At 42.3% G+C, this 1,147,022-nt stretch overlaps 42 protein-coding genes, 1 long non-coding RNA gene and 1 other non-coding gene across 67 annotated transcripts; 16 read left to right on the top strand and 28 right to left on the bottom strand.

The window, feature by feature from the left end:
* Positions 1 to 906: 906 nt before the first annotated feature.
* ska3 (spindle and kinetochore associated complex subunit 3) lies at positions 907 to 19,292 on the bottom strand. The gene is made up of 11 exons (XM_088352674.1): positions 19,023 to 19,292; positions 16,349 to 16,410; positions 15,000 to 15,153; positions 13,083 to 13,512; positions 10,939 to 11,000; positions 9,903 to 10,099; positions 8,704 to 8,835; positions 6,123 to 6,254; positions 4,062 to 4,108; positions 3,780 to 3,901; positions 907 to 2,455 (listed from the first exon to the last, which is right to left on the bottom strand). The coding sequence occupies exons 1-11, from the start codon at positions 19,288 to 19,290 to the stop codon at positions 2,271 to 2,273; spliced, it is 1,791 nt and encodes a 596-aa protein (XP_088208800.1). The 5' UTR covers positions 19,291 to 19,292; the 3' UTR covers positions 907 to 2,270.
* A 2,436-nt stretch (positions 19,293 to 21,728) lies between these two features.
* LOC148352409 (potassium/sodium hyperpolarization-activated cyclic nucleotide-gated channel 2-like) lies at positions 21,729 to 39,647 on the bottom strand. The gene is made up of 10 exons (XM_088353262.1): positions 38,924 to 39,647; positions 36,846 to 37,032; positions 34,137 to 34,241; positions 33,939 to 34,076; positions 33,642 to 33,803; positions 33,030 to 33,123; positions 31,188 to 31,315; positions 29,268 to 29,414; positions 28,948 to 29,185; positions 21,729 to 24,661 (listed from the first exon to the last, which is right to left on the bottom strand). Exons 1-10 carry the CDS (start codon positions 39,133 to 39,135, stop codon positions 24,507 to 24,509), a joined length of 1,566 nt encoding a protein of 521 aa, XP_088209388.1. The 5' UTR covers positions 39,136 to 39,647; the 3' UTR covers positions 21,729 to 24,506.
* A 9,661-nt stretch (positions 39,648 to 49,308) lies between these two features.
* Positions 49,309 to 53,280, top strand: cox17 (cytochrome c oxidase copper chaperone COX17). The gene is made up of 3 exons (XM_088352757.1): positions 49,309 to 49,456; positions 51,402 to 51,517; positions 52,977 to 53,280. The coding sequence occupies exons 2-3, from the start codon at positions 51,402 to 51,404 to the stop codon at positions 53,059 to 53,061; spliced, it is 201 nt and encodes a 66-aa protein (XP_088208883.1). The 5' UTR covers positions 49,309 to 49,456; the 3' UTR covers positions 53,062 to 53,280.
* Positions 53,281 to 56,729: 3,449 nt separating this feature from the next.
* On the top strand, positions 56,730 to 66,271 carry popdc2 (popeye domain cAMP effector 2). Its single transcript, XM_088353412.1, has 4 exons — positions 56,730 to 57,366; positions 62,710 to 62,818; positions 64,943 to 65,411; positions 66,127 to 66,271. The coding sequence occupies exons 1-3, from the start codon at positions 56,873 to 56,875 to the stop codon at positions 65,354 to 65,356; spliced, it is 1,017 nt and encodes a 338-aa protein (XP_088209538.1). The 5' UTR covers positions 56,730 to 56,872; the 3' UTR covers positions 65,357 to 65,411; positions 66,127 to 66,271.
* On the bottom strand, positions 65,870 to 92,834 carry pla1a (phospholipase A1 member A). 2 transcript variants are annotated; one of them, XM_088353409.1, is made up of 11 exons: positions 92,605 to 92,834; positions 81,834 to 82,041; positions 78,185 to 78,362; positions 76,960 to 77,068; positions 76,796 to 76,897; positions 75,574 to 75,666; positions 72,992 to 73,159; positions 72,844 to 72,933; positions 72,506 to 72,611; positions 70,410 to 70,565; positions 65,870 to 67,657 (listed from the first exon to the last, which is right to left on the bottom strand). In XM_088353409.1, the coding sequence occupies exons 1-11, from the start codon at positions 92,666 to 92,668 to the stop codon at positions 67,567 to 67,569; spliced, it is 1,365 nt and encodes a 454-aa protein (XP_088209535.1). In that variant the 5' UTR covers positions 92,669 to 92,834; the 3' UTR covers positions 65,870 to 67,566. The 2 variants fall into 2 exon arrangements, with proteins under 2 accessions (XP_088209535.1, XP_088209536.1); XM_088353410.1 differs by lacking the exons at positions 81,834 to 82,041; positions 92,605 to 92,834 and adding an exon at positions 80,484 to 80,670.
* A 1,843-nt stretch (positions 92,835 to 94,677) lies between these two features.
* Positions 94,678 to 102,377, bottom strand: hsd3b1 (hydroxy-delta-5-steroid dehydrogenase, 3 beta- and steroid delta-isomerase 1). The gene is made up of 3 exons (XM_088353413.1): positions 102,187 to 102,377; positions 98,261 to 98,425; positions 94,678 to 97,167 (listed from the first exon to the last, which is right to left on the bottom strand). The coding sequence occupies exons 1-3, from the start codon at positions 102,341 to 102,343 to the stop codon at positions 96,362 to 96,364; spliced, it is 1,128 nt and encodes a 375-aa protein (XP_088209539.1). The 5' UTR covers positions 102,344 to 102,377; the 3' UTR covers positions 94,678 to 96,361.
* A 5,829-nt stretch (positions 102,378 to 108,206) lies between these two features.
* Positions 108,207 to 124,664, bottom strand: LOC148352404 (kelch-like protein 9). The gene is made up of 11 exons (XM_088353279.1): positions 124,560 to 124,664; positions 123,409 to 123,447; positions 121,295 to 121,410; positions 121,001 to 121,200; positions 119,651 to 119,783; positions 116,377 to 116,573; positions 116,240 to 116,315; positions 115,528 to 116,094; positions 112,924 to 113,103; positions 111,919 to 112,032; positions 108,207 to 109,421 (listed from the first exon to the last, which is right to left on the bottom strand). The coding sequence occupies exons 2-11, from the start codon at positions 123,411 to 123,413 to the stop codon at positions 108,925 to 108,927; spliced, it is 2,085 nt and encodes a 694-aa protein (XP_088209405.1). The 5' UTR covers positions 123,414 to 123,447; positions 124,560 to 124,664; the 3' UTR covers positions 108,207 to 108,924.
* A 1,906-nt stretch (positions 124,665 to 126,570) lies between these two features.
* On the bottom strand, positions 126,571 to 174,733 carry hao2 (hydroxyacid oxidase 2 (long chain)). 4 transcript variants are annotated; one of them, XM_088353281.1, is made up of 10 exons: positions 174,441 to 174,733; positions 173,344 to 173,424; positions 142,821 to 142,866; positions 138,862 to 139,014; positions 137,020 to 137,171; positions 135,484 to 135,767; positions 132,000 to 132,218; positions 130,606 to 130,764; positions 128,741 to 128,810; positions 126,571 to 126,765 (listed from the first exon to the last, which is right to left on the bottom strand). In XM_088353281.1, the coding sequence occupies exons 3-10, from the start codon at positions 142,835 to 142,837 to the stop codon at positions 126,710 to 126,712; spliced, it is 1,110 nt and encodes a 369-aa protein (XP_088209407.1). In that variant the 5' UTR covers positions 142,838 to 142,866; positions 173,344 to 173,424; positions 174,441 to 174,733; the 3' UTR covers positions 126,571 to 126,709. The 4 variants fall into 4 exon arrangements, with proteins under 4 accessions (XP_088209407.1, XP_088209406.1, XP_088209408.1 ...); XM_088353280.1 differs by lacking the exons at positions 173,344 to 173,424; positions 174,441 to 174,733 and adding an exon at positions 145,475 to 145,552; XM_088353282.1 differs by lacking the exons at positions 173,344 to 173,424; positions 174,441 to 174,733 and adding an exon at positions 145,475 to 145,552 and having other exon boundaries at positions 135,511 to 135,767.
* Positions 174,504 to 258,374, top strand: LOC148352402 (fibronectin-like). Its single transcript, XM_088353278.1, has 49 exons — positions 174,504 to 174,753; positions 178,424 to 178,549; positions 178,673 to 178,810; positions 182,604 to 182,735; positions 186,232 to 186,369; positions 188,193 to 188,351; positions 190,693 to 190,884; positions 191,920 to 192,102; positions 193,452 to 193,628; positions 199,784 to 199,939; positions 201,911 to 202,039; positions 203,552 to 203,695; positions 210,787 to 210,908; positions 210,993 to 211,161; positions 212,474 to 212,659; positions 219,310 to 219,438; positions 219,519 to 219,608; positions 221,305 to 221,499; positions 224,546 to 224,824; positions 226,074 to 226,337; positions 226,403 to 226,497; positions 227,818 to 227,986; positions 229,737 to 229,823; positions 229,891 to 230,082; positions 231,007 to 231,279; positions 231,359 to 231,473; positions 232,763 to 232,839; positions 232,918 to 233,007; positions 234,139 to 234,405; positions 234,485 to 234,601; positions 236,764 to 236,928; positions 238,747 to 238,902; positions 238,972 to 239,085; positions 240,245 to 240,514; positions 240,756 to 240,967; positions 242,679 to 242,766; positions 243,879 to 244,061; positions 244,133 to 244,222; positions 245,725 to 245,916; positions 245,983 to 246,072; positions 247,832 to 247,940; positions 248,792 to 249,011; positions 250,533 to 250,703; positions 250,880 to 251,018; positions 252,433 to 252,600; positions 253,965 to 254,090; positions 255,035 to 255,141; positions 255,212 to 255,331; positions 256,647 to 258,374. Exons 1-49 carry the CDS (start codon positions 174,618 to 174,620, stop codon positions 256,713 to 256,715), a joined length of 7,515 nt encoding a protein of 2,504 aa, XP_088209404.1. The 5' UTR covers positions 174,504 to 174,617; the 3' UTR covers positions 256,716 to 258,374.
* A 777-nt stretch (positions 258,375 to 259,151) lies between these two features.
* Positions 259,152 to 266,525, bottom strand: LOC148352401 (interleukin-1 receptor type 2). 2 transcript variants are annotated; one of them, XM_088353448.1, is made up of 8 exons: positions 265,928 to 266,525; positions 264,492 to 264,750; positions 263,494 to 263,662; positions 261,888 to 262,080; positions 261,743 to 261,820; positions 260,349 to 260,484; positions 260,140 to 260,285; positions 259,152 to 260,029 (listed from the first exon to the last, which is right to left on the bottom strand). In XM_088353448.1, the coding sequence occupies exons 1-8, from the start codon at positions 266,019 to 266,021 to the stop codon at positions 259,863 to 259,865; spliced, it is 1,242 nt and encodes a 413-aa protein (XP_088209574.1). In that variant the 5' UTR covers positions 266,022 to 266,525; the 3' UTR covers positions 259,152 to 259,862. The 2 variants fall into 2 exon arrangements, with proteins under 2 accessions (XP_088209574.1, XP_088209575.1); XM_088353449.1 differs by having other exon boundaries at positions 261,888 to 262,077.
* Positions 266,526 to 267,185: 660 nt separating this feature from the next.
* LOC148352400 (mitogen-activated protein kinase kinase kinase kinase 4-like) lies at positions 267,186 to 350,418 on the bottom strand. Of its 5 annotated transcripts, none has more exons than XM_088353443.1 (31): positions 350,148 to 350,418; positions 349,868 to 349,933; positions 321,387 to 321,443; positions 314,144 to 314,269; positions 312,004 to 312,114; positions 311,838 to 311,928; positions 310,273 to 310,403; positions 310,141 to 310,195; positions 307,988 to 308,066; positions 307,738 to 307,913; positions 304,303 to 304,375; positions 303,096 to 303,306; positions 299,934 to 300,095; positions 299,777 to 299,863; positions 291,150 to 291,293; positions 290,661 to 290,825; positions 287,803 to 287,909; positions 285,004 to 285,173; positions 284,826 to 284,914; positions 283,477 to 283,658; positions 281,391 to 281,508; positions 279,987 to 280,358; positions 278,701 to 278,815; positions 278,370 to 278,537; positions 275,599 to 275,742; positions 272,690 to 272,824; positions 272,512 to 272,612; positions 272,283 to 272,432; positions 272,058 to 272,217; positions 269,242 to 269,381; positions 267,186 to 267,772 (listed from the first exon to the last, which is right to left on the bottom strand). In XM_088353443.1, the coding sequence occupies exons 1-31, from the start codon at positions 350,202 to 350,204 to the stop codon at positions 267,689 to 267,691; spliced, it is 4,026 nt and encodes a 1,341-aa protein (XP_088209569.1). In that variant the 5' UTR covers positions 350,205 to 350,418; the 3' UTR covers positions 267,186 to 267,688. The 5 variants fall into 5 exon arrangements, with proteins under 5 accessions (XP_088209569.1, XP_088209570.1, XP_088209573.1 ...); XM_088353444.1 differs by having other exon boundaries at positions 279,987 to 280,262; XM_088353447.1 differs by lacking the exon at positions 290,661 to 290,825 and having other exon boundaries at positions 283,477 to 283,655.
* A 5,385-nt stretch (positions 350,419 to 355,803) lies between these two features.
* Positions 355,804 to 372,173, bottom strand: lonrf2 (LON peptidase N-terminal domain and ring finger 2). Its single transcript, XM_088352265.1, has 12 exons — positions 370,919 to 372,173; positions 367,081 to 367,199; positions 366,226 to 366,348; positions 365,991 to 366,146; positions 364,563 to 364,773; positions 363,744 to 363,843; positions 363,557 to 363,671; positions 362,506 to 362,627; positions 362,250 to 362,436; positions 361,710 to 361,844; positions 360,611 to 360,760; positions 355,804 to 358,749 (listed from the first exon to the last, which is right to left on the bottom strand). Exons 1-12 carry the CDS (start codon positions 371,613 to 371,615, stop codon positions 358,591 to 358,593), a joined length of 2,274 nt encoding a protein of 757 aa, XP_088208391.1. The 5' UTR covers positions 371,616 to 372,173; the 3' UTR covers positions 355,804 to 358,590.
* Positions 372,174 to 387,775: 15,602 nt separating this feature from the next.
* On the top strand, positions 387,776 to 390,622 carry nms (neuromedin S; the record flags this gene model as incomplete). Its single annotated transcript, XM_088353488.1, has 5 exons — positions 387,776 to 387,820; positions 387,894 to 387,923; positions 388,880 to 388,933; positions 390,331 to 390,405; positions 390,475 to 390,622. Coding segments are annotated over 5 exons (213 nt in total), but the record flags the coding sequence as incomplete, so codon positions are not given.
* Positions 390,623 to 391,139: 517 nt separating this feature from the next.
* Positions 391,140 to 398,387, bottom strand: pdcl3 (phosducin-like 3). Its single transcript, XM_088352267.1, has 6 exons — positions 398,220 to 398,387; positions 397,885 to 398,005; positions 395,340 to 395,430; positions 392,745 to 392,888; positions 392,410 to 392,618; positions 391,140 to 392,153 (listed from the first exon to the last, which is right to left on the bottom strand). Exons 1-6 carry the CDS (start codon positions 398,223 to 398,225, stop codon positions 392,008 to 392,010), a joined length of 717 nt encoding a protein of 238 aa, XP_088208393.1. The 5' UTR covers positions 398,226 to 398,387; the 3' UTR covers positions 391,140 to 392,007.
* Positions 398,388 to 401,214: 2,827 nt separating this feature from the next.
* On the top strand, positions 401,215 to 440,529 carry tbc1d8 (TBC1 domain family member 8). 2 transcript variants are annotated; one of them, XM_088352959.1, is made up of 19 exons: positions 401,215 to 401,713; positions 409,090 to 409,200; positions 410,199 to 410,317; positions 412,711 to 412,939; positions 413,545 to 413,785; positions 417,165 to 417,372; positions 420,970 to 421,167; positions 423,860 to 424,160; positions 426,769 to 426,983; positions 429,129 to 429,246; positions 430,516 to 430,801; positions 430,914 to 431,052; positions 432,897 to 432,995; positions 433,786 to 433,854; positions 434,955 to 435,219; positions 437,218 to 437,283; positions 437,348 to 437,437; positions 439,215 to 439,339; positions 439,786 to 440,529. In XM_088352959.1, the coding sequence occupies exons 1-19, from the start codon at positions 401,587 to 401,589 to the stop codon at positions 440,119 to 440,121; spliced, it is 3,342 nt and encodes a 1,113-aa protein (XP_088209085.1). In that variant the 5' UTR covers positions 401,215 to 401,586; the 3' UTR covers positions 440,122 to 440,529. The 2 variants fall into 2 exon arrangements, with proteins under 2 accessions (XP_088209085.1, XP_088209086.1); XM_088352960.1 differs by having other exon boundaries at positions 401,713 to 401,858.
* A 360-nt stretch (positions 440,530 to 440,889) lies between these two features.
* On the bottom strand, positions 440,890 to 555,435 carry neb (nebulin). The gene is made up of 140 exons (XM_088352382.1): positions 555,370 to 555,435; positions 555,122 to 555,307; positions 551,831 to 551,896; positions 551,642 to 551,749; positions 550,760 to 550,867; positions 549,684 to 549,788; positions 549,505 to 549,609; positions 548,196 to 548,300; positions 547,032 to 547,136; positions 546,851 to 546,955; positions 544,583 to 544,690; positions 542,279 to 542,395; positions 542,100 to 542,201; positions 541,004 to 541,111; positions 539,736 to 539,840; positions 539,560 to 539,658; positions 537,753 to 537,857; positions 537,525 to 537,632; positions 537,337 to 537,450; positions 537,057 to 537,254; positions 535,599 to 535,706; positions 535,436 to 535,534; positions 534,138 to 534,242; positions 533,932 to 534,039; positions 531,196 to 531,507; positions 530,912 to 531,118; positions 530,729 to 530,833; positions 528,981 to 529,088; positions 528,594 to 528,905; positions 527,067 to 527,273; positions 526,880 to 526,984; positions 526,710 to 526,817; positions 524,928 to 525,239; positions 524,645 to 524,851; positions 522,976 to 523,080; positions 521,561 to 521,668; positions 521,175 to 521,486; positions 520,892 to 521,098; positions 518,335 to 518,439; positions 518,156 to 518,263; positions 516,070 to 516,381; positions 515,797 to 516,003; positions 514,348 to 514,452; positions 514,155 to 514,262; positions 513,706 to 514,017; positions 513,390 to 513,593; positions 513,209 to 513,313; positions 512,984 to 513,091; positions 512,599 to 512,910; positions 512,330 to 512,533; positions 510,633 to 510,737; positions 510,452 to 510,559; positions 509,071 to 509,382; positions 508,803 to 509,006; positions 508,514 to 508,618; positions 508,338 to 508,445; positions 507,357 to 507,668; positions 507,075 to 507,278; positions 506,900 to 507,004; positions 506,718 to 506,825; positions 505,034 to 505,345; positions 503,311 to 503,514; positions 502,019 to 502,123; positions 501,816 to 501,923; positions 499,732 to 500,043; positions 498,181 to 498,384; positions 498,008 to 498,112; positions 497,828 to 497,935; positions 497,400 to 497,711; positions 496,755 to 496,958; positions 496,582 to 496,686; positions 496,394 to 496,501; positions 496,019 to 496,330; positions 495,565 to 495,669; positions 495,385 to 495,483; positions 495,216 to 495,317; positions 494,984 to 495,091; positions 494,290 to 494,601; positions 494,100 to 494,204; positions 493,914 to 494,018; positions 492,648 to 492,752; positions 492,449 to 492,556; positions 492,263 to 492,373; positions 491,990 to 492,187; positions 489,634 to 489,738; positions 489,456 to 489,560; positions 489,284 to 489,388; positions 489,106 to 489,213; positions 488,098 to 488,211; positions 487,822 to 488,019; positions 487,649 to 487,753; positions 487,470 to 487,574; positions 487,291 to 487,398; positions 487,111 to 487,218; positions 486,090 to 486,197; positions 485,915 to 486,019; positions 485,730 to 485,834; positions 484,406 to 484,504; positions 484,225 to 484,329; positions 483,007 to 483,111; positions 482,251 to 482,355; positions 480,968 to 481,072; positions 480,060 to 480,164; positions 479,875 to 479,979; positions 478,295 to 478,399; positions 477,250 to 477,354; positions 474,766 to 474,870; positions 472,822 to 472,923; positions 472,636 to 472,743; positions 472,461 to 472,565; positions 472,262 to 472,366; positions 472,077 to 472,181; positions 471,831 to 471,935; positions 471,656 to 471,766; positions 471,484 to 471,594; positions 470,024 to 470,128; positions 469,836 to 469,940; positions 466,393 to 466,506; positions 466,214 to 466,318; positions 464,043 to 464,147; positions 462,768 to 462,872; positions 461,501 to 461,611; positions 460,245 to 460,355; positions 460,060 to 460,173; positions 458,596 to 458,700; positions 458,009 to 458,113; positions 457,671 to 457,775; positions 456,945 to 457,037; positions 456,312 to 456,404; positions 455,413 to 455,505; positions 452,493 to 452,585; positions 450,866 to 450,958; positions 448,895 to 448,987; positions 447,231 to 447,323; positions 445,865 to 445,972; positions 445,606 to 445,792; positions 444,792 to 444,884; positions 444,398 to 444,559; positions 444,217 to 444,320; positions 440,890 to 442,131 (listed from the first exon to the last, which is right to left on the bottom strand). The coding sequence occupies exons 2-140, from the start codon at positions 555,284 to 555,286 to the stop codon at positions 441,958 to 441,960; spliced, it is 19,233 nt and encodes a 6,410-aa protein (XP_088208508.1). The 5' UTR covers positions 555,287 to 555,307; positions 555,370 to 555,435; the 3' UTR covers positions 440,890 to 441,957.
* A 6,164-nt stretch (positions 555,436 to 561,599) lies between these two features.
* Positions 561,600 to 570,618, bottom strand: arl5a (ARF like GTPase 5A). Its single transcript, XM_088353066.1, has 6 exons — positions 570,258 to 570,618; positions 567,478 to 567,538; positions 567,248 to 567,395; positions 566,217 to 566,300; positions 564,059 to 564,210; positions 561,600 to 562,022 (listed from the first exon to the last, which is right to left on the bottom strand). Exons 1-6 carry the CDS (start codon positions 570,301 to 570,303, stop codon positions 561,974 to 561,976), a joined length of 540 nt encoding a protein of 179 aa, XP_088209192.1. The 5' UTR covers positions 570,304 to 570,618; the 3' UTR covers positions 561,600 to 561,973.
* Positions 570,619 to 570,792: 174 nt separating this feature from the next.
* Positions 570,793 to 591,947, bottom strand: cacnb4a (calcium voltage-gated channel auxiliary subunit beta 4a). 2 transcript variants are annotated; one of them, XM_088352323.1, is made up of 14 exons: positions 591,615 to 591,947; positions 590,602 to 590,685; positions 583,775 to 583,894; positions 583,593 to 583,715; positions 581,470 to 581,597; positions 581,331 to 581,401; positions 581,220 to 581,239; positions 579,582 to 579,662; positions 579,329 to 579,387; positions 579,126 to 579,235; positions 576,689 to 576,840; positions 576,515 to 576,610; positions 575,006 to 575,173; positions 570,793 to 572,998 (listed from the first exon to the last, which is right to left on the bottom strand). In XM_088352323.1, the coding sequence occupies exons 1-14, from the start codon at positions 591,666 to 591,668 to the stop codon at positions 572,786 to 572,788; spliced, it is 1,479 nt and encodes a 492-aa protein (XP_088208449.1). In that variant the 5' UTR covers positions 591,669 to 591,947; the 3' UTR covers positions 570,793 to 572,785. The 2 variants fall into 2 exon arrangements, with proteins under 2 accessions (XP_088208449.1, XP_088208448.1); XM_088352322.1 differs by having other exon boundaries at positions 576,515 to 576,840.
* A 3,314-nt stretch (positions 591,948 to 595,261) lies between these two features.
* stam2 (signal transducing adaptor molecule (SH3 domain and ITAM motif) 2) lies at positions 595,262 to 606,232 on the bottom strand. Of its 4 annotated transcripts, none has more exons than XM_088353107.1 (14): positions 606,083 to 606,232; positions 605,643 to 605,727; positions 605,457 to 605,532; positions 604,112 to 604,207; positions 603,869 to 604,009; positions 603,236 to 603,296; positions 602,171 to 602,360; positions 601,969 to 602,069; positions 601,789 to 601,895; positions 601,561 to 601,648; positions 601,425 to 601,479; positions 601,213 to 601,357; positions 598,106 to 598,236; positions 595,262 to 597,070 (listed from the first exon to the last, which is right to left on the bottom strand). In XM_088353107.1, exons 1-14 carry the CDS (start codon positions 606,120 to 606,122, stop codon positions 596,902 to 596,904), a joined length of 1,485 nt encoding a protein of 494 aa, XP_088209233.1. In that variant the 5' UTR covers positions 606,123 to 606,232; the 3' UTR covers positions 595,262 to 596,901. The 4 variants fall into 4 exon arrangements, with proteins under 4 accessions (XP_088209233.1, XP_088209235.1, XP_088209234.1 ...); XM_088353109.1 differs by having other exon boundaries at positions 601,789 to 601,868; XM_088353108.1 differs by having other exon boundaries at positions 603,869 to 604,006.
* Positions 606,233 to 609,099: 2,867 nt separating this feature from the next.
* Positions 609,100 to 618,172, top strand: hacd2 (3-hydroxyacyl-CoA dehydratase 2). Its single transcript, XM_088353138.1, has 7 exons — positions 609,100 to 609,325; positions 609,802 to 609,919; positions 609,995 to 610,013; positions 611,495 to 611,583; positions 613,584 to 613,705; positions 614,223 to 614,401; positions 617,710 to 618,172. Exons 1-7 carry the CDS (start codon positions 609,201 to 609,203, stop codon positions 617,790 to 617,792), a joined length of 735 nt encoding a protein of 244 aa, XP_088209264.1. The 5' UTR covers positions 609,100 to 609,200; the 3' UTR covers positions 617,793 to 618,172.
* A 3,500-nt stretch (positions 618,173 to 621,672) lies between these two features.
* Positions 621,673 to 662,007, top strand: adcy5 (adenylate cyclase 5). The gene is made up of 22 exons (XM_088353556.1): positions 621,673 to 622,226; positions 623,770 to 624,601; positions 642,371 to 642,520; positions 644,213 to 644,334; positions 648,023 to 648,134; positions 649,355 to 649,482; positions 649,550 to 649,708; positions 650,795 to 650,936; positions 653,041 to 653,181; positions 653,287 to 653,309; positions 654,512 to 654,656; positions 654,724 to 654,821; positions 655,884 to 655,971; positions 656,028 to 656,144; positions 656,216 to 656,374; positions 657,585 to 657,760; positions 657,858 to 657,878; positions 657,947 to 658,079; positions 659,345 to 659,608; positions 660,278 to 660,482; positions 660,596 to 660,720; positions 661,240 to 662,007. Exons 1-22 carry the CDS (start codon positions 622,210 to 622,212, stop codon positions 661,369 to 661,371), a joined length of 3,489 nt encoding a protein of 1,162 aa, XP_088209682.1. The 5' UTR covers positions 621,673 to 622,209; the 3' UTR covers positions 661,372 to 662,007.
* Positions 662,008 to 663,160: 1,153 nt separating this feature from the next.
* Positions 663,161 to 668,312, bottom strand: sec22a (SEC22 homolog A, vesicle trafficking protein). 2 transcript variants are annotated; one of them, XM_088353557.1, is made up of 7 exons: positions 668,171 to 668,312; positions 667,175 to 667,385; positions 666,305 to 666,468; positions 665,142 to 665,340; positions 664,954 to 665,072; positions 663,889 to 663,954; positions 663,161 to 663,825 (listed from the first exon to the last, which is right to left on the bottom strand). In XM_088353557.1, exons 2-7 carry the CDS (start codon positions 667,354 to 667,356, stop codon positions 663,614 to 663,616), a joined length of 942 nt encoding a protein of 313 aa, XP_088209683.1. In that variant the 5' UTR covers positions 667,357 to 667,385; positions 668,171 to 668,312; the 3' UTR covers positions 663,161 to 663,613. The 2 variants fall into 2 exon arrangements, with proteins under 2 accessions (XP_088209683.1, XP_088209684.1); XM_088353558.1 differs by having other exon boundaries at positions 665,142 to 665,321.
* A 3,468-nt stretch (positions 668,313 to 671,780) lies between these two features.
* pdia5 (protein disulfide isomerase family A, member 5) lies at positions 671,781 to 716,851 on the bottom strand. The gene is made up of 17 exons (XM_088353083.1): positions 716,720 to 716,851; positions 702,051 to 702,177; positions 701,438 to 701,525; positions 694,875 to 694,958; positions 694,747 to 694,792; positions 694,030 to 694,122; positions 693,692 to 693,752; positions 692,569 to 692,636; positions 691,370 to 691,461; positions 688,851 to 688,922; positions 687,907 to 688,043; positions 686,367 to 686,437; positions 686,077 to 686,240; positions 684,929 to 685,059; positions 684,178 to 684,248; positions 676,055 to 676,189; positions 671,781 to 672,679 (listed from the first exon to the last, which is right to left on the bottom strand). Exons 1-17 carry the CDS (start codon positions 716,816 to 716,818, stop codon positions 672,599 to 672,601), a joined length of 1,620 nt encoding a protein of 539 aa, XP_088209209.1. The 5' UTR covers positions 716,819 to 716,851; the 3' UTR covers positions 671,781 to 672,598.
* Positions 716,852 to 720,049: 3,198 nt separating this feature from the next.
* On the top strand, positions 720,050 to 831,526 carry sema5ba (sema domain, seven thrombospondin repeats (type 1 and type 1-like), transmembrane domain (TM) and short cytoplasmic domain, (semaphorin) 5Ba). 2 transcript variants are annotated; one of them, XM_088352592.1, is made up of 22 exons: positions 720,050 to 720,198; positions 757,864 to 758,061; positions 763,115 to 763,214; positions 763,296 to 763,341; positions 779,096 to 779,158; positions 780,558 to 780,656; positions 781,967 to 782,180; positions 790,696 to 790,981; positions 799,303 to 799,438; positions 799,501 to 799,708; positions 799,777 to 799,984; positions 807,860 to 807,977; positions 808,646 to 808,830; positions 810,978 to 811,121; positions 813,203 to 813,350; positions 814,357 to 814,582; positions 816,198 to 816,413; positions 819,697 to 819,867; positions 821,910 to 822,038; positions 823,955 to 823,999; positions 825,711 to 825,916; positions 829,189 to 831,526. In XM_088352592.1, exons 2-22 carry the CDS (start codon positions 757,902 to 757,904, stop codon positions 829,363 to 829,365), a joined length of 3,285 nt encoding a protein of 1,094 aa, XP_088208718.1. In that variant the 5' UTR covers positions 720,050 to 720,198; positions 757,864 to 757,901; the 3' UTR covers positions 829,366 to 831,526. The 2 variants fall into 2 exon arrangements, with proteins under 2 accessions (XP_088208718.1, XP_088208719.1); XM_088352593.1 differs by lacking the exon at positions 823,955 to 823,999.
* A 4,349-nt stretch (positions 831,527 to 835,875) lies between these two features.
* Positions 835,876 to 869,379, bottom strand: slc49a4 (solute carrier family 49 member 4). Its single transcript, XM_088352212.1, has 9 exons — positions 868,853 to 869,379; positions 860,065 to 860,158; positions 856,878 to 857,158; positions 855,160 to 855,289; positions 847,469 to 847,577; positions 841,533 to 841,600; positions 839,890 to 840,017; positions 839,639 to 839,821; positions 835,876 to 836,017 (listed from the first exon to the last, which is right to left on the bottom strand). The coding sequence occupies exons 1-9, from the start codon at positions 869,151 to 869,153 to the stop codon at positions 835,902 to 835,904; spliced, it is 1,410 nt and encodes a 469-aa protein (XP_088208338.1). The 5' UTR covers positions 869,154 to 869,379; the 3' UTR covers positions 835,876 to 835,901.
* hspbap1 (hspb associated protein 1) lies at positions 869,329 to 878,313 on the top strand. Of its 3 annotated transcripts, none has more exons than XM_088352214.1 (8): positions 869,329 to 869,588; positions 871,924 to 872,119; positions 872,233 to 872,372; positions 873,385 to 873,521; positions 874,316 to 874,487; positions 876,146 to 876,229; positions 876,307 to 876,417; positions 877,595 to 878,313. In XM_088352214.1, the coding sequence occupies exons 2-8, from the start codon at positions 871,927 to 871,929 to the stop codon at positions 877,946 to 877,948; spliced, it is 1,191 nt and encodes a 396-aa protein (XP_088208340.1). In that variant the 5' UTR covers positions 869,329 to 869,588; positions 871,924 to 871,926; the 3' UTR covers positions 877,949 to 878,313. The 3 variants fall into 3 exon arrangements, with proteins under 3 accessions (XP_088208340.1, XP_088208339.1, XP_088208341.1); XM_088352213.1 differs by having other exon boundaries at positions 869,341 to 869,588; positions 872,197 to 872,372; positions 877,595 to 878,310; XM_088352215.1 differs by lacking the exon at positions 869,329 to 869,588 and having other exon boundaries at positions 871,979 to 872,119; positions 872,205 to 872,372; positions 877,595 to 878,312.
* Positions 878,314 to 880,522: 2,209 nt separating this feature from the next.
* slc15a2 (solute carrier family 15 member 2) lies at positions 880,523 to 900,543 on the bottom strand. Of its 2 annotated transcripts, none has more exons than XM_088352208.1 (22): positions 900,421 to 900,543; positions 898,486 to 898,573; positions 897,328 to 897,469; positions 897,165 to 897,257; positions 896,989 to 897,088; positions 895,071 to 895,161; positions 893,248 to 893,325; positions 891,210 to 891,292; positions 891,059 to 891,142; positions 890,265 to 890,354; positions 890,146 to 890,190; positions 890,005 to 890,037; positions 887,841 to 887,929; positions 887,697 to 887,778; positions 887,497 to 887,622; positions 886,489 to 886,653; positions 886,378 to 886,424; positions 885,895 to 886,002; positions 885,689 to 885,821; positions 884,024 to 884,167; positions 883,856 to 883,960; positions 880,523 to 881,202 (listed from the first exon to the last, which is right to left on the bottom strand). In XM_088352208.1, the coding sequence occupies exons 1-22, from the start codon at positions 900,427 to 900,429 to the stop codon at positions 880,987 to 880,989; spliced, it is 2,151 nt and encodes a 716-aa protein (XP_088208334.1). In that variant the 5' UTR covers positions 900,430 to 900,543; the 3' UTR covers positions 880,523 to 880,986. The 2 variants fall into 2 exon arrangements, with proteins under 2 accessions (XP_088208334.1, XP_088208335.1); XM_088352209.1 differs by having other exon boundaries at positions 880,524 to 881,202; positions 885,722 to 885,821.
* Positions 900,544 to 902,000: 1,457 nt separating this feature from the next.
* Positions 902,001 to 919,947, bottom strand: cyp27a3 (cytochrome P450 family 27 subfamily A member 3). The gene is made up of 10 exons (XM_088352210.1): positions 919,790 to 919,947; positions 918,476 to 918,829; positions 916,119 to 916,309; positions 914,782 to 914,993; positions 913,076 to 913,273; positions 909,541 to 909,704; positions 908,463 to 908,632; positions 908,302 to 908,383; positions 906,289 to 906,495; positions 902,001 to 902,738 (listed from the first exon to the last, which is right to left on the bottom strand). Exons 1-10 carry the CDS (start codon positions 919,871 to 919,873, stop codon positions 902,616 to 902,618), a joined length of 1,785 nt encoding a protein of 594 aa, XP_088208336.1. The 5' UTR covers positions 919,874 to 919,947; the 3' UTR covers positions 902,001 to 902,615.
* Positions 919,948 to 921,077: 1,130 nt separating this feature from the next.
* eaf2 (ELL associated factor 2) lies at positions 921,078 to 928,890 on the bottom strand. The gene is made up of 6 exons (XM_088352211.1): positions 928,714 to 928,890; positions 926,930 to 927,024; positions 926,728 to 926,864; positions 925,223 to 925,389; positions 924,150 to 924,365; positions 921,078 to 922,719 (listed from the first exon to the last, which is right to left on the bottom strand). The coding sequence occupies exons 1-6, from the start codon at positions 928,814 to 928,816 to the stop codon at positions 922,676 to 922,678; spliced, it is 762 nt and encodes a 253-aa protein (XP_088208337.1). The 5' UTR covers positions 928,817 to 928,890; the 3' UTR covers positions 921,078 to 922,675.
* A 2,552-nt stretch (positions 928,891 to 931,442) lies between these two features.
* On the top strand, positions 931,443 to 953,382 carry arhgef49 (Rho guanine nucleotide exchange factor 49). Its single transcript, XM_088353403.1, has 8 exons — positions 931,443 to 931,704; positions 941,677 to 941,774; positions 941,841 to 943,044; positions 943,482 to 943,647; positions 945,931 to 946,126; positions 947,039 to 947,607; positions 949,092 to 949,237; positions 951,087 to 953,382. The coding sequence occupies exons 3-8, from the start codon at positions 941,927 to 941,929 to the stop codon at positions 951,862 to 951,864; spliced, it is 2,973 nt and encodes a 990-aa protein (XP_088209529.1). The 5' UTR covers positions 931,443 to 931,704; positions 941,677 to 941,774; positions 941,841 to 941,926; the 3' UTR covers positions 951,865 to 953,382.
* Positions 953,383 to 954,314: 932 nt separating this feature from the next.
* Positions 954,315 to 960,194, bottom strand: tsn (translin). Its single transcript, XM_088353408.1, has 6 exons — positions 959,995 to 960,194; positions 959,789 to 959,882; positions 958,073 to 958,169; positions 955,873 to 955,988; positions 955,720 to 955,799; positions 954,315 to 954,721 (listed from the first exon to the last, which is right to left on the bottom strand). Exons 1-6 carry the CDS (start codon positions 960,058 to 960,060, stop codon positions 954,500 to 954,502), a joined length of 675 nt encoding a protein of 224 aa, XP_088209534.1. The 5' UTR covers positions 960,061 to 960,194; the 3' UTR covers positions 954,315 to 954,499.
* A 2,045-nt stretch (positions 960,195 to 962,239) lies between these two features.
* Positions 962,240 to 970,649, top strand: fam124a (family with sequence similarity 124 member A). 2 transcript variants are annotated; one of them, XM_088353407.1, is made up of 5 exons: positions 962,245 to 962,407; positions 962,511 to 962,533; positions 965,498 to 965,529; positions 966,648 to 967,378; positions 969,964 to 970,649. In XM_088353407.1, exons 4-5 carry the CDS (start codon positions 966,659 to 966,661, stop codon positions 970,477 to 970,479), a joined length of 1,236 nt encoding a protein of 411 aa, XP_088209533.1. In that variant the 5' UTR covers positions 962,245 to 962,407; positions 962,511 to 962,533; positions 965,498 to 965,529; positions 966,648 to 966,658; the 3' UTR covers positions 970,480 to 970,649. The 2 variants fall into 2 exon arrangements, with proteins under 2 accessions (XP_088209532.1, XP_088209533.1); XM_088353406.1 differs by lacking the exon at positions 962,511 to 962,533 and having other exon boundaries at positions 962,240 to 962,407.
* Positions 970,650 to 976,706: 6,057 nt separating this feature from the next.
* On the top strand, positions 976,707 to 984,250 carry serpine3 (serpin peptidase inhibitor, clade E (nexin, plasminogen activator inhibitor type 1), member 3). 2 transcript variants are annotated; one of them, XM_088353405.1, is made up of 9 exons: positions 976,707 to 976,938; positions 978,136 to 978,429; positions 981,446 to 981,658; positions 982,094 to 982,381; positions 982,577 to 982,775; positions 982,899 to 982,999; positions 983,122 to 983,208; positions 983,303 to 983,386; positions 984,112 to 984,250. In XM_088353405.1, exons 2-9 carry the CDS (start codon positions 978,147 to 978,149, stop codon positions 984,162 to 984,164), a joined length of 1,308 nt encoding a protein of 435 aa, XP_088209531.1. In that variant the 5' UTR covers positions 976,707 to 976,938; positions 978,136 to 978,146; the 3' UTR covers positions 984,165 to 984,250. The 2 variants fall into 2 exon arrangements, with proteins under 2 accessions (XP_088209531.1, XP_088209530.1); XM_088353404.1 differs by having other exon boundaries at positions 978,042 to 978,429.
* A 929-nt stretch (positions 984,251 to 985,179) lies between these two features.
* ints6 (integrator complex subunit 6) lies at positions 985,180 to 1,005,011 on the bottom strand. Of its 2 annotated transcripts, XR_015852668.1 has the most exons (19): positions 1,004,488 to 1,005,011; positions 1,004,342 to 1,004,419; positions 1,002,193 to 1,002,342; positions 998,038 to 998,127; positions 997,773 to 997,956; positions 996,477 to 996,602; positions 996,247 to 996,398; positions 996,016 to 996,168; positions 994,521 to 994,653; positions 993,605 to 993,699; positions 993,427 to 993,537; positions 993,144 to 993,359; positions 992,840 to 992,966; positions 992,615 to 992,757; positions 992,357 to 992,537; positions 991,019 to 991,351; positions 990,857 to 990,950; positions 988,167 to 988,325; positions 985,180 to 985,514 (listed from the first exon to the last, which is right to left on the bottom strand). XR_015852668.1 is itself a non-coding variant. In XM_088352662.1 (18 exons), the coding sequence occupies exons 1-18, from the start codon at positions 1,004,596 to 1,004,598 to the stop codon at positions 988,232 to 988,234; spliced, it is 2,571 nt and encodes an 856-aa protein (XP_088208788.1). In that variant the 5' UTR covers positions 1,004,599 to 1,005,011; the 3' UTR covers positions 985,180 to 988,231. The 2 variants fall into 2 exon arrangements, 1 of the variants encoding a protein (XP_088208788.1); XM_088352662.1 differs by having other exon boundaries at positions 985,180 to 988,325.
* Positions 1,005,012 to 1,007,810: 2,799 nt separating this feature from the next.
* wdfy2 (WD repeat and FYVE domain containing 2) lies at positions 1,007,811 to 1,021,334 on the top strand. The gene is made up of 12 exons (XM_088352260.1): positions 1,007,811 to 1,008,119; positions 1,009,299 to 1,009,366; positions 1,011,259 to 1,011,332; positions 1,011,402 to 1,011,456; positions 1,011,540 to 1,011,690; positions 1,012,509 to 1,012,621; positions 1,014,430 to 1,014,556; positions 1,015,353 to 1,015,458; positions 1,016,347 to 1,016,448; positions 1,018,327 to 1,018,457; positions 1,018,519 to 1,018,627; positions 1,019,609 to 1,021,334. The coding sequence occupies exons 1-12, from the start codon at positions 1,007,983 to 1,007,985 to the stop codon at positions 1,019,636 to 1,019,638; spliced, it is 1,203 nt and encodes a 400-aa protein (XP_088208386.1). The 5' UTR covers positions 1,007,811 to 1,007,982; the 3' UTR covers positions 1,019,639 to 1,021,334.
* Positions 1,021,335 to 1,022,134: 800 nt separating this feature from the next.
* On the bottom strand, positions 1,022,135 to 1,029,455 carry dhrs12 (dehydrogenase/reductase (SDR family) member 12). The gene is made up of 9 exons (XM_088352259.1): positions 1,029,284 to 1,029,455; positions 1,027,168 to 1,027,301; positions 1,026,813 to 1,026,895; positions 1,025,954 to 1,026,046; positions 1,024,940 to 1,025,083; positions 1,024,567 to 1,024,671; positions 1,024,402 to 1,024,492; positions 1,023,332 to 1,023,469; positions 1,022,135 to 1,022,418 (listed from the first exon to the last, which is right to left on the bottom strand). Exons 1-9 carry the CDS (start codon positions 1,029,337 to 1,029,339, stop codon positions 1,022,306 to 1,022,308), a joined length of 957 nt encoding a protein of 318 aa, XP_088208385.1. The 5' UTR covers positions 1,029,340 to 1,029,455; the 3' UTR covers positions 1,022,135 to 1,022,305.
* Positions 1,029,456 to 1,029,515: 60 nt separating this feature from the next.
* Positions 1,029,516 to 1,046,349, top strand: nek5 (NIMA related kinase 5). The gene is made up of 25 exons (XM_088353037.1): positions 1,029,516 to 1,029,634; positions 1,031,408 to 1,031,531; positions 1,034,634 to 1,034,767; positions 1,035,734 to 1,035,830; positions 1,035,894 to 1,035,991; positions 1,036,102 to 1,036,185; positions 1,037,380 to 1,037,450; positions 1,037,518 to 1,037,604; positions 1,038,760 to 1,038,814; positions 1,040,371 to 1,040,484; positions 1,040,561 to 1,040,629; positions 1,041,553 to 1,041,607; positions 1,041,693 to 1,041,751; positions 1,041,921 to 1,041,985; positions 1,042,408 to 1,042,551; positions 1,042,743 to 1,042,821; positions 1,042,879 to 1,042,995; positions 1,043,055 to 1,043,135; positions 1,043,196 to 1,043,285; positions 1,043,711 to 1,043,788; positions 1,043,871 to 1,044,123; positions 1,044,724 to 1,044,762; positions 1,044,855 to 1,044,968; positions 1,045,035 to 1,045,122; positions 1,045,187 to 1,046,349. The coding sequence occupies exons 3-25, from the start codon at positions 1,034,639 to 1,034,641 to the stop codon at positions 1,045,332 to 1,045,334; spliced, it is 2,214 nt and encodes a 737-aa protein (XP_088209163.1). The 5' UTR covers positions 1,029,516 to 1,029,634; positions 1,031,408 to 1,031,531; positions 1,034,634 to 1,034,638; the 3' UTR covers positions 1,045,335 to 1,046,349.
* LOC148352373 (uncharacterized) lies at positions 1,045,350 to 1,047,070 on the bottom strand. The gene is made up of 2 exons (XR_015852714.1): positions 1,046,980 to 1,047,070; positions 1,045,350 to 1,046,826 (listed from the first exon to the last, which is right to left on the bottom strand). It is a non-coding gene; the product is annotated as an uncharacterized LOC148352373 (long non-coding RNA).
* Positions 1,046,660 to 1,060,271, top strand: lcp1 (lymphocyte cytosolic protein 1 (L-plastin)). Of its 2 annotated transcripts, none has more exons than XM_088353038.1 (16): positions 1,046,660 to 1,046,800; positions 1,048,205 to 1,048,284; positions 1,050,307 to 1,050,382; positions 1,051,448 to 1,051,596; positions 1,051,659 to 1,051,782; positions 1,052,268 to 1,052,400; positions 1,052,576 to 1,052,823; positions 1,052,910 to 1,053,052; positions 1,053,703 to 1,053,798; positions 1,054,525 to 1,054,720; positions 1,054,784 to 1,054,862; positions 1,055,799 to 1,055,913; positions 1,056,356 to 1,056,489; positions 1,057,292 to 1,057,415; positions 1,058,686 to 1,058,822; positions 1,059,649 to 1,060,271. In XM_088353038.1, the coding sequence occupies exons 1-16, from the start codon at positions 1,046,782 to 1,046,784 to the stop codon at positions 1,059,818 to 1,059,820; spliced, it is 2,025 nt and encodes a 674-aa protein (XP_088209164.1). In that variant the 5' UTR covers positions 1,046,660 to 1,046,781; the 3' UTR covers positions 1,059,821 to 1,060,271. The 2 variants fall into 2 exon arrangements, with proteins under 2 accessions (XP_088209164.1, XP_088209165.1); XM_088353039.1 differs by lacking the exon at positions 1,046,660 to 1,046,800 and adding an exon at positions 1,047,231 to 1,047,253.
* A 47-nt stretch (positions 1,060,272 to 1,060,318) lies between these two features.
* On the bottom strand, positions 1,060,319 to 1,068,717 carry cnot11 (CCR4-NOT transcription complex, subunit 11). Its single transcript, XM_088353040.1, has 7 exons — positions 1,068,099 to 1,068,717; positions 1,066,323 to 1,066,487; positions 1,065,617 to 1,065,769; positions 1,064,157 to 1,064,359; positions 1,062,098 to 1,062,300; positions 1,060,973 to 1,061,069; positions 1,060,319 to 1,060,897 (listed from the first exon to the last, which is right to left on the bottom strand). The coding sequence occupies exons 1-7, from the start codon at positions 1,068,400 to 1,068,402 to the stop codon at positions 1,060,697 to 1,060,699; spliced, it is 1,326 nt and encodes a 441-aa protein (XP_088209166.1). The 5' UTR covers positions 1,068,403 to 1,068,717; the 3' UTR covers positions 1,060,319 to 1,060,696.
* Positions 1,068,718 to 1,068,870: 153 nt separating this feature from the next.
* LOC148352370 (transmembrane protein 237A-like) lies at positions 1,068,871 to 1,077,716 on the bottom strand. The gene is made up of 12 exons (XM_088353478.1): positions 1,077,495 to 1,077,716; positions 1,075,900 to 1,076,008; positions 1,075,242 to 1,075,373; positions 1,074,982 to 1,075,001; positions 1,074,445 to 1,074,620; positions 1,073,598 to 1,073,752; positions 1,073,409 to 1,073,526; positions 1,071,900 to 1,072,076; positions 1,071,756 to 1,071,829; positions 1,070,965 to 1,071,052; positions 1,070,647 to 1,070,768; positions 1,068,871 to 1,070,194 (listed from the first exon to the last, which is right to left on the bottom strand). The coding sequence occupies exons 2-12, from the start codon at positions 1,075,961 to 1,075,963 to the stop codon at positions 1,070,127 to 1,070,129; spliced, it is 1,194 nt and encodes a 397-aa protein (XP_088209604.1). The 5' UTR covers positions 1,075,964 to 1,076,008; positions 1,077,495 to 1,077,716; the 3' UTR covers positions 1,068,871 to 1,070,126.
* Positions 1,077,717 to 1,078,856: 1,140 nt separating this feature from the next.
* Positions 1,078,857 to 1,088,948, bottom strand: LOC148352369 (MAGUK p55 subfamily member 4-like). Its single transcript, XM_088352567.1, has 21 exons — positions 1,088,811 to 1,088,948; positions 1,088,443 to 1,088,491; positions 1,086,292 to 1,086,425; positions 1,086,147 to 1,086,224; positions 1,085,889 to 1,085,972; positions 1,085,688 to 1,085,819; positions 1,085,527 to 1,085,608; positions 1,085,321 to 1,085,406; positions 1,085,165 to 1,085,236; positions 1,084,891 to 1,085,087; positions 1,083,919 to 1,084,004; positions 1,083,822 to 1,083,848; positions 1,083,732 to 1,083,761; positions 1,083,629 to 1,083,649; positions 1,082,315 to 1,082,353; positions 1,082,077 to 1,082,238; positions 1,081,335 to 1,081,415; positions 1,081,147 to 1,081,240; positions 1,080,966 to 1,081,074; positions 1,080,191 to 1,080,325; positions 1,078,857 to 1,079,822 (listed from the first exon to the last, which is right to left on the bottom strand). Exons 2-21 carry the CDS (start codon positions 1,088,462 to 1,088,464, stop codon positions 1,079,625 to 1,079,627), a joined length of 1,869 nt encoding a protein of 622 aa, XP_088208693.1. The 5' UTR covers positions 1,088,465 to 1,088,491; positions 1,088,811 to 1,088,948; the 3' UTR covers positions 1,078,857 to 1,079,624.
* An 8,680-nt stretch (positions 1,088,949 to 1,097,628) lies between these two features.
* LOC148352367 (Krueppel-like factor 7) lies at positions 1,097,629 to 1,126,130 on the top strand. Its single transcript, XM_088352958.1, has 4 exons — positions 1,097,629 to 1,098,010; positions 1,117,185 to 1,117,752; positions 1,122,747 to 1,122,870; positions 1,124,279 to 1,126,130. The coding sequence occupies exons 1-4, from the start codon at positions 1,097,909 to 1,097,911 to the stop codon at positions 1,124,328 to 1,124,330; spliced, it is 846 nt and encodes a 281-aa protein (XP_088209084.1). The 5' UTR covers positions 1,097,629 to 1,097,908; the 3' UTR covers positions 1,124,331 to 1,126,130.
* trnas-gcu (transfer RNA serine (anticodon GCU)) lies at positions 1,111,518 to 1,111,599 on the bottom strand. The gene has a single exon. It is a non-coding gene; the product is annotated as a tRNA-Ser (tRNA).
* Positions 1,126,131 to 1,147,022: the final 20,892 nt, after the last annotated feature.

Here is a 1,147,022-nt window from a genome sequence, read left to right as displayed (position 1 = left end):
TCTTTTATGTACATCTGTTAGGATAAAGTGCTTAATAAATGGTAAATGGTCTGCACTTCTATAGCGCTTTTCAAGTCAATGAAGACCTCTCAAAGCGCGTTACAATGTGCTTCACACTTACCCATTTACACACACACACACCAATAGGGAGTCAGTCTCTAAACGTTTTGAGGATAATCAAGATGCTGAATGGTAAATGTTCTGCATTGATATAGCGCTTTTCAAGTCAATGAAGACCTCCTAAAGCGCTTTACAATGTGCTTCACACTCATCCATTGACACACACGCTCACACACCAATAGGGAGTCAGCCTCCAAACGTTTTGAGGATGATCAAGATGCTGAATGGTAAATGTTCTGCATTGATATAGCGCTTTTCAAGTCAATGAAGACCTCCCGAAGCGCTTTACAATGGTCTTCACACTTACCCATTCACACACACGCTCACACACCAATAGGGAGTCAGCCATGCAAGGCGCCTACCTGCTTATCGGGGGCATTAGGGATTTATATTTTTTAACCCTTTATTCTCATTTTAATTTGGTTTCTTAGCAAGAAAAGTAAAGTTTCACAATCAATTTGACAAAAAATGCAATAAATTATGATCTTTTCACTCTTACCGTTGATTTGTTTTAAAACTGCATTAATAAATGTTTTTTTTAGGTTTGATTTTGGTTTTTTATTACTGCTATTCTAGGGCGGATTTACACGTCTATTAATCTCTTAAACCAGTGTTTTTCAAACCTTTTTGAACCAAGGTAGTGAGGTATAAAAAAGTTCAGAAGCACACTGTCCGTCGAAAATACTTGAAAATGAATTGATGTCAAATATTTCATTGTACTACCTCATAAGTAGGTAATTAGTATATAAATAGAAGAAAATAATACTTAAATAAAGAAGAATGATGTGCTTTACTTATGTTTTTATTTTTTACAGTGCAATCTTAAACCGCTTCGTTAAACAAATTAAGTTATTAAATGTACTGTGCTACCTCAAGAGCAGATAATTAGTACATAAAAAGTATATAAAAAAATCTACTGCCACCTACTGGTATGGATGACTTATAGTTCCTCGTCTGAAGATAGCAAAAGTACTGAATAATGGCCTAAATTTTGGGAAAAATAAAATCGGGCAAATTCCAGCGGCATACTAGTCAGGGTCTCACGGCACACAGGTTGAAAAACACTGCCTTACACCACCATATAAACCAGAGGTCTCAAACTCACAGCCCGGGGGCCAATTGCAACCCTTCAGGATGATCGTTTGAGTCCCACGCCTTAATATAAAAGTTAAAGGGAGAGTGCATTCATTGACAACTAGGTGTCGCTAAAAATCGTCCTGTTATAATTCATGCTGATGGAATGTTTACGCCCCATGACCAAGCCTCTGGTTGATTGGTCCGCGCCGTGTTGATGCAATTATCCCAAACGTCCTTCGAAGCATTGGGAAAAGGGTGATAGGTCATCGCCCTTGCCCCCAGGCGAGGTGATAAGTCATTCTTAGCTACACAAACAGAAACCAAAGATACATTCCAAAGCACAGGCGTTTTTACGACAGCCTTCTCTCAGAGTTTGCCCTCAAACACTGAAGTCAGATTTTAGAACAAGAACAAGAAATATTTGACTTTATGTAAGATAAAACAGTGTATAAAATAGTATATAACTCCAGTAACATTACTTTCTTAAGCGTCTGCAGATGCAGAGTGAGGCACACAAATATTTTGCCTCTTGGCAGAGGCCAAGAATGATGTCATTTTGCTCTTGGCGGGGCTCATGCCATAGAAAATAAATCGTCCACTTGTATGACACACTGTCCTTTCAAGTGCAGCCCTTAGCCAATTATGGATTGATTTACTACTAACTGATTCTTATCATATTAATACAATTTTTCTTTTACTTTTAAGATTTATTTTATTGTAGGGATTTAAAAATAACTTTGCGTACAGTGGAATGTTTTTATCAGAACCATTGTGCCAAAAACCCCATCTAGCCCTGCCTTACCCAGACCCTAGCTTCCTTGCCCCCAAGTAAATTGAGTTTGAGACCCCTGATCTAGACAGTCATTAAAATCAATTTTAGCATGCAAATTCTATGGTCCGATTTTAAAATCTAGATCAGGGGTCACCGTCCAACTGGGTCTGAAATAGCAATCTGGTGGAAAAAAATACATCTCCGTTGACAAAAAGAAACCAACAACCTTAAACTTAGAAAAACTGTTCTATATACGGAATATACTCCATGTATAAACTCTTAAGCATGGCTATCGTTTGAGTCATGTCTCATGGTCATAAGTTCCACTGGGCTGCAAGTTAAGCTTGTACTTGCTGAGGTTCTGTGCTCCTTCCACATGCAAGACCCTCCTCAGTTCAATCAAGCACAGCATGTAGGCGGGCGTCTTGATGCCCATGTTTATCATCCTCTTCAGCTCCTCCATGGAAAACTCCTGCGCGTCATCGCCTGCAAGACACATTTCCATTCAAAGCGCTTTATTCAAGAAGTCAATGTATTTAGTCCCGAAGGCCACGTTAACCCTGGACAACTTCCTGCAGCTAAAGGCATGTCAAATACAAGACTTTACTCTTTTTTTTTATGTCTTTTGAAATTAAATTCAAGACCAAGTCGAGAAAAAAAACAAAATTGAAACAAAACGAAAACGAATGCATCGTGCCTCGTACACATCACCTGGCAAAATTTTTAGCCATGGCGAAAAACGTTGGTTGGGCAGCCACATGTCACGAAATGTCCGCTTACTGGGCATGGTCCAAGGTAAAGATCTCTGAAGTTACTATGTGTATTGTGGGTAGACCTAAGACTGCTCAGTCTGAAAGCGCATCGCCGTTTTGATACCACATTCCGGTCACGCCATCTTGACATGAAAATAATTGGTGAATTATTATAAAAAGACAATTGGTGTAATAATAGTCTGTAGTTTGCAATCATCTGTGGTCTGTGCAAACAAATAAACATGACTTGAATAAATGTTACGAAATCTTTTTTCTTCAAATATAATCTAAACCTTTGCTTGGAAAATGCTGGTCTATTAGTGATCCCGAGAGCCAAGAGGAAATCGGCAGGTTCGAGAGCATCCTCGATTTAGGCCCCGGTGCACTCTAAAACCCGTTCTTCAAGCCCAGTGGAACTGTTTCAATCTAGGCTTAAAACAAACGTTTATTCTATAGCTTATGAATGAGCTATATTTCATGTTGAATAAGTCTGTGTATTGTTTCTTGATGCCCTTGCAACATACATTTTGGCCTGGTCATCCTGAAAGGTGGATGACCTTCTCGAGGTTTCCCAGCGCTGCGGTTATTGAGCTTTCCCTTGCCCTCGTGTAGATTTGAGATCAGGGGATGCTGTTATAAAAGTCTGTCGTCTGTAGAGCCCTTTGAGACTTGTGACTAAGATCAGCACAAATAAACATGACATGATTTGATTTAATATTTCTAAAGAGTGCATTCATTTTCTCTCACCATATTGCAAACACTGACCCATAATGACAACAAATAGCATTTATGAAATTTTGCATTGAAAAAACATCAGAAAATAGTTACACTATACAGCAGCTACTACAGTATACTTGAAGGTGGGGTGCAAAGTTTGAAGTGTCCAACTGAGTTCAAAGACCTCTTACAGTATGCTTTATTTTTTATTTCACCTATCTTCTTTTATCTTTCTTTCATTAGGCCTATTTGGGGTGGAACAAATCTCCAAAAAGATAAAAAAAAGAGCCTTAAGTTAACAAATGCCACACCCCATCTTTAAAAGTTACTTGGAAACTCACCTTGAAACTGAGCCAAGTGCATGTTGATGTTTTGGATGGCTTTGTTGAGGTCGTTTAATGTAACTCGCTTCAAATACGCGGGCAAGCCGCAAAACTCCAACTTCGATATGGCATTCAAACATCTGGAAATGCAAACGGATCGCAGAATGAAAGCGAGAAGCAAAGACTTGAAAAGAAAGGCAGAATAAAAGTGACAATCATCACAAAATTTCAAAAAAAGAGCATTTAGGAAACTTGTCATTGTAAGCAGCACAAAAACGTAAAGCATAAAAACAAGTTTACCTGCGTCGGTGTTCTCTTTTTAAGGGATTCTGCGACTGCATCAAGAGCTGCAAAAATGATGGATTTAAACTGTAAATATGTTATTCTACCGTTGCATACTATTCTTGCTTAGTGTGCCATTCTCCCCTAGTTCAATAGTAGTAATATTGTTGATACGATAACATGTTGTTGTGAGTTCAAACAGGTGTTGATACGATAACATGTTGTTGTGAATACAGGTCTCAACTGTTTTTTTGTCACTCCCCTTCCCTTTAAGCAGAAGAAACCTTATGTAAACTAGGGCGTTCCTAATACAATAAAAAGGCAAGGACGAAAGAGACTTTTTCAGAGTGTCTCGTAGACTGTAACTGGCAGTCTCTGGTCATTTCTCCTTGCAAGTAAATTATACTCACTTCTCTGTGTCTTCTTTGAGTGCAGGTTTTATGTTTAAGTGTTGGGGTTAACCTAACAAAAAACAAAACCCATACTTGGACAAGGACGTACACCGGGGTCAGGAGCTTTTTTGATGCAAAAGGCCATAAAAGCACAAATATTTGTTTAATTTTAAGAAGGCCACACCACTTATTTGTAAGACAAAATTCAACAAAGCCACCAAAACCCACTCTCCACCAATTCTTTAGCACATTTTATTTCACTGTGTAACGTCTGACGATTTTGTAAAGTCTATGGAATAATAATAATAATGCCAGAGTCTTTCAAAAAACAAGGTGCTTTTATAAAAATGTCACCAAATACCGCAAACGAGGGTAACAACGAATTTACCTTCAGCGCACTGTGTGTATAGCTTTGCCCATTCCCACTGCTCACCCAATCAAATTGCTCTGGGTACTTTGCTCGAGCTTTTCGGTGTTTACTGTTTGTTCTGTGTCTTTTCATTATAAAGTGCCTCAAAATTGTAGATAGATTATTTAATGAGCTTCCATATAGAGCAGGGGTCAGGAACCTATGGCTCACGAGCCATACATGGCTCTTTTCATGAGTACGTATGGCTCGATGATAAAATGCTACCTGTGCAACTTCTTGGGTAATGTTACATTTCTAGTATACTCAATCTTAAGTCCAGACATACTCTAATAGAGCAATTCATTCGGTCCAGTATATAAAGGGCAGTTTTCCCTACAATTTACAATCAAAGTGTCACACCAACAGACCCCATTTTGGCTAGGCATCGCTGAAGGATCCTTTATATGGAAGCTCATTAAATGATGTACTTTCGTTGTTAAGACAACTTATGATAAAAACCCACACAAAACTTGCTATTACCCACAAACACAGGCCAAGTACACAGAACAATTCAATTGGGTGAGCGTTAGGGTTGGGCAGAACTATACAACAAAGCACGCTTGACCTTTTTACACACGCTCACTGTGCTGAAGGGAAATACATGCACACATTTTTTTGTCTGCAGTTTTTTGTGACCTATTTACAAAAGAACTCTGTTTGCACCTTGTTTTGAAACCATTATTAACAGACAAAAATGAAGGTCAAAATAAGCCTCAATGATCTTAAATAACTGGGAGGTAGCCAAGTTTGGTATACTTGTTGATATGGGACACAGGCTCTGGAATTGTTATCATTTCATAGGTTTTATCAAATCGGCAGACGTCACACTGAAATCGAATGTGCTTTTGTCTGGAGAACGGCGCTTTTGTTGAATTTTGTCTTAAAATATATGGTCATATATCATATATATATATATATATATATATATGGCTCTCTCTCCAAAATCAAATCAAAATATAATGCTCTTCTTGCGCTTTGGTAAACAAGGTTCCCGATTATATAGCAATTTACAGACAAAACAGAATCTATTGGTGTGACACCATGACTGTGGTCAAGACTGTTCCCTATTCATATATACTGGACTGAACCATCGATTGTGTCATCACTGCTTCCCACGATCAGCTCACATATATCAATGCAGTAAAAACATTGCGAATGTTCCATTTTATTTCTTAGCCAGACGTACTCATGAATAGAGGCATATTTGGCTCGTGAGCCTTAGGTTACTGACCCCCGCCATACACACTCTGTAAAGGTAAATTAACAATGACGGCATACTTTGCAGATGTCCTGCGTGATGGAGCTGAGATCGGGCATCTCTGGGGTGCTGATCTCAAAGATCTGCCTGGTGGCCCGGGGAGGGCTTAAGTGGAAGTCCTGCGTGGCTCCGTCAAAGTCAACCATGTTCTCCTGCAGAGAAGCAGAGAAACAAAACTGTTTCAGGTGTACCATTTATCTAATTATGACTAAAAGATGCTTTCATGAGATACAAAGTGCCTACAGTACCATTAGAAAAAAAAGATTTGAACAGGATGGAGAAACTTTATCCGTTTTCTTGCAAAACAACATTTTCATGGAAAATTATATATTTAGAGCGATGTCACTAGGCAAATAAACAAACTTTTGACATGAATCAAAATCCTTTACTGACCAAGTATCATTTTTTGGGCCAGGAGTCAGAAATCAGGTTATGAGTGATTACTTTAGCACTTTTTTTTCCAGAACAACCCAAACTTTCAATATCTGGCAATGTAATAACATTCTAAAAAGAAAAACAAAAAAACAACGGACTTGAACTGAACATTAAAACTATTGTAAGACAAGATAAACAGGAAATATGACCTGTAAAACAGACGCTGCCCGACCTACGAACGAGTTAGGTTCCGGACGATCGTTCGTAAGTTGAATTTGTTTCTTAGTTGCTTCAGTGCTATATTTTTTATGGAATGTATGTTTAAGGCTTGCATAAGTAACCCGCATTATTTTGAAACTGAAAAATAAACGTTTAATAAAATTATATGCTCTAAAACGTTGCAAAGCAGGCTGAATGATAAAGCATAGTACTGGAACACAAAGCTACACATTCGGCGTTGACATTCTGTGGTCTGTGAAGCCCTTTGACACTCCTTGTGATTAAGGGATTGGGTTAAAAAAATATATGGTTAAGCGACTTCCTCCTCCGTAATAAAAAGTGGCCGAAAAAGAAGCGATCCAACCATTTTCTCAACCGCATCAAGCTTTCTTTTTACACTTTCAGTTTGAAAGAAACGGCTCGCCTCTTCCTTACACTTTACACCAACCATATTGAATGGATGCACGAGATATTAAACAATAAAAACATCAACGTTCTTAGCGCGCTAGCGATACAGTACAGTGTGTTTACATTACACAAGAACCATGAAGTAGAAGCCGGATTTCTTCTTCGGGGTGGATGCTGGGTGACCTCTCACAGCGCCACACGCCGGTAGCGGTGGAAAGAAGTACTACAGTATTGTCCTATACTCGGAAAAAGGCGCACACGATACAAAATCTCACTTCCAGCAATGTCCGGATATCTTTCCACATCCCCCGAAAAATCTGCTGGAATCCGATAAGTCGAATGTACGCAAGTTGGGAGGCGTCGGTATATACAAAAAACGTTTTTGAGTCTTTCTCTCTCAGTCTTCCATATACAATATTGTTAAATATGTTCCTCTATGACCAGGCGTTTTGTGGGCCTGTGTGGTAGAATGTGAAGCAGTTCCTGGAAACAGAGACCCACAACATACATCACCCATCAATAGCGCAATTTGTTGCACTTTTGACAATCAAAACTAATAAAGTAATGTTCAAAGGATTCGATTTTTTTTATTGGTTACAGATAACAAAAATGCATTTTTATTTCGCCCAGCCTTTGTCATTTTATCACTTATGGTTGGTCCGTGGCCATACGTGTATGCCTGTGAAATACCGTTGTGGGAAGTTGCTGCCACCTTGTGGGTGATTTGGAGAACCACTTTGATTGAATTATAAATAGCGCTTGTCCAACGTGGTAATAAGAGATTAAAGGATGATTTCTTCGTGTCACTCACCAAGACCAACAAAGTAAGGGTTCGTATACCTTTTTCATGGACAAGTTCTAGCACTTCCCAAGGACTTTCAAAGCCAATTTTTCCATTTCTCCGGTACCATTCAAAGAAGTAATCCGATGTGAATCGTGTATTCCGCAATTGACATATTTTTTTATAAACTTGATATTTAGAGCTCGACTAAATCACAAACATATGGATCTGAGCAATATGAGAGTTCATATTTTTGAGAAGTAAATCTCTACCAATATAGGTGTTGGGTAATATCCATCCATCCATCCATTATCTGCACCGCTTCTCCTCAGTAGGGTCGCGGGGGTGCTGGAGCCCATCCCAGCTATCTTCGGGCAGTGGGCAGGGGACACCCTCAACTGCTTGCCAGCCAGTCACAAGGCACACTTACATACCTAGGGACAATTTGGACCGGCCAATTAACCTGACACGCATGTTTTTGGAACGCGGGAGGAAACCAGAGTGCCCACGCAAGTACGGGGAGAACATGCAAACTCCACACGGGAGGTTCGATCTCATGACCACAGAACTGTGCCGCTCATGCTCTAACCACTGCTCCGCCGTGCTGCCTGTTGGGTAATAATCACAGTAATATGCAGCTTCTATTTTCATTTGCGAGAAGTTTTTCCCATTACAATTTACCATTGGGAAATACGACCTTATTTTTTGGATGGGCAATAATGAATGTGCATAGCTTGCAACGATACATATTTTAGGTGTAGCATATGATGCATATTGAGAACGAACGACGATAGAACTCTCAATACTAGCGCCGGTACCTGCGTCCCCGGGATGGGCAACTCCATCACTTCGTATTCCCATGCATTTCGTCTGCAGGCAGAATCAGTGACGGGCGTCTCCAGGGTTCCTATGGAGTGGCTGTGTGTGCGTTCCGTGGCCGTTGGCTCTCGCTGAAAAGCAAGTCAACCTGAGGTTAACCCGGCGCTTCAATTATTATCTGTGACCGGATGACCGAACAGCGACATGATCCGTTAACGTAGCAAGATTAATCTTTGGGAGGTCTCCAGTGACTTGAGAAGCGCTCTATAAACGCAGAATAGTTAAACGATTGCTTGATATTGGAGGTAACACGTCATTTGGTCCACATTTTATCTTATCAGTATGATTGGGTTGTAAAGTCTCAAAGTGACACCCTAATTTGTTTGGCTTCATGCTGTCCGCTGCCAACATTTTTAACACAGCAATCACACCGGTCTTTGCTCGTCTCCCTTCGTAGTCGCAGAGAAGTGCTACATATGCTTCGTCAAACTTCCTTGTCACAGCTTTCGGGAGGAGACTTTTGTTAGCCTCTTTGCCTGTACGCCGCTAAGGAATCCCTTATATGAAAACTCATTTACAATTTAGGTTCACTGTTGAGACACTTTATGATGAAAACATGAATATATTTGTTTTTGTAAAGGGGTGAGAGCTAATAAGCTATGCTTCTGCTCACTCCTTTCTGAATATGTATTTTATTTCCTCTTCTTTGGTTTTCTGGTTTATGTAGCTTCCTCCTGTATTCAGAATGAATGACAGCAACAACAAAAAACTGAGAGAAAGACTGTAAACGGCCAGAAACACCAGCCAACCGCACTAAGCAAATTGATTGGGTGAGAGGTAAGCATTTAGATTTTTTTTCTAGAGAGCGGGTTTGGCAGTTTTGCTGAAATTTGTCTTAAAATATATGGCATGGCTCTCCCTCACTCGCTCTCAAAATAAAGAAAAAAATGTAACATAAATATAACATAAAAGGTTCCTGAGGCCTCTTATACTCAGTGCTCTATGATCTGTGTGGAGACTAAACGTAAACAAGTCATTCTGACGATGCCACTGTGCCCTAGTGTAATGGAAGTGCAATTAAACTTTATTCAGGGAAATTTAAAAAAAAAAAGAAAAAAAAAAGGTTCCCCGTAGCAGAGCTTCACACACCCCAGACAGCAGTATCACATCTTTGGTACTAAAATCGATTTTCTTGTACCTTTTTGCAGCTGAGTAGAGGTTTTAAGAAGGGCGTTTGGAGATTTGGCAACTCTGGGCTCTCAGGTTGAGGGTTGGCGATGCCCGGAGACCGGATGTCAACCTCTTCTACCTGCAGCTTCGGTGGGGAACACTTCCTTTGATGAATCTTGAACCCCGGTGTACAGAACACAGGCGGCTCGGGAGACTTCAAAGCTTCTAGCAATGGCAGACACAAAGGAATTATTGACAGGGTTCGTACATGGCCGAATTCTAGCACTTTTCAAGCACTTCATGGCCCATTTTTCGAAAATATCCAAGCCGATCAAAGGTACCTTTTGTTGTTGGCTTCCCTGACCAAATTAAAGTCGCTATCTTGCGGCTGGCACATACTTTGTGCTATTCAAGTAGTGCTAATATTTTAAGCAATTAATAAAGGGGATATAAGGAGAATCCATCCATGTATTAAACAAATGTGTTGATTCATACCTTTATTGATTTATTTTACAGGATATACAACAAACTCAATTCAAATTTGTGGGTTTTATGAAGCAAACGAGAAAAAACGTGCCGTTTTTAAGCTAGCCATTTGGCTACCTTTTTAGCTTTGTAACGATCTCCCTACCTTTTTAGCTATTTAACAAGCTTTCTAGCTAGCCTCGTCATATGTTCGCATCCTATTTAGATAACATTTTACTTTTTTTGCCCGTTAAAAAAATACTGTTTGGCCTCCTTTCTAGCTAGCGAGCTTTTTTTTTAGCTTTCTATCTAGATTTTTACTTGTTTAGCTAGCTATCTAACTCCCTTTTAGTTTTTTACCCCTTTACCTTTGGCTAAACACCACACTATCTTTTTAGCTACTAAGCAAGGTATCCAGCCATGAGAATATTTTAGATATTCATCGATAGCTGGGTGCCCTTTAAGCTAATTGGTAACAAAAAGCAGCTCTAATATTTTGCTTTAATTGCGATTATTTCAAGACCAATTGCAATAAACCCATCTATTTGAAAGCAAAATAAAGAAATATACCATGTAGAAATCGGCGTATTTTCTCCTACCTTCTTTTTCCAGACTTTCACTCACAATCGGTACCGTTGGTGTTACGAGGTCCGGTGCAGGCCTGCATTTAAAAGAAAATATATTGTATTAACATTTTTAAAGGCCCAGTGTGCCATATTTGACCACGAAATAACAGTGTAGTCTAATGCAAATGAAAATAGTGCCAAATGAGCACAGCATAGCAGCAAGATGACAGAAAAAAACATGGCGGCAAACTCTACATAGGAATTCCACTATGTAAAAGGAATCTCTCCGCCTATGATTTTTTTGGGGAAAAAAATATCATTATTCAAATCAATGATTTTTTTTGTACCACCCAGAGGCACTAAATATTACACAATGACTTTTTTAGACAGGGGTCAGGAACCTTTTGGACCCCAAAAGCCACAAAAACAAAATATTCAAATTTTTTGCTTGAGAGCCATATCATGTACTTTTAGACAAATGTAAAAAAAAAAAAGACCTGCTCTCCAGGCATTTGCTAACTCTTCAAGACATTTGATTCCACTCTGTGATGTTTTATGATTTGATCAAATCTATGAAATAATAATGGCAGATCCTGTCTCCCATATCAGTATAAATATACCACTTAAAATTGGTCTCCCTCCCAAAGTAACTGAAGAGTGACCATCATTGCTGTCCTCAATAATGTTTTCAAAAGTTCCTTTGTGAAAATATCACAAAATACCAGCGTGTTCCCCTTTGGTGTAGACAGCGCTGGGTGTGGGCAGAACACTGTTTGCACACTGTGTATATCGCTCCGCCCATTCCCACTGCTCATCCAATCAACTTGCCCTGGGTGCTTTGCGAGGGTTTCTGGGTGTTTAGTTTGTTCTGTGGGTTTTTATCATATCGAGTCTTAACAGTAACCATTGATTGTTTAATGACCTTCCATATATAAGAACATTGTTTTGCGATATACGGCCAAAACCCAGTCTGTTTTGGTGACACGTTGACAGTCAAATTTCAGTTGAGACAGTGCCCTATATGTAACGGGTGTAATAATAACTTTTGTTTTGTTGAAATTCCTGCTGAAATATGTTTGTATAGTTTGTGTATAAGTGTCCTGCAATGACAAGTCCCACAGCGCCACCTGCTGATATGGTGTAAGGTTTAGTTTAGCCTCTGATTTTATGACCGGAAGGCAGATATTGTTAGCAGTCTACAGCGCGCTGCTAACGGTAAGTTTTGATCTTTTGGTGCTCCGCAAAAAGTTTATTAACAACATTAAAACCACAACTGACAAATCTTGCAACATCCACAGTAATGTAATCGATCTTGTCAAGCTGTTTGGATTTATTTTCGTTTTGTTTCTGTCGCCATTAATGTTAGTTGCCGTACGTTGTACTCGACTGAAAGGCTAATTTCCTTCATAGATGTTGAAAACCAGCGGAGGTGCTAACCACATGGTGTGTGTGTATGTTGTGTCGCTCATTGCAGGTGTTCCCGTTTTCACACTCGTTATTGTAATTATTTCTATTTTGACAAATATATAAAAAAGATGATGTTGGTTAAAATTCAGATTAAAAAATATGTCGAGTTGAATTCATTGTAAAAGTTAAAACCACTATACGATCACTTGTTAAAAGTATCTTGTTAAAATGTATGTAAAAATTATTGTAATTGTTGATTTTCTCAACTGTATTGTATTTTATTGTAACTGAAAAGAAAACTATTTGTTTGATATGCTTTGAGCAGTCTCCAGCGCGCTGCTAACGATGTTGAGAACCACTGGAGGTGCTAACCACATGGTGTGTGTGTATGTTGTCTCACTCATTGCAGTAACAAGGGATCAGAATGGAGATTTTCATTTTCAGCTGAAATAGCCAGCGTCCAGGAATAAACCAATTCTGATCCCTGAGTAACTGTAATAAAAGCCTCATCATCCAGTTCAGCCTGAATGTGGATACTTGGTGGGACTGGTACACCGCAGTGACATTTATAAACTGGAATGAACCGTTTTTTAAAAATTGATTTAATAACTCCACGTGCTAAGATCGCCTCGCATGTAACGACGCAGTGAATAATTGTACATGTTTAATTTGATCTCTGAGCCAGATGTACTCATGGCTCGCGAGTCATAGGTTCCAAACACCCGCTTAAAGACAACAAGCGGAGATGCCATGCCATCTCCTCCTCGTACCTGACATCAGCAGTTTTCTCCTTTAGCAGCTCCATGGCCAATTTGTTATTGAGGAACATGGTTTTCTCCGAGAGGCCGAAGTCCTCCAGTTGCGGCGTGTGAAGCTCGCTGGCGTCAAAGAGCCGGGGGCATTTGGGAGTGGCCGGGAGCGGGGCGGGCACCTCCGGGCGAGGGCGGCTCAGTTCGGGCATGGCGGGCTGCCCGTCAAACTTTGAAATGTTCTGGCGGAGACGCAGCTCGCAAAGACCGAACTCGGACAACTTGGGCGTGTCCATGGAAAATGCTGCTGGTGCTGGATGCGGCGGCGTTATTGGCTGCCTGCATTCCTCTGCCACCTCTACCTCATCGGCAGCATCCACAACGTCATCTTCGACTTCTTTCTCAGACTCGGTCACAACCAAGTCTGTGTCCTCCGACGTGGGTGTTTTGGCTACAAGTGGCGAAAAAAAAAAGGTGAATAGTAATTTGACTGCATTTATATAGCGCCAGAAATCACTCACTGAGGAACCCCAAAGCACTTTAACGAAAATTGTCCTTTTGTGTGTCCATACAACAAAAACACTATAACCGAAAAATAACACAAATACAACAAAGTGACTGCAAAACTAAACAAATTGGGTACTTAAAAGCAGGGACCTCCTATATAATTTTGTTTTCATTCCGAAAACAAAGAAATACTAACGAAATACTACCACAGTAATACTAGAACACCAAATTACTACGACAAAAAAAATGAAAACAGAAATTCTACAAAAAAAACTACAGAAATATTACAAAAAGACTAAAGCTACACTGCAAAATACAACTATGGAAATACTACAAAATTACAACAAAATCAAATATAACAATGTAGAGCTTAAATACATCAATTTGGTTTCATTCTGAAAAGAAAAAAAACATGGAAATACTACTACAGTAATACTATAATTCAAAAATAAACTACTATAGAATTATTACAACAGAAATACTAAGAAAAATACAACTACCGGTACAGTAATTTTACAAAGATACAGAAATACTACAAAACCAGTACTATGGAAACACTTCAAACACTTCTAAAGAATGACTACAAAAATACCACTTCATCAATACTGTAATACAATAACACTACTATTTCCAATTATTTGCAGATAGTTAATTATTTACAGTGCAAATACAGATTACATGCAGTTCATTTGAGTGCAAATTTGAATTCAGTACTTTAGTAGTATTGTTTAAGTATTTCAGTAGTATTTTTGTAGTCATTCCATAGAAGTATTTTTGTCGTATTCATTTAGTATTTGTGTATTATTACTGTAGTTGTATTATCGTAGGTGTTTCAGTAGAAGTATTCCTGTGGTAGTATTTTTATATTATAGTATTGAAGTGGTAGTATTTTTGTATTTTTTTATTGTATTTAAAAATTTTAGATTGAAAGTAAAATAATATATCAGGTCTCTGTTTTTTGCTCGTTCTTTAAGAAAGGAGACTAAATTGCAATTATCAACTATATCAAATCGCAATCCTTGTAGGATCGCAGTTATAGAGAACGGTGATATCAATGGAATCTGCACCTTAGTATCGTGATACAATTGAATTGTGACCAAAGCATATCGTCCCCCACTATTGTTTACATCAATTTAAAATCATTTTTTGGCACAACGGGGCAAGGTTGAAATTATGAACACAGGTCTAGCGCCCCCTTTTGCAGTTTAGTTTGGAAAATAGCATGTGAAATGATAGACCCGGTCATAATTGTGTCAATAATTCCATAGATAAATCTCACCGTAGTAACAGTCGCGCTGCCCACAAAATGATGAACTTATAGCATGAAAAATACGATAATCATATTAATAGTCAGTGACTAGTGGACTATTCAAATAATCGTTAGTTGCTGCCCTAAAGTTAACGCACCAGATTTATTAGTACACAACTTACCGGTCGGTCCTTTGTATCCGTATTTCTTAAAATGTTCCACCAGTTTGCGGATGTCCTGGCTCACAGTAGCATGCGCGGCTTGGCAGGTCAGGATAAAGGTGTCCGTCTCGGTCTTGTGTGCTTTCTGCTTAATCAGTTGGTCCTGCAGTTCACTCTACAATGGACAAATGCTTTAGTTGGAGGGTACTGCCCCGCGAGCAAGGCATTCCCCCGAACCTTTTCTCACCCATCGTCTCTGCCAACACTACCAAACACCCACAGTTCTTTCACAGGAAGTGAGCAGACTCTCCGGCTGTACAATAATCATTTGAAACCCCAAAGTGTTCATCAGTAATCAAAAAATGAATTATTTTTTTTTGCCCATCCTTTCGCCAGATTTTTAGTTTTTGTGTACAATTAGCAGCAAGATGGCGGACAATTATACCAGCTCCCTACTCGTAAGGCTCATGTTATATAATTCTATCTATCTATCTACCCTGGTCATATCCCTCCAGAGGGGTGACGGACAGCAAGACAAACAAATACAAAATAAAGAAAATTTAAAAGAAAAAGGGAAAAAGTAGCAAAAAACACACACAATTTTTTGGGGACCATGGCCAACCCAAATGCCCAAACCCCCAAACAAGTGAAGCACCTCGGCACCTAAGTCGGTCATGCTTTCGTCCCTCCAGATGAAACGGGACACAAGAAAGCGGCCATGTCACTCAGGTCAGGGTGAGACAACACAATCTTTTGTTCAACAGCAGGGCCCGACAGCTTTTGCTGGTTTACCCCTGCCGCATCATATGGGTGCCCTGCCCATCCCTTAGAACGTGTCTAAACATCCCACTATCCTTTTACAACACCTCTCCACTCATTCCTATCACCAGCAATATAAATATGATTTATATAATATGAATGCCAATATCTCAACAGTATTTTAAAAAATGCACATCTTAAGGATTGTGGTTTTTTTGCAAATAATTAAAATCGAAATTCTTCTTTCAACGAGCGATATTTTTACCTGTAGGGGCACTGAATAATACACTCTGTCCCTTTAAGTGCAGCCCTAGCGTAATATGGGTTCATTCATGACTGATTGATGGATGTTCATATGATTTTTTTTTTAATCTTTAAATCTTATTTTGGGAAAGGAAATAGAAAAAAAATGATATTCGAAAACAATGTAATGTTTCTACATGAACTTTTTTTGAAAATCTTCATTTGGCCCAACCTCACCCAGACCCTAGCTCCGGCAGGTAAATCCAGTTTGAGACCCCTGGTCTAAAAAGGTCCCAGTAGCGAGCTATTTTCAGAACCAACCTCTTCTGGTTTTCTTGGGGCCTACTTGAAAAAGAAATGGCACTTACTTTGAGGCCCAACACTTCTCGGTTGACGTCATGATAGGCTCGCGTGGCTTTCGCTGCCGCTTCTGAATGGAAAAGTACAAATCATATTGGAAATGTAATAACATTTTGAAAGTGAATTTGATTGTAGCCCGATAAGACAGTGTTTTTCAACCTGTGTGTCGTGAGACTTTCTTTAGTGTGCTGCAGAATATTGTCGAATTTGATCTTTTGAAAAATGATGGCATTGTGCAATAAAGTTGCTTTCTTCTTTCGATCTGCTGTGTAACTGTCACACTCGGTAGGTGTCAGATTATTTTACTTTCTTTTAAGATACTTATTTTCTGCTTATGAGCTTGTTTAGGGAAATAGATCATATAAAAACATTTTAATTGTTTTGATGAGACTGATTGTATTGCAAAAGAAACACTAAAACAAGTCAAATAGAGTAAAACGTTTTTTAAAGTATTTTGCTGATTGTAATCAAGTCATGTTTATTTGTAGCGCAAATGTTTATTAATCACAAGGAGTCTCAAAGGGCTGAACACACCACTGACTATTATGACTGCATCCCCTGATCTAAAACCTACATGAGGGCAAGGAAAAACTCAAAAACCTCCACATGAGGAAAATGAAGAAACCTTGAGAAGGGACCGCACATTAGGTGATCCTCTTTCCAGGATGACCAGGCAGCAATGGATGTTGCAATGACAAATAATACACGGATATTGTAAACATAAAATATAGGTTATTCATATGCTATAGAATAATAGTGTGTTTTAAGCCTAGATTCAAACATTTCCACTGAGGTTGAAGATCCAATCTCAGAGGGACAGAGCATTCCACAACATCATGGGCCTGAATGGAGAACCTGCAAATTTCTTCTTGGCTCTTGGGAGACCGGAGAATAATCCTTTCCTTATTTTACTAAAAAAAAGTTAGAAGATAATGAAAAAATATTTGTTCCCAAGGGTAAATTAATTTTGTTCATTTGGTTGTTTTCCTAGAAAAACAGATAACACCGATAACACACATTTGACCTGATAAGTGAAGCTCTTTGAGACTCCTTGTGATTAAGGGCAATACAAATAAACTTGACTTCTAGTTACACGTTAAGAATATTACTGGAATATCTTTTTTCCATCTTCGTAATACTGCTAAAAATTGCCCAATGCTGTCCCAGTCCAATGCTGGGATTATAATGAATGTGTTTTTTACCTCCTGTTTCCATTCCTGTAATATAGAACTCTAGGGTCTCCCGAAGTATAGAAATTCAATCTCCGACCTAAATTGAACTGTTGGAATCTAGGATTAAAACACACGTATATTCGATATCTTAAGAATATTTCATGTTTATGATGTCTGTGTTGCAGCCTGGTCCTCCAGGAAGGGGGATGACCTCATGTGCGGTCCCTTCTCAAGGTTTCTTCATTTTCCGCATGTTGACATTTTTGAGTTTTTCCTTGCCCTCATGTAGGTGTAACCGCGTTGTACGTGTCCCACCAAAGATCCACATTCACGCTGGACTGGATGATGAGGTTTTTATTATTACAGTTCTGCAAATGGATGAGTCACAACATTAGCTTTTTCTGCTGGGTTTGATCTCTTTGTAGTACTCTGGTTAAACTGACAAAACCCCGCCTCCTGGTCACATGTTAGAAGCCAAAACCAAACCCCACCCCATACCAGCAGATGGCACTGTTGGACTCAGCATTGCAGGACATTTACCAAAAACTATACACATATTTTAGCAGGAATTTCAATAAAATAAAAGTTATTATTACACCCGTTACATAGGTAGCAGATCAGGGGATGCTGTCATAATAGTCTGTGGTTTGCAATGGTCTGTGAAGCCCTTTGAGACTCCTCGTGATTAACGCCTATTCAAATAAACATGACTTGACTTGAGGTTTTTGAGTTTTCCCTTGCCCTCATGTAGGTTTTAGATCAGGGGATCCTGTCATAATAGTCATTACAGCCCTTTGAGACTTCTTGGGATTAAGGGCCAAACAAAAAAACATGACTTGTTTTACAGTAGGGGCAGCCCAGCGGCGCAGTGGTTAGCACTTGTGCTGCACGGTTCTGAGGTCATGAGATCGAACCTCCTGTGTGGAGTTTGCATGTTCTCCCCGTGCTTGCGTGGGTTTCCTCCACTCCGGTTTCCTCCCACATTCCAAAAACATGCATGTCAGGTTAATTGGCTGGTCCAAATTGTCCCTAGGTGTGGATGAGCAAGTGAGTTGTTTGTCTCTGTGTGCCCTCTGATTGGCTGGCAAGCAGTTGAGTGTGTCCCCTGCCCACTGCCCGAAGATAACTGGGATGGGCTCCAGCACCCCCGCGACCCTACTGAGAATAAGCGGTGCAGATAATGGATGGATGGATACTGTCATAATAGTCTTTAGAGCCCTTTGAGACTTCTTGGGATTAAGGGCCAAACAAATAAACATGACTTGTTTTACAGTAAAACTTGAAAAAAATGTGTGAGAAAATAGTAAAACCCAAAATTTGAGGAAAACATGAACCAAAGTAAATAACCTGTATTGCCTACTGGACCACAGTAACGCCAATAATAAGAAAAACATTATACTGTCAATTTAAGCAATATGATAATTTATGCTTTAAAAAAAAAACACAAAACTGGCGACAGGAATTCATTTTGGAAAAAAAAGCTTGAAAAAAACGCAATAAACAAACAGACCGTCATCTTCAGTGTCCCCATCTTCCAAAGCTTTGTGAAACCGGGCCGACTCGCTTTCCAGCGTCCTACACAATCCCGTCAACTTGTCGAAAAACTCCTCCGTGGGGTCCATTTTAGTGAAACAAATGTCAAAGTAATGGTAAGAAAATGGCAAATGAGGCGTTGTGGAATTGACGTTTTGAGATTGGCGCCACTGCTTCGTCCCGGAAGAGTTTCTTCTTCGTTGCTTGGTCTTCTTCTTCTTCGAGTTTAACGGTGGTTGTGGCATCCATCACTTTGGTACTCTAGCGCCCCTCATTATTTTCCATGATTTTCGACTACAGTACACCAGGGTTGGGTAGCGTTACTTTAACTTCATTACTTTCACTTACTTTTGGATTACACCAATACCAAATATGCTCATAAAAGGCAAAAGAAACTAAATAGGAATCAAATGATGACTCACAACACGTGGTAAGCTTTCTCTCCTGGCTTTGATCTCTTTGATCTCCGGCAAAACGAACATCAAATGCCACGGAAACAAAATAAAAATAAATCCAAACAGCTTGCCGACATCATTTTTGCCTTTCCGTGTATTCCGTTACTCCCTGCACAAAATGGAGTCATTTGATTCATATTTAGTTTCTTTTGTCTTTTATTAGCGTATTTGGTATTGGAGTCATCCAAAAGTAACTGAAAGTAATCCAGTTAAAGTAACCCTACCCAACCCTGCAGTACACTATACTCGGAGGTTGTGTTAACCCACCAAGGATTCTTAACTTTGTTTGGAACGTCTCTTTAAAAAATAATAATACTGACCGCGGTGTACTTGTCCCACCAAAGATCCACATTCACGCTGGACTGGATGATGAGGTTTTTATTATTACAGTTTCAGTAGCAGTTCTCTCTGAAAACTGCAAATGAATGATTCACAACATTAGCTTTTCTGCTGGCTTTGATCTCTTTGATCTCAGTAGAAGCTCTCTCTGGAAACTTGCCCAACAAAGCATATCAAAGAGCTTTCTTTTCAATTTACATAAAATACATTTTAGAGTATCACAATACGTTTTTACATCCATTTCAAGAAGATACTTTTAACAAGAGATCGTATAGTGGATTTTTAACGTTTACAATGAATTCAACATATTTTTCTTTAGTCTGAATTTTAACCAACATCATCCTTTTTAATATATATGAGAAAATAGAAATAAGAACAAGAATGAGTATAACAACGGATACAATTTACCTGCAGATGAAATGAGTCACAACATTAGCTTTTCTGCTGGCTTTGATCTCTTTGATCTCTACAAGGGGAATTAACATTTTAGTAAAACAGAAACAAAACGAAAATAAATCTCAACAGCTTGACAATATCAATCACATGACTGTGCATGTTGAGAGATTTGTCAGCTGGGGTTATAATGTTTAAAATGAACTTCTTTTGTGGAGCACCAAAAGATGTGTCTTACCAGTAGCAGCTCTCTCTGGAAACTGCCAACAAACCCCCGCCTACCGGTCACATGTCAAAATCCAAAACCAAACCCCATCCCATACCAGCAGATGGCACTGTTGGACTCATCATTGCAGGATATTTACCAAAAACTGTACACATATTTCAGCAGGAATTTCAATGAAACAAAAGTTATTATTACACCCGTTACACTGAAACAAAAAAAATTCAACGCATTTTCGTAATCTTTCTGTCGTCGTATTTTGTATAATAGTATTACTGTAGTAGTGTTATTGTCATATTTTTCTTTTGAGAATAATAGCAAAATATGAGATGAGGTCCCTGTTTTTAAGCATTATAGTTGCTATTTAGTTTTGTAGTTACGTTGTAGTATTTTTTGGTGTATTTCTTTGGAAAAGTGTACTGCTCTTGGCCGCCCCCTAGTGGCCCTAAGCAGTTCTTTAGCCGTCTTATGCTTTAGGACCGTTCTGTGTTTAACTATGGCTAGTTTTCAGACTTTGTTTTCTTTTAAATGAACCCAAAATATTTTGTGCCGTGTGTGCAGATTTTTGCAGACTCAAAAACGAGGAAACTGAATTCATTTCATGTTCTTTATTGATGCTGTGAACAGGGATGCTTAAAGGGACAGTGTGTAATATTTAGTGTCTCCCAGTTGTACACAAAAACCTCCATTGAATAAAAAAATGAATATGGACTCGAATAATGGCCAAAAATGGAAAACTATCAGATCAATGTTGATTTTTATTAAAAAATCTTAGGTCGAGAAATTTGTATTTGTTTAACTTAGTGGAATCCCTACCGAGAGGTCGCCGCTATATTTATCTGGCATCTTGCTCTACGCTGTGCTGTGTGGCACTGGTTTTCGCTCTCATTAGACAACAGTGCCATCTAGTGGTCAAGTATTACACACTGGGGCTTTAAAGTAGACCCCAGCTTACTTAAAAAATGAGTTGCTTAAAGATCCTTCAGGTTACTTAAAGATAGAGTTATTTCGAGTTACTCCGAGTTACTCAAAAATACAACTACTTGAAAATACCTACTTCAAAATAGAGTTACTTGAAATAGAGTTAATTAAAGGGACAGCGTCCCTCCGAGTTGCACAGAAAAACTGTCATTGAGTAAAAAAACATTGATTTGAATACTAGGCGTAACGACCTCCCACAATGTCTTTCTCTTTATTCAGTTCGGAATTGAGTGTGCATTGTAGAGACTTTGCGACATGAACTATCATCCCAATGTTAATATTTATTATTTAAAAAAAATCATAGGTTGAGAAATTTGTATTCCTTTGATATAGTGGAATCTCTACCTTAGTTCGCAGTCAGGTTTAGTTGGCATCTTGCTGCTACGCTGTGCTCCATGGCACTGGTTTTTGTTCGACTTGGACAACAGTGCCATCTAGTGGTCAAATGTTACACACTGGGGCTTTAAAGTAGACCCCGGCTTACTTAAAAAATGAGTTGCTTAAAGATACTTCAGGTTACTTAAAGGTAGAGTTACTTCGATATACAGTACTCCGAGTTACTCAAAAATACAACTACTTGAAGATACCTAGAGTTACTTCAAAATAGAGTTACTTCAAATAGAGTTAATCAAAGGGACAGCGTGTAATATTTAATGCCTCCGAGTTGCACAGAAAAACTGTCATTGCGTAAAAAATCATTGATTTGAATACTAGGCATAACTACTTCCCACAATGTCTCTCCCTTTATTCAGTTCGGAATCGAGTGTGCATCGTAGAGACCTTGCGACATGAACTATCATCCCAATGTTAATATTTATCATTTTAAAAAATCATAGGTTGAGAAATTTGTATTCCTTTGATATAGTGGAATCCCTACCTTAGTTCGCAGTCAGGTTTAGTTGGCATCTTGCTGCTACGCTGTGCTCTGTGACACTGGATTTTGGTCGACTTAGACAACACAGTGCCGTCTAGTGGTCAAATATTACACACTGGGGCTTTAAGGTTGACCAAAGGTTACGTAAAAAAAGTTTCTTGAAGATACTTTGAGTTACTTGGAGATACTTTACTTCGAGATACCTTGAGTTACTTCAAAATAAAGGTACTTCAAAATAAAGTTACTTAAAATAGAGTTACTTAAAATAGAGATAACTAGAGGGACTACAACCCCAAATTAGTACTTAAAGGGTCAGTTTGTAATATGGGGTGCTCTGTGGCACTGGTTTTCATTCTTGTTAGATAACAGTGCCATCTAGTGGTCAAATATTACACATTGGAGCTTTAAAGTACTGTATGATGCATTTTATGATAATTGGGACGTTCGATAATTAAGGTCCCGTTGTACTTTATGTCCTAACTATCATTTTTTTTCTCATTCTGGATTTATTTTATTCAACAATCAGCACATGAGTTGGCCTGGAGAGGGATGGGTGCTGCCAGGCTGTGCTTGCCCAAGACACACCATAGAAAATGATGCCCCAACGACCCTAGTGGTTAAGGGTTTCACCCACCCATCCACCGACCCGCCATATTGTTAAATAAAGTAAAATAAATGACTATTCTTATGTATACATACTAAATACTTAGGACTGTCTCAGAAAATAGGATTCCTGTTTTTCATTTCTGAAATTGAATTAAAAAATGAAAATGTCATACATTATGGATTCTTTTCAAATCAACTGAAATATGGTAAGGTTTATATTTCTTGCCCTCCTAGTTTAAAAGGGATTGTCAGCCATTGGTTGGCACATTTGTGAATCAAACAGGTCTTACTTCGAAATTCTTGCTTACGCCATCTTCTGGCTAAAATCATCATTGCGGCCTTCTTCAAGCTGCTTGTACATACATGTCTCTCTTAGATGTGCTTGAACAAACTTTTCTTTTGTGATATTTTTAGAGGTGTCACGGTTGCCATGGCGCTCAATTGGCCCCGCCCATGTGGCGCCATCTGCGGCTCGTTGACAGATTGGCTTTCCTTTTATTTAAGATCAATGCTTTCACTCTTCCTTTGTCAGTCTGTCAACAAATCTCTGCCCCCCAAGACGCGGGTTCTGACTCGGTCCTGTTTTCTGGTCGGTATTTCCTGTCCGGTATTGTTCCTGTTTATTTTGTCTTGTTTAATTTCGGGTTCCAGTTTTGTTTCCGTCTGTTTTTGTCCTGTTTGTGATGTTTCTCCAGTTTTTGTTCCCATCTAGTTTCTCCTGTTTATTTTTGTTATCCTGATTTGTTATCGATCTCGTTGGTCTCTGGCTTCCTGTCAACGCGATTGGGTCCTGATCCTGTTTTGGTTCCTGACAGAAGCCCATTGTAAAGTGCTTCGGGAGGTCTTCAGTGACATGAAAAGCGCTATAGAAATGTAAACCAATTACCATCAATCATTATCAACATCCTGTTTCAGTTGAATTTTAACAAATGTAGAATGTATGACATCTTGGTTTTTTCTTAATTGCGTTTCGGAAAATAACCATCTCGATCACATCCTTTGAATTTTCTGACCCGGCCCTGCACATACAATACATTTCAATATATTCAGATAACGTACCATAGTGTATGCTAACGTTAGCATAGCGCTAAATCTCCTGCTATCAATAAACCGCAGCTCGCACACCCCAACGGAGTTTTTATCGTCGCCGGCGACTTTAATCGGGCATGCTTAAGGACTGTACTTCCCAAATTCATTCAATACGTGGACTGAGCAAGCAGGGGGGAAAAACACAGTAACATCAAACATGCGTACAGAGCTTCCCCCTCCCCCCACCTCGCTGGATCCGACCATCTCTGTCTGTCCCTCACCCTCTCATACACCCCCCTCTGGAGAGAAAACAAAGCTTGCAACAAGGACAATACAAACATCTTCTTTGTTCTCTTCTATCCTCACTGTAAAATGTGAAACTGGAGTGCCACGTCCAATTTCCTTGTCACAATATGTTCAACCCATTTTGTAACGATGACAATAAAGGTAGATTCTATTCTATTCTATATAATGATGACTTGCTATTTCCAGTATTATTCGGAAGCCCGACTATGAAGTGTAAAGAAACGAAATGACTGCCGTCGTCGTCGTCCGTTCCGGTCATTCCCTCACGCCGGTGCGGAATCCGGGGGAGGCGTTTTCCGGGTAGGCCCGCAGAACCCCCTGAAGGTCGGCCCAGGACAGACTGAAGCACTGGCAGTCGGTCAGCGCCTTCACCGTGGCCAGATGTTTGCCTCTGCTCAGCACGCAAGCTTCTGCTCAAAAACACACGCGGAATGGCAGCTGATGCGCGAGCACAACTCACAATGGCGGGGAATTGCGTCGAAAACTAGATGGATGGATAGATAGAGAGAAATAGAGTAAGAGAGAGAGAGAGATAGAGAGATAGATACAGAAATAGAGAGATGGAGAGAGGGATGGAGATAGAGAGAGAGAGAAAGTGAAGGACAGAGAGAGGGAGAGAGAGAGAGAGAGATAAAGAAATAGAAAGACAGAGATGGAAATATAGATAGAGAGAGAGAGAGAGAGAGATAGAGAGAGATAGAGATAGAGATAGATAGAGAGAGAGATAGAGAGAGAGAGATGGAGAGAGAGATAGAGAGAGATAGAGAGAGATAGAGATGGATAGAGAGAGAGAGATAGATCAAGAAATAGAGAGATAGAAAGAGAGAGATGGAGATAGAGAGAGGAAGAGAGGGAGAGAGAGAGATAGAGAAAGAGAGAGAGAGAAAGACAGATAGAGAGAGACAGAGAAAGAGAGAGAGAGAAAGAGAGAGAGAGAAAGAGAGATAGAGAGAGAGAGAGAGAGAAAGAGTGAGATAGATAGATAGAGAGAGGGATAAAGAGAGAGAGAGAGAGAGAGACAGAGAGAGAGAGATGGAGAGAGAGAAAGAGATGGAGAGAGAGAGATGGAGAGAGAGAGAGAGAGATGGATAGAGAGAGAGAGAGAGAGAGAGAGAGAGATGGATAGAGAGAGAGAGAGAGAGAGAGAGATATGTCTAGCTAGAGATAAAGAGATGTCTAGATATAGATAGATGGTTGTCTGGATAGATAGATATTTAGTTAGATCTAGATCTAGATCTAGATAGATAGATTGATAGACCTTTAGTTAGATCTAGATAGATAGATAGATAGATAGATAGATAGATAGATATAGATATATAGATAGATAGATAGATAGATAGATTCCCCTAACTGATGTGGAACGGAAATCTCCTTTTATAGCAATCCTTTCTGCTTTACAGTCATTAAAGAGAAGCTATAATTAAAAAAAAAAAAAACAATAATAGACAATGACACCAATAAAATACAACAGTATCAAATAAGATAAGATCTAATGTGTCGTCATATTATACTGAGTATTCAAAACTATGCTGGAGAAATGCCTTTTTAGCCTAATTGGAAAGCAATAAATGATGTTGAAATATTTTTAAATATAAAATAATACATTCTGTTAAAAACAACAATCATAGACTCGAACATGTTTAGTATTTGTTTAGTTTGGTGATGCGTTCAGGCGTCACGACCAATGTGGGAACTTTGGTCACTTATGCCTGGAATGTCACTGTCATGATTACTGATGTGAATCACCTGTGCCCGTTCCTCTGATTGGCTCCCTGTCCCTATTTATACCCACTCCTGTCTGTCCCCTTTTGTCAGTCCGTCTGCGAACCTCAGTTAACGCTAGGCAAGCCTCTTTCGACCCTGACTCCCACCTGTGTTTGCTCCCGTCTCTTCCTGACTGCAGAAATACTCAAATACTTCTGAGGTTTGGTTTTTGCTTTCCAGTTTGGACAGTTTAGTTTGTCATTGAGCATTTGTTTCTTGTTGATTACTTTAAATACCACCTTGCCTTACTTCGTGCCACCTGCGTTTGGGTCCGCTGCCAAATCACAACAGGATTACGGCTGGGTTATGGCTAGTAACAAGATTTTTTTGGTATTATTGTTTCTTTAATGTACTTTTATTTTTGTTTTTATTTTTATTTTATTCATTTTTTTTTTTCATTCTATTTCCTTTTTATTTAAATTTCATTATCATTATTATGGTTTATTTTTATTTTAAGGTTTATTTATTTTATTTATTTATTCATTTTTATTGTTTTTTTTTTATCATTGAATTTTTTTTAATAGTATTATTAAATACCATAAGTGTTTATCGTCAACAAGGTTTATTTTCAAACAGAACGTTCGTCTTTCCCTAATTTAATCCTGCTTAACCTGCTCTTCCCTTCCTTAAATCACAGTTTGCGGATTATTTTTTCTTATTAAGGAAGGACGGACGAAAAGGAAGAGATTTGGAAACGTCTCGCACGACATGACCTGACAATTTGCCTCAAATGAAGATTAAAAAAAAAAAATCTGGCAATCCGGATTATTTTGTCGGATAAAACAAGAAAGACGTTTCCCTCTCTGTCTTTTTCTTTGTGTACAAACATTTCCCACGCAGTAATCCTTTATTTTTCACGTATTTATTGATATACCCATGTAGCAATTTGAGATTAAACCCTAAAATATTTGAACAAATAATCGAGCCTTTTCAAACGCCTTTTCTTTTTTGTTTTTGGGAAAAACGGACGAAACCCTTTTCTTTCGAGTTAATCTGAATTGTGGGCTACACACCATTTTAATAAATTGTTTTGATTGTTTTGGATAGTTTAACATAATTTATTCAATGCACACATTTGAACAGAACAGGAAAAACAAAACGGGATAGGAAAACAAAAGAAAGAAATATAGAATTGGGGATATCTGGCCCTTGGGGGTAGTTGTCAAGGCAACCTTTGTGTCACAAACACGAAACCTATCAGCTACCTCAGTCACTATGAATAATTGAATTAAAGCAGAGTATCAGTGTCACATGTTCTGACATGGTTTCATCAGTTTTTGGGACATGGACAAACAAAATCCTGACCCAATGTTCAATGTCCTACACCGATAACTACTCTTTTTAGAACCGCACTCATATTAGTTGTCACAAATCGGGGGGCAGCAGCAGAACGGCGCACACCTTCATACGATCCTCTGACACCTGACCCTGATTTCGATAGACCACAGAAGTCAAACAGGCGGCCCGCGGGCCAGATCAGGCCCACCAATGGTTTAAATCCGACCCGCAAGACAACAGTGAGAGAAGCACAAGAGGAAAATGAGCTGTAGTTTTAAATCTTTCCACCACATGTCACCAAAACCAGTGCAATAGTATTTCTCCATTTCTCTTTGACTCACTTCTTTTTGATTTATTTCTCCCTCTTTTTTTTCTCCTGTTCACTGTCTTTTTCTCTCTCTTTTTCTCTTTTCTCTATTTCTCTCTCCATCTCTCACTCTTTCTTTTTCTCTGTCTTGCTCTCTTTCTATTTCTCTCTCTAATTTACACTTTCATTCTCTTTCTATTTTTTTCTTTCTTTCTCACCCTCTTTCTTTCCCTCTCTCTCTTTCTTTCTCTCTCTCTCTCTTTCTTTCTCACCCTTTTTCTTTCTCTCTCTTTTTCTCTTTTCTCTATTTCTCTCTCAATCTCTCACTCTTTCCTTTTCTCTGTCTTGCTCTCTTTCTATATTCTCTCTCTAATTTACACTTTCATTCTCTTTCTATTTTTTTGTTTCTTTCTCACCCTCTTTCTTTCCCTCTCTCTCTTTCTTTCTCACACTCTTTCTTTCTCTCTCTCTCTCTCTCTCTCTTTCTTTCTCACCCTCTTTCTTTCTCTCTCTCTCTCTCTCTCTCTCTCTTTCTTTCTCACCCTCTTTCTCACCCTCTTTCTTTCCCTCTCTCACCCTCTTTCTTTCTCACCCTCTTTCTCACCCTCTTTCTTTCCCTCTCTCACCCTCTTTCTTTCCCTCTCTCTCACCCTCTCTCTTTCCCTCTCTCACCCTCTTTCTTTCCCCCTCTTTCTTTCCCTCTCTCTCTCTCTCTCTCTCACCTCCCTTTGTCTCTTTTTGTCTCGTTCCACTTCTCTTAATCTTTTTATCTTTCTCTTTTTTCACTTTCTTTTTCTCTCTCTATTCATTTCCCCCTTCTTCTCCATTCATATCTCTATTCTGCTCTCACTTTTTCACTCACTGTTACTCTGTCTCCCTTGTTCTCCCTATCTGTTTATCGCTCTCTCTTTCCCTCCCACTCTTTTTCTCCCTCTCTCTTTCTCTTAAACTTACTAGTCTGGCCCCTGTGAGATTTTTTATAGCATTTGTGGCCCCCAGCTAAAACCAGTTTGACACCCCTGCTATTGACTGTCTGGTCGTTGCCATTGCTATGATCACAGCAGGTCAGTTTCTGGTTTCCTACTTCTTGTTTGGACATTTTGTTGTTTTGTTACTTTGTACCTGAGTTTTGCTATTTGTTTCCTACTTCCTTGCATTATGATCCACCTCCACATCGGAACACCTGTAAAGTCCGCTTCTGTGCCTGTATCTATATCTAGAACCGGATCTATTGTGTGTTCCTGTACCCGTCTCAATTTTCTGGTCCAGTTCAGCTACTATTCTGTTTTCATACCTGTTCATGTACCACCTTTCATAACCCCCTGGTTTTCAAACAAGGAACCGTACCTCCAAAGAAGTCTCCGTCACAGAGCTCCCGGTGGAAGTCCTGGTTCTCCTCCAGAACCTGCCCGTGGTCGATAAAAAACATGCGGTCTCCCGGGGCGTTCTCCCGGACGATGACGTCACCTTCCTGGTAGACTTCGTAGTCGAGCCTCTGCACGAGGCTGGCGATCACGTTTTCGTCTTTGTTCTGGAACAACGGCATTTTCCTCAGCAGGTGGCTGCACATGACTGTCAGGATTTGCTGGGAACCCCGAAAATGGCGACAGTTCAGGAGAGTTTCAGGATGAGTGTATGGAGAAGGTAAAGACGGGTCATTTTATTACCTCCTTCAAGGCAGACGAGACAGTGTGCATGACCTCCTTCTCGTCGAACCATTTTCCTCCGTAGCGTGCCTGATAGTAGTTGGAGATGCGCAACTGCAGTTCCGGTGGGAGTTTCATGAAAGTCATGTAGTGCTCCAAGCGGCTCATCTGCAAAGACAGATCCATTACCCCTTAATGCACATTTCTCAAGTACCGATTCCGTTTCCATATCCCTGTTTGTCATAATGTCATGATTACTGATTTGGGGCACCTGCGCTAACAACCCTGGTCGCTGATTGGCTCCTTGCTACTTTTTAAAGACCGTTTGCAAACCTTTGCTCCCAGCTAGGCAAGCTCATTCCGTCCGACATTCTCCTGCCCTGTTTTCTCCTGCCTGGTACCTGTTGCTGACCTCTTTTCTGGACTCGTTACTGCCCCTGCTCCTCCGTCCGGGCCATCGACCCGTTTTCCCGCTGCCTACGACGACCCTCGCTCGACACAAGGCCACTTCCACGTTCCTGCCATCAGCTACCCTGTGTCCGTCGATCATCGGATGGTGGAAGCAAGCACTGCTCTGCCTCTTATCGATAAAACTGAGTAAACGAACGCTACTGGGTCCTGTCTCCGTTTCTGGCTTGTGACAAATAATGCTATTTCCGTACCTGTGCCTATATCTGTTTTTGCACCACTCATTGTTTCTAGACCTTACACTTGAGTCAAGTAGCCTTATCACTCTTGGGGGAGGTGCTCCACTCAAGCTAGCCAACCTTTGCCTGAGTACACCAGCTGTTATTACAGAGTCTCGGCTTCCCCGACGCCGCAGTCCAAGTAGCAGGACGCAGAGCTACACCGGCACGACTGAGACGGAGACTCCGGTAAAAACAGGGGTGGGGGACTATGCGCTGCAATAACAGCAGAATCATTGACACACACTGCTCACCCGATATAGAGTTTCTAGCAGTATCGTGTAGACCCTTCTATCTACCGAGAGAGCTAACTGTGGTCATTGTGATTGCCGTTTACGTTCCACCGGATGCTAATGTTAGCATAGCGCTAAATCTCCTGCTTGCTGCTATCAATAAACAGCAGCTTTTATCGTTGCCGGCGACTTTAATCAGGCATGCTTGAGGACTGTACTTCCCAAATTCATTCAATACGTGGATTGTACAACCAGGGGGAGAAACATAGTAACATCAAACATGCGTACAGAGCTTCCGCCCCTCCCCCCACCTCGCTGGATCCGACCATCTCTGCCTGTCCCTCGCCCCCTCATCGATCTTTCTCTCCTCGTGAGCTGTAATTGTTGTCCTAGGTTTCTCGTTGTGTGTTTTATTCCAGAAAACTAAAATACATAGCACCTGAAGGATTTTATACATTTGACTATAAAGGGTTTTATACGATTGACTACAAATTATTCAGTTTAATGCAATACTGTGCTTTAGTCCAATGAGCAGTGAAAGTTCAGGGCAGGCATGAGTGGTGGAAGATGTTCACAGGACAGGACGTACTGCCGATACCACAATTAGCACATCCAGACGTTGTTGACGCAGAAAGGCCTGGCGTTGTTTTGAGGAAGCTAAACATCAAGGCGTTCGTCTATGACATTGTGAAGGGGGCTTCCTTGGCACGCCCATGGGTGGAGCCGACACACCATTATGCGGGGAGAAGACGGCCAATAAGAAAAAAAGCTAAAGGACTTCAGAAGACGGCTTCACACAGACGCCAACGTCACTTCGGCCGTCTTCGATGGAGTTCACTTAGTTCTTCTGTTAGGGAAAATAAATCCGCCCTCGTGTGGAAATTTCGGCTTCCTGGTCATTTTTCCCTCAAGAAACGAGCGTCCATGATTGTTGGGTGAATCTAGGTTGTGTTTGGTTAATGGAGTCGGATAACTCATTCGAACAATTTGGTAAACGCTACATGTTGATAATTAATATATACCTTGCTTTTGTACTCCTTGGCGGCAGGGTCAACGTTGGCGATCATAGCGGTGGCGTTGGCCACCAGGACCGTGTACATCAGGCACCCTGACACCATGCTGACCATCACGATCCACATCTCCACGTAATCTACGAAATTCAATGTGGACAGAGCTGATGACTCGATTCAGTTCTTGGTCAGTCTTAAAGGATTTTATACATTTGTCTATAAAGGATTTTATACAATTGACTGCAAATGACATGTATTAAGTTGAATGGGCTTTAGTTCAATGCCAGGTCAGGCTGTTCAAAACGCATCATATTTTGTCCAAGAAATTTTAATAACAGGACTCGTGGATTTGCTGACGCAGAATGACAGGCGCTGTTGTGGAAGAGCCGGACCTCAAGGCACGCGTGGGAGGAGCCGAGACGCCATCTTGCGGGGAGACGTGAGCCAATAAGAGAAAGCCAAAGAAGTTGAGAAGAAGGCTTCCCGCGGACTCCGACGTCACTCGATAGTTTAAATTCCAACGGTGTCAAAGGTTTTATATAGTCAACAAACATTTACCGTTCAAAACGTATATTTTAGTCGTATGTTTTTTTGCCTACGTATCCGTTTCGACGCACCGGTCAGATGAGGTGGGGAGTTCCTGGCCCGCCTACGGGGGAGGGGCCGATGCCCCCACGTGTCAAAAAGACCGAAGGAGAGAGACGAGAGGCTCGACAAAGACTAATTAGACTAATTCGACAATAATTCGGCTAAATTCGAGGGAATTCACTTAGCTCGGGGGTGTCAATCTAATTTCAACTCAGGGGCCACACGATAGAACAAACATTCTCCCGGGGGCCGGACTAGTAGATTCAAGAGAAAGAAAAAAGAGAAAGAGGGAGGGAAAAGGAGAGACAAAGAAAAGAAAGAAAGAGTGAGAGAGCGTGAGAAACAAAAGAGATAAAAAGTCGTGAGAGAGGGGGAAAAGAAAGGGAGAGGAAGAAAGAAATCCAAAGAGAAATAGAAAGACAGAGGGAGAGAAAAGAGAAAAGAAAGCGCAAAGGGTATGTAGAGAGAAAGAGAAAAGAGAGAAAAGGAAAAAAGGAATAGAGCAAAAGAGGTTAAAAGACACAGAGAGAGAAGGAGATAAAGAGCAACAAAGGAAGAGAAAAAGAGAGACAGAGAGTGAAAGAGACAGAGACAGAGTGGGAGAAAAGGGGTGGAAAAGAAAGAGGGAAAGAGAGAGAGAGAGAGAGAAAGAGAGAGAAATAAATACAAGTACAGTGTCTTTGTGAGAGGCACCTGGCTTTGGCAACATCAAGTTGACATATTTTAACCTGCAGCTTGTTTTTCTCTTGCGCTTCTCTGAGTGTTGTCTTGCAGGCCGGATTCAATCCCTTAGCGGGCCTGATTTGGCCCGCGGGCCGCCTCTTTGACACCTGTGCCTTAGCTAAATACTTTAAGAAAATAAATCTGCCCCCGTGTGAAAATGCCTGTCTCTTGTCAATATTTCTCCCTAAAATTAAGAAAGGAGCATGCATTGTTAGGAGAAGAAAGTTTGTGTTTGGTTAATGGAGTCAGATAACTCATTGGAACAATTTGGTAAACGCTACATTTGTAATAGAATTTAATTCCTAACAATGGAAAGCAGCCATTGTTGTCCAAGAGTATTGTGAAAAAGAGTGTTGAAATTTCAGTGCATCAGTGCTAAAACAAAGAAAAGAAAACAGGACGGCAGCCAAAACACGAAGTTTCTAGAACGACCAGAAGCGAAAACCTCTAATTATAGTTTTTTTTTGAAGGACTACTGTGTGTTTGATGAAAATCTCACTGTGTATCGATTACTATGCAGTTCTAGGAAAATTGTATACATACTGGTAGGAGCATCCATGGAGCCATAGGACAGCGCGATCATCTGCGAGAGAGCCCGAAAGACCCCCCAGGAGTACTTCACGATGACCGTGGCATTCTAAAAAAGAACCATTCCAAATCATCTCATATGAGAAACTCGTCGGACTGGATGAGTGTTGGAATAACGTACGTGAGTTATTTAACTTTACTATCATTTAAGTGTGTTATATGTTTGCTTGAAATACTGCACCCTGGCAAGAACTATAAGGGTATGAATCAGTTACAGATTTGATCGCAGGCCAAGGTTCTTTCTTGAAGATAGCGTGAAGAGAGTTCATCAGTCACATTGCAAATAACAAGTTGTTGTGCAAGAACCGGTTTCAACATTTAACCTTCAACCGCACCCCTTCCCCTTAGCAGTTGAAACCACCTTGTAACTAGGGCGTTCCTTTTCTAAATAAAAAGCAAGCAGAGGGAAGACTGCTTCAGAGTGAGTTGGAGGATCGTAACTGAAGCAGTTTTCCGTTCACTTTCCTTGCAAGTATAACCATACCCAATTCTCTGTGTCTTTTTGTATGCAGGTTTTTGTGACAAGTGTTGGGTTGACCCTGACAATGAGCCAAACGTGGGACTTACCATTAAGTTTTCTTTGCGGACCCAACAGTCTGTCGGGAATTCCTCCAACATGGGCACAAAGTACTGGATGCAACCGTTCCAATGGCAGAGCAAGAAGATCATCATGAACAAGGACAAGACCCGGAAGAACAGGCGCACCACTTCTAAGTTGGCATTTGATACCTAGGGATACCGACATAGGAACTTGAGACCAGAGTAGAAACGTTTGAAGGACCATGGTAAGTTTGGATTAGAGGTGTCTATCTAAAAAGAGCCCATTGTTGGGGTTGTACATTCCAGGAACATTTTCCCACTTACTTTCTCCACCTCGTTGAAGAAACGGACCAACCTAGACACCCGCGCCAGTCGGATGAGGCTGAGGATGCGCACAAACATAAGGATCCTCATCATCCTGGTGGTCTTGGAGGGGTTGTCCTCACTTTGGTAATGGAGATCCTAGAAACCAGCACGGTTATAATCTGGTGTGTTCATCATGGGAATGGTTTCTATTCTTACCGCAAAGAGAAGGATGTAGCCAATGGGAAAGGCAGCGATGACGTCAGGGATGAACCATGTCCTCAGGTAACACACACGGATCCGCTTGATGTCTAGGATTGCTTCCTGGACCGGACAGAGAAACAGTCTAAAAGGTTGGATTCAGTTTTTGTTCATCAATGGACTTTCTTTCAAATCACTGTTGGTCTTTCTGTCACAAGCCAAACAGGTCCCAATAGCGTTCATTTTAATCAGTTTTATTGATAACGAGAGAGCAGTGGTTGCTTCCACGATCCGATGATCGTTGGACACGGGTAACTGATGGCAGGAACGTGGAAGTGGCACTAATGTTCGTGGTTAACTCTGTTGATTTCAATGTCATTGTTGTTTCGGTTTCTGAACATAAACACTGATTTTGCTAAGCCTCCCAGTTCTTATTCCTTTTTGAACCTTTTTCAGATAAGTTGATGGTGATGGCGTCTTGGACTATCTCCCTGTTACATCTATCTTTCACCTTGTTGGAATAATGTACATCAGTGATTCAACTTTACTATAATCTATGTGTGTTATATGTTTGCTTGAAATATAGTGGTTACAAAATAGGATGTTCTCACAGCAGAAGTTTCCAAACTGCACCCTGGCAAGAGAGAACTAACTGTATGAATCTGTTACAGATGTGACCGCAAGCCAAGGTTGTTTCCTGAAGATAGCTTGAAAAGAGTTAATCAGTCATTTTCTCCCACTCTGTCTCTGTCTCTTTCACTCTCTGTCTCTCTTTTTCTCTTCCTTTGTTGCAAATTGTTGTGCAAGAACTGGTTTCAACTGGAACATTTAACCTTCAACCGCACCCCTTCCCCTTAGCAGTTGAAACCACCTTGTAACTAGGGAATTTCCTTTTTTAAATAAAAGGCAAGCAGAGAGAAGACTGCTTCAGAGTGAGTTGGAGGATTGTAACTGAGCAGTCTTCCTGTCACTCTCCTTGCAAGTAAAACCATACCCAATTCTCTGTGTCTTTTTGTATGCAGGTTTTGTTACAAGTGTTGGGTTGAACCTGACACACCTCTTCTGGTTTCCTGACTACATGAGTCTGCCGGGAGTCAAAAATACGCAGGATATTTCTATGATGCTAAATACCGAAGGGCAAAAGTTCACATACACACAGTCACGCAGGCTAAAAATAAATAAATATAGGGCCGAGGCTGTAGCGCATCTGTAATCCTGCTTTTTGTCCCGGCTTTCTGGTCTGTCACCTGACTCCATAACACAGATTAACAAGCCTGGTTGCAGAGCTCACGCAGCAGATCCGGCACGCTGACGTGATACCCGTTAATCCGGGTTTTCGTCCGGTCACCTTTTGTGACATGCAGCCGGCCAATCATCGGAGACCCATCTGTACTCGCTAGTAAGCGTACAAAAACACAGGTTTTGACCCTTTTCTCACGATTCTTCGTCTTGATTTTTGCCCTAATCATACTTCCAAAAATCAAGGAAGTCATGCTGGACTTCAAGGCATGGACCCAGCTCCACACGGCCCTTTCTGCCCATTGTGGACGACCTTGCAAAAACCCTATAGAGAGTCATCAACACAGCCCAGAAAATCACCGGCAGCTCTCTACCCAGTCTTGAGGATGTTGAAGAACCTTACAGAGTGTCATCAACACAGCCCAGAGAATCGTCTGCTGTTCTCTCACCGTTCTGGAGGATATTGCAGAACTTTTCAAAGAATCATGGAAACAGACCAGAAAATCATCCGTTACTTTCTGCCCATTGTAGACGACCTTGCAAAAACCTGATAGAGAGTCAGCAAGACAGCCCAGAAAAGCACTGGCAGCTCTCTACCCAGTCTTGAGGATGTTGAAGAACCTGACTGAGTGTCATCAGCACAGCCCAGAGAATCTTCTTCTGTTCTCTCACCCATCTGGAGGATATTGCAGAACTTTCCAGAGAATTATTGAACAGACCAGAAAGTCATCTGTTGCTTCCTGCCCATTGTGGACAACCTTACAAAAATCTTATAAAGAGTCATCAACACAGCCCAGAAAACCATCAGCAGCTCTCTACCCAGTCTTGAGGATTTGGAAGAACCTTACAGAGCGTCATCAACACAGCCCAAAAAGTATTTAGCTGTTCTCCGTCCAGTCTGGTGGACTGTGCATGACCTTACAGAGCATCATCAGCACGGCCTAGAGAATCACCGGCAGCTCTCTACCCAGTCTTGAGGATGTTGAAGACGCTTACAGAGCGTCATCAACATAGCCCAGAGAATCGTCTGCTGTTCTCTCACCGTTCTGGAGGATATTGCAGAACTTTCCAGAGAATTATCGAAACAGACAAGAAAATCATCTGTTGTTTTCTGTCCATTGTGGACGACCTTTCAGGAACCTTATAGAGAGTCATCAGCATAGCCCAGAGAATCACCGGCAGCTCTCTACCCAGTCTCGAGGATGTTAAAGGACATTACAGAGTGTCATCAACACAGCCCAGAAGGTCCTTAGCTGTTCTCCGTCCAGTCTGGTGGACTGTGCGTGACCTTACATAGAGTCATCAACACAGCCCAGAGAATCATCTGCTGTTCTCTCAGAAGATATTGCAGAACTTTCCAGAGGATTATCGATACAGCCCAGAAAATGGAAGACATTGCAAAACCTTAAAGAAAGTCATGAACAGAGTCCAGGAAATCCGGTCTGGAGGGGAATGCCGCCATTACCGGAGCAGAACAAGCAACCTCACCTCTCCGTTCTCGCTGATGATGCCCATGCGGAAGTTGAGGGCCACATCGATGAGGAACAAAGTGTCGGAGAAAACGTTAAAGCCTTCCCAGGCCAGCCCGCTGGTGCCATCCAGGAAGGCGATCTCCATGGGGATTCCGATCAAGTTGAGGAAGGTGATGGCCATCATGCCCATGATGTAGTAGCTCCTGTGGGACGAGAACCTCCATAAACTTGAGAGTGATACGTACGCGCGCCGTTTTTCGCATACGTTTTCATTCCGAGGCTCAGATAACGACGAGAAACCGTCCGGACTTTTCTTCCTGGAATTGGCGTCCCACCGCCTTCCTGAAGGCCCCCCTCGGACGCGGCTATTATTAACACCTGGGCTTATTAATAGCCCACAACGTCTGCTTGCTCAGCATATATTGCTGGCGAAGGGATGCGGTCTGCATTTTCTTGCTTTCGCTCGGAAAAAAGGAGCGGTTGACCTCCTTTTCCACCGGCCGACGGAGAATGTTGATACTTTGTTTAAACGGCTGTTAGCTGTCAAAATGGGAGGATTATAAGGAATGCTTTGTATTTAAAGCGAGTCTGAAGGCCAGTTTTCACAGTTGAAGGGATGGAGGGATGATTCATCAAGAAAAAGTTGCGTATGTGGAGGAAGGGGCAGATGGATGGATGGCTGGATGGAAGGACAGACAGACAGACGGATGGATGGATGGATGGAGTAAATGATTGGAGTAAATGTTTGGACGATTGGTTGGTCAGTCGCTTGGTCGTTATATGGATGGATGGATGGATGGATGGATGGATGGACGGACGAATAGATACATGGATGGATACATGGATGGATGGGTGGATGGACAGATGGATGGAGTAAATGATTGGAGTGAATGTTTGATCAATTGGTTGGTCAATCGCTTGGTTAATAAATGTATGGACGGACGGACGGATAACTAAAAACACAACTAGCTAGTTGAATAGCTTGATGGATGGATGGATGGATGAATGGGTGTATTGACAGGTTTAGACGTCATTTTGCTAAGCTAGCAATGAGTTCATTGAGCCGCCAGTGAATGAGTTCAATACCACGATAAACTAGTTAGATTACACATAACTTGCCCAATGAGCGAGTTGGTCTGTAACTAACTTCCTTATCTAATTAACTAGATACAACAAAGACAGACATCAAAGATCCATTTGCAAATGATTTAAAAAGTAATAGGAGAGCCATCAAAGATACCCCAATATTGTGTTTTTCCTGCTTTTTTACATTTTTTTTTTCATTTTGGTTTTCATTTTTCTAGCTTCTACTTTTTTCATGGGTTTTTCTCTTTTCTTTGTTCTCTAGTTTATTTTTTTTTTCTTTTATGTGTTGCTTCTTTTACTCTTTTTCTTAACTCTTTTTGTTTTCCTCGGTTTTTTTCTTCTTTTTGCATTTTTTTCCTTCTCTTTTTTAATCTTTTTCTTTCTTTCATTTATTTATTTTGTTTCTTTTTCATCGTTGTCTAGTTCTCTTTTATTTTGCTTTATTTTCCCGTTTTGAAGTCATTTTGTGCATTATGTTCCATAATAACCAGTATTATACGGATGAAAGCGACAATCTGAAGAGCCGTTTAAGTGCCGAGAGAGTGAGCCGAGCCGAAAGAGCCGCTTCCCTAGACAAAGTCACAAACTTATGCGGCAACATTGAGTAAATAGCAAATCTCTCTCTATTGTTAAAAGCCCTCATAATACAAATTAACTATTTAATAACTCAGCTGCACACTAGCTTTCATTGACTCAATCTCGTGTTGACATTGACTTCAAAATACCGCGTTACAATCACAGTGCAGAGGGAACCTGCGTGGTTTTTACCCGAAAGGACCGTTATTGTGGCTGAATTTGCTTGCCGATTCATTTCACAATTTGGAGCCCTAAATTCTTGATGCCCAGGAGAGGGGACATTGCTGGTGAGATCTTTCCCAGGGGCACCTCCTCAGGAGGCCCCACCTCAGGGGGCACCACCTTCTGAAAAACCAACTTCTACAGTTCCTATCCATTTCTCCATCTCCAAACATTCCATCGAGGCCAAAATGGAGAGTTTTTCCGACGTACCTCATGAGACTGAAGGGATGTATGACGAAAACTCGGCTCCGCAGCTGCCGCAGGCATTCCTTCTCCACGGCCACTTCGCTGCCGTACATGTAGAGCGATTGTCGGTTCTGCTGTGGCAAAAGCAGAGCTCGCCAACCGCGGGCGGCGCGCTGGCATCCCGCCGACCCGGAATTCCTCCCACTCCGCACCGAGGTGTAACTGGTTCGCCTCATGACCACATCCTCAAAGTTTTGCCTCTTGGACCACTTTCTGGATCCTGCTTCTGCTTGTTCCTCCAGTTGGTGGATCCTGAGTCTTCTAGTCTGGATCCCAGAGGGTGATTGCTCTCGTTTACTGGAGTTTTTCCCTTGCTCTCCTTTTTTAGTTGTTATCCCATTTCATCTCAGCAGTCTAGTGTATCCTGCGTGTCTATTCTCTTAGTGAAGTCCCTCCGATGCTCCTCTTGAAGTCATGTTCAAGTCATTCTTCACCGTCCGGTTCCTCTTCCCGTCTTTCCCTCGAAGTTCTCCTCTTCTTATCCCTCCGTTCCTCAAACTTTGAAATTCCTCCGCCGGCTTCAGTTCCACGTATCCGTTATCCCTCTTGTTTTCCTTCTTCACCGTTTGTTCTCCGAGTGGTACAAGCTCATAAGCTCAACCTTGCGAAGCGGAGTGGAGGCGAGCGAGGACGATGCCCGCCCTCGTCCCTCCCCTCGTTCTCATCCCTCCCTCCTGGACCGCTCTCATTCCTGCCTCTTTTTTCATCTCTCCCTCGCTCTCTCTCTCTCTCTCTATTTCTGCACATCCTCTCTTCTTCTTCTCTCCCCACTCATCATTTATTCACGACGTGACTGTCGTCCTCCATGAATCACCCCGGGAGGCCAAAGTCCACTTTGAGTTGGCCCCGGAGTGACTTTATTGTCCCGTGTCCTCGAAGCTAAGGGTCAATTTCTTGCTAAGATGCTAAAAGGAGAAGCAAAAGCATAACCATTGAAACAAAGCTCGAGATGATGAAGAAATACGAAGAAGGCAAAGGCAAATGTACCCATAACCAATCAATAATCCGTACAATACATAAGAGTAAGGAAGTGATTATAGCAACAATGTTAGGGTCTGACAGACCTCTCACCACCAGCAAGCCCCAACTGGGGTTTGAACTGGGCAGACAATTATCACACCCCCTGCCCAATTATCCTGGACCCTTTAAAACAGGGGTCTTAAATTCACGATGCCCACGATATCCGTTAGAGGTGCCTGCTTTAAAAAGAGAGTTCAAGGGACAGTGTGTCTTATTTTCCCACTAGATGTCGCTGTGTTCGGTCTTGCCACTGAAAAAGAAGTAAAAGCACAACGACAAAAGACAAAATACAGAGACTCAAGGTGACCAAAATGCACCTTGGTACTTTTGGAAAGAAGAGATAATCAGGAAAGAAAAAAGAAAAGAGAAAAAATGAAAGAAGAAAGAAATAAGACAAAAAGTAACACTCAAGAGAAATGAAAAAAAAAAGAAAAAAGGGAAAAATGTATTTTCACTTTTGTTTTTTTTCCTCTTTAATCCCTTTCTTTTTTCTCTTTTATGTTTCCTTTCTTTTTCTCCATTTTCCTTTCTTTGCCTCTTTTTCTTATTTCTTCTTCCCTATTTTTTCTTTAAAAAATTGTTTCCCCTTCTTTTTGAAAAAGGCTGCTTTTTGCTCCCTTTCAGTCTTTGTCGTTTGTATTCTGCCTTGGACTCATTTGGGTTGACAGCGACATCTAGAGGACAAATATCAAACACTGCCCCTTTAGAAGAGCGTCATGTTTTTGTGGAAAATCCCAATTGGCCCAACCTCACCTGGACCCTAGCTTTAGTAGCCCCAACTCAATTGAGTTTGAGACATGTGCTCTCTTTCTCTCTTTCTTTCTTTCTTTCTTTCTTTCTTTCACTCGTTCCTTCGTTCGTTCTTCCTCTCATTCGTTCGTTCATTCTTTCTCTTGTTGGTTCGATCGTTTGTTCTTTCTCTCGTTTGTTCGTTCTTTTTCTCGTCCGTTAGTTCATTTGTTCGTTCGTTCTTTCTTTCTCTCGTTTGTTCGTTCTTTCTTTCTCTTGTTCGTTCGTTTGTTCGTTCATTTGTTTGTTCTTTCTCTCCTTTGTTCGTTCTTTCTTTCTCTCATTCGTTTGTTTGTTCTTTCTTTCTCTTGTCCGTTAGTTCGTTCTTTCGTTCGTTCTTTTGTTCGTTCTTTCTCTTGTTCGTTCGTTCGTTCTTTCTTTATCTCGTTTGTTTGTTTTTTCTTTCGATCGTTCGTTCTTTCTCTTGATTGTTCATTCTTTCTCTCTTTCTCTCTCTTTTTCTCTCGTGCTCTCATTCTCTCTTTTTCTCTCTCGTTCTCTTTTGTTCTCTCTCCTTCTCTCTCTTTCTCTCTCCTTCTCTTTCTCTCTCTCTCTCTCTCTCTCTCTCTTTTTTTTCTTTCTTTCTCTCTCTCTCTTTCTCTCTCTTTCTCTAATTATTTCTCTCTCTTTCTCTCTCTTTCTCCCTCTCTCGTGCGTGGACACTTCACCACGACTTCACCTCGGAGGTAAGAAGACCCCTTCTTGGTCACCCGAGAAGTCCGCCGCCCGGATTCCGGATTGACGCCTCGGGGACACCAGCTCCGAAGACGCGTTCACGTGCACTCGTTATTTCAAGAAGGAGGATGAAACGTGAGAATGCGAAGGAGCTGGAAAGTGTCGCACAAGCAAATCCCCTCGATGCTGACACAAACATTAAGATCTGAGGAATTGTAGGACATGTCCAAACACTAAATATAACTGAAAACAACATGGAAGGAGGACAAAGCAGAAAAACTCGTTCTACATGAACAAAACCTGGAAGGAGAGGACACATGGAAATGACTCACCGGTGAGTGTAACAACTACATAATGTCCTAACATCAACCAGTTCCAACAGTACAAGACATGAAAATCGAACAGAAGAAGGAACAGAAGAAGAAACCTTCCCACAAGGAGCGTGCCATGACAACCAGACAATGAAATAGAACGCAGACACGCTAACTAGCTGTAACAGCACAAAACATGAAAGAGAGACAACCCGGGATATCTTGCGACGCCAACTATTTGTAACTGGACAAAACACGAAATCAAGAGGACACAGGGAACACGCTCGCTGTTCCAAGATGAACTGGCCGTAACGGAACAAAACATGAAAGCGAGACCCCGCAAAAAACATCCCGCAGGTAGACGGAACAAAGAGAGTGTCATGTCAGTAAACACGATGAAATAATATGAAGGCGTACACAGGATATGTTGCAAATCTAACTGAACAAAAAATGAAAGTAGGAAAATGCAAATGTATTAATGCGTAGGCACAACAATAAAGGGAGTGCCGTAACGAAAAGACCGTGATACACAGTTTTGGAACACTGACTTACTCCAACTGAACAAAACATGAAAGGAGAGGACGAAGGAGACTGCGAGTTATTGTATATGCTCCCAAGGATTAGTTCAATCGAAAACACAACAATATACTACAACTTTTATTTAAATAATAAAAAAACAATCAATGTAACAGTACATACAACTACAAAGAAACTACAAGAATGCCAGTACAGTAATACTATGATACAAAATTCGTACTACAGGAACACTACCAAAAATCACTTACAGTAAGAATACAAAAATATGAAATAAATACTACAAAAATAATACTATGGAAATAGTTCAACAGAAGTACTACAAAAACACCACTACAGTAATACTACAGAAACACTACAGAAATACTACAAAAACTCCACTATGTAAACACTACAAAAATACTATGTGGAAATAGTACAAAAATACTGCAGTGGAAGTACTACAAAAAAAACTGCAGTAAAACTACAATACAGTAATATTACTACAGAAATACTGCAACAGAAATATTACAAAAAAACATCGATAGTAATACTACAGAAACACTACAGATATACTACAAGAATTCTACTATGGAAATACTACAAAAGTATGACAGAAATGCAACAAAAATACTCCTAAGGAAATAGTATTACAAACAAACGACAGTAATTCTACAAAATGACTACAAAAGTCAGGGTGCAGAAATACTAACATTTAAAAAATACTACTGTAGTAATACTACACTACAATAATATTACTACAAAACTACTCCAGAAATACTACAAAAAATACTACTATGGAAATAGTATTACAAAAAACGACAGTAATACTACCACATCACTACAAAAGTCAGGGTGCAAAAATACTCAAACTAAAAAAATTCCCCTGAAGAAATACTAGAATAGAATAATATTACTACAAAAATACTCCAGAAATACTACAAAAAAATACTACTATGGAAATAGTATTACAAAAAAACGAAAGTAATACTTCAAAATGACTACAAAGCTCCGGGTGCAGAAATACTAAGACTAAAAAAATACCCCTGCAGAAATACTAGAATACAATAATATTACTACAAAACTACTCCAGAAATACTACAAAAATACTACTATGGAAATAGTATTACAAAAAACGACAGTAATACTACAACATTACTACAAAAGTCAGGGTGCAAAAATACTCAAACTAAAACAATTCCCCTGAAGAAATACTAGAATACAATAATATTACTACAAAACTACTCCAGAAATACTACAAAAAATACTACTATGGAAATAGTATTACAAAAAAACGACAGTAATACTACAAAATGAGTACAAAGGTCAGGGTGCAGAAATGCTCAAATTGATAAAATACCCCTGCAGAAATACTAGAATACAATACTACTACTACAAAAAATGCTACTATGGAAATAATATTACAAAAAACGACAATAATACTACAAAATGACTACAAAAGTCAGGGTGCAGAAATACTAAAACTAAAAAAAATACCCCTGCAGATATACTAGAATACAATAATATTACTTTAGATATACTACAACAGAAATATGACAACACTCCAAAATACAATTACCGTAAGACGACACAAATTAAAAAAAATACAAGTGTAACAATACTACCAATACTCCGACAATACTACTACAAAACGAAATGTGAAATGTAGAGGGCCTTTCTATAAACCACCTCGCTTTAATTGTGAAAGGACTCGATCCATAACGGCTGGGGAAAAACCCTAAAGATCCCGAGTACCGCATCTTCCTCCTGTCTTTTGTCTCGGTGGGTGACCTTGGCCTCCACGTACCTTCAAATACTTTTGGGCCACTCTACCAAAAAATATAGGACGGAATCGGAGAAACGCAGCGTAAGCAAACAGAAACCCTGAGTCCCTTTTCCCCGCCGGCTGTGCCCCCTTTCCACAAAACCGCTTCTTTCTGCTCGAAGATGGATTTTTCGCCGACGCGGCAAAATGCCGTCCTCGCCCGTTTGTTTTTCTTCGAAGCTTTCTGTCACCATTATTCATGACACTCTCCCGCGCTTGCTCGTTTGACGCCTGCTGCTGCCGGATAGCTGATTGGCCCTATGTAAGCTCAGTCCTTTCACTCGCCTGTTGTCAGTCCGTCAGGGAACCTCTGTTTCCACAAGGCAAGATTTTTGACTCTGACTCCCGTCAGTCCCGTTTTGTCAACTTTTTCCACTCGTCTGTTCCTGATTTCCTTGTTCGTCTCCTGGTACGACCTTTTTTTGACCCTGACCACGTTTTGATCTCCCGTCCCGGCTAATGACTCGTTTTTTGACCCCGACCACGCCACGTGATTTTCCCGTTTGTCTCCTGCTACGACCTGTTTTTTGACCCCGAGCACGTTCTGATCTCCCTTCCCAGCTGGCAACGTGTTTTTTGACCATGACCACATTCTGATCTCCCGTCCCAGCTAACGACCCGTTTTTCGACCCTGACCACGTTTTGATCTTCCGCCCCAGCTGGTGACCCGTTTTTTGACCCCAAGCACGTTCTGATCTCCCGTCCCAGCTGGCAACGTGTTTTTTGACCATGACCACATTCTGATCTCCCGTCCCAGCTAACGACACGTTTTTCGACCCTGACCACGTTTTGATCTCCCGTCCCGGCTAATGACTCGTTTTTTGACCCCGACCACATGATTTCCCCGTTTGTCTCCTGCTACAACCTGTTTTTTGACCCTGAGCACGTTCTGATCTCCCGTCCCAGCTAACGACCCATTTTTCGACCCTGACCACGTTTTGATCTTCCGTCCCAGCTGGTGACCCGTTTTTTGACCCCGACCACGTGATTTCCCTGTTTGTCTCCTGGTACGACCTGTTTTTTTACCTCGACCACATTTTGATCTCCTGTCCTGGCTAACAACACATTTTTCAACCCCGACCACGTTCCGATCTCCCGTCCTGGCCGTCCTTTTTTAATTCCCCTGTTGTCTCCTGATATGACACATTTTTTGGCCCTGACCACGTTCTAATCTCCCTTCCCAGCTAACGACCCGTATTTCGACCCTGACCACGTTAAGATCTCCCGTCTTGGCCGTCCGTTTCTGATTCCCTGGTTGTCTTCTGCCACGACACGTTTTTCGACCCCCACCACGTTCTGATCTCCCGTCCCGGCTGTCTGTTTCTGATTCCCTCATGGTCTCCTGCTACGACCCGTATTTCGACCCCGACCACATTCTGATCTCCCGTCCTGGCCGTCCTTTTTTGATTCCCCTGTTGACTCCTGATATGACACATTTTTTGGCCCCGACCACGTTCTAATTTCCCGTCCCGGCTAACGACCTGTATTTTGACTTTGACCACGTTCTGATCTCCCGTCTTGGCCGTCCGTTTCTGATTCCCCCGTTGTCTCCTGCCACGACCCGTATTTCGACCCTGACCACATTTTGATCTCCTGTCCTGGCTAACGAACCGTATTTCAACCCTGACCACGTTCTGATCTCCCGTCTTGGCCGTCTGTTTCTGATTCCCTCGTTGTCTCCTGCCACGACACGTTTTTCGACCCCCACCACGTTCTGATCTCCCGTCCCGGCTGTCTGTTTCTGATTCCCTCATGGTCTCCTGCTACGACCCGTATTTCGACCCCGACCACATTCTGATCTCCCGTCCTGGCCGTCCTTTTTTGATTCCTCTGTTGACTCCTGATATGACACATTTTTTGGCCCCGACCACGTTCTAATTTCCCGTCTCGGCTAACGACCTGTATTTTGACCCTGACCAAGTTCGGATCTCCCGTCTTGGCCGTCCGTTTCTGGTTCCCCCGTTGTCTCCTGCTATGACCCGTATTTCGACCCCGACCACATTTTGATCTCCTGTCCTGCTAACGACCCGTTTTTTGACCCCGACCACGTTCTGATCTCTCGTCCCGGCTAACGACCTGTTTTTTCCATCTAAATACACTACAATCTCCCGCTCTGGAAGATCAACTTCCGTATTCGGAACACGCACCGATCCCGTGAGCGGCTTGCTTCCCGCGTCCAGCGAGCACCGGATCGCTGGCGCTGACTTTCCTCTATATCTCAATAAACTTGTGAGTATTGTTACGCATCTGGGTCCTCCTTCTGTTCTGGTTGTGACACTTTCCGCGCAAGCTTTCAAAACGAGATCAGATTTTTGTTGAAGTTCTGTCGTTTTTTTTGTAGGATTTCTGTACTTTTTTGGTTTTAATTAAAAAGTAGTTTTTTTGTTATATATCTGTCGTATTTTTGTAGCATGAATGTAGTATTTTTTGTTGTTGTATTTTTGCAGTAGTTTTATTGTATTTGGGAGTATTTCCATAGTCAATTTTTTTTGTAGAAAATCTATATTATTTCTGTAGTATTTTGGTTGTATTTCAATAGTAGATTTTTGTTATATATCAGTAGTATTTTTGCAGCATGACTGTCATGATTACCGATATGCAAATCACCTGCCTCGGTCTCTTATTGGCTCCCTGTCCCCTTTTGTCGGTCCGTCTGAGAATCTCTGTTTTTACACGACGAGCCCTTTTTCGACCCCGACTCACGCCTGTCCCGTTTTTGCTCCCGTCTGTCTTCGGCTACGACCTGTTTTGAACTTGACCACGTCTGCTCTCCCGTCCCGGCTTTCGACCTCTTTTTGTCCTCGACCACGTCTACTCTCCTTTCCTGGCTTACGACTCGCTTCCGACCCTGACTACGTTTTTGCTCTCCTGTCCTGGCTACTGTCCCGTTTTCTGTTCCCGACACCGCCATCGCTCGCCACGGAAGATCCACTTCGGAGCGACCTGCTTCCCGCGTCCAGCGATCCCCGGATCGTGGGCGCAACCCTTTCCTTACTTCCAATAAAACTGAGAGAAACGTAACGCAAGTGGGTCCTGTCTCCGTTCTGGTCCTGACAGTAGTAGTCTTGTTTATCCTAGTTTTATTGGCATCGTATTTTGTATAATAAGCGCTATATTTGATGTTTAGTTTGTCGTAGTATTTTTATTTTAGACCCCCAAAGTGACAAGAGGGACATTGTTAGTTGTCTTCTGCTTCGGGGGGCTTTGGCTTTTGGACAAAATGGACATCTGCTGTCCCATTTTGCCCGTTTTCTGCCAAAAAATGGCCTCCCGTGACAATTCAATTAAATTTAGACTCGCTGTCAGAAAAGCTTGGCGAGTGTGTCCAGAGATTAAAGTCAGACACACGTGATGAGGGTTTTCTTTCATGTTATGTTCAGTAAAACCAACGCTGTCCAAGCTCGATTTGGTTGTCATGAACCAGAACAGGATAAGGACCCAAACGCGTGACGTTACTCACATAAGCCCTTTGTGTCGTGATTACTGATTCGGTGCACCTGCGACTGCCCTGTTGGCGCCAACAGCCGCGGGACCCGATTGGCTGTTGGACTCTTTTTAAGCTCCCGTCTTCCGAAAGAAACCCGTCAGACCGTCTGCGAACCTATGCTTTCACCTAGGCAAGCTTTTGTGCTCTCTGACATTATCCTGCCCTGTTTTCCTGCCTGATACCTGTTGCCGACCTTTTTCTGGACCCGTTTCTGTTTTGCTCCCCCGTCCCGGCCATCAATCTGTTTTACCCTGTTTCCTGCCTGATATCTGTTGCTGACCTTTTTCTGGACCTGTTTCTGTTTTGCTCCTCCGTCCTGGCCATCAACCTGTTTTTGCCCTGTTTCCTGCCTGATACCTGTTGCCGACCTTTTTCTGGACCTGTTTCTGTTTTGCTCCTCCGTCCTGGCCATCAACCTGTTTGTGCCCCATTTCCTGCATCATACCTGTCACTAACCTCTTTTCTAGACCCGTTTCTGTTTTGCTCCTCCATCCCGGCCATTGACCTGTTTTGCCCTGCTTCCTGCCTGATACCCGTTGCCGATCTTTTTCTGGACTCGTTTCTGTTTTGCTCACCTGTCTTGGCCATCAATCTGTTTTACCCTGTTTCCTACCTGATACCTGTTGCCGACCTTTTTCTGGACCGGTTTCTGTTTTGCTCCCCTGTCCCGGCCATCAATCTGTTTTACCCTGTTTCCTGCCTGATATCTGTTGCTGACCTTTTTCTGGACCTGTTTCTGTTTTGCTCCCCCGTCCCGGCCATCGACCTGTTTTCTCGCTGTCAACGACGTCCCTCCCTCGACATGGAAGTGCTACTTCCGCGGATGCAAGGACTGCTCTGTGCGGTCCCTTCTCAAGGTTTCTTCGTTTTCCTCATGTTGAGGTTTTTGAGTTTTTCCTTGCCCTCGTGTAGGTTGCAGATCAGGGGATGCTGTCATAATAGTCTGTGGTGTGCAATAGTCTTTGACTTGTGCAGCCCCTTGAGACTCTTTGTGATTAAGGGCCAAACAAATAAACATGACTTGCTCTCTTTCTTAATAAGAACTGAGTAAAACGAACGCTATTGGGTCCTGTCTCCGTTCCTGACTTGTGACATTTCATTTTACGGGAAATGGGCAGCGGTCTGGCGTGGAAAGGCAGGAAGCCAGAGGCTGACGAGATCGATACCAATTGCCAGAATTGATATTCGACAGATGGGGTCGATACCGGACAGGACAGGACAGGATTGATAACGAAACCGGATATCAAAAATAAACAGGACAAACTGGACAGGAACGAAAACTGGAGAAAATGATAAACAGGACGAAATGAGACAGAAACAACACTGGAAACCGAAATGAAACAGGACAAAATAAACGGGAACAATATTGGACAGGAAATACCAACAGGAACAGGACCGAGTCGGAACCCACGTCTTGCGGGGCAGAGGTTTGTTGATGGACTGAAAAGGGAAACATGACAGCACTGAGCTTAAATAGACAGAAAGCCAATCAGTCAATGAGCTGCAGCTGGTGCCACATGGGCGGGGCCAATTGAAGTGATCACATATGATTGGCAGGGGGACAAAACAACAATTGCTCAATATTAGTGGTTACATTCCAAATCTATGTGTTAAATTAGGGGCCTCAAATTCAAAACATAAAACTATGATTATTATTATAGTATTATATTTCCAATAATTATAATAACTGTAGGGAGTCATGGGAAAACAGACATATCGCACAGAACGTCCACAGACTACATATCCCAGGAGCCTTTGTCTCCTGGCCGGTGCAGTCACGTGACGCAACACTGCTTCCTTCTCACCGCTTCGTGAAGGTGACAGCGCGAAGCTTCCATATTCTACACCGCCGATTATAGGAGAGAGAGATCCTAAAAGTAAGTGATAACTCTGAATTGTTTTTTATTACGTTTCCTGACAAAATTGCTTTCATGTCGTCAATTATGAAGATCGATGAAAAACCGGAGCGCTTTTTGGGCATTCGAAGCGCGTGACGTCACCACAGTGCTAAGCTAAGGCTAGCGCCTTTCATGCGTTATGCAACGAAGGTTAAATGATATCTATTTTTTAAGTTTATGAGGTTCTATTGCGAACAACTTCCCCTTTTTTGCACTAAATAGTCGCTTGGACAATAGTTTGCTCTTATAAAAACTACTGTTTTAGTTGCATTCCCAAATTTTGCTTTCTCTTTCACTTTCAAGCTTGAATATCATTTCCTTTTTGTTATAATGTGAACTAAAAGAAAAATCAAAGAAACTGATTCTCATTCCGTGATTTTATAAAAAAGAATACATTTGCCCCCGAGAAATTCTAAAAACAATTGAGATGCCACGGGCATTTCTGACCACGGACCATTATCATTAAAATGTATTTGTAAAGTACTTTCCAGGTAATAAATTGACACTGTATAAAATCATTTCAAGTTCTAAAATGATAAAAAAGCCTCAATTTTTTTCCCAACCCAACAATCCAGGACCCTAAATACAGGAACACACACAATGGCTGAAATTAAATAAAATTAGAAAAAAGGATAATAAAATGACAAACAATCTTGATAGCTTGCAATGAAACACTCACCCAAGACACTCCATATCCATTTTGTCCCTGGGCTTCCAACCCCTCGAAGATCTCCATTTCTGGGAACAATCCATGTTTTGATCTCTTATTTGCACGTTTGGCCTTAGGTGCAATTTTCCTTTGCCTGATATTGTTTTCATCAAGCTTTCTTGCTGCTTCCATGTTGTTTCTTCAGCGACCTTGATCACTTTTAACATGAAGTCGTCAGTTCAGGACTTTTTCTTCCAGGCATGATGTATCGCACATTTCTAATCTCAGAAGAAAAGCAAGGGTATTCACGTGTCAAAAAACGTCACGGTTTGTTGAGTGCACTCACTCAGTGTACGACCGAGTGGAGAGCAAAAGTGGATCAGACATGAGTAAACGATATCCCTTAGTATTTATGACTAGGGATCGACAGATAGGGTTTTTTTTAGGGCCGATACCGACTATTAGTATTAAAAGGAGGCCTGGGTGGGCTCTCCTGTATTAGAGCCAGATGGATGAACTAATGTTATGGTAACAGCTAATCACTCGACTTTCATCTTTAAGTCAAGTCCTGTTTATTTGTATAGGCCTTAATCACAAAGAGTCTCAAAGGGCTGCACAGACCACAGACTTATGAAACCATCCCCTGATCTAAAACCTACATGAGAGCAAGGAAAAACTCAAAAAGCTCAACATGGGGAAAATGAAGAAACAAGATAAAAATAAAGTTTTTCATATACTTATTCATAAGGTAGTATGGTATATTTAATAACTCGTTTTGTTAGAAGAAGCTGTTAAAGATGGCTCTCCTGAAAAATAAACAAAATACGTTTTAGTGTGCTTTTTATGCTCCTTATTAATCACAAACACACATTTGATTGACCAACTCATGTTATGATAAGAGCTAATGTATCAGTCTCCACCTGAACGTATGTCTTTTAAACAAAATAAGCACGCATTTTATGCTATCTCTTGATCGGGAACAAGCTTTTCTATCAGGGGCAAAGGCATTTCGGGACCAGTTAGCTGAGCTGCCAATCTAATGTTCTTGTTCCTGCTTCAGTGGGTCTTATCTAATCAGAATGCGCGGGTGGGTAGCAAGGAGGGAGTCTCAGCTGCAACTGACCGAATAGTCGGCCCATCGAACGGATAAAAATGCAGATCTGATATCCCTCAGTGTTGATGCTAACCGTCCCGCCCAGTCGTCGGTCAAGCTCTATTTGTTTTGATTTCGTCAAATATTCAGACCGAAGTAATGGATTCCCTTTTCATTTCAAGATGTCGACAGTGTCTGCCGCCGCCGTAGAGCCCGCCGATGCAAACGTGGGTGAGACGAAAAAAGTGCTCAAAGCCTGCTGCGCTTGTCCCGAAACCAAGAAAGTCCGAGACGCATGGTGACTATTTCAAGCAGTTCAAGAATTATATGTTTCGTGTTCAGTGTTTCCCATCGAATTTGGTGGGACCCTGGTGGGTGGACAGTCTAGAGAAGGTTTGGGGGCATGTCCATGGCGTGCAGATTCCAGTTGCTTCACCTTTTCACAGCGTTCCTTTTTAGTTGGCTTTTGGTAGTTTGCATGTTTCGTATGGCGATACCTCTTGATATTCTCTTGTCTAATAACAGCCACAGGCTTTTGGTAAATTAGGCAGACGCAGTTTTGGTTGTCAGTTAAAAAAATATTAAATTTACACTCGTCCTTGAAGCGGCGGCCCTCGCAGTCAACTTTCCTTTTTTATTTACACTCGCCATGTCAAATATTGGGTGGGTTAAAATTCTCTTTTTTGTTTTAGCAATTCAGCTCTTTCAGCTCAATTTCGAAACGGCTTTTTTTTGGTGCTTTAACTGGTATACTACCAATAGTCATGTATTATGCATGAAATGAATAAACTCTACAGTGAACTTTTAAACTCATTTTACCTTTTTTGACTAACTTTAATATCAAGCAAGGCAGAATCCCTGAAAAACAAATTAAAAATGTGAAATATTAACTCTTCAGTACCAAAAAACTTTAATATACGTTTAACTATTTATAATTCAACTTCTAACCCATGTGGACTGATAAAACACAGAGCCTCTGAAAAACATGTAAAAATATTCATTAAAGTGTCCATCTATCCATTATCTGCACCGCTTCTCCTCAGTAGGGTCGCGGGGGTGCTGGAGTCAATCCCAGCTCTCTTCGGGCAGGGGACACCCTCAACTGCCTGCCAGCCAATCACAGGGCACACAGAGTCAGACATTTCAGTCGCTCATTCCCACCTAGGGACAATTTGGACCAGCCAATTCGTCTGACATGCATGTTTTTTGGAATGTGGGAGGAAACCAGAGTGGCCGGAGTAAGCACGGGGAGAACATGCAAACTCCACACAGGGGGTTCGATCTCATGACCTCAGAACTGTGCCCCACACGCGCTAAACACTCACCAGCCGTGCTGTTCCTCCTTTAAACCAATAAACCAAAAACTATGAGAGGACCAAAAAAGGCATGTTTGAGACCCTGGCGGGGACCAATTAACCCCACCCAAGAATTTAAATAGTATGGTAAACACGGGGGCAGCACGGCGGCGCAGTGATTAGCGCGTGTGCGGCACAGTTCTGAGGTCACGAGATCGAACCTCCTGTGTGGAGTTTGCATGTTCTTTCCGTGCATGTCAGGTGAATCGACCGGTCCAAATTGTCCCTAGAGTGAGTTGTCTGTCCCTGTGTGCCCTGCGACCGGTTGAGGGTGTCCCTTGCCCACTGCCCCAAGATGGCTGGGATGGGCTCCAGCAGCCCCGCGACCCTACTGTGGATAAGTGGTGCAGATAATGGATGGATGGTTGAATATTGACGTCTGTAAATGTGTCTCTTCCTCAGCATCATCGAAAAAGGCGAAGAGAACTGCACGCAACTCATCGAGGCTCACAAAGACTGCATGAGGCAGCTCGGATTCAAAATTTGATTTTCTTTCGTCGTTATCGGTTTGTTTTTGTGCGTGTTGAGACAATTGGAGCTGTCTAAATAGGTAAATATCTCTTTAAATCGGCCCAATCGATGTATAACAATGAAACTTCAAATTTAAAGTGAGCGCTGGATGATTCAGACCAGAGTAAACGATGCGAAATGTGATTGTGAACAAAACCCAATGATATTTTACTTTGGAGTGATTCAGACCAGAGCAATCGAAGCAAGGGTTAATTTTACAAAGCAATGAGTTTAAGAAATCCGAGTGATCCAGACCAGAATAAATGATGCCAGGCCGGATGTTAAGAAAACCTATTTGTATTATATTTGAGTGATTCAGACCTAAGCAATCGATCACAGTCTGAGCAATCTAGAACTATGTCTATGCTCACTTGTTCAATTGGGTTTGATGAAACCATTATATTTCACAAATGACTGAAATTAAAGGGATACATCCAGACCAGAGTAAACGATACAATGTGTGACGTATATCAAATCAAATTGCTCTATCGTTTGTTCTGGTCTGTGTCCCTCCGATCAAGCCAACGGTTGACCCAACCAGTTCATTTCACAAAGCTCCGAGTTAAAGAAAAATCGAAATCATCCAGACCAGAGCAAACGATGCTAGGTGTGACGCAAACCATACTTGAGTTATTCAGACCTGGGCAATCGATCTGAGGTTGGATTGAAGTGCAGTTTGTCTGACAAAGCAATGAGCAAGATGTCTCAGTGATCCAGACTGAATATTATACTGCCATTCAGACCCGCTCAATCGACCTGGCGTGTGATTAACGCTAATTTGAATGACTTAACTAACATCCGACCTGGCATCATTTACTCAGGTCTGGATCACAGCGATAGGCTGTTCACGTGAATATATACCGTAGAAGCATGTGTAACGGAGCCAGTGATATGTCGAGAGTGTCCGCGTGAAATGCTAAATTTAGCCGGTTGAATTTCAGCGTACAGACCTCACTGCTATCTGACCACAGGCACTCACCATTATCCCCCCTTCAAACCTTTTATCTATTTTTCTTATGTGTGAGGATCACTGCAGTTGGAATTTGAATAAAAGTTCTATGCAATCACCCCCATGCTCTCAAAAGTTGTTTTTTAAGAATGGAAGCCGTGAATTATTGATTCGGTGGCGGCTTGCTTACCCAAGTGCCCGTTTCTGCAGCCCCCCGCCCGTCCCCGAACTGTCCCCGGTATGCACTCAGATTTAAAAATAACTCCGGGTCGATACTTGACATATCTGCATTCTTGTCTGGAGTGGACCTCGCACTGTTCTTGCCCAAGGATCCTACATGGTTTGAACCAGTGCTTGAAATCCTTGTAAATGCTTAAAATGGTTGCCATGGATCTTCGTTTAGGTGTTCAAATAAGGGGTTTCAACATGTTTTATGGTTTCATCCTAAACTGAATATAGGGTTTCAAAATTTGTTCAGAGCTAGGGTTACGGTGTGAAACAGGGTTAGGGTTACAGCTTGGGTTTGGGCTGTAATTTAGGGTTTTAAATCAGTTTTATGGTTCTGAACTAAGGTTGGGGCTAAAGTTAGCTGTAGGTTTAGGAACTAGGGTTTGAGCTCCATAGTAGGGTTCTAAACTGAATTTAGGGTTCCAAAGTGGGGTTAGAGCTAGGGTTACAGTTTGAAACAAGGTTAGGGTTAGGTGCAGATTTAGGAACTTGGGTTTGAGCTCCAAATTAGTGTTCTAAACTGAATGTAGGGTTCTGAAATATGTTTAGAGCTAGGGGTACGGTTTGAAACAAGGTTAGGGCTAGGGTTCGGTTTGGGGATAGAAACTAGAGTTTGAGCTCCATATTAGGATTCTAAACTCAATCTAGGGTTCCAAAGTGGGGTTAGAGCTAGGGTTACAGTTTGAAACAAGGTTAGGGTTAGGTGTAGCTTCAGGAATAAGGGTTTGAGCTCCTCATTAGGGTTCTAAACTGAATGTAGGCTTCCAAATTATGTTTAGGGCCAGGGCTACAGTTTGAAACAAGGTTAGGGTTTGGTTTGGGGATAGGAACTAGATTTTGAGCTCTATATTAGAGTTCTAAACTGAATATAGGATTCCAAAATAGGCTTTGAGCTAGGGTTAGGCGTAGGGCTAGGTTTTGGACTATAAGACATTTAAACCAGTTTTGGGTTTCCAAAAGAAGGCTGGGGACAGAGTTAGGGTTTCAAACTAAGGTTTAGTCTTTTGTTCTTTTTGATTGCCACTGGGTTTCTTCTTTAAATGATACTGGGATTTTTTTAAATTGGCTTTGAAAGTCCTTAAAAGTGCTTGAATTTGACCAAAAGAAAGGTGTACAAACCCTGAACTTATAAAAATGTCGGGGGAAATGAATGACCATATTGAATGGAATGTACAGCTTCATTTTATGTTATTTTTTTATAAAAGGTAAAAGGTTTTCATAGGCAATTAAGATTTTAAAAAAATGCAAAAGAAAGAACCATCCATCCATGATCTGCACAGCTTATCCTCAGTAGGGTCGCGGGGGTGCGGGAGCCCATCCCAGCCATCTCCGGGCAGTGGGCAGGGGACGCCCTGAACTGGTTGCCAGCCAATCGCAGGGCACACGGGGACAGACAACTCACTCGCTCGTTCACACGTAGGGACAATTTGGACCGGCCAATTCACCTGAAATGCATGTTTTTTTTGGAATGTGGGAGGAAACCAGAATGCCCTGATGAAACCCACTCAAGCACGGGGAGAACATGCAAACTCCACACAGGAAGATTGGTAGCTGGATTTGAACCCATGACTTCAGAACTGTGCCGCACACACGCTAACCACCGTGCCGCCCTAAGAAAGAACCAATGTGTGTCAAATCTATTACTGTAAGTTGTTTTATTTTGAAAATTCTTCTGTGGGTTTGGCCATTTTGACACTTGCAGTCGACTAAAAATGACATCACAACTACTGCCAATTCAACAGCCCAGCTTCAAATCACTCATTTTGGAAAAATCTTCTCGTTTTTGCCATTTACGGACAAATGACAATGTTATCACTGCTTCTGACCTTCGTAAGAACAATCTCAGTCCTGCTCAAATGAATCACTCGAGGTTGTTGTCTTGAGAAAATCCTTGTTTTTGCCATTGGAAGGGGCGGCCATTTTGACACTTGTGGTCAACTGAAAATGACATCACAGCTACCGCACATTTTCAGCCAATTACAGCTTCAAATCTATCACTTCAGAATGTTCTTTTGGAAAAGGAGTCCATTTATTTTCATCCATGATATGAATGGACGTCTCCACGATTTCACCATCCTCGCTTTTGTGGAGTGGGACGGACCATTAAGCGTGCCAAGCAGCACCATGGAATATTTTTAGCTGAAATCCCAACCGGCGAAACCTCGTCTATCTTGTTTTGACGGGTCCCAAACTCCTCGGTTGGTAACGCGTCTACACAAAACGGACACTCGTTTTTCAGGTTCACGAGAACCTCTGGAGACCTTCCCACTTCCTGCCTGCCCCCTAGCTGGCTGTTATGTTAAGTAGCAGGCCTGTTTTCTGTCGGCGACCGGTGTCCTCCTTGGGTTTCAATTCCAAACATGGTGATCCTTGCGGGGACTCCATATCAACAACACCCCCGTTACTCCCCCTCCTCTCGGTTTTTTCCGCCCTCCTCCAGCTGTTCTCTCAGCAGTGTTGGCCGGCGGTTGAACTGAGAAAGTCACAAGTTGGAAAAGGATCCGCAGAATGTGAATAGGATCACGTTCTAGAACCGTAACCCTGGAGACCCTGAACCCTGAAGAACTTCCCAAGGGGACAAAGTTGGAGCTGTGACTTTCCAGGCCCTGACATGATCGCGGAGAACGTCAGTCTTACAGAGAGCCTGTTTGCCGACCCGGTCTGCAATGGCTGGACCAACAACACAGAAGGTGCGCTCTACCATCTGGGCAACACGATCCTCTTCCTGGGCTACATGGGTGGCAGCGGAGCCTATGGGTGCCTCTTCATTTTTGGTCTCCTGGCACCGTCCTTCCTCTGCCTGACTTTGTGGGGCTTGTTAACAGTTTGTGGCCCCGACGTGGTCACCTGGAATGCGGTGCTGGTTGTGGTATGTCTGATGCAGATCTGCCACCTGCTGTACCGCCTGCACCAGGAGGGAATACCCAACGAGGAGCTGACTGCCCTCTACCACGAAGTCTACCTCCCGTTGGGTGTGTCGGTCCAGGTGTTCAAGGAGATTGCCGGTGCTTTTGAGAACAGGGTGCTGGAAATGAAAGCCGGCGAGACCTACGCAGTGGAGGGCAAGACTGCTATCGAGAGGCTTTCCTTTCTGCTGTCTGGCAGGTGGGTTTCTAAGTGTTTTCGCTGTACCGTGTAGTCTAGAGTAGAGACTTTTGGATATGTCAATAGTAGTACAGTATGCCAACTTTCAGGGACTTAGCGTAGGTCTAGTTCTTGGGCACGGTCTTGACACCTATTGGTTAGCCCCACATCTGGAAAAATGGAAGGGTTGCATTTTAGTCTTGCAGGTTCCACTTTGAGGTTAGGTTTTTGGGCTTCCCCTAGACACTCAGAAACTGGAGCTCCTAGGCCCAAGATAAATTTGAGGTTGTGTCAGAAGACACATTCAACTATGCAAAAATGGGAAGTGATCAGTGTTTTCGGCAGGGTCCAGTTCATAAGGAGGGCCCTTGGCACCCACTGAAACCTCTAGAGATTCTTAGTCCTCATCTCTATCGGTCAGGGTCCTGACACCTGTTCCTGGACAATTGGTACATGTTCCCCTTATAAGTGCAGGTCTGATTCACAAGTCAGGTCCTTAGCACTCGGTGGAGCCTTAAGAGATCCTCAGTAGTCATATTTCTCGAGGATGGTCCTAACGCCTAGTGGTTAGCTCCGCATCTTGAGAAATGGGATGCTTCAATTGTTGCAGGTTGAGTTCAGAAGTCAGACTCTTACCTCCCACTGGAGCTTCTGGAGATATGTTTCCTGGGCTGCCTGGTGACACCCAGACACTAGAACCCCCATTCCCAGGATAGATTTGAGGTTGTGTCCGAAGGCACGCTCAACTATGTGAAAATGTGAAGTGATAAGTGTTGCCGGAAGGGCCCAGTTCACATACCAGACCCATAGCGCCCACCGGAGCTTCTGGAGATCCAGAGTCCCGATTTAACCCGATGCGGCCCCTAACTCCAAACAGTTGCCCACCCCTGCTTTACATCATGTCGGACAGGGGTCTCCACTGTGGGTACCAGCGTGCCCCCTAAGACCGATGAGGTGCCAGTGGACCTGTTCTGAAAAGAGCTCATCATTGCTGGGTCATTGGGATTTTCTCGTTTAATTATTTTTATAGGTAGACTGAGTCCATTTAACCCTTTTTGTTACATAATTACAGTAAACTGGTAATAACTCAGTAACAACATGATAAATTGTTATTGAACAAATTCAAAAAAATCAATTCCAGTTGATGGGCTTCATTGACAAAACCATCTATTCACGTATTGATCGTCATTATTTTTAACCAATGAATTAAGAAAATAGAATTAGAATATTTATGCATCTTTTAATCTACAAGAAATACATCAAACTATATTCTTCTTTTTTTTTTTAAGTTAGCTATCTGTCCAACCTTTTAGCTTTGTAGCCAACTGTCATCCCAAATTGTAACTGTCAAGCAAGCTAGCTTTTTTACATTTCCTACATCTATCCAGCTAACATTTTATCTTTTTTGCTAGTTATCAAGCTACAGTGTGGGCTCCTTTCTAGCTATCTATTTAGCTTTTTTCCAGCTTTCTATCTGGCTATTTTGTTAGCTTTTCACTCATTTAGCTAGCTATCTAGCTCATTCAGTTTTTCATCCGTTTAATTTTCTAGCTATCAAGCTACTTTTTTTTAGCAATTTAGCCAGCTATCTAGCAAGCTTTCTACATGCTTTGAACGCTATCTAGCCAAGATTTTTTTCTTTATTGCTAATTATCAAGCTAAATGTCGACCTCCTTTCTAGCCATCTATCAAGTTCTTTTTGTTTGGATTTCTATCTGGCGATTTATTTGTTTTTTTACTCATCTAGCTAGCTCCAATTCAGTTTTTCATCGGTTTAATTTTCTAGCTAGCAAGCTACTTTTTTTTAGCAATTTAGCCAGCTTTCTAGCAAGCTTTCTACATGCTTTGAACGCTATCTAGCTAAGATCTTTTCTTTTTTTGCTAATTATCAAGCTCAATGTCGACCTCCTTTGTAGCCATCTATCAAGTTCTTTTTTGTTTGGATTTCTATCTGGCGATTTATTTGTTTTTTTTTAACTCATTTAGCTAGCTATCTAGCTCCAATTCAGTTTTTCATCTGCTCCCTTTTAGTGTTTTTACCTGTTCTTGTCTCTTGCGAACTGTCAAGCTTCCATTTTGGTCATTTAGCAAATTGTCTCGCTAAGTAGCTAATTCAGACATTTATATCGAACCGGTTGCCTTTTACGCTCATTCGTAACAAAAACGAACCCGCCGCCTGAAAAATGTTGGAGAGCCTCGCTGTCGAAGCCCACCAGGCGCACGTGTGTCCTCGATTCCCCTTTTGTACGTTTTCGAACGCGCGAACTCGAAAAAACGAAATCTGCCGCGTCGACACGTACTCGGAACGTTCGCCAAACAGATGTTCCGAGCAACGTTCGTGACCACCGCCCGGGGGGAAATGTCCTTTCCGCTCGAGAATCCAGGTTTCGCGTGATGGAGTGCAACCTTCCCTCTAATCTTCTACGCGTCCGAGCAATTCCACTAAGTCTGTGAGAAATGATGCTGAGAAACATTAAACCCGGCTGTAGCAACCAAATCCCGAGCAAACATCTCCAAAACCTTCAAATCGAGTTACATTCTGCTGGTTTTCCCGGCAACACTGGTTCATTTTTCCAATTTGAATAAATCGACTCAGGTCATATTGAAAAAGTTGACCACGATGGGCGCCACTTATTCTGCCCGAAAAATACGCAGAGAGGAGATATGGCAAAAAGGGAACCCGCTTTATTGCATTCCGGACACGTTCAAAGTTCCAGACGTTCAACATTGGATTTTATAGTGTTCTCAAATAAAGTTAAGCTATCTCGTGAAGGTCGTCCGCCCCGGCAACAACGTCATTCCACGACCTTCACCAGATGTCTACATAATTATCATTAGTTATTATCCACATTCCACAACACCCACACACGTCACTATTCTTTTGAAATAAGTATCTTTTGTTACATAGTACTAACGGTCGGTGGATATTTTCGAGTCGGTTGCACAATTCCCTGGGCAAGTGTGAGAGTTGGGGCTGGGCTCTGGCAGTTGTTAGCATGTAGCCGTAAGCGTAAAGCCATTAGCAATGAAGACGCCTTCAGTGTGTCTTAAAACACAGCTATAATAATAAAATAGTAATGACGCTGTCATTACACAGTAACAACATTTTGAATGGACCCATTTAATTCAATGGGCCCATTCAACTTAAATAGGGGCAGTTCCATCAGGCGAGTAGTTGTTAGCATCTACACGTTAGCATAAATCAGCTAGCATAACTCGCTAGCATATAGCCACGAGCATGACTCGTAAGCAGATAGCCATTAGTATGACTTGGTGGCATGTAGCCATTCATTCTCGCGACATTGTTTCCCTTTAAAAATAAAAAGACTTGTAAAATTATTCCCAATATTGCCGTTAGCCTCTGACCTTTTGATTGACACCATTCTCGGTCAACAGATTTTTTTTCACGGTTCACAGCCTGCATCAGCTTGTACGGGCCCGTTTGATAAAACGGAGATTGCCTCGATTCTAATGATTGATACAACGGTTAACCGATGAAATTCCCAACATAACTTTATGCCATTTTCCAGGAGTGTATTCAAATCAGAACTGAAAATGAGCACGCGTAAATGCAACTCGGGATCCATTTTTACGCGCGATCATCACATGCTAGTGCGCACAATCAGTGATTGACTTTTGGAAAGGGAAGCGAAACATTCACAACTCTTTCACAATGTCTTAAAATTGGCCAAAGTAAAATACACAAATGTAAAGATTTAAGGGCTGTAAACTGGTCGTCTTTAACTTGCCTAGACTTCTGTACGAAAAATGTGTAAAATACAATGTTTAGTTTTTTCAGATTGTGATCCAATTTGACAAGGTATCAGGTAAGGCTTCGGGTTACTGTCTCCCCTATTTTCCACATGTTCACACTGCCATTTTCTGCAAGCATTTGATTGCAAAAAGAAGAAAAAGTTTATTTTTGTGTGTGTTCAATGACAATAAAGTAGATCTGAATCTGAATCTTCAATGTTTGTAGTACTTGCAGTGGAGAGTGTACATTACCGGAACACGAAGGGGTTAAGTTCGTCTCAGCATTTGTAAACGACATTCAATCGGGCAGGAGAAAAAGGACATTTTCAAGGCGACCTACTTTAAGCGGGCGGATTATTCTAAAGCCCCCCCAACCTCTTCCTGACCGAGCGGCGTCCTGATGACTTTATCCGGGCAAAGGAAGAAACGGAGCTCGACGCAGCAAATATTCCGCTTCCTTTTTGATCCCCCCCCCGCTGACTCCGTTATACCCACGTATGGAAAAGTCCAAAAATCCCCACACTCAAGGTCACCTGCCGGCAGGTTGTTTTCACCCGGGGCCTTTTTGTTTTTTTCTCTTCTTTTCAAAAGTAATGAGATGCATTTTCGCTCATTTTGAGTCTTTGTATTGTGTCTTCTCCTGTTAGCACTCGTTTTTGGTGGCAGACATCCATCCATCCATTATCTTCTGCTTATCCGGGGTGGGGTGGCGGGGCAGCAGCCTTAAAAGGGAAGCCCAGACGTCCCCAACCCCAGCCACTTCATCAAGCGGGATCCCGAGGCGTTCCCAGGCCAGCCTAGAGACATTGTCTCTCAAGCTTGTCCTGGGTCCTCCTGCCAGTGGGACATGCCCGAGGGAGGCGTCCAGGAGGCATCCCTATCAGATGCCTGAGCCACCTCAACTGGCTCCTCTCCATGCGGAGGAGCAGTGGCTCTACACAGAGTCCCTCCCAGATGACTGAGCTTCTCACCTTATCTCTAAAGGAAAACTCAGCCGTCAGTTTTAGTGACGTGCGCTGGCCCTTTAAGAAAATAGAGAGCAGGCTGCCACAGAGCATTTCCTGTGAGTATGAACGTCACAATATGACGTTGAGGTCGTAAACGATACATTTAATGTTTCTTGCTAGCACGAGTGATAGCGTCATTTCAGATAATCGTCGCTCTAGTGACTTTCTGTTGCGCTAGCAAGAAATGCTATCGTTAATATCGAGGTGTGTTTTGCCTAAGATGCTTTCGTATTGTCGTGCCTTCTAAAAACTGGTCAGAATTATCCAGGCGACTTTTGAGTGAGGGTGTTTAACGGCCAAAGAGTGGAAAAGGTTTCCATGAGGCCAAAACACTGTCCCTTTAACTTTCCTATGACGATAGGGGCCTAGGGCCTGCAATTGGTCGCCAAAACCGCGAATTTGAGACCCCAGATCTATAGGATCGTTTATTCCTCTATTGCGCAAATTGACGTCGTTATGGAAATACTCGTCGGTGACGGGCATCGTGGGTAATGTAGTTTTGAGCGGAAGCGGTCTTTTTGGACCTTGTCAAACGACGGGGAAGGCCGCATTTGGCCCGCCGACCACAGGTTTGACAGGATGTTTTTGTTTCTCTGGACGTCAGGATGAAAGTATCGCTAGAAGGTCAGTTCCTGCACTACATCCACCGACACCAGTTCCTGGACTCGCCAGAGTGGGAGTCCCTCAGGCCGCAAGACCAAGGGAACTTCCAGGTAACCCGCAAAATGGCTTGTGTTGAAATTCTATTAGATTAAATATATTTGAATTTATAATAAATATTCCTTTTTCTATTTGCATGATTACAAATTTATTTAGCCAATTTCGAAGCGTTCACGCTGAATAAATAAATGAAAAGGTAATAAAAAAAAAAACAATTTCAAATAAGTGACATTGACACATAAATAAATAATTCAATATAATTAAAAAAGTAAAACTTGAACTGTGTTTTGGCTTGATTATTTCCCCAAAAAATAAAATAAAGTTCTTAAGAAACAAAGAAGGATTTTTCCCTAAAGCCCCAGTGTGTATTTTATAGCGACGCCTATTGGTGTAAACATACTTCTTTAAACATGATTTCAAGCTTAGAAATAAATAATATATTTTTTAAAAAATATATTAATTTTGTGCAGAGTATTAACTTATTACTAGTAGTGTACAGAACAAAAAGATCTCTTTTTATTTCTTGTTTTTTCCCCTCCCCTAGTTTTTTACTTTCTTTTTCCTTATTATTTTTTTTGTTTATTCTTTTTTTCCTGGCTTTTTATCTTTTTTTAATTTTTTCTTGTTTTCTCCTTTTTTTCTCTTCTTACTTTTTCTTTTTTTCCAGATAGTGTCAACATAAAATATAGGTTATTCATATGCTATAGCAGGGGTGTCAAACTCATTTGAACTCGGGGGCCACACGATACAACAAACATTCTGTCGGGGGCCGGACTAGTAGATTAAAGAGAAAAAGAGAGATAAAGAAATAAGAGAAAGAGGGAGGGAAAAGGAGAGAGAGGGTAGGACAAAGAAAGAGGGAGAGAGCGTGAGAAACAAAAGAGGTAAAAAGAGAAGTTGTGAAAGAGGGGGAAAGAAAGGGAGAGGAAGAAAGAAATCCAAAGAGAAAAAGAAAGACAAAAGGAGAGAAAAGAAGGCATGAAGGGTATGAAGAGAGAAAGAGAAAAAAGAGAAAAGGAAAAAATGAAGTTAGAGCAAAAGAAATTAAAAAGACAGAGAGAGAAAGAGACAAAGAGCAACAAAGGAAGAGAAAAAGAGAGACACAGAGAGCGAAAGAGACAGAGAGGTAGAAAAGGGGTGGAAGAGAGAGAGAGAGAGAGAGAGAGAGAGAAATAAATACAAGTACAGTGTCTTTGTTCGAGGCACCTGGCTTTGGCAACATCAAGTTGACATATTTCAACCAGCAGCTCGTTTTTCTCTTGCGCTTCTGTGAGTGTTGTCTCGCGGGCCGGATTCAATCCCTTAGCGGACGTGATCTGGCCCGCGGGTTGCCTGTTTGACATCTGTGTGCTATAGAATAGAAGTGTGTTTTAAGCTTAGATTTAAATATTAAACCTGAGTATTTCTTCTTGGCTCTTGGGATCACTAGTAGAACAGTGTTTTCAGAGCAAAGGCTACGGACCAGAACATAGGGGGAAATTCAATCAGAAAGTATCAGGACCAGAATGGAAAGAGGACCCAATTGCGTTATGTTTCTCTTAAGTTTTATTGGAGGAAAGAGGAAAGGCTTCGCCCACGATCCGGTGTTTGCTAGGCGCGGGAGGCAAGTCGCTCTCGTACTCTGATTGTGATCCGAACGCGGAAGTGGATCTTCCGTAGCGAGGAACGGCGGTGTCAAGGACAGAAAAACTGGTCGATTGCCAGGACAGGAGAGCAAAAACGTGATCGGGGACAGAAACGGGTCGTAAGCCAGGACGGGAGAGCACACGTGGTTGGGATCAAAAACGGATCGTAAATGGGGACGGGAGAGCAGATGCGGTCAGGATCACAACGGGTCGTAGCCGGAGACAGACGGGAGCAAAAACGGGACAGGTGGGAGTCGGGGTTGAAAAATGCTTCTTGTGTATACACTGAGGTTCGCAGACGGACTGACAAAAAGGGACAGACAGGAATGAGTTCAAATACTGATAGGGAGCTAATCAGAACCCGCGGCAGTTGGCGCCAATTGGTAATCATGACAGAAAGAAATGAGGGGGCAAGTCCATGCATCATTTGGCAGAATACCAATAAAACCACATCGTGGCTCCCTGTAATGCAGGTTAGCTAAAACAGGGGTCTGTAGCAGCCACAGTCCGAACCATTCTTTCCTCTCAAAGCCTTTTCCCCGCTTTCGTCAGGTGACACTGACGGCCGAAGAGGACTGCCGCTACGTGTCTTGGAGACGGCGACGCCTCTACTCGCTGATGTCCAAGGAGCGCTACGTCAGCCGCCTCTTCGCCGTCATGCTAGGCTACGACATCTCGGAGAAGCTGTACAACCTCAACAACAAGCTTTACATCAAGAGCGGGGTCCTGCTGGACATCCGCCTGCCCAGCCTCTACCACGTCCTGGCCCCTTCCTCGCGGAGCAGCGAGGGGGAGACCCCCGCCCGCCCGGGGCCGGACCCCGAGCGGGTCCCCTCGGGCCCCGCCTGGGCCTCCGACCCGGAACTTCCCTCCGGTGAGGACTCGACCAGTCTGGTCCTGGAGGACTTTGCCGACGTGGTGGGATCCTTGAGTGACTATGGCAGTGAGAGGGATTATTTGAGGTAGTGGGGGACGAAGGGGGTCCCGGGCTAACACACTGGCTCACCCGCTTAAGATACATGTGAGTACTGCACGTGCACGGGTGACACTTTCGCGCTAATCGAGGGGTTCTCAAAGAGTGGGGCGGGGTCGCCCTGGGGACACGAAGCTCCGAGGAACTTTGTTTTTTTTTAACTTTCCCAGAATAGAGTGCAATCGCACCTCCAGTGCACCAGGGGGCAGTGGCGTTCTTATTGGCAGTGTGTTTTGTTTCCATTTAGCCTCCACAAAGTGCAGAGTATGAGCATTGAGTATGAGTGTAGCAGGATCTCAAGTCACCCACGAAAAGTATTTATGAGTATATATATATATATATATATATATATACATATATATATTACAGAAAATAAGTATTTGAACACTCTGCTATATTGCTAATACTCTCACTTAGAAATCATGGAGGGGTCTAAAATGTCCACCGTCCGTGCATGTCCACCGTGAGAGAGATAAACTAAAAAGAAAAATCCAGAAATCCCAATGCATGATTTCTTTTAACGATTTATTTGTGTGATATAGCTGCTAATAAGTATTTGAACACCTGAGACGATGAATGTTAATATTTGGTAGAGTAGCTTTTGTTCGCTATTATAGAAATCAAACGTTTCCTGTACTTTTTCACCACAGGAGTGATCTTGGCCCTTGCTTTTAAGACCCGATTGACTTTGTGACTCCTGCTGTAGATGGAAAGTTGATTTGTATGTTATCCGAGTGTGTGTCATTCCCACTTGTGTCCACAGGGGGCGACGACGGTGGAGGAGCGGCCCGTTTCCTGAGGACCCGAGCGCCGCTAGCTCCCACCGAAACGCCAAAACTCTGACGGGATTTTTGGACTTTTGGGAAACGTCACTTCCCGGACCACGTTTTTTTTTTCTTGTTTTTGTCCGTTCACGCTCCACATTGTTCTCGTTTATTTTGTTTGAAAACACAAAAACAATTCCTCTGTAAATTAAACATCGGTGTTAGCTTAGTTAGCTATTAGCATTTTTGGGAACAATGGGGCTCGCTAATAATAAACTAGAATGTATTTATGACCACCAGGGGCCAAGACTTTCGCTTCGGGATCGTCCTGGAATGTGTACGACGGGGGTCTCCAGCAAATACAACAAACTCAATGAAGCTAATATGCCATTTTTAGCTAGCTATTTGGCTACCTTTTTAGCTTTGTAGCTAAGCTATCTTCCTACCTTCTTAGCTATTTAGCAAGCTTTCCAGCTAGCTTTTTCATTTTTGCGCACGCTTTCTAGTGGACATTTTGCTAGTTATAAAAGTAAATATTGCGCGCCTTTTTTAGCTAGCTATTTACTTTTGTTTTTAGCCTTCGATTTGGCTTTTTACTTTTTGAGCTATCAAGCTCCCTTTTAGTTTTTTACCTGTGTACTTTTCTAGCTAGCTAACTTCCTACGCGTTTAGCTATGGTGTGAGCTGTCTGGCTAGCTTTTTAGATGTTTTACATGTTATCTAGCCTACATTTTATCTTTTGGCTAACATTTTCCCCCTTTCTGCTAGTTTTCAAGCTAAATGTTATCCTCTTTTCTAGCTAGCTATCTAGCTATGTTTTTAGCTTTCTATCCGGCTATTTAGATGGCTTTTGACTCTTTTAGTTAGCTTTCTAGCTCCCTTTTACTTATTAACTCACAATCAAACTACATGTTTTAGCTATTTAGTGAGCTATTTAGCTAGCCTTTTTTATGTAATAGCTAACATTTTCCCCTTTCTGCTAGTCATCAAGCTAAATGTTATCCTCCTTTCTAGCTAGCTAGCTAGCTTTGTTTTTAGCTTACTGTCCGGCTATTTAGATGGCTTTTGACTCTTTTAGTTAGCGAACTAGCTCCTTTTTAGTTTTTTAACACCTATCAATCTACCTTTTTAGCTAGTAAGCAAGCCATCTAGCTAATTTGCTATTTTAGAAATGCACATGAAAGTGGGTGCCCTTTGCGCTAATTTGTAACAAAAATGAGCTCTGGGCTTGAGAAATGTTGGAGACCCCTGATGTACAAGCTAACCTTAGCATTTTTTCAAGCCTTTTTGTTTTAAAAGTGTGCAAAATGACAATAATAAACACGCGTACTAAGTGTGCTTGGCTTACTCTCACATGATTGATGTGTTAGCATTCATTGGAGAATTCTAAAGAATCAAATATACAGTAGATGCTAATGTTTCAATGCTAATTGGGGACCCTATAGATGGTTGCACACCTGCACAAAGTCATGTGACCACGGAGATCTTCGCCGGATGTTGATGTTGTTCACGCAAAGAGGCGCCTCTCGCCTGAAAACACACAAAAAACTCATTTAAATTCTGCCTAGCAACAAGCCTGCCCTCTTATTTAAATCACAAGACGATAAAATCCTTTCAATTCTGCCTAGCAACAAGCCTGCCCCCTCAATTAAATTATAAATCATGGATACAATGGTTGTCGATTCTGCAACAAATTTAACTAAGGTACATGTTGGCTTGGAGAGGGATGGGCGCTACCAGGCTGTACTTGCCCAAGACACACCCAAAGAAATGCGCCCCCTACCAAAAGACCAACCAACAGTATTCATTAGTTTAGGCAAACACAAAGATCCAAAAGAATGCTTTAGTCTACTCTCATTTAGATGATTATAATTCCCTACTCTCTGGATTCCCCAAGAGAGAATATTGCAAAAAGAAATACTACAAATAGACAATAAAAATTCTTGGTTTTGAAACGCTCACAATAAAAGCAAAGTCATACGTAGTAAGGCCTTGTTTTAAGCACTTCATGTCACATTTAGTTTTGTAGTATTGTATTATTTAGTATTTTTGTATTATTTCTGGAGTTGGCTTTTTGTTGGTAGTATTACTGTAGTATTTCAGTCACAATATATCTCTGGTTATATTTTTTGTAGTATTTCTGTTGTAATATTTCTGCAGGAGTATTTTTTTAATTATAGTATTACTGTAGTGGTATTTTCGTAATATTTCTGTATTATGTTTTGTAGTATTAATGTAGTATTTCAGTCACAATATATCTCTGGTTATATTTTTGTAGTATTTCGGTTGTAATATTTTTGTAGTAGTATTTCTTTCAATTATAATATTATTGTAGTGGTATTTTTGTAATGTTTCTGAATTAGTTTTGTTGTATTACTGTAGTATTTTAGTTGACAATACGTCTGTGGTTATATTTTTGTAGTATTTCGGTTGGAATATTTCTGTAGTAGTATTTTTTAATTATAGTCTAACTGTAGTGTTTTTTTTGTAATATTTCTGTCTTAGTTTTGTAGTATTACTGTAGTTTTTCCGTCACAATATGTATGTGGTTATATTTTTGTAGCATTTCGGTTGTAATATTTCTGTAGTATTTTTTTTAAATTATAGTGTTACTGTAGAGGTATTTTTGTAACATTTCTGTCTTAGTTTTGTAGTATTACTGTAGTATTTCAATCACAATAGGTCTGTGGTGATATTTTTGTGGCATTTCAGTTGTAATATTTCGGTAGTAGTATTTTTAACTGTGGTATTTCCGTCATATTTGGAACAGATTTGCGCATTGACATTGAAAAGGCGACTCTAATTACAAATGTTTCAAGTTACAAAGCTACTCCAAGTACCACTTCAATTTGTAAGTAGAGGTACCACTGTATTATGATGGATTTTAAATGGGGCGGCATTGGCTCAGGAGGTAAAGCGCTCGTCTTGGGATCAAGAGGTCTCAGGTTTGATTCCCGAGTCCTCCGTGTTATATATCAAAGTGTCCTTGGGCAAGACACTGAATCCCTATATTAATATAAAGGTAATGTATATAACTGCGGGCCATTTACATTTACAACAGAGAAAATATAATTATTTCACTGAACGGAATCTTAAATTGAGCTAAATTTGTTAACATCAAATTTAATCAATAGTACTTTTTAGGCAATAATCTTCCATTCAAAATACAGTGGAACCTCGGTTCTCGACCATAATCCCTTCCAGAACACTGTTCGAAAACCGATTTGTACGATCACCGAAATCGTTTTTTCCCATTAAAAGTAATGTAAAATCGTTTTAATCCGTTCCAACACCCTGAATGTTTACCATGAACGTAAACATGAAGCTAACCCGGGCTAATCGTACGTTCGCGTTAGCGTAATCTTCCGTACAAAAGATGACGCTAACGGGAACGTGTAAAAATAAAAAAATCAGGTCGTTTACACGTCATTTAGCACCCGGGTCCCCACAAAAAGTGACTAGCGCTTCATCGGAAAGGGAGCTCCATTCAAACACCCTGTATGTTTTACGTAAACAAAGCTAACTGAGGCTAATCGTACGTTCGCGTTATCGTAATCTTCCGTACGAAAGACTAACATGAACGTGTAAAAATTAAAAAAAAGGATTATGAATAGGATTTCTTACCTTTGTGGTGGACGATGGGGAGAGAAAAATCCTCAAAAGTTTTTCAACCTCTTCCAAAACTTGGCAGTTGCTCGCTTATAGCGCTAACTTCCTTAGCCGCATCACTCGAATTCACAGCCTCCTTATTCTTTACTATCGTACTGATAGTAGATTTAGCTATGCTGTATTCACTAGCAAGATCGGAAATTCGTACACCTCTTTCATATTTAGCTTTTATGTCTTTCTTAAAGGCAATAGTTGTGCGAACAACTTGTCTTTTTTCACCTGTCCCGCTTGCACCGACCTTCTTCGGGGGCATAATTAGGGGCTAAAACACCCGTACGCCGCTCAGCATCGCACCCTAGCGTACCGGCGTTCGAACTCCCATTTTTTGAACGAACAGCGAAGCAAGAATTTCTCGAAATTCTTGGTCGAACACCGATTTGTCCGAACTGAGAGGCGTTCGAAAACCGAGGTTCCACTGTATTGTATAAATAACAAGACAATAATCAAACGGCCTCCTTTATCCCCACCGACCAACCCGAAACAGTGACAACACAGACGTGCACACTGGTTGAAATCCAATCAAAACACAAGAAACAGAAATCAAAGAAGATAAAGGTCAAAAGAAAAAAATGTCAGGTACCCCCAAAACCGAGCCGCTTCAATCTTTACGTACTTGCGCGAGGGGATTTGGGACAGACAGACGGACTTGAGGTGAACGTCGCCCTGCCGGTAGAAGAGACTTCCTGTGTTTTTCAGGCCGATGGAGTCGATCTCGCACAGCGCCACCGGGTGAGCCAACACGGTAGTGTACGTCGTCGTGTCCGTTTGACTGAAACGCAAAGACAAATCGGTCATCGGCATCGCCGCTTTCAAGCATGTTCGAGGGGAATTCCGCTCTCGATTCGGGTCGGCCATCTTTGTATCACATGTACAGTGATACCTCTAATTACGAACTGTTTTGTTCTGGGAGTAGTTTTGTAACCCCGAACATTAGAGTGTTTTGTATCAAAAACGCTTGGACGATGTAATTTTGATCAGAGGAATCCGGACCGATTGGTAGGGGTGAGCCTTGTCCCTTATCCTTAACCCAAAACAAATTTGGAGAAGTGTTTGAAGTGGATAAAAGCATGCTGTCGCCCTCACGTTCCCCAACGTGAAGATGAAAGGCTATCTAGATGGCTTTTGACTCTTTTAGCTAGCTTTCTAGCTCTCATTTAATTTTTAACTGTTTATTTTTGTAGCTCACAATTTACATGTTTTAGCTATTTAGTGAGCCATTTAGCTAGCTTTTTTATATAATAGCTAAAATTTTCCCTTTTCTGCTAGTTATCAAGCAAAATGTTATCCTCCTTTCTAGCTAGCTAAGCTATCTAATTTTGTTTTTAGCTTTCCATCCGGCTATGTACATGGTTTTTGACTCTTTTAGCTAGCCTTCTAGCTCCCATTTACTTTTTAGCTGTTTATTCTTGTAGCTCACAATCAAGCAACATATTTTAGCTATTTAGTGAGCTATTTAGCTAGCTTTTTATAATATAATAGCGAACATTTTCCCCTTTCTGCTAGTTATCAAGCTAAATGTTATCCTCTTTTCTAGCTAGCCATCTAGTTTGGTTTTTAGCTTTCCATCCGGCTATTTAGATGGCTTTTGACTCTTTTAGCAAGCTTTCTAGCTCCCTTTTACTTTTTAACTGTTTATTTTTGTAGCTCACAATCAAGCTACATGATTTAGCTATTTAGTGAGCTACTTAGCTAGCTTTTTTCATATGATAGCTAACATTTTCCTCTTTCTGCTAGTCATCAAGCTAAATGTTATCCTCCTTTCTAGCTAGCTATCTAGTTTTGGTTTTAGCTTTCCATCCGGCTATTTAGATGGCTTGACTCTTTCAGTTAGCTTTCTAGCTCCCTTTTACTTATTAGCTCACAATCAAACTACATGTTTTAGCTATTTAGTGAGCTCCTTAGCTAGCTTTTTTCATATGATAGCTAACATTTTCCTCTTTCTGCTAGTTTTCAAGCTAAATATTATCTTCTTTTCTAGCTAGCCATCTAGTTTGGTTTTTAGCTTTCCATCCGGCTATTTAGATGGCTTTTGACTCTTTTAGCTAGCTTTCTAGCTCCCTTTTACTTTTTAACTGTTTATTTTTGTAGCTCACAATCAAGCTACATGTTTTAGCTATTTAGTGAGCTACTTAGCTAGCTTTTTTCATATGATAGCTAACATTTTCCTCTTTCTGGTAGTTTTCAAGCTAAATGTGATCCTCCTTTCTAGCTAGCCATCTAGTTTGGTTTTTAGCTTTCCATCCGGCTATTTAGATGGCTTTTGACTCTTTTAGCAAGCTTTCTAGCTCCCTTTTACTTTTTAACTGTTTATTTTTGTAGCTCACAATCAAGCTACATGTTTTAGCTATTTAGTGAGCTACTTAGCTAGCTTTTTTCATATGATAGCTAACATTTTCCTCTTTCTGCTAGTTTTCAAGCTAAATGTTATCCTCCTTTCTAGCTAGCCATCTAGTTTGGTTTTTAGCTTTCTATCCGGCTATTTAAAGATGCCCGTGCTACACTCAATTCAGATGAGAATAAAAACCTTGTATTTTTGTGTGTTTTAACCCGGATGACTCAATGGAAGTTGCACTTTCGTTTGGGGACAAAACGTTGTGAGGGTTCTCTTTCGAAAGAGAGCAAAAGCCTCCGTATTTCCCAAGAAGAGCATTCAATAGGCCAATTTGGACAGGATTTCGGATGGTTTAGCAAAGGAACGTGGCAACCTACAGCCGAAGTCGCCGTAGCGTCTCCTGGTCCCCGGTGGTCAGCTTCACTTCCAATTCGGCGCTTTTGGCGAGCTCCGACACTTCCATCACCAGCAGGACGTGATGTGCTACAAAACAAACACACCCGCTTCACCAAAAAGTTGTTTTATTCCCTTTTTTCCCACACTTCACTTTGTTTGACTTTGAAATGTTTTGCCGCATGGATCGGAGTGTACGGGGTCACCGGGACGCAGCAAAGGAGCTCATTAGCTAGCTCGTGCTGACTAATGACGTTCCCTCGGCGGCTTTTGAGTCTTTGATGTCGGCGTTGCAATCGGGGCGAGCGGAAGGATTTCTTACCGCTGAAAGGTGGCGCCGACGAGGTGAGGAGGAATAATTTCTGCTCGGTGGGGAGGCGGGACGAAGGGAGGCCGCAATTTTCCGTCAAACCTGAACGCCGCAAAGAGGATATTATCAATTTTACAAACACTCGCTTTGAAAGACTTACCGATAACCGGACAGGTTCCCCCGAACGCGTCGCAGTGAAGGCATCGTCCCTGCAGGAAGTTCTGGTAAGTGTCACACGGGATGCCGACCAGCCTGCAGGACGATGTGTTCAGGGAGCTCATGAACACGTAGAGCGCCCTCATGTGGTCGCAAATCACGTAGCCGTAAACTGTAAAGCAAAACGGACAAATCCTTCAAACGACAGTGATTAATAATTCACGGCGGAGGTCGTTGCAGCTCGCAATGAAGCTCAAGGCTGTGCGTTTGAAGAAAAAGACGACGGAAGCCTGAAAAATACCGCGTTGCAAAATTTGAAGCCTACGTCATGATTTCAGGTGAGCGAGAATACATTTCAGTCAGTAACAGTACATGAAAGCTGATTTTAATTCCACAAACAAGCTGGATACAACCGGAGCGGCTGAATAGAGCCGATAGCTGGAGTTGTGTGTAGGGTATTGCCTTTCTGGCAATTCATTTCCCCTAACCTTTTCCAACCACCGTCTCAGCCAACGCCACCTAACACCCACAATTCACTCACAGGAAGTGAGCAGACTCTCCAGTAGTAGAACAAATGTTTGAAATCCCAAGTGTTTTTTTGTAATTAAAAAAATGATTTTCATATGTGCCTATTATCACTTAATCCACCAATTGAAAAACATCAATAGGAACTCTAACCAGCGACAGGAAATGACTGACATCAACAGTCAATAAAAGGGAGGCTCTTTACGCCTCTCTCACACTCTTTTTCTTCACGCGCGCTCGAAGGGGAGGCCTTCCCGGCCTTTGTCCCCTTGAGACAAGGGGGACAAAGGAGGCGGGAATCCACGGCCTTGTCTCCTTGACCATGAGGCCTGGCGCAACCCAGGCATGTTGCCGGGTCGCCTATCTAGCTCTTTTTCTGCCATGTCCCTTTTATCCCCACGTGAAGTTCTGGCTGACTAAAGTATGCAAGAAAAGATAACGCAACAAACTGTCTTTGGTGCTGGGTATAAATATCATTCTGACACGCTATGAAATAACTCCTGGTCATCTAAATGAAGCAGGTTTATCAGTCAGTACTTTCATTCCTGCTACAAAATTTCTTCCCCCTCCCCCTCGTTTCAACGACGTTCTTTACTCTTTCGTTTGAATCAATTTTCCTGGCCATGGAATAAATTGTAGGGAGTTAGAATCTAACCATGTGCATTGTTCATTTGTGTGTGTATAATTTAAAGCCAAAATGCAATATGTTTAGAGTATTGCTTCCTTCGTTAAAAATACGACAGAGACAAAGAGGCTATTTTGGGAACTAGTTTGTAATGAGCACCACATGCTGGCTGAATTGGTAATTACATTCTGAACCAAATAAAATCATGAAACGCAATTTTCTGTACATGTGGGCTAACTTTAATGGCTTGTAAGAAAAGCTACTAAAAAGACTGGTAAAAGATTGTACGAGTGAGCTTTATTCATATATATTGTTTCCTTTATTCTTCTTTTTTTACATAATACGTCTCTCGTTTTATGTTCATGTGCAGTAATAAAAAAGTAGCATGTATTTGTTTAATGTTTCTGATGCTTTTATGATTTATCAAAAAAATATCAAACTGTACTTTTGCGGGGCTTGGAACGGATTAGCCCATTTCCATCTAAAATGCGTCTCTACTAACAATTTTTTCAGGTTATTTTCACAACAAAAATGAATTTGCCTTACCCTAAAGTTAACATATACTCATATATTAATTTAATAGCTGTGGTCTGTAGTCAAGTGGTTAACAAGAGTGGTTAGAGAAGAAAACAGTGGGAAAAAGATGGAAGATGCTGTCATCAGGGAACTGAGCTAGGGAAGTCGAGTGAAACTGACGAATAAAGCGAAAGCAGCTAAAAATAACGATAGCAGCAAATTATAGACTGCAGCTACATAGCTAACATGAGTGGCTAGTGAAGGAAACAGAAGAAAGAAGTGGAAGATGCCTGAATCATGGTACTCGACTGTGTGCGGTAATTGGCCGATGAATCTTAAAAGTATCACTGGGACGAGCAAACTTTGCAAAATTCGGGCTTCTGTCAATCGATTACAAATTTCTAAACCTAGAAAACATGTTAATGAGATAGAACTTGTTTTATGCTTGATATTTGAATCAAAGGAGTTTTATTTAGATGAATATTTTCACACCGCTTGGGGTTACTAATGTAGAGATACTCCCTGATTGGCTACAGAATTATATCTACTAAAATTCTGCCCGAAAATAGAGAATCCTATGTTTCTCTAAGAAATTATAACCCCTTACCCCACATGGTTCCTTTTTCTTTTGTTCATTGGAAATGTGTGTTTCTTTTGCCAACTGTGCCCTTTGTTTTTTATTTTGATTTGATTTTCCTTGCCATGTCAATAAATCGTAGTTTGTTAGAATCAAACCCCATTGCATTATCCATTTGATCATTTAAAGCTAAAAATACAATATGTTGTTAGGAGTTTTTTAAAGGCTATTTTTAGACATGTTTTTATGGCAGATTGAATTCTAAATAAATAAATCAAGAATTCTCTGTACTTAATATATTCCACACTAAGGCTTGAATAAGAGCTTGAATGTTAGCACCCACCGGAGGAAAATCGAGATCTGGAACATCCCGTTTGGTCGTTTCCGCCATTCAGGAAAAAGTCCACGTGTCCGACCGGAATGGAGATGCCAAAATCTGATGACTCACATGAAAAACAACGTTACGATTTTGAAAAGGTCAGAGACCGTTTCCGGTTGTCTAAGAAAATGTTTAGGATAATAGATTATTTATCGTAGCTTATAGCTAAGATAACGCGACTTGACAGGAACGAGTGATATACCCTGGAGATCGAAATTAGTTTTCGTGTGTGCGCTTACATAGGTTTTTGTGCGGGTTCACGTAATTTTTCTTGCATGTTTACGTCGTTTTTAAGTACATTTTGTGCGCGTTTACATAGGTTTTTGTGTGTTTTTACGTACGTTTTCGTGTGTGCGCTTACATTCATTTTTGTGCGTGTTTACGTAATTTTTCTCGAGTGTATAGTACGTTTTTATGTTCATTTTTGTGCGCGTTTACGTAATCTTTCTTGCGTGTTTACGTACGTTTTTATGTGCGTTTTTGCGCGTTTACGTAGGTTTTTGTGCACATTTACGTAATCTTTCTTGCATGTTTAAGTACGTTTTTATGTACGTCTTTGCGCGCGTTTACTTCGGTTTTTGTGTGTGCGCGCCTACATACGTTTTTGTGCGCGTTTACGTAATCTTTCTTGCGTGTTTACGTACGTTTTTATGTACGTTTTTGCGCGTTTACGTAGGTTTTTGTGCACATTTACGTAATCTTTCTTGCATGTTTACGTACGTTTTTATGTACGTCTTTGCGCGCATTTACTTCGGTTTTTGTGTGTGCGCTTACATACTTTTTTGTGTGCGTTTACGTGCCTGTTTACATACGTTTTTATGTACGTTTTTGTGCGCGTTTACGTAATTTTTCTTGCGTGTTTACGTAGTTTTTATGTACCTTTTTGTGCGCGTTTACGTAGCTTTTTGTGTTTGTTTATGTACATGCTTTTTTTTTCTTGCACATGTAGGATAAACGTGTTGCTAGCAGGTTGCAATAAATAAGACAAGGTTCTTGAACACGACTGTTCTCAACAGACTCAAATACTGCTCAGAAATTTCAAGTTCTTTGACCTACGACAATTTCTTTTTAAAGTAACGGGAAGATTTACTTTCCCTGGTAACGAGTTACTGTGACTATATCGAGTTACTATGTGGGTTAGTTGTTGGAAAAAGTAGCGAGTCAGGAGAACTCCTTAAGTCCTTACAGTCGGAGTCGGTGTGGATGGCGTCCACGAACATGGCGTCGGACGGGTCCAGGCGGTCGAACGTGTCGGCCCCCTTAAAAAGCGGACCGGCCGGATCCAGAGCTGAAAGAAAGTGAAAATGAAGCAAAGAAGGGAAGGCCCCCCGAGAACCGACGGAGGTTTACCCGTGATCCGTCCGATCTTTCCCTCGAAGAGCGTCCCCACGAAGCCGGCCACGTGCGCCCCCAAACTGATGCCGATGAAGTGGAAAGACTCCAGCTGGGATCCTTCTTTCTGCACAATCCATATATAAAGTGTTTCCCTCTAAAATAGAAACCCTACCCGAACCAACTGTGTGGAATTGCGCTTCAAACTGTAACAGTCAACGTGACAACTGAAAAATCCTCCATTGCACAGGAATGGAAATGAAGTGTAAAAAGATGAAACCAGGGGTCTCAAAAATCATTGCATTGGGGGCCTTGCAAGTGAGGTCAAGCCAAATGGGATTTTCCACAAAAAAACAGCGCTGATAAAATAATAATAGACGCAACATATACAGTAGCCTGTCATGGTTTGGTGCCTGCAGTACCTCTTTTCTCCAAAAGATTGCAGCATTACCTCATTTTCAAGTCCCTCCCCAAGTCAATTGGAGCCTGCTAAGGCTAAGGTCCGGGAGAGAGTAGACCAAATGGGCTTTTCTACAAAAACATTCCACTCTTCTTAAAGGTTTTTATATTATTCCACAAGATTTCACTGTCATGTGTTATGCCACCAAAAATGCGTCCAAGAAAGACTAGAAACTACGGAGTCTGAAGGGGAGCAAAAAGCAGCCTTTTTCTGCACATTTTTTACCCGGAATTTCTAAAAGAAAGACAAAAGAAGGGAAATAATATACATATATATATTTTAAGGAATAAAAATAAGGGAAGAATGAAAAGGAAAGAGACAAAAGGAAAACAGGAATAAAGATAAAGAAAAAGAAAAGATAAAATAGAGAAGAAAGGCAAAAACAAGAAAAAAAGCAATTTTCCATCTTCCTCATTTTGAATTTTTTTCTTTTCTTAAGTTTTACTTTTTGTCTTAAATCTTTTGTCCTCCATTTTTATCTTTTCTTTTTTTCCCTTTTTTTCTCCATTTTTTTTTCTTATTTCTCTTCTTTTCAAAAGTAACCGAGTCCCCGGATTTCGTCGTCTTCCGTTTTTTGGTGGCACGACATAATAAAGCGACATATTGGTGTCAAAAAAAGACACGCTATGCCTTTATCCAGGCTATTGGCCCCTGGCTGCGAGTTTGAGACCCCTGGTCCAAATTGCGGAACAAGACCAATGTAAAAAAAAAAACTGAAAAAACAACTTTACTCGTTACACAAAATGTGTCTAAATGTAAAGGAGCAGCGTGTCATTCTTTTACCTGCAGCTGGCTGATAAGAATGGAGATCTCCAGCGCCACCTCCTTGTAGTTGTCCACCACAAGATTGTAGGCAAAGGAGGCCACTTGCACCCAGTCCACCATCAGAACGTTGACGTCCTCCGCTCTCAGCAGCGCCTCTGCAAGATCTAAGACCCAGGAAGGTTTGCTGCCCAAGGCCCTGCCCGAACCCGAGCGCCATTGGCCACGTCATTCATCTCTTAATGGATACCGTGTTTCAAAAAGTATTTCCTCCCCCTACCCGATTTCTGTGTTTTTTGGCATATTTATCAATGAGGTCATTAAACTAGTTTTCATATCACAGAGACAGTCACCATATTGGTTTACATGTTAACTAGTTAAAAAGGTTTTGAGTGTTTAAGTTTTGCTAGTTATTGTGGAGAACGCCAAGGGCAAAAGGGGGCCAACTGGCAAAAACAGCACACGGGGAGCTAACAGGAGCTAAACCAGCCAGGACACAGCAGGCTAACCGACGGAAAGACTGGAGGCCGGCCGACTCAAAACATGCAGTGAGCGGCCAGGAGAACCGGGAGCCAAGAACCAAAAACGACCACGGCAACAAATGACAAAAAACAATGGGCACACAGCAAGCTAGGCAGCTAGCGGACTGCTAACGGAACTCACCTAGACCAGACAAAACTGTAAGCCTTAGCCCAGACGCTAACAGGGAACTAGTGGGACAATTTCATATCAATTGCAGAACACACGGCGAAAAACACAAAGGAAAAGTCACAATCAAATCCCTAAATAAAGGCGAAGGTAAAAAAGGAAATACGCTGTACAAGGCAGCGAGTAAACCCACCGCACGAAGCTTGATATGATCAAAGCACGCAACTCGGACAAACCAGTTAGAAGTCCCCCGGCAACACGGTGAGCAAATTTATCCGATAAGAGCGCTACGCGATCGCTGATTACTACAATCGCTGTCTGTTTTTAACGGGACCCGCCATTGTTTTTCTTGTGATCTGGTGATCTCACAGCTCTAGGGGATATGGGTACAAAGGGCTAGTTAGGATTTGATTTTTTTTTTTCCTTTGCCTTCATAAACCGAACGGACATTTGAATTTTCCATTTCCTTGGCTTGTCTCTGAGTGATATTTAAATTGCTTTGCGAGTGATCAATATGCCAAAAACAAAAACATCGAACTTCTGCCCCGCAAGACGAGGGTTTCGACTCGGTCCTGTTCCTGTTGGTATTTCCTGTCCGGTATGTTCCCGTTTATTTTGCCCTGTTTAATTCCAGTTTCCAGTTTTCTTTCCATCTATTTTTGTCCTGTTTATTATTTTCTCCAGTTTTAGTTCCCATCTAGTTTGTCCCGTTTATTTTTGATATCCTGTTTCATTATTTATCCCGTCTGTCCCGTCCTGTCCGCTATCGCCCCCATCTTTCCGATATCTACTCAGGCAATTGGTATCGATCGCGTCGGCCTCTGGCTTCCTATCATTTCACGCCAGCTGCCTAACGTGCCTGACTCCCCATTTCCCGTAAATAAAAGGCTTGTGTGAGTAACGTCACGCGTTTGGGTCCTGATACGGTTTTGGTTCATGACAAAGTGAGGTAGTCCTTACCTCAAGATGTTTTCAGGTAACGGCGCAAGATACGTTTGATTTTGGGCCCCTGGTTACAGCGTTTTCCCCACCATACGGCATAGATGACACATTCTTTCGCATGCCCATAAACTACAGGGGGGGCAATTACGATAACCCCCAAAATTCTCGTTACACAGTGTAACAGGACCCAGGTGGATGGGCTAGCTCCAGCTGGTGTTACACATTTGTTTTATATATTTTTGTTGTTGTTTTACTTCATCTTCAAAATAGATGATAAACGTCAGTCTCACACGACGCCATTTAATTGTTGTCATTAAGGATCGCAAGTCTCGCTAAATCACGTGAGATCCCGTGAGACACCCTTCTCTGACCTGTAAGACTATGCCATCTAGCGGTGATATACTGGTACTTCTCTTACCCATTCTTTAACATTTAAATACAAAATCACATTGCCATCAATAGGTACTTTTCAAAAATCATCACCATAACCTTTAAAACAACTCACTTTGTGTTATTTGGTATCAAAATATACAAATGAACATCACAGTACACTTTTAAGCCAGTCTAACATAGCATAGCATACCCCACCCAAGGCGCCATTTGTTGCTAATGCTAACGGGTGACTCACTCTTACTATTTTACTTTTTGTAAACTTTTGGACATCACAAACAACCTTTACACACATATTTTCATCCTTACAGTAAGTGTGTTACTAGTATATACATCTCACCTGTAAAATAGATGATAAATATCAGTCTCACACGACGCCATTTAATTGTTGTCATTAAGAATCGCAAGTCTCGCTAAATCACGTGAGATCCCGTGAGACTTGGTCCAAGCACCTGCTCTGACCTGTAAGACTATGCCATCTAGCGGTGATGTACTGGTACTTCTCTTAACCTTTCTGCTATACAAGACTCAATACCCTGAAAAATAATAATACAGTAATCCCTCGGTAATCGCGGTTAATGGGGACTAAAACCACCCGCGAAAAGTGAAAATCCGCGAGGTAGCGAGCCCCCTTCAAAAATGCTTAAAAAAAGTTTTTTTGTTTTTTTTTTAAATTATTTTATTTTATTACTATTATTTTTTGGACCTGCGAAGCTCTGAACCTGCAAACGTGGAACCGCGAGGTAGCGAGGTCCCACTGTACACTTCCCCTAACAGTCAAATACGGATTAGACGACATAAATCCCAAAATATAACATTTTAACGAGTCAGCAACTCTTTTTGCGCCACAACAGCACGGTTTCCAGTGTTTTACAGGGATGTCTTTCACAATTATATTTCTTCAAATGTATTACTTTCTTCTTGGATTTCGTAGTTTTTTGCTCTATAGTTTGAAAACATATGTGTCATGCGGGGATTCCAGCTTTCGAGTTGCGTCCTATAAAACAGTTGAAAGAAGTTCAAAGTTCACAGCAGAGTGAATTAATTTTCATGTTTTTATAATTGTGTAAAAATGTATTCATTTATTTTAAGCAGAATTTTTTAGTAATATTAGTAAGATACTGAAGAAAATGACACCCGACTTTTTGCCCTTTTTACAATTATTTTTTTCTTCTTCTTTTGTTTCTTTTTTTTCCTCTTGACCTTTTTATTATGTTTTCCTGCTTTCTTTCTCGTTCTATTTTTTCTCTCTTTTTTTCCTTTTTCATTTTTTCATTCTTTGTTTGTTTTATTCTTTTTTTCTTAGTTTTTCTTATTATTTTTTTATTCTTGTTTATTAGTGTTTTTCCAGACTGGGCCCACCACTACCTTCAGTTTTCTTTGGGTGGGTAGATTGTGTTCGTGAGTAGCAGTATTTCTGTAGTATTTCTTTCAGAATTTTTGTCCTATTTTTATAGTAATTGTCTTTCCAGTTCTACATTTGAAATTTCGTTTTGTGGGAGTATTTTTTGTTGTAGAAACGAAAAAAGGGACAAACTTTTTAGGAGTAGCACTTCATTTACAACCGTCGTTATAGTTTGATCGTTTTTGTTCGGGGGGGCCGGACGAGGAAGCCCGCGGGGCCGAACGTGGCCCGCGGGCCCTAGTTTGCTATTCCCCTGGGGGGTCTAGGGTACGACGGAGGCGGGACCTGTATCCGTGCAGGATGACTTTGGTGGGTCGCGTGACGTTGAAAGGGCTCCCCGCCACCTGCCGGAAGTTCCGAGCGCAGCCCGGAAGTTCCCGGCTCATGAGCAGGAAACGAAGCGGCGGCCGCGCTCTCTGCTGCCTCTGCTGGCGGTACTGCAGAAAGGTGGTGTTGCTGACGTCGCCGCACTCGCCCCTCTTGGCCTCCGAGTCTTCGCCGGATCGGAGGGAAAGAAAAACAAGATCGGTGAAGGATTTGGGATTTCCCGTTCCGTGGGTTAAAACATCACAGGGGCAAGACATGAAGGAGAGAGAGGGAGAGGGAGAGAGAGAGAGCAAAAGAGACAGAGTGAGAAAGAAAGAGAGAAAGAAAGAGAGAGATGGATAGAGAGAGAGAGAGAAAGAGAGAGAGAAGAGAGAAAGGGGGCAGAAAACGTAAGAAGATAGAGGAAAGATAGAGAAAAAAGAGAAGATATTAGGAAAAAGAATGAAGAGAAAAGAAAGCGAGAGGAGAAAGAGAGAGAGATAGAGAGAGAGAGATGGATAGAGAGAGCGAGAGAACAAAAGAGACAGAGTGAGAGAGAAAGAGAGAGAAAAGAGAGAAAAGAGGGGGCAGAAAAAGTAAGAAAATAGAGGAAAGATAGAGAAAAAAGAGAAGAAATTAGGAAAAAGAATCAAGAGGAGAGGGAGAGAGAGAGAGAGAGAGAGAGAGAGGGAGAGAGAGAGAAGTATTAGAAGAAAGACAATAGGAAGAGAATGAGAAGAAAAGAAAGAGAAAGAAAGAGACAGAGAGAGAGAAAGAGAGAAAAAAAAGAGAGAGGGGGAGAGAAGAAAGAAGAAAAAGATAGAAACAGAAGAGAGGATGAAGAAAAAAATTGGGAAAAATAATGAGGAAAGAAAAAGAGAGAAGAAAGAAAGAGAGAGAGAGGGAGAGAGAGAGAGAGAGAAGCGGCCAGAAATAGTAAGAAGAAAGAGATAATAATGAGAGGAGAGGGAGAGAGAAGAGAGATATAGAGAGAGAAGGGGCCAGCAAGAGTAAGAAGAAAGAGATAAGAATGAGAGGAGAGAGAAAGAGCGAGAGAGAAAGAGCAAGAGAGAGAGAAGAGAGATATAGAGAGAGAAGGGGTCAGAAAGAGTAAGAAGAAATAGAGAAGAATGAGAGAAGAAAGAGAAAGAAACAGAAGAAATAGAGAGAAGAAAAAAAATAGGACAAATAATGAGAAAAGAGAGAGAGGAAGCGATAAAGGAATGAAACGAAAATTAGAGAAATCAGGCAAAAGAAACAGGAAAAAAGAAAGGGAAGGAAGAGTAGGACAGAATAGAGAGAGAAAAATAAGGAGAAAGAAAGAAAGGAGAAAAAGAGAAAGGAGAGAGAGAAAGAGAAAATGTTATTATTGTAGTATTTTGGGTCTCGCCCTGGCAATCCCGCATTCTCCATTCGACTTCAACTTCCGAGTCTAAAGTCCGAATCCCAGAAAAACAAACTGTCGAGTGCTAATATTGACTTCTCGTGCCGGACCGAATAGGAGAATAAACTATTCGATTTTTCTATCTACAGACCCGGGGTCTCACAAAAAAAGAAAAGAAAGAAGAAAAATTCAAAAAGTAAGAAAGAGAAATAAAGGATCCGTGATAAACCCCAAAAAGAAACAAATTCAAATATTTCATTTCTAAAAAAACAATTTAAGCTTTTGAAACACCGAAAGATCCACGGTAAAAAAAGAAATCCCTGGAAATACTGCAAAATATAACTCTGATTGGCTCCCTGTCCCTATTTAAACCAAGTTCTGTCACCCCACTGTTGTCAGTCCGTCAACGAACCTCTGCCCAGCAAGACATGGGTTTTGACTCGTTCCTGTTTCCTGTTGGTATTTCCTGTCCGGTATCGTTCCCGTTTATTTTTGTCCTGGTTAATATCGGTCTCCCTTTTTCTGTCACGATTACTGTTGGCGCCAAACAGCCCCGGTCGCCGATTGGCTCCCTACCCCTTTTTAAACCCCCCGGCTCCCTGTTACCAGTGTCAGACTGTCTGTGAACCCTATGTTCCCAGCTAGGCAAGCTTTTGTACTCTCCGACATAATCCTGCACCCGTTTTCCCGCCTGATACTTGTTGCCGACCTTTTTCTGGACCCGTTTCTGCTTTTGCTCCTCTGTCCCGGCTGGCCATCGACCTGTTTTTGCCCCGTTTCCTGCCCGATACCCGTTGCCGACCTCTTTTCTGGACTTGTTTCTGTTTTTGCTCCCCCGTCCCGGCCATCGACCTGTTTTCCCGCTGCCTACGATTATCCTCGCTCGACACGGAAGGGCCACTTCCGCGTTCCTGCTATCTGCTACCCGTGATCGACGATCATCGAGGGGTGGATGCAAGCGCTGCTCTCTTTCTCAATAAAACTGAGTAAAAACGAACGCTATTGGGTCCTGTCCCCGTTTCTGGCTTGTGACAGTTTCGTTCCTGTCTAGTTTGTCTGGTTTCATTTTGATATCCTGTTTTGATCTCAATCCTGTCTGTCCTGACCCCATCTGTCCGGTATCAACTCGGGCAATCGGTATCGATCTCGTGAGCCTCTGGCTTCCTGTCTTTCTACGCCAGACCGCCGCCTAACGTGCATGACTCCCCATTTCCCGTAAAATAAAATGTCACAAGCCAGGAACGGAGACAGGACCCAATAGCGTTCGTTTTACTCAGTTTTTATTAAGAAAGAGAGCAGTGCTTGCATCCGCGGAAATGGCACTTCCATGTCGAGCGAGGTTAGTCGTTGACGGCGAGAAAACAGGTCGATGGCGGGGACGGGGGAGCAAAATAGAAACGGGTCCAGAAACAGGTCGGCAATGGGTATCAGGCAGGAAACAGGGCAAAACGGGTCGACGGCCGGGACAGAGGAGCAAAACAGAAACGGGTCCAGAAAAGAGGTCAGCAACAGGTATTATGCAGGAAACGGGGCACAAACAGGTCGATGGCCGAGACAGAGCAGCAAAACAGAAACGGGTCCAGAAACAGGTCGGCAACAGGTATCAGGCAGGAAACTGGGCAAAACAGGTCGATGGCCGGGACAGAGGAGCAAAACAGAAACGGGTCCTGAAAAGAGGTCAGCAACAGGTATTATGCAGGAAACGGGGCACAAACAGGTCGATGGCCGGGACAGAGCAGCAAAACAGAAACGGGTCCAGAAAAAGGTCGGCAACAGGTATCAGGCAGGAAACAGGGCTTGTGTGAGAAACGTCACGCGTTTGGGTCCCTTTCCTGTTCCGGTTACTGACACCAATTTAGACACAGAAGCTGCATATAACCTGTAGTAGCAAGATGACTGACAATTCTCTAATGTTAAGGAAAATAAATGGAAATTTCTTGAGCAACAGGTATCTTTTTTGAAAGCACGTTTGTGTATATTCCACTCTTTTTAAATACTTTTTCCTACCTTACTAGAGTATTATGGCCCCCGGGCCTCAGCTTTGACACGACAGCCTGAAACTCACAAAATTCTCCACCCACTAGGGGGCTCACTTGGACGAAGTACACAAAAAAACAAAACAAGCGCTTTTCATATCAAAATTGTGATATTAGTCTGAAAAATTAGGTTTTTATCCAAAAATCGCGCAACCCTAATCTAGTATATCTGTAGTATTTTTTGTACTATTACTCTAGCTGTATTTCTGTAGTATTTTGATAGTATTTGTAATAAAGAGAAAGAAAGAAGAGAGATGAAAAAGTGAAAGAAGAGATATAAACAAAGAAGAGAGAAACAACGAGAGAAAGACAAACAAAAGAGAGAAAAACAGAAAAGAGAGAAAGAAGAGAGAACAAAGAGAGAAAAACAGAAAAGGGAGAAAAAAAAGACAATTGGCTTTCGTTGTGAACGAAATACTTGAAGTGCAGTAGGCTAGGTCTGCTTGACCGGTTGTAGGAGTTGGATGGAATGTCTTCAACTCAATATATTATTTACTGATAATTGGCGTGTGAGTGTGTGTGTGAATGATAAGTGTGAAGCATATTGTAAAGCACTTTGGGAGCTCTTCATGGACTTGAAAAGCGCTAGAGAAATGCAGACCATTTAATATTCTTACTGTAGTATTTCAACCTTATTTTTACATATTTTTTGTAGTGTTACTACAGCTGTATTTTGGTAGTATCTTTAAAGAATCACTGTACTTTTATTACATAATATTTCTACAGTAGTATTTACATCTTATTTTTGGATGGAATATTTTGTAGTATTACTACAGCTGGATTTTTGTGGTATTTTTGTAGTATTTTTAAAGTATCACTGTACTTTTATTTTGTAATTTTTTATACTGTAGTATTTAAATCTTATTATTTCTATGGAATATTTTTGTAGTATTACTGTATTTTTGTGGTATTTTTGTAGTATTTTTAAAGAATCACTGTACTTTTATTACATAATATTTCTACAGTAGTAACTATATCTTATTTTTTTGCGTGGAGTGTTTTTGTAGTAATACTCCAGTTGTATTTTTGTGGTATTTTCGTAGTATCTTTAAAGAATCACTTTACTTGTATTACATTATATTTCCTCAGTAGTATTTATATCTTATTTTTGGATGGAATATTTTGTAGTATTACTACAGCTGGATTTTTGTGGTATTTTTGTAGTATTTTTAAAGTATCACTGTACTTTTATTTTGTATTTTTTTTACTGTACGTAGTATTTAAATCTTATTATTTCTATGGAATATTTTTGTAGTATTACTGTATTTTTGTGGTATTTTTGTAGTATTTTTAAAGAATCACTGTACTTTTATTTTGTAATTTTTTATACTGTAGTATTTAAATCTTATTATTTCTATGGAATATTTTTGTAGTATTACTGTATTTTTGTGGTATTTTTGTAGTATTTTTAAAGAATCACTGTACTTTTATTACATAATATTTCTACAGTAGTAACTATATCTTATTTTTTTGCGTGGAGTGTTTTTGTAGTAATACTCCAGTTGTATTTTTGTGGTATTTTCGTAGTATCTTTAAAGAATCACTTTACTTGTATTACATTATATTTCCTCAGTAGTATTTATATCTTATTTTTGGATGGAATATTTTGTAGTATTACTACAGCTGGATTTTTGTGGTATTTTTGTAGTATTTTTAAAGTATCACTGTACTTTTATTTTGTATTTTTTTTACTGTACGTAGTATTTAAATCTTATTATTTCTATGGAATATTTTTGTAGTATTACTGTATTTTTGTGGTATTTTTGTAGTATTTTTAAAGAATCACTGTACTTTTATTTTGTAATTTTTTATACTGTAGTATTTAAATCTTATTATTTCTATGGAATATTTTTGTAGTATTACTGTATTTTTGTGGTATTTTTGTAGTATTTTTAAAGAATCACTGTACTTTTATTACATAATATTTCTACAGTAGTAACTATATCTTATTTTTTTGCGTGGAGTGTTTTTGTAGTAATACTCCAGTTGTATTTTTGTGGTATTTTCGTAGTATCTTTAAAGAATCACTTTACTTGTATTACATTATATTTCCTCAGTAGTATTTATATCTTATTTTTGGATGGAATATTTTGTAGTATTACTACAGCTGGATTTTTGTGGTATTTTTGTAGTATTTTTAAAGTATCACTGTACTTTTATTTTGTATTTTTTTTACTGTACGTAGTATTTAAATCTTATTATTTCTATGGAATATTTTTGTAGTATTACTGTATTTTTGTGGTATTTTTGTAGTATTTTTAAAGAATCACTGTACTTTTATTACATCATATTTCTACAGTAGTAATTATATCTTAATTTTTTGCGTGGAGTGTATTTGTAGTAATACTCTAGTTGTATTTTTGTGGAATTTTGGTAGTATCTTTAAAGAATCACTTTACTTGTATTACATTATATTTCCTCAGTAGTATTTATATCTTATTTTTGGATGGAATATTTTGTAGTATTACTACAGCTGGATTTTTGTGGTATTTTTGTAGTATTTTTAAAGTATCACTGTACTTTTATTTTGTAATTTTTTATACTGTAGTATTTAAATCTTATTATTTCTATGGAATATTTTTGTAGTATTACTGTATTTTTGTGGTATTTTTGTAGTATTTTTAAAGAATCACTGTACTTTTATTACATAATATTTCTACAGTAGTAACTATATCTTATTTTTTTGCGTGGAGTGTTTTTGTAGTAATACTCCAGTTGTATTTTTGTGGTATTTTCGTAGTATCTTTAAAGAATCACTTTACTTGTATTACATTATATTTCCTCAGTAGTATTTATATCTTATTTTTGGATGGAATATTTTGTAGTATTACTACAGCTGGATTTTTGTGGTATTTTTGTAGTATTTTTAAAGTATCACTGTACTTTTATTTTGTATTTTTTTTACTGTACGTAGTATTTAAATCTTATTATTTCTATGGAATATTTTTGTAGTATTACTGTATTTTTGTGGTATTTTTGTAGTATTTTTAAAGAATCACTGTACTTTTATTTTGTAATTTTTTATACTGTAGTATTTAAATCTTATTATTTCTATGGAATATTTTTGTAGTATTACTGTATTTTTGTGGTATTTTTGTAGTATTTTTAAAGAATCACTGTACTTTTATTACATAATATTTCTACAGTAGTAACTATATCTTATTTTTTTGCGTGGAGTGTTTTTGTAGTAATACTCCAGTTGTATTTTTGTGGTATTTTCGTAGTATCTTTAAAGAATCACTTTACTTGTATTACATTATATTTCCTCAGTAGTATTTATATCTTATTTTTGGATGGAATATTTTGTAGTATTACTACAGCTGGATTTTTGTGGTATTTTTGTAGTATTTTTAAAGTATCACTGTACTTTTATTTTGTATTTTTTTTACTGTACGTAGTATTTAAATCTTATTATTTCTATGGAATATTTTTGTAGTATTACTGTATTTTTGTGGTATTTTTGTAGTATTTTTAAAGAATCACTGTACTTTTATTTTGTAATTTTTTATACTGTAGTATTTAAATCTTATTATTTCTATGGAATATTTTTGTAGTATTACTGTATTTTTGTGGTATTTTTGTAGTATTTTTAAAGAATCACTGTACTTTTATTACATAATATTTCTACAGTAGTAACTATATCTTATTTTTTTGCGTGGAGTGTTTTTGTAGTAATACTCCAGTTGTATTTTTGTGGTATTTTCGTAGTATCTTTAAAGAATCACTTTACTTGTATTACATTATATTTCCTCAGTAGTATTTATATCTTATTTTTGGATGGAATATTTTGTAGTATTACTACAGCTGGATTTTTGTGGTATTTTTGTAGTATTTTTAAAGTATCACTGTACTTTTATTTTGTATTTTTTTTACTGTACGTAGTATTTAAATCTTATTATTTCTATGGAATATTTTTGTAGTATTACTGTATTTTTGTGGTATTTTTGTAGTATTTTTAAAGAATCACTGTACTTTTATTTTGTAATTTTTTATACTGTAGTATTTAAATCTTATTATTTCTATGGAATATTTTTGTAGTATTACTGTATTTTTGTGGTATTTTTGTAGTATTTTTAAAGAATCACTGTACTTTTATTACATAATATTTCTACAGTAGTAACTATATCTTATTTTTTTGCGTGGAGTGTTTTTGTAGTAATACTCCAGTTGTATTTTTGTGGTATTTTCGTAGTATCTTTAAAGAATCACTTTACTTGTATTACATTATATTTCCTCAGTAGTATTTATATCTTATTTTTGGATGGAATATTTTGTAGTATTACTACAGCTGGATTTTTGTGGTATTTTTGTAGTATTTTTAAAGTATCACTGTACTTTTATTTTGTATTTTTTTTACTGTACGTAGTATTTAAATCTTATTATTTCTATGGAATATTTTTGTAGTATTACTGTATTTTTGTGGTATTTTTGTAGTATTTTTAAAGAATCACTGTACTTTTATTTTGTAATTTTTTATACTGTAGTATTTAAATCTTATTATTTCTATGGAATATTTTTGTAGTATTACTGTATTTTTGTGGTATTTTTGTAGTATTTTTAAAGAATCACTGTACTTTTATTACATAATATTTCTACAGTAGTAACTATATCTTATTTTTTTGCGTGGAGTGTTTTTGTAGTAATACTCCAGTTGTATTTTTGTGGTATTTTCGTAGTATCTTTAAAGAATCACTTTACTTGTATTACATTATATTTCCTCAGTAGTATTTATATCTTATTTTTGGATGGAATATTTTGTAGTATTACTACAGCTGGATTTTTGTGGTATTTTTGTAGTATTTTTAAAGTATCACTGTACTTTTATTTTGTATTTTTTTTACTGTACGTAGTATTTAAATCTTATTATTTCTATGGAATATTTTTGTAGTATTACTGTATTTTTGTGGTATTTTTGTAGTATTTTTAAAGAATCACTGTACTTTTATTTTGTAATTTTTTATACTGTAGTATTTAAATCTTATTATTTCTATGGAATATTTTTGTAGTATTACTGTATTTTTGTGGTATTTTTGTAGTATTTTTAAAGAATCACTGTACTTTTATTACATAATATTTCTACAGTAGTAACTATATCTTATTTTTTTGCGTGGAGTGTTTTTGTAGTAATACTCCAGTTGTATTTTTGTGGTATTTTCGTAGTATCTTTAAAGAATCACTTTACTTGTATTACATTATATTTCCTCAGTAGTATTTATATCTTATTTTTGGATGGAATATTTTGTAGTATTACTACAGCTGGATTTTTGTGGTATTTTTGTAGTATTTTTAAAGTATCACTGTACTTTTATTTTGTATTTTTTTTACTGTACGTAGTATTTAAATCTTATTATTTCTATGGAATATTTTTGTAGTATTACTGTATTTTTGTGGTATTTTTGTAGTATTTTTAAAGAATCACTGTACTTTTATTTTGTAATTTTTTATACTGTAGTATTTAAATCTTATTATTTCTATGGAATATTTTTGTAGTATTACTGTATTTTTGTGGTATTTTTGTAGTATTTTTAAAGAATCACTGTACTTTTATTACATAATATTTCTACAGTAGTAACTATATCTTATTTTTTTGCGTGGAGTGTTTTTGTAGTAATACTCCAGTTGTATTTTTGTGGTATTTTCGTAGTATCTTTAAAGAATCACTTTACTTGTATTACATTATATTTCCTCAGTAGTATTTATATCTTATTTTTGGATGGAATATTTTGTAGTATTACTACAGCTGGATTTTTGTGGTATTTTTGTAGTATTTTTAAAGTATCACTGTACTTTTATTTTGTATTTTTTTTACTGTACGTAGTATTTAAATCTTATTATTTCTATGGAATATTTTTGTAGTATTACTGTATTTTTGTGGTATTTTTGTAGTATTTTTAAAGAATCACTGTACTTTTATTTTGTAATTTTTTATACTGTAGTATTTAAATCTTATTATTTCTATGGAATATTTTTGTAGTATTACTGTATTTTTGTGGTATTTTTGTAGTATTTTTAAAGAATCACTGTACTTTTATTACATAATATTTCTACAGTAGTAACTATATCTTATTTTTTTGCGTGGAGTGTTTTTGTAGTAATACTCCAGTTGTATTTTTGTGGTATTTTCGTAGTATCTTTAAAGAATCACTTTACTTGTATTACATTATATTTCCTCAGTAGTATTTATATCTTATTTTTGGATGGAATATTTTGTAGTATTACTACAGCTGGATTTTTGTGGTATTTTTGTAGTATTTTTAAAGTATCACTGTACTTTTATTTTGTATTTTTTTTACTGTACGTAGTATTTAAATCTTATTATTTCTATGGAATATTTTTGTAGTATTACTGTATTTTTGTGGTATTTTTGTAGTATTTTTAAAGAATCACTGTACTTTTATTACATCATATTTCTACAGTAGTAATTATATCTTAATTTTTTGCGTGGAGTGTATTTGTAGTAATACTCTAGTTGTATTTTTGTGGAATTTTGGTAGTATCTTTAAAGAATCACTTTACTTGTATTACATTATATTTCCTCAGTAGTATTTATATCTTATTTTTGGATGGAATATTTTGTAGTATTACTACAGCTGGATTTTTGTGGTATTTTTGTAGTATTTTTAAAGTATCACTGTACTTTTATTTTGTAATTTTTTTACTGTAGTATTTAAATCGTATTATTTCTATGGAATATTTTTGTAGTATTACTGTATTTTTGTGGTATTTTTGTCGTATTTTTAAAGAATCACTGTACTTTATTACATAATATTTCTACAGTAATATTTCCATCCTATTTTTTTCATATAATATTTGATGTAGTATTACTCTAAATGTATTTTGGTCATTTCTGTTATAATACTTGTTTTTGTTTTTGCAGTATTATTGTATTACTGTAGTTATTTTTGTAGTATTTCTGTTGTCATATTTCTTCGATCCGATTTTTGTATCATACTATTACTGTAGTAGCGATACAATCGTATTTTTTATGATCAAAATGAAGACAAATTCATGTATCAGGTCCCTGTTTTCAAGTACTACATTTGATATTTTGTTTTGGAGTCATTTTGTAGTACTTCTGTTGTAGTATTTTTCTTGCAGACACACAAAGGAATGATTAGAGATACTAGGTTTATTATGATATATATATTTTCTTTATATTTTGAGCATTTTGCTTTGGCGGGCCGTAGTTTGCCCACCCATGTTCTGGGGGCTCAGCGTCCCCAAAGCTCTCGACCTGACACCGCCCCTGCCGCATAATCCTGGAGTCGGTTTGGTGAAATTGGTATCGAAAACCAAAATTGTTATTAAATAGTAGGCACGGGCGACTTACCTTGGCCATTTTGGAGCAAAAGAAGCCCGAATAAAAGCGTTTGTATTTGAGCCGCAGGCCCCATTTTCCCCTCCGGGGGTTTAACGGGAGCTTAGCGGGGCTCAGCCGCTCACCGAAGCCGGCCCGAGTGATCGGCTTTCCCGCGTAGGTGTCGCGCGACGACCGCCCACGAAGCACGAGATCCGGTCGGTCCTCCGGCAACACCTTCAGTTATGCTTTTTCCGACGATTTGGGGGGTTTCTTAAGGCATCGCGACGCGCGTCCGTGCGCATGCGCGCGGAATGGCGGATGATAGGTCGCTTCATGCGTAAACAAACAATATGGCGCCCACGTGTGAGATTTGAGATTTGTTTAAATGACTGGATAAAAAAACAAATAAGTGCTATGTCACTTTATACATTTTTCTTTAAATAACAGAGTAGTGAGTCAGCATTTATCTATGGACCTGGGGTCTCACAAAAAAAGAAAAGAAAGAAGAAAAATTAAAAAAGAAATAAGACCGGAAGTAAAACTCAAAAACAAAGTGAAACGAAAAAATACAAACCTAAAAAATAAAAGAAAACAAGGTTTGAAAAAGAAAAGAGAAATATACAAATAAAAAATAAGACAAAGTGTAACCCCCCCCAAAAAAAAGACAAAAAGAGACGAGAAAAAGAAAGAAGAGAAAAAGTGAAACTCAAGGAAAAAAGGAAAACAAAAGTAAGAAAAAAGAGACATAAAAGAAAACTTTGACAAAAAAAGATAAGTAAACAACAAAGAAAAGGTCAAATGAAAAGAATAAGACACACAGTAAAAAAGAAAAGAAAATATAAATAAAAACAAAAGAAAAAATGCAAAAAAGAAAGAAGAAAAAAGAAACATTGAAACTCAAGAAAAGGGAAAAGAAAAATTAAAAAAGAAATAAGACCAAAATTAAAACTCAAAAACAAGTTAAACGAAAAAAATAGAAACCTAAAAAATGAAAGAAAACAAGGGTTGAAAAAGAAAAAAAAAGAAGATAAATATCAAAAATCAAAAATAAGACAAAGGGTAAAATTCCCCCCAAAAAGAAATAAAAATGAAATAAAAAGACCAATAAAAAAAGAAAAGACAAAAAAAGACAAGAAAAAAAATTAGAGGAAAACGTAAAACTCAAGGAAAAAGTAAAAAAAAGAAAATAGAGACATAAATAAGTAAAGAGAACTACGACAGAAAAGAAAAGTGAACAGAAAAGAAAAGGGAAAATGAAAAGAATAAGACAAACAGTAAAAAAGATAAGAACTTAGAAATAAAAATAAAAGCATAAAAAAAGAAAAAAAAGAAATATTGAAACTCAAGAAAAGGGAAATGAAAAAATAAAAATAAAAAAAGACCAAAAGTAAAACTTAAAAACAAAAGTTAAACGAAAAAAATAGCAACCAAAAAAACCCCAAAAGAAAACAAGGGTTGAAAAAGAAAAAAAGAAAAGAGAAAAATCAAAAATAAGATAAAGGGTAAAATTCCCCCCCAAAATATATAAAAATGAAATAAAAAGACCAATAATAACGAAAAGAGAAAAAAAAGAGGAACAAGAAAAGAGAGAAAAATTGAAACTCAAGGAAAAAAGGAAAACAAAAACAAAAATAAACATAAAAAAGTAAAGAAAACTATGACAAAAAAGAAAATGGAAAATAAAAAGAATAAGACAAACAGTAAAAAAGAAAATAAAAGAATATTAAAAATAAAAGAAAAACGAAACATGACAAACAAAACAACATTAAAACTCAAGAAAAAGGAAAAGAAAAAGAGGGAGAAAAAGAAAAAAAATCTAAAGAAAAAAAGAAAAAACTGCTTTTTTGTCGGCTGAATTCCACCAAGACATATTTCTCACAAAAAAACAACATTATATACGCGAATAATTACATGTATGTAATATATGACTTGGATTGTGTAGGGCGCAATGTTTGTTTGCAATGCGTGCCTGTTCTTACTCTTGCCCCTGCAATCTTTACAAGGCTAGCGTTGGCATTCAGGCTACACGCTAACAGTTAGCTGAAGCTAAGGAAAAAGAACCAAAAAATGTGTTAATATAATAGGTAATAAGGACCCGATAGCAACAATCATAAACATTTAATTTCTCTTACTTGTGCGTTGCAAACCACAGCATTTTTGATGAGTGCCTCGGTCCAATCTTTTCACTCTAAAGCATTTAACCACAACTCTCTTTTTCTTTGACCAGGAGGGAGGCCTCAGGCTTCAAGCGTGATACAAAGATGGCCGCTTTGCTGCTCTTCTTCTCATTGCATAAAACAGAAGGTTTTTTAAGCAATTTTATTACAACGTTAATTAGAACAGCAGTGAAGAAGCAGTGAAGAAACATCACAGAGAAGTCTGGCAGCAAAGGCTTAGTGGAAACATATCCTGTGGTCTGACGAGACAAAGACGAATCGATGTGGCTCAGATGGTTTTAAGCATGTGTGGCGGCATCCATGTGAGAAGTACGAGCATGTCATGGTTTGGGGCTAGCGCCCTAAATACACCTCTGAGATGACCAACGCTCTTTTAAAGGGGCTAAGAGTAAAGGGGATGGACTGGCCAAGCATGTCTCCAGGTCTAAACCCAATAGAACATCTTTGTGGCATCTTCAAACGGAAGGTGGAGAAGCACAAGATCTCCAATATCCCCCAGCTCAGTCGTGTCATCATGGAGGAGCAGAATAGCATTTCAGTGGCAGGAGGAATCATGCAGAATCATGGTGGCCACACCGAATATTGAATTTCATGAACTTTCACTTAAGGGTGTAGTTACTTTTGTTAGCAGGGTTTAGCTACTAATGGCTATATTTTGAGGGTTTTTTTGGGGGGGGGAAGAAATGGACGCTGCTGTACGACCTATCATTGTCACGGTTGCCATGGTGCCCAGTTGGTCCCAGCCAGGTGGCACTGGGTTCTGTCGCGGTTGCCACAGCGCCCAATTGGCCGGACCATGGACACCGGCTGAGACGTGTTGACTGATTGCTCCTTGGGAGTACTTAAACGCGGTCCTTTGAGCCGTTAGTTGTCTGAGCGTCTGTGAAACTTCTGCAAGACTCCTGTTAAACTCTGTGAAATGCCTAGTCTGTTAATTTGCCTGCGTTTGATCCTGTTTTATTTTTGGCCTGATTGCTTGATGTTTACCACTATTTTGTTTGGATTTCAATCCACTTCTGCGACCGTTGATTTCCTAGCTGTGACTTTTTTCTTTTGGTTCTCTATTTCCTTTTTTCTTTTGTTTCTTTCTTTTTTTCTGTTTTTTTTTCTGAATTTTCCCTTCTTTTTTCTCTTCCTTTTGTTTCTTTTTTTCTCAGCTTTTCACTACTTTTTCATTTCGGTATTTTTTTCCTTTTTTTCCTCTATTTTCCCCCTTCTTCTAAGTCATTTTGTGCACAACTTTACATCATATTTGGTCGTGTAGGGATGAAAGAAGGAAAAACAACCTGAAGAGCCGTTCGTGAGCCGAGCCGAAGAAGCCGGTTCTCGAAAAACTCTACTGACTTTACTCAACCTCGTTTTACTTCGACTCGACTTCAAAATACCGCATTTAGGACACAACGTCGGGGGAACCCGTGTATTTTGACCTTCATGCACTGTCACTTTGACTTCATTGGCTTCTTGATTAGCAATTTTGAGCCCTGATTTTTGTGAGTCGGCTAGATTTTCTTGTGCGCGGAAAAGCTCTGGGCACACGCAGCTTAGAGGGAAGATTGCTGCAGGCACCAAACCATGACATGTTTATCGTTGGTCCCAGGTGCGCCTCAGCCTCAGCCCCTCAATTTCTCCCGTTGTTTGGGCAGCTGCCGGGCCAGCCAGCGCGTCGTGTTGCTACGCGCCTGCTGCCAAGTGTACCGGGGCGCGTATCCCAGCTGTCGCTTGGCCTTGTCGTAGGAGAAGGTGAAGGGCGTGTTGAGCAAGGTGAGGAGATGTCGGTTGACGGGCGGCACCACCCGACCGAAAGGCCTCAGCATCCGACAGGCCGTCTCCAGGAAGAAACACACCAGGTAGAAGAGCGGCAGGGGAACCCTCATCCGATCCTGGATGGAGAAGCCCAACGGGGACATCAGGACGTAGTTGAAATCCGAGTAGCTGAGGTGAGGCGTGTCGTCCGACACGAAGTAGAAGTTGCCGGACGCCCCCGCCCGACGCTCGGGGTCTCCGAGGCAGCGAGCGGCCTGGAGGTGGGCGACCGCCACGTTCCCCACGTAGACCGGGTTGACTTTGGCCTCGGGCCGGGACATCCGGTAGAGGACGTCCCCGTTCTGCACGGCGTCCGCCATGTGGCCCAGGAGGAAGCGGCAGTCCTCGCCGTAAATGTACATGGGGCGGAGGGCGCAGGTGGCCAAGCGCCCCCCGGTGGTCAGTTCCCGGCCGTCGTAGGCCAGGACCAGGTCTTCGGCCTCCTTCTTGGTTTTGCTGTAGGAGGACGCCAGGGAGGAGCGGTAGGCCAGGTCTTCGGTCCCGTCCACGACCGGCTCGCCTTCCGGGTTGGGGCCCGTCACCTCCACCGTGCTGGTGTAGACCAAGGAGACCACGTTCTCCTGGACGCAGGCCTCCAGGAGGTTCTCCGTCCCTGGAACGGCAGCAGACTTTAACCCGCCATCTGCGCAAAGCTCAGGTCTCGAACAGGCGGCCCGCGGGCCGGATCAGGCTCGCTAAGGGATTGAATCCGGCCCGCGAGACAACACTCAGAGAAGCGCAAGAGAAAAACAAGCTGCAGGTTGAAATATGTCCACTTGATTTTGCCAAAGCCAGGTGCAAAGACACTGTACTTGTATTTATTTCTCTCTCTCTCTCTCTCTCTTTCTTTTTCCACCCCTTTTCTCCCACTCTGTCTCTTTCACTCTCTGTGTCTCTCTTTTTCTCTTCCTTTGTTGCTCTTTCTCTCTTTCTCTCTCTGTGTCTTTTACCCTCTTTCGCTCTAACTTCCTTTTTACCTTTTCTCCTTCTGTCTTTCTATTTCTCTTTGGATTTCTTTCTTCTGCTCCCCTTCTTTTCCTCCCTCTCTCACAACTTTTTATCTTTTTTGTTTTTCACGCTCTCTCACTCCCTCTCTCTCTCTTTCTTTCTTATCCACCCCTTTTCTCCAACTCTCTGTCTCTTTCACTCTCTGTGTCTCTCTTTTTCTCTTCCTTTGTTGCTCTTTCTCTCTTTCTCTCTCTGTGTCTTTTAACCTCTTTTGCTCTAACTTCCTTTTTTCCTTTTCTCTTTCTCTCTTCCTACCCTTTGCGCTTTCTTTCCTTTTTTCTCTCCTTCTGTCTTCGTATTTCTCTTTGGATTTCTTTCTTCCTCTCCCTTTCTTTCCCCCTCATGACTTTTTATCTTTTGTTTCTCACGCGCTCCCCTTCTCTCTCTTTCTTTGCCCTGCCTTCTCTCCTTTTCCCTCCCTCTTTCTCTTATTTCTTTATCCCTGTTTTTCTTTCCCTTTAATCTACTAGTCCGTTGTATGTTTATTTATTATTAATGAAACTGTAAAGAAATATATAATATTGCACGAAACTGTGAAAAAATGATTATAAATTAAAATAAATCTTAATAAATCGATTTCTGTGTCTAATCTCTTTACGATGCATCAATGAGAATAAAGATAATTCTGAATATCAAAGGGGGCGGGGCATCTCGGGGGGGCAATCATTTCCAGCGAATAGGAACGAAGCGATCTTTACCTTTGACGTTGACGCCATGGATCTCCTCGGGCTCCACGGCATCGACCACGTCAATGATGGAGGCCATGTGGAAGAGCAACGTGGCCCCCCTACAAGCTTTCCTCACAAAGTCCCCGTCCCGGATGTCGCCCTCTAGCGCCATCAGCTTCACCTCGCCTCCGATTTCTGGAATTCCCGAGAGGAGAAATCGTTGCAGACCAGTGTCAGTGTGGAGAAATCCATAAGAGGAACATCTCTGGGATCGTGTCTTCAACTCAAAAATGTACTCGTGACAGAAACATCACCATTAGTCTGAAATAAGATACCTGTAAAGTAGGCTTAAAATATTTCCTCAAAGGTGTGTATTTCTAACCAGATGGTATCACATTTCTCTGTTTCAAATATTGGTACCGCCGAAGGGGCGTTTCTTTTTCTTTCTTTGTCTCTGTCCTACTTAAATAAAATAGTTTGAGGGGGGAAGGGCCCCCAGACTTGTAATAAGTCGAATGCCTGGTGTATCTTTCTTAGCGTTAGCCAACTTGTAAATGGCTCTCCAACATGTAAGAGGTCTATTTAGACCCCACAATATTGTAAAACTAGAAAGATCACATTGCAATTCCCCCCAAAACACACGATAATGCTGACAGATTTTAAAAAAAAAATCCGCCTCAAAGCATTCCTGCCTTGTTTGAAGATCTTTGTCGTAATATGTCTGTTTGACTTCATAACTTCCCTTCAAAAATACACAAACTTGTCAGATGATTTCCAATATGGCCATGAACCTCGAACATTTTGATCGGCAGCCCTCTTGTCCAATTGCAAGCTTTTTTTTCATGAAACAAGATACCTCAAAACTAGAAAGATCGCATAGCTTCCCCTCATGATAGGATTCCCCCCAAAACACACGATAATGCCGACAGATTATTTTTTTTAAAAAAATCCGCCTAAAAGCATTCCTGCTTTGTTTGAAGATCTTATTTGTAATTTGCCTGTTTGACTTCATAACTTCCCTTCAAAAATATACAAACTTGTCAAGATGATTTTTAATATGTGTCATGATTACTGATGCGAGGTGCCAATAGCCCTGGTCACTGATTGGCTCCCTGCCACTTTTTAAACCCCCCGGCTCCCTGTTACCAGTGTCAGACCGTCTGCAAACCTATGCTCTGAGCTAGGCAAGCTTTTGTACCCTCCGACATTATCCTGCCATATTTTCCTGCCTGATACCTGTTGCCGACCTATTTCTGGGCACGTTTCTGCCTTGTTTTGCCGTCCCGCCCATCGACCTGTTTTGCCCTGTTTCCTGCCTGATACCTGTTGCCGACCTCGTTTCTAGACTCGTTACTGCCCTTGCTCCTCCGACCTGGCCATCGACCTGTTTTCTCGCTGTCAACGACGACCCTCGCTCGACACGGAAGTGCCACTTCTGCGTTCCTGCAATCTATTACCCGTGACGACGATCATCGGATCATAAAAACTGAGCAAAACGAACGCTATTGGGTCCTGTCTCCGTTCCTGGCTTGTGACATTATGGCCATTAACCACTCACATTTTGATTGGCAGCCATCTTGGCCAATTGCAAGCTTTTTTTTATGGTCCTTGAGAACCTGTATTAAAAAAAACCCACCATGACCAGCTTCAGCTTCAAAATTTTTTAGTGACCGATTCAAATATTGATTGTATTATTAGACAGCCAATGAAATTTCCATCATTAATATGTACACTGTTTTAGTCTGTATTTAAATCAGAGCACTCGGGATCCATTTTTATGCATCGATATTACGCGCAAGTGTTCACAAATCATGGATTGACTCCTGGTAAGAGAAGTCAGACATTTACAACTCTTTCACAATGTCTAAAACAGTTGCCAAAGTAAAATAAAAATTCTACAGAGAACTGTAATTTTATTTTGTAGCATTTTGTAGTATCTCTACAGTAGTATACCTATAGTATTTTGTAGTAATACTGTAGTTGTATTTTTAAGTATTTCTGTCGTATTCTGTAGAAGTATTTTGAAGTATGACCATTCTAGTACCTTTGTAGTATTTCTTAAGTCATTTTGAATATTAAATAGATATTTGATTCATCCCCGTAGGGAAATTCCCACTTCCAGCAGTATCCTTCTGTTGAAAAATAAAGTAATAAAATAAAAGATATAGAATACAAAAGTACCCAATATAACGTTTTGCTATAGAGTATTTAAATAGTATACACACTGTAATAGAAATAGGGTAATATGCAAATGTGGGGGTTGGTTTAATATGGGCTTTTACTCCCCCGGGTGGAGTTAAAGAGCCTCATGGCATGAGGAAGAAATGATCTCCTCAGCATGTCCGTGGAACAAGACTGACTATTACTGTAGCACTGCAGTATTTCTGTTGTAATATTATTGTAACAGTATTTTTGTATCATCATAATACTGTAACATTATTTTGTATTATTTTTCTAGTTTCTGTCTTAGCAGAATTAAGATAAAACAATATGTTAGACCCTGTTTAACCTTGGGGTGGCAGTATCTCAAGAGGTAGAGGATTCGCCTCAGGACTGAGGGGTTGCAGGGTCGATTCCCGGCTCTTTGGAGTATAATGTGAGAATGTCCTTTGATGCTTCCAATAAGAATGTAGGCGTGTGAGAGTGTGTGTGAATGGGTAAGCGTGAAGTACAATCACTTGAAAAGTACTATGTAAAGCAGATTATTTACCATTCATTTTCAAGCGCTTCTTTTGAATTTGCTAGTACTTTTGTTGCAGACACACAAAGGGGACAATGTATTTCTAGTACTATGTGCTGCCCGATGATACACTCATTTGTAATATTTCTGTAGTATTTCTATCGTATTACTGTAGTTTTATTTTGTAGCATTTTGTAGTATTTTTTAGTATATCTATAGTATTTTGTAGTAATACTGTAGTTGTATTTTTTAGTAGTTCTGTCGTAGCAATTCTGTCGAAGTATTTTGTAAGTCTGTCCATTCTAGAATCTTTGTAGTATTTTGAACATTACTGTAGTACTGTAGTATTTATGTTGAGATATTTCTGTAACAGTATTTTTTGTACCATAGTAATAGTGTAGTATTATTTTTGTAGTTTTTTAGAAGAATTAAGACAAAACGATATTTTTGACCAAACAGGCGGCCCGCGGGCCGGATCAGGCCCGCTAAGGGATTGAATCCGGCCCGCGAGACAACACTCAGAGAAGCGCAAGAGAAAAACAAGCTGCAGGTTGAAACATGTCCACTTGATGCTGCCAAAGAAAGGTGCCTCGAACAAAGACACTGTACTTGTATTTTTCTCTCTCTCTCTCTTTTCCACTCCTTTTCTCCCACTCTGTCTTTTTCACTCTCTATGTCTCTCTTTTTCTCTTTCTTTGTTACTCTTTGTCTCTTTTCTGTGTCTTTTTAACTTCTTTTGCTCTAACTTCCTTTTTTCCTTTTCTTTTTCTCTTTCTCTCTTCATACCCTTTGCTCTTTTATTCTCTTTTTTCTCCTTCTGTCTTTCTATCTCTCTTTGGATTTCTTTCTTCCTCTCCCTTTCTTTTCCCCATCTCTCATGACTTTCTATCTTTTGTTTCTCACGCTCTCTCCCTCTCTTTCTCTGTCCCACCCTTTCTCCTTTTCCCTCCCATTTTCTCTTATTTCTTGATCTCTCTTTTTCTTTCTCTTGAATCTACTAGTCCGGCCCCCGACAGAATGTTTGTTCTATGGTGTGGCCCCCCGAGTTCAAATGAGTTTGACACCCCTGTTTTAGACCCTGTTTAACCCTGGGGTGGCAGTATCTCAAGAGGTAGAGCACCCCCCAAAATCCTGAATCTAAAATCTCCTTGCTCGAACATTAGAGTGGTCGGATCCCTTGAGTGCACGGGTGGTAGTTTCCTGTGGTGTGTCTTGGGCAGGTACAGCCCGGCGGCGCCCAATATCTCCGGGCCAACAAAACCAAAAAGTTTCTCACCTTCTAGACTTTCCATCAGCTCCGGTGGAACATTGACGTCCAGGAGTCGTATCTCGTGGATGTGTTTCTCCTGCTCCAAGAGCATCCTGATCAGGGTCTTCCCCAGAAAACCGCAGGCCCCCGTCACCAAGCACACCTCACCGTCCAGGGACGACATCCGGGATCCTTTTTTAGGAGAGCACGGAGGAACGAAGAAGGAGCGGAGATCCGGGAGGAGGAGGAGAAGAAGCGGCAACAGGGGGGGGGAGACTCCCACTGCTTTTATAAGACCACAGGAGGAGGGGAGGGGCTGTGCCCTGCGCGGCCCCCATGCCAAGGATCCGGAAAGAAAATAGACTCGGAGGCCGTTTGAGGTTCAGGGTTTGGAGCGGGATCAGGGGTGGGCAAACTACGGCCCGCGGGCCACGTGTCGTCCTTCTTCATCTGGCCCGCCTGACAGGAATAAATTCCCCCTCAAAGAATTTTATCAATCTATGACAGATCGGGCACGCTAAAGGTTTTAATCTGGCCCACAAGATGATGCCTAGAGAAGCACAAGAGAAAAATGAGCTGCACTTTCAAATGTGTCTGTTTGATGTCACCAAAGCCAGGCGTCACTTGCAAAGCAACCGGAACTAGATTGCTTTCTCTCTGTCTTTTCTCTCACTCTCTCTTTCTTTTTTCCCACTTCCTCTCTTTATCACTCTCTCTCTCTGTTTTTATTTTTTCTTTCGCTCTTTTTCCTTTTTGTTTCCTAATTACTCTCTTCCTCTCACTTTTCTCTCGCTCTCTCATTCTTTTTTCTCACCTTCTTTCTTTATCGCGCTCTCTTTCTTCTATCTTTTTCTTTGCTTTCCATCTTTTTTCTTTTTGTTTCCCCAACTACCCTCTGTCTCCCCCCTTTTTCTATCTCACTCTCTCTTTTTCATTTTTTCCCACTTTCTTTCTCACTTTCTCAAACTCACTCTTTTTCCCCGTCTTTGTCCCTTTTTCTCTCATTTCTTCTCTCATTCTTTTTCTCTTTCTCTTGTCACACAGTCTTTTTCAATTTCTTTTTGTCTTTATTTCTTTCTGCCTATCTTTCCCTCTCTTTTTTTCCTCACATCTTTTCTTGTGTTCTCTTCTCTGTTGTGCTCTCTCTGTCTCCCCCTTTTTCCATCTCTCTCTCTCTCTCTCTCTTTTTCTATTTCTTTTTCACACTCTTTCCTTCTCACTTTCTCACACTCACTCCTTCTTTGTCTTTTTTCTCTCATTTCTTCTCTTATTCTTTTTCTCTCATTTTTTCAATTTATTTTTGTCTTTATTTCTTCCCGCCTCTCTTTTTTTCTCAAATCTTCTCTCGTGTTCTCCCCTCTGTTGTTCCTTCTTTCTCCGTGTTTTTCTCTCTCTCTTGTTCCCCCTCTCTTTTTTATGTCCCTCTTTCTTTCATTCCTTTTCTGCCCTCACTCTCTCCTTTCTCTCTTTCTCTTTAATCTACGAGTCTGCCCCCCTGTTAGATTTTTTTTCCTAGGGTGTGACCCCCACCCAAAATTATTCAGTCAAAAATGGAGCCATGTCTGGTCTGCGAGCCCCTAGGTTTCCACCCCCCCTGTTGTAGACAATGTAGAATGTACACTATGTTGTTATCAAGGACAATTCTAATTCTAATTCTATTCTAATTCTATTTTATTCTGATTCTTTTGTCATTCTTTTCTTACTTATTCTATTCTATTCTAGTCTATCCCATCCTATTCCATCATCAGCCATTAAAAGAAGTCAAGACAAGTCATGTTTATTTGTGACGCCTTTAATCACAAAGAGTCTCAAAGGGCTGCAGGATGGAAGGAAGAAAGAGAGAAAAAGAGCGAGAGAGGACTAAGAAAGAAAGAAGAAAGACAGGGCTGAAGGAAGAGAGAAAAAAGAACGGACGAAAGGATGAGAGAAAGAAATAAAAGATTGAAGCAAAAGAGAATGAAAGAGAGAACAAAAGGAAGAGAGAAAGGAGGGAGGAAGGAAGAAAGGAAGGAATGGAGAAAGAATGGACAAAAGGAAGAGAGAAAGAAATAAAAGATGGAAGGAAAAGTGAATGAAAGAGAGGACAAAAGGAAGAAGGAAGGAAGAAGGAAGGACGAAGGAAGAAGGAAGGAAGGAAGAAGGAAGGAAGGAAAAAGGAAGAGAGAAAGAAATAAAAGATGGAAGGAAAAGAGAATGAAAGAGAGGACAAAAGAAAGACATACAGATGGACAGACAAACAGAAAGAAAGAAAGAAAGAAAGAAAGAAAGAAAGAAAGAAAGAAAGAAAGAAAGAAAAGGAAGGAAGGAAGAGAGAAAGACAGGGAGAAGGAAAGGAAGGAAGGAAGGGAGGAAGACAGGACGAAAGGAAGAAAGAAAAAAAGAAAGGACGATCAATAAAAGAAAGTAAGAAATAAATAAAGAACAGTTAAATAAAGACATAAATAACAATTAAAGAAAGAAAGAAAGAACAATGTGTTCGACTGCCGACTAACGAGACTGGTATTTTCAGGAGAATTTTTTTGGGGGGGCCAAAATGTTTTTTGTTTTTTTCCTCCTCAATAAAAACAAAATGGCCAAGGACGCTTAGAGTCCTTGGCCATGTCCACGCTCTTATCTCAAGGCGAAGGACGAAGCGCTGCGTTCCGATTGCGCGCCTCAAGCTAAGAGCGCTTCACTTTTCAATCATTTGTGACGACCTCCTGAGATACTGCCACCCCAGGGTTAAACGGCGTCTAACATGTTGTTTTATCTTCATCTTAATTTGTGACCTTTTGAAATGGCTCATTTTGGGGGTTTCAGGAATTTGGAAAACAAAAACAAAGAGAACACTACGATGTGGAACAATGGCGCTCAAGTTCAATTAGAGCAGGGGTGGCAAACTCATTTGAACTCGGGGGGCACACAATAGAACAAACATTCTCTTAGGGGATGAGAGATAAAGAAATAAGAGAAAGAGGAAGAGAGAGAGGGAGAGAGGGTGAGAAACAAATTAGATAAAAAGTCGTGAGAGGGAAAAAAGGGAGAGAAAGAAAGAAATCCAAAGAGAAATAGAAAGACACAAGGAGAGAATAGAGAAAAGAAAGCGCAAAGGGTAGGAAGAGAGAAAGAGAGAAGCGAGAAAAGGAAAAAAGGAAGCTAGAACAAAAGAGTTTAAAAGACACAGAGAGAGAAAGAGACAAAGAGCAACAAAGAAAGAGAAAAAGAGAGACACAGAGAGTGAAAGAGACAGAGACAGAGTGGGACAAAAGGGGTGGAAAAGAGAGAGAGAGAGAGAGAAATGAATACTTGTACAGTGTCTTTTTGAGAGGCACCTGGCTTTGGCAACATAAAGTGGACATATTTCAACCTGCAGCTCGTTTTTCTCTTGCGCTTCTCTGAGTGTCGTCTCGCGGGCCGGATTCAATCCCTTAGCGGGCCTGATCCGGCCCGCGGGCCGCCTGTTTGACACCTGTGAATGAGAGCTTGTTTTCTGAATCATTTCCGGCCGGACATTTCCGAACGACATATTTACCAAAATAGAAGCTTCTTTTTAAAGAAATGTTTTGTTCATAAGCACAGATATCTAAACTTTATGGTATTATAATATTAATCATATTGAATACAATTAGTATTATTATTATTACTCCCCCCTCTTGTTAGGTCCTCACTCCGACTTGTTATTTTTTTAGCTGTAGCTCTTTCTGCTAGCTATCTTTTAACTTTAACACTAAATCTATTGTATTTCTTTTTAAAACTCTACTCAGTAACATTTGTAATCATTGACCATAACACGGTAGAACTTTAAGAGCGCCTCATACAATTCAAATAAAAAGTAAGGGGAGTAAAATTGGAAGCTTACGTCTTTTTCCACTGTTGAACTTCCGCCAATATAGAATGACGTCACGTCCTGTAAATGGCGTATTTGGAATTGTAGTCTTTCGGGGAGGAACTGAGCACATTCTAAAAAAGTGGATCATTACTAACGGGACGTGTAGGATTTGAACACAAAAGCCAGACAAAATAAAACTATAAATACCTAATTACTTTATAAAAGTAATGTTCCCAACACCAATTACACTTGTTAACCTAAAATTGTTGAAATTTTAATGCTAACGTTTAGCTAGCTAGCATCAGGAAACCAAGGCTTTTGACACAAACACCATTCTTTTGTATCAAAACTCATGACCAAACCTCACATTTTGCCCGTAACGTGTTTAAAATGCGGCACGAATGAGCCTTTTCCCCAAAAAGGGAGAATGATTATGCCACTTGTGTTTCCTCGGGCTACTTGTTGATGCCAACGGAACATTTTTTCATTTCTTTGGCGCATGACCGCATTCAAATTTATCCGGAGTAGAATTCATTTGTTGTAAATTTGTTTCTGGGAGTCCGATCCACGGAATAATCAGTCTTTTAGTGCCTGTAGCTAAATTAGACTCCAAGTAAGCAATAGTTGAAAAGAAACAGGAAGTCGGCCATTTTAGACTCCATATATCGACAGTGGTACTTCGTAACCTGAGAACTTTGTAATTACATTTTACTGTAAAGGATTTGATACGATTAAATACTAGTTACATTTATTGAGTGCAATGAAGATTTTCACTGAGTGGGCTTCAGGTCATGCTGTTCCAAATGCGGAATGTTTTGGCTGGGGAATTTTGATAACAGGACTCTGACGAAGGACGGCAGGCATTGTTTTGATAAACGCCCTGCTGTTTCGAGTTTTTCCAGACATCGAGGCGAGGGGGTGGACCCCACGTGGGAGCTTTCCTGGCACGCCCATGGGAGGAGCCGGCACACCAGCTTGCGAAAAAAACGTGGGCCGAGAGAGAGAAAGCGAAAGATCGAGAGAGGAGGCTTGACAGAGACTCGAGCGACCCTAATTCGGACATATTCGATGGAGTTCACTTAGTTAAATTGTTTAAGAAATTAAATCTGCCTCCGTGTGGAAATGCTGGTCACTTGTCCATCTTTTCCATCAAGAAACGAGCGCACATTGTTAGGTGAATGTAGGTTGTGTTTGGTTAATGGAGTCAGATAACTAATTCGAACTATTTGGTAAACAGTACCTTTTAATATTCAAATTCCTAACAGTAGAAAAGCCTTTTGAATGGAAATGCGTTAATCCGTTCCAAGCCATGCAAAAGTCCAATATTTTTAAAATATACATCATAAAAGAGCTTTGGAACTTGAAACAAATACATGTTAAAAATAGATTATCACACAATAAACATAAAAGAGGAGGCGCTTCATATAAGAATTAAAGGAAATATTACAAAGATCCATTTACCTTTTTGCCCGACATTTCTTGAAAAACTGATCCAATGATGTCCGCTTTTCCCGGCTTTTGACAATTCATGGGAAACACGCCAGCCAGACGTCATCATAATAAGCGATAGCCCGACTTGCCAAGACTTTTTCCGGGGGATTCCTTTCCACCAATTCTGAGACTTCCTGGAATTTTGCTAAAATATATTTGATTTGGCCGTTTTGCCGGAAACCATCCTCCTTATTATCTGTGAACTCTGAACTGTAACGGTGACACGAAGAGCAATGTCGGGAGCGCGCAAGCGCACCAGTTGCCATGCAGATATGCAGCGAACGCAAGTTTGTTGGGGACAACTGGGAGCAGCTGATAGCAGCATGTACTCTACTGTATTTTTGACTTTGTATCCTGAAACGCCTTTGTAACTAGAAGCAGTAATTTCCTCGTTCAGGTACTTTATTACCTAAATCTTTCGGATATAGAGACATTCGTAAGTAGAGGAACCACTGTATATTCATTTGAAAACATAAGGATACTTGTGTTATGTTATGTCCTCCTATGGAAACCATATCATTTTCCATTATCAACTATTTTTGAAAATGTGGATAATGGATAATTTTGATGTCAATTCTTTTGACTGTTTTTGAGAGTTCAAAATACTTGAAGACACACACACACACTCCTGGATTCATGAAGTTTTTTACTAATTCGCAGAAAAAACACCACACAAACAAAGAGAATAAAATAAAACAGAAGAATAGGATTTGGGATGTTGTCTGGTACCATTAATAGACAAGGAAATTACTCCAAAACATATATCTTTATGGAATTTGCAGTCCATGAAAATGATCTACTAACATTGAGTCATTTAAGTTGGAACACACAGAAATAGTTGGTTTTTATTCTCTCCTGATTTTTTTTTTTTGCAATCAAATGTCTGCAAGAGTGTAGCACAGGCATCTTAACTGAAAAACAGCTGGTCCTGGGTCAAATTTCATCAAATCCCCAAAACTAAACATTGTCTTTTTCATATTTTTCATTTTTTTCTAAAGGTACAGCCCCAAACCTTTTGCAACTGTGTATTTTATTTTGGCCAATTTTTTGACATTGTGAAAGAGTTGTAAATGTTTGACAGAAGTCCATCCATGATTGTGCACAGTTGCGTGTAATAATCACGCATAAAAATGAACCAATGTGGCCACCGACATTTGAATCGGTCACTACTGGCTAAAGATTTTTGAAGTTGAAATAGGTCATGTCAGGTTTTTTCAATACAGGCCTTAATAGGCTATCGCAGGTTAGGGACAGGGAAAAAAGGTTGTAATTGGCTGAGAGTGTTGTCAATCAAAAGGTCAGAGGCTAACGGCCATATCGGAATTATGGAGCGGAACGAACTGATTTAACAAGGATCGTCAAACGATGCAGGAATACTTTTAGGCAGATTTTTTTTGTATCTTTCGGCATTCTGACGTGTCGGATTTACCGGACCGTGACCGAGACCGCGTTTTCGAAAAATCGTATCACGAGTTGACTCCCGGCAAGGGCCCCTCCTGGATTTGCCCCTCATCCACCGACCCCTCGGGCAAATGAACGGTCATGGTGCAGGCCCGGATCCCACCCAGAGGCTCCAGGATATCAAAGACGTGGTCCCAGGAGTCCTTCTCTGGATCGTAGCGCTGCACCGTGTCCACCATGCGGCGGCTGTTCCAGGAGTATCCCCCGACCACGTAGATGCGTCCCTGCAGGACGGCCACGCCCACGTCGCTTTGTCCCCGCGGCATGGGCGCAAAGACCGTCCACTGGTCGTGAGCCGGGCTGTAGTATTCGCAGCTCAGCACGTCGTCGTAGTCGCCGCCCCCCCGAAAGTGGTTGCCCCCCACCGCGAAGAGCCGGTCCCCGACCGTGCACATGCAGTGCAGGCCCCGCAGTTCCGTCATGTCGGCCCGCCGGGTCCAGGCGTCCCCCGACGGCTCGTAACTCCAAAGTTCCTTCTGGAAAGTGTCGTGGGTGATGCCGCCTGGGTGCAGAAATCAGTCGACGGCACTGAAACTCAAATACTCTGACTTTTGGACAATAAGGTGCACCTAAAAACCCTAAATCGGCCACGTAGGGGACTGCCCTGCTAGCAAGGCATTTCTGTTTCCCACCACCGACTCTGCCGACACAACAAAGACCCACAATTTGTCCACGGGAAGTAGCTATATAATATCAAGATTTGAAACCCCAAAGTGTTTTTTTCTAATGAAAAAAAAATCGTGATTTGCATATAGATATATAGATAGATCTTCAGTTAGATCTAGATAGATAGATAGATAGATAGATCTTCAATTAGATCTAGATAGATAGATAGATCTTCAATTAGATCTAGATAAATAGATAGATAGATAGATAGATAGATAGATAGATAGAAAGATAGATACATCTTCAGTTAGATCTAGATAGATAGAAAGATAGATAGATCTTCATTAGATCTAGATAGATAGATAGATAGATCTTCATTAGATCTAGATAGATAGATAGATAGATCTTCATTAGATCTAGATAGATAGATAGATATATCTTCAGTTAGATCTAGATAGATAGATAGAGAGATCTTCAGTTAGATCTAGATAGATAGAGAGATCTTCAGTTGGATCTAGATAGATAGATAGATTTTGAGTTAGATCTAGATAGATGGATAGAGAGATCTTCAGTTAGATCTAGATAGATGGATAGATTTTCAGTTAGATCTAGATAGATGGATAGATTTTCAGTTAGATCTAGATGGATAGATAGATAGATAGATAGATAGATAGATAGATAAACCCCTGTCTTATGCTTATATAGCTCCAGGACTAAATTGTCTGTAGGCCTTCAATAATGGCAACATTTGGCATTAAATGAGTTCACTAAGTTTGCGTGTGTTTTTCTGCTGTTTTTTAATTTTTTTTTGGTGTTCTTTGGTGCAGCTGCGCAAGCTCCCGTTCTCAGCCTCGAACGTCCCTCTTATGTTTATTTGGAGTCAAGAAGGCCGTCTGTGACGGGAGGAGAGTCAAGGCCGCTAGCCTGTCTGTGAGCGTCAGTTAGCGTCACTTCACTGGAGGTTTGTTTCCAATATATTATGTCTGTAAAGTGAACCTCTAAACCAGGGATCTCCAAAGCCAAAAGTAACTTCATGCTAGTAATTAGCCCAAGGGGCGACCAGTTTGAAAGAAATTTGCTAAAATAGCAAATTAAAGAAGGAGCGCTATAGCTAGCTAAAAGAATAAAAAGCCAACCAACTAGCCAGATAGATGAGTCAAAGAAGGCTAGATAGCTAAGCTAGAAAGGAGGCCAAAATTTAGCTTGATAACAAGCAAAGAAGGTCAAATGTTAGCCTGATAGCATGTACGTCAATGCACGCACAAAAATCTACAAAGCAGACGTAAACACATGCAAAAATGTACGTTAACACAAACGAAAACATACATAAGGATGCACAAAATTGTATGTAAACACCCACGAAAACGTACATGGACTATCATAAAAATATACATCAATTCACGCAAAGACCTACGTAAATATACTTAAACCGAAACAAAAACGTATGTCAACACATAAAAAAAATGTAAATACACACAAAAACCTAAAAAAACACACATGAAAATGTACGTAGACACGTACAAAACGTATGTGAACACTCACGAAAACGTACATGAACGGTCATAAAAATGTACGTCAACTCACACAAAAACCTACGTAAATATACTTAAACCAAAATAAAAACGTACGTCAACACATAAAACATAGGTAAATACACACAAAAACATAAAAAACACATGAAAATATTACGTGAACAGTCACAAAAAATGTACATAAACACATGAAATTTACATAAATATATACAAAAACATTTCAAAACACACACACTTTAAAAACGTGTCCAAAAAGGTACATAAACACAAAGACCTACGTAAATATACTTAAACCAAAACAAAAACGTCAACACAAAAAACATATGTAAATACACACAAAAACCTAAAAAAAACACACATGAAAATGTACGTGAACAGGCTCAAAAACGTACGTCAACACACAAAAAAACATACTAAACACACAAAAACGTATAAAACGGTCATAATTACTAATACGACCCACCTGCGACTTCCCCGTCGGCGCCAACAGCCACAGACCCTGATTGGCTGCGGGACTCTTTTTAAACTCCCGCCCTCCTGAAAACAGGCGTCGGTTCGTCTGCAAACCTATGGTACCCGCTAGGCAAGCTTTTGTGACTCTCTGACTCTATCCTTCTCTGTTGTCTGTATGATTCCCATTGCCGCCCTCTTTTCTGGACCCGTTCATGTTCTTGCTCCGCCGCCCCACCATCGACCTGTTCGTCTCGCTTTCAACAACGACCTTCGCTCGACACAGAAGTACCACTTCTGGCCAACAAAAATAAGGGGTTACAGTAGACGACCCAGTTACTGAAAAGACCCCCACTTCTTGCTCATTTGATCCCTTTCCCTTCCAGGTGTTTTCCCCTCCCCCTTTAGTACCTGAGATGTACATCACGTGGCCGTGAACCGTCCCGGCGTGCCCGTAATGGGACTCAGCCATGCTGCTCACGAAGCTCCATTCGTTGGTCTTCAAGTCGTAACACTCCACCGAGTCTGGAAGCGGAGTAGAAACCAGTGTCAGGACCAGAACAAACACAGGACTCACTTGCGTACGTTTCCCTCAGTTTTATTTGGGAAGAAGGGAAAGGATTGCACACACGATCCGGTGATCGCTGGTCGCAGGGAGCAGGTCGCTCCGAACCGAGCGATGGCGATGTCAGGAGCGGAAAAAACAGGTCAGTAACCGGTACAGGAGAGCAAAAAACGTGGTTGAGATCAGAAAACGGGAAACAGACGGGAGCCAAAACAGGAGTGAGTCAGGGTCGAAAAGCTTGCCTAGCGTACACTGATGTTCGCAGACAGACTGACAACAGGTGACAGATAGTGTTGTGGATTAATGAAGTTGGAACTTATCGACATAATGAGGACACATTTGTTTAGACAGGAAATTCCAGGCTTGTTTCTCCCAACATTTATTTTCATCAAAGTGCATGCTTCCAGGAATTGACAATGTTTTTCTCAGAATGTTTTGGGCCTCTATCGATTCTCCAAAATTACGCAATTTCCAAGAAAATCGTTGGAGTCGGCCTGACCTAGCCAAATTCGTGTCAGATTGCAGGCTGTTCCGGACCAAGGCAAGTTTTATTAATAATAACAATAATAACAATTAATAATAACAGTCGCTGACATTTAAACTCGGGAGAAACAAGCCTGGAATTTCCTGTCCAAACAAATGTGTCCTCATTATGTCGATAAGCTCCGACTTCATTAATTCACGACAATAAACGAGGGTTTAAATAGTGACCCGGAGCCAATCGAAGTCCGAGGCAGTTGGTGCCAAAGGGTCGGGCACAGGTAGGGCGGATCAGTAATCGTGACAACCGGCACATTCGAAAAAGCTTTCTCAGGGGGAACAGAAGGATCGGACTGGAAGGGAAATCTCACCGATCTCCCCGGTGGCGTTCCGTCCGCCGACGGCATAGAGTTTCCCCTTCAGGGCGCCGAGATGGAAGAAGGTTCTCTTCTCTTTGAGCGAGGCCACCCGAAGCCAGACGTCGAAGCGCGGGTCGTAGCGGTAGGCGCTGTCGATGGCCGTCTTACCCTTGGTGTCGTAAGTGCTCTGACCTGAGGAAACAGCATGACTTCGGATCACCGAACCTTAGTTTTACCGTGAGAAGTCGCGAGTCGGGGTTGCCGCTTATACTCTGCGGAGACTTATTTTCAAGACGCACGTTAAAGTCTACCATTTCCTTTAAGTTGGGAGGTTCACCCTATCATGCCGTGAGGATTGACTCTTGGCATACACCATGACGGACGGCGGTAAACCTTAGTAAAAGGTGGACCAGGCCGGTAAACAGTACTACTATGCAACAACACTAGCAATGACTAATCAAACTAATATTGTCAGAGAGCACAGAGAGCGCTATTTAGAGAGACTAAGGATAGCATTAGCAATGCTAGCTACCGACCCATACAAGTCTTCCTCCTGACATGTTCACACATCCGAACAAATCGTCCAGTCAGTCAGATTTAAGTCCACACCATCTCTACCACTATATTGTAAATGGAGTATTCCCATACACCGGTGCTAATCTAAAAGCTTATTAAAGTCTGGATGCTCCACCAGTTCTTCGTAGATGCTTTGTAGAGGACCCATGACATGTGATGAGCCTATTGTTTGCAGAAGTACTCATGGATGCTAACGCCGTAGCATATCCAGCAATTTGAAAGCGATTGTGCTACCGGAACAGAGTTGTCTCCCCCAAATATGAATTCAATCCAAAAGCTCACTTTCCCTTCATGCTCCCCATGTTATCGTCCGCCATAGTGTGTTCATTTCTATGCTATGCGGAAGAACACAGAAACCGAGGAATCGCGAGAGAATTGGATTTTCGTGAATAGATGGTTCGAAAGTGGAGGAAGCTGAAAAACGAGCAGTGGATCATTAAGCGCAACAGTAAGAGAAAATCTTTCACACCCCGTTTAATATGAATATAAAGGCCGAACCCCATATTGGTCAAATTCCCAAATATTTCGTCCCCATAATCGGCCCGTCCGATAATCGGTTGCCCTCTATTACGTTTTTTCCTTCTTAACAATGCATTTTTAGACTAGTGCGACTTCAAACCCGGAGCGATTTATAACCCGAATAAAGGACTTTATGCATTTGACTATAAGGGATTTTATACGATTGACTACAAGTTGCATGTATTCGGTTTAATGCAGTGGAGATATTCACTGACTGGGCTTTAGTTCAATGTCAGGGCAGGCTGTTGGAAATGCGTCATATTTTGTCTAGGAAATTTTGATAACAGGACTCGAGGATTTGCTGACGCAGAACGACAGGCGCTGTTGTGGGAGAGCCAGACCTCAAGGCGCAAAACAACTGCTTGGCACGCCCATGGGAGGAGCCAATACGCCATCTTGCGGGGGAGACGTGAGCTAATAAGAGAAAGCTAAAGGACTTCAGAAGGAGGCTTCGATGGAGTTCACTTAGTTCTTCTGTCAGGAAAAATAAACATCAGCCCCCGTGTGAAATGTCGGCTTTATGATAGTTAATTCCAACACGAGAAATACGGTAATCGGTTTTTCGGTATTGACTTTGGATTGAAGGATTTTATATTTTATTGATTTGACTAGGGCAGCACGGCGGCGCAGTAGAAAGTTCGAGTGCGGCACAGTTCTAAGGTCTTGGGAACCTCCTGTGTTGGTTCAAATCCAGCTACCGGACTTACTGTGCGGAGTTTGTATGTTCTCCCCGTGCTTGCGTGGGTTTCCTCCAGGCACTCCGGTTTCCTCCCACATTCCAAAGACATGCATTTCAGGTGGATTGGCCGGTCCAAATTGTCCCTAGGTGTGAATGAGTGAGCGAGTTGTCTGGCCCTGTGTGCCCTGCGATTGGCTGGCAACCAGTTCAGGGTGTACCCTGCCCACTGCCCGCTGATTGCTGGGATGGGCTCCAGCACCCCCGCGATCCTACTGAGGATAAGCTATCCGTACCCGAACATGTCATATACATGTGTTGTGGTTTTGGGGCGGCAGTAGCTCATGAGGTAGAGCGCTCGTCTTGGGATCAAGGGATCCCAGTTCGAATCCCGGCTTGTCAGTGTTACATGTCGAAGTGTCCTTGGGTAAGACACTGAACCCCTAATACCCCCTTCGTGACGCACCGGTTGGACAAGGTGGCGACGTGGGGAGTTCCTGGCCCGCCCATGGGGGAGGAGCCAATGCCCCAGCGTGTGAAAAAGATGGAAGACGGAAGAAGAGAGATGGGAGAATGAGAGGGAAGCTCGATAAAGACTAATTAGACTAATTCGGCAATACTTCAGCCAAATTCAATGGAGTTCACTTAGTTAAATACTTTAAGAAAATAAATCTGCCTCGGTGTGAAAATACCGGCTATCTTTGTTCATTTTCCCATTAAAAATGAGCATGCATTGTTAGGAGAATGAAGTTTGGGTTTGGTTAATGGAGTCAGATAACTCATTCAAACAATTTAGTAAACGATACATTAGTAATATAGTTTTTCCCCTAACAGGATGTCCTCACCTCCGACGACAAACAGGAAGCCACCTAGAAGTGCCACGCCGTGCTGGTAAGAGGGCACCTCCATGGCCTTGAGGGCTCTCCAGTGCCCGGTCTTATGGTCATACGTTCTGACTTCCCGGCTCACCACCAGCTGCTGGCGCATGACGCCCCCTAGCGCCACCATGTGGGTGGCGTCCGAGCGGATCCGAGTGCGCTCGCTCTGGAGGGCCGGCTGCATGAAGGGCATCATCTGATAGTTGCTGGCCTCCAGCAGGAGGTTGACGCAGGAGGTCTCAGAGCGCATCAGAGAGTCGCCTTCCGGGTCCCGGTCGTCTTCTCGGTGGGAGATCCGGATCAGCTCGGAGGGGCTCATCAGGGGGAATCGAACGTGACGCATCAAAGCGAAGACGGAACCCAGGCGCTTCGGCGAGTCGTGAGACAGCCAGCCTTTGGCGATGTGGTAGAGCTCCGTTTCCGAGAAACCCTTCAGGGAATTGCTGCTCAGGGTTTCTGTCATGGTTTTCTCCGAGAGGTCCAGGTAGCCATCGCTCTGAACCAGGGCGTGCAGGTTCTGGATTACAAACTCCACTACAGGAAAAGAAAACAGATTGAGAAATTTAATTTTGGGTTGTTCCTGGTCTCAGGAACCTTTTTGACCCAAAGACCCAAAGCCATTTCATATATTTGAAGACAAAATCTCCAGACCAGGAGAGTCATTCATCCAACAACTCACCAATGTTCTTCTGCAGGTCCTCCAAGTGTAAGTTAGCCGCGATGCTCTCCACCTCCACGCAATTATCAACTGTGATCTGGTTAAGGAGGAGACTCGTTTAGAGGTTGGAATTGACCTCCACATAAATTTGAAGTCACCTCTCTGCTCAAAAGCTGGTTGCAGAAGCTGAGCACCGGCAGGACCCGCAAGAAGTTGGCGGCCTCCAGGGTTTCCTGGAGGTTGCCCATGTCTAAGGTGACTTTGGAGGTGTAGATGAAGTCTAGAATGTTCTTCAGGCCCAACTTGGTGACGCCGTGTAACTTGATCTCGCTCATGTCAGTCTCGCGCATACCCCCTAAACCAGAGGTGGGCAAATCAAGGCCCGGGGGCTTCTTCAAACGAAAATGGTCAAAATATAAGTAGAATATATCCATTATCCATTCATTATCTGCACCGCTTATCCTCAGTAGGGTCGCGGGGGTGCTGGAGCCCATCCCAGCTATCTTTGGGCAGTGGGCAGGGGACACAGGGACAGACAATTCACACGCTCATTCACACCTAGGGACAATTTTGGACTGGCCAATGAACCTGACATGCATGTTTTTGGAATGTGGGAGGATACCGGAGTGCCTGGAGGAAACCCACGCAAGCACGGGAGAACATGCAAACTCCCCACAGGAGGTTTGATCTCATGACCTCAGAACTGTGCCGCACACACGCTAACCACTGCGCCCGCCGCCGTGCTGCCCAAGTACAATATAGATAACAGTAAATGAACTACTACTAATAAAAATGTGTATTTTTTGTTGCCATAGTTCATATGTGTGTCTACAACAAAATACAACGACGGAAATATTAAAAAATGACTTACTACAAAACTAAATATCTATTTTAGTTTTTAAAAAACTGACCTATTAGATGAATTAGCTTTCATTCTGAATAGAAAATAATACTACTCAATTAATACTATTATTCATAAATACTACAACATAAATATTAGAACTGAAATACTACAAAATAACTGCTATGGAAATACTTCAAAATACTTCTACCGATATACTGTATAAATACCAGTACAGTAATACTATAATACAAATATACGGCTACATTAATATTACGACAGAAATACTACCAAAATACAACCACAGTAATTTTGCTATGGAAATACTACATAAATACTACAGAATACTACAAAATGCTACGATTGGAATACTGCAAAAATACTGATGTAGAAATTTCACCAGAAACAAAACCTACAGTAATACTTCAAAATACTACAGGAGTCCAGAAATACTAAAACTAAAAAAAATACCACGACAGTAATACTACAATACAATAAAACTCCTACAGAAATACTACAAAAATACATCCATTGTAAGAATACACAAATACTGCAAAATACCACAAAAATCTGACTGCAGAAAACTACAAAAAAAACAACAGTATTACTACAAACCTAAATATCATATTGAGTGCTTAAAACAGGGACGTAATATATTATTTTGCTTTTCAAAACCAATTTAATGAAACTATTCTAAATAAAACAAATATAAAGAAATAGAAGGTTTAGATGTATGCATGTATGTTTATTCCTAAATGAAATAAATCTTTCTCATGCCATGAGTCTCTTTAACTCCACCCGGGGGAGTGGAAGCCCACATGACACCCCACCCCCACATTTGCATCTTACCCTATTTAATTTCCGTAGCACTATCTAAATACTCTATAGCAAAACGTTATATTGGATATTTTTGTATTCTATATCTCTCATTTTATTATTTTATTTTTCAACACAAGAATACTGCTGGAAGTGTGAATTTCCCTACAGGGATGAAGAAAGTCTATCTATCTATCCACGGTATCGATCTATCTATCCATCTATCTAGATCTAACTAAAGGTCTATCTATCTAGATCTAACTAAATATCTATCTATCTATCTATTTATCTATCTATTTAGAGATCTCTCTATCTATCCATCTAGACATCTATCTATCTATCTACCTATCTATCTATCTAGATCTAACTAAAGGTCTACCTATCTAACCAGGTATAACTAAAGGTCTATATATCTATCTCTATATCTATCTAGACATCTATCTATCTATCCATCTATTCATCTATCTAGAGATCTGTCTATCTAGACATCTATCTATCTGTCTGTCTATCTATCTAGATCTAACTAAAGGTCTACCTATCTATCTCTATATCTATCTATCCATCTATCTATCTATCTATCCTGTCTGTCTGTCTATCTATCTATCTAGACATCTATCTATCTATCTATCTATCTATCCATCTAGAGATCTATCCATCTCTCTCTCTAGACATCTATGTATCTATCTATCTCTCTAGACATCTAGACATCTCTCTATCTACACATCTATGTATCTATCTATCCTGTCTGTCTATCTATCTATCTATCTATCTATATCTAACTAAAGGTCTACCTATCTATCTCTATATATATTTAGACATATATCTATCTATCTATCCTGTCTCTCTGTCCGTCTATCTATCTAGACATCTATCTATCTATCTATCTATCTATCTATCTATCTATCTATCCATCTCTCTATCTAGACATCTATGTATCTATCTAGATATATATGTATCTATCCAGACATCTATGTATCTATCTATCGATCTATCTATCGCACATTTTGAACTCGTGCGGCCCGCGTCTCCAAACAATTGCCCACCCCTGTCCTAAACAGCTCAAGACTTTGTTATCATATCTAAGCCCATTTTTCAGGTGTCTGAGGTTTGTTTTTTTTGACCTTTTGTCTACATGAGAACCAGAGCTTGTGTGAGAGTGTGGAGTGAAGTGTGGGCGAGTGGTTTCCGGTAAGAGTGGCTTTGAGGTAAGGGTTTGTCATGTCACTTTGGCTGTTTTATTTGTACAGTGCTGTTCCAAATAATAGCAGTTGGGTGTGACGAAGCAGAATATCCCTGGTTTTTGCTATATTTTTTAGTTACTAGTACGTAGAGTAGATTCTCAGAAAACTAACAAGATCCAGCATTCATAATAGGCATGCACCGAAGGCTGTGCAAATTCACAAATAGTTCAAAGGGGTGTGTTCGAAGTAATAGCAGTGTCTACTGTTGTCTGTACAAACTCAAAACTATTTTGTATTTCCCCCAAAAGGGCAGGATTTAGCAATCCCAATATTTATGACCACCGTTTTTGATAACTGTTTCGGATCTGTGTGGCATAGTGTGAAGTAAGCTTAAACGTATTTGCTCAAGGTGTGTATTTCTAATGAGTTTGATGTTCCTTTTGGCGTCCCTTAGTCTTTCTGTCTTTGTTTAAAGGTGTTGGTACCTTTCCAGGTGGGTGTTCTTTTGTCTTTGTCTCAACATACCAGTACCTAGATAGATAGATAGATGTCTAGATAGATAGATATTTAGGTACTAAAAAGTAGACGACTTACCCGTAAACATGGCTTCGAAGTATTTACTGGACGACGCCATGATAACTCTGTGTACCCGAAAAGTTTCGTCACTGTCTCCAGGGACCAGCACGACATCGCATAGGACGTCTCTTTCCCGGAACGCATTCAAACCCTGAAAATCAAAACAAAAGAAAATCAAAACAAAAGATAGACTGTAGCGTTGAGCAGTGTTTTTCAACCTGTATGCCGTGACCCAAAAGTATGCCAGGAGACCTCGTCTAGTCTGCTGCAGGAAAATGGCTCAATTTCATCTTTGCAAAAGAATAGCATGCCATTGTTTAGTTACATTTGAGGTGCTGGCTAAATGTAGTGTCAAAAAAACTGAAGGAATTAGCAGGCATAGTTTCTAAGCTCTCTGATCTTCTTTCAGGAGTAGTTGCGTCATTTCCTTTATATAAAGGCTCTATTGACTCACTCAGGAATGAGTTTAATGCTACCCTGGGTGGTGTCCTGGATTCCGTAGCACCCCTACGGCTTAAATCACGACCTAAAGGACGCACGCCTCGATTTACTGATGAAACTTGATCGCTTAAACAAGACTGCAGGAAATCTGAAAGAAAATGGCACGCTACTAAGCTCGAGGTTTTCCGTCAAACCTGGTGTGACAGCTTGTTATGGTATAAAGCAGCGCTTGCCTCTGCAAAATAAGCCTATTTTCGAAGGTGATTGCGGCACAAAAGAATAACCCCAAAATCCTTTTCGACACTGTAGCATCGCTAACGAGGCAACAGATTATTCCAGATAGTTCTACCCATTCAGCCCATGACTTTATGGTCTTCTTTAATAAGAAGATTCAACGCATACAGGTAGAAATTTCTAAAGACAGTGTTAATACATCACATATTAAAGGGCTGAAACTATAGATGCGCGACATGGTTGCTGTCAAGTGAATTTTTCCCGATTTAGTGATTTGTCACTCGATAATCTTAAACAGGTGGTGAATACGGCCAAACCCACGACTTGCCTGTTTGACCCGCTTCCCGGTTCGCTGATCAAAGGTCTTTTTGGGGTCCTTGGGCCTTCAGTTCTAAGAGACTCTCTGTGACTATCTTTGCTTTCCCCCACAGATCATTTGATTAACATCAATCCATAGCAGTAGGTGGCAGCAGAGGACTATTTTTGGTTTCTTTTTACATATTGTGGGGTTCTGCCCTGCTACCAAGACATTTCACTTTCAACTTTTGCCAACCACAGACTCTGCCAACACAACGAAAGACCCATTCACGAAAAGCGACCAGACTGTTTCAGTGCCCCAAGCTAAACCAGACCCTAGCCTTCAAGGACCCCAACTCAATTGAGTTTGAGACCCCAACTGTAAATGTTTTTTACCTTTAACACAAAGCAGCCATGCTCTGTGCTGCTGAACACTTTGGAAAGAGGCCGTGGAGGCAGTTTGGGTTTGGTGGCTTTGTCTGGAAGTTTGGGAGAAATTTTCTGCGGTGGAGGAAGAGGAACTGGGGCTGGGACAGGAACTGGTGGCGGTCCTGGTGGCAGAGGGGCAACAGGGTCCGGCAGAGCCACCCTGGCATCTAAAGCAACCAGGTAGAGAACAATCAGATGGAAAACCTTGAGCTCCTTGGGCTACAAAGCAGAAGCCTAGATCTGTTCCAGGTCTGGACTCACCTGGCTGAACTGGTGCAGGAGATCTGTCGCTCTGGCCAGCCGTCCTGGACTGCCGCCTACCGCTCAAACGGGAAAAATGGCGGCTCAACCTCCCCGGTACGTAGTCGTCACCCAATCTATTATGGCAAATTCATCGGTTGTGATTGTTTTGCTAAAGATTTTGCGTATTTGTTTATAAGTAGATTTTCAATGGACACAGACTACTCCAAAAATGTTGCATTTAATTCCCCCCCAAAAGCTCAGTAAAGTAACAAACAAACGCCCCAAAAAACAATAAAACAAACCTTAGAAAGCAGTATAGACTAGGAACTGTCAAGAACCAGAACAGGAGGAGGACCCAGATGCGTAACGTTTCTCACACAAGCTTTATTTTGTGGGTAATGGGGCAGTCATGCACGTTAACACATATGCCAGAGATTCGGCGATCGCTGGGCGGGAGAAGGAAGGCAGAAGTCTGGCGCGGAACAACAGGAAGCCAGAGACCAACGAGATAGATAGCAGTTACACGAGCCGATACTGATACCTGTCGATACCAGACAGAACGGGACTGACGGGATTGATATCAGATATAGGAGACTGGAGACAGAGATCGGACAGAACAAGATAGACAGGAACGATACCAGACACTGGAGATTGGAGACCGATATCAAAACAAGACGAAATAGACGGGAACGATACCAGACACTGGAGACCGCAGACCGATTTTAAAACAAGACGAAATAGACAGGAACGATACCAGACACTGGAGACCGGAGACCGATATCAAAACAAGATGAAATAGACGGGAACGATTCCAGACACTTGAAACCGGAGACCGATATCAAAACAAGACGAAATAGACAGAATTGATACCGGACAGGATACACAAACAGAATACCGGACAGAGTCAAAACCCACATCTTGCGCGTCCAGAGGTTCGTTGATGGACTGACAAAGAGTGAGTGAGAGCCCTCAACTTAAAAAGGAGGGATGCCAATCAGTCAACCCGCGGCAACTGGCGCAAAACGGGCGGGGCCAATTGGGCACCATGGGAAACCTAAAAGGAACGTGTGATGGTGAAAAATAAAAGTGGAAATGAAAATCACCCGATCCCGAATGCTGTCCCAAAATGTCCTCATGAAGGGTGATGCTAATGACAGGTGGAGGGTGATCAGACACACTTGTCCCAATTACAAACTAATAAGGCGCCCTCTGGTGGACGAAGACACGCCAGACCCTGAGACAGCCTCCCCCTCAATCGTCTGGATTACAGACAACCTCAAAGAAAAATAAAACATAATTATGGTGGCTTCTGTTAATCCTTTTAATAAATGACTACATTATTACATAATTTCTGAGGAATCTGTCACAGTTGCCATGGCGCCCAATTGGCCCCGCCCGTGTGGCGCCAGCTGCGGCTCGTTGACAGATTGGCTTTCCGTTCGTCAGTGCTCTCACTCTTCCTTTGTCAGTCCGTCAACGAATCTCTGCCCTGCAAGACGTGGGTTCTGACTCGGTTCTGTGTTCCTGTTGGTACTTCCTGTCCGGTATTGTTCCTGTTTAATTTCGATTTTCCATTTTTTTTCTCTCATTTTTTGTCTCATTTTGTCCTGTTTATTATTTTCTCCAGTTTTCCTCCCCGTCCAGTTTGTCCTGTTTATTTTCAATATCCTGTTTCATTTTCTATCCTGTCCGTTATCGACCCCATCTGTCCGATATCAACTCGGGCAATTGGTATCGACCTTGCCGGCTTCTGGCTTTCCATCAATCCATGTCAGACTGCTGTCTAACGTGCGTGACTCCCCATTTCCCGTAAAATGAAAGGCTTGTGAGTAACGTCTGTTGCATCTGCTGCAGGGACGCCCAATTTTTGGCCTAGCGTGTGACGTCATCTACGCCGCTGTTGCTAAACTACAACACAGCACCCTGAGGCCATCCTGTTAATAATCAACACAAGGATCCTGCTGGAAGTGTGAATTTCCCTACGGGGATGAATCAACTATCTATCTATCTATCAATTATGACTTGGTTCAATGGTTCAATATTTCAAACACATACGCGGCATAAAAGACTCCATTAATGGATTCCAAGCAAAAGTATTGAAAAAAAAAAAAAAAAAAGACAAAAACCTTTACCCCATGATGTCGAGGCTGTTACGGCACTGGTGAGATTTCCTAAACAGAGATAGTGAAGAAAAACATTCAGTTTGTTAACGTGGGAAATGAATTTTAAATATGGCTTTCAAACAAAAAGGTTTTGTTTTTTTTAAGTATTACGTGTCATGATTACCGATATGCTTCACCTGTGCCCGCTTCTTTGGCCTCGGACTTTGATTGGCTCCCTGTCACTATTTAAACCCACGTCTATCTGTCACCTGTGGTCAGTCCGTCTGCGAACCTCGGTTTACTCCAGGCAAGCTCTTTTCGACCCTGACTCCCACCTGTTTTCCTCCTGTCTGTCCCCCAGCTTCGACCCGTTTTTGATCCTGACCACGTCTACTCTCCCGTCCCGGCTTTCGACCTCTTAATGTCCCTGACCACGTCTACCCTCCTCTCCTGGCTTTCGACTCGTTTTCCGATCCCCACCCACTTCCGCGCTCAGAGCGTCCTGCTTCCTGCGTCCAGCGATCACCGGCTCGTGGGTGCAAACCTTTCCTTTCTTTTAATAAAACTGAGAGAAACATAATGCCAGTGAGTCCTGACTCTGTTCTGGTCTTGACACGGACCCTGATTGGCTGTCGGATTCTTTTTAAACCCCCGCCTTCCTGAAAACACTCGTCAGATCGTCTGCCAACCTATGCTCACAGCTAGGCAAGCTTCTGTGACTCTCCGACTCTTTCCTGCCCTATTCCACTGATGACCTCTTTTCTGGACCCGTTTCTGTTTTTGCTCCTCCGCCCCGGCCATCGACCTGTTTTCTCGCCGTCAACGACGACCTTCGCTCGACACGGAAGTGCCACTTCCGCGTTCCTGCTTTCTGCTACCCGTGACTGATGATCATTGGATCGTGGATGCAAGTCCTTTTCTCCTTCTCAATAAAACTGCAATTGGGTCCCGTCTCTGTTCCTGGTCTGTGACAGTGTGTGCTTGAGGGCAAGTGTGAAGCGCATTGTAGAGCACTTTGGGAGGTCTTCATTGACTTGAAAGCGCTATAGAAATGCAGAAAAGTCACCCGTATCTGCAGTTTCACTATTACTCCAGTTACCATACTTGCAATATTACAACAGGGAAGTAACCATTTTTTTGCCAAGTACGCATTTAAATGATAAAAACCAAAACGACCGTACCTCCTATTTCCAAACGCCGGAATCGAAAAAAAGTATTGAACTTAAGTACTTCGACGATCGGTCGGACTCACTTACTAAAATCCTTCCGAACGACCCGGACCAGAGGCCTCCTCCTTGCAGACTGGTACTGTGAAAAAAACCTGGGCTTGACTGCGGTAGTCTCAAGTCACTTCCTGTCTTACTTCTTCTTTGACTTTCGCCGGAAACTTTCTTTTTGTCAGTTTCCCGTGCGTGAGCTGCATCGGCGGTCGGGCCGCACCAATTATTGAGAAGATGCGATTCGACAAAGTCACCCAAACTCATTTTTCAGCACATTTTATTGGATCATTTGATCAAATCTATAAAAAAATAATAATGCCAGAGCCTGTGTCCCATTTCATTAGAAATATACCACTTCAAATTGTTCTCCCTCCTGCAGTGTTCAGGCTCATTTTGACATTTTTTCTTAAATAATGGTTTCCAAACAAGGTGCAAGCAAAGTTATTCGGTAAAAATGTCACCAAATACTGCAAACACCGATACCAACGCATTTACCTTCAGTGCAGACGGCGCCGGAAAAAGGAGAAAGAGTGTGCGCACCCTGTGTATAGCTCCGCCCATTCCTACTGCTCAACCAATCGACCTGCGCTAGGGGCTTAGCTGGAGCCTCTGAGTAAAATGTTTGTTTTGGGTTAAGTCAAGACCCATTTATTTGTGACACTCTTAATCACAAAATGACTACATAGGTTACAGTGACACCATCCCCTGATCTCAAACTAACATGCGGGTAAGGAAAAACTCAAAAACCTCAGCACGAGGAAAAAAAGACAGCGCCATCTTCCTCAATCCCTGCTACACCAGTTTTCTTGTCGCTACTTACTTTCCTATCCATTAAAATCTAAAATGGCCAAAAATTATGACGTTAAAAAGGGTTAGGGTTAAATTGTGCGGGGTATCTGGGGTACCGGGAGGGTGGGGGGGTAGGGGGGGTTGAGGACGGGGGTTGGGGGGCTTGGATTGCATTAGGTATTCAATATCATAGGCAGGGTTCGTATGCTTTTTTCATGGCCAAATTCAAGCATTTTTTCAAGCACTTACAAGGCCAATTATTATTATTATTTTTAAATCCAGCGCTGATCACAAGAAGAGTTTTTTGTCGTTGACTTTCATGATTTGTATTTTTGGCGTGTTCTCAAGCACTTTAAAAGCCAATTTTTCGATTGGCTCAAAATTGGTGAAAATAGAATTGTAAATGTTTTGTTTTTTGCATTTTATCATTCATTTATAGCACTGAAGAGTTCATTTTTGTAGATTTTCCTTTTATTGTTTTGTATTTTTCAGGGATTTTGTGTTGTTTTTCAACTTTAAATCTGTTCAATGTGTAAAAAGCTAAATTTATTTTCTATTTTGTAGTTTTTTTGTAGATCTGTATATTTGAATTTTTATTTTATGTGTTTTTCAGGGATCCCCTGCAAAATATATGAAATTACTAAATCATTTGGTGCATCGTGTTCTATTATTTTTGATGATGCATTATAAAAATAAAAATCTAAGGAGCAGTTTTGGAGCAAAAAAAGCATTATTTCTAAATAGAGCTGTCCTCTCGGGTGTGACCAGTAGGAGGCAGTGACGCTTCACATGCATCATTTTCACGCACTTTTTAAAAAAAATTCAATTTATTGCGTGGTCTGTAGTCAGACTGCCAAGAAACATGGCAACCATTTCAAGCATTTTCAAGCACTTCACCCAAAATTACAGCATTTTCAAGTGTTGTAAGCACCTGTACAAACCCTGTTTACTCAAAGCACAATGAACATTGCTTGTGTTATTTGCCTCTTAGATCTCTCAACAGTTTTACTTCTTCCTTTATCACTTTGCTGTCTGACTGGATTATTAGAAAAATCACTTGAATGTATTTTTTGTTGATTTTCTACAATTTCATAGATAAAACACTGAAAATGAGCGTAGAGTAATATGCCTGGCAGGTACTTGATATTTTATACTCTATCCTTTTTAGCAAATCAGTGCCGATACATTGATTTGTTTTTGTTTTTTGAATAAGATTTTCCAATATTACAAAAACGATTTCCAGTCCGAATTTCAGTTTGGGCCCCAAAATATTCTTTCCGGTGCATCCCTGATAAAAATCTCCCGTCCCCTCGCTGGGAAGGTCACAGTCTGGAAAACTGGATGAGGTTCCTGTTGATTTCCGCCACATTCCGGCAACCTGCAACGATAAAACGCAAGAGTTCCACGCAATGTTCCCTTTAAGATTCTAAGATGGCGGAATTTGATTTTTTTCTTTTAAATATTATCATTTTTTAGCAATTAAAATATAATAGAGAGAAAAGTGTGGTTTCTTTTAATTACAGCCTGCACGGTGGGACAACCTCGCTAAGTGACTTTTCTTAGTGTCTTTTTCAGAGAAGCGGCGTTTTCAGCTCGGCACACTAAAAAGAGTCGGCTCTTTCGGTACCCAAACGGCTCTTTAGATTGTTTTTGTCGCTTTCGTCCGTATATTATTGTCAGGACCAGAATGGAAACAGGACCCAGTTGCGTTACGTTTCTCACAAGTTTTATTAAAGTAGAGAGGAAGGGCTGCGCCCACGATCTGGTGTTCGCTCGACACGAAAGACAAGTGGCTCTAGCACTCGGATTGTGATCCGAACACGGAAGTGGATCTTCCGTAGCGAGCGATGGCGGTGTCGGGGATGGAAAAACGGGTCGGTAGCCGGGAATGGGAGAGCAAGGTGTGGTCGGAGTCAGAAATGAGTTGTAAGCCAGAATGGGAGAGTAGACGTATTTGGGGACAAAAAGAGGTCGTAAGCCGGGACAGGAGAGCAGACGTGGTCAGGATCAAAACGGGTCGACGCCGGAGACAGACGGGAGCAAAACAGGACAGGTGGGAGTCAGGGTTGAAAAAGGCTTGCCTAGTATTCACTGAGGTTCGCAGACGGACTGACAACAGGGGGCTGACGGGACTGGGTTCAAAAGTGACAGGGAGCTAATCAGAATGAGCGGGCGCAGGTGATTCCAATCGGCAATCATGGCCATTATAAATGATTGTTCCACAATCAATTCCTTGGGCTTGGTTATCTAAAGCAGGGTTTTTCTAGCGTGTTGAACTGAATTGCACAATTAAATCTTTGGAGAAAAAAATCCTTCTATTGTTCTTCCAGTGATTAGCCAAGTAACTATAAGACCCAAAAATCAGGTCAGGTACTTCTGAAAAAAATAAATAAAACTTTTATAAAGAGAAATCTCATGTAATCATTGTCGCAACAACAAGTATCTTTTGTTACATACTACTAAAATTTTGTTGATTTATTGAGTTACACAATACGGAACTGTATTTAATCCCACTTTTCAGTGGAAGTATGAATGTAACACAAGAGTGACTAAATAGACCCCCCAAAAAGTGTCGTTTTTCCTGATTTTTCTTCTATATTTTTTAACACTTTTTACTGAATTTTGTTTCCTCTTTTGTTTCATTTTTTTTCTAGCTTTTCTCTTCTTTTTTCTTGCATTTATTCATCTTTTGTGTTCTAGTTTTCTTTTATTTGTCACATTCCTACCTACCTTTTCTCCTTTCTTCCTGTTTTTTTTCTTTTTTTCTCACTTTTTTGTATGTTTCTATTTTTTATTTGGTCTACCTTATTTGTCCCCCTTTTAAAGTAATTCTGTGCATAATGTTACATAATTATTCACAATGGAATGGATGAAAGCATCAAAAACCATCTAAAGAGCCGTTTGGGTACTTAAGGAGACGACTCTTTTTAGCGAGCCGAGCCGAAAGAGCCGTTTCTCTAAAAAAAGACGGAACGTTGCGTGGCAACATTGACGTAGTCGGTAAGAAAGGTTACATCGCTAATTAATAAAAATAAACCCCACTTTCTTCTATATTTAAATGTCCTAGTGTTAAAAAATAATAGAAAACATAATAGTTAACCCCCATCCCACCCCGTCTGCCGCCTCTCTCCCGCAATAACTCACTGCCATTTTTGCTTTCACTTACTCGATCTCGTGCTGACATTGACTTCAAACAGAGGGAACCTGCTTAGTTTTTGCCGGTGAATTAACTAAGCAATATCGATCCCCGATTTTTATGCGCAGGATAGCTTTCCTCGTGTGCTTGTTGCAGCTTAGAGGAGCATTGTTTGCACGGGCGAACTAGTGCCGGCGCTCGTCCTCCAAACACTTACCCGATAAAGCCATGGAGAGGCGGAATTCATCGTTGAGAATCTGCAGAACTTCCCTTACTCCTTCCTCCCCCTAAAAGACAAGAAATTGATCATTGAATCCTGAATATTTGTCAATTGTACACTGTGTCTTTAAATCGTATATAGATTTTAACTTAGCCTTTATAGATCATGTAGTTCATTTAGTTTGTTTGCAGTATTTGGTGACACTTTTACCAAATAACTTTGCTTGCACCTTGTTAAGAAACCATTATCTGAGAAAAAATGGCAAAATGAGCCTGAACACATTTTTACTTATTTATTGGTATTTTTATGTATTTTAATTTTTTTAAATAATTTAATAAATCGTCCACGACAAATGATATCTTAAATAGGAGTGTCCATATCAGATACTGACATGAGCCAAAATCAAAATCAAATTGTTTTATTGTATTTGATCCCAAATCTCTGATATTGACTCTTGAATCAGTGTCTACCTGTCAGAACCCAAACAGACGGAGGACCCACACGCGTAACGCTTTCACACGAGCTTTATTTTACGGGAATGGGGCAGTCAGGCGCGGGAAAACAAGAAGCCAGAGTCAGACGAGATTGAAACTGGACAGGACAGACGGGATTGATACCAGATGCAGGATACACGAGCAGATACTGGACAGGACGGGACAGACAAGATCGATACCGGATACTGGAGCAAGATACCGGACAGGGCGGGACAGACGGAATCGATACCGGATACACGAGAAAGATACCGGACAGGACGGGACAGACAGGATCGATACCATATATACAAGCAAGATACCGGACAGGACAGAACAGACGGGATCGATACCGGATACTGGAGCAAGATTCCGTACAAGGCAGGACAGACAGAATCGATACCGGATACCGAATACACAAGCAAGATACCAGACAGGACGGGACAGATGAGATCAATATTGGATACTGGAGCAAGATTCTGTACAAGGTGGGACAGAAAGAATCGATGCCGGATACCAGATATACAAGCAAGATACTGGATGGGACGGGACAGACAGGATTAATACCAGATACTGGAGACTGGAGCAAGATACTGGAACAGACCAGACAGGCGGGATGGATATCGGATACTGGAGACTAGAGCAAGATATTGGACAGGACGAGACAGACTGGGTCAATACTGGAAACTGGAAAAAAGAGCGAGATACCAGACAGGACGAGACAGGCGGGATCGATACCGGATACAGGAAACAGGAGCAAGCTACCGGACAGGACAGGACAGACTGGATCGATACCGGAAACTGGAGCAAGATTTTGGACAGGACGAGACAGACGGGGTCAATACCGGATACTGGAGACTGGAGCAAGATACCAAACAGGACATGACAGGCGGAATCGATACTGGATACTGGATACACGAGCAGGATAGTTTTTTTTAATCCACATAATAATATCAAAAATGTAAACCCACTTTCAAAGTGTTGTCAACAAATTTGTTTTTGGGGGGAATAATCTTTGAATATGATATAGATTTCCCAATATGAAGATGATGTATCATATGCCCCTTGTGTAGAGTTAAACATAGCATTAGTATTATTATTTATTTTTAAAATCTATTTTGATTCATTGTTTTTTGGTTTTATTTTCTCAGTCCTTCTGCAGCACTTTCTGTTCCCTTGAAAATTGTTAACTTTGTTTCGTGATGATATATTCAAACACCGTCATGGCTCCCTCTGCTGGACCATAGTGATACTACAACTCTCAGTTTTCATGGATTTCACATACTTCATGGCTCATAATCCACGTGACACAACTGATCTAATGAGCTGAAAACTCTTTTCATCGATGAGTTGTTGCAGCTCTATACCTATGCAGATTTTGATTGACCGTACCTTATATGCCAGGCCCCACACCGCAGGCCGGCCAATGAAAACACACTTGGCCCCCAAGGCCAAGGCCTTCAGCACGTCGCTGCCCGTCCGGATGCCCCCGTCCAGGTAGACCTCGATGCGGCCCTGCACCGTGTCCACGATCTCCGGCAGGGCGTCGATCTGCCCAGATATAGAACCCGAAAAATAAAGGTCAGGAATAGGATTCGTAGTCCAGATTTTGTGGAACAGAAGACCCCCGGGGTACGCAGTCATCGCATTACGACATTTTCACACTTCTGTGTAGAACAGGGGTCTCAAACCTGATTTGATTAGGTCCATCACATTACATCTACGAATAAAACACACAATAAGAGACAATAGACAATAATTTCAGCACATGAGGAGACGTAATCAGTTCTAGGCCTGATTCTCATCTGACCAGACTTTAGCAGCTCCTCTATTTTTTTTTTTTACAAATAATTGAGTGGGTTGAATGGTTCAAAATGTGATAAAACTCTTTGAAGTAAGGAAATACTACTCAACTGTAAGGGTCTCTGTAATGTTCAATATTTGTAGTTAATGTAGTACATTAACCACCATCCTGTCAGATTTATTCTCATATTTATCCTTTTTTTAGATCTCATTTTGAATAACACATTTACTTGGTTACTTATTTGTTTATGTCATGATTACTGACGTCAATGCCCATTTGGCCCAACATCACCCAGACCCTAGCTTTCAAGACCCTCAACTCAATTGAGTTTGAGACCCCTGATGTACAATCCTGGAATACAAAGTACATTGACAGATTGGCTTTCTGTCTATTTAAGCTCAGTACTCTCATTTTTCCTTTGTCAGCCCGTCAACGAACTTCTGCCCCGCAAGACGTGGGTTTTGACTCGGTCCTGTTTCCTGTTGGTATTTCCAGTCTGGTATTGTTCCCGTTTATTTTGTCCTGTTTAATTTCGGTTTCTAGTTTTATACCCGTCTATTTTTGTCCTTTTTATTATTCTCTCCAGTTTCGTTCACGTCTAGTTTGTCCTGTTTATTTTCGATAACCTGTTTCATTATCAATCCTGTCTCTCCCGTCCTGTCCGGTATCGACCCCATCTGTCCGATATCTACTCGGGCAATTGGTATCGATCTCGTCGGTCTCTGGCTTCCTGTCTTTCCACGCCAGAACCCTGCCTAACGTGCATGACTCCGATTTTTGTAAAATAAAGGGCTGGTGTGAGAAACGTCACGCGTTTGGGTCCTGATCCTGTTCCGGTTCTTGACACCCTTGCAACATTCATTATGGCCTGGTCATCCTGTTAAGGGGATAACGGCATCCTCGTCCTCATGTAGGTTTTAGATCAACTCAAATAAACTTGACTTAACGTAATAAGAGAAAAATAATCGGGAACGGGTCTTACAGAGGCAGGTCCTCCATCCAGTTGCCGTCCGCCATGATTGGAGACAATGATTCCCTGAACTCCGTGTTCCACCGCCAGCTCGGCGTCCTCCTTGGTCAGGATCCCTTTGATTATGATGGGAAGTCGCGTGATGGACTGCAGCCAGTAGACGTCCTTCCAGCTAATAGACGGGTCCAGAGTGTTGGCCGGTATCCCGTACTCTTCCGGGCCTGCCATCTCCTGGTGGGCGTAGATATTGCCGTCATCCCTAAGCTTTGTTTCGATACAAATACAACACGAGAATTTCGACAAGAATCTATACACATATCTAATATAGGGTACTGCCCTACTGGCAAGGCATTTCCTTTGGCCCTTTCCGACCATCAACAGCCAACAGAACAAAAGACCTACTGGCGCAAACTGCCTCAGACTCCTATTGGCTCCCTGGCTCTATTTAAACCCACTCCTTTCTGTCACCTGACCCATGTTGAGATTGACCACGTTTTTGCTCTCCAGTCCCGGCTATCGACCTGTTTTTCTGTCCTTGACACCGCCATCGCTCGCCTCAGACTCTGATTGGCGCCCTGTCACTATTTAAACCCACTCCTTTCTGTCACCTGTTGTCAGTCCGTCTGCGAACCTCAGTGAATACTAGGCAAGCCTTTTTGACCCCGACACCTGTCCTGTTTTGCTCCCGGCTGTCTACGGCTACGACTCATGTTGATCTTGACCACGTTTTTGCTCTCCAGTCCCGGCTATCGACCTGTTTTTCTGTCCCTGACACCGCCATCGCCCGCCTCAGACTCTGATTGGCTCCCTGTCACTATTTAAACCCCCATCTTTCTGTCACCGGTTGCCAGTCCGTCTGCAAACCTCAGTTTACGCTAGGCAAACTTTTCGACCCTGACTCACTCCTGTTTTGGCTCCCGTTTCTCGACTTCAAACCATTTTCGGATCTCGACCACGTTTTTTGCTCTCCAGTCCCAGCTATCGACCTGTTTTTCTGTCCCCGACACCGCCATCGCATGCCACGAAAGTCCCACTTCCGCGTTCGAAGCGACCTGCTTCCCGCGTCCAACGATCACAAGATCGTGGGTGCAAGCCTTTCCTTTCTTCCAATAAAACTGTGAGAAACGTAACGCAATCGGGTCCTGTTTCCGTTCTGGTCCTGACACCTACAATTCATTCACAAAATGTGCCCAGATTCTACAGCTGTGTAAGAAAGATTTCAAAATCCAAAGTGAACATTAGTAATCAAAGGATTACTGATTTGCATACGTGTCATGTTTCGTGCCATAGGATTTATTTCATCGCGTGTCCAAATGAAATATTGCCCATGATCACTTCATGCACAATTTGAGAACTTTACTTTGAAAAGCATCAACAGGAAGTCCCACCCGTTACCGGACACGCTTTGTAAAGTAGGCTTAAACGTATATACTCAAGGTGTGTATTTCTAATCAGTTTGATTATTTTGGCGTATCTTTAGTCTTCCTGTCTTTGTTTAAAGGTGTTGGTACTTTTCCAGGAGGGTGGTCATTTGTCCTTTGTCTCAACATACCAGTGCTTTTCCATGTCATGTGATTTCAATAAAACACAGCGGCAGATGAGCGGGAGACTCAGAGGGAGTTTGACCAGCGAGCCGAGAGCGAGTAAATTGTCCGCTCCTCCCCCTCCCCTCCAGCTGCAGTTGTAAAAAAACTAAATAAGTCTTTGCCTGAATTTCCTTCTACCGTTAGCCAATTTATAGCTCTCCCACACGTGAGTGGTCTACCTTTTAGACCCCACACGCCTCCAAGGAGCGCCCTCAACGTTCTTTAAAAAAGAGGCACGATCCCCTTTCTCCCTCTCTCTTTTTTCTTCACACACGCTTAAAAGGGAAGCCCTGTCGGCCTTTCCCCCTTGAGAAAACGGGGACAAAGAAGGGAACCACGGCCTTGTCTGCCTGGCCATGTCTGCCTGTCTCTTTTTCCTTGTCCTTCTGCTGAAAAAAAGCAGGATGGAACAAAGTAAGGGAAAAAAGAGCAGTTTCTGCGTAATGCTAGGGTACGCAAGAAAAGATAATGCAACAAACTTTGGTGCTGGGTATAAATATCATTCTGATATACTATGAAATAATTTCTGATAATTTAAATGAGTTGATGATCTTAAAACCGGCTTTATTGATCAGTATTTTTATTCTTGCTACAGTTATTAAATAATTTGGTGCACAATGTTTTAATATCAGTGAGAATATATCATTATAAAAACATAAAAATCTGAGTTGAGTGAGCTGAGCCAAAAGAGTCGGCGTTCTAAATAAAGCTGTCCTCCTAGGTGTGACCAGTAGGGGGCGGTCGACGCTTCACACGACAACGCTATAATGACAAGCCACCGGAGCAGGCCTGTCTGGGTCATTTTCACGCACTTATTAAAAAAATATTTTGTATTATTGCGTAGTCTACAAAGTCAGACTGCCAAGAAACTGTCACGGTTGCCCATTGACCCCAATTGGCCCCACCTGTTTTGCGCCAGCTGCGACTGGTTGACTGATTGGCTTCCCTCCTATTTAAGCTCAGTGCTTTCACTCACCCTTTGTCAGTTCGTCAACGAACCTCTGCTCTGTTTTGACTCTGTCCGGTATCCTGCTTGTGTATCCAGTCCGGTATCGATCCCCTCTATCTCTCCCTGTTTGATATCTGACTCCAGTCTCCGGTGTTTGGTATCAATCCCGTCTGAATCGTACTGTCTGATACCTTGCTACAATCTCCAGTATCGGGTATCATTCATGTCTATCACGTACTGTTTGATATCAGTCTCCAGTCTCCAGTGTCTGGTATCGTTCCCGTCTATCTTGTCCTGTTTGCTTTCGGACTCCAGTCTCCAGTGTCTGGTATCGATCCCGTCAGTTTCGTCCTGTCTGATACCTTACTACATTTTCCAGTATCAGGTATCGTTCCTGTCTATCTCGTCCTGTTTGATATCTGACTCCAGTCTCCTGTATCTGATATCAATCCCGTCTGTCTCGTCCTGTCTGATACCTTGCTACAATTTCCAGTATCGGGTATCGTTCCCGTCCATCTCGTCCTATCAGACTCTAGTCTCCAGTGTCTGGTATCAATCCCGTCTGTCTCGTCCTGTCTGATATCTGTCTCCAGTCTCCTGTATCTGATATAAATCCTGTCTGTCCTGTACTGTCTGGTATCTGCTCGTGTAACTGGTATCGATCTTGTCAGCCTCTGGCTTCCTGTTGTTCCAAACCAGACTTCTGCCTTACTTCTTCCGCCCAGCAATCGCCGAATCACTGGCGTTTGTGTTAAATGAAGCTTGTGTGAGAAATGTTACGCATCTGGGTCCTCCTCCTGTTCTGGTTCTGACAGAAACATGGCAATGGCAACAACTTCAATTATTTCAAGTATTTCACCCAAAATTCAAGCGTTTTCCTGACCTCGAAAACACAACCCTGGAATTGAAGTATTTCCAGGGATCTCAAGCACCGGTACAAACCCCGCCAACCTGCCTTTACCTGAAAGACTCCGTCAAAGTTCTTGACCTTGAGATGCGGCGGTAGCTTGAACTGGTTCCGGATGTCGTTGCGGCGCTTCCCGGTGTACGGCACGTCCACGGTGAGCACCAGGGCCCTGAATCCCAACGACTCCACGCGATGCACGATCTGCTCCGACAGTTTGCGGTCGCGGTACACGTAGAGCTGGAACCAGCGGTAGCCGTTGGGGGCGGCCGCCACGATCTCCTCCACCGAGCAGGTGGAGTAGGTGCTGGTGATGTAGCATGTGTTTAAGGCTTCGGTGGCTGGAAGGAACAGATGCCCGGTTACTATTCATTCAAGGCCAAAAATGCTATGTAGAGAATTCAAAAAATATCCAAAAAATGATGAAATGAGGTAAACTGAATACTATGCTTTAATTGAACTATTCATAGTGACTGAGTAATCTGATAACACTTGGGCGGGAGATTTCTTATCGTGAAAAAAAGAAACAGGCAGGTGAGAAGGGTGGGAGGCTCCTGTCTCCCAGAAGGCCTGAAACCGCACATTTCTGTTTGAAAGAAGCCAGCGAGCGGACAAGAGGTCTGGCTTACAAGAGGCCAAAAGAGTCTCTGAAACCAGCGAACCATACAAGTGACACAGGACCAAATCCTGGCCCGTAAACAACCCAAAAGGTTTCTGACCAAGTCCTAGCTTAACAAGCAACCAGAGAACCTTGCAGAGCCAGCGTCCATGTCGGTGGGATCCAGCCAGCGACCTCAAAGAAAGCCTTCGGCCACCAGACGCCAACCACGGCTTCAACACACTGCATCCCCTGGTCATCTTGCCGACCGGAGATCTAGCCATCTATCTATCTATCTATCTATCTACCTATATCTAACTAAAGATCTAGATACCTAGATCTAACTAAAGATCTAACTAAAGATATTTCCATCTTGCTATCTATCTATATCTATCTGTATACTTATATATTTATCTAGATCTAACTAAAAATTTAACTAAAGATCTATATAGATCTAACAAAATATCTATCTATCCATCTAACTAAAGATCTACCTATCTAGATCTAACTAAAATATTTCCATCTTTCTATCAATCTATCTATCTAGATCTAACTAAAAATCAAACTAAAGATCTATCTACCTAGATCTAACTAAAGATCTATCCATCTTTCTATCTATCTATCTATCTATCTATCTATCTATCTATACACCTTTCTATCTAGATCTAAATAAAAATCTAACTAAAGATCTATATCTAGATCTAACTAAAGATATTTCTATCTACCTATCCATCTATCTAGCGAAGCCATTTCTCTTTAATGGAAGGTGACTAGAGTCAAGATCACCCTCAAATTCACCAAACATTAATTTGCCTTCACTATTCCCAACCTGACACCGAACATTAAGCCCACAGCAAAACAAGGGCCGAGTTGCTGTGCATTGCAACCCTTCATTAGCATTCACTGGTTTACCTCCTCTGCATCATATGCGTCGATCCCAACTCGACCCCCCCCCCCCTGCTGGCACATGACAGTGGTGATCACGTGTAACCCACCTCTGGCCGTGGCCATTTCTCCTTCATGCCAAGCCAAACAGTGGAAGGCGGTGGGTGCAATTCCCACCGGGAAACTGATCTCCGCGCCCTGCACCGTAGTCTGGGTGTCGCTCACCGAAACGTCGCGTAAGATGCGAGGTCTCAGGCGTATCCTGGGAAGCAAGAAAACATGAAGTACTATAAGAATCTAAAATGGGTTGGGAACCTTTATAACCCAAAGAACCATAAACGCAAAAATATTTGGACTTTTTTCTGAGAGAGAACCACACCATATACAAAACAGCCAAACCGGCTTTTCAAACTAAAGCTAATTCTTCAGAAAATTTGATTTCACTGTCTGATGTTTGAGGATTTGATAACATCTAGGATATAATAATAATGCCGTATCATCATACCGCTTAAAAATCCTCATTCAAGAGTATTGGGGCTCATTTTGACCATCATTTTTGACCTAGATAATCGTTTCAATACCAGGTGCGAGCAAAGTTCTGTTGTAAAAACATCACAAAATACTGCAAACGAGGATACCGACTTCCCTTTGGTGCAGTCAGCGCTGGGAAGATAGAAGTGCATTCCTTAACCATTCCGCTCTCTCACCCAATTCACTTGTTCTAGGTGCTTTGAGAGACCCTTGGGTATTTAACGTTCAAAGTTTGTTTTGTGGCTTTTCATCATAAAGTGTCTCAACAATTAACTTTGTGTTAAGTATTGGTTATGGATGATGGGCCCATGGGGGGAGGCAGGAACTGAAGGCAGGGGTGCGTAGAAATCAAGGACGGCATTTGTTGTAGATTAATGGAGTCGGAGCTTGACATAATGAGGACACATTTGTTTAAGACAGGAAATTCCAGGATTTTTTCTCCCGATTTTAAATGTCAGCGAGTGTTATTAATAATAACATTCGCCTTGCGAGCTGATAGGAATTTGGCTGTGTCGGGCCGACTTCAACGATTTCCTTGGAAATTTTGCAACTTTGGAGAATCGAAAGAGGACGAAAACATTCTAAGGAAAAACATTGTCAATTCCTGGTAGCATCTATTTTGAGAAAAACAAGTGCGTCAACGCGAGGGGACGCACTAAGGAACATGTGATATTTCTGATGTTTTCGCTCTGGTGGGTATAAGAACACTGATTGTCTCTTAGACGAATGAGAACGTTGTTTGGACACTGATGAACATCAATAAACAGCTTCTCCCTCTCTTGTCAAGATTCCTCTGCTCTTTGTTTATATTTCTGGGGCATATGTCACAGGCTGCTCTGAAATATTTAATTCCGAAAATTAGGACCAATGTACCAAACAAACAAGTGGGCACAAAGCAACTTACTCAAATGCCCAAACAAGAAATCAGAAACCAAAATAAACCTGACAAATTCCAAACTAAAAACACTGAAACACGAGACGTAAAATGTGAGGATCGGAGTAACAAAGAAACTAGAAACTAAACAAACATGACGTCATTTTCAAGACTCAAAATTACTAGACAAAGCTTGCTAAACAGGTGTGTTGTTGGACACACCTCTGCCCAGTTCAAAACCCCAGTTAGGGCCCTCTGGTGGTGGGAGGTATGCCAGACCGTAACAGATTGTTTGATGAGCTTCAAATGAAACGATTATTTAGTGAGTCTGTTGGTGCGACACCTTGACTGTAACCTGTAGTTCAAATGATGTCCTTTATATATACTGGATCGAAACCTTTGGGCAGTTAGTATCGTATATTTAACAAGACCTCAAAAAATTGCGCAGGTTCGATTTTTTTCTCCGGGGCATACAAACTCATGAGAAGAGACGCGCACGGCTCGCGAGCCTCGGGTTCCCGACCCCTGATCTAGAAAAAAGCGGTACCGCTTGTAGGCCAGCAAGTTGTCGTCTCGTGTGCAGCACTCGTCTGCTCCGGCGGCATAGTAGTCCCACGTGGCTTTGGAAAGATGCTCCCTGGCATACTCTTCAAAGTCCGTCAGGCATACCATGGTCATCTCGGCACACTGACCACCTTCTCTGCGGGACGGAACATAACGGGATGACAACCGTGAGCCCAGAATATTCATCTTATTGTGGAAATATGTAGTTGCTAATATCATTGTACTAGGGTCTCAATTCACTGTTATTTTCATGATCGAGGAATCCATGAAAACCATTCTTAACTGCATTCAAGTTTTGGACAGGTAGAAAATAAATGTACAGAATATTCTGTAACATAAAACAATAAAAAAGTATTTTTTCAATGGACTTGACAAGAAACAATATACATACAAATATATGCTATTTACCTGACAATATGTAAGATACTCTTTAATGTTCCATAAAAAAAGTAAGAGAACCTTTTTATAAAAATTGTCTTGGCGCCCTCTACCAGACCAAAGTGGTACTACAAATCTCAGCTTTTTTTTTTTTTTTTTTTTTTTTTTTTTTTAATTGACTTCGTGGCTCATAATTCACATGATGCAACGAATCGATGATCTAATTAGTTGTTGACGCTTACCAACCTGTTTATCGCTTTTAATCCATTTTATCGATACGTTGTTGCAGCCCTACATTACACAATTTTTAATTGTACAATTTGAAGTCTTTTATTTCACGTGTGTCCTGGAGTGCCACATCTAATCTCCTTAAAAACAATGCTTACTAAACTACACGACTACCGAAGTCAATAAATGTCCATCGACTCAAACAGACACGCTCAAAGTCTGGCCCGGGGGTCCGTTACGGGCCGTCATCAAAATTCTAGTGGCGTCAGAATAAAATCAATTTGTACCGAAGATGAAAAAAAACACCATTTCACCAGATGATGACCACCTTGCCCTTGGCTTTCTATGAGAAATTTAGCTCACCCAACATGGTGACTGTAAATAAAAAAGGACAGTTGACTGTGAGGGCCCACTGTGAGGGTCTTTCTCATCTACACCAGCTAGAGGGCGCCGTAGTCTTTGAATGGCTAATTGAGTACGCAGGGTGTTCATTAACTCTAGTAGTTTAAAGCAGCCATCTTCTGCTTTGAACTATGAAGATTGCCGCACCTCGCCCACCAGTCAAGCCTGAATTTTGGAAGACTTTGCCTTTTTACCCGCCGCTTGTTTTTGAACCGTTTTTGTTTTTGTTCCCCAATTAAAAACTCTCAAATTCCGGCTTGTGTCCGCGCTAGTTTTCAGCCTTGTAACACCGCAGCTTCCAGGACAAGCGTAAATTGGAGTATTTTTTTCACCAAATTCTGAAATAACAGGGTCTGCCTCACAGTGGCGGTTCTCAAAGAATATACTATCAAAAGAAACTGCCAGACCAAACATGCTGACTACAAGAAGCGAACTGGAAACGGACGCCGTGAAAAGGTGAAGCAACTGGAAGCTGTTTAAACAGCACAGAGGTGCTTTATCATGAGACCTTGAGAGTCCAACGAATATGCTACAAAGGCGAGCTACGAGGCCACAATGCTGATCGCCAAGCACTGTAAACCTTTTAAGGTAGGGTGAATTTATGAAAGAGTGTTGAAAGAATCCCAGGCTGAATGGTTGGCCCTCACACATTTTCAGCCTACCGAATCTGGCCCCCCGCTTTCTCAAATGTTTGGAAACCCCTGGACTAAAGGAAACATATCCATTGATAATTAGAATTTTGTCGTGATTACGGATGTGACTCAGCTGTGCCCGCTCATTTGGCGCCACCCCCTGTGGGTTCTGATTGGCTCCCTGTCACTATTTGAACTCAGTCCCGTCAATCCCCCGTTGTCAGTCGGTCTGCAAACCTCTGTTGATACAAGGCAAGCCTTTTATAACCCTGACTCACGCCTGTCCTGTTTTTGGCTCCTCTTTGTCTCCCGCTACGACCTGTTTTGATCTCGACCACATCTGCTCTCCCTTCCCGAATTATGATCCGTTTTTGATCCCGACCGCGTCTGCTCTACCGTCCCAGCTTACGACTCGTTCCCGAGCCTGACCGTGTCTTGCTCTCCCAGTCCCGGCTACCGACCAGTTTTCCGCCCCTGACACCGCAACGGAAGTAGTGGCAAGCGCCCTCTTCTATGCGGCAGCGTGTTGGGGAGGCAGCGTCAAGAAGAAGGATGCCTCTCGTCTCAATAAACTGGCTAGGAAAGCGAGCTCTGTTGTGGGCAAAGAGCTGGACAGCCTAACAACAGTAGCTGAGAGACAGGCACTGAAAAAGCTGAGGTCAATCATGGACAATCCATCGCATCCGCTTCACAGCATTATCTCCGGACAGAAGAGCAGTTTCAGTGACAGACTGCTGTCACTGTCTTGTACTACGGACAGACTGAAGAGATCTTTTCTTCCTCATGCCATGAGGCTCTTTAACTCCACCCGGCAGAGTAAAGGCCCACATTAAACCACACCACCTACATTGGATATTACCGAATCTTACTGCATTATGTGTTCTGTGTAGCACTATTTAGTTACTCTATATAACATGCTAAAGTGGGCATTTGCACGTCACACTGGGTATTTGTATATTGTATTCTTTTGGCTTTATTATTGTACTGTTCTCAGCTCAGGGATGCTGCTGGAAATGTGAATTTCCCAAAGCGGATGAAGAAAGTATCTATCTATCTATCTATCTATCTAGTGACAGAGAGCCAATCAGAGTCCGAGGCAGTTGGCTCCAGAAGCAGGATTTTATTGGTTATCATATCGGTAAGAAAAAACAGAGATTACGCATCCCTAGTAAAGACTACCGTAAATTCCAGACTACAAGCCGCTATTTTTTTCCCAAATTTTCAACCCTGCGGCTTATTCAGAGATGCGGCCAATTGATGCCATTTTTTCAATGGCCGCCAGCGGCGCTCGAGTATGAGAGGTAAGATTTAGAGCGGTGGAATATATGCGCCGAGGAAGATCACAATTTATGAGCGTGAGCATAACCTCATCGTGCAAATTGCACAAAATAAGGCTCATGACGCAGCTTCCATGTTAAAAGCAAACGGGTATATCGTGGAACGACGCCATCATGATAACATTTCTTTCCGATATTGAGAAAGACAACTTAGTAAATTACCCAGGAGGAACAAGCGGCTGGTCTGCCGTGATTTGAACGATGACGTCATTTCTTTTCTTAACAGACTCGTTTGCAGGTATGCGAGCGTCTTGTTAGTAGCGTGAGGCTACCTCCCAAAGGCACGGTTTAGGATGAAAGTTATATTATTATTAAAGCTTTGAAAACTCTCTCGATGTACAGTCTTTCTTTGTAAATAGGTGTAATATGTATTTGCAACTGTATATTTTTGTAACGTATTTATTTGTATTTATTTGAGACACTTATTCTGCACGAGCAAATTAAAAAAGAGGAGTGGAGCGAACGCGGGCTGATGGGAAAGTGGGGACCGGTAAAGGTGAGTTTTTGTGGACACGGCGGACGATAACGGATATATATTTTTCCCACCCTTACCTTTGAAAATATACACTTTTTTTCCTCGGATTACGATCAACGGGCACCCAGAATCGGCAGGTCTGCAACAAATTTTAAGTACCTGTATCATTTAACGTTCATTTTGGCGGCTGTCATTTTTGGACTGTGTGCTTCAATGAAGGACATTTAAAGACTATCATCACCAAGGGTGTGTTCCGGCTTATGTTTTTGGACTGTGTACTTCATATTCAGCCCGGTTTTGAAACTAGAAAATAGAACAATACCCCTTAAAAAATCCCCCCCATTTAGTTTCAATCGCGGGACATGAAGATTGGCTTGGATTAATTTCGTGTTTATTTGATGTGGGTGCATGCGGCTTATATACGGGTGCGCTCTATAGTCCGGAATTTACGGTATTTTAAAACTATTAGTGAAAAGATAGTTTCACTCACCGATTGCAAATACTCATTCCCTCAGCACCTGGGTGACAGTCATAACCTGGCATCCAAAGAAAAAGAATACATTAATAAATAAGAAATGTCTCACTCTTAGTCTGAAAGCAACGATTCTGGGAAGAACACTTCCAGATATGAACACTAGAGGGGAGTGCAGCACAAAGTCATAAACTCTAGAAGTCATATATGTAAATCATTTAGTGCCGTTGTGCAAGGCAGACATTTTAACCCCACTTCTAATCATAACATACTTGTATTAACATCATAATAACATAGTAACAACACTGTAAGAACATGATAACGGCTAGCTGTTGGTGCCATCATCCATCCATCCATTATTTGCACCGCTTCTCCTCAGTAGGGTCGCGGGAGTGCTGGAGCCCATCTCAGCAAACTTCGGGCAGCGGACGCCCTCAGCCAATCAGCAAAAAAGAAAGTAGCTCTGAATTATTTAAAAAAATGTTGGTGACTCCTACAGAACAACAAAGTAACAAACACAATTATTATTAAACATTTTGAATAGTTGGTTACTTACTTATTTAAGTTAGAGGTGAGCTATGGTTCTGTAAACTCATTTCCAGCCAACTCGACGATGGATCATTTTTCAAATCAAAATAGGCGTGTCCAAAGTCCGGCCCAGGGGCCAGTTACGCCCCGTGATCACATTTATACTGGCCCGTTGTGTCACGATTACTGATGTGATCCACCTTTGCCTGTTCGTTTGGCGCCAACCGCCACGGGTTCTGATTGGCTCTCTGTCAATATTTGAACCCAGTCCTGTCTGTCCCCTGTGGTCAGTCTGTCTGCAAACCTCTGTGAACACTAGGCAAGCCTTTTTTGACCCTGACTCCCACTTGTCCCGTTTTTTGCTCCCGTCTGTCTCCAGCTACGACCAATTTTGATCCTGACCCCGTCCGTTCTCCCGTCCCAGCTTACGACCTCTTTTTGTCCTCTAGGCAAGCCTTTTTTAACCCTGACTCCCACTTGTCCCGTTTTTTGCTCCCGTCTGTCTCCAGCTACGACTGTTTTGATCCTGACCACATCTGCTCTCCCGTCCCGAATTATGATCCGTTTTCGATCCCGACCACGTCTGCTCTACCGTCCCAGCTTACGACTCGTTCCCGACCCTGACCATGTCTGTTCTCCCGTTCTTACGACCTCTTTTTGTCCTCAACTACATCCACTCTCCCGTTCTGGCTTACGACTTGCTTCCGACCCCGACCACGTCTCGCTCTCCCAGTCCCGGCTCCTGACCAGTTTTTTCGTCCCTGACACAGCCATCGCTTGCTACGGAAGACCCACTTCCGTGTTCGGATCACAATCCGAGTACGAGAGCGACTTGCTTCCCACGCCCAGCGAACATCGGAACATCAGCCCTTCCTTTCTCTTTCAATAAAAGTTGTGGCAAACATCACGCAAGTGGGTCCTGTCTCTGTTCTGGTCTTGACACGCCGCCTCTCTCAGAAATAAATAATACGTGGTCCGCCACTAATGTTTGTACCAAAAAAACACCACTTCCTCAGATGATAGCAGTAGCCTTTGGCCACAGTGTTCTTAATATCTGTGAGTATTTTAGCCCACCCCATTTCCGACAGACTGTAAATTGTCCTGAACCAGAACAGGATCAGGACCCAAACGCGTGACCTTCTCACACAAGCCTTTTATTTTACGGGAAAATGGGGAGTCATGCACGTTTAGAAGCCGGTCTGGCGTGGAAGGACAGAAAGCCAGAGACCGACAAGATCGATTCCAATTGCCCGAGTGATATCGGACAGATGGGGTTGATACCGGACAGGACTAGACAGACAGGATTGATAATGAATCGGGATAACGAAAATAAGCAGGAGAAACAAGACGGGAACGAAAACTGGAGAGAATAATAAGCAGGACAAAAATAGACGGGAACTAAACTGAAAACCGATACTAAACAGGACAATATAAATGGGAACAATACAGTACAGGAAAATACCAACAGGACCGAGTCGAAACCCACGTCTTGCGGGGCAGAGGTTCGTTGACAGGCTGACAAAGGAAGTAAGAGAGCGCTGAGCTTAATATAGACAGAAAGCCAATCTCTCAACGAGCCGCAAAAAGGAAAGTTGACTGCGAGGGCCGCTGCTTCCAGGACAAATGGAAATTGGAGTATTTTTTTCATTGAAATCCTAAACAACTGTGTCTAATTTAAAAGATTGCGTCTGTTTTCAAAGAATCTCATCTCAAAAGGCACTGCCAGACCAAACACGCTGACGACAAAAAGCGAGTAAAGGTGAAGCAACCGGAAGCCGATTTAACGTCAAATGAAACCGCTGCAAAGGCGAGCTACGAGGTCTGATGGCCAACCTTTGACGGAGGCAGAATTTATCCAAGAGTGTTTAAAGAATGCAGACATTTTCAGCTTACGGAATTTGAAGTTGAAGGACTGTCATTTCAAGCGAGTTCAAACACCGAGCTCATCAATTTGTGTGTCTGTCATTGGTGAGCGGTTGCTAGGCAACGGCACATTGTCCAGGTACATTTCTAGAAATCTGCTCTCATTCATCCTGTTCCAAACAATCCATCTTTACTTCCACTTTATCGTCCACTATTTTCTTTCTTCACATGTCCCATTTTCTTATCGATGGCAATGTAATCCCGAAAGGATGGAATTTTACCTTAAGCTGCTGCGCTGTCAGGGGGGCTTCGGCGTTTCCGCTTTAATGTGCGGAGGTGGTGTCATAGGCCAGACCCCCTCTGGGGCCCCCCACTTTATCACAGTGGGGAGCTCCTCCCTCCCCTATAAGCCCCCACACCAGCTGAACACCAACCCCCCTAGGTTACTAGAAAGAACCCAAAAACTGTTGGAGCATTGCCGCTGCAATGCACTGTGGGTTCCGATTTACTACTTTTATGATTTTTATTTTTGACTCAACCCAGGGTTGGGTAGGGTTACTTTAACTGGATTACTTTCAATGACTTCTGGATGACTCCAACACCAAATATGCTAAGAAAAGACAAAAGAAAATATCGTAAATTCCGGACTATAAGCCGCTCCTTTTTCCCCCTAACTTTCAAGCCTGCGGCTTATTCAGTGACGCGGCCAATTGATGTCATTTTTCTAACGGCCGCTAGTGGCGCTCGAGTGTTGCCACCATTAAGATAGATAGAAGCTATATTATTATTATTAAAGCTTTGAAAACTCTCTCGGTGTACCGTCTTTCTTTGTAATATGTGTAACCCATGTATAATATGTATTTGCAACTGTATATTTTTGTCATGTATTTATTTGTATTTATTTTAGACACTTATTCTGATATGTTTTGCACAAGTGAACGAAAAATAAGGGGCGGAACAAACGCGGGGTGCCGAGTTTAAGTGGGGACTGCTAAAGGTGAGGGACAGACAAGGAAAGACGAGGGGGTAAAAAGTTGGTTAAAGAAAAATGAGTTGCGTGAGTAAATGTGTTCGTCTGATATATTTTTTCCCACCCTTACCTTTGGAAATATGCACTTTTTTCCTTGGATTACTTTCAACGGGACCCGGACTCTGCAGGTCTGCATCAAACCTTAAGTACCGGTATCATTTTCTGTTCATTTTGCCGGCTGTGATCTTTAGACTGCGGACTTTAACAGGCGACATTTAGTTTCAATCGCGGGACTTGAAGTCGGGTTTGGGTTAATTTTGTGTTTGTGTTACATGTTTAAATGTGGGCGCATGCGGCTTATATACAGGTGCGGCTTATGTATGTACAAAATCGGTTTTCCTCTTAAAATGTGGTGGGTGCGGCTTATATTCAGGTGCGCTCTATAGTCCGGAATTTACGGTAAATATGAATCAAATGATGACTCACAACACGTGGTAAGCTTTCTCTCCTGGCTTTGATCTCTTTGATCTCCGGCAAAACTAAGATCAAATGCCACAGAAACAAAATGAAAATCAATCCAAACATCATTTTTGCTGTTCCATGTATTCCGTTACCTGCCTCCCTCCTGCTACGACCTCGCTTATGAACTCGACACTGCCTTTGATCTCCAGTCCCGGCCAACGACTCGCTATTCCCGCCTGTCTCCGATCCTCCTCGCCAGACACCGCTCGCTCCTTTTGTCCGTCAGCCATCGGATCGTGGAAGCAAGCCTTACTCTCCCTCTTTTTCAATAAAAACTGAGAAAACGAGCGCTATTGGGTCCTGTCTCTGTTTCTGGTCTGTGACACTCCGCTTTATTTAGAAGGAGGCAACGACTCACGGGTAGCAGACCGCTGGGAACGCGGAAGTGGCACTTCCGTTTCGAGCGAAGACAGTGTCGAGAGCGAGAAAAAACAGGTCGATGGCAGGGACGCAGGAGCATAACATAAACGGGTCCCGAAAAGAGGTCGGCAACGGGAATCAGACGGGGAAACAGGGCAGGATAGAGTCAGGAGTCACAAAAGCTTGTCTAGCGTGTAGCGAAGGTTCGCGGACGATCCGACAAATGTTGACAGGAAGGCGGGGGTTTAAAAAAGAGGAAGCGGCCAATCAGCGACTCAGGTGCCCCGCATCAGTAATCATGACAGAAAGACTCCAAGGCATATTCTTTATCTAACGACTTCAAGGACTACGGAGTCAAGTGAAAATTCCCCAAAAAAGGCAATAAAAAAGGGATATTCCATTTCCCACACACATTGTCCACCAATGACTACCCTCGTATCATCTGGCGTGAGACACTAATGTCATGTTTTCTGTTCGTGTGCCTTGGGTTTGTTTTGGCCTTAGGGATAATAAAGGGGGGCGCGGCGGGGGGAATAAATAGGTGCCTGACTTTGCAGACTCTGTGTGAGTCACCATCAAGAATTGGACTGTGGTGGGTTGAAGGCAGGCAGACGTGACAAATAGCGGCTTTTCCGCGCTTATGAAGTCATTGTGAAACAGCTGCTTTTCCCTAGCAAGGTCAAATGAGGAGTTGGGAGGCTGAGGGGGGGATTTGTTTGACCGACTTCCTGCATGTCTTTTTACCTGACGTCATTTTCACTGCTTTTACCAGACTAGTAGTCAGGGTACGGAGCTCCCCGAAAAAGCCAAATACATTGTATTTTACACATTTTCTAAGGGTAGGTCTGGGTGTTTCCAAAAGTGGCCATTTGGAGACAACCAGTTTACAACCCCAAAAACTTAAACCGTACATTTGACATTGGCCAATATTTAGACCTTGTTAAAGAGTTGTAAATGTTTGTCTTCTCTTTCCAGAAGTCAATGCATGATTGTGCACACTTGCTCGTAATAATGATGCGTGAAAATGATTCACCATGATTGCCATTACTGTCACAGATGCCATGGCGCCCAATTGGTCCTCGCCGTTTGGCGCCAGGTTCTGTCACGGTTGCCACGGCGCACAATTGTCCCCGGCCATGAACACCGGCTGAAACGCGTTGACATATTGCTCCCTGACTACTTAAACACTGTCTTGTGAGTCGCCTGTTGTCGGAGCGTCTGCCAAACTCCTGCTAAACTCTGTTGTGATACGTCAAGTCCTGTGAATCCCCGTTTTTGCCTGTGTTTTTTGTTCTTGTTTTGCCAAGCCCTGTGAATCTCCGTTTTTGCCCGTGTTTGGCTCCTGTTTTGTTCTCGCCCCAACATGTTTAATTTTGACCACTTCCCCGTTCCGATCAATCTACTCCCTGCGACAAACGATCCCCGGATCGAGTGTGTGCTTATTCCTCTTCACCCCAATAAACTGTGAGTAACGTTAAGCGATTGGGTTCTGCTTCCTGTTTCCTGCCCTGGTCCTGACATCCCCTGCAAATTCAGCCATGGGTAACTGACGACAAAGCAGTGTAAAAGTATAGCTGACAGTGAAAATTTGAGCCAAAAATATAAACTAAATAAATACACTAACTCATAACTTCTCTAACTCACTTACATGCCATGATTAATTAGTTAGCAATCATCGTTTGCGATGAGTAATTGAAATAAAACTTTAAAATGACTACACACATTTTTACAATGACGAATGCTGTCACGGTTGCCATGGCGCCCAATTGGCCCCGCCCGTGTGGCGCCGGCTGCAGCTCATTGACGGATTGGCTTTCTGTCTATTTAAGCTCAGTGCTCTCACTCTTCGTTTGTCAGTTCGTCAACGAACCTCTGCCCCGCAAGACGTGGGTTTTGACTCGGTCCCGTTTTCCTGTTGGCATTACCTGTCCGATGTTGTTCCCGTTTATTCTTGTCCTGTTTAATATCGGTTTATAGTTTCGTTCTCGTCTATTTTTGTCCTGTTTATCATTCTCTCCAGTTTTCATTCCCGTCTAGTTTGTCCTGTTGTATTTTGATATCCTGTTTCATAATCAACACTGTCTGTCCCGCCCTGTCCGGTATCGACCCCGTCTGTCTGATATCTACTCGGGCAATTGGTATCGATCTCGTCGGTCTCTGGCTTCCCGTCTTTCCACGCCAGACCGCTGCCTTACGTGCATGACTCCCCATTTCCCGTAAAATAAAAGGCTTGTGTGAGAAACGTCACGCGTTTGGGTCCTGATCCTGTTCTGGTTCATGACAAATGCCTCTAATGATTTTGATGAACTGGGGGTGGACCCATAAGCAGGGCTGCAGGAAACAAAACCGGCATGCTCAAAAACAGAGTTTTAGTGCCAACACCCTGCTCAACAGACACCGCACAAAAACTGAAAACTCGTGCCAACACTACCTCATACGAAATAATGTTACTCAAGTCTTGTTCTTGCACATGTCGACTGCACTACGTTTAATGCTCAAATTGCACAATGTCTGACCATTTCCTTTTTTTTGCACTATGATGTCTATGCTTGCACCAATGTATATGCGGACTATTTTTGCACCATGATGACTTTGCACCAAATGCAATATTGCACAACCGTTACGATACAACGTTATCACGACAACCCTGTATGTAACATCCCACATGCTGACATTGTTGTGTAAATACCATGTCAATTATAACTATAGCCTTATTCCCCTTGTTTTATAACATTATCTTCTCTGTTCCTTTATCTTCTTGCTCATACCCTCACTATGTGTAAAACTGGAGTGTCATGCCCAATTTCGTTGTCACAATATGTTAGCCCATTTGTAACAATGACAATAAAGGTATATTCTATTCTATCTATTCTATTCTAAAGTAACAAACCAGCAAAACGTCCAGATAAGAAACGAACAACAAAAAACAACCCCGCTGTGACTGTTACAATGGCAGTGATTGAATGATGACTGGTACAAACGACATAAAGGCTACAAAAGACGAGAGTCAGGTGGGCGCAGTTCCACCACTCCCCCCTATGTGGCGCCTTCTAGGTAGAAAAGCCTGCCAGATTCTGACACAATTGTTCTTTCATGTCATGCTCACCTCAAAAATTCCCATTTTGGCGCCAACAGCCACAGGACCTGCTCTTTTTAAACTCCTCCCTTCCTGAAAAAACCCGTCAGATCGTCTGCGAAGCTATGCTCTCAGCTAGGCAAGCTTTTGTACTCTCCGACATTATCCTGCCCTATTTCCTGACTGATACCTGTTGCCGACCTTTTTCTGGACCCGTTTCTGCTTTTGCTCCTCCGTCCTGGCCATCGTCCTGTTTTCTTGCTGCTCTCTTTCTGAGTAAAACGAACGCTATTGGGTCCTGTCTCCGTTCCTGGCTTATGACAAAACTATTTGGTGGGAAAGACACTTTGGGCACATGTCAGCCTTGGAAAAACTGCAAAACACGTGCTGACTCAAAGATCACTCAAAGCTAATGACAGGCTGAGATCAGTTCTCCCCGTTTCCCTGCTTTGAATCCTGATTCCCCCCACAGCTGAAAGTCAGGAACATCCTTCCGATTGAGTATTTTTAGTGCTTCCTTTTCAAACTTTCCTAATCACAGACCGTTTTGCAATCGAATTCCCGAGGAAGACATTTTTCATGTTTAAGACCTGCTTAAGTCCATCGGTTTCCGTCTGTATTTCTTCAGGGGGTTTTGGAGAACCCCCGCATCGTCCCTGTGATGACCCACTTTGGGATTGGAGTCTTTATGGCAGGCGTGTTCAAAGTCTGGCCCAGGGGCCAGTTACAGCCCGTTATCAACATTTTTCACCTGTCCCGTTTTTTTGCTCCCGTTTGTCTCCCGCTACGATCTGTTTTTGATCTCGACCACGTTTTTAATGTTGATCGCAGTGTAAAACGGATACGTACATTTAAAAAAAACACCATCCGACCAGAGGATGGCAGTAGCCCTTGGCCACACTGCCCTTGGCCTCCTGTGAGAATTTTAGCCCACCCTTTTGCCGACATGGCGACTTTCAATAAAAAAAGGAAAGCTGACTGTGAGGGACGCTGCTTCCAGGACGAGTAGAAATTGCAGTATATTTTTCATCGAAATTCGAAACAGCTGAGTAATTGTGCCTGTTTTCAAACAATATAATGTCAAGAGTCACTGCCAGACCCAACATGCTGACTACAAAACGCTAACTTGAAACGAACGTGTCAGGACCAGAACAGAAACAGGACCCACTCGTGTAACGTTTCTCACAGTTTTATTGAGAAGAAGGGAAAGGAGCGCACACACGATCCGGAGATCGCTGGTTGCGCGGAGTAGGTTGCTCGGGCGCGGAAGTGGGACTTCCATGGCGAGCGATGTCAATGCCAGGAACGGAAAAAAACAGGTAAGCAGCAGTAGATGTAGTCAAGATAAAAAAACGGATCATTATTCGGGACGGGAGAACAGAAGTGGTCGCGATCGAAACAGGTCATAATTCGGGAGACAAAAAGGAGCAAAAACACGGGATAGGCGAAAAAGGGCTTGCCGTGTAAAACAGAGATTCGCAGACGGACCGTCAAAAGGGGACTGACAGGACAGAGTTTAAATACTGACAGGTAGCCAATCCGTCAACTAGCTGCAGCTGACGCCACACGGGTGGGGCCAATTGGGCGACATGGCAATCATGACACACGGGCGGGGCCAAAGAGAAATAGAAAGACAGAAGAGAGAAATGAGAAAAGAAAGCGCGAAGGGTAGGAAGAGAGAAAGAGAAATGGAAAGAAGTAAGGTAGTTAAAAAGATACAGCGAGACAAAAAGACAAAGAGCAACAAAGGAAGAGAAAAAGAAAGACACAGAGAGTGGAAGGGAGAGAGAGAGAGAGAGAGAGAGAGAGTGAAAGAGACAGACAGAGAGTGGAAGAGAGAGAGAGAGAGACAGACAGAGAGTGGGAGAGAGAGAGAGAGAGAGAGAAAGACAGAGACAGACAGAGAGTGGAAGAGAGAGTGGAAGAGAGAGAGAGAGAGAGAGACAGAGAGACACAGAGAGACAAAGACAGAAAGAGAGAGAGAGAGAGAAATAAATACAAGTACAGTGTCTTTGTTCGAGGCAGCTGGCTTTGGCAACATCAAGTGGACATATTTCAACCTGCAGCTTGTTTTTCTCTTGTGCTTCTCTGAGTGTTGTCACGCGGGCCGGATTCAATCCCTTAGCGGGCCCGATCTGGCCCGCGGGCCGCCTGTTTGGCACCTGTGCTTAAAAGTAAGGAAATATTACTGTAAGGGTCTCTGTAATGCTTGGTATTTGTAGTTTATGCATTCTAAATTCACAATGATCCAGTGAGTCAAAGAAAATTCTAGAAGGGCAAGCAAAGAGGTTTCACCTAGCAGTGCAAACCTATGACGGAGAATTTATGAAAGAATGTTGAAAGAACGCCAGGCTGAAGAGTCGGCCCTCACCCATTTTCAGCGTACCCGAATCTGGCCCTCCTGAAAAGTTTGGAGACCCCTAGTTTAAGAAAAGTCCGTCTTGTTATTCCTGGACAGTGTTTTCATGTCACAAATTGAGCGCGACTGCTTCAAAATATCTCACACATTCTGACTTGGAGGTACCTTAAGCAGGGTGGGTTTAATCGGACACAAGGAATGAAAGGTTTCATGAATACACGTTTAATGTATTCAAAAGCCTATTTACAACAAAGACAGTTAAAACATGTTCTTTGTTCCTTTATCTCTTTGTTTCATTATCCTCACTGTAAAATGTGGACCTGGAGTGCCACATACAATTTTGTTGTCACAATATATCCCATGGGCAGCACGGCGGCGCAGTGGTTAGCGCTTGTGCGGCACAGTTCATGTCATGGGAACCTGTCGTGGGTTCAAATCCAGCTCCAGACTTCCTGTGCGGAGTTTGTATGTTCTCCCCGTGCTTGCGTGGGTTTCCTCCGGGCACTCCGGTTTCCTCCCACGTTCCAAAAACATGCATTTCAGGTGAATTGGCCGGTCCAAATTGTCCCTAGGTGTGAATGAGCGAATGAGTTGTCTGTCCCTGTGTGCCCTGCCATTGGCTGGCAACCAGTTCAGGGTGTCCCCTGCCCACTGCCCGGAGATGGCTGGGATGGGCTCCAGCCCCCCCGCGACCCTAATGAGGATAAGCGGTACGGCTAATGAGATGAGATGAGATATATCCCATGTTGGGATGGGAGTAGCTCAGGAGGTAGAGCGCTCGTCTTGTGATCAAGGGATCCCAATTCGAATCCCGGCTCGTCCGTGTTACATGTCAAAATGTCCTTGGGTAAAACACTGAACCCCTAATACCCCCAATAAGCAGGTTAGCGCCTTACAGGGCTGCAAGGCCGCTATTAGAGCACATTGTAAAGCGCTTTGGGAAGTCATTGACTTGAAAAGCGCTATAGAAATGCAGATCATTTCATTTCATTTCACATAAAATGTGGAACTAGAGTGCCACGTCCAATTTCGTTGTCACAATATATCCCATGTTGTAACAATGACAATAAAGGCATATTCTATTCTATTCTAAAACGATTATGAATGAGAAAATACACAAAGGAGGTGAAATGACAGGGTGAAATAGGAAGTGGCAGAGGAAAGGGTAAGATGGATAAGGCAAACTTCCTGTTCTTCTTTAAAACTGCTGAGTGGACAGAGCTGGATTTAGAAACCACAAACGTCAATAATTCAGGATATTTTCTTCTTTTGTTTGAGAACGGCATTGTGATTCCCCACTAAAATCTCACAAAAAGAAATGTTTGATGAAGTTGTCAAATATTTCAGTATTAAACCTAAACCGTGCACTGACGAAAAGAATGAATCCTTTTTAGATGAGAGAAAGTGGAGGCCGAGGAAAGATCTCGTTTCCTTTATTTACAGGACAGTAAACGAGGGAGAGGGCCGAGGGGAATCCTGTTAAAGTTAAAACTTATATAAACTCTATGTTGGCAGAATTACTCAAATAAAATCAAGCAATTAAGGTAAATACATTTCCCAGTTAACTTTATTCACACAGGAAACAGAAAAATACACCGGAAATGCGACTTCAAAATAAAAGAGTACAAGACTGATAAACGTACAAGAGATGCAATTAGACTGATTATTGAAACGTTACTTCATGTGTGTGTGTGTGTGAGAAAGATTGTTTTTATATTTAGGAATATACAGGGATCAGAATGGAGATTTTCATTTTCAGCTGAAATAGCCAACGTCCAGGAATAAACCAGGGCGGAGCCGCCCCCAAGCATCGCCCCCCCCCCCCCCCCCCCCATTCTGAGAAATGTTACAACCAAAACGACCAACCTATCAAATCCAGAGATTGGAAAAATAAAAGAGGGGATAAAAAAAAAAAGAAAAAAAAAAAAACGAATGCTACTGTTGGTTGTAGTGGATTTTTATTGAAACCTCTCCTGACAAAACCAAGTTTATTGAACACATAACTGTTCATCTCCATTACTGGACGGCGGAACGATGTAAAACAACACTTGTCACGTCGACCCGGGTCAAGGGAAGATAAAAGAAGGGGAAAATGGCCGGTGATTGGGGAAAAGGCAAAAAAAAAAAAAAACATGATGGCACTGAAAGAACTAAAGAAAGTTGATGATGTATTTGTCATGAGCCAAAACGGGATCAGGACCCAAACGCGTGACGTTTCTCACACAAGCCTTTTATTTTACAGGAAATGGAGAGTCATGCACGTTAGGCAGCGGTCTGGCGTGGAATGACAGGAAGCCAGAGATCGATTCCAATTGCCCGAGTTTATATCAGACGGATGGGGTCGATACCAGACAGGACGGGACAAACAGGATTGATAATGAAACAGGATATCGAAATAAAACAGGACAAACTAGACGGGAACGAAACTGGAAACCGACATTAAACAGGACAAAAATAAACGGGAACAATACCGGACAGGAAATACCAAAAGGAAACGGGACCGAGTCAAAACCCACGTCTTGCGGGGCAGAGGTTCGTTGACGGACTGACAAAGAAAAAAGGAGAGGACTGCGCTTAAATAGACTGAAACCAATCTGTCAATCAGCCGCAGCTGGCGCCACATAGGCGGGGCCAATTGTGACAAATACTATATTACAAAAATGGTACTACAGAAATTTTATGACAGAAATACTACAAAAAATACTGAAGAAATATGACAGAAATACTAAAAAATCCAACTATTTGAATACTACAAAAACACTACTATGTATGTGAACACTGCAGCAGAAATACTACAAAATACTAAAAAAGGTGAAACTACCGTAATACTATAAAAATAGTATTTCATCAGATGATGAAAGTGGCCCTTTCACCCCGCTTCCCGCGTCCAGCAATCCCTGGATTGTGGGCGCAACCCTTTCCCTTTCTTCTCATAAAACTTGTGAGAAACGTTACGCGAGTGGGTTCTGTTCCCGTTCTGGTCCTGACAGTCTCTACATGCAAAATTTTCAGGTTACACAGCTACTCGCAGAACGAATTCCATTGGTAAGCAGCCATTGTACGTCTGATTCCACATCAGGACGAGACAAAAGGATTGATAATAAAACAGGATATCGAAATTAAACAGGACAAACTAGACAGGAACGAAAACTGGAGAGAAAAATAAACAGGACTTAACGAAACTGGAAACTGATATTAAACAGGACAAAAATAAACGGGAACAATACCGGACAGGGAATACCAAAAGGTAATAGGACCAAGTCAAAACCCATGTCTTGCAAGGCAGAGGTTCGTAGACGGACTGACAAAGAAAGAATGAGAGCACTGAGCTTAAATAGACAGAAAGCCGATCTGTCAATGAGCCGGAGCTGGTGCCACACGAGCGGGGTATTTCTTGAGTAAAGTTAGAACATGAGCAGGGTCTCAAACTCAATGGACTCAGGGTCCCTCGGAGATAGCGTCTGAGTGAGATGGGGCCAAATATCTCAGATATCGTGTAAAAGAATTCTATCCAAAATAGGATCCAAACATAAAAAGCTTTCCAAATGAATATGTTTGCCATGGCGCCCAATTGGCCCCGCCTGTGTGGCACCATCTGCGGCTCATTGACAGATTGGCTTTCCGTCTATTTAAGTTCAGTGCTCTCACTCTTTGTTTGTCATTACGTCAACGAACCTCTGCCCCGCAAGACGTGGGTTCTGACTCGGTCCTGTTTTCCTGTTGGTATTTCCAGTCCGGTATTGTTCAAGTTTATTTTTGTCCTGTTTTATAACGATTTCCAGTTTCGTTCCCGTCTATTTTTGTCCTTTTTATTATTCTCTCCAGTTTTCGTTCCCGTCTTGTTTGTCCTGTTTATTTTTGATATCCTGTTTCATTATCAATCCTGTCTGTCTGTCAAGTTTGGTATCAAGCCATCCGTCCGATATCTACTTGGGCTATTGGTATCGATCTCGTCGTTTCAAGTTGTGAAAAATGGGGCAGGCAACTTTATGGCTGGGCAGGCAATTTTTTACAGTTGTCTGCCCCCTAGTGTCCGCTAACTTTTTTCAGACACTGTTGATAGTAGCACTTTTTTCTGAGTATTGTCATTCAATTTCAAGCATTTTTAGTTGGCGGGCCTGATGAAAAAGCCTGAGTAAAAATGTGGCCCGCGGGCCGCGGTTTGGCCACCCTATGAAACCCTGAACCCTCTCGGACTCTGAGGCCTCATAACTAGCCAAGTGCTTATATGAGAACTGAAAAGCAAAATCCAATAAGAGCAATGAAGAGTTTATTGGCGCAAGGCTCATTTTCCATGGGATGGGTGTTGTTTCACAAAACAAATCGGATCTTATTGGGGGGGGGAGACCCCCACCCTCAGCACCCCCATCTGGTCCCGACCGCCGCAAAGGAATATATCCATCTATGGAGGCAAAAGTGGAGCAGTCTAACGGAACGTGTCGCAAACCAGTGAATCATTGTTTTATTTCATTGCCTCGCGGATCATTTGACGCATCAGCCTTTGATTTGACTCGTGTCACGGTTCTTGTGGGTTTCCAGCTACTAAAAGGGACACAGTGTACACTGTGAGGAATGGATCTTGTTAATAAGCACAAACAAGCCACTATGAATCGCTATAAACTCGATCTTGAGTTCAGATGTGGTACAGGGAGTCAATTCTGGATATGAATAAGTACAACTACAGTAGACCCCCAGGATACAGAATCCCAGCTTTACAATATTTTCACTTTAGATGTGGAATCAGACGTACAATGGCTGCTTACCAATTGAATTCGATCTACGAGTTGCTTTGTAACCTGAAAACTTTGTCAGTAGAGACTGTCAGGACCAGAACGGAAACAGAACCCACTCGCGTAACGTTTTATGAGAAGGAAGGGAAAGGGTTGCGCCCACAATCCAGGGATTGCTGGACGCGGGAAGCAGGGTGAAAGGGCCACTTTCATCATCTGATGAAATACTATTTTTATAGTATTACGGTAGTTTCACCTTTTTTAGTATTTTGTAGTATTTCTGCTGCAGTATTTTCTGTAGTCTTTACATAGTAGTGTTTTTGTAGTATTCATGGAGTTGTATTTTTTAGTGTTCGTCATAGTTTCTTTGCAGTATTTCTGTCATAAAATTGCTGTAGTATCATTTTTGTAATATAGTATTTGTCACGATTGCCATGGCGCCCAATTGGTCCCGCCCATGTGGCGGCAGCTGCGGCTCATTGACAGATTGACTTTCCGTCTATTTAAGCTCAGTCCTCTCATTTTTCCTTTGTCAGTCTGTCAACGAACCTCCGCCCCACAAGACGTAGGTTTTGACTCGGTCCTGTTTCCTTTTGGTATTTCCTGTCCGGTAGTGTTCCCGTTTATTTTTGTCCTGTTTAATGTCGGTTTCCAGTTTCGTTCCTGTCCATTTATGTCCTTTTTATTATTCTCTCCAGTTTTCGTTCCCGTCTAGTTTGTCCAGTTTTATTTCGATATCCTCTTTCATTATCAATCCTATTTGTCCCGTCCTATCCGGTATCGACCCCATCGGTCCGATATCTACTCGGGCAATTGGTATCTATCTCGTCAGCCTCTGGCTTCCTATCATTCCACGCCAGACGGCTGCTGAACGTGCATGACGCCGCATTTCCAGTAAAACAAAAGGCCTGTGTGAGAACATCATGCGTTTGGGTCCTGATCCTGTTCTGGTTCATGACAGTATAACTCTAGGGGTGTTTATGTAGTATTTCTATAGAAGTATTTTTGAAGTATTTCCAAAATAATCGTTTTGTGGTATTTTTTAGCCATCATACGGTAAAATGTTTTTTTTTATATCACTGATTTGATGACAGAAGCGGCAGGCCAGTAAAAGTTTGACCACGGGCCGTTATCGGCCCCAGGGCCGGACTTTGGACACACCTGACGAGTCATAAATACAAAGAACGCCACATTTTTGGGGTACTATAATTGTGCCTAGTAATCCCTGTCAGCACCAGTTAACCATTCGGTACTAGATTAGAAATTAGAACTAAGAGCCTTTGTTCCTGTTAGCTAGTTAGCCTAGCATGTGCCGAATGAGCCGCTTTCGAGTGCCTCATCGTCTACCGGGTGTGTGCGCAGAAAAGTGATTTGAGGGCGGCTGGCTGCACTGCATCAAAAGAAGCTAACTCATTTATCTGTGTTGGGTCATTGGCCAGGTAGCTTGTAATCTCGTACACTCTCCCCTCCCCCTGGTCGGACCCCCCTGCATATATGAAAGTCAGTCAAGGCACGCGGACCCTTTTTTGACCTTTTCGGTCAACGCACACACAAGCGTCATTATGGTCACGGGGCAGGGGGAGCCTAACCCCCCCACAAAGACTTAAGGGCTTCGGAATCTAAACTTCTGGGCCACGTTCAAGGACGGCCCACGATGATTGGTTTCCATCTCGTCTCCTCATCATTTCCATTCTTTCATCCGTGTAGAGAAAAATGATATTGTTTCTGAATCTAATTCTATGGTTAGTGATTCAACCAGCAGGTGGTGCACATTAGTTCCTAAAATAGTCACATTTATTATGAAGGAAGCGATACTCTGAATATATTCATTGAAATGATTGATTTTGCAGTTGATTGATGCTGAGAACAATCAGTTCAAAAGAAAAATATGTAGAGATACTACTAAATCATGCACATAGTTTGATTCTAACAAACTACAATTTATTTACATGTCAAGTCAAGTCTTGTTTATTTGTTTGCTTCTTAATCGCAAAGGCCAGCATGCCTCCCCCTAACCCCTAACCCAACCATGGAGAGCAGGCATGAAGAAAAGATGAGAGGCGTTCTTTTAAATACCGTTCATGTCATCCGTCACCGGAAGCGTGTCCTGTGACGGGTTAGAGTTCCTGTTAATGCTTTTTAAAATAAAGTTCTCCATTTGGTTGATTATATGTAAAGTAGGCTTAAACTATTTCCTCAAAAGTGTGTATTTCAAACCAGATGGTATCACGTTTCCCTGTTTCAAATATTGGTAGCGCCCAAAGAGGCGTTTCTTTTTCTTTCTTTGTCTCTGTCCAACTTAAATAAAATACAGTTTGAGGGGGGAAGGGCCACCAGAGTTAAGGAGCGCGACCAGGAGACGGGCGCAGGTGGAGTTCCCCCTTTCCTGGCCCCTCCCCTTCTCCAACTGCCAGTTGTAAAAAAGTCGAATGCCTGGTGTATCTTTTGTAGCGTTAGCCAACTTTTAAAATCGCTCTCCCACAACATTTAATTTACCGGTAGTTACTTTTGTCTTTTATTAGCACATTTGGTATTGGAGTAATCCAAAAGTAATTGAAAGTAATCAAGTTAAAGTAACACTACCCAACCCTGCATATAGAATAGAAATGTGTGCGGGGGGGTGGAGCCCATCCCAGCCGTCTTCAGGCAGTGGGCAGGGGACACCCTCAACTGGTTGCACACAGGGAGAGACAATTCGCCCGCTCATTCACACCTAGGAAGATTTCGGTTAGGCCAATCAACCCGACATGCATGTTTTCGGAACGTGGGAGGAAACCGGAGTGCCCGGAGGAAACCCACGCAAGCACGGGGAGAACATGCAAACTCCACAAAGGACGGTTCGATCTCATGACCTCAAAACAGTGCCGGACACGCCGCCCGCATTCTAATATGCTTCCTGAATTTCAGTTCTGCTTAAAACGTATTTTGTGTTGATCCATGGGAAAAAAAAAAAAAAAAATCGGAAAACAACTGGAACCCTATGAGGCCTTTTGCAGACAAAACAAACTAAAACACCGGAATATGTGAAGCTTCGAAGAATAATACACAACTGTAATCCGCGCTTCATTGAAAGCTCTTAAGTAGCCGAAGCATCGGCCATCTCTAAGCAAACAACTTTTTGGGTTTCTCGGGAAGAAAAAAGGGAAAACCTGGATTCAGTTTAGATACTTAAGAGTGGATTGCACTTTACTCCACTTTACCCGTTTACTCCCAATTTCACTTCCTCACCCTGACGCTACATCAACAAACGGACTTTAATTTATATCAGAGGTCTCCGAGCTTTTTTGAGGCGAAAGCTACTTTAGTGACTAATATAAGTTAAGTATACTTGTTTTTTTTGGGGAGTTTCTCAAATAGCCACTTAGCTAGATAGCTTGCTAAAAAGGTAAGCTTGATAGTTGGCTAAAAACGGGTAAAAAACTAAAAGGGACCTCGTTAGCGAGCTAATAGAGTAAAACACAAATCTACATAGACGGATAGAAAGCTACAAACAAAGCTAGATAGCTAGCTAGAAAGAAGGCCAAACCTTAGGTTAATAACTAAAAAATACCGTAAATTCCGGACTATAAGCCACTACTTTTTTCCCTAACTTTCAACCCTGCGGCTTATTCAGTGATGCGGCCAATTGATGTCATTTTTCTAACGCCGCCAGCAGCGCTCGAGTGTTGCTACCATTAACTGCCCTGTCACAGGCACGGTTTGGGATAAAAGTTATATTATTATTATTAAAGCTTTGAAAACTCTCTGGGTGTACCGTCTTTCTTTGTAAATATGTGTAACCCATGTATAATACGTATTTGCAACTGTATATTTTTGTCATGTATTTATTTGTGTTTATTTTAGACACTTATTCTGATATGTTTTGCACGGGTGAATGAAAAATGAGGGGCGGAACAAACGCGGGGTGCCGGGTTTAAGTGGGGACCGCTAAAGGTGAGGGACAGACAAGGAAAGAAGAGGGGGTAAAAAGTTGGTTAAAGAAAAAGGAATGCGTGAGTAAATGTGTTCATCTGATATATTTTTCCCACCCTTACCTTTGGAAATATACACTTTTTTCTCTAAATTACTTTCAACGGGACCCGGACTCTGCAGATCTGCATCAAACCTTAAGTACCGGCATCATTTTCCATTCATTTTGGCGGCTGTGATTTTTGGACTGTGGACTTTAATGAAGGACATTTAGTTTCAATCGCGGGACTTGAAGTCGCGTTTGGATTAATTTTGTGTTTGTGTTACATGTTTAAATGTGGCCGCATGCGGCTTATATACCGGTGCGGCTTGTGTATGTACAAAATCGGTTTTCCTCTTAAAATGTGGTGGGTGCGGCTCTATAGTCCGGAATTTACGGTATTTTGAAAGAGCCACTCATGCCAAAACCCGTGATTGATTGATGTATGAAATCTCATCTCATCTCATTAGCTGCACCGCTTATCCTCAGTAGGGTCGCGGGGGTGCTGGAGACCATCCCGGCAATCGTCGGGCAGTGGGCAGGGGACACCCTGAACGGGTTGCCAGCCAATCGCAGGGCACACAGGAACAGACAACTCGCTCGCTCATTCACACCTAGGGACATTTTGGACCGGCCAATCCACCTGAAATGCATGTCTTTGGAATGTGGGAGGAAACCGGAGTGCCCGGGGGAAACCCACGCAAGCACGGGGAGAACATACAAACTCCGCACAGTAAGTCCGGATGCAATGAAATCTTTGTTTTTTTTAATTTCTAGATCTTATTTTGTGTAGGAAAAAACACGATATTTGATTTTTTTCATCCGAACCTTTTTGTGAAAAACTTAATTTGGCCCAACCTCACCCAGACCCTAGCTCCGACGGCCCCCGGATATATCGAGTTTAAGACCCCTGTGATAAAGGAAGACGGGGTTTCGGATATCCGTTTTTTGGCAGGTTGAGAAATGTGTCTCGACCGCTCAATGGACGATCCTTGTCTTTAGTCAACAATAAAATGGACAAAGAGGACAAAGACGAGGTGGCGCTGTCCTCCGTCTGACTTGGATACTCATTTGCACTTGTATACGTGCCGAAGGGGCGGGTACATCAAAAACATTAGACTTCATTTCTTCCTGGCCTGTAAAAAAAACTATGGAAATACTTCAAAAAAATCTATAATCCAGGGGTGGACGATTATTCGGAGTCGGGGGCCGCATTGGGTTCAAAATTTTGGGCCAAAGATCCAATTTTTTCGTCTGTGAATATATATCCTTGTTTCATAACCTTATCTTCTCTGTTCCTTTATCTTCTTGTTTTTTTTTTACCCCACTGTGAATGTGTGAAACTGGAGTGTCATGCCCAATTTCGTTGTCACAATATGTTAACCCATCTTGTAACAATGACGATAAAGGTCTATTCTATTCTATTCATGCAGATATTTACATGGTATCGTTTTTTTGAACTAGATTAGGTTCATCAAATTGGTTTTGAAATGATCCCAATTAAAGGTCACTCTTTTAAGTTTTCAAGAATTACAGTAGTTGTACTTTTTTTTAAGTATTTCTTATCGTATTTTTGTATTCTGATTTTTGTTGAAGTTCAGTAATTTTGTAGTATTACTGTAGTTTTATTTTTGTACTATTTCTGCAGTAGTTTTTTGGGTAGTTTTTCCATTGTAGTAAATTTGTAGTATTGGTATTTTTGTTGTACTATGATAGTAGATTTTTGCAGTATTACAGTACTTTTATGATTTGGGTGTTATTGTAGTAATATTTTTGTACTATTTCTGTTGTATTTTGTAGTATATCTCTAGTAGAAAATGTTATGTATGCCTGTAGTATTTCTGGAGAGTAAAATAATACAAACATCAAACTAGAGAAATATTACGACAGAAATTCTTAAAAAAATACTGCTACATGAATGCAGTACTACAAGATGCACCACACGGGCGGTGCCAATTGGGCGCCATGGCAACCGTGACAAATACTATATTACGAAAATGGTACTACAGAAATACTACAAAAAAATAATGCAGAAATATGGTAGAAATACTAAAAAATACTACTACAGGAATACTACAAAAATACTACTATGGAAATACTGCAGAAAATACCGCAGCAGAAATACTACAAAACCCTAAAAATAAATGAAACTACAGTAATACTTCAAAAACAGTATTTCACCAGATGATGGCAGTAGCCCTTTGGCCACCTTGGCTTTCTGTGATTTTTAGCCCAGCCTATTTCCAACATGGCGACTGTAAATAAAAAAGGAAAGTGGACTGTGAGGGCTGCTGCATTCCGAACAAACGGAAATTGGAGTATTTTTAATCACCGAATTCCAAAACAACTGCCTAATTTGCTAAGAGACTGTACTTGTTTTCAGAGAAAATCATATCAAGAGGCACTGCCAGACCGAACATGCCGACGACAAAACGCTGTGAAAAGGTGAAGCGACTGGAAGCCGTTATAATGGCACAAAAGCGCTTTTTCACGAGACCCCGCGGGTCAAATGAAAATGGAACAAAGGCGAGCGATAAGGTCTAACGCTAAGGACTGCAGACCTTTGAGGCTGAATCTCTGGCCCCTGCCCACTGCCAGAATATAGCTAGGATGGGCTCCAGCACCCCCGCGACCCTACTGAGGATAAGCGGTACAGATAATGGATGGATGAAAGTCAAGCAAAATCATAGGATTTATGACCTCTTGATAGCCAATCCAATAGAATATATGACTAATTTATATCTGCAAAAAAGAAGAACTTGTGCTTGTTTAGAGGCTTGTTTTCATTCAGGGCGAGGTTTCCATGGTTACCCTATGACACATCCCAGGAAGCGTGGAGTCATGATTCAAAATGACAGAGAAAAGTCCCGGGGGGGGGTTAGTGAAAAGGCAGACCGTTTCCCACATGATGCAGCAGAAAAAATCGTTTTAGTGGTTAAATGAGAAAGGACCCCGTGAAGAAAATTGTCAGGACCAGGACAGGAAACAGGAAGCAGAACCCACTCGCGAAACGTTACTCACCGTTTATTGGGGAGAAGAGGAAGGAGCGCACACTCGATCCGGGGATCGTTGGTCGCGGAAGTAGATCGATCGGAACGAGGAAGTGGTCAAAATCAAACAGATCGGGGCGAGAACAAAACAGGAGCAAAACACAGGCAAAAACGGGATTCACAGGGCTTGACGTATCACGACAGAGTCTAGCAGGAGTTTTGCAGACAGACCGACAAAAGGAGACTGACAGGACAGCGTTTAAGTAGTCAGGGAGCAATCTGTCAATGTGTTTCAACTGGTGTCCATGGGCGGGGACAATTGGGCGCCGTGGCAACTGTGACTAAACCTGGCGCCACACGGCGTGGACCAATCGGGCGCCGTGGCAACAGAAATTTTTCTGTGGTACCGGCATCCTTATGAAGCCGTCACATTGACCAATAGCAGACAAGCATTTGAGAGAGGTCCATTTTTAAAATATTTTTTCAAAACAATTAGTTGTCGTATAGTCGAGAAATTCCATAAAGAGGGGCTGGGAAAAAAACAAACATCCTAAAGCAGGGATGCCGGGTTCCAGAGGGTTCATGGAGACCAGAACCACCCGTGAAAAGTGAAAAACCACAAAGTAGCATCGCATCTTAGCTCGAAATTAGGTCATTTCTGACTTAGAGTTCATGACTGTCACCAAATAACAATAATAGACTGACAAACAACAACACATAATTGTTTTTATTGTCATTATAGAAAAGTCAAACCAAATTGGAGGGATTCTCAGATCTGTGTAAGAAAGCAATTTAGAAAGCGACTGGCGCGCTATCATCAGGTGTCTTCGAATGGAGACAGATCGCGGTTAACAGTAGGCGGACCTGCAGCCAGGCTATTGCTTTCCCTTTTGACGCCGCCTCAGTCGATTCCTGGACGTGATAACAATCCACATAGCACCGGCTGGTATGTCTTTGCGCTCCTTTGACTTTCCTTGGAGTAAAATTTAATCTATGAATTTCTTTTCAACGTAACGAGCCGCTAAAGCTAGCGGTCGCTAGGCTTCCCAGGTGGTTTACAGACAGGGTTGGGTAGGGTTACTTTAACTGGATTACTTTCAATTACTTTTGGATGACTCCAATACCAAATATGCTCATAAAAGACAAAAGAAACTAAATATGAATAAAATACTAAAGTTTGTGCAGGCTTGGGGAGTAACGGAACGGCAAAAATGATGTTTGCAAGCTGTTTGGATTTATTTTTATTTTGTTTCTGTCGCATTTTACGTTCGTTTTGCCATAGATCAATAGATCAAAGCCAGGAGAGAAAGCTTACCACGTGTTGTGAGTCATCATTTTATTCATATTGAGTTTTTTTTCTCTGTTATTAGCATATTTGCTATTGGAGTCATCCAAAAGTCATTGAAAGTAATCCAGAGCCCGCCCACTGTTTGATTGACTGCATACACCAGCCTATCCTATCACAATCACAGACTCTGACAGTCCCGCCCACCTAAGCAGCACCCTCCCTAATCCCTGCTGTCTGCAGAACACAATACGTTGATGTCAATGACAATAAAGACAAAATAAATTCTATTCAAAATCTGTGAAGGAGTGACCCAACACAACAAAGTATTTTCCTTATTTTCCTCGTGCTGAGGTGAGTTTTTCCTTGCCCTCATGAGATCAGGGCCTGGTGTAATACTGGTCTTTGAGCCCTTTGAGACTTCTTGTGATTTAGGGACAAACAAACAAACGTGACTTGACTGTGGCTATCTAAGGCTTTTGTGGGCTAGTCTTATTTTTCCTTTGGTTGTCAAAACAAATGTGCTAAATGCTGACTCATTTTCAAAGTCAAGAAAAAACAGTCGTTCTCTGGCCTCTGCTAATAAAAAGAAAAGAAAAATTACATGCTCGAGCTAGAACTCAATTTAGCTAGGGTTTTCTAGCCTAAATACCGTATTTTCACGAGCAGTGTTAAAAGGCGCAGTGTCATGATTACCGATGTGAATCACCATTTGGCGCCGACTGCCTCGGACTCTGATTGGCTCCCTGTCCCTATTTAAACCCACTCCTATCTGTCCCCTGTTGTCAGTCCGTCTGCGAACCTCAGTTAACACCAGGCAAGCCTTTTTTCAACCCTGACTCCCACCTGTCCCGTTTTTGCTCTTGTCTGTCTCTGGCTACGACCTGTGTTGATCCCCGACCCAGTCTAATCTCCCGTTCCGGCTTTCGACCTCTTTTTGTCCCCGACCACGTTTACTCTCCTTCCTTGGCTTACGACTCGCTTCCGACCACGTTTTTGCTCTCCTGACCCGTTTTTCCGTTCCAGAGTGACCTGCTTCCCGTGTCCACCAATTACCGGATCGTGAGCGCAACCCTTTCTCTTTCTTCCAATACAACTTGCGAGAGACGCAACGAAAGCGGGTCCTGTCTTCGTTCCGGTCCTGACACGCAGTCTTCGTAGCTGGTTCCAATTCTGTATTTAACACTACTCAGTGTTAAGGGCCACATGGTAGAAAAGAAGTTTCCCTGGGGCAGGACTAGTAGACTAAGCAGAGAAAGAGAGAGAGAGAGAAAACAAGTGTGTGAGCAGAGACCGAGAGAAAATAACTGAAAAAGAGAGAGAGAGAAAAAGACAGAATGAAAGATACAGAGAGAGAAAGGAGAGAGAGTGAAAGAAAAAAAAGAAGAGAAAATGAGAGACGAATAGAGAGGAATAGAAAAGAGAAATCGTGAAAAAGACAGGGAAAAAGAGAGACAAAGATATATTGAAAGAGAGAAAGAAAGAGACAGTGAGAAAGAGAGTGACAAAGAAAGAATGACAAAGTAATATTGCTTTGAAGGTGGCACCTGGCTTTGTCAGCCTCAAGCGGACAGTTCAAATTACAGCTGATTTTTCTCTTGTGCTTCTCTGGCTGTCGTCTCAAGGGCCAAATGAAAACCCATGGCAGGCTCGATCTGGCCCGCGGGCCGCACGTTCGACCCCCTGCGTTTCGGTTACTAGATAGAATAGATACGGTAATCGCCAGTTTTGACTCAAAGACGCAAAAAAATGCAAGCAAAGGAAAAATTTGGAGGAGATAACGCGTAACCCTTATCGCTTTTGTTTCCTTTGGCTTGTTATCTCGTCCCCTGGCAGGGAGCGGCGAGGGGGGCTTAGGACAGGAAGGATGTTGACGCAGATCAGAAAGAGAGTAAGAGAGAGAGAGAGAGGGAGAGGGAGAGACAGAGAGAGAGACAGAGAGAGAGAAAGGAGGGGGCAGAAAGAGTAAGAAGGAAGACAGATGAATAAGGGGAGAAAGAGAGAGGAGAAATTAGGAAAAAGAATGAGGAGAAAAGAAAGAATGAGAAAGAGAGAGAGAGTCAGAGAGAGAGAAAGGAAGGGGCAGAAAGAGTAAGAAGAAAGACAGATGAATGAGAGAAGAAAGAGAGAGGAGAAATTAGGATAAAGAATGAGAGAGAGAAAGAAACAGAGACAGAGGAAGAGGCAGAGAGAGAGAACAAAAGATAAAGATTTAGATAGTAAGCCAGAGAAAACAAGAGAGCGGGAAAGAAAAAGAGGGAAAGAGAAGGAAAAAAATGGACAGCAATAGCTAAAGAGATATAGGGAGAGAGAGAAAGAGAGTAAGAGATATATTAAGAAAGGGGAGGGTAAAGAAGAGGGAGACAGAGAGAATGAAAGAAAGATTGAGAAAGAGAGAGAGAGTAAAAAGAGACAAAAAGAAAGAAAACAAGAGAAAAGAGAGAAAGAGAGAGAGAGCGAAAACAAGTGTGTGAACAGAGACAGAGAGGAAATAACTGAAAAAGAGACAGAGAAAAGAAGATAAAAAGACAGAATGAAGGATACAGAGAGAAAGGGTAAGAAGGGGAGAGAGAGAGAGAAAGTAAAAAATAGAAGAGAAAAGAAAAATGGAAAAATAGAAAAGAAAATGGAGGATTTCTGTGTGGATTCCTGGGTTTTGACACCATGACATCTAGATGTAAAATCGGGTGGATTTTCTGCTAACTTCTAAAAACGTATGACGTCGTCTGTAAATCAGCCGCATTTGCAGTTCTCGGTCCGAGTATAAGACTCCCCTCCCCCTTTTTTTGTCTCAGGAATTTCAAAAGTCACACCGCGAAAGCAAAAGAAATGAACCACCTGGGAAGCCGACATAAATGTAGGCGATGAAATCACGGAAGGAGCGAGTACTTCATGATGTTGAGGAGGAGATGGACGAGAAGACTCGTGCACGTGGAGAGATTTTGCAGCTGTGACCCTTTCCGTTCCCCCGTCTCGGCTTTCTCGGGATGACTTGTTTCCCCCCCGGATGCGGCTTGTGTCATACAGGGTTCGTACGCGTTTTTCATGGACAAATTCAAGCATTTTCAAGGCCAATTTTCCCCATTACCTACAAAGGAAGATCGAAAGAAGTCAAGTCATGTTTATTTGTGACTCCCTTAATCACAAAGAGTCTCAAAAAGCTGCACAGACCACAGATTATTGCAAACCACAGACTATTATGACACCATCCCCTGATCTAAAACCTACATGAGGGCAAGGGAAAAGCTCAAAAACCTCAAGTCAAGTCCTGTTTATTTGTTTGGCCCTTAATCACAAAGAGCCTCAAAGAGCTGCACAGATTATTGCAAACCACAGACTATTATGACACCATCCCCTGATCTAAAACCTACACGAGGCCAAAGAAAAACTCAAAAACATGTCAAATCAAATCAAGTCCTGATTATTTGTGAGGCATTTAATCACAAAGAGTCTCAAGTGGCTGCACAGACCACAGATTTTTGCAAACCACAGACTTATGACACCATCCCATCATCTAAAACATACATGAGGGCAAGGAAAAACTCAAAAACCTGAGGATGAGTCAAGTCATGTTTATTTGTGACCCCCTTAATCACAAAGAGTCTCAAAGGGCTGCACAGACCACGGATTATTCCAAACTACAGACTAATGTGACACCATCCCCTGATCTAAAACCTACATGAGGGCAAGGAAAAACTCCAAAACCTCAACATGAGGAAAAAAGAATGTTTTTTTTTTTGTTGTTGACTATCTTGCTTCTAGCAAAAACTTTGTGCTGTTCCCAATTATGATCTCATATATATTTGTGTCAATGGGCTGCTATAAACTGACATGAATTCTGCTGTTCTGCTTCAACAATGCACGCGCAGCTTGGCTATATCACATTTGTTGACAAAGGCGGAAATGTTTAAGGTAATAATGGATTTTGATACCAATATAAAAAAACAAAAGAAAGTACTTTATGTATAAAAACCTGAAAAATGAGCCAAATTTGGACTCATTTTAATGGTTTTGAGGGCATTCACTATTTCAGTCTTGATCTTTTGCTTTCTGTTATTCTATTTGATATTTTTATCCTGTTTTTCAGAGAATCTTTATCTAAATTGGTTAAAATAGAATTGGAAATATTATTTTTTTTGTATTTTATCATTTATTCATAGCACTGTAGTGTTCATATTTTTAATTCGTATTTTATTGTTTTGCATTTTCAGGGATTTTGAGTTGCTGTTCGACTTTAAATCTGTTCTTTTTTTGTGGATCCGGGATTCCCAGTAAAACATATACAATAACTAATTACTAAATAATTTGATGTAAAATGTTTTATTGTTATTATTGGTAATATATCATTAAAAAAAATCTAAGGAGCCATTTGTGAGCCAAAAGAGTCGGCTCTTTTCAGTGAGCCGGGCCAAAAGAGACGGTTTTTAAATAGAGCTGTCCTCTCTGGTGAGACCAGTAGGGGACAGTGGTGCTTCGAATAACAATGCCGTAATGACTGAGAGCAAGCGTGTCAGCGTCATTTTTACGGACATTTAAAAAAAAAAATTTCATTTATTGCGTGGTTTTTACGGCCCTGGGACCATGGGGACAAAGAAGGCCAGGAATCACGGCTTTGGCAAAGATTACAATCAATGTTCCCTCCAAGCTGCGTGTGTGCGTAATTGCGCACTACCCAGAGCTTTTCCGCGCACAAGAAAATCGAGCCAGTTCACAAAAATCAGGGCTCAAAATTGCTAATTAAGAAGCAAATTAAGTCAAAGTGACAGTGCATGAAAGTAAAAATCCACGGGTTCCCCTGACGTTGTGTTTTAAATGCGGTATTTTGAAGTCAAGGTCGAAGCAGAACGAAGTTGAGTAAAGTCAGTAGAGTTTTTCAAGAACCGGCTTCTTAGGCTCGGCTCACTAAAAAGAACCGGCTCTTTCGGGTCCCAAACGGCTATTTGGGTTGTTTTTGCTTCTTTAATCCCTACACGACCAAATATGATGTAAAATTGTGCACAAAATGACTTAAAAGAAGGGGAAGAATAGAACAAAAAAGAAGAAAATACCAAAATGAAAAAGTAGTGAAAAGCTGAGAAAAAAAGGAAGAGAAAAAAGAAGGAAAATTCAGAAAAGAGCCAGAAAAAAAGAAAAGAAAGAAACAAAGGAAAAAAAGTAAATAGAGAACAAAAAGAAAAAAGTGACAGCTAGGAAAAAATAAACACAATGTGATTTTTTTTAAAAAGGATTTTTTTAAAAAAGGAGAAAAAAACAGGGAAAAAGAGGAAAAAGTTTGTGTTGCATTCAATTAATGATATCAAGTGAATCTTGTTGCCAACATTGTACTTCCACTCAAAATTGTGATTAAGTACAGTTCTGTATCGTACAACCGACTTAATCAGCCCCCAAAAATGTGAGTATGATGTGACAAAATATATCAGGAAATAAAAAGAAATGGATATCTTGTGAAAGAATTGTAAAAACAAATGACGTTTGTACGCCATTGTAAATGAGTCAATTCATTCAAAAGAGAAAAATCATTTTGCATTGCCGAAAACTCAGTAAAATGTAAGGCGATGTCAAGTTTTGGACATGTTTGATCATGACTTAGTTGCCACACTTGGGATTGCCGTTGCTCACTGTTGTTTCAAGCGTTGCTCACCCACTTTGTGTGAACGCTCAGACTCCTGAAAAAATGACAGGGAACATTGCTCACAATCCACTTTTTCCTTCTATGTCGGCTGAAAAACGTCACAATGGATTTAACAAAAGGGATAGAGAATTTTTTGGCAGCGATTGTTCTTGTAAACACGCTGCTGCGGGAGTCCATTTTGATTTCGAGGGACAAACAATGATCGGGTTTGGCGACAGACGGGACGCTTTCAAAAGAAAATGAAGGGATTTCCATAAAACGGCCCGAATTGGGAAATGACGCTCGCTCGTCACTCCGAATTGCAAAACAACTTTAAGGACGGTGACCGCGCATGAGTCTGTAGGACAATTACGAGCAACTGATGACCAAGCTCATTTTTTTGGGTGTTTGTTTATTTAACCACAATGTAGCAACGCTAAAGTCTAAGGGTTTTATTACAAAATATCAATAACAGTACAATTGCACAGGTGTCAAACAGGCGGCCCGCGGGCCAGATCGGGCCCGCTAAGGGATTGAATCCGGCCCGCGAGACAACACTCAGAGAAGCGCAAGAGAAAAACAAGCTGCAGGTTGAAACATGTCAACTTGATGTTGCCAAAGCCAGGTGCCTCCAACAAAGACACTGTACTTTATTTCTCTTTCTCTCTCTCTCTTTCTCTTCCACCCCTTTTCTCCCACTCTGTCTCTTTCACTCACTGTGTCTTTTTAACTTCTTTTGCTCTAACTTTTCTCTCTCTTTCTTCCTACCCTTTGCGCTTTCTTTTTTCTTTTCTCTCCTTCTGTCTTTCTATTTCTCTTTGAATTTTTCTTCCTCTCCCTTTCTCCCCCCCCTCTCATGACTTTTTATCTCTTTAGTTTCTCACGCTCTCTCCCTCTCTCTCTTTTTCTTTCTTTGTCCCGCCCTCTCTCCTTTTCCCTCCCTCTTTCTCTTTTATTTATCTCTCTTTTTCTTTCTCTTTAACTAGTCCGGCCCCCGACAGAATGTTTGCTCTATCGTGTGGCCCCCTAATTCAAATGAGTTTGACACCCCTGCCTTAAAGGGACAGTGCGCAATATTTAATGCCGCCAAGGTGGTACAAAAAACGTTTGCCATCGTGTGTAAAGTGCGTCGTAGAGCGCTCGTCTTAGGACCAAGAGATCGAAGGTATGATTCCTCACTCCTCTGAGATAATTGTAGAAGTGTCCTTGGGCAAGGCACTGACCCCCCGATAAGCAGGTAGGTGCCTCGCAGGCTGACGCCGCTATCGGTGTGTGAGTGTGTGTGTGAATGGGTCAAGTGCTATAGGAGATCTTCAGCGCTATATAAATGCAGACCAGCAAAATAACAACAGCAATAGTAACAGTTGGCTGTTTTGATCATAATAATTATAACAATATGAATAATAATTGTTTTTTTTAAATCAGGGTACCCGCAATATTTTCCCTTTCAACCTGGACGCGATAAAAATGGAATTCTCAGCAGCAGTTAACTGTCCGGTATAATCCCAGATGGCTTCCTCAAACGCTTTCCAGATATTCAAACTAATAATACAGTACTGGAATTTTTCAAGACACTGATGTCATGTGACCCCATTCTGACCGATGACGGAATTAAAAACGGAACGGAAACAATCTGCAGAGCATCAGTATAATTCAGTGTGGAGAAAATTGCTTGAAATGAGATTTATTTGGTGGTTACCCATTCGGCCAACAGGTGGTGCTCACGAATAGCTTGTTTTGTGTCTAGCATTTATCATCATGCGGTTCATTGATAATGATAATAATTGATCAGTTTAAAAGGAAAATATATAAACAAACGTATGAATAATGCACGTGGTTTGATTCTAACAAACTACGTTTTATTTACACGGCAGGGACAATTTAATCGAACGAAAGAATAGAGAAATCGTCAACACAAGTGTTAGATAGAGATAGAGATAGAGATATAGAGATAGATAGATGGATACTTTATTCATCCCCGAAGGGAAATTGACACTTCTAGCATTATCCTTGTGATGAAAATAAAACAATAATAAAGTAAAAGGAATATAATACATAAATACGCAATGTAACGTGTTGATATAGAGTATTTAAATAGTGCTACATTAAATACACACTGTAATAAAAATAAGGAGATGGAAGAAATGAAGATAATTAAGATAATCAACTCATAAGGAAAAAGCAGCTCATTTAAATAGCAACAGTTCGACACTAATGTAACTACTGTAGTTGGCACTAGCTCACCTTATTATATTGAGGGTCTTTGATGGGACGAGTACCTACTGACATTAAACATACCTCTTCGCTGCAAATCTTGAATTACTTGAGGGCTGCCTGTGTTGTATCTCCAGACTGCAGATAAACATCACCGTCGTCTGTCTTTATCAAAAGGGATATATTTCTGAATCGGGTTTAGAAGATTGCCCGCCGCACAGGAATTAATCGCCTTGGTAAAAAGTGGAGGTTATATTCCGTCGTGGTTGATGGGATTTGTTTCAACTCAACTACCAATTTAACTGCCATGCACACAGGTGTCTTTTACCGTCCGTCATGGCTCTCATTCTACCAGAGAGGGCAACGTGACGTCACTTATAAAGGGTAAACAAATTAGCTAGCTAGCTAAGCCAGATGTAGCAAAACTTTTACTTCTTTTACAACACTTTTAATGTATGAAAAATAACAATTATTTCTTTTAAACTAGTGCCGCTCATAAATAATTAACCTGTTGTCTCTGCTTTCTAAACCCGGCTAATTTAAAATCGCGTCAACAAAACGGCCATTTTCATCGCGTCACGTGACCTCCCCTTGAGTCTATAAATTAGCTACCTAGCGAAGCGTCCATGTAACAACAATTTCACTACTTTTAAAACGTGTTTCTAATACCTACAGTAAACCATTTATTTTTTGTATAAACGAGCGTTACTCTTATAAGTTCACAACTTTATCAAATGACACTCAACACGCCTGAATTAGCTAATTAATTTGCTAGCCAACAAAGCGAAAAGGGTCAGTCTAACAAAACTTTAATGACTTAAACTAAAATTTTCAGGTATGTAGTAACAATTATTTGCTTTTATTTTAAACAAAAACGTCACTCCTAACTTATTTAAGAGCGAACAAGTTTACTCAGCTTCCTAAAAACGAGTATTGCGCAAAATTGCGTAACCACAATGGAAATGTCCCCCTTCAAAATGACGACAATTTTCAGTTATGGATTAACAACCATTTGCTTTAGTTTCAACAAGAATGTCGAGCTAACAAGTTGACTTTGTTTGCTAAAAATGACGCAAAATTGCGTAAATCTGACCACAATGGAAATGCCCCCCCTCATATAAACAAACCCCCCCCCCCCAAAATAGTGCATATCCCTTGCGTGGGTTGTTGCGTGGATTTACCTCCTCCCTTTTCCCTCCTTCCACCATTCCCAGTCTGATAAATCACTCCCACTCCGCGAAACCTGCACACTGGGACCGTGCACCGAAAAGGGGCAGACCGTCATCGCTGGCTTCTGCTGCACAGGGAGCCAGTCCGCAGTTTTCTCCGTCTTGTGAGTGCAAGATTTCTCCTAAAAAATGTCCTCTAAAAGAAGCATCGCCGTCAGGGTGTTGCTTGCTTTGTGCATCGGGACCGCGGTGCACTGCATGCCCAAGGGGAAGCACAAGAACCGAAGACAGGCTCAGCAGCATCACGTCCCCTCGGTGTCCCAGGGTAAGTTTGGGGTTCTTGTGGCAGTTTGCTCATCAAAATCCTTCAAATGGAATATTAGATATGTCTGTTGGTTTCAGGGTTGGGTAGGGTTACTTTAACTTGATTACTATCAATGACTTTTGGATGACTCCAATACCAAATATGCTCATAAAAGACAAAAGAAACTAAATATGAATAAATTGACTCACGTTTGTGCTGGCTCGGGGAGTAACGGAATACATGGAACGGCAAAAATGATGTTGGCAAGCTGTTTGGATTGATGTTCATTTTGTTTCTGTTGCATTTTATGTTACTTTTGCCGGAGATCTAAGCCAGGAGAGAAATCTTACCACGTGTTGTGAGTCATCATTTTATTCATATTTAGTTTCTTTTGTCTTTTCTTAGCATATTTGGTATTGGAGTAATCCAAAAGTCATTGAAAGTAATCCAGTTAAAGTAACCCTACCCAACCCTGGTTGGTTTTCTCTATAGTTTTACAAAGTTGCAAATTGTATGGGCTTGTAAAGGGGATTTGAAAGTGTGATATTCTGAAGAAAGACTACTTTTGGGTGGCTTAGAGAGTGAAAGTGGAAAAAAGTCTTAGCTGTCTCTGTTGCAAAAGATTTACTCCAGTATCATAGGGGGCTTTGATGTAGGTAAACACGTATAAAGTAAATGTATTTAGAATTGTACTGTGCAGGAGTCTGGGGCAATCATTACAAAAGTTGACTCCAGCCCCTTTTTATCCTCCAAAAACGTGCAATTAGAACCATACTCAGGGTATGATATCGAGATCATACTCATATTTTATTCCTGCAGTCCAAATGATTAAAATTAGACGATTTTGTCAAAATTTTCACTGCACAGCTGCTATTTAAGGTCAACAAAGGCATAGTGCCAGAAAACATCCATAAATTATTCATTCGGAAAGAGGGAAATTATGACTTAAGGGGCTGTCGTAAATTCATAATACCAGAGGTGAGAACCACCAGGAAAAGTAGGTGTGTGTCTGTGTGTGGAGTCAAACAAGATGAGATCAAACAATGTCCAACTATTCGCATGTTCAAATTCAAATTTAAAAAAATAACATTACTGGCGGAATACAGAGATGAATAAATGGGGTATGAGTGATACGATAGATTGGGAATAGTGCGTCTAGAACTATGGTTAATTTTGTGTTATTGTTGCTATTGTTATATCATTACTGTTATTATTAATATTATTGCAATTGTTGTTATATCATTGGTGTATTTAATAGGAAAGATGAAGGGGTAGGGAATAGAAGCATTTGCTTCTGACTAGCCCTTTTCCAACATATTATGTAACATTTATTTTGTTGTTGAGTTTTTGTTTTTGTTCTGTTTTTATTTTACTGTTCGAATAAAGCTTTCATTCATTCATTCAAAAAAGAACAGTCTTTATTGTCATTGATAAAACAATGTAGATTATTTACAACAAAATGTCCAGGATAAACATGTCCAAGTCTCAAAAATATTTTTGGGATGGATAGGCAATACTCAAAAATTGTGTTTGTAGACCGGCCATCAGAAAATAATGGCAACAAAATAATGCAACAGCAACAGATCTGGTTCTTCACAGAACTTCACATCAAGGTTGCGGTAGTAATTATTATGATTATTGTTTTGATCGTGACTGTTGACTGCTGAACTTTGAGGAACTAGGAATACTCATGATTTAGAAATCTTTAAAACAGATTTAAGTAGATTCTTAAACCAAACCATTGTGCATAAATGTCAATAGGTTATCAACCGACATTAAAGAAGACAGCAGGTCATTAAACTGAAATGGAAATAAAACAGGTTTAGTAAACCAAGACTAAGTGGTTTTAGTATCCTTCAATTTTACTGCATGTAACTTTAAAAGGATATCTGTGTTCAATACATAAAATTGTGTTTTTGAACCTGTTGGCCCTTCTTTTTAGATCAGGTTTTAGATCGGGTAATCTGTAGTTTGAAATAATCTGTGGTCTGTGCAGCCTTTTCAGACTCCTTCCGATTAACGCCTATACTAATAAACTTGACTTGACATGACAAATCAAATATGATTATATATTTTCTCTAGAGATATAAGGTTTTAATTTTTTCCATTTCAAGTCATGTTTCTTTGTATAGCCTTTAATCACAAAGACGTTTCAAAAGGCTTTACAGACTAAGATGACACCATTCCTTGATCTAAAACCTACACGAGGGCAAGGAAAAACTCCAAAACCTCAACGTGAAGAAATCAATGCCCCTTCAATGGATGTTGCAAGGGGATCAATAAACGATACAACCACATGAAATATAGGTCGTTCATAAGCTATAGAATATAATTGTGTTGTAAGCCTAGATTTAAACAGTGCATCATAACACTATCATAATATGATGACATTATGAGAAATTTATTAATAAGAATGTGGTCAAAAAAGGTTTAGTCAACCGCAAAAACATATTCCTAAAATATTGTACACAGACGGATAAACAATTCTAAAAAATGTATTTAGATATATTAACAAGAATGGATAGTGTATGCAAAGAATTTGATTTATCATGGCAGTTAAAAAACTGATTGGAGCAAAATGAAATAGTTTCCCAGTCTTGTGTCCCTGTGATCGCTTGGGGAAAAAACTGCCTCCGAGTCTTTGTCTTAAAGGACCTGTAGTATCTGCCCCGGGGGAGCAAATCAAATAGGTGGTGAGGTGAGAAAAGTCATTCATAATCTTGTTGGCTCTGCTGCCGGCAATCTTCTCCTGGCTGGGCAGAAAGCAGCCGATGATGTTCTGGGCTGTGTTGATGACATTCTACAAGGTTTTCCTATCGGCTACCGTGATGCCAGTAAAAGGACATAGACAATTGTATTGAATCTCCTTCAAAATCGTCATACCTACCGATCATTTTGCACTCATCGCGTCACATCACTGGTAAGGAGCTTTCTAAAGATCTCTCCATGGCATTGGCTCAGGAGGTAGAGCGCTCGTCTTGGGATGTAGAGATCGCAGGTTCGATTCCCGGCTCCTCCGTGTTATATGTCGAAGTGTCCTTGGGTTAATAGTGGTGACATACTTTAACCCGCCTGCGAGCTGTCAGACCTTTGAAAAGCAATTAGCTTTATGTACTGGGGCGGCATTAGCTCAGGAGGTAATCAAATGGTTAGAGGTTCGATTCCCGGCTCCTCCGTGTTATATGTCGAAGTGCCCTTGGGCAAGACACTGAATCCCTAATGGCCCCACTAAGCAGGTCGGTGCCTTGCATGGCTGCATGGTGTGAGTGTGTGTGTGAATGGGTAAGTGTGAAGCACATTGTAAAGCGCTTTGGGAGGTCTTCATTGACTTGAAAAGCGCTTCAGAAATGCAGACCATTTACCATTTAGCGTCTTGATTATCCTCAAAACGTTTGGAGGCTGACTCCTCATTTGTGTGTGTGTGAGTGTGTGTGTGTGTGAATGAGTAAGTGTGAAGCACATTGTAAAGCGCATTGGGAGCGCTTCATTGACTTGAAAAGTGCTATAGAAATGCAGACCATTTACCATTTATGAGAGAAGTTGGTTTCCTCGTCATCAGGTAGAGTTTGTCATGTACCGGTTAAGTGTTCTCCCTCTGAAATCGAAGCCAGATGGATTTTTTAAATATCTCCTTATTACTTCCAGCTCGTAGCAATCACCCGGCATCGTTTTACCCTGCTTTTTTCTCCAGATGGTTGCACGGAAAACGGTCACTTCTACGCCGTTAACGACCAATGGGAACGACAGTACTTGGGCAGCACTCTGGTGTGTACTTGCAACGGAGTCGCCGGCATTAAGTGCATCAGCAAACCCGAAGGTGACTCGGCGTGTGTGTGCCTGCTGTGTTATTTTATCAGCAACCCCGTCTTTATTTATCTGGCTCCGTGAGACAAAACAAACACACCTTCTCCTCTTGTGCCCCTCACCCCTTCCCCTTTAGCTGAAGAAAGATGCTATGATAAGATCAACCAACAGTACTACACTGTGGGAGAAACTTATGAGAGACCCAAGGATGGCATGATTTGGGACTGTACCTGTATCGGATCCGGCAGGGGAAAGATCAGCTGTACCATCGCCAGTAAGTCCAGACTGCTGTCCAATATTTCCTCTGAAATTGCGAGGGTTCACAAAAAATACAAAGAAAGTGGGCAACATGGATCCCAAGTGTGGCAACCAAATCCTTAGCAAACATCTCCAAAACCAGACACACAATCAAGTTACCTGCTTCTGGCTTTTTGGCAATGCTTCAAAGGTTGTACAGCCCCAGGGTTGACGAAGATTCTTGAAAAGTCTTAATAGGCATTGAATTCAAGTCAAGTCCTGTTTATTTGTTTGGCCCTTAAGCACAAAGAGTCTCAAAGGGCTGCACCGATCAAAGACTATTGCAAACTACAGACTATTATGACAGCATCCCCTGATCTAAAACCTACATGAGGGCAAATAAAACATATTATCAACATAAAATCTAGGTTATTCATACGCTATGGAATAGAAGTGTGGTCTAAGCCTATATTTAAACAGTTCCAGTGAGGTTGCAGATCCAATCTCAGGGGGAAGAGCATTCGACAGCGCCAGGGCCCAAATGGAGAACGCTCTGGAACCAGCTGATTTCTTCTTGGATCTTGGGATCACTAGTAGACCAGCGTTTTCAGAGAAAGAAGGCTCCGGACTGGAACATAGGGGGAAATGAAATCTGAAAGATATGAGGGAGCAAGTCCATGCACGATTTGGTATACGACCAACAGAACCTTCAAATCACATCTTAAGCTTAATGCAGGTTAGCTCAAATCGGATTCATGTGATCAAACTTTTCTTGTCCTAGTTGATTTTGGATTTCGGGAGACCGGAGAGTAGTGCGTTACAGTCGAGACGGGATGTAACAAACGCTTGAATTATAATTCATTATTCTAAAAATAAGGCATTCAAATGTCTTGAGTCCAAATTTGAAAGACCTGTTAATATGTGTTTGAACTTAAAAGATTTAGTAACATTTATCAAATTCTTTTTTTAAATTTACTGATTTACTTTTGTGGCAACATCAACAATAACAAAGCTATCAACACGGTAATATGGTTTCAGTCGGGCCTTTCTGAGCAGGTCTACCCACATCTAGTGATTATTGTGTGCTAGAAATATTTGTGTTTTTTGTTTTAATTGTCTTAAATTTGATTTCAAAAAGCATTAAAAAAGTCTTTAAAAGTCTTAAGCTGTAGAAGCCCTGAGCCCGTAATTTCCAAAAAGTATCTTTTGTTACATAATACTAACACTTTGGGGGATTTATTGAGTCTGTTGCACAATACAGAACTGTATTTCATCACACTTATTAGTGGAAGTACAATGTTGGCAACAAGATCGACTCGGTATGTTTGGAAAATATTTGAATGCAACACAAGATTGATCAAAGAGACCCCAAAAAACATTTTTTTGTCTTTTTTTTGGGACTTTTTCTTCTTTCTCCATGCTTTTTTTCAACTTTCAATTTTTTCCCCATTTATTTATTTCTTCTTATTTTGTTTAATTTGTTCTCATTTTTCCCTTAGCCTTTTACTCATTTTTTATTGCTTTTTCCTTCTTTTGTTCCCTATTTTCTTCTATTTTTATTTGTTTCATCCTTTTTTCAATTTTTCCCTATTTTTTTTAGTTCTTTTCTGTCTTTTCACTTTTTGTTTTTGTTTCTTTTTTTTAGCTTTTTACATATTTTTGATTTTATTATTTTTTCGTCTTCATTAAATTCACAATTTAGAGCCCGCTGGTCCAGGGGCCAGATACGGCCCGTGATTTAATTTTTACTGGCCCACGGCCTCTGTCATACAATTAATAATATGTGGTCCGCCAGTAATGTTGACCGCAGTAAAATTTTTGTACCCAACAAAATAATTCACCATTTAACCAGATGATGGTATTAGCCCTTTGGCCACCTTACCCATGGCTTTCTTTGAGAATTTTAGCCCACCCCATTTCCGACATGCCGAATGTTGATAAAAAAAGAAAAGTTGACTTGGGGTAATTGGAGAATTTTTTGAAACAATTGCATCTGCCCAATTTGCCAAGAGACTGTGCCTGTTTTCAAAGTATATACTACCAAGAGGCACTGCCAGACCAAACGGATGCCGTGAAAAGGTGAAGCAACTGGAAGCTGTTTTAACGACACAGCAGCGCTTTTTCACGAGACCCTGCGGTCCAAATGAAAATGCTACAAAGGCAAGATACACGGTCGCAATGCCGACCGCGGATCACTGCAAACGTTTCACGGAGTGTGAATTTGTGAAAGACTTTTCAAAGAATGCCGAATGAAAGAAGTGGACCCTCACACATTTTCAGCTTACCAAATCTGGACCACTTCCCGAAAAATTCGGACACCCACGACTTAGTGGTTTGAGTGATTGCGAAATCGTCCGAAGCATGGGAACACAGAATTACAATGCCTTTTACTACTTCTCTTACATGGTGTGTTGTACTCAAGGTAAATAACAAACAGATGAAATGTGATGATTGCTGGACTTGGCCTTTTTCAAAACGGAGAGAAATCCCCCTGAACTAGAACTTGTGATTGACAGCAGATAGCGGCTTTACGGCTAATTGCAGCTCAGGCATCTCGTCTTGGAACTGGAATGTTTTTTGGGACTTGATCTTGTCTCAAACGGACCGGACCAGCCCAAAAATCCAGCGTCCAGAATATGTCTCAATTTTCAAAATGACAAATGAATCAAGTCAAGTCATGTTTATTTGTTCGGCCCTTCATCACAAAGAGTCTCAAAGGGCCGCACGGACCACAGAATTATTGCAATCTATTATTACAGACTATTATGACAGCGTCCCCTGATCTAAAACTTACATGAGGGCAATATGAATTTGAATAAAGTATCTATCTATCTATCCATCAAATAATACGCAGATATTATCAACATCAAATATAGATTATTCATATGGTACAGAGTAAAAGTGTGTTTTAAGCATAGATTTAAACACTCCACTGAGGTTGCAGATCGAATCTCAGGGGGAAGAGCATTCCACAGCACCGGGTCCCGGATGGAGAACGCTCTCCAACCTGCGGATTTCTTCTTGGCTCTTGAGATCCCCAGTAGACCAGCGTTTTCAGAACGAAGGCTCCTGACTGGAACATAGTGGGAAATTCAATCTGAAAGATATGAGGGAGCAAGTCCATGCATGATTTTGTATACGACCAACAGAACCTTCAAATCACATCTTAAGCTAACAGAGAGTCAATGCAGGTTAGCTCAAATCGGGGTCATGTGATCACATTTTCTTGTCTTGGTTAAAAGCCTCACTGCAGCATTTTGTACCAGCTGAAGGCTCTTGATTTTGGACTTCAGGAGACCGGAGAGTAGTGCCTTACAGTCATCGAGAGGGGATGAATTATAATCTCCGCATCCGACGGAGACATCTCATATGCCAATTTATCACGAATTTTAGCAATGCTGCGAAGATGGAAGAAAGCGGTTCTAGTCATTTTCTTCACGTGTGTTTGAAAGGACAGATCAGGGTCAAATATGACACCTCAATTTTTGACTGAGTCACTCTGGGTGATATGATGTTTTTCAATGTTTTTGAGAACAAGTCACGGCATTTCGATGGACCAATAACTGACGTTTCGGTCTTTTCAGAGTTAAGGCGCAAGAAGTTGAGGTACATCCACTCTTTTATCAATTTAGTGCGGCAGATCAAAATCAAATTCATCGGGTATATTTACCAGCTTTCTTCAGTGAGCATTCAATCTCCATTTTCTTCTCGCAACAAATGGATTTGTTGTGCAGCTGCTTGCACTTTGCCGTGTGGTTAAATCATAGCAGAAATGTCTCGCCTTTCCTTCTTTGGTGCGGAAGTGACAAACACACGCCCTGTCCATTTAGATCGTTGTCACGAAGACGGGGCGTCGTATAAAATCGGAGACACCTGGAGGAGACCTCACGAGACGGGAGGCTACATGCTGGAGTGCGTCTGTCTGGGGAACGGCAAAGGAGAATGGACCTGCAAGCCCGTCGGTGAGTCCTCTACGTCATCTTCTGTGCGCGTCGGCTGTGACTAATGTCGTGCTAACGTGGAGTAGGATGAGTTATCTTTGTACAAGTCCAGTCATGTTTATTTGTATAGCCCAGGGGCCGGGAAGCTTTTTGACCCAAATAGCCGTAAATATTAAGACAAATTTCAACAAATCCTCTCTTCAGACCAAAGCTAACTCTTCACCACTGTGTGAGTTTCATGATTCGATCAAATCTAAGGAAAAATAATAATTCCAGAGCCTCTGTCCCAGATCAATATTCATACCTGTCGCGCTGCAGGGCTCCATGCCCGTACAAACTGTCGTGTTTTCCCTTACAAAATACAAAATAATCTTACACCATATATATTTTTTCAAACAGGTTTATTGATGTAGTTGAACATGTTATATTGTACATGTGTTTCGTTACATCATATGTATTGTTCATGAACATTTTGTTGTGAGATCCTGAGTTGCTCGACACGAATGAGGTTTATGATCAAAAAAGTTCAAAAATGAAGTCGCTTGGACGTTCACTATAGAAGGAAAAAAAACATGCAAATAAAATTTAGTAGAATAATACGTTTTTTTTATTTTCTGCAATAAATTATTGTTGGTAATATGCTGATTTAAGGGATAACCACAAACCTGTCCTTTTTCAATTTCTCCTTTTTAATTTAACTTCTTTATACAACAGCATCATTCCTAATAGAATGCATCAAAGCAAGTGAGCCGTTGGAGAGCCGGCTCTCTATTATGAGTTGAGCCGAAAAAGCCGGTTCCCTAAAAAGAGACTGACTTCCTTTCACTACATCACTACCACATGAATCAGATGTTTTTTGAGACTTTGTTGACGTGTGATTGGAATGATGCATGATGGGAAATCCCCAGGCGGCAGACGCATGCGCACAGTAGCATCAAACCGCTTGCTTCGTTTGCAACGAAAAAAAACGATACCGAGATCGAGGCTACCGCGGCGAACTCGTTTGACTTGATTGATTTGCCGTTTCGGGATAGTCAGTGTATACCGGATGGTACCCATCATTGACAAATTTGCCTTTTTCCGTACAGATTTTCTTGTACATCATAAACGTACTTTGTATGGCAAAAACGTACGGCTTGACAGGTATGAATATTATACCACTTAAAATGTCCCTCGGTTATTCAAGAGTGTTGAGGCTCATTTTGATTTGTCATTTTTGTCCTAATAAGTGTAAGCAAACTCCTTTAGTAACAACGTCACAAGGATACGTCAGGGATAATGTCGTATTCACCTTCAGCGCAGACTGCACAGAGCGAGAGAGAAGGGTGTGCCCTTGCGCTGTGTGCAGAGATCCGCCCACCCAATCAAATTTCTCTGAGGGGTTAGCCGGCATTTTTAGGTATTTGCAGTTTGTTCTGTGGGCTTTCATCATCAGGTAGCTCAACAATAAACATACATAGTGGATTGAGCTTCCATTTAAAAGCTTTCTCAGCGACCTTCTGCCAAAATGTGGTATGTCGGTGTGACACCCTGATTTTAAACTGTAGTCGAGAATGTGCTCTATAAACTGTATACTGTATTTATGTCGTTTCAGCTTTGCACGTACCAAAATCGGGACGTAATAGCCCAGTTTTGGAACGCCACCGAGAAATGTACAACGGTTAAATTTGATCTCCGAGCCATATGCACTCATGAAAGTAGTCACGTATGGCTTGTGGGGAATGGGTTCCCGACCCCCGGTATAGCCCTTTATCACAAAAAGTCTCGAAGGGTTGCACGGAATACCATTAAACGACCCCCTGATCTGAAACTTACACCAGGGTGACGAAAAATAACCCAAACCCTGTTTGACACTGTGGCAGCTCTCAAGAGACTGGGAAATAAGAACAAACAATACTAAGTCCAATCATTATTTTCTTGTGTTACGGTAGTTTTATTTTTCCAGTGAAAATCTTAATTACATATTACTTTTTTTGTGAACTTGTTTGTCTAGTAAAATAGGAAAATAACTTTTTAAATTAAGTATTTTTTATTTAATACTTGTTTTGCAAGTCAAATACTTTTATTTTGAAATCAGAAAATAATATTAAATTCAAGCACTTTTTTTCTTAATTCGCAATATTTAAAACAATTCTAAACAAAATCTTTTATGTTCTTATTTTTCTATATTTTAATTTGGAAGATACTATAATAATGTTTTCAAAGCGGCGCTGCCACGAGCGGCTGCCTTTTCCAGCAGCTGCCTTATTGTTTTATTGTCTGCTCCTATCTTCGGTGTTTTTTCTTCCCGTTTTGACAACTACACTATGGATTACTTCTATCCTATGGACATGGGTTTTAACGCACAAGAAATGCGTGTATTCAAGGAATTTCAACTCCTTGTCCTGAAAAATTCTCGTGCCGGCGTGATGAAGGGGCCTATCGTGGAGGAAAAGCCGGAGCTAGCGAAGCGGCTAGCGGCGTTATAAGTCTTCGGTACCATCCGTAATCATGGTAAATGCGAACTCACGACCAAATAAGATCATCGAGTGCTGGTGGAAAACATCGAAGCGCACAGGGAGCGCAGTTGCTGTGTTTTGCGGAAACGTGGCTCACGTTTAGCATTCCGGACGCTAACGTGTAGCCACCCGGAGCTACCCGGAGCAATCCGGCTTCAACGCCGCTAAACAGAGCCACGAAAGCCGGGGGGAATCGGAGAGGAGGCGGACTTGCTAACACGAGGTGGTGTATCCCTGGATTTTCACAAAGAAAAGTTTTCCATCTGCCGCAGGGATGTCGAATTTTTGGACTGTCGTGACGTCATCCACTTCGCTACAAGCACCCCTAGGGCATCATGTTCATCTGTTATTAAACAACGGAAGTGTGAATTTCCCTACGGGGATGAATAAAGTATCTATCTATCTATCTATCTAATAAAGTGATAATTGTTGTACATTAGACCCGCGAGATACGAAATGAGTCCTATCTGCGATGGGGAGACTGATGTGTTCAAAGCCTCGAATAATAAAAAGGCATGAAAGATATAGAAATAGTGTAAAATAGGAAATGAGTGGAGAGGTGTTGTAAAAAGATGGTGGGATATTTGAACGCGTTCTAAGGGATGGGCAGGGCACCTGTATGATGCGGCAGGGGTAAACCAGTGAAAGCTGTCGGGCCCTGACGTTGAACAGGAGAGTGTGTTGTGTCACCCTGTCCAGAGTGACATGGCCGCTTTCTGGTGTCCCATTTCATCTGGAGGGACGAAAGCGTGACCAACTTAAGTGCTGAGGTGCTTAAACTTGGGCATTTGGGTTGGCCATGGTCCAAAAAAAATTGTGTGCGTTTTTTGCTACTTTTTCCTTTTTTCTTTTCTTTATTTTTGTATGTGTTTGTCTTGCTGTCGGTCACCCCTCTCGAGGGATATGACCAGAGTAGATAGATAGATAGATAGTTCTTAACCTGTAGCATATAGTAGAATCTCCTTCTATGTATTACTCTGTTTGCCAACCCCCACCAAGTGTGTGTTTGTATCCCACAGCCGAACGTTGCTATGACAACACGGCCGGGACGTCTTACGTGGTGGGAGAAACCTGGGAGAAGCCTTACCAAGGTTGGATGATGGTGGACTGCACTTGTCTGGGAGAAGGAAGCGGCCGCATCACCTGCACTTCCAGAAGTAAGGGATCCCCGACTTCCGGAAGATGACGTCAGTTTTAAGCAGCTGGTTTTAGTTGACACTGACTTCAGATTCAGATTCAGATCTACTTTATTGTCATTCTAGTACACGTGTATACAGAACGAAATGTCGATGCATCTGACCCCCACAGTTTCCTTGAATGTACAGATATAAATAATGTTGTATTGTATTTTGGCTACGTATAGTATTTTACCATAGTGCCGATAGTGCAAGAAGAGTAGCTAACCAGATGCGCAAAATGGGCAGTCAGGTTAACAAGTCAGGTACACTTTGAGACTTGTCTGTGAAATGAGCCTTTGGTTCTTAACTTTTCAGGAGAAATTGACAAATCCCAGAGTCTGCATAGCACACACAAAAAAGTACTGCTCATTTTGGGGCTGCTAACGTTTCGCTATAGAGTATTTAAATAGTGCTACGGAAAATACACACTGTAATAAAAATAGGGTAATATGCAAATAAGGGAGTGGGGTTTAAGGTGGGCTTTAACTCCACCGGGTGGAGTTGAAGAGGCTCATGCCATGAGGGAGAAATTATCTCTTCAGTCTCTCCGTGGAACAAGACTGTGACAGCAGTCTGTCGCTGAAGCTCCTCTTCCGTTTGGAGATGATGCTGTGTAGTGGATGTGATGAATTGTCCATCACTGGAAGGAATATTTTGAAGAAAACTTAGCATATCGCCACTGCACTTAAGTCAAAAATAACGCAAGTTCACGGGTTAAATTTTGTTCACCCTAATCTTTGGGTGGATATGAACGTCCTTTGTGGTTTTGCAGAAACAACAACCACAATAATTGTGTCATGTTTCCTGCGTTTTCTGTAAAAACAGGTTTTCGTTTTGTTTAAATCTCAAAATCTGAAAATCGGTTTAGTTTACAATTAAGAATCCTAGTCTTCTTGTTTCAAACAACCCAATGAACTGGGTCATTTTGTGTCAAACAACTTAGAAAATGGCTAAAATTGATGCAAATTTTGGGTGGGTCCCATTTTTGATCCATTTTAAGTGTGTTGGTTGAATTTTATATTTGTTCAATATCTAAACTGTCCGTCAATTATTTTTTTTTAAAGAGTTATTGTTCTATATATATATATATATATATATATTTGTCATGATTACTGGTGTGACTCAGCTGTGCCCGCTCATTTGGCGCCAACTGCCGCGAGTTCTGATTGGATCCCGATCAGTGCTTATTCCCACTCCCGTCTGTCCCCTTTGGTCAGTCCGTCTGTGAACCTCAGTGTATACTAGGCAAGCCTTTTTTCAACCTTGACTCCCACTTGTCCCGTTTTTGCTCTCGTCTGTCTCCGGCTGTGACCCTTTTTGATCCTGACCACTTCTGCTCTCCCGTCCCGGCTTAGGACCTCTTTTGTCCTCACTAAGTCTACTCTCCCATTATGGCTTACGACTCGTTTCCGACCCCTACAACGCTTTGCTCTCCCAGTCCCGGCTACTGACCTGTTTTTCCGTCCCTGACACCGACATCGCTCATTACGGAAGATCCACTTCCGTGTTCGGATCACAATCCGAGTACGAGAGCGACTTGCTTCCCGCAGCCCTTCCAGTTTCCTTTAATAAAACTTGTGGTAGTCGTCACGCAATTTGGTCCTGTTTCTGTTCTGGTCCTGACATATATAAATTTCTCCAAAATTCAGTTTTGGGGTAAGAGTAGTGATTCTATAATTTCTTTTTCCCCAATAGTGTTAAATTTCACACAATTTGTTAAATCGGCAAACGACGACTCGTATGTTCCAGTTGCAAAAAAAATTCCGTTTCTATGACAATCAAAACCTGTTCTCTTTTGCTAGATCGTTGCAACGACCAGGACACGCTGAGCTCCTACCGTATCGGGGACACGTGGACGAAAAGCGACGCCAGGGGCAACCTGCTCCAATGTCTGTGCACCGGAAACGGCCGAGGGGAGTGGAAGTGCGAGAGACATGCCTCGCTCCACACGACAGGACTAGGTGAGAACTGACGATATCCTTTTTTCTTTTTCTTTTAACCCCTAGGACCTGTTGTTGACAAAATAGGTGTCTGGACGGTGTCACTCGTCACAACCTCTCGGGATTGAGGATACGCTGACCGTTTCAAAATGTTCTTATCAGAAACATCACCGTTAGCCTGAAACAAATTACCGGTATAACTCACCCAAAAGTGCTGTAAAATTCCACTCATGACGCGATTCCCCGCAAACATAATCTGGTTACATTCACGAAGGTCCACTGAATCCGACCGTGGAAAATATTATTATATTATTCTTATTAATATAATATTATTATTATTATATTATTATTATTAATATAAAAAAAAAATCCGCCTAAAAGCATTTCTGCATCGTTTGACGATCCTATCCGTGATCAGTTCGTTCCTCTCTAGAAATCCCCTTTTAAAATAAACTGACTCGTCTGATGTCCTTCTCCTGCGACAACCTATGAAGGCTTGTATTGACAAAAATATCATGACCTACTTTGACTTCAGAAATCTTTAGCCAATAGCGTCCGGTTCAAACGTGGATTGACACATTGATTCGCCAACAAAAATCCCAACACAAATGTATACAATTTTAGTATGTGTATTCAAATCGGAGCAGAAATTAACATGAGTAAATGCAACCAGGGATCCATTTTTACGTGCTAATGTCACTTACCAGCAGTGATTGGTTTCTCGGAAGAGAAGTCCAACATTTACAACTCTTTCACAACGTCTAAAAAATGGCCAAATTAAAGTACACGGTTGCAAAGTTTTTGGGGTTGTGAACTGGTTCTCTCCAGATGGCTACTTATGGAAACGCTTTAAAATACTTTGAAAATAAGTGTAAAATACAATGTTTGGTTGATCAAATTTGACCTAGGAACAGATATATAGCTGGCTACGTTTTTGTTTACATGCTATTGTTAATGATCAGATATTTATTTCATCTACCAATATATTAAATGAAAGAATAAAACACTTTTGAGCAAGCCGAATTGCATTTTGAGTTTTTCAATGCATATCATCAGATTTGGTGCTTAAATAAGGGGCATCTATGAATTTAAAACATATATATAGGGCGGCATTAGCATTACCTCAGGAGGTAGCGCGCTCGTCTTGGGATCAAGAGTTCGGAGGTTCGATTCCCGGCTCCTCTGTGTTATATGTTGAAGTGTCCTCGGGCAAGACACTAAATCCCTAATGCCCCCAATAAGCAGGTGGGCGTGACTCCCTATTGGTGTGTGAGTGTGTGCGTGAATGGGTAAGTGTGAAGCACATTGTAAAGCGCTTGGGGAGGTCTTCATTGACTTGAAAAGCGCTAGAGAAATGCAGACCATTTACCATACATACATATATATAGATAAGGCTTCATGCTACTGTTTCAGCTTTTTTCCACGATCCCTATGCCCTCTTTTGCGGCGATTATTTCAATTGGGGACAAAACTTGAGACAAAAAACTCGAGACAAAAGAGACCAAAAACGTCCATATTCTCCAAACAGTTCTGGAAAAGCATTTACATTAATTTTGGGTACCGGGCCTATTTTACAGGAACGTTAAGGGGTTAATGCACTCCCCTCTGGCTTCCCGAGCCCGGAGTAGAATGTTTAACAGAGACAGATGTGTCCAAAGAGAAGAAGGGGGGGAAGTGTCAAGCGTTGACGTAAGAAAGACATTCAACTTCTGATGCTGTGACCTCATGAGACCGAGAGGATGTAGAAAAAGACCAGCCGTGAAAAAATTTGCCTCCAGATGTTGAAAGGGACTAAGAATCCTTCAACTTCATAGAGAACTCTTTTAAACCAGAGGTTGGTAACCTATGGTTCGCGAGCCATATATAGCTCTTTTTATGAGTACATATGGCTCAGGGATAAAATACAACTTTAATGTTTCTTAATGTATTGCTTGAGGCAGACCGGAATTATGCCAAGCCAAGACTGGTTCGCTACACTTTTAATAATTATATTGATATGGGACATTGTTATTTTATTTTTCAACACAAGGATACTGCTGGAAGTGTGAATTTCCCTACGGGAAGGAATAAAGTATTTATCTATCTATCTAGACATCTATCTAGACATCTATTGCTCTATCTATCTAGACATCTATCTCTCTACCAATCTACATAGATATGATCTAACGTCACTCAGTGAAATAAAATGCGCTGAAGAATAAGCTTTTGTCCGGAGAGCGGGTTTGGCGGTTTTGTATATGGTGTGGCTCTCTCCCCCCAAAAAAAATCAATATTTATGTCTCTTTGGGTCAAAAAGGTTCTAGATCCTGGGGTGAAACGATATTTCTCGCCAGCTGACCTCCTTCCCCACGTTCTATTCCAGGCACCGGCTCTCGCGTGATCACAAACATCCAGCCCGCCGTTTACCAGCCGGCCCCGGAACTTCCGCAGGAAGGACCGTGCGCTACCGACTCGGGACTCTCTTATTTCGTCGGGCAGCGCTGGCTGAAGAATCAAGGAAGCAAGCAGATGCTGTGTACCTGCTTGGGAAATGGCATCAGCTGCCAACCCTGGGGTACGTTTCATTTATTCATCGACGAGTCCCTGTCACGTCGAAACGGGTGCGGTATTTCCTCGTCATTTTCGCGTACTAGGTATTTTGACGTTGGAAAAATGTACTCCGTTGCTGTGCCTGCGTATGTACGAGTGGTTCTCGTCTGTGGATTGCCAGAAGCAATGACTTACACCAGGGCTCTCCAACATTTTTCAAGCTTATGAGTGCAGAGGGCACCCCACTTTCTGAAAATAAGAACTTATTTTGTGCGACCTACTATGTTGTTACTATGTTATTACCAAATTAATTATTGCAAGTGGAAAGAAGAGAGGAACTTAGACGGAAAGAAAGGGAGTGAACATAAAAGGAGAGAATGAGGGAAGGTGAGAGAGACAGACAGTCGGAGAGATGGACAGTGGGAGGGACGGACAGTGGGAGACATCTACAGTGAGAGAGAGAGAGACAGTGGGAGGGACGGACAGTGGGAGAGATCTACAGTGAGAGAGAGAGACAGTGGGAGAGACAGACAGTGAAAGAGAGACAGAGAGAGAGAGAGACAGGGAGAGAGACACAGTGAAGGAGGGAGAGAGAGAGTCACAGACAGAGAGAGAGAGAGTGGGGAGGGGTTTTATTTATTTATTTATATATATATATATATATATATATATATATATATATATAGGCAGCACGGCAGCGCAGTGGTTAGCGCATGTGCGGCACAGTTCATATCATGGGAACCTCCTGCGTGGGTTCAAATCCAGCTCCAGACTTCCTGTGCGGAGTTTGTATGTTGTCCCCGTGCTTGCGTGGGTTTCCTCCGGGCACTCCGGTTTCCTCCAAAAACATGCATTTCAGGTGAATTGGTCGGTCCAAATTGTCCCTAGGTGTAATTGAGCGAGTGAGTTGTCTGTCCCTGTGTGCCCTGCGATTGGCTGCCATATATATATATATATATATATATATATATATATATATGGGGTTCCGACTTGGCTGAAATGCACGTATAACGAGGGAATACCGCATATTAAAAATGTATTGTCCCATGTTTTGATCCAGATGGGCCAGCACCAGTCTACGGGGGCAACTCTGGAGGTCAGCCTTGCGTCTTCCCCTTTGTCTACAAAGGCAAGACCTATCACGCTTGCACATCCGACGGGCGTGCCGACGGACAGCTCTGGTGTTCCGTCTCATCCGACTTTGAGACCGACCAAAAGTATTCCTTCTGCACGGAAAAAAACGGTGAGACAGAAATCTCTGCATTTTCAAGGGATACTCAAATTCTAAAGCGTAAAATGTGGGGGAAATTGGTGTATATCTATGTATATGTCATCTTTATATTCCAATTATTTTCTGAGAGAATGCATTTTGAAGACATTTTGTCTCGTGTTTGACTTCCTGAGCTGTGGCGTCATGTGAAGCCCTCCAGCAAGCCACTCACCGTATCGGTTTACATGTTAGTCGAAAAGGATTTGAGTGTTTAAGCCAAGTTTTGTTTGTTTTTGTGGCGAATGCCTAGGCGTTGTGTCGCAGGTGGGTGCAGCAATGTTACAACAAATGGCGAGCCGCCAAAATGGGGCCAACTGGCAAGAAATAACACACAGGGGCTAAACCAGCTGGGACACGGCAGGCTAACTGGGACTAATTGGGGGAAAAACGGGAGGCTGGACGACCAAAAGCATGCCGTAAGAAACCAGGATAAAGAGGAGCTGACAACAAAAAACAATTACTGCAACAAATACAAACTCAGCCAGGGAAAACAGGCCGTCCAGCTAGCCGACTGCTATAGGGGCTAACCTGGAAGCCTTTGCGAGACTGCACGCTAACGCGTGAGAAAAATATTTGTAAGACACGCAGTGCATAGCACAAAAGAAAAAGTCACAATCACATCCCTAAAAAGAGGCGAAGGCATCAAAGGAATGCACACTATACACGACGGCAGGTAAACTTACCACGTAGCTTTTGATGATCGAAGCACGCAACTCAGACAAAACTGTCAGAAGTCCCAAGAAGTTCCAATTACTCCAGCCAGAAATGAGCGTTTTGCAATCGCTGATTACTACAATCGCCGTCTGTTTTTCAACGGGACGCGCCATTGTTTTTCTTGTTTTTCTTTCAACGCTCTAGGGGATATGAGGTCAATCTGACAATTTTGAGGTTGAATTTCTTGAGATCCATGGCTCGTGGAATATTTTGCAACATATCTGGAAAAAATAGGTCTTTTTTATAATCCCTTTAAGCAAGCGGTGAGTCATTTTCTTATTTGTTCCCAGTCATTGTAAGACACGCGGTGCCAAACACAAAAGGAAAAGTCACAATCACATACCTAAAAAGAGGAGAAGGCAAAAAAGGAACGCACGCTGTACACAGCGGCAGGTAAACTTACCACGCAGCTTTTGATGATCAAATCACACAACTTGTCATCTGGTGATATCACAGCTCTAGGGGTTATGAGGTCAATCTGACAACTTTGAGATTGAATTTCTCTAGATCCATGGCGTGTAAAATATTTTGCAACATATCTGAAAAAAAATAGGTCTTTTTAAACCCCTTTAAGCAAGCCACTCACTCATTTCCTTATTTGTTCCCAGTCATGGTGGCAACCCGAGGCGGCAATTCCAACGGCGCCCTGTGCCAATTCCCTTATTTGTACAACGGCCGAAACTACACGGACTGCACGGCGGACGGACGCCGGGACGGCATGAAGTGGTGCGGAACGACGACCGACTACGACGGCGAGCAGCGCTTCGGATTCTGCCCCATGGCCGGTGAGTAGGGGGTGTCGACCGCAGGGGAAGCAAATCCAGCTGTTCGGGCCGGACACGCTTCATCGCTGTGAAGGGAAGACAATGAAAGACCTCTTTGAATGTCTCTCGCAGACAAAAGAGGATCGTAAATCGACGTTTCCTGTTGATTTTTCACAATGTCTGCAAGCCAGATTCGCTGCTCAAGTACATCGTCGTGATTTTTTTTTAGTCCACAAACATTTTATAGCCCAAAAAACGAAACATGACCAAGTGTAGCGTTTTTGATAGATAACTTCCACGACTCTTCAATTTGAATCAAGAAATTGAGGACTTGTGGGTAAAAATGTTAAAATATTGTATATATTCAAAAAGTCCTGTTGTTCGGGCCCCGGGTGTGTGGAATGCTCTTCCCTCTGAGATTCGATCTGCAACCTCAGTGGAACTGTTTGAATCTAGGCTTAAGACACACTTCTATTATCTATCTTATGAATGACAATATCTGTGTATTATTTGCCCTCATGTGGGTTTTAGATCAGGGGATGGTGTCATAATATTCTATGTAGCCCTTTGAGACTCCTTGTGATTAACGACCAAACAAATGAACATGACTTGACTTGAGGTTTTTGAGTTTTTCCTTGCCCTCATGTGGGTTTTAGATCAGGGGATGGTGTCTACATAGTCTGTAGTTTGCATAGTCTATGGTCTGTGCAGCTCTTTGAGACTCTTTGTGATTAAATGCCTCACAAATAAACAGGACTTGATTTGATTTGACATGTTTTTGAGTTTCTCCTGGCCCTCATGGAGGTTTTAGATCAGGGGATGGTCTCATAATAGTCTGTAGTTTGCAATAATCTGTGGTCTGTGCAGCCCTGTGAGACTCTGTGATTAAGGGCCAAACAAATAAACAGGACTTGACTTGACTATTCTGATGACGTCACGTAGAAGGTGAGGCCAGCCATGTGAAGCTAGCTACCGATCACGACATGACTCCTTATATTTCATTTTGAGAAGTAAAGAGATGGAGAACTCAGTCCAAACAGGAACGCTGACAAGCCTTCACAAACAAGATATTTTCTTAAAGGACTTTGGCGAATGTTTACATGCCTACCCTACAGCTAACTACCCACAGTTCAGCGGTTTCCATTTGTGTACCATTCGAACCATCGGTCTCCAAAATCAATATGGTATTTATTGTGTTAAATATTATCATTCTTTAACTATGGTGATTATCCAAGAATTTCAAGAAGTTGAAAGCTTTAGGTACTTGGGTTGTGATGTGACTGCAGTTGGTGGAATGGAGTGCACAGAGTCAATCAAGGAAGCAAGGTTTGGGGTGCTCTGACGAGAGTGATGAGCAACAAGAGTACGAGTATGGATTTAAGAGGGGACTGTATCAGAGTGTGATTGTGCCGACTGTGTCGTATGGCGCAGAGACTTGGAACCTGAACGCAGATTTAAGAAGGAAATTGAATGTTTTTGAGATGAAGTGTTTGAGGAGTACGTTAGGAGTGACAAGATTGGATAGATCGAGAAATGAAATTGTGAGAGACAGAACTGGAGTCGTCGTGGAACTGAGCAAGCGTGTTAATAAGAGAGTACTGGGTTGGTTTGGACACATGGAAAGGATGGATGAGGAGCCAATGTTGAAGAGGATCTACAGAGCAGAAGTCAATGGAAGGAGAACAAGAGGAAGGCCGCGATGGACGTGGATGGATGGTGTTATGAGTGCACTGCAGGAAAGAGGTCTAAATATAGTGGAAGCTAGAGCTCTTGTTGGTGATAGGAATGAGTGGAGAGGTGTTGTCAAAGGATAGTGGGATGTTTAGACGTGTTCTAGGATGCGGCAGGGGTAAACCAGCGAAAGATGTCGGGCCCTGCTGTTGAACAGAAGAGTGTGTGGTGTCACCCTGACCCGAGTGACATGGTCGCTTTCTTGTGTCCCGTTTCATCTGGAGGGACGAAAGCATGACTAACTTGGGTGCCGAGGTGCTTCACTTGTTTGGGTGTTTGTGCATTTGGGTTGGCCATGGTCCCAAAATATATATGATATAGATGGATGTCTTGATATAGATGGATGTCTTGATATAGATGGATGTCTTGATATAGATGGATGTCTAGATATAGATGGATGTCTAGCTAGATGGATGTCTCGATAGATAGATTATCCGAGTGAGACTACCTGATTCGCATTTGGCTACGCTGGCTATGGCACCATCAGAGGAAAATACATGTTTTAAATCCTTGTTGAGTTTTGCTCTCTTTACGTTAGCTAAGCTTTACACGTTTTGGGGATTTTGTTTTCGCCCCAAAATCATTTGAATGGTTTCATGCGGTTGCATCTTTAATGGTTAAGTCCCAGACGGTGAAAGGTTCCTCCTCCCCGTCTGCAAAAGGTGAGGGCTAACTCAATTAGCGTGTCAAGCTAGGAACAGCATGGAGTTAAAAGGAATTGGTTTTCTGCGCCTCGGGCAAATTCAAGCCGTCGGTGTTTGCCGGGGAAGTGTTGTTTGGTCAAATTGGTGTCAGTTCGAACCCCGCAGGCAACAAAGAGGCCGAAGGTAATCAAACACCGGGAGGTTATTGACTCGAGCACCAATCAAAGGGCACCCATGGAGGTTCCCCACCCAGGCTTTCGTGACAAAATCGACTCGGAAGTAGCGTCTGGATCGGGGGTCCCCCACCCCCGGGCCCTCAGGAGGATAGTTTGAGCCCCCTGCCCTAATATGAACGCTGAAGGGACAGCATGTGTTATTGACCAGCTTGATGTTGCCGTCTTCTGTCGAGTGCTCAAAGCGCAAGGGAAGGAGACTCAAAGTGACCAAAATGCACCTTAATACTTTGGAAAAGAAATAAGAAAAAACGAAAAGAAAAATGAAAACAAAAAGCCAGAAAAAGGAAATGAGAAAAATGAAAACAATAAATAAGACAAACAAGTAAAACTCAAGAGAAAAAGGAAAAAAATATGAAAAAATCTAAGAAGAAAAGAAAAAAATAAAGGACAAAAAGAAAAGAAAATAGAGAAAAATGAAAAGAGAAAAATGAAAACAATGAATAAGACAAAAAGTAAGACTCAAAAAAAAGGAAAAAAATAAAAAAGCTAAAAAGAAGAAAAAAAGTACAAAAAATAAAATAGAGATTTTTTTAAAAAATGATGACAAAAAGTCTCAAGAAAAAAAATTTAAAAATATATATTTTTCATTCCTTTAAAAAAACATATTCCCCCCCCCCTTTTTTTGTCTTTCTTTGGGTAATAATGTGAAGAAAAAGGCTGCTTTTTGCTCTTTGTAGTTTGCAGTCTTCCTTGGACTCATTTTGGGTTCCACTACACATTAGTGGCCAAATATGCAACACTGTCCCTTTAAGCGCCCCGATCTGGATGAAACGTAATCCTCCGATGGCATGGAGAGTGAATCTCAAACAAATCTTTTGAGCGCTATCTTCCTTCTAATCTTTGGAAAACTCGCCGACTTCAAACGATCCTTGGACTTCAAAGTTGGCGGACGGAAGATAAAAAAAAGATTAAAAAAAATCTGTCAAGGGACTGCCAAATGCAAAAGCCAAACACTCGAAACATCTGTAACCGTCAGCTAATATGGCGTACTTTGGATTATACTTTATTTTTTTCCAAAATAATCACATTTTGGAATGACCCAGCCAATGGATGAGAAGATAATTCGGTCTAGTGTTTGTGTCTTTGTGAACAGAGATGTTACCGGAGGGGGGCCAGTGTGGGCAGTGCCCACCCACAGAAAAGTACATTTAGGAAAAATGACACTTATGAAGAAAAAAGAAGAAGGGGGAAATGAACAAAAGGAAAGGGAAACAAATGGAAAATGAAACTAAGAAAAAGGAAAAAGGGAATATGAAGAACAAAAAAAACTGAAGAAAATAAAATGGAAACATGAAGGAAACAAGCGAAAAATATAGATAAAATGCCAGGAAATAAGAAACAGAGAAGAGAAAAGAAATAAAGAAAATAAAAGTAGGAAAAAATGAAACAAAGAATAAAATGGTAACGTGAAGAATAAAAGATGAAAAAAAGAAAAGAAAAATAGGTAAAAAAAAAAAGAAGTAGGAAAAGGGAAGGCATAAAGAAAAAAGACCTATTTTGGGGGGGTCCCTTGATCCCCTGCCAATGATAATGTAATATTAGCAAAAATTGAATTCATTATCTTTTCTTTCAAAAAATCTATTATTCTACTCAATTATACTAGTATTTATTTTTGTTTATTTAATTATTTTATCACGTGAAACAAGAAAATTCCTATTTATATTACGTATTCACTTTTCAGTGCAGCAACAAAAATTCAATATCGTTTTTAAAAAATGCAACACTGCAACACATCCCTGAAAAACACCAGAAACATAAATAATATTTGAAAATCTCAAATAAAAAGCTTAAAATGCAAAACAATTTTAACCTTTTCATGAAAAAATTGCATATTGACCAATTACAAAGGGGAAAAGGCGCCTAAAAGGGAGCTTGCCATTTATTTGATATCCCCACCCCCAGGACCGACGCCACCGTTTGTGAATCTTGGGAATAAATCCAGAGGCCCGGGTTTGTCCGACACCCAGTTGTTAAGAAAACAACCTGTCGGGTTTTTAAGAGGTGGGAGTCGGTTGCCTTTGCACACCGGGGGGTCTTTGATTTCAACTTTAATGGCCTAACAAAGACGGTCAAAGTAAACACTGTAATTGAAATGTTAATAGGGGATGCTAAAAAGAGCCTCCACACTCCCACCCTTTTTCTTTTTCCTTTCTTGAAAAGGGTGAACGTCGTGTAGGCCATGTGGTCTTTTGGGTTAGGGGGGTATTGGACTCAAATACTCCCTTATTTCAGGATAGGACTTAAGATATTTTCTATGGATTCGATTTAGGATCACTGTGAAGAGTGTCCCATTTGTGAACATCACATGACACTTTGTGGTGAGCAGAAAGACGATTACTATTCAATGTCCGATTTAGACTCGTTGATTTCCAATAGGCAGCACGGTGGAGCAGTGGTTAGCGCGTGTGCGGCACAGTTCTGAGGTCATGAGATCAAACCTCCTGTGGGGAGTTTGCATGTTCTCACCGTGATTGTCTGTCCCCGTGTGCCCTGCCCACTGCCCGAAGATGGCTGGGATGGGCTCCAGCACCCCCGTGACCCTACTGAGGATAAGTGGTGGAGAACAATAGATATAAAAGTCAAAGGGACACCGTCAGTGTCCGATTTCTCTAGCTCTGGGTCACGTGGTATTCTTTAGTATTCTTTTGGGGGGCAGGTGGTCCGGACCCGGGGCAGGTCTATCTCATGTCTGCATTCCATGATCTCATGCGCTGACACCATACTATCGCGCCGCTTGTTTAGACTAGGATTTTCCGATTGCGCGCCGGCTTCCCGTTGCGAGCCGTATGGCGGAACATGACCCGACGAGTTCACGACGTTGAAGTTTTCGCGGCGGTCTGTAATATTGGGCAGAACGTTGCACAACATACAATTAAATTAGAAAAAGAAACAAATAAACACCCTTCACATGACTCTCTTCAGTCAGCCTTCCTCGGTTCAGTTATTATAGACTTTCTTGAATTTTGTGTGAAATGCTTGACATTGTTGCCAGGTTTTTCAACAATTCTGCTTAAAAATGACGCAGACACTTTGGATCGTGGGCACAGCCCTTCCTTCCATCCATTATCCATCGATTATCTGCACAGCTTATCCTCAGTAGGGTCGCGGGGGCGCTGGAGCCTATCCCAGCCATCTTCGGGCAGTGGGCAGGGGACACCCTGAACTGCTTGCCAGCCAATCGCAGGGCACACAGGGACAGACAATTCACTCGCTCATTTACAACTAGGGACAATTTAGACCGGCCAATTAAATGCATGTTATTGGAATGTGGGAGGAAACCGGAGTGCCTAGAGGTAACCCACGCAAGCACGGGGAGAACATGCAAACTCCACACAGGAAGTTTGATCTCATGACCTCAGATTTGTGCCGCACCTGCGCTAACCACTGCGCCGCCGTGCTGCCCTTTCTCTTTCAATAAAACTTGTGGTAAATGTCACGCAAGTGGGTTCTCTTTCTGTTCTGGTCCTGACAGTATATTGTCCGTTTTTTTTTCCATCTTGTTTTTTTCTATCCGCCCATAACATCAATCATTGAATAAAGCCGATTTCCGATTGGATCTCCCCAGCCCACGAAGAAGTATGCACCACCACGGAAGGCGTGATGTACCGCGTGGGGGACCAGTGGGATAAGCGTCACGAGGTTTTGGGTCACATGATGCGCTGTACCTGCGTGGGCAACGGCCGAGGAGAATGGAGCTGCGTGGCCTACTCTCAACTCAAAGGTATGTGGTGCCCGGGTGTCGATCCCGCCCCTCTGTTTGTCCTAATATCCGTGTCACGCGAGGGAGCGCTTGAAAGGGTCCTGTGTGACGGGTAATGAGGCGCGTGTCAGAGGTTAAAGCCGAGTACTCGCACCTGCGCTTTACGGGTTTCGGGTTGCACCTGCGCGACAGGCTCGCGGGCCAGATGTTCACTGGAAGCTTCCACGGGTTGTTTGTGAGCCTCCCTCGGAACAACGGTGAGCACTGTTCCCTCTCGTTGCGCACCGGCCAGACTGTCCTGCGCACAGAAATCAGATCTCGAAATGATGAAATGTATTAGCCGGAATGACGGCGCATGCAGGCGAAAACAACGCAGGTTCCCTCTCTGATATTTTGAGCGCGGTCTTTTGAAGTCGACGTACGCACGAGATCGAGTAAATGAAAGCAAGCGCGCAAGTGAGTAGTTCGGGTCGTTGCGAGAGAGAGGCAGGGGAGGGACGGAGAGGCTCCTCAGACATTATTATTGTTGTTGTTTTTTTAATATTATCACTGACAAGTGCGATGTACTATAATTATCGCCTGCATGGTAAAAATATGCAGCCACGTGACCATTTTTACCCTCGTGACTTGGTCAATGTAGTCGTGCGAGTTTACGTCTTTTTTTAGAGAAGCGGCTATTTCGGCTCGGCTCACTAAAAAGAGCAGGCTCTTTCGGCACCCAGGCGGCTCTTCAGGTTGTTTTTGTCGCTTTCATCCATACATTACCAATATTATGTTATGTTATGCAAAAATGACTTAAAAAGGGGGAGGTGAAGAGGAAAAGAAAATGAGACAAAAATGAAATAAAGAAAAGAAAAAAAATAGGGAGGAGAAAAGAAAAAAACAGGAAAAAGAGCAGGATAAAAGAAAAAAAGGAAAAGCAAGAAAGACTAGGAAAAAAAGATAAAAGGAAGAAACAAATAAAAGAAAAAAAGCTGACTAGAGAACAAAAGAAGAAATAAAGCAAGAAAAAAGAAATAGAATGCCAGGAAAAAAGAAAAAAAAAGCTAGGGAAAAAAGAACAAAATTATAGAAAAAGGGTTTAAATATAAAGTACAAGAAAAAAACAATGAAAATGAATTGAGAGTAAGATTCCATCATTGCCAGCATTGTACTTCAAACTCTTTTGATAAAAACTTGACACTGTTCTAAAATATATAAAAAAAGATATGAAAAAATATATAAAATATATGTATTTTTTTAATTTGCTACTTGGAAAATTTAAAAAAAAAGGAAGAATTAGATGGAAATAAACACCCCACACTGGCCTGATCAGCCTCCGAGTTGTTAATTTTAAATGCTTGGTTTAGAACAATCCAAAGAATTGGGTCAAACAACCGAACAACAGAAAATTGGGTCACATTTGACCCAAGTACTGGGTTGGTCTCCTTTGAATAAAAGATTGTTCTATTTCGCTAGTAGGTCCCATTTTTAACTTTCATATTAAGGCGGGGCCGTAAATCATCATCTCGTAGGCCGCAGTTGGCCCCTGAGACACCTGGTTTAGAACAACACAGAAAATTGGGTTAAATTGACCCAAGTACTAGGTTGGTCCCTATTAGATGAATTCATTTTTTACCACTAGGAGGCAACTAATTATACACACTGTCCCTTTAAACTCTAAAGCGGGGACCTCAAACTATCCTCTGCAATCGGCCCCTTGATCCCAGGTTTTAGACCCCTATTTTAAAGGGTTCAGGGTCATCGGGCACAGGTGTGTGATCATTGGACACACCCGTGCTCCGTTCGAACCCCGGCGGGGGCCCTCCTGCGGTAGGACCCTAACATTTTGGAGTCCTTGTTTGGTGTTTTTAAAAGTGTGTGTGATCATTGGACAGACACACCCATGCTCAGTTTGAACCCCTGTTGGGGCCCTCCTGTGGTAGGAGATATGTCGGACAATTTGGAGTCCTTGCTTGGTGTTTCTGACAGCAGACCTTTGTTTGATTTCAGACCAGTGCATCGTGGATACTCTGACCTATGAAGTGAACCAGACCTTCACCAAGCAACACGAAGAGGGATACGCCATGAACTGCACCTGTTTTGGACAAGGCCGTGGACGCTGGAAGTGCGACGCTATAGGTAGCCAAATTCTGAATCCTTTGAGATAAGCAAAAGGATATTCAGGGTTCGTAGGGGTGCTTGAAATCCAGGAAAATGCTGTGTTTTCAAGGTTAGAAAAAAGGTTGAAATTCATGCCCTGTTTCTCAACAGTCTGACTCGACAGACCACTTATTCATTGAATATGACAAAACAATAACGTCGGCTTAAAAATGACACCAACACGGCAGCTGCGTTGTCATGAAAAGCATCATCGCCCCTAGGTATTTTCACAAGCATAGGGCACACCGTGTTAAAAGGTGCATTCTCCGTAGCCGCTTCGATTTCTGTATTTAACACAACATTGGGCGCACGGCACTATCGGGTAAGGTTGTGCTCCCTATGGTGTGAACCATGCTACTCAGCGCTGCAGTGTTGCTGACATTTGCACATTGTGACTTCGGACAGAGAATTTTACTTTGGACTATCCCCTGAAAGTGGACATTTCATGTTTTTGGCAATGGCTAATCGTTGTGCCAGGCAAGATACAATAGACATTTGTGTTTTTTTTTTGTTTCAATAGTTTTCTTTTGGTTGACTTGGTCTTAAATTTGATTTTGAAAAGTGTTAGGGTTGGCGTTAGGGTTCCCATTCAGCGTCCGGATTACTGTTTGGCTTAGAATTTATGATTATTTCTGGTTATAGTTCCTCCATGCAGCACTCAGTCACCTCAAACAATAGAGCTACGGATTGGTTCACACCAAATTTCCTCTTATAATGGTGTCATAATTGCTGATTCAGGGCACCTGTGACTGCCCAATTGGCGCCAACAGCCCTGAGCGCTGATTGGTTCAAAGACTCTTTTTAAACCCCCGGCTTCCAAGAGGAAGCTGTCAGACCGTTTGCGAACCTATGCTCCCAGCTAGGCAAGCTCCATACCTTCCGACATTTTCCTGCCCTGTTTTCTCCTGCTTGATGCCTGTAGCCAACCTGTTTCTGCTCCCGTTTCTGCCCTGCTCTTCCATCCCGACCATCGACATGTTTTGCTCTGTTTCCTGCCTGATACCTGTTGCCGACCTATTTCTGGACCTGTTCCTGCCCTGCTCTTCCATCCCGACAATCGACCTGTTTTGCCCCGTTTCCTGCCTGATACCTGTTGCCGACCTCTTTTCTGGACTCGAGACCGCCCTTGCTCTCCCGTCCTGGCCATAGACTAGTGTCCCTGCTGCCTACGATTATCCTCGCTCGACACGGAAGTGCCACTTCCGCGTTCCTGCCTCCTGCTACCTGTGTCCGTCGATCATCGGATCGTGGAAGCAAGCCCTGCTCTCTTCCTTAACAAAAACTGAGTAAAACGAACGCTATTGGGTCCCGTCTCCTTTCCTGGTTTGTGACAAATGGTACTGGAGGAAATGAAAAATTGGCCTTGAAAGTGCTTAGAAAGGGCTTGAATTTAGCCACGAAATTTGTGTACGAACCCTGGATATTCGAATATTAAATAAAAAAAAAACCTGAATGATTTTGATGGCCCTGTTCCTCTCTACCTGAATCCAGATCAATGCCAGGAACCAGAGACAAGAGCTTTCTACCAGATCGGCCAATCTTGGGACAAAATCATCCAAGGGATCCTGTACAAGTGCTATTGCTACGGCAACGGCGTCGGAGAGCTCAGTTGCGAACCGCAGCAGTCCTATCCTGGTAAGTCATTAGTTACTTCTTATTAACCAAATTACTCTATAAATAAAGTAACTAGCAAACACGAAAAAATTATAAGGTCATTCCAAAGTGCAACATATTGGCATTCACTAACACTAAAAGAAATGAAGAAAACGCATTGCGACAGTCAGTAAATATTACTTTTATAGAGCAAGGGCAGGGAAATAAATATGGAATCACTCCATTCTGAGGAAAAACCATGGAATCGGTGCATTTGAAGGAGAAAATAAGGAAACACCCAGTCAATTTCCTTTTCTTAATTGGGCACCTGGCTTAGATTAAGAGTAAGTGGGTTGGCAAGAATCATGGATCCAACAAGAAAGAATGACAAAACTTCTTGAAGAAGGTAACTCTAATGGTATGGTTGCCAAAGATGTGGGCTGTTCACAGTCAGCTGTATGGAAGATTTGGACCAGGTACAATCAGCATGGGAAGGTTGTGAAAGTTGAGCGTACTAGTAGGCCGAGGAAGGCATCCGTAGGGGTTGAATTTCTCTTACTTTTAAAAGAAGTTTTTGCCATCGACTTTGAAATCTTTCGAGCAAATACGAAACACCGCGGTGATTTATTTGGCCTGAGTTTTCTTGAAGAGATGAAAAATACGACTATTTCTAGAGAAACCAAAGAGAACCGACTCTTCCGGGTCCCAAACTGCTCTTCAGGTTGTTTTTGTTGCTTTCATCTCTACATTATCAATTTGTACATAACATTATGCACGGAATGACTTAAAAAGGGGTGGGATAAAGAAAAAAAAGAAAAAAATGCAAAAAGAGAAAACAAAAAAGGCAAGTACAAACAAAAGGAAAAAGAAAGATAAAAGAAGAACAAAGATAAACCTGACGTTTTTATGTCTGTCTGTCTCTTTTCACTTACACTCTCTCTCCCTGTCTCACTCTTTTGCCCTTCCTCTCTCTCTTTCAATATCTTTCTGTTTTTCTTTTACCTCTCTCTCACTTTCTGTCTTCTTTTTAACATTCTTTCTTTCGCTTTTTTCCTTTCCTTCTTTCTGTCTTTCCATCTCTGTCACTTTCTGTTTATCTTTCTTTATCTTTTTTTTGCTCTTTCTTCCCTTCTTTTGTTTTTTCAGTTCTCTTCCTTTCTACCTATATTTCTCTCTTGCTCTTTTTCTTCCTCTCCCTCTCTCATCATTTCTTTATTTCTCTCTCCTGCAAAATGAACCTCCCCCAATACCTCTCTGCACACACACATTTTTACCCTCACACTTTCTTTGTTTCTTTCTTCCGCTTTCTTTTTTCCTTTTCCATCTTTCCATCTTTTTTTATCTTTCTTTTTTTCAGGCATTCTTCCTTTCTCTCCTTTTTTCAGTTCTCTCTTCTTTTCCACCAATATTTCTTGTGCTTTTTCTCTCTCTCTTTCTTTCATCTTCTCTTTATTTCTCTCCTGCAAAACGAAACTCCCCCAATACCTCTCTGCACACACAAATTTTTACCCTCACACTTTCTTTGTTTCTTTCTTTTGCTTTCTTTTTACCTTTTCCGTCTTTCCATCTTTTTTTCAGGCTTTCTTCTTTTCTCTCCTTTTTTTCAGTTCTCTCTTCTTTTCTACCACTATTTCTCTCTTGCTCTTTTTCTTCCTCTCTCTTTCTTTCTTTCATCCTCTCTTTATCTCTCTCTCCTGCAAAAAAACTCCCCCAATACCTCTCTGCGCACATACATTTTTACCCTTTATCCCTGCAGGCATGCTTTTGCTACATAGAAACTCGCTTTTACATTCAGGTGGGACAATTATCACATTCGAGATTTTCTCCATTACTTGGGATTTCACAACACCTCAAACAGTTAACGTTGGCCCGGTGCAGCAAGTGAGTTCTACTTTATAGAGGATTTACTCTCGGTTGAGCAGGTTGACCAGGGATTAGAAACAAATGTAGGGCACCTTTCAGCTCTAACTGCCGGTAATGACAACCATCTGTGGTGTGTGTATACATACGAGTAGGCGCGTGTTGGTGTGTGATATAAGACCTTTTAAAAGTGAGAGTGAAGTCCGTGTTCCCAGTCGGGGTACTTCCATAAAAGGGAAAATGGGTACGCTCACTGAACTCGTGATAAGACCCTTTGAAAGGTTCCTTTTTGGAGCACCACGTACCTTTTTAGAACGTTTTATCAGGAGAAACGGATCAAAACCTTGGTGAGTTAATCTGAAGGGTGTCTAAACACAATTGGAAGTGAATTCTTTTGAACATTTTTGATAATTCAATAAACTTCAAGACACACAGAACTCTCAGATTTACGGAGTTTTTCTTTACTAATCATGAATGAATGAATGAAAACTTTATTCGAACATGAAATTAAAACGGAACAAAAACAACAACTCAACAACAAAATTATGTGACATAATATGTTCGAAAAGGGGTAGTAAGTAGCAAATGCTTCTATTCCCTACCCCTTCATCTTCCCTATTAAATACGCCAATGATATAACAACAATTTTAATGATACTAATAATAACAGTTATGATATAACAATAGCAACAATAACAGCAAAGTTAACCATAGACACACTATTCCCAATCTCTCGTATCCCTCATACCTCATTTTCTTCGTCTCTGTACTTCGCCAGGAATGTTTTTTTGTATTTAAATTTGAACACGTGAATCGTTGGACATTGTTCGATCACGTCTTGTAAATTGTTCCAAAGTTTGACTCCGCGCACAGACACACACATACTTTTCCTGGTGGTTCTCACCTTTGGGATGATGAATATACTGCAGCCCCTTAAATTATAATTCATTTTTGGATGTTTTCTGGCACTATGTTTTTGTTGACCTTACATAGCAGTTGTGCAGTGAATTTTTTTTACTAAATCATCTCATTTTAATCATTTGGACTGCAGGAATAAAATATTAGTATGATCAAGATATGGTTCTAATTGCACGTTTTTGGAGGATAAAAAGGGGCTGTAGTCAACTTTTGTAAGGATTGCCCCAGACTTCTGCTCAATGTGTTAAGTATGGCTGAACTAGATAAAAATAGAATCAATACAATGCATTACAGTTTAAAATGAATTTGGCTTTATTCATGATTGAAATGCTTTTAGATACTTTAGTTTGTATGTGTCTGACGTGCATTTTCCAGCTTCAATTATTGTCAATTATGACCTCTAAAAACTGAATTTCTGATACAGCGTCTATTGCAGCACCATCCATTTTGACTTCTAAATCTTAATTTGCCTTGCGATGACCAAAGAATATGACTTTGGTTTTATTTAGATTTAAAGATCATCTATTGATATCCATCCATACTTTTAGGTGAATTAATTCATGATTAATACAGGTTACCAAATCAATACAGTTATCATTTGAATATATTGATCATCATTAACAGGAGTAACTTGAATACAAAGAAAGGTAGAAGTTTAGATCTTAACTGGCACCATTTATGTTGGCCCTTAACATCACACCGATACCAATACCTAACTTGATGAGATGGTGTTTGGACTTGACTCCAGAAAGGTGACGGCCCATTTTCGATGTCCTCGCCGGTAGAGCGGTGAGGAATCCCAAAGGCTTGAGACCCGGACGGGAAGGGGACAACGGGATGCCGTGTGTTAAAGCCGTGGTTGGCTGCCGGTGGCTTGAAGCTCCTTTAAGGTTGCTAGTTTTGCCAAGGCCTGGACACTGGCTCGGCAAGGTTCCCTGGTTGCTTGTGGAACTAGTGCTTGGTCAGAACTTTTTGAGTTGCTTACGATCCAGGGTTTGGTCCTCTGCCGCTTGTGTGGCTGGAACCCGGCTTGCTGGCTTCAGAGACTCTTTTTGCCTCTTGTAAGCCAGACCTCTTGTCCGCTCGCTGGCTTCTTTCAAACTGAATTGCTGGGTGTCAGTGCCGTTCACCTGCACCAGTCAGGTCAGGTCATGTTTATTTGTATAGCCCTTTGTCACAAGGAGTGTCAAAGGGCTGCACAGACCATAGATTATTGCAAACTACCGACTATTATGACACCATCCCCTGATCTGCAACCTACATGAGGGCAAGGAAAAACTCAAAAACGTCAATTCATGTTTATTTCTGACGCCCTTCATTACAAAGAGTCTGAAAGGGCTGCACTGACCACAGATTATTGCAAATCACAGACTATTATGACACCATCCCCTGATCTAAAACCTACATTAGGGTAAGGAAAACTCAAAACCTGAACATGAGGTAAATCAAGTAACCTTGACATGAGGTCATCCTCCTTCCAGGATGACCAGGCTGCAATGAAATAAGAAAATAGGCTTCTGAATTTTGCCAAGTAGTATCCTTTGGGCTTTCGTAGTGTCTTCTCCGAATGCTTCAGCTCCATTCTATGTTGCAACGACATCTAGAGTTGATTTATTACCCAAGGGCATTTTATTTGTTGAATTTGATCACAAGGAAATGCTTACTGTGTTGCACTCAAATCTACATAGTAACCATTCCATAAAATCCTACTTAGTAAGAGCTAGCATTAATGATGTGATGTGTGCAACATATGGGATTTTTTTGCGGAATCTAACTCGCGAGTGGCCTGTGGCTCTTTAACGGTCTTTAATCGCTCCCAGATGGTTTTTGAGGTCCGCGTATCTGCGAGGAAGTCTGGTTCACCCAACCACTTGCTGGAAACCCTAGATTACAGCTCTGTCCTTTGAAAAAGTGGTTAGCAGCTTCGGTCCCTTATAGAAAAGGCGAACCGCTTTCCATCACAGAGATGGTGTCGGGTCGGTTCTCTACATGGCTTGGATTGTAAAATTACTTTGTACTTTATTTTCTTTGACTTTCCGTTTTTTATTTTTTTGTTTTTAATATACTTATAACTTCTTGCACTCTAAACCACATTTCTCATTGAATTTTTAACCCATTAAGGTTAAAAGGCCCCAGATACCCGAAAACTATAAAGTCGGCGTAGCTTCCGAATGCCGCCCTCTAGTGGTCATCAAATGTGCTTAATAATTTCACAAATGGCTTTGTTACATGCAGGACAGTCCATAGAATCCAACTGTGAATTTCCCTATGGGGACGACTAAATTATCTATCTCTCTATCTCTCTAGCTCTCTCTATCTATCCCTCTAGCTCTATCTTTCTATTTCTCTGTCTTTCTATCTATCTCTATCTTTATCTATCTATCTATCTATCTATCTATCTATCTCTTTATCTCTATTGCTCTCTATCTTTCTATCTATCTCTATCTTTATCCATCTATCTATTTCTCTATCTTTATCTATCCATCTATCTATCTCTCTCTCTCTACCTTTATCTCTCTTTCTCTATCTCTCTATCTATCTAACTATCTATCACTGCCTCTTGAAATACAAGTCAAACATTTATAAGTCTTTCAAGATGTTGGCCAGAGTAAAATACATTTAGTGCTGTAAACTGGTCGTCTGCAAATGGCCAGTTTGGGAAAGGGCTAAACATAACATTGTATTCAACACTGTTTTCTAATGGTAAGTTTTACAGATTGCGATCAAATTCGATAAGGTAGCAGGTACGGCTTCAGGCTATTGTCTCCCTTAAAAAACTCGACGAGAATCAAAACCTTCTATTTCTGTGTGTTTCTACTCAGATGACTCGATGCTAGCAGCAATTACAGTGGGGACAAATCTTTTGAACGTTACCCTCTAAAAAAGAGCAAAAGCGTCCGTATTCTCCCGAGTGAAAGTGAAGGGGTTAAACGAGAATTCGGTAGCGTGAGGTGTTCCGGGCGATGGGGAAAGGTATTTGCACAGATGTGTGGCAGATGCTGACGGTTCAAAAGCGTTTCGTATCGGTGCACTTGCACATACTTAAAGCGGGCGTGGCCTCTCAACACCCACTACATCAAATAATCACTCGCTATATGGGACTTTTAGAAGACTATTATTATGTCACGGCTCCATTCTCCACTGCTATTTTGGAAGTTTTGAGCAAATTTGGCCCTATCTGCTATTCTTCTTTGCTAACATTCATGATCATCATTTTGAGTCCAGTTTCCCATTTGAAGATGATTCAATTCTCATATTTTTCCATTGTTTTTTAATGCAATGTTCTTGTCACTTCGTTGCTGGGAGAGACGGGTTAAAACAGAACAAGGTGGTAAGGAGAATCTTCTCCCAAATGCCAGCTTAGTTCCTTGGAATCTGACAGTGCTGTGCTATTTTTGTTCCGTTTTTATCCCTGGAAGAAATTCTTACTGCATAACTTGTGGAGGACATTCGTGAGATTTTGCATGGACAAAAAATGAGATGCTTTATTTGGAATTTTGTGTTTGTTTGTTTTTATGAATAACATTTTATGAATAAATTCATTTTTATATTTAGTCTTTATTAGCATCAACAAATAATAATAATATAAATAAGCTACGTTGTTTATTCATTTCTTGGAATTGACAAGAAATGAGATCCATTTTTGGTTGTGGTTAAAAATGTTTCGATTTTTTTCTTTTAAATTTAGTTTTATTTTTTTTAATTGACCAGCGATTAGATATTTAATTGTTTTCATACATATATTATTTTATTGATTCCTTTAAATTTAGTTCTATTCTTTTTTTGCATGAACACACAATGAGATGGATTGTTTTTTTTTTATTCATCATTTTTATTGTGTTCATTTATTTACTTTTGCAGTGACAAGCAATTTTTCGTTTCTTATGTATTTTTATTCATTCAATATCTGCAGCGCTTATCCTCAGTAGGGTCGCGGGGGGTGCTGGAGCCCATCCCAGCTATCTTCGGGCAGTGGGCAGGGGACACCCTGAACGGGTTGCCAGCCAATCACAGGGCACATAGAGGGCACATAGAGACAGACAACCATCCACTCACTCACTCATTCACACTTAGGGGCAACCTGACATGCATGTTTTTGGTATGCGGGAGGAAACCCACACAAGCACGGGGAGTACATGCAAACTCCACACAGGAGGTTCGATCTCATGACCTCAGAACTGTGCCGCACACATGCTAACCACTTCTCCGCAGTGCTGCCCCGTGTTTTTATTAAAAAAAGGTATATTCATGAGATGCTTTATTGCATTATCATTGAAATGGACGGTCTTTTTTTGGAAATGTTATCGCGTTGCCAGGCCTGTTTTCCATCCTTTTCTCCCCTTCGACCTCTCCTAGGTGGTCAGCGTCCTGTCCAGGTGATCATAACAGAATCTGGCAATCAGCCCAACTCCCACCCCATCCAATGGAACGCCCCACCCTCTGCTCACATCACTCAGTACATTCTCAAATGGAGGCTGGTGAGTCGAACATTCAGATATTATCTTGGCTTTCACCGTCCTTGTGCAAACATTGACAGTCTTTCGCTTTGCTCTTTCGGAAAGAAAAACAGCAACAACGCCTGGGCGGAGGTGGTCATTCCCGGTCATCTCAACTCGTACACCATCTCCGGACTGAAACCGGGCATCACCTATGAAGGTCAACTGATCAGTGTGCTGAGGTTCGGACGGCAGGAGGTCACCCGTTTCGACTTTACCACGCATTATGGATCACGTGAGTGAATCGTGTGCTTTCTGACCATACCATTATATTTGACTCATGTCTATGTTGGTGTCTGGCATACCTCCTACCACCAGAGGGCCCCAACTGGCGATTTGAACTGGGCACAGGTGTGTCTAATGATCACCAGCCAAACCCTCTAAAAGGACATTTTTGTCCAGCGAGCTTGGTCGGGTCATTTTGAGTTTTGTATCATTCTCACTTTGGATTTTACCACCAGGCCAGGTTTGCTTGTTATTCCTTTTTTTCTTTTTCTGATCATCGCATTTTCCATCTCCATTTTTTTCTAGTTTGCCAAGTTTAACTTTTGTCTCTAGTTTCTTGTATGGACATTTTTTTTTAGGTTTTTAGTGCCCACTTGTTTATTTCGAACTTTGGTCCTGATTTTGTTGATAAATACTGTCCTCTTTTTGAGAACCTCTGCCTGCAGTTCCTGACTCCTCCACATGGGTTCATCATCCATAACCAAACAGTTTATTCCATTTGCTCAATTAAGCCTGTAGTTTTTCCACTTTTCCAAACAAATTTCAACAGTTTCAGGAGATATATATGTATATATATATATATATATATAATCTAGGTCATGGGTCTGGAACCTTTTTAATCTAAAGAGATGTAAAAAAAAAAAAAAGTCATATCATATATTTTAAGGCAAAATTTAACAAAATCGCCAAACCCGTTCAGTCAAAAGTTAATTTTTACTGTTTGATGATGAATTAATACTATCATATAATGATAATGCCAGAGCCTGTGTCCCATATCAATATAGATATACCTCTTAAAATGTGTCCGTGTCCTGCAGTTAAGAGTGTTAATGCTCATTTTGACCTTCATTCTTGTCCCAGATAATGGTTTCCAAACAAGGTGCAAGCAAAGTTATTTTGTAAAAATGTCAAAAATACTGCAAACGAGAAGGATTTTGTCATATTAACCTTTGGCGCAGATTGCACAGAGCAAATGAGAAGGGAGTGCCTTGCGCTGTGTGCAGAGATCTGGCAACCTCTACCGCTCACCCAATCAAATTTCTCTGAGGGGTTAGCCGGCATTTTTGAGTATTTACAGTTTGTTCTGTGGGTTTTCATCATGAGGTATCTCAACAATAAACCTACATAGTTGATTGGGCTTCCGTTTAAAGGGTTTCTTAGCGACCTACTGCCAAAACGAGATTTGAACTGTATTATATACTGGTCTGAACCAGTGTACAAAAATTGGGACGTCACCACTCAACTTTAGAATGTCACAGATAAATGTGCAAAAATCAAAACGGCGACAGACTCGTTGAATGATTTTCCTTTCTCTTTGACAGTGGCTACATCACAAGGGGAGACCACCCAACCTCCACCGGTGGTGGACACTTCCGAGTCGGTGACGGAAATCACCTCTAGCAGCTTCGTCATCTCTTGGGTCTCTGCTTCCGACACCATCTCTGGTTTTAGAGTCGAATATGAACTCAACGAGCAAGGGCAGAGCACCGGGGAGCCTGTGGTTCTAGGTCAGTACAGTACGTCTTTACTGAAGTGTTTTGAAGTAGACCATATTTTCACAAGCATATGGCTTACCTCGTTAAAAGACGCAGTCTCCGTTGCTGGTTTCTGTATTTAACGCTACGATAAGACTTTATCATTTTGATGAACGACACACTTTAAATCAGCTGAGAGCTACTTTTTTAGCGCAAAGGGCACCCAGTTTGTTAGATAGATAGATAAATAGATACTTTATTCATCCCCGTAGGGAAATTCACACTTCCAGCAGTATCCTTTTGTTGTTTATTAACAGATGAACAGGATGGCCTCGGGGTGCTGTGTTTATAGTTTAGCAACAGCGGAGTAGATGACGTCACACGCTAGGCCAAAAGTTCGACGTCCCTGCGGCAGATGGAAATCTTTGTGTTTACATGCCCAGGGTTACACCACCTCGTGTTCACGTAGATAGCGAGTCTACCTTGTTTCCGCTTCCCGCAGGCTTTTGTGTCTCTGTCTGTCTTAACAGCGCTGAAGCCGGGTAGCTCCACGTTAGCGTCCGGGATGCTAGACCTCAGCCACATTTCCATAAAACACAGCAAACAGCACTCCCTGTACGCTTTGATGTTTTTCACCAGCACAGCCAGTTTGTTTCTCTAATTTGGTAGAGAGTTCAAATTTCCCATGATTACGGACGGTACCGAAGACTTATATCGCCGCTAGCCGCCTAGCCTTCACCCTAGCTCCGGCTCTGCAGCCACGATAGGGCCCCCTCATCACGCTGGCATTCTTCAGGGTAAGGAGTTGATACCTCGAATAAACGCATTTTTGTGCTTTAAAACCCATAACCATAGGATAGAAAGTCATCCAAAGTGTAGTGTCAAAGGGGACGAAAAACACCGAAGTTAGAAGCAGACACTTAAAACAATAAATCACAAAAAGAGCGAAATAACACGGAGCTGTTATGCATTCATTTAATAACAACTTATCATGTCATTACTATGTTGTTACCAGGTTAAGTAGGCTTAGATAGTCTCAGTCAACCACTAAAAATTCCATTTCACTAGAAAATCACAATGACCCAGCACTGGTGAGCCATTTTCAGAACAGGCCCCCTAAAGGCCCCTCGGCTGCCCTTTCGGGGCACCACGTTGAAGACCCTTGATTTAAATTGTACACTATTTAAAACAGGGATCTCAAACTCAATGGACTTGAGTGTCACCGGAGCTAGCAGGTTTCCCATGGATCCTTGAAGTCAAGTCAAGTCAAGTCATTTTTATTTGTATAGCCCTTAATCACAATTAGTCTCTAAGGGCTTCACAAGTTATTACATATAAGAAGATTAGGTTACTCGTATGCTATAGAGTAGAAGTGAGTTTTAAGCCTAGATTTAAACATTTCCACCGAGGTTGCAGATCGGATATCAGGGGGAAGAGCATTCCACAACACCGGTGCCCGGATGGAGAACGCTCTCGAACCAGCGGAACACTTCTTGGCTCTTGGGATCACCAGGAGACCGGCGCTCTCGGAACGAAGGCTTCGGGCCGGGACATAAGGGCAGATCAGATCTGAAAGATACGAGGGGGAAAGTCCATGTATGATTTTGTATAGTAGTAGGAGAACCTTAAAATCGCATCTTAGGCTAACAGGGAGCCAATGCAGGTTAGCCAAAATTGGGGTGATGTGATCATACTTTTTTGTCCTTGTTAAAAGCCTCGCTGCAGCATTTTGTACCAGCTGAAGACTCTTGAGTCTGGTCATCGGAAGACCGGAAAGTAGTGCATTACAGTAGTCGAGACGGGAGGTAACAAACGCATGAATTATGATTTCCGCATCCGACTGAGAAAGTATAGGACGAATTTTAGCAATGTTACGGAGATGGAAGAAAGCGGTTCTAGTAATTTTCTTCACGTGTGTTTGAAAGGACAGATCAGGGTCGAAAATGACACCTAAATTTTTAAGTGAGTCACTCTGTGTGATGTGGCAATTGTCCAAGTTCACTGCGGTTTTAGAGAATAAGTCACGGGACTTAGAAGGACCAATTACTAACATTTCAGTCTTTTCAGGGTTAAGACGCAGGAAATTGAGTGACATCCACTCTTTTATCTCAGTGAGGCAGGCCTCCAAAGTTCCACAGTTTAGTGTGGTAGATTTCTCCATCGGGAGATAGAGTTGAGTGTCATCTGCGTAACAATGGAAACTGATGTTATACTTGCGAATAATATCACCTAGTGGAAGCATATAGATGCTGAAGAGAAGGGGGCCAAGCACCGAACCCTGCGGAACACCACAAGTTACACTAAATGGCTCAGATGTCAATTCGCCATATTTAACGCAGTGTGTCCTATCTGAGAGGTAAGATCTGAACCATAATAGGACGTTTCCTGAGAGACCAATCCATTTTTCCAACCGTTCTAGCAAGATAATATGGTCCACTGTGTCAAATGCAGCACTAATGTCCAGCAGCAGCAAAAGTGATGATGCGCCCGAGTCCATTGCCCGTAGGAGATCATTGGTTACCTTTATCAGAGCTGTCTCAGTAGAGTGGTTAGCCCTGAATCCTGATTGCATCGATTCAAAGAGATTGTTATCGGACATGAAATCATTCAGCTGCTGTGCCACTACTTTTTCAAGTATTTTAGAAAGAAACGGTAGGTTTGACACAGGTCTATAATTACATAAGTTTTCTGGATCTAGGTTGGGTCGTTTCAGTGTGGGTTTAATGACAGCGGACTTAAAAGCAGCTGGAACTACACCAGAGGCGAGTGATATGTTTAAAATATTTAGAACTGAAGGTGCAAGAACGCCAAAGAGACCTTTAATAAGTGAACCTGGAAGTGGGTCGAACTGGCAAGTCGTCGGTTTGGCAGTATTCACCATCTGTTTAAGATTTTCGAGTGACAGTTCACTAAAACGGGACCAAGTCCCTGGACAGCCACCATGTCGTGCATCTAGGGATTTGAGTGCTTTAGTATGTGTTGAATTAATATTGTCTTTAGCAATTTCTTCCTGTATGCTCTGGATCTTCTTAGTAAAGAAGACCATTATGTCGTGAGCAGAATGGGTGGAGCTATCTGGGATAGTCTGTTGCCTTGTAAGTGATGCTACAGTGTCAAAAAGGGCCTTGGGATTGTTCTTTTGTGACGCAATCACTTTCGAAAGGTAGGCTGATTTTGCAGAGGCCAGGGCCGCTTTATACTTCAACAAACTATCACACCAGATTTGATGGAAAACTTCAAGCTTGGTAGCGCGCCATTTTCTTTCAGATTTCCTGCATTCTCGTTTAAGGGATCTAGTTTCATCATTAAACCAAGGTGTGCGTCTTTTAGGTCGTAATTTATGCCGGATGGGCGCAACTAAATCCAGGGCATTGGCCAGGGTAGCGTTAAATTCATTTAGGAGTGGTTCGATGGAGCCTATGTAGGAAGGAAAGGACGCAACTGCTCCTGGAAGAATATCGGAGAGCTCAGAAACTGTGCCTGTGCTTATATTGCGTCCGGTGAATCCTTCAGTTTTTTTGGTACTACATTTAGCTAGCACCTCAAATGTAACTAAATAATGATCCGAGATAACTGTAGTACACGATAGCACCGCCATGTTTGAGGTTGAAACTCCTCGAGTCAGAACCAAGTCGAGCGTGTTTCCATCTTTATGGGTTGGCAAATCAACCAGTTGATTAAAACCAAAAGCATCAATTATAGACTGAAACGCAACAGTGAGTGAACTGAGTGGAGAGTTCATATGAATGTTAAAGTCCCCCATAATAATAATTTTGTCTGCGTAGGTTACTAGTTCAGACAGAAGTTCGGCGAATTCGTCTAAGAAAGTTGTGTATGGTCCTGGTGCGCGATAGATAGTTATTACGTCAATTGACAATAGGGGGGACCGCATCACAAGAGCCTCAAACGTTTTGTAATTATTAGAGGTACGTGGATTAAATTTAAGCGATTTTTCAGAGATTAGCGCGACACCGCCACCCTTTTTCAACGTGCGTGCTATATGGCTGCTCTCGTAATCTGGGGGAGACGCATAATTTAGAGCTAAATACTCATCCGGGCGTAACCACGTTTCACAGAGACCAATACAGTTAAGTTTATAATCACGAATAATATTATCTACAAGTAAAGCTTTAGGAGCGAGCGATCTAACATTCAAAAGACCAAATTTTAGCTTTGAATCATTTGACTTAGCTGTAGCCTTTGTAGAGATCGTCACGAGATGCCGGTTGTGTGCGTTGGGCTTCGGTTGTCGGTTTACTCGTAGAATCGACGAAGAAATGATGGTTGGATTAGACAGATCTTCATGTCGTTGCTCCATCAACTTCACACGCTTCCCTGCACGACATCCTCGCTTCTGTTTTCTATCTTTTCGCCGTCTTCGTCTCCGATTTTTCTTCTTTTTCTTCGGTGGAGCGGGAAAGCAGGGCGAACCCGAGTCCCTTTGGAGCTCATTTGGGATGTCGTAGGTGGTATAAAAAGTGCCCGAAAAGTCGAAATTTAGACACCCACCTAGTCGGATGAGCTCCTCCCGACTGTAGGTCTTATTGGCCACGCATGTATCCAAAAAGGAAAGCAGGAGGACAGTTGTAAGTAGTAGGATAACCGGGTAACAATCAGCCGCAACGTAAACACGCGCCGCCATGTTGGAAACCGGAAAAGTCTTGAAAGGCATTAAATTCGTGATTCTAAAAATAAGGCCTTCATTGTCGTTAAAAAATGTCTTAAATGCAATGTTTGAAAGTCTTAGAAATGTGAACATATTAATAATGATAAATAAATTGGGGGCGGCAGTAGCTCAGGAGGTAGAGCGCTCGTCTTGGGATCAAGGGATCCCAGTTCGAATCCCAGCTTGTCAGTGTTACATGTCGAAGTGTCCTTGGGTAAGACACTGAACCCCTAATTCCCCCAATAAGCAGGTTAGCGCCTTATATGGCTGCAAGGCCGCTATTGGGAAATGTGGAGCACATTGTAAAGCGCTTTGGGAAGTCATTGACTTGAAAAGCGCTATAGAAATGCAGATCATTTCATTTCAATAAGATTAACATTAAATACACGGAGAAGTTTTAGTAATCTTTCATGCATCTTGAGAGAAATGCTTCATGAATGTAGCAAAAGAGTTCTTTGGAATTAGTAGTAATCTGCCAGTTTTGACTGAGGATCCATTAAGTACTGTAAGCATCCATTTTATTGAATGTTTTTCATGTCTAAAACTTTGGAGAGCGCTATCTTTTTCAGATTGAAAATTTCCAACTGGACCCAAACGCGATCTAAAATGAATAAACATTTGTTTAAAGTGGCCCCTAATTCAAAAGGCATTCAAAAAAGTATTTAAAAGTCTTGAATTTAACTTGCTTTAAGCTACTGGAACCCTGGCTAGGGTCTGGGTGAGGTTGGCCAAAACTTGGTGTTCCACAAGAAAACGTCTGAATCAAGAAATTCCCTGTTTTTAATGATCTTTTTCAAAAAAAATGCGACACAAAATAAGATCTAAAAATAGAAAATATCAAGAATTGTCAGGAAATAAATCAATCAGCAAAATGAATCTATCATTTGCTGCACTTCCATCAAAGGGACAGTGTGTATTATTTGACCACTTTGGCCTTATTGTGCTGCGCAACTGAAAACGTGTGCTAAAAATAAAGAGGACACACTACAGAGACTTAAAGTGACCAAACCACAACTGTTTCCCTTTTTTTCCCCAAGCCTTTTGCAAAGAAACGAAAAAAAGAAAACTGAAAAATGACAGAGGGGAAAAAGAAAAAAGATAGAAAAACGGAAAAGGGAAAAAAGTGCAATAAAACAAAGAAAATAGAAAGAAAAAGGATTCAAATAAAAGAAAAGGCTAGGTAGAAACAAAGGAAGACAGTTGTTTTTGTTTTTGAAGGTACCTGTAGCAACAAGATGGCCGACAATGAGTTTTTTAAAACAAATTCAAACTTCTCCACCTCTCAGTATTTCGAAACATGGACGTTTATTTCATAGTTCATGTATTTTTGCTTATTTTTCAAGTCAGTATTTGTTTTTTCATGAATTCTATTTTTACAATCAAAAGGCGCTTCATACACACTGTCCTTTTGAAGCTCAAACTATTACCTGGCGTGCTGCAATTGGTCCCTGATTAAATATAAACTGTCAAACCATGCCTATTTGCGTCATGATGTTGCTCTATGAAGAGAACCTCCATCGATCCATCCATGATCTGCACCGCTTATCCTCAGTAGGGTCGCGGGGGTGCTGGAGCCCATCCCAGCTATCTTCGGGCAGTGGTCCGGGCACACCCTGAATTAGTTGCCAGCCAGTCCACAGGGACAGACAATTCGCTCGCTCATTCCCACCTAGGGACAATTTGGTTAGGCCAATCAACCCGACATGCATGTTTTTAGAATGTGGGAGGAAACCGGAGCGAAAATCCACGCAAGCACGAGGAGAACATGCAAACTCCACACAGGAGGTTCGATCTCATGACCTCAGAACTGTGCACATGCGCTAACCACTGCGCCGCCGCGCTGCCCTTAAGAGAACCTATTGTTCGACAAAAACCTGCGTGAAAGTCGAACCGCTAATGACGAGGGTATACTGTACGGTTTCTTTTCCCGTTTTCGTGTCCTGAGAAATCTATTCTCTTAGCAAACCTTGACAATCCGTTTATCTTTATTTCCTAAATGTTTATCTCTTCTTGTCAGACCTTCCTCGTACGGCTACATCAGTGAACATTAATGAGCTGCTACCCGGGAGGAAGTACACGGTGAATGTCTACGAGGTGACGGACGCCGGACAGGATAACCTCATTCTTTCAACTTCACAAACTACCGGTAAGTGCTTACTTTGACATCCTTTTTTATATGCAGTACTGAATAAGCCAATGAAACTATTTTGTCATCTCCTTTACCAGCTCCTGACGCTCCTGCTGAACATGAAGTGGAGGATATCGGAGAAACTTCCATTGTGATTAGCTGGGATAAGCCACTGGCTCCCATCACTGGTAAAGTATAATAGCTGGACATTGTTTGATTTCGTCTTGTAAATTGTTCCAAAGTTTGACTCCGCACACAGACACACACATACTTTTCCTGGTGGCCCTCACCTTTGGGATTAGGAATTTATTACAGCCCCTCCAGTTATAATTTCCCTCTTTCCGAATGAATCATTTTTGGATGTTTTCTGGCACTAATATATTCACTATAAGATGGGAGCACGAAGGCTGTATGGTTAGCACGCGGCTCCACAGTGCAGAGGTCCAGCATTCAAACCAGCTACCCTCCCCGTGCGGAGTTTGCATGTGCTCCCTGTGGCTGGAGCGGTTTCCTCCGGCATATTTCAAAAACATGCGTGGCCCTTCAAATCGAATCGGCATTGCGATGTGGCGTAGTGCGATTGTGTAATCGCATAATAGATAGATGGATAGATACTTTATTCATCCCTGTAGGGAAATTCCCACTACCAGCAGTATCCTTGTGTTGAAAAATAAAATAATAAAAGATATAGAATACAAAAATACCCACTATAACGTGGTGATATAGAGTATTTAAATAGTGCTACGGAAAATACACACTGTCATAAAAATAGGGTAATATGCAAATGTAGGGGTGGGGTTTAAAGTGGGATTTTACTCCCCCTGGTAGAGTTAAAGAGCCTCATGGCATGAGGAAGAAATGATAAAACTATGATACTGCGTTCTTTTTCAAACAAAGCTCCCCAGAAGAGACACTGTTTCCTTAATTGTCACCTTAATAATCCTGTATAATTCACCTGAAATCTCAATCCAAGACGTACCCTAAATTAAATAGAATGCTTTTCTAAAACTGAGAAACTTGACAGTTTTAGTCTCTTTTGAAAGGGAACACTCTCAAGGTTTGGTCCCCAACTGAAATAATCACTGCAAGCACTACTTGACATCAAGTCATCTGAGTTGCACCCACAGAAATAGAAGGGTTTTATTCACGTCTGCAATTGAGTGAAGCATGGGCATCGTAGCTGAAAACAAAGCTCGTACAAATGCATGTGGCCTCACCTGGTCCCAGGTCAAATTTGATCACAATCTGGAAAAAAATAAACAGTAGTATTTTGCACATTTTCTAAGGGTATGTCTAGGTGTTTCTAAGAAAGAGCAGTGACTGGTGACATCATACAGACACTTCATTGCTTTTCAAAGGTCTGATAGCTCGCAGGCGGGTTAAAGTCGGTAGATAGATAGATACTTTATTCATCCGGGTAGGGAAATTCCCACTTCCAGCAGTATCCTTGTGTTGAAAATAAAACGATAATAAAGTAAAAGGAATATAATACATAAATACCCAATGTAACGTGTTTATATAGAGTATTTAAATAGTGCTACATAAAATACACACCGTAATAAAAATAGGGTGATATGCAAATGTAGGGGTGGGGTTTCATGTGGGCTTTTACTCCCCCGGGTGGAATTAAAGAGCCTCATGACATGAGGGCATTTTTTTTCTTTTATGAATTTAATCAAATCATCAAATGACACACTGTGAAATAAAACTTACTGAAGAATTAGCTTTGTCTGGAGAGCGGGTTTAGTGGTTTTGTTGAACTTGAAAATATATATGGTGTGGCTCTTTCCCAAAATCAAATCAAAAACTTTTGCCTTCACGGTTCTTCGAGTCTTAAAGGTTCCCGACCCCTGGACCTCCTAACGGACTCCACTTGTCCCACAGGCTATCGCGTGGTCTACACGCCGTCCATAGAAGGCGAAAGCACCGAGCTGACTCTCCCCGACACGGCCACGTCCGTGACTCTGAGCGACCTCCGGCCCGGAAAGTTGTACAATATTAGCATCTACGCGGTGGAGGAGAGCTTGGAAAGCCAGCCGGTTTTTGTACAGGTCAACACCGCCGGAGATCCCCTGCCAGGTACCAACAGCCACACTCAAAAGACACCTATACCTATATTTGATATTGTTTTCGTTGTACGTCGCAATAATCTCATGGAAAATCGTATGTAATTGACTCGTTTTGAATATTTAAACCAATCAAATTGTATTTCATTTTAGATTTATTTCAGCTCTTAGAATTATTTTTGCAATTTATTCTAAGAATTAATAAAATAATAATGAGATAATTATTAATATTTTAAAATATATATAATCAAATTGTATTAATTTCTTACATTTTTGATTCATAATTCAGATTTTTTTATTAATAACTTATTTTCTTAAAATGTTTTCTGGAAAATTTTATTTCAGAATTAATAGAATTAATTGAAATATTAATTCTAATAAATTGTAATTTAAAAGTTGTATAGGTTTTTTTTCTCTCGATTTTTAAGTGTGTTATAGATTTATTTTAGCTCTTAAAATTATTTTAGATGAAATATTTTCACTTTGCAGTTTATTCTGAGAATTAGTAAAATAATAATGAGATAATTGATCAAATTTAAAAATCTATAATCAAATTGTATTAATTTCTTACATTTTTAATTCATAATTCAGATTTTTTTATTAATAACTTATTTTCTTAAAATGTTTGCTCAAATAATTTTATTTCAGAATTAATTCTAGAACAAATATTTTAATATTAAAATATTAATACTGATAAATTAGTACAATACTCTATATAATAATATCAATAAAAATACATGAAGTAGGCAGCACGGCGGCGCAGTGGTTAGCGCGTGTGCGGCACACTTCTGAGTTCATGAGATCAAACCTCCTGTGTGGAGTTTGCATGTTCTCTCCACAATAAATATAATTCAAATAATAATATACAAGCCCTAAGCTTTTCAATGGAAGAAGTTAGTGTTACCTTCAAAGGGAATGCTTTTTATTTTAATGAAGCTTTCCTTATGCTTTTATTTCCGTTGAAAGAGATTTTGACATATTTAGCCGTCTATGGCAGGAAATGATTTGAAAAGTGAAAAGTGCGTGTGGTTGTTCCAAGGAGACCAAGCCCGATCTAATCTTATCACTGAGTGTTTTTTGAGAGACTTGGTAAAGTGAATAGATATTCATGTTAAGATTTATGACTTATTTACATCTGGCTTTGGCTTCCGTCCAGCTACCTTTACCATTTATGTTTCCCTCTCCTTATTGCCGCTAACCTGAAAATGTTTTCCAAAGGAAAACGACATCACAGGCTTCACAGCTGGTGCGCTTTAGCCGTGCGTTGACTTTTTCTGATGGACATGAATTATATGGTTTGCGGAATTTTCCACGATGCCCGACCCAACGTGTGGTTGCCCCGGTCGAGCAGATGCAAGAAGCGCTTATGTGTGAATGTGTTTGCATAATCTATGTGGTGGAGTGAAGATGTGGGACCTGCTTGGGAGGGTTGAGAATCGCCATCATGTATTACAGAAGCATGAGTAGAGAAATTAGAGCATGTCATGTGAAGTTTCTGTTTTTTTTAGAGCCGGTTTCACCGATGTGGGGTCTAAATCGACCTCTAACATGTTGCGGGAGAGGCATTTTAAAAGTTGGCTAACGCTAAAAAAGGCATTCGGCTTGTTACAACTGCAATTGGAGAGGGGGAGGGGCCAGGAGCAATGTTTCCTCTAAGCTGCGTGTATGCGCAATTGCGCACTGCCCAGAGCTTTTCCCGCGAACAAGAAAATCTAGCCAGCTCACAAAAATCAGGGCTCGAAATTTGACAAATTAAGTCAAAGTTATGATGCAAGAAGGTAAAAATATACGGGTTCCCCTGACGCAGTGTTCTAAATGCGCTATTTTGAAGTCAATGTGGAAGTAGAACGAAGTTGAGTAAAGTCAGTAGAGTTTTTCGGGAACCGGCTTCTTCGGCTCGGGTCACTAAAATGAGCCGGCTCTTTCGAGTCCCAAACGGCTCCTCGGGTTGTTTTTGCTTCTTTAATCTCTACACAACCAAATATTGTGAAAAACTATGCACAAAATGACTTAAAGCAAGGGGGTCAATAGAGCAAAAAAGAAAAAATACCAAAATGAAAAAGTAGTGAAACGCTGAGGAAACAAAAGTAGAGAAAAAGAGCAGGAAAAATTTAAGAAAAAAAGCCAGAAGAAAAAGAAACAAATAAAAAGGAAAAAAGGAAATGAGAACAAAAATAGCAAGAAAAAAAGTAACAGCTAGGAACAAATAAACACAATGAGATTTTTTTTTTAAAGGAATTTAAAAAAAAAAGTTGAAAAAAAGACAGAAAAAAGAAGAAAAAGTTTGTGTTGCATTCAAATAATTTCCAATGATATCAGTTTAATCTTATTGCCAACATTGTACTTCCACTCAAAAATGTAATTAAATCCAGTTGTGTATCGTGCAACCGACTCAATAAGCTCCCAAATATGTTAGTATTATGCGACAAAAGATACCAGGAAAAAAAGAAATGGAAATCTTGTGAAAGAATTGTAAAAACAAATGACGTTTGTCGGCCATCGTACATGAGTCGATTCATTCAGAAGTGAAAAATAATTTTGCATTGCCGGAAACTCAGCAATATGTAACGTGATGTCAAGTTTTGGACATGTTTGATAATGACTTAGTTGCCACACTTGGGATAGCTGTTGTTTGTTGTGTCAAGGATTGCTAAGAGCATAGGTTTCTCGGGACACTTGGGATAGCTGTTGTTTCAAGCGTTGCTCACCGACTTTGTGTGAACGCTCAGACGCCTGGAAAATGACAGGGAACATTGGCCAGGAGAGGAGTAACTTACTCGCGTCCGTCTCCTTGGCCACACTCTTTACCTCTGGTGGCCCTTCCCACCTCAAACTGTATTTTATTTAAGTAGGATGGAGACAAAGAAAGAAAAAGAAACGCCCTTTTGGGCGGTACCATTACCCGAAACAGAAACGTGATACCATCTGGTTTAGAAATACACCCTTTTGAAGAAATACCCCAAGCCCACCTTACACCTACTGTGAAGGAAACTCTGCTCAAAAAAAAGGTTTGTTTTTCAATCGAAACCTAACCCCCAGTGTCTTTTCCCTCCCCGCAGAGGAAGTCGCCTCCCCGACAGACCTGCAGTTTTACGAGGTATCGGATAAGAAAATCGTTCTGACCTGGTCCGGGCCAACCGGGGACCTCTCTGGTTATCGGGTCACTGTGGTCCCGGCCGACGAGTCCGGCTCGCCCCAGAGAGAGATGACTCTACCCGTCAGCCAGAACTCCTACATCGAAGTGACCCACCTCCAGCCCGGAACCCAATACCGCTTCAATGTCTACTCCATTCACGACGGAGAGGAAAGCATACCGCTAATTGGGGAGCATACTACAAGTAAGCTAGCTTAGGCTAAAGATACGCTTTTTTTAAACCCTGCAAGACCCAGAAATATAAATATTTGGCCCTTAATCACAAGAAGTCTCAAAAGGTTTAACAGACTAGTGTTACTCTTACTGTGGCGTTTTCAAAGAATATAACATCAAGACCAAACACTACAAAAGCTAACTGGAAACGAACGCTGTGAAAAGGTGAACTGGAAGCTGTTTTAACGGCACGGCAGCGCTTTTTCATGAGACCCTGCGAGTCGAACGAAAACGCTACAAAGGCTGTGTGAGTATACGTACAAGCTTGATTTGGGTTCCAGTTTTTTTATTTAGATCTTATTTTGTGTAGCATGTTTTTAAAAAGATATTTGAGAACAGTAAAACTATTTTCACTGTGTTGTAATTACAGCCTGGTAATAACGAAACAATAACATAGTTACAACATAGTAATGACATAAGTTGCCCTTTTTAAATAAGTTGGGTTGGTATTGGTCTTCTGAAATTGTCCCAAATGTCCTATTACAAACTTGGGATCTCCAATCGAACCAAAACGAGCCCCTAAATTAAACTCACAAAAAACACAAGTTCTTAAAAATGATACTTAAGGACAGTCTTATTCTTTTGTCATCTGCAAAGAACGACTCATATTAGTGTTGCAGTGGTGATAACTTGTAAGACATTTTAATGAACTGTCCTATTAATCCTTTATTAGGAAGCTCATTAGACAAGCTATGTTCATTGTTGAGACACTTTAAAATACTTGAAGTACAGTAGGCTATGCCTACTTGACCAGTTGTCTCAGGTTGTGAGAGTTAGATTTATTTGATTACTTTTGATTTATATTGTGCGGCCCCTTCTCAAGGTTTCTTCATTTTCTTCATGTTGCGGTTATTGAGTTTTTCTTTGCCCTCATGTAGGTTTTAGATCAGGGGATGGTCTCATAACAGTCCGGTTTGCAATAATCTGTGCTCTGTGCAACCCTTTGAGACTCTTTGTGATTAAGGCCCAAACAAATAAACAGGACTTGACTTGGATTTTCTCTAATCGGAAGGTGTTTTTTGTGGAAAAGCACATTTAGCCTAAGCTCACCCAGACCCTAGCTCCAGCAGCCCTTAAGTCTATTGAGTTTAAGACATTAGAGTATAAGGTTCCTACTTTGTGGAAAGTCACTAAATACGGGTGGTTTTGGAGCTAATGAACTGCAAAATTGAATGAATACCGATTCTCAAAACCCAATACCTTTATCATCCCTTTTTCAGAGCCCGACGCGCCAACAGATATCCATTTCGCAAACGTGACGGAAGACAGCGCCGTGATCCTGTGGTTCGCCCCTCGAGCCAAAATCACCGGTTACCGGCTCTTCCTCGCCGTGGAGGGTTCCAACCCCAAGCAGCTACGCCTGCCGGCCCAACTCGCGCAGTACGCCCTGATCGACCTGAAGCCGGACACCATGTACACGGCTACTTTGCACTCGGAACAAGATAACACCTTAAGCGAAGGGGAGACTGCGGTCTTTACGACCAGTGAGTGCTATGATCACCATGGCAAGTCCAAAGAAATAAGGCTAAATGGACTTTATGGTTTTTAGATCCACCTATGGGCAATGCACCTCACTTCAGCACAGATGTTACTGACACTTCCATCATAATCTCTTGGACTCCTGTGCAAAGTGTCAGCTACAAGGTACCGTATACTTTGGTTGGTTAGTTGGTTGGTAAGTTGGGTTGGTTCCCTTAACCACAGGGGTCCTAGGGGGCCACCATTCACAGTATACGTACTAGCCTGATATGCGTTTTATGGAGAGAACGTCGTTGGGCGTTGCCCCAAAATATACGCAGAGAGTAGATATGGCAGAAAGGGAACCCTCTTTATTGCATGCGGGACACGTTCAAAGTTCCAGAAGTTCAACGTTGGCTGTCATAGTGTTCTCAAATAAAGTTAAGATATCTCGTGAAGGTTGTCCTCATCATATCAGCTTGTGACCTCTTGCAACAACGTCATCCCACGACCTTCACCAGATGCCTACATACTTATCATTAGTTATTATCCACATTCCACAACAGCGTTCCGTATTTAGTTGTCACAGCTGTTTTCCAGCTAAGATGACCATGCTACGCTCATCCGCAGGCATTTGATTGCAAAAAAAATCAGGCCAGAATAAAAACCCATTTTTGTGTGTTACAACGGTGGGCCGCTGGACTTTTGACAAACACGTGTCTGTACGATGTCATCAGTCACTGAAAATATCTCATGCCACATAACATTGGAAAGCGCTAACTCTTTGGATTCAAGATATGAGGGCCATTTTAAAGAAGAAATAAAAGAAAGAGGGAGGGAAAAGGAGAGAGGGCGGGACAAAGAAAGAAAAAGAGAGAGAGCGTGAGAAACGAAAGATAAAAAGCCGTGAGAGAGGGGGGAAAAAAAGGGAAAGGAAGAAAGAAATCCAAAGAGAAATAGAAAGACACAAGGAGAGAAAAGAGAATAGAAAGCGCGAAGGGTAGGAAGAGAGAAAGAGAAGAGAGAGAAAAGGAAAAAAGGAAGTTGGAGCAAAAGAGGTTAAAAGACACAGAGAGACAAAGAGCAGGAAGAGAAAAAAGAGAGACACAGAGAGTGAAAGAGACAGAGTGGGAGAAAAGGGGTGGAAAAGAGAGAGAGAGAAAAAAAAATACAAGTGCAGTGTCTTTGTGAGAGGAACCTGGCTTTGGCAACATCAAGTGGACATATTTCAACCTGCAGCTCGTTTTTCTCTTGCGCTTCTGTGAGTGTTGTCTCGCGGGCTGCCTGTTTGACACATGTGGGTTAAATGGAGCAGATGTCTCTTATTAATAAGGAAGTTAAAAACCTCAGGGAATCTGATTGTTCCAAATATGTCACACGGGGATGAGAATGCTCTCCCCTTCATCCCTGATCCTTGGGAAAACTTCGGCCTCTAACCTTTGCCTCCGAAGTCTGCCGCTTTTTTTTTTTTTAACGCGGCGCTGAGCGTGTTTTCGTTGATCTCAGTTGACAGTGCGGCCCAGCCAGGGCGGAGAAGCCCCTCGAGACGTGACCTCGGACTCGGGAAGCATTTACGTATCCGGTCTGACCCCCGGAGTGGAATATACTTTCAGCGTGCAAGCGGTTCTCGACGGAGAGGAACAGGGAACCCCCGTCACGCGCCGGGTGGTCACACGTGAGTGGAAACCGCTAAAAACAATACGGTGGTACCTCTATTTTCGGATTTCATCGGTTTTGGGAGAAGCTTTGGAACTCGAAACATTTGTAAGTAGAGATGCCTTTTGAATGTATATGCGCTAATCTGTTACATGCCCGGCAAAAGTATGATATTTTTCAATAAATCATAAAAGACCATCAGAACTCGAAACAAATACATGTCAAAATAAGATTACCGCACAATGAACATAATAATAATAATAATATAGGGGCGGCAGTGGCTCAGGAGGTAGAGCGCTCGTCTTGGGATCAAGAGATCACAGTTCGAATCCCGGCTCCTCCGTGTTACATGTCAAAGTGTCTTTGGGTAAGACACTGAACCCCTAATATCCCCAAATAAGCAGGTTAGCGCCTCACATGGCTGCACGGCCGCTATTGGGAAATGTGAAGCACATTGTAAAGCACTTTGGGAAGTCATTGACTTGAAAAGCGCTATATAAATGCAGATCATTTCATTTCATTGAAATATTCATGTAGCTTTTAACTGGCCACTTTGTTTACTGGTCCTCATTGGTGTATTTTGCCTGGCGTTTCTTGAAAAACTAATCCAATGACGTCTGCTTCAGCCGGATTTTGACAATCCGTGGGAAATGCGCTAGTCAGACGTCATCATAGTGAGCGATGGCCCGACCCGTCAACATTTTTTATGGTATATTGTTTTCCACAAATTCTGAGACTTCATGGAATTTTGCCAAAATGTCTTTCATTTGGGCTGATGGAGTGATGGCTGCAACCTCTTCCTTGTCGTCGTGGCATGTGTGTTTTCATTCTATCTATCTACTATCTATCTTGGTCATATCCCTCAAAAGGGGTGACCGACAGCAAGACAAACACATTCAATAATGAGGAAAATAAAATAAAAGAAAGTAAAAAGGGAAAAAGTAGCAAAAAACACACACAAACGTTTTTTGGACCATGGCCAACCCAAATGCCCAAACACCCAAACAAGTTAGGCACCTCGGCACCCAAGTCGGCCACCCTTTCGTCTCTCCAGATGAAACGGGACACAAGAGAGCGGCCGTGTCACTCAAGTCAGGGTGACACAACACACTTCTGTTCAACAGCAGGGCCCGACAGCTTTCACTGGTTTACCCCTGCTGCATCATAGAACCACCATCTATCTATCTATCAAACATCCCACTATCCTGTCACAACACCTCCACTCCTTCCTATCACCAACAAGAGTTCTAGCTTCCACTACATTTGGACCTCTTTCCTGCAGTGCACTCATAATACTATCCATCCACGTCAATCGCAGCCTCCCTCTTGGTCTCCTTCCATTTACTGCTGCTCTGTAGATCCTCTTCAACATACCTTTCTATTATCTCTAGCTTTGTTTTGATGGCCAGAAAGTATCTTCCTCTTCTTTTCTTCCTGTCCACTTTACATGTCTTTCGTGGGGTCTATTGTGAATGCTAGCTTTTCGTGGCGGTACCATACAGTAGATTAGTCATAGAGCGGGAAGGGGACATGGAGAGCATGCTGGGATTCATGCTTACGCACCGGGTTGCCAAGGTAGGACTCTGGGAGCAGCGAATAGCAGCGCGTACTCTACTGTATTTTTTTACTTAGTATCCTGAAACGCCTTTCTAACTAGAAGCAATATTTTCCCGTTCAAGTACTTTGTAACCTGAAACCTTCGTAAGTAGAGGAACCACCGGACTCACGATTCCTTCTCCAGTATTTGATTTATTCTGCTTTTTCATCAGCTCTGTCACCTCCCACTGATCTCCACCTGGACTCTCACTCTGGAACCGGAGATGTTACCGTGCAGTGGAACGGAGCAACTTCACCAGGTGCAACACCCAAGTCCGCATGACCAGAAATGATTTTGTTTAACCTCCTTTTAATTCTAATTCTTAGACATCACCGGCTACAGAGTTACGTGTACTCCCACCAAAGGGCAGCAGGGAAACAGCGTGGAGGAGTTTGTCCAGGCTGGGGAGAATTCGTGCACCTTCGATAATCTGGCACCGGGAGTGGAGTACAATATCAGTGTTTTTACCGTTAAGGATGACATTGAGAGTCTTCCCATATCCACAACCATCACTCCAGGTGACTGAGTCGCTAAAGGCGTTGTATTTCACTCATTCGCTGCCACTGGCGGCTATAGACTCCAAATATCCATTTTACCTAAGCTGACTCGGTGACATTTAAACTCGGGAGAAACAAGCCTGGAATTTCCCGTCTCAAACAAATGTGTCCTCATTATGTCAAGCTCCGACTCCATTAAACCACAACACCACAGACATCATTTTAGGGAGGCTGGCAGTGAATGAGTTAAATGGAAGATACAGCTTTTATCTGGGCAATTTTACATATTTTACACACATTGTGAGCTTTAGCTCATTATTGGTATCGTATCGCCCTTTTTTGCACAACTCCGTCCTAGTATCAAGTTGAAAGTTGATGTGTTTGGCATTACCTTCAACATTTCACAGATACTAACTATGAATCTAAACTAACGAAAATATGCACTACAAAAAATCCCGATCCTTATTCAAAGGATTTACTGTGGATTATGTTGCTTTAAATGCTTTCAAAACGCGCATTATCAAGTGATTAGCAAATGTATTAGATCACCATATACTAAAACTTAAATCGGATAACTTTTTACAACAATAAAAGCACTTTAGTCCTCCGCTAGTTATATGTCTTTAAAAATTTGGTTGATTTTAATGTTTAATCCTTTCAATAGAGCCATTTTGGTATCATGGTGTAAGGTGGTCTAATATATTTACATGAAGCACTTGTTATATGAGAAAATCTTCCATCGGTGGAATATGGTTAACCCATATCTCGCTAGACTGGAAGCTAACTAGCATTTGCGCTCCCCTAACCATTGCCCCGTTTTGTTTCTTCCTCTTCATACTCATCCCCGCCCTCACGCTCAACCACTTTCCTTTCCCTGGACCCCGTCTTTTTGTTTTTTTTTGTTTTTTGCGGTGTCCCGTTCTCCCCCAAACCATCTCACCCCAGAGGTCCCACAGCTCACCGACCTCAGCTTCGAGGACGTGGGCGACACCACCATCAGCCTCCGCTGGTCTCCGCTCAACACCACGGCCGTCACCGGTTACAGGATCACGGTGGTGGCGGCCGGCGAGAGCGTGCCCGTCTTCCAGGACATCGTGATGCCCTCTGCCGGACATTTCACGGTTTACGGATTGGAACCCGGAATCGACTACGATATCAGCGTGATCACCGTCACGGAGAACGGAGAGAGTGAACCCACGACTTTCACACAACAGACTTGTGAGGAAAAAGCTTTCGTGATGATTTTTCTGTTCTCAATTTTGAACTAATATACCATGTGTTTGTCTTCTGTCCGTAGCTGTGCCGGCTCCTACCGATTTGGGCTTTGGCCAGGTTGGGCCCGACTTTATGGAAGTCAAATGGATCTCGCCCCGCGTACCCAACGTGGCTGACATCAACAACTTCCTTATTAGGTTAGAACATTTATGATGCTAAGCAGTGGCGTCACCAAGGACTGTCCTACCTGCCACATCAGCTCACAGTATTTGAAATTTTAGTCACATGAGCGTTATCGTTAAGCTCATTACCGTGCAGTGTCACAGTGATGCAGTTAACTAAGTGTGCTATACAGTGAATGCAGATTTAAGAAGGAAGTTGAATGTTTTTGAGATGAAGTGTTTGAGGACTATAATAGGAGTGATAAGATTGGATAGACTGATAAATGAAATTGTGAGAGACAGAACTGGAGTAGTCGTGGAACTGAGCAAGCGTGGGGATAAAAGAGTACTCTGTTGGTTTGGACACATGGAGAGGATGGATGAGGAGCAGATGTTGAAGAGGATCGACAGAGCAGAAGTCAATGGAAGGAGAGCAAGAGGAAGGCCGCCATTGACGTGGATGGATGGTGTTATGAGTGCACTGCAGGAAAGAGGTGGAAATATAATGGAAGCTAGAGCTCTTGTTGGTGATACAAAGGAGTGGAGAGGTGTTGTGAAAGGATAGTGGGATTGTGGACGCGCTCTTAAGGATGGGCTGGGCACCCGTATGATGCGGCAGGGGTAAACCAGCGAAAGCTGTCGGGCACTGCTGTTGAACAAAAGAGTGTGTTGTGTCACCCTGACCCGAGTGACGGGGCCGCTTTCTGGTGTCCCGTTTCATCTGGAGGGACGAGAGCATGACCGAATTAGGTGCCGAGGTGCCTCACTTGTTTGGGTGTTTGGGCAATTGGGTTGGCCATGGTCCAAAAATTTTTGTGTGTTTTTGTTTTTTTGTTTTGTTATTTATTTCCCTTTTATTTTCTTTGTTATTGTATGTGTGTGTCTTGCTGTTGGTCACCCCTCTTGAGGGATATGACCAAGGTAGATAGATAGATAGATAGATAGATAGATAGATAGATAGATTACTATAACACAAGGATACTGCTGGAAGTGTGAATTTCACTACAGGGATGAATAAAGTATCTATCTATCTATCTGATCAAGGGACCCCCCCAAAAAGCTGTCTTTTTTTCTTATTTTTTATTTCTTTGCCCCTTTCACTTTTGTTTCCTCACTTTTTCCTCATTTTTTTCTGCTTTTTTTCATTCTTCACTATCCCTTTTGCTTTTTTCTTCTTTAGTTTCATTTTTCCCCCAATTTTTTGGGTGTGTGCGGAGCGTATCCGTGGGTGGGCACTGCCCACCCTTGTCCCCCTCCAGTAACACCCCTGATGTTCAGGAACCAAAGCAAAAGTAAAACAAATTCTGAGATTTCTTTTACCCTAGGTACCATCCCATCGACAACGACGACGAACTTACAGAAACCAGTGTGGATGGCGCAATGAACAATGTTGTGCTGAGGCGTAAGTTGGAACCCCAAAAACCATTATTATATAACCAGTGGAAAGCTGTTTTTGAAGGTCTTTTTCCTCTTTGGACAGATTTGCTGCCAAATACGGAATATCTGGTGAGCGTGGTCTGTGTTTACGAGCAGAGAGAGAGCTCGCCACTCGTCGGTACCCACAAAACGGGTGAGTATTATTTTGGCATTTTCATACCTGTCAAGCTGTACGTTTTTGCCGTACAAAGTAGGTTTATGAGGCATTTGAAGACGTGTACGACGTACAAGAAAATCTTGTACGGAAAAAGGCAAATTTGTCAATGATGGGTACCGACCGGTATACACTGACTATAGACAAACGGCAAAGAAATCAAATCAAACGAGTTGGCCGCGGTAGCCTTTATCTCGGTATCGGTTTTTTTTCGTTGCAAACGAAGCGAGCGGTTTGATACTACTGTGCGCATGCGTCTGCTGCCTGGGGATTTCCCATCATGCATCATTCCGATCACACGTGAACAAAGCGAAAGCGGAGCGGTAGGCCTACATGACAACAGAGTTTTGAATTTTCTTTGGATACAATCATCGAGTCGCAATGGCCGAACCTGAATTAAAATGCTGTAATTCATTCTGATCTGAAAACAACAGGCGGGGTTCATTGAGCCAATTTGAAATACACGTGGTCTTCAAAAACATCAGATTTCACGTGTTAGTTGTGTAGTGAAAGGAAGTCCGTCACTTTTTAGAGAACCGGCTTTTTCGGCTCAACTCATTCAAGAGAGCCGGCTCTCCAACGGCTCACTTGCTTTGATGCATTCTATTAGGAATGATGATGTTGTGTAAAGAAGTTAAGAAAAAAAGGAAGTAGAAAAGGAGAGAATGAAAAAAACAGGTTGGAGGTTATTCCTTTTAATCAGTATATTACCAACAATAATTGAATGCAGAAAATGAATTCATAATTTGAATAAGAAAATATATTATTCTACTTAATTCTATTTGCATGAATTGTTTTCCTTCTACAGTGAACGAACGTCCAAGCAACTTCGCTTTTTATAACAAACCTCATTCATGTCGAGCAACTCAGTATCTCACAACAAAATGCTCATTAACAATATCTATGATATATTGTACATGTGTTTCGTTATAACATGTTAAACTACATAAATAAACACGTTTGAAAAAAAAACAATTGGGTATAAGATTGTTTTGTAGTTTCTAAGGGAAAATACGACAGTAATGGAGTCATGGAGCCCTGGAGCTTGACAGGTATGCATTTTACTCCATGAGATATCCTTTACAATAACATCACGTTGTCCCCCGGCAGCTCTGGATTCACCAGTCGCTCTTCGCTTCTCCGAGATCTTCACCACCTCCTTCACCGTTCACTGGCTGGCTCCCCAAAGCAAAATTAGCGGCTACCGCATGCGTTACCAAATGGCCAGCGGCGGGAGGACTAAAGACGAGAGGCTTCCCCCTTCCAGAAACCATTTCACACTTACCGGACTGGCTCCCGATACCGATTATCTGGTTAACGTATATGCCGTTAGCGGGACGCGGGAGAGCCTGCCGCTTAGCGGCCACCAGAAAACCAGTATGAGATACTTTTACTCTTAAACCGAACGACAGCACGATTGTTTCGTTTAGATCTGTTTTCTGCTTCCTTTTCCCAGTTTCTGACGCTCCCACCGATCTGGAAGTTCTCGACTCCAGCCCCACCAGCATCACCATCCGGTGGGATTCCCCTCCCGTCACCGTGCGTTACTACAGGATCACTCATGGCGTGACAGGTACATCCAATTGGAATGCAGTATATCCTTAATGTTAGTCAAGTCGTGTTTATTTGTTTGGCCCTTTAACCACAAAGAGTCTCAAAGGGCTGCACAGCTCAAAGACTATTGCAAACACAGCATCCCCTGATCTAAAACCGACATGAGGGCAAATAATACACAGATAATGTCAACATAGAATATAGGTTCTTCATATGCTATAGAATAGAAGTGTCTTTTAAGCTTAGATTGAAACATTTCCACTGAGGTTGCAGATCAAATCTCACAGCAACAGGGCCCGAATGGAGAACGCTCTCCAACCTGCGGATTTCTTCTTGGCTCTTGGGATCGCTAGTAGACCAGCGTACATAGGGGGAAATCAAATCTGAAAGATATGAGGAAGCAAGTCCATGCATGATTTTGTATACTACCAACAGAACCTTCAAATCACATCTTAAGCTAACAGGAAGCCAATGCAGGTTAGCTTAAATCGGGGTCATGTGATCAAACTTTCTTGTCTTAGTTAAAAGCCGCGCTCCAGCATTTTGGCTCTTGATTTTGGACTTCGGGAGACCGGAGAGTAGTGCATTACAGTCATCGAGACAGGAAGTATCAAACGCGTGAATTCTGATCACCGCATCCGACGGAGACAGCATAGGGCGAGTTTTAGCAATGTTGCCAAAATGGAAAAAAAGCTGTTCTAGTAATATTCTTCACGTGTGTTTGAAAGGACAGATCAGGACACCTACATTTTTGACTGAGTCACTCTGGGTGATATTACATTTGTCAATGTTCAGAGCAGTTTTTGAGAACAAGTCACGGCATTTAGATGGACCAATAACTAACATTTTGGTCTTTTCAGAGTTAAGGCGCAAGAAGTGGAGTGACATCCACTCTTTTATCTCAGTGAGGTAGACCTCCGAATTTCCACAATTTAGTGTGGCAGATTCCTCCATCGGAAGATATAGTTCAGTGTCATCTGCGTAGCAATGGAAACTGATATCATACTTGAGGATAATATCACCCCATGAAAGCAGGTAAATGTTGAAAAGAAGGGGGCCAAGTACTGAACCCTGCGGAACACCACAGGTGACACTAAAATGCTCAGATGTCATTTCACCATATTTAACACAGTGCGTCCTATCTGAGATGTAGGATCTGAACCATAAGAGGATGGTTCCTGAGAGACCAGTCCATTTTTCCTCCTGTTGTAGTAAAATATTATGGTATTATGTTCACTCTTATTCCATTTTATTATCAATCGCATTAAGTGAATTCCTGCAAGGCGGGAACCGTTCGATATATTTTAAAAAATGGATGTATCCTATCTGTTGAATATCATCCTCCCTATCTGTGGCTCTAAAACACAGCAGCTAGGGTCTGGGTGAGGTTGGGCCCAATTGGCTTTTGCACAAGAAAAATCCACTTTTCTCAAATATCGCTTTTTTAAAAAATCCCCACAAAATAAGATCTAAAAACAAAGAAGACAAGAATTCATGTGAAAAATCAATCAGTATTGAACAAATCTATCATTTGCGTGGGCTGCACTTACATTAAAGGGACAGTGTATATTATTTGACCACTAGATGTTGCTTAACTGCGCCGTGCAACCGAAAACGAGTGCTAAAAAGACAAACTACAGAGACTTAAAGGGACCAAACCACATTTTTTCCCAGTCTTTTGCAGAGAAAGGAAAAAAGGAAATGAAGACAAAAAGAAGCAAAGAAAAAAAGATGGAAGAATAAAAAAATCAAACAAAGAAAGATAAAAAAAAGGAAAGAAAAAGATGGAAAAGGAGAGAAAATAAGCTAGGCAAAAACAAAGGGGGGAAAAAAAAAGTTTTTTGTTTTGTTTTTAAGGTTACCTGTAGCGGCAACATGGGTGACAATGACGTCAGCTCCACCTAAGTGAGGCTAATGTTATGTAAAGATGAATTAAAATTTCTCTACCTATAATTATTACAAAACACAGACTTTTTTCATTCTTAATGCATTTTTGCTTATTTTTTAAATCGGTCATTGTTTTCTTGATAAAATCTATTCTCCCCACCAGGAGGCGCTTAATAATACACCTCAAGACTTTCACATTACGAGGCTGAGACCTCGAACGATGACCCTGTGGGCCGTGAGTTTGAGGAGCCCGCTCTCCATCAAATCTAAAACCCACGCCTTCCCTTTTTTCAGGAGGCCACAGTAATCCAAAGGAATTCACCGTGCCCGGCTCTCAGTCCACCACCACCATCTCCAACCTGCAACCCGGTACCGACTACACCATCACCGTCTACGCTGTAACCGGCAGGGGAGACAGTCCTGCATCCAGTATTCCCATCTATGTGACCCACAAAACGGGTAAGCTAGCACACAAGCAGCGCATATGGATAGTAAATGGCAGAACTGGAGTCTTTCTCAGCTCCCCTGGATTTCATCTTAATCGTTCCTGTTACCCATGTTCCCTCTAAGCTACAGACCCTCTCGGCGCACAAGAAAAGCCATCCCGCGCGTAGAAATCAAATAATGGAATTCATTCACTAGGAAATTGGGCCAAAATTCAAGCATGCAGGCAAAAACAATACAGGTTCCCTGTGTAATGTTTTAAGTGCGATCTCTTGAAGCCAATGTCAACACCAGATTGAGTAAATGAAAGCAAGCGTGAATATGTGCAGCGGGGGGTTTTAGGAATTTGCTGGCCCTTTTAAATAATGATTGTCATGATAATTTATTGTCACTATGACAATAAAATGTAGAGAGCCAACTGCGGTTTACTTTAAATATTGCCTGCAAGGTTAGACAACATAACTACGTGACTTTTCCGACTACGAGACCGTGTCAATGTCGCTGTATACGTTTTCGTCTTTTTTAGAGAAGCGGCTCTTTCGGCTCACTAAGAGCAGCCTTTATCGGCACCCAAACGGCTCTTCGGACCGTTTTTTTGTGGCTTTTGTCCACATATTAACTATTATGTAACATTATGCACAAAAGGGGGAAAAATAATACAAAAATAATAAAACTAGACAAGAGTAAAAAAAAGAAAAGAAAAAAGAGACTAATGAGAAAAATCAGGGGAAAAAAGCAAGAAAAATATAATTCAAAAGTTAGGAAAAAGAAAAAAGTAACAACAAAAAAAAGAAAGTAGAGAACATAAGAAGAAAAAGTCAAGTCAAGTCATTGGGCTGCACAGGTTATTGCACAGACTATTATGACAGCATCCCCTGATCTGGAACCAACATAAGGGCAAGGAAAAACTCAAAAACCTCAACATGAGGAAAATGAAGAAACCTAGAGAATGGACTGCACATGAGGTCATTCCCCTTTCAGGATGACCAGGCTTCAATGGATGTTGAAATTACAAATAGTACAGAGATATTGTCAACAAAAAATATAAGTTATTCATAAGCTATAGAGTAGAAGTGTGTTTTAATCTTAAATTTAAACATTACCACTGAGGTGAAAGGCCAAGAAAAATGAAAAGAGTTATGAAAAAAAAACAAAAGGAGAAAAAATTTAAGAAAATCTGTAAAAGAATACAAATAAAGATACGTTTTGGGGTCTCTTTGTTCACTCTTGTGTTATTGCAACATCCATTTTGGCCTGGTCATCCTGGAAGGGGGATTACCCCATGTGCGGCCCCTTCAAGGTTTCTTCATTTTCCTTATGTTGAGGTGTTTGACTTTTTCCTTGCCCTCATGTCGGTTTTAGATCAGGGGATGCTGTCATAATAGTACGTCGTTTGCAATCATCTGTGCAGCCCTTTGAGACTCTTTGTGATTAAGGATGTCACAAATAAATATGACTTTCAAATCATTTGCAAATATATCAAGTCAATCGTTTTGCCAACATTGTACTTTCACGAAAAATGCCGGCACGAGAATTTTTCAGGGCAAGGAGTCGATTCCTCGAATAAAGGCATTTTTGTGCGTTATAACCCATAACGATAGGATAGAAAGGCATCCAAAGTGTAGTTGTCAAACGGGACGAAAAATACCGAAGATAGAAGCAGACACTTAAAACGATAAATCACAAAAAGAGCGAAATAACACGGAGCTGCCTGGAAAGGCTGCCGCTTGCGGCAGTGCCTTTGATGTATCATGTTTAAGAAAAAAGGAGCATCCTCATTCTCATTGAAACAAGGTCACGTGATCCTCATCTCTCTTGTATCCGTCATTTCAGGAGTCGACTCTCCTTCCGACATGGAGGTGATGGACGTCAACGACAACAGTGTGACTGTGAGGTGGAGCCCCGCTCAAGGTCCCGTTAAGGGATACCGTGTGACCGGAGTTCCTAGGAACGGTCAGGGTTCCTCTTTCACAGAAGTGGTGGCACCAGGTAACGGCGATTGTTTTTGTGCTATGAGTTTGACGGTCTTCACATATTTTGTTTCCCTCCTCGTCAAAGACCAAACGGAGATGACCTTCTCCGGCCTCATGCCAACCGTGGAGTACACCTTCAGTGTTTACGCTCTGGGACAAGATGGAGAAAGTTCTCCGCTGGTGGTCAACGCTCTCACAAGTAAGACTTTCACCGAAGCGATACGGTGCTACCTCTACTTACTATTTCGTTCGTTCTGGGAATAAACATTTGTGAGTGAGTCGCTTTTTCAATGGAAACGCGCTAATCCGTTCCAAGCCCTGCAAAAGAACATCGAAACATGAAAAAAATATGGGATTAAATTGGATTCCTGCACAATAAACATAGAATAAAAAGCACATTATATAAAAAAAACAAAGAATAAAGGAAAATTTACCTTTTAACTGGCCTCTCTATTTACTGGTCCTCAAGTAGTGTTTTTTTGCCTCGCGTTTCTTGAAAAATAGATCTCCTTGTCCACTTTTCTGCATGTTTTCTGTGGACCATTGTAGCAGTACTGTACAGTAAACCAGAGGTGTCAAACTCATTTTAGCTGGGGGGCACATGCTAGGAAAAAAAAGAATCAAGGAGAAAGAGAGAATGAAAAAGAGACAAAAAAGGAGGGAGCGGAGAGAGAGAGAGAGACGGTAAGAGAGAGAGAGACGATAAGAAATAGAAAATGTAAGAGAGACAAAAATAGAGAGAAAGAGAAAATGTAAGCGACAGAAATAGGGAGAGAAAATGTAAGAGAGACAAAAAAAGAAACGGAAGGAAAAGAGTGAAATATCAAAAGAATGAGGAGAGAAAAACACGTATCCAGAAAGGGATAAAGAAAAAGAATGAGCACAAAAGAGAAAGAAAGGCAGTGAGAGAGACGGAAAGTGAGAAAAAGAGCAAAAGAGAGAGATAGGAAGAGAAAAGCAAAAGAAATAGAAATAATGTGACAAAGAAAGAGTTTGAGGAAAAAAAGAGAGAGAAAAAAGATGGAGAGAAGAAAGATGGAGGGAGAGGGAAAGTGAAAAATACAGAAAAGAAAGAGCAAGAGAGAGAGTGAATGGGAGAAAGAAAGAAAAAGAGAGAACGAGGGGGAGAGTGAAAAAAATCTACTGCGGCTTTGTGAGTCGTGCCTGGCTAGCGTGACATCAAGTGGACATATTTAAAACTGCAGCTGATTTTTCTCACGCTTCTCTGTGTTGTCTTGCGGGCCGGACTAAAACCCTTGGCGGGCTTACCCGGCTCTCGGGCCGCCTGTTTAACACCGGTGCAATAGATTGTTTACAAAGCTTGTTTATTCAAACCCTTTCCCTCCATCCTTTTTCAGACGTAGATCGTCCGAAAGATCTGACCTTCTCTGACGTGGACTCCACGTCTTTACGCATCAGCTGGGACAGTCCGGACGGAATCGTCACGGCCTACCGGGTCTTGTACTCCAGCTCGGAGGAAGGCGAGAGAGAACTTCGCCCTTCTCCTCGAGGAGATGCCGAGTCCGCCGTTATTTACGGGCTGCAGCCGGGAACCGAATACACCGTGAAGGTGATCGCGCTGCACGACGACACGGCCAGCACGGCGTTGGTCGGGACGCAAGCCACAGGTCGGAAACTTGACTTTGTATCCGAATTCCAAAAGTGTGTCTGGAGATTTTCGTATCGTCGCGGGCGTAGGGCGCACCGCGTTAAAGGGCGCAGTCTCCGTAGCTTAGTTCTGTATTTAACGATACACAGGGCGCACCGCACAATCGGGTGCGGGTGCCCTCTGCTGCCGCCGCGTTATGCTGGATGAAAATACGGTAAATCTGTTCTCCCTGACACCGTTTGTGTGCTTTTTCTCCACAGGGATCTCGCCTCCCACCAACCTCCAGTTCTCCCAGGTGGCCCCAACCTCCTTCAGCATGCACTGGGCCGTGCCGGGGCAAGAAAACCGATTAAGCGGCCAGACCGGCCTCACGGGCTACCGTGTCGTGGTGAACCCCAAAAATAAGAGCGGACCCACCAAGGAGATGAATCTGTCCCCGCATACAACAAAGGCCCACATCTCTGGACTCATGGTAAATGTCTCATCCAAAGTTGAAGGAATGACATTTTATGAGTGCATCTAGGACGATAATAAGTCAAGTCCTGTTCATTTGTTTGGCCCCCTAATCACAAAGAGTCTCAAAGGGCTGCACAGTCTACAGATTATTATGACACCATCCCCTGATCTAAAACCCACATAAGGGCTAAGAAAAACTCAAAAACTTCAAGTCAAGTCCTGTTTATCTGTTTGGCCCTGAATCACATAGAGTCTCAAAAGGCTGCACAGATCAAAGACTATTGCAAACTACAGATATTATGACACCATCCCCTGATCTAAAACCTACATGACGGCAAGGAAAAACTCAAAAACCTCAAGTCAAGTCATGTTTATTTGTTTGGCCCTTAATCACAAAGAATCTCCAATGGCTGCACAGACCACAGATTATTGCAAACCACAGACTATTATGACACCATCCCCTGATCTAAAACCTACATGAGGGCAAGGAAAAACTCAAAAACCTCAACATGAGGAAATTAGAAATCTTGAAGGGGCCAAACATTGGGTAATCCTTCTTGCAGGATGACCAATAGATGTTGCAAGGGCATCAAGAAACAATGCACAGACATTATCAACATGAAATCTAGCTCATTCATAAGCTATAGAATAGAAGTCCGCTTTAGGCCTAGATTTACTCTCTCAGGCCAGAACAAGTTTGGCCAAGATCACAATCTTTCACAAAGAATTGGGTAAGTGACTCTAGAGGTGAAAATGCAGGAAAAAAAAACCTAACTCAGCAGTTTTTCCTGAAGGAAATCCCCCTCGTCCTGGCCAGATTAACATTCGATATTCAGAAGGGTTGACCTTTAGACACAGTAGATAGATATCTAGATAGATAGATAGATGGCTAGATACCATAGATAGATACTTTATTCCTCCCCATAGGGAAATTCACGCTTCCAGCAGTATCCTTTGTTGTATATTTACAGATTAACAGGATGGCCTCGGGGTGCTGTGTTGTAGTTTAGCAACAGCAGAGTGGATGACGTCACACGCTAGTCCAAAAGTTCCACGTCCCTGCAGCAGATGGAAATCTTTGTGCCCAGGGTGACACCGCCTCGTGTCCACGTAGATAGCCTCCTCTCTGCCTCCCGCAGGCTTTGTGTCTATGTCTGCCCTAACAGTGCTGAAACCGGGTAGCTCTGGGTAGCTCCACGTCCGGGATGCTAGACTATATGTGAATAAATGCCCAAAAAGTCGACACAGAACTTAAAAAAAATGGCCAGTTCTCCATAATGTAGATGGTGAACAACCAAGCGCAGTGCCATTTGCTCTGTTTGTAGCGCAATTGTTGATGGTGGCAACGCTGGAGAAGTTGAGAAAATCAGGTAAAGGCTTTGGCGCCCCTTACCAGACCTGTAGGGACTGAAGTGGCATTGACAGGAGGAGTTGATAGGTTCTTTGCCTAACCCCTCAGCTCTCCCACACTGATTCTGGTCGGGCAGTTGGGCACCTTGTCTCGTGTCACCTTCGGGGACTGCTTAGTTGTGTGGGAAAAATCACGACTGAGCCTGGAAAACCCTCTGTTGAGCCTCTGTTTAAATTGTGTTACACTGAGGAGGAAAATGGTACTGCAGCTAAATAAATCGTCATTTTTCACATGCATGGAATGTGTGCATTTCAAGCTATTTTCACGAAAATGTCAAATTTTGATTTTGTTCTTCCTGTTTTCCCTTGCGTGCTAGGTGGCAACCACTTACGATGTCCTCGTCTACGCCTTGAAAAACTCCCTGACCAGCCGGCCAATCCAAGAAGAGATCACCACACTAGAGAGTGAGTTTAGTCCATTTTCTTCGTTGGTATACGACATGAATCTGTTCTGAGGTGGGGGTCGCCATTTACATTGGCGGGGGATCAGCTAATGCGTTCCAATCCCCTGATACCTGCAGAGAAAATTGCTTTGAATTATATTTATTTAGCTAAGAATCTAATTCATGGGATAGATAGATAGATAGATTGATACTTTATTCATTCCGGTAGGGGAATTCACACTTCCAGCAGTATCCTTGTTTTGAAAAATAAAATAATAAAATAAAAGATACAGAATACAAAAATACCCAATATAACGTGTTGATATAGAGTATTTAAATAGTGCTACATAAAATACACATTTTAATAAAAATAGGGGTAATATGCAAATGTGGGGGTGGGGTTTCATGTGGGCTTTTACTCCCTCGGGTGGAGTTAAAGAGCCTCATGGCATGAGGAAGAAATGATCTCCTCAGTCTGTCCGTGGAACAAGGTTACTGATATGTGGCCATGTGCTGCCTGTCTTTGGTCTTTTTGGCAAATATTCCTTGTTGACATGCTATAAAAAGGATGGATTAAGTTAGGAATTTTAAAACCAGGTTCATGGATCAGTCATGTTCACCAGTTCCAGAATGACCCCCTTCCCCCAATTGTTAACACTGCTAGCGTTTGAGTCAACAATGTGCTTTATCCTTTGGTTTGATCCAATCTTCCTTGTTATGTAAATAAAACATAGTTTGTAAGAATCAAACAACGCACATTGTTTATTTGTGTTGTGTTATTTCTGTTATTTTCAAGTAGCCTTCTACCTTGTTGCTGTTATTTCACATTATTTTTTTAGTTTATTGATGAACAAGAATAGTGGAAGATAAATGGATCAGTTATACTATTTCAATGTCTATCCATGTTGTATATTTGGACCGGTGGATAAAAAAAAAACGGTTGTGCGAGACATTAATCTTGGTGCGGCACACTGATTTACGAGGAAATTTGAAAGTGGCACTCCGCACCGAAAAGCTCGCTGACCCCTGGTCTATAAGATTGATTTGGGGATAAGCCTTTGTTCAGTCGATTCTGCAACGCGCCGTATTTTGCAACGCGACCGAAAACCAGCATATTCTTTGGTTTTGTCGAAGATATCAGCCCGCCTCGCCGCGTGCGCATCACCGACGTCAACGACTCGTCCATCTCGCTGACCTGGCGCTCCAAGACGGACGTGGTCTCGGGCTTCCTGGTGGAGGCCACTCCCACTTCCTCCACCACCTTCGCGCCCATCCAGAGGACCGTCGGCGGCCAATCGCGCTCCTATACCATCACAGGTATGAGACTATTAGCGCCCTTTGTGGGGAAAATATCCGAGTTGGATTTATGGCGCGGCTTCTCCAAACAGGATTGGAACCCGGCACCAATTATAAGATCAACATCTACACCCTGAAAGGAAACGGCCGCAGCGCTCCCCTGACGCTCACCGCCTCCACGGGTACGCATATTTTTGCAACTCCGCTCGCGGCGATATCCCACGAAGGCGTCGTACGGGTGCTGGAAATCCTCAAAAAGGTCATCGGTTTGGAAAGTGCTTGAATTTCAGGTCTAATGTTTGTAAATTCTTGAAACCGGTCTGCTTAAAGACGATGCCGACGCTGCTCTCCGGTGGTTTCACCTTGCTGTTTTCGTTTCTTCCATTCCCTTTCTTTCTATCTCTATCTTATCTTTTGTTTATTTATTTTTCTCTTTTTCCCTATCTTTCAATTTTTTTTTATTTTTCTCTCACTCACTTTGTTTCTTGCTTCCTATTTCTTATTTGTTATTTTGGTTTCCCTATCTCTCTTTCTTTCTCTTCTATTTTTGTCTCACTCACTTTTTTTCTTGCTTCCTTTTTCTTATTTGTTATTTTGGTTTCCCTATCTCTCTTTCTTTCTCTTCTATTTTTGTCTCACTCACTTTGTTTCTTGCTTCCTTTTTCTTATTTGTTATTTTTCTTTCCCTCTCTCTCTCTCTTTCTTTCTCTTCTATTTTTCTCTCACTCACTTTGTTTCTTTCTTCTTTTTCTTTTTTATTATTTTTCTTTCCCTCTCTGTCCTTCTCTTCTTTTTCTATCACTCACTTTGTTTCTTTCTTTCTCTCTTTCCCCTTTTCTTTCATCTCTTTTCCCCTTCATTTTATTTCCTCTCTCTTTTTGTGTCTCTCACTCACTCTTTTTTGCTTTCTTTTGCTCTTTTTTTCCTTTTTTATTCTCTTCATTTCTTTTCAACGTTCTGTCTTTCCCTCCTGCTATTTTTCTTTTGCTCTCTCTCCACTTCTCTCTTTTTCTCACGTCTATTTTCCTCTGTCTCCCTCTCTCTCTCACTCTTTTACTTTCTCCTGTATTTCTCTCAAATTTTCTTTTTTAACTTTTAATCCCTTGTGTTTTCTCTCTCTCTCTTTCATTCTCTTTCTCTTAATGTCTCTTTCCTTCCCTCTTTTTTTTACTATTTCTCCCTCGTGTATTCTCTCTCTCTCTTTCACTCTCTTAATGTCTCTTTTCCTCCCTCTGTTTCTCTTTCTATAACTCTTTCTCCCTTGTGTTTTCGCTCTTTCACTCTCTTTCTCTTAATGTCTCTTTCCCTCCCACTTTTTTTTAACTCTTTCTCCCTTGTGTTTTCTCTCTCTCTCTCTCTCTTTCACTTTCTTAATGTCTCTTCCTCCCTCTGTTCCTCTTTTTTTAACTCTTTCTCCCTTGTGTTTTCTCTCTTTCACTCTTAATGTCTCTTTCCCTCCCTCTATTTCTCTTTTTCTCTCCGTTTTTTTTCTGCTGCGGCGCCCTTGGGAATGTTTTCTATGATGTGGCCCCGTAGCTAAAATGAAATGGACACCCCCGTATTAATAGTACCGGTGAAATTGGAATATTGGCTTTGAAAAAGTGCTTGAATTTGGCCACGAAACCTGAAAATCGGCAGTATCGGTTGATAAGCTTTTCATCGTTCAGTTTTTTTTTTTCCCCAGCCAAAGCGGTGGTCAGCCCTCCTAGCAACCTCCAGTTCACGTCCCTAAATCCCAGCAGCATTTCCTTTTCGTGGGAGCGATCCCGCAGCCCCGACGTTACCGGATATTACGTCACCTACGAGCAGGCCGGGGGTTTGCCCCGGGAAGTGGTCCCCGGGCCGCACTCCGCCCAGACCTACGCCGTCCTCGACGGTGAGAGTTCTTCACGCCGATCGAAAGATTTCGAAAGGGGAAACTCATATTCTATTCTGCTCACAGGCCTGAAACCGGGAACAGAATACGTCATAAAGATCGTCGCCCTGCAAAAAACCTTGAGAAGCATACCTCTTACGGGCAAAGCCAGAACGCGTAAGTCAATGGAAGCGGCGATGTCCGAGGTCTGGCCCGGGGGCCTGTTTCAACCCGTGATCCACAAATTCATATGAGGCCCGCCCGTCATGTTGATTGCAGTAGAGAATCAAAAACCCATTTCACCAAATGATTTGGCCACCTTGCCCTAGACTTTCTGTGAAAAGTTTAGCCCACCCCATGACCGACATGGCGACTGTAAATAAAAAAAGGAAAGTGGACTGTGAGGGCTGCCGCTTTCAGGGTCAGTAAAAATTGGAGTATTTGTTCACCGAGATCCGAGACAACTGCGTCTGCCAAATTTGCCAAAAGACTGTGGCTGTTTTCAAAGAATATACTATCAAGAGGCACTGCCAGGCCAAACATGCCGACTATGACAAGCTAACTCAAAATGAAAGTACGATGTCTCTGATCACTGAAATCGGTCATGCCACATATCATTGGAAGGCACCAACTCTGAATGAATGAATGAATGAAAATTTTATTCGAACATTAAAATAAAACAATAACTCAACAACAAAATAATGTTACATAATATGTTCGAAAAGGGGGTAGTCAGAAGCAAACGCTTCTATTCCCTATCCCTTCATCTTCCCTATTAAATACGCCAATGATATAACAACAATTGTAATACTATTTAATAATAACAGTTATGATATAAAGAATAGCAACAATAACAACAAAGTTAACCATAGTTCTAGACGCGCTATTCCCACTCTCTCGTATCACCCATTTTCTTCATCTCTGTATTCCACCAGTAATGTATTTGTATTTAAATTTGAAGATGTGAATCGTTGGACATTGTTTGATCTGGTCTTGTCAATTTTTCCAAAGTTTGACTCCACACACAGACACACACATGCTTTTCCTGGTGGTTCTCACCTTTGGGATTAGGAATGTACTACAGCCCCTCAAGTTATAATCCCCCCCTTTCTGAATGAATAATTTATGGATGTTTTCTGGCGCCGTTTTTGTTGACCTTAAATAGCAGTTGTGCAGTGAAAAATTCACCTAAATCTTCCAATTTTAATCATTTGGACTGCAGGGATAAAATATGAGTACGATCTCGATATCTTACCCTGGTTCTAATTGCACGTTTCTGAAGGGTAAAAAGGGGCTGGGGTGAACTTTTAGGATTCAAGATACCGTTGGAAAATGTACTCTGCATCAGTCTGAAGCCAGATACTTGAAAACTATAAAACCGGTGTAACTCATGAATACGTCCCCCGGTTGTCTTCAACTTCTTTAAATGTCGGCGAAAATGGCTTTGTTACATCAAGGACGATCCATGGAATCAAATCGTGTCAACGTTCAACTTGCGTCTTCCTCGTCAAATATAGTATTCTACCTGTCTAACTCTCATTCGGAATTGACGGTATTCTGAAATGTTTATTAATAGAGCTCTTGAATAGAATTCTCGCAACGTGTGTTCACAATGAGCGCAAGAAAGTACGAAGAGCGAGGGACAGAAGCCCTTTTTTACCGAGTCAGGTCGGGAGCGCCCTAGAGGGCACTGTGACGCAAGGTGGTTGCGGGGATGACGAGGAAGAATAATAAAGAGTGAAGAATAGTATTCAGATACTTATTTAGTTGTTTTACCAGTTTCACTGTTACTGTAATGGATATTTGGAAATGTCTTGGCTTCATATGACCACTGCACCGCGCAAATTCTCGCTTTAACAAAACACTTGGATGTGATTTTTCTTCCTTCCGTTGAATAAACTTTTTTTTTCTTTTTTTTTTTTCCCAATTTAACCAGAACCGACTCCTATTCATTCTCTCCTGGTCCCCGAACTGCCTCAGCTTCCCGTTTCTCACCGACCCACCGCAGACATCTTGGACGTCCCGGAGTCCTTCGGCGACAAGATGTAAGAATGACGTGAATGTTTGTAAGGGTGCATAAAATATGTAAATGCTCGAAAGAATATAAGAAAAAAAGGAAAAAGAATATTTTTAATAAACCAGGAAAAAGAATACCATAAAACAAAAGGGAAAAAAGGAGAAAAAAGAAATAAAAAGCTAGAGGGGAGAAAAGAAAAAAGAAGGAATCAAACAGGAAAAAAAAAAGATCCCTACACCTTCATTGGCCCAAGGTTGAGTAACTAAAACCTTGATGTTTACTTGCTGATTATTATTATTAGTAGTAGTAGTATTGTTTTTTTTTTTTTTATGTGATTTGGTATTTCAGAGGTGGGTATGTTATTTTGGGGAGGGGTTGCTTCCTTATGAATATTGAGTATACTGTATAATTGAGAAGATTGAATATAAGATATTTTGTAACGAGAAGAAAAACAAAACCATGCACAAATGATTTTGTCTGCCAATAAAAAGAAGAGGGAAAAAGGGAATGAAAATGCAAGGAAAAAAGAAAATATAAAAGGAAAATGGACAACAAAATGAGAAAAAATTGGGAAAAAGGAACTAAAAAGCTATGCCTCTGTTCAGTATATTACCACTAATAATGTCCTATACAAAATAAATGAATACATTTTTTTTTAAATAATGATAACATGTATTTTTTTTCACTCGGTCGTGAAGATTAGGAATTGATTATGTTAATCACAGATAAATTTGTGGCGCTGCCAAATAAAGGATTCACCCTGGAAAAATTGGCTTTAAACGTCTTTTACAAGTGCTTGAATTTGCCAATGAAAACGGTTTACCCACCTTGTATCGTGCCACTTACCAACTCAACGGGCTTTCTTTCAATCGCATGCAGATTTGACTCCAACCACGTCCACTTGGCCGGTACGAGCGGTCAGAGCCGACAAGGACAGCAGGGGCAGCACATCTACTCCGAGTATCAGAACCTGGGCCCTAACGGCGGACTCGACACCCCCCACGGTGGGCCCAGGGAAGGCCAGAGACCCATTCTCAGAGAACCTCTCGTCTATATTCCTCTGGCGGGCCCCGATGGAAACCGAGTGCCTCTGGTCAAGGTGAGATATTTTACTCAACTTTTCGGTTTCATCTGCTATTGACCCTTGGTGCGCACCATGACGGACGGCGGTAAACCCTAGTAAACAGTTGTTGGGAGTTAATTATCAAAATGTAGCGTTTACCAAATTGTTCTAATGAGTTATCTGACTCCATTACCCAAAAAAAACCTACATTCCTCCAACAATCATGGGCGCTTGTTTCTTGAGAGAAAAATGATCAGGAAAGCCAACATTTACACACTGGGGCGGATTTATTCACAACATCAGAACTAATTGAAAACAGGATACGGCTGAAGTGACGGAGTGTGCGTGAAGCCTGCTTCTGAAGTCCTTTAGCTTTCTCTTATTGGCCCACGTGTCCCCGGAAGATGGCGTCTCGGCTCCTCCCATGGGCGTCAGCAAATCCACGAGTCCTGTTATCAAAATTCCCTAGACAAAATACTATGCATTTCGAACAGCCAGCCCTGACCTTGTACATTGAACTAAAGCCCACTCAGTGAAAATCTTCATTGCATTAAACTGAGTCAATCTTATAAAATCCTTTATAGTCAAATGTATAAAAGCCTTTACAGTGGACGAGGCCACTAAACGGTAGACAATAACAACAAAAACAGCAATACTATTCAACACCATTTCCAATGACTCGTCAAACCAATATTGTGACTCACCTCCTCAGAAAGCACAAAGAGCACTATTAAGAGAAACCGAGGATAGCATTAGCAGGGCTAGCTATCGACCCATACAGTATTCCTCCTGACATACTTGCCCATCTAATTCATTCGCCCAGTCTGCCTGACTTCAATCCACACCACCTGTACCACTACATTGTAAATGGAGTATCCCCATACACCTGTGCAGATCTAAAAACATGGGGCATTTGCACCTTGTATAGAAATCCCGTTTGAGCATGTTGAAAATATTGACTTAAAAACACCTTGCCCCATCTTCTGTACATTCGTCTCCCTTTTTATCCATTAGGAATTTGACAGTTCATTTTAATGTAAGAAGCTTTATGGCAGAGCAAATCACAGTTTTTAATTCATGTGATATTCAGAAGATTACTGTTTCAATCGCTGGTGAATCGCAATAAAAGCAGCCCATTTACTTAGTAAGAAATTGGCAGTGGTAAGCCACTAACATTAGCGAGTTAGCCCTAGCTAACTTATTATATCCAGTGTCTTTGATGTGACTTGTACCCACTTAACAAGAAATTGTTGGGAAGTACATCAAACGTACATTGTATAAAATGCAAATCCTGGAATATTTGAGGGCTGCCAGCTTGCCAGCGTTATCCCTCTGTTTGACAACAGATAAAGGGTACAATTCCAAATTGGGCTTCGAACCTTGCCCCACCGCACAGCAATAAATCACCTTGGTAAAAAGCAACGGTTCTATTCTTCTGTGGTGGTTATCGATACGTGTTTCTACTCCGCTGCCGTGCGCTCGAGTGCCTCTCGCCGTCCGTCACGGCTCTCGTTCTATCGGGGAAGGCGACGTGATGTCGAACGATCCGTTTTTCAGGTGAGCGAAACGGCTTTTCCGGGCCTGGCCTTGGGTTTCCCCGACAACGAAACGGAGTTGCCCCAGGAAGCCCAGACCGTCACCACCATCTCTTGGCAGCCCGTTCCCGACACTTCCGAGTACGAGGTGTCTTGTCATCCCGTCACCGGCCTGGAGGAAAGAGGTTTCCAGGTAATTCATCGGAGAGAAAATTGCTTTCCATGATCGTATCTTATGACATTTTGCGCTCGACGCAATGGAATAAGGCGAAACGCCGCGTCCCAGAGGTGTTTTTATTCAAGGAATTCCAACGATCTGTTTTTCTGTCGTGGAAATTCCAAAAATCTTGTGTCCGTTTGTCCCCGTAGATGCGTCTTCCCGGAACCTCCGACAGAGCCACTCTGATCGGACTAACGTCCGGAGCTTCTTATAATGTGGTTGTAGAGGCCATGAGGGGCGGGGCTAAAGAGAAAGTCCTGGAGGAGGTCGTCACTGTCGGCAATGCAGGTACTGACGTATACCTTCATCGAATCGTCGCGAGCAATGTTCCCTCTGAGCTAAAGCAAAAAAGTCCAAAATGAAAATAAATTGAAGAAAAAACATATACATTCGAAAAAAGCAGGGAAAATACCGTGGCTTCATAGTACTCGAGTCAATACCTTTAAATGTGAAAGCTAACAAGTGCTGCCAGAAAGCCACCAGAAGGTCATCACTGTCGGCAATGCAGGTACTTATATATACAATAAGACCTCGGTTATCACGGTTAATGGGGACCAAAACCACCTGCGATAAGTGAAAATCCGCGAAGTAGTGGCGCACCCTAAAAAAAAAATATATATATATATTTTTTTCTTTTAAATTATTATTTTTTAGACCCGTTTAATGGGGAGCAAAACCACTCGCAAAAAGTGAAAATCTGCAAATCTAATCTCATTTTATTATTTGCACCGCTTATTCTTATTATTCGTGAGCGAGCCCCTAACCCGCGGCACAGGTACTTTCAGGCGCAATACGCACGACACCGCGACAAGCCGAGCGGGTCGGGCGGTCCGCGCGGAGGCCGGCCTGTCGGAAGCGCGAGATCCTCTCCTCCTCCCCCCCGCGTGAGGGGGTGAAGATTTTGTACGGGAGTCGGATTTGGGCACAACACCGGCGCGCGGTTTTGGGGCGGCTTCCGCTTCACCGCCCCCTAACCCCACAGGTCCCCCCTACCCCTTTCCCCCGCGGCCACCCGTCCGTCGGCCGGAGCCATCGAGGGCCGCGTAGCACCGTGTAGAGCCATCGCGGCCCGAGCGGGAGACGTGATGTTGGTGACTTTTTTCTTTCAATAAACGTGTTCTATAGACTACGATCGCCCAATTATTTGAATTAGCCCGCTTTATGGTTTCAATAAGCGTATTATATAGAATACGATCGCTTTTGTCGAAAGCGCAGCAGAATGCGCGTTCACGCGAGGGGGGGAAGATTCTGTACGGGAGTCGGATTTGGGCACAACACCGGGAAACGAGGACGGCGCGCCGTGCTAGGGTCGTCAGCCGAGGGGGATTCCCGCAAAAAGTAGCGACGCCCCTTCAAAAAAAAAAAACATTTTTACCATTACAGACCGCGAAGCTCTGAATCCGCGAACCGCGACGTAGCAAGGTCTCACTGTACCTTCATCGAATTGTCGCAAGCAATGTTCCCTCTAAGCTAAAGCAAAAAAAGTCTAAAATGAAAAAAAAACCAAATGAATTCGAAAAAAAGCAGGGAAAATACCGTGGCTTCATAGTACACCAGTCAATTCCTTTAAATGTGAGAGCTAACGCGTGCTGCCAGAAAGCCAGCAGAAGGTAACTCGCTGTCAGGTTTTGCTCACGTTTGCTAAGGATTTGGTGGCCAAATCCATGTTTCTCACACTGGATATGAAAGCGCCTTCTCTCAGTTCCAGGAGACGTGGCCATTTCCAGCCAGCGGGACCTCTGCTACGACACCTTCACGCACACGTACCACGCGGCCGGCTCGGAATGGGAGCGCATGTCCGAGTCGGGTTTCAAGCTGTGGTGCCGCTGTTTGGGCCTGGGCAGCGGACATTTTAGGTGTGATTCATCCAGTGAGTGGCTTATTAACACCTTTCCCAGCATGCCTTGCAAACGTGCATCACTCCATGGAATTCCAAAATGGATTCTATGCGGTTTAACCAAAGAGGAATTTATCATTCTTATTGCCTTTTTGCATTCTGATCTGAAATCTCCACCAAAAAGGACTTATTGTGAAAATAATTCATATACATTCTCCAGAAATACTACAAAAATACCACATATGTACAGTCGAATACAAAATTACTGTACAACATCAGAAATACTACGACAGAATGTTAAATGGTAACAATAAACGGTCCGCATTTATTGAGAGATTTTTAAGTTACTGAAAACCTCCCAAAGTACTTTACAATGTGCTTCACACTCGCCCATTCACACACACTCACACACTTATAACCGCGATAGCCATTCAAGGCGCCTACCTGAAATACTACTAAAATACCAGCATGGATATATTACGACAAAACTACTACAAAATTACCCAAATATATATATATATATATATATATATCTAAAATGTTGTGCTTAAAAACGGAGACCTAATATATTGCTTTCATTCTAAAAAGAAACACATCAATAGAAATACATCGAACATACTTCTACAGTATTACTATAATACAAAATACTACTACAGAAACTTTACAACACAAACACTCCAAAATACAACTCAAGAAATATTACAAAACTACTACGTTGAAAATACTATGAAAATACTACAATGGAAATAATTCCCCAAAAATCTACACAAATACTACAAAAATACCACTAGACACTAGTACACTAGAATACAAAAAATACTGTACTACGGCAGAAATATTATAAGAGAAATGCTACAGAAATATTACAATATAATGTTAATGGTAAATGGTCTTGGTTGAAGCTAAACTTTGGAGGACTTCAAAATGATTGAAGTGTCCTTGGGCAAGACACCGGATCCCTAATGCCCCCTAATAAGCATTTGGTGTGTGTGAATGGGTAAGTGTGAAGCACATTGTAAAGCGCCTTGGGAGCTCTTCAGTGACTTGAAAAGCGCTAGAGAAATGCAGACCATTTAGCATCTTGATTATCCTCAAACCGTTTGGAGGCTGACTCCCTATTGGTGTGTGCGTGGATGGGTAAGTGTGAAGCACATTGTAAAGCGCCTTGGGAGCTCTTCAGTGACTTGAAAAGCGCTAATGGAATTTCAGACCATTTACGAATTATGAATTCCTAAAAAGCTTCTATCCTTTAAAATTGAGCTGTAAAACAGATCCCTCTGTATTGTGAGTCTTGACCCGGTTTCATGAAGGACGCAAAGGTTTGTTTGTATCTGAATGCCGTTGACGAGTCCGGACGTCAAAAGCGGTTTTAAAGGTCTCCCCCGGACTCCCTCCAGAGTGGTGTCACGACGGCGGTCACAATTACCGCGTGGGCGAGAAATGGGATCGCCGCGCCGAGGACGGTCACGTCATGAGCTGCGTTTGCCTGGGCAACGGAAAAGGAGAATTTAAGTGCGAACCCCGTGAGTAGAAACCAAATCCGTCTCACTTTTTACACTCCCAAGAGATCGAAAGTCAAACGGGACAAAATCCAGGTCAAGGCAAAATCATAAGATATAAAGGCATGAACTCCTCGGTGCTGTACAAAATATTGATTTACAGTTATTGATATAAAGAAATCTAAAGGAAAGCGAGTAAAACAAAAAGCAAACGATCAGCAGTCTCTAAGATCGGAAGCATTGTCATTGTAATCCTGTCCTTTGAGACATCAAACAAATAAATCTGACTTGACTCGGATGAGTCTGGCTTGTTTTTCTGCTTTCTATATTTACGGTATTTTCTTTTTTTTGTTTTCGTATGTTGTAGAATAATGGAGTCGGAGCTTATCGACATAATGAGGACACATTTGTTTAGACAGGAAATTCTGGGGCGAGGCAATACGGTCTGCTCCGAAACATTTTGAACTTCATCGTTAGCCGACACCTATAAAGCCCCCTTTCCCTGTTTGCAAACGAGTGTGACGTCGCCAAGCTGAATGGCGGAATTCATGTCAGTTTATAGCAGCACGTTGACACGAAAAGATCATAGATGGGGACAGCTCAAAAGAGCACAAAGTATGTGCTAGCAGCAAGATAGAAACGTCATTTTAGTCATCAAAGTCACCCCAAAAAAATCAACAAGTCCTTCCTTGAAAGTCACTGGAAAAATTGACCTGGGAAGTGCTTAAAAGCGCTTGAAATTTGGCCTTGAAAAAGGTGTAGTAACCCTGTATAGAAAATATATGAAAAGTACTTCAATAACAGAAACATTTTCATTCTTTTTCTTATTCGCGATCAGGTATTTTGTCTCATTCCGTCGCGCTTTTAGCACTCCTAAAAATACGGCGACATCGAGCGGGCAATCGATACACGCCGTCCCTTTAACTTTCCTCCGAACGGCAGTTTTGAGCCTTTTCCCCCCCAAACAGACGATTCGGCGTGTTACGACGAGGGCAAGATGTACGGCGTGGGCAACCAGTGGCAGAAAGAATACCTGGGCGCCATTTGCACCTGCACCTGCTACGGCGGACAACAGGTGGCGACCTCTCGGCGCTCCGGATTCCGTCCTTTTCCCCCCGCTGATTCCCGTGATCCCCTTTTTTCAGGGCTGGCGCTGCCAAAACTGCAGGAGGCCCGGCGAGACCGCCCCGGCGCGGGACCGCCTCGTCCAGACCGTCCGCGAAGACCTCTTCGACCGCTACAGGGAGAACGCCCGCCGCAAACTGGTCGGTCTCCCAACGGGATCCCTGGGGGAGGGGAGACGGAAACAGAGAGAATGAGAGAGAGAGAATTAGAGAGACAGAGAGAGAATGAGTGTGAGAGAGAGAGAGAATGTGAGAGAGAGACAGAGAATAAGAGGGAGAGAAAATGAGAGGGAGAATGAGACAGAGAGAGAGAGAATGAGAGGGAGAAAGAGAGAATGAGAGAGAGAGAATGAGAGAGGTAGAATAAGAGAGAATGAGAGGGAGAATGAGACAGAATGAGAGAATGAGAGAGAGAATGAGAAAGAGAGAGAGAGAGAATGAGAGGGAGAAAGAGAGAATGAATATGTGAGAGAGAATGAGTGAGAGAGAGAATGAGATAGAGAATGAGACTGAGAGAGAGAATGAGACAAAGAATGAGAGAGAGAGAGAATGAGAGAGAGAATGAGACAGAGAATGAGAGAAAGAGAATGAGCGAGAGAGAATGAGAGAGAGAGAGAGAGAACGAGAGCGAGAGAAAGAGAGAGAGAACGAGAAAGGGAGAAAAGAAAGAAATACGACTCGAGTAGCTTTGCGAGTAGTGCCTGGCTCCAAGCGACTGATGAGAGAAAAAAAGGAAATGATTCCGGTCCTGCTTTATGTGTCGTGTTTTTTATCTTACGTACGCTGAAGCAAAAAAGTATTTCCCACTAGAACAATACTTCTACTGTACTACTTACTTGTTTTTCGCGTAAATTAAGAAGAACAAATCGTACACAAAACAAGCTACATTTTACGTGATGTGTATATTATACGCTCAGTTTTAAGGATTACTTTTTGAAGTAAAACAAAAATTTTTACATTATCGTTTTACATACTTTACTTGTTTACATACATTGATAGTAATAATCATATAACAGTAGATAAATATTAAAGCTGTCATTTCCTCCTTGATGACTATTATCTATTCAGCATCACGCTGTCCGCTGCCAAGTGACGTACCTTGTAAAAACGTTGGCTGCGAATCCCGGAAGACTTGAGGGCTGCCGGCGTTGTGCCTCGGCAGAACGGCGGTCCCTCCGGTGGACTGCCGATAAAGTCGCAGTCTTTGGTCTTCGGCAAAAGGGATTCGATTCCTAACCGGGCTTCAAACCTCGCCCACTGCGCAGGAATAAATCACCACGGTTAAAAGTAATGGTTCTATTCTTACGCGGCGGTTATTGGTATCGTGCTGCCAAGGGAAGGCGATGTCACGTGCGAAGAAAAAGAGGGGAGGATTATCAATTCCAAATTGATTTTTTTCTTTCAGTAATCTTACATTGTGTGACATCTTTCCTTTTTTTTTTCTTTTCCCTTCCAGAACATCCACTGTCCTATCGAATGCTTGAATCCCGAACTTCTCGCCGATGCTCAAAGCCCGTCCGAGTAAAAGCGAAGAAGAAGTAATGTATCGCTACCACTTTTTCACCCCATCGGTGCCTTTGAGACTATTTCCCCGTAAAACCGTGCGGACTACAGTTTTTGGTCTCACGGACCCTTTTGCATCAAAATACATTCCATTTTCCTTCCATAAGTCACAAAATGTCCGACGCACGCCCAAGGGTAAGCCGATAAACAAAAATGCATCGTGAAGAGAGAAACAAACATATACGAGTGGTATTTTGGGGGATAATAGATTTGATCAAATCCAACATGAAAAACATGAAGGTCACCTTGAAAGGCAATTTCAAACAAAGGAACTACTGGCTGTGACCTATTCCAATAACTCTAGCATAAAGAACACGCTGGCCAAACTAACAGTGTCACTCGAAATCACAAAATGAAACCTTTATCCTCGGTGTGACTTTTAGCGCTAAACGACTCCCCCGATCGGCACTTTAGACTCCAAACCTACTTCCTGCCGCTCAATTACCGTTTTCGGCTGCATATTTCACGATTCGCAGCTCGTTATCTTCACAATTTCTTTTCGGTGCCGTTTTTGTTCAGCACCTCTCGGTTCTCGTCATTTCAACATTGCTCGTCCTTTATAGACACAGAACTAGAAGGCCCTCTTGTGGTTTAGTGTGAAAATAACGAAATAACATCGTAACGTTTTCATAATTTCACACTAACAAAACTTTATCAATTAACTATCAAAACGTAGCGTTGACCAAATTCTTCAAACGAGTTATCTGACTCCATGAACCAAACACGACTTACATTCATCCAACAATTACGCTCGCTCGTTTCTTGAGAGAAAAGTGATCAGGAAAGCCGACATTTTCACACGGGGGCCGATGTTTATTTTTCCTAACAACAGAACTAAGTGTACTCAGGGGACGGCCAAAGTGACAACGGAGTCTGTGGGAAGCCTTCTCCTAAACTTCTTTAGCTTTCTCTTATTGGCTCACGTCTCCCCGCAAGATGGCGTCTCGGCTCCTCCCGTGGGGGTGCCAAGCGGTTGTTTGCGCACCTTCATGTCTCGTTTTCCCAAAAACAGCGCCTGTCGTTCTGCATCAGCAAATCCAGGAGTCCTGTTATCAAAATTTCCTGGACAAAATATGATGCATTTCCAACAGCCTGCCCTGACATTGAACTAAAGCCCAGTCAGTGAATATCTATTGCATTAAACTCAATACATGTCATTTGTAGTCCATTGTATAAAATCCTTATAGTCAGTCGTATAAAATCCTTTAACACGCAGGTCGCACCTTCAGCTAAACTTTGATTAAAAAAAACTGCCCTTATATTTCAGAAATGACAGCAATTAGTCTGTGGGAATTCTATAAGGAAGGAAGGAGATGTCATACTGTGGTAGTTTTTTAAAAAGGCCAAGATGATTTTTGTTTCTCTCTCCAAAAGATGCTACTTGTGAGATGCTAACAAAAACAGCTAGCATCTTGCTAGTCTTCCCTACATAAATAGGCCAAAGTTGACTAATAAGGAAAATGACACCAAGGTGAGATGTATTTGCATTTCTGATTTTTTTTCTTTTATTTATCCCTTTTTTATTCAGTGCTATTTCAGGGTCGTATACTGTTGTTTTTTTTGTAAGGGTTGGTGCCAAACCGAACTACTGTGGATCTTTTTAATAAACTGAAAAATACAACATTGCCTCATTTTGTCTTTTTTTTCTACAAGAGATGAATATTTTTTAATAGCACTTCATTGGTTAAAAAGTGCTATAGGAATTTTGATTCTATTTTGATTTGATTAGGCGTTTTTTTGTTTGTACCGTATATTAGAGACAATATTCCCTAGTTATCGCGAGAGTTGGAGAACAGGACGAGTATACGTAAAGGCATAATAAATGTAGCCCTATGCTGCCCCATTCTATAAACTATTGGTACTAAAACCAGTTTTAAAAACGTAAAAATAAATGTACACCACCCAAAAAATAAACCATATTTTATTACAGCGTTGGCACGGATAGTTACCTAGTTAGCGCGAGAGTTAGTGCAAGGGCAAGAAGTAAAGCTGAGGGAAACTTAAGTTAACATAGCATTTTGTTTTTAAATAATAAATCATAGAATTCAACTGAGGGACGGTCTTGAAACAATTCACAAACGAACTCAATTTTTCTGTTACATTTGATTCTATGTATAAAACCATAAATGTTTGGCGTATTTTAACAACGCTCTAATGGGCATCATCAATTTACCGTGGTTATATGCTGCCCCCTGCTGGTCATTATTGTACTAAGACCACATTCTAAAAAAGGACGAAGCCGAGAGAAACTTAAGTTAACATAGCTTTTTGATTTTAAACCAAAAAATAATAAATCATGGAACTTAACTGAGGGGCGGTCTTGAAACCCTTCACAAAAGAACTCCATTTTCTGTTACATTTGACTCTATGTATAAAACCATAAATGTTTGGCGTATTTTAACGAAGCTCAAATAGGCATCAATTTACCGTAGTTCTATGCTGCCCCCTGCTGGTCATTATTGTACTAAGACCACATTCTAAAAAAGCAATTGTGACAAACAAATATTGATGTATAATGAATATGATCATTTTCGACAGTTAAATTAGTCCAGTTATCACAAGAAGTGAAGACGTAAGAAAGTAAAATATGTATTACTTTTCTTTATAGTTAACGTTCAAACATTACTAACGGTTCATTTACTTTATACAAATTATAATTTATATAAGGATTTCTTCATTGTTTTCTTTCAAATATTTCATGGAATCCTTTATTTCAGCTTATTGTCTTTTTATCTTGATAGTTGTTTCAAATATTTACATTAAAAAACTTTATCTGGTCATTTATTTCATTCTTTTTTTGTCCTTTTGTGTATTCATTAATACTCCCGTTAGTCATATTTCCCTTTTTATTTTGAATTTTGTTATTTAATTATCCAAAGACATTTTTCATGATACCACTTACCCTGAAGTATTTTAAGTTGCATTTGCAAGTGTTAGAAATATAATTTGAACAGAAAAATGTTGGTGATCAACTTTTGATAGTTTACATATTTAATCCAGTCCGTAAATGAAAAGTAAAACTACGAGAAATCAAAATGTTTTCCACTGGCGTGTCGTATTTCTCTCATTTCTGCTGCCCTCCGGTGTCCCTAGTGAGAACAGCAGTCCACTAGAAGACGCTATCCTGGCGCGCTAGGAAGTAGTCGGCCTTGTTCTTCGTTGTCGTCTTATTTTGGAGTTTGGGCTTGACGACCATAACGTAGAAGAAGACTGAGAGCACCGCCAGCAAACAGGAAGTAGACACGCAGGCCACCACCAACCACGTCGTGCTTGAATCTGCGTGGGAGAGAAAACCTTTTATGGTTATAAAAGTTTATATACGTATTTAATTCATAGCGTTGCTGCCATTCTTAAGACTTTTTGTGGGTTTTAAAGTGGTGACTGACCTTCCACGTGGAGCGTCACCGTCACTTCCCGTCTCCCGTCCGGGTTTTGCGCCGCGCACGTTAGCTCCGCCCCTTCCTCTTCTTCCGTCATCGCCACCACGACAAGCCCCGCCTCCACCAGGCAACCCGAAGCCAGACGGCTTTCCCTGCCAAGATGGCATCCGTCGGGTCACAAAACGATGCGCAGAAGGGAGAAAATGGAGGCCTACCTTCTGCTCGTTTGAAGAACCCGCCCCCTGAGGCGGGACGCGTCCAATCGGACGCCGTCCAGTGTCCACCATACGTCCGTCCCGCCCGTCGTCCGGCACGCCGACAGGACGGAACACCGGATTTCCGATCCCGAACCTACGAAAGTCCGAGATTGGTGTAAAGCTCGAGTACTCGATTCAAAGTAAATGGTCTGCATTTCTATAGCGATTTTCAAGTCAATGAAGAGCTCCCAAAGCGCTTTACAATGCGCTTCACATGTACCCATTCACACACACACTCACACACCAATAGGGAGTCAGCCTCCAAACGTGTTGAGGATAATCAAGATGCTAAATGGTCTGCATTTCTATAACGTTTTTCAAGTCAATGAAGGCCTCCGGAAGCGCTTTACAATATGCTTCACACTTACCCATTCACACACTCACTCACATACCAGTAGCGGCCATGCAAGGCACCGACCTGCTTATTGGGGGCCCAAACTGCATTTCATTGATCGTAGGCTACAATGGCATGATTCATCTGCCTGTACCCCAAAAAATAAACACCTCACCGACAGTCCCTGCTCCTAGACATTGCTAGATGGGGATAATGGATCGCAGCGGTATGGGTGCATTTAATTTGGAATGGTAAGAAGATAAATAAAAAGCCTCAACACACAAGACAACTTTGTTCTGTCAGCCTCCATTCTAAACCAAGGATAATGGATCAAAACAGTGCGGTTCAGTTTAAGAGGGCCACAATGGCATGTTACCGCGGCCCCAAAACACCCCCAAAATTGTGCTCTGTCGCCCTAGCTCTAGGCAATAGTCAGCAGGGGCTAATGGATCTTGGCCCAAACCATGCATTTCACCGTTCACATATTGCTGTCAGACTGCACATTTTTTAGGAATGGTGATTATCTATTTGCGGTTATTTCGGTCTAAAATAAACTGCTCTAGTGCAGCCACGATCCATTATCCCCCATCCCATATTGCTGTGATCAGGGACCTGCAGAATTGATTTTTGTCTTGAGGCGTGTTGTTCAGGCCTACCTAAATATGTAGCTTTGGCTGTGACCTATTATCCCTGGTTGACTATCGCTGAGAGCGGAGGCTGAGAGAGTAGAGTTGTGTCCTGCGTGGAGCCTATTTTTTTCTCCATTCTATGCGTCTTAAATAAACTGCACCTGTGCAGCTGTGATCCATTATCCCTATTTAACTACTGCAGCTGAAGAATGCCATTGTGGTCAGCATTATAAAGTCACTCCTTAATAGTACAGTCGACCCCCGGGATACGGCCACCCCGCTTTAAGACTATTTTACTATACAACGCGGCATCAAATTTAGACTGTAACTTCCACTTTTACTCGAGTATTTTTACTGAAAAGTATTTCGTAACAAATGCGACGACTGACCGTGCGAGGCCTCGTGGACGCTCCGGTTCAACGGTGAAAGGATCAGAGGCGGGGATAGCGCCGTCGTTAACTCGGAATCTGAAGGAACGAACGCAAATAAGAGTCGTACAAATCCCAGTTACGGAAAGTCTGAATTTGCTTTTACCTTTATCACCCGCGACCAGAAGTTTGAGGGTACGAGTGAGCGGGAATTCGGCGCCGTCGACGAGCACGTCGAGTCGGCACGTGTATAAACCGCCGTCGGAAGGCCGCACCGACGGGATCCGTAGTTTTCCTGCATCTCGACCAAAATTGCGCCACCTGGGGGCTTGGAGGTCCGCCATGCCAGAGTCCCCCTGCTAAAGAAAATGGGTTGAATGATCGAATCTAAATGTATTTTAGAACATTTGGAAATATTTCAAAAGTACATTTTCCGACAAGACATATTCTATTATATACGCATTCTATTTTATGTGTGTATATATATATATCTATATATATATATACATACATATATGTATATATAAATATATATAAGAGAGAGAGACAGAGAGAGATCGAGAGGGAGAGATATCAAGAGAGAGAGAGAGAGATATCGAGAGAAAGAGAGGGATCGAGAGAAAGAGAGAGATCGAGAGAGAGAGAGAGAGAGAGAGGGATCGAGAGAAGGAAATTGAGAGAGAGATATCGAGAGAGAGAGGGATCAAGAGAAAGAGAGGGATCGAGAGAAAGAGATTGAGAGAGAGAGATGGAGAGAAGGATCGAGAGAAAGAGAGAGAGCGAGAGAGGGATCGAGAGAAAGAGATTGAGAGAAAGAAATTGAGAGAGAGTGAGATATCGAGAGAGAGAGGGATCGAGAGAGAAGGATTAAGAGAAAGAGAGGGATCGAGAGAAAGAGATCGAGAGAGAGACCGAGAGAGGGATCGAGAGAAAGAGAGATCGAGAAAGGGATCGAGAGAAAGAGATTGAGAGAAAGAGATTGAGAGAGAGATATATCGAGGGGTCGAGAGAGAGGGATTGAGAGAGAGATTGAGAGAGGGATTGAGAGAAAGAGAGAGATCGAGAGAGAGAGATTGAGAGAGAGATATATCGAGAGATAGAGAGAGAGAGAGGGATCGAGAGAGAGGGATTGAGAGAAAGAGAGAGATCGAGAGAGAGAGATCGAGAGAGAGAGATCGAGAGAGAGATCGAGAGAGAGAGATCGAGAGAAAGAGAGCGATCGAGAGAGAGAGAGATCGAGAGAGAGGGATCGAGAGAAAGAGAGAGAGAGAGATCGAGAGCAAGAGATATTGAGAGAGAGATTATATATATTATTAGTTTTTTTTATACATTCTACAACTAAAATTTTCACATTTTCTTGTTGAATATGACAAGTAACAAATAACTTTTTCTATGTGATTTAGCATTCTTTTTTTTTTTAAACCAAAAATATTCATTCAATTAGTGTATAAACCTTCCCCTAAACTTTACAAATGTACCAAAATAGCATTTTACCATGTTTGAAAAGGAGTCAGTCATTTGTGCGGTAGAGATCATCTCGTACTGGCCGTGTCATGTCCGGCCGATGTTTGATAATCGCTCATCGTGAAATGTTTGGTTTGGGACTTTGACCGAAATAGGCGCACTTGGCAGAAAACTCCTCAACAAATTGGAAGTATTCCTTTCTGTTCATCACATCACATTCTGCGCGCAATACCAAGCAGGCCCGCGAGGGGGGGAAACGGTGTTCAATGGGGCTCGGCATGTTGGCCAGAGGGCGCTATTGCTCTCACCTTGAACCAGCGCACATGCGTGCGGACGAGGTGCTTTTTCACAGGACACTGGAGAGTGACGTTCTCCCCCGGAGCGGCTCGGCGCTCGTACCAGAGGCTTCCCGCCTCCGCCGTCGACGCGGCGTACACGCCAAGAGTTAAACTTCCCTGGACGCAGTATGTGGTATTCCTTCGTTGCCATGGTAACAGAAAACAACAAAGATGTGTTTGTTCAGGTCTTGAATATTGACGTTTCTTTCTTGAGTATTTTTGAAGAGCTGGATGACACTGTACACCATGTAGGACCTTTAAAATTGGACGGCATTCTGTTTATATTTGAATGTCATTTTAGATGTACTTTTTTTTCAAAATTCAGATCTACCCATCCATTCATGATCTGTACCGGTTATCCTCAGTAGGGTCGCGGGGGGTGCTGGAGCCCATCCCAGCTATATTCAAGGCAGTGGGCAGGGGACACCAATGAACGACATGCATGTTTTGGGAATGTGGGAGGAAACTCACGCAAGCACGGGGAGAACATGTAAACTCCACACAGGAGGTTTGATCTCACGCTAACCAGTGCGTCGCCGTGCTGCCAAATTCAGATATAGTTTACTAAAAAAATAGAAAAAAAAAATCATTTTGTATTTTTCCCTTTAAAATCTATTTTTACATCCCTTCAGAATTTATGTTTAAAATGTCCTTTTATATGTACTATTTTTTATAGTGACATTTAGTGGACTTGAAATTACTTTTTAAAATATCCTATAAAATTCAATATTTCCATTCAGAATGTGTTATAACGTAATTTTATGTGTAAAGTGAAATTTAGTCAGCTCAAAATGTTTTTTTAGAATGGATTGGATTTGTAATCCTTTTTTAAAAGTTAGATGATGTTACAAACGTAACTCTATATGTAGTATTTCTTTTCAAGTGAAATGTAGTGTTGAATTCAAAACACGTTTTTATCAATCGAACGTTACAACACCGACGGACTCGATTCTATGGGAAAGCGCTACCTGAAAGTGATGACGTAGCGGCCCGAATCGGACGTCCGGGCCGGCAGGAGCCACAAATCGGGGCCGAGGCGTCTCATCCGACCTCCGTCCGACGGGACGTCCCGACCGTCGCGCCGGCTCTTGGCGATGTGGAGGGCGTCATCGGGCGGGGCCACGTGGCGTAAACGGAGGGCCCGACGGAAGGCGGGAAAAGAGAGGGCCACAGCCTCTTCCTCCAAACGGAAAAGACCCAACTCGTCTTCAACCTGGTAGCAGCCGTCTGTCGAGAAAAACACATGAACGACTGTCCCGGTTCCCGGTTAGCGCGTAGCCATGAGCATGCCTTTTGCTCATGGATACACCTCAACATAAATCAATGATCCCCTTGGAGCACCCCTATTAAAAAGATCTGGAAATGCCCCCGGTTAAAGTAAGAACATAGTAACTAAACTGTGTTATTACACTGTGTCATTGTTGTAGAATAATGAAGTCGGAACTTATCGACATAATGAGGACACTTTTGTTTAGACAGGAAATTCCAGGCTTGTTTTCCCGAGTTTAAATGTCAGCGAGTGTTATTAATAATAACATTCGGCTTGGTTTGGAACAGCTTGCGAAGCTGACAGGAATTTGGCTGGGTCAGGGCGACTCCAACGATTTTCTTGGAAATCGCGTCATTTTGGAGAATTGAAAGAGGATGAAAACATTCTGAGAAAAACATTGTCAATTCTTGGAAGTAGCACTTTGAGGAAAACAAGCGTGTGATCGGGAGAGGACGCACTAAGCAACATGTGATATTCCTGACGTGATGTTTTTGCTCCGGAGGGTATAAGAACGCTGATTGTCTCTTAAACGAATGAGAACGCCGTTTTGAACACCGACTAATATCAATAAATAACAGCTCCCTCTCCGTCAAATTTCTCTGTGCTTTTGTGCATATTTCTGGGGCGAGGCAAATTTACGGTCTGCTTCGAAATAATAACACAAAATGAATGGGCCCATTCATTCCGGATGGGGAAAAACTTCACATTTCATCTGCCACTATGTCGCCATAGTAACCGCTATGGCTGACAAAAGACATGGCATATGATTCCTGGTCGAGACAGATATTTTGGTATATATAGCTTTAGGGTTTTCTCAAAGCCCAAGGAGGAATAGCGAGCCAAATCTTTTCCGGTAAATGGATGGATGGATGGACAAATAAATAGCTAGCTACATATTTAGCTTCCTAGCTCATAACCAGCTGGACGAATAGATGGCCGGATGGATACATAAATCAAAAAATAATAAAGACATATATAGCAAGCTAGCTATAATCTAGATAGATAGAAAGGTATAATAAAAGGGAGTGGTATAATAGTCCGTCAACTGACTGCACCGTTGTGAGTTGCGCTTTGCTCAGTCAGTCCCGACTCATCAGTACATACACAATTTCGGAATTTCGGGAGGCATCTTACCCTTCATCGGCATAGCAGGAAGCGGGAATCTCCGTCCGGAAGCCAACGCTACGGCGAGCATCACCAAGGCCGAGACGGCCGACATGGCCGACATGGCCTCGAGCGTCCGGCGTCCGACCGAAAGCGTCCCGGGTCCAAAGTCTTAAGTAGAGGAAGCCGAGCTCGCCCGTCGTCATGGAAACGCCGCGACCGCACGATGGACCAACTTTGGTGTGACTCACCCAAATTCGCCTTTTCCATGACGCAAATCGAAAAATGTATATATACAGTACATACACATATGAATATGAGAAGAAACTTTGATGAACACATTTATAATCTGATTTAAATTTGAAATAGTCATATTCCTTTAAAGCTTTACAATTTAAGTCAACTTCTTCCATTTCCTCAGGAAATTACACATACACGTGAACACACGTATGATACGCAACTACCAAAAATTTGGTGGGGGGGAAGCAATGATTGTACTCATTTGAAGTACAATCTAATCCAACTTCATTTTTCTCCTCTCTATTTTTCAACAGGACTACAATAAACTACAGTTAAAAAAGAGAAAAGGACAATTATCGATGAAAGGAACTAAAAAAAAAAATAAACATTTTACATGTACTATATTTTAGAAACAGGACTTTTGACAGTCTATATATCTGATACAGTAAAATAAGTAGAATAAGATATGAGGGAAAAATTTAAAAAAAAAGGGATAGCTGTCTACAAAGAAAGCATGTCATTTAATATGTACCATTCTTTTCTCCATTTTTAAACTGTGTTTTATGGATTTGTAATACAGTAAATGTATTACAAAGGAAAATGAGAAAAAAGGACAATTATCTACAAAAGAAACAGAACACTCACACACCAATAGGGAGTCAGCCTCCAAACGTTTTGAGGATAATCAAGATGCTAAGTGGTAAATGGTCTGCATTTCTATAGCGCTTTTCAAGTCAATGAAGACCTCCAAAAGCGCTTTACAATGTGCTTCACACTTACCCACTCACACACCCCAATAGCAGCCATGCAGGCCGCCTACCTGCTTATTGGGGGCATTAGGGATTCAGTGTCTTGCCCAAGGACACTTCCACATATAACACGGAGGAGCAGGGAATCGAACTTGTGATCTCTTGATCCCAAGACGAGCGCTCTACCTCCTCAGCTTAATACCTGTAAAGATATATATCTCTCTCTCTCACTCTCACTCATACACTTTCTCACCAAGAATTGGTTTCCACCGATTCACAATGATATATTTATAAATGTCTTTTTTGTACATACACAACTTTATTGACTTTTTGGTACGCACAATTATCTGTGCAGACGGCACGTCGCCCCTTGTGGGTGGAAGCAAGCAAGACATGGGGGTGAATGTGCATCGGAAAAGAATCCTACTCATATTATTAAGAAGAAAAACAGAAAATGGGGTCAAACACAAAATCTTCACGCTCGTGTGGGAGGAAGAAGAAAAAGAAAGGAAAAAAAAACAAAAAACGGGGCGATGTCCTTTTTCGGGCTTCGTCTTCCCAGTCACACGAGAACACCGACACACATCGAAGGTTAAAACTTTTTCCGGCGCTTTAAAAGAGTTCCGGGAAACGACGAGCGCCGGGAATTTTTTCGGGGATTCCCCGTCTCCGGGAATTCACATTGGTCACCTGTTCCGAGTCCCGGTCCGTGGAGTCCGGTCGGGGTTTTGTGGAGATCCAGTGTTGGCGAAAGGCCGGGCGACGGAGCCAAAGGGGGGGACGGGAAACCGGAAGATGGCGCCTACCAGCTGAGCAGGTTGCTTCGGCCGAGGGTCATGAAGTAGACCTGACTGGACCCTCCGGAGCGGACCGAGGCGAAGAACACCTGGGAGCCCAGTTTCGGAATTAAAGTCAGGGACGGCGGAGAACGTTCTAAAGCCCGACCGGGACGTGACAATTCAGCTCCAATCCCGGACCAAGACCTACCCAAAGTCAATTGAATGCTGTTCTTGAACTCTTTTAAGAGGCAAGACTCTCAACATTTTGTCCCCGATTGAAATCATTACAGCAAGTGCTACTAACGGAGTTGGAACACACAAAAATAGAAGGTTTTGTATTCCTGCCTGAATTTCTTTATTTTTAAATAAATCCCTGCAGGTGAGTGTCGCTAAAAAACAGGTGAAACAATAGCTTGAAGCCTCATCTAGGACCATGTCAAATTGGATCACAATCTGAAAAACTAAACATAGTATTTTACACATTTAATTAAGGGTATGTCTAGGCTTTTCCGTTTGAAGATGACCAGTTTACAGCTCTAAAACATCCGCAACGGTGTATTTTACGTTGGCGTTTTTTTTAGACATTGTGAAAGAGTTGCAAATATTTGACTTCTCTTTCCTGAAGTAAATCCATGATTGTGTACACTTGCGAGTAATAATTGTGTGCAAAAGAAAACATGTTTTTTTTCTGCTGTGATTTCAATAAAAACATGCATAATATACACAAATTTAAGTTGAGAATTCTATTGGCTAACCAACGTGTCAATCACTGTTTGAAGATTTTTGAAGCCAAAGTAGATCGTGTCTTTCTTACGAATCTGTTTAATTATGAAAGGAAATTATGGGACAAAACAGACGCATTACATCAAGGACCATCAAAGAATGCTGAACAGCTAACAAGAAGGATTTTTTTTTTTTAGTTTTCCGCATTATAGTGTGTTTTGGAGTAAATCTTTTACACAGTTGGAGCTGACTACCAAGGTTTATAGTTTCGGACTGACGGGGATGTTTCTGTGATGAATACATTCTGAAATCATATCTTGAATCCAAAGAGTTGGTGCTTTCTAATGATATGTGGTGGGACAGATTTCAGTGACTGGTGACATGTGAAGACACGTCTTTGTCTATAGACAGTCTGACCATAACGTTAAGGGGTTAAAAAGGCAAGATATTATATCTTACCACCTATTTTAAGCACTAAATATGATACATTTTAAACACGGAGGTAGCTATGCATGCCTTCATCCCCTCTTGTTGAGACTATTTCAATTCCCTGCTCTCCGGATTTCCCCAAAAATGCTATCCCAAGCCAGCAGCACAACGTGGGCGGGGGTTTAGGATTACATCACACCAGTTTTACAACTGTGCATTAATAATCTTGCTGCTTTTACCAGTTAAGAATTTATTTTGACAATTTTTCTTTTAGTACATCACATATGTGTTTACAAAGTACTTTGAGTTGCGTTTGTGTCCGAAAACTACAAGATAAAGACAATTTGATTGGATCCACTGAGTGACAGCAAACCCTCTGAGTTTTGGCCTGGTCCCAGTTTTAAAATTTGGTGTACCATCTCACCTTGTCGTTCCTCTCGCACAAGAACTTGAGTCTCTGGGCTCTCTTGTGCATGAAGACGCCGTCCAAGTGGCCCGTCTCCACGGAGCGGATCTCGATGGCCTTCTCGCCCCAGCCCATGATCTGGTTGGAGCGGATGTAGGCTAAAACAAACAAACAAAAAATGTTTAAGACACACATTGGACACTCTCAGAAAACACATCAATCCAATGTGTAAAAGAAAAAAACCTCATTGTTTTAAGCCCTTCCCGTTCCTGGCTGAAAATGTCAATCCAGGACCCAAAGTTGATTGAAAGCTATTCTTGAACCGTTAAGAGAATATGAATGCTTTTTGCTCTCTTTTGAAAGGAAACACCATCAAATCTTGTTCCCAACTGAAATAAGTTCTACTAACATTTAGTAATCTACGTTGGACCACAAAGAAGGTTATAATTCTCGCCTGATTTTTGTTTTGCAAGAAAATGCCTGCAGAGGAGTGTCGTGTGGGCATCTTGGCTGGAAAACAGGAGATATTAGTTTGAAGCCTTACCTGGTCCCAAGACTAGTTTGATCACAATCTGAACCACTTAACATTTTTCATTGAATTAAAGGTATGTCTAGATGTTTCCAAAAGTGGACATTTTTTTTAGATATTTTGAAAGAGTTGTAAATGTTTGACTTCTCTTTCCAAAAGCCAATCAATGAATGTTTAATAATGTGAGTGTGTATAAATAGATCACAGACTGCGTAGCGCATGTTTATTTTCGTCTCCGATTCGAATACTCCAAAAAATGGCATCAAATTATGTCGGGAAATTCACAGGCTAACCAATGTGTCAATCATGATTTAAATCGATTGGTTGAAGCTACTCAGACCTACAGGAAGCAATCTCAGTTTTATCAAACAGGCCCGTACAGGCTAATGCAGGATGTAGACCATAAAAAAGCCTGTTATTGGCTGAGAGGGGTGTCAATCAAAAGGTCAGATGTCAACAGCTATATTTGGAATAGTTTAAAGAGTCTTTTTATTTACAAACGGAAATAATGTGGCAAAACGAACAGATTACAACAGGGACCGTCCAATGATGTAGAAATACTTTAAGGCGGATTTTAAGTTGGATTCTCGGTCCTGGATGTAATTGAAGCCATAATTGTTGACATCCAACTCATTTGATGATGGACAGGGGACATCATTGGTGAGCTTCGTCGGCTTGATAGTTTTGGGGTACATTTTGAAATGGTCATTATATCTTGATTCCCAATAGTTTGCACTTTCCAAATATTGAGCCCTGCGGAACATTACAGGATAACACTGAGGTCTCAGAAGTCATATCACCGTTTTTTAAACACAATGCGTTCTATCGAAGAGGTAGGATCTGAACCATGAGAGGACGGTTCCTGAAAGACCCATCCATTTTTCCAACTGAAGATTTTCCGGTCCTAAGTGTCCCTTTTTATCCTTCAAAAACGTGTAATAAGAACCATACACAGGGTAGGATATCGGGATCATACTCATATTTTATTCATGCAGCCCAAATGATTAAAATTGGATGATTTCATAAAATTTTCACTTCACAACTGCTATTTAAGGTCAACTAAAACATGGTGCCAGAAAACATCCAAAAATGATTCATTCGGAAGGAGGGAAATTATAAGTAAATGGGCTGAGAACCAGCAGGAAAAATATGTGTGTGTCTGAGTGCGGAGTCAAACTTTGGAATAATTTGCAAGACGAGACCAAACAATGTCCAACTATTCACGTCTTCAAATTGAAATACAAAAAAAACATTACTGGCGAAATACAGGGATGAAGAAAATAGGATATGAGTGAGATTGGAAATACTGCGTTTACAACTGTTATTATAAATATTGTGTTTATTCTTATTGTTGTTATTATCATTGGTGCCACAGTGATGTTTGGTAACTAAGCGCATTATGACGTTGAGGGATGGGTATTACGAAAATTAGTGTATAAAATATGTGATTATTGTAATTATTAGAATTATTGATATCTGACATATGTAGTAAGTATATCCATGAGATTTTGTTATATTAGACACAAAAGAATGTATTTAATAGGGAAGATGAAGGGGTAGGGAATAGAAGCATTTGCTTCTTACTACCCCTTTTCCAACATATTATGTAACATAATTTTGTTGTTGAGTTATTGTTTTTGTCCTGTTTTTATTTTAATGTTCGAAATCAAGTTTTCCTTTAATTAAAAAAGCACTGAGATCCAGCAGTGGCAACAGTGAGATATATACAGTAATCCCTCGGTTTTCGCGGTTAATGGGGACCAAGACATCCCGCGAAAACTGAAAATCCGTGAAGTAGCGGCGCCCACACACAATTAGCCGTGTTTAGGTAGTACAAACAACCGCTCGCTTCTGGTATAATAAAATCAAACTTGAGATGAAATGTGACAGAAGAGAATATACTTGCGTCGCATCACTGAGTTCCTCCTCGATAAACTGAGCGACACATAAGAAGGGGGTGAGGTGGGAGGAGTTGAAGGAAGGGGGGGTGAGCGAAGCGGTAACTCACCATGACTAAGCATTGTGTCAGGGCCTCCCCCTCCCCTTCACAATAAGAGTGTCCACACCGTATCCTCAGTTGACATAAGCTCACGCTCAATGGCGTCAAGTCAATAAATGCTTTTATTGAGAAGGTAAGGTATATTTTTTAGACCCGCGAAGCTCTGAACCCGCAAAAGTGGACTTGGCGAACTAGCGAGGTTCCACTGTATATCATAACTTGATCAAAAAATAAAAGCAAAATATGCAAAAACCATAAAATTACAAAAGAATCTGTGTAATCCGTCCAATATTTTTAGTATCTCACCGACTGAGGTGGGCATCTCCCCCCACTGCAGCACCACGTCCTTGGTGATGCGGCCGTAGGTGTTGACGTAAACGCCTTCGTCCTCGTAGCAGACCAGCAGTTCGATTCCGTCCGTGTTGGGCAGGATGATGATGGCGTGGGACTGGATGTGGGTCTGGATCTGCAGACCGGACGGCATCCGCGTTATTCCCCGGCCTCGCTCGCGAGGGAAACGGGCGGTCTTACGTGGGTGGGCAGGTAGATGTCGTAGACGGCGCCAGAGTCCACGTCCACCGCGTGGAAACCTGAGTAGGAGCCATAAATCACCTTCAGACGCTGGCCTTCCTCCACGGTGAGGTCCACCAGCAGAGGCTTGTGGACCAGCTCACCGAAAGACTGCAGATCAGAGCCCAGAAGTAGAAAAATTATGGACAAAATCTACAAGAGGAGACAATATTCTGGATGAACACTTCACCTTGAAGGCCATAAACTTGTGGTAAGGTTTAGGAGCCCAGGCATAGACCTCCACAGAGTTCTTTAGGGCCAAAACCAAGAACTTGATCCTCTCATACTTGACTACAAGTCAGAGATTCGTGTGAGAAAAGTGTCGCGATGGCTGGATTGGAATCTCAGGTGAGGTCAGAGAGACTCACCGACTTTGTAGTGGACGCAACCTTCCAGGTCCCCCACGGTGGTCCATCCTTGTTTCTTCTCCACTTCGGGATCGTTGTGGAGAATCTTGTTCCGCAGCCACGATAAGTAGTAAACGCGCAGCTTGTTCTTTTTACCTGGACGACGTTTCAAAAAAAGGACAAACTACTTTATTATTTTGGAAAATGCACCACGGCACATCTGGTATGGAGCACATTTTCAATTGCAGTACATAACTGTAAAAATATATTTCGGTTGTAAATGTTAGAAAAACACATTCAAAATACAAACCAAATTCATTAAAATAGGTCCTTATTTCGTGCTAAAAAAAGAAGAGGAAATTATGAGGAAAAAAAGTCAAGGAGTAGAGGAAGTTTTTCGAAAAGTTGTCTCCATTAAAAATATATTTTTTGAGAAACAGTGTGAAATAATTCAATCGAGGGACCCCAGAAATGGTAAAGGAAATATTCGAGTGGTTTGAAGCCAAAATGGATTTGGAGTGTCTCGGCTAAATGATCGTTTGCAAACTGTCAACATTGCACAAGCAAATCAAAATATGAAAAAAAAAATATGAAAAAGCTTCACTGTTTCAAAAGATTTTATTTCCCCTTATGTTCCTGCTTGGAACCTTCGCTCTGAAACTGCTACTAGTGATCCCAAGAGCTGTGGAATGCTTTACCCCGTGAGATTCCATCTGCAACCTCAGTGGTGTGTTTGAATTTCATCTTAAAAGACACTTGTATTCTATAGCTTATGAATGATGTTGACCTTATTAGCAAGCGGTCAAGTGGACATTCTGTTATTCCCAAAATTTGATGTTGATGATGTCTTTGTATCATCTAAGACTTCTTATGTTTAAGGGCGCCACAAATAAACATGACTTGACTAAAGGACAAAGCAAGCTTTATTTACCAGTGAAGCTATAGCCCACATCCAAGTGGCCAGAGAAGGAAAAAGAGGGAAAAAAAGTGGAAGATGGGACTCAGTGAGCATCACATGCAGGAGTTAAGAGGTGCTAAAACCTCCACAGGGACAAGCTACCTCCACAAAATCCTCATTCTTGCTACTATTGTAGTGAGAGGGCGGTCATTTTCTGAAGTTGTGTCATCTAATTTTACATTTCTAAACCCAAAAAAGGTTTGTGAGAGAGTATATGCTTTTTTTTCCATCACTAACTGAATCAATAGTATTTTATTCCAAATAATGCATTTTTACACCACTACGGTTTGCTAATTAACAAATGACGTGTATCAAAGTCACAAAAATTCCGGTGTTTTTGTTGACATTGATGATTCCGAGACACGACAGATCCGACAAAAGGTGTCTGGCGCGCGCAGATGCTGACGAAAGCTTCCGTGACGTCAGACGTTTCTACCGCAAAGCGTTTCGGCTTCCTTCCGTCTTGGAAATAAATGCAAAACCTTGCTAGAGGACGATAACGCAACATCCTCTGACTTCGAACCTGTGTGTTGTCACACTGTGCTCCACTTCACGTCGTTTCACAATGAGTCACAACATACACCTCTTTCAAGGCAAAATTCAAGCACTTTCAAGGCCAATTTCTTAATTTTTCCAGTAACTTCAAAGGAAGGAATCCATTGCCGATTCAAAGGTTTTGGTTAGTACATCTGCCTAGCACGCGAAAGGTCTCGGGTTCGAGACCGAGGGGAAACAGTTGTTGGCCTGCAGAGGGATGGGCACCATCAGGCTGTACTTTCCCAAGACACACCACAGGTAATGCTACCCCTAAGACCTTAGTGGTTAAGGGACCCCACACCCCTGTTACCAAGGAATATCACTGACATTGTACACACATATTTTCCCTTAATATAATTAGAATTATTATTTTACAATATTTCAAACTTAGTATCCCTAATGCCCCCCAATAAGCAGGTAGGCGCCTTGCATGGCTGACTCCCGATTGGTGTGTGAGTGTGTGTGTGTGAATGGGTAAGTGTGAAGCACATTGGGAGGTCTTCATTGACTTGAAAAGCGCTATAGAAATGCAGCCCATTTACCATTTGTTTGATTTTCATGACTAAAATAAAGCCACTATCTTGCTGCAAGCTCATACTTTGTGCTATTTTGATCCTATCTAGGATCTACAATCTTTTCGTGCCAAAAGACTGCTAGAAACTGATATGAATTCTGCCATTCCGCTTCAACAATAGGCTACGTCACACTTGTTTACAAACAGGCAAAGGTCTCTAGAAGTGTAGTTCAATACGGAAGAAAAAAAAGAAAGAAGGTACCACATGTATAAAAAGCAATTCGATTAATTGCATCTTTTGCGCGTTTTTCAAAAGATCTGCATCCAAATTGGTTAAAATAGACTTGTAAATATTTTATTTTATCATTTATTCATACCGCTGAAGAGTTTATATTCTTATTTATTGTTTTGCATTTTCTGGGATTTTGTGTTGTTGTTCGACTTTAAATCCGTTTGTTGTCTAAAAAGCTAAAAAAAAATTGGATTTTAGACATTTTTGGGTAGATCTGTGAATATTTTAATCATTTAGAAGCCAAAAGAGCCGTCTCTTCTCAGTGAGCTGAGCCAAAAGAGCTGGTGTTACGAATAAAGATGTCCTCTTGGGTGCAACCAGTAGGGGGGGTGACGCTTCACATGACTACGCCATATGAGAGGAGGCGTGGCGGCCTCATTTTCAAGCATTCAAAAAAAAAGATTCTTCTTCATGAGTTGCGTGGTCTTTAAAGTCAAGACTGCCAAGAAACATCATAGGCAACAATTTCAAGCACTTCACCTGAAATTCAAACATTTTCCTGACCTTGAAAACACATTCAAATTCAAGCATTTTCGAGGATTTTAAACCTTGATTCTAAAAAGCTTTGATCAAATATGATGAGAGGAAACAACACACAAGGATTCAACAATGAACAAACGCATACGTACCTGATATAGTCACGAGGACATTGAGTCCTTCCAGCACGTCCATTTGCTGGAAACGTCTCCGGTTGATGAGCGGGTAAACTTTTCCCTGACCGCTTCGGTCCAAAAGCATCAGTCCGCTTTCGGTCCCCACCAGCAAGTTCACCCCTGTCGTTTAAAAAAACCACGAGAAAACGTTGTTGTGGAAATTAACGATGCACCCTAAGGAACATTTGGGGCCGAAAATGTGGAAACTTTGGCCCCAAAAACAAAACAGCGACATAAAATTATAAGAAATATATAGTTTGCACTGACTCGTTTAAAAAACACAATATCATGTTAAATAACTGTTTGGCGTATTACTAGCTAGCAAAATAATAAGGATTTATTAAAATGCGCATTTTTAGGTAAAATTTAGTCATTTTCGGTTGCGCGCCGTGTTATTCAGCGGCTTTAAAGTAGCGCCCCTTCTCTGCTTCGTGTGTGTGTGTGCGCGCCGCGCCTCGCAAAAGGAGATCCGTGTTTGAACCCAGCCACAAAAACACTAGCGCGCGATAAATGAATGAATCACAACAGCTCCCTCAGCAAAAAAATATTGTTCTTTTCAGCCAGCGTGGACAGATGACTGAGGCTTTGTGCAAAAAATGATCGTGCTTGTTTGTGCATTACGCCTCGAGAGCGTTATACCTCGCACAGCAATTGTTAAACGTTGTTAGGAGACGAAAAATGAACATGAATTCAAGGCGGAGACATTAAAACGCACTGTGTCCAGGTACGGCAAACAATTACCCTTCAGTGGTGGTTCTAAAAACGCCACCACTGAAGCAAGCTATCACATTGCTCACTGCATAGCCAAGCAGGGAAAACCATTTACTGATGGCAAATATATTAAAGGTGTGTGTTTCAAGTTTTGATAGTTTTTATTGAGTCAGGATGCTCTCTATGGTGCCCCTGTAGAATGTGATGAGGGAGGGTGGGGGCCGGTGGGCTCTCCTCATCCTCCGCAAGAAGTACAGGCGCTGCTGTGCCCTCTTCACCAGTGATGCAGTGTTCACAGACCAGGTAAGTTTGTCTGTGATGTGCACCCCAAGGAACTTGGTGCTGCTGACAACCTCCACAGCCTTGTTGTTGATGAGAAGTGGGGCATGGTTGGGCTGGTTTTTCCTGAAGTCGATCATGATCTCTTTAGTTTTTGTCAACATTCAGGACCAGGCTGCACCAGCCCACCAACTGCTCCACTTCCTCTCTGTAGGCCAGGTCGTTGTCGTCCCTGATGAGGCCCACCACTGTTGTGTCGTCCGCAAACTTTACGATGTGGTTTGTGTCTGACCTAGGGGCGCAGTCGTGTGTCATCAGGGTGAACAGCAGGGGGCTTAGGACACAGCCTTGGGGGGAGCCCGTGCTGAGGGTGATAACATTGGAGATGTTCTGACCAAGCCGCACTGACTGGGGTCTGTCAGTGAGGAAGTCCAGCATCCAGTTCCGCATGGGGGTGTTAAAGCCCAAGAGTCTCAGTTTGTCTACCAGGTGTTGTGGGATGATGGTGTTGAATGCTGAACTGAGGTCCAGGAACAGCACCCTCAAAATGGGTGTCCTCCTCCTCTAGGTCTGTCAGGCTCAGGTGAAGAGCAGAGGAGATGGCATCTCCGGTAGGCAAACTGAAAGGGGTCGAGTGAGGAGGAGAGACTGGAGGCTATGTGCTCTTTAACCAGTCTCTCAAAGCACTTCATTATAATGGGAGTCAGTGCAACGGGCCGGTAGTCGTTCAGTGATGAGATCAAAGACTATTGCAAACTATTATTACAGACTATTGTGACACCATCCCCTCATGATTTTGTATAATACCAACAGAACCTTAATATCACATCTTAAGCTAACAGGGAGCCAATGCATGTTAGCTAAAATCGGGGTCATGTGATCAAACTTTCTTGTCTTCGTTAAAAGCCTCGCTGCAGAATTTTGTACCAGCTGAAGGCTCTTGATTTTGGACTTCTGGGGACCAGAGAGTAGTGCATTAGAAGTCATCGAGACGGGAAGTAACAAAGGCGTGAATTATAATCTCCGCATCTGACGGAGACAGCATAGGACGAATTTTAGCAATGTTGCAAAGATGGAAGAAAGCTGTTCTGACACCTACATTTTTCACGGAGTCACTCTGGGTGATATTACATTTGTCAATGTTCAGAGCAGTTTTTGAGAACAAGTCACAGATTTTAGATGGACCAATCACTAACATTTCGGTCTTTTCAGAATTCAGGCGCAAGAAGTTGAGTGACATTCATTCTTAGATCTCAGTGAGGCAGGCCTCCAAATTTCCACAATTTAGTGTGGCAGATTCCTCCATCGGAAGATATAGTCGAGTGTCATCTGCGTAGCAATGGAAACTGATATTATACTTGCGAATAATATCACCTCATGGAAGCATGTCAATGCTGAAAAGAAGGGGGCCAAGTACTGAACCCTGCGGAACACCACAGGTAACACTAAAGGGCTCAGATGTTATTTCGCCCTATTTAACACAGTGCGTCCTATCTGAGAGGTTGGATCCGAACCAGAAACATTTCGTGCAAGCGTAATCTCGTATTATAAATATATATACTGCTCCCATTTGGATTTGAAATTGTTTCTTTCAGACAAAACTGAAAAGGCACTTCAAAACATTTTCAACCGAGAGATTCTTGTTACCAAAAACGTGTTGCATCCTTAGTAAAAATGCGTTATTTTGTGACATTAAAGTTAATCGCATTTAATAACAATGCAAAAAGTAGTCGAAATAGCGAAATAGCCACCCTTACCCCAGAGCGCCGCGCATAAGATCTCCGAGTTGAACCTCTTCTTGTATTTGCGGATCTCGGGCGTGTCGCTCTGCGGGCGGGTGTTGACCGGGTTGACGTTGACCACCGAACCTTTACGCGAGGGGTCCGCCCTGAGCGCCTCCGCCAGACGGGCGTCGTTGCCGTAGCCTGGTTCGAACAAAACACAAATGATACAAACGCTGAAGAAAAAAAGTCAGCATTCATATTGCCAAGAAGAAAAACACGAATATGAAAATATATCGATCCTGGTGACATCCTGAAGACACGACTATTTTCAATAAGGGGTTAAAAAAAGTCTTGGGAAACTCACCGACATTGTTAAGGGCGCTACCAGCAGAGGGCGACACCTGCAGCAGACGAGGGTCGATGAACGGCGTGAAGGAGGACGAGGACTTGTGTTTCTGCATGTTGTTGCTCGACTGACTCTGCAGGGGGCGGCCCGTGAAAAAGCCACATTGTTTGTGACAATTTAACACTTAACAATCGTATAAACAAAGAAAAAAACCATCGGGATGATGATGCATGCAAAACACAAAGGTTCATTCCAGAACATGGAAACCAAAAGGGGGGTACGGACAAAATATTGGCCGGGACGCATATTACCCGCTCTGTTCCTTGTGAAGACTGTGACGAGATTCGGACATCGAATCAACCGGGAAGGAATCTGCCCCCATGTTATTTATATTGACAGTGACAAAGGCGTATTTTTACTCTTAATTTTGCAAGAAAAAAACTCCAGAATTTAAAAAAGGATAAAATCAACATTTCAAAAGAATCATTCGGTGTCAAATTTCCAAACACGGAAAAAAAGGTGACTCAAAGAAAAACATTTATTGTGTCAATGTTTAATTAAATCCTATTTTTTTGGTAAAATGACTCATAATAAACTAGTCTAACATTTTTCAGACATTTGTTTTAATTCTGCTGGCTTACGATGGAGAAGGTGGTTCTATTTAAACGATACAACACCTGCAACTAAGATTGTTTATGATGCCAGCGTTGTGTTATTTTGACGATTATCGCGCACTGTTGTTCTCCGTTTTGACAATTAAACACTTGTAAAGAAGATTACTTAAAATGCCAGGGTTGGGTTATTTTAACCAGTATTGAGCAGATCTCTGATAATGTCAAGTTCATGTCAATTATTGAGTGTGTGCACAAAGTTGTTCTCTATCTTGACAAACACTTGCAAAAAAGATTGTTTATAACGCCAGGTTTGGGCTATTTTGACTCATGAGGCCTTTTTTATCATTGTTACTAACTGCTAATCACGTTGCATTTGTTTGATTTCCATAGCCTCTCCCTTTTTCGTAGACTCAAATCAATGTCTTATTTTGAGTGTCTATCGAACTCTAAACTCATCAGTGACAAACCCATTCCGTATCGTAATTGTACAAGAAGTACATTGATGCTAAAACAAGAATCAAAGTGTACCTCGAAGAACATATATTCTATGGGACTATATAAAAGGTATGGTTCCCCTACTGCCTTTTTGCTCTCGCGTGAAAGAATTTGTTAGTTACAAAAGTATTCGGGTGAGTCATTTACACACAATCTTTTATCGGGAGGGTCGGCTCGAAGTCGCCGGTGCCGTACCTCGATGAGGAGGGCCAGCTTTTCCAGGGGACTTTGGGGGGACGAGACGGGACTGGCCAGACCGGAGGAGGACGAGGAGGAAGGGGAGGACGGGGAAGAGGTCGGGGAGGAACGATGGCTCTGCTGGATCAGGTCCGGCAGGAGGTGGACGCGGCCGACAAAGCCGTTGCGTTCCGGCTGGTGATGAGGGTGTTGATGATGGTGCGGGTGGTGCTGATGGTGATGGAGGGGGCCGGGGGCGTGCCGGGCCAGGGACGCCGGTTTTTTGGCCTCGCTCTGGAAGTAGAAAGAGGGGTACGCCACTTTGCCGCTACCCGTGCTACGGAGCAGCTCGGGAGGAGGGAAGGTGTTAGCTATGCTACGGTGGCTAGGCTACAGGCGGGACAAAACCCCGAGTTAGTCGGTTAGCGAAGAAAGAATCCATATTGGGCCGAGTCGTTAGGTACGGTAGCGCTCGTCGAAACTGATGAAAGTTAGAGTGGAAAGCCGGAAGACTGAAGTCAGAATTTTTACAAGAAAGGGGGTGGAATAAGTTTAAGCAGGGTCAGTGAAGTGGTGCTCGCAGGTAAGGACACCAGAGGAGCGCACGTACTGAACACCAGTGTTAGGTCATTGTGATTTTCTAGGATTTTTGATTTGTAACTTGACTGAGACTATTTAAAACCAACTTCTAGTCATTACACCCTGGTAATAACAATAATAACATAGTGACAACAGAGTACCAAGATGAAAAATGTTCATTTTTGAAACTGGTATCAATTCATGCTAATTAGTGACCAAAAAGTAGCTCCCAAATATTGGGCGAAAAGACAAGCTCTGGGGGTCCTTTTCTCCAGTATAGTACTAATAATACTATAAAATTCTGGGGGTAGAGCGCTCGTCCTGAGATCAAGAGATTGCAGGTTCGATTCCCGGCTCCTCAGTGTTATATGTCAAAGTGTCCTTGGGCAAAACACTGAATCCCTAATCCCTCACGATAGCAGGTCGACGCCTTGCATGGCTGACTTCCTATTGGTGTGTGAGTGTGTGTGTGAATGGGAAAGTGTGAAGCACATTGTAAAGCGCTTTGGGAGGTCTTCATTGACTTGACAAGCGCTATAGAAATGCACACCATTTACCATTTTAGGAGAAAAACGACTAAATATAATGAAAGAATCTCTCAGCCTTATGAGAAATAAGTGCATTGACGTTTAACACTTTTTACAGCGAAAGTAAAGCTCTCCTATAAACCCTCATTTAAATATGTTAGTGTCACGTGAGCATCCTTGCGTGAAGACAATCAACTGGAGCATGCAAGACAGAAACGGATGCAGAAAGGGAAGTGATGAATGGACAAAACTCAAAGGGAAAACAAAGCAACGTCATGCAAAGACAGAGGTGCAGAACGGGTGCAGGTGAGGTTACCTGTCGCACCACCAAAGTGCTGTCTTTACACGGCGTGGAGCCCACGTCGCCTTCTCCTTCGTCGTGGACGATCATCGTCTTCACCGACTCCGTCTCGCCGTTACTTAGCCGGGACGACCTGTCCGGGATGAGATTGTTCTTTATAACCTCAGAAACAGATATTTGAAACTGAAAACGTTATTTCGAACATGAGAAGAACAAAAATAAAACAAGACAACAAGTCAAAAAACATCGTTAATGTAACATGTCTGAAAAGGAATAGGAAGACCAGAAAGCAATACTGTAATGTCTCCCGATGTCTATCATTAAAAGTTTGCAGCTGGTTCAGAATGCGGCAGCTAGACTTTTGACTAAGACCAAAAAGTTTGAGCATATTACTCCTGTATTGGCCAACTTGCACTGGCTCCCAGTCCACTTAAGATGTGACTTTAAGGTTCTCTTATCAACATATAAATATTTGCATGGACTTGCACCCTCTTAGCTCTCTGATTTGATTCCCTCCTATGTTCCTGCACGCTGTCTGCGCTCGGTAAATGCCGGTCTACTTGTGACTCCGGGAGCCAAAAAGTCTGCAGGCTCGAAAGCGTTCTCCATCCGGGCCCCGGTGCTATGGAATGCCCTGCCTCCGGAGATAAGATCTGCAACCTCAATGGAAGTTTTTAAATCGAGGCTTAACACACACTTCTATTCCAAAGCTTATGATTGATGCCCACCTCATATTCTGTATTGTCATGCTTTTTCCGACTGCCTGCCTGGGAAGGAGAAAGCCAATTTGAGATGAGTCAGCGGACTAGCGTTTGACTTGAAGCATGTGAACGCCTGCATGGACCAGCTGGCAGAGATGGGAAGCTGCGTCGTGGCAGTCATAGACTTTCTGGACTAGTTTTCAACATGTTACCTAGTGTTTACTATGTTTGTGTACTGTAATGCTAAATGGAATTCACCCTGGTCATCCTGAAAGGGGGATACCACTTGTGAGGTCCCTTCTCAAGGTTTCTCTTTTTTCTCACGCTAAGGTTTTGAATTGTTCCTTGCCTGCATGTTGGTTTAAGATCAGGTCATTGTATCATTGTAATCCTGTGCAGTCCTTTGAGACTTTTTTGTGATTAAGGGCATCAGAAATAAATTTGACTTGACTTTTTTGGAAGAAGCATATGCTTATTAAATTTCGCAGATCGGTAAATATTAATGTGCTGACTCAGTCAACCACAAAAAAAAATCATTTGACTAGAAAAAAATCCCAATATCTCAGCACAGGTGAGCTATTTTCATAAGAAGTCGGCGTCACAAAGCCATTTTCGCCGACATTCAAAGAAGTTGAAGACGGCCAGGCGCAAACTGGTGAGTTACACCGCTTTTATAATTTGAGTATCTTGCTTTAGATATCTTGAATCTTATATCTTGAATCCCAAGAGTTGGCGCCTTCCAATAATATGTGGCATGACCGATTTATTGACTGGTGACATCGTGAAGACCCATATTTGTCACGGTTGCCACCGCGCCCAATTGGCCCTGCCCATGGACACCAGCTGAAACGCCTTGACAGATTGCTGCCTGACTACTTAAACGCTGTCTTGTGAGTCGCCTGTTGTCGGAGCGTCTGCGAAACTCCTACTAAACTCAAAACGTCAAGCCCTGAGAATCTCCGTTTTGCCTGTGTTTTTCCTCTTGTTTTGCCACGTCCTGTGAATCCCCGTTTTGCCTGTGTTTTTTTCTCTTGTTTTGCCAAGCCCTGTGAATCTCCGTTTTTGCCTGTGTTTTGCTCCCGTTTTGTTCTTGCCCTGATCTGTTTGATTTTGTCCACTTCCTGGTTCCGATCAATCTACTTCCACGACTAACGATCTCCGGATTCGAGAAAGCGCTCATTCCTCTTCTCCCCAATAAACTGTGAGTAACGTTATGCGAGTGGGTTCTGCTTCCTGTTTCCTGTCCTGGTTATCAAAAGTCCAGGGCCGTTGGAGCGTGAAGGGGTTTAAAAGAATAACAATCGTTTGAAAACATTTGGTATGGAATGAGATAACGGCATCGGGTTTAACAATGTCATATGAATAACATTAAACTTTATCAAAAAAAGTGGTCCACATACGCAGCTCTGGAGTCCTCCGGGCCCGAGTTGGACTCCTCTCCTCCCTCTTGGTCCACCTCCTCGTCGTCATCTTCGTCCGTGGTATCGGAATCCTCGCTGGAAGACGAATAATCCGTCACCTTGTTTGGAGGGCGGACGTCGTCCGCGGCACGGAGTTCCTTGGCGAGCGCGGTCAGGTCCTGCTTAGGGAAAGGAAAACAAAAATCGATTATTATTATAATTAGTATTTTGTTCGATACAGGAGGCGGGGTTATTTTCGAGGTGGCACAGCCAATAAGAAGCCAGAAGATGAAGGGAAGAGCTGCGGGAGGCAAATTTTCGAGTTATTTGAAAACGACAAAGATTGTTAGAGGTTGGTTAAAAGCGAAAAACGTGACAATGCAAGAAATTGACAAAAACATACCTCGAAATGATGACACGGGGTATAAGTAGCATTTAACCCCTTAACGTTCCAGGAAAATCACCTAAAATCCCAAACCATGACGAACCAAAGTCAATTGAATGCTGTTGTTGAACCAGTTGGTCTCTTTTGAAAGTTAACAGTCTGAAATAATCAGATTGAGTGAGCGCTACTAACATTAAGTAATCTGCGTAGAACGCAGAGAAATAGATGCTTTTTTATTCTCTCCTGAATTTCGTTCTGCAATTAAATCCCTTGCAGATGAGGGTAGCAAATTCGATCACAATCTGAAAACATTAACATTGAATTTCTATAAAGGTATGTCAAAGCTTTTCTAAAGGTGTCCATTTGGAGACCGCTAGTTAACATTAAAACCTTTTTTGGAGCAAAATGAACAAATTACAAGCAGGAATGTCACAGGTTTAGGCAGACATGCTTTTAGGCGGATTTTTTTTTGTCAACATTATCGTGTGTTTTGCAGTAAAATTTTGCACGGTTGGATTCTTTAGATTGTCCTGGATGTAACGAAGCAATTTTTTGCAGTTATTCAACAAGTTTGATGACGGACAGGTGTCATCATTGATGAGTTGCAGCAGCTTCATAGTTTTCGGTTATCTTGTTTCAGACTGATGGTGATCTTTCTGTGATGAGTATATTTTGAAATTGTTACGTTAAGGAGAGGCTTTCCAATGATATGTGGCATGACATATTTCATTGACTCGTGACAGCATTGGTTTGTCAAAAGTCCGGCGTTGGAACGTTAAAGGGTTAACAACTTCTAGAATTAGTTCCAAAAATCCAACTAATCCTAAAAGAACTACAAGTTGAAAGAGAAAAAACACCTTGCAAAGCACACACAGATCAAGCCCAAAGAGTAGATTGTTAGAGAGGAAGAAAACAATCTAGCGCTCTAGCTCTAGGTCAGCTAGCCAGCTAACCCTCGGCTCACCGCTGGTCCGCCGGGCCTCGGCCTCTCTTCGGCTTTTTTCCCAAGGTTCTCTACCCTCTGGAGGGGCGAGCCCTCGGATTTGGAGGAAGCTAGTGAGGAGGAACGGGTCAGAGGAGGGGGACGGCGTCGGAGTCAGTGTTCACTTCTGGAAAAGCTTTTGTGACTTTAGCGCACTCACAGCGGGCCCTGAACCTTTCTCCAGAGCCAGCCTTGGAGCTGGAGTTGCTGGAGGAGCTGCCGGAGGAACTCGATCCTCCGCTGGAGGCCCCGCTACTGCTGCTACCGCTTCCGGCCGACCTGGGAAGCATCTTCTCCACGCGCTCCCACAGCAGCCGAGGCTCGGCCACACTGTAGAGGAAGGACCCCGATGATGTCACGAAAAGCAGAAGACGTCACCGTGGGGGTCGGCAACTCGCGGCTCGGGAGCTTTTTGGCGCTACCGACTGGGGCTTTTCCAAAAATGTTTAGAAATTGAAAAACATAGGGGAGGAAATAGACTTTTCTTTTGATCAGGGCCGCAACAACTAATCGATAAAATGGATTATTAAAACCTTTCGCAACTCATTACATCATCGGTCCGTTGTATCAGGAGATTTATGAGCCACTAAGTACAATAATTGCAAATAAGAACGCACACAATTCTGTTGTGACGCTGAGAGTAGTAGTCTCACGTTGGTCCAGCAGAGGGTGCCAAGACATTATTATTAAAAATCTTACTTTTTTGAATCTTTTTTTTTTAAATTGATCATTACATCATGCTAAACAAATTTGGCATGAAAGTTTAAGCTTTTCTAGTGTTCGTCCGTTTCATCATGTAACAAAGTTAACAATTTTCAAGGCAACAAAAAGTACAGAGGGGAAAAAAATCAGAAAGTAAATACAAAGAAAAAGAAAAATAATAAAAAAGTAGCTGTTTTTAATCAAGGGGCATCTAACTTTCGCAGTAAATATTTTGTATGACGCTTCAGAATAGTGTTTGTGTTTTGTTGCTCAGGCCCAAAGGTTGTTGCGTTGATTTGGTATCAAATGAGAGAATGCTGCTGCGTTTTAACCCACACGTTGAATTGTTTGCACAAAATCAAACTTAAAATGTATAAATTGGAGTTTATTTAGCTTTTTGAAAGGCTGCCGCTTCATATATATAAATGCATGCGACGTTTTGTTGCAGTCTTTTTGTTGACCAGATAAGTGGCACATTCCATTGGGTGTTTTTTTTTCTGATTCCTTAAAATGAAATGAAATGATCTGCATTTCTATAGCGCTTTTCAAGTCAATAACTTCTCAAAGCGCTTTACAATGTGCTCCACATTTCCCAATAGCAGCCTTGCAGCCATGTAAGGCGCTAACCTGCTTATTGGGGGTATTAGGGGTTCAGTGTCTTACCCAAGGACCTTTCGACATGTAACACGGACGAGCCGGGCTTCGAACTGGGATCCCTTGATCCCAAGACGAGCGCTCTACCTCCTGAGCTACTGCCGCCCCAAAATAAAAATTGGATTTCTTTTGTGCATTGAGCAATGAAACATACTGTAATTCATTCATATTTTAATGACGTTAAACTTGAGGTGGTATCCTACAACAGAGGAGTCAATTTGGCTGATATAGCTAATAAAGATTCATACAGGAAGTGTTGCGTTCATTGTAAGGCCTATACAAGTCCTTTTTTTTTTTTTTTTTTTGCGGCTGCAGACAAATGAGTTCCGATACGGCTCTTTCAACATTTTTGGTTGCCGACCCCTTACTTAATGCGATGCAAAGTCACAGTGTGTGTGGGAATATTTTCTCGTCTAAGAATGAAATTTTGGTAGACCAAATGCCATTTACTTATTGATACAGTCAACCCCAGGCATACGGCAACCCCACCTGACAATGTTATCACTTTACTATGTGGAATAAAATGTCTTCCCCACTATAAGAAATCACCAGCAAATTATTTTGCATGCCAAAAAAATGAAGAAAATCTAATATTTGCTGTCTTGTAGCATTACGTCCCTTCGATGCCTGTCGGGTATTGGTCAGATATATTGCTGGTCCGCTATCGGTTTGCATCTCGGCATCATGAAAACGCCGGTATTCTATTAGCTGAACTCCCTCCAACATGATTTTTTTCTTTATTCAGTTTAGAATTTTGTGTGGTTTTAGCCAGCGATACAAGACTTTATTTTTGATCTTTATTTATTTGCTATGGTACCCAAGGCTTGCAGTGATGCTAAGGGAAGAAGCAAAAAGATTATAACCCAAAAGAAACAAAGCTTGTGATGGTCGAGAAAAAATAAAAAGGCACACGAGTAGCTAACTTTGCTAGGCTGCATGGCTGTAAACATTTGATGATCGGTACCATTTTTAAAAATAAGGAGGCGATTGTTACAATGTTATGTAATCATATCCACGTACATTGTAAATACGCACTACTTACTATTAAAGGATTTTATACATTTGACTATAAAGGATTTTATACGATTGTCACAGTTTAATGCAATAAAGATATTCACTGACTGGGCTTTAGTTCAAAGCCAGGGCAGCCTGTTCGAAATGCATAATTTTTTGTCTAGGAAATTTTGATAAGAGGACTCGTGGATTTGCTGACCAGATATCAAGGCGCTGGTGTATGAGATTGTGAAGCCCAGGGGGCTTCCTTGGCACGCCCATGGGAGGAACTGAGACGCCATCTTGTGGGGAGACATGGGCCAATAAGAGAAAGCTAAAGGATTTCAGATACAGGTCTAAATAAAAGAAACCTTGTGGTGTAAACGGTACATTTTGACGATTAATTACCAACACTATAGAGCATCTTGTGTTAATGTCTGGGGGTACCAGGGGATTAGAACATATTGACTAATTATCATAGGTTTGGCTCCCCCAACGGCAATTTTGCTTCATGTCATGTCGTATCCCGGGGGTGTACAGTATATGGCAAAAAGTTGTGGATTTGATCTAAATTCCTAGTCATCCTTTTTGATCGAAATGACGTATTTACCTTCCGGGGTTTCTGTTGACGGGGCCGGCTTGCAGCCTGTTGCCTTGACGATGGGGTGAATCTCGCCTCGGCAAGACGGGCGAGCGAGACGTTGTCCTCACGGGGACCTTTTATATGACGAAAGCATCCGGCACTTCAAACAAAGGAAGGTATAGAGAAGCAACACGAGACCCCGATTGGCCCTTGCTAAAGGGGCTGGATGTACGCCATATTTGTAGTCCGCCATGTTTGTAGTCCGCATTGTCGTCAAAGCACAAGAAAAGCCGTGCGCCAGAAAATTCAGCCCAGTTATTGCAGCCAAACAAGATGAGGAATCATTATTTTTATCAATCTGTCTTTGAGTTTCAAAGTAAGAGAGCCTTCAAGAAGGGATACAAGGAATTCGATGCTTATGACAATGATTTTATGTTTGTTGTAAAAATACTTGGGAGTTTATTCAATGAATATTTTTAGGCTCTAAAATGAGGTTTAGGTACGTATGTTTTATTGATGTATGTCAATCAAAGTGTGCAAAGCATTTTTCTCACTCCTTGTAGACGTTTCTACTTCTTCCTCAATCAAAACTTTTCTAATATGTGGGCGGCTACTCTGTTAAAAACTAATAAATCATCACGTGTTTTTTGTTTCCCGTCTGTTTTTATTAGAGTGGTATTAAAATGTTTGATTTCGGGAACTTTCAAAATGTACTAAACCACGATGTCAAACAGGCGGCCCGCGGGCCAGATCAGGCCCGCTAAGGGATTGAATCCGGCCCGCGAGACAACACTCAGAGAAGCGCAAGAGAAAAACAAGCTGCAGGTTGAAATATGTCAACTTGATGTTGCCAAAGCCAGGTGCCTCCAACAAAGACACTGTACTTGTATTTATTTCTCTCTCTCTGTCTCTTCCACACCTTTTCTCCCACTCTCTGTCTCTTTCACCTATGTGTCTCTCTTTTTCTCTTGCTTTGTTGCTCTTTGTCTCTTTCTCTCTGTGTGTCTTTTTAACGTATTTTGCTCTAACTTCATTTTTTCCTTTTCTCTCTTTTCTCTTCCTCTCTTCCTACCCTTCACGCTTTCTTTTCTCTTTTCTCTCATTCTGTCTTTCTATTTCTCGTTGGATTTCTTTCCCCCTCTCTCACGGCTTCTCTTTTTATCTCTTTTGTTTCTCACGCTCTCTCCCTCTCTCTCTTTCTTTGTCCCGCCCTCTCTCTCCTTTTCCCTCCCTCTTTCTCTTATTTCTTTATCTCTCTTTTTATTTCTCTTTAATCTACTCGTCTGGCCCGCGACAGAATGTTTGTTCTATCGTGTAGCCCCCGAGTTCAAATGAGTTTGACACGCCTGTACTAAACATATAACATTTATGAATGGAGTTACTATCTTCCTTTCAAAATATTTAATGTGTTTTTTACAAGTATTTATTTATGATTTATAACTGGATTTTATTTTATTTTAAACAGACGTGAAATGCAAATTTTGGCCATTTCTATAGACGCTTTCATTTATTTGTAAACATTGTGGCGTATCTGGTGGGGGGGCTTAGCTTGGATGCGATAGAATACTTGCAGTGGTCAGAAGACAGAGGAAAAGGACGCCGACGTAGCTGCTAAAATGCTGGGGTTTGCAGCGGACACTTCATATCAGTAGGAGAAATTCAACGTATAGGATTGTTGCTATCGAGTCCATTTGACTTATCGGCAAAGTATCTTGCTATTTTCCTAGCTTTAGCTAACTGTTAGCATGTAGCCTAAATCCCATCAAGATGCTTCTTCTAAAAAGAAACAATAGCCTACATGATGATTAAATGTATTTAATAAATTGGATTCGGTGCTTAATAATTATTTGCAACGCATGTCTATTTATACTTATTATAACGACAATGTATCTTGTTATATTCTTAGTCTTTCTTCCTCATGCCATGAGGCTCTTTAACCACACCCGTGGGAGTAAAAGCCCACATGAAACCCCACCCCACATTTGCATATTACCCTATTTTTATGACAGTGTGTATTTTCCGTAGCACTATTTAAATACTCTATATCAACACATTATTTGGGTATTTTTGTATTCTATATCATTTATTTTATTTTATTTTTCAACACAAGGATACTCCTGGAAGTGTGAATTTCCCGACAGGGATGAATAAAATATCTATCTATCTATCTATCTATCTAGCCTGTGCTAACTGTTAGCGTGTAGCCTAAATACCAACGGTAGGCTTGTAAAGACTGCCTGGGTCGAAAATAAAAACAGGAACGGCTTGCAAACAAACTTTGAGCATACAATAAAAAATAAGATACATTTAAAAAAAAAAAAAACATTTATAATTAAATGAATCTAGTAGGTGACCTGGATTGTATGGCCAACGTTTGTTTGCAATGCATGCCTGTTCTTACTTTAGGCTAGCATTGGCATTTAGGCTAAACGCTAACAGTTAGCTGAAGCTAAGAAAAAACACAAAAACTTGCTGATATAATAGGTAATAAGGACCTGATAGCAACAATCATAAACTTTTAATTTCCCTTGAGCGCTGCAAACCAGAGCATTTTGGATGAGTGCCTCGGTCCAATCTTTTCGCTTGAATGTATTTAAGCACCACTCTCTCGACAGCTTTCTTTTCCTGCGTCTTCTAACCAGCGCAAGTATTATTTTTCCTCCAGTTTTGATTGTAAAACGTTTAATTTTCCTTACTTGTGCGCTGCAAACCAGAGCGTTTTGGATGAGTGCCTCGGTCCAATCTTTTCGCTTGAATGTATTTAACCACAACTCTTCGACAGCCTCCTTTTCCTGTGTCTTCTGACCAAGTATTATTTTGCTATCAGAGGGTCTACAGGGTGATTTACACGCCAGGATCTCCATTTGTAACCACCCTATGCTTACCCTGGGTGGTACCTCTGCGGAAGGGGGGGTTACAGCTTGACGGGGTCTAGCCTGAGGGTGCGCTTGCGCGTCTACGCGTGCGTGACGTGACGACGAGGATGACGGCGATGATGACGTTTGAGGGTGAAGCTCGCTGAAGGAGTGCGAGCGACACACAGCCCGCACCTTAAAACAAAACACGTGGAGGGGGAGGGTGAGCATGCGCAAGTTGCCGGAAAAAGCTGTCCTTTGACCTCGTTTGGAAAAAGGAGCGAATCATATGTTAGAAAAGAGCAAGACCAGATCCAGAAGCTGAAAAAAGGAAGGTTAGTTTGAAGAGGGTTTCGTGTTGGAAAGCCAAACGAGCCAGGATGACATTTCTGTGTCTTTTTAAGCACGGGAAACATGAACCACCACGTTTTTTGTTTTTTTACGTTTTGTACCTTAAATCTTTAGCTACATTCCAAAACTTTTGGAAGACAAGAAAATCCATTTTCAAAGGGTTCTTACCTGTGACTCGGCAGGTCTGTGCACGGCCTCGGCGTTCCCGTTGGGGTAAGAGGATTCCGACCGAGGTGGCACGGGCGGCTGAGGGGGTTTGGTCTGCGCCGACTGAGGAGAACCTTGAATATTCTTCCGGTAGCGCTCGTCCGCCTGTAGGAGAAATTAGGAAAATGCTTAGAACGATTTTTCGGTCCGAACGAGAGAGGTTTGTTCGAGATCCAGAATATGAGAGAAGACCGCGTCTACGTTGACATGCGGGCAATAATAAAATGCATTCCTGGAGCAATCCAAATGAATCCTTTACAAGATATGCTCTAACATGGCTAGCCGAAAACAGAGACTTACACTATATATGGATGGTTACAACTGTGAAATCGGATAGGAATCGGAAAATTGCATTTCTGGAGCAGTCCGGATGAATGGTTTATGTGCCTAAGACAAATCGATAAGTACCCTGCTCGTTTCCCCTGCGATCCAAAAGTGAGCTTCGTTGCAATATTTTGTGCCTTTGCAAGATATGCTCCAACATGGCTAGCCAAAATCATAGACTTACACTATATATGGATGGTTACAACTGTGACATCCATATTATATAGATGAATACACCTGTGGGATATTCACTGTAGTGGAGAGAGAATACAATGAAAACGTCCCAGAATAATCAAACGATACACATCAAGTTTTAAAAGAGAGTAAACCAGAGTTTGCGAGTATCATTTGTCTCTGTACTACAAGTCCCAGAGTGCTTTGGGGCAGAGAAATATCTCAGGTCGAGGGAAACAACGCATGCACACAAGCCATCGGATGACTCGAATGCGTATACGTGCACGAGCAATCGGAAAGGACCTGACCGTTGAAATCGGAATACTCTCAGTTGGACCTTAATCGGATTAGTACTCGAATACTGACAATGTTTCATTTCCAAGCGGATTATTGCCTGCATGTGTATACAGGGCAGTTAGTGAAAAGCGTCAATAGGGGGTGCACTTTCACTGTTTTTTTTTTAGTGTTCTTTTTTGATGTTAGCAGTTTCGAGACCACTTATGTTATCTACGTCTGCTTGCTGCGCCATCTTTGTGTCTGTGTTGGCTTCACAGGGTGAGGACGTCTTCATTTGTCGTCTATGTCAAATATAGTTTTAGCACGCATTGTATGAGATTCAGCGCATGTGCGGCACAGTTCTGAAGTCATGAGATCGAATCTCCTGTGTGGAGTTTGCATGTTCTCCCCGTGCTTGCGTGGGTTTCCTCCCGTATTCCAAAAACATGCATGTCAGGTGAATTGGCCGGTCCAAATTGTCCCTAAGTGACTGAGAGAGCGAGTTTTCTGTCCCTGTGTGCCCTGTGATTGGCTGGCAAGCAGTTGAGGGTGTCCCCTGCCCACTGCCCAAAGATAACAGGGATGGGCTCCAGCACCCCCGCGACCCTACTGAGGACAAGCAGTGCAGATAATGGATGAATGGATGGATGGATGAGATTCACGTTGCTAACTTAGTGCTGTTAAAACAGGTTCACACGTCTCGGTGTGTGTGTTTAGAGTGTTCGGTGTTTTATTTTTGTTGTTATTTGTCTAAAATGGAAGCCGTGTTTTTTGGTTTCATAAAGAATTAAAAGTTAAAAGGTTTCTGCCGAAGGCAGCACGGCGGCGCAGTGGTTAGCGTGTGTGCGGCACAGTTCTAAGGTCAAATCCAGCAACCGGACTTCCTTTGCGGAGTTTGTATGTTCTCCCCGTGCTTGCGTGGGTTTCCTCCGGGCACTCCGGTTTCCTCCCACATTCCAAAGACATGCATTTCAGGTGGATTGGCCGGTCCAAATTGTCCCTAGGTGGGAATGGGCGAGCGAGTTGTCTGTCCCTGTGTGCCCTGCGATTGGCTGGCTACCAGTTCAGGGTGTCCCCTGCCCACTGCCCGATGATTGCTGGGATGGGCTCCAGCATCCCCGCGACCCTACTGAGGATAAGCGGTGCAGCTAATGAGATGAGAGATGAGATGAGGTCTCAGCCGTATTTTGACCTCTATGCCGGTTCCCTTCGCACCAACAAACATACCCGATGATTAGTAGAGAGCAGCCTCCAAAGTCCAAACACAACTTCAAACCGATCACACGAGAAGATTAATTGATTAGACTTGTTACTAGCGTTAGCTGTAGCAGTAACCAGCAGTACGACCACCAGCAGCAGCAGCAGCAGAACACCACGAGCAAAAATCAAATCCAAATCATTTTCAGCGTTTCACCTCTGCAACCGTCTCTAATTGCGTGTCGCGTTCCGGACTTTGGGGCGCCTGTTCGGCGTCATTAGGGTCCCGGTTTTGCTGGTGTTGCAGGGACAGAAGGTGGGCCTGCTGCTGCTGAAGCTGCTCCTGGAGCTTTCGGGCTTGACGTTGCTCCTCCAGCTCTCGCCATTTGTTTTCCTGAGTGCCAAACAATGTTGCCGTAACCCCACCGTCAAGTTCGGGGAGGAACGGAATTGCGTTATCGGGATACCCCCAAAAAAATGACAGCACGGATGTTAAACTCATTTTAACTGGGGGCCAAATCATACCAAAAAAAATCTCGCGGGGCCCTGACCAGTAGATTAAAGAAAAAGAAACAGAGAGGGAGAAAATAAGAGAAGTATAAAAGGAGATAAAGAGAAAGCGAGAACATGGAGTGAAAGAGAGAAGTAAAGCCAGAGAAAAAAGGGAAAAAGAAACAGAGAGCTCAGAGAAAACAGGAGAAAAAGAAATAGAGGAAAAAAGTGAGAAGAGACAAAAGGAAAGACAGAGAAAAAAAAGAATGAGAGAAGATAAAATAGTGAGTGAGAAAGTGAGAAAAAAAAGAGAAAGAGTTAAAAATAGAAAATGAAAGGAAGAAAGGAAAAAGAGAGAAAAAAGAATGGAGATAAAGAAATACAGCTCCGGTTGCTTTGGCAAATGGCGCCTAGCCTTTGGGAACGACAAGAAAACATATTTCAAACCGGAACTCATTTTTCTCTTGTGTTTCTTATAGCAAAGTCATGTGGGCTGAATTGTAACCCTTGGCGGGCCTAATCCGGCCCGCAGGTCGTACGTTTGACACCTGTGCGTAACAGGAAAAAAACATTTAGTTCAAACGAAGATGTCTTTGCAGGATTACAATTTTAGTCAAGATTATATTTCTTCTAGATAATGCAGCAAATGGGGACATTATTGTCATCGCTGATGCAAGAAGGACAGAGAGAGATTAAGTTTAGGACTGTAAGCAACTACCTCACTTTGGTTTCCTCCAACTATTTTTTTATGTTACGCTGTTCATTTTTGTTTAATACAATATAGTCATTTTATCTAAATTGATTTTGTCTTTTATTAGCAAATTTGGTATTGGAGTAATCCAAAGTAATCCCGTTACATTACTCCAATATTAGAGTATTCCGATACTGTTACCAATTTCAAAAACTAACAAGTCTCAAAGAGCTGTACAGACTACAGACTATCCGTACTAATCTAAAAAAAAATCAACCAAAAACTGCTAATAAATGAGACCAAACTGCAAAAAAAATAACCAAAATATGACAAAAAAAAAACAACCCAATTCTTTACTCAAAACTACCAAAGTAGGATGAAAAACAACCCAATGTGCCGATAAACGAATGGTGTCATAATTTCAATCACTGACACAAGGACAGAGAGAGAATAAGTTTACACACTTGCAGGAGCTACCAATGATCGCATAACAATGACATAAAAACGACCCAGAATTGACGAAAAGATATCAACTACCCAATTTCCCCAAAAATGATAGAAAACCAACCCACATAGATCAACAACAAAAAATGTGACGTCCATTATTTTCATGATGGCAACCTGGATATCAATCACAATTTGTGACTATATTAAATTTGATGAAGTCATAAAAAAGAGCTGTGGCCCCCTCGCCACATCTTTGAAACCTGTAGAGGAGCTTTGAGCTAATGCCGAAAAACAAGCTGCATGGTGTGAAATGATGCAGCATTTCCCATTCGAATGACTACATCTTCGCGACATGACCAATTTCCTCTTATGTCATCAAAGAATGTAACCCCGGCAACATCTGGAAGGAGAGTCTGGTTTTCTCCCCCAGCCGATTCCGGATGACATCACCGCCCGACCTTGGGAAAGTCTTTGCCGACCTCCGCAGGAAACGACTCCCCCGACGTCTCCAAAAATATCAAAAGTCCAGCCGGGAGGAAATAAGTTACTTTATGTTGACCTGTTTTTCCCACGTTACGCTGAAGGGTCTCGTTTCAAAAAAATAATACACTTTAACCCCTTCACGTTCCTGTCCAATGTGCCTCAAATCCCGATCCAATGCGTAGCTAAAGTCAATTGAATGCTCTTCTTGGAGAATCTGGAGGTTTTTGCTCTCTTTCGAAAGGAAACATTTTTTGTAAATATCGTTTTCACATATTTTACTTCGGCCAATGTTTAGACATTGTGAAAGAGTTGTAAATGTTTGACCTGAAGTCAATCTATGATTGTAAACACTTGCGCGTGATAATGGTGTAAAAATCGCAATTGGCTTTGCGCACGTTTATTTTGGGCTTTGATTGGAATACACACTGTAAATGAAGAAGAAATAAAATAAAGAAAAAAGAAAAGTGCTTTTACTTGCGACACACTCTTGCAAGCGCGCATTGGCGGATATGATACCAGTCTGTACACACTGTGCCGCAGAGAGGCTAGCTCCTGCAAGTGTGTAAACTTAATCTCTCTCTGTCCTTCTCGTGTCAGTGATTGAAATGATGACACCGTTCGTTTATAAGCACATTATGGATACAAATTATAGTTTTAAATAAAATCGTAATCTTAAAAAAGTCATCCTTATTTTAATGAAATGTAGCTGTAATTTGATGTCATTTTTTAAATTCTATTCTGAATATAGGACAAAGGCTCTGGCATTATTATTTTATAGATTTGATCAGATGATCAAATATTACACAGTGAAACAAAATGTTCTGAAAAATTAGCTGTTGTCTAGAGAGCGGCTTTGGTGGGTTTGTCAGGGCCAAGTCGGAGAGCCCTGGTCTGAACTCCTTCCTACAATGCCGCCTTTCTCTCTCTTCCTTAAGTTCAGAATGTTGGCTAACAAACACGAATTGCTTTAGCTATGGCTCCCCGAGGCTTGCAGAGATGCCGAAAAAGCAAAACCAGGACAAATCCTGCGTTTAGTAAGAAATTCAAAGTAGGAAAACACGTCTTTACCCTCGCTAAGGAATATAACTCTATCCCATCGATGATCCGGAAAATTATTCCAAATGAATAGGCGATTAAAGCAGCGTAATGTAAGGGCAAGACGACCCTTGTAAGTTTTAAAATGAGGTGTCCCTACCCCTCTCTGCATCCATCCACTTACTCCACTGTACCAGCTCAAGTCATGACACGCAAGGAGGTAAACAAAATTATTTTTTTCCCTATACATTCGTATCTACTTATATTGTCACATATCCATATCAATGCATAGAAGATACGAGTAAAATTTACGATATAAAATGTCATATTTGAACACTAGATTGCACTGTATTGTCTCATGCCGAGGAAAAACAGTGCCAAATGAGAACAGCGTAGCAGCAAGTTGCAAAACAAACATGGTGGCAACCTTAATTAGGGATTCAACTACGTAAAATACAGATTTCCCGACCTATAATTTTCTTTTACATAATGAACATTTTTTGTACCACTAGGCACTAAATATTACACATAGTCCATTTTTATTTATATACATTATATTTATATACATTGGAGAGAGAGAGAGAGAGAGAGAGAGTAAGAGAGTGAGAGTGTGACAGTGAGTGAGCGTGAGAGAGAGAAAGAAATATAGAGAGTGATATTGAGAAATATATATAGAAAGAGATATAGAGATAGAGATCTAGCGATATAGAGGGATATAAATAGATATACAGATAGAGATATCGAGAGATAGAGATATATAGATAGAGAGCGCGATAGAGATACAGAGATATATAGAGAGAGAGAGATTTGGAGAGAGATATAGATATAGAGAGATGGAGAGATATAGAGATATAGAGATATAGAGAGAGAGAGAGCGATAGATATATATATATATATATAGAGAGAGAGAGAGAGAGAGGGATAGAGATAGAGAGCGATATAGAGAGAGAGCGATAGAGATATACATAGAGAGATATAGATATAGAGAGAGAGAGATATAGAGAAAGATGTAGAGAGATATAGAGAGAGAGCGAAAGAGATATATATAGAGAGATATAGAGAGAGAGAGATATGGAGGGAGATATAGATATAGAGATGGAGAGATTGATATATATATATATATATATATATATATATATATATAAATATATATATATAGGGAGAGAGATATATAGATATATAGCGAGAGATATAGAGAGTTATATATATATATATAGAGAGCGATATAGAGAGATAGAAGGATAGAGATATAGCGATAGAGAGAGATATAGAGTTATAGAGAGAGAGCGATAGAGATATACATAGAGAGATATAGAGATATATAGAGAGAGAGAGAGATATGGAGAGAGATGGAGAGATAGAGAGATGGAGAGATAGAGAGATTGAGATAGAGAATATATATAAATATATATATATATGTATATACTGGACTGTCTCAGAAAATTAGAATATTGTGATAAAGTTCTTTATTTTCTGTAATGCAATTAAAAAAACAAAAATGTCATACATTCTGGATTCATTACACATCAACTGAACTATTTCAAGCCTTTTATTATTTGAATATTGCTGATTTTGGCTTACAGCTGAAAAAAACTCAAAAATCCTATCTCAAAATATTAGAATACTTCCTCAGACCAAGTAAGAAAAAATAATTTTATAACAGCAAAACTAAATCAAACATTTGAAAATGTCCATTGATGCACTCAGTACTTGGTTGGGAATCCTTTTGCACGGATTACTGCATCAATCCGGCGTGGCATGGAGGCAATCGGCCTGTGGCATTGCTGAGGTGTTATCGATGCCCAGGATGCTTCGATAGCGGCCTTCAGCTCATTTGCATTTGTAGGTCTGGTGTCTTTCATCTTCTTCTTAACTATACCCCACAAATTCTCGATGGGGTTCAGGTCAGGGGAATTAGCAGGCCAATCAAGGACAGTGATGCCATGGTCAGTGCACCAGTTACTGGTGGTTTTGGCACTGTGGGCAGGTGCCAGATCATGCTGGAAAATGAAATCCTCATCTCCATAGAGCTTTTCAGCAGATGGAAGCATGTAGTGCTCTAAAATCTCTTGGTACACAGTTGCATTTACTCTGGACTTGATGAAACACAGTGGACCAACACCAGCAGCTGACATGGCTCCCCAAACCATTGCTGACTGTGGGAACTTCACACTGGATTTCAAGCAACTTGGATTTTGCTCTTCTCCAGCCTTTCTCCAGACTCTGGCGCCTTGACTTCCAAATGAAATGCAAAACTTGCTTTCGTCTGAAAAGAGGACTTTGGACCACTCTGCAACTGTCCAGTGCTTCTTCTCCATAGCCCAAGTCAGACGCTTCTTCCGTTGTCTTGAGTTCAGAAGTGTCTTGACCATGGGAATACGGCTATTGTAGCCCATTTCCCGGACACGTCTGTGAACTGTGGCTTTTGATACCTGGACTCCAGCTTCAGCCCACTGTCTTTGAAGCTCCCGCAAACTCTGGAAGCGGCTCTTCTTCACAATTTTGTTAAGGCTGCGGTCATCTCTCTTGGTTCCCTTCCAACAGACATTTTGTGGATATGCTTTGAAACTGCACTCTGTGAACAGCCTGCTCTTTGAGAATTTTCCTTTTGTGTCTTACCCTCCTGATGGAGGGTATCAATGATGGTCCTCTGGACAGCAGTCAGATCAGCAGTGATTTAGTTTACTGAACCAAGCTGAGTGTTTTTAAGGCTCAGGAAACCCTCGCAAGGTGTTTCGAGTTAATTAGATGATTCAGGTGATTAGTTGAATAGCCTACTTGTATACTTTTTCATGATATTCTAATATTTTGAGATAGGATTTTTGAGTTTTCTTAAGCTGTAAGCCAAATTCAGCAATATTAAAATAATAAAAGGCTTGAAATAGTTCAGTTGATGTGTAATGAATCCAGAATGTATGACATTTTTGTTTTTTTAATTGCATTACAGAAAATAAAGAACTTTATCACAATATTCTAATTTTCTGAGACAGTCCAGTATATATATATATCATCTCATTAGCTGCACCGCTTATCCTCAGTAGGGTCGCGGGGTGCTGGAGCCCATCCCAGCAATCATCAGGCAGGGGACACCCTGAACTGGTTGCCAGCCAAATTATATATATATATATATATATATATATATATAGATAGATAGATAATTAGAGAGAGAGAGAGAGAGAGAGAGAGAGTGAGAGAGAGAGAGAGAGTTATATATATATATATATATATATATATATATATATAGAGAGAGAGAGAGATAGAAGGATATAGAGATAGAGAGATAGAGAATTTGAATGCTTTTACCTGGGGTATAAGGAGTTTGGAATGCATTAGCTAATGACCAAAGGTTCCTATCCTCAACAATTTGACCTACGAATGGAATCACGTCATGACCGAAGGTCTACCGTAGAAGGTTTCAAAAAGGGAAAAAAATGGCATCGGGACAATTTTTCAAAACCAGGAGACTCACCAGCAGCATGGCCTGTTCGTGTAGGAGCTGCTGTTGCAAAATCTCCAAGTGCCTCTGCTCTTCTTCCAGCTGCCGCCTGATGTACTCCTGCCCACCGACATGACATCCTAGCTTTAGTCTACCCTGGCTAAAATAAGGTGTCCCGGTTTTTGGGTACCTGCTCCCTGTCGGCTCGCCGCTTTTCTTCCTCCGCCCTCCGCCGTTCGTCCTCCTCTTTGCGGCGACGCTCCAACTCGTCGGCGCGACGCTTCTCGTCCTGCTCCCGTCGCCGCTGCTCCCGCTCCTGCTGACGCCGCATCTCGCGTTCTCGCCGTTGTTGCTGGCGGGAGATGGAATCAAACGGGTGAAAAAGGGTTTTGCCGGCTCAGTGGGTGGTGAAAAGTCGTGATGGCAAAATGAAGCCCCATGAAGCAGTGAAGCCCTGCAGGGAAATGCTTCACGCGCACATCGGGGCTTCAAATTCATTCGTTTCAATCATGCTCGTAATACCAAAAATATGTATTTTGTCTGTACAGCCTTTTGAGATTTCTTGTGTTTAAGGGCCAAACAAACAAAAATGATTCGACTTGCTTCAAAGTGGTGTATTGACCCTTTCCCGGCAGAACGAGAGCCATGACGGACGGCAATAAACACTTGACCGCATGGCAGTTGAGTTGAAAAAAATACCAATTACCACCACAGAAGAATAGAACCACAACTTTTTATTGTGGTGATATTTTTCTGTGCCTCAGGAAAAAACAACGGATTATTGCACAGATATCGGTATTGACTTTTTTTTCGATTATTATTAAGTCATAGATGCAGCCCCCTGAAACTTTTTCTCTTCTGCTCCTGCAAACCGTCTTCTCTTCGCTACCCATCCCCCGCCTTCTGATTGGATAAGCGACCGGGGGCGAAGCCCATAAAGCAGGAACATTGAGATAATAGCTCTGCAAACTAACTTGCCCTGACATGCCTGTGTCAGCGATATAAAAGTTTGTTTGGCATTGAGATTTTAAAGAGTGTAGTTAACTTGTATCAGGAGACTGACATATTATCTCCAGTTATAAGATGAGTTTGTCAATCAGGTGTTTGTGACTGAGAGAGAGCAGAAAAAGAATGCGAAAGTGGACTGCTGAGTGATTAGCTGTTACCATAACATGAGTTTGTCAATTTGGCTCTAAAACAGAGGTTTTTCAAGAACTTTTCAATTTGCCAGCTTTTGTTTTAAGTTAATTTAGGTCATGTTGGTTGCATTGACACTTTTATCCATTTATTGTAAAAAACAGTCAGTGATCTAGTCAAGTTTTATGTACCTTTCTACGAGTGGCTGCTCATTTTATTTCCTGCACGGTTAGTTTCTGGTTTAAGTAAAAGATAACTCATGTTAGTTGTGTTGAAATACTTATCTATTGACTGTAAAAGGTTTCAGAGAGCTATTAACGTTTGTTTTTTAATTTGTAACAAACATTCTTTGTTTCTTTTTCATTATTAAAAAAAAAAAAACATGCCGATTTTTAAGGTTTTACACAAATGACTATCGGCTCCAAATATCGGTTACCGGGCTCTTCTAAATACTAATAATCGGTATCCGCCCTGAAAACCCCATATCGGTTGATTGCTAGTTTTTAGCCCGGTGTGGCACTTTATTGTATCCTTTTGATGAAGACGGCAATGTTTACCGCCAAAACACACGGAGGGACTTGCAGCTCTCAATTTATATTCCAGAATTTGCATTTTTACAAGGTACGTTTGATGTATTTTTGATCAGTTTAATGCTAAGTAGGTACGAGTGTCGTGGCCAACTCCGACTCGCCCGCAGAAGAATCCCACCCCCTACAACGCAAATCCGTCCTTTCCTATGCTTCAGTTACAATCTATTTGAGATCCCTTGATAGAAAACAGATTAGCATACCCAGCTAACATTAGTGTCTCACCTTTGCCATTATAAGGTACCTCACCCTGTCGGCGCAACAACGCGTACTTGTAACCCAACCAGCTACGAAGCATCCAGAATCATATAAGCTTTTAGATCAGCACTGGTGTATGGGGATACTCCATTTACAATAAAGTGCCACAGGTGGTGTGGACTAAAGTCAGGTAAACTGTATGATTTGTTTAGATGTGTGAATATGTCAGGAGGAAGAAGGATCCCTAGTGTCTCTTACTAGCCTCGGGATTTCAGCCATCGAACCTCACCCTACCAGTATGGGCCCCTTAAATAAGGAAGCACTGAAATAACAACAACTGCAGAACAAAACTTAAAAATGTGAAGTAAAATTAAATTATGCTACAAGAAAAGTTTGGAAGTTAAACATATCATCAAGTAAAGTCTGTTTAAAGCCATATTAAAGAGTGGGTCTTGAACCCCCTCTTAAAAATATCAAGGGTCCCCCTTAGTCCTTAATCCCTACAGCAGTCCATTCCATAGATGAGGACCAGAGTGGCTGAATGGTTCTTCACCATTGGTCTGTTTTGGTCCTCACACTAAGAACAGTCAACAAGTCGCTGCCAGAGGGCCGATATCATTAAAGCAAATCAGACAGATAGGACGGCCCAAGACCATTAAGACAATTAAAAACGAGTAAAAGCCGCTTTAAATTGATCCTGAAACGAACAGGCAGCTAATGCAGCGATTTTAAAATTGATGTCATGTGATCCCTCCTCCCAGCTTTTTATAGTAGCCGCAAGCTGGCAATGTTCTTTTTGGGAAGACCAGAGAGCAGGGCATTACAATAATCCAAACAAGACGATATAGAAGCATACGGTAACACCTCAGTGTTTGCAAGAGGTTGCCTAGCCATATTCTGGAGATGATAAAACCCAATTTGTAAAATATTTTCAATATGTGTAATAAAATAGAGCTCAGAGTTGAAAAGAACGCCCACATTTTGAACGCAATCTGAAGGTCTAAAATATCGGTAGTTTTGGAAAAAAACGTTTCTTTGTCTGACTTTCAGGGCCAATAACAAAGACTGCTGCATTTGCCCTGAGTAAGCTGTTAAATGTCTCTGGCATACATGTTTTAATATCTAAAATGCATTTTGAAAGTGTATTCATTAGACGTGTGTCATCAAGAAACATGGCAATGTACAGCTGAGTATTGTGAGCGTAACTATGGAAAGGGACTCAACGTCTCAGAGGGGAAGCATACATGGATTAAAAAGTACTGGCCCTAGAATTGAACCTTGGGGAACCCCACATGTAACTTCTTAGGTTACATGCATTTATACCTACTAAAAAAATGTCGGTCTGTAAAGTTCGGAATAAAACCAGTTCAAATACAATGAAGAAAACATGTTAATGTCCCACGACTACAAAAGTGTCCTGCACCACCGACCTCTTCCAAGCGCCGCCGCTGCTCCTTTTGTTGCTCGATGCGCTTCTGCCGCTCCGCCAGCAGCTGGCGCTTGTATTCCTCTTGCTCGCGGAGCTGCTGCTCCTGTAGGAGCTGCTGGCGGCGCAGGGCCTCCGAGCGCTCCTTGTTCTCCTGCTGCAGACGGATAAAGTCCCGACGCAGCGTGGATTCTCCCGGGACGTTGACGATGGAACTGCAAGGACACGGCAATGCATGAGAACGTTTTCAATGGATCACCGGTCATAACCGTTGTTGAGATGTGATACTCAATTGAAGAACATCGGTAGACGACGATCTCGGAAAGTTCCGATTAAATACCCAAAATGATCACGCTAACGTGGAGCTACCCGGCTACAGCGCTGTTAGAGATAAGAAAGCCTACGGGAAGTGGAGAGGAGGTGGACTCGCTATCTACGTGAATCGAGGTGGTGTAACCCTGGGCACAAAGATTTCCATTTGCTGCAGGGATGTCCAACTTTTGGTCTAGCGTGTGACGTCATCAGGGTTGGGTAGGGTTACTTTAACTGGATTACTTTCAATTACTTTTTGTTTACTCCAATACCAAATATGCTAATAAAAGACAAAAGAAATTAAATATGAGTAAAATGACAACATTTTGTGCAGGCTTGGGGAGTAACGGAAAACACGGAACGGCAAAAATGATGTTGGCAAGCTGTTTGGATTGATTTTCATTTTGTTCTGTGTATGTTAGTTTTGCCGGAGATCAAAAGCCAGGAGAGAAAGCTTACCACGTGTTGTGAGTCATCATTTTGTTCATATTTAGTTTCTTTTGTCTTTTATTAGCATATTTGGTATTGGAGTAATCCAAAAGTAATCGAAAGTAATCCAGTTAAAGTAACCCTACCCAACCCTGGACGTCATTCCCTCTGCTGTTGCTAAACTACAACACAGCATCCTGAGGCCATCCTGTTAATCTGTTAATAATCAACAAAGGATACTGCTGGAAGTGTGAATTTCCCTACGAATAAAGTATCTATCTATCCATCTTAAGCCAAAGAGGAAATTGTGTCACCCAATTAGCCACATTGCTAACAGGAGTGGCTAGAGAAGGACACAGTGGAATTCATTAGAAGATGCCGGAACAATGGGACTCAGCGACCATCACAATCAGGGCTAAACTGTGTGCTAAAAGCAGCAGCTGGAAAAGCTCAATTTCCACGCGTTTTACCTCGGCTCTCCTTCTTGCTCTGACGATTCCTCTTCCTCTTCTTCACTCCCGCTATACTCGTATTCCGTCTCATCTGTGGAAGAAGCGTGACTTTGTTTACATGCGGGCTAGAATCCCATTGGATTTCTGGAGCGACTCCAAAGGACGGTTTACGTGCCGAGAGACAAACCATATACGTGATCTTTGTGTTTATTCCGATTAAAACCTTCGCTATATATGGGAGGATACAGCAGTGAGTGACAGGGTTGGGTTACTTTAACAATGTAATCAGATAGAGTTACTAGTTACCAGTTGAAAAATGTCATCAGCAACATAATCCCAATACTAGAATATTGAAGTCATGTAACTGGATTACTTTCAAGTCTGTTAGTGTGACACCTTGACTGCAGAATGGAGTCAAGACTTTTGTTCCTGGTCGCTTATCCAATATTTCTTGTGAAGCATCAACAATAAGTGGGACACAATCACGAAGTGGAACACACTTGATTGGATATTTTAAACAGTTTTTAACAAATAAAAAACGAAAAAGTAGATGTGCAAAATGATTCAGCCCTATTGAGTTAATACTTTGTAGCGGTACCTTTTGCTGCGATGCCAGTTGCAAGTCCCTCGGGGTATGTCTCTATCCGTTTTGCACATGGACAAAACGGATATTTGGGCCCATTCCTCCTTGCAAAATAGCTCGAGTTCAGTGAGGTTGGATGGAAAGCGTTCGTCAACAGTTTTCAGTTCTTTCCACAGATACTCAATTGGATTGGGGTCTGGAATTTGACTTGGCCATTCTAACCCCTATGTTTTTGGGTGAACTATTCCATTGTAGCTTTTGCTTTATGTTTCGGATGATTGTCTTGTTGGAAGACAAATCCCCGTCCCAGTCTCAGGTCTTTTGCGGAATCCATCAGATTTTCTTCCAGAATGGTCCTGTATTCGGCTCCATCCATCTTATCCATTTTAACCATCTTCCCTGTCCCTGAAGAAGAAAACCATGATGCTGCCACCCCCATGTTTGACTGTGGGGATGGTGTGTTGAGGGTGATGAGCTGTGTTGCTTTTACGCCAATCACGTCTTGCATTGTTGCCAAAAGGTTCGATTTTGACCTCATCTGACCAGAGCACCTTCTTCCACAGGTTTGGTGTGTATCCCAAGTGGCTTGCGGCAAACTTTAAATTACACTTTTTATGGATATCTTTAAGAAATGGCTTCCTTCTTGCCACTCTTCCATAAAAGCCAGACTGATTGTTGTCCTATTGACAGATTCTCCCACCTGAGCTGTAGACCTCTGCAGTTCATCCAGAGTGATCATGGGCCTCTTGGCTGCATCTCTGATCAGTTTTCTCCTTGGATGAGCTGGAAGTCTAGGGGGACAGCCCGATCTTGGTCGATTGGCAGTGGTCTGATACTCCTTCCATTTCAATATTATCGCTTGCACAGTGCTCCTTGGGATGTTTAAAGCTTGGGAACTCTTTTGTATCCAAATCCAGCTTTAAACTTCTCCAAAACAGTATCTCGGACCTGCCTGGCGTGTTCCTCGTTCTTCATGATGCTCTCTGCGCTTTAAACAGACCTGAGACGATCACAGTGCAGGTGCATTTATACAGACTCGATGACACACAGGCGGATTCCATTTATCATCGTTAGTCATTTAGATCCGTATTGAATCATTCAGAGATCCTCACTGAACTTCTGGACAGAGTTTGCTGCACTGAAAGTAAAGGGGCTGAATCATTTTGCACACAGACTTTTTCGTGGGGTTTTTTTTTGTAAAAAAAGTTGAAAATATCCAATAAAGTGCGTTCCAGTTCATGATTGTGTCCCACTTATTGTTAATTCTTCACAAGAAGTTACAATTTTATATCTTGATGTTTGAAGTTTGAAATGGAGCAAAAGGTCACAAAGTTTAAGGGGGACAAATAGTTTCACAAGCCACTGTATACTGGACCGAACCGTTCACATTATAAGCGGTACGTCAGCTAGGCGGGCACTAGACTCGACTCAGACCGAGAATTCTGTGGCATTTCGACTTTCCACGTGCCAACATCGGCTCCACGTGGATCAAAACAGTAAATATTTGTGCATGTTCGTGACACTGCTATCGTGGGATGTATCAGAAGTGGGCAGGAGGAGGAGGACAGGAAATGGATTCCGGAGCGACGCTAACCACCTGAACCTGAACACCACCAAGACCAGGGAGATGGTGGTGGACTTCAGGAGAACTAGAACTCACCTGGAACCTGGAACTATCAAAGGAGAATGTGTAGAATTTGTCCAGACCTACATATACCTGGGTGTGCAGCTGGACAATAAACTAGATTGGACTGCCAATACAGAAGCTCTATGCAGGAAAGGACAAAGCCGACTGTACTTCCTCAGAAGGCTGGCGTCCTTCAACATCTGCAAAAAGATCCTGCAAATGTTCTATGAGACTGTGTGGTAAGCACCCTCTTCTACGAGGCAGCGCTAGGAAGAAGGATGCCTCTCGTCTTAATAAACTGGTGAGGAAGGCGGGCTTTGTTGTGGGCACAGAACTGGGCAGCCTGACAACTGAAGCTGAGAGACGGGCACTGAACAAGCTGAGGTCAATCATGGACAATTCATGACATCCCATACACAGCATCATCTCAAAACGGAAGAGCAGCTTCAGCGACAGACAGCTGTCACAGTCTTGTTCCACGGACAGACTGAGGAGATCATTTCTTCCTCATGTCATGAGGCTCTTGAACTCCACCCAGGGGAGTAAAAGCCCACTATAAACCCCACCCTCACATTGGCATACAGGGTTGGGTAGGGTTACTTTAACTGGATTACTTTCAATTACTTTCGGATGACTCCAATACCAAATATGCTAATAAAAGACAAAAGAAACTAAATATGAATAAAATAACTCAATTTTGTGCAGGCTCGGGGAGTAACGGAATACACGGAACGGCAAAAATGATGTTGGCAAGCTGTTTGGATTTATTTTAATTTTGTTTCTGTCGCATTTGATGTTCGTTTTGCCGGAGATCAAAGAGATCAAAGCCGGGAGAGAAAGCTTACCACGTGTTGTGAGTCATCATTTTATTCATATTTAGTTTCTTTTGTCTTTTATTAGCAGATTTGCTATTGGAGTCATCCAAAAGTCATTGAAAGTAATCCAGTTCAAGTAACCCTACCCATCCCTGTTTGCATATGACCCTATTTTTATGACAGTGTGTATTTTCCGTAGCACTATTTAAATACTCTATAACAACACGTTATATTGGGTATTTCTGTATTCTATTTTATTATTATTTTATTTTTCAACAGAAGGATACTGCTGGAAGTGTCAATTTCCCTACGGGGATGAATAAAGTATCCATCTATCTCTATCTATGTTCGGGGCCAGACGTATTCAGGAAAAGAGCCCTGTATAGGGTTCCCGACCCCTGCCTTAAAGGCGCAGCGTAAAAGCTCACCCTTTTCTCCTCTCTTCTTCTTGGTCCGATCGATGTGGTCCTTGAGCTGAATTCGGACTTGCCGCTCGTTGGGCTGGTCCCTGATGAAGGGGTGCTTCAACAGTTGCTCGGTGGGCGGCCGCTGCGTGTAGTTTTTCACCAGGCAGCCTTCGATGAAACTGAAGAACTTTTTGGACCTGTGAGCAGCGTCCTTCACTTCAAATGTTTCATCTCGATTGGATTAAATCAAAGAAAATGAAAAGGTCGGCACCATTTTTTGGACTTGAGTCGAGGAGGTGGATTTCTGGGGATGAGAAAGAGCGCTCTCATGGGATGCATGTCGCACAAGGCTGTGAAAGAACACAAAAGAAAATAATGCAACAGTTCAAGACAAGTCTTGCTCCAGAGTATGCTCTACAGTAGACCAGGTCTTAGGGCATTTTCACTTCCTGGTCAGGAATAGGAGATTTTTTTGGGGCCCCTTGTGCTGCAGTTTTCCTACTACAGTATTTTCCGGACTACACGAGCCAAAAAATGCATAATTAAGAAGGAAAAACCATGTGTAAGTCGCACTCGGGGTTTTTTCGGGAGAACTTAATCTGATAAAATAATTTTGCCAAAAACATACACGTCATCTTACAAGGCAATTTTAAATAAGAATAAAATATATATATACTAACGTTACACGTACTTGCATATCTTAAGGTACAAAGCGTGACGTAACATAGTAAGTTATTGAGATAGTTAGCATAAAGAACATGCTAACGATCATCTTCACTCCAAATCACTAAATCCAATCAAATCGTCATCGTTGGTGTCATTTTTACCCGTAGACCACTCCCTGATAGAGCTAGACCAGGGGTGGCCAACCCGGTCCTCAAGAGCCGCATGTCCTGCATGTTTTGGAGGTTTCTCAGTTGATGCAAATTTTAAGATTGTTTGCAAAGTGTGCGGGAGCTTGATAATGACCCAGGTGATTGGGATCACCTGTATTTGAACAGAGAAACTCCAAAAACATGCAGGACATGCGGCTCTTGAGGACCGGGTTGGCCACCCCTGAGCTAGACGATGCGCCGGCTGTCATGATTACTGATGCGGGGCACCTATGGCTGCTTCGTTGGCGCCAAAAGCCGTGGACGCTGATTGGCCCCCGCCTTTCTGTCAACATTTGTCGGATCGTCTACAAACCTTTGCTACACGCTAGGCAAACTTTTGTGACTCCTAACTCTATCCTAGCCTGTTTCCTGCCTGATACCTGTTGCCGACCTCTTTTCTGGGCCCGTTTTTGTTTTCCTCCCCCGTCCTGGCCATCGACCTGTTTTTTCTCGTTGTCAACGACTACCTTCGCTCGACACGGAAGCGCCACTTCCGCGTTCCTGCTATCTGCCACCCGTGACCGACGATCATCGGATTGTGGATGCAAGTCCTGCTCTCCTTCTTAATAAAAGACGAGTAAAACGAACGCAATTGGGTCCTGTCTCTGTTCCTGGTCTGTGACACCAGCTTCCTTTTTCCGACGTCGCGGTCAAAGTTGAAATGATCAACACAGGCCTGGAGCGCCCTCTTGCAGTTTAGTGTGAAAATAACATGTGACATGAAATACCCGTAATTAAAATGTATCAGTCGTGCCAAAGTGTAAGTCGCAACCTTGGACAAACGATGAAAAAAACTGCGACTTACAGTCCGGAAAATGGGGTATACATCATGTACTGTATTAACATCAAATGCATCAAAGGCGGTGTTTTTCATTCTGTTTGACAACTATACTTTGGATGACTTTCTATCCTATGGTTATGGGTTTTAACGCACAAAAATGCGTTTATTCGAGGAATCAACTCCTCGTCCTGAAGAATTCTGGCGTGATGAGGGGGCCCTATCGTGGCTGCAGAGCCGGAGCTAAGGCTAAGCGGCTAGTGGCGTTATAAGCCTTCGGTACCGTCCGTAATCATGGGAAATGTGAACTCTCTACCAAATAAGACCGAGGAACTGGCTCTGCTGGTGGAAAACATCAAAGCGTACAGGGAGTGCAGTTTGCTGTCTTTTACGGAAACGTGGCTCACGTCTAGCATCCCGGACGCTAACGTGGAGCTACCCGGCTTCAGCGCTGTTAGACAGAGACACGAAAGCTTGCGGGAAGCTGAGAGGAGGCGGACTCGCTATCTACGTGAAACCCGAGGTGGTGTCACCCTGGACACAAAGATTTTCATCTGCTGCAGGGACGTCGAACTTTTGGCCTAGCGTGTGCTGCATCCTCTCCGCTGTTGCTAAGCTACAACACAGCACCCCGAGGGCATCCTGTTAATCTGTTAATAAACAACAAAAGGATACTGCTGGAAGTGTGACTTTCCCTACGGGGATGAATAAAGTATCTATCTAACTAGCAATGGGTCCCAAAACTGGCAGTATACATAATCAATAACTTACGTGGTGCTCCTTCAGCCATTTCGATGGCGGTTATTCCGCATGACCAAAGGTCGCTCTAGACCGAGGAAGAGGGGGAAAAAAATACATCACAAAAAGGTGCGTCAATGGGGGGTCTATTGCGGGCACGCGTACCCGGTAGTCATAAGTAGCGTCCGGGTTTTCGTCACAAGCGATGACTTCGGGAGCCATCCAATATGGCGTCCCGATGAAGGTGTTCCGGCGGCCCACCGTTCGGTCCAACTGGGCGCTAACTCCAAAGTCCACTGACGAGGAATCAAGACAGAGGTCAGAATTTTGTCACGATGGTGTTTAAATACGAAATGTAGTTGTGGTTGACTACACGGTTATGAATGAATGAAAACTTGATTTTGAACATTCAAATAAAAACAATAACTCAACAACCAAATAACGTTACATAATATGTTGGAAAAGGGGTAGTCAAAAGCAAATGCTTCTATTCCCTACCCCTTCATCTTCTCTCTTAAATACAGCAATGATAATAACAACAATAGAAATAATATTAATAAAAACAGTTATGATATAACAATAGCAACAATAACAACAAAGTTAACCAGAGTTCTAGACGCACTATTCCCAATCTCCCGTATCACCCATTTTCTTCATCTCTGTATTCCGCCAGGAATGTTTTTTGTATTTAAATTTGAACAAGTGAATAGTTGGACATTGTTTGATCTGGTTTTGTAAATTGTTCCAAAGTTTGACTCCGCACACAGACACACACATACTTTTCCTGGTGGTTCTCACCTTTGGGATTTTGAATTTACGACAGCCCCTTAAGTTATCATTTCACTCTTTCCGAATGAATCATTTTGGGATGTTGTTTTTGTTGACCTTGAATATCTCATCTCATTTTAATCATTTGGACTGCAGGAATAAAATATGAGTATGATCAAGATATGGTTCTAATTGCACGTTTTTGGGAGGATAAAAAAGGAACTTGTGTAATAATTGCCCCAGACTTCTGCACAGTATGTTCAGTATGGCAGAACGAGAGAACAATATCATCAATACAATGCATTATAGCATTATACAATGCGGCAGTAGCTCAGGAGGTAGAGCGCTCGTCTTGGGATCAAGGGATCCCAGTTCGAATCCCGGCTTGTCCGTGTTACATGTCGAAGTGTCCTTGGGTAAAACACTGAACCCCTAATACCCCCAATAAGCAGGTTAGCGCCTTACATGGCTGCAAGGCCGCTATTGGGAAATGTGGAGCACATTGTAAAGCGCTTTGGGAAGTCATTGACTTGAAAAGCGCTATAGAAATGCAAAAATGCAAATCATTAATTTGGCTTTATTCATGATTGAAATGTTTTTAGATACTTTAGTTTGTATGTGTCTGATGTGCATTTTCCAGCTTCAATTATTGTCAATTATGACCTCTAAAAACTGAATTTCTGATACAGCGTCTATTGCAGCACCATCCATTTTGACTTCTAAATCTTAATTTGCCTTGCGATGACCAAAGAATATGACTTTGGTTTTATTTCAATTTAAAGATCATTTATTGATATCCACCCATACTTTTAGGGGAATTCATTCACGATGAATGCAGGTTACCAAATCAATACAGTTATCATTTGAATAGAAAATGCAAATATGACTATTTTTAATAGTTTTGAAACTTTAAAAATGTATAGTTAGGAGAAAAGAGAAAATCTTGATTGATCTTTCCACACCTAGCTTGACTTCGGCGTTCTCCGTCAACAGCACGTTTTGGCCCTTAATGTCGCGATGGATGACGTGATGGGCGTGAAGGTGAGCTAATCCCTGAAACGAGAGGAACAATGTGAGGAACGAGCAAAAAATGGAGGCAAAAATGGAGGCGGTCGAGCATTTCCTTACCCTGAGGATCTCCCTGGAGATGTAAGCGATCCAGTCCTCCTTCAGTGTGTTGCCTTTGGTGTTCTTCACCAAGTCGGTGATGGAACCGGCCCCGCAGAACTCCATCACCAGCTGCAGAAACCAATTGGACTCGTGAGGCGGTGTCACGGCAAGGGGACAAAACTAGTTGCAATTGGGTCATTGTGATTTTCTGGTAAAATGTTTTTTAGTGGTTGACTGAGTCCAATTCTCTCTTGTGTTTTTTCCTATATTAACCTTTCCTTTTTTAATTTTCTTTCCTTCCTTTATTTTTATCTTGCCTCTCCTTCGCTTTCTTAACTGTTCTCTGTCCCTTTATGTTTCTCTCTTTCGCCCCTTTTTTCTTTAATTCTCTTTTTATCTTCTCTCCTCTTTTGATCTTTCTCTTCCTCCTTTTCTTTATCTCTTTCCGTCTATATCTTTCTCTCTGTCCTTCTCTTTTCCTCTTTCCTTTCTCTCTCAGGCGGTTAAGTAATCCGTGACTAATATATATATATTTAACTTGTTTGGAAGGTATTTTGTTTAGAAGTTATTACAAAATCTATGTCTGGATGCCAATCGAACAAATGTATTCCAGTTGTTTTTTTGACTTTGATCACGAAAATGAAGTCGTTGTCTTGCTGCTTGCATATATTTTCTCCTTATTTCAGTGTTACCATCTACGATCGCAACTACTTGGCTTCTTTGCGGATTTTGCATTGTCTTCTGCGTTCTGATTGGCTGAACAGTCGCCCCACCCCTTTTCTGCCTGTGTCTACCTGTGCGTCAGTCACGTTTCTGTCTAAGTTGTTGACGTACTTAAAACAGCTCTACCGACATCTGTGTATTATTTACCCTCATGTAGGTTTTAGATCAGGGCATGGTGTCATAATAGTCTATAGTTTGCAATAGTCTTTGATATGTGCAGCGCTTCGAGACTCTTTGTGATTAAGGGCCAAACAAATAAACAGGACTTGACTTGACTAGTGGTTGACTAAGACAAATTCTCTCTGTGTCGCTCTCTCTCTCTCATTTACCTATCTTACTTATGGTTTTTCTTTTATCAACTGTTTTTTTTTTCATTTTCTTTCCTTCCTTTGCTTTTCTTAAGGGACAAAGAACACTTGTTTCTCTTTTTCTTTCTTTTTATCTTCCTCTCCTACTCTTTCACCCTCTCTTTTCCTCCTTTTCTCTATCTCTTTCTCTCTCTATCTTTCTCTCTGTCTTTCTCTTTTTCTTTTTCCTTTCCACGTCTGGTTAGAAAATTGGACCAAGGGGCTTTTCCTGGAGGCCTTTCCATTTTTGATTTTATGCATAATATATAGATAAACAATTATGCGAACATCTGCATGAAATATTATTGATATTTGTTTTTTCAATATATAAGTTTCATCAAATTGGTTTTGAAATGCTCACAATTAAAGAAAAATAATATATTAGGTCCCTGTTTGAAGCACTTCTTTTATATTTACCATATACTGCTTCATTTGTTTTTTCGTAGTATTTCTGTAGCATTTCTGTAGTAGTATTTTTGTATTATATCCTTAGTAGAACTTTTGTATCATAATTGCAGTACTACTGTAGATGTATTTTTTGGAGTATTTTTGTTGTAATGTTTCTGTAACAGTATTTTTTTATTATAGTGTTACTGTGGAGGTATTTTGTAGTATTGCTGTAAACGTATTTTCAAAGCATTATTTTTGTAGTTTTTCTGTCATATTTTTGTAGTAGTAGTTTCTTTAATATGCGAGCAACATTATTTGTAGTTGTATTTTTGTAGTATTTCAAGTGTAGTCGTTCTGCAGTAGTATTTCACGAGTAATATTTTTGTAGTATTTCTATCGTATTTTTTTTTTTAGAATGAAAGCAAATTAATGAATTAATATTTATTTTTCAAGTCATTATGTCCTAATTTTGTAGTAGTTTTTTGTTGTGGACACACAAAGGGCCAAAATTGGCACCAGAAACATTTTCATTAGTAGTACTTTAATTACAATTATGAATTCTATATTATATTTTGACCGTTTTCGGCCTCATAGACAAGGTCCCCACTACAAGGGTTGCAGAATAGCAACGGAAGGCTAAGATACGGAATAAGGAGGCTCCAAGAAGCCATATTTGATCGATAGGACGGGAAACATACCCAGAGCTGGTCATCGTGTCCGGGTGGACTTTTCTTGATGAAGGCGCCGTAGTAGGTGGCAATGTTGCGATGGTGCGAGTATTTCTTCAGCATGTTGATCTCCAGCTTGATTTCCTCCTCTTCGTCCTGTTTTCAATGCAAAGTTCCATTATCGAGGGTCATCAACACAGCCCAAACAATCACAATAATAAGGACTCCTCTCAGTTCGGCCAACACCTCTTGGACCCGAAGGCATAAGTCCCGTAAGAATAGAATGGAATATATACCTGTCGCGCTCCAGACACTGTCGTAGTTTCCCTTACAAAATACAAAAAAATCTTACACCATATTTTTTTTCAAACGTGTTTATAGATGTAGTTTAACATTTTATATTGTATTCTTAATAACAATTTTTAAAAAATTGAAAAAAATAAAAAATCAGGAACAATTGTCAGAAGCACAGCAGAATGCACGTTCACGCGAGGGGGGGAGGATTTTGCAGGGAAGTCGAAATTAGGCACTACAGAGGCAGACGCATGCGCACAGTAGCATCAAACGCTCGCTTTATTTGCAAAGAAAAAAAACGATACCGAGATAGAGGCTACCGCGGCGAACTTGTTTGACTCGATCGATTTGCCGTTTGGTGATCGTCGGTGTATACCGGATGGTAGCCATCATTGACAAATTTGCCTTTTTCCGTACAGATATTCTTGTACGTCGTACCCGTCTTAAAATGCATCATAAACCTACTTAGTACGGCAAAAACGTACAAGTCGACAGGTATGTAGAATAGAATTTACCTTTATTGTCATTGTTACAAAATGGGTTGAACATATTGTGACAAGGAAATTGGACGTGGCACTCCAGGTTCACATTTTACGGTGAGGATAGAAGAGAACAAAGAAGATGTTTGTATTGTCCTTGTTGCAGGCTTTGTTTTTCTCCGGAGGGGGTGAGGGACAGACAGAGATGGTCGGAACCAGCTAGATGGGGGGAGGGGGGAAGCTCTGTACGCATGTTTGACGTTACTGTACACACGATTTGATGTTTTTCCCCCTTGGTTGCACAGTCCACGTATTGAATGAATTTGGGAAGTACAGTCCTTAGGCATGCCTGATTGAAGTCGCCGGCGACGATAAAAGCCCTTAAGGTTCCACCGGCAGGTCGTCAGATCGTTGATAAAAAAACGCAATTCTGAACGTTTTATCAATTCCAAAACGTCGGTTGCTCTTCATGTAAAATGAAAAGGGAAATATGCACAAAAAGCGGAAAAATACATGATGGTTTTGAGATCAGTGACATTTATTACAGGCATGAAATATTTAGTGCCATTTAGTAGTGACTAGGCAGCACAGCGGCGCGTGTGCGGCACAGTTCTGAGGTCATGAGATCGAACCTTTCTGTGTGGAGTTTGCATGTTCTCCCTGTGCTTGCGTGGGTTTCCTCCCACATTCCAAAAACATGCGTGTCAGGTGAATTGGCCGGTCAAAATTCTCCGTAGGTGTGAATGAGCGAGCGAATTGTCTGGTTGTCAGTTGAGGGTGTCCCCTGCCCACTGCCCGAAGATCGCTGGGATGGGCTCCAGCACCCCCGCGACCCTACTGAGGATAAGCGGAGCAGATAATGGATAGATGGATAGTAGTGAGTAAAATGAACTCGATGACTACAGTGCCTTTCAAGAGACCGAATTGGGAGCCTACCATTGACTACTACCAAATATGATTTCAATGATAAAAACGGGTGTCATTTAAATGCACCAAAAATTAGTCTACTCACTTAGTTTACTCAAATGTCAATGCTAGTTATTTTTAGTCAATGCTAGGGGTCACCAACGAGGTCCCAGCTCCAGGAGCCCACAAAGAGCACCCTACTAGTCCGTAGACCAGTTCACTGGTGATGGGTCATTGCGATTTTCTAGGATAATTTAATTTGTAACTGGCATTCCGACTCATTGACATGATCAGTGCGTGTAAATACATGATGATGTCGTCCAGAATTAGCCTATAATTTATACTCTGTGCCCTTTATATAGGGCAGATGTTTTAGCGGTTTAGTGGCGAGCTATTTTAACCCTCTTTCTAATAATTATAACATGGAAATAACATAGTAACTACAGATTGTTTTTAAAGATGGATCTCAAACTGGTACCTAAGGCTCATGAGACAGATACCGTATGGCTCTTTTCATAAGTACATATAGCTCGGAAATAAAATACACCTTGCAGAATTACTTAATATATGGTTCACATGGAGCAGATTGTCGCAGTTGTGAGGAAAAGACAATACCAAATAAGGATTCGGTCCAGTGTATATCGGACACAATTTAAAGTACAGTTTACAGTCGAGGTGTCACACCAACTTGCTAAATAATCCTTTATCAGCGAGCTCATTAAACAAACTATTTTCATTGTTGAGACACTGCATGAGGAAAAACCACATAACACACTTTAAACACCCAGAAGCTCTAGCAAAGCACCTGAAGCAATTTTATTGGGTGAGTGGTTGAACACACAGCGCACGCACTACTCTTTTTCGCCCAGTGTTGTCTGCACTGAAGGCTAATATGTTGCTATCCTTGTTTGTAGTCATTGGTGACATTTTTGCAAAAGAACTTTGCTTGCACCTTGCTTTGAAACCATTATTTAGGACAATGATAGTTGAAATGAGCCTCACCACTCTTAAGTGACTACGGAAGTGAGAAAATTTTACAGAGGCTCTGGCATAATTATTATTTCATAGATTTTATCCAATCATCAAACATCACACATTGAAATCCAATGTGCTGAAAAATTAGCTTTTGTTTGAAGAGCGGGTTTGTTGAATTTTGTCTTAATATTTGTGGCTTTCTCGACAGCAAAAAATCAACTGCTTTTATATCTCTGCGCTTCAAAACTTCTGGCATATCCATTCACCGTCATTAACGGAGAATAACTATGTCGACATGGTATGCAGTCGGCCATTTTTTTGGGGGAAAAAAAAAATCTATTTCTAGCTCATCTGTCGTCCTGTGAACATATAAAGTGCATGTTTTGGAGTGTGGGAAGAAGCCGCAGCGTTCCCCAGAAGGACAATTCAGTTTATTCTCGTCCTAGGTTGTTGTTGGTTTTTTAACGTGGGGGGGGAAGACGGCACTTGAATAAGCTCATTTATAAAAGGTTGGCTTCGCAAGGACAACATTCGAGTCAAGCAGCGATGATGTCATCCGGTGACTCAGACGTGCACATAAACTCACATTTTCAAATCCGATGGAATCAAAATGTGTTTGTATAGCCGTATAAAACATTTATAAATTGAATATTTTTTGTAAAGCATTGTGTGATTAATATCCCGACAAACAAACACGGAACGGGAAAACAAAATAAAAATGAATATTAAGTCGTTTCCTGAGATAAATGGTTATTTTTTTCAATAAACATGCTCTCAACTCAATCGATTCCCAATAAAATAAACCGATCTGCTTTCCCACAATCTAAAATATATCTCGAACAAATATTAAAATGCATACAAAAGAAATGAATCATAAAAAAATTATTGACATGATGTGACTCAGCTGTGCCCGCTCCTTTGGCAGCAACTGCGGCGGTTGCTGATTGGCTCCAGATCAGTATTTGTACCCAGTCCTGTCTGTCCCCTTTTGTCAGTCCGTCTGCGAACTTCTGTTTTTCAAGGCAAGCCTTTTTCGACCCTTACTCCCACCTGTGCCGTTTTTTGCTCCCGTCTGTTCTTCGGATTCGACCGTTTTTTGATCCTGACCACGTCTAACCTCCCGTCCTGGCTTTCGACTTCTTTTTGTCCCTGACCACGTCTTCTCTCTTATTCTGGCTTACGACTCGCTTCCAACCCCGACCACGTTTTTGCTCTCCTGTCCCCGCTATTGACCCGTTTTTCCTTTCCTGACACCGCCATCGCCCGCCACGGAAGATCCACTTCCGCGTTCGGAGGACAATCTGAGTATCAGAGCGACCTGCTTCTCGCGTCCAGCAATCACCGGATCGTGGGTGCAACCCTCTCTCTCTCTTCCAATAAAACTTGAGAAACGCAACGCAAATGGGTCCTGTCTCCGCTCTGGTCCTGATAATTATATGAAATAAATATCCATAGTTATTAAAAGACTTTAATTTCCCTTCATTTGCTCAAACTTTTTTAACTATTTAAACAAAGGCATGAATAAAATAAATAGCAGAGCAGCCAAACATTGAAAATCAAAACTCAGAATGGAGAATTTGTTGGATTTCTTTCCCTAGGAGCATGTAAAGGTGCCATTTTTAGGTTGAAAGTAGTTCTAAGACAAGGTTATCATATAAAAAATACCTAAAAACTGCAAAGTAGAGATTATTAAAAACTCCATATGAGTGTTTAATACGTTTTCAATAGTCAAGTCAAGTCCAGTTTATTTGTTAGGCTCTTAATCACAAAGAGTCTCAAAGGGCTGCACAGATCAATGATTATTGCAAACCAGAGACTATGATGACACCATCCCCTGATCTAAAACCTACATGAGGGCAAGGAAAAACTCAAAAACCTCAAGTCAAGTCCTGTTTATTTGTATAGGCGTTAATCACAGGGAGTGTCAAATGGCTGAACAGACTACAGATTATTGCAAACCACAAACTATTATGACACCATCCCCTGATCTAAAACCTACATGAGGGCAATACAAAAATGAACATTGCTCTACTTCGATTTGCGTACTTCTTATAGAAAATGCATGTTTTGTAATTTGCTATAAACAGGCCTAATATACTACGAAAGACTTTAAACAGATCAATGTGTTAGTTTTTGTACAAACTGAGAATTAAAAGCTTAAAGAAGACTCTTTTTTTTTTTATTATTACAGTTTTATCATATTCTGCCGCTTATTATTATGCAGTGGCTAAGTTTGGTTTTATTTTTTCCTATAGGACCAGTTTTCTGGGGTTATAATACCCAACTTTTTTCTACGAATGCACGTCATATTCAGTCATTTCTAGGATCTTGTGACCCAAACAAAGAGCCGGCAGGAATTTCTCTTTGCAACGTTACTCGGAAAAACGGACAAGAGGAGCGGCTCGTTCCCGATGTCGTTCCCGGGCCCTTTTGAGGAGCAATAACAAACTCTCCGCAGCTGGAAACGGCATACGAGCGGGAGTGTTGCTTTCCCGTCCCGTAATAGAAGAGGAAGTGGAATGTGGGTCAGAGCGCATGCCGATGTGCTCAAAACACACAGCAAAAAGAAACTCAGTCAACTTTAAAAGACAACTGCGCTTTCCACCGGGGGCTCTACACGGATTCCTCTTTCGGACTTTTTAACCCTGGGCTCGGGAACCCTTTTCACCACATGAAATATTTGGATTGTTTGAAGAGAAAATTCAGCAAAACCACAATACCGCTCTACAGACATGAGCTATTTTTTTTAGCGCATTTGGTTTCACTGTGTGACGTTAAATAATTTGGTAAAAGTTTTGAAATAATAATAATGCCACAGCCTGTGTCCCATATCAACAAATATGCCACTTTAAACTCGTCTCACTACCAGTTACTTCAAATCATTAAAGCTCATTTTGACCTATTTTTTTTTCGTAAATAAAGATTTTCAAAGCAGAGTTTTTTGGTAAAAATGTCAAAAAAACTGCAAACAAAAAGTGTGAGAGAAAAGGTGGCGTGCTGTGTGCATAGCTCCGCCCACCCCATCAAAATGTTTTGTGTGCTTGGCTAGCATTTTGGGGTGATTACAGTTTGTACTGAGAAATGAAATTGTGAGAGACAGAACTGGAGTAGTCGTGGAACTGAGCAAGCGTGTGGTTAAGAGAGTACTCAGTTGGTTTGGACAGATGGAGAGGATGGATGAGGAGCCAATGTTGAAGAGGATCGACAGAGCAGAAGTCAATGGATGGAGACCAAGAGGAAGGCCGCCATTGACGTGGATAGATGGTGTTATGAGTGCACTGCAGGAAATAGGTCTAAATATAATGGAAGCTAGAGCTCTTGTTGATGATAGAAAGGAGTAGAGAAGTGTCGTGAAAGGATAGTAGGATGTTTGGACGCGTTCTAAGGGATGGGCAGGGCACCCGTATGATGCGGCAGGGGTAAACCAGCGAAAGCTGTCAGGACCTGCTGTCAAACAAAACAGTGTGTTGTGTCACCCTGACCCGAGTGACATGGCCGCTTTCTGGTGTCCCGTTTCATCCGGAGGGACGAAAGCATGACCGACTTGGGTGCCGAGGTGTTTAACTTGTGGTTGTTTAGGCATTTGGGTTGGCCATGGTCCAAAAAGTTTGTGTGTGATTTTTCTTGCTACTTTTTCTCCTTTTTATATTCTTTGTTTTTTATGTGTTTGTCTTGCCGTCGGTCACCGCTCTCGAGGGATATGACCAGGGTAGATACATAATAATAATAATAATAATAATAATTTCCTTTGTATTGTCATTCTTTGTAAGAACGAAATGTCGATACACCTGACCCGTTGTAGCGAGCCGATGCAGCCGCAGCCAACAGAGGGCGCCGCCATTTTACCAATGTTATAAGTCTTAGGTATGACTCATAGAACAGTTTGTACTGTGGGTTTTTATTATAAAGTGTCTCAACAGTGAACAAATTATTCAACGAGATTCCATAAAAAATAAGAATCCTTAGAGATGTACAGCAAACACAGGGTGTGTTGGTGTGACACCTTGACTGTAAACTGCCCTTTAAATACTGGACCGGACAGCTAGTATTTTAGCGTTAGCGTTTAACTTAGAGCTCATAAGAATTGGAGCATTAGAGAGGAATTTTACAAGGTAGCACTTGATCTCTAAACCATATAGATAGATAGATAGATAGATAGATAGATAGATAGATACTTTGTTCATCCCCGAAGGGAAATTCACATTTCCAGCAGCATCCCTGAGCTGAGAACAAACAATCGAGAACAATCGAAAATAACACGGGAGCTGCTGGAGTGGCTGCCATTCGTGACGGCGCCGGAAGAAACGATTCAATTTGAATCATATACAAACAAACAAACAAAATATTTATGTTTCAATAAGTGGAAAATGGGGGGAAAATAATTTCTCATACTGAAATAACCAGGTAAAACTAATTTTAAGTTACCTGTCCAAATGAATGTTGTGCCATCTCACCTTTCCCACTCTCTATGTACTCATGTAAAGAGCCATGGCTAACTCACGAGCCGTAGCTTCCTGACCCCTGTGGTAACCCAACATCACCAACCGATAAAAAATAAAATAAATCTATCTAAAATATTTGGTAAGTTTTAAGAAGTAAAAGTTGAATTTTAAACTCACCTCTGTGACATCCATGACTTTAATGGCTGCCAGCTGCCCCGTCTTGACATGTCGACCCTGCGGACCAGAAAAGTCAAAGTGTCAAAAAAAAAGAACTCTAAAAAACGTGACGATAAATGACATTTACATCGTTTTTTTGAAGGCTCTATTTTGAAACCAAATGTAGAAGCTACTCGAAGGAGTCAAGTTAGCTAAAATGCTACATGAGATGGCAAGCACATACAGCAAAATTGTGCTAAACAGTGGCAAAATACAGTATTCCCTCGATTTTCATGGTTGATCCGTTCCATAATAACATGAATTAAGTGAATTTCTGCAAAGTAGGAACCATATACTGTATATGTACTAAAATATAACACAAGGGATCTGTTTATATGTACGCATTGCGGTGCACGTACAAATTCCCTCATTTGGGAAATATTGATGCAGCTAGGAACTTTGGGACTCTTTAAATAACCCTCATGTGTGTTGGTTGATTTCTCCGAGACATATCCGTTTGTTTGTTTTTTGTCCCCTTAGGGCGAAAGAGTTACAGCGTAAATATCGTGGATGCCTCATTTGTAGCCATATATACTGTAAGTCTATGCTTCTGGCAAGGCACATACAAGCACACTTACTAGACACGGTAACGGCAACTTTAGTAGCAAGAGCAAAAAAAGTAGAATTCATTCATCCTTTAGAAGTTAAAATGCAAAAATATCAATTTTCATGACAATGTGACTTGTTTTTGCCCCTATGATCGGAATAATCATAAAACGGCACGTATAAGGGGTTAATCGATTGTCACTAGATTGGATTCCTCCAATCAGTGCCCAAGAAACAGAAGGCGGTTCTCTGATTGGTTTGAGTATAATGGCGCTCTTGAAGTGATGGCGAAATTCCCAGATGTGCACAAAAATCGACAGGAAGTTTTTTAAAAATCTGTGACAGACTGATGCCAACATCTAAGGGTGATATGGCGAGGGAACACTGTAGTAGCAACCCGAGTGCAATCAGCACTAGATAGATAGAGAGATATAGATAGAGATAGAGGGATAGATACTTTATTCATCCTTGTAGGGAAATTCACACTTCCAGCAGGATCCTTGTGTTGAAAAATAAAATAATAAAATAAAAGATACAGAATACAAAAATACCCAATATAACGTGTCGCTATAGAGTATTTAAATAGTGCTACGGAAAATACACATTGTAATAGAAATAGGGTAATATGCAAATGTGGGGTGGGGTTTCATGTGGGCTTTTACTCCCCCGGGTGGAGTTAAAGAGCCTCATGGCATGAGGAAGAAATGATAAAGCAGATCTATAATGTTTTATGATGTTGGAATCACAAGATGGGAAGATTGTTTATTTTTGGAAAACACAAGACAAGAGAGCAAACCTGCAGCGGTTAGTTTCGAGACAACAAATTCATGAGAGAAAACATTCAAACTTTACCAGCGATTTAGAGGGATTAAAAAGGACCGTTTTTTTTTTTTTTTTTTTTCAATTAGGCGCAGAACGTGTCGTGTTCCTCCCCGCGATATTGCAGAAATATTGCAGGGGTGTTAAGTTTTTCAGATGGTGATCCACTTTGACCTGGGACCAGGAAAGGCTTCATGGAATTGTCCCGGGTGTTTAACAGCTAAGATGCCCATGCTACACTTAATTGCAGAAATTAAATTGCAAATTTAAAAAAAAACACAAAAAAAACATTGATAGGATAAAAGTCGTCTACTTCTGTTTGTTTCAAGTTAGAGGACTCAATGTTCGTAGCACTAGCAGTGATTATTTCAATTGGGGACAAAAAGTTGAGTGTTCCTCTTTAAAACAGACCAAAACCATCCATATTCTCTAACAGCGTTCAATTTAGTTTGGGGAAGTCTTAGATTGGTATTTTAGGTGAATTTTACAGGAAGATTAAAGGGTTAACATGTAAACCAATGTGATGACTGGCTTGCTAGGGTGATTGTGTTCTTCACATTAAGTCACAGCTCAGAAAGTCAAAGAAAGGACAGACTGTCTTCAAAATGCATTATCCTAGAAACTAATTGGAATGTAGCAAATGACTCATTATATATATATATATATATATATATATATATATATATATGGGTAGAAAGAAAAAGAGACAGACAGAGAAAGAGAGGAGAAAGACAGAGAGAGAGGAGACAGACAGAGACAGAGAGAGAGAAAGACAGAGACAGAGGGAAAGAGAGAGAGAGAGAGAGAGAGAGACAGAGACAGAAAGAGAGACAGAGACAGAGAGAAAGAGAGACAGAGACAGAAAGAAAGAAAGAAAGAAAGAAAGAGAGAAAGAAAGAAAGAGAGAGAAAGAGAGAAAGAGAGAAAGAGAGAGAGAGAGACGGGGAGAGACGAAGGCAGAAAGAAAGAGAGAGAGAGAGAGAGAGAGACGGGGAGAGAGGGAGAGAGAGACAGAGAGCGAGAGAGAGAGAAAGACAGAGAAGAGAGAGAGAGAGAGAGATTATGCAAAAAAAACACGTCCTATTTTCTCACATATTTTACAATTTGTGTATCCTTTTAAGTGCAAAGACAAGCAGAGCAGAAAAATCCAATAGAGCAATATAAGCACAGCCCCAAATCATGGCTTTCCAACGACACGGTCACGCCGGTCCTGAAACCAAAGCCAAGATCAACCCAACGACGCCAACGCTAACTCTCACGACCCAAAAAATGGCGTTTTAAATCAACAGTCGCTCATGCGGTCATGGCCGGCACGTCGCCACGCGGTGACTTCACGGGCTTTGAGGATTGAAATTCTTCCCGGTCTCGGCGTGACATCATCTCCTCGTCCTTCTCTGTGAGGAGAAACCGGGACGTTATAGTGGACGCTAAGATGGACGCCAATTCAATGCCACACATTGAAAAAGACGCTCGACAGCAGGGCTTTCAAACTCGATTGAGTCGGGGTCCGCCGGAGCTAGGGTCAAGGAAAGGTTGGGCCAAATGGGGTTTCCACAAAATCAGTTAGTAATAGAATTATCCATTATCTGCATGAGCTACACTTAAAGTGACAGTATGCATTTTTGGGTCAAAAAACTTCACTTGTTAAATTAAATAACACTATTGATTTTAAAACGATTTTCATATTTTTTTCTTTTTGTTTACTTGTTTCTCTTTTTTAAAGTAATAAGGTTTGTTTTGGTCACTTCGAGTCAGTCGTTTTTTTCCCTTTGTGCTTTGTAGCACTCATTTTTGGTTGCACTATACAACACAATACAGCCATATCTAGTCTTCATATAATCCGCACTGTCCCTTGAACTTTCAGAATAAGGCTCAACAGGGAGATAAAACATGTATGATAAAACTGAAGCAAAAACATGTACTAGGACAGTGTTTTTCAACTACTGTGCCACAGTATTTATTCGCCATAGGGTCCCAAAGCTTGGAGAGAAGGGAAAAACCTGATAACCAAGGAAATAACGCTTGAGAATATTAGGAAATATGAAGAAAGCACATAAATCACTACCCTCACCAAGTTGCATGGCTGTAACTAATCAACGATCGGAACTGTTTAAAAACATAGAGGTTATTAAAGCAGGAAATCTAGCGGCCTGACAATCCTTGCAAGCTTTAAAATCGGTTTCATTTTTAAGCCGCCATTGCCATTTTAGCATCCGCCCTGTACTCCATTCGACATCACTTTTACATCACAGGCAAATTAAATTGAATTTTTCCCTAAAATGTTTCCGTCAAACCTGGTGTGACAGCTTGTTAAAGTATAAACCCCTTGCCGCTGCAAAATCGGCTTATTTTTCAAAGGTGATTGCGGCACAAAAGAATAACCCCAAATCCTTTTCGACACCATAGCATCGCTAACGGGGCACCAGATTATCCCAGATAGTTCTACCCATTCAGCCCATGACTTTATGGTCTTCTTCAATAAGAAGATTCAACGCATACGGGAAGAAATTTCTAAAGACAATGTTAATGTTTTTCTTCCCGTTTTGACAGCTACACTATGGATTACTTCTATCCTATGGACATGGGTTTTAGCGCACAAAAATGCGTTTATTCAAGGAATCAACTCCTTGCCCTGAAGAATTCTCGTGCCGGCGTACTGGGAGGTCGCTGGTTCGCGCCTCGGCCGAGTCATACCTAAGACTTATAACATTGGTAAAATGGCGGCGCCCTCTGTTGGCTGCGGCTGCATCGGCTCGCTACAACGGGTCAGGTGTATCGACATTTCGTTCTTACAAAGAATGACAATACAAAGGAAATTATTATTATTATTATTATTATTATTATGAAGGGGCCTATCGTAGAAGAAGAGCCGGAGCTAACTAAGCGGCTAGTGGCGTTATAGGTCTTCGGTACCATCCGTAATCATGGTAAATGCGAACTCACGACCAAATAAGATCATCGAGTGCTGGTGGAAAACATCGAAGCGCACAGGGAGCGCAGTTGCTGTGTTTTGCGGAAACGTGGCTCACGTTTAGCATTCCGGACGCTAACGTGTAGCCTCCCGGAGCTATCCGGCTTCAACGCCGCTATACAGAGACACGAAATCCGGGGGGAATCGGAGAGGAGGCGGACTTGCTAACACGAGGTGGTGTATCACTGGATTTTCATAAAGAAAAGATTTCCATCTGCCGCGGGGATGTCGAACTTTTGGACTAGCGTGTGACGTCATCCACTCCGCTAATCTGTTAATAAACAACGGGGTAGACTGCTGGAAGTGTGAATTTCCCTACGGGGATGAATAAAGTATCTATTTATCCATCCATCTATCTAATACATCTATAGATGCGCGACATGGTGGCTGTCCAGGGATTTTTTCCCGATTTAGTGATCTGTCACTTGATCATCTTAAACAGGTGGTGAATACGTTGACTTGTTTATTCATATACACATATAATACAGATAAATAGTACTTCCTATATACTATTTTGTTAAATGCATGTCTTTAACTGGGGCACCGACGTTTGGAAAGTATGAGCCATTTGCACAGGTTCATTTTGCGATCCCCACCTCAGAACGGGTCTTTTGTATGAACACTAATGGACACTTGCAGAGTATTTATGAAGGACGCCTAGACGGTTTTACGACGAGGATCCATTCAAGGACGGATTCAAAGGACAGTAGCACGGAGACTGAAATGCTACTAGATAAACGTCAGGAGGACGGCTAGGACACACACCTTAGAAGAGACAGACACTTCTCCGAATATCCAATGGGAGCTGCTGCGAAGCCAAACATAAAGAAGAGTGTAAACGAGAGCAAACTTTAGACTCGGTTCCAGCGATGAAAAGGGATAGAGGGACTCTTTGTGCATCAACTTTGTCGCCAGGCAGGGAACAAAAACTGCTCAGTCAGCAGCGTGGCGGCTTGAAAGGGTCACATGGGAAGCTGGCCATGAATTGATTTACTCACAGTCCTTCACACCGTGTTTGGACCGCAACCAGTGTTCCCTCTCAGCGCACTAGAAAATCTAGCCGGCGCACAAAAATCAGGGCTCAAAATGACTCATTAAGAAGCGACTCAAGTCTAAGTTACAGTGCATGAAGGTCAAAATACACGGGTTCCCCTGACGGTGTGTCCTAAATGCGGTATTTTGAAGTCGAGTCGAAGTAGAACCAAGTTGAGTAAAGTTAGTAGAGAACCGGCTTCTTCGGCTCGGCTCACTAAAGGGAACCGGCTCTTTCGGGTCCTAAACGGCTCTTCGGGTTGTTTTTGCTTCTTTCATCCCAACATGACCAAATATGATGTGAAATGATGCACAAAATGACTTAAAAGAAGGGGGAATGGAACAAAAAATAAAAAAATACCAAAATGAAAAAGTAGTGAAACACTGAGAAAAAAGAAACATAAGGAAGAGAAAAAAGAAGGAAAAAATTAGAAAAAAAGAAAAGAAAGAAAAGTAGGAAAAAAGTAAATAGAGAACAAAAAGAAAAAAGTAACAGCTCGGAAAAAATAAACACAATGAGATATTGTTAAAGGAATTTTTTTTAAAAGTAAAAAAAAAAAAAAAACAGAAAAAAGAAGAAAAAGTTTGTGTTGCATTCAAATAATTTCCAATGATATCAAGTCAATCTTGTTGCCAACACTGTACTTCCACTCAAAAATGTGATTAAGTACAGTTTTGTATCTTACAAGCGACTCAATAAGCCCTCAAAAATGTTAATATTATGCGACAAAATATAACAGGAAAAAAAAGAAATGGAAATCTTGTGAAAGAAATGACGTATGTAGGCCGTACAACCTTTGCAATAGTACATGAGTCAATTCATTCAAAGGAGAAAAATAATTTTGCATTGCCGGAAACTCAGCAAAATGTAACTTGATGTCAAGTTTTGGACATGTTTGATCATGACTTAGTTGCCACACTTGGGATTTCTGTTGCTCACTCTTGTTTCAAGCGTTGCTCACCCACTTTGTGTCAACGCTCAGACCCATAAGGAAAATTACAGGGAACATTGACCGCAACCCCTTCCCAGATACCCCAACCGTCACTTTAGCCACGACATGCTAACGACAAACATGAGTCAATTGTTCTTATTTTCGGTCGACTTTCCCTTCAGTTGTTCACTTCCCTTTATTTGACACCCAGTCTTCAGACCACAACCCCTTCCTAAATACCCCAACCGTCACTTTGGCCAACGACAAACATTTGTCGGTTGAACTTATTGTACGCATTTTTTCCTTCAGAAGTTCACTTCACCATACTTCACGCACTCATCTGACCACAACTCCTTCTTCAACACGCCAACCGGCACTTTAGCCTAGAGGTAAGATCGGGCCTAGGAATCTAAATTGACCTCTTACATGTGGGAGAGCTATTCACAAGTTGCTGACGCTAGAAAAATACACCAGGCTTTTTGACTTTTTACAACTGCAGTTGGAGGGGTGGGGGGGGGGTAAATATAATTAACCAGTAGTAACCGAATCCAATGATGATTGACACATTGGCTAATTAATGAAATTCTAGCACAATACGGCAGATGACAGTGTATTCAAATTAGATCCCAAAATCAACATGTGTCATGCCACCAGTGATTCATTTTTATGACGTGCAAGTGTGCACAAGTGATAGAGACGTGGAAAGAGTAGTCAAACATTTACAACTCTTATAAATCTCTAAAAAAATGGCCTGAGAAAAATACATATTTGCAGAGGTTTTAGTGCTGTGAAATGGTTGTCTCCAAATGGCCATTTTTGGAAACGCCTCAACCTACTCTTAGAAAAACGTGTAAAATACAATGTTTACATTTTCAGATTGTGATCAAAGTTGGAGAGTATAAAAACCTTCTATGTCCCTGTGTTCCAACTCAGATGACTCCATGTTAGTAGCACTTGCAAAGCCTATTTACATTGGGGACAAAACTCTTGAGGGGCAGCACGGCGGCACAGTTCTGAGGTCATGGGAACCTCCTGCGTGGGTTCAAATCCAGCTACCGGCCTTACTGTGTGGAGTTTGTATGTTCTCCTCGTGCTTGCGTGGGTTTCTTCCCACATTCCAAAGACATGCATTTCAGGCTGGTCCAAAAATTGTGTGACTGAGCGAGTGAGTTGTCTGTCCCCGTGTGCCCTGCGATTGGCTGGCAACCAGTTAAGGGTGTCCCCTGCCCACTACCCGGAGATGGCTGGGATGGGCTCCAGCCCCCCCGCGACCCTAATAAGGATAAGCGGTACAGCTAATGAGATGAGATGAGGCAAAACTCTTGAGTGTCTCACCTTCCAAGAGAGACAAAAAACGTCCAGAACAGCTTTATGTAGGTCTTGGATTTGGATTTTAGGCACATTTTACAGGATTGTTAAGGGGAGACACAAACTAACCATGTGAGGAGTGGGACCTGAGGGAATCTCAACCGCACTGATGGGGAAATTCCGCCATAGATAAGTGACATGTTTACAGTCTGAAAATGAAGACGAGCGTTTGTTTTTGTGTACTTCGTACTGCGTGTAGAGATTTATTGCGGATAGGATGAAGATGAGGAAGTAGGGTGCTGGATGACAAGCACCCCCCCCCTCTCTCTCTCTCTCCCCCTGTCCCTGAAGGGGAAATGCCAGGGTAGTGGTGTCATCTTAGAAATAAAAAAACATTAGAAAAGCACACACACATCCGTGCAATGTGCGTGCATGGTCATCGGTGTGATTTTATAGGGACAAGGCCTTCTTTATAGCTGCTCCTCAAGGCTTTGAATCATGAGGAAGCCAGGTGCGAGGCGTCATCAAAGCACACACATGACAAATAAGCTAGTATGCATTCTGCACGCTTGCAAAATAGAGAGTGGAGCAGTGTTTGTCAACCTTTTGGAGCCAAGGCACCCTTTTTTAGCCATTTAAAAAAACAAAAAACATCGATCACAAATATTCTAAATGTAATTCCAGTTTCATGTTTGTTTTTGGAATTTTAAACGATCACGTTGCAGTGTTTGAAACTCGTGACACACAAGCAGACGACTCTGACTCTGGTCTGTCCCATTTTTCACAACTTGAAACACAATAAGACGACTCATCGCAAAAAGACCCCGTTGTTGCAAAGTGTTAAGGATTGATCATCAGAATGTATAACAGAACAACACTTTAAAATCAAGTTGATTATAAATCTACTTATATCATTCATTGCATGTATATGACATGGCCATTTTCCCTCTGCCATCAGTATGTACCTGTATTGATTCATCTTCATTCATGCAATGTTTGCTACAAGCCACGTGAACTCCTCTTTCCACAATGCTTTTAATGTACCGTATTTTCCGCACTATAAGGCGAAATGTTTAAATTTAAGCTTAAAACACACTTCTATTCTACAGCATATGAATGACGTATATTTTGACAGTATCAGGTGATGGTGTCATAATAGTCTGTAGTTTGCAATAGTCTTTGATCTGTGCAGCCCTTTGAGACTCTTTGTGATTAAGGGCCAAACAAAAAAACTGGACTTGACTAATTGAGGAAAAAATGGTCTTTTGTAATCCCCATTAAGCTCTTTACTAAATAAAGAAAGACGAGCTCTTTCTCGAGAGAGAATAGTACGCCAGGGTGACGAGTGTCATGGGATCCCATCGTAGTACAACGGCGACATTCCGGCCCCGGGTGCAACTTTCCAAAGCGTCGCGAGCTAGCTTGCTAATTTTAGACTCTCCGGTTATTCTCCCCGCCGGAAGATCGTTCCACCCTAGCTGAGGCTTATTAGCGCTGATAGCGGCTGACTGGGAGGTTGAGGAGATAGGAATCGGGGATAGGACGCTATTAAATCCCGTTAGCCGGTTAGAATCTGAGGCCCGGGACGGGGATACATTCCTCACAGAGGCTAATAGCAGAGAGCTAATTAATTGCAACAAAAAGGGGAAGTGAGTACAGACGCTATCGCCATGGTTTGGGAATATTCAGTTCCTAAACCGTGATTAACTGTCATTAGCTGAGCCACACTTATGTCTCAGAAGCACAGGACAGGATGATGGCGATTATTTCTGTGAATTTTCAGGCAAAATTCAGACATCAGCTCCAATTGAACTTGGAAACATGAAAGATACCTGTTGTGTTAAGCTGAGAGAACAGCAGAAGGCAGAGCATAGCCCAGGAAAAGTCTGTAAGACATGGCTACAGACAACTCATAGCGCACTGCATCATGGTGTGTTGCACTCTAATCACTACCTTAGATAGAAAACCCTTGCAAAGTCATCAACACAGCCCAGAAAATCTTCTGCTGTTCTCTGCCTAAACTGGAGGTCAATCCTTATGTGCACTACCGCAAAAATAATAATCGTTCTTGTTATGTTTTAGAAAACCATTACTAAAAATATAGTAGCTGATTTCTGTCAAAGTGGAAATTGAAAAAAAGAAAAATAAATAAACATTTCAGTCCCTGGAGATAATTTCGCTTTTTATTATTATAATGATATTATAACGACCTATTAATAACATATTTGTCAAGATTACAGATATGCTTCACCTGTGCCCGCTGCTTTGGCGCCAACTGCCTCGGACTCCGATTGGCTCCCGGTCACGACTTAAACCCTTGTCTATTTGTCACCTATGGTCAGTCCGTCTGCGAACCTGAGTTTACTCTAGGCAAGCTCTTCGACCCTGACTCACTACTGTTTTTGCTCCCGTCTGTTTCCCGGCTTCGACCCGTTTTTTGTCCTTGACCACGTCGACGCTCCTCTCCTGGCTTTCGACTCATTGATGATCCCGACCACGTTTTTTGCTCTCTAGTCCCGGCTACTGAAGGATTTTATATTTTGTACGATCAAATACAAATTACATTTAATGCAAAAGATATTCACTGGCTGGGCTGTGGGGCAGGTCATTGCGACCTAGTGGAGGATAATGTTTACAGAAAACAGCAGGAACTGGAACAAGGGCTGACACAAGAGGAGAATTGTTTGGAGAAATTGTTCTGATAAGCTCAGCTGATATGAGTTTTTTAGACATCGTGACGTCTTTCGGCGAGGAAGTGGTGAAGCTGGCACCTGGCGCGCCCATGGGAGGAGTCGGCATGTCCATGGAAGGAGTCAGCACGTCCCTGGCAGAAGAACTTCAGGAGATCGTGAGAGGGACAATCGAGAGAGAGGCTCGACGAAGAAAGACACTAATTCAGCTAATTCGATGGAATTCACTTAGTTAAATACTTAAAGAAAATAAATCTGCCCCCGTGTGGAAATGCCAGTCTCTTGTTCATTTTTCCATAAAGAAACGAGCATGCATTGTCAGGAGAATGAAGTTTGTGTTTGGTTAATGGAGTCAGATAACTCAGTCGACCAATTTGGTAAACGTTACATTTTTTAATCGTTTATTTCCTAACACTACTGACCCGTTTTTTTCCGGTCACGACACCGCCATCGCTCGACATGCTTAACACAACCAGCGATCACCGGATCTTGTGTGCAATCCTTTCCCTTCTTCCCGATAAAACAGAGAAACGTACGCAAGTGGGTCCTGTCTCCGTTGTGGTCTTGACAATAATAGTATCATGCAAATGAAATTGGTCGCTACACTGGAGCTAATCAGTGACAAAAAAAGCAGCTCTCAGCTTTAAAGAAAAGTAATCGACCCCTGTACTACAGCATAATTCTTCGTTTTGGTGACAGAGTGACAGCTGGATATTGCAAACGCTTCTTTCAACCAATAAAAAACCTCCTAGTGGGCTAATATCTTAAGCAGAGTTAGGAGGATTTGACAGCGTTCCCAGTCTGAGGAAACCCGCCCCCCCGTGTGGCAGTAAGAAGCCAGGGACGTGACTAATCCGCAGACTTCAAGTCAACGGCAGCCATCTCAATTGGGCAGTGAGGCGCGAAGACGGGCTAGGCGGCTAATTTGATTAGCTCGTTAGCGTCTGGGGACGAGATAGTAAAGGAGGGTCGGGAAGGTTAGGGGGGTACACTGCCATGGAACCATCAACATGCAGGAGAGACCCCGATCGGAAGCGGACTGTTGCCAGTATTTCGACGATATAAAGCTGTGTAAGAAAATCCCAATTCTCTCTACCACTAATTGACTAAGGGTTTACACTTCATGTTATAAATAAAGTCAGGTGAGTTTAAGTCATCTTTGGGGAGTTGGGGGCCTCTGGATCTTCAGGTGAGGTTGGGCCATATGGGCTTTTCTACAATAAAAAAAGGCCTTTATAAAAAATGTCACTGTTCTAAAATAGCTTAACTTTTAAAACTGGAATCTCAAACTTGAGACCCTGGATGATAGTTTGAGAAAATTAAAGGGGCAGTCTGTGTGATTTGACCACTATTTATTTAGGTATTGTGTCGTGCCACCTAAAATAAGCGTTAAGAATCACAAGTAAGAATAAAGATGACAGACTTTAAATGATAGAAAGATACATAGATACTGTCTTCATCCCCGTAGGGAAATGCATACTTCCAGCAGTATCCTTTTGTTGTTTATTAACAGGATGGCCTCGGGGTGCGGTGTTGTAGTTTAGCAACAGCGGAGTGGATGACGTCACACGCTAGTCCAAAAGTTCGACGTCCCTACAGCAAAAGGAAATCTTTGTGCCCGGGGTTACACCACCTCGTGTTCACGTAGATAGCGAGTCCGCCTCCTCTCCGCTTCCCGCAGGCTTTTGTGTCTCTGTCTAACGGCGCTGAAACCGGGTAGCTCCACGTTAGCGTCCGGGAAGCTAGGCGTGAGCCACGTTTCCGTAAAACACAGCAAACTGCACTCCCTGTACGCTTTTATTTATGGTGTCATAATAGTCTGTGGTCTTTATTCAGTTTAGAATCTAGTGCGCTCAGTCAAGACTTTGATGGTCGGCGATCCATTATTGAATTTTTTGTACTGCATTTATTGGCTATGGGTCCCGAGGCTTGCAGTGATGCTGAAGGGAGATATGGAGGACTATGATAACCGTGGAAAAGTTTCCATTTTTCAAGAAATAAGTAAGAAGGCACACGAGTCGCTACCCTCACTTAATCTCATAGCTGACGCGGAGATCGGGTCTACTATTAAAGCAAGGACATTTTCTGAAGGTAAGTGGAAGGTTTGAAATAAGTTCCTTATTTTGATGTCTTCCCCCAGCACAGTTTATTGTCAGTAAGTCAAGTCAAGTTTATTTGTATAGCCCTTAACCACAAAGAGTCTCAAAGGGCTGTTACATGAAGTTGTTAAAGCGACCAAGAAACAGCAGGGACAGACAATCAAGGGACGTGTCCAAGTGTCAAGTTCTTATAAATGGTGAAGGAAATCTTCGAGTGGTTTAAAGCCAAAATGGATATGGAGTGTCTCTGCTAAGTGGTCATAAATGACAAACAGTTGGATTTTTTTTTATTGTTTTATATTATAGAATGTCCTGTTGGTTCTGCATTTTTTCTATCCGTCCAAAAATATTTGAACGAAGAGGAGGAAATTGAAATGTCTAGGAAATCCGATTCATCGATTATGAAAATAATCGTTAGTTGCAGCCCTACTTTACATATAAATTTATATTTTTAATCCTACAAACACATATAAGGAGTGCTTACTATTGACTATTTTGTGATTTTAATGTTTTTATCTGGGACTCGGAGGAAATTATCATAGGAATGAACCCCCAACTATATGACAATTTTTACCTCAAAACGGTAGTTTTCTAAAATGTACATTTAGGGTTTTGGGGGGCAGTTTCCCTTTTGTCGACAAAAACCTAACTCTTGCTTAATCCTGTGTCAAAAATGCTGGACAGGAAGCAGCCGGCAGGCAGATGACAGACAAAAAGGCAGTGGCCCGCGACCAGCGTTTAGATTGGGGCTAAATACATCCTATGGATTTGGTCGGCATGCAGGGCGTGGCCAGAGACAGACCGCCCACAACGTTCTGCATGAGCACTTTCATTGCATTCCTTGAAAAAAGGCTGCGAGCGGAAAATGGGTGTTGGAGGGGTGCTAAATATAGGGTCAAAAGAGGAGGAAGGGTGAGGTAGGTTTAATTAGCATGCCAGAAAAACAAAAAAAGCCAGCGGCTTCAGAATAGGGCAAGGATAGAGTGACGGAGGGCCTCACCAAAAGGGGAATCATTTCAAACTTTATAGTATCCATTTAGTGGAGAGGAGATAACAAAGCAGACATCCACTTTGAGCGTTTTTCTAGAGAATGCTCTCCTTATTCTTAAAGTGACAGTGTATGTAATAATCAGTGTTGGGCAGGTTGCTTACTACTCACTACTTCTTCCAAAAAGTAGTAACTGTAAACTCAGTTGACAGGTAAAGTAACTATTTCTGTTATTTTTTTAAATTTGTTGTATGTCAAATAATCAAAAATTTCCTGACCAGTATTTGAGACAGTCGAATAGAGAAAACCCTGTTCTATTTATTGCACATCACCAGCAACAGATGTATCTTACACTCGAAGAGCACCAAAAATAAACAGTAAACAATATCATGTGAATTAAATAGATTAAATACAACTCTCACAACCTGAGACAACGGGTCAAGTAGACATAGCCTACTGTACTTCACAACAAAAGTCAATTTTAAAACAATATAAAGTCTCACCTGATAGAATAAATCATAATCTCTGGTCTGACAACTGCTCAAGAAAACATAGACTACAGTACTTTTCAAGTATTTTGACACAACTAACGTAAACAGTTCAACAATATAAAGGGCATTTAACACTGGAAAGTAAAAGAAATCAATCAAACTCTCACAACCTGAAACAACTGGTCAAGTAGAAATCTGCAACTACACTGCAAATATTTTGTTCACAACAAAAATCAACAGTAAAACAATATAAAGTGACTATACTCTTTCTCCCTCTGCTGACAAAACCTCTCTCAGTGAGCAGCAATTAGTGTTTGAAGACGCAGGAACCACTGAGAAAGAATTCTAAACTAAGTTCCCCAAAAGAGAGATGGCAAGTATTGGGAATTTTAATAGCACTTTTATTTGCGATATTACAGTAGGACGTTCAATAACAATAATGGCTAGCGGTAAGCCAAAGATTGCAACCAAGTGGCTAATATAAGGGGCTAGAGAAGGAAAGTGTGAAGGAAAAAGTCAAACATGACTGAAGCTAGCTTTAGCAGCTACTGAAGGACAAAGAAAGTTGTATCTACACGAAACAGCTTAGAATTCTAATAGCAGCAATCAAGAGGCTAACATTAGTGGTTAGAAAAAGAAAGTTTGGGGGAAAAAAAAAATGGAAAACTTGGCGACCATCACATTCTGGCTTTATTTTTGGAAGACCGGTAGCCATTAATGGCTGAAAGCCCTGTTGGGACAAACTAAATTTGCAAAAATGGTCCCTCGGTCCTCCGTAGTAGTAAGATAGCAGTTATACATGTCAGCTTTTTCATGTTGAATAATCTCATCTCATTAGCTACACCGCTTATCCTCAGTAGGGTCGCGGGGGTGGTGGAGCCCATCCCAGCAATCATCGGGCAGTGGGCAGGGGACACCCTGAACAGGTTGCCAGCCAATCGCAGGGCACACGGGGACAGTCAACTCACTCGCTCATTCACACCTATGGACAATTTGGACCGGCCAATTCACCTGAAATATGTTGTATAATATAATTATAAATGAGTAAACCTACAAGCGTCCATTTTCTCGAAACGGTTCAAGAACAGCATTCACTTGAGTCAAGTCACATTTTTTGGGGGGGGGTACGTCTTGGATTGGGATTTTAGGCCAATTTTACAGCAATGGTAAGGGCTTCGTCTCCCCTCAAAAAATACACAAATATAAAATGTAAATATATTCTTGAGGAATTTCACGTTGAGTTCGTTCTAAAAAACAAACGCAAAATATACGAATATCGTTACAGTCTACAAAAAATTGCTCATTTAACTGGACAAAAACATGTTTTCCCACTTCCCTTTCTTAGGTTAGTTGTTTGTGTCAAACAAATAACTTTTGAATACATGCTTTGCAGGATAGTAACGCCCCTGTGCATTTTTCCTATATGTTCATATTGTGTCACCAGTTGAAGGCCATTGTGAATCCCGCCACTCCCGCAACATACTGACCCACAATTCCTTTGTGCCGCCAAATGCTAAAATTAGACAGGATTTAACCTACAGCAAAAAAAGGGGAGGGGGGGGGGGCAACAAATTGAAAGCATGAATGCAAAAACAAGCATGGAGGTCGTTGGAGAGTCTTTCAGAATAAGAGCACAGGAAAAAAAAACGGACTAAGAATCATGAATTAAAGCTTGGCATTTTGAGGATACATCATAATTATAAAACGGACGGGTGTTCATGAGGAGGACAGGTTGCCGTGGCAACCAAGCAACCGCCGACCGAAGCGTCTCCGGGAAGCCGGCAGAGTCTGCCCGGCGACAGGAGGAAGACTCGCGCTTCGACGCTCCAATGGGAGCCGTGCATCCCGGTCAGCTGCTCCGTGGGCCCGGGCGCCCGGGGCCAATAGGATTGAGGGAGGGTCGGTCATGTGACCAACTCCGGCCGGCCCCGGTTAAAGCGGATGAATACAAAAGCTAACGATAATGAGGTCGCTGGTTATGCAACATGCACAAGCTTCGGGGTTCCGGAGGAGGACCCTCTCTCACTAGGGCAACCTGGGACTAGTTTGGGTACGTTATTAAAAAGCATACATTATGCAAATGTATAGCTCAGGGTTCGCGCAATTTCAACTCATTTTCGATTTGCATTTCTAAAATAACCACCCATCTTGTTATCGCTGACTAATGTTATTACCAGTTTGCAATAAGAAAAACTGTTGAAATGGGCTGAGTCCACCTCTAAAACAGGGGTCTTAAACTCAACCTTAACGTGAAGGCTAAAGGAACAGTATGTGTATTCTCTTGTGCCGCCGAAAACCAGTGCTAAAAGCACAACGGAAGAAAATACGGAGACTCTAAGTGACCAAAACGCACCTTGTGACTTTTGAAAAGAAATAAGAAAATAAGAATAGAAAAAAAGGACAAAAGGAGGGAAAAGAAGAGATAGATATAGACAGAGAGATAGAGATATATAGAGAGATAGATAGAGATATAGAGAGAGAGATAGAGATATAGAGAGAAAGATGGATAGAGATATATAGAGAGATAGATAGAGATATATAGAGAGATAGAGATATAGAGAGAGATAGAGGGATAGAGAGACATAGAGAGATAGAGCGATAGAGAGATAGAGCGATAGAGAGATAAAGCTAGAACTAGATAGATACTTTTTTCATCCGCGTAGGCAAATTCATAAGAAATAAAGAAATTACACCAAAAGGAAAAAAACAATGTAAGAAGGAGATGAATAAAATGGAAAAGAAGAGAGAAAGTGAGCAGTTTTTTAATTTTGGTCATTTTTCTCTTTAATTCCTTTATTTGCTTTTTCTTCATTTTCCTTTTCTTTTTCTCTTCTTTTTATAATGATACCATTAATCGTAATATACTATTAAAAAAAACTGGAAAGATATGGTTCCAGGGGCGTGGCTTTGCAATGGATTCAAAGTTATTTGATGGGGAGGAAGCAATATGTGAAAATGGGAGCGTTGTCATCTGAATACTTGGACATCTGTTGTGGAGTACCTCAGGGTTCTATCTTGGGTCCATAGTTATTTAATTTACATATTAACGATATCTTTAATGTTTCAAAACTATTAAAATTAGTAATATTTGCAAACATTTTCTATTCGAATGATAACTATATTGATTTGTTAACCTTCATTAATCGTGAATTAATTAACCTAAAAGTATGGGGTAAATGGAGGCCGCATTATGTTTGTTAGTTTTATTAAGCTTTAATCAGGGGAATTGCGCTCAGAAATTAGAGGAGCAATTGGGTGAGGTTGACAGGTATGCACTAGCTTAAGCACAACAGGAACCCATTAGAATTGTAAGGAAATATTTCAACAACATAAGAGCTAGCGTAACCTATCCACTCGTTTGGTTCCATTGATCTCAACCCCTGGGTACAGTATGTACCTGTTAAAACTCCAGGCTAAGCTAACATCATGATATAAACTGCACATTATGATTATGAGTGAGATTAAATACCTAAATGAGACAATGTTATCAACACAGCTGCCAAATTCTGGAAGATCTACTCACTGTAATGTTGGCCTCGTATGCAAAATACAGATACACCGAATCGAAAAAACTCTAGTTTTTTTTTTTAATCTTTTTTAGGGTATGGGTTGGTGTTTTGACTGTACTTGAAACAGGCATTTTCTTACTCTCACCATTTTCATGCTACACTAACAAAAATGTGTTCCGTGGCCGAAACAGCTTCACTAATTAATATAAGATAAAAGCAGATGGGCAAGGTTGAAAAAAATTATAAGGGCTTTTGGAATTCAGTTGGGCATTGTTTACACGTACTGTACTTAGTAGAGAAAATATTTTAAGGACACCTAAAATATCTTTAACCTCTTAACATAACACCGACTGTCAGACAGTTGAGAAACAAATACGTGTCTGTACGATGTCACCAGTCACTGAAATACGTCATGCCACCTATTATGCGCAAACTCTTGGGTTTCACAACATGGTTTCAAAATGTACTCCACACAGAAACATGACGATCAGTCTGAAACAAAAACTATAGAGCTTAGCAACAACGTCTTATAGTATTCAGCTCATGACAAAATAACCGCAAACACAGTCTTGCTAAATCCAGGATCGTCTAATAAATCCAACCGTGTGTATTATTTACGCCAAAACACAGGATACAATTAAAAAAATCGCCTCGAAGCATTTCTGCTTCGTTGGAAGTTCCTTATATATATATTATATATAATCTGTTTGTTTTTGCTCCAAAGCTTTGAAAATAGACATGCAAAATTATTTACAATATGGCAGTTGGAGCCTCTGAACATTTGATTGACACAAAGCGTGACCAATTGCAGGCTTTCTTTTGCAGGCCTTTAAGGGCCTGTATTGATAAAAGGGACATCGTCTTTTTTAGCTCCGAATATCATTAGCCAGTAGTGACCGATTGAAATGATGATTGACACATCGTCAGGACCAGAATGGAGACAGGACCCACTTGCGTTACGTTTCTCTCAGTTTTATTGGAAGAAAGCAAAGGGTTGCACCCACGATCCGGTGATCTCTGGACACGAGAAGCAGGTCGCTCTGAACGCGGAAGTGGCCAGTAGCCGGGACAGGAGAGCAAAAAACGTGGTCAGGATCGGAAACGAGTCGAAAGCCAGGAGAGGAGACGAGACGAGGTCAGGATCAAAAACCGGGTCGAAGCCGCGGAACAGAAGGGAGCAAAAAAAGGTGGGAGTCAGGGTCGAAAAAAGCTTGCCTAGAGAAAACTGAGGTTCGCAGACGGACTGACAACAGGTGATCAGCGTCCATGGCAGTTGGCGCCAAAGGAGCGGGAACAGGTGCATCACATCGGTAATCATGACACACATTAGTTAGTCATTGAAATTCCCAACATAAAATGTATGTCTTTTTACAAAGTGTATTCAAATCAGAGCCGAAAATAAACGTGTGTAAATGCAACTGTCCATATTCTCCAAACGATTGAAGAACAGCATTCAATGGACTCTGGGTACGTCCTGGATTGGGATTTCGGGCCAATCTGAGAGGATTGTTAACCCTTGGAGAACCCACGGGTCCCAGTTGTCAAAAGAAGAAAATGGTTCTTGGGTTCTCAAGGTTAAGGTAAGATAATAAAACAATCTACGCTACAGTTTATATATTGCTTTCTCGCACTGCCAATCAAAGTTGCCTATTTTTGCACACGCATATTGCACTAATACGATCCCGAAACTGTAACATCCTACATGCCCACATTTCTTGTGTAAATATTGTGTCAATTATAACCTTCATCTTCTTTGTTTCTTTATATTGTGTAAATTATAACCTTATCTTTTTTGTTCCTTTATCTTCTTTTATCCTCGCTGTTAAATGTGAACCTAGAGTGCCACGTCCAATTTCGTTGTCACAATATGTTCAACCCATTTTGTAACAATGACAATAAAAGGTATATTCTATTCTATTCTATTCAAATGATGAATAAGATTGATGTTCATTTATTTGTAAATCTGATTGTTCCTCACCAGACACAAACCTCACCGCCTATCACTGAATCAGTGTCATTAATGTGCTGCAAGAACGATTCGAAATTCATAAACGATGCCTAAAAAAAAGCCCAGCAGATGGCCACCCCGAACAGTCCCGCAAACGCACCATCAACGTCAGCTCAGACAGACCAACAACTGCCACCGAGGAGTTAGACGAGACGTAGCATGGGGCCAAGGGGTGGGCCCAGAAGAGGCTAATAAGCCATGAAGCGTGTTATTCCTGGGGTGGAGGCTAAGTCCGTCTCTTATCTCTCACACTAAAATCTCAGACGGAAGTGGGAAAAAAACAAAACGGGAGCTTTTATTAGATATGAAATTGTATATCGCGCCGGAACGTCAAACATTTCGTACAGCCGAGCAATGTGACGGCTCGTCGTAATCAAAGTTGGGTGACATCCGGTAATAACAAAACTGAATTTAAAAAACTTGGTCTATCTTAGGCCTTGAAATAGTACAGTATAAGTAGTATAAGTAATGCATTTGTTGATACCAGGAGCCACCGACCTTTATGAAGCTGGGGGCTACTTTTCTGTTACCGATTAGCACAAATGGCTACCATTTTGATATGCATTTCTAAAATAAGTCTTTGCGTATTTACTATGTTGTTATTATGTTATTAGATGATTGTCATTATCAAGAGTACGGTGAGAATAAAATAGAATAAGCAAAAAAATAAAATAAAATGAAAAAGGTCTGTGCAACTAGCATGAGCTATGAATGAATGAATGAAAACTTTATTCGAACATTAAAATAAACAGAACAAAAACAATAACAACAAAATAATGTTACATAACATGTTGGAAAATGGGTAGTCAGAAGCAAATGCTTCTATTCCCTACCCCTTCATCTTCTCTATTAAATACGCCAATGATATAACAATAATTGTAATACTATTTAATAATAACAGTTATGATATAAAGAATAGCAACAATAACAACAAAGTTAACCATAGTTCTAGACGCGCTTTTCCCAATCTCTCGTATCACTCATACCCCATTTTCTTCATCTCTGTATTCCGCCAGTAATGTATTTTTGTATTTAAATTTGAACACGTGAATAGTTGGACATTGTTTGATCTGGTCTTGTCAATTGTTCCATAGTTTGACTCCGCACACAGACACACACCTACTTTTCCTGGTGGTTCTCACCTTTGGGATTATTAATTTATTACAGCCCCTTAAATTACAATTTCCCTCTTTCCGCATGAATAACTTAGCATAAACTAATACAATGATGCTACTGGCTAAAGGATTGTTTTATGCTAAAATGGCTAGTGGCTGTGTTCGTTAAAATATGAGCTAAACCCTAGGCAGGGACTACTGAAACAGAAGAAGATCTCATGATTTTATTTATTTTTGGGGGAGATTATCATATTGTTTCATTCAGTCACTGTTTTAAAGTATCCTATTCCCTACCATTAATTAGCAGAGGAACAAACCTTAAGGGGCTAACATATCCAAGAAAGTCGTCATGTATGCAAATATTGATGATACAAGTTATAATAGCGGCAAGATATGACCATATGAAAAAAGAACCTAGCTGGGACCAAAGATTGGACCTGCAAGAATATTTTGAAAAGACGAGGCGTCAACGAAGGCTAAATGCTAAGCTAATATTTATGAAAGCAGCCGTAGAGAAGAAAATAAAAGCTGCATAGCTTCTCCATTTCCTGCGAGCCGCTACTGTGTTTAAAGGCCACAGAGAAGCAAAAAAACGGTCTCGGCAGCGCTTTTGTTGTTGAGGTTGCGGCTCCGCTTCCTGTACGGCTAAAAGGTCACAATGGACGCCATCGTATCAATAGCCGGAACATTTGTGCGCCAACTTGGCACTTTACTCCACTTTGTTGGTCTTTAAGCTATTATTATACATTCCGCTATACAGTATATCTACTGTATACACTGGATTAGCAGTTAGCCCTGTTGAAAAATCGGATTTTCGGCACAAAAGTCAAAACACAACAAGAGAATGAAGTGCTATATTCCATTCCCATTTCTTTGTTCCACCTTAACGTCCTAACCCTAAAAACAAGTCTGGAAAGGAATAGGACGAAGCATATGCTTATTTAACCCTACCCCCAGACTTCCTTCATAATTCTGTTTTACCGCTAAATCTCTTGTTTATTTACATGGAACAAACAACTAATGAATATACATACTGACATACTGTAGGTACTGTGGATGCACATTCACTTCGATATCAACATCATTATCATCATTATTCATCTCATCTCATTAGCAGCACCGCTTATCCTCAGTAGGGTCGCCGGGGTGCTGGAGCCCATCCCAGCAATCATCGGGCAGTGGGCACCCTGAACTGCTTGCCAGCCAATCGCAGGGCACACAGGGACCGACAACTCGCTAGCTCAATCACACCTAGGGACAATTTGGACCGGCCAATCCACCTGAAATGCATATCTTTGGAATGTGGGAGGAAACCAGAGTGCCCGGAGGAAACCCACGCAAGCACGGGGAGAACATACAAACTCCGCACAGGAAGTCCGGTTGCTGGATTTGAACCCACACAGGAGGTTCCCGAGACCTTAGAACTGTGCCGCACACGCGCTATGTGAAATGTGTGAGTTTCCCTGCGGGGATGAAAAAAGTATCTATCTATCTATCTATCTATCCAAGCACTGCGCCGCCGTGCTGCCCCATTATTGTCACCAATATTGTCAACAATAACAGTAACAGTAAGAATAGTAATATAGTTGATAATGATAATCATAATAAAGAGAACAAAAATAATAGTAATGATAATAGTTATAATAATATGAACATGCTTAATTGTTAGCCTGACCCATTGACTGTATAAGGCTTCTCCTCATCGACATTAGATACCAATAATACTAACAATAATAACAACAATAATTGTTACATAACAGTTATAGTAATAATCAGAGTAACAATAGTTATAACACAGCATAGCACAGTTATATACACAGCATCATCTCCAAACAGAAGAGCAGCTTCAGCGACACACTGCTGTCACAGTCTTGTTCCACTGACAGACTGAGATCATTTCTTCCTCATGACATGAGGCTCTTTAACTCCACCAGGGGGGGGTAAAAGCCCACATTAAACCCAACCCCCACATTTGCATATTACCCTATTCTTATTACAGTGTGTATTTTCTGTAGCACTATTTAAATACTCTATATGAACACTAGGGTGGTCCTTAATGGGGGTCGAAATTTTTTTTTTTGAAATATTGGGCTCTGACCCCCCGCATATGTTCTTATATCGATAAAAACACACTGTGTGCAATTTTGAACAATTTGGATAATATTTAGAGGTAGCTCAACGACTTTGAAATTTCCCAAAATGGTAAAATTTTGGCAATTTTCGAGAAAAAACGGAAATCTTAACCCTATGTGTACGGCGTTTTAGAACATCCAATTTCAGTCCATTGCTTATAATTGTAACACAAGAAAAGTTACAAGTAACTTTGTACACTAGGTCTGATATAATGTGCGAAAAATCCTTATTTTTCATACCAAAATTTCAGAGGCCTTGAGCGACCTCTAAATATCCTTTGATTTTGATGAAACTTTGCCTAATTACGTTTTGTATATATTGGAACATATTCAAGGGGTCAGAGCATGAAATTTTAAAAGTCGAAAAATAAGGACCACCCTAATGAACACGTTATATTGGGTATTTATGTATTCTATTTCTTTTACTTTATTATTTTATTTTCAACACAAGGATACTGCTGGAAGTGTGAATTTCCCTACGGGGATGAATAAACTATCTATAAGAATTACAAAATCATGATTAGTCTTACCCATCTATTATTAACTCAATGATGCCTCTCATCACTAAATATCATTCAGACAACAATAATAACAAATACGTAATTGGCGGAATTATAAGGGCATTTACACTCCAACCAATCAGAGGTCTGCTTTCCGTTTCCTCCGTGCTGATTGGAGCAATCCGAATGAATTGTTTTCAAGACGAGTGACAATTGAATATCCCGTAAACGTGCTGTTCGCGAGCGATCCGATTTTGGGGCGGCGAGCACGGCCATTATGAAAATGTAACGTTTGACTTTACATAAAAAAACCGATTTCATTTGTGTCACTTACTAATATCGACAAGCTATCGTGCTTCTTTGCTCTCACTTCAAAAGCGTACTCCATGGCTGCGTCCCATCTATTTCAAAGTCGTGCTCATAAGTGGCTTGTCAGAAGCAAGGACTTACACTATATATAGATGGATACAAATGTTGCCGCAGAAAATAAAAAAAGAAATATCCAGAGAAATTTAAAAAAGAAAAAAAATCAACTAATCCACCTAAAGCTTTTTTAGAGAGTGAGTCAGTTTGTGTGTATCATTCGTCTGTACTACAAGTCCCACAATGCTTCATTGCATAAAATATATCCAAGGTGAGGGAAACAGCGCAGGACCAGTAATGTTCATAAGTAAACAAGTTAATTGTGTTTCACAGTAATACAATTTAAACATCAACACGAATATATGGCTTATTTATGTTACACTATAATACAGGGGGGTCTCCAACGCGGACCATGGTGCCCACTCAGGGCAGGCAGCATTGTTACTTTCGAGAGATCATCAGTCCAATAATACGTGATGAGAATTGATTGCGATTTAGTGTGTCTTATTTGCTGATAATGACGGGTCCAGAGAAAGTTAGTGATAAGTGGAAGGACGAGAGGAAAACCATTACAGCAATCAAGTTGAAGTCAAGTCAAGGCCTGTTTATTTGTGAGGCCCCTAATCACAAAGAGTCTCAAAGGGCTTCACAGACCACAGATTATTGCAAACCACAGACTATTATGACACCATCCCCTGATCTAAAACCTACATGAGGGCAAGGAAAAACTCAAAAACCTCAAGTCAAGTCATGTTTATCCGTATAGCCCTTAATCACAAAGAGTCTCAAAGGGCTGCACAGACCACAGATGATTGCAAACCACAGACTATAATGACACCATCCCCTCATCTAAAACCTACACGAGGGCAAGGAAAAAGGAAATGATTGCAAAGTACAAGAATGGTATGTGTAAGTGTCTGCCATTGAACCTCTGCTCAAAGGTACGGTAAAAGGTTTTTCCTTTTATTGTGTCTACTAAATATTATTGCACAAAACTAAAAATACAAACTTTGTGACTCTTTTTTTCTCCTCTTGCTGCTAAATGTTATTGCGCTTGTTTTCATTGCGGTATTGTTACGATGCACTCTTCTTATTCATCAGTCGTTTGGGAGCCAAAAGAGTCAGCTGTTTTCAGCGAGCTGAGCCAAAAAGAACAATTCACAAAAAAGAGCTGGGATTCCCATGACTATTCTGATAAACCTCTTCGTTTTTCTTCATCTAAAAGCCAGGGAACACGCCAATGGTAAATGGTCTGCATTTCTATAGCGCTTTTCAAGTCAATGAAGAGCTCCCGAAGCGCTTTACAATGTGCTTCACACTTACCCATTCACACACTCACTCACACACACACCAATAGGGAGTCAGCCATGCAAGGCATTAGGGGGCCTTAGGGATTCAGTGTCTTGCCCAAGGACACTTCGACATATAACACGGAGGACCAATGGAAATAAATTCGAGCATTTCATCCAAAATTCAAAATTTTCCTGACCTTGAAAACACAACATCAAAATTCAAGCATTTTCAAGGATTTCAAACAGCCTTACAAACATAGGATAGGAATATTTTGACAACATGGCTGGAACGCAACAGTAACTTCCATTCATTTTCTTGTTTGTTGTGATTACATTTCAGCCTGTTGAACACTTCCTCGGTTTTCGCCCTACCCGTGACCAAAAACGTCACACATTTTTAGTACGGGATAAAACCCGGGTTCATAAACGAGTTCCTGGGAAGGTTGCGGGGGGGATTCCCGGCCCGGCCGACAACCGCGCACTCAAAACTACCCCACGGTCTTCCGCTAATTCGTTTGAGAGGCTGGTATTATGATTCCCAGTTTTTCTCCCTCCCGTTTACTTTTCCGATCCCGTCTCCGTCCAGTCACGCTTCCCCGTTTCTGGGTCGGACGAGTGCGAGGCGAGAAAGAAAAATGATACGGTTGGAAAAAGGAAGGCAAACAAATGAGGGAAAATGTGTGATTCACGGAATTCCGAGAGGCGGAAATCGGAACGTCGAAGATTTGTGGGTTTTGATATTCATCTTGTGACAGAAACATTTTTGAGTTCAAATTTCGTATGAGAGACAACGGTTTCTAATCGAACAATTATGTTTATCATCGATTCATCTTTTACATCATTTTTGAATCAGAAATTCTCCAAATCCTCATGATTTCAGACTAGATTTGGGCCCCTACTGGAGATAAAGAGATATAGATAGATCTTCAGTTAGACCTAGACAGATAGATCTTCAGTTAGATCTACATAGATAGATATAGAGATAGAGAGATAGAGAGACAGAGAGATAGATAGATCTTCAGTTAGATCTAGAGATAGAGAAATAGATCTTCAGTTAGATCTACATTAGATAGATATAGAGAGAGAGAGATAGATAGATCTTCAGTTAGATCTAGAGATAGATAGATAGAGAGAGAAATAGAGACATAGAGAGATAGATAGATCTTAAGTTAGATCTAGAGATAGATAGATCTTCAGTTAGATCTAGAGATGGATTTTCAGTTAGATCTAGAGATGGATTTTCAGTTAGATCTAGAGATAGATAGAGAGATAGAAAGATACTTTATTCATCCCCGTAGGGAAATTCCCACTTCCAGCAGTATCCTTGTGTTGAAAAATAAAATAACAAAATAAAAAAATACAAAATACCCAATATAAAGTGTTGATATTTAATAAGTGCTACATAAAATACACATTGTAATAGAAATAGGGTAATATGCAAATGTGGGGGGGGGGCTTTTACTCCCCCGGGTGGAGTTAAAGAGCCTCATGGCATGAGCAAGAAATGATCTCCTCAGTCTGTCCATGGAACAAGACTGTGACAGCAGTCTGTCGCTGAAGCTGCTCTTCCATTTGGAGATGAAAAATTAATAGTGATGAAAATAATTGACAGCCCAAACTGCAATAATTATAAGGACAAGTACTAATAATGGTCAGAACAAAATACCAACAATATTAAAGACAAAATACGAATATTGGTAAAGACAAAATATTAATAATGGTAAGAAAACAGATATAAATTACAGAACCAACAAAGCCCCTAGCAATGTATACTGTGCAGATTAGCTTAGTAGCTACCTATCACCTTACATTTTTTGCTATTTAGCCAGCTAAATACCTACCTTTTTTCAGTTTTATGCAAGCAATCGAGCAAATATTTAATTTTTTTCTGATAGCTAGCTATCTAGTTTTGGTCTGGCTCCCTTAGCTAGCTCCCATATAGTTGTTTTTACCTGAGTACATTACAGTATTATTATCATTGATATAATCATATTTGGCATTTTGATTCTATGTAAACCAAATTATATATTTACTCTTTCCATATTTAGCTAAAAATATGCCCGTTCCCCAAAAAATATTTTATATAGCTGATGTTATATTTCAATAGTTTTTGTTGTGCTCTGTGCAGCCCTTTGAGACTTTTTGTGATAAAGGGCTGAACAAATAAATATAACTTGACATTATAACATTACATTTATACTCATTGTTTTATTTAACTCATGCATCTATTTTTGTATCATCTTTATCAATATTTTCATCCAAATCATTATTGTGGAACCTGTTATAATTCAGCTATCGAAAAATTATTTTTATTTAATTCCTTATTATTTGATTTGATTTTGTCGTTGTTTTTTTTAATAAATTTTCTAACCATGTTCTTGTATTCCATTTGAATTTCACATTTTCTTCAGGCATTATTTCCATCTTATCTATTTATTTAAGCTAATTCACTCTGTAGATCATTTGGATTCCTTCATTTTTTTTCAAAACACATATTTATATTTGGATTACATTTCAACAAGAATATATACAGGTTTCTTTATATTCCTCCTGTTGAGGTTTTGGAGTTTTTCCTTGCCCAAGTGGAGGTTTTAGATCAGGGGATGGTGTCATAATAGTCTGTGGTTTGCTATAATCTGTGGTCCGTGCAGCTTTGAGACTTCTTGTGATTAAGGGCCAAACAAATAAACAGGACTTGACTACTATAAATTCTAAGGGCACTATATGGGGAATCTTCATCGACACTCTGTAAGAATATTTCATTCTATTCTATTCTGTGTCGTCTGGTACGAGCGAGGGCAAGTGATGCACGGCATAGCCGGATGCCGGAAAAACATGGCGTCGACTTAAATGAGGATTCCCTGGCGTAAAAGAAATACACATTTCTCATCTTTTTCTGTAAAAACTGACATTGGTATAATAGTTAATCTCCAAACAGAAGAGCAGCTTCAGCGACAGACTGCTGTCACAGTCTTGTTCCACGGACAGACTGGGATCATTTCTTCCTCATGCCATGAGGCTCTTTAACTCCACCTGGGGGAGTAGAAGCCCACATGAAACCCCACCCCACATTTGCATATTACCCTATTTCTCTTATCGTGTGTATTTTATGGAGCGCTATTTAAATACTCTATAACAACACGTTATATTGGGTATTTCTGTATTCTATTTCTTTTATTTTATAATTATTTTATTCTTCAACACAAGGATACTGCTGGAAGTGTGAATTTCCCTACAGGGATGAATAAAGTATCCATCTATCTAATGTAGTTTCGCTTAGTAAAGTACCATTCCGAGGCACTAAATATGACACATTGTCCCTTTATATATCAGGATGTCTATATTTCCAATCACCTCTTACAGATTGCAAAATGACTCATGCTATCGCGTTTGTCATATCGCGATAACTACTTCCCGTATCGATCAAGGGGGCGGGGTTTGATCCATCGCGGAACGCTGAAGCGTTCAGGGACACTGGGGCAGGACAAATGCGCAAACACCGCCCATGCAAATGGCGCCTATCAAAGGGATGGAATCTCTTAAATCAGTGCAAATGGAGGTGGTGCGATACCTCACCTGGGCGTGGATGGCACGCGCACGCGCACTCCAACAGACAAACAAATATATCAATAAAATAATAAACTCACCTTGTATACTTGTCCGTAGGTGCCATTTCCCACGACTTCCACCAGCTCGAAAATCCCAGCAGGATCCTGTATGGAAAAACAAGCGCGCCCAGATGAGTTAACGGGGCTGTAATTGAGCAAAGGGTGTGTTTAGTGTCGAGGCCGGCGGCGCCCGATAAGTCTTGGCCTCACGCACACCAGCATAGCGACGGGGATTAAACAAAAGAAGCGAGTTACAACCTCGCCGACAAATATGATTTCGTTCATTATATTCCAAAGTGATATATAGCCTCGCACTTACGCGTAAGGATGCCAGGTCGATATCCACCAGGCTTTTGGCCGGAGAGTCGTTCGCCATTTTTAAAGCTGGTGGGGGAAAAGCAAGGCGAATTTCAACGAAATGGCCTTTTTTATAAAATAAGAAATGTCCTTCAAGCCGTCTGCGAGCGTTTCATCGTCAATTCTTCGTGGTTTTGTGCCGTTAAATCCAGGCCATATGCGGGCCCTCTCTGGCTTTCCCGGTAGGGTCTTTTGCTCCCGCTACATAGCGACTGAGAGATCACAGCGGAGTCTGGCCAGGCTCTCTCTCTCTCTCTCTCTCTCTCTCTCTCTCTCTCTCTCTCTCTCTCTCTCTCTCTCCCGATAGCATCTTTTCGATTGCCCCGCCCCCTCGTGTTTCATTCGGCGAGAACCCGGATGTTGGATCGCCCGTGTCATTTTCAATAGTATTATTGTTCAAGTATATAAGTTGTATTTTTATGGTATTAATGTAGTTGTATTTGTGTAGTCAAGTCAAGTCCCATTTATTGATGACGCCCTTAATCACAAAAATGTCTCAAAGGACTGCACAGGATTACAATTCCAAAATGACACAATGACCTGATCTTAAACCAGCATGCGGGCAAGGAAAAACTCAAAAACCTCAGTGTGAGGAGAAAAGAGAAACCTTGAGAAAGGACCTCACATGTGGTAATCCCCCTTCCAGGATTGACCAGGGTGAATTACAATTAGCATTACTGTACACATAATAGTAAACATTAGGTAAGATGTTGAAATTGTCTGGAAAGTGCATCAGTTGAATCGATCACTATTGGCTAAAGTTATTCGGAGGTAAAGGGGGCGGATCCTTTTTAATCATTTACAGGCTCGCATAGGCTAAAGGGGCAAAACAAACCCTGCAATTGGCCGAAAAAGATGTGTCGAACATGTCACAAGTCAAGTCCCATTTATTGATGACGCCCTTAATCATAAAAATGTCTCGAAGGACTGCACAGGATTACAATTCCAAAATGACACAATGACCTGATCTTAAACCAGCATGCGGGCAAGGAACAACTCAAAACCCTCAGTGTGAGGAGAAAAGAGAAACCTGTAGTATTTCCGTCAAAATATTTCTGGGGTAGTCATTTTGTATTACCGTATTACTGTAGTAGTATTTTTGAAGTATTTATTTTGTATTTCTGTAGTATTTCTGTATGGATATGCATGGTAGTATTTATGTAGTAGAACTTTTGTGGTTTTTCTATAGTATTTTTGTAATATTACTTTGGTTTTATTTTTGTAGTATTTTAGTAGTATTTCTATGGCGTCTTTGTAGTATTTCCATGGAAGTGTTTTTGTAGTATTTCTCCAGTATTTTTGTAATATTACTTTGGTTTTATTTTTGTAGTATTTCTGTAGTATTTGTGTATTATAGTATTACTATGGTAGTATTTTAGTAGGGGTTTTTTTTGGCGTCTTTGTAGTATTTCCATGGTAGTATTTTGCAGTATTTTAGTAGTATTTTAGTGGTATTTCTATGGCGTCTTTGTAGTATTTCCGTGCTAGTATTTTTGTAGTATTTTAGTAGTATTTCTATGGTGTCTTTGTAGTATTTCCATGGTAGTATTTTTGTAGTATTTTAGTAGTATTTCTATGGTGTCTTTGTAGTGTTTCCATGGTAGTATTTTGTAGTATTTTAGTAGTATTTCGATGGTAGTGTTGTTGTAGTATTTCTCCAGTATTTTTGTAATATTAATGTTGTTGTATTTTTGTAGTATTTCGGTTGTGTTTCTGTATTATCTTTGCACTATTTTTATGGCAGTATTTTTGTAGTATTTCTTTAGTATTAATGTAATAATACTGTTGTTGTATTTTTGTAGTATTTCTGTGGTATCTTTGTACTATATCCTTGGTAGTGTTTTTTTAGTATTTTTCGTATTTTTGTAGTATTCCTGTTGTAATATTTTTGTGGTAGTATTTTGATATTATATTATTACTGAAGTCGTATTTTTCCTGTCTTTCTGTAGCATTTATTTTCTTTTCAGGATATGAGGTCCCTGTTTTTAAGCACTAAATTTGAGACTTTGTAGTATTTCTGTAGTAGGAATTTTGATGTAGACAATGTGGAGCGCGTTTTCACCAAAAGAAAAATGTATTATATACAGTACTTTATTTCTTGTTTTAAGTATCGGCATGATAGTTTGACCATTTTTGGTTTGGCGGGCCGGATGAAAAAGCCAGGTGGGCCGCATGTGGGCCGCGGGATGTATTTTGCCCACCCCTGGTCTAAGATTTTGTTTTTTTTGTATTGTTATGAATACTGTTTTTGCATTTACATACATATTCACATCACGGCACAAACTCACATGAGGAAAAATAATCATAAATGAAAAATAAATACAAATAATAATGAATAAACCTGATATGAATATATCAAAATGGTTTTATCAGATGTAATTGCTTTTTTAAAGGGGAATCTTAAAGGATATCATGCACTGTTTAACTGGAGTTAATTCGCACTTGTAAATTTAACATTTCACGATAATGATAATGAGATTGATCATTAAAGTTGATTTTTGGTTTGAATATCTCAGAGTGTTGAATTCCAATCCGTCTAAAATGTTTAAAAATGAAATCATATTTTTTTCCCCCGTATTTTAATTGAGCGAATATAAAGTTTTTCTGATTCTTGTGGTTACCGTGACTCAAGAGAGGTTGTTCTTCTAGATTTTGGATTTTATTCTTTTTTTAAACCCTTTTAAGAAATCTATGTCACCCTTCTTCGCCTTGCACACGTGACAAAATCTGCCTTGCGCTTTTAGATGTTGATTTGGTCGAAGATGCGTCTGAGACCTTCACTTTTCATTCCTTGTCCTTGTAAAATAAACAAAATAAACACTTTTTAAACTTCGGACAAAACGAAAGAACAGCCTTTGATTCATAACAACTCAACAAAAATGGAACGCCTCACGTTTTTAAAATCATTTTCACAACAAAACGTGTCATCGTCATTTAACATCATAAATCATAAATACAACATGTTGAAATCATGATTTACATAGACAACAACAAAATAGGTCCTCACTTTGTAAAAACCGAGTGAAACACTGTCGTGAAATGGCGCCACAGGAAAACAAAATCCAAATCAAATCAAATAAAGTCATCTGCTTTCATTGCAATAGGAAAATTAAAACAATAGAAGGTGAAAGCGCGTCCCTTAGTGGCACCCTTCGCTAACTGCCCGATCTATCTATCTACCCTGGTCATATCCCTGGAGAGGGGTGTGTGACAGCAAGACAAACACATACACAAAAACAAAGAAAATTTAAAGAAAAAAGGGAAAAAGTAGTAGAAAACTTCACTGGTTTACCCATGCTGCATCATTGGGTGCCCTCCCCATCCCTTAGAACGCGTCCAAACATCCCACTATCCTTTTACAACACTTCTCCATTCATTCCTATCACCAACAAGAGCTCTAGCTTCCATTATATTTAGACCTCTTTCCAGCAGTGCTCTCATAACACCATCCATCCACGTCAATCGGGGCCTTCCTCTTGGTCTCCTTCCATTGACTTGTGCTCTGTAGATCCTCTTGAACGTTCGCTCCTCATCCATCCTCTCCATCTGTCCAAACCAACCCAGTACTCTCTTATCCACACGCTTGCTCAGTTCCACTGCTACTCCAGTTCTGTTCCCTAACAATTTCATTTCTTAATCTATCCAATCTTGTCACTCCTAACATAGTCCTCAAACACTTCATCTCAAAAACATTTAACTTCCTTCTTAAATCTGCGTTCAGGCTCCAATTCTCTGCACCATACGACACAGTCGGCACAATCACACTCTCATACGGTCCCCTTTTAACATCCATACTCAAGACTTCCAAAACCTTGCTTCCTTGATTGACTCTGTGCAATACCTCGCACTCCATTCCAACAACTTCAGCCACATCACAACCCAAGTACTTAAAGCTTTCAACTTCTTCCATGCAGCCTTATTTCTACCGCCATGCCCTACTCCATCACGTGAACAATTCATCACCTTACTCTTCCCCACATTCACTCACAACTTACGCCTATCACACACTCTTCCAAACTTTGTGAGCAACTTTCTCAATGATTCCTCAGAATCCGCCAGAAAGAAGCGCTGTGTCATCTCTAAACAACAACTGACTTACCTGCCACACCGATCCACTGTTATCCATCATCTCCACACCTCTGCCAAATACACTTGCATTCACCTCTCTCACCATGCCATCCATGTACACATTAAAAAGCCATGGTGACATCACACACCCATGTCTCACACCGGGCAACACAGGGAACCACTCACTTGTCTCACTCCCCACTCTTACACATGCTCTGCTGTTCATATAAAAAAACTCTGCAATGCTTCCAACAACTTTCCACACACTCCATACATTACCATTACCTGCCATAATGGCTATCTATTAACTGTCATAAGCATCATGCTTAGGGGGTCATTTTCTGCAAATAGGACAGGACGAGTGCACTACATTAAAGAGAGGATGACTGTGAGATTTTGGGGAACAACCACCTTCCTTCAGTCAGAGTCATGAAGACGGGTCGCGGCTTGGTCTTCCGACACGACGACGACCCGAAGCACACAGCCAGAAAAACCAAGGAGTGGCTCCAAAAGAAGCATATTAAGGTTTTAGCACGGCCCGGCCAGTCTCCAGACCTGAACCCAATCGAAAATCTTTGGAGGGAGCTGAAACTGTGTTTCTCAGTGACCGCCCAGAAACCTGACTGATCTAGAGATTTGTCTGGAGGAATGGGCCAAGATCCCTCCTGCAGTGTGTGCAAACCTAGTGAAAGGCTACTGTGCCAAATATTAACTTTCATTGTCTCAGGTGTTCAAATACTTGTTTGCAGCTCAAATAAATAGTTAAAAATTCATGCATTGTGATTTCTGGATTTTTCTTTTTAGTTTATCTCTCTCGCAGTGGACATGGGCCTACGATGAAAATTTCAGACCCCTCCATGAATAGCAGGGTGTTCAAAAACTTTTTTTCTTCACTGTATATATATGTAACTCACTCAGTACCCCGACACGGCAGAGATTTCTTTTTGAGTGGTTCAGTTCAGTGAGCCTTTATTAAGTATACTTTGAGTAATTACGACCTGATAATGACATAATTACATAGTGTTGTGGTTTTGGATTCCCTAACCACACGGGTGGTAGGGCCTATGGTGTGTCCTGGGCAAGTACAGCCCGGTGGCACCCATTTTTGTCTCCAACTGGGGACTTTTCGCGTGTTAGGCTAATGACAAAAGACACCAAAAAAAAAACATGATTTGTTTCATTTATTGTCAATAAAAAATAAGTACAAGATCTCCCTTTACAAATAATTGCAGGGAAATGCAGCATGTTATCATTCCCACCCATGAAAGAGCATTTTAGAGGACACAAGAAGAAAAAAACTATGGTACATTTACAACACTTTTCTTACCAATTTGTATTTTTTTCTGATTGAAATATGAATTTTTCGCTTGAACTCGCAATTCCCACTCTGACAAGTGTTTTCCAGTATTAAAGCCCCCGTGTGTCATATTTGGCCACTAGATGGCACCGGTGCCAAGAGCACAGCAGCAGGATCCCAGACAAACATGGTGGCGACTTCTAGGTTAAAGAAAGACCATTTTTTTTAACTGAATGAAAGTTTTTTTTTTGTACCACGAGGAGGCACCAAATATGACACACTGTCCCTTTAAAGATAAATGCTGCTAGCAACACCTTCAGGAAGTCTTTCGCACGTCCGGGTGAGAAAAGTGAGTAAATGTACTGCACGCGGACTCACAAAGAAGAGTGACAAAAGGCCTCCGCTTTACACAAATACTTAGCGGACTAACATTCAAGCTTTGGCAGCAGAACTGCAACACCGCTTAGGGATCGACAGAGAAAACAAGCGCTAATAGGGAGAGCTAGCATAAACGTGCTATGTGCGGAAGAATATGTACATTCGAGTTTTTTTGGTCTGTACAGTTCATGTGAAACACAACTTACGGAGCTACATAGGTTTTGAGTATGTGGACTGAGGTCGGGGCAAGCAATATGACGCATTTTAAGAAGGATCGTGATTTCCATAAAATGAAGGATGGTAAGATGGTGCTCTATTCCGGTAGAGTCTGGAATAGAAACGGCTTCGATTTTAACTCGCGATATGACGATAATAAATCGGAAAGGATTTAAACACGATCGCAATCTCCGAAAATGAAAAGATCCTTCGATTGTTTCGCTTTAGCCTCTAGCATCCCTGTTGTAGTGACGTTGCGGCTTCTGCTGGTGGCACAGACCTTAACTTTCAATGTCGGTCGCTGCCCACGATAACGTTTTTGCATAAATGAGTCATGTACAATTTCGACAAAAGACTGTCCGAAAGTAAAAACAGATCCTAAAATGTATTTTTTTCTGTAAGCTGTACTACGAAAGGAAATGGTTTTAAATTTCATGTATTTTTAACAATAAAGATGAAATCAGAAAGTCATTTTGGTTGACAAAACAAATTGGAATAAAATTGTATCTATAGGAATTAGACACTTTATTTCTAATATTGGGATAAAACCAAGACCGTGTTTTTGTTTCAAAAATTGAAATTGAGACATTTTAGTTGTAGAAATTCGTCGCCATTTATCTTAAAAATCGCGATAAAATAAATTAAAAAAAAAAAATCATGAAATATTTTTGCCACTTAAATCAGTCAGCACTTTTTTCAAAATAAAATAGTTTTAAATTCAAGAGATTGGTTTTGTTTCACCCATATTTTTTTTTACTGTATCTTTTAGTATTTTAGAAGTAGGGAGAGAGGAAGTGAATCACCATCAATTTTGTTTCGAAAGGAAATGGTGCTATTTTGGGCCATATTGCCTACCCCTGGACCAAATGAGTCCCGGGCTCGTTTGTGACCTAAACGAGCCGTTGGAAAATTTCAACCAAAACCAAAATTGAAACCTATCATAACAAGGAATAGAAATACTTCAATAGTTCGGAAGTGAGGTTACCAAGGCAACGGTGGAGCTGCGGGATATTTTGCATCAAAAGTCAAATTTGGAGTTCGTCCGAATGAGCTCCCGTAATGCAGTAGCTGCGCTAAGATACAACCAAGTCAACCAAATCCACTCGCAGCCTAAACCAAATTTAGAAATGTACACTAAATGGGCTGCCAAAACACAAAACCCCCCAAATAGAGAAAATGTGTACAGTAGACCCCCAGGGTCAAGCCATCCCGCCTTAAGACGTTTTCAGCCCCTCTTTTCGGGATTTCCCCCGTTGTATGAAATATTTTCCCAAAAAACAATTCAAATGTTGCAGCGTTTTCGCCTAAAACGCCCGTAGGCTATTGGTCGACGTCATACCGGATGCTGGTCTCATCGCATCGTGAAAAACTAACCCACAATGCCTTCCTGTCTCTTTTTCAGTTCCCAATTTCATGTAATGTGTAAAGACTTTGCGAGTTGGAAATGCAAAACTATTTTTTATTTGCTATGCTTCCTTAAGCTTGCAATGATGCCAAAAGTAGAAGCAAACACTTGATAAATATGAAAACAAAGTTTGCGGTGATTAAGAACTAGGAGAAGGGCAGGCGCATTGTAAACCTCGCTAAGTTTTCTAAGGGCACGATAATCCTGGCAAGTGGAAGTCATCAAATCCGTTTTTCTTTTTAGACCTGCCGTCTCCTCCCTCCTATGCATCCGCCCCTGACTCCACTGTACCAGCTCAAGTCATGTCACACTTAAAATACTCAAAATTTTGCTTTAACATGTACATTTATTTATATAGTTATTGAATCCTAAATTGTATTTACTATATATTGTTCTTGTATCAGAACACATTTATTTCCAACTGTCCCCGTCGTATCCCGAGGATCCACTGTACTTTGTTGTATTCCCCGCAGTAGTCTGCTGCCTAAACGGGATGCAGTACACTGAAAGCGATGTCAATCGAACTCTCTTAGAATGTCAAGATCAATGACAGAAAATAGGACAGAGCCAGTAAATAGCTACAAAACAGCAAGTAGAAATAAGGCTTCCCAAGGCTAGCGTGCCGCCTAAACGGGCGTGGTAGCAATTGCAACAAGGTAAAATAGGGCCTTTCTTAAAACACACCAAAAATATATATATTATTTATAAATGTTATACTACACTAAGAAACCCAACGGAGTGGTAAACCATTCGCTAGGTTGGTCGGCGTTGCCGTCGGGACGCGGTAGCGTTTAAAAACCGATTAAAAAAAACGAGTCCATACTGAAGACGATCGCTTTTGAGTTACAAAAGGGAAATGGAGAGCGAATGGATGGAGGCTCTCCCAGGCCCGAGTTTTGAGTGGCGGGGCACGACGGCCATGTGATTTACCATCGTCTCCGAAACGAAGCGGCGGCACGTAAGCGAACGCAAAGAACGTGAAAAAACGTGAAAGAAAGTGACGCGATTGACTTGTGCAAACGGGGTGGGGGCTGGGGGGCGTCATCGGGGTCTCCTTCGCATGACAAAGACCAGGACCTTCCGGATGGCGAGCAGACGCTCCTTCAGGGCGCTCATGGACAGGATGGTGAGCTGGGCCCGGTTCTCCAGCGGTAACACGGCCAGGAGCCACCAGCACCATGCCGGACCGCTGCCGCTCCACTGTGCAGAGACATGGAACAACCAAGTTAGTGGCACAAAATAATCAGCTTTTTTAAAACAAAATATAAAAATGTCAATACAAACAACATGACTTTAATTAACTTAAAAAAAAAAATATCGGAATGTGGGCACTCCTGTTTAAGAGCATGATTGACCAACTCATGTTACGGTAACAGCTCATCAGTCCGCCTTCAGCTTTAGCGTGCCTTTTCTGCTCTCGCTCAAACACACACGCCTGATTGACAAACTCATGTTATGATAAGAGCTAATATATCAGTGTCCACCTGAACGTTCCTCTCTGAAACAAGTTAACTCCACTTTTTACATTATCAATCCCAAACATATGTCAGGGTGATTTAGCAGAGCTATTGCTCTGATGTTACTGCTTTAGTGGCTCCGTCCCTGGTCGCTTATCCAATCGGAAAACGTGGGGTGGGTAACGGAGAGGGGAGAGACCAAAAGAGAGTCTTAATCGGCTGCATCTTTTCCCTAATATTCATCAGCAAAAAAATAAAGCGAATACCCGTAAATGACCAAATATAGGTGCTGATAATCGCCCTGCCCAATAATCGCTCAGTCCCTAAAATAACCACTCCTAAGGAATTTCTGCTCACCGGGAACAATTTACTGCACGTTTGTAATCAACGTCAGTCCATATCTAGAAAGAACAAGTAAAATACCTTTTAATGCTAGTGAGTCAAATGGACATAAGTAATGGCTCAGATGACCAGTTCATATTTAAAGGGACTTAGTTCAAAAAGAGAATTGTATATTTCTATTGTTTCCTATTCTACAGCTTATGAATAACCTAGATTTTATGATGACAATGTCTGTTTATTATTTGTTATTGCAACATCTGTTGCAGCCTGGTCATCCTGGAAGGGGAATGACCTCATGTGCAGTCCCTTCTCAAAGTTTTTTAATTTTCCTCATGTTGAGGTTTTTGACTTTTTCCTTGCCCTCATGTAGGTTTTAGATCAGGGGATTGTTTCATAATTAGTCTGTGGTTTGCAATCATCTGTGGTCTGTGCAGCCCTTTCAGACTCCTTGTGATAAAGGGGGTCACAAACATGACTCGGTTTCATTCTAACTATTATTTTTGTCATGTTTTCTTTTACGTTTCTAAAAAATGAATAACAACCTGGATGACCTTCTCAGCCACGATAACCACAAAAGACAGAAAAACTATACTGTCAATGATATTGCTGGGGTTTATTTTTTGAACATTTTCAAAAGGCTGTGTGTCAAAAAAGCTTTAAAAACACTGATGTAAACGATTCATTCGGATTGCTCCAATGAGGGCCCAGGAAACAGAAGAGAGTTCTCCGATTGGTTTAAGCGTAATGGCGCTCCTGAAGTGTCAACTTAATTCCGTGAGGTACACAAAAATAACCAAGAAACTACCGTATTTTCACGTACAAGGAAATAGGATATCGTGAGACCGCTAAAGGGTGAAATGTGGTGAAGTGTGGGCATTAAAGAGCGGGCATGTGGGTTATGCAGACCTTCTTGTTTGAAAGTGGCAAAAAAAAAAAAAAATCATCACGCTTTTGCAGCACAACTTCAATTGACAGCCATCAGCTACACAGAAGAACCTGGGAACCGAGCAGACGCGAGGGAATTGAAGATAAATGAATCAAAAGTTCGCAAATGGAGGAGGCTGAAAAACGAAGTAAACAAAGTAAATTAAACGCAGCTATGTGTATGTGTTAAATACAGAAACAGAACCAGCTATGGAGACTGCGCCTTTTAACACGGTGCGCCCTATAGTCATGAAAATACGCTAACAAAATAAATAAAGAACCTTTGACTCACCAGGGACACAAAAGTAAGGGAACACTATATGTCTGTTGGTTCTTACCTGGGGGTCTGGGTCTTTTCCTGGTAGGGGTCCAAAGTGGCTAACTATCTGCGTTTTCATGTTGTCTTTGAGCGAGGTGAACCAGTTGTTGGCCTGCTCGTACACCGAGTCATGCAACTTCAGCAGTTGCACCAGCTCCTCGCCTTCCACCTACAACGCAAGACGGAGCGTTCACGTTTCGGGATCATTTTCTGGAAAGGGTGCCGGACCGATTGACCTAAGGCTAAGTCCCGCCCTCACATGCTATGAGCCAATCACGGTGAGCATAGCAGACTCCATGCACTCCGCTGGCATGTCAATTTAATTGCTTTGCAGTTTGTCAGTTGTCTTTTTATTTTGATGTGTTTGCTTACATTTCAAGATGGTCAAACGGTGCACATGGGGTACATGCACATTTGGTACGAGGTATCCTGAGAAGACTGGGTCATGTTTTCACCTGATTTAGCTACGTCTAAATCGAGACAAGTGTTTGCTTTGGACAAAGTTATGCGTTGACCGCAGCGCCAACTCAACGTGGATAAAGTTAATAAGGGGTTCTGCATCTGTTCTAAGGTAGGTGATATTTGAGGCAACATATTGTCACTTTGGTGGAGAGAAATATGAAGTTATTTATAACGTTAATATATCTAACATTAGGCTGACGCTAGCTAAAGTTAGCTCTTGGCTGCGTTATACATCGTGTTTGTTTGCTGGATGTTCAGTGGCCTGTTATGATTACCAACATACAAAAACTAGCACATATGTGAGCTGTTGTCCAAAAAGCTCTGGTCAACATCGGATTTCACCCAAAAATCGGAATTGAGCATTAAACGCCACTGTGTGAACCTAGCCTATACGTTAACCTTGGGAGATTAGCTTCTTTAACTTTCCTGTAAATAACCAAGACAACAAATGTGTTTTTAAATGCATAGTTCAAGCCCTCTTGGTGACTTTGAGATGAGATGTGATCTCTGTAGGCCTACAAAGAATCAATTGCATCCTGCCAAATGTCTCCTACTGTAACACTTGCCATAGCACTCTTCACAAAATGATTGTCTGAGTAAGTAAAGGGGGCGGGGCGGGGCTTAGCCATAGCTCAAATGTCGAGACGCGGGCTCACCTTTTTGTCTTCCAGGTACTCGATTTTAGCAGTGTGGTAGCCGTCTCTCTGGCCGTGACTTAAGACTTTGAAGCGAGACACACCGATCGTCTCCACCACCGAGCGGCCGTCGGGAAAAAACTTGACGTCTTGAACCTGGAAAGACAAACCAATTCGGTCCGTTAACGATCATCAATTAAAACATTTTATGTACTTATTTCCGCTAAATACATTTTATTGAATAAACTCGATGATAAGGTAACATCTTAATGAATATAACGGTAGATTGTTGTGCCGGCAGGCTGCAAAAGTGCCAGAGTCAGAAGTCCAGATTGATGTAAATCAAGTAGGTGGTAAGTTGAATGTTACCCGTCTAATGGTAATTACAGTCATTAAATAAATAGAATGATTCAAATTTGTTCAAACTCTCTTGACTATTCTTGTTATCACTTAAAATGACTGTACTCGTTTATTGTGGGTATGGGGGACCAGAACCCCCGCGATATGCGATAGATTACACTAAAAAAACCAACATCATTTATTGTTACTATTTCAACTCACCTCCAGCATGCACCCGTAGTCCGCAAAGCCTTTGAGCTCGTCGGCGATGCACATGCCAAACTGCTTGGTGCCCGTCTCCATGGAGCGGCGGATCATGAGGCGGTAGCGCGGTTCAAACACGTGCAGCGGGCAGGGGATGGTGGGAAAGGCCATGGTGCACACGAAGATGGGCACTTCCTGGTTCAAACTGGAACACAAAGCGGTTTTATCGAGGCGCTCGGCTCACTATTGGGCGAGGCCCGGTGTTTAAACTCACTTGGAGAGTTCTTTCATCTCTTCCTCGTGGATCTTTTTCCTCTCTGCCAGCTCGTTGGACAAGTAGCGCTGCAGAACCTCTTCCATCAGTAAAGTCTTGTTGTAACCTCGGCTGGCAAGAAACTGGCATGGGAAGGAAACAACACCTGTAAAATACTGCGCATTGATCACAAATTGTTACAGTTTATGGATTTATGGCAGGAGTTGGGAGCCTTTTTCAGCCAAAGTGGCAAAGTTTTGTTTTTTGAGGGGGAGAAAGTCATACCATTTATTTGGAAGACAAAATTCAAGAAAGGCTACCTGCCCTCCAGACCAAATCTAATTTTTTAGTCCATTTTATTTCACTGTGTGGCGTTAAATAATCTGGTTACATTTTTAAAATAATAATATTGCCAGAGCCTGTGTCCCATATCAACAAATATACCACTTGTTTCCCTCCCGCAATTAAGCTCTTTTTTGACCTTCATTATAAATAAAGAATGGTTTCAAAACAAGTTGCAAGCGTAGTTATTTTGATAAAACGTCACAAAATACTGCAAAGGTATTTACCTTCAGTGCAAACGACGCAGAGTAGAGAGAAGTGCATGGTGTGCATAGCCCTGCCCTCCCCTACCGCTCACCCCATCAAATTGCTCTACGTGCTTGGTATGCGTTTCTGGGAGTTTACTTTTTCTTCAGCGTGTTTTCGTTATTGGGTATCGCAACAATAAACATAGATTGGTCAATGAACTCCCATATAAAGGATTCTTTAGCGTCGTAGAGCCAAATCGAGGATTGTTAGTGTGACACCTCAACAGTCAACTGTAGTGGGAAGTATGCTCTTTACATACTGGACCGAACCATTCATTATATTAGCGCTATATTGACTATAAGTGCACCTGATTCAACTCAAATTGGAAGGCTATAGACAAAATTTGAGGGAGGATGATTTGATCTCCGAGCCCTATGCACCTATGAAGAGCCATATCTGGCTCGCGAGCCATGTATCCGACCCCTGATTCGAGGCGTTTTGAAGCCATTGTTGATGAATACATTTTGGAAACAACGCTCACCTCTGCCAGATTCTCCTTGCACAAAGGGCAATTAGGGTTGTGGTCAAGGCAGCGCTCCAGACACTTCAGACAGAAAGTGTGTCCGCACGGGGTGGCTACCGGCTCGTAGAACAACCTGAAAGTCGATAGCATGGAGTTAAATGCTTCTTTAATGATGCACCAAAATGCGAACCCACCAACAACTCACCTCATACAGAGTGAACACTCCATGTCACCGCTATCCAACAAGTCAGCAGGAACAACTGTGCCACCGCATGCCGGCATAATTTTGATGCAGCTTGTCTCGCCTGCATTGGAAAAAGACATTTTAAAACCAAGGAAAACACGATTCTTTTAGTAGGGTGGAGTACAGAATAGCATACACAATGGTCCATCATGAAAGCAACTTTTTTTGTTACGAATTGGCGTGCAGGGCTAACAGTTGGATATGAATTCCTAGAATAATGTATCGTGTTGTTACAATGTGTCAACCATGTTATTACCGTGTTGTGATTTTTAGAAGTAGTTTTAAAATAAGAAAGGCCAATCACCAAAACATCTGCCTTGTATACGCGCACTGAGCAATTTATATATAAACCAATTTTGCATATAATTTTGGAAGAATTTAATGTGTATTAAAAAACACTGATTATGTCAATGATTTCTTAGTTAAAAATGAAACTGCCTAGAAAATCGCAATGAATTACCACAATTGAGCACTTTTTAAAAACGATATGCAGGCAAATCAGGTGTTCTTAGGGGGCTATCTGGTGCCCGCAGGCACCACACATTAATGACCCCTAAATAGATAATCAAATGTTACATTTTTTCCAGTATTCTATATCAGAAAGTGATATACAAACTATCTTACTACAGTTTCAGTCAAGAAACCAGCTAAAAAATAAAAATGTGGCCCTTATATTTAAAAAATATATATTTTTCTAGGGACTTCCCACCTGCCCCATGTCATCAATATTCCTATCTTTCATGACTCAATTTGAATGTGGAAATCCTTAGAGGTAGCTACCAGTTTTGAGTAGCTTGGAGGGAGGATCGAAGAAGCTGCCGTCACTCTGCTTCCTCTTCAGGCCCGCGGTTGGCGCCGGTACCGAAGCCAAGACATCGGCCAAACTCTTGCTGCTGGTGCCGCTGTACTCGTCTGCCGCGGCGCACGACTCCGATCGTCTGGAAGACGACTCATTCGGCGAGGCATTTTTGCTCACGGACCAATCAGAGTCCTTGGCAGAAAAAAAAAATGGATAAACACTCATAAAAAACATTTTCAATGAATGAACCCTTAAATGAATGGTTGTTTGAACTCTCAACACAAGAAAAATGACAAACGAATTCGAGAAATCCGATTGCTTGTGCACAGTTTCCCTCATCCGGGATATTTTCATGCCCCAAAGCACTGTGGGACTTGTAGTACAGGTACAAATTCACAATACAAGCAAAGTCAGGATTACCCGCTAAAAAGCCTAAAGTGTATTGGCCGATTCCTTCCATTTTAGTTTCTGCCTCCACAGGGAAAATGCCACCGGTATATCATTTTATATAAAGTGGACGCCACATTTGGATCCATACCTATTAAGCAGTACACGAAGAAAAACCTTATTCTCATGCAAATCTCATCAATAGCGTTTCAATTCTAATAAGCAAAGAGCTAACAATGTTGACAAGTTCAGTCCATTATATAAAGAGCATACTCCCCCCTAGGTTTAGTCACCAACAGACCCCGTTTTGGCTGTACGACGCTAAGAAACCTTTTATATGCAAGTTCATGAAACAATTTAAGCTTGCTGTTGAGACGCTTTCTGATGAAAACCCAGAGAATAACCAGCCAAGCACACTGAGCAATTTGATTGGTCGACAGTAGGGCTGGGCACACAAAGCACTTCTCTCTGCCCATCGTTGTCTACACCAAAGGTAAATGATCATGTCAGTATCCTTGTTTAAAGTATTTTGTGACATTTTTACAAAATAACTGCTTGCACCTTGTTTTGTGACCATTTATTTATGAAAATAATGAGCCTAAAAGATCTTAAAGAATTGCAGGAGGGAGACAAGTGTTACATTTGTTGATATGGGACACAGACTTTGGGATTATTCTTATTTAATACATTTTATCAAATCATCTAATGTGTCACAGAGCAAAATAAAATGTGCTGAAAATCTAGATTTTGTTTGGAGAACAGTTTTTGTCTCAGAATATACAGTAAAATTAAAAATGAGTACAAATATTTTGCCACTTTGGCTTAAAAAGGTTCCCAACCCCCGCTATACGGTCTAAGTCTTTACTTTAGGCAAGCCACGTAAGAGCACATCTTATAAACATATTTGTTTGTCTTTAGGAATGTAAAGATTTTATCCAGATTTCTCCAGAAACATGAAGCTCCGTCTCTTTTATATCCCATTCAAATGATCCAATCCAGTTTCTGATATCATTAGTTTTTACCTGCAAGGATGAATCAGGCTTCGGCGCGAGGGGCCTCAGGGTTCTTAGCAGGGCTGGGGGCTTGATGGGACGTGAGGCCACCCCGCCTTGAAGAGGGTGCACAGGCGTGGGCATGTCTTGGTTTTCAAACACGGATGAGAAGAGCTCAGCGAGGACCTGCGTTAAAAGAACAACAACGCTTGAGTATATTGCCATCGCTCGGTCTAAGAAAATCATGAATTGATGCCGGGATTACCTTCTGAGCCTCCAGTCGGACTTTGGTCCAGTTGGGTTTTAGGGCCACGCACAGAAAGTACTCCTGCAGGGCATCGTCGTTTTGTGACGCTTTACTCAGCGCGGTGGCTTTTAAGTAATGAGCCTAGAAACACAACGGGAAAAGTGGCTTATTATAAAAGACCCACATTTAGGAAATGATTTGTGTGTTCATTTGTGATGCCCTTGATCACAAAAGGTCTCAAAGCGCTGTACAGACCACCCGATCTGAAACCTATACGAGGGCGAGGAAAATCTCAAAAAGCGTTATGTCAAGAAAAAACTGTAAAAAAATAAAAAATGGGGTCGGAGTATAGATGTTTTATGGAGGAAAAAATCATGAACGAGAAAATAGAAGCACTGTATTATTTGTTAAACGGATTTTGAAAAATGTTACACACTAGTAACTGCAGTGAGTCATTCAAAATACCGCAAGTATACATTTTTACATGATAAAATGGAAACAAAAAAAGACCAAAAAGTACAAAATATCAATGTCTATAAAGTAACAAAAAATACAAATCTACAGTCAATTAAACAAGTCTGAAAGTAGAAAAATGTACATAAGTATAATAAAAAAACTCAATAATGAGAAAAAAAGAAATTTGGAAAACAAACAAGAACTTGTATATTGATGTCAGGAAACAAAAATAAATAAAAAATAATGACAAACAATATGGCAAGAAAAATAACCACCTTCTCTTTTTGTGTATAATGCGCATTTTATAAACTAAAACGTATTTGTCATGTAATAATAATCAAATATTTTCACACATATTCATCTCAATGTGAAAATATTTCTGTTATCATATCACAGAATCAGACAAGTGTTTTCTACCTTTGGCCAGAGAGGTTTGATCTGGCACAGGCTGCTGGCATCCTGCACCGCCTGACTCACGTTGTTCATTTCCATGTGCAATTCAGCCCGCTGGCTCAGCAGGCGGCCTGAAGATGGCGCTGCACACAGAAACAAAGAGAGAACGCCTGGTCAGGCTGTGCAAAAGTAGGGCAGCTGCGGCTTGTCACGTTACGTGAAGAGATGTCACGTGGAGCCTAGGAAAAAAACACAACTCCGAAGGAAAACGTGACCATTAATGGCTTATTCGTTCATTTTCTGACCACTTCTTCACGATCGTTTTCATACCCAACAATTTTATTACATTTGATCTCTTTCGATCTTGTTGTCTTTTATAGTCTTTATCGCCTGCTGTTGTTTTTATTCGTTTGATTTTTACTTATTGCTTTTAAATCTAATGTAAAGCCCTTTGGTGCACCAAAAAGACTACATATAAAAAAGTACACCTACATTTGCAAAAAAAATCAGTCATTTGACTTGAAGTATGGGACGGCTCTTCATCATATGATGGTCTACAAATGATGATGGTATACAAATGAAATGTATAATAATAATTAGAGGAATTTGTTGACTTATGTTCCAAGAATTAGGGTCGTTGGAATTCAAAACTGCCAACTTTAGAGAAAAAAGGGCTAATGGAAAAAAAAGGCAGAGTATGTTTTTTTTAAACTGCAAAAAGGAGACTATTTTTATGTGGATAATCTAAAAAATAAGATGCCGATCAAGTAGTACCTAAAAGTTTTTTTCAAAGTCCAACGATATTAGTGCTGGCCCCTTCTACTTTTTTTTATGTCGCATTATCATTTTTTTCCTGGAAAAAAAATATCATATTTGATAAATGGAGAACTTTAGAAATATTTGAGGATTAAAAAAACAAAAGGACAATTATCTAGAAAATGATTATGTGGACTTCCATAGACATTAAATAGACACTCGGAAGCTTCGGCGCCGCTTCCCATCAGGCGTCCATCCAGCAACGGTGCACCGCTCTACAAGAGACACGGTTTAAATTCCAAACGAGTGTAATGACTCCGGATGCACATGTGACAAAATGCACAACCACTTCCTGCTTTTTAAGGAATCGGTCGTTGCTCTTTTGCCTTTCTGTCTCTTGGCCTTGTTCCAACATCTCCGGTGATGCAGAGGGTGGTCCTTATCCAGGACTTTAGATTATTATTTTTTTATCTACGAAGGCCTGAATATGGTGTGAAACCACGAGAATACACTTCCTGTGAAGTTTCACCTTGATCAAACATATTTAAGGGGTGCCCAAAGCCAATTTAGCCTAGAAATTTAAGGCAATCAGAGCTGCGCTATTGGTATTTATTTAAGAATGTATTTGAAATTTGGGTTCAAAAGACTCGCATAGGGTGGAATATAGAGATTGTTAACATTCTTTACTCGATTTGAAATTTGTATGCGTGTTCTTTCCACAAGTATCAAACCCAATCCTATCTTGTAATATATTTTATACAAAATACATGGTTAGCATGCATTTTTTTGTTAAAAAAGATATAAATGTTACTTATTACGTTCATATTTTGAAGCAGGTAGGATACTGATATTTCAATCAGGCACAGATGATGAGTGGGCAGATATAGATTCCCTTTCATTCTTAAATTCTTTTGAGAACATTTTAGAGTCGGAAAGTGTTTACGACATTGTTACCAATGACAGTGGGCATTTGCACGTCACACTGGGTATATATATTGAAATGTGAATTTCCCTTCGGGATGAATAAAGTATCTATCTATCTACTAATGACAATTCAAAACAGCACAGTAAATCGTCAGCTGCTCTTCACTCAGTCTGGAGGACATTGCCAGCTTGTGCTTTGTAATTTCATGTTTATCTCACAGTCCCACGTCTCATCTCGTTGTAAACAATATACACTTTGTTGGTTAATCAATGACAATTAAAACAATTCGACTCTATTCTAAATAGTATACCCATGGCTCTATGGTTTGGCAGTTTCCTGAAAACGGAAACAGTCTTTTGGTGAACGTGCAGTGACATCTGCGGCTGGCATATGGTACCAGCGAATAGACAGGAGGTCTCACGTGTCAGACGCCGAGGAAAGCTCGACGGCATCGCAGACGCGGCTTTTGCCAGGAAGACTGTCAATTCAAATCCAAAACAGATGCCTGGCATTTGTAGCTGGTAAAACGGGTTTGAGATCATTCTTATTTTGGATTGATTAGAATGTATTGTTTAACAAATGACACTTTATGCTCCTCACTATAGGACATCAACAACAACTCTTTTTCCGTTCCCAAACACTTCTAAAATGTCATCTTTTCTGTGTTGGAGTATATCACATGTGTACTGTCACTTCTCGAGTCAGTGTTTTTCCCCCGCCTGGTCAGTGAACTCCAGCCAGCCCACGCGTTACTCACGCAGCTATCACGGTTTGGTTACATACCATCCCCATCAAGCGTGACCTGAATGTTATCCAACGTGCTGGCACTTACGAAACTAAGGCTTACATACGAGGGATCCAATTACGTAGAAACGAGGCAACCTCAGAGCTTGGGGGATTATATACAATCGGTGTCACAGTCGCCAGAACAATTATATATTGCGTGGCTTCAATATGACACATTCACCGAATTTATGTTTTGTAAGGTCTTTAGACGCTCTTTTCTTACAAAATTGAGTTGATCCGTGTCTTTTTCCTCGTATTAGCTGTTGTGCCAAGGAATAAATGTATGCTTGTTGCCATGGTTTGTCCTAGTCACAAAACAAAGCATTGTTTTTTGATGCAATGAAATTAAGAAGAACCAGTCTCCTCTTGACATCACACAAAAAGAACTCTGTCTTCTAATTGAGTAGTCCCAAGTGACACTCAGATTCATTTGAATATAACTTGATATAACTTGGTTTCTCCTTTCCCACTACACTTGAATTGTACTCCAGGTTTTTCAGGGGTATTCTACAACAAGTACATGTATTGAATAGTTGGAGGCCACGCCCGAATACTCCTAGTGGTAAAAAAAGAATTCATTAAAGAAAAGATTGATTTAAACGCAAGGCCATCATTTCAAAACTATCATATAAAACGTGCATTATTTTTTAAACACTCGTAGGTCGAGAAATTTGTATGTATTTTACATAAAACCTGTCTTTGTTCTCGCCATTATATTTTTCATGTTTTTTTTCCTTTTACGGCATGTTTTCTTTATTTTCCCTCTCTGACTATTATTTCTTTTTCCTTTCTTTATAAACCTCTTGTGTTCTGTTTTTCATTTTTCTCTATTCTACATAACCCCCCTCCATTATTACAGATATTGTATCCTAAAATACGTGGATTAACTGAAATGCCCAGGGAACACATTAACAAATTGTACGTTTTGTTTTACACAATTTAAAGCAAAGCCTTTGCTTATTAAATTTCGGGGATAATGTAACCACTAGTATTTTCTGTTGTGTGGTAGTCAATAACTTTAAGAATATCATCCAGTAGGTACCGTAGTTTGTTACCGAGTGATATGCACCTACGAAAAGTATCACCTTGATGAAATGTGTGTTTATTTTTGCGAATCGGTAATAGTGTGTATGTAGTCTGTTAAGCCCTTTAAGACTTCTTGAGATTAAGGGCTATACAAATAAACAGGGTTTGACTTGTAGACGTTTGTTAATGAATATAGTCAACGACCAAAATCGATATATGTTGACGATTTTCCCTTTTTGCTACTCTGAATAAAGACAGCATTATTATGAAGCCAGTCTGTGTGCAGCCCGCGCCTGCAGCACCACCTGGTCTTACCCTGAAGTAAGTCACCTGTTGAAAAGAACATTTGAAAGTTTCTCGATTCCTTACTTAATTCCACCGCCTCGTCGTACTTCTGCAGGGCCTCCGTCAGGTTATTGCTCTGCCGCAGCACCTCGCCCTCGATCCACAACCGACGTGATCGGCTCTCGGTCGCAAACAGTTTGTCCAGGAGGCCTCCGAGCACCACGTTCATCCGGTGCCCGCTCGGCATGCCCTCCTTGCGGGCGAGAGATCGTTTGCAGTGCACGCAGTCCGTCACAGAGTCGGGCTCCAGGCAACGTCTGCAAAACGTGTGCCCGCACTCCACCGTGGAAGGTTCGTGGAGCAGGCACCGGCACAGACCGCAAGAAAACAAGTCCAGCGATTCATCTTCGGTGCAATCTCCGCCGAGGTTCTCGTCTTCCTCCCCTCCATCGTTTGCGAGGATCAACCCCGGCTCCTTCTCCCGGAGGCCCTGGACGATGCTCTCCACCAGCAAGGGCAGCTCCTCCGGATGCAGCTTGGCCAAATTGGCCGCCACGCAATAAGAGTCCAACGCTTCGGAGATCCGACCTGCGCGTACCAACGAGTCCGCCTTGCGTAGACACAAACCCCGATCGGGTTGCTGGAGGTCGGCCAGCTGGGAGCTGTAGATCTCTGCAGCTAAGCTGAAGTCTCCGGCACGGCTTGCCTCCGCTGCCACCTCCAACATCTCGGGACAGATCCCCGGCTGGGAGAGCGGATGGTGCAACGTCTCCAACTCCATCGTGAGTTGATCCAAATGAAATTTCGAACGAAATGTGTTGAATTCACCGCGGTTTCTTATCGTAATCGAACACCCGATCGAGGCCGTTTATTTGCCATTGGGAGTGAAACCGGATTCATTCTGGGTTGAACGGCGTCCCCATTTTTGTTCCACTCGTAAACAGAAGCGAACGAGAAGCTTAGTTTAACACGTACTCACTCGGCAACACTTAAAAAAAAAAATTAAGAGTGACAATAACGTCACATAAAACACAGTTAAATAGATTAAAAACGTAACAAAAACAATAAATAAACAAGAGTGAAGTGAGCTAACAGCTAGCTAACATGGAGCTAGCCGCACCAATTTGACCCCGAGCGACGTCCAATAATAAATACAAACCTCTAAGCAACTACATGACTCTAAAGTCACCCCAAACTTCTTATGAACACAAATAAAACAAAATTAAAGATTTAAAAACATTTTTTTTTTCTCCGCAACGTTAAAATAAGTTTAGCAGCTTTGCTAATGTCGTCGGCCCGTTCGGGGAGCTCCTCGCTGATACTTTGCGTCTGGCTGCGGTTTCCCGTGATCCCATTCGCTCCGTCGTGTCACGTGACGCGCGTGGAGCTTCCCTATTGGCCGCCCGCACGTCTCACTTATATAACCCGCTTGCGTTGGTTGTATAATTCCCCCCTCCGCGTCGTGTCGATTCCACGCACGTAAATAAATATTTATAGATGCCTATCGCTCACCGTCCCACGCACGAGATGTTTTTTTGGATGGGGGGGATTTTCTAAGGTTCGCCTAAACGACGACACACGGGCGCTCTTTTTTCCTTTGTTTTATATAACGCTTTTATATAAGAGCGTTACAAGTGCGGCTTTTCTGGAGCATGTTGCATAGGTTTTTATGCAAGGCCGTGCATAACAGCAGGTTTAAGACAAACTGTGACCCACTTCACGAATAGGATTGTGCGAGAGAAACAAAAAAAAGTTATGTGACCGTTAACTCATGGGCCCGCTTGCACAATCGGTGACTCATTAAACGACGAAACGGTCCGATTCTTGTTTAAAAAGTTCACACCACGCCTTGTTATTGTTTACTTATTTCTCTCGATCTGTCTCTCTCTTTCTTTTTTTCCGTCTATCTATTTTTGCTCTCTCTGTCTTCCTCTCTGTCTCTCTTTTTATTTCTCTTTTTCACCCTCTCTTTTATGATTTATCTTTCTCCAATTCTATCGCTTTGTCTCTCTTTCCATCTCTCTCTCGTTTTCTTTCACTTACTCCTTCTCTTTTTCCTCTATCGCTTTCTTCCTCTCTTTAGGTCTTTCTCCCTCACTTTCTTAAGAGGTTGCAGGTTGGATTCCCGGCTCCTCCGTGTTATATGTCGAAGTGTCCTTGGGCAAGACACTGAATCCCTAATGCCCCTGATAAGAACGGAGGCGCCTTGCATGGTTCCATGGCTGCTATTGGTGTGTGTGTGTGTGTTCGAACGGGTGAGTGTGAAGCACATTTTAAAGCACTTTGGGAGCTCTTCATTGACTTGAAAAGAAATGCAGACCATTTACCATTTTACTAAAAACCTTGGACCCCAATGTCAATTTGTTTAGCTTTTAAACCTCTGCCTTACAGAGTCATCGACTCAGTCCAGCAAATCATAGGGTGCTCTCTGCCCAGTCTGGACAACACAGCCGACTTTGATTTCTCAACTTTTTTATTGGAATGCTATTACTGCTAATATCGTTGCACTATTTTCATGACACACTTGTTCTGGTACACGTCTGTCTCCCGTTTTATCCGTTGAGAATAAAATTTGACAGTTCATTTCTGTCACTGTTGCCATGGCGCCCAATTGGCCCCGCCCAGGTGGCACCAGCTGCAGCTCATTGACAGATTGGCTCACCCTTTGTCAGTCCGTCAACGAACCTCTGCCCCGCAAGACGTGGGTTTAGACTCTGTCGTGTTCCCTGCCTGTGTTTCCTGTCCGGTATTGTTCCCGTCTATTTTGTCCTGTTTAATATCGATCTCCAGTTTCGTTTCCGTCTAGTTTGTCCTGTTTAATTTCGATATCCAGTAATGATATCAATCCTGTCTGTCCCGCTCCATCTGGTATCGCTCCGTCTGTCTGATATCTTCTCGAGCAATTGGTATCGATCTCGTCGGCCTTTGGCTTCCTGTCATTCCACGCCAGACTGCTGCCTTCCGCTTTCCGCCCAAAGATCGCCGAATCTCTGGCGTTTGGGTTAACGTGCATGACTGCCCCATTCCCGTAAAATAAAGCTTGTGTGAGAAACATCACGCATTTGGGTTCTCCTCCTGTTCTGGTTCATGACAATTTCAGAGTAATAAGCTTAATGGTAGATCACATAACAGTTTTCAATACTTCAGCAGATTACTTTTTTGAATAAAATCAGTTCCTTTTCGTGTCTATCAGTTGGTAAGGAAAGGCAGAGTCGTTTTAGTGACGTTTAGGTGAGGGGGGACATGTCATGCAGGGCAAAGTCATTTCGCCAAAGTCAACATTTTGGACTTGCTCAAAAGTGATTCCTCCAAATGCTGCATGCTGATCCATTCTCCTAATACCTAGATACATAGTCATTATAGTGCGGGCTGAATTTTCGGCACAAGACCGGCCCAGGCCTTCATGAGGCCTTAAGAAAAATGAGTTTTTGGGGCCCACACTTACTTGATTATTTGCATACCCCCATTACTCATGCCGAATTTACATCTATATAATCAAATACTGAAATCAGGGATCTGTTTATATGCGCAAATGTGGTTGTGTGTCACTAGTGACGAGTGGTAGACAGCGCGTGGGGGAGGGGGGTGTGGCATATACAGGAACAAACACAGAATTTATGGTACAAAAGCTTGCCTAGCTGGGAGCATAGGTTCGCAGAGGATCTGACAGGTTCTTTCAGGAAGACGGGAGCTTATAAATAGTCCAACAGCCAATCAGAATGCCCGCATCAGTAATCATGACACAGTCTTTATTAAAAATCTATATGCTGTATATTAAAAACGGTCCTATTTATTCATTTCATTTGGGAACTCTTGGGCTTCCATAGATTTAAGGTGCCGGATGAGGAGCTATCTCCAATGACTCAAGATGGTCTCGTTTGCTTTTCATGTTATTTTTACCAAGCCATATCTTTTATATCTTTTTAAATGTCACCGGTGTTTTTGTGAATATTTCCAAGCGAATAACAAAAGAAATAACGATGTTAGAAAATGGAATTCTCCACAAACGATAGGAGATGTCAAGTGTATTCTCCTTCAGTTTGGCGGCCTCCTTGCCGTCTTATCTTCAATTTTACAGGAACGTAGCGTTCTTGGTCATGTCACACGCGTGTCATTTTCTCCTCTTAGTCATTATTGTGTCTATCCAAACGCTTTCCGGATTCCGTCCATGACAAAAATGTCAAGAAAAGCCGACTAGAACATTGGAATTTTGACGGCACCTCATCAGAGTTGCTTCATCGCGGCAATTGACCTTTGGCTAAGCCCCGCCCTCAAACGAGACAAGCCAATCGCAGTGCGCGTCGCCGAGCCAATCGACTCAGACGTCCGTTTTGGCTCCTTGTTTTTTGTGCGTTTATTCTTACGCTGTCGATTTCAAAATGGTGTTGTTGGGATTTTAACTATCAAAATGTATCGTTTACCAAATTGTTCGAATGAGTTATCTGACTCCATGAACCAAACACGACCTACAATCATCCAACAATTATGCACGCTTGTTTTTTGAGAGAAAATGACCATTTTTATTATTCCTAACAGCAGATCGAAGTGTAAACAGGAGACGAACCCCATCCGAGTTGCCCGGGATCATTTATACATTTCAACAAACAAAGCAAAGACATCCTACTATTCCCCTATTGGCTATGTGTCATCTGCAGCTAACTTTAGCTTTCTCTTATTGGTTATCTTGCATGATGTCGGCTCCTCCCATGGGCGTGCCAAGGTAGTTGTTTTGTGCCCAACAATCTCTGGTCGTCCTGCGCCTCCTCTTATCAGAAGTGTTCTAGACAAAACTGCCATTTATGCATTCCACATAGCCTGCTCTGACCTTTTATTGTACATTGAACTAAAACAAAGTCAGTGAATATCTTTATTGCATTAAAATAAATACATGTAACTTGTAGTCAATCGTATAAACTCCTTTAGTGTGCACACGCAATCTCGTCCAATCTGGGGGCTATGACTGTCATGGTTACTCATTAATTTCACCTGTGCCCGCTCATTTGGCGCCAGCCGCTGCGGGCTATTTGATTGGCTCCCTGTCCCTTTTTAAGCCCAGTCCTGTCACGCTCCTTTTGTCAGTCTGTCACAATGACAAAGGTGGTGGACAATCTCCTTGAGATTTGTAGGGAAAATAAAAAATATATTCAAAGTTGGGTGTATGGATCCCCGAGTACTCGTATAGACGAGTTGGCAGAATGGATGGAAAGCATGGTCATGAGAAAAGGTAGAAAAAATGTTATTTGTGGGGATTCTAATGATGATATATTAAATTCCCTACAATTACTAGACCTAGTAGAGTAATATCTTGTAGTGCCACTCTGACAGACGACATTGTCAGGACCAGAACAAAGGTTAGACCCAATCGCGTAACGTTTCTCACAAGTTTATTGAGATAGAGAGAGGAAGGGCAGTGCCCACGATCCGGTGCGAGTCGCTCTCGCAATCGGATCAAATATAGAAGTGGATCTTCCGTAGCCGGAGATGGCGGTGTCAGGGACGAAAAAACAGGTCGAAAGCCGGGACAGGAGGGCAAAAACATCGTCGGGATCAAAAACGGGTCGTAAGCTGGGACGGGAGAGCAGACGTGGTCGAGATCAAAACGGGTCGTAGCCGGGGACAAACAGGAGCAAAAACGAGAAAGGCGGGAGTCAGGGTCGAAAAAGGCTTGCCTTGTACAGACAGAGGTTCGCAGACAGACTAACAAAAGGAGAGTGACAGGACTGGGTTTTAATAGTGACAGGGAGCTAATCAGAGCCCGCAGCGATTGGTGCCAAATGAGCGGGCAGAGGTGATTCACAAGGCTCATCATGACAGACTTATTCACCAATGCGACATAAATGAGACAACAAGTAAGTTATTGATTACTGATATTATTGAGCACCTTCCAGTAGTCACAGTACATGACATTCACTGTAGAAAAGATTTAAGGGAGCATAAACAGCACCGAAGAATAAGGACAGAAAAAACGATTGATAATTTGAAGAATTTATGGCACATAGAGACAAAAAACTCACTCGCTCATTCACACCTGGGGACGATTTGGATCGGCCAATGAACCTGATACTGTCACGGTTGCCATGGCGCCCAATTGGCCACGCCCGTGTGCGGCTCGTTGACGGATTGGCTTTCTGTCTATTTAAGCTTAGTGCTCTCACTCTTCCTTTGTCAGTCCGTCAACGAACCTCTGCCCCGCAAGACGTGGGTTTTGACTCAGTCCTGTTTCCTGTTGGCATTTCCTGTCCGGTATTGTTTCCGTTTGTGTCCTGTTTAATATCGGTTTCCAGTTTCGTTCCCGTCTATTTTCTTCCTGTCTATTATCCTCTCCAGTTTTCGTTCCCGTCTCGTTTGTCCTGTTTATTTTCGATATCCTGTTTCATTATCTGTCCTGTCTGTCCCGTACTGTCCGTTATCGACCCCATCTGTCCGATTTCAACTCAGGCTATTAGATCTCGTCAGCATCTGGCTTCCTATCACGCCAGACTGCTGTCTAACAATATGACTCCCCATTTCCCGTAAAATAAAAGGCTTGTGTGAGTAACGTCACGCGTTTGGGTCCTGATCCTGTTCTGGTTCATGACAGACACGTTTGTTTTATTATTCAGCATCAATGACAAGAATGGCCTCCCGCCAAATGTCTCCTATAAGGCGTAGGCCTCTTCACACAATCTTCAATCTTTGTCCGGGTGAGTAAATGGGGGCGATGCTCAGAACAAGCCTAATTATAGAATACAACTGTTGATTCCCCCCCAAAAAAGGACGTCCTTATTTGGAAATGCAATTCTTTCAAATCATTTCCGTTCCAAAAGCCCGTTAATGACCTTTGGGTCCTGAATGCCAGCCACCCAATCTGGACTCACCTGTCGGCCCCTCGTTCACACTACCTGTCCAATTCCAAAGCCGATGTCCTTAATTGGCTAGCGTGTGGTACAGGACCTTTACAGTCATCCGCTGACGGCTTAATGCCTCGGTGGGATTTTTCCTTAATGATCTCCGTGTACTTCGTCTTGTACTACCACTTTCCAGGACCTCGGGTGTCACGTAGCGGAGCGGGGAACAGGAAATAAGGACCCATTCGTGTGGACGTACCCACCATTTATTGGGGGAAGAGGAGGAGGGCGCACAATCCATCCGGAATCGCAGGAGTGGATTAGAAATCCACTTTTTAAAAGAAAAGAATGTCCAAAAACAAACGGATCAGACCAAAATCAAAACAGGATCAAATACAAGCAGAATCACGGAACTAGGCATTTAACGGGATTTAACAGAAGTCTCACATAAGTCTCAAAGAGTTTAACCAGGTTTAACAAACGTTCCAGCAAAGCAAAGTTCAAAGGAACGCGTTTAAATACTGTCAAGAAGCAATCAGTCAATGCGACTCAGCCGGTGTCCATGGGCGGGGCCAACTGGGCGCCATGGCAACAGCGCCAGACATGACATCGGGATTTCGCTATGAATAGGGGGCGCCGTTCAGATGATGATTAAGATTACAAAAATACAACCGCGGTCATGTTAAAGAAAATACTACTATGTCAATATTACAAACAACTCAAGAAATACTACATAAATACCAAACGATACTTCTACGGGAATACTACAAAAACCCCACTACAGTAATACTAGAATACAAAATGAGTACAACAGAAATACTACAAAGATAAAACTACACTAATATTACAAAATTACCAAAGAAATATTACAAAATAGCTCTATGGAAATAAAAAGGTACTTCGACGTAAATACTACAAAAATACAACTACAATTACCAAATAAATTTCATAGATGACTACTGGGGAAATACTACAAAAATACTTCATAAATACTAAAAAAAACACTAAAACAATATTTCTATGGAAATACTTCCTCAGAAATACCACAAAAACACCACTTCAGTAACACTAGAATACAAAAGTACTACAGTAGAAATACTACCATAACACTTCTATGGAAATACTTAAAAAGTAAAAATAGTACAAAAATACCACTGTAGTAATAATAGAATACAAAAATACAACAAAAAAAATACTACAAAGATACAACTACAATTACCAAAGAAATGTCACATATGACTACTAGGGAAATACTACAAAAATACTTCAAGAATACTACATAAACACGAAAACAATAATTCTTTGGGAATACTTCTACAGAAATACTACAAAAACACCACTACAGTAATACTATAATGCTACTAAGGAAATATTGAAGCCCCAGTGTGGATAAAATATTTTTAGGACCAGAACAGAGACAGGACCCACTCGCGTAACGTTTTATTGGGAAAAAAGAGAAAGGGTTGCGCCCACGATCCAGTGATTACTGACGCGGGAAGCGGGTCTCTCTGAACGCAGAAGTGGATCTTCCGTGGCGAGCAATGGCGGTGTCGGGAACGGAAAAACGGTCAGTAGCCAGGACAGGAGAGCAAACACGTGGTCGGGGTCGTAAGCGAGTCGTAAGCCAGGAAAGGAGAGTAGACGTGGTCGGGGACAAAAGGGTTTGAAAGCCGGGACGGGAGAGTAGACGTGGTCAGGATCAAAAACGGTTAGAAGCCGGGGGACGGACAGGAGCAAAAAACAGGTGGGATTCAGGATCGAAAAAAGGCTTGCCTAGTAACTGAGGTTCGCAGATGGACTGACAAACGGGGACAGATAGGAGTGGGTTTAAATAGGGACAGGGAACCAATCAGTCCGAGGCAGTTGGCGCCAAAGGAGCGGGCACAGCTGAGACAGTAATCATGACAGTTCTAAGTGCAATGCGCCGGCCAGTTTGAGGTGCTTACTGTGCAGAGTTTGTGTGTTTTCCCCGTGCTGGCGTGGGTTTCCTCCGGGCACTCTGGTTTCCTCCCACATTCCAAAGACATGCATTTCAGGTGAATTGGCCGGGTCCAAATTGTCCCTAGGTGTGAATGAGTGAGTGAGTTGTCTGTTCCTGTGTGCCCTGCGACTGTCTGGCAACCAGTTCAGGGTGTCCCCTGACCACTGCCCGATGATTGCTGGGATGGGCTTCAGCACCCCCGCGACCCTACTGAGGATAAGCGGTGCAGCTCATGAGATGAGATGATATCACGAAACACATGTACACTATAATATGTTAAACTACATCAATAAACATGGTGTCCGATTATTTTGTATTTTGTAAGGGAAAATACGACATTTTGGAGCCCTGGAGCGCCACAGGTATGCAATACGATGATAATCATGTTACACGCAGTTGTCATCGAGGGACTTTATCAGAAGACGTCTCCGTTATTGGTTGGAGGTTCGAAAACCAGCGCCGTTTGATTCAATAAAGCTATTAAAAATGGAGACTCATCCGCAGCAAAAACCGGAAGTATCAATAATGTTATTATGGAGAAGAATGAATGGGCGGTAGTTAAACATGTGCAGCCGTATCGGCGTTTACCTTTTCACCACGTCAACTTTGAGTTAGGCTTCCAATATAAGAAAAGCTTGTAAAAAAAAAAAAAAAAAGTTAATTGCGTGCACATAAAACGTAGCAAACGTTCGATGGATCTCGTTCTTTTACTTCACTTATTTTGGAGTCAACGGGATGTACGCCTTTACATTTGATATGTTTAGATTTGATGCATTCAGTCATTTCCTTTTCCAATACATTCATCTCGCGTTAACTCGAACGTTTAATTATTTTGAGCAAATATGTAAGTACTTTTATTGTGAAATTACAATTGTTGTCTTGGTTGCTGTGTTCTGTTGCATCGACGCGCGCTTGACACCGAAACAACCGCAAAGTCTCACGAACTTGACGTCATGAAAAAAATACAAAATAAAAATGATAAAAAACATTTATTTCACGATTTTAGAAAAATATGCATTACAAATTAGTAATTTATACTAAATAATGTCATGATTACTGATGCGAGGCACCTGAGCCTGCTCCTTTGGCGCCAACTGCCTTAGACGCTGATTGGCTATCTGTCACTTTTTAAACCCCCGTCTTCCTATCACCGGTTGTCGGTCCGTCTGCGAACCTCAGCTCACGCTAGGCAAGCCTTTTGTAAACGCTGTGCACGGGGGGTCTCAAACTCCCCGCATAGGGACGGATGGTGGCCCAAGGAAGGATAGTTTAAAGCCCCCGCCCGAATAGGAGTATGTAAAGGGACAGTGTGTATCAAGCTTTTTTGACTCTGACTCCCACCTGTTTTTGCTCCCGTCTGTTTCCCGGCTTTGACCCGTCTACTCTTTTCTCCTGGCTTTCGACTCGTTGCTGATCTCGACCAGGTTTTTTGCTCTCCCGTCCCGGAAAACTGACCTGTTTTTCCACTCCTGACACTGCCAGAGCTCTGAATCGTTTGTGCAACCGATTGTCCCTTCTTCCCAATAAAACTGAGAAAAACGTAACGCAAGTGGGTCCTGTCTCCGTTCTGGTCCTGACAACCCCAAATACCATCCTGAAGAAGTATGGGCGCCGCCAGGATGTACTTGCCCAAGACACAACAGGAAGTGGTGCTCCAAGGACCCAGGTGGTTAGAGGATCCATGCCTTGCATGGCTGACTCTGCTGTGTGTGTGAATGGGTAAAGTGTAAAGTATATTGTAGAGCGCAAGTCTTGGGACCAAGAGGTCGCAGGTTCAATTCCCGGCACCTCCGAATTAAACGTGAAAGTGTCCTTGGGCAAAACACTGAATCCCTAATGCCCCCGTTGGGTGTGTGAGTGTGTGTGAGTGAATGGGTATGCGTGAAGTACATTGTAGAGCGCTCGTCTTGGGACCAAGAGGTCGCAGGTTCGATTCCCTGCACCTCTGAATTAAACCTGAAAGTGTCACGATTTACCAGGTTTGCTTTCGTGTTTTTTTCCATTTTCAATTTTCCAGTTTCCGTCTTTGTTCCTGGGTTGTACCGCATCAAGTTTGGTTTCTGTGAGTTGTTTTGTGACCGCTCCTTTGAGCCTCCCCCGCATGGGTCCATCCTCCTCCGAAAGCTTAATAAGTGACGACTTTGCGAAGCGGACAACGAACGAAAATGTCTCGAGAGATGTCGGCCATTTTGCTTCAAACTCCATTGAGGATTTTCCCTCGGGCATGATACAAAATGCGTCGACCCGACACCGAATCGGTCACACGTCCTAAAGTACGGGAACGGTCCTCGATAATGAATTTCGGCTTAAAGGTCGACGCCACGAGGAGTGATTTTGCGTTTACCTGACGTCAGTCCCGCTTAAATGTCGCCGTTTTATTGTGTGAATTTCCCAGAAATGGGCGTGTCCCGCCATCATTGGCCAAGGGGTGAGAAAACTAAGGCTTGCGGCCCACATGCGGCCCCGTCAGGCTTTTTCATCCGGCCCGCCGAAGGAAAATGGTCAAAATATAAACAATACGGCAGCACGGTGGAGCAATGATTAACGCGTGTGCGGCACAGTTTTGAGGTCATGAGATCGAACCCCCTGTGTGGAGTTTGCATGTTCTCCCTGTGCTTGCGTGGGCTTCCTCCGGGCACTCCGGTTTCCTCCCACATTCCAAAGACATGCATTTCAGGTGAATTGGCCGGTCCAAATTGTCCCCTAGGTGTGAATGAGCGTCTGTCTGTCCCTGTGTGCCCTGTGATTGGCTGGCCACTAGTTGAGGGTGTCCCCTGCCCTACTGCCCGAAGATAGCTGGGATGGGCTCCAGCACCCCCGCGACCCTACTGAGGAGAAGTGGTGCAGATAATGGATGGATGAGTGTTAATCAATAGAACGCGCACTTCTATTTATTGATCATGGAAAAATGGGGAGTCCGTGACGGGCACATCTCCGAAGACGACGCAGCCCCCGACTCCGACGAGTCGCCCAGCCCCGATCTAGTGGGAAGACGGGAGAGCATTTAAAAGGGGAGGCGGAGTGAGCGCAGGCACGCACAAGGCGAGAAAAGCCAGAAGGGGAGCACACTCTTAAAAAAGGCCACCGAGAAGGAAAAGAAAGAAGCCGAGACATGAAGCTTCCGCGGGTCCCGAAACTTGCGCTTTTTTGTCTGGTTTGCTTGGGGTGTTGGCGAGCCGCAGGTAGGAGACCTTTCTTATTCCCACTTTTATGCAAAATTGACCTTCTCGCACACATTTCTTGTTACGTTACTATGTTCCGGCCGCGTTATGTCGACCCGGGGCCATCACAACCCTAAACAGGCACACCACACTGTGAAAACAATTTGGGGTTCATTTCTCCTTTTGTTGTCGCCAAAAATGTGAAAAATATGTTTTTACATCTAACTTGTGAATGATATTGGTTTTTCTTAAACTGCTGCTACTAAATCTTATTGCACCTATTTTCATGGCACTATTGTTACACTGCCCTAATCTTTCATTGCCGTCAAGAACCAGAACAGGATCAGGACCCAAACGCGTGAGGTTCATTCACGTTAGGCAGCCGCTGCCGTGATAGGAAGCCAGAGGCCAACGAGATCGATACCAATAGCCCGAGTTGATATCGGACGGATGGGGTCGATAACGGACAGGACAAGACAGACAGGATAGATAACAAATCAGGATATTGAAATAAACAGGAAAAACTAGACGGGAACCAAAACAAAAGATGATAATAAACAGGACAAAAATAGACGGAAACAAAAATTAAACAGGGCAAAATAAACGGGAACAATACTGGACAGGAAATACCAACAGGAAACAGGACCGAGTCAAAACCCACGTCTTGCGGGGCAGAGGTTCGTTGACGATCTGACAAACGAAGAGTGAGAGCGCTGAGCTTAAATAGACGGAAAGCCAATCTGTCAATGAGATGCAGCTGGCGGGGCCAATAGAGCCCATGGCAACTGTGACAATTGCATTATTATTATTATAATTTTTTTAAGCATGATGTCGTAATAATTTTTTTCTTATCCATCATGATAGTCATATATATATATATATATATATATATATATATATATATATATATATATATATATATAATGTGTGTGTGTGTTTGAGTGTGGGGGGGTATTGAAACAAATGTTTTAGTGGGTATACCTTTCAAAAAAATCAATGTAAGCCCCTTTTAAATAATGAAACCAAATATGAAAATTAAAAGTTAAGTTATAATTATTTTCAAAAAAGATTTTGTTCAAAAATAAAGAATATAGGCTTCTATATCAAAAATTAACCATAACATGTAAGGTAAAAATATGATCTTTTGTACATGCATCTTTAAAAAAAACACACATGCACAGTTCTGAGGTCATGAGATTGAAGTTTCCTGTGCGGAGTTTGCATGTTCTCCCCGTGCTTGCGTGGGTCTCCTCCGGGCACTCCGGTTTCCTCCTACATTCCAAAAACATGCATGTCAGGTTTAATTGGACGGTTCAAATTGTCCCTTGTGTTTTTTGTCCCTGTGTGCGCTGCACCTGGCTGAAAAGCTGTTGAGGTACACGATACACGAGCAGATACAGGACAGACAGGATCGATACCAGACAGGGCACGCTAGACGGGATCGATACTGGAACAAGATATCGGACAGGATAAAACAGGGGGGGATCGATACTGGACACTGGACACTGGAGCAAGATATCAGACAGGACAAGATAAACAGGATCGATACCACATACTGGAAACGAGTCAGATATCAGACAGGATGAGACAGACAGGATCGATACCAGATACAAAAGCTGATACTGGACAGACAGGATCGATACCGGACAGGACGAGACAGACAGGATCGATACCAGATACATTAGCTGATACTGGACAGACAGAATCGATACCGGACAGGATACACAAGTAGGATACCGGACATACTCAAATCACACGTCTTGCGGGTGCAGAGGTACGTTGACAGACTGACAAAGGGTGAGTGAGAGCACTGAGCTTAAATAGGAGGGAAGCCAATCAGTCAACGAGCCACAGCTGGCGCCAAATGAGCGGGGCCAATTGGGCGCCATGGCAACCGTGACAGGCTGGGACGGGCTCTGGCACCCCCGCAACCCTACTGAGGATAAGCGGTGCAGATAATGGATGGATAGATAGATACACGTTCCTAAATTATTACTCACATGCGCAAAAAACAAGTCTTACAATTTATTTTTTTCTAAAAAACATGATGATTATGTTGAAGAAATATAAATTGGGGGGTCTCTTTTCAAATATAAGCCCTACTAAAATAATTATCCCAAACACATTCAAAATCAAGTCAATTTTTTTTTTGTGTGTTTGTGTTAATATCATTGTCTGATATATTTGGTGCGGTATTTTTAAAAATAAAATGTATTGTTCTTCTTGAATTAAAGTCTCCTTTTTTAATAAGTTGAATATTTTTTATGTATTTAAAGGGAAAGTCAACCCAAAAACAGTCAGGAGTAATATGTACTTTTCGCCCAAATAGTTCAAACATCTATTAATGTGTGAAACTGGAGTGTCATGCCCAATTTTGTTTTCACAATATGTTAACCCATTTTGTAACAATGACAATAAAGGTATATTCTATTCTATTCTATTCTAATGTATTCAGTTTTTTAACTTCTTCAAGCCCGGGGCTCCTTTTTATGACTATTTAGTGCTAAGGGCACCCACTTTTGTCTGCATTTCTATAATAGTAACCTAGCTAGATAGCTTGCTAAATAGCTAAAAGTTAGCTTGATCGTTAACTAGAAAAGTAAGCGGATCAAAGACTAAAGGGGGCGCCAATTCAATAGCCAGTTAGAAAGCTAAAAATATCTAGTTCTTCAGCTGGAAAGGAGGCCAACATTTATCTTGACAACTAACAAAAAGAGACTACATGTTAGCTAGATATCATGCAAAAAAGGTAAAAAGCTAGCTAGCTAAACAGTAGCTTGATAGCTACCTAGAAAGTTAAAGAGATAAAAACTGAAAGGGAGCTAGATCGCTAGCTAAAAGAGTCAAAGACCAACTAAATAGCCAGATAGAAAGCTAAAAATATCTAGTTTGTCAGCTAGAAAGGAGGCCAACATTTAGCTTGACTGCGAGCAAAAATAGATTATATGTTAGCTTGATAGCATGCAAAAAATGTAAAAAGCTAGCTAGCTAAACAGTAGCTTGATAGCTACCTAGAAAGTTAAACAGATAAAAACTGAAAGGGAGGAAAGGATTAATAACAGATATAGGAGACTGGAAACAGAAATCAGACAGGACGAGAATGACGGTCACTATACCAGACACTGGAGACCGGAGACCGAAGTCAAAACAGGACAAAACCTACGGGATCGATGCCGGACAGGATACACAAACAGGATACCAGACAGAGTCAAAACCCACGTCTTGCGGGGCAGAAGTTCGTTGACGGACTGACAAAGGGAGAGTGAGAACACTGTGCTTAAATAGAGGGAAGCCAATCTGTCAACGAGCGGCAGCTGGAGCCAATTGGGCGTCGTGGCAACTGTGACAGTGGTATAGTGGGTTGTTTTTCTGTATTGCCATAGTAATATTGTTTTAGTATATTCATCGTAGTATTTTGGTCGTATTGCTTTAGTATTTTTGGAATATTATTGTAGCTCTATTTTGTAGTATTTCTGTTGTCATATTTCTGTAAAAGCATTTTTGAAGTATTGCCATAGTAGTATTGATTTGGTATTGCCATTGTAGTATTTTTGTTGTATTTATTTAGTATCTGTAAAATATTATTGTAGCTTCGTTTCGTCTTATTTCTGTTTTATTATTTCTGTAGTATTATTTTTGTATTACAGTATTTATAGTATAGTGTATTTCCATACAAGCATTTTTGAAGTATTGACATAGTAGTATTGTTTTGGTATTGCCATAGTAGTATTTTTGTTGTATTTATTTATTTATTTTTTTGAATATCATTGTAGCTCCATTTTGTAGTTTTTCTGTTGTAATATTTCTGTAGTAGTATTTTTGTATTACAGTATTATGGTCTTTGTATTTCCATACAAGCATTTTTGAAGTATTGCCATAGTAGTATTTTTGTTGTATTTATTTAGTATTTTTTGAAAATGATTGTAGCTTCATTTTGTAGTTTTTCTGTTGTAATATTTCTGTAGTAGCATTTTTGTATTACAGTATCATGGTAGTTGTAGCTCTGTAGAAGCATTTTTTAAGTATTGCCATAGTAGTATTGTTTTGGTATTGCCTTAGTCGTATTTTTGTCGTATTTATGTAGTATTTTTGTATTATTACTGTAGTTAGAATTTTTGTAGTGTTTCCGTTGTCGTATTTCTGTGGTAGTATTTTTGTATTATAGCAATATAGTATTAGTACTTTTTCATTTTCAGATTGAAAGCCAAATAATACATTTGGTCCCCATTTTCTGCTCGTTTTGAAGAAAGAAAATGAAATGATATCGAACGGCAATACTTGCGGGATCGCAATGATCCGGAGCAGTGATATCAATCCGATCGGCATCCCGTTATCGCGATACAATCGAATGGTGACAAAAGCGTATCGCCCCGTGCCTATTTCGTAGATTCTCTCAGGACCAGAATGGAAACAGGACCCACTTGCATTACGTTTCTCACAAGTTTTATGAAAGGAAAGAGGAAGGGAAGGGCTGCGCCCACCATCCGGAGTTCGCTGGTCGCGGGAAGCAGGTCGCTCCCAACGCGGAAGTAGGACTTCCGTGGCGAGCGGAACGGGAACGGAAAAAACGGGTCAGTTGCCGGCACAGGAGAGCAAAAAAAACGTGGTCGGGATCGGAAACGGGTCAAAGGCCCGGAGAGGAGAGTAGATGTGGTCAGGATAAAAAAAAAACGGTCGAAGCCAGGACAACAGACAGGAGCAAAAAACAGGTGGGAGTCGGGGTCGAAAAAGCTCGCCTTGAGTACACTGAGGTTCGCAGACGGACTGACAACAGGTGACAGAGAGGAGTGTGTTTAAAATACCATCATGTTTATTTGCTGCAGACACAAGATATATCCAGAGATTAGAAGATGGAATTCTCTTCAGAACGGTACAGGTTTTCTTTTGTTTTTTTTTAAATCGTATATCCCGTTTTTTAAACCAAAATTTGATGGACTCGTCAATTGCATTTGTTTCTCATTTTGGGTAGGTTCGAGAAGACGAACCCGCTGAAATTTCGTGGAGCGACGACGATGAGGTTTGTTGCCTTGTTGCGACATCCCCAGAGGAAAAAAGATCCGGATACTGACTTCATTTATGTTTGTTTACAGCAGCAGCAAGTTCAAAATCTTTTCAAAAGGGTAAGTTGTCTTTGTACAGGTTCATTTTCCATTTCGCTTAAAATGATATAACAGGGGCGTGACCAGGCGAGGGGGCAGTGCCCACCCATGGACATGCTCTGCCCACCCAAAGAAAAGCGGATGTAGACATGAAAAGAAACAAAGGATGAAAAATGAAATAAAACAGGAACAAAGAAAAGGAAAGAAGAAAAGGAAAAAGATAGAATACAAAGAAAGAAAACAAGCAGGAAAAATATATAAGAAAAAGAGGAAATAGCAACTAAAAAGAATTAAAAAGCTAGGAAAAAAGAAAGAAAACAAGAAAAACAAATTAAGAAAGGAAACTGGAGGGCAAGTTAAGTCAAGTCGAGTCCTGTTTATTTGTTTGGCCCTAAATCACAAAGAGTCTCAAAGGGCTGCACAGACCACAGATTATTGCAAACCACAGACTGTTATGAAACCATCCCCTGATCTAAAACCTACATGAGGGCAAGGGAAAACTCAAAAACCTTTTTTATATCTTAGCTAGTGTTTTTCAAGATATTTAAGGCCAATCCTGTCCTTCATCATCATCAAATCATCATCAAATCTGAGGAGCCGTTTGGGAGCCAAAAGGGCCCTTCTCATTAAGGAGCCTAATCAGCCACTTCTCGATAAAATAGATTGATTTCCTATGACTAGTGTAATAAAGCTGTCTTCTTGGAGGCAACAGTAGGGGGCAGTAACGCTTCACATGACAACTTGATAATACGAACTGGAGCCACTATCAGGATCATTTTATTGCAACCCTTGCACCCCCAACCCATTTTTTTTCATTTAATAAACGCAGCTGAGGCAAAGACTTCAAGCATTTACAAGCTCTTAACCCAAAGTTAAAAAAAAGAATTCAAGCATTTCGTACATTTCAAGCACCCTTACGAACACCCATTAAATGCCAGACTTACAATGTCTACCAGAATTTTGTTTTTCTACCCCAGTTCCTGTTTCATTACTCCAAGGCGAGAACATCTGCCGACCCAGAGGAGAACACGGTGAGCGCACCCGACCCATCACAGATAACATGGTTCCATCACCTTTCTCATGTCCAAATTCAAGCACTTTTAAGGACTTTCAAAGCCAATTTGCATTTTTTCCAGTACCATTTAAAGAAGAAATATTTATTTATTATTTTATGATTTTGGTTTGAAACTCTAACTTGCATCTCAAACCCTTTAAAAGTTTATTTGTAGCCCAAACCCGAGCTGCTAACCCTGGCCCAACACCTAACCTATGAAACACGGCAACAATTTCAAGCATTCACAAATTCAAACACTTTTAAGGACTTTCGAAGCCAATTTTCCAGTACCATTAATAGAAGAAATCCAACCGTTAAAAAGAACGAGAGGCTAAACCTTAGTTTCGAACCCCAACTCTAGCCCCGACCTTTTTTTGGAACCCCAAAATCGGTTCAAAACTAACTTGCAGCTCAGACCCTAGCTCTACATGTAACCCTGTTTCAAGTCCTAACCCTAGCTCTAAACCCGTCCTGGAACCCTCTATACAGTTTAAAAACCTAGACTGGAGCTCAAACCCTAGTTCCTAACCCTAACTCTAGCTGTAATCCTAGCCCAACCCTATTTCAAAACCCTAAATTCCCTTGAATATGTCATGATTACCTGTGCCCGCCCCTTTGGCGCCAACTGCCTCGGACTCTGATTGGCTCCCTGTCCCCATTTAAACCCCCTCCTATCGGTCCCCTTTTGTCAGTCCGTCAGCGAACCTCAGTTCACACTAGGCAAGCCTTTTTCGACCCTGACTCTCACCTGTTTTTTACTCCTGTCTGTCTTTGACCTGTTTTTGTTCCTGACCACGTCTACTCTCCCGTCACAGCTTTCGACCTCTTTTTGTCCCCGAAAAGCGCTTTGGGAGGTCTTCATTGTCTTGAAAAGCGCTATATAAATGCAGACCATTTACTCTCCTTTCCTGCCTTCCGACTCGCTTCCGACCCCGACCACATTTTTGCTCTCCTGTCCCGGCTAATGACCCGTTTTGCCGTTCCTGAAACCGCCATCGCTCGCCACAGAAGTACCACTTCTGCATTCAGAGCGACCTGCTCCCCGCGATCACCGGATCATGTGTTTAATCCCTTCCCTTCTTCCCAATAAAACTGAGAGAAACGTACGCAAGTGGATCCTGTCTCTGTTCCGGTCTTGACAGAATACACTAATAAGGATCCTGAACCTCAGTTTGTAACCCTAGCTCCAATCCTATTTCAGAACCATGAAAGAAGTTTAAAACCCTAATTTGAAGCACAAACCCGAGACCCTAGCACCTAACCTCAGAAACACGGCAAGACTTTCACGCATTTACAAGCGCTTCACTTAAAATTCAAGCATTTTTAAGGATTTCAAGCACCCGTACGAAGCCTGTGTTTTTTTCTTCCTGGCAGTCGGACACCGTCCACCCTCTGATGCGACTTTCCCCCAAACTGACTCAGCGAAGGAAGAAGACGGTTCTGCTTCTGGTAAGACAAAATGTCCGATCGGGACGAAAGTTCTTCGGCGTTTCTGACGTTTCGTCTCTCCTCGCGCAGAATGTTTGAGATGGGTTGCCATGACAATGAGCTCCACAAAAGAGAAAACGGGAAGGATGGAACGCGGCTTTCCCGGCTCCATGCTCGAGGACGTGACTCGGCCGGTTTCTAAACCCGTTGCACATTAAACTCTTGCACTGAGACTCACCCTGGCTTACTTTTTGGTCCTACGATTATCGGCACCGATGTTTGGGAATCTGACGGATATCGGTATCCACGATTGTATTCATCTGACGATCGATTCCAATTCCCCGAGTTGATATCGGACAGATGGGGTCGATGCCGGACAGGACGGGACAGACAGACAGGATAGGTCATGAAACAGGAAATTGAAAATAAACAGGACAAACAAGACAGGAACGAAAACTGGAAAGAGTAATAAACAGGACAAAAATAGATGGGAACGAAACTGGAAACCGCTAATAAACAGGACAAAAATAAACGGGACACAATACCAGACTGGAAATACCAACAGGAAAACAAGACCAAGTCAGAACCCACGTCTTGCGGGGCAGAGGTTCGTTGACGGACTGACAAAGGAAAAATGAGAGCACTGAGCTTAAATAGACAGAAAGCCAATCAGTTAATGAGCCGCAGCTGGCGCCACACGGACGGGGCCAATTGGGCGCCATGGCAACCGTGACAACAACTGCCTTACAATATAATACAGAAACAGATTTTTATTTTTTATTATTAGTCATCAATGTATGCATTCTTTACACAACACTGTAACAAAATATGAATATATGATGAGAAACAATATCAAACGAAATGATCACTTTATTACTTTATGAGTAAAATTGTCAGGACCAGAACGGAGAAAGGACCCACTCGCGTAACGTTTCTCACAGTTGTATTGGGGAGAAGAGAAAGGAGCGCACACACGATCCAGAGATCGCTGGTTATGGGGAGTAAGTTGCTCAGACGCGGAAGTAGGATCTCCGTGGCGAGCGATAGCAGTGTCGGGAACGGAAAAACGGGTCAGTAGCCGGGACAGGAGAGCAAAAACGTGGTCGGTATCAGAAAACGGGTCGTTATTCGGGATGAGAGAACAGACGTGGTCGAGATCAAAACAGGTCTTCATTCGGGACGGGAGAGCAGACGTGGTCGAGATCAAACAGATCGTAACGGGAGACAAACACGGGACAGGCGAAAAAGGGCTTGCCATGTAAAAACAGAGATTCGCAGACGAACCGACAAAAGGGGACTGACAGGACAGAGTTTAAATACTGACAGGAAGCCAATCTGTCAACAAGCTGCAGCTGGCGCCACAGGGGCGGGGCCAATTGGGCGCCATGGCAACCGTGACAAAAATTGTTATTTTAAAAGATACGTACTTGTTTTTGTTCATTTTCCAATAAGACTTATAAAAGAGTTTTTATATTACCGGTACCTAAAATCATGTTTGCGTTTGAATGAACAAAAAAGAAACTTCTCGGTAAAAACGAGCTGTTTAATGTATAAGCGGGTCAATGAAATGAAATGAAATACAAAATAATCTTATTGAAAAAAAGAAAATGGAGAGTTGAGGTCTTAATCTTCATCCAAACCGTGGCCTCGGTCACGCGTGGGGATGGAGGACCTGACGGACGACATCATGTGATCGTGGATCCGCTTGTGAGGATCCTCCTCCAGATCGGTTTTGACGGCGCCCGACTCGGAGAGCCTCCATTCCAGCTCTGAAAAAAATTGCAATCGGCGTGGATTCTTTGATGCTTTTATTACCAAGAAAAAAAAAAGGCAAGATCTAGAAAAGAAACAAAACCCAAGCCCAAGTAAAAATAACAAATGGTAAATGGTCTGCATTTCTATAGAGCTTTTCAAGTCAATGAAGAGCTCCCAAAGCGCTTTACAATGTGCTTCACACTTACCCATTCACACACTCACACACCAATAGGGAGTTTGTAAAAGAAGATTTTTGCCTCCGATACTGACCGTCTCGCGTAAGATTCATTCCCCCGAAGACGAGCGGGCCGATAAACTGCGCCTTCATGTTTCCTTCGCAGTAGACGAAGACGGTGGGCAGGTTTTTGTCGGGGTAGTTGGCGATGCAGGTGGTGGAAATGGATTTCAGGAACTTGGTCTGAGGAAACTTGGCAGCCAGCGCGCCGAGATGCTGGTTGATAAGGGCGCACAGCGGGATACTGCGCGTTTTGGAGAGCCGATAAGCAACCTTAAGCCTCACAAAATATCCCCTTCCCTCCTTCTGACAAACTCCTTAAGGATAACGGTTATTTATCCGGCGTTTTCCCCAAATTCTGGCCACGTACCCTTGCTTGTAGAGATGCAGCACCACCCAGGTGCCGTCTCCCGCCTTGTTGACCTCTTGGACGTAATCCTGACCGGAGATTTCCGTCACTTCCCCGAATATGCTCTTCGTCTGCGTGGATTTCCACTCGGCCAGACGCTTTTGTCTGGGAAAGCGCGACGGATCCGGGAGTTAGAAAATATTGCTTCGTTTCGGTAGCAGCGCGATGAAGCAAATGACAAACTCGGAAACCGTTTTAAACACGAGAAGAAACAAAAACAATATTAACGTCCGAAAAAGAGTAAGCATGCTTATCGAATCCTACACCTTTGACTTTCTTAAATAATTGCTTATGAATATACAGATTTGCATCAGTTCATATTACAAGAAAATAGGGAAATCATCCATCCATCCATTATCTGCACCACTTATCCCCAGTAGGGTCACGGGGGTGCTGGAGCCCAGGGCACACAGGGACAGACATTTCACTCGCTCATTCACGCCCACGGACAATTTGGTTAGGCCAATGAACCTAACATGCATGTTTTTGGGAATGTGGGAGAAAAGAAGAAGGATGCCTCTCGTCTCAATAAACTGGCTAGGAAAGCGAGCTCTGTTGTGGGCTAAGAGCTGGACAGCCTAACAACAGTAGCTGAGAGACGGGCACTGGAAAAGCTGCGGTCAATCGTGGACAATCCATCGCATCCACTACACAGCATTATCTCCAGACAGAAGAGCAGTTTCAGCGACAGACTGCTGTCACTGTCTTGTACTACGGACAGACTGAAGAGATCTTTTCTTCCTCATGCCATGAGGCTCTTTAACTCTACCCGGCAGAGTAAAAGCCCACATCAAACCACACCACCTACATTGCATATTACTGAATCTTATTGCAATATGTATTCTGTGTAGCACTCTTTAGATATTCTATATAACACGCTACAGTGGGCATTTGCACGTCACACTGGGTATTTGTATTTTGTATTCTTTTTGCTTTATTATTGTATTGTTCTCAGCTCAGGGATGCTGCTGGAAATGTGAATTTCCCTTCGGGGATGAAGAAAGTATCTATCTATCTATCTAAACCGGAGTGCACGAAGGAAAACCGCAAGCACCGGGAGAACATGCAAACTCCACTCAGGAAGGTTCGATCTCATGACTTCAGAACTGTGCCGCCGTGCTTCCCTAGAGAAATCATATGAATGATAATTGAAAATGATAAACCAGATTTGGATAACAATTTGTGAAAAACAGCTCGTGATCCTCAAAGACCTTCATTTTCTCTGTACCTTGCGCATACCATGTTTTAGTCCCGCTTTTTGAACAGAGTCTTGCTTGGACATTGCTTGATTTCCGCATCCGACCCGTACCACAGCTTTTCTCCACATATGGAAAGTGAAAACTTTTGTAACACTGGGAGGTTTGACATTGTTTGCTCCCCTCAAATTATAATCCCCATTTTTGTTAAAAAACAATTTGTAGTGTCACGGTTGCCACGGCGCCCAATTGGCCCCGCCCATGGACACCAGCTGAAACGCATTGACAGATTGCTCCCTGTGACTACTTAAACGCTGTCTGTGAGTCGCCTGGTGTTGGAGCGTCTGCCAAACTCCTGCTAAACTCTGTTGTGATACGTCAAGCCCTGTGAATCCCCGTTTTGCCTGTGTTCTTTGCTCTTGTTTTGCCAAGCCCTGTGAATCCCTGTTTTGCCTGCGTTTTTTGCTCTTGTTTTGTTCTCTCCCTGATCTGGTTGATTATGATCACTTCGTCGTTCCGATCAATCTACTTCCACGACCAACGATCACCAGATCGAGTGTGCGCTCATTTCTCTTCTCCCCAATAAACGTGAGTAACGTTACGCGATTGGGTTCTGCTTCCTGTTTCCTGTTCTGGTCCTGACATGTAGATGTTTTCGGGAGGCAGATCAACACGCCAAAGGACCCCGGTTGGAAACTGGGTTGAAACTTTGTCGGCCTGGAGAGGGATGGGCGCCACCAGACTGTCCTTGCCCAAGACACACCAAAGGAAATGTGCTTAAGGGATCCAAAAACCCACCCAACGACATAATGCTGCCGTTTTAACGCGAACCAGATCAGTGAATTAAAATGACATGTGCATCCGAAGAAGTCCAAAGGATACCTCTCAATAATATCAAAAGCTTACTTCCAACATTTCCTACGTGAGCGTTGATGAATGTCAGCCAGTGGTTCGCGAACCGCGGTTCGAGGCATGTGTCGGTGACATTTGAAGCCCCGTGAAGCAGGTGTCCCATGTAATGGAGTCAAGGAATGATTCGCTAGCTTCAAGTGTGATTTCAAATAAAAGCGGCAAAGAAAAGCCCCCCAGAGTTGAAAGTCCCATTCAGTACTGGGGTGAAAACAAATCTGCACTTCCGATTCCTTACAGCTTTTTATCACACATCTATGCAACCCTGCTTGATCTGAACCTGGTGAAAGAGTTTTTACAAAAGCAGGTGAAATTCTCTGCAAATAAAGAAACATGGGTCTGAAATCTTAGTAAAAAAAAAAAAAAAGCACTTTGTGTTACCTCCTTATTTCACATGTTGCATAAGCACAAACAAACAAAATAACTGAATATTTCATGTTAAAACACTCACCTGTACATTTCAATGGCCGCTTCGTCATCCTCTTCAAACTCATCTTCGTTCTCTTCCAGTTCCTCGAGTGTCATGCTCTCGTACGTTTTCACTAAGCAAAATAAACAGTATAGATAAGACATATGTCTGGATTTGATGAAACAATGTAATCCTACCCCTTTTGCATCCACCCGCTACTTCATTTGACCAGCTCAAGACGTGTCATTCCAGAGGTAAATAAGATGACATTTTTCCTTTAAAAGTATTTCTTCATGTTATGTCATCAAGGGTTCCCTGAGGATTTTTTTAATTCAAATTTAGGACTTTTTAAGAGCTTTTTAATGACCACATGCAATGAAATTAAAGCTCAATGACTACTAGAATGACAATAAAGTAGATCTGAATCGGAATCTGATTCAGATCTGAATCTGAATCAATCTCACACCTACTCTGGCATACATTTATGAAAGAATGCAGAAAAATCTACCGGAATAACTAAGAATAAAAGCAATTAATAATCCCTTTTGCACGTGCACCCCTGGTGCAAATATATAAACCTCTTTTGCGATCTTAACACTGTAAAAAACAAAAATTGTGTGAGGAGTGTGTGTGTTTGTGCGGCTGTATCACAAAAAACTACATCTTAACATATGAAATAAAAAATATGTAATTGACATAACAACCATAACGGGTTAAACGTAAACTTTCCTACCCCCCCAAAAAAGACAAGAATGAGAAAAAAAGACAAAAGAATAAACTATTTAACTGTATTTTCACGCACGCTCATAAGGTGTACAAAATAGTCTCGGATTTTCTTCAAATTTTAGGGCGCCCCCTATCGGACAGTGCACTTTGTGTCTCCAGATAGAGACCAGCTTGGTGCCCTTAGAAAGTTTATCCTTAGGTTGGACGCCTGCTCCCCAGAACGGGAGGTGAGAGGTTCGAGCCTTGGCCGAGTCAAAACTCACAGGATTTTGGGGTGAAATCCCACGATTTTGTCAGATCATTCACATTTCCAACTAAATTCGACTTTTAAACGTCTCTTGTTTGATTGCAGTCATATCCCGCTCAAGCAGGAGAGGACGCGTGACGCCACAGGCAACGCATTGTAAGCGGAAGTACTCATGGATGCCGTAGAATTCATTCCAAAAGCCATCTTTCCCTCCATTGAATGCTGTTAGTGTTTTTGTCTGCGGTGGTTTGTTTCTACGCTATGCGGAAGAACATGGAAGCCAAGCAGCTGCTGAAGAATGAATGGTTCACAATTTGGAAGAAGCTGAGAACAAACTCCGACAAGTTTATATCCGTGTGTTTTATTTTGTAATCAATACTTAAATAAACCACAACAAAACTCAGTTTTGCTACAGCTGTATTTTTAAATGAGCACACTTGTATGCTTGTCTGTGTTGTGCCAAAAAATGATATAAGCACACCTCCACTCCCCCCCTGGATGTAAATGTCCCCCCTCACGGCAAAAATGCTACTTTGCTAATTTTTGTGTCTCATTTTGGGGGGAACATGATAGAACAGTAAAGCACGGAGCATTTGCACCTTGTATGCGGGAGGGGAAACATTTTATGCAAGTGTCATTTACAACACTGCTTATCATCCATTTATTAACTTTATCACATAAAATAGACAGGGAAATATTGAGACATCGGAGGGTTAAATTCAAGACCTGTTAAAAAACACGTAAAACCTTTTCAAGGCCTTAATGTGTGCTTATCAAATTCAAGACTTTCAAATATTTTAGGCCCCGCTGGAACCCTGTACTCATATACATGCGAATTACATCTAGATTAGATTAGATTAAATAGATGGATAGATAGATAGATACATAAATGGATACATAAATAGATACATAAATAGATGGATAGAAAGACAGAGACAGACAAGACAAGACAGATCGAGCGATAGAAAGACAGAGATAGATAGATAGAAAGACAGAGAAAGATAGATAGACAGAGATAGAGATAGACAGGGATAGACAGATAGATAGACAGATACACAGATAGCGACTTTATTCGTCCCCATAGGGAATTTAACACTTCCAGCAGTATCCTTGTGTTGAAAAATAAAATAACAAAATAAAAGATACAGAATACAAAAATACCCAATATAACGTGTTGATATTTAATCAGTGCTACATAAAATACACATTTTAATAGAAATAGGGTAATATGCAAATGTGGGGGTGGGGTTTCATGTGGGCTTTTACTCCCCCGGGTGGAGTTAAAGAGCCTCATGGCACGAGGAAGAAATGATCTCCTCAGTCTGTCCGTGGAACATCTAAATTGTTTCTCCTTTATACTATTTTGTTATTTAAATGTTTTGTCTAAGTACTAGGGGTTCAGAATGCATTTCCTCATTACCATAGGTTTGTATTCCCCGTTATAGAGCAATTTCACTTTGCCACTCAGAGATCATGTCATATCCAAGGGGGTCTGATGTACCTTTGCGAACCCTACTGGCTATCTGAAATAGTGCATATTTAAAGAAGATTTGTCTTCCCTCTTAGATCCAGTGGAAATGATGGAATGATTGGACAGGATCCAAATATTCTTACCAACAGACTGCTGCTGGAGAGCCAATTCTTCCTCCTCTTCGTCATCTTTCGCACCTTCTTTCGGTGGAAGAATCCCTTTCTTTCTCAGGATGTCATTCCATTCCGTGTCCTCGTTGGGGTCCTGTTAAAATCATAGGATTTAATAATAATAGAATAAAATGAAGCTTAGGTTAAACGGACATTTTTTGCGAGGAGTTGGTCAAAGGAAATAGACTAATGAAACCTACACGCTCACATAACTTGAAGAAAAAGCTGTGGTTGACAACTAGAGTTGCCTCTCATATGTAAAGCCATTTTTTGAAAACATTTTAAAAAATAAAAAGAAGTTTTCTAACCTGCATGTTGTCACACTTTGGCCGAGATTGCTACAACTCCTCTTTGAGAGGGTGGAAAAGGAAAGAGCGACGACGAAAAAGTCCGGCCAGAAACAAAAGATGTCGTTTCATCCGTGATATTAAAAATCCGTCACACGTCCAAACCATAAACCATAATAAATAAAAAATGGATATTAAGCATGAGTTTTTAATGTTGTTATTTAAAAAAAAATATTGAGCATTCAGAGCTGTGTTTAAATCAAATGCATAAAGGGGACAATAATAACACAAGCACCGGTTTCCGCTTTAGCCGAAAAATGTCCAAATAAGGAATGACAGCCGACGGTTCCATGTGTGGCTGCCGATGACGTCATAGAACAGGTGTCTTTTACGCTATATATAGTTTATGTTAAACACGTTGCAAAATGTATTTACCAAATGATTAATAACCTAGCAAGTAAATTTATTGTATAACTATAATGGTTGAAAATGTATGTCTTAAACGCGTGCTACACGAGTAGTCACACGTGGGTCTGTTTTCTCCCCTTTAGCAGATTGAAGACAATAATGTCTTGATAGCAGCAAGTGATTTTTTATTATTTTTTTTTCAAATCTCTCCATTTATTGTGAAAATATTTTATTTGGATACAGTTCTAGAGAATTCGTATGCCATTTTTTAAAATCTGTTTAACTCCAATACAAGGGAAATGAGAAGCAAAAACATAAAATGGAGATATATTTTTATAGTTTAAAATTGTATTTGTTTTTTTGTTTCTTTGTTAGAAAGAAATAAACTAACTTTCTTTCTTATTTATTTACATTTTTCCTTATTTAGCTCTTTCTTTTTATTCATCAGCCTTTTCTTTCGATTCAAATTAATTCTCCGAAAGTCATATGTGTACTTCTTTAGAATTTGAAAGGAGTAAAAAAAAAAAATTAGTTATTTGGATAAGAAAGTTTTGTTTCTTTAAAATCTCTTGTAGTGGAGATCATTTCTTCCTCATGCCATGAGGCTCTTTAACTCCACCCGGAGGAGTAAAAGCCCACATTAAACCCCACCCCCACATTTGCATATTGCCCTATTCTTATTACAGTGTGTATTTTCCGTAGCACTATTTAAATACTCAATAGCAAAACGTTATATTGGGTATTTTTGTATTCTATTTCTTTTATTTTATTATTTTATTTTTCAACACAAGGCTACTGCTGGAAGTGGGAATTTCCCTACGGCAATGAATAAAATATCTATCTACAAATGCTTAAGGAGCAGATGTTTTTACCAACGTTTGGGCTGCAAAAAAAAATGGTTCCATGGCCTTAGTATGAACACACTGACAATAATAATAATAATAATAATAATTTCCTTGTATTGTCATTCTGTGTAACAATGTACACAGAACGAAATGTCGATTGCACCTGACCCGTTGTAGCGAGCCGATGCAGCCGCAGCCAACAGAGGGCGCCGCCGACCACTTTTTAAGTCTTAGGAATGACTCGGCCGGGGCGCGAACCCGAACCTCCCAGTCTCAAAGCGGGCGCCTTACCATCTAGACAAAGAGGAACAATCAAATTTGAACAGTTAAATATTGAAATGATTATTATTAGGTTTTAATTACTTTAAAACTGTAGTAGCTATGTATATCATTTACTTTTGCAGAAAACAATTTCTCTAGGAGGAAGACAATATTTATTACATATATTATATTAAAATGGGTAATTCGTTCATTTTCTTTAAGTCACGCTTGTAAGATGACATTTTAGTAAACAGATGTAAAAAAAAAATATCAGGTCACTTGGGGGTTTCAAATGGTCGGTTGACTATTAATGCACAATTTTCTTAATTTTCAAAGGCAATTGGACCCATTTTTTTTCACCTAATATTATTTGTTCGCATCAACCGTATATTCAATATGTTTGTGTACTGTTACCCAATGCTAAATCTATTGCAGCCTGGTCATTTTAGAAGGGAGGTGACCACTTCTCAAGGTTTCTTATTTTTCTCATGCTGAAGTTTTGAGTTTTCCTTGCACGCATGTCGGTTTAAGATCAGGAGATGGTGTCATTGTAACCTGTGCAGTCATTTGAGACATGTTTGGGATTAAGGGGGTCACAAATAAATGGGACTTGACTTCACTTGACTTGATTTCAATTTTTGCTTATTCACTTATTTATTTATTTATTCTTACATTTTTCATTTCTTTCTTTCTATTATTATTTACATTTTTCCTTATTTACTTTTTTCGGACTTTTTATTTATCAACCTTTCTTTCTTTCCTTCTTTTGTTTTCTTTCCTTTGCTTTCTCTCCCCATTGTTTATTTAAATTGTTCCCTTTTTACTTTAGTTTTTTCCTTGTATTTGTAACCATGTATTTCTTTCTTTATTTATTTTTCTTTCTTTCTTTCTTTCTTTCTTTCTTTCTTTCTTTCATTTTTATTTACGTATTTCCTTATTTGTTTCTGTCCTTACTTTGCCCCTTTTCTATTTTTTCATTAACTTTTTTGTTTTCTTTGCTTCCTCTCTTTCTTATTTATTTACATTTTTCCTTATTGACTTTTGTTTTTTTTCCCTTTTATTTATCACTAGTCTTGGCGTGAAAGCGCTATATATATATATATATATATATATATAAATGTAAATCCAGATCATTTCATTTCACCATGTCTTTCTTTCTTTCTTTCTTTCTTTCTTTCTTTCTTTCTTTCTTCCGTTCTTTCATATTTTATTTACGTATTTCCTTATTTGTTCCTATCCTTATTTTGCCCCTTTTCTATTTTTTCGTTCACTTTTTTTTCCTTATTTACTTTAGTTTTTTTTTCTTTTATTTATCACCATGTCTTTCTTGTTTTCGTTCTTTCGTTCTTTCGTTCTTTCATATTTTATTTACATATTTCCTTATTCGTTCCTGCCCTTTTTTCATTCACTTTTTTTCTTTCCGAACAGGAAGAGGTAAATCTTGATGAACGCGAGCACCTGCGCACGTGACACGCAAGGATCCAATCAGAAGAGAGCGAGGATCCCCTTGCGGAAGCGAGAGTCCCAGAAATGTGGAACTCGGGAAAGTACGCCCGCAACTCTGGATCCCTTTTTGGTTTAGTACTTCTGTTATTACCGATTCCCCGACTAAGTTGTTGAACGAAATTGAAAGTTGAATTAACCCCAAAAATAGGGAATCGATAGAAACAAGCGTTATTTCCCCACCGTGCGCTTTTATTTCAAGAGTGTTACCTCCCTACCTAGAGCAGAAGAGACGATCTCCGATGGCCGCGTCCAGCTGCCCGAAGTGTCCGAAGTTCGAAGCCCGACTTGCCCGGAAAAGCATGAAAAGAGCCCCGCAGTCGCCGTTCTAGTCCGGCGGGGGCAAGGCCGCCCGGCACCCCGCGAAGAAAATGTGGCTGAACCCGGAGGAAGTCTTACTGAAGAACGCGCTGAAGCTTTGGGTCACCGAGCGGAGCAACGACTTCTTCCTGCTCCAGAGGAGGAGAGGCCGCGGGGAGCCCGCCGGGAGGATCAGCGGTCGGTAGAGTCCCACTTATACACGGCGCCTGGGCGGGGGTGGAACGCTTGGGAGAGCCTCGCTAAGAAAGATCAATCTCGTACGCTACTAACTCTACTTACGAGTTTTATTTGTCTGGGACTAGCTTCGCAACCTGAAAACTTCGTAAGTAGAAACTCGCGAATCCGTTCCAAACCCCGAAAAAGTATGATATTTTTTGGAATAACTGTAAAAGAGCATCAGTCCATGAAACAAATGCATATTAAAATGGGATAACCGCACAATAAACATAAAACGAGGCACACCATGTAGATCACAGGTCTCAAACAGGCAGCCCGCGGGCCAGATTAGGCCCGCCTAAGGGATTGAATCCGCGAGACAACACTCAGAGAAGCGCAAGAGAAAAACAAGCTGCAGGTTGAAATATGTCCACTTGATGTTGCCAAAGCCAGGTGCCTCCAACAAAGACACTATACTTGTATTTATTTCTTTCTCTCTCTCTCGCTCTCACTCTCTCTGTCTCTCTGTCTCTCTCTCTCTGTCTCTCTCTCATTTCCACACCTTTTCTCCCACTCCCTGTCTCTTTCTCTCTCTGTGTATTTTTAACTTCCTTTGCTCTAACTTCATTTTTTCCTTTTCTCCCTCTTTTCTTTTTCTCTCTCCCTACCCTTTGCACTTTCTTTTCTCTTTTCTTCCCTTCTGTCTTTCTATTTCTCTTTGGATTTCTTTCTTCCTCTCCCTTTCTTCCCCCCTCTCTCACAACTTCTCTTTTTATCTCTTTTGTTTCTCACGCTCTCTTCCTCTCTCTCTTTTTTTGTCCCACTCTCTCTCTCTCCTTTTCCCTCCCTCTTTCTCTTATTTCTTTATCTCTCGTTTTCTTTCTCTTTAATCAACTAGTCCGGCTCCCGACAGAATGTTTGTTCTATCGTGTGGCCCCAGAGTTAAAATGAGTTTGACACCCATGATGTAGATAGATAGATAGACAGAAAAAGATAGGTAGATAGATATAGATAGATAGATAGACAGAGATAGATACAGATAGAAAGACAGAGATAGATAAATAGATAGATGGATACAGATAGACGGATACAGGTAGACAGATATATTGATAGATAGACAGAGAAAAAGATAAATGGATACAGATAGATGTCTAGGTAGAGATAGATAGAAAGACAGAGAAAGATAAAGAAATGGATAGATGAAAAGAGATAGACATAGATGGATAGATAGATGAATAGAGATAGATAGATACTTTCTTCATCCCCGTAGGGAAATTCCCACTTCCAGCAGTATCCTTGTGTTGAAAAATAAAATAATAAAATAAAAGATGTAGAATACAAAAATACCCAATATAACGTTTTGATATAGAGTATTTAAATAGTGCTACGGAAAATACACAGTCATAAAAACAGGGTAAATAAATGAAAAAATAAAGGAAATAATAAAAACATTCATTTCCATTTTTAACTGGTCCTCAGCAGTGTTTTATATCAGCGTTTCTTGAAAAACTGATTCAATGACGTCTGTTTTTGCCGGATCCGTGGAAAATGCGCCAATAGCCTGACCTTTCTACACTTTTTTCTGGGTGATTCCTTTACAAAAATTCTGGGACTTCATGGAATTTTACCAAAATATCTTTAACTACTCCTGTTTGTGTTTCCATACCTTTTATTATCATCTCTTGCTTTGTTTGGATGGCCAGAAACACATGGAATTGCCAGGTAGAACTCTGTATTTTCGAATTTGTATTTTGAAACTCCTCGGTAACTACAGACAAATATTTTCCTGAAACTTTCGTAAGTAGAGGTAACCTACCGAAGTACTTGACTCCCGAAAAAGACAACATAAAAACCCTACAGGCAAAAACAGTAAATAGGAAGTTTTGCTTCTGCTAATTATTGTCCGACTCTGCCTCTTTTAGACAACGATTAACGTTTGTAGTGATTGTTTTAACGAAGGGTTCTCAAACTCGCGGCCTAGAATGATAGTTTGAGCCCCCGCCGTGATACCAAAGTGCTTATTATTTTCACACTAGATGTATTCTGTCTTGCCATCGAAAACGAGTGCTAAAAGCACAGCGAAAGAAGAATAAATACGGAGACTCAAAGTGACCGAAACACACTTTATTATATTTGTAAAGAACAGAAATAAAAAATGAAAAGGGTAAAGAAAAATGAAAAAAAAAGAAATAAGACGGATAGTCAGATAGTAAAACAAAAATTAAAAGAAATGTAATCTGTAATGGTAGTTTCTTTTTCGTTTTTGTCTTTTTTTTTCTCTTTAATTCCTTTCATTTCTCTTATTTTTTTCCCCCTATTTTGCTCTATTTTCCTCTACTTTTCCTTTTATTCCCAGTTTTCCTTTTTTGCCTTTGTTCTTCGCTATTTTTTTATTTTTAAGAAAGGCTGGGTAAAAATTGTAAAAAAAAAAGTTTTTTGCTCAGTCTCCATAGTTTCTAGTCTTCCTTGGACTTCCACTACACATGAGAGCGACATCTAGTGGACAAATATAAAGCTCTGTCCCTTAAAGAAAAGCGGAATAGTTTCATCATAAAAGCCCGTTTGACCCAACCTCACCCGGACCCTAGCTTCCAAGGCCCCCGACTCCATTCAGTTTAAGACTTCTGTTTTAAGGAGTCATGTGCAGTGTGTTATTTAAATAGAGGTGGGTAGAGTAGTCAAAAATGTACTCGTGATAAAGTACTGTTACTTTAAGACGACTCAAGTAAGAGTAAAAACTAGTCATCTAGCTAATTAGTTGAGTAAAAAACTACTCAGTGAAAAAACTACCCAAGTACTGAGTAACACCTCATTTATTGATTTTATCTTTTTTTAAAAATCAATCATCCAATCCTAAAAGTCCATCCAAACAACAATAAATTACAAGTCTGAGTAATCTTAAATCTGTGTACTCAGCTAATTTGTTTGGGTGAACGCTCTGGATTAAAAAAATGTGAGGCTACAGTTATATGCACTGCACATACAGTAGAGTACAAAAACAGGTTCTTAACCCTGTTCACTAGTACTAACTGGTGGTGGTTTGGGTCACAGGTCATATCTAAATCGAATAAACTAAAAAAAAAAATAAGTGCCTGGGTAGAGAAAGACGCGTACTGACATAAATGGCATTTAAGTAACTGCTTCAATGTAGCCTAATATAGCAGAGTAAGAGTACAGTTTCTTCCTCGCAAATCAAGTTAAAGTAAAAAAACATGGTGATTTAAAAATACTCCAGGAGGTAGGAGATTTTCCTATACCTACTACTCACCTTCGGATTTAAGTTTCCAAACAAATGCTAAGTCAAAGTCATTCCTGAATGCTTAAGTGAGTTGGAGTCGACAGAATGAGCCAAAATAATGAACCCTTCCATCTCATTTATCTGTTCTGTTTCTCCCTAATTATGTGTTTATCATTCTATCTATTCATTTATTGATCTAATAATCTGTCCATCTTTCTAACTTACAGGGTTCGTACAGGTGCTTGAAATCCTAGAAAATGCTTGAATTTTAATGTTGTGTTTTCAACGATTAAAGAGTGCTAGAATTATGGGTGAAGTGCTTGGTAATGCTTGAGAATCCTTAACCTACAATAGCCTATGAGAGCCCGTATTAAAAAAAAAAGAAACTACATGATAACTTTACCTTCACAAATTTGTAGCCAATGGCGAACGACTCAAATGTTGATTGGCACGCTGGTTAGCCATTGAAATTTCCAACGTAATTTTACGCAAAAAGAGCCCAAAAAAACGTGCGTAACTGCAACCCGAGATCCAATTTTACGCACCATTACTACACGCGAGTGTGCACAGTCAGTGATTAACTTCTGGAGAGAGAAGTCGAACATTTACAACTCTTTCACAATGTTTAAAAATTGCCCAAAAATAAAATACACGGTTTTAGTGTTGTAAACCGGTCGTATCAAAATGGACACTTTTGGAAACGTTTCGAAATACCTTGAGAAAAATGTGTAAAATACAACGGTTAGTTTTTCAGACGATGATCAAATGAGACGAGGGACCAGCTAAGGCTTCGAGCTATTGCCCCAGCATTTTTCTAGCTAAGATGCCGACGCTAGACTCTTTTGCAGGCATGTGACTGCAAAAAAAATCAGGACAGAATGAAAAGCTTCTATTTCTGTGAGTTCCAACTCAGATGACTCCATGTTCAGAGTGGGGCCAAAACTTTCAGAGTGTTCCCTTTCAAAAGAGACCAAACGGTTGAAGGACAGCATTCGATGGACTTTACGTCTAGGATCGGGATTTGAGGCCGATCGGACAGGAACGTTAACGGAATGAGTCATTGTCAGGTAATCGAGGTGTGTGCTGGAGATGAGGGACAGTTTGGATCATGATAGAGAAGGCTTGATTTTACAAATAGCAGTGTCTGAAATAACGTCTGCCCGGACGCCCGGGGCGTGCATCTTCTAGGTCGGGCGTACAATTTACAAAACGTCTCCGCCCGGGTGGCCCACAACAATTTCAAAACAAAAAAAAGTAGAGAGAGAGAAAAATTGTATTCGTTTAATTTTTGTCATTCGTTTTTGTCATTTTCCTTGTTCTTTTTTTCCTTTATCAGTGTCTGAAACAACGTCTGCCCAGACACCCGGGGCGTGCATCTTTTACGTCGGGCGTACAAACTTTCTCAAAAAATAAATAAATTAATTAATTAATTTAAAAAAAAAAAAAAAAAAAAAACTCGAAATATTTTTTTTTCAAATCAAACGCTTTATTACGATTTCGAAGTCTTCGTTCGGTTTGGAAATTTCGGAATTTCGGTTCGTTTGGCAATTTGCATACTCGTCAACCAATCAGAAGCCACCATCGGATATTTGTATCCTTCCGGACTTTCCCAAGCTTTATAAGGTCGTGCATTTGCATATCATTTTCATAAGTAGACGCACAGAGAACACAAGAAAAATGGAGAAGTGGTTAGGCATCAATCCAAAATCTCAAATGTTCAAAAGAAGCTAACAAAAGTTGTGACGCTACAAAATGTAAACGTACATTAAAAGCATGGCGGAAAGAGTTCACGTGGCTTGAAGCAGACGACGCAATGCAAATATTGCATGAATGAAGATGAGTCGATACAAGTAAATAGAATAGAATAAAATTTACTTTTATTGTCATTCTTTGTAACAATGCACACAGAACGAAATGTCGATACACCTGACCCGTACAGTTAAACTGTAGCGAGCCGATGCATATATTAATACATGAATACATATATTAATACATAAATACTGATGGCAGATGGAAAACAGCCATGTCATATACATGGAATGGATTTTATAAGTACCGTATTTTCCGCACTATAGGGCGCACCGGGTTATTGGGCGCACCCCCAGAAAATCGTTTTTGGTCCTATATCTTCCATAGATAAGGCGCACCGGATTATAAGGCGCTACAATGGGAACGTGGACAAAACAGTCAGATGATTCAGTCCAACTGATTAACATTCCCAAAGCTTGCAAAGAAGCAAATACGTGTCGTAGACACGTGCGGATGCGGTGTCCGTACGATGTCATTCAAATGCATCGTTCCATCATTCGGAAGGTTAAAGTCTTGGGATTCAAGAAATGCCAACCATTCCTTAGTTTCTATTTTCTTTTTCGCTCGCAACTTTACTGTGCATATGACAATAAATACTTGGAATTGAGTTTATTTTAAAAAAAGACCCATCACAGAAACATCAATATCACTCTGAAACAAGATACAGGGAAAATATATAGCCGGAGTAGCTCTCCGAAGTCGTTGCGTTCAATAATAATGTGCAACCATGGTCCTCTTATATCCGTGAGTGTAGTAAATCCAGGAGAATAAAATATTTACAAATACAGAATAGTAAAACATGCTTTCTCTATGCCGTAGATAACCAACCAAACTTGCTATTCACATTCATCTTTTTTGGCCAATTGCAGGCTTTGTTTTGTCCCTTTAGCCTATACAAGCCCGTAAATGATAAAAAGGATCCTCCCCCTTTACCTCAGAATAACTTTAGCCAATAGTGATCGATTCAACTGATGATTGACACATCATTTTCGGCCAATTGCAGGCTTTGTTTTGCCCCTTTAGCCTATCCCAGCCTGTAAATGATAAAAAGGATCCACCCCCTTTACCTCTGAATAACTTTAGCCAATAGCGATCGATTCAAATGATGATTGACACATTGGTTAGCCAATGAAACGCCGGTATATAAATCCCAGCATACACTGCGGACGACTTCGCCTTCGGGGGAAAATCGAGTCGGCGGCCGCTTGCCTTAGTTGCAAGACTTTGCGACTTAATATTGATCCGTATATAAGGCGCACTGTATTATAAGGCGCATGGTCAGCTTTTGAAAAAAAATGAAGACTTTTAGGTGCGCCTTATAGTGCGGAAAATACGGTAGATTTATAATAAACTTAATTTGAAAGTCTTGTTTTGTTAAATATTCTGATGATCAATCCTTAATACTTTGCAACAATGTTTTTGCGATGAGTCGGCTTATTGTGTTTCAAGTTGTGAAAAATGGGGCAGGCAACTTTTCAGAGTCGTCTGCCTCGGCGTCCGCTAACTCTTTCTCATGACTTTCAGACACTGCAAATAGATTCGATTTTGATTTATTTCTTTTTTCTTTTTTTCTCCCTCTCGGTGTTGTTTCCTTTCACCCCCGACGGGTGTCCAGGGAAGGAAAAACATTCCGGAATGTTTCCCTCCTTCCCTTTTGTTCACGTTGCCAAGCGACAGTATCACGCCTCGGTGCGGTTGAACTCGGACAGTCGAAAAACCAAGGTGACTATGTTGGCAAAAGCGTAAATGATGGCTTTTTTTATCCTGTGAGCGAGAAAGGACTCAATGATATAGTTTCTTTGCTGCGGGATTTCATATGGAGCAGGGCTCGGGAACCTGCGGCCCGCGAGCCACATACGGCTCTTTTCGTGAATACGCACGGTTCGGGGATCAAGGTTTTATCCCGCATGATTCATGTGTATGGATTCAATCGTGTTCTGGCCTTAGAGGAGTCAGACACATGCAAAGCAAATGGAACGCTGTCAGTGGTCATTTTTGGGGTTCATTAGATGTCGCTGTCGTGTGTCATGCAATTCCAAGGGAAATAGACGGAAACAAATAAGAAAAACAGGCAAAAATAAAAAACGAGAATATAAAGAATAGTAGGGGAAAAAGCAAAAGCGGGTTTTGTTGAATTTTGTCTTAATATATATATAGTGTGGCTCTTTCCAAAAAAAAAATCTAATATTTTGCAACGACAGCTCTTTGAGTCAAAAAGGATCCTGACTTCTGATAATGAGCGATTCCTTTTTGTTTTAATGGCATTGAAAATGTATTTAGAAAAATGAGCAAATGACCAGAAAGTCCCCTCCCTCTTGGCTCGTAGTGAACTTTCAATGTCATTCCGCAGGTCTCCTGGTGGGGGCGCTAGACACGGTGCTGGACTCGGACGCCAGGGTGACGCCCTTCCGGATCCTCCTCCAGATCCCGGGCTCGCAGATCAGTTGGATCATCGCCAGCGGTAAAAGTCAATCCTATCCGTTATCATTTGCTCGTTTTGAAATCAGCGGCGGGACGATAGGCTCGGGTCACGATGCGATCGTATCGCGATACCAAAGTACTCGTATCGTTGATATCGCTCCATAATTGCCATTCGATAGAATTGATGATTCCGATTTCATTGTCTTTTCTGAAATACTAAAAATCATTATTACAATAAAATATACCACTACACAAATACTATAAAACAAAAATACTACTAGTGAAATGAAATGAAATAATACTACAGTAGTACTACAAAATACTGCGGACATCCTACAAAAAAATGATACAGTGGAAATACTAAAAAAACTACAACAGAAATACTTCATATACATAAAATACCACAGAAATGATACAGATACACCCAAAAAAATGTACTCTGAAAATAACCCGAAATAATACAGAAATACAACAAAATATGGATTTACTTCAAAAATACTACAAAAGTCGAACCACAGTAATACTACAATATACTACAAAAACCTGACTCTAGAAATAGTTCAAATTTATTAAAAACCACAACACAACTACAATAATACTTCTCCCTTGAGCACCATTTCTTGTGGTGTGTTTTTGGCATGCACAGCCTGGTGGCGCCCATCCCTCTCCAGGCCAACATATATTATTATTCGGTCTCCAACCGGGGACCTTTATCATGCTCGCCGAATGTTCTAACCACTGCAGTGCAGTCATATTCTAAAACTAAAAATCTAATTTAGTGTTTAAAACGGGAACCTAACGTATTGTTTCAAAACCAATCTATTTAGAAATAAATATAAAAAATGTAAATATGATAAAAATACATGATAAAAATGGGCAAATTATCGACCCCGATGCGGCCCCCGACTCTAAAAAGCATTTCCACGGCGAAACGTCAATTTTAAACAATCCTATATAATAAGTTCTCCGCCATTTTTTTGTGGCCCCGCCCCTCGTTCTCATCTATTCTTTTCTCGGCCCCTCCCCCAAAACCTCCAGGAGCCGCCATGGAGGAGGTCCGCAAGCACTGGGATTGGCTGGCCCACAACCTTCTGCACTCGCTCTCCGTCTTTGAGAACAAAGAGGACGTGGCGAGCTTCGTCAGAGGCAAAGTCAAGGTGGGGGTCTCCGACGCGCTGCTTTCAAACTGTTCTGAAAATAGCTCATCGGTGCTGGCTCATTGGGATTTTTTTCTATTAAATGAACTGTTTTTAAACCCTACTTTCAATATGTTTTCTGGTAATAACATAGTAACAACATTATAAGTGGAAAACTCTTATTTTGTAGTGACAGCCAATGTTCCCTGTAATTTTCCACAGTACTGAGCGTTCACCCAAATTCGGTGGGCAACGCTTGAAACAACAGTGAGCAACCATAATCCCAAGTGTGGCAAGATAATTCATGTTCAAACATGTCCAAAACTTGACATCACGTTACATTTTGCTGAGTTTCTGGCAATGCAAAATGATTTTTCTCTTTTGAATGAATTGATGAATGTACTATTGCAAAGTTGTACGGCCTACAAACGTCGTTTGTTCTTACAATTCTTTCACAAGATATCCATTTCTTTTTATTTCCTGATATCTTTTGTCGCATAATATTAACATTTTTGAGGGCTTATTGAGTCGGTTGTAAGATACAGAACTGTACCTAATCACATTTTTGAGTGGAAGTACAATGTTGGCAACAAGATTCACTTGATATCATTGGAAATGATTTGAATGCAACACAAACCTTTTTCTTCTTTTTTCTGTGTTTTTTTCTACTTTTTTTACTTTTTTCTTTTTGTTCTCTATTTACCTTTTTTTCCTACATTTCTTTCTTTTCTCTTTTCCTGGCTTTTTTTCTAAATTTCCTTCTTTTTTTCTCTTCCTTTTGTTTCTTTTTTTCTCAGCCTTTCACTACTTTTTCATTTTGGTATTTTTTTCTTTTTTGTTCTATTCCCCCCTTCCTTTAAGTCATGTTGTGCATCATTTTACATCATATTTGGTCATGTTGGGATGAAAGAAGCAAAAACAACCCGAAGAGCCGTTTAGGACCCGAAAGAGCCGGTTCCTTTTAGTGAGTCGAGCCGAAGAAGCCGGTTCTCGACAAACTCTACTAACTTTACTCCACTTCGTTCTACTTCGACTCGACTTCAAAATACCGCATTTAGGACTCAACGTCACTTCTTAATTAGTAATTTTGAGCCCTGATTTTTGTGCGCTGGCTTGATTTTTTTGTGCGCTGAGAATGTGCGAGCAGTGCGCAATTGCGTACGCGCGCAGCTTAGAGGAACACTGGTGACCACTAAAGTTCGGGACGTCAGACAATTCCAAAACAAAGTCCATTGGTAAGGTCGTTACAAGCAGAAGCGCTAAAAGTGCTTAATAAGTAAGTAAGTAAATAAAGAAATAAGTAAATATTATACAAATGCATACCCAAAAGTAACAAAAACTAGCTCTCAGCTTGAAAAGGTTGGAGATCCCTGGACTACATGCTAACGGCTACATGCTAACGACTATTAAAATCTGTAAGTGTTGATCAGAGAATTGATCGGTAGTTAGTGTAATACTAGTCTGTATTGTGTGTGTAGCACTCTAGGGACAAACAAATAAACAGGACTTTGGATCAACAACATAGTAAAAGCATGATAAGTTGTTATTTGAGAAACTGGCTGGCCTTTGCGCTCATTCGGAAAAAAAAGGAGTTCTCGGCTTAGAAAAGTTTGACCCTCAGGGTACTGCATTCATCCGTTCTGAGGGATCGCAAGTGCTTCATGTTTTCATCCTTTTTATTTTTTTCCCCCCTAGCTTTTTACCTTTTTGTATTGTCTTTTTTCCTAATGTTTTCTATTTCCCTTTTCTTGTATATGTTACTTCATTTTATCTTTTTTTCTTATCTTTTATTCTTTTATCTTGCTTTTTTGTTTTATTTTCTCCTTTTTCCTTTCTCTTTTTTTATTTTATTTTGTTTCTCTTTTCATTTTTGTCTAGTTTCCTTTTTTGCTTTCTCTTTTCTTTTCTCTTTTTACTTTTTTTTTTACCCCCGTTTAGAGTCATTTTTTTGCATAATTTTACATAATAATGGGTAATATATCGATGAGATCAACATAAATCATCCGAAGATCCATTTGGGTCCTGAAAGATCCAGCTCTCTCGATTGAGCCGAGCCGAAAGAGCCGCTTCTCTTAAAAAGACCGAACGTTGCGTGGCAACATTGACGTCATCGCGAAAGTAAAAAAGGTCACGTATAGTAGCTATAGTATGTACGGTTTTCCTTCTATATTTTAATGTCCTAGTGATAAAAAAGGATACAGTAATAATACTATAATTATTCTTATCTTTTTAAAGCAAACTACTCCACCACCCGCCCACATTCCCTACGACCCGTCCGCCGCCTCTCTCACAAAAACTCGAGCGCACACGCGCGTTTGCTTTCATTTACTTAACCCTCGTGCTGACATTGACTTTAAAATACCGCAGCGGGGTAACCCGCGTGGTTCATGCCAATCGGTGTCACATGTGGTCAGGGTCTGATCGCGGAGGAGTCCCGAGGCCGCCAGGCCGCCCAGGAAGACGACCCGGAGAAGTTCCGCGAGGCCCTGCTCAAGTTCGAGCGCCATTTCGGCTTGCCGTCTTCGGAAAAGCTGGTGACTTTCTACTCGTGCTGCACGTGGAAGGGGAAAGTGCCGCGTCAGGGCCTCCTCTACCTCAGCATCAACCACATGGCCTTCTACTCCTTCATCCTGGGCAAGGAAGGTGAGTCAGAATTATTCGTTCGTTTATTGAACCTTTGACATATTTGCATGTGTATAGCATATATATCTATGTATTTTTCTTTATTGTAAAGTTAAATGGCAAAAATGTTAAATTTTTACTTTTTTTATTACAGAATATTCTGTACACATTTTTTTTGTATCTGTCCAAACTTCAATATTTGAATATAGTCGACATTTAAAATGAGTTTTTCATTGATTCATCGGAAAAATAATCGATCTATTCATCGATTAGTAAGATAATGGTCAGTTGCAGCCCTAGTCTTTAGCGACTATAACCGAAAGGCGTTATAGAATAGAATAAAATGTACCTTTATTGTCATTGATACAACATGGGTTGAATATATTGTGCCAACGAAATTGGACGTGGCACTCCAGGTCCACATTTTACAGTGAGGACAAAGGAAACAAAGAGATAAAAGTGCAAAGAAGATGTTTGTACTGTCCTTGTTGCATAGGCTTTTTTTTCCTCCGGAGGGGGGTGTATGAGGGGGTGAGGGACAGACAGAGATGGCTGGATCCAACTAGATGTTTGATCTTACTGTACACACGGGTACAGAAACGCTGTCCCGGTTTTCTTTTTCTCAGTGAAGTTTGTGATTCCCTGGGCGGAGGTGATCCGCCTGGAGCGAATCTCGGGCGGCTTCATGACGGAAGCCATCCGGGTGAGCACCAGGCGGCGTCAACGGGACCTTTCCATGTTCCTCGACCTGGACGAGACCTTCGCGGTGGTGGGTCAGCTGGCCGACGTGGCCCTGCGCCGGCTCCTGGACAGCGAAGGCCTGGAACTGGACCGAGTGCTTCAGCAGCCCGCTCGCATCACTAAGAGGTTGTTGGCTAAATTCCCATTGTGTTTGCTCAAATGAGGGATGGGCAAACACAATGAGAACTATCCGAGTCTTCTGATTTCTCCAAAAATGTACATGCAAACATCTACAGCGCCTTGAAAAAAACCTTTATCCCCTTCCCCATTTCTGTTTTTTGCACATTTATCACTCTTAAAGGGTTGAAATCGCCAAAGACAACCCAAGGAAATACAAAATGCTGTTTTAAAATCTCTATTCTATTTATTAAGGCACAAACAAAAATCAAAACCCATCTGGCCCTTGTTGAATCTCAATGTAATTGTGACCGGCCACATTTTTGGGAAAGTCAAGTCATGTTCATTTGTGACGCCCTTAATCACGAGGAGTCTCAAAGGGCTGCAGGATGGAAGGAAGAAAGAGCGAAAAAGAGTAAGAGAGAACTAAAGACAGACGAGGCTGAAGGAAAAGAGAAAAAAGAAACTATAAAAGGAGGAGATAATGAAGGAAAGGACAAAAGAAAGAGATCAACGAAGAAGGAAGGAAGAGAAAAGGAAGATAGTGAGAAAAATCAAAGGAGAGAGAAATCCAGAAAGAAAAAGAAATAAGGACGGAATGAAGAGAGAAAAAGGAGAGAGTAAAAAAAAGACAAAGGAAGAGAGGAAAGAAGGAAGAAGCAAAACAAGGATGAAGGGAGAGAGAAAGAAAAAGAGCAGGAGAGAAAGAACAAGAGCAAGAAAAAAACAAAGAAAGAAAGGGAAGAAAGAAAGGTACAGAGGAAGGAGGTGAAGTGCAATGAAAGGATAACAGGGATCATTTCCTAGAACACAGGTGTCAAACAGGCGGCCCGCGGGCCAAGTCAGGCCCGCTAAGGGATTGAATCCGGCCGGCGAGACAACACTCAGAGAAGTGCAAGAGAACAACGAGCTGCAGGTTGAAATATGTCCATGTGATGTTGCCAAAGCCAGGTGCCTCGAACAAAGACACTGTACTTGTATTTAATTCTCTCTCTTTCTCTCTCTTTCTCTCTCTTTCTCTCTCTCTCTCTTTCTCTCTCTTTCTCTCTTTCTCTCCCCTCCGCGCTTTCTTTTCTCTTTGGATTTCTGTCTTCCTCTTTTTCTTTTCCCCTCTCACGACTTTTTATCTTTTGTTTCTCACGCTCTCTCCCTCTCTCTCTTTTTCTTTCTTTGTCCCTCTCTCCTTTTCCCTCCCTCTTTCGCTTATTTCTTTAGCTCTTTTTCTTTCCCTTTAATCTACTCGTCCGGCCCCCGACAAAATGTTTGTTCTATCGTGTGGCCCCCGAGTTAAAATGAGTTTGACACCCCATTTCCTAGAAAATCACAATGACCCAACACTGGTGGGCTATTTTCAGAACTGGTCACTACGGCTGCAAAAGATCAAAACATGCAAAAGACTTTTTTGTTTCCGTCATTTTTGATCAAAAGTATGAAAACTACAAAATTGTACGCTGGCGCCTCCCCCAGTGTGAAGCTGGTATCAGGGTGCAGTGTTCAAGAAACTCCTCTAGAGGTCCTCGCAGACAAAAAGTCAATTTTTTGGCTCCAACAGCTGCACTGAAGGCGTCAGTTGCCTGGCAGAGAGGGCCCGAAAGCTGATTTAGGATTTTCACCATCTCTGTTGAATCAAGAAATCACATTCATTGAATCTTTTAGTCCCCGCGAAGTAGGCGACACAATCTCAGGAACACAACCGACATACCAAGAACCAGAATAATTCCAGAAGAAATTGGAAAAACGTGATTGAAATCTATCAGAAACAGGTCAAAAAGCCATTAAGGCTGCAGAGCACCAGCGAACCACTGCCAGAGCCATTATCCGCAAATCCAGACAACTGGGGACAGTGGCAAACCTTCCCAGGAGGGCTCGACAAACTAAAACTACTCCGAGAGTGCGACAACCAACTGCTGGTCTTGCTGACCTAAGTTAAGTGTTTGACTCCATTATAAGAAAGGCACCGGTCAAAAATGGCATCCATTGGAGAGTTCCCAGGCGATAACCACTCCTGTCGCAAAAGAACACAAAGAGTCGTCTCACGTTCGGCAAAAAGCATCTTGATTATCCTCACGACTTTTGGAGAAGCATTCTTTGGACCGACGAGTCGAACATTGAACTTTTTGGAAGGTGTGCTACATGTTACATATGGCGAGCAAATGGCAGAGCATTTGACAAAAAAGGACATGATGCGAACCGTAAAGCATGGTGGTGGCAGTGTGATGGGCTGGGGCTGCTTTGCTGTCTCGGGATTGGGACAACTGGTTGTGGTTAATGGAAGAAAAAATTCTGGTGTTTACCAGAAGATCCCCAAGGAGAACTTCCTGCCATCAGTTGTTGTCCTTAGCGTCGAGTGCTCTGGGATCATGCCGAAGGACAACGATCTGAAACACACCAGCAAGTCAAAAAAAAAAAAAAATGAAGCTTCTGGAGTGGCCAGGTCCAAAGTCTGGATTGAAATCCACTAGAGATGCTTTGGTGTGACCGGAAACGGGAAGTTCACGCTAGAAAACCCTCCAATATGGGAGATTTGACACCATTTTGCAAAGAAGAGTGGGCTAAAATTCCTCCACAGCCTTGGGAAAGACTCATTATCAATGATCGTAAACATTTGATTTCTGTTATCACTGGAAAAGGTGGCCACACTCGCTATTGGGTACAGATGGCAATTACCTTTTGACATGGGGCCAAAGAGGTTTTGAGTTTTTCGGTCTTTAAGAGAGGGTACCAATATTTTTAATGAATGAAAGAACGAAAACTTGATTTGAACATTAAAATAAACAGAACAAAACAAGAACTCAACAACCAAATAACGTGACATAATATGTTTGAAAAGGGGTAGTCAGAAGCGGATGCTTCTATTCCCTACCCCTTCATCTTCCCTATTAAATACACCAATGATAATAATATTAATAATAACGGTTATGATATAACAATAGCAACAATAACAACAAAGTTCTAGACGCACTATTCCCAATCTCTCGTTTCACTCATACCCCATTTTCTTTGTCTCTGTATTCCGCCAGTAATGTTATTTTTTTAAATTTGAATTTGAACACGCGAATAGTTGGACATTGTTTGATCTCATCTTGTTTGACTCCACACACAGACACACACATACTTTTCCTGGTGGTTCTCACCTTTGGGATTAGGAATTTACGACAGCCCCTCAAGTTATAATTTCCCTCTTTCCGAGTGAATCCTTTTTGGATGTTTTCTGGCACTAGGTTATTTTGTTGACCTTAAATAGCAGTTGTGCAGTGAAAAAAATCTGACTAAATGATCTCATTTGAATCATTTGGACTGCAGGAATAAAATATGATCTGGATATCCTACCCTGTGTATGGTTGCAATCGCAGGTTTTTGGAGGATCCGTTTCTTTTTGTTCCCACAGAGTTCTGGAGGAACAGTCTTTGCGAGAATACGTCCTGGCCCTGTTCCGCCTGCCTCGAAGCGAACGTCTCCACCGAGTGGCGTCCTGTTCCGTGTGGACCCCGCACGCCCGCTGCCACACGGCCGGCACCTTGTACACCACCGACAACTATTTGTGTTTCTCCGCTCGAGAAGAAGGACAATGCGTCCTTCTCCTTCCTCTTTCCGAGGTACCTCTTTTTACAAATTGACCCCATGTGAATCTGGGGCCCGATTTCTTTAAGGTGGGGTGCGGCATCATAAAACCAACAGCTGCATTCGTGACTTTAAACCAGGAGATGGCGGCAGAGCGACTCATGATTTGCTTTTTTATTCCCAAACATTGAAGCCATATTATAACTAAAGTCAGTCTAGGTTGTAATATTTTTTTAATTATTTTTATCCTGAAAGTCTTTTGTCGTTTTTTATCCATTAAAAATGGGGTGCGTTGTTTGCGGTCTCTTTAAAGGTTATTCTCCATTAAGTATGTGAATTTCTCTAAGGGGATGAATAAAGAATCTATCTATCTATCTATCCATCTCTCTATTTTTCTATCTCTCTCTCTCTCTCTCTGTATCTCGCTATATCTCTATATCTCTCTATATCTCTCTCTCTATCTCTCTATATATCTTTATCTCTCTCACTATATCTCTATATATTTCTCCATCTCTCTCTATATCTCTATCTATCTCTCTATTTTCTCTCTCTCTCTCTCTATATATATTTATCTCTCTATATATCTCTATATCTCTATATATCTTTATCTCTCTATATATATCTCTCTCTATATCTCTATATTTCTCTCTATCTCTATATTTCTCTCTATATCTCTATCTCTCTATATCTCTATCTAGCTCTCTATATCTATATAGCTCTCTATATATCACTCTATAGCTCTCTATATCTCTCTATATCTCTATATCACTCTCTACATCTCTATATATCTCTCTCTCACTATATCTCTATATATCTCTCTATATCTCTATCTATCTCTCTATTTTCTCTCTCTCTCTCTCTATATCTATCTCTCTATATTACTATCTCTATATTTCTCTCTATATCTCTATATCGCTCTCTATATCTATATATCTCTCTATATCTCTATATATCTCTCTATATCTCTCTCTCTATCTCTATATTTCTCTCTCTCTATATATCTCTCTATATCTCTATCCCTCTATATTTCTCTTTATATCTCTATCTCTCTATATCTCTATCTAGCTCTCTATATCTATATATCTCTCTCTCTATCTCTATATATCACTCTATATCTCTCTATATCTCTATATCACTCTCTATATCTATATATCTCTCTATATCTCTATATATCTCTCTATATCTCTCTATCTCTATATTTCTCTCTCTCTATATTTCTCTCTATATCTCTATCCCTCTATTTCTCTCTATATATCTATCTCTCTATATCTTTATCTCTATCTAGCTCTCTATATCTATATATCTCTCTCTCTATATCTCCATATATCTCTATATATCACTCTATATCTCTCTATATCACTCTCTACATCTCTATATATTTCTCTCTATATCTCTATCTATCTCTCTCTATATATCTCTCTGTTAACAATGCCCAACTGAGTTCATTGAGCCTTTATATATATTTTGTCACCGCGCCTATCTGCCTTTTTCTACTTTTCTCGTGGGTTTCCGGCCACGAAGCGCATTATGCTGGAGGAAAGGAAAGTGATCGCACGTGCCTGCTCCCAGTTTTCTTTTATTCTAGGTTAGAAATGGTGAAAGTAAGAATGGTACTGTTTCATATACAGTCCTGATGGCAACCCTAACCACAAAAAGATGAAAAAAGTTGATTTGAGCGCATCTAAGAGAGGCCCGTACATGGACGCGCCATACAAGCAGCTTGAACAGGGCTGCAATAATGACTTCACCCTGAAGGTGGCATGAGCAAGTAGAATATTTTGAAGTTTTTACGGACAACCACTTTTAAAGGCTTTTTTACATGTTAACCCTGGAGTGCCACGCCTAATCTCGTTGCAGACGATGTTTACGCCATTGTTATAAATCGCACTAAAAACAATTCAATTCTGTTGACAAATTCAGGGTTTGGCCTTGGAATCTTTTACTGGTCTTTTTAGTAGCTTTTAAGACTAAAGTTAGCCACTCGCACTCACTCTGACCAATTCCAACTACAGTGGAACCCGGGTTCTCGACCATAATCCGTTCCAGAACCCTGTTCGAAAACCGATTTGTTCGATCACCGAAATCATTTTTCCCATTAAAAGTAATGTCAATCGTTTTAATCCGTTCCGACACCCTGAATGTTTACCTTGAATGTTTAACGTAAACATAAAGCTAACCCAGCCTAATCGTACGTTTGCGTTAGCGGAATCTTCCGTACGAAAGATTATGCTAACATGAACGTGTTAAAAAAAAAAAACAGATAAAGAAAAGAATTATGAATAGGATTTTTTACCTTTGTAGTGGTCAGCAGAAGGCGGCTTTCATATTTGTCCATTATTTCTTTCTTAAAATGCAATAGTCGTATGCACTACTTTTCCTTTTTCACCTGTAGCAACTTTACCGCTTGTACCGACTTTCTTCAGAGGCATAATAAGGGGCTAAAACACCTGTACGCCGCTCAGCATGGCACCCTAGCGTACGCATTACCGGCGTTCGAACAGCGAAGCAATAATTTCTCTAAATTTTTGGTCGGACTCCCATTTGTTCGAACTGAGAGGCGTTCGAAAACCGAGGTTCCACTGTATTGGCTTTTCACTCAACTGAACCTTGTGATTTAAGCACCTGGCACATTTTTCCCCAGTTTCCATCTCTAGCCCTTAATGTTAACTGCTTGGCTGCAGGCTATGAATCGCCTTCCACAGCTTCCTCTTGTAATTCGGGATCCTGACACTTCACAAATTCCATCTTTTGATGGCCGTTTTGAGGCTTCACCCGCTAGTTGCTTAAGTTAGCTGCTTAGACTCCTGCTCTTTGCTCTTTTCAGCCGCTCCGGGTTCATCCGCTTCATTTGTTGTCACTGGTTGAAATCAATTCTTGTTCACGCAAGAAAAATGGAAGTAGGCTTTTGAATTTTGCTAAGTGGTATCGTTCGGGCTTCTTTAAATGCACACCCTTCAGCTTCATTCTTAGGTACGACTTTTCATGGCAAATGATTACACACTGACACTTTAATTTATGACATCCAATTTTTTTACGAGTAGTTTTGTAGTCATTTTTGAGTGCTGAGCCATTTAGAGAAACGCAGGAGCTATGTCAGAATGCTCTTCCTGGATTTCAGCTCTGGGTTCAATGCCATCCGCCCTGCTATAACACCCTGGTCATCCTGGAAGAGGGATGACTACTTGTGAGCCCAAGGTTTCTTATTTTTCTCATGTTGAGGTTTTAAGTTTTTCCTTGCCCTCATGTAGGTTTTAGATGAGGGGATGGTGTCATAATAGTCTGTGGTTTGCAATAGTCTGTGGTCTGTACAGCCTTTTGAGACTCTCTGTGATTAAGGGCCAAACAAATAAACATGACATGACTTGAGGTTTTTGAGTTTCCCCTTGCCCTCATGTAAGTTGTAGATCAGGGGATGGTGTCATTATACTCTGTAGTTTGCAGTAATCAGTGGTCTGTGCAGCCCTTTGAGACTGTCCCTTCTCAAGGTTTCTTATTTTTTCTCATGTTGAGGTTGTGAGTTTTTCCTTGCCCGCATGTCGGTTTCAGATCAGGGGATGGTGTCATTGTAACCTGTGCAGTCCTTTGAGACATTTTGACTTGACGCGACGATGCCAACCAAAAACTGTGTTCAGGTGTTGTCGGTGGAGAAAGCGGAGAGCACCTGCGCTCTTCCCAACCCGGTGATCGTGAGCGTCCGCTCCAAGAAAGCGTTCCAAGTCATCGAGCTGCAGGAACCGGACGGCCTGCTGGCAAGTCTGGACTGCAGGATGCGCTCTTTGCATCTCAAGCGCTCGGCCTTCCGTCCCAGCCGCCCGACCAACAGGACCACGGTACCGACAATATTTCTTTCTCCCCAAAAATCTTGAACCAAATTTGTTGAATGTTCATAAAAATGACTTTGTTACTACTAGGACAATCCAGAGAATCTAACCACGACGTTGACTCTGAAACACAAGATAATGCGACATATAAAAAAAAAAAAATCACCTAAAAGCATTTCTGCTTAGTTGGACATTCCTTGTAGTAATCTGTTCCTTTTGCTCCAAAACTCCCCTTTAAAAATTAACAGATTTGTAGAATGATACCCAAAATGATCCTCAGCCTCTGACCTTTTAATTGGGTACCAAGACTTTTTCTTTCCCCCCCAAAAATCTTTAGATCACATTGTTTAACCACCTTTCCACATAGCGGGCCGCCGGACTTTTGATAAACAAAGTCACGCCTTCACCAGTCACTGAAATCCATAAAAAATATTTTAAAATTAAAAAAAAAAAATCACCTAAAAGCATTTCTGCTTAGTTGGACATTCCTTGTAGTAATCTGTTCCTTTCGCTCCGAAACTCCCCTTTAAGAATTAACAGATTCGTAAAATGATACATAAAATGATCCTCAGCCTCTAACCTTTTGATTGACACCAGTCTCCGCCAATAGCAAACTTTTTTTTACAGTCCACAGCCTGCACTAGCCTATACTGGACCAGAGCTCTGAATATCTTCAGCCAGTAGTAACTGATTGAAACGATGATTGAAACATTGGTTAGCCATCAAAACCCCCCACATATTTATATATCATTTTTCAGGGTGTATTTAAATCAGACCCGAAAATGAAGGTGACTAACGTCATCTCTGATTCATTTTTACACACTATTGCTATGCAAGTGTGCACAATCTTCTTGAAAGAGAAGTCAAACATTTACAACTCTTTCACAATGTCTAAAAATTGGACCAAAATAAAATGCACAATTGTAGAGGTTTGAGTGTTGTAAGCTGGTCTTCTCGAAATGGCCACTTTTTATTATCTCACCAGTTTTCCCAGCTAAGATGCTTAACTCCTCTGCAGGCATGAGACTGAAAAGAAAAAAAAAAAAAAAAAAATCAGGCGAGAATAAAAAGCTTCTATTTCTCCGATGACTCGATGTTGAAAGCACACAAGAGAGACCAAAAGCCTCCATATTCTCCAGAACTCGCATTCAATTGATTTTGGGTACGTCTTGGATTAGGGTTTTAGGCCATTCTGACAGGAACGTGAAGGAGTTAACTCTTAAAGCAGAAAGGAAATCAATGAGATCATGTTTTCCATTGATTTTTAGGAGGCCCAAGTGGGTGGACATTTTAAAGCAGGGGTCTCCAACTCGCGGCCCCGGGGGCCAATTCCGCCTGCGGGGTGATCATTTGAGAGCCCGGCCGTAATATGAAAGTCTCAAAGGACAGGGTGTAATTTTAGGTGCTACCTAGTGGGAGAAATAGGATTCATCAAAGAAACAAAAAAGAAAAAAACAAAACTACCGATTAACCTAGGGGTGTCAAACTCATTTTAACTCAGGGGGCCACACGATAGAACACAGCTGTCAAACAGACGGCCCGCGGGCCGGATCGGGCCCGCTAAGGGATTGAATCCGGCCCGCGAGACAACACTCAGAGAAGCGCAAGAGAAAAACAAGCTGCAGGTTGAAATATCTCAACTTGATGTTGCCAAAGCCAGGTGCTTCGAACAAAGAACCTGTACTTGTCTTTCTGTCTCTCTCTCTGTCTCTTTCACTCTGTGTCTTTTTAACTTATTTTGCTCTAACTTCCTTTTTTCCTTTTCTCTTTCTCTCTTCCTACCCTCGGCGCTTTTTTTTCTCTCCCTCTGTTTACCTATTTCTCTTTGGATTTCTTTCTTCCTCTCCCTTTCTTTTCCCCCTCTCTCATGACTTTTTATTTTTTGTTTCTCACGCTCTCTCCCTCTCTCTCTTTTTCTTTCTTTGTCCTGGGCTCTCTCCTTTCCCCTCCCTTTTTCTCTTTAATCTACTAGTCCGGCCCCCGACAGAATGTTTGTTCTATCGCAGGGGTGTCAAACTGGTTTTAGCTGGGGGCCACAAATGCAACAAAAAAATCTCACAGGGGCTGGACTAGTAAGTTTAAAAGAAAGAGAGGGAGAAAAAGAGACAGGAAGAGAGGGAGGGAAAGAGAGAGTAATAAAGAGATAGGGACAGCAAGGGAGACAGAGTAACAATGAGAGAAAAAGAAAGTGAAAAACGAGAAAGATAAAAAGAATAAGTGAAACGACAGAAAGAAAGAGTCAGCAGGTGAGGGAGAGAGAGGGAGAGATATATAGAGATATATATAGAGACAGAGCGAGAGAGAGAGAGAGAGAATTAAAGTGTAAATTAAAAAGAGAAAATAAAAAGACAGCAAGACAGAGAAAAAGAAAGAGTTAGAGAGTGAGAGAGAAATGGAAAAAAGAGAGAGAAAGGGAGAGTGAACAGGAGAAAGAAAAAGAGGGAGGAATAAATAAAAAAGAAGTGAGTCAGAGAGAAACGGAGAAATACGACCACAAATGTTTTGCAAGCGTTAACTGGCTTAGGTGACATCCGGTGGAAATATTTCAACCTACAGCTCATTTTCCTCTTGCGCTTCTCTCACCGTTGTCTTGCGGGCCGGATTTAAACCATCGGTGGGCCTGATCTGGCCCGCGGGCCGCCTGCTGGACACCTACGGTATGGGAATCAGTGTCCCGATTTGTGCTTGATGCCGTCACCAGAGCCGTCCCAATCCGTACTACACCTTCTACTACGACACGGCCTGCTCGGACGAAGACGAGATGGAGGAGCAGGTTCTTCGGAACACCGTCAACAGCGAAGCTCTCATGACGGCTTTCCATCACGGCGCGCCCGCCAGTAGCGAGCATGGCGATCTGGAAGAACTCAAAGAGAAGATGTGGGAGGATCACTTCCAAGAGTTTGGACGCGGCGTCCACATGTTTCGCACCGACAAGCTACAGCATCTGATCGCCATGGGGATCCCCGAGTCGCTTCGGGGTGAGCTGTGGATGACCTTCTCAGGTGAGATCATTAGCTTATTAGCTGCGGTAGAGCCCTTGGATACCAGATCCATCTGTCGTGACGTTAAGGTTCCATCCGTTATCTGCAGCGCTTATCCTCAGTAGGGTCGCGGGGGTGCCGGAGCCCATTCCAGCTGTCTTCAGCAGTGGGCAGGGGGACACCCTCAACTCGTGGCAGGGAACACAGGGACAGACAACATGCTCGCTCATTCACACCTAGGGACTATTTGGACTGGCCAATTAATCTATCGTGCATGTTTTTGGAAGTGCCCGGAGGAAACCCACCCAAGCACGGGGAGAACATGCAAACTCCACACAGAACTGTGCCGCACACGCGCTAACCACTGCTGAGGTTGTAAAGCGAAATTGCTGTACGGAAACCTATGCTAATAACCCTCGAACCGCCGGTACCTCAGATAAAAATATTAAAACGATAAAATACTATTTACGGGGTTCGTAAGGGTGCTTGAAATCCTGCTTGATGATTGAAATTGTTGCCATTGCCGCGTTGCATGGCAGTCTGACTCGATAGACGACGCAATAAATCAAGAAAAACATTTCATAATTTTGTGAAAATGATGCCGATGGTGGCTCCATCTCAAACCCAAATTAGAGACAGTGGCTCAACAGATGATTTCTCAACTTTCTCAAGTATGGGAGGAAAAAGACCACCAACCTATTGGAGAAGCCTGACATTTTAAAGCAAGGTCCTAAATGAATGGGACAAAGTCTACATTAGCAGAATGCTCTCAAAAAACAAACGCTAGAATCGCCCAGAAGGGACGTCAGATAAAAAAAAAAAAAAAAACGACTGATAGAGAGCACCTGGACAACAAATGGTAAAGTTTGTATTCAAAGAAAATGAAGTCTCCCACTTCAGAGTAAAACCTGGATGTTCTAGAGGATTGAAGACCTAGACAGACTCATAAACAACTAAACATGCGCCATGTCCAGGATCACCAGCCGCAATGGATCTTGCAAGGGCATCCACATAAAAGAATAATGTGAAAGGAATGATTCTGTCAAGGACCAGAACAGGATCAGGACCCAAACGCGTGACGTATTCACACGAGCCTTTTATCTTACAGGAAATGGGGAGTCATATTGTTAGACAGCAGTCTTTGCATGATAGGAAGCCAGAGGCTGACGAGATCGAATAGCCTGAGTTGATATCGGACAGATGGGGTCGATAACGGACAGGACGGGACAGACGGGACAGATAATGAATCGGGATATCGAAATTAGACAGGACAAACTAGACAGGGACAAAAACTGGAGAAAATAATAAACAGGACAAAAATAGACTGAAACAAAACTGGAAACTGAAATTAAACGGGAACAATACCGGACAGGAAATACCAACAAGAACACTGAACCTAGTCAGAACCCACGTCTTGCGGGGCAGAGGTTCGTTGACGGACTGACAACGGAAAAATGAGAACGCTGAGCTTAAATAGACGGAAAGCCAATCTGTCAATGAGCTGCAGCTGGTGCCAGATGGGCGGGGCCAATTGGGCGCCATGGCCACCGTGACAGATTCCTCAGAAACCGTAAAATATTCTCTATATGGTGATTCGATAATGTAGTCATTTTTATAATGGATTAACAGATGATTGTTATAATGATGTCAAATATGATTCTTTGTTTATCTGATTGAAGAAGCGTCCAAAGTTGTCTCTTTTTAGCCTATGGCTTCAACCCGCCCTCCATTTTTTTCTTATCGGGTGCTTTGTTCATACACTGGTGTGATGTCTGTTGCAACATGACTGAAAAGAAAAGAGAATAGTGAAAACATACTCCTAGGCTGCAAAGAAAATGGCCTCTGGCATTTGATGTTAATGACAATAAAGACAATCTTGAATCTCTCGAACGATAATGTGAAAACGTCGTAAGCTAGGATCGCTGTTACCCTCAGGGCTCTACTCTACCCTATTTACAGCCGGCGTGATGAAGGGGCCCTATCGTGGATGCAGAGCCGGAGCTAAGGTGAAGGCTAAGCGGCTAGCGGCGTTATTAGCCTTCGGTACCGTCCGTAAACATGGTACCAAATATGACCGAGGTACTGGCTGTGCTGGTGAAAAACATCAAAGCGTACAGGGGATGCAGTTTGCTGTGTTTTACGGAAACGTGGCTCACGTCTAGCATCCCGGACGCTAACGTGGAGCTACCCGGCTACAGCGCTGTTAGAGATAAGAAAGCCTGCGGGAAGCAGAGAGGAGGCGGACTCGCTATCTACGTTTACACGAGGCGGTGTCACCCAGGGCACATAGATTTTCATCTGCCGCAGGGACGTCGAACTTTCGGCCTAGCGTGTGACCTCATCCACTCCGCTGTTGCTAAACTACAACACAGCACCCCGAGGCCATCCTGTTCATCTGTTAATAAACAACAAAATGATACTACTGGAAGTGTGAATTTCCCTACTGGTATAAAATGAATAAAGTTTCTATCTCTCTCTATATGTCTATATCTCTCTATCTCTATATCTATCTCTGTATTTATCTCTAACAGGTCCTTTGCTAACATGTAGCAAAAACGGAGTCCTTACCTTCAGCATTTTGATGATGATCCGTTGTCCTATTTTCCAATATTTTCTGCAATCCCCGCAGACGCCACCTCCGATCTGGAATCCCACCCGGGTTACTACGCCGGCCTGGTGCAAACGTCCATGGGCCAAAGCAACCTGACCACGGAGGAAATCGAACGGGACCTCCACCGATCCCTCCCGGACCACCCCGCTTTCCAGAATCCCACCGGCATCGCCGCGCTTCGCCGCGTCCTCACCGCCTACGCGGAGCGCAACCCCAAAATCGGATACTGTCAGGTACGTCCCACCACGCTGGCTCCCAGATAGGATTTATTGAGATCACGGGCGGCCCGCGGGCCGGGTCAGGCCCGCTAAGGGATTGAATCCGGCCCGCGAGACAACACTCAGAGAAGCGCAAGAGAAAAACGAGCTGCGGGTTGAAATAGGTCCACTAGATGTTGCCAAAGCCAGGTGCCTCCAACAAAGACACTGTACTTGTATTTATTTCTCTCTCTCTCTCTCTTTCTTTTCCACCCCTTTTCTCCCACTCTGTCTCTGTCTCTTTCACTCTCTGTGTTTCTCTTTTTCTCTTCCTTTGTTCCTCTTTGTCTCTTTCTCTCTCTCTCTGTGTCTTTTAACCTCTTTTGCTCTAACTTCCTTTTCTCCTTTTCTCTCTTTACTCTTTCTCTCTTCCTACCCTTCGCACTTTCTTTTCTCTTTTCTCTCTTTCTGTCTTTCTATTTCTCTTTGGATTTCTTTCTTCCTCTCCCTTTCTTTCCCCCTCTCTCACACTCTCTCCCTCTCTCTCTTTCTCTGTCCCACCCTCTCTCCTTTTCCCTCCCTCTTTCTCTTATTCCTTTCTCTCTCTTTTTCTTTCTCTTGAATCTACTTGTCCGGCCCCCGACAGAATGTTTGTTCTATCGTGCGGCCCCCGAGTTCAAATGACTTTGACACCCCTGATTTAGATAGATACTTTATTGATCCCCTTTGGGAGATTCCCACTTCCAGCAGTATCCTTGTGTTGAAAATGAAACAATAATAAAGTAAAAGGAATAGAATACATAAACACCCAATGTAACGAATGATTGAAAAAAAAAAATCAAGGATTTCTTATTATCGATAAAACCTAAACATAAAGCAAATCTATTTCCCAAATGTTTCATAAAAAAATGACTTTTATAGAGTCAAATGTAAGACGAGTTGCATTTAGAATGAGAATGACATCATTCATGCTAACAGTGCTAACAAATAGCTATATAGCAAATCAGATTCAGATTCAGATCTACTTTATTGTCATTCTAGTACACGTGTCTACAGAACGAAATGTCGACACATCTGACCCGCAGTTTCCTTGAATGTACAGATAGAAATCAAATGTTGTATTGAGTTTGAGTAATGAAATACTAATAATATACTAAATAATTATAGCTACGAGTATTTTACAGTAGTGCAAAGAGTGCAAGAGGAGCAGCTCACCAGATGTGCAAAATGGGCAGTCAGGTAAACAAGTCACTATACAATGTGACTGTTCATATAATGGCCAGGTCCTCAAACAATTATCCTGCGGGCCACAATGGGCCCCCAGCCGCAAGCTGGAGACCCCTGTTGAGAAAGATTCCGGAGAGCATTTAAGACCCATATTCTTTTTTTCTATTGGGATTATTCAAAAAGTGAATACGGGTCACGGGCCTCCTCTCGATACCAATAATCGGTATCGACTTTGGATCCTCGGTGCCGACTTTGATGCTAATTCTCGTCTCGAACCGAATGAAAACGGGTTACAGGCCTCCTCTCGATACCGATAATCGGTATCAACTCTGGATCCATTGTGCCGACTTTGGCGCTAATTCTCGTCTTGGACTGAATTAAAACAGGTTGCGGGCCTCTTCTCGATACCGATAACCGGTATCGACTTTGGATCCTTCGTATCTACTTTGGATTTTTCGTGCCGACATTGACGCTAATTCTTGTCTCGGACCGAATGAAAATGGGTTTGATACTGATAATCAGTATCGACTTTGGATCCTCTGTGCCGACTTTGACGCTAATTCTCGTCTCAGACCGAATGAATAGGGGTCAAGGGCCGCTTCTCGATACCGATAACCGGTATCGACTTTGGATCCTCGGTGCCGACTTTGACGCTAATTCTCGTCTCAGACCGAATGAATAGGGGTCAAGGGCCGCTTCTCGATACCGATAACCGGTATCGACTTTGGATCCTCGGTGCCGACTTTGACGCTAATTCTCGTCTCGGACCGAATGAAAACGGGTTCGATACGATAATCGGTATCGACTTTGGATCCTTCGGTGCCGACTGTGACGCTAATTCTCGTCTCGGACCGAAGGAATAGGGGTCACGGGCCTCCTCCGGATAGCGATAATCGGTACGGTTTGTATCCCGGGTGGCGACGTGGACGCTAATTGTGTTTTTTGGCACGGCAGTCGATGAACATCCTGGCATCGGTGTTGCTGCTCTACGCCAAAGAAGAAGAAGCCTTTTGGCTGCTGGTGGCCATTTGCGAACGCATGCTTCCCGACTATTTCAACCGCAGGGTGATCGGTAAGTCCGTTAGCTTTCCCGCTAATGCTAATTTACTACAAATCCTAGCAGGCTAACGTTACCGGCACATACTGTAGGTCAGGGGGGGCAAAGAAGGGTCCCGCGGGCCAAATCAGGCCTGCCGGGGGGTTTTAATTGGGCCCGCCGGACGACACAGAGAGAAGCGGAAGTTTGAAAAGTGTCCACCTGATGGCGCCAAAGCCAGATGCCACTCGCAAAGACAATTCGCTCTTTCTTTTTGTTTCTCTCACTCCCTTTCTTTTTTATCTTTGTCTGTCTCATTTTGTCTCTCTTCTTGTCTCCTGGTCTCTCTCTCTCTCTCTCTCTCTCTCTCTGCGTCTCTCTCTCTGCGTCTCTCTCTGTGTCTCTCTCTGTGTCTCTATGTGCCTCTCTCTGTGTCTCTCTCTCTGTGTCTCTGTGTCTCTCTTTCTGTCTCTGTGTGTCTCTCTCTCTGTCTCTGTGTGTCTCTCTCTCTCTGTCTCTGTGTCTCTCTATGTGTCTCTCTCTGTTTCTGTGTCTCTTTCTCTCTGTCTCTGTGTCTCTCTCTGTCGCTCTCTCTGTCTACTGTCTCTTGTCTCTGTCTCTTGTCTCTTTCCTTTACTTCGTCTCTCCCTCTTTCTCTCTGTGTCTCTCCCTCTTTCTCTATCTTTCTGTCTTTCTCTCTCTGTCACTTTCTCTCTCTGTCACCCTTTCTGTCTGTCACCCTTTCTGTCTTTGTCTTTCCCTCTTTCGGTATCTCTTTGTCTCTCTTTCTCTCTCTCTATTCTCTTTCTGTCTTGCTCTCTCCCTCTCTCTTCTTGTCTATTTTTCATACTTTGTCTCGCTCTATCTCTTTGTCTCTTTCTTTCTGTCACTGTCTTGCTCTCTCTGTCTCACAAGCTCGCTCGCTCGCTCTCTATTTTGCTCTGTTTCTCTTTTCTCTGTCACTCCCTTTCTTTCTCTCTCACTCTCACGCTTTCTCTCTTTTGCTCTTGCTCTCTCACGCTTTTTCTCAGTCGCTCGCGCTCTGCCTCACCCACTCTTATTTTTCTCTCTCTCCCTTTCCTTCGGTCTCACGCTTATACTCTTTTGCTCTTGCTCTCTCACACTTTTTCTGAGTCGCTCTCGTCCTCTCGCTCTATCTTGCTCTCCCACAATATTTGTTTCTACCCCGTGGCCCCCGAGCTCAAAGCGGTACGACATCCCCGATTCTGAACGATTTAGCGTTAGCGTGCTAGCATTAGCGTGGCACAACCGCACAATGTCCTCTTCCGGTTTTTGTCCCCGCAGGCGCTCAAGTGGACCAATCGGTTTTCGAGCAACTGATCGGCGAGCGCCTCCCCGACCTGGCCCGGCATTTCCCGGACCTTTCCGCGTTGTCGTCCGTCTCCCTCTCGTGGTTCCTCACCGTTTTCGTGAGCGTGCTTCCCTTTCGCAGCGCCGTCTGCGTGGTGGACTGGTTCTTCTTCCACGGCATCAAGGCCGTCTTCCAGCTAGCTTTAGCCGTCTTGGAGGCTAACGCTGCTAGCTTGTGCGCGCGAGTGGACGACGGGCAGGCGCTGATGGTCCTCGCTAGGTATTTCCAGGATCCTCCGTTCTTGTTTTGTGGTTCTTGCGAGTCCAAACGCTAGAAAAACTAGCACCCGACACTTTTGACGTTAACACGCTACGTCGCTAATCCGTCCCAGTTTTCTGGAGCGTGTGGGAAGCGAGCAATCTTCTCCTGGCGAGGTTTCTCCGCCTCCCGCAAACGGCGGCCACAACACGGCCGAAGTTTCCGGCGCGCGCCGAGCCGACATTACGCAGCTCATCATTGACGCCTATGAAGTAAGCCGCTAACTGTTTAGCTAGGATATGTTTGTTGTCAAAAAAATGATACTCTTAACTTGTCTTTTTTTAACTTGTAGCCTACATCCATGCTATTGTTGTGTAAGTTTTTAACATTTCCTAAACTGCAATCTGTCTTTAAGACACTTAAAGTGTCTTGTTCAAACCCCTTCAGTTGGAGCATGTTCTAAAGTCAGGGAAATTATTGAGCCGAGGGCCGCATGTCGTCCACTTATTAATTCATTTAGCCGGATCAAATAGTTGAACAAATCAGGTCTCAGTCTGTCCCAATTACAATCGTGTGCAGGAGAGGGCTCCTCTGTTATAATTCATGCCGATGGAACGTTTACGCCCCTTGACCAAGCCTCTGGCTGATTGGTCCGCGCCGTGTAATTATCCCGATCGTTCTTCGAAGCATTGGGAAAAGGGTGATAGGTCATCGCCTTTGCCCCCGGGCAAGGTGATAAGTCGTTGTTATCTACACAAACAGAAACCAAAGACACATTCCAAAGCACAGGCGTTTTTACGACAGCCTTCTCTCAGAGTTTGCCCTCAAACACTGAAGTCAGATTTTAGAACAAGTACATTTGACTTTATGTAAGATAAAACCGTGTGTAAAATAGTATATAACTTCAGTTGCTAACATTTTGCCAAACAGAAAAGCAAGCTAAAATACAGACCCATCTTTATTTTGGTATTCTTACAAAGTTATATTAAAATGACATTGTAAATCATGTCAAATCTTCACTTTTGTGTTTTGTTTCTTTTTTTGTTTATATCCATGCTAACAATGCTAACAGTCAAACAGGGAGCCAAGCTAGAATAGAGCCACTGCACTTAATGTATATTCATACAGAAATTATATGAAAAATGTTTTTTTACATCCATACTAATTCTGCTAACAGTTAGCCACACAGAGAGCCAAGCTACCATTTTGTTGTTGAGGTATATTAAAATGACACTGTAAATAATACATAATCTTTTTTTATTTTTCCTGTCTTGTATACAGCCGATGTTACAACGCTAACAGTTAGAGAAACGGGAATACTGATCAATTTTTCTTGTGGTACACTTCTATTAAAATGACATAATGGTACATAATGTAGACTCTCCACTTGTTTTATTTGATTTTTGTTTCTTGTTTTTCTAGCTGTGCTCATGATGCTAACATATAGCCAAACAGGGAGCCAGGCTCGGATACAGATCCATTTTTCTTTGCCTATTTTTTACAGATGTTACATGAAAATAACAATGTAAATGATATACTTCTTTTAGTATCTATGCTAACATTACAACAGTGAGCCAAGTTAATTTTACTCGCCGTACTGTATATTTATACAGTTAGAAATGTATACAGTTATACTGATAAGTCTTTTTATGACAAGTTTTACCCTGGAGTGCCATGTCTAATCTCATTGCACACAATGTTTTACAATGTTAATATCCATAACAAGACAGACAAATCTAATTATATTAATATTATATACAAGATTCCACACCTATTTTGTTGTCCTTTTGTTTGTTTCATTTTTAAATCTGTGCTAACGATGCTAACAGTTGGGCAAACGGGGAATCTAGCTCTTTTTCTGTCGTCATCTATTTATTCACAGTTCGCGGATCCTGAGGGGAAAAACGTACGATATATACAAAGTGATATTAAAATAACATTGCCCATCTTGTAGTCCATCAACTTTTTGGGTTTATTCTCGATGACGTCTGTGCTAACGATGCTAACCCAGAGCCGAAACGTAAGCTGAACTACATCCGCAATTAAATAGTCTTTTTCGAAATTTTAAAGATAAAGCGCTAGCTAACAAAATCTGTAAATGTGTTTTGTCGGCCAGAGGTTCGGAGACCTGACGGTGAAGAAGATCGAGAGTCTTCGCTGCAGGCATCGGATCAGAGTCCTTCAAGCGCACGAGGACACCACCAAAGAAAATGCGGTGAGACGCCCACATGCTAGGGATCCGGCCGATACCGACGATTAGTGTTAAGGGGAGGCCGATAACCCGTGTTTGGAGACGATAGTCGTTTGCTGTAAAAGCGTAAACGTGGGCGTAAGACATATTTTAATCGTGCATAAAGAAACAAACATATTTGTGATACATTCAAATCAAACTGCAATTTCTCTCGGAAATTTTTAAAATTAGAATTTCGACGCAACTGACGTACTCATCTTTCACCTAAACCAGCAAAACTAGCGTTGCAGGAAAGGTAGAAAGATACATAAAATGGCTGACTGATTATTTTTTTTACAAGAAAGAAATAAAAATGTCAATACAACCAACCTGACCCGAAGTAATTCAAAATAGAAAGTGCAAAAAGCATCGGAAATTTCGACGGAGCTGGCGAATTGAAAAGTGGGCACTCCTGTTTTAGAGCCAGATTGACCAACTCATGTTACGGTAAAAGCTAATCACTTAGCCTTCTATAGCGTGTCTTTTATGCTCTCTCTTCACAACTGATGTTATAAGAATAGCTAACAAGTTCATTTCACATTTTTACGCCATCTCTTAATCACACGCACGCTTTCCTACCGCAGACTTTAAAATCTCAATATGATCGGAGTAGGAGCGACGGAGGGAGAGCTCGGCTGCATAAGAGAGAATTCGTAAACGGATAAATAGGCAGATACCGATAGCCGTCAAATATGGGTGCCCGCCCGCTCGTCGGTCGACCCGTAGTCCGTGCTAATGCCGTTAGCGGGCTAACGCTAATCCTTTGCCGTCCCAGTTGAGATTGGTGACGCCGGACGTTTCCATCTCCGCCGACGACCTGGCTGACGTTTACGATCTCTTCAAGGTAAATCCCTCACTACTCTTTTTCAACATCGATTCCCAAAAATCTATTCAAATAAGAAGCTTCCGTGTAAAACGGGACTGTTGTGGTTTTTAAAGGGACGAAACCCTAAAGCGCAATTCCATGATTTTAGAAAATGTTTACTTCATCCTTTTTTGAACTCATACCGATCACATTATTTTCACAAATTGCTTTTTAATATCTGTAAAAAATATTTAAATTTTCCTTTTTAGGTTTTTGAATATTTTTTTTCTGACTCATACTCAATAGTAAAGAAATCATACTCTTAGAAATAGTTCCCCAATATTGTTTTAGGTTTTTAAAATATTTGTATTCAATATTTTCAAATAATATTGAGGAAAAAAAGGTTGACTTATAATATTGATTAAAAAAAAAACAATTTCCACCAACTTTTCAGGGTACCCCATTTCTATTACTTTATCGTTTTCTCTAAAAAAAGAAAGTTTTAATATTTTTTGATAAAAATGATAAAACACAATTAAAAAAAAATGTAAGATTATAGACGATGTTTAGTTGATATTTTTTATATCGCTTATGTTTTTTTTAATTGATTCATATTTATAAAAAATTATTTCAAGTTTTATTTTCAGGTTTTTCATTCATCTTTTCTTAATAATACTAAATAATTCTGCTCAAAATATTTCCCCCATATTTTTATATGTTAAAATGTTTATTCAATATTTTAAAATGATTTTGATATCTTTGTTTTTAAATGATGTTCAATTCATATTTCTATCCAAAATGGATAACAAATATTTCTACCAATTTCTATTGCGTTATTTTTTTCTAGATATGGATAATACTCATTTCAATTTTTTTAGGATACGTCAGGTGATACTGATTAAAATATATTATTCTAAAAATCATTCTTTTAATAATATTTATAAAAGTATTGTCTTGTTTTAGGTCTTTGAATGATTCGTAAATAAATCTGCTCAAATCATGTTGTTAAAATGTGTACTCAAAAATGATCCACCCTATTTTATTTCAGGTATGTTTACCCAATATTTCTATAAAATATCGATAACGAGATATTTCCTTATATTTTTTTGAATTGTTTTTTGTGGATCTGTCGCGCGCAGACGGAACATTTGATCAGCCTGTACTGGGGGGACGCCAGCGCGGTGGCGGCAGCGGAGGCGTCTTCCTGGCGTCGAGGGGCCTCTTACCTGGAGCGCCGCTACCGACTGGACCTGTCCCAGTTCCAGAGCCTCTACGCCCTGCTGTCGCCGTGGCCCGCCGACGCTTGCCGGCACCACGCCGACGCTCTGGCCCGAAGGACCTTCGTCCTGCTGGACTCGGACCGGAACAATCTGCTCTCCTTCGGGGACTTTGCGCTGTGGCTCGGTAGGTGGCGCTCTACCGACCGCGCCTTTCGGCACTGTTAGGCGAAATTCGGGCGCTCCGACTATTTCGAGTCGAGTCCCGTTTATTTATTTGGCCCTTAATCACAAAAAACGTGTCAAAGGAATGCACAGGAATACAATGACAGCATCCCCTGATCTTAGACCAACATGCAGGCAAGGAAAAACTCAAAACCTCAGCATAAGGAAGAAAAAAAAACCTTGAGAAGGGGCCTCACAAGTGCTAATCCCCCTTCCAGGATGACCAGGGTGAATTTCAACGAATATCCGATAGACTCATTTGAACTCAGGGGGCCACACAATAGAACAAACATTCTGTCAGGGGCCGGACGAGTAGATTCAAGAGAAAGAAAAAGAGAGGTAAAGAAATAAGAGAAAGAGGGAGGGAAAAGGAGAGAGGGCAGGACAAAGAAAGAAAGAGAGCGCGTGAGAAACAAGAGATAAAAAGTCGTGAGAGAAAAGAAAGCGCGAAGAGTAGGAAAAGAGAAAGAGAAAAGAAAAAAAGGAAGTTAGAGCAAAAGAAGTTGGAGAGAGAGAGAGAGAGCGAGAGAGAAATAAATACAAATCTAAGTACAGTGTCTTTGTTGGAGGCACCTGGCTTTGGCAACATCAAGTGGACATATTTCAACCTGCAGCTTGTTTTTCTCTTGTGCTTCTCTGAGTGTTGTCTCGCCAGCCGGATTCAATCCCTTAGCGGGCCGCCTGTTTGACACCTGTGCGACAGACTGATAAAATGGAAGAGGACAGTTGATTGTTCTTCTAAACCGGTCTCTCCTTTTGGAGCACCGCATTCGTTTTTAAAAATTGAACGAGAAAACCTTTCAGTTCAGCCGAAGGTTTTTCTACACACAACTTGAAGTCAATTCTTTTCACCATTTTTGATAGTCCGGCATACTTTAATCAAGTCGCACGCTCGCATTTACGGGATTTTCAAACTAATCATCGACTGAAGAAACTCCAAACAAAACCAAGATCAGAAAATAAAACCGATAGAAGTGGGGATCTTGGCTGAAACTATTTGGATAGCCTAATATTTACTGTAGATAGAATTGAAAGCAACCGGGCGTTATCGTAATTGCATCGAATTTTCGACTCACCAGTCAATACTTAGCACCGCGAGATGGACTTTGGTCTCGATTCGATGATGTAAAAGGTCAGCGGTAGAGCGGGACAGAATCCTCAAGGCCGGGGGACCCGGTCGAGACCAGAACCTCCCGCGTGGTCTTCGGCTAGCCCGTCCCTTCTGTGTCCCGAGGGCAGTGTGAGGTCAACGGCCGAGTCCCTTCGATCGGGTCGCCGGTTCAGACGCTGGCTAAACCAGGCTCTTTGGGTGTTCGCTCACCGGACTCCCTAAGAACCTTTTGGTTGCTTACTGGCCCGGACTCGGTCCTTTGCCGCTCGTTGGGGATTGAACCTGGTTCGCTGGCATCCAGAGAACTCTCTTGTTCCTGGCTAAAGCAGGCAACTCTTGCCTCTTGCAGGCGTTGGAGCTCACGGTTCCAGTTGGCCTCCTGGGGGCTGGTTGTCAAGTCAACCGGCAGTAGCTCAGGAGGTAGAGCGATCGTTTTAGGATTGAGGGATCCCGGTTCGAATCCCGGCTTGTCCGTGTTACATGTGGAAGTGTCCTTGGGTAAGACACTGAACCCCCAATACCCCCAATAAGCAGGTTAGCGCCTTACATGGCTGCACAGATCACGGCCGCTATTGGGAAATGTGAAGCACATTGTAAAGCGCTTTGGGAAGTCATTGACTTGAAAAGCGCTATAGAAATGCAAATCATTTCAAATCATTTCATTTAACCTTGAACGTCCTGACTTTCAGGCCGAAGCTCGAGATCTTATCTCTTATATGTGTGTTTATTTACATCCGTGTGTCACTTTTTGGACTTTATGAACCCTTTTGCCTTATTATTTCAAATCCGATTCCTTGCAATTTGTCACTCGATCGATTCAGCTGTAATCCTTTCTTCCTGTGGTGCTAGACATTTTGTATTGCGGCGAGCTGAGCGACAAGGTGAAGCTTCTGTACCGTCTTCACATCCCTCCAGGTAAACCTCACTCTAAAATTGAACGTCCCCGCAGTGTCCTTGACGTCTTTTGCATGGTCCGCAGCTCTCACGGACGTCGAGGAACACTCATCGTCCCAGACAAAAGTTCATTCTGCGTCTTCGGGCCGACCTCTCTGCGTGGGCCTGGCCTCCGGTAAGTCGAGTCCCGTTGATCCGTTATCTCCTTAAGCACAAGAAGTCTCAAAGGGATGCACAGACATCATCAACGTGAAATATATCACAAGAAAATGTCTGCTTGACAGCTTCCTGAGGTCATCATCATTCATAAAGTATTGAATAGATGTGTGTTATAAGCCTAGATTCAAACCAAGGGTGTCCAAAGTTCAGAGAAAGCAGAGGGCCAGATTTGGTTCGGTGAAAACGTGTGAGGGCCGGCATTCTTTCAACACTCTTTAATATTTCTCTCTCAAAGGTTTCCCGTGCTTGCTGATCATCAACATCATAGCTCGCCTTTGTGGTATTTTCATTTGAATCGCTGGGTCTCGTGAAAAAGCGCCGTTGTGCCATTATAACAGCTTCCAGTTGCTTCACGTTTTCACAGCGTTCGTTGCCAGTTCGCTTTTTGTAGTCGGCATGTTTGTTCTGGCAGTGCTTCTTGATATTATATTCTGTGAAAAGAGCCACGGGCTCTTGGCAAATGAGGCAGACGCAGTAGTTTCAGACTTGCGTGAACAAATACTCCAATTTTCACTTGTCCTGGAAGCGACGTTTCCACAGTCAACTATCCTTTTGCTTTTCTCGTTTACATCACCGTGTCGGAAATGGGGTGAGCGAAGATCCTAAGAAAAAGCCAAGGGCAAGTTACCAATTTCCTAAAGCCGTCATCTGGTTGAATAGTGATTTGTTCATTTAAAATTTGAATAAAAAAATGATTATTCATTTTATAACAGGCCGGCGAGCTGGTTAAAATTCCATCACAGGCCGCAACTGGCCCTCGGGACCAGAGTTTGGACATGCTTAACTGTTGGATTTAGGAGGGCAAAAAGCATTCCACAGGTTCAGGGCCCAAATTGAGAATCCTCTCAAACCTGAGGATTTCTTCTTGGCTCTCGGGATCACTAGTAGACCAGCGTTTTCAGAGCGAAGGCTCTGGACCGGAATATAGTGGGAAATTCAATCTGAGGGAGCAACTCCATGCATGATTTGGTATACTACCAAGAGAACCATGAAATCACATCTGAAGCTAACAGGGAGCCAATGCAGGTAAGCCAAAATTGGGGTGATGTGAGGTCACGAAGGCGTGAATTCTAATTTCAGCATCTGACTGGGTGGCCAAGATGGCAAAAGTGTTTTTTATGATATTTTCAACATGTAACTGGAAGGACAGACAAAAATAAGTAAATATGTGACACTTATATTTTGGAGCGAGACGCTCTGGGTGACATTACATTTGTCAAGGTTCAGATCAGTCTTTGAAACCCTTACAGTTGGAGCATATTCAGAAGTCGGAGAAATGTAATCAGCCGAGCGACGAGGATATTCCACGTATTCATTTATTTAGCCCAATCTGCCGATTGGTCCACGCTGTTGTTTGAAGAATGGGAGGAGGGGTGATAGGTCACACACTCCAACCCCCAGGCTAGGTGATAAGTTAGGGTTATCTGCACAGAATGGAACAAAAGGCACATTCCGACGCAAAGCGCGGTTTACGACACCCTTCTGCCAGAGTTCGCACTCGAACGCTGAAGTCAGATTTAGGACAAGTACATTTGAGTTTAGGTAAGATAAAACGGTGTATAAAATAGTATATAACATCGAGTGTCATCTGCGTAGCAATGGAAACTGATACTATACTTGGAAAATATATCACCTAACGGAAATGCTGAAAAGGGGAGCAAGTACTGAACACCAAAACCAACACGAAGGCATCTTCCTGGCACTCTGCTATATCACAGTTATTCTTTTGACAGATAAAAAAAGGACTGACGGGAAAGAGGAGTCCAAGGACTATCAGGAGCAGCTGAAGCAAATGCTTCGAGATTTAGTGGTGGCAAAGGAGAAGGATGACCACCAGCAGCTCCCCCTCATGAAGCAGGTGGGTGGTTCTTCCTATCGGCTGCCATGTCAGCATGGGAACCTTCGCTCCAAAAATCTACAATATTCTGTATTTTGGACTTTTTTTCTGAAAGAAAGACATTCCGGCGATATTGGTCCAGCTCGGGATATCGTTCTCTAACTTTTTTTCGCCAATCACTTGACAAATGACATGGATCAAATGTGTCCCCTGCTACAGTGCATAGAAATAATAAGGGGGACAAGTTAGCCATTTAGAGTAATGTGATGAAAAAGAAGCGAGTATACCATGATTACTGTGAAATATTTTTAAAATGTCTATTAACCATATCATTGAAATATTGGTGTTACGGGGTGGACATGTTTACATGTTACAAATTTACAATCATCCTTGAAAGTGGGTCAATATATCTGTCATCATGATCCTAGCAAAAGAAACTCACAGAGAAGCGTAATTCTCCTCACCAGCGAGAGTTCATCCAGTTGTGCAAGACCCTGTGCAGCCTCTTCCACGGCGACCCCGAAGAGAACGAGCTCTTCCAGGCCATCGCCAAAGTCACCAGCCTGGTCCTGCAGATCGGAGAGGCCACCGCCAGACCGCTCCGAGCGGACCGGGACCGGGACTCGCCCCGCGGCCAGTGGACCGTCAGCCTGGCCCAGATCTTGGCCTCCCTGCTCACCGAGCAGACTTTGGTCAACTTCCTGGAGAAGAGCTGCGATCTGAGCGCTCGCGTCGCCGCCGCCAAAGAGAAACAATACCGCCAGAGGGCGCCGTTGCTCGCCTTGCAGCACGCGCAGCGTTAAGCCCCGCCCCTCCAGGGAGACACGCCCCCTCTTTTTCACTGTGAGTTGATTTGAATACTTTAATACCTTCTCACTTGGTTTTTCAGTCAACAATAGGCAAAGAAAAAACACTGGATTAGTCCTTTTGGAATAAAATGTTGAACTTTCACGAGGAGTTAAGGTCCACGTGATTCCGTAGACTGGATCTCATTCTCCCAAGGGACAGTGTTGATTATTTAGCGCCTCCTAGTTTTGAATGAAAGTATAGATGTTTACTTAAATAACATGCAAAAATACCGTTTTTTTTTTTTACAACTCGTAGCTCCATTTATATCTATATATACTTTTTTTACATAAGAAGAAGCGATTGTCTGCACTCAAGGGAAGATTTTGGGAATTTTCATTTTAACAATAAAATTGTCACCTGTCTCTTCGGGATTCTGTGTCGGTGGCCTCAAATCAAATGGTTTCGGTGTATGTGGCCAAAAGAATGTTCATATAAAATGTCATTGTTTCAGTAGGAATGGCCAAAATATGCCTGCATAAAATTCAACTGGACTAAACAAAAAAATCTTTGTGACCTCTTGAAGAAATGTGTTTTTTCTGTTTGACACCGGTAGCTTCAAAATCAATTTCCAACATTATTGATATTTCATGAGGTACTATATCAATATGAGTCTCAAAACAGAAATGTATTTTTCAAAAAAGTGATCAATTTTGATCATGCTTTTCTGCGTCTATGAAATGGAAACCAAAAAAAGCAGACCACAGGCCGATGATTGCAGGATATTGGCTTTATTAACTACTGGCGAAGGGTTACACATTGCCATCAAAAACCAAAACACACTCAAACTAGTACTTGTACTAGTAGTCATGTACCAGTACAACTCCTGTACTAGTAGCGGGCGAATGAGTGGAGAGGCTTTGTTTTCACGTTTTCGTTTTGTCTTCTTTCGACTCAAAAACCTTTTGATTGTGGACAATTTTTCAAACGGGACATTCATTCAAAATGGAGATTTTTCAAGTCGATCGATTCGGTTGGTTCGTACAGCGTCGGCCATAAATATATATCGTATTTTTTTGTTTATTTATACACAGTAATAAGTCTGTAAATGAGAGCGATGCCATGTCATCTTTAAATAAGAGGAGAGTCTGATGAGAATTGGATGGGCAATAGAAACAGGCTCCAAACTTCCCAAAACTGGCACGTACGGCGGTACCCTTACTTACCAAAGGTTCAGGTTACGAAGTACCTGAAGGGGAAAAATATTGCCTCTGTATCCTAAAAGGCCTTTTAGGATATAAAGTCAAAAAATACAGTACTGTTCGCTGGTTCCTCAATTCTACCTGGCAACTCGGTGCGTGCTCTTCGTGTCCCCTTCTCGCTCTGTAAACCGTCTCGTGTATGGTACTGCGACGAAGAGCTAGGTTTTGCAACGGGCCCCACGAAAGACGTGCAGAAAGGTGGACACGGCCATCCGAACAAAGCATAGAAGGGTATGAAAACGCATACGACTGTCCGTGCAAGAGGAGTTCGGAGACGACGATAATGAGGACCCGGCCCAAATAGATGACATTTTAGCAAAATTCCAGGAAGTTTTGAATCGGCGCAAAAGAAATCGCCCGTAAAAAGTCGAGCTATCGCTTACCATGACGTCTGGCTGGTTTGGCAAAAGCAGACGTCATTGGATCAGTTTTTCAAATAACATTTTTATCATTTCTTTGATTACATAATGCGGTAATCGAATTTCTCGTTCTGCTGCTTTTTTATACCATTTTTTTTGCGGGGCTTGAAACAAATGACATTTGTAAGTAGGGGCACCGCCGCACGTGTCGTCGGGAGGGGCGTTTTGGCGTTTAAACGGCCTCCACGTAGTTGGCGGGCAGCATGCCGGTCTTGCCGGTACGCTGCACGGTGCCGTACATCCATCCCTCGTCGATGGCCTGCACGTTGACAATAACGTCGCCGTCCTTGAAGGAAACCTCGTCGCTGTCCGCTCCCGAATAGTCGTACATGGCGCGCACCGTTTTCTGCGAATGGGACGGGGAGACGGTGAGAGCGTATCCGGACGGAAACTTGGACCCCCGGAAAAGGAACCGGACCGTAGCGATCAAACAATGAATGGGCACCTTCGTTTTGGAATAGCATGTACTCGTTAGCTTCTACTCATTTCATTGTTCCTTGCAAAGGCAGTCCCGACTCATAAAGCTACAATATTGGAAAATAAAGTAGGGAATATTGTGGGTTTGTATGTACTGGGAATGGGGAAAAAAAAAAAGGCCAGATGAAGGATAGGGGGCCCAAATGAGCCTGTATACAATTCCATTGTTTCATTGTGGGTGGCCCAGAAAAATGCCTGTATGAAATGTAAATGCATTAAAAACAATTATAATAATAATAATTTGAAAACTGCAGAAACAGAAGACAAAAATGACTGGATAATTGATTTCAAAATTTGGAATTATACCAATTATCTTGGGTTACAATTAGGCTCCGGGCTAGTCGGCCAAAATATGCTTGTATAAAACTCAACTGTACTAAAATAAGTTGACTGTCAGAGGATAATGGAAATGCTCAAACTGAAAGCAAAGTTAACCAGCTCATTTATTTCAATTGGCCTGATTTTGCTACGGTTTATAATGAGTGTAGGTGGCTTTCAACATGCCTGTTCATATATTGAATCACCAGCGTGTGCTGGAATTGCGTCAACAAAACAAAAGAATGATCAGATCATTTCAAATCTTCAATTTAACTAATAACCTCAACTTCATTTTAGTCCGTCTGCATTGTAGGTGGCCAAAATTAATGCCGGTGTAAAATGTAACTGTGCTAAATTAACAAAACAGCAAGATTTAATACTTTAAAGTTTTCAATTGGCTTAATCAGCTGAGGCTCTTCCTAGTCAGGCTTCAGTGTCGATGGTCAAAACGTGCATGAATAAAATTCAACTGCACTAAATAAATGAAACACGTCGGCAGTGTTTTTTAATTCTTTTCTGTCACAAATCCTTAAAGAATCATGGGTCCCATCATCGTGATTTTGGTGTCATGTCATTAATTGACAGATTGATCTGTTTGGCGTCAGGCTGTCCGCTGCCAAAAATTGTACAAATAGCGAGCACGCTGCTATTTCCCCTTCTAACAACGTGATCGCAGTGAAACTGATTGCTACGCACGCTTTGATGAACTTCCTGATCTTAACTTTCGAGAGACTTTCATTTTCCTCTTTATCCCCGGCTCTCTCCGCCGCTGCCCCCTAATGTAGTGGAGGTGCAATTGCATTTTATTCCAAAACAGTTCTGATATCAAGTGCGCCCCACCAGTTGAGACCAAGTGCACTAGTGGGTGCTAAAACTGCAGAAACTCCAATTTCTCAATTAACCAATTTAACTAGATTTGTTATCCGGCTCTATTAATGGCGTCCAAACGTGCCCGTATAAAGTCAAACTACACGAAATGACAAATCCGCAAAATGTGCTGGAACTTCACAAATAGAGAACATAAATGCCCTGATCATTCATTTCAATGATCCTTATATGCCGTAGACCTCTTAGTCAGGTCTCAACGCAGGTGGCCTAAAAAAATGCCGGTGTAAAATTCAATTATGTTAAATCATCAAACAAGGGGTGCTGGAGCAACACCGATCAAAAATGAAAGGACCAGATCATTTAGTTCAAGTAGCCTTATTAACTGACGACCTCTTAGTCAACCACACGAGGATGCAAAAAACAATCGTGGACAACAACCTGTTAGGAACAAATGCGCTTCTATTAAAATCCAGTCACGAGACTAATATTGTTGTAGATTAACTGTAAGTCAGCAGCCTCCGAGCTGACAACAGACATCTGGCAGGATGTTATGTGAATGTTGATAAAAAGAAATCCCAAGTTGCTGACTAAGCGAAACAATTCAGAGAAAAAACATCACGTGAACACAGTATAAATGCTAGTGTCTCTCAGACTGACTTTGAACGTGGATGAATGAACGGATGCAATAAAGAGCGTTCCCTTTCTGCCATATTTCTGTCTCTGCGTACATTTTGGGGCGACGCCCAACGACGTCCTCTCCAAAAATATCTTGTTAACATCTTTAAAGACTGAAAAAGCAAAGACTTACGCCGGTGGTAGATGGGTGCGAGGGGATAGAAGACACGGTGGTCTGCTGGGTGGCCACGGACGAGGACCTCTGCTGCAGTTCTACGGTTTTGGCGTGCTGGTAACCTACGACGGAGAACGGCACAGGTCAGGATCTGGTCCCAGGCTGATCTCGGTTTTGTCGCTTTTCCTTGTGGCCTTACCCGTAGAAGAGGTGGTGACGAATCCGGAGGTGGTGACAAATCCGTTACCGTAGAGGGAGAGGTGGTGTTCAGGGTCCTGAGAGATCTCGGATTTCTCGTCCCCCACGCCGCTCAGGGCGCTGGTGGAGCGGGAGTGCTCCTTGCTGCGACGGTGGGCTTGGACTAGGAGAAAACTGGATCGTTAGACCTCATCAGTTGTCATTTGGTGATAAAACCGTTGGAGCCATCTTAAAGACCCCCAAAGGTCCATCAGAGGGAGTGTTTCAGAATTAAGTCACAGTTCGAGGGACTATGGACCAGATATACCCCTACCACCCGGTTGTACCTCAATTTATTCTAGATCTCCTGAAAACAAAAACCTTTAAACATTCTCAGAAAACCAGATCTGGATTACCTGACATCAGATGCAGACTTCTGGACTGGATGTTGTCCTCAGCCGGATCGTAGTCAAAGACCGACCCGGGATTGGTACGCCACACTCGCAGATCTGAAGGAGTTCAAAACGGTTACGTGATCTTTAAAAACAGAGATCGTTCTGTTGGGTCTGTCCTAAAACTTCTGGCAGTAGGTACCCTGGATTTGGTGCATAATTTCATTATAGCCGTGACTAACGTTACTTTAGAAGTTAGCTGACTCAACTGGTAGCCGTTTTGGTGACAAGCATCAGCAACTTGCGCTACATACTTGCCCCCGAGCAGGGTTGACTGACACGACTGCTGGTATAAGCAGCTAGTGCCACTAGCATAGCAATTAGCATAGGCGTCTAGTCTAGTAAATGCTAACAACTAATATGGCTTTAGCAGGTAGCTAAATCAACTGCTGGGCGTATTAGAGCCTGGCATCAACACTTGGCGTCTTGGCCATGTGCATTTGTGGCTGGTGACCCCAACATAGTTGCTAGCATAGCAACTAGCATAACCGTAAAGCTTAGTGAGCATTACCAACTCATGTTCCTTTAGATGTAGCATTAGTAGCTAGCATTTCTACCTCAGCGGCTGGCATAGTGAGCATTAGGGTTCGCCCACATGGCTGCTAGCATTGCAACTAGAATGCAGCCATTTCATCACTCCTGTTGTTGTTTTAGAAGTTAGCTGACTAAACTGCTCGACGTTTGGTGACTAGCATCAGCAGGTAACGCTGCTGATGTGGCTGCTAGCATGAGCAGCTAGCATATTGCTGGTTTTAGTGGAAGCGTAGAGCCGCCTTACCGGTGATGGTCTCCTGGTCGTGCTCTACGGCCCTCCTCCTTTCCATCTCCACCACTCGACGCTGTATGCCGCGGTAGCTAATGTCGCTAAAGTCCTGCGTGTTCTTCTTGACGCGCTCGGTGATCAAGTCGGTGATGGTCGGGGTGAAGCTGCCCTTGGTCCTCTCGAAGGCCTCGTGGTAGCGCACCTGAAACCCAGCCGGCGTCAGCCCGACCCTCCTCTGAGGAGACGGGGACGGGACTCGAGGCAACTAGCTTACCCCGGATATGTTGCGCTGAGAATCCCGGACTCGTCTCATCTCGGGAGTGTCCAGAACGAAGGCGGCTTTGCCTTGGACCTGTTTGCGGAAGCTGTCGGAATACAGGACCTGGCGGTACAGTAGGAAAACCCGGGAATGGTTTATATTAGCCTAGCCGTTAGCACAGGTAGCCTGGACTGGTATGCAAACGGATAACAGGATATGCAGTATTTCTAACGGGATGAAACGTTTCAAGAAACAGGACAAAAAGTAAGGACTTTAAGGGACGTAGATGACAAGAGGTTAGTCTTTTAGGCGAATGTGCCAAGAACCAGTGCGAAGGATTTGGCAGCATATTTTCTTTTTGAAAACATTGCACTGACCCCTAGTGGCCTGGAAAATGCATTACAACAGTAACATTTGAAGAAAAGTTCTTCAGAGATGGACAGAATATTTGGAATCAATTTTTGGCTTTATTTATTGGCCGTTTCTTTGACACTAGAAGTCCTAGGATTTTTCTTATGCCCCCAGAATGACCAGCGGACAGCCAAAAGGCTGCGTTATGTCTAAAAACTCAACGGCCCATCTTGTCACCATTGTTTTGTTTGGGTGGGGTGTTGATAGAGCCATAGTCAGTTGCAATAAAATATGACATTTGCTACAAATTACTACAAAATGTAATACCAAATTGAGTGCTTTAAAACAGGAACCTAATATTATCTTGTCTTTATTCTGATAAAAAATATACATTTGAAATACTACATTAATACTATGATACAACATTATCATTAGAGAAATATTACAACAGAAATACTTCAAAAAAATCAACTATAGTAATAGTAAAAATATCACTACGGTAATACTATAATACAACAACACCTCTACATAATTATGACAGAAATACTACAAAAATACTGCCACATAAATAATTAAACAGAAATACCATCAAAGTACAACTACAGTAATACTACAAAAATACTACAGATTTACTACAAAAAACACTAGAAATATTATACGATTAAATACAGTAATACTATAAAAACCAGGCTGCAGAAATACTACAAAAATACAATTAGAGTAATGAATGAATGAAGTATTTTACACCACTAGGGTCACTACTGGGGCTTTCAATTACCGTTTAATGCTAACGTTTGTGATTTCGGCCTAAAGTGTATACTTGAAGATCGATTAAGCCGATTTAGAAATGAGCTTTTAAAGTTTTTACATCCCTATTAGGTTGGATGTAGAGTATTCGTAATCCACAATGAATGCTTTTTTTGTTTTGGATGAAAATGTTCTTGTCCGCCAAATCCCACACATTGGACCTAGACGGAACCAGGACGTGTTTTTGTTAAAAGTAAAGGTGTTTTTTTGTCCCTCCCAGTACCGAGCTAATGTTGACTTGGTTGCGTTTGACGCGTTCCATTTCGGGCGTGAAGACCACCGGCGTTCCCTTGGCCGAGCCGTCCTTGTACAAGACCTGAAACGGGGGAACAGGAGGGGGCGCTCGTCACAAACCGTTGCACGGAAAAGGAAACGCAAAAGAAGCGTGACGGGGACGGAAGCGAAGGAAAAAAGAGCAGAGGTGAGCAAAGTGGGGCCCGTTTTGGGCTAAAAACTGAAGCGTTTCCGTTTGCATTGAAAGAAGAAAATCCAAGCAAAAGATTCCAAATATATTGACTTCTTTTCATTGCACTCTTGTAACGATGCATTATTATTATGATGACTTAGGCCGGTTTTTCAGTCATTATTATTTTGCTAGAGCTTCAGGGTAAAAAGTGTGTTTTATGTTAAAGTTTGTTCTGTGGCTTTTCATCAAAAACATGGATTTCCTAATGAGCTTCCATATAAAATATTATTTAGCCATTTACAGCCAAAACAGGGTCTGTTGGTGTGACACCTTGACTGTAAACTGTCGTCCAAATTGTGTCCTATACATACTGAACCAAACTCAGCCCAGCCATCAAATAATTGCGCAATTTCTGCTTTATCTCTGAGTCATAAGCTATTGGTTCCCGACTCCTTTGCTCTAGCTTTCAAGAATTGAAGACTGTTGAATGGGTAAGTGTGAAATACATTGTAAAGCGCTTGAAATGTTCTTGATACAATATGTCACAAAAGTGAATCCACCCCTCACATTTCTGCAGGGATTTCATTACAATGATTAATAGAACACCAGTGAAGACACTTTGACACAATGAAGAGAAGTCTTTCAACAAAGACCACCGCTTACTAGAAAGATATCCTGTGGTCTGATGAGACCAAGACGAATCGATGTGACTCAGATGGTTTGAAGCATGTGTGGCGGCATCCATATGAGGAGTACGAGCATGTCACGGTTTGGGGTTGCACGAGTGCAACTGGGATCGAGGAGTTGCATTTCGTCAAGCATATACTGAGGAATACCGGAGCAGAGAACGATCCCCTCCCTCCAGAAAAAGGTCGCAGTGCAATGTTCCAGCATGATAATATCCCTAAATACACCTCTGAGATGACCAATGATTTTCTAAAGGGGCTAAGAGTAAAGGGGATGCACTGGCCGAGCATGTCTCCAGATCTAAACCCAATAGGACGTCCTCGTGGCATCCTCAAACGGAAGGTGGAGAAGCACAAGAGCTCAGTCCTGTCGTCACAGAGGAGGAAAGAGCATTCCAGTGGCAGGAGGAATCATGCAGAATCATGGTGGCCAGACCAAATATTGAACTTCAGGAACTTTTACTTAAGGGTGTACTCACTTTTGTTAACAGGGTTTAGCTCCAAATGGCTATCATTTGAGTTTTTGGATATATAATAGAAATGGACGCTGCTGTACTACCTTTCATTGTGTCAAAGCGATGTTTCTTCAGTGTGGTCCTATTAATCATTATAAGGAAATCTCTGCAGAAATGGGAGGGGTCTATTCACTTCTGTGACAGCATGGAGACAAGTCCATTTACCATTGAAGAAAAGAAAGCAAGCGTGCATCAAACGTAGCAAAAAGTGATTAGAATAGCCGGGGAAGCGAATGGACGCGGTTAAGAGCAACCGATACGTTGTGTGTGTTTCCACTACCGAACTGATGTTCCTCTGGGTCTGTTTGACCCTCTTGACTTCGGGCAGGTCCGGGATGGCCGTGCCGCGGTCCAGGGAGTCCCTGTACTTGATCTACCCGACGAGACAAAACACGTATCGGTTTAAAAAACAAACAAGAAACCGGATCAGAAGGCCATCGAATACAGCAAGGCCAAGTCACAGACGACAAGATGTTACGACAAACAAAATAAAGTCAGGTACGACGGACAAAAAAGGGCACCCGCTTTCATATGCATTTCTAAATGAGCTGAATGGCTTGCTAAATAGCTAGAATAGTAGCTTGATAACTGGCAAAATGGTCAAATGTCAGACAGGTAGCTAGCTAAAAGAGTAAAAAAACATCTAAATAGTCAGAAAGCTAAAAAAAAAAAAAAAAAAAAGCTAAAGCTAGATAACGAGCTAAAAAGAGCTTATAGTTTAGCTTGATAATTCGCAAAATGGTCAAATGTCAGATAAATATCTAGCTGAAAGAGTAAAAAGCCATCTAAATTGTCAGAAAGCTAAAACAAAAATAAAGCTATATAACTAGCTAAAAAGAGCTCATGATTTAGCTTGATAACTAGCAAAAAAGATAAAATGTTAGCTAGATAGCTCGCTAAATGGCTATAAATTTAGCAAGAGAACTAGCTACATAGTTTAAAAGGTACATTAGAAAGCTAATTTAAAAAAACCATGAATTGGAATTGATCTTCCTGTAAAATTATTTCATTAAAAATATATAAATACATTTGCTTTATACAAGAATAGTAGTATTAAGAAGCGGTCCCAGTACGCTAACAGGAAGTCTGCCATTTTGGATTTCGAGAATTGCCGAAAAATGAAAAGAAAAATAGTCCGCGATCCCGATTTCACAGGGGATGGACAAAATGGAAGGTCACTTTCCGCACAAAAACAGTTTATAAAGTAATCAGGGCAATCTAACAGGAAGTCAACCATTTTGGCTCGCATCTTCGTTTTTTAATACGCTCTTTAAAATTGGGGAAACAGTCTAACGATTCAATATTATTCTTAGAAATGGATTTAATCCCACACAAATGAGCAGGTCGTCTGTCTCAATACAAAGTACAAAAACATTTGACTAAAATATATAAAAAAAAAAAGGTTCCGTTTAGTCACAAAACATTCGCACAAACAAAAGAACATTGTACACAACAACAAAGATGGCAAAGCACAGCATCTTTTAGGGTGAACACCCTGATAAATGAAGACAGGTATTAGCTGGAAAGTGTTATAATGTCAAGTAAGACGTTCATTCAGATACCACAGAGACTACAATGTTTTCGGGCCAACACCCTGATAAATGAGGACACATATAAGCCTGAAATTGTTACGTCAAGAGGTTGAATCCGATGGGAAAAAGCACACAATGGAACAGAGACATTTTTTCTCTGGGTGAACACGCCGTTAAATGAAGTCACAAATGAGCCCAAAAGTGTTAGAATGTCAAGTAAGATGGATTGGATGAGGAGAGTTGTTACGATTGTTTTGAAGGGATGTGGAATGATCTAGAGGAACAGAAATGTTCTCTAGGGTGAACACCCTGATAAATAATGACACATATTAGCCAGAAAGTGATATAATATCAGGTAAGATGTTGTGGAGAGACTTGTTATGGTTGTTTTTAAGAGATGTGAAATGAGCCAGGGGGAACAAAAACGTTTTTTAGGGTGAACACACTCCTAAACGAAAACACGTATTAGCCGAAAAGTGTTATAATGTCACGTGAGATGGATTGGATGGGGAGAGTTGTTACGATTGTTTTGAAGGGATGTGGAATGATCTGGAGGAACGGAAATGTTTTTTAGGGTGAACACCCTGCTAAATGAAAACACGTATTAGCCGGGAAATGTTATCATGTCACGTGAGATGTTGGAACCAGAGTTTGTTACGGTGTTTTTAAGGGAAATGGAATGAACCGTAGGGGGGAGAAGGTGACTTTAGCCGGGATACCGTGCTTATGTTTAGCTGATTGCGTCTAACGCGTTCCATCTCGGGCGTCTCCGACACGGACGTGCCTCGTCCCACGTCTTCTTTGTATTGCAGCTTTGAAACGAGACAGAAAAGTAAGACAGGTTGGTGGCACTCAAAGCGCTTGGGAAGAGAAGAACCCGACCGAGACTGGATTTTTGGGTCTTGGCTTGGTCATCTATTGATGCTAACGATGCAAATTCAATGATAAGAGAAGGGTTCTGGGTTTAGGACAGGGCTCTCCAATTCCATTTCCAGTTTGACTTAGGCTCTGGGTGTGTCTGGGTCGCCTTTTCTTACCCAAAACAAGATCAAAAAAAAAAACTCCATTAAGAATTGACAAATTGATGGGGAGCTGGCAGGAGCACAGGAGGTGGACTGCTCGTCTCCAAATTGTGTCATAATCCCTAGTCAAGACACTGAAACCCTGATACCCCCGATGAGCAGGTACGTGTGAAGTACATTGTGAAGTGCTGTGGGAGGTCTTCAGTGACTTAAAAAGTGGTATACAAATGCCGTCCATTTACCATTTTATCAGAAAATGAAAATAATGAACACGTTTAAAACGTTGATAGAGCAGACACTTCTTACTAAACGTACACTTCTCCACAGTCCAAAGTAAATATCTGCGAAAGGTCCGACTGAAATCCCATCACTGTTTTGATAATTCCGTTATTGTGGTCAAGCCATGTTGCCCCGTGAGTAAATCAATGAATTATAAAAAAAAAAAAACACAATTGAAAATGTTAAATCTTTTTACTTCAAACAAATACAAATCTTGTTAATGTTGTTTACGTGTTTAAGACTTTAAGAAATTAGATATAGGACAATTTAGTGCCAATGAAGGCCTTATTTATAGAATAATAAATTCAATGCTTTGTAGGACTTTTCAAGGATCTGTGGGAACCCGGATGAACAGTCCTTTACACTTCAGTTCAACTGCTGTAACGATCTTCTCCCCCAGACCCTTGTCATCAGAATACACGCTAACGCCGTGTGTACGGGGTTATTCTTTTGTCTCTGGCTACGTAAACGTTTCATTCAGATTGCTCAAGACATCTAATATCAGATAGTTCCCTGCATGTATGCAGTCACTGAACCAGAAGCTGGACATCTAGGGTATTTTCATTGGCAGAAACCAGTTTAGCAGTTAAAATCGAAATAAGCCGTATGTATAAAAAGTCTAAAGAGCCTTTTCAGGGTCTGCACTTAGAAGGTTTAGGCAGATAAAAAAGATCAGCCCAGGCTAGGACTATCCCATTCAGGATGAATTGTTTGAAGTTCAAGGGACAAGAGGTTGTCGTTTAAGGCCATACTTTTAGCGGTATCAAGAAGAAATCCTACAACACCGATGATGACCAGCCAGTTTTGTTCACAGTATCGGTCGGGATCTTACCGAGGACTTCAGGCAGGCGGGTTTTTGGGGAATAGAGAACCTAAAGTAGGTCAGTTCCAAACAAAAAGCCAACATCGGTTAAAAGGGTAGATGACGATACAGGATTCTTAGTTAGAATGGAAGGTGTGAAGGGCGACACTTCTGAAGGTAAGAGGATTGTAAGGGGGTAAGGAAGTAAGGTTCGGGGAAGACACGAGGAGAGCTTTTCTCTACCGAGCTGATATTCTTCTGAGTTTCTCGGACCCGCTTGACCTCAGGTAAGTCCGATATGGCTGTGGCTTGACACAGAGAATCCTTGTACTGTATCTGCCCGTTGCACACAGGTAGAAAGTCAAAGACAACCCTCACCCAAAAAGAATCCCCATGTTCACTCACAAAATTAGTTTCGATATCAATAAGGGAAAATCCTTTTTTTTCAAGATAGATGATTGGCTAGTTGATTATTTCGGGATTCGGGGAAAACATGACAGATGGTTACTTAAGAGAGTCTAGCTGAAACATGGACCAAACCCAAACGGTTAGATCCTGAGTGACTAGTACTAGTACTCAGGACTGCCTCCCATGCTAAATCCAGAGCAACTGGACATATCAAGATGATCAGGAACTTGACATACATGAAGGGAGGGATTTCAAGCAGTCAGATTAGTTTAGGGGTTGGTAAACAGTCAGTTCCAAACAAAGGAGGTCGAGAAGAACATATCTGATTAGGATGGAAGTTTTAAAGTCCTGGACTTCAGAGTTGTGGAGGAGACAAGGGTAATAGATCTGAGTTAGGATGGAAGACCTGAAGTACTGGACTCCAGAATTGTGGAGGGGTAATGATTCTAGCGGGGATCAAAAGAAGATGGGATCCTCTACCGAGCTGATAATCTTCTGGGTTTCTCGAGCCCGCTTGATCTCGGGAAGGTCGGGTATGGCCGTGCCTTGACTCAGAGAATCCCTGTACTGAATCTGCCCGTTGCAAAACCAGCACACAAGTACAAAGTCAAATACAAACCCAAAACAAATTTGCAATCATTCCCTCACAAAGTTAATGAGTTACAGGAAGCAACTTGCATATTTGTCCATATATGATTGGCTAGTTGATTATTTTTGTGACTTGGGAAAACATGGTCACTAAAACATGAACCCCAACCAAACCTTTAGGTCCAAAAGGATTAATCCTTAGGATTTGACTTACTGCTTTTATAATAAACTTTGATAAAGAAGCCAATCTTTTGCAGAATTTAGTGACCAGTAGTCAATCACCAATTGAAAGACTTTAATCTATTGACTATTTGTGTTTGGACAGTCCATAACAATGCTACGGACTCATTTAGAATCCAAAAGGGAAAAAGTCACCAGCTAAAATCAGACCAACTGTTGATATTGTTGTACTGAACAGCAGATATCAACAAGATTGATAGGGAACTTGCCGTAGATGTAAGGAGGGATTTCGGACAGTAGGATTAGTTAAGGCTCTGATGAAAGTCAGTTCCAAACTAAGGGGGTCATGGTGAAGATATTGGAGTTAAGATGGAAGATCTGAAGGACTGGACTTCAGACTTGTAAAAGGGACAATTGAAAGAGATCCAAGTTAGGATGGAACATCTGAAGCACTGAACTTCAGAGTTGTAGGGGGGAGAGGATTCTGGAAGGGTGGGATGAAAAGGAGACCGGATCCTCTACCGAGCTGATATTCTTCTGGGTTTGTCGGACCCGCGAGACCTCGGGTAGGTCCGATATGGTGGTGGCCTGACCCAGAGAATCCTTGTACTGTATCTGCCAGTTCAAAAACCAGCACACAGGTACAAAGTCAGAGACAAATGTCACAAATTTCTGATCATTCACTCACAATGTTAGTGAATTACGGGAATCAACTTGATTTTGTCCGTAAAATGATTTGCTAGTAGATTATTTTATGGTTCGTAAAAACATGACAGATGGGATTTTATGAGAATCTAGCTAAATATCTGACCAAAACCAAAACATTTGGTCCTTAGGACCGATATTTTGGATTTGAGCCACTGTTTTCACAAAAATCATTGATAAACAAGTTTAACATTTGCCGAAATTTAGTGACCAGTACTCTGACACCAAGTCAATGGGTTTGTTTTCATTGACTTCCTGTCTTTGGAGTTGGTTGACAGTCTATGGTCCAAAGAAACAATGCAACAGACTGATTAAGGTTGCAGAATAGTACCTAGCTAAAACCTGACCAACTGATAATAAATTTGTACTGAGTAGAGAAAATCAACACAGTTGGTCGGTAACTTGTAGATGTCGGGAGGGATTTGAAAAATTAGTTTTGGCTTAAGCAAAACGGCAACTCAAAACAAAGGGGATCAAGGGGACGAGATCTGAGTTAGGATGGAAGACCTGAAGTACTAGACTTCAGAGTCCGGGAGGTCAAAGGAATCTAGGTGGGCAAAACTAAGGAGAGGGATCACGAGGAGACGGGACGCTCTACCGAGCTGATATTCTTCTGAGATTCTCGGACCCGCTTGACATCAGGAGGATCCGGTATGGCCGTACCTTGACTCAGAGAATCCTTGTACTGTATCTGCCAGTTTCAAAACCAGCACACAAGTACAAAGTCAGAGACAAATGTCACAAATTTATGATCATTCACTCAGAATGTTAGTGAATTACGAGAATCAACTTTTTTGGGGTCCGTAGATGATTTGCTAGTTGATTATTTTTTGGTTCGTAAAAACACGACGGATGGGATTTTATGAGAATCTAGCAAAACATGGACCAAAACCAAAACTTTAAGTCCTTAGGACCAATATTTTGGATTTGAGCCACTGTTTTTACAAGGATCCTTGATAAAGTTGAACCTTTGCCGAAATGTAGTGCCCAGTAGTCTGTCAATAAGTCAATGGGTTTGTTCTCATTGACTTCCAGAAAAGGCACAGTACCCAGGTAAAACCTGACCAATTGTTGATACCTTTCTACTGGGGAGAGGAAATCAACACAATTGGTCGGTAACTTGCTGTAGATGTCGGGAGGGATTTGAAAAATTAGTTTTGGCTTAAGCAAAGGGGATCAAGTGGAAGAGATATGAGTTATGATGGAAGATCTGAAGTACTGGACTTCAGACTTTTAGAGGGGAGAGTATTCGATGTGGTGAAAAGGAGATAGGATTCTCTACCGAGCTGATATTCCTCTGGGTTTCTCGGACCCGCTTGACCTCGGGAAGATCGGGTATTGCCGTACCTTGACTCAGAGAATCCTTATACTGTATCTGTCCATTACACAGGTAGAAATGCAAAGAAAATCTAACAAATATGTCCAATCATTCACTCAAAGAGTTAAGGTCGATGTCAATAAGGGAATAGACCTTTTCCAAAAAGATGATTAGCTAGTTCATTATTTTATGATAAGGGAAACCTTGATCGGTCTAAATCTAGCTAAATTATGGACAAAAACCTGTTGGTCTCTGAAGTTCATTTTATATTCTGAAAGAGGTGAGTACTCAGAATATCTAATGAGCCATCTCATATATATTGACATGGATTTAAACAAAAAAATTGTTTTCCAGAAATTTGTACTTGAGAAGGGTTATTTCTCAGGCCGGAGCTTTGGTTTCCTCCATAATCCTTGATAAACAAGGTACACCTTTACAGAATTTAGTAACCGGTAATCTGTTACTAAATCGAAAGTTTCATCCAATTGACTTTCTGTGTTTGGACTTGGTTAATAGTCTATTCCCCAAAGACATAACGCCAAGGACTCACTTCAGATCCAGGATCTAAAACCAGACCAACTGTTGATACCTTTGCACTCAGCAAAGGACATCAACCCGATTGGTCTGGAACTTGCCGTAGTTGTAGGAAGATATTTGAAACAGGCGGATTAGTCGGGGATAAATACTGAAGGGATTAAGTTTCATCAAAGTCAGTCCCAAACAAAGTCAAACGGTGATCAGGGGAAGAAAATTCCGAGTTAGGATGCAAGATACAAAGTACTGGACTTCAGAGTCCGGGAGGTCAAAGGAATCTAGGGGGTCAAAAGTAGGGGCGGGGATCACAAGAAGACGGGACGCTCTACCGAGCTGATATTCTTCTGAGTTTCTCGGACCCGCTTGACTTCGGGAAGATCCGGTATGGCCGTACCTTGACTCAGAGAATCCTTGTACTGTATCTGCCAGTTGCAAAACCGGCACACAAGTACAAAGTCAAACACAACCCTCACAAATATCTGTTCACTCGTTCCCAACATTAGCATTCAATTTAATTTCAGACAGGTCCAGTTTTGGGGGGGATTTGAAATCCTGGTCTGGACTGGGTTAATCGGTAAATAGTGGGAAAGATTATTTGTTAATACCTTGTGCAAACCAGTTTCTGGGAAGGTCATCCTTTCCAAAATAGGTACCGTCCTCAAGAATTTACAGATTATATTACACAAAATTGTTTTTCTGAGGGTAAAGAAACCATTGCTTATTTAATAGCCGGTAGTTTTAAGGAAGTCCTTCCAATGACCTGAGTGTATTCAGACCCCAAAAGTGCTTAGCCACAAGTTAAAAGTGTTTTCAGGGGGATTCCAGGAACCGGTTTGCAAAACCCAAGTTTGAGAAAATCCCAAGTTTAAGAGGGTGGTGTATTAATATGTCAAGGGAATAGTCATTTTTTGGGGGAGGGAATCATGAAGGAGAGGGATAAACCAAGGACTCAAAGCGAGTACCGTGCTAACGTTCTTCTGGTTTCGGCTAACTCGCTCCATCTCGGGAGTTTTGGGCAAATCCGTTCCTCTTCCCGAATCCTCTTTGTACTGAATCTTTTTGGACGGGGAGGGCCAATAAAAAAAGCAAATAAGAAAACCGTCGGAAAATCTTCAAACCTTTCTTGTCAGATTCAACCGGTTTTAAGGACTTACCTCATCGATGAAGGCTTGTATAGATGGACAATATCAGTTATAACATTCATTTGCAGAGTTTCCTCAACTTGGGGGTTTTAAGCCACTGGCTGTATTTTTAAGCCCCCTTTTTATACCCAGCCAATTATTCTTTCATTATTTCCTAATCCAAGAGAATAATTGAAAAAACAAATCAATTGAGCTACAAGCTTAGCCAGGGAACAAAGAAAACACCTAAGTCGAGGTAACGCATTCTAACCACACCGTATGAGGTCAGGATTAGCCAAAGGTTAGCGATGCTAATGCAATGATATCGTCGTTTACATAGATGACCGGATGCACTAATAATTTGAAGAAATAAAACATAGAAGTGGAGGTACGGCAGTATAACCACAAGGTATGAGGTCGATGTCAAGATTAGCCAAGGGTTAGCGACGCTAACACAAGGATGTGATTATTATGGAAGGAAAACCACAAGGATGAACGGATTAAGATCTGGTTAAAGATGATCGTGTTATGAGTCGGCGTGAAAATATAAAAGGATGGAGTAGATACCAAGCTGAAATTCTTTGTATTTTCTTTAACGCGAAGAATTTCAGGAGTGATAACGGCAGACCCTTTGCCCTGTATCACGTGTTTTAGGTCAGTCTGGTACCGAAGCTACGAGGAGAAAAGACACACCGTTAAAGGAAAGAGAAGACACGATAAACATACCAACGCTCACGTTTCATATAAATAGCCAGTATTTATATATGTTAACGATTAGCCGTATTTTCACGTTTTATATAAATAGCAAGTATTTATATAGGTTAAGGATTACAGTCCATCTCACAGACCTTAAAGTGTCTCCCGTCCCGTTTGTTCTTAAACCCAAAAATCCCCGTTGTACTCACAGTACTGAAGTTCTTTTGGTTTTCCCGAACTCTCTGCATCTCAGGGGTGTCCAGAACCGGGACGTAGTGGGACATGGTCCTCTCCGCATCTTCTTTGTATTTAATCTGTTCAAAAAAAAAGAAGGAAAATGACGTTCTAGTTTTGAGTGGCGAGCCAAGATTGAGACTAAAGGATTTTATACGATTGACACATAATGCAATGACGATTTTCACTGAGTGGGCTTTAGTTCAACGTACAAGGTCAGGGCAGGCTGTTCGAAATGCATCATATTTTGTCTAGTTCTGTTGATAACAGGAGGCGTGAGTGTGCTGACACAGAATGTTCCAGACATCGGGGCGCTGTGTTGTGAGAACGTTGGGCGCAGAGCAACAGCTCGGCGCGCCCACGGGAGGAGCCGAGGCGCCATCGTGCGGGACACGCGGGCCAATGAGAGAAAGCTTTTTTCTCAAGAAACGAGCGCGCATAAATTGTTGGGTGAATGTAGGTTGCGTTTGGGTAATGGAGTCAGATAACTCATTCGAACAATTTGGTAAACGCTACATTTTGATAAATAAATTCCAACAAGACCGAGCGGCGTCCACTCTACCTGGCTGACGATGTTCTTCATCTGCTGAGCGTGGAGGATGTCCGGAGTGTCGATGACGGTGGTGTAGCTGGCTCGGTCCATCTCGGCTGTGTGCTTGTACTTGGTCTGAAAGACGGGAACGTTTGAATGCGCGATACGGATCCATTCCGGCCTACGCTTCGTCAGTGTGGCACTGAGGCACCACAGTAGGAGACAGGAAGAGGTTGCAGAGGGTGACCGACACCGTACAAAAGATCACGGGCAACCCAGCGCCTTCCTCAACTAAGATTTATAATTCGGTGATGTCGAAACAGAGGAATAGGCGTCATAAAGGACATGACTCACTCCAGCTTCCGTCTGTTCGACCTGCTACCCTCTGGCAGGCGATAGAGATCCATTCGAGCCAGAAAAAAAAATATTCAGAAACGGCTTCTTCAATAAAGCTTTCACAATACTTGAATGTGCACTGAACTGACATCATTTGCACAGGGCGTCATCTGGGTGTCATTTATATTTGCACTGCAAATAACCAATCTTCTGTTAAGATTGAATATTTATCATTGATCACTGTTGTGTAAAATAACATATATTTTTCTTTGCATATTGGTAATTGTACTACTTTTAAATACTAAATCATATATATACATATATATATATATATATATATATATATATATATATATATATGCACTATTCTATGATAAGGCGACCCTGGCTTATGATGTTTTCATATTAAGGTGTGGAGTAAGACGTTTTTGGGCCTTATCTTACGTCTTTTCTGCACTGTACAACATCTACAAACAAATGATTTAGCACAGCCATATACTTGAAAAATTGTACGTCGTTGGTAGGTCTCTAAGATACATGTCGTCTCTTGGTGCATGTCAAAGAATTCTGGTCCGCTTCTCATTCGTGTCACAGCATTCGATGTGGTATTGACTGAACTATTTCCCACAATGCCTTTATCTTCATTCAGTTCAGAACCTCCAGTTCTTTGTTAAGACTTGGCAAGTCTATTCCATATTTTCTTGCACTGTATTTATTGCCTAGCGGTGCCAAGACCGAAGCAAAAATATGAAAACCATGGAAACAAAGCTCGCGATCAAAAAAAAGTGTGAAGAAGGCGCATCGCATCGCATAGTAACCATTGCTAAGAAATATGGCCAAACTATTTGAAGATCTGGAAAATTATAAAGAATAAGCAATTAAGTCTTCCAGGGACATGACAATTCTTGCAGGTGGTAGTTTTCAAATCAGTACTCATTCCCATCTACTGTCACCTGCTACTCTAGTTTGCCAGCTACAATCAAGTCACACTAAATGGAAATAAAATCCCATTTTTCTTTTAATCGTATGCACGTATATTACACATACGTCGTCATTCCTGTATGCTATTTTTGAGTGTTTATATAGGGGTTCCGGAGCTCATTTGGACGGAAGGATTTAGGGCTTTACTGTATTAACGCGCGTCGATACGATTCTGACCTGGCTGAGGATGTCGGTGGCGTTCCTGGCCCGCATGAAGTCCGGCGTGTCGTTGGCGAGCGCCACCATTCCCTTGCCCTTAATCTCCTGTTCCAGCGACTTCTTGTACTCTTTCTGCGGGGAGAAAATGGACTGGCTAGCCAGGAAGTTTTCCAGCGATGAGGAACGGAGAAACCGGTGGGTACCTCGCACAGGATGTGAGTGGCGTTCCTTGCTCTCAAAAGATCGGGAGTTTCTTCCAGCACCGTGAGCCCTTTACCCTTCACGCCCTCTTCAAGATCCCTCCTGTACTCTTTCTACAGGAAAGAACAAATCCGGTGCAAAGTCACTCAGTCAAGTCCAATTTGGACCTTGGCAATAGATGATTGGAAGGATCCAAAAAGCGGTAGGCGCATGCAGCTGTAAGGGAAAGAGGACGGTGAAACGTGGATGCAGAATCCGGAACGGGGTGACGTGCAAGTGGAACAGTGACGGGAAACGTCAACCGACAATCTTTTGCTGTCCATGTCAAAGATAGCGGTCCCCGTCCACCGGGCCACGGACCGGAAACCGAGTCGTTTGGGACGGGACGGCACAGAAAGAAAACGAGACTTCTATTCTCGGTCCGTGGCACGGAAAAGGTTGGGGGCCACTGTGGGAGAGGAAAAGGGCGGGCTGCGTAACAGTTTGACCAGATCGAAATCAGCAGTGCGTAAAATCGGAAGACCGCAATATAAATAAATGTAAAAACATTGAAAAATGTTGTCGCGCGCATGCCAGGCCAGTAGGTGGCGATCAATCAATGCAATCTGCAAGTCTCCTAAACTCACTTGAGCGATATTTTTTTAACATTATTGGTTTAGAGTACTGTAATCCCTCGTTAATTGCTGTTAATAAGGACTAGAATCCCATGTGATATGCAAAAATGGAACGTTGCCCCCCCCCCCTGCTCACAGTAATAGTTGACTGAGGATAATGGATTGCGGCCCCACATGCGCTGTTCATTTGTGGCGGAAAGAATGAAAAAAAAAAAAAACAGCCGCCACGCATGATACACTACTTTGGAATATTTGACTGGGAATAATGGATCGCTGCCAAAACAGTCCCGTTTGTTTTAGGCATACCACAAAGACCCAAACCACAAAAGAAATGTGCTCTAAGCACCAGAGATAACAGATCCCCAGTCACCGTTCATGGATGGCAGAATATTTTTGAACCGGCGATGCAAAGGGGCGCCAAAGCGAAGTAACGAGGGATTACGGTATAAGGTTCACGCACTGCGACTTCATATCTAGTGGAGTTTAAGTGGAAGTTACCAAAGGAAGGGAAAAAAAAAAAGAGAATTGGGGAGTTTAGTGCATAGGAAAAGACATCACTCACAAAAAAAAGAAGAAGGGGCGTGGCCGTGAGGTAGTACGATTAACTGGGGTGGGATTGGAGGGATTGGGGTTCCCGGGGTTACCTCGCTGGCTATTTTGGTGGCGTGTCTGACATGTATCATGGCGGGCGTGACTTCCAAGCCCGACAGGTTCTTTCCTTTCATGGTCTCCTCAAAATCCTTCTTATAATCTTTCTAGTGGCCGCAAACAAAAGACACACACTCAAATCACAGGCCGCCGCTGAAGCCGCTTCCTTGTGTTGGTGCTTGCATGGGGATAATGGATTATCATGCACCCGTCCTTGCTGCTAGGAAAATGGATCATTCTAAAATAATATTTCTCATGATTAGACATGAAAACATCAAAATAAAACATTGTCACTAGGGCTGCAACAAACCATTATTTTCGTTATCGATGATTCGGTTGATTTTTTGCCACGAATCCATAAAAAAGATCATTTGAATGTCCTCCTCTTAGTTCAAATATCGAAGTACATTGAAAACAACAGAATATTCTATAAAAATAATCCCAGTGGAAATTGACGTAAACCCATTTCTCAATGATAAACATCCCGTTATATATTTTTTTTAACTTTATTTTATTTACTTCTTTTCTCTGTACTTCTGCAGCACTTTCTGTTCCCTTGAAAATGCTTTGCTTCAGTCAAACACTATCCAACTTTCATGCCAATTTGAGAGTCACAAAGTAATAGCGTGTCCTCTTATTTGCATTGATATTAAATGGCTCGCCAATCACGTGATACAACAAATCCGCAAACCAATTCGATTATTGATGAGTTGTTGCAACCCGAATTGCAACCCAATAAACCATATTATATGTATATTGCATTAAACAATATAAAATGCCTTAACGATGGTATCCTTGTCAATTTTTTTTTAAAACTCCTCTAACTAGAACGGAATATGGCGACAAAACAGCCATTTAAACTTTCATGCCAATTTTGTTTGTAGGGATGCAATGTTCAATTAAAAAAAAAGGGCGCTCTCTGCCTGACCTAAGTGGTACTACAGCTTTCAGCGTCACAACGCAATTGCGGGTACTCTTATTTGCATTGATTTAGCATAATAAATGTCTCATCAATCACGTGATACAACAAGTCCAAAACATAATTCGATTATCAATGAGTTGTTGCAACCCGGAATGCAAACCATATGTATATTGCATTAAACAATACAAAATGCCTTCAAATAGGGTGTATCTTTGTCAATAATAAAAAAAAAACCTCCTCTTACTATAACGGAAGCCATCGAAAGCCTTATGGCGGAACCCTTTGCGGTTCCGTGTTGCGGGGATCACGGGGCAGGTGTTACACGGCAAGAAGACGCTTACCTGGCTCTGCATGTGTTGCGCCTCTTTGGCCGTCACGTACGTGGGCGTCTCAAAGTCCAGCATGGCCCTGCCTCTCTCCTTCTCGTACTTCTCCTTGTACTTCACCTGTCGGACAAAATATTCAGCTCGCTGATACTCTTTGCGAAACGACCGTAGTGGGAAGTCATTGAGCACTAAAGCGGAATGTTTTGCATTTGAAGAAGGCGAAAATCAAAAGCCTACGTCCCTGTTGTAGGGCAAACGATCCCATTCGGTCTTCTTTTTCTCCTTTGTTATGTTGGGCGAGGACTGGAAAGACCTTACCCCTTTTTTCTTTTCTTTGTCTTTTTACCGGATTATAGTACCCCACGTGTCGGGACTACATTCTCCCCTTCCATTTCTCCGTTACCACGGGCATAACTGAACAGTGGCGTTTCACCCCTTTTGAAAGAACTGGAAGAGGCCAGAATCAACGTTGGCATGACCAGATTTAGAAGGCGAGTGATACCGAGGGACAAAACAGGAGCGACTGACAGTAACAGAGATCGACGAGCCGTCGCCCGCTGTTAGGTGGCTAACAGGAAATGCTAGAGAAGAAAACAGTGGAAAAAAATGAGATGCCAGGATGACTGAAGTCAGTGACGTTCGCTCGCATGACCGGCCGCGGGAAGCGCGTGACACTGAAATACGAATCGGCTAACAGCATCGATAACGGCTAACAATGAGCCCTAACCTGGGGCTGAGAGGCTTACATGAGTGACTAGAGAGAGAAAAAGTGAAAAAAAAAGCAGAAGATGCCTGAATCAGGAACGCTGGTGATGTTTGCTTGTATATCCAGCTGTGTTAAGAGTGACACCGAACAATAGCAGTTTGCAACAGGTCATAGACAACAGCCAAGTGACTCATATGAATATCTAGAAAAGGAAACCATGGGGAAGAAAAGCTATTTCCACAAAATGGTCATTCGGCTTCCGTAGTCACTGTTGTAGAATATAAACTTGCATTTGTAGAATAGATTTGCATACATTTGTTCAGGAGACTTGCTGACATGTAGAAGGACTTGCGTACAGTTGGGAGAAATTTTGCCTACATCTCGGGAAGGTCTCGGCGGACGATTTAGTATAAACAGTCCTCCTTAAGGGAGGACAAGAGATAACGGCAAAGGGCAAACTGACCCAAACTTAAATACATTTCCAAGAATGGATGATTACGGAACCCTGGGCATGTACACATGAAAGGGTGTAGCGTGAAAGGGACGGGGCTAAACCGGTTACACGTGCTGTGTACGAGACTTACGATGCTCTGCAGTTCGGAAGCCTCCTTGTGATGGAGCTGCTGGAGCGTGTCGGGAATGTGGAGGTAGTGACCTCGACTCTCCTCAAACTTCCTCTTGTAGCAGTACTACGACGCAATCCAAAATGGGGTTTGTCTTTGAAGTTTTTTTTAGTGACGGCGAATGAAGGCCGTGGCCTCGGTTAATAATGGATGGGAAATGGTGACGCCGTCGGTGGGTGTTAACAGATCTAGGGCCGTTTTTGTGAACATCAACAAGCACCTATATAATTATGACTGCGGATCTATGTAGGAATGTCCCGATCCATGTTCTCTCCCAGCTGAGACCGACTGCCTAGAAAAGCTATCCCACGCATACAAATCTGGGCTTCAAATTGTGAATCGAAGTCACTCTCACATTCAGCCGAAACAACAGCGCGGTTTCCCTCTTTGATGTTTTAAGCGCGGGCTTTTGAAGTCAACGACGGCAAGAGATTGAGTAAATGAAAGCAAGCGCGCATGTGGACTCGAGTTTTTGCGAGAGAGGGAGGCGGGGATAGCCGGGTTCAGGGGGTTGTAGTAGTTTGCTTTTTTTTAAATGCACACATACACACATATACACACATATATATATATATATATATATATATATATATATATATATATATATATATATATATATACAGGTATATTATTGTACCATTTTTTTTACTACCAAGACATTAAAACAAAGCCTAGCGTCTCCTGGACGAATTTGAACGTGGTGTTGCTGAATAAAGAGCGTTCCCTCTCTGCCATATTTTGTCTCTGCGTATATTTTGGGGGCGACGCCCAACAACGTCCTCTCCAAAAGTGTCAATGTAATCTCTGCAGTCCTTTGAGACATTTTTGTGATTAGGGCCAAACAAAGAAATGGGGCTTGACTTGAACTGTATTGAATCCCACTTTCGAGTGGAAGTAGAATGTTGGCAGCGAAATTAAATTGAAACTATTTGAACGCAACACCAGACCAATCAAAGAGACCCTAAAAATCCTGTATTTTTTTCTACTTTAATTTCAAGCTCCCTGGAGCGCGCGTCAAACGAACTGCACCGTTTCGGCCACGATCCGTTATCCCCGATTGAGTATCGTGAGAGCGAGGGCGGAGAGAGCAATTGTGTTCCGGTCTCGACCGCACTAAAGGTATGACGTTGTTTATCTTTAGATTTCGAGCTTTCGGACCGATATCCGAAACCCGTATCGCATCGGGACATCCCTAAATACTTTAACAAAAGTGAAGGTTGAAAGAAAGCAAGCGCTAGTAGTACCAGAGGTGGAGGATGAGTGGAGTATGGATCACAACCAGATGAAGTTACAAGATTTACAGCAGGGGTCTGAAACTCACGGCCCGGGGCCCGATGGGGCCAATGAATGTTTGAGGCCCCCGCCTTAAGGTGATAGTTTAAGGGACAGTGTGTATGATTTTCCCACCAGATGTCGCCGTATTCTGTCGTGCCACTGAAAAAAAGGGTCTGAAAGCGCAACGGAAGGACCCCAAGTGACCAAAACGCACTTGATTCCTTTTGAGCAGAAGAGAAATAAGAAAAGAAAAACAAAAATAAAAATGAAAAGAAACAAAACACAAAAAAGGAAAAGGGAAAAACAAAAAAATAAATAAGATAACTCCAGGAGCAAAAGAAAATGAAAAAAATTATAATAGTAAAACAGAAAAATGAAAAGAAAAAAAGACGAAAAAGTAAAGAGAAAAATGAAAAAAAAAAAATTCAAAAAGTGAAACAAGAAAAAAAAAGGAAAATAAAAACTTAAATTAATAAGGGAAAAAAGGACAAAAAAAATAGAAAAATGAAAAAAAGAAGACAAGAAGTAAAACTCCGAAAAAGAAAAACTAGAGAACTTTTATTTTTTTGTCTTTTCTCTCTTGAATTACTTTCTTTTCATGATTCCCTTTCTCTTTCTTTGTTTTCCCTAATTTGCTTTTTATTCCCCTTTTCCTTTTCGGTTGCACGACAGCGACAACTAGCGGACAAATGTCAAACACCGTTCCTTTAAGAAGAGATCCGCTTTTGCGGAAAAGCCCGTTCGTCCCGACCCTAGCTTGGGCGGCCCGCGACTCGTTCGAGTCCCGGACCCCCGACGTGACGAGCGCGTCGTCCGTCCACCGGGGGGCGAGGACGAAAGGGCCCGGGATATCTTACGTCGCTGGACAGCCTGCTGGTGCTCAGGCCGTGCTGCATGGACAGGGACTCGGCCATGTCGGTCACGGGCTTGTGGAGCTTCTTCAGGTCGCTTTTGTACTTGACCTGCAAAGGAGAACGGGGACAGGTTTGAATGTGGCCCAAGGTCGTTTAGAGGGCGTTCGGACGGCCTCACTCACCTCGCTCGCTAGCGTGTGCGCGTCCTTGTAGGTCTTGTAGACTTTACTCTCCTTCATGTCGTACTGAGGTCTCTTGCCCTTCATCTCCTTGTCAAACTTCTCCTTGTACTTCAGCTAATGGGCGGAGTCAAAGCCAGAAGGTCAGGAAGAGCCATCGTGACCAGGGCCGATGAGACCCGTGATGGAAAGCGTCGGCGGCTCGTGAGCGTGTCGGTCGCGCGATCGTACGTGAAATCGATGCAGATAAGAGCGGCTTAAATCTTTGAAGATGATTAACGTTACAAATGTGCAAATGATATATCGTATGCTTAAGAATGAAATGAAATGATCTGCATTTCTATAGCGCTTTTCAAGTCAATGACTTCCCAAAGCGCTTTACAATGTGCTCCACATTTCCCAATAGCCTTGCAGCCATGTTAGGCGCTAACCTGCTTATTGGGTGTATTCAGTGTCTTACCCAAGGACACTTCCACATGTAAGCCGGGATTCGAACTGCAATCTCTTGATCCTAAGCCAAGCGCTCTAACTACTGCCGCCACTTGTGTCCCTTGTGTCATCATTATTAATTTGCTTTTTACTTGATTTTGTGAATTTTCATATTCTTTTCTCTGTATTTTTGCAGAAGAACGTATATGGGCCTGGCTCCAAAACATACGCATTTCTTTTCATGACAAGAGTTGACACAGCGTTTTCTCATTCGTCTCTCATAGGCATCAGCTTTTATCCCCTCTGTTTCACGTCAGAAATATCAAGTATTCTCCAAAATGACGCGATTTCCCCGAAGATAGTCGGAGAAGTTGTCTTGACCCAGCCGACTTCCTGTCCGTTTCGCAACCTCCAGCGTTTTCTACTCAAACCGATGTGATGACGACATTTTTTTTTCCACAAACTCCCAGCGAGCTCCGCCGGCAGCCCGACGCCCACGTTTAAGCTGACACATGCTTATTTATCCACAACAGTATTTCCCTGGCATTTTCATGTTCCTTTGTTAACTTTCTAGTGTTTGACTGTTTCATGCCAATTTTGTTCGTCATGATGCAATGTTCAATAAAAATAAGTAAGATGCTTTTACAAAAGCGGTCTCAAGACGTTCTCTTCCAGACTAAAGTGGTACTCCGACTTCCCAACGCACTTATTTGCATCGATTCACGTGCTAACCGGCTCGTAAATTGCGCAACGCGATGAACAGATGAGGTCATTCATTGCCAACGCTTTTCATCATCGATATCGATGTCATCGATTCGTTGTTGCAGCCCGAAAGGAAATCGGAAATCCGATCGGTCGAAAAAAATAATCGACCGATTCTTGGATTATGAAACTAATGGTTAGTTGTAGCCCTATTGTTACTTATAATTTCGCAGACTAAACACCAAATTGTCTCATATATAACAAATATATATATGGGCAGAGTTATTTTGGTCTTTATTGGACTCGTCTCTGTCAGAAACGATTTTCCAATAAACTGTGGTAAGACAATTGTAACGGCTGTGTGGAATTAGCATCCCGAGCACTTTTTGTTTTGAACGGCGATGTTAAATCATGACGGTTGAACAATTCCCTGTGAAATGATGTTGTCACATTTTCACACGCTTATCCATAACCTTGCAAATTTCACCACGGCAAAGATTTAACATGAGCATTTCTGAGCATCGCCGTCTCAAAAGTTGGGAAAAAACAGCCCTAATTAGCTCAAAGGGGGAGACCCTTTTTCATTTTGCATTTCTAAAATAGCAACTTTGCCTGATGGCTTGACAAAGGGCTAAAAAGTAGTTTGAGAGTTGGTAAAAAAAACAACTAAAAGGGACTTAATAGCTTGCTAAAAAAGTAAAAAGTCAACCCAAAACCAGATGGCAAGCTAACAAAAAGAAGAAGCTAGATAGCTAGCTTGAAGGAGGCCAACATTTTGCTTGATAACTAGCTAATAAAATGTTAGCTAGATAGCATGCCGAAAGTGTAAATAGCTACCAAGATAGATTGCTAAATAGATAAAAAGGTAGCTTGATAGATAGCTAAAAAGGAACAAGTGTAAAAAAACTAAAAACTCAAAGGGAGCTAGCTAGAAGAGTAAAAGGTTAACTAAATTGCCAGATTAAAAAAAAAAAAAAAAAGCTAGCTAGCTAAGGATGCCAAAATCTAGCTTAATAAATATAAAAAGCTAGCTACATAGCCTGCTAAAGAGCTAAAAAGGTAGGACGATATCTCACCACAAAGCTAAACAGGTAATCAGATACCTAGCTAAGCAAAACATTCTTTTGCTCATTGGCTTCATAAAATTTGAATTGGATTTGAGTTTGTTATAATTCCTGTAAAATAAATCAAAGAGCAATGAACAAATACATAAATTCTCATTCTACTCTCCTAATGACTTCAAATTAATGATCAATACTTGAATACATTTTTCTTATATCTTATGTTATTTCTATGTTGTTACAATTTTATTACCGCGCTAATTGATAAAGAAAAAATAAAATAGGGGTTAAATCAACTCAGTTAACCCATTAAAAAAATATGACCCAGCATTGGTGACACCTCAACTGTCCCTTAGGGGGCAACAATGCTAAATAAAGGAAATACACAGTACTATTCTTATCATTAAAGATTAGCATTAGCATGTCTGTTGCGATTTCCCCCTTAGCACAAAGAAAATCTCAAATTGTTTACACTTGTTGCGGTAGTGAGAAACTTTGAGATTTAGCATTTCTCTATTTCCATGATTGGATCTCTGAATTCTGCAGGGGGATAGGGATACATTTATAGGAATGAAAATGGAAACAGTTTCCTGAAGCAACAAGGTAAGAAATGCGAATGCTATCTAACATCGCTCTCTCAAACTGTAGTTTGCATCATATGCAAGTTGTTTGTTTTTTGGGGATAACGTCCTACTTGATTATCGTTATTTTATACAACAATGTTCGGTGTGAGGTTGGGAAGAGCAAAGTGGGATGAATGTTTGGTGAATGTTTTCTTGACTTTAGCCAACTCCCACGAGGGGAATATGGCTCCCGTCCACGGATACATCGAAAATCATATTGAAAAGGGTGAGTATGAACATTTCGGTCTTAGAAAATTCATTGTAGTGAAAAGATGAGTGACAAGCTAAAGCGTGCGTTAGATAGCAAGGGGCGGGGCCTCGACTTCCTTACGTTACTGTTCATGGCGCTCATTTTCTTAAGGTGGCGCATCTGCGGGGTGTCGTAAGAGGCCATCCCGTGGGGGGAAGGTACGGCCTGAAGCCGAAATGCGGCCGCAAAACAGCAAAGGCGACACGGATGGATGGAGAAGCGCAAACAGGGAGACCACAAGGATGGATGGTCAACACGGAGAAGACATTTTGGACACAATTAGCACAAAGAGATGGAAAGAAGGATGGGATGGACGGAACAGGCGGCAGGACAAAAGCTTTTGGGCGAGCTGTTCTACGGTCCTCTTTCAGTTCTCCCTACCTGACTGTTGAGCTTGCATACGTCCGTTGCCAGCTTGATGTCCGGACGGAAGACCAGAGAACCTCCCCGGCTGGCCTCTTCACGGGCTTTGTTGCGATAGCCGATCTGACCGTCGAAGGTAGCGGACACGGTTCGACACGCTTTTTTGACATCCCGATGGGAAAAACGACAAAGAAATGGACTCTTACGTCGCTGACGAGTTTGGCAGTCTGCGTGGCCTTCTTGATGTCCGGTCTATCCGCCACAGAGGTGGTGTAGTGAAGGTTGGCTTTGGCGGTCTTCTTGTAGTCCAACTGAAAAAGAAAATCCCCTCCTGTTACGCGATGTGTGGGGGCACCGTCTTTGCTTTGTGTTTTTCAGATCTCAAAATTTCTGTTCTGGCAATGTTGCTGCCACGTCTTGGGTTGGAAAGGTTGCTCCGCGACCTGGTTCGGCCCATCCACCACGACCTAGCATAAAAGCACCCTCTTCTGTAGACTATTTTGCTGACTCTTTTTCAGCCATGAGTTGCACACTCCTACTAACTGGTATGTTGCTAGGGCCAGGCCCTGGGGCAGGTCAGACAGAGGCTTCTGTACATGCCACAGGTAGGATTCCCTTTTGTTAAGTACACCGAGTTAGAGGGGGTATACCACCCTTGAACTTTTAAAACAGTACAGTCAGTGACTGGTTGCTACAGGTGGAAAGTTAGCACCTTTGCTTCTTAGCTGTTTTATGAAATCCTTTGGTTAGGCCACACTAAACTGTGGAAATTTGGAGGCCTGCCTCACTGAGATAAAACAGTGGATGTCACTCAACTACTTGCGCCTTAACTCTGAAAAGACCGAAATGCTAGTTATTGGTCCATCTAAATGCCGTCACTTGCTCTCAAAAACTGCTCTAAACATTGACAAATGTAAGATAACCCAGAGTGACTCAGTCAAAAATGTAGGTGTCATATTTGACCCCGATCCGTCTTTTCAAACATACGTGAAGAATATTACTAGAACAGCTTTCTTCCATCTTGGCAACATTGCTAAAATTCGTCCCATGCTGTCTCCGTCGGATGCGGAGATTATAATTCATCCTATCTCGATGACTGTAATGCACTACTCTCCGGTCTCCCGAAGTCCAAAATCAAGAGCCTTCAGCTGGTACAAAATTCGGCAGCCAGGCTATTAACTAAGACAAGAAAGTTTGACCGCATGACCCCGATTTTAGCGAACCTTCATTTGCTCCCTGTTAGCTTAAGATGTGATTTGAAGGTTCTGTTGGTAGTATACAAAATCAGGCATGGACTTGCTAACTCATATCGTTCAGAGTTAATTTCAGTGGAAATGTTTCAATCTAAGCTTAAAACGCACTTCTACTGTATAGCATATGAATAACCTATATTTTATGTTGACAATATCTGTGTATTATTTGGCCTCACGTAGGTTTTAGGATAAGGCGTAATAATAGTCTGTAATAATAGTTTGCAATCATCTGTGGTCTGTGCAGCCCTTTGAGACTGTGATTAAGGGCCAAACAAATAAACATGACTTGACTTGACTGTTACAGGTTATTTAGACACTGATCAACCTAGGCTTCCAAGTTGTAACACCTCCATAGAGATTTACTCGGTACTAAACCGTTCCTTTCCAGATCAGACAAAAGAACTGGAACTCACGTTGCTCTGTTTCTTGGCGACGTCCATGGCGTGCTGGATGTCGGGCGGCACGCACATGTTGTTGTAGATGGACTTGCCCTTCTCCTTCTCGAACTTGGCTTTGTAAACGTTCTGCGCGACAGGAGCGGAGCTCAACCGAGGATTCGGGAGAAGACGGCAAAGGAGACCGTACCTTGCTGACGAGTTTGTTGATCTCTTTGCTGTGGACCGTGTCGCGGGTCTTGGGCATGACGGTGAAGTCGCCGGACTGCATTTGCTTCTTACTTTTCGCCTTGTACTTGCTCTGTGGGAAGACCAGTACCCAGGTTCTCATGGGCACGTTTCTCCACAGTGGGAATCGTACTCACCTCAGAGGATAGGTTGCGGACTGCCTGGGAGTGGAGGATCTGAGGTGTGTCTGCCACGGGGATGTAGTGGCCCCTTGCCTTTTCGTACTTCATTTTGTATTTCAGCTACAGAAGGGAGAGTCGGGACCCCAAATCGTTTGAAAAATCTTGAAATCTTATTTATGATGTGAACATTTTTTCCCAAAGTTGAGATATTTCAGTTTTAGGACTGTCCCTTTGACCAAGCAACCAGCGACCAACACTCACCTCACTGGTGATCTGCGTGTTCTTCTGGGCAAGCAGGGTCAGTTTGTCATCCACCACAGGTATGAGACAGCCCTTCAAGATCTCCTTGTCGTACTTATACTCGTACTGCCAAGCAAAAGGTGAAGGGAAAACATCAGACGGTATTGTATATTCAAAACATTTTTAAAAAAGGAGTGAAAACTCACGTCGCTCTGCTGTAACGTGTTCTTGGCGTTATTGAGGAAGTCCGGCCTCTCTGTGGTCCACATCCACCTGAACTTGGTAGCCTCGTACTGCTTCTTGTAGTCCAACTACGATGTCACAGTGGATTACAGTGTAAGCTGTTTTTTCCCTTTAACGACACGTCTTAGATCAGTTTTTAGGTCTAGTCTATCAGTCACTCACGTTGGTGATGTTCTTGTAGGCCTCCTTGGCGGCCCGAATGGAGCGGGCTTCGGGATCGATGTTGATCTGGGCCTTGTGCCTCTCGTACAGTTCTCTGTATTTCATCTGTGAACCGACACGGCATTCGTCAACGAGACCTTCTCTTTCTCGCCTTCGGGGTTTTACGGCCACCTACATCGCTCGTCATATCCTTGACTTTCTTCATGAGGTTTTGGTGCGGGGTGTCGTAAGGCAGCGTGTAGCCTTTGGCCTTGTTCTTATTGTATTCCATCTTGTAAACGATCTGCGGGAAAACAAAAGCCAGAGTCTCTGGAATTCCTTTCAAGAGACGTATTAGAATATACTCTTAAATGAAACCTACATCTCCGATCTTCTTGCCACGTTGGGTGACTTCATACTCTGGCGTATCCAGGATGGTGGTGTACTTGTCCTTGTCCCGCTCATAGATTTCCCTGTAACGCCACTAAAGCAGTAGAACATGGAACAGGTCAGCATCGTGGACTAACTGGACTAGCGTTTGGAGTTAGACTATCAATTTGTGGTGTTTCAGGGAAGGACAAACATGAAAAGTGTCACGATTTCTTCAGGACAATGCTTCTCAAACTACAAATGTTCCTAAGTTTTACAACGGTTAGCATCGGCACAATTTTAACACAGCGCCGGTTATATCATTTCCCAAAAATATTTTTTTCTCGTAAGTTTGAGAAACATGACGTCAATAGAGAAATCATGTATGAACTAACGTAGACGACAATCACAGAATGAAAATTACCAAGCTAGGATCATGCGTTTTAGAAGACATGCGTGAGACGAGTGAAGGTTAGTTTGCAGTGATAAGCGATGACCAAATGCAATGTCTTTGCCAGTTTCCAAGGCGGGCTGGGAAGCTGCAGGAGTCCAGAGGTGGGCTGACCTTGACTTGACTCTGACTGGGGTAAGTCACCAACTTTAGGTCTTGCTGGGCTAAAACTTCTTACAGACTTACTTAAAATACACTCACTCCATAAATAAAACCTGACTTACCTAAATCTATGTGACTCATGTTTGAAAAGTGGCAATTTCCACGTGGAGCTAACAGGAAATTGTTTATTTATTTGTGACGCCCTTAATCACAAAGAGTCTCAAAGGGCTGCACAGGTCGCAGATTATTGCAAACCACAGACTATTATCTTCCTGCCTTGTAGCTGGCCAAAATCAGACTGCCCTTGCAAGGTGAGCCTTGTACTAGCTCTCGGTTCCGGTCTCCTGGGAGGGGCGGACCCCCTGTGGTGGAGTAGTCACGGCAACCTTTGATGCGCAAACGAAGCCATAGCCCGCCCTTCGCAACCTCACATTCTGGCAGTATCAGTCAGATAACATATGTAAAATCATGTCATGTTTATTTGTATAGCCCTTAAGAGTCTCAAAGGGCTGCGCAGATCAAAGACTATTGCAAACTATTATTACAGACTATTATGACACCATAATGAAATAACTACAATTAGGAAGTGCATAGCCAACCTGTGACCTGTTTTAAACAAGAAGGTTAAAATTTGAGACTAAATTGAATCTCCTATATGTTCTTATGGCTTAACTGAAATGAAAATCCAAACTGACCTTAGCAGAACCGGGGAACTTTCTCTAAAGCTCTCGGGGTTAAGACATATCTCATTCGTTGCTAGCTATTAATAAACAGCAGCTCGCACACCCCGACAGAGCTTTGATCGTCGCCGGCGACTTTAATCAGGCATGCTTAAGGACTGTACTTTACAAATTCATTCAATACGTGGACTGTGCAACCAGGGGGGAAAACACTGGACCGTGTGTACAGTAACATCAAACATACGTACAGAGCTCCCCCCCTCCCCCCACCTCGCTGGATCTGACCATCTCTGTCTGTCCCTCACCCCCTCATACACTCCCCTCCGGAGAAAAACAAAGCCTGCAACAAGGACAATACAAACATCTTCTTTGTTCTCTTCTATCCTCACTGTCAAAAGTGAAACTGGAGTGCCACGTCCAATTTCGTTGTCACAATATCTTCAACCCATTTTGTAACAATGACAATAAAGGTATACTCTATTCTATTCTTCTTCCCGAGTTGTCAATGGAAACGAACGAAAATCGCTCTTTGACGTCTGAGGACTGGCTTCCTCCCACCTCTGGCTCAAACCTACCCAATAAAAGCACGACATGAAAGATGAATGGATGATGGCAAGATAAGCGCTAGTTGCTCTATGCGGTGCTAGCAGATGGGATGAAATACAGCAGGAAGCCATGAGCCGGAGCTTCCTTCTGTCGCCGAGGACCAACGAGTCAGCTTTACCTTACTGCCCATAAAGGTCTGGTCCAGGGCCAGGAGGATATCAGGTCTGTGAAGCTCATTGCAGCCGCTCTTGTGGAACTCCTTGGCTTTGGATTTGTACCTTTTCTGTCAGTACACACACACATCACGCCACAGTCAAAACCACCCCAAAAAACACTGAAGTGGTTGACACGGAAGGGGCCAAGATCTCACAACTGAGCTTGGACCCCAGAGCTGAAGCAAAAGACCTGTTATGGAAAAAGACCCATGCGGGGGGGAAAAAAACACCAGGAGGTCTGCGGAGAACCTCATGCCCCCTTGGAATTTTTTTGGGCACGATGCAGGAAAGGTCCGGGATTGGACTATTCCCATTACCTGGCTCCAGTTCTTCGTCTCCTTGGCCAGCTGGAAACTAGGATGTTCTGTGGTTAGGGTGAAGTGAGCCCTGGACTTCTCGTAATTAACTTTGTAGGCTCGCTGCTCAGAAGGTCAGAATTGTTAATCGAACAAAAAGTGCGACTGGACTAATTGGACATTGCCAGACCATCTATTGAACTGAACTGGTAACACAGTGGTACCTCTACTTCTGAATTTAATCCGTTTTGGGAGGATCTTTGTAACCTGAATCATTTGTAGAGACGGCTTTTGAATGGAAATGCGTTAATCTGTTCCAAGTCCCCCAAAAGTATGATCCTTTTTTAAATTAAATGATAAGTAGGCGGCACGGCGGATGAGTGGTTAGCGCGTCTGCCACACAGCTATGAGGTCAGGGATACAATCCAGTTCGAATTGTCCCTAGGTGTGAATGAGAGAGTGAATTGTCTTTCCCTGTGTGCCCTGTGACTGGCTGGCAACCGGTTGAGGGTGTCCCCTGCCCACTGCCTGAAGATAGCTGGGATAGGCTCCAGCACCCCCGCGACCCTACTGAGGATAAGTGGTGCAGATAAAGGATGGATGGATCAAAAAGCAAAACAAAAACATGTAAACATTAGATAACTGCATCAAAAAAAAAAAAAAAGAAGAAAATAACACAGATATTTATTAACCTTTTAAATATTCTCTTTATTTACTGGCCCTCAACAATGTTTTTTGCCCAGTGTTTCTTGAAAAACCGATCCAATGATGTCTGCTTTTCCGGCTATGACAATCTGTCGGAAATGCCCTAGGCACACATCGTCATAATGAGCGATAGCCGGACCTATCAACACTTTTTTGGGTTGAGTCCTTTCCGCAAATTGTGAGACTTTATGAAATTCTGCCAAAATGTCTTGAATTTGGGCTGATGGAATGAGGACTGCGTCTCTGAACTCCTGCATGGGGGTCAGTGTTTTCATACCGTTCTATCATCTAAACTATGGAGTTTGACATCCCTATTTGAATATATATATTGACTGTTGACTGTAGTTCCAACATGAGGCGAAGGGCAAAAATCTTCCCATTATCTTTTGTTTTATTTCGAATGCCAGCAAGTCTCTTCCACTACTTTTCTCCTTGTCCACTTTTCTTCATGTCTTTCATGGCGTCTATTGCGAATGTGAGCTCTTTGCGGATGTACCGTACAGTAGCCATTTTACAGAGCGGGGCAGGGGACACGAAGAGCATGCCGGGATTCCTGCATCTGCACCGGTTGCCAGGTACGACTCAAGAAGCGGCGAATGGCAGCGCGTACTGTACTGTGTTTTTGACTTTGTATCCTAAAAGGCCTTTGTAACTAGATTTTTCCCCTTCAGGTACTTTGTACCCTGAAACCTTTATATGTAGAGACATTTGTAAGTAGAGGTACCACTGTAGTGTAAAATAATAATAATAATAAATAATTGATTTCAACTGTGAACCAATGACTGGATGATCCAAACCAAGTCTTTGACGATGACAATCAATATCCTGAATCTAAAAATAGGAAAGTTGACCCTGCAAAAAATGACAGTTTTAACCAGTTCTTAAATTTGGAATGTGAAAAACAAGGTTCTTTAACAGTCTACCTTTTTAAAAAATGTCTTCCTTCCTGGCACCCAGTACAGTAGACCCCCGGGATACGGCATTCCCACCTTACGTTTTCACTTTATGGTGTGGAACAGGGGCGTCAAACTCATTTTAGCTCGGGGGCCGGATGGAAAAAATTGGTCGTTTAAAGAGAAAGACGATCCACCCACGACTCCACCGGACCGGTTCAGGTGACGTCACACCAGAGGTAAACCATTTCATTTGTCGTTTACAGCAATATCCATTTATATTGTTATTTAAGTATATTATACTTGAGTAGTACTTACTTTATAATGTTTTGTGATTGTAACATTTTCATCTGGGGTACCAGGGGTTGGAAATGCTTATCACCATAGACTTTTACGGGCAATTTCACTTTTGCCATCCCCACCACAAAACAGATTCACGTCATATCCTGGAGGTCTACTGTACTTCAATAATAATGTCATTGAAAACAGGAACCCCAAATTCTATATTCTTAATATGGACCTGACCTAAGTTTGTACTAAGGCCGGCATTTACCTCATCAACGAGGCCGGTGGCGTTCTTGGCCGTGTGGAAGAAGGGAGCGTCCGAAGTGTAGGTGAAGTCTCCGCGGAACTTGTTGAGGAAGGTCTTGTATTGGACCTGCCGGGCAAAATTTCAAACAACGTTCATGAGAGCATTCCTTACGGCTGCGTTGGCGTGCGAAGCGCCGAGGGGAGAATTGGAGTATGACTTCCTGCTTCACCCGCAAAGCCAAAAGCGCAACCCTATCTCTTTAAACTCCTGCCCTCTGGAAAAAGATACAGAAGCCTCCCCTCCCGCACTACAAGGCTCACTAACAGCTTCATCCACCAGGCGGTGAGACGACTGAACTGAAGTAGAGAGAGATGAACCCATGCTGATTGTTTTTATAGTTTGACCCGTTTCATCCCTTACTTTTTATATTTTTACATGTTTACTGTTATTTATATGACTGTTGTCGTGGAATAATTAAGTCAGAACTTGCCAATAGAATTGAGGAGAACACTCGACTTGATTTAGAGCAGCTGGCGAAACTGACAAGAGGTTGGCTGGGTCACGGCGACTTCTTCAACCGTCTTTGTGGAAATTGCGTGGTTTTGGAGAATCGAAGGAGGGAAAAACACTGTGGCTTGATAAGGAACATGTGGACGATTGCAAAACGGTATTGGCTGAGATAGGTCAATTCTCAGAAAAACACTGTCAATTCTGGGAAGCATGCGGCCAGTAAAAGAAAAACAACTCGTTATATGTCTGACATGATGTTTCTGCTCCGGAGGGTATAAAAAAGCTGATTGTCTCTTAGACGAATGAGAACGTTGTTTGGACGCTGACGAACATAAATAAAAAACTCTCCCTCTCTCTTTAAAACTTCTCTGTACTTTTGTGCATATTTCTGGGGCATATTTTCTCGGGCTGCTCCGAAAGTAGCATCCGTATCAAACGTTAAACTTTGATATGAAGGCAGGGGCCCAAAACGCTGGAGTTGGACATCCCTATACTGACCGTTGACTCTCACTCTAACACGAGGCAAAGTGCAACATTCAATGATTGGGTGACTCACCTCACTGTACAGCGTCTTGTTCTTCTCCATCCTCAACAACTCGGGCGTGTCCCATACGAAGCATCCGATTCCCTTGAGCCAGTCCAGGTCCTCCTTGTACTTCACCTGTAAAGCGCCCCCCCCCCAAAGTCTTTTTAACACTAGAAGTAGCCGAGGCGAGACGTTCGGCTTTCCTACATAGAATGACCAAAGGACAGCCGGCCGACCGGATGACTTTCACCATTGTTCTGCAAAGGATATGGTATGAACCACCTTCGCATGCTGATGTGAAATAAAGAATGTTTGGTGGGGGCATTTTAGCTCCTAATTTTAAGGTATTACTCTTGTATTTTTGTAGTCTAACTTTTTTTAGTATTTCTGTAGTATTTTTATAGTATTACTGTACTTTTATTTTGTAGTATATTGTAGTATTTTTACAGTGGTTATTTGTAATATTTCCACAGGATAATTTTTTTCTATTTCTGTACTATTCTTATAGTATTACTGTACTTTTATTTTGTAGTATATTGTAGTATTTCTACAGTGGTTATTTGTATTATTTCCATAGGATAATTTTGTAGTATTTCTGTAGTATTTTTATAGTATTACTCTACTTTTATCTTGTAGTATATTGTAATATTTTTAGAGTTGTTATTTGTATTATTTCCATAGGATATTTTTGAAGTATTTCTGTAGTATTTTTATAGTATTACTGTACTGTAGTTTGTAGTACATTGTAATATTTCTACAGTGGTTATTTGTATTATTGCCATTGGACATGTTTGTAGTATATCTAGTATTTTGTAGTATTACTGTAGTTGTACTTTTGTTGATTTCTGTCGTAATATTTCCGAACAGTATTTTGTATTTATAGTATTACTGTAGTATTTTTTTTTTCCAGTATTTTGTTGAAATATTTCTGTAATAGTTTTTGTAGGATTTTTTTTTCTTGGTCCAAACAATTTTGTGTGTGTTTTTTGTTACTTCTTTTTTTTTTATTTTCTTTGTTTTTCCATGTGTTCGTCTTGCTTTTGGTCTACCCTCTCAAGGGATGTGACCAGGGTAGATAGATGTCTAGATAGATAGATGGATGTCTAGTTGTCTAGATAGATGTCTAGATAGATGTCTAGATAGATAGATAGATAGATAGATGTCTAGATAGATGTCTAGATAGATGTCTAGATAGATAGATAGATGTTTAGATAGATAGATAGATGTCTAGATATATAGATGTCTAGGTAGATAGATGTCTAGATGTCTAGATAGATGTGTAGATTTTTTTCTTATTAGAATGAAGACAGAACAATATATTAGCGACCTGTTTTGAAGCACTTAATTAGATATTTTGTAGTCGTATTTTTACTAGCCAACCGGATTAGTTTCCCCATTGATCCTGTGCACAAGCTCTTTTATGCATCCGTCAACTTTGCATTGAATTTGAACAACGCCACTTTGCCTCATTTCCAGAACAACGGTGATGAAACAGGCCGTCGAGTTTTTAGACATAAGGCAGCCTTTCGGCTGTCCGCTGGTCATTCTGGAGGGGGAAGAAAATTCCCGGCACTTCGAGTGTCAATCCAATATAATTCCGTGTGGCTCACCGTGCTGACGTTGTGGTTGACCATCCTGTTGAAGAAGAACTCGGGACGGTCCGGGATGGACTTCCAGGTCCCGAGGGTGCTGATGTATTTTTCCCGGTATTTCACCTGAAGGAGGAAGGACGGGATTCAACGTCAATAAAGTCGGCGCGTGATCGATTCGGGACGGTTTTGAGGAAAGTACTGACGTTGCTGACGTCGTCTGTGACTCTTTTGTGGTAGACGATGTCCAGGGCGTCCTTGACCGTGTGGTAGTGTCCTTTAGCCAGCTCGTACGTCTCTTTGTAGCGTAGCTAGGAAACCCCCCCAAAAAAACACGATTAAGTTAGCAAACGTTTAAACTTTTTCGTCCCGTTCACAGGATGCGTCCACCTTTTTCAAGGTCAATTTCCCAATTTTTCCAGTTGGATTCCAGTTGCTTGACTTTAAAGTTGCTGAGTATGAGATAGTTTGATGTTTAAATGAGTTAAAGGTACACTGGAAAGTGAAAAATAAATGCTTTTATAATTTGATTTAAAAAAAAAAATTAAAAAAAAAAAAAAAATATATATATATAATGAATTGATCATGTGCATAATTTTACATTATTATTGGTGATATACTGATCAAGGGACCCCCCCAAAATCAGTCTTTTTTTATTTTTCCAAGATTTGTACATCTTTTTTCCTTATTTTCCCTTTTTCTTTTTGTGTTCATTTTTCCTACATCCAATTTTCTTTGGGTGGGCACTGCCCACCCTTGCCCCCCTCTTGTAACACCCCTGGTCTAAGCAGGTCATGTCCGCATGTTCTTTCATGCGAGTGGAAAGCGCCGCCTCTCCCGTCGCAAAGAGATGCATCTCTTCTTTGCACTTTTCAATGCACCTGTCCTAACGCACCTGAAGGGTGCGACCACGCCTCAACATGATGACGCCAAAAAATCGCAATCGCGGTTCTGAATTTGTTTTCGTTAAATGCGTGGTCTGTCGTGTCAGACTACTGAGAAACGTGGCGAGAGTTTCAATTCTTTTCAAGCGCTTCGCCAACAATCATATTCCTCACCTTGAACACATTTTCCCTGATTTCAAGCACCCGTACGAACGCGGTGTTCAACTCACATCGCTCGCCTGGAGGTAGGCCTTCTTGGAGCAGATCAGGAGCGGTGTGTCGCCGATCGTGGTGTATTTGTGCTTCATTCTCTCGTATTGTTCTTTGTACTTGTTCTGGAGAAAGAAAGGGGAAGGGATTCAACTTGGGACGGGGTTCGGACACCTTTTTCATCACCAAATTCAAGCACTGAAAAGCCCAATTCTTCCATTTTTCCAGTACCCGCGAAGGAAAAAATATCCAGCACCGACTGAAAGGATATTTTTTGTTGTTGACTTTGTTGCTGCTATCACGTACTTTTTGCTATTTTGAGCTTGGTTGGCATGTGTGATCTTTTTGTGTCAATAGGCTGCTATAAAATTAGATTGTTAGATAGAGGTAAATAGATAGAGATACATAGATCGAGATAGAGATAGATAGAGAGAGAGAGAGATAGAGAGATGTAGAGAGAGATAGAGAGATCAAGATCAAGATAGAGAGATAGATAGAGAGAGAGATAGAGAGATGTAGAGAGAGATAGAGAGATCAAGATCAAGATAGAGAGATAGATAGAGAGAGGGATAGAGAGATGTAGAGAGAGGTAGATAGATCAAGATCAAGATAGAGAGATAGATAGAGAGGGATAGAGAGAGAGAGAGATAGATAGAGAGAGGGATAGAGAGAGAGAGAGATGGATAGAGAGAGAGAGAGAGAGAGATGGATAGAGAGAGAGAGAGAGTGAGATGGATAGAGAGAGAGAGAGTGAGATGGATAGAGAGAGAGTGAGATGGATAGAGAGAGAGAGAGAGAGAGAGAGAGAGAGAGAGAGATAGCTACTTTATTCATCCCTATAGGGAAATTAACACTTCCGGCAGTATCCTTGTGTTGAAAAATAGAATAATAAAATAAAAGATATAGAATACAAAAAATACCCAATATAACGTTTTGTTATACAAAATGATGAATTCTGCCGCTCTGCTTTAACAATACACGCGCAGCTTCAATACATCACACTTGTTTAAAAACACAGAAAGGGCTTGAAAGGTGTTGGGTAATAAGGGAGTACTTTGGTACTCTATGTATAAAAAGCAGAAAAATGAGCCAAATTTGGACTTATTTGAATGATCTCGATTGCTTTAAAGCAGAGTGCGTTCAATCATGTTCTCTACATTGGTTTAAAAAAGTAAAATACCGGCAGTTCATTGATTTGCATTTTATTATTTATGTATCAAACATTTCCTAGGATTTCAAGCACCCGTACCGACCCTTTCAGAAAGTTTATTGAAGCGACAGAAAAAAGGTGCAAAGGACTTACATCGCTGGAAATGACTTTCATCTTCCTGCTGTGGTGAGTGTGCGGGGTTTCCACTTCCAGGGTGTAGTGCGGACGTTGTTTGGCGGCGATGCTGGTGTACACGTACTGTATGCGAGGGGACGAGAGTCAGAGTGTGTTAAGACTCGAACGTAGGCAGAGGAAAAAAAACTAGGGCTGCAACAACGAATCGATCAATTCGATGATTAAAAGCGGCGGCAAGGATATTCTTCACGGATTCAGCGCGTCGCACGATATGGGCAGCGCGCGGCACGTTCTTGCAACGCGAATTTCCCCTTTGCTCTGCACTTTGGTCCGACACCAGAGTCAATCGAAGTCGAGTCCTATTTATTTATTCGGCCCTCAAAAGCAAGGAGTCTCAAAGGGCTGCTCAAACGACAATATAGACTACATGAAAAATTTGAATGCAGGATCACTAAAATAATGCAACGAAACAAGAAAGTCCATGGAAATGCTATGGGACAGAAGAAATCACCATAGTTACTGAGGACAGAGCTAAATTGAACCTGCTTTCATGCAACCGACTTGAAACCTATCCAGGCTTAATCCGAGATCCTGGTTCCAATACCCCCTAGAGCATATGAGTAAATCGCTTCAAATGACGTTCGTTCGAGCGTCGATATGATTTTCCTTCTGGACCGATCCGTCGTCATCTGTATCGCGCGACCGGAAAACGGACGGGTTATCGTAACGTCGAGTTGCAGCCCCGAGAGAAAGTCCGAGCGGGCTCCGACTCACGTGATTGGTGAGACCCTGGGCCAATTTGGCCCTCTTGAGGTCCACGGCGTCGGCGGTGGTGGAGACCTTGCCCATTTCTTCTTTGCTCTGGTGTTTGTAGATCAGCTGCAAAAGGAAAATCACAATTGAAGTGACGATGTGAGACTTCAAACTCGCTTCAAGAAGAAATAAACAAAATAGTTCAATTTAATTCAACTTCAGTACTGCGCAAATACACTGTATTTTAGCTAACGTAGAATGCTTTCATATATGTAAGGTATCAGATTTTTCCCGAGGTCAATTTAATAGTAACAACGAATCATGATTGACAATAAATAGGATAGTAATGAATAAGGAAATGAACAATAATGAATATATAACAAATATTGGGCGCCGTCATGCTGCACTTGCCCAAGACACAACACGGGGGCGGTGCCCCAACGACCCCGGCGTTTTATGGATCTGTAAACTAGAATCGGTAAATATCATTTGAATACAGAAAGTCAAATAATGATAATAATAAGGCATATTTTTGGAGGACTTTAAAAAATCCAGTCGAATGAAATTTTGATGACCGTAGTCGTCCACGGCAGTGAAATTCAAACGAACCTTTACAGTCGTCTTTGGCACTCGACGAGTGAGGCCGAACAAATCCCCTCGCCTCCGGGCACAAAACGACATTACGGCACGACAGAATTGAAAGTCATTTCGCTTTAGAAACACCTTACAGAGAGGGCCCAGAAAATCATCGGCCTTACAACCTAAACCAGCAACCAAGCGCGACCTTGTATTATTATTTTTTGCAAATATTTGCTAGCCAAATATTATTTCTATGTTTGTTTCTTTAAAGTCTTTAATTCCATGTTTATCCTGATGAACCACAGACCATCTCATTGTCAACAATGTACTCTCAACGTAATTAATGGCAATCAAGTATGTTCTATTTCTACAACAACATGCTGAGGATTTGATGCCAACGACGGCATGCCAATGAGTATGTGCTAACAAACTACACGCTAACGAGTAGATGCTAACAAGTAGATGCTAATGACTTTGTGCTGCTAAATACTATATGCTAATTGGTATACACCAACAACTACGTGCTAACCAACTACATGCTAACGATTCATGCTAACAACTGCCAGAGCCCAGCCACAACCATCACTATTGTGGCGGGATTCACTTAAGTTGTAAATTAGCATTAGCATTTTGAGGGCAGGGGGGGAAGAAGTGACTCACCATGCTCAAGTGGCTCTTGAGCTCGCTCACTCGCTTGTACTCGGGTGTGTCCAGAACCACCGAGTAGTTGGGGAGGTTCTTCTTGGCCTCCACCGGGTAGTCCATCTTGGAAGGTGTGAAACATTCAACTATCAATAAAACACCCAGGTCAGCGAAATACGAAGTAGGACAGGATACATACTCTGTACTTATTGAGTTTCCGTATGCGGATCATCTCGGGAGTGTTGTAGAGGAAACAGCCGATGCCTCTCAGCCAACTCAGGTCTTCCTTGTATTTCAGCTGCAAATAGACAATTTTCATGAGAGATACAATATTCCCCTCATTTACTGTACTACAAGAAAACAGAAGGAATCCGCCCATCTGTCAAAAAGATAGATATTTTTCTCCTTTTTTTAAAATGTTGAAACAAGGAAAACCCTAACAGTTTAAAATGAAAAAAAGATGCAAAATTGGACTTGGATTTTCAACAATTATAATGAAGTCGGGACCGGAACTGAGCATGAGCACATCGTAATAATATGACCTGTTATACTAATGTACGTTTTTGGCTCTTGCTCTCTCAGTTGTCCATATATGAACTATTTTTCACCTTGATCAAGTTTTCAAGACAACTCTTTTGTTCTAACTGGTTGTGTGACTATCAGATGCTTAAATTACCGGAGCCAACTGACGAGATTTTCCATTTTTATATAAAAAATTAGGGCTGTGCTCTCATGTCATGACAGAAATTTACCGTGCTCGACAGAAAACGAATAATTAGCATCCTAATTGTGAGTTTTATTTTGTTATCAATCAAATACAATTTCTGTGTGCAATACTGAGTGGGCCTGCCAGGGAGGGGCACATGGGTAAGGTCCGCCTTTTCTCCCCTTTACACCCTCTTGGGTGGATTCAAGTCACGCAGGCTATAAAGGATGGATGCATCCACCCCTCACTTTTTCAGCACCCGGATGAAGGACACCTGCGCGTCACCCCTAACCACAGGCCACATGCGCGAAATGAAGGATATGCTGTCTGGTTTTGGGGTTAATGTGAAGCCTAGCATGAGTGGGTTTGGTACATTTTTCAAAGGATGTACAACAAAATAAGATGGTGTGTTTCTCTAAGAAATGTCAACTCCGCCACCTCTATTCAACTCCAACTTCCTTTCCCCACGCGGTTCAATTTTCTTTTGTTCATTAGAAATGCGAGTTTGTTGCGTAAACAATGTTCTTTGTTCTCCTTGTCATGAAAATAAATTGTAGTTTGTTAGAATGAAAGCACTTGCATTATTTATTTGTGCGCCGATATTCTTATTCCTTCTGGACTGCTCAATCGTTATCCATATCAATGAACCGCAAAATCGATCATTTAAAGCCAAAAATACCATATGTTTGGAGGATTGCTGTCTTCATTATAAATGATAGACACAATTTAAGGCTATTTGTGTGGGACACCGCGGGCACCACCTGCTGGCAGAACCGGTAACCATCGAGTTAGGTTTAAAGGGTACAAGCGTTGGTACCTCACTGGTGATGTCATTGACGTGGTAGCAGTGCATCAGCTCCGGTGTCATGGGCATGGAGATGAGCTGGCCTTTGTTCTTGTTGTAGTTCTCTTTGTACCACAACTACAAAAACACATGGAAATATAAAAAACAGGTATCGTAGAAATACTTTTGAAGATGGGTTAGCAAAAAAGTCACGGTACGTCGCTGATATGGTCCTGGTTCATCTTGACTTGTTTGATTTCAGGCGTGTGGTAGGTGGTGTGGATCTTGTCCTTATGCTTGTGGTAATTTTCACGATACAAGCGCTACAAAGCCGGGGAGAGCAATGTCAAATCGCGTCACGGGAAAACCAAACTCACGCGGAGCTGGTCTCACGTCGTTGATGATCTTGTTGGCCTTTTTGTAGTTGACGAAGTTGACCCCTTCCGGGTGGATGGTGTAGCCCCTGGCCTTGGTCATCTCGTAGGCTTCCTTGTACTTCACCTGAGGGAGACAAAGGAAAACACCAAAGGTGCTCCGTCTAGTGCCGGGCTGTCACACTCGCGTGACACGTTCGGGGTTCTTGGTGAGGGGCAGACGAGCAGATTCAAAAAAAGGGAGAAAGAGATCGAGAGAGAGAGAGAGAGAGAGAGAGAGAGGAATAGAGAACAAGTGAGAAAAAGAAAGAAAGAAAGAGAGAGAGAGAGAGAGAGAGAGAGAGAGAAAGAAAGAGAGATAGAGAACAAGTGAGAAAATAGAGAAAAAGAGAGGGAAAGAACAAGTGAGAAAAATAGGGAAAGAAAGTGAGTAAGAGAAAGAAAAATAACCAAACAGAAATAAAGAGAATGTGAAAGAGAAAAAGAAATAAAATTGAATGGTAAAAAAGATAAATAGAAAGAAAGGGACAAAGAGAAGGAAAGAGAGAGATGCAGAAATAAAACAACAGAGAGAAATACATAGATCAAATAAGAGAGAAAGAAAAGAAAAACAATGAAAAGAAACAAATAGAGAGAGAAGAGAAAGATAGAGAGGTTTAAAAGAGAGAGAGAGGAAGAAGGAAAGAAAGACAGAGAAAAAAGAGAGAATAGGAAATAGAGAGAGACAAATAAAAACAGATAGAAAGAAAGAAATAAAAGAGAGAGAGAAAAGGAAAGAAAACGATAGAGAGATAAAAATAGATCAAAAGAGAGAGCTCAAAATAGATGGGGAATGGAAGAGAAAGAGAGAGAGAGAGAAAGAAAGAAAGAGAGAGGAGAAAAATAAAGAGAGTGTGAGAGAGGGATTTTAAGGAAAGTGAAAGAGAAAGAAAAAAAGAAAGAGCAAAAGCGCAGCTCATTTTTCTCTCGCTCCTCCCTCTGCGTCATCTTGCACATTTTCCCGGGGCGTCGGCGTTTCGGACGGCGGCGGAGGTACCTACCAGGCTACTAATGAAGCTGTTTTGCTTGGCTTGCTTGATGAGAGGAATGTCATGGGGCAGGGTGTAACCAGTGGGCATGTACTTCCTGTTGGCCTCCCTGTACCAGTTCTGAGAGAACACACCAACATTTTGCGTACAATGTCAAATCCTCGGAGCGAGGACCCTCGGGTCTTCTCTTACGTCACTCTGAATGTGGTGCGCCAGGCGAGCCCGATCCCCCTCCACGGTCACCGCCGGGGAGGTGCTGGTTCCCTTGATGTTGGTGCGGTACTCGGAACGATAGTTCAACTGCGGGAAGGAGACGCGCTCAAAAATGAACCGACGGAGGTCCCGGATGAGCCGCCGAGACCGTTTCTTACGTCACTCAGGTTGACTGTGTTTTGCTTGGCCGTTTCGTAGACCGGGGTTTCCATCACCACCGAGTAGTCCTTGAAGGCCTCCAGACCTTTGGCTTTGTACTTGTTCTGGGAAAGTCAAAAACAGGTGAAGGAAATTGCAGAGCAGGTGAAACGAGACCAAATGTCTTTCGGGAACTAACAGAGCTTTGAATGTCTCCGGCGTGCTTGACGCGAAGGATCTCCGGGGTGTCCCAGGCGAAACAGCCGATGCCTTTCAGCCAGTTCAGGTCGTCTTTGTAGAAGATCTGCCGACATAACGGTTAGCCAAACGTACCGTTTTACATCAAAGTCGAGTCTTTCCCCGTTGACTCACGTCGCTCAGCTGTTCGTTGACTTTCCGCGCTTGGACGTACGTTTGCATATCGGGAAGACAGATCCACTCGTGCAGATATTTGCGGTAGTTGATTTCGCTGACTTTGTTCTGGGTCGAATGAGCGGAAGTGATCTCCAGCATGTCTGGCGGGATATGGTTCTTGGCCTTGGATTTTTCATAGTCTTCTTTGTAGAGGCGCTACGCAGACGGGACAGATTGTTTTGTGATAACGAATCCGGAGTCGCGTTGCAGTGTCAAAGAAAGTTTTTTTCTTACGTCCAGGACCAGTCTTCCGGCCTTGATGCAGCGAAGGGTGCCGGGATCATCCTCCAGAGATTTGGGAAGACTGTAGAGTGACTTGAACTTTTCGTAATCTTCCTTATACTTCACCTGAATAGGTCATAAACGGTCACAAGAACGTAGAGATATTGTTGCCCTTTAAAACGGATACAAAAATTCCCTTTCAATTTACAAGTTATGAACATACCCCAGAGGACGCCAACTGGGAAGGAGTTGGGGAACTCCAGACACTTACATACAATCTCCCCCACCATACTCTAATCATCCCTAACTTTTATACAGCCTCTGGTAAGGGTCATTGCATTGAATGACCAGACCATCAAGGGAGCCAGCAGAAACCGCTTCTCTTCCTGGTCCCGGTGCCGAACATCCCTTTGATTCTTCCGTTCCGACAACGAGGCGAAAAACGAGGTACCTTAACCGCATCTATTCCCTGTTGTGGCGATGAGATGAATGTCCTTTGGCCTCTTCTGTTCCCTTATCCAGCGAGGAGGCTAAGGTGCCTTTGCCGCTTCGGTTTTCTGTTCTGCTGGCCACTTCTGTCCCCTACTTCAGCTTGGCAAAAGTCCCTTCGCCGCTTCGGTTTCCCGTTCTGATGGCCACTTCTGTTCCCTACTTCAGCTTGGCAAAGGTCCCTTGGCTGGTTCTGTTCCGGCAGCGAGACGAAAGTCCCTCGGCCGCTTCTGTTCCCTGTCCTGTAGGTGAGGCGACTGTCCCTCTGCCACCCCGGCAGGCTGCGTCACCTGTTCCGGTGGCGAATGGCCCTCGGCTGCCCGAGTCCTCTGGTCTGGCGGTAATCTCTTTTGCCCCCGTCCTGTGGACTTTTTTCTGCTTTGTTTTTGGGCCAAATGCCAGACGTCCCCCGAGAGGCTCTGGCTCTGGCCAGAAGGCCCCAAACTGCACACACCTGCCCTCCTGACTCTCATCATCCCTATCCTTTATATTGCCTGCACCACCAGGGTCTACAACAAGAATTCTACTCACAGTGCTGACAATGCCCTTCTGAAGTTTGGCGTGTTGCATGGACTGTGAGTCATGGGGGATCTGGTAGCCCTTGGCCTTGAATTTGTCCCAGGCGTCCTTGTAGATTTTCTGGAAATCCGCCAACATTTTAGGTTATCACGTGACCGATTTGCACCCTTTACCCCTCGTGTCTACGTACATTGCCGAAGAACAGTTTGAAATTGTGGCATCTGGCATAATCGTACGTGTCCAGAACAGTAGTGTAGATGTGCTTTTCCTTGTGATAACCCTCACGGTAGTTCAGCTGTGGGAAAAAGTGGTCAGTACTCTATAACTCCAGAAATCCTAATTCAGCCGGCTAAGTAACTTACATCGCTGGCCCAGGTGTTGCCCAACACGGCGGTCACATAGGCTGGCGTGTCGGTCACAATGGAGTAATTGTTGAAATCTTTCTTGGCGTCGTCTCTGTATTTGAGCTGAGGGGCCAAACCGGGACTTTTAATTTCATTGACGGCTCTGCTTCATTGCCGGAAGGATGATGTCACCTACCTCGCTCTGCAGATCGTAAGACTTCTTAGCACGGAGGATCTCTGGAGTGTCCCAGACGTAGCAGCCGATACCCTTCATCCAGGTGAGATCTTCTTTGTAGTACACCTAGAAGATGTCGACAAAGCAGAGAAGTTGCCCGACCTGAGATTTTAAAAGAAATAGAACTTCCCCAAATAACTAGCTTACATAAATATAAAGTATTCAAGTGCTGTTTTCTAAACATGTATCTCCAAGCACTCAGCAATTGATCCTTGAAGTATTATAGAAATTCAGTTGTTTTCTCATCTCTAAAATGAATCCGTGGGAATGAATGAATGAATGAAAACTTTATTCGAACATAAAAATAAACAGAACAAAACCACAAAGAATATATATGAATATGTAGCATAACTGACAAAACTAATGTGTTGACTTGTGCTGATGACTGCACTTTAGAAGTTTCCCTCATCTAGGATAACTTCATGCTGCAAAGTACTGTGGGATTTGTAGAACAGAAACAAATGATACACGCAAACTCTGGTTAATTTATCCGTAAACGTTCCATTTTATTTGGATTCATGGTGGATCCACAGTTGTATCCATCCATCTATAGCGTCAGGAAAGCCAAGTACGAGCACAACTTGTACTCAAACTTCATCTATCCTCCTAATGACGTCGCTCGTGCTTGCTTCGTTTGTCACTAGTCATTAAAAACGATCCGATGGGTTGACTCCAATCAGTGCCCGGAAAACAAAAGGCTGTTCTTCGATGGGTTTGAGCGTACTTGCGAAATTCTGCAATGCATGCCAATATCCGCAGAAACTATTGGAAAAAAAAAATAGGCGACGCACCGAGGATGCAAAATTCCAACCTTAAAACATGAAGGTCCTTAAAAATATTTGTCCGAAAGGCACATACTTTAGCCGCCACTTTGTCCAGCGCTACTAGATGTTGAAGACGTGTATCTGCTGACCTTTCTTGATTTGAGGATACACTTGAGGAAAATGCCTGAACAACTGATCAAGGATCAGACTGGCGCAACTGAGCTCCTACTCCAATGCCGTGAGGACATCTTGGGTAACCAGCTCAGTGGGCCTCCAAGTAGGGCCACCGCCCCGAAACTGGGAGGTCGTTGGTTGGACCCTCGGCCGAGTTCTACCTAAGACTTACATCAGTGGCACCTGTTGCTCTCCTGCCTGGCGGTAGCGGCTGGAATTTTTCGGGTTTGCTCGCCTAATAATATGGTGTTGTCAGGTGTTGCGACACATCATTCGGGTAGAACTATCATCGTGTCATTCAGTGTGCGCTGTCGTGCGACTGTGTGGGAACCGACCCCTGGTTAATCAGGGATAGCGTGAGGAAAAGAAGAGCGGACCACCATGCTGGAAAGTGCCTAGACCAAGCTGAAAGCGGACCTCCAACACAAGTTTAACGACGAGCGGAGGTCCTTAACGTCAAAATAGAAAACAATGGCTGATGGACTGTTGTGGAATAATGAAGTCGGAGCTTATCGACAGAATGAGGACACATTTGTTTGGACAGAAAATTCCAGGCTTGTTTCTCCCAGTTTAAATGTCAGCGAAGCAATAATACTCGGCTTGATTTGGAACAACTTGCGAAGCTGACGGGAACTTGGCTGGGTCACGGCGACTTATGATGAGAAAAATGTGGACGATTGCAAAACGGTATTGGCTGAGATGGGTCAATTCTGAGAGGAACACTGTCAATTCTTGGAAGCATGCGCTTTGAGAAAAACAGGCGCGTCATCGGGAGAGGACGTATTAAGCAACATGTGATATTTCTGACGTGATGTTTATGCTCCGGAGGGTATAAGAAAGCTGATTGTCTCTTAGACGAATGAGAACGCTGTTTGAACGCTGACGAATATCAATAAACGACGTCTCCCTCTCCGTCAAACTTCTCTGTTCTTTGTGTAAATTTCAGGGGCGAGGCAATACGGTCTGCTCCGAAAGGACCAGTTAGACTTTTAGCTCTTCTCCGTGAAATTGAAATGTTACCAGTGATAACAAATGATCAAAAGAGAGGGGGAGGCAAATATGAAATGGACATATGATTTTAAACATGATTCTGCGTTTCAGTATTTCACACCTTTGATTATTTCTCCTGAGTGATGGGATTTGAATTTTGATACTCAAAATGTTTTGTTATGAATTCTGATGTAAAAAGTGACTAAGATAAGCTACAACTTTTTCCCGTTTGCCTTTTTCTTCCTTCTGCTCTGTCAATTGTTAATCAAAGCCGCTGATCTTCCATTTTTGTAACCAGTGGGGAAAAAAAATGATAACGTCGATCCGTCAATATGGTGAGGGAACGCTGTATCCTGAAAGGGTTTACAGAGGAGGATTAAGTCACGTACGTCGCTGAGTATCTCATTGGTCTTGCGGGCCCGGATGGCGTCCTCCTGATCCGGGTGGCAGGTCCACTGGTGGAGGTACGTGCGGTAGAGGATGTCGCTCAGCATGTCCTGGGAACGCTTGGCCACCTTGTTAGCGATGACGTCGGGCGGGATGTGGGTCTTCATCTTGCTCTGGTGGTAGTTCTGATGATAAAGCCGCTGCGGCGGAAAAACGAGAAATTGTAGTTATTAGGTTGCCTGGACATACTGTAGGTTATGCTAGTGTCCGTTTACCAGGCCCTTGTTCTTCTCCTGGTCGCCAAGCCGTATGACCTCGGGGAAGTCCGCCAGAGTTCCGGCCATGTAGTGTCCTTTGGCTTTATTGTGGGAGTCGTGGTACTTAGCCTAGAACACAGACGAGATACAAATTGTCATCTTCTAGAAGAATCCCAAAAAGTCCGTCAAGTAAGATATATTCACATCGCTACTGATGTCCGTGCTCTTCTTTCCGCTGACAAGCGGGATGTATTCCTGGTCCAGATGGTAGTTAGCAGCTTTGGATTTGTCCCATTCCAGTTTGTAGAGTTTCTAACACCAGACAAAGCATGAACCGTCAGATCACGTGTCATCGGGAAGAAAAACGTGATCCGAATCGACGGAAGCGTTCGATTCGGGGTACCTCGCTGACGTTCTTGGTCATCTCCCTGCTGTGGGCCAATTGGGGCGTGTCATCGGAACCGATGTAGTGACCCCTCTCTGCGTTGAAGCTCTCTTTGTACTTAATCTGAGGACAAGAAGAAAAGTACAAACAGAGTGTTTACTGTACAGTTTACTGTATAGCAGGGGTCTCCAACGTGGCGCCCCCTAAGGACAGTTGAGGTGCCCGCAGACCTGTTCCGGAAATAGCTCACCAGTGCTGCGTCAATGTGATTCCCGGGTCAAATGATTTTTTTATTGGTCTATTGAACCTTATTATTAATCACCAACCTGGTAATAACACAGTCATAACATGATAAAATTGTTATTTTAGAATTCAAATCAATACATTCCAGTTGATGGGCTTCATGGACAATAAATATATTCAAGTATTGATAATTATTGTGAAGCAGTTAATTAAGGAAATACAATGAGAGTTGATTTGTTTATTAAACCGATGTATTTGTTTATATTTTTATTGATCTACTTTAAAAGAAATACAAAAAAAACTAAATTCCAAGGTATGGGTTTTCTAAATGCGCAAAAGGATATCTGTAGCTAGCCATCTTCCTAGCTATCTATGAAAGCTATCCAGCTCACTTTAATTTATTGCATGCCATTTGACCTTTTTTGGGCTAAATGTTGACATTTTTTTCTAACTATCTAGTTTTAGCTTTGCATTTGGATATCTTTTTACTCCTTTAGCTATCTATCTAGCTCCCTTTGAGTTTTTTACCCGTTTAACCTTTGTAACCAACTATCAAGCTACCTTTTTAGCGATTTAGCGAGCCATCGAGCTAGGTTCCTAGTTTAGAAATGTATTTGAGTGTGAGTGCCCTTTGCGGCATTGAGTCACAAAAAGTAGCTCTCCACTTGAAAAATCTTAGATACCCCTTGCTGTATAGCTTCAGTCGAGTCAGGACAGTATACGGCAACAGGCAGGAGAAAATTGGAAATCATCGGCTTCTCTCTGCCCAGTCTGGAGGACATTGATGGCACTATTCTACGATTGAAACATCTAGTAGCGATGAATCAAGAAGAAGAATACATGGCTTAGAGACTTACTGTAAACTTCACAATAAGATAGCAACTGTTTGAAGGTTAAGTTTACCTCTATGTGAACTGGGAGCGATTAGCTCGTAGCTAATAACTGGCAATGGACCTTAATTGTTAGCATTAAGCCAACGGGAATTTATGACACTGGTTTGGAAACATCTATTGGTAGGTCTGAAGTATTTGTGTGACATACGTCGCTGAAGTTAGCGGCACTTGTCTTGGCCAAGATAAGCTCCGGGCGGTCTACCACCAGCGTGAATTTTCCCAAATCGTCCATTGCGTTCTTCCTGTAGAGTCTCTGTAAGGAGCACGAAGACATCGAGTTAAGAGGCAAAATACTAAAAAGAAAGGCTAAATGATACAACACTCCCAAACTTACATTGTTGAGAATTTCCTGCGCCTTTCTGGCTTTGACGTGGTCCACCGATTCATTGGCCACCCAACCGCAGCCTCGAATCCATTCCATGTCGGCCTTGTACACAAACTTAAAAAAAAAAAAAACAAAACACGATTTGAGGGTTATATGACTTCCAAGCAGTCCATTTATCCAAATGACCTGAAGGACTTACATCACTCTGGAGGTCATAGGCTTTCCTGGCTTGCATGACATCATTCTGGTCGGGCAAGCACGTCCACTGGTGCAGGCGAGTCCTGTAGAGGTCATCGTTGACCTGCATCTGGCACTTCTTGGCTAATTCAAATTGCAGCATGTCCACGGGCAGGTTGAACTTGGTCTTGGACTTGTTGAAGTCCTTCTTGTAGAGAGCGTCGCTGGCAATCTTGGCCGAGTTAAGGGCCAGCATGAGGAGCGGGTCGTCCTGGATGCTGAGGGCCCCGATATGGTGGCCCACCTGCTTGCGGTATCCCTCCAGGTATTTATGCTGCAGGAGAAATGAAAATCAGTTCTCTTTCAGATTTGGGACAGTGTAGAAAGAGTAGACTCTCTCAAACTCCTGGGTGTGCACAGCTCAGATGAGCTCTCCTGGTCGACACCAGAGCCATGGGGAAGGACCAGCCGTTGATCCAATTCCTGAGAATACTCAGGAAAAAAAAAACTTAGGGTCCTTATACAGAACCATCATCATCACAACCCAGAAAAACATTGGGTGCTCTCTGCCTAGTCTGGACATTGCCAGTTCAGGCTACCGCAGCAGAACCTACAACAATATTAAGGACTCCTCTGGCACTCTCAGTAACAACAAAAACACTTATTTTCTACTTCTATTCTATTCTCTTAGGTTACTGTCAATGCGGTATACTCACTTTGCTTTGGACTTTGGAGTTGCTAATACACTGCTTGATGGACACCGCATCTTCAGGAATGAAGTACCCAGTAGCCTTGGACTTCTCCCAATCTTGGGAATACAATTTCTGCCAGAGAATGATGAAAGAAAAATAAACGAGTGATATATAAGTCAATTAGTTATGCTTCGACTGAGAAACCAAACATGATGATCTTCTGAATGCTTAATTAAACATCAGACCGTTCCCTTACCGGGTGAACGTTCTTAGCGGTTTCTTTGGCCGTGACCATGATTGGAGTTTCCACTGGTGTGTACTTGTCCTTCACCTGATTCCAAGCCTCGCGGTATTTGGCCTGTTGAGAAATTTAAAGATTGGGTCAGAAGCCAGCAAGAACCTCCCATAGAAGTCAAAGTTTTTACCTCATTGAGAATGTCCGCGGCATTCTTAGCGCAAGTCAAGTCCACTCGATCGGTCGGAACGCCGAATTTCTGCTCGTCCAGCTTGACCCGGTAGCCTCTCTGAAACGGGGCGAGAGACAAACTTTCAAAACGCCCATGTTTTTTAAAGTCGCAAACCGTGGCGGCTCCAGTCCGGCTTACCTCGGCTAGGATTTGCTGCGCACGCTTCGCCTTCAATACCTCCACGGAATCGTGAGCCATCCACCCGCATCCGCGTAACCACTCCAGGTCAGATTTGTACACGGCCTGAGAAGCCACACAAAAAAGAACGCTGGGATCTGTATTCTTATGACCTGCTCGGTTGATTTACTGAAAGACCTTCAAGTCAAACTGATATTGTCCTTGCTACTTTTAACCTTAAAGACCATAAGCCAAAAAACTTGGTCTAAGGGAAGCCATCGCATCCTGTAATCAATGGCTGTAATTCAGGAATGTGCCATTTCACACCTCTCCACTCGAGGTCTGTATCTGTATTATTTTGAACACCGGCTGATCTTCTTCGTGTTCAGCTGATCAAACTCTCCTCATGAATTGAAATCGCTGTCTCTTGTATTTCATTGTTTGGTGTTAGACCTGACATCAAGTGACCGCTTACATCACTCTGGAGGTCGTAGACCTTCCTGGCCTGGACCACGTCGTTGGAGTCGGGCAGACAGGTCCACTGATGCAAGTGAGTGCGGTAGTTGAAGTCGTTGACTTGGATCTGGCACTTCTTGGCCAGTTCCAGGCTCAGCATGTCCACGGGAAGGTGGAATCTGGTCTTGGACTGGTTGAAATCCTTTTTGTAGAGATTTTCGCTGGCGATCTTGGCCGAGTTGAGGGCCAGCATGATCAGGGGGTCGTCTTTGATGCTGCGAGCCCCGATGTGGTGGCCCACCTGCTTGCGGTAGCCTTCTTTGTACTTGTACTATAGGTTTAACAAAACGTAGTTACTTTCATATCTTTAGCATCAAGTACTTGTTTTCCTTACATCGCTACTGATATCCCTAGATGCTTTGGCTTTGAGCACGGAGATGGCGTCCTCCTTGATCTGATAGCCTTTGGCTTTCTGGTCATCCCAAGCACTGGTGTACAATTTCTGCATAGGATCATTTTGGAAATGGTGAAAAAACGCAACATTTCAGAATATTCGAGGGTGCCCGTAGAATTGAACCATACGTTGCTGATGTTCATCGCGTTTGCTTTGGCCAGCTCTGCGGCTGGAGTGCCCAACGGAAGAAGGAAGTTGGTCTTTTCATTCTCCCACAGCTCTTTGTATTTTCTCTGTTGAAAAACAAAGTCTTTAGTATTTATTTTAAAGCCATCAGAAACTCTTTCTTTCGGCGACTCACATCGCTGAGGTTGTCTGAATTTTGCTTAGACAGGACGATCGAGGGTAAGTCCACCACGCTGGTGAACTTGACCGAGCTGGCAGGTTGGCGATAGAGTCGCTCGTTGAGGATTTTCTGCGCCTTCCTGGCTTTGACGACGTCCACCGATTCGTGAGGAGACCATCCGCAACCCTTCAGCCATTCCAGATCGCTTTTGTACACAGCCTGGAAGATACGATTTTATAAGGAACACGTACTTCCTTCTTTAGTCTTCGTTTTTAGATGTTTATAATGCCCTGCTTTCTGGACTCCCCAAAAAGAAGATCATCTGAAGCAGCACGCGTGTTAACGCAGGACGGAAGGTGGGATTACATTTTGCCATTGTTAAAATTGTGGCATTGCGGGCATATTATCATTCTAGGATGTCAGTAGATGTTAGTAGAAGGGGGATTTTTCTTATAATTCATTGAAAGGTTTCAAATAGCATTTAGCTGTCTGAAACGTGTTATATAAATGCATTTGGATTTGGATTCAAGTGTTGTCACACATAGCACAAAAAGGTTCTTAGCTGTGTGCTAAAAACGTACAAGCTCTGTATCTGAATTCCTTTCAATAAAAGCTATCACAGAAGTTATGGGATGGACGTCACGTCAACTGATTGCTCACATCGCTCTGGAGATCGTAGACCTTCCTGGCCTGGACCACGTCGTTGGAGTCGGGCAGGCAGGTCCACTGGTGGAGATAAGTGCGGTAGTTGAAGTCGTTGACTTGAATCTGGCACTTCTTGGCCAGTTCCAGGCTCAGCATATCCACGGGCAGGTTGAACTTGGTCTTGGACTTGTTGAAGTCTTTCTTGTAGATGTTGTCACTGGCAATCATTCCGGCGTTGGCGGCCAGCATAATCAAAGGATCCTCTTCGACGTTGCGAGCCCCGATGTGGTGGCCGCGCTGTCGGCGGTATCCGGTCTTGTACTTGTACTGAAATTGCAAAGTGGAATTAAGGTGACGTGAGCCTTACCCTGGTCCTCAAATGCCCTAATTCTTGCAATGGGAAGCAGACAAACTCCAGGCTGAACGAGGAGCTTAAGACTTACATCACTTATGATATCTCGAGAGGCTTTGGCTGCCACAATGGAAATGGCGTCTTTGGGAAGCAGGTAGCCGCTTTTGATAAGTTCCATGTATCCTTCACGGTAATGAGCCTGTATGAAGAAAGGGGGGGGGGGGGTCAAACAATTATGCACACGACTCAATAGAAGTTAAAGCTGTGTTACCGGACTGGAGTTGAGCTTATTCTGTTTGGACAGGATGATCTCGGGCGTGTCGGGCATGATGTGAATGTTGGTTTTGTCGTTCTCCCACGCGGAAATGTACGCTTTCTGCAAATAACAAGGAAAATTGGATTCCGCTGAAAAAATGTCATAAAAGGCCGGTACGCGGTCCCTACCTTGTCCATGATTTGGGCGTTGGCCATAGCCAAGGCGAAGGGCATGTCGCAGGTCTTGGCCGTGTATTTGAAGTTGCTGGGAGGTTGGCGATAGAGCCTCTCGCTCAAGATATCCGAGGCTCTCTTTGCTTTCTCCACATCCGGCGAGCCAATGGGCACCCAGCCACTGCCTCTGATCCATTCCATGTCTGATTTGTACACGGCCTACAAAGGGGATAGCGTACTTTTTGTAGTTTTACGGTAAAGTTAGTCAATTACACTGGTACTGCGTGATCAAAGTCATGAAGGAGAGCTTTAAGGCTTAAATCCAATTTACACATAAGTAACACCTACTGAATATGGTTTTGTTATGTTTTTATCTGGGTTACTGGGGGTTAGGAGCTAAATTATCATAGGTTTCTATCTGAGGTTAAGTAGAGTAGCCAAAAATTGGACTCAAGTACTGTCACTTCAGAAGAATATGACTCAGGAAGTTAAAAGTAGCCATTCAAAACATTACTTGAGTCAAAGTAAAAAAGTACTAGGTGAAAAAAACTACTCCAGTACTGAGTAACTGTAGCAACGGCTTATTTATTGATTTTTTGGTTTAAAAACGAGCTTTTAATCAGACCTTTAAATCATTGAAGTCTATCCAGTCAACAATAAATGACAAGTCTTTGTGCTTAGTTTGTTTCGGTGGAAATAGTTATATGTGAGGCACAGTGACTGTATATTCACTGCTCACAGAGTGCAGTAAAAAAAAAACAAGTGCGTAACCCTTTTTACAAACGCCACCTGATGGTGGGTCACTGGTCAAATGTAAATAAAAGAAAGGAGGTCTTGTTGTGGAATAATGAAGTCGGAGCTTATCGACATAATGAGGACACATTTGTTTGGACAAGAAAATCCAGGCTTGTTTCTCTCGAGTTTAAATGTCAGCGAAGCTGTCAGGAATTTGGCAGGGTCACAGCGACTTTTGATGAGAAATATAAGGACGATTGCAAAAACACTGTCAATTCTTGGAAACATGCGGCCAGTAAGAGAAATACAACACGTGATATGGCTGACGTGATGTTTTTGCTCCGGAGGATATACGAAAGCTGATTGTCTCTTAGACGAATGAGAACGCTGACGAATATCAATAAACGACGTCTAATTCTCCCTCAAACTTCTCTGCTCTTTGTGGATATTTCAGGGGCGAGGCAATACGGTCTGCTCCGAAAGTCTCTGACAAAATAAATACGCCCTAGCAGAAACAGACAGACGTGCACTTACGTGGAAGGGATTTAAGTAACAGCTTCAATGTGGCCTAATGTAGCGGAGTAAGAGTACAGTTTCTTCTTCATAAATCTACTCAACTATAAGTGAAAAGTATAGCGATTTAAGAATACTCCCGGGAGTACAAAATGTCCCAAAATGTACTCGAGTAAATGTAACCTGTTACTACCCACCTCTGGTTTCTGTCCTCCTCTATACGGCTATTTGAGGTCCCCCACCTCAGAATGGATTAATGTTGTATCCCTGGGTTTATCGTGTTCTCTTTTATTTCTAAAACTTTTTAGGACTACTCACATCACTCTGCAGGTTATACACTTTCCTGGCCTGGACCACATCGTTGGAGTCCGGCAAACAGGTCCAGTTATGCAGGTGAGTTCTGTAGTTGAAGTCGTTGACTTGGATTTGGCACTTCTTGGCTAGTTCCAGGCTCAGCATGTCCACCGGCAGGTGGAAACTGGTCTTGGACTTGTTGAAATCCTTCTTGTAGAGGTTGTCGCTGGCAATGTTCCCGGAGTTGAGGGCCAGCATGATGAGAGGATCGTCACGGATACTCAGAGCTCCGATGTGGTGGCCCACCTGCTTGCGGTACCCGGTCTTGTACTTGTACTGTTGTAAAGAGGGGGGAAAGGGGTTAAAAAAAAAAGCCAAACGAATGAATGACAATTCACACGTCCGACAGTGCTAGTTTTCAGCCAATCAGAACGCCGGGCAGACGACAGCCCGTGGCTCCCGAATGAGGTCGGCCATCTTTGTATGACAAACGATGCACGTGTAATCCACACGCGTGTAGTGTTTTGTATCAAAGTGGTTCGACGGTGCGTCTGGGCGATTGCAGCGTCGTTTAGAGCTATCAGGAACGATTGCTTGTTGGCGATAGGAATGAGTGGAGAAGTGTTGTAAAAGGATAGTGGGATGTTTGGACGCGTTCTAAGGGACGGGCAGAGCACCCGTAGGATGCGGCAGGGGTAAACCAGTGAAAGCTGTCGAACCCTGTGTTGTCACCCTGACCCGAGTGACACGGCCGCTTTTTCGTGTCCGGTTTCATCCGGAGGGACGAAAGCATGACCGACTCGGGTGCCGAGGTGCTTCACTTGTTTGGGTGTTTGGGCATTTGGCTTGGCCATGGTCCCCCAAAATATTTTGTGTGTTTTTTGCTATTGTTTATCCCTTTTTATTTTCTTTGTTATTGTATGTGTTTGTCTTGCTGTCGGTCATCGCTCTTGAGGGATATAACCAAGGTAGAAAGATAGATAGGAACTATCGGTAGGGGTGAGCTTTGTCCCTATTCCCCAGCCAAAAACTAATCTGGAGACATGTTTGCAGCCTTACATTCAACTTAATGTGCAACCGATTGATGGGAAGCAGAACGATTTATATATATCATACAACCAGCCCCTGTTTAAATTCCTTCTTTTACAGAAACACGCTATTTCTTTATAACAAAGCCTCATGAAGGTCTGTTAGAAAGGACAACAATAAAGCGTACATACCCTGTTTTACATTTGCAGTAAATGTTTGAGTAGTATTTGTGGAGTGACACGACTGGATAGGACAAGGAATGAGGAACTAAGGAGAAGAACTGCTGTGGTGAGGGAGCTTGCTCAGAGGGTTGATGAAAATGTTCTGAGATGGTTTAAACATATGAAAGGATGGATGAAGGCCGTTTGACTAAAAGAGCATGTAAGCATTACATAGCTTGGTGGTGGGAAATAGATTGAGAGGAAGGCCCAAATAGGGTTGGATGGATGGGGTGAAGGGTACTCTGGATGTGAGGTGGGTTTATTTCATGGATGCAAGAGTGTGCGCTAGGCAAAGGATAGTTAAGAATGACTGATGGACGCATATGATGCAGAGGGGGTAAACCAGTGTATGCTGTCAGGCCTCTCTGCTGATGAAGGGTAAAATGGCACATCGTCTCAGCCCTTATTGTACTGCGGGTGGATTGTTAGGTGCCAGGTTAGGAAGAGCGAAGGGGGAATGAATGTGTGGTAAATGTGAGTGTGTCCTCGACCCTAGCCAGCTCCCACTAGAGGGATATTGCTTTGGTATATAGTTAGACATTTGCATTAAGAGTCCCTAACAGCTTAAAAAAAAAAATCACCAGATCACTATCATTTTGCATCCATCCTTACAAGGTTAGCATCTTTGGACACCTCTATGCCATGAATATAACTCGAAATATAATCATTAAGAGCCTTTTCTACTGTCTTTTGAGATAAGTTTGCATCATAAGTAAGAAATGATACGGCTATGCCATCAGTCGCTCGCTGTTATCGTTTCCGTCGCTCTATTTGCTCCGCTTGTGGTACGGGGATACACAACGGGGGGCTTGGGGCACTCTGTCGGACGTACGAATTCGATAGTTTCTGCTTACTTACGTCGCTGATGATTTCTCTGGCGTTTTTGGCAGCTCTGATGGAAACCGCATCCGGTTTCATCACGTAGCCTTGTCGGAACATTTCTAGGACGGCTTCCTTGTACACTTTCTGAAGAGGGGGAACAAACAACATTTATTTCTTTAGAAACTATGTTCAGGAAAAAAAGTGTTTGATATTTTGAAAAAGAAATCAGTGGAACTTACCTGGCTGAGATTGTAAGCGTTGGCTCTGGAAAGTAGAATCTCTGGCATATCTGCGCCGACGTGGTTCTTCACTTTTTCGGCCTCCCAAGCAGAAATGTAATATTTCTGGAACGGTGATAAGAACATTTTTGAACGTTTTGGGGGATTTGTTTTTCTTCTGCTTTTCCGACACTGTAGATTGTCGTTCTGTTTTTAATATCGGACACCAGCAAAGTAGATTGCTTAGGATGTCAGAGTTGTTTGTCATTTTGGCTCACTGGTGGTCATCAGTTTGAGTATTATTGAGCACTGTTGTTCTTTATTTTGACTATCGTGCGCTGCAGACGGTGGCGTCACCAGACGTGTGTCTCAGGAGGGGGGAATATCAAATGCACAGGGGGGGGGGCACACCACTCATAAAAATGTATGTTCAACATCACCGAGAGCAGCTGACTTCAGGTTTCATGATTTCAACCAATAGACAGCCAGCTCCCTTCGAGACGCCCTTTTCCCCCTTGATGATTAGTTAACATGCAATTTTTTTCCGTTATAATTATTATTGATTAAAAACATAGATAATGAAAAAACATTATTGATTCATTTTATACATAATGTTACATTATTGATAATAAACTGATCAAGGGGCCCCAAAACTGTCTTTTTCCCTTTTTCTTCTCATTTGTTTCTTTTTTTCCACCCTTCTTATTATTTTGTTCATTTCCCCTATTTATCTTTTTACTTATTTTGTTTCATATTTCCTGCATCTACTTTTCTTTGGGTGGGCAGAGCGTATCTGTGGGTAGGCACTTCCCACCCCTACCCCCCTCTGGTAACGCCATCATTGTCATTATTGGCCAATCGTATTGCTGTTCTACGATATCCCACACTCTTTAGGGCTGATCTGCTTTTTGTAACCTAGAAAACTTCATAAAAAGAAAGGCCTCAGGGGAACAGGTTGGAATTTTTGTCATTAAATTCAATCTTTGAAATTTTCAACAGTCCTCTCCTGTTCTCCTGCAAGCTAAAAATGAGTAGATGACTTATCTACTTCATCTGAGTGTCTACTTAACTATGAACTCATCAAACAGTAATTAAAAGAGTGACTGAAAATGTGATAAAAGAAAGGGGACAGGGAAGGACCTTTAGAACAGGTTGGACTTTTTGCATCTTGAGGGTTTCTTACGGCCCTCTCCGTTGTCCTAGCGAGCTCAAAATTCATTGAGATCTTCTCTTCTTAATTTGAGTGTCTACTTAACTATGGTAACTAAGATTACAGAAAACCTCTTGCCGTGATGAAGAAAAACAAAGCCTACCTTGTTCATGTTTTCGGCGTTTGCCTTGGCAAGGACCATGGGTATGGAGGACATGTCAATGGTGTGCTTCAGGGCGTCTAGCTTCTGCCTGTAAAGGCGCTCGCTCAGGATTTTGCCGGCGTGCTTGGCTTTCTTGACATCCAGCGAGCCGATGGGGACCCATCCCACTCCTACGATCTCATCCAAGTCGGCTTTGTAGACGGCCTGACGGGATGAAAGGGAATTGACGTGAGATGCTCAATCTTTGAGCATTTTTCAACCGAAACAGATTTTCATAGACTGTAGTCTAGGGCTGCAACATACCATTATTTTTCTGATCGACGAATCAAATTTCTATTTTCCTCCTCTTTAATCAAATATTGAAGTTTTGGACAGAAAACAATAATATAAAGAAATGAATAAAGAAATAGTTTTATATTATAAAATACTTTTTTGTGCACTATCAAAACAAATAAATACAATTGAATCGTGCACAAAACAACAGAATATTTTATAATATAAAACTATAAAAACATAGCTACAAATAAATACAAATGAATCGTGCACAAAACAACAGAATATTTTTCAATATAAAACAAAAAAACAAATACAAAAAAATACAAATGAATCGTGCACAAAACAACAGAATATTTTATAATATAAAACTATAAAAACATAGATATAAATAAATACAAATGAATCATGCACAAAACAACAGAATATTTTGAAATATAAAACAAAAAACCAAATACAAAAAAATACAAATGAATCGTGCACAAAACAACAGAATATTTTATAATATAAAACTATAAAAACATAGATATAAATAAATACAAATGAATCGTGCACAAAACAACAGAATATTTTGAAATATAAAACAAAAAAACAAATACAAAAAAATACAAATGAATCGTGCACAAAACAACAGAATATTTTATAATATAAAACTATAAAAACATAGATATAAATAAATACAAATGAATCGTGCACAAAACAACAGAATATTTTGAAATATAAAACCATAAAAAAATCCAAGTGATTGTCAAATAACATGCCAATAAACAAAAATATATACAACTATATGCTATACACCTGGAAATATGGAGGATACTCCTTCCTGCCAACGTATCCAAAGATCATATATTTGGACTTATTATCCCCCAAAAAAGTGAGAGATATTTTATCCACAAAAGAATATCTACAAAAATGTAATTTTTCTAAATGTTGTCAAAAAATGTTGTTGTTTTTTTGCTTGATTCCTTCAATATGATAAACATTCCCTATATAAAAATGAAATAAAATATGCTTAAGAATCTGCCCTTTGTTTAGCGTTAAACATGTCATTATTATTCTTTTTTCTTCTTTTTACTTCATTGATATGATTATTTTCTGAAGTTTTTTCCTCTGTACTTGTGCAGTGCTTTCTTTTCCCTTGAAAATCCGACAGTCAAATATTACAAAGTTGAAACTTTCATGCTAATTTTGTTTGTAACGATGCAATGTTCAATACAGATAAAAGTAAGATCACTTTTTTTTTAAATAAAAAACGGTCTTGGCTCGTTTTGCCAGACCAAAGTGGTACTACAACTCAACAGTGTCAACGGAATGGCGTGTGTTTTATTTTGCATCGATTAAACGGACTTAGTAGCTCATAAATTACGTGATACAACAAACTAATGATCTAATCAGTTGCTGACGCACTTGACAATCGATTTTGTCGATGAGTTGTTGCAGCCCTACTTACGTCGCTCTGCAGATCGTAGGCCTTCCTGGCCTGCACCACGTCACTGGAATCGGGCAGGCAGGTCCACTCGTGCAAGCGAGTTCTGTAGTTGAAGTCGTTGACTTGGATCTGGCACTTCTTGGCCAGTTCCAGGCTCAGCATGTCCACGGGAAGGTGGAATCTGGTCTTGGACTGGTTGAAATCCTTTTTGTAGAGATTTTCGCTGGCGATCTTGGCCGAGTTGAGGGCCAGCATGATCAGGGGGTCGTCTTTGATGCTGCGAGCCCCGATGTGGTGGCCCACTTGTTGCCGGTATCCGGTTTTGTATTTGTACTGAAAGAATCAGGAAAGAAAAGATTCGTTTTTTTTTTTTTGTTCTTTAAAATACAATACAATCTCCAGGATACAAAATCTTTACAGATTTTCTTTTCAACCCCTCCTGTCTGTTATTGGTTTGCGTGACGGCATCCAGACAATGCCGATATCCTATTGACAGTATTACCTCCCACAATGCCTTTCTCTTCATTGAGTTCTGGACCTCGTGTGCTTCAAGACTAATAAAATACAAATTACGAATCACAACCCTTGCTAAGTTGCATGGCGGACGATCCGGACTATTATTATTATTAATAATAATAAGAGGATTGGAGCAAGGAAATGTCCTTCCTTGCAAGACAAAGTTTTAAAATATAAAACTTTATAACTATATATGAATAATTCTTCCGCTGTCTACTCTTCCCCTTTGCATCCACCCTCTCATTTATACGAACAGCTTGAGTTACATGTACAAAATTTCCTTGTTCCTTGACATGTAGAATATAACGTTTTATCACCATTTTCTTGCATATTACACATAACAAGTACTCTCTATATACCATCTTATTACTGAATGTTTTTATCTGGAGCTTATTACCATGGGTTTCTATCCCCTGCTATGCGTCAATTTCCCTTTGCGATCCCCATCTCAGAACAGAAAACTGGGGTAGTGCGTGGCCCCCCTTTTCAAGAACTCTACTCTCCGGGAGTATGGCGTACGTATACCGCACATTCTTATCAGGGCTGTGCTGTCCTTGTATGCCCGGTTCCGTAGTTTGGTTCGCATTGCAGGCAGTAAATCGGATTCGTTTTCAGTGGGAGTTCACAGATTCCAAAGGAACTGAGCAGAAACAAACAAAGCTCTCGATTTACCGGTCGATCTACGTTCCAACCCTCACCTATGGTCGTGAAGTGTGGGTCATGACCCAAAGAACAGATAAAAGATACTGAAATGGGTTTACTCTGCAGGATGGCGCTTAGAGATAAGGTGAGAAGCTAGGGCCTCCAGGAGGGACTCAGGGTAGAGCAGCTGCTCTTTTGTATTGAGAGGAGCCAGTTGAGATGGCTCGGGCATCTGATAAAGAAGCCTTCTGGATCGCTTCCCTCCCTCCCACCGGCAGGAGGCCCCGGGGATGAACCAGGACATGCTGGCGAGATTCTCAAGGCTCTAGGCTGGCCCGGGAACACCTCAGGTTGAATGAAGTGGCTGGGAATAGGGAGGTCTGGGCTTCCCCCTGCCACCCCACCCCAGATAAGCGGAAGAAATGGATGGATGGCGGAGTCCCCACCTCAGAATAGATTCATCTCCTATCCCTGGGGTCCACCGCTATGACCTGCGTTATTCATTTTTTCCTTCTTGCGAGTGTTCTCTTCTACAAATGTCACTTACATCACTGACAATATCCCGTGAGGCCTTGGCACTCTTCACAGAAACGGCATCCGGTGGCAGGAAATAACCCTTTTTGATGTCGGCTTCATAACCTTGCCTGTAGTGTTTCTGTTGGAAAAAACGCACACAAATGAATATGAAAGACAATAGGACTAAAACATGCTGGGCATAGTGACGCTAACCCTGCTCATGTTGATGGCATTCTGTTGAGAGAGGAAGATCTCCGGAGTATCGGGGTTGATGTGGATATTTGTTTTGTCTTTCTCCCACGCTTCGATGTAGAGTCGCTGGAAAAATATGACAAAAAGGTTTTCGCTCAAATCTCGCCGTCGCTTTTTCGATGAGAGAGATTTCTACCTTGTTCATGTTCAAAGCGTTATTCTTGGCGAGTTCAAAGTTCATCGCGTCGACGGGGCTGCTGAAAGGAATTTTGCTAGGCGGTTGGCGGTACTTTCTCTCGCTCAGGATCTCCGCAGCCTTCTTGGCCTTTTCCACCTCGACGGAGCCGTCCGGGGACCAGCCCAGACCCTGGAGCCACTTCAGGTCTCCCTTGTAGACGGCCTATGGAGCGCGAGGAAAGGACATGAGGACAAAAAGCAAAGGAGGAGGTCTTTTGAAGGTCACCGGATCTATGCTCACATCACTCTGCAAGTCGTAGGCATGTCTGGCTTGGCGGACATCGTTGGAGTCGGGCAGGCAGGTCCAGTTGTGCAGGCGGTGGATGTAGTTGGCGTGGTTGACCTGGATTTGGTTCTTCTTGGCGAGCTCGAAGGCCAGCATGTCAACGGGGAGGTTGAACTTGGTCTTGGACTTGTTGAAGTCCTTCTTGTAGAGGAAGTCGCTGGCGATTTTGGCCGAGTTAAGAGCCAACATGAGGAGGGGATCGTCCTGGATACTGAGGGCCCCGATGTGGTGGCCTACTTGCTTTCGGTATCCTGTCTTGTACTTGTACTAGGAGAGAAATAGAGCTTGATTACAGTCAGATAATTATAATGTGTCACTGAGTATGTTCTCACTATCGCAATATTAGTTTCATTATTTGATCATAACATTTTTACTTTGATAATGGCATTATTCATTTGGTTGTTATAAAGGCACATCATTTTTATCCATACATTTCAATGAAGTATTAACTTGCTGTATTCATATGAATGTATCTTTTCATTGCAGGAATTTTTCCAGAGATGGTCTTCCGATGCCTCAAACTTATCATACAACCTTAAAGATTCAGCTGTGTGCAGTTTTTAATCTCTTGTACACGGAGTTATTCTTTTTGCCTTGTCATGTGAGTTCTAAGTTCCGATTGTCGGTTCGAGATTCACGTTCCATTTTTTTTGCAAATTTTCCTCGATAAGAGAGGGGCTGAAACATTCTTGCGTACCTTTTGGAAAGAGAATACTCTCCTGAACATCTGGCCCAGAGTGCACTCTGTTTTACTTTTATTTTGTGACTTAGTCATTAATGTCCGCAAACGAACTGCTCCCTCCCGAGGTATTATTTCTGTGTCCAAATACCCGGCCCAGGAATTGAACATGCAGCGGGACACGGATTAAAGGACTGCTTTTACTTCAGGTGTTGGAACACAGGTGTGATGGGGCAATTTTTCAGAAAAATACTTACATCACTGGCAATGTCCCTGGATGCCTTGGCCGCTCGAATGGAAATAGCGTCGTTGCGCATGTCATAACCCTTCTTCTTGGCCTCTTCGTTTGCCTGCTTGTACAGTTTCTGGAAAACACAAGTTATTATTAATCGACGTACAGGGGTTTGTAGTCAAGATGCAGCTGTTTACTTACAAGACTGTAGTTGAGATTGTTGGCTTTTGCGAGAACCACGTCCATGGCATCGGGCATGACGTGGATTTTGGTCTTCTCGTTTTCCCAGGCATCAATGTAGGCTTTCTGCAATCAGACATAGCAAAAGGTTTCAACAATAAAAACATAAAAGATATTCATATAAACCTTACAAAGGTCTATTGACAACCCTCGCAACCCTTGAAAATGACTTTTAGCCTGTTTTGTTGCCACATCCCTTGTCCAAATTGTATTGTTTATCATGGATAACATTGAATCCATTTTGGATTACCTGGTTCATGACTTGAGCATTAGCTTTGGCCAGCACCATAGGCATGTCCTCCGTCGAGACCTTGTACTTGTAGTTGCTCGGGGGCTGACGATATTTCTGTTCACTCAAAATGTCACCGGCTTTTTTGACTTTCTCCACATCGAGTGATCCGATGGGGATCCAACCGGTGCCCTGCTGCAGCTTCAAGTCTTCCTTGTAGACATTCTGCTCAGAGCAAAAAGGATTCAGTAGTGTGCCTGAATCGATGAACCGGTATTCATTTCCTTACATCGCTCTGCAGGTCGTAAGCGTGTCTGGCTTGCCGGACATCGTTGGAGTCGGGCAGGCAGGTCCAGTTGTGCAGGCGGTGGATGTAGTTGGTGTGGTTGACCTGCATCTGGTTCTTCTTGGCGAGCTCGAAGGCCAGCATGTCCACTGGAAGGTGGAATCTGGTCTTGGACTTGTTGAAGTCCTTCTTGTAGAGGAAGTCGCTGGCGATTTTGGCCGAGTTGAGAGCCAACATGAGGAGGGGATCGTCATGGATGCTGAGGGCCCCGATGTGGTGGCCCACTTGCTTCCGGTATCCCGTCTTGTACTTGTACTAGGAAAGAAATATATCTCGATTACTTGGAAGAAGAGACAGGGGAAAGAGCCTTAGACATTTGAGGACTCAGGAACAACTGCAACGAAATATCTTTGCCAGATGCTAAGGTCAATGAAACAAGGACTTTAACAGGCACAGAGACAGTTTGTTCCCCATAAAATAAAATAAAATAAAATATGGATGTACATTTGACATTTTGAATTCCCACTTATTCGGAACCCAATAATATAACAATATACCACAATATTTCTTCATCGATCTTTCGGGTCAACCGACGCCTGAGACTCAACACGCCCAAACGGCGACATCTTGTGACGATTTCTACAAAGACTTCAGCTAAGTTAAACGATTCAGCAAAGCTCAAATTTGGTCTTTTAAATATTAGATCGCTTGCTCCTAAAGCTCTTCTTGTTGGTAATCTTATTTGTGATTACAAACTTAACCTGATTGGTCTGTTTGAAACTTGGTTGAGACCGGATGAGTTTTTACCGTTAAATGAGGCTTATTCCCGTACTTTTATTGCAGTGTGTATTTTATGTAGCACTATCTGAATACTCTATACAACACGCTACAGTGGGTATTAGCACGTCACATTGGGTATTTGTATATTGTATTCCTTTTGCTTTATTATTGTATTGTTCTCAGCGAAGGGATGCTGCTGGAAGTGTGAATTTCCCAAAGGGGATGAATAAAGTATCTATCTATCTATCTATCTATCTATCTATCTCCTCAAGACTACGAGAGCTGTCATGTAGCATGCTCTTTGAAGAAGGGTGGCGGTGTTGCGGTAATTTCTGAAAAAATACTCAAACTTACTCCCCGCATCTCTAATAATTATAAGGAATTCGAGGCTCTTGTTATGCGGTCCCTCCTTAATGTCAATTTATGTAGTAACTATTTACCGCGCACCCGGACCAAACTCAGTGTTCTTAGGTGAATTTTCTGAACTGTTGTCTGAAATAGTTTGCAATAGTCTTTGATCTGTGCAGCCCTTTGAGACTCTTTGTGATTAAGGACCTCACAAATAAACATGACTTGACAACAGAGAAGTAGAAACTTGACCTACATCACTGGCAATGTCCCTGGAAGCCTTTGCTGCAAGGATAGAAATGGCATCTTTGCCAAGGTCGTAGCCCTCCTTCTTGGCCTCCTCGTTGGCTTGCTTGTATAGTTTCTAAATGAAAATAGGGAAAGGTACACACGTATAAGAAGAATCTTCGCTCACATGGACCAAACAGCTCACATACCATGCTGTAGTTGATGTTGTTGGCTTTTGCCAGGACCACATCCATTGCATCGGGCATGACGTGGACCATGGTCTTCTCGTTCTCCCACGCCTCGTGATAAGCTTTCTGCAATACGTGACAGACATTCCGGCTTGTAACGGGGACATTTACTGTAAAATACAGTAGACTTCCAGGATACAGTCACCCCAAGTTGTGAAATTTTCACTTTACGATGTGGAATAAGACTTTTTCTGCCGTTCTTTACAATTCACGTCTCTAAGATGCCTGCTATTGGTCGACGTTATATAAAACACTGGTCTGCTATTAATTTGTGTCACGGCATCATAAAAATGCTAATATGCTCTTGGCTGGACTACCTCCCACAATGATTTTCTCTTATCGGGTAAAGAATTGCCTGTGCCTTATAAAAACTGTGCGAGTCAGGGATAGAATACTGTAATTATTGTACTGTAATAATTCATGATGCGTCCCAACCCTTGCAGTGATGCTAAAAGGAGAAGCAAGAAGATAAGAATCCTAACATAGTTAGCGATTATCAAGAAATACGATGAGGGCATTAAAGTGGCTACCCTCAGTCAAATTGTATGGCTAAAATCGTTTTTTAATTTCCCGTGCCATTTCCTTCTATCTGCATCCCCATGCTACTCCACTCGATCACCTCAAGTCATGTCACACCAAAAGTAAATAAAATGTCTTTTTTTTCTTTACATGTTTACTTATTTAAAATGTTATCATAGATATAACACATAGGGAGTACTTACTATTCTATATATTATTTTGTTATTTAGATTTTTTTATCTAGGGTTCCAGGGATTTGGAATGCACACGAAAAAACGTGGGTGAAAAATGGGATCAACCGAATATTTGGGTCAACTTGAACTCTAGTTGAGGGTGTTATACACAAAACGACTCAATTATTTTGGTTGTTTCCAAACAAAATGTCCCAGACCATTTAATAGTTAAGAAATATTTTAAACAAAAATAATTTAAGAAAATGGGGGGGTTGTTTCTGCATAACAACACAGGACGTTAGGTAAAATCAGCCCAAAGTCATGGGATCGTCCATTTTTGACCCAAACCTGGGTTCATTTGAACCCAACTGCTTTTCGAGTGCGTTACTTACGCATTACCGTAGGTTTCCTTCGCTCGCTATATACGGAAATTTGATTTTGCGATCCCCATCTCAGAACGGATTCATATGGTTTCTGTTAAGGTCAGGCGTACCTCCCACCACCAGAGGGCCTAAACTCGTGTTTCGAACTGGGCAGAGCTGTGTCCAAATATGACACATCTGTGACCAATTATATGGAACCCCTTGAATGGACATTTTAGTTAAGAAAACTTTGGGTCATTTTGAGTTATTCCGTCATCCTCAGTTCTATTTCAACTACCATGTCAGTTTTGTTTATTTTCTTTGTGACTTCGAACATCCCATTTTGAATTTCCTGTTACGGTGTTTCTAGTTTGGACTTTGCCAGGTTTGGTTTTTGCTTCTGATTTTGTCTTTGGGCATTTCATTAAATGCTTTGTGCCCAGTTATTTGTTGGGTACGTTGGTCCTGATTTTTGTTTATAAACACAATCGCTTGTTTTGAGCACCTCTGCCTTCCCCCAAAACCAAAACCTTAACAGCATCCTTGGAGTATATTGTATGTAGTTCATCCTACTGGACGTTATTTGGCATTCACATCTAAATACCTTGTTCATGACTTGAGCGTTAGCTTTGGCCAGCACCATGGGCATGTCCTCGGTCGTGACCTTAAACTTGTAGTTGCTCGGGTGCTGACGATACTTCTGTTCATTCAAAATGTCACCGGCTTTCTTGACTTTCTCCACATCGAGTGATCCGATGGGGATCCAACCGGTGCCCTGCTGCAGCTTCAAGTCTTCCTTGTAGACATTCTGCTCAGAGCACAAAGTGATTTAGTTGTGTGCCCGAATCGATGAACATGTATTCATTTCCTTACATCGCTCTGCAGGTCGTAAGCGTGTCTGGCTTGCCGGACATCGTTGGAGTCGGGCAGGCAGGTCCAGTTGTGCAGGCGGTGGATGTAGTTGGTGTGGTTGACCTGCATCTGGTTCTTCTTGGCGAGCTCGAAGGCCAGCATGTCCACGGGCAGGTTGAACTTCGTCTTAGACTTGTTGAAGTCTTTCTTGTAGAGGAAGTCGCTAGCTATTTTGGCCGAGTTGAGAGCCAACATGAGGAGGGGATCGTCCTGGATGCTGAGGGCCCCGATGTGGTGGCCCACTTGCTTTCGGTATCCTGTCTTGTACTTGTACTGTCGAGGAAATATATTGAAATATTTAGGACAACCTCACAGGATTCAAAGGGACTTATCTTCTTGATCTTACATCGCTTGCAATGTCTCTGGACGCTTTGGCTGCTAAGATGGAAATGGCATCTTTGCCCAAATCGTAACCTTCTTTCTTTGCGTCTTCCATTGCCTGCTTGTAGTGTTTCTGCCAATTAAAACAAAATGAAGAAAACCTTCAAGGAGAACATCTCGATTTTCTTTTTGTTTGACCGGACTGTGGCGAAACCGATAAAAACTGTTCCTTCGTTATGATGAAACTCACCAGACTGTAGTTAACTCTGTTGGCTTTGGCTAGCACAATGTCCATAGCATCAGGCATGACATGGATGCTGGTCTTATCCTTGTCCCAAGCTTGTGTGTAGGCTTGCTGCACATTCGTGATTCAAATACAAGAAGTGTAATTGCCGTAACTGGGTCCATCTACAACAAATATTAAATCTTACCTTGTTCATAACCTGAGCGTTGGCCTTGGCCAGAACCATGGGCATGTCCTCAGTCGAGACCTTGAACTTGTAGTTGCTCGGGTGTTGACGATATTTCTGTTCGCTCAGGATCTCGCCGGCTTTCTTGACCTTCTCCACATCCAACGAACCAATAGGGATCCAGCCAGTACCCTGAAGGAACTTCAACTCTTCCTTGTAGACCACCTGAACAAAACAAGAGAGTGAACGTTCTTGAACCATTGGGTATGAGGAACCGTTACCATTTCTCCCCGGCTAGGAAAATCAATAAAATATGATGGTATTGCGATTGACTCACATCACTCTGTAGGTCATAGGCGTGTTTGGCTTGGCGGACATCGTTGGAGTCGGGCAGGCAGGTCCAGTTGTGCAGACGTGTGATGTAGTTGGTATGGTTGACCTGGATCTGGTTCTTCTTGGCCAATTCAAAGGCCAGCATGTCCACTGGTAGGTGGAATCTGGTCTTAGACTGGTTAAAGTCCTTCTTGTAGAGGGCGTCGCTAGCGATCTTGGCCGAATTGAGGGCCAGCATGAGGAGAGGGTCGTCCTGGATGCTGAGGGCCCCGATGTGGTGGCCCACCTGCTTGCGGTATGCTGTCTTATACTTGTACTGTAGAGATGAGACATTGGAGAAGAAGACCACAGAGATTTGTGAATGGAAAATGCCGAGATAGCTCGAGTTGCAGCAGAAAAAACAGGACAAGGACGGATGAAAGAGGACGGTTGAATGTATACTGAAATACTTACATCACTTGCGATGTTAGTTGAAGCTTTAGCAGCTTGCACGGAGATCGCATCAGCGCGCAGGTTGTGACCCTTATTCTTGGCCAGCTCATTATCCAGTTTGTACCGTTTCTGATGATAGTGAGGACATAGTAAATTCGCTTTGTTCATGATAAGAAAGAACTGTATGAGCATATCATTGTTTTTCAGTTCTCACTTCGCTGTAGTTTTTCCTGTTTTCTCGAGCAAGGACAATGTCCATTGCGTCGGGCATGATATGAATGGTCCTTTTGTCCTGGTCCCAGGCTTTTGTGTAAGATTGCTAGAAACAGAAAGTTGGATTTTGAGTGGGCAGAAACAAACAGAAAAACATTCGACATGCGTACGGAGCTAGCAACTCCCCGCTCCCACAAAGACCATCTCTGAATGTCTTTCACCCTTATCAACCACTTCCCTACCGAGCAAGACAAGGCCTGTGACATAATCAATACAGTCCTGAAGGTGAAATCTACAAACACTATCTGAGAAATATCGCCTATTGAAAGAGAAAGCTCCCTTCCTCCTCCACGGGTTTGCGCGATGCCAGGATAAGTTATCAAAATAAAGGCTGCAAAAGGATGAGTAGTTCCGTCTGAGGTTTTATTAACAGAATATTCTGGGCATAAATGAGTGACAAACCGTAAGGATTCACAAATGCAAAGACAAAGGTGCCTTAGCGTCATTCTAAAACAAAAATGACGTCCTATAAGCCGACTGGAAATCAAAGTTCAACATTAAACATTAAAGGGAACCCACAGTTGAATAGGGCACGGTCCTTCTGATGATTACTTCACCACCCTTGGGCTTTCTCAAGCTGCTCAACCTTTGCCTGGGGAAATCGATTTTTTTTTTATAACAGGGACTAGAGCAGGGCTTTGAATGTGCTTGTTTACAGACCTCATTTATAATTGTGTCCGCCTTCCTGACTGTTTATAAGTGACTCAATTAATGGAGAGGTTATATATGACGAAATTATACAATAATGACTAAATGTAGGTCGCGACATATTTCAGCATTATAACGTTTTATATATTTTTTTCCTGTCAATTCTTTTATTACATGTTCATTCTGGAGTTTCATTGTAGAACAATGTACCCAACCTTGTAATCGGTGATATCAAAGATGGGGTGCGTCGTTTTAGGTGTCCTTAAAAAGGTGAAAGTTCTAAATTTTCTCTGTTGAGTATGTGTTAACAATGCCCAAGTTCAAAGAGCCCTTATGCTTTATTTTCCATTGCGCAGATCTGCTATTAATTTTTGTTTGATCAGGCCTGTTCTGGGCGGAACAAACCCCCAAAACGGTGAGAAAGAAGAGTTTATTCAAGCGTGTCTAAGAAATAAACGCTAAATAGCTCATCTCCTGGCTTAAAGTCATGATTGCAGCCTTAAGTTTTAAAATGCTGCACCCAATTTTTACATACAGTCAAGTCCTGTGTATTTGTTTGGCCCTTAATCACAAGAAGTCTCAAAGAGCTGTACAGACAGCATCCCCTGATCTAAAACCTACATGAAAGCAAGGAAAAAAACTCAAATCCTCAGCAAGAGGAAAACGAAGAAACCTTGAGAAAGGACTGCACGTGAGCTCATCTCCCTTCTTTTCTACTCTACCTTTTTGCGCTTGACCGTACCTTATCCATGATCAAGTTGTTGGCGCTGGCCAGGGCCAGGTCCATGGAGTCCATGTCCTTGGTGAATTTAAAGGTGCTGGGATGCTGGCGGTAGCCGTGGTCCCTCAAAATCCTGCCGGCCGTTTTGACTTTCTCCGCCTCGAGCGAGCCGATGGGAACCCAACCGATTCCTCGGATGTAGTTCTGATACTCGCTCTTGTACTGGTTCTGGAAAAGCGACAGAGTTACCGTTTTTACGATATTTGCCCGATGAGCTGGTATGGTCGGTCTTACGTCGCTGGCAATGAACTGCATGTTACGGGCCAGTTCCAGGTTCATAGCATCAGGTAGGACGGTGTAGTGCGGCGTGAGGGTCTTGTAGCCGGTCATGGTCTGAATGGCCGAGGCGTGCTTGGCGTGGGCCACGCTCAGCATGTCCACCGGCGAGTGGTACTTGAGTTTGATCTTGTGGTAGTCCTGCTTATAGAGTTTCTCGCTCTGGTTCTTGGCCACCTCCATGTAGTGGACCAGCAGGGGGTCGTCCTGCAGGCTACGGAAGCCCACGTGGTGGCCTCGGGCTTTCTCGTAGGCCTGCTTGTACTTGTACTGGAATGTAGGAAATGATAGAGAAGGTTGTTTTTAACTCCAAAGAGGATTTATCATTTATCATCATTTATCATCCAAGTTTTTCAAAAGCCAGGGCACACCAGCTTTTTTTCATTGAAAAACTCGGAATTATCAACAGTCTAAGAATGCAAATAACCAATATTTTCGTCATGAATCGATCAATGATTTTTCAGTAGAATGAGTGAATCGGATTTTTTCTAATTCCCTCCTCTTAATACAAATATCGAAGTTTTGTACAGATAGATAGATAGAAAATTTGTGCGCGAAACAAAAAAATACACAAATATATCCAACCACTTTATCCAAAGATCATATTATGTTTGGACTTATCACACAAAACCAAATAGATGCAAGAGCAATAAATCAAACTTTTATGGGTAGCAATTTTTTAATCCACCAAAAAATATATATTAAATAAGTTGAAAACACTTTTTAATTTTTTTTTAAAATCTTTGAATATGATAATAATTCCCTATACAAACATTATATATGATATGCTTAAGAATCTGTCCCTTGTTTAAAGGTAAACGTGTCTTTTGACTTGAATTATTGTATTGACTTATTTTCTGATTTCTTTTCCTTTCCTTCCTTTGTACACCTGCAGCGCTTAATGTTCCCTTGAACATTGCTTACTTTGTTTCATGATGAAACAGTCAAACACGTTTAAATTATCATGCATATTTTGATTGTAATGAAGCTATGTTCAATAAAAACTTCATAAAAATGTAGATCACTTTTTTATAAAAACGGTCTTGTGTCCTCTGCTGGACCAAAGCGGTACGACAGATTTGTGCGAACTCTTAATTGTATTGACGTACAACCAATCGATAATCTTATTAGCTGCCAAGGCTTTTGACAATCAATTTCATCGATTAGTTGTTGCGGCCCTAAAAAATTCTGCATTTGCATAGCGCTTTTAAGTCACTAAAGACATCCCAAAGCTCTTTTCAATATGCGTCACGGTTACCCATCCACACACACACACCGGTAGCGGCGTCAGCCACGCAAGGCACCTGCTAGCTTACCGGGGGCTTATTTGGGGTTCAGTGTCTTGCCCAAGGATGATTCCACATTTAACTCGGAGGAGCCGAGAATGGAACCTGAGACCTATTGGTCCTGAGAGACACACACACACACACACACACACACACACACACACACACACACACACACACACACACACACACACACACCGAGGCACCCAACTGCTTATCGGGGGTATTAGGGGCTTACCCAAGGAGACTTCCACATTTAACTATTGGTTGAGATCGAATTGTAAATCGTAATTTTTTGGCATGTTATCATTTACTTATAGCGTTGAAGAGAAAATATTTTCAATTTGATATTTGATTGTTTTGCATTTTCAGGGATTTTGTGTTGTTGTTTGCCTTGAAATCTGTTCAGTGTTTAATAATCTGACATTGTTTTGTATTTTAGAACGTTTTGGGTAGATCTGACTAGTCTGAGCAAGATGTCCTCTCGAATGTGACAGTAGGGGGCGGTAACGCTTCGCATGACAACTGGATAATGAGGACTGGAGCCACCTTCGGCGTCATTTTTACGCCCTATTCTTATTTTTCTTCATTTTAAAGCGTGGTCCATCGAGTCAGACTGTCCAAAAACACGGCCATGGCAATCATTTCGAGCATTTTCAAGCACTTCTCCCAAAATTCAAGCATTTTCAAGGATTTCAAGCGTCCTTAGGAACCCCGATCACTGAACTAAGGTATCATGATTGCTTTTGCGCACTCACGTTGCTGGCGATGTTGGTACCGGACTTGGCGGCCACGATCGGGATAGCGTCGGCTCTCAGGTTGTAGCCCTTGTTGGCCATTTCTGCTAAGCCGGATTTGTAAAGTTTCTGCGGAAGAAAAAAAATAGGAGTTCAAGGAAAGTAGTCGAAGAGACAATTTTTCTCACTGGTGGTCTTACGTTGCTCATGTTGAGGGCGTTGGCCTTGGCCAGTACAATCTCGGGAGCATCCGGCATGACGTGGACGCTCACTTTGTCCTTCTCCCAAGCCGCCGTATAAGCTTTCTGTCGAAAAAATGGAGCATCTTTGACACGGGATAAGATCAAAAATCAAGTGTGAGCACCTCAACACTAGAAGCGCCAGGAATACTCTTTCCCCTCCAGAATGACCAGCGGACAGCCAAAAGGCTGTGTTATTTCTAACCAGGGTTGGGTAGGGTTACTTTAACTGGATTACTTTCAATGACTTTTGGATGACTCCAATACCAGAAATGCTAATAAAAGACAAAAGAAACTAAATATGAATAAAATGACTCAATTTTGTGCAGGCTTGGGGAGTAACGGATTACACGGAACGGCAAAAATGATGTTGGCAAGCTGTTTGGATTGATTTTCATTTTGTTTCTGTCGCATTTGATGTTCGTTTTGCCGGAGATCAAAGAGATCAAAGCCAGGAGAGAAAGCTTATCACGTGTTGTGAGTCATCATTTTATTCTTATTTAGTTTCTTTTTTCTTTTATTAGCATATTTGGAATTGGAGTCATCCAAAAGGAATTAAAAGTAATCAAGTTCAAGTAACCCTACCCAAGCCTGTTTCTAACTAACAACTCAAAAGCCCATCTTGTCACCATTGTTCTGTATATATATCTAATGAAGTGCTTCAAAACAGGTGCCTGATATATTGTTCTGTCTTCGAGCCGATAAGAAAAACATACTGCAAAAATACTATTCCAAAAATATTACAACAGAAATACTACGAAAAATCGGCTAGAGTAAGGAGTAAAAAATATTCAAGAAATACTACAAAGATACTCGTATGGAAATACTTCTACAGAAATACTACACAGTGTAACCCAAAAAAATTCCACTACAGTAACACTACAATACAAAATACAGCTATGGAAGTATTACAACAGAAATCCTACAGATATACTGCAAAATATATGCTAGGCGCAGTCCCCGAGAGCCGCATGTTTTGGAGGTTTCTCTTCTCCAACTCGGGTGATGCAAATTTTTGGCATGTTAGCAAGCTGTGTGGGAGCTTGATAATAAACCAGGTGACTAGAATCACCTGTTTTGGAGCAGAGAAACTCCAAAATCATGCAGTACGTGCGTCTCTCGAGGACCAGGTTGGCCACCCCTGTAGCTAGGGCAATACTGCAAAAACACTGTATAAATACTGCATAATACTACAAAATAAAAGTTCAGTAATACTATGAAAATACAAAAGAAATACTACAAAAATAAGACTGTTTACGTCCCCAGCATACATGCGAAGGGTCATTACTGAGTTGCCAGAGTTTGGCTCGTTTGCTGATCGATGGTGAAACTCATCCAGCCAGTTGGCTGTCCTTTAGGCACTCTATAATATATAGCGCTTTTCAAGTCAGTAAAGTCCCAAAGCGCTTTACAATGTGCTTCACACTTAGACATTTGCACTCACACACTGATGGCAAGACAAGGGATATAGGGCATTAGGGGTTCAGTGTCTTGCCCAGGGACACTTCCACATTCAACGCGAAGGAGTCCTTTTTGAAGCTGTTGCTGGGTAGATTACAGCTGCGGGTTGAAAAATATAGGAGTCGTATCTTGCTGCTGGCACACACCTAGTGCCATTTTGAGCTGTTCCTATCTATGATTTTTGGTGTCAATGGGCTGCTATAAACTGACGTGAATTCTGCCGTTCTGCTACAACAATGGACACGCAGCTTTAACACGGTAGATTTGCGAATACATTAAAATATATTTTTAATGCGTTTTCAGGGATGTCCTGCATTACATAAGAAATGGTTAATGATGTGTTGCATAATATATTATTGATAAAATATCATTAAAAAAACAAAAACATCTAAGGAGCAGTTCGGGAGCCGAGTGAACCGAGCCATAAGAGCAATTTTCTAAATAGAGCTGTCTTCTCGGGTGCTACAGGTAGGGGGCGGTGACACTTGACAACTCCATCATGCTAAGCCACTAGACCAGGGGTGGCGAACACGCGGCTCTAGAACCGCATGTGGCTCTTGGCCAATAAGAATGCGGCTCTTTGCCTCATCTTATTTTCTATATACTGTGGCTCTTTGCCTCGTTTCATGTTTAGCTTTGTTCCCCCTCTTAAAACACACTTGAATCCATCAGAGTTAATAACAAATAATAAATAATATTTAAAAAATTAATTTGGCATATTTGTTGTTTTTATGCTGCTCCGGAGACCTAACTGACTGCCAATCATCTACGTAGGTTACGTCTAATGCCGATCAGTGCGTGGTGTGGCTCTTTGACTCTCACAGTTAAAAATTTCGGATCTTTGTGTCAAACTTGTTTGCCACGCCAGCACTAGACCATGGGGTGCCAGTGTCATTTCCACACAGGATTTTTGTTAAAACTAAATGCATGGTCTATAGAGTCAGACTTCCAAAAAATATGGAAATAGCAAGGATTTCAGGCATTTTCAAGCGCTTCACCCAAAATTAAACCATTTTTCTGAGCTTGAAAACATAACATTTTCAGGACGAACGCTGACCTTATCCATGATCAGGTTGTTGGCGGAGGCCAGCGCAATGTCCATGGAGTCCATCAGTTTGCTGTACTTGAAGTTGGAGGGAGGAGTCCGGTACTTGTTCTCGCTTAAGATGTTACTGCCGACTTTGGCCGTCTCCACCGCCAGGGAGCCGATGGGGACCCAGCCGACCCCTTTGACAAAATTGTTCCAGTCGTACTTGTAGTCGCACTGGTGAGAGAGTAAAAGCCATGAGCGGGTCTGGACACTCCCTGACCTAGAATTCAGGACTCAAAGACGGACTCACATCACTGGACTGGGTGTTCATGGTCCGAGCCAGCGCGAAGCTCATGGCGTCCGGTAGGAGAGCGTTGCTGTGGTGTATGGTCCTGTAGCCGGTCATGGTCTGGGCGGCCGAAGCCTGCTTGGCGTGGACCACGCTCAGCATGTCCACCGGCGTGTGGTACTTGAGTTTGATCTTGTGGTAGTCCTGCTTATACAGTTTCTCGCTTTGGTTCTTGGCCACCTCCATGTAGTGGACCAGCAGGGGGTCGTCCTGCAGGCTACGTAAACCCACGTGGTGGCCTCGGGCTTTCTCGTGAGCCAGCTTGTACTTGTACTGAAAGGACGAGACGGCCGGATGAGACGAATGCCTGTGATATCTCGCGGAGGATTTCTTGGGGGGGTACTCACGTCACTGGCGATGTTGGTTCCTGCTTTGGCAGCAACGATGGGGATGGCATCCGCTTTCAGATTGTAGCCCTTGTTGGCCATCTCCACCAGACCAGATTTGTAAAGTTTCTGGAAAAAGTATTCACGTGGATCAGTTTTCCAGGGCCGGCCTAAGGCGTAAGCAAACCGAGCGGCTGCTTAAGGCCCCGCCACCACCAGGGGACCCCCCAAGAGTGGTTATTTTTTTGGGGTGCCAACTTTCTCCCCATGGTCGCTTTGTGGGTCTACAACAAAATACTTCTACAGAAATACCACAAAACAACTACAAAACCAAATATAGCGCTTAAAAACAGGGACCACATATTATTTAGCTTTCTTTCAGAAAAGAAAAAAACAGGATAGAAACACTACGAAATGATTACTACAGCAGTACTGTAATGCAAAATACGACTACAGAAATATTACCAAAGAAATACTACAAAAATATAACTAAAGTAATATTACAAAATATACTACTATGTAAATACAACAAAAATACTACTGAAACACTGCTTTAAAAATACCACTACATATTATTATAATACAAATCACTACTAGAGAAATATTACTACAGAAATACTACTACAGAAGTATTACAACAGAAATATTGCAAAAATACCACTACGGATATACAACAAAAAATAGTACAAAAATGAAACCACAGTAATACTGAACTACAAGAATACTACATAAAAACAAAATAGTTCTATGATGAAAGTACTACAAAATACAACAAAAATAATACAAAAAACTAAAAAATAATACTACAGTAATACTAAAAATAGTAGAATCATAACACTAATGTAATGCTACAAAATAGTTACAAAAGTACTACAGTTATACAACAATAAATCTATCAAAATAAAACCAAAATAGTACAAAAATACCAAGAAAATAATACTACCGTCATTCAAAAATCATTGAACTACCGTGATACTACAAAAAACCTACAGAATTTTAACAAAAATTATACTATTGAAACGCTACAGAAATAATACAAAATTACAAAGCAAATAATACTACAGTAATACTTAAATCAGAGAACTACAGACTTTCAACAATAATCTAACTCCTAAAATACAAAAAATACAGAAAAAATGCAATTACGGTAATACTTAATCCTGCTTAAAGTGCTTCAAAACAAGGACCAAATCTATTCTTTGCTTTGATTGTGATGGTTTGAAAACCAATTCAGTCAGACTAATTGGATGAGAAAGAAAAATACCATACCCATGTCTGCACCTAGATTTCTACATAAAGGAGGACATTTCGACAAGTCTCCGGGATGGAACCCTTGGCCACCATCCAGAATGAGTTCTACTAGCAAACCATCAAATCTCATTTCGAAGTCTTGGGCCATCCCTGCTGTTTTCAGAGTCTTTCTGGACATGACTCACGTTGCTCATGTTGAGGGCGTTGGCCTTGGCCAGGACAATCTCAGGACAATCCGGCATGACGTGGACCGTCCGTTTGGCCTCCTCCCACGCCGCCGTGTACGCTTTCTGTCAATCAAGAGATACAACAGGGCAGTCAGACTCCGAAAGACGGAAGACTCCATCTGTAGCTAGGTTAACAGGCTCGGAGACGGTTCCTTCCCCAGGGCCGTCACCACCCTAAATAAGCGTGCAAGACCGTGATGAATATGTATAAAGATTGTCAGCTGTATTGAAAAACGGGAGTTCAAATGTTCATTAGCGACTTGTACGGGAATGCTGTTGCTGCTTAAAGGCCGGGTGCGTCATTTAAGGTGTCCCTAAAAAGTTGAAAGGGAAATATTTTCTCCATTTTGTGTTAACACATAACAATGCTCAGTTCAAAGAGCCCTTATCCTTTATTTTCCATTCCGCCCATCTGCTTTTACTTGACTTTTATCAGGCCTGTTCGGGGCGGAACAAACCCCCCAAAGATGAAAAAAGATGAGTTTATCCGAGCATGTCTAAGGAATGCAGACGCGTTCTGTGTTACTCTGCTGCCATCTCCTGGCTTAAAGTCATGATTGCATCCTTAAGTTTAAAAATGCTGCACTCCACCCTGTCATGGCATTCCTTTTCATTGCACCATTGTTACAATACACCATTTTCTGTAGCACTATTATTACATAGGAATTATTTCTCAGGCCAATCTCCAAGCACTACCTTGTCAATATTTATGCCTGTTTACGATTATTTCTCATTTTGCTCTTTGAGGTCTTTCTTACACGTTGACCTTGTTTATCCTGGAGTACCACGTCAAATCAGTTTTTTTTTAATCTAAATAACAAATATTGTCTTTGAACCAAATCAAACCTACTGAAAACACCCCTAAAATGTATTCCAACATGATCATATGACAAAAGTAGTATCTCTATTACAATCAATCACTTAGGATATGCGTATATGAAAGTTGCTTGACTGCAACGGGAAACTTCTATGCAATCTTAAACTGAATAAAAAAGTCATGTCCGTGACATGTACGCACTGCAGGAAAGAGCTTGCCAATCTGGGCCCGGTTCTAAGAATGAATCGAGATCCTCTCGGGGGCCTTTTGAAAACAAATTTAAGATCTGGTCGACAAAAAACCCACAACTGAAACAAACAAAACAAAAAACTACCTGGTGCCTTGTACACATTAGCTGTCACAGCTTTTAGCCACAGCCACTTCTGATGAGACGTCCACTTTGCAGGCATGGTCCAAAGTAGAGGTCTCTGTCCCAAGTTCAAATGTGTATTGTGTCTAGACCTAAAACATGCGTCCGACTGAAAGCGCTTCACCGTTTTGATAGATCCGTGATTGTGGTCACGCCATGTTGACAATCGGTGAATTCATTAAAATAGGAAATTGATAAATGCTACTAAATCTTTTGAGTTCAAACAAATATAAATCTTTTTTCAATGTTAATTCTTTCAAAAAAGGAATTCAAGACATTTAAATGCCAATGAAGGCCTTATCATTAGAATCATGAATTCAATGCCTTTTAAGACTTTTCAAGGATCTGCTCGAACCCCCGCCAAGGGCCTTTTCTTTGACATATTTGGAACAGAGGATGAGCAAACGATTTGCCTATTGAATGGCTTAACCTGGCCGTACCTTGTCCATGATCAGGTTGTTGGCAGAGGCCAGCGCAATGTCCATGGAGTCCATCAGCTTGCTGTACTTGAAGTTAGAGGGATGAGTCCGATACTTGTTCTCGCTTAAGATGTTACTGCCGACTTTGGCCGTCTCCACCGCCAGGGAGCCGATGGGGACCCAGCCGACCCCTTTGACAAAATTGTTCCAGTCGTACTTGTAGTCGCACTGGTGAGAGAGTAAAAGCCATGAGCGGGTCTGGACACTCCCTGACCTAGAATTCAGGACTCAAAGACGGACTCACATCACTGGACTGGGTGTTCATGGTCCGAGCCAGCGCGAAGCTCATGGCGTCCGGTAGGAGAGCGTTGCTGTGGTGTATGGTCCTGTAGCCGGTCATGGTCTGGGCGGCCGAAGCCTGCTTGGCGTGGGCCACGCTCAGCATGTCCACCGGCGTGTGGTACTTGAGTTTGATCTTGTGGTAGTCCTGCTTATAGAGTTTCTCGCTCTGGTTCTTGGCCACCTCCATGTAGTGGACCAGCAGGGGGTCGTCCTGCAGGCTCCGGAAGCCCACGTGGTGGCCTCGGGCTTTCTCAAAATCTTTTTTGTATTGCACCTATGAAATAAAACATATTGTTGTTGTGTTTGTGTGCAAGGTCCCCTTCTAATTCTGTGAACATCAACTCTGGCAACCAAATCCTTAAGAAACTTGTCCAAAACCAAAATAAAGTTACGTTCTGCTGGCTTTCTGGCAGCACTTGTTAGTTATTCAAACCCGAACGAATTGGCTAATGTACTATTGGAAAGGTTGTTTGGCCCACAAAGGTCTGTTGTTTTTTACAACACCTTTAACATGACATTTACATTTTTTTTAAAGTATCTTTTATATAATACGAACATTTTGTGGATGGATTGAGTTGGTTGCACGACACAGAACTGTATTTAATCCTACTTTTTAGTGGAAGTACAATGTTGGCAAAAAGATTGACTTGATATTGTTGGAGAAATTGGAGGTCCGATAATCGAGAGAAAAGTCTTCTCATATGTGGATAAGAGAAATAGACAGGAGCCAGTCTCGTTACGGAGGGAGATGTCACTTTATTGATGCGTCAATAAAGATCTCACAGAGCTAGGAACATGACAATGTATTTAAAGCTGGTAGTGACGATTAGGCTTCGATTGAGTACACCCCAAAAGGCGGTCCTGTATCACGTATCAAGTACAGAGCGTCCCGTCCCTTGCACGCTATCTTCAAGGAAACTTAATGTCTGCCAAGAGTATCTTCAAGGATGTCTACCCGACCGTTTCCCACTACTGTAAGCAAGTCTTTCTAAATTTCTACATGTATGCAAATCCATTCTACATTTGCAAGTGTATTTACCACAACAATATATTTGTAAATTATTTAAATGTAACACAAGAGCAATCAAAGAGGCCGAAAATGCCTTTTTCTGCTTTCTTTCCTCCTTTATTTTCTATTTTTTTACCCCTTTTCCATTTTTGGTTCTTTTTTCCTGGCTTTTGACTTGTTTTCGTCTTGCCTTTTCCTTTGTTTCTTCTTTTTTCTCTTGTATTTTCATTGTGTTCCCATTTTTATTTTTGTCTTGTTTTCTTTTTTTTTCTGCTTTACTTATCCCTTCTCAAGTAATTTGAGCATAATGTTACCAGATAATTGGTAAAAGGAAGATGGAAGGAACAAAAACAATCTGAAGAGCCGTTCGGGTGCCAAAAAAGCCAGCTTCTCAGAGACTTCTCCATCCACCCGTCTTTCCTCGGCCCCCCTTGCCGCCTCTCTCTCGCAATAACTCGAACTCACATGCACGCTTGCTTTCATTTACTCAATGTCGTGCCAACATTGACTTCAAAATACCACCGAATGAACCCGCGTTGTTTTGGCGACAATGCACTGTAATTCTGGCCGAATTTGCTCGTGACGTCATTTCGCAATTCTGAGCCCTAATCGTTATGCGCAGGATAGCTTTTTTTGCACGCTGAGAAGGTCTGGGCGATAGGTGTGCGGCTTCGAGGGAACATCGGTTGAGAGACTAAATTCAACTCAAAGGCAAAGATCGAGGGCTTTACTCACATTGCTGGCAATGTGTCTACCGTGCTTGGCGTGCTGGATGGGGATGGCGTCCACCCTCAAGTCGTAGCCTTTAGAGATATCTTCCAGCCATTTTTGCTTGTATTGGCTCTGCCAGGGAAAAAACATTTTGTGTCCAAGTGGTCAAAAAAAATGTCAGGAAATGTTCTCACCTCACTGAGCGTATGAGCATTAAATCGAGCCTGGATGAACTCGGGGCTGTCGGCCGGCAAATTGTAGGTATGCTTGAACTTCTCACCAGAAGCTTTGTAGGCAGTCTGAAGAAGTAGAAATATAAGAAACGTGAATACCGTATGTGTTTTTGTTTTTTTTCAACCCCCCAAAAGGAAGGCGTCCTACCGCGTCCAGCTGCTTGGAGTTGCTCAGAGCCAGTGACATGTTCATGCTGTCACTCGTGCTGGTGAACTTGAAGGTGCTGGGATGCTGACGATAGTTAATCTCATCCAGGGCGGCCTTGGCGGCTTTGGCCTTCTCGACTTCCAAAGAGCCGATCGGAACCCACCCGGACCCTTTGTAGTAGTTGGTGTAGTCCGATTTGTAAACATTCTGTTGAGAAACAGACGTACTGTATGTTTGATTTCATTTTTATTCGGTAGATATTAGGATTGTCCTAGATTTATGATGCATTTTTTCACAAAGATGAACATTAAACGAATGAAGATCAAAATTGTTCTTGTTTCTATTACTTTTGTCATCCGATAGCTATGTGGCCCACTCAAGATTGCAAACATTGGCCTAAAGCAGGGGTTGGGAACCTATGGCTCGCGAGCCGGAAATGGCTCTTTCATGAGTACATAGGCCTCGGAGATAAAATAAAACTCGTAGGAATTTCATGTAAAGCATTCCGATTCTAAAAAGCATAGAGTCTAATCTAGAGCACACATAGCTGAGGTCAAGCTAACAGCAAAAAAGGTTCCAGTATATAATGAGCATACTCCATACAACAGTTTACAGTCAAGGTGTCGCACCAACAGACCCTGTTTTGATTGTACCTCGCTAAGGAATCCTTTACATGGAAGCTTGATAAGCAATTTAGGTTTAGTGTTGAGGCAATTTATGATGAAAACAACCAAGAGCAACTTGATTGGGTGAGCAGTAGACGTGGGCGGAGCTATGCATACAGCGCACATATCTGCGCCGAAAGTATACACGTCAGTATCCTCTTTTGCAGTGTTTTGTGACATTTTTACAAAAAAACTCTGCCTGCACTCTGTTTTGAAAGTGTTATTCATGAGGAAAAGGTCAAAATGATCCTCAACCCTTTTAAGGAATTGCAGGAGGGAGACAAATTTAAAGTTGAGATGGGACAAAGGCTCTGAAATGATTCTTATTACACAAATCGAATAAAATCATCTAACATCACAGAGTGATATAAAATGCGCTAAATTTGAATTTGGTTTGGAGAACGGGTACGATGGTTTTGTTGAAATTTGAAAAATATACAGTGTGGGTTTCTCTGAAAAAAATCAGAAATTAAAATATTTTGCCATGATGGCTCTTTAGGTCATGAAGGTTAGCGCCCCCTGACCTAAAGGGAACAATTATGTCCTGTAATCAATGATGAGTCTTTGAGCTTCCCTTACGCTGGCATTAAAGTTCTGTATCCTGTATTCCTTTTCAATAATAGGATACTCTCCCTGTGAGTTGAAATGTTGTCATTGTATGTTTTATTTAAGAAGTTATGCAAAAGACCTGAGCCTTGATATATTTTTTTGCAAGAATTAAGTACTGTATCTTTTATTCAGGGGCCAGATCTTTGACACCCTGATGATACTTCGACTTCTCAATGTCTTAAAGTTAAACGCTGCCCTTGTTATTTCCCTAGACCACTATTTCCAGGTTAGCATAAAACGCGAGAGCACTCACGTCACTCTGAATCTCCATCATGTCCCTGCATTGGTGCAACTGCAGGTTGTCGGGAAGAAGACAGTAGTCGTGAAGGTAGGTCCTGTAGCCGATCATGGTCTGCACGGCCGAACCGTGCTTGGCGTGGGCCACGCTCATCATGTCCACCGGCGTGTGGTACTTCAGTTTGGACTTGTGGTAGTCCTGCTTGTAGATTTTCTCGCTCTGGTGTTTGGCCACTTCCATGTAGTGGACCAGCAGGGGGTCGTCCTGCAGGCTCCGGAAGCCCACGTGTTTGCCCTTGGCCTTCTCGTGCGCTAGCTTGTATTTGTACTGGGAAAAAAAGGAGAGAAACTTGAAGTGGGAAGAGTCGAAAGAAGCCGAAGGAGAAGGTTGTAGAAAACTCACGTCGCTGGCTATGTCTCTGGATGTCTTGGCTGCCACGATGGGGATGGCGTCCGCCTTCATTTGATGTCCTTTGAGTCGATCTTTACGATGACGGTAGGTGTAATAATTCTGAAGATACCGATCGCAAAGATTTTGAGTCCTTTACACTGAGGTTCATTTGTTAATATAGCAGTCCCTCTATGTTATGAGAAATTCAAGATAAAAGATGTCTTTTGGGCAAAAATCGTTCCTAAAATACGAGAGAAAGTACGAGTTATGAGAATTTCCAGACTCTCGCACGAGAAGGCAGAGGGCTGGAGACCACTCACCATATCTGGTCCCAGTTAGGACATACGGACAGGATCCTGCGCACTTGGGTTGTGTTTATTGCTTTCTTATCTATCAACAAGGAGTTCCTCATGCTCCTGTACTTCTCCACTACCACACTAAACATCTAGTTAGGATATTCATACATGCCAGCTATTCCGTTTAATTGTTCGGCTTCAAAGCGATTTGAAGAGAGGTTTTCACCTCCCCTCCTAATCCAGAAACCAGTTCACACCTTAAACCCAGAGGAAAAGTGTAAGCTTTCTCCCCCAAATCACACACTTGAGGTGGGATTTGTAAACAAATGGCACCGGTTCTTTCCTGGGACCAGCGAACAGGTTTTGGCTTCTCTTCGTGACTGCTGGTTGAACAACACGAGATCCCACAAAGCCCAAAAAAATCACAATCAAAGATCACTTTATCGGCACGTCGTCTCCCCGCACCGTAAGTCTTTCTAACCTCGATTGACATCCTCGCTGTCTCCCGGACGAAATGTGAGAGATACGCCGTGGATTTCAAAAATTGCTGTTCGGTTCTGTGGGCCGAGTCACTTTAGCAGAATAGCCTGTACGAATGAATATCCTAAATGAATCCCATCAAAATAGAAATCCTGTTCCTTTGAGATAATATTAACTTCTTTGTCGGAAGTCAGACGGTCTTTGGCTGATTCTGTTCCCCCTCGCTATGTACAAAACACTCGCCATCAGTTCAACCCCACCACGGTCATTTTTTCTTTTTTTCTTTTGTATTTTCTCCCGACAACGATTGAATTCATCACACAGCGAACGTGGCTGAATGCAACGGTTGTTGTTCTTTGTCCCCTTCCGATTCCATGGTTTTGAATTGTGTCTTCCTTCAGTTTCAGTCTTTTCTGATTGTTAATTCTTATCCAAATTTCAAGAACAGTTCATTCAATGTACCAAGTTTCCCTTTAGCTGTGACTTGCTGGCTGGCAAGCAGTTCAGGGTTTCCCCTGCCTACTGCCCCAAGACAGCTTGGGTGGGCTCCAGCACCCCCGCGACCCTTCTAAGGATAATCGGTGCAGATAAAGGAGGAGTTTGCCTTGAGACTACCACACTGATCAAACTGAACTTTAAGGTGAATCGCTGGCATCCTCTATAGACAAATTTGGTAACTGCTTTGAATAAAGAATAGTTCTTTCAAAAAGCTGAAAAAAATAGAAATTAAGGCCAACTCCTACACAGTGGTCAGAAAGATGTGTTTTAGGACTATTTAGGGGTTAGGTTTTATGATTTTTGGAGACTGGGAACGGATTAATTGGTTTTCATTGATTTCCAATGGGGAAAATTTGTCGAGATACAAAAAATTCTAAATACGAAAAATGAATCGTGTAATTGTTCATGAATACATTCCAAAACAATTCTTCAGGTGCGGTTTGACCAAAAGGGTTTAAAAAAAAAAAAAAGAGAAAAGTATCTCACATTGCTGATGTTGGCAGCGTTGTATCTGGCTTGAATCAGTTCAGGAGCATCAACGGGCAGATTGTAAGTGTGCATGTACTTCTCCCCACTGGCTTTGTAGGCTTTCTGGAATCACCACCAGAAAACTCGGGTCTGAGACAGAAACGGTCCCCGGGGAATTTTGTGACCCAGCCCGATGCTCACCGCGTCCAGGATCTGAGAGTTGGCCTTGACCAGCTCCATGTTCATGGAGTCCACCGGGCTGGTGAATTTGAGGGTGTCCGGGTGCTGCCTGTATTTTTTCTCGTCCAGAGCCGCCCCCGCCGCCTTCACCTTCTCCACATCCAGTGAACCGATGGGGACCCACCCGATTCCCTTGACGTAGTTGTCGTAATCTTGCTTGTATTGGACCTGGAATACCGAAGCGAAAGATGCCATTTTGAATAGCCTCCGTGTAAAGATCGGAGGAACAGAGGACGGAAACTCACATCGCTGACGTTGAAGTTGACGTTGCGAGCGTGGTCCAAGTTCATGGCGTCCGGTAGCAGGCAGTAGTTGTGCTGGGGCTGCTTGTAGCCGATGTGAGTTTGCACGGCCGAGCTGTGCTTGGCGTGGGCCACGCTCAGCATGTCCACCGGCGTGTGGTACTTGAGTTTGATCTTGTGGTAGTCCTGCTTATAAAGTTTGTTGCTCTGGTTCTTGGCCACCTCCATGTAGTGGACCAGCAGGGGGTCGTCCTGCAGGCTACGGAAGCCCACGTGGTGGCCTCGGGCTTTCTCGTAGGCTTTCTTGTAGTGGACCTGGAGGCCAGATTGCCACAAGGTAAAGAGATGATGATGATGATAAAGTCTACAAGTCTAGGTCTACAACATGCTATTGAAATAAATTAAATCAATCTCACTTAGTTCTACATGTGGTATCATCACATTTTAATAGCTAATCTGGCGGTCAGATATTGAAAATATTACATTATTACTTTCATAGCGTTCTCCATCCGGGCCCTGGTGCTGGTCCCCCTGAGATTGGATCTGCAATCTCAGTGGAAATGTTTCAATCTAAGCTTAAAAGACACTTCTACTCTATAGCATATGAATAACCTATATTTTATGTTCATAATATCTATGTATTATTTGCCCTCATGTCGGTTTTAGATCAGGGGATGGTGTCATAATAGTCTAGTTTGCAATAATCTGTGGTCTGTGCAGCCCTTAGACTGTTTTGTGATTAAGGGTTATACAAATAAACATGACTTGACTAGAGGTTTTTGAGTTTTTCCTTGCCCTCATATAGGTTTTAGATCAGGCAGGGGATGGTGTCATAATAGTCTCTGGTTTGCAATGATCTGTGGTCCGCGCAGCCCTTTGAGGCTCTTTGTGATTAAGGGCCAAACATATAAACAGGACTTGACTTGACTACTTATACAAAGTTTGTTTGCACAGACTTGCATTTGCATGACCGTTTTCCTTTCATATTACCAAGACATCCCCAATATCTTACTGTAAAAATAAGAGAAAACTGAAAGAAAATGTACACTAATGCTAGTTGCATCCGCTCCAGAAAATGTTTTTGTGTTGGTTTCAGGCCCATGACTACCAGAAAGTTAGTATCAGAGGCCCTTAAAAAGATACAACGATCTGTAAGAATTTTAAGATTTTTCTCATTTCAGCTCATGTTTTTTTTTTGTTGGAGGTCAAATCATTGTTTTTTTAGGAACCTCTTTAAATCGGAAGGTTAAGCACTTAATTGTTACTCCAAAAACTTTATCCTGCCTGTCCCGTTTTGAGAAGACAGTGCAAGCAGACAGAAAAACTTTTCAGAGTCATCAACACAGCCCAGAAAGTCATTGCTCTCTCTCTGCCTGGTCTGGAGGACATCGCCTATCACGTTATTGTGGACTTCTTTGACATGCTGCCTCTCCGGCAGACACGACAGGTCCCTTAACGTTTCCACGGACTTTTGACAAACAAATACGTGTCTGTATGATGACACCAGTCACTGAAATCTGTCATGCCACATGCCATTGGAAAACGTGAACTCTTGGGATTCTAGAATTTAAAATATACTCATCACAAAAACATCACAGTCAGTACTCTGAAATAAGATATCCCAAAATGATAAAGCCGGTATACTTTACCAATAACATCTCCTAAGAGTCATCTGACTATATATATGTTACATTCACGAGAGTCCAGTGAATCTCACCGTGTCAAATATTGACTTCAAAACATAGGATAATACTGAATGATATAAAAAAATCCACCTAAAAGCATTCCTGCATCGTTGGATGTATCTTGTTGTAATCTGTTCGTGTCGCCCCATAATTCCTTTTTAAACGTATACAAACTTGTGAGATGATTATCAATATGGCTGTAAGCCTCTAGGCTTTCGATTGAAACTACTCACAGCCATCAGAAGGCTTTTTTTTCACGTCCCACAACCTGCATAAGCCTCTACGGGTCTGTTTGATAAAAGAGAGATCGCCTCCAGTAGCTCCGAATATCTTCAGCCAGTAGTAAACAATTCAAACAATGATTGACACATTGGTTAGAAATTCCCAACATAAATGTATTCCTATTTATAATGTGTATCCAGATCATAGCAGAAAATATATGTCGTAAGGCAACTCAAGATCTAGTTTTACGCACCGTTATCACAAGCACAATCAGTGATTGACTTGTCGAAAGAAAAGTCAAACATTTACAACTATTTTACAATGTCTCAAAATTACACTACTGCAGAGGTTTTGGAGCTAAAAAACGGTCATCTCCAAATGGCCACTTTTGGAAACGCTTAGACATAGCTTTACAACATTTGTGTAAAATACAATGTTCAGTTTTTCAGATTTTGATCCAATTTGACCCAAGACCAGGTCAGGCTTCATGCTATTGCCCATGCTACACTCATCTGCGGACATTTGAGTGCAGAAAAAAATTCAGGTGAGAATAAAAACCTCCCGTTTCTGTGTGTTCCAACTCCGATGATTAATGTTCCTAGGACTTGCAGTGATTATTTCAATTTGGGGCAAAACTGTGCGGCCTTTGAAAAGAGACTAATAGCGTCCATATTCTCCTAACGGTTCAATTCAATTGACTTTGGGTACGTCATGCATTGGTATTTCAGGCAAATTTTGCAGGAATGTGAAGGGGTTCAAACAAGAACTCCTCAGATCATTTTATTCTATTTTACTCTATTGTATTCTATTCTACTGTATTTCAAGAACTTACATCACTGGCAGCAATTCTGGCAGCTTTGGCGGCAACGATGGGGATGGCGTCGGGCTCCAGGTGGTAGCCTTTGGCGATCTCGTCCTGCCAGGCGTACTTGTAGTAGTTCTGAAAGCGTAGACCACAAGAGTCCAAAACGGTCTCGAGTTTTGCGGAGGGACCGGAAGAGTCCGGAAACTGAAATAGAGATTGTGTCATTGTCTTACGTTGCTGATGTTGTAAGCGTTGCATTTGGCTTGGAGGAACTCTGGAATGTCAGGGGGCAGAGAGTACTTCTGGTGGATGTCCTCCAGACCTTGCTTGTAGAACAACTGTGGGAAAGAGAATGGGAACCGGGTAGGTATAACCCGGAGGTGGGAAAACTACAGCCCGAGGGTCACATGCGGCCCCCCAGGCACTTCCCCCCGGCCCAACGAAGAAAACGGTCAAATTCTAATGACAATATCCATATCATAGTAAATAATGTACTAACAATGAATTTGTTTCCATTGTCCCTTTGCGTGTCTACAACAAAAATACTTTACGACAAATTTACTACAACAAGACTAAAAAACGAAATGGAAAATGAAGTCCTTAAAAACAGGGATGTCATATGCTATTTGGCTTTCATTCTGAAAAGAAATACCATAAAAATACGACGACAATGATATTATAGTGCAGAAATACGACTACAGGAATACAACGACATAAATATTCCCAACATACTACGGAAAAAATACAAAATACTCCAATCGAAATACTTCATAAACACTAAAACTGAAATACTAACTGTAATATTAAAATGCAAAACTACGACTACAAAAGTACCACAACAATAATATGAGAAAATTTCAACTATGGAAATAATACAAAATACTCCAATAGAAATACTTCATAAACACTGAAACTGAAACACTAACTGTAATACTAAAATGCAAAACTACTACTACAAAAGTACCACAACAATAATATAAGAAAATGTCAACTACAGAAATGATACAAAATACTCTTTTAGAAATACTTCATAAACACAAAAACTAAATTACTAACTGTAATACTAAAATGCAAAAATACTACTCCAAAAGTACCACAACAATAATATGAGAAAAAAAATTCAACTACGGAAATGATACAAAATACTCCAATAGAAATACTTCATAAACACTAAAACTGAAATACTAACTGTAATACTAAAGTGCAAAAATACTACTATTAAAGTACCACAACAATAATATGAGAAAAATTCAACTCCGGAGATAATACAAATTACTCCAAGAGAAACACTTCATAAACTCTAAAACTAAAATACTAACTGTAATACTAAAATGCAAAAATACTACTGCGAAAGTACCACAACAATAATATGAGAAAAATTCAAATACGGTAATAATACAAAAACACAACAGACGGAATACGAGATCTACTTTGGAAATACTTTCAAAATACGACGGAAATACTACAAAAAATACTACAGTGGATAGAGTACAAAAATCTATACGAATATACGTGATCACGGTAAACTGACGTCACTCCTCTGCAGCTGGTTGACTTTGGCCTGCATCATGATGGGATGGTCGGGGATGGGTGTGAAAGGTACGGTGTCGGGGTGCTGGCGGTATTTTTTCTGCACACAGATAAAAAGGCGGCGTGAAAATTGCCCTCCGGCGTTTGGGGACGAGGGGCCCGACCTCGCTGAGGATTTCTCCGGCCTTTCTGTTGGCTTCCACCTCCAGAGACCCCAAGGGCACCCACGGGGTCCCCTTGCTGTAGTTGTTGTAGTCGTACTTGTACTCGTTCTGAAAAGGAAAGGGGGAGGAGAGGTAACTCTTAGCCACAAAAAAAAAAAACTCTTGCGGGGCCGGACTAGTACATTAAAGAGAGAATTGAAAGAGAGATCTCTCTCTCTCTCTCTCTCTCTCTCTCTCTCTCTCTCTCTCTCTCTCTCTCTCTCTCTCTCTCTCTCTCTCTCTCTCTCTCTCTCTCTCTCTCTCTCTCTCTCTCTCTCTCTCTCTCTCTCTCTCTCTCTCTCTCTCTCTCTCTCTCTCTCTCTCTCTCTCTCTCTCACTCTCTCTCCCTTTGTTTCTTTCTCTTTGTGTCTTTTGAACTTCTTTTGCTCTAACTTCCTTTTTTCCTTTTCTCGCTTTTCTCTTTCTCTCTACCTACCCTTTGTGCTTTCTTTTCTCTTTTCTCTCCTTCTGTCTTTCTCTTTGGCTTTCTTTCTTCCTCTCCCTTTCTTTTCCCCCTCTCCCACGACTTTTCATCTTTTGTTTCTCACGCTCTCTCCCTCTCTCTCTTTTTCCTTCTTTGTCCCGCCCTCTCTCCTTTTCCCTCTCTCTTTCTCTTATTTCTTTGTCTCTCTTTTTCTTTCTCTTTAATCTTCTAGTTCGGCCCCCGACAGAACGTTTGTTCTATCGTGTGGCCCCCTAATCAAAATGAGTTTGACACCCCTGGTCTACGCCAAAAGCACAGTTATCAAAAGAGTCATAGGTTCCCGACTCCTGCTTTAGACAGTCTGTACGATCTTGGTTCCGGATGCGTTTGATTGGCTCGGTATTTAAGAATACGACACAAAATTTCGCATTTTTCATTTGATCTCCGAGCCATATGTGCTCATGAAGAGAGCCATCGTTTTTTGACCACTGTTTAAGACGGTGATGACAATGATCACGTTGACATCGTGACCTGTATATTTTTGCCTGAAGCTGGACCTTTTCTCAACAATGAAAACGTTCTTCATTTTTGTCATTTTGAGTGTTTCCTTGCCCTCATGTAGGTTTTAGATCAGAGGAGGCTGTAATAATAGTCTGTAGAGCCCTTTGAGACTGCTTGTGTGACTCACATCACATGCGGCACAGTTATGAGGTCATGAGATCGAACCTCCTGTGTGGAGTTTGCATGTTCTCCCTGTGCTTGCGTGGGTTTCCTCCGGGCACTCCGGTTTCCTCCCACATTCCAAAAACATGCATGTCAGGTGAATTGGCCTAACCAAATTGTCCCGCGTTGTGCTAGTGTGTCCCTGCGACTGGCTGGCAAGCAGTTGAGTGTGTCCCCTGCCCACTCCCCGAAGATAACTGGGATGGGCTCCGGCACCCCCGCGACCCTACTGAGGATAAGCGGTGCAGATAATGGATGGATGGATGACTCACGTCACTCTGGATGACGTTAGCCTTTTTGGCGGTGTCGAAAGAAACGGCATCAGGGGGCAGGAAGAAGTTGGTATTGATGGTGCGGTAGCCGGTCATGCTGCTGATGGCCTGAGACTTCTTGGCCTGAGTGACTGACATCATGTCCAGAGGCGTATGGTATTTGGTCTTGATCTTCTCATAGTCCTTCTTGTATTCTCTCTGCGGGAGAAGAGCACGATTAAAGGGGTTCCGTCGTTTTCCGACCGGAATCCGGGACGGACGAAGAGGTCAATTAGCTTACGTCGCTCTGGATTTTGGCCACGTGAACCGAGTGCAGGATCTTGGGATCGTCGTGAATGCTGAGCGCTCCGACCATCTGACCCTTGTTCTTCTCGTACTCCTTCTTGTATCTCACCTAAAAGCAAACCCCCAAAATATCTCGTGATTCGATTCAGACGCTCCTCGAAGCGTCGTGAAGGTATTTCGTACGTCGCTGGCGATGTTGGTGTGAGCCCGGGCGGCCATGATGGGGATGGCGTCCGCCATGACCTCAAACTTCTTGGCCTTGTCTCTCTCCCATTCATATTTGTAGCAGCTCTGTAAGGACAAGGAGTCACTGGTATTTTTATGCGTGTTGCCACAAAAACAAGGATCATCACTTGTTAGCTTAGCTAGCTCTCGAGCGTCATGACAGGAAAGCCATAGAGGCCGGCTTACGTCGCTGAGGTTGAAGGCGTTGACTCGGGACTGGACGAAGAAGGGAAAGTCGGGAGGCAGGCAGTTTTTGTGTTTGGTCTCTTCGTACTTTGCTTTGTAGTTAATCTAGGAGGAAAAAAGAATCTTGTGAATGTCTATTGTATTCATGCCTATGCTCACCTTGCACAATGTTGACTATTTTTTGCACAATGTTGACTATTTTTGCACTTAACGCATATTGCACTAATAGGATCTGAAAACTGTATGTAACATCCTACATGCCCACATTTCTTGTGTAAATATTGTGTCAATTCTAACCTTATCTTCTTTGTTCCTTTATTTTCTTTGTTTTCTTTTATCCTCACTGTTAAATGTGAACCTGGAGTGCCATGCCCAATTTCATTGTCACAATATGTTCAACCCATTTTGTAACAATGACAATAAAGCTAGATTCTATTCTATTGTATTCTAACTCTCCAGTAACTAGTGTTGGGCACGTTACTTAGTATTAGGTACTCACTACTTCCAAAAAGTGAGTCACTGAATTACTCCATAGTCAAAGTAACGAGTATCCAGGGAAAGTAACCATTTCCGTTACTTTAAAATCAAATTGTATGTCAAAGCATTTGAAATTTTCTGAAGCAAATATGAAACACCGCAGAGTTTACTGGGAGCGATGGGAATTCCGACTATATTAAGCAAAACGGCTTTTAAGGCCGTTTTTGTTGTTTTAATCCCAACTTTTCTATATAGTATGCAAGATTATGCATGAAATGGCCTAAAAAGGGTGGAAAATAAAGGAAAAGTCAAAAAAGAAGAGGCAAAAGAAGACAGAAGAAAAACTTGACTTTTCTTAATAAACACATTCACTTTGGAAAAACACAGGAAATATAATCAAAATATTTATGATTCTACAAAAAAGAATACAATTAAAAATATTGTAAACTCTTTTATATTCAAAGAATTTAAGAAGACAACATCCCCCCAAAAATGTATATATTGACCAATCACAAGAGAAAAAAAAAGACATCTCGGGGGAAACCGGCAGTTGATGTCACGGTTGCCATGCCGCCCTAATACCCCGCCAGTGTGGTGCCAGCTGCAGCTTGTTGACAGATTGGCTCCCTGTCAGTATTTAAACTCGGTCCTGTCAGTCCCCTTTTGTCGGTCCGTCTGCGAATCTCCGTTTTTACATGGCAAGCCTTTTTTCGCCTGTCCTGTTTTTTGCTCTTTTTTGTCTCACGTTACGATCTGTTTGATCACAACCACGTCTGCTCTCCTGTCCCGAATTACGACCTGTTTTGATCTCGACCACGTCTGTTCTCTTGCCCAAATAACGATTCGTTTTTTAATTCTGATCATGTTTTTGCTCTTCCGCCCCGGCTACTGGCCCGTTTTTTCCGTTCCTGCTCACCACAGAATTCCGCGTCTGAGCAACCTACTCCCCTCAACCAGCGATCTCCGGATCGTGTGTGCACTCCTTTCCCTTCTTCCCAATAAAACTGTGAGAAACGGTACGCGAGTGGGTCCTGTCTCCGTTCTGGTCTTGACAGTTGATTGGTAGGAAGCCCCTTTGTTCGTAGTCTGTGGTTTGCAATAGTCTGTGGTCTGTGCAGCCCTTTGAGACTACTTGTGATTGAAAGCCAAACAAATAAACTTGACTTTGATAGGACACAGCAACGTTCTCATGGACTGGGACTTTCTCAGATCTCTTCTATTCTGAGTTCGCTGAACACTAACTTCTAGATTTACTCCAGTCGGGAAGATCTCAGGTTCCCCCGAGACACTCGAGAAGTTCCCGATGTGGATTTCCGTCCGTCATACTCACGTCGCTGAGTTGTTTGGCGTTGACGGCCGCCTGAAGCAGAACCGGCGAGTCGGTCACTTGGGTGAACTGGACTTTGTCCGGATGCTGCCGATAAACGTTCTGCGAAGAAGAAGAAAACAAAAAATGTAAAAACAGAAGAAGTTGAGAGCGGCAGAGAATCCAAAGTCTCTCCTCACGTCTTTGCATTGGTCCAGCTTCTTGGTGGCTTCGTACTCGGGCGTGATGGTTTGTGGGAAGAAACATTGCGTTTTGGTTTCTTCGTATTCGGCTTTGTAGAGTTTCTGCCAAAAAACAGAAGGGCGTTTTAAGAAATAGACCACTGTGGTCGTACGATAATAAAAAATATTACAACAGAAATACCAGATGAATAAAACTACGGTAATATCACAAAAATACTAAAGAAATACTACTATAAAAATACTATAAAAATCTCACCGCAATAATACTATCATAAAAAATACAACAAAAATATTATGACAATCAATCATACTACATAAATGCTACTACAGAGTTATTACAACAAAATTACTACAAAAATACACTTACTATATTTACTTACTAAAAAAATACGACAGATAGACTGAATAATTGAAAATATGAAAATACTTTAAAAATACTACAGAAATACAACAAAACTGCTACTCTGAAAACACCACTACAAGAATACTATAATACAAAAATAATACAACAGAAATATTATGAAATAAATACTACAAAAACACTATTTTAGCAAAATTACAACTAAAATACAACGAAAATACCACTACACTAATATTATGGATTTACTACGCGACAGAATTATGATAATAAAAACACCAGACAAATACGACTACAGTAATATTACAAAAATAATACGGATATAATACAGGAAATATACTATGGCAATACAAAAAAAAATACTATATAAATACAACAAATACAACTATGGAAATACCACTACTATAATGCCATAATACAAAACTACTAGAACAGGAATATTATGACAGAAATACTACAAAAATACCACGACAGTAACGCAGCACAAATACAGATATACTACAATAGTTCTACGATGGAAATACTACAAAAATACTAAGTAATTACTACAGAAATACTAAAAAACACCATTCATGAAATACTGCAAAAATATTACTGCGGAGATACTACGCAAATCTTACAAAAAGCAAACTACGGTAGTACTCGAGAAATACCTCAATAATCCTACTGCAGAAGTACTAGAAAATAAAACTCCAGTCATCTTATAAACTCAATATCAAATGTAGTGCTTAACACAAGGACCTTGTGAGTGTTTCAAAAGCAATTTGATGAAACTCATCTCTCGTGTAAATGTCTGCATAAATAAGGGCCCCTCGACCAAATGCGGCCCCCGGGGGCCACGCCCGATAGTTGCCCGCTACTCTTTTTAATTTCATTCCGGAGAAAAACGAGAGTTTAAAGGCGGCACCTCTTTCTTCAGGTCTTCTACTTGCTGGCAGTGGAGCATGTAGACGTCCTCGTAGCTGCCCAGGTAGTGACCTTTGATTTCCTTGTCGTACTTTTCTCTGTACTGCTTCTGCGGGCGCGCAAAATAAGAGAAGAAAAGAATTTCAATAGAAGGAAAAAAAAAATCCATTTTGGAGAACAAAGCAGCAAAAATAGATGTTCAAATTGAAAATTGGATTTCGTGCGAAAGGAATTCAAGTTGACTTTGTATTCGTAGTGTTTATTTGAGTTGATGCATATGTTTATTTTTTGGCTATTTTATTGATTGTAATCGTTTTTCTTTTGTTCATTGTTTTTGGATTTATTTTTATTTTGGTTCATTTTGTTTGATTTATTTTTGCCTTATATTTATTTTTTTCAATGTCATTTTCCCATTCTAATTGTAATATTTGTTTATACGTCGTGTTAAAAATATAAACAGATTTTAGGTGTTTTATTCATGACTTAAATTAATTCACCGTTAGTATTTAATTTTATAATTTTTGATTTCATGTTTTTTTTCCTACGTATTCTCCATATTTTCATTTTTTAATTTGTTTTATATTTTTGTGTATTTTACCATTTTTTATTTTATTATTTGTTCCTTTATTGTTGTTCTTATTATATTCATAATTTAATTATTTTAACTGATTTCTGTATTTGTACAATTATGGGTACTTTTATTTGTTTATATATATTTTTTATATTTTCTATCGATGTATTTAGTGATTCCTTTTTGTGATGATATGGTAATCACAAACAACACGATTTCAAAAGAAATACTAAAATTCGTCGTTTTCAATTTAATTTATACGTATTATTTAATTATTTTTTTATGTAAGGTGTGTTATAAATATTTAAGACAGAAGTTTTTTTATTTTAAATCCGACTTTAATTATTGAGAACAAAATTGTTATTTTAAGAATAAATTAAAGTTGAGTGAAAAAAAAATGGGGGAAATCTCTTTTACAATATAACAAATTCTGAATATATCCATTATACACAGTAGGTATATTTTATATGATTGAAAACGACCGAACGAATTATAATAAAAAAAGGAAAAAGGAAAGAGTCATTACATCAGTAAACTGTTTGAGAACGGAGTCCATCTGGAATTTGGGCGTTTCGCAGTAGTTGATGCTTGACCCGCGAGACTTTTCGTAGTTGGCCTTGTAAACTTTCTGCAAGGAAACAAAGAGAAAAAAGACTTCAGTGGTTTTCCTACATTGGGGGATACTGTTCATTCGATTTTTTTTACGTCGCTGAGAATGCTTCCGGCATATCGCAGTTGGCGGAGCAGAGGGTTCTCGGTGGCCGGCAACGTGTTGTAGTCCGACTGGGACTTGTTCTTTTCGTACTCTTTCTTGTAATGCGCCTGCGGTTGGAAAATAGATCATATATTTCATAGAAAATATTGTCTGAGAAAGTGACAAGATATTTATTATCGACGGATTTAGAAAATGATCTCCGATAAGAACCTTTTAAAGGGCAAGCAGGATAATTATTGGGCAAATATGAAGTCACAGTTATTAGCAAAATACAACAAAAACACAAAAAAGACCTGACAATTAGTCACATGACGCCCTACTCATGTATTCATTATACAGTGCCGTGAAAAAGTCATTTGCCCCCTTCCCGATTTCTGTGTTTTTGGTATATTTATCACTCACAAAGCAATTTGAATATCACTTCGAGACGAGCCAAGGAAATCGAAAATTCAAATGTCCGTTCCGTTTATGAAGGCTAATGCTAACTAGCCCTTTGTAAAAAAAAAAACGTCATTGCCCCCTGAAGCTAATAGCGAACGATAAGAAGAAACGATCCTTTCCGAAAATTGCTAATGAGCCTTTTGCAAGGCTGTGGAGGAATTTTAGCCCACTCTTCTTTGCAAAATGGTTTCGAATCTGTCATATTGGAGGCTTTCCTGGTATGAAATGTCCATTCAAGGTCACAGTACAGCATCTCTATGAAATCTGAATCTGGACTTCGATTTGGCGACTTCGGGACCTTTATTCTGTTATTTTTTGAGCTATCGGACACGCCAGTGCTTTTCGGACAGTTGTCCTGTGCTTGAGTTTGAGGGCACCCGCTGATGGTCGGACGTTCTCCTTCAGGATCTTTCGGTAAACACCAGAACTTACGATTCCTTCGAGCGCGGCCAGTCGTCCTGGTCCCGTCACACGGCCACCACCATGCCTTACTGTTGGCATCAGGTTCTTTTTCCAGTTTTACATCAGATCTAACAAATTGCACACCTTTAAAAAAGTTCCATTTTGACTCGTCAGTCCGCAGAATGTTTCTCCAAAGGTTTTGTGGATAATCAAGATGTTTTTTTGGCAAATATGAGATGTTCTTTTGTGACGGCAGTGGTTTTAGGCTGGAAACTCTCCCACGGGTGCCCTATTGGCCAGTGTCTTTCTTATACTGGAGTAATGAATGAAAACTCAACAGAGAAGGGCAAGTCCTGCAGTTCCTTAGATGTTTTCCATGAGCCGTCATTACACTCTTAGAGTTATCTCTGTTGGTTGACCACTCCTGGGAAGGTTTGCCACTGTTTTCTCCATTTGTGGATAATGGCTCTGGCAGTGGTTCGCTGGTGCTCTGCAGCCTAAATGGCTTTTTGACCTTTTCCAGACTGATCGATTCGAATCTTTTTTTATTTTCATTTCTTCTGGAATTTCTTTGAATGGTGGCGTGTCAATTGTGTAACTTCCTTCACTTTTGTTTAAGATTGAACAATTAAAGCCATTTCTTGTTTCAACACGGCACAGGTGGCGGCAATCCATTTTGGGCGTGGCCTGTGGAATTGAATTTAGCTTTCCCCAAACTGTGCTTCGTTTATTTCATGTGCCCTTGTAACATCCATTGCAGCCTGGTCATCCTGAAAGGGGGATGATTTCATGTGCTCGAGGTTTCTGCATATTCCTCACGTTGAGGTTTTTGAGTTTTCCCTTGCCCTCATGTAGGTTTTAGATCAGGGTGTAATAATAGTCTTTCGTTTGAAATAATCTATGGTCTGTGCAGCCCTTTGAGACTTCCTTTGATTAGGGGGGCACAAATAAACTTGACTTGGTCTTGGTTACTTTATGATTTAATAAGAAGGGCAATGACTTTTTCAACTTTTCATAAATTGAATCCACATTTCAACGTGCATGTTTTATTCCCTTAAGTTGTCTCTGTGATATCCAAATTGGATTGATGATCCGAAACCTTTTTGAGTGATAAAAGTGCAAAAAAACACAGAAATCAGGAAGGAGTCAAATACTTGTCGGACGTTCTCCTTCAGGATCTTTCGGTCATGTCGAAGTGTTCTTGGGTAAAACACTGAACCCCCAATAAGCAGGTTAGCACCTTACATGGCTGCACAGATCACGGCTGCTATTGGGAAATGTGAAGCACAATGTAAAGCGCTTTGGGAAGTCATTGACTTGAAAAGCGCTATATAAATGCAGATCATTTCATTTATTTCATTTCATTTACTTTTTCATAACACTGTACAGTACATCATTGATAAAAGTTTTTTTTGACGTCATTGATTGCGATATGGGCGGCTTTGACTCACGTCGCTGGCGAAGGCGCGGGCTTTCTTTTGTGTTTCGTAGACGGGCGTTTCCGTTTGCTTGTAGACGATGTTGTCTTTGATGTCCTCGTACTGCTGCGTGTATTTTCTCTGCGAGGGAAAAAAAGGTCAAATGCACACACATGCATTTGTTTTTTATAAAACCATTGAAAATTGTGAAATTCCTGGTATCACAAGAAGTGCAGGGTGCATAAAGTTATCATATATTTACTAGTTTTGATATGAGGTGGATTCTCTTTGGCCTATTCCTGGACTCACAAAAAGTACAGGGTGCCTATACAGTAGTTATCATACATCTAATGTTTTACTTGTACTACTATGGGCTTCACTCTTGTTGGCCTTTTCCTTGTATCCTAGGATGTACAGGATGCCTATAGTTATCATATAAGTACTTATCTACAGGTGTTTCTATGGGCTTCATTTTCTTTGGCTTCTTCCTGATGTGAGAAGACGCACAGGGTGTGTGACGCGTAGTTATATATTTACTCATTTACTAGCATGACTATGGGATTCATTTTTTTCACCTTTTCATGGTGTCATGGTGTACATATGGTAATCATACGTTGACTCATTTACTTATATCATCATGGGCTTCATTCTTTCGGTTTCTTCCTGGTGTCACTAGACCTGCATGGTTTGTGACAGATACATTTTTTTATGTGTTTATTCATTTACTAGTATTACTATGTTCTTTTTTTTTTGGCCTCTTCCTGTTGTCACAAGGCAGGCACAATGTGCGAAGGTTCAACTCCAGCCAGAATTCAACAAAAGGGTTTGTCTCTTCTCGGTGTCAAAAATATTGATTAGCACCTAGCTAGTAGTAGGTTCTCTCGCCACTTCCACCAGCTCTGACCAACTTCAGTTATCCGCTATTTTCAGCAGCTCGCATAAAATGCGATTAAAGGTGGGGTGTGTAGTTTGAGCTGTCAATCAAAAGTTTCAAATGAAATATTTTCTTGATGAAGTTGTTGTTTTTAGCAAAACAAAATGCTAGTTGTTTTCCTCCGCGCCTATCTGCTTTTATCTTACTTTTATCATAAATGTGACAACCAAATGCACTTTATAAATAAATCTGTTACATTTTTTATTCTAAATTAATTTCAATTCAATTCAAACACACATGTAAAACTGGAGTGTCATGCCCAATTTCGTTGTCACAATATGTTAACCCATTTTGTAACAATGACAATAAAGGTATATTCTATTCTATTCTATTCTAAGAATATTACTAGAACAGTTTTTTTCCATCTTGGCAATATTGCTAAAATTCGCCCTATGCTGTCTCAGTCGGATACGGGGATCATTATTCACGCGTTTGTTACCTCCCGTCTCGATGACTGTAATGCACTACTCTCCGGTCTCCCAAAGTCCAAAATCAAGAGCTGGGAAAGTTTGATCACATGATGCCGATTTGAGCTAACCTGCATTGGCTTCCTGTTAGCTTAAGATGTGATTTGAAGGTTCTGTTGCTATTATATAAAATCGTGCATGGACTTGCTCCCTCATATCTTTCAATTTCCCCCTATATTCTGGTCCGGAGCTTTTGCTCTGAAAACGCTGGTCTACTAGTGATCCCAAGAGCCAAGAAGAAATCCACAGGTTCAAGAGTGTTCTCCCTTCGGGCCCTGGTGCTGTGGAATGCTTTTTGCCCTCTGAGATCCAATCTGTAACCTCAGTGGAAATGTTTCAATCTAAGCTTAAAACACACTTCTTCTCTATAGCATATGAAGAACCTACATTTTATGTTGACAATATCTGTGTATTATTTGCCCTCATGTAGGTTTGAGATCAGGGGATGGTGTCATAACAGTCTGTAGTTTGCAATAGTCTTAAATTTGTGCAGCCCCTTGATACTCTTTGTGATTAAGGGCCAAACAAATAAACAGGACTTGACTTAATTTAGTGAATTAATTAATTAATATGTTTTATAGGTTTTTTTGTGTGCTTTTTTTTTTTTTTAGGTCTGACTGTAGTTTTAATTTATTTTGCTTTTAAAGTCCAGAAAATATTTCACAAAATACTATTTTTGAAGGAGTGCCTTATGATCCAGAAAACACTGTGTATGTGTATATAAATCAAGTGATTTATTGACGTTTTAGCATCCCCAAAATATGAGACACTTTGACACTTTAACAGCCAATCCGCTTTTTTTCCGTTTAAACGTTTCTTTTTACACTTTTTATCGACTTTAACATGTAGCTTTTTTTGGGTAATATGTTAGCGTATGGCGTGTTGTTGCGTTATTCTCACATCGCTGAGGTTGTCCATGGCGGCCCGAGCCATGGCCACGTCGTAGTAGGGGGTCTCGCACCATTGGCCTTTCACGGTTTCGTTGTACGCCTGCTTGTACTTCAGCTGAGGGGGGAAAACAGCGCACGAGTTTGTGATTCTTTTCTTCATCGCATTTTTTCATTCATTCCCCTTTACTTACATCGCTACGCTGGTCGGCGACTTTCCTGGCCAGCTCCACCTCAGGGGGGTCGGGCAGAATTGTGTACTTGGCCATGCGCTCGTCGTGGCCTTTCTTGTACTGAACCTGAGGGAGGACGTGTTCGTGTTAGGCCGGGCTAACTATGGCCCACGAGCCACGTAACGTCAGAGTTCCCCGTAATTCTGAGCGCCTGAGTGGACGGCAGTCGAGTTAAAACAATCATCAATAACCACGGCGGAAGAATTTAACCACCACTTTTCACCACAGTAATTTCTTGCTGTGCGTCCTGGCAAGGTTCTAAGCCCCAGGCATTTTATCGCATCCCTTTGGATGAAGACATAAGACGGCTAAGGATACCTGCATTCGATCGGAGAGACTGGCGGCTTTCAAAGTACTCCAGGATTTACGACTAAGATTTATAACGGGGTACGTTTTATGTATTTCCGAGCAGTTTTATGTGCTACAACAATTCTACTATGGAAATACTACAAAAATACTGCGTAATTACTAGCAGGTACGAGTCACGTCATAGACACTCGATGTAGATACCAATATGTTAGCTAGTGCTATTGTAGCTAATAAAAAATGATAAACAATTTAGCATACACCGCTAGTTTGTGTCTTACCTTTGCCATTATAAAGTACCTCGTCCTGTCGACGCAGCAAAGCGTACCGGGAACCCAACCGGCTAAGAAGAACTGCTAAGTTTATACGCTTTTATATCAACGCCGGTGTATGGGGATACTCCTTTTACAATCTAGTGGTACAAATGATGTGGAGCAGTGGTTCTCAAATAGGGTGCGTTGACTTGAGGGACATTTTTTTTTAACTCTCCCAGAATAAAGTGCAATCGCACCTCTACTACTACCATTTGTCGTGGAGGCGGCGGCCCTCACAGTCAACTTTCCTTTTTTTTTTTTTAATTTACAGTCGGCATGTCGGAAACGGGGTTGGCTCAAATTATCATGGAAAGTCAAGGTGGTCAAAGAGCTACTGCCATCATCTGGTGAAACGGGGAATTTTTGTATTCATTTTAATTTGTATAATTCATTTTCTTGAATATTTGTGTTGCTCTAGTCCCGAGTGTAGCCCCTTCCTCATACCCCTGTATTACCCTATACTAGTATAAAGAAAATCCTCATCAATGTGTGGGTAAATACTTACGTCACTGAGCACCTCCTGAGCCTTGGCCACCCGACGCAATTCGGGGCTGTCGGTGTAAGGGCAGAACATGGTCTTCTCCTCTTCCCAGTCCTCCGTGTACATTTTCTGCAGAGATATCATCGAACCGAAATTATGTCAAACCTAAGACTTATAACATTGGTAAAAATGGCGGCGCCCTCTGTTGGCTGCGGCTGCATCGGCTCGCTACAACGGGTCAGGTGTATCGACATTTCGTTCTTACAAAGAATGACAATACAAAGGAAATTATTATTATTATTATTATACCTCCCAGTGGCGTCACCAGACATGAGTCTCAGGAGGCGGGCCAATCAAATGACACCACCATTATTTCCACCCAGAAATGTTATGTATGTGTATATACAGTTCAGTTGGTTTACTTTAGATAGAGATAGAGAGATAGATAGAGATAGAGATAGAGAGATAGATAGATGGATAGTGATGGAGATAGATAGATAGATATAAAGGTAGATAAAGATAGATGGATAGAGATAGATAGATGGATAGTGATAGAGATCGTTAGATATAGAGATAGAGAGATAGATAGATGGATAGTGATAGAGATAGATAGATATAGATAGATAGATGATAGTGATAGAGATGGATAGATAGATATAGCTAGATAGATGATAGTGATAGAGATGGATAGATAGATACAGTATAGATAGATAGAAAGATGGCTAGTGATAGAGATGGATAGATGGATATAGATAGATAGATGGATAGTGATAGAGATAGATAGATAGATATAGAGATAGATATAGTGATAGCTAGATAGATATAGAGATAGATAGATAGAGATAGATGGATAGAGCGATAGCAAGCTAGATGGATAGAGATAGAAGTAGAGATAGAAGTAGAGATAGATAGATAGATAGAAATAATAAACTATCAATCCCCGTAGGGAAATTCACACTTCCAGCAGTATCCTTGTGTTGTAAATAAAATAGTTAAAAAAAAGAAATAGAATACAGAAATATGTTTTGCTATAGAATATTGAAATAGTGCTACGGAAAATACACACTGTAATAGAAAAAGAGTAATATGCAAATGTGGGGTTGGGGTTTATAGTGGGCTTTTACTCTTCCGGGTGGAGTTAAAGAGCAACATGGCTACTTTATAACTACTTTTGGGATATGTACTGTGCTCAGGGCAGGGGGAGGGATAAATAAATGAAAATGATATATGTATGGATATTCCTAAATGTCTGAGTTATCATACCAAATAGTATGTATCTAAAAAAAAAAATGCTTGCCATCCGGGTTAAAAAAAGAAAGAAAAAAAATCTCACTTTGCTGCAGTTGGCAGCATTCTTGACAGCCAGAACCAGTTCTGGGGCATCAGGCGGGATCATGTACTTGTCCTTGGTCTCGTCCCACTTCTGCCGGTAGAGGACCTGTACGGAGGGAGGGGGGGTACGAGGTTTACCGCGGGTTTCCGTCGCCGTGGATTTGAGGTGGCGGAACTCACCTTGCTGATGAGATCCGACACTTTCTTGACGTGGGCGATCTCCTGCGCCGTTCCGTCGTACAAGCTGCCCGTCTTGGACTTGTTGCCTTCCATGCGATACTTGATCTAAAGGAGGAACCCATGGAACCGTCAGAGTGCCTCCACTCCATGTTTCTAGTACTTTAAAGATTATTATTAAAATAACTATCTTATGTTGACTTAATGACTAAAATAAGTCGCTCACATACTCTGTGCTATTTTGAGCTGTGGTCAACGGGCTGCTATAAACTGACGTGAATTCTGCTGGTATTCTACTTCTAGGTCACATTTGTTTACAAACTTGGAAAGGGCTCTAGAGGTGTTGGCTTTTAATTCAATTTAATACATAACACAAAAAAGAAAGTATTGTATGTATTATCAGTAGAAAATTGAGCCAAATTCAGACTCAATTTAATCATATCAAATGCTTTTAGTTGTATTTATTTTAATTATATATCTCCATCCATGTCTAAATTGGTGAAAAAAGAATTGTAAATGTTTTATTTTATTTTATCATTTATAGTCCTGCAGGGCTCATATTTTACATTTCTATTTTATTGTTTGTTTTGCAATTTCAGGTATTTGACATTGTTGTTTGACTTTAATCTGTTCAGTGTGTAAAAAGCTAAAGATCTTTTGTAGTTTACAAAAAATATTTGCAGAAACATATGAAAAAACATACAAATTGACTAATTACTAAATCATTTAGTGCATAAATTATTGATGATATATCGTTAAAACATTTTTTAAAAAGCCGGCTATTCCAAAAGAGGCAGTTTTCTAAATAGAGCTGTCCTCTTGGGTGTGACCAGTAGGAGGCAGTGATGCTTAACATCATGACAAACCACCAGAGCTGGCATCTTAGTGTCACAGTCAATGTTCTTCATTTTTTGCCTGGTCTATCAAGTCAGACTGCCGAGGAACCCGGCAACGACAACACTTTCGAGCATTTTCGAGCACTTCGCCCCAAATTCAAGCATTTTCCTGACCTTAAAAACAACATTAAAATTCAAGGATTTCGAGAACCGATGAATTCTTTGTCAGGCTTCTAGTTTTACCTCGCTGAGCTGCTCCTGAGCCTTGCGTATGCGGATCATCTCGGGGGTGTCGGTGCCGATGGCCGGAGGATTCCCTCTGGACTCGTCGTAAGCTTGCCGATATTTGTTCTGTGAAAGATGAGAATGTGAAGAAAATGTAAGGGGAGAAGGAAAAGGAGAATGACAACAAAATGGAAAAGAAAGAAAAAAACAAGCAGGGAAAAATGGGATGAATGAAAAGAAGCAGAAAGTAAGATAAGAAGAAGAGGAGGTAGAAAGGAAAGAAGATGAAAAATCAAACTAATAATAAATAGGAGAAGGAGAAAATGAAAGAAGAGGTTGAAAGATGAAAAAAGACAGAACAAGAGGAAGAAGGAGAAGTGAAAGAAAGGAAAAGAAAAGAAGAAAATGAGGTAGAAGGAAAAGGGAACATTTTAGAAAAAGAAAGGAGAAAGAAAAGGAGACAATAAAGGAGGAAGAAAACAACCATGCGACAGAAGAGAAAGGAAGTACAATAGAAATAAGAAGACAAAGAAAGAGAAAGGTCAGAAGAAAATGAGAAGGGAAGAAGACAGAAAAGAAGAGCAAGGAGAATAAAGGAGACAAAGAAAAAGGGAGGAAGGAGACAATAAAATGAAGGAGACAAAACAGAATAAATAAAAGTCAGAAAGGGAAAGAAGAAATCAAAGAAGAGGATGAATAAAAGAAGAGGTAAAAGAGGCAGAGCCAGTGAGGCAGGAAGGAGAAGAAAAGAAGACTGAGAAGAATAAGAAAATGAGGGATTGTAGGAGCAGAAGAAGACAGAAGAATAAGCTAATAGAAGAAGCAATGAAAAAATGGTATGAGGAAGAAGAAGAAGAAGAAAAAGAAGAAGCAGAAGAAGAGCAGCAAGCTCAGGCTCACGTAGCTGAACTGGTCCAACATCTTCTGGCTGTGGGCCAGGTACGGAGTCATGAACTGCGAAGTGTCCACTTTCACTTTCTTCATCACCTTCCTCGAGGGCAAGCCCGACTACAGGATAACAAAAGAAAAGGCACAACTGAGCCCTTTGCAGCCATACTTGCTTTTCTATTTGCAATTTTGTCGTTTTACCTGTTGTTCCTGATGAGGTTGATGATGGTGAGTTTGGTGCTCGTGAGTGACGTACGTGGTCGTCGGCTAAACACAACATGAGAAGAGTTACGGGTTTTAAATGACTCGGATTTAAGCTTTCAAAACTATTAGTATCATTTTTTCTGTTGAATGAACCATTCAGAAATGGACTGACTCTCAATGCTTGGCGCCAAGTTACAAGTGCTAGCGTTTTGCTTCGTTAAAAACAAGAGTTTCAGGCTTAACGCGATTTGGATTGGTTTGCAAAAAGCATTCTTTTGAAAATGTGTTTATTTTAGAATCTATTTCTTTTCAGTTAACGCTGAAGGCAACACGGGCGTTAACATGGTGCTAATTCACAAGTGGGAGGCTAGCGCTATAGTTGGCTAAAAACGAGAGTGACCAGCTTCAATCGATTTTTAAAATGATCGTTTCCATTAGCGTCTTTTGTTTCTGTGGAATGAACCATCAGAAATGTTTTAACACTGAAATCGACGTCGGCGTGAGTCACAAGAGGGTGGCTAACGTTATGTTTAGCTAAAAAGCTAAATTAAGGGTTTCAAATGTTGGTGAATTTTAATTTTTTTATTGACTATCAGGAATGTTTTGACCTTGAGATCAACACCGCCATTCGCTTGGAGCTAATTCACACGGAGGTGGCTCAATTCATCTTTTGCTAAAAACTTGGTGCAGGCTTCAAAAGATTTGGATTAAATACATTCATTTTAGGATGGTTTCCTTTTGGGTTACTTATCAGAAATGGTTTGACTCTGAGAGCCATTCCAGCTTTAGCCTGCTGCTAATTGCTTTTAACAAATAATCATCCAATATATAATGCATAGATTTATCCTAGCATCGTTTTTTTTCAATTAACAAACAGAAATGGTCAGTCTCTAAAAGCAACACCAAAGTTAGCATGGATTGAGGCTTTTAATAATAATCATTATATATATATACATATCTTCGCTTTTTTTTTCCCAATCAACATTAGAAATGGAAATGTTTGCTTAGTCCAAATTCCCTAAGTGGTAGGTATGTTGGGTTAAAAATGATAAATCCAGGCTTCAAATGATTTGGATTTAGGGTTTGAAAAAGATATAGTGTTTTTCAAATGATATTTCTTTCAGCATTTTTTTTTTTTTAACCATAAACGGTTCGACCCATCTCGAGCCCTCATAAATGTTTCTACAGTAAGAACAAAACAAATTTCAGTGAGTAATTCGATCGGTCGTGAGCCATTTGAAAAAAATATATAAAAGAAAGAGAGCACTCGGTTGAGATCCATTCTATTTTGGATTCCAGTGTCCGATCTCTCCGTGCCCGTCATGTTGTCCTGCCGACTATATTTAGCCATTTTTCAGACCCTGATTCCAAAAAGCTACGGGCCACAAATCTAGATCGGTTTTTGTAAAACAGCTGCGGCAGAGCACAAAGGATTAGAAAAAGTAATACCGGACAAATTCTGCAGATCGGCCCAAGCGACACCAGGGCAACACAGTTTTCTTCCACAATACGACAATTGTTTTATGTATTTATACTAGAATTGAATGTTTGTACAAAAGAATACAAATGGTTATGAAATCGTTTTTAGTGAAGAGCCAACACTTGAACTCTCACGGCACTAAAACAAGTACTAAACTCATAAAAACAGTAAAATTGTCATTCGTTCAATTCATTTTCTACTCATGAAGTCGACAGTAAGTTCTGCATGTCCGAACTCCTGGACAGTCTAAAGAGTAAGAAATTAATTAAAAGACATAATTGAGTAAAAAGGTGGTAAGTAAGTAATAAGGGAAACAAGCAAGTCAGAAAGAAAAAAGTAAAGAAAAAAAAAGACAATGAAAACAGAGGAATAAAAAAAAGAAAGAAAAAAGGAGTAAAAGAAAGCAAAATAAGTAAGAGCGTAACTAAAATGTTAAATAAGTAAGGGTAAAGGCAAATAAGTGAACAGGTAAAAGACTTTCAAAAAAGCAGTTACTAACTTAACTTCTTGGTCTGGACCAGGGGCGTCAAACGCAATTTTACAGAGGGCCAGAACTCAAACCAAACCTTTGGTCGCGGGCCGAACTGGATAAATATTTATTGAATACACTAAAACTTGCCTTTTTTTTTTTAAAGAAAAAAAAACAAACAAATATGAATTTAAAACTGTCAGGAATATTATTCCAGAATAGACAAACTTAAACATTAAATGAATTAAAAATCGTTGCGCTCCATAAAAATATCTCCTGTCAAAACTATACAAATTGAAAATATGAAAAAACGGAAAATATAACAAAAATGTGTGCATTTCTCTTTGAGAATTTGCTTTAGTGAAAAACATCTTCATATTCTTCTTTAACTCTTCAACTTTCTGTGTCTTTTCTCAAGCTTTTTCAGCTTACTCTGAAGTTTTGTCTTGTAGTGCCGTTTTACATGAAATTCCTTAATGACGGCCACAAAATCTCCACAAATAAGACACACGGGTTTACCGGCAATGTCAGTTAACATCATTTTCTCGGCCATTGTGGTTTTTAGTATCCGAGTATAATTTGAAAGTTATCAGGGTTTCATAGACCCGGGCCATTATAGCAGATGTATATAAAAGGATTTCACGGGCCGGATGTAATTGTACGCCGGGCCGGATGCGGCCCGCGAGCCGTGAGTTTGACACCTGTGGTCTGGACAGTGCCAGAATCTCAGTAGTCGATGGATGGAGATGACAATTAAAAACGCAAATCATTAAGATTCAAAGTTGAATGCTCTGAAAAGGAAATGCTACACAAACAGTTGGTTTATCCAAGAGCTAGCCTGGTGTCCTTATTCTTAAATTACACAAGATTCTCAATAGTTGGTGGGCGGACACAATGATCGAAAAAAATATGGGTCTGCGAATGTCCTGGAGATCCCCTTTGGGCAGTCAGGTCAGGAGTACCACTTGATGTTTAGATATTAAAATTCACCCGATTTTTTTGAACTGTCAAAATTATACTGGACTACATTAAACAAGTAAAGCTAACCAGCTGATTAAAGAGATTTGAGTGCGTTTCTGGATTTCCCTTTTGGGATGTTCTCCGTTCACAGATAAGGTCGGGGTACCAGATGAGGTTTTTGTTTTGCAGTCGAGACAAGAAGCTAAAGAACTTCTTGTGAACGCTAATGCAGTACCACTCAAATTGACAGTCTTTTAATTTTTTTTCCATTTAGCATCATCTGACTGAAACCGAATCCTGAAGTCACTATAGATAGGACTGATTTGGCCCCAGGCCTTGACGGACTCCACCGAGTGATTTTGACCTATTTCCTCCTTACCTCGTCATAAACTTCCTCTTCTTCCTCCTCCACCTCTTCTTCCTCCTCCACCTCTTCTACCTCTTCCTCCTCCTCTTCTTCATATTCGCCTTCTTCCACCCCTTCCAGCTCTTCCTCGTACTCCTCCTCCCATTCCTCCACGTACTCCACAATACGCGTCGACATCTTGAGACCCCGTCAGAGGCTCTACACCAAAGAAAACCTTTCAGGACTCGGAGTTGAGATTTTAAAAGAGCTGCGAGAAGTACCAGAGAAAGATTCCGGCAGTGTCCTCACGAGTCCGTAAGTCCCTGGCCATCCACTAGGGACTGAAGTTTCTCTTATCCCACTTTTTCGCCCTAAAATCACAAAAAAGAGTGAGTGGATGAAAGTGCGCACCCTGGACCACCATCACAAATCGACCCCCCGCCCCCCCAACACAAAGAACAGGCCTCCTCGATTTGACGGGGGCCGACAGCTGCAGCCTCAGCTATTTTGCGTGTAAACCAATGCCGCTGCCCGATTGGAGGGCTCCAGTCAAACCGTGATGCCTTCTGAGGCTAAGAGTTAAATATAGGACTGGGTTATTTAAGCACAACAAATTCATCATTTTTCATAAATATTGAGGGCAAATGGTCAGAAACCAGATGACAAACGAGTCAAACTTTCAAAACCCTCATGCGGTTTGGTCCTAGAACAGGTTCAGTTCGAGATGGCTCCAATTAGGGATGCAAGAATCCATGCAGAGCAGAAGGAAAAGCCTTCCAAGCCTTTCTCCAGTTTTTCGCTCGCTTACCGGTTAGCGTTTTAATGGTCTCCCAAAGCCGCTAAAGCCTACCCCCAAGCTTCCCTCCGGAGAAACGCTGGGTGACGGAGCCACGGCCGAGGCTACTTCTACCCAGGTGGTCACGTGGTCCCTTTGGCCAATGGTGGAGCAGGGACGCTCAGGTTTCAAAGGCTAAATATACCGAAACTGCTCCCCTTTAGGGACCAGCACCTGTTGGGAGGCCGAATGCATCAGCAGAGCAAAAAAGAAAACTTTGCCGATAGGGATGTTGACAAAATTCTTTGAGAGGCTTTGCTAGAAGGTCTGAGAAAGTGGGTGAGAACGTTTCAAGTGGGCCAAGGTCCAAAGGGAAAATCCGTAGATGTCAAATACACCCACACGTTGGGATTTGATCTGGACTTGATTCAAAGTATTAATCGCGCGTAAATATCCATCAACTAAGATCAGAACAGATCAGATGTGCTCAGCATTCATGAACAGAAAACTGTGATCAGATTTCTTGCCCACATTCCGATGATACAAAAGCATTCTGCATGTCCGAACTCCTGGACAGTCTAAGGAGCAACCTGGTGACGCCGAATAATGGAATGTGGGCCAGGACAAGGTAGGAGGTCCTAAAACCTTAGCATAATCGATATCTACTCCTTCATGCAAGGAGGGCTAAGGTAGTCATGCTTTACTTCAGGTGAAAAAGTAAATACCCAAATTCGTTCAGTATTATTGGGAACTGTGTGGAAGGTCCACCATTTCAGACTCCTGGTTGTGCACATTTCCAATGGCATTTCCTGGTCTTCCAGAGCTGTAGTCGGGAAGGCCCAGAAAAAACAAAAACATTGCAGGAACCGCAAAAAAATGACAAGCATTTTTCTAATGCAAACAAAAATGGTATTCGTACATAAAAGGGTGTCACGTAATATCAAATATTTATTGGAATTTTTTTACAGCTTTGGAAAACGTTATTATGTTTTATGTTTTTTTTTTTACTTTCTTCAAAAACACGTTTTTAAAATGTGTTTCCATGACCAAACATTTTTGACAAAGCTCGAGTGAGCCATTAAGGCAGCGCTAAAGAGCCGCAGAATGCCGACTCCCCCTACATTCATCGGACCTAAACCAAATAGAACATTTCTGGGGCATTATATTTAGGTTCAGGTCATCCTGGGACTGTCCCTGGACCCGATCTTTGCATGCACAATCAAGGCTTTTCTCGGGTCCACTGAGCTCAATGACATATCCCTCCAGCAGTATTCACTAAAGTCTCAAAGGGCAGCACAGAACACCGTTACAACATCCCCTGATCTGAAAGCAACACGAGGGCAAGGAAAAACTCAAAATACTTCTCCCTCAAGGACAAGAAGATAAGAGTATGAGGTCATCATCACTTAGAAGCTATAGAACACAAGTGTGTCTTCAGCCTAGAATTAAAAACTCCCACTGAGATTGCAGATTGTATTTTAGGAGGCAGAGCATTCCACAACATGGAGAACCCTCTTGAACCAGCGGATTTCTCCTTGGCTCTTGAAATCACAAGTAATAGCAAAAAAGTAGGAGCTTGTAGCCCAAAATTTGATGATGGATTACAAAAAATGTTTGACCAAATCATCCAATTTTGGGAACTTATAGTGCGTGAATGACCTATATTTCCTGTTGATGATATATGTGTATTAATTGTTAATTGGGACCTGCTCTGTGGCCTTGGGGGTATGGCGCCCGCCCCGAGACCGGGTGGTTGTGGTTCAAGCCTCGGCCGAGTCATACCTAAGACTTAAACATTGGTACCCGTTGCCTCCCTGGTTGGCGTTCAGCATTAGGGGGTTTGCTCAACTAATGACTCCCAACACCTCAATTGGGTTGAGCGAGGGGGCTGGAAATCCCCTCCTCTGTATCAATCTCCCCAAAAGATTCAGAAATGACTCTAGCCACCTCCCACTAGGGGGATATGGCTGTGGTATATATAAAATTGTTATTACAACATTCATTGCAGCCTGGTCAGCCTGGTCAACCTGGAAGGACGGGCATTACCTCATGTGTGGTCCTTTCTCAAGGTTTCTTCATTTTTGAGTTTTTCCTTGCCCTCAAATAGGTCTTAGATCAGGGGATGGTATCATAATAGTCTGTAGTCTGTGCAGCCCTTTGAGACTCTTTGTGATTAAGGGCTATACAGATAAACATGACTTGACTTGCTATGGGACAAATCAGGAAGTAGCTAGCGAACCATGCTGCAGGGCGAACATTGATCTCCAACATTAGTATGTGAATTGTGGAGAGAGAACATTGGATATGTCAGAAAAGGTGAAAGCACAAGGATTAACATAATCATGCGTGAAAATAGACAGCTACATAACCGGCTCTAACAGTTCAAAACATAAAAGTAGGACAGGAATGTGAAGTTTAACTCCCCCAAAACATAGTGCAAGGATTTACTTGAAGTCGTGGGCGTAATTTGACGGCTGTACGTGGAAAAACAGGAGCGGTCGCCAGCGGGAAAGTAGACCACAGCAGCTGACAAAAACAAAAACAGAGATGACTCTTCAGATTTTTTTTTACAGCTGATGTCAGAAGCTCAAAATGAAGATTAACTGGGTGACGATGAGAAGGGCGGCCCGGTGATGTTTTGGGTTTCCGTGACAAAACAATCCTCTCATCTTCCTGGAGGAGAGGCTGACGTCTTCCTGGCGGGGAGCGTAAACGGATGGTGACGGACGGCTCGGGCTGCAAAGTGACCTTTAGCGCTCACGCCAAAAGGAACAATCGAGGTGTTGCACTGACACGTGTCTGGCTGTAGGGGAAACGTTTCAGTGACTGGTTTAGCACCGACCTTGTGAACTTGTCTTTGTTCTACGACGGGTCATCAAACGCTACCGTGTAGGTTTCGCGGATCGCTTAAGGGGATACCCGAATTCTACAAATCAGAAAACGTCAGAAAATCCTAGTTTTATACCTATCCATATGTCATTGATATATTCCAATTATTTTCTGAGAATGCATTTTGAAGACACTCGTCTTTGACCTCCTGAACGGAGACGTCGCGTGAAGAACACCAGCACCCTAGAAGCCGGTCACCCTATTGGTTTACATGCTAACATGTCAAAAAAGGGTTGAGTGTATGAAGCAAAGTTTTGCTAATTTTTGAGGATGGCTAGACGTTGTATCGCAGGTGGGTGTAGCAATGGTACAAGAAATGGCGAGCTGCCAAAATGGGGCCAACTGGCAAAAATAAAACAACGAGCGTTGACAGGGGCTAAACCATTTGGGACACAACAGGCTAGCCGGCTGCTAAAAAGGACTGACCGCGAACAAACGGTGGAAAAGCGGAAGGCTGGCCGACCCAAAGTATGCATTAGGTAGCCGGGATGACCGTGACCCAATTAAAAAAAAAATGTCCCCGGCATCAAACACAACCCAGGCGAAAATTTGCCAAATGACACAGCAGGCTAGCCGGATGCTAAAGAGGGTGGAAAAAAACGGAATCCTGGTTGACCAAAAACCTGCAGTAGGCAGCCAGGATGACCTGGAGCCAACACCATAAACGATTACAGCAACAAACACGAACACAGCCAGGGGAAAAACAATAAGTAAGGCAGGCTAGCCGTCAGCTAACTTGGAAGCCTTCAGTAGCCCGCACGCTGACGTGGGAGCTATCTTGACAATGTTATATTAATTGCAAGACACGCGCCGTAAAACACGAAAGGAAAAGACAATTACTTACCTAAAAGGAGACGAATACAAAAAATGGAAATGCACGCTTCACAAGACAGCAGATAAAATGATTGCACGCAGCTTTAGATGATCAAAGCACGTAACTCGGTCAAAACAGTAAGCAAAAGTTCCAATTACTCAAGCACAAATGAGTAAAGTTACATTCTGCTGGCTTTCTGGCAACACGAGTTTATCATATTTGAGATGAATTGGCTAGTGTCGGATTGAAAGTTTGCATGACGCACACACATCACTTGTTCTTCTCCAAGGTTGGGATTTCCAATCTTAAAAAATACTTTTTTTGTTACATATATAAACATTTTGTGGATATATTTAGTGAGTTGCATCACACAGAACTGCATCTAATCCCACTTTTTGGTGGAATTGCAATGTTGGCAAGAAGATTGACTTGATCCAATTGCAAATTATTTAAATAGAATAGAAAATACCTTTATTGTCATTGTTACAAAATGGGTTAACATATTGTGACAATGAAATTGGGCATGACACTCCAGTTTTACACATTCACAGTGAGGTATGAGCCAAGAAGATAAAGGAACAGAGAAGATAAGATAAATGTAACACAAGAGCGAGCAAAGACACCCCCTAATTTTTTCTCTGTATTTTGTTTTTACCCTTTTTTCTTCCTCAGCTTTTTAATCATTTTTCTTTAATTCTACCCTTTTACTGCTTTTGCGCTTTCTTTTTAGGGGTTTTCTCCTTATTTTGCTTTAATTTCGCCTCTACTTAAGTCGTCTTGTGCATAATGTTGTGTAATAAAAGGTAATATATAGATGAAAGCAACAAAAACAATCCAAAGAGCCATTTGGGAGCTCTTTTTGGTGAGCCGAACTAAAAGAGTCGCTTCTCTGACATAAAACGGAAACTTGCGTAAGAAAGGTCAGAAAGCTACAACTTAACTGTGCAGGCGATACTTCAAGTAAACCACACTCGTCTCACTATATTTTTATGTCTTGCTGATAAGTTCTCTTTGGGTCTTCCTCTCGTCCTGCCTCCTTGGCCAGTCCTGATGATCTTGGGAGGTGACGATACCAGTTCTTCTTAGGGACCAATGTCGGTGTATAGCCCTTAAATGTTCAGTATGTAAATAGGAGAGAAATTACTCATAAACATCTTCAGGAGCTCAAATGTTAAAGCGTTGACTTACCTGCTGCATACATTGTGGTTCATTCGCCACCTGAGCCAACGTTTCAGTACATTTGAAAGACATTTAATCCGCCTCAGAATAATACACATTTAGTAGCTCAGCTGGTTAAGCATTTAACTCTCAATGATTATAATCATTCTTTGTATCGTATGTTTGTACACACTCAAGAAACAATAAATGCCTATTTAAGTACACATGATGGCGCTGTTCCCTCCTTTCAACAACAATAAACAGCATTTTTCCGAGTGCTTTGCTTCAAAAATAACTTGGTTTGATAAGGGTTCACTTTTAAGCACTAGATGGCGTTATATTCTCAGCATGCATTAGGTGGCCTCACTGCAAAAGTAAACGTTTTAAAAATCTACATTTTTGTTTAACCCTTGGATGCATGATCTAACGGTACTAGTACGTACTCTTCCGTGAGATGAATACCTGGTACAAGACAAGACGAGTTTTTTTATTCTTAAAGATTTCGAAATCATGTTTATTGGAATAGCCGTTCATCACAAGAAGTCTCAAAAGGTCTGTACTGACTAGAGACTCTTACAACACTTTCTCCTAATCCAAAACCTTCAAAAGGGCGAGAAAGAACTCAAAAACTTGAAAAGGGACCACGCATGAATAAATGAAAAACCCATGGGGTCATTTTTGACCCAGATCATGCATTCAAGGGTTAAAATAACTAGTCACAATAAGGCCACTTCTAAACGTTTTCCTTGCTATAGTACTCAAAGTAATGAAAATAAAGACGGTGTTGTGTCCCAACTTTGCTTTAGGCCCATTTCCAAACTTCATGCATCAACAACATTGTATCAAAGACACAAAAAAAATCGAAATGAAGCGAGTCGGACACATAAAAACATTTAATTGACCGATTTACATCTCCACGGGGAACATCATGTGATTCACCCCTTCCACACCCCCAATCCACCACATCCAGCGTCCATGTCGCTTACAGGCACCGTGTTTAAGAACAATACTGGACCGGACGTGTCGTCACCGGTCCGGGAATACTGCTTCAAGGCTGCGGGAGAGGACCTCCATCTTCTTGAAGAAGATCGCGTGCAACAGAGTCCTCGTTCCAATAAATTACCACACGAGACAAAAAGAAGGTCCTCAAAACAGCCCGTCGGGGGAGAGTAAAGGCCGGAGGCGAGCCGCCCCCTCGTCGGCGGCGGCCGAGTCCTGGAGCCAGGGTGAGATCCGGGTCCCGGGGCCATCATCTGACGCGCAAGCGTGACATCATCCACTCTAGACCCTGACACAAGCTGGAGACAACAATGACTTGAGTCATAACGCTACTCTTGTTTTTAGGGAGGGGGCCTCAAACGGTCTGCATAATAATATTCGGAGGCGAGCTTTAAATTTAAGGATGCTACTTTTGTGCTCAAAGTTAGGCCCTCCCTGAAATTGGGACCAATTTAATCAGAAATCCAGACGGACTCAGTTCAGTCTGCAGTGTGCTTTAAACGCAGTATTTGAAAGTCAGTGTACAGCAGGCATGTCCAAAGTCTGGCCCGTGATCACATTTTCACAAAATTTGTACCAAAAACAAATGAACCACCCTTTGACCAGATGACCGCAGTAGCCCTTTGGCCACCTTGCCCTTGGCTTTTTGTCAGAATTTGAGCCCACCTTGTTTCTGACATGGTGACTGTAAACGAAAGAAGGAAAGTTGACTGCGAGGGCCGCTGCTTCAAGGACAAGTGGAAATTGGTAGTATTTTTTTTACCGAAATAAGAAACCGCGTAGCCTAATTTGACAAGAGACTGTGTCTGTTTTCAAAGAATATATCAAAAGGAAACAAAGGCGGTGAAAAGGTGAAGCAATTGGAAGCTGTTTTAGTAGAACAAGAGCTCTTTTCCACGAGAGCCCGCGAGTCAAACGCCACAAAGGCGAGCTACGAGGCCGTGACACCGATTGCCAAGCGCTGCAAACCTTTGACGGGGGGATCATTTTATTCAAGGAATGCCAGGCTGAAAAGTCGGCCCTCACCTATTTTCAGTTTACCAAATCTAGCCATGGTTCGGAAAAGTTTGGACACCCCTGGTGTACAGCGTTGCCTCGATACTCTACCATAATCTATTCCAGGATGGGTTTTCGATATGTTGAAATTGTTTGAGAATTGAAAAAAAATGTTTTCAGACAGAGTAATGGTATTTAAGTCCATATGTTCCAAAGCATTCCAAAATACCCCAAATATCAATAATCCGTGTACCATCACAACCAAAAAAACCTAAAATATTAATGAAAATGTTCCTGAACAACAATAGTTATTGAAATGTGTATAGAATAAAGATGAAACTAATTTTAAAGTGTTTACTGTACCTCTGAGTGGCAGTTTGATGACAGACACACACACATTTTGTATTTCCCGATAATTTCCTTCTCAACTTAGTTGTTTTGACTGTTTTTCTCTTTCCCTTCCTTTTTTAAGTAACTTTTTTCACAACCCATAATTAGCAGGGAAAAAAACAGAAAAAACAAAAGAAGACAAAGACAAACGCACTACATTACATTGTTGTCGGACTGAAATGATGCTGGCTATCGCAGTTGAACTGAAGCTTGAAGGATGGCGGACGCACCTTACATGCATCTTTCGATGAGTTTCTGGCTTTGAGTTTTTTACGCATGTTCTATCTGCTTGACCTTGGTTATGAAACAGCTTCACTATTTATTTCAATCATGTCGTCATACAGTACAGTAGACCTGTTTTACGGCCATAGCATCCCGAGAACACCTAATCTCCGGAAACTAAGCAGGGTCGGGCCTGGTTAGGTGCTGTAAATAGGTCATCTGGTGCACGCTCTGCTGCGACAGCACTAGCTGTACCTCTCCGGTACGGTCTGTGAAAACGGATCTCCCCGAGTGGACCAAATCAATTGAATTATTAATATTTACATTCAGATTTGCGCAATGGCTGCCTCTTTCGGCTAGTAACCTGCGGATAACATTTTAGGTTACAATTATTTTGCGAGAAGCCACGCTCAGATCAGTTCATGATTATCGTCCCATTTACGTCGATAAAGCTAAAGGTTAGTCTTGCAATACACACATTTGAATTTAAACATTAAATTAGATCCTTCTACTCAAAATCTGGTTTCTTCAGTCTTACAATAGGTTGCATAATATAAAATATTTTCAGCTGTTATTTTCAGTAGAAAAATATATTTGATCACAGCGAATGTATATATCAGTGTTTTCCCGTGGAAAACCCGATAAAGGCCAACACCCCCCAGACCCTAACTCCACGTAAATTGCGTTTGAGACCCCTGATTTAGCGTGTAGTTAGTACGGTGATCACCCTTCTCCAGTGAGAGCGCAGCAGGCCTGGATGTGCCACTGGTGGTCCTTGACGGAGGTGAGCTGCAAGCTGTGCGAGATGTCGGCCACCGTCATGCAGCCTTTCACGTCCTGCTTGTTGGCAAACACTAGAAGTCCCGCTTTTTTCAGGTCCTGCGCCAAATACCAAACGTGAGTCAAAATCTTCATATTAGTACATAGGTCATGGATTTAGGACTGCAACAACGAATCGAAAGAAGATGGTAACTAAGTTGTTCATCGATTTGTCTCGCTCAATCTATAAACCACCCAGCACGTTATATCTATGCAAAAATGAGTGAGTTAGATTTTGTTGTGACGTTGGGAGATGTACCGCTTTGGTTCAGGAGAAGGCGCCATCCAACAGTTTTTAGAACCCCACTTTTAAGCATGACATCATTTGCACATTGGGAATGTTTATCATATTCAAAGATTCAACCAAATACAGAATCCTTGACCACATTTGAAAAAGTGGGCTCTCATTTTTGATGTTTTGTGAACAAAATTTGTTACACATAAAATTAAATTAATTGCCATTTCTTTTGTGTTTCATATGAGAACTCCAGATGTAATGGGATCTTTAGATAAGGTGGTAGGAAAGGATGATCTTACATACAGGACTGTCTCAGAAAATTAGAATATTGTGATAAAGTTCTTTATTTTCTGTAATTAAAAAAACAAAAATGTCATACATTCTGGATTCATTACACATCAACTGAACTATTTCAAGCCTTTTATTATTTTAATATTGCTGAATTTGGCTTACAGCTTAAGAAAACTCAAAAATCCTATCTCAAAATATTAGAATATCATGAAAAAGTATACAAGTAGGCTATTCAACTAATCACCTGAATCATCTAATTAACTCGAAACACCTTGCGAGGGTTTCCTGAGCCTTAAAAACACTCAGCTTGGTTCAGTAATCTAAATCACAAGTATGGGGAAGACTGCTGATCTGACTGCTGTCCAGAGGACCATCATTGATACCTTTCATCAGGAGGGTAAGACACAAAAAGAAATTTCTCGAAGAGCAGGCTGTTCACAGAGTGCAGTTTCAAAGCATATCCACAAAAAGTCTGTCGGAAGGGAAAAATGTGGCCGGAAACGCTGCACAACCAAGAGAGATGACCGCAGCCTTAACATAATTGTGAAGAAGAGCCGCTTCCAGAATTTGGGGGAGCTTCAAAGACAGCGGGCTGAAGCTGGAGTCCAGGTATCAAAAGCCACAGTTCACAGACGTGTCCGGGAAATGGGCTACAATAGCCGTTTTCCCATGGTCAAGCCACTTCTGAACTCAAGACAACGGAAGAAGCGTCTGATTTGGGCTATGGAGAAGAAGCACTGGACAGTTGCAGAGTGGTCCAAAGTCCTCTTTTCAGACGAAAGCAAGTTTTGCATTTCATTTGGAAGTCAAGGCGCCAGAGTCTGGAGAAAGGCTGGAGAGGAGCAAAATCCAAGTTGCTTGAAATCCAGTGTGAAGATCCCACAGTCAGCAATGGTTTGGGGAGCCATGTCAGCTGCTGGTGTTGGTCCACTGTGTTTCATCAAGTCCAGAGTAAATGCAACTGTGTACCAAGAGATTTTAGAGCACTACATGCTTCCATCTGCTGAAAAGCTCTATGGAGATGAGGATTTCATTTTCCAGCATGATCTGGCCCTTTTTTACTTGGTCTGAGGAAGTATTCTAATATTTTGAGATAGGATTTTTGAGTTTTTTTCAGCTGTAAGCCAAAATCAGCAATATTCAAATCATAAAAGGCTTGAAATAGTTCAGTTGATGTGTAATGAATCCAGAATGTATGACATTTTTGTTTTTTTAATTGCATTACAGAAAATAAAGAACTTTATCACAATATTCTAATTTTCTGAGACAGTCCTGTATCTGCAGGTGTATAGCATACATTTGTATGTATTTTGTTAATTGTCGTTATTTTAAAAACACTTAAGATATTTTGTCTTATAATATAAACTACTGTATTGTTTGTGCACTCATTTTCTCTCGGTCCAACACCTCAATATTTAAATGAAGAGGAGAATACGAAAAATGTCTTCTTTTTTTAAATCGGATTCATCGAATATTAGAATGATGGTTAGTTGTAGCCCTACATGTATGATACATGCGCTTGATAGTAATCTCTTACCTCATGCGCCAGCATCCTGTAAAGCTCTTCTTTGGTGACGGAAATTCTTTCCCTGTCTGTGCTGTCTACCACCACGATGACAAACTGTAACATGGACAAGGTTAGCACTTTTTAAGAAGTCTGGAAAGATACAAATCTAAAATGTACGTTAACTCTTTTGCAAAAAAAGGCTACTTGCTGCATACTTAAAACGTGAAAGTAACAGTGCCATCTGGTGGTAAAATGTGAACCATGAGCAAAAAAAAGGTTAGTTTAGTTGCAAAGAGACCGCTGATCTTTTTCTGTTTTACTTTCATCCATCCATATTTGCTTGCAGATTTTTCAGAAGATCTGTGTCTAAATTGGTTAAAATAGAATTGTAAATCATTATTTTTATTCCATTTGATAATTTATAGGATGGAAGAGTTTATATTTTTAATTTATTGCTTATTGTTTTGCATTTTCAGGGATCTTGCGTTGTTGTTCGACTTTAAAACTGTTCAGTGTGTAAAAAGCTAAAATTGTTCTGCATTTTACAATGTTTGTAGATTTGTGAATATTTCAATTTATATTTCATGTTTTTTTCAAAAATCCCTTGCAAAAGAGATTAAATGACTTGTTACTAAATTATTTGGTGCATGATGTTGTAATATTATTGTTAATATATCATTAAAAAAATAAATCAGAGGAAGCGTCCGGGAGTCGAAAACCCGGCCCTTCCCAGTTAGCCGAGCCAAAAGAGCCGGTTTTCTAAATAGAGCCGTCCTCTCGGGTGCGACCAGTAGGGGGCGGTGGCACTTCACATGAAAACGTCATCATCAAAAGCCACCAGATCAGGCGTGTCAGCATTATTTTCACACACTTTTCATTTTCTTCATTCATTGCATAGTCTATCGATTCTGGAAAACCCCCCGGCAATAGCAAAGATTTCAAGTATTTTAATTTACTTCACCCAAAATTCATGCATTTGACCAACCTTGAAAACAACATTAGAATTCAAGCATTAAAGGATTTCAAGCACCAGTACCAACCCTGTAAAAAAGAATGGCTACCTCTGTGTTGGTGTAGTAAGTGTTCCAGGAGGACCTCAGCGACTCCTGCCCGCCGATGTCCCACATAAGAAAGTGCGTGTTGTTCACCACAATCTCCTCCACATTGCTACCGATTGTGGGTGACGTGTGCACCACCTCGTTCATGGAGCTGTGAGACGAAAACTGAACGTTTTAAACATCCCTATCGAGCGGGTGTTCCGAGGGAAACGTGTCAAAGTAAAAATACTTACAACTGGTAAAGAATGGTTGTCTTGCCCGCGTTGTCAAGCCCGACAATGATGACCTTGTGCTCTGCAAAACAAAACCCATCGATTTCGTGTGAATCGTTTGTTTGTTTTTTTCCACATGTTTCTTCAATCACAAATCAGGACACTTAGCAATGGGTGGTTCTGCTGCCTGGGGGTTTCCCCCCCTCTAGCAGCAGGTCCAAAGATACCTTGTATGATGGACAACACACACCACACAACAGTCAGCTGCCACTGTGATTATTGTTATTATAATAGATACTCTTATTGTAGAGTATGCTGAAAATGTATGGAGACAACAATGACGATGAAAATAGTGATGGTAACGATACGGACGATGATAAAGTGAACTTTTGTAAATATGTATATTCAAGAGGTATTGTTTTATGTAAATACACAGGAAAATCTAGATGTAAGACAATTGTTAAGGATCCTTTTCAAACATGTTACAATGACATTGTTTTTGACAAAATGAAGCTTCAAAGTTTAAATCAGTAAAATAAAATTAAAACAATTTGACTTCTTCAGATTTTCTTGTTATTGGACCAATACAAACATCATACTTTGATACTGGGTAGACAGGAGAACCTTGCAGCGTTATCAACACGATCCAAAAAAATCATCAGCTGTTCCCTGCCCAGTCTGGTGGAAATTTCCAGCTTTCACTACTGCAACAGAGCTGACAACATTATTCCTCTCACCGTCGCTACCACCTTTTTGACCTGCCTCCCTTTGTCAGGCACTGTAAGCCCCTTGGAACAAAAATTGACAGGGTTGGTGAAGAGTTTCTTTTCCAGAGCCATCACTGCCATTAACAAATACACAAAACTGTAAAATGTATATATCTACTGTGGAACCTGGGTAGTTGAATGACTGAACACTTAAAACTGTACAGTAATTTGCTTTGTTTGGGTACAAATTTCATGAATATTTGGAGTATTTACATGTTGTTGGTACACATTAATTTACATCTAGTGTGTTTGTGAATGGCTAATAAATTATAAAAATAAACACCACTACTTTGTCTCTGGGGAACATAGATCCCAAGTAGATTTAGTCGAGTACCAATGCATCATCTCCACTTGCATATGCGGGACGGGTCTCCTATAAGCCGTTGTCCTTAACAGTCATCTTTTATTAGCTTTCAAGATAATTTTTACATTTAGTGATGCGCGACTTCTTGATCCAAAAACGTTGCCATCATAAGTTTATTATTTGATCATCACAGAATTACTTTGATAATCCCACCATTCGTTTTAGTTGTAATAAGTGCACTTATGTTCATCCACATAATAGAGTGAAGTGTTTTCTAGATGTATCCTTTTTTATCAGTACTTTCCAACAATGGTCTTCCACTCTAATCTTATCAACCTTCAAAGTCCAGCTGTCTACAGTTTTAACAAAAGTCTCTTGTTTATTGAGATCCTTTCACTCATGGTAAAGCGCTTTGGGAGGTCTTCAGTTAAAGGCAGTCCATTAACATAAACATTAACATTGATGTTTGCTGCTGCTGCTTCAAAAAAGACCAACTTATAGATATTACGGTGGAATTGTATTTCTTTATTCTTCTTTTCCGAAGCACTTACAACTTAGGCCAGTCTACAAGCACTACATTGTAAATATTACCTAATGCTTATCTATCCTAAACTCCTTGTGTTGATTTATTTAGTGGGGGTTTATCTCGTGTTTATCCTATAGTGCCACGTTTAATTTGGTTGTCAACAATCTTCACTGTTTTAATCAAAAAGATTATATCCAAAGATTGATGTCGTTTTTGAGTGTTTGATATGCTAGAAAAGGCTGAAATGTGGAAGATTATATAAGTAAAAGCCACTGTGAGCAAATAGAAAATATGGACTTACTTCCCGTCTCGATGACTGTAATGCACTACTCTCCGGTCTCCCCAAGGCCAAAATCAAGAGCCTTCAGGCTTTTAACTAAGATAAGAAAGTGTGATCACATGACCCCGATTTTAGGTCACCTGCATTGGCGCCCTGTTATCTTGAGATTTGATTTGAAGGTTCTGTTGGTAGTATACAAAATCATGCATGGACTTGCTCCCTCAGATCTTTTAATTTTGCCCTATGTTCCGGTCCGGAGCCTTCGCTCTGTAAACACTGGTCTACTCGTGATCCCAAGAGCCAAGAAGAAATCTGTCGGTGGGACAGCCTTCTCCATTGGGGGCCCTGGTGCTGTGGAATGCTCTTCCCCCTCAGATTGGATCTGCAACCTCAGTGGAAATGTTTCAATCTAAGCTTAAAACACACTTCTACTCGATAGCATATGAATAATCTATACTTTGTGTTGATAATATGTGTATCATTTGCCCTCATGTAGGTTTTAGTTGAGGGGATGGTTTCATAATAGTCTGTAGTTTGCAATAGTCTTATCTGTGCAGCCCTTTGAGACTCTTTGTGATTAAGGCCTATAGAAAAAAACCTGACTTGACTTAATTATCAGGTAATTAGTCAGTCATGTTTCAAGAGAAACCAAAAGGAATGACAAGCCTGAACGGAATTCCACTTCTGGTGAGAGAAACTGCCGCATTTATTAATTCATAGTCAGTCATGATTTATTGTAATTGGTGTGTACCTGAAAATGATTACGAATATAGGATTATATATAAATAGAGTGATAATTCCATCTCCATTGTCCACTCCTATACCAAATCAACGCTGTCATATGGAGAGGCGTGTATTCGTTCACTCGGGCCTCACGTTCAAGAACCCCTATTTAGTCTTTAACTCCATCAAAACGCTTCTTACCTTGATGGTTAAACAGCCTCCATAATTTGGTGAAAAGAATTCCCATGGCTGGAGAAAAGAACAGAAGCGAATCTCGGCGCTTCCCTCGCAAGCTAGCGGGCTAGCTTAAATGCTAACGAGCGCTACGGCGTCGTTGACGCGTTGAAACGCCGAGCGCCATGTCCGATTCAACGCCATATAGAATATTGAAGAGCCGCCCCGAGCTCCAAACACCCGCTTCGGGGAAAGGCGAGGGGGAGACACGGCAATTTGACGGAAAGAGAGCGCCGTGAGGGAGCACTAACAAGTCGGCTAAATGGCTAACGCGAATGTCAGCTGGGTGGTTGCGGACGCGCATGCGCAGTGGCGTGCGTGCGCCGCATATGCCGATGACTTGTCACTCAAATCCATAAACAAGTAAACAAAAACAACTAAAAATATTCCAATTACTTTTAGTACAGGACGAAATGAAAAATACACATACATAGTTTCTCAAGAGACATCACAAAGTAAAATTCGGAAAGAGGAGGAAATTCAAGGATAATAAAAACAACGATGCGCAAAACTATACTTTATTTATCTTAATAGGAAATACATTTCAGTTCTAATTTTCTAATAAAAACTCATTTTTTTCCAATAAATGTGAAGCACAGTTACACAGCGGGTCACTTTTCACACTTTTGCACATTGTGTTCTGCATTCTGATTGGCTAAAGAGTCTCTCTGCTTCTTCTCTACCTGTTGTGGTTTAATATGTCCACATATATAAATTACCTTGCGAAATTTTCTCTTTTTTCCTATCACAAGCTATTTCAGGAAGGTGACCACGAAATCAATGAGGGTTCACTGCATATACTGTAGTAGTTGTATGCTATTCCTACGAAAGTAAAACACTCTGATGAAGGGGTCACCAACGTTTTTGAAGCCGAAAGCTACTTTTTTTTGTTGCTGATTAGTGCAACCAAGCTACCAGTTTAATATGCAATTCTAAAATAAATGATTATATCACCCAGAGTGACTCAGTCAAAAATTTAGGTGTCATGTTTGACCCCAATCTGTCCCTTCAAACACACGTGAAGAATATGACTAGAAAAGCCTTCTTCCATCTTGGCAACATTGCTAAAATTCGCCCTATGCTGTCTCAGTCAGATGCGGAGATTATAATTCATCTCGTCTCGATGACTGTAATGCACTACCCTCCGGTCTCCCAAAGTCCAAAATCAAGAAGAGCCTTCAGCTGGTACAAAATGCTGCAGCCAGGCATTTAACTCAGACAGGAACAAGAAAGTAATGATCACATGACCCTGATTTTAACTAATCTGCATTGGCTCCCTGTTAGCTTAAGATGTGATTTGAAGGTTCTGTTGGTAGTATACAAAATCATGCGTGGACATGCTCCCTCATATCTTTTAATTTCCCCCTGTGTTCTGGTCCGGAGCCTTCGCTTTGAAAACGCTGTTCTACTCAGGATCCCAAGAGCCAAGAAGAGAGCGTTCTCCATTCAGGCCCCAGTGCTGTGGAACGCTCTTCTCCCTGAGATTGGATCTGCAACCTCAGTGGAAATGTTTCAATCTAAGTTTAAAACACACTCCTATTCTATAGCATATGAATAACCTATATTTCATGTTGATATGGACAGGGTTGGGTAGGGTTACTTGAACTGGATTACTTTCAATGACTTTTGGATGACTCCAATACCAAATATGCTCATAAAAGACAAAAGAAACTCAATATGAATAAAATGATGACTCACAACACGCGGTAAGCTTTCTCTCCTGGCTTTGATCTCTTTGATCTCCGGCAAAACGAACATCAAATGCCACAGAAACAAAATGAAAATCAATCCAAACAGCTTGCCGACATCATTTTTGCCGTTCCATGTATTCCGTTACTCCCCGAGCCTGCACAAAATGGAGTCATTTTATTCCTATTGAGTTTCTTTTGTTTTTTATTAGCATATTTAGTATCGGAGTCATCCAAAAGTCATTGAAAGTAATCCAGTTAAAGTAACCCTACCCAACCCTGGATATGTATTATTTGCCCTCATGTAGGTTTCAGATCAGGGGATGGTGTCTTAATAGTCTGCAGTTTGCAATAGTCTTTGATCTGTGCAGCCTTTTGAGACTCTGTGATTAAGGGCGTCAAAAATAAACATGACTTGACTGGACTTATAACTATGCCATTGATGAGCCGTCAAGGCCTACAAGGCTTTCTCTGCTGGCCTAAAAAAATACCTGAATCATGTAAGGTTGATTGTATTTTGCCCATGAAAATTTTCCCAACTTTCTTTCATAGCTTCTGCCTGGTTGCGCTGCTTCCGGATGTGTGAATGGTAAATGGAATGCTTTTATATAGCGCCTTTCAAGTCACTGAAGACCTCCCAAAGCACTTTACAATGTATTTCACACTTACCCATTCACACACACACACACACTGATAGCAGCCTCAGCTACCAGCTTATCGGCGCAATAGGGCTTTAGTGTAAGATTTATTTCTAGCAAGTGTCCTCGAGGACGACATATCACTATCATTGGGTTCGTGGAGGTGCCTTCAGAGCCCGCGGTGAGGCTGGTAAGAGTCTTGGAGGAAGGGGTCTTCTTCGAGGAGGGGAGACTGGTCCCGGCTCTGCTGGGAACAAGAAGAAGACAAGCGGTTGCGTCCCGTCCCGGTGCGCTCGTTCTGCAGGTTTTGGTCGGCCGGCATCAAACTGCGACGCTCCGAGGGCGACGTGACGCTCGGGTGGAGGCTGCGGTTTCCCCGGGCCTGTTTGAAGAAAAAAAATAAAACGTTTGGGGGGATCAGAATTGGATATCATCAATTCATAATTTTATCTAGGCAAGTTTATTTAGGACACCCTTAATCACAAGATGTCCAAAAGGACTGTTGAGTCATAAGGTCGGTTGCACGTTTCCCACACATTATAGAGCAGGGGTGTCAAACTCATTTTAGCTCGGGGGCCACACGATAGAACAAACATTCTGTCAGGGGCCAGACTAGTAGATTAAAGAGAAAGAAAAAGAGAGAGAGGGAGAGAAACAAAAGAGATAAAAAGTCGTGAAAGAGGGGGAAAAGAATTGGGGGAGTGTCTTTGTGCGAGGCACCTGGCTTTGGCAACATCAAGTTGACATATTTCAATATGCAGCTTGTTTTTCTCTTGCGCTTCTCTGAGTGTTGTCTCGCGGGCCAAATTCAATCCCTTAGCGGGCCTGATCTGGCCCGCGGGCTGCCTGTTTGACACCCATGTTATAGACTATAAGGTCTTTTGGTCTGTGTTAGCATATGTATGCTACACACGCTAATCCTTCAAAACCCTGCTTGAGATTTAATATCTTCTCAGAAGAAACACATTGTCCTCTTAGTTGAGGCAATACAAAATCCATCACTCCTTCGTATCGAATTTTAAAAAGAAAAGTAAAGTGTTGCCTCTTTATACGAGCACATCAAAACACAACAATATCAGTTTACGAATTATTGTTTACAAAAATCTTGCTCACTATACGAAGGACAATCCTGTTCACGAGCAGTCCGAGATGCTACCACAAGAGGTCAATCATAAAATTCCGTTGTAGTCTAAAAACAAGAACATATACACCTGGGTATTGAAGGATTTTATACATTTGACTACAAAGGATTTTGCACAATCAAATGCAAATTACATTTAAATGCAAAAGTTATTCACTAGCTGAGCTGTGGGGCGAAGTCAATGCAACCTAGTGGAGAATGATGTTTACAGGAACAGAGGGGAACTGGGACAAAGGACTGATAAGATAATCAGCACTTCTCGACGCAGACGGCCCTGGTGACATACAAACGCTCGGGGATGTTTTGACCATTTCAGACATTGAGGCGAGGGGGCTTTCCTGGCACGCCCATGGGAGGAGCCGGCACACCAGCTTGCTGAAAAAAAAGTGGGCCAGGAGGAGAAAAGCAGAAGATCGAGAGAGGCTAATTCGATGGAGTTCACTTAGTTAAATTGTCTAAGCATCTGACCCCGGGTGAAAATGTCGGCTCGTCTTGTCCATCTTTTCTCATAAAGAAACGAGCGCGCATTGTTAGGAGAATGCAAGTTGTGTTTGGTTAATGGAGTCAGATAACTCATTCGAACAATTTGGTAAACGCTACATTATATTATATTAGTTCCTAACAGTATCTAAGGAAAACCATGATTTGAATCATTTTAAAAACATGTCATTTCATGATGAGTAGTTTGTTGCGACAAATAATGTGTAAAAAAAAAAAGATGAAATACGTGTTTTCAACATTGTCTTCATACGAATTAGTTGACGTTGCTTTAAAAATATAGTTTGACTTATTTAACCCCTTAAAGTTCTTGTAAAATTGGCCTAAACCCTCAATCTGGTATTGGTGTGTGAGTGTGTAAGTGTGAATGGGCAAGTGTGAAGCACACTGTAAAGCGCTTTGAGAGGTCTTCATTGACTTAAAAAGCGCTATAGAAATGCAGCCCATTTGCCATTTAGCATCTTGATTATCCTCAAAACATTTGGAGGCTGACTCCCTATCTGTATGTGAGTGTGTGTGAATGGGTAAGTGTGAAGCACATTGTAAAGCGCTTTGGAAGCGCTTCATTGACTTGAAAAGCGCTATAGAAATGCAGACCATTTACCACTCTCTCAGTGTTGCCCTACAGGCCAAGCGAAAACTAACCTGGGCCGCGGGCCGCCCGTTTGACACCTGTGCTCTAAAGTGACATTAATTCTTGCTTTAAGTCAGAGTTAAACACTGAAAAGTCCTTCTTTCGTCTGGCCTGACCTGAATGATGGCGGGATACGGCGAGAGCGCGGCAGAGCTCAGTTTACGTCCCAGTCCGTCGGTGTGGCAGGGAGCGTGCGTGGCTCGCCAGTACGCTTCCAGGTAGTCGGCCAGGTGCTCGCAGGCGTCCTCCAGCTGGTTCTCGTCCAGGATGATGTCAAACATTTCCTGGGGGCACGGACAAACGTCAGCAAAGGGGAAAATGACCACCTTTGTCATGGCCGAATTCAAGCACTTTCAAGGCCAATTAGTCAATGTTTCCAGTACCTTAATAGGAAGAAATCCGGTGCCAAACTAAAGTGTTTGTTTTTTGATGGCTAAATTTAAATCACTTTGAGTTGTTCCCATTTCTGATCCAAGGTATTTTTGTGTCAATCAGCTGCTATAAACTGACACGAATTCTGACGTTCTGCTCGAGTAGGTCACATTTGTCTATAGGTTGCTTGGTAATAATTGACTTCAATACAAAAGATAAAATAGAAAGAAATTACCGTATGTATGAAGAGCAGAAAAATAAGCTCGATTTGGACTCATTTGAATGATTTTGACTGCTCAGAAGCAGAGTGCGTTCAATCTTACAGGGAGCGGTACAAGGACCGGCAGACCCTTCAAGACTCGTATGATTCGCGAGCACAATGGTGGGAAATAACAAAGAAACAAACGCAGATTTTCTTTAAAAATGCAGAAAAAAATAAAAAACTTAAAGAGATGAAATACATGTCGGGACTACAAAGAAGACTCCGACGCTATTTCACACAAAAGGGGATCGAAATGAATGATGAAATCAGAGTAATCAAACAAGAACTAAAAGCTTTGGCGGAAATAAAGAGCAAAGGCAGAATGTCACACTTTCACTTTACCTCCAGAAACCTTGTTAGAATATGATATCGTGAAATTGTGAACGTGTTTAATTGCTGTTAAAAGTCTCGAGAAAATTGTTCAAACAAAAAAATTCAATGAATATCTTTTGCAAAGTTTTTCAGAGCATCTGCGTCTAAAGGAGTTGTCAATTGTTTATCTTTTTGCATTTTATCATTGATATAAAGAGTACTGAGGAGTTCATATTTTTCATTTTTATTTGATTGTTTTGCATTTTATGAGATTTGTGTTGTTGTTCGACTTTAAAATGTGTTTTTCAGGGATCCCCTGCAAAACATACGAGATAACCAATAATTTGGTGCATGTTTTATTATTATTGATAATATATCGTGAAAAAAAAAGTCTGAGGAGCCGCCTGAGGGCTTGCTGTTCTCGGTGAGCTGAGCGAAAAGAGCCAGTTTTCTAAATAGAGCCGTCCTCACTAAAAGCAGGGGTATCTGTGTCATTTTTCATCCCCTTTATTCTTTTTTTTCTTCATTTATTAGGTGGTCTATCGCATCGGACTGCCAAAAAAAATCACGGCAATGGCAATTATTTCAAGCATTTTCGAGCACTTCACCCGAAATTCAAGCATCGTTAAAATGCAAGGATTTCAAGCAGCCGTACCAACCCTGAACACTGGCTACCTACCGACGGACACTGTGAAAGTTTGTCAGCCGCCACCAGCTGCACGTTCAAGTGTTTGCTTTGAGATTTCCCCCGAGACTTGATCAGACGCTGAAGGACCTGAAGAAAACCACAAAGAAACCCGGAATCAATGTCTTTCCGCGCGGGACTTCGGAGAGAGGATCGGCCCCGGCTGACTTTTGGCGAGGAGACTTTGACGTGGACCAGGATGGGCGCCAATGAGGTCTTGAGGAGCTGGGCCGGATGGTTGACGGTGTCGGCGTCCAGCACCACCAGCTGCAGGCGGCGCGCCAGCTCGAAGATGCGCTCGATCTCGCTCTGCACTTCGGCTACGTCGGCGTTAAACACACATCAAAGACACCGTGACGTTCCTAAATGCTCTGCGTTTCTATAGTGCTTTTCAAGTCCTCCCAAAAGCGCTTTACAATGTGCTTCACACTTACCCTTTCACACACACACTCACACACCAACAGGGAGTCAGCCTCCAAACGTTTTGAGGATAATCAGGATGCTAAATGGTAAATGGTCTGCACTTCTATAATGCTTTTCAAGTCACTGAAGACCTCCCAAAGCGCTTTACAATGTGCTTCACACTTACCCATTCACACACACACTCACACACCAATAGCGGCCGTGCAGCCATGCAAGGCATCCACCTGCTATCGGAGGCGTTAGGGATTCAGTGTCTTGCCCAAGGACACTTTGACATATAACACGAAGGAGCCAGGAATCGAACCTGCAATCTCTTGATCCCAAGACAAGCGCTCTACATACTGCAGATATACTACAAAATTCCTACAAAAATGCTGCAGAAATACTACAAACGACAGAAATACGACAAAATCCTGCATATATATATATATATATATACACACTACAAAATACTGCAGAAATACAAGATAAATACTACAAAAAGACTACTAAAATACGACAGAAATCCTTCAAAAAAAGTGCAGATATACCATAAAATCCATAGTACCACTATGAAATTACCATGATGAAAATACTACAGAAATGCTAGAGAAATACTTTTAGAAAGTACTACGTGAAAGTAGTAGCGTGATTTCTAAGGGCCAAGTCAATCAACAGGTTTCCACTAGTTAGATGAAGTCACTGCTTTCTTGCTAGCTCGCTAGCACGCTAATAAGCTAGCACGCTAGCACTACTGTTGATGAACAAAGCGGTGTCTTCGCGCGGTCGCCGAAATCCGTCATGTCGCTCTTGAGGGTCGAGTAGGGCCGCAACAACTCATCCGTTCGACAAAAGCGTTTGCAATTCATGAGATCATCGATTCTTTGAATCCCGTGATTTATGAGTCATAATTGTGTTTAGTCAATGCAAATAAGAGCGCACGCAATTCCGTCGTGACGCTGAGAGTCGTAGTCCCACTTTGGTCTGGCAGAGGGCGTCGAGGTTGATTTTAAAAAAAAGATTCTATTACATTTTCAAAATCTTTGCTTTTGATTGAACGTGACATCATTACAAACACAATTGGCATGAAAGTTTTAATGATGTCATTTTTGACCGTTTCATCATGAAACAAAAAAGGGAAAGAAAGTAGAAAATAAGCAAAATAAATTTTTTAAAAACTGTATCGTTTTCATTTTGGGAATGTTTATCATATTCAAAGATTTAACAAAAAATACTGACAAAACTTTGAAAATGTGATATATTTTTTGTGGACAAAATCATTTTCTAGCACGAATGAAAAGTATTGTTGTTTCGTTTTTGGATTGGAGGAAAAGAGTATCTCACATATTTGCAGGTGTATAGCATTTGTATATCATTGTTTATTGTCAAGTTAATTCACAGAAACAGATTTTTCTTATGAATAGTTGTATATCTTTTTCCACAGACTGACTGAGGAGATGACTTCTTCCTCATGCCATGAGGCTCTTTAACTCCACCCGGGGGAGTAAAAGCCCACATGAAACCCCACCCCCACATTTGCATATTACCCTATTTCTTTTACAATGTGTATTTTATGTAGCACGATTTAAATACCAACACGATATATTGGGTATTTTTGTATTCTATATCTTTATTTTATTATTTTATTTTTCAACACAAGGATAAGACTGGAAGTGGGAATTTCCCGACGGGGATGAATCAAGTAGCTATCTATATAATAACGTATTCTGTTGTTTTGCGCAGTGTTTTTCTGTTCCTCCAAAATTAATATTTGAACAAAGTGGAGGAAATTAGAAATGTCTCAAAAAAAAAACATTCCTCGAAAAAAATAACCAGTAATGAAAAAAAAACAATATCTGCCTTAGTCAGACACATTCAAATCATGTCAAAAGATGTAAGCGAATCAAAGACCCCTCGTCTCCACGAGTTACCAAAGATAAATAAGACAAACGAAAGACAGACACCACTATCAGGTTGAAGCCATTTACGAAACACATCAAAGAAAAGAAACCTCCACATCACAGATACTTGAAAGGGGTATCAAAGATGTGCAAGACACATCAAAGACCCCCCTCAATGCTACGCCCGAGCGGACTTTAGACACACGAAGAGAACTCCAAAGCCGGACGAAGGCACTTCAAACTTCGACGCTGAATCCAAAAGACATCAAAGACACATGCACATCATTGAGCGAGGGTGTTACCGATGCTGGAGCGGGCGTTGGACCTCTCAATGATGGCGCGCTTACTGGGGTGGTTTAGTACTGACCTCTTGGCCAGCGAGATGTCGGCCGTCACCCTGGTGATGGAGACCCTGCCCACGCAAGACGGCGCCGGTAACGCCACCGCAAAGACACACGCCCCCCGCTCCGCCTCAAAGACACACCCGGCCGCGACGGGAGCTCACCTGCCGTCGAACCTGCGCTTCAGGAAGTCGAACAGCGCCTTCTGCATCATGTCGGTCACCTGCGGAGACCACAGCTTTGAACGTGTATCTGTTCTCTTTCTTCGTCTTGTACGCGAAGGGCTGTTTCCATGGCGACGGCAGCGAAAGGGGCCAGAGGAGGGACGGGGGCTCCATGACAACCGATGCCCCTAAATCCCCCCCTCCTCCGGGACGGAGGAAAACGATTCGTATTAACGTCAGGGTAGGTTCTTACCTCGTAGCCTTTGAGCGAAGGGCCCACCAGGACCACCGGCCTCATGGACGGGACCACGTCGTACGGGGGCACCTGCTCCGCCTAAAAACCAGACGGGATTTTGCAATAAAGGTAGCCTACATAGAATGACCGAAGGACAGCCAACCGGTTTCACCATTGATCTGCAAACGAGGCAAACTCCGGTGTCAACAACTCACTCATGACCCTTCGTGTGCTAATGGGAAGAAAAGAATGTTTGGTGGGGGCCTAATCAGCCCCTAATTTTGGAGTATTGCTCCAATTGTATTTTTGTCGTATTTTTATAGTATTACTGTACTTGTATTTTGTAGTATTTCTAGTGTTTTTTCCTTAGGATATTTTTTGTAGTAAATCTGTAGTATTTTGTGTGCCGTCACTGTCTTGTTCCACGGACAGACTGAGGAGATCATTTCTTCCTCGTGCCATGAGGCTCTTTAAAAGTAAAAGTCCACATTAAACCCCACCATATTTTTATGACAGTGTGTATTTTATGTAGCACTATTTAAATACGCTAAATAAACACGTTGTATTGGGTATTTCTGTATTACATTTCTTTTGTTTTATTATTATTTTATTTTGCAACACAAGGATACTGCTGAAGTGTCAATTTATATCTATCTAGATATTATTCCTGTCGTAATATTTAAGTAACAGTATTTTGTATTTGTAGTATTACTCTAGTGGTATTTCTGTAAAAGTATTTCTATACTTTGTAGTATCTTTGTAGTATTTCGTTAATATTTTTACTATTATTGTAGTTTCGTAGTATTTCTGTAGCAATATTATTGGTATGTTTTTTGGAAAGAACGAAAAAAGGGCCACGCGTGACACAAAATTGCTCACTCAGCCTCTGCTCTCAGCAAGTCAATTGGGGTTAATGGATCGCGGCCAAAACGGTGCAATTCACTTTAGGCGGGCCGCAATTGCAGGCTTCAGCAGCCCCACTTGAAAAATAATGCGTTCTGCCGGCCCATGCTCTCGGCGGTCATTGACCTGGGATAACGGATCACGTTAATTTACTTTTAGGCAGGCTAGAACGACACGGCTCCTGACAAAAGTGACTCCTGCCGGTTCCCGATTGAAGCAGTATGCAATATTTCATTTCTTTAGAAAGAAAATCTCTTCCCTTCTTTTTTTTCTCTGGGAATGGCTGGGTAAAAAAATGGGAAAAAAGGGCTTTTTGCTCTTTCAGCCTTCCGAATCCCAGCTCATCCGTGTTACATGTCGAAGTGTCCTTGGGTAAGACACTGAACCCCTTATACCCCCAATAAGCAGGTTAGCGCCTTACATGGCTGCAAGGCCGCTATTGGGAAATGTGGAGCACATTGTAAAGCGCTTTGGGAAGTCATTGACTTGAAAAGCGCTATATAAAATGCAGATCATTTCATTTTTTCATTTCGTAGTTTTTTAGTGTTCCTACACTCATTTTTGGTTACAGGGACTTCTAGTGGACAAATATTAAACACCGTCCCTTTAATCAGCGCCGTTTTTGTGGAAAAGCCCCTTCGGCCCAACCTTACTCAGAACCTGGCTTCAGCGGTCTCCAACTCAATTCAGTATAGGGGTAATGGATTGCAGAGGTGTGAAGTAGCGAGGGATCATAGTATAAAATAAACTCACCACTTTTTGTTTCTGTTTTCCTGTTAATGATAAGAAAGCAAGAGAAGGAATGAGGAAACCGGACCAGACCCTCAAAAACTCGATGGGGTCTCACTGAAACCGGATGCTGACCTGCGGAGGTGGGCGTGCTCTTGAAGGTTCCCGACACGATGTCTCCTAAACTGGACGAGGAGTTTGCGCCTCTGGACGGAAAGCGAGAGAAACGACGTCGGAATGCGAGTTCTGGCAAAAGTCAAAAGGTGTCACGGACCCGTGGAATCGTCCTCGCTTGTGGTCGTGCTGCAGGCGGATGCTCTCCAGCTTGAGAGGACTCGGGAGGAAACCCACGTCGCATCCTTCTTTCACCAGACGACCGATCCACCACTCGTTGTTGTATTTCTGCGCGAGGGCGAAAAACCGTGACTCCTTTGCCATCGGAATCGGCTCCATTATCCTCGCGTTGCTACTAAACGATTACGGTCGCGCTCCAGTTGGCAAAAAATAGACAACATCAAAATAGAAAGTGTACTGTATATAGGCAGGGCAGCGCGGCGGAGCAGTGGTTAGCACGTGTGCGGCACAGTTCTTAGGTCATGAGATCGAACCTTCCTGTGCGGAGTTTGCATGTTCTCCCCGTGCTTGCGTGGGTTTCCTCCAGGCACTCCGGTTTCCTCCCAAATTCCAAAAACATGCGTGTCATGTTGATTGGCCTAACCAAATTGTCCCTAGGTGGAAAGGAGCGAGTGACTGCAACCAGTTCCCTACTTACTGCTCGTAGATGGCTGGGATGGGCTCCGGCACCCCCGCGACCCTACTAATGACAAGCGCTGCAGATAATGGATGGATGTATGCAGGCATATTGCACTTAGAACAAGTCCATATGACAACTGACATATCTTCCATTTTGCACAATATTATAAAAACAAAGTCAAGTGTCAATAGATGAAACGGTACAATGTGAAAACACTACGAAAAGAGGATAAAGTCAAATACTTCTCCTGCACAACTGTTTTAGAACCAGATCTATAAAATGTCAAATAAAAACGGTACATAACTGGGATACTACACTTCAAAGAGGAGTATAGAGTGCAAGGCCACCGAGCTGGGCACATTGAAAAATATGCAATAGGGGCTACTTCAGCATAGGCGACATCCAGCGGACATATTCAAAAGTCTAGGTCATTGTTTGACAAGAAGCAGCTCATTTTTTTCTCTTATGCTTCTCTTGGAGCAAATGCAATTTGATTTTAAAACAAAATGCAAAATAATGATTATATTGGCAAAACTATTTCATTGCAGAATAGGTTTTGTTTGGATCCCTTAAGCAGACGGGTGGTAGGGGCAGCATTTCCTGTGGTGTGGCTTGGGCAAGTACAGCCTGGTGGCGCTCATCCCTCTCTAGGCCTACACGTTTTACTCTATTTCTGTACTGTTGAAGGTTTTACATCGTACCGTTTACTTATTTACACTCGACTCCCTTTCCAAAATATTGTGCAACGGAAGGTATTTTAGTTGTCGTCTTGACTTTGTTAGAGTTTGAAGTGCAAACTCACACTTTTTGAGAGGAATATCCTGCAATAGGCTGATTGTGTATAATGTAGTTTTGATATCAGATGCGATCACTTTATATTAAAGTGGTACTAAAGGATTTCATACATTTGACTATAAAGGATTTTTAACGATTGACTACAAGTTACATGTATCGAGTTTAATGCAATAAAGATATATGATTTAGTTCAATGTAAAACGAAAGGTAAGGGCAGGCTGTGAAATGCAGAAGTGGTAGCAGATGTTTTTTACAGGACGAGACGTACGTCTGGGAGTGCGATGTGAGATTGTGGAGCCCGCCCACGGGAGGAGCCGAGACACCATCATGCGGGGAGAAGATGGCCAATAAGAGAAAGCTAAAGCTAGTTGCAGATGACACATAGCAAATTGGGGAACGGTGGGAGGTCTTTGATTTGTTTGTTGAAATGTATAAATGATCCTGGAAAAATAGGGGGTGGGTCGCCGTCTCCTGCTGGTACACTTAGTTTTGCTGTTAGGAATAATAAAATCCGCCCCCGTGTGGAAATGTCGGCGTTCTTGGTCATTTTTCTCTCAAGAAACGAGCGCGCATAATTGTTGGGCGAATGTAGGTCGTGTTTGGTTAATGGAGTCAGATAACTCGTTCGAACAATTTGGTAAACGCTACATTTTGATAGTTAAATCCCAACAGTACCAGTTTAGACAGAGCTTGATGTGGAAATCTCATTTATGACTTCATTTATTCAGTCTTAGATTGTATATTTCTTTGCTCACTGGAAATCGATCGTAATTTCATTGTAGAGATGCAAGAATAAAGACGCGATTCGGATTCCGATTTTGCTCGTCGAAGGATCGGAAAATCGGCACCTCTTTGATATGCAGAAAATCTTTGACGTCAAAGGAGACGGCGGCCCCGGCAACGGGGACGTCCCGGTCGGCGGCGCCGCAGTAGCTCATGTTGGTCCTGACGGCGAAAGCCACCGCTTTGCTCTGCAAATTCACAAGCTAAGAGGAGCTAAGTTAAGATAAGGAAGCGGCCGGAAACGGACCTTGGCCCTCTCCAGCTGGGCCTGAGCTTGCCGCTCGCGTTCCCGCCCGGCGCCTTCCTTGTCCTCCTCCAGGGACACGTCCGAGTCGGAGGGACGGCTGGTGTAGGAGTCGGCGGAACCCTGCGGGACCGCAGAATGAAAAAGAAGATATATATGAAGAAATCCCAATCAGTTACATTTAGGATTAAATCGCGGGAACATCCTTTTGGCGCTGAGCGACGTTGCTATGACGACTGCCAGCCTTTGTGGGTAAAAAGTGACCTTATCATCAAGTGTGTCACTGTCCATATTGGGTCATTCATCCATCCGCTTATCCTCAGTAGGGTCGCGGGGGTGCCGGAGCCCATCCCAGCTATCTTCGGGCAGTGGGCAGAGGACACCCTCAACTGCTTGCCACACTGAGACAGACAACTCACTCTCTCATTCCTACCACCTAGGGACAAGTTGGACCGGCCAATGAACCTGACATGCATCTTTTTGGAATGTGGGAGGGAACCGGAGCACCCGGTGGTCGTAGTAGGCTTAAACGTATTTGCTCAAGGTGTCTATTTCTAATCAGTTTGATGTTCTCTTGTGGCGTCTCCTAGTCTGTCTTTTTTTGAAGGTGTTGGTCATTTCCAGGGGGTGGTCTTTTGTTTTTGTCTCAACTTACCAGTACTTTTGTCTTGTGATCTCAATAAAACACAAAGGCAGACGGAGGATGACTGAGATTGAGATCGAGATTTGAGCGAGAGAGTATGGAAAGATCTCATCTCCCCGGTTGCAACTGGCTAAAAAACTTACGTTTTTGCCTGGTGCATTTTCTTCTTCGGTTAGCCAATATTTTTTAGCTCTCCCACACTTCAGTGGTCGTTTTAGACCCAACACCCGGAGAAAACCTTTTATCAGTCGTGATTATTAAACGTCTCCATGACACCAGTTGTGCTTTATTTCGTAGCCAGAAGTGGCCTTGAGCAGTTTAGACAGAGACTCGTGGAAATTTAATCTACAACCTCTTTGTTACTGTTCTCATAATTATAGAAGTTCTTCATTTATTCGGCCGTGATTCTTCATTACAAAAGTTATCCCTTGTTTTGTAGCCGGAAGTGGCCTTGAGCAGTTAAGACAGAGACTTGAATAATAACTTCTTCATGAATCTAGTCGTAATTATAGAACTTCTTCATTTATTCAGGCATCATTATACAATTTTTCCATTATTTCAGGTGTGTTTTATTCTGTAGCCAGGAGTGGCCTCGAGCGGTTTAGCTAGCAGGTCGTCGTGGAAATTTCCCTTACAATTTCTTCCTTTATTTTGTCGTCATTACCATATATAACGGCTTCATCGTTTCTGTCATTTAGAACTTCTTCATGTATTCAATCGTAATTCTAAGAGTCCTTATTTCGGTTATTTTGGAGCCAGAAGTGGACTTGAGCAGTTAAGACTGTCATGATTACTGATGTGACTCAGCTGTGCCTACTCATTTGGCACCACCCGCAGCGGATTCTGATTGGCTCCCTGTCACTATTTGAACACAGTCCTGTCAATCCCCTGTTGTCAGTCCGTCTGCGAACCTCAGTGAATACTAGGCAAGCCTTTTTTGACCCTGACTCCCACCTGTCCTGTTTTTTGCTCCCGTCTGTCACCGTTTTGATCTCGACCACGTCTGCTCTTCTCTCCCTGCTTACGACCCGTTTCTGACCCCGACCACGTTTTTGCTCTCTGTCCCGGCTATCGACCTGTTTTTCGTCCTTGACACCGCCATCGCTCGCTACAAAGATCCACTTCCGTGTTCGGATCACAATTGGAGTACGAAAGCGACTTTCTTCCCGCGCCTAGAGAACACCGGATCGTGGCCGCAGCCCTTCCTCTTTCCTTTAATAAAACTTGTCAGTAACGTAACACAATTGATAGATAGATAGATAGATAGATTGATACTTTGTTCATCCCCGAAGGGAAATTCACATTTCCAGCAGCATCCCTGAGCTGAGAACAAACAATCGGGTCCTGTTTCCGTTCTGGTCCTGACATAGACAGAACATTTCCACCTTCAATTAATTTTATCATAATTATATAACTTTTTGGTTGTTTCTGTTATTCATGAAACTTTTGCATTTATTCAGGCATGATTAGCCAAGTTCTTCATTATTTCAGTTGCTTTATTTTGTAGCCTCGAGGTTTGGACTGAGGCTCCCGGTTAAGATATCCGCCGCTGCATGTTAAGTTTTGTTTTCGTTTGTTTTATTCCAGTTGAATTAGTATAATAATGGTTGTAAGCCATTTTGTCTTTGCACTTTTGATTTGATACAGCCATTTGCCATTTGTCTGTGACTCGTTCATGCCCGGAATGTTCAGCAAATAAAAACATTTCCAGCCTGTCAGGACTACAACGGAGACAGGACCCACTTGCGTTGCATTTCTCACAAATTTTATTGGAAGAAAGAGAAAGGGTTGCGCCCACGATCCGGTGATTGCTGGATGAGGGAAGCAGGTCGCTCTGATACTGAGATTGTGCTCCGAACGCGGATGTGTATCTTCCGTGGCGAGCGATGGCGGTGTCGAGGACGGAAAAACAGGTCGGATAGCCGGGACAGAAAAGCAAAAACGTCGTCGGGTCGGAAGCGAGTTGTAAGGCAAAATAGGAGAGAAGACGTAGTCAGGGACAAAAGAGGTCGAAAGCTGGGACAAGAGAGCAGACGTGGTCAGGATCAAAAAACGGGTCGAAAGCCAGGGACAGACGTGAGCAAAAAACAGGACAGGGTCGAAAAAGGCTTGCATAGTGTTAACTGAGGTTCGCAGACCGACTGACAAAAGGGGACAGACAGGACTGGGTACAAGTACTGATCAGGAGCCAATCAGAGCCCGCGAAAGTTGGCGCCAAATGAGCGGGCACAGCTGAGTCACATCAGTGATCACAACACAGCCTATATTTTGGAAAACAAACATTCTCACTGTCCAAAATCAAAAGTTAAAAAAGCGATTGACAACAAAAGACGGGGAAATAGGATATGGATGCTAACGAGCTAAAGACAATTAGCAATTGTTCTGCTCGTATTAAGGCCGGCTGTCCTCGAGGAAAACTTTGAGCAAAATCTTAGGTCCAAGCACCGATTCCTATCATGCGCCATGATAGCGTCTAGTGGTTAGCGTAGCATGACACTTGAGGTTTATCTGTGCTGGTTGTCGTGTCTGAGTTCTTATCGGCGCTGCTCCGGAGCTTAAAAGCATTCTTGCTTGACGGCGTCTGTTAGCATCCGTCGCTACGCTAGCCGTCTCTCTACGAAAAAAAACACCAACACACTTATCTCTTATTTATTTATGAAAACTTGACTTTGCTGTAAAAGACCTATTTTGAATAAAAGAAAGTTGATATTGATTTTGCTAATTGCATTTTAAGGGTGGGATGTGTCGTTTGAGGTGTCTTTAAAAAGTTGAAAGATTTCTTTCTCTTTTTAGTACGTGTTGACAATGGCAGACCGGGTTCAAAGAGCCTTTATATATTTATTCCCACTGCCCCCATCTGCTTTACGCTGGAGGAAAGGAGGCGGGGGTAAAATTGAGGTGGGGTTGACTGTTTAGAGGGATTTTATGCCTGTGCTGGTCATTTTCTAGGATTGAAATGGTGAAAATAAGAAAAGGACCGTTTGAAATACAGTCCAAATGCCAACTCAAACCCAAAAAAGCATGAAAAAGGAAGAGTTTATTGTAGCGCATTTAAAATTCCACATACTTTCACAACAAAAGGAGCTGCAATGAGGATTTCAGAAGACGGAGTCAGCAAATCAAATATTTTGAAGTTAACGGTACTTACACCACCTTTTTTCATTTGATTCCTCTTTTAAAACGATTCAGTCTTTTTTTTTTAGGAAAATACAGGTGAAAGTACATTTTGGGGTTGAAAAAAGTTGGGGGCGGCAGTAGCTCAGGAGGTAGAGCGCTCGTCTTTGGATCAACGGATCCCAGTTCGAATCCCGGCTCGTCCGTGTTACATGTCGAAGTGTCCTTGGGTAAGACACTGAACCCCTAATACCCCCAATAAGCAGGTTAGCGCCTTACATGGCTGCAAGGCCGCTATTGGGAAATGTGGAGCACATTGTAAAGCGCTTTGGGAAGTCATTGACTTGAAAAGCGCTATAAAAATGCAGATCATTTCATCATCTTACTCTTGCTAATTAAATTACATTTCATTAACTATTAAAATGCTACTTGACTTGACTATGTTGAAAATATCTCCATTTAAAAAAACAACAACACAGAAATATTGTAGTCATACACTGAATGATTTTTTTCTACCTTTGACTATTTAAAGCTACCATTTTTTCATGAAAGAAAGTTGATGCCATTCTTGCTAATGTTATTGAATTTCATGAAGCCAGTTGTAAAATGCTGCATATAAATTTTTTTTAGTAAAAACATATGATAGAAAAAAAATCACATTTTTGTAGTAAACTTCCATCTTTAATTATGTGTATATGTTTTTAATTAAATTAAATGTGTTGCACTATTTTATATACATACGTATATTTTTCTAACTCGACAACTCCGTTTCTTATAACTCATAAAAAAGTGTCATGATGACTGATGCGGGGCACCTGAGTCTGCTCCGTTGGCGCCAACAGTCGCGGATGCGGATTGGCTGCTTCCTCTTTTTCAAACCCCCGCCTCCCTGTCAACATTTGTCGGATCGTCTATGAACCTACGCTACCTGCTAGGTAAGCTTTTGTGACTCCTGACTCTGTCCTGCCCTGTTTCCTGTCTAATTCCCGTTGCTGACCTTTTTCTGAACCCGTTTATGTTTTTGCTCCTCCGCCCCGGCCATCGACCCGTTTTTTTCCTCGCTCTCGACTTTGCCTGCGCTCGACACGGAAGTAGCACTTCCTAGCGATCTGCTACCCGTGACTGACGATCCCCGGATGGTGGGTGCAAGTCCTTTCCTCCTTCTAAATAAAACTGAGTAAAACAAACGCAATTGGGTCCCGTCTCCGTTCCTGGTTCATGACAGAAAGTTTTACTCCTTTTATTAATAAGCTTATTCATAATCTCATTTTTGCAATCTAAATGTTTTCCCTCATGCAAAGACTACAACCAAATGAAACTTGACTGAACACTAAAATGGTCACAAAATAATATGAACTCTGCAAACAAAACAAGGACGAATGGTTTTCCATAGAGGGGTGTTCCGTTCGATGACGAGAGACAAATCACCTTTTAGCTCTAAAAGAGGAATCCGTGAGTACGCCCGCTAAACTTACCGTCTCCCAGTCATCGAATCCATACAGGCCTTCGTCCATCTAGGCAAAGATTCTATTTTCCTACACACGCTCTGCACAAGAAGCACAAAGCACGATGTCTAAGTTGTGCTTCTTGAGCGAAGGCAGGGCGGCCCGGCTTCTAATCAGCAAATAAAGGGACTGCGCCGTCGGCAGCGTCCTCATTGGCAGAGGAGACGGCTCCTTAATCTCCGTAAGTGTGCGCCAGAATGCACGCTGAGCAAAAATAGCGTGCATTGGAGGTAAGATCTTAAACCCTATTTTTTAATTCACCTTTTTGCACCTCTAACTAAAAGCCGCTACACTTTCTTAAAAAAAAATATAGGCCATTGTTCTTGATGGTCCCTCAGCCACTCTCTCTTAAGAAGCTCATGCTGCTGTAGTTCATTTAAAGTGAAACCGTCAACATGACGGTGTCATGATTATTGATTCGGAGCATCTGCGACTACCCCGTTGGCGTCAACAGCCCTGGTTGGCTGATTGGTTCCCTATTTTTAAACCCCCGCTTCCAAAGGGGAGGCCGTCAGACCGTCTGCGAACCTATGCTCTCAGCTAGGCAAGCTTTTGTACTCTCCGACATTATCCCGCCCTGTGTTTCCCTGCCTGATACCTGTTGCCGACCTCTTTTCTGGACTCGTTACCGCCCTTGCTCCTCGTCCCGGCTATCGACCTGTTTTTTTCTCACTGTCAACGACTACCTTTGCTCGACACAGAAGTGCCACTTCCGCGTTCCTGCTAGCTGCTACCCGTGACCGACGATCATCGGATGGTGGATGCAAGCATTGCTCTCTTTCTTGATAAAAACCGAGTAAAACGAACGCTATTGGGTCCCGTCTCCGTTCCTGGCTTGTGACAGACGGGCGACCTTAAAAGAATCCCCCTCAAACTGCTCAAACCAAAAAAGAAACCATATTGATTCATTGAATATTTTCCCCCTCCTCACTTCAGCGTGCATCCATTTTGACTGTCGAAATGGAGCATTAAAAATTAAAAACAGGTTAACCGGAAAGGCAAACGCGCACTGGTCGGAGTGTAGTTTGAATGTTTTTCCTTATTTATGCTTTTGCTCTTCCATCATTTCCTTAGTTTGAATTTTCAGACCATAAAAATAAGAATTTCATTCATTTATCCTTATTTATTTGAGCTGCAGAAATCTATTGAAAGCAAAGTGGGGTGCCATATTTCTCCGCGTAATTAAGATCTCTCTTTCGCTCTTGTTCTCTGGCTTGTTGAAATGCATTTATCAGGTTCATAAAAAGAGGTAGATTATTCATTTTAACCTTAAAAAAAACTTGTGTTTTTCTGCCCAAAATACAACAGGATGAAGCGATACTAAAGAAAAAGGGTTGAAACTTATACATCCCGAGTCTTCGCGGATAAAAGATGAAATTTCAGGTTTTTTAGGGCTGGTACTGCAGAATCGAGTATTTGGTCCGGCGGCCCGACAAAAAGATCAAATTTGGGTTTCGCTCCGGTCGTGTCTATCGGGTCGGGCGTCAATACTTGCGGGCCGGATCCTTTAGGGCCGATCTTACGTCTAGTGCAATTTCAAAGAAATGTGCGGTGGAAGGCCATCCCACCTGTCTGAGGATGAAACTGGTGGATGTGGTGCTGCCGTCCGATCGCTTCAGTCGACTTCTCCTGGAGTAGGTGGCGCCGTTCCCCTGAAACATATCAAAAAAAATCATCGAGAAACGATCATTTACAAAGTAAGTTGGTTACTGGCTTAAGCTTTAGTAGTTGTGATGTCATCGTTAAAATATGTTCTATGATACCCAATTATGGTACGTATAAGTATTAATAGTCTTTTTTTTTCAAAAATCAAATAAATTATTGTTACGGCTGTTTACCCACTTATGGGTGCGCCCATTTTGAGAACGCAGTCGATTAAATATGACGTCACAATCGTTCGCTTTATTAAAGTCATCACCCCTCGAGACAAACTCTTAAAGTGACAGCTGGTTCTAGATTGAAAACAGGTCAATATTGCTCATCAATTCGTCTTTTGAAAATACAAAATAGAGTATTTGTATTCGTAAGGGCTGATTTGACTAAAAAGTTATTAGTTTGTGACGTCACCATTTTGCGACACAAACTCTCAAAATGGCGGCCGCTGGACGTTGATTGGAAACAGGTAAAACGATTTAAAAATTTGCAAAAGCAAAAAGTCGTATTTAGACTATAAAAGGCTGATACAAACTCAAAAAGTTAGGAAGTTGACTATAGTCAGTATTTTATGGTTTCTCAACGAAGTTCGTTATCCAGTGACCTACTTTAAATTGTATGATGGGGGGGGGGGGGGGGGGGGCTGATTAATAGCATCATTTTTTGCTTCCCGAAAAAACACTCAAAGGCCATACTTTGCTTTTGTGAGAAAAATACAAACAAGTTAGGTATGCTCCACCTATAAAGAAACTCTTTGGAGTGTGCCGTTTTATTAATAAATTGACCACCTACGTAGTTAAAAAAAAACCCGAAACCCAGAATTCTGACAGCAGGTGCACTTGGAAAGGACGTTTTTTGGACCCAAATTAACATTTGAATTTGAAAATACAGTGTATACAATATATATATAGATTGATTTATTGCGTACCTGGAAGGCAGTCTTCTCCACCGGCCCGGTTCTACCATAGATGTGCCGGGACATGTCCGCCAACTCGTCGGTCCAGGGCGGAGGCTGGCGCTCGGCGCCGCCCCACTCGGGCGCCTCCCGCCCGCCGTTCGCACCCGACGCCACGGCCGTCTCCAGCTTGGTTCCGGGGACTGGGAGCTTTTGGTGTCCGCACGGTGGTCCGTCTTGACTGGTCGGCGGAAGGATGCTCAATTGGGGGGAAAAAGAGGGGCGCGAGCGAGCGAGCGAGCGAGCCCAGCCCCCGCCACTCGTGTTGCGTTCAAGAACCGAAAGCACGACGCCCGGCTGTGATGCGTTCACTTACCGCACGCGTGTCACGACAACTCTCTTTCTGCTACGCGATTGCCATCTCATAGCGTTCGATTCGTGAGACGTTCAATGACCACTGAATTAATGACGTCTTTTTGATTTCGTTTGCAGAATAAAGAATTTGGTCAATTCTATAGAGCAGGGGCCGGAACACCCTTTTGACCAAAGAGTCATAAAAGCCCAAATATTTAGTTTTATTTGAGAGAGCCATATCATATATTTCAGGACGAAATTCTAGAACACCGGCAAACCCGCTGACCAGACAAAAGCTAATTGTTCTGCACATTTTTTTTCATTGTGTGTCATTTGCAGGGTTGGGTAGGGTTACATGAACTTGATTACTTTCAATGACTTTTGGATGACTCCAATACCAAATATGCTCAGAAAAGACAAAAGGAACTACATAGGAATAAAATGACTCCATTTTGTGCAGCCTTGGGGAGTAACGGAATACATTCCATCTACCTTGGCCACATCCCTGGAGAGGGGTGACCGACAGCAAGACAAACACATACAATAACAAAGAAAATAAAAGGGGGAAAAAAAGCAAAAAAAACACACACATTTTTGGACCATGGCCAACCCAATTGCCCAAACACCCAAACAAGTGAGGCACCTCGGCACCCAAGTTGGTCATGCTTTCGTCCCTCCAGATGAAACGGGACACCAGAAAGCAGCCGTGTCACTCAGGTCAGGGTGACACAACACACTCTTTTGTTCAACAGCAGGGCCCGACAGTTTTCACTGGTTTACCCCTGCCGCATCATACAGGTGCCCAGCCCATTCTTAAGAACGCGTCCACAATCCCACTATCCTTTCACAACACCTCTCCACTCCTTCCTATCACTTACAATAGCTCTAGCTTCGATTATATTTAGACCTCTTTCCTGCAGTGCACTCATAACACCGCGATTGACGAGGATGGATGGTGTTATGAGTACGGAATACACGGATCGGCAAAAATGATGTCGGCAAGCTGTTTGGATTGATTTTCATTTTGTTTCTGTGGCATTTGATGTTCCTTTTGCCGGAGATCAAAGAGATCAAAGCCAGGAGAGAAAGCTTACCACGTGTTGTGAGTCATTTTATTCCTATTTAGTTTCTTTTGTCTTTTATTAGCATATTTGCTATTGGAGTCATCCAAAAGTCATTGAAAGTAATCCAGTTAAAGTAACCCTACCCAACCCTGGTCATTTGATCATATCTATGAATTCATTACAATGGCACTTTAAACTCGTCTCCCTCCCACAGTTAGTTAAAACCCCAGTGTGTACTATTCAACCACTAGATGGGACTGTTGTCTAATGCGAACCAAAACCAATGCCAGAGCAAGCAGCAAGACAGCAGACCAACATGGCGGCGACCTTCGGTATGGATTCCACTATTTAAAGGATTAAAATTTTCTCAACCTATGATTTTTAAAAAAATAAATTTTTAGCATCATCTACTTTTGCCTGGTATTAATATCAATGTTTTGGCACTAAATATTACACACGACTCCGTTAATAATGTTGAGGCTTATTTTGACCTCAATTTTTGTCCCAAATAATGGTTTCAAAACAAGGTAGGAGCAAAGTTCTTGAGTAAAAATATCACAATATTGCAAACAATGATACTGACATATTTACCTCCAGTGCAGACGGGGCTGAGTGATGCGCCCTGTGTATAGCTTCACCCATTCCGACTGCTCACTCAATCAAATTGCTCTAGGTGCTTTTGGGTGCTTAAGGTTTGTTCTGTGGCTTTTCATCAACTGTAGTTAAAAATGTGTCCTAGATATACTGGACCGAACCTTGCAGCAGTCAGTTTTGTCTCAGCTCTGCACGAACGATAATCGGCTCTGCATGAAGAATACAGTAATACTTGCGTGAGTTCTATTTATCTAAAAACATTATATATATATATATATATATATATATATATAATTCAAAACTCAACCTACTAAATGGGGTGAGTTTCTATTTATAAAAATCAGAGAAGTACATATCCATCTATTCATTATCAGCACCGTTTATCCTCAGTTGGGTCGAGGTGGCGCTGGAGCCCATGCCAGCTATCTTTGGGCAGTGGGCGGTTGACACACTAAACTGCATGCCAGCCAGTCGCATTTTTTGTAGTATCTCTGCAGTATTTTTTATACTATTACTGTACTTTTATTTTGTAGTCATTTTTAGTATTTTCAAAGTGTTTTGTCTAGTATTCCCATAGGATATTGCTTGTAGTATTTTCCTGTCGCAATATTTTTGTAGTCTTTGTTTTGCATCCGTATTTTGTAATATAGTATTACTGTAGTGGTATTTTTGCAGAATTTCTGAAGTATTTTGAAGTTCTTTCATACTAGTATCTTTGTAGTGTTTCTTTAACATTTTTACTTTTACTGTAGTTTAATTTTTTTGTAATATTGATATTCTTATATTTCTTTTATTATTGTTTGTGTAAAAGTATTACTGTAGTAATATTACTAGTTTTTTGTTCAGAATGAAGATAAAATAATGTAATTGTCCCTGTTTCTTAGCGCAAAATTTGATATTTAGGTATGTAGTAATTTTGTTGTAAATTTCAAGTAGTTTTTTGTGTATTTTTGCAGACTGACTCTTTATGTCTGTATCACCACCAAGCCAAAATATATTCCATTTGAACAACCCTGCCTTCCAGTTTTTAGCGCTAAAAAGCATAAGGACAATTAAAAACTACAGAACAGTGGTGACAAGATTGGCCGTCGAGTCGGTAGTTTTAAGTAAGACAGCCTTTTGGCTGACCGCTGGCTTTCTGGAGGGGTATGAAAATTCCTGGGACTTCTCGTGCTAAGCTCTCACATCTTTGCAGGGGGCCACAATCTATCCTCTTGGGGGTCACGAATGGCGCAAGTTTGATGCCACGGCAGTAGAGGTTCGAATACTTGTTTTCCTCAACGAAATTAAAAAGAATTCAAATGTATCATGAGTACTATTTTAATGTTGTCTCTCTGTGTTAGAAAACTTTTCAAATGAAAAGTATAGAATCATCGTGTTTTTATTAGCGAGCAAACCAACCCAATCGGCAAGAGATCAAATACTTTTCACTGTCCATACTCAAATAGATTGTCATAAAGCGTTTCTGCAGGGTACTTCAGGTAAAGCGCCCCTGCCCCGCCCAGTTTCAAACTACCCCACGGAGAAAAGGAAGCATCTGTGACCCCAGTGGCAAGCCATCGAACCCTGGGGATCCCCCGTGGTGCCTTGTCATGAAGAAAAGGTCACTGCGGGTGAATAAATGATGAGCGGCTAACAAGCCTCCCCGAAAACAACATTGGAGACGGCCACCATCCAATTTGTTTATTCATTATATCCAAGAACATCTTTAAAATTACAAAAAAGTAAAAGCAAATATGTATATACACACACACATTATTATTATTATTTTCTAAAGCTGTAGCAGCACACCTGTGTTGAGACCCAGGTGGACAAGGCATCCAGTGGTAAATACGAAGCTAAGGTGCGACTTTACATCACAAATACACAAAAGAAGTATGTTGCTGCGTGAAACAAGACCCCGACTGATTTGATCAATTCTATGAGGTATTACTCCCCTTCCTTTAGTCCTGAACTTTCAAAATTTGTCCTCATCTTCTTACCCAAAGAGCCATAATAACAAAATATTTAGGTTTTTTTTCGAGAGAGAGTCATACCATATATTTTAAGATGAATATTAAGAAAACTACCAAACCCAAATCTAAGTTTTGAGCGTGATTTGTTTCACTGTTTGACATTATTACATGATTTGATAGAATGTATGAAATAAGAATGATGCCACAGCCTGCGTCCCATATCAAAAAATTCTGTATACCACTTTAAACTTGTCTCCCTCCCTCATTTTGACCTTCAAGGTGAAAGTAGAGTTTTTGGTGAAAATGACACAAACAATGATACTGACATATTTGCCTTCAGTGCAGACGGCGCTGGGCAGAAAGAAGTGTGCTGTGTGCAAAGCTCAACGAGCTTGGCGGGTGGTTTTTTTTTATTTTGAGTTTGTTCTGTGGGTTTTTAATAGTATCTCAACAGTGAGCTTCAAAAATAAAGGATTCTTAAGCTATGTACAGCCAATCTGTTTGGTCAGACACTTGGACCGTAAACTCTAGTTGAAATTCATTTATGTTCTGGCCCAAACTCATCATTCTAGTAGTGTTACGTGGACTTTGCATGCACCAAACTCATCTCTGCACTTATCAAAATAAAAGCACTCTGGCGGAATTTTCTCTCTGAGCTAAATGTACTCATGAAAAGAGGACTATCTGGTTCCTGACCCCTGTTCAAACCATGGCTCCGTTTCAACGCTATGAAAAAGGAGGACCGCCCTACTCCCTCATCTCTTTGCTAACTTGTGCACATTAAGGCCAGATAATAAAGCGCTGCTACCCTTTACACAGAACAGCAACCCAAAAAGGCATGATTGGCAGTGTGAAATGGGATTCTGATAACACGCTAGGTTGAAAGCTCAAACATTCATTGGTCAGTAGAAACAAAAAGACTTTTCTCGCTTTGTTTGGGGGGATTCGAGGAACACAAAGAACACTCGAAAAACACTTGGGTCTAAAGTAGGACCAATTTAGTATTTGGCTGAATTCAAACCATTTTTCTGGGTTGTTTTACACAAAACAACTCAATTGTACGTGTTGTTCTTAACACCATGACACAGACTGTTTAGAGCAACGATTCTCTTGTCCCAAAAAAATGAAACTTAAGAATTTTTGGTGGCCGCTGTTTCTGCAAAACGACACAGGACGTTTTGGGGTTGATCCATTTTTGACCCAAACTGTTTGAGCGAAGAGAAAGACGAGTGTGAAAACGTGCATGTCGATTTGGTCCACTTATTGTCCGTGATCACCCCCAAAGTTACATATCAGAAGGCACAAAGTGGGAAGAATTAAATGGACCGGAGCGCACACACCCTACTGTTGCTCTTAAAGGAGGGGTTGCTGGTAATACGCCCCTTGCCCCTGCTGCTGAGGGCCAGGGGCAGGGTAGGACACGGCATTGTTGCAATAGGTGGACCCGTCCACTGGCATCCGAGGGAAGCCGGCGCCACCCGTCGCCTGGTTGATGTAGTGCGGATGGGAGTTGATGCCGTTGCTGTCAATGCAACAGGTTAAACGTTTTAGGAAGCTTTTCAGGAGTTTGGAACATGCTGGAATTAGCGGCAAGTGTTGCGAAAGCTAACACTAGCATTCCATCTTCATTCGTTTCGTGCTATCTACTTTATTTATTTGTGTGTAGAAGAGTTTTTTTGTTTTTTTACGATAGTAAATTTGTGCAACGATTAATCATTCGAAAAAAATAGCGCTGAGCACAATCCCAAAACATTGGCTGCAACAGGAATTGAACCCCTGTCGCAACGGTCAGAGCGCTGAATCCTAACCACTAGACCACCAGTGCTATAGATGACATACTGAAAGGCACCACAATATTTTTATTCACAGTACCAGAGACAAATGTTAGAGAATGAAAAAAGTCGTCCTGAGAGATATAAACGCAAAAAAGGGCGACGAGGGAAACAACTCTTTGGTGTATGTAGGATTAGCGGCCAGTGTTGCGGAGGCTAGCGCTAAAGGCAAGTGTTGCTAAAGGGAAAAGTGCTTTTTCAGGAGAAAGTTAAATATTAGAAAAAACAGAATGCATTTGGTGGTTCGATTTCAAGTATAAATGTATTTGTCTGCTGTATTTAGAACATAAATCCTATACTGTTCTTTTTCTTGTGCTGTATTTGAGAGAAGGTTGTCCAGCCCCAAACGAAACAAAAAAATAGTCAATTAGAAATGAAATATTTGTTCTGCTGGTAGAACTGACAAAAACGATATGTATATTTGTTTCTAAGCTAAAAATTATTTCAACATATCTAGTCCATCTTGAAAGTATGACTTAAAACTCTCTTGTAAAAAGGATATTCTAACAAATAAAAAGCTGTCATCAAAAAGAAAAAAAAATTCCCAACGTGCAGTTAAAAGTTGGAGAAAATAACAAGACTGTATTAATATTTATTCTTCATATAGTATTTAGTTAGTAGTATAAGTATTTTTTGGGAAGAACACTTTAAAATTGATAATAATCATTTACTGGTTCAAGTATCTGCCTAACATGGATGGTTTTACGAAGGTGATCTTTTCTTACCTCATGTAGGCTGTAGCCATTGAATGCAGCGACCCCTGCTGGTCGTTTGGCAAACTGTAGGCCTGCGGTGGGGGCAAATAGCCGGTACCGGAATTGGAAATCGAAGGGGCATTTGTCTGGCCCATGTAGCCCTAAAAACAAAAATGTCTCAGGAATAAGCAACAAAGTGACTTTTTTATTTTTAAATCTTCGAAAGGGAAATATTTGGTGCAGGTAGCCCGCTCAGAACACCTGCGTACTGGCCCAGAAAAAAAGCTCTCCAATGATGGGTCAATGTGATTTTCTGGGAAATGTGATTTGTGGTTGACTAAACCGATATTGTACATACTAATTACGTACTGGTAATAACATAGTAATGACATATTCATAAAATGCATCTTGTTCATTTCGGAATACATACTCAAACTGGTAGCAATTTACGCTCATCGCGAACAAAGTAGCTCTCAGCTTCAAAAAGGGAGGTGACCCCAATTTAGGAAGTGTGACATTTTGAAATCTCTTGAGAGAAATGCAGAGGTATAAAACAGTTCTACAAAGTAGGGTGGCAACAACTCATCGATAAAATCGATTAAAATCAATTGTTAAAAGCCTTGGCAACTTATTAGATCATCGATCCGTTGTATTATATTACCCTATTTTACAGTATTTTATGTAGCACTATTTAAATACTCTATATCAACAAGTTACATTGGGTATTCATGTATTATGTTCCTTTTACTTTATTATTGTTTTATTTCCAACACAAGGATACTGCAGAAGTGGGAATTTCCCAAAGGGGATGAATAAAGTATCTATCCATCTATCACGTGGCTTATGAGCCACAGGGTATGTTAAATCAATGCAAATAAGAGTGCACACGCTGAGAGTGGTACTACTACTTTGGTCTTGGTTTGTTTGTATGATAAATCAAAATATAATATAATCTTTGGATAAGGTAGTAGAAAGAGTACTTGCATATTTGCAGTATAGCATATATTTGTATGTATTTTTTAAATGTCAAGTTATTGAAAAACACTTGAATTTTTCTATTGTTTTATAAAATAAAATATTCTGTTTTGTGCACTGCCTTTCTATCCGTCTAAAAGTTCAATATATGAATAAAGAGGTGGAAATTCTAAATGTCTTTAAGAACTTTTATTGATCGACGAATCGACCGATTTATTAATTATGAAAATAATGGTGAGTTGCAGCCCGAATATAGAGAAGGCCGAAATGAAGGGGAAAAAAAAAAGTCGGCCGTGGGTGACTCTCCAGGGAGGGGAAGAAAAACAAGCTTCACTTTAATCAAACATGTCCGTGCACAGGCCGCATGAAGCGACCGTAAAAAAAAAAGAAATCTGCATGGCAACGTTTGCACGTCCGGGCGAGCTGTCAATCAAGCGTGATCCTTTCTTTGCATGACTTGCCATCGACTCGTCACGCTTGGCGGGGCAAAAGATGAGGCTCGGCCGGACGCTCTGATGGTTATTTTTATGTCCGATTCAACATACAGTGCCGTGGTGAAGTAGTTGCCCCCTTTCTGATTGATGTGTTTTTCGTATTTGTATCTTTCACAAAAGGTCTCAGATCACCCAAAAATTGAAACCATTGACATTGCCCCTGAACCAAATAGTGAGTTGTCCCACGGGTGGCACAAAAACAAAAATCAAATGTTTACGATAATAGGTCATAAGTCTTTCACAATGCTGTGGAGGGATTTTAGCCCACTCATTTTTGTAAAATAGTTTGAAATCTGCAATATTGGAGGTTTTTTTTTTTTTTTTAGCATGAACTGCCCATTTAAGGTCACACCACAGCATCTCTATTGGATTGAAATCCAAACTTTGACTTTCCCACTTTAGAACCTTCATTTTTATTATTGTTTTTTTTAACCAAACAGTGATGGAATTGCTGGTGTTTCGGTTCATTGTCCTGCTGCATGATCCAAGAGCACTTGAATTTGAGGGCACAGACTGATGGCCCGACGTTCTGCTTCAGGATCTTCTGGTACACAACCACATCAAGTTAAATGTTCTGGTTCTTAGGCAGCCCAGAAGCCCCCGACCATCACACAGCCTCCACCCTGCTTTACGGTTCGCATCATGTCCTTTTTCTCAAGGGCTGTGCCATTTGCTCGCCAGAAGTAACGTGCTGCACACCTTCCAAAAAGTTCCATTTTCGACTGATCAGTCCACAGAATGTTTCTTCAAAAGTTTTGAGGATAATCAAGATGCTTTTTGGCAAATGTGAGAGACTCTTTGTATTCTTTTGTGACATCAGTGGTTTTCCCCTAGGAACTCTCCCATGGGTGCCATTTTGACCAGTGGTTTTATTTTACTTGAGTAATGAACACTGAACTTAACAGAGGCCAGCAAGGATGGCAGTTCCTTGGATGTTTTTCAAGGTTCTTATGTAACCTCTTGGATGAGGCGTCATCGCACTCTTGGAGTCATCTTAGGTGGTCGACCACTCTTGGGAAGGTTTGCCACAGTTCCAAGTTATCTTTATTTGCGGACAATGGCTCAGACAGTGGTTCACTGGTGCTCTGCAGCCTTAATGGCTTTTGACCTTTTTCTGGACTGATAGATTTCAATCACGTTGCTCTAATTTCTTCTGGAGTTACTCTGGTTCTTGGCATGTCAATTGTGTTCTTGCGATTTTGTAGCCTCCTTCACTTTGTCTAACAGGTTCAATTAATGGGATTTCTTGATCCAACAGAGATGGTGAAAATCCACCTTGGGTGTGGCCTGTGGAAATTAATACAACTGTGCCTAGTCACAGTTACTTTGTGATTTAACAAGAGGGGCAATTTGTTTTTCACATGGTTGTTTTTTTTTTTTTAATCAAAATAAATGGAATCGACATTTCAAAAGAGCATTTATATTTCCTTGGGTTGTTTCTATGTGATATTAAAATTGGTTTGATGATCTGAAACCTTTGAGGGATAAAAGTACAAATAACACAGAAATCAGCAAGGGGTAAATCCTTTTACACATCACTGTACCATTTATGAATAAATTGAAAATAATTATTATAATAACAGTAAATATAACATGGTCATTTCACATAGATTTGTGCCTTTGGGCTTTTTTTCAGACATTTCATTCATAAATTGAGATACTTCTTACCTGCATGGTGGTAACGGGGGTGGCAGTTCCAAACTGGGCCATTTTGGAGTAGGTCTGGTACAGCGGTGACTCGTTCGTAAGCTTGGTGTACAGTTCTAGGGCTTCCAGGACCTTGGCGTTGAGCTCCGAAAGCTCAGAGTGCTTTCTGTGTCGAGAGACAACGGGAAGCGGGGAGATTATTTCATCAAATCGGGTTTGATCAATGAAGTTACCGGTCAAGCTCCTCCAACTTCTCGTTGATGATGGGGTTCATTTGCTGGCAAGCTTCTGTTCAAAAATACACAGTCATATGAGTATAATCAATGAGTGTATGAGGTATGTCCTGATGTGCTAGTGGGGGTTTCATACCCTCCAGCTGGAGCAGTTGAGCAGGGTCAGGAGACAGATCTTTGGGATCGGCGCTCCTCAGCATCGTCAAAGATTGGTCCATCGTACCCTGTCGTGACGACAAACCCATTATATAGATCACAAGTATTGTTTTCCTAAAGCTTTTTTGCCAAAAGTGTTTACAATAACAAAGCTTCTTCAACATGCTCGTCATCCCCACAAATTTGATCATTCAGAAAGTGAAACTACCTCATCAACGAAAACAGCCCGAGGCTGTGTCTCAGTTTGGTGTTTGTCATTCAGCACTTCTGAATCCGCCGTTGTTTCCACTTCAAGCAATGTGGGGGAAAACTCAACTGAGATCAAAGCAGCAAGAACAATAACATGCAATACTGCAAATACACTCGGGGTGGTGGTGGTGGTATTAACCTGTTTCCGATTCCGTGTCACTGTTGAGGTTGGTGGTGACGAAATTAGATGGGAACAGACCCACTCCGAGGTGGTTCTCGCCTTTCCACCAGTTTGGATCACTGTCACAGCAAAGGTTAAAAAAAAAAAAAAAATGAAATCTGAATTCACCATGATTGGAAACATCACCCTCCAACGCCATTTATGAGATTCTCATTCCGACCTGTCATCCAAGACCAGAAGGATTTCTCCGGCTTTGAAGGTGAGTTCGTTGTCCTCGGCCGCCTCGAAGTCGTACAGCGCTCGGACCTTGCGCACTTCCTGCACCGACTCGCTCTTGTGCATCGGATCGCCGCTAATCGCGGGGTTGCGGGCGTCCGCCTGCTTCTGCTCTTGCAGGGAAAGCTCGATGGCTTCCATGCAGAGCAGAGGATTTAGAAAGGAAATGTACAGTCTCAACACAAAGTATATTTGGAGAAAAATGCATTAGGCAACTGTAAACAGCATTCAAGTGACAGTGAATAATAATTCCCCACAAGAGGTCGTTGTAGCTTAAAATGGAGCTGGAGCACGTGCATTCAAAGGAAGCCCGAAGGATACCACTTGGCAAAATTTGGAGGCCTACTTTCATATTTTCTTGTGAGCAAGGATGGATTTCAGCCAACTACAGCATATGCAGCTTGTGTTCATCCCTACGAGCAACAACACAACATTGAAAAGCTGGATACACCCGGAGCAACTAAAAAAAAAAAAAAAAAAAAAAAAAAAAAAAGCCAATTACTGTAGTTGGTCAGAGCTGGTGTAAGAGAATAACTTGAAGGATTGCAAAAGCACAGCAGTATCACTGAAGGACGAAAAAAACTACACGGAGAAACTAACAATATCAATGAAATGCAGCCAGGTTTCTCACATGAATGACTAGAGATGGAAACAGGGGAGAAAGTGGAAGATGCTTGAATGACAGAACTCAGTGACTATGACGCGCAAGGTGCTAAAAGCATCCCCAGGACAAGCTACTTTGGGAAAACGGGTATTCAGGGTTCCCTAGCAGTAAAATGGTTGCTTATTCAAAAGGTGTCTTACGTTGGTCATATAATTACAAATGTATTCACTTACAAGTTATATTTATGAAATAGTAAATGTTGTTTTGCTTCTTATTTGAGTCAATAGATGTGTATTCAAATTGACAAAGTATTTTACATCACGATTGTGATCCAGTTTGCATTTGTTTCCATCAAAAATATGAAAAAGCGACACACTGAATAATTTAAGGATGATGTAAAAGTACCTTTGGTCAGGTCGTCTTCATCATCGTCCGCTTCTTTGTTTGAGGCACGAGAGCTGGAGCCCTGCGGCGTACGCAAAAGGAAAGAGAAGGTCAACCAAAAGATGAATACGCTTAGCTAGCCATGCTTTCTTTTGATAAGCACGCTTTCATTCGTTCAAACCTTTGAAAATGTCAAACGCTCAAACTAGACACTGTAAAGTCGAACTCACTTGAATTTTTCCTTGACATGTTTTTTTTATGTCAATTAATAAGATACACAAATTTTACACACAAGTAGTACTTCAAATATGCTATATGTGTGTACAATTAGAATGTTTTTACATGGGGTACCAGAGGTTTGGAAGACATTTACCACAGGTTTCTATGTCCTGCTATAAATCACACACACAGAACAAACTTTACTCCAAAACAAACCAAAGCAAAGCACTTCTAGAGCAATTTGATTGGGTGAGCAGTAGGAATATGAAAAGCTAAACAGGGCGCACGCACTATTTCTCCTCACCCAGTGCAGTCTGCACTCAAGGTAAGTACTTTGGTATTCTTGTTTACAGTATTTTGTGACATTTTTACTGAAGACCTTTGCTTGCACCTTGTTTGGAAACCTTTAGGACAAAAAAGCCACACCAATCTTACTTGCGAAGGGAAACTTATGCCTTCCTCTTTTAAGGACTTGATGGTGGCGCCAAGCAAACTAAGCTGAGGGTCTCTCTGGAATTCTTCAGCCCACTCCACCATCAGCGCCTTCAGCTTCTCGCACGCCTTGGGATTTGCCTGCTGAGGATAAAACACTCACATGGTCACGATCCGTTATTCCGTGAAAGGTTTGTGTCAGTTTTCGTAAAAATTGCTCAAGTGTATTTTGTCAGGTGCACATACTTTGCTAAGGATGCTGCGCACTTCACTCGTAAAGTCCCGTGAGCAGATCTCCATGTGGAAGATTTTGCCACAGTTGGACACACAGGCAGCCAGCAACTGAAAGACAAATATCAAGTTGTTGGAAAAACGTTAAATGTGAAGGTAATGCATTTTTGATGGTCACAGACTAGCATTTAATTTATTTTTTAATTTTACTTTGGTTAAAGTTCTCTCATGGTATAATACAGAAGACCATGTGGGTATGGGGACCGCACAAAAACGTCACAACATTTTCCCTTTTATGTTATGCAATAATTTTTTTCTTCCCTTTTTTACGACATCAACAAATTATTTCATGTCCCAAACACTTACAAAATTAAAACTTTACGGTGTTTGTATGTAGGACGAGTTCTCTCTAAGATGCATGTCTACTATTAGTCGACCTCATATAAAATGTTGGTCTGCTATACGTTTGCGTGACTGCATCATGAAAATGCTGATCTGTTACCGGCTGAACTACCTCCCAATATTTCTTTCTCTTTATTCAGTTTCGAATTTCGTGGCTTTGCTAAGACTTTGCGAGTCGGCAATACAATACCGTCTTTTTTGGACAGTATTTACTAGCTATTGGTCCCAAAACTTGCAGTAATGCTAAAGGTAGAAACAAAAACGTGATGACCATGGAAATGACGCTTGCAATGATCAAAATACAAAGAAGGCACACACATGGCTACACTAGCTAAGCTGCATGGCCACAGCCGAACGATGATTGGGACTTTTGTTCAAAATAAGGACACAATTTAACCAAGAACTCTATTGGGCATTGCAATCATCACAAGTGGAAGTTTTCAAATTTGTTTCATTTTTAATCCGTCGTTGTAGTGTCTTTACCCCGTCTGCATCCGCCTGATACTCCACTTGAACAGCTTGAGTCACATCACACTAAAGGTAAATACAATGTAATTTTTCCATTACTTGTATATTAATTTATAATTCTATTTAATCATATACATGTATATCACACATAATTAATACCTTTTTTTAAATCTAGGGTACAGGGTTTTCAAACTGTAGTTGCCAATTATCTTGGGGTTATTTATCCCCCGCTATGGGGCAATTTCACTCCGTTATCTGTGTGTGAGTGTGCATGTGAAAGGGTTAAGAGTCACATACATTGCAAAGCGCTTTGGAGGTCCTCAGTAACTGGTTAAATCAATATATAAAAGTAATACATTTACATCATAATGGATTCATGTCGCATCTCGGGGGTTTACTGACATTTTATTAATGAATACACATTAAATATCGACATCTAAAGGGTTCCAGTGGCAAAGGGCTTCCATGGCTTCGATTATAACAAACTTACATTGACAGCCTGTAGGGTCACTTGAGGGACCTTGTGGTTGACTCTCTTCATGATGGACCTGAGGCCATCCCTAGGTCTGGATAACAGAAAAAAGATCTCATCAAGTACTCACCCGGAAGTAAAAGGTAAACATTATGGCAACAAATGCATTAGGTTAGTGTTGTTTTCTTGTCCATGTTTATATACCCATTTGCTGTTGTTCCAATCTTATCACAGATATCCAGAATGAGACCCCAGTCTTCTGTCGTGTTGGTTTCACTGGTCGCCTTCTCTGGAAGTAAACGTATCAAAGACCTTAGAAAGCATGTATTTTCTTCAAATGTGTAGCTCAGAAATCAGATCGAATGTAAATATGTCAACATCAAAAAACTTCGGACTCATTTTGGACGGCCTACATTCCAGTGAGCTGGTCACGAGTCATGACACACATTTCTTAGCCCATGATCTCTTTAAAACAACAAGCACGTGGGAATTTGATCATTTAAGCTTACTTTTGACACATAATAAAGACACTTTGAAACTGATTTGTATGCTGTCAACCGTTATTCAGGACAACCGAGAAGCTAAGCTAACGTTAGCAACAAGTGCACCTCTCGCCATCAAAACAAAGGCAACGATTCTCTTACCCACGTCTTGGTCAAACGGGTTTTGGGAAAAAAGTGGCATAATAAAAGTTACAAAAAAGTGTATGAGTCGGGGAAGTATACTTGTCAGGTCGGTTGGACGGAAAAAATAGCGAAATAAATAACGTTTCCTTCTTTTGTAAAGTCGCGTCGGACTTCCGGAAACTTTTTTGGGGCTTGATTCGTTTTTCTTCATTTTAATACAAAACAAAATAATACATAACCATAACTTAATACTTACCATTTAATTCAAATATAGTTATATACATATTGGAATTCAAATTGTAATATTAAATAATCGCTCTATCTGTCAGATTGTGACGAAAGTGTGACGAACGAACTGAGTGACGTCACGACATTTGTATATTGTAGTTCTTTTATTTTTTGTTTTTATTGCTTTTATTGAACAACATGCATATACGATTCATTTCAAAAATTACTCGGCAATGTTGCGAGGAATATTATAACCAGACTGTATGAACAAATTACAAGAAAATAGCTATCAACAAACATTCCAGAATTAGATTACAAGTTACAATAAAAACCAAAATGTTTACAAGTATTATTAGCTTTAATGGCCTCCTGGTTGTGGGAAAGCTTTATGGTCAAAATGTATTGTTTTACTCCACATTGAAAGGCAATAAATGAGACTTTTCTAACTTTGAAATTGCTCTTGACGATTAAGATTTATTTTGGCTTTGGTATACGTCCCAGAGTCATATATTCCAAGCACAATCCATCCATCCATCCATTATCTGCACTGCTTATCGTCAGTAGGGTCGCGGGGGTCCTGGAGCCCATCCCACCGGTCTTGGGGCAGTGGGCAGGGACACCCTGAACTGGTTGCCAGCCAGTTGCACGGCACACAGAGACACTAACTCACTCCCACCTAGGGATAATTTGGACCGGCCAATTAACCTGACAAGCATGTTTTTGGAATGTGGGAGGAAACCGGGGAGAACATGCAAACCCCACACAGGAGGTTCGATCTCATGACCTCAGAACTGTGCCGCACATGTGCTGAAACCATTGTCAATCTTATCAGCTATACAATTGCAAATTTGCAGTGCCAAAATAAATGTGTTGCAGTTTCAGCATCAGGATTTAACATCAATGTCTTTCATGTTTACATTTTATGGGTTTTGGGTTTTATGAATATTTACTCGGTGGATTTTGTATTTTCTTTCAATTTTTCGAAAAAAATATTTAAAATGCACTTTGGAGGATGAATTCTATGAATTATTTCAAAAACATGTCTCATACTTATTTGTCAACAAATAGCATTTGGGTAACAGCCAGACTTTTTCCCCCCCCAGTCAATTAATAGTACATATTTCTTTCAGAAATACATCACGTGTAGAATAGTCACATTTCTGTTTTTACACAGTCGTCAACACACTAAATCGCAGACCTGAAACAAACTTTAAACTGCAATGTCCCGGTTCTAAGTGCAATATCCCGATTGTGTGTAGTTTTTATTTTGGATGTGAATACTTTTTATTTTTCTATTTATTTTCTGTCAGAACCCAGAATGGAATCTCGGACTCAAATGCGTACGTTTAAAATTAATCTTTATTGGCTAGTTGACAGAGCGGGCTTAGGAAGCCGGTGGACGTCGGTCGCTAGCAGCGTTTGGACGGAAGTTCCGTGACATGTAAGCAGGTTCAATCTTAGCGGGCGGGTCGATGGCCAGGGAAGGAGAGAAGGTCGTAAAGCGGGGCAGAAACAGGTCGGAACCGAAGGCAGGAATCAAAACAGAGAGTAGTCTTTAGTACTTGACAAACTGGCGAAACACACAGGAACACAGAGGTACGTTTGGACTAACTGGTCTGGACGCTGACCGCTTAAGAACAAAACGTCAGCCAATCAGAGCGCGCACTCCAGCGCGCCACACAACTGCCGCAGGTGTCTTCACTTCGGCAATCATGACATTTTCATTTATATACTGTATACTTTGCCAACTGGAATGCAACCCTAATTTCTTTGTAGCAACACAATCATACGAAAGGTGATTCTGATTCAGGATACGCAGATAATCCTAATAATAGTATTATCCAAAAATGATGTATGAATTTACTGAAATCCCCTCACCATGTTTTTTGTAGATAATGTGCATGAAAACAAACTTTATTTTTTGGGGGGCACAGCGGCTCTTACACAGGGGAAGCCGGAGAGAAACAAGACAAGCGCATGACTTGGAGAAATGCGCCTATTCACGTGTAGGGGATTTAAGTAACAGCTTTAATGTTGCCTAGTGTCAAACTGGAGTGCCACGTCCAATTTTGTTGTCACAATATGTTCAACCCATTACCTGTCGAACTGTACGGTTTTGCCGTACAAAGTACGTTTTTTATGCATTTTGAGACGAGTACGACGTTCAGGGAAATTTGTACGGAAAAATGCTAATTTGTCAATCGCATGCGTCTGCCGCCTGGGAATTTCCCATCATGCATCATTCCGGAAAAAAAAATGGTGTACGATTATTTTGTACGGGAAAATACGACAGTTTGTACGGGCATGGAGCCCTCGAGCGTGACAGGTATGCATTTTGTAACAATGATAATAAAGGTATATTCTATTCTATTCTATTCTATGCTATTCTAATGTTGAGGAGTAAGAGTACTGTTTCTTCGTCACTATTCTACTCAAGTAAAAGTAACGGAGTAAATGTAACACGTTACTACCCACCTCTTTTCCCCTGTCTTGTTTATTTATTTTTCTCTGTATTTATTTTGTTGTAAAACTGGTCATCATATTACGCGACGTTGCAATTCAATTTTTGTATGGAACTGTGTAAGTGTTTTGTTCTATAAAGCATTTTTTTAAAAGTGTAAGGAGCTCGTTGTGACGTCACGTCCACATTGTTCACTCTACAGTTCCCGTTGACAAAACAAAATACTGTACGATCATTTCTAAAGTGCAAACCAAATCAAGCAAACTTCTATCACTCAAAATTGAGCAAGTTTATTTTTAATTTAAATCGATATTCGAGGATGCAGAAGACAAGGAGAAAACAAGGCGTGACGTCACTTCAGCGTCTCGCCCCCTGTAGTTTATCCGCCTTGACAGCGGCCACTTTCAGGGCCAAAGATCGTTTTTTCGGTCTCGCTTTCTCGCAGTCATGTCAGCAGCTGCTTCGGGGGGCAACAGGGTGGCTCACGGCAACAATAACTCTGCCAAAAAGAAGGGACCCGGCGCCTTGGCCACCGCTTATTTGGTCATCTACAATGTTGTTATGACAGCGGGGTAAGCTAGCAAGCATATGGTACTCATGCTAACGTGAAGAACGGCTGCAATTATTATCCATTCTAAATTTTAATATTTCTTTTTTCACCTTGAAATCTTCACATTTGTGTGTGCGATAGTGCAAACTATTGTGGTTTTCAATGAATTTCGAATTTGCCTCGCTGTATTCTAATGCGGATTATCTTTAGCGAGATAGAATTGCGCATGCGCAGCAAAATTCAATTGTCAGCACCTTTCCAGACTAGTAATCCCTATTTACTTTTTATATTGTGATCTTTTGTTTAAAATAATGAAAATCAGTTGCTTATTCAAAATTAAAGACAAGAAGATTCTGACTGAGCAGTAGTTGAACAGTTAAGTTATGTTTTTCATTGCTCAATTATCGCTTCGATAACCAGTTTGGGCACATTGAGAGCATTGTGATGTTCACTCTTTCTTTTGACTCAAATTTATTTTGTGCTGTTTGTGTTTTGCAGATGGCTAGTCATCGCCGTAGGACTAGTTCGAGCGTACCTGGCCAGGGGAAGCTACCACGGGCTCTACTACTCCATTGAGAAACCCCTCAAGTTCTTTCAGACGGGCGCCATCTTGGAGGTATTCACCATCGCAACAAATACAATTGAAAAAAATTAAATTACAGCAACAATCTATTTTTCTTTGTCTTCACAGGTTGTTCACTGCGCCGTCGGTGAGTTGTCTCCATCTCCAGCTTTTTTGTATACAGTAGCCCCCCGGGTTACGACATTAGTCCGTTCTGAGGTGGGGAAATTGCCGTATAGCAGGGAATAGAAGCCCATGGTAATTTGCCCCAAACGCCCGCCACCCAAGATACAAACATTAAAATAGTACATACTACTTATGTGTAATAGACATGCATATATTGCTTAACATTATGAATAAATATACAGGGGAAATACCTTTAGTCTGATGTGACTCGAGCTGGTTGAGTAGTGTAGCGGTGGATGCAGAAGGATGTGAAGAGAGGGTGCCTTAAAAATGAAGCTGGTTTTAAAACATCCTTTATTGAGGATTGTCTGATTTCTTTTGAGGATTTCCTTGCATTAATCCTTTCCCTATTTCCAAATTATGGTCCCGATCGTTGATTGTTTATGGCGATTCACTTTAGCAATGGTAGTGATTTTCCTTACTTCTCTGTATTTCTTGACAATCGCAAGCTTAGTTTCAATAGTTATTATGTTTTTGCTTCTCCCTTTGGCATCACTCTATCACGATCAATTCAATATGGCACAAAAAATGAAAAATTCGACCGCCGACTCGCAAAGTCTTCACGGAACACACGCAATTTGGAACTGAATGCAGAGAAAGGCATTGTGGGTGGTAGTTTGGCCAAGAACACATGGAGGAGGCAGGAAAACATAACCATAGCCAATTTATAGCTAATAGAATAGACTGCTCGATGTAGTATATAAAGGGTACTGTCCCCACTACAGTTTACAGTCAGCGTCATACCCACAGACCCTGTTTGGTTGTTGGTCGCTAAAGAATCCTTTATAATAGAAATATTGTCTTTATGGTCATTGATATCAATATTGTAAAATATTGTATGCAATGAGATTAGACATGGCAATCCAGGGTAAAACATGTAATACAAAGACCCACAGGAGAAAAAAGATGTCAGGATGAATAGGCAAAAAGTTACAACAAAGTGCTTAGAAAAACTATATTTATATTATATTTAAAACTGGGTAAGAGGAGCCGGCGAGAGCTTTGCTTTGAAGCGGAGTTATTATCTCACTCTCTCCTCCCCTGCCCTCCCCTCCTTGTTTGCAGTATTTTGGGACATTTTTACAAAAGTACTCTGTTTGCACCTTGTTTTGAAACCATTATTTAGGACAAATGTTGAGGTCAAAATGAGCCTCAACTTTTTTTAAGTAATTGTGGGAGGGAGACAACTTCAAAAGGGTATATTTGTTGATTTGGGACACAGGCTGTGGCATTATTTATTTCATAAATTTGATCAAATCAATTCAATAAAATGCCCTGGAAAATTGGATTTCACCTGGCAGTTTTGTTGACATTTGTCTTAAAATATATGGTGTGGCTCTCTCTCAAAACAAAAAAGGTTTCTGACTCCTGCTCTACTGTATTGTATATATATATATATATATATATATGATAGAAATCATGAATACAATTCTTTTCTCGCAGGCATTGTGCCGTCCTCTGTGGTCCTGACCGGTTTTCAGGTCATGTCTCGCGTCTTTCTCACTTGGGCCGTCACACACAGTGTCCGAGAGGTGAGACCCCCGCACACAGACACAAGCCGATGTTTCTGTAAATTGCCACTTGATCAATACTTTTAATACGCTGTAGGAGGCGATACAGTCGCAAGCACGTAAGTCAGTGACGTTTCCGTGCAAGAATCGACATGCTCGATGAGGATGCTGTCCATTTGCTGTGTGGATTGAATTGAAGTCCCTCTTTTTCGTGTGAATACAGGGATGGACATCGGGAAATCAATTAGGAATTAGAAGTGTAGGGAAAAATGTTCTTTTATTTTGGAGAAATAGTTTTCCTCCCGGGGCAGCACGGCGGCTGAGTGGTTAGCGCTTCCGTGGCACAGTTCTGAGGTCACGAGATCAAACCTTCCTGTGTGGAGTTTGCATGTTCTCCCCGTGCTTGTGTGGGTTTCCTCCGGGCCCTCCGGTTTCCTCCCACATTCCAAAAACATGCATGTTAGGTTAATTGACCGGTCCAAATTGTCCCTAGTGAGTTGTCTGTCTCTATGTGCCCTGCAACTGGCTGGCAACCAGTCCAGGGTATCCTCTGCCCACTGCCCGAAGATAGCTGGGATGGGCTCCGGCATCCCCGCGACCCTACTGAGGATAAGCGGTGCAGATAATGGATGAATGTTTTCCTCCCTCCCAGAAAAATATTCAAGGGGATAAAATAAGAGTTTTACTTTCTAGCAAAAATGTATTTCTAGAGAATTTTTCAAATATTGTGCTTCTTTTCTTTTAACCTAAAATATTGTATTTCCGTTGGAGAAATGTTAACACAATTTCATTTGTTTTTCCTTATTTGGAGGTTTATTTTTAAGACTCAATTTTCCAGAGTTTCCTGCCCTTTTTTATTGATAGAGCGAGGCTCTACAACCTTTTCCAAGCCGAGAGCTACTTTTGTTTCTAATTGGTGCAAAGGGCACCCGCTCTCATGTGCATTTCTAATTGTTACTATGTTATTGCTCTGTTATTACCAGGTTAATTATTGAAAGTAGGGTTAGATAGACTCAGTCAACCATTAAAAAATAATTTCTCTAGAAAATCACAATGACCCAGCACAATGACACAGCTGTTTTCAGAACAGGTCCACGGGCACCTCAGCTGTTCTTAGGGGGCACCACGATGCCCGCGGGCACCACGTTGGAGAGCACTGATATAGAAAATGTTATGCTCAGACCAATTCTCTTGTGGCATTTTTTTCAGTATTTTTCTTATGAATTATTTTGACATATTTCCCAAGAGAATAGGCAGTTAAGTTTTAGATCTCAGAAATGCAAAAAAACTTACATTATTCATTTATTGTTTTTGGCTTATTTGGAGGTTTAGATAGCCTACTCCAATCTTCCAAAGTTTCCATCTTTTTTTCCAATCCATAGATACTTTTATGCCAAGTTTGCTGGTGATAGCACCAATTTTCATTTTTGTGGGAATGTTTCCAGTGTTCTTCTTATTACCTGGATTATTTCAAAAAGAAATGGCTTTTTCCCCCCCAGGTTAGGCATGTTAACACCTACAACTAACCTCCATTATTCCTTCTTTTTTTTTTTTTTTTTTTTTTTTTAACTTATTTGGATGTTTATTTATCATACTTAATTTTCTAGGGTTTCACCCCTTTTTTACCTGGACTAGACCATTTTGTGCTAATCTTGACTATGCTTGTACAAATGATCTTGTAATGGGGATTTTTCCTGAACTGCCTGGATTAATCTGACCTCTTTTTTTTGATTCAAGAGATTTTTTTTTCCTCTCCCGATAATAAAACGTCTGAAATAGGCTGAACGTTTTAGAACCTAAACATGCAACAAATCTCTCTCTTCATCATGACTTTTTGCCCATTTTGAAGTGATAAAAAGTTGGCTCTGTGTCCATCCCTTGCAGACAATTTCTGCCGTTCGTAATCTAACATCTGGTGTGAGATCCGTTTAGCGTTCCAAACCCGCATGTCGGTCGGCCGCGGACGACGCGGAAAAGCGTCCTCTCGTCTCTGACGGCGTCTGGATTTTGTGGGCGTGCAGGTACAAAGCGAGGACAGCGTGTTGCTCTTTGTCAGCGCCTGGACCGTCACCGAGATCATCCGCTACTCCTTCTACACCTTCAGCCTGCTCAACCACCTGCCTTATCTCGTCAAATGGGCTCGGTAGGACACGGATGGCTCTTTCTGACTATCGGCTGCCATTTCGGCACGATCACCTTCACTCAAAACATGTCGACTATTCACTAGCGTTCCGTCTGAAATGACTTTCAAACTAGAAGCCAAATGTACTGGTCCAGCTCAGGATATCATTCTCTAACAATGAATCACTTCACAAATGATCTAGGCCAAATGTGTCCCCTGTTACAGTGCACAGCAGTAAAAGGGGTGACGGTAATGGAGGGTGAGATTTCATGCTCAAGTTAGCCATTACTTTTAATGGGATGACAAAGAAGCTAGTACACAATGATTACCGTGACTTTTAACCTGTGTATTAACCCTATTTTCAAAATGATAAAAAAAATGGTTCGCACTGTAAATAAGCCTAACAGGGTGGACGTGTTTTATGTTTTGTCATCAGAAAACCATAATCAAACATTTTCAGGCACCACATTATTGATACCTGGGCGAATCCAACTGTTTACTTTATTTTTCCTACTCAACAATGTTTTTTTTTGTACAGGTACACCTTTTTCATCCTACTGTACCCGATGGGCGTAAGCGGTGAGCTCCTGACCATCTACGCGGCGCTGCCTCACGTGCAAAAGACGGGCTTATACTCTGTCACGCTGCCCAACAAGTACAATTTTTCCTTCGACTACCACACTTTCCTCATCCTGGTCATGATCTCCTACATTCCATGTAAGTCTTTGCAGTTTGCCATCGAACATGTTGCTAATTATACACTGGTGGTTCTCAAGTAGGGGGGCGGGCCTCCTGGAGAGGGGCTAGGCTTTTTATTTTTACTTTCCTAGAATCGGGAACAATTGCACCTCCACTACATTAGCAAGCACTGGCGCGCTTATTGGTTGAGTGTCTTGTTTTCATTTAGCTTGCACGCAGTGCAATAAGCGCTGATTATGAGCATTGAGTGTGAAGTGTAGACACAAACCTTCAGTGCAGACAGCGGCAAGCGAGGAGGAGAGCGTGGGCTGTGTGTATAGCTCCCCCCATCCTTACCGCTCACTCAACCAAATTGCTCTGTGTACTTTGCAGGCGTTTTGGGTAGTTAAGTTTGTTCTGTGACTTCTCATCATAAAGTGTCTGAACGATGAACATAGATTGTTCAATGAGTCTTTGTAACGAACCGTTTATGTAATCATTTGCGTTTTTTTTTTTATCCGACTCGAAGTAGCCAAAATAGCTGCAAACAAGCAAAGATGAGAGGCCTCTCCTGTCTACAACTCTTTCAGCATGTCCTGAGTGGGTATTCTGGCTGTTACCCTTTGTCTCTTTATTGCTCATTTTGACCGTCTTGTAGTCCAGTTTGGCTTTCACTCTGTGAGCCGCCGTTCCACTATTCCTGAGAAATGATTGGCTGGTCTTTTTTGCACCTTCTTTGTCTCCTAAATGTTAGTCTCGAACTCTCGTTTTTATTGCACTAGCGCCCCCATTTTCTCACCAGTCACTGAAATCTGTCATGCCGCATATCGTTGGAAAGTGTGAACTCTTTAGATTCTTTTAAAATCTACTCATCCCAGAAATATCACAATTAGTCTGAAACAAAATACCCTAAAACTGTGAATCCAGCTTAGCTCACCTATTATGTCCACAAAAGATTTCTTCATTATACCCAGGACAATCAAAAGAATCCAAATGTGTAAAATACTCATGCCAAAAGACACTATAATTCAGATTCAGATTCAGATTCAGATCTACTTTATTGTCATTCTAGTACACGTGTATACAGAACGAAATGTCGATACATCTGACCCGCACAGTTTCCTCGAATGTACAGATATAAGTAAAAGTTGTATTGTATTATGGCTACGTATAGTATTTTACCATACCATAGTGCCGATAGTGCAAGAGAAGTCGCTAACCAGATGTGCAAAATGGGCAGTCAGGTTAACAAGTCAGGTAAACAGTAACATTAACACTGTAACAATAACGCTGTAAGTACAATAGTGCAGAGAGCAAATGTGCAAGGAGTGGCAAGCTATAAAGAACTGCCAGTAGTGCAAAAAGTCAAATTAGCAGCCGTTTAGATTTAGGTTAACTATATGTTAGATTGACCATTTAACAGTCTAATGGCCAGGGGGACTAGACTACTGCGGAACCTGGTGGTCCTGCACGGCACACTGCAGTACCCCTTCCCAGAGGCTAGCAGAGTGAACAGTCCACGATGGGGGTGAGAGGGGTCCCCGATAATGTTCTTAGCATGGGATAGGCAGCGCTTCTGGCCAATGTCCTGAATGGAGGGAAGTGTAGTCCCGATTATTTTCTCTGCTGTCCTCGTTACCCTCCTCACACTACCCCAGTCGGTAGCGCTGCAGCCTCCACACCACACAGAGATACAGCTGGTCAGGATACTCTCTATGGTGCCCCTGTAGAATGTGATGAGGGAGGGTGGGGGCAGGTGGGCTCTCCTCATCCTCCGCAGGAAGTACAGGCGCTGCTGTGCCCTCTTAACCAGTGATGCAGTGTTCACGGACCAGGTGAGTTTTTTTGTAATGTGCACCCCTAGGAACTTGATACTGCTGACAACCTCCACAGCCTTGTTGTTGATGCAAAGTGGGGCATGGTTGGGCTGGTTTTTCCTAAAGTCGACAATGATCTCTTTAGTTTTGTCGACATTCAGGACCAGGCTGTTGTCCCTGCACCAGGCCACCAACTGCTCCACCTCCTCTCTGTAGGCCAGGTCGTTGTCGTCCCTGATGAGGCCCACCACTGTTGTGTCGTCAGCATACTTCACGATGTGGTTTGTGGCGGACCTAGGGACGCAGTCGTGTGTCATCAAGGTGAACAGCAAGGGGCTCAGGACACAGCCTTGGGGGGAGCCCGTGCTGAGGTAGATGACATCTGAGATGTTCTGACCTATCCGCACTGATTGGGGTCTGTCACTGAGGAAGTCCAGCAGCCAGTTCCGCAGGGGGGTGTTGAGTCTCATTTTGTCTACCAGATAATGCCGACAGATGAATAGAAATCCACCTAAAAGCATTTCTGCTTCGTTGGATATTCATGTAATTCCTTCGATTCGCTCCAAAACCCCCCTTTGAAAATAAAAAGACTTGTATGATTATTCTCAATATGGTTTTTAAGCCTCTGACCTTTTGATTGACACTACTTTCGGCCAATAGCAGGCTTTTTTTTCACGGTCCACAGCCCGGACTAGCATACATAGGCCTGTTTTTTAAAATGAAGATCGCGTCCTGTAGCTCTGAATATCTTCCGTCGGGAGTGACTGATTCAAATGATGATTAAACTTAGGTCAGCCAATGAAATTCCCATCATAAGTATGTTCACATCGACCGTGTATACTCAAATAAGAGCTGAAAATAAACATGCGCAAAGCAAAACGTGATTCATTCTTATGCACCGTTATTTCACACAAGCGTGCACAATCATAGATTCACATTTAGAAAGAGAAATCAAACATTTACAACTCTTTCTAAACATTGGCCGAAGTAAAATACACAGTTGCAAAGGTTTTTAAATTGGTCGTCTCCAAATGGCCACTTTTGGAAATGCCCAGACCTACCATTTGAAAAACAAAGCTTAGTTTTTCAAATTGTGATCGAATTAGACAAGGTGGGCGGCTTCAAGCTCTTGCTTTACCTGTTTTCCTGCTAAAATGTCCACGCTAACCTCTTTAGCAGGCATTTGATTGCATAAACGACATTTAGGTGAGAATAAAAATCTTCTATTTGTGTGTTTTCCTACATTAATGACTCAAACCTTGAGACTGTTTCCAAAAGCATCCAAGAGCAGCATTCAATTGACTTTGTGTAGGACTTGGTTTGGGCTTTCAGGCAATTTTACAGGAACGTTCGGGGTTCAATTATCGACTTTTATCGAACGTATTTATCGTGGCAAAAACTATATGAGGATAATAATCGGTATTGTTTTACGGATCTCAATCCGGCTTGACCTTCTTCTTTTGTCTTTTTCTCCAAACACGCGCCAACCACGCGTCGTGATGTTCTGTGCTTGTTCTTCCCTCCGAGCAGTGTTCCCTCAGCTCTACTTCCACATGATCCGACAGAGGAAGAAGGTTCTGGGCCACGCCGACGCCTACAGCAAAGTGGAGTGAGAAAAAGCCAGTCCAAACAAAAACAGACCCTGCTAGCTCCCTTTGTCTCTGTTTGCTAAACGAGCGCTCCCTCGGTTATTTTTCCCCATTTTCTTTGGATCGATAAAGAAATATGCCCGAGTGATGCCGTTTCTCGGTAACGATGCACTGAAGGAATCCGCGGCTTTCCAATTTGAATTGAGTCGGTACTCCATGTTTGTTTTTTTCTTTTGACGACATGAAAAACTTTTTTAATCTCGGTTCAAATTGCCTCTATGTTAGTGCGGATGAAATTTATGTTGAAGTGATGATGTCTTTGAGATGTTTTGTGTGTGTCCACCAACTGCTGTCACCTAAATGGCTTTTTTGTCTACTAAAAAAAGAAATGACTTCAAATTGCAGTCCTGACTGGTTCTTGCATCATTATGAGCTTATTGAGTTCGAATTGAGTCTCAAACTCGCGTTTGTATTTATTTTCTCACTGAAATCTGTCATGCCACATATCATTGGAAAGTGCGAACTCTTTAGATTCAAGGTATGATTTCAAAATCTGCTCATCACAGAAAGATCACAATTACTCTGAAACAAGATACCCCAAAACTGTAAAGCCACCTAAGCTCACCCATTATGTCCACAAAAAATTGCTTCATTACACACAGGACAATCCAAAGAACCCGACCGTGTATAATACTTACTCCAAAAGACACTATTATGCCGACGGATGAATAAAAATCTGCCTAAAGGCATTTCTGCTTCGTTGGATATTTATGTAATTCCTTCGTTTTGCTCCAATTTAAGGTAAGGGAATGGGCGGGCTGACTAAGGCCCGTGGAATACACGCAGCCTGTCAGGTTTTTGATCCGGCCTGCTAAATATTAAAAACAAAATGATAATATGTATGACAATTTTTTTAAAAGAATAATAATAATAATAATGCATTTTATTTAAAAGCGCCTTTCGGGCCACCCAAGGACACTGTACAAACAATGAAAGAAAAAAAAATACAATTTAAAAAGTTGTAAACGAAATAATAAATAAAAACAAGACATAAAATCATAAAAAACATAAGAAATGGAGAAGCTATGTGTTGTAGGCAGTCCTGAACAGGTGTGTTTTTAGACGGGACTTAAAAGTGGAGAGAGGTGTGCAGTTTTGGAGGTCCGGAGGTAGATTGTTCCAAAGCTTGGGAGCAGCGCGACTGAAGGCTCTGGCTCCCATGGTGCTCAGATGGGCAGGGGGCACCGACAGTCGGAGGGAGGACGAGGATCTGAGGGAGCGAGTGGGGACGTGCACCTGGAGAAGGTCGGACAGGTAAGGAGGAGCCAGGTTGTGAATGGCCATATATGTATATAAGATGAGTTTGTAGCTGATGCGATGCTGAACAGGAAGCCAGTGTAGCTGTTGGAGAACGGGGGTGATGTGCTGCTGGGAAGATGTTTTTGTGATGATGCGAGCAGAGGCGTTTTGAACCAGCTGAATTTTATGGAGGGACTTTTGGGGAAGGCCGAAGAGGAGAGCATTGCAGTAGTCAAGGCGGGATGTGACAAGACTGTGGACGAGAATAGCAGTAGTGCGGGGGGTGAGGGAAGGGCGGAGTCTGGTAATATTGCGGAGGTGGAAATAAGCAGTGCGGGTGATGGTGTTGATATGTGAGTGGAAGGTAAGCATGCTATCCAGGATGACACCCAGACTCTTGACCTGGGGGGAGGGGGACACTAAAGAGCTGTCGATGTTGAGAGAGAAGTTGTTTACTTTGGATAAAGTGGATTTGGTGCCAAGAAGGAGGAATTCTGTTTTATTGGCATTTAATTTAAGAAAGTTTGTTGTGAACCATGTTTTGAGTTCGGAAAGGCAAGAGGTGAGGGAGGGAGGTGGGAGTATGGAGTTTGGTTTGCAGGAGAGGTAGAGTTGGGTGTCATCAGCAAAGCAGTGAAAGTGGATATTAAATTTGCGGAGGATATGACCAAGAGGAGAGTCTATTGAGGAGGATAGGGTCAAAAGAAGTACTACTAATAAAAATGTCTCGTTTCGCTGCTGTTTTGTAGTGTCTCCAGTGTCCAATAAGATGGCTACATTTTCCTTTACTTGCTATTTTTTAAATTATGTATTCCATTTATGAAGATAGTTATCGAATTAAATAAAAGAAGAAAAAAAACACTTTAGCTCTTCCTATTGAATTTTGATCTTTTCCAATGCATATCAAATTCAGTTGACCACTAGATGGCACTATGTTGTCTGGTGCGATCAAGGGCATAGTGCAGCTTGGCGAAAGGATGCTGGACAAATATTGTGGCGACCTAAGCGTAGAATCCACTGTGTAAAAGAATACGAATTTCTCAACCTATGATTTTTTTTTGCCTTGATTAAAAACTAACATCAGTATGGTTCGGGTTCGCGCCCCGGCCGAGTCATTCCTAAGACTTAAAAAGTGGTCGGCGGCGCCCTCTCTTGGCTGCGGCTGCATCGGGTCAGATGCAATCGACATTTCGTTCTGTGTACATTGTTACACAGAATGACAATACAAGGAAATTATTATTATTATTATTATTATTATAGTTCATGTATTTTTGCCCTGTATTTAAACCACCTTTATTTTTTTACTGAATTCAATTGTTTTCCCACTAGGAGGCACTAGTCATGACTATAAATAGTGAGAAAAATATTACGATTTTTTTTAGGATAAACAATCCCTGCTATTATTCTTCCCCCAAACATTTTGAGAGATGTATTTTTTATATGAAAGCGATACAATCAATAGAAAAAGATTTCTCTTTGAAAAACGTTTAAATTAATAAGTGGGTGATTTAAATCAGGGGTCATCAATGTGGGGCCTTTTCAACTCGTTTTTGTTGGCTGTGAAAGGCGGACAATAACTTCAAATTTAAGACTGGAGTCGATAACATCTTTGTTACTGATAACAACATGAGGTATAGTACAAATTCAGATTCGGAAGGATAAATCTTATGATGTTTAACACGAATATTTTTTTAATTTCATTTGCCCTCCCCATTTACAGTGCTTTCTGTGATATTTACATCTCAAAGGATATCATCTTTTTTGAAATATATTCACGGTTTACGGCTCATTTCTTGTGGTGTGTCTTGGGCAAATACAGCCTGGCGGCGCCCATCCCTTTTCAGGCTGTTTTTTTTGGGGTAGGGGTTTGCTCCCTTGCATCAAACGGAGAGTACTGGTTCCAGTGGTTAACCATAGCAGGAGAAGCATCTTGATCTCACTCTGATGCAGCATCTTCATCATCTCGTTGCCGTTGTTTTTCGGTGTAAAGTTTCATCCTGCTCTTCAGAGACGAGCCGGACCTGAGATATTAATGACTTGAAATAGATAAAAAATAAAAATTACAAATACAAGATAATGAACCTGCTGTTTTTGTTACCAGTTTTTAATTGCTGAAAATTCTAAAGTCACGCATTTACTCTAAAAGTAGTAGGAGAGAAAATGTCACAGACCAGGAACGGAGACGGGACCCAATTGCGAGAGAGAAAGAAATACAAGCACAGTGTCTTTGTGAGAGGCACCTGGCTTTGGCAACATCAAGTTGACATATTTCAACCTGCAGCTCGTTTTTCTCTTGTGCTTCTTTGAGTGTTGTCTCGCGGGCCGGATTCAATCCCTTAGCGGGCCTGATTTGGCGCCTGTTTGACACCTGTGGTGCAAACTGATACTTTATACAATACAATATAAAAAATGAATAATACTTTACCTTTTGGAGGAATATAATATGAATATAAATGTCATTTTATGTAACTTTTATCCGCGGAGGAAGGTTATGTAGGAGCGAAGCAGCCGCGTCACCACGCCCCCTTTTTGAATGACAGACAGCTGGTCCAATGGCGTCGCCGGACCTAGCATCCCGCCTTCTGGAAGTACCCCAATGGGTCCGCGCGTCCATGATCCAGTCCACAGTTCGCCGGAGGGAGAAAGGTTCCGTCACGCTTCCGAGACTTTCGAACCGAAGAACCGAAGCCGGTGCACCGAGTCCATCCCCACTAACGCGGTGACGGCGGTACCCAAGAGGCTCCAATGGTGACGCCGACCTAAAGCGGCCACCGGCGGGGGCGCCGCTGCCGATGCTTCCCGGCGGCCCAAAGGACGACGCTCGCTTCCTCCATCTCCTGCAGGTGTCGACGGAACCCGAAGTCGAACCGCCCTCCACGATGCCATCCGGTCTCCGGGGAGCAGCTCGGTTCCTCTCGGGGGACGCTTAATTGGGCCCGACCATGTGGAGGCGAACCCACCCGGAGCTCTTGTTCCCCGACGTCGTGGGCCAACTTCCCTCGTGACTCGCGCGATTGATTCCGATCGGAATAGAATTTCATGTTTTGTCCTCCTTTTGGATGAAACCTTCGACGTTTGGATTTGCTTCAAGTCAAAAGTGGCTGCAAGGACCACGATGTGCTCCTAGTTGAGATTTTCCATCATGTCCAGATCCAACAGGTTTGTCATCTTCTATTCTTCATTTTCATACCCTAATATTATCATTATGAATGAATAAAAACTTTATTCGAACATTAAAAAAACAGAACCAAAACAATAACTCAACAACAAAATAATGTGAAATAATATGTTCGAAAAGGGGTAGTCAGAAGCAGATGCTTCTATTCCCTACCCCTTCATCTTCCCTCTTAAAAAGATAGATAGATAGATACTTTATTCATCCGCTTTGGGAAATTCACATTTCCAGCAGCATCCCTTTGCTGAGAACAATACAATAATAAAACAAAAAGAATACAATATACAATTACCCAGTGTGACGTGCAAATACCCACTGTAGCGTGTTATATAGAATAACTAAATAGTGCTACACAGAATACATATTGCAATAAGATTCGGTAATATGCAATGTAGGTGGTGTGGTTTACTGTGGGCTTTTACTCTGCCGGGTAGAGTTAAAGAGCCTCATGGCATGAGGAAGAAAAGATCTCTTCAGTCTGTCCGTAGTACAAGACAGTGACCAATAATATAGCAAGAATTGTAACAATATTAATAATAACAGTTCTGATATAACAGTAGCAACAGTAACACAAAGTTAACCAGAGTTTTAAACACAGTATTTCCAATCTCACTCATATCCCATTTACTTCATCTCTGTATTCCGCTAGTCATGTTTTTTGTATTTAAATTTGAGTGCGTGAATCCTTGGACATTGTTTGATCTGGTCTTGTCAATTGTTCCAAAGTTTGACTCCGCACACAGACACACACATGCTTTTCCTGGTGGTTCTCACCTTCGGGATTATGAATTCACGACAGCCCCTTGAGTTATAATTACCCTCTTTCCGAATGAATCATTTTTGGATGTTTTCAGGTATTATTCTTTTTAATCAGTGACACGCATTTTATCTACTTCAATCTGAAATTGTACGTCCTTTTTGGTCTTTTCTGGCCATTAAACTGGTTGAAAAGACACTAAATGGAAGTTCGAAAAATGTCATTTTCCAGACGTCGAAAAGACGACTTTTTGGTGGCTAAATTCTGAGTACATTAGATGAGGTAAACCAAAATGGGCTTAGTCAACCACTTCATCATTCTTCCAATAAGGAATCCATTTTCCTAGAAAATCACAACCTATTCATATGTGTGTCCTTATTTTTGGTCTAATTTTTAAAAATTTGGTTTTAAAAATTGTAGAACAGACGAACGTGGTGCCTGCAGGCACCAAGGTAGCTCCCGAAGACCATCTAAGTCGATTGCAGACTGGTTCTGAAAATGGCTCGCATGTGATGGGCCATTGTGATTTTCCAGGGAGATTTCGAACCGCACGGAATGATGGTTTAGTTGTTGACTGAGCCCATTTAAACCCTACTTTTGATGATTATAACTTGGTAAACACTACACGTTGTTATTTTAGAAATGGGTATCAAACTGATAAAGCCTTTGCGCTACTGAATAACCAAAAAAGCAGCCATCACTTTCACAAAGTTTTTTTGACCCTAACCATAGATTATCTTTTGCAATAATTCCCGATACCTTTCCGACAGTGTCAGCCCGCCCGGACCCGGCTCACGCGGCGGGGCCGAGCACCGGTCGGCCTGGAGCGAATCGGATCCGGTGGGCAACGGTTGCGTATATTCCACCCGAAGACCCGACGTCACCCGGAGGGACGAGGAAAACCCGGCGGGGCGCCGCCAGGCCGGTCCTCCCGGTCGGGCGACGACCACGGTGAGCAGGGTCAGCTTTCGTTCCCGTTCGGCCTGGCAGGAACGCGCCGAGGAGGTTCGGACCAGGTCGGTGGAGCTGGGCCTCCCTCAGGATCACGCCCCGCCGCCTCCCCTGCCTGGGTTCTCCGCCGCGGCGTTCTGGTCGGGCGTGGCGCACGTCTTCAGCTCCAAGAAGTTCCCCTCTGAGAATCTAGAGCGTCTTTACCAGCGCTACTTCTTCAGGCTCAACCAGAGCAGCTTGACCATGCTGATGGCGGTTCTGGTTCTGGTGTTCTGCGTCATGCTGATCTTCCACTGCTCGGCGGGGAACGGGCCTAGCGTGGCGTACGTGGTGGTCTTCTCCTCCGCCATCCTGCTGACCTTGGCGCTGATGGTGGCGTGCAACCGGACCGGCTTTCAGCAGGACCACATGTGGGTGGTGTGCTACGCCGTTATCCTGCTGGTGCTGCTGGTCCAGGTGGTGGGCGTGCTGGTGGTCCGGCCCCGGGACGCCTCGGAGGGCATCTGGTGGACGGTTTTCTTCATCCACGTCATCTACACCTTGCTGCCGGTTCGAATGCGAGCCGCCGTCGTCACCGGACTGCTGCTGTCCGTCGTGCACGTGGCCCTGTCCTGGATACAGAACCGCGTGGACCCGTTTCTGTGGAAACAGGTAAGTGTTTTCAGTTTTTTTCCTTAGAAAAAGGTGGGGTGCGTTGTTTGAGGTGTCCTTTAAAAGTTAAAAATAGAATATCTTATCCATTAAGTATGTGCTCCTGTCAAATATGCTTAAAATCCCAATCCAAGACGTAACCAAAGTCGATAGAATGCTGTTCTTGAACCCTTTGGAGAATACAGATGCGTTTGGTCTATTTTCACAGTTAGCACTCTCAAGTTTTTATCATTGAAATGAAATGAAATGATCTGCATTTCTCTAGCGCTTTTCAAGTCAATGACTTCCCAAAGCGCTTTACAATGTGCTCCACAGTTCCCAATAGCGGTCTTGCAGCCATGTAAGGCGCTAACCTGCTTATTGGGGGTATTAGGGGTTCAGTGTCTTACCCAAGGACACTTCGACATGTAACACGGACCAGCCGGGATTCGAACTGGGATCCCTTGATCCCAAGACGAGCGCTCTACCTCCTGAGCTACTGCCGCCCATTGAGTTTAAGATTTTTATTTGTTTGAACTACATAATACTCATAGCTATGATTATTTAGTATATTATTTAGTATTTCAGTACTCCAACCCAATACTACATATTTATATCTGTACATTCAAGGAAACTGCTGGTCAGATGTATCAACATTTCGTTATGTATACATGTGTACAAGAATGACAATAAAGCATATCTGAATCTGAATCTGATAGTGTCACAAACCAGAACAGGAAACAGGAAGCAGAACCCAATCGCGTAATGTTACTCACAGTTTATTGGGGAGAAGAGGAAGGAGCGCACACTCGGTCCAGGGATCGTTTGTCGCAGGGAGTAGATTGATCGGAACGGGAAAGTGGTCAAAATCAAACAGATCGGGGCGAGAACAAAACGGGAGCAAAACACAGGCAAGAACGGAGATTCACAGGGCTGGGCTGAACAAGAGCAGAAAACACAGGCAAAAATGGAGATTCTCAGGGCTTGACGAGTCAAAACAGAGTTTGGCAGACGCTCCGACAAAAGGCAACTCACAAGACAGCGTTTGAGTGGTCAGGCAGCAATCTGTCAACGCGTTTCAGCTGGTGTCCATGGGCGGGGCCAATTAGGCGCCATGGCAACCGTGACACAGAGATTTAGTACATTTAGCAATTGTCTTTCAAATGAATTCACCGATTGACCTGGGCGGCACGTGGCGTGACCGCAATGTTGGAACTATCAAAACGGTGATGTGTTTTCAGTCGGACGCATGTTTTAGCTCTACCCACAATACACATTCGATCTTCGGAGGGAGACGTTTACTTTAGACCATGCTCGGAAAGTGGACGTTGGGTATTTGTGTTTTTTTTTTTGTTTGTTTCAATTGTGTTTTTTGTAGACTTGGTCTTAAATGTTTTTTTAAAAGGCATTTAAAAAGTCTTAGAGTCATGAATGAAACATACCCTCAGCTGTAGGAACGCTGTTTACTGTACAAGCATGTTGGGCCAGCGTTGCCAGGGTTGCCTTTGCTGGGCATTCTACTTGAACGAGGTTGTTGGGGCTGTTTTTCATTGGGAGCTAGCAGGCAGTGCCAAAGAGCAGTATGGCCGCATGCAGCTCCAGAGCCGCTTGTACACAAAAGCAGCCGTCTACCGATTTTGTTGGTATTTTTTGGGTGTACCTTAACACAAATCATAGCTATGTAGCTAGCTGTGTACATTTTCACGAAAATTGACTCAACTGACACGCATGCATATCGGGATTTAGTTAATAGTCTAGATAGATTAGCTAGAAGTGTATTTATTAAAAATACTATCAAGTGTATTTGGTATTGCCAATTAATTTAGTATGGTATTAAAAAGGCAGTTGGTGGTTTGAACATGGAAATATCAACTACAATAAGTTAATTTTCAGTTCCTGATCAATGACATATTAAGACACACAGTTGTCGGTGATCACAAAATGTGGGGTGATCAGATAAGTGGGATCATTTATTAAAACATTTGTTCTCAATTCACCCCCAAAAATTAAAAGGACTGTTATTTTTTTGGGGAGGTATATTGTCTTTTCTTCGGCTATGTCAAATAACATTTATATTTCCAATTTTTTTTTGTGTGTCCGTTTTTTTGCTGGTAAACTTCCATCATTTATACATTTGGGTCCATTTTTACATTAAAGCTTACTTTTTATTTATAATATTTGCTTTTTGATTAGCATTTATTTTTTCTTCCACTATATCCAACAGCACCGTTTATTCCCACTTTAATTTAGTCGTTCTGATATTAAAGTCATTTTCCACTATTTAATTAAAAATAATAATTATAACGTATTTTCCAGACTTTAAGGCCACACACGAAATCCCCAAACTGGCCAGAAATTTGAAAGTACACCATGCATACTGCAAAGTACGGTGGAAAGAATTGGGAATGCATACAGTGTGCGGTACTACACGAGGGTTTATAGTATGCTACTATATTTCTACAATGATTGATCTTTCAATAAACATCACCGACCAAAATCACAAATTATTGTATGCAACGGGAATCGAACCCGGAATGCGGCGGTGAGAGCGCCGACACTTACGTTAGAGAATGGAGGAAACCGATTCATCATCAGAAACACCGTTGAGTTGTTTACCCGGTCGTGCTGTTTTTGTTTTTTGTTTGTTTATAAATCACATATTTCCAAAAGTTTGGCCAGGGACCAGTTCTGGTCCGTGTTCAAAATTTCAGTCATGGTGACCGCAGTATAAGATACATTTGTCCAAAAACAAGAAAAGAGGGATTGAGCCCACCCTATTTCTGACATGGCCACTGTAAACAAAAGAAGGAAAGATGACTACAAAAAGCCAACTGGAAAAGGTGAAGCAACTGGAAGCTGCGGTAAGGTAGCGCTTTATGAGAGACCGGGCGAGTCAAATGAAAATGCTACAAAGGCGAGCTACGAGGTCGCCGATTGCCAAGAACTGCAAACCTTTAACGAAGGGCGAATTTATGAGAGACTGTTCAAAGAATGCCAGGCCGAATCGTGGACTCTTGCCGATTTTTAACTTATGAAATCTGGCCCCCCGCTTTCTGAAAAGTTTGGACACCCCTGCTTCAGTATTTGACACCTTTTTTTTTATCTCATCTTTCCTTCTTTTTTCTGGCTACCCTGAATGTGACTTTTCACGTATATAGCCGTCGATGCTAGTCAATAATAAATCAATGAATGAATAAATAATAATAGTGAAAAGACGTATCTGTTTATTTCACATCAGGCAGCAATTCAACTTTGGAAGCATATATTACGTAAGCGACATTTACAAATAATTGACGTACTTATAATACCGTATTTTCCGCACTATAGGGCGCACCGGGTTATAGGGCGCACCCCCAAAAAAATTGTTTTTGGTCCTATTTTTGACATACATAAGATGCACCGGATTATAAGGCGCTACAATGGGAACGTGGACAAAACAGTCAGATGATTCAGTCCAACTGATTACCCCCTTAACATTCCCAAAGCTTGCAAAGACGCAAATACGTGTTGAAAACACGTGCGGATGCGGTGTCCGTACCATGTCACTCAAATGCATCGTTTCAAATATCATTCGGGAGGTTAAAGTCTTGGGATTCAAGAAATGCCAACCATTCCTTAGTTTCTATTTTCTTTTTCGCTCGCAACTTTACTGTGCATATGACGATAAACACTTGGAATTGAGTTGAATTCACTCAACTCATCACAGCAACATCAAGATCGTTCTAAAACAAGATACCGGGAAAATAGAAAGCCGCATAGCTCACCTAAGTTCTCGCGTTCAATAATGATACGCAATCATGGTCTTCTTACAACCGTGAGTGAAGTAAATCCAGGAGAGTAGAATATTTACAAATACAGACTAATGAAACATGTTTCTTTATGGCGTAGTTTAGCAAGCTTGCTATTCAGAGTCATCTTTTTCGGCCAATTGCAGGGTTTGTTTCGGCCCTCTAGCCTATCCGAGGCACCGAATAACTTTAGCCAATTGCGATCGATTCAAATGATGATCGACACATTGGTGAGCCAATGAAACGCCGGTATATAAATCCCAGCATACACCGCGGACTACTCCACGTTCGGGGGGAAATCGAGTCGGCGGCTGTTGCGTAAGTTGCGAGACCTTGCGATTTAATATTGAGCCATATATAAGGCGCACTGTATTATAAGGCGCATGGTCAGCTTTTGAAAAAAATTAAGACTTTTAGGTGCGCCTTATAGTGCGGAAAATACGGTAATTCCATTCTGGGGGAAACGAGTCACAACGAAAAAATGTAAAGCCCAATGAAATAACTTTAATGGACATGAAGCGCACATCGACTGCGTAATCAGTGTTCTGGTTTGCCGGCGTCCCTGCGTCCCAGACGCATGATTTTTGCTGAGAACGCATAGTCTCAAATCAACATGCGTCCCCGGGACGCAACTTTTTCGACACAAAATTGTCATTATTACCCGATTACTTTTATTTCTAACAAAGATTTACCGCACTCCAAATTTTTGGTCAGGCAGATCCGCCATTGTTGTTTCGGTCTCGCGGTTCGAGTTTTCGTCCGCACGTCGATCTCGGCCAACGAAATCTCGTTGCTTCGAGATGACGTCATTTTTGTGGTGCTTGTCGTCAATTTAAGGTGAAAATCAACCCAAAATTGGTCATTTCTGCAGTGTCGGTAATAAGTCGAAACCTAATGCCGAAAGTGATAACAACGGCAATAATTCCGGCACAAAAAAACGGCAGAGAAATTCTTCAGAAGATAGCCGAGGCTAAGAAAAACACGTGTGTTGAAGCCAACGACTCGACGAAAGAAAATAAACAAAATAATACTTCTAAGCAATATAAGGACTTTTCTGCCAAAATGGACTCAATGATATTCCCGGTGACGCTATGAGAAGGATGATAATGGATTGGACCTTGAGAAGGCATTCCAACTGTGGCGGGACAGCAAACCACCAAGAATATATGAACTGAAAAATCTGAAGTGATAACTGCTTTGTATTACCAATTAACTGTGATGATTAAAACTGCATGAATATATAGATTCATATAATTATTTCAGCAATATTATTTTGTATAATGTACAATATCTCTGTCGGGACCCATAGATTTTTGAGCATGCCGGTCCCCGGGACCCATCACTTTTTACAGCTCAAATGAAGACCGATTTATGGTGGTGCCGCGAAGACACCAAAAGCCCGAATTCACCTCAAGACGACGGAAAGTTCCAGAAGCTTTCCCGCAGATCTCACGTTCCACGTTAAATGCTATCTCTGCTCATTTTGCCAGCGCGCCGCTTTCACCCTCGCTTGAATTTCACACACTCGAAATAGTTTATGGCACTTGAGAGGACGCGTGTGAAACGATGACGCTTATTCACAGTTTTCGCTCGAGATTTGAAGAGTCTATTACAGGGGTAATGAGCTCATGCGTACCAAATCATCAGTACCCCAGGTAAAAACATGAAAATTGTATCTACTCACTATACAATTACGCGGCTCGAGTGCAGTTCACTTGTTGGTAGACATCGCAGCAAAAAAATCCCATAATGCCCCACGAAAATGGCACTCAAAATCAGCTCTGCCAGCGTGCTGCAATATTTGATTGAGGATAATCTCTCACTCTGCGGAGTGCGAAGAAGTGAGGGATTACATGTATTATTATTTTGTAATGTTTTTAAAGGAAAAACAAAATGTCATTTACCTTTTATTTAGTGTGAGGCTCGAGTTGGTACAGTGGAATTACTGGGTGGATGCAGAGGCGACTGTGGCTAAGCATCCGCAAGAATGATCATGCCTTGGAAGACTTTGTTGCTTTAATGGCTTCTTCATTCTTAATATTGTCCAATTGTCAATTATTTACGGCTGTATTTCTTTGCGTCGGGTGACAATTTGCATTCCCTCTTTGTGTTTTTTGAAAATCGCAATCTTCGTTTCCATGGTTATCATATTTTTGTGTCTCCTTTTAGCATCTCTGCAACTCTCGGGACCCATAGCTCAAAAATACAGTTTTCCTTTTGACAAAGTGCACGGAATACTGAATCGAATCAAGAAAGAGAAAGTCATCGTGGGAGGGAGTTCAGCCAATAGCATATTAACATCTTCATGATAGCGGACCAGCATTTGATATATCAGCCAATAGCAAACAGCCATCTCGTAGATCTAACTATACGTACGTACGAGGTTTTTGGGCACGCAAAATAACATGTTGTCGGAACAGGACCAATCATCTCAAGCAGGGGTACCAAACAGGCGGCCTGCGGGCCGGATCGGGCCCGCTAAGCGATTGAATCTGGCCCGCAAGACAATGCTCAGAGAAGCGCAAGAGAAAAACGAGCTGCAGGTTGAAATATGTCCACTTGATGTTGCCAGAGCCAGGTGCCTCTCACAAAGACGCTCTACTTGTATTTTTCTCTGTCTTTTTTTCCTCCCTTTTTCTCTCACTCTCTCTCTCTCTCTCTCTCTCTCTCTCTCACACACTCTGTGTCGCTCTTTTTCTCTTTCTGTGTTTCTCTTTGTCCCACTGTCATTTTACCTTCTCTTGCTCTCTTCCTCTTTTCATTTTCTCTCTCTTTTACCTTTTTCTCTCTTTTTTGCCTTCCCCTTCTCTCTTCCACCCCTTTTTTATTCTCTCCTTCTCTCTTTTTCTCTTTTTATTTCTCTTTGGATTTCTTTTTCTTTCTTTCCCCCTCTCACTATTTCTTTTTATTTCTTTTGTTTCTAGCGTTCTTTCTTTGTCTCTCTTTCTTTCTCTCTCTCTCTCTCTCTCTCTCTCTCTCTCTCTCTCGTTCTCTCTCTTTCTCCCTTTCTCTCTCCCTCTCGTTCTCTTATTTCTTTTTCTTTCTCTTTAATTTTCTAGTCCGGCCCCCGAGAAAATGTTTGTTCTATGGTGTGGCCCCCGAGTTCAAATGAGTTTGACACCCCTGTTGCAGATGACCAAATTTTGCATGAAATTGGTAGTGGTGGCGCTCCAAACAACGGCAGTACTGCTATTCCAACTGTTCAGAATCGACACCTCAACAACGAGCAACAATTCAATAAAGGCCGTGTCGGTATTGGACCCTTGCCAACCTGTTTCTGTTCCCTCTGCTGGAGTCTCATCGGGGGTCGTTTGATCCTAAGGGAGAAACTGGGACAACCAAAACGCAAAGCAGCGCTCCGGGCTAGTCCTTTCATGGAGATGATCTTGAAACAACAATCACTGAAACGACACAAACGGCTAAATCGTGTGGAACAAACCGGGTCATACGAGTACTGTAATTCCCGGTTTATTGCAGTTAATGAGGACCAGAATTGCTCCGATGTGCAAAAAACTGTGACCTAATAGTCACCTAGGGATAACAGATTGCAGCCAGAACAGTGCAGTTTGTTTTAGACAAGCGCCAGGGGCAAACCGAAGGGGGGAAAAATGGGCTCCGCCAGCTCCTCTCAGCAGTAATCGACTGCAGGTAATGGATCGTGAATAAAACCGTGCCACTCGTTTTAGGCCGAGCGCAATGGTGCACTTCGGCGGCCCGGACCCTGCTCTCATCAATAGTTGACCGGCGATATTGGGTCGAAGCCGTAACGGTGCGTTCGATATCAAGGGGGCTAGAATGCCATGCCTCCTGAGAAAGTGCCGGCCGCTTCTTGCAGCAATAATAGGGTCGCGGGGCTGCTGGAGCCCATCCCAGCTGTCCTCTGGCAGTGGTTAGGGGACACCCCGAACTGGATGCCACACAGAGACAAGACAACTCACTCGCTCATTCACAATTTGAAATGGCCAATGAAGCTGACACGCACGTTTTTGGAATGAAACTGGAGTGATCGGAGGAAACCCACGCAATTACGGGGAGAACATGCAGACTCCGCACGGGGAGGTAGGGGGACAGCCGTTATTGAATCTTGGACCTCCACACCATGGGGCTGCGCGCTAATCCATTGTGCCGCCACGGCTCTTACACCTTTTTCATTGCCAAATTCAAGCACTTTTTAAGCCCTTTCAAGGCCATTTTAAAATAGCGTTTCTCGTATCTTCAAAGCAAAGAATCCAGCGCTGATCAATTATTCAATGAAAAAATTCACAGATCTACATGTTTTTTCAAATGCACAAATTATGAATTCAAATCGTTAGATTTACAAACCATTTTGGCTTTTTATACTTATTTTCTTAAATTATTTCTTAGGTGAATTCCATCGAATTTTGCCGAATTATTATCGAATTAGTTTAACTAGTTTTGTCGAGTTTCCCATCTCTCGTTCTCCGATCCCCCGTCTGTCTCTGCTGTCTCTCTCCGTGTTCTGTCCTTTTGACACGTGGGGGCATGGGCCCCTCCCATGGGGCGTGATGACTCCTCCCCTGGGGCGGGCCAGGTGCCAACGTCACCTCCTCCTCGCCGGAAGACGCCGCCACGTCTAGAGGACTCGCAACAAGAAAGCTTATCAGAAACCTCGTCTCCTTTTCCCGCGTCACCCATTGTCCTCGTTCTCGTTTTTATGTAAACATCATTTTTGTCTAGGCCACACTGACCCCACTACATTCAACAAATGTCATTTGTATCATATTAAATCCCTTATAGTCAATTCAATTAAATAAAAAATCCTTCAACACGCTGAGAACATTAAAAGTCGAACAACAACACAAACACCCTGTAAATGCAAAACATTAAAATGTAAATTAAGAATAACTCTCCAATGCTATAGATAAATGATACAATACTATTTTAAACCAATTTAGACACCGATCTTTTAAGAAACACGCAAAAAAAATATCAATGAAAAAAGGTAGAACGAAAAGCAAAATATCAGCAGTGTCTAAAATAGAAAGTTTGAATCCACTTGTTTGGACTTTTTTAATCAATAAAATAAGTCCAAATTTGGCTCCTTTTTCTGCGTTCTATATTCACAGTAATTTCTTTTTTTTTTTAATTTCCGTTATCCCCCAACGACTTTAGAGCCCTTTCCAAGTTTGTAAACAAGTGGAACGTATCCCAGCTGCGCGTGCATTGTTAAGGGAGAACGGCAGAATTCCCGTCAGTTTATAGGAGCTCATTGACTCAGAAAGATCGGAGATCGTAGATAGGCAAATATGTGCTAGCGGCAAGATAGCGACTTCATTTTAGTTCATTTGATCTGCACTGAATTCCTTCCTTTTAAAGGTACTGGAAAAAAAAGCGCTTGAATTTGCCCATGAAAAAGGTCTACGAACCCTGCAATGGGAGCGTCTCGCCCGTAGTCGCTAATGCTAACGCCGCGGTAAGCCGATGAATAGCAGTTAGCTCGGCAGATGCCGCTCATGTTTTAAAGCAACAGTGTCTGTAACTGCCACGGGAACTGTACTTCATCAGGCTCAGCCATATGTTAGTCCAATTATGATTGCGTTTTATCTTATGTTTCAAAGCTAGCCTTTAGCAAAGACGCTAACGGCTACGAGGAGCACAATGGTCATAGGTTTTATGAGAAAGGGCCTTCATGTAATGGATATCATTTTGTTTGCCCACCATTGAACAGTGAGCTGAATTGATAACAGCAAATAGTGAGTTGCGCTGCCAGCTATAGTAAAAGTCAAACTTTGGAATAATTTAAAAGATGAGATCAAACAATGTCCAACGATTCACGTGTTCAAATTGAAATACTAAAAAACATTGATGGCGGAATACAGAGATGAAGAAAATGGGGTAGGAGTGATACGAGAGATTGGGAAGAGTGCGTCTAGAACTTTGTTGTTACTGTTGCTCTTGTTTTACTATTGTTATTATCATTGGTGTATTTCATAGGGAAGATTAAGGGGCAAGGAAAATAAGCATCTGCTTCTTATTACCCCTTTTCGAGCATATTATGTCACATTATTTTGTTGTTGAGTTATTGTTTTTGTTCTTTTTTTATTTCAATGTTCGAATAAAGTTTTCATTCATTTTCATATTACTGTATTACTAACGACTAATCATCAAAATGGAGCTATATAGCTTTACATCAGGGGTCTCTAACCTTTTTCAAGCCGAGAGCTGCTTTTTGTTACAAAGGGGCCCCTCTTTCGTATGTGTTTTGTCAAATAACACCTTATCATGTTATTACTATCTTATCTTTACGTGAACCAACGGAAGTAGGGTGAATTCGACTCAAACCATTAAGAAATAATAATTGGACATCGCAACGGTGAGCTATTTTCAGAACAGGTTCGCGGGCCCCTCAGCGGTCCTTAAGGGGCACCATGTCGGGGCCCCTTGCGCTACCCGATGAGGCGAGACGAACATAAATGTCCGCCTACATACGTCAGAACAGCGAGCGCTAATGGACTAGCGGCGACGAGGTCCTCGGAGAAGAACGGAAGGTCCCCCCCCGAACGGCATCGCGAATAAAGGACGCTCAAGTGCTCGGCGCTGATCCCACCCGGTGAATCACCGCTCGGTGCTCCCATGATGCCCCGCTAGCGACACGGGATAAGACAATGGCGTCACGCTGAAAAAAAATCAAGAGCTTATACCTGATGGATACCACGCGGCAAAGTACGGAGGTTCACTTCCATATTTTCCCGCGTGGGCGAGCATAAATTTTAGCTAGCGATAGGCTATGAAATCCCCTCTTCGTTACCGCGAGCGACAACAAAAAACTGAGCCAGCTGGATTGGAGATATTTGGGAATTCCACAGGTTTTATTTGTATTTATTTAACAGGTGGATTATTTTGGCTTGTATAAAAAGCATAAAACAGATGCTAAAGGAGAAGGCTGAGTGATGAGCTTTTACCATAACACGAGTTTGTTCATCCGGCTCTAAAACAGGAGTGCCCACACTTTTCAATTCCCCAGCTTCGTTGAAATTTCCGATGCCTTTTGCACTTTCTATTTTGTCTTGAATCATGTTGGTTGAATTGACATTATTATTGATTTATAAAAAGTTTCAAGGAGCTATTCAAGTTTCGATGTACCTTCATACGAGTTGCTGCTAAACCTAATTTTAGCGATAGTCAGTTGTGTTAAAATTCCCAACATTTCAAGCTTTTACAGCAAATGAGTATCCGCTCCAAATACCGTATTTTCCGCACTATAAGGCGCACCTAAAAGCCTTTATTTTTTTCAAAAGCTGACCATGCGCCTTATAATACAGTGCGCCTTCTATATGGATCAATATTAAATCGCAAGGTCTCGCAACTTACGCAACAGCCGTCGACTCGATTTTACCCCGAACGTAGAGTAGTCTGCGGTGTATGCTGGGATTTATATACCGGCGTTTCATTGGCTAACCAATGTGTCAATCGTCATTTGAATCAGTCACTATTTGCTAAAGTTATTCGGAGGTAAAGGGGGCGGTTCCTTTTTATCATTTACAGGCTCGCATAGGCTAAAAGGGCGAAACAAAGCCTGCAATTGGCCGAAAAAGATGAATGTGAATCACACGTTGGGTTGAACTACGGCATAGAGAAAAATGTTTTTACTATTCTGTATTTGTAAATATTTGACTCTCCTGGAAATGACTACACTCACGGTTGTAAGAATACCACGGTTACGTACCATTATTGAACGTTATGGCTGCAAGAGAACTTAGGTGAGCTATGCGGATTTATATTTTCCCGGTATCTTGTTTTAGATACGATCTGGATGTTTCTGTGATGAGTCTATTTTGAAACTCAATTCAATTCAAAGTGTTTATTGTCATATGAACAGTAAAGAACCCCGTTTCCCTGCGCAATGAAATTCTTACTTTGCTGTACACATAGTTGCCAGAAAAAAACAAATTGGAAACTAAGAAATGGTTGGCATTTCTTAAATCCCAAGACTTGAACCTTCCGAATGATATTTGGAACGATGCATTCGAGTGATTGGTGACATCGTACACTGTTTCCGTACATGTCCGAGACACGTATTTGCTTCTTTGCAAGCTTTGGGAATGTTAAGGGGGTAAGAAGTTGGACTGAACTATCTGACTGTTTTGTCCACGTTCCCGTTGTAGCGCCTTATCATCCGGTGCGCCTTATGTATGGAAAATATAAGACCAAAAACTATTTTTTGGGGGTGCGCCTTATAGTGCGGAAAATACGGTACCTGTTATGGGTCTCTCCTTAATACTAACGATTGCATCTATTGTCTCCGACTGCTACACTCGCTACAGCGCTCTTCACACAATCTTCAATCTTTGTCCGAGCGAGTAACGGGGGCGGGGCATCTCGTCGATGGCGAGGCATCGATGACGTCATTCCCTTGAGAGCTTCCGTAAAAAAGGAGCTTAAAATAAAAAAATCATGTGAGCCCGGTTTTGATCCTCTTGTGGGAACGGCTCCTGACGGCGGGCGCGTGACCTGCATTACCTCCCGCAGGGTGACAATGCGCCCACTGTGCCGCTATTGATCCTCGTGGCTTCGCTCACAAACCGACATGGCCTCTTCACAGTTAAGCTTTTGTTTGACAAGGTTTATTTTTAGTGGGAAGGAAATTCTTAGAATGGCCGCAAGGTCTTCTTCCCCGAAATCTCCTACCTTTATCACGCGCTCTTACTATCCCCCCAGCCGCAATTCATCATGCATTTACCGATAGACCCTTTCGTTTGTTTGTAAACATTGGGACGTATCCGGTGGGCGGGGCTTAGACCGGCGGCAAAGGAATACTCGCGCCGGTCAGAAAACGGAGGAAAAGAAAGCTGCCGTTCGCTGTCTTCATGTTGTGTGCCAGAATCAGAGGAACAACCTTCATGATCCGAAATTCAAGTTTTACAGCAGGCAGGGGTGTCAAAGTCATTCGAACTCGAGGGCCACACGATAGAACAAACATTCTGTCGGGGGCCGGACTAATAGATAAAAGAGATAAAGAAATAAGAGAAAGAGGGAGGGAGAGAGCGTGAGAAACAAAAGATAAAAAGTCGTGAGAGAGGGGGGAAAAGAAAGGGAGAGGAAGAAAGAAATCCAAAGAGAAATAGAAAGACAGAGGGAGAGAAAAGAGAAAAGAAAGCGCAAAGGGTAAGAAGAGAAAAGAGAAAAAGGAAAAAAGGAAGTTAGAGCAAATAAAGTTAAAAAGACACAGAGAGAGAAAGAGACAAAGAGCCACAAAGGAAGAGAAAAAGAGAGAGACAGAGAGTGAAAGAGACAGAGTGGGAGAAAAGGGGTGGAAAAAAGAGAGAGAGAGAGAAAGAAATACAAGTACAGCGTCTTTGTGCGAGGCACCTTTCTTTGGCAACATCAAGTGGACCTATTTCAACCTGCAGCTTTTTTTTCTCTTGCGCTTCTTTGAGTGTTGTCTCGCGGGCCGGATTCAATCCCTTAGCGGGCCTGATCCGGCCCACGGGCCGCCTGTTTGACACCTGTGTTTTACAGGATCCCAGCTCACACTCCTGATCGAGGAAAGAGACTTGTGCAAAAAGGGACAGTATGTCAAATTGAGTGTTATTAGCTTCGTGCTTCCCGATACAGTCGCTTTTGTATTTTGATTCGGCTGGTAGAAATATGAAATGGCAATATAAAAACTCTTTAAAATAAATCGGGGCTTGAAAAATCCTCAGCCAGCGGTGACCGATTCAAATATTGATTGACACATCGGTCAGCCTCATAAATAGAGGGGTATTTACAATGTGTATTCAAATCCAAACTGAAATGACTTCTGGAAGGAGAAGTCAAACATTTACAACTCTTTCACAATTTTTAAAAAGTGGCCAAAGTCAAATATAGGGTTGCAAAAGTTTTAGAGTGACCTACTGAACGTCTACAAATGGCCACTTTTAGAACAGCTTTGACATACCTTTAAAAAAAATGTGTAAAGTACGATATTTAGCTAAGACGCCCTTGTGACACTATTTTGAAGGCGTGTGATTGCAATACAAATTCATGCCACACGCTGTGTGTTCCAACTTAGATGACTTTATGTTAGTAGCACATGCAGTGGATATTTCAGGTGGGGACAAAACCTCCCAAAAAAACCAAAAGCGTCCATATTCTCAGCCGAAGAACAACTTTCAATCCACTTTGGGTAGGTCTCGGTTTAGGATTTTAGGTGAATTTTACAGGAACATTAAGGGGTTCTCAGACATTCCTCGCAGGGGTAGGGGGGCTAAAGGGGGTCTGTCATTTCATTCTGAGTCTCAGGGAGGGAAAACCCCGCACTTGACAAAGGACGTCGAGGATATTCATAGAATAAAAGCGCTCGCGTTTGCGTTGCCCCGCGAAGAAGTCCTTATCTAATGGCCGCCGTCACCGTGGCAACCCTCAGGCGGGGGAAAGACAGATGCGGGAAGCCCGGGTTTTTGTCTCCATCCTTTAAGTATTTTCAGCTCACGATCCGTTCTAGTTACTTACTACCAGGGTTGGGTAGGGTTTCTTTAACTGGATTACTTTTAATGACTTTTGGATGACTCCAATAGCAAATATGCTCAGAAAAGACAAAAGAAACTTAATAGGAATAAAATGACTCCATTTTGTGCAGGCTTGGGGAGTAACAGAATACAGGGAACGGCAAAAATGATGTTGGCAAGCTGTTAGAATTTATTTTAATTTTGTTTCTGTGGCATTTTATGTTCGTTTTGCCGGAGATCAAAGAGATCAAAGCCAGGAGAGAAAGCTTACCGCGTGTTGTGAGTCATCATTTTATTCCTATTTAGTTTCTTTTGTCTTTTATGAGCATATTTGGTATTGGAGTCATCCAAAAGTCAATGAAAGTAATCCAGTTAAAGTGACCCTACCCAACCCTGCTTACTACTACTTTCAAAAAGTGACTGAGTTAGTAACTGCATTTCTCTGTAGTAAAAGTAACTCGTTACTCGCGAAGGTTGTAGGTTTTAGATCAGGGGATGGTGTCATAACAGTCTGTGGTTTGCAATCATCTGTGGTCTGTGCAGCCCTTTGAGACTCCTTGTGATTAAGGGCGTTACAAATGAACAGAACTTGACTAGAGGTTTTTGAGTTTTTCCTTGCCCTCATATAGGTTTTAGATCAGGGGATGGTGTCATAACAGTCTGTGGTTTGCAATCATCTGTGGTCTGTGAAGCCCTTTGAGACTCCTTGTGATTAAGGGCGTTACAAATGAACAGAACTTGACTAGAGGTTTTTGAGTTTTTCCTTGCCCTCATATAGGTTTTAGATCAGGGGATGGTGTCATAATAATCTGTAGACTGTGCAGCCCTTTGAGACTCCTTGTGATGAAGGGACAAACAAATAAACATGACTTGACTTGACGTAAAAATGCACACAAACAAACTTAACCGCACCAAACTTATGTAAATGCACAAAACGTACGTCAGTACGCACAAAATTGTATGAAAAAAACGTACATAAACATGCACGAAAATGTATTTAAAGACATAAAACGTAAGTAAACACATCAAAATGCACTCAAATGTACGCACAAAAGAAGTATGTGAAAACGTTCATAAATGTTAAACGGCAGCACTTTTGACTGTCGGTAACGTCGGAATAAATAAGGAGTGGGACGGACCCCGTTACTGAAAAAGTCAAGCTGTTATGCCAACACTTCTCAGGATTCCTAGTGACGGGCCCACCACGTGAAAAGGCCCATTGTGCGCTTCGGGGCCGTATCGGTCAGATAACAAGCCTAGATAACTTCATTTTCCCTTTTTTTGCGGACTTCCCCGAGCTTAGATAGTCGCAGGTATATAAATATATGTTTTTTTTTTTTTGCTTTAATTTGATTGTCATTCAATGAATTTTTAGAAAATATAAATTCTTAAGCTAAAAATATAGAAGGACTTTCAAATATTTGGAAAATGTTTATGTATTATTCAAATAGGTTAATCCATGAATTTGTTGTTAGGTTTATCAATTGGTCATTCATTCATTCATCGTAGAGAAAGTGTGTCACTTAAGGACTTTTTCAAAAAAAGATTTAGGTTTTATTTTTGATATTCAATGAATCTTTCATGAATATTGTTCCTAAAATAAAGAGATGAAAATTGATATTAAAAACTAACTCGTGCTTGAATATTGAAAACAAATCATTTGGATTTTTTTTTCTATAAGTCTTATTTCATTCTTTATTATTTTACCTGTACTCAAAATTGGCAAACTAATGAACTCTTGGAAACAAAATGGGGAAAAAAATAAAAACAAACCTATTTATTAAATCCATTATCTGCACCGCTTATTAAATAAATAAATGAATAAGAATAACTTATTACTTGACCGTTAAATATTTCTATTTTTTTATTTCATTCATCTTTAATTTTCTTTGTTTACAGGACAAATAACTTACAATTCTTTAAATGTCCTTTTTTGTAATTAATTTTGCTATTGAATTGGCAGAAAAAAAGCTCTAAGAATAAAAAGTTGAAAATCGATTAAGCTCTATAAACACACTTTAAACGAAGAATTTTAACCAGACGATGCCTGCTTTTACACACTATGTAGTTGTAAGAGAGTAAAACAGATGATGATGTGAAAAGAATCATTTCTCAGAAACTATGAAATACTGTTTATATCGTGATTTTATGAATGGCTTACCAAATGATTGTCATAATGATGTTGGATATCATCATTTTCTTATATGACGTCCAAAGTTATTATGTTCTCAAGGTTTCTTCATTTTCCTCATGTTGAGCTTTTTGAGTTTTTCCATGCCCTCATGTAGGTTTTAGATCAGGGGATGCTGTCATCATAGTCTATAGAGCCCTTTGAGACTTTTTGGGATTAAGGGCCAAACAAAGAAACTGGAATTGACTCATGATTTTTATTTTACATTTAATCTTTTATTCATTTTGTTGATTAATTAATAGAAAAATAACCTTTTAGAATAAAGAGACAATAATTTTAAAAAAGTGAAACATATAGAAACATACAAAATATATTTTCAGTATTCAACTCCTCTTTTAAGAAGTTTTCTGGTTAATGGAGAAAAACAAAATAACTCTTTCAATAAAAAGTAAAAAAATAATAAACGTAAAAAACTTTAAAATTATTTATGAAAAGCTGCAATTCTGAGGATTAAAATGTTTATTAGAACATGGATGGAATTATTGAAATGTAAAAAGAGTTCTTCATAAGGTTGATAGGAGCCTAGTCGCCGAAGAGTGGATTCAATCGACCGTGATCCAAAATAGGGTTTTTTTCCCGCCACTAGCGTTCAATTTTCGGCCGATTGCTGGCACGAATATTCGGGAATTTGACGGATATCGGTGTCTCCTGCCTTTTGTCACACACGCTACTTACCCTGTGCCTTCTGACTGTGTAAACAACCGGGGGCTGAGCCACTAAGGCAGGAAGAATAACACGCAGGCAGCGAGATTCTAAAAGGTCTGTGAAAAGTGTAGTTCATTTGTTTTAGGGAAGCACATTCAGGCAGAGACTGATCGATTAGCTCTTACCATAACATTATTTTGTCAATCAGGCGTGTGTGTTTGAGAGAGAGCCTAAAAAGTACGCTAAAGTGGAAGGCTGAGTGATGAGCTGTTAGCATAACACGAGTTTGTCTGATTGGCTCTAAAACAGGAGTGCCAACCCACAATTTGTGAGCCCTGTTGAAATTCTGTTGCAGTTTTTGTCCATTGAAGTCATATTGGTTGTATTGACTATTTATTGTATTTATTGTATTTTATTTTCCCAAATTCGAGTTATTTAATTCCAGCACTGTTAGTTTTTGGTTTAAATGAAAGATGAGTCGTGCCGGTTGTGTTGAAATTCCAATTTATTGACTGTAAAAGGTTTGTAGAGGGCTATTAAAGATGTATTTGAAATAATAACAAATATTCTGCATGATTAAACTTTTTTAAGCTTGTACAGCAAATGGATATCGGTTAATTGCCTCTTCTTAATACTAGTCATGGGAATCGGACGTGAATAAGGCATAGGGTTGGATTTTTGTAAGTCGTTCGTCCTGATTTTGTTTCCGCGGCAGCTGCTGTCCAACATCCTGATCTTCTGGTGCACCAACATGGTGGGCGTGTGCACGCATTACCCGGCCGAGGGCTCTCAGAGGCAAGCCTTCCGGGAGACCAGGGAATGCATACAGGCCCGACTACGCTCGCAGCGAGAGAACCAGCAGCAGGTGAAAAACAAAACCCTCCCGTCTCCGCCTCCGTCCTTACGCAACTTCATTCCTGTCAAATTCGCTCCCGATCTCCATCCGAGACGTAGCCGCAGTCCATCGAATGCTCTTCTTGGAGAATCTGGACGCTTTTGCTATCTTTGCTCTCCGCGAGTCTTACTGAGGTGAAGTCACCGAAGTAGAAACCCACAGAAATCGATGCTTTTTATTCTCGCCTGAATTGGGTTTAACATCGGCATCTTAGCAGGAAAACAGCCGAGACAATAGCTCGAGCTGGTCTCCGGTCAAACTGCATCACAATCTGAAAAACTAAACCTTGTATTTGACACATTTTTCTAAAGCTATGCCAAAGCCTTTCCAAAAGTGGCCTTTGGGAGGCGAGCAGATTATAGCCCTGACAGAGTTCTCAAATTCACGGCCCAGGGGCCATCTTTAATGAGAAAGTTAAAGGGACAGTGTGTATGATTATTCTGTGGTGTAACCTAAAATGAGCGTTAAGAATCTCAACTAAGAATGAAAGTTACAGAGACTCCAAATGACCATAAAACAACATTTTTCTTTTCTTTTTTTGCCCTGCTTTTCGCCAGATTTAAGTTTTTGGGGTTCCCATTAGCACACACAGATAAATATGTAAGCTCCCTATAGGTGAGGGTCATGTTATATAAAATAAATGCTAATATCTTTACATAGGGGTATTTTTTTAAAAGCACATTTTTATGATTGTTCATTTATTTGTGCAAATGGTTTGAATTAATATTCTTGGGTTTTTTTGTTTTAATGAATGACATCTTTAGCCCCAGGAGTCACTGAATAATACACACTGTCCCTTGAAGTGCAGCCCCAGCGTATTGTGGATTGATTTATTACTGAGATGGGAATTCAGACTTTTTAGGGAACTAAAATGAGCTGGCGCTCTTGGGTCCCAAATGGCTCTTCAGGTTGTTTATGTCGCTTTGATCCCTACATGAGCGATGATTATGTAACGTTATGCACGGAATGACTTTAAAAGGGAGGAAAAAAAATAAATGAAATAGGACAAAAATAGAAAGAAATGAGATAAAAAAAAATAATCTTAACATTTTTGTTTAACACAATAACATTTAAAAAGACAAGAAATATGAGTACAATACAATTACATCTAAGAAAAAGAGATACAATCCAAAACAATTTGAATTTTTTTTATTCCCAACAAATTTTAAGAAAATAAAAATAGGCAAAAAATTCCAGTTGACGGCTCCCTTCCTTCACTTTCAAGAGCCGCTTCGCGGAGCCGTTTCGTTCCCTAACAACACGCGTCGGTCGCTGTCAAAATTCAGCCCTCAATGGCCTTTTCCTGTGGTACATTCGTAAACACTATATTAAAAAATTGCTATCGAACGATACGCTAGTCAAAGTATTGCACCGCTTTTGACCGCGGCAAAAAAAAAAGGACGCTGTTACGTAACGGCGTTATTTACACCGGTTACACCGGTTATAACCCGAGAACGAAGTCGGTATCGATCGATTGATGGATAAAGTCGAGCTCTGGTCTCTTCAACGCTACTTTGTTGAGACATGTTTACCAAAGCTGGATTAGGTTATCGTAAACAAAAATAAAGACACGCGTGAAAGTCATCGGATTTTGCGTGCCTTTTTGTGTATACATCTATCGGTGTCCGTCTTGAAGAGGCCGGTATTTCTTTTTCCGGGCAGGAGCGTCTGCTGCTGTCGGTGCTTCCCCGCCACGTCGCCATGGAGATGAAGGCCGACATCAACGCCAAGCAAGAAGACATGATGTTTCACAAAATCTACATACAGAAGCACGACAACGTCAGGTAATCGGATTCGGGGTTCGTACGGGTGCTCGAAATCCTTGGATTTGAACGTGGTGTTTTCGAGGTTCCGGAGAAGGCTCGAATTTTGGATCGAGTGCTCGAAGATGCTTGAAATGATTCCTATTGCCGCGTTCCCTGGCAGTCTGATTCGACGGATCCATACTCAACAAAAAATATCAAAGATGAAATAATAAAGTCGGCTTAAAAATGACTCCGATTTGAATGGTAGTCACGCGTTATTCATTCATTTCATGCATAATCATACATGAATATGAGTAGTATATCGATAAGAGCAGGGCTCTCAAACGTGGAACTGTTCTGAGAATGGCTCACCTGTTCTGGTTCTTAAAGTAAAATGATTTTTTAATTGCTTGACTGAGTCTATTCAATTCATAATTAACCTGCTAATAATATAGTCATAACATGATCCATTTTTGAAATTGAAATAACAAATTTCCGTCGAAAACGTATCCAAGTATTGATCATTATTTTGAAGCGATTCATGAAGAGAATAGAGTGAGAATTTATTGGCGTATTAAACACGTTTATTTATGAATCTTTTTATGATTTCTTTTCCAGGAAATACAACTAACTCAATTCCAATTCACGTGCAGTTTTTCAAACCTGCTCTCTGGCTACCTTTTTTATCTTCCTACCTGTTTCGCTTGTTAGCAAGCTATCTCGCTCGTTTCTTTGCATTTTTGCATGCTATCTAGCTACTATTTTATTTTTGTCACTTATCACCCGACTGAGGATAAGCCATGCAGAAAATGGACAGATGGATGCTAGTTATGAAGCTAAATTTTGGGCTCCTTTCTAGCAAACTAGCTAGCTAGCTTTGTTTCTAGCTTTCTATCTGGATATTTACTCTTTGAGGTAGCATTTGGTTAACTTTTTAGCTATTAAGCAAGCTATCTAGCTAGCTTTTTACATGCTATCGAGCTAACATTTTACATTTTTTGGCCTCTTTTCTAAACAGCTATCCGGCTATGTTTTTAGCTTAAGATCTGGCTGTTTAGACGGCTATTGACTCTTTAAGCTAGCATTTGGCTACCGTTATAGCTTTCAAGCAAGCTAGTTAGCTTACGTTTTACATGCTATCAAGCTAATATTTGAAAATGTTTGGCCTTCTTTCTAGGCAGCTATCCGGCTTTGTTTATAGCTTTCTATCTGGCTGTTGGAATGGCTATTAACTCTTTTAGCTAAGTTAGAGCAACAACAATATCTAAAGAGCCGCTTCTCTAAAAAAACAAAACATTAATTTCATCACTAATAGCTTTACAATAACATACCCGTCAAACGTATACATTTCCCCCTTACATTATCTGATCATTTCAAATTTTGTACGCCGTGCAACAATATCTGAATGTGAAAACAAAATGAATTGTTTTTTGTTCAATGCTGGAGCTATTGTGAGTGGCTAACATGGAAGGCGAGTGGGAGCTAAAAGCGAGCTAATAAAAAGGCAAGTAAAAGATCCTGAAACACTGCCCGGAGCGAAGTTGCTAACTTGAATTGCTAGAGAATGAAACATTTGAGAAAAATGCACCAAATGCCCCAATCACGGAACTCGAGTCAAATTGAATCACAAAGCTAGCTCTATTTACACAGTGCAGCCAACAATAGCAGCTAGCGGCAAACCATAGCCTTCAGCCTAGTGGCTGACACGAGTGGCTAAAGATAGAAACAGTTGACAATCGCCATAATCTATAAATTGTATAAAAAATATTCTAAATCGTGTTGATGAGATTGTACATGGGTTGCTGCTTTTTATTTGAATTGATATATATATATATATATATATATATATATATATGTTTTTTTGTTTGACTGAAAATATGATTTTAACACCGGTACGGATTGCTGTATAATACACACTGTTGCTTTAAAGCATTTTTAAGGCTAAACTTTGGCGGATGTTAACCGGGCAACACGCGGGCTAATAGGTTTAGACATTGCCGGTCGGGGGCAACTCTGCTAATTGGCGGCAACAGGAAGCCGGGTGACAGGCTAACGCAGCCGTTAGCGCGTGACCGTGTTCCAGTTTTCGGTGCCGAGACAAGTTCACGTGGAGGTCATTGGCCAAAGAAAAAACAATCATGGCGGCTTTAAGGACCGAGCGATGGCAAATCAGCCGGAAGTCGGCAGCCTTGTCGATGTTTTGGACAAAAGCCAAGCCCGCAGCTAGCAAAGTCATGAGGTTAGCCTGACTTTTCATCCTTGCGTCTCGAGGAGCTGCGCTAATATAACGCGCTTCATCGCCCTCTAGCGTTTAAAACCGAGCTCTCGTCGACATCCGGATTGTTTAAAGCGGAGGTCTCCAACGCGCGGCCCGGGGGGCCATCGGCGGCCCTCAGGGTGATCGTGCGAGGCCCCCGCCTTAACTGGGAAGTTGAGGAACAGTGTGAATTATTCAACCGCTAAATAGTGTAGGAATCTTAAAGCTCCATTTTCTTTTATTTCTTTAAGTACCCGCAGTAGCAAGATGGCAGATGCCTTCTCCTTCTAAATGAGGCTCATGTTATGTACTAATGGAATTTTACCTTTTTTAGATAGTTCATCTATTTTTGAAGGTTATTTAAACCATCATTCTTTTTTTTAATGAATGAAGTTTTTCCAACATCAGGTGGCATCCATTGTAGTGCAAGACTTCGCCGATTATGGATTTATTTAGTCATGATTTATTGACGGATTTTCAAATTCAATCTAATTGTCACGTATATCAACGTTGCGAGAACATTGTATGCAAGGAGATTAAACATGGCACTCCAGGATAAACATGCGATAAAGACTAAAAAGAGAAAAAGAGAGAAGGATGTCTGGATAAAATATTTGCAAGGTCGTGTATAGAGGCTGGCCCAAATGAGGATAATAGTGTCGTGAAAAAGAATAGTGCATCACAACAATAGTGCAATGATTATTAACAGCCACAGAAAGGCAAAAGAAGTTGCAATATATATGTTAGAACAGTTTTGTGCGCTTGTTTAGGGGGGTGATGACCCTGGGGAAGAAGCTGCGTCCGAGCCCTAGTTTTTAGCGACCCGTAGCGTCTACCAGAAGGCAACAGGTCCAAGAAGTGGTGGCTGGAGTGGGAAGAGTCCTTTTTAGTGTCGGTGGCTCATCTGCAACACCCTGGCCTCTGGGCAGAGAGCATCTGATGAGCTTCTGGGCTGTGTTGATGACTAAAGAAGTTTGGGAGCTTATTTCTGGTTGTTTTTGTTATCCCTGAGCATGCCATCTTATGATGCAACACTCAAATTGGTTCATGAATAGAGATAGCGGTGTTACGTTTTTCAAAAAGTTTGACACAGAAAGTTGATTTTTTTTTTTTATGCATCGCGATAAGAAGGCTTCATGAACATGAGAGTTCTTTGGAATTTGTTGCCAGTTTTGACTGAGGATCCACAACGTTGTGTAAACATCCTCTTAGTTTATGCTTTTCCATGTCCGACACTTTGGGGAGTGCTATGTTTTCCAACTGGACCAAAATGTTCAAAACTAAAATACAATAACATTTGTTTAAAATTGCCATAAGCCATGTGGTGCTTTTTCTTTTGTTTCCTTGAATTGTGTTTTTTTTTGTTTGTTTTTTTTGTCTTAAATTTGATTTCAAAAGGCATTTGAGGAAGTCTTGAATTGGAAACCCTGTGTAGATATTATTAACGCTACCTTCTTTCCCTCCCGTTAGCATCCTGTTCGCAGACATCGAAGGCTTCACCAGTTTGGCGTCTCAATGCACGGCTCAGGAGCTCGTCATGACTCTCAACGAACTCTTTGCGCGATTCGACAAGCTGGCCGCCGTAAGTACACCCCTTTCTCTCCTTTTTTGAAAGGGATTTCCATCGCAAAAGGAACGACTCGCTTTCAAGTTTTTTTTTTTTACTTTCAACTCAAATATAAACCCAGCTGTCTTTTGTTGACATATCAAAGTCATGAATGCTATCTTTTGGCCAACGTAATTCAGCCGAGCATCACTTTAATGCAGGGGTGGCTAACCCGGTCCTGCACGTTTTGGAGGTTTCTCTGCTCCGACACATGTTTTGACAAATTCCAGCGTGTTAGCGGGCTTTGCGAGAGCTCGATAAGGATTCAGGTGATTGGAATGACCTGGATTGGAACAGAGAAACCCCCAAAACATGCAGGACGTGCGGCTCTCCGGGACCGGGTTAGCCACCCCTGCTTTAACGGTGTTGTGATGGATGATAAATAAGAATGGAGAAATATTGGTCTTAAAACTCGGACCTGATTATATGCTGCACCCGGTACGTTTTTAAGGGAAAACCATTTTTGTACATATTTAACTTAAAGCAACATTGAAACACGAGATATTTACAAACAAAGGCATTCTACACAGAAACAGTTTTAATAATACAGTATACGGTCCCTTAACCCCTTATTATTCCGATGGGCAGGGGACACCCTCAACTGCTTGCCAGCCCGTCACGGGGGCACACTGAGGCACACAAATCACTAGGGACAATTTGGACAGGCCAATGAACCTAACATGCATGTTTTTGGAATGTGGGAGGAAACCCACGCAAGCACGGGGAGAACATGCAAACTCCACACAGGAAGGTTGGATCCCATGACCTCAGAACTGTGCCGCACACGCGCTAACCACTGCGCCGCCGTGCTGCCCCCATGGAATCCATTCGTGTATTGACTTCAAAACACACCAGAATGCAAACAGATAAATAGGAATTCGCCTTAAACATTTCTGCTTGGTTGGACATTGCTTCTTGGTATTATTATTCCCGTTTATTCGTAAAATGATTCCCAACGTGGTCGTTTGCACTCCCCTTTTCAATGGACAACTTTTCCATGATGAAGGTCCGTTCATGCTAGTTTTATTCAGAGTTCCATTGAAGTTGTACTTCACGTGTCTCACTCCTACCTTTACTGCTCGGCCGCTCCCTCCATCATCGCATACGCCGCAGGGGCGAAAGCTCGGGGGGGAAAAAGTTGCAGCCTATAGTACGAATTTCACAGTACAAAATGACCGGTTTTGCCGTCGGTTCAGGAGAATCACTGCCTGCGCATCAAGATCCTGGGCGACTGCTACTACTGCGTCTCGGGCCTTCCGGAAGCCCGCGCCGACCACGCCCACTGCTGCGTGGAGATGGGCCTGGACATGATCGAAGCCATCTCGTAAGAACCGCCGCCTACCCGCGCTAGCGCGCCGACGCGCTAAGACCCTCGGCCGAAACCTTCGCAGGCTGGTCCGGGAAGTGACGGGAGTCAACGTCAACATGCGGGTGGGGATCCATAGCGGGCGCGTCCACTGCGGCGTGCTGGGCCTCAGGAAATGGCAGTTCGACGTCTGGTCCAACGACGTCACCCTCGCCAACCAGATGGAGGCCGGAGGGAAGGCGGGGTAAGGACACGCGTCAGACTTAAATATCACAGTTGGAGCAAACATGATTCTAACAAACCGTTGATTGAGCAATTGAATGAAAGAGTCCAGTTTATTCTTTTCCAAACTCGTTTGGCCTTTTTGGAGCACCGCGTACGTTTTGAGATCATGAAGTGAGGAAAGCGGGTGAAAAACCTTCTTCAGTTATTCTGACGAGTGGCTACACTCAACAGTATTTTGATAGTTCAATACACTCTTGGATTGATGGACTTTTCTTTGACTCGTCGTCTACTGAAGAAGCTTGAATAGAACACAAAACAATAACAAGAAAATGAAAGGAAACTAGAAGTTGAGAACTTAAACTGTCCCCTTTTGGATAGACAACAGCATTGGCTTGATTATTACGTTATTGATAGAGTTCCCCCTTTTACGTCACACCAATACCAAAACCTAGCAACCACGAGTTGTTCTGCATCGATGAAGATGACAGACCAGTCCTTATGTCATCAGCTGAAGATCCATTAGGAATCCAGGTAGGCTCTAAGGCCAGTTGGGATGAGGACCACAGGACGCAGAGTGTTGAAGGAGAGGTTGACTGCTGGTAGCTTGGGGCTTCTCAAAAGTCACCGGATCGTCCCATTAGTTTAGTCGCTAGCTCGATCCAGTTTGACTGCCGACCCGGCAAGGTTCTCTGGCTGCTGGTTATCTTGAGAACGGGACGGTTTTCCAATTCCACGACGAGGCATCTTCCGCTTTTTGATCTCCATAGTTTCCTTCTCTTGCCACCCGTTCTAACCACTTAGCTGCACGCTGTGGCCCGTCGCTATTGTCAGCGCTTGCCGCTTTGCCCGGACTCCAAAAGGACCGGTGACATCGTGCAGACGTGGGCCGGCGGAACGTTAAAGCTTTCATTTTTGAGTCGAGTCATGAAAAGTTTGAAAACGATTTGAACTTCATTTAAAGTCGATTCAAAACTTACTCGATGCTTTCATTCTGAGTGAAAGCTTCGAAGCCCTCATTCAAAGCGAGTTGAAAATCTTGAAGCCAGGATTTCAAGCCGTAACTTTTCAGCGGAGGTCATTTGATTGAGGTTGTTGCGTGCGTCAGGCGCATCCACATCACCAGGGCCACCTTGAACTACTTGAACGGCGACTACGAGGTGGAGGCCGGAGCGGGAGGAGAGAGGAACGCGTACCTCAAGAGGAACGCCATCCAGACCTTCCTCATCGTGGGATGCAGCCAGAAGAGGGTACGCAACATTTTCCTTCCTCCTTCGAGTTACTTGCTTATGATGAACTACAAGTCTCCATTTTTTTTCACGGTTGGGCCACGGTGCCACGTACATTCCGGCGCGACACATGATATCCTTTTCGCACGTTATTTTCACGCTAAACTGCAAGAAGGCCACATTGTCTGCCGGTCATTTATAATAAATAAGAAGAGCTGAAGACAATTAGGACCGAGAAGCATTCTGTAGATCATAAGCCACAAATGGTCAAATATTCAGCGGACAACGGGATTCAAGCGGCAGAAAGAAATTTGGGAGTTTGCGCGAAACGGAGGCGAACCCCAGTCTGACGAGAAGAGGAAGTGACGCACGGTCTACTTCTTGGTAAAAAGGACATAGAGCAGGGGTCAGCAACCTATGACACGCGTGCCAGCAGTGGCACGCAAGGAGTTAACCAGTGGCTCGCGAGCGCACGGCAAAATTATAAAAATAATGATTATATTAAAAAAATGCACCTTTTTACCTAAATTTTAGACCTTTTCAGTTGCGCCTGATGTTTAGGGGTTTTACTCTAGCGCTCCTCCTCTGCTTCGTGTGTGACTCCGCAGTGCTGAGGAGAGATCGGTGTTTTATCCCAGCCACAGAAACACCAGGGCGCTATAAATGAACAAATCATGACCGCTCCTCCAGCGAGAAAATCTCGTTCTTTCCAGCCAGCGTAGACAGACGAATGAGGCTTTGTGCAAAAAATGACCGTGCTGTTTTGTGCATGATGCCTCAAGAGCGTTGTACCTCGCGCATTAGGTGTTAGACGTCATGACGAGACAAAACATGAACATGAATTCAAGGCGGAGACATTAAAACGCGCTGTGTCCAGGTATGGCCAATAAACACAAACCCTGAAAACCTTTGTCACCGCTAAAATCACCACCACTGAAACAAGTTATCACATTGCTCACTGCATAGCAAAGCACAGAAAACCATTTATATCTGCAACCAAATCAGCTGTTATTTCTGTTGCACATATTTTCAAGTAGCCTTCTGCCTTGCTGCTGTTATTTCAAGTTTGATATTTTCTTCAACAATATATCATTGATCAATGGTATGGTAGCTGTGCATAGCACTTGTTTTGATTGTAGTTCATTGTTGATGAAGAATGGTTGATTCTGGTTAATTCTTGTGGTCAAAAGTTGAAGTCATGGATGGCTACCGGCCTCTCCACATGTTGCTCACGTTATTTTTTTAGTTTATTGATGAACAAGACTAGTGGAAGATAAATTGGTCAGTTATACGATTTCAATGTATACCTATGTTCAGGGTTGGGTAGGGTTACTTGAACTGGATTACTTTCAATGACTTTTGGATGACTCCAATACCAAATATGCTAATAAAAGACAAAAGAAACTAAATGTGAATAAAATGATGACTCACAACACGTGATAAGCTTTCTCTCCTGGCTTTGATCTCTTTGATCTCCGGCAAAACTAAGATAAAATGCGACAGAAACAAAATGAAAATCAATCCAAACAGTTTGCCAAAATCATTTTTGCAGTATTCCGTTACTCCCCAAGCCTGCACAAAATGGAGTCGTTTTATTCACATTTAGTTTCTTTTGTCTTTTCTGAGCGTATTTGGTATTGGAGTCATCCAAAAGTCATTGAAAGTAATCCAGTTCAAGTAACCCTACCCAACCCTGCCTATGTTGTATATTCGGACTGGTGTAAAATGACAGCTCTGTTGGATATCAGAAAAATGTTGTGCGAGTCCTTCATCTTGGTGTGGCACACTGATTTACAAGGACATGTGAAAGTGACACGCCACACCAAAAAGGTTGATGACCCCTGACATAGAGGATGAGGATCGGATTTGGTGATTTGGGGTGAGGAGTTATCTGCAAAACTCTTCATGTGTTACATGGTGACTGAAATGAAGAGGCATGCCAATCCCGTACAATCAATTTAGCCTTTCAAGACGACGTGTGTGTTTTTGGGCGACGGATCTCATCCGATAAATTTTCCCCCAAAATGCCACCTCAACTCCAGGCGTTGATGTCTTTCCCTTCTTAATGATGCATTTTTGGCCAGGGCGACTTACAGTCCGTCAAATGGTTTGAATATATCATCAGAAAGAGGAGAAAGCGGTGATGGCCAAGATGAACTGCCAGCGGACCAACTCGGTGGGCCACAGCAGCGGCCGCTGGAGCGATCGGCCTTTCTACAACCACCTGGCCAACAACAACCACGTCTCCAAGGAGATGAAGCGCATGGTAACGACACAAACAATAATCCGATGGATTTGACTCTAGAAATCATATAGAACAATAAACCAATGGATTCAGTATATCAATGACATATTGTATGTTTTTTGGCAGGGCTTTGAAGACCCAAAGGACAAGTGAGTTTTCCGATCCTTTTTTAAAAAATTCGGTTCGGAGTACAGTACGGCGGCGCTTCTCCATTATTTTCCGTCACGCTCCCCCTCGGAAGAAGAAATCCTCTCGCGATTGCGCTCGATGCCTTTCCCCCCAAAAACGAGCCGAGCGAGGCCCGCCCCACGATTTGAGGACCGCCGCGGTACAGTACGTGACTTAACGCTTCAAAATGGCCACCAGGGGGCATCGCTCAAAAATATATTGTATGGATAACAATTTAATGAATTGATGTAAAATATTGAAAATGGCATCTATTTTTATTATTTCTTTTTAATGTACTTATTTTTTAAATGTTAACATAATTGGTAATTTTATTGTGTTGTTTATCCATTTGTACTCATTTCTTGATACCTATTTTTATTTTATTACTTGTGCATTTATCAATTTACATTTGATCGATATTTTGATGTATTATTTTAATGTATTCATTATCCGTTTGTATAATTTCGTTTTTTTGTTGTTATTATTTAGCCATTTTTATCTTTACTGATTTATTAATTTTTGTATATTTAATTATGAATTCTGATTTTTATCTACAGTTTCCCTGATGAGGTGGCATTGGCTAAAAAACACAAAAAAAAACAGTCTTAAAAAATACTGGGCTTTCAATTAAAATATATATATCTATATATAATATTAATTTATACGCATACATTTAAATTGTTAATGTTCGATTGCACATGCGACACGTTTGGGTCCGTCGGGGGAAAAAAACATTACATAAATATATACGATTGCTCAAAATGTTTCAGGAAATGAGTCGGAGACGTGATGCGTTCAGGAGCAGTCGGGAAAACGAACCATTTTATGAACGGAACGCAAAAAAGTGACGTTAGATTTACCTCTTTTGTCTGCCGTCTTCACGTAAAAAAAGGACGTGGAAGATTTTGAAACATTTCTAACACAAATCTATCAATTTCTTATTACAATTTTGATACGGGGAAAATGACGTCTCGTCCTGCTCGTTTCCACTTCGATGCGGATCGTCTCGGTCCCCGGTAGCAGACGACAAACACGTTATGTGTTTTTATTCTTCACGGTCGCGCTGTGAGTAAATAGGTGCCGCGTCGCCGTTATAAGGTTTATTATCGCAACCGTATCGGCGAAGGTCGGCACGACGCGTTGGGGCGCCACGGTAAAAACGAGGCTCGCGGCCGTCACGCAGGCACGCGCAGGAGAACGTCAACCCCGAAGACGAAGTGGACGAGTTTTTGGGTCGCGCCATCGACGCCCGGAGCATCGACCGCCTTCGCTCGGAACACGTCAGGAAGTTCCTGCTCACCTTCCGGGAGGCGGACCTGGAGAACAAGGTCCCGCCCCCTTTTCCCCTCTCCGTGGCCCCGCCCACTTTCTTATTCTCCGGTGTCCCGTTCGCAGTATTGGAGGCAGGTGGACTCTCGCTTCGGAGCGTACGTGGCCTGCGCCTCCGTCGTCTTCCTCTTCATCTGTTGCATTCACCTGCTCGTCCTGCCGCCGTGAGTATGCGACGCTGACACCTGCTGGCCGAATCGCGCATCCTTCCTTTGGATAGAACGCTATTCCTTCAAATCGGAAGCAAAAACACACGTACTATCGCAAGAATCCTAGGTAGCATTGTAACACAGGCCGGTTCTTCTAATCGCTACGTTGTCATCGTTATTTTATTTTGGCCTTTTTATCCTGATCATCTTTTATTTCCTTTCTCTATATAATATGATTCATCCCAGAGTGCCATGTCTAAACTCGTTGCTTACGTTGATATCAATGACAAGAAAGACAATTCTTATTGTAATTTTATTAACTATGTTGAGAATGTGATGTTTTCTCAATTCCACTATTTGTTCTCCATAGTTTCCTTCTCTTTCCACCCATTCTAACCACTTAGCTGCAAGCTGTGGCCCGTCGCTATTGTTAGCGCTTGCCACTTTGCCCTACAATGTCACTGACCTTCCACATCTGAGTACCATGATTCAGGCATCTTCCACCTTTTTTTCCACCATTTCTTTCTCTAGCCACTCATGTTTGCCGCTTGGCTGCCGGTGATGGCTTACCGCTAGCCCCTATTGTAATTGTGAGTTGCTTCGTTTCAAACTGCTGCAGCTGGTCATATAAACTGACATCACCGAGTTCTGTGATTCAGGGATCACATTTTACCCACTGTTTCCTTCTCTAGCTACTCCTTTTAGCCACTTGACTGCAGGCCCTGTCCTGCTCCTGTTGTTATCCGATCCCGCTCCTTCCTTGAATGTCACTCGCCTTCCACAGCTGGTCATGCAAGCAATTAAGTCCCTTAATTCATGCACCATTCACAGTTTTCTTCTCTAGCCACGCGTGTTATCTACCTGGCATAAAAAATGCCAAGGAGGAAATTGTAAAATTGTGCAAAACAAATCGATAGCGTATTCATATTCCGAGTGTAGACGACCCTGAAAAGAAAACACACGACCGCTAAAGACAAAAAGATTTTCCCTGCATGCTATCGTCTCAGAATTGAACTTGTTTCATTTTCATACAAATTTCTTCCGTTAATAACGCTAATCTTTGCGTGACGCGGGCAGTTCCGGCGTGATGAGAGGCTTCTTGACGTGTTGCCTGCTCCTCCTGACGGCGCTGGTGTTCCTGTCCAGCGTCTACCGCTGCCACGGGGTGAGTCGGCGCCACCTAGCTGTCGGGAACGCGCCTGACCTCGACGGTGCCTTCAGGTGTTCCCGCCGGCCCTCCGCCGCGTCTCCGACAGGATGGTGCGATCGCGTCTGGGCGGCACCCTGGTGGGCGTGGCCGCCGTCCTGGTGGTCTTCCTGGCGGCCTTCGTCCATATGGTGAGCGCCGGCGCCCCCCTCCCGCCTTCCCCCGGGACGGAGATTCCACCTTTCTCGCTCTCCGTCCTCAGTTGGGCTGCAGCGGGCGGGACCTTCGCGGCTGCATCGGGGCGGAGCTCAACATCAGCCGGGACGCCGTAGACGCCTGCCACGCCCGCTTGCTCAACTATACTCTGGACGCCGAGACGGGACCTTGCGGCGATCGGGCCGCCTTCTGTAGCTTCCCTGAGGTAGAGTGCCAACAACAAGACTTGTAGCGGGTAGAAATACTTCATCCGATCCAATAATCACTATCTGTTCGAAAAAAAATCAAACCACCCATGTTAACTCCTTGGTTACGAGGCTATTATTGTTGGCATCTCAGTGTAAATAGAGACAGGGCGAAAAAAAGAGCTGCCACAACATTGTTGTCTGTTCCTGCTTTTAGCCATAGTCGACCAGATAATGGATTGCGGCCACAACAGTGCAGTTCATTTTAAGTGAGCCACAATGGCACGCTTCAGCGGAGCAAATTGAAAAATTAAAAACGCTACGCCTGCCCCTGACTCGGCAATAGTCGACCAGCCATAATGGATGGCCGCATTGGTGCAGTTTAGTTTAGGCAGAAAAAAAAAACAGAAAATGACAACCGCCTTGTTCAACACAGACATTCACGACCTGCACTCTCGGTGATGGTCAACTGGGGATAATAGATCACAGCCAAAACGGTGCGTCTAATTTTATGTAGGCCGAAATGGAACGGTACAGGCGGGCAAAACTGGAAATAAATGTGGTCGGCCGGTCCCTTCTCTCAGTAAAAGTCAACTGGGGATAACGGATTAAAGGCAAAACAGTGCAGTTCATTTTAGGCAGGCCAAACCAGAAAAAAAATGATCGGCAACTGTCAACCATCTATAGTGGATTGCGGCTGCAACTGTGCATTTGTTGGTGGGCCTGAACGCCATTCCTCCAAAAAAAAGTGCCTTGTGCAGGCCTTGCTCACAGCAGTATGGGATCAGGGACAACCAATCAGAATTGAGCTATTTTTAAGCAGAAACACAAAAACAGCAAAAAAAAAAAAAAAAAAAAGCTGCCAGGTCTGACAAAAGTGCGCTCTGCCAGTACCTGCTTGGGATGGAGGATAAAGGATCTTGGCCCCACAAGTGCGATTGTCTTTTTGTTAGGGCCTGACTAAAATGCGGTCTGCTGCCACTTGCTCGCAGCAATATGCGATTGAGGATAATGGATCGCAGAGTATTCTCTATCTGCCCTTAGGCCTCAAGTCATGAGGGATTACAGTATTTTGGGTTTTTTCGATGGGGCCCATCCTATATCCTCATGACGTGCTGCGTTTAAATGCTTCTCTAATGCATGTTTTTTGAATTCACCCGTAAAGAAAGACTATTTTTCGAACGCTAAACGACGGCGAGGGTTTCAAGACTGCCATTTTTTTTTGGGTAGTACTTCTCTTGGTGCGTGGTGCTGAGCCTGCTGGCGTGCTCGCTTTTCCTGCAAGCTCACAGTCTGGGCAAGCTCCTGCTCATGCTGGCCATGGAGACGCTCTACCTTCTGCTGCTGGAGCTGCCCAGGGCCGTGCTCCTCGACAACAGGGACCTCCTGGTCGTAGCCAATGCCGCGTGAGTACCGCCGCTTCCCCACCCCTAGTCCCCGGGCCGAGGACCCATTCCGAACCCCTGCCGGTACCTGACTTTTGTTTTCTCGTGTTCCTCTCAGAGAAAGCCTCAACGGAACCAGGTGAGCTCCACCCCTCGTCGTCCTCTACCGAGACCGAGGACTGACAACCGTCCCGTTTTCCGCCGTAGCTGCGTTTCCGAGTCCAAGGTTCCCCTGAAGATCACGACGCCGGTGGTGATCACCGTCTTCGTGCTGGCCCTTTACCTTCACGCCCAGCAGGTGGAGTCCACCGCCAGGCTGGACTTCCTCTGGAAGTTGCAGGTGAGTCAGAACAGTGGGGGGCGCTCAAGTTGGGAACTTTTTCTGAGTCATGAGGGCAAAGGGATCCCGTTTTCATAGTCCTTTCGAAACTTGAGGGCGAGATGGCTCGCCAAACGTCGCATGATAACTAGCAAAGAGTCAAATGTTAGCCAGAAAGCACGCTCAATAGCTAAAAGGGTCGTCTGGTCGTGAGCTGGAAAGGTAAACGGTGAGACATGACTTCAGAATCGTGATTAATACTTAATACCATTTGAATTTCTAAAATAAGAACTTATGTTATTACTATGTTGTTACCATGCTATTATCAGGTTAAATACGAAATATTAGGTCGGTCAAACTGTGGGGTCTACATAAGACCACTGACGTGTGGGAGAGCTATAAAAATTGGCTAACGCTAGAAAATACACAAGGCAAGAGACTTGTTAATTTTTTTAACCAGCTGCGGCCGGGGACATGAGCTCTTTCCATACTCTCTTACTCACTCTCGGTCACCCCCCGTCTGCCTCTGTTTTATTGAGATCGCAAGACATGGAAAAGTACTGGTATATTGAGACAAAAGACCACCCCCCCTGGAAAAGTACCGACACCTTTAAACAAAAACAGGAAGACTGAGAGATGCCAAAAGGAACATCAAACTGATTAGAAATACACACCTTGGGCAAATACGTTTAAGCCTACTTTACACAAACAATACAGAAAGTCATTTTTGTAGAAGATCTCCCCTGAAATCGACGTTCCTGGGAAAAATCGACCGCATTAGGATTTCATACATTGTCAAACATCACCCGTGTAGAGCATGTTAGGCGAGTTTGTCTTGAGTATATCTGTAAATCTATTTGTGGCGTTGAGCTCTCGAAAAACAAAATCAAATTTTGGGGGGTTTTACGGCTCTTTGGGTCAAAAAGGATCCGGACGCATTGAGGCCCGATGGTTGCCGAATTTTAATTGGTGCATTTTGCTTTTATTAAGTACAGGGATTCAATACATTGGACAAAAGTGATTTTTATTTGATCAAATTTGAATACATTTTCATCAGACGAAAAAAAAATGACTTTAAAAATTAATGAATTCAAATAGATTCTTTTTTGTAATATTTTTTTTTTAAAACATTCCAAATAATGAATAAAACGGTAGTATTATAGAATACAAAATAAAAAGTATGAATTCATGCAAGCAATTCCCTCAAAATGCGAAAAGGAGGATTTGTGGGCAAGGCGGAAAGGAGCGCCGCCGGCCTAGAGCGCCCCCTACGATTTCCTTTCCAGGCCACGGAGGAGAAAGAAGAGATGGAGGAGCTGCAGGCGTACAACCGTCGGCTGCTGCACAACATCCTGCCGGCGGACGTGGCGGCTCACTTTTTACAGCGGGAGCGCGGCAACGACGAGCTCTACTACCAGTCGTGCGAGTGCGTGGCCGTCATGTTCGCCTCCATCAGCAACTTCTCGGAATTCTACGTGGAACTGGAGGGCAACAACGAAGGCGTGGAGTGCCTCAGGCTCCTCAACGAGATCATCGCCGACTTCGACGAGGTTTTTTCCTTTCCCGGTTTCGTACCCGCGCCGACTCGCCCTTTCTTGACCACTCCCGTCTGTCCGACGCGGGCCCCGCGCTAGTGCTATCGATTGCAAACGCACACAAACGGAAGGTTTTAGCCTGGGCGACGTTAGCTAATTGACGGTAATCTTAAAGACTAAAGATCGCGGCCGTTTGGAGACGATCGGTCTACAGAAACTTTGGCCAAAGTCAAATACCCGAATGCAATTTTTAGACATTGTGAAAGAGTTGTAAATGTTTGACTTATCTTTCCAGATGTCAAATCGATGATTGTGAACACTTTCGCGTAAAAATGAATCGCGATCGGCATCGCCCGCTTCACTTTCGGCTCCGATTTCAATACAAATTGTAAACGGGTACGTATTTGTGTTTCTTGGGCTGACCAATGTGTCTATCGTCCGTTAAACCGGTTACTATGAGTTGAAGATATTCGGAGCTACAGGAAATCATCTCCGTTTAATAGGCTAAAAAAAGCAAAATAGCCTGCAATTGGCAGAGAGTGGTGTCACTCAAAAGGTCAAGGGCAAACTGCTAGATCATTCGACCGTTTTTTTGGAGCAAAACGAACAGAAAGCGCTCGAACGGGTCCCGTCGGCCGGGAAGGTCCGAGAGGTCTGATCCGCGGCCCCCGTCGGCTCCCGCAGATCATCGGCGAGGAGGTCTTCGGGCAGCTGGAGAAGATCAAGACCATCGGCTCCACCTACATGGCGGCCTCCGGCCTCAACGCCGTCACCTACGACAAGACGGGCCGCTCGCACGTGCGAGCGCTGGCCGATTACGCCATGAGACTCATGGAGCAGATGGAGCACATCAACCAGCACTCTTTCAACAACTTCAAGATGAAGATCGGTGAGACCGCTCGTTCCTTCTCTAGCCACCCGCGTCACCGGGGTCAGCATTTAAGTCCGGTCCCGGGCTAAACTCTTTTTTTTTTTCTCTCTCTATCTCTGCGGCGGGGTCAGGTCTGAACATGGGCCCGGTGGTGGCGGGCGTGATCGGGGCCCGCAAGCCACAGTACGACATCTGGGGCAACACGGTCAACGTGGCCAGCCGCATGGATAGCACCGGCGTGCCGGAAAAGATCCAGGTGAGCAAAGACGCCCAAAATCGGAGAACCGCGAGACTCCGATGAGGCCGTTGCCATTCGATCCGAAATTTGTTTTGATATTTTCATCAAATGATTTTATATTTGCATGATGCTTTCACATCGTTTTGTTTACAATAAACACTTGTTTTAACATTTTTACTTTTACATTAAACATCTCTCTTTTAAAAATGTAATTTATACACAAATTAAATATTGGCTTTTACATATTAAATTTCGAAATTTACATATTTGTGATTTTATTATTGTTTAAATATTTTCTCCGAATCAAACTTTGTTTTCATGCATATTTTTAATTTTTGCATGTTCGATTTTTTTTTTCGACATTCAAAATGAGATTTAAACATATGTAACATGTATAATTCTTGTTAAATGTTGGCTCTTTTGGCCCTCCGTAGTTGAAATCGATCGTCTGGGACATCTAATTCTAGGAATTGTAGGGAAACCTGGCAACCCGCATTCTTTCGATCGGTGATGCGGATTTTTTTCCTTCCTTTTCAGGTGACGGCCGACTTGTACCAAGTTCTGAAGTCGTACAATTACTCTCTGGAGTACCGCGGCGTGGTGACCGTCAAAGGCAAAGGGGACATGATGACTTACTTCCTCAAAAGCGGACCCTCAGGCATCCGTTAAGGCGTTTTTCCCACCGATCTCGAAGGCGTCACGCTGGACTCGCGGGAACATCCTAAAGTCGATACCAAAGAGCCATAAGTCCCACAGTCCGTGAACGCAACACGAGCGGACGTTCTCGGGTACAATTTGATAAGGTTTTCTATGACACTTAAGGAATTCTCTCTCGTTTTTTTTTTGTATTAGTCCCCAAATGAATTTGAACACGAGGGCTATGCGATCGTGACATAGTACGGGGTTCCCCTCGAGTTTCTTTTTCTATTCCAATGAAGCAAAAGAGTCATTCCTCGCACCGGCCGGGATTCGAACGCCTGTTCCGAAGGCGCCGGGGGAGGAGGACACGTTACCATCACCAAGTTGACTTCATGGCCCCATGACGCAGATCAGACATTTGCAGTCATCCATTTGAGGACTTCGGGGGAACCCCGTCGGACGACCCGGTGAATGTCGAAACGAGGCCTTTGGAGTATTCCTCACTACAGCTGGTTCTGTCGCCTTTCTACTTTTTCAATACGATTGGAGGACTTTTTTTGGAATAGATTTCGTAGGAAAAACCACACCAATCAGGGAAATATGCCAGCGCGGATGTTATTGATGTGACTTTATATAAGACGAATTATAAAGAGTACTTTTTGTGAACGACTGACGCATCATAATAAAAGCGCAAGGTGTCTCTTATGGGAATGTGCAAACTTTGGCCAGAAGAGGGCAGCAGATGACATGATAAAAAAAGGTTCGCAGTGGATTTATGGAATCTAAAAACTTTAGAGTACGCATTATACACGAAGTTTTACCGTATTTAATCGCTAAACATTGATTGTAGGAGGATTCGAAGCGAGGGTAGGAGCTGGCAAGAGTACACAGCCTTGAAGCGGCATGGCCGCTATTGGTGTGTAAGTGTGAAGCACATTGTAAAACACTTAGGGAGGTCTTCATTGACTTGAAAAGCGCTATAGAAATGCAGACTACCATTTGAAAACATTGGCAAAGGTGTAAAGCCAGGTGTGTAATAAATAGGGATGGGCGCCACTAGGCTGTACTCGCCCGATACACATCATGATGCCTCTAAGGGATCAAACCCTATTTATTTTTTTTACCATTTTTCATCTGAAAAAATCTGAGGAGTCATATTTTGCCCACCCCCGAGTTAAGACCCATACATTTAGACATGTTATTACACAATTTGAGACACCTTCTGAAAAATCAGACTCGTTTGACAGCCATCTTACAACTACAGAAGCTTGAATGATCATTTTACAAATGTATTGGTTCAATGTTTTTTTTGGCACTTACCTTACACAGGCCATCCCCAAGTGTGGTGGGCATTGAGTCCCATCATTCAGGCCTCTTCCACTTTTTCCCCTGTTTCCTTCTCTGGCCATTCACTTCAGGCAATGGCTCGCCTCTAGAACGTCACCGAGTTCTGTGATTCAGGTCCGCTTGCTCTAATCTATAACAGTACCAGGATTCATGCCTATGGCGCTTGTTATCTTTTATTCCCCATTTCCTTCTCTGGCCACTCGTGTCACTCGATTTTGGTCCCAACTCTGAGAAAATTCTGCTTTGCTCTCGAAATATCTCTTGGAGCTTCTCTCGCGTGTTGCTAAAGCAAGGCTCTTCTCCGCCCCCTCCTCACTGGGATGAACAGCATCTTTCGAGTCCGGTCGCCAGCTAAAATTCATACTCACGCTCACGCAAGGAATGTGGAAGTAGTATCCTTCACTGTCACTTTAACGGATTGCGCACAATCAAAGAATCATCAGTGATCTTCTTCATAGACTTTACAGCCACATTAGGGAACAGTTGCAGTTTAATTTAAGAGTACAAAAAAAGCCCATCGGTCTGACAGAGTTGATATACCAGCCCCCCCCCCAAAAAAAAACACATAATTACATCTCATAAGGAATACGGATTAGTCAGCATTGCATAGCTAGGACAAAATATTTTTTAAAGAAAGTCATCTTACCGTAAATATGAACAAATGTGAGTTGCTAATTTGGTGGTGCAAACCAACCGCTCAATTACATTTGAAACAATCTGCCGCTCTATAGGTCATACCAGGAAATCGACGACAACCCTCAGATGACGGCAGTGCACTGTTTTGAATGCCATATCAAAAGAAACGTACCTACGTTTTTAATGCTTATCTCACGTTGCGTTCAGGGTCGTCAGACATCACCACCACTGTCATTTTTTTCCAACTCATCAGGCATCCTTATATCCGCTCGTCAAGTCATTGGCATTTTTAGGCCAGAGTCAGACATTGTAGTCCGGTGTCTTGCCCAAAGGCTGCCTGAGGTGCGTTTGCAGAGTCATGAAAGAGGCGACGGCCACGTGGAACAGGATCTGCCACACGTTCCTGAGCTGGAACAGGTACATGTTGCACGTGCAGACCGTCCCCAGAGCCAGAAAAGACTTCGCATTCCTCCATGCCGAGAAATACGCAAAGAGGTAACACTGAAAGGTGAGAGGGAAGTTTGTATTGTGATGTTAGCCTATTAGCAAGTCAGTCGAGCCAACCTGGTAGAGGCAGGCAGCGGCGCCCAGGAAGAAGGCCATCACGTAACTCAAGTCCTCGTCTTCGTCCTGCCAGAAAAGAAAAGGTTGTGACGAAACGGCTCAAAACACCTTTTCCACTGTAGCACTTCTCCTTGTTTAATAAAGTGGGATATATTCAGAATGTATACGGTTTAATTTTCAGTCAAATTCCATGAGGAGCAGAGGGCCATCGGAGAGAATGACATATGAGACCGACAGAAACAAAGACAAAGAGAGGGACATAAAGAGTGACAGACCAAAAGGGAGTGACAAAAAGAAAGAGGGACAGGGAGAAAAAGACAGCATGCAAAATGGACAGAAAGAGTGTTAGAGAAGACAGATGTAAAGAGAGAAAGTGAGTGACAAAGGGAGACAAAGACAGAATGAAATAAAGTAAGACGGGGACAGAGAAGGAGGGTCAGAGAGACGGAAGGAAAAACAGGGATAAAGAATGATTTAGACACACGGGGAAAAAGGGGGGGACAGTGAGACAGGGACAGAAGGACTGATTTACAAAGTGAGAAAGGAACATAGAGGGACAGAGAAACGGTGACAGTGAGACAGAAAGTGGGAGCTACAGAGAGCGACAGCAAAAAGGACAGCTAAATGACAGAAGGATGGACAGAGAGACAGCAGGAGAAACAGGGAAAAAGAAGGATTCAAAGAGAGATAGAAAGTTAAAGAATGTGAGACAGGGAGAACTGGAAACAGACAGTGAGGCAGAGATTCGAGAGAGGGGAACAAAGAGACAGATTGACAGATAGTGACAGAAATGGAGATTACGAAAGTAAAACATGGAAAAACAAAGACTGACAGACAAGAAGGACTGAGGAAGTGTGAGGCCAGGTCAAGCGTAGGACCGGACAACACGCTGGGATTAAAGCAGCAGCCGAGTTAAAACTGACGTTCGTCTTTCGCGACACATCGGGTCAGTCGCTCGATGAAAAACGACGTGTCCGCCGGCCGATCGAATGATGCGAACGCCCAAGCGCTAAGCCGACACCCGCTCCCTCAGCTCGAGGCGAGACCATCTGTCGGGGGTCTCACCTGAAGGACGCTCTCGATGGCGTGCACCCCCCGCAGCAGGTTGAGGCCGGCGCACAGCGCGCCCAAAACGCAAGACACCGCGCCGGGAAGCGTCGGCGGCGCCAAGGTCTGCGCGGGAGCTGGAAGGCCAAAACGTCAAAGAGCCTCAGAGAGCGTCCGAGAGAATCAAAGAAGCGGCGTCCGCCTACCGATGCCCTTGTACTTGGCGGAGGAACGCGAGGAGAATCCGTTGAGCGCGCCGAGGTCGTGGGCTTCCAGCCGGTAGGGAGGACGCAGCTTGATCTCCGTCTGCATGTCGGACATGTTGATCTTGGTGGAGAGCGAGCGGGGGCTGTTGTAGCGATGCTTCGTCCTCTGGATCACCAGGTCTGGAAAGAAAACGGACGACTGTCCCTTGAGTTCATCGAGAGCATTCCGAAATGAGATTTCCATGGAAGAATGGTCGTATAAAACTAAAAATAGGTTGGAAGAGTTAGTAGGAATGCCCACTGAGACACATAGTCCGTAATAAAATCCAGGATCAAAAATAAAAACATCGACGTATTGCTAAAAGCGGCGTGATATTATGGAATTCTACTGATGGAGATGAATAAAGATGCCAGACAATTGTAATTAGTTTACAAGTATGTGAAAATAAGGAAAAGGATTGCGCGTAAAGTTTAAACCGACAGTGTGGAATATTTCACCCTAGAGGTCATTTGTAGCCGACACGCGTTTGTCCAAAGAAGACGCACTTCCGCAGTAGTAAGATAACACTCATACACGTCGGCTTCTTCAAGATATGACCGTTTCTAAAGTTCAGATTCTAAATATACAAAATATTCCAGATACCACGTTTGTATTTGCTTATTTTTTGAGTGCTATGTTTAAACAGTAGTATTGGGACCAAGAGGTTCCAGGTTAGATTACCAAGTCCGCCGGAATAATTGTCAAAGTGTCCTTGGGCAAATCACCGAACCCCTCGTGCCCCTGATAAGCAGCCTTGCATGTGAATGTGAAGCGCATCCTAAAGCGCTTTGGGAAGTCTTCATTGACTTGAAAAAAGCTATATGTATGCGGTACCATTTAAAGGATTTAGATGGAATCTGGATTCGTTTTTTCATTTTTCTTAGTGATTGAGAGTGGTGTTTAGACTGTACTTTTCACCTTTTATGCTACGCTAACAAATAGAAAATAAACTGCAGTGACGAGCAAGATGTCACATGATTTATTTTGTTACTGGGTGATCAAATGAGTTTCTCCTAAAAATGAACTTATCTTTTCATTTAGCAGCGTGTCAATGGATACATAAATCCGAGCAGCGATAAAACGGTTCAAGTAAAAAAAAAAACAACAAAGGGGACGAGGTTACCAAATTCAATGAAGGAGTACGGCCTGATGGCCGCCGCGACGCGTTTGCCGTCGTAGGAGACGATAAATTCCTTCTGCAGCTCGTCTAGGAAGGAGAAGGCGAGCACGCTAGGGTAACTCGATGAACACACCATCATGTAACACACACCCAGGGCACTCGTGAAGCTACAGAAAACACAACAAAGATTGAATTAATTTGCGTGTCAATTTGACCTGTGGCTTAGCCCCAGCCCCAAATGGGATGAGTAAACCCATTACCCTTTAAAATGGTTCAACAGTGTGAACGGGGTACATGCAAATCTGATAGGAAGTATTCTGAGAGGCCGGGCAAAAGTGTGTATTTTTTACCCTTTCCAAAGCCACATTTAAACCAGGACAAGTGTCAGCTTTGGATAAAGCTATGTGGTCGTCCACAGCACCTACTCATCAAGGATAACGTTATTAAGGATGTCTAACTTAATTGGAACTTTACTGGAGAGAAATATCAAGTTAAAACATCTCACGTTAGGCTAACATTAGCTCAAGTTAGTTCTGCCGTGTACATCACATCGCTTTGTTTACCGGGCTCGCTCAAAAATGTTTCTTCAATATTTTGGCTTCAAGGGTCGGAAAGGTTCCGGACCCCTGCCGTAGATTGTATAAAATGGTGATGACAATGAGATGCGCTTTATTGTGTTTACTTATGGTGACTCGGAAATGATTTGTGATCTTTGGAGGCCCAAGTGCGCATCAATTGCCCCCTGCCAAATGTCTCCTTCTGAGACACTTCCAATAGCGCTCTTCACAGAATGTTTGTTGGAATGAGTAAAGGATGCAGGGCTTCACCATTGCTCAATATCCATGCATCCCCGAACGCCTTTAAAACACATACTTGACGTTGTAAGGTCCACTCTTGAAGGTGCACCGGTCAGGGAATTGCGCCAATTTTTTGGAGATGGCCTTCATGTGCTTCCTGGTCTCGTGCAAATCTCGGTCTTGCTCGTAGTCTGTGGACGCCGAAAGCGGCAAACCGTCGCCCACGCGCACCACAGAGGCAAAAAGCACGCTGGACATCTCGGCAACGAGATTTGGTGAGATTAAACCTGAGGGGAAAGAGTACTGCGTTTATAGTGTACGACCTCTATTTTTTGATGATAAATCAGTATAAAGTGTGCGTTATACACGAATGAATACAGTGAATATTCATTAAAAAGAAAGCATTAATGAGAAGATTCACAACCCTGGGACTATAAGGATATAGAGTAGTAGACCCACCAACTTTATGTCACAATTCTTACCATATGACGGATTTATATTGCATCCCGTGTGTTCACAGTAGATTTATTCAACATTTGAATGGATTGCCTTGCTCGGGGACGTGCTTATAGGTACATGATTTGAATGACACAACATTGAAACGTGGCTTGGGAGAAATGAGATAAAACTGTTAGGCGGAAGTGACGTCACAAACCATGGACAGCTCTACTTTGGACACAACACACGAAATTAAAGGATCATTTCTAACAGTTCCATTGTAGTTTAGCATACAAACTTACGTCTTTAAAAGAAAACAGGCAGAAAAGACGCAAGCAATTCGAATTAAAGAGAAACAGGAACTACTGAGCATGGTAAGCTCAATATAACCAAAATGGAGTCTCTCACATTGTTCAAAAATATAGAATACTTTGGATAGTAACTCGAATAAGATGATTTTAAGTACGTTTATTATTATGGATAATTAGTTCACACAAAAGGCAACAAAAGGCGTTTGCCTAATCTAGCTCTGCTTTCGCGTGGCTAACGTTAGCTTGCTAAGGAAGTGAAGCTAGTCAAAAGGACCGGGATGTTTCGAAAAGGTTTTAAAAATAAATTAAGTTGTGTTTTGTACCTCAATTAATAAAGTTGCATCACGGATATTTTCAAAAAGTCCAGAATGTTGGGGAAATGGACTCATTTTGTACCCAAAGTTGCCCAGTTGAGGAAGACGCGTCGACTGCTGCAGTGTTTTACGTGGCTTACTTGCAAAGCATTGTGGGAAATTGTGGGGATTTTGCCTGGACAAAAAGTTGGACTATAGATTTTTCTATTTCAGGAACATTCTCGTTTATTTTTTATCAAATAAGGTTTTTTTTTTTTTTTACTATTTTCTGGATTTTTGGATCCACATTTTACATTGACGAAAAACTTTCAATGAATGTAGTATTAGAGTACCTGGTCAAATTGAGTTACGAATAACTTTTCGTTACAATTAAACAATATACATTAGACCAAGTATTTGAATCAGGCTTACGTTGCACATTACTGCACTGAATAAAAACAAGTAAATATGTTCTGAATACATTTATTTAAGAGAAACTTGCATTCTAAATATTGCCACTAGATGTCGCCAAAACCAGACAAACTTAACATGTGGCGTAGATAGGCAAAAGTGGCGTACATCCACAGGTATCCATTATCTGGACCGCTTATACTCAGTAGGGTCGCAGGGGTGCTCGAGCCCATCCCAGCTGTCCTCAGGCACTGGGCAGGGGGACACCCTCAACCAGTCGCAGGGCATACAGAGACAGGCAACCATTCACTCGCTCATTCAAACCTATCGACAATTTGGACCGTCCAATTCACCTCACAGGCATTTTTGTTGGAATGTGGGAGGAAACCGGAGTGCCAAACCCTATGCAAGCACGGGGAGAACATGCAAACTCCCCGCAGGGAGGCTGGTCACTGGATTTGATCCTATGACCTCAGAACTGTGCCGCGAAGGCGTTAACCCTTCAGGCGCCGTCCTGCCTAAAGTTGCATACGTATTACAATTAAAAAAAAGGATCCATCGTATAAACGCGAGCAAATAAATAATGAAGCCAATTGATTTACAGATTTTTTGTAATAAGGTCCTTGTGCCCTTCAAGCAATTAGAATTGCATTTATTGTCACTGATAAAGTATTGACTAATTACATATTAGATGATTAATTAATGTCCATTCTTGGACGAGTCCCGAAAAATCTAAAAACAGGAAAAAAAAAGTGTCACTGGAAAAAAAACAGTTCCTAAAATCTTAAAATGAACACAGACCAAAGCAGGAGCAGCTAAATAACTGTAGCAGCTAACGGAGAGCCACGGCATGCAGCCAAGTGGCTAACATGAGTGGCTAGAGAATGAAACAGTGGTAAAAAGGAATTACGGTGATCATCACATGGAGGGCTCAGCTGTGGATGGTAAGTGGCTGTTACGTGCTAAAGGCAAAACCAAGACGAACCAACTCAGCAGAACGGACATTTGGGGTTCCATAGTAGTAAGATGGCAGCCAAACATGTCAGCTTCGATAATTTGTGGAGTATGATTAGAAAAATTCGAAACATCCGGATCTTAAAAAAAAACCAGCATGTAATTTGTACACCTTTTCATGGCCAAATTCAAGCACTTTCTAAGGACATTCGAAATCAATTTTCTAATTGCTCCAGTACCATTAAAGAAAGAAATCAGGTGTGAATCGTGTACATATGCCATTTTTAATCTTGCGTGTGCATTTATCAAGAAATATGATCTTTAGATGTTGACTAAGTTGTGAATGTATTTGTGGATCTGAGCAATATATATATATTTTGAGGCAAATCTAACCTATTATAGGCGATGGTTAAAAATGACAGTAATATGTAGCGTTTTCAGTTACAGGAAGTTTTTCCCATTACATTATAACATTGGGAAATGCTACCCTGTTTAGTTGGAGCTTGCAACGGTCTTGTAGGGGACGATAACACCTCATAGGACAATTTCATACAAACTAACGCCACCTGCTGTTAATCACAAGAAAGGAAACTGCAACGGCAAAGCCATCAGAAAAGCAATGTCGGTGTCTATTAAACAGGCTTAAGAAACATGGCAACAGTTCCAAGCATTTTGCTAGTATTTCACCCAAAATTCAAGCACTTTTCAATCAACAACAAAATTTAATAGGATTGAAAGCACTCGTACAGGCTTCGTACATCCTTTTCATGGACAAATTTCCTATTTTTCCAGTACTATTCAAAGAAGAAATAATAGATTTCTATCTTGTTAACAATGATAACTATTTATAGTCGTTATTTTTATTCATTTAAACAGCAGCCTTATTTTCAACTTGCTTGGGCGCAACACTAGGGAAAAATACACTGCACATGACAACGCCGTACAAAATAATGTCAGCTGCCGGTAATCACGAGGGAAGAAGAAATGCAACGAAAACAGTGAAGCCACCAGAGAGCAGTGACGATGACACTTTTCAGCAGACTAGTTTTATTTTTATTTGTTTAATGCTCTGTCTGCAGAGTAAAATTGCTGACACATATGGCGACAATCTAAGCATTTACAAGCAATTCACCAAAATTCAAACCTTAAAAACGCATTCAAATTCAAGCATTTTCAACAATTTCAAGCACCTCTTGGCACTGACTTGTACGAAATGCATATTAGTGTGATAGTGAATATTTTTTTGCTTAATAATTAAATCAATAATGTTTTATTTCAATTCATACTTTCACCACGAGGTGTCGCAATGTGATACACACGCAGGGTTTAATATTTCTCTTAATGCTGTTATTTTATTGAAAATACTGCTCACAAAAATCCCAAAAAAGAAACTTTGTGTGTTAAACATATATAAACATGTCCTCTTTATGTTGCCAGACAAGGCAGATTGATTTTTTTTTATTTTAAGTGAGAAAGAAAGAAATTCATTTTGGAAAAAGTAGTATTTTATTCATTGTTATTTGCACAGTAGGGGGTGATAGTATACAGCTGATTGAACAAAGGCAACAATGACTTCTTGGCATAAGGGAAATGCACAAATCCTGCAAAAAAAATCAGCCCCAAAAGACAAGAAATACGATTTCCTCAAAGATGATGATCTCACCGCACATTCCTGCTTGGAATGTTTCGGTCATCGCACCGCACGTACGACATGGTCTGATTCTTATTATCTCGCTGTTTCGTTGGCAAATAAAAATAGAAAGAAAAAAAAAATCACACAAACGCGTTTAATGCCTTTAATTGTGTCACGCGATCCCTGAGAACCTTAAAAATGGACCATGCCGGAAACCAAACGATTAAATGATGAAACACCTAACACCTCGAAACATTTGGAAAGGGGAAAAAAACATTTTTGAAAAGGAAAAACGACATGGTCTTGTCCCTTGTTACACCTCCAAAACCCAACATTGCAAACCCTTTTGCTACCTTCATATAAAAGAAGAGAGACGTAAACATTCATTGTACATGACTTTGATTTCTTGAGTCACTTTTAGCATTGGCCAACCCATTTTGGGGGGAACATTCAGTAAAAAAGGATTTCTTCTGCCTCTATTTTGAGAAAAAAACCGACTCATTTGAAAAGTTACTCGAATTAAAATCTGAACATCCGATTAAAGGACTGTCTCAAAAAAGAAGAATATTGATGATATTTATTTTCTCTAATACAATTTAAAAAAATGTCAAAAAATGTGTAGATTCATTACAGATCGACAGAAATATTGCAAGCCCTTTATTAGATCAATATTCAATAATAAAGTCAATATTGATATTTTGAGTTTTTGCCATAAAAAACAATATTAAAACAATAAGCAATATTTCAGTTGATTTCTCATGAATCCAGAATGTGTGACTTTTTTTAAACCACATTAAAAAAAAAGAAGATTCTATCACAGTATTTCTGAAACAGTCCCGTGTATCTAATTTATATAATGTGCTAGACAACATGAATCAATCGTCGTCACAATTAGATTTCGGAAAAATCTGCAGGTATTTGTAATTGTGCACAATGTCCGGAAATAAAGGCCAAATTCTGTCGGTTGGCGCAGTGAAAATGTCTTTTGAGGTGACAAAAAAAAAGAAAAAGTCAGCGGAAGCCATATTTGGCATTATTCTTCTTGACTTGACGGGAAAAACAAGCCCAGGCAAAAGACCCCAGGCTGCTGCTTTATACGTTCCCGATATAAGGCCACCGTTTGAGGAAAAAAAACTCACCCTTTGGCCCGGATCGATGGCACGCCACGTGGCTACATGAACGGTGGCGTCGCTTGTTGAAGGAGAAGCTCGAAACTAGACGGAGGGTTCCGGAGATGGCCGGGTTCCCCTTCCTGCCATTGCATAGATAAGGACCGTCGCCTGTCACATCATCAGTCACAGTGTCCAGGCGGGTTTAGTGTACTAGGTTCGCCTCAGACAGAAGAAGATTCAAATATTAGAGGTCATTTTTGTTTTTGTGTGTCAGTGCTGATATGGCCCTCGAAAAGGGGTTGCGGGTTCGAGCAGGGCGGGTCGGGGGGCAGTGTCCATTCACGATCATCAGAGCTCCTCTTTCCTCTTCTGGACTTTTTCTTGATCTTTGCCTCGGAGGCTGCGCATGAAGCCGATAAATCCTGCCTCCTGTAAGGAGGAGATCAAACCAGACATCAACTTTCAAGTGTGGTATTGCCTCTGTAACAGAGTTGAAGTTTGATTGTTTTGAGTTTTTTTGAATTCTCACAAAATCTGTGTTTTTGTTGCATGACTGTTAAACTTCTGGTACCGCATTCATTTGTGAAGCCATGGGCGTGTGCGACCGTCTTTTTTGTTCGGCACTTTATGGGCTTCTGCGCTTGCCGTACCTTCAGCTCTATCACCTTGTGCTGAAGGTAAGCTGTGCCCAATATCAGTTCATATTTTGCTAAATATAGGAGCTGCTTTCACCAACTATTTTTGTACATAAATGTACATAAGTTGTGCAAAATGATGCATAAAGAAATCACACATTAAAAGTAAAGTAATGAAGTTTGAAACGATGTGATGCAACATGTTTCAAGGCAACCACGCCATGAGGTGCGGCATGTTGAGTGGTCCCGTTTTTTCCATTTTTGTTAATGCTTTAGATGATTGCAGTCGTGCACAGACGCCCTGACTTCTTTGTATTGTTTATTGAATGCAGGCAATAAACCGAGTGACTGTGAACTCTTGTGTCACGCATGATTGAGGGTCGTTACACCTCCACTTAACCCCCTACAATCCTGTAAAATTGGCCTCAAGTCACAATCATGCTGTTGTTAAACCGTTCTCATCTCAACAGTTTTGTTCTCTTTTGAAAGGTACTCTCAAGTTTTTTTTGCAATCATATGTCTGCAGATGAGTGTAGCACAGACATCTTAGCTGAAAAACCTCCGGGACCGTGGCATGAAGCCTTACCTGGTCCCAGGTCAAATTGGATCACAATCAGAAAACCTAAACATTGTATTTTGCAGTTTTCTGGAGGTATGGCAAAGTTTTTCCCAAAGTGGCCGCTCAAAAAGGACCCTCTATTAGAACAACTCTAAAACCTGTACAACAGTGTATTTGACTTTTTAGACTTTGTGAATAAAATTTGAAGAGTTGTGAATGTTTGATTCCTTTTTCCACGTCTCTAGCGGTGATGAGGCACACTTGTGCGTGAAAATCGTGCGCAGGACTGGATTGTGAGTGGTCTAATGTTTATTTTTGGGTGTCATTTGAATACATCTTGTACGTTATGCATAAATTTATTTTTAGAATTTCATTGGCTAACCAATGTGTCAATCATCATCATCATCATCAGATAGAGCTATAGAAAGGCATGTTTGTCTTTTCCAAAACAGGCCCTCATTGGCTATTGCAGGCTGTGAACTGTAAAAAAAAAAGCTTTCAATTGATTGAAAGAGGTGTCATTCGAGAGGTCTAAGGCTCTGGCCATATTGGAAATCATCTTACGAGTTTGTTACTTGTAAAAGGGAAAAAAACAACAAGGAACGTCCAACGATGCAGGAACGATTTTAGTTGGGCTTTTTCTTTCTATCATTCAGCATTACCGTATGTTTTGGAGTCAATATTTGACACGGCTTGTTTCGCTGGACTGTCGTGAATGTGACAAGACAATGTTTGCGGAGAATCTAGAGCACTTCATTGGTGAGGTATACCGGCTTTATAGTTTTCAAACTGATTGTGATGTTCCTTTGATGAGTACATTTTGAAATGGTCAATATATCTTGAATCTCAAGAGTTTGCACGTTCCAATGATATGTGACATGACGTATTTCAGTGACCGATGAAGTCTTCTTAACTTGCTTCTTAACGTTCGGACAGCCCGCCTGCCGGCTGTCGGAACGTTAAGGGGTTAAAGTGACAGTGTGTACACATTTGCCACTGGATGTTGTTGTAGCCTAGAACTGAAGCATGTGCATTCAAAGAAGAAAAACTATTGAAGCCCGAAGGATACCAATCTGCAAAATTTAGAAGCCTAATTCCTTATTTTCTTGCGTGGGCAAAGATAAATTTCACCCATAAAAGCTGCAAGTGATATCAAAAGACCGAGCAAGCCGGATACATGTGGAGCGGCTGAAAAATAGCCATTGATACTTAAGAATAAAGCAAGCTTTATTTACACAGAGCAGCTAACAGTGATAAAACCGGCTAGTTACAGCCTGCAGCCAGGTGGCTAACAGGAGTTGCTAGAGAACGAAACAGTAGAAAAAAAGTGCAGGATGCTCGAAAGGGGGGACATGACGACCATCAGATGGTAAGTGACTGTTGAGTGCTAAAAGCACCACCGGGATAAGCTAGCGTGGCAAAATCATCATTTGGGCTTCTGTAGTTGGCGGCCAAAAATAGGAGCTTCTTCGAAGGGCATCTCTAAATGTGTGTTTTTTTTGTTTGTTTTGTTTTTTAACAAAATTCTAAATCTATGAGTCTTGAAGAAAACAAATTATGTTACTGAGTTGCAACTTTGCTTCTTATTTGAATCAGTAGTGTTTTATTTGAATAAATAAAGAATTTCTCTACAACTACACCAGGGGTTGCTATATAAAGTAATACACACTGGTGCTTAAAAAAGTCAGTAAAATAACTCTTTACAATAACCCTTAATTGTTCTCTGGTGTTCATTAATGACTGATGCCGTTTTTGTGTGGGTGCTGTGCCAAGATAAAAACAAACATGTGGATTTTTTTCACAACCTAGAGGAATATTAAAAAATAAATAAAAAAAACAATAAGAGATCGGGGGAGTTGATATATTATCATTCAGGCTATCAAATTTCCATCTGTATGGCTGCAATAATGATGATACAGCCTTCTTTAATACATTCTTTGCACAGTCTGGTCAAAAAAAAAAAAAAAATATGTATATAAATATAGCTAACCTTACCACAAAATATTGAACATTGCCGTTGACAGCATATATAAACGTACAAGATTCATACGAAGCTCGTATTGAAGGAGTTTAAGATTTGAATCTTGGCATTACATAATTTTACACACGCTAGTATATAGACGTGGTTTTCATTTAATGGGAAAAACCCCACGAAAAACGAGTCGACTGCATTGACAACTGTCTATGCTACTTGATTCATCCTGAAGGCAACACAACCAGGAAGTAGATGTTTTTTTATATACTTTAATACAACTCAAGTAAATAAAATTAAAGCACTTCATTAAATCAACATAAAATGTACGATATCCAAAATACTCACACCCAAAAATAAATAAGTAAAATAAATAAACCTGACTGTTTGGAATAAAAAAAATCAAACAACCCGGAAGTAAACGTGTCCTAGCAGCAGCCCCACGTTGACACCCACACTATGGTACCGGTATGGTTTCTTAGTCTATAACATAACATTGTACTTGAATACAGGGAAATGGCAGCAAAGAACCTGAATATATTACATAAAAAAAGTTACAAGGACATGATCATTAATATATCAAAAATACAACCTAACTCTCAACATTATACGAGTTGCACCGAAATATGAAAACTCACCCCACGATCGCCATGATACTTGTCCACAAACTTGGCATAGTTGTAGTAGTTGAAGGTTGGGTAGCCCTCCACACCCTCCTGCTTGCACAAGTCCTGGTTTTGGCCCTTGGTGCAGTCCACCGCTGCATATGCGATCTGAATAGACCGGCAACACAAACAGGAAAGCATAGAAAATAGTCAGTTATGACAAAGTTATTTTGTAAGGCAGTAAAGTAAGATACAGTATTCCTTCGATTTTCATGTTTAATCTGCTAAATAAACGCATTTATTCAGCAAATATCTGTAAATCATTATGTATACCGTAATTTCCAGACTACAACCTGCATTTTTTGTCACACAATTTCGACTGGAGTTTGATCTTGGGCTTAAAATGTCAATCATCAAGCCGGGCCGGGCTTCTCTCTCCCCATTTTTCTTTTCTTTTTGGATGTTCTGCATAGCATACACTAACTTTCACTTAATTATTTAGATGACTGCTTTTTACTTTTACTTGAGGCACCCAAATTATATATTTACGATATCATATCGAAGTTGCTTACCAAACGATCAGTTGAACCCCAAATCAGTAAACCTAAAGCCATTTTTATCCTCCGTGTTTGGGGAAAAGATGCGCGGCTTCCTCTTTCCACCTCTACGTGGCTTACGTCAGACTTCTCGCCAGCAGCTTACAAGCGTTACAAACTTTCTTTCTGCTTTAAAAGCTGCATATTTCACGGATCGCATCATGTCATTTGCGGAATACGATTTTCTTTTCGGTGCCATTTTGTTCGGTTTCATTTTGCTGCACTTCAGCGCCGAAATGAACAATTTGGTGCTGCACTTCAAGTGCACACATGATTTGAGGGACTCGGCCCCAAGTAAACCACAAGCTGAAACGCACACTTGCAGAAGGTACGCATTTATTTGTGGAACATATTAATCGAAGAGAAATCAGTGATGCACCGAGTCGAACCGCGGAATGGCGAGGGAATTTTAAATCTTTCAGATTTCATTTCGCCCTATGTTCCGGTCCGGAGCCTTCGCTATGAGAACGCTGGTCTACTCCCAAGAAGAAATCCGCAGGTTCAAGAGTGTTCTCAATTCGAGCCCCGGTGCTGTGGAATGCTCTTCCCCCTGAGATTCGATCTTCAACCTCAGTGGAAATGTTTACATCTAAGCTTAAAACACACTTCTATTCTATAGCACAGGGGTTGGGAACCAATGGCTCTTTCTATGAGTACCTGTGGCTCAGAGACAAATTTGATTGCATGCAAATTTTCTCCATCTCGTTCAAAACTTGAGCCATTAATCCTGTTCAGATACACGCAAAGCCAAACCAAAGCTGAATTTTAGTGCAGTACTTCGCAGAATATATAGGGCACGTTTCTCACTACAATTTACAGTCAAGGTGTCACAAAAAAAAAAAAAAAAAAAAAAAAATTATATATATCGTTTTGGCTGTACAACGCTAAAGAATCCTTTTTATAAAAGCTCACTATATAATCTGTGTTTGGTGTTCAGATACCTTAGGATGAAATCCACAGAACAAACTAAATACGCTAAAACACCGGAAGAGAATTTAAAGTTATTTGATTGGGTGAGTGGGAGGGATGGGTGGAGCTATGCAAAAAGTGCAAGCACTCCCTCCCATCTCTCGCCCTACGCCGTCTGCGCCAAAGGTAAGCACATCAGGCTCCCCGCTTGCAGAATGTTGTGACGTTTTTACAAAATAACTGCTTGAATCTGGTTTTGAAACCTATATGTATGAAAAAAAGGGTCAAAATGAGTTTAACCAATCTTGAGTCATTGCAAGAGACAAGTTTAAAGTAGTATATTTGTTGATTTTGGGACATGGGCTCTGGCATTATTCTCTTTTTATAATTTTTATCAAATCATCAAAAATAAATGTGCTGAAGACTAAGCTTTTGTCTGGGGCATGGGTTTAGCAATTTAGTATTTTTGTCTCATAATAAATGGTGTGGCTCTTTCCCAAAATAAAATTAATATATTTTGTTCTTATGGCTCTTTGAGTCAAAAAGGTTCCCGACCCCTGCTATAGCATATGAATAACATAGATTGTATATTGACAATATAAGGGGATGGTGTCATAATAGTCTGTAGTTTGCAATAGTCTTTGATCTGTGCAGCCCTTTGAGACTATTTGCGATGAAGGGCCAAACAAATAAACATGACTTGACTTGAATCCATAAGATGTGGAGATAAATGTATATGTTTGAGTGCTTCACTAAAGCCTGGGGGGACACAGCAGAAAGCAGCAGTATCAATACCGAAGGTGTAATTCAGTGGAGATTCTTCTTTTACAGACAACCTTTAATGCAAAGATTCACTCAACAGAAGCCATCGTTTTGGCACCTTTACGGGCTTTTTTACGATTTGGGTACAGAAGTTAGCACTTTGTGTGCTTTGTAGACATTTTTACGAGCGCTCAACACCGTAAAAATGTAGAGGACGAATATACAATAACCGTAAAGGGCCTTTAAAAGGTCCAGCCGGCTAAATTCCGCTCACGGGACCGAAGGTGGATTCCGGGGGGGTTGCATCGTCGATTAGAGACAGGCGGAGGGCCGATGAGGCGTAAATGCCGAGCTGTGACCGGCGTCATTTTCCGAAAGACGGAAATGTCACGGCGGTCTCTCATAGTGCTGAGTGGCGCATATTGCGAGCGAGCGAGAGATGCGGAAGATGTGCTGAGGACACGAAAAACACAGCAAATGTTTTAGCCGGCTGTGTGCTGACAACAGACATCCTTATAATTTGTGAAAATGGAAGGAGGTCAGCATATATTGTTTATTCAAACCCTCGGACAAAGTCATCATTTCTGGGTGAAAAGCCGAGACGTGACAGAGAAATGAGATTGTGAAAGCTAAACCAGGATGATTATGACTCGCACCTTTCCCTATCAAAATACACAATAGCCCGAAGGGAAAAATTCTATTATCACACTTGCTGGTAGGCCTGGGTGATATGACAAAAATTGTTATCGCGACAAAAACGGTCTATCGATAATCATCGCATCCATTTTTTCTTTCATGTTTTAAATGTTTCATTTCATCAAAGCGGCGCCACCGCGAGCGGCAGCCTTTCCGGCAGCTCCGTGTTATTTCGCACTTTTTGTGATTTATTGTTTTAAGTGTCTGCTTCTATCTTCGGTGTTTTTCGTCCCCTTTGACAACAACACTTTGGATGACTTTCTATCCTATCTTTATGGGTTTTAACGCACAAAAATGATTTTATTCGAGAAATCAACTCCTTGCCCTAAATAATTCTCGTGCCAGCGTGATGAGGGGGCCCTATTGTGGATGCAGTGCCGGAGCTAAGGCTGAGCGGCTAGCGGCGTTATAAGTCTTTGGTACCGTCCGTAATCAGGGTAAATGTGAACTCTCTACCAAATATGACCGACGAACTGGCTGTGCTGGTGAAAAACATCAAAGCGTACAGGGAGTGCAGTTTGCTGTGTTTTACGGAAACGTGGCTCACGTCTAGCATCCCGGACGCTAACGTGGAGCTACCCGGCTTCAGCGCTGTTAGAGATAAGAAAGCCTGCGGGAAGAGAGAGGAGGCGGACTCGCTACGTGAACATGAGGCGGTGTAACCCTGGGCACAAAGTTTTCCATCTGCTGCAGGAACGTGGAACTTTTGGCCTAGCGTGTGACGTCATCCACTCTGTTGTTGCTAAACTACAACACAGCACCGCGAGGGCATCCTGTTAGTCTGTTAATAAACGACAAAGGAGACTGCTGGAAGTGTGAATTTCCCCACAGGGATCAATAAAGTATCTATCCATCTATCTAAATCTAAGTTTTGCCCCCAATCTTTAATATCAGAACAAGGACCCAGGGTGACAAACTACTACACAGAATTTCACAAATTTTAGCAATGATAAACAAAATTAAAGGTTAACAAAATGAGGTCGTTAAAACGCAGAACGTTTCACATAATCTGAGGTAGACCTGCAATCTATCCCCCCAAAAAAATAACAAACCAACTTTAAATTACCCTTGGCAACATGTTAAAGCCTCCGGGCACAAAGTCTTAATGTGACAATGTTAACAAATAAAAATAGACAAAAGAAAATGTTCAGTTTAAGAAGTGTGAGAAATGAACAAACAAAAGAGCCATTGCTTTAAAAACAAGTATGTTCTCAGAATCAGGCTTTAATGCTGCTCTGTAACAGGTCACAGTGTTCCCACCTGTGGTTGCAGGTATACCCAGGTAGCGCTTTACGAGCTAGCCGATTGTTGCTCACTGGCCCAGTGCTTCAGCAAATTTTAGCGAGCGACACTCTTAAATGGTGGATTGAGTTTGTCGTGTCGCCCGTCTGGGTCGGCGACCGGTCATAAGGTTATCAACATTTTTGAAAGAACCTATAAAGTAAAAAGTTTTTTAAGATTTCTATGAATGTATGTAGTGAGCATTCATCACTCTATATTTAAAGAAAATGGGGAAAAGGAGTTAGGTTCAAAAATAACTGAAAACGAGTGGGTGAATATCTGTAAAACACAGTGAACATCCACAAGCTGTCAGAATCTAAGTAATCCATCTGGAAGAACGTGGTCAGATTTATTTAATTACCCCCAAAATGAGAAGACACTTCGCTCAACATTCATTCAGATTATGTGGAGAGGTAGACGTTGAGCACATGCATATATTTTGGCTTTGGCCAAAAATACAAAACTAATGGGAGAAATTATGGTTTGCTTTAAAGAAAATTTTAGGATACGGGATACCATTAAAGGTGTTCTATTTGGAGTATCTAACAAAATAAATATTACAGAAAAAAAGATGAATACCTGGTTTAAAAAAAAAAGACATGACAAGATTATAGTATAAAGAGGGTCTACCAACTCAAATAAGGATACAGGAGACCCAATTCATGGACAAATGGGAAAAATGGATCGACTATAGGAACAATAAGGACACCCCTTACCAACAATGAAGACTGGACTTTGAAGAATGACTTGAGCATGGAAGTCATTTTCCATGACTGCAATATTGTTTTGCTTTCGTTTTTAAGTTTTCGTTTTTTGTCCGCCGTCTTGGTTGGCACACATTGTCAGCAAGGTTTGCAGAGCACATCTCTTTAATCAGACTCTGAAGTAACCAAATTACTCCCAAGGAACTGAAGATGAGTAGCCTCTCCTGTCTATGCCTCTTTCAGTTCGCTACGAGTGGATCTGCTGAGTGTTATGCTTCGTCTCTTTATAACTCGTTTTGACCATCTTGTTGTCTTTCCCCTTTCACTGTGCGAGCTGCTATTTCTGCAAAATGATTGGCTGGTCCCAGTCACCGTCTTTGTCTCCGGAATGCCGGTCTGTACCTTGCGTTTTCATTGCATTAGTCCCCCTTGTTTCCTCAGTTGTTGGGTCGGGTTACAGTTTGAATGATCCACTTTAATTGAACGCATCCATCGTGGCAGAAATTACAAGACGATAATAATGGTTATCGTTTTATGGCTCAGACCTACTCGCCGGTTTTGACCTCCGAGCAATCGATGGGAAATAGTGACAGCAGAAAATGAAGTCACACGACGACTGGCCATCGTCTCATTGATCCGCCAGTCATGGATAGCGAGAAACGTGCAGCGATGCGTTATTTCCTGTCACGCTGAAAAATACAACCAGTCAGCAGGCTGCATATTTGTTCTGAAGCTCAGAGAGCGTTATGTAGCTGAGTGTGCCGTGGCTGGTTGAGGTCATTATTGATTAGCAGGGAGGAGGATGGTGTTCAGAGGAAGGTTTCTAACAAGTCAATACGTTAGAGTCCTGTGCATTAAGTGTGACAGGAGTGAGGCAGCACTAGTGAAGACATATTGTCCTTCGAGGACATTGAATTCCTTGTGCTGTCATTACGGCACTAGAAGGTGTCCCTCCCATTTCAAGTTGAAGTCCAATCAAAACAGGAGGATTCATTTTCAGCACTAAAAATCTTGCAGTCAAAAATGACCAATAGTGCATTTTCAGTTTTGACCAAGAGAAAAATAAAACCAAAAAGGCTTCATTGTGATGATTCTGAGGTGAATTGAGCAATGTGAAACTGCCTTTCGCTTGGGGGAGAGTTCTTGCATGACACGGTTGCTCTTTTTTCATTTAGCACATGAGATGGAAAAACACCAACACTTTCAAAACTTTTACCAACATGACATTTTCTCAAATGTTCATGTGTCCAAGTTTTAGTGAGGCGCTCGACGGACTTAAGCTAATGTTGACATGCTAACTTTGTAAACATGTACTTTGTGTGTGACATTTAATCTGTCGCCAAGCAAAGTACGGTGAGAGTAAGGCTTGTTTGTTGCATTGGACTTTGCCAACAACTGCACAACATAATCGTCATCAATTCCCTTTGTTCTTCCAGTCCTCGATTGTCTGGCGCTAAGCCATGTCCAAGGAAAATATAAGAAACTATTGTTATTCAACTATAGCGAATAAACAAGTGTGACTTTTTTGTTACATTATACTGCACCATCATTGCAGTTATCTTTAGTTCCTTCCTCACCTTTTCTTGTCACTATGTCCTGTCCAGAAACGGGACTTTTTTAAATGACATTTTCTTTTCTAACCATTCAATACATTTATTTGAATCATCAGCTAGTAATAAGCCAATAGGTTCGTTATCATTTTTTCTATGCCTTTTAAGAGAGTCAGTGCAAAATATTACATTTTTTTAAAATGTCAATGTTGCAGTTTCTGTCACTTTTGATTCCAAATGTTTATATCGGAGCATCCCCAAAGAATAATAGAAATAATATTATATACAGTGCAATACAAGTTACCCAAGAAGCCTGCAGCAGCTCCACAATGAAACAAGCCTCAAAGTGCATTAAGTTTTGCCTTTACAGAGTGAAACAATGCGGCAGGGTTGCCTCAGCAAAGAGCCTGACTAAGATGCCATCTGACAACGATTTAAAACCAATTCCGTGTAAATGAGAAAAGAAAGGCCTCACAAAGGTTGAGCGCTACAGGGAAAGCATCCCGATGCACCGGAATAGGACAGGAACGCAGACGTGCGAGTCAGGAGTTATTACACGATGATGGAAGGGGGGAAGGTGTCCTTTCGTGACTGCCTGAAAGTGTGCCTCAACTCCTGCAATTTGATTGGCTTTGTCGCCTTCCTCTCCGACACACGGCTGCAATGAGTTGCCATGATGTTAACTTTTCCACTCCCCTCAGTTATCCTGTTGGGTGCCAGACGTTTTTCTCAAATGGGAAGTGCCGGTGACAGCCAATTTTGAAGGCCTAGAGAAAATTTTGTTCTGAAGCTACATAGCCATAGGAAATATCAAAAGAAAGCTTCAACTCTCATCTTTTGTTAAAAAACAATATGTTTCTCGCTTTTACTGTTTCGATAACAACAGTTGAACATTGCTACATTTCTCGAACATACTTAAAAGCAGAACTTTCACTTAGGTGCTTTTTTCAAAATATATTTGTCATACCTCACATATATAACAATGCTTTACATAAACACAAAGGCAATTTGGTTGCAAAAGAACATTTTAACGCAAGAACACTGAACTTATGCATGAACGATGCATAAACTCTGCTAAAACCTTTTAGTGTTGTTTCCGGTGAAGTTATGTTGTCGTGGCGATTGCGGATGTGCATGAAACGTCTCGCTTCTCTGCCCCGACAATGACGAAGGGACTTTGTCATCTTTTTTTTTTTTATAGAAATAATACAATTTTGAAGCGTTGAACCGTCTGAACGTGTATTTTTGATTTTCCCTTCACGGCATATGGATACAGGAAAGAAAACAAAGCAAAATGTGTGTTGACAAAGATCTGATCAAAACTACTCCCGCCATCTAGTGGTGATTTATCATACGGAAATCATTCCCAGAGGCTTGATAGTCACCAAAGGTCTGCGCCAAAGCCTTTACAATAGTTTAATAAATAGCAACAACTATTTTTACATTTCGGCACTCCAGGCCAATGCTTCTGAAAACATATTCATACGTTAGGGCACTGAATAAGTTTAGACACAAAATTAAGGGGTGAGTGTGCCATATCAAATTGAATGTAGCTACTTTTATTCAGGCTCTGCTTATCAAGTAGCATGTCTAGAGCCAATAAATAATTGTAGGTTTTCATATCATTTTGGAGATGCATGCATCAGTTGTGGACTCACCTTGCGGTCTTCCTTGAAGAGTTCCGCTGCAGTTGTGAAGTGAGGAACTGCGTTTTTACAGTGCGGACACCCTGTTAAAGAGGACAACAAAAGTGACACAGTGTGTCAACGTCTATGTGGTCTGACATAGTTGTCTTGTTTAACCTATGCAATTTGGTGGCAATTTAGGACAGTGTTTTTCTATCAGTGCAACTTGTGGAATTTGAGGTTGTTTATTCTATGTACTACTCCTTGCTGCAGGAGTCCAAAGTGAATATTTTGGAAATGCACTACTACGAATTATGGCTGTAGAACATTTTTTGAAGCATGAAATTAAGGCAAAATATTACCAGATTGCTGCTTACTTCGGCTGCCAACATTTTTGAAAACTTTCCACCAAGACAAGGTGACTCATTTTCTTAAGATGTTGTATGGCTAGAAAGCTATTAAAGTACTGGGATGTTTGTGAGGATGTGTTTAAAACAGGTGGTTCTCGAACATTTGCTTTATTAATGCACACTCCTTGGATATTCTTTGTCTCCCTTGGGTTTAGGTGGAGTCTTAATGCCGCGCAATGAGATTTTGGCAAGTGAGTTGGACTTACGTATGAAGACTGGTTAAATCCCAGGAAATGATTACTGTCTATCCCAGAGGAGACACAAGACCACACACTCCAGCGAGGACAGCCCAAATAGGCGATGTGATGTGTGTTGTTTTTAAAAACTACACTAAATTAATGTAGACCTCATGTTAACGGACACGTAAGCCTTACATGGAGCGTAGAACATGACCAGACTGTGTTTTTTCTTTTTCAGGGCCTCTCGAAAGTCCTCTGAACCGAGATGGAGGACGCTGGACGGCTTGTCCTCCCAGGACTGTTCAGGCGGAGGGGGGGCCTGTGGACTGGAGCATGGACGGTCATGAAACACTATATACGGCGTTATTCAAGTTCTATAGGAAACCTAATTCCTTCATAAGATCCATCAGTTTAAACACTACAACTGTAAATACCCTAGAATGTTCCCCGCATTAAATAACCTTTAATAATGAAAATTAAGTTCTCAATTAAGTTATGATACTGCTATTGTGAGAACATGACACATCTTGTACATGTTTCACAGACTACCACGAATCACCCACAATCGCCTGACAAGATGGATTGAAATAGTTCCATTTTAAAATGAAACAACCTTTTTCCTCCCGTGTATTACAACTAAAACTTTGATATGGTATTTTATTATTTGTTTTTTTCTTTTCAATCATGTTGCAACAAACACAACATCACAAAATGAACAAGCTAGCTGAAAATAAAAAAGAGATGACAGGCAGAGACCAGAGAATTATAAAAGACCGGTCCCAAAAAATAACTTTGGACACACTTGGAGGTTACATAGATAACAGGCTTTCTCAGAGAATATATTCAGGGTAATTATTAAAAATGATCATTAAGGACACCGATCATGTTAAGTACTTCCTATCTTGGTTATGAAGCAGAGACTACCAATTCAAAACACCTTCCATTTATCTTTTTCGTTTGTTCACATTTTCAGATTTTCTAAGAAGAATCTCAAATGACCTATCACAGGAGAGCTATTCCCAGAACAGGAACACAAGCTATACAGGTTTTCTTGAAAGACCACCTGGTGCCCGCGGGCACCACGTTGGTGACCTCTGATCTAGATTTTCAAAAGAGGTGTGCTAAAATAGGACAGTGATCTTATGTCATGTTCTGCATTTGGTGTGTCCAATTAAAAATGATACATCACACTTTTTGTTCGAATTCCACAGTTAAGCCTTTCCACCCATCACTTTCCCCTATTGAGCGCACAGTTGCCATGGATTTCCTTCCAAAAGCAGAAGAGGATGACTATATCACAAGTACAGCATGTTTCTTCGTTTAATGACAAGAAAATCTCTCACTTGTTCATGAAGTCCAGGATCTTGTCTTTGCTGCGTATGTGAGGCAACGTGTACATTTCCTGTCCTTTCTCAAAGTACTTCAGGGTAGGAAAGCCAGAAATTTTGAAGCGATCTCCCACAGCCTTGTGGATGGTGGCGTCTATTGCAGCCAAGACGCCCGGACTCTGCCAAAGCACATTTTCAGGCAAAGATTAGAGACAATCGGCTAGAAGGGAGGGGAACTCATCTGAACCACATTACACCACACACGCACACATACAAAATAAGATTTTTAAAAAAAGGAAAATCACCTTCACATCTTTATTCAGTATTTCAGCAGCTTCTTCATAGTCTGGCTTTATCTTTTTACAGTGACCACACCCTAAAGATGGACAGAATTCAACAATACATCTCAATCAACAAGTTAAGCCGAAAGAGCGTGTACATGTATATAGACTGATTGAAAAAAATGGGAAAAAAAGATTTGTGTGGCCTTGAAATCAATAAAATTTTGTCCTTGAGTGAATATGCGCTCAGCTGTGAAGGTATACCGAGCTCTACAACTGTACTTAAAGGCCATCCAATGTAGTCTGTACATCAAGTTGAAGTCCAGGGCTAAACTTTTCTTAATAAAGACGGCTGCCAGAAAGTGAGAGTGTGCACATTTGTTACATTTAGTAAATCTCTGCAAAACCACCGCTGCCGCATCCGAGGCGTTTAATAGAGCGTGAGCCCGGCCAACGTACACAACTTTTGTCGGGCGGCCTCTACAACGTGTCGTCGGTAAAGATGTATGGCCCTTTGATGGCGACATCCTCTGCTACCGGCTAGAAGTAAATTGGAACCTTTCCAAAGGTTTTAAATTGCCCTTGTCAAAACAGCTGAGCGCCTCCTTTCTTCAGCGCTAGTGCAGGCGATAAATCAGTTGGGGTGGTAGAGAAGGGACGATGTCGCCAGACATGCGTTCATGCAGATTGCGGCCAAAGAGCGCTTGCTCCTCTTCGAACGGGCACGCTGCATGTTGGACACGGTTCAAAATCAATAGTGGCAACTAACAGCACGCTAATTCCTGAGAAATTCCTGTAGGTAGTCAATACTTTGCAATTTTCTTGGTATGACACGCTGTGCATGTGGTATGTCACATCCAACGTAGTATGACTACAATCAAATATTTTATTTCTTTAATAGAGTAACCCCAGGGATTCGGAATCCCAGGCTTACAACGTTTTTACTTTATGTGGGAAAAATATTTTTTTCGGCCCCTCGTTATGGAATCTTCCCCTAATATACGACGTCAAGTTAATTTAATCATCAGCACCCACCCCCTCTGAATCTCATACTTACTGTGATTACTTCTTAATAATTAAGGAAGCTGGCTTCCAAATCAGACCAAATTTTTGTTTGAAATTAAATGAAAAGTCGTTATTGCAGAATGACAAATTAAAATCCTCAAATTGGAGTAATAGGAATAATTTCCTGTGTGCACAGAGTGATTGCCAACAGTTAAGTGCAAATGGCTTCTTGAAGCAAAAAATGACTTGTGGAAACCACATCATCCACTTTATACAGAACAAAACAGACACAAAAACTGAAAATGGTAGGAAGAATGTCAAACTTTTTAGAGCCACAGGAAAGAGTATGTCGTTTGCTTGTTCAATTAATGTTTTTAAAATTATAATTAAAGTTGCAAATTCTTTCATGAGTGATGTGACCATTTGTAAAATGCAGAATTGACTTTGGTTTGTGCAAAACAACTTTGAAGGAAACCTAGTTGAAAAATAATGCTGGATTAATGTGCAATTGATTTCTTGGTGGTGGTTGAAGGAGTATGTTGTGTTGCGCAATACCTACAGGGGGCGTAAAACATGACCATGACAGCAGGATGTTCCTCCACGAAAGCGTCAAAGGATTCATCCGTCAGGTGGAAGACAGACGAATCGGTCTCAGACCAAGAGACCTCGGGAGTCTTTGGCTGTGCAGGCTGGGGGCTTAAAAAAATACAAGTCATGTGCTTAAATCTAGATTGTGTCTAAACCAGACTCAGATGTTCAAGATGAACGAAAGAGTAACAAACAGGCAGGATACACACACAATGTGTGAAAGGAGCCCGCCTGGATGACATCACATTTGCTCAGTAACACATGTGGATGACGCCCGCTCAATCTTAACATCTCTCGTGCCATCTCCCTCTCTTTTCTCACACAAAACACATTATCTCAATTCGTCGGTGTAATCCCTTTCCCAATCACGCACAATGCTGTGCACACACACGCAAACGCACAAATATCACCTCTGATGCACACAGTCTCTCAAATTCGACAGATACAAATTCACAATAGCAACACCCGAGAAGGTTAATTCAATATATATTCTATCTTTCGCAACATTTACCAACAAGACATCTTTTGAAGTAACACGTAAACAATATTGCTGTAAGCGCGACCTGATGAATATACAACCCCTTGCATGGCTGACTGCGCTATTGGTGAGTGTGAGTGTGTGTGTGAATGGGTAAAAGTGTGAAGTGTACTGTAAAGCCCTCTTGAGGTCCTCAGTGACTCGTAAAGCGCTATATCAATGCATTCCATTCATGATTTACCATAAAACAACATAACACAATGCAAACGCTGACCTTCTTTGCCTAGGGTAACAGCTGTGCAATCACGCTGGTGTTTAAATAAGCCTCACGCATAGAATATTTACTGCGCTCACACATGCATTTTTCACATACAATGTCTATAGTGTCACATATCAACTCCAGATGTTGCTTAAATGATGAAAGTCCAACCACTCACTTTTTCATCCATTCTGCAATGTCTTTAGCGGTGGCCCCATAGTTCTCGTAGTGGTAGAGGAACTTGCCCTTCCTAAATAAGACACAAAAATGTAGTATTGCCAATGAAGGTTGGTGTTACTACGTAGTGGCATTTTAAAACATCAATAAAATACTTCAGCAATACCTACAGACTGGTCTAAGGTACAAGTTTATAGTCATAAGGAAATGGTGCAAAGACATAAGCAGAAACATTCTGCAAAAATGAATAAACAAAATATAATGGGCAAACACTTTTTCACAGTTTTGAGTGCTTTTTTTAGTGCATGATGGCTCTGGGGAAAAAACAGTCTCAGGGCCTCCAGCAGGTCAATGGTGGCTGGGGTGGGAGGAGTCTTTAGAAATGTTGTTAGCTATGCTGCTTTAGTAGGAGCTGGGGATGTCCTCCAAACTGGGGAGATAGCAGCCAATGATTTTCTAGGCTGTAATAATGACTCTCTGTAAAGTTCTCATGATTACAGCCGTGCACCAGGCATACCACACCGTGATGTTCTATTTTAGTATGCTCTCCACTGTAGCTGTCGGACACCAGAAGCTTCTGTTCAAGTTTGTTTTTCTAGAGCAGTGTTTTCCAACCTTTTTTAAGCTAAGACAATTCTTTCATTGATTAAATAGTCCGTGTCCCAACCCCCTGAAAATGCGAGAAAGATAAATTAAATTAAACAATTAAAAAAAAAGCTTATACAAACAATATAAGTGTTTCTAACACAAAAGAATGATGTCATATTATAACATCTTGGATAGGAATTAAATGAACACGAAGAATAAAGTGTTTTCTAATCTTTCATATTTATACTCTGTGTGAAGCCGAGGCCTGTTTGGGTGGACACAGAGCAGGCGGGAATTCATGAAAGGAACACACAAAGCTCTTCCTCCACAGCTTTCAGTCTTTCTCTCACATATTCCCTTGTCTCTGAGCACAAGGCAATTAGCTTCACGCTGCTGCCACTTATGGTATGGAAGAGTCCCACATGATTACTTTGCCAGGCGCTAGACCGCGCAGGCACACGAATTGGAAAATTGGTTGAAAAAAACTGTTCTAGAGCAACCTCAGGAAAATGGAGCCTCTGCTGGACAACAGCTCTGGTGTTGACACACTAGGAGGTCAATGGAGACGTGGATATCCAAGAGTAGACTCTATACACAGTAGTAGTAATGTAGAGCTTTTTAATTTTCGACCGCTCCTACTTTACGTGACGTCAAACCCAGTCCAGCACAAAGCCCCCTCACGCCTCCTTATAAAAGAAGGAGGGAAAATTGAATAAGTGTAAAACATGCATCCTTGCAGCAGGTGCAGCGCTGAGATAGCTCAGGAGCAGATGAGTGTTATCGCACCGAGGTGCTCTTTAAACTACAGCCGATGGGCCGGCATTGTCATTAGCTGGAACGGCACTGGCGTTAATGTTTCTCCCCCCTCAATTGTGTGTGTATTTACAAACACACAATACACTAAAACACAAGCTGGCTATGCCCACAAGGACTTAATCAGTTCTCATCTAATTAAAGGGCCTGGCTGGAATGAGAGTGTTTAATGTGGAAATTGGGATGATTAGGCTGCTGCACAATACTAACAAACTCAGTCAACATATGAATCCGGCATATGATGCCTCGGGCGACGGCAAAGCAAATAGAGATTTGGGGTGGTAGGGTGGTGCCCCAAACAGACCATAAAGGGGATTAACGAACAGAAAAACAAATGCCTTTTTATGACCTAGATCAGACATTTACTCTGAGGCAGATGTTCTTAAAGCCTCTTTGGGTAAACAGATGCTTTCTAAAATCCAAACTATATATTTCATCTGATCTCTATTTGATATTTAGTTCTGGTTCTCACCAAGTTTTGGTATCTGCATCTGTTGTTCAATTCCTTAATGTCTAGGTATCAACTTTATCTGGACTGCCCACAATCTTGTCCTTGACTTTGTCTTGGAATCCCAGAAAACTGATCCAGACATCGTTTCAACATTAATAATTTATGTATTTACTTTGCCAAACTCTCAAAGTGTAACAAGGTCTTTCTCTTGGAGGGTTTAGGTCTGTCTCATTTTATTTTCGACGTTTTTGCGAAAGTCTGTGCAATGACTCTTCCAAACGCATTGTCGTGATCTTGATCAAAGTCCTGGGCTTGACTCGGTTACAACTTTTTCAAGTGAAGTGAGCACTTTAATCTGCCAATCCCCAAAAAGTTAGCTAGAAGTTCTAAGTCGAATTACCTTCAAATGACTGAAGTCATTTCGTCCAAGAACAACGGCAGCTAGGCCATTGTAATGCTGAATTTTGGGAAAAAAACACTTCAGGAGCAAGCAACACCCGTCAGCCTCAATGAATCCGCCACTCACGCAAATTTAACATGCTTTAAGTTGCATAGAGACGACTTTGAACTCAAAGTAGATGCTTGATTTTCTTTGGGATACAAAACTGGACTTGACACATCACTTGATTCACAATTACCGACTGAGCTAGGAAACCATGAGCACTCACTCAAAGTAGCAGAAAGTCGGGTAGCCCTTGACATTGAATTCTTGCTTGAGTCCGTCAAATTCCGATGGGTGCACGTTCATGCCAGCAAGAACCTTAAAAAAACCCACAATAAATATTAAAAGCAGAAAGGGGTACACAGGATTTCTGTTTAGGTGAATACCCTCCTCATAAGGATTTAACGCATTTTCTGCACTATAAAGCGCACCTAAAAGCCTTCAATTATTTTAAAAGCTGACCATGCGCCTTATATATGGATCAATATCGTCTCGCAACAGGTCTAGCAACGACGTAACCAGCCACTGGCTCGATTTTCCCCTACAGAAGAAGTAGTGTGCAGTGAATCCTGGGGTATGGATACCATCGTTTCAGTTCCTAACCAAAGTGTTCAAGTTTTTTGGGGTGTGCCCTATAACCGGTGAGCCTTACAGTGCAGAAAATACAGTAATCACTGGGATGGGCACCAGCAACTCCACGATCCTAGTGAGGATAGTTAGCTTGGAAGAATAAAAGAATGAACAAATTTTAGTATTTTTTATAGAGATCTTATTTTTACTTTCTATTCTATAGGTTTCACATTTGCAAACAGGGAGCAAAAAGTTAGGTGCCGTTGTTATTGATGACAATAAAGACAACTCAATTCCACAAGAAAATGACAGTATTACTGGTGCAATGACACAATGAGCAATTTTCATGGGGGGAAAAAATACAAGAAAGTTTTCCTCTACAATTAACTGTTGTTTTTTTTCCACACTAACTGAACGTTCAGGGTAAGAAAGATGACGTTGTTTCCTGGTTTTTAAATTTTCCCCACATATAAAGCAATAAGCAGCCTTGTCACTTAATGTATTGAAAATTCAAAGAACCCAATTTGTAGCTTGCCAGAGAAAGAGGAGTTGTTTTTGTCATGGTCTGAATAGCTTAGTGCTTTTGTTGTAATTTTTCCTTTTCAAGTATGAAAGGAAAAGCATGGATTATGGATGGCAAGCTCAAGGCGCATCAAAGAGAGGTTTTGGGGATCTTATTTTTCAGGAGGGGAGCAATCTTTAGTTTAACAATAGATGTTGCCAGATCGTACAGAGAAGACTAGCAACATCAGACATTATGGTACAACAATTATATGTCAATGATAAACTAAAACGAGCCATTTCATTTACATGAGAAATTTGGATTCAATTATTGAGGGCATTGGGACAACTTACGTATCGGCCCTTTGTTTCTGTAGCAGCTTGCTGAAAGACTGGCTGCATCCTTTTACACACACCACACCCTGAAAAGAACCAAAATATATTAAGTGTAATTAGAATTCTACCCATCTTAAGTACAGACAATTTTAACAGCACAAATTGTTGAATATGATTAACATCCGTTCAAACACATTTATAAATAAAACGTGCCACATACGTAACTTATAATAATAAAATAAAACAATTTTTTTTTTTTAAAAAAAGGGGCGGGGGGTTTGGCATGTGAAGTATATTATTATGGATTGGCAACTCAAAGGAGATGGGTTTTGAGTCCAGATTTGAAGATGGACCGGGTAGGTAGTTGAATTTCAGACTGGAGGTTAGATGGTAATGAGTTCCAGAGCTGGGGAGCAGAGCAGCTAAAAGCGGCTGGAAGCTCTGCTCCCCACGGAGCTAAGACGGGCAGAAGGTATGGTGAGATGGAGAGAGGAGGAAGAACATAGGGCGCGGGGAGCTGCTGCAATGTGAAGGAGGTTGGAAAGGTAGGGATGGGCAAGGTTATGGATGGCCTTATAGGTGTGCAGAGGGATTTTGTAGGTAATTCTTTGGTAGATTGGGAGCCAGTGTTATTGTTGAAGGACAGGGGTGATGTGATGGCGAAAGGGGGTTTTGGAGATAATGCGGGCAGCACGAGTTCTGGACCAGCTGTAGTTTATGGAAGAACTATAGAGGTAGGCTGCAAAAGAGGGATTTGCGATAGTCAAGGCGGGTGGTGACAAGGCTAAGGACGAGGTAGCGCAGGTGAAAGTAAGCGGACCGGATGTTATTTTTATGAGAGTGGAAGGAGATTGTACTGTCGAGGATGACATCCAGTGGAATTGGGTTTGCAGGAAAAGTAGAGTTGGAAGCATTGGAAGGCAATGTTGAATTTAAAGGAAATATAGCCTAGGAGGAGTAGGTAGGTCATGAAGAGGAGGGGCCCAAGAACAGAGTCCTGAGGCACAGCGGTGGTGACTGGAGAAGGGTCAGAGAAGGACTCGAGTTGTATTAATTGAGTGTGGCTGTTTTAAATGCAATTTGTGCAAAGGAGGGTTGGAAAGATGTTTCAAATTGCCCAAGTTCGTGAACAAAAACTCACATGGCGCGTAGAACATCATGAGGAGCGGCTTCTCCTCTTTCTTCAACAGCTTTCTAAACTCCTTCAAACGAACATAACCAGACGAAATTGTGTGAGAGGAGCATATAATACAACCATCAAATTAGTCTTAATGTCTCCAAAAGCTATTTTATCACACAGCTCGACATTTTCATGAAAGTCTTTGCATTTCCAGACAGGCTCAGACAAAACCTGCTTTCAAAGAATCGGTCTGACGTTCCTTGGGGGGGTTTTACAAATGTCATCTGAACTGTCTGAAGGTGTTCAATAAAATTATGAATGATTCTTCAAAGTGCTCTTTCGGCGTCCTTGAAACATACTTTTTCTGTTTCTACGTGGACAATGTCTTTGGCTTCTGGGTTTTCCTCCCACAGTGGAGGCCCTGAGGGGTCCTTTAGAAAAGCCACCATAGACTGAAAGATAGATAAGACATAGTTGTACATTTCCTCAAGACATACACAGTGCACAACTTTCAGATCAGATTTTATATCGTTCATGATATGTTCCTCTATATTCTCTATGGACAATTAATACACTAGGTTTACACTATTCTGTGTCTATAAACCTCTGATGAACCATATTCATACACTATAGCTGTGATCTAACCTTAAATTCATTCATATTTAATATACCACATTTTTTGTCTTATTCTTGCACCATATTTTCTGATCCACTTACAATTTAAGCCACTCTATGAGCACGTCCATATCAATATTGCCTATGGTATATTTTGCCATCTTATTCTTTGTCTTTACAATCTTTTATTACATGCGTATCCAGGAGTGTCACATCTGATCGAGTTCCAAATAATGTACACTACGTAGTTATCAATGACAATAACTACTTATTCTATTATACATTGTAATTAATGACTGTTTACCTTTAATGGACTAGTATTGTACTAAAGTAAACAAAAATAAATCCAAATCATATTCATAGACTATACCGACACCTATATTTATTGTCACAACATAACCTGATGTGCATAACAGTACTACCTTGAACCATTGCGACGATACGTGGAGAGTTCTGCTTACCTTGAAGGTGGCAGGCCTATTGTACTCTGTGTGGAAGGCTCCATCTCTATATAAGTACACAAGAGGAGGGTGCAATAATGCAGACAAAGTTACAAGAGGAGTAATTAACAAATTTGGATCGGACTCACTTGTAATGCAGCAGCTCGGCGGCGCTGCTTTTGGAGCTGGGGTCAACTTTGACTTTCTTGCAAAGCTTACGGCCCTCGGAGTCTCTGAGGAAGACCACATTAAAAAACGCTCACATACTTGGCAATTAAACATTATTTAGCTGCCTAGCATTTACTTTCCCTGAATAGGAAGTTGATCGAGGAGGTCATAGTACTAAAATCAATGGAGGTTCACCTCATTATAGGACAAAAAAGTGATGTGTTTGACTTTGGCTGAATAAAATGAAGCCAACACTGGCAGTCTACTGTTGCTGTAGATTTACATACAACAACATCACAACGTCCACCACCTTTTTGACCTGCTGCCTTCCGGCAGACGCTATAGGTCACACAAAACAAAAACAAACAGACTCAGAGACAGTTTCTTCCCCAGGGCCATTACCACCCTTAACACACGCCGCACAAAAAACTGAAACTCTTGCAAACACACTACCTCATACAGATGTCAAATTGTATTCATTCCTATGCTCACTTTGCACAATGTTGACTATTTTTGCACTACCGCAGATTGCACTAATACCATCCCAAAACAGTTTGAGCACACCCTACATGCCCACACTTTCTTGTGAAAATATTGTGTAAATAGTGTGTAAACTATCCTTTATCTTTTTTGTTTTCTTTTATCCTCACAGTAAAATGTGAACCTGGAGAGCCACGTCCAATTTCATGGTCACAATATGTTCAACACATTTTGTAACAATGATAATAAAGGTATATTCTATTCTATTCTATTCCAAAGAACATGGGTAGCCCCCTGAAAACACCTAAGTAGCCCGCGGACTGGAATTAAAAAGGTTGGTGACCCATAAACTAAAGGAATCAAGTTGGGTTTTTCATACAAAATGACATAAAAACAGCACTTTAAACATTTAATTTAGCTGGATCCTCTGTAGGCTAGACGCCCGTCATTAACATCAATTTTGTTCAAGATCAGAATTTTATGAGCAAAGTAAAAAAAAACACCTCAAAAAAAGTCCGAATCCGAAAACCAGCAGCCTCAATCCTACATGCTAAATTATCACGTTAACTTACAGTATTCCAACTCCCTGAGAAGGATTCACGGTTTGTGGCCAACAACAACCTACAATTGTTGCTTTGATTGCCTGTTGACTTGCAATGGATACAAATGTTTTTGACACGGACCCGTGGGGCTTTACCGTTTCGATTTAGTGGCAATTCAGGTGAATGCCCAAAGAAGTTTATTTGGCCAAACTTATTCCCACTTTTTCTCTACTGGAGAAAAGTATTGCTGAAAGAAAGAACAAATTATGTTCAACGTTAGGGATTCTATTTGTGCAGTGACCACCATCGATGTTCATTAATGACACTTTTTGAGTTAATTTCTGCCGGGTAATTGTTTGGTCAATGCGTGGTAGGAAAAAAACATCAACGTTGCGATACGCAACACAAACTTATTTTCATCAGTCGCTGTGGACAAAGCCGACTGCTAAATTAGAAACGTGATTGTAATTTATGATGCCGACGTAATGGAAGCGGGCGAACTTCAGGCCAGAATACTTCACGTTAAGTAAATGAAAAACGGCTCCTGAGGACCAAGCACGGCCATTTGTTTGAGAGAAACAAACATTGGCTGGCTTGAAAACATCACCGCTTCTTTGTGGAGGACATCGAGCTGGAGAAAAGACGGATAGAAGAGCAGGGCCGTGCAAAGTATAGAGAGCAGGCAATTAGTTTGTATTAAATGATACAAAAGCAACTACCAGGGGTTGCAGGCCCCCTTAAATGTCTCCAGTTTGTTATAATTTGACTTTTATAATTGGTTGGAAAGCTTGGAAAGAAAATTGCTGCAGGGCATAGCGGTCATTTCATAAAAAAGGTTTCAGTCAAGCTTTAAGACACGAGTTTGTATTTAACAAAGTCCTAAAACCTTGACACTATTCTATGACGAAAGGCAACGACCAAAAATCTATTTTTCATCATTTTAAGATTATTGGTTAATGGGGTCATAAACATGGGGTAGGTCCTGGGAACAAACAGTGATGCGTCATGGTGATTTTCTAACCAGCATGTCTGCATCATTGACATAATAATTGTCTTTAAATAGATGATTCACTTTTCTAAACTTTATTAGCCATTTTATGTATATAATTTATTTTAGGGTTGGGAAAAATGTTGCCAGGTGAAAGTGGCGAGGAGAAATTAGTTAAAAATATTCTGAGAATTCTGCAGCACAGTGGTTAGTGCGTGTGCGGCACAGATCTGGAGTCATGAGATCGAACCTCCTGTGTGGAGTTTGCATGTTCTCCCCATGCTTGCGTGGGTTTCGTCCGGGCGCTCCTGTTTCCTCTCACATTCCAAAAACATGCATGTTAGGTTAATTGGCCGGTCCAAATTGTCCCTAGGTGGGAATGAGCAAGCGAATTGTCTGTTCCTGTGTGCCCTGAGACCGGTTGAGGGTGTCCCCTGCCCACTGCCCAAAGATAGCTGAGATGGGCTCCATCATACCCGCGACCCCACAGAGGATAAGCGCTGCACATAATGGATGGATGAATTCTTTAATTGAAGGACTGCCGCCTCCATCATTTTTTTCTTCCACATGTAAAACATGGCTGTCATATTCAACATTGCTATGTTATCCAAGCAGGACTGATTCTCCAACACAATAATGAGCTAAGCTATTAATTAAGTGTTTTATGTCAGGCCATCAAATTGAAGGTGCTCCGCCTACAAGCAATTAATATGCAAATGTTCCACAATTTAGTATTGTACATCTGTCTAATCGCACATGGTTGAAAGTTAATTAAAAGACCTCTGCAAACAGCTAAGAAAAGAAAAAAAAAACTAAAAATGCTACCTCAAGTATTTTTCAATTTTGAAATTGCAAAACAGTTGAAGGAAAAATAGAGGCTTTTCACACCACAAACGAGTCCTCCCAAATAATTCCGCCCCTCTGTGAATAACGTCTGTATGAACGCAGAAATGTAATGGGGCTTTTAACGTGGATCCCATTATGTCGGCACATGAAGCGGCAGGTGGTTTGCCATATTATATGTTGTGCACAACAGCATGCTGGAATTAAGTGCTTCTTTTTTTGTCGTCACAATTAATATGCATCTTTCCACCTACACATGCCATTAACTGAGTGAACATGCAGAGAGAAAAATAACAGTCCATAATACATGGCTGGTACAATGGTCTGAACATATTAAGGGCCAGTGTGTCCATTAGGAAATAGACTCCATTTAATTTAAAAAAATGTCTGATTTACAGATTCAGTGGGCACATTTCCATGAAGGCAATAATCCAGATTGTAAATTATATATTGCCGGTATTCAGATTATGTGAATCCATGTAAACTATTCACAATACAGGCGCTCACCTACTTACGACCATTTGACCGAAGAAAAACGGTACCTACAAAAAATAATTTTAGGATGTTGAAAAATATCCGGACATTGCTGTAAGTTAGATTTTGTATTTTGTGCACCTTTTTCAGAGTACAGGACATTACTGTAGTGCTTCTTTCCGCCGCGTGACGCTCTGAGAGGTCACCCATTATCCACCCCGAAGAAGGAATCCGCTTCCTCTTCCTAGTTCGTGTGTAAACATTCTAAACTGTACTGTATTGTATGTCCAGCACGCCAAGAACTTTGACATATGTATTGTTTAATATCTCGTTCATCCATTCAATAGGGTTGGTGTAAAGTGGAAAGAAGAGGCGAGACGTTTCTTTTGAAATGAAAGTGGAATAAGAAAGCTTGATGCGGTTGAGAAAAGGGTCGGATCGCTTTTTTTCTGCCACTTTTTACCACGGAGGAGGAAGTCCCCCAACTCTTGAAGCCCATCTTCCTTAAGTAAGTTAATCTTAACTTTATTTATCTTTATAGTCAAGTCATGTTTATTTCTATAGCCCTTAATAACAAGGAGTCAAAGGGCTTCACAGACCACAGAATGTCAACGCCTTATGTGTAGCTTTGTTTTTTAGTACTACGCTTTATCATTCAGCCTGCTTTGCAACGTAATAGAGCCTATTATTTTATTAAACGTTTATTTTACAGTTTTAGAACAATACAGGTTACTTATACATGCCTTAAACATACTTATGAAAACCTTAAACATACATTCCATAGAAACATAGCACTGAAGCAACTTTCGGACAAATTCAACTTATGAACAATCGTTCGCAAGTAGGGCAGAGTCTGTAATACGAATGAGGTCTTAGTCCGACTGCGGGTATTCCGACTGGGTTAGTCCTTCTGTTTTCAGATTACACATGAATGTATTCGTATCTGAATAATCAATTTGCTTGTGTGCAAGCACAAATTCCTTCCTTGGGGATATGTTACGCCCCGAAGTAAAGTGGAACTTTTACTACAGAGACAAATGATACAGGCAAAACTCCGGCTTATTGCCCAAAAAGAAACCCTTATGTGTATGTGTTGATTTGTACACAACATTTTTGTCACCACGGTGAAAATGCTACAGTTGTAGACATCCATATACAGTGGATGCAACAGTTGTATCCATCCATATATAGTGTAAGTGTATACTCTTTGCAAACCAAGTACGAGACCAAATTAGTAAATGGACAGCACGCAGCAATGGAGCACACTTCTGGAGCAAAGACGCTCGGTACTTTGTGGATTTTTGTTGGTGCCACGATTGAAATTATCCTTCTTTTTAAATGTCATAAGCTGAAAGTAATCTGAATACTCACAGATGTCATGTATACAAGGGTTATTAGTTTGTCTCATAGACTCACTTTTTTTTACTCTGGCTTGTTTGTGTGTATTTCTATTCTGTAACGTTTCTGTCACTGTTAACTTGTATTATCCACACTAGTTAGAGTGAACAAACAGCCTTGCAGGACACAACAGCATCTTTTGGATCAAATGAAGCTTCCAAAATGAGACCATTCATTTTTCCATTGGATGCCAATTGGCCAAAAAACTATTTCCTGGTCATCTGCACCCAGTACCGTTACTGGCACGGATGACTTGTGTTAGGCCGCCATTCCCTCATGTCTTTTTTTTTACCTTCCTCAAGCTCTGTCTGTCGGCCCCGGGCAAGCGTTTGGAAGGGTTTTCATTCGCAACGCCAGGCACATATGCCAGACCGTGCAGTGTTGGCGACAGAAGCGCAGGTTGCCTTGCAATGGACACTGCTCGTTTAAGCTTTCCCTGAATGCGGGGGAAACGAGCGCCAGGCTGTGTTGGAAAAGCCCGAGAGGGAAGAGAATAGCACAACCTACACAAAGTCAACTATGACTCATTTTAAGGTAAAAGCGAGGTGGGACTCAAAGGGAAGTCGCTTCCTTCCTGGCTCTTTGCCGCTTGATGATATGCGCTTTGTTTTCAGACAGTGGATGATGACTTGACATGCGGAGGAGGGGTGGAAACATAAAATAAAGCCAGAAAATGTGAAAAGAACAACCGTCAAAGTCGAATCGTGACAAGTGTATGGAAGAGAATTTCTTGACTGCGTCTTGGTACCGTTTTTAAATGTGTTTATTATAAACAAGCGTAGGCTGAAAAGACAGCCGACATCTACCTCAAAGGGGTAAAAATAAAGAAAAGATATAGGACTGTGAGAACTGACTGCCTGATTTTGTTAGCAAAAATGATGAGATAAGGTTTTTCCATAAATATAGGCTGATTGAAAGTCTGCTAGGTTAAAAGGTTGCTGAAAGCATCGTCTTTCAAATTTAGGACCTGACGATAAAAACTGAGAAAAACACGTTTATGGACATTTTTAAGACATTATAATTAGATGTGGGGCTTTAGTTTAAAGACAAATAGAATGTGGCCTCGTTTAAAAAAAAGAGAAGAAAAGAAAGAAGGGTGCATGTGGCTTGCATATTAGATCCCTCTCTTCCCTTCTACCGTTTTGTCAATGCTCAGACATTTTCCACTTGTTTAAACATATCTAACCCTTCAAAAGCCCCCTTACAAAACAAACATCAAAAAAACTTATTTCTTCATTTTTCGCATTAACGGCAATGCACCGGTTTATTTCAAGGTTCTTTAAGAACAGCTAATACTGGTGATGAAATCAGAATTGGCTGTTGCGGACTGCTCTGTAAACAAGTCTAGAATGTGTCTGAATCAGTTAAACTACTTCTAAGTCCCCCAAAATTCAGTCTTGTCCCCAAAGAAGACCTTCATCTTCAAAGACGGTGAGTTCTGAACAGAAGACACTTTTTTCCCTTTGAGGTTTGTCCCGGCTGACAGCAAAGAGCCAAACTCTGGCAGGAAGCTGCAGATGCTCGCGCTAACTTGTCAGGTGTGAGGCAATCAAGTTATTTGTAAACTGCCTGTCAACTGCCAGCTTGTGGCACTGGGAGGAAAAATAGTAAACTGTGCAGATGGATGGCAAGGGAGGAGACATTCTGACAGAGTACTATGTTGAAACGCCTGTCAATAAGATCGGTATATGACCTTACAAGGAGTCCTTTGGTGCTAATCTGTCTAGACTTAGCATCTCTAAAATCTTTGACACCGATAAAACAGTTATTTTAATATGTTTAAATTTGAAGCAGAAAAAAAACCTATATAAGTACATACCCACAGTTGACCCATGCAATAGTGCCCTGGCCCTTGACTGTCTGGGCCACATCGGACAGCAACTTCAGGTAGGAGTCACTGGATGTAGCTGTAAAGCAAAGAAGAAGAAACCTCTGAGGACATGGTCCAATTCCAAAGGAAGCATTAAGTTACCAAGCGACCTCTGTCATGAAGAAGGAAAGCTTTGGGTTGGACTCGGGACTCGCTTGTCTTTCAGTAGAACGAGTCATGTTACATCGGCTTTCAACAATTACACAATAGCGAGGACCAGACAGAAGATGGGGACGATTGGATGCCGACACAGACAATTCTTTACTCAAAGAGATCAACTGACTGTGGTTTGAATGGACACAAAAATGACATCCTTGGTCGTGAATGAGGTTGTATCATGAGAGTTCAGAGTTCCTGCGATCCATTTATCAGGCCGGCAGCCCGCCCACCATGCTTTTTCTCCAACAAATTATTAATGGCGGCCACAATCTTGGGAAAAGTCATCTTATAATTTAGTTCAATGCTCAAAATTGAGGAAATGCATCAGTTGATGCTTGGAATCTATTTGAGAGGTTCTAGGAGGAGTGCTTGTCTAGTAAATTTCAACAATAACATAACGTACCTGTCTTAGTGTAGAGAACCAGGACATTGGTCCTAGTCCTGAGCAGTTTCTTCAGATCTTTATGGTCGTTGATCTTCTCTATAAGGGGTGACACTTTGACTGCATCTAGTGCCAATGTTAGCAATGCCTGATAAAGAAAAAATGAAAAAACATGAAATATTATGCATCACACTTAAAAAATGTCTGCAGGGGATGATGATCCTGCTGTTCTCTATAATCAATACACAGCCTCTGTGATAAATACGGATATTAGCGTGGTCATGATTTGTAGTGTGTGTAGATCGACGTCAGAGGGATGAAAGCTGCTGATCTCTGCAACAAACTCAAATCCATTGAGGTGATTTTTTTTCTTCTTCTTTCACCTCACCCAAAGGAATTTCAAAATCTTTTAATGCTCTCAGTCCTCAACATATTGCCCACGGGCACCAGGTACCCCCCCAACCAGGTACCCCCAAAATAACAGAGTAGTCTGCAAACAGGTTTTGAAAATAGCTTAACAGTGATAAGTTGTTGCAATTTTCTGAAAAATGTGTTTTCTAACTGGCATGAAAAAAAATCATTAACATGATTCGTTAAATTCTCATCATTGCAGCCTCGGTCATGATTTGTTGCGCGTACAAGTACAGTGACGTTTTATTGGATGAGCTCGAATAAACTTTTTTTAAATGTATTTTTGGGCAGGCATTTGGACTGCATTTGAAACAGTCCTTTTCTTGCTTTCACCATTTTCATTCTAGAATAAAAGAAAACTTGCAAGCACGTACGCACGCACGCAGTCTACGCCCCCCAGCCTCCCTGCCACCTTTTCTCCAGCGTAATTCGCTCTGTGGTCAGAACACTGGGAATAAAAGTAAGAAAAGCAGATTGGTGCGGTGGGAAAAAATATATAAAGGCTCTTTGAACTCACTTGGGCATTGCTAACACATACTTAAAAAGTGTAACGTATCATTTTTATACCTTTTAAGGACACCTCAAACTACACACCCCCCTTTAAGTACATGATCATTTTTTCAGTTGATAATCTGTAAACGCAAATCACTAAGTGCCCTTGTACAAGGCAGATATTTTATGGTTTTCTTAGCTAATATTAACCCTATGTCTAGTAATTATAAGCTGGTAATAATATAGTTATAAGATAGTAATAACATGAGAATTTAATTTAGACATGCATCTCAAACAGTCCTTTGTATATCTGTGTATTATTTGTTATTGCAACATCCATTGCAGCCTGGTCATCCTGGAAGGGGAATTACCACATGTGTGGTCCCTTCTCAAGGTTTATTCATTTTCCTCATGTTGAGGTTTTGAGTTTTTCCTTGCTCTCTTGTAGGTTTTAGATCAGGGGATGGTGTCATAATAGTCTGTAATAATTGTCTGTGTTTTGCATTTACCTGTGCAGCCTTTAAGGGCAATACAAATAAACATGACTTGACTTGTCAAGTCAAGTCAAGTCAAATTTATTTATATAGCCCTTAATCACAAAAATGTCTCAAAGGACTGCACAGGATTACAGTTACAAAATTACACAATTACCTGATCTTGACTTTGCAATCAGTAACAAACAAGTAGATCTCAGCTTGAAAACGGATAAGGACACCTGGTTTGCGATATTGCATGTGCTGCACGACACACAAGCTCACAAAGTATGGGGAAAAACAGGCGATTCCATGCAAATTTGTTACAAATCAACAACCGGATAAGGCACAACATCAAAGTCTACTTCAATTACAAGGAAGAAAAAATTTTGGCCTGGAAATATTTTCGCCTTTTTGAATGATAAAAAGTAATGACACGCATGTCTCAACAGTACTGTCCTTATGTTCATGAGGTGTCTTGTAATCCAACACTAAAAAGACGTCATTAAAAGTCCTAAGTGCATCTTTTAGCTTTGGCCGACTTCAAACAAATTGCCCCTGCAAATAGCAGCAAATGTCCAGAAAGGCAACGGCAGCACGCAGCGACAATTTAATCAAAGATGAGAAGCGGAGCCGGCAAAGGTAGCCGTGTGCACTCTAATTGGCTTGCTTGCTATTTATGCATGCTGGGAAGCACTTTAGATGGCAAATGGCAAGTGAGAATTGAACTTGATGAGCGTTTTCACCTGCAGCTGTCAGGCTCAGTTTTTCTTTTTAATGAGCGACTGGCCTGCCTGTTGATTTATGGCAAGTTCAAAAAGCCTATTATTGACAAGATCAGCTGAAGGTGGTGCCTTTTTCTTGGCTGGGCACCTGAGAATTAAGTTGGGAAAGATCTCGTTATTTCTAGCGCAAGCTTGATGTTATTGCTTTTTGTTGTCTTATGTCTCAACACTGAGATTACATTCTAACAGATTTTATGACTTTTTGCTGTCCTTTTTTCTCCTTCTGTCCACTTGAACATACACTCGTTTGTTATTGTTCATGTTGTCTTTATTGAGTGTCTCCTCCAGTTTTTTGTGGAAAATATCGAATCGCCCATGGTCGATACATTTTGAGAAGGGTTGATTTCTATTCGAATTAACATTGATTTAAAACATGGGGTCATTTATACATAACATGTTTTTTTTACATTATTGAGGAACTGTGAGCTGTTGATGTGTGCATCCATGCTTATCAACCAGTTCGAAATGGCAATTTGCAGATCATCTAAAGGATTCATTACCGTAAAATTCAGACTATAAGGCGCACCTGATCCCAAAGCTGCACCCAGAGTGTATTTTTTAAAGGAAAAAAACATTTGGTACATACATAAGCCGACCTGACTATAAGCCTCAAGTGTCCACATTGAAACATGATATATTTACAAAGAAAGGCTGTACACAGGAAGACTTTGAATAATATACAGTACCTTAACCACTTAAGGTGGGTCGCCAGACTTATAAACATATGCGTGTCATTACGATGTCACCAGTCACTGAAATATGTCATGCCACTCACATATCATTGGAAAGCGCCCACTCATGGGATTCGAGATATGATGAAAATTTCAAAATATACTCATCACAGAAAATTCACGATCAGTCTGAAGCAAGAGTCCCTGAAAACTATAAAGCCGACATAGGTCACCGTGACGTCCCGTCCGTCTTCAACTTCTTTAAATGGCTTTGTTACAACAATGACAATCCATATAATCCAATCGTGTCAAATATGGACTTCAAAAAACACCAGAATGCCGACAGATAAATAGGAATTTGCCTTAAACATTTCTGCTTGGACGGACGTTGCTTCTTGTAATCCGTCGGTTTGGCCACATTATTCCCGTTTACTCATAAAATGATTCCCAATGTGGTCGTTAGCCCTCCCCTTTCGATGGACAACTTTTCCATGATGAGGGTCTATTCATGCTAGTTTTATCCATGCACAAAGTTACATTCAACTTGCGTCTTCCTCGACACATATATTACATCCGTCTCACTCTTACCTTTGCTGCTCAGGCGCCCCCTGCATCATTGCATAAGCCGCAGGGTTGAAAGCTTGAGAAAAAAGTCGCCGTAATGGTCCGAATTTTATGTTACATGTTAATGGGATTAGAGTAAATCCTTGCTATAATGTAATTCACTTATCAGTCTTGTAACTTCACTGATTAACATTGTGCGTTGTGTTTTATTCTGATTGGCTTAACGCTATCTCCACTCCTTTTCTTCCAGCAGATAACTTTTTATACAGTTCTTTTATTTATTTAACAAATGCCTGAGTCTGTAACAAAGGTTTGGATTTTGGTTTTACTGTATCATAAGAATGTTTAACTGTATAATAAATGTAAAAAAGTTTCTAATTCACTGATTTTTCCTGTCAGAGGTTCCCTTCTGGAATGTTACCCACGCAATAAACCATGGTTCACTGTAAAATTTAAAATACAGGTAAGCAAATGTATCCCTTTGTGCTTTTGTTTAACAGGATTGAATGATCCTTAAAATCGGTGATATCTGTGTCCCCGAAACGGGCTTTTGACATTCCTTCAAGATGGTGCTGTTGTTCTGGTACCATACTCTATTCCTCCACTTCAAATACAACACAAGGAGTATGCACTATCTCGGGGGTCACAAACCTTTCTGAAGTGGAGCGTTACTTGTTTGTTACTTATTAGCTATGTTAGGGCTCCCAGTTTTATATGGTTGCATATAATAACAAGTTATCAACATGTTGTTACTATGTTATATTCAGATTGTAATTAGAAGTAGGGCAAACTCAATTGCTAAAACGACTTGAAATCACAACGACCCATCGCTGGTTAGCAGTTTCCAGAACCAATCCACAGGCTACACAAGTGTTCTTAGGTGGCCACCAGATGCCCACAGAAACCATATTGGAGATCCCTGCACAATGGTATACTAACAGTAAATCTGAGGGCATCGGAGGACACTCCATCAGACACCCAGAAGCTGTATCAGCATGTTCCACTTCTTCTGTTTAGATGTGAAATTGGGTGCTTCAAAGTTGTAAACTTACTTTGTATTACAACCTAAACGTCAAGCTCGAGTGGCATCGAATGGATCATGAACTCGATTGCAGCCTTTGATGTTTGCATTAACAACGAGTTTCAAGCGTTGGAGCGAAGGCTCGTAAAACCCTCGACTGCGCGTAAGAGGCACGGTACGAGGGACATCAGCGGAATAGGCTTGTGTAGAGTGTTGGTCTTAGCGCATCTACACACTGCCGCACGCCACTATCAAAGCATCGGGCGCGCTCGATACAGTACGCGACGACACAAACGTCTGCGTGATGATGGAGCGAGGCCTTCTCTATACGAAACCGCGGCGGCATGACAAACACGAGCCGCAAAAAAGGAAGTTATCAATTACGACAACAATTGTGAAGAGTAAAGAATTTCTTTTTTGTTTTGTCTTTTTATGACTTCACATGATATTCAGATCAATAAAAACACCCTTAATGGAAGGGTGATTGTTGCTTCATTCAATAAGATTGAACAATGCGAAATAACAGTATCAAAAAGAAAATACATTCATCAGTAATAAGCAAATAACATTATTAGGGGAACATAAGAAATTATTTAGAAAAAATAGTATAACAAAGTATTAAGAAGATAACCAGTATGCGAGTAGAAAAATCGGATTACAAGTCCGGGTGAAAGGGCTCTCGCTCTCTCTGTCTGTCTCTCTCTCTGCCTCAACCATCCCTCCCATTCACCCTGAGCAACTCACATTCTGTTTATGTCTTGTTTTGTCAACAAATACTGCGTTTAAACACACTTCAGAGGGAACTCGCGTTTTGCAAACTAATGTTTTTTTTAATCTCGCACGCACAGTCATTGTGGCTGCATTTGTAAGGGAATTGTTCCGAATTTCAAACCCTGCCTGACGAATAAGCACAGAGGTAGCATCCATATAAAACTCGAGTAGACCCATATAATATTACACTTTCATATTTCAGCAGGGGCTTCAAAATATCATAATCTGAGACTGGCGGGCCAGGACTGAGACCAGTCCTCTACCTACCTATGCTTCGTAATGGACCCATGTTCAAGCAATGTAATAACATTTTAGGAAATGGCTACATAGGTTAGCAGGAAGGTCTCATTTTGATCGACAGTCCCACAAAAGGTCATTTTGTTCCATAAAACTGACTTCTCTGTTGTCATTGAAAGCATGTCTTATTAAGACTTCTTTTCAAACTCAAGATAGAGACATGTTGGGAACTGAAACGGGCATTAGAGGCTGGGTTTTTCAAAATGATGTCAAAATTCCTACAGTGATGCATGCGCCTTGCAGGTAAAAGGTTTGTGGCGAGGGACGATACAGAGAGCAGACAGCAGGTGTTGCGCCTCTGCCCCGCAGCATCATCTCATCCTCCATCTGTTGTGACAAATGTGCTTAATCAAAAGCAGACGCTCGGTGGAGGAAACAGTACATCAGAATAAATCGCAAAGGAATTTGACAAAAGCCTTTTCTGCTTTTTGGGAATAATGACTTTCCCAGCCAGTCTATTCTGCAGTATCTTCGCTAGCACTCTTTCAAAAGAAAAACTGCGTGAGAATCGAAATGCTGAAATAGAATGATAAAAAGATCTTGATAAAATACAACTCCCTGAAAATCTATATTACTAAAATACAGATTTAATCTCAAACTATGAATTAAGAGTATTTTAAAATTGAACAAGACTTCCAATCCTCAGCAAAGAATCGCTTTATGATGTCCTTACTGCTCTAAAAAAAATATGGCCCAAAACCCATCATTTTATCTATTCTCTTCGCCAAAAATATGACTTTAATATTGCGATATTACGACCCCCCAACCCCTACTGACTTATTTTCCTTGAGAAGACCACATTATCCTCCAAGTATAATTTGTTTTTCTGTCTAATGTGAACCTAAAGGCCCTTTGCAGTACCAAGTCAGTCATTATATCACAAATATGAGCAAAATACAACACATATTAACTCTCGTACTGCCCACGTTTGCAGAAGGTAACACAAAAAAGAAGGAACAGCTATAACACGATTCTGTCACTTCCAACAGGGGTCATTTTTACGTATGAATATTTTATTTATAGGTAACAGCCATGCTTTAAGTCACATTATTGCATCACTCATCTCAACATTGTGTTAATTCTGCTGAGATTTTTTGGGATGTATCAAGTTGATCATTTTTGGATCGACGACGGACAAATGTCACGTCAGTTATTTGCCCGATAGAAAAAAAAGACCTGAAAATTAGTCACTTGCATCCACACTATAATAGTAAATAAGCATTTCTGTTCCTTATTAGAACATATCATGACTTTCTATAGAAGTAAACACACAACTTCATTGTGTCTCTTATGTACCTTTTCGGGCAAGGCACCAGACATCTCGTTCATCTTTAGTTTTCTTTCTACTACCACCTAAAAGCTGAACATTAAATTCAACTAATTGGACTATTTTGTCCTTTTTACAATAGTGAATTTGAAAGTTTGCTCAATCTGAAAATTATGGGTACGGGTTTAATTGAAATTACTTAGCGGTGGTGATGATTATTAATGTTATTTTGTGCTTATAGATTTGTTGCATAAGTAATGAGAAGCTATTCTTAGAACAAGCGATGAGTGTTAAGTTTGTGCTAAAGCTGACATTAACATTTTGAGTGGAATGAATTAAACAACCACATTTATTTGTATAGCACTTTTCATACAATAAAAAACTATAAAAACATTGTGCAAGACAACTTAACTCACCAAAAGCAAGAAAAATAACATTTCAACCTAACTGTTAAGTTGATAGTTTTGCAGACACTCAAAATAGAGACATCAATGGATTTTGAACTTGCCAGGGCAGGTGAGGACCCAAACTTCAGATGTAAATGTTAATAGTCTGCATTTATGTAGCGCTTTTCAAGTCAATGAAAACCTCCCAAAGCGCTTTGCAATGTGCTTTACACTTTTCCCTTTTACACACTAACCGATAGCAGCGTCAGCTATGCAAGGCAACTACCTGCTATCGGGGGGCATGAGGGATTCAATGTCTTGCTCTAGGACCCTTCGACATAACACAGAGGAGCCGGGACTCGAACCTGCGACCTCTTGATCCCAAGACGAGCACTCTACCTCCTGAGCCAATGATTTTACTTTGGGGCCAATCACCCAACACGACTTCTGTCTTATCTTCCTACGCTTCTTTGTCCTTTCTTTCATTACTACATGACATCCTTTGTAAGTTTCTTCCAAACATCTTTCGTTCTTATCTTTGATCCCTCAATTCATCCATCATTCCCTCTATCCTGACGACCTTGGAGAATTGGTACTTTCTACCATCCTCTTATCTCACTTCATTCATTTGGCTTCAGTCCATCCCTTCATTTCACTTCACTTGCCCTTTAGAATCATCCGTCAGTGACTACGTTTACATGCAGGCGATAATCCGTTTGGAAATGAATATTGGATTTATGGAGCAATCCGAATAAATCGTTTGCATCCCTCGTGAAAAAATGATAACGCCCGTATACAAGGCCTCTGCAAAGTTTTCTGATGACAAGGGCGAGTGGCATAACACAAATAGACATTGTTTCTGCATTTAACTTTCGACATAAATAGAAATTGATTTCATTCATGTCACTCATCATATTCACCGAAGTACATTGCTGGATTACCCGGCACTCCAAAAGTGAGCTGCTGGGTCTCTAGTGTTTATGCAAGATGTGCAAAACGAAAGCATAGACCTACACTATATATGAATGGATACAACTGTGGCTTCATCGACAAATTGATTTTTGCAGTGGGGATAGAAAATAAACCGAAATGTGCCGGAGAAATTAACCGAAACACATTAGGCTTTTTTAGTGAGTAAACCAGAGTTTGAGTGTATGATTTGTCTCTCAGAGCAGCCAAACATTGATAATCATATTTCCCAATGGATTAAGATACTTTTCAGTTAATACTAGAAGCTTTTAAAGATGCCATTATTAGGTTAAAAGTACCGTAAATTCCGGACTATAAGCCGCTACTTTTTTCCCAAATGTTCAGCCCTGCGGCTTATTCAGTGAAGCGGCTAATTTATGGAATTTTTCTAACGGCCCCCACCGGCGCAGGAGTTTAAAAGGTAAGATTAAGACCAGTAGAATATGTGCGCCAAGAAAGACTGCAATCTCTAAATTGTAGCATATATTTTCTGTAAAGTTAAGGTACGTTCCAATACTTGAAGAAGATGCCCTTGATGGTGATAGTTATGAGAAGGAAGTTGAGGACGATCTACCGTGAATTTCACATTTACGGGAAGCTTTTTCTTCACAGGTATGTTTGATACATTGCGAGCGTGATCCTACCAGCGTGTTGGTACCTTTCAAAGGCACGGTTTGGGATGAAAGTTATATTATTATTATTAAAGCTTTGAAAACTCTCTCGGTGTACCGTCTTTCTTCGTAAATATGTGTAACCATGTATAATATGTATTTGCAACTGTATATTTTTGTAATGTATTTATTTTAGAGATTTATTCTGTTATGTGTTCTACAGACGAATCCAAAATAAGGGGCGGAGCAAACGCGAGCTGATGGGAAATGTGGTAAAGCTGAGTTGCCGGTAGATCTGTCTGTTGTCGCAGCGGACAATAGTGGATATATATGTTTCCCACCCTTAACATTGGAAATATACATTTTGTTTCCTTGGGTTACTTTCAACGGGACCCCGACTTTACAAGTCTGCATCATACCTTAATTTACGGGTATAATTTTCTATTTGTGATGTCATTTGTGGTTCTGAATTTGTGTACTGGGTTGTTCAAACCTCACATTGTGTTTGCTGTTAAAAACGTCATATTGGAATATAATATTGTGAATGTGCTTAATTGCTGTTGAGATTGTCATGATTGTTTTCTGTTATTAGTGTCAATAAATTTGTTCAAACCAAAAAAAAGTATGAAGTTACAATTGTGGAACTTATAGCCTGGCCCGGGTTAAACTTGTAACTGTGTCGCAAGCTTTACTGCGGGCGCCCGCGGCTAGTGCATGGGTGCGGCTTGTGTAAGTACAAAAGCGTCAAATCACTCAAAAAGTGGTGGGTGCGGCTTAATATCGGGTGCGCTCTATAGTCCGGAATTTACGGTATTCCTTAGAAATGTTATCACTGAAAAAAAGAAGTCACCGAGGTTGTCAAAAAACTTCTCGGTGGCAGGGCCCCGGGGGTCGATGAGATCCGCCCAGACTTCATTAAGGCTCTGGATGTTGTGGGCGTGTCATGGTTGACGCGCCTCTGCAACATCGCGTGGACATCGGGGACAGTGCCTCTGGACTGGCAGACTGGGGTGGTGGTTCCCGTCTTTAAGAAGGGGGACCGGAGAGTGTGTTCCAACTACAGGGGAATCACACTTCTCAGCCTCCCTGGTAAGGTCTATTCAGGGGTACTGGAGAGGAGGGTCCGCCAGGAAGTCGAATCTCGGATTCAGGAGGAACAGTGTGGTTTTCGTCCTGGCCGTGGAACACTGGACCAGCTCTATACACTCTTCAGGGTCTTTGAGGGTGCATGGGAATTTGCCTGTCCGGTCTACATGTGTTTTGTGGACTTGGAGAAGGCATTCGACCGTGTTCCTCGGGAGGCCCTGTGGGGGGTGCTTCGGGAGTATGGGGTACCGCACAGTCTTATCCGGGCTGTGCGGTCCCTGTATGCCCGGTGCCAGAGTCTGGTCCGCATTGCCGGCAATAAGTCGGATTCGTTCCCGGTGAGGGTTGGGCTCCGCCAGGGCTGCCCTTTGTCACCGATTCTGTTCATAACTTTTATGGACAGAATTTCTAGGCGCAGCCTTGGCGGGGATGGAGTCCGGTTTGGGGGCCTCAGCATTGCGTCACTGCTTTTTGCAGATGACGTGGTGCTGTTGGCTTCCTCAGCCCGTGATCTTCAGCTCTCGCTGGAGCGATTCGCAACCGAGTGTGAAGCGGCCGGGATGGGGATCAGCACCTCCAAGTCCGAGGCCATGGTTCTCAGTCGGAAAAGGGTGGTATGCTCCCTCCGTGTCGGGGAGGAGGTCTTGCCCCAAGTGGAGGAGTTCAAGTATCTTGGGGTCTTGTTCACGAGTGAGGGTAGGATGGAACGGGAGATCGACAGACGGGTCGGTGCAGCGTCTGCCGTCATTCGGACCCTGTACCGGTCTGTCGTGGTGAAGAGGGAGCTGAGCCGAAAGGCAAAGCTCTCGATCTACCAGTCCATCTACGTTCCTACCCTCACCTATGGTCATGAACTTTGGGTCATGACCGAAAGAACTCGATCCCGGATACAAGCGGCCGAAATGAGTTTCCTCCGCAGGGTGGCTGGGTTCTCCCTTAGAGATAGGGTGAGAAGCTCAGTCATCCGGGAGGGACTCGGAGTAGAGCCACTGCTCCTCCGCGTTGAGAGGAGCCAGTTGAGGTGGCTCGGGCATCTAATAAGGATGCCTCCTGGACGCCTCCCTCGGGAGGTGTTCCGGGCATGTCCCACCGGCAGGAGGCCCCGGGGGCGGCCCAGGACACGTTGGAGAGACTATGTCTCTCGGCTGGCTTGGGAACGCCTCGGGGTCCCGTCGGATGAGCTGGAAGAAGTGGCTGGGGATAGGGACGTCTGGGCTTCCCTTTTAACGCTGCTGCCCCCGCGACCCGACCTCGGATAAGCGGAAGACAATGGATGGATGGATGGATGGATGAAAAAAAGAATTGCAATTAACAAAGTCATCAATAACTTTATTTAGGAATTTTGGTATGACTATAAGCGTTTAGTATACTTTGTGTTATTTTTTCTAGATATATCATAACTGTTATTATAAATATTATTACAATTGTTGTTATAATTGGTGTGTTTATTAGGGAAGATGAAGGGGTAGGGAATAGAAGCACTTGCTTCTGACTACCCCTTTTCGAACATATTATGTAATATTATTTTGTTGTTGAGCTATTGTTTTTGTTCCGTTTTTATTTTAATGTTCGAATAAAGTTTTCATTCATTCATTCAATATATTTGTAACAATCAACATTCTTAAAATATACAGTAATGAAAATTGCTTGATGTTTCTCAGCTTTTCATTGTTTTCATAGAAAATTCAAATGTAGTTATTTGCTAGAAACTGGCGTATGAATGATTCTAGGAATTTTGTGGCTCTGATCTCTGCACTCCAATTCCACATAAACATATCCTGGATGAAGGAAACTACACAAAAACACACGGACTCAAATTATTTGTAGACGTACACAATTATTCCTTGCTGCAACGCAGTTTACTTTTCACGGTTTCCCAGCTTCACAGATTTGCATTGTGCAATGCGTTCAGCATTCTGGTGGTTAAACAGTCTCCCCGCTTTTTATTATTATTATTTGATAGCACACAATTATTTGTAGGGGAGGAAACGTTTATACAGTACTTTTATTTGTCAAACAAATGTTTGAGCCTGCGAAGAAGTGTTTCAGTGTACAGTGGTACCTCTAGTTACGTAGGTCTTTAAAAACAAAATGTTCAGGTTTCCAAGTACCCGAGCGGGAAAATATTTGCAGAAGCGCGAGGCAAAATACACTGCTGAGGACCAGTAAACAACGAGGCCAGTTAAAAGATGAATTCATATTTTCATTATATCTTTTATTCTTTGTTTACACTATGCGCCACTTGTTTTATGTTTATTGTGCAGCAATCTCATTTTAACATGTATTTGTTACATGTTCTGATGCTCTTTTATGATTTATTAAAAAATATATACTTTTGCAGGGCTTGGAACGGATTTGCGCATTTACATTGAAAAGGTGCCTCTACTTACAAATGTTTCAGGTTACAAAGCTAAAACCAGAACCAATTAAATTCGTAAGTAGATGTATAGGTGAGTATTAATATTAATTTCCTGTGGTGTGTCTTGGGCAAGTACAGCAAGGTAGTGCCCATGTCTCTCCAGGCAAACATTCGCCTGATACACTAAAGTTCCCCGGTTTGAGACTGAGTGGAAACATGTTGGGCTGGAGAGGGGTTGGCGCCACCAGGCTGTACTTGCCCAAGACACACCACAGGAAACGGTGCTCCTACGTCCCTAGTTGTTCAAGGAATCCAACCAACCATAATAGTTGCAAAAAAATTAAGATTGACATCACGGATTTCGCCAATCGCAGGTCCTTTTTGGAACGTAACCCGCACAATAAACGAGGGATGACTGTTCGTACACATTTAATCGGAAAAAGAAAGGAACCCCCAACCATTGCGATGGAGATCGTCACAGGTGGACTAAGACCTTAATTGGATTAATCTGCATGTTTATAATAATAATAATTAATTTTACTTCAAAGTGCCTCTCAGGGCAGGTCGCTGTACACAGAATATCAAACAACAAATTAAAGAAGAAAAAAGTAAGGAATAAATACCAAATAAAATGAAAGTAAAGTTAAAAAGTGGGACAGCATGCAAAACAGATAATTGAGTGGACAAGTCTGAAGAGGAGGGTTTTCAGTCTGGATTTGAAGGTGGGAAGAGTGGCGGAATGACAGAGGTCAGGAAGTAAGTTCTGCTCCCCGTGGCGCTGGCTTGGGTGTATTCAATTGGAATACCGTTTACAATCGAACATTGCCTGCAGGTTAACATACGTAGTAATTCTCCATTTTCACTCTTTCTCACGTTCCTGTTTATTTATATTCTTCATATCATCATTTCTTTCTCCCTGCCACACAATAAGATCAATCATCTCATAGCGGAGGAGCTGCTGATTATTTCTGACATCTACGGAGGGATCCAAGATCTTTAAAAATATTTGTTTTTTGGGGTTTTTTTTGGGTGGGGATCGATCAATTATCTTTACCTATTGTGTTCCTTTATTGATGTTCACTATGTTTTTGTACTGTTACCCAATGTTAAATCTATTGCACCCTGGTCATCCTGGAAGGGGGATGACCACTTGAGGGGCCCCTTCTCAAGGTTTCATTTTTCCTCGTGCTGAGGTTTTTTGTTTTCCCTTGCCCGCATGTTGGTTTTAGATCAGGGGATGGTGTCATTGTCATCCTGAGACATCCTTGAGACATTTTGCGATTACGGAAGTCACAACTAAATGTGATTTGACATGTTGTTAGTCGTCTTGTTAGAACTCAAACTCAACAGCATGAGGAAAATGAAGCAACCTTGAGAAGGGACCCGCACATGATCTAATCCCTCACAAGAAGTCTCAAAGAGCTGCACAGACCACAGACTATTGCTACGCCATCCCCTGATCTAAGCCCTACATGAGGGCAAGGAAAAATTGAAAAATTCTCAGCATAAGGAAAATGAAGCACAGATTGAAAAGTGCTTGAGTTTTGGGTGAAGTGCTTGTAAATGTTTGATATTGTTGCAATGTTTCTCAACAAGTCTGCTTAAAAATGACGCAGACACTGGTCTCTGGTGGCTTCACTTTCCCATTGCGATTTCTTCTAGTCGAATGAAATGATCTGCATTTCTGTAGTGCTTTTCAAGTCAATTAAGACTTCCCAAAGCGCTTTACAATGTGCTTCACATTTCAAATAGCGGCTGTGCAGCCATGTAAGGCGCTAACCTGCTTATTGGGGGTATTAGGGGTTCAGTGTCTTACCCAAGGACACTTCGACATGTAACACAGAGGAGCCGGGATTCGAACTGCGATCTCTTGATCCCAAGACGAGCGCTCTACCTCCTGAGCCATAGCCGCCGAAGTGTCCTTGGGCAAGACACAGAATCCCTAATGCCCCCAATAAGCAGGTTGGCGACTTGCATGGCTGCTATTGGTGTGTGAGTGTGAATGGGTAAGTGTGAAGCACATTGTAAAGCGCTTTGGGAGGTCTTCATTGACTTATAAACAGCTATATAAATGCAGACCATTTAACTTGGTGCGATTAAATATATTCCTTAATAAAGGAAGGGAGGAATATAAATTCAATATCAATGAGGCCCAATGAAATCCTGCTTTTCCCGCCTAAAAATGGACACTATGGGGAGAACCTGGAGACTACCGGGGCAGGTATGTCGTCACCACGTTCCAGTGAGCTGGGGGAGGAGAAGCAGCCGCCAAGGACACGTCACCCAGCGGGGTAAGTTAAGCCGTCGCTCGCCCCGGTTCCCTTAATAAACCCGCCGCAAGCGTCTCAACTTCGGCCACCAAGTTTGGGTCCAGCTTGTCAACTTCAACTAGCCTCTTCTTCGCTGACAGGCTAGCTTAAGAGGACTTCTTGACCACGGCGTTCCATAATAAGACCCGCGTGGCAGAAACTCGACAAACCCGGCGTCGTTCACGAAAACTAGCATTTAAAGGCGTCACTGCACTCACCAGGAGAAGCAAAGGGAACATGTTTCCCGGTCTCATCCGTCTCCCGGAGTGCTTCCAAGAGGCCATGGTGCTTCTACGATGCCACGTCTGGTCGCGCATGCGCGCTTACGTCTTCGACGGCGTCTTCCTGAGCCAGCGCGCAAGGCTTTGTGGGAAATGCAGTTTATGAAAGCACCCGCCGACATCGTTACTAGGAGATGGAAGAGACGCGTTTGTTTTGATGGCGCGATTCAACGCGATCCGACACAAAACGAGGATTAACGAGACAGTGATTCCCTTTTAATGACGTCTCTTTATCAACTCATCGTCTTCCATTTTGGTCGGAAGGCAGGCGGAGGAAATAAATGATTGTATTTGACGGCAAGCACTCACCTTAAGCACCTTCGAATTGATTCAATTCAAACCTCACATTGTTTATTTGCTGTTAATAGTGTCAATAAAATTATTCAAACCCAAAAAAATGCTATTATTGGGCTAGTTGGTGTTTCATTATTGGGTATGATATAATGAAATTCGCCACAGCTCTGAGGTCATGGGTTCAAATCCGGCTACTAAGCTTCCTGTGCGGAGTTTGCATGTTCTCCCCATGCTTGCGTGGGTTTCCTCGGGCACGGTTTCCTCCCACATTCCAAAAACATGGTGAATTGGCCGGTCCAAATTGTCCCTAGGAGTGAGTTGTCTGTCTCTGTGTGCCCTGATTGGCTGGCAAGCAGTTGAGGGTGTCCCCGAAGATAGCTGGGATGGGCTCCGGCACCCCTGCAACCCTACTGAGGATAAGCGGCAGATAATGGATGGATGGATGGATATAATGAAATGTGTCGATAAAACCTCATATTGTTAGAATATGTTATAATGAAATTGTGAATGTGTTTAATTGCTGTTAAAAATGTCAACAAAAATTGTTCAAACCTCATATTGTTAGAAAATGATATCATAAAATTGTGAATGTGTTTAATTGTTGTTAAAAGTGTCGAGAAAAACCGTTCAAACCTCACATTGTTTATTTGCTGTTAAAAGTGTCAATAAAGTTGTTTAAATTAAAAACTAAAAAATGCTATTATTGGGCTGATTAATAGACAATGAAGTGCCTCAGCGTGGATAGAATAAAACCTACCCGTGCATGTAGGCTACATAAAAATTATCATGCCAATTAGTTAGTTTCTGTTCCCAGATATGGTGAGTTGTTCGGTTAGTTAGGGTTTGAAACATATCCTTAGTCGTCTTTCTTTCGTGTTTTTGTTCATTCGCAGCTAGTTACCCTTTCGATATATTCCAAGTTATCCCTCTTACATGTTTTGTTCAGTTAGAATGAGTTTTCCAGCATAGTTAAATGGTAAATGTTCTGCATTTCTACAGCGCTTTTCAAGTCAATGAAGACCTCCCAAAGCACACACACACTCACACACCAATAGGGAGTCAGCCATGCAAGGCGCCTACCTGCTTATTGGGGGCATTAGGGATTCAGTGTCATGCCCAAGGACACTTCCACATATAACACGGAGGAGCTAGGAATCGAACATGTTGTCATCTATATTTGTGTGTTTTTTCAGTAGATTTTCGTGTTCCAACATAATCTACATTACCTTTTGTGTTTGGTTGAGTTACATTTAGTTAATGTTCCAACATATCCTGAGTTCTCCCCATTCATGTGTTGTTCAATTAGTTAGTTCGTGTTCCAACATCTCCAAAGTTTTTTTTCCTTTCGTTTTTTTGTTCAGTTCAGTTAGTTAATGTCATGGTTGCCATGGCGCCCAATCGGCCCCGCCCGTGTGGCGCCATCTGCAGCTTGTTGACAGATTGGCTCCCTGTCAGTATTTAAACTCTGTCCTGTCAGTCCCCTTTTGTCGGTCCATCTGCGAATCTCTGTTTTTACACAGCAAGCCTTTTTTCACCTGTCCTGTTTTTTGCTCCTGTTTGTCTCTCGCTACGATCCGTTTTGATCTCCACCACGTCTGCTCCCCCGTCCCGAATAACGATCCCTTTTTTATCTCGACCACGTCTACTCTCCTCTCCTGGCTTTCGACTTGTTTCTGATCCCCACCACGTTTTTGCTCTTCTATCCCAGCTACTGACCCGTTTTTTCCGTTCCCGACACCGCCATCGCTCGCCACGGAAGTCAGAGCGAACTGCTCCCCGCGACCAGCGTTCTCTAGATTGTGTGTGCAATCCTTTACCTTCTTCCCAATAAAATTGTGAGGAACGTTATGCGAGTGGGTCCTGTTTATGTTCTGGTCCTGACAGTTAAGGTTCCAACATATACTGTGTTGTCTTAATTTAATGTTTTGTTCAGTTAGAGATGGTTACTATTACAACAAATCCCAAGTTTTATTTTCTTTTGTTCAGAGTTGGTCAGTTTGTATACCAATACATCTTGCCTTGTCTAACATTCCTGTTTTTTTTTTCAGTTATAGTTAGTTCGTATCCCAACATATATTGTGTTTCAACATATCCTGCGTTTCCTGTATTGTTTTGTTCAGTTAGGGTTACTTGATGCTCTCAAACATGCTAAGTTGTCTCTCTTTGATGTGTTTGTTCAATTGCAGTGAGTTAGCATTACAACATATCCTGTGTTGTCTTTATTTCATGTTTTTGTTCAGTAACAGCTCGTATGTATGCCTTGGTCTTCCCTATCTCATGTTTTGTTTATTTGGATTTAGCTGAAGTTTTAGAAAATTACCCCAAAAAAATATACAAGAAACATGTTATTTAGTTGATCCTGTGTTGGTGATGTCTTTGAATTTCGAAGATCGTAGTTAACTTCTTTGTTTGGTTTCTGTACACTATACAATACATTTTCTGTAAATAAATCGTTTTCTCAAATCTACTTTTGTGTCTACATTCATGGAGTCTGCTTCTCCGGTCCATAATATCTATATTCCAAAATATCCTAAATTTTCTTACTTTCATGTTTTGTTCAGTTACAGCTAGTTACTGTACCAGCGTCTTCCCTGTTTTCATGTTTTACTCAGTTAGTCAGTGATCCAAAATATCCTAAACTGTCTTTCTCTCGTGTTTGTGTTCCGTTAGAGTTCCGAGATATCCTAAATTGTTTTCCTTTAATTTCATGTTTTGTTCATTTACATTGATAGGATTTTCTGCCCCCCGTGAATAAGGAGTGCAACTTTTAAAAACTCTCCTTTTGAATGACCGTTTTGTTTAGTTTTGTATCCCCTCCATCACAAGATGACGTCAAAATTCCCACGAGGTCATGTTGTCCCCCCTCCTCTCAGGGGCGCGCGTGCACTCGGTCGGCTGCGTGCACGCGCGCCGTGCAAATTGGCCCCCACCGCCCTCTCCGAGGTGGTTCGGTCCGGAGATCGCCCAACAGCTCTCGGAAAAGCTGGCTTTTGCAGTCTCTCGGCTGCAGGTCCAAGAGAAAGAAACGCTCCGGGCGTCAAAAGGAACCTGGAACCAGCATCCAATTTCCCCTGCCGCTACTATTCTCATTTGATTTTGGGGCGCCAGGAAGCTCCGAGAAGGTAGGAAGCTGCTTTCGGTCGCTACCTGGGTGCACTTTGATGCACTTGAAGCTTTGTGTCGCTCGCCTTTTTGGAGCAAACTTGCGAGACTTTCTGTTTCGCGCTGAAATCAATTGTGTGTTGTTGCACATTTGCAGAATTTGACTTTCCAATCACGTTGCACGAGAGGGGGCTTTTTTTTTGTGGGTGGCAGCTGCCTTCACTTGAGTGTGCACACCCCCTGAAACTTCACAAAAGAAGCTTTTGGGAAACATTGAGGGACCCATGCAAAATTGCTTTTCAAGCCTTATTGTATGGAAGATGATGTGACTGTGGTCGTCAATCTGTACCTGGATTTAATGTGATTTTTATGAATAATTCTCACCTCGATATTGAAATATTCGGTATCCATTTCGTTCCAAAATGCAGTTAGCTGACAAACATGATTTCGTTTGCAATAGAAGCTTCTATGTTTTTAATCAAAAACCCGTGCTTAAATATTTTTTGTGCATTGATGTGTGAATGATTCCCACCCCAATATTTAGAATTGATTGCATTCTAAAATACAATTGTCTTGCAAATAATGTTTAGTTTAGGATGAAATCTTGTTCGCGGGCATTAAAATCACCCATGTTTTTTAATCACACACACCTGAGCTTGGATTACTTGTGCATGGAAAGCAGCATTTTTCGTCCATTTTCTTTCATAATTTTCACCTCAAAATTAAACTATTTAGTATACACGTTCTTCAGAAATGCAGTTTGCGTACAAAAAAAGGGATTCGGGGCGATAAAATCGTATTCCCATGTGCATGAAAAGCACCCAGGTTTTCATCATAAACCTTTGCTTGGATTTCTTGTGCATTAAAATCATCCTTAATATTCCAATTTACAAATGATCATCACGCCAAAATGTAAATATTCAATTTAAATTTAAATAGACAGTTTGCTTAGAAAGAGGATCTGTCTGAGCTGAAATCTTGTTCACATGTGCAATAAAAGAACCCAAATTTCTATCAAAAACCTGTGCTTGGCTTGTTTGTGCACTGAAAACTGCTTTAATCGTCCATTTTATGAATGATTCTGGTTAATTTCATGAAAAATGGCAGTTTGCTTGCAAAAAGGGGGGGGGGGTTTGTGTGGCCTGAAATCTTGTTTACACGGGCATTAAAAGCACTCATGATTTTATCATGGAGTATTTGTGCATTTAATGCAGCTTCAGTTGTATTTTTTTGGGATGATTCGCACCTTAAAATGTAAATATTCAACTGTAATTTCAATAAAAAAGCAGTTTGCTCAGAAAAAAAATTTTTTTTTTTTTTTGGGGGGGGGGTGAAATCCTAATCACACGTGCATTAAGAGCAACCTTTTTTCTCATTTTCCATAAAGCTATCTCCTTTCATCATGCAAACTCTCCTCCGATCAATTCATTCCAAAAATCCTGAGCAATTCTCTCCTCGACCTGTCAAACAAAGGAAAATAGTTACTGGAAGTGTTCGAGAAGCCTGCAGTGCAGTGAGTGAGCGGTAGGGGGCAATGTTGAGCAGCCAGGTGAGCCATGTTGCTGCAGAGCAGGTTGGAACACGCGCACACAAAGGTCATTGCTACTGTTGATTGCTGTCTTTTTTTCTCTTTTTTTGTTTTTTGTGCATTCTTTCTCAGTCCAGATGCTGACAAAAGATATGATAGACGCTCAGGCTTGAGCGCGCTTTATTTGTATTCAAAGGAGGACTTTCATTTGCTGTTTAATTGAGATACCGTTGCTTGAGCGCATTTAATGAAGAGGCCATTATTATCCATTAAAGATGAAATGGCTCTAGAGTGCAGCTGCTTATTTTTTTTAGTCCTATTGCTCTGTTTGCTTGGAAAAATAACATTAAATATGGATTTTCATTACGCCTTATTATATATTCAGCGGCATGTAACCGTATATTTATATATTTCCTATTTTCCCAAATTTGAGCCACATGTCTTTAATGAGAAAAGAATACGCCGTCCGATTCCTCTGTGGCCGGAGAAGAGGATCCTGCCAAATAAGACTTAAGAAAATGATTTATTGACAGAAAAGGTGTCGGATAGTATACAGAAAGGGAACAATGACGTTTAGAATTCTGAAATTCAAAGACACCAGAGCGACTCAAACACAGGCTCGGCTTCCTAATTTTGAAATCCTGACCTGTTCTAAATTTTACAAAAATGAAATGAAGAAAATCCGAGATGGGTTGAAACACAAACGAGCTTTACCTTTATTTACCAGCTGGCAGAGATGGGAGGCAGCGTCGTGGCCGTCACAGACTTTCTGGACTGGTTTGCAGGCCGGGGGCGTCGATGATGTCATGCACTTTCCGGACATTTTCAACATCTTACCTAATGTTTACTATTCTGTGTAGAGTAATGCCAATTGTGATTCACCCAGGTCAATCCTGGAAGGGGGATTACCACATGTGAGGTCCTTTCTCAAGGTTTCTCTTTTCTCCTCACACTGAGGTTTTTGAGTTTTCCTTGCCCGCATGCTGGTTTAAGATCAGGTCATTGTGTCATTTTGGAATTGTAATCCTGTGCAGTCCTTTGAGACATTTTTGTGATTAAGGGCGTCATCAATAAATGTGACTTAACTTACCTGAGAAAAAAATGGAAGAAATAAAACAAGATATGTTGGAACAGTGATTACTTTGAACTGAACAAAACACAAAAGGTTGACGGTGCAGTGAATCTTTTCACGCGTGGACTGAACTACATGTTTTAACGGAACAAAACGTGAAAGGAGACAACGCAAGAAACATTCTCACGTGTGGACAGGGCTACGAGATTAAGAAATATAATGCAGGCTAACTAACGAGCTGCAACTGAAAGAAAGACCTGAAATTTTGAAATCCTGACCTGTTCTAAATATACAAAACATGAAATAAAGAAAAATGGGTTGAAACACAAACGAGCTTAACCTGAGAAAAAATGGAAGAAATAAACACAAGATATGTTGGAACGCCGATTACTTTGAACTGAACAAAACACAAAAGGTTGATGGTGCAGACGCGTGGGCAGAACTTACATAAAGTTTTAACGGAACAAAACGTGAAAGGAGACAACACAAGATACATTCTCACGTGTGGACAGGGCTGTGAGGACGAGATGAAGAAATATAATACGGTCTCACTAACTAGCTGGAACTGAAAGGGAACTGAGAAACGGGCAATGCAAGTGTTGCTGGAACAACTCACTAAATGAACGAAACATGGAAAAAAGACAGCGTAGTGTATGTTGGAACCCTAGCTTACTGAAAAAACAACTTGTCTAGTCCATCAACTTTCCATTATCAAAGTATATTGCATTCAATTACTGTGACATCGTATTCCAGTTGTAAAAAAGCTAATTATAAAAAATAACCTAGAGGTAAAGCCAAAACAATCAAAATAGCCACAAAATTAAAGAAGGGGGTGGGGAGGGGGGAACTTTAACAAAGGAAAATTGTCTTATCCTCTGTTTTCTGAACTATCATGTTCTGTTCTGATGCTATTCGGTGGAATTGTGTTCTCTGATGTCTTAAAGGTATGTCACAAGTTTTTGGGAGTATATAAGGAAACTCGCAGCTTATTTTTCCCGTTTTGTTGAGTGAGCTGGTTAGTTAGAGCTCCAAAATATCCTTTGTCCTCTTTCATGTTCTGTTCATCCAAATCTAGTTAGTGTTCCAACAAACCCTGCGTTGTTTTTATTTCATGTTTTGTTCCGTAAAATCAGGTTAGTGTGCCTGTCTTATTATTTGTGTTCTCATCATCTTGACACCCAGGATGTTGTTCTGTCCATGGGTCAAGATAGTGTCATGTTATTTTCATGTTGTGTTCTGTTAGAGCTGCTTGACGTTGGGCATGATGTAGTTGTTGTTTAAGGCATGCCTATGTTCCTTGTTTTGTTCAGTTGGAGCGAATTGGTGTCCCAACAATCCTGTGTTTTGTTTCTTGCATTTTTCATGTTCATGTGTCGTCTTCTTTTTATTTCATGTTATGTTCTGTTAGTCATGGTTGGTGTTGGAACCTTAATTAATTGTTCTATCCTTGCATGAGTGTGTTCCCTGTCTCCTCTTCCTTCTGTGTTCGGTTCAGTTAGAACTAGTTGGTATTTTAAGAAATCATATGATGTCTCCTTTCATGTTTTGTTCAAACCAAGATATGGTTTCAACATTTCTCGCAGCTTCTTACTTTATTCGTTTGGATCTGGTTAGTGTTTCAAAACGATCTAGCTGCCACGTGTCGGCGCACCTTTGTTAGCGTAGCGTTGATGTATTTGAATTTCTGAGGATCCTCGTAACTTTGTTGTTCTGTTACTGCACACTGACGGATACTTATTTCTTTCCTATGAATGAATCGTTTTCTAAAATCAGTTTTACGGAAGTGGGTTGAAATCGGTTTAGTGGGTTCTTGGGTCCTTAGTTAGAAATGTTTGGTATTCCAGCATATCCCGCATTGTGCTCCTTTCATGTTTTGTTCACTGGGATCCAGTTCGCGTTTCAACATTTTGTGACGGATACTGTATGCGTGGTCGTGTTAGAGAAGTTTTAGTAAACTTTCTTGCCCTGTTTCTGTAAGCAATCCAAAACCGAGTCATTTACTGTAAATTGAGGGCAGCAGCAACTAATCGATACAATTAATTGAAAGCAATGATTATAAGTGTTGGCAAATCTTTAGATCATCGATTCGTTGCATCAAGTATTTTATGACCCATTAAGTACGTCAAATCAATGCAAATAACTGTGCACACGCTGGGATTTCCAGTACCGCTTTGAACCAGCAGGGGGCGCCCAGACCGTTTTTTTTTTTTTAAATAAAAAAGTGATGTTACTTTTTTAATATCCTAAAATTGAACACGGCCTCATTTACAAAACAATTGGCATAAAAGTTTCAACTTTGTAATGCTTGATTGTTTCATCATGAAACAAATTTTAGCATTCAAAGGAACAGAAATTGTCACAGAGGTACTGAGAGGAAACAAATCAGAAAAAAAACTCAATATTATAAAATAAAATGATAATAATGCCATGTTTAACTTCCCTGCGACCCTGTTGAGGATAAGCGATGCAGATAATGGACGGATAGAAGTTCAACTCTACCCAAGGGGCAAATTCTTGAGCATATATCATTTTCACATCGGGAATGTTTATTATTTTCAAAGATTTCAACCCAAGTAGGGAAAGTAGGTTTACATTTTTTATATATATATATTTTGGTGGATAAAAAAGTTCTTCACATAAAATGAACTGTATTGCTTATTATTATTTATTTTTTTGGGAGTCAAAAGTCCAAATATATAGATTTTTGGATAAGGTCCTACCTTATATCTTAATATTTGCAGATGTATTTCATATATTTGTATGTATTTTTGCTTACGTCAAGTTCATTAACAAACACTTGGTTTTTTTTCTTGTTTTATATTATCGAGTATTCTGTCTTTTTGCTCTTCATTTCATTGATTTTACGGATTGAATCGTTATCTGCAGCCCTACTGTCAATAATTCCTTTTAGTGAGATGAGCTTCTGTTCCTTCTGCTTCCAAAGACAGACTGAGATCATTTCTTCCTCATGCCATGAGGCTCTTGAACTCCACCCAGGGGAGTAAAAGCCCTCATGAAACCCCACCCCTACATTTGCACATGACCCTTTTTTTATGACAGTGTGGCACTATTGAAATACTCTATATCAACACGTTATATTGGGTATTTCTGTATTCTATTTTCATTTATTTTATTATTATTTTATTCTTCAACAAAAGGATACTGCTGGAAGTGTCAATTTCTCTACGGGGGATGAATAAAGTATCTATCTCTCTATCTCTATATCTATGTCTATGTCTGTCTGTCTTTCTGTCTGTCTTTCTCTCTGTCTGTCTCTCTCTCTCTAGCTATCTAGCTCTCTATCTATGTTCTCCAATGACGACGCAACCTGCCAAAAAAGGTGTTTCAGTTCACAATCATTAAGCAAGTGTTGAATGTGACCCAAAGAGGCATCATCAATGAGCAGTGCTGCTGAATATTGCAGATTACGCGTGAAAAGTCCCACACGCTTGTTTTTGTCTTACGGCGGATTAGCCTCGTTGTTATGCTTCCTTTTCAGATGGAAAGGGCTTTTCTATTTATTCCTTTCCGAGGCTGATGAATTTATGAGGGTTCTTGACAGCTCCTGGTGGTGCTTTTTTTTCTCAGGGAAGGGGTTCGGTGGGGGGGGGTCAACAGGACCAACTCTACTTTCTCCGTGGCGCTTTTGCCGCCTTTGTTCCGGCTTCTTTTGTGGCGAGCGCTCCGGAGGGTCCTCCTACCGACGGCGGCGTCTGATGTCAGCATTCATTATTGATCGGGAGATTTTAAACCGCGGCGCTTCGCCGTTCATCAAATTTGCAACGGGGTCGTACTTAAAACCCGGGGGCCCGTCGTCATCGTCTGTCTGGGTCGGTATGAAACTTTGATGGTCTGAGAATCTGAATCGTCTCTGCTTTCTGTCCTGTTTTGGGAACGCACCGGATATTTTCCTAGCCCCTCGACACCATAAAATACGGACTATAGAGTGCAGCTGATTATAAGCCGCACCCAGTACATTTTAAAAGGAAAAAACATTTTGTACATACATAAGCCGCACCTGCCTATAAGCCGCACGTGCCCACATTGAAACGTGAGAAATTTACAAAGAATGTAGCCCGTAAGGTGATCGTTTGAGACCCCAGCATCATAATGTTAAAGTCTAAAGGGAAAATGTGTATTATCAAGCGCCTCCTGGTAAGAAAATGAAATTGATTAAAAAAACAAATTCTTATTTGAAAAATAAGCACAAATTTAAGAACTACAAAATAAACGTTCGCGTTTTAAAATACTCATAGCTGGGGACATTTGCATTTATTCTAGCCTCACTTAGATGGAGCTGGCATTTGTCTTATACAGGCATCATAGGCGCCGCCGCGAGCGGCAGCCTTTCCTGCAGCTCCGTGTTATTTCGCTCTTTTTGTGATTTCTTGTTTTAAGTGTCTGCTTCTATCTTTGGAAAAAAATGATTTTGTAGCAATAAGATGGATAGAAATAAACTCTCTTCATCCCCGTAGGGAAATTCACACTGGCTTGAGGCGAACGTTCCGGTGAACCCAGGCGACCTTGAATAAAAGCACAGTTTACGAGAAGGTCTGTACACAAAGGAGTTTGCACAGACCAGTCCTTTTTCAACTCGAGTGCCACAGGACCTTGTCTAGTGTGCAGTATCCCTGTGTTGTTTATTAAGAGATGAACAGGATGGCCTCGGGGTGCTGTGTTATAGTTTAGCCACAGCGGAGTGGATGACGTCACACGTTAGGCCAAAAGTTCCTGCAGCAGATGGAAATCGTTGTGCCCAGGGTGACACCGCCTCGTCTTCACATAGATAGCGAGTCTGCCTCCTCTCTGCTTCCCGCAGGCTTTTGTGTCTCTGTCGGTCCTAACAGCGCCGAAGCCGGGTAGCTCCACGTTGGCGTCCGGGATGCTGGACGTGAGCCACATTTCCGTAAAACACAGCAAACGGCACTCCCTATACGCTTTGATGTTTTTCACCAGCACAGCTTGTTCGACAGTGTTATTTGGTACCATGATTACGGACGGTACCGAAGACTTATATCGCTGCTTAGCCTTAGCTTCGGCTCTGCATCCACGATAGGGCCCCCTTATAACGCCGAATAAACGCATCTTTCTGCGTTAAAACCCATAACCGTAGGATAGAAAGCCATCCAAAGTGTAGTTGCCAAACGGGACAAAAAACACTGAAGATAGAAGATGGTTACAATGCTGATATATGACCCAATAGTAAGAATGACGCAACTCAGGAAAGATAACCCCAAGGTTTTTATTCTGGCGCCGTATACTTTTATCCAAATTTTCGAAAGAAATGCCCCTCTGAGCGCTAACAAGAGCCATCAGCAGGATGTCGTCTGATCCGCCATGTTGGGATGAATAATTTGGACCGCCGTAAGCCCCCCCCCCCCCCACTCGTGCTATTGTCCCTATTGGCCCCGGCCTCGCTCTCTTTAACTCTCTCTCGGCCCTCCGTGACACTCAAGCTCGCTGCGGTGCGAAACCAGACTCTGCCCAGGCAACCTAATCTGTGCTAACAATGCTAATCATGCTAATTAGCTCTCCATTAGCCTCCGCTGTTTGCATATAAAGAGACGCTCCAGTTTCACTGGCTGGAGGCGAACGTTCCGGTGAACCCGGGCCACCTGGAATAAAAGCGCGGTTTACGAGAAGGTCTTTACACGAAGGAGTTTGCACGGACCAGTCTTTACACGGACCAGTCTTTTTGCAACTCTTGTGCCACGAGACCTTGTCTCGTGTGCCCGGTCTTATCTTCGCAAAAAAGCGGGCCGTTGTTCGGGATATTTGATTTCTTTCCAGTCAGCAGAGTAATTGTCACATTCATCCATATCAGTAGGTGGCAGTAGATTGCTTTTTTTTTTTTTTAATTCCATTCATACGATAATCATATGCTCATGATAAATGTGAATTTCCCTACGGGATAAATAAAGTTCTATCTCTATCTATCTCTATATCTATCTATCTCTATCTAGACATCTCTATCTCGACATCTATCTATATCTCTATCTAGACATCTATCTATCTCTATCTAGACATCTATCCCGATATCTATCTCTATCTAGACGTTTATCTCTAGGCATCTATCTCTCAACATCTATCTAGACATCTATCTAGTCATCTATCTATCTCTATCCATAGGTGGTACAGGGAAATATTTTCCTGAACTGATTTTATTTGACACTTAAAATAAAGAGCAGAAGACACAAGTGGATTTTGAACTTGCAAGAACAGGGAGAGAAGCTTTCAAACAAGGAAGTCCAATCTGCTCTAAAGACCTTCCGATAAGCCTTTACTCTTGATTTATTCTTTGCGCAGAAAAATAACGACAATACAGCAAACAAAGTAAAAACCTTGCACATTATGTTGCTGATTTATTTTATTATTTTATTGTTGTATTCAAAAACCAAAAGTGACAAAATAATAGTCGGTCGAAAAAATTGTTCTGGCTGATATTTTTTGTTCATTATAGGTATTATTTTTGTTACGTTTGTTCTGGGTTTTTGTTATGTTTCTGAAAAACAACAATGAACCAAGGTAACCACAAAAGAGAACAAAAAAACCTACTGTCTAGGCTCTTGGAAAATCAGGCAGATGCAGTTTTTTCAGATTTTGGTAAAATAATACTCCGATTTGCGGCCCTTACAGTCAACTTTCCTTTTTTTTTAATTCATGTCATAAATGGGTGGGGCTAAAAATCTCAAAGAAAGCCAAGGCGAAGGTGGTCAAGGGGCTACTGCCATCATCTGGTGAAATGGGCTATTATGTTTTGTACAAATTTATTCGACACTGCGGTCAACATTACTGGCGGGCCACATATGATTCATTTGAAGACCTTCGGGGTTGTCAAAATTGGATCGGGGGTTGTAACTGCCCCTGAACAGACTTTGGACATGCACGATTGATCATCAAGAGCAACTGCCGGACCAAACATGCCGACGACGAAAGGACCGCTGTGAAAAGGTGAAGCGACCGGAAGCTGTTTTAACGGCCCAGCGGCGCTTTTTCTCGACGCACTGCGGTTCCAATGAAAATGCTGCAAAGGCGAGAACTCCAAACCTTTGACGTGGCTGAATTTATTCAAGAATAAGGCCGGGCGGAATCGTCGGCCTTCACACATTTCCAGATTACCGAATAAGAGAGTTTGCCAGGTTGAGGGCAACTCCAAATTGGAAGGTTTGTTTCACGCTTTGAGGCAGGGGTCAGAAACCTGAGGCTCGCGAGACACGTATGGCTCTTTTCATGAACGTAAGACTCTCATCATAGTCTCAGATTTTCTTCAAATTGTGCCGTGCACCCAATCATGCAAAGCGTCGGACAGAAACCAGCTCGGTGGCCTTAGGGTTAAGTGCCAGCCCCTGAAACTCGAAAGTCACAGGTTCGAGCTTTGGCCGAGTCGAGACTTTCAACGTTTTTGTGTATAATCCCATCTTTTTGTCGGATCCTTCAAATTTCGAGGTAAAAGCAACTTCTATGCGTCTCCTGTGACTTTAAGCGTCTCTTGTTCAATTGCATTGTTAGCAGAAGTAGTCATGGATGCCAAAGCAATTTGAAAGTTATTGTGCTGCCGGGGGCAGAACAGAGTTGTCCCCCCAAATATGAATTAAATCGTGAGATTGTTCCCATTTCTGACCACATGTATGCATTCTTCTGTGACTTGTATGCCTTCTACCGTGGAAAGTTTCCCACAAGCAGAAGAAAATACATGACGTCACACACAATGCATTGTTGGCGGAAGTACTCATGGATGCTAAGACTGTGTCATAGCAAGCAATTTGAAAATGAGTGTTATCGTTCCGGTGCTTTTCTTTCATGAAACGGAGTCATTTTTCCACCCGGATTACGGTGGCACCGAAATTTACAGAGGATTACAATGAAAAGAACGGATTGTCCGCGCTTAGACGGTAAACATACTCACTCACCAGGACATACTTTTCCAACCCTAACCAGCTGTAAGAGAACAAAACATGAAAGTAAAACGAACAGGAAACGGTCCTACTAGTAAACAGTAAGGGGAGTTCAATGTCATATAATGCGGGACACTAACGAGCTGTTACTGAACAAAAACAGAAAAGAAAGACAAAGCGGGAAATGTTGGAACCCAAGCAGACGATACAAGCTATGTTAATAACTGAACAAAGCTTGAAAGGAAGAAAAGGCAGAATTTTTTGGAGCATCAACCCTAACTGGAAAAAAACAACAGGACATGTTGGAACAAGAACTCTAAATGAAGATCAATCAAACCTGCTGTCAAACTGTCAGTCAAAACAAATCAAAGAACCCTAACTTATTGGAAATAGGACATCGAAACCCCACCACTTGTTTTGAAGGAAAAAAACAACAATTGAAATCCTTCATTCTAAACTTTAACAATGGGGCCACCACATGGAAACCATCAAACACCGCCTTGAAACCTGAAAGCTATAAACCTCAAAACAAACTTTTCAAAAACTCCGTTTTGAAATCCCGCTCGCAACCCTATCTCTCGACTTGTGTCCCAAAAGCGGGCTTGAAACCCAAATTTTGATTTTAGATTGAAATGCACCCTAAAAACGAGCCTTACTTATTTAAATTCATCCCTTATCTCTCGAGTCGCATTCCCGAAATTCAAAATGGACTCGCTCGTCCTTGAATCGAAAAACCCTGAAAACCTTACATCGGTTTAAAACCTGAAACCATTCCTCGGTTATTTCAATGTATACCTCTTTGAGTTGCATCCCCAAAACTCGAAATGGACTCTCTCGTCCTTGAATCGAATCTCTGAAAACCTGACTTCGGTTTCAAACCTGAAACCAGGCCTCTGTTATTTCAATGTATCCTTTATCTCGTTGAGTTTCATCCCCAAAACCGACTTGAAACCTAAAGTTTCAATCCTAAATTGAAACCGACTCGCTCGTTCTTGGTCCGAAACCCCGAAAACCTTACTCTGGTTTGAAACCTGAAAGGAGTCTCTTTTCTCTTTGATTTTGAGTGTCATGTAAGCGAATGTGTCTCTCTCTGAGACGGTGGCTAATAAGTATCACGTCCCCTCAAAGCTCACTTGACCGGACCACGCTCGCTGTTGTTTCGTGCCGGTCGCCACGGCAACAGCGGCCGACATCGACCGACGCGTCGGCGCTCCTCGGCCTCAATGGCGCATCAATGGCGACCGATGACTGGTTACGTGGCCGACGGCGGAAATTTGCAAACGAGTGTCCTTGAGTGTCAAAGATGCGTGTGGGGGAATCTTTTTTGTTTAGAAGTGATTTGCGATGGAGAAGGAAATCCATTTGTGTGTGTGTGTGTCTTTGACAAGTTCAAGTCAGCAGTCTTTGCTGATTTATGTTGTTTGTCAGTAATGGTGGTCATCGTGTCTTTGATTTATATAACCAAACCATTGAGCAAAAATTCAGCAATAGTTGGCATCGTCTTGGATTACAGATTGGTGTTTTGTCTTTGATAAGCATTGCTTTTCGATACTGATAGTTTTACCTGCCTTTGGCGGGAGAAAACTGGTTTGTGTGTCTTTGATGAGTTACAAAGTTAATTTTCTTTGACTCTGCGTTCATTGACTGTTGTCAGTTTCAAAATAATCATGTATCTAATTTTACTAGGTAGAAAACAGAATTTGATAAATGAGTGTCTTTGATGAGCATCAAAGACTTGTTTTCTGTCTTTGGTGAGCAATCTGGTCCGTATAATAGTTTGCGATTGAGAAGCAAACCCATTTGTGTGTGTGTGTCTTTGACAAGTTAAAGTCAGTGGTCTTTGCTGTTGTATGTTGTTTGTCAGTAATGGTGGTCATCGTGTCTTTGATTTAGAAACCATTTTATAACCAAACCTTTGAGCAACAAGGCAGCAATCGTTGGCATTGTCTTGGATTACAAATATGTGTATTGTCTTTGATACTGATGTTTTTACCTGCCTTTGGTGGGTAATCGTGTCTTGATGCTCGTGATTTATGATTGAGGAGCAAGCCTATTTGTGTCTTTGATGAGTTACAAAGTTATTGGTCTTTGAAGACTCTGCGTTCATTTTCTGTTGTCAGTTTCAAAATGATCATGTCCCTGATTTTACTAGATAGAAGAATTTGAAAAATAAGTGTCCTTGATGAGCATCAAAGACCCGTTTACAGTCTTTGCCGAGCAATCTGATCCGTTTAATGATTTGCGATTGAGAAGCAAACGCACGTCTGTGTGTGTGCGCTGCAGTGTTGCATGCTGTGTCTTTGAAAGGTTTCTCAAAGGTCTCTGGAAGTCAATATACAAGAACATAAGAACTGACGTTTAACAAATCTTTTAGTGATTTTGAACACGTTGGACATCTTCTCATTGATTTTAGACGCTAGTTTCTTTAATAGGTTTCATAAAGATCTTTAGGAGTCAATAGTCAAGAAGAATAGACATTTACAATAATTGTAGACACGTTTAACGTATGGCGATTGATTTTAAACGCAGCGTTTAACCATGTGTCTTTGATGTGAAATACAACAATCCCCGGAAGTCAAGAGAACAGAGGCTCTAACAGTTACAAATCTTTGAGTCGTCGGAGACGCATTGAACACGTAGCCGTCTCCGGTGTTGCACGCTGTGTCTTTGATGGTTCTTTAAAAGGCGTCCGGAAGTCCAATTCTATCGAGAGGAGCAAAACGAGACCCGTGAGCCGTGCGCTGACCTGGCCCTCCTCCAACATGGCCGCCTGCCTGGTCTCCGCTTGACCACGCAGTCGGAGTTTGCGCGTGTGCGAAACGGATGAAAAATCGGAGCATCGGAGAAGCCTTCGCTCAGCGAGAGGCGTTCAACGTCCTGCCAAGTGCGCGGGATTTTTACGGCGCTCCCTTTGCTTCTTTTTGATGCATCTTGGATGGCGTTTTGGATGTTTGTCTCAAGACGAAGCCATCCATTCGCTTTTATGTGACAGCTCTGCTGACAGGGTCAAAGAGGCCCGCCAAAGCCTTCGACGCCAGCTTCCGTGTGGCTGCCCACTCAACAGGTGAATTCAAGTGTTGCTCTCGTTGAGGTGAAAATCAAAGATGATTTCCTCCTGAATCTGACATGTTGTCTTTAAAACACGGTCTTGACTTTGATTACACCTTGGGTCCTTAATAATGACCTGCTATGCCGATATTGAATGTGAGTGTTCTTGTGTCTCTTTGATGAGCAATCGTGCAAAGTCAATGACTGTTTCATCCAAAATTATGTTCGCAGTCTGCTTTGACTTTGATTACGCATTCTGTTTTTAATATGGAGATTTTATACCGTTGTCGAATGCAAGGAGTATGCATTTTCTTATGTGTGTCTTTGATGAGCCAGTACATAACATCAATGGCGACCTTATCCAGACTTGCGTTCTTTTTGTAAGACATTCTTGACATTGATTGCACACTGTGTCCCGTCATACTGTGGTTGAATGTGACTCATACACATTTTATTAGGTGTGTCTTTGAGGGGCAGATTACTGAATGTCAGTTACTGGTTCGTTCAGGTTCTACACGTTCTTTTCAAAATATATTTTTGCATTTATTGAATGCAACGTTTATACATTAGATGTGTCTTTGATAAGCAAATGTGTTACATAAGTCTTTGTGTAACCTAGTGCTGGCATGTCAGGAACAATCCCTCAGTCATTAAAAGAGAACATCTTAAGTTGTCTTTGAGTGAGTGAGTTACGCGTAGTGTCTTTGAGTAGTTTGCTTGAAGAGTAAATTCATATGGTGATGAATTTATGTCAATGACAGTTTTATCCAGAATTGTATAGCTTGTCTTTGAGTGGAAGTATTGATTTTGGTCCCTAGGTGTGAATGAGCGAGCGAGTTGTCTGTCCCTGTGTGCCCTGCGATTGGCTGGCAACCAGTTCAGGGTGTCCCCTGCCCACTGCCCGATGATTGCTGGGATGGGCTCCAGCACCCCCGCGACCCTACTGAGGATAAGCGGTGCAGCTAATGAGATGAGATGAGAAAGTGCCATTAATATTGTTAAATTCCAGGGTTTATACATTTCCTTGTAAGTCTCTTTGATGAGAAAAAAATTGACATCTTTTTAAGAACTAAGTACTAACATGTCACGGAGGAGACAAAAACAGCCACTCGTCTTCAAAGAGCATCAATTGTTCCAGAAAGTGTCTCTTCATCAATGTTTGACCTTGAGTTACGCAAAGTCTCATTGATAATCAACACGCACAAATCTGAGTAGAAGAAAAAAAATCAGCGTCGTTGCTAATTAGATTTTTGATGAGCAAACGGCATCTGATTAGCATTCACAATGATTTGAATGACGCAACGTGTCTTTGATTGTCAGGTAGAAATCGAGTTCAAGGTGGATCCTTCACAAATGGAGAATTGCGTCTTTGTTCTGCAATTGACAAATTGACACTCTTCATCAATCATTGACCTTGAAGTCCACAAAGTGTCATTGATGATCAGCAATTGTCCACATTTTGGTTCAAGTCAAATCTTTGCTCATCAGTGTAATCCTCAATTATAGTTTAGATGAAAAATAAAACTTGGACTCTTTATTATCCTCAGTAACACACAATGATTTGAGTTGCACAGTGTGTCTTTGATGAGCGTAAATTGTATCAATCGGCATTATAGTTAAATCTTTGACAAGCGCCATAAAACATACTTCTATCCTCTGGCTTATCAATGAGCTATACTTCACGTTGACAATATCTGTATATTATTTGTTTTTCGACATCCATTTTGGCCTGGTCATCCTGGAAGGTTTTATTTTCCTCATGTTGAGATTTTTGAGTTTTGCCTCTCCCTCATGTAGGTTGTAGATCAGGGGATGGTGAAGTAATAGTCTGTGGTCTGCAATAATCTGTGATCTGTGCAGCCCTTTGAGACTCTTTGTGATTAAGGGCCATACAAATAAACATGACTTGACTCATCTTGAGGTTTTTGAGTTTTTCCTTGCCCTCATGTAGGTTTTAGATCAGGGGACGGTGAAGTAATAGCCTCTACTCTGTACAGCTCTTTGACATTTCTTGTGATTGTGGGCTATACAAATAAACATGACTTGACTCATTTTTTTCTTGAAAAAACAGCTATTCATCATGATCTACTGTTGAATGCCTTAATTTGAGTTCACTAACGTGTCTTTGATGAGCAACAAATCTAGGTTAATCTTAAGTCTTTGACCAACTCCATTCTTGCCAATTCTATTTTCCTGATGAGAAAAGACTCGTCGTCATCCACCACAGGACACAATGATTTGAATGACCCAATGTGTCTTGGATGAACATTACACTGCTTTCGCCTTTGTTCAGCAAAATAGCTCCTGTGCATCAAAGAGCATCAATATTTGGTGACTGACACGGACACACTCGCTCAATCTTTTTGTCTTCATCACTTTGATCTTTGAATGGATTTCATCCACAACATTCCACTTTGTTTCGTCTTGAGGTCGGTCACCATCGCCTTTGATTAACGTATCCTTCAAATTCCAAAAGCTTCAGAGAAAGTCCGAGTGAAACCGAACTGCCGTATTTGATGTTTTTTGTAAAATTGGCCCTCCATTTACAGCGCAATCCTGTAAGAAGTGCAACGTCCATCTACCCACGAAGCGCTTCAATAACCAAGCACCTCAAATCCTCCTCTCATCAAAGACCCCATCGATCCTTTTAGCTGATGAGCCGGTTGAACGTGAGCCAAATTCCAAGCAAGTGCAGCCCACTTAATGCCTTATTTCACAGCGTATAGATAGATATACTTACTTGCACTTTTTTGGATTGTCATAGTTGTGTCTTTGATTTTCCATAGTAGTATGCGCCATTGTTGAAGTGGTAACAGCGAACAAGCATGTGAAAGTTTCATATTCCCTCGATTTAAACACTCATTTGGGCTCTTTTTCTGGCACTTTAGTTCCCCCACATCACGTACAGTTTAATGCCGCAAAGCACTCTGGGACTTGTAGTGCAGAGACAAATGATAGGAGCAAATTAAAAAAAAAAAAAGCCTCGTTTGTGTCAGTTTATTCCTCCAGAACGTTTCCGTTTTAATTTCTGCCTCTATGGCGAAGATGTTACTGTTTCTGCTTTCGGCAATAGTTGATGAGGGACAATGGATTGCAGCCACACAAGTGCAGTTCATTTAAGACTGAGACCAGAACCAGACTCTTTGTAATTAAGGGCTATACAAATAAACTAACTCGACTTGACTAGATAACGAGTAAGCAGGAAAGCTCGAATAAAGTCTGGTCTATCGTCCCCCACTCGGGGATAATGGATCGTGGCCGCACGAGTGCAGTTCACATTTTGGTGGAGGGAAGGTCAAGAATGGACTCTGCCGGCCTCGCTCGCAGCAATACGCAATCGGCGACAAAGCCTCTTTTCTTTAGGGGACTCACTTGTGTCTTTACTAAGAAAGTCCTACTTGGTGTCTTTGATGATCTCATTACTGGTTTCACCACGGGTGTCCTGCTGGTCGCGGAGATAAGCCGGATAAACGAGGACGGCGTGGGTTCTCAAAGTTTCTTGGATGACCGCGCCGAGGATCACCGCGGGGTTTCATTGTTTCTCTTCTCCTTTAGTCTCAGCGAGCGCCTTTGATGCCGGGGCTGTTGTAAAGCGACATCGATGTTTATTTGTTTACACAAACTTTTCTACGTGACAACCGGGGGAGAGAAGAATCGATAACATCAGTCTAAACTTGAACAAGGAATGGTAAATGAAGTCATCAAAGACACAATGGCAAATCACTTGAAAAGAAGAGTAACACACTAACGAGATTGACTGTCGCGGAACTATTTTCTGTTGAATTCGTTCATCGGTTCAATGATATTTGATTCCGGTAAGGTTCAATTTCAACTATTTGACCCTCAACCTTTGCTGTTTGTTTGCCTCAAATGCTCTTTGAGATGAAAACCAAAATGGATTCAGAGTTTGAGAAATTGCCTGTTGGCCTCCCATGAATAGAGAGTGTGAGATGGAGAGAGTAATGAAAGGAAAGGTGGAGTGTGATAAAAGGAGAAAGAGAGCGAGACAATGGACAAAGGGAGAGAGAATGGAGAGAGAGAGAGAGAGAGAGAGAATGGAGAGATAAAGAGGGAGGGGGTAGATAAAGTGTGAAAGGGGGGTTAAAGAGAGGGAGTGAGAGAAAGACATATAGAGGGATAAAGAGGGAGAGAGAGGGATAGAGAGAGGGTTAAAGAGCGAGAGAGAGAAAGAAGGGGGAGAGAAAGAGAGAGAGAGATAAACCGAGAGAGGGATAGAGAGAGGGATAAAGAGGGAAAAAGAGAGAGGGATAAATAGCGCGTGAGAGAGAGAGGGGGGGGGAAGAGAGAGCGGGAAAGCGTGGGATAGAGAGAGAGAGAGAGAGAGAGAGAGATAAAAGGTGGACAGAGCGAGTCTGATAAATCCGATTTCCCGCTGTCCTTGAACGCAGCATATGAGCTTGTTCTTTGGTGTAGATCTTGTGAGATGGATATTAAAGGATTCGGTGACTTCATATGAAAGAAATGACCCCACCCTACAACGTTCCACTTTAAAGTACTGAATAGGAGTTTTTTTGTCCCCTCTCCATAACATTTCCCCCACAATACGACGTCAACAACAAACGATGGAGCCTGCCCATAAACTCATGGCATCGTGACCATGCCAATATGCTATTGGTAGAATTACCTCCCATGATGCCTTTCTCTCACTTCACTCAATTCAGAATCCTGCCTAAAGACTTCCACTGATGCTAAAGGGAGACGCAAAAACGATCATCCTGGGGGGGAGTCATAAATCATGGGACCTATTTGTTCACTTTTCAATCCCCAGTGAGACCCAATAGTTGGAATTTCCCAGCACCAAAAAAAGGGCGGAAATGGAGGCCCCGAAGGCGACACTCGCATTGACGGCATCTTTGGGGTACAGGTAGAGCAAGGGGCCCCCGAGGACCCGGTGGGCGGGGCCTTCTTTTCACAAAGATCCTGGGAGAGGAGGAGGTCCCGACGGAGTCTTTCATTCACCGAGGAGGCAAAAAGAAAGAGAGAAAAAAAGAGTAGCCTCCTTCGGCGCTCTCGTAAACAAACCGGCCGCTTCTCAATGGCGCCGGGGAGGGGGCGGGGCTGGAATTTGCCGACGTGCGGGTACGAATGGGCGCGGAGCGGAAGAGTTCACCGGAGGTCAACGGCGCTCAAAGAGGCCGTGCTGGTCGACAGAAGAGGAATGGCGCTCGCGTGAGCTAGCTAGCGAGCGAGCTAGCCAAAAGGATCCGGCCAATTGGAACGAATAGCGGCTCCGGGTTACCGGGGCAACCGGATCAAGCGGCTCAGACGCCTCGTCGGGTAAAAATAGACGAGGACGAAGGGGGGCGCTTGATTTGAAAGACCCCCCGACTTCACATACGTACAATTATAGAAGACGTCTTGGCCTTTTTACTGAGATTGAAAGCGATTTTAACCCCTTAACGTCAGACCGCACCATGTCACCAGTCACAGAAATCGCTCGCATATCATTGGAAAGTGCAAACTCTTGCCATTCAAGACATAGATAGATAGATTATTCATCCCCGCAGGGAAATTCACACATCCATCAGTATGTTGTTTAATAACAGATGAACAGGATGGCCTCGTGGTGCTGTGTTGTAGTTTAGCAACAGCGGAGTGGATGACGTCACACGCTAGGCCAAAAGTTCGACGTCCTTGCCCAGGGTTACACCGCCTCCTCTTCACGTAGATAGAGAGTATATAACCATCACATAAACATCACTGACAGTCTAAAACAAGATGCCGCAAAACTAAAATGCCGGTAGCTCAATCTAGCATTACCCGCAAATACAGTCTCGTCACATGGACAGGAGTCTGGTGAATTCAAGCGTGTCGAATATTGACACCAGAATGCCCACTGATTTAAAAAAAAAAAAAAATCCGCCTCAAAGCATGTCTGCTTTGTCAGACGACTTATGTTGTTATCCATCTGTTTCGCCCCATAATTCCCTGTTACAAGGGAACAAACTTGTGAGAGGATTTCTGATATGGCCGCTCGCCTCTCACTTTTCGATATTGACACCAGAATGCCCACAGATTAAAAAAAAATCCACGTAAAAGCATATCTGCCTCATCAGACAACCCATGTTGTTATCCTACGCTTTTGCTACATAATTCCTTTTTACAAGTGAACAAACGTGTGAGATGATTTTCAATATGGCCGTTTGCGTCTCACCTTTCGATTGACACCGCTCCCGAACCAATAACGAGCCTTTTTTGGGGGGGGGGGGGGGACGGTCCAAATCCTGCAATGAACCTCTGAAGGCCTGTATTTTGAAAATGGACATGCAAAATGAATAAATAGGAACAAATGCAGTGTTTTAACGAGAAATCGGAAGAAAATAAATCAGTAAAAATGTGTATATATAAATCAAATGTATATTATTATTACTCTGATTTTTGTATTTTCAATGTAAAATATCTTTCCTCCTCTGAAATGTCGGTTTTGATCAAAACAAATCACTGAGTTTTTCCAGTCCATACGTTGTTGTCGCTACCCCCTGGGCCTCATATATTTAGTTAAGGATGCTAAGAATGCGCCGGAAGAAAACAAGTTCCTTTCACGGGCAAACGGGGGTACGGCCGAAGGGGTGGGGGGGGGGGGGGGTTCGGGGGTTTTTGGGGTTCTTTTCCCCCTGTTGTCACGCTCCATTCTCCCACGCCGCCATTGTGTCACGGCCACGCCGCATTAGCACCTTTTTTTACAAGGTGAGAGCTTCGGGCACACAAAGACGGGCACATCCTCGGACGGCCTCACATTGGGGGCCTTGGCTTCTCCGGGGGGAGGGGCAAGGGGGGGAGGGGGGCTTCTTCACCCGTCAAGGGGGTCCCTCTCGCGTGAGTCACGCATTGCGATGATGTCATGGCTTGGCTCGCTCCGGAAACCTTCCTGGAAAACTTGGGAAACTTGACTTTTCCCTTTCTTTTCCTTAAGCCGGGGGGGGGGGAGGGGGTGTCCAACCTTTGGAGAAAACGGAGGGCCGGATGCGGTCGGCTGAAAATGAGTGAGGGACGACTATTGTCAATTTCCCTACGGGGATGAATAAAGTATCTAGACATCTATCTAGACATTTAGACATCTATCTATCTAGACATCTATCTCTATCTATCTATCTAGACCTCTATCTCAATCTAGCTATCTATTTAGACTTCTAGACATCTATTTCTATCTATCTAGACATCCAACTAGACCCCTATTGCTACCTATCTAGACATCTATATATCTATCTAGACATCTATCTATCTAGACTTCTAGACATCTATCTCTATCTTTCTAGACATCCATCTCTACCTATTTTGACATCTATCTCTATCTATCTAGACATCTATCTCTACCTATCTAGACATCCAACTAGACCCCTATCTCTATCTATATCTATCTAGACATCTATCTACCTATCCAGCCAGACCAAAACCTCTCGTAACACTTGTTGTAGAAAGAAGTGCCGTGCGGGCCGCGCAAACTTTCAATATGACGCGAGTCAATTCATTGAAATAGGAAGAACTAAGAAGTGCTGCCAGAAAGTCAGCAGAATGGAACCTGATTGGATGTCAGGTTTTGTTCCTGTTCGCTCAGGATTTGCTTGCAACGCGCAGGGTTGATGTTTTAAGTTGGTATGATCTCCTTTCTCTTTGTAATGGGGAGCAAAACGAAACCGTGTACAATTGCCTGTTAGGTTGATTTTTGTTCAGTTCAAAAAAAACAAAATAGGATTCATCTCCGCTCTCTGTTATTCCAAAAGACGTTCACTGACTCTTTGTGATTGGTCGACACACGTAAGCTTAGACCAGGGTTGTCAAACTCATTTGAACTCGGGGGCCACACGATAGAAAATTCTGTCGGGGGCCATACTAGTAGATTAAAGAGAAAGAAAAAGAGAGATAAATAAAAAAGAAAGAGGGAGGGAAAAGGAGAGAGGGCGGGACAAAGAAAGAAAAAGAGAGAGAGCGTGAGAAACAAAAGATAAAAAGTCATGAGAGAGGGGAATAGAAAGGGAAAGGAAGATAGAAATCCAAAGAGAAATAGAAAGACAGAAGGAGAGAAAAGAGAAAAGAAAGCGCGAAGGGTAGGAAGAGAGAAAGAGAAAAGAGAGATAAGGAAAATAGGAAGTTGGAGCAAAAGAAGTTAAAAAGACACAGAGAGAGAAAGAGACAAAGGAAGAGAAAAAGAGAGACAGAGTAGGAGAAAAGGGGTGGAAAAAGAGAGAGAGAGAGAGAGAGAGAGAGAGAGAAATACAATAGAATAGAATAGAATATACCTTTATTGTCATTGTTACAAAATGGGTTAACATATTGTGACAACGAAATTGGGCATGACACTCCAGTTTTACACATTCACAGTGAGGTATGAGCCAAGAAGATAAAGGAACAGAGAAGATAAGGTTATAGTTGCCGAGCAGGTATTTATCAAAGAAAAGATGAGAGATAAAAGAACACTTAAAGTAAAAAGATTTACTGGAGAGACACGTGAAGCCGCTGCTTATAGACGCGCCGTCATTTTGAAAAGTGCAGTGTCTTTGTTTGAGGCACCTTTATTGGGCAACATCAAGTGGACATATTTCAACCTGCAGCTTGTCTTTCTCTTGCGCTTCTCTGAATGTTGTCTTGCGCGGACCAACTTTAATCCCTTAGCGGGCCTGATCTGGCCCGCGGGCCGCCTGTTTGACACCTGTGGCTTAGAGGGAACATTGACGGCAGTGGCCCTTTGGCCACCTGACTCTTGCCTTTCCGTGAGAATTTTAGCCTATTTCTGACACGGCCACTGTAAATAAAAAAAGGAAAGTTGACTCCGAGGGCCCCTGCTTCCAGGACAAGTGGAAATTGGACTCTTTTTTTTCATTGAAAACTGACACCTACTGCGTCTGCCTAATTTGCCAAGAGACTGTGGCTCTTTTCATGAATAGAACAGAGGGGTGTCCAAACTTTTGAGAGAGCGGGGGGCCAGATTTGGTAAGATGAAAATATGCGAGGGCCGACTCTCCGTCCCGGCATTCTTTCGACACTCGGCCTTCGTCAACAGTTTGCCGTGCCTGGTGGTTACCGTGGCGACCTCACAGAAAGCCAAGGACAGGGTGACAAAAGGTTTACTGCCATCATCTGGTGAAATGGTGATTTATTTGATTCGATTTTTTGGGGTACACATGTATTTGATACACGTTTGACCACAGGCCGTCACTGGCCCCCGGACCGGACTTTGGACACGCTGCCCTAGACTTTCTATTTTATTCCGACTTTCTTTGAATTTTTGGAACAAAAAGACCAACGTTCACAGTCACGGTGGCCGAAAACCCCACGGAACACCTGAGTAGCCCGTGCCGGTGATTCATTGTGATTTTCTAGGACATTTCTAACTGGCATGTATTGGGAAGGGAAAAGGGAAGAAAAGAAAGAGGGTAAAGGGAAATGAGAGAGAGGGAAATGGGGAGAAATAATAGATTGAGCAGTGAAATCAATGAGAGGGGGAAAGATCGGTTGGATAAAAAGAGGGGAGAGAAATAAGTGAGATAAATCAGAACTTTCTCTCTCTCTCTCTCTCTCTTTTCTATTTTTCCTGCCCTTTCTATTTATCTTCTTTGTTTCATTTTCTTTCTCTTGTTTTTTTCTCTTTTGTTTTTGCTCTCTCTTTCTGATTCGTTCCTTTTCATGTTTTGTCTACTCTTTCTATTCTCTTCCTTTTTCTCTTTCTCTTCTCCTTTTCTCCTTCTCTCACTTCCCCTCTTTTCTTTTTTTGCTGTGTCTCTATTTCTTTGTTGCGCTCTTTCCTCTTTCTTATGTCTCTTTTTCTCCTTTTCATCTCTCTTTGGCCCACCCTCTTTCTCTTTTTCTCTCTTTCTCTTTCTCTCATTCTCTTTCTATTCTCTTTCTCAGTGTTTTCTTTTACTCTCCTGTTTCTCTTTTGCTCCCTTTCTTTCTCACCTTCTCTGTCATTCTCGCTCTCTACCCTTTTCCCTCCATTCTCTTGCCTCTTGCTCTTTCTTTCCTTTCCCCTCTCTCTTTATCCCTGATTCTCGCTCTTTCTATTTGCTTCATTTCTTTCTCTTGCTTCTTCTCTCTCTTGCTCTTTCTTTCTCTTTAATTGAATAGTCCGGCTCCCGTGAAAGTGTATTTCCTTGGACGTGGCCCCTGAGCTTAAATGACTTTGACCCCCCCTGCGGCATACCGAAACATCGAGTGGTCAAACGTGACGCACTGTACCTTTAATGACTAGCTGGCATAGCTTCATTGAGCTAATAGATCTCTTTGTTAAACATGCTAGCTAGGAGGTTACATTTTTCCTCTTTTAGTTTGTCTTTTCTCAATAACTTTCACTTTATTAGACCTGGGTGATGGATGTCCTTTTCATTTGTTCTCCCACTCAACAGCCTTTATTTCTCTTTTTTTGAATTTCATAGCCTAGCTAAAGTGGCGCTAGCTTCTTTTGTTTGCAGCGGGGGGGCCCAATAAAGCGGGCTTATAAATCAGTGTCTGATCTTTAAGAAACTGCGCGGATTCCGGGACGCTAACGTGCTAACGATGAGTCGCCTCCTACCGAGATTCTGGGAACTTTTTTTGAAACGTCGACGCCGATTCCGTCCGGTGAGCGTTAGCCAAAAGTGTCGGTCGGGCTTATTTGAAGAGTGAGGATACGGCGAGGAAGTTTGGTGATTCTTTTTAGCTGGTTAGCGGTTAGCGCCTGTTTTTCTGAATCTGGAGCAGGGTGAAGGGTCACCGAGACTGTAAACAAAGGGTAAGTCGAGTTTGAAGTTGGAGGATTGGGACTTGCTAGAAAAAGGGGGAATTTTGTTTTAACTCCAGTTTTTGTGATTTATGCGGACGTTGAATTTTGTTTCGTATTGTGTCATTCAACTTCCCTTTATTTCTGAAGACAAAGATCCGCACGTCGTTAAAACAAAAACTTCAAACAGACCGTGAAATCATCAAAAGACTTCAAAAGTATTTCCAAAGTATGAAAATAAAACCAGACATTCAGGGATTTTCACTTTTATTATGCTACTCACAAAAAAAAGTGTTTTTTCTTTGAGCAATAAGAACCAATAAGAGGCCATTTTGTAATTCACATTTCATTTTTATTTGTTTTATATATTTAAATAATCAAATTTAACAGGATTGACAAATGACTAAATCTACAAAAATGAGTGGAAAATATTGTAGATAAAATCGAAAAAAAAAGTTTTTTTATGAACACAAATGTCTCGTGCACCAATTTTAAATTTACAGTCGTAAATACCAAAGAAATAAATTAAAATAGGAGTAAAAGCATAAAAATAGGGGGTAAAAATGAAATGTATTAGAGCTAGGTTTGAAAATGTGATTTTCAATGGAATAATCCAACAAAAATAAAATAATAACAAATGAAAATAAAAAAAATTGGAGTGGGAATGAACGATGACCTCGGAAATTAAATATAATAACATGTTGTATATATCTATATTTTAAGCATTTTTTGTGTTTATTGTCATAAAATGTTACCCAACGAAACTGAAATAAAATCAAAACATAATCTGTTTTGTTAAAATTATGAATTTATTTTAAGAATTGAGTATAATTAAAATTAAAACCATAATATAAAGAAATAACAAATATCATTTAGCTTCATCTCAGAAAAATTAGACCGCTTAGTACTTTTCTATTTTATTTATGTTTATTAAAGTCCTTGATTTTATCCGTCCATTTATTTTAATAGTCATGTTCAAAATAATTGAAAAAAACTATTTTTTTCTATTATTTTATTTTAACTTATGTATTTTTATTTACTTCATAAAAGTAATAGCCAATCATAATAAAATACGAATAGTTTTTTTTAAAACGGATTAGAAAAATATTAATTTGAGAAAAAAATTATCTTTATATTTTTTATTTCAATTTTTATTTATGTCTTTATTTTAAATAGGTCATATCCTACATAAGTAAAATAAAGACTTTTTTTAATATCTAAGGGAAAAAATAATGATGCATTTTTGCCATTTTTATCTATTTTTAGAAAGTAATATCCTGCAAAAGTAAAATAAAAACTAGAATTTATGTTAATCCCAAAAATAGATACTTTTTTTTTGTAAAATTAATGTATATATTTGTTTTCTATTTTCATTTCATTAAAAAAAATAAAATAAAAATAATAACATTGAAATAGAAATGTATTTTGTTAAAGTAATACGTTAAAAAGTAAACTAAATACTATAAAAACGAAGAAAATAAACACCTTTTATTTTTATGTTTCACATGAATAAAGTACAAAAACCAGACTTGGTGTCAAGTATTCGTTTTTGAAGACGGGCACAGGAAGTCAAAAGAGCGCCCCGTCAAAATAAACCCACCCTGTCTTTTATTTTTGTTCTTCCCCTTCGCACAAAATCAATCAGTTTCCTTTCGAGCGCCTTTCCCTATTTTCTTCTTTTTCATTCTCGCGGAACAAAAGCTTTTGATTTTGGCCGCCTCCTTTTCCCGCCATATCCATTTTCATTTCGGACCTCTTTGATGAAAAAGACAAAGGCGGGAGGACGACGGCGTAATGGCCGTCTCCGTTTATTCGGATGAAGTGATTGGACTTCATCGTTTCCATTGGTTCATCGCAGGAAATGGAACTGCCCTCAAAGGCGTTAGCATTAGCATTAGCGACTCTACGAACATTTCAAATCAAAATGGATGAGGAATGAATGATGGGAACCCAGGGAAAGAGAAAATAACATCTTGGACCTCTGTTCACCCTTTTTCAGCTAAATGATTGCTAAAAAAAATAAAAATTAGCTTACAGCTAATGCTAGTAACTACCAATTCATTGGATGTGCTCGACAGCGCTAGCAAAGGTTATTATAAAGAACCTTTTTCCGTGATTGCTAAACAAATGGAAGTAACGCCTACCGCTAATGCTAAAAACAAGCAATTATTTGTAGCGCTTGACAGCACCAACAAAAACGATTATGAAGAGAAATACCACAAAAATATTTTGGTGCTCGTTATTTTCTTTTCTGCTAGCTTTATCAGCTAGCTTATCAAATCACTTAAAAGTGAATCTGCTTATGCTAATCCTTCATAGTTCAATTGCTGTAAAATATTTGAGAAATAACCTCCTGGAAAAGCTAATTTCCAAAGCTAACTCCCGCATCGCTAGCCGCAAATGTTAGCATCTGCATCATCGAAGCGAAAGTCTGTGAAAATAACCTTAGCGTCGTTTGCGAGTGGCCACCAATGCTAGCATTAGCCGCTAATGCTCAAATTAGCCACTAGCGATCCTCATTAGCTGCATTTTCTTTTCTTTTAACTTCTCCAAATACATGAAATTAGCTTAACTCGGGTTAACGTCGGGAAATGTGAGTCGATACGAAAGAATATTTGAATCGCTTGAAAACGAATATATGCTAATGCTAATCATCTCCTGCCAGAAGTTCAATTCTCTACATATTACTCCCTCTTCCATTCGTGCAAACGTGCACAAAACGATTAGCTAATAGCAGAATTGAAAAGGTTTTGAATAAAACATAGCCGGAATCTAAATGGAGCATTTATGTAGTCATTTGGAAGAGGAGGGGCATCCGTCCTTGAGCCTGCTGGTTTTGGCTCTGAGACTTTTCCTTGATGATGAAGTTGATAGAAGAATAATACGAGAAGTATAATGGTAATAAAAGTTGACGTTTTCTTTTTTCCTAATTGTCAAATAGGATTTAGTTCAGGGGTCGGGAACTTTTTGGAGCGAAAATATTGAGATTTTATTTCTTTTCGAGAGAGACGCACCATATATGTGAAGACTCCAGACCAAAGCTAACTTTTCAGCGCTTTTAATCCACTCTGTGAAATGTGCCGATTTGGTCCAATTCATGAAAAAAGAATCATAACGTAGCCTGTTGAGGCTCCTGCTGGCTTTCTGGCAGCACTTGTTAGTCATTCAAAGTTGAATGAATGGACTCATGTTCTATTGGAAAGCCTGTACTGGCGTCAGTTGTTTATACAACAACGTAACCATGACATTATCCTTTTTTTTAAAAAGTATCTTTTGTTCCATAATACTCACATTTTATCTTTAGTCGGTTGCACGATACAGAAGTCTAATGAATCCGAGTTTTTGGTGGAAGTAGAATGTTGGCGACAAGATTGACTTGATGCATTTGAATCATGCGCAAATCTAACACGAGACCGATCAAAGAGACTCCAAAGACCTGTCTTTTCTCTCTTTTTTCTTTTTTCTCCTGCTTTTTACATTTCTCTTTATTCTCTTTATTTTCTTTGTTTTGTTCCTTTTTATTCTTCCAATATTTTTCCTTTATTTCTCGCTTTCCCTTTTCCCATTTTTTTCTTTCTTCTCTCCTCACCCGTTTTTTTCCGTTGTCTTGTCCTTTTGTTTCTTTGTTTTCGCAGCTTTTTCTTTTTCATGTTGGTCTGCTATAGAAGATCATTGCTCATCCAGAACCCTATCCATTTTCTATTTTTCTTTTGTTCCCTTATTTTTTTTCCTCCAATCTTTTTCTTTTTTGTCTCACTTCCCCTTTTCCCAGTTTTTTTTCTTTCCTCTCTCTTTACCCTTTTTCTTTCTTTGTCTTGTCCTTTTGTTTCCTCTTTTTTTTTCTTCCAATCGTTTTCCTTTTTTTCTCGCTTTCCTTTTTCCCCCCCAGTTTTTTTTTTCTTTCCTTTCTCTTTACCCTTTTTCTTTCTTTGTCTTGTTCTTTTGTTTTCTCAGCTTTTTACTTCTTTTTCACGTCGGTCTGCCGCGGAAGACCATTTCCTATCCGGGACTCTATCCGGCCCTCGACCCTTAGGTTCCCGACGCTCGATTTAGTCGAAAGGCCTCCGAGGAAATCCTTTGCCGACGGACACCTAGCGTCCGCATTCGCACGGGCGCATTAGCATTCCGTGGCCGACCGGATTACCGTCCGGCTGCGAAACGACCTCCGTTATTTTATGCAAGGCGGTATTAATCGGAGACGGCTTTCGGGGCCGACGTTTTATTATTTTTTTTTTTGAACTGGACTTTCGATCTTATTTCTTCTCCGCCGCATTGTGCGACTGCTAATGAGATTTCCGGAGGGAAAAAATCTTCTATTTCCCGCCATGGATGACGGCGTTTAGCGGGACAAGCAGATGGTTATGACACTGTTCGGTCCCGCTCTTTTTAGTTTTTGGTTTTCTGTCTGACGGGAAACGAGACGGCAAAAGACATCGAAGGAAGCCGTTTGTTATTATTTCGAATTGTATGCGAATAATTGATACCAATACAATTTCATGATATCGGTAAGATCTTGGTATAAATACTCAGATAGTTAATTTGATTTTGATTTGCTATAGTCCCGATCTAAAAGAAGATGCAAAAACATGATAACCATGGAAAGGAAGCGATGAAGAAAGTACACCCACTGACGAACAAGCTCAAATTAAAAATAGTTTGATTAAACTGGATCCCCCACAATTGCAAAATGTAAAAACCTAAGAACAAATTCTTTAGTATCAGTTCATAAGAAAAAAAATATTTAGATTTGCGATGGTCCAGATCTAAAGGTTGATGTAAAAACATGATAACCATGGAAAGGGAGCTATGAAGAAAGTGCACCTACTGACAAACATGCTCAAATTAAAAATAGTTCAATAAAAACGGATCCCCCACAATTCCAAAATGTAAAAACCTGATTTGGTATCGTCCATATCTAAAGGTAGATGCAAAAACATGATAACCATGGAAAGGGAGCTATGAAGAAAGTACACCCACTGACAAACATGCTCAAATTAAAAATAGTTCAATAAAAATGGATCCTCCACAATTCCAAAATGTAAAAACCGGATTTGGTATAGTCCATATCTAAAGGTAGATGCAAAAACATGATAACCATGGAAAGGGAGCTATTAAGAAAGTACACCCACTGACGTACATGCTCAAAATACAAATAGTTCAATAAAAATGGATCCTCCACAATTCCAAAATGTAAAAACCTAAGAACATATTCTTTTGTATCAGTTCATAGAGAAAAAAAAAATTAGATTTGCGATGGTCCAGATCTAAAGGTTGATGTAAAAACATGATAACCATGGAAAGGAAGCTATGAAGAAAGTACACCTACTGAAAAACATGCTCAAATTAAAAATTGTTCAATAAAAACGGATCCCCCACAATTCCAAAATGTAAAAACCTAAGAACAAATTCTGTAGTATCAGTTCATAAATAAAATTACTATTTATGTACGTATTTAATAATTATATATCTATTTTGTGTATATTTCCACCCAAAATCCAATGATTTAGTTAGATCCTTCTAAATGTATTGATCTATTTTGGCTTCTTTTCCAAACTTTTAGCAAGCGAGCTAATCGGCTAACTTTTATGTAGTTTTTTTTACACGGATTTGACCTTTGTTGCTAACTTAAACAGCAGCAACGGGATTCCTAGATGAGCTATTGAGGAGAGCGCGGACACATTTTAAAGGAGCAGCGCGAAAGAAACGTTTAGCGCGACGGGATGGAAATCCCAACGAGCGTTAGCTTGTTTGCGCGGGGCAGATTCCTCTCATGCTCCGTGTCGGGGGAGGCCCGCCGAGGCGTCGCCGTTATCTCCCGTTATCGGCCGTTATCTGCCGTTATCGCTCTCCCCTCTCCCGCCGGGGCCGGTTTACGCCACGCGGCGTTCCGACGTCCCGACTCCCTCTGCGGGTCACGAACGCATCGCTGTTGGCGGAGCTCAGTTTATTCCGTGGTTATTTTTTTTCCTTCCCTTTTGTGTGGTTTGAACGGACTCCGTTTGCTGCTGATTTGGCCGACGAGAATTTGAATGGAAGGGCGGTTTGATGCTAAGCTTAGCTTAACGCTAACTTGTGAAGAAACCAGTATTATATGTGTTGTCGTTAAAAATCAAGAGTTTAAATCAAAATGCGTCGGATGTTTAGCTTAGCGCGATGCTAACTCATGAAAATGAAAAATAACTCCGCCAATTAAACAAGCATCATTTTTGTTGTTAATTGGCCAACATGAATGAAATAATGCCAGCAAAATAATGACAAGCATCTATTCTTTATCCTCTGCCAAAAAGCACAAATTCCGTTACAATGTATGAGAGAGAGAGGGAGAGAGAGCGCAAGAGAACAGACAAGAGAATAAGAGAAAGGGAGGAAGAAAGAAAGATGGCTCCATTTGCCTTGTGGGTGTCTTGTCCCGGCTTTGGCGACACAGAGTGGACCTGTTTAAAACTACAACTTGTTTTTCTCTTTTGCTTCTCCCGGTGTGATCTCAATGGCGGGGCTAAAACCCTTGGCAAGTCAAGCCATCCAGTATGTTTTTTTTCCCTCGTTGCTCAGACATTTTTTCGTAATGAAGGATTATCTGCACGTCTCCTAGTTAGGGCAGGCAAGTGGGAGCTTGATGACAGATCAGGACATCTAGCAACGGGTTGTCCTGCTGCATGATCATATAGAGATTCATTCATTTATTTATAATCACTTTTTTTGTTGAAAAAGAAAAAAGTCAACAATTAGCACCATTCCAATATTTTGGTACCATTTCTGTGTTTTTTTTATGTGCATTGGGTTTATGAATATTTATTCTGGTTATTTATTCTGTGATTTTTTTCCATTTTCTTTCAACTCTGAATGAACGAGTGGACGCTCTGAACCAAGTGATATTGCATTTTGACAATGAAAATAAATATTCTGATTGTAAAGGCATTTGCAAGGGGGAGGGATTTTTTATGTATAGCATTTCCTTCTACTTTTATTATTTTTGTCATCCATTTTTAAGAAGTGAAATTTGCGGTCATCAAAATCCTACTCTGCTTTTTTTAACAAATGTAACCTTGTCATAAAATCACACATTTCTCTCCAAAATTGGGCACATTACAGATAAATAACACTTTTGAATTAAAAAAATGTCCAATTCAATATTAAGCCCTAACCAATTTATCTCCAGTATCAATTTAAAAATAGTAAAATGATCATACCTGCAAATTTAGTACCAATCATATGAATATAATAGAAATAAAAGAACAATACAATTAAAAAAAAATACAGTGTGTATATATATATATATATATATATATTAATACTAGTAATGATAAAAAGCCCAAAAATATTATATTAAATGAGAATTAAAAAATATTTGTATTCAGCAAAAATACTAAAGATAGAATATCTATTGTAAATTAAAGTACAAAAATAAATGAATCAAACACTGTAAAAATATTAATCATAATAATATTAGAGATAGAATATTTTTGTTAATATGAAATAAATGTATTTCTTCGATGAGAACATAAAAAAAGTGTCAATAATAAGGTATAACTCGTGAATGTCAGGGTCTCCATCCATCACCTGGTCTTTGAGGGCGGGAAGGACCCGGACGGGGTCCCCGCCTCCGTTGCCGTGGCAACGGGCCTCGAGTGGCCCGTTCGGAGGCCGCCATCTGGACTCACGCGGACGGGCCATAGAGGAGCGCGTTACCTTGACCATGTCATAAAGCTTTCGAGCGGGGGCGCTCCAACCCGCGGCCCGGCGCCCATTTGCGGCCCTCGGATCATATTTTGAGGCCTCTCGCCTTAAAAAGAAATGGAAGACATGGAGACTCAAAGTGACCGTAAAGCACTGTTTTGCTTCTATTTTTTACCCGTAGCAGCAAGATGGCAGACAATACATCATCTCCCCCTAGGTGAGGCTCATGTTATGGCAAACTAGACAAATCTCTCAGCAATTGTGAGAGTTGGTGCCCGATCTGGATGATGTTAGCATAAAAATGGTAGCATCAAGTTGTTAGCAATAAAGAGATGCATTCAGGGACAATATTCAAAAAAATCACAACCATAGTAATAACATAAAAATAACATGGTTTTTACACTCTGGCGGCCAGGGACATTTCCAGGGGTGGCCCAAAAGGGTCACTGCCGCACGTGAAATGTGACCATGGGCAAATGGTGGACGCTAAGAATTCGATGACTCGTTAACACGTATGTGTTAACATGACTCGTTAGCATGTTGCCGTTAGCATGTAGCAGTTAGCATAACTTGTTAGCATCTAGCCATTAGCATGACTCGTTAGCATTTAAGTCAAGTCAGGTCATGTTTATTTGTTAGGCCTTTAATCACAAAGAGTGTCAAAGGGCTGCACAGATCAAAGATTATTGCAAACTACAGACTATTATGACACCATCCCCTGATCTAAAACCTACATGAGGGCAAATAATATACATATTATCAACATAAAATGTCGATTATTTATATGCTATAGAATAGAAGTGTGTTTTAAGCTTAGATGGAAACATTTCCACTGAGGTTGCAGATCCGATCTCAGGGGGAAGAGCATTCCACCAGCATTAAGACCTTAGCATGCATCTGTTAGCATATATTGTTAGCATGTAGCTGTTAGCGTAAATTGTTAGCTTGTAGTGGTTAGCATGTAGCTGTAAGCATAGCCTCTTAGCATGTAGCAATTAGCATGACTTGTTAGCATTTAGGCTAACAGGTACATGCTAATGTCTAAGTTATTAGCATATATGAGTTAGCATGAATTGTTAGCATAGCATTTAAAAAAGTGGGGGGAGAAAGATAAATGAGATAGCCGAGCGGGAGAGAGAAAAATGAGAGAGCAGAAAAATAAATGAGATAAATGAGAGAGGGTGTCGAATGAAATGAGAAATGTGAGACATAATGAGATCAATGAGTGGGAGAGGGCGATACGGTAAATGTGATAAATGAAAGAAGGGAGTGGAGGTCATGAGGCCTTCCTATTTTCGCTCTGCTCATAATCATTCAAACCCGGTCATAACATAATAACAGCATTCTAATTGAAATAGTCACTTAACAATAATAACTGCTGTTAGCATGCAGCAGTTAGCATTACTAGTTAGCATGTAGCCGTTAGCGTGACTCGTTAGCATTTAGACCTTAGCATGTAGCTGTATACGTATATTTCATGCAGCCATTTGGGTTGAAATGGGACATTTTAGGGCAAATTTTGGCTTATTTTCCATTGGCTGAAAATGAAAATTGACAAATGAAGAAATAGTTTAGGAAAAATTACTCACCAACCGAAATTCTACTTTCTCTTTGTTAAGCTCTTCTTGCAGAGCTCTTCTTTGCAAGCGTTTATTCTACTTTGGCCACTTTTTAGACAATTTTCTTTGCAGAAGTCATTTCATGATTCTGCACACTTTAAATGTAAATTAAAGAATATTACTAGAGAAATATTATGGCAGCAGCACTACAAAAAATAGCTTTACTACAAATATTCTACTAGGGAAATACTACTGAAATACGACAAAAATACTAGAAAGATGTTACAAGAGAAATGCTAGAAAAAATAAAACTACAGTAATACTACAAAAAGACTATGAAATTGAATTGCTGAAACAGAAATACTAATATGGAAATACTACAGCAGATATACTACTACAGAAATACTAGAAAGAAAATACAATAGAAATATTACAAATTACTACAGAAAGAAACTACAATATACTACAAAATCAGATTGCAGAAATACTTCCCTGGAAATACCACAAAGTACTTTAAAAATCCAGCTACAGTAATACTACAGACTAAATATCAAACTAAGTGCCTCAAAAAGGGACCTGATATGTTATTTCTTCGTAGCGGTACCATACAATAGACTGTTTACAGAGTGGGGTAGGGGACACGAAGAGCATGCTGGGATTCACGCATTTGCCAGGTAGAACTGTGGTAGCGGCTAATTGCTTCCGATATTTTTGACTTGGTATCCCGAAAGGCCTTTTGGAACATTTCAGGTACTTTGTATCCTGAAACCTTCGTATGTAGAGACATTTGTAAGTAGAGGTTCCGCTGTAGTGAGTTTTTTCTCCTCCGCGTAGGTGTCAAATTTTGACGACTTCGTCCTGACAAGACCGCTTTACTTGAAGTATTTGTGGAGCGGCGGCAGTCGGATGAAGTTTCTCCTGATTGATTTCTTGTGCTCCGTCGGCGGCTCCTCGGCGCTAATCATTTTTTATTGATGGAGGCGTTAGTCAAAAAAGTCCCCGGGGTGGGGGGCTGAGAGGGGCTTTGAGTTGGCTGCCATTTTTTTTTTACGCGGCTGTCGGTGTCGGTTTAAGGATCGACCGATATCGGGTTTATCAAGGCCGGTTAAAGGGTGCTTAGGGGCGACTTTGCATATGGCCTGGGGATTCTGGTCCCTACTAACAGTCATGTCAAGTCAAGTCCTGTGTATTTGTTTGGCCCTTAATTACAAAGAGTCTCAAAGGGCTGAACAGACTATTGCAAACTACAGACTATTATGACACAATCCCCTGATCTAAAACCTACATGAGGGTAAGGAAAAACTCAAAAACGTCAGGTCATGTTTAATTGTGAGGCCCTTAATCACTAAGTCTCAAAGGGCTGCACAGATCAAAGACTATTGCAAACTACTGACTATTAGGACACCATACCCTGATCCAAAACCTACATGAGGGCAAGGGAAAACTGAAAAACCTCAGTCAAGTCATGTTTATTTGCGACGCCCTTAATCACAAAGAGTCTCAAAGGGCTGCACAGACCAGAGATTATTGCAAACCACAGACTATTATGACACCATCCGCTGATCTAAAACCGACATGAGGGCAAGGAAAAACTTAACCTCCAGTCAAGTCCTGTTTATTTGTTTGGCCCTTAATCACAAAGAGTATCAAGGGGCTGCACAAATTAAAGACTATTGCAAACTACAGACTGTTATGACACCATCCCCTGATCTAAAACCGACATGAGGGCAAATAATACCCAGATATTGTCAACATGAAATCTAGGTTATTCATATGCTATGGGGTGGAAGTGTGTTTTAAGCTTAGATTTCAACATTTCCAGCAATAACAGCAATGAAGTATATTTAAATGTAGTCATGCATTTGACCTTTTCTTAAAGTTCCTGTCCAATTGATCTCAAATCCCAAACCAAGTCCTACCTAAAGTCAATCGAATGCACACACTTCAGGAGGGATCTTGGCCCACTCCTGCACACAGATCTTCTCTAGATCAGTCAGATTTTTGGGCTGACGCTGAGAAACACGGAGTTTGAGCTCCCACCAAAGATTTTCAATGAGGTTCAGGTCTGGAATCTTGATATGCTTCTTACGGAGCCACTCCTTGGTTTTCCTGAATGTGTGCTTCGGATCGTTGTTGTGTCGGAAGACCCAGTCAGGACCCATCTTCAATGCTCTGACTGAGGAAAGGAGGTTGTTCCCTAAGATCCCACAATACAGTTGTCCACAGTTGTCCTTTCTTTAATGCAGTGCGCTCGTCCTGTCCCTTGTGCAGAAAAACACCCCAAAACATGATGCTACCACCCCCATGCTTCACACTAGGGATGGTGTTCACTGGATTGTTCTCTTCATTCTTCTCCCTCCAAACATGCTTAGTGAAATTATGACCAAAAAGTTTGATTTGCTCTCATGTGACTACAAAAACTTTCTCCATGACTCCTCTATCATCCAAATGGACATATGCAAACTTAAGATGGGCCTTGACATGTGTTTGAAGACCCAGTCAGGACCCATCTTCAATGCTCTGACTGAGGAAAGGAGGTTGTTCCCGAAGATCCCACAATACAGTTGTCCCCCAAAGCTACCACCCCCATGCTTCACAGTAGGGATGGTGTTCACCGGATTGTTCTCTTCTTTCTTGACATTTACTTTATGAATTGCAATGGTTCTGGCAGTGACGTTGTATAATAAAAGCATGTCAATTCCTATTGAAATGAATTGAAGGTCATTGTAATCAACCAAACTTCCAACAAATGATCCGCAACTGCCCCGTACGTACACTAATGTTCAGTCAATGTTATGAATATCCCATAATGTAGAAATAAAAGAAGAAATTGGCCTAAAGAAATGCAAAAGATGAATTTACTGTTTAGTACAAAGCTTTGTTAGCCAAGAACAGATCACAAAACAACAAAAACAAAAGAATAAATTTGATCAAATGCAAAAAGTGAATTTCATGTCTCGGCACACTTTTCCACTCACTGTTCCAGTTCAGTCGCCGGAAGTATAGAATAGCGATCCAGCGATTGTTTTTGTCTAAATCCCTGAATCGTTTTTTAAATGTGTTATGGATTTGTAATCAGAATTGGATCACAAACAAAAATAGAAGGTTTTTGTTCTCGCCTGATTTTTTTTCTGCAATGAAATATCTGCCAAAAAAAGTAGCATCCCAGCAGGAAAAACGGCTTGTTCCAATAGCTTGAAGCCTTCCCTGGTTCCTTGTCAAATTTCATCACAATCTAATAAAACAAAACATGTTTCTCATGGTTGGTCGTTGGGAGACGACCAGTTTGCAACCCCTAAAAACATTTGCATTTGTGTATTTTCTTTAGCCAATTTTCAGACATTGTGAAAGAGTTGTAAATGTGTGATTTCTCTTTCTAGAAGTCCATTCATGATTGTGCATGCTTGCAGTAATAATCACGGATAATACTCATGTATGATAGATATTTAGCATCTTTTTAGTAGAAATAATGTAAAGAGTTAGAAAGTATTAAGCGGGAGAAAGTAAGACTGATTTATAAATATGAATACATTAATAAAAACATTAAAATACATTATGAAAATAAAAAAATAATTATACAAAATTAAAAATGGTCATGATAATAATCATCATAATCATAAATGCGTTTTTAAAATGTTAACATTTTAGTACTGTTTGGGATTTTCTTATGATGCATTTTGTCCTCTGTGCCGAAACAAAAAAATTAGAAATGAATAGAGGAATAAATACATTTAGTCAAATTTAATATATATATATATATATATATATATATATATACACAAGCCATTGGCCAAAAATAATTAATAAATACATCATTAAATTCAATGAAAGTAAAAACGGAAAAATACTTGCCTTTAGTGGAAAAAACAAAAGATGATAACAACTGGCTTTGAGTGAGTTCATAAAGCAAAAATCAAATAATACTTGAATAAAAACGTCATCTCATTTGAAACCCCGCCCTTTTTGTATAGTATTTTTTTTTTTAATTGGTGAAAAATATGATTTTCCTGCTCAAGTTTGAAGTCAATTGGTTGAATAACGGTTGGAGCATTGCGATTGGTGAAATATTGGTTCGTAACTTACGATTTAAAGAAAAAATGTTGCTAGAAAATATTTTGTTGTCGTTCGAAACTTTAACAGCACTATCTCTGATCAAAATTATTTGATATTAAACTATTTTCTATTCACGCAGCCGCATCCCACCGGGCGGCGAAGGGAGCGCTGGTCACCATGACAACGTCCACGGCCGGCCTCCTCCTGCCGAGGCTCCTCCTCCTTCTGGTCGCCACGACGACGTCCGCCGCGTCGACCAATCACGACGCTCCGCCTTTCCAGACGCTCGACCAATCGGAGTGCTCCAAGAAAGAACATCCCAAAGTTTCCACGCAAGGTTCGTTGTACCTCTTTGTTGCCGTTACTCGTTAGCATATTAGCATGTAGCATGTTTTGTATTTAATAATAATATAGTAGTGTATATTAATAATAATAATACAACTAAGAAGATTAAAACAACAAAGTCCTTTTTGTATGCGGTACCTAGCATGCTAATGCTAGCCTCTGGCGATTCATGTTTTGTGTCGGTTCTCGATTTGGCACGGCGTACCGAGCAGAAGTGGGATGATTTTGTGGGCAAACAAGCGCAAATTGGCGTGTTTGTTTTGGCGCTCGTGTCGTTCGTCTCTCGTTTGCCAAAGAAATGATGAACGCAAATAGCCGGAAAGGCGAGCTGCGGCGCATGTGGCGTACAAAGCATTTTTCGGTGCGCCGGTTGTCCTTGGAATTTGCTGCAATGGAAACAAAAATGGAGAAAAAATAGAAGCAAAGTGTTTCCGAAAGTGGCCATTTGGAGACCAGTTCACAACTCTAAAACCTCTGCAACTGTGTATTTTAAATTGGCTAATTTTTAGACATTGTGAAAGAGTTGTAAATGTTTGGCCTTTCCTTTCAGGAGTCAATCCCTAGTGGTGTACACTTGTGTGTGATCATCGCACGTAAAAATGGATGGTGGTTTATTTTCAGCCCTGATTTCAACCCACAACGTATAAATCCATAAACTTATGTTCAGAATTGACACTTAAACAAAGAGAAATAGAAAAACTCAAGGCGTCGCCATCATTTCTTTATCGGTCAATACTGGCTGAAGAATATCAAAGCTGTAGTAGTTCAGGTCCGTTTTTTTTAATACAAGCTCTCGTTGGTTGAAAAGGGGAATTATTTGAGCGACAAAAATCTCAACATTCGGCAAGAACAGAAGGAAATTTAAATTTGACTTTACAAATGTTTTTATTGTTTATAAGGACAAAAAATAATGGGAAAAAAACTCCGTTTTTGAGAGGCAGGATCTCTAGCACCGCTTGCTGTCTATTTGTGCACACCACTGTTGATGTGAGTGCCTCCATACAAACAAAACAAAACCAAAATCCTGACGTTGAATATCAAATCAGAATCGGAATCACCTTTATAAATATCGTGCTGCTACGACCAAATTAGGGCTTGCACTCTGGTTGGCAAAGTATATAGTAAAATGAAATAGAAATAAATAAAAACCGATAAAGTATTCCCATATTAAATGAAATTCATACTGGATAATGCACCGGGTCATTACACTTAAAACCGGGGTATTGCACTTCGATCCTGGACATTGCACTTAGGTATTGCACTTTCAAACTGTTTTTCAGTGGTTCAGTTTGTTGATAGTTTTGGAGAAGAAGCTATCCCTCAGTCTGTTTAATCCTGAATTTTAAAGAGGCATTTTTGATAGGCAAGGGCTCTAGCACCACCTAGTGAACGCTACTGTCGACACAAGCGCCGCCGCCGCCGCCGCCGCCACCGCCGCCGCCGCCAATACTTTTTCCTTTATGAGCGATTTTTCTGTTAAATGTTGAGACTCTCGTGGGGCCTCTGAGGAGATCATTTCTCCCTCATGCCACGAGGCTCTTTAATTCCACCCGGGGGAGTCCATGAGAGTCCACATGAAACCCCACCCCCACATTTGCATATGACCCTATTTTTATGACGGTGTGTGTTTTCTGTAGCACTATTTAAATACTCTATAGCAAAACATTCTATTGGGTATTTTTCTATTCTATATCTTTTATTTTATTATTTTATTTTTAAACACAAGGATACTACTGGAAGTGGGAATTTTCCCTACCGGGATGAATAAAGTATCTATCTATAATATATATATATATCTTTCTCTCTCTCTTTCTCTATCTCTATCTCTATCTCTTTCTCTCTCTCTCGTTATCAGTCTCTCTGTCTCTCTCGCTATCTCTCTCTCTCTGTCTTTCTCTCTCGCTATCTCTCTCTCTCTGTCTTTCTCTCTCGCTATCTCTCTCTCTCTCTCTCTCTTGCTATCTCTCTCTTGCTATCTCTCTCTCTGTCTATTTATCTATTTATTTATTTCTCTCTTTCTTTCTTTCTCTCTTTCTCGCTTGCTTTCTCTCTTTCTCATTTTCTCTTTCTGTAGCCGGCTAGTTTGTTAGGGGGTAGATGATCCTCAACAGGTCTAGCACCACCTAGTGTCTATCTGTGCCCGCCGCTGGCCATATCCGCGAGGCAGCCTCCTATTTCTTTCCTTGAAGTGCGATTTTCTCGTTAAATGTTGTGGCTCTCGCGAGGCCTCTTTGCCGGTTTGTTAGCGAGTAGATAATCTTCACGGCAGCCCACGCAAATATAAAGTGGATATTCACGTGGGGGCGAAAGGCAGGGTGGGTTTCAATGCCCCCTTCGGAGCGGGGATGCAAAGTAATCCTGTGAATAAGCGCTCGGGTCTTTTCCCCTCAAATCGGGCCGAAAACTCCCTCCAGAATTTTCCTGAAACAAAGCTACATATTTATTTTGTTATTCATCTCATTTGCGCTCATCCGGTCTCGGCTTTGCATCAGCTGCTGAAGCCAGCGCTCGGGTAAGAAAAAACTGAACAAAACAAGAAAGGCCGTCTTCGGTCTCGATGACCGAGGAGGCCCTCATCGGAGCCGCGGCCCCAGAGTTTGCCCACCCTCCGTCATCCGTCCGAATGGCCGCGGTGCGTTTTGAAAATCGGGAGATGTGAGCGTCGAGACCGGGTCGGAAACGAGGACTTGGGTACGTCACAAAAGGGAGTACTGCCCTCACGTTTCTGCACAGATTTCGTTATACCGCTCTGCCACTTTGCCACGATGAAAGGGAGTCTGTGTAAAGCTAACATGGCAATGACGATTTATTTTCCCCCTAAAAAAACTGAAAATCTATTCATTATTAGCTAAACCCTTGGTAACCAAAGTGAGTACACCCTCAAGTGAAATGGCCTAAGTACTTCCAGGTTGACCCCCCCCATCTCTGCAGCCATGCTGACAGTACTCCTGCACTTCTTTCTCTCTCTTAGCTGGCATTTAGATGCAACGCAATGCACATTCACCCAGTCTCTTTGGACATCCAACTCAATCCCTATTGCGAATGCATCCTGTAGGATTTTGGCCACTGTACTGAAGCTTAACTTCAGGGTGTTGGCAATCATTTAGTAGCCTTGGGCAGCCTTATGTAGTGTCACAATTCATTTTTAAGGTCCCCAGAGAGTTCTTTGCCATGGTGCGCCGTCTTGGGAGTTTCAGTGTCCAGTAAGACAAAGTGTACTATAAATTGAACACACCAGCTCTCTAGTCCTACCTGACACCTCGTAAGAGTAACAAGTTACATGGTATTTTGCTCTATCAAATATGAATATGCAGAAATGTGAGGGGCAGACTCACTTTGTGACATAATGTACATGCAGGCAATAATATGGTCGGAAACAGGATCTGTATTTAATCATAATTTGTTCGGGATCGATGTTAAATAGTTCGAGTATTCAACATTTTTTTCCTATATGAAGTCATGCTTTTTATCTTAATCAGATTCTCCGCATTCCAAAATACTCAAAATACGAATAATGTGTGTACCTAAACAATTAGAAATACCCCAAATAGGAAAAACACTTGGCTCCCGATCTCTGAAACGGTCGACTGGTGATAATGGATCGCGGCCCAAAAAGTCCAGTTGATTTTAGCGACTTCATTTTAGTCATCAAAGCCAACCCCCCAAAAAATAACGTCCTTGTCGTCGGTGCTGGATTTCTTCCTTTAAAAGTACTGGAAAAACGGTCGAATTGGCCTTGAAAGTGCTTGAAAAGTGCTTGAATTTAAGCATGGAAAAAGTGTACCAACCGTGTACAGTTCTTGAACACGTATACATTTTTCTACGTTTAAAAGACGAGCAGATTTGAAACACTAACTCGACCGTGCCGGCTAATAACTCCCCGGACGCTAACGCGGCTAATACGGCTAAGGACACCCTTCCATCAAAGTCCTCTTCTTCCTCGTGGATTTTTCGTGGATTTTCGTTTGCGACGCCGGTTTGATTTCTCCAACAATCCCAAAGCCCGAGAGGAAACGAGTGCCATAAATCCTGGATTTCATGGCAAACTAAACTCCTAGCATTAGCATGCTAACCGTGACGCCTGTGAGAGAAGAAAAGACCCATGTTTGCATCGTTATCTCTCTGGAAGCACTTAATTCGCATCTGTAAAAGTTTCAATAACACCTATCTTATATTTTGAGTTCCTTTCTTAGTTCCTTTACTTTATTTTTTGACTGTTATTTTGTAAATACTACATTCTAACTACGTTATTACTGTTATTAGGGTAGACCCCCAGAATACTACAATCTGTTCCGTGGTGGGGATCGCAACGTGAAATTGACGTTTAGCGAGGGATCAAAAACCTGTGTTCATGAGAAAGGGTGTACCCCAGAAACAAAACTTTATCTAGTATCTGTATCTAGTCATTACTACGTATGTTTAGTATGAATACATACGATTAAATAAGATTATAAATAAATATACATATTAAGAAAAAAATGATATTTTGTTGACCTTGACTCAAGCTGGTACGGTGGAGTCAGGGGGCGGATGCAGAGCAGAAAGCCGACTGCGATTCAATTCAAACTGCTTTTTAAAACTTGCACTTGCAACGATTGTGATGCCCATGAAATATGTTGTTGTTTTAATTGGCTCTTTAGCAAGGGTAATGATCCGCGTAACAAGCTTTGTGTCTACGGTTATCATGTTTTTCCTTCTACCTTTATTGCAAAGCCTTTTCAGATTTGAAGATAAAAAACACGGTACAGATTGACAGTATCATATCACGGTCGCTTGGAAATTCTTTACAAAGATTCTTTACAAGATTCCGAACTAAATGAAGAGAAAGGCATCGTGGGCGGGAATTCCGCCAAACTCTTTTCCTGCATCTTCACCATGCCATTTGCAAACCGGCATCTGAAGTCAGCTAATCAGAAATGTACCTTGTCTTACGCGCTATGATAGGTTCAGTCGACCGTAAAAACGTATTTTGGGAAAAACCTTTTTGAGGCACATGAAGATCAGGTATGGAAAAGCGCTCATGATCCCGATGGTTTCTCCTTCAGCGCTGGGTCCTTGGATCTCCACCTTCTCCTGGAGCGGCGTGAAGGATTTCTCCCAACTGACGCTGGACCTGGCCAGGAACGAACTCATCGCGGGGGCCAGGTGAGACTCACCTGTGGGAGCGCGCATGCAAATAGGGAAAAGGAAAGGGCGGGCATTTACCTTTTTCCTTCTTTTTGGCAGGAACTTCCTGTTCAGGCTGGACCTCGCCAACATGTCTTTGATCCAGGTAAGAGCATTTTCTCTCCTGCCTTTTTGTGCTCAAGCGAGGTTAGATGCTTTTATTTTGAAAGTCACCCGCAGTCGCTTAGCCTAGATGGTAAGGCGCCCGCTTTGAGACTGGGAGGTCGGTGGTTCGCGCCCCGGCCGAGTCATTCCTAAGACTTAAAAAGTGGTCGGCGGCGCCCTCTGTTGGCTGCGGCTGCATCGGCTCGCTACAACGGGTCAGGTGCAATCGACATTTCGTTCTGTGTACATTGTTACACAGAATGACAATACAAGGAAATTATTATATTATTATTATTGTACTTTTGTTGAGACTGTACCATTTAGTTCGCCTCCTAGTGGTACCCAAAAAACATACCGGGCAAAAAGGCACAAACTATCATAACAGTATTCATTTCTATTACCTTTACACATGCCAACCTAAAGGTCGCCGCCATGTTTGTCTGGCATCTTGCTGCTACGCTGTGCTCATTCGCCACTGGTTTCCCTTGGCATTTGACAATACAGCGCCATCTAGTGCTCAAATAGGACACACTGGGGCTTTCAATGAATATTTGTTTTTAATTTTTAATTTTTTCATATTTGTATTGGACACATTCCTACCTAGCAGTCGCCACCATGTTTGTCTGGTATCTTGCTGCTACCCTGTGCTCATTCGCCACTGGTTTTCCAAGGCTTTAGACAATACAGCGCCATCTAGGGGGTGAAATATGACACAACTTACCTTTACGTCTTTTGTTGTGAAAGTAACCTAGAACCGGTGGATGTGTGGAGGATGTATTTTTTTTAATTTTATTGTGAAAGCCACTTTTGACAGGTTTTTATATTTCTAAGTAAAATGTAAAAGCTCTAAGATGCTTGTTGGTTTTATTTTGAAAGTTCACCAGAAAGTGTGGCGCTTTGCGGTCGCTTGAAACTTCGCTTCTGAAAAGTGGGCGTTGCGTGGTGATCGTTTGACACTTTTATTGTGAAGGTTGTTTCGCTTTGTTTGTAAATATTAGATAGATAGATAGATAGATACTTTATTCATCCCCAAAGGGAAATTCACAAATGACGGGCAGCTTAGAGGGATGACGTTTCGAGTGAGTAGATGCTTTTATTATGAAAGTCTTAAGTGTACAACCTTGTGTAGGCAGTATTAGAATAATAGATGTCCTATTTTTTTCTCTCTCCGACGCAACCACACCACTTATAGAATGTCCAAAGTCGTTTCGCAATAAAATCCAAGATTTGAATGGACTTTCAAATAGCGACACCATTGAATTGTTGGACTTTTATTTTGAAATTCTGCAAATTCAATGAAAGAATAATCACAGTGATCATGATTTTCAGACAAAATGTAAACATTCCAAGTGTATTTCTTGTTGAATGCTGCTTTGATGAGGCTCAAAACTTTAAAAGTGGACGTGGTTTCGGAGCCGTTACTCAATTTTATTGTGAAGGTTCGGTTGAGAGCGCGGGTGTTGTTTGTTTTGCTTTGCTTGGAATTTGTAAAAGACCTGCTGCTGAGATGGATGTTTTGTGAGAGGGTTTTGAGACCTTTATTATGAAAGTCTCCAAAAAACTGGATGCACAGTAAAATCCGGGATTAGGCCACCAATTTCAAATCAAACATCTAATCTTTTTGCCTTAAAATCGTTGGACTTTTATGTTGAAATTTGACCAATTCTGACTTTGAAAAAAACGCAGAAATCGCAGTGTAAATGCTTTTCAGGAAAGAAAGTAAAAGCTCGAAGGTGCTTGTGTCAGGAACCAAAACAGGATCAGGACCCAAACGCGTGACGTTCCCACACATGCCTTTTATTTTACGGGAAATGGGGAGTCATGCACGTTAGGCAGCCGTTTGGCGTGGAATTACAGGAAGCCAGAGGCTGACAAGATCGATACCAACTGAGAGAGTAGATATCGGACAGATGGGGTCGATACCGGACAGGACCGGACAGATAAGGATAGATAATGAAACAGGATATAGAAAAATAAACAGGACAAACTAGACAGGAACGAAAACTGGAGAGAATAACAAACAGGACAAAAATAGACGGGAACAAAACTGGAAACCGATATTAAACTGGAGAGAATAAACGGGAACAATACTGTACAGGAAATACCAACAGGGATAGGACCGAGTCAAAACCCACGTCTTGCGGGGCAGAGGTTCGTTGACGGACTGACAAAGGGAAAGTGAGAGCACTGAGCTTAAATAGGCGGGAAGCCAATCTGTTCATGAGTTGCAGATGGCGCCACACAGGCGGGGCCAATTGGGCGCCATGGCAACCGCGACAGCTTGATTTTTATTGTGAAAGTTCTTCTGTAATTTTGAAAGCGGGTGTTGCTTCCTGGTCATTTCTCAACGTTATTGTGATGGTTTGATTCTATATTCTGCTACCATGGATTTGAGGCTTTTATTTTGAAAGTGGCAAACGATGGTGTTTGTTTTAACCGTAAAATCCAAGATTAGGGCAGCACGGCTGCGCAGTGGATAGCGCATGTGCGGCTCAGTTCTGAGGTCGTGTGATCGAACCTTCCTGTGTGGAGTTTGCATGTTCTCCCCGTGCTTGCGTGGGTTTCCTCCAGGCACTCCGGTTTCCTCCCACCTTCTAAAAACATGTATGTCAGGTTCATTGGCTGGTCCAAATTGTCCCTAGTGAGTTGTCTGTCCCTGTGTCCCCTGCCCACTGCCCGAAGACAGCTGGGATGGGCTCCAGCACCCCCGGGACCCTACTGTGGATAAACGCTGCAGATCGTGGATGGATGAATCCGAGATGAGGCTACCGGTTTCAAAAGAAATCTTTCCGCACTCAAATTCTTTTCAAATCCTTCAAAGCGACAGAAAGGAAGGCAGCAATCGCAGCGAGGCTTCGCCTTCTCCCGAGACGGCCCCGCGCCGTCATTTTTTCCTCCCCCTCGCCTTCCTTTCTGCTTGCATTTCTATTCTTTTCCCTGAAAATGTCCCGTCGCCGCGTGGGAAGCCGGCCGGCATTTAGCGCGGGGTCCGATTCCCGACGGCCGCCCGCCGGCGCCGTCCCGCCTGCGCCGGCCGACGCTCTCCTCTGACCCCGACGCCGCCGTGTGTTTCCGCGTGGGACGGGAGAACCCGGAGTGTCTGAGCGGAGCCGGGGAGGAAAATCTGGCCATCTTTCCGTGAACGTTCATAAACCGTGGGGATTTCGCAACGAGCGTCGGCGCGATAACGACGTCTGTCGGCCATATTGGATTTCAGCACTCCGTCTGTTCCGTAAACGGCATTTATTAAGAGAGTTTTGTGATCCGTCCCGACGCTCCTTTCCGTTCGCTCCCGATAACAAAGCGGCCCTAAAAACTCGATGAGATCTCGTAAAAAACCACATTTGCTTTGACATAAAGGAGGGAGCGAGGAAGGCCCCGGGAACCCTCCAATTGGTAAGGGATGAAAGCAGTAAGGAAGGGATGAAGGGTTAGGGTTGAAGGAATGGTGAGAAGGACCAAAAGGAGGACCGAAGGAAGCAAGGGAAGAAGGGTTGAAGGAGGAACGAATGTAGCAATGATCAAGGGTTGAAGGGAGGATGGGATAAAGAAGGAAATAAAGGGATGAAATAAGAAAGGGGATGAAGGAAACAAACAAGGAAGTAAGTACTGGATGAAAGAGGGAAGGGGTAAAGGGAACAAACAAAGGAATAAGAAAGTGACATAGTAAGGAAGGGGTGAAGGAGAACCGAAGGGAGGAACGAAGGTGGGAATGATCAAGGGATAAAGAAGGAAATAATAAAGGAATGAAGTGAGGATTGGACAAAAAGTGCAAAGAATAAAGGGATGAAGTAAGAAAGGGGATGAAGGAAACAAACAAGGAAGTAAGGACTGGATAAAAGAGGGAAGAAACGAAGTGGTAAGAAATGTCAGAAGCCAGGAACAGAGACGGGACCCAATAGCATACATTTTACTCCGTTTTTATTAAGAAACAGAGAAGTGCTTGCATCCACCATCCGATGATTGTCAGTCACGGGTAGCGGATGGCAGGAACGCAAAAGTGTTCCTCCGTGTCGAGCGAGGGCCGTCGTTGACGGCGAGAAAACAGGTCGATGGCCAAGACGGGGGGCAAAACAGAAACGGGTCCAGAAAATGAGTTGGCAACAGGTATCAGGCAGGAAACGGGGCAAATAAAGGTGGATGGCCAGGACGGAGGAGCAAAGACGGAAATGGGTCCAGAAAAAGGTCAGCAACAGGTATCAGTCAGGAAAACGGGGCAGGATAATGTCGGAGAGTACAAAAGCTTGCCTAGCTGAGAGCATAGGTTTGCAAACGGTCTGACAACTTCCTCTTGGGGGTTTAAAAAGAGTCAGAGAGCCAATTAGCAACCAGGGCAATCGCAGGTGCCCTGAATCGGCAATCATGACAAGAAAGTGATATAGTAAGGAAGGGGTGAAGGAAGGAAACAGGGAAGTAAGAAAAGGAGGCAGAAACAAGTATTGCCCTGAAAGGAAGAATCAAGGAAGGAGTGTTCAAAATAGAAAGAAAGAAAGGGTTTAAAAACGGATCAAGGAGTGATAAAGGAAGGAAAGATGAATCATGAACAAATAGAAGGAGTGTTAAAGGAAGGATCGATGTAGGAAGGAAGGAAAGGTAAATGAGGACATAGGAACAAAGAAAGAAAAAAAAGAAGGAACAAACTAGAAAAAAGGAGGAAAGATCCAGGAAAGAAAAAAGATTTGACTGGAGGATAAAGGAGAAGGAATGGTAGCTAGAGATGTAGTTACAAAGGATCGGGTCAAGATAGAAGGATCTGAGAAGGTAAGAAGGATAGACCGAGTGGGAAGGATGCACGGAAGGAAAACGAGTATAGCAGAAAAGAAAAGGAGGAAGATACGAAGGAAAGAAATGAAGAACGCAGGTACGGGAGGAAGATAGGGAACCTTGTAGTCCATCTGCCCCGGTCTTCACCTGTTGATGGCGCCAGTCAGCTCATTTCCATAAGGATAAGAAAAAAGAAAAAGGCTTTCCGGAATGTCAACAACATGGCGGCTCGTCACTATCTGGAGCTCATCTGTTGTTGTTTTTTCCTTTTCCTTCTCCCGTCACGCGTCCCGCTCGGATCGTCTCGTGCCCTCTGAATTTCCCACAATCCCTCAGGTGATCACCGGCACGATAACCGCGCTTGTTTTCCCGGCTCTCAGACTAAAAATCTTTTCCTGTTTCTACTCCGCTTCAGATTGTTAGCAAAAAAAACAACACCCAGACAAAACCCCACAACCAAATCCTTAAACTAGATCCAAAATGGGAAAACGGCTTTATTCACAACAGCAGATGTAAGTGTATCAACAGGAGAGCGCGTTCCCTTCCCAGTTGCTCCGGATCATTTATACATTTCACAAACAAAGAAAAGACATCCCATTGGCTATCAGCTATGTGTCATCTGTAATTAACGTTAGCTTTCTCTCATCGGTCTTCCCCTCGCATGAGGGCGTGTCGGCCGGGCTCCGCAATCTTCGCATAGCAGCGGCGCCCCGACGTCTGCCCTTCTACGTCTGGCCTTCTCCGTCAGCACTCACAGGAAACACGTTTGATGCATTCCACACAGCCTAGCCTTCTAATGTACCTTGAATAAAAACAGTCAGTGAATATCTTTTTTGAACTAAATACTTTGTATAAAATCATTTAGTGCACAGGTTCAATTCCCAGCTCCTCCCAGTTAAATGTGGAAGTGTACCTCAAATAATCCCCCGATAAGCATGGCTGACTCCGCTATCAGTGTGTGAGTGTGTGTGTGAACGGGTAAAGTGTGACGTACAATGTACAACACCTGGCTCGGGACCGAGAGGTCGCAGGTTCGAGTCCGAGCTAAATGACGAAGTGTACAACAAGCTGCTTCCTCTTTCCACTTTGACGTCATGTTTGAAACGATCAACGCAGGCTTAGAGGGCCCTCTGCCTTTTAGAGTGAGAATAACATGTGAACTCATAAGTTTTAAAATCCATGACATATTCCGGCAAGAATTACACGGTCCTTCTTTGGATGACTGTCTCTCGCATCGATAAATTAAATTAAAAACAACACTTGCTATTGGTGTGACTTGACTTGAGCTGGTGCAGTAAAGTAAGTGGCGGATGCAGAGTGGGGAAAAGACAGCACCGGCAGAGTGAAGATGAAACTGATTCTAAAATCCTTCTGTAAAGATTGGCATGCTCTTAGCAGATTTTCCTTATTCTTTCATGATAGCTTTGTTTATGGCCACGCAATTAAGCTAGGATAACCATGCCTTCTTCATATTCTTTGACAATGACAAGCTTTGTTTATTTGGTTATCATGTTTTTGCTTCTCCCTTTAGCATCACTGCAAACATTAGGAACTATAGCGAACAGATCTACTACCAGTCTTTATGAGGAACACAAGTTTCTAGAGGAAAAATTTCACAGATGGACGGACAGGCCTTGTTTATAGTTTACGAGGACCTTTGTCCTCCTTGCGTCATGGAAACAGGATGTGGTCCTCACTGGGAAATTGTCGAGAACATCGCAATAAATTCAGCTGTTGTTCCAGGTGTATAGTTCCAGCTGTCAGGCCTGAGATGGAAGTCTTCAAGTTCTTCCTTGAGATGTCTATTTCAAGGGTTTCTTGGGGTATTTGATATTTACGCCTGACATACCCCAAGTGCAAAAAAAAATCGGATTTGTTTGAGGCCCCTGGACGAGAAGTGGCTCAGGTTCTTCAACCTCAAACTTTCAGGTGAGGTTCAAGGCCTTCGAGGGGGGCCTTCTCCGCATAAACTGGGTACAAGGACGGCCGCGGGTCTTCAGGCACCAGAACAGGGGACAGGGCAGATGAGGATCTCTTGGACCTCATGCCTAGTTCTTGCACAGGTGGGTGCTATCCACCCAGTCCCTCCAGGTGGGCACCCTGTAGGTATGCCAGATCCTGAGACTCGGCTTCTTCTTCTTCAATGGATTCCTTGAGCTCAAGACGATTTGAAGCGCTCCTGGTCTTCTTCATTTCAGTTTGAGGTTTTCCAGACTCGTCTCTTCTCAGAGTTTCTCCAAAAGTTCCCTGAAAATTCCTTCAGGCGTGTCATCTCAAGTTTCGCCACATTCCTCATCCGTCGCTCTGTTGTTCCTCGTGGACCTCCTGTCAGCTTCGGTCCTTGTAAGGACACGCAGCTGCGGCCGAGCCGTCCTGAAGACGGGAGAAAAAGAAAAGTGGGGAAACTGGCGCCGCCATTTCTCCACGATTGAGGGGAAGAGAGAACCTCACGGAGCCAAAATCATCCATGTTCTCGTTATTTCTATTTAGCAACAATCTTCAATGGCGAAAATAGAAGCACTCCGCAATTAGAAGCCTTCTTCTTTGCAAAAAAAGCAGTGGAAAAAAAGAAAAAGTCACACTCATAACAGAACAATGTTCTTTTTCTTTTATAATAGTAATGGTAGCGTTGAGATTAAGTGTCGAGCGAAGATCGTCGTCGAAAGCGAGAAAAAACAGGTCGATGGCCGGAGCGGAGGAGCAAGAACATAAACGGGTCCAGTAAAGAGGTCGGCAACAGGAATCAGACAGAAAACAGGGCAGGATAGAGTCGGAAAGTCACAAAAGCTTGCCTAGCGAGTAGCATCTGACGAGTGTTTTCAGGAAGGCGGGAGTTTAAAAAGAGTCCAACAGCCAATCGTGGTCCGGCACCAGAAACCGAGACAGAACCCAATTGCGTTCGTTTCTTAGTTTTATTGAGAAGGAGACGAAGGCTGGAACCCACGATCCAGTGATCGTTGGTTGCGGGGAGCGGGTCGCTCGGGACGCAGAAGTGGCACTTCTCTGGCGAGCGATAGCCGTGTCCAAGACGGGAAAACGGGTCAGGTTGTCGGGGCGGAAGAGCAGAGACGTGGTCGGACAGAAACGGGTCGAAGCCGGGAAACTACGAGAGCCGAAAAACGGGAGGGAGTCGTGGTCAGAAGCAATGTTCCCTGTCATTTTGCAGGGGTCTTAGCGTTGACACAAAGTCGGTGAGCAACGCTTGAAACAACAGTGAGCAACAGCAATCCCAAGTGTGGCAAGATCATTTATTATCAAACATGTCCAAAATTTGACATCAAGTTCCATTTTGCTGAGTTTCCGGCAATGCAAAATGATTTTTCTCTTTTGAATGAATTGACTCATGTACGATTGCCTACAGACGTCGTTTGTTCTTACAATTCTTTCACAAGATATCCATTTCTTTTTTTTTCCGGATCTATTTTGTCGCATAATATTAACATTTTTGGGGGCTTATTGAGGTGGTTGCGCGATACAGAACTGTACTTAATCACAATTTTGAGTGGAAGTACAATGTTGGCAACAAGATTCACTTGATACAATTGGAAATTATTTGAATGCGACACAAACTTTTTCTTCTTTTTTCCTAAGTTTTTCCTTCTTTTTTCTCTTCCTTTTGTTTCTTTTTTTCCCAGCTTTTCACTACTTTTTCATTTTGGTATTTTTTTCTTTTATGTTCTATTCCCCCCTTCTTTAAAGTCATTTTGTGAATAGTTTTACATGATATTTGGTCATGTTGGGATGAAAGAAGCAAAAACAATCCGAAGAGCCGTTTCGGACCCGAAAGAGGCGGGTGCTTTTGGTGAGCCGAGCCGAAGAAGCCGGTTCTCGACAGACTCTACTAACTTTACTTTTCAAGTTCGTTCGACATTGACTTCAAAATACCGCATTTAGGACACAACGTCGGGGTAACCCGTGTATTTTGACCTTCACGCACTGTCACTTTGACTTAAGTCGCTTCTTAATGAGTCATTTTGAGCCCTGATTTTTCTTGTGCGCTGAGAATGTGCGAGCAGTGCGCAATTGCGCACGCGCGCATCTCAAAGGGAACACTGGTCAGAAGGCTTGCCTCGCTGAGAGCATAGGTTTGCAGACGGTCGGACGCCTCTGACGACGATCTCAGAATGTTTTTCAAATTTTTCAGACGGTTTTCTTCAAACGTCTCCGTTGAACGTCTACTCGTGCAAGCGGCGGCATCACTGACTCGGGATAATGGAAAACTGAGGAAGATTTTAGTCGTACGCCAACTTGGGGTGCGTCGGTGTACACACTGTCCCTTTAAGCACGAAGACACGCGTTACCGGATAGCAAGCGCTGACAACTAACTGAGCGCTAACGTTATCAGCGCTCCGCCACATGTGGCCCCGGCCTCCATTATGGTCTACCCCCCTCTATCTCCCCTTCTATTGTATTTATGCAAATGAGCGTTTTGTTTCCTGCAAAAAAAACCTGAAAAGCGACACCCTGTCTCGTTACACCTCGGCTCTCCATTCTCTTTCAACCGTCGAGCTACTTTTTGCTACTCGTTAGCGCAAGGGCCACCCACATCTAAAATAAGAACTTGATTTGTACTACTATGTTACCTGGTTCATTATTGGAAGTAGACATCCTTAATCGCAAAATGTCTCAAAGGACTGCACAGGTTACAATGACAGCATCCCCTGATCTGAAACCAACATGAGGGCAAGGAAAAACTCAAAACCTCAGCATGAGGAAAATGAAAGGGAAGGGGCCACACACAAGTACGTTCATTTTGCTTCCAGGATGACCGGTCCAAAACAGATAAAGTGTCAAGACCAGAACGGAGACGGGACCCACTTGCGTGACGTTTCTCTCAGCTTTATTGTAAAAAAGGAAAGGGTTGCACCCACGATCCGGTAATCGCCGGTCGCTCTGAACGCGGAAGTGGGATTTCCGTGGCGAGCGACGGCGGTGCCGGGAACGGAAAAAACGGGGGAGTCGCCGGGACGGGAGAGCAAAAACGTGGTCGGGATCAGAAATGAGTCAAAAGCCAGAACAGGAGAGTCGACGTCGTCGGGGCGGGGACGGACATGGTCAGGAGCAAAACCGGTCGTACCTGGAGACAGACAGGAGCAAAAACGGGACAGGTGTGAGTTAGGGTCGAAAAGCTTGCTTAGAGTAAACTGAGGTTTGCGGACGGACTGACAACTGGTGACAGATAGAGGAGGGTTTAAGTCATGACGGGAGCCAATTGAAGACAGAGTCGGTTGGCACCAAAGGAGCGGGCACGTGTGATTCACAGCAGTAAAAATGACAGAAATAAACAAGACGGAAAGAAAAAGGGAGAGAGGCAGAGGACAGAAAAAAAGATCATGAGGAAGAAGAGAAAAGAGTGAGAGAGAAGTGAGAACAAAAGGGAGAAAGAAAAAAATAACTGAGTGATAGAAAGTGAGAGAGAGGGTGAAAATAAGAAAAAAAGAAATATTGCCAAGACTATCCATATGTCCAATAACCTTTATCTTCTTTGTTCCTTTATCTTCTTTGTTTTCTTCTATCCTCGTTGTTAAATGTGAAACTGGAGTGCCACGTCCAATTTCGTTTCTCACAATATGTTCAACCCATTTTGTAACAATAACAATAAAGGTATATTCTATTCTAATAAACTAAAAGAAAATCTGAGCAACCAACTCACAATTATAACTAAGAGGACTGAGAAAAAGAACCCACCTAGCAAAAATATCGTTTTGTGTTTTGTTGTCATAGAAACCGGCTTCAAATAGTGTTAGAAATGGTCCTTCTCTCCCTCAAGTTGGTTTGGCTCTGGGTAACAAAAAGACGAGTGTCTCTTTCAAAGGGTTTATTTACAGAAGATTCTGGGCATGACGAAAAGACAGACAAGGGGCTGTCAAAATTCCCACCTGAGCCTACCTTATCTTAAAAGGGCCGTTCCGAGGCCGAATCCGAATTTCAAAAGAGAGCAGAAATTTCCAAGGAGCCCTGGTCTCGAATCCTTTCACCCAAGTACAGACACGATGACTCTCAAGGTCGCGTCTGGCTACAAAATAAAACGCCCCTGAAATCACGGGAGAAGCTAAATCATGAAAACGGAGAGGAACGCTGTCCCTTTAAATGCCATGTCAGCCATCATTCCGAGCCGAACCAAAAAAACAAAAAGGGACCCGAAGTAAGAGCTCCTATCGGATTGAAGACGAACGCCGGTTTTTCTGTCGGAAAGCGTCCTCGGGGCCGGAGCGCTCGTTTCCCAGATTGCTTTGCTGATCGCGCTCCTTCGGGTTTTGGCTCGGGGCCGAATAAAAAAAGGAGAAAAAATGGCCGTCCGGGGCAACGCTCCCCGTGAGCCGGCACGTGTCCGAGCCGTCGCATCAAATTCCGAACGAGAACGGCGAGCCGCATCCGTCCCGAGTGTGGCGACCAAACATCTCCAAAAGCTGACATCCCGTTCCATTTTGCTGGCTTTCTGGCAGCACTTCTTAAGAATAAATGAATCGGCTAATTTACCATTTGAAAGGTTGCCTGGACAACACACCTCAGTTGTTTATAACAATATGATTTCTATTGTTATTATTATTGGTGTATTTAATAGGGAATATACTATTTGAAAGGTTGCCTGGACAACACCAAGCAGTTGTTTAGAACTGTTGTTATCAATATTATTTCTATTGTTGTTATTATTATTGGTGTATTTGATCGGGAATTTACGAGTTGAAAGGTTGCCTGGACAACACACCTCAGTTGATTATAACTGTTATTATCAATATTATTTCTATTGTTGTTGTTGTTATTATTAGTGTATTTAATAGGGAATTTACGAGTTGAAAGGTTGCCTGGACAACACACCTCAGTTGTTTATACAAAGAATTTAAAATGACATTTTTTGATTTTTCATTTTTTTAGCTAATACTAAAATTTGGTGTATTTATAAAGTTGGCTGCACAATACCAAAAGGTATAGAATCTCACTTTTTAGTGGACGTACAATGTTGGCAAAAAAGATTGACTGATGAGCGATCAAAGAAAGCCCAAAAATGTGTTTTTTTTCCCCACTTTTTTTCCTTCTAGATTATTTTTTGTAGCCTTTTTTGGTCCATATTTCACCTTTTTTTTCCTTTTCTTGCCTTTTTCTTTTGTTCTCTTGTTTTCTTTTATATATGAGTTATTTTGCTGTTTTTCTTAGCTTATTTACTTCTTTTTTTTCTTGGTTTTTCCATTTTCACCTGCCTTTTTTCAATTTTTCAAGTTGTTTTCCTCTTCTTTTTCTCGTTTTTCTTGTTTTATTATTTTGGTTCATCATTTTTGTCTCGTTTTTTGGTGTTTTTTTTCCCTTTTTTGTTAACTCGTTATGTGCATAATGTTGCATAATGGATGAAAGCGACAAAAACGATCTAAAGAGCCGTTCGGGTGCCAACGGAGCCGGCTCTTTTGAATGAGCCGAGCCAAAAGCGCCTCTCCTCTAAAAAGGACAGAAACTTTCACGGCAACATTGACGTCATCACGTAGGTAAGAAAAGTCACGTCGCTAGTTTTCCCAACTGATCAGGTGATCATTAAGGTATACCGCAAATAAAAATAATACTAGTGTAGTTTACTCAATCTCGTGCTGACATCGAGTTCCATATACTGCGCTTAAATGACCTCAGAGGGAACCTGCATTGCTTCGGCCTATCTGACCCCATTTGCTAGCAAATTCATTTCACCATTCGGAGCCTGGGATCATTTTTCTCTCCAGTCGGTCCAGGCAGTTCCTCGGCTTTGTTTCCGTGTGTGTATGTGTGCTACCGTGCCAGTATTTTTCTGCGTGTTTGGAGGGCGTTCGGGGGGTTTGTTTGCAATGAAGGTCGGCGGGTTAAGCCGACAAGGATCCTCAGAGACCCGGCTGAGAAAAAATGGCCGTGCCGCCGGGTCTCATTTGCGGCACAGCCATCTTCTTTAAGTGTGAAATCGGCCACGATGTCATCGCGTCGGACGTTCGGTGTCGCGACAGGAGGCCCAGGTAGGGGCGGGACTCCCATTTTGATTGACAGCCGCCATCACGGCGCAATGGGTTTGCTGGGTATTTTGCCAAATGTTCTGAATTCCAGGGGTCGGCAAGCTTTCTGAAGATGAGAGCTTCTTTATTTGAAATCCCCAACTCTTGGAATATGGGATATGATGACCGATTCAAAATGGACTCCTCACAGAAACATCACCCTCAGTCTGAGACCATACACCCCAAAACGACAAAGCCGGGGTAACTTGCCAATGGCGGTCATCAAATTCGTTTTATGTCCACAAAAATGTTTTGTCCAGGACCTTCCAGTAAAATCAAGCGTGTCAAATACGGAGACTAAAAGGCACGATAATGCCAAAAGATATGTGAAAAAAAAATCCGCCTAAAAGCATTTCTGCTTCATCTGAGGATCCTCGTTGAAATCCTCTAACACTCCTGTTTAAAAATAAACGTACTTGTAAAATGTTTCCAAATAGGGTCGTGAGCCTCCGTCCTTTTGAATGACACCCCTCTCAGCCAATAGCCGGCGATTTCCAGGGTCCACAGCCTGCGTTTGTCCGTACAGGCCTTGTTTGATAAATCGGGGATGGCCTCCTGCGGTGTAACCGATTCGAGTGATGATTGACACGTTGGTTAGCCAATGAAATTCCCAACAAAAATGTATCCAAATTTTGAATGCGTGTTGAAATCAGAGCTAAAATGAAATGTGCGCAAATGGAACCCATTTTTGCACATGATTATTATGCGCAAGAGTGCAGAATCATGGATTGATTTTTAGGAGGAGACCTCACTTAAGGCTGCACCTTAAACAAAAACCAATTGAGATTTTTCAGACCAGTATTGGCAATTTGCTGGGATTTTTTTGATTTGAAAAGAAAAGAGCACATTTTTGGTGAGTTTTTTTTTTTTACTTGTGAGTACTTCAACCCTCAAATCCCCTGGAAGGATATTCCATATCATTTGAAACCTTCTTTTCCTGGATCGGTCCCAACAGTAGAAAGAATGAAACTTGTTTGAAATCGCATTTCCATGGAAGCTGTATGAAAAAAATGCTCTTGAAAGTGAAGATACTCCTATTCCATCTATTATCTGCATCGCTTATCATCAGTAGGGCCGCGGGGGTGGCAGAGCCCATCCCAGCTATCTTCGGGCAGTGGGCAGGGGACACCCTTGACTGCTTGCCAACCAATCACGGGGCACACAGGGACAGACAATTCACTCGCTCATTCCCACCTAGGGACAATTTTGACATGCATGTTTTTGGAATGTGGGAGGAAACCCACGCAAGCACGGGGAGAACATGCAAACTCCACACAGGAGGTTCGATCTGATGACCTGAGAACACGCGCTAACCGCTGCCCCGTTGTGCTGCCCGGTACTCCTATCGACAAGCTTTATTCCGAAAACGGCGCCCTCTGCAGGGGATGTGTGGATGCTGGCACAAGGCTCAAACACGATGGCACCGGGTCACATGACAATATTTCTTGGATTCGGGTTAAGGAGTTGCTGGCTAATTGCTCGCTAGTCGCTTTTATTGATAATCGGGATCAAAACTTGGAATCGCTTTTGTTTTATCTCCGTCTCGAAATCCACGAGGGGTCTTTGAGCCCTCCACCAAAAACTCAAGGAAGGGAATAAATGGTCGTCGCTGCGGCCGTCGGGACTACAAATCCCAGCGGTAGCGTCCGCGTCGCTAACCCGGTGCGGCCCGGCCGCTCTCCGGAGATCCAATTAAGAGCGTTCGCCGGAGCCATGCGGAGGAGAAGGGCGCCAAAACAACAAGAAAGGTGGGGAGAGGAGCCTCCCGAAAGGCCACAACCCCCCCCTCCACGTTGCGTCATCGTAGCTTGCTCGCAACATGGGCTGAGTTTCGCCTGCCTGCAGATTTGCAGACTTTTATTCAGCACTTCAATTAGGTGGAGGTCTCTTTCTCTTTCTCTCTCTTTTTCTTTCTTTCTTTCTTCCTCTTTATCGCCTTCCTTTTTTGTTTTTCTTTCGCTCACTCTTTCTCTCTGTCTTTATTTTCCCACTATCATCCCTCTCTTTCTCCCACTCTCTGTCTTTCTCTATAACTTTACCCCCTCAAGCTCTCTCTCTCTCTGTCTCTGTCTCTGTCTCTGTCTCTCTTTCTCTCGCGTATGCTTTCTCTCTTTAGATCTTTCTATCACTCTTTCTCACCCTCTGTCATGCTTACTCTTTTTTTCCTCTCTATCACTTTTTTCTTCTTTTGTTTGTCTCTTTCGGTCACTCTTTCTCTTACGATCATTTTATTTTCCCACCATCTATCCCTCTCATTCTTCCACTCTTTAATTTCTCTCTGTCTCTCTGTCTTTATATCATTTCCCCCTCACACACACACTCTATTATGCTCTGCAATCTCTTTCTTTCCCTCTTTCTTTTGCTCTTTCGTTGACTCTCCTTTTCCCTCACTCCTCCTTTTTCCATCTTATTTCTTCATCTCTGCACCATCTCTATCTTGCCCTCTTTCTCCTTCCCATTACTCTTTCACTCTCCTTCTCTCTCACTCTCGCTTGCTCTCTCCTCTCTTTCTTTCTCTCTCTCTCTCTTTCTCCTTCCCGTTACTCTTTCGCTCTCATTCTCTCATGTGCTCACGCTCTCTCTCTCTCTCCTCGCTCTCTCTTTCTCCTTCCCTTTACTCTTTCGCTCTTTTTCACTCTCTCTCTCTCTCAAATGCTCTTTGACTTATTGGGTTATTTACACGGTTCACTTTGCATACAATAGGACAAAGACAGAATCCAGATCTAATTTGATGACATCATTTTTTCTTTCTCGTTCTCTTTTTCTCTTTCTCTTTCTCTTTCTCTTTCTCTTTCTCTTTCTCTCTCTCTCTTTCTCCTTCCCCTTACTCTTTCTCTCTTTCTCGCTCTCTTTGTCAATCAAACGCTCTTTGATTTATTGGGTTATTGACGCAGTTCACTTGACATCTTTACATACACGAGGAAACCGTCCAAATCCAGATTTCATCGGACGAGATCATTTTCTCTCTTTCTTTTTGTTCCCCAGGCAACGGAATGGGCCCCCGACGAGGAGACCAGGAGGTCCTGTAGAAGCAAAGGCAAGACCCAGGTAAACGGCGCTCGCTTCCCGTCACCGGAGCTGGAAAACGGGGCCCCGCTTTTTCCTTCTTAAAAGATGATAATGACCCCGGTTCCATCCAGCGTCGCAACTTCCGAACGTACTATGGATTCCGATCCTACAAAAAGAACGGATGCACCTTTATTTTAAAGTCTGTTTAGAAAACAACATCTTTTTTTCACCGTTTCATCCTCTAGCCGCTCCCGTCGCCCAGTTCTGCCTTTCTCTTGCAAAAAATTCACTTCACACATCTTTTGAGTAGCTTCTCCTGCTAGCCGGCTCTGACCAACTTCAGCTGTTAGCTCTTTTCAGCTGCTCCGGGTGCATCCGGCTCGCTTGGTCTTTTGAGTGGATTCGCAATGTCTCTCTTTAGCTGTCGCTGGCTGAAATTCATCCGCGCTCACGCCAGGAAATAGGGAACCAACAACCGAATGTTGCAAAGTGTCCGTCGTGCTCCGTTCTAAGCGACAGTGACCTCTTGTGGTGACTGCGGCTAACATTTGAACTTGTGGATACACCCGTCAAATTCCATCAGAAATTCCAAAACACTTTGGAAAATGATCATGAACCGATGAACACAGTTGTATCTCTATTTACTCATTGAATTGGTCCAGAGAGTATCTTTGTAACCTGAAACATGTTTTCAATATAAATGCTCTAATCCGTTCCAAGCCCTGTAAAAGTCCGATTTAAAAAAATGAATTCTAAAAGACCATCACAACGTATTTTAAAATGAGATGAATACAGTTTACTGGTCCTCTACAGTGTCTTTTTTGCCTTCTTGAAAAACTGATCCAACGACATCTGCTTTTGCCAGATTTTGACAATCCGTGGGAAATGTGCCAGGCCTACGTAGCAATAGCCTGACTTGTCAACACTTTTTTGGGTGATTCTTTTCCACAAATTCCGAAACTTTATAGAATTTTGCTCAAATGTCTTTCATTTTGGGCTGACGGAATGACGGCCGCAGCCTCCTCGTCGTCCATGAACTCCTACTGCACTGCAATCTGTGTTTTTAACCTTTCTATTATCTCTCGCTTTGTTTCGATGGCCCGAAAAAGTCTCTTTCTCTTCTTTTCTCCTCGTCCACTTATTTTCATGAATTTTTTTGGGGTCCATTGCGAATGTTTGCTCTTTGTAGCGGTACCATACAGTAGACTATTTACAGAGCGGGAAGGGGACACGGAAAGCATGCTGGGATTCGTGCATACGCATCGGGTTGCCAGGTAGAACCCGTACTCTACTGTATTTTTGACTTCCCACCCCGAAAGGCCTTCGGAACTCAAGTTAATATTTTCCCTTTCGTGTACTTTGTAACTTGAAACTTGCATTTGTAAGTAGAGGTTCCACTGTATAAGGAGATCAATGGGATTGTATTTTGAAATCCCAGACGGAGTGTCAGAACTACATTCGAGTGCTGCTGGTGAACAAGACCCAAGTCATGACCTGCGGGACCAATGCCTTTCAGCCTCTTTGCACCATCAGAGAGGTACCCACAACCTACTTCAATCCGTCCATCCATCCATCTATCTATAGACTGAAGCCATTTCCCCCTAGTGGTAGGTGGCTAGAGTCAAGAACACACTCCCATTCACCAAACACTCATTCCACCTCGCTCTTCCCAACCTGACACGGAATAATTAAGGCCACAGCGTACACTGGTTTACCCTCCCAGCATCATAGAACCCTCTTCATCAAATGTAAATGTTCTGCATTTCTATAGCGCTTTTCAAGTCAATGAAGAGCTCCCAAAGCGCTTTACAATGTGCTTCACACTTACCCATTCAAACACACACTCACACAACAATAGGAAGTGTCTTGCATATAACATATAACTCAGAGGGGCCAGGAATCGAACCTGCGACCTCTTGATCCCAAGATGAGTGCTTTTCCTCCTGAGCCACTGCCGCCCCTAATGACTTGCAATCATTTAAAATAATCATAATAACGACAATATAAAATGTTTTGCCATACCGCCTATCCCTAACTGTTAGTGTCGGCATTGTGTACACAAAAGAGCAAGACGGAAAGAAAGAGAATGAATGTGTGAGAGAGAAAGAAAAAAATATATAGACTGAAATAAAGAAAGAGAAAGAAAGAGAGAAACAGAAGGAGAGGAAGAGAGAGAAAGAGAGAAAGAGAAAAAACAAAGATAAAAAGAATATCACAAAATAGAGACAGAAATAAAGAAAGAGAAAGAGAAGGATAGAGAAAGAGAGGAAGAGAGAGAAAGAGAAAAAAAATAGAGAGAAAGAAAAAAAGAAAGAAAAAGAGAGAAACAGAGAAAGAGAGGAAGAGCGAAAGAGAAAAAGAAAAAAAAGAAAAATAGAGACAAATAAAGAAAGAAAAAGAGAAACAGAAAAAGAGGGAGAGAGAGAAAAAAACAAAGAGAAAAAGAAATACACAAAATAGAAACAAAAATAAATAGAGAGAGAGAGAGAGACCGAGAGAGAGAGACCGAGAGAGAGAGACCGAGAGAGAGAGAGAGAGAGAGAGACCGAGAGAGAGAGAGACCGAGAGAGAGACAGAGAGAGAGACAGAGAGAGACCGAGACCGAGAGAGAGAGACAGAGAGAGACCGAGAGAGAGAGACAGACCGAGACCGAGACCGAGAGAGAGAGACCGAGACCGAGAGAGAGAGAGAGAGAGACAGAGAGAGACCGAGACCGAGAGAGAGACAGAGAGAGACCGAGACCGAGAGAGAGAGACAGAGACCGAGAGAGAGAGACAGAGACCGAGAGAGAGAGAGAGAGAGAGACCCCCCAAAAAAACGAAATTGAAGCTTTGTGTGTCATTTCAGGCGGGCAACCTGAGCGCGGTGGCGGAACGGGTGAACGGGGCGGCCCGCTGCCCGTACGATCCCCGCCACAACTCCACGGCCGTGCTGACGGAAAAGGGCGAGCTGTACGCCGCCACCGTCATCGACTTCTCCGGACGGGACCCCGTCATCTACCGCAGCCTGGGACGCATGCCGCCTCTGCGCACCGCGCAATACAACTCCAAGTGGCTCAACGGTAACAAAAACCGCACGCCTCGTCAAAAACACGATTCCTGTAACCCTTTGAGAGCGCTGGGAAAAATCATTTGAATGAATGAGTGAAAACTTTATTCAAACATTAAAGAAAAAAACAATACCTCGACAAGAAAATAATGTGACATCATATGTTGAAAAAGGGGGAGTAAGAAGTGTCAGGTTCAACCCGACACTTGTCACAAAACCTGCATACAAAAAGACGGAGAATCGGGGATGCTTTGACTTGCAAGGAGAATGACGGGAAGACTGCTCCGTTCCATTCCTCCAACTCACTCCCAAGCAGTCTCCCCTCTGCTTGCCTTTTATTTAGAAAGGAACGCTCTGGTTACAATGTGGTTTCAACTGCTAAGGGGACGGTTGAAGGTGAAATGTTCCAATTGAAACCGGTTCTTGCACATACATATAACACGCGTCGATTATAGTCAAGCAAATATCCCCTCCCCCTTCATCATCCCTATTAAATGATAATAACAATAGTAATAATAATAGTAATAATAATAGTTATGATACAACAATAGCAACAATAACAACAACGTTCTCTCTCTCTCTTTTCCACCCCTTTTCTCCCACTGTCTGTCTCCGTCTCTTTCACTCTCTGTGTCTCTCTTTTTCTCTTCCTTTTTTTCCATTTTCTCTCTTTTCTCTTTCTCTCTTCACACCCTTTGCACTTTCTTTTCTCTCCTTCTGTCTCTCTATTTCTCTTTGGATTTCTTTCTTCCTCTCCCTCTCTTTTCCCCCTCTCTCATGACTCTTTACCTTTTGTTTCTCACGCTCTCTCTCTTTTTCTTTCTTTGTCCTGCCCTTTCTCCTTTTCCCTCCCTCTTTCTCTTATTTCTTGATCTCTCTTTTTCTTTCCCTTGAATCTACTATTCCGGCCCCCGACAGAATGTTTGTTCTATCGTGTGGCCCTTGAGTTCGCATGACACTGTAATCAAATTCATCATTCTAAATGGGTCACGGCGTCAGCCCCCCCAATCTTATCCGGTCGCAAGCACCCAATAAGCCAAATGGGCAGACGTTGGCTCTCCCGCACAAAGAATTGCTTTTTGGAGGTGAGAAGGAAAAAATCTCATTTCCAGAGTTAAGCCGGCACACCGCTGCAGACCCGCCTTCGATTGCCTCTTATATGGAGAGGGGGGGGTCTTAGGTGGAAGGGGGGGTCGGGATAAAGGTAGAAGCCGGATCCAATCAACGGGAAGCCCTCTCCCTCGGGGGGAGACCACAGGTGGCGAGCGGGCCGGATCAGGCCCAAAGAGGTTTTCAATTCGGCCCGCTCGACGACACCCGGAGAAGCGCAAGAGGAAAATCTCCACGTGATGTTGACAAATCTAGGCGCCGACCGCAAAGCAATTGGAACTAGATGACTTTCTTTTGCTTGCTTTTTCTCTCTCTCTCTCTGTCGTATCTATCGTATCTATCTCTATAATCTCTCTATCCTATATCTCTATGTATCTCTCTCTCTCTCTCTCTCTCTCTCTCTCTGGGCCAGATTAAAAGGTCCCTTTCCAGTCGACGAGAACTTTACAATGTACTTCACACCTTACCCATTCGCTCACACGCTAGCTACGGCTTCATTGTTATTGTTAGCTACTCCCGCTTTCCCCTTCACTTTGGTCCTGTTGGGATTAAAGAGCATTCGCCATTTAAGCATCTTTGATTTTTTTCCCCCACCGTTTCTTTCACGACTCGGTTTGAAAGAAAGACGATTCCTACAATTTGGGGGCTCCGGAGACAAAAATCATAAAAAATAGTCTGGAAAAAAAACATGCATTTGTTGAGTCTTTGACTTTTGGAACATCAAAGACACACCAAAATGGGTAGACAACGTTGACTCCACTTGAGAGGACATATTTTCAATAACAGAGCTTTCAATAATCAGAACATTTTCCAGCCAAAAAAACATGTATTTTGACAAGTACCTTTTTGAAAAACATCAAAGAGCCCTCAATAGTTGTGTCACAATCTTGAGTGAACTGTCAAAGACAAAAGTATGAAGTGACAGGATGACAGGATCGTACAAGTTTATGAACTATCAAATCAGTGACTAAATTGTTGGAACTTCCTCAACATCAAAGACACGTGATTGAGTTTAAATAAACGCAGTCAACAAGATTCCATAAACGAAATGTCCGTCAGATATGTCTTTATTTGAAACACCAAAGACACACACCTGTTTGCCAAAGCCTTCAAAGATTTCATTGACTGAATTCTATGAGCCTAGCAAGCAAGAAAAGCTGTTTTATTGCCCAGGTGCTTTTTCTAAAACTCAAAGACCTCCGATTCAAAGACACGCTGTTATTTGCGGCCCTCACGTCAATGATCAAAGGCAAAAGTATTCAATGAACGAATTGCGTGAGTTTATCAAAAATAAATCACGCATGTTGGTTTTTCTCAAACTCAAAGACACACATTGGATATTTTGAGCAACGAAATAAAAACACAAACATTCTTGAGCGATAAGGTTTAGCCCTCGATCACATGTCGGAGCGCACCCGAACGGGGTTTTCCTATGAAAACTCGATGGACGCTTTTCAGCGCTTCTCTTTGATGACTCCTTGGCCAATCTCACGACATGCAATAAGAGTCCGCCGAAGGGTCAGAGGGGGTGAATGCATCACGACAGGGGGGACCCAAAGGGGGGAGATAAATGATGCAAATATCTCCACTCGCCGGATTGTTTTTTTTTCCCGATCGTCTTGATTTACGACGGCACCTAAACGCATCGCATTCAATTCTCCTGTTGCAACTGTACCCTAATGTCGCATTGATTTATTTCAGTGTGCTTATTTTCATATTCATGCCTGACTGGTGACATTTTTTCACAATTTTGTGTTTTACAACCGCTCTTGAACGCATCCCATTTGCAACGCTCTAGGAAAAGGGTGGGCAAACTTTGTCCCGAGGGCCACGCGAGGCCCGGCCAAATACCGCAAAATGACTCCGAATCAAATTTAGTGCTTGAAAACCGGGACTTCCTATATTATTTTGCTTTCATTCTGAAAAAAATATATATAAATACTACCAAAGTACGATTACAGAAATACTACCCAAGAAATACTACAAAATGACCACTTCGTTAATATTACAAAAATACTGCAATTGAAATCCTACAAAAAAAAAAATCTATGGACTCTAATATACTACATCGAAAATACTTCACGAATAATTCTACAAAAATACCACTAGAGTAATACTATAATACAAAAACTCTACTAGAGAAATGTTACTACGAAAGATAATACTACAGATGTATTACTGCAAAAATACAGCCACAATGATCATTTGGAAATACCACAAAAATACTCCAAAAGATAAAACTACAAAAAATGTTCAGAAATACTACATATATACTACAAAAATCATACTATGGAAATACTACAAAATGACTCCAGTGATATTATAAAGGTGCCACCACAGAAATACAACAAAAATAAAACTACGGAAAATCCGTCAAAAAATACGACACGTATAAAACAAAAGTTCTACTGTGTAAATACGACAGAAACACTTTAAAAATAGTACTCCGAAAATACTGCAAAATACTATAGAAATACTATAAAAATGCTAAACTGGAAATACTACAAAGTTCTACAAAATTAAAATACAGTAATGCTACAAACATTCTACAAAAAATATTACAGATGTAAAACAAAAATTCTACTCTGGAAAACTGCAGAAATACAACAAAAATAAAACTACAGTAATATGACAGAAAAACCTTCTCAAAATACTACAGATATAAAACAAAAGTTCTATTTTGGTAATACTAAAAAATACGACAAACACTTTAAAAATAGTACTCCAAAAAACCTACAAAATACTATGTAAATACTATAAAAATGCTAAACTGGAAATCCCACAAAATTCTACAAATTTTCAATACAGTACTGCTACAAAAATTCTACAAAAAATATTACAGATGTAAAACAAAAATTCTACTCTCGAAAACTGCAGAAATACAACAAAAATAAAACTACAGTAATATGACAGAAAAACCTTCTAAAAATACTATAGATATATGACAAAAATTCTACTGTGGAAGTACTACAAAAATACTACAAAACTACTCAAAAAATACAATAAAAATGCCAAACCGGAAATGCTGAAATATTCTACAAAATTAAAATACAGTAATGCTACAAAAAAAAATTCTACAAAGAATATTACAAATGTCAAACCAAAATTTGACTGTAAAAACACTTTAAAAATCCAACTGCAGAAGTAGATAAGTAGATAGATAGATACTTTATTCATCCCCGCAGGGAAATTCACAAAGTACAACAAAAATAAATGATAGTAATACTTGGTTATCTTCAAAAAATACTACAGATATAAAACTAAAGTTCTACTGTGGAAATACTCCAGAAACACTCTAAAAATACTTAGAAGAAGCAACTAGAGTAATACTACAAAACTAAATATCAAATGAAGCGCTTAGAAATTGCTTTAATTGTAAGCGTTTCAAATATAAGATGTAACTATCTGCATTTCTATTTAGCGATAAATGAAAAAAATGGGACGGGTCCCCGAGATCGGCCCCTCGGCCACATTTTGAAAGCCGACACTAAAATTCCATTTGATGTGTTATTGTTTTTATATCACTGTGATCAAATCCATCATCCTAAAACGTCTTGTTTCCTTTTACCGGCGCAACCTTAATGCATCACCTTTTTATATATTCATGTATATTCTATGTTTATGCGTTTTACAACCGCTCTTGAACGCATCCCATTTGCAACGCCCCGGGAATACGTTCCACTCCGATTTGATTACAATCGCTATCGTTTTGATATCGCTGTCGTCCAATCCGTCCTAGCGAAAACATGTTTTTTCTTTTTTATAGACACATGTATGTCTTTTCTATTTTTAATAGCCTGACGGATGACTTTGCTTTTTTTAACGTTTCTGTGTTTTACGAGCGCTCTTGAACTCATCAGGCTCTCGGAATACATTACGGTTATTATTGTTTTGATACGACTGTAAGCAAATCCATCCACTCGTCGTTTTATTTCACGACCGAGTTGCGCTTCTTCTTCTCTTCACGACCAAAATTTATTCTGAGGAGGAAGATCATTATTTAGAATCTTTCCGAGTCGTTTCCACAGATCGTGTCTCTCCGGTGCCTCGCTCGCATTAGGTAGAGGTAGAGGGGGGGACACGACCAAGTTGTGAGACTTCTTCTGTAAAATCAAATAATCCAAATCTAACGAGGAAGATAAATGCTTAGAATCTTTTGAACAAGTAGTCTTGATGGATTATGGCTGAAGAAGAGATGGAGAGGAGACACAACCAAGTCCTGTTGGCTGATATTCACGCATATACACCGGGTTGCCGGGTAGAATACAGGGGAGCGGCAAATGACATTCGTAAGTAGAGCGCACCGTGTCAAACTCGTTTTAACTCGGGGGCCACACCATAGAACAAACATTCTGTCGGGGGCCGAACTAGTAGATTAAAGAGAAAGAAAAAGAGAGACAAAGAAATAAGAGAAAGAGGAGAGAGGGAGAGAGCGTGAGAAACAAGAGATAAAAAGTCGTGAGAAAAGGGGAAAACAAATGGAGAGGAAGAAAGAAATCCAAAGAGAGATGGAAAGACAGAAGGAGAGAAAAGAAAGCGCGAAGGGTAGGAAGAGAGAAATAGAAAAGCGAGAAAAGGAAAAAAGGAAGTTTAGAGCAAAAGAGGTTAAAAGAGACAAAGAGCAACAAAGGAAGAGAAAAAGAGAGACACTGAGAGAGAGAGAGAGAGAGAGAGAGAGAGAGAGAGACCCAGCGACCCAGCTTTGGCAACATCAAGTTGACATATTTCAACCTGCAGCTCGTTTTCCTCTTGCGCTTCTCTGAGTGTTGTCTCGCAGGCCGGATTCAATCCCTTAGCGGTCCTGATCTGGCCCGCAGGCTGCCTGTTTGACACCTGTGGTATATCACCTCCTGGCCTTTAAAGGATTTTATACATTTAACTTTAAAGGATTTTATACATTTAACTTTAAAGGATTTTATACGATTGACACAGTTTAATGCAAGATTTTCACCGAGTGGGCTTTACTTCAATGACCGGGCAGGCTGCTCGAAATGCATCTTATTTTGTCTAGTTCTGTTGATAACGGAACGCGTGAGTGTGCTGACGCCCAATGTTCCAGACATCAAGGCGCTGTGTTGCGAGAACATTGGGCGCAAAACAATAGCTTGGCAAGCCCATGGGAGGAGCCGGCACACCATCTTGCGCGGGGACGTGGGCCGATAAGAGAAAGCTAAAGGACTTCGGAAGAAGGATTCCCAGAGACTCCAACGTCACTCGTTCGGCTGATTTAGATGGAGTACGCTTGGTTAAATTGTTAGGGAAAATAAATCCGCCCCCGTGTGCAAATGTGGACTTTCCTGTTCATTTTTCCCTCAAGAAACGAGCGTGCAGCGAACCACTGCCAGAGCCATTCTCCACAAATGGAGAAAACTGCTGGCAAACCTTCCCAGAAACGGTTGAGCAACCAGGACAGGTGTGGCGAACAAGTTTGACACAAAAAGGCCGACATTTTTAACCGTGAGAGTCAAAGAGCCACACCACGCGCTGACCTGCCATGACACACACAATTAAAAACCCTTGTTTTGCCAAGCCCAGTGAATCTCCGGTTTTGCCCGTGTTTTGCTCCCGTTTTGTTCTCGTCCCGATCTGTTCGATTTTGACCGCTTCCTCGTTCCGATCGATCTATTTCCGCGACCGACGATCTCCGGACCGAGTGTGCGCTCGTTCCTCTTCTTCCCAATAAACTGTGAGTAACGTTACGCGAGTGGGTTCTGCTTCCTGTTTCCTGTCCCGGTCCTGAGACATCCAGAAGGTTGCATACGAACCTCGAACAATATCCAAGAAACTGCCAGCTTTGTCAAGTTCAGTCTTCATTACTCCAGTAAAAAAAATCTGGGCAAAATGGCACCCATTGGAGAGTTTTCAGTCAAAAACCCAAATAAACTAGTAGTGTGACATTTACCAGAAAGCATCTTGATTATCCTCAAGACTTTTGGAGAAACATTCTGTAAACTGATGAGTCAAAAATGGAACTTTTGGAAAAGTCTTCAACCCTTACATCTGGCGTCAAAGAACAGGATGCAAACCGTAAAGCTTGGCAGTGGACCAGGACGATTTGCCGTGGCAGGCGGAATCACGAATTCTGATCTTTACCAGAAGGTCCCGAGGGAGAACCTACGGCCATCGTGTCCTATCCCATTCAACTCGGGCGCTCTTTGATCGTGCAGCGGGGCAACGATCCCCAGCAGTGTCACATGAAGGGGCGGTCAATGCTAGAAAACAATCCGATAGGGCAGATTTGAAATAATTTGCAAGGTAGAATGGGCCAAAATTCCAGCACAGACCTGGCTTTCCAAGCATAAATTGTTGGGTGGACGTAGGTTGTGTTTGGTTAATGGAGTCCGATAACTCATAGGCAATGTTCCCTCTAAGCTGCGTGTGCGTGCCATTGTGCACTGCCCAGAGCTTTTCCGCGCACAAGAAAATCGAGCCAGCGCACAAAAATAGGGCTCGAAATTACTAATTAAAAAGCGGATTAAGTCAAATTTACAGCGTATGAAGGTAAAAATACAAGGGTATTTTGAAGTCAAGGTCGAAGTGGAACGAAGTTGAGTAAAGTCAGTAGAGTTTTTCGAGAAGCGGCTTCTTCGGCTCGGCTCACTAAAAGGAACCGGCTCTTTCGGGTCCTAAACGGCTCTTCGGGTTGTTTTTGCTTCTTTCATCCCAACATGACCAAATATGATGTAAAACTATTCACAAAATGACTTAAAAGAAGGGGGGAATAGAACAAAAAAGAAAACGATACCAAAATGAAAAAGTAGTGAAAAGCTGAGAAAAAGAGAAAAGAAAAAAGAAGAAAAAATTCAGAAAAAGAGCCAGAAAAAAAGAAAAGAAAGAAACAAAGGGAAAAAAAGTAAATGGAGAACAAAAAGAAAAAGGTTACAGCTAGGAAAAAATGAACACAATGAAAATTTTTTAAAGGAATTTGAAAAAAAAAATAAAGGAAAAAAACAGGGAAAAAGTTTGTGTTGCATTCAAATCATTTCCAATGATATCAAGTGAATCTTGTTGCCGACATTGTACTTCCACTCAAAAATGGGATTGAGTACAGTTCTGTATCTTACAACCGACTCAATAAGCCCTCAAAAATGTTAACATTATGCGACAAAATATATCAGAGAAATGGATATCTTGTGAAAGAATTGTAAAAACAAATGACGCTTGTAGGCAATCGTACATGAGTCGATTCATTCAAAAGAGAAAAATCATTCGGCAAAATGTAAGTTGATGTCAAGTTTTGGCCACGTTTGATCATGATTTATTTGCCACACTCGGGATTGCCGTTGCTCACTGTTGTTTTAAGCGTTACTCACCCACTTTGTGCGAAGGCTCAGACCCGTAAGGAAAATGACATTGCTCGTCGGAAGAATTTGGTAAACGCTCCATTTTTTTTGCGTTTTTCTTCTCGGGCCCGGCAGAACCTCAGTTCGTCTCGGCCTACGACCTGGGCCTCTTCACCTTGTTCTTCTTGCGCGAGAACGCGGTGGAGCACGATTGCGGCAAGACGGTCTACTCTCGCGTGGCCCGGCTCTGCAAAAACGACATCGGGGGACGTTTCCTCCTGGAGGACACCTGGACCACCTTCATGAAGGCTCGCCTCAACTGCTCGCGCTCCGGCGAGATTCCCTTCTACTACAACCGACTGCAGAGCACCTTCCACTTGCCCGAGCAGGACCTCATCTACGCCATCTTCACCACCAACGTGTGAGTTTTTTTTTCCTTTCCATCGGAGAAAAAAAAAAGGATATATAATGCCGTGCCCTCTTTCCCCATTTCTATGTTTCTTGCATATTGACAGGGTTGGGTCGGGTTACTTTCACTGGATTACTTTTAATTCCTTTTGGATGACTCCAATACCAAATATGCTAAAAAAAGACAAAACTCAATAGGAATGAAATGATGACTCCCAACACATGGTAAGCTTTCTCTCCTGGCTTTGATCTCTTTGATCTCCGGCAAAACGAACATCAAATGCCACAGAAAGAAAATGAAAATCAATCCAAACAGCTTTTTGCTGTATTCCGTTACTCCCCAAGCCTGCACAAAATGGAGTCATTTTATTCCTATTTATTCCTGTCTATAAGCCGCACGCGACCACATTTAAACATGTAACACAAACAGAAAATGAACCCAAACCCGACTTCAAGTCCCGCGATTGAAACTAAATGTCCACGGTCCAAAAATCACAGCCGGCAAAATGAACAGAAAATGAAAACCGGTACTTAAGGTTTGATGCAGACCTGCAGAGTCCGGGTCCGGTTGAAAGTAATCCAAGGGAAAAAGTGTATATTTCCAAAGGTAAGGGTGGGAAAATATATCAGATGAACACATTTACTCACGCAACTCCTTTTTCTTTAAGCAACTTTTTACCCCCTCGTCTTTCCTTGTCTGTCCCTCACCTTTAGCGGCCCCCACTTAAACTCGGCACCCTGCGTTTGTTCCGCCCCTCATTTTTCGTTCACCCGTGCAAAACATATCAGAATAAGTGTCTCAAATAATACTTCAAATGGACTCAATCCACCCTGCCTGTTGTTTTCTGATCAGAACGACTTACAACGTTTTCATTCAGGTTCGGCCATTGCGACTCGATGATTGTATCCAAAGAAAATTCCAAACTCTTTTAGGCCTACTGCTCCGCTTTCGCTTTGTTCACGTGTGATCAGAATGATGCATGATGGGAAATCCCCAGGCGGCAGACGCACGCGCACAGTAGCGTCAAACCGCTAACTTCGTTTGCAACGAAAACAACGATACCGAGATAGAGGCTACCGCGGCCGACTCGTTTGACTCGACGGATTTGCCGTTTGGTGATCGTCGGTGTTTACCGGACGGTACCCATCACTGATAAATTTGCCTTTTTTCGTACGGATTTTCTCGTACGTCGTACACGTCTTCAAATGCATCATAAACATACGTTTCTGCAGCAGGGGCTAATACTCATTTCCTTACTGTAAGATATGTCCTATTTTTTGAATTGGGCAAAATGATCTACCATCTGTTCAATTTCTTAAAGGAGAAAAAAAATACACTCAAAGGTATCAAGCTTTCTACAAATCGGGTAAAAACAGATATGTGTGGTGTAGCGCGTCACAGCTCGGTATCATTTTTGTTCTGACGGCGCCTGAAGGCATCGCTTTCTGGAGAACATCTTGTCCACGACTGGCAGCCACGCTCGAACGCATCACGTCCGGGTTTGTTTTTTTTTGTTTTTTCACAGTTGCACTCAAACACATCGGGAAGCGCCACTTATCTTGCCATGTCGGTACATTTTCACCGGAGTCGTGTTTTTTGCCCGGTTCCACCCGCTGTTTTTCCAGTCACTGGTTTCCTCTGAGTGCTTTCTTCCCGACACCGATCCCGCTTGTTTTTACTTGTCTTCTTGGCGCTAACTCGTGACTCAGGACGCCTACTCCTCAGCAAATGAACCCAGCAACCGTTCGATTTTTCTTTCTGTTTTCTGAGCCATAAAACGATATTACCGTAATGGAAAACAATTGTCTTCATTGTCATAGAATCGTCTTTATGTGTCAGAGACCAGAACAGAGATGGTACCCACTTACGTACGTTTCTCTCCGTTTTATCGGGAAGAAGGGAAAGGATTGCGCACGCGATTCGGTGATTGGGGATTGCGGGAAGCGGGTCGCTCGGAACGCGGGAGTGGCACTTCCGTGTCGAGAGCGGGGAAAAACAGATCGGTGGCCGAGGACAGGGGAGCAAAAACGTAGTCGGGTTCAGAAAATGGGTCGGAGATGGGAAACAGACGGGAATCGGGACAGGATAGAGTCCGGTTCAAAAAGGGCTTGCCTAGCGTGGGCTGAGGTTTGCAGACGGACTGACAATGGGTGACAGGGGTTTGAAAAGAGATGAGCAGCCAATCAGCGCCAAAGGAGCCGACTCAGGTGCCTCGCATCAGTAATAGAATAGAATATGCCTTTATTGTCATTGTTACAACATGGGATATATTGTAACAACGAAATTGGACCACTCCAGTTCCACATTTTACAGTAAGGATAATGAAACAAAGAGATAAAGGAACAAAGAACATGTTTTAACTGTCTTTGTTGTCTTTGTTGTAAATAAGCTCTGCTTCCTCCGGAGGGGGGGTGATGAGGGGGGTGAGGGACAAACAGAAATGGTGGATCGAACTGGAACTGGATGTTTGATCTTACAGTACACATGGTCCAGTGTATTTTCCCGAATTGCTCAGTCCACGTATTGAATGGATTTGGGGAGTACAGTCCATAAACATGCCCGATAAAAGCTCCGACTCTGACTTATCTACTTTTAAAACTGTTTCTAACATCAGACATTCAACATTCCGCTCGATCGATTAACAATGTCTGGTATCGGTACTCGCCGTGCTACTCCTCAACCCCTAACGGTTATTTTTTATATCGTTTCGCATCGTTTTTAGCGTCACGGCCGAAATCCTTTGAAAAGTCTTCCATATTTGACAGCGTTGCCGATTGATTGGCGATGTCTGGATATGTGACTCCGCCTCCAAAAGTCATCAAGCCACCGTCGTAACTCAGGGCCAGAACGTACGAGGTTTTGAAGCTCGTTACGGGTTATTTACGATCTCCGGCGGCAAATACGCTCGCGAGCTCGCCGGCTGGCATGAATTGATGTCGCCGTTTGCTGACTGGAGAATTGACGCTGTGAAAATATCTACGTTATCCCCGAGTAATGCCGAGCGAGCTGTTTATTTGCGTCCCCTACGGGCAATTTCGGCTCATTCGACCTCTTTATAACGAGATCTTTTTTTAAGACAAACCGTAGAAGATTTTTTTCCCGACCGCCGTGGCTAACCAATTTGAATATAATAAACCTTTAACCTCACAGGCGGGTTCTCAGACTCTTAATAAACAAATTTATGTCTTCTCGATGTCACCTGAAATCCAAATCCGTCGTGCCACATATCATTGAACGGGATTCCAAATATACTCATCGGATAGACATCACCATCAGTCTAAAACGAGATTCCTAAAACTAGAAGGTCCGTCTTACTCACTCCAAAGATCTGGGTAATTCCACAATGACGCAATATATTTGCTACAAATCGCGCAACAAGATATGAAAAAAATCTGCCTAAAATCATTCCTGCATCATGTGATGATTCTTGTTGTCATTGGTTTGTTGTAATTCGCCTTTAGGATTAATATAGACTTATCAGAGGATTCCCAATATGGTCGTCAGTCTCTGACCTTTTGAATTATATCCGAGACGAAAATAAACGGGACTAAATGAAATGAAATGATCTGCATTTCTATAGCGCTTTTCAAGTCAAGACTTCCCGAAGCGCTTTACAGTGTGCTTCACATTTCCCAATAGCGGCCTTGCAGCCATGTAAGGCACTAACCTGCTTATTGGGGGTATTAGGGGTTCAGTGTCTTACCCAAGGACACTTCCACACGTAACACGGAGGAGCCGGGATTCGAACGGAGATCTCTCGATCCCAAGACGAGCGCTCCGCTCTACCTCCTGAGCCACAATGCAATCCAGTTTCCATTTTTACGCATCGTTATTGGTGCACGCTTGCGCATCGATTTAGGGTAAGCCAAGTCAATTATTTACAACTCTTTTACAATGTCTGAAAAAAATCGCCAAAGTAAGTGTTATCTCCAAATGGCCACTTTTGGAAACGGCTAGACCGACCCTTGGAAAAATGTCTCAAATACGATTTTTGATCCAATTAAACAAGGTACCTGGTAAGGCTTTAAACTATTGTTCCAGTTGTTTTCCAGCTAAGATGCCCATGCGACATTCTTCTGCAGGCATTTGAAATCCAGGGGAGAACAAAAACATTCTATAAACTCAGATTCCTTAATGTTAATACTGGGGAGAAAACTTGTTACCATCTAAAAAAGACAGCAAAAGCGTCCCTATTCTCCAAGAAGAGCATCCGATGGACTTTAGGTCTTGGATTGGGATTTGAGGCTGATCGGACAGGAAGGGTAAGGGCTTCAAAAGACGGGCGGACGAAGAAGAAAGAGCAACGTGGACATCAGGGGTGATGGAACGTCAAGTTTGATGGCTAGCTGTAAACCCCGGACGTCTAATAACTCCGATCATTAATTCGCCTTCCCGTAAGTTAGCTAGCTACCGTTTTCACTTAGCGCAGGGGCGTCAAACTCATTTTCACCGAGGGCCGCATCAGCAAAATTGGCTGTCTAATGTCCTGATGTCACACGGGTTTCGAACTGAGTACTTCGTGTCAAATAACTCTTATTGCTTGTATACTGTGAGGCACAAATATTGCAGTCCGTTTGAAAAAAATATAGCTACAGATCTTATAATAACCCTCTGTAAACCCTTTACAGTCAACAAACTTGGATTTCTACACAACTGACATAACTAATCATTCGCTTTAACCAAAAACTAACCGTGCAGGAAATACAATTAGGCTTGGCATTCATTTGCTTAAAGGTTCATCAAAACTTCTCCCGGATTTTTTTTTTTTTTACAAAAAATACATGAAAATGCCGATACAACCGACATGACTTAAATGAACCGAAAACAAAAAGTGCAACGAGGTTTCATCGGAGCTTACGATTTGAGAAGTGTGGGCACTCCTGTTTTAGAGCCAGATTGACAAACCCGTGTTATGGTAATAGCTCATTACTTAGCTTTCCACTTTCGCGTGCTTTTTATGCTCTCTCTCAATCACAAACACACGACTGATTGACAAACTCATGTTATGATCAAAACTCTAAATACAAACGCCGCCCGACCGACCAACGATCGTTCGTAAGTTGAATGAGTTGGTAAGATGCTTCAGTGCTATGTTTTTTATGTTTAAGACTTGTATAAGTAACCTGTATTGTTTTGTACTCAAATATAAACATTTCATAAAACGATATGCTCTGTAAAGATAAATCAAGTTGAGATTAACTTACTTTCGGGAGATGCGCTTCAAGAGGTCCTCCGCTGTGGTAGAAAGTGGCTGAAAAAAGTGATCTGACCATTTTTCTCAACCGCATCAAGCTTTCTTATTCCACTTTGTTTTTAACTGAAACAGCTTGCCTCTTCTTTACACCAGTCATATTGAATGGATGCACGAGATTTTAACCTATATAAATGTCAAAGTTCTTAGCGCGGTAGAGATACAGTACACGTAGTATATTTACACACAAGGTAAGAAGTAGAAGCTGGATTTCTTCTTCGGGGCGGATGCTGAGTGACTTCTCACAGCGCCACATGCCGGTAGTGGCGGAAAGAAATACAACAGTTCTGTCCTGTCCTCTCCTCGGAAAAAGGTGCTCACGATACAAAATCGAACTTACAGCAATGTCTGGATATTTTTTGACATCCCAAAAAAAGATTTTCGTAGTAAATAGGGGAGCGCCTGTACGAGTCTTGAATATCTTTTAAATCACACACTGGCTTTTCTACCACGGACTTGATAAAATCTCAATATTATCTGCGGTCTTGATTCGCAATCACAGGCATGTCAGGACTCGGGAGTTGGCATAGCTGTCGCTGTTTACGCCGCTCTAATGTTATTCTCATGCTTATTGTAAAGTTAGTCGTGAGATGTAAATCACTGGAATGTGTATTACATTTTCGGGGGAGTTTTCTGTGTTTACCGTCTACTCGTCTGAATTCCCGCTCCAGTCTGCGGTCTTTGAATGCGGAGTCCGGAAAGCGGCTCCGTTCGCTTATCCGATCAGAAAGCCTGGTGCGGGGAGTGTCCGAGACAGAAGGCAAGACGGAGGGGGAGAGAGGCTCTGCTGCATCTGTGCCTGAATACCAGTTTTAAATAGTTTGAATTGGCTTGTCGCATAAATGAAAATGCGGATTCTGATATCCGTCAAATTCCCAAATATCGGTGACGATAGTCAACCTGCCTGGTAACCAATCGACCTCTACTACGTGCATATATGTTGTTTTTAAGTGTAAGAAAATCTTGGACATGTTTTAGATCATTTCTCAATTCCACCACTTTGGCATTGATATGGACTGAGTTTATTTTGTTTATTGTAAAAATATTTTCCATTTTGTCTTATTTTAAGTACAGGACATTCTATGAACATATGGGAGAATAGTACATATTTTATATTTATATAATACATACAATATTTTATTTCTATTATTTTTTATTATAAACATATTACATAAATAATATAATAAGAATAGAGTATAATGAAAATGAAAAATAATTTATAATTTTTTTTTTTTTTTTACTATTTTTAAACAATTGGATAGCTTGTCTTCATATATATATATATATATATATATATATATATATATATATATTGATTTAAATGTTTATTTTACTTACTATTTGGACATATTTTTTTCTCATTTTAAGTCAAATGTTTGGGCTAGAAAATAATGACATATTTTATAATTATTTTTATATTATTATAAATGGTACATTGTGTATTATGGCATATTTTCTTAATTGTATACAACCCCCAAAATATATGAATTAATATGTATCGATGGAAATATTTGTATGCATCAGCTCGGTGTCGCGATATCTGACACGGGCCCCTTTCAATCTTCTTCAGATTGGCGTTTAACACCCATTTATATGAGAACATTTTGATTTGATTCAATCTTCAATTTAGTCGTATCGTCCATATCCTCCATTATTCTTTTGAAATTTCTTTGCATCTCTTTTATTTTTTCAATGTAGAGAAATTTTGGTACACCCAAAGGAGCGATGGAAATAGAGTACATTTACAAGCTCTCAATTGTGGCAAATGCATCAAAATTCTACAAAATCATTTCGTCTCGCACCTTAACGATGGAAGTCCTGAGCTCCCTTCTCTCTTTATGGGACAACGGCTTTTCCCTTCCAGGTAGAGAATCTCCGCCTGCTCGGTGGCATGGAGCGTGTTATTCAGGGGAGGACATACAGTCGTGACACGCTTGGATACGCTAAATAGACTTGCGGCTCTTGTCCTGTGCTTTCCTGTGACACGAACAAAACAAATATGGCCTGAGGGAACTCTTTTGCTCAGCTGCAGGACGTGTCCTGTCCTCTTTTATTTTCTTTGGTGTGTTCCATCTATCCAATCCCCCTTCCCTTTTCCTATCCTATCCGTACAACCACCTTTTGTCCTGCTGTCCTATCCCAAGTCGTTTTCAATTCTCCCATATCATCTCTTATTTTTCTTCTGTCCTGCCCATTCATCCCATATCCCTTGTTCAAATGACCTCACTCCTCCTGCCCTGTCCTATCCCTGTTTGTCCTTCTTTTCTTTTCTTTCATCTCTAATTCAGATATTTTTTTCTATAAAGCCCTGTTCTGTCCCATCTCGGTCTGGTCTTGTAGATCAATGCATTTTCCTGTCGTGCATCGTCCCTCCATATGTCACCCACCTCGTCTACAATATACGAACCCCTAGTTTCTCTTGTGCAATTCTGTTCTGTCCTGTTTTATTTTTCCATCTCTGTCCTGAAACATCTATACAATCTCCCTTTACCCAACCCTGTTCTATCCTGTTCCCTATCCTTTCTGTACAACAATCTCGTATTGCTACTGTCTTACCCCAACTGTCTTCTCCCTCCTGTACTATACATATCATCTTTCGATTCCCTACTGTTATGTCCTTTCGTTCCTTATCTGTGGTTCAAATTGTTCTGTCACCTCTTGCCCTGTCCTATCCCTTTATGTCCTTATCTCCAATTCGCTTCTGTCTTGTCCTTATATCTTTGATAGGTTGTCCAACTTGTTTGCGCACATCTTACCATGTCCTATCCCTGTTTCATCCTACTGTTGTCCTTTCCCGATATTTCATTCCTTTTCAGATCTTGGATTATTAGCAAGTACCGTCCTGTCCTTACTCTGTCTTGTTTTCTAGACCAATGCATTGCCCCTCCATTTCTAAGATAACTCCTCCCGCCCTACTACAATATAACAAGCCCAAGTTTCCCCACAGTCTACTCCAATCCTGTCCTGTTCTAGTACGCCAACTCAGATTTTTACTGACCATCCAGTCCTTTTCTTACCGCTTATTTTTCTGTCCCGTCTTATTCTGTCCCGTCCTGACCCTCATCCTGCGTTTCCTCCCCAGGAACAGCATCGCAGCGTCGGCCGTGTGCGCCTTCAACCTGAGCGCCATCACCCGCGCCTTCAACGGGCCCTTCCGATCGCAGGAGAACCCTCGCTCCGCCTGGAATCCCGCGCCCAACCCCATCCCTAATTTCCAGGTCGGTCTCGCTCGGATTGTCTTTGGCGGACGGAACAGGACGGCAATGTGTCCTACCCCCAGTGCGGCACCGTCCGGGACGAGGGTCCCAACGAAGGTTTGACGGAGCGCAGCCTGCAGGACGCCCAGCGTCTCTTCCTGATGAACGAGGTGGTGCAGCCCGAGTCGGTGGACCCGCTGGTCATGCAGGACGACGTGCGCTTCTCCCACCTGGTGGTGGACATCGTGCAGGGCATGGACACGCTCTATCACGTCATGTACATCGCCACCGGTCAGTGTGTACTAAAATGCGCCGCAGTACCGAGCAAAATCCCTGAGAGTTTCTCCGCGGGTGTGCAGAATACGGCAGCGTCTTGAAGGCTTTGGCCACGTCCGACAAGAACCTGCAAGGTTGCTACCTGGAGGAGATGGAGCTCCTCCCCCCCAGCCTGCGTCAGCCAATCCTGAGCCTGCAGATCCTGCATAGTGACCGATCGCTCTTCGTGGGACTCGGCGACCGAGTGTTGAAAATCCCTCTGGAGAGATGCTCTACGTACCAGACTGAAAGGTGAGTCCGCAGTCTCCACGTCCCCGCCGGGGTCCGAGATCTCCATTTGCCCGCGTTCTCTCTTAGAATACGTGCTGTACTAGTTTTTCTTTTTAAGAGTCCAGTTTTTTTTCATTTATGTTCCATTATAATAGATTAGAATATACCTTTAGTGTCATGGTTACAAAATGGGTTGAACATGTTGTGACAAGGAAATTGGACGTGGCACTCCAGGTTCACATTTTACAGTGAGGATAGAAGAGAACAAAGAAGATAAAGGAACAAGAAGATGTTTGTATTGTCCTTGTTGCAGGCTTTGTTTTTCTCCAGCGGGGGGTGGATGAGGGACAGACAGATGGTGGGATCCAGCGAGGTGGGGGAGAGGGGGGAAGCTCTGTACGCATGGTTGATGTTACTGTGTTTTCCCCCCTGGTTGCACAGTCCACGTATTGAATACATTTGGGAAGTACAGTCCTTAAGCATGCCGGCGACGATAAAAGCTCGGGGTGTGCGAGCTGCTGTTTATTGATGGCAGCGAGCGGGAGATTTAGCGCTATGCTAACGTTAGCATCCGGTGGAACGTAAACAGCAATCCCAATGACCACAGGTGCCATCCTCTCCCATTTCCTGCCGTATGGAGCGCAATCTCTACTTCGATGCCTCTGTCTTTTTATCCGACTTTTCTTCCATTCTCCTTTCTTTGTCCTTCAGCTTCTCGTCAGGTTCCTTTCTCTCCGTCCCCCTATTTATTTTCTCTTCCTCTTCTTCATTCTCTTGTCCGTCCTTTCTCTTGTTTTTTTTTTTCAGTTTGCCCTTTCACATTCGTCTCTTCCCTATCCGTCTTCGCTTCTCTTTCTCTCTCTCTCTTCCGTCTACTTTCTTCTCTCTATTCCCTTTGCTCCTTCCCTTCACCGTTGGCAGTTCATTTAGCTGAATGCTTCCGCCGCCCTATAGCGCCTGATTAAAACGTCTTCCGCCAGGATTAATTAACGGCCCTAAATTAGTCTCTTCTTTTTTTTCCCCGCACTCACCTTAGCACTCGGATGTTTGGTCGTGGCTCGGTCTTCGCTGTTAATGCACTCCGGAACGTTATTATTCACAATAGACACTCGTTTTGTAGAGTGCTCCGTAAATAAAGGATAAATAACTGCGTGCTGTCGATCATCTCGCCTTCGTTTTCCCCGCGGAGGGTTAGGACACCAAACCATTGGGACATCCGTTAGGGTTGGCATGTTTGAGGGCTCCTTAAAAAGTCAAAATCAAGTTTGTGTTAACTCTGCCCAATGGAGCCCAAAGAGCCCCTATCGTGTTTTTTCCCCATCTCAAACATCCGCTTCTTACTTTTAGCAAAGCTGTTCTGGCCGTGGAGCACATGAGGTAGAAGGAGGGGGGGAATGTAAGGAAAGGAGAATGACTTTATGCTCATCGCCGGAGTTCTTCTTAGTGCAGTATTAAAGTGGTGAAAGTAAGAAATGGTCTGTTTCAATTCCAGTCCCTTAACGCCAACCCAAACCCCCCAAAATAGAATAGAATATACCTTTATTGTCAATGTCACAAAATGGGTTGAACATATTGTGACAACGAAATTGGACGTGGCACTCTAGTTTCACATTGTACTGGGAGAATAAAAATAAAACAAAAAAGATCATTTACACAAGAATATTATTAGTTATCATCATAATAATATGTTATATTATTATAATCTAATATTAATATAATAAAATAGTATTAATACTATCAATTAATATTAATAATATAATATATTATATAATCTTTAAAATATCAAAAAGCAAGAGTTTATTCGAGTCAATCGAAGAAAGTCACGCACTTGCACACGTACCATGAATGAGAGGAGGCTGCAATCGTGACTTTGATGGCCTTAGCGAGTAGAAAAATGTACAAATTCTGTTCAGCACCTTTAGGTGGTTAGCATGTCAAGTCAAAAAAATCCCATAGGGGGTTTGCATGACAAAACAAAACACTAAGGCGGTTAGCATGTCCATTAAAAAAAGGTACGAGGTGTGTTTGGAATTAAATGTTAAAATGTAGCGTTGACCAAATTCTTCAAATGAGTTCTCTGACTCCATGAACCAAACACAAGCTACATTCTCCCAAAAATGTACGCGCGCTCGTTTCTTGATGGAAAAGATGAACAAGAAAAGCCGACATTTACACACAGGGGCAGATTTCATTTTATTAGCTATTTAACTAAGTGTACTCCATCGAAAATGGAAGAATTAGCGTCGTTGGAGTCTCCGTGAAACCTTTTTCTGAAGTCCTTTAGCTCTCTCCTTATTGGCCCACGTCTCCCCGCGAGATGGTGCGCCGGCTCCTCCCGTGGGCGTGCCAAGGAAGCCCAACGTGGGCTCCATCATCTCGCCGCGATGTCTGGAAAAACTCAAAACAACACCGCGCGTTTCTACATCATCAAGGCCTTGTTCTTAAAACATCGCTGCCATCCTCCGTCAGAGTCCTGTTATTAAAACTCCCTCGTCAAAATATTCTGCATTTGGAACAGCGTGACCTGTCATTGAAGTACAGCCCAGTCAGTGAATGTCTTGCATTAAACTCAATAAATGTAACTTGTGTTCAATCGTATAAAATCCTTCAGGTGTTTGGAAAGTATTTTTATTTCTAAAAAGGATAAATATATCTGTTGTTTTTGTCCTTGTCAATAGGCCAAAACATTGTTTAGTCATGACATCTGTCGTTTTATATGAGCATCGTCTTGCTAGCTGAAAGCTCAGCTAACGCCGCGCTAGCAGTCGGTTTATACAGCGATCGTTCCAGGTTGTGTCTCTTTCCATCCATATTTTCGAAACGAGGACATTTTCTCTCGTCGCGTGTCGGCGATCCTCCCCACTGCCAACCATCGGTGATGGCTAATATTAGCCACGCTTCTTTTTCTTTCCTTTTTTTTCCTTTCTGTCGTCGGAGCTTCAGCGCGCTGTCAAAATGTCCGCCGAGGTGACGAGCGAAGTTGACGGACAGCTTGACACCGGTCGGGAGCGAGCGCTCCTCACCCGGAGGGGATCTCGGTGTTCCTCCGGCTGCCCGCGTCTCATTAGCTCAACTTTTTGCTGTTTCTGCAAAAATCCTCGCGCGTTCGTGTTCAAAACTCAATGACGTTAACCGCCGCTTGGCCCATATTCATCGTGTATTGTGTTCTGCAATCTGTTTGGCTAAACAGTCACCCCGTCCCTTTTCAGCCTGCGTCTGACTGTGGCAATAACGTTCAGGTCTAAGTTGTCATCCTACACTATGTACGTGCAATTGTTTGATTTTTTTCAAGTTTACAAAATGTTGAAAAAAAATGATAAAACAGAAGGGAAAAAAGGGCAGAAAAGCCAAAGCTTGTCTTGGTCCTGTCCCCCTTCACAACCATAACACTTTTCACATTACAGACGCTGCCCTACTTACGGACGATAGTTTGTAAGTTGAATTTGTCGCAAGTTGCTCCAGTGCTATATTTTGTATGTTTAAGGTTTATAGAAGTATGTTTAAAACTTGTATAAGTAACCTGTATTGTACTTTTGGAAGATGGGCTTCTAGAGGTCTTCCTCTGTGGTAAAAAGTAGCCCAAAAAAGCGTTTCGATCAATTTCTCAACCGCATCAAGCTTTTTTATTCCACTTCCATTTCAAATGAAACGATTCACCTCTTCTTTACACTTTATACCAACCGTATCAAATGGATGCACAAGATATTAAACAACAAAAATGTTCTGCGCGCTGGAGATACAGTAGAGAATGTTTACACAAGAACTAGGAAGAGGAAGCGGATTTCTTCTTCGGGGTGAATGCCAAGTGATCTCTCACAGCGCCACACTCTTGTAGTGGTAGAAAGAAGCACTACAGTAATGTCCCGTACTCGGAAAAAGGAGCACACGATACAAAATCTAACTTACAGCAATGAATGGATATTTTTCGACATCCCACAAAAAATGTTCGTACCTACCGTTTTTCGTAACCCGGATGGTCGTAATTAGGGGAGCGTCTGTATTCTGGTCAAGGAATTAGTTTTATTACGAGGCATTTAAATGACATGTCCTCATCATGTATGCCAAATCTAGATTAGGATAGTCATGTTTGCATAGCGATTTCGTGTTTGCCCGGACGTCTCATTTTTGATGGTTTTTGTTTTCATTTGGGATTTGTTTCATTTCGACCAGAAGACCCAAAGTCAAAACTAGCCAGTTGGTTTCCATTTTGACAATGAGGACCTTAAACTTGTCAAATTGGTTGTGAGGGTCTGCTTTTAGCTTCTCAAAGGCGTTTTCAAGCCTGGTGGTCTGTTTGGCGAGGCTGGTGGCCAGGATGGCATCACTGCATCGAAGTAAGACCTCAGTTGGGCCCGTCAGATCCCTGATCAGTGGATCAGGCGTTTTCTTCAGCCGTACTCAACATCTCTTTTTCCTCACGCTGAGGTTTTGAGTTGTTTCTTGCCCGCATGTTGGTTTAAGATCAGGTCATGGTGTCATTGTAATCCTGCGTAGTCCTTTGAGACATTTTTGTGATTAAGGGCGTCATCAAAAAATTTGACTTGACATCAAAACACCAGCACAAATTCCTCCGATTGAGAAACAACAGATACACGTCATCCACGTCTTTGATGTCCAGTTGTGTTAAAGCAGGGAATTCCGATTACTCCAGGGATCTAAACGATGTCCACTAGGGGGACGTGCCCTTTGAGCAAGGTTTTTCATTACTGTAGAATACATCCTGTCCATTCCACTGAATGCCCTACGAAGAAATTCCATTTTGGCAGTAGTGACTGTCAAGTCATGATTATTTGTTTAGCCTTTAACCACAAGGAGTCTCAAAGGGCTTCACAGACTTTTGCAAACCACAGACTATGATGACAGCGTCCCCTGATGTAAAACCTACATGAGGGCAAGGAAAAACTCAAAAGCCTCAACATGAGGAAAATGAAGACAAGTCAAGTCATGTTTAATTGTTTGGCCCTTAATCACAAGGAGTCTCAAAGGGCTGCACAAACCACAGATTATTGCAAACTACCGACTATGATGACACCATCCCCTGATCTAAAACCTACATAAGGGCAAGGGAAAACTCAAAACCTCAGCATGAGTCAAGTCAAGCCATGTTTATTTGTTTGCCCCTTAATGACAAGGAGTCTCAAAGGGCTGCACAGACCAGATTATTGAAAACCACAGACTATTATTACCATCCCCTGATCTAAAACCTACATGAGGGCAAGGAAAAACTCAAAAACCTCAAGTCAAATCCTATTTATTGGTTTTACCCTTTAGCACTCGGAGTCTCAAAGGGCTGCACAGACCACAGATTATAACAAACTACAGACTATTATGACAGCATCCCCTGATCTAAAACCTACATGAGGGCAAGGAAAAACTCAAAAACCTCAACATGAGGAAAATGAAGGAACTTCGAGAAGGGTCCGCAAATAAGGTCATTCCCCTTCCAGAGGATGACCAGGCCAAAATGGATGTTGCATTCACAAAAAATAAAATTTCAAATAAAATCTAAAGTAAAGAAAGTATAATATCAAATCAAAAGGATGACCGACTTGCAACAGATGTAGCATTGACAAACAATACAGGTCGTTAGCGTAGCGCGCTAAGCGACGGCGTCGTAGGCGAGCGATTTCAATTAAGCGTAAGTGCTTTGAAACGCCTCTCTCTTCTCTCTCATTGATCTGCTAGCGCTCGTCCATCTTGTTTTTTTGGTTACGCTGCTAAAGCTTTTCAACAGCCGGTGATATGTAGCCTTTTAGCGATTGCTTGCTAGGCCAGTGGATTTGCGTTTTGTGTCTCCTTCTCTATTTGCGGAGATTCGAGGGCCTTTTTGCCAAAGTCGTGTCCTCTATTCGCTTTCACCCGACCACTCCGCGCTCCATGCTAATGGCGTCCGGCTAACTCATCCCTAGAGCTAGTTTACTTTAGCCGCGACGACGTGCTTGCCGGCAGTCGTGCGTTGAGCCGCCGTCTCGCTTGCAAAAAATGTTTTTTTAGCGCTGCGCGATAATTATCGTGATCGTCATTGGACTGATTACAGACAAAAATTGCGTCAGTTATTGGAACAATGTTTTAAAAAAAATAATGAGGTGCTTGATGTTATGCTAAGGTTTTCTAAAAAAAAGTTATTGTTCAAATTGGCCGTTTCTCCTCCGCTACCTGTCTACCTTATATTATTGTAAATACTGGTACTGAAGAGCTCTCTTATTAATAATATTTCAAAACAAAGCATATCATAAAGCACTGCCAGACTGCAGACAGCTAACTGGAGATGAACTCTGTGAAAAGGTGAAGCAACTGGAAGCTGTTTTAAGGGCACGAGTCAAGTAAAAATGCTACAAAGGCAAGCTACAAGGTGGCGATGCTGAATGGCGGGCTTTATCTTAGCAAAACTGGCTTTCTCAAAAGTTTGGACACCCCTGCTTTATACTGTCATTTTAGCAACGCGGTCATTTAATCAAAAACAAAAACGCGAGCCCGGTACCGGCAATTCTACCTTTTCTACGGAGATCGGCCCAGCGATTTAGAGCGCCACTGCGGGTATCAAGACGGTGTCAGCAGCAGCCTCTAATTGGACGGCGGCAGCGTGGCATCGCTCAGCGGCGCCCCCCGGGCGGCGCAACCTGTCAGGCGCCGCGTCCCTCGGGTGCTAACGTTCCCCGCGTCGCCGCGCCTTTATCGGCCTCTCCGATCATCGGCGTCATTATACCCGGCAGTAAAAGTCGCCGCGTTTTCGCCCCGGCGGCGATCCGGACGATTAACGTCCGCCGCCGCCACCGCGCGGTTTTGCGGCCCGTTTAACATTGACGACGGGTTAGCCAAGCGGCACGCGGCACCTCGCCGCCCGTAAAGGCGTTTAATGTCCTTGTATACGATGCGCTTTCTCCTCTTTATTTTATAGGGAATTAACTTTTACAGTCTGGTCATGTAAAAAAAAAATGGATGTCATTAAAATCCAAAGTGCCGTATGTCTCCGTATTCGCCGTTCGGCCGCTTCTACTTATTTCTCGACGTTGTCCTTTTGGGACGTCAACTCCAGGGAAATATTCATCATATTCAAAGTTCTACCTATGTAATATTTAACGAATACATTTTTTTTCTTTAAATTACCATTTTTTTTTTAAATAAGTCATTCAAATTTACAATTTCATAAAAGAAAGAATAGAATAAAAAATACTTTGACAAAACATATTAAAACAAAAACAAAAATTCACAAAATATTTCAAAGAAAAATACATGAAAATGGATAGATTTAAACCTGAATAAGTTATTCTACTGTTGCATACTGTGTTCTATTCTTGCTTAGTGTGCCGTTCTCGCCTAGTTCAATAGTAGTAATATTGTTGATACGATAACATGTTGTAAGTTTAAACAAGTGTTGATACGATAAGATGTTGTGAAAACAGATCTCAAACTGTTTTTTGTCACTCCCCCTCCCTTTAGCAGAAGAAACATAATGTAAACTGTGTTCCTAATACAATAAAAAGGCAAGGACGAAATAGACTTTTTCAGAGTGTCTAGTAGACTGTAACAGGTAGTCTATGGTCATTCTCTTTGCAAGTAAGTCATACCCACGTCTCTGTGTCTTCTTTGAGTGCAGGTTTTTATTATAAGTGTTGGGGTTAACCTAACAAAAATATGTATTCCTGTTTTTAAATAATTGGGAGGAAAAAAACAGTACCCTAAAAATGTCCCACTGTTTCCTTTTCTAGCCACTCACATGAGCTACTTGGCTCCAGTTTGACGCCAACTCATATTGAAATCACGAGCTGCTCCTACTATATCTTTTAGTCCCATGATTTGGGAATCTCTGCCTTTTTCCTTCTCTAGCCACCCAGACACTTTACGACAAACGACCGCTGTATCAAACTAAACGTCTGGGAATTGCCCCCTCTGCAGGTTGTGTTTGGAAGCCCGGGATCCGTACTGCGGTTGGGACACCCGTCAGCGACGTTGCACCACGTTGGAGGAGAGCAGCAACATGAGCCAGTGGAAGCAGAACATCACAACTTGTCCCGTAAGTCCAACATTTCCTTTTTGGTTTCTTGTTCTCGTTTTAAATTGTGTGTGCTCGTTTAGTGTGGTCTTGGCCCTGCTCGCAAAATGCTGCAAAAGAGATGTATTTACCTCCGGCGCAGAGAGGTAGTGCTCTGTGTTTATAGATCTGCCCATCCCTGACGCTCACGCGATCCGATGGGGTGGTTTGCTGGCGTTTTTGGGTGTTTGCAGTTTTTTGGGTGGGTTTTCATCAGAAATTGTCTCAACAGTAAACATAGGTTGTTGAATGAGATTCTAAGATAATAGATAAAATGTTGCTATAAAATAGAGAGAGAGTTGTCTATATACAGTATATAGAGAGGTATATCTATATATAGAGAGAGATTGATGGAATTAAAAAAAACAATATAAAAACCCAGGAGGCAGCAACTCAGTATTCGGTTCCTGAGTAGGTTTTTTTCATGAAGTACTTTTTAACTTCCACAATTATTTGGATGACTACTTTTACTTCTACTTGAGTTATATTATTCTGAAGTAACCGTACTAGTACACGAGTACGCAAGAGAAAAACGAGCTGCAGTTCGAAACATGTCCACTGGATGTCACCCAAGCCAGGCACCACTCGAAAAGCAACTCTAGTAGTATTTCTCTGTCTCTCTCACTCTCTCCTCCGTGTATTTTGGGCAGACGCAGAACCAGACGAGACACGGCGCCTTCGGGGAGTGGTCGCCGTGGCAAGCGTGCAGCAACGAGGAGGGGGAGGAGGGCGCCACCTTGTGCCAGTGTCGCTCCCGCTCCTGCCAAAACCCCGCCCCTCGTTGCGGGGGTAGGGCCTGCCAGGGGCCCACCATCCAGGTTGCCAACTGCTCCAGGTAGGAGAGAGGGAGACGCGTCCAGAACCCCCAAAACACCAATTGGCTTCCTTTAGAGTCACGGAGTGTCCTTCAAATTATTTCCTTCGCTTTTATTTCGGGACGGGCGAGTATCGCTTACAGGTATCGATGATGGCGCTAGCCTAAGTATAAAAGGTCGATGCTCGGACAGTGGCCGATACCGCCTAGTGGTTGTTTTTAGGCCGGGGAAATGGACTGCATTTAGCGCTTTTTAAGTCACTGGAGACCTCCAGAAGACCTTACCCCTGCTGTGCAGACATCTGGCAAGATGTTATGAGATAATGTTGATACAAGAGCCACAAGATGTTGACTGAGCAAAGTCGGGGCCGGAAAAAACACTTTCGATTTCGAGAAAAACATCGCTTGATCTTTTTGAACACAGTATAAAGCCCAGTGTCTCTTGGACGAATTTCGAACATGGCTTGAATGAATGAACAGATGCAATTAAGTACGTTCCCTTTCTGCCATATTTCTGTCTCTGCGTATATTTTGGGCCGACGCCCAACGACGATCTCTCCAAAATAAGTGACGCCCAACACACTCGCATACCTCATAGTCAGAGGCAGCCACACAAGGCGCCTACCTGCTCATCGGGGGCATCAGGGGTTCAGTGTCTTGCCCAAGGACACTTCCGCATTTAAGACAAACGCTATAATAATAATAATAATAATAATAATTTCCTTTGTATTGTCATTCTTTGTAACAATGTACACAGAACGAAATGTCGATACACCTGACCCGTTGTAGCGAGCCGATGCAGCCGCAAGATAGAAATGGGAGTATTTATCTATTCATTTTTCAAGAAGAATATTACGTGGACATTCAAAGAAAATTACCTACAAATAATAAACAAATCATCAAGAAATATTTTTGAAGGAGGGGAATTTTATGTATTACTGTTATTTGTATCTATTCCTCGGGTTTTGGGCGTCAATATCGATCTGTAAGGAGAAAAAGGGCAATCAAATGGTCCTAAATTGTATTCATTGAGTTTATACTGTATTTAAATGTAAAATATTTCCAAATCTATGATGACCTATTGATCAAATTACCTTTCAAAATATTGAAAGTCGTTTTAGAAGATCGATTGCTGTAATGGCTCAATACCTCACAATTCCTACTCGACAGTCTCAGCGCTCTGTTGAAAAACAGGCCTGGTGGCTATTTTCAACTCTTCTGTCCACCAAAAAGTGAACTGTACTCACGCAGCCGCATTATCCATTATCCCCGATCGCATTGAGTTGCATTGCACATGTTTGTCAGGCCCGATGAATTTTTTATGCTTTTCTTTCAAACAAAAATTCAACTGCACTCACGTGGCCACTAGCCATGATCTCAGATCGCATATCGCTGTGAGCGGACTTTTGTCTTCGCCGGCAGCTTTTTTGACATTACTGAATACAAATGAACAGCACCTGTGTGGTCATGATCCATTATTCCCAGTTGCTAGCGGACCGCTTATAAAAAATGGGCGGGGTACTTCTTGAATTTTCACATTTCACGAGGGGTTCTAGTCCCCATTAACCAAGAATACTGACGAAATATAGAATAGGGTTTAAAAAGTAAAACCAGATTGTAACTGCTAAAATCTCAACAGAAGAAGACAAAATATGGAGACTCAAAGTGACCAAAAATGCACCTTATTACTTTTGAAATGAAGAGAAATAAGAAAAAGAAAAAATAAATTAAAAAAAGGAAAGAGAAAAATGAAAAAAAAAAAGAGACAAAAAGTAAAACTTAAGGAGAAAAGGAAAAGAATCATCATTTTTCTTATTTTTTCTTTCCAATTTGTATTCCTTTTCCCCCCTTCTTTTTGTCTTGGCTGGCTAAAAATGGGAAGGAAAATAGTTTGCTTTTTTAGCAGACTTTCAGGATCCATAGTATCCTAGTGGACTAATATCAAACACTGTCTCTTTAAAAAGAGCGGTATGGGTTCCTCGGGGCTGTTTTTGTGGAAAAGCCCGTTGGACCCGAGCTTCAGCGGCCCCCGACTCAACGGAGCGGGAGACCCCCGGTCTCAATCGTTTTTCCAACATTCCAATCCGGAGACCGGAGCTCAAAACACGGCTAGCGTCCCGACTTTGGCCCTCTATTGAGTTTGCTTTTGTGTGCGTGCGTCGCCATAGGAACGGAGGCTGGACGCCCTGGTCGTCGTGGGGACGCTGCAGCACCAGTTGCGGGACGGGATTCGAACTCCGCCAGCGCTCCTGCGACAACCCGGCACCGCGCCACGGAGGGCGCGTCTGCGTGGGTCCCGGACGAGACCAGAGGTCGGCTTGCATAAGTTTTGTATTTTTACAACAATTCTTTCACAAAATGTTCATTTCTTTTTTTTCCAGGTATCTTTTGTCGCATCATTTTGGGGGGATTATTGAGTCGGTTGCACGATACACAACTGTATTTAATCACAATTTTTAGTGGAAGTACAATGTTGGCCACAAGATTGACTTGGTATCATTGGAAATGATTTGAATGCAACACAAACTTTTTCTTCTTTTTCCCTGTTTTTTTAATTCCTTTAAAAAATCTCATTGTGTTTATTTTTTCCTAGCTGTTACTTTTGTCTTTTTGTTCTCTGTTTACTTTTTTCACTTTGTTTCTTTCTTTTCTTTTTTTTCTGGCTTTTTCTGATTTTTTCTTTCTTTTTTGTCTTCCTTTTGTTTCTTTTTTCTCAGCTTTTCAGCACTTTTTCATTTTGGTATTTTTTTCTTTTTTGTTCCATTTCCCCCCCCCCCTTCCTTGTAGTCATTTTTTGCACAATTTTACATCATATTTGGTCGTGCAGGGATTAAAGAAGCAAAAACAACCCGAAGAGCCGTTTGGGACCCAAAAGAGCCGGTTCTCTTTAGTGAGCTGAGCAGAAGAAGCCTGTTCTCGAAAAACTCTTCCGAATTTACTCAACTTTGTTCGACTTCGGGATTGACTTCAAAATACCGCATTTAGAAAACAGCGTCAGGGGAACTCGTGTATTTTGACCTTCATGCGCTGTAACTTTGACTTCATTCGCTTCTTAATTAGCAATTTGGAGCCCTGATTTTTGTGCGCCGGCTAGATTTTCTTGTGCGCTGAGAATGTGCCGGCAGTGCGCAATTGCGCACGCGCGCAGCTTAGAGAGAACATTGGCTGGCAGTCTACCCAATTTCCGACATGGCGACTGTCGTTCAAAAAAGGAAAGTCGACTGTGAGGGCCGCCGCTTCCAGGACACGTTGTTTATTTCTTAACCCAAATCCGAAACAACCGCATCTGCCTATTTAGGCAAAAGATTGAAGATTGTTGAGAATATCACAACATCAAAGAGCTTTAGCCAATGTGGAATTTTGTCACTCTTGCAGCGCTTTAAGACTCGTTGTGTTTAAGGTCCAAAAGAAATAAACCATTCTATATACTGTATTTTCCACACTATAAGGCGCAGCTAAAAGTTTTTTCAAAAGCTGGCCATGCGCCTTATAATACAGTGCGCCTTATATATGGATCAATATTAAATCGAAAGGTCTCGCAACTTACGCAACAGCCGCCGACTCGATTTTCCCCCGAACGTGGAGTAGTCCGCGGTGTATGCTGGGATTTATATACCGGCGTTTCATTGGCTAACCAATGTGTCAATCATCATTTGAATCGATCGCAATTGGCTAAAGTTATTCGGAGCCTCGGATTGGCTAGAGGGCCGAAACAAACCCTGCAATTGGCCGAAAAAGATGACTCTGAATAGCAAGCTTGCTAAACTACGCCATAAAGAAACATGTTTCATTAGTCTGTATTTGTAAATATTCTACTCTCCTGGATTGACTTCACTCACGGTTGTAAGAAGACCATGATTGCGTATCATTATTGAACGCGAGAACTTAGGTGAGCTATGCGGCTTTATATTTTCCCGGTATCTTGTTTTAGAACGATCTTGATGTTGCTGTGATGAGTTGAGTGAATTCACCTCAATTCCAAGTGTTTATTGTCATATGCGCAGTAAAGTTGCGAGCGAAAAAGAAAATAGAAACTAAGGAATGGTTGGCATTTCTTGAATCCCAAGACTTGAACCTTCCGAATGATGGAACGATGCATTTGAGTGGCATCGTACGGACACCGCATCCGCACGTGTTCTCGACACGTATTTGCTTCTTTGCAAGCTTTGGGAATGTTAAGGGGGGAAGAAGTTGGACTGAACTATCTGACTGTTTTGTCCACGTTCCCATTGTAGCGCCTTATCATCCGGTGCGCCTTATGTATGGAAGATATAGGACCAAAAGCTATTTTTTGGGGGTGCGCCCTATAACCCGGTGCGCCCTATAGTGCGGAAAATACGGTAATCACCATCTACTCATCCTGACGAGGCCAAACTTCCCTCCGTGTGAGCAGGTTCTGCAACGAGGCGGTGCCCTGCCCGCAAGCCGTCCTGTGGTCCCCGTGGGGTTCTTGGAGCAAATGCAGCAGCGAGTGCAGCGGCGGGGTCCACTCCCGGGTACGCAGCTGCCAGAACGGCAACGCCTGCCCGGGATGCGCCTTGGTAAGGAAACCCCGAACCCGACGTGACCCGATGCCGTCTACTGGATTTCTCTTATGCTTCCGTCTTGTGACATTTAAGATATATATGGAAACAGTATGTCACAAAGGTGTGTACATCCCTCACATTTCTGCAGAAAATGTCATTACAATGTTCAAAAGAAAAACTCTTTGACACAATGAAAAGAAGTCTGTGTACAGCTTATAATAGCAGACTTTGTTTAGTTTTCCCCTCGAAAACTCAAAATATAGCCATTAATAACCAAACCCCTGGCAACAAAAGGGATGACACCCCAAAGACACGACACCCCTATACGTCTGAACAAAGCACCGCTTGCCATTTTCCCACCAAAATATTCTTACTCGCTGTCAAGTATGAAAAAGGAGCTAAAGTGTTCAATTCATAGTACACTCTGTCATACTGGACACTAAAACTCCCAAGATGGCACACCATGGCAAGAAACTCTCTGGGGGGGCAGTAAAAGTCAATTGTGGCACTACATAAGATGATTGCCAACACCCTGAAGTCAGCCAAGATCATCCAGCATTATAAAAAAAAATCAGGATGCACTCGTAACAGGGCTCGTGTTTGATATCAAAAAAGGCTGAGTGAATGTGCGTTGCGTCACATCTGAACGCTCGCTAAGAGAAATGCAGGAGTGTAGTCAGCATGGCTCCAGAGATCGAAGAGGTGGGGGTGTCAACCTGGAAGTACTTAGACCATACACTTTAGGAACTTTCACTTGAGGGTGTACTCACTTTGGTTACCAGTGGTTTAGCTACTACCGGCTGTATTTGGAGTTTTTGAAGGTTCAAATAAATGGACACGGCTATAAATACTATGCACGGACTACCTTTCATGGTGTCAAAGCCATATTCTATTATTCATGATAATGAAATCTCTGCAGAAATGTGAGGGGCGGACTCCCTTTGATATAGTTGTTGTTGTTTTGGTAATCGCCTGACTTTGAAGTCTAGGTGCAGTATATAAGGCATGTTTGAACGCGCAGGAATACAAGGCGTGTAACCTGGAAGCCTGCCCGGAGGTGAAGCGCAACACGCCCTGGACGGCCTGGACGCCGGTCAACGTGAGTCGGGGAGGCGCCCGGCAGGAGCAGCGCAGCCGCTACACCTGCCGGGCCCGCCTGCCGGACCCTCACCACTTGCAGATGGGGAGGAGGAAGTCCGAGACGCGGTTCTGCCCCAACGACGGCAGCGCCGCCTGCGACACCGACGGTCAGCTACCATCCCGTCTAGTTGTTATCTGCAGCGCTTATCCTCAGTAGGGTCGCGGGGGTGCTGGAGCCCACCCCAGCTATCTTCAGGCAGTAGGCAGGGGACACCCTGAACTGGTTGCCACACAGGGACAGACAACTCACTCATTCACACATAGGGACAATTTGGACCGGCCAATTCATCTGACATGCATGTTTTGGAATGTGGGAGGAAACTCAGGCAAGCACAGGGAGAACATGCAAACTCCACACAGGAAGGTTGGATCTCATGACCTCAGAACTGTGCTGCACACGTCCTAACCACTCTGCCACTGTGATGCCCCAAAATAAAAGCGAGTGGCGTTCACCTGATGATTCAGGAACAAATATACAGATGCCTCAGGTTCATCGTTTGAAAGAAAATACCTATTTCGAATTGAATACAATTGAAGAAACATTTGAAATTAAATCTTGAAATAACGATTTGAAATAAAAGTGACATGAAATGCCATTGGAACTGAATTCAAGAAAAACAGAATAAAATGTCATTTTAAAATGGGACCTAAACAACTCTAAACAATCTAAAAGTATTGCTCTAAAAAAAAGTACAAACTAAATAAAAATATATGTGTATATATATATATATATATATATATATATATATATATCCTGATAGTCATGATCAATTTTCTCTTCAATGTCTTTATATGAGAGGATTTACCCTGGAGTGTCATGTCTAATCTCATTGCATACGATGCTTCACAACGTCGATGTATAAAGACGATCGTAATTCAAAAAGGCCCTCGGGAAGGTCTCCCTGCCGGCAAGAAATCTCCTCCCGTCCGGCCCAATGTTATTTCACTTTTTACTTCCGGCATCCCTCCGCCGAAGCGGCCCCCCGATCCCCCTCTCTGGCTCTAGGGCAGGGGTGTCCAACTGGTTTTAGCCGGGGGCCACATATGCTATCAAAAATCTCACAAGGGCCGGACTAGTAAATTGAAGAGAAAGAGAGAGAGGGAGAGAAAGAGGGAGGGAAAGAGAGAGCGATAAACAGATAGGGAGAAAGAGTAACAGTGAGAGATAAGGAGAGAGCAGAATAGAGATATGAATGGAGAAAGGGGGAAATGAATAGAGAAAGAAAAAGAAAGCGATAAAAGAGATAAAAAGAATAAGAGAAGTGAAACGACAGAAAGAAAAAGAGACAAAGTGAGGTGAGAGAAAGAGAGAGAGGTTGAAAAAGGGAAAGAAGGTGAGAAAGAAAGAGAAAAATAGAAAGAGAATTAAGGTGTAAATTAGAGAGAGAAAATAGAAAGAGAGCAAAACAGAGAAAAAGAAAGAGAGAGAGTGAGAGAGAGAGAACAGGAGAAAGAAATAGAGGGAGGAATAAATCAAAAAGAAGTGAGTCAGAGAGAAACGGAGAAACACGACCACAATTGTTTTGCAAGCGTTAACTGGCTTGGGTGACATCCGGTGGAAATATTTCAAACTACAGCTCATTTTCCTCTTGCGGGCCGGATTTCAACCATCGGTGGGGCCTGATCTGGCCCGCGGGCCGCCTGTTTAACGCCGGCGCTCTAGGGGGCGGACCTCCTGCCAGATCCAAAGACGTCTCAATACGGTCGCTTTGTGGTCCGCAGACCTGGTGGAGGAGCTGCTCAGGAGCCCTCTGGTCCGAGGGTCCGGCGCCCTCGGGTGGTCTTCCTGGGACTCTTGGTCTTCGTGTACGCAGAGTTGCGCTAAAGGATACCGCACCAGACGGAGATCCTGCGCCGGACCGGAAGGAAAGAGCGCCCCCGCCGCCTGCAGAGGATCCCCCGTCGAATACCAGGACTGCAACGTTCAGGCCTGTCCCGGTAAGCGCTTCCGGTTTTTTTTATCGAATTAGGAAACGGTCGCAATCTCTTTAGCGCTTTTCGAGTCACTGAAGATCTCCCGGAGCGCTTTACAATGCGCTTCACACGCTCACACACCCGTAGCGGCGACAGCCATGCAAGGCTGGGGTTCGGTCGACATTTAACTGGAAGGAACTGGGAATCGAACCTGCGACCTCTCGGTCTCGAGAGCACTCTTCCTCCCGAGCGACTCTGGCCAAGGAGCCCCATCCATGAGCACACAAAACAGGAAAGCCCCTGGCAGCGCTGACACCCAACAGGGAGCTTTCTCTCTATCTCTCTATCCATCTATCTAGACATCTATCTCTCTATCTATCCATCTAGACACCTATCTAGACATCTCTCTCTCTCTATCTCTCTATCTATCTCTCTATCTACCTACCTACCTACCTACCTACCTCTTGCTATCTATCTATCTCTAACTATCTCTAACTATCTATCCTGGTCATATCCCTTGAGAGGGGTGACTGACAACAAGACAAACGCATACACAAAAACAAAAAAAGAACAAAAAAAGGGAAAAAATAGCAAAAAACACGCACAATTTTTTGGGGGGGACTATGGCCAACCCAATTGCCCAAACACCCAAACAAGTGAGGCACCTCGGCACCCGAGTCGGTGGTGCTTTCGTCCCTCCAGATAAAAACGGGACACCAGAAAGCGGCCGTGTCACTCGGGTCAGGGTGACACCACACACTCTTCTGTTCAACAGAAGACAGCTTTCACTGGTTTACCCCCGCCGCATCATACAGGTGCCGGGGAGCTAGCGGGACGAAATGCTAACAACTGCGACACGAGCGGCGAAAAACGGGAAGCCACAATGGCCGACCCAACAGGAGGCGAAAACGGTCTAGGCAAAGTTCCCATTTCTCCATGCAGAAATGAGCGCTATGCGATCGCGGTCTGTTTCGGAGCTAGCCTCACATGTTGCGTTCATGGGAATTGCCCTTCGATGACGTCACAATTCTCCAAAAGACGAGCCAGAGGGCTCACCTCTGAGACTACACTTTCTGTTGGTTGGGTTGGATCCCTCAAGCACAATGCACCTTTTGATGTTTTTGATCTCCAAAACGAGGATCTCTTTGAGAAATCTAAAGAACGTGTCCGTCTTATCATTTCGCGGTACATTTGGAGTCTTTTTCTTTTCGCTTAATCGAAAACAAACAAGAAAGCCAGCCGTACTAGCAAGCGCGATGCAAATCGTTGATTACTCCTCCATTAAAAACAAAAACGCAGGTTTAAAATAAGAAGAGGAAGAAGTCATACGACATCATTTTTGTAGTTTTTCAAAATAAAAAAAGCAAATGTGTAGGAGAAGTGGGGCGGGAAAGTAGGTCTTTACCGGACCCCCAGGCGGGTAGCGGGGCTCCCACCTGACGAGAGCGCCGAGGTGAAGAGAGAAACCCAGCGTGAGACGCTCTGTTTCGCTTCCTCTCGCTCTGGTGCCTCCCACTCAATGTCTGGCCCACTGGGGGGCTTCCACCTTCTCTTCCGCCTCAACTGGGGGGGGGCGCTATTGTATTGTACCAAACTTGAGTACGTTTGGTACTTCAAGTATTTGTAAATCACTATACTTTGCAGTTTGACTTGGGTAGATCTGTGAAGAAGAACTCTTCCTCTGCTACATTGAAGCCGTTACTTAAACCCACTCCATGTTAGTACGGGTCTGTCTGTCTGTTCAGGCGCAACTATTTTGTCAGAGACTTCCTTTCTTTTAGTTACGTTTGACCAGTGACCCAAACAACCACCAGGGTTAATTGACTGTACTGTATATATGTATATAGATGTAGCCTCATAATGATGAATATTTTTTTAATCCACAAACTTTCAGAGTTCATAGATTTATAATTAAAGAAACTTGTCATTTATTGTTAATTGGAGGCACTTTGATGATTTGATGATCTGATTGAATGCTTGTTTAAAAAAAACTTGATAATGTTACTCAGTAATTATTCAGATGACAACTTTTAACTTCTTAAATCTTCTTACTCTAAAGGAACAGTACTTTTACGATTTTCCGTCTTATGAGGATTTTCGATCTTCTCCGGAATGGAAAAGGAGAGCGGGTTATCCGATCATTGACGCGCGCGGCATGGATAAAGGTGCGCACACGCAATTACACACTCAGGCCAAGGACGCTGACAAACGGGAGAATGGCTACTTAATTGTAATTGATGATGAGATGAGTTGGAAGGATGGAGCCAAGATGGAGAAATGTGCGCGTGCGTGAAACTATAGGTGTGTTTTCAATCGCAGTTCTCTAAAGTTCTTCAAAGTTCCGAGAACTCTTGTTTCCACCTAAAAAATCAAAATGAGACCTTGATTGTAGTGTGTAATGATGCATTTGGGGGACGTTTTTCTTAACCATTCGTGCCAAAAGCTACTCGTTTGACAATCTTTTGAATTGTCTTTAATGTCATCTATATCAACTTTGGCTAATATTGTATCCAATGAGATTGGATGTGGCACTTCAAGGTAAAACCCTCTAATAAAGACTCTGAACAGAAAAAGGGATTTTTAAAAATGGTTTCCAACATAATGCTTATAATCTGGCCTGAGAAATAATAACGGTTTAATATTAGTGAATGAGAGAAAATAGTGCTATCGTTTAGCAGTAACAAAAAACCTAAAACGAGTAACAAGGTATATCTCTTGACAGTTTTATTTAACAGTTACAAAAAAAGAAAAGCCAAAAGAAGTTCCAAGACACGTTTTCAGTTTTGTGCACTCGTTTTGGGTGGTGATTTTGGTGAGACCGTCGTTGGGCTTCGGCCCAAAATATACGCAGAGAGGAGATATGGCAAAAAGGGAACGCGCTTTATCGCATTCGGGACGCGTTCAAAATTCCAGACGTTCAACATTGGTCTTTATAGTGTTCTCAAATAAAGTTTAGATATCTCGTAAAGGTCGTCCGCCTCGGCAACAAGGTCATCCCAGGACCCTCACCAGATGCCTACATACAGAGTTATTATCCACATTCCACAACAGTGACGGATTCATTTTTTGTAGCCTTTTTCTGAGCTTTTTTTGTTTTATATGTAATTTTCTAATTCAATTTTGAATGGTATTTTACGCTTTTTCTTTGTCAGATTTCTATTTAAGATTTATTTGAACTAGTTTTGTTTTTTTAACTTTCACACACTGTTCCTTTAAAATGTGACCGTATAGAATGAAATGATCATCCAGAAAAAGACAAATGAAAAAAAAAAACCTAAGTGAGGACGGCGATTGGCTGTGTTTTCAGTGAAGGGGGCGTGGTCGTGCTGGTCGTCCTGGTCGCAGTGCTCGGCTTTGTGCGGCGGCGGCCACTACCAGCGCAGCCGCGCCTGCGCCATGCCGCCCCCTGCCGGCGGAGGCGACATCTGCATCGGCCTGCACACGGAGGAGGCGCTCTGCAACACGCACGCTTGCGAAGGTCAGTTCCACACTCTTCGCTTTTTCTCATCTTTTTTAATAATCATTCTGGACAAATAAGAAGGGATTTTCTTTCGATTTTGGTTTGAATTTATTTGTAGATTTATTTGGAGGATTTTTTCGGATAACCTTTTTATAGTTTTGTCTTTATTTCTTTCTTTTTATTTTGGGGGTGAGTTTCTTCTTTTTAAATGAGCCTTTTTTTTAGAGGATTCTGAAACTCAACGCTTTCCCCTATCGACGGCTTCTATTCTCTCCGCTGTTCTGGCAAACTCCACTTTGGCGACCCTTTCTCCATAGCAGGCTTCGCACCAGGGCTTGAAACCAGGGCAGAAACTAAACGTTCATTTCATCCTCCATGAATCTTTCCATCGATCCACGAATCGGATTTCTTAAAGACGTTTTTTGAATGTCCTCTATGATTCAAATATTGATGTTTTAGACGGAGAAAAAAAAAATGAGCGCACGACGCAACAGAATATTCTGTAATAGAAAACAATAAACAATCCATATCAATTCCTTTGACAATAAGAAAAATACATAGATATGCTATACGCTTGCAAACGCGTACGATACTCTTTTCCTCCCACATTAGCCGAACATCATATTATATTTTGACTTTTCATACAAATCAAAAAGAAAATTTCATCTCATTTGTAGCCAAAAATAAATCTATCTACAAGAAATGTCAACCCACTTATCAAAATTTGTCTTTTTGGGGGGGGTTCAATCTTTGAATAAGATCAACATTCCCAATATGAAAATCCATCCATCCATTATCTGGATTGCTTATCCTCAGTAGGGTCGCAGGGGTGCTGGAGCCCATCCCAGCTATCCTCGGGCAGTGGGCAGGGGACACCCTCAACCGGTCTCAGGGCACACAGGGACAGACAACTCACTCGCTCATTCACACCTAGGGACAATTTGGACCAGCCAATTCACCTGACATGCGTGTTTTTTGCATTGCGGGAGGAAATCGGAGGAAACCCACGCAAGCACGGGGAGAACATGCAAACTCCACACAGGAGGTTCGTTCTCATGACTTCAGAACTGTACCGCACACGCGCTAACCACTGTGCCGCCTTCTTCATAAGAATCTGACTCTTACCCTTTCCCTTGAAAATGGTTAACGTAGTTCTCTCGAGCAAACAGTCAAATGTCAGGACCAGAACGAAGGCAGGACCCACTAGCGTGTATTTTTCTTAGTTGTATTAGGAAGAAGGGAAGAAGGGAAAGGGTAGTATACAGGATCTGTAGATTGTTGGTCGCGGGGAGCAGGTTACTCCGACGCGGAAGTCGTATTTCCGTGGCGAGCGAAGGCAGTGTCGGGAGCGGGGAAAAACAAGTCGGTGGCAGGGACGGGGGAACAGAGACATAATCAAACAGGAATCAGGACCTGAAAGCATCAATGTCAAAAGGCTTGCCTAGCGTGAGCAGAGGTTTGCAGATGGACTCACAACCGGGGACAGGAATACGGGGTTTTAAAAAGTGACAGGGAGCCAATCAGCGTCCGAGGCAGTTGGCGCCAAAGGAGCGGGCACAACTGATTCAAATCGGTAATCAAACTCAAAATTAGAACATTCATGACAAGTTTGTGAAGTAATGATGCAAAAAGTAACATTCGAAAAAAAAAGATTATTTTTTTTCTGTTGAATTCCTTTCTTTTCTTTCCTTTTGCTTTTTTTTCCTCCTTTTTCCTTTTTGGCCACTTTTTAAAATGTCTTTTTTTTTCATCCTTTTGGTCTTTCTTTGAGAAAGGCTGCCTAAAAAAACGTCTCATTCTCCATAGTTTGTTTCCTTGGACTCACTACACAAGGGAGCCACGTCGAGTGGACCAATATCACACACTGTCGCTTTAAGAAGAGCAGAATGTTTTAGTGGAAAACCCTTATGGCCTCAGTTCACCCGGACCCTAGCTTCAGCGGACCCCCGCCCCGCATAGCGTATCCGTTTGGCTCGGCGCTCGGGTTTTTTCTGCCGTTCCGGGTTTTTTTCCACTTTTGGGGTTCGGTTCTCGCTGGGGTTTTGTGTTTTTGCGCGCAGGCGGCTGGATGGCCTGGTCGCTGTGGTCGGCCTGCGACGATTCGGGGACGCGGACCAGGACTCGAACCTGCGGCGCGGCCCCCTGCGCGGGCAACGCCACCCAACGCCGGGACTGCAACGAAATACCAGGTCTGGGATTCTACAATTCAAGCCACTTAGCAGTCTCTTTTTTTTTGTACAAATAAAAAACGGCTTTGACATTTTTGGGTTGTTGTTCTTAATGAATGACCTCATTTGGGCAGCTTGTCATTTTGAAACAAAATAACATTTTTTTAAAACGAGTTCGTTTTTTAATATAAATTCATCAAATAAATAAAATAATTGATGGTTGTTTAAAAAAAAAAAAACAAAACAGGAATGTTTTTTTGGGATTGTCTTTTGAAACAAAACAACAACATTTTTAGGCATTGTTTTCAAAACAAGATCAAATAAATAAAATAATAAATAAATAAAATAAATTGTTATCAAACAACACCAACCGAAAATATTAAAAAAAAATATTTGGGAAAAATGATGTTTAAAAAATATATATATTAAAAACATACTAAAGGCTAAAAAAACTAAATCCACAAAAACGTTTGACTTTTTTACTATTGATAAGCGCACGGATCGACCAGTATCATGTTACTACTATTAAATTATTAGCAGCTTTTCTAACCAATGATCGGGCTGCTTAGCTGTTCCGAGGGGACCACTTGTCGCCCGCTGGCTCCACGTTGCTGACCCCTCTTCTAACCTATTTTTGGGGGTTGCAGAAAATCGGGTGGACTCGACCCAGCAAGTATAGACCCTTTCGTTTGTTAGTAAACATTGTAAAGTATCTGGTGGGCGGGGCTTAGCCCGGAGGCAGAAGAATCCTCGGGCTGGTCAGGAGACAGAGGAAAAGAACGTTGTCGTCGCCGCTAGATGTCGTGTTTGCGTGACGGGAAAAAAAATTGTGATTGTAAATTGAAGTTTTACAGGATCCCAGGGGACACTCCTCATCAAAGAAAAAGATGAAAGTGTCGTTTAAATACATTTAGGCGAAAAGATTGGACCGAGGCACTCGTCAAAAATGCTCGGGTTTGCGGCGCGCACTTCTTATCAGAGAAATGAAATGTTTGATTGTTGCTAGCCAGTCCACATGACGTATTACGTTAGCAAAGCATCTTGTTATTTTTTTTAACTAGCTCCTTAAACCCTGCTAGCAGCCGCTTGGTGATGAAAACACGCACACATTGCAAACAAATATTAGCTACACATCCAAGTTATGTATAGGATACATTTTATTATTCATGTATTTATTCATTTATTTATTATTTAGTAAAAGATTGATAGATAAATAGATAGATAGATAAATACTTTATTCATCCCAGCAGGGAAATTCAAACTTCCAGCAGTCTCCTTTTGTTTATTAACAGATGAACAGGATGGCCTCAGGGTGCTGTGTTGTAGTTTAGCAACAGCGGAGTGAGTGACGTCACGCGCGAGGCCAAAAGTTCGACGTCCCTGCAGCAGATGGAAATCTTGGTGCCCAGGGTGACACCGCCCCCCTGTTCACGTAGATAGCGAGTCTGCCTCCTCTCCGCTTCCTGAAGGCTTTTGTGTCTCTGTCTGCCCTAACGGCGCTGAAGCCGGGTAGCTTCAGGTAGCTCCACGTTAGCGTCCGGGACCTTTTTGATGAGTGCCCCGGTCCAATCTTTTTGCATGAATGCATTTAACCACTATTTTCTTTGATCAGAAATGTCCACTGGGATCCTGTAAGACTTGAATTGACTTGAATATTCCTGCACCTTAACACACAACCTGACGCCAACTTGCGGCAACGACGGCTTTCTTTTCCTCTGTCTCCTGACCAACGCAGGTCGTGACGTCAGCTTATAAAAGGCTCGATTCGAGGATTGGTCCATTTTCGATCTGAATTTGGGTTATTTGCAAAAACAAGTAGCGTTGTGTCTCGTGTTGTCCCCATAGAGTACAAATCATCCTATCTGCATGCCCCCCCCCCTTCCACGCATGTGTGTCGTGTGGTGTCTTATGGTGTGTTTGTGTCTTTCTTCCTGCAGTCATCTTACCCGCATCCAGCTTTGACAAGGACCAACACTGCGGAAGTGAGTAGATAGGCGGTGTTTGGCGCCCCCATCAAGCCCCTCCCCCATCAATGTGCATGCTGTTTACATCTTTTTCTTTTGTTTATGACAAAAAACCCAAAACGGGATCCAAAATGGAACACCCGCTACAGGTCCTTCTAGGTACAAAACTTTAGGGCGGGGGTCGGTAACCTGCGGCTCTTCTCGGAGATCGAATGGCGTTCTCGCAAATCTTTGCGTTTTTCCGATTTTGGATTTTTCAAAAACGATACAAGAACGTGCTAAGCCGACGCTGCGTGTTCCACATTTTGGGGGTTTCCCAACTTAATTTTTATTTTGGTGCATCCCCGGTTTTCACGGGTTCTCAAAGATCCAGTCCAAAAACTGCAAAGGCAGGAACAAAAACACTTCAGAAAAGGAGTTGACTTCATATAAGGAAATCCCCCTTCCATGATGATAAAAAATAATACACAGATATTATCGACATCAAATTTAGGTTCTTCATATGTCATACAGTAGAAGTGTGTTTTAAGCTTGGATCAAAACATTTCCACTGAGGTTGCAGATCCTATCTCAGGGGGAAGAGCATTCTGCAGCACCAAGGCCCCCAATGGAAAACACTGTCGGATTTCTTCTTGGCTCTTGGGATCACGAGTAGATCAGCGTTTTCAGAGTGAAGGCTCCTGACCAGAACATAGGGGGAAATTCAATCTGAAAGATATGAGGGAGCGAGTCCATGCAGGATTTTGTATACTACCATCAGAACCTTCAAATCACATCTTAAGCTAACAGGGAGTCAGTGCAGGTTAGCTAAAATCGGGGTCATGTCATCAAACTTTCTTCTCGCTGCAGCATTTTGTACCAGCTGAAGGCTCTTGATATCGGACTTTGGGAGACCGGAGAGTAGTGCATTAAAATCATTGAGAAGTAAAAAATAACAAACAAACAAAAACAAAAGTGTTCAAAGTCTTCAAGAAGAGCATTCAATGTTCTCTTGAGATAGCCTGGATTGGGATTTGAGGCCATCTTTACAGGAACAGGTAAGAGGTTAAAATAAACAAAGCACCCTGTGGGCTCTTGGTTCAGGGCAGGTGATGACGCGGTGTGATTTCTGCCAAGTGCTCTGAATGTCAAAGTGAAGCGCAGGTAAACGGCATGAGCAACTATGCCTCACTTTGTAGCCAAATACCTTGTCATCAAGTGAGTACTGTGCAGCATTTTGAAGCCGCTGCATGCTCTTGATTTTGGACTTGGAGAGACTGGAGAGTAGTGCATTATGGTCATCAAGATGGGAGGTCACAAACGCGTGAGTTATAATCTCTGCATCTGACCAAGACAGCATAGGACGAATTTTAGCAATATTGCCAAGATGGAAGAAATGGGTTCTAGTCATATTCCTAACGTGTGTTTTAAAGGATGGATCGGGGTCCTTCATAAGCTCTAGAATAGAAGTGTTTTATGCCTAGATTGAAACAGTTCCACTGAGGTTGCAGACCCAATCTCGGGGGCAAAGCATTCCACAGCAGTGGGGAACCTGCGGATTTCTTCTTGGCTCTTGGAATCACGAGTAGACCAGCATTTTCTGAGCGAAGGCTGTGAGCAGGACCTTAACAGGGAATTTAAATAGGATAGATACGAAGTCGGTGCATGATTTTTTTATAATCCGGCGAGAAGCCGGAAATCGGACCTTAAGCCGGCAACGAGGTGATGATTGGTTGTCCTCCCTCCGCAGCGTTCACCGCCGTCCACCTGATGGCCACGGGGGTGTCCTGCTTCCTGGGCGCGGGTCTTCTGTCCTTCCTGGTCTACGTCTACTACCAACGCTTCCACAAAACCTCGCAGGAGTCCTCCGTCATCCATCCCACCACGCCCAACCACCTCAACTACAAGGGCAACGTCACGCCCAAGAACGAGAAGTACACGCCCATGGAGTTCAAGGTCACTGACGATTTGTTTTCACTTTAAATTATCCGTTCGGGGGGTTTTCCCCGTCGAGGGAATAGTCTTAGACCCCCGATCGTTCCGACCGAACGGACTGTTGAGGAACAAAGTCGTCACTGAAATCCGTCATGCCACGTACTAGAGCAGGGGTGTCAAACAGGCGGCCCACGGGCCATATCAGACCCACTAAGGGATTAAATCCGGCCCGCCAGACGACGCTCAGAGAAGCGCAAGAGAAAAATGATCTGCAGGTTGAAATATGTCCACTTGATGTTGCCAAAGCCGGTACTTTTCTTTCTCCTTCTTCCTTCCCTTTTTCTCAAACTCTCTCATTCACTCTGTCATTTTCTTTCTTTGTTCCTCTTTGTTTCTTTCTGTGTCTGGTTGCCTCCATTTTCTCTAGCTTCCTTTTTTTCCCCTTTCCTCTCTTACTTTCCCTCTCTCTCATTCTTTCTTTCTATTTCTCTTTAGATTTCTTTCTTTTGCTCTTTTCTTTCCCCCGTTCTCACTATTTATCTTTTTATCTCTTGTTTCTATCTCTCTCCCTCTCTCTTTCTTCGTCCCACCCTCTACTTCTCTCTTTTATTTCTTTTCTTTTTTGTTTCTCTCTTATCTTCTAGTCCGGCCCCCGAGAGAATGTTTGTTCTATCGTGTGGCCCCAGAGTTGAAATGAGTTTGACACCCCTGTATTAGAGGAAAGTGCAAACTCGAAATGTACTCATCACAGAAACATCAGTCTGAAAGGAGATACTCCAAAACGTGAAAGTAACTCACTCAAAAGTCTTGTAATACTCCACGCGTGAAACCATTCCCCAGAGAATCCGATCGTGTCATTATTGACTCCAAAACACATGGACGGATAAAAAGAAAATACGCCTAAAAGCGTCCCTGCCTCATTAGACGATCGTCCCTTTGGTTCCATGACTCCCCTTTCAAAATCAACATAAAAATCCAATTCTTTTCAATACTTGCGTCAGCCTCTGACTTCTGGCCATTCGCAAGCTTTCTTTCACCGTCCTTATCCTGTGAAATCCTACGAGGACCCGTCGCGACCCATGGAGGTTCAAAAATCAATTGCTAATAGCGACTGGTGAGCCAATGACGTAAATATCTCCGAAAATCAAACCATCCGATTTATTCAGACTCAAAATATCGAATGTTGATCGACTCGATCCTAAAGGCTATTCCACGGACGGATTAAAAGAAAATACGCCTAAAAGCGTCCCTGCCTCATTAGACGATCGTCCGTTCGGTTCCATGACTCCCCTTTCAAAAAAAAAAAAATCCAATTCTTTTCAATACTGACTGTTGGCCAATCACAAGCTTTCACCGTCCTTAGCCTGTGACAAGGGCCCATTGTGACCCATCGAGCTTGAAAAATCTATAGCTAGGAGCGACCGGTGAGCCAATGACATTTTCAACGTAAATTTCTCCGAAAATCAAACCCTCCGATTTATTTAGACCCAAAATATCGAACGTTGATCGACTCGATCCTAAAGGCTACCCCTAACGGCCGTCGAGGTTTAAGCTAACCGGCTGTCGAACGCTAATGTTTTTTAACTTTAGCGCTCCCATAAAAGGCTTCGGAACGGAGCCAACAGCTAAGATTTAAGACCCATAAATGTTCAATCTTGTTTTATTTACGACTTTTAGCGCCGCCTTGCTTTTGACACGCCGGTATGAATCATTTGCCTGTTAACCGCCCGCAATTCCCAGCCTCTTCGAACGCATCCTCTGCGTTTTTTCTTTCAATTTTGAGAAAAAAATTGCGTCCGAGATCTCTTCCCTCATTTGGGTCTCCGTGACGGCGTCCGACGTGAAACTCCATCGCGTTTGTTTTAATGGTATTTGCCGGCGCTCGCGAAAACAGGAGGCCCCCGAACGCATCCGTCACCGTGAATTAGCTTCCTTGAACGCGCGTGTCGGTGCGACGCCCTCGCTTGTGTCAAGAAAATGAATCTTTGAATCTTTGGGAGGAATTTCAAGCTTTAGTTTTACGAGGATGATTAAAGCCGAGTCGCTATTCCGTTTAGCGGACGAGGTACTTTGGAGGCAGACGTGGCATTCGGGGATGCTGGGGAAAAGGAGGTTTCCATACTTTACAAGTTCTTAACATATATAGTGTTTGTTTCGAGCATATGTTGGTTTGATTCACTTCCATTTCCCAGACCGCCCACACACTCTCAATCGCTGGGCAGAGGAAGTGGGGGCTCCTCGATGTGTGGACAAAAATCCGATCAAAGACATTCTTGCCATCTAGTGGTGATTTATAATACTGGGATTATTCCCAGGGACTTGATACTTACTGATTGGCAGTGCCAAAGCCTCTATCATAGTTTAAAAAAAAAAAACAAACACATTTTTTATATTTTGGCACTCAGGGGACAATGCTTCTGAAAATGTATTCATATAAGTTAACCCCTTATGTATTATTGGAAAAGTGCAAATCCTTGGGATCTAAAATCATCTCATCAGAGAAAGCTCCCCATCGGTCCCAAACCAGATACCCCAAAACTATAAAACCGGTATAGCTCACCAATAACGTGCTCTGTTCGTCAGGGATTCTCTGCAAACATGGTCTGGTTAAATTCACGATAGTCTAGGGAATCTAAAAGTTCCAAATATTGACTCCAAAACTCACCAAAGTGCCGACAGATGAAAACAAATCCGCCTAAAAGCATGCCTGCATTATTTGATATTCGTTTCTTAAGTCTGTTTGGTTCAATTACCCCCCTTTGAAAATAAACAGCCTTGTCAGATATTTCCCTATATGGTTGTTAGCCTCCGACCTTTTGAGTGACACCACTTTTGGCCAATTGTAAGCTTTCTTTCCCAGTCCTTAGCATGTGACAACGAAGAGGGCGTCAAAAACCAATAATGACAGATTCAAATGTGGATAGACACATTGGTAAGCCACTGAAGTTCCTGATGTAATTTAACACAAGATCTGTATTGATATCAGAACTGAAAATGAATGTGTGAGTATTTAACCCGGGATCTATTTTTACGCGCGATTATCACACACAATCACGGATTGCCTTCTAGAAAGAGAAGTCACACATTTACAACTCTTTTACAATGTCTAAAAATGGGCTAAAGTTAAATACACAGTTGCGTAACGGGAAGTCTCCAAAAACGCTTTGACGCAGCTTTAGAAAAAAGTCAACTACAATGTTTAGTTTTTCAAATTGTGATCCAATTTGACCAGGTAAGGCTTCAATCCTGTGGTCTGGGCATCCCTGATTTTGACGGTGTTTTTTTACGTACAGACGCTGAACAAAAACAAACTTCTTCCGGACGAGCGCTCCAACCTGTTCCCGCCTTCGTTGCCCCAAGCCAACGTCTACACCACCACCTACTACCCGCCGGGCCTGGGGAAATTCGACTACCAACCCAACCCCTCCCCCTCCCCCTGCCGGACTTACAACCACACCAACAACAGCTGAGGCTCCCGTCGGAAGCCCCCTCTGACTCCCCGTCGCCGGACCCCGCTTCCCCTCCAGGACCTTAAAGGAAAGACGCCCCGCTTCCAAAAGTCCCGCCGAAGACTGGAAGGAGGCCTAAAAAGGGGGAGGCGGTCCCTGAAAAAACCCGCCCACGCGGAATAGGGCTCCCGCGGATAGTCCGCTCGGACCCCTCAGAGGACAAACGGACGCTTGCGTTGAACCAGGGTTCGGACTAAGCTAGCAGATCAGATGGTTGAAAGTTAGGAGTTAGGGCTTCTAAGTAGGGTTTTAGGTTTGAGAAATTGGATGGGGTTTTCAAGTCGGAGGACTTAAAACCCTAATCACGACGAGCGGATCAAAAGCCTAGGGTTTTAGAGTAGGCGATCGAGATGGACTTAGGGCTTCAAACTAGGGTTTTTGTCATCGGATGGGATCATTAAATTCAAAAACCTTAATTCCGATTGGGGTTTTAAATCAACAGTTCAAGAGCAAATCATCAAGATGGAGATAGTTTTATCAAATGTTTTTTCAAATTCACATTTCGAAAAAAATTTCATTTTTTTCCAGGAAGAATATTTCCATTCAAAACCTTAACCATGGTTGGGGATTTAAATTAGGGGTCTAAAGTTTTAGAGTAGATGTTCAAGAGCAATGGGTTCTGCTATCAAATTAAGGTACTGAATGAGGAATGATTTAAAGTTGTATTATTTTAAAGTCAAAAAATTGGTTCATTTTTCAAATTAAGGTTTCAAGAAAGGATTGTGGTTCAGCATCCAAAATGGACTTGCATTTTTAAAATGAGGGTTTCAAATTAGAATGTCAAGTCAGGATGATGGTTTAGAGTAGTGTGTCGAGTCGAAGTAATCATTTAAAAAAAGTCAAATTTGGGAATTAAGCCATGGTTAGGGTTTCAAGCGCTGTTTACCAGTCCAACCCTGGTTAGGGTTCAAATAACAGCGTCAAGCGTGGTAATTTTAAAGCAAAAAAACGGGACTCCAAGTTTTGGTGTCAAGGAAGGATTGGGGTTTGGGTCTCTGACTAGGATTTGTATTTTGAAAATGAGGGTTTCAAATCAGAATGTCAAAGCTGGATGATGGTTTCAAGTCCAGGGAATCATTGAAAAAGTCTTAGCATTTCAATTTTGAGGATCACATTTGGGCTTAAAAAGTCATTGTTAGGATTTCAAGCATGATTTATGAATCCAACCACAATTAGGGTTTCTAATTTTCAGGGTTCAAATTACAATTTAAAGCAAAGATTGATGATACAAATTGAAGTTTCGAGTCCAGGTCTGGTTCTGAAAATTCCATGGCTGTTTCAAAGCTATTCATTTTCCAACCTCAAACCTGATTTGACGTTTGTCTTGAAACCCTCATGTTGAACCCAATCTTTATTCACAACCCTTATTTTTCTGAAAGTAAACCTGGATTGAAGCCCCGCCCCACCCAACAGTCATTTAGAACCCCAACCCGAGCTCGGCACCCTTGCAGCCTTACCCCTCCGTCCATTTGAAGCCTTTTGGCGACCGGTAGCTTTAGCGTCCTCACTAACTCGTTTCTTATTGGTTGCTAATCTCACAAAATTGGAATCCAGCCCGCGTTACCGACACGATCCGGGAACTTTGGCGTCCACACGTCTGTGTGTTTGCACTGGTGAAAATGTGGAACTGCGGACTTTTGCACGATGACACGCTGGCCTAAAGGGAATCGTGCGCGACGGCGTCACGACTGTCGTGCCGCGTGCAAACAGGTAAGGGGTCGGGGAACCTATGGCCGGCGAGCCGAATACGGTCCTTTTCGGGAGTACAAGTGGCTCGGAGAACCAATGAAGCTTGTGTTTATTGAATTTGGTCTTCAAATATTTCACGTGACGCTCTTATGGCTCTCGAAGAGAAGAAGGTTCCCGGCCCCGAGCGACACTTACCCGTTCCTGTACACGTATGTATATTCCGTGTTTGTTTTTAGGGAAGCCTTCTTCTGGTCTGCGTAGGCACGCATCCGAATGTCCCAAGACTTTTTGTGTCTTTTCTATGCAAACCTCGGCGTTTTGCGGTCCACACTGTGAAGCTTTTTTTGCTACTCTCTATTTTTGTACGGGCAGCGACGCCGACATTCAATAAAAACCCGGAAAGGGACCGGCGCGCGGACGCAGACACACGCGATCGGGATCTCCGCTCTTCTTTTTGTCCAGGATCTTCGGTCTTTTCTTTAGGTGGATTAGAAAATAACTGAGTTTGGATTGAGAGAGGACATTTATTTTAGTAGTTTGTGTCTTTGTCTCTTGGCGTTTCAGGCAATCGCCATCCAAGTGGCATCAAATTATGTTTTTGGTGTCAAACGTGCAACCCCGGGCTGGATCCGGGCCACGAGACAACGACGACAAAAGTGCGAGTTAACAATTAGCCGCACTTTCAAATATGTCCACTCGATGACGCCAAGACCGGGCGCCACTCTCCTCTCTCCATCCAGCAACTGCTTCTCCTCAGTAGGGTCGCAGGGGTGCTGGAGCCCATCCCAGCGGTTTTCGAGCAGTGGGCAGGGGACACCCTCAACTGCTTGCCAGCCAATCAGAGGGCATATATTCACACCTAGGGACAATTGGGACCAGCCAATTAACTAGGAAAAAAACAAAGTGCCCAGGGTAAACCCACAAAAGCACAGAATAATCATGCAAATCCCGCACGGGGGAGGTTGCGGTAGCTGGACTTGAACCCTGGACCTCTACACTGTGGGGCTGTGCGCTAACCACCCTATATGTCTTTCTCCGAGTCCCTCTTTTCTCTAACTTTCTGTCCTCACTCTCTTGCACGCTCGCTCTCTTGCTCTCTCACTTTCTTTCTCTCTCTCTCTCTCTGTCTGTCTCTCTCTCGCTCTGTCTCTCTCTCTCTCTCAAAACCCTTGGCTTTCTCTTTCTCTCTCTCTCTCTCAAAACCCTTGGTTTTCTGTCTTTCTCTCTCTCTCTCTCTCTCAAAACCCTTGGTTTTCTGTCTTTCTCTCTCTCTCTCTCTCAAAACCCTTGGTTTTCTGTCTTTCTCTCAACAGGTCAAAGAGGCGGTCACCAGGCTGGTAAGATTCCTTTATAATGAAAAAAGCCCAAAATATCTTCAATTCTCCAGAAAGTTACGTTGTGACGACAGTGAGAAGCTGATGGTCCTCACTTTTGTGACTCTTGCTGACGTTACGATGGACTTTTGACGTGTCTTGGAGAGCAAAGTCCACTTCTCTCAAATGTATACGCACTAATGGACGATTGTGTTCTGAGACCCTCACAAATCGTTGTATCTGACTTTTGGGCTTGGGAATGACCGAGCTTAATTCTTTTTTACCTTATGAGTTTGTGTGAGTTTTTTTTTCTTTTGTCATGGATACTCGCTAGCTGCTAAACTCATCTCTAGTCTTCAAATAGAAGAAAAAGTATACAGTGGTACCTCTATTTACAAATCTAAATCGTTCTGGGAGTTGCTTCGTAACCTGAGACGCCTTTACAATGGAAATGTGCCAATCCCTTCCGAGACTCGCAAACGTATATTTATTTCAAATAAATCATAAAAGAGCATTCCACCAAGAAACTAATGCATGTTAGGCTAAAATGACCGCACAATGAACATAAAATGAGAGGCGCATCGTGTCGAAAAAACTAAGAATAAAAGACAAAATCAAAATATGATTTTACCTTTTAACTGGCCTCTTGATCTACTGGTCAACAGTAGGGTTTTTGGCCTGCTGTTTCTTAAAAAAACTGATCCAATGACGTCTGCTCTTGCCGGTGTTTGACGATCTATCGCAAGCATAATTAACAATTGTGTGACTTGTCAACACTTTCTGGGCGATTCCACAAATTTTGAGAATTTGTGGAATTTTGCCCAAAACATTTGGGGCATTATGCATACGAAATATAGTTAGCTGACCTCGCACAATGGCAATGACTTAATGCAAACGGCTACATGCCAATGAGTATATTCGTACGACGACATGCTAACAAGTCACACAACTCGTTACTGCTAATGCTATAAGCGCGAGTGGCAATGAGTTGGTCTTGTCACGGGTTCAGAGGTCTGTGAAAGAGGACGCAGGAGAATAGACCGCTTTATGATTACAGAGTGGTTTTGGTCTGAGCTGGGGTTAGGGTCAGACTATTATTTGAAGGTTTACTGGTAGCTTAATGTTTAATATGTGTCTTACAATTGAAAAGTTGTGGATTCAATCCCCAGGACAGACATTACAAAACTATAAGATCAGGGTTTTTGTTGAAGCACCTAAAACCCTAAACCTAGCTCTAAAATTAGAATGCCAGATATTGTACTGTCTTGACTGAGGTTTGAACCCATAACGAAACCAATGACATACTAGAGTAATACTATCTGAGCCACCAATGCTGATGTAGCCACGAAATCAAAACTCTTACTAAACAAGCTCCAGGAAAAACCAGTATTCCTTAAAGGCTACAATGTTGTTTAGATACTGTAACAGCATTGGTAGCTTAACTGGTTAGATGGCTGTATTACACTCACATGTGTCCGGGGTCGAGCCCTGGTCAGGACAGTCCTGGGTTTTTTGTCAGCACAACCAAAAGCCTTGTCCCAAACAAAATGCTAAACCTGGAAATAGAACTGCCTAGACTGGGAAATGAACTCACAGGTCTGTGAATGAACTACAGTCATTTTACCATTTGAGCCACGAGTGCTGATGAAAATATCAATCAAAACTCTCATGTTAACCCTAGTTTCAACCAACAACCTTAACCAACGTTATACTCAAAAACCTTCACCTTTGCTCCAACCTAAACCCTACCCCTTGCTCTGACACAAATTAACGAACCACGGTTCCAACCCTAGTGACCAAAAAAAACGCTTACGCCAACTAAAACCTGAACTCTAACTTCCACCAAAAACACAAAATCAGCTCTAAGAAAAACTTGAACGCAACCAAAACCTGGATGTTGATTGGCTGGGAAATAAATCCTTAACCCCATGAGTATAATACAAATTTATTCCCAGTTACATTACAGGTTCATTTAGATTGATAAATAGATCCTTTATTCATCCCCGTAGGGAAATCGACACTTCCAGCAGTAGTCCTGTGTTGAAAAATAAAAGAAATAGAATACAAAAATACCCAATATGACGTTTTGCTATAGAGTATTTAAATAGTATACACACTGTCATAAAAATAGGGTAATATGCAAATGTGGGGTGGGGTTTCATGTGGGCTTTTACTCCCCCGGGTCGAATTAAAGAGCCTCAGGGCATGAGGAAGAAATGATCTCAGTCTGTCGGTGGAATAAGACCATAAACCTAGCACCCAAAAAAATAAAAACATAACACCCCTAAACTTGTACTGGTTTGACTGGGAATTGCACACACAACTCTGTGAGCGTATCATACAGGCTTCTTCTGTTTCTGGCCAAAACTCTTAACCCTAACACGAACCAAACTGACCCCCAGTTTTCAGTATTTTAATTTACAATTGTAAATAAGAGTATATACAGTCGGGAGAATATCTCCATGAGGAGAAATTCAGCATTGTAGTACCTACTTTGTGATGGCTCTCTTGTTTTTAACCGATGCGACATCCTCTTCCCCTAACCCTGTAATTATGCAAGAGTAAAGTCGCGTTATTAAGGTGGTACGTGACTTGACATTGTTTACACCGGAAACTATTAAAACTGTGTTGGCAAGGACGAACTATAATGGAATCTGATGAAACTCCCCTCAAAGGTTTTCTCCTGGTATCTACGCGATTCACATAGGTCACCCTTTCTGAGAGATCTGAAGGCCTGCCTGATATACAGCTTTTTAGTTTTCTCTCCTGTGTCAAAAAACAAAACAAGTTTGTGTCCCGGTCAGCTCGAGTCAATCATCACAACTTTATGACTCATAAAAACATTTTTAATAAGATTAATATCAAGGTGCTAAAGTTTTCCCCCACAGGGAGCAATGGTTTACAAGCCGAACCCTAAAATAAGGAAAAGAGTCCAGCGCGACAGCAAAGGACAAAACTTGCTGGACAAACAAACAACTAAAACCATTTTTTGCGCTTTGTGCAAAACAAAAAGATCCTTGCGATACCCTTTTTGGTTTTCGTCCCGCTCGCAAAAACCCGGAGACGCTTAAAAAAAAAAGGACGTAAACAACCTTCGGAAGGCTCACCGCACTTTTGTGCTCAAATCGAATCATAAACAGGTTTAAAAACGTCTTTAAAAAGGTAAACATTAGGTTTGGTTAAAGAAGCTAGCCCGGTTATCGCTCTCCTCTGGAGAAAAAAAACCATATCGGTGGATCCCTGTTAAAAACCACCTTTTCTTTCCCTTTACAACCCCACGCACTCGGTAGCGTTCGCTTAAAAGTGTCCCAAAAAACCACTTTGACGTGTCCTCCGGTTCATGTTAGGACACAACCGACGAGGAAATGTCTCGTTCGGCTTGTCCAGAAAAAGGAAAGGGGAAGTCCTCGTTGCACAAAACTGACTCCAAGTCCCTTTTCTTGGCGGCGTTTTGTGCAAAAAACAAACAAACAAAAAAAAAGAAGGTCTGTCTTGCTAGACGGAGACAAAGACGTCCAGGTAGAGACGGTCGTAGGACTCTCGGAAGAAGAGGATGAGCACCAGGCTGAAGATGCAGGAACCCGTCAGGCACCAGTTCAGCCAAGACAGTTCTGTGGACGCACATAGAGGAGACCGCTTCAGGCTTCGTGGACAAATTCAAGCACTTTTTTTAAGCACTTTCAAGGACACTTCTTCCAGTACCTGATCAAAAGAACATTTTTTAGGGGGGGTTGCCATCCGTGACCAGAACAAAATCGCTATCTTGCTGCTAACAATGGGCTGCAATAAACTGACAAGAATTCTGCCATTCTGCTTTAATGGGTCATACTCGTTGACAAAAACGGAAAGTGCTCAAAAGTGTCGACTGAGAATGGAGTTAAATACAAAAGGACATTACAATGTTCAAAATGTCATGCCATTTTTGTTTGTATTGAGAAAAAAAAAGATTTTAAAATATGTAAATTAACATTTTATAAATGTTATTGGCGCCCTCTGTGGACGAAACTGGTACTACAACTCTCAGTGTCGCAATGTAATTGTGTACACTCGTATTTGTATTGATTTCACGTACTTAGTGGGTCATAAATCACGCGATACAACCAATCGATGATCTAATAAGTTGCCGACGCTTTTAATAATCCGTTTTAACAGATTGCCCGATGCGTTGCTGCAGCCCTACAGAAAAGTAACATTGTGCTGCCATTAAGACACTTGTTGGCGGTCTGTGTCTGCAGCTGTCAATCTTAATCATTTTGGCATTAGCATAGTTGCGACAACATTTAAAACTAAACTCAATGCACTGACTAACATTCAGAAGCCTGATATGATTTTCTTTTAATGTCGCACGATCTTAAGCGCTCCCATCTCTTGCGCATTTGACAGAATGATAGAGAGGAGACCAAGTATTACGACGACCTACATGAAAAAAATCGAATTGGGCTTCTGAATTTGAATCAGTACACTACATTGAGTATATGAATACTAATTTGACAAATTAAGTTGCGCAGAGGTAAATATTAAGATTGACAGTTGCGTCCCAAAACGGCACAACGTGACATTGTCTGTACTAAATATTTCTTTGCCGATTCTGCCAAGATCGCGATCTTACTCCAGTGGGACAGTGAGAATCTCGTTCATCCATTGATGGCGAGGTACTTGGCTACAAAGCCAGTCATATTTGCTCACGCCGTTGACCTGCGCTTCACTTTGACATTCAGAGCACTTGGCAGAAATCACACCGTGTCATCACCTGCCACGGGCCAAGAGCCCTCAGGGTGCTTTGTTTTAATGAACCCCTTACTGTTCCTGTAAAATTGGCCTGAAATCCCGATCCAAGATATGACGAGTACATTGAAAGCTCTTCTTGAAGACTTGAAACGCTTATGGTCTCTTTTGAAACAGACGATTAGATTACCGGAGCCGACTGACGAGTTTTGAGGAAAAAGGGGAATCATGGAGAGAAAGGAATGAATTACAACAAGGATCTGTGGGTATTATGGTGTGTTTTGGGGGGAATATTTGAGACTTTTAGATTTACCGGACTCCTGTGATTATAACTTGACCGTATTCGCGGGGAATCATTGCGCGTGTGGAATATGACCTCACTCTATTGGTGACTTATACCAGCTTTAGAGTTTTAAGATATCCTGTTTCGAACCGATGAGTATTTTGAAATCATATCTCGAATTTGAAGAGTTTCCATCGACACGCGGCCCGACGGATTTCAGTGACCGGTGACGTCGCGAAGACGGAACTTCGTTTATCCAGGTTTCCGAGGGAGTCCGGAATTGGCGGCGATCTCCGAAGGAAACGGCCGAATCTGCCGGCTACGGCTTTGGCGAGGAAAGGAAGGGCCAAGGTCGTAAACGGGAGGGCGGCGAGGTTGGCCGAGCGTGACCGTCACGGTGCCGTGATGGAGGAGGGGGACGGGGGAGTGTCACGGAGCGGCTCGATTGTTTCCGATAGGATGAGCGCTTCGCCGTCACGCTGAGAAGATTTGGATCTTGAAATGTCACACACTCCGTTGGCGGTCAGGAGGGAAGAGGGGTTTATGATGGGTGGATTCGCTCAGAAGGCAATTAAGAATTTTGGTAAGCTAGGTGAGTAAGGAACAAGAATTACTACCGGTGGGTCGGTCGGTGAGGTAGGAGTATCTGATACGGGTACGTAGCCAGGTACGAGATATAGGCAGGTACGAAGGTAAGACAATAGAAATAGGTGGATAAGAATATAACATTTGGTAAGAAAGTAATATTAGTTAGCTGTTGGGGCTTCACCATGAACCAAAATGAGAATTTTGTCATCGATGTCAACGTTGTAACGTTGTGTAACATCGAGATTCGACGCGGCTTTTCAGGGTAAATCACGTCCTATTGAGACTTTAAAGAGAAAAAGAGAGAACAAATAATGATTATGGCCCAATAATCATAATGAAAGGAAAAACAATCGTGCATTGTAACAATCGTTCAATGAAAATGTTTCATGCAATAGTATTATTGTTGGTGTTCGAGAACAGAAAAGTAGCCCGGAAAATGCACTTTTCTTTTAAAATACAAAAAGAAAAAGAAAAATCCCACCGAATTTGCGATACAGGTCTGAAAAATGGCAGTCTGGTTTCTTTTTCCAAAATCCAGAAGCTTGAGTAGGTGTCTAGGTACATATGAAAGGAGACACACGTATGTAGGTAAAAAAGGAGTGGAGCAAATGAGTTAGGTTACAAAATGAAGGTGCTTATGTACAAAAGGGCAGCACGGTGGAGCAGTGGTTAGCGCGTGTGCGGCACAGTTCTGAGGTCATGAGATCGAACCTCCTGTGCGGCGTTTGCATGTTCTCCCCGTGCTTGTGTGGGTTTCCCCCAGGCGCTCCGGTTTCCTCCCACATTTCAAAAACATGCGTGTCAGGTGAATTGGCCGGTCCAAATTGTCCCTAGGTGGGAATGAGCGAGCAAATTGTCCATGTGTGCCCTGAAACTGGCTGGCAACCGGTTGAGGGTGTCCCAAGCCCACTGCCTGAAGACAGCTGGGATGGGCTCTGGCACCCCCGCGACCCTACTGAGGATAAGCGCTGCAGATAATGGATGGATGCATGGATGTACGAAAGGTAAGTAGGTCAGAAAGTGGGATTTAGGTAGGAAGATTTTTGGGAAAGTTTGGTAGATGACTAAATATAAGGTAGGCAAGAAAGGTAGGTAGGTCAAATTAAAATTGCGGAAGGCGGTAAAGATGGGTAGGTTTTTGGAGTAACAAAGTTAAGGTATGTAAGAAAGTGTAGGAATATAGGTCGCTCTCTAAAGTAATGATGGGTAGGTCAGAACAGGGGTTTCTGAGGGTTTCCACCCCCGTCCTCCGTGCTAGTAAAAAAAAATTGAAAAATACAATAAATGAGTAAGTCGTTAAGTAGGTAAAAATGTAGGTATGTAGATAACAAAGTTAAGGTGGGTATGTAGATCATGTAAGAAGGTAGGTAAGAAGGTCAAGTTCAGTGAAGAGGAACGTACGTCAGAAGGTTTTGTTTGGTAGGTAGGTCGGAAAGTCAAATGTAGGTAGCTCATTCAGGAAGATAAGTAAATAAGTTAAGCTGGGTAAGCAAGTGTAGGTACGTAAGATAGTAGAGGAAGGTACGTACTTGGCTGAGAATGTAAAGGTCAGAAAGTAAAGTCTCAGCAGATTGCCAAGAGCAAAAATAGGAACGGTGCATCCGCCAATCAATCGGTTCAAGCGGCTAGGTTCTACCTGTACAGTAGAAGGTGAGGAAGAAGAGCAAGAGTCCGGTGACCAGGTTCCCCAGGAAGGTGACCACGCCGCAGGTGATGCCTTCGGGCACCGGGTAGACCGTCTCGATGAAGAGCTCGAAGAAGATGGGCACGCTGCTGTTGATGAAGATGCCCACCAGGATGCAGGACGTGTACAAGATGGCTGCCGCGGGGAAAAAGACCGGTTTAGCGCCACGCCGCTAGCTAGCGCGCCGGGCGGCCGTCGCTCACCCGCGTTGGAGGGAAGGTGCGTCAGTCGGCTGAGGCAGGTGAGGGTGAACCAGGTGGAGGCCAGCGAGGCCCCCGCCAGCATCAGGACCAGGATCAGCTTCAGCATCCCCCGGATGGAGTCGGCGAACCTGAAAAAAACGGGAGCCCTTCTCAGAAAAACCCCGGGATATGAAAAAGGCCGCGTACCGCCGCGTTCCTTAAATCGTGAAAAAGATGGCGCGCCCCTCGGATGGTTTCGTTCTTATTCCACAAACTCTGAGGACGAAACCATTTCTTTCGTTATTTTGAACTTTGATTTTTTTTATTTAATTCAATTTTTATCGTAGTTTTATTATTGATTTTGTATTATATATTCTGCTGCTTTTTTATTTGTATTTGATATTTATTCTTTTTTTATTATTGTTATTATCATCATCATCATCATGTTTTTTTTTATTACATACACTTGTTTTTTTCCTATGAGGTTTTTGAGTTTTTCCTTGCCCTCAGGTTTTAGATGAGGGGATGCTGTCATAACAGTCTGTAGTTTGCAATATCCTTTGATCTGTGCAGCCCTTTGAGACTCCTTGTGATTAAGGGCCAAACAAATAATCATGACTTGACTAAAATGTAGTTTATCATTTTCTATTTTATACCTGTATTTTACGATGTGTTTATTTCATGATCATCATTTTCTATTTTATACTTTTATTGTACATGTGTGTTAGAATCATTTTTGTTTTAACATATATTTTTGAATTGAATGCTTTTTTTTTCAATTTATTTCTATGATATTCTATGATCATTGTTTTTTCAAATCTGTTCAGGGGTGAAAGAAAAAAACACATTTTAGCACATGGAATATTTTTTTGAGGCCATGTTAAAAAAAGGAAACTTTTGAATCTAAAAGTTGTCTGAAGCTGGGCTGGAGCAGGACAATTGACCAAGTTAAATACGACGTTGCGGTATTTGGTGACATTTTTACGAAAGAGCTCTGCTCGCACCTTGTTTTGGAACCGTTATCTGGGACAAAAACACAGGTCAAAATGAGCCCTGACGCTCTTAAGGAAGTGCGGGGGAGACACATTCAAAGTGGTATATTTCTGGTATTATGATTTCATAAATTGGATCCAATCATCAAATGACACAAAATGAACTAAAATGTGCTGAAGAGCGGGTTTGGCGCCTTTGTCAAACGTCGTCTTCTCAATTCTTTTTGCTTTTCTGGCTCTTTGGATTGAAAAGGTTCCCCGGTCACGCTCTAACTTGTTGTTTTGCTGACGAGGAGATGCGCTTTATCGCGTTCAATTGTGACCTGTAGAATTGTGCCCGAAGCTGAAGCTTTTCACGGACCTTCTCGACAATGAGATCCTTTTGGTGACGTTGGAGACCTTCTGTGATCTTTGCGCATCGATCGCTTCCTGCCAAATGTCTTCTACTGGGACACTTGACGTAGCGCTCTTTACAAAATTTTCAATTTTTGTCCAAGTTAAGGGAAGGGGGGCTTGGATGGAGCTCCATCGGGCTTTCGAGCTCGGCCGGTTTTCAAATCTCCGTTTCTTTGCCGAGGGGACGGATAACCCGAAATGCGGATTCCGCTCGACTTTAGATTGCAACGCCGGCTTACCAATTGAGAGCGATAAAAGGCTTGAGATCGTTTTTACCTGGCCATGGCCACGCCGAAGACGCAGCCTCCCACCGTGGACCAGAAGCCGATCCAGCCCGCGTCCACCTCCGCGGGACAAAAGAAAGACGCTCCAGTCAAAACAAAGCTCCAATAAACACAAGCAAAATGAGGAAAGATGAAGACACAGATAATAAAATAAAAAACTTATCATGATAAGCCGCACTGTTCGTTTTGGTCTAAGTGAAAGATCAGTTGTGTTCATTGTTTTAAAATTCAAATGAATTTCCTGTCAAAGGTTAAAGAGCAGGTGGTAACACATGATTGCCTGGAGAGGGATGGGCACCGCCAGGCTATACTTGCCCAAGACACACCATAGGAAACGGTGCCCCTACCACCCGTGTGCTTAAGGGATCCAATCAAGCTTAAAAGTTTTTTTTTAATTTATAAGAAATTTTCTTTTGGGAAAAATAAACATTTCTTGAGGCAATTTTGAAGCTTTCGCAGCAACCGAATAGCGGCTTCAAATATCGGTTATCGACCTCCTCTTGATGCTGAAAGTCGGTATCGGCCCGTGTGAGTTACTACACAGTATACGACGACATACTGCTGTATTTGTGTGAAAATGGATCAAAATGGCAAAACATTGTATGCAATCGGTACCGAACCTGTGGTCTGTGGCGTTGAGATCGCCCAAACAAACCACCAGTGATACAGATGACATACGAAAAGGCATTCTTTTTTTACCGACGGCACTAGAAACGAATATTAGAAAATGGAAAAAAAAAAAGTCGTTCCGAAAGATACTGTATAAATAAATGCAAAGTGAGATTCATTACCGCATACACCGTGTCATGCTTTTTTGTTTTTTTCACTCTCGCTCCTTGTCTCTCTCTCTTTTCATCATTATCTTTCTTTCTCCCTTGCTACATTTCTTCCTCACTCTCTATTTCTCTCAATTTCCTTAGTTTTTTATCCTTCTCCCTGTCTTTTTTATTTTCTCTTGCTCCACTCACTCACTCTATTTTGGTCCCAATCTCTCTTTCCCCTTAATCTACTAGTTTGGCCGGTGAGACTTTGTTTTTCCATGCGGCCTGGCCCCCAAACTCAAATTAGTTTGACACCCCTGATTGAGACACCTTCCGGCCTGGCCACCACTTCTTTAACCAGCTTGATTGAATAATTCATGTTATGATAAGAGCTAATATATCAGTGTGCACCAAAACATGCTTCCCTAAAACAACTTAACTACCTAGACACACACTTTTCTAACATAGACTTTTTCAATATTATGAGCCGTTTTGATTCAAAGGCATGTCGGAACTCAGGAGTTAGAGCCATTGCTGTTTACGCCACTTTATTCTTCCTGCTCCAGCGGCTCCGCCACCGGTCACGTATCCAATCAGAATGGGCCGGGGAGGGAGGGAGAAGCTTGGCTGCCTCTGAGCCTAAATAACCCAGTGTCAAAATGTTCCATCGTCAAATCAATAAAACGCAGATTGCGATCGTCGGTCCGCCTAGAACAGGAAGTTGCCCGTTTTGCTTTGGTTATGGCGTAGGAAATAACAAATGGGCAACAGTCTCGCAGGACTAAAAGGGAGGACGTCAAACTGTAATTGCATTTGCCGCGGGCGACCGTAAACTTTGAGCGTCTGAGCGTGCCGAATGCTCCCGAACGGTTTACAAGGTTCCCCTCCCTCTCGTGCACGAGCGCAAGAAGATGCAGGGGTGACGGAGGAGGGGGGCCCGAGGCCGCCCTCGGGTAGAAGCCGTTTGACGCCGGGCGCTTCGGGACGCCGCCGTAAAATCGACGGCCGGGAAAATATTTGGCGTCCGACAACGTCAACGGGGACGGGCTCTCGACTTTGCTTTTCCGGTTATCGGAGGGGAAAATAATCGGCAGCTTTAAGGGCTTTCGTTGGGCCAAATTGGCAGGTTTGTCGAAAATAGAGACGACACTTTTGGCCAAACGCGCCGTCTGCCCATTTCAATTCTTCTTCTTTTACAATTCTTGCGCGTGTGCATTTATCCAGACCTATGCTTTTTAGATCTTGCGTAAATCCGAAATATATTTATTTTGAGACAAAGAGCCATTATAGGTGTTGGGTAAAGATAACAGTATTATTTACATTTACAGTTACAGGAATTTCTTCCCATTAAAATGTTGCTCGTTTTTTTGCGCGGCTTATAAAAAGATATGTATTCTTTGCACTAATACACATTTCATAGTGCCCTGTTAAGGTATATTATGTACTCGTTCCATAGGAGGCGATGAAACTTCATAGGACAACGCCTGCTGCAGTTCATCACGAGAGAAGAGAACCGCAACGGCAAAGCAAAGCCATCGGAGAGCAGTGCCGGCGTCAATTATAAGCAGCTTTGTGGATACATGGCAACAATTTTAGGAATTTACAAGCACTTTACCCAAATTCCAATCTTTGGAAACAAGATATTACAATTCCAGCCATTTCAAGGATTTCAAGCACCCGTACGAACCCTGCATAGGGGGCGATGACGCTTCATAAGACAATGCCGTACAAAACGATTCCAGCTGCCGTTACTCACGAGGGAAGAAGGAATGTACTGGCGAAGCAAAACCACTAGGGTGCGGTGTCAGTGTCGTTTTTAAGCAGACTCATTGAGAAATTTGCAAGCGTCCACAAGCACTTCGATCAAATTCCTTCACTTTTTGATCTTTGAAAACACAACATTCAAATTCAAGCGTTTTCAAGGATTACATGAACCCAGCAAACCCTGTCAATAATGGATAGAGGAGGGGAAAAAGATAGCGGCGTTGGACTGCAGAAGCAGAATTTTATGGGTTATCAGTATCGGCAGGGGAAAACAGCCATCGTGCATGACTACAAATACCAGATAACTCAAAGCCACCGGATCGGATCAGAACCAAACATCAGTAAATCGTCGTTGGGGGAAGCCTTCCGTCCAGCCGGGGGGGTACAAACTTTTGATTCAGTAGGCTGAAAATGTGCAATGGCTGACGATTCAGCGTGATATTCTTTGAACACTGTTTAATAAATTCACCCTCTGTCAAAACGTCGCGACCTCGTAGCATTTTCATTTGATCCCCAGTGTCTCATAAAAAAACGCTGCTGTGCCGTTAAAACAGCTTCCTGTTGCTTCACCTTTTCCAAGCGTTCCTCTCCAGTTCGCTTTTCGTAGTCGGCATGTGCCTTTTGATATTCTATTCTTTGAAAACAGCCACAGGCTCTTGGCAAAAGAGGCAGACGCAGTCGTTTGGGTGAAAAAAAATACTCCAATTCCCACTCGTCCTGAAGGTCAACTATCGTCTTTTTTATTTACAGAGCTGAAATGATATTTTAGTTATTTATTTTTTAAAAATGTATTTGATACCGCGGTTAACATTACTGGCGACCACCAATTTCTAATTTTAAGACAGAGGCTGCGGGCAACTAAAAATTGTTCACAGGCCAGGACGGGCCCCCGGGCTGGACTTTGGACATGGCTACGTCCAGCCCTTCCACCACGAAAGCTTCTCCGTCCGTGTTGGAAATTTGGAGTGTGTCGAATGGAGCGGAAAAGGAGTTTTGTTTTGCTTCATTGTCATGCAGAAGCACACACAAAGAAGAGAAGGGGGAGGAGGGGGACGCACACTTGGCAGCAAAATTGTCCTCGGAGGGGACGGAAAGACGGAAAAGGCTTCGCCCGTCGAGCACCGAGCCAACATCGGGACAAAAAGCTTAAGGCGGGAAGCCATCGGGAATGATTATTTGCATTAAGCGGAGCTGCCGTCGACATATTGGTTTTGTGGCGGGGGCCGCGGGTCATCGGGGGACGGTTTCGCGGATCGTGACTGGCCCTCGGGCCGGGCTTTGGACATCACCCAGTTCAGGGATATGTGAACCTGTGCCGTAAAAAATAATTGAAGCATGATATAAAATAAAGAGGAAAAAAAGGAAGATGTTATAAATATTGATTCGAAAATTATTAAACCAAAGTAATTAGTTTAATTAGACAATAACATTAAAACACAATTAAATAAAACATTGAAAAATAATAAAAAAATATTTACATTTTCTTAATAGAAAGATTAATATAATTTAAGGAAGGGAAAGTAATACAAGATATATGATCAAATACTAAATAATGATAAAATGATGAAAATGAAATGCTATATGATGACATGACAAAGAATTGTGACGGGGAAACTGTTGTAGATTTATGAAAGCGGTCATTGAAATATGGAAATGGAAACGGTCGTTTTCTTAGGAAAATAGTCAGGTAACTTTGGAAGAGAAACCATAACAGTAAAGCTCTAATGCGCCAGGATATCAAATTGCAATTTTATGACTGTACAGCGAGAGGGGGAAGAAAAAACATATTTATGAGGACGAAATGAGAGTGTAACTTGACCAGAATAAAGATGAGCGGGGTTGGACCTCAAAGTTAAACCACAAGGTTGCTTTTTCATGGCCAAATTCAAGCACTTTTTAAGGACTTTCAAGGTCAACTTTGCAGTTTCTCCAGTAATATTAAAAGAAGAAATCGGGTGTGGAGAGCCACAAATAGATCCACCATTTACATACACTGGGAAACGCTACCGTTTTTTTACCATGACCCATAATAAATGTCCGGAATACACATTTTATGGTGCCCTTTTAGGTGGCGCATGCACCTGTTTGGCGCGAAGCGTAGGGGGCGATGATGCTATACAAACTAACTGCAGCTGCTGTTAATGACAAGGGAAGGAGAAACGCAACGGAAAAGCAAAACTACTAGGGTGTCGCGTCATTTCTAAGCAGACGAGTTGAGAAACATGGCAAGAATTTCAAGCATTTACAAGCACTCCACCCAAAAATCAAGGACATTTTCATCCTTGAAAACACAACATTGTAATTCAATCATTTTCAAGGATTTCAAGCCCCCGCGCGAACCTTTGCATAGGGGGCGATGACGCTTGATAGGACAATGCCATACAGATTCATGCCAGCTGCTGTTAATCACGAGGGAATAAGAAACGTAATGGCAAAGCGAAACCACAAGGGCGCGGCGTCGGCGTCATGTTTAAGCAGACTAGTTGAGAAACATGGCAAGAATTTCAAGCATTTACAAGCACTTCAACCAAAAATCAAGGACATTTACATTCTTGAGAACACAACATTAAAATTCAATAATTTTCATGGATTTCAAGCACCCATGCGAACCCTTGCATAGAGGGCGATGACGGTTGATAGGACAATGCCATACAGACTCATGCCAGCTGATGTTAATCACGAGGGAATAAGAAACGTAATGGCAAAGCGAAACCACAAGGGCGCGGCGTCGGCGTCATGTTTAAGCAGACGAGTTGAGAAACATGGCAAAAATTTCAAGCATTTACAAGCACTTCACCCCAAAATCAAGGACTTTTTCATCCTTATTACAATAACTTTAATAATTTTCAAGGATTTCAATCACCCGTGCGAACCATGCATAGGGGGCGATGACTCTTCATAGGACAATGCCATACAGACTCATGCCAGCTGCTGTTAATCAAGAGTGAATAAGAAACTTAATGGCAAAGCGAAACCACAAGGGCGCGGCGTCATGTTTAAGCAGATGAGTTGAGAAACATGGCAAGAAATTCAAGCATTTACAAGCACTTCAACCAAAAATCAAGGACATTTACATTCTTGAGAACACAACATTAAAATTCAATAATTTTCATGGATTTCAAGCACCCGTGCGAACCCTGCATAGGAGGCGATGACGCTTCATAGGACAATGTGATACAGACTCATGCCAGCTGCTGTTAATCACGAGGGAGGAAGAAACGTAATGGCAAAGCGAAATTACTAGGGTGCGGCGTCGGCGTCATGTTTAAGCAGACGAGTTGAGAAACATGGCAAGAATTTCAAGCATTGACAAGCACTTCACCCAAGAATCAAGAACTTTTCTATCCTTGAAAAATTCAAGCATTTTCAAGGACTTCAAGGTGGAAATGTGGAAAAGTCTTACCTGGCTGACTCTGGCGGGCGTGAGGATCATGTCGAGGACGCCCGCCCAGCCGGCGATGACCCCGGTGGGCACGGCGTAGGCCAGCGCTATCATCAGGAAACGGACGTTACTGCACAAACATAGAAAAAGACATAAAAGACGGTCGCCCTCCGCTCTTTGATTTTGCTTTAGTCTTGAAGAATTTTTTTGTAAAAAGTTTCAGGAAGCTATTTAGGTTTTGATGAACCTCTCTCCCTGCACTGTTAGTTTGTGCTTTGGGCGAAACGCGATTTACGTTGTCCGGGCCCAGATCTTTGAAATCTCGGTTCCAAAGTTTCCTTTCCTTTTAATCAAAGGCGCAAAGGGGATTGACGAGAGCCCCCCCGCCTCCTGTAATCACTTTAGCTTTGAACCTTGTCACGCCGATGCATCCGTCTTGGCCGGAATCCGTCAAGGACGGACGGATAGCACTTAGCTGATGACGGCGCCGCCGCCGCTCGCCGTCTAAGAGTCACGTCCCGCTTTTCTTTAGCGAGAGGCTCAGCGGCGCTAGCTTTCTTGCGTATTCTTGTCCGAAGTGCAACGACGCCGAATTCAAACCCTGCCGTCTTACCTTCACACGTACGCCAAAAATGAAAAATTCTATTATCATCCAATATAAATAATAAAAAAAACATTGTTTTGTTATTAAAGAATTTCTGAGCAAAACGTGGTGGAAAAAATAACGATTTGGTCAACACCCAAAAAAAAAAAATTCATCTCACTAGTTTGTTCTGCACTTTTTGTTGGCAATAACGGAGGCCAAATATTTTCTGTAACTTTTCACAAGCTTTTCACACACTGTTGCTGGCATTCTGGCCCATTCCTCCATGCAGATCTTGGGAAACACAGACTTTCAGCTGCCTCCAGATTTTCTATTGGGTTAAGATCTGGAGAATGGCTACACCACTCCAGGACTTGAAATGCTTCCTACCAAGCCACTCCTTTGTCACCCTGGCTGCGTGTTTGAAAGTGACATGCTAAAAGACCCAGCCACGTCTCATTTTCAATGCTTTTGCTGACGAAAGGAGATTTTCGGTAAAAATCACGGCCCCATTTATTCCTTCCTTTAAACAGATCGGCCGTCCTGGTCCCAAAGCAGAAGACAAAAGTATGATGTTATGGTCGGTGATTGGTAAGTACTGTTTGAACGATTGACTTTTATCAAACGTTTTTATTGTGAATAAAATGATACGACGATCGTTATCGTTAGCGTTTGACCGCCCAGGCTTAGTGAGGGGTACGCGGTTGGTTGGATCGCCTAGGCACATGGGTGGTAGTAGCACCATTTCCCGTAGAGTGTCTTGGGCAAGTACAGCCTGGTGGCACCCATCCCTCTCCAGGCCAACAGATGAATACGATACCTCCATAAAAGTCTTCCTTTAACCCTTCTGGCATGCAGGTACATATTAAGTACCCTATGTAACCCTAACCCAATTCAAGTTCACGTCCAAATAATGAACACTGACCTGCATTGTACGAGGTTTTTGGGGAAACTGCTCGTGTCCAAAAACCTCTTTGTCACTACATTTTGACTAATACGACGCTCTAAACAAACCATAGACAATTTTCACCTAGAAAATTTATATTTATAAACAGTTCAGTGAGTTGACTTTATAGTGACTTTTAGGATATGTAGTTTTAAGGATTGGGGGGGAGGAATAAATAAATGAAAATAAGACGTGTATGAATAGGTCTGATGTCAAAAAATATTCATGATCACCATCCAAGTTGCAGCACGGCGGCGCAGTGGTTAGCGCGTGTGCGGCACCGGTAGGAGGTCATAAGATCGAACCTCCTGTGTGGAGTTTGCGTGTTCTCCGGTGCTTGTGTGAGTTTCCTCCCACATTCCCAAAAAACATGCATGTCAGGTTAATCGGCCGGTCCAAATTGTCCCGAGGTGTGAATGAGCGAGCGAATTGTCTGTCCCTGTGTGTTCAGGGTGCCTCCTGCCCACTGCCCAAAGATAGCTGGGATGGGCTCCAGCACCCCCGCGACCCTACTAAGAATAAGCGGTGCAGATCATGGATGGATGGATGGATGATTTAAGTTCACATTGCGTCCCTAAAGCAACTCCACCGGGCCTAAACTTGTCGTCTTCCGCCCGCATTCAAGCCACATCCTGGAGTATTTCTTCCCACGTTTGGAGTTCGGTCCACGCCGCCTGGAAGGCTGCCCGCCTCTCCGGATGGCCTGAAAACGTTCGCCTGTCCTTTGTGAAGCATGGGGACGCTTGGCTCGTTCATCCACGGGCCCCTAAGCTCGTCGGGCCCCGGAGCGAAGGCATTTGTTCACGGGCCGACGTCGTCAGTTTTTGGCACTATGATCCACGACCGCCACCTCGGGCCGTGCCGCTTCCTCGACAAAACTTTTTAAATCGGGGCGTTTGGACACGTGACCCGTACGGAGCACTTTCATAGGGCCTTAGCGAACGGGGAGGGGAAGACGGACATCTTTCGATTAGGACTTTGGCGGGTGGCGAGGGGCTTCCTTCAAAGATTCATTTCAGGCACCGGACATCTCAGTATTTTCACTTTTGTCTTAGGCGGGCTAAGTGCTCCACCCAAAAAAGAAACAATCATTTATTACCAGGCTCGGGGGGGGTAACGTAACATAAAACGGTTTAACGATATCAGGATACAAAAGAAAAAATTAGAATTGTATTCTGTAACGTAACAGAATCAAATTACAGGTACATTTGATAGATAGATAGATAGAGATAGAGATGGAGATAAAGATAGAGATAGATAGATGGATAGATATAGATATAGACACTTTCTTCATCCCTGTAGGGAAATTCCCACTTCCAGCAGTATCCTTGTGTTAAAAAATAAAATAATGAAATAAAAGATATAGAATACAAAAATACCCAATATAACGAATTTTCAAATAGTGCTACGGAAAATACACACTGTGATTAAAAATAGGGTAATATGCAAATGTGGGGGTGGGGTTTCATGTGGGCTTCTACTCCCGCAGGTGGAGTTAAAGAGCCTCATGGCATGAGGAAGAAATGAAAGAAGAAATGAAATAGAAATGAGGAGGAAATGAAAGTGACTTTGCACAATTCCAACTTTATTTTAAAGCATTTTAATGTCGCGCGCAATATGGAAGGGCCGAGTGTGTTTTAGCCCTTTTAGTTCTTTTCCTCGTTGGCGATAATTTTGTTTCTATTCCTCATGTCCTTTCACGCCTCTCTCTCATTCGTTCCACTCCAAACCCCCGCAGAGCCGTCCGTGGCCGTACGACCGAAAAGGAAGAGAAAAGTGCCACTCAAATCAAGTGTGAGCGAATGGAACGAGGTGAAATGAAACGATGAACGCAATGGAACGCCCGCCCTCTCCCACGTGCACCCGTTCACATTGACATCTACATCATGCACTCGTAGATGAATTGTGTCTGTCATCAGTTCATTGGCTGACACGAGAGAGAGCGAGACGGACGGGAAATGAAGACACGGAACACTTTGTGTGTATAAAAGAATATTCGTCTTCATGTCATCTCGAAGCACAAAGAGACGCTTTGATTTTTTTGCTACATGGACTTGGTTTCCTCTTTCTCAAGGTGATGTTTTTTAAATGTGTCATTTTATTTATATATATATTATGAGCATATTAGAATAGAATAGAATATACCTTTATTGTCATTGTTACAAAATGGGTTGAACATATTGTAACAACGATTGTGACAACATATTGGGTATAAGAGTAATCCAAAAGTAATCCTAAGTACTCGAGTTACATTACATTAATATCATCGTATACGGATGACGTTACGGATGCCATTTTTAGTAACTGTATCGGACCGCATTTCAAAGTGACCCTCCCGACCCGTTTTTTTTTTTTTTTCATAAAACAATGCTAATGTAGCCTAGCGTTTGTGATGCGCCGGTTAGCATGAAGAGCTAGCAAGGCCTTTCACAGAAGCTCAACCTAGGCTAATTTGTCCGGTAAATCGATACCGTGGTTCCTAAGCACTCATCACCGTGGCTAATATAGCCTAAAATTCGGCATTAGCTAGCAACTGGCCGCTCACGAGCGTCAACATTGACAGCGTTCTGCAATCTGGGAGGTGCGTTCCATCGCGTTTTAAACTCAGTAGGGGAAAAAAAATGTCCATCGGTATATTAAGTAAATGGTAAATGCATTTATATAGCTCTTTTCAAGTCAATGAAGACTTCCAGAAGCGCTTTACAATGTGCTTCACACTTACCCATTCACACACACACTCACACCCCAATAGCGGCCATGCAGCCATGCAAGGCGCCTCCCTGCTTATTGGGGGCATTAGGGATTCAGTGTCTTGCCCACGGACACTTCGAGATGTAACACGGAGGAGCCGGGAATCGAACCCGCCACCTCTTGATCCCAAGACGAGCGTTCTACCTCCTCCTACTATTTGAAATATATTAATAGATCATCTTTAAAATATAAATACTATTTAAAATGTTTTATATTATAAAATAACATTCTTTAAAGAAACAAATATATTTGAAATGATTTATTAATGATATAAATATTTGTGATCGTAAATGTATTGAAATATTAAGAACATTCTTGGAAAACAGAAATTGGTTCTGACGACTGGTAAATAATAATAATAATTTCCTTTGTATTGTCATTCTTTGTAAGAACGAAATGTCGATGTGGATTTATGTAAAATATGATATAAAAACAATTGATTTGAAAAATATCGCTTTTGTATTTTTGATTAATAATTACAACAAAAACATTCTATAATTCACCATAATAAAGATATTAAAACATGAAAAATATTAAAACACTTCCAAAAAATAATAATAATATACTGTTAAATATCTCTATGTATGTATTTAAATATGATATTTAAAAACAACCTTATAAAAAAAACTGTATTTTTGTATTTGTACGATGACGCAATAATTCTTTCATATACAGGGAGTGCAGAATTATTAGGCAAGTTGTATTTTTGAGGATTAATTTTATTATTGAACAACAACCATGTTGTTAATGAACCCAAAAGTCTCATTAATATCAAAGCTGAATATTTTGGAAGTTGGAGTGGGGCTTTTTTAGTTTTAGCTATTTTAGGAGGATATCTGTGTGTGCAGGTGAATATTACTGTGCATAATTATTAGGCAACTTAACAAAAACAAATGTATACCCATTTCAATTATTTATTTTCATCAGGGAAACCAATATAACAGCTCAACATTCACAAATATACATTTCTGACATTCAAAAACAAAACAAAAACAAATCAGTGACCAATATAGCCACCTTTCTTTGCAAGGACACTCAAAAGCCTGCCATCCATGGATTCTGTCAGTGCTTTGATCTGTTCACGATCAACATTGCGTGCAGCAGCAACCACAGCGTCCCAGACACTGTTCAGAGAGGTGTACTGTTTTCCCTCTTTGTAAATCTCACATTTGATGAGGGACCACAGGTTCTCTATGGGGTTCAGATCAGGTGAACAAGGAGGCCATGTCATTAGTTTTTCTTCTTTTAGACCCTTTCTTGCCAGCCACGCTGTGGAGTACTTGGATGCGTGTGATGGAGCGTTGTCCTGCATGAAAATCATGTTTTTCTTGAAGGATGCGGACTTCTTCCTGTACCACTGCTTGAAAAAGGTGTCTTCCAGAAACTGGCAGTAGGACTGGGAGTTGAGCTTGAGTCCATCCTCAACCCGAAAAGGCCCCACAAGCTCATCTTTGATGATACCAGCCCATACCAGTACCCCACCTCCACCTTGCTGGCGTCTGAGGCGGACTGGAGCTCTCTGCCCTTTACCGATCCAGCCACGGGCCCATCCATCTGGCCCATCAAGACTCACTCTCATTTCATCAGTCCATAAAACCTTAGAAAAATCCGTCTTGAGATTTTTCTTGGCCCAGTCTTGACGTTTCAGCTTGTGTGTCTTGTTCAGTGGTGGTCGTTTTTCAGCCTTTCTTACCTTGGCCATGTCTCTGAGTATTGCACACCTTGTGCTTTTGGGCACTCCAGTGATGTTGCAGCTCTGAAATATGGCAAAACTGGTGGCAAGTGGCATCTTGGCAGCTGTACGCTTGACTTTTCTCAGTTCACGGGCAGTTATTTTGCGCCTTGGTTTTTCTACACGCTTCTTGCGACCCTGTTGACTATTTTGAATGTAACGCTTGATTGTTCGATGATCACGCTTCAGAAGCTTGGCAATTTTAAGAGTGCTGCATCCCTCTGCAAGATATCTCACTATTTTTGACTTTTCAGAGCCTGTCAAGTCCCTCTTCTGACCCATTTTGCCAAAGGAAAGGAAGTTGTCTAATAATTATGCACACCTGATATAGGGTGTTGGTGTCATTAGACCACACCCCTTCTCATTGCAGAGATGCACATCACCTGATATGCTTAATTGGTAGTAGGCTTTCGAGCCTATACAGCTTGGAGTAAGACAACATGCATAAAGAGGATGATGTGGTCAAAATACTCATTTGCCTAATAATTCTGCACTCCCTGTAAATCGATTTGACTTTATGAGTTAGATTTCATTTATTGGTCCTTGATGGGAAATTAACTTTACAACAAGCATTGCATTAGAAAAACGGCAGAATGCCAAGCTTAAATCGTTCCAGTTTATAAGTCTCATCAGCTAATAAACGGATAATGAAGAAGGAAAAAACAGAAATAAGTCACAACCTCGTTCAAATTATGAAAACAAACCGACTTATAGTCCATAAAACAACATATGACAGTATATGACTGATTGAATGGGTCATCGGGGCCTGTTTGGAAGACAGTGGGTGGGGATCAGGCTACGGGTACTCCTGAATCTTATTGCCCTGACGGTAGCCGGACAAAATGTGGGTGAGTGATATCCTGGACTATTGTGTTTGCCGGGCGTATCATTTGGCAATTTGAGCTGCTGTGTATTTGACACCTGCCAGTTTGTTCACGATGCCAACCGCACCAAACATGTAAACCAGTAGAGGAGGATGATAATGTTACCACAATCGCAAAAAATCTGATTTATCATTGTTAAAAATCTGTTTATGTGTTCAAAATATATTATATTAGAATTTGGTTTTGTGTGCGTGTGCCCGAGGTCTATTCCAGGATGAAAATGGTGAAAGTCAGAGAGGGACTGTTTCAAATACAGTCCAAATGCCAAACTAAACTCCCAAAAAGATGAAAAAAAAAATAGTTTATACGAGTACGTCTGAGAATGTCACAAACTCATAGGTGGAGATATTTGTGAAATGAAATGAAAAAGGAAATGAAATGATCTGCATTTCTATAGCGCTTTTCAAGTCAATGACTTCCCAAAGCGCTTTACATTGTGCTTCACATTTCCCAATAGCGGCCGTGATCTGCGCAGCCATGTAAGGCGCTAACCTGCTTATTGGGGGTAATTGGGGGTTCAATGTCTTACCCAAGGACACTTCGACATGTAACACGGACAAGCCGGGATTCGAACTGGGATCCCTTAATCCTAAGACGATCGCTCTACCTCCTGAGCTACTGCCGCCCCAATTTGTATTTCTTTTACATTGTGGAATCCCCACTTAGGTTTCCGCCATGTTTATACGGCATCGAGCCGCCACGCTGTGCAATTTGGCGTGCGCCAGACAACACAGTGCCCTCTAGTGGTCAAAATTTACACGCTCTACCTTAAAGTAAAAAAAAAAGTTCAATGTAAAAGCGTGCATGGATATTCACCTTAGCAGTCTGCAGATGCTGCTGCGGTAACTGAGCCTCTGACTGGCCGCGGCCACGCTGGGGGGCAATGGCGGACGAGAGGGGAAATACACCAGGACGGCCAGGAACAGAGCAGCGATGGCCGACAGCTCTGGAGGAAGTACAAAAACATGGTCTAAATAGAGTGGTACCGCTACTTTCCAATGTCTCTACATACAAAAGTTTCCGGTTAAAAAGTACCTAAAGCCTGCAGTACAAAGGCTTATCAGGATAAAAAGTCAAAGTACACTATTAGCAAAAGCAGACGTCGTTGGGTCAGTTTTTCACATAACGCTACGCAGAAAGGTCAAGGAATATTCGTATTATTGACTTTACTCTTTGTTTTTTTACATGATGTGCCGAGTGGAAACGTACGTTGGCCTGCAGGGGGATGGGCGCCACCAGGCTGTACTTTCCCAAGACACACCACAGGAAATGGTGCCCCGACCACGCATGTGATTCAGGGATCCACCCACCCGGTCTAATTTTAACATGCATTTGTTTCATTTTCTGATGCTCATTTATGATGGAAAAATATCATATTCAGCTTTAGGGGGGCTTGGAATTGGATGAGCGCATTTACATTCAAAATGTGTCTTCAGATTCCGAAGCTACTCCCACAACGAAGGCAATTCCCAAGTATAGGGGTACCACTCTATCATTATTTCAGGAGCAAGTATTTTAATCACAACCTGCTTATGGCATTATTGAGTATATTTGGACATGTTTTGTAAAGAAAAAAAAAATCTGTAGGAGTAAAACTTTTTACATCAATTTTGAAGGGAAAATAATTACAAAAAATATGAAATCATTTTAAGAAACGCAAAGAAGAATGGGCAACTAGAGGAAATTATAAGTCAACTAAATGTGGTAATAGTGTTTGTTTTTTTTGGAGGAAAAAATTACTGTCAAAGCCTAAAAATTGGAGTAAGAAATTTGGATAAGGCAAAAGGAAACAAAAGGTATTTGTTATAAACTAAAAAAAAAAAACCTTAATATCACCCTCAATTTTTTTTTACATTGAATAAATAAGAATTTCAACACAACTAACAAGACAAATCGTTCACTTAAACTACGAGTGCAGGAAATAAAATTAGGATTACCAGCAACTTGTATAGAAATACATAAAAACTTACATAGGTTGCTGAAACTTACAATAAATACATAAAAATGTCAATACACCTGACCAAATTTACTAAAAACAAAAAACTTCATTAACATTTCAAGAGAGCACGCAAATTGAATAGTGTGGGCCCTCCTGTTTTAGAGCTAGGTTGACAGACTAATGTTATGGTAAAAGCTAATCACTCAGCCTTCCACTTAAAATGCTTTATACTCTCTCTCGATTGATTAATATTATGATCAGAAATAATAGATCCGTCTTCCCTTAACAAGTTACTACACTTTTGACACAATCTTATAATCAGACGGCACTGACTTTTTACAGTGTCAGTCTTATCAGCAGCTTAAGTCACACGCATTTGGGGAATCGGGAGTTAGAACTGCTGCCGTTTAATCCGCCCGGGGTCGCTTGTCCAATCAGAAGGCGCGGGGTGAAGTTAGAGGGGCAGGGGAGGAGTAAGAGCAAAGGAGAGAGAGAGAGGCTCAGCTGTATCTGAGCCTAAATATATTGAATGGCCCCAAATAGCGATACTGATATCGGCCAAATTCCGGCCCGCCATCGCTCGACCTCCGCTTACCGGCATACATCACCAGCTGGATCTTGTCCCGTATGGCCCCGTCCAAGACGGGCGCCGGGGCGGAAACCCGGCGGCCCGCCGCCTCCGTGCCGTTGGGGGCCGGCACGATCAGGGGTCCCGTCACGTAAGCGGCGGCGCCTCCCAGGTAAGAAAAGAGCGAGGCCACGGCGGTGGCCGTGGCCCTCTGGTCCGGGCCGAACCAGGTGGTGGACAGGAAGGGGCCGGCGCTCATGATGGTGGGGCCGGCTAAACCGTTGAGGAGCTGACCCCCGTGGATCGACCTGCGAAAAAAAAAGGTCAAAGATGTCGACGTTCTCCATGAATATACATGGACCGGTGGCTCGGTTCGGCCTTGGCGGAGGAAACGACATTGAAGTTATTACCCGTGATGAATGAGATGTCAAGTGAGCGCAACGGTGTACCTAATGAAGTGACCCGGGGGTGCGCAGGGGTCATCTAATATTCCCCGTATCAAGGTCTGCTTGCCCGAGGCCAGCAAACAAAGGGGCTTTCCAAATGAGTCTGGAGGCTGGCGGGGGCTTTTGGGCTTTCTTACAGTGACATCCGCTGGCCAATATTAGACCTGCACCTGACAAGAGTTCTTCTTATTCTTTGCTTAGGAATGTCAAAAGCAAGCTAACACTTTGGACACTTTATTTTCTCACCAAAAATGCCATTTTACAACATCATTGAAGATACAACATCTGCCTTTGAGCAGACCAAAATATACATTCTAATCCACATCCATTTTTGCTGTCACGTGAAACCATTTGCAAATTTAGTTTTCATTTGGTAAGGACTGAAATCATCCACCAATGGTTTATCAGGGTTACTGTATTTTAAATTTGGCAATATTAACGGTATCATTGTTTTCATGTACTTCGAAAAATCTCAAATTCGTCCTTGAGAGTATTTTATTTCAGATCACAGCGACAATATAGTTAGCGTATGTTGGCATAATGATACCAGAGATAACGCATCTAATAACTTGCATGGTATGAGATTGAGAGACTGTTGATCATCTGTAAGCACTTAATCAAACTTAAAATGAAAGTTACTGTAAGTTTAAATAAACGTACAGACAAAAAAGGTATACAGCACTTTTTTTTTGCTTGTGCAAATCGGAACCAGATGATGCTGGCGGTGAGTGGTCTCTGGCGGTCTCTAGTGGTAGACTCTGGGAATGCTCGTGACCTGGATATTCCTTCATATAGCAGGCAAGATTTTTGTGGCAAATAAAGCTCGAAATTCCACCCTATACAATATTTCATGGGTCATCCTCTGGAATCCTTGACTCTCACCGTAGCATATTGTCCATTAACACCCTTGACCCGTTGCAATTAGCACATAAAAGAACCCCATCGGCGTTTTAGCCCGCCATCTTGCATTGCGATGCCACAAGGCCGTCTCGTCCTCGCGTCACGCTGAGGTGGATCCTGTCGGACACTGCGTTGGCAGCAGGAACATTCTCCGTTTTGACCTTGAGCTGCTCAGAACCATAGCGACTCCCGACTCGGCCTCTGATTGGGACTGCCTGGACCAGGGCTCTCAGACTCAATTGACTTGGGGGGGGGGCATCGAAGCTAGGATCCGAATGGGGTTCGTGCCGAATCGGGTTTTCCAGAAAACCTCAGATGTAAAATGTTGCATTTGTGACCAAAATTGCTACACGTGATAAGAACTAAAAATGACAAAAACCAGCAAAGATGACTATGAAAACCAACCAATCGTTAATAAATGAATCGATATTTTGCGTGAGCTGCACTTACGTCAAAAGAAAGCTGTGTTTTATCAGACCGCTAGGTGTCGCAGCATTGTATAGTGCAACCGAGAGAAAGTGCTACAAAGCACGAGGAAGAACACAAACTACAAAGACTCAAGGTGACCAAAAAGCACCATCATCTTCCCTCGTTTTCCCAGCCTCTCAAACCAAAAGAAGGGAAAAAGACTGGGGAAAAAAAAAAAAAAAAAAGAGAGAAAAGGGGGAGAAATAAAGCAAACACGAAAAATGAAAAACCAAAAGAATAGAGAAGCATGTGAAAAAAACAAGACCAAGAAATACGTTTTTTGGGGTACTTTTAGTAGCAAGATGGCAAACAATTAGACCCTCTTATGTAGAATTTATGCAAATGCCTCGACCTACAAGGATATTAAATCGTGAAAGCTAATATCATATTTTTTTTTTTTTCCATCAATCGTTATTGTTTACCACGGGGAGGCTCGTAATAATTTTACAGTCCCTTTAAACCTTCCCATTAAGGCGGGGGCCGCAAAAACTTTCAACTCGCGGGCCGCAAGTTGGAGACCCCTGGCCTAGACCATATCAAAGAAGGCTCTCATGGGTCCAATCTATTCATTTTGAAGAAAAGGACCACAATGGATAGAGCTCCAAACTCGGTCTGTGAACTTTGACAAATGTCATATGAGTTGGAGTGACTCCGTCAAAAATCTGTCCTTCCAGGTACACGTTAAGAATACTGGAAGAGTTTTTTTTTCATTTTGCAAACCTTACAAAAATTCACCCGATGCTGTTCCTGTCTGATGCTGAGATTAGAATTCATGCGTTTGTTACCTCCTTATGTATGACTCTCTGCTCTCCTTAAATCTAGTCTCAAAATCCTGCAGCTGGTCCAAAATGCTGCAGCCAGACTTTGAACCAAGACAAGAAAGTTGGATCACAAGAGCCCCATTTTGAAGGCTCTCCGTCACCTTGAAGGTTCTATGGCTATCAAACCAAAACTTTCATGGACTTGCCCCCTTAATATCGTTCTGATTTTGTTTCCCTCAATGCTTCACTCTGAAAATGCTGGTCTACTGGTGATCCCAAGAGCCAAGAAGAAATCCGACAGTGTTTTCCATTGGGGGCCTTGGTGCTGTGGAATGCTTTACCCTCTGAGATTCAGTCTGCAACCTAAGTGGAAGTGTTTCAATCTAGGCCTAAAAGACACTTCTATTCTATAGCTTGTGAATGATGTTGACCTCAGGAAGCTGTCAAACAGATATTTGATGTTGATGATGTCTGCGTATTGTCTGTACACCCCTTTGAGACTTTTTGTGATTGAGGAGCAAACAAATAAACATGGCTTGACTTGACTAAACGTACGAGTCTTTAAAAATCATGTGACTGAGATACTACACGTTTCTTGGAATAAATAATGATTTATTGAAGGGGGCCATATAGACTTACAGGCGCCGAAGAGCCGGGTCCGCCATGGGGACGCTCCGAAGGATTGCGCCCAGCAGCATCATGAAGGCCGACAACAAGAGGGAGACTCGGAGGCCTGGCAAACGACAACATATTAGAAGCCAACATCGAAAGATTGACATTCAAAAACTGCTTAAATGACGTTTTTTCTTTTGCAGATCAGGCCAATATCATGTGGAGAACGCCAACCCCCCCTTTTCCACAGCCAACATGTGAGGACTGACAAACTTCCTCATTTTGCATCTCATTTAAGGAAACTCTCTCCGTTTCCCTCTTTTGGTCTCCGCGCGGAATTTGGAGCTTTGTTCCCTTGAATTTCACTGCAGTAGAAATAGGCGACGCAAGGGAAGCCCCCCCGAGACGAGAGCAAGGTCAGCGCTCGCCTCAAGGCGCTCTTAGGTGCCTTTTTTTCTTTCTTATATTGTTTTCTTGGCAAGTTGAAGTGGAATCAATCGAAAAGCCCTGGAGACGCTCGTGTCGCAAGGAGCACTTGACGTCAACGTAGGAGAAGAGTGCAAAAATATTGCACCTGTTCGATGCCGATTTGGCTAAAATGGTACTTGGGCGAGGGCAGCACGGCGGCGGGGTGGTTAGCGCGTGAGCGACACAATTCTCAGGTCATGGGATCGAACATCCTATGTGGAGTTTGCATGTTCTCCCCGTGCTTGCGTGGGTTTCCCCCGGGCGCTCCGGTTTCCTCCCACATTCCAAAAACATGCATGTTAGGTTCATTGGCCACTCCAAATTGTCCCGAGGTGTGAATGAGCGAGTGAATGGTTGTCTGTGATTGGCTGGCAAGCAGTTGAGGGTGTCCCCTGCCCACTGCCCGAAGATAGCTGGGTTGGGCTCCAGCACCCCCGCGACCCTATTGAGGATAAGCGCTGCAGATAATAGATGGATGGATGGTACTTAGGCGTCAATAGCCCTCCGTGGCAGCCGATCTAGGAAAGTTCTATAGCAGTCATTTTTTCCGTTTCTCTGTAAAAGAGACCGCCCGGTTACACCGTCGTCTACTTTACGACATTTTCACGTTACGTTTTTTTCGGCTTCTCGTTATCGAATTTTTCCGACCATAAGACATCATCGAGAAATTAATCGGCATGCTTAAAAACATACAAACTTTGTGGTGTTTGCCGGTTACCTGCCTCATAGGCGCCCTTTTGCTATTGGTTGACATCTTACAATACACTAGTCCTCCATTGGTTTGTGTTTCAGCATCATGAAAAAAAACTGGCTAAACTCCCTCCCACGATTCCTTTCTCACTCTTCTTCAGTTCAGAATTGCATATGCTTCATCAAGACTAAACAAGTAAGTATGATAAAATACTGTATTTTCTGGACCATATTTATTAGCTATAGGTCCCAAGATTTTCAGTGAAGCTAAAGGAGAAGAAAAAACATGCTTACCATGGAAACAAAGCTTGTGGTTCTCAATTAATGTTAAAAGGCACACATATTGTTACCCTGGCCAAGGGCGTAATCAATTGACAATCATTAAGAAAAAAGTCTGCAGCAGCTATCCCTAACATCGCAGGTCACAGTTTTAAAATCCGTTTCAATTTGAATCTGCTGTCCCTCACTGCCTTTGCATCCACCCAGTACCCCTCTGTACCAGCTCAGATCACGTCACACTAAAAGTATATAAAATTGTATTTTTCTTTTACATTTTCACGGTTTACAGATCCCTTAATCATCTAGGTCGTCGGGACGCAACTCTGGATAGCTCTCTATACTGCTGACGATTCCTGGCCTGTTTTGGGGTCCTGACAAAGTTGGGACAGGTCCATTCCTTGATGTACATTAATTATGTTATTTAACCTCCCATGGGGGCCGTCGGAATGTTGGTAAATAAATATGTGTCTGTACAATGTCAGCAGTTACTGAAATACATCATGCCACATATTATATCAGGGGTCGGGAACCTTTTTGACTCAAAGAGCCATAAAAGCAAAAAATATTAATTTTATTTTGGGAAAGAGCCACACCATATATTATGAGACAAATTGACTAAATTGCTAAACCCGCGCCCCAGACAAAAGCTTAGTCTTCAGCACATTTATTTTTGATGATTTGATAAAAATGATGAAAAGAGAATAATGCCGGAGCCCCTGTCCCAAATTCAACAAACAGACCACATTAAACTTGTCTCTTTTTTGCAATTACTCAAGATCGGTTAAACTCCTTTTGACCTTTTTTTTCATACATATTGGTTTCAAAACCAGATGCGAGCATTTATATTGTAAAAACGTCACAACATTCTGAGAGTAGGGAGCCTTATGTGCTTACCTTTGGCGAGAGATGGGAAGGAGTGCTTGTACTTTTTGCATAGCTCCACCCATCCCTCCCACTCACCCAATCAAATGACTAAGTTCTCTTCCGGTGTTTTGGAGTATTTACAGTTCTGTGGATTCATCATAAAGTATCTGAACACTGAACACAGATTATATAGTGAACTTTTAAATAAAGGATTCTTTAGCGTTGTACAGCCAAAACGAGTTTTTTTTTTCCCCCTTTTTTTTGTGTGACACCTTGACTGTAAATTGTAGTGAAAACGTGCCCTATATATACTGCGAAGTGTTACTTTGAATATAGCTTTGGTTTGGCTTTACGTGTACCTGAATAGGATAGACAACTACGGTTTTGAACAAGATGGAGAAATTTTGCATGCAATCAAATTGGTCTCTGAGCCACAGATACTCATAGAAAGAGCCATATATGGCTCGCGAGCCATAGGTTCCCGACCCCTGTATTATATCAAATGTTTACTCCAGAACAAAGGTAATGCCGACAGATAACGATAGATAGGTATATAAAAAGGAGTTTCTGTAAATATATAAATATAAATATGTATGGAATATTTTGGAAAAGGGACACTGTACAATAGTGCAAAATACTTGTAGGGTGAAACAAGCCAGTAGGAGGATCATATCATGTACAAATATATGGATGTGCAGTAGTAAGTATATAATCATAGCACTGAGTACGGGACAGACGTGCAAAATGGGCAGCCAGGTAAACATGTTCACTATACAGTAACTTTAAAGATTCAAAATATGAAATTATTTTTCTAAAAACAGAATATCCGCCTAAAAGTGGTTTTGCTTCATTGGGTGATCCTTGTGGAATTTTGATCATATGCCTCCAAAACTCCCCTTCAAAAGACCCTAAAATGATTCCTAACGTAGTCGTTAGCCTCAGACCTTTCGATTGACACCGCTCTCGGCCGATACCGGGCTAGTTTTCACGGTCTGCATTAGCCTCTGCGGGCCTGTTTGATAAAACGGAGATCGCCTCCTGTAGCTCCGAATATCTTCAGCCGGTAGTAACTGAATAAAATGATTGACAAATGGGTTAGCCAATGAATTCCCAACATCGTTTTAGGCCATTTTCCGGGGCTGTATTCAAACCAGAGCCGAAATTAAATTCACGATTCATTTTTACAGACCATTATCAATTGATTTTGGCAAAGAGAAGTCAATCACTTACAACTCTTCCAAAATATCTAAAAAAAAATTGTCCAAAGTAAAATACACATTTGCAAAGATTTTAGTGTGGTGAACTGGTCACCTCCAACTGTCCACTTTTGAGATGCCTAAACCTACCCTCCCTTAGAAAGATGTGTAAAATACAATGTTTACTTGACAAGGGATCAGGCTTTAAACTATTCTCTCATCTGTTTTACAATTAAGATGCACATGCTCCACTCATCCGCAGACATTTGATTGGAAAAAAAAATCAGGCTAGAATAAAAACACTATTTCTGTGTGTTGCAAATCGGATGACTTGTTAGTAGCACTTGCAGTGATTATTTTAATTTGAGAGATTTTTCAAAAGAGACCAAAAGGATCCGTATTCTCCAAAGGTTTCAAGAACAGAATTTGATTGACTTTGGGTATTGGGATTTTAGGCCAATTGGACAGGACCGTTAAGAGCTTAATAAAATCTACATATATGACATTTAAGTAGTACTTACTATATTACTAATGTTTACTATTTATATACAGTTATGTTTTCATCTGCTGTACCGGGGGTTGGAAGGCATAAACGGATTAGCATAGGTTTCTATTTGCGGCCTTAGAACAAGTTCACCTTGTGATCCCCACCGTAGAACAGATTCATGCCGTATCCCGGGGTCTAGTGTACTCGAGTTTGACGTGACTTCACGTTTTTAATCAATTCTGCAACAGTTTCCGCGTGAATTTCGTGACAACAGAGTGAGTCACCGAGCGCGTGGATCCTCGTCCCACGTAAGTAGAAGTGCCTTCAGTTTAACAAGGTCCGCACCGGCACAACTAACCCAATTGAGCGCGTGGCCGAGTCTGCCGGCGGTCAAATTGGGTGCTGATGATGCGTCTTTGACAAACTGGTCAGGTGGCATTCTTCTTTTACGAGCTCTATTGTCACCTGCAGAGTTGTGCAATTCTGACAATCATCCACATGATACTTTTGCTCAGGATGACGCGTCACTCTTATATAAGAAGGTCAAATCTTAACGAATATTAAAAAAGGATGTGAAAATAAGATTATTAGAGGGGAAAAGAATGGAGTGCGCTCAAATAATTAAGATGCTGCTTCCCCAAAAACAATAAATGAATAGAAAAAAATACATAAAACTGGCATCACAGTTAAGTTTTATCCGAGAGAATTCACGGGTCCATAACTTTTGAATAACTATAAATAATAACTGTTGTGAATTGACGGCTCCTCGAACGAAAAGATCGCGCTCTCTCCAGCCAGCGTGGACAGATGACTGGGGGCTTTGTGCAAAAAATGACCATGCTGTTTATGCATGATGCCTCGAGAGCGTTGTACCTCGCGCATCAAGTGTTAAACGTCATTACGAGACAAAACGTGAACATGAATTCGAAGCGGAGACATTAAAACGCGCCGTTTCCAGGTCCACAGAGCCTAAAAACATCTGTCGCTGCTAAAAACACCACCACTGAAGCGATCTAACAAATTGCTCACTGAATAGCTAAGCATGGAAAACCATTGACTGATGGCAAATATTTTACAGAAGCGCGTGTGTGCGCGTGCCTTCTGCATTGCTGCTGTTATTTCAAGTTTTGATATTTTCTGCAACAAAATATCATTGATGAATGGTATAGTTGGTATAATATAATAGTATATCGTTGTCACAATATGTTCAACCCATTTTGTAACAATGACAATGAAATGATCTGCATTTATATAGCGCTTTTCAAGTCAATGACTTCCCAAAGCGCTTTACATTGTGCTTCACGATAAATGTATATTCTATTCTATTAGCTGACTGTATCACTTGTTTTTTGATTGTAGTTTATAGTTGATGAAGAATGGTTGATTCTGGTTAATTCTTGTGGTCAAAAGTTGAAGTCAGAATGGCTAGAGGCCTTTCCACATGTTGTTCACATTAGTTAATGAACAAGAATAGTGGAAGATAAATAGGTCCGTTATAGCAGTGTGCTGCTGGAATTTTATCTTTCCAAAAATTTAGGCCATTATTCAGTATTTTTGCACTCTTCAGACGTGGAACTGCAATAGTCATCCATATCAGTAGATTTGTATTTACTTTTTATGTACTAATGATCTGCTCTTGAGCTAGCATAGTACATTTAATAACTTAATTTGTTTAACAAAGCGGTTTAAGATTGTACTGTAAAAATAAACACAAAGCACATCATTCTTTTTTATTATTAGTGTATTATTTTCTTCTTTTTATATAGTCATGATCTGCTTATGAAGTAGTACAGTCAAATATTTGACATCACTTCATTTTCGACGGACGGTGTGCCACGGAACTTCTATATGAATAAAAGTCTACCTTGCTTCAAAAAGGCTTGAAAAACACCGAGTTATACGATTAAAATGTCTATCCGTGTTGTATATTTGGACTGGTGTAAAATGACAGCGCTGTTGGATATTCAAAAAATGTTGTGCGTGTCCTTCATCTTGGTGTGGCACACTGATTTACCAGGAAATTTGAAAGTGGCACGCCGCACCCAAAAGCTTGCCGACCCCTGATATATACTATATTATATGACTATATGACAGTTTATGAGAAATAGAAGACAAGGCCAAATAATTAGAATAACAATCCTTAAAATGTGAACATATTTTTTCTCATTCTAAGAGGATCTTAGTCAAAATCATTTATAAATAAAAGCTCTAAAGTTATTATTTCAAGCCATAAAATGAGCAAAATAACATATCATAAAAGGATTCATGTTTTCATTTCTCGCAGTGTCGATAGAAATGAAGCAAATGCTGCCATTTTTCATTTTCTGCGATAAGTAGAGTTAAATGTTTGAAGCGTTATCATATCTTTGAGGAAACGACACACGAGAATGCTTCCTAGAGGACAAAAGATCGATATTGAGTACGGGATAAGGAAAGTCAGCTCATCAGCGCTCAATAGGTTAAAAACTCTCTATGGCAACGCAGAAAGGAGCAGAACTCGTCCCAAACCAGCAGATTTTGGAAAACACATATTTTTCTTGATTTCGTATCCAACCGATACATCAGATGACGTCATAAGCAAAGGATGGCTCAATCGCACCTGTCAACTTACATGTTCCTCGCGCATTTTAAGTTTTTGGATGATTTCGAATGACAATTTTTGTACAGGAGTTTTCTAAAATACGATGCTCTTTATAAAAAGCAACACTGATTTTACTGGGAGAAGGGAAAGAAGTACAGGGTTGCTTCCTCTTTTTCATGGCCAAATTCAAGCACTTTTCAAGGACTTTCCAAGCAGATTTTCCAATTTCTCCAGTACCATGCAAATGTGAATCATGTATCTTGCAGACCCGCAGATCAATATGAAATGAAATGATGTGCATTTCTATAGCGCTTTTCAAGTCAATAACTTCCCAAAGCGCTTTACATTGTGCTTCACATTTCCCAATAACGTTCTTGTATTGCAGCCATGTAAGGCGCTAACCTGCTTATTGGGGGTATTAAGGGTTCAGTGTCTTACCCAAGGACACTTCGACATGTAACACGGACAAGCCGGGATTTGAACTGGGATCCCTTAATCCTAAAACGATCGCTCTACCTCCTGAGCTACTGCCGCCCAAATATGCGATTTACGCGGGTGATTTTTAATCTTGCGAGTGCGTTTATCAAGACATTTGGTTTTTACATTTTGAGTGAATCGCAAATATATTTGTGGATGGTAAATGTTCTGCATTTCTATAGCACTTTTCAAGTCAATAAAGAGCTTCCAAAACACTTTACAATGTGCTTCACACTTACCCATTCACACACATACTCACACACCAATAGGGAGTCAGCCACGCAAGGCGCCGACCTGCTTATTGGGGGGGCATTAAGGGGTTCGGTGTCTTGCCCAAGGACAATTCCACATTTAACTCGGAGTAGCCGGGAATTGAACCTGCGACCTCTTGATCCCAAAACAATACATTTACAATTCAGCACTGGGAAACACTGCCTTCATTGTTTGCACAGCCCATAATAACTATCCATAAATAAGATGTAATCCTTGCATGAATACACATTTTAAAGTACCCCGTTTAGGTGTAGCGTGAACCCGTCCTTTCGGGTCGCGGCCCATAGAGGGCAAGGGTGCTTCACAAAACAACGCCAGCTGCTGTTCATCCCGAGGGAAGAAGAAATGCAATGGCAAAGCGAAGCCAGAGAGCAGTGTAGACATACATTTGAAGCAGGCTTGTTGAGAAACAAGGCAACAATTTCAAGCATTTCACTTTTCCATCCTTGAAAACACAACATTAAAATTCAAGCCTTTTTAAAGATCGCAAGCATCTATATAAACCCTGGAACTAGGAAAGATCCTGAGAGTGGTTTGTGTTGTTCAATGGGTAAATAAAATTAACTTTTTTACACAAAGTATCTTGGTTTTTCAACATAGTCTGTCTTTTTGTGAGTAAATAGGTACCGCGTCACGGTAGTAAGGTTTATTTTTGCTTAATGAGGGAAATTGCAATCATTGATAAGGGGAGCAATTGGCTGAGGCACAGTAGCCAAAAAATACTCAAGGAAGAGTACTGTTACATAAGAAGGATATGACTCGAGTCGAAGAAAAAAAATAGTCATCCAAATAATTACTTGAGAAAACGTCAAAAAGTACTCGGTGAAAAAAAACGACTCAAGTGCTGAGTAACTGTAGTCGCGTCATATTTATCTTTAAAAAAAAAACAAGCACTCAATCAAATCATCAGTCCATCCTAGCGACAACAAATTACAAGTCTGTGTTATTTTAAGTCTGCATACTTGATCAGTTTGTTTGGGTGAACAATCTGTGTATTAAGTATAAATATAGAAATCTATACGAAGCTTCAGCTATATACACTGCACATACAGTACAGTAAAGTAAAAAAAAAAAACGTTCCTAACTCTGCTCACGAGTGTAACCTGGTGGTGGTTTGGGTCACTGGTCAAATCTAAATCAAAGAAAGAAGGTCTCTGACGAAATAAATGCGCCTCAGCAGAGACAGACTGTCAATAATTTCGTGAAGAGGGTTTACATAACGGCTTCCATGTAGCGGAAAATTTGACAAATTCATTGAAGAAAAAGTTAAAAGTAGTGATTTAAAAATACTCGTGGAAGAACAAAATGTCCCAGAACGTACTCAAGTCACTGTAACAGAGTAAATGCAACTCGTTACTGGCCACCTCTGCTGACAGGTTTGTTGTCAACGCTTCCTGGAGGTAAAACGCTCGATACTTCATCAAATCAATATTCGTGAATGGGGTCCCAAAGCAAGACCTCGAATGACGTCACAGGCAAACTATGGCTTCACGATCTCACCTCTTTTATCCAACAACCACATGAAGAGCAGCCAGGGCACGAAGCCCACCGGACCCCACAAGACCAGGACCGCGATGTCCGACTTGGTGAACCCGAAGGCGTGGGCCGCCGAGTTCTGGATGGGCCCCCAGAAGTTCCACACCATTCCCTGCATGAAGGCCAGCAGGGAGAAGAGGCAGAGGACCAGCCATCTTCGGCCGTACACTCGACCGTTGACGGGCGGCGAAAGTCTCGCCGCGGCGGCGTGGTTGGGCGAGAGTAACGGCTCCCTCTCGGCCTCGGTGCTCCACGCGGCACCCATAGCGGACCACTCGGGCTTCGGTTCCGAAAGAGATACTAAAATGTCGCTGTTTTGGCGTCGTTGGGAGAAAAAGAACGTCGCGTTCAAACAAAAACAGTCGACGTTTATGGAGTGGAGTCGCGCATGCGCGTAGGGTCTGGTTTCCGCTTTGGTAACTGTGGTGCCGGAGACGCCATTTTAGCTCATCCGAGAGGTTGGATGTCACTGCGAGTGACGACGGGTGCAGAGCCAAAATGGAGTAGTTACACCGATACGACGCGTGACGGCTTCGATGACGTCACTGTCATGTGATTTTTGTTTACTTCCGTCCGCAGCTACACTGCACGTGTTGAAAATAGTGTGTTCCCGATTCGATCGCTCCAAATACTTGGAGTTTTCCAGCTACGTCTATGGTGTAAATATTTTACCTTCGAGGTGAAGCTGACCGTTTTACAGGTATATTTTTAGGCTTTCTAGCTATCTATTAGTCAGCTAACTGCAATGTAACTACCGGTATGTTGTTTCTCAACCAGAAATGTCAAGTCCTGTTTATGTTTGGCCCTTAATCACAAAGAGTCTCAAAGTGCTGCAAAAATTATTGCATACAGCAGACTATTATGACACCATCCCCTGATCCAAAACCTACATGAGGGAAATCTTTCTGAAACTGATAAAAAATCAACGATTTTCAACGTTATCTATTGCATAATCGCGATGCCAAAAAGATGTCCTTGCCAGATATTAAAAGCTCTTCGTCATATCAAATCATCTGTATTTTCACTAGAACTAACCAATATGTATCATTGATCGCTTTTATCACAGCTGCTGTCTTGCATATTGGTAAATTCACTACTTTACATTTGATGTCACTTTTAAATCTTAAATGCACTAGATGGGGCAGCTTTGAATTTCAGAACATTGTGTGTAATGACAATAAAGACGTTTTCTTTTATTCAAATCGATTTTGCAACTAACCTAGTTTGAAGATGACGTTATCTAGAGAAAGAACAGATATGCTATGTACTGAGCAATGCGTCATTATCAAGTTTAGCTAAAGGTTACAAGTTGTGTTTTTTGTTGATTTAAAAACTTTGCCATATACTTGCTAGCAAAAATGTCCCATCAATTGTGTTGCTTTAACAAATAAAGCTCCTGTGTGTTCACAAATACTATCACAGGAGTTACAAAAATGGTGCCTGCGATCGCCAGGTAGCCCCCCTTATATCTTGCACACAATAATTTATTTTAGAAATGCTTATTTAACTGGCAGCCCTTATTCAAGTCAAGTGAAGTCAACATGCTCTCCAGACAAAAGCTCATTTTCAGCGCATTTTATTACACTTTGTGACATTAGATCAAATCATCAAATCTATGAAATAATAGTAATGCCAAATCAGTGTCCAATATCTGTATAAATATACCGATTAAAATTGCCCCCCTTCTGCAGATACTTAAGTGTGTTGAAGCTCATGTTTGTCTTAAATAATGGCTTCAAAACAAGGTGCAAGCAAAGTTATTTTGTAAAAATGTCACAAAATATTGCAAATGAGGATATCAATGAATTTACACTGACACAATCACATTTCTCTGAGTGCTTTGCTGGAGTTTTCGGGTGTTTACAGTTTGTCTGTGGGTTTTCATCATATAGTGTCTCAACAGTGAACATATTGTGTCATGAGCTTCCATATAAAAGGATTCTTTAGTGATGCAAAGCCAAAACAGGGTCTGTTGGTACGACACCTTGATTGAGGCCCCAGTTTTGAGGCCCTTTCTTTCCTTTATCTTCTTCGTGAGGTTTTAAATTGTTCCTTGACCGCATGGTGGTTTCAGATCAAGAAACGGTGACATTGTGGCCTGTGCGGTCCTTTAAGAGGTTTTGTGATTAAGAGTGGCACAAATATGTGACTTGACTGCAGTTAAGAGTTTGCCTTGTATATACTGGACTGAACCCCGTGTACAATTAATGATGTCCCGTGCTACAGATGGTATCCCAAGTAGCAATACAATAAATAAAGGCAGATGTAGTCGTGAAAAGAACAATATTTGGATCGCGGGCCATAGGTTTCTGACCCCTGGCAGATTTGGGTCTAATGTGAACCTACATTATTGAGCGAGTCACTCTGGGACCTGGGTGATAACAGATCTGGTAAATGTTAAATGGACTGCATTTATACAATGCTTTTACCAGTCACAGAGGATCGCCAATGCGCTTTACAATGCACTTCACCCTTTACCCATTCACTCACACACTGATAGTGGGGTCAGCTATGCAAGGTACCTACCTGCATATCAGAGGCATAGAGGTTCAGTGTCTTGCCCAAGGACATTTCGGCATTTAACTCGGAGGAGCCCGGAATCGAACCTGCCACCTCTCGGCCCCAAGGCCATCTCCTGAGCTACTATGTTCAGAGCAGTGTTGAACGTACCACAACATTGAGCTGTACCAATAAAATGGAGCTCTAATCGGTAACAAAAAAGTAGCACTCAGCTTGAAAAAGGTTCATATTTAAAGGGACGGTGTGTCATTAAAACATTTTTTTTAAGTATTAGGCGAAAATACCTAAACTATCATACCAATGTTTATTTTTATGAAAAAAATCATCGTGGAGAAATGTGTATTTTTCATCACAGAGTGATAAAAGGTCGCCGCCACGGTTGTCTGGCATCTTGCCGCTACGCTGTGCTCTGTGGGCCTGGTTTTTGCCCGCTTTAGTCAATACAGTGCCATCCGGTGCTCAAATATGACACACTGGGGCTTCACTAACAAAACAGCAAAAATTGTGTGTCTCAGGCCATGGCCGCCACCCGCGTCCCGGCCTTCTCCCCGGAAGAGGCGCAAAGGATTGTGGGTCGTCTGCGACAGCCGGCCGTTTTCCTAAATATGACCGACGATTGGCCCGTCCGCGGCTGGACGGCGCAAAACTTGCGCCTACTTCTCGGGGACAGGAGCGTCCGATTCCGGATGGGGAGAAAAGAGGAGACGGACGGTGAGAAAGAATCCATTCCGATTGGACGAGAGAAATCAACTCGAATTTTTTTTTTTTGGTCTTTCCTGTTTCCGAAGTGCCTCAGTTTGAAACGCAGTGCTCTTATGTGGAAGCGAGCATGTCCGAGTTCCTGGATTGGGTGAATGGAGAGGACGCCGGAGCTTTTAGGGACTACCCCCGGTCTCGGTTTTGGGCCTACGCCGACTACAAGTACATCGCCAAGATGTTTGCGGACCAGCCCCAAGTTTTTGAGGTAGGGCTTGGTGACTTTAACCCCTTATGGTTTCTAGGGCTGTCGTCATTTTGAGAAGCAAATACTTGTTTGTACGATATCACAGTCGTCCGTCATGCCACAAATCATTGGAAAGCGCAAACTTTCAGGATTCAAGATACGATTTCAAAATATACTCATCACAGAAGCATCAGTCTAAAACAAAACTTTGAAATCGGCACACACCAATGACATCCACTGGCCTTCATCAAATTCGTTGAATGTAAAATGGCTTCATTTTACATTCCAGGACAATCCAGAGAATCCAACAGTGTTAAATATTGACACCAAACACACAATAACGGTGACAGATTCAAAAAAAATCCACACAAAAGCATTTCTACTTCATTGGAAGATCTTTTTCGAAATCCGTTTGTATACCTTTAATAGTCACTTTTAAAACTCGTAAAATGATTCCCAATACGGTTGTAAGTCTCTTACCTTTTGATTGACTCCACGCTCGGCCAATAGCAGACTTTTTTTCGCTAACGTCTCCGCTAGCCGCCTTAGCAAATAGCATCGTTTTGCTTATGTTTTAAAGATAAGTATTGGCCTATTTCCGCACACTTTACCCTGGGACTCAAACGGCACAGAATAACTTATATGATGGAATCTGGCATCTTTAGAATGTTTTTGCCATTGATTTCACCTCTCCTTCCAAGTATAAAGGGTGCAACTAAAAACGTCAGCCTGGCTATTTTTTGGACCTTGAACGAAGCAAAAAGCTTGTATGAATAGCAATGAGAATGCGCCACAAGCTATTCCTTGTTTTTTCCACTTCATTTGTCATTTTAGAAAAGCTTCTAGGCAAGGACACCAAATCATCGCTCCGTCTTCCTTTATTTTTGACATTTCCCACGAAAGCGCCAGGCTTCCTCTCGCAGATAAAGACGCGAAACGGCGCCGGCCGCCTTCCATTCTGCAAATTGGTTTCGATAGCGCGAGGCGAGTCGAGGAGGTGTAAACGTGCCTCCTGTGTGTGTGTGCGCGACAGGACGTGAAGTGGGAAGCGTTCGGGTTCGAGTCCCGCGACGGGAAAGACAGCACGCTGTGGCTGGGCACAGGGGGCGCCAACACGCCTTGCCACCTGGACTCTTACGGTTGCAACCTGGTGCTGCAGGTGCAGGGACGGTAAGGACACCTTCCCTTTCTGCGCGTCGCCCGCACGCATAGAATTTGAATTTTCCTCCCCATTGAAGAAAAAGAAACCTCATTCCTTCTTTTATTTATTCATATCATTTTTGATTATTTTGTCATTTGATGTTTTAATCGTTTCTATATCTCTAGTTGTATTTTGTCATGAAACTGTAAACTAGAACATATAAAGATTTGTTGTGTTTTTTTATTCATTCATATTTGTTTATTTTGTATAGAAATTCATTATTCATGTATAATTCTATTTTTTTGAATTTATTCATATCCGTTTTTATTGATCTTTTTGCTCATTTATATCTTTATTTGTTATTTATATATTATTTTCCATTTCATTTGTAGTCATTACTCATTTACTTATATGCTATTCCATTTCTTTTGATTCATTTGATATTGTATGTTTTATTTTTCATCTATATTTTTATTGATTTAAATTTTTATTTTTCATCTGTTTTATTTCACAAAAGATGCAATTATCCACCTATCAATATTTCTAAAAATGAACCTATGTATTTTTGCCTAATATTCAAATCAACTTATTGTTTTTTTGTAACACTAAGAGGCACCAAATACAACTCACTGTCCCTTTAAGTCATTTGATACTGACTTTATTAAGCAGAAGATGGCTTCCTGGTGGTCGCCTGACTACCACTGGAAAACGCTTGTTCCGATATGTCAAAGTTCAACGCGGATGCCGGTTGTCATAGACTCGTTGATGTGGTCTACTCTACGAGAGCAACATTTTTTGGAGAGTTTTGCCTTTCCCCCCCCAGGAAGTGCTGGCACTTGTTCCCCCCCGAGGACACGTCCAAACTGTACCCGACCCGAATCCCGTACGAGGAGTCCAGCGTCTTCAGCCGGGTCAACGTCACCAGGCCAGACTTGGCATGTTTCCCCGATTTCCGGCACGCCAGACACCACGTCCACACCCTTCTACCTGGACAGGTTCGCTAGCCTCTTGTGTCAATTAGTTTATTCCCGGCTTGGTTCATGTTTGGTGCCGTGGCTGTTTTTCGTTTTTGGCTCCCGGTTAGCTTGGCTTCTTACTGCTTGCTTTTGATCAGACAGCCGCTTATTTTTCCGTCGATGGGTCCTGGTTAGTCTTCCGTAGCAGCCGGCTAGCCTGCCGAATCATTGGTTTATTTCCGGCTTGGTTCATCTTTGTTGATGTGGCCATTTTTTTTGTTGGTTCCCCAGGTGGCCTGGCTGCTTACTGCATGTTTTTCGGTCGGCCAGCGTCATGTTTATTCTGCAGATCAGTCCTCTATAGCACTCTGATACCCTGCCGTGCTCATTTGGTATATTTACGGCCGGGTTTGTGTTTGTTGCCCTGTTTGTTTTTCGTTGTTGACTCCTGGTTAGTTTGGCCGCTCACTGCATGTTTTCGGTCAGCCAGCCTCCTGTTTTTTCTCCGATCGGTTCCAGTTCGCCTGCCATGTCTATTGGTTCTTTCCTGGCTCCGTTAGCCTCCGTGAGCTCTGTGCCCATTATTTTCGTCAGTTGGCCCCATTTTGTCTGCTCACCCTTTGTTGTACTATTGCTGCAGCAACCTGCGACATAACGTCTAGGCATTCTTTACAAAGAAACTAGCAAAACTTTACTTAAAACACTTGTAACCTCTTTGACTAATTAACTAATATGGTGACTGGCTTGCTAGGGCGCTGCTGTTCCTCAAGACGTCACAGCAAAAATCATGTACTATTATGCAACTTTTCGAATTTGGGTAGCACAAGGTTGTTAGCATTAACATTCAAAACAGGATGTAAAGATTTCATTTTCCGCGGCCATCACCGTCGGAAGCGGGCAGGGTCGTGTCGTGACTCATCACCCATCCATCATTGACAAAACCAGGTCTGGAATAAATGAGGGAGGGCAAGGGTTGACTATCCTCTCCTTGGAGTGAGATAGAGGCTAAGTACTGCCATCCAGTGGCTAAAACAGGAACTGCAGCCAATGTCACGGAAGGCCTCTTGCAGAGGTTAGATGGGGCCTCAAAAAATGTAGCCCCACCTGGCCTCCCAATATTATAGCCCGACCCAGCCTGAGCCTGACCAATTATCTTGATTTAAGGGACTGAGCCCGGAGCAAACCTGACATTTTATTTTTTTATTTGCGAGGACTTGGGAGGAGGAGATTCTATTTCTGAGAACAAATTAAAGCCAGTCTTTTTAACCAAATATATGTTAAACTAGAAGGATGTAAAGCGTTGGACCATCACTTACGTTGAGATAGAAAGCATTTCCCTTTTTGGCACGTGAGAATGGAAAACCCAAAGAGTAAGATTGAATCCAGAAGGAGACTTAAAAGTGCCGAGATTGAAACAGTTCTACTGAGGTTTCAGATGGAATCTCAGAGGACAGAGCGTTCCACAGCACCGCGCCCCAACGAAGAACGCTTGTGGACCAGGATTTTCCGAGGGAAGGCTTCGAGCAGGAACATAGGGACAGGAACGTAGGGGGAAATTTAACCTGAAAGATAAGACGGTGCAAAATCAGGGTCATGTGATCCAACTTCCTCGATGCTGCCCCCTAGCGGGAATGAGCATTTGTCCGTCCGATAGAAATGAGCTAGACTCGGTCTTCACCTCTGGGCTCCGGTTTCAGGTTCTCTTCGTGCCCAGACACTGGTGGCACTACGTGGAGTCCACAGACGACCTCACCGTCAGCGTCAACACCTGGATCGAATCGGTGAGCCTCGCTTCAAATAGATGAAAAAATGGCAGCGTTTCTTATTTTATCGACTGTTCCGTTTTCATCCTGACAAGGAGGACGACCACGAGGCGCGCGTCGGCGAGGCCGTCACCAGGACGGTGATGTTCGCCGTGAAAAGCGCCGAAAGCCCGGACGAGCGCAAAAACTGGCTTAACCCCACGGAGGTCAGAGTCGGAAGACGGATCCGATCGAAAAATACGTTTCGAGAAGCCGTCAAGTTGATGAAAGAGACAATCGAGGGAAAAACATATATATTGCACACAATTTTAACAAAATAATCTCTAAATATTACAGGAATTAATGGGGGAAAAAAAGACAAGATAGCTTTTCCTGGTGTTTGGGGGTGGTAGTAATGTCGGTGTGCGTCATATTTCATGATCATCCTTCTGAACTAACTTAATTTGTCTATTAAAAGTTAAAACAGTCAACAAAAATAATAAACAAAAAATTGGAAAGACCTTGGTAAAAAATGACTTAAAAATAGCTCCCCCTGGTGTTTGGGGGTGGTAGTCATGTCAGTGTGCGTCATATTTCATAAGTCTCATTCTAAACTAACTTCATTTGTCTGATAAAAGTTAAAACAATAAACAAACAAATAATAAATACAAATTGGAAAGACCTTGGTAAAAAAAAAATGACCCCTAAAATATAGCTCCCCCTAGTGTTTGGGGTTGGCACAGTCTACGACGACATAGAAGAGTGCATGCTACTCAACGCGAAGCGCCGTTTAAAAACATTTACTGACCCCAATAATAATATCAATATTCATTCGGAGAATCTGAAGAGCAGGGAATTCAAATAATCTGAAAGATAGCAATGTGATTTTGTCATTTGAAAATAAAGAATCCTTTTCACGCAACAAATTTCAACTCAAAGTAACGTTTAAAAACATGCAATGTACCCCAAAAAATACTGATATTCTTTGTAGGGAGTCCAGAAAGCAGGGAAAATAAATAATCATAATAAGAGCAATGGGATTAACTAGTGGTTTGTGATTTATAAAAGAAAAATTGTACATTCTTTCTAGGAAGAACGGAGAGCAGGGAATTAAAATATTCAGAAAAAGAGCAATTGATTCATTAGTAGTGTTCAAAAAATCACTTGTGACTACACTAAATTAATTCAAAGGTACGGTTTAAAAACTGTTGACTGTTGGCTACATTAAATGACATATATAAAAATAACACTTTTCTTACATGGGGAATCCGGAAAGCAAGGAATTAAATAGTCGAACAAAAAGAGAGTCATGTTATATTTTAGTCGTTTTGATTTAAAACAATAACATTCGATGATTGACCGACGAGCTATTCGTGTTTGTTGTAATCCCAATGGTCTCCGCAGGAGGGCGTCACATCCCATGACGACAACGTAGGCTACCTCAACATGGCTTTGCAGGCCTGCCCTCGGCGAGCGAAGCCCGAACCCACCTCCGAATTCGAAGACCCTCCCCGGCCCAAAAAGCCAAAATCCGGTGACGTCCCCTTCGGACCCTCCTTACTTCCCGTTTCCCGCCTTCCTCGCCCCTTCCAAGATGGCGTCGAGGGTCCGGCGATGACGGACGAGGTGACCTTGGGGACGGACGACCTTCTGGAGTGCCTCCTGCATCCGGAGGTGGTCGCCACGGTGACGCGGCTTCTGTTGGACAAACGGAGAAGGTCGTCGGTCCGGGAAGGGACGCGCTTTGACGCGGTCTGACGAGCGCACTCACCTCGATGTGACGGACGGGTGGGAATCCGGAAGCCGGGCCCCCGATAATCCGATCGGGGCCGACGTTTTGCGCTCTCGTTCGCGGTCGTAATCGGGTTTGAGGCGCGTCGACGTGTTTGTCGCCTAGCGACAGGACAAACACGCCGGACGGATGGAGGGTGCGAAACGAGGCCAGAGGGTTTTAGCGAGACGGCCACTCCGATGATTCTGTGCGCTCTTCTAAATGGATGACTCGTTTTAGGAAAAAGTGCAAGGATTGTGTGGAGTTAGAAAACTGCATCAAAAGGTTTTTTTGGAGAATTTTTGGAGAGAAAAAAATGGCAAGTTGTATTTTTTTTCCCCCCAATAAAATAAACAACTAAATCTATCGTTTCCAGCAATTTTTTTTCAAAAAATTCTGATAATTTGCATTTTTCTCAAAGAGAAGATTGATAAAAGTCCGTTGACCAACAATACAGACAAGTTGTGTTTTTTTCCCACATTTCAAACATAGAAAAAGAAGTAAAAGGTAATTGAAAATAATTTTGCAGGGGTTTTTTTCAATTGGGGAATAAAAAACCACGGCGGCGCAGTGGTTAGGGCGGGTGCGGAACAGTTCTGAGGTCATGAGATCAAACCTGTGTGGAGTTTGCATGTTCTCCCCGTGGGTATTCAAAACTTTAGCCGGTGGGAATTGGAATGTTTTTATTTGCCAATTCTTTTGGGTATAAACATTTTGTTGGATACATTTTTCTTTGATTCAATACAAATATTTATGTATCTTTTTTTTTTTTTCCAAAAAAGAAATAGACCTTTTCCAAACACATTTTTTTGTGAAAAAGTCAAATCATAATGATAAAAATCGATATTTTGGAACGAATGTGGAGCAAAAGAATCTCTGAGCAAAATGCAAGCTGCACAAAAACCGTTTATTCCTAAAAATGCAAAAAATTAAAAAGTCAATTGACTCAAGACTAAACGAGATAGGAACGTTACTTTCAGATCAAGAGACGGTGTCGTTGCGGTCTGTGCGGTCCTTTCAGACATTTTGTTGTGAAGGGCCAGACTAAGAAATGGGATTTGACTTGACCTAAAAAAAGAGTGCCAAAAACGGACGCAAAAGAAAAGAAAGCAGTCCCGGTGGCGTCCGATGGGTCGACCCGAACGAGCGGGATAAGAATACACAAGATACGAGACAAACGGTTGTTTTACAGAAAAAGTGTACATCGCGTTGTATGGATTCAAAACCAGGAACCTTTTTGTTAAAGTAAGAGGGTGTAATAATTCACCACTAGAGGTCGTTGCAGCTAAGAAGAAGAAACACGAGGGAAATCCGTAGGTATGCAAAATTCGGAAGAGGCCCAAAAAGACCGGAAGTGCCCGCAGCTGCTGAAAAGAGCCAAAGGCCGGAGTTGGTCAGAGCCTTTTTAAATGGTTACCTTTAGCAGCGAGAGGGAGGAGCCACTAAAAAAAGCCAGTTAAAGGTCGAGTTTGTCGAGTGTCAGGGCCCCAATCAGGGAACTCGAGGACAAAGAAAACTTTATTCACACGAAGCGGTTAACGATAACAATAGTGGGTAGCTGTGAGCCATCGAGTGGCTCATGCGAGAGCCTAGGGCCCTAGAGAATGAAACGGTGGAAAAAGCAGAAGATGCCCGAATCGGGAGAATGGGCTGTGAAAGTCTAGTAACATTACGTCTAAATCGATATTCTTACTTTCCTGCAAAAATATTTTGAAGATAGTGTAAGAAGATCCAATTTTTGGGGTTTTAACCACATTCTAATTTATTTTCAGGAAGGAAGAAAATATTCTTGCAATTACTTGTATTTTTGTGAGTATGTTTTTCCTATTTTACTCCAAAAGTAAGTTTTTATAATAAAAAAGTATTTTCTCTTATTTTACTGCAAAATAAGTTGTTACAAAAATAGACTATTTTATTTTACTATAGTTGTAAAGTTACGAGAATAATCCTTAATATTACATTTTTTTTCATAGGCGATGTTTTTGGAGGTAGAAAAAAAAACAAGAACATTCATTTCCATGGAGGAGCTAACAATAAAAATAGTGGCGAGCCATAGCTTGCAGCCTAGTGGCTAACCTGAGTGGCTAGAGAAGGAGACAGCGGAAAACAAGCGAAAGACGCTTAAATTAATAAACTCGGCGACATTTGTTCGCAAGACCAGCTGCTGAAGGCGAGTGGCACTGAAAAAAGCGGGAGCAGCGAGCAATAACAATAGCAGCTAGTTGTGAGGCGTAGCCTGCAGCCTAGTGGTTAACATAAGTGGCTAGCAATGGAAACCGTGAAAAAAGGTGGAAGGAGCCTAAAATTTGGCGACCATTATATGTAGGGCTCTTGTAAAACGTAAGCGTGAGTTAAGTCCTAAAACGGCAGCTCCGCTTGCTCGACTCCGCAGCGGAAGCGATCGTCTTCAGCCTAGTGGCTAACATGAGTGGCTAGAAAAGGAAGCAAGGGAGAAAAAAAATCATCTGAAACCCGGCTCACTAAATTTGCAGGAGGCAAGTGACACCGAATGACAAAGCAGGAGCAACTGACAATAACAGGAACGGCTCGTTATGTGCCGTGGCCTACAGCCGAGTGGCTAACATGAGCGGCTAAAGAAGGAAACAGTGGAAAAAAGGGGTGTAAGACGCCTAAACGACGGGACTCGGCCAGCGTGACACGTAGGGCTCGGCCGTGTAGGCTAAGTGGCCGTTAAGTGCTAAAAGCACCAAAAGAACAAGAAGTTGTAAGACGGCGCCCAAACACGTTGACTTTTTCTAGTTATGTTGTATCGTGACACATTTCTGAACCTCAAATCATGTTTCTGCATATTATTTGTATCAATAGTGTTTGATTTAAAAGAATCGTGTATTATAAAACCACTAAGGGTCGCTCTATATTACAGACTGGTGCTTTAAGTTTCCCAAAAAGTTGTAAAATGTGAAGGACGATCATCGAAAAAAGTGAAAAATGTTAAAACATTGTGCCTCGGATGGATGGACAATGCTAACAAAGAGCTTCAGGAGCAATCCGGTGTTCAAATGGGTTACAATTTGGTGCTAGGTCGCGGGTCTGGTTCCCGTTTGTCCAGCGCGTCGTCGCCGTCCTCCTCCTCCGTCTCGTCGTCATGGTGATGGCGGCCATTTTGAAGGCGGTTTCCGCCCACCCGCTCGGCGCCGACGTACGTGTACATGTGAGCCATGGCGGAGAAAATCAGGCAAACGCCCAGCAGCAAAACGGCAAACAGGACGAACTCTTTCCACTGCCGAGACAAAAAAAAGAAACGGCCGTGCCATCAAAATCAGACGCCATCTGGCCCCGTGTGAAAAAAAGTCATTGCCCCCTTTGGTCCCCCTTTGGCGGCCATAACGGGAATCAAACGATGACTGTAATTTCTCGTGAGTCGTTCGCAATGTTTGGGCCCACTCTTCTTTGCAAAATTGTCAAAATCAGACGCGATCTGGCCGGTGTGAAAAAAGTCCTTGCCCCCTTTGGCGGCCGTAACAGGAATCAAACGACAACCGTAATTGCTCGCAAGCCGTTCGCAATGTTTTGGCCCACTCTTCTTGGCAAAATTGTCCGAATCAAAAGCGATCTGGCTCCATGTGAGATATGTCATTGCCCCCTTTGGCGGCCATAAAGGAAATCAAACAATGACCACGATTGCTCGTGAGTCATCCACAATGTTTTGGCCCACTCTTTGCAATACTAGAGGTTTTGCCTGTTTAAGGTCATACCGCGGCATCTCCATTGGATTTATATCCAGATCTCGACTTGGCCACTCCCACACCATCATTTTTTTGCTTTCTTCATTGAGCCGTTCAGAGGTGGACTTGCTACTGCGTCTGGAATCGTCCTGCTGCACGATCCAGGAGCGCTCGAGTTGAAGGGGAAAGGAGCCGACGGCCTCGGGACCTTCTGGTAAACACCGGAGTTCATGTCTCCGTCAGCCACAGGAAATCGTCCTGGTCCGGCCGCACGCCATCACACTGCCACCACCATGCCTTACAGTGCCATTATGACGCCCGATGTCCTGAGCTAAACACTTTCAAAAAAGTTTCATTTTTGACTCATCCGTCCATAGAATGTTTTTTTCAAAAGTGTTGAGAATAATCAAGATGCTTTTTAGAAAATGTGAGACGAATCTTTGTGTTCTTTTGGGACAGCAGTGGTTTTTATCTTGGGACTTCCGGATGCCATTTTTGGCCAGTGTCTTATTTATAGTGGAGTCATGACCTTAACGGAGGCCTTCAAGTTCTCGGATGTTGTTCGAGGTTCTTATGTAAGCTCCTGGACGAGGCGTCGTCGCGCTCTCGCAGTCATCTTAGATGGTCGACCGCTCCTGGGTAGGTTTGCCACCAGTTCTCTCCGTTTGTGGAGAATGGCTCAGGCAGTGGTTCGCTGAAACCCTAGAGCTTTGGAAATATCTTTTCCAGACCGATAGATTTCAATTACTTCTAGAAACTCCTTGGATCGTGTCAATTGTCTTCTTGAGATTTGGTAGCCGACTTGACTCCGTCTAACAGATTCAATTGTCGTGATTTATCAATTCAACCCTGGTGGTGGCCATCCATTTTGGCTGTGTCCTGTGGAACTCAACTCAGATTTCCCAAAACTGTACTTAGTCACGGTTACTTTGTCATTGAACAAAAGGGGGCCATGACTTTTTCACCTGTGCCTTAATCAACATTTGATATGTTCTCGGGTTGTCTCTGTGTGCTATTCAAATTGCTTTGCGAGTGATAAATATGCCACAGCACAAAATAAAATGCTGATTAGCAATTGTAAGGGAAATTATACTCTTTTAGTGTGATTTTATCCTCACAAGTGGCTTAAAGAAGCCAAATATTATATCCAGGTGTTGTTTATATTCCTTGTATCCTCTTGGGCCTGCTAACTATTCATCAAGATGGCCTTCGCTTTGGTGCTGGGAAGTGCCGGGAAGCCTGCTTAAGAGTTCTCCTCCCCACATTCTTTTCTTTTCCTTACTGCTCATTTATTATGCTCACACGCCATCTAACGACCAGCATCATTTACTTCATTTAAACGTGTTTTCTGTCTAAACCAATCAGATTATTTTCTTGTATTTGTGTGACTTCACTTAAGCCATGTGTTCTTCTATGCCTGTGCTTTTGTAAAGTAGGCTTAAACGTGTTTGCTCAAGGTGTTTATTTCTAATCAGTTGATGTTCCTTTTGCTCGTCTCTTAGTCTTCCCGTCTTTGTTTAAAGGTGTTGGTACTTTTCCAGGGGGGTGTCTTAACATATCAGTGCTTTTCCATGTCTTGTGATTTCAATAAAACACAAAGGCAGACAGGGGGGTGACCCAGTTTGAGTGCGTTAGCCGAGAGCCGCTGCAGCTGGTTAAAAAACTTTTGCCTGATGTATTTTTTCTACCGTTAGCCAATTTATAGCTCTCCCTCACGTCAGTGGTCTACCTTTTAGACCCCACAGCTTTCCAATAACTGAGCCTCTAGCCATAGGCAAAGTGTGATTCCGTCTTGATCTGATCTTGGGAGCACGCGCCTCTGATGGAAAAGGCTATCAAAAACCTGAATCTCCGACTCAAGAGTGTGTTCTTTTCTTCATCCTAATACGATCTCAAATTTGAACCTTGACAGCAATGTCATTCGAATTTAATAGGACGTGTCTGGTAAATGAATGTTTATTGAATGGGACACTGTAAAATCTAGTTTTTTTTTAACTCATTGATGGCTACCAGGGTTAAAAAGGATCTTGGACAATGGCAACAAATCAGTCAAGTTTTATGACGTCCATTATCGCCAATGGTACGGAGTTACTGTAATAAATAGTGTATATTTTTTCTTTTTCTACTTTCACATCAATAGTAAACTCAAGATTTGGGGCGGTAAAACGTGTGTGAAAAAAAAAGTATTTTATTTTGAAAATGCGTTACCTGCTCGAGCCCCGCCCCCTCGGCGACGACGAGGACGATGACGTTTCCGAAAGCCACGGTTAGCAACCACCCGGCCTGCAGTACCGACTTCATGCTGGCTGGAGCCTGCGGGAACAGGGTCCTTTCAGCGCCTTATCCGAGGACAGGGACCAAAACCGGAAGCCGAACCTGCGAGTAGGAGAACTCCAGTCCGGTGATGGAGAACATGACTTCGCCCGCCGTGATGAGGAGATACTGAGGGATCTGCCAGGCGATGTGGACGTCGTTAGCCCGGACGTCCTCCATTTTGTGGGCCCTCGTCGTGCCAAAATCCTGTCAGAGTAAAAACAAACTACCGTCAATTTCCGACGAGGAGCCGCTCCTTTCTTTAAACATCAAAGCGGCGACGCCGCGAGCGGCAGCCTTTCCAGCAGCTCCGTGTTATTTCGCTCTTTTTGTGATTCATTGTTTTAAGTGTCTGCTTCTAGCTTCGGTGGTTTTCGTCCCGTTTGACAACGACACTTTGTACTTTTTTATCCCATTGTCATGGGTTTTAACACACAAAAATGCGTTTATTTGAAGAATCAACTCCTTGCCCTGAAGAATTCCCGTGGCGACGTGATGAGGGGGCCCTATCATGGAGCTAGCTAAGCGGCTAGCGGCGTTATAAGTCTTCAGTAGCGTCCGTAATCATGGTAAACGTGAACTCTCTACCAAATTAGAGAAACAAACTGGCTGTGCTGGTGAAAAACATCAAAGCGTACAGGGAGTGCTGTTTGCTGTGTTTTATGGAAATGTGGCTGAGGTCTAGCTTCCCGGACGCTAACGTGGAGCTACCAGGCTTCAGCGCTGTTAAGACAGACAGAGAAACAAAAGCCTGCGGGAAGCGGAGAGGAGGCGGACTCGCTATCTACGTGAAGAGGAGGCGGTGTAACCCTGGGCACAAAGATTTCCATCTGCTGCAGGGACGTCCAACTTTTGGCCTCGCGTGTGACGTCATCCACTCCGCTGTTGCTAAACTACAACACAGCACCCCGAGGCCATCCTGTTCATCTGTTGATAAACAACAAAAGGATACTGCTGGAAGTGTGAATTTCCCTACGGGGATGAATAAACTATCTATGGTATCTAGCCATATATCCATCTATTTATCTACACTTTGTGTCCGCTGTCGATGGTAATTCACGAGCACAGCATTCCAAATAAATCCCATTTGCATGAACGCATGTAGTGTAAAGGATATGACACCGCGCTAAACCACCAAAGAAGGACAGTGACTGCAGGGGATGTGTCAGTTTTAATTCAGTCTCTGGATGGTGAAAACTACAAAAGTACAATACAATGAATGGAGACCGTCCGGCAATAATTTCACAAAAATAAAGAGGATTAAATCTGTCTGAACTACTATAGTATTACTGTAGTAGTATTTTGTCATATTCCTTTAGTATTTCTTTCTTTTTCGAATGAAAGCAAAATAGCATATGAAGTCCCTGTATTCAAGCACTCAATTTGATATTTAGTTTTGTAGTGATTTTGGAGTATCTTTGCAATATTTCTGTAGTAGTTTGTCAGGTCGGATGAAAAAGCCTGTATGCCGGCTGTAGTTTGCCCAGACCCGTGTTCATTTACAGTCCACAAAGGAGTGTCGAAATTGCAGCACAATTTGTTACTTGACTGTACTAGACATTACCCCGCAGATTTTTTTCAAATGTAAGAAATGGACGTGAATACCTTTTATTTGGACAGGTGTTCACCCCTGCGGCTTAAAATCCGGTGCGGCTTATATAAATACAAAGTTGAGTTTCCGCTTCAATTTGCCCATGCGCACCGTAGTACGAAATTTACGGTAATAACTGTTTGGGCAGGGGGCGTGTCTTCCTGACCGACCTCAAGGAGGACCACGGTGTAGGACGCTCCAAAGTCCAAGAGTCCGAGATCCAGGTCCTGGCAGGTTTTGGATTTGAAACGGCAGCTGACTTGTTTGTACCTGGTGAAAAAAAAGACAAAAGGGAACATTTTCACTCTCCGCTTATGAACCCGTGACGTCACAGGTCGCTCACTCTCCACGCTGGACGGGTTTGTCCTCCGAAACGCTGTCATTTCCGTCGACCTCGAACGTCTCGTCGCCAACGGTGACAGTAGCCGCCTCCGGCAGGGTGTTGATGAACCTGTAGAGTAGGGTGTCAAATAGGCGGCTCGCGGGCCGGATCAGGCTCGGAGAAGTGCAAGAGAAAAATGAGCTGCAGGTTGAAATATGTCAACTTGATGTTGCCAAAGCCAGGTGCCTTGAACAAATGCTGTACTTGTATGTATCTCTCTCTCTCTCTCTCTCTCTCTCTCTCTCTCTCCTTCTTTGTCCCACCCTTTCTACTATTCTCTCTCTCTCTTTTTTCGCTCTCTCCAATCTACTAGTCCGGCCCCCGAGAGAATGTTGTTCTCTCGCGTGGCCCCCGGATTAAAATGAGTTTGACATCCCTGCTGTAGGGAGTAGCGCAAGCTCGGCACGGGATGCTACGGGGGTAATCCAGGAGTTTTTTCGTTACCGAAGAAGAGGAGCCCCTTCCGAGTTTTTCTGGATGTTGTCTTTGGCCTGAATCACAAAGTTAAGAACAATTACTATGTTTTTTTTTTTTGGGCGCGGTGCGTTCACTTACCAGTGTACAGCGTATTCCGGAAAGGCCCTGGTGAAGAATGAGGCTGTACGCCTCCTGCTGGCCAAAAGTCACATCGCAGCGAGACACAGCCCCTTCAAAGTGGATGTCTATGCTCATATTGGAGGCAGGCGCCCCCAGTGGCAGCGTCTGGTACTCCCTCGGATCCTGATAACACGGCCAATGAAATGATGTGATTTTTTTTAGAGCATTATACGTCATTTTGCACAAAAAAATTGTAATTCATTCTTAGCCTTTTTAAATAATCGATTTTTCTAGAATTTATCAATGTTTTTGTATAATTTGATAACTGATAGCTTTTTTATTGATTGATATCGTTTTTTTGACATGTATCTGTATATTGCGTTTTGGCTTTGATGAAAATTCATTTTATTTTTATTTTCATTGATTTATTTTTTGAATGTATTTTCATTCTTTCCAACTATTTATTTTTGTTTTAACTCATGATTTGTTTTCTATTCAATTTGGAATTTTTTTCCAGAATTGTTTCACATTTTTGCGCCGCTTTCAATCTTTTTTCCTGAATTTCAATTTCTTTCAAAATGTTTGTGAAATAATGAGAATTTGTATTATTCTTTTTGCTTTGTATTCATTCAATTCTTCAGAATGATTTCCGTGTATTTACATCTTTTTATTATTGACTGTTTTTTTCCCAATTTTTTTCAATTCATTATAATTCATTCTTTATTCAATGATCATTTTTTTCAGAATTGTTGGAGATTATTATTTTTTTTATGCTTTCCAGAATTTTTACAAACACCTTTTTTCTAAAATATTCTTTTTCTAAATAAATGTATTCATTTTGAAGTGACTTATTTGTTTGCACAATGTATTGATCGATTTTTTTTCTATTTTCATTTTGTTGACTTTTTTTTCATATATCGTTCATTTTCGGTCTTACTATTAATGAATTGGTATTTTTTTTTTTTGATTATCGGTAATGGATTTTACAATATTATTCGATCCGTTTCCTTTTCCGTTTCCGGCTACCTCCAGGGGCGGGACCAGCAGGGGAGAAGGCCGGCCCTCGGGGAATCGAACCCGAACGTCGGCGGGCGCCAAGTTGTAAACCTGCAGGAGACACTGGGTCGCCGGCGCCGGCTCCACCGCAGTTTCCTTGGAGGGTAAAGAAGAAGAGGTGGGCGGGGTGAAAAGGGGCGGGGTCGGCGGGGTGGGCGGGGCCGACCTACCGCCACTCGGACCTCCACCAGGGCGGCGGCGCCGAACGCCGAGGCCGCCAGCACCATCCCCACCGCCATTTTTCTCAGAGGCCTGCGGGAAGACGTGGCGGGGGTCAGGACTTTAGGGCGCCCGCGGCGAAGGGGGGAACTCACGTGACGGCGATCCCGCAGGACGAAACGGCGGGGTAGATGAAGACGTCGAAGACGGGGACCAGGACCAGGATCAGCAGCGCGTTGAGGGTCTGCCCGCAAAGACACAATTGGCGTTTCCCAACCCCTTACCCTGAAAGATCCCGAGTCGACTCCCAATGGCAGCCCAGCCATCCACTCTCCTATTCACGTCGTGGGGATGAGCCCAACCCGGGAAATGATGAATTTGTGCGAATGTTTAAAGGGACAGCGAGTATTAGGAAGCACGGTGTAATCTAGCTTGTAATCAGGGTTGGGTAGGGTTACTTTCACTGGATTACTTTCACTTACTTTTGGATGACTCCAATAGCAAATATGCTCATAAAAGACAAAAGAAACTCAATAGGAATACAATGATGACTCACAACACGTGGTAAGCTTTCTCTCCTGGCTTTGATTTCTTTGATCTCCGGCAAAAGGAACATCAAATGCCACAGAAACAAAATGAAAATCAATCCAAACAGCTTTTTGCCGTTCCATGTGTTCCGTTACTCCCCAAGCCTGCACAAAATGGAGTCATTTTATTCCTATTTAGCTTCTTTTGTCTTCTATTAGCATATTTGGTATTGGAGTATTTGAAAGTAATCCAATTAAAGTAACCCTACGCAACCCTGCTTGTAATGTGATGTAATAGTATTCTGTGCAGCTCTTTGAGATTCCTTTTGATTAAGGGACAAACAAACAAACAAACAGGACTTGACGGATTTGTGAAAAATTGGGTTTAGCGCGAGTAGACTCCCCCCCAAAAAATCTCCCCAAATTTGTCAAAAGTCTGCCTTTTTTAGCTCGAAGCAGCAAGTTACCGCAAGTGCCTTTTTCAATAATGAGCTAAAAACTCTTTAGCTCTCTTAAGCCACTTATGTTAGCAACTCGGCTGTCGTCATCGTTAGCCCCTAACGCTTCATCTTTCATATCACTCGATTTTCGCAGACGGTCATTCAAGTGAACAGCTCAGAGTTCCGTAATACAGGCACCTGTGGGTTTTTTTCCCACCGATTCCTTCTCTAGCTACTCATGTTTGTGACTTGGCTGCAGGTGACCTTAATCCCTTCGTCATTGTGAGCTGCTCATGCTTCGTCACTTGCCTTCCACTGCCGATCATGTCAAATGACAAATGTCCCCGAGTCTTGTGATTTGAGAATCTGTCTTTTTTTTCCCACTGTTTTCTTCACGTGGCTTCAGAGTGTGGCTTGCCGCTATCCGCTAGTGTTGTTGTCGACTGCTCCAGGTTTATCTTTCAGTTACACTCGCCTTTCACAAGCAAGCAAACGCTGCCAGGTCTATTGGTTTAGGCATCTTTGACCCTTTTCTTCTCTGTTTCCTTCTCTAGTCACTCATTTTAGCTACTTAACTGCAGGCAATGGCTCACAGCCATCTGTTATTATTCGCTGCTCACACTTGATCGTTTCGTGTCACTCGCCTTTCCACGGCTCGTTATGCAACCGAATGTCACCAAATTTTGTGATTCAGGCCTATGGCGCCATTTTTCTACCGGCTCCCCTAGCTATTCATGTTAGCCGCTCGATCGCAGGCTAACCGGCATTGTTATCGTTAGCAGTCGTGTCTTGTTTTTTGCCGTCACTCGCCTTCCACAACTGGTCACGGAAACCAACGTGAGACAGCAATGTGCTGCTTTTTTTAGTGTTTCCTCTTTTAGCCACTCATGTTTTCCACTTTATTGCATTCTACGGCAAATCGCTAGCCACTATTATTGTTAGTTGCCCCTTGTAAATAATGCTCGCTTCCTTCTTTGAATTCTTCCGGAGCAGGGTCTCATGATTCAGGCATCTTTGACTCATTTCTCCACTATTTCCTTCTCTAGCAACCTGGCTGCAGTCCACCGATGCTGCTAAAATGTAGCTGAGTTCTGTCATTCACAATTTTTAACAGCCCTTTGTAGTAGCTTCTCCCGCTAGCTCCCAAAGTGAGCCACATACAACAGCTTTGATCAACTCCCGCGATTGGGTCTTTTCAACTGCTCCGGGCCTATCTCTTTTTCTTCTTAAGGATGACGCTACACCGACCAATGGCGGTGAATTACGACGCACGATCGCTTTAACCGACAACGTTTTAGGAATTCTCGCCGCAATACCACTTCTGTCCACCGGAGGCGCCATCGGGCACGTACCTGCATCTGGTCGGGTTTGATGGAGAAAGCTCCCTGGAACGAAACGCAGAGAAAACACCGTCACCGGAAAGGAATATGAGGAATTTCCCGGGGACGAGCGCTGGTTAAAAAGTGAGAGGGGAGAATGATGGGCCAACTCACAAAGGACATGTTCATCCGAGTGGCTTGCAAGGTCCAGCGGGAACCCTGAAGTCAAACGTGGAGCGCGGTTAGCAGCGTTAGCACGGTTAGCATTGTTAGCCTCGTCGGGGGTCCCGTACCTGCTGATCGAAGAGAGCCCAGAACATGGGCAGGGGGATGTAAAGGAGCAACACCCGCAGGACCATTTGGATCTCGCCGATCAGGAGCTTCTGTAGGCACAAGCAACGGCCGCGAATGTCCAAAATTCTTCAAACAAATGGGCGCTCATCGTCTTTTTCCTTTCCTTTTCAAAGCTATCCCTGTGTTATTTATAAGGAATTTTTAAGACCCTTGTTTTTAAATGGAAAAAAAATACAAAATTGAATTTAATGGGAAACGTGGAAAACAAAAAAAGGATGGAAAATTACAAAAATGAAAACTACTAAGTGAATTAAGAATACATATAAAATAAGTTTAAATATCGAAAGTACATTTAAAAAAAAAGGAAAATATATACAAAAAAGGTGAAGACCCATCCATCCATCCATTATCTGCAATGCTTATCCTCAGTAGGGTCGCGGGGGTGCTGGAGCCCATCCCAGCAGGGCACACAGGGACAGACAACTCACTGGCTCATTGCCACCTAGAGACAATTTGGACCGGCCAATGAACCTGACATGCATGTTTTGGGAATGTGGGAGGAAACCCACGCAAGCACGGGGAGAACATGCAAACTCCACACAGGAAGGTTCAATCTCATGACCTCAGAACTGTGCCACACAATCTCTTAAATGAATGTAAACATTTACAAAATCCTAAAAATAAAGAATACAAACTCCAAATAATTGAAGATAACTAAAGAATTATACAAATGAAAAAAAGAATCAACGAAAAGGCCTTCGTTTGTTCAGCATCAGCGGGACGAAGGACATACGGGGTACTTCTCCTCGGCCCAGTCCAGCCAGTGTCTCCTGCCGGACTCGTACTTGGACCTCCTCCACCGGTTCTTGAGGGCGAACTGGAAAGAGCCAAGCGGGTACGTTTTGGGCGGCGACGCGAAAAGCGAGCGGCGGGCGAGGACTCACGCCGATGCAGTTGCAGACTTCCACCAGGACGTTCCCTTGAGGAGGACGGCGACGGTAAAGCCTGCTGCCCGAGACAAAGACGGCTGCGGACCCGAATCCGGGGAAATACAGAAAAAATACGTTAGCTTCGGGCTAAAAGAGACGAGATGCGGTTCTCGTTTTACAAGAAAAAAAAAAGATAACGTAGTGCCGCGAAACAGTCTTTGCTCCCTTCCCGTTTTGGGCATTTTGATCACTCGCAAAACAATTTGGATATGACTTCGAGACGAGCCGAGGAAGTACAAAATTCAAATGTCTGTTCCATTGATGAAGGCTAATGCTAAGTAGCCCTTTGTAAAAAAAAACTCATTGCCCCCTTGAATCTAATAGCGAACGATAAGAGAAATCGATCCTTTCCGACAATCGCTAATGAACCTTTCGCAAGGCTGTGGAGGAATTTGAGCCCACTCTTCTTTGCAAAATGGTGTCAAATTTCCCATATTGGCGGCTTTTCTAGCGTGAACTTCCCGTTTCAGGTCACACCACAGCGTCGCAATTGGGTTTAAAAGCGGACTTTGACCTGGCCACTCCAGAAGCTTCATTTTTTGGGGCCATTCAGAGATGGACTTGCCGGTGTCTTTCAGATCGTTGTCCTGCTACATGATCCGAGGGCGCCCGACTCTAAGGACAATAACGGATAGCGGGACGTTCCTCCTCCAGCATCTTCTATTAAACACCAGAACTCAGTATTCTGTCAACCACAGCAAGTTGTCCCAGTCCCGAGGCAGCAAAGCAGCCCAGTTCAGGCAAAAACAACATCCGTGGGAGAGTCCAAAACCAGTACTGTCCCAAATGAACACAGTGTAATAGCATCTTGATTATCCTCAAAACATTCTATGTGTGGTTAACTGGACCTCTTCGCTGCCCCGGGACCAGGACAACACGCTGCGGTTGACGGAATTTGGAATGTTGGTGTTTACCGGAAGATCCCGAACATCAAACTCAAAGCGCCCTTGGATCAGGACAACGATCCAAAACACAGCAACAAGTCAACCTCTGATTGGCTAAAAACAAAAACAAAATGAAGGTTCCGGAGTGGCCAAGTCCAAATCCAGATTTCAATCCAATTGACAAACGAACGAACTGTTTGTGCTAGAAAAAAACCCTCCAATAGGGCAGATTTAAAAGAATTTTGCAAAGAAGAGTGGGACAAATTTCCTCCTCGGGGTTGTAAAAAACTCATGAGCAATGACGGTTATCGTTTGATTTCTGTTATCGTTGAGAAAACTGGTCCAATGGGGGCAATGACTCTTTCACATAGAGCCAGATCGCTTTGGATGGGTTTTTGTGCCTTCATAAATGGAATCAGCATTTCTCATTTTGTACTTCCTCGGATGTTCTCCGTTCGATCATAAAACGAGTTCGATGATCTGAATCGTCTGCGAGTGATCAATAAAGACCGAAATCAGGAAGAGGGCAACGACTGCCAGAATCGAACCTACAAAGCGAGTGCTCGTAAATTGTTTTACAGGATCCCAGAAAAACAAGGGAATAAACCGCAATAAAGCTAAAAGATTGGACCGTGGCCCTCATCAAAATAACTCAGGTATGCAGCACACGTTTCATATCGGGTCCAAGAAATTCAACGTTTAGGATTGTGGCTGAGCAAACGTTGACATTGTACAACGTGGCGCGGAATGAATTCATCCATCCCTCCATTATCCTCAGTAGGGTCACGGGGTGCTGGAGCCCATCCCTGCTATATTTGGGCAGTGGGCAGGGGACACAGGGACAGACAACTCGCTCGCTCATTCACACTTAAGGACAATTTGGAGACGCCAATTAACATGACATGCGTTTTTTTGGAATGTGGGAGGAAACCGGAGTGCCTGGAGAGAACCCACGCAAGCACGGGGAGAACATGCAAACTCCACACAGGAAGGTTTGAGCATTACTGTTACTAATTTATTTTTTATATACTCACATTCATTTGTATTCATGCATGTTATGATTGGGGTGTATGGATTCAAAGATCCAAAATTGAAGAGAGAGTTCTCACCCAAAGCGACGGCCATGAGAACGGCGGGCACGCCGAACGCCAAAGCGTAGCAGTCGCCGCCAAAACATTGCACGTCTCCTGAAGATTTCCAGAAAAAACATAAAACACAAAGTTCAGGGGGGGTTAGAAGACAATAATATACATATATCGGCGTTCAGGGTCAGTACACCTTTTTCCTGACTTTCAAAAGCCCAAAATGTCCAGGACCAAAAGAAAGGAATCCAAAATGGAGGCATGCATCACCCTCTGGTTTGAGGTGAACGAGTGCCACGTGGAGGAAAAAGATCGGCAACTATCGTTCACTGAATAAGGTCGAGAAAAGGAGAGGGGGTCCGCGTGCCCTATTTCATGAGGGTTTGCTGCCGTCCGTGTTTGTTCTTTCTTGTGTCCAATGTTGTTCTTCTTTTTCCTACTGAAAGAAAGTTCCTTTCTCCTAAACTTGAACTTATGTACGAGGGCAGGGGTTATATACGTGTTGTATTGTTACTTGCAGAGCCTTTTGTGACACGTGCAAAAGCAAGACTATACCGACTACTTCGAGGGTTCAGTCCAGTACACATAGGACACGGTTTGAACTGCAGTTTACAGTCAAGGCGTCACACCAACAGACCCCGTTCTGGCTGCAAATCGCCAAATAAATCTTAAAACAGAAGCTCATTAAACAATGTATGGTCATTGTTGAGACACTTAATGATGAAAACCCACAGGAAAAACCCAAAAGCCCTAGCAAAACACCTTGAACAATTTGATTGGGTGATCGGAGGGAATGGGTATACGCAGGGCGCACGCACTCTTCCTCACCCAGCACCATATCCGCTGGAGCTAAATGTGTAAGTATCCTTGTTTGCAGTATTTTGTGACATTTTTACAAAAGGACTTTGCTTGCACCTCTTTTTTGAAACCATTATTTAGGACAAAAATAAGCTTCAACACACTTAAGTAACTGCGGCAGTCGAACCAATTTGAAGTGGTATATTTTATATTGATACAGGGGACAAAGGCTCTGGCATAATTAGGATTTCATAGATTTGATCCAATCATTAAATGACACACTGTGACATCAAATACGCTTAAGAATCCTATTTTATCTGGAGAACAGCTTTGGCACTTTTGTCTAGAAATATATGGTCAAAATATTTTTGCTTTAACGGCTCTTGAAGTCAAAAAAGGTTCCCAACCCTGTGTTTAGGTCTGGGGTGCCTCCGTCCACCAGAGGGCGCCTGTTGGGTTTATAATTGGGACAGGTGTGTCGAATCATCCTACACCTGTCCCTCATTAGCTTGACCATTCATAAGAACATTTTGGACAGCACTTGTTGACGTGTCATGTTTCGGACCCAAAAGCAGAAGCCAGGTAAAGTGCCCCGAAACAATGGTATTTAATCACAAAACAATAATCACAGTAACAAACAAATGGTTCATCAACAACTAAATGATCCAAACCAGAAAACAAAACACAAACCTCAGAAACAAAGATCGGACTGGAAACGGCAATCGAACTCGCCACCTCTCGGTTGCAAGACGAGCACTCTCGCTCCTGAGCTACTGCCAAAACAAAGCGGCGCCCTCTGGTGGACGAGAGCGCGACAGACCCTAATATTATGCCTGAACTGAGGCGAGTCAGCGTCATTTTTAAACAGATTTCCTTTATTTGTCTTTGTTGAATGCGCGTTTTATCATGAACCACGGCAACAAGCATTTCACCCAAAATGGAAGCCCTCGTCTCACTTCGGAAACACAACATGACATTTCCGGCATTCTCCAGGAGTTCAAGCACCGCGAGCGCTCGGGAAAGGAAACAAGTCGGCATTTGTAGCGGCTCACCTCTGAGGAGGGGCGTGATGATGGTGGACAAGAGGCTGCCGGCGTTGATGGACATGTAGAAAATGGAGAAGAACTTCATGCGTTCTTTGGCCTTTGGAGGAAAAAAGCACCAGGAATGACTTGACTTCGTTTGTTCACTCGACATAGAGTCTCAAAGAGCCGCACGGACCACAATGAGGACAAAGGAAAACCCAAAAAGCTCACATGAGGAAAAGGGAGAAACCTTAAAGGGACAGTGTGTCATATTCAATGGAAAAACAAAACATGGATTGAAACGCTAGGCAAAAATACATCAACTCAAATATTTTGAAACGTGTATTTCTTGACATGATGGCGGTGGCCATGTTTGTCCGGCTATGCCGGCTTTTAGCATTGGTTCTCGTTAGCATTAGACAACACAGCGCCATCTAGTGCTGAAATATGACACACGAGGGGCTTTGAGAAGGGAGCCCACGTCCCCTTCCAGGTTTGCTGGGTGAATACATAAAATGCCTTTTTTATTGAATAGAATTTGATTTCAAGTCTATAAATCATTTCCAGGGCAGCACGGCGGCGCAGTGGTTAACGCTTGTGCGGCACAGTTCATGTCATGGGAACCTGTCGTGGGTTCAAATCCAGCTCCAGACTTCCTGTGCGGAGTTTGTATGTTCTCCCCGTGCTTGCGTGGGTTTCCTCCGGGCACTCCGGTTTCCTCCCACGTTCCAAAAACATGCATTTCAGGTGAATTGGCCGGTCCAAATTGTCCCTAGGTGTGAATGAGCGAATGAGTTGTCTGTCCCTGTGTGCCCTGCGATTGGCTGGCAACCAGTTCAGGGTGTCCCCTGCCCACTGCCCGGAGATGGCTGGGATGGGCTCCAGCCCCCCCGCGACCCTAATGAGGATAAGCGGTACGGCTGATGAGATGAGATGAGATGAAATCATTTCCATTTTTGAATATTCATTTTATCGATATATCTATTCTATAATTTCATTTTTAAATATGGTGATGTTTGATATTTAGAATTCCTGTTGTCATTTTTGTAAACCTTTATTTATTTCCACATAAGTTCATTTTGGAATAAGGTTTATATTTTGTTTCCAGTTTTTATTTTTTAAACTTGATTTCTTTCAGAATGCTTTATCTCGCTTTTTTTCTAATGACATTTTAAATATGTTTTATTCAATATAAATGTGAGGTGTGAGTTTAAAGTCTGGTTTTCAAAATAAAATATTCCCTTTAAATTTGAAATGGATCGTTATTGTTTTATTTTCACTTATTGTAAATTATTTTATCCCTAAACGTTATTTTAATTTCATGTATTTTTCTATTTTATATATAATTCGTTTTTTCTTATTAGGCATTCATTTTATAATCACATTTTCAAATATTTTGTAGTGACGTTTAAGTTTGAGGTCATATTCAATTTCAAAATAAAAATTGAAATGACAATGTCATTTTTTTCATTTCACTGTAAAAGATAACATTTTAGAATGTTAAAGAAAAATTACATTTTAGTTGTATGTTTTTTTTATTTCACGTTTATGGGAAATGATTCAAATGATCATCATTATTATGATATTTTTAGAACAATAATATAATAGTGGGTTTTTTTCCCATTTCGAATGACTATGGCAATAGTTTATACATTTTTGCTTTGATATAGGGCTTACCAGTCCCTGAGGACCTCCAAGGCGCTTTACAATGTACTTCACACTTTACTCGTTCTCACGCAGCTATTTTCAAATGTTTTGAATTCAATTTGTTTGAGTTGGAGGGCCAATTTTATCATGGTTTTTTTTACGGCAGGGTCCCTAAACACACTGGATTTTGATCATTTTGGTCTCCGGTAATCAACAAAAGAAGGAACCGATACTACAGGTGGCCACTAGAGGGCTATTAGCGCGAAGGGCACCGAAGCTAAGGGGCGGTCGCACTCACATGCTTGTCGGGGAACTGGTCCCCCCCGAAAGCGGCCACGCAGGGTTTGATGCCGCCCGTCCCGAAAGCGATCAGGATCAAACCCGACACCGACAGAGCGCTAAAAGGCAAACACAGAAACGGGAGCCCTCCGTCAAACCGCGGCCTCCGTCCCGACGGTCGACGGGCGTCCGTACACGTGCGCCGAGTTGCCGCCCACCGCCGGGACGGCGCCCAGGGACTTGATCACGTGACCCAGAACGTAGACCGCCGACAGGTAGACGATGGTCCTGAAAGGGGCGGAGTCGTTACGGGGGAGAAAAAACGGAAGGGGGCTTAGACGGGAAGTTTCGCACCCACCTGAATTTTCCCAGCCAGGAATCGGCGATGACGGCTCCCAGGACGGGCGTGAAGTAGCAGAGGCCGCTAAAGGCGTGGTACACGGCCGTGGAGCGGTCCTTGTCCCAGCCCAGGTAGGTCAGGAAGTATAACGTCAACACGGCTAAGCCACACAACCGCAAGTTCAGTTTTGGCAAGCTCGTGGCGCTAGCCGCGCCCAAAAGACCGGTTTTGGGCCAGCTCCCTGATCACCACGCACAACCCCAAAAGAACACAAGAGTGCAACCGCGGAAGATAAGAACGCAGAAGGAGAACGTAAATCTTCATCATGCGGGAAAGTCACACGGAGGGCAACGGTGCAGCAAAGTGGAGACTGTGGAGTCAGGTAAAGCAGGAAAGTGGAGAGTACAGGACGCAACACTTTAGAGAATAATACACAGGGAAATATGGAATCAAAAGTATGAGTCAGGAAAGTCATACGGAGGGCAACGGTACAGCAAAGTTGAGACTAAGGAGTCGGAAAAAGCGGAACTGCCGAGTCTGCGAGATGCAATACTGCAGCCGTGGAAGATGATAGATTGAGAAATAGGAAAGGAAAATGAGACTGTGGAGTCAGATAAAGCAAAAAAGTAGAGACCGCAGAACACAACACTGCATCCTTTGAGAAAAATAAAGAGACATTTTTAAAAATGATGCAGGAAAGTCATAGAAAGTGCAAAGTTGCATCAAAGAGGAAACTGAGGAGTCCGATAAAGCAGAAAAGTAGAGACTGCGGACTGCAATCCTTTGGCTGAAGATCAAGATAAATGGATAAATGCCAAAGGAAAACAAACATTTATGGAGCACACGAGGCAACAATGCAGCAAAGTGGAGACGATGGAGTCGAAAAAAGCAGAAATATGAAGATTGCGGAACACAATAACGAAGCTATAGAAGATAATAAACAGAAAAGAATGGAGGGATTTAGTATAATGCAGGAAAGTCCAACGGATAGAAACGAATGCAGTAAAGCGGAGACTGCGGAGTTCTCTCAACTAGAACAATGGAGATTATGGAACACTGTAGCGCAGCAGAAGATAATAAATATATAAGGAAAATGAACATTTGCATAGTCCAACAGATGGCAAAAAAGTAGCCAATTGGACACTACGGAGCAGTACATCAAATTTCTGGCGTTACCTTTCATGCCATAGTAGGAGAAGCGTTCACAGAACTCGTTGACCACAATGAAGCAGATGCTCGTCGGGTAGTTTGTCCCGCAAAGTTTCTAAAATCCAAAACAAATAGCGACGACAACGACAACAAAATGGATTTGCGGTACACAAAAAAAGACAGCGGAAAAAAAGCATACCCCTTTCAGACCCTCGAGTCCAATAAAACAAAGTTTCATCGTATAGCGCTCGAGTTTTCCCATCGCAAGCGCAGAAAGTTCTTCTCGTATCGGAAGCTGATGTCTTATTCAGGTATTTCCTTTCGCAACCCACTTAAAAAACGACACGTATTCCTGCAGTCCCAATGATTAAAATTGGATGATTTTGTCAAAATTTTCACTGCACAACCGCTATTTAAGATCAACAAAAACATAGTGCCAGAAAACATCCATAAACGATTCATTCGGAAAGAGGGAAATTATAACCTAAGGGGCTGCCGTGAATTCAAAATCCCAAAGGTGAGAACCACTAGGAAAAGTATGTGTGTGTCTGTGTGCGGAGTCACACTTTGGAACAATTGACAAGACCAGATCAAATAATGTCCATCTATTCACTTGTTCAAATTTAAATACAGAAAAACATGACTGGCGGAATACAGAGATAAAGAAAATGGGGTAGATTGGAAATACTGCGTCTAGAACTATAGTTAACTTTGTTGTTATTGTTATACCATAACTGTTATTAATATTATTACTATCGTTGTTATTATCATTGGTGTATTGAATAGGGAAGATGAAGCGGTAGGGAATAGAAGCATTTGCTTCTGACTAGCCCTTTTCCAACATATTATGTAACATTATTTTGGTGTTAAGTTATTGGTTTTGTTCCTTTTTTATTTTGATGTTCGGAATAAAGTTTTCATTCATTCATTCATGTTTCATCTGGAGGGACGAAAGCATCGGGTGCCGAGGTGCCCAACTTGTTTGAGTGTTTGGGCAATTGTGTTGGCCATGGTCCAAACATTTTTGTGTGTGTTTTTGCTGTATTTTCCCTTTTATTTTCTTTGTTATTGTATGTGTTTGTCTTGCTGTCGGTCAACACTCTCCAGGGATATGACCTAGGTAGGTAGTTGGGTATAGATTCATTCAAGTTGCTGTTAATTATTTGCAACTTTGATGCGATTCGGAGTGCGCTTCACAAAAACAAATGGAATTTTTGCAAAATTCAGAGTTCAGACCGAGAAAATATAAATACAATATTGGACGTGGAATAGATAAAAATGATCCAGCCCCCCAAAAAAATGCAATTTAATATAGCACTTCACATATTTAGCTTTTTATCCAAATAAATACTGTTTTTTGTAATGACTTTTAACTACTACGGGGCACTAAATAATACACATTGTCCCTTTAAAGAAGAACTTCTCCTTCAGGGTCGAATGCCCTCAACAGACCCGCGTGTTGCGTCATCTGGGTGACCGTACTCAACGATGACACGTAAACGCACCACCGCCAACTGTGGCGTTCACCCCAAAAGGATGTCGTGGGAATTTTCTCGGAACGCGTGTCAAGCGATCCAACACCATTTGGGAATATCTGCGTGTTTCCGAACACGTTTATCTGCGTGCGACTTCAACTTCATAACGCGATCGTTTTAATCGAAACAAAACTTTTTTTATCTTGAAAGCGAATAAACACCTGGTCGCAATGTGCAACGTGACGAGTTCACGTACTCGTGGGAATTGGAACTTGAAAGTTCAAGCAGGCGTCTTTCGATTTTGAATGAAAACATGTCACCCGTTTTATTGCTCGTGTATCGAATCTAGCGACAACTCAAACCTCGACGTGCGTATTCAATGAGCTGTTACTACTCGAGTGGCATCTTAAGTGGCCACCGCGTCGCAGTACAAATTGATTGTTTTAAAGGGAAAAAAACTCGTCAAAAGTTGTTCTTTTTGCATTACCTTAGTCATGTTGGAAGCGTCGTCCGCGTAGCCCCCCAAAAACTCAGCCCCTCTCTTGCACTCGTCGCTCCGAGCCCCGCTTTTTAAAAGGCGGTGATGTTTTTCCCTCACTCCTTGAAGTGGTCGCTTGTGACGTCACAAACGGAAGCAAATATCGTCTCATTAAATCAACTTGTTAGTGTTGGGGGCGGGTCCAGGGGGCGGGGCCACGTGGGAATTCAAAACGGGGACCAATTGTTATCATTCATAAATATACATTGTTCATTTTCTTGATCAATGGAATTGTTTAAAACGACATTTTATCATTTGTTTTGGAGTATTGCTGTAGTTTTTGTTGTTTCTCGACTATTTTTGTACTATGACTGTAGTTTTATTTCTGGAGTGTAGACTTTTGTAGTTTTTACTGGTATTTCTGTAATATTTTTCTAGTATTTCCTTAGTCAACTTTTTGTAGTATTGCAGTAGTTGTATTCTTGTAGTATTTCTGTCCTAATATTTCTGTAATAGTATTTTTGAGTTACAGTATTAAATGCAGTAGTATTTTTGTAGTATTTCTGTAATATCTTTCAAGTATTTCCATATTATTTTGGGTAGTATTTATAAAATATTTGTATATTGTGGTTTTGAGAGGAACCTCCTTAATTGTAGGAAATTGAATACGATCTTGATGACAAACGAGAAAGACGGGAGGAGAGCGGATTTAAAAAAAAACAAAAAACGACAGGCAGTGATTTTGGAAGGTTTCTTTTGGAATGGTCTCAACATTTTGAAAAAGAAAAGGCATTCCATTTGTTAACAAATTAAAAGTAATACCTTCTTGACATTTCTTTTTGATTTCTCATTTTAGTTGGACATTTTTTCAAGCACTTTGTAAAAGAAAAACAAGTCATTCAAGTCAATCAACTAAAAAAAGATTGAAATTAGGGGGGGTTTAGCGACTGTAGAATTGAAATAAAAAGAACCATGCACAATTTTGTTGTTATACAACTCATGTGCACCAGGTGACTGGTAGTTTTGTATGTATGCGTTTGTATTTTTCAAGATTTATTTGTAAAATAAATTGGGATCAGAAAAAAACATGCCCCTTCAAAACAAATTTAAAGTACTCGTCTTTTTTTTATTATTATCATTTGTATATTTTTAGACACTTTCTTTTAAAAGTGAATCATGAAATTGAATCAAATTTGATGAAACCACATGAAAATATAAATTGAAGTGTTTGTATGCGAGTGCATTTTCAAGCTTGATTTTGAAAATAAAATTGTGTCGAAAAATAGACCTTCCATCCATAAACAAAAATAAAAGTACAATAATCATTTTTCATTGATGAACTATAATTGTTTTTATAGTTTATTGTGAAGCCGCCACCTTTAAAATCTTTTTTTTTTTTTAAATAGAAGAAAATCAACCCCATTTAAAAAAGGAGCGAAACCATGGGATGGGGCCAGAATCAATTTAAAGAGAAAAAACGGAATACAATTATTTTTGCGTGTTGGCCGGTACATTTAGAATTTCCAGTCTTCTTCTTACAATCTTTTTAAATTGTGGCAAGATATGGAATACACACAGGCAAATTTGGATTGAATTTCAAACAAATTTAATCTGATATCTGAAAAAGGAGTGAAACGATGAGGGGCGGGCAGAACTATTTCAAGAAAAAAAATGTTTCACTTAACACCATGAAAATCCCACAATTCCAAATGTTATCAACAGTCAATGGATATAGTGTAAAGTCTAAAACAGGGACCACCGACCCATTTCGAAGGCCAGAGCTCCTTTTTTTGTCTTACGGATTAGCGCCAAAGGCTAGCAGTTTGAGATGCGTTCCCAAAATAATTTATTACAATGTAATTACTGTGCAAGTCACGTGTATGTACCGTGTTCTTAGCAAGTTGGAATTATTAGAAGTAGGGTTAAAATCGGAAGGTGCCGGATAAAAACGGCATTTCCTAGAAAATCACAATGCCCCATCACGGGCAAGTCATATTCGGGACCCGTCCGTGAGCTACTCGGGTGATCTCGGGGACCCCTGCTCTAAAAAGATTTTCATTTTCTTCATAAATAACGGCACAACCAACAAACCGACGCGGCCGAGAAGTCGCTTATGGCTTCGCCCCCTCGAGGAAACAGGGCTCAAGCTCCAGCATCCGATTGGTCCTAGTCCAAAGGAGGCCGCGCCTTCTTCCCCCGGTCCGTTATCCTCGTCTGTCGGCGAAGACGAGGTTGATGGGCGCGGCCGGGCACAGCAGCGTCCTGGTGATGGGTTTGACCGCGGCGAAGCCGTTCGGGTCGGGCCTCACCTCGAAGCGACGGACGAGCTGAGCGGAGCAAAAGACAACTCGGTCAGTCAAGGTACAGTCGACCCCCGGGATAAGGCCACCTCGCCTTACGATGTTTTCGCGTGTTTTCGCTCTTTACGGCAACCTCCTCGCTATAAATTGCCGATACGCTTTTGGCTCAACGACTTCCCACAATGCCTTTCTTCAGTTCAGAACTCGGCCTACTTCGTGAAGATATTGCGAGCCGGCGATACAATACTGCATTCGTTAACGAGGGGTACCGAGGCCGGCGGTGATGCTAAAGGGAGAAGCAAGAAGACGACGGAGACGATGGAAACGAGACTTGAGACGATCGAGACACAAGAAAGAGGCACGGGCTAAAGAATATACGGCCGTAACCGATGGAGGATTAGGATTATCATCGAGGAGGCAATTGAACAGGGCACAGCAGCGCCTGTACTTCCTGCGGAGGATGAGGAGAGCCCACCCCACCTGCCCCCACCCTCCCTCATCACATTCTACAGGGGCACCATAGAGAGTATCCTGACCAGCTGTATCTCTGTGTGGTGTGGAGGCTGCAGCGCTACCGACTGGGGTAGTGTGAGGAGGGTAACGAGGACAGCAGAGAAAATAATCGGGACTACACTTCCCTCCATTCAGGACATCGGCCAGAAGCGCTGCCTATCCCATGCTAAGAACATTACCGGGGACCCCTCTCACCCCCATCATGGACTGTTCACTCTGCTAGCCTCTGGGAAGAGGTTCTGCAGTGTGCGGTGCAGGACCACCAGGCTCCGCAATAGTCTAGTCCCCATGGCCATTAGACTGTTAAATGGTCAATCTAACATATAGTTAACTTAAATCTAAACGGCTGCTAATCTGACTTTTTGCACTACTGGCAGTTTTTTATAGCTTGCCACTCATTGCACATTGCTCTCTGCACTATGGTAATTACAGCGTTATTGTTACAGTGTTAATGTTACTGTGTACCTGACTTGTTAACCTGACTGCCCATTTTGCACATCTGGTTAGCTACCCTTCTTGCACTATCGGCACTATGGTAAAATACTATACGTAGCCAAAATACAATACAACTTTATTTATATCTGTACATTCAAGGAAACTGTGGGGGTCAGATGCATCGACATTTCGTTCTGTATACACGTGTACTAGAATGACAATAAAGTAGATCTGAATCTGAATCTGAAAGGAAAAAGTATTCTAAGGGTATGACAATTTTTCTAAAGGGATTTTTTTAAGATCCATTTTTATTTCCCCCTCTTTCTGCATCCACCCGCTCAAGTCACGTCACACCAAAGGTAAATCCAATATCACTTTTCATTGACTTTCAAATGTTATTCAATAATATACAGCAGCAAATTTGGACCAAGGGGCCCATCCTGGACACTTATCCTATTGTTTTCATCTCTAAGTGAGTATACACGATATATCCCTTTTTATATTGGTTTTTAATGAAATTGGTCTCTAAACGCCCACCATTAAATAATATAAGACATGAATGGCAGCCACTCCAGCAGCTCCCGTGTTATTTTCGATTGTTCTCAGCTCAGGGATGCTGCTGGAAATGTGAATTTCCCAAAGGGGATGAACAAAGTATCTATCTATCTATCTATCTATCTATGAGGTCCCCGTTTTAAGGACGTCAGAGTTCTGTCGTTTTTTGGGAGTATTTCTGTAGTTTTACTTTTGTAGTATTTTGCAGACGTTATTGGTGGTATTTCCATAGCACAATTGCTATAGTATTGCTGTAGTAGTACTTTTGCAGTATTTTTGTTGTAATACTTCTGTAGTCATTTTTCTTTAGTATCTTAAGGTCATTCTTGGGTAAATCTCTGTAGTGGTATTTTGTATTCAAGTACTATGGTAGTAGTATTTTTGTAGTATTTTAATGAAATCCTTTAGATAGATAGATAGATAGATAGATAGATAGATAGATAGATAGATAGATAGATAGATAGATAGATAGATAGATAGATAGATAGATAGATAGATAGATAGATAGATAGATAGATAGATAGATAGATAGATAGATAGATAGATAGATAGATAGATAGATAGATAGATAGATAGATAGATAGATAGATAGATAGATAGATAGATAGATAGATAGATAGATAGATAGATAGATAGATAGATAGATAGATAGATAGATAGATAGATAGATAGATAGATAGATAGATAGATAGATAGATAGATAGATAGATAGATAGATAGATAGATAGATAGATAGATAGATAGATAGATAGATAGATAGATAGATAGATAGATAGATAGATAGATAGATAGATAGATAGATAGATAGATAGATAGATAGATAGATAGATAGATAGATAGATAGATAGATAGATAGATAGATAGATAGATAGATAGATAGATAGATAGATACTTTGTTCATCCCCTTTGGGAAATTCACATTTCCAGCAGCATCCCTGAGCTGAGAACAATCGAAAATAACACGGGAGCTGCTGGAGTGGCTGCCATTCGTGACGGCGCCGGAAGAAAAGATTCAATTTGAATCATGTACAAACAAACAAACAATTGAATCATGTACAAACAAACTAACAAAATATTCATGTTTCAATAAGTGGAGTGTTAATAAAATGGGGGGAAAATAATTTCTGATACTGATACCTTGTTATTTGCCCTTTGATGGCAACAACAGAGGCCAAACATTTTCTGTAACATTTCAAAAGCTTTTCACACACTGTTGCTGATATTTTGGACGAGTCCTCCATGCAGATCTTCTGTAGAGCAGTGATGTTTTGGGGCTGTTGTCGGGCAACGAAGAGTTTCAACTCCCTCCGCTTCTATGGGGTTGCGATCTAGAGACTAGCTATGCAACTCCAGGACCTTGAAATGCTTCATACAAAATCACTCCTTTGTTGCCCCGGCTTGGTGGCCTATAAAGCAGCTTACCTTACTTTGTCAAACGCCTTCTTGAAATCAACGAAAGCATGATAGAAGTTTCCCCAGTGTTGTTGAAACTTCTCACATAAAGGAGAAAACTTCCCGCCGGTAAAGGCCTGGAAAATCTCGACCACCTGTGGGCCTTTCAGATGCTCAAGGTCAAACTTGATCCATGAGTTCCGTGACTTTTTAACCTTCACAAGGCGAATGCGGAATTTCATCATATATGAGGTCCATTGTATTGTTGCACTACATTTGATATTTAGTATTGTGGTTATTTTGTAGTATTTTTGTTGTACACACTCAATGTGAGAATGGGGACTGAGTCGGCCCCCAAAAAACACCCGTTTATGAGTAGCCCACCCCGGATGTACACATATAGAAAACCTAAGTAGCCTAGTATTTTCCGGGATAGACGGCGCACCTTAAAACCCCCGCGTTGCCAGAAATTTGCAGGAGCGATTTATCATTTCTTATGGTCCAGAAAATGCGGTCATTAAAAAAAAAAAGAGACTTTTTCCTCTGGAGCCCACCCACATTAGCAATTTAGCATAGCTTTCTATACCCCGCCAGTTTCTTCACCTCGGGTGCGATTCACTCGGTATCCGGGGGGAGGGAGGGGAATTGAAACACGGACCCCGATTCGTATCTTGATGCCTACCGTGGACAGCAGCAAATACATCTCCAGCTCGGCCACCCGCCGACCCAGGCAGGCCCTGGTCCCGAACCCGAAGGGAACGGATCCGAAAGGGTGCCGGCTCTGCTGAGGGTTTTCCCGCCTCATCCAGCGCTCCGGCAGGAAGCGTTCCGCTTCCGGGAAGACGCTCTCGTCGTGGGAAACGGCGTAGTGGCACAGGTGGAACAGCGTCTGAGGATCGGAGGCAAAAAGAAACGTGGCTGAATCCGGATCCGATCCGGAAGTCGGTGGAAAGGGGATGCGTAAAGGGTCCTTATACGTTTGATTTGAACAAGTTGAGACTGATATGGATCTGAAACCAGGACCACATCTGGTTCATTCACAACACCCGCAAAGTTTGACTCTGAATGTTATTTTGATTGTACATTTAGTATATCGGACTCTTACCCCGTCCAGATTTAGAATTAGGACCAACTCTGGATCAAACTTCAACACCCGCAACGTGTAAAACAGTTTGGCACCAAATCTTTTCCAGAATGTGCACATCATTCAGACAAACATCAGATGTGGAAAGTTGTCCATGCAATACCAAACCAGGCTTCATCCAGATCTGATCCAGATGTTAGTCATTTTGAAAATATGCCGCAGGTCATTTCACATTGTCACTCAACTCTGGCCTTGGTCCAGATTTGCAAACAGGACCTACTCTGGATCGAACTTCAACATCAGTAAAATGTAAAGCGGCAACCAGTTCGATTCGATGTCTTATCCCGATTCTACATTTAGTATCGATAAGAATCTTGCGCCGGTCCAGATTTGCAATTTTGACCAATTTGAATCAAACCTCAACCTGGGTGACATCTACAATGTCACTCCTAATCTCATTTTGATTGAGTTATCAGTCTGACAAATTCAGGCAATCGTCAGGTGTGGGAATTTGTCAGTGCCACGTCAAATCGGATTCGACCCACATTGCAAATCATGTTTCCGTGTAAATGCAGCACAGAAACTGTTTGGATACTAAGAAATGTGTCAAATATGGCTTGGAATCATATTATGAATGTACAACCCAGGCGCTTGACAAATCGGTAGCCACTGTGAACCGTGTATTGAAAACCCAGCGAGATCCAGATTTCATCCATATTGCAATCCTTGTATCAGTGTAAAACGGATATAGGATCGTCTGATTTAAAAAAAAAAATGAAGAAATCGAAGGTGAAGGATCATTTCCAATTCATAGACAGATCTCTCTTAATCCAGATTTGATCCAGGCAGCGAGGCTTGCAGTTCTTTGGATAATTTTTGAGTTTTTCTTTGTAACCTACTGGATGAGCCACCATCACACTATTGGAGTCCTCTTCGTTCGTCGACAGCTCCTGGGAAGGTTTGCCACTGTTCCCAGTTTTCTCCATTTGTGCATAATGGCTCTGACAGTGGTTCTCTGGAGCCTTACAGCTTTTGAAATTGATCAGTCTGAAAAAAGTCTCAAAGCTATTTCAATTTTTTTCCTCATTTCTTCTGGAACTTCTTTGGATGGTGGCATTTCAGTTGTGTTCTTGAGATTTTGGAGCCGACTTCACTTTGTCTACCAGATTCAATTGGAATGATTTCTTGGTTTAACCTGGGTGGCGGCAATCCATTTGGGGTGCGCTCTGTGGAATTGAACTCGGCTTTCCCAAAACTGTGCTAAGTCACAGTTACTTTGTTATGACACAAAAGTGGACAAGCGAGGTTTGGATTATTTGTGTGCATGAAATAGAATCGAGGTTTCAAAACAGTTATTTTGTATTTCCTTTGGTTGTCTCTGTGTGATATTCAAATTGGATTGATGATTTGAACCGTTTGTGCGGGATAAATATGCAAAAAAAGAAAACAGAAATTTGGGAAGGGGTCAACTCATGTTTCACAACCTGACTTTTTGGACACATCCGTAGCGTACAAATATATCATCGGCGGATTATATCTGGCTAGCAGCGCAATTCGGATTTGATCTAGATTTGAAGTTCACATCGAGTATGCCTTATTGTGAGTTCTTACCCTTTTGGGAAAAAGATGATCGCCAACCACCATCTCGCTTTCAGCAGCGACGCGAGCGTTTCCCGGAACGACGGGATAAAGCCTGAAACGGAAAAAGAATGATGTCGTTTTTTTTTTTAGGTTTCCGTTTCCCGACGCAGGTACGGCGGTCCCCTTCCCACCGCAGGGTCTCCCGAACGACGGCCTTGAGGAAGGGCATGCGGGAGATTTCGTGAGCGGTGGGCAAGTCGCGGGAGGCAGGCCAAACGGAAGACACTTCCCGGTGGAGTTGGTCCTGGATACCTGGCTCCTTGGCCAGGTGGTACAGAGCCCAGGAAATGGTGTTCGACGTCTGAAAAAAAAGCAAATACAAAATCCACTCCAGTTTTTGCTACACGGATCAAATCATTGAAGGAAAAAACATCAACTGTTTACTTGTGCTTTAGATGAGAAAAACAAATCTATGAATTTTCTTTCTTACGATGCTTTTCAATGCGATCGTTCTTCTTTTACAGTAAAAAATAAAAAGAATTAGAGAAAGCATATTTAAAAATATCTATTTTTTAAATTTAATTTAAAAAAATTCTAAATTTTTTTTACAACTATTTCCTTTCTGTATTCCTTCATTAAAAACACATTTAAAAAATGTAAACTTTTTTTGAAAAAACATGATCATCATTTCCTTTCTGTATCTTATTAAAAATAAATTTAAAAAAGAAAAAATGAACTATGAGCATAAATCTAATCTCTAATAAATCTTCTTTCCCTTTTAATGTTTTTAGTCTAAAGAAATAGAAAGTGGAATAAAGATATAAAATATTTAAAAGCATGATCATTTCTCTTCATTTTGATGGGATTAAAAAGATAACTGAGATCAATATAAACAAATAAATTATAAACATAAATAAAAATACATTCCTCTTTCATTAATGTTATTTTGTTTGGAAGACAATAGAGTTTTTGAACTAGTATTGAAAATAATAAAAATAAACCAAAATCATTTTAAAACCAGGATTATGTTATTTAAAAATCAACAAATACATACAATAGAATTCATGCAAAAAATATTTAAAAATTAAAACAAAAACGTGATATTATTTAGAAAATAAAATCAAATACAATAATCAATAAAAATCCCCTTAAAATGAAAAACACGATATTCTTTCCTTAAACGCTATTTGATTGCAAGTGAAAAAGCTGGTTTTGGCACCGTTTCCTAAATCGATATATATAAAAAAGAGGAACATGTGGAATTCGTACGGTGTCAACTCCCGCCAGCAGGAGCTCGGTGATGCTTCCCAAGATCTGGGTCAGGTTCATTTTTTGGCCGAGCAACAGGTGAGTCAGGTAAGCCCCCTCCAAGTCGCCCTCCGTCTTCTCCTTCCTGCTCAGCTCCTCTATCTTCTTCTGCACCAGCTCTTCCGCTGAAATGATACGAAAATCCATTTTAAAACGTTTTTCATCATCTTGATTTTCTTGCATCGTGTAGCGCACTATATTATTGAGGTTTTTTTTTTCTTTGAAAGTTAGGATTATAAATAATGCTTACATTTATTGCATTTTGTATCTTCTAGTATTTTATTGCAGAAAAGTTCTTTATTCAATTTTGCTTATTTCTACTCGAATCCATTTCCATGACTTTGTGAAAAAAAAATCTGAAAATAAGTCGATCAAATAAATACATCCATCCATCATCTGCACCGCTTATCCACAGTAGGGTTGCGGGGGTGCCGGAGCCCGTTTCAGCCGTCTTCAGGCAGTGGGCAGCGGACACCCTGAACTGGTGGCCAGACAGTCGTAGGGCACACAGAGACAAACAACCATTCACTTGCTCATTCCCACCTAGGGACAGTTCGGACCGGCCAATTCATCTGAAATGCACGTTTTTGGAATGTGGGAGGAAAACCACGCAAGCACGGGGAGAACATGCAAAATCCACACAGGAAGGTTCGATCTCATGACTTCAGAACTGTGTCGCACACGCGCTAACCGCTGCGCTGCCGTGCTTCGAATAAATACAGTGAAAAGAAAGATACTAATGCTACAAAAAAGGGCAGATTCTTAAGCATATTATATATCATTTTCTTATTAGGAATGTTGATCAAGATTTAACCCCAAAAACAAATATGATGACAACATTTTGAAGAGTGCCTTGACATTTTTGATATTCGTATTCTTGTAGATCATTTTTTTTTGCCACGCCTAAACTGAATTGTATGAGCGATGGGACAGGGAGTTATAGGAGTTTGCTTGACAAAAAAAATCTTATTTTTGGATTATTTCTTCCTCACCAAGACATTGAAATATAGAGAGACAAGTGCGCTTTGTTTTAATGATCAACTGCACAGTTAGAAAAAGTAGCTAAGTGACCTTTCTTACCTACGTGACTCCGTCAGTGTTGCCGTGCAAGTTTGTCTTTTTTTTTTAGAGAAGCGGCTCTTTTGGCTCGGCTCACTCAAAAGAGCCGGTTCTGTCGGCACCCAAACAGTTCTTCAGATTGTTTTTGTTGCTTTTATCCATATCACCAATTTGTATGCAACATGATGCTCTAAATGGCTCCAAAAGGGGGAAAAAAGAGAGACAACTGCACAAAAACGAAAAAAACTAAAGTCTTTTTATAAGAAGGAATAAAGAAAAAAACAAAGTAAAAAAACAAGGAAAAGGGGAGAAAAAGTAGTATCAAAAAATGAATAAGGAAATTAGACAACAAAAGAAGACAAAACATGAAAAAAGTAAAAAGATAGAAAAAAAAGAGACAAAGGAAGGAAAACTAAAGAAAAGGGGTAAAAAAAGAGGAAACATGCGGAAAAAGGGACACATTTTTGAGAGTCTCTGATCGATCGTTTTACATTCAAATCATATGCATAATGTTTGAATGTAACAGTCAATCTTTTGCCAAAATTGTACTTCCGCTCAAAAAAGGGATTGAATTCTGTATCGAGCAACCGACTCGACGAATCTACAAAATGTTAGTATTATGCAACAAAAGATACTTGTTTACATTAGCCAATTGATTTAAAATGGAATGACTAACAAGTGCTGCCAGAAAGCCAGCAGAATGTAACATTAGTAACAGTGTGACACTGGAGTGTCATGCCCAATTTCGTTGTCAGAATATGTTAACCCATTTTGTAACAACGACAATAAAGGGTATATTCTATTCTATTCTATTATTCAGGTTTTGGAGACATTTGCTAAGGATTCGGTTGCCAGAGTTGGGATTGATGTGGCTCATGGTCCTTATTCACAGACTTTGTGCGATTGTTCGGACCCGAGGGAGCTTAGAAGGAACATTGGTTGCGGCACTCGGAGCAATATCGGTCAATGAAGCGTCTTAAGCGAGGTTATAACAGAGCATTCTGTGTATTGACACGGAACAAGATCGAGTACCCGTCGGTTGTTCATTTACTCATGTCATCTGGTTTTACTCGGCGCGCAAGTAATCATTTACAAAGTGATGGGTGAAAAGTACATGATTTCATTGCCATGAAATTGGAATATTTTTTTTGGGTGGTGATAAAATATGAGTTCATCACGATGGGGAAAAAGCATACGTCAGATTAAAATGTCCATACATTTCTCATAGACTACCGACTTGTCTTAAATCAAATTGACCTCATTGTTATAGCATCTATGTTATTTTGGGTAAATTTGGAAATGCAATTCTCATGATTTAGAAATAAATAAAGCATTTTTAAAAAGTAAGTCATTCAATTCAGTGGTAGAACTAATAATAAGAATAATTGATATTTGTGAAATTAAAAAAATAAAATAATAAATTCCATGTTCATTAAAAAAAGATTTATATTTGTGCAATTATGGGGGAAAATATAAAGAAATGAAAAGAAAATAAAAAAGTTTCAGTGCAGGCTAGTATGAATATTTGTGCAATAGAAGCAAGTTAAATATTTGAAAAATAGAATATATAAAAAAGATAATGATTAAAAAATGTTGATTGATATTTGTGCAATAAGGCTAAAAAAATATATTTGAAAAATTGAATACATACATAAAAATTATAAAATGTTTCAGTAGAAGAAGTATTTCAAAAATATTTTGTTTCATATCTGTGCAATTATTGTAAATCGTATAAAAAAATACAAAGAATAAAGTGGCAGAACTCGTTTAAAAATATATAATTGGGAAATGAATGAAAACAATGACTTAAAAAAAATGAGGTTTCAGTGGTGGAACTCATTTCAAAAACATATTTGTGTAATAATGGAGAAAAAAACAAAAACAAAAAAAATGGAATACAAATATTTTAGCTTAAATATTCAGTGTGGCTGTTTAAAAAAAAAAAAGAACATCAAAAGGCACCGCGGGACTACAAAAAGCTACCTGGAAAGGAACGCTGTGAAAAGGTGAAGCGACAGGAAGCCGTAACGGTACAGCGGCACATTTGAAGAGACGCTTCGAGTCAAATGAAAATGCTACAAAGGCGAGCTACGAGGTCGCTTGCTACCAACCACCGAAAAGCTTTATTTATGAAAGAGTGTTGAAAAAATGGCATGCTAAATAGTCGGCCCCAGTTTACCGAATTTGGTCCCCCCGCTTTCTCAAAAGTTTGGACACCCCTGTCATGGGACCTGGCGACCACTCGTGTGGACATAAATGCACGTTAAGGAAGAAGCTCGGGTCTCAGGAGCTTCAAGTCGAAAACGTTTAAGTTATACCTTTGTGATCACATTTTTTCATATCATAATATTGGGATGTATACATATTTTTTTATTTGATTTTTTTAAACTACAAATTTGCTAGCATGGTTTCCATGCCAACGACGCGTGACGCTCACAGACTTTGAAGAGATGATCCCAGACGGCCACAAAATTTTTCCAGAACGGCAGGTAAGGCCAGCAGCGCTTGGGAAAAAGGATGACGACGGAAGAGAGTCGGAACATTTCCCCCACCGACCAGATAAATTTTCTGGTCTCCTCGGGCAGATCTTGCTCCAGGCAGCCCAGACGGGTCTCGAACAGCACCGAGCAGATTCCTCAAAAAAGAAAGGTTCAAATTATTCATAAAGTCAAAACAAAAATATAGTTGACCCCAGGGGTGTTACCGGGGAGAGGGGCAGGGGGAGTGCCCACCCACAGAGAGGCTATGCCCAACAGACAAAAAGTGGATGTAATACTGACGGCAGTTTGGGCAGCGCATATGCTATCTCGGACACTAGCGTGGAGTGGACTCTCCCGCTCCCTTCAGCACACAGTGTGCGCGCCAGTCCCCACGGAGGGAGCAGCCCCTCCCAGCATCGGTCGCAATGATGGGAATTTGGTCTCTTTTTAGAGACGCGGCTCGGCGGATTAAAAACGGCAGGCACCCAATCGGCTCTTCAGATTGGATTAAAGCAACAAAAAAAACATTCATGAACAAGTATTATGTAACTTTATTCACAGAATGACCTTACTAGGAGGTAAGTACTGCAGAAACCCCAGACAACAATAAAAAAAGGAAACAAAGGAAGACATAAATCTGATCAAAAAACAAAAAAGAGAATAGAAGAAAAAGCTGATAAAGCAAGAAAATATAAGTCAAATCTAAGAAAAAAAGAAACAAAACAACCAGGAAATGAAGAAGTAAAAAGCAAGAAAAAAGTAGTAAAAAGCTAAGAAAAAAATAAACAAAACAGGAAAAACTAAAACAAAAGAGGAAAGTGGAGAATGAAATAAGAATAAAACAAAAGTAATAAGTGAGGTAAACCAGGAGCAAAAAATGCAAAAAAAGAGAAAAAGAAATACAAATCAAGAAAAAAAGCAGGCAAAAAAGAGGGGAAAAAACAAGTTTAAAAAAAGACAAAGCAGGTTTTTGGGGGTCCCTTTGATCAGTATATTATATTACCAATAACAAAATAATATGCATAATAAAAAAATTGTTTAATATTTTTTGAATTTATTCTATTAAATGTCAATATCATTTATTTCTACACAAGGCAGTTGAATTAGTTAAAATAGAATTTTATCATTTATTTATAACACTGAAGAGTTCATATTTTTAACGTTATACTTGTTTTGCATTTTCAGGGATTTTGCGTTGTTTATTTTTAAATCATTTCAGTGTGTAAAAAGCTCAAATCGTTTTGCATTTTATACATCTTTTTTGTAAATCTGTGAATCTTTTCATTTGTATTTCATGTGTTTCTCAGGGATCCCCTGCAAAACATATGAAATGACTTCATCATTTGGTGCACAAGGTTTTAGTATTATTGAGAAGATATCACAAATACAAAATTAAAAACTCGATAATGAGGAATGGAGCTACCATCGGCATCATTTTTACACACACGTTTTGATGTTTCTTGATTTATTGTGTGATCTATCCAGTCAGACTGCCAAGAAACACGGCAATGGCAACTATTTCAAGCATTTCAAGCACTTCACCCTGAATTCGAGCATTTTCCTGACTTCAAAAACACAACCTGGATGTAGTACTGACGGCAGTTTGGGCAGCGCATATCCTATCTCGATTCAATCATTTTTCAGGGATTTCAACCGTGCATACCTTCAAAAGCAAACTTGTAAAGTTCTCCGGTCACGTCGTGCACCAGGTCCGGAGTCGCGCCTCCTTTTGCGTTTTTCTCCCTCAAGAGGCAAAGTCGATCCAAGAAATCGGACACCACCGGGTTGATGGTGTCGGCGTAGGAGGCCACGTGCTTGGGCTTCAGCATCCGAGGGTTCAGGACGCTGCGGATACGCTGCCACTCGGCCCCGAGCCTCGAAGCAAATACACAGGCACAAAAAGGATTCATATCCTTGAAATGTAAAGACTGCAAAAAGATCCATCGATCTGTCAACGTAGCTTTAAATAGGACTTCAAAGAAGAGTCCAATTTGAAATAATAATTGGGGATGATCCACACTTTGGCCTCTTGGGCTTAGTGCTATGCAGGCAAAGTGTAAACACAATGACAATAGAAGAACGTGCTATTAAAAGTATGCTATGGATTCCTTCCTTTAACGTTATCCAAGAAACCCCTCTCTTTTTCTTCCTGCTACAGAGACTTCTTCCCCTTTTTAATCCCATCTATAGACTCAAGTGCAACACCCTAACCCCACAAGACAACACTTTTGTTGTAAGTGGTTGGGTTACTATCCGATGATTAGATTACCGGAGCCGAATGACAAAGGTTTTCCAATTTAAAAAAACAAATCGATGGCTGTGTTCTCGTGTCACGATAGGCTGATGGTTTGATGATTCTGTCATGGTTGGCAGAAAACTAACTATTGGCAACCCGATAGTGGGTTTTTCTTTTTGTTAATCAATCAATAAATTCTGCGCGCGATTACAAGCGGGGCCGCAAGGGAGGGGCCTATGGGGTAAGGTCTGCCTTTGCTCCATTCTTAGGGGTAGATTCAAGTCACACCGACTATAGAAGTTGGATGCGCCCACCCCTTACTCTTTTTTTTGCAGGCAAATGAAGAACGCCTGCGTGTCTCCCCCCCACCACCCCCCTGGGCCAAGGGGTCGAGAATTTCAAGGTTTTTGGAGCCGCTAAATCATTTGCTGTCGATGTCGTAGAGTGAGGAAAAAGACGTAAAGAGGGGGTGGATAGCCTCTTATTCCACATCGTATCCCGGGGGTCTACTCATGCATTTATTTTGACCCAGTTTTGTGCAACAGTAGACATTTTCTTATTATTATTCATTTGTTGATGACTTTGTACTGTGCGTCTACCTCCTCGTCAAATACGGTTATGATATTTTTTCATCAATATGATCCTGGAGTCGGATTGTGTTGAAAACCTTGGCCTGAACGGTGCAAGAAGCCCAGGCTACCAGTCAGACCGGAAATAGGGAATGTTCCGGAGGCGGACGGGGGGAGGAAAAGAAGGCGACTTACTCGGTGAGGGGTCCGTGTGCTTGCTTGCGGACCTCCCGGTAACGCCTCCAGTGGGGCATGTCGGTGCGTACCGGATGTCGGCCCTCCTGCCGCAAAACCTGCTCGATGAGTTCGGCGCTGGCCACGTTGACCACCACCAGGGGGCCGTAGGTGGATTTCCACAGGGGGCCGTAAATCTTTTTGTGCTCGATCTGGAAGCAAACGTCGGCAAATCCGCAAAATGTTACGGTACGGTTTTAAACTGAGGAGTTCTGGAAAAATAATCGCGAATTGCGTAATGAGATTGTAATAACATGATAGGCTTTTTAAAAACCTTTTTTTCTCTATAGCGTGCTGAATTTCATAACATTTAGACTTGTCAGAACATTTTAAATCTCACAATTACAACACTTTTAAACAATAACCAGTGCAGCAAGAGGCAGGTCTGTAGCAGAGTGGATGCCATGAGTGGCTAGAGAAGGAAACCAGAATCAGTGCCGTTCACTTGCATGACCGGCCGTGCAAGTCGAGTGACAGCGAAGGACGACGCACGAGCAGCTCACAATAACAATAGTGGCAAGCCACAACCTGCAGCCAAGTCGGTAACTTTAGGGGCTAGAGAAGGAAAGTGAGGAGAAAGCGAATAACGCTTGAATCCAGAAACGCTACGATTTTCGCTCACATGACCGGCTGTGGTGGGCGAATGACACTTAAGGACAAAGCAGGAACAGCAAACAATCGCTACTTGGCCAAGTAGCTCACATGAGGGGCTAGAGAAGGAAACTGTGGTTAAAAAAAAAGTTGAAAATACGTGAATGACAGGACTCTGCGAGCATCACATGTTCAACTCTGTGTGCGAAGTGGCTGTTCCGTTCTAAATGAAATATAGGAACAAGTTAGCTTTGCCAAAATGGTCATTTGGGCTTCAGTACAAGATTGAATTTATTCGTCTTTATCGTCATTGATAACAAGACCACCACCCACGGACAAGCTCGGCCTACCCAAAGGAAAAGGGGATGTAGTATTGACGGAAGTCTTGGCAGCACAAACACTTCAAATTGTGTATGTCAACGGACTCTCCTGCCCCATTCAGCAAGTTTGCACATCAGTCCCCACAGAGGGAGCAGCACCACCCAGCATGTCCCTTCGTCATAGAGATTGGAATTCAGTCTCTTTTTTTCAGCACCCTTGTAGCGCTTCGGATTGTTTTTCGCTGTATTTCTCAAATGACCAATTATTACGTCTGTTGGGCTGTAAACTGTCATCAAGATTGTCCCCTCTATACTGGACAGAAACCTTTTTCACGCCGGTATCGTCTTGCCCTCGCATGCTCTGTATAAAGTAGTATGCTAAAATAGTGTGCAAGTTCTATTTCATCTCTGAGTCATGTGTACCCATGAAAAGAGCCATAAGTTCCCAACTGAGAAAAGACAGGGGGCACTAAGGATCGGGTCGGAGCGGGACCCTTTTTTTCAGCCCGCAGGTTTTCGACCCAAAGCCGGCCGGCCCACTTAGTCATGGCGGAGGAATTGGAATCACGCGTTTGTTACCTCCTGTCTCGATGACTGTAATGCCCTACTCTCCGGTCTCCCGAAGTCCAAAATCAAGCGCCTTCAGCTGGTACAAAATGCTGCAGCCAGGCTTTTAACTCAGACAAGAAAGTATGATCACATGACCCTGATTTTAACTCACCTGCATTGGCTCCCTGTTAGTTTAAGATGTGATTTTAAGGTTCTGTTGCTAGTATACAAAATCATGCATGGACTTGCTCCCTTGAATTTCCCCCTATGTTCAGGTCCGGAGCTTTCGCTCTGAAAACGCTGGTCTCCTCGTGATCCCAAGAGCCAAGAAGAAATCCGCAGGTCCGAGAGCGTTCTCCATTCGGGCACCGGTGCTGTGGAATGATCTTCCCCCTGAGTTTGCTAGCAACCTCAGTGGAAATGTTTAAATCTAGGCTTAAAACACGCTTCTATTCTATAGCATATGAATAACCTAAATTTTATGTTGATAATATGTGTATTATTTGCCCTCATGTAGGTTTTAGATCAGGGGATATGGCGTCATAATAGTCTGTAGTTTGCAATAGTCTTTGATCTGTGCAGCCCTTTGAGACTCTTTGTGATGAAGGGCCAAACAAATAAACAGGACTTGACTATTGACCAATGTCCACTAACAGTAATCTGAAATCAATTTGTCTTTCCCACCAGATTTTTAACTCTTAGAACTGCGAAAAGGGGCAGGTCACGCACACGCGATACGTGTTATTACATGTCGTAAAGCCTGCTCCCCGCGTGGTTATCGCCTATTCTTCTGTTTAGTTGTTTAGCGCTCGAGCAAGAATGCGAAAGCCTGCCAAAGCAAAGACCTGACCTACTTACTTGCATTTGCTGCGTGCTTTGGAAGTAGCCTTTAACGAAGAGCCAGTAGAGCGTGTTGAGGAAGCTGGGTCCGCCCAGCTGATCCATGCTCTTGGGACCCGGTACCGCCACCGACCCGGCGCAGGTGGAGCTCCGTCGCCCGAGACCCCGTGTCCGAATCCCGCCCAGGATCTTGGCCCACATGTCGCCGGATCTCGCACCTCGGCGCCTTCCCCCGGTGGCTTTTGTTGCTCCGGCGGCGGGCGCGGACTTTGTCACGGAGGTCGCGGCGACCCGATCCTGCGCACGGAGCGACACGAAGCGGCAAGTCGACACGCTCGTGCGTTCCCGAGCGCCGGGACGCGTTCCTGGAACCTGGCCAAAAAAAACAACCGACGTCACGTTGCCGTGGTGACGCTTCAGTCTCGGCCGTGTCGCAACAAGACAAATAGTTGAGACTTGAAAACGTGGCTCGAGGGCGAAGCCACTGCCCGGGCTGTCCGACTCATCGGGTTCCGCGAGGTAGAAAGAGAGAAGAAAAAAAACTCTCACGGGGGCCGGTCAAGAAGATTAAAGAGAAAGAAAGGGAAAGAAGAGAGAGAAGGGACAGTGGGGAAAAAAGAGAGGGGGATAACCAGAGAAAGAGTAAGAGAGAATAATAGAAATTAAGGTGGAGATGGAGAAAGGAAATATAGAAACAAAATAAGAGAGTGAGAGAAAAAGAGAGGGTATGAGAGAGATAAACAAAAGTGGAGAGTGAGAAAGAGGGGGAGAACAAGAGAAAGAGAACTATAGAGAGAATGGGAAAGAGAGAAATAAAGAGGATGAAAAAGCATGAAAGAAAGAGTAGGAGAGAAAGATCAATTGAAATCAAGGCGGTGAGAAAGAGGGAGCAAAAAAGAAAGAGGATAACAAGAGTGAGAGAGAATGATAGAGAGCTAGGTAGGGAGCGTGAAAGAGAATGAGAGGAAGAGGGAGAGAGGTGGGGAGAAAAAGAGACCGAAATGAGGAATTGAAGAACAAATCAATAGTGAGAGACAAAAAAAGTGAGAAATAGAAAAAGATAGAGACAAGGAGAGGCGAGAAAGCAAGTGAAAAAAGCGAGGAAAAAGAGGGAATAAGAGCTGACTTGAAAGCAGCCGTGTGTACTATACAACGACCCCTAGTGGTCCAAATACCTCATTTATTTAAATAAGTGATAAGCAAAACATGACTTGTGGGTTCATCAAAAATGACACAACATGAAGCAGCTTTTGAAGAATTTAACGTTTATACGGAAGCTCGAATGACCATTTTGCAAAGTTGCTTTAGCGTTAGCATTTAATGGCTACTTACTGCACACAGTTGAGCTCTCCATCTGATGGTCGCCAAGTCCCGGGATTCAGCCATCTTCCGCGGTTTCCTTCTCCGGCCAGTCATCTTAGCCGATTGGATGCAGGCTGTAGCGCACCGCTAGCAATGAGTATCTATGAGTATTAGCTGCTCCGGCTTCGTCTTTTAAGCTCACTTGACTTTCGCAGCTGCTCATGCGAGAAAACGTCGTAGAGACCCGATTCGGGCAGCTTCCACTTTATTTCCTGTTGTTTTTTTCTTTAGCTGCTCACGTTAGCCACTTGTTAGAAGCTATAGCTATTTTTAGCTAGATGATGCCTCGTCCTTTATTGTCGCTCACCACAGCAGGTCATTCAAGCAAACATAACAGAGTCCTGGAATTAAGGCGTCATCAAATGTTTGTCCCCACGGATACCTTCTTTAGCCTCTCATGTTAGTATATACTCTAGGCATCAAGGTATTGCTCGCCGCTATTGTTATTTATTCTTAGTTGCTGCTGCGTCGTCCTGCAATGTCACTCGCCTTTCACAGCTGGTCAAGCAAGTGAACACCAGTGATTCTTTTTTTTTTTTTTTTTACTTATCCACTGTTTCCTTCTCTCTCGCTCATATTTGCCTTTTGTCTGCAGGCTATGGCTCACCACGAGTCACTGTTGTTATTGGTAGCTGTCTTGCTTCGTCCTTCAGTGTCACTCGCCTTCCACCCTTCCACATTTCATCACGCAAACAAACATTGCTGAGACCAGAGATTCGGGCATCTACAACTTTTTTTCCCGTTGTTTTCTTCTCAGGCCACTCCGGTTAGCATCTTGGCTGCAAGCAATTGCAGCAGCTTGAGTCATTGTTAGCTTCTTTATCCTTCAGTGTCACCCACTTTCAACAACCGTTTATGCAAGCGAATGTTAGTAGAGTCCTGCGATAGAGGCCTCCGGCACCTTTTGTTAGCCACTTGACTGTATGATATAGCTCATCGCTAGCAGCTATTGTTATTGTTAGCTTTGTCTCTCAGTGTCAATTGCCTACAACTGCTGGTCATACAAGCAGAACATGCAGAGTCCCGTGATTCGGGAATTGTTTTTTTCTCCAACGTTTTCTTCTTTAGTCATCGATGTTATCTACTTGGCTGCTGCAGGCTATTGTCGGATGCTCCTGCTTCGTCCTTCAGTTTTACTCGCCTTCCACAACTCGTCATCCACGTGAAAGTCGCAGAGTCCTGAAATACAGGCACTGTAGACTCCTTCTTTAACCACTCTTTGTTATCCGTTTGGTAAGAAAAAAAGCACAAGTCTGTCTGGCAGTACGTTCGGACTGTCGTGTAGCCAATAAAAATATTTTATTTCTCCTTTGACATATACATAACGGGTGAACACAATGAGGCACCCATCAATTGGAGGAATAATTTAAGGATTTTCATTCAAGTATCACAGGTTCAAGGCCATCAAAAAGCACTAGGATTGCTCTGTAAAGCCATGGTTGCAATTACTTCACTATTTAAACAACATTCTATTATGGCAACAGGGCACACTAGCAATTAGCTAAATTAGCTTTAGGCCTTGAATGTCACTAGCTCAATGTCAACCAAAATACACTAGCAGGTGGTCACATGTAGCTAGCTACAGTCAAAAAGGTGACAAAGGGAAACAAAACCATGTATCTGACGAGATGTGGTTACAAATGGCTATGTTAAAGACGAAACTAATATCAATTACGCACGATGGCAACGGAAGCCACTGTAGCGAATAGACCCCGGCAACGGAATCGACTAAATGTCAGCGGGGGACATCGAGCTTCAACTACAGGAACTAGTAATTAGCGGATTCGCAACAACGGCACTGAGATAACTAGTTACACCTCCAACTCTCTGTGATAGCAGCATTAGCAACTAGCCACTGTGGCGACGAGTCACTGTCTACAGAGTCAACTACATGCGAGAAGCAAATAACTAGTGTTAACTGAAGGTACAAGTAATTAGCGTATTAGCAACAACAACATGGAGATAACTAGTATCACCTCCAACTCAATAGGATAGCAGCATTAGCAACTATTCAGAGAATAAAAGTAGCTACATCTGGAAGGGCGTACTTGAGCTAGCAAGATAATAGGCTACTAGCAGCATTGCTAACTAGATACTAGAACCTATTTGTGATAGCAGGGTTCAAAACTTCCCAAAAGGCAAAACCTAAGTAGATCAGTTAGCAACTTTAGCAGCAAACAACACCCGCTATTACCTATCCACAGCGAGAAGCCTCTTCACTGTTGACTGCTAGCATTAGCAAAATTAGCAACGATACGGCGGGAGGAATAAGTAACTCATATTTTCGACAAGATACATCAGGGTTCTTTGATATCATGAGTTAAGGGCAAAAAAGAGAGTGGTTTATTCTGTTGATCCAAAATCACATTGCTTTGGCGTGAGCTATAGTAAGCTAATGATATTAGCGGAATGGCTGATAAATTGCAGTCTACTATTGTATTAAATGAATAGAGTGTAATAGTGTTAGAATATTTATAGTCTAGTCAGCTATTCAAATGCTTAACATTTGATTTTTTTTTAGGAAACCCTGAGTTATGTCACTAATAGTTTGCATACTTTTACTTTAAGGCGGAGTTTGGTTTATATTGAAAGATAGGATCCACCCCCCCAAAAAAAGAAAAATAATTGACATATGAATTGCTACCAGAAGGCACGCATAGGTATACAAGCCAAAATTGCGAGCTGAAATGTGAAGGTACGTACCGAGGGTGCTTTAAGACGCGATTGGCGGAAATGATTCCAATAAACCGAAGATCCCTGAACACATCGTGATTAGGACAAGAAAGAAACCGACCAGAAAAGATAAAAGGGGAAAGAAATGGAAGTAAGTGGACATCCTAGCTGATGATCGATTGGTCAGTCGCTCTCGCTGCCCGATTCACTTAATTGGAGGTCGTTTTCTGCAAGAACAAAACAAGATGGAGAAATTGGGTGTTTTGGGAGGTGGAGGAGATCCAAAACGTTAGTCCAATAGAGGAATACACGTTAGAAGATTTTTGAATATCAAATCATTTGCCTCGCTCTTTTTCTGCCTTTTTTTCTAAAAAGTACTCAACGAAACCAGTGGTCCGCAACCAGGCTCCGTCCGTCCGTACAAAAAGAAAAAAAACTCTTAAGCCTTATTTTTTGCTGATTCTATATTCATTTGTGCATCATGCACAGTTTTTTTAATCCCCCAAAACTCAAAGTTTGGCTGTGTGTTAATACAAGGTTTAACGTATTTGGGCAATTACTGATCGGTCGAAAAATAGGGCTGAGCATATTTGCACTGCATTGTAGGCGATGGGAATCGAACCTCGATTGCGGCAGTGAGAGTGCAAAATGTCAACCACCAGATCACTTGGGATATAGATGACACGGGAAAAGGCTTTAGATTTGATCTCAGCATGACATATTTACTCATGGTACCACATTGTTGAAATCACGGGGCCATGATTGAAATCAGTGTTTGTCAACTGGTGGCATGCAGCCCTTTGCCTTGGCAAAATAACGCTATGGAAAAACAAACTTAGTGAAGGTTGTTTAAACTCCTTAACAGTAGATGGCGATAGTTCGCTTGAAATGAGAGTTGACACCCTCCTTTTACACCACTGACGCTTTGGGAGGTCTTCATTGACTTGAAAAGCGCTATATAAATGCAGAACATTTACCACAGAAAAATAGATAAAAGTTCAATCCACGTGTTGAGCATATCCAAACACAGATGCAGCAGCGAATACATGATGTATTGATTGGATTATATTCAATTATATATAGTTTTGGCCACAAAAAAATGAGTACAGCCTAGAGGCGCCAATATCTCTCCAGGCCGACATATTTTCTTAGCTTCAGCTAACTGTTAGCGTGGAGCCTAAATGCCAACGTTAGCTCTGTATACACTGGGTGCAGTTGCTCGATTATAAAAACACGCATGCATTAGGTACACGATCCAAGTCATTTATTAGCTACATTTAATTACTCATGTATTTGTTTTAAGTTTTGAGGAGAAGGATCTCTTGATGGCATTTAGGCTCCACGCTAGGGCTGCACGATGAACCGAAATCTAATCGATATCGCGATGTGACGTAATGCGATTGTATAATGAGAAAAAAAACCACTGCGGTTTGAGCATCACAACAAAGATCCTCAGAAGGTATTTTAACACCAAACTAGCAAAAACGAAAGCCTGGTTTCTTCAGTGTTTTGAGCAGTGCGGAAATTCCTTTGGCCTTCAGCTTTGTCTGCGACTTTGCGTCAAACTTGGGCTATGAAAGGGTCTATTAGACCGGTCCGCAATAAAGAAAAGGACCGCTGCACCTAAATAATAGCGCCATATCGGTGGATTACTCACTCAGTGTGTTGATAAGAGCTCCACCTCCCTCCTCTTGCCGGCTGTCGGCCGGGCCGCGGTTCTCCTGGGCGGAAGCCGTAGCGGGCTTGGCGGCGGTGCCGGCAGTCTCCTCCTCGGAGTCGCTGCTGGAGCTGTCCTCGCTACTGGAGGACGAGGAGCTGTTGGAGGAGCTGGCGCTACTCATTTGGTCCATGCCGCGAGCCTCCGCCATCAGCTCTGAACGGGATTCATTGCACAACGATCGTTGAGTTGGATCGCACGAGATATTTAAGAGTCTTTAAGTGAAATCATGAAGTCAAACAACAATTACAACTATTTGATAACCTAGGTGGGTGCAAATAGGTTTGTGTAAGGTTTCTATACGATATTTTTGTTGGGAGAATCTTTACCCAGTTAGATGGATTACCCCCTGCTGGAATGGTTTGTTACTCTTAAAAAAAAGAAAAGAAATTTGGCACTGGCAGTCACCGTACTTATAAACAAGAGTGTATTCTTTGTACGTTTTACTAATTGGAGTTTGTTTTTTGTCTTCTAAGGACACTGTGTAACATTTCACCAGTACAGTCACTTAATTGTGTATAGCAACCGAAAATAACTGCTACAAAGCACTAGGGAGAATTAATGTGAACTAACTGCAGGATTTTTCACCCCTTTTTCCCAGCTTTTCAAAAGAATTTTAGTTTTAGAGGGTTACCCATAGCAGCAAGATAGCGGACAATCGTGTCAGCTCCCTCGAGGTGAGCCTTATGTGATGTCAAATAAATATTCAGTTCTAGACCTACGAGTACTTTAAACAAAATGCACGTTATTTGGATCAATACTGTTTGTTTTTCTTTTAAAGGTTTTCTTTTAACCACTGAATGGCGCTAAAATATGACACAATTTCCTTTAAATGTTCTGATCGATGCAGAGTCAAGAAGTGGGCTGGTTTCCGAAACATATATTGGATATAGTGTGCCGTTTGCGTCCGACTTCCTGCCAGCCCAAAGGAAATCGAAAGCGCCTGTTGCGTAGGCAATGTGGACTAGGCGTGGATGAGAGCGCTCGCGAGGTCATTCACAAGAATTTGCCACCTTTCTCGATGTCGTCCAAGGGGGAGGCGGGCGAGCTTTTCTCCTTGGGCGGGGAATTTTTGGACCCGGCCGAGCTCTTGCTCGCACTGGCGCTGTTCTTCGTCTGCTGGCCGAGACGGCTCGTCTGATGCTCCGTGCGAGAGTGAATCTTGCTGCTGCCCTCGGCCCTGGGGAGATCAACGGCACAAAAAGTTAAGAAATATCGATCTTTTTAAAAAACAAACAAACATGAGTACCTTATCTTTTCCATCGTGTGCAAGTTGGACATCCCTCACAGTCATTTTCAAATTAGCAATAACACATGGACAATGAAGGACTATTCTGGACTTAAGTTTGTTCTCACAACTTTTACTCTTTGTTCAACATTATCTGTGTCTGTTGATTAAAACAACATTGCTGTGTTGGGTCGTATTTTCCATGCTCCAGTCATTATCAGGGTTCCTACAGTAGAAGGCGAGTTACATTCAAGACTTTTTAATGCTTGTGATCAAATTTAAGACCAAGTCCACAAAAAGAACACAATTGAAACATACGAAACAAACAAACACCCCATCAATCAAGGCTATTTTAAACAAATGTTATTTTTAATTTTTTGAACCACATTTTGGTCCAGCTGAAAAGTTGCCATCTGAAAAAGGTTTCAGACCAGAAAAACAAGACATTCCAAACTGGAAGATCACAATTCATTCCAAAGAACTTTTCTGCTTCATTCATGAAGCATTTTTATCCTAAGGCATGAAAAATGACTATTTGGTTGATTCATGACACATTTTGAGTGTAGAATCAGAAAAAAAAAACACTGTGTACTCTCTGGATGTGCACAATTGATAAATATTATGAAATATTTGTGTCTAAATTTTGAATACTTTCGAAAATTGGATTTAAGACTTTTTAATGCAAACGAAGGCCTTTTTTTCTTTAGCATAATGAATCCAATGCCTTTTAAGACTTTTCAAGGATCTGCGGGAACCCTGATAAATCAAAGTCCTGACGTCATTGTTCATTAGCAGTGTCCTTATTTGACCTATTGTCTATCCATTTTTCCCCATTTGTCGGTGAATTCGGTCTCCTGTAATCTTGTGTCCTGGACTTTTCCGATTTGATTTTTTTATACAGCGATAAATGTCCCCTACTTGCCATCAGACATTCATGCATATCCGAAATAGCTTCAATAATCATAATAATAATAATAATTTCCTTTGTATTGTCATTCTTTGTAACAATGTACACAGAACGAAATGTCGATACATCTGACCCGTTGTAGCGAGTCGATGCAGCCGCAGCCAGAGGGCGCCGCCATTATACCAATTAGGTATGTCTCGGTCGAGGCGCGAACCAGCGACCTCCCAGTCTCAGGTTTTACTTTTATAGCATCTTTCAAAAATGTTGATGACCTTGAGATTAGTCCCCGGTTTGATCTCTTTGTGATAGTAGTCTTTTAATCGAAGGTAACAAAAACGTCTCTCTCAATTCCACAAAAGTCAGCAGCTTGCCATTTTCAGTACCTCGTCTTCTTGACCGCAATGTTGCTGCTGAGCTTCTCCAGTCGATACTCGCCGGTATCGTGGTTGACAATGAGGATGCACTCTCTCATGTAGGAGCGCTTGGAGCCCTTGAAAACGGTCACCGGGGCACTAGAACCCTAAAACACATCTTTTAGAAAACCCTCAACCTTTAAGGAATCCGATACAGAAGAAAGAAACGCACCTCTAAATTAGGCAAAGTAATGGTGACTTGTTCTCCCTTGCCCACTTCCAGATCCCCTTCGCAGGTGGTGTCAATGGAAGCCGGTTTGAAATCATCTGGCGAAGAAAGCCGCACGTTTTAACGACCAGTCCGTTTTAGAAAAGTAGAATTATTGTATCAAAGGAAATGTGCTTTGGCATTTTTTAATCGAGAAAAACAAAAACAAAAAAAAAAGTTTGAATGTTGTGAATTTTCCATGCCTTCGTTTCGGTTTTAGATCAGAGGATGGCGTCATAATAGTCTTTACAGTCCTGTGAGACTTCTTGTTATTAAGGGCTAAACAAATGAAGAGGACTTGACTCGTTTGGGTCGCAGGGGCACCATTTCCTCTGGTGTGTCTTGGGCATGGACACCCTGATGACGCCCATCCCTCTTAGTAAAGATTAAAGCAGTGTTTCTCAACCAGTGTGCTGTAGGAAATTGTCAAAAAAATAACAAAAGTAACACTTATTAATTACAATAAGGCAAATTGGATAAACCATCTGCTGTCTGCTATAATCAGACAATGTACTACTGTGTTGAAAACTTGACTTAATAATTGGGGTAACTAAAATTAAATTAGAAGGTATTATGTTATTTTACAAACACTAATAGTATATTATATATTTCCCGACGGAGATGAATAAAGTATCTATCTATCTATCTTACATACAAATTCTGATTATTTTTTAATAACTGTATTTATCATTTTGGTTACATCACAAAAATTTGAATGAGTTAGAAAAATGAATGTACTAAATATCAATATAGACCGGGTGGAAACATATGTTGGCCTGGAGTGGGATGGGCGCCAACCAGGCTGTACTTGCCCAAGACACACCACAGGAAATGGGGCCCCTAACACCCCCTGCTTAAGGGACCCAACTGAAGTATTTTAATCAACATATAAATGAATCAACTCGAAGTATATTTTTTACCTTTTCTAAAGTCCGTGTGCCGTAATATTGAAATGTGTTGGAGATGGAGAAAGGTTGAGAAACACTGGATTAGAGGACATGGCAAGAACAACGTCTGCCTTTATTTCAATGTGCTATTTTCCATGAGCAGAGATGAAAAATTCAAAAACATACATTAGAATAAAAGCTCATGTAAAATGAGGATTTGTACTGTCTCAGAAAATGAGTTTATGGTCATTAAGTTCTTTATTTCTGAAATTCAAAAAAGGAGTATATTCAGGATTCATTAAAAATCCACTGAAATATTTCAAGCCTTTTATTATTTTAATTTGCTGATTACGCCTTACCTCCTAAACTACTTTTACTTGACATTCTATTTGAATTTTCACCGTAATAAGCAATATCAAAACAATAAAGACTAGCAGTTGGTTAGAATGAATCCAGAAAATATGACATTTTGTTTTGCTACCTGCATAACAGAAAAGAATAAAGTATAATCATACTCCTATTTATGACATGTTCATGCGTACGTTCAGCCATTTGCACTCGTAATGTCCCTCAACTGTCACAAGGTGGCGGTGTTGCACTTACTACAAGAAGGCTAACGCACTAGCTAACTTTTGACAGCTGCTACCGGTAATTGTTAGCGAAGACACATTAAAATGAATTAAACAGGGTGAAGGCCATAGCGACGTAAACCAAGACGTTAGCCCCGATAAAGGAAAAAATATGCTTAATTTTTCGAGCAGTCACCATCGAATAAAAAAAAACAATAATTCGGGAGCTACTATGCTAACTGCTAGCCGCTTGGAAGTAGAGGGGGCGAAAGCCTTTAAAGCCTTGACTTACATCGCACGGTGTGGTAGGCACTTTTGGGATGCTTCTCGAACGTTTCCCCCAATTTTAAAACGTGCTCCTGGTTGTCAAAGTTGGCGTAACTTGTTCCATTCATGTCGAAAGTTTGACTTAATGGCAGTTTTTTTATCAACGGCGATGTAACGTTAGATGACGCCAAGTACCGCCTTCTTTTCCTGATTGGAGGAAAACAGACAACAATGTGATCCCATTGGCTTTAAGTCTGTCAATCAAAATGTCAATGGGAAGGAAAATGTTATTTTAGCGCAGACGTTTCTATTTTTATTTTTTTGATTTCCAAATATACATTGAGTTATTTCTCTATATATTTTTAATTTCATTATTTGTCTTTGGAGATATGTTATTTGGGGATACCAGGTGTTCATTACCAGAGCTGGGTAGTAACGAGTTACATTTACACCGTTACATTTACTTGAGTACGTTTTGGGACATTTTTAAGTACGATTAATTCACTATTCTTTTTACTTCGACTCTAGTAGATTTGTGACAAAGAAACGGTACTCTGACTCCGCTATATTAGGCTACATTGAACCCGTTACTTCAATCCCCTCCATGTAAGTACGCATCTGTCTGACTCTATTTATTTTGTCGGACAAAATATAAAAAAAAATATTATCATCTATGATTATTGATGTCCTTTCTTTTATTTAAATGGGATTAGTGACCCCAACAACCATCAGGTGTCAGTTGTGAGCAGAGTTAGAAGCTTTTTTCAATTACTGTACTGTATGCACAGGGTAATAGCTATAGCGTCACACACACACACACGTTATCTATCTATCTATCTATCTATATCTATCTATCTATCTAGACATCTATCTAGACATCTATCTAGACATCTATCTATCTAGACATCTATCTATCTATCTAGACATCTATCTAGACATCTATCTATCTATCTCTCCTTGAAAGGTCTGAATTTTCCTTTACTTCGTGTAGGTTTTAGATCATGGGGTGGCATCATAATAGTCTGTACAGCGCTTTTTTATACATATCAATACGTTGCTACAGTTACTCAGTACTTGAGTATTTTTTTTCCCCGAATACCTTTTTACTTTGATTCATATTTGGATGACTACTTTTGACTGCTACTTGAGTACTGTTATTCTGAAGTACTTTTACTTGAGTCCCTTTTTATATGACAATCTTTCTATATCTCTTTATTCATCAATTTCTCTAGCATTGTTTGTCCGTGGAAATATTTTATTCGGGGATCCATATTGTTCTTTACTTTGCAAAGCGATATAAAGGTAGGGGCCTTTTTGGATTTGGAATCGAAAAGCAATCCGAAGCAGCAAAACAGCGTCGGCAGATTCAAAGGACTAAACGTTTGTACTCAATGATTTCTCTGTGATGATAATTACCATCCGTACTCAGGAGCCCAAAGGGAGTAGCCCAAATCAGACAACCAGACACGTTAAAAAGCCCAAACGAGAAAAACGAGAACAAGAAAAAGGACGTTTCGGGCCAGCAATTATACGGTGAACAGCTACCGGAAGATCTCACGCTTCCAGAAACTCTCCATACATTGAGGGGTTTTACGGAAGCCACTCCCGTTTACTCCTTCGGCCCATAGATGGATAGATAGATAGATAGATACTTTCTTCATCCCCTTTGGGAAATTCCCATTTCCAGCAGCATCCCTGAGCTGAGAACAATACAATAATAAAGCCAAAAGAATACAATATACAAATACCCAGTGTGAGGTGCAAATGCCCACTGTAGCGTGTTATATAGAATATCTAAACAGTGCTACACAGAATACATATTGCAATAAGATTCGGTAATATGCAATGTAGGGGGTGTGGTAATAACCCACAAAAATACTTGTGCGGAAAGACTACAAAATATGATGATGAAAATACAGCAATACTGCAGAAATACCACTAAAATACTACGAAAAATAGTACAAAAGTAATAATACAGAAACACTACCCCAAAAACTACAGAACTACCACTAAAATACAACAAAAATACTGCAAGAATAAAACTCGAAAAAATCAGGAATACCACAGAAATACTCAGTGTGTCATCCCCCTAAAAAGAGAGAGAGATGGAGAAAGAGAAAGAAGAACAAAGAGAGAGATAAATAGAGAAAACTAAAGAAAAAGAAGAGAGAATTGAAAGAGAGATAGAGAGAAAGAGAAAGAGTGAAAGAAAGAGATGGAGAAGGGGAAAGAAGAACAAAGAGAGAGACAGAGATAAGAAGAGAACACTAAAGAAAAATAAGAGAGAATTGAAAGAGAGAGAGAGAGAGAGAGAGAGAGAGAGAGAGAAAGAGAAAGAGAACGAAGAACAAAGAGAGAGAGTTAAACGGAGAAAATTAAAGAAAGATAAGAGAAAATTGAAAGAGAGAGAGAGAAAGAGAGAGAAAATAATAGATGGAAAAAGAAAGAGAAGAACAAAAAGAGAGAGATAAGGAGTGAAAAATAAAGAAAAAGAAGAGAGAAGTGAAAAACAGAGAGAAATAACGCCCCAGTTGCTTTGCGGGTGGCGCCTGGCGACATCAAGTGAAGCTATTTCAAACAACAGCTCGTTTTTCTCTCGCGCTTCTCTCAGCGTTATCTCGCGTGCCGGATTCAAACCCTTGGCGGGCGGGCCTGCCTTCTTTGACATCCCTGCATTCGAGAAAGAAAGAGAGAATAGAAAGAGGGAGAGTCTCCTCGGATTTCCTCGCATCTGCGTCGTCATTTTGACGAGGCGTACCTGAACGCAGCACAGTTCCCAAGGAGAAAGCCGCAGAGAAAGAGGTCGCGTGGAGAGGAGCTTTTCGCTCAATGCTTTTTTTCTCCTTCTTTCGCTTTTATTCTCCTTGTGATTTTTCCCCACCTCGTAAAAGTCATTTCGTTGGTTTCTCACCGATGCTAAAAAGGCTCTTTTTCGAGCTCCGCGCAGAGGCTGCACATCAGGACGCGAGGAGAACCTGCCATCCGCCTCACGCGATGGAGAAGGACGACTAAAACAGTCAGTTTGATTTCTCCTTTTTTTACATCATTGGATTGTCAAAACGTTGATTGTATCGACCTTTTTTTGCAGAACATGCATTTTCAATACTCTTGAGGTGAGATCGCGATGCAGGGCTAGCTTTAAGGGTATATTGAATATTGGTGCACAATCATGAGTAGACTATTGGACCTCTGGAGTCCAACATGTGCGCGTTTGTGTTCCATCTAACTCATGAGAAGCCTCCTTGTGACACAGAGCAACTTTTTCTGGCATTTTTGGGGGAAGCGAACCTTTGAGGTGGCATAAAGGTGAGACGACGCATCCATTTCTCCACTTGAATCCCTTAGATACTTCCAAACACTCAATCATTTTCTCTACAAGTCCAAACATTGAAATGAAACATGAAGCTGATGTCGGTTGGGGAATCATTTGTCTCTCACACACACACGCCTTTGAAAAATGGATATCTAGATTTTAACTGTCTAGTGAGCAGAGATCCAATTTTGGTCAAAATGAAAACGAACATTAACGTGAAATCATTGATTGATAAAAGAATCCCGAGTCGCAGCCCTTGTTTAAATGCGAATATCATTTGTCAGGTCATGTTTGGATTTAATTTTATGACTAAAACATGATTTACTGCAATAGACATTAAAGGTACATACAGAAAGAAATACTTCTTTCCTGGCCACCTTGACAAAATGATTATAAAAGTCTGTCTACGAAAATACTCTGATTTGTTTCAATGAATGATCTGTTTTCAAATATGTACATCCGTTGGACGGCCTGGAGAGGGATGGGTGCCTGCAGGCTGCCATCCCCTAAGACACACCACAGGAAGTGGTGGTTAGGGATCCGTGAGCCGTACATTGGAACAAAAGCATTTCGATGAATCGCTATCATTTTGAAAATAATCAGCAGATTCATCGATGATTAAAGTGATGGTTTACTGCGGCTCGAGTTTAAATGTTAAAATGTGAAATTGAATCACATTTTTCCATGTATTTTTTCATAACGTGCAGTATTTTCACAAATACGAGACAATAATTGTTCATTTTCACAGATAAATTGCTCTGATTTTCAATCATGGGTCATAAATGTATGCATTATAAAATGAATGTTGTATTTTACACGGGATTCACAACTATTTTACATTTACTGTCATTTTATGTCAACACATTTAAAGCAAATATCACACCATGAAACATCATTTTTACAGAGAAAATCATTTCTTGGCCATTTATGTATTATATTCTAGAGGCCTATCATTTTACTCAATGAAATGCCTTTTTTAAAATACTCTCAGGACCAGAACGGAGACAGGACCCACTTGCGTTACGTTTCTCTCAGTTTTATCGGAAGAAAGGAAAGGGTTGCACCCACGATCCGGTGATCGCTGGTCTCGGGAAGCGGGTCGCTCTGAATGCAAAAGTGGGACTTCCGTGTCAGGAACAGAAAAAACGGGTCGGTAGCCGGGACAGGAGAGCAAAAAAACGTGGTCGGGATCAGAAACGAGTCAAAAGAGAGTAGACGTGATCAAAAAACGTGTCGAAGCGGGAAAACAGACGGGAGCAAAAACGGGTGTGAGTCAGGGTCGAAAAATGCTTGCCTGGAGTAAACTGAGGTTCGCTGACGGACTGAACACAGGTGACAGATAGGAGTGGGTTTAAATAGGGACGGGGAGCCGATCAGAGTTTGAGGCAGTTGGCGCCAAAGGAGCGGGCACGGGTGTATTACATCGGTAATCGTGACAAATACATTGAGAGAAATCCAAACATGTAAGTTAATCCGAGTCATCCAGAAAAAAATTCTCTAGAATTAAAATAAATGTAAAAGTATAAAATGAATAATTTATGACTCTGATTTTGCTCAATTCATGTTGAATTTTAAAATGAACGGAGAGGAATATGTAAAACATTTTCAATGTATTCGATTCATCCCAGAAATAATCAACACGATACAGTCATCGTTTATTGCAGCTCTCGTTTCAAAATACATAAACGTTCACATTGAATACAGGTAGAATAACCTCATGAAACGACTTTTGAATAGAATTTGTAGAACCTATCCATCATTCTAAAACATTTTTAAAATAATACAAATCTTGCACATTTGGGGGGGGGGGGGGGGGGGGAGATAGGATTACTGCAAATGAACATCCTATGTTCTATTTACCTGTTGGAAAAAAAACCATCGAACCTCAAAACGATTCAATGTTATTCGCACTACTTCTTTGAAAGGTAGTCAAACACCATCTACCGGCCAGTCATGGAATTACAGCCACATGTTTTCCGGCATCCCTCACGGGATGAATGGCAGTTTAACGAGGCAAAGTGGGTGTTGTTGTCAGACATAAGGCGGTAAGGTGTGGAAAACCCCCGGGACACCGTGTTGACTCCACAAACTCCACCCGCAGGCTACAATTAGCAAGCTACAATTAGCATTCATTAGCTCGGGCGCTGACGTCGGCTCTTTTTCTCCCTTGATTTACCGTCGGGTCAGCAGCGTCAAATATTTGTACGTAACAACAACAAAAGAGGAAGAAAAATGCCTGCGTACGGGTGTAGCATAGGCATCCTAGCTGGAAAACAGCTGAGACAAGAGCATGAAGCCTGATCACAATTTGAAAAACGAAACATTGTATTTTACACACTTTTCTCAGGGGAACGTCAAAGCGTTTCCAAAAGTGGCCGTTTGGAGGCAAGCAGTTCACACCTCTAAAACCTCTGCAACCGTGTATTTAACTTTGGACAATTTTTAGACATTGTAAAAGAGTTGTCAATGTTTGACTTCTCCTTTCAGAAGTGAATCACTTGTGCGCGATAATCGCACATAAAAATGGATCCTGAGTTGCCTGACGACGATTACTTTCAGTTCTGGTTCGAATCGGCTAACCAATGTATTTAACTCACTCTTCAGTGCTATGAATAAATGATAACATGCCAAAAACATAGCTATTTAAAATTCTATTTGAACCCATTTAGACACAGAAAATATCAATTAAAAGAAGTCAAATAAAAATCAAAAGATCAGCTTTCCATTGAGATGTGGCACAACGGATTTCGGGAAATGGTGAAGACGTGACTTTGTTTCTCGAGCAGTCCATCATAAAACCGTGGCTAAAAAACTTGGCCGCCGTAAAAGACGACGAGGTCGACAAAATAAAATACCCAAAAAAGACGAGGCGATAACCCGCATCCTTGTCATTCCCGCCGTCGCTTTCAATGGCAACAATTCCATTTTCAAGGTTCTTTTTCAGGCTCATAAAAACAGCACGTCGACACTAGCGTCTTCTGCTACATTCTGTATTACGCTAGCTTCATTTCACAAGACACGATGTCTTTCACTTACCGGATGGCTGGACTCGCGGTTAGCTTGCTCATACCAGCAGTAATTGACGTGTTCGCCAAATCCAAGGTCTCGATATCGCCCTCTGCTTTGAGGCGAGAGAATTGCGTGCCTCGCTTTGCAGCTGCAGGCGCTAAACACAACATTTGGCTCGATAACGTGCAAAAAAATGTAAAGTTGAAACTAGATAGCGTGCAAAAAGTGTGCTAGATATCCTGCTCAATAGCTAAAAGGTAGCTTTGCTAGAACATTTGCTAGAAAGGTAAACAGGTAAAAAAAAGGGAGCTAGATATCTAGCTTTTAGAGTCAAAAGTCAACTAAATAGCCAGATAGAAATCCTAAGATAGCTAGCTAGAAAGGAGGCCCATATTTAGCCTAAAAGATCAAATCTTTTATTTGATTATTTTATTTTTCAACTCAAGGATACTGCTGGAAGTGTCAATTTCCCTACGGGAATGAAGAAACTATCTATCTAGACATCTATCTATCTAGATATCTATCCAAATATCTGGAGATCTATCTATCTATCTATCTATCTATCTATCTATCTATCTATCTATCTATCTATCTAGACATCTATCTATCGATCGATCGATCGATCGATCGATTTAGCTTGCTCGCTAGCTAGCTAGCTAGCATGCAAAAAAGGTAAAGAGCTTGCTCGATAGCTTGCTAAACAACTAAAAATGTAGAAGATTATTTTTTTATTCCATGAATACATTTTCATTCTACATCCTCATTCTAGGGGCGGCAGTAGCTCAGGAGGTAGAGCGCTCGTCTTGGGATCAAGGGATCCCAGTTCGAATCCCGCCTCGTCCGTGTTACATGTCGAAGTGTCCTTGGGTAAGACATTGAACCCCTAATACCCCCAATAAGCAGGTTAGCGCCCTACATGGCTGCAAGGCCGCTATTGGGAAATGTGGAGCACATTGTAAAGCGCTTTGGGAAGTCAGTGACTTGAAAAGCGCTATATAAAATGCAGATCGTTCCCATGAAGCCTGTCGACCGGAATTTATTGAATTGGATTTGTATCATAACAACAGATCGTGTTACTATGTTGTCACCAGGTTAATGATTCCAAATAGGGTGAGGTAGATTCAGTCCGCTGATAAAAAAAGAATCTCATTTGAATAGAAAATAGGTATGAGGCGGCACCGATGAGCTCTTTTCGCAACAGGTTTGTCGGCAGCTGGATTGTCCTCGGGGGGCTCCGCCTCCGAGGCCCTCTTCTCCTATAAGGTGAGAAAAACCAAGTGAAATGAGAAAGAACTTGGACACTGAATAACCATTTGATCAAGTTTTCATTTGATCTCTCCATTTTTTCTTTTTTTTCTGCTTTTTTCGGTTACCCTTGGTATTCCGGCCACGTTGGGCATTACGCTGGAGCAAAGGAGGCAAGGGATTTCCCGCGCGTGCCTGCAGTTTGATTTTATTCTAGGGTGAAAATGGTGAAAGTAAGAAAAAAACGGTTTCAAATACAGTCCAAAGGCTAACCAATTTCACATACTTGCACACAAATGATTTCTTTCTTTCTTCCTTTCGTCCTGTCTTTTTTCTCTCTTCCTCCCTTCAGTCCTGTCTTCCTTTAGTTCTCTCTTGCTCTTTTACTCTCTTTCTTCCTTCCTTCCTGCAGCCCTTTCATATTTTCATGCCAAGTCTGCAATGTTCAATAAAAAGAGATGTAAAAAAATATAAGAAAATGTTTATAAAAAACGATTTTCAGCTGAGACCTTAATGGTTCAAATCCAGCTACCAACCTTCGTGTGTGTGGAGTTTTCAGGTTCTCCCCATGCTCTCTTGGGTTTCCACCCACATACCAAAAACATGCATGTCAAGTGAATTGGCCAGTCCAAATTGTCCCCTAGGTGTGAATGAGCAAGCGAATTGTCTGTCCCTGTGTGCCCTGCGACTGGCTAGCAACCAATTCAGGGTGTCCCTGCCCACTGCTCGGAGACGGCTGGGATGGGCTCCGGCATCCCCGCAACCCTACTGAGGATAAGCGGTGCAGATAATGGACAGAATCGTGTGCACTCTTATTTGTACGTAGGGGCTCATACAACCAAACAAGGACATAAGGAGTTGCCGAGGCTTTAAATCATCGATTTCGACGATGAGTTGTTGCAGCCCCGGCTGCGATAACGATTCCTCTCACGGAGCCTCGGTGGTACCTAATGAAGTGGCCGATGAGCGGAGAGCGAGCGTTACTTTTACTGGCCGTGTAAAAGGAGCCGGGCGGTCGCACGGGAACCAATAGGAATAGTTGTCGGAGCGTCTTCCCCGAAAGAGGTCCGGTTCACTCGACACCGAGCGGGTCACGATGAGACGGGCCCTGCGTCCCCTCCCCCCGGACCCTGAATTATTCGTGAGGGTCTCCATTATTCATGGGCGGCTCCCTTGCTTGACAGAGAGGGTAGTAGGATGTGCGTTTGGAGCTGCTCAGGGGCCACACGCTGTCAAAAAAAAATCTCAAGGGGGCGGGACTAGTCGATTTAAGAGAAAGGGAGTGAGAAAGAGAGAGAGGAAGAAAAAGAGCCAAAGGCAGAAAAGGAAATAGATAGAGACAGAGAGAAAGAGAGAAAGAGAGAGTAATACAGCTCAAGTTGCTTTACGAGTTGTGCCTTGCTTAGGTGACTTTTCGCGCACATATTCAGAACCGCGGCTCATTTTTCTCTCGCGCTTCTCTCAGCATTGTCTCGCGGACCGGATTCAAAACCTCGGCAGGCTTGATATGGCCCGCAGGCCGCACGTTTGCTCTAAATCAATGAGCCCTACTTTTGAGCAAGGCATGCTACCATTTTGGGGCCTCATTTGGAACATTTTCTGTCAAATATTTTTGGATGTAAAAGAGAAAATTATTTCTATTTTTGTTTTTTTGGGGGGGGCGGGGGCAGGCAGACATTTTTTTTAAAGATTATTTTGAGAATTATTTTCATGAACAAAAATATCTTCTACATTTATTTTTGTTATACGTCAAAGTACTGGGGCCAAAAAGGGAAATTGGGGACAAAACTGGCAGCAAAATCCTATTTTTTGCTTTCGGTTCAGTGGGCCGGATTACGAAGTCAGAGGGTACGTACGTGGCCCGCCGACTGTAGTTTTCCCCGCCCTCCTCCGGTCGACTCAATGACGCTGGAGCGTCTCGCCTGGTTTCCATGGCGACCCTCTGGGGTCCTTCACCCTGGAGCGTGCTCAGTCGCTTTCCGGTTAGCCCGTCTTCACAAAAGCTAACCCGGATTCATCGGTTCCTTCATTCGTCCTTCGTTGGTTCATCTGCCGCACAACCCGACCGTTGACAAAAACGTCGGCCGTCTTTTTGTTTGCGGGGCTTTGCTTTTTAGCCAGTGCACAAAAGCGTTTCCGCGTGCGTTTGAGCCATCGTACGGCCGCTCCAGTCCTTCGGTCTTGACGATGGATAAGAGGTCGGGGACGTACGGCGCAGGATTGGTGCTTGAAATCCTTGAAATTTTAATCTTGCGTTTTCAAGGTCAGGAAAATGCTTGGATTGGGGGTAAAATGCTTAGAAACGCTTGAAATTGTTGCCGTGTTTCCTGGCAGTCTGACTCGATAGACACGCAATATATCAAGCCACAGTAAAAAATGTGCGTCAGAATGACACCCACACGCCCGCTCTGGTGGTTTGTGATGGTGTTGTCATGTGAGGCGTCGCTGCCCCCTACTGGTCACACCCAAAAGGACAGCTCTATTTTGAAAAATTGCTCTTTTGCCTCCCAAACAGCTCCACAGATTTGATGCTTTTTAATGATATATCATCAATAATAATCTATTTTAACCGAAATGTTTTAGTAATGAGTCATGTTTTGCAGGGGACCCCTGAAAAAGTATGAAGAGATCTACCATTTTTACGACTCGTTAGCATGTAGTCGTTGGCATTCACTCGTTAGCATGCCGTCGTTAGCATGTACTCTTTAGCATGTAGTCGTTAGTACTTTCTTGTTAGCAAGCGGTTCTTTGCATCTACTCGTTTGCATCTACTTGTTAGCATGTAGTTGTTAGCATCTACTCTTTAGTATGTAGTTGTTAGTATTTTCTTGTTTGCGTGGAGTTGTTTGCATTTATTCATTAGCATAAACACAACGTTTCTAAAAATGTAAAAACAATAAAATATGGATGAAAAATATGAACTCTTCAGGGCTATAAATACAAAAAAATAACTTCCCAAATCTATTTAAACCAATCTAGACACAGAACACTTAAAAAAACGCCTTCAAAACAAAATAAGCAAAGAAAAAAATAAAAAGATCAGCAGTCTCTAAGATTGCTTCCGAGCTGTCAATATCATTCAAATGAGTCCAGATTGGGCTCATTTTTCTACAAACAGTACTTTCTTTCTTTTTATGTCTTCAGTACTGAACTCCATTATTAGCCAGCACTTTCCGTTTTCCGTGAAGTCGCATTCTTGAAGCAGAATGGCAGAATTCGTGTCACTTTATAGGATCCTGTAGACCAGAGATAAGAAGGAGCTCAAAGTAGCACAAGGTATGTGCTTGCAGCAAGATAGCCACTTTATTTTAGGCATCAAAGTCAACAAGAAACATGTTCCTTTCCTTTTGAAGGTGCTGGAAAAATTGGCCTTGAAAGTGCTTGAATTTGGTGGCTCTTTTCATGACTGTATTCCACTCGGAGAAAAAAACAAACATAAGCAATTATTTACTGACAAGCGGAGGCAATCTCTCTCTCTCTCTCTCTCTCTCTCTCTCTCTCTCTCTCTCTCTCTCTCTCTCTCTCTCTCTCTCTCTCTCTCTCTCTCTCTCTCTTGTTCATTCTGTCTTGTTCTCTCTTCTCTTTTGCTTCTCTCTTTTGTTCTCTCTCACTTGTTTTCTCACTCTCTTCTTGTTCTCTCTCTCTCTTTCTCTCCTCTCCCCTTTCTTATGCTCTCTCTCTCTCTCTCTTTCTCTCTCATACGATTTTCTCTCTCTCCTTTTCTCTTCATCTCATTTTCTCTCTCTCTCTCTCTCTTGTTCATTCTGTCTCTTTCTCTTTTCTCTTTTGTTCTCTCTCACTTGTTTTCTCTCACTCTCTTCTTGTCCTCTCTCTTTCTCTACTTCTCTCCTCTCCTGTTCATTCTGTCTCTTTCTCTCTTCTCTTTTTCGTCTCTTCACTTGTTTTCTCTCACTCTCTTCTTGTTTGCTCTCTCTCTTTCTCTCCTCTCTCCTTGTCTCTTGTGCTCTTTCTCTCTCTTTATACGATTTTCTCCCTCTCCCTCTCTCTCTCTCTCTCTCTCTCTACTTCTCTCTCTCTACTAGTCCGGCCCCCACGACAGTTCATTTTTTTCCCGCGTGGCCCCCACCTGAGCCAAAATGACTTTGAGGCCCCTGATTTTCACCATTGAGAAGAAAGATTTGCCTTGTTTCTGGTTCCGGCCTGCCTTGGCCAACAAAAACCAGGAGCGGTGGCGCTTCCCGGGGTCCCTCGGGCCACTTTGGGGAGGGGGACCATGCTCTACTTGACATTCATGTGCATGATGCAGGATTATGTGAGGAATTTACATTGTTTTCCCCCTCTATTATTGTCCTCCTCTTGTCCTCTGTGGGAAAGGTAGTCTTAATGAGATGTGTCTCGCAGAGAACCTGCACGGCCGTCCTGTGTTTTTACAGAATTTAGTCCGAAAATCGGCTTGTTTTTGTGCGGTGCTCCGGATAGGAAAATCCCAACGTGCTACTCATTTGGAGATTTGGTTAGCATTTGGACTGTATTTGAAACCGTTTTTTTCTTACTTTCACCATTTTCACCCAACTGCAGTTTCACACAGACACTGCATACCTTAAACATGCGTCTTGTGTTTTTACAAAATGTAGTCCTAAAAACCTCTGGGGGGCCATGTTTTTGTAGAATTTAAAAAAAAAAAAACATCCAATCAGATGTTTCACACAGACACTGCATACCCTGCTCATCCGTTTCTCGTTTTTATGAAATTTAGTCAGAAAAAAAATCTGGTCCCAGCTTGTTTTTGTGTGTTGCTTTTTGCAAAGAATGCAGAAATGATTATGGCTTGAACGGGTAAATGCAAAGTCATTTTAGTAGCATCAAAGGACACTGATACTAAAATTCGTCTTTAAACTCATTGTTTGGTCATTTTTTTTCATAACTAGTGATAAACATATGCTTAATAAATCCATCCGGGAAATTCTAGAAGTTGTACACGACCTTCACTGGCTAACAAACATGTAAAAAAAAAGGAAAATTAAAAAGAGAATTCTTCTTTTCGACATTATAGGTAGAAAAGAACGCTAGCGCTCCTGTCCCTAGTGGTGGAAATGGGGTACTACAGTCCTAAGCCTATTTGGCCTAATGTTGCAAACATAGAAAAATGAAGAATTCAAAATGACATTTCTTCTTGTCGACTTAAAGGTAGAAAAGTGTCATAGCGCTCCTGCCGCAAGTGGTGGAAATGCGGTATTGCGCTCCGGGCCTAATTGAATCAAAGTGGCAAATATTTATGACGTCAATGTCAAAAAAGGCAGGCCTAACTCACGAGTTCTAAGTTCAAGACCCATGGGCTGTTTGCTTTTGAGGACCCTATTTAGCAATGTTTTAATTAGCTTGCTAGCTAACTATTTACAAAAAGGAATAGTCACTTTTATGGCTAGTTCTCTTAGGCTATGTTGTATCTTCTCTTTAAAGGGTCCAGAAGAAGTTCTTGTGTGATGCGAGTCCTCAAAGGTCCAGTGGACGTTTGTGGCCCGAACCTGGAGGCCAGATGAAAACCGAATCCAAATGGGGTAAGATCTCATCAGATTCTAAGAAGAACCTAGACAAGCTGCTACACGCCTTCCTTTACTTGCTAGGCCAACAGATGCTTAGGTCGGAGACCCCAAGCCAAGGACATGAGACCGAGTGACCAGAACTGCTACAGGAGTCCTCTCCCTTTGCAATGGAGCCTTGCGTCTCCCACCTCCCCCCGTCTGCCGCCCCCTTTATGGCCTTTCCCTGGCACAGAGGTTCCCCCCACTATCCCGGAGCGCCGTACTTCCCGTTGGCGTCCCGATGTAACAGCAGCACCTTTCTGTCCAATTCCGGACAAACGGGACTGGCAGAAACCGGGGTAGGACAGTCCCCGGACGTACCTTCAGGGGGTCGACCGTACCGAAGTATGGAAAACTTGAACTGGAACCCCGTCCTGGAAACGGGTCTATGCTCCTCCAGTGAGTTTATCGTGCGCTACAAAGCCACCAGTCACTGGTACGACGGGCCCCCGGATGGGTCCGACCCGGAGAGCCTAGCGTACTGCCCCCAACACAGTCCGAGAAGAAAGGATCTGCCCAATTTTCCGCAGTTGCTCTTCCCCGGCCGGATGGACGCATGGGACGTTAGAAGAGGTCTCAGGGAAAAGTTACGCCTTCAGAGCGCCAGGTCGGCACTGGAGCCTCAGAAGACGCTACCCTTGCGGACCGTTGACCCCTCCCCTGTTGAAGAAAACTCGGGGTTTCGTCCAAGTCCCGTACGTCTCACTTGCCCCCAAGAGATCAAACGGGAAGTCCTGAGAAGACTCGAACTGCGTCGACAAAATAGCAGCCCCGACCTGACTCTTCACGGTTGCCCGAGCCCAAAAGCGCTACCAGCGGGACCGGTTCTGGGCGGGGTCAACAGACCCCGGCACTGCTTTTCTGCGGGGCGCCTGTACATCCCCACATTTGAGGAGTTCAAAAGGATGAGAATGAAGGAGCAAAACCGGGACGTCGGTCTCACGGACCCGGCTCCCCGCGACCCCGAAACCGGAACGGGTACGCCGGTTCGCGTGAGCCCTGCTCCCAGGACCCTGCCGCAGGATTCGAGTCCCGGAGAAACCGGCGACGGCGGCCGACGCAGGAGGTCCAGTCTGGAACCGGTGGGGTCGACTCCGTTCCCGCACGGCCAAGAGCAGAAAGGCCGGCCCTCCAGCTGCTGTCCGGCGCTGCTCCCGGAAGGAACGGACCTGTCCAGCTATGGAGCCAAAATCTACAAGATGAAGGAGGGTCTGATCGGTTCCGCTCTGGACCTCATCAAGAAAAGGTAGCGTATATAATCGCATAGAAACCCTTAGGTGCTGACCCCTGGAACTGATCTGAAATCGAAATACTGTATTTTCCGGGATGTAAGGCGCATCTAAAAATTGACAAGAGCGCCTTATAGTCTGGTGCGCCTTATACATCAGCAGTGTCTACCGATAAAATTGGAAATCGTTACAATCCAACGACGGTGCATAGGGTCACTGTTCTGCCTTTGACAAACACCGAGAGGGGTCTTCTCGTGCCCTCTTGTGGTTAACATGTAAAAAAACGATTGTACATTTCAACCAATGATGAAAGGGCTTCTTATCACGACCAGAATATTTGAGAGCGATAAACAGTAATACGACGAAAACTACAGCAATACTAAAAAAATCTGACAATACTAATATGGACAATAACGAGAAGGGTCGTCCCCCCGTCCCCCTTTGTGCCCCCCAGCTGCAGCGCAGACCTCTCCCGGGAGGCCCCCGTCAGGCTGTCAGCCGACGGAGACGCCCCCCGCCGGCCCCCCGCCGGCGTCACCATGGCAACTGCGGCAGGAGCCCAGCCCGACCGCCCGGCGCCCCCAGAAGAAGAAAACGGCGAGGAGGACGCCGGAGGATGCGTAAGGAGGATTGCATTTTTGCGGCTTTGAGTGCGAGCCGGTGTTTTTTTTTTTTTTTTGCGTGCACGTGGCTCCGGCGGCGGCGGCAGCGATCCGCCATCCTTGGAGGATGGCGAGGTCACTGCGACAGACGGCTCGTGCAGAGGTTTAGCCTGCGTGCGTCAAAACCGGGGCAGAATGAGGGATTCGAGCTGCACTTAGGAACCCGTCCCGCGGCCATTCCGGGATGGAAGCATTTCGATCTGATTCTTATCAACCGAGAAGGAAAAAAAACATGAAAAGGAGACGATTCCCAAGGCAACGTGTGACAGTCGGGGCCGGGCTCTGCCGCGTCGTCTTTAGAACGACGTCGTTAGCATCTACTTGTTAGCATCTACTTGTTAGCATGTCGTCGTTGGCATCCACGTTATTAGCATGTACTCTTTAGCATGTAGTCGTTCGTACTTTCTTGTTAGCAAGTAGTTCTTTGCATCTACTCGTTAGCATCTACTTGTTAGCCTGTAGTTGTTAGCATCTACTCTTTAGCATGTAGTTCTTAGTATTCTCTGGTTAGCGTGTAGTTGTTTGCATCTATTCTTTAGCACGTAATCGTTAGTACTTTTTTGATAGCAAGTAGTCCTTTGCATCCACCCATTAGCATCTACTTGTTAGCATGTAGTTGTTAGCATCTACTCTTTAGCATGTAGTTGTTAGTATTTTCTTGTTAGCAAGTAGTTCTTCGCATCTACTCGTTAGCATCTACTTGTTAGCATGTAGTTGTTAGTATTTTCTTGTTAGCATGCCGTTGTTAGCATGTACTCTTTAGCACGTCGTCGTTAGTACTTTCTTGTTAGCAAGTAGTTCTTTGCATCAACTCGTTAGCATCTACTCTTTAGCATGTAGTTGTTAGTATTTTCTCGTTAGCGTGTAGTTGTTTGTATCTATTCTTTAGCACGTAATCGTTAGTACTTTCTTGTTAGCAAGTAGTTCTTTTCATCTACTAGTTAGCATCTACTTGTTAGCATCTACTCTTTAGCATGTAGTTGTTAGTATTTTCTTGTTAGCGTGTAGTTGTTTGCATCTAATCATTAGCATGTAGTCGTTTACACGTAGTCGTTAGCATTTTCTCGTTAGCGTCTACTCATTAGCATGCCTTTTGCGCAAAGCCGGCCCCAACTCATGATATTCCGGCCATAGGACCCTGAGAAGGCTTGATCTCGGGAAACTAAGCAGTTTAGGGCCTTAGTACTCAGATGGGAGACCCCCTGGTACTGTGAATCGGTCATTTGGCGCACGCTCTGCTGCGACAGCACTCACGGTACATGCTAACAAATCATGATCATGGCAAATATGACAAAATGAGCCTCAAGACTCTTAAGTACAGTAACTGAGGTATGGGAGATTTTAAGCAGTAGATTTCCATTGATATGGGAGACGGTAATAATAATACCAGAGCCTATTAGTTCACAAATTTGATCGGATCATCAAATGACAGACAGTGAATTCAATTTTACTTTTGTCTTGAAAGCGGCTTTGCTGAATTGTGTCTTAAAATATATGGTGTCGGCTCTCTCCAAAATTCAATGGCGAAATATTCGTCCCCCGCTTCCTCACAAACTCTCTCGGGACCCGTTATTCTGAGCAAAAAGAGGCAATAAAACGCACTAAATCACAATGAAATGAGACAAGCTTCTACTGGTCTTTGGCTTCCGAGCCCTGGTCTACCGTCACACGAGCGATACCCTGACCCAAACCGTCGTCAGTGTCATTGAAGTACGAAAGCGCTATCTCTCCAAAGCAAGGTTCGTCATGCTTTTCCAGACGAGGATTTTCGAGGTCACGTCTTATCTCGGCAATCATCCCGAGCATTCCAGGATAACGATTCCTCGACAGCGTTTGTCCTTCTTTTATTTCAAGCGGTTGTGAGAGAAGCCGGGGGGCGCCGTTGATGCTCAAATGGTAACGGGGGCCGCATATCCAGAGAGCTTTTCAAGATCGGCGCCAAGCCGGGAATCGAACCCGCGACCGCTCGGTCTCGAGACGAGCGCTCGTAAATACTCCGTGTCAAGACGGCAAAGGCGCCTGGCTTGACTTGGAGTATTTAGGAATTCAAATGTTATGAAATCTATACATTTAATAGCTCATTGCTGGATTGATTTAAAGCAATGTATAGCTAGCGCTATTACCATGGTGACCAAGCTCATTCCGGATGGGAAAATTTGCCGTTACTACGGCGACCTGTGGTCCCGCGGCAAAGCGGGCCGACCCGTCGGGGACAAATACTTTCCCCTTTTTTTTCCTCAGCTCCCGGGCGTTTGCCGGCGTTCGAACTCGGACGCCGCCTGCCACCGATCGCAGACGTACCGTTTCCTACACCCGCAAACGCACCGCGGCGACCCTGCCCCGGCCCGCGACACCCACCGGGAGGCGCCGTCGGGAGCCCGGGCCCTGACGGAGGGCCCGGTCGCTCCGCCGCATCGTTGGAGGGAGACCGATAGCGGTAAGGAGATGTATCGCCTTAGAGTGCAGAAAAAAATAGTATTTTGAGTAGGGCTGCAACAACTCATTGATCAAATAGATTACAATTAGTTATTAAAATTGATGAATAAAGTATCTATCTATCTATCTATCTATCTATCTATCTAAAAGCAACGGCGACTAATAAGGTCATGGATTGGTCGTATCACGTGATGTATGAGCCACAAAGTAGAGTAGTACCCCTCCCTCTACTCTGCTTCATAACCTGATGGATTTTGAATGTAAAGGCATGAATCCGTTCCGATAAATAAGAGCGTCAGAACATGAAAAATGTTCATGATAAGAAGAGCGCACAATTCATGTAAAACAAGAGGCACATCATGTCAAAAACAAAGAAACTTTTGACTGACCTCTTTGTTGACTGGTCTTTAGCAGCAGTGTTTTTGGCCAGGCGTTTGTTGAAAAACTGATCCAATGACGTCGGTGTTTGCCGGATTTTGACAATGCAGCAGACTTCATCGCTACTCGACTTGTCAACACTTTTTCCGGGTGATTCCTTTCCACAATGATCGAGACTTCTTAGAATTTTGCTAAAATGTCTTTCCTTTGGGCCGACGGAACGACGTCTGAGTCTTCCTCCCCGCCATATTGTCGAACCCCCTCCTCCTCGTCTCTGAACTCGCAATGGCCCGATTCAACGATGAGGAAGATAATCGTTAGTCACTTAGCCCTAATTTTGATGGGTATCTAATCCTGCGGAGGGGGTAAACCGGTGTATCCCGGCACAGCAACTCAGCCCTTGTTGTGCTGTGGGCTTAATGTTCAGTGTGAGGTTGAGAAGATCAAAGTGGAATGAATGTTAGATATGGCCTCCGTCGATAGATAGATATACATCTCATCCCATTCAAATCGGTTCTTCTTACTCGATCCTCAGCTCCGGCCGCGCTCCGCGGTCACTCGGAGCCTCCTCCGGGTCCGGACGAGCGCCGGGGTCCGGGCCGGGGTCCGGGCCGAGGTCCGGGCCGGGTCCGCCCCCACCGCTGGAGCACGGTCAGCAGCCTGAGCGTGGACAGCGGCGTGGTGGGCCTGAGCGAGGAGGACGACAACGGCGGGGAGCCCCGGCGGCGCGGCGCCCAAGTGGAGCGGGCCGACAGCGGCATCGGACCCGGACTCTCGTGGGCCCGCCAGCGAGCCTCCTTCTGCGCCGAGTGCGACCGCACCGACCCCGAGGAGGTCCCCGCCGGGAGCGCGTCCGCCTGCGGCCGCTGCGCCGATCTCCGGGCCGAGCGCAAGGAGGCGGTCTTGGAGTTCCTCAAGACGGAGAGCAGCTACGGAGAAGACCTGAGGATCATCAAGGAGGAGTTCTACGAGCCCATGAGAGGAGCCGGACTGCTGAGCGTCGAGCAGCTGGCCGTGGTCTTCGCCAACGTGGAGGAACTGGCCCGCGTCAACCAAAGCTTCACCCGCCGTCTGCGGGACGCCATCCGGAGCGCGACGGACCAGGTGAGACGTCGGGGACGTCCCGGATTCCATACCGGAATCCAAACTCTCCCGGCCTAAGTGTCCTCAGTCAGACCGTTCGAGATTTTTTTTTTTTGGGGGGGGCGCTCATATCCTTTTAACTTTTCCTCTGCGTTTGGACTTGACTCGAATCTGCCCTTTTCTTACTTTCACCGTTTTCGTGCTAACCTAACACATCACTCGCCGGCACCTGGAACCGGTTTGCTCAAAATCAGATCAAAGCAGAAAATATAACATAAGGGCTCTTTGAACTCGGTCGTGCTTTGGTAGAACGTTCTTGAAAGGTGGGCTTTGTCGTCTTCCAGACTTGAATTCTATGAAGTATGTGGTTTAAGCTAACGTTGAGGGGACGGCGCGCTCCTTCGGTGGACGACCGAGCCGCTTCGCAGAGTGAGCTCTTGTTGTCAGCTGTGGAGTGAGCCTTGGGCGTGTACAGTCTGGTGGCGCCCATCTTTTTTTAGACCCTTTTTTTCTGGTTTTGGGGTTCGCTCACCCGCATGAAACAGATAGCGCCCCTTCTATAAAGTTTTATGACGGTTTACTGATAAGGATGTTCACCCTCCATCCATGATCTGCATCGCTTCTCCTCAGTAGGGTCCCGGGGGTGCTGGAGCCCATCTCAGCCGTCTTCAGGTCGTGGGCAGGGGACACAGAGACAGACAATTCGCTCGCTCATTCACACCATGGGACGATTCGGACCGGCCAATCACCTGACATGTATGTTTTTGGAATGTGGGAGGAAACCCACGCAAGCGCGGGGGGAACATGCAAACTCCACACAGGAGGTTCAATCTCATAACCTCAGAACTGTGCCGCACACGTGCTAACCCACTGTGCCGCCGAGCTGCCCGGATGTCCGCCCTGTTACGCTGAATTCTAGTGGGAGACATTCATTTTTTGGTGTCATTTTGATAATCCAGTAAATAAACATGTTAAACATATTTGACAGTAATCATCAGATACTAACTTCTTTTTAAGAGTATTAACGTAAGCATAAAATGTTCCCCCGTTACTGCTATGCACGTAAGAGGGGATGTCATTTGGCCTACATCATGTTTTGACAAATTTGAAGCGATGCTGAACTATTACCCACGATTGACCCATTTGATAGGGCTGATAGAAGCACCGTTCCATTTTGTGGTCATCGATCCTCTCTACTTAAAGCCCATCTATTCCTCAACATTTTCAAATCTAGCAATGACTTCAACTTTTTTGTCTTGATCGTCAATGTCAGATGGATACAAGCTACGGTCTGTGGGACATTTGCGGCCCCGGAGGCTGCCAAAGGGCGGAGGGAGAACGGTGTTGAACTAAAGCTTAAAGGGCGTCGGAGACGTCGGACGCGTCTATCTTTTGTTGAGTTTCCGCCTTCGAGAGCCAGAAGGAAGAGGACGAGCGTCCGCTCGGGTAAAGGTTTAGGGTTCTCCTACCCGACGCTGACCCCGAGTGTCGGCGTTTGATTCCAGGGCGACGAAGATCTGCTGTCGGTGTCGGTGGGCCGGATCTTCTTGGACTTTGCCGACATGCTGCCGGCCTTCCAGACCTACTGCCTGCAGCAGTCCGCCTCCGTCAACGCCCTCAACGCGCTGGAGAAGGAGAAGGAACTTCTCAGGTGAGCGCTCGCCTCCTCCGCTCGCTTCGAGCCTTACCTGGTCCCAGGTCAACTTAGATCACAATCTTTAAAAAAAAACTTTGTATCCTACCCAGTAAGTCTAGCCGTTTCCAAAAGACCTAAAACCGTTGCATTCCTGTATTCTACTATGGCCAATTTTCAGATATTGCGATAGAGTCGTAAATGTCGGACTCCTCTTCCTGCGTCTTTCATGCACACTTGCGCGTCATAATGGTGCGTAAATATAAATCACGAGTGCCGTCACGCACCTTTATTTCAGGTCTAATTTCAAGAAGAGTCAGTGTGAAAAAGAGAGAATGAAAGAAATGGGCAAAAAGGAAAGAAATAGATAGAGAATAAAAAAGTAAGAAACGAGAGAGTGAGAAAGAGACAAAAAGAGAGAAAAATAGATGGTGTGAAAAAAAAGAAATAAAAGGTAAAGAAAGAGAATTGGACAAAGAGAGGGTGGGAAAGAAAGGGATAAAGGGAAAGATAGAAAGAGAAAGTAAGAAAAAAAGAGAGAACGAGAAAGAGAGAAAAAGAGAGGCAGAGAGAAATGCCGCTCTAGTTGCTTTAGGAGTGGCTTAGCCAGGCTTTGGCGACATCAAGTGGATCCATTTAAAAGTGGCGCTCATTTTTTTCTGGCATTTTTCTCAGCCTCGTTTGGCGGGCTGGATTCAGACCCTAGGCGGACCTTATCCGGCCTGCGGGCCACACGCTGTAAGGCGGGGGCACCGTATCCCGGGCTCTGCTCTCATTGCTTTCTTTCTTTCTCCCAGTTTCTGCCCGAGTTCTCCTTAGCAACAGAGGCAAAAGCTCATCATTAATTCAAAGTTTCTATTCTCAGTCAAGTCCCACTTTTCCTTTCTCAGGGTTCCTGCAAGCTTTTCAATTGAAAAATTCAAGCTCTTTCAAGGCCAATTTTTCCAGTCCCTTCAAAGGAAAAGAATGCAGCGCCCGTCAAAAGAACATTTTTCATTTATTGGCGTTGATGATTCAAATAAAGTGGCCATCTTGCTGCTAGCACATACTTTGTGCTGATTTGAGCATATGATCTAGGACATTTTTGTGTCAAATGGCTGCTATAAAGTGACATGAATTCTGCCGTTCTGACTTAAATATCCCACTTGTTTACAAACGTGGAAAGGGCTCAAAAGTTGTTGGGTAACGGAGTTCAAAAAGAAAGTACTTTAAATATAGAACTCAGAAAAAGGAGCCAAATTTGGACTCATTTTAACGATTTCGGCTCCAAAGCAGAGTGCATTTAATCGTTCAATCTTAGACTGCGGATCTTTTGCTTTTTGTTTAATCTATTTGATTTTGAGGGCGTGTTTCTTAGCTGTTCTGTGTCTAGATTGGTTTAAATAGATTTGGGAAGAGTTTTTTACAGCACTGAAGAGTTCAGATTTTTAGAAACGTTGTTTTTGTTCGACTTGAAATCTGTTCAGTGTGTAAATAGCTCAAACTGTTTGTATTTTGCAAATAAAAGATAGAAACATATAACGTGAGTAGTGACTAAAAAATTGAGTGCGTTATGTTTTCTTTTTATTGATAATATATCATAAAAAAAACGTGAGGAGTGTTGTTTAGGATTTAGTAGGCCGAGCCAAAAGAGGCAGTTTTCTAAATAGAGCTGTCCTCTCGGGTGCAGTCGGTGACATTTCACATGACAGCGTTATCGTGTCATTTTCACGCACTTTTATTTTCTCCGTTCATCGCGCGATCTATCAAGTCAGACTATGGGGAGAATTTCGAGCGCTCTCGAGTATCTCCCTCCGAATTCAAGCATTTTCCCGACCTCGAACATTTTCGAGGGGTCCAAGCACCGGTATTTGTGCTCCTCTTTCAGGATCTTCCTGGACGTCTCCCAGAACGACAACACGGCTCTCCGGCGCATGAACCTGCGCTCCTTCCTGATGGCGCCGCTCCAGAGGGTCACCAAGTACCCCTTACTCCTCAACCGCCTCATCAAAGTCACCCCGGAGAAGCAGGCGGAATTCGCCCGCTTGCGGCAGGCCAAGAGCCGGGTGGAGGACCACCTGGAGCGCATCAACGCCAAGACCAAACAGCGGGACGCCTCCTGGTCCCTGCGATCCTTCCGCAGGGACGGTCGCAAACACAGGGAAGCGGCCGAGGGACGGATGCGGGAGGCCTCTCTCAAGACCTTGGGGTGGGCGCCGGAGGACACCCGCTTCGTCATGGAGGGGCCCCTGCAGCTCTCGCGGCCCGCCGACGGACAGTGGGCCAAGAAAGGGAGCGGGGCCCTCAAGTTCCAAAATATCCGGTCCCTCCTGATGGTCCGCGCGCCCCCCGGCGGCGAGCAGGGGGACGGCGTCCGGGACGGCGTCCTGGTCTTGATCAAGGACAAGAGCGGCGGCAGGTTCTCCGTCCTGCGGGAGCCCATCAGGCTGGGGAACTGCGTGGTGTCCATGGACCCCGAGTGTCAGGACACCTTCGAGGTCCTGGACATCCCCAGGGAGTCTTTCGTCTTCCGGGCGGCCGACGAATTCCGGACCCGCAACTGGTTCCAGCAGATGAAAAGGTACGCTCGAAACTTGGGAGCCTGGCGGAAGAGGCGCAACGCTCTGCCCAACATCATGATCAACGCCAATCAGGGTCGCTCTTGAAGGACCCAAAACCGAAAGGCTGTGACCCCCCCCTCCCCCGGTCGCACCTCGCTCTTCAAACCAAAAGCACTTTTCTTCTTTTTTGAGGTTTACGAAAGCTGGAGAGCACCAAAAAACGACTTAGACCACGCGCCCGCCCGCTCCTATTTCTGTGCGTTTGTCGCCACCTAGCGACCGTCGGTGGGAGAGCAACCTTCACTTCCGTCTATCACAGCAATAACTTCTGATCTCGTTTTGTCCCGATGCGGTTTAGGGGAGACTTTTCACACAGACTACGTTTACATGCGGGTCATCATCCCATTGGAAACGCAACGTGAGATCCGTTATCCCCGATCGCAAATTGCCGGCAGAGCGCGCTTTTGTCAGCCCTTTTTTTTGCCCTTACTCTACTATTTTGCCTAAAGTTGTGGCAGTGATCCATTATCCCCGATCCCCTTTTGTTGCCAACAACACTTTTTAGGAGGCACGCCTCCTACCAAAGGGAAGTGTGTGGTACGGCTCGCAATCCGCTATCCCTAGACGACTATTGCTTAGAACAAGGGCCGGAACAGCGCTTTCTTGGGGGTTCAAAACGCTGAAAGTGTGCCACGGTGGCCTCACGTGAACTAAACTGTTTTTTGTGCGATCCATTATCCACAGTCGATTATCGCTAAAACGAGCAGCACCTGTGCAGTAGCAATCCATTATCCTGGTTGAGTACGTGTCACGAGTGGCAGCTTTTTCCCCCCTCTCATTTGTCCCCGCCTAAAATCATCTGCATCCTTGCAGCTGCGATCCGTTATCCCTGGTCACCTTTTGCTGCCGGCGACTTTGCAGATCTTGGCATACCTCGGGGGTTCCCGTCCGCATTACATGAGGAATTACAGTACTCGGACTCAGACTAGGACTTTGATTGGATTATTCTGTGCATTTCCATCGTTTTACACAATCACATAGAGGGAAATATTCTCAGATTATGGCCCGCATGTAAACGTAGCCAACTTCCTCATCGTTATTTCCTTTTTTTCAATCTTGGGATGGCGTTCCAAAAAACTTCACCAATTCCACTTCTTCTTGACCAAACAGGTGGCTCAGGTTGGCAGGTCAAATTTGAGTATTTTTTGGCTGACAAAGAAACTGGACCGAGGTCTATGGACTGAGCTTTCTGTGCCTTGGCTCCCGTCACAGCGCCCCCTGCAGGTCCAATCCAGCACGTCTTCGGCGGCGAGAGCTCGACCGTGTCGAAAAAGCACTTTAGACGGTGATGACGTCACCGCGTTCACTGTGGACAACCAAGACGACTGTGCGATTTGGTTTTTCTTCTTTTGGGTTGCTATTATTTGCACATCTTTTGACGATGATTTCGAGAAACCTGAGATTTGTTGACGTTTTGTCCTAAGGACGTTTCGAACTCAAGAGCGACGAGTCTCCAAAGATTGTGAAGACAATTCTATTTCGTTGCGAGAAGCAAAAGGCGACGGACTCATTTTGGTAAACAATCGTGCAAAAACATAAAAAGTCATTCTTGCTGTGTTAGAATGTTGTGTTTTTTCCCCCCAAAGAATTGCAGAGAAAAGAAAAACTCAACGACAATAACAATTGAATGGCTTATACAGGAATGTCAAAGTGATTTTATCTGAAGGGCCACATGCTACAAAAAAAAGATCTCACGGGAGCCAGACAAATACGTTTAAGATAAAGGAAGGATTCAAAAAGAGCAAGGGAAACAGTGAGAGAGAAGCAAAAAAGGTAGAAAGTGAGAGAAGTAGAGCAGAGTACAAAGTAAGAAAAAGAAACAGAGAAAGAGAGGCAAAAAGAGCAAACGCATGCAGAAGAGAAAAAGACAGAAACAAAGTAAAAGAAAAGGAGTGAGAAAGAGAATGTGAGAAAAAAAGAAAAGAGCATACGAGAGAGAAAACAAGTAGAACAAGGGTTAGGAAAGAGAGAGGGTGAGAAATACAAAAAAAGTGAGAGATGGGTAGAAGAGAGGAAGCGAAAGAAAGCGAAGAATAAGTTAGAGAAACAGAAGAAAGACCAAGAGAGAAATGGAAAGAGTGGAAAGGAGAGAGAGAGAGAAAGGATATTGTGATTGTGGGTCAAACAAACAGGACTAGACTCTGCGATCGGTGACATCAAGTGGAGCAATTTGAAAGTGCGGCCAGTCGATCTCGCCTAGCGATTTAAACAACGGCATTAAAAACATTTTCTGCTCCTTTTTCTTCTGCATTTTGTGGCCGGTGCCACTTTGAATTCAAAAGGTGGGAAAATACATTTCAAATACGGTCGTCTGGAAAAGAAGGTATGTCGTGGCATATTGGATTCCATCAAATACGTTTCCTCCTAAAATACGACATATACGTCGTTATTCTGGAAAAGGAGGCACGTGGATTTCATCCAATACATTTCTCCCAAATGATACCGGAGTCCGAAAAAGAAGGCCTCTTTTCACACGACGGATTTTAGAAAATCAATAAGCTGCAAAAATGAGACTTTATTAGCATTTTACTGCCGAAAGGATGATTTACGATAATATACGAAGTATATTGTCACATGTTGCATTCTTTCCTATATCCCCCGTATCGTATCGTAAAGAGCCAAGACAGAACATAAGATTTAGAAAAAAACCAAGGGTTGAAGAAGCGGCGTCGGGGACTTCCTAAAGGGGGCGCTCCTCCCGGGCGAGTCCCCGAATGGAGAGATCGTAGAGGACTTCCTCCACCTTCTTGACGTCGTACTTGAGTCCGTCGTAGCGTTTGCGCAGGGGGTCGTTCTTCAGGTTGAGGAGGCGGAACGCCGAATCCAGCTCCTTGACGAAGTGGGAGATGGCCAGGGGGCGCTGGTAATCCCCCGCCGTCACGCTGTTCACCGCCAAGCGCGACTGACGACATTCACACCACGTTCAACACCTGTTTTCCGACCCTCTTACTTTCTCTCGCTTGTCGGGGCTAAAGGGGGGGACCGGCTTTCCACATCCAAAATAAGAACTCATCTTCTACTACTTACTCTCACGTTACCAAATTCATGATCGCAACTAGAAAAGAGAGAAAGAGAAGGAGAGAAAGAAATTCTACCATGTTTGCTTTAAGAGCGGCGCCTGGTTTTCAAAGTGCGGCTCGTTTTTCCCTCGCACTTCTCGGCGTTGACTCGTGGGCCGATTTAAAACCCTTGGCAGCCCTGATCTGGCCCGCAGGCCGCGTGCTCGACACCCGTCTTAAAATGTCTTGTCTGGGGTTCAGGGTGTTCAGAGCTCATTTGCTTTGGTTTCTTTCCCCCGCTATAACAAGGTTTCACTTTATTCAGAATTCATTTGTGGAGTAAGTTTCTGCAGTGCAGCGGTGAACACATTCCTCTAACACTCGAAAGGTCCCCGGTTCGACACCCGGGGAGGGATGTGCGCCATTGGGCTGTACTTGCCCAAGACACACCACAGGAAATGCTGCTCCTACCACCCATTTAATTAAGGGATCCACCCAGGATCTCAGGGGTCTTCAAGGTGGCGCCCGCAGGCACTTGGACGCCCCGTGTGGACAGCCGAGGTAACTGCGGACTTTCTCGGTAAAAAACTCACCAGTGCCGGCTCATTCCGTTTTCTAGTGGTCAACCTGAATCCATTGAACTCTATTTCCTCCTTTCACTCTTTCTTTCTCTCATTTTCTCCTTTTTTTCTCTTTTTACACCTTTCTTTCTCTCAGTCTCTCCTGTTCTCTATTCTTCTCATGATGTCTTTTTCGCTTCTTTGTTACTCGTCCTCTTTTTCTCTCTTGTACCTTCACTCACGAACCTAGTCATGAAATGCAGGTGAAAGCGGGCATCCCCCCTTTCGGCCTAAGAAGTACGAGAAAGTAGTTGCGGGCCGGAAAAGGCTTTGGAACTCACCAATTCGCTGGCCATGATGAGAACGCCGGCCAGGTAGTCCTCCACGTCCAGGTGAAAGCCTTTGTGGCGCACCACCTCGACTAGGACACACACGAGGGTCAGGGTGAGGGGCTCGCTTGTAAACGGACCACCGAGCGAGGCGGCGAAACTCACTGTCCAGGATTTGCGCCACCTCCTCCCGAGTCACCAGGCGCTCGCTTTCCAGGTAGACCACGAAAGCCGCCAGGAAGCTCAAGCGTTGCAGGACGAAGCGCCAGAGCTCGTGGAACCTGTCGCCCGTTTCATAAAAAGGATTTTGAATCGGCGTTTTATTCCTATCCCGTGATTCGTCCGACACCCTTCGCCCGGACCGATTCGAGCACTTTTGACAGTACCGATGAATCCATTCATTCACTTTGAAGACTAAAATAAATTGGCTATCTTGCTGCTAGCACATACGTCGGGCTATTTCGAGTCGTTCCTGTCTATTTCTTTTTTGCGTCCATGGGCTGCAATAAAATGACATCGATTCTGCCTCACGCTTGTTTACAAACGGGGAGATGTTGGCTCATGACGGAGTTCAAAAGAAAAAAAGTACAGTACGTATTATTATAAAAAGCAGAAAAAAGCCAAATTGGGACTCGTTTTATGGATATTGATTGCTCGAAGCAGAGTACATTCAATTTTTCAATCTGCTGATCTTTTGCTTTTTGTTAGACTTATTTTAATTTAGGTTTTTGTGCACGTGTAGAATTGTAAGTGTTTTTTTTTTAATGGTCATATGATCATTTATATATAGCGCTGAAAAGTTCATATTTTCACTTTATACTTTATTGTTTTGCTTTTTCAGGGACGTTGCGTTGTTTTTTGACTTGAAATCTGTTCGGTGTGTAAAAAGTCAAACATGTTTTGCCCATTAGGACTTTTTCTGGTAGATCTGTGAAGATTTTCATTTCGATGTGACACGTTTTTCAGGAATCCCCTGCAAAACACACGGTTGTCATCCACTTGTGAAGAACAATGTAATGGCTCTCGTTGCCTTTCCAGTTATTTCTACAACTCTTCTGTCACAAAAACGTTCATGAGGTTTGCTTCACCAGCCGTAGTCACTCATAATCACTCGCAAGAAGTTAAAAGGCAACACTATGAAGCTCATTTCACTGACGCAACTTTCTAAGTCACCAAAATTGCTCATTGGTATAACTGTATGCATATTTATGACCCAGCAAATGATAGATAGATAGATAGATAGATAGTTGATTCATCCCCGTAGGGAAATTCACACTTCCAGCAGTATCCTTGTGTTGATTATTAACAGATGAACAGGATGGCCTCAGGGTGCTGTGTTGTAGTTTAGCCACAGCGGAGCGGATGACATCACACGCTAGGCCAAAGGTTCGACATCCCTGCAGCAGATGAAAATCTTTGTGCCCAGGGTTACACCACACCGCCTTGTGTTCGCGTAGATAGCGAGTCCGCCTCCTCTCGGCTTCCCGCAGGCTTTCGTGTCTCTGTCCAACAGCGCTGAAGCCGGATAGCTCCGGGTAGCGCCACGTTAGCGTCCGGGATGCCAGACGTTAGCCACGTTTCCGTAAAACACAGCAAACTGCACTCCCTGTACACTTTGATGTTTTTCACCAGCACAGCCAGTTCCTCTGTCTTATTTGGTAGAGAGTTCACATTTACCCTGATTACGGACGGTACCGAAGGCTTATAACGCCACTAGCTACTTAGCCTTAGTTCCAAATGTGATGACTTTTTCTGTTAACCTGTAATAAAGTCATACAAGAAGCAAAGCTCATGAATGTTTTTTGTGACAAAGAACATATGACAGAGAAAAATCAGAGTTGTAGAAATAACTGGAAACTCAGGAGAGCTGTGACATTGTTCTTCACGGGTGAATGTCAAATTTTGACCACAACTGTATGAAATGACTAAATCATTTGGTGCATAAGGTTTTATGACTCTTGATAATTTATCATAAAACCCCCAAAAAATGCGAGGAGCTGGCTCTTCTCAGTGAGCCGAACCGAAAGAGAGTTTTCTAAACAGAGCTGTCCTCTTGGGTGCGACCAGTAGGGGGCGGTGACGCTTTACACGACAACGCCATCATGACTGAAGGCGGACGGGTCTGCGTCATTTTCGAGAACTTTCTAAAAATAATTTTTCTTTATTTCTTGCGCGATCGATCGCGTCCGACTGCCAAGACACACGGCAATGGCAACGATTTCCAGCGTTTTCAAGCATTTTACCCAAAATTCAAACATTTTCCTGACCTTGAAAACACCCCATCAAAACGTAAGCGTTTTCAAAGATTTCCATCACCCGCGGGAACCCTGATTCATATCACAGACTCCCTTGAGGATTTACACACCTGTAGTACTGGTCCACGGGGAACTTGGTCTTCAATTCTGCAAAGTGAGTCCGGACGGTGCCAAATAATTCTCGCGCTTTCGTACACTTAACAGGGACTGTTGATGGAGAGGAGACAAAAGACGGGGTTAGGGCATTCTTACCTTACGATACGTTCACGTTACAGCGCGGAATGTTTTTTCGGCCCCTCGTTACGGCATTCTCCCCCCGATACGATGTCAAAAAACATACTATTTAAACGTCGTGGTATTGGATTTATGAGGCCTTTTGTCTCCAAGATGCCTGCCTGCCATTGGTACGTGGCACAGCACGAAGATGCCGATATGCTATTGGTTGAACTTTCTCCCATAATGCTCTCTGTTCAGCTCAGAATCTCCCATTACAAACTTTCATTTGTGAAGCTATAGGTTACCGGACTTGCAGTGATGCTAAAGGGAGAAGCGAGAAGATAGTAATGGACACGAAATTTGAGATACTTAAAATATACGATGAAAGCGCACGTATCACCCTAAGAATAAGGAGTCGGTTAAAGCAACAAAGTCATCGAAGGGCATCATTTAAGGATAATCCCCACAAGTAGAAGCTTTTAAATCAGTTTTAACTTTCATCCGCCGTCTTTTTCCCCCTCTGCATCCACCCGCTATGCCACTTGACCAACCTGAGTCATGTCCCACGAAAAGTGAATGTAGGTTTTTCTTTTTTACATGGATATTAATATGTTAGTTAATCATACACACGATACTTGATATAGATATCACTTGACATAGATTATTTTGTCAATAATGTTTCCTATGAATATAAATTCTGATGTATCATCTAGTATACCCGGGGTTTGGAACGCATAAGCCGATTGCTATATGCTTCTATCCCTCGCCATACAACAATCTCACTTTGCGATTCCCACCTTAATGTCCTATTCAGGGGGTGTACTGTAATATAGGTGCAGGAGCAGTAACTGTGTACCCCTCCAACTAGAGCAAAAAAAGAAGCAGAAGCAGCAGGCTAAAGGACAGCATATGCTGTCTTCCAAATGAATGCAAAACTGCTTGAAATGGCACATTTTGTATTCTAAACCTACTGCGTACTTGGTGCTATTTGTTCTGGCCATTATTTAATATTTGTTTTGCAACTTATTTATTGCATGTTTAGAGACGGGTAGGAGCAAGTAATATCAACTATGTCATCTATTACGACTAAGATTGAGCTAGCTATCTACTTTATTGAGATAGCTACAAAGCTAGCTATCAATTGAGCTATCGAGCTGGCTATGAAGCTATTTTTTCCCCGCGCTTCCCACTTCGGTCTTGTTTTCGTCGTTCACTAATATTATTTCGACTTGTTTTCGTTGCAATGCGAATTTGAGTTTGTCACTCATTCGCTGCAGTCATTTTAATTTTCATTAAAAGGATGATTTGGGGGGGAAAATATATTACTGATGAATTCAAACAAAAGGTAGAGAGCGCTTCTTTCAGGGCTGAAAGGTTGCAGGTTCGACTCCCGATCCTCCGAAATAATTGCCGAGGTGTCCTGGGGCAAGACACCGAACCCCCTAATGCGTGGCTGACTCCGCTACTGGTGTGTGAATGGCTAAGAGTGAAGCAGATTGTAAAGCGCTTTGGGAGGTCTCCAGCGCCATATAAATCCATGTCATTGACCACCTGTGCTGCATGTTGTGCATATAGTTTATTCGACGTTAGAGTTGGGGAGAAAAACGTACTGTCTTTGAATTCAGAAGGCTGGTGCACACTTTGGACAACGGTGAGAATTTCTCTGGCGGTCTGCTCCAAGGCCTGCACCACTTTCCGGATTTCCTACCGACGCGAACGCATCACAAAAGCAGGTAAACACACGTGACACTCGGCGACGACAAAGCGACTAGCTTTCGAGAGTTAGCCGCTAGCTCACAAAGCTGACCACTCTTACCTCGCGGACGTCCTGGTCGGCGCTCAGGTATCCTTGAATGTGTGAGAACATGTCGCTGACCGACATGACGAAAATGGCCTCTTAAGTACGAACAGGCAAACGGGGTTAAGAGATTTTGAGAGCGCTGATTTCAAACACAAGACGATACCCGCGATACGTCACTGTTGCGCCGCAGAGGCGCGTAAATATGACGTCACAACAAGGCTATTTCTTTTTTAACATTCAAGGGAACACTGTACAAACAATACAATATTGACGAGATAAAAAAGAGAAAAATAGATAAGTCTTACAACAATACATTGTGTGGTTTTCGATGATAAATATCGATAGTGTTTTTTGTTTTCTATTGAACAAAACTCACACACGTTTCCCTACAAAATGTGCATTGCATCGTTGTGTATCACTATAAATATGTGTGCAACAAAATAAAAATAGAGGAAAAAATGCCAAGGGAAATAGTCGTATAGTTTTTATTTTATCTTCTGAAGGCGCGTGGAGATGACGTCACCACAACGCGCTATAAACATGTTTTTTTTCTAATTGAACAAGAACAAAAGGAATTATAGAAATATAAAAAGACAAACAAAAGGGGAAAAAATCACTCATGAATAAATACTTTGTATGGCTCTCATAAATATGATGTCCTTTTTGTGTTTGATTTTCATATAAGTAGGGTTTTAGAAGATGACGCCACAATGACGTCACATCAACACGACTTTTTGAATTGAACGATGCAAACAATTGAAAACTTACTAAAGCAAAAAGAAAACATTTTTGTTTTTGTCTTTTTTCTCTTTTCTTTCCTTCCATTTTTCCTTTTCTCCATTTTTGCTTTAAGTGCTTTCTTTGACCCTACTTTTCCCGTTTTCCTCTTTTGCCTCTTATTTATTTTTCTCTATTTTTTATTCCTTTTCGAAACAAATCTTTCTTTTTGTCTTTGGGAAGAATTGGGGGGAAATGAGAAGAAACAGTCTGCTTTTCGCTCCCTCTCAGTCTCCGTAGTTTGTAGTCTTCCTTGGACTCCTTTTTTTGGATACAGCGACATCTAGTGGACAGATATGAAATAACCTCCCCCGGACCACAGCTTCAGGGTCGATTTGCAGGGTAGTCTAAGCCATTGGAATTCACAATATACGCTTTATTATTGATGCCATTTTTTTAGTTTACTTCGAACATTCTGCCTCTTTTTCTTCATCTTTATCATTTTAACCAGCTATTAACAACATTGTTAAAATCGAGATTAGACGTGGCACTCCCGGACAAACATGTCATGAAAGACTTAAAAGACAAAAGTAACATTTGTAAGGGGAAACAGCGATTTTAGGATAAATAGAAAAAAAATATATTGAGCGTTTGGAGTTAGCGGCGTTTACTTGAAAGACAGCTGGGATTTTGGATGTTTTAAGAGCAGGAATGGGCAACTGTTTGGAGTTTAAGAAAGGTTCCTCATGTGAAGAACCTCCCCATTTTTTTCATTCAGGGATCAAAAATAACACGCAGAAATATACATTTTACACATTTATTTGTTTAAGTTTCATCGAATGGATTTGAAAACACTCCCAATGAAAGCAAAATCATATCGAAGGTCCCTGTTTTAAGAACCGCATTTCATATCTAGTTTTGCAGTTTTACTGCAGTCCGATTTGTATGATAGTATTTCTGTAGTATTACTGCAGTTACAGTTTTGTAGTGTTCGTGTAGTATAATGTTCTAGGAGCTACCCGGAGCTCTCCGGAGCTAGCCGGCTTCAGCGCTGTTAGACAAAGACACGAAAACCTGCGGGAAGAGGAGAGGAGGCGGACTCGCTATCTCCGTGAACACGAGGCGGTGTCACCCTGGGCACCAAGATTTCCATCTGCTGCAGGGATGTCCAACTTTTGGACTAGCGTGTGACCTCATCTACTCCGCTGTTGTTAAACTAAAACACAGCACCCCGAGGCCATCCTGTTATCCTGTTAATAATCAACACTAGGGTACTGCTGGAAGTGTGAATTTTCCTACGGGGATGAATAAAAACTATCTATCTATCTATCTAGTATTTCTACAATAGTATTTTAGAGTATTTCTATCGTTGTATTTGTTTCCTATATCTGTAGTATTTTTTGGAGCATTACTCTAGTTGCATTTTAGTGGTATTTGCATATGAGATGAAGAAGCCGCAGTTTTGACGTCTCAGCACCCCCGAAGCTCCGCCTCCAACGACGATTGTCATTTCACGGGTTAGATTTCCGAGGGTACCCGAAGGCACCACCGTCCGACTCCACCGTGCCGCGCACAATCTCTTCCATGTACACAACTTTTCTTTGCTTTTTTTTGCAAACAAATGTCATTTCCTACCTTTTCTATGGACTCGATCCTCTTTTGAGATGGAGAAGAGTTGCGTGGAAGATGATTCGGGAGCAGAAACTGGCGGGTGAGTCTGAAAAGAAAAAGGAGAAGAAATGAGGAGCAGATGCTCTGCCCGACATGACGTCACGCGTGAATTCTAATTTAACAAGAAATGTTTTTTGCTTCAGATATTAACGAATGGAACTCACCGGTATGCCATCTTTTTTTGTGGTAGAATTCGTAGGTTATAGTTTGACTGTAGTAGTGTTTCTAGTCGTGTTTTTGTGGTATTGTATTTGGACCGTGGGCCGCCTGTGGTCTGCGGGCCGTCGTTTGCCTAGCGTCGGATTAAGACGTTGGCACGGTGTCCCTCCTCATGAAAGATTCCCTAAAATAGGATGAAGTGGGCAAATGAAAGGGCATCGCTGGGAGGAAGTACAGAAAAAAAGAATCTTTCGGAGGGACTAGCCCGAGACGTCTCGTTAAGCCCATAAAGTACACAGTATTCAAAAAAACATATCTACGATCCAATGAATTGACTGTATTTGATATACGTTCCTTAAATCAAATCATCCTTCATCTGAGGAAATAGCTCTTCTCATTTGAAGGCACCTTTTGTTTTCAAACCAATTTTGTACCTCGAGATTTTTTAAAATTTTGTATGATAGTACTACTGTAGAAGGATTTCTGTGATATTTTTTCTTTTCACATTGAAAGCAAAACATGTTTTTCAGCACTACATTTGATCTTTCGTTTTGTTGGAATGTTGACGTTTTTGTAGTATTCTTGTAGCAGTATTTTGGGAGTATCTCCAAGCTTTTTATTTATCGCTATGTCAATGCAGTCCATTGACCAATTGACTATTTATGGGCTGAAAAAGTTGTCATTTGAATTGATTTCTTTCCTAAAATCCAACAATCTTTTAAGAGACAGTGTGTACAACTGGTACAAAAACTGTCATTCATTCATAAAAAATAAACATTGATCTGAATACTAGAAAAAAATACTACTGGCAGAACAAGAACAAGAAAAAAACTACAATTATACAAAAAATGTACTATGTAAAAATTACAAAAAAAAACTACAGAAATACCGCAGAACTACTCCAAAAATGACTGCGGAAATACGACAACAATACAGCAAATATAACCGCAGTAATACTCCAAAGCTTTCTATTTAATGTAGTGCTTAAAGGGACAGCGTCTCCTAGTGGTGCGAAAAGCTTGGCCCTGGGCAAAAAGACATCTCCTGTCATGATACCAATGTTAACGTTGATAAATATCGCAAGGTGGAGAAATTTGTATTTGTTTTACGTAGCGGAATCCCATCTCCTCGTTGCCGCCATGATAGTTTAGCATCTTGCTGCTACGCCGTGCTCTGTGGCACAGCTTTTCCTTGGCATTCGACAACACAGTGCCATCTTGTGGTCAAATATGAAAATAATCAGGTTTTTCGCACACATGAAAGTTCACGGGATTGGAAATTTGCAGAGGTTCCGAATCGGAAGCTGAAAAAAGGATCGATCTGTCATCTTCTTCCATTTGCAGTTTTTGGGGGAAATGCTCATGAAAGCCCACACAGGTTTTCAATAGCCTGGATTTTAAAGGCCCAGTGTGTATTATACAATATCTCCCTTAGTGGTGTCAAAATAGACTATTTGTTCAAGAAAAACAGCCACTTGTCATTTCTACAGGTCAGCCCTGCACGGGGTGGTTGGCCAGTTCTGTGGTTTACTCGTAGTCCCCATTTTTCCCTGGTTTCCGTCTCCAGCCATGCATGTTAGCCACTCGGCTGAAGCCTTTGGCCCGCCGCTCTTGTTATTGTTAGCTGCTCCTGCTTAGCCCTTCGGTGCCTTCCACGACTGGTCATGCAAGTGAACTTCCCTTGACTCCAGGATTCTTTTCCCACTGTTTCCTTCTCTAGCCTCAGGCGTGTTGCCGTTTTCTCGCTGCCGGGGGCGGATGTCGTCTTTTCGTTGCCGCTTTGCATCCTTCCTTTACTTTGGGGAGAGCCAACCAAACATTTTGGAGCGAAGAGGCCTCTTAAAGGGGGACAATGCCGTGCCCCCACGTTGACTTCTGACCCTTCCCGGCTCGTAAATCTATTCTCCTTTTTCATTTTCCTGTGACTCAACCGGGAGCCGTCGGTAATTGCCGCCGACACAAAAGGCGGTCGCGGCTTCCTCTCTGTTTTGAAAAGGGACATTTTTGGGCTCGGCGCTTTCTAATTTGAGCTCAAGATAAGATAAGAAGTCGACGACTGGCTTTTTTCTTGTACTTTTCAAGACAAAGTACCGGCTGAATATTTGCTTGTGCTGGGGATGTCCTTCCCTGAAGCACCCCTCCTTGGTTTTTCTTTTAAGCAAACAAGGAGATCTAGATGAGTGCTTTTTGTAATTCCCTGTTTTTTTAACCTTTTTTTAAGTTGATAAAAATAGGTCAAAAATTGCCAGGACGAGTGCATGCTACATCAAAACAGGGATCTATGAAATGTGTATCAGTGCAAGGATTACACATCCAGTATGAACCATTTTGAGTTTTCCTTTCCCTCATGTAGGTTTTAGATCAGGGGATGCTGTCATAACAGTCTGTGGTTTGCAATAATCTGTGTTGCCCTTTGAGACTCCTTGTGATTAAGGGCCAAACAAATAAACAGGACTTGACCAATCTTTCACACGAAACCACTAAGGTTCCCAGTTGGGGGGAAAAATAATACGTCAGAATAGGGGTAAAAAAATGTCATTTTTCATATAATTTCTTTTTTGTTTACCATGAAAAAACAATTGTATTTTAGTTTAACATTTATCCTGTCCAACTCATATTCTATATTTCATTAACTAGATTAAAGAGAAAACAATCCGTTTATTTCCATGCATCCAAATAGTCATTTGGTACATGTTTTAGGACACCGTCAGAATATTGGCCAAAAATGCTAAGTGATTCAACTATAATTGAGCTAAGTTTAGAGTGAAAATTTGACATTGATTTGTAGTAAAATTAGCAAATAAATACATTTTGAAAAGTCCATACTTCAAAAGGAAAAACGGACTCAGGTTTTTCATAAAAACTTGCATTCTTTCATTTACTTTGACGATGGATTTCCTTCAGCAAGAATGAGATTTCCTGGCATTTTTATAACCGTAATAAGATTTCTACTTTCTTTTGGTTCTCTGCAGGTCCGATAGCAGCCCCTTGTCATCCACTAGCAGTAAGTACAAAACACATTTTCAAGATTTAAAGCCCCTCAATTTGCCACGTTAACGCGCGTGTGACAGTGTTAGCAGGTTGGCTCTTCGGGGTTTGTACGGGTGCTTGAAATCCTCGAAATCGAGTCAGACCCCCACGTTTCCTTTGTTTGTAAAGGACGCCGACACACCCGCCCTTGTGACTTGTCTTTGTGCCGTTGTCTTGTGAAGCATCAATGGCCAAGAGGACAGCTCTGTTTAGAAAACTGTCTTTTTTTGGCTCCCAAACAGCTTTTTTTGTGATATATTATCAATCATAAAACATGATGCAATCAATGATTTAGTCATGAGTCATTTCATATGTTTTGCAGGGGATTCCTAAAAACACGTGAAATATAAATTGAAAAAATTCAGATCTTCCCAATGAAATTGCAAAATACAAAACAAATGTAGGTTTTTACAGACAAAACAATAAAATACACATTGAAACCATGAACTCTTCAGTGCTATAAACAACATGATAACATTCAAAAACACTATTGACAACTCATTTCAACCAACTTAGGTCAATGAGTCCACATTTGGCTTATTTTTTACATACAGTACTTTCTCAGTATTGAACTCCATTATTAGCCGATAGAGCCCTTTCTCATTTTGTAAACATGAGAAATGTAGGCAATTGTTGAATCAGAATGTCAGAATTCATGTCAGTTTATAGCAGCCCATTGACATTCTCCTGACCCAATAACAATCCACGGAGCACGTGCTGGTGTTTACCCTTTCTTTGCGCCCTTTTGACTTTCCTCAGACTCGGATTTAGTTGAGGAATTTCTTTTCAATGAGACCGCCTGCTAAAATGCGAGTTGTAGCTCTACTCCTCACTTTTTTTTTCCTACATTGAGTCCTGCGCCTGCCCCGCTGTTTGACTGACAGCATACACTGGCATGACGCATTCGCGCACGCAGACAGTCACGCCCACCCAAAACGCACAATCTGCCTTGTGACAGCATTTGCTGCGGGCTTTCTGCTGACCACGATACGTTAATATCAATGAGAAAAAAGACGATTCGATGGAAAGTCTGTGAAGCGCCATGTTTTTGTTTTCGACAGGATTTGATGATTTTCTTTTTTTTCTGCGAAGGCGACGCGAAGATGGGGGACCTCGGGCGAGACCCTTTCCTAGTGAGCGTGCACCTGATCGCCGACCCGGGCCAGGGACACGTCCTCCAGCAGGCGGCGGACCGCCTTTTGGCCAGAATCCACCCCGAGTTACAACTTTTCAGGGTGTCGGAGCGCGCCCCCTCTTCCGGGCCCCCCAAAAGCTTTTGCCGGCACGGAGGGGGCGCCCCGCAACCGGCGCTGGCGCTCATTTTGTTCCTCCGGGAAAGCCACGGCCAGGAACTCCGTCTCCCGCCTTGGCGCTACCACCACACCGAGGAAGTGAGCGGGACTCGGCGTCGGGCTCCGGCGTCCACGCAGGATTTTTTCACCCTGGGGTCCGCCGGGACCCCGTTGTGGGCCCTGAGAAGGGTACGCTCCGGGAAAGGGACTCTCCGTTTGACGCTGTACTGCGGCCACGAGGACTTCGCCCGCACGGTGGGCTTGTACGAGCTCCTGCTGGGCCGCCGCTCGGACCGGCAGGAGAAAGACTTCTGCTTCCTGGTGGTCTACGCCAACCCTCAGCTGGAGGTCCAGATGGCCTTCAGGAGGTTGGCGCGGGGCAGGCGCCCGGTCCCGTCCGACGCGGCGGCGCTGGAGGTCAGGGTCCCAGACGTGGGGGACCTGGTGCCGCTCTTGCCCAACGCCTGCCGGCCCATCAGCGACCTCAGGTGGCAGACGCGAGACTACGACGGGAATCAAATACTCCTGCAGGTGAGGATCTCTTTTCTGGACTTTTCCGGTCACCCGGATTTGTTACTTTTTGCTTTTCGTGTCCCTGATCTTCTTACCAACCCTATGGAAGCCGAGAGCTACGTTTATGTTACCGAATATCGCGAAAAGCTAAAAGTTTGACATGCTATTTCCTAATAATCGTGCTACCGCGATCTTATTTGCCGTTGTTGTACTCGAAGTAGATGCAAATTAGGATGGACCACTCCAACCTCATTGACCTGGAAAATCAGAATGCCTGAGGAGCAATTTTCCAAAGGCTCCTCAGCTGTTCTCGGGGGGTTACCTTCCTTTTGTTTTCATTTATCTTCTCCGATCTTTTCCACTCACCTTCTCCAAGATCTAGTCCACACTGCCTGTCTCTTCTCACCTCTTGCTCGTTGGCTTATTTCGCTATTCTATTTTGTGTCATATTTTGTTCACTTTTCCTTTTTTTGTTTGTCTTTCTCTCAAACTTTTCTCTTTTGGTCTCTTTCTTCAAGTACTCCATATTTGCAGTCTATTGAAATGTACTGAATACGGTTAATTATGGAACGGATTAACCGTGAAAATCAAGGGAACACGGTATGCTGTTCTTTGGTCGAATTGTAAAACGAGCTGCCGTTTTCTGGAAAGTCCATTTTTTTTCTGTATACAGGCACTCATTTAGTGTCACGATCAATTTCAGATTTAGGGGGGATAAGTGAGGCGTCCGGGTGGCAAAGATTATCTTGGAAAGTCGAAGCGGATTAAGGCTCAGTCCATTAGCACGATTGGCGGCTAACAACGTGCTAATGTTTGTTGACAGCCATTCTGGAGAGACAGGTGGTCCTAAGCCCCTTTTATATTATCGCCGCATAGGAGACATTTGCTTTCAAGGTAGCAGCACGGGGCAAGTTAGAAATAGCGCAACATTCCGTTCCCACTGCACCAACGGAGGACCGTTTGGTCCAATCTGGTTTTTGGATCCCTGTCCGTTATAACATTTAGTCACGGTCGATTCCGGCCCACGAGCCGCTACTCTTTTTCTACATTTGAAGCACCGGGGGTTGAAATCATTATCGGCGGCACCGAGGATAACGGCGAGCCGCTCTTTTCCACAACGCACGTGCACAGGGTTTTAATGGGGAAGAGGGACGTAGGACAAGGTGCTCCGAAGAGTAAGGAAGAAGGAAGCCGATAACAGAAAACGAGGCCGGTCATCGAGTCTTAGACACGGCCCTAGACGTCGCAGGAATTTCTCCAACGGGTATTAAATCGGACGATCCCGCACGGAGTGTCCGTCGCAGTTGCCTTTAATACTCAATGAGTCTCAATGAACGTGCCCAATTTGGTCATCGGTTTTATGGCGCCCTTTCGATGTTTGAACTTTTTCACCCACAAATCAAGTCCTCAATTTATACATCCAATCGAACAGCAGTGGAAGATACCTTCTCGTTCTGTAAGTTCTTCAGATTGTTTTTGTTGCTTTCATCCATATATTACTGACTGTGATGTCACATGATGCACAAAATGACTTGAAAGAAGGGGAAAATAAGGCCAAAAATGCAATAGAAACAAAAGAAACGAATTAAAGACGGCGTCGATGTCAGCTCACTAAAGATTTGTTCCAACGAGCAAATGCAATGCGATCCGTTACCGCAGAAACCACCGAGGACAAAAACACAGAAGGACGACTCGTCGCATCCGCGGCGCAATCTGGCACTACTCTCCACGGTAGGGTTACTCTGGCGCTGTCGTCTAAAAAAAAAGGGCTCCGATTTTACGCGACACAGTCCTTGGCGTTCATTGGGATTTCCTAGTCTAAATATTACCCTATTCTTAATCATTCACCTGTTTATAACATAGTAATAACATGATCATTTGTTATAGTAGGAATCCAAATGAATAAATTCGATGGGCTTCATGGACAAAATAAATAAATCTGATCAAATATTAATCTTAAGTTTTTAAGCAATTCAATGGGAGGGTAGTATGAGAATCTATTGGTGCTTTTCATGGGTGTATTTCACAGGAAATACAACAAACTCAATTCCGATTTGTGAGTTTTTTATAGCGAATGAGGAAATCATGTGTAGTTTTTCTTTAGCTAGCTATCTGGCTACCTTTTTAGCTATTTAGCAAGCGATCTAGCAAGCTTTTTACATTTTATTTGCATGCTATCTAGCTAACATTTGATCTTTTGGGCTCCTTTTTAAGATATATTTTGGCCTCCTTTCTAGCTAGCTATCTTGCTTTGGTTTTAGCTTTTTACCTGTTAACCTTTCTAACTAAGTATCAAGCTCATTTTTTTAACCTATCCTATTTAGCATGCCATCTAGTTGGCTTTTTATATTTTTTTCATGCTATCAAGTTAACATTCGACCATTGTTCTGAGTTTTCATGTTAAATTTTGGCCTCCTTTTTAGCTATCTAGCTAGCTTTCTGTCTGGCTATTTAGATAGCATTTTACTAATTTAACTAGCTTTTTAGCTCCCCGTTTACCTTTCTAGCTAACTTTCGAGCTAAGTTTCTGTTTTGGAAATGTATAGGAGTGTGTGACGCTGGAAAAGGCTCGTACCGTCCTGATTTCTATTCTATGTCTTAAGATGCAAGGCGCTCACCGGAGAGGGTTCTACAATGGTGGCCAGCGGGCCGCTTCCGGCCACAGGAGCCTCCGACACCAAGCCTCCGTGCGTTCCCTCCCGCTATGCGACCGAGAGGACAACCATCCCGAGTGGTGGCGCACTTCCCGTTCCCTCTCCTCTCTCCCCGCCCCGAGGTTGTCCCCGAGGTCCCGGGGGTCCCCGGAGCCCCCGGCGAGACCCGGCCGGCGGGACCGGCGCCCCGTCTCCCCGCGGAGACGGGCCTCCTCGGTGCCTCCCGCGGGTCCGGACGCGGACCCCCTGGCGGGCGCCCAGGAGACGGACGTGGACACCGGGACCCCCGTGCGGAGCGGCGGCGTGGACTTCAGCGTGGTCTCGGCCTACGACGGCAAAAGCCCCTCGTGTCGGGGGGCGGGGGACAAAAAGGCAAAATGGAAGGACGGGAACGATGGCCTCGGGCACCGCCATAAACAATTTCTCAATACGTGCGTGAAGGAAGTCGAGGAATTCTACATTTGATGTAGGGCGGGGGGTCGAGGACATATGGCTCTATTTCACGAGCCATAACGGGGCCCGGGGACCCTTTTAGCACCCGGATCAGAGGTGGGCAAACTACTTCCCATGAATCTACATGTGATCCGGCCTATTGAAAATATATATCATCGTAAATACAGTAGTAGTAATAACTCCGCCGTTGTCCTTTTGTGTGTCTGCAACAACGAAACATCAAGGAACTAACATATTATTTGGTCTCGATTCTGAAAGAAATACTCGAGAAGACAGTAATACTAAGATGCAGTGCTAGGAAAAAAATGGACCGAACCATTTCAAGGCACTGCATTTTGTTTGATTTTTTTTCTTTTGAATCTTGCGTTTGTCCTCCTATTTGAGGCCCCTCCTGTCCTTTATCAAGGAAAAGGGAGTTTTTAAATGCCGGTTACGCCCATGAAGGGGCCCTAGGCAAAATTTGGTTCGGGGGGCCCCCTATTACGTGCACTCATTCCGTGTTCTACTCCGAATAGACTTCAAACAGAAGACGCGTCGTGTGATTAAGGCCACGGACACGTTTTTATATTTGCAGACGAATTCTTTCAAATTCGTAAATTTGCCTTTCGCGGAAAATCCATCAAATCCTAAGAGCTCAGAGGGCAACCGGGCAGGTTCAACCCATCCTTTCTCATGTCAACTGCGAGAGCAAGCTGGCCTTGACTTAGTCAAAATATTCAAACGCGCTATAGAACAAAGTAGGATGCTGAAAGTCATTGATTCCAGGCCAGGGGTTTGCAGCCCCCAGCTTAACATGAATGTTCAAGAAACAGTGTGTATTACCCCTGGATCATCCTATAGCAAACAAAAACTTTAAAAATGATGTCAATGTACAGAGATACCCAGAACGAGATACGACGTCTGATTTATTTCGTTATTGTTAAATGAATGATGACTTTTTTGCGACATTGCGTCGTCCGTCGTGTATTTTTGATCAAATATATCAATAATCCTCACTCACGCGTGAAAAGAACTACAGTGTAACCTCAGTTCTCGATCATAATCCGTTCCAGAACCCTGTTCGAAAACCGATTTGTTCGATCACCGAAAATCGTTTTTTCCCATTAAAAGTAATGTCAATCATTTTCAATCCGTTCCAACACCCTGAATGTTTACCATGAACGCAAAGATGAAGCTAACCCAGGCTAATCGTACGTTCGCGTTAGCGGAATCTTCCGTACGAAAGATGACGCTAACATGAACGTGTACAAATAAATAATCTGGTCTTTTACACGTCATTTAGCACCCGGGTCTCCACAACAAGTGGTGAGCGGTTAAAGGATAAAGAAAAGAATTAGGAATAGGATTTCTTACCTTTGTGGTGGTCTGCAGAAGCCATGCTCTAGTCCCTCGAAAGAAGGGAAACTCGCACACCTTCTTCATATTTTGCCTTTATTTCTTTCTTAAATGCAATAGTTGTATGCACTACTCTTCTTTTTTCACCTGTAGCAACTTTGCTGCTTGCACCGACCTTCTTTCGAGGCATCATTAGGGGCTAAAACACTCCGTTCACCGATATTAAAAGCGAAAGCGAAAAGAAGTGCGCGCGCACGTCATAACAGTTGGTCACGAGGGGTGGGGCAATCTACACGATCTACACCCGTACGCCGCTCAGCATCGCACCCTAGCGTACCGGCGTTTAAACTCCGATTTTTTGAACGAAAAGCGAAGCAAAGAATTTCTTAAAATTTTTGGTCGAGAACCGATATGTTCGAGCCGAGAGGCGTTCGAAAACCCAGGTTCCACTCTACGGTATATTTATTGAACTATGTACAAGTTAATGGCTCTTGGAGGGCCCCGTGGCGGTCGCAGGGCCACAAGCAGCCGTTTAGTTCCCTTGTGCTGGTCAGCTCTGATTTAGAGTTTGGTTCATGCAAATAAGGTCTGTTGGCTTGAATAATGGTATGTGCCAATGCCCTGAATGGTTCTGTCCGGTATATATAGGGCACAGTCTCTACTCCAATCAGGGTGTCACACCAACATACCCCATTTTATCATTTTTTCAATTGGACTGTGTATGTTCACTGTTCAGATATTTTATGAGGAAAACCCATAGAACAAACTCTAAACACCCCCAAATGCCAGCAAACCACTCAAAGAAATTTGGATGAGCAGTAGAGGAAGGCGAATCTCTGCACAAAGCACTTCCCTTTGCTCTTATGCTCAGTGCAGTCTGCGCCAGAGGTAAATACCATGATATCCTCATTGTTTGCTGTAATTGGTGACATTTTGACCAAAGAACTTTGCCCGCACCCCATTTTGAAATTGTGATTTAGGACAAAAAGGGGCCTTGACACTTTTAAGTCACTTTGGGAGTGGTATATTTCAATTGAATGGGAAAAGCAAAGTACAGAAGACCCCCCAGGATACGACATTGATGCATTTTGAGGTAGGTGAAATTGCCATGGAGCGGGGGGAATGAAACCTATGGGAATCGGCCAATGCCCAGTACCCGAGATCAAAACCTTCAAATAAGAAATCGATACACAGTCAATAAAGCACGACATATACGTAATGTATGTCATAGGATTGAATAACAGTGTAAATGAATATGCATATGACGAAATATTGGATTTACCATTGATGTGATGTGGGTGGAGTTAGTTCTGTGGAGTAGCGGGTGGATGCAAAGGCGGGAGAAAATGAAACTGAGTTTAAAAACTTCCACGGCCAGGATTCATCGACCCGCTTCATATTTCTTGATCATCGCAAGCTTCATGCTTCATCTTCTTGCTCCTCTCTTTAGCGTCATTGGAAGTGAATCAACACAGTACAAAAAGAGTTTAGCGTCGACTCGTAAAGTCTTGACGGAGCGCAGGAGACCTCACAGAATGAAGAAACAGAAAGGCATTGTGGGAGGTAATTCGGCCGATAGCACATCTCCGTCTTCGTGATATTGTAGCAGGCGAGCATTTTAAAGGACATTTTAGAGACATAGATTCTAAAAATACCAGGAATGTCTTTGGACACCTTAAAGGAACAGTGTGTAATATTGAGTGCCTCCTAGTGGTACAAAAATCTTTCATTTGGAAAAAAAACACACACATTGATTTGAATACCAGGCTAAAAGGGTTGCTTGTATCCCTTAAGCAGACAGGTGTTAGGGGCAGCATTTCCTGTGGTGTGTCTTGGGCAAGTACAGCCTCGTGTAGAGAAATATTATGACAGAAATAACACAAAAATACTACTTGGGCTATTACGAGAGGAAAAAAAACTACAATTGTTCTATGGAAATATTACAGAAATACTACAAAAACACAAACCGTTGTAATACTACAAAGCTTTATATGATATTTCGTACTTAAAGGGACAGTGTGTTATATTGAGTGTCACCTAGGGGTACGAAAGACTTTCATTCAATAGAATAACATGAATTTGAATACTAGGCATAAAATGATCATACCAATTTTCATTTGGATAAAAAGAAATCATAGGTGAAGAAAGCGTAACCATACCAACCAATGTTTGACTGCCGTCTTGCTACTTATTGTATTTAGACAACAGGGCCATCTAGCGGTCAACTATGACACACCGAGGCTTTCAATATGTAAGCGTTCTAATTGGCGAAGGACAAGAAAGGAGCACAAAATTGCCTTCAAATGGCTTTTCTTACCTTTAGACGTGGGGAGCAGCTGAACGGGGTAGTGTGCTTCCCTCTTGTGGTATTTTAGTGAATTACACTTCCTATTTGGGATGAAGTTTACCCAATCATCCTGGTATCAAGAAAATGAAAACTAATAAGGCATAATACTAATAATAATAAAATAATAAAAACAAATAATAAAAATAAGGCATGACATAGAGAAAGCGTGGAATGTCGCGGGATGATGACGTAGGTGACGAGACTTTGTCAAATGAGTCGCCGACAAAGGCATGGGCACTTAATTCTTTTCATTGTGTATATATCTTTGACCTTTTAATAGGAAATTCCGTGGGGAGGGACAGCAAATCTTTCTAGTTAGTGGGCCACATGAGCAGAGTAGCCAGAAATAGGACTCCTATTTGGGCCTGGAGAGGCTACCGGGCTGTACTCGCTCAAGACACACCACCAGAAATGGCGCTTCTACCACTCACCCAAAAGTACTGTTACTTCACAATAATATGACTCAAGTAGAAGGGTTTATAAAAGACCATTTTGAAAAAGAATGAGCTGAATTGATGTAAAGCTTTTTAAGTCGCCGAAGCGCTTTACAATCTACTTCACCCATTTACACACACACACACACACATGGAGTCAGCCGTTAAATGCGCCTACCTGCTTATTGGGGGCGTAAAGGGTAACACGCGTGTAGATCCTAACGAGTGGGGCTAAAGGCTACGCGCTAACAGCTACACGCTAACACATAGATGCTAACGAGTGGGGCTAAAGGCTACGTGCAGACGTGTCGCTGCTAACAAGTCGTGCCAGCGAGAAGCAGTCACAAATCGGCAACAGGCTAACGATTTTCCATCGACTTTCCACGAATGAACAATACTCGTGTGAGGGTGCAGCTTCGGAGCGGCTCCACTCGGCCACGACTTTTAAGCGAATCCTCAAAGGCGGTTAAAATAGCCAAACATGCGACTCAAGTAAACCTACTCTTACTTTTGAATAAGTAGAAGTCTTCCAGATAATGACTTGAGTAAAAGTCAAAAAGTACACTATTCAAGTACTGGCTAACGATTAGCGGGGGACCCTAGAGACAGCTGAACTGCTCTGATAATGTCTTACCGTTACTGGGTCATTGGGATTTTTAGCATCTAGCCATTAGCATCTACCCGGTAGCATGTAGCTGTTAGCATTAACTGTTAGCATCCACTCATTTGCATGCCTTTTTCTCGTGGATTCCCTTCATGCGGGTCAGTCTTCTATAAAACAGTTTTTGGGGCTCTCTTTGATCGTTCTAGTGTTCCATTCAAATCATTTGCAAATGATTCAATCTTTGTCATCAAAGTGGGATTAAATCAAGTTTTGTATTGCGCGACTAGATCAATCCCCCAAGATGTCAGTATCGTGTCACAAAAAACAATTTAAAATAAAAAAAACCCATAGATTTCATGTTGAAGTTGTATAAACAACTGACATGAGTGGGTTGTGCAACCTTGCCAATTCATTCCAACTTGAATAACTAAGACGTGCTGCCAGAAATCAGCAAAATGTAATTGGATGTCAGCTTTTGGAGACGAATGCTAACGATTCGGTTGCCAGACTCGAGAATTACGTTGCTGGTTCTAACCAGTCCGTTTTTGTGGGTGCACCCCAAAGTCACGCCAAGCACCCCCAGAAACGATAGCATTTTTTAAAACTCTCCTTAGCTTAACAAAGGACAGAAGAGGCTCGAGAAGGATCAAGTACGCTAAATAAAACATTTTAAACACATCAAATAAAAATTTGAACAACGCAACGTCGGAAGTCCCCCACTGCCTTGAAATGGTTCGGTCCATTTTTATTCCGAGCACCGCATCGTGGTATTTCTGCAGTCGTATTTGTGTACAATTTCCATGTCATGTCTTTGTGGTGTTTCTGTTGTAATATTTAAGTGGCAGGAGTTTTGTATGACTGTAGTACTTCTGTCAAAGTATGTTTAAAGTATTTCCGTACGAGTATCTTTGTAGAATTTCTTGAGTGATTTTTAATAGGACTCGATTGTAATATTTCTGTAAAAGTATTTTGTATTAATAGTATTACTGTAGGGGCAGCACGGCGGCGCAGTGTGAGCGCGTATGCGGCACAGTAAAGAAGTCATGAGATTGAACCTTCCTGTGCGGAGTTTGCATGTTCTCCCTGTGCTTGCGTGGGTTTCTTCCCATATTCCAAAAACATGCATGTCAGGTGAATTGGCCGGTCCAAATTGCCCCGAGGTGTGAATTGTCTGTCTCTGCGTGCCCTGCGATTGGCTGGCAAGCAGTTGAGGGTGTCCCCTGCCCGCTGCCCGAAGATCGCTGGGATGGGCTCCGGCACCCCCGCGACCCTACTGAGGATAAGCGGTGCAGATCATGTATTGCTGTAGTGGTGTTTCTATCTTTTGCTATTTCGTTTTGTTGCAGACAGGCAAAGGGACGATAGGGACTACGTTGGCACCCGAAAAGCTTTTTTCCCCGTAGTAATCTATTTACTATGGCTGGCGTGATGAAACAGGCCGCACGTGGCCCGCGGGCCGTGCTTTTCCCACCCCCACTCGTCACGGAGGGCCTTTGCGCCAACGCTGAAAGACGCGGGGACGTCGGGGACGCCGGTTCCGAAGCAAAAGGTCAAGGTCTTTGACGACCGTGGCGTCTTTCCCCGCCCCCCTTCGCTCGCTCCGGACCCGAGTCGGTGGTACGGACGTCGCCGCTGCCGGAGTCCGGGCCGAGGGACCCCCTCCCCTTTAAAGGGGTCTTATGACTCGGTGGAGGAAAGACCGGCGGCAGCAAGCGTCCCGACGCTCCCGGCGACTCCAGGACTCAAATCAGGTGAGCCATTTTTAAGGTTCGGATGGTCCGCGCGTCTCCGGTACGTTGTGCCGTCTGAAATGGATTTATTCTAAAGAAGGAAGACATTGAACACTCGTTGAACAAAGACCGGGCCATGAGAAATGAGCGTTGTCATCAGAATTGTATGATACGTTCATTATGAAATGACATCAATAGTTGATATTATTTCATGATAACAATATGAATTGTAATCATTGTAAATAAGTATGATCTAGACTGTGTATGATTTGATTATAACAACATAAATACAATTATCCTTTTGAGCGAGTGCAAGTCTCCCGGTGCTTTGTGCCAGCAAAATGTTCTAGATGAGGGATCTCGTCTGCACCAGTAAATCGAATAATATATATAATCTACTGTATAGACGCAGCTCGACCTACGAACAAGATTCTGGACGATCGTTCGTAAATTGAATATGTTCGTAAATTTGTATGTTTAAGGTTTATATGAGTAACCTGTATTGTTTTGTACAAAAGAAAATCATCATTTCATAAAATAATATGCTGTATAAAGACTAGTTAAGTTTAACTTACTTTTGAAACATGGGCTTCAAGAGTTGCGCAACTTCCTCCTGTGCAATAAAAAGTGGCCCAAAAAAAAGCGATACGACCATTTTCTCAACCGCATCAAGCTTTCTTATTCCACTTTCGTGTCAAAAGAAACGGCTCGGTTCTTCTTTACATTTTACACCAACCGTATGGAATGGACGCGCAAATTATTAAACAATAAAAACGTGCGTGCTAGAGATACAGTAAAGTATGTTTACCCACAGACTTTGTGGTGGATCCTTAGTGACCTTTCATCCCAACACTGGTAGCGGTGGAAAGAAGCACGACAGTACTGTCGTGTATTAGAAAAAGGTGCACACCATAAAAAATCTAACTTTGGGCAATGTCCGGATATTTTCGACTTCCTGATAAAAATGTTCGTATGTACTGTATTTTGTAGGTCGAATGGTTGTAAGAAGGGGAGTGTCTGTATATCATCCATCTAGCTAGAGTTCTTTCTTTGCAATAATTCACTTAACACGGATGTTTTTGGAACAACCTCAAAAATCAAGAAACTCCTTTTCTTTGTTTCAGGTTGTTAACATTTCAGGCAAAAAAAGGAATAATTACAGTGCTGAAACACTCAAAAGTCCAAGATCCATTTTGAGTGTCGACTGTATTTCTGCAGAACTCGAAAGCATGTTGGGCCTTCCGGGATCGGCCGTCTTGGCCCTACTCTGGCTGGCGTCCCGGCTCGGCGGCGTCGCCGGTCTGCCGGGCGGCCCGCCGGGCGACATGAGGCAGGAGCGAGGCCGCTTCGCCGTGGCCTTGTACCGCGCCGCCGTCGCCGGTTTGAAGCCTTCCGACGGCAACCTGGCGGTGGCGCCGATGGGCGTGGCCGCCGCCTTGGGCCTCCTGCAGCTGGGTGCCGGGGGAAAGACCAGAAGCCAATTGGTGGCCGCGCTGGGCTACGACCTCGACGGTAGGCCGGACCCCGACCGTATCCGATCGCCGTATTTGATCCGGTCCCTTTTTTGCCCTTCCTTGACAAAAAGCCAACGGCGAGCGTCACCGCGATCCCGCGATGACAAACGACCGCACGGCCATTCACAAATATATATGGCACTTACTTGAGGTCGACCCGCGATCGCCCAAAATGAGATCAATACACACATTTTCATTGATCGTTTCTTCCTCATGCCATGAGGCTCTTTAACTCCACCCGGGGGAGTAAAAGCCCACATTAAACCACATATGCATATGACCCTATTTTTATGACGGTGTGTATTTTATGGAGCATTATTTAAATACTCTATATCAACACGTTATATTGGGTATTTCTGTATTCTATTTCTTTTATCATTTTATTTTTCAACACAGGGATACTGCCGGAAGTGTAAATTTCCCTACGGGGATGAATCAAATATCTATCAATCTAAAGTGTTATGGACAAGAGAAAAGCAAACGGACGCCGTCATGAGCGTTTGTTGTCCTCAAGACTAGACATGGCATCGCTTCGCCTGCTTGAATTGAATTCGAGCGAGCGCCATTCTTGGAATCCGTCGGCAGTTTAGGCACCCGGTGACCACAGCCATCTTTGCCATTTTTGAGCTGATTCCGAGAAGCCTAAACAGTCTGTACGTCGGTATCTTCCGACCTCGTTATTTCCCTTCGGCGCCCTTGCCGTTCCTGCAAAATGACCGCCCTTTGAACTTGCGTTCGCGTCCGTGTTCGAGCGGCGCCGTTACAGTCGGACGATCCCGCCTTTACGGAGGGTTCAAACGATTTCCGTCGGCAGAAACGCTATCCCCGTTTTACGGGCCGGCCCTAACTGGACGCTTTCGGTGCCAGGCGTCCGAGAGCGGCCGAAGCGGCTCGGGAGCCGTGATACGCGCCTCCACGCACCGCCGACATAAGCTTATTAGGCGCGCGCCTGCCGGGAAGCCGCCGGGTCCGGGGCTTAACAACGCCTGGCGTCGGCCGGCGCCCGTGCGACACCGCCACGAGGGAGCTTTTTGTCACTCTGCGATGGGAGCTCGAGCGGCCGTTCAACTTCTTTTGAGGATGCCGATTCTGAAAAAAAACGACTGATTTTCAGGTTGTCCTCAACAGAAATCAGTCGGTTCAATCAGGAAAACATCCGCCTCGTAGAAGGCCACTGGCCGAAATGACTTTGATGACGCTTGTGACGCTTGTGGTAGAGCAGTGCTTTTCAAGGAGTTCCCCCCTCAAAAGAAGAAATCCTCTCCAGCCTTTTTTTTATATTTATATTGCTTGAGACAAAACAAATATAGCTCAATAATGGCAGCTTGTCTCCTCCGTAAATACGCACCTCTGGGCACATTTTCGCTCAAGAAAAACTTAAGCATCTAATCAGCCCGATGGGGTCAGAATGTCTCGAAGGGGTAGCCTTATCGATTTGGTTTCAAGCTGTCCGCGGCCAACATTTTGAACATAGCGAGAGCACCGTTCGTCGCCTCCCTCCCTGCCAAGTCGCAGTGACGTGCTACGGGAGGAAACTTTAGTCTATAAGCCCGTCTCTGCATCTGTTAAAGAATTGTTTTTCTTGGGCACGCTCGAGAGAGGGTTTGCTCCATTTGGTGACACCACTTCCGATTCAATGCTTCTACTGCATGAAGACTAAACGGAAACACCGCTGCCCCCTAGTGCAGAAGAGGTGCAATTAAACTTTAGTCTGGAAGGTTAAAAAGAAAATCGTTCCCCAAAGATAAACGCACTTGCGCCTCCCTCGATGGACCCCTCTTTCCCCTCGACAATCGCGCGGAACACGCCCAGGAACCTTCGTTCGAGGGGTCGTGTACCCCCGCCTGTTAGAGTGGCGCACCGGCTGAGGAGTCCCGAATAAATGTCGGAGCCAAATTCATTTAAAATGCCAAAGAAAAGAAAACGAGGGCACTCATCCATGGCAACTGCTCACTTCATGTCAATGATAGCTCGCGCCCGATAGAAATGACTCCCCCTAGAAAATAGCAATGACCCAACACTGATGAGCCATTTTCAGAATTGTGGTCTCCTCAAGTGCTTTAAGAGACCACATTGGTGACCCCTCAACTGTGGTATACAAAAAGAATGAATTTGAAAGATTGCGAGCTATTTTGCTCATTTTAAGTTTTTTTGTAATTAATCAAAATTATTCTTAAAAGGAGAAAACTTTTTTTGTTTACATTTAAATATTTGGATTGAATGAATGTCACTCGTTAAAATACAGCAGAACCCTAAAAAAAGTCCACAAACTTGGTACATTTTTAGGCAATGGAGGAATAATCAATCATTTTGATTATTCATCCATGCATCCATCATCTGCCAGCGCTTATCCTTAGTAGGGTCGCGGCAGTGCTGGAGCCCATCCCAGCTATCTTCAGGCAGTGGGCAGGGGACACACTCAACTGCTTGCGAGCCGATCAAAGGGCACACAGAGACAGACAACTCACTCGCTCATTCCCACCTAGGGACAATTCGAACCGGCCAATTCACCTGACATGCATGTTTTTGGAACATAGGGATGGAGTGTCCAGAGGAAACCCACGCAAGCACAGGGGGAACATGCAAACTCCAAACAGGAGGTTCGATCTCATGACCTCAGAACTGCGCCGCCGTGCTGCTCATTTTGATTCTATTTATATGAAATATCTATTTTTGTTCTGATATTCATGTTTTAATGTTTGTGTTCTGATATTCTATACGTGACTGCAAACTAGAATACTGGATATTTTTTACAGCGGCGTGTTTTGCAAAGAAATGTTTCTCCACTGGTATTTTTCACATATAATTATTTCATGATTGAAAATAGCAAATCGAGCACATTTTCGGATCAGGCCGAAGAACGCCGCGTACGATAAAGGAAGAACGTCTCATAAATCAAACAGGAAAAATGCAAAGAGGGAAATAAAATCGGTTTCACAATATAACGGCGAGCCCCGGTTTGGCCAGTTTTTGTTTGAGAAAAATCAAACAAAACAACTGTTTTTTCCCCGCAGACGCAACCATCAGACAAGCGATGGCGCAGTGGCAGGCGGAGATCAACAACAGCAGCCGTCCGACGGCGGCAAGGGAGACGTGGCTACGGCATACCTGCGTCCTATTGGTCCAGAGCCGCACCGCGCTGGCGGCCGCGTTTGTCGAAAACGTTCGCAGTTGGGCGGACGTCCGCGTGACGGCTGACCGACGGGAACAGAGCGACTCGAACAAAGGTAGCGCTAGCAAGTAGCACCTATGAACCACTAGCACTCAAGCTAACGGTTAGCAAGCGGAATCCGTGGACGAACCGTAGCAAAGTAACGTCGGAAAACTATAGACGACATCGCCGGATCGCCGAGAGGGCGACGGGACAATAAGACCCTTATGAACAACTAGCCCATAGGCTAATTGCTAGCATTACAAAGCACTGTAAAGCTAACAACAGCATTAGCAGACCACAAAGAAACTCCCTCCAGAACTACTCAAACAAAAGTAGCGCAAGCAAGTAGCACCTAGAAACAGCTAGCCCTCAAGCAAACGGTTAGCATCACTCAAAAGTGGAATCTGCGGTAGCAAAGTAGAATCTCAGCAGCTATGGACGAGCATACGCTAGTTGTCACAGCGACACAGTTTTGTACTGCGCATGCTCATTGGCCCCCTGTGTCCAGAGGAGGCGTGGCTACAAGCAGGAAGTAGCAGCGGAGAACTTTCCGGATCGGGAGACGTCCAACGAGCAGAGGCCCCGGCGTCGATACCAAGGTCGATGCCGTCGTCGATACCGCCGTCCTCCTCCTGGCCATCGGGCCAGCAGATGACGCTGTTGAGCACGGTGGCGTTCAGGGGCGCTTGGCAAAAGCAGTTTCACGCCGTCAACACACGCAACCTTCACTTCCTGCTGGCGGACGGCACCGCGCTCAAAGTACCCATGATGCACCAGGCCGCAGACGTCCGCTTCGGTGAGGATCATGTTTTGTCAGCGCTAGCTCGTTAGCATCCGGTAGCTTGCCTTTACTCCTGACTTTGTCCTCGAGGTGCTCCCTTTCTAAAATATGTGCAACGCTAGTTATTAGCCTTTAGCTTAGCTAACGTTTGGAAGTTATATTTTGAGCTAAAACATCTTCGCTCACGACTACGTCGTAACCGCGCCTCAGGTCGGTTCCTGACGCCGTCCGGCCAAAGGTACTCTGTCCTCGAGCTTCCCTACTCTGGGCGGACCCTGAGCCTCCAAGTGGTCCTCCCTTCGGACCGCAAGTCTCCTCTGCCCTCCCTGGAGACTCAACTGAGTTTTGGCCACGTGGCCTCCTGGGAGGCCGGCCTACGGAAGACCAAAATGGACGTCTTCCTTCCGAGGTAACACTCGTCCTCAGGGGCAATTTCCTTACTTGCCGTTTAAACTCCATGGGTGTCCGCTCTCCTTATTTGGAGCGTCTACTGGATTCTTGCGAGTGAATCGGACATTTGATCGTTTTTTAGGTTCAAGACTCACAACAGGTTGAACTTAAAGTGGACGCTTCCCGCCATGGGGATGGCGGACGCCTTCAGTCGCTCCCAAGCCGACTTTGGACGCATTTCAGGTGAGTAATCATTAGTTTCAGGATCGGGTTGAACTTGTCTCTCGCCGCCTTTTAATTATTTATATTTTTTAACGATCCACTCGTCATCGTTCTTTGTTTCTTTTGTCTCCTGACGCGCGCAGCGGAGGACTCCCTCTACGTGTCGGCCGCCTTCCACGACGTCACCATGGAAGTCACGGAGGAAGGAAGTAAAGCGTCTGCCGCGACAGGTAGGAGGCGCCCTCGCCGCACGAGCGTAAAACATGCGGCCGGCGGGCCTGATTTGGCCCGACCAGGGTTTGTATTAAAAAGCATACGTTTCAGCAATGGTGCTCCTGAAGCGTTCCCGCTCTCCCGTCTTCAAGGCGGATCGACCTTTCCTCTTCCTGCTCAGACATCTTCAAACCGGTACGTCCTTCCTTAGCGCGGTTAGCTTAGCATCTCCGTCGACACAATAAGCCCGTAAAAAAAACAAACCACGTGGACTTAGAGCGGGGGTCGGCAACAAGCGACTCTGGAGCCGCATTCAGATATTTGGCGCGCCATAAAAAAAAGTTTAATAATGGAAAATGAGATGGCTTCCGTAAGAGGACAAACATTCTTTGCGTTTTCCGAGGGGTGTCAAACTCATTTTACCTCAAGGGTCACGTAGTAGAAAACTTAACTCTCACGGGGGCCAAACTAGAAGATTAATGAGAGAAGGGAAAAAAAAAAAGAGAAATAAGGGAACCATAGAGAGAGCCAAAGAAATGGAGAGACAAAAGAGTGAGAGAAAAGGAGAAAATGACAAGGAAAGGAAAAGAGGGACACAAAGAAAAGGGGAGAAGAAAGACAGACTTAGGACAGGAAGTGGTAAGGACACAGAGAAAGAGGAAAAAACATGAGAAAGAGCGAAACAGAGAAAAAAAAGAGGACTTGTAAGGAAAAAGAGAAAAACGGAGAAAGGAAAAACATACATACAGTACACACGATCTGTTGTCTTCCTTGTAAGGATGATATAGAGCTTTTCATTTCTTGCAACTCCAAACATGTTTTTTTGGGTTCATTACATCTCTTTCAACGTTTCGGGTTGCCTCCCCTCGAGTTATAGGACTGTGGGTAATGTCGTTTTTGGTTTGTGTCTTTTTCCACAGGTTCCATTTTGTTCATGGGCCGAGTGATGAATCCCGCCGAGCAATCGTTTTAGGATGTTTGTAAAGCGACACACACAGTATTTATTTGCAGGCGCAACATTTTTTGTAAATATGTAAATAAAGTTTTAATACATTTTTACACTTGCTGTGTATTTTGGTTGCTTTATGACTCCCTATATAAAAAAATGGAGGGTTTTTTCACAATTAGAATGAATCATTTGAAACATTTCATTTCTGAGATGAAGCGTGTAAAAGGTTCATTCTTGTACGTTCGACTTTTTGGAAGATGTATCCAATGATTTCATGGTTACTGCATCGCAACATTTTCTTTTGTTTGACTTCATTTGATCATTGATAAATTAGATTTACCGTATATGGTTTTATTTTGAAAAATATATCCAATGAATATAATCGAGCATTCCCTTTCCACCCAAAACGGAGTACGCGCATTTCCTAAATATTAAGGTTTGACATGAAACATGTTTTTTTATTCAAAGCTTCAAATCTATAGCACTGAAGAGGAGGTCTTTTTGATTATGATCTTGTTCTTCTGCATTTTCAGAGATTTTATGTTGTGGTTCAAATTTTAAATCTGATGTGTGTAAAACGCAAAAATTATTTTGTATTTTACACCTTTGTTAGATCTCAGAATATTTCAATTCAAATTTCATGTGTATTTCAGGGATACCCCGCAACACATATGAAATGACTTATTACTTGATAATTTGGTTTTACCATTATTGATAATATCGTCTGAGGAGCCGTTTGGGAGCCGGAAGAGACGGCTTTCTATATAGAGCCGTCCTCTTAGGTGTGACCAGTAGGGGGTGGTGGCGCTTCACATGACAACGCCTTCACGACTGAGAGCCTGCAGGTCAGAGTCATTTTTTGAAAAATTGGCCGCAAGTTGTCGCGTCGGAGTGCCAAGAAACGCGGCCACGGCGACAAATTCAAGCTTTTTCAAGCACTTCACCCAAAACGCAAGCATTTTCTGGACACGTTTTCAAGGATTTAAAGAGGGGAAATGATTTCCTCCCCATCCGAGAACAAACTCAATCAACACGGCCGTCTTTTCTCAAGACTTTATTAAGACGGTGGCCATTCACAGTGTAAAATAGACTTTTGAATTCAAGGAAATATTTACAAAAAAAGGCTGTTAGCAGTTTTCATCATCTTTTAAATAGGACTCTAAAGTTATGTACAGTTTTACAGTGTATTCAAAATACTCTTTTGGTAGCCTGCTCACAAGAAAGAAAAAGGAACACACCTAGGGCAGATTTTGGTCCCTGTTGGAAAGCGAGTGAGGATTTTTTACGTCAACCCAATGGAGATTTGTTTGCCGATATTGGAAAATGCCTCGACGATTCATCCCGCTGTAAGAAATTGCGCACTTCCTGCACTTTCTAGATTACAGAGCAGAGAAAATGACGTCAGATGGGTTTTTTTTTCAATGACATTAAAGGGACAGCGTGTAAAGATTTTTTTCTTTTAAAAAGTAATGAAGAAAGGGTTTGTTTTTCTGAGGGGTACCCTTAGCGGCAAAACGGCCAACAAATATGTCCGCACCCTATAGGTGAGCCACATAATATGTTAACTGCAGATTTCTCAATCTACAATTATTCAAAGAAAAACCATAATCTTATTTAACGGTTCATGTATTTTTGCGTATGAATCAAATCAATCGTTTTCTTTTAACTGAAGCATGTTTTTTTTCAACACTAGGGGTCACCAATAATACACACTGTCCCTTTAAACAAGCCTCCAAATGTACTCAAGTGCATGCGAGTTTAAGATTCAATGTCACTTCCTGAGCTTTTTTTTTTCTTTTCTTCCCCCTTCTGATCAACTGCAGTCTCTTCCCGTCCATTTTGTTTGTTTCCGCTCGCTGAGCGGAACAGAACTCTGTCGCGGAATCCGTCAGCTGTCATATTCGCCAGCCAACCGGCAGTCACTTGTACAGCGCCTTGCAAAAGTATTGGCCACTCTTCCATCACGGGCACTTTTATCCTCTCTCCGTTTTGATATTATTGCTCTCATCTTTGTATCCCCATCCCACTCGGAACTTTTTTTCAACTTGATCCCGGGACTGGCCCGCTGCGTTCTTTGGTCTGTTCTCCAGTGTCTGCTTTCACAGACCCGAGCCCATCGCGCACACAGGTGCCGTTGAACTGATGGTTAACGCCCTCTGTCATGGGAAGTCATTTACGTTGACATTGGGTCACCCCGAAGACATCGGTGAAATTCTGGGATCAAGTTGGCTGAACAGAGAGAATAGGGGGACAATTGTTTCGCAACACCTACTCTTTTGCAATACTTTGGCTAGGCACTGTATTTTTTGCATCCTTTGTCAGTGACTCGAGACGGCCGTTGCCTTCGAGTCGAAAATCACTGGTCACATATATGCCATAGTATCCGGACTCTAAGGTGCTCCTTCCTAAAAACCCAAAATGATTAAGTAGCGTCTAGAATAGCGATGTGAAGTCGCCAGGGGCCGCATTGGTTTCCAAAGAGTTTTTAGTTTTTGTAGTATAACTGTAGTTTTATTTTTGTAGCAGTTTCTGTAGTAGTATTTCTGGCATAATATTTCTCTTATAGCATTTTTATAGAATTACTATCATGGTATTTTGTAGTATTTCTGTAGAATTTTAGTAGTTTGCCAACCCCTGGTCTATTACGTCTTATGATGCTGCATGGATAGGAAACTTTTTTTTTTTTTTTTTAAAGGTTTTTGATGCACCCCTAGTTTTTGTATTTCATGTGCATTCTGGTCCGATGCACCTTATATATGAAAAATATTTCACAGACTATTTTTGAGGGGGCGCCTTATAGTCCGGAAAATACGGTCAATTAACTAGTTGTCCACCCTCTCTACAACCGGTATTCGTAGGGAATAGTCAACCGGGCATCAGTTGCAACAGATAAGTAAACTCTTTTGTCCCGTACTGGTTTTGTCCACGTCCGTGACCTTTTCCCAGTAAAACAGTCAAGTATGGGTTGACCGTTAACTGTCTCAGTTGGCCAACAGTCAATAACTCGTCAGAGCTGATCTATAGTCACCAGTCTGTCGACTACCAGCTTTAAAGTAGAGGTGCAACAACTCATCGATTCATTGCCAACTAAGTGCTCAACAAATTAAACAACAATTGTTTTAGTGTAGAAAATGTTTGGATAGGTTTTGGGTTAAAATATGTCAAAAATCCTCAAAATGAAGGCAGTCATTCATTTCTATTATCTTTCATGATAGAATAACTTTTGTATTTGATGGGAATAGAATGAATGAATGAATAAATCATTAACACTCCATTTTCCAGATTATAAGGCACAACTAAAATCCAAACATTTGCCGGAAACGAGATTGTGCGCCTTACGGGCCGAAAATACGGTCAATAAAATCCGAAACGCATCATGAATACGATGAAACGCTTCTACATACGGCAAGCGGTTATGAACAAATCTAGTTATTATAGTTGTGAAATGAGATTTCCTATTCATGATAAATGAATTTCTTTTCGGATTGTTTTTTAATGCAACCCTGTAGAATTATTATCATCATGCGCCAGTCAGGAGTGTCTTACATAAGAAAGACATAGAAACATTCTAAGGAGGTGCCTAATAGTCAGGAGTGCCTTCAAATGTGCCATTTTATTCCCCTTCTGGGTATTTTGAAATGGAGTTCTGCTTGAGAATAAATGAATTGAAAAATGGATCTGATTGATTAAGTTATCTTGAAAAAAAATGACCAGAATGATAAAATATTGTTGCAACCCTATTTTTGAGGTATCCTATTCCTTCATCCGATCAGTGCACGGCCATTTCAGCGAGTCGACAGTAAGCAAGAGTCTCCGGTTGGCTGGTTGTTCTCGTCAGTCTCGGTTAGGAACATGACCGAGGAGTGTATGGAATTGCGGCGAGTCCGATTTGGAAAAAACCCTCAAAGTGCTGCTTGGATCTAAGAAAAAAGGGTCCGAATTGGCAGGGGGCCGACCTTCTCGGTTTCACAGAAACCACAAGGGTCCAAAAGGTGGAGCTTTTCCGCCTTTTCGGAAAGTACTCACGTCCTCCGGGCTGAACGCAGACGCCTGAAAAGTTTTTTTGTTGGTCAGCAGTGAAGTTGTGGGGGTCAGAGGGCATCCACGTGGTTGAGGTTGTTGGATTTGTTGTGGATCTCCTCCAGCAGATTCTCCAGCTGCTCGATCAGAACGCGTTTTTTGAACCTAAAAGAAAAACAAAACGACGATATCAATTTACAAGCTTCGTTCACCTTTGTCATGGCCTCATTCGAGCACTTTTGAAGGACTTTCCAAGCCAATTCTAGGGACCGGTACAAGAAATCCGGCGGGAATCCTGTATTTTGCAGATCCATAAACAGAGCGACTTTTAATCTCGCGACCGACGAGTTTTAGATCTCGAGTTCGTCGCAAATATATTTGTGGATATGAACATAAAATGACGGTGACTTACATTTTCAGTTGCACAGAATTTTCCCCATCATCATTTACCGCCTTCATTTTTTTTTTGCATGGCCCTTAATTGATGCGTCATAACGCCTTGATGGGTGTAGCATGCACCTGCCTTCTTGGGAACGACCTGAAGGGGGCGATGACACCATGCAAACTAATTACAGCTAGTGAAGGGGAAATGCAAAGGCACCACAGAGCAGCGCCTGCGTCATTTTTAACCCCTTCGCGTTAGGGCGGCCCACCGGCGGGCCTTCAGCCTCTTGAGAAGCACTGAGATGTCCACCAGTCACTGAAAATAAAACTTATTCCTGTGTGTTTCAACTTAGAAATACTATTGTTTGTAGCACTTACAGTGATGATTTCAGTTGAGTCTTAACTTTCAAAAGAAACTAAAATAACCCAGATTTAAGAAACTGTTCGACGACCGCATTCAATTTACTTTGAGTACACATCTTGGATTGGAATTTGAGGGGAGTTTTACAGAATGGTTTAGGGGTTAAGCACACGAGTTGGGAATCATTTCAAGTATTAACAAACATATTGCCCAAATTTCAAGCGTTTCTTAATCTTAGAAAAGACAACATTAAAATTCAAGCATAGTCAAGGATTTCAAGCACCCGTACGAGCCCTGAATTGAACTTTGAAAGATTCCGCATTCAAGCGGTGCGGTTGCATAAGCGTGCACACCCTCTTGTAATTGGGCTGTGGCTGAAGTGCAGCAATGAAATTCCAACTTTAGAAGCAGCCAGTAGACGTGGGAATCGTTTAGTACCTCACCTACCATACGATTCAAATTCAGGGTGTACGAAGCATCACCAATCAAATGTGTTTCGTCAAAATAAAACAAAACTACCAAACTAAAAAGTGTCAACAGTTTAAAGGCAATAGGAGTCACTTTTTCAAGGCCAATGACGTTGCAAAGAAATTGTAATCAACACTATGCTGCTAACAAACTGCATTTGACCGCTAGATGGCAGCGTGTCCCCCACAAATACCAAGCACTGAATAGTTTTCTGTGATCCGTCAATACGACTTAAGGGATCCAGCATATGATCACGATTGATGTCATGAGCAGCCCTAGCCTAATTAATGCAAACTGCAAACTCACAAAATAGGTCACAAACACGAATGAAATAAGATAATGATCAGATTAGGATTTTTTTCCATCCGTCGTTACAGTAAAGGGACCCATTTTTAAGACAAAAGTGTTTCTTCAACCTAAAAAGAAACGGCACATCATACCTGCTGCAAGTGTCCAGCAGACCGGCCTAACGCACCATAAATACCGTCAACATTGTCCATAAAAAAAGTCCATTGCTCAATATTTCATCAACGTGTACTGTTGAGTGCGATCGTACATGCCTAGTTCTTTTTTTAAAGTAAAATAAAATCAGGTATCAATCGCCTACCTGAGCGTGCACACTTCCAGAAGAAGCAGCTAAGTTTGTGGTTGACAAAAAGAGGAAAATACAGTCTTGACCGGAAATAACCCGGATCTACCTGCAGTAGAGGTTGCAGGTTCGATTCCCAGCTCCTCCGTGTTACATGTCGAAGCGTCCTTGGGCAAGACACTGAATCCCTAATGCCCCCAATAAGCAGGTCGGCGCCTTGCATGGCTGCTATTGGTGTGTGAGTGTGTGTGTGTGTGAATGGGTAAGTGTGAAGCACATTGTAAAGCGCTTTGGGAGGTCTTCAGTGACTTGAAAAGCGCTAGATTAATGCAGACCATTTACCGTTTAGACTCGATCCGCTTTTCTGTGGTCGACATTTGAGAAAGCGCACCTCTTCTGCATATTTGAGTTTGAATGACGAGCTGTTTGTTGACATAGGCCGGTTTCAGGTATCCAGGTGGAAACAATTCCGATTCCTAGTTCCAGCTTACTTACAAACGTACGTTTAAAGGGAAAGTGTGTCATTTGACTTGCTTCCTAGTGGTTCAAAAAAAAAAAATCATTCGGTAAAATAACAGTCACATGGATTTGAATACTAGGCAAAAATACATGAACCGTCATACCAGTGTTCATTTTTATAAAAAGAAATAGGTATAGAGGTTGCCATCATGTTCGTCTGGAATCTTGCTCTAACACTGTGCTTTGTGGCACTGGTTTTAGTTTGCATGAGACAACAGTGCCATCGAGGGGCATTACGTTTTTTTCGCCCGTCCTATTTTACCATTTTTAAGCGTAGACATTTATGAATCTATTCAGATTTGCACACGTCCAAGAATCCGATAGTTCCTCCTCCCCTAGCAGCCATATCGTTAAATCAAATGAGAAAAAATGTACCTGGCTGCCTCCTTGATAATGTTTTGCAGAAAGAAGAGCCGAGTGTCCAGTGTGCCTTGGATCTGTTTCAGCAAGTAGAAGATCTTCTCATAATCTGGAAAGAATACAGACGTTACGACGAAGAAATGAAGACGGAAGGACAACGCCCGTCGGGTCGCCTACGTCTTCCGGGTTTGCGGATTTCCTTGGTAATGAGCCCCCTGAGCTCGTTGTTGACTTTGGCGGTCTCGCTGTTGATGTGCTTCTTGAGAGCGGCGGGGGACAGGTAGCGGGGAGGACGTTCCCCCGATAAGATCACTTCCGAGACGGCCTCCTCCCCGCTTTGCTCGGACGTCGGACCGTTCTCGTCCTGGTCGCGGGGCGGGTCGGAATGGTTTTCCTGAGGTTGGTCGGGGCCCAAATCCTCAGAGTCTGTGATGGGGTCCGGCGGGCTGCAGTGGTTCTCGTTGAGGTGGTTGATGAGCAATTCTGGTTCGCCGTCACTCTCGTCCACTTCTGGACAGATGTCGACATGAAAATTATAAATGATAACACAGGGGGGTCAGGAACCTATAGCTTCACAAACCATATATGGCTCTTTAGATGAATATATATATGGATCGAAGATAAAAGAGAAGTTGCACTTTTATTTAATGTTCCGTTACGATACGAACGTCCAGATAGCACTGACTGCCTATAGGGTTCAGTCCAGTACAGATAGGACACAGTTTTAACTGCAGTTTACATTCAAGGCGTCACACCAACAGACCCCGTTCTGGCAGCAAACCGCAATATAATCTTGTAGATGCTAGCTCATGAAACAATCTATGTTCAATGTTGAGATACTTTATGAGAAATAGCCACAGAACAAACCTAAAATACCCAAAAGCTCTAGCAAAGCACCTAGAGCAATTTGATTGGGTGAGCGGAGGAAATGGGTAGAGTAATACACAGGGCGTGCGCACTTTTCCTCGCCCAGTTGGTATCCTCGTTTGCAGTATTTTGTGACATTTATACAAAGGAACTTTGCTTGCACCTTATTTTGGAATCAATATTTAGGACAAAACTGAGCTTCAACACTCTTAAGTAACTGTGGGAGGCAGACCAATTTTAAGTGGTATATTTTATATTGATATGCGACAAAGGCTCTGGCATTATGATTTTGTAGATTTGATCCAAACATTGACTGGAACACAGTGAAGTAAAATGTGCTGAAGAATTAGCTTTTGTCTTAAGAGTGGGTTTGACGGTTATGTTGAATTTTGGTTAAAAACATATGGTGTGGCTCCCTCTCTCTCTCAAAAAAAATAATCAAAATACTTTTTGCTTTAATGACTTTTAGGTCAAAAAGGTTCCTGACCCCCGGTTCAACAGGTGCTGTCAAGCAGATGAAAGTTTCCTTTTTCTCGGTTAACTACATTAATTGGAAAAATAAAAATTGTAAAAACGAAAGTCCTCTTTTATGGCGTCTTATTTTGCCTCTCGTTTCATCCAGTATTAGCACAGCCATCGGGATCTGACCTGAAGGTCTGGGACTGGCTGCAGGAGAAATGGGGGGCGTGTAGGCCCGGCCTAGTCGCAGCAGGGGAGACATGCAGCGCCTCCTCTTAGGTCCGCCACCCGTCATATTGTTGTCTGCCGGCCTCTTGCCTTTGTTCTGAGGGCTCGTCACAAACTCGTCGGCTTCGTCAATCATCATGCCCTGAAAGAGGAAAAAAATGAAAAACGGTAATTCTAAATTTGAATGTAGGAGGGGCGCTAGGTTTCCATGACCAGAACCTTCTTATCCAGCTTGAAAGGGTTGCCGAAGGTGTGAAGGCGCTTGGGCTGTTCTGGGTCTGCGTCCCGAAGGGGCTGGGGAGCGGCTTTCAGGAAGTCCTGATAGTTACCCATCTGAGCAATGGGGACGCTGTGGAGCTGATCTGTGAGGGAAATTGCATATCAACGTCACTTATAGTGTATCTTATTCCAATCTGATTCACATGTAAGATTCATATCTTGTACCTGCGTCGTAGCCTCGCAGGGTGCATACGGTGGTGTTGAGAAGGTTCCTCCTCATGCGGCTGAGCTGGTCCAGCAAGTGACTGCGAGGAATGTCGTAAGGGTTCCGAAAACTCTGAGGCTTCAGGCCCTGAGGATGACGTGCAAAATGATCGACAATTCCAATAAATACTTGCTCTCATGCGGGGGACACCAACTTGGTGCTTGAGCAAACTGCGGACCGCTCATGAAAATGGCTCTCCAAACGACAACAGTTGAATCGAGTGGAATCAATGATTCGATCTGAAGGAGCTAAACCAGAACTCACCTTGTTGAGATGCGCAAGGTGGAAGCCTTGGAACTCTTTGGAGTTGAGCTCCAGGGTCGGGGCCGGGGCATCGCCCGAGACACTCTGAAGCTGTTGGATGAAGTCCCTGCGCTGGGCGAGCGAGATCCCACCGCCCCTCCACCGTACCTTGATGCCAGACTCGGGTAATGCCTTTTTACCGATGGAGGCGATCAGGCGGTCGTACTCCATTTTAGTCTGAAAGGAAACGGAGTAGAATGAAGCAGAAACCCCGGAAAATGGCACGGTTTTGTTCAAGTCCAACCTGCTGGCTTAGCTTCTTGAGGTAGGAGACAACGCTGTAGCTAAGGCCGTACTCCATGTTGTCCGCCAAAAGGTTGGGAGCTCCCATTATCCTCAACGCCTTCTTCAAGGACTGCAGAGACGGGAAGAATAATGTAACAAAACACAAAGAAATCGCCAGAAATGTAGTTTATGGGTACCCCAATGTAGTACGGAGGCATGGTCTTCAGGTAGTTCTCGAAGGACTGCCGCCACTTAAGGGTGGGCTTGAACTTGTGCACTTTGATGAGGTCATCTACAGAAACAAAACAATTGGTGTCTATGCCCGACTTTTTACACTAGGTTGTGTTTTTTTAGCATCTCTTTCCATTTTGGTTACTTTCTGGCCATCTCATCATTTTCATGTCCTTGTTGTTTTTCCTACTTTCTCTGTAATCTTATAAAACGGTTCCTACGCCTGAAAGCAAGTTAAATTCAAGACTTTCAAAGACTTAATGCCTTTTGAAATCAAATTTAAGAACAAGTACAACAAAAAATGACCCACAATAAAAACAAACAAAAACATAGCTCTGTCCAAAGTCTTAGACATAGAAAACAATAAATAAAATGGATGTTTACAGTACATCAAGGATCTTCAGTCACAACAGTCAGGTAGTTCCATAGAACATCTGCTACATTGATGAGCAGTTCTATCACGGATCATCAAAAAAAGTGACTTTTACACTAATTTTTTTTTAGTTCAAACAAATATACATCTTATTAATGTGTTCACATATTTAAGACTTTTGAAACTTGGTTTTAAGACATTTAATGCAAATGATGGCCTTATTTTTAGAATAATGGATTAAATGCTTTTTAAGCCTTTTTAAGGATCTGCAGGAACCTGTAACATTGTATCTGTTTCATATGGCCTTTTTTTTGCCTGTATGCTTTTCGCTCCATTTACAGGCAGAATGTATTTTTCTATTTCTGTTTAGCACAGAATCTCTTTTGTCACTTTTACACTGCACTTTCCTATCCTCTTTTTAGTTTGTTTTGTCTTCCACGGTTTGTGGTTCCTTTCTTGCCATTTAAGGAAGTAAACAGAAAAGAGATCAAACCAAGAGAAAGACTTACCTAAAAGAGGCAGAAGAACGGGGTAGTTGTAGGGCATGACAAAGAGGTTGACGCAGTTGAGCGCTGTGCTAGCCTTCAGGTAGCCAAAGGGCTGGCCTAAGTCACTGTATTTGGCACTGTTGCACACAAACACCTGAAACAATTTACAAAGACATTTCACTGATTTCATCACCGAAGTCAAAAAATAGTGAGCATTACAATGAGAATGTGGCTGTTACTTCAGCACATCTGTGTTCAAAATCCTCCAGTAAAGTGTTCGTGACTTCAGAGCTGTATATGTCACTGAGTGTTTATGACCGAGTCATTATGATGATTGTCAGCAAGAGATAAGATTGGCTCGCTGTTAACTGCCTGAGATGCTAGCTCATCTACATGTTCAAAAACTCCAGTCGTGTGAGGTCATGTCAAGTCATGTTTATTTGTGAGGCCCTTAATCACAAAGAGTCTCAAAGGGCTGCACAGACCACAGACTAATATAACACCATGCCCTTGCTTAATTGCTGTTGAGATTGTCATGATTGTTTTCTGTTTTTAGTGTCAATAAATTTGTTCAAACCAAAAACCATCTAAAACCTACACGAAGGCAAGGAAAAACTCAAAAACCTCAACATGAAGAAAATGAAGAAACCTTGAGAAGGGACCGCACATGAGGTCATCCCCCTTCCAGGTTGACCAGGCTGCAATAGATGCTCCAGTAACAAATAATAATATTGTCAACATAAAATATAGGTTATCCATATGCTATAGAATAGAAGTGTGTTTTAAGCCTAGATTTAAACAGTTCCACTGAGGTTGCAAATCGAATCTCAGGGGGAAAAGCATTCCACAGGACCGGGGCCCGAATGGAGAACGCTCTCGAACCTGCGGATCTCCTCCTGGCTCTTGGGATCACCGCGTGTCTAGGAAAAGTACGAGGCATCCATTCTTTCCCGTTTGTTCCATCATGGGATTGATATCAAGTTCATCATCAGCTGGGTGTGAAGTTATGGCAACTTTGATCCTACTCGACTACCGACTTATTACAGGAGAGTTGCCTTTTCTTCAAAAGAGTGCCACGAATCTTTGAAGTGGAAATTTGATTCATTCCACTGATGGTGCCATAAACACGGCACTTCACACTGCGCTAAGCCATCTGGGACACCGAGAGGGGCTACGTCAGGATGATTTTCAGCTCGGTGTTCCAACCCCATTATCCCGGATATTCCCAGGCTCTCCCCTTCCCCATCTGCCACTGCATTATGGACTTTCTCTCAAACCGCCGACAGTCTGTGAATATCAGCCACCGCATCTCTTCCACCCAAACGATGAGCACCAGTTCCCCCAAAGATGTGTGCTGAACCCTTTTACTGCACTTACAAATCTGGCCAGTCTACAAGTTCTACCTAATGTGTGTGTAGATATATAATAATTTTTTAAAATATTACTGTATACGTGTTTTTCCTGGAGTGTAATCAATGACAATAAAGACAATTGTAATTCTCGCTCGCTACAATACCTGCCAGCAGGTGTGCGGAGACTTCCTCTCAAGTATGTACTGGGTAAGTGGCGATGGCTCCAACTCATACTTATCGAAGGGAACCTTGTCAATCACCATGGGTTCAGAATCCAGGCAGGAGAAGCGGATGTGTGGGTGTGCAGAGCGAGGGGGCTGGGCACCAATGTAAAATGAATTCAACATCACACGGACGGCCATCAGAGTTTCTAACCGGGGAAGAGTTTTTCTTACCAGGGTCGGAGAGTTCTGGTCCGGCCAGAAGGCCTCGGGTACAGGCCAGTGTCCGATGGGAACGCCCGTTTTGGGATTAGGGCGGACATAGATGAGCTTGTGGCAGCAATGCCAGGGCTGTGGGCCGGGCTTAAGTGCCTCGGGTGGAGCATCTGGAAACGCCCCCAACATATCAAACACCCGATTTTAAATTGAAATGTTGCATGAGAGGACACCTGAAGGAAACACACCGTCCAACGGGGGAGGGTCGGGTCCAGTCTTCTCAAAATTAATGACCACGCCACTCTGGATCTTCTGGACGAGAGACTCCAGACACTGATTCAACATGCGCTGAGAAAAGACGCTGTATGAGCGACCTGGAAAAAGAAACAGTGACAAGTGACTCATTTCAGGCTATTCTGGTGTATCAGCATAGTAACAATCCAGCCTGGAATTCTTCCTCCCGCTGGCAGCCAGCAGACAAGCGTGCTTTCACAAAATCCTTAGTGCTTGATGCAATTAGATAATTATGGGATGCCAGTTGCTTTCATCACTTTCTGTAAACTTGAGTCTACAAGCGTCGGTAACCTATTGCTCTTTTTATGAGGAAATCAGACTCAAAGATCAAATTTGACTATTGCATATTTATATGTGGCATTATTTGGTTGACTCAATAAATCCTGCCTGGTACACCCGGGACCGAAGGTACACTAAAGCATAAATTGGTTCATTCCAGTATATACAGGACACATGTTCAATTACTGTGCACAGTCATGGCGTCACACCAATATACCCCGCTTTGGCGGTACGGCACTAAGAAATCCTTCAAATGGAAGCTCATTCTACTATGTATAAGTTCACTGTTGAAATGTTTTGTGATGAAAACCTAGAGATCAAACGGTAAACACCGCAAAACGCCAGCAACGCACTCAGATCGTGGGTGGCACTGCCTTCGCCCTCTAGCTCAATGTAGATATCCTTTTTGTTTTCAGTGTTTTGTGACATTTCTACAAAAGAACTTTGCTTGCACCTTGTTTTGAAATGACGGTCAAAATAACCTTCAACATTCTTAAGTAACTGGGGGAGGGAGACACATTTAAAGTGATATATAACCGGTGTTGTGGAATGCTCTTCCCCCTGAGATCCGAAATGCAACCTCAGTGGAAATGTTTAAATCGAAGCTTAAAACTTACTTCTACTCTATAGCATAAGAATAACCTAAACTGCTTATGTGTAATAACCTGTGAAGCCCTTTGAGACTCTTTGTGATTAAGGGCTATACAAAGAAAAATGACTTGACTTGACTATTGATATGGGACACAGGCTCCGGCATAATTATTTTACAGAGTGAAATCAAGTGTGCTTGAAAAATGAGCTATTGTCTGGAGAGCGGGTTTATTGAATTTGGTCTTAAAATATATGGTGCGTCTCTCCAAAAAAAGGGATCCAAATATCTTTCCTTTCATGGCTCTCTGGGTCAAAAAGTCCCGAGTCCTGGTCTATAAGCACAGAGTAACTGGAAAAACTCCAATTTTAGGTCTACCTACCTCCAGTGACTTCACACATGGGCGTGATGGGCGAGTCGTCGGAAGGGACCCCGCCGAGCGCTTCAGGCTCCACCGAGGCGTGACCGGGGATGCGGAGCACAAGCGCAAACAGACGCTGGTCCCAGCGAAAAGGCTCCTTGGTGAGCTCGCTGCCCGGCAAAGGTGTCGTCAGTGGGAGATGGAGCTGGAACATTCATGAAAACCACGTGGATGCCTTTCAATAAGCCACGATTGTTGACTTTTAATGAATACTACAGACACTGACCTCATCTTGGACACCCCCTGTAGTGGTCAACTTGTTGCCATCAGTAATGGCGATAATGATAGCAGGCTCCAGAAAGAAAGGGTTCCTGCCCTATCGAGACAAGAAAAAACAAGACAGTACATGAAGAATACAGATTTTAACTGCAATGTAGGATCTCTATTTCGGAGACTCGATTTTGTTTATAAATAAGACGATAACCGAGCATTACCTTTTGAGCTATAAAATGACGTTTTGAGGATGGAAAAACCCTGCTAACTATAGCCGATTTGCTAATAGTACCGTATTTTCCGCACTATAAGGCGCACCGGGTTATAGGGCGCACCCCGAAAAAATAGTTTTTGGTCCTATTTTTGACATATATAAGGCGCACCGGATTATAAGGCGCTACAATGGGAACGTCGACAAAACAGTCAGATATATTACCCCTTAACATTCCGAAAGCTTGCAAAAGAAGCAAATACGTGTCGAGAACACGTGCAGATGGGGTGTCCGTACGATGTCACTCAAATGCATCGTTCCATCATTCGGAAGGTTAAAGTCTTGGGATTCAAGAAATGCCAACCATTCCTTAGTTTCTATTTTCTTTTTCGCTCGCAACTTTACTGTGCATATGACAATGAACACTTGGAATCGAGTTTAATTTAAAAATAGACACTGCATTCCATCCATTATCTGCACCGCTTATCACAGAAACATCGAGTTCAGTCTGAAACAGGATACAGGGATAATATATAGCCGGAGTAGCTCACCGAAGTCGTGTTCATAATAATGTGCAGCCAATGTCCTCTTATATCCGTGAGTGTAGTAAATCCAGGAGAATAAAATATTTACAAATACAGTATAGTAAAAAATGCTTTCTGTATGCCATCAACCACGCGCTACACACATTCATCTTTTTCGGCCAATTGCAGGCTTTGTTTTGCCGTTTAAGCCAATGCCAGCCTGTAAATGATAAAAAGGATCTGCCTCTTGACCTCCGAATAACTTTAGCCAATACTGATCGATTCAAATGATGATTGACACATTGGTTAGCCAATGAAACGCCGGTAAATAAATCCCAGCATACACCGCGGACTACTTGGCGTTCGGGGGAAAATCGAGTCGGCGGCTGCAAGTTAGTTGGAAGACTTTGCGACTTAATGTTGACCCATAAATAAGGAGCACTGTATTATAAGGCGCATGTTCAGCTTTTGAAAAAAATAAAGGCTTTTAGGTGGGCCTTGTAGTGCGGAAATTACGGTAGTTATATTTGAAGGTTTCAGTACTCTCACAGGCAGCTGATACGGTAACATCTGCCCTCTACTGGCCATTTTACAATCAGAGACTAAAGATTTTTAATTGTTTAAATTACATTCGTCTTCATTGTCATTGATAACAAGTACCGTATTTCCCGGAATATAAATGGCAGATATTTTTCCAGTTTGGTTGGGGGTGCGACTTATACGCCTGTGAGACTTCTATGTGAAATTTTTAACACCGCTTCGTAATCTGAAATATTTTTTAGGTAGAGACGCAGTTTGAATGTATATGTGCTAATCTGTTCCTAGATCCTTTGTACAGTATGGTATATTTTTGAATAAATCGTAAAAGAGCATCAGAACATGAAACAAATACTGGTCTAGTCAGACCAGGAATCCAACAAGGATCTGATTCTTCATCGAGCTTCATATCAAGGTTGCGGTAGGAATTGGATTATTCCTTTGGTCTTTAGTGTTGAGTACTAAATTAAGAATCAACATCCCCATGGATTTGGGACACCCTTAATTGGAGAACATCTAAGTTGTGTTTATTTTTGCTTATTTACTGAACCCTCTTGTCATTCATCTGAATTATATTAGTGTGATAACAGTCTGGAGTCTGTGCAGCCCTTTGAGACTTCTTGTGATTAAGGGCTATACAAATAAACTAACATTTATTTGTATAGGTGCTATACAAATAAATTTGTCTATAATACTGTTCTAAATCACAAGTCTCAAAGAGCTCCACAAAACAACATGATAAAAATTGTTCTTGAAAGGATCAACCAAAAGCTAAAATAAAGTGAAAATACCAAAGAATAAAATTCATGAAAATGAGCAAAATTATTAGATATGGCAGTTTAAAAAAATAGAATGAAAATACTGTATTGACTGACTTGCTTTTGTAGTCACAAAACAATAAAAATGAACTAAATTGCTAAAGGTATTGGTCATGTTTTAATTGTTTGGCGGCAGTAGCTCAGGAGGTAGAGCGATCGTTTTAGGATTAAGGGATCCCAGTTCGAATCCCGGCTTGTCCGTGTTACTTGTCGAAGTGTCCTTGGGTAAGACATTGAACCCCCAATTACCCCCAATAAGCAGGTTAGCGCCTTACATGGCTGCACAGATCACGGCCGCTATTGGGAAATGTGAAGCACAATGTAAAGCGCTTTGGGAAGTCATTGACTTGAAAAGCGCTATATAAATGCAGATCATTTCATTTCATTTCATTTCATTTAGTATATGATGTTTTTTGGGCAACTGCCACGCTGGATAAGGGACCCTTTTAATCAGTTTCTCCATTCTCTCTCCGGGCTAACAGCTAGGCTAAAGGCTAACCCCTCTAACATCCATTTTGCTCTCCAACGTTCGCTCTCTGGACAATAAACTGGACCATTTAACAACTGGAAGTGGCATCGAACCGCGAGATGACGAACTGCTGCGCTAAAATTCTGACGAAGACATGGTTAATCTTATCTATCCCGGCTGACGTTCAAAGAACCTGTGCGGGTCAGATGTATCGACATTTTGTTCTGTATACACGTGTACACGAATGACAATAAAGTAAATCTGAATCTCATTAGCCGTACCGCTTATCCTCATTAGGGTCGCAGGGGGCTGGAGCCCATCCCAGCCATCTCCAGGCAGTGGGCAGGGGACACCCTGAACTGGTTGCCAGCCAATCGCAGGGCACACAGGGACAGACAACTTATTCGCTCATTCACACCTAGGGACAATTTGGACCGGCCAATTCACCTGAAATGCATGTTTTTGGAATGTGGGAGGAAACCGGAGTGCCCGGAGGAAACCCACGCAAGCACGGGGAGAACATACAAACTCCGCACAGGAAGTCTGGAGCTGGATTTGAACCCACGACAGGTTCCCATGACATGAACTGTGCCGCACAAGCGCTAACCACTGCCCTGCCGTGCTGCCCATTCTCTTCCTTTGTCATCTAAATACAAAACAAAAAAGGAGAGCAGTTTCAAGTAATAATCGCAGTGCTCACCACTTGATGGCAGGCTTATAGTTAGAACGAGTGCAGTCTAAAAGCCCACCTCGAGTATGATATTGACTTACATTGAAAAGGTTCACAAGTGGTATACGAATCGTTTTGCACTGTTGCTAGGTAACAGGTCTTTTGGCTTGCTAATACAATAAAGTACACGGTGGTAATTACGGATGATCGCAATCGCTCCTTTGGTACTAATGAGGTTGGAATTATATCCTCTCTCCTTTCTTTATTGCCTGGAAACCAGAACTATGTTGAAGGCGGTCTTTAACAACTTTACACTGCCTATATGAACATTCTTTGTCAAAGTAACAGATATTTTTAACTAAAGGGTAATATTGAGTGCCTCCTCGGGTTATGATTTTTTTTAAAAGAAAAAAAAAAAAAAACATTGATTTGAATAATAGGCAAAAATACATGAACTAACATACCAATGTCCATTTATATAAATGTAAGGTAGATTAGAGATGGGCTCCGCCAGGTTGTATTTGCCCAAGGTTTCTGTACCACCAGGAGGCACCAAATATTATAAAGACACTAATCATGTCAATGATTTCTCACGCCAGTTTGGAATCATGTGTCCAAGTAAATTGCAATAACCCATCACAATTGGTTCACTGTTTACCTCATTGGTGACACCTGTCCTACATAACTTTATGCAAGGTTAATTTGATATTTATGTTTTGATACAATTGCCGTTCTATTGTTGGTGTGGTTTTTACCCCTACTCGTTTAAGAAAACAACACTTGCATATCGCCTCAAACAGAGAAGATGGGGCCGGGGTTAGGTAAATATATGACTTGAGTGTATTTGTCACAGTCTGTGGGTGGTTGATGCTTGAGAAGACTGGAGTCGGAGGTGGGCAGGGGTGAGTTTGTGTTTTAGGACTTGGGAGCGCCTCCTACCTGCCCATAGTTGTCAATGCCAGTCACTAATCTATTGAGGTTAAGCAGGTCAAAAGCCGTCCTCAGTGACTGGCCTACACTGGTTAGTCCGGTGGCTTGCAGGTTTCTTAGCTCCGTCATGAAAGTGGCGTGGCTTTCTTTCCATCCCGCCTTCACAAAAGACAAAAAGCACACGCGTCAGATTCACGCCATCTTCATACAGACTTCCGACAACAGCCTGGCAACATTTTCTTGCTTCAAACCTTCCTGCAACGATGCGCTCGTGATATCGGATGACATTAGTGGTTTTAATCAGATCTACTACTGCAGTTTTGTGTAACGGTCTGGTTTTTTTTTTTCAATATGCAAGACAACAACGTAGCGTTTGTCTGAAATCAATGTCTGAAAATGTAGAAAAAAAAAAGTTGTGGTTGTACGAGCAATATTACTAATGAATGGTTAGTGATGAACACCTCTAAAATTCTGCCAATCAATTGGCACCGATTCCCTTCATTTTAGGGATCATCTCATACAAAAGAAAACAATCTTTTCCACCAATATCTACAGTTGGTCATTGTTTTCTGCAGAATTAAATGGAGTTCGAATTTTTATTGGAGGGAATTATTTCATGTGCCCATAAAAAAAAAATCAACTGCTTTGCTGATTTTGTGACATATTAACTCAGGAGAAAGTCAGTGGTGCATAATGATTAAAGATTTGAGTTAAAGATCGACGATTGTGTCAAAAATTGTGATTCACTAATATTGGTAGGCTTTAGAGAGAAAAGTATTTTCAGTAGTGGTCTTCCAGTAGTATTGCTGGCACTAGTCATGGCAATATGTCAGCAACAGCAGTAATCTTTCTGCAGTAGTAATAGATGTGACATTATTCAAGTAGTGTTATTACTACTGAGAAGTAGTATTGTTGGGATCATGTTGGAAACTGAGTGTATTTGATGCAGCATTGGTTAGTAAAGGTTGGAGTAATTAGTAGTACTACTAGGGATCGTGATAAACTTACTTGTGTAGAGGCGTTATTAAAAAAGTAATTATATAGTTATAATAAGTAGCCATGGGATTAAAATGAGGATAATAGGAAAATATTAAGTACCTAGTTTTTGGTGGGAAAACTACCATTACTAGTCGTGGTGATGATGATGGTCAGAGCGGCTGATCGCAGTACCTTTATTAATGTTTGTGTTCTGAGAAGTAATTTTGTGGGATTAGTAGCATAATTTAAGAAGAATGAATGGTAGTGGTGCTTAGTTATTGATGGAAATACAATTACTGGAAGTGGTGGTGATGATGGTCAAAGTTTGTGCTAGTCTCCGAAATGGTAATAGTATTGTTGGGATTAGAGGTAAGATTTTAGGCTATACAACGGCAATCATTACGTTCGGATTCTCGTTGGGCTTCCCTCGCTAATTTTGTAATTTTTTCTATCCAGCCATCATTGTTCTCAGTTTCTTTTTCTTAGTGGAGGATCCGCGTGATAGATTCAGACCCTTTCGCGAAGCCTGAGAGGTTTCCCTCCGGGCGCCATTCCTCAGATCAAGTTAATTGGTCAGGCTCTAATAGTCGGCCTGGATTTTATATAAGTCTGATCTTGCATCTAGTCAGGCTCATGCAGTAAAATTGGAAGCTGTGGGACTTATTATTTTCACTAATATGGCATCCATTGTTTGTACTATTCATTTTAGTGTTGTGAAAAACATACTACAAGAGGTGTTAGTAATAAAACTATGAATGGGATCATGTCGTGCAATTAGTAATTGGGGGATTATTAGCAGAATTGGAGGGCTTGGTAGAGTAGTGCTTAGCTATTGGCAGGAATCGGACTATTAGTAGTACTTGAGGTGATGACGGTGGTTGATGGCAATATCCATTTAGTGCCGATAGTAGTAAAAGCACTATAGTAGTAGAATTGTGTGAGTTGTCCCCCTCCCTATCACGAGGATGTGTTTGTAAAATATAACTCCCAGAATTCCTCGCAGCTCTGTACAAAATGTCGGCCATGTTTTAAAGGGGGCATGGACGTAGAGCTTCCTCCCGAATTGAGGACTCTTGTTTTTTCTAATTTTCCTTCTTCCCGGGAGCTTTGGTGAACACTTGAGGAAGGGAGGAGGGGGACGCACTCATCACCACCATCCCGAGCAGAACATGAACTCTACCTTGATCCCGAACGGAATGTCTTCATAATTTACCAACATGTACCGGTCCCCTCGGCTTGCCGGATCTCTCCCCCGGAGCTGTGAAGATAGTAAAGACCATTTAGAGCTAAGAGTTGGCCCTCCTTTCGTCCCCGCTAGTACAGTACCTTCATAAAAGTCTCAACAGCGCCTTTTGCTATGTCCAGATAGGTTGTGCCCAGATGGCTGCGCTGGTTCATGGACGCGGACGTGTCTACCAGGAAAAGTAAAACGGGCATTTTGTGGTGCTAACAAGGCGTGCGGCATGGACTCTGTTGACAGTACATCACTAAAAAGAGCAAGCCCCGACAAAAAAGAAAAAGAAAAGAAGAAAAATCCAAAAAAATCTTTTGTTCGCTGCTTTGCCGCCCCCGTGTCACCTCCTCGGCTGGCTAGCTAGCTAGCTGCTAACTAGCTAGCCGGCTAACTGTCTGTCTCCACACATTCTTTCTAGCCAACAAAAAAAAGTGTCAGAAGAGTGAGTGGCGTGACCCCCCGGCGGGCAAAAGCAGTTGAAAACCTCCCACCCTAGGGCGAGCCCATGGATACAGGGTATTTGTTGTTCACTTGGACAATCTTTTGCCAATTGTCCCAAGTTTCATAGCAACAAAGTTGTCCGTCACATTGGCTGCCTGCTTCTGCCTCCACTGAATGTGCTCAGACGCTTCTGGCAATTTTACTGGCAGCTTGCTTGCTAGGCTCCGCCCTCCTTACATCACGTGCATCGATATCGCGCTACGATTGGTGTTTTAGACGTGGCCAATTACCATATCCAAATTTGGACTCTTCGAGATCGCATTCTGCGCATGCGCAATGGGGAAAGCACTACATTCTGTGATCGTTCGTCATATTGCAGCGCCTTATGGCGATTATTTTTGTGGTAGCGGGGATCGTTTCACATGCTTCGGTTTACCGGACAGTAGGAAATATTTGGCCATCAGGGTTAAGGGATCCAAGTGACCAAGTGAAGTCAGTGTAATATTTAGTGCTGCCTAGTGGTACAAAACAGTACTGTCTTTCATTCAGTAAAAAACAACATTCATTTCAACAATAGTCAAGTCAAGTTATTTTTATTTGTGACGCACTTAATCACAAAGAGTCTCGAAGGGCTGCACAGGTTATTACACAGACTATTTTTCCAGACTATTATTACATCATCCCCTGATCTGGAACCAACACGAGGGGAAGGAAAAACTCAAAAACCTCAAAACTAAGAAAAAGTACATGAACTATCATAAAAATGTTTATTTTTGTCACAATAAGAAATAATAGGTGGAGAAATTTGTATATCTTTTACCCTGTGGATAGGTGGCCGTCATGTTTGTCCTGTCCCAAGCCGCTACGCTCTGCCCTGTGGCCCTCGGTCGCACTGGACCCCACTGTGCCATCTATTACACACTGGGGCTAGTATGTCCACTGCTTCTTTCATATGTGTATGGATGTCTAACAGAAATAGTCATGTACGGTAATTGATTGTGCCTGCGCAGCAGACGAGTTATGACGTACACAAACCGAGGGGAGTCTGGGAGATTCCTGTCACTGAGTGAAAGAAGCTATATCGTGTTCTGTAAATAAACAACGCTCTTGATTTTATAGAGGACTACGTCCATATTTTACAGAAATAATGAGTAAAAATTGTTACCCACAGTTTCTGCTTATGTGATGTTCTCCAATGGGAAGTGACACTACTGAACAGCGTCAAATGATCCTAAATCTTTACAGGAAAAACAAAACAAAAATTGACTAGCCAGACACTCTAGGTGCTCAGCACCCCCAAAGCTCTGAAACCTCAAATCGCCCCTGGTCCAGTGTCTTGCCAAATATGTTCGGCTTTCTTACAAAAAACCCAGGTTGCAGGAACAATTGATTCTCTTCAAAATGACATGAAATCAGTTTTTCTTCGGGCCGAACAGTGGCAACTGCAACTGTCATCTCATAAATGCTTAGCACAGTCGTTTTTTCATGGTTCTGTTCCTCTGTATAACATTAATGATCATGATTTGCATGTTGTTACTGAACATAAGGATCCGGTGTTACTCTTACTTCAAACCTAAAGTTTATCACGCATGTCGCCAAAATGACCAACAAAGCCAATAACGTAGCGTCAAACATTTAGAGAAATTTTTACAACAAGAACCCAGCATTCTTAGTTCGAATGTTTTGCGTGTATGTTAGAGTATAGAATATAATAGCGTTGTGTGGAACCCTTACTTACTCAAAGACATTAACCTACTGGAAGGAGTTCAACGACGGTATACGAAGCGGATACCTGGGATGCACAACTTGTCATATCCGGAAAGACTACAAAGGCTGAACTTGGACTTTTTGGAGCTCCGCAGAATTCGATTTGATTTCATTTTTGTGTTCAAAGTACTACATGGAATGATCAATGTGCCCTTTGATCCATTTTTTGAGTTCTGTCGTGTTGAGGGTTTACGTGGCCACAGATATAAGTTACAGGTGCCTAGACCTACCAGCAACTTGCATGGAAACTTTATTTCTTTCAGGATACCAAAAATTTGGAATTTTTTGCCTGACCGGGTTGTTGGTGCAAATTCGGTGCAAACTTTTAAGCAAAGGTTGGCAGAGATAGATTTTTCAAATTTTCTTTGGGGAAGGGGTGTAAAGTGACCAAATTTGGCCATGCTCACTCTCAGCATTAGTTTTGTGTCATGTTTTGATTAATGCATCTAACAATACTTTCAATAAACATTACATTATTATTATGTGGTTGTTGATGAAAGGGAAATAAATTAGACGTTCTGACACTCTCAGCACCCCCAAAGCCCCAGACCGCAAATCGCCCGTGATCGTATCTGTTTCATCAGTAAGACCGCTGAAAAGTACTGCACGCAAGGCCTACATTCGAATTGCTGGGTTTATTTTTCTGTAGTTTTTTTCTGAACCTTTTTTCCCTTTACTCTTACCTCTTAGCTATTTACATCATTTTCCTTTGGGCTTTTTAAAATTTATCTTTATCTGTTTCTTTTCTTTTTCTTTTGTGTTTCCTCCTAGCTTTTTACTTATTTGTTCCCCTGCCTTTTTTTCTTCGGATTTTGCTTTTTTTATACTTCTTTTGTTTCGTTTTTTTCCTAGCCTTTTACCTGTTTTTTTCTTTACTCTTTCTTGTTTTACTAGCATTTTCTTATTTTTCCTTTGCTTTATTTCCTCTTTTTCTTTTCAAGTTTTTCTTGTCCTTTTTTGTTACTTTTCCTTTTTGCTTTTGTTTCTTCTTCATTTTTGTTTTGTTTGCTTTATTTGTTTTTGAGTTTTTCCTTGCCCTTATGAAGGTTGTAGATCAGGGGATGGCTTTAGTCTGTGCAGCCCTTTGAGACTCCTTGTGAATAAGGGCGTCACAAATAAACAAGACTTGACTTCAATTAAAAACACACCTCAACGTTCCATAAGAGGAAGTTTTATTTTGACAACCGGAAGTAGGCGTATCGTGTGCGTGTAGTGTCAGCTGACAACTTCCCCCCCTCCTCCGGTAAGCAGAGCGTGCGGAGCGACGGACCGAGCGATAGTCCGCCCGCCAAGCGCCGAGTTCCACCTGCACCGCGTCGTCTCAGTCCCGGGTGACGTTTCCTTTCTCTTGCGGCCGGTTCGCTCATGAACGCGGCGGCATGGCAGCCGAAATCGAACCTCGGCCGCAGGTTCGGAAGCCATGTTTGCTGGGTAAAATCGAGGCTTTCCAGGAGGTGGTGAGCGCCGCGGTCATCATCCCCAAAGAAGACGGCGTCATCAGCGTTTCCGAAGACAGGTGAGATTCGCCTGGAAGCGGGCCCCGCTCTCTCCCTGACGCCCCCTGAGACTTCACTCGCCCCCCGCCATCTTCTTTAAGCTCCTTCCTCGGATTCACGAGTCAATATTGAGTTTCACTCTTTTCCTACGTCAAAACAAATGGGGTGTCATGTGCAGTGACGTCACAGCTTTAGCTACTTAGCAACATGCTAAGTCAAGGGTCTCAGACCTTTTTCCAGCTGAAAGCTACTTTTTCTTACTAATAAGGGCAAAGGGCATATTTGGCCGGATGGATTGCTAGATATTTTGAAAAAAAAAAAAAAAAATGTAGTTTGATAGTTAACTCGAAAGGTAAACAGGTAAAAAAAAACTAAAAGGCAGCTAGATATCTAGCTAAAAGAGTAAAAATCCAACTAAATAGCCAGATAGCAAGCTAAAAGAATCTAGATAATTAGCTAGGAAGAAGGTTAAAGTTTATCTTAATAACATGCAATACAAGTTAAATTGTTAGCTAGATAGCAAGGAAAAAAATGTAAAAAGCTAGCTAGGTAGCTTGCTGAATAGGTAAAAAATAGTAGCTCGAAAGGTAAACATGAAAACAAACAAATGGGAGGTAGATAGCTAGCTAAAAGAGTAAAAATCCAACTAAATAGCCAGATAGCAAGCTAAAAGAATCTAGATAATTAGCTAGGAAGAAGGTTAAAGTTTATCTTAATAACATGCCAAAAAAGTTAAACTGTTATATAGATAGCATGGAAATAAATGTAAAAAGTTAGCTTGGTAGTCTGCTGAATAGGTCAAAAAAAAGTAGCTCGAAAGGTAAACATGAAAACAAACAAATTGGAGCTAGATAGCTAGCTAAAGGAGAAAACAGACATTTAAATTGTCGGGATAAAATGAGAAAAGCGCATTTAAAACCCACCGCCGCCGCCAAGGGGAACCCGTGTTCTTTTCACCTGCATTTTGGTTGAATGTGCTTCTGAATTAGCAATTTGGAGCCCTGATTTTGATGCGCTGGACAAGTTTTCATGTGCGCTATAAGGTCTGGCCAGTTTGATCGCAGTCTTCATTGGATGTGAGATGAGTTGTGATAGAAGCGGGAGTAAATGGTACTTGCCTTTTTGTGCTTTATGTTGGCTGCAGTTGATCTTTCCTCCCAAAGTGTAAGATTAAAATCCCCTTTTTTGGACTCGCACAGGACCATTCGCGTTTGGATGAAGCGGGACAGCGGACAGTACTGGCCCAGTGTCTATCACACCATGCCATGTGAGTGTGCGACTGCTCTCTTTTATCCGAGGACAGTTTCAAGAAATGTTTCATTTTCAATGAAGACGTTAACCTGCATGCCGGTGTCCTGATTTTGTTAGGCCGTGTAAACGTGCACAGAAATCCGATGAAGGTCTTAGTCAGGGGTTAAGTAAAGATGGCAAGGTTTTAATTTCTTTGACATTCTGTATTTTTGTGCCTAATTTGAGAAATATTCCTAACAAATGCGTGTTAAGTTCAGCAGTTACGTAAAAAAAACAGCCAGGATTTAGTCTGTTTTGTGCCCAAGTTACCTTGATGAATGAGGTTGAGTTTTTTGAGTCACGTCCTGGCCATGCGGCAGAAAGCGTTCGGGGGGGCCCCCGGGTGATGTAACGATCTTGCCACAGGGGCCCTGCTCATCGAGGGGGTGGCGCGTTGTTAAAAGCTCACGTTAGTCCGTCGTCTTCAGGAAAAGAGAGGGATTGAGGTGTGATTTGATTAACTAAAAGAAAACTCACAATTTGGTTGGCAATAGTTAGTTTTCCAACCAAGCACACATGTAGAGGTAAATTGCTCAAAATAAACATTTTTATGATCAGGAATCATCTAACATCATGACATGAGATCACAGCCATTGATTTTCATTACAACGGAAAACCTTGTCAGTCAGCTCCTGTAATCTAATCATTTTATAGAACAAAAGAGTTGTTTTGTAGGAGTAGCGTGTGTCACTTGAGTCAAAAGATGGACTGCAAGCAGCAGTGAAGTTTCTTTCACTGGGGGGTTTCTTTATTCAGTCAGAGAATATCTCAACATATTACTCCATTTATTATATATTCTGTATGTCTTATTTTGACGATTTTTGTTTGGCGGGCTGGATTAAAAAGCCCAATGAATATGTGATTGTGGAAAAAAAGCCAATGCATTTTCTTCTCAAATACTTCTCATAAACATTTTCCTTAACAAAAAATTATTTACTTTTGTTCTATAATATTGCATAAAATATATAGCTTCATATTGTGTTCCGGAAAAAAATAACAATTCTGAAATTATTTTGTCTTCAGATTTTGGAAGTATTTTTGCCCAAGTACTCATAAAAAACTAATTTCACTCAATAAATGTAATGTTAAAAAAATAATCACAATGAAAAACATTTTCTATGAAAGCGTTTACTTAACAAAATATTTTGTTTTTTCTAAAATATTGAGCTTCATAATGGCAAAGAGTCCTACAAAAATATTTGTTTTTAAGTTATATTTTAACCAGATATAGTGGGGGGGAGAAAAAAAACTTTTTTTTTTCTTCAAAATACTTCTTAGTTAAAACTAGCTTCCTGAACAAAAAAATGTAAAAAAAATATACTTCTAACAAACATTTTCCTCAACAAAGTATTCTTGACTTTTATCCTATAATTTTGTATTGAAATGTAAAGCTTTACATGGTCATATGAGTCCTTACAACAGTATTTTTCTCAAATTTATATTTTCTCCATATATTGGTAGTATTTTAGCCCTAATACTTCTAAAACACATCTTACCTAACAAGAAAATGTTGAAAAAAATATTCAGACGGGGTTAAAATTAGACTAACAATAATTCTTCTAAAATACCTGTTCACAAAATTCTCCTCAACAAAATACTACTTAGTTTTGTTCTAAAATATTGCTGAAAATACAAATGTTTAGTTTCACAATGCCAACAAGTCCTTACAAAATAATTCTCAAGTAATATTTATAGATTTAATAATAATATTTAATCCAAATGTGGGAATTTTTTTTCCTCAAAATAGTTTAAAAATATTTGTACTTAAAAAAAATGTCCAACTTAGAGGGTAGGAGACAACAATTGTGACCTCTTGTCAAATGTTGATTCTTGTCCAAATCTTTCCACTTTTTCAACATTATTTCCCAGCGACGTGCTCCTGCATGACCTTCAACCCGGAGACCCGGCGCCTGCTGGTGGGCACCGACACGGGAAGTGTTTGCGTAAGTAGCCAGAACACAAAAAGTCCTCCGATATTTTCAAGTCGACCCATCCCTGGCAAATCTTTCCAGGAGTTCCTCTTGTCCGAGGATTACAACAAATTGACGCCTACGCACAACTACCAAGGTGATATTTTTCTCCCGTGGTGACGTTCCCTTTGTTTTTTTTTTTTTGTTTTTTTTTTTTTTTAACCTGGATGTCGCTCGCAGCTCACCAGGGCAGAGTGACGGTGGTCTTGTTCGTCCTGGAGATGGAATGGCTCCTGAGCACGGGCCAGGACAAGACTTTGGTCTGGCACTGCTCGGAGAGCGGGCAGCGGCTGGGGTCTTACCACACCTCTGCTTGGGTCTCCGGACTGCAGTATCCTCGCCTTGTCTTTAGCTTAGGCCTCTTAGGTTTTAAGATAAAATATTAAAGCTGACCTGCTAGGTTGCTGTGACCCGTCCTTTGTTGGCAGAATTGCTTTAAATGATATTTATTTGGTTTACCATTGGATTGTCCGTTAGGTGGAGCTCCACCAGAATGATACCCCCAATCTCATTCAATTGTAAAAGAGGCAATCCTCCAAACTTATTGTATTTTAGCTTTAAATGATTTTGCAGTTCACTGATATTGATAATGATTGATCAATCCGAAGGAAAGTATAGTCACACAAATTATGCAACGTGCTTTGATTTGATACAAATTACAGACTTAGAGCCATTCGACTTACGTAAAACTGTAGATACGAACATTTTTTTTCAGGGTCGTGTGCACCTTTTCCCAAGTACAGGACAGTTCTGTAGTGCTTCTTTCTGCCACTACCGGAGTGTGGCGCTGTGAGAGGTCACCCAGCATCCACGCCGAAGTGAAATAAATCCGCTTCCTCTTTGTAATTCTTAGACATTTCAAAACTAGTTGAAGCAACTTTAAAAGGGATCCCGAAACGCACGGGGAGCCATGACAGGGATTTTAAAACTGCTGTAATGTGATCGCTCCACCGGCACTCGTGCTACCGAATTTTGTAGCAGCTACAAGCGTGCAATGTGCTTTTGTGGGGAATCCGGAGATCAGGGCATTAAAGGAGAAGTTCTGAAAGCACGCATCACCACCTTGGTGTTTGCCCGAGAGGCCACCCTCAGATGGATTGGCCGTGTCCGCTTGGTATGGATGTTTTCCCTTCGACCGAACTTTCTCAGATTCGACGTGGAGACCCGACACGCTTTTGTCGGCGACCAATCGGGTCAGGTGACCATCTTGAAACTGGAACAGGACAGCTGCAGTCTGGTGACGACTTTCAAGGGCCACACTGGTACACGCACGCCTTTACTAACGCGATCCTTTTTAAAGGGAGACCCAAAGAAGGAGCTCGCCTCATTCAAAGTCGACATTATGAATATTGCTGATTGAGTGTACACATAAAGAATGGACTTTGAACTTTTGGATGCTGAGAGAGAGTTAGCACATTTCAACAATAGCTTTGTGCTCTCACGCCACACCTTCTCCTGGGAAACGAGAGTAGGCTACACCAGCGTCTTTCAACCTTTTTTGAGCTAAGGCGCAATTGCTCGGGACACCACCTGCTGAAAAGGTTTTCAAAAAATGCTTATGTTGACAACGCAAGTGTCTTTTACCATTGAAGAATGACGTTACGTTATAATGTCTGGAGAAGGAATCAAACACAAAGAATAAAGTATTTGATCATCTTTCATATTCATACTCGTTCAGTGTGAAACCTAGGCCTGTGCGGACGAACACAGAGCGGATATCAGGGCAGGAATCGATGAAAAACAAATACAAAGCTCTCAGTCCCTTGCTTGTCTCCGAGCGCTAGGATATTTGCTACCTGCTGCTGCTGTTGGTATGGAAAAAAACCACATGATTTCCTGGAGTATAAGTCGCAAGTTTTTTTTCGTAGTTTGGCCGGGGGTGCAACTCATCTGTGAATTTGTTAACACATTTGACCTGGGTGTATCACTTTACATGTTATTTTCGCATTAAAACCACAGGAGAGCGCTCAAGGCCTGTGTTGATCATTTTAACCTGGCCGCGTTGACCCCCTTTTCTTACCAAATGGGACGCGAAGCTTAAGATGTTTTTTTTCCCTGACTTTTACTGGTCATTAAATGAGCAAACCCCCCAATTCAACCCCTATTGCCGGCAGTTTTCGGCACACACCGGTAATTTATAAAAACAACTGAGAAGAATGAACGAAATAGCCCAGAAAAGAAAATTATATTGTGCATATAACAAGCTACAAATAGTGAGATGTGCTATTTGTAAATTTTGTAAGCTACTGTCAAGAAGCGGAAATGACGTCTGACATAAGCAATGTAGAGGCGGAAGGAGGAATCGACGTATTGCTAATGTGACACCAGGATGAACATTCTTTTGGATTTAGTGATTTCAACTGATAGTTTGGATATCATGTTACGTCATTAATGACAGTAATTGTCATGCAACGTTTGTATACAGCACAAACTTATTCATCCTATCGCTCTCTTTTTTGATGACATGTATGTTTTTAGTGTTGGTTTTTATTAAATTAATTTCCACCAAAAATGCGACTTATTCTCCGGTGCGACATGTTTTTTCCTTCTTAATGAGGCAATTTTTGGCTGGTACCCTGCCAGCCGCTAGACTGCACAGGCACACAAATTGAATAATTTCCCACAGCACACCTGACAATGTCTCACCTTGGTGTGCTGCGGCACAGTAGTTGGAAAAACACTGCATTAGACCATGATCGTAACTAGCTTGTTCCAACCCATGCACCCCCCGAAAAAATAGCAGTTTTAAAACTCTATATTTCTTAATAATGGACAAGATAGGCTTAAATATGATTTAAAAAAAAAACATCAACCTGAAAACAAAACCGAAACGTGAACAACGCAGCGTCGGAAATACTCCACTACCTTGAAATGGTTCAGTCCATTTGACCGCTTTCGCTCCTGTCTCCGCTCCTCTTTGTCTCGGCGAGTGTCACTTGCGGCATTGAGGCGGAGTGTGTGGATGCTTCGTCTTAGGGGCCCAAAAAATCTCTTCTTCCACACCGTATTAAAAAAAAAAAGCTTTATCCAGGGTTCTCCTGTACCTGATTCCCCTTCTGTCCTTTTTCAGGGAACGTGACCGCACTGTGCTGGGACCCCGCCCAAAGGGTTCTGTTCTCGGGCAGCTCGGACCACTCCATCATCATGTGGGACATCGGAGGCCGGAAAGGCACCGCTATCGAACTGCAAGGTCACAAGTAGGAGTACTCATTGGCATCATAGGGTTATTATTATTTCTTTTTTGGGTTTTGGAGTTGTACGTTAGTGCTTTTTTATGAACTCGTTCAATGGCCGACCTTTCTCTCATATGGGAGTTTTTTTTTCTATTTTGACTTCATAAAGGCCTTCAAAAAATGTACTGTCGCTATATAGGCATAGGACATCAAAAATAAGCTTTAACCCTCATCTTTCATTCGAAAAAAATACAAGGTTCGTACGTGTGTTTCAAATCCTTGAAAATGTTTGAATATTAACGTTGTGTTTTCAAGGTCAGGAAAATGATTGAATTTTGGGCTGCGTGCTTAAAAACACTTGAAATGGTTGCCATTGCCGTTTTTCTTGGCAGATTGACCCGATAGACCACGTAAGAAATGAAAAATAATTTTTCAAAAGTGCTTCAAAATCGGTCCGACACGCCTGCTCTCAGTCATGATGGCGTGGTCACGTGAAGCGTCATTGCCCCCTACTGGTCGAGCCCAAGGGGCCAACTCTATTTTGAAAAGCAGCTTATTTTGCTCGCCTCACTGTGAATAGCCGTCTCTTTCGACTCCCAAACGGCTACCCGGATTTTTTTAAATTTTTTTTTTAATCTATTATCAATAATAATCCAACTTTAGGCACCAAATAATTTCACGATGAGTCATTTCATATGATGGCATTTTTGTTCGTGACTGCTTTCGGTGGCCTTCCAATCTCTTTTTCTTTTGTGTCATTTATTTTCACGTGTTTGTTTTTTCTGTTCACGTTTTTTTTTTGTGTTTGTTTGTGCGACAGCTCCAAAGTGCAAGGCTTGTGTTACGCTTCACACACTCGCCAGCTCATTTCATGCGGCGCAGACGGCATCGTTGTTATCTGGAACATGGACGTGACGCGGCAAGAGGTAGCGATGGCTCATATACATTAGAAGGTGCCTTGCAAAAGTATTGATCTTCCCTGTCCCCCCTGAAAAAAGCAACCCCAGAGCAGGATGCTGTCACCACCATGTTTGACAGAGGGAATGATGTTTTCAGGGTGACGTGCAGCTTTATTCTTACACCAAATCTTAATGATTCACATTCAGCCCAAAAGGTCAATTTTGGTCTCATCTGATCAGAGCACCTTGTTCCACATCTGATTTACGGATTTTTGCAAAAGCCAAACGAGCCTTTTTAGGGTATTCTTTGCCACATAAAGAGCGACTAATAATTTTCTTATGCCCAGATTGTACCACGTTAGCTGTGTGTGCCTGCTGGTCATTGGATGTTATCACGGACCTCTTGGTCGCTTCTCTGATTAGTTTTCTCTTTGTTCGGGCCAAAAGTGAAGACTTTAAAATGCAAACTGCCCGTCCTTCTAAACTTCAGAGGGACGGGCAGTTTGCAGTCATTTTATGCGCCGTCCATTTTGATATTCTTGCTCGAGCAGTGCTCCGAAGATGTGTAAATGTTTGTGAAATCTATTTGTACCCCATTCCTGCTCTGAACTTAATTCTGGACCTGCCTCCTCTTCATAATGCTGCAGTGTCTGCTTTCACGGACCTCTGGTGCATTTATAAGGAGACTTAATGACACTCAGGTGGAATATGTTTGTCATCCTTTATTATTCAGTGGTCATCAGGTAACTTCTGGAGTCAGTTAGCTGAGCTGAGAGAACAAATGGGCTGATATTGCAATGCCTACTTCTCAGCCTGAAAGTTTTTAGGAGAGGGCAATACTTGCGCAAGGCAGCGTATACATTATCTCTACAAATCTCTAATTGTTGTTTTTCCGAATGGAACTTTTGTGCGTAGACTCCGGAGTGGCTGGACAGCGACTCGTGTCAAAAGTGCGAGCAGCCTTTCTTTTGGAACTTCAAGCAAATGTGGGACAGCAAAAAGATCGGCCTACGCCAGGTACAGCCAAACGACCCATAAGATACTGCATGAGGGCAGCTGAAATTCTTGGATGGCGGGGAGACTAAAACTTACGCAAATCTGTTGACTTTGGAAAAAAAGGGTTACGCTACTATTGCAAGAAACTGAGCAAATTAAAAAATATATATATAAATCCATATAAACTATATCTTGTGATTTTTTTTTTTTCAATTGCTGTTGTTGCACTTGTTTTCATTGTAATGACTTTTGTCGGCTCATTCTTTTATCACTTTTCTCTTCAAAATTCCGCGTTTTACCCTGTAGTGTTGTGTCTAATCTCCTTGCACACAATATTTCAGTGGCAATAAAGACAATTCTAGTGCGAAACCCCTGTTACCTCGTTAAAAACGTCAAAATTACAAAATGGTATCCATCACTTCCTCCAACGCTGTAGACTTTTCACGGTTTCGCTACTTTATGGATTTGTATGCTGCATTGTAATCTGAATTCTGATTGGCTAAGCAGTCTCCCCACTTACGATGATTTGACACTACGGTAATTAAATGAAAACGTGTTTATACAATGCTTTTATTTGTTAAACAAATGCTTGAGCCTGTAAAGAGTTTTTCCTTTTTAACAGTACTGAATTGTATCATAATTTAAAAAAAGAGAGATTTCTTCTTTACGGAATCTGAATATCACAGGTTCCTTTTTGGAAAAAAGCCCCCACCATTAATGAGGGATTACCGTGCCAACTAGATGAGATATACGTGTATATGATTAAAGATACAAATGAAGGGGAGAACTACATTTTATTTAGCTTTAACATGAAAGAAACTAGTATAGTGGAGTAGCCGGTGAATGCAGGGGCGGGAGCAGATGGTGGGAAAAATCAAGTCACGTTATAAGGATCATTTAATCAGAATATTTTCTTGTTTGAATCGCCCTATTCTTAGTCATTGTCCCCATCATCAAAGGGTTAACAATTTGTGTGCCCTCTCATTCGTTGAGGATCGCAAGCTTTGTTTCCATGGACTGTTTTTGGACCCATCATGAAAAAATACAGCACAAAAATATAGTATTGTATCGCTGACTCGCAAAGACTTAACAAAGCCTGCGAGATTCTGAAATGAATGAATGAATGAAGGAAGAGAAAGACATCGTGGGAGGTAGTTCAACCAATAGCATTTATGCATTTTTAGGATGCCGTGACTCAAACTCATAGCAGACCAGCATTTTATAAGACAGTATCCAACAGTAGACGGGATTCCTAGATATGGAACTCATCGTGAGCATCACGAGGTTGAACACGTCAATTGTTTTTCTTTTGTCAGTGTCATATTGTAGGGAAAAAAATGTCATGAGGGGCCAACAAAAATCCTAAATCAGGTACGTCAAAAGCCAGGCCTGGTGCCCAGTTATGAACTCGATCCAATTTTGACTGGCCCGCGGCCTCTGTCGTAAAATTAAGAATATGCGGACCGCCAGTATTTTTGACCGCGTTATAAAATACATTTGTACAAAAACAAATTGACCATTTCACCTTGGCTTTCTGCGAGAACTTTAGCTCACCCCATTACCAACAATGCGACTGTAAATAAAAAAGGAAAATGGACTCTGAGGCCCGGCGCTTTCAGGACAATTAGAAATAACTGAAAATGCTACAAAGGCAAGCTACGAGGTCGCCGACGGTCAAGCGCTGTGTTGAAAAAATTCCATGCCAAATAGTCATCCTTCACACGTGGTCTCCGTTCAGAAAAGTTTGGAAACCCCTGTCCTCGTCTAGAAATGCCGTAGCCCGAGGGTCTACCGTTTTCTCGAGCGTCGATAACATCGAGTGCCTTTTACCCATCTATTCTTTAGCCATAGATTACAAATGACTTCACACGAGGCGTTTCCTGCTTTTAAATGTTCCAGCATCACTGCAGGAAGTGCGGCCAAGCTCTCTGCGGCAAGTGTTCGTCCAAACGCTCCAGCGTCCCGCTCATGGGTTTCGAGTTCCAAGTTCGAGTCTGCGACACTTGCTACGCCTCCATCACAGACCGAGAGTAAGTACGTCCGCCTCCTTCCGCATGGGAGAGCCTTTCTCGCTCTCTCTCTTCTTTCCAGACGCGCCCCCACGGCCACCTTCCACCACAGCAATCACGCCGTCGTCTACTTGCACTACGAGCCCACCGGCGGTTGTCTGCTCACCTCCGGCACTGACAAGGTGCTCAAGGTAAAGACCGCCCAAAAAATCTTCAAAAACGCACCTTTCGGACCGATTTGCCCCTTTGGTGTGTAAAAGGCCCACCTATGTGAATTGTTGAGTTCCGTGGGTGAACTCAACTTTGTCCAATGATTCAGTGCTCGTCTGCTTTTGCCTTTTGTCCAAACCATCAAAATGTTGTTCAATTCTGGAAATTCTCCTAGCGTGATGAGCTTCCAGACGATTCCGTTATACTTTGTCTTCACGTCTAAAACACCACCTTGCACTAGTACGTAACAAATGGAACATATTATTCCACGGGAAATTCAAACTGAAAGATATGAGGGAGCAAGTCCGTGCAGATGTTTGCATACACAGTTTACTTTCCAGGCCGTTTTTTGAGGGGGTAGAGGTTTGCTCCCCCACATGAAACGGATAGTACTGGTTTCCATGTATACCAGTAGCAGAAGAAGCTTCCTGATCCGACTCGGGCAGGTACAGCGCCTTCATCAACCGGTCGCGGTTGTTTTTTGGTGCAAAGCCTCATCCGGCTCTTCAGAGATGAGTTTGACCTCAGCTTTGACAATATCGATCCTAAATCACTGGGGGAGAACTATTTTGTTCCGGATTAAGGAGGATCAAATGCTTTTCACATTGTACGCCTATGTAGGTACCTGTAGCGCACAATTCCCTTCAGAGTTAGCTGGCATTTCACAACTTATCGAGTCGTAGAAGTGCCAGATGTGTCTCTGGGGATGATCTTCATAATTTATTAGCCTGGTTAAGACCAGGTCAGCTGTGGAGAATTCCTCTGTGCCGAGCTAAACGTCACCTGCTTTCATGCGAGCCACTTGAGGCTAAATTCAGCCAAGTTTAAAACGACGTCCATTTTTTGTGGGGTTGTACGGTGTAGCAGGACATATCTCCTTCACGCCCTTCTCAATTTTTTAACCGCGGAGCCATTTTCACGCCTGAAAAAAGTTGACAATTTTCTCTGGATGTGTCGCTCAGCTTTGGGACATGACGCCGGTGGTATCGTGACGTCGCCACCTGCAGCCGCGGAGATGCGTTTGGCGCCAGCTCGGAGGAAAGCGAAGGGCAGATGATTTTGGATGCCGGCCATTCAGCGGAGGGAGCCCGCAAACGCGGACGCACGCTTGGAAAATAACGACCACGTCAAACGGCAGAAAACGTACACTCGTCCATCGACGTGGCCGTGTGTCAAAACTATATGTTGACGCACTGGAATACTGTAGAAAGTTGAGAAAAACATAATAACGTTCGGTTTGATCTTTTAAAAACGTTATTACGTTACTTGCGTACCGCGGAGTTGACATTGTTCCCTGAACACTTGTAAAGAGGACCAAAGTATAAAGTTCCAGGAAGCTGGTACTTGCAAAGCCCATCAAAATGATTCCCTAACCTTTTGGAAGTTCTCCAGCGCAATGTTTGTCGTCGATAATTCGTGTTATAAAAGATGCGTGAGAAAAAAAAACAAGTTCCTGGCTTATGGTCCGATAATGGCCAGTTTACATATGAATAGGAAGTAGCCTTAAGCAGAAAAATCTGAATAGTGCTCTGTGAGCTACAGTCCAAATACTTTTACCATAACTTACCAAATATACTATATCTGAATTTGTGTTATTTTATAGAAAATTTGAAAAATAACAGGTTTGGTGTTCAAGCACAGAAATGTTTAGGTAACATACAAAGTGATGGTATTTATTTTATTCTGTTCCTACACATTCCGAAATACCCAAAATATGAATACGTCAATGACCATAAATGCCTAAAATATCGCTACATCTAACTGCGGGATGAATTGTTCCCAGGTCATGCTCTTATCTAGAATCGCTCGTATCTCGAGTGAATTTTCCAGATTCGAAATAACTGAAAACCAAGGCATCTGTTCCCGGCCTCCCAAAAGAATCCATTTAACCCTAAATATCTATGAAACACGTTTTTCTTATCACTAAAAACAAATTCAAATAGTCATAAAATGAAGACTTTCAAGCCCCGCCCCCTCGTATCTCGAGGCGCTCGTACGTAGGGGTATGACGACTTAAACGGCAATAAAGAATAACAAATGTTAACATAAAAGTGATCAAAAATAAGCTCATTTAAACCATTTACTGTACCTTTTTGAGCAGCAGTTTTTCGCAATCCATGGTTATTCTCACTGTTTTACTTGGCATTCACTTTTGAGCAAAGCATTATTATTGGCTACAATACTCAACACGTTTCTCTCAAAGGATGCTAACCGACCGAGCTAGCATAGCCAAGATGGCCGCTCGCCTCACTGGGCCGTGCCCTCGTTAGAGTTCCCTTTTTTTTTTTCCTTGACATTTTTCAGCAAACGTGACTCCTTTTTGAGTCAAGCACCCATTTTTCCAACTCTGGCTCATCGCGTCCTGAAGGACTACTGTATATAGATAAATGGGTAAAATGTGAAGTCTATTGTAAAGCGCTTTGTAAATGCAGTCCATTTCCCGTATCTTATTTCCTAGGCCCCTTGTTGACACGAATTGAAGATTTTTGAAAGGAAGCGGTTGGGCATCCAAAACCCAAAAGGGACTGCGTTGTGTACTAAAGGATGTAGGTGAGCTGCCATGGTCCGCATCTTTTCAGTCTTATTTGCGTCCTAGACGAATTCGGGACTTTCTTCCGAGCGAGGCGAATTGTGAACTGTATGACGGTGTGCGAATGAAGCATTAAAGAGTGGTCTTTCATTGCTTTGTTTGACTTTGTTTGCTTTGCTTTGCAAATAAATGTGAATCTTTTTTTAGAACTGAAAAGCTAAAGTCACATTCTCAGTCTTTTTTTTAAATTGGATCTGTTTAACCTCAAATGGGTGCAAAAAGTGTCGAAGTTCCATTTCATTCCTTTTATTCTTTCTGTTCCATTTTTTTTTTAAAGTAGCACAGTGGTTATTTCACTCATTTGCTGATATGTGGAAAATCCCATTTTGGGCTGGTAGCGAATGGGCAAATAGACTTTGCATTTATTGGCGATGGATCCCAGGGCGTTGAGTGATGCTAAAGGAAGAATCCAAATCATGATCACCATGGAAACAAAACTTGATATAATAATCAAGCAAAATGAAAGAGACGCACGCATCTTTCCCTTTGTTAAGGAATATGTCCGTCACCCGTCGACAATCGGGACAGTTATTAAGAATGAAGAGGGCATTAAACTAACAAAGTCTTATTAGGGCATCACAATCCTCACGTGCGCTAGTTTTAAAATAGGTATTTTAATCCGCCTGTCATCCACCCACCAACTCTACCGTACCAGCTCAAGTCACGTCACAGCAACGATAGTATTTTCCCATACACGCATATTTTACAAGAATGCAGTACTTACTGTATACTTATTTTTTTTTTTTTAATGTTTTTAGCTAGTTTAGCGGGGTTTTTTATAGGTTTCAATCCGCCACCGTATGGGCATTTCAAAACCCACTTCAGATCAGACTAATATTGTTTCTCACGGGTTTACTGTATTGTGACACTATTAATTGTAGAAACAAAAGCTCCAGAATTGGACTTCACATGTTTTATTATCCATTTTTGGTAGAAAAGTACCTTTGTCCTCATTTTACATGAAGTGAAAAAGAACCTAAATCCTTGAATTGCTTGTATACAGTGCTGCCGATAGGATTCTAATGAGCAAAAAAAGAATGTAAAGAGGAATGAGGGAGTGTTGAAACCATCACGGTTTGAAACGAAGTGCCATGTCTTGGAGTGCCTCCAGGAGTCGATCTTGGTCCTGCGTGGTGGACTTGGTCCAAGCCAGGGGAAGATGCGTGGCCACGGCCCGACGATCTACGAGGCGCAGGGTTTCGTGGACAAATTCAAGGACTTTTTAAGGACTTCCAAAAACAATTTGACCATTTTTCCAGTAGCATTCAATGAAGAAATCCGGCTTTGATCAAAAGAACCAGAGCCTAAACCCCATCTCTAGCCCCAGCCTTATTTCGGAAGCTTAAAATCGGTTTAAAACCCTAACTCTAGCTCCTAACCCTGGCATCGCCCCACACCTATCCCTAGCTGCAATCCTAGCCCTGTTTCAGACCCTAACCCCTGTTCTAAACCTATTTTGAGACCCTACATTTAGTATAGGACCCTTATATGGAACGGAAACCCAAGTTTCTAACCCTAAATCTACTTCTAACTCTAACTGTAAACCCTGTTTCAGAACCCTAAATTCAGTTTACTACCCTAATGAGGAGCCTAAACCCAAGCTCCTAGCCCTAAACCTATTTTGAAACCCTACCTAGTGTTTAGAACCTTCATGTGGAGTTCGAATTGTAGTTCCTAACCCTAGCTGTAACGCTAGCCCTAACCCTGTTTCAAACTCCAGCTCTATACCTAGTTTAGAACCTTAATTTGGAGCGCGAATTCTAGTTCCTTAGCCCCCAACCCTATTTCAGAACCCCAAATTCAGTATCGTACCATGACGAGAAGACCTAAACCTTAGTTTTTAACCCTAGCTTCGAGCCTATTTGGGAAGCATAAAACAAGTTTAAAACCCTTATTTGAAGCCCAAATCCGAACTCCTAGGCCAATACCTAACCTAAGTACATAGCAAAAATTTTAAGCATTTAAAAATTCAAGGACTTTTAACAAATCATTACAATTCAAGCATTTAAGCATTTCAAGCACCTGTAATAAGCCCGAATAAAGGACTGTATTAGAGCTTTTATGATCTAAGAAAAGGAAATTGAGATTTTCAGACCTTGAAAGAAGAGTCCGCTGGGCTGCTCGACGGCGGCCCGGGACACGGCCAACCACAGCGCCGTGTCGGCACCCATGGCTTCGGTGCGGAGCTTGTTCTTCATTTTGGCGTGAAAAGACGGCATGGACGACTGCACCGCTGCCACGGAGGGGAAACAACACGACTCAATTGCAGAGGTAATATTGGGCCGAAACAATACAGCCCGACCCCACCCGCGGGTATTGAAGCCCGACCTAGCAATCGACTGGATTTGCAGGACCGAGTGCGATGAAACCCCAAAATTTCACATTTTATTTGTGAGGAATCGGGAGGGGAGGACTAGATTTATGATAACGAATCAAAGCCTTTCTTAAACGAGACTGTACAAACATTGACATCTTTTCGATTTTTGTGTCTGCAGTTTACATTAACCGACAATTTTTAATCATTGACGGTCTTATCAATGTTGAGGGGAAAAATTTGAAGGCCGGAAATTGGGCCAAAAACCACAGCAGCATTATGTCCTTCAGAATCTAGCGCAGTACTTTAAGAGAGAGGGAGCAGAGAGACAACGAACAATAACGGGTGGATAATAGACACAGAAAGGTGTTTTTTGAACAGACAATGCAAAGTCTACAGTACAGTATGTGATATTTCATTTATTCAGTACCCACAAATAGAGTATACATTTTTACAGATTTATATTAACATTTTAGACCAGACCTGGCTTGATATTTAGGTCGGGGTCAGACTCGGCCTCTATTACATTTCCATCTCTGATTTTAACAGTTCAGCCATCTCTAGCGTTTTCTACCCGGTTTCAAAAAAATGAGTGGGGGTTCCAGGATCCCTTAAGCGCCTGGGTCATCGGGGCACCAATTAGGAGGAGACAAATTGAAATCAATTGACAAAACAGAAGACGGGAAGAAGCCGGAGCTCATCTTGGTCCCGTCCCCCCTGACAACCAAAACAGTTTTATAACGAGGCATTTAAATGACATGTCCTCATCAAATAATCATCTATATAAAATCGAGATGAGCATAGTCATGTTTAGGATAGCGATTTCATGTTTGCCTGGACTTGAGACCTACCGGGCGTGTCGGCCCATCCCGGGTGCATGGAGGAGAAGTGAATGTCTTTGTGCTGGGCGGCCCATCTCTCCGTCAGGATCACCTGCTGCCTCTGCACAAACACAACGTGACTCCACGCCCTTCCGCCTTCCTCGATCCATTCTCTTTTTTCGGTGCGCGGCTGACTTTGTTCTGCGCGTAAGCCGCCGTCCCGTCGAAGGTCCCTTTCTCCGACTGCAGGTCGTCCGCGTCCAGTTTCTGCGTCAGCATGCCGCCGGAAGAAACCGTCACCTGCCGGGAAGAAACTTTCTGTATCTGGTACTGTGATCCCTCGCTCGTCTGCGCTTCGTGACCTCAGAGCAAAGAAAATCCGTTATCCCCGAATCGCCTACTGCTACGAGCGGGTACCGGCAGAGAGCGTTTTCGGTTCCGGTTTCCGTCGACTGCTAAAAACGAGGGACTTGTTTGCAGTCATCGACCGTTCGGAGGGACGCTGGGCAAACAATTAGAATGCCTCGACGGCGACTAGCTTAATGCTAAAGCTCGCTAATCCACTCACCACTCTAGGGTCGGTCGCCTTCTTCAGAGTAGGTACGAGCGCTGTGGTGAGGATGTAAGTTCCCAGAGTGTTAGTGGCAAAGTTCTTTTCCAGGTCTTCCTCTGTCAGCTCCCGCTGGTTGACCATACAGCCCGCGTTGTTGACCTGTAAAAAAAAAACGTTACTTCAAGTGGGAAGTATGGCGCGCATACACAGAACAACTCCAGGAAACAACATGAATCCATTCAGAGACGGGGATGGCGAAGGGACAGTGCTGTAAAGCGGTAGACAGAAGTCTATGGTCATTAGCTCATGCTTTGCGATCACCCAGGTCCAAACATTGAAGTAACAAAATAGAAAGAAATAATCTTGTGTAATATATGAAGTCTAAGATGAAATCATTTTATACATGAATATACATGTGAAGGAAAGATTCATTTTTGTGCACGTCGCGTGACTTGAGCTGGTTGAGTCGAGTAACGGGTGGATGCAAAACACTTAAATTGATGTTAAAACTTTCGCTTGCGAGGATTGTCATGCCCTTAAAAGACATTTTGTTTATTCTCCTCCTCATTTTTAAGAATAGTTCCATTCGATGATTAGTTACCCCCATGCACCCGATTCGTGTACCGCCTGATTAATTCTTGATAATCGGAAGCTTTGTTGCCACGGTTGTCATGTTTTAGGCTTCTACCTCTAGCGTCACTGCAAGTTTTGAGACAGTGTGTCAAGCATTAGGTCGTGAAATCTGAACTGAATTACGAGAAAGGCATTGTGGGAGGGAGTTCAACCAACGGCATATCGGCATCTATGCTAAGCTGTGACGCAAACCGACAGTAGAGCAGCATTTTATATGTCATCGACCGATAACAGATGGCATCTTGGAGACGTTTTGGATTTTATACGTTTTGCGGGGCGGTGAAATCATGATGTGGTACTACGGGGCCCAAAAGAGGGGCTGAAAAACCCGCAACACCAAGTGAAAAATCATGAAGGCGAGAAAGTCCTATCCAGAGGTTCCTAACTCACTCTTACCAAGACGTGAAGCTCGTTACTCTGAGAGAAACTCTGTGCAAAGTCCCACACTTGTCTGGGCCTGGACATGTCCACGATGTGGACGTGCACATTCTGCAACACAAAGAAGAACATTACAAACTCCGCACAGGCTTCTTCAAAGCTCGTTGAACTATGGCTCCGCCCTCAAACGCGCTAGTAGAAATGCATTTCAGTTTGTAATTTTGTTGTTGTTTTTTTCTTACATTTTCAACTTTGAAATGGTTAACGTTGCGCATCAAGTACATGCAAATCTCGACTAGGGTATCCTGAGATGCTGGGCAACGTGTGTATTTTTGATTTTATTTTTACAAGATTGAGCCACATCTAAATTGTGACAAGTGTGTGCTTTGGATAAAGCTATGCGGTCGTCCACAGCACCAACTCAACGTGGATAAATGAAATCAAGATTTCTACATCTCTTCTCGAAGGAAAGTCAACGTTAGCTCTTGGCTGCGTTTTCCATAACGTCTCCTTGTTTTCTGGGAAGTCAAGTAGCCTGCTATGTGCTAGTGTTTGTACGTTGTTAATACTACATTTTTTTGAGTTAGGCTAACAAAGGTTAAAAAACTAGTAATAATAACAAGTCAGGTCGAGTTCGGTGAATGAGTTGAAGGTAAATGACATTTCTTGTCCTGCAGTGCATCAACAATGCCTATTCTCTAGCTTTTTGTCATGGATGGTGAAGACAAGGAGATGAGTTTTATCTCGTCTCCATTGTAACCTGGAGCTCAAGCTTTTATGGTGGTCCTGAATATAAGCCTCCAATGCATATTTGATCTTCATTGAATATGTGATCTTTCTGGCTAAGCCCTAGCTCGATCCGAGGATCTCCTCTCACCTGGTTCTTACTCAGATCCATTATTTCTTGCTTGGCAGCTTCCGCTCTCTCCTTGTTACGACAAACCAGGTGTACGGTTCCACCTGAAAACACACCGTTCCTCATTCATAGGCCCCGTTAAGTACAATGCCTAGTGAAAGTATTTTTAAATGTTTAATTTAGATGGATAGATACAAAATGTTGAATATGTTTGTTTTTCTTTTTACGATTGTGTGTCACATGGTGTTGATTCTTATGAAATAGTTTTCGTTTTTTATGATCCTGGTTTCCAAGATGTCCAAAGGTTCTTGGGGAGGGGAGGGGGTTCAATACTTTTGCAAGTGACTGTAAAAGCATGCAAGTCGTTGTGACTGACCTCTATTGGCAATCTCCAGCGCCACGGCTTTTCCTATACCGCTGTTGGCCCCCGTGATAAGGAAGGAGCGGGCGCTCAGGTTGACTTCCAGGTCGGACGCCGCAAAAGTCTTTGCGGCCGCCTCGTAGCCGCTCCTGCTCAAAGTTCACGTCGGGACATTTCAATCGATTAGAAACAGAGGTGGGCAGTCACCGCTTCTATTTACTTTTTGGAGTATTTTTAGATCACCCGGTACATTTGCAAAAAAACGTACTCTGCTACATTTGGCTACGTCGAAGCCGTTACTTAAATCCCCTCCAGGTAAGTAGGCGTCTGTCTGTCTCTGCTAAGGCGGATTGACCTCGTTCCTTCTATTTATAGTTGACCAGTGAGCAGAACAACCACCAGGCCTATTTTACTGTGCTGTATGTGCACTATATAGAGCCGTAGCCTCACGTTTACATACGTTTTATCCAAACAGTCAGACGACATAGACTTAACACAGACTCGTCATGTATTGATGACTTTAATGAATTAATGATATGATTGAATGCTTGATTAAAAAGACAAACAAATAAAACTTTGCTTGGTACTTGTAGTTTTTTCACCCAGAACTTTGTTACTTTTAACTCACGTTATTCGTTGGGTGACTCCTATTATTCTGAAGTAACGGTTCTTTTACTCGAGTCGAATTGTTGACTACGGTATTCTACGCACCTCTGCTTATAAACATAAAACTTCTTTGGATTTTAACTGAAAAAGATGTCTTCTTGTTTATGAAATGATATATAAAGCGTAGACGATTGTAAAATCGGATGAAAGATTCAGAAGACGTATTGTCATTGAGCGACAAAACTTTACAGAATAGATATTCTGAATAAATATCCATAAAACCTAGAAATAACCCCGTTAAAAGTGAAAAAATGCTACCTTAGCAGCATCATTAAATAAGTCAATGTTTAAGTGTCGTTGAAAACTATCAATGCTAAATGTAAAGAGACCTTCCTTTTCTTGATATTATAATCAACAACATTTTGAGATTTGTATCGAAAGAAATGTGTGCTCGATGGCATAGGTAAAATGGAGTCCTTCTTTTTCTCCTTGGATGAAATCCATTATGAAAACATGCCATGGATCCTTCTTTTACTCACCAAAAGAAAGACGTCTCAAATTGAAAGACATACTTTTATATAGATTTTATTAAAAGAAAAGAAAAATGACTGCGGATGTCGGTCGCGTATTCTCAGATTTGACTTTTATGTTTATGTTCATCTGGCCCGCCAATGAAAAGGGTCAAAATATAGAAATAATAGATATACTGTATTAGTAAATCTAGTACTACTATTAATAAAAAAAACACTACTACAGAACTATTACAAATGTACTACAAAAAGATTTAGTATCCAATGAAGTGCCTAAACTGTATTAGTTTGCTTTCATTCTGAAAATAAAAAAATACTGTAGAAATACTATTAGAGCAAAATACAACTACGGAAATACTACAAAAGAAATCATATTACAACAATACTAAACAAATACTGCTTTGGAAATAATACAAGATTTTATAGTAATACTACAAAAATACAACGACAAAGATATTACAAAAATACTACGGACATACAAGATTTTTACTATGGACATACTATGGAAATGCGCAAAATACTGCAATAAAAACCACTGCAGGACTACTAGAAATTTCAAACTGCAGTTATACTACTACAGAAGTACTACAAAACTAAATAGGACATTTAGTGCTTCACTCGGGGACCTAGCATATGACTTGACCTGTGAGCGTTCCAAAACCAAATGGACGAAAGTCATTTATTTCAAAACATAACCTATATCATGTACTGTATGTTGTAATTCTTCCTAAATCAAAGTACGCCCCCTGGCGACTCCAAATATGCCCAGCCCTGATCGAAGTAGATGCAATCAGTGTTTTTACTGACTAAAAGGAGGGGCGCCCACATGATCTCAAAAATCAATCTTTTATTGAAAACGAAAGGATTAAAGAAAAAAATCCAAATAAATGTTGCTATTTTTAGAGTATGGCCGCAAATATTTACAAACGGCACGCGAACGCCACACGAATACACACAAAATACAGGATCGGGGGTTTGTTTTTTTCCCTACTCACTTGGTGTATTCTTGAAGGCCTTTCATGAACCACACGGCATTCCTGTACATGGACATTTTTCCTTTCTTGACTTTCGACTTTTCCTTGAATTTGGCATAAGAAACCAAAGAAATGTTCACGTTTCGTAAACACTGACTTCAATCTTATGTAGTCGTGGGCGGGGACCCGGAAGTATTGCTCCTTTTTTTTAAGAATGCTTTATTGACTAAAAGGCGTTCACATTTCCATACAAACACTGCATTGAACGTCCCCTGATGATATTTTACGAAATTCTACGACGGAAACATTCAAGAAATATTCCAGAAAAATAAATAAAGAGGCCATGAATTATCGGTCTATACGTGTGAATGGGTAAGTGTGAAGCACGTTGTCAAGTCAAAATATGTGTATAGCCGTTTATCACAAAAAGTCTCAAAGCGCTGTACAGAGCACAACAACACCAACAAAATAACTAGTAAAATAGAACATCGAAGGAAGAGAACATAACAGGAAGATATGTTAAGAAAAATATGGAAAACTTAAACGTGTAACTTGGTTTACATGGAATCCAAATGCCAAATATGATTCTATAAATGATAATAATATTGCAATGTAAAGTTCATACTCAGGTAAAAAAAAATATTTGGAGCTAGATAGCTAGCCAAAATAGTAAAAAGATAAAATGTTAGCTCGATAGCATACAAAAAAATGTAAATACCATAAAATGTACGAAGATAGATAGCTACAAAGCTAAAAAAGTAGCCAGATAGCTTGCTAAAAAAAAACACGTTTTTTGCTCATTCGCTTGATGAAATCCAATTACTGAATTTAAGTTCTTTTTTGTACCACTAGAGGGCAGTAAATATGACACACAATCCCTTTAAAGACTAACACTGTTCCTAAAGCGCTTTAGGAGGTCTTCATCGACTTGAAAAGCGCTATAGAAATGCATACATTTACATAAAAATACCAAAATGTTTACAAATATTATTAGTTTAAGCGGCCTGTTGGTTTGAGGAAACCTTGATGGACAAAATATACTCTTTTTTCACATTGAAAAGCCATGAAAGACATTTTGTTCACCTATGAATGTCAAATTGAGCTAAAATGACTAAGATCGATTGGCTTTGAATTCAGTTTGTCAGGGTCCAATATTCCACACACAAGAGCTGTCTGAAATCATTGCCACCTCACACTTATCTGCAATAGGAAGTATTGCTTTGTCCATGTACTGTACTCGTGTACAGCGCCCCTCTGAGGACTAAAGAGGGTTAGCAGTAGAAACGAGAACTTAAGCGGTTGGGAAAGATTGAAGCTTGTTTTTATTGATATACTGTACTTGACTTCATGATGAAAGATTGTAGGTTTTTGAAAACCTTAAAAATAATATAATGGATACCATTACTGTTATTATTTCATCACAAAACATCGAAAACATTTTATCGAAGCCCTAACAATTATATATTTTTCAGACATAAATTAAAGGTACAGTGTGTCATATTTGACCAATAGATTTGTAGGGTGTTTTGCAACTGAAAATGAGTGCTAAAAAGAAAGAATACGAAATACAGTGTCTCAAATTGACCAAAACACACTATTATTTACCCTCACGTTTTCTCTAGCGTTTTTAAAAGAAAGAAAAAAGAGGACAATTAAAAGAAAAAAGAAAAGAAGAGGGTCAAATGAAAAAGGAGAGAAAAATATGAAAACACTAAAATAAAAAAGGAGAAGGAAAATGAAATGGAAAAGAAAGAAGAAAAAATGAAAAAGGGGGAAAGAAAGAAAACTATGAAACAGAACAGAAAAAGGGGAAGAAAATTGGGTGAAAGAAAAAAGAACAAATCAAAAAGAAAAGAGAAACAAGAAAGAATAACCAAAATAATACTTCATATGCACAAGATTAAGAAACAACATTATCGCAGGTTTGGGAGCACCTGGGGCACTTATGTCATCTCCCTTTCGGTGAGGATCATCTTTTTGTCAAACAGATGTTGATTTCTTCACCACCATACGTTTAAAAAATGCATGTTTACATGATGGTTCGTACTGGGTTTTTTTCCCAAATATTTATTTGTTTTTTTTACCACCAATGGGCACTAAATGATACACGCTCTCCTTTTAACGTTTGTCAACTTCAACTCCCAGAATGCTCGGCGTCACGTCAGCTCCCGTTATTGCTACGTTTATCCACCTGACGCATTCCAAGTTTCAACTGGCTGTTAAAGTACTCACGACCACGACGACTGCAGTCAATTATTCGGAAAGAAAGGTAAAAAACACATTTTTATCCTCCAAAAAGTTCAACGTGAAAATGTCGGACGACGGCTAAACTTACGAACTTTCCGAGTGAGCTGTAAACTAGCCTGGGGCAAGGCCTGTCGCCATGGCAACAAGCTTTTTTTCCTTTACCGCCTCGATAAATTGAATCCATTTCAACATATTTCTCTCCTATGAGTGAGTGTGGTCTCATAATATGAGTTATTTTCTTTCAATGTGAATGAAATGTTGTTATATTTGGTCATTATAGGAACGACTGCACGTTTAATGTAAGTTTGTAACCCCAGTAGCTAGCCACCCAGGCAAATATGTCTCACTGAGGGAGGTGAAGCCGCCCCCAATTCGACATAATATACGTTAAATATAATATAATATAAATATGTAATGTAATATTAACACCAAACTAAAAGGTATTTCCATAAACGGGTTTCCTGCGAGGTCTTAAAAACTTTTAACAATTCAAACATCGCAAATGAAGGCATTGAAAAGCTCTTAAATTGTGTCTAGAAGTCCAAAATTTCACTCTCAAAAGTCTTCGTTTTTACACCTGTCTTTTCTGAGCGATAGAGCAAATAACTATATCATAAAATGTTGTGTCGTAAATGTTTCGGTCATTCCTACATAAATGTATGACAGAATAGGCGCAAGATTGGTCTTAAATTTCATTGGATGTGGTCTTGTAAAAGTCTTTAAAAGTCTTCAATTTGAATGGAAAAATCCTGAGGGAGGGAAGCTTGTTTAATATATTGAGGTGATGTTTAGTGGCTAAACAAATCAAGTACTATGGTATATGTAATATCACCCAGAGTGACTCAGTCAAAAATGTAGGTGTCATATTTGACCCCGATCTGTCCTTTCAAACACACGTGAAGAATATGACTAGAACAGCTTTCTTCCATCTTCGCAACATTGCTAAAATTCGTCCTATGCTGTCTCAGTCAAATGCGGGGATTATAATTCGCTACTTCCCGTCTCGATGACCGTAATGCCCTACTCTCCGGTCTCCCGAAGTCCAAAATCAAGAGCCTTCAGCTGGTACAAAGTACTGCAGTGAGGCTTTTAACTAAGACAAGAAGGTTTGATCACATACCCCGATTTTAGCTCACCTGCATCGGCTCCCTATTAGCTTAACATGTGAATTTAAGGTTCTGTCGCTAGTATACTAAATCATGCATGGACTTGCTCCCTCAGATTGAATTTCCTCCTATGTTCCGGTCCAGAGCCCTCGCTCTGAAAACGCTGGTCTCCTGGTGATCCCAAGAGCCAAGAAGAAATCCGCAGGTCCGAGAGCGTTCTCCATTCGGGCACCGGTGCTGTGGAATGATCTTCCCCCTGAGTTTGCTAGCAACCTCAGTGGAAATGTTTAAATCTAGGCTTAAAACACACTTCTACTCTATAACATATGAATAACCTATATTTTATGTTGATAATATGTGTATTATTTGCCCTCATGTAAGTTTTAGATGAGGGGATGGTGTCGTAATAGTCTGTAGTTTGCAATAGTCTTTGATCTGTGCAGCCCTTTGAGACTCTTTGTGATTAAGGGCCAAACAAATACACATGACTTGACATGACAAGTCCCAAGTTATGAAAATGACCATACAGTGAACTCTCGCTATAAGCGCGGTTTACTTTTCACGGTCTCGCTTCTTCGCTGAGTTTTTGGTCAAACAAAACCAAAAAACTTAATACAGTGTTTTATTTGTCAAACAAATGATTGAGCCTGTAAAAGGGCTTTATTTGGTTTCAGTCTATAATGAAGTATTTGAATGTGTATTCATTGTAAGGAAACATCTTTCTCCCACTGTTTTTTTTTGGAACATGACCCCTGTTATGAATAAGCGTTCGCTGTAGTTTATCTCAGTATAAACCTTCAGTAAAAAAAGAACAAGATCGTAAATTGTAGTTTACAAAAAAAGTCATTGCGGGTTGGTATCTTGACTAAAAATCGACCTGTACGGGTTTTCCACGACCTGTGCCAATTATTAGTAATAAAAGGAGGCCGATAACCAATATTCAGAGCCGATATTCGTTTGCTGTAACAGCTTAAAACTTTTGCAATATTGCAAAAATCAACAAAGAATATTTGGTGTAATTGGAAATAAAACTTTAACAGTTCTCTGAAACCTTTTACAGTAAATAGATTAGAATTTCAATACAACTCACACTCTTATCACTTAAACCAAAAACTAACAGTGCAGGAAATAGAATTAGGCTTAGCAGCAACTCCTATAAAGGTGCATAAAAACTTAAATAGCTCCCTGATTTTATTCTTACCATAGATAGATAAAAAATGTCAATACAATCTACATGAATCAAATAATTTAAAACAAACAAATGCTTGGAAATTTCAACGGAGCTGGCGAATTCAAGTGTGGGCACTCTTGTTTTAGAGCCAGATGGACGCACTAATGTTACGTTAACAGCTAATCACTCGGCCTTATCCGATCGACTTTTCCGATCAGAAGGCGCGCGAGGGTAGCATTCGAGACCGAAGGCAGGAGAGACGGAGAGAGCCTCTGCTGCACCTGAGCCTAAATAGCCCAGTTTGAAATATATTCAATCGGCCCGTCGAATGAATAAAACTGTCGATACCCGTATGCCTCAAATTCTCAAATATCGATAATCAGCCTGCCCGATAATCGGCCCGCCTGATTATCAGTCGACCTTTAATCTTGACGTCCTTAGAAATCTGCTAAGATGCATGTGATTTAGTCTCTTTAAAACAGGGGTCTCCAACGTTGTGGCCCCTAAAGACAGTCGAGGTGCGGGCAGACCTCTTTTAAAAATAGCTCCCCAATACTGGGAAAATGTGATTTTCTAGTAAAATGTTTTTTTTTTTAATCCTTTTAAACTCTACTCCTAATAATCAACATGGTAACATTTTTAAGTTTATAATTTGGAAATGCGTATCAACCTAGGTGCAAGTAGAATGTACCTCAATGAAAAAGTTTGAAAGCAGTTTTTTGACAGTAGTCTCCTGGCAAGTACATTCAGCCATCGAATCTCCTTACGTTACGTGACATAAAGTAAAAGTCTAGCTCCTAATCCTTGACCGACTTTGTACCGATAATGTGGTGTTTCTGGTCTTTAGGTGTAATGGACGACTACGAGGTGCTGCGTCCCATCGGAGAGGGTGCGTTTGGGAAAGCCTATCTTGTGAGAGCCAAGGACTCCCGCGATGGCCGTGACGCTCAAAGTGTCGTCAAAATCATCGATCTTGCCAAGGTTTTTTATAGCTTCTATATTTTTAATATGACACATAACGTAACGAATAATGACGACATTATTTGTTTCCTGATGAATGGATTGTGTTGACGCTATTTTGTCATCCGGAGGCTGGGAATCTTTTCGATCCAAAGAGCCATTAAAGCAAAATCATTTAATACACCCTATATTTCAAGACAAAATTCAACAAAACCTCAGAACCCGCTCACCAGACAAAAGCTCATTTTATTTTACTGTGTGACGATTGATGGTTTGATCAAAAATATGGAATTGTACTAAACGCCAGCACCTGTGTCCCTTATCAATATAAATGTACAAACCTGGGTGTTTACAGTTTGTTCTGTGGGTTTCTCATCCAAAAGAGACTCAATAATGAACATAGATTGTTGAATGAGCTTCCATATGAAAGATTATTTGGAGATTTGCAGCCTAAACAGGGTCTGTTGGTGTGACGGCTTGACTGTAAATAAACTGCCCTTAAAACTCTGTCCTATGTCTACTGGACCGAACCCCATATGCATAACCAGTGCCGCCTTAGCTTGGCATCCGCTGAAAACAGCTACATCTGTTACAATTCTATAGATAAATGTGCACGTTTTGTTTTATCTCCGAGCCGGATGTATGTCTGTTCCCAACCCCTGCTGTATTCCCCCGTTTATCATGGTTAACGGGGATCAGAATCACCTCGCGATGTGCGAAAATCCACAAAGTAGCCCTTCATCCATTTTTCGGCCTCACGAACGGCTTTCATTTCAGGTGGAAAAAACGGCAAAAAAAGAGTCGCTCTGCCTGACCAATATACGCTCTACCATACCCTACTTGCAGCAATATGCAGTCAAGGATAAAGGATGGTGGAGTAGTTTTCAACTCACTGGGATTACAGTGATACAAATAAACACGGTTGCTTGACCTTACACGGGCGGTTATCCTTCATGATTATGACTAATATGAAATATATATATTCAGATGTCAAGCAGGGAGAAAGAAGCTGCCAGGAAGGAAGTGTCCCTCTTGTCGAACATGGAACATCCCAACATCGTCACCTTCATCCGCTCCTTCCTAGGTGGGAACGTGTTGACGCGTGTACACACCCGTGCAAGCATGCGTGTTCCATGTATGATCTTAGACAGGGGCAGCCTGTGCATCGTCATGGAGTATTGCGATGGAGGCGATTTGATGATGAAGATCAACATGCAGAGAGGAGTATTCTTCACTGAGCAGCAGGTACACGTAGCCCGACGTAAAACATATTCGAGAATTGATCAAAATCGGCTTGTTTTTTTGTCGGATCCCCTGGTGATTCATTTGGATCCTTGCCGATTGTTGCGGATTAGATTCTGGCCTGGTTTGTTCAGATATGCCTGGGCCTCAAACACATCCACGACAAGAAGATCCTGCACAGAGATATTAAAACTCAGGTACTCTTAAAAGCTAAAAAAAAATGTGGATTACAGAACCAGCATCCTTTCCCTCCCTTTTTTAGACAGAAAACCTAAATCATTGGACAAAAAGCTAACAACAATAAAACTAACTCCCAAAATACATTTTCAAAAAAATGAATCGATATGGCATCAGTTTTGTTTTTATGTGAATAATTCAAAAGAGGGGTGAAAAAAAAATCGAATTTCAAACAATTATTTTTAGAATGTTCCTCTTAGAAAATGGAACAACTTTCGAAAAAAAAATAAAAAAATTCTTGACAAAGTATCAAGTATTTTTGCAGAAAACATTGTATGTGAATCATTTTGAGAAAAAGAAATTTCAAATTTTGGAACAAATTGGGGAAATATATTTTATGATATATATATATATTATGATAATCGTTTTTCCCTAAAAAAATAGAACACATTTTAAAGATTTTTCCCTGACAAAATAACAATAGTTAAATAAGTGAAGTTTATTTAGGCACAACACTAAAAAGAACCGCATCAACCCACCAATCACTTAAGGGAACAACAAAATATTTGCACACAAAAACAGCTAAACTAAACAATGATAATATTATACATAGTGCCCAAATGTAGAAGGCTGAAGTCGAAGCTTTTAAGTGCCCAACCGTTCCATTTTTTAGACGTATACAAAATCAAAAGAAGAAAAACAGAACTTTACCCCACAAAGGAACAGTACAAAACAAGGAAATGACATTTCAAACCTATAACAGTATGGCTAGTGGCGCGTATAGCATTTAATACACTAAGAAAATATTGATATATTAAACTTGGTATATATATCCAAAATACAAATACTACATTATTATTATTTTTAAATAATATAAATAGTTTAATCAGTACAAAGTAATTTATGGTTAAAAGTTTTGTATTTTATAGAATATTTTAAATGTTTTTAAATTTGTTATACGTATTCATTCAAATGTTTGAATCAATAACATCCTTATCTCTTGTAAATTTACCATTCTTGAAGTAATATATTAGAAAAAAAGGTTCAAACGTTGTTCGATATTTAAATCCATTTTTATAAAAACAGGATTGAGGGAAAAACTGATTTCAAATCCTTATTCCTCGTCACTGTAGGACCCCTCCCAGAGAGCATTACAGCGCATTACAAATACACTTGAGTCGTTTCAGCCGGGTTGCCTTCTTTCTGTGTCGTAGAACATTTTCCTGAGCGAGCGAGGCTCCAAAGTCAAGCTGGGCGACTTTGGCATCGCCAAGACCTTGACACAGTACGTGAGCGTCACTTGCGCGTGCGCGCGAGAACATCTCTCAAACCGCCTGTGCGCATGCGTGTAGCACTTTGGAGCTGGCCTGGAGCTGCGTGGGAACCCCTCTCTACCTTTCCCCGGAGATCTGCCACAGTCGACCCTATAACAACAAAACGTACGTACGGACAACGTGCGCTTCAACTTTATTGGCAAATATGCTACTGGCGCAACATACAGCACAGATGCAGCACAAGACAAATCACAAATTGCAGCAAAGGTTAAACAAAAAAAGCAACAAAAAAAGATAGGTATTGTCGCGAAATCTGGATGCCAATAAATTATTTGAACAAATAATCCATAAACCGATTAAGATAAATAGCAGAGTTTCTTCTTTTCAGATCCGTCTCGCCTTTTTGGAGCTTCACATAGGTTTTTATATCATTAGAACAGGAAAACGGATGAAACACCTTTTTTTAGTTCTTCTGAAGGGTGGCTACTCTCAACGTTAGGTGAATCCTTTTTACTGTTTTTGACAGTTATATATACATTAATCAAGACACACACACTCTGGGATTTTTTTTGGGGAACGTTTTTGTTTACTAATCATCTTCAGAAAAAAGTTGTATAGAAACACAGAACAAAACAAGAATAAGAGAATGAAACAGAGGATAGAAGTTTGGATCTTTAATTGGCACTTTGTAGATAGAAAACAACGGTGGCTTAATTATTACGTTATTGTAACTTGATAGAATTCCCCCTTAACGTCACACCGATTCCCATACCTAGCACAATGAGATGGACGGTGGTTCTGGTTCGATGAAGGTGAAGGCCCATCCTCTATGTTCTCGGCATTTGAGCGGTGATTTGGCATAAGGCAGAGGAGTAGGAGGGTGTAGGGCAGGGAGAGAGTTCAGAGTCCTGACAACCTGATGGAAGAAGCTTTCCTTGAGCCTGCTGGTTCTGGCTCTCAGACGCTGCAGTCGTTTCCCTGATGGCAGCAGATTGAAGAGGCTGTGAGATGGGTAGGTGTTGTCACATGCAATCCTGGACAGGAGTTGTAGATGTCCAGGAGGGGCGTGAAGAGGACACCCATGATGCGCTGAAGGCTCATTGGGCAGGACACTGTGCAGGAGCTATAGCACACGGTGAGGGAGCTGGACAGGATGCTCTCCGTGGTGCCTCTGTAGAATGACAGCATGATGGGGCTGTGGTACTTGCTCTCCTGAGTTTGCGGATGGGTTTATTTGACCGGGGATGTGATGTTATGGCTCCAGGACAGGTCCTCACTGCACACCCAATAAGATGACATGTCTTTGTACCGTATGTGCAGGGACATCTGGTCTCTGGGCTGTGTCCTCTATGAGCTCTGCACACTGAGACATCCAGTAAGTGTCTACACACAAAAGTTTTAAGATAATGAAATGTAAATGGTGGTGCATCAAAATGAAAATATGGGGCCAAAACCAAAAATGTGTGATGCGTGAGCCGGATACCGAAATGGCCTTATCAGAATAAATTATCCCAAAATAATGATTGTAGTAATAAGTTGACACATTAATAACGCTTGACTTTCTCGTGTAATATTAAAATCATAATGAAATAACTGTAATAAGAGATATGTTTTTACAATTTTGTGCGTTTGTTTAGTGTCGAGATGGCCCTTGGGAAGGATAATTTAACAAACAAGTCACAATTGCATATTTGCCATCGTAAAATGGAGTAGAATGGGCGTACCAGGTGCTCTTGAATTAACGGTCGGTCTACATCACAGATGGTCATAAAATGTGGGCCATGACTGAAAGAACAAGATCCCGGATACAAGCGGCTGAAATGAGGTTCCTCCCCAATGTGGCTTGGCTCTTACCCTTAGAGATAATGTGAGAAGCTCGGTCATCCGGGAAGGACTCAGCGTAGAGCCGCTGCTCCTCCACATTGAGAGCCAGTTCAAGTGGCTCGGGCATCTGATAAGGATACCTACTGGACACCTCCCCTTGGAGGCGTTCTGGGCATGTACAACTGGCAGGAGGGTCGGGGACAACTTTGGACAAGCTGGAGTGACCCCGTCTCTTGGCTGGCCTGGGAACGGCTTGGGAGGAGCTGGACAAAGTTTCTGGGGATAGGAAGGTCTGAGCTTCCCCGCTGAGGCTACTGCCCTGCGACCAGAGCCCGGATAAGTGGAAGAAAATGGACGGATGGATACAATTCTCCTCACACATAACTTTGTGCCAGCCAATCGACTTCAGGGACAAACAAACTTAATGTCAAGTCAAGTCCCATTTATTGATGACGCCCTTAATCACAAAAATGTCTCAAAGGACTGCACAGGATTACAATGACACCATTACTTGATCTTAAACCAACATGCGGGCAAGAAAAACTCAAAACCTCAGCGTGAGGGACAAAAGAAACCTTGGGAAGGGGCCTCATAAGTGGTCATCCCCCTTACAGGATGACCAGGGTGGATGTCGCACACGGACTGAACATTGCACACAATGTACGTGTTTACAAATTAAAATGGCTCAACTATAGTAATTTAGTTGTGTGTTGATAGCATTTAAACATTAGCCAAAGTTTGCCTTGCTGACAAAAATGAGGAAGCAGAGGGAGACATTAACTCTGGAGAAAATGCCTTGTTGGTAAAAGCATGGCCCAGCTCCCATTTAGATCTCAATTTCCTTCTTGTATGCTTAGAAACCGTGTCCTGCACAAACCCACCCCCTAGTGAAAGCTTGCTTTGCATAGCTCGCTTCACATTAAAAGTCATCACATCATTCTCTCAGAATCTTTTTTTATATTTTCCTTGATATCATTTTTGCTGGAAAACATTTCCATGCCGAAAATGTGTTGCATACCTAAATGTAATATGTGTCGAATGTAAATTCTACGAAGATGAATGGTATTTGACGTAGGTTATCGTAATGTGTGTGTATGCCATGTAAAGTTTGAGGGGAACAGTTTAAGTCAGCTGGTCAATAAGATCTGCAGAGGCCACTTCATCCCAGTTCCCGCTTGTTATTCCGACGATCTCCGACTGCTCGTGGTGCAACTCTTCAAGGTTACAGAATAAGTGTGTGTGTGCGCTCCATTTCTCAGTGTTCCAGTCTTTCACGTTGACGTTTATTTCCGGTCAGGTGAACCCTCGCGACCGTCCCTCAGTCAGCTCGATCCTGCAGCGTCCTCTCCTCAACGAACACGCGCAGGTGCAATTTCTCCTTGCTTGTTTTAATGTTTTACCTCTAAAGAAGAATATCACCCCATCGGCAGAACACGTTTGAATCGAATCCAATAATCTTAATTGTCTTTGATGTCTACGTTGTGAAACATTGCATGCAACAAGATCGGACATGGTGCTCCAGGGAAAAAAAGGCATCATAGTTTTTAGAGACTGGCCTATACAAAGTAATAGTGCAATGTTCGTGGACAAAAAAGAATAGTGCACAGTAACTGTAGTGCAAGGTAAAGAAGTGCAAAAACATTGAGTAGCATCAAAAAGAAAAAAAATTGCAAGATATGTGTTTACAGTTTTGAACTTTGTCAAGGGTGGTGATGGCCCTAGGGAAGAAGCTGTCTCCGAGCCTGTTTGTCTTAATTTTCTTATTTGAAGACGTTATATCTGTTTTTTTCTGAAGAAAAAATAAGGAAAATTACCCTTGAAATAAACAAACTCATGCTAGATTATCTTGCTCATTTTAAGTATTTTTTTCTCACGTAGGTAGAGATTATTTCTCTGTGTGTGCAACACTTTCCACCGTCTGTTAGATAAGATCATTTATCTTATTTCAGGGAGGATTTTAGTTATTCATCAGTGAAATTAAATATCTCACAATAAGAAAAAAATATATCTTTTTCTGTTAATTGGGTAAGAATTTATTTGCAGTGTACATTCGCCAATCACGCAGAAGGTCCCTGATTTGAGACCGGGGGGAAAGATGTGTTGGCCTGGAGAGGGATGGGCGCCACCAGGCGGGCTGTACATGCCCAAGACATACCACAGGAAATGGTGCTCTTCTTAAGGGATACAACCAACCAATTTATGAGCTCCTCACACCCTTTTCACATCACATCTAGAACTCCAATCAGATACACGAAGAAGTGAATGTTCATGTAAAAATGGTGTATGCAGGTTAACAGTCACAGTAACGGCACACCGGCTGCTCATGTCTGTAAAGCAACATCAGGTAACACACGCACGTGCAGAAAATCACAATAAGGTCAATGAAATATCCAGGCAGGCTTAACAAAAATGCACTTGTTCTTGTCCAGACAAGAAGAAACTCCATGTCAGGCCAGAATGGAGAGTTTGTGCACCTGCCTCCTTGACGGTAAAACAAATACATCAATAAAAGTTAAAAAAAAAAAAAAAAAAAACAATTAGATAATAAACAAATACAATCGTTGATGTTAAATAGGCAATACTCAAATACGTAAGTTACATAATGATTATTTTTTTCTACACATTGAATACAACTTTTTTTCGTGATTGCTTCACAGCCCCACCGAGCAGGACACCCTCCTCATGCTGCAACGGGAGATGCATTGTCGAATCACCATCTAAAGTGGGTTCAAATATGACTACTGAATGGCTTTCTACCAAATAAAGTAGGGATCGGGAACCTTTTTTGACCAAAAGAGCCAAAAGGCAAAAAATTATATATATTATTTTTTATTTTTTTTTGAAGACAAAATTCAAACTGACTCTACAGACAAATCTAATTCTTCAGCACATTTTATTTCACTGAGTTACATTTGATGATTTTATCATATCTATGAAAAAATATTTTTAACTACTGTAAAGGAGGATACCGACCTATTTACCTTCAGTTCAGACGGCGCTGGGCGAGGAGGAGGAGGAGGATTAAGTAATGGCACAGGCTTTATTTCATCTCCGAGCCATACATGCTCACAAAAAGAGCCATAAATGGCACGTTAGCCGTAGGTTCCCAACCTCTGACATTGGGCCTTACTTGTTCTGTCGCAGGATTGGACCGTATCAGCAATACTTTGCCCAGCTAGATGCCTTAAACAGGGGGGATGTTTGGAATCCTCCACCTCACCAGCCCCCTGCTCCTCCCTGTGAGCCGTGTGACGATGACTACTCTCCTCCGGTTGAACCCTACCAGTTGTAAGTGGCCAGCATAAGGTCTATTTACAGGTTGTGCCCGTACGTGGCTTGCCAAAAGTTGAACTCGCGCTATAAGCAGGATAGGGGAACGGATGAGGGTTCCGGCTTTGTGAAAATTCACTTAATACAGCTCGTTACGGAAAGGATTAACCGACTAAGTCGGGGGACTACTGTAGTATTGTGAGTTTCAGGGTGGCGGCAGCTCGTGAAGAGTACCTTCAGAGGAGATACGAGGCCAACCAATACAAGCTGAGGGCGGAAAAACAGCTCGTAAGCGACATATTTTTATATTGAATTGAATATCTAACGACCATACGACTCTTTTAGGGTTTGCGACCCAGCACGGCCGAGAGCTCTAGGCCGGCCGACGGATGGGAGGCCCGAAGGCAGCCACCATGCGAAGCGCTGCACGGCCTCCCTGGAAGAAAGCAAGATGAACAACAGGTTATTATTACATCGTGAACTCCGCTGAAGAGAAATTGTGCGCGTTCTTGCGTACGCAGGAGTACCTGAGGCAGCTGGAGCTCATAAGACAACAATATCATCAAGAGATGAAACGGATGAAGTCGAGAGCCGAGCTGGAGGTTAAAACACACAAACACATACTGTGACAATTGTGTTTTCATTGGCCATTTTATTCGCAGCTGCCGGACAAACGCGACACATTTGCAATGGACGAAGAATCTCAACCTTCTACTACACAAAACCGTGAACTCCGAGCACAAGCAGTGCAGGCAAGCTTTTACTTAACTCAAATACAGAAGGCTCTTATCAGGCTTACGGTGTTTATTCAAAAAGGAGCGGAGATCATTTTTCAATAGCAAAGCGTGTGTTGCATACATTTATTATATATTAGTAGTATCGGTTTTCTAACCGGCATAAGAAATCATTAACACGACCACTGTCTTTACATACATGAGCAATTCCTGAATATGTGTTTTTTGTATCAGCCTATCATTTATATTTGTAATCGTCCGCTGGCCCTTTATAAAAAAGGATGCGTTCCTGGTTGACTGAGCCTATTACAAAGTAATAATATTGTAACGACATAGTAATAGCATCCCTTACTTAACAGATGGTTGCCCTTCCCTACTGATTGTTTCCCAAAAAGTGGTGATCCTTCCTCTCTAAAAAAAAAACTATGCCATGTCTTATGCAGGATTTGGAACCGGCTTTGAGGAAGATCAGAGAAAAGCCTAAACCAATGAGAGAAGTAAAAGAAAAACAAAACAACCAGGTGACTTGAAGGACTCCTTGAACCGAGAGCTGCAGAATCTTCGTCGTGAACCATACCGCAATCTTCTTCGGATTTTTTGCAGAAAGGAATCGTGTTTGAAATCCGTCTCGACGATGCAAAATCTCCTGAGTCAGAAGACGAGGCGACTTTAGAAGAAGAGGGAAATCGGGATGTTGGTTGTCAGAATCAGACGGTCAACCTGCAGGAAGTTGAGGAGCAGCTGGAAAACTGCAGCAAGCCAAGGAAGGAATGGAACCGGGGACCATCGCAGACAGTGATGGAGGCTCTGTACCGCATGGACGTTAACTTGGCTTCTACGCTGGAATTTCAGCCAGGTCACTATTTGTTTTTTTTTCATTTTGAACAAACTAAAAGGGAAAAAAAAACACTGGACTAGAATCGTCTTTTTTGTCATCGCTTACCTCGTAGTCTGCACAGCCAGATAAGACAAAGCAGTCCAGGATAAACATGTAATAAAAGACTTAAAGAAGACAAAAAAAATCAACGAACAAGGTAGTGCTTGGCCTATGTCAGAAGTGCATCAAAAAAACAGTGCAATGACATCAGCAGCAACGCTGTGCAAAAAAGAGAAAACAAAAATAGGAATATACAATTCCCATTCATGGGAAAAACATTTTTTGACAGTTGTGTCTGCTTGTCTAAGGCAGCGATGGCTCTGGGGAAGAAACAGTCTCTGAGGCTGTTAGTCTTTGTTTTAAGGGATCTGTAGTGTCTGCTAGTGGGGCACCAGTTCAAAGAGGCGGTCGTGTGGTTAGAGGAGTCCTCAATCATGTTGTCCAGGCTGGCCAGAAAGCAGCCTATCATTTTTGGGGCTGTTTTGATGACTCTCTCTAAGCTTATCATGTCTCCATCTGTGTTTCATGGGATACACTTCTCTAAAACTACCTTTGGAAACCTCTGAACTGCTATTCTAGCTCAGGTTGATGGACCCACGCTGGACGAGCCCCCTCCAGGTAATATATTGCCCGTGCAATACAGACGTAAAGCACTGCTCACAGAAAGTGTTTCATAAAAGTCTCATTTTTGGCTTGAATTCTGGGTGAAGAAGAAGAGGAAGGAGTGAGTCGTCGACAGTGGGTCCCCGAACCACCCAAGTCTCTACTCGATGCCATGGCCCATGCCGACATCACATGCTCTACTGTGGATTCTCGTAGCGCAGGTTAGAATCAAACTTGAAAAAAAACTGCAAGTTTGTTGTGAGCACCAACTCTGAAGTGTCCTCAAGAAGCAAAGGAAGAAGATGAAGACATTGACATGGAGATGGACCAAGTGGATCCGGAGCGCCTCACGGCCAGGTCGGATGACGACGATACGTAAGTCTGCGCGCCATAACTCCTAGCTTGACATTTTAGCCCAGCGGTTTTCCATCTACTCAAGGAACTTTGAGGAGTCGGAGGACGAGACGAGGGCGGAGTTGTCTGACTCCAGGAGGAACTTGTTTGTCGGCGAGGACCGCGTGGAGACGGCGAATCCTGAAGAATCGGTAGCGCTGGAAGGCGGCCGACCGGGAGAATCCCCAGCGTGAAAAACTCGGGACTCATTGAGTATTGAAGTGCTTTATTCTGACAGCAAACAGTATTTTCTTCATATGAAGCTGAAAACCATCTACGGTGGCCTCCTCACTGCCATTCAAATGATTGTGTTGTACATTGTAGTGTTTGCTGTTTGTGTTCTGACATTTGTTAGATGTAAACTAAAACTGATTTTGAACACTCTACTTCAGGGCTAGGAAAACAATGGCCCACGGGCCACATACGGCCTTTCAGGCTTTTTAACCTGGCCCGCTAAATCAATATAAAGAAAAATATATACACAGGGTGTTCCAAAAGTTTTGGCACATTTTGACATTGATTATCCCAAAAACTATTAAGGATATAAAACAACATGAGGCAACGCTGGAACACGTTTGGCAATAGTTTGACTATCGGCTCGATGTGTCTCGTGCGACCAACGGTGCCCACATTGAACATATTTAAACATTGCATGTCAAAATTGAGAATACAAGCTTTCTGAATTGACCAGATCTGGTTTAATATCCTTAATAGTTTCCCAGAAATTCAATGTCAAAATGGGCCCAAGACTTTTGGAACACCCTGTAATTATAGTATATACTGTATAATTTATGGATCTTTTATATTGTTTCTCAAATAAAATAAAAAAAACGCATCTATTAAATAGGCAATAAAACATCTAACACTTGTTGGATTTTTTTTCAAAAGTTTTCCAATACTTTCTTCCTCTATTACCAAACAATACCATGACCACAACGATCTACGTTCTGTAAAATAACTCTTTTGCCCTTTTCAATTAAAAAGGGTAGCATTTATCTATGTATTTTTTCATACAGGTTTATTTAAACAGTTCTGACACTTTCCTCTTTTTAACTTAAGTCTGACCTTGATCCAAATGTCATATTTGGATTGTGGGAAAAACGCTATCACATCAATGTGGAGACCTTCTCAGCAAAGACCACACACCCCACTAGGATTATGGCAAAATTCAAACCGTGGACTGCACCTCTCAACTATCAATCCTTGCGCGTATCCTGGAAAGTCATCCTCATTTTTTTAAATTTGTCTTTATTGTCTGTGGAAACAATGTACTGAACATTGTTTTCAATGAGATCAAACTTGGCACTCCAGGATAAGTATGTCATGTAGCGCAAGCCAGCAATGTCTCCCCAGATCGGACAGAAAGCAGCCGATGATATCCTAAGCTGTCCGATGACTCTGTTGGGTTTTTCTGTCGTCTGTTGTCCTCCCAACATTTTCGCTGTGGCTCTGTAGAAAGTGAACAGCAGCTTCTGTTCCAGGTGGGTCTTCCTAAGCACTCTCTGCAAACCGTTCTAGGGATGGCAAACCAGGAGAGATCATCAGAGATTTGAAAGCCCTGAGGTCTGATGGAGTGAAGGTCCTCTAGATTCTTCTCGCCATCTTTATCCTGGTCACAAAGTCCCTGACTGGAGGCTTCTCATGATTGCTCTACATCTAGGTACGATCCCGAAACGGCCATGCTCACTGTAAAAAACAACCCTTGCTTTAATACAATGATTTTCAAACCAACACTGACGTATCAAGCGCATTCACAATATTATATTTCAGAATGACGTTTAACAGCAAATTCACAATTTACACTGACTAAAACCCAAAATGTAAAAGGTATTCCCTTACATTGAAAATCAACTGGAAAATTGGAACCCCACCCCGGCTTTGAAATCTTTTATTTGAGCTCAAATCTTTTCTCCATAGTCCAACCTCTTTGACGACGTCACTCTCTGGAGTGAGTGACGGAATGATGTCATTGTGTGATATCATCGAGCGCCGCATCGTGGTATGATCGCCAGGGCGATACCCGCACGGCTGCTGCCCTGCTTCCCACTGGGTTTTAAATGCCGTCTTGAAATCCTTTCAAGCCACATGCCCCCCAAAAATACAACCATCTAAGGTGCTAACGAAGCTATACTTGACTTTAAATCTTCGTTTTGAACCCCCAGAATCATTTCTAATGCTGACCCAGGAATGAATTTCTTCATTTCTTACTGGATTTAGCGATCCGCTAAACTTGAAAACCTTAACTGTGTTTTTTCCCCTCCCTTTCAGAACCATAAATCATTTTTAAACTGTATTCTTGACTCTTACATCATTTAAAAAATATGATAATTGTTTTAATCCATCAAGGAGAATGGAAGATCTAACTTGATAACGCTTTTGGCCTTAAGTCAATTTTCATTGACCCCGGATGTTTTGTTTATGTCTGACGCGGTTGGTCAATTTGTTTTAATTTTATTAATGCAACTTGAAAAGTCAACGTTAAACAAATACTATATTTCCCCGCTCTTTCGCAGTCTGATTTTTAAGTCCTTGGTGCATATTAAATTTGTTTTAATGCCGTGGCCCAGAAATCTGACTTACACAGTATATGCATGAGCACAGTTGTGACTGCCACTATATGTGGATGGATACAACTGTGGCATTGTCGCAGTGGGGGCAGAAAATCAAAAGAAAATGGCAACGAGTACACATTAAGCTTTTTCAGCAAGTGAGCCAGAGTGCGTGTAATCAATTGTCTCGGGTGATAATAGAACGGATTGACTGAAAATCGAGGGAATACTTATTTTTCTTTATATCCTAACGGTTGGAAATTGAAACCATATTCCTCCAAATACTCAACCCGGCTTGTGAGCTTAGTTTGAACACTTAAGCCCCTCACTTGTTACTCATGACTAACACTGATTGATACCAATAATAATTTAATCATGCTTATGAACACGTGTTTGCCTACTTCCTGCACCGTCACCTTGTCTGTCCGTCAGTCTGTCTGTCATTGCCTTATAAAGACAAAAAGTCAATCTTCCAAGCCCTTTCGAGTCACTTCCTTCCTCCTGCCTCTGTGTAGATGATCGCTCAGCCAGACCGGAAGGCGCAACACAACGCTCGCTATCGTCGCCATCTTCAGCTTCCGTGCTTTGCACTCAGGTGAGCGGCATCGGGGTTCGTACGGGTGCTCGAAATCCTCGAAAACCCTTTCGTTCTAATCGAGTTTTGAAAAGTGCTTGAATTCTAGGTGAAGTGCTTGTAAATGCTTGAATATCTCGCCATGTTTCTTAGGTTAGGGGTTGGGCTAGAGTTTATGATTCCAAGGTAGGATTGGAGCGAGGGTTACGATTTGAAACAGGGTTAGGGTTACAGCTAGGGTTGGATGTAGATGTAGGATTTGGGCTGTAAGTTAGGGTTTTAAACCAAATTTGGGGTTCCAAAATCAGGTTGGGGCTAGATTTGCAGTTTGGAACTAAGGTTTAGGCTCTCCTGATCGGCGCTGAATATCTTCTTTTAATGGTATTAGGGAACAATGGGAAATTGGCTTTGAAAGTCCTTAAAAGTGCTTGAATTTGGCCATGAAAAGGTGTGCGAACCCTGAGGTGGCCTGAAATACAATTTGGGAAATCATAACCCTCACCTGTAGAGGAACCACCTGCATTTGATGTCATAAGAAGAAACTGGATCTCCCTCGTCACTCTTGAAGAGGCATTGTTAATCCTTTCAAAGATTATCCTTGCCCAAAAATTCAACAATTTAAAACCCAAACCATCATTTGCAGGAGAAACCCCAAATCTTGTTTGAAACCCTAACCAAATGCTGGGATTATTAACTTGACAAAATGTTGCACAATATGGTAAATAAAAGCTCAGTATTGTTGAGTGCTGATAAAAAAAGCCTGCGAAACGAAGGTTTCATTTATTCGGAAGAAGACATTAGATGGCAGTGAGCGTGAGGGGAAGTTTGTGGTTTTCATACTGTGGGGCCACATTTTCCGCCATGTTGGCCTCCTTCATGCAAGCCTCTTTACAAGTAAGGCGTCCACATTCAAATCAATGAACGCTAGGCCATAAAGTTTAAAGCATGCATATAATGTTAAAGTTGCAGACATTACAGTACAATGTGAAACAGATCAAAATAACTCACCCGCACGTGCACTATTTCCGTAACACTATTTGAAATCAAAGGATATCGTCCAATGAATATTTCAATACATTATTAAAATGATTTATTTGAAATGTAAATCATTTTATTTCATATGATTATTATCTGCATGTCACATGCGTCTATTCCGTAATGCCAAAATAAATGGCCAGGCCTAATTAATATATTAATAACGTTTTTAAAAATGTTTAATTTTTCATCTAATGAGGTTGATTCATTCCTATCCTTTTGATTATCACAATGATTTAATACAAATTATATTTTTTATTTTATTAATATTAGGAATTATCTTTAACTATGTTAATATAAGATTTAAAATTAAATTCATCACGTAATTGATCATTGGTTATAATAAATATTATTATTATCATAACTGACGTGTTTATTGTGTTGTTTGATAAATAAATGTAATTATTCTAAAGCAATCACGTCTACTCTTTTTTAAAATCCAGAGACCACATTTGAAATCTTTTGTTTTGATGAACTACAAATACGAGTTGAATATTTCCTGGTGAGAAAAAACATTTCAATAAATGGGATGATTTAAAAAATATGATCTACACCCAATCTAAGATCTTTGACATTAAATTACAAAAAAAAAATCAATGTCAAAAATTATGATTTCATGCAGTTTACACAAATTCAGGGGGGGGGATTTGAGGTTAAAATATAAATAGAATTTAAAAAGCGCTACATTTCTACTGTCCTGTTTTGATGACGGTAAGACTAATTTGCTGTTAAAAAAAACACTTTGCGTCTTCCAAATTGTTTTATTTTTTAATATTCACTTTGGTTTTGTGAGATTACTATGAAAATCCTGAATTTGTTTGGATCAAACTGCATTTCGAGGACCCCCAAAACAATCCAATAGCAACCGATGCACAACACGTGAAGCAGGAAGTGGAGAGAAGCGTTTGCTTCACCGTATAAAATCACGAGTGTCAACGCTTCCTCTTCACAGGGTAGGCTATCGTGTTTTCACTTCACCTTTTTTCATTTCGGGTTTTTCTCTCGCAGATCTCCGACATGGACGCCGCAGCAAGCAACCGGGCCGAGGAGCTCGAAGACCTGAAAGAGGCCTTCGCTAAAATCGGTAAAAACGCCGCCGCTGCCGGTTAGCGTTTCCCATACCATTCAAAACTCCCGCCGGGGTCTCAAACTTGTTTTTTTTAGGTCCTTTTACTCACTACAATGGTTGATGAGTTCATCTGAGTGTTTTTGTTTTCTGTGCCGAGAGAGAGATTGCAATACAGAGGGAGAAAAAGGAGATGGAGAAAAAAAAATTCAAAGCAAGAAAATGATCCTTTTTTGGACTCATTTCAATTATAATAATGGCGGATGCAAAATTCAGAAGAATCTGAATTAGTCCCTCAAACCTTAGCACTTTGTGTTTCTAAATGCCAATTTTCAGTCGAGTTTCATGATATTTTCCTTTTTTTTATACACATTTTAATTTCATTTTTGCGTGTTTTTTAGAGGTTCTTTGTTGTTTCCCTCAACATCGGTTAGAAGTTGAATTTTAAAGTCTTAGAAGTTCTTGGATTTATTTATTCTTTTGATATAGCACTGAAGAGTTATAATTTAGGATTTTGTCATTTAAGATTTTGTATTTTTGCATAAAAAAGTTCAAATGAGTTCACTGTTAAGTGAAAAAAATAAAGGCTGGTATAATATAGTAGTATATTATATGTTTTAATCATTCATTTCATGCATAATGTTACATTCTTATTGGTGGTATATCGATTAAAGCAAAATCTGAAGAGCTGTTTAAAGGCTGAGCTGTAGATAGATAGATAGATAGATAGATAGATAGATAGATAGATAGATAGATAGATAGATAGATAGATAGATAGATACTTTCTTCATCCCATAAGGGAAATTCACATTTCCAGCAGCATCCCTGAGCTGAGAACAGTACAATAATAAAGCCAAAAGAATACGCTCTAAACTGAAGCGGAATTCCCGTCACTAGCTACAACATACATGACAACTGATGCATTTTTTCCCATTTTAGATGTTTTTTCATCATTTCAAATTGTGTTTGCCTTGTAACAGTTTTTGTATGTAGAAAAAAAGGAGGGAACGCCCCAGTACTTATCCTAGACCCGGGTCTGGGAAAGACTGCCTCCGCTCTGACTTTAAATCCGATTCCCCGCAGACATCGACGGCAACGGTTTCATCAGCAAAGGGGAACTCCACAAACTCTTCCAGGCCGCCAACCTGCCTCTACCGGGTTTCAGGGTCCGGGAGATCGTGGAGGAGATGACCGAGAGCAGAGAGCGGCTCACTTTCGAGGAGTTTGCGCAGGTGGGTCCGTCGGATCGTCCGGACGTCCTCGGTCGGCCGCCAATTTTCCACTTCCTTCTCAGATGGTCGACGGTCTGAAGAGCACCGAGGTGGGCAAGACCTTCCGGAAAGCCATCAACAAGAAAGAAGGCATCCGGAACGTGGCCGGGACCTCGGAGCAGGCCGGGACGCAACACTCCTACTCTGGTAAGGTATGCCGGGAGCACGGCATCGGACGGGACGACCTTGAAAGGTTTGCCTGGACCTCAGCCCCATTCCTTTATCTTAGACGATCGCTACACGCGAAATAAGAAGCGCGAGATTTACCGGATGCCCGAAGGATTGAACACACAGCGGTGGAGCCTTCTTCGGCAAGAATTCTGTCTTGGCAAAGATAGGGCCTAGTCTCATAGTGACTTGGCCACCCACACACAGGCCTCCTAGTGGCTACGTGTGACTCAATGGTCTTAACATGTTCAAATTTGATCATGTGGCTACTTTGAAGCAAGGACAGCAAGGACAAGTCACAGCAACCTAGCTTAAGTCTTCTAATATCTGCGAGACCTCATCTGACACCAAGACAGCCCAAAAAAATCTTCAAATGCTCTCTGCCCAGTCTAGAGGACATTACCGGCTGGCGCTACTTCACCAGAGATCAATTTCATGTCGATTCTGACTTTTTTTATTCACAGAGGAGGAGAAAGTGGCCTTTGTGAAGTGGATCAATACAGCTCTGGAGAAGGACCCGGACTGTCAACACGTCCTACCTGCGGATCCGGATACCGATGAACTCTTCACAGCTGTCGGCGATGGAATCATTCTCTGGTACTTTAAGGGAACTCCATTTCATTTTGTAACACCCCGGCTTGTATCAATTTGTAACCTTCAAGCCGAATCCTACTTTGAACCTCCTGGCCTGAAATCTTAACCCGACCTTGAATTGTTTCAAAGCGTGACCACGCTTCGAAGCCTTAATCAGAGACCCCTTTCTCGCTATCAGTAAGATGATCAACCTCTCTGTGGAAGACACCATAGACGAGAGGACCATCAACAAGAAGAAGCTGACCCCCTTCACCATCCAGGAGAACCTCAACCTGGCCCTCAACTCGGCCTCGGCCATCGGCTGCCACGTGGTCAACATCGGCGCCGAGGACCTGAAAGAAGGCAGGCAACATCTGGTCCTCGGCCTACTCTGGCAGATCATCAAGATCGGACTTTTCGCAGACATCGAGCTCAGCAGGAACGAAGGTCGTTTAGCTGAGCGGGATGACGGAGGACCGATGATGTTGATCTTCTGGGTGATGTGTTTAAAAGTTGCATTTGTTTGTTTTTAGCCTTAATTGCTCTGCTTAGAGAGGGGGAGAGCTTGGAGGACTTGATGAAGCTGTCACCAGAGGAGCTGCTGCTGCGCTGGGCCAACTTCCACCTGGAGAACGCCAACCAACCGAAAATCAGCAACTTCAGCTCCGATATCAGGGTGCTGGATGGATTGATGCATAAATATATAGCAAGCTAGCTAGATGAAAGGATACATAAATACATGGATGGATGGATTGAATTTGATGGATAAATACATATCTATGTAACAAGCTGGATGGATGGATTTATAAATACATAGCTTGCTCACTGGATAGATTGATGTATCAATGCATTGCAATCTTAATTGAATTGTCCTTATTGTTGTATATGATAACGCAGTGCACATTGTTTGCAACGAGTCGAGACCTGGACCTCCTGGAAAACACAAAATAATGACTTAAAGAGAAAAATAAGATAAGAGAATGTCAGGATAAATAGGCTCACATATTTACAGGGCAGTGTTTTGCAAGTGGCCTACGTTGTAATCATTGGGCAATGAAAAATAGAGCATCTGGATGGATGGATAAAAAGCGGTACGCATAGATACATAGCTATCTTGAGTAGCTGGATGGATGGATTCATAAATACATAGCTAGCTTACTGGATGGATGGAAGCATAAATATATAGTTAGCAAATAGATGGATCGCTGACAGATAGATGGCTAACTAACTAGTCACATCGACAGATGGATGGATGGGCGTATGTTGGACAGCGAGATTATTGTTACAATACAATTAGCTAATGATGATGTGGTTTCTTACGCGCAGGATTCTCGAGCATACTACAACCTCCTGGAGCAGGTGGCACCCAAAGGAGACGAGGAAGGAATCCCGCCCATCACCATCGACATGTCCGGACTCACAGTGAGATTTCTTTACATTTTAAACCTCTCTTCAAATCCACAATACAGTTTTCAAGACCTAACCAGAGATCCTAACCCCTGCTAGCCTAGACTCATGTTGTCCCAAAATCTGTTTTGAGTTCCTTTTGGACCTTACTTTGAAACCTTACTCTTGACTTTGGTCTTACTTTGAAACTTGAATTTTCTATTGATCACGGTTCACGGATCCCTGCCCGGGTCAGCGGGGCATGCCGGTTCCTGGCCTGTTTTTGGGTGGTGGCAAAGTTGGCACCAGTCCATTCCTTGATGTTGTGGGAGCAGTTCTTCTTCTGCCCCCTTTGCACTGTGCCCTAGACAATGATGTTGGCCAGTCCTGATGATCTTGGGATGTGACCATACCACTGAAGTTTTCTTCAGGGCACAGTTGTAAAGAGTCCTACGTGCCCCCTGATGGTGTTGCGCACCATTTTGTTCGTCACGTGGGCTATGTGGACGATGCCTAGAAGTTTCCCGTATCCTGGCATCTCCACGGCTTGGACTTTCCTTTCCAGCTTTGCTAAGAGAGTCCATGTCTCGCGAGTGTAGTGAAAGATGGAAGTAACCGGCGCTTGATTTTTGATTTGACTGCTATGTTCTTGTCATCCTGGCTGTGATTTCTGGTTCTGACCCCTCTTCTGATAGATAGTGCACCAAAAAATAAAACCTGGATCCAACACAAAAAACAACCCCGACCTGATGTGTTTTCCAGGAGAAAGAGGAGGTACGGCGCGCGGAGATGATGCTGGAACAGGCGGACAAACTGGGCTGCCGTCAGTTCGTCACGGCGAGCGATGTCATCCGCGGGAACCCCAAACTTAACTTGGCCTTTGTGGCCAACCTGTTTCATAAATACCCTGCCCTCAAGAAACCCGAGAACCAGGACATAGACTGGAGCTCCATCGAAGGTGAACGCCCTCGAAACCTTCATGGCTTCTGTTCGAACGTTGACCGTTTTTCCACGACTTTAGGAGAGAGCAGAGAAGAAAGGACCTTCAGGAACTGGATTAACTCTTTGGGGGTACACCCTCGGGTCAATCATCTCTATGCGTAAGACCATGCCATTGAGCGTATACGGTACAACCTCGGGAAACGTCCACCTCGCCTTATGATCTTTTCACTTTATGGTGTGGACTATGACGTTTTCAGAGTCCCTCTTCTGCCATCATTAAAAATGAGTTTGTGTGCCATTGAGCTAATACAAAAGACCCCTTGGATATGCCAACCCTTGCTTTATGACATTTTCACTCTATGGCGTCAATTAAGACGGGTTTCCTGGCCCCTTTTTTCGGCATTCTCAACAATAAATGATTTCGCATTCCCAAAAACCTATCAAACTCAAACTTTGTGGTGCTCTTGCGTATGATAAGTTACGCTTCTAAGATGCTGATATGCTATTGGCTAAACTCCATCCCACAATGCCTTTTTGTCTTCTCATTCAGTTCAGAATCTTGTGGACCCCAGTAAGCGAGTTAGGGATGCATTAAAGTATCTATCTATCTATCTATACTGTATCTTTTGCACCGCAATTTTTGTCTATGGGTCCCATGCTTTTATTGATGCTAAAAGGAGAAGCCAGAACATGGTAACCATTGGACAAATCTTGTAAAATACAAAAAACGTACACGAACGGCTAACATTGCTAAGTAACCGATTGACAATCGAGACCGTTCTTAAAAATACGCCTTCTCCTCATCCGCATCCGCCCTCTAACTCTTCTGTCCTCGTTTAAGTTATTTCTCACCAAAGGTAAATAAAAGTTTGTCTATAAGTGTATTCATTTCTAATGCTATTCATTCTTTTGCACATATAAATGGCGTAAGTCGTACTTACTGTACTCTGTTTAGTGATGCAGGGAGAGTTCCCATTACCGTAGGTTTCTATCCCCCGCTCTACAGCAATTTCACTTTGTACCGTTTCATGTTGTATCCCGGGATCTACCCCGTCCGATTCATCGATCGGTCTTTGCTTCCTCCTCTGTGATAGTGACATGGAGGACGCCCTGGTCATCTTTCAGCTCTACGAGAAGATCAACGTTCCCGTGGACTGGAAACGAGTCAACAAGCCCCCTTACTCCAAACTAAGATGCAACATGTTGAAGGTGATTTGGAGATTCCAATGCGGTTGTGCTCGCTGGCCACGTGGGCTGGACTGGTAGAGTGAAGAGAAAGAAAGAAAGGAGTGAGGAAAGGAGAGAGAGAGCAAAAAGGAGCAAGAGAAAATAAAAAAAAGGTTGAAAGAGACTGAGAAACAGAGACACAAAAAAAGACAAAGACAGTGTGAGAGAGAGAGAATAGAAAAGAGAGACAAAATGGGTGAAAGAAAGTGAGAAAAAGAAGAAAAGGAGATGGAGAAAGAGGCAGTGTAAGAGAGAGAGAGAAAGAAAGAGAAATCCAGCTCCGAACGCTTTGCAAGTGGCTTGGGCTTTATCGACATCGAGCCGACGCGCTTCATAGCGGATGAAAACCCTCGGCGGGCCTCAGGTTTTGACCCGGCACTACAAAACAGCAAATGGTGAGCTGACGTGTTGTCACCCCCTGCAGCTGGAGAACTGCAACTACGCGGTGGAGTTGGGCAAGAAGGAAGCCAAGTTCTCCCTGGTGGGCGTGGCCGGCCAGGACCTGCACCAAGGGAATAGAACCCTCACCTTGGCGCTGCTCTGGCAGCTTATGAGGAGGTAGGATGCACTCAGATTTGTTTTTTTCGGGTACCGTTAGCAGCAAGATAGCGGACCATGATGTCAGCCCCCCATAGGTCGGGCTCATGTTATATCAAATAAATGCTGATATATCAACTTTAAAAAAAACTGCACATCTTTATGATTGCTATTTATTTCAATGAATAGTCTTTTTTTTTTTTAAATGAGTCACATTTTTACACCTAAGGAGGCACCTAATGATACACACTGTGCCTTTAAGTGCAGCCCTAGTGTATTGTGGATTCGTGTTTTACTGATAAAAGGATTTTCACGTGAATGCTTTTTTTTTTTTATCTCGAGATTTTATTTTGTGTATTTATGGGACTTTTATCACCCAACTTTACGCGGACCCCAACTCTGGAAGCCCCCAGGTTAATTAAGTTTGAGATTCCTGACGAATATTATACCGATACTGAAATGGCTCGTTCGTTGGTGTTAACTGGGACAAAAATCCTATAAGAAACCCATTCCCTTCTCTGTTTTTAACATGAGCACCGCCGGTCCACGCTCGGCAATATGCGATCGGGGATAATGGATCGCGTTCACATAAAGTGGGCCGATTCTAAAGCCGACATTGATTGTGCAAAAAGTATAAAGGAGGCGGCCGGTCAAAGAGGCCACGGCCAAGGTGAAGGGAATCCTTAACAATGTCGGGTGTGCTGCCGCAACGCGGACTAGGCGGGGGGCAGCCCGTGATTTTCTAAGCTGTGCGGAGGATTCTCTGTAAAGTTCAAAGACCACCGCTTAGATTTTTTTTTTTCTGCCCAAAAACCAAATCCAGGTACACGCTGAACATCCTGGAGGAGCTGGGCGACGGGCAGAAAGTCAGCGACGGCACCATCCTGTCTTGGACCAATCAGATGCTTCAGCAAGCTGGCAAAAACACCTCCCTCTCATCTTTTAAGGTGGGTCCCGTTGGACACTTTTAGGAAATGACAGAGATACCTCTACTCACAAATTGAATCGTATTCGTAAGTAGAGACGCTCTAATCCGTTTCGAGCCCAGCAAAAATGTCTTTAGAAAAAAAATCATAGGATTTTCAAAACATGAAACATTATCTACAAAAAAAAAAAGAATAAAGGAAATGGTAAAAATATTCATTTACCATTGAACTGGCCTCTTCGTCAGCCTGGCATTTCTTGAAAAACGGATCCGACGGCGTCCGATTTTGACAATCGGATATTCGCCGGGCTGACCGATCGTCGACACTTTTTTGGGGTAATTCCTTTCCACAAAGTCTCGAGACTTTGTGAAATGTCGCCAAAATGGCTATCATTTGGGCTGATGGAGCGATGACTGCCCCCCTCCTGCACGGCGGTGTGTGTTTTCAGACCTTTCTATGATTATCTCTTGCTTCGTTTGGATGGCCAGAGAAAGTCTCTTCCTCTTATGTCCTCGTCCACTTTGATGGGGTCCATTGTGAGTGATAACTCTGTTGCGGTACCCTACAGTAGAGCGTATACAGACAGGGGGACACGAAGAGCACGCACACCCTGCTTGCCAGGTAGTACTTCGGAAATGGCGAATGGCAGGGCGTAGCGTACTGTATTTTTGACTCGGTATCCTGAAAGGGTTTCGCGACTCGATTTTTCCCCTCAGGTACTTTGTAACCTGAAACTTTAGTATGTAGAGGTACCACTGTGGTCTTGCTCCAATGCAGGGCGTCTCACACTTTCTCAGCATGCCGGCGAGATAGAAAATGACCGGGTCCAAATGATCTACCCACAACAAAAAAATGGACATTCAAGAGCATTTATGTAGCGTTTTTTTTAAGTAGGGTCCCATCTCGTGGGATTAAATACTCATTTTTTTCTGACACGCCTAAATCTTGAAATACTCATTTGTGGTTAATAGTCGAAATTCCAATATAAACAGTATATTTACATTTTTTTCTTTATCAACTTGTAAGGCATTTTGATCAATCATAGTGTCATGCATTTTACACTACATACATGTATAATTGTACTAAATGATATTTGAGGATAAGCAGTACGGCTAATGAGATGAGATAAGATATTTGGAGTTCTCCAAACTGTTACTGCTGCATGAGCAACTTTGACATTCCACTAGATGGCAGCGTATGCCCTGAATACCCTTTGCCATGATCCACCAATACCACCTGTGCGATCCTCTTTGTGATCACCCCCGTTGAAACGCGTTTGGGATTCCGGCAGGACCCTTCCATCAGCACCAGCCTGCCGGTGGTGGATCTGATGGACGCCATCCGGCCTTCGTGCGTCCGCTACGACCTGCTCAAGACCGAAGACCCGACCCGAGAACTCAGCCGTGAGGAAAAACTCGACAACGCCAAGTAAGAACCCCTCCGGATTGCGGCCATTTGCTTCGATTCGAGAACGCTACTTTTTGCTACTGGTTAGCGCAAAGGGGGGGGCGCCTGCTTTTCATACGCATTTCCAAAAAAACAACTCGTGCTCGTTATTATCTCGCTTCCGGGTTCTCTATTATAAGTAGAAAAAAAAGATAGAGAAGGAAAGAGAAGCAAAGTGAAAGCCTGAAAAGGAGAGGGGGGGGGGAAGAGTAAGGAAAATACAAAGACTTAAAGTGAAAGAAAGAAAGGAAAACAAAGTAAGAGGGAGGGAAATGGATGAAAAAGAAAAGAATGAATGAAGAGGGAGGAGAGAAAAGAAAGGTAAAGAGAAAAGGGTGAGAGAAGAAGCGCAAAGTGAAGAGACAAGAGAAAAAAAGACAAATTGAGAGAGAGGAGAGCTATTGAGAGAGAGAGAAGACAACAAGAGAAAGAAAGAGCCAAGTAGTATGTAAGATTGATGGGAGTCAAAATCCTTTGAGTGAAAAACGGCAATGGGGCAGCCCCGTGGGGCTCTTTTCACAACAGGGGGCGCCACCTCGAAATCCCTGGTCTAGATAGAGTTCCTAGTCGCTTCAGTTGGATTTGAAGTTCTCGTCCATGTGACCAAAAGTTGGACTCCTGGAGCTTTCAATGAAAACTCTTGGGGCCCCTTTGAATCAGAGTTTTTGTCGTTGGCCAATTGGTTTCCACCTCAAATTGCTTTCCACGCGGCGCCAGTGAGCTCAAGGTGGCCCCCTGGTGTCGGACATTGCCGTTTTCTCGACGTTACGTGGCTTCGACTGAGGTGTGGCGCCATGTGGCCGTGCAGGTACGCCATCTCCGCCGCCAGGAAGATGGGCGCGCGCGTCTACGCGCTTCCCGAAGACCTGCTGGAGGTCAAACCCAAAATGGTGATGACCGTCTTCGCCTGCCTGATGGCCCGCGCTCTCCAACGGGGGCCCAAAATAGGCCAGAGCCACCAAGAAGAAAACCAACGTTAACCGCAAAGTCACCGCTCGCCGATAGGGGGCACTCTTTCCCCCTGTCGTCTTCAGTCCAATACTCGCCCTCACACACAGAAAAGCAGTTTTAAAAGCGAGCTGCTCTCACACGTCAAAAGCCTTCATGTGAACGATTTCACTCGCACACACAGAGATAAAAATTCTCACGAGCCATTTCAAGGTACGCACACTCACACATGAACGAGCATGTTATAACACGGACCCTCGCACGCCATTTTAAAACACACCCACCGGAATCGCTTTTGCACGATACCGTACGATGAAACGGTTTTCGACGAGCTGAATATTGGACTCGGCTGTGTCGGAGGATTATTGAATATCGTTGACCGGCGATCTAAATCCACAGGATTTCGATTTTTTGTTTCGGCGGCCGTGTCGGATGTGTCAGACCTTGCTCCCAAATGCCAATAAATACCATTTTGACTTCAAAGGTGCTTCCATTTTGCCCGCCAAGAAGTCTCACACACACACAGAACGTTTTCAATTCCCTAAAAGAACTTTTATTTCCAAAATTGTTCATTGAAAGAAGAAGCAACCATTATGTAGAGCACGGGTGTTAAAGATGCGGCCAGTACGCCGGATCGTGCCCGCCAAGGGTATTCGTCTGGCCCCGGAGAAGTGCGAGGGGAAAACGAGCCGCACGTTCAAACAAGTCCACCTGATGTCGACACTTGCTCTAAATGACTTTTTCTCTCATCCTTCTCCCTTTTTTCACTCTCACCCCGTTTCTTTTTCCCACTCTTCTAACACCCCGTCTCGTATCTACTAGTCCGGCCCCTATGTGCGATTTTTTTTCCCCCCTGCCGCACGACGGCTAAAAGGCGTCCGTCGCCCCCGACAGAGTACTCGGCGGGTTCACTTGGCGGTTTTGGCATCCGGGGCGGCGGCGTCGCCCGTGTCCAAACTCTTGAGCAGGCGGAAGAGTCCGGCCGCCTCCCGTATCCGGCTGAACTCGATGCAGAAGGCCTGGACCTCGATGAACAGGTCCTGGACGTTGATGATCTTGTTCCGGATCAGCGACTGCAGGAAGACGCAGACCAGGCGCACCAGACGGTTCTGCGCGGCCACGAGAGACGGTCGCGTCGGCGTTTCTTACTTTCCTCGGTCGAGACGGCGACGGCGGGGCCTTACCTGCATGTACTTGTCTTTGATCTGCTCGCAGGTGGAGATGCAGTTGGAGATGTAAAGGTGGATGAACTCGGGCGGCAGATCCACCGCCGTGGTCAACCTGATCGCGGTCAAGCGAGCGGTGAGTTTGGCACAGCGACGCCTCGCTGAAGCGCTTTTCTCAAACTCGGAAAGAACAAAACTCGAGCCGTTCTCTAAGAATCGACGTTTGAAACGGTGTCAAAATAATCGGCTCTTCCGAGTTCCTACTTTGTACTAATTCTCGATAGCGCACCTGGAACAAAGAGCTCGGGTTCCTTAAGCTTTGCTGGTGATCACGGCATTTTTTACATCTAGTCACAACCGCTACAAAGGATTTAAGTCTAGCCATCGGAATCCCTTCATATAGTTGGTTTTCGAGCATCCCGTCGTCCGTTTCTACTTTAAGAGGATATAAACGAACGAGCACGTTTTGCGATACGCAGCGTTTCGGAGCAGACGTTCCCCCGCTCCCGCTCCATGTCAAAGGAGACCCGGCTTTGGCGTTAGTCTCACCCAAAGTAGGGCATAACGGGGTTTTGCGACAAAACAGCCGTTGCTCGATATCGGTGCTCACGCGTCACCTCCATTTGGAGTCAAATCTTTGGCCTTTTTTCCGCACGATGATCGGGGTGTCACGACTAGAAGTGACAGCTTCATTCGTTTGCGACATGCCGTCTGCTGCCAACAACACGCCAGTCTTCCATTGCGCTCACAACGAAGCCAAGTGCCGCATTCGCTTCACCAAAACGCCCTCGTCTTAGTTTTCAGGAGGAAGCGCTCGTCTCTCGACCCCGTCTATCCGTGTTAAATATTTTGAGGGTCCGCTTCTTGCCTACACGATGCAGTCCCCGGAGGCAGAATGTTAACTAAAGACCCACTGCCTCCTAGCGTACGGCACTCCATATTTTTGCACCCGAGAAATTTCAAACACGCCCCCTCCTATTTGAGAAGCGCCGCCTCGTGCACCTCACCCGTATATGCCCGTTGGCTTCTCCTCGACGGTGGTTTTAAACGCTCTCCATTTTACCAATATTGCGGACGCGTCGACGTTCCCCCTCTAAACTCTTCCGCGAAGGGATCGGGCGAGGCGCGGTACAGGTTCCTTACCTGTTGACGACCTCCATGGAGTGCAAGGACATGTCCATGTTGACCAGCACGGAGAAGTACTCGGTAATCTGACTACTCTGCATCAGCTTGAGGAGCATCTCGATGGCCACCAGCGGGTTGTTCTCCACCAGGTCGGGGAGCTTGGCGGGGGTTAACCCGATGTGGTAAACCAGCTTGGGGTCCTTCTCCAGCTCCGCCAGCAACTAGGAGAGATATTTATAGATAGGAAGAGATATTTCGAAACGTAAAACACAAGACTATTGGTCTAATAAATCCGGGGTTTGTCCACCTTTTTCATGGCCAAATGGGTACGTGACATTTTTATCTCGCGTGTGCGTTTACCAAAGAAATATTTCCTGTAGGTCGCAAGACTTTTCCTTGGCAAACGCGTGCCGAGAACCAGAAAGAAAAATGAGGGGCAATTACACTCCTTAACAGTAGAGGGCGTCGGGGGAAGGAAAAGGGTAAAAGAGTGGCAACGAAGATCAAGTCCAAGAAGAAATGAAAATGGTGTACGATGAAGCGCTGCCGGAAGGTACCGTCAATTGTTTAAAGGTGTTCTATTTTTATCATGTACGCCATTAAAAATGTTCACTTTTCAAATTGAATAAATAAAAGATGAAGCATGGTTAAATTGTACTGAGCATAATGTCCTATACCCGATGCTCATCTAGAATCCAATCCAAAACGCTTCACTTGAGTGTCATTAGCCAATGATACAGAACGGACACGCACAAACGTGACATGACGAAGGTATCGTGTCAAAACGACTCGCACCGTGTACTTTTGCAGAGAACCCCACAACTCCAAACTTAAAATGGGTAACCCCGCACTGATTTTTCTCTGTACTTGTCGTCATCCACCGACTCTATCAAAGAAAAAGTACGATTCAAAAGGATTCAAGTACACAAATCCCACCGTTTTTCTGATGAAGCCAACTTTCCCTTGTCAAGGAAGGGACACGGTCAATCGCGATTGTCCCGGCTTAAGCAAACTGAACTCGAACCGAAATCGGCAGTGCCGAACGCCTCTAGAGTCGGAGTCCGATGCGCGGCAAACACGCGTAAGGGCCATTTCTAGATGAGCAGCCGCTTCGTGGCCAATTGTCCGCATCGGGTCATTTAAAGGCGCCATCGTTTTTAGTTTTGGAGCGTGATCGGGCATCGGCGTGGGACTTTTTAAATGACGGAAACAGAGACACTTTTTGCCATCCTCGGGTCTTCTGACCGACTCGAGAGCGCGCTTCGTTTTTGACCCTTTCGCGCTTCGGTGCGCCGGCACCCGGCTCGAGGTTTTTTGCCTTGGCGTCTTCCAAATCATAAAATCCATTCCACGCACCGGATTATCTTCCTCGTCTCCGCTTCGCCGCGCGTAAACGAATGTCAGCGCTCTATTTCTGTGGAGCACGATTGCCAGTTGGAAAAGCGCATCTCTTCGGTATGCATTAATAACGCTCGACGGAGTACAAAGAGCCCTTCCGCTTTCCCGTTGGGAGAGGAACAAACCCCTAAAAAGATGAAACGCCGCCTTTAAAGGACCCCCGTTATTTTGTGTCCCGGACAGGACTCAAAGGGGGCAGTCTTGGGTAGGGTGGTCCTTAATGGGGGTCGAAATTTTTTTTTTTTGAAATATTGGGCTCTGACCCCCCGCATATGTTCTTATATCGATAAAAACACACTGTGTGCAATTTTGAACAATTTGGATAATATTTAGAGGTAGCTCAACGACTTTGAAATTTCCCAAAATGGTAAAATTTTGGCAATTTTCTTAACCCTATGTGTACGGCGTTTTAGAACATCCAATTTCAGTCCATTGCTTATAATTGTAACACAAGAAAAGTTACAAGTAACTTTGTACACTAGGTCTGATATAATGTGCGAAAAATCCTTATTTTTCATACCAAAATTTCAGAGGCCTTGAGCGACCTCTAAATATCCTTTGATTTTGATGAAACTTTGCCTAATTACGTTTTGTATATATTGGAACATATTCAAGGGGTCAGAGCATGAAATTTTAAAAGTCGAAAAATAAGGACCACCCTAGTCTTGGGCGGACTCACCTGCGACTGCTGTTGCGCCGAGAGGGGACTCTTGAAGGCCTTGGCCATGACCCGCTTGATCTCCAGCCCGGTGCCGTTCTTGACACACATGGATCGGTCCCAGTGGACGCGGTGGTCCGGCTCGGTGGGGTTGAGCCAGGCCAGCTCGTCCTCGCAGGCGTGCAGGGGGGGAGGCGGACGGATCAGCTCGGGACGGAAGTGACCTGCCCGACGGGACCACACGCGGAATATCAACTCGCCGAATCCTTTTCGTGGCCTTTTCCGGTCGACTCTGAGGACTAAATTAAAGGGGCTATCTTGCTGCTAGCGCACGCCTTGTACCGTTTCGAGCCGTTCCTATTTTTTTGTGTCAATGGGCAGCCATCGGTTGACACCAAATTCCGCCGTTCTACCTCGACCGTTGGCCACGTCACATTTGTTTACAATTGAATTCAATACAAAGACACAAAAAAAGAAAGCACTGTATATACTATACATTTTGCTTTTGCTTTTTAAAAAAATATAAAATGAAATGATCTGCATTTCTATAGCGCTTTTCAAGTCAAGACTTCCCAAAGCGCTTTACAATGTGCTTCACATTTCCCAATAGCGGCCGTGATCTGTGCAGCCATGTAAGGCGCTAACCTGCTTATTGGGGGTTCAGTGTCTTACCCAAGGACACTTTGGCATGTAACACGGACAAGCCGGGATTCGAGCTGGGATCCCTTAATCCTAAAACGATCGCTTTACCTCCTGAGCTACTGCCGCCCAAAAACGGGCCAAATTTGGACTCATTTTAATGATATTGAGTGCTCCACAGAAGAGTGCATTCCATCTTTCAATCGACTGCTGAGCTTTCGCTTTTAGTTTTACCAATTTTAGAGATTTTTTTTGCATGTTTTTCAGAAGACCTGCATCAAAATAGAATTGTAGTTATTTTTTTGCATTTTTTCATTCATAGCACCGAGTTCATATTTTTAATTTTGATTTTATTTTGTATTTTCAAGGATTTTGCGTTTGAATTCATCTGTTCAGAGTGTAAAAAGCTCAAATTGTTTTGTACTTTTTTGGGTAGTTCAGTCAATATTTCAAATACCGTTTCAGGTGCTTTTCAGGGATCCCCCACAACACATCGGAAATGACCCAATCATTTGGTGCTTAAGGTTTATATCGATCATGTATTTAAGAACCAAAGATCTGCGGAGCCGTTCGGGAGCCAAAAGAGCCGGTTTTCTAAATAGAGCCGTCCTCTTGGGTGCGACCAGTAGGGGGTGGTGACGCTTTCGTGACAGAGCAGACGGGTCAGCGTCATTTTTTTCCCTTATTGTTTGCGAGGTCTATTGAGTCAGACTGCCAAGAAACATAGCATTTCGAGCACTTCGCCCCGAGTTCGATCGTTTTCCCGACCTCGAATACACGCCTTTCAAACGGAAGCAAGTATTTCCGGCACCCGTACAAACAAGAGAAGCGAGCGTCCTTACTTTCTATCGGCGGTCGCGGCCCGGTGACCAGCGACTCGATGATCCGATTGGCCACGGAACTGTCGAAGCCCGAGTCGGACGAGTCCGGGTCGGGATGGTCCAGGACGCTGGGGAAGCTGGCCTTGCTCTGCGTGGGTAACTCCGACTGCCGCTCTCCAATGAAAACCAGAGAAAAGCAAAGGCGTCAAAGCTAAAGCCCGCGGGCCGGACGCGGAGCGCCGACGGGCCGAATCCGGCCCGTGAGACGACGCGGAGAAAAATGAGCTGCCGTTGGAAATATGTCCCTTTGATGGCGCCAAAGCTAAGTGCTATTCGCAAAACAACTGGCTCTATTGCTCTTTATCCAGTTCTCTTTCCCTTTCTCTCGTTTTCTTCTTTCTATCTTCATCTCTTTTTTATCGCTTTCTCACCCCTTCCCTCTTTTGCCTTGACTAGCTCATTCCCTTACCTTTTTCTTGTTCTCTCTATCTCCATCTCTTTTTAATTCCCTTTTTCTATCGTTTATCTCTCCTGTTGTCTTATTTTTCTTTCTATCCCAGTCTTTCGCACTGCTTTCTCATTTTCTATCCATTTCTCTCCCTTTCCTCTTGTTTTCTCTGCTCCTCCCGCCTCAGTCGTTAATCGACGAGTCCGGCCCCCGTGAGTTTTCAGTTTTTGGCCGAGTGAGCGTCCTCCCCCGGTGTTTTAGCGCACGCGGGTCGGTTACCTGCCAGGGCGAGCTGCAGGCCGCTGATATCCACGGACTGCGGCACGGCGCCGACGTCCATGCAGGCCACCTGCCTGGGGCTCTTTTTGAACAAATCCCGGGGAGGCGCCAACATCAACTGCGACAGGAAAAACTTTTCCGCCGGCGTGACGGCCGGCAGGAAACCTGAGGACGCGGCGCACGCCGTTACAACATCTCAAAGCCTGTTCATTTGCGACACAACCGGGAATCATGCCGCTCTCGATTGACACAAAGCAAAAGGAAGACATGAAGGGCCCCTTGCAGATGAAATACTTGTACCCAAAAACAACATAAGTAACTAGAATATTAAAACTACATTGAAAATGTCTCTACCACCAGGATGGAATTATTAGAAGTATGGTTGAAATGTTTCGTAGTCCAGCGGTTAACTTGGCTTGGTGCCACCCGAGACGCACCACAGGAAAGGGTGCCCCTAACACTTGTCTGCTCAAGGGATCCAACTGACCAAGGTCAACCACTAAAATATGATCCCAGTTAGAAATCAAATTTCCAAGGAAATGATAATGACTCGTCACCGGTGAATTACTTTCAGAACCACTCCACAAGATACCGTGTGTGTTTTTAGGGGGACTACGGGCACCATGTCGGGGACTTGTGAAAAGACGTGGACGGAAGAAGAGAGATGGGAGAACAGATCGGAGAATGAGAGGGAGGCTCGACCAAGACTAATTCGACAATAATTCGGCTAAAGTTGATGGAATTCACTTAAATACTTTAGGAAAAATCAATCTGCCCCCGTGTGAAAATGCCCGTCTCTTGTCAATATTTTCCCTAAATTAAGAAACGAGCATGCATTGTTAAGAGAATGAAGTTTGTGTTTGGTTGATAGTCAGATAACCAATTCGAACAATTTGGTAAACGATACATTGGTAATGTCGTATTTTTCCCCAACACAGGGCTTCTTTTGTCAGCCACTGAATATTTATTTTCTTGCACCATGTTATAAACAGAATGAGCCTCAAAAATCTCAGGTCATTGCGGGAAGGAGACAAGTGTAAAGCGGTGTATTTGTGGATATGGGACACAGGCTCCGGCAGTATTCTCATTTCTCGGAATCCGCCAATGGCACACGGTGACCAAAAATCCATCGATGAATTGGATCTTGTCCGGAGAGCGGCTTTAGAGGAAACGTGTCGGGGTGGAGAAGGGTTTCTGGTGTCATGCTGAGAAATGCATCCCTGCTGAGATTTGCATCCCCTCGCTACTATAACCACTTTGACCTCGTGTTATCGGACTTTGATGTCACTTTTCAAGAATGTCATGGTGACTATATAACCAAAAGCACTTGGTCTTGCATTTGTTGGGAATGTAATACAACTTAAACCGTCTTTGTATTTGTTGTGAATGAAATCGAACGGTAATGCACACCGTATACAAAACACTTTTGAGAACTTATGCACTCTACCTTAAAGTTTATTATGCTAAAATAAGCTTTATGGTAGAGTGCATAACAGTTTTAATACGAGCGATTTGAATAGAAAAGGCAAAATAAACACGTTGCCTGCTCAAAAGTGATTTACATACGGTGTGCATTACCGTTCGATTGCATTCACGACAAATACAAAGACGGAATGCTTTAAGTTGTATTACATTCCCAACATATGCAAGACCAAGTGCTTTTGGTTATATAGTCACCATGACATTCCCGAAAAGTGATATCAAAGTGAGATAAAACGAAGTTAAAGTGGTTATAGTGGCTAGGGATGCATTTCTCGGCATTACGTCTGCGCTCACCTGAAAGGAGCTTCTCGGGCTCCGGGTTGAGCAAGTGGGCGAAGACGGCGGCGAAGGGGTTGGCGGCCAGCGGTTCGGTGCGGTACATCTCCCACAGGAGGTAGAGGGCCGTGATCCTCTGCGGGGAGCTGGGGAGAAGGTCGGGCTGCTGGAGGAGCAGCACCAGGACCGAACCCGCCCGGAAGTGCTCCGCCTTGCCGAAGTAATGGTGGAAATGCGTGGAGAGCGTCTCGAAGGTGTTGGTGCAAGCTTCTTCCGAGATGATGCCCAGTAAATTGGACAGCTCTTTCGGGGCCAGCGTCATGGTGCTCGCTCGCCTTCCTCCTTCAAGCGGATCGGCTTTCGATTCGGGCCATCGTTGCTGGTCCTGGACTTAGCTTCTTGCTAACTAGCTAGAGGATGCTAGTTCGCGGCTAACGGAGAAAACGACGAAGCATAGCGAATTTAAAAGAACCCGCCGGGAGATTGTTTTTGCGGCCGGAAAAGTTCCAGCGAGCCCAAAAGAATCCACTTTTGCCGTCAATTTCCGAGGAAAGAACGCGGAGAAGCCGGCGTGCTCCTCGTTTAAATTGACGTTTAAGCGTCTTCGAGGGGAAGAGGCGTTTTCAACGTCGTGAATGGCTGATTTTTTTTAGCCCAAGGCCTTATGGGAAATGAAGTCCAAATAGAACGCTCGAGCGGCGAAATTCGGGAAGTAGAAACCTTTTTTTAAAAAAAGATCATTCATTTGTATGCCGTATCAAACACTGAAAAAAACAGAACAAACTTTTTTTACAGACTTGAGCGTTTATTTGGATAATAAATGACTATACACTTTTTTACAATTAACCTTTCAAATAATAATAATCATCAACGTGAACATAACGAGAGTGTTTAGACAATCGGATGCGGAACACATTTCAGATGCAAATCAGAGAAATAGCGTGAACCGCGTTATGCTGTTACTCGCCGATTCAGTGATCCGTCACTCGATCATCCTAAACAGGTGGCGAATAGGGCCTGTTTGACCCGCTTCCGGGTTCGCTGATTAAAGCTCTCTTTGGGGTCCTTGGACCTTCACTTCCAAATATTCTAAACATCTCACTCTCGGCTTTTTTATTAAAACCTAGACTGAAACGACCCAACTTTGATCTAGAAAGCGTATGCCATGACAGAGCTGTCTGCAACCTAGCGTTTCTTTCTAAAGTACTTGAAAAAGGTAGTGGCACAGCAGCTCAATGATTTTCTATCCGAGAACAATCTTTTGGAACATATGCAAGGAAATAAAGACCGAAAGAAAAAGAGCTGGAGAATGAAAGAGATCAAAAGAAAGAGAAAGGGAAGAGTGGATAGGATGAAAGGATAACTTGGCTTTTTGAGTTCTCTTTGGAGCATTTTCTTACTTTTTATACTTTGCACGAATTTCAACTCTTCTAAAGTCTTCTAAAGTAAACGGATATTCTCATTTCGCGTTTGATTTGAAATCGCAACGTGATACAAACGCATTCAATTCAGAAATAGAATCCAGTCATTCAAGACACTACAGTATAGTGCGGCAGAAATGACTTCAAAGAGAGCTGCAGCGCCACCTAACGTATCAAATGCAAAACAGTGTGCCACGACAATTGGCTTGCCCGACTCGACCTGGATTTGCTTCTTCAAGCCGCAGGACCGCCTATGTAAAATCCATCCTACCATTATCTGCAGCGCTTATCCTCAGTAGGGTCGCGGGGGTGCCGGAGCCCATCCCAGGTGTCTTCGGGCAGTGGGCAGGGGACACCCCCAAGTGCTTGCCAGCCAATCTCAGGGACGGACAACTCACTAGCTCATTCACACCTAGGGACAATTGGGACCCGTCAATGAACCTTACATGCATGTTTTTGGAATGTGGGAGGAAACCGGAGTGCCCGGAGGAAACCCACGCAAGCACGGGGAGAACATGCAAATGCCTTACACGCGCTAACCACTGCGCTGCCCTTCTATGCAAAATCAAGAGTACAAAATATTTGGAGTAGAAATACTGAAAATGATGAAGTAACAGACGAGGTTTTAGGCCGGGATATCCGAGCGCTCTTCACCTCTGGGATAACTCTCAGCTTCCATGGACATCAAGAACTCTGCAAAGAGTAAAATAAACAGTGTTCAGAATACTTCAAACTCAAACATTTCTTTGTTACTCTGAGTAAAGGTATTCCCTATTTCTTACAAATGAACTGGGTGTGGAATTTTGAAATATTGTTAGTCTCTACCGCCATCTCCTGGCCTAAGTTGAGCATTGCAGCCTTAGACAGCTTGATGTGCGTGCATATCTTAGACGCGCTCGGACAAATGCTTTTGTTTATTATCTTTTCGAAGGGTTTGGGTTGGCGTTTCTTTCTAATCTACCCGTCAGGGCCCCCGTGAGAGTTGTTTTTTATCTACCACGTGGCCCCATTCCAAGCTAAAATGGCCTCGATACTCCCGAGATAGGAAAATCAAGCGTAAGGGCTCTTTGAACTCAGTAAGGAATCGTTCATAGAGAAAATATCGAACCTCGGAAAGAGACCTCAAAGGCCTTTTGCTACGTTACCTTCCGTGTAGTCAATTTCTGGCCTGGAAGAGATGACAGCCCACGCCAAGCCCACCAACAGCGCCACCACCAGGTTGACCACGATCCACGGTCGTAAGATCCGCTCCTCGGAGCCGGGAGGCCTGGAGAAATATCGCGTTTTATCCCTTTCCTATGTATTCCACCAACGTTTATAATATCGATGTTCTTCAATGATCCGCACAGTAGACCCTCGGGATAAGGCGACCCCGCCTTACGTCATTTCATGTAAGGCGTTTTGTTTTTCTAGCTTTGAGTTCTTGGATTGACGGGGTATGTCGGGGGTCCAGGGTTTCTCACCAGAGGGTTTTGTTGGCGCTGGGATAGAGGTGAATGCGGTCGCTGGTCATCTGCTGACTGAGGGACAGGATTAAAGCCGTAAAGTAGACTGAAAAGACAAGAGAAGAAGAAATGAAGTAGCAGCAAGATGACCGGAGCACCCCCTAGTGTACCGCTTCTCAACTGGTGTGACTTCAGGAGCCGGCGTTCCCCCCTGGTGACAAACCGACACCCTAAAATGTCCGCTTCTCAAATGAATCCGATGCCACGATTGGGCAGTTAAAAATGCAGATCGTCGCATATGAAACCATTTGAAGTATAAGTCTACATCGAATAGAAGCCACCTATCTATCTAGACATCTACAGTATCTATCTATCTATCTGTCAATCTGTCAATCTGTCAGTCCGTCCGTCTGTTTATCCGTCTGTCCGTCAGTCCATCTGTCAGTTTGTCGGTCTGTCCGTCCGTCAGTACGTAAGTCCGTCTGTTCGTCTGTCTATCCGTCTATCTGTCATTCAGTCCGTCAGTCCGTCAGTCCGCCAGTCCGTCAGTCCGTCCGTCAGTCTGTCCGTTTGTCCATCTGTTTGTTTGTCCGTCCATCTGTTCGTCTGTCCGTCCATCCGTCTATCTGTCTATCTGTCTATCCGTCTGTCTGTCTGTCTGTCAGTCCAGGATCGTACGGGGCGCTGCCGCCATCTACATTAAGGAGTGTCACCGTCCCTGTCACCGTCCCAGGAAAAAGGCCAGCGGGCCGCCGCAAAGGTGTCCCGCCGGCGGGTCCCGAGCCACCGGTTGAGAAACCCCGGCTTACGGAAGGAGGCGATGGCGGCGGGATCCCAGGCGGCGAATCCCCTCGGGGCGGCGGAGACCCGGGCCAGGTTGACTCTGCACGCCGTAGAAAAGGTCAATGAGAGGGACGGTAACGGGAACCGCCAGAGGCAAATTGCGCGGGAACCTATCGAAGGCGGAGACGGCGCTGACGGCCAACAGCAGGTAGAGCAGCGACTGCGTGGCGTAAGCCAGGCCGGCGTACTGCTGCGGGAGTCGGGACCGTTCGCACAGCAGCAGGAGGGCGCCGGCGTTACAGGCCGCGTATCCCGATAGGAAGCCGTTGCAGAACAGGCCCAGGACCCTGGACCCCAAAGAAAAAGACCGCCTTGAAAAGACTCCAAAAGACCCAGGAAATCACCATAAAGTCACTCTCCGTCAGCCACCTCCTAGCTCGCCTTTGTAGCGTTTTCATTTGACTCTCTTCAAAAAGGGCCACCGTACCGCTTCTACAACTTTCGGTCGCTTCGCCTTTTCACAGCCTTCGTTTGGGGTAGTCTGGCAGCGCCTCTTTTAATACGATATTATAATAGGCACACGCATTTGTTTCCAATTTTGGTCATTTTATACCCTCGCGGTCAACTTTCCTTTTTGATTTACAGTCAGAAATGGGGTCGTCTGAAAAGGGCTGCTGCCATCATCCGGTGAAATAGTGAACATTTTCTGGGTACACATTATATTCATACTGCGGGCAACATTACTGGCAAACCACATATGATTAATTCCAAGACAAAGGCTGCGGGCCAGTAAAAATTGGATCACGGGCTGTAACTGGCCCGTAGGACGGATTAAGAAGTATCTGAAGGAAAAATATATATTACGGTACTGTTTTTCAGATATTGTGTCACAGACCCCCCGGAAAGAGGTTTTTCACCCCTTGGGGTCCGTGGACCGCACTTTGGGAACCACTGTTTTGGCTCCCCTTTTAGGAGGGTCCTCCTTGTCATTAGAAAAAGATCACATGGGTTACAGAATTATTCAACTCCAAGTCTATTCTATTTTGCGTTCCTGGTAGAATTTGTGGCGTTTGTTTTTCCTGCGTATTTTATTTGTTTTTGGGTGTTTTTATTTATTGGCATACTTATTTTCAAAACATCTTCTTTGACTTCTATTTTGATAATTTAGTGTTTCCTATCTCGTTCTCTCCTATAGATAGCTCGACGAAGAACTCCTTGTTAATGAATAAAAAGGAAAATTTGGTTTTGCCTCGGGCTCAGTCTTGCAGATCACGGTAATTGGTCGGGCTCGGGCAGGGTCGGGCTATAATACTCGAGGGCCTGGGTCAGGTGGAGGCTTGATTTTTTTTTTAAGCCTGATCCTGGAAAAACTCAAGGATACGGTGGGATGAGGACAGAGACTTCATAACATCGTACACGGTGGTCCTCCATGAGGTAGAATCTGGCGTTTCTACAGCCTGCAGGCCAACTCCATTATGGCTTCTGGAGTGGACGCATATGTACCTGAGACCATCTGGCATAAGAGTTCCACAATCTTGAAAATCTTTTCTGAGAACCTGTTCCCTGGAATGAGATGTTCTCCTAACTTTGAGCATCTGGTGAAGCCCAGACGTGAGGTCATTTCTACGTTTTCCGCAACAATCTTTGTCCTAACGTGAAGAACGTGACTCAGGTCCTACCTGAAGCCGCCGTGGACTTTCAGGGCCACGTCTCCGGTGGTCCACGTGGTGGGGTCCGAGGAATGGTCCGGCCGCTCCGGATGAAGGAAGCTGTCGGCTCGCTCCGCCCGCAAACGTCCTACGTGAGCACCGACGCCATTTTGGAAAAACCGCGTTCGACCGGAAGATCTCTGGACCGGAAGAACTTACGATCCGTCTGGGAAGAGACCTTCTCCGGGGCCTGGCTGTTCCCCCGGGGTGCGGAGAACAAAGAACGTTGGGGAATGGGCGAAGGAGCGTCCGTCCCCACGTCGTCTTCGGAGCCGAGCCGCTTGCCGCCATGATGCTCTGTGGCTTTCGTCCTTCTAATCCAAACAAAGATGCAACCGTGACTTGGTTTTTACAAAATCCGTTTGCAGAAATCCAAAGTATGTCATATTTGACCACTAGAGAGAGCTGTTTAGCCTGCGGGCCGGATTCGATGCAGCCTGCGAGACACCGCTGAGAGAAGCGCAGGAGAAAAATGAGCTGCGCTTTGAAACCACTTGATGGTGACGAAACCAGGACAAGACACTCGCAAACACACTGGGCCCATATTACTTTCCCTCTCTTTCTTTCGGACTCTTTTTCTATTGCTCTGTCTCTTTCCTTCTCTTTTTTCTCTTTTCCTTTTCTCTCTTTCTGACTCTTTCCTCTCTCTCTCTCTCTCTCTTCAAACTCTCTCTCTTTTGATCTTTCTCTCGATTTCTTTGTCCCTTTAATCAATCAGATGAAAAACAAAAAGAAAAGATGGAGAAAAATGAAGAAAAAGATCAGAGGAAAAAGGATAAAAGAAAATGAAAGGGAACTAAAGAAGCAGGAAAATAAGGAAAGCGCCAGAGGGCGCTGTTGCCTAATATGTCACAGCAAGCAACAAAACATGGCGGCGACCTAAATGGGGATTCCGCAATATCAAAAAAATAGCTGGCTATGATTGCTACTTTTGTCTCGTATTCCAATCAAAGTGTTTTTTGGGGGGTTGAATCAATATGACACACTGTCCCTTTAAAAAGACCACCTCTTCCTTTTGGTCCTCGTGGTCACGGTAACGGTGGCTTCCTCCTCCTCCATCACGGCTTCCGCCGCGGTCCCGTTGGGGGTTCCCACCTCGTCCTCTTCTTCTTCTTCTGGAACCGCAAAATCAAGTTTAGAACCCCCCGGGATACAGCGGTCAAGGGATCCACGAACTCTTAACTGTGAGTATGATACGGCCGGTCAGTCGGATCCCTTGACCACCCGGGCGGTTAAGGGCAGCGTTTCCTGTGGTGTGTCTTGGGTAAGTACAGACCGGTGGCACCCATCCCTCTCCGGGCCAACATATCTTTCCACCCGATCAATGTGCTAACCTATCGTCATGAATTTATCTAGGGTAGCCGTGTCCAAAGTCTGGCCCGAGGGCCAGTCACCGCCCGTGATCCATTTTTGACCGTCCCGATGCTATGTGGCCACCTTGCCCTATTACAAAAATACTAAAGAAATACTCAAATATACTAGAAAACCGTTACTATTGAAAAATACTTCTGTAGAAATACTAAAAATATAGCACTACAGTCACACTCTCATAGAAAAGTTGTACTACAGAAATATGATGACAAAAATTCTTACTTTGAAAACACTACAGATAACACTGCAGACAAAAATATTTTAAAAATGGAACTACAGAAATACTACAAAGATGCTACTATGGAAATACTAGAGAAAATCCGACTCTATGATAAGTGTGGCAACTGCTGGTAAAGATGAAAAGATTGCCTTCCTCTTAAGAGGGAGCGAGTTGCCTTTCGATAAGCATATAGGAGTCAAACCAGGACTGACCAGTTGTGGGCGCTCTCTTCTTTTTCTTCTTCTTGTGCGCCACCGTCGCCGTTGCAGGGAGGAAACGGGGCGCGGTCGCTTCCCTCTTCTGATTGGTCAACCTGTGGTCCGTCTCCGCCTCCACGCCAACTGCTGTACAAACAAACAAAATCGCGGCCCGCGGGCCGGATCAGGACCGCCGGGGGTTTCGATCGGGCCCAGAGAAGCGCCAGAGTAAAAATAGACATGTCCACTTGATGTCGCCAAAGCCATGTCAAGAAACACACTGGACCCATGTTCCTTTCTCTCTCTCTCTATTCTTCTTACTTTCCTCTCTTTCTTTTTTTCTCTCTGTCTCTTTTGTCTTTCTCACTCCCTCTCTTTCTCTATCCATTCCTTTATCTCTCTCTTTTGCGTTCTTCTTCTTTTTCCTCCCTTTCTTACTTTCTTTTTATTTTCTCTCGCTTTTTCGCTCTTTCTCATCATCTCATTTCTTTCTACCTCTCACTTCCTTTCTTTATTTTCTCTCTTTCCTTTTAACCTCTGTCTCTCTCTCTCTCTCTCTCTCTCTCTCTCTGTCTCTCTCTCTCTAGGCCACGAAGCGCTAATTATTGTTTGATTTTTCAGAAGCCCCGCCTCCAAGATGGCAATGCAAATAGTTCCTCCGGTCAGGACTTACTCTCTGGGCGGCAGTGGTGGACCTCCTTCTTGGACTTCCTCTTCCTGCCCTTGGCCGTCGGCATGGCGACCGGTCTGCCAATCAGCGATCGAGGTCACTCCATGAGCTGCTAAACACGAGCGGTGATTGGATTAGCATGCGTTAGCGGCGCTTGCTAAGTCAATAGCAGAAGTTGTTTGGTTTGGAATTGGACCTTTAGCTAACTCATTCGGGGGAACAAAGTGTTAGCGTAGCATCTTTCAGCTCCCTTTCCAGAATGCTAAATGTAGCCCAGGTATTAGCGACGACAAGAGTAAATTCCTGGTTGCAAGCACTTCTCTGTGCTACACGTCCATTTTAGCTTCAGAGTTCGGTGAATGCCGATAACCCGGAGCAGGGGTGGGCTAACTACAGCCGGCGGGCCTCATGCGGCCCCTCAGACATAGTCGATACAGTACTACTCATAAAAAGGCGATTCTTTTTGGTGCCTTTGTGCGGCTGCGACGAAAACACGACCACAGAAATTCTACAAATATACAACAAAACTAAACATTACATTTAGTGCTCGAAAACAGGGACCTCGTATGTTATTTTTCTATACCCTAAAACTATTAGGGTAATACAACGATAAAAAACATATTATTACAGAAATATTACAACAGAAATTCTACAAAATATAACTATAAGTAATATCAAAATATACTCAAGAAATACTACAAAGACGCCGGTATGGAAATACTTCAACAGAAATACTACAAAAAACACTACAGTCATACTATAATACAAAAATAGTCTTACATAAATTTCACGACAGAAACCACAAAAATACAATTAAAATTATATTAAAAAATACTAAAGGAATACTGCAAAGACACTTGTGTGGAAAAACTTTAAAAATACTACAAAAAAGTACTACAGTATCACTGTAATACAAAAATACTTCTACAAAAATAATTTGACATAAATACTATCATAGAAGCATTACAGTACAACAGAAATACTACAAAATACAACGACAGTAATGTTATAGTATTCGATCTATCTCCTAAGATGTTGTAGACAACAATGTTGCTATGTCTACTATAGCCATGCTACTATGCTACATTTGTTAGCCGCAGTGCTTTTATGCTAGTTGTATCACTGAGACTGCAACTAGGCAAATGATACAGTATTACCTTTAATATGCTACATATAGTATGACTTGGAATATTATTAAGGCAAATGACTCACTAGTATGCTTCATTTAGTAATATTAGTAGTAATACAACTCATACTATGTAGTATATTGCAGATCACGATTGCTATGCTACACAAATAACGTATCTAGACTCTGCTCCACATATAGAATATACAGGCGCTAGAATACTGTTTTAGTACTGCTGCTTTGCGACACGTATCAACATATACAAGTACTTCTACACGGTGAACATAAAGGAGTTACTAGCTCATGTCACTCACCGTCTTGAGGGACAGGTGGACGTGTGCTTAGCCTATAAGAGAACTTAGCGATGATGTCATCGCCGTTTACTTTACAGGCGCTAACGATCCCCGGATCAATTCAGAATATTTCATTCAGAATAACTCAAAAAAAAGAAAAACGGAAACGAAAGACTTACCTGTGCCAGTGCAATAGTCCGAGTCCGAGCGTTTTCAATAAAAGGACATTTTTGAAGGAAGTCCTGGTCAAAAACAACAGGGACAAAAATGCTATCACGCTAACTGGACGTGACGTCCTTGAGATCACGGATTGGTCCTCGATTCCTCTTTTCACACATTCAAATACTTCATTTGTTCACATTGGCGACTCGAGTAAATCCCGTTAGTAGCACCGATTAGCTTCATGCGCTGGATTAGCAGAGAGTGAGAGAGAGAGAGCGTGTTGTTGACTAGTCATGCAGGTCACTCGGCCGCTCGGTATTCAGCCAATGAGCCAGGTTGCTTGTTAGACTGCATGGTATGGTTTAGTATAGTAGTGCCAAATTGACTCCAGGACCAAATAGTAGAGTTCAATGTCCTGGAGAATTTTATACATTTGACTATAAAGGATTTTATACAATTGAATACAAGTTACATTTATTGAGTTTAACGCGATAGTTATTTACTGACTGTGCCTTTATTCAATGAGCAGTGAACGTTCAGGGCAGGCATAAGTGGCGGAAGAGGTTGTTTACAGGAACGGGACGTTCCGCTGATAGCACAATCAGCACACCCAGACGCCGTTGACGCAGAAAGGCCCGGTGTTGTTTTGAGGAAGCCGGACATCAAGACGCTCGTTGGGCTTCCTTGGCACGCCCATGGGAGGGGCCGGCACACCATTATGCAGGGAGAAGATGGCCAATAGGAGAAAGCTAAAGGACTTCGGAAATAGGCTTCCCAGAGACTCCGACGTCGCTTCTTCGGCCTTCTCCTGAATAATTTCTTTTGTTAAGAAAATAAAATTGCCCCCGTGTGAAAATGTCGGCTTTCCTGTTCGTTTTTCCCTCAAGATACGAGCGTGCATAAATTGTTGGGTGAATGTAGGTTGTGTTTGGTTAATGGAGTCAGATAACTCATTTAAAAAATGTGTTAAACGCTACATTTTGATATTTTATTTCCAACAGTCCTGAAAAGAAGTTGAATTGTACAGCTCGCAAACGGGGTGAAAAGAGCTACTATTGTCAAATTAAAACGGTCACTGCACATATACAGTCGCGATCGTAGGATCGTTTACTTCAATCATTTCTAACGTCTTCATTAACATTCATTTAGTTGCCATTAATGACTTCTTTGAGTTGATTTTGTCGTCATTAATCGTGTCGAGGAAGACAAATCCGTTCGCGCTGAGCTTTTTCCAACCACTGAGTCTGCAGACACCTCCGAAGACCCGCAATTCGTTTTCAGGAAGTGAGCGGACTCTCCTTCTCTATGTTAGAGAGTAGAAACCCTAAGGTCTTGATATGGAATCAAAAGATGAATGATCTGAGTCTGTGTGCTAGGAATGAGTGTCTAAAAGAAATGTACTTTATTTTAAAATACATGAAAAGGAACGTACACACATCACCTTTAAAAGCAGACGCGCAAACAGCTTTCTCTCTCTTCACCGACAGTGCTTGCCTTGGAAGCCACAATCAAGTGGGGGGGGGGACAGATACTTGATCAAAATGGCCTTTCTCTCTTTTCTCTTCCTACCCTTCTTTCTCTCTTTCTACCCTTCGCGCTTTCTTTTCTCTTTTCTCTCCTTCTGTCTTTCTATTTCCCTTTGGATTTCTTTCTTCCTCTCCCTTTCTTTTTCCACGACTTTGGATCTCTTTTGTTTTTTACGCTCTCTCCCTCTCTCTCTTTTTCTTTCTTTGTCCCGCCCTCTCTCCTTTTCCCCTCCCTCTTTCTCTTATTTTTTATCAGTCTTTTTCTTTCTCTTTAATCGACTGGACCGGCCCCCGACAGAATGTTTGTTCTATCGTGTGGCCAAATATGTTCGACAGCCCTTCTTTAGCTTCTAAGACCGGAAAGGTTTTGTTTCCCCGATATCATTGTTTCAAAATGCGGTACTCCTCGTCCTCCGTTGGTGCAGCAGGAAATTTCCACGACCACTTCCCTTTATGTTTGGTTTTCCTCAAAGTATCGGTTTTGTTTGGACTCCGCCCATTCAGTATAAAAGCAGTCGCTACAGCCTCGGTCCTGCGGCTCACCGCTGGCCGTTCGTACTCTCCGGTTTTCTCCGACGTGTCCCGTAAACCCGTCGGAGTTTTCGGTCATTTCCGTACACGTTAAACTTCCTGGTGGTCCTGGACTCGGGTCCAGCGGACCGGTATCCAGTTAGCGTCCTCCTGTGCCCGGCGGATCGCCAGATGTAGCTGAGCGCAAGTGTCCGTTAGCTGCTCGTTGACCAAGACCTCGTCCAACAGATGTTTGTACTTGTTCTCCATCTTCCCGGACCATTCGGCCAAGTCGGCAAGGTCCTGCCTCTGTGGAAAGCACACATATGTCCTTAGCTGGCTGAATTAGCCATGTATACACATAGCTAAGTAGCACGTAGCATACCTAGGCTACGTCCCTTTCATTAGAAATGTAGCTTAAAGGTAAATAGGTGGGTCAAGGTAGTTGTTTTGCGCACTATTTTTTTCTATCGGTCCCAAACGAATCAAGAGGAGGAAATCAAAAACGTGTTTTTCCCAAAATCCGATTCATGGATAATGAAAGTTTGTCGCAGCCCTACTCGCGAGCTACGTCAAGACTTACTCGCCGCGTTCTCCGTGAGCGATCGAGTCATCGCAACACGAGTTAGTATTGAAAGGTGGAATGCGTTTGGGTCTTTTCCCCCTCCCCATCTTACCGTCACGATTCGACTGTGCAGGTAAGCGCAAACCATCCTGGCGTTCCCTCGCGTCAGCGCCAGTCGCTCCACGCTGGGAGCTTTGATGAAGATGACGAAGGGCATGTACCTTCTGGTCCTCAGAGGAGCGATGTTCTAACCCGGGACGGACAAGTCAGACCTTAACATTCGGCCGTACAGGGCGGTCCTGTCTAGGGCTGCACCATCGACCCGAATCCGACTGCCATTTGCTTGTTTTGGCTCATTGGTATTGTCACGATTGCCGATTGGGGGCACCTACGACTGCCCCGTGGTCGCTGATTGGCTCCCTGACTCTTTTTAAACCCCCTTCTCCCAAGCCGTCAGACCGTCTGCGAACCTATGCTCTCAGCTAGGCAAGCTTTGTACTCTCCGACATTATCCTGCCCTGTTTTTTCCTGCCTGATATCTGTTGCCGACCTGTTTCTGGACCCGTTTCTGCTTTGCTCCTCTGTCCCTGGCTATCGACCTATTTTCTCGCTGTCTACGACGACCCTCGCTCGACACGGAAGTGCCACTTCCGCGTTCCTGCCATCAGCTACCTTCGGATGGTGGAAGCAAGAACTGCTCTCTTTCTCAATAAAAACGGAGTCAAACGAACGCTATTGGGTCCGGTTTCTGGTTTGTGACAGTTATTTTCTTACAGCTGTTGCTAACGAGGCCACGTCGCTACGATTAAAAAATCGCACGGAAGTCTCACGACGGGCTTAAAAATCGTGCAGCCCTAGGAATCCGAGCCCCCGTGGATTGTTCCTACGTGCGGTTCGATGTCAATCACGCACACGCGTCCCCGTTTGATGACCTCGTCGATGGCGTCCACGCTGGTCCCGTACTTGTTCCCGAGGTATTCGCCGTACTCCACCATCCTGCACAGATGCCGGGGTCGGGTGCACGCCGAGCGGTTGAGACCCCCTGTCCCCGCCCTAAGTGAAGCTCACCTGTGGCTGCACACCATGTAGTCAAAGAGTTCTTTGTCGACAAAGTGATACTCCCGGCCGCTCTGCTCCCAAGGTCTCATTTGTCGCGTGGTGTCTGCCGCATCCAATCACAACAAGCATCGCTCAATCACTGGCCGCTCTCGCGGTGCCTTCGAGCGCCGCGGTAAAATCGAGTGGCGGCCGCGTACGGGGTACGGGTCCCTCGTAGGCGTCCGGGTCCAGTTTGATGAGCGTCCGTCGAAGCTGGCTGACGCCGACTCCTGAAACGCCTGTCGGAGACCCGCCAAATGGCCCGCGGGACACACGTTTAGTGCACCGTCCCCACTTTACTTCACCTTACGGTGTGGAAGAAGACGTTTTCCGGCCCCTACTACATAACGGGGAGGCTTAACGACCTTTTCCCAAACCTTTTCCACCCATCAACTCTGCCAACACCCCGCAATTCATTGACAGGAAGTGAGCAGACTCTATTTGTAATTTGCATGCCAGAAGATTTATTTTATGGTGTGTCCAAGTAAGTTTTTACTATTATCAACAATTATTATCATCAACCAATTGGAGAACCGGATTTGGAAAAGCATCAACAGGAACTGAACCAGTCACAGAATCTCGAGTGACTGACATCATCCAGTCTTTAAAAGAGAGGTGCGAACACCTTTCCGACTCTTACTTCACGTTCCCTTTTCTGAAAAGGTTGGATTTTGATATCATATTCAATGCTGGTCTGTTATTGGTTTGCATGATCATGCAGATATGCTACTGGCTGAAAAACTTCCCATTTCAATCCGCTTTCAGCAAATCAATCCGGTATTTGGGACGGTATACCGCAACGCTTTGTCAGTGAGCTGGCTGCGTAGAAAACCGAACTGAAAAATCAGCGCCAACCGGTGGCCGACCCGAACGGTAAAGAGAAAAGGATGATTTTCTCACCGACGAGGAGGACGAGGCGGTGACGGTCTTGCGGGGGTCTCCGATAGAGGACCACCTCCTCGTAGGGCGTGGCCACCGTGCCGACGGTCATGCTGCTGCAGGACTGGCGCCTCCTCCTGGACAGCGACTTTCTCAACAGGCAGAAACTACGGCGGAAACCCGCTGAAAACACAGTTTATTTTTCCCACGTCCGGGGATCAAACTGGCACAATGTTCAAACGAAAGCCGGTTCTTTTACCCAGGTAGAGTCCCTCAGGAAAATCCGACAGTCCGGCCTCTGAAAAACACCGCACGTCAGACATACTCTAACTCGACAACTGTAAAATCCTCTACCTTGCCGGTCAATAAAATGTAGTCATTATTTTTCTAACACAGGATCCTGTCATGATTCCTGATGCGGGGCACCTGAGACTGCTGGACTCTTTTCAAACTCTCTTCTTCCTGAAAGAACCCGTCAGATCGTCTCCAAACCTATGCTCCCAGCTAGACGTGCTTTTGTGACTCTCCGACTCTATCCTGCCCCGTGTCCTGCCTGATACCCGTTGCCGACCTCTTTTCCGGACCCGTTTATGTTTTTGCTCCTTTGCCCCGGCCATCGACCCGTTTTCTCACTTTTGACGACGACCTTCGCTCGACACGGAAGTGCCGCTTCCGCGTTCCTGCTTTCTGCTACCCGTGACCGACGATCGTCGGTTCGTGGATGCAAGTCCTGTTCTCCTTAATAAAAACGGAGTAAAACAAACGCAATTGGGTCCCGTCTCCGTTCCTGGTCTGTGACAAATCCAGGAATGACTGACAATCAGACTCAAAACCTAATAACGGACCTGCTGGAGAACCACTTCTAAATGAACCGACTGTACAATGATGAACCGAAGTACCAAGTAAAACCTCAATTACTTGTCGGCCAAAACACTGAAGAATTCGTCGTAATTGAAAAGCTGACTGACAAATGACCTCGCTAACTCATTCACTTACAACTGGACTGACTAGTCAGCTCTCACCCAGTGTCAAGAAGTGTCTAGACTAACTATTAGCTAACTAATTACATTTTGACCAACTGTAAGACTCACCAACCTACATTATAACAACAAACCAACAGACTGTTCTTCATACTACCTAGTTTCTTCATGAGTAGGTGTCACGGTTGCCATGGCGCCCAATTGGGCCCCGCCGTGTGGCGCCAGCTTCTGTTACGGTTGCTAGAGTGCCCAATTGGCCCCGCCCATGGACACTAGCTGAAACGCATTGACAGATAGCTCCCTTAAACGCCGTCCTGTGAGTCGCCTTTTGTCGGACCGTCTGCGAAACTCTGTTTTGACGCGTCAAGCCCTGAGAATCTCCGTTTTTTTCCCTGTGTTTTTGCTCCAGTTTTGCTTTCGCCACGATCTGTTTGATTTTGACCACTTCCGCGTTCCGAGCAATCTACTCCCCACGACCGCGAGTGGGTTCTGCTTCCCGTCCTGGTCCTGACAGTAGGTCTCAGACTCACTGGGCAAAATAGGAAACTACTTACTAACCCATTATACGACTAGTTTATGGAAGATTTACGTACCCATATGTGCTTCTTCTAGATCTGATGGAAAAACGAAACAATATTTATGTTCAAATGAAAATCCAAAAGTCCCGTCATAGAGAGGAAAAGAGGCATCCGTTACCTGCCGTATATTTCTCTTGAGGCTCTTCCTCTGAAAGGGAAAACATTTCAGTGCACAAAATCGCCTGGTTTATAAGACAAGAGGACTCACCGTGATCCGATTTGTTTCCGTCTTGGGCTTCAGGATGGGACAAAAGAGCGTTCAATTAGGAGCAAGATCGCCCGTATTGTCATCTGCTTGTCCTCACCTGTCTTGCTGCTTCCGCTGCCGCCGCCAAGCTCCTCCTTATCCTCCTTTTTACTCTCCTTCTGATCCCTTTGTTCCTTTTGCCTACTAATGATATTGTCGGCAAAACAATGCAAAGAATAAACATGCGTCATCGTCGCAGGGACAGGTGACAATTTAGCTCTGATAGGTAATTTGGTGCGTAGAAGGGTAGGGTATGTAGGTAACTAGGACGCTCCAAATGTCGCTTGGGATGTAGGTTAACAGTTAGGTAAGTATATGAAAGGCTAAGTAGTAAAGGATTTTATAAACATTTGACTATAAAGGATTTTATACGATTGAATACAAGTTACATTTATTGAGTTTAAAGCTATAGGGGGGAAGTCGTCTCCCGAGGGCACACTTACATCTGCCCCTGTGCAAAATTGCAGACGGCCTGATCATTATCTTTCTTCTCTCTCAAAAATTGAGCATGCACGATTGATGGGTGAATGTAGGTCGTGTTGGTTAATAGAGTCAGATAAGTCATTCGAAGATTTTGGTCAAAGTTTGGGACATTTTTATAGTTAGGAATCCGACAGTCGGTAGGACGGTCTTTTGGCCACTCAAATGGTTTGTTTGTTCAATATTGGTCAATAAGTAGGTAGGTGAGATTTGGTCAGGTCCGTAGGCCTTTCCGTCGGTTCATCGGTAAAATGTTCGACAATATGTAGCTAAATAGTTAGCTAATTGAGAGGGTAGGTGAGAGGTAGGAAGGACAGTTCATTTGTTCGTCTGTAAGTAGGTAAGTAGTTAGTCATGTAGGTCTATTTAAGTATATAGTACGTGAGAGGGTAGCTGTGTAGAACAGTTCAGGGGCCAGTCCATTGGTCGGTCTGTAAAACGTTGGTTGGTTGTAATAGTTATCTAGGTCATGACCTTGGCCGTCAGTCCTACTGTGTTTGAGCGGACTAGCCAACCGGCCGATAGCGAGCCAATCGCGGCATCAAGTAACCTCTTTAAAGTGGCGGCCGACGGAATCAATCCGGCGAAGGAAGCCGAGCTGGTCAGCTTCCTGGCCTGCCACCACTGTCCGTCCGACTGATCCAAAACCTCCAGCACTTCTCCCTTGCTGAAGAGAACCCCCATCTCAGGGCACGGTATGGATGGGTCCTGCAGAGGGCAGTAGTCCACCATGGCCCTCATGTAGACCTCAAACACAAATAAGACACTCCACTGACGCCTCTTAAAAAGAGGATCGAGCAAATGCTCTGCTGGAGATTGCTCACTGGTTTGTTGATGCTGCTTATTTGGCTGGTATTTGGAACCACTTTGAAGAGGATGGGGCCTTCAGACCTCATCTGACCACACGAGGAAAGAACGGGAAGCGTGAGGAAGACTCGAAAAACGAAGCGAAACGTGATCATGTTCGACGGTAGACCGACCAGGATCCGGGTGATCTCCTCCGGCTCCAACCCGACCAGTGGCTTGCCGTCCACCTCCAAGAGAAGGTCACCTGGATGAAGAAGACCTGCCGCACGAACAACCCCGGCATTATAAGGAATCTTTGCGAGTGCTCAATCGGAAAATGGGGAATAACAGTGTGTAAGTGCTTAGTAATCATTTTATGGAAGCGTCGCGTGGTACAGACCGCTGCGGTCCGCGAGTCCTCCTCGGATCACCCTGGCCACAAAGATCTCTCCCGTCTCCTTGTCCTTCCGTATGCTCGCCCCCTGAGACGGACAAAAGCGCACTGTGAGAACAAATGTCCATCGGGGTCTCCGTCTGAAAACTCTCCAGTTTTTTTCCGACCAAGGGTTGCTCATTCTTAGCCAGGCAAACGATCCTCACGAGCTCCTCGTCTTCAGGCAGTCTGTCCGGTAGCGGTGCCAGGATCGGTCCGTAGTCCGCCTGAGCGACGGCGTCGTGACACGAGAGCAGGGCCTGAAATCGAAAATTCTAGGGAGTCGAGGGTCGGTCTTCAGAAGCGAGCGGGCCATTCCTTTCAAAGACCTTCATATGTGGAGAGCTGAGGAGTATCTGAAGCTCTGTGGCTTCCTCAGAGGGCGTCTGGACCGTGTGCAGGACGGCTTGGACCTAAGCATGGGGCAGAACTCTGAGTTAGCCTCTCTAGTTAGCATTGAAGTCTAGCGGTTAACCTTTCTTGATGAGCAACGTGGGGTCTACACAAAACAGGTCACATCATTGGAAAGGATGAACTCTACGAGGACCGTTTAAGATGATGCGTTCATGAGAATGGTTAAGGACAACCTCACGTGAGAGTCCCAAAGACGGACACAGGAAGGGGCGGGGCCGGCGGCGCTCGAACCTCAATAGACGCTCGTAAATCTGTACGAGAAGAAGACGGGATGCCGTGTCAAAAGATCCCGGTTCTTCCCGTTTTGAGTTTGGGTACCTTCAGAAGAGCACGAAGCCACGGAGCGCTGAGGACTCGGTGGAGAAGATGGGCGCCGGGTAGGTTTCTATCCACCGCTTCGTTCGCGTCCTCCACCATCTTGGACAACGCATCGCTGATGCCTCGCACGCACCCTGCGTCCACAGTCATAGGGATGGGGTCAAATACCGTAGACCCCGGGATCCCCCGTTTCGCTCTACCGTGTGGAATCATATGTTTCTTAGTCCTGAAGGATTTTATATTTGATTTCTTTGACTCTAAGGGATTTTATACACAAATGACAGTTATTGAATGCAATGAAGATTTTTCACAGAGGAGGCTGAAGTTCGATGACGGGTCGCGCCGTTCCGAGTGTGGAGTGTTTTGGCTGGGGAATTCGGATAGCGGGGCGCTGACGAGGGAATCAGGCCTCGTTTTGAGAAACGTTTGGCATTATTTTGAGCCGATATGAGCTTCCTTTAGACATGGCGGCGCCTTTCGACACGGAGGTGGTGAAGCTGGCACCTGACCCGCCCCATGAGGGGGGGCCTTTGTGACGCACCGGTCAGACGAGGTGGCGACGTGGGGAGTTCCTGGCCCGCCCATGGGGGAGGGGCCGACGCCCCGACTTTTGAAAAGACGGAAGAAAGAAGACGGACGGAGAGAGATGGGAAATCATATCGGAGAACGAAATCGAAAAAGGAGACTCGAGGAAGCCTCGAGCGACAATTATTCGCCTGATTGGATGGAATTCACTTCGTAAAATACTTTAAGAAAATAAATCTGCCCCCGTGTGGAAAAGCCTATCTTTTGTCAATATTTTTCCCTAAATTAAGAAAGGAGCATGCATTGTTAGGAGAATAAAGTTTGTGTTTGGTAAATGGAGTCAGAGAACTCATTGGAACAATTTGGTAAACGCTACATTTGGAATATGGTTTTTTTCCCTAACAGTAGCCAGAGTTACGGCTCTAAGATGCCTCTCTGTTACTGGTCGACATCGTGTACAATGCCGCTCTGCTATTGGTTTGAGTCACTAAAGCCTGAAAATGCAGATACGCTATTGGCTGAACTATTTCCCACAATGACTTTGTTTCATTCATTCAGTGCAGAATCTCACGTTGGTCATACTTTATTTTTTGACTGTATTAATTAGGTATTGGTCCCAGGGATTTCAGTGATGCTAAAGGGAGACGCAAAAACATAACCGTGGAAACAAAGCTCACAAAGAACGTAAGACAGAGACGTTACTTAAAAATGAGGTCATTAAAGGAAGGACATATTTTAAAGGCATGACAATTCTCGCAAGTTGAAGTTTTGTAATGGATTTGTCACGATTACTGATGTGAAGCGCCTGTGCCCGCTCGTTTGGCGCCAACTGCCTCGGACTCTGATTGGCTCCCGGTCACTATTTGAACCCTCGTCTATCCGTCACCTGTTGTCAGTCCGTCTGCAAACCTCAGTTTACTCTAGGCAAACCTTTCGACCTTGACTCATTCCTGTTTTGGCTCCCGTCTGTTTCCCGGTTTCGACCCGTTTTTTGATCTTGACCACGTCTACTCTCCTCTCCTGGTTTTCGACTCGTTGCTGATCTCGACCACGTTTTTTGCTCTGCTGTCCCGGCCACTGACCCGTTTTTTCCGGTCTCGACACCGCCATCGTTCATCACGGAAGTGCAGCTTCCGCGTTCGGAGCGACCTGCTCCCCGCGACCGGCGATCACCGGATCGTGTGTGCAATCCTTTCCCTTCTTCCCAATAAAACCGAGAGAAGCGTACGCAAGTGGGTCCTGTCTCCGTTCTGGTCCCGACACAATTCTAATTTGCTCCCCTCTTTGCATCCAGCTGCTACTTCACTGTACCAGCTCCATGTCCATCACACCAAAGAGAAATCAGTTTCCTTTTTCCTTTACATGTACACTCGTTTACAATGTTATTCAATCGTATTTTTGTAAATAACAAATACATATTTCTGACTTTATACGATTTGGGTATTTGTATGCTTTTTATCTATGATACGGGGCGTTTAAATCTAATGACCATAGGGTCTATCCCCCGCTATGCGATCCTTTCCTCAGAACGGATTCTTATTGTATCCCGGGGCCCGAACTTATTCAGAAATAAAGACCTCAAAAGGGTAAATAAAAAAATATTGAGGGAGAAAGGAAATTCCTTACCGTCCTCCTCAGTGTGCGTCATGGCGATCTTCTTCTCGACATTATTGAACTACAGGTAAAAAGAAAAGTCATTAGTACTTTTCAACGACATGTAATAACGTTTAATACCACCAGGATTCGCCATTGAGCCACAGGAACCAAAATAAGCTTGATTCAATGAACTCCCAAACAAGCTTTATTTCACTTATATACTGAGTTCATCAATTGAGTTTCGTCAAATCAATGTTTTGTACTAGAACCGGGACGTGACTCGTTTTCTTTATCGGTTATTATGGGGGAGAGTACTCCAAACAAGCAAATCAACCACATTTATTTTTAAAAGAGTCCAAAAAATTCTTGAAGTCATTAGAATGCGAATCGATCCTTACCTGAGGATGGTCTCGCTGGAGTGTCACGCTGATGTTTGCATTTGGAATGGCAGATTAACTCCAAAGAGTCTCTAATCCTCTAAAGCTTTTAAAAGTCTCTACTGGGTCTCACGCGCTCCCGCCAAGACGCGTGCAGGGACACGCCAGTTGTAATGACGCCCCCGGGACGCTGGAGGGCAATGTTGTCTTTCGTCACTCGAACGTTCCAGAAACTGTATTCCAGGGATTTACGACTTTTTTTTTTAGCTTGGGGCCACGGGGTAGGAAAGAAATCGACTCCTCTTGAGCTTCTCTCAGGTTTACCGGCCGTATTCCATCTTTTGGTTGAGGAGGATGGACCCATGCGGGGGAGGCAGGGGTGCTACAAAACGAGGATGGTATCCATCCACTAAGATCTGGACCAAAGTACCAAACAAACATGTGGGCACAAAGCAACTAAACTGTCTGAGCAAGAAATCAGAAACCTAAACTAAACCTCACACAGTCCAAACTCGAAACAAGGAAACTGCAATAACACGGGAAACAGAGAAACCGGAAACTGACAAACAAAGGTGTATGTGAAAATTGAAAAGTGGCTAACAAAGTAACAAACCAGAGGTCTCAAAGACCAACAAAACAAACAAAACCTGGTATGGCAATAGCAACGAAACATGCCGTTGAGCAGTCCATATGAAGGCTAGGAATGACAAGGAACAGGTTGACGCAGGTGTGCGCAGTTCTTCCACTCCCCCCGTGTTGGCACAAAAATACTAACCATTTAGAAAACAAATTTTGTGCTTCAAAACAAGGTCTTACAATATGATTTTGTCTTCCTTCTAATTAGAAAAAATACTGTACTCCAAACTACAGTAATACTATGATACAAAAATACAATGACAAAAATATCACAACAGAAATGATACAAAAATACAACGAGTTATGTTAAAAAATATTTAAGGAACGCTAGAAAAATACGAGTATGGAAATACTTCTCAAGAAATACAACAAAAACACTGCTACTGTAACACCATCATACAAAATGATTGCTTCATAGATATTACAGCAGAAATACTACAAAAAAACACTTTGATAGAAATAGGACGACTGATATACTACAAAATACAACAACAGCAAATGTACAAAAATGCTAAAGATATATTGTACCCCAAACAGTATTCTATAGAAATTCTACAAAAATACTACAGTAGACAGACTTCAAAATAAGAGTAGAAATAATACAGAAATACATATGCAGAAATACTACAAAATGAGCAGAATTATACAACTGGGAGAAAAGTCTTTCAATGAGCCTTTTCCCTTTTCTCCCGCTATCGTTTTTGCTTTGTTGATACTTTCATGAATAATAAAATGGACAGGCATTTTTTGTTATTTTATTTCATTTTTTTCTCCTTTAGAAAAATGGCAAGAAGTAAAAAAGGATGACAAAATCACGTTCAAAAAATATCACATTCTATTAATCACAACCAAGGAAGTGAGAAAAACAAGACGCTTTCGGAGGATACATTTTTTGCGACTAGTGAATGTATTTGCGCCTTATTCGATTGAAATGTTCCTTCATTTTTCTTTTCCGTGCTTGCAGTTCCGCTGTTCTCGTAGTTCAGTTCGGCTACTGGCCAACAGGGGTCACTGTGGCTCAAGCCAGTGTCCCCAAAAAGAAAACCGCGTTGAGGGAGAAACTACAAAAAAGCTCAAGAAAACGGGATCGATTCTGTTCTGGTACACGAAGGGACACGGAGGACAAGCGTGGCAACAAAACGACGTCCATTTTCTTTTGTTCATACTGTATTTCTATCATTGATATCCTATTTTCTACATTTTTATTTCATGGGGTGGATGAGTTCAGCACGACGGGCCTTGTGGGGCCTACGGGCCATAGTTTGCCCACCCTTGTGACTGAACAGAAAAGGATACCTGATGAAAATATAAAGGCTACACTCTAAAAACAGAACTCCAGAAAAATGGACAGAAATATGATCCGCACGGAGGAGCGGACCTGATCGATGCTAATGGAGTCCGCGCTGCCCGGTAACAAGAGCTGACACGCGTGTGCCAGGTGTGTGTTGTGCGTGCACGTACGTGTGCGTGACAGTAAGCAAGCTAATAGAAGACTTGAATTGACACGTGGCCCTAGTGGCTAGCTTACACGCGCGGCACACGCTAAGGGCATGTTAGCCGGACCCGGCGGCCGTCACTCCCATCAAAAAATCCATGCGGGCAATGGCAACGGGACCTGCTCTTTTATTTTGAAAGGAATCGCAGGAAGTTGTCCATTAGGGGGGCTGAAAGTCACAGCGTGTCATGTACAGCGACCCCTAGTGGTGTAAAAATGTTTGAATTGAAACGCTATCGATTAAGACAATAAGTGAAAAGACATAAAGATGTCTTGTAGTTTTAGACATTTGTAATGATATTTTTCCCATTTCTTGCCAATGTATCTTGTCCCAAAGGGGCTTTTAGCACTTCATGGCTTTTACCTGTATGAAACGGTCGTCTTCTGTTTTTTTCTACTGTTTCCTTCTCTAATTACTCATATGAGCCAATTGGCTGCGGCTCGTCACTATTGTTGTTGTTAGCAACTCCTGCTTCATCTTTCTGTTTCGTTTGCCTTACACCTACGATTATGCAAATGAAGGCCTCTTTCAGTTTTTCCTTCTCTAGCCACGAATGTTAGCCTCTTGGCTGCAGGCTTTGGCGAGCTGCTATTGTTATTGTTAGCTGCTTCTGCTTTTATCCTACATTGTCACTTGTTATTTTAAGTCATAAGATTCCGGCATCTTTGACTTTTTTTCCCATAGTTTCCTTCTCTAGCCTCTCATGTCATTCATTTGGCTGCTTGCTATGGCTTGCCACTATTGTTATTGTTAGCTGTTCCTGATTTGTCCTACAGTGTCACTCACTTTCCACAGCTGGGTCCTGTGATCCAGGCCTCCCTACTTTTTTTCCACTGTTTCCTTCCCTAGCCACTCTTGTTAGTAACACAGAACGCTGTCACTCTCTTCTGTTTTGTATTCAGAGCCTATTTAACATCCCAGTTTTTTTGCACGCACCAAGGATGTTATACATGTTCCTGTCCACGTGATGGCGTCGTCGAGGTGATGAATCGTCTTGAAGCCCGTGTGTGTGTGCGTGTGTGTGTGTGTGTGTGTGTGTGTGCGTGTGTGTGTGTGTGTGTGTGTGTGCGTGTGTGTGCGTGTGTGTGTGTGTGTGTGTGTGTGTGTGTGTGTGTGTGTGTGTGTGTGTGTGTGTGTGTGTGTGTAGCATTTCCCTGGAGGACTTGGTTGCTTTATGGGGCTTCATTTTGCCATCACAAGTTGCATTTAATAACAAAACCAGGAACAAAGTAGCAACATAAAAAAACGCCTTTGTTCTTCACAAATCTACTCAAGTGTCAAGGATGGCGATTTTAAAATACTGACTCAAGTAAATGTCAGAGAGTAAATGTGAGCGGTGACGGCCATCCTTATTTTCAAGAATAGGAATCGGTATCATATAGGAGAGAAACAAGTATCCGTGCTGGCTGTTGCCATCCGACTCATGTGGCGCTAAATCGCGTATTGGACTGTTTTTTTTTTTGTTTCTATTCTGCACACAAATCCTCGTCACCTCTACACGTCTAATCCATCTTCCAAAACGTGAAAACCATCTACTCACAAAATAGGTCACGATTACGGATGCAGGGCACCTAAGTCGGCTCAGACGCCGATTGGCTGCTTATCTCTTTTCAATCCCAGTCTTCCTGTCACCCAGTGGCAGTCCGTCTGCGAACCTCAGCTCCCGCTAGGCAAGCCTTTCGGACCCTGACTTTCTCCTGTCCTGATCCCTGTGCGATTCCCGGCTGCGACCCCTTTTCTGAACCCGTTTCTGTTTTGCTCCCTCGTCCCGGCCATCGACCTGTTTTTTCTCGCTCTCGACACTGCCTCCGCTCGCCACGGAAGGGCCACTTCCGCGTTTTGAACGATCTGCTACCTGTGACTGACGATCGCCGGATCGTGGGTGCAAGCCTTTTCCTCCTTCTCAATAAAAGTGAGAGAAATGAACGCAAGTGGGTCCCGTCTCCGTTTCTGGACTCTGACAAAATAAGATTTAGCTTTTTTTTTTTTTGCTGTAGACTGAAGTGAATTCTTATTCCATTTGGTCCAAGTTTGAATACATTTTGATACTTGACTTTTTTGGATGATTTAAACCAGGGGTGTCAAACTCATTTCTCATATTCTGTCGGGGGCCGGACTAGTAGATTATAGAGAAAGAAAAAGAGAGATAAAGAAATAAGAGAAAGAGGGAGGGAAAAGGAGAGAGTGCGGGACAAAGAAAGAAAAAGAGAAAGAAAGAGAGAGTAAGAATTAAAGAGATTAAAAAGTCGTGAGAGAGGGGAAAAAGAAAGGGAGAGGAAGAAAGAAATCCAAAGAGAAATAGAAAGACAGAAGGAGAGAAAAGAAAAAAGAAAGTGCAAAGGGTAGGAAGAGAGAAAGATAAAAAGAAATAAGGAAGTCAGAGCAAAAGAGGTTAAAAAGACACAGAGTGAGAAAGAAACAAAGAGCAACAAAGGAAGAGAAAAAGAGAGACACAGAGAGTGAAAGAGACAGAGACAGAGTGGGAGAAAAGGGGTGGAAAAGAAAGAGAGAGAGAAATACAAGTAAAGTGTCTTTGTTGGAGCCACCTGGCTTTGGCAACATCAAGTGGACCTATTTCAACCTGCAGTTTTTCTCTTGCGCTTCTCTGAGTGTTGTCTCGCGGGCGGGATTCAATCCCTTAGCCGGCCTGAGCTGGGCCGCCTGTTTGACACCTGTGTCCTATATGTATGTATAGAAAAATTCAATTCCTCTATCACTTTTGTAGGTAAACAAAGATTTATGGAGCAAGGGTCCAGTGACGACGTCCTGTGAGGAGGTGGAGGAGGAAATAGGTCAGGGAGGAGGAGGAGGAGGACTTGTCTCTAAGATTGATGTGGGATGCTTCTTCTTCCCACTTGATTTTCCCACTTCCAGGAAGGAAGTGAAAAGGGGGGTGGAGGGGGGGAGACGACTGGCAAAGCTAAACTAAATGAGAGTGTCAGCTCGCTAAGAATTGGACCCGGGGCCACGCCGCCGAGGAAGAAGTAGGCCGCGGAGGGAGAAGAGGAGGAACGATGGAGGAGGGCCGGACGGGACGAAGAAAAAAAAAAAAAGAGGAGGGGATGCGGGAGGGGAGGGGGATCACGGTCTCTCCACGTAGCGCTCGGCCTTTTAGACGAGGCGAGTCCCCGGACGTCCACAGCAACGATCCGACACAGTGCCATCACACAGTCTCGGGACAAGGAAAAACAAGTGCGGGCGTTTGGGTCCGGGTGTGCCCAAGTGTGCCTGGTGCCACGCCTCCTAATCGGCGCCCTCTGGTGAAGGTGCCTCGCCGCGTCCCGATCGTCCCCACCTTACACCGTTTTCAAAAACATTTCTCCGATAACAATCAACATCGCTATGGTCTTTTTTGTCAAGAACCAAAACAGGATCAGGACCCAAACGGACGTTTCTCACATAAGCTTTTATATTACGGGAAATGGGGAGTCATGCACGTTAGGCCGCGGTCTGGCGTGGAAAGACAGGAAGCCACAGACCGATGAGATCGCTTCCAATGCATATATCGGACGGATGGGGTCGATACCGGACAGGACGGGACAGACAGGAATGATAATAAAACAGGATATCGAAATTAAACACGACCAATTAGACGGAAACAAAAACCGCAGCGAATAATAAACAGGACCAAAATAGACAGGAACAAAACTGGAAACTGATATTAAACAGGACAAAATAAACAGGAACAATACTGGACAAGAGATACCCACAGGAAAACAGGACTGAGATAGAACCCACGTCTGGCGGTGAGAGGTTCGTTGATGGGCTGACGAAGGAACAATGAGAGCACTGAGCTTAAATAGACAAAAGGCCAATCTGTCAAGGAGCCGCAGCTGGCGCCGCACGGGCGGGACCAATTGGGCGCCATGGCAACCGTGACATTTTTGCTTCGTGTTCAACGGATAAAGTAGGCGCTCAATATGACACACTGTGCCTCTAAGATCGCATGATCAGGGCCACGAGCGCCGTTGCTGTCTATGAAAGGAGTGCCCGAGCTTCGGAACGAGGGTTCTTGGGCGTCGTGGAAGGGTGTTATGGGGGGCGCATCTGCATGTTCTCGCGAACGCGTGTCTCGGAAGACGTGACAAACATCCCGGAGGAAGGGTGTCATGGCGACCGCAAACATCGGGAGGCCCGGTGAGACGCTCTCCCGTTTATTACTGCTCTCGACCAGATTTGGGTTCCGTCCGCGCATTTGCTTGACGTTCCCGCGTCAAACATATTTCAAATATGGAAATTGGATTTCTCCTCTTCTCCAAAAATCACATTCACATTAATGATTCCGAAATACTGTCATGATGACTGATGCGGCGCACGTGAGGCTGCCCTGTTGGCAAGAACAGCCCGATTGGCTCTTTTTAAACTCCCGCCTTCCTAAAAACACTCGTCCGATCGTCTGCGAACCTACGCTCTCAGCTAGGCAAGTATTTGTACTCTCCGACACTATCCTGTCCTTTTTCCTGCCTGATACCCGTTGCCGACCTCTTTTCGGGACCCGTTTCCGTTTCGCTCCCCCCGTCCCGGCCATCGACCCGCTTTCTCGTTGTCTACGACGACCCTCGCTCGACACGGAAGTGCCACTTCCGCGTTCCTGCTCTCTGCTACCCGTGACCGACGATCATGGGATGGCGGACGCAAGCGCTGTTCTCTTTCTTAATAAAAACGGAGTAAAACAAACGCAATTGGGTCCCGTCTCCGTTCCTGGTCTGTGACAAATACGGTGATGTCAACGAATTGTTTATTTTTTATGTCCAAGGGATATGGGAACGTGACCCCGTCTCAACTCATAAACGCGTTAAGCCAATTACAAATATTTCCGTGTCGAGCGAAGGCAGTGGCGAGAGCGAGGAAAAAACTGGTCGATGGCCAGAACAGGGGAGCAAAAATGTAAAACGGGTTCAGAAAAGAGGTCGGCACCGGGAATCAGACGGGAAACCGGGCAGGATTCGGTCAGGAGTCAAAAAGTGCTTGCCTGGCGTGGAGCGGAGGTTTGCGGACGAACTGACGACGGTTGACGGAGGGGGTTTTAAAAGAGTTCGGCAGCCAATCGGCGTCTGAGGCTGCTGGCGCCAACGGAGCAGACTCAGTCATCGTGACAGTTTTACCTGAAGAAACAAAAAGTACAATACCATCAAAAAAGAATTCTAATCACGACAAAATAAAAATCTATATACATCTTATTTTTTCCAAATAGTATTTATTGAGTGGTATTAGCATTGGCGTACTGCCTATCAAGGTAAACACAGCAATTGCTAAAAGCAAACATTTCACACAATTGTATTTTTATAGTCCAATGTCATGAAATCTTTCTCTTTTTTCGACTCACAAGAGTCAACCTGTTAACAAGAGAGTAAGTAGCACAAGATAACTGGTTATTTTAGTCAGACGAGAAGCGTGTGGCCTTCAAACTAAGAGGCAACTCGTCAAAGGCTTTTGGGGAGCCCTGTTGTAGCGTTAGCGATAGCGCTATTTGATTAGAGGGAGAGCAGCTGTTTGTGTAAGTCCATCAGCCCTTATCGATCCAGCCTCAGTACAAAATCAATCGTGAAAAGGTCCTGGAGAGAGAGAGAGAGCCCGCGTGGAAGCAGATGGCGCCCCCACTCTACACCTTGGTCAGACTTTGGAGCTTTCGCCCGAGCGTGAAGCGTCGTCCCCGGAGACGTCTCGGACGCGTCTCGGGGAATACCGATTGAGCGTTTTCCTCAGTCCGAAGCTCATTCCTTACGCCGGAGTTTCTCGACCGCTGGGGCACGCACTTGGCTTTTTTCCATTTTTCTCTTGATGTTTTTCTTATTTTCTTTTATTGACCGATCTTTATGCTATTCTCTCTTTTTGGTTTCCTTTTCATTCTTCCTTTTCTTTTTTTGGTTTTTGTTGTTGTCCCTCTTATTGATTTCTTTTCTTTTTTGCTTTGCTTGCACATTTTTCTTTTTATTATTTTTCCCTTTTCTCTTTACTGCTTCTATTTTTTCAGTATTTTCCCCTAGCTTTTCTCACTTGTTTCTCTCTTTTGCACTCTCTGTATATCTCTTTCTTTCTCTTTTTTTTCTCTTGCTTGACTTCACTCTATCTCTGTTTTTAACTCTTCTCACTCTTCCTTTCTTTCTTTCTCTTTTTCACTTTCTTTCTCTCACTCTCTCTCCAATTCTCGCTTTTTTTGTAACTCTCATTCCGTTTTTCTCTTTCTTTTTACGACCAGTCCGACCGTTTCTTCCAAGCTTGTGACCCTCTGAGTTTGAATGATATTGTCACCCCTGTTCCATTTTTCTGGGGGGGGGACATGTTAGCATGCCCTGCGACTGGGTGGCAAGCAGTTCAGGGTGTCCCCTGCCCCACTGCTCAACGATAGCTGGGATGGGCTCCGGCCCCCCCACGACCCTACTGAGGATAAGCCGTGCAGATCACGGATGGATGGATAAGTACTGCGTCCTCTCGGAGCTTCTCGGCGGACTGGCTCCAGACTCCGTCCCGCTCCTCTTTTCAAGGCCTCTAAAAATAACTCAGCCCCGCCTTCGGTGAAGAGGCGGGGCTGACAGCAAAAGCCAACCAATAGCGCTTCTCATTTCCGGTCAGTCCCGCCCCTCCTTTCACTCACCGCGCTCGACATCAGCGAGTCTATTTACCTTATAGGGTCAGGCGAGCGTGTGATTGACAGGGAGTCAGGCCACGCCCCTTCCCCCGCCCATCGCTCCTCGGAACCTGGCAACCCTCAGCAGCCCTCGCATGGCGACGAGAAGCAGAACCTGGCAACCCCGCGTGGCCGCGAGCGGAACCTACGCTACTCCTCTTTTATTTGACACGAAAATGAACAAAGTTGTCTTTTATTCGGAGATTTAGTTTCCTCGTTTTGCTCACAGCCCATCGCGAAGATGAGGAAATAATTGTTTGGATGTGACGCTTCCGCGCGGACTTTTTCGGCTGGGATTTTTCTTTTTTTTTTTTTTTTTAATTTCTTCTCGAACTTGTTGTTTCATTGAAGAAACGAAGATGGACGTGCTGGCAAATTACAGTATTTTCCAGGAACTGCAACTGGTGCACGACACTGGTTATTTTTCCGCGATGCCTTCCTTGGAGGAGAACTGGCAGCAGGTCACTTTCTCCTTTTCGAACCTTTTCTAGCTTCTAGAAGACTCTTGTCGTTCTCTTGCACTTGCTCGAATGTTGTTTTCTCTATCTATTTCTTCTTTCTTTCATCATTTCATCCCTCACATGGATGGCGGTGCGGTGCGCTCACGCACGCGCGCTCCCTCGTAAAAGGAGAGTCACGTGCATTCCACATGTCTCTTCCGAAGGAATATTTGTGGCCATCGCAAACCTTTCGGGAGGTTGTTGTGATGGCTGCGCGTGCGCGCGCGCGCTCCCGCCCCGGCAGGCACGCGCTTCATGGCCGCTGTCCGTCTCTTGGGCTAAATAATGCATGCTCACCTGTCACAGGCGATTTGCCGACTGAATTATGGATCGGCATCGGCGTGCGCGCGCCCGAGACGCTTGTTGTGGTCGGGGGCGCGATCGAGCACGTGCTATGTGGAGGGGCGCGTGCGCGCGTTCCGCGCTGGCGGCCGTGAAGTGAGCGCAGCTGTGACCGGCGTGCGTGCGTGCACGTGCACGCGGCCCACATGTTCATGACGCCGGCAGGACCGAACGAGGCTTCGCTCCGCATCCGTTAAAGGCACAGTGTGTCACATGGAGCGTCTCTTTCGTTCAGTAAAATTGAAATACTAGGCCAAAAGACATCCAAAATATTGATAGGTGGAGACATTTGCGTTTCTTTAAATAGTGAAATTGCTACTTTCTGTCTTCTTGCTGCTTCACTGTGCTCTGTGGCATTGGTTTTCATACACATTAGACAATGCGGTGCCATCTAGCGTTCAAATAGGACACACAGGGGCTTTAATGGAGACCTTTAAGGACATCTCAAATAACACCTCAGTGTCATTTTCGACCACTACATGGCACGCTTATTTCATGTGCCACAGCAAGCAACACGGCGGCGACCTAAGAAATGTCTCCTCTTGTGATTATCTGATCAAAATGAACATCGGCCTTTTTGCTTAGTATTCAAATCCATCCTTTGCTTTTTTTGTACCGACTAGGAGGATTTCAATATGATACACTGTCCCTTTAAATCCACATTTACTCAACAGGACTGTCCTGTCTTTTTTGTCTTCTGTTCGTCTTAAAGCCTCGATGCGGAACGGGGGGAGCGGTTCCCTCGATTGTTATATTTTTCTAGGGGTCTGCAGCCCCTTTCACCAACTTTTATTTCTCTTCGGTGCAAAAATTAAGGGAAAAAATCGACCCAGCGGGCCATTGTAGTCATTTGCTGTTGTTAGCAGTCGTGCTATCCGTCTTCACGGCTAATACGTTTGGGGAGCTGCTTCTAGCTGACTTTGGCGATACGCTACTCGCAGCGATAACAAGTTTTCTTTTGCGAAACTTTCAGTAAAGCCTTTTAAAAGATGGTCTTTGCGCCATGTTAGACCGTTTTAAAAGATCAAATATTGACACGGTCCCTCCGCAACGTTGTGTGGCGCGAGTTGATGGATGTTGAGTAAAGCGACGCAAGGTTTTATTTCCGCTTCATCTGCATTTCTTTACAGATGCTAATCCGTCATCGCATCTTCAATTCACAGTCAAGTAGATGTTTGACACCGTCCCTCCACAGTGTTGTGTGCATTGACTTTTCTGCGATGTGCGCGTCCTCTACTTTTGACTCGCGAAATGTGAATCGGTTTTACGGTCGTGAACAACTTTATGGAAGTTCCCCAAAACTATGAGGGCAATTTGTTCCACTCAGCTGACATTTTGACTGCCGATTTCACACTCGAAGCAGACCGTGTCATCGCTTTTATTCCAGTCCGATCGGGCCGATTCGCGCAACCTTCATTTTTGAATATGTTCATTTGATACCACTGTGCTTTTATGCGAAGCCAAGTCGAGATGTCGCTTGGCAACAATTATCATCCTTATTGAATTGGATCGACATCGCTCCACAATGTTGTTTGTATTATCGCTCGGATTGCACGTCGGTCTTTGTTCCTTAAATTCCACTGCTTTTTGAGTAAGAAAACGTTTACTTCTCCCTAAAAAAAAGTCATTTTAATCAACTCTGACTGTGGACGCTCCACAATGTTGCGTGCATTCCTGCACATCGGTCATTTTACTTGGGTTTGAACGCCTTTTGAGTAAGAAAGCTATGTTTACGAAGCTAAAATATACCTATTTATTGCTACCGATTGAGGTCCCTTCACAATTCTGCGTGTATTCTTGCATCAGTCTTTTTTATTTCAATAAGAACAGTTTTTCAGTTGGAAAGCTTTTTTTTTTTCCCAGAAAATTGACATTTGAATCGACATTGATGCATTCTTTAACTGTGGTCGCCCCCAGGGTGTTGTGTGCATTTTTACGTTGAGTCCGCATTGGCTCTTTTTCCTTAAATGTTAACACTTCTTATGTAGGATAGATTTGTTTAGGTTCTTTAAAAAAAACAGGCGATTTGATCGACTCTGATTGCAGACCCTGATTGTGGTTTCCCCGCAGTGTTGTGTGTTTTATTGCTTATTATTTCACTTTGGTCTTTGTTCCTGAAATTTGAATGCTTCTTAAGGTGGAAAGCTTTGTTTGTGTCCCTTAAAGGTACATTGGGTCATATTTAAGCACGAGATGGCATTGTATTGTCTAATGCGAAACAAAAAGCAGTGCTAAATGAGCACAGCGTAGCAGCAAGATGCCAGACAAACATAGCGGCGACGACTAGGTACTGATTTTGATCCGTCCAAAAATTTTTGAACGCATTGTGGTGAGGAATATTCTTTTGCTGTCTTAAAAAATCAACTCTGACTGTGGGCACTCCACAATATTGTGCAGCTCTTGCTTAGATTCCACATGAGGGTTTTTTCTGAAATCGGGACGCTTCGTGACCCTTTCAAACTTTCTTCAAACAATTGGGCCGCCTTCGTGTCTTCTTTGTGCCCTGTGGTTAACTGCATTTAGTGGATGTCTGAAATCTATCCAGTCAATTGCAACAGCATACGCTGACAGGCTTTTATTTTGTGAAGAAGCACAGGAAGCTACCCGTCAGGGTGGCTTAAAGGCCAAGTGTGTATAGTAAAGCGACCTTTAGTGGTGTAAATATACTGAATTCAATGGAATCAACCGGATGAACATGTGAGGCCCGACACGGCAGCAATCGCAAAAAGATGTGCTCTTTTATTTTGAAAGGAAGAACAGGAAGTTATCTATAAAGGTCTAATAGGTTGCCCCAAAGCCCCCAGTGTGTTTTATATACAGATATAGACTGATGCCTATTGATTCATAATTTACGTTTTCATTTGAAAAAATATATTAGAATTGGGCTAGATTTGACAAACATTGCTAGCTTCGCGCTAGAGGGAAGCAATATGACGATATTATGCTGTGTAGCACTTTAACAAGATTTCCCAAAATGGAAGATCGCTCGTCTTCTGTTCCGGCAGTCCCCGGCGCTCTTCCTTTTGCTAATGTAGCCGCTAGCTAACGCAGCTTTGGTGGCTAACATGGTTTTAGTTGCTCGGTAAACTCGAGCGGTTCGTTCTAATGAACTTAGCGGCTGCCGCCAGTGTCAACAACAACAAATACTAGCACCGAAGCTAATGCTACTGTGTTTAGTTTGATCCGTGTTTGGAATCCAAAGATCCGTTGTAATAAAATCGAGATGGTGATTTTGTTGCACGGAAATCGCGATTCGATATTTTTGACATCGGGCCCGCTCTCGGATGTCGTGTTTGAAAATATTATTGTCATGACAACCGCGCAAACATCCTGTTTTGATTCGCAGCGCCGCCCCTTCAGGCAGCCGCCTCCGAAAATAGTCTGCCGTCGGCAATCAATTAATCATGCCTGTCTCATCAGCGTCTCCTTTGTTACGCGGACGCTCCGTTGCGTAAGAGGACAAAAAGAGAAAAAGAAAGAAAAATGAAAGAGAAAAGACATCTGCTTCCGTTGACACCAAAAGAGGAACTCAAAGAAAGAATGGAGACCGGAGGAAGACCATCCCGAAGAAGCTCATTCCGTGGCCTTCTTGGGAATCCGCGTTTTAAAACGAAAAACTTTGGGGCATCTGAACGCAAACGATCAGGCGTGACTCATCGAACTGCAAATAAAAGACAAAAAAATGATCCGGCAAAATCAAAATTCCTTTTGAAGTTTTGAACACGCGCATCCGTTCCATCTGAGTTTCCATGAGCCAATGCTCAGGCATGACTAATCGCAGATGGAAACAAAGCAAAGTCCAAAAAAAGTTTTGCACCTCGTTATTTATTTCACTGGAGTGCCTGAAAGCCAACGTACGGGCGTGACTCATCAAAACCCGACACAGGAGAAAACAAATATCAGACACGACCGATCAAACCGCAAAACGGAAGAAAAAAGATCTGACATTTTTTATCAAACTTTCAGCGTAGTCTTGAAAAGCAGATGAAAGCGTAGAACGGCGGACGAAAGACGCTCGAAAAAGTCATCTACAAAGACTTTCGATTCCTTTTCAATTTTCGAGCGCCATCGGAGACAAACGCTCAGGCCCGACTCATCGAACGACGCCCGGGCAGATGAAGAAAAAGCGATTTGAAAACTCTTTGTTGCGCAATCTGCTTTTGAGCGGTTGTCCTGCCTCGCGCAAATGCCCTGTCAATCCCTGTGAGTTAAAGGCACAGACCCGGCCGGGTGGGTCACGATTCGGAGGCCGAACGAGGCGTCGAGGCCCCTGCCGGGGCCCGACGTTACGATAAGAGACCGTCGGGCGGACCGAACGGTCGGGAATACGGACGGACAAACGGGGCCGGATCCAAAAGCCGGTCCTCATCTTTTACACGAGGCTTGGACGCGTGTTTATAAACAACCACGGAATAGGCACCATCGGTCGCTCGCCGATCTTTGGTTTTGCAGGTTGCGGCCGCGGTCCCGTTCAACAGTAATCAACGAAGCGAGGACTTTTTCGAAAGCTCGGTCTTCATCGGCCGCTTCCAAGCGGATGACGAGACGGGCGGCCGGCAAAAAGACAAAAGCGGACGATTAAAAGGGCGCGAGGGGACTCACTCTCGTTTGGTCATCCGCCCGAGTCGGTTGCTGCAGAAGGAATGGCTAAAATAGTCGCTGCTGTCCGAACGGGTTTCTCGAAGAGAAAATCCATCCATCCGTTATCTGCACCGCTCATCCTCAGTAGGGTCGCGGGGGTGCCGGAGCCCATCCGGGGGGGTTTAAAAAGTGGTAGGGAGCCAATCAGCCTTCATGGCTGTTGGCGCCAAAGGAACGTGACACATTGAGCAGTTTTATAACAAAGAAATTCCTCAGCCACCGAGACGGGTTGCCGCACTCCAAAAAAATCAAACAATAAGTACTGTAAAGAAGGCCTTCAAGTCGTGTATGTCCATATAAAGCGATTTGTGCGTGACGGTGTCGGTGACACTGTTACAAAGTGGCTGCCTAAATGGGATGCAGGGGGGAGACTAGACTAGGAATTGCTCCGGAACCCACAACTGCCATCTTTAACACCCGCTCAAACGGGTCACTACAGAAGAAAACCGAACGGAAAAACGACCGAGATGCTCGTATGTTAATGCGCCACCGACAAAAAGGACCGGACGGGATTTAGCAATCGTCAGCCTCCAAAAAATCGAAACGCGAAGACGGCATCAAAACAGGAAGTGGAGCACAATAAAGGGATGTGGGTGATAGTCACAGTTGCAATGCAGCCGCCTCAATGGGATGCGAGGGGGGAGGGGACTTTCATGTCAATGGGCCCACTTAAAAAGGAATAGATCTCACCGACCAGGAACGGAGACGGGACCCAATTGGGTTCCTTTTACTCCGTTTTTATTAAGAAGAAGAACAGGAATCGAATCCACCATCCGATGATCGTCGGTCACGGGTAGCAGAGAGCAGGAACGCGGAAGTGGCACTTCCGTGTCGAGTGAAGGTCATCGTTGACAGCGAGAAAAACAGGTCGATGGCCGGGGCGGAGGAGCAAAACAGAAACGTGTCCAAAAAAGAGGTCAGCAACGGGTATCAGGCAGGAAACAGGGCAGAAACTGGTCGATTGCCGGGGCGGAGGAGCAAAAACAGAAACAGGTCCAGAAAGGGGGGCGGCAACAGGTATCAGGCAGGAAACAGGGCAGGATAGTGTCGGAGAGTACAAAAGCTAGCCTAGCTGGGAGCATAGGTTCGCAGACGGTCGGATGAGTGTTTTTAGGAAGGCGGGAGTTTAAAAAGAGTCCACCAGCCGATCAGGGTCCGTGGCTGTTGGCGCCAACGGGGCAGCCTCAGGTGCGGGAACGAAAAGGAATTCCGTGTGAAAATGCCTCTCAAAATGGGTTCAACATGACCAAGTGGCACTGGCCTCAAGGGGTCGCCACACCAGACAAAAAAAAAACAAGTCATGAGGCTGAATGACCAAAGGAACAAAATGGGCTACGCTGATGCTTTTTTGTTTTAGGGGCCAAATGTACACAGAACGAAATGTCGATTGCATCGGGTCAGATGCAATCGACATTTCGTTCTGTGTACATTGTTACACAGAATGACAATACAAGGAAATTATTATTATTATTATTATCAAAAACGAGTTTTGCGGTCACCGCTCAAGGGCCATCCGAGAAAAATCCAACTAAGTGATCTGAAAACGAGACCATTCTTCGCGCGATTGTGAGGGTTGGAGCTGTGGAGCGTCCCGACTCCGAGCTGCACTTACAAGTAGAACAAATTGAGTTCTATAGTCAAGTAGCACGTAGTCATTTGAGTCTACTCGCTAGCATACACTTATTAGCGCCTGCATTAGCATCTACTCGTTAGCATCCCTTTTGTTCATGGTTACGCTTCATGCAACGCCACCAGAAGTCCGGCTTGGGCCACCCCTATTCAAAATATTGAGAAATGCCCCCTGGTTACCATGGTGACTAAACTCATCCTATTTAAATGGGAAAAAAATAGCTTTTCAATGGCCACTGCGTCGCCATGGTAACACTTATCGCTAACAAACATCACATGATTCCCGGACAAGACAATTTATATTTAGAGTATATATATATATATATATATATATATATATATATATATATATATATATATATATATATATATATATATATATATATATATATATATATCTTTATGTTTCTCCAAGCCCTAAGAGGAGTAGCATCATCTTTACTGGTTGTAGAGTCTGTAGTGCCCTTAAAGAAATTCCGATTGCTTCACCTTGTCACAGCATTTGTTTCCAGTTTGCTTTTAGTCAGCATGTTTGGTCTGGCAGGAAATTCTGTCAGGAAAGCCAAGAGCAGGGCTCCTGCCATCATCTGTTGAAATGGTGATTTTTAAAGAAAGAAATTGGTTTTATAACGCGGTCAACATTACAAGCAAGCCACGTAATATTCATTTGATGAAAGAGGTGATGGGCCAATAAAGATGTGATCACGGGCCGTAACTGGCCCGCAGGCTGGACTTTGTAAGTGTTTTACATAGCAGAGCTCCATCCCACACGCACACATGTAAAGGTGACGTTTTTTGCAACATGTTTATATCTTGTACTTTCTCTGCTGTGTATGAAAACGGTTCCTGTTGTTGTACGGTGGGGGAAATGTAACGAGTGCTAGGAAAAACATTGTATTCCCCGTCGTAGCGTGACACTATCGTAAGCTAGGGACGCCGTAAACCGGGGGTCTCCCGTAAATCGGGTCAAGCCGTCGATGAAAACCCGGAAAAAGGCGAAGCCCGAGCACGTACTCCTTCCTCTCCGAAGTCGGCGCCACTCGCTGGTTGATGACTCCCGTCTGCTTCCTATCGATCGTTGCGTAGCTTAGCGCTAACACAGCAGCGTTTATGTCCCGATCGATAGCGGCGCGACCGCATCAAAGGGCCTCCGGACGCCCGTTCGCCCGGCGCTCTCGGAAGCCGCCGTGGCGTGTGCCGCCGTCGCTTCATCTCGTGTCGGTGCGAGTAAGCGGGTGCACGAGAAGGAGGCGGCGGATGACCCGGGGAATAAGAGCGCGGACGTTGGTCTCGGAGGCCCAGAGCGCTAAAAGACCGGAGTGAGATAAACGCCGGGGCAGGAAGCGGACAGAGGGGAAGCTACTACAGGAAGTGGAGGACGTCAGACTTCCTGCCGGCGCCTGATCCCATCAGGGCTTATTTGAGATGCCTTGGTACTTTGCAAACGCCTGAGTAGTCACCGCTTAGAAGTTCACAATTCCATTATAGAGAAAAATGATATTGGTTCCATCCCCCCTTTCCAGCCGGCGTCCAGGAATAAAGAGGAAGAGAGGCGTTGTAGCCTGGCCTTTGAAATGCTGCTGATGTCATCAGTCACAAGGGGCGTGTCCTGTGAATGCTCGGAGTTCAAAATCAAGTCCTCCGATGGCTTGATCTATTGATCGACCATAGAGAAAATCTCATACGGACACGCAATGAAATACATCTCTGTCCTGAAACATGATACAGAATCTTTTGAGGACAACTCGGTCTCTCGTGTGCACCGTGGCAATGTCGTCCTCTACAACATTCTCATAATATTATAATCTATAATATATTCTCATGTGTTTGAATCGTGTGTGAAGTACATTGTAAACGCCCATTTCTGTGGGCCTGTCCACTACATTTCGAATAATGCTAGCATACGCTGCAGTGTGCCTTTGAATGAATGAATGAATGAATTTATTCGAACATTAAAATAAAAACAATAACTCAACCACAAAATAATGTGACATCATATGTTCAAAAAGGGCTAGTAAGAAGCCAATATTTATATTCCCTACCCCTTGATCTTCCCTATTAAATGCACCAACGATAATAACAACAATACCAATGATAACAGTTAACCACAGTTGTAAACGCAGTATTCCCAATTTCTAGTATCACTCATACGCCATTTTCTTCATCTCTGTATTACGCCAGGAATGTTTTTTTGTATTTAAATTGGAACACGTGAATCGTCGGACATTGTTTGATCTCGTCTCGTCAATTGACTCCGCACACAGACACGCCCATACTTTTCCTGGTGGTTCTCACCTTTGGGATTATGAATTTAAGTTATAATTTCCTTCTTTCCGAGTGAATCATTTATGGATGTTTTCTGGCACTATGTTTTTGTTGACCTTAAACAGTAGTTGTGCAGTGAAAGATTTGGCTAAATCATCTCATTTTAATAAGTTGGACTGCAGGAATAAAATATGAGTAAGGTACCGACATCGTACTCTGTGTATTGGACGTTTTGGGAGGATAAAAAGGGGCCAAAGTGAACTTTTGTCATGATTGCCCCAGACTTCTGCACAATATGTTAAGTACGGCAGAACGAGAGAACAATATCATAAATACAATGCGTTATAGTTTCAATTGAATTTGGCTTTATTCATGATTGAAATGCTTTTAGATTCTTTGGTTTGTATGTGTCTGATGTGTTTTTTCCAGCTTGATTTCTTGTCTACGATGACCCCGAAAAACTTCTCATCTCATCTCTTCAAACATCTCTGACGCAGCGTCTCTCGGAGCACCGTCCATTTTGACGTCTCAATCTTGATTTGCCTCGAACGGGCAAGTTGCGAGACGGCCGAGATGACCTCATTTTTGTGTTACCTCCGAGAGGGAACATGGCCGCTTTCGAAACGCGTGCGCACCACTGTGAATTATTTAGGGTTGAAGTGCGGGACAAAGCAAAATGGAAAGGTGGCCGAGGAGGGTCTTTCTCTCTCTCTCTCTCTCTCTCTCAGCCGGGACGGCCCGCTAATGCACACGCTAGCTAGCGCGAATCACGTGAGCAGCGTCTCCGCTTTCCAGTAAAGCCGAGAGGAAAAATTGTCTGGAGGTCAGACGGCGGTGACGGCGACGGAGGTCCCCGGAGGCCGGCCGATGCTCTTCCGCTCCCCTGGCGTGATTTGGGTTGCCGTGACAACCGCCTCTGCACGCTCGCCAGCATCACCGCTTGCCGGCTTCGCCTCCCGACGCCTTTGCTCGATTCGGATCCCTCGTTTGGAACGCTTTCATCCCGATTTCTAACATACATACTACAAAATGTATTTCGATTTGGCCGTGGACCCAAACGCAAAAGCCAGGGAACTTCAGTACGCAATCAAAATCCTAAACAAAGCAACGAACAGATGGTCAAATAACAACAAGCAAAAACAGCGTCAAAAACCAAACTTCAGATACAAGGATACAAGTGGAAAAAGGTGACGGCAGTACGGATGGTGAAAAATAAATGATGAGCCAATCGCGGGCTTTGTGCAAAATGTCATTTTAGAGATTTGGGGTAATGAGGGACAGGTGTGGGGCGATTGGACATCCTTATCCCTATTTCAAACCCGTTCGGCGCCCTCTGGTGGTAGAGGGAACACCCGACCCCAACACATTGACTAGTTCATTCTAGTGCATTAATATTATTATTGTTATTAAAATGTATAACATGCACCCCAATTATTTAATTAGAAGTCGATTTTTATTTTCACGCTCTCAGCTCAAACTAAGCATTTGTGTACCGGTCCTCAGCATTGTCTTTGCCTGCACGGCATTTCCCTGAAAAACGGATCCAATGACGTCTGCTTTTGCCCGCAACGACAATCTTTTGGAAATGCGCTGGGCAGACGTCATCATAAAGAACGACAGTCTACCTGTCATCACTTCTCCGGGTGATTCGTATCTACAAATTTCGAGACTTTGTGGATATTTGCCACAATGTCTTCTTCTGGGCAGACGGGACGATGACGGCAGTCGCTCAGGAGGTAGAGCGCTCGTCTCGGGACCGAGAGGTAACGGGTCGCGCTCCCGGTTCCCCCGAGTTAAAGGTCAAAGTGTCCTTGAGCAAGACACTAAACCCCTAATGACGCCCACGAGCAGGTAGGCGCCTTGCTGAAACAGGTCTAGAAGAGGTATCGGGCAAAAAAACAGGGCAGGAGAATGTCAGATATTACAAAGTTTGCCTAGCCGAGAGCATAGGTTCGCAGACGGTCTGACGCTGGTAACGGGGAGCCGGGGGGTTTAAAAAAGGGCAGGGAGCCAATCGGCGACCGGGGCTGTTGGCGCCAAAGGAACGGGCACAGGTGCCTCGCATCAGTAATCGTGACCGTTTTGATGGCGTTCGAAATCAATTCATTCATTCACAAACGGCACCTTAAAAGCTTTGGTCACGCGTTACATCACTGGTGCAAACGTCACTCAAATGACTCTGTGCCTCATTTTTGGGGAAGATGCCGTAGAAGAGTAAAGCACGGAGCAGAAATCCATTCGGAGCAGCTTGGCCAAACCACGCCGCGCCTTCTGAACATCCGGATTTCTTAGGAAAGGTGCTGTCGTCTCACGCAACATCGGAAATGTTGACACGATTTTATAAAATGATATAAAACAAAATGATATAAAACAAGAAGAAAGCTGTTTATTTAAAAAATGTTCCTCAATATAAGCATTTTGGACAATTTTTTTACAAACAATGAATTTTAAATAGTATAAAAAAAGAAAAATGAATGATCACCCTAATAAATAATCTTCCTAAATGAAAGTCATTTTCTTTTCAAGTTTACCGATTGAAAACAAATGAAATAAGAAAAACATGTATCTTCTAACGGATAATTCCCAATTTTAGTATTTCCTTCCTATTTTACTGCGATTTAAAAAAAAAAACAATATTATTCATTTTTCTATATATTAAATATTTGTCCTCAATTAGAGGATTTTTATACTATTTTGTTTTATGCTTTAATGATAACATAATAACATTCCAAAAACGACCTACCTTGACTTCATTTTTGGTGTGTGAGTGTGTTTGCGAAAGGGTAAGCGTGAAGCACATTGTAAAGCACTTGGGGAGCCCTTCATTGACTTGAAAAGCGCAATAGAAATGCAGACCATTGACATTTACAAACTGAAAACCTAATGATGTGATTTCACATAAAAGTCGAGTTTCTTCTTTTATAGTTACTTGCAAAAGAGTGACGATTGTTCCTCATTTCAAACGGGATATCGTCGTTATTTGCCTCGTTATCAATGGTGGTGAAAGGGCCAGCACAATCCAGACAATCCAGACAATCCAGACAATCCAGACAATCCAGACAATCCAGACAATCCAGACAATCAAGACGATAAAGACAAAGACCTCCCCATCATAAATCCATTCATAAGCGGTGAAGTCATCTTTGGTTTGACGCGCACGCGCCTCCCCACGCGGGGTCACGCTTGTCAATGACGTCACGCTCGAGATCACTCCGCTCGCGTGCGTGCGAGGGGCGCGTGCGCGCGCGTCCGCTCGTGCGCACAAACAAAAGGCTTCATCCATTAGGACGCAGCCGCAGATGGGACCTTCTTTTTGGAAAAATACAGCAGATTCCCCCGGGATACAACACGAGTGCAACTCCAAATGGTCCTATAGCGGGCTCAAAAAGCCCAGATCAAAATCTTACAACAACAAACTAGAAATAAATCAATTCCTTGCTTCTAAATGTGCTAAGTGCGAATGCCAACCGGTGACCACCATGCAACTTTGCGAGGGGAAGCATCGTGTCCCTTCTTTGTATTTCTTAATGATCGGAAGCTTCGTTTCCACGGTTCTTGTGTTTTTTCTTCTTCTTTTAGCATCTGTGCAAGTCTTGGTACACATAGCGAGTAAATACAGTCCTAAAAATAATGTATCGATGACTCGCAATTCATTGACATAAATGAGGGGGCGCGCTAAAGGATCTACTGAATTCGACAGAAAAGTTCGTTTTCCTTCAAGGACAGTCTGCATGATTTTGGGCCTTCTAAAGGTAGAAATGATTTAAACAATAAGCAAAAAAAAAAACAATACACACATGATTCGTCGTCTTGCTGTAAAACCTTAAAAATGCCGGGTAAAGAATGAGAAGTAAAACGGTGCACCTCGAGTCTCTGTACTTTGTTTTCTTCTTTGTGCTTTTGAGCACTTGTTTTCAGGCGCAGGACCTCTCGAGGTCCCTTCAAAAACGGGGATCGTCTTTCTATTTAGTGTTCTTTTTTTAACAAAAGCTGGGTGACACGAACGAGGACAGGAAACAGAATTTGGAACCGTAACGTACTCACAGTTTATTGGGGAAAGGAGGAATGCGCGCACACTCGATCTGGGGATCGACGGTTGCGGAAGAGGAGTGAAATCCAGACATAAGAGCGGTCAAAATTAAACAAACCGGGCCAAAAATAAAACAGGATCAAACGCGGGCAAATTCACAGATTAGGCATTTCACAGAGTTTAACAGGAGTCTCACAGAAGTATCACAGACGCTCAGACAACTAACGGCTCAAAGGACTGAGTTTAAGTACTCCCGAGGAGCAATCAGTCGACGCGTCTCAGCCGGTGTCCATGGGCGGGGCCAATTGGGCGCCGTGGCAACCGCGACAGAACCCGGCGCCACCCGGTTGGGACCGACTGGCCGCCACGGCAACCGTGACATTGGGTATTTTTCCCCAAAGCCGATGCTTTAACATTGATTTAATCGCTGGAATTATCAAAACAAATTCACACGAATATAATGTCGGTTTTGTGTAGCTAGATGTTCATGATTTGTGTGTTTGCTTTTCTAATAATGAGTCATCGATGAAGTTTCTGTAAAATGGTCCATTGAAAACTCCCCGACGAGGATGGGATTCGAACCCACGCGTGCAGAGCACAATGGATTAGCAGTCCATCGCCTTAACCACTCGGCCACCTCGTCTGCCTATGGTCCATGTTTCAGAGTTTCGATTTGCGGCCAAGGCGCACGCGTGCGTACGTGTACCCGCTTTTCCCGGCATGGCATTTTTGTTTGTGTGTTTGTGGTGTGGGGATATTCCGAGCTTCAGGGCTTCGACCCCAGCATAGCCGGCCTCATTCATCCATTTTGAAAGCTTTGGCGGCTTTTAGTTGTCATTTTTGATCAAAGAAAAATGTTTTGCATATCAAAAGCGAAAACAGGCGTTTGTTTTCAACTCATCTAGAAATGATTTTAAAAGGGAAGCATACTTTTTAGAAATAGGAAATTGCTCAATTGAACCTCATTGACCGTTTGAAACATTTCACCCCTAAAACTGCATATCTTCAGTGCCATTGACTGCTTCGTAAGTCAAGCTTCCATTCGGTTGTATTCTTATTCTTATTTTCACATCTCCAAAAGAATAAATATCGGGTTTGTGTCTTACTTGTTTGAAAAAAAATAATCAAATTCATGCAATTCAATAACTGTCTTGATTACTGATGCGAGGCACCTTTGCCCGCTCCTTTGGCGCCAACTGCCTCGGACTCTGATTGGCTCCCTGTCACTATTTAAACCCACTCCTTTCTATCCCCTTTTGTCAGTCCGTCTGCGAACCTCAGTGAACACTAGGCGAGCCTTTTTTTGACCCCGACTCACTCCTGTTTCGGCTCCCGTCCGTTTCCCGGCTTCGACCCGTTTTCTGATCTCGATCGCGTTTTTTGCTCTCCTGTCCCGGCTACTGACCTGTTTTTTCGCCATCGCTCGCCTCGGAAGTACCACTTCCGCGCTCAGAGCGACCTGCTCCCCGCGACCGGCGATCCTGGATCGTGTGTGCAATCCTTTTTCCTTCTTCCCAATAAAACTGAGAGAAACGTATGCAAATGTATTGCCTTTCTGTAGGTCACCTGCATCACTGATAGTCCGGCGATAAGAGTTAAGCCCTCCCACCGCAAAGTGCGGAAGCGGGCCGCGGTTTGGGGACCCCTGCTGTACGGACGGCTCGAAATGTTAAACGGATGATTTATTTTAGAAACGAGACGGAAAAAGTCAATCCGAGAAGTCGGAACGAATAACGAGGCGCCGCTTCCGGAGATGCTAATGAGCCGCGACTATATTTCAAGAGCGCCGCTCCAATTAGCATCTTTTAATGCCGCCGTTCATCTTCCGACAAACAAGGCCATCTCTTCATTAGCCGGGATTTATTGGCCCTTCCGGGGTCGGAGTTCCGTCCCCGTCGCGGCGGCAAATTTCCCGTAAAGGGCAAATTCCACCGGAAGGGCGACGCGGTCAACCCGTCGCCGATTCGTTCGTCGAGGTCGCTCGCCGACGCTAATTCTTCGTAGCCCGTCGACCGGCTTTCCACGATCGCTGCGCTACTCCGACGAACCACGTTTTGCGTGCGGGCTGCTATCGTGCCAGAAAACATCCGTCGATGATTCACTCGGAAAGAAGGAAATGATCATTTAAATTCATTATCCCAAAGGCGAGAACCACCAGGAAAAGTATGGGTGTGTCTGTGTGCGGAGTCAATTGACGAGACGAGATCAAACCGTGTCCGACGATTCACGTCTTCAAATCGAAATACAAAAAAACATGACTGGCGGAATACAGAGAGGAAGAAAATGGCTTACGAGTGATACGAGAGATCGGGAATACTGCAGGCTAGAACTTCGTGTTAACTTTATGTTGTCGTTGCTATTGTTATATCATAACTGTTATTAATATGATTACAATTGTTGTTATATCATCGCTGTATTTCAAAGGGAAGATGAAGGGGTAGGGAATAGAAGCATCTGCTTCTTATTACCCCTTTTCCAACATATTATGTCACATTATTTTGTTGTCGAGTTATTGTTTTTGTCCTGTTTTTACTTTAATGTTCGAATAAAGTTTTCATTCATTCATTCATCCATTTAACTCGGTCATGTGCCGCCAAGTACTCACCGGGCCTGACCCGACTCAGCTTCCTCAAGGGAGGTCATTGGAGGGACGGGGGTTTTCTTCTTCCTGGGGGGCAAAAATTGAGAAGCGCTGCTTTTGAGCAGGAGGATTTCATACTTTAACGAAACACCAGGGTTTGATTTTATAGAGGGTGTTTGCGTCTGAATAGGGGGTTTGGACGGCCACATGACAAATGAGTAAACGCAAAGTGAGAGTTTAATTAAGAGAAGGAGAAAAGGATTTGGACCCACGACTCAAAGGGCCCGGGACCGACACGCCATCGCACCGCGGCGTTCGATTCCCCTTCAAATGAAAAGCTTGTAGCCGCCGCGTCCTCTTTTGCGAATCCGTGCGGAAAATTTCACGGACGGGATTCCAATTTGGGGCGCTTTTGTGTGTCGTGTGAAAAAAAGGCCGTCAAGCCGTCTGTTCATTTTCATGCCGACGTTTTTAGGATCCGCACGCAGTGAAAACACACTAAGGTTTCTTAAGATCCTGAATTGATGTTCTTAAAGTGACAGTCATTCATAGCAACCCTTAGCGGTGGAAAACGAGTGACTTTGTCTCAGTAAAACAAATAATAACACGTGGACTTAGACGCGAAATTTGTTATCATGAAAGTGATATTACACAACTTGAGGAAGAAGGTGTCATTTTTGGCGGCCATTTTACTGCTACGGAAGCCCATATGAACATTTTGCCAAAGTAGCCGGTCCCGGTGGTGCTTTTAGCGCTGAACGCTACCTTCGACAGCGAAGCCCGCGTCTGGTGATTCAGGCATCTTCCACTTGTTCCCACTGTTTCCTTCTCTAGCCACCCGTGTTAGCCCTTTTGCTGCAGATGATGGCTTAACGCCAGCAACTCCTGCTGCTGCTGGCTCTTTTGTCTTATAGTGTCACTCGCATTCAACAGCTGGACATGAATGTTGCCAAGTCCCACTTTTTCCACTGTTTTTTTCTCTCGTCACTCGAGTTAGCCACTTGGATCCAGGCTACGGCTGATTGTGTGACTATTCTCCCGCATCATCCTTCTGTGTCTTTTGCCTTCCCAAAGCGAACGTCGCCGAATTCTGTGATTCGGACAGCTGGCATTTATCCGCTTCAACTTTTTCCACTGTTTTCTTCTCCAGTCACTTTTGTGAGCCACTCGGTCGCAAGCTACAGCTCGCCACTAGAAAGTCGCTGAGTTCCCCGTTGTGCCTTGCAATCTAGCAGACGGTTGATATTTCTAATCCGTCCATTTCCGTCCACTTCTCTTCTCTAAGGTTGCTGGGTTATTTTTGATCATTTCAAGAATTATATTTTATGCGAAGATATCAGACAAAATAATAGTTTTTTTTTTTTTAAAATGGTCAACGATATCATGTAGAGCCAAATTGAGAGCCAAATTGAGAGCCATCTTCCATGACTGAAGCTTCTCTTTCTTTGCAACAGCAAAGACGCACGCAGCCATTACGGGCTTGAAGTCCTCTTCATGAACCGGAGGACCGTTTTGCTTCTGATGATGCTGGCGTCCACCGAGGGGGCGGAGCTTCAAAGAGGCTCTTTTCGCCAAAAACTCTTTCAATTAGGAGCCGTTTGTGCACAAAAGGACACTTCCACGAGCTGAAGAGGCCAATGAAACAAACTCAAACATCGGCGCTGAGTCTCGGCAGTGCCATTTTTCCAGTCATACGACCGAGGCTGCAACAACCTATCGATATAATCCATTTAAATCCACGATTAAAGCTTTAGATGCCACAAACCAAGAACGGAGACGGGACCCAATGGCGTTCGTTTTACTCAGTTTTATGTAGAAGGAGGAAAGGGCCTGCACCCACCATCCGGGGATCCAAGCAGATCGCCGGGACTTGTCAAGCGAAGGCAATGTCGAGAGCGAGGAAAAACAGGTCGATAACATAAACGGGTCCAGAAAAAAAGTAACGGGCAACGGGATTCATACAGAACAACGGGGCGGGATTGAGTCGGAGAGTCACAAACGTTTGCCTAGCGTGTAGCGTAGGTTCACAAACAGGAAGAGAAGAGTTTAAAAAGAGTGGGACAGCCAATCGTGGCTGTTGGCGTCAACGGGGCAGCCACAGGTGCCCCAAATCAGTAATCACGACATGAGATCATCGATTGGTTGATCATCTTAGAGCCTCGTTAAATCCATGGAAATAAAAAAGGAACATCATTGCGTTTTAGTACCAGTGTCGTCCAGCAGAGGTCGCCAAGACCCTTCTTATTCAAAAGTGATGTTACATTTAAAAAAAAATGTTGAACATTGCTTCATGACAAACAAATTGGCATGAAAGTTTGAACTTTGTAGTGGTTGAATGTTTCATCATGAATCAAAGTGAAGCCTTTTCAAGTGAGCAGAAAGTGCTGCAGAAATACAAAGAAAAACATCTGAGAATAAGTCAATAAAATAAATAAAGTCAAAAGAAAATGTGTAATAATAATGAGATGTTTAACACTACATAAGAGGAAGATTCTTTAGCATAATATACTGCATTCCATTCTATGTGAAAATCTCTTTCGTTGAGTGATTCTTGTTAGCCTTAGCAATAAAGCTAGCCTGATCATTTTGTCATTTGATCCTTTCCAAGAAAAAGCCAACGGGTGCTGAGTATTTCCTGGCCGTCGGTGTTCACGGATGGCTCGGGAGCCCGGTCGGTCGTGGCGAACTCCGATCCGACGCCATCATTTTCCCGCACGATGCTGACGTTCGACACGACACGCATAAAATCCTCCATCGCCGCGATTTCCCACAGAGAGTTAGTTTCACGCCCAGTTTGCTCCCTAAACGGCCATCCGTCCGCCATCCGTCCGCCATCCTCTCCATTTTACGGCCAAACGCTCGACAGGACTTTAACCCGAATTCCGGAATTGACTCGCGTGCGGCTTTTCGGACACCCGAATGCAACTTAAATGCTGTCCTAATACATGCCTTCATTAACAGACATAGCGAGATAGATACTTTAGATGGATCCATGGATAAATAGATAGATACAAAATAGCTACGCATATTGATGAGTGTGTAAATGATTCGTTTAAAGATTTAAGACCTGCATTGATTTGTTTTTGTCCGAAAATGTGGATGACTTCACGGTTGGCTTTCATATATTTCAAAGAAAGGAGCTAAAGCTTCATAAAACCTCTGCAAAGGCGCACAGGGACAACTCTGTATCTTTCAATATTTGAAGTCAAATGAACATCGGGATGTTTCCTTGAATGTTCTCCGGTGGATAAATGGTAGTCCGTAAAGACGGCTTTGGGAGTGGATGTATTTCAAACTGCAGGTCATTGCTTGATATGATAGGGGCTTATTTTTCTCTTGCGCTTCTCTCAGTTTGGTCTCGCAAACCAGATGGGGCCGTAGTTTGCCGACACTTGCTGTCTTTTGCCATTTTAGCATTAAGCTAGCATGCTACGCGAAGGCACACCGGTGTCAAGTCAAATCACGTTCACTTGTGTAGCTCTTGAGTAAACAGTAAACAAAACAACCATCAAAAGTAAACAATAAAAGTTGAGTTTCACAAATTAAAACCTACTATTACAACCTGCGACAACAGGTCAAGTAGACATACGCTTCTCTACTTCAAGTATCCAAAGTAAACTCTTCTCCCGTGTCCTTTTGTCCTTCAGACATGTCTGGAACTGGAGCGTTACCTCCAAACGGAGCCCAGGAGACTGTCGGAGCTCCTGGACGAAGACCTGGAGCGTTTCCTGGCGCCCGCCCTGACGGGGGCCGGGGACAGCGACGAAGAACTGATAGAGCCGCTCCTGGCCGGGGAAGCCAAAGTCCGCGCCAAACTCCTCCAGACTCTTTCGGAGCGCCAGGATCCGGTCTTGGTATCGGGCATCAGCGCCGCCCGATTGAGCGCCGCCGTCACCTCGCTGACGCCGCCCTCGTCCCCGGAATTGGGACGCCGCCCGGGGAAGCCGCTCGGCGGGGCGTTAGCGCTCAAGCTAGTGGCGAAGAAGGTGGGCTTGGGGGCCGCCAAGCTGGTCGCCGCCCGGGCGCTGGCGTCTTCGCCCCAGGCCCCGTCCTCGGGGGCTTCGGGGGGAACGGCCGGTGACGGGGAACGAGGGGGGGGTCCGGGCTCGAGCGAGGGGGACAACAAGAAGAGGATACACCGCTGTCAGTTTAACGGATGCCGCAAGGTTTATACCAAGAGCTCGCACCTCAAGGCGCACCAGAGGACGCACACAGGTGAGCGGGGTTCGCCTCCCAATCCTTGAAAGTGCTTGGATTTGAATATTGTCTTTTCAAGGTCCGGGAAAATGCTTGGCTTTTGAGGGACTGCATTGAAAATGCTTGAAATTGTGACCATGTTTATGACTCTTTTGACCACACGCTAAATGACTTTTTTTTAAAAAGTAGCTGCAAATGATGCCGACACGCCTCTTCTCTGTCATTAAGGCGTTGTCACGTGAAGCGCCGCCGCCCCCTACGGGTCGTACCCAAGAGGACAGCTCTATTTAAAAAAAAAAACACTCTCCCAGATGACATATCCTCAATAACTATTATTAAGTCATTAGTCATTTCACATGTTTTTCAGGGTGTCCCTGCAAAACACAAGAAATCTAAATTGAAATATTCGCAGATCTATTTTCTGCAAAATACAAAACCATTTTCTTTTTTTACACACTGGGACAACTCCACAAAATCCCTGATATTGCAAAAAGGACAAATATCAACTCTTGGGTGCTATAAATAAATAATAAAATGCAGGTAAAAACTAACTCTTTACAATACCATCTGAAGTCATTTCCATTTTTGAAACAGCGCAAAACAGCACAATGTATGCGCTAGCAGCAAGACAGGAACTTCATTCTAGTTCTCAATGGCAACCAAAAAAGCCTTCTTTTGATCAGCACTGGATTTCTTCCTCTGAAGTTACTGGAAAAAAATGAAAAAGTTAGGCATGAAAAAGGTATACCAACCCTCTTAAAAGTGGGTCTCATCATTTAAGGTGTCCTTTCAAAAAATGACAGTTCAATATTTTCTCTACGACGTATGTGTTAACAATGCCCAACGGAGTTCAAAGAGCCCTCGTGCTTTATTTTACACCCTACCTATCTGCCTTTATCTTACTTTCAGCAAAGCTGTTCGGGCAGAACACATTAGGTAGGAGGAATGGGGGGCGAGGGCGTGCAGGAACCCGACGTCACGCTCCTCCCCGCGGGTTTTTTTGTTTCTATTTTTTAGTGTCGCGTGAAAATGGTGAAAGTAAGAAAAGGCCTGCTTCAAGTAGCACCAAACGGCGAGACAAACCCCAGAAAGATGAAAAAAGTGAGTTTATTGGAGCGCATCTAAGAAATGCACGTACGTGCACGCACCTCATGAACAAGGTGACTGGGGTCGGAGACGACAGAAAAGAGTGGAAAAAAGTTCTAAATTCCGTACGGCTCCTTTAAGATAATGTCGAGTACAAACCGACAAGGAGCTTATGCGGGTGTCCAAACTATAACCTAGGGCTAAGTCCTGTCCAGCCGTCCACCATTCTGGGACGAAAGGACGAAAATGAAACCCTTTTACGGGAGAGCGTTTTTAATACATGCAAGTTAACTACTTTTAAGCAAATACTATTAGTAGTCATGAAAAATTGATTGATCAAAATGAAGAAAATAGTCGTATTAAAAATGAAAAAAAGAAATCACATTTTTTTCTCAACTGAACGTTTTGAATTTTGGAGTCAGAGTTTGTACTGTGGTCCCAGAGGAGGGTTTCAGTAGGGCTAGGGTTAGGGTTTTAGTCAAATCAGGGTTAGGGCTAGGGTTTTAGGAGGGTTAGGGTTTTGGATAGGCTTAAGGCTAGGCTTTCAGCTGGATTATGGCTAGGGTTTCGGGAGGGTTAGGGTTCGGGTAGGCTAGCGTTAATTTGGTCCCCGGACGCACGAGAGACGCACAATCGGGGCCGGTCTCTGGGGCCGCAGGTGTCGGACGGGGGCCGATTCGCCACCCGCAGCTCGCTGTGGCCCCGCCCCCTCCTCGATCGGCCCGAGGGAGGCGGGCCCGGGCGCCACGGTAACCGCCACGCCGGCCAATTACCGCGTGATGGGGAGGTCGCCTAGCAACCGGGTGTTTTCGCGCGGGAGGAAGACGAGGGAGCTCGACGGACACCGACTATCCGTCGGCGAATCGGAGAGAAGAGTGATGCAGTTGCCTAGCAACAGAAGTCAAGCCAGAAGAGGAGGAGAGGATTCAGCAGCCGTACACCTTCATATTTATTTGATGTACTGTATGTACTTCTTTATACATTCATAGAGTATTTTTAAAGTAGCATATTCCGCACCCCCCCAGAAAATTGGTATTTTTCACGTCTTTTTCATTGATCAGACGCACCGGACTATAAAGCACACTAAATTGAGACTTGAGTTTGCGCGAGCATAGTTATTTGTGTCTAACCATCGGGCTCTTTCTACACTTACGGCATATAACAGTTCAACGGCTAATCGGGCGATACTTATCGCTCATTAGAATCGCAAAACTTTGTGCCGCGGGAATCAAACCCGGATCCGGCGGTAAGGGCACCGACATTTTACACTCGACCAATAGGGGTACAGATAAGGCGTGAGCGCTTATTTCCTTATCATTCTATTTGTGTCCGGTGATGGTGTTATTGGTTGGGATGTTCTGGGTGTATTGTATGTTTGATGGCACTGGCCCTTTAAGAGACTAAGGGCGTTACCGGCCCTTTAAGACAATCGGGAAGAGTTGTTAAGGCGAATACAGGGGTGTTTTGGGTTTGGTCTGGTCATGCATTTTGGACCTGCGCAATCGCCGGTGGCCAAACGTGTCGGTTGATCAGCAAACAAGGAGTAAAAAGGCATTTCGTATGTCATTTCTGTATCTTTAAACGGATAAAGAATGCTTAACTGTTTTCAGTTTTACACCTTTAGCAAATTGACAAACCTGCGGACCCACATCTCTCAGTCTTCAGAGTTTAGCGTACTGCTAAAGTATATACGAACATATATCGAGGCGATATTCTATTCATGGTGCCAGAAACACTGATTTGCCTATAACTGTCACAGACCAGGAACGGAGACGGGACCCAATTGCGTTTGTTTTACTCAGCTTTATTTAGAAGGAGAAAAGGACTCGCGTCCGCCATCCGACGATCGTCGGTCACGCGTGGCAGATAGCAGGAACGCGGAAGTGGCACGCCCGTGTCGAGCGAAGGTCGACGTCGACGGCGAGAAAAACGGTTCGATGGTCGGGGCGGAGGAGCAAAAACATAAACGGGTCCAGAAACAGGTCGACAGCGGGAATCAGACAGAAAACAGTCGGAGAGTCACAATAGCTTGCCTAGCTGGGAGCATAGGTTCGCAGGCGATCTGACGAGTTCTTTCAGGAAGACGGGAGTTTAAAAAGAGTCAAATCGGGGTCCGTGGCTGTTGCCGCCAACGGGGCAGCCTCAGGTGCCCGCATCAGTCATCGTGACAATAACATTCTGATGGATGTAACACTCTTTTGAGTTCTTCAACTCAGTTTGATACGTATCAAAGCCTCCTGAGCTAAATCAAATACAACATCTTCATCATCTGGTCACCGTTGTTTTTGAGTGGATCCCTCTTTTTAGAGATGACCCGGAACTTGGCGATCATGGGCAGCGGCGTGCATTATGGAGATCAATGTTTCTGGCACCATGATTAAAAATCGTGTGATCATGAGATAAGTTTGATTGCTTTTTCATACGTTATCCGTAACGAATGAAAGAAGAACAAAATCGAGTATGACAGGGATTTATGGCCACTGTTAAGCCCCCAAAAAGCAGAATAAGCTCCTAAACTGGTTAATTAACTGCTAATTAAAGCGATACACTCGTAAAGCGAGGGGAGGCTGCCGCCCACCCACGTGTAGCACACACACACTCGCAAGCTAGCTCGGCAGATTAGCGACGGGATTAGCCGCTAACGCAGCGGCTAGCGCCGGCAGGACCCCCGGGCACGGCCGGAGTGTCAGGTCGGATCACGCGTCGTCACTATACGACCGCTAAATGCTTGGAGACGAAACGTTCTTCTAGTGAATATGTAGGCGGGTCATTTTGCCACCATTCCTTTTTTCGACTTGTCTCTTTTTTGATAGCTTTACTCAATTGAAAGCTGTTTTTTCGTGTAGATCAATAAAAATATCCTTTTAGATTTTTATGTCATTTTATAAATATACTGTATGATTCTATCATACTTTTGTCACAAGCCAGAAACGGAGACAGGACCCAATAGCGTTCGTTTTACTCAGTTTATATTGAGAAAGAGAGAAGTGCTCGCTTACACGATCCGATGATCGTCAGACACGGGTAGCACACGGCAGGAACGCACACGTGGCACTTCCGTGTCGAGCGAGGGTCGTCTTTGACGGCGATAAAACAGGTCGATGGCCGGGACAGGGGAGCAAAACAGAAACGGGTCCAGAAAAGAGGTCGGCAACGGGTATCAGGCAGGAAACAGGGCAAAACAGGTCGATGGCCGGGACGGAGGAGCAGAAGTAGAAACGGGTCCAGAAACGGGTCGGAAACAGGTATCAGGCTGGAAAAAACAGGCCAGGTTAATGTCAAAAGTACAAAGTACAAAGCTTGTCTAGCTGAAAGCATAAGTTCGCAGACAATCTGACAGCTACCTCTTGGAAGACGGGGGTTTAAAAAGAGTCAGGGAGCCAATCAGCAACCAGGGCTGTTGGCGCCAACGGGGCAGTGCCCCGAATCAGCAATCATGACAACTTTATCATTCTTGTCCATATACTCTAGAATATTGTTCTGTACTTTATTATGAAATATTCCTGAAATGAGCAAAGCTTTGAGCCGGTAAAACATAAAATTGCTATTTCGTTTGAATTTGTTTTTTGGGTTGTTGTAAGGAATAAGATGTGTGTCTGTATGGCTTCTTCAGAAAACAAAACAACTCTTTTAAAATGAAAATAAGATGATAGAATTTTAGTCAACATTGACCGATTCCATTCATTCTTACTTCTTCGTCAGCATTGATTATATTGATGAGCTATTGTCGTATCGATATCGATATATCCTATAGATATATTCTGAGCATCTTCGTTATGTCACGTTTAAATGTGAATGGAAAACATGCTTTGGCTTTGCCCTAGAAAGTGCCATCAGCTGACTATCACTGTCCACCCCTCCTCTTTCTTTCTCTCTTTTTGCCTTTCTGTTTTGTCTTCCCTCCCGGTCCCTTTCTCTCGGTGCAGGCGAGAAGCCGTACAAGTGCTCGTGGGCGGGCTGCGAATGGCGTTTCGCCCGCAGCGACGAACTGACGCGACATTACCGCAAACACACCGGCGCCAAACCCTTCAAGTGCAACCACTGCGACAGGTAAAGAAGCCACGTCCGACCGTTCACAGTACACGAAACCCTCCGCCGACCCCTTCCTCTGGCCACCGTCTGGCGTCTTCACAATTCTCTCACTCAACCGCCGCTTCTATCATTTGATAACTTCAAAAAATATCATCGTTTGGTTATTTAAACCCACCCCCAAATTTTCAAACTGTATTTTTGGCGTCAAAGACTGCCATTTAGACCAGCGTGCACCCTGGGAAATATTATTTTCAATGTTTTTTTCTTTCAGGTAAAAAAAAAAAAAAAATAGACATTCTGCATCAAACTCCTCTGTCCGTCGATGTCAAACTGCAGACAGATCGAGCACCAGCCGCTGTCTACTTGCGCACACCACTGCTTTTTCATGACTAGAGAGACCCCGCTCGATTTTTTTTCTCTCCCCCTTTTTTCTTTTTTTCGCACGCTCGGACATATTAATCATAGCTAATCAAGCAGGGGCCCCTTGAGGTGAGGACGAGGACAAAAAGAAGAGTCAAGATAAAGAGGATTTGAAGAGAGAGGGGGGGCCCCTCAGCGTCACCAGCTGGACCCCAAAAAAGACCCGAAAAAAAGAAAAAGAAAAGTGAGACGCGTTAAGCGCATGGCCATCTGTTTGCTAGCGCACACGCGTGACTTTTGTGCGTCTGAGCGAGCCAAAAGCCATTAGGATGACACACTTTTCAATCTTTTTCGACATATAGATTGTTTACATTAAAGGGACGTAGTGGTAAATATTCAAAATACTGTATGGATTACTAGGCTATTATAGCCAATTGCCCCGCTTTAGTGGCTAACTGTACCAGTGAGCATCACTTCAGAAGCTAAAAATGATGAGACGCAGGTGTAGACACCGATTAAGCGCAGGTGGGCGCTCTCCAACCACTCCCCCATATCGATGGCCTCTAGGGAAGGAATTGTGGGCCATATCCTGACAGTTACATTACTTTTAGTTGTCTTAAAATATCTTACAGATGGAATTGTTTGTCGTGTTAGCGTTAAAGAGACAACGTCTATTAGTTAGCGCCAGCTAGTGGTAAAAAAAAGTCCGTTCAATCCAAAAAGAAACAAAATTGATTTGAATGATAAGCAAAAATACATGAACTATCATATAAAGGTGCAATTTTTAGAATACTCACTGACCGACAAAACTTGCATAACATGACGTTCGCTTAAAGGGCGCCGCTACGATTGTCAGCCGTCTTGCTGCTTCTTGTTTTTTGTAACACTCGTTTTCAGTTAAAATCAACAATACAGCGCCACCTAGTGGTGAAATATTACACAGGGTCTGCCTAAAAATGTGAAGAAAAATCAAAATATGAATTCAAAGAGACAGGATGGATTCATGGAGGGATAGATGCATAGAAATGCAAATAAGGTACCGAATATTTCCGATTTGTGTCCTCAGGTGCTTTTCCCGGTCCGACCATTTGGCGCTGCACATGAAGCGCCACGCCTGAAGGGGGCGTCACTGCCGATCGGGATGAAAGAACGGGAACCCGGAAGAAGAATCCTGCCCTCGGCCAAACGGCGTCCACAGGAGAAGGAAGCAAGAGGATTAGTTAGATTGTCGTTTTTCATCCGTTTACACACGCTCACAGTTTTTTACGCTTCGTCTTTGAACGCATCGCACCGGTTAGCTTTTCCTAGAAGAAGTGGTCCTACGCTCGTTTTTCTACAATCGGATTTTTCGCAGGTTTTTTTTTCTCGACGTCGAGTCACAAAGAAGAAGCCGGAGAAAACGATAGGATTCGACATCCCGGAGACGCCGCCGGCTAGCCTAATGCGCGGCGCCACTTTGATTTTTTTCTACTGGGAGAAACCACCATGACGCTTCTTGACAATATTCTTCGATTGCGAGAGGATCGGCCAATCAACGTACAGGAAACTGAATTTTTTTTTTACTTCCTGTTTGTAGCGCAGGATGCCTGGCTTATTAGCGGCTAAACGAGAAGTTAGCCGCTAACTGAGCTGCGCACTTAGTGGCGAAATTAGCCGCTAAGTTTGTGTCCAGAGACTGCACTTTTCCCCTCTACATTTTTGGGGTTCTTTTACGTAGAAGAATACCACAAAAATCACCCCAAAAGTAAAAAAAGCTCATTTTCAACGGCTTTTCGCGCTATTTCGCGTAGGTTTCGTTCTTCGACTTTCATCCTCGTTGAAATGGCAACTTTTTCTTGTTCTGCGCTCGTCGTGCTTTTCTGTCGCTTTAGGAAGGTGAACCGCGGACACTCCGCCATGCTAGAAGGAAAAAATCCCGGTGCCAACGACGGCATGAAACATATTCAAAAGGGGGAGGATTCAGAGAGCAGCTCGGAACAATCGATACCAAAAACCTCCGGCGCGCTTTCAGCATTTTGAGGCAGCTACCTTGTAAAAATATTGACTGCCCCTTTAATGCCGTCCGCCAAAACCGGATTTTGTTTCCTGTCCGCGGTTTTGGGGGTGGAAACAGAGGCCATGGTGGAATGTACCGCTAATGCCGACGCTAACTTCATTATCCCTGCTGCCAGAAAATCCCATAATGACTCACCCAGCACTGGACGTTTTTGGGATGTTGGATTTTGAGCGATTGAGCATCCAGCCGTTCAAGCGAACGCTTTATCAGATTATGCAAAACCAAACGTCCTTTCATGTTAAAACGATCGGAAAACTCGATGCTTTCTTTCTCATATGGCAGCTAGCGACGTTTCTGGCTAACCATCTGGTGGCTAGGATAGAAAGCAATTATTGTGCCAGTCCCAGAAGATCCACGTCAAAGTCAGTCGTTAATCCGCCAAAATATCCGATTCCGATCAAACTAGCAGTACTAGGTTGAAATTTGAGCTAGTGGGTTGACAACAAGCTGGCTAGCATCCAGCAATTCAAGCTCATGTTTTAGCAGAGACACGGAAGACACAAAATGTTGTAATAATAAGCCTCAAATGGGTCTGCAAATTGGATGTTAACTTTCTACACATGGCAACTAGCCAGGTCAAAGCTAACTCGCTTGCAGTTAGCACGCAAATGTACAATAGCGGCGGACGTTTTTTGGAAGTTGGATTTGGGGCTAAATTTGCTCTGTTTAGCATTAGGTCGGGTCGAGACCATCTCACACGGACCCAAATGACACCTCGTCTCAAAAAGTCTTTCTTAAGGTTTTTTTTCAACCGAACCAAATTGTCTTTTGGACGGGACCTCGGCATCGTTACCAAGTCTTTTTTGAAGCAATTTTTGCCGGCTGGGTAGCAGGTAAAGACGCTAGCGGCTTTTGTACACAAATGTGGCTCTTCTGCCTCCACGTTAGTTCTATTAGCCCCCACGGGCCGTCTCCGCTGCTCAACAAGCAGATAATGAGGCGACTTGGTGTTCGCAGAGCCCATTTAAGAAGATGAACGTAAAATGTCCGCGTTTCCCGAGGCCTAAACCCAATGGACTCTATTAGCGGCGTGCTGAGGAAATATCCCATTAGCACAAAAGGACGCTACGTGCTAAAGTGTAAGATAATACGGCTTTAATAGAGGAGTTAGCAGCTTGAGCTGACGCTTTAGTGTAGTTAAGTCACGTTCGTGGAATATTTAGCTCACCGTTAGCAGAGGGGTTCGTTTTTAGCATAGCGCAAGGATTGTCGACGGGAAACCGTTCCAAAGAGAGACTCGGCAGCCAATGGCGGGAAAGGAGTGGCTGAAGTAGGCGGGGCTATCCCACAGCTTGCCGTTTGGCTTTTGTAAATAGAGTGACTTCCTGCTTTAGTTCTGGCCGACGTTGCACTACGCCATCACGATTTTTGCACTGCTAGCCGCTCGGCCGCTTAGCCGGCTAGCGTGGTCTCTTGGCACTCGCCACCAGGACAACATCACGTCACATATCGGACACCTGTCAATCAAATGCCTTGACACTCAGTCACGTGACCTTCTTGGCGTCGCTGCTATCATGTGACTCACTAGCGTTGTTAGCGTGTGTTAGTTAGCACCTTTTTGTAAGCTGAACACATCACAAAATGCTTTTTTGGGGGTCGGCGCCATCATACATTGCTTATTGCCCGTGAAAAAAAATCGCAATCGGAGAATGTCATTTTCACGTCTCGCTGATTTTGGCCAGAATATTTGCCGAAGTGTTTGACGACGGTACCGAAAACGAGTTTGCCGAGTCATCTTAACAGCTTCCTGTACAACAGTGCTTCTCCGTTGTTTTCTGTCACTTGAGAGTAGAAATCCTCTGGCGTCCCCCAAGGTTTTTTTGTCCAGGCGGGTACAAAACAAAGACAGCTCGATAGTGACGGTAACTTGTCGGTCCGTGCCAAATCTGCCAAAATCTCGAGCGTCTTATCAGCGGGATTGGTTTGGAATGTCTTAAAGCGACGGCTTCATCGATTTGGCTCGGTGCTGTCCGCTGCCGACATTTTTAACATAGCGAGCGCGCCGCTCTTTGCCGGTCTCCCTGGGTGGTCGCAGTGAAGTTCTACGTACGCTTCCTCAACCCTCGTCTTAACTTTCCGGGGGAGACTTTTGTTTGTCTCTTTACCCCGCCTCCCTTCGCCTGTTTTCTTGGCTTCACTTGAGGGTCTCCACGCTTCTTACTCAATGATTATACTCTGTGCTTAATGCACCGTGTTTAGGTGAAAGAAAGAAAAGCCACTGCCGAGGAGAACACCACTGCGCCCTAGTGTAATGGAGGCGCAATTGCACTTTATTCTGGAAAAGATACAAAAAAAAAATCTCAAAGGCACCCCACTATTTGAGAACCACTGCTGTATAAGGAGATGTTCATTCCAAACGACCGATTTCGTGAAAATACTCAAGTCAAGAAGACGGGTTTTAGCCGCGGTCGCTAAAAGCATCAACTGGCTGACTTCATCCGGTTTGTTTATTTGGGCACTATTTTACACGAGAACTTTTTTTTTGAAAAAGTAAGCATCACTTTAACCATGATACCTATCCTTTGGCATGAAATCTTAAAAACAAACTGACAACCACTGGTAAGACTCAAAAGCGCCCCTAAAGAAGAAAGCGGTACCGCACCTAAGGACTAATCCGCATTCAAGGATTTATTTAAAAAAAAAAAAAGAACAATGTGATTTTGAATCGAACTAACATGACGGTGAGAAAAGATATTTTTTCGGGCAAGGAAATTCTCCGATCGAATCAATTTTGTGGTCCCATTTTCTCTGTACAAAGTGTTGAAATGATATGATTTGTATGATACATGATGTTGTTTATTGAGGAGGGAGAATTTATTTTTGTTACTGGATGTGTTTGATAATTGTTTTTTCTAAATTGGTATTGTATCATATCTATGCAACGAGTGTCCAGTGGAGCCTTTTTATTTAAGAATGTACAAATTCGTGTAATAAATGGTAGAATCTCCATTTTGTGTGTTCGTTCAAAGAGTGCGATGCTGCCAGGGTCCGCTAAGCGGCAGCCTAACCTGAAAGAGCAAATAAGTCAGCAAATATGAATGAATGAATGAATGAAAACTTTGTTCAAACATTCAAATAAAAACAGAACAAAAACAATAACTCAACAAAATAATGTTACATAATATGTTCAAAAAGGGGTTGTAAGAAGCGGATGCTTATTTTCCCGACCCCTTCATCTTCCCTATTACATACACCAATGATGAGAACAGCAATTGTAATAATATTATTAATAACAGTTATGATATAACAACAGCAACAATAACAACAAAGTTAACCGTAGTTCGAGACGCGCTATTCCCAATCTCTCGTATCACTCATACCCCGTTTTCTTCATCTCTGAATTCCGCCAGGAATGTTATTTTGTATTTCAATTTGAACACGCGAATAGTTGGACATTGTTTGATCTGGTCTTGTCAATTGTTCCAAAGTTTGACTCCGCACACGGACACGCACATACTTTTCCTGGTGGTTCTCACCTTTGGGATTATGAATTTACGACAGCGCCTTAAATTATAATTTCCCTCTTTCCGAATGAATCATTTATGGATGTTTTCTGGCACTATGTTTTTGTTGACCTTAAATAGCAGTTGTGAAGTGAAAAAAATTACTAAATCATCCAATTTTAATCATCTGGACTGCAGGAATAAAATAGGAGTATGATCTGGATATCCTACCCTGTGTATGGTTCTAATTGCATGTTTTTGGAGGGTAAAAAGGGGCTGTAGTCAACTTTTGTAATGATTGCCCCAGACTTCTGCACAATATGTTAAGTATGGCAGAACGAGAGAACAATATCATCAATACAATTGATTATAGTTTCAAATGAATTTGGCTTTATTTATTTTTTCCCGTGCAAACAAGAAGTGACGAACCTTACAGTTTCCTTAATGGTGAGATCATCCCTCCTTAATTGTTTTACAGCTTGATAGACACTCATTTCATTCCTCCTGGTTTCATTTTTAGCAACCTTGACTACAATACAATTTTAAACAAGATATTATGTTGGAGAAAATCATTTTAAGTGTGAGCCTTCAAATAAATGCCCCCTGCTTTTGTCTGACAGCTTGATACACTCGTTTATTTTTAGCAAACATTTGCTTTATTTTCTTCAGGCGTTGACTACAATGAGCTTTTTCAACACGAGTTGAGGTTGACAATGTAAACCTTACGGTTGTTTAAACAATGGGTAGTTCCTTAAGCCAAAGAAGTGGTTTTAAATTGAATTAGAGAGCGGCGCAGTAAGAGTTATAATTGTTTTCTCTAATGGAGTCCACATTTTAAAATATGCCGGGCAGTAAATAACTCTTTTGCTGCTTTAAATGGAGATGACGTTATAAGAAGTGAGGTAAGCCTGCTTTTAAAAGTCATTTGAATACTCTTCAAAGTCTCCCTCGCCCACAACTCCGGTCAAAAGGTTGATATTAAAACATGTCCTCATTTGGGCATTTTGGCCTTCACTTGTGTCTAGACTCCAGTTCTAGGGTTTAGGGTTGGTTTTAGACTTAAGATTTGAGTCATCCATCGATTTGGGTTGCATTGATTGTAAGGATAAGTTCACTGGGATCATTTAGTACGGGGCTCAACGACCTGCAGCTCTCCAGACTTACAGTGATGCTAAAGGGAGAAACAAAAAGACGATAGCCATGAAAACGAAGCTTGCGATGGTCAAGAAATGTTTGAAAATGGAAAAAGATGAAGGGGGATTATAAATAATGTATATTGTATTTATAATATCCATCTGTCTATCTACCCTGGTCATATCCATCGAGAGGGGTGACCGACAGCAAGACAAACACGTACACAAAAACAAAGAAAAACAGAAAAGGTAGCAAAAAAACGAACAAAAAAAAAATTGACCGTGGCCGACCCAAATGCCTAAACACCCAAGCAGTTTAAGCACCTCCACCCAAGTGGGTTATGCTTTCGTCCCTCCGGATGAAACGACGCAAGAAGGCGGCCATGTCACTCGGGTCAGGGTGACACAACACACTCTTAGGTTCAACAGTAGCTTTCACTGGTTTACCCCTGCTGCATCATATGTGTACCCTGCCCGTCCCGAAAACATTTCATTTCCTTCTCAAATCTGCCTTCAGGCTCCAAATCGTTGCACCAAACAACAGTCGGCACAATCACACTCTCATACGGCCCCCTCTTAACATCCGTACTCATATTCTTGTTGCTCATCACTCTCCTCAGAGCAGCCAAAACCTTGCTTTCTTGATTGACTCTGTGCAATACCTTGCACTCCATTCCAACATCTGCAGCCACATCACAACCCAAGTCACCAAAAGCTTTCAACTTCTTCCAGCACCTGTCCATGCAACCTCATATCCAACGCCATGTCCACTCCATCACTTGAACACTTCTTTACCTTACTCTAGCCAACGTTCACACGTAGCTTACGCCTATCACACATTCTTCAAAACTCCATGACCAACCTTCTCAATGTCTCCTCAAACCCCTCTCACCACAGGACCATTTTATGTGCTTGTTTTTATTTTTTATATTTCTTTTGGCTAGACTCTCTTCGATTCCATTTTGAAATTTTAGATGTGTTCAATGTAAACTATTTTTTTACGTAGATTTAACAACAGTATAATAGTATATAAGGAAAGCACATTTTGACGTGCTTAACTGTCAGCCATTCCTTTTTAGGAATCAGTCTATTTATATATTTATATATATATATATATATATATATATATATATATATATATATATATATATATATATATATATATATATATATATATATATATATATATATATATATATATATATATATATATATATACTGGACTGTCTCAGAAAATTAGAATATTGTGATAAAGTTCTTTATTTTCTGTAATGCAATTAAAAAAACAAAAATGTCATACATTCTGGATTCATTACACATCAACTGAACTATTTCAAGCCTTTTATTATTTGAATATTGCTGAATTTGGCTTACAGCTTAAGAAAACTCAAAAATCCTATCTCAAAATATTAGAATATCATGAAAAAGTATACAAGTAGGCTATTCAACTAATCACCTGAATCATCTAATTAACTCGAAACACCTTGCGAGGGTTTCCTGAGCCTTAAAAACACTCAGCTTGGTTCAGTAAACTAAATCACTGCTGATCTGACTGCTGTCCAGAGGACCATCATTGATACCCTCCATCAGGAGGGTAAGACACAAAAAGAAATTTCTCAAAGAGCAGGCTGTTCACAGAGTGCAATTTCAAAGCATATCCACAAAAAGTCTGTTGGAAGGGAATAATATGGCCGGAAACGCTGCACAACCAAGAGAGATGACCGCAGCCTTAACAAAATTGTGAAGAAGAGCCGCTTCCAGAATTTGAGGGAGCTTCAAAGACAGTGGGCTGAAGCTGGAGTCCAGGTATCAAAAGCCACAGTTCACAGACGTGTCCGGGAAATGGGCTACAATAGCCGTATTCCCATGGTCAAGCCACTTCTGAACTCAAGACAACGGAAGAAGCGTCTGACTTGGGCTATGGAGAAGAAGCACTGGACAGTTGCAGAGTGGTCCAAAGTCCTCTTTTCAGACGAAAGCAAGTTTTGCATTTCATTTGGAAGTCAAGGCGCCAGAGTCTGGAGAAAGGCTGGAGAAGAGCAAAATCCAAGTTGCTTGAAATCCAGTGTGACGTTCCGAAAGTCAGCAATGGTTTGGGGAGCCATGTCAGCTGCTGGTGTTGGTCCACTGTGTTTCATCAAGTCCAGAGTAAATGCAACTGTGTACCAAGAGATTTTAGAGCACTACATGCTTCCATCTGCTGAAAAGCTCTATGGAGATGAGGATTTCATTTTCCAGCATGATCTGGCACCTGCCCACAGTGCCAAAACCACCAGTAACTGGTGCACTGACCATGGCATCACTGTCCTCGATTGGCCCGCTAATTCCCCTGACCTGAACCCCATCGAGAATTTGTGGGGTATAGTTAAGAAGAAGATGAAAGACACCAGACCTACAAATGCAAATGAGCTGAAGGCCGCTATCGAAGCATCCTGGGCATCAATAACACCTCAGCAATGCCACAGGCTGATTGCCTCCATGCCACGCCGGATTGATGCAGTAATCCGTGCAAAAGGATTCCCAACCAAGTACTGAGTGCATCAATGGACATTTTCAAATGTTTGATTTAGTTTTGCTGTTATAAAATTATTTTTTTTACTTGGTCTGAGGAAGTATTCTAATATTTTGAGATAGGATTTTTGAGTTTTTTTCAGCTGTAAGCCAAAATCAGCAATATTAAAATAATAAAAGGCTTGAAATAGTTCAGTTGATGTGTAATGAATCCAGAATGTATGACATTTTTGTTTTTTTTAATTGCATTACAGAAAATAAAGAACTTTATCACAATATTCTAATTTTCTGAGACAGTCCAGTATATATATATATATATATATATATATATATATATATATATATATATATATATATATATATATATATATATATATGTTTGATACAATGTAATCAATTATACAACGGGGGCTAGAGTAGGATGGAAAAACCAAAAGTGTGTGTGCGTGAATCTGCTATCCCAATTAAAGGTCCCGATGACTTTAGCGGGCGGCCGACGGGCCGACCAATTAAAAACAGAGTCGGCGGGTGGAGGCGGCCAATTAAAAGCCAAACATTCCCAATGCCCTCCGGCGTTACCGCAGGCGACGAAGCACCAATCGGGTGGCTCCGCTCGTTTACATAAAATGGACGATACGGGAGATGGGTCGCTCTCCCGAGTTCGCTTACCCACAAGGCATTGCAAATCTGCTCCTTACCCTTTCATTTACGATGCGTATGTCTGGTTGATTTGTTCTTTTCCGTCACGTTGCAAAAGGGATGACGGGTTGAAACCGAAGTTTACAATCTTTTGTTAATTCATGTAGGGATGATCGCATTACTATACAGTTTGCGAGAATGCCTTCTTTTCACATCCTACTCCTTCTAAGTGTCTCACAACATATCATGAGTAAAATAGGCATCTTCTCGTGAAAAATTCAAAGTTTAAAGCGGGATTGGACCTGCAACTAAGGTGAGCTACAATAGCTCGGTCCCGACCAGGCGAGAGCCCGTGGTTGACCCCCGTTTCCACGGCTCATATGAGGTCGGCCCGATCGAGGCTCTTCTGGGGTCTCTTGTCCAAGAGGTCGTTTCGGGGTCGCTCACGATCCAAGAACCGCAGCAATCGCCGTTTGGTTGTAAACAAATTTTAAAGCTAAAATCCCAATCCAAGTCAATGACACGCTCTTCTTGGAGAATATGGAGGCTTTTGCTCTCATTTGTAAGAGAACACTCTCAATGTTTTGTTTTTGAAAAACTAAACGTTGTATTTTACACATTTTTTCTAACGGTAGGTGTAGGGCGGCGTTTCCAAAAGTGGCCATTCGGAGACGACCGGTTCAAAGCCTTTAAAACTTTGCATTCATATATTTTACGTAGGTCATTTATTTGACACTGTGAAAGAGTTGTAAACGTTTGACCTCTCTTTCTACTTCTCTCTCCGTGGTTGTGCGCATGTGCACGTAATACTCGCGTGTAAAAATGGATCGCTGCCTGCTTAGCGCACGATTACTTTCGGCTCCGTTTTCAATACGGATCGTAGAAATTATGTTTCATTAATGTGTCAATACACATTTGAATATATCATTTTTGGCTAAAGATTTTTAAAGCCAAAGTGGTCACGAGGTTTTTCTTTAAATGCATTTCTTCGTAGAGGACGGTGAAAAAAGGTCGCAATTGGTTGAAAGTGGTGTCAATCAAAAGGTCAGAGGCTAACAGCCATCTTGGAAATCAACTGGCGAGTTTGTTTGTTGTTAAAAGGGAATTTTCAAGCCAAACAGACAGATTACCACAAACAAATTAGGAATGCATTTAGGCGGATTTTTTTGATGCACGGGTATTATGGTGTGTCGCTATTTGACACGGTGAGATTCACCAGACTCTCATGATTATGAGTTACGCGAGCTTTTAAGATCTTGTTTCAGAGTGGTGGTGATGTTTCTGTCACGAATATATTTTGAAATCTCTTGAATTGCAAGACTTAAAGCTTTCAAGGATGTGTCATGACCCGTTTCAGTGGCCGGTGACATGGCGAGGAGACCACTTTATCGACAGTCTGACGGCCCGCCAGCGGGCCTTAGAAATGTGGAAGGGTTAAACATAAATCCTTCCCACAACTACCCAGTCCAACCAACAGTCTTATTCTAACACTCAAAGAGTACATTTGAACATGAACCCAGTGAACATATTGTCTGCAAAGTGTAAAATGTAGAGTGAATGTAGAGCGGAGCACATTCCAGGTTGTGAACTGAAAGCGGCAAACGGCGTATCGTGAAAGGAAGTTCGGCCGAATGCAAACCAATAACAGACCGCCATCTTAGATGACGTCGACCAATCGGTGACCGGCTTCTTAGAGAAGCCTAACTCTCATTAGGAACACTGTAAAGTTTGCAATGTGTTCTTTTTGGGGGACTTTGAGTCATTTGTTGGATTGGAATGGAAATGAGTCTTAAGCGTATTGAATGCTATTTGATGAGTTTTTAGACGACGATTTTGCTAACGGAACCGACAAGCTAGCGCCTGATGCGTGTGAACGGGCCTGACAATAAGGGTTTTGTTTATTGAGCGGAGGAGCACTTCTCCTCCTCCCCCTTCTTCTCCTTCTCTTCCTCTTCACCGTCCGCCTGGTTAGCGCTAATTGGCCGTGTGTCTGGTTAGCGCTAACGAGCTGTAACTTTTTGCGGGAGCGCCGCCGCCCGTCAACGTAAACGTTGCGGAGATGCCTTTGCAAAGGCTAATAGTTGGGCTGTCACCATTTCCAGTCTCTGGAGAGCGTTAATTGTCACAAAAATCATCACCCTTGACAAAAACATTGTCCGTTCCTTTTCTCCCTCTGCATTTTATTCGTCTACCTTAGGGCTCTCTGAGGTGGCGCCCCCTAAGGACAGGTGAGTTGTGAAAAGAGCTCGCTGGCTCATTGCCATTTTCGAGTCTATTTAACCCTACTTTCAATACTTAATAACGTAGTAACAACGTAGTGACACACTTTATACGTCGTTATTTTAGAAATACAAATCAATTAATTGCAATTGATGGGATTCGTGGACAATTTTTTCATATTTTTATTGATTTATTTTACAGGAAATACAACAAACTCAATTTCAATTTATGGGTTTTATAAAGTCAATGAGCAAAATATGGGCTGTTTTCTTTTAGCCAGCTATCTGGCTTCCTTTTTAGCTTTGTTACTCGCTGTTATCCTACCTTTTTAGCTATTTAGCAAGCTAGCTAGATCATTTTGACATTTTTTTGCATGCCATTTAGCTAACATTTTATTTTTTTCGGGTAGTTCTCGAGCTAAGTCAATGTTGGCCTCCTTTCTAGCTAGCTATCGAGTTATTCGGTTGGCTTTTTACTCTTTGATCCGGCTATTTAGCTTCCTTTTCGTGTTTTTACCTGTATACCTTTCTAACTAACTATCAAGCTAGCTTTTTAGCTTTTTAGCAAGCCATTTAGCTAAGTCGCTCTTTTCGAACCTCGCATACAATAAGTATCAAAAAGTAGCCGGATGCCTGAAAAAGCTCAAAGAGTCCTTAATATTACATATACTGTACACCAAAGAAAAGCGACAATTTATTTATTAAAAAAATCTTAATGAACTTAATATTCTGTTTCTTGTATCGAAACAAGTGCAAGAGTGCGGGATTCGAGCCTGTTGAGTTGAAAAGCTTTTGAGGAACAATGCCAAGGTGAGCTAACAGTAACGTTTTGAAACAAAGTGCAAATAATACACTATAATACAGAAATATGACATCAGAAATACCAGAAAAAGACAAAAGAAACACCATACAAGTACTGCAATTGAAATACTACAGATATACTTAAATGGAAATACCTTCAAAAATACCCCAAGATGAATACTGTCATACCATTTTAATACCACAGAATTTTTATGACAAATACTACCACAAAAATGTTACGAGAGAAATACTACAAAAATCCAATTGCAGTAATCTTACACAACCACTAAAGAAATACCACAATGGGAATACAACTAAGTTAATACTAGAATACAAAAATAGGACTCCAACAATTTGAGTAGTAAAGCGGAAAAAGGATGAGAAAAAAATCCTCTCCCTTGGAGTGAAGAGGGCAGCACAAGAGAGAAATGTCTCTTTGCTTCTCTTCAACACATTTCACGCGAACGCAGCTAACAGCAGAGGACAAATGTCTCTTTTCTTCGCTTCAATCGGGGGCCATTTTAGCTTCAGGGGTGGCCAAACTGCGTCTCGCGTGCCGCATGGGGCCCGGCAAGCTTTTTCGTCCGGCCGCCTCGACAAGAACCGTCAATATATAATGACGATGTATCGACTAGTAAATAGAGTACTACTCATAAAATCGTGTTTTTTGGGGTGGTCAACAAAAATACTATTCAAGAAACACTACAAAATGACTGCAAAACTAAATATCGAATGTAGTGCAAAAAAACAGGAACTTGATATATTGGTTTGTCTTTATTCTGATAGTAAAAAACACTTCATAAATACTACCACAATAATCTTCTAAAATAAATACTACAAAAATACTTACCCAAAAACGATACAAAAATAGCCCAACATTAATACTATCGATACTACAGGAATATGACAAATACTACAACAAAATTCTTACAACCGAAATACTACAAAAATACAACTAAGGTAATATTACAAAAACACCACAGATATACTACAAACATTCCACAATGGGAATGCTACAAAATGACTGCTGTAGAAATGCTATAAAATCGATATACATTAAAACTATAAAAATTCTCAGAGAATCTGACTGACAAGAAACGACGAAAATACCACAACTCGAGTTTAAAAAAAAAACAAAAAACTACAAAATAGCAGTGCAGGATTCAAACGGACCGAACCGTTAAAAGGGAGCGGGGTATTTCCGACGCAGCGTTGTTCTTATTTTTGTTTTGTTTTACTATTTGAAGAAAAAAAAAACTCGTAGCATTTTCAAGCCTCTTCTGTCCTTTATTAAGAAAAAGAGAGTTTTCAAAACGCTATCGTTTCTGGAGGTGCTCGGCCTGAATTAGGGAGGGTGGGCTCGAGCACCTCCGAGAACAGGCTGGTTACGGCCATGGCTTCAACTTCACAGTGAAAGGAGGTATATTCTATTTTCTCACACGGTCTGTGCAAAAATGGCAATTTCTCACACAAAAACAGATTTGGGAGCAAAAGTATAATATTTGTATCTTAAAATGCAAAATGTGTCAAAAATACAATGGTTGAAAGTAAATACTATAGTGTGGCCCCAAATGTTTTTTGCTCTTTTTTTTAGATTCATTCAATATTTTGTGTATTCAAACTTCATGATTTGGAACATGAACATTTTTTGGGAAATTAGTCGCTAAAGAAATAAGCGGTCCGAAAAATATTCTCTTTAAAATAATTCAAATAAGTCACGGTGCAAAAGAATTTCTGCAAGTCACCGCAGAAAAGCGAACGCAAAAATAATCCAATAAACAATGAAAGAAATCCACGTGAAAACGATTCGTAGCAAACGACAGCGTTTGGCAACGAGCGAGCCGAGTTTCTAAAGACGGAAGGACGGAAGGACGTAAAGACGGAGGCGGGAGACAGGAGGTGAGGAGGCGGCCGGCGTGTAGGCAGACACGGGTTCGAGTTAGGGCAAAAAAAAAACCAAAGAAATCCGGCGCAATCTCTCTGAGATCATCCAGAAAAAGAGGGTGCGTGCGGGCCTGTGTGTTTTCCAGTAAGATGATCTCATCTCTGAATTAAATATGTTGGAGAAGAAGGAAGCATGATGTCACCGCTTGAAAGGAATCGGAGCTCGGCGAGATACACGCACGGCTCGCATGCGCAGAGGTACCGCACGGCCACAAATACCTTTCCCCTAACCTTTTCCTGACTCGGCCAAAACGAGGAACGAGAAAACCTCAAAAGACGGGCGATTCGTTCGCGAGACCTTTCCGATTCCCTTTTTTTGTAACACGCACACCAGAGCACGCTACACCGGTGATCAGGGACATACATTTCCTCCATTTACAGGAAGTGAGCGGACTCTCTCGCCGTACAGTGAGGATTTGGACCCCCAGAGTCTTCATTTTGTAGTCAAGAGATGACTTATTTGCCCAAGTGTGTCGTCCCGATTCACGCCAGAGATTGATTTCATCGCGTGTCCGAATGAAAATAGCCTATGAATCAGTCCGTTGGAATACCTTATTTTGAAAGGCGTCAACGCTCGCATGACACACCTCCGGTGACGAAGGCCCGCTCTCTCTCTCTTTCTTCCGGGACAACGGCCAAAAAGGGGTCCTGGCCGGCCTTTGCCCCCTCGGGCAATAGGAACAAAGAAGGTCGATGCCCGGGGCTTCGGCCCCTCGGCAAACAAAACGCGAAAGAAAGACGGTGTCTTCCAATACAGGGCTCAGGTTAGGGTTAGGGTTACTGCTTTCTAACTGAAAATGGCACGAAAGATAGAGAATTCAGGGATCGTACTCACACGTGGATAAAACATCTACATCATGTTCCAACTCTAACAGAGCAAAACCTCCAAGAGAGACAAAACAGAATTGTTCCCGACCGCGGGCAGAACATCAACGAGAGTGCCACGACGACAAGACCAAAAAGATAAATGACCGGCACACAAACTGTAACTTAACCAAAACATGAAAGGAAGACGGTGAAGGATAAGTTGGAACGTCAACTCGTTTTAAAAGAACAGAACATGAAAGGAAGACAATGTAATCGTGTTGAAAATTTGTCTTGCTTTAAAGAAGCAAAAAGATTAACGGAAGACAACACAGAATATGAGCTGTGGTATATAACTATACGGGAAGTACAGAACTTGACGGACCGACTTTTGAATAAAAAAAAAAAGTTTATCATATTAAAGGTGGTATAAAAAGGGTTAGGGTTAGGGTTAAACAATTCTAAATTCCACTTCATCAGCGACTGCTTTTTGGGTCATTCGCCTAGTGTGTGCGTACGCTTATTGAAAGATAGTTAGCAGCTGTGAGCTAACAGATGCTAGTTAGCGCCCGCTCGCTAACGGTCACTGCTTCTATTTCTTCGTGGTCATGGATTTCCCCGGACTAAAAGTCTCTATAAAAGCCTAGAAATGCGCTCGGCAACTTTCGTCGACGTGTCGATAAAACCTCTCTTTTTTTACGTGCCTTTCGTTTGCTTTCGAGTCTCTCGTCTCGCAGCTTTCCGGGAAAAGAGCGTGTCGTCCTTCTGCCGCCGTCCAAGCAGTGGAAGGATTTTCTTTTGTGCGCGTGTGTCTTTGGTGCGAAATGGCACAACGTCGTTGTCATTTCCCCTCTTTTGAACCAGAGCGAGTCCTCTATTTTTGTAGAGATTGAGGGAAATATATTTTTCATGAGTAGTACTTGAGGGATCCCTCTAAACTTTATTTACCTTTATACATACGGTCATTATTATTGGAGCATTTTCGTTTGGCGGTCCGGTTCACAAAGCCTAGGGGGCCGGAAGTGGCCCTTGAGCCATCGTCTGCCCACCTATAATCGAGTTGAAGCAGGAAATGTTTGCGAAACGCGTTTCTGCCATCAAACTGCCGTTCGAAGGTAAAGTCATGCCTTAAAAGCTCCTGAAAATATTCTATGAGACAGTAGTGGCAAGCGCCCTCTTCTATGCGGCAGCGTGTCGGGGAGGCAGCGTCAAGAAGAACGATGCCTCTCGTCTCAATAAACTGGCTAGGAAAGCGAGCTCTGTTGTGGGCAAAGAGCCGGACAGCCTAACAACAGTAGCTGAGAGACGAGCACTGTAAAAGCTGAGGTCAATCGTGGACAATCCATCGCATCCACTACACAACATTATCTCCAGACAGAAGAGCAGTTTCAGCGACAGACTGAAGAGATCTTTTCTTCCTCATGCCATGAGGCTCTTTAACTCCACCTGGCAGAGTAAAGGCCCACATTAAACCACACCACCTACATTGGATATTACCGAATCTTACTGCAATATGTATTCTGTGTAGCACTATTTAGTTACTCTATATAACACGCTACAGTGGGCATTTGCACGTCACACTGGGTATTTGTATATTGTATTCTTTTGGCTTTATTATTGTACTGTTCTCAGCGAAGGGATGCTGCTGGAAATGGGAATTTCCCAAAGCGGATGAATAAAGTATCTATCTATCTATCTATCTATCTATCTATCTATCTATCTATCTATCTATCTATCTATCTATCTATCTATCTATCTATCTATCTATCTATCTATCTATCTATCTATCTATCTATCTATCTATCTATCTATCTATCTATCTATCTATCTATCTATCTATCTATCTATCTATCTATCTATCTATCTATCTATCTAAAAGGCTTCTATATTTTCATCTTAAAAATAGTTTCTAAGGTACACATTTGAGTACCGTATTTTCCAAAGGACAAGGCGCACTTAAATAGACAGTGCACCCTTCCAATATTCTTTTTTTCCATGTATAAGGCGCACCGGACTATACGCCTCATGAAAATCAAACTCCGATGCGAGTGAATGTCCAAATTGATCAAAATGAGCGTTTCATTCTTCACTAAGAAGGCATTAAGCGCACGCCAGTCTTTACAGTGATTTTTTGGAACAAAAATGGAACTCTGTTCGCTAAAGCTAACCGGAAAAGTCAAAGGGCAGAAATGTAGGAGCAATTCATTGTATTTAGGCATTTTATTGACTATATTTTCGGTCCATTATTATAAGGCTGACTTTTAGATTCCTGGCAAATTTGTGTTTTTTTATAATCCCGCAAATCCGCCAATCATTGTCGTTAAGATGCACGCTTTAGGATGAATATATTGGGGAGGAATGCGTTCAAATCAATACTTTTACTTGATAGGAGAAAAAAAATTTCTGTACTCGAGCATTTGGACGTCGGAAAATTGACCGTGAGCGGAGAATGCCCAAATAGCGAGGATTACGATCGTCTTTATTGTCATTTAGATCAACGTCGGATGCAACTCTCCAGGGCGCACACGCTATGTAGTCAACACATAGGGGCGGCAGTAGCTCAGGAGGTAGAGCGCTCGTCTTGGGATCAAGGGATCCCGGTTCGAATCCCGGCTTGTCCGTGTTACATGTCGAAGTGTCCTTGGGTAAGACACTGAACCCCTAATACCCCCAATATGCAGGTTAGCGTCTTACATGGCTGCAATACAAGGCCGCTATTGGGAAATGTGAAGTACACTTTAGAGCGCTTTGGGAAGTCATTGACTCGAAAAGCGCTATAGAAATGCAGATCATTTCATCCATCCATCCATCCATTGTCTTCCGCTTATCCGAGGTCGGGTCGCGGGGGCAGCAGCGTTAAAAGGGAAGCCCAGACGTCCCTATCCCCAGCCACTTCCTCCAGCTCATCCGACGGGACCCCGAGGCGTTCCCAAGCCAGCCGAGAGACATAGTCTCTCCAACGTGTCCTGGGCCGCCCCCGGGGCCTCCTGCCGGTGGGACATGCCCGGAACACCTCCCGAGGAAGGCGTCCAGGAGGCATCCTTATTAGATGCCCGAGCCACCTCAACTGGCTCCTCTCAACGCGGAGGAGCAGTGGCTCTACTCCGAGTCCCTCCCGGATGACTGAGCTTCTCACCCTATCTCTAAGGGAGAACCCAGCCACCCTGCGGAGGAAACTCATTTCGGCCGCTTGTATCCGGGATCGAGTTCTTTCGGTCATGACCCAAAGTTCAGGGTAGGAACGTAGATCGACCGGTAGATCGAGAGCTTTGCCTTTCGGCTCAGCTCCCTCTTCACCACGACAGACCGGTACAGGGTCCGAATGACGGCAGACGCTGCACCGACCCGTCTGTCGATCTCCCGTTCCATCCTACCCTCACTCGTGAACAAGATCATTTCATTTCAAGACTTAAAAGAGAAAAAAAAAACTCTCCGGATGAATAGGGAAAAAAAGTCAAATGACCTGAGTTATAATACTAATAAAACGAAGAAGAATAGTGTGCGTAACAATAGTACAAGAAAAGAGACATCACATTTAGCAGCAAGAATTGAAAAAATCATTCACATGGTATGTATACATACATGATATTTGTCTTCAGTTTTGTGCAATATGATCTATTTCGTCACAGTTTCATTTGGCAACAACAAAAAAGGGAAAAGAAAGAAAAAGTTATCTTTTCACAGTTGTGTGTGCTGGTTTAAGGGGGTGATGGCCCTCCTTAGGGAACGATCTGTCTCGGAACCTGTTTGTCCCTGTCACGAAGGATCTATAGCGCCTACCAGAGGGCAACAGATCAAAAAGGTGGTGGCCGGGTATCAGGAGTGCGCAATGTCCTCTGGACTGGGCGGAGAGCGGCCGATGATCGTTTGGGTTTTTCCCTTCCGCCGGCGTGCTCCGGACGGTGACGCTTTCCATTTTGGAGAAGGACACCGGCAACTTCTCCTCCAGCTCCTTCCTCCTGAGGACCCTCTGCAAACGGAGTCCACAGCTGCCGGGCCTTCCCCACCACAACCACATTAATATTAGAATTATAATAATAAGATGATATGATATGGTTATGATATGAATCGATGACAGTATTCATCTATCCGAGGGTCTTTTGGGCCCCGTGCGTTTGGAGCGGCCATCCGTCCCTCTGCAAATTTTCATTGTCGTGGGAGTGAGGCGATCCGCGACACTCAATTTATAATAGATGAGGTTTAGGAAGTCACTTGCCTAACGCCGTTTGTCCTTTTTGCTGCCGCGTCTCGTCTCGTCCCTCGCCGGTGCATTCGAGGTGACAAGTTGGCCCGGTCTCCTAGAGAATCCTCCTCCGCTGACCTACTTTGACGAAAACATTCGCTCGGAGTTCCGGCGCGGCGGCGTTTCCAGCGACGTCCGCATCTCGATACCGTCCCTTTGTTTACCTTAGGCAGCCGCACCGGGTACCACCATCCCCCCCAGTAAGCCAGAGGCGGCCAACGTTTTCAGAAAGCGGAAAGGCCACCTTCCCTGTGCTGAAAACGGGTGAGGGACCAGCATTCAGCCTGCCGTTCTTCCAACACTCTTTCATAAAGTCGCCCTCCGTCAAAGCTTCGACGCCTCGGCGCTCGCCTTTGTAGCATTTTCATGGGACTCGCAGGGTCTCGTGAAAAAGCGTGGCCGCGCTTCTCCTTTTCACAGCGTTCCTTTCCAGTTCGCTTTTTGTGGTCCGGCGCGGCCCCTCGGCGAATTAGGCCGACACGATTTTTTCCAGATTTCGGTGAAAGAAATACTCTGATTCCTACTTGTTCGGAAGCGGTAAACTTTCCTTTTTGTATTTAGAGTCGCCGCGTCGGAAATAGGCTGGTCATTTGGTGGAACGATGATTCTCTTTTTTTTGTACAAATGAATTTTTATACCGCAGTCAACCATACCGGCAGGCCAGATATGAAGGATTTCATGAGAAAAGGCGCGGGCCGGTGAAAATGGGATGAGGGGCCGTAAATGGCCCCTGGGCCGTAACTGTAACTGGCCCACGGGCCGGACTTAAGACACGGCAGCATTACAAAATGTTGTGTGGGAAGTGGGAATAGTATACTTATATCTATATCAGGGGGTCAGCGACCATGATGAAGCTGAGCGCTACCTTTTTGTTACTGATTAACGCAGAGGCCACTCAGTTGGAAAGACTCCAAACCCGACTTTGGCCAGAAATCGGAACGTGCGCTCCATATTCTGTAGAATACGGTGAATAGGATCGGATGAGCATGCGGTGCTTTGAGGTACGCGTTACCATACAAGGTTTGATTCAAAACTACCGTATAGGAGCCACGATCGATCGATCGCTAAACAATCTACGCCAGGGCCGGCGGTACAGACGACATCGGAAAAGGCACGCTATTTCTACTCACGGTGTCAGAAACCCCGTTATGCATCGTGCGTTTCGTTCTGCGTCCCGACAGGTTCGACAGTCCCGCCACTTTTTCACCACAAATGTCAGAGAATGGCGTCCGTACGCGATGAAAAGGCCAAGATTATGGATACAGACGTTTCTGCCGGTGACGGTGAGACGAGATCCTCTTCGGCGTCCTCGGCAGGATCTCCGTCAGCCCCGTGTCTCGGGCGGTACGCAAAGTCCATCTGTTTTCTGTGATTTTCCTCTTCTCGTCCTCAGTTCCATTCATGAATGGGAATGTTCCTTGTGGTTAATGGACTGCATTTCCAAAACGCTTTACTATGTACTTCACACACACACTCACGCGCCGATAGCAGCGTCTGCTATACGAGGCGCCTCCATGCTTATAGGGGGCATTAGGTGTTCGGCGTCTTGCCCGAGGATACGCCGGCATTTGAACTCCGAGGAGCCCGGAATCGAACCTGCGGCGCCTCGGTCCCGAGACGAACGAACTACCTCCTAAACCTTTGCCGCCCCGTGCGCCATCTTCATCTCATGTTTTGTTCTGTTAGTGTCGGAACATGAGGTAGTAGTTTGATCCACGCGTGGGAATCTTCCACGCGTCCTCTTATTTTGGTGTTTTGTTTATTCGGAAGCACTTCCACCGTTGTCTGACTTTCATTCGTTTGCTTCAACGTTCCGACGTATCCCGCGTCTTCTGGCTGAAAAGTCAACTTTTGGATAAACGACTCGCACGCTTTCTCTCTCTCTCTCTCTCTCTCCATGGCTCTCGCTCTCCCTCTCATCTCTACTCGTCCGACCCTTTCTAAGAATTGTTGGAGTCCGGATGATGTCACTCTTTCTCATTTATAGTTAAGCAGTAGTAGTGCCTTAAGCATGTATCTGCTTGAGGGTTTTTCAAGGTACCTAAGCAGGGGGTTGGGGCCTTTGGGTGCCCGGGTGGGTTGATGGGGGGGGGTCTGGGTGCAGCCGGGGGGCCCTGAGAGAGAGAGAGAGGCGCTGACCTGGAAGGAGAACGTTAGACTAACAGCCCTGAATGATTCATGCCAGACAATGGCGGCCGCAGCCGCACCTTCATCTTTATTTGATGGACGGGTGGGAGAAGGAGCAAAGCATTCTGGGAGAAAAAAAACTCTCCCACGGGGGAGCTTTGTTTACACCTGAAACTCGATTTGAAATAAGGAGTGAGGGCTGTTTGCCAAAATGTTCATTCCTTTATCTGGTTTAGGTTTTTTTTTTCTTTAGAACTTTATATACGGTTGAGGTTTAAATTTGTGACTCGACAACAAGTTAAGGTTTTTAGGTAAAATTTCAAGCCGATTCAACGCGGATAAAATGAGGACTCAAGTCACAATATCAAGTAGTAAAATTGTCGTTCAACGTAAGCACTGAATCAAATACTCTCACCGTCGTACACCAAAAGCTCCACAGAGCACTAGCTGAGCGTGAGAAAGGTGCTAGGAATCAAATGGACTGAACCATTTCAAGGTAGGGGACAAAAGTGATAACACCCCTCACATTTCCACTGAAATTGTATTAGTGTTTAATAGAACAACACTGAAGAAGCATGGCTTTGACACTATGAAAGGTGGTCCGTGTAAGGCTTTAAGAGAACCGTCAATTTATTTCAACCCTTAAAACCCTCAATATAGCCATCAATAACTAAAGCCTATGGCGACAAAAGTGAAAGTTCCTGAAGTGTATGCTCTGCGTACTACCATGCTGATCTTCCACCTATTTTATCTATGCAGCAATGCTGACAGAACTCCTGCCCTTTTCTTTCTTACATAGCATTCAAATATGACGCTGTGCAGGTTTACTCGGCTTCTTCGGACATCCGACACAAGCCCTGTTGTGAGTGCATCCTGGAGCTCATCTTCAGGGTGTTAGCGATCATCTTATAGCCTTGGCTAGCCTTATATAGTGCTGCAATCAATTATGCCTATAAACTAACCCCTTGATTTCAGTATTTTATAGTTGCAAATATGGATTAGATGTGAGTATCCACAGTAAGGAGAATATCAGTAGGGAGAAATGACACATCCTCGATTAACACACCGCGTGGAGACGACGGGTGGGTCGAGTAAAGCACGGCGTGGTGACGACGCGTGATTCGAGTAACGCGCCGCGTGGTGACGACGCGTGATTCGAGTAACCACACTGGTGGGTTACAAAATGTGATTAATAACGTGTTACAGTACTCGTTGGCCATAAAAGGAATCGCCTTCCTCTGTTACTCCCAAAACTGGACGCGACAGACCACACGCACACAAAAGCGCTCATGTTTTATTCCTTGAGAACATCCATATTGTATCAACTCGGCCATCGAACCAGAGATGTTTTCTTTTGCATCGGAAGTCGATGTCAAGTGACATCGAGTGTCCGGGGATCCTCGACGTCGCCTCTCGTTTCCTGGAGGATTTCCCCCGGGGAGGGTTTTTAAAAAGGATCCGAGTCATTAGCTTGTGCTTTCGAACGGGGGTTTTAGGTTCGGGATCCAAAGGTTCGCTGTTGAAGCCTTCGTACAAAATCATTTGAAGTGACGGTCCGGAATCATTTAGCGCTAGAGTTTGTTGTAGCTCGGAAGTGCGTGCGTTTGAAGAAGACATACGAAGTTAGACTACTACAAAGACTACGGGTTAAAATGGCCGACCGTAGTATCGAGCCGGAGAAGATATGAATATAACCTGTCAAAGTCATGATTAAATGATCAAAGCTGCCCTTTGCGCCTATTAACGACAACATAAACTAGCTTTCCGGCTCTGGCAGCTAACTTATAGCAGGGTTTCAAAATGGAGGGAAGGTTTCAAGAAAAAATAAGCGTTCAGTTTTGCTTTTAGATCGAGGTTTCCGGATTTGCATGCGAAAAGCGTTTCATCTTT

Source organism: Urocampus carinirostris, chromosome 14, assembly GCF_059441175.1.
Source record: "Urocampus carinirostris isolate Australia breed hairy pipefish chromosome 14, RoL_Ucar_1.0, whole genome shotgun sequence".
In the NCBI taxonomy this organism is placed as follows: domain Eukaryota; kingdom Metazoa; phylum Chordata; class Actinopteri; order Syngnathiformes; family Syngnathidae; genus Urocampus; species Urocampus carinirostris.
The sequence above is the reverse complement of the archived record's forward strand: the minus strand, read 5'-3'. Positions and strand labels throughout refer to the sequence as shown.

What these genes read in the sequence shown, in the direction of transcription:
- ska3 (XM_088352674.1), bottom strand. Translation starts at nt 19,290, where the DNA reads ATGCCACAACCACCGTTAAACTCGAAGAAGAAGAAGACCAAGCAACGA. An exon ending in GAGAAGTGTTGGGCCTCAAA is followed by an intron (nt 15,154 to 16,348) that starts GTAAGTGCCATT and finishes TGTCCATTGTAG; the next exon opens with AGTGAACTGCAGGACCAACT. An exon ending in TGCCCATCCCGGGGACGCAG is followed by an intron (nt 6,255 to 8,703) that starts GTACCGGCGCTA and finishes GCTTCTCTGCAG; the next exon opens with GAGAACATGGTTGACTTTGA.
- LOC148352409 (XM_088353262.1), bottom strand. Translation starts at nt 39,135, where the DNA reads ATGAGGCGAACCAGTTACACCTCGGTGCGGAGTGGGAGGAATTCCGGG. An exon ending in GCTACATCCTTCTCTTTGCG is followed by an intron (nt 34,077 to 34,136) that starts GTAAGAATAGAA and finishes GCTGGTTTCTAG; the next exon opens with GATCTCCATTACCAAAGTGA. An exon ending in CCAAGGAGTACAAAAGCAAG is followed by an intron (nt 29,415 to 31,187) that starts GTATATATTAAT and finishes CTGTCTTTGCAG; the next exon opens with ATGAGCCGCTTGGAGCACTA.
- cox17 (XM_088352757.1), top strand. Translation starts at nt 51,402, where the DNA reads ATGTCGACAGTGTCTGCCGCCGCCGTAGAGCCCGCCGATGCAAACGTG. An exon ending in AAGAAAGTCCGAGACGCATG is followed by an intron (nt 51,518 to 52,976) that starts GTGACTATTTCA and finishes TCTCTTCCTCAG; the next exon opens with CATCATCGAAAAAGGCGAAG.
- popdc2 (XM_088353412.1), top strand. Translation starts at nt 56,873, where the DNA reads ATGATCGCGGAGAACGTCAGTCTTACAGAGAGCCTGTTTGCCGACCCG. An exon ending in TCCTTTCTGCTGTCTGGCAG is followed by an intron (nt 57,367 to 62,709) that starts GTGGGTTTCTAA and finishes TCTGGACGTCAG; the next exon opens with GATGAAAGTATCGCTAGAAG. An exon ending in AAGACCAAGGGAACTTCCAG is followed by an intron (nt 62,819 to 64,942) that starts GTAACCCGCAAA and finishes CGCTTTCGTCAG; the next exon opens with GTGACACTGACGGCCGAAGA.
- pla1a (XM_088353409.1), bottom strand. Translation starts at nt 92,668, where the DNA reads ATGGGGCCTGCGGCTCAAATACAAACGCTTTTATTCGGGCTTCTTTTG. An exon ending in TTTGCTCCAAAATGGCCAAG is followed by an intron (nt 82,042 to 92,604) that starts GTAAGTCGCCCG and finishes GATCCGGCGAAG; the next exon opens with ACTCGGAGGCCAAGAGGGGC. An exon ending in GGGAACCTGTCCGGTTATCG is followed by an intron (nt 72,934 to 72,991) that starts GTAAGTCTTTCA and finishes TGCGGCGTTCAG; the next exon opens with GTTTGACGGAAAATTGCGGC.
- hsd3b1 (XM_088353413.1), bottom strand. Translation starts at nt 102,343, where the DNA reads ATGTCGTCCCTGGACGGTGAGGTGTGCTTGGTGACGGGGGCCTGCGGT. An exon ending in GCTGATGGAAAGTCTAGAAG is followed by an intron (nt 98,426 to 102,186) that starts GTGAGAAACTTT and finishes CGGGAATTCCAG; the next exon opens with AAATCGGAGGCGAGGTGAAG. An exon ending in CCATGGCGTCAACGTCAAAG is followed by an intron (nt 97,168 to 98,260) that starts GTAAAGATCGCT and finishes CTGCCGTTCCAG; the next exon opens with GGACGGAGAACCTCCTGGAG.
- LOC148352404 (XM_088353279.1), bottom strand. An exon ending in ATGGCTGCTTTGTGTTAAAG is followed by an intron (nt 119,784 to 121,000) that starts GTAAAAAACATT and finishes TTTGATTTTCAG; the next exon opens with GGTTTGAATGCGTTCCGGGA. An exon ending in GGACCTGCAGAAGAACATTG is followed by an intron (nt 116,095 to 116,239) that starts GTGAGTTGTTGG and finishes CTTTTCCTGTAG; the next exon opens with TGGAGTTTGTAATCCAGAAC.
- hao2 (XM_088353281.1), bottom strand. An exon ending in AACTTGCTGGCCTACAAGCG is followed by an intron (nt 137,172 to 138,861) that starts GTACCGCTTTTT and finishes CTTGCTTCCCAG; the next exon opens with GATACGCCTGAGACCTCGCA. An exon ending in TGTGGGGCCTGGCATATAAG is followed by an intron (nt 128,811 to 130,605) that starts GTACGGTCAATC and finishes CTTGTCTTTTAG; the next exon opens with GGGGAGGAAGGAGTAAGGGA.
- LOC148352402 (XM_088353278.1), top strand. Translation starts at nt 174,618, where the DNA reads ATGTCCTCTAAAAGAAGCATCGCCGTCAGGGTGTTGCTTGCTTTGTGC. An exon ending in ATCCACAACCATCACTCCAG is followed by an intron (nt 230,083 to 231,006) that starts GTGACTGAGTCG and finishes ATCTCACCCCAG; the next exon opens with AGGTCCCACAGCTCACCGAC. An exon ending in TACGGGCAAAGCCAGAACGC is followed by an intron (nt 246,073 to 247,831) that starts GTAAGTCAATGG and finishes CAATTTAACCAG; the next exon opens with AACCGACTCCTATTCATTCT.
- LOC148352401 (XM_088353448.1), bottom strand. Translation starts at nt 266,021, where the DNA reads ATGTCGGCCATGTCGGCCGTCTCGGCCTTGGTGATGCTCGCCGTAGCG. An exon ending in CGCTACGTCATCACTTTCAG is followed by an intron (nt 263,663 to 264,491) that starts GTAGCGCTTTCC and finishes ATGGCAACGAAG; the next exon opens with GAATACCACATACTGCGTCC. An exon ending in CGTCCACGAGGCCTCGCACG is followed by an intron (nt 260,485 to 261,742) that starts GTCAGTCGTCGC and finishes GGACTTTCGTAG; the next exon opens with GTTCGGGATCGGAAATCCGG.
- LOC148352400 (XM_088353443.1), bottom strand. Translation starts at nt 350,204, where the DNA reads ATGGCGAACGACTCTCCGGCCAAAAGCCTGGTGGATATCGACCTGGCA. An exon ending in CCTACGGACAAGTATACAAG is followed by an intron (nt 321,444 to 349,867) that starts GTGAGTTTATTA and finishes TCTGGTCCGCAG; the next exon opens with GGTCGACATGTCAAGACGGG. An exon ending in CGAGGCCCGGCGGACCAGCG is followed by an intron (nt 283,659 to 284,825) that starts GTGAGCCGAGGG and finishes CCTTTCCCTAAG; the next exon opens with CAGGACCTGACCGCGCTCGC.
- lonrf2 (XM_088352265.1), bottom strand. Translation starts at nt 371,615, where the DNA reads ATGGAGTTGGAGACGTTGCACCATCCGCTCTCCCAGCCGGGGATCTGT. An exon ending in CGACGAGGCGGTGGAATTAA is followed by an intron (nt 367,200 to 370,918) that starts GTAAGGAATCGA and finishes TTCTGTGTGCAG; the next exon opens with CGCCATCTTCAGGCCGCCTG. An exon ending in GCAAGGAGAATCTGGCAGAG is followed by an intron (nt 362,628 to 363,556) that starts GTGAGCGTTGTT and finishes TTCCCATGCCAG; the next exon opens with TTTCTTGCCAGCCGAGGTTA.
- pdcl3 (XM_088352267.1), bottom strand. An exon ending in GCGGCCATTGAAATGTACAG is followed by an intron (nt 392,889 to 395,339) that starts GTGAGTGTTTTA and finishes GCGCTTTCCCAG; the next exon opens with ACAAAAGCGTCTGGCCGAGT. An exon ending in CTGCATCTCTACAAGCAAGG is followed by an intron (nt 392,619 to 392,744) that starts GTACGTGGCCAG and finishes CAAAACGCGCAG; the next exon opens with TATCCCGCTGTGCGCCCTTA.
- tbc1d8 (XM_088352959.1), top strand. Translation starts at nt 401,587, where the DNA reads ATGTGGCTGAACCCGGAGGAAGTCTTACTGAAGAACGCGCTGAAGCTT. An exon ending in TTTCAACCGCAGGGTGATCG is followed by an intron (nt 429,247 to 430,515) that starts GTAAGTCCGTTA and finishes TTGTCCCCGCAG; the next exon opens with GCGCTCAAGTGGACCAATCG. An exon ending in GGACTTTGCGCTGTGGCTCG is followed by an intron (nt 435,220 to 437,217) that starts GTAGGTGGCGCT and finishes CTGTGGTGCTAG; the next exon opens with ACATTTTGTATTGCGGCGAG.
- neb (XM_088352382.1), bottom strand. Translation starts at nt 555,286, where the DNA reads ATGTCGACGCGTATTGTGGAGTACGTGGAGGAATGGGAGGAGGAGTAC. An exon ending in ACGCGATGAACATCAGCAAC is followed by an intron (nt 496,502 to 496,581) that starts GTATGGTTCAAT and finishes GATCCTATGCAG; the next exon opens with AAATTGTACACCAGTGCTTG. An exon ending in GTGCCGCTAACTTCAGCGAC is followed by an intron (nt 492,753 to 493,913) that starts GTATGTCACACA and finishes TCTTGTCCTCAG; the next exon opens with ATTAAGTACAAAGAGAGCTT.
- arl5a (XM_088353066.1), bottom strand. Translation starts at nt 570,303, where the DNA reads ATGGGAATTCTTTTCACCAAATTATGGAGGCTGTTTAACCATCAAG. An exon ending in GAGGCTGTTTAACCATCAAG is followed by an intron (nt 567,539 to 570,257) that starts GTAAGAAGCGTT and finishes TTTGTTTTGCAG; the next exon opens with AGCACAAGGTCATCATTGTC. An exon ending in TGCGCTCTCACTGGAGAAGG is followed by an intron (nt 562,023 to 564,058) that starts GTGATCACCGTA and finishes TGTTGTCTCCAG; the next exon opens with CTTGTGTCAGGGTCTAGAGT.
- cacnb4a (XM_088352322.1), bottom strand. Translation starts at nt 591,668, where the DNA reads ATGTCCCGGCACATCTATGGTAGAACCGGGCCGGTGGAGAAGACTGCC. An exon ending in GAGCACGCCCACCTCCGCAG is followed by an intron (nt 581,240 to 581,330) that starts GTCAGCATCCGG and finishes TATCATTAACAG; the next exon opens with GAAAACAGAAACAAAAAGTG. An exon ending in AAGCGCAGGTTCGACGGCAG is followed by an intron (nt 579,236 to 579,328) that starts GTGAGCTCCCGT and finishes TTGCGTGGGCAG; the next exon opens with GGTCTCCATCACCAGGGTGA.
- stam2 (XM_088353107.1), bottom strand. Translation starts at nt 606,122, where the DNA reads ATGCCACTTTTTTCCCAAAACCCGTTTGACCAAGACGTGG. An exon ending in CCCGTTTGACCAAGACGTGG is followed by an intron (nt 605,728 to 606,082) that starts GTAAGAGAATCG and finishes GTTTACTTCCAG; the next exon opens with AGAAGGCGACCAGTGAAACC. An exon ending in GGGCTGTTTTCGTTGATGAG is followed by an intron (nt 601,649 to 601,788) that starts GTAGTTTCACTT and finishes TCGTCACGACAG; the next exon opens with GGTACGATGGACCAATCTTT.
- hacd2 (XM_088353138.1), top strand. Translation starts at nt 609,201, where the DNA reads ATGTCAGCAGCTGCTTCGGGGGGCAACAGGGTGGCTCACGGCAACAAT. An exon ending in TATCTCGTCAAATGGGCTCG is followed by an intron (nt 613,706 to 614,222) that starts GTAGGACACGGA and finishes TTTTTTGTACAG; the next exon opens with GTACACCTTTTTCATCCTAC. An exon ending in CATGATCTCCTACATTCCAT is followed by an intron (nt 614,402 to 617,709) that starts GTAAGTCTTTGC and finishes CCCTCCGAGCAG; the next exon opens with TGTTCCCTCAGCTCTACTTC.
- adcy5 (XM_088353556.1), top strand. An exon ending in ACCCGTTTCTGTGGAAACAG is followed by an intron (nt 624,602 to 642,370) that starts GTAAGTGTTTTC and finishes TTTCCGCGGCAG; the next exon opens with CTGCTGTCCAACATCCTGAT. An exon ending in CTGGTCGTAGCCAATGCCGC is followed by an intron (nt 657,761 to 657,857) that starts GTGAGTACCGCC and finishes TGTTCCTCTCAG; the next exon opens with AGAAAGCCTCAACGGAACCA.
- sec22a (XM_088353557.1), bottom strand. Translation starts at nt 667,356, where the DNA reads ATGTCCAGCGTGCTTTTTGCCTCTGTGGTGCGCGTGGGCGACGGTTTG. An exon ending in GTACTCCTTCATTGAATTTG is followed by an intron (nt 665,341 to 666,304) that starts GTAACCTCGTCC and finishes CTCAAGGGACAG; the next exon opens with TCGTCCGTTTTCTTTCCAGA. An exon ending in CGCCAAGTACAAGGGCATCG is followed by an intron (nt 665,073 to 665,141) that starts GTAGGCGGACGC and finishes TTGGCCTTCCAG; the next exon opens with CTCCCGCGCAGACCTTGGCG.
- pdia5 (XM_088353083.1), bottom strand. Translation starts at nt 716,818, where the DNA reads ATGCGCGACCAGACGTGGCATCGTAGAAGCACCATGGCCTCTTGGAAG. An exon ending in GCCGAGCTGCTGCATTACAA is followed by an intron (nt 694,793 to 694,874) that starts GTGAGTCCGATC and finishes GTACTTATATAG; the next exon opens with AGATGGAGCCTTCCACACAG. An exon ending in CATGATGTTCTACGCGCCAT is followed by an intron (nt 692,637 to 693,691) that starts GTGAGTTTTTGT and finishes GGTTCTTTTCAG; the next exon opens with GGTGTGGTGTGTGTAAAAGG.
- sema5ba (XM_088352592.1), top strand. Translation starts at nt 757,902, where the DNA reads ATGACAACGTCCACGGCCGGCCTCCTCCTGCCGAGGCTCCTCCTCCTT. An exon ending in CTCTTTGCACCATCAGAGAG is followed by an intron (nt 780,657 to 781,966) that starts GTACCCACAACC and finishes GTGTCATTTCAG; the next exon opens with GCGGGCAACCTGAGCGCGGT. An exon ending in ACACGCCCATGGAGTTCAAG is followed by an intron (nt 825,917 to 829,188) that starts GTCACTGACGAT and finishes TTTTACGTACAG; the next exon opens with ACGCTGAACAAAAACAAACT.
- slc49a4 (XM_088352212.1), bottom strand. Translation starts at nt 869,153, where the DNA reads ATGGGTGCCGCGTGGAGCACCGAGGCCGAGAGGGAGCCGTTACTCTCG. An exon ending in CCAGCTGGTGATGTATGCCG is followed by an intron (nt 855,290 to 856,877) that starts GTAAGCGGAGGT and finishes TACTTCCTCCAG; the next exon opens with AGCTGTCGGCCATCGCTGCT. An exon ending in TTCGGCGTGGCCATGGCCAG is followed by an intron (nt 840,018 to 841,532) that starts GTAAAAACGATC and finishes CGTTTTTTTCAG; the next exon opens with GTTCGCCGACTCCATCCGGG.
- hspbap1 (XM_088352213.1), top strand. Translation starts at nt 871,927, where the DNA reads ATGGCCGCCACCCGCGTCCCGGCCTTCTCCCCGGAAGAGGCGCAAAGG. An exon ending in GAGAAAAGAGGAGACGGACG is followed by an intron (nt 872,120 to 872,196) that starts GTGAGAAAGAAT and finishes CTGTTTCCGAAG; the next exon opens with TGCCTCAGTTTGAAACGCAG. An exon ending in TCAACACCTGGATCGAATCG is followed by an intron (nt 876,230 to 876,306) that starts GTGAGCCTCGCT and finishes CATCCTGACAAG; the next exon opens with GAGGACGACCACGAGGCGCG.
- slc15a2 (XM_088352208.1), bottom strand. An exon ending in AAGTCTGCAACTGCATCGGC is followed by an intron (nt 891,143 to 891,209) that starts GTGAGTCCTCGC and finishes GGCTCTTTCCAG; the next exon opens with TTCGCCCTCAAGAACCGGTG. An exon ending in TGCTGGTCCCGCCCCTGGAG is followed by an intron (nt 886,654 to 887,496) that starts GTAGCCGGAAAC and finishes CCGTGTTATCAG; the next exon opens with GATCCGAGGGAGTACCAGAC.
- cyp27a3 (XM_088352210.1), bottom strand. Translation starts at nt 919,873, where the DNA reads ATGACTGGCCGGAGAAGGAAACCGCGGAAGATGGCTGAATCCCGGGAC. An exon ending in AAAGCACGCAGCAAATGCAA is followed by an intron (nt 916,310 to 918,475) that starts GTAAGTAGGTCA and finishes GTTTGCTTCCAG; the next exon opens with ATCGAGCACAAAAAGATTTA. An exon ending in TGTATTTGCTGCTGTCCACG is followed by an intron (nt 902,739 to 906,288) that starts GTAGGCATCAAG and finishes TGCTCCGCTCAG; the next exon opens with CTCGTCCGTCGCTTCGAGGT.
- eaf2 (XM_088352211.1), bottom strand. Translation starts at nt 928,816, where the DNA reads ATGAATGGAACAAGTTACGCCAACTTTGACAACCAGGAGCACGTTTTA. An exon ending in CTTGGACGACATCGAGAAAG is followed by an intron (nt 924,366 to 925,222) that starts GTGGCAAATTCT and finishes AATCCCGTTCAG; the next exon opens with AGCTGATGGCGGAGGCTCGC. An exon ending in AGCTCTTATCAACACACTGA is followed by an intron (nt 922,720 to 924,149) that starts GTGAGTAATCCA and finishes TTGTTCTTGCAG; the next exon opens with AAAACGACCTCCAATTAAGT.
- arhgef49 (XM_088353403.1), top strand. Translation starts at nt 941,927, where the DNA reads ATGGAGCCTTGCGTCTCCCACCTCCCCCCGTCTGCCGCCCCCTTTATG. An exon ending in CTGGACCTCATCAAGAAAAG is followed by an intron (nt 943,045 to 943,481) that starts GTAGCGTATATA and finishes TGTGCCCCCCAG; the next exon opens with CTGCAGCGCAGACCTCTCCC. An exon ending in AGGAGGACGCCGGAGGATGC is followed by an intron (nt 943,648 to 945,930) that starts GTAAGGAGGATT and finishes TTTTTTCCTCAG; the next exon opens with CTCCCGGGCGTTTGCCGGCG.
- tsn (XM_088353408.1), bottom strand. Translation starts at nt 960,060, where the DNA reads ATGTCGGTCAGCGACATGTTCTCACACATTCAAGGATACCTGAGCGCC. An exon ending in CCGACCAGGACGTCCGCGAG is followed by an intron (nt 959,883 to 959,994) that starts GTAAGAGTGGTC and finishes TCGCGTCGGTAG; the next exon opens with GAAATCCGGAAAGTGGTGCA. An exon ending in GGTGGCGCAAATCCTGGACA is followed by an intron (nt 955,800 to 955,872) that starts GTGAGTTTCGCC and finishes TGTGTGTCCTAG; the next exon opens with TCGAGGTGGTGCGCCACAAA.
- fam124a (XM_088353406.1), top strand. Translation starts at nt 962,361, where the DNA reads ATGGAGAAGAGTTGCGTGGAAGATGATTCGGGAGCAGAAACTGGCGG. An exon ending in CCCCTTGTCATCCACTAGCA is followed by an intron (nt 965,530 to 966,647) that starts GTAAGTACAAAA and finishes TTTTCTGCGAAG; the next exon opens with GCGACGCGAAGATGGGGGAC. An exon ending in GGAATCAAATACTCCTGCAG is followed by an intron (nt 967,379 to 969,963) that starts GTGAGGATCTCT and finishes CTATGTCTTAAG; the next exon opens with ATGCAAGGCGCTCACCGGAG.
- serpine3 (XM_088353404.1), top strand. Translation starts at nt 976,867, where the DNA reads ATGACTCGGTGGAGGAAAGACCGGCGGCAGCAAGCGTCCCGACGCTCC. An exon ending in ATGGACGTCTTCCTTCCGAG is followed by an intron (nt 982,776 to 982,898) that starts GTAACACTCGTC and finishes ATCGTTTTTTAG; the next exon opens with GTTCAAGACTCACAACAGGT. An exon ending in GCTCAGACATCTTCAAACCG is followed by an intron (nt 983,387 to 984,111) that starts GTACGTCCTTCC and finishes CTTTTTCCACAG; the next exon opens with GTTCCATTTTGTTCATGGGC.
- ints6 (XM_088352662.1), bottom strand. Translation starts at nt 1,004,598, where the DNA reads ATGCCCGTTTTACTTTTCCTGGTAGACACGTCCGCGTCCATGAACCAG. An exon ending in CTCCGCACACCTGCTGGCAG is followed by an intron (nt 994,654 to 996,015) that starts GTATTGTAGCGA and finishes AAATTGTTTCAG; the next exon opens with GTGTTTGTGTGCAACAGTGC. An exon ending in CTTTCAAGCTGGATAAGAAG is followed by an intron (nt 992,538 to 992,614) that starts GTTCTGGTCATG and finishes TTCCTCTTTCAG; the next exon opens with GGCATGATGATTGACGAAGC.
- wdfy2 (XM_088352260.1), top strand. Translation starts at nt 1,007,983, where the DNA reads ATGGCAGCCGAAATCGAACCTCGGCCGCAGGTTCGGAAGCCATGTTTG. An exon ending in AAAAGATCGGCCTACGCCAG is followed by an intron (nt 1,016,449 to 1,018,326) that starts GTACAGCCAAAC and finishes TAAATGTTCCAG; the next exon opens with CATCACTGCAGGAAGTGCGG. An exon ending in GCCTCCATCACAGACCGAGA is followed by an intron (nt 1,018,458 to 1,018,518) that starts GTAAGTACGTCC and finishes TCTTCTTTCCAG; the next exon opens with ACGCGCCCCCACGGCCACCT.
- dhrs12 (XM_088352259.1), bottom strand. Translation starts at nt 1,029,339, where the DNA reads ATGTCCATGTACAGGAATGCCGTGTGGTTCATGAAAGGCCTTCAAGAA. An exon ending in GGCCTTCAAGAATACACCAA is followed by an intron (nt 1,027,302 to 1,029,283) that starts GTGAGTAGGGAA and finishes AACTTTGAGCAG; the next exon opens with GAGCGGCTACGAGGCGGCCG. An exon ending in GGGATGGGCCGACACGCCCG is followed by an intron (nt 1,023,470 to 1,024,401) that starts GTAGGTCTCAAG and finishes CCTCCGTGGCAG; the next exon opens with CGGTGCAGTCGTCCATGCCG.
- nek5 (XM_088353037.1), top strand. Translation starts at nt 1,034,639, where the DNA reads ATGGACGACTACGAGGTGCTGCGTCCCATCGGAGAGGGTGCGTTTGGG. An exon ending in CGACCCTATAACAACAAAAC is followed by an intron (nt 1,037,605 to 1,038,759) that starts GTACGTACGGAC and finishes CCGTATGTGCAG; the next exon opens with GGACATCTGGTCTCTGGGCT. An exon ending in AAGAAAAACAAAACAACCAG is followed by an intron (nt 1,043,789 to 1,043,870) that starts GTGACTTGAAGG and finishes GATTTTTTGCAG; the next exon opens with AAAGGAATCGTGTTTGAAAT.
- lcp1 (XM_088353038.1), top strand. An exon ending in AGAGGCCTTCGCTAAAATCG is followed by an intron (nt 1,050,383 to 1,051,447) that starts GTAAAAACGCCG and finishes GATTCCCCGCAG; the next exon opens with ACATCGACGGCAACGGTTTC. An exon ending in CGGGTCAATCATCTCTATGC is followed by an intron (nt 1,054,863 to 1,055,798) that starts GTAAGACCATGC and finishes CCTCTGTGATAG; the next exon opens with TGACATGGAGGACGCCCTGG.
- cnot11 (XM_088353040.1), bottom strand. Translation starts at nt 1,068,402, where the DNA reads ATGACGCTGGCCCCGAAAGAGCTGTCCAATTTACTGGGCATCATCTCG. An exon ending in CCTGCAGCTCGCCCTGGCAG is followed by an intron (nt 1,065,770 to 1,066,322) that starts GTAACCGACCCG and finishes TTTTCATTGGAG; the next exon opens with AGCGGCAGTCGGAGTTACCC. An exon ending in CGGCGCAACAGCAGTCGCAG is followed by an intron (nt 1,062,301 to 1,064,156) that starts GTGAGTCCGCCC and finishes TATCTCTCCTAG; the next exon opens with TTGCTGGCGGAGCTGGAGAA.
- LOC148352370 (XM_088353478.1), bottom strand. Translation starts at nt 1,075,963, where the DNA reads ATGCCGACGGCCAAGGGCAGGAAGAGGAAGTCCAAGAAGGAGGTCCAC. An exon ending in GGTCTCTTCCCAGACGGATC is followed by an intron (nt 1,073,527 to 1,073,597) that starts GTAAGTTCTTCC and finishes GTGCTCACGTAG; the next exon opens with GACGTTTGCGGGCGGAGCGA. An exon ending in CGCCGCCATCGCCTCCTTCC is followed by an intron (nt 1,071,053 to 1,071,755) that starts GTAAGCCGGGGT and finishes TTGTCTTTTCAG; the next exon opens with TCTACTTTACGGCTTTAATC.
- LOC148352369 (XM_088352567.1), bottom strand. Translation starts at nt 1,088,464, where the DNA reads ATGACGCACACTGAGGAGGACG. An exon ending in CGGAAACAAATCGGATCACG is followed by an intron (nt 1,083,762 to 1,083,821) that starts GTGAGTCCTCTT and finishes TTTCCCTTTCAG; the next exon opens with AGGAAGAGCCTCAAGAGAAA. An exon ending in CTACGAGGGACCCGTACCCC is followed by an intron (nt 1,081,241 to 1,081,334) that starts GTACGCGGCCGC and finishes TGGATGCGGCAG; the next exon opens with ACACCACGCGACAAATGAGA.
- LOC148352367 (XM_088352958.1), top strand. Translation starts at nt 1,097,909, where the DNA reads ATGGACGTGCTGGCAAATTACAGTATTTTCCAGGAACTGCAACTGGTG. An exon ending in TGGAGGAGAACTGGCAGCAG is followed by an intron (nt 1,098,011 to 1,117,184) that starts GTCACTTTCTCC and finishes TTTGTCCTTCAG; the next exon opens with ACATGTCTGGAACTGGAGCG. An exon ending in GCACCAGAGGACGCACACAG is followed by an intron (nt 1,117,753 to 1,122,746) that starts GTGAGCGGGGTT and finishes CTCTCGGTGCAG; the next exon opens with GCGAGAAGCCGTACAAGTGC.